Here is a 1,153,433-nt window from a genome sequence, read left to right as displayed (position 1 = left end):
TATATATATATATATATATATATATATATATATATACTGTTCCACAAGTGCCCAAGACTTCAGGACGCACTCGCCGTCAGTCAAACTCCGTTTATCAGGTAGCAGCGCAGTTTAGCCAACTCACAGTTCCATAATATCGTGCTTCACGCGTTTCAGATTCACATCCTTGATCACAGGCACGGGCGGCAGCACAATAATTAGTCTAATCTAATGTGCTCTAAGTATTCCAGAATACCTGCTTCATCAGTAGACGTTCTAGAGCGATACAGGTCTGAATAATACTGCCTAAATCTATCTGCTATAGCAGCTGGATCTCGCAGCATCTCCCCTGTTCCAGGTGAGCACCCCCCCTAGGGAGGGTGGAAAAGCCTGCTGCATGAAAGGGACCATGTAAACGCCTGCGCGTTAGCATCTTACTATCAGTGGGCACGTGGGTCTCCTGCAAGAGGGCGACATCTATACTGTGTCTAGTGAGATAAGCAACCACCTTTCATGTCTTCCTGAAGTCATTAAGGACCCTGATGTTCTATGTTAGGAACGGTACCCTATCGCCCTGGGCCTGTGTCGGAGCTCTTATTCTTAGCCATGCACTCACCATTTTTGACCATCTTGACACCTCAGTACTCGTTTCTATAAAGGAGCCTCACTAGTGAGATGTGTTAGCGTGCTGTATACACTGTGACCACAAAGAAAAAAAACATAAACACAACCCCATAATGAACCCCCCCCCACCCACGCCATGCAATCCCCAACTTGGCATAGTCAAACTCCCCCCCTCCAAAATAGAAGTTTTACGGTGAAACACCATTCTGTGGGTAACACACAGGGGTATATGTTGCCACAAGTTTGTAGAGTGCACCACTAAGCTAAAATCAGAATAATGTCATTGATACACATAATATACATCAGACTAATAATAATTGGTAAGTCCTCAATATTACAGGGGAAGTTAAGGCCACAACCACCTCCCCAGAGGCCTGACATCCAGAACCAAGTATAACAACCACTACTGTTAATGGATCTAATATCACACTGTCACAATATTAGGCAGTTGCGGTCTCTGATGTTCATGCGGCAGTGTCACCTGATCTGCCGGAGGTCGATGGACCCCCATGTCCTGCAGCACACAACAGGTCCCAACCTCAATGTCCACCTACCCTGATGAGAATATGTGAAAGTACCAGCAAAAAACCATACTAGTCCTGCTCCTTCAGGGCGCTGCCAGTTGCCTCAGCAAGCTTCTCCGACTCTGTTCCGCTCATCGGTTTTGGAGTATTCCTTGAGGGCTTTCTGCAAGGACATGGTATCCAAGAGGATCTTTGATTTGCCATTCATGATGACCCTCAGCCTAGCTAGTATAGCATTGCATAGTCCAGGTCATGCTCTCGCAATCAACTTTTCAGGGGAGCAAACTGACGCCTGGCCTCCTACACCTTCATAGTGAAATCCGCAACAATGAAATTGAGGATCCCTCAAATTGAAGGTCTCCTCTTTCCCTGGCCTGTCTCAGCGCAGCATCCCTGTCCCTGTAATTCAAAAGTTTGGTGATGACTGGGTGCGGTGGGGCGCCAGGGGGAGGCCTGGGTCCAAGAGATCGGTGAACACACTGAATTACAAACATTGATGAGAAAGAATCATGTCCCAGGAGTGTAATCAAGAGTTTATCTGCAAACACCTCCATGTTGCCCATTGCAGTAGATTCCGGAAGGCCTGTAATGCGTATATTACTTCTCCTTGATCTAGCCTCCAAGCCCTCCGCCTTGTCTTGCAACACATTGAGAGCTTTCGCCAGCTGCTTCTGGGTAGTGTCCGCCTCCGGCTGAGCTTCTATCACCTCCGATACTCACCGCTCAGCCATGTCCAGAAGTTTGGCGTGCTTGTCGAGCCTCTCTGACATTCGATCCATACGATAGGCCAAGGTATCAATTTTGCCGTCTATAGTAGACAGACTTTCTCCAAAACGGTCAGTATTTGTTGGATATCTCCAGAAGAATCATCAGTAGTGTCCATCTGCCTTTCGGGAGACTGGGTCTCTCCCACCTCCCTATACCTCCCTATGCCTCAACTTTCGCTGCTCAAACTTGGGCTGAAATGCGTCCACTTTGCCCATACCAATATGAGGGGAGGCCAAGTCACCACAGCACCCAGGCCAACAGCCACCTCATTCGCTGCCAGCAAAAGCAGGGGGCCGCGAGCAACACCCCCTGGAAAACAATGAAGGCTCCAAGTCAAAGCCAGCAGCAGCTAATGGGTCAAGCGCAGCAGCCCAAAAGGAAGAGGGTTGCAATGTGCAAGAGGGGGAGGATGGCCACCCCGAGCTGCAAATAGGATGCAGTAGTCGGAAGTTCCCAGTCACCAGCCAGCGGGCTTGTGTTCACAGCAGAGCGGCTCCCGGCCTCTGTAAGTAAGTTACGGGTGCGCCCAAAACTGCGGAGCCCCTCCTGCAATCTGGGCCTAAATTGAGGATTTCTTTCATTCTTCAGGGTGGCTAAATATTGCGCTTCACCACCAAAAATAAGTCCAGGGCCGCATGTGGAGATAACAATGATGAGCTAGAAGCGTTGCACTTAAAAAAGTAAGTGTTTATTCAATAGAAGCAGGTTCACAGAAATAAGCCCACAACTGACTCCTGCAGCGTCCCTGTTGTAACTGCCTTCAACAACTGTAAAGGCAGTTACATCGAAAACGCACCAGCGAGGAGATTTCTTTAAAGAATTACAAAGCACGAGGTATACAACATTTTAATAATTCATTGGCATATTTAAAAGATAACAGAGCGTGAAGGCACGCTCACGAAGCAGATGAAAATGGCGTGGGGATTGCGAGCCGCTCTTAAAGGAGAAAGAGCAACTCGCAACTCCAACACATCCCCTTTATTATCAAATAAACAAAAAGTAATAAATAACAAAATGGAAAGTCTATTACATAGATTGCAAGTTTACATCAAATAAAATTTCTGGGGAACAGAAACATTGCGATGTGACCTTTGTGGACCTAAAGATGGAGAAGAAATAACAGATGTTCGCACTGCTTGTGGAGAATCACAACTTGTGGAAGAAGTAGGTAAAAGCACAGGAGGAACAACATTAGTCATAGAATTAGTAGATGAAATAAAATCACCATCATCTTTAGTAGAAACATGATTTCTGTTAACATTAGATGAATATGACATATTAACACAGAAATCCATACCACAACTTGACTCATCTGAGTCATAATCATGAAGACCTTTTCTCTTGGTAGAGATGATCTTAGAAGCTTGATCATTAGTAATTTTGACCAAACATCTTCCATTCCACCATCCTTTTCCTTTTAACAAAACAGCATTTTTTGACACCTGTATAACTTTAACAGGCAAGGTAAATGTAGAGTCCCCTTTTCTAACTCTTACAGGTTTTTTAATTAAAACCCAATCCCCAACAGAAAACAAAATGTCCTTTGCATTTCTAGTATCATGATGATGTAAAGACACAGCATTGTTTTTAGACCTAACAAGCTCCTTAATTATTCGCAAATCATCTCCAACAGGAACACTGCTGTTAGTCAAGTCATTCACCCAATGAGGACAAAGGTTTGAAATAGCTAATCTGTTACGCAGCATTTTGAATGGGGAAACCCCTGTGGTACTGTGAGGAGTTTTATGATAAGCCCAAAGTTTTTTGCCTCAAGAAATCCTCCGCCTAAAAACCAGCAGACAAAGCAGTTTGAACTCCTTCCTTTAAAAATCTATTAATGTGTTCAACAAGACAATTTGACGAAGTAGAATACAGAGCAACAGTGGGATGGTTAATTTGTAAATTCCGAACAAAGCTCAACATCTGATGAGATTTAAACTGAGTGCCAATGTCTGTACCTATAAGTTTAGGTGGGCCCTCAACATCAAAAATGTGCCTTAAAAGTTTGATAATAGCGGTAGTATCTGGAACCGAAACAAAACGAAAATACACCCATTTTGAAAAGTAATCAATCAAAACTAAGAGAGGTCTCATATTAGAAGGAAGAAGCTCAAATGGCCCTGCAAAATCCAAAGCAACCTTTTCCCAAGGTGAATCAGGTAGTGGGACCATATGAATGTTAGGTTCAAAAGTTCTCCAATGTTTGTCTGAAATGAGACAAGTATTGCAATCAGAGATTCACATCTTCACCTGAGAATCAAGACCTGGCCACCAATAAAATTGTTTCAGATTCCTAATGGTAGCAGACACCCCAATATGTCCGTCATGACTCTTCTTGAATAACCAAAATCTCAGTTTTGAAGGAGGAACCAATGAATCATGGCGAAATAAAAACCCAGATACAATAGACAACTCATCAGAGACCTGCGCAAAGGGTTTAACATCTGACGAGATATTTCTTTCATGAGGCCAACCAGATCTGACATATGACATAACACTTTGTAGAAGGGCATCTTCAGCATGTTCAACAATCCATGAGTCTTTAGACAATGGGGAATCTTCATGCAACATATCATCAATAAGAGCTACCACGCACTCCACTTCATCTAGCACAGAAGAGGATCCATTCTCAATAGGCATCCTAGACAGGCAATCTGCACGAGCATTCTTTCCACCAGGTAAGTATTTAATATCAAAACTGTACTCATCTAACTTGTTGAGGATCCTGACGAGCCTAGAAGAAGACTTTCCAGTACCATTACCATTTAACAAAGAAATTAGGGGCTTATGATCAGTAAAAATCTGAAAATGAGTACCCCAAAGAAAAGTCTTACATTTCTCAACTGCTCAAGTGCAACCCAACGCCTCTTTCTCAATTGTACTATAATTCTTTTCTGAAGAGAGCAAAGAGTGTGAAGCATATGCGATGGTGTGTTCTCTGTTGTCAAAATGCTGAGATAAGACCGCACCTATGCCCAATTGGCTAGCATCAACAAACACACAACAGGGTTGCCCAGGAGTAAAAGGAGATAAAATAGGTGCAGAAGTAATTAATACTCTGATTTCAGAAAAGGCTTTTTGAACCTCATCAGACCAAAAGAAACTTTCCCTTTGCGTAACAATTCCCTCAAAGGCTGAACAATCACGAAATATCCTTGGATGAAACGAGAATAATACTCGCAGAGTCCAAGAAATGACCTAAGAGTGTCTTTATCTTTGGGAGGAGCAGTGTCTCTAATGGCAGAAATAAGAGACTCTTTGGGTTTGATACCATCTTTTGAGATACAGTGACCAAGATAGTCTAGTTGATTTACTTGGAACCTACACTTTTCCTTCCTGAGGGTAATTCCAACATCCTTAAAAGCCGACAAAACCCTTTCCAAGACAAGATTGTGTTCTCTTTCAGATTTAGCAAAGATAAGAACATCGTCCTGAAATGCCTGAACCCCAGAGATGCCTTTAAGGATGGTATCCATAAATTTTTGGAACACACTTGCCGCAGAGGCAAGACCAAATGGCATGCGTAGATACTTGAAAGCACCAAAAGGTGTGATAAAAGTGGTAAGGTCTTGACTCGCTGTGGCAAGCGGTATCTGATGATACGCTGATCTGAGATCCAATAAAGAAAACACTTTTGCTCCACCCAAGTTTGCTAACAAATCTTGTACCTTGGGTAAGGGGTGGCAGTCAATTATTGTGTTCTTATTAAGAGTGCGAAGGTCCACACAGAGACGAATCACATTATTCTTTTTTTTAACGATAACAATTGGACTTACCCATTCTGATGAGTCCGTAGGTATAATGACACCTTCCTTGCAAAGTTTGTCAAGCATGGCTTTGAGATCCTGCCTTACACTAAGAGGGATGGACCTCACTTTATGTACAACAGGTGAAGCATTCTTTTTAAGCTTAATTAAATGCTCAAACTTTTTTATGTTACCAATTTTATCACAGAAAATCTCACTGAACTTGTTAAGTACATTGGAAACATTTGTTTCTAAATCACTTCCAATAAAATTAATTGAGTGTTCTACAAGCCTAATAGTGCAACACCCAATCTGGCTAAATCTTTCCAACCAATTATGTTTTTTCCTTTGACAGCTACATAAATTTTAGTAGTCATTTCCCTACCTAGACATGAAAGAATATCAATGAAATAACCAGACATGTCAATGTCATGGTCCCCAAAAGCTTTTGGGTGAATATCAGGCTGGGATAGTTGTCTATCTTTCCAATTTTCCATAAACAATCAGTCGGGAATGATTGTAATAGGTGCCCCTGAGTCAGCCATAACATCAATAACAATATCAGAAATAGTAGCTTGGCAATAAGGTCCTTTGATTGAAACTTCCTCAACATTCTCATCGGATAAAGCTAAAAACATTTTCTCCAAATCTTGTGAACATGTGTGGGGTGTAGTTTCAATAGAACTGACTCTCATAGTATTCTTTTGAGATTTACAAACAGACATAAAATGGCCTAATTTACCACATTTTGAACATTTTTTTGAATGAAGCTGGGCAATTGGGATTGTTTCCCAAATGATTGCGAGATCCACACCTGAAACAAAAACTGTTAGGTTTCTTAAAAGGTACTCTATTAAATCTGCCTCTGGTATCAATGGCTGAAACTTGAAGATCTTCATTAGATACCACTGCTACTGAGGAGCTTGAGGAGGAAAAATCATTAGTAATAACCTTAGAAGAAACAATAGATCTTTCTATACCCTTAGCTATGTCAATAGTTTCATTCAAGGTAGGGTTCGCACAACCTAATAATCTCTCTTGAATTTTCTTTGAAGAACAATGGTAAACAAATTGATATTTGAGACAGGTATCTAAAACCGCCCCAAAATCACATGTAGAAGCCAAATGTCTTAAAATAGAAGTCTTCTATAGATTCATCTACGTTTTGCTTCCTCTTCATGAAATTAAAACGTTCCAAAAGTATACTGGGTACTTCTGTTAACTTTCTTGAGAGTCTAGCTAGACCCTCTGAATACACATTCCAACCTTCTTCAGCACCTGCAGGAGCTGGGATTTATGGTAAATTGTTGAAGACTTTTTGTCCTTCAAAACCCAAATGACCATATAATAAAGCAAATTTCCTCTTGGGATCATACTCAATAACATCATTGGCAACTAGATAGGTCTGGAATAAATTAAGCCAATGTTTCCAGGGAATTACAGGTTTACCCGGAGATGGTAGAAAGTCAACTAACTTAAGAAGTTGGTTATTAGATGCCATGAAAATGATTTAAAGTCTTGAGAAAAGTAAGAGTATGTAATTGTCATAAATTCTCCTTGTAAACTGCAGTTGAATAATATAATGAAATAAGAAGTTAAACTGTCAAATATAAAACTTGTTTCAAAGTAGTAGAAATGTACTTCTGTAAATTGTAATGACAGGTTGCTGAATAAATAATGTAGTCACTTTTTAAAAATAAAGAAGTTGTATTGCTGGTTTATTTTTATGATAAATGTGTAAAATAGAAAATGGTGTGCCTGTCACCGAAGGGCAGGCAGTTCTTACCCTTAAAAACTTCTTATCTTCGAAAATTGGGAAGGAAATCTTGTGTTTCCGAAGAGAAAAGACGATCGGTAGTTAAGTTGCTAAGCAACTGCTCTTTTTCATTTACCGAAGCTGTGTTTCCTTGACTGGAGCTGAATCGCGCCCAAAAACAAGAAATTAGCCAACCAGAGCCTCGTAGCGTGTGAAATGAAATTGTGACCGCGTGAGGGGGTTGAACTAAAGCTGTGATCCAATTGTGGAGCGTCTTGATGGGGTCGATCAGCCAATTGCAAAGAGTTGAGCGTCGTAAGCCGGCGAAGGGAAATCTCTGTGAAAATCCCAAAATCGGCTTTTCCTCTTCTTGTTGGTCGGTGGGTTGAAGTGACCCTCGTCGCCAAATGTGGAGATAACAATGATGAGTTAGAAGCGTTGCACTTGAAAAAGTAAGTGTTTATTCAATAGAAACAGGTTCATAGAAATAAGCCCACAACCGACTCCTGCAGCGTCCCTGTTGTAACTGCCTTCAACAACTGTAAAGGCAGTTACAACGAAAACGCACCAGCGAGGACTTTCTTTAAAGAATTACAAAGCACGAGGTATACAACATTCTAGTAATTCATTGGCATATTTAAAAGATAACAGAGCGTGAAGGCACGCTCACGAAGCAGATGAAAATGGCGTGGAGATTGCGAGCCGCTCTTAAAGGAGAAAGAGCAACTCGCAACTCCAACTACACCGCACTCGCCCGCTCATATCAGCCGAAGCAGGACTCTCCCTTTAATCCTCTCTGCCGCACAGGAGTCAGGGACAGCAAGAAGCAGATCTCCCTCTCCGCTGACGCGATGAGTGAAGTCCACTCATCCATGGCCACCAGCCAGGTGTCCCGGAAACAGCTCTCCACTTAGCAGCCTGCAGCGCACTCCGCTCGAGCCCAATCGCTCAGCGCTTCCATGATCGGGAATAGAGCCCTTGCCCAGCAGCAGTAGTCTGCTCCCGGCGCACTCGGTAACGCGTGACAATGCGACTGGCCCCCTCCGGGCCCGCACCTCCGGAATAGCACCCTTATGCTGCTACCCGGTGCAACACCTCACCCAGGCTCGGCACCACCGCTCACATGCAGCCTAGGAGAGGAAGGAGGCCGAAGACCCAGGGGCCCCGTCAGAGACTAAGCGCCGTCCTCTACGGCACTGTACACCAGGTCAGGCCATCCGCATTTAGGGCACAGGTATTTGGCAGTCTCGCCGTCACCAGCAATGGGTCTCGCTATCAGGCCTCACTTATCCCCACTTCTCCAATCTCTCCAGACGCTCTGCGTGGGTTGGCAGTGGCACTGGCCAAAAGAGCTTCAAGGGGTGAGAATCAGGCAGCACATTGGGAGTTCAGATGACGGGATATTTTACGGATATTCTCGCCCCCCACATCAGTTATCTTAAATATGATTAGACACTAGAGGCCAGATGTAGGTCGGTCGGTAACGGCCGAAAATCGGTATTTTCGGCCGTTACCGACCGGTATACATGAATTGGCATGTAGGGGCACAATTTTACATAATCTGTAACTTTACCGATTCGGTAAAGTTACCGATTCTGTAAAATACCGAATCGGTATTTTTACCGATTCGGTAAATCTCTGATGTAGGTGGGACTCTTCTGAGTCCCAAAGGCCCTACAAAATCGGTATTTTACCACACAATCCTATTGTGTGGTAAAATACTGATTTCAGGTGTGCATGCACATGTGTGCATGCACACCTAGGCAGGTGACATACAGACAGACATGCCCTTAGGGCATGTCTGTCTGCCACATGGCGCACATGCCTATTTGTAGGGTGCCAGAGGGTGTCAAAGTGACACCCCCTGCACCCTTGCAAAATTCGGTATTTACCGATTCTGTAAATACAGAATCAGTATTTCCCATTGATTCCTATGGGCTTTGAAGCCCATAGGAATCAATGGGAAATACCGATTCTGTATTTACAGAATCGGTAAATACCGAATGTTACAGATTCGGTATTTCCACATCTGGAAATAACTACATGTCCACCACATTGATTTACCGATTTTCAATTACCGAATCGGTAAAATTCGGTAATTAAAAATCGGTAAATCAATTTTACCTACATCGGGCCCTAGGTTTGTAAACTTAGTGAATTTCAACTTTGAAGGGAAAAACAACCAGACACCGAATCATATTTGTGTCTGGATTCGGACTATAAAGGTGGGAGTATTAATTTGGAGAAAAGGGAATCACCAAAACCTCGAGATGCTGCAACCAGGACTATGGACTAAGGTCTACCAGTCTCCCGGCTGGGTGAGGGGCCATGAACACTTGGCCTGTGCCTAGAGCAACAACCTTCTGCCTGCCAATACCAGTGTGACCTGAGAGGAGCAGGGGAGAGCCAGCAGGGAGTGAGGGTCAGCGGGGACCCTGGTGAGTGGATCCCTGGGATTGAGTGTGAGGAACCACGTCCAGTTAGGACCTGTGTTGCAAGAGACTTATCTACCCTCTACCCTCTTGCAGAAGTCTGTAACCACTGTTAAGGTTGCTGTGAACTTGCGGGCCATTGGCCGTAGCAATTGCCTTTGTTGGGGCCATCATCCGTAATCCCATTATGACCAGGAGGCAGCTACTGAGACTGTTGGGTCAAATTTTCTCTACAATCAACCTCGTTGGAGCCATCACCCGTGATCCCCGTATACCAGAAGGGAGTCACTCAGGCAGTTGGGGCCTTCTCACTTGTTGGAGGAGTCCATGGATCCACAGTAAGCATGGGCGGAAAATCCGTTACGCTCGCGGATTTTGCGGATTTTTGGGAAATTCGCAATCGGCGAGATTTGCGAATTTCCCGCAAAATCCGCAAATTCGCACGCAGCGGATTTTTTTTGCAGCTCGCGTCGTTGCTGATACAATTTTTGCGGCGCGCGGCGTTTATCATCGTTTGCCGAGTTGTTTTTCTCGATATTTTGCGAGTGTTGCGCCATTTTGGATCTTGCTGTGTGATCCCGCGGGAATTTGGCGAGCGCGATTACGTCATCGCAGCTTGCCAACTTGCACAGCGAGAGTTTGTCAACGCGAGTACGGCGAGATCACGTCTCGCGGTACTTCGCAATTGCGAGATTTGAGATGCGGCGAGCAGCAACAATCTCGCACAAGCGAAAATATAAAATTTGCAATTCTGCACAAGAAATCTACCAGCAAGCAGCATAAACCTTCTTTAAATGATGATTTTTATCTGAATAACTCCTTAGGTTGACATTTGCCTGCACTTTTTTAGCGAGGAGTCCATTTTGGGGAGGGGGGGAGGGGGGTGGGAGGAAGGAAGTGCCCCACAGTCTTCAACTTCCTGTTCCTGTCCAGCAGGCTCCTCCCAGTGCTTTGTCCATCTCCTGGTCACTTTTCATTTGGATCTGGAGCTGGAAGGATTACTTTTTGTGGATGCTGCTGGATATTTGGATTTGAGGCCTTTTTGACTTTCTTTGGATCACTGTTGGATTAGAAATTTTACAAGTAAGTTTGTTTGGGGCATTACAGTTGCTGCAACTAAAATTTTGGAATTTTCGATTTTTGGGCTGTTTTGGGGCCTTTTGCCCAGGGGTACTCAGTGGTGGGTGGACTGAGTCTTTCTGTGGGTTGTCTTGAACTTAAACGTCATGGAGGGCATGGATGGATTGGGATTGTGCTGATTTTTCTGTGATTTTCGTTTTTTGGGGCTGTACGTGTGGCCTTTTCACCAGGGGTATTTGAGTCTAGCATGGGCCTAGTCTTTCTGTGGGCTGTCTTGAACTTAAACATCATGGAGGCCATGGATGGAATGGGATTGTGCTGATTTTTCAGTGATTTTCGTTTTTTGGGGCTGTACTTGTGACCTTTTCACCAGGGGTATTTGAGTCTAGCATGGGCCTAGTCTTTCTGTGGGCTGTCTTGAACTTAAACATCATGGAGGGCATGGATGGAATGGGATTGTGCTGATTTTGCAGTGTTTTTCGATTTTTGGGGGTGTTCATGGGGAGGGACAGGCCATGTGGCTGGTGGCCATTTTGAGTGCTGCTACAGGCACTGGCCATGTGCTGGGAGAGGCAAGTGGCCATTTTGAATGCAGGCTTTGTTGTTAGGCCTGCAACCATTTTGCCTACTTTTCAACCTTTATGCCCAGGGGTAGTGAGTCTTGCATGGGCCTAGTCTTTCTGTGGGTTGTCTTGAATTTAAACATCATGGAGGGCATGGATGGATTGGGATTGTGCTGATTTTTCAGTGATTTTCGTTTTTTAGGGCTGTACTTGTGGCCTTTTCACCAGGGGTATTTGAGTCTAGCATGGGCCTAGTCTTTCTGTGGGCTGTCTTGAACTTAAACATCATGGAGGGCATGGATGGACTGGGATTGTGGTGATTTTGCAGTGTTTTTCGATTATTGGGGGTGTTCATGGGGAGGGACAGGCCATGTGGCTGGTGGCCATTTTGAGTGCTGCTACAGGCACTGGCCATGTGCTGGGAGGCAAGTGGCCATTTTGAATGCAGGCTTTGTTGTTAGGCCTGCAACCATTTTGCCTACTTTTCAACCTTTATGCCCAGGGGTAGCGAGTCTTGCATGGGCCTAGTCTTTCTGTGGGTTGTCTTGAATTTAAACATCATGGAGGGCATGGATGGATTGGGATTGTGCTGATTTTTCAGTGATTTTCGTTTTTTGGGGCTGTACTTGTGGCCTTTTCACCAGGGGTATTTGAGTCTAGCATGGGCCTAGTCTTTCTGTGGGCTGTCTTGAACTTAAACATCATGGAGGGCATGGATGGATTGGGATTGTGCTGATTTTTCAGTGATTTTCGTTTTTTGGGGCTGTACTTGTGGCCTTTTCACCAGGGGTATTTGAGTCTAGCATGGGCCTAGTCTTTCTGTGGGCTGTCTTGAACTTAAACATCATGGAGGCCATGGATGGAATGGGATTGTGCTGATTTTGCAGTGTTTTTCGATTTTTGGGGGTGTTCATGGGGAGGGACAGGCCATGTGGCTGGTGGCCATTTTGAGTGCTGCTACAGGCACTGGCCATGTGCTGGGAGGCAAGCGGCCATTTTGAATGCAGGCTTTGTTGTTAGGCCTGCAACCATTTTGCCTACTTTTCAACCTTTATGCCCAGGGGTAGTGAGTCTTGCATGGGCCTAGTCTTTCTGTGGGTTGTCTTGAATTTAAACATCATGGAGGGCATGGATGGATTGGGATTGTGCTGATTTTTCAGTGATTTTCGTTTTTTGGGGCTGTACTTGTGGCCTTTTCACCAGGGGTATTTGAGTCTAGCATGGGCCTAGTCTTTCTGTGGGCTGTCTTGAACTTAAACATCATGGAGGGCATGGATGGATTGGGATTGTGCTGATTTTTCAGTGATTTTCGTTTTTTGGGGCTGTACTTGTGGCCTTTTCACCAGGGGTATTTGAGCCTAGCATGGGCCTAGTCTTTCTGTGGGCTGTCTTGAACTTAAACATCATGGAGGGCATGGATGGACTGGGATTGTGGTGATTTTGCAGTGTTTTTCGATTTTTGGGGGTGTTCATGGGGAGGGACAGGCCATGTGGCTGGTGGCCATTTTGAGTGCTGCTACAGGCACTGGCCATGTGCTGGGAGGCAAGTGGCCATTTTGAATGCAGGCTTTGTTGTTAGGCCTGCAACCATTTTGCCTACTTTTCAACCTTTATGCCCAGGGGTAGTGAGTCTTGCATGGGCCTAGTCTTTCTGTGGGTTGTCTTGAATTTAAACATCATGGAGGGCATGGATGGATTGGAATTGTGCTGATTTTTCAGTGATTTTCGTTTTTTGGGGCTGTACTTGTGGCCTTTTCACCAGGGGTATTTGAGTCTAGCATGGGCCTAGTCTTTCTGTGGGCTGTCTTGAACTTAAACATCATGGAGGGCATGGATGGAATGGGATTGTGCTGATTTTTCTGTTTTTTTCCCGATTTTTTTTGTGGTGTATAACTGAACTGATGTTCCTCTGTCTTCCATTGTTTTTAGGTGCACAAGACTCAAGAGAACCACCAGTGCCAGGAAGAAGTCCTGCAGCGGTGTGTGTGTGCAGCATAACGTCACGCGACATCACGTCTGGCCTCAGACAACTCTACAATTCGTGCAACTGCGGCCTGCTGTCTGACCTGCTCTGAAGAAGATGGCCCCAAAAAAAGTTCTCCGTAGCTCCTCTAGCAAGAAAGTTGCTAGTAAGGAGCAGAAGAAGCAAGTTACCAAGGAGGCTGGTGTGCCAACCGCCACGTTTTTTGGGAGCAAAAAAAAAAGTACGCCTGCAGCAGCAGCAGGATCTGCTGGGGACCAAGCTGGGAGCAGCACCCCTGCTCCATTGGGTTCAGTGCCTCCACCACCACGCCAACTTAAGTCAAAGCCCTTGAGTGCTTCAGAGGCAGTCAGTGTACTTCTCCAATCACCATTGACCAGTGATGTTGGCTCATCGCAAGAAAGTAGCAGCAATGTCCCTGAATCAACACAGGTTGTTGTAACTCATCTGACAAGTGTTGAACAACCACAGCCGCAACAACAACACCATGTGCAAGTACACGCCCAAGTACATGTGGAAGGAGAGGCAGCAAAAGGAGATGCGCAAGCAGAGGTGCATGGAGGGTCACAAGTGCCCACAATAGTTGTTCCTCCCGAAGTAGGGGCACATCAGGAAATCGACAATCAAGTCGAGGTATCATTGGAAGCCACTCCTCCTGATGATCATTCATTGTCTTCCACATCCCTAGCAAGGAAAAGATCAAGGGGGGTGTCTACATCTTCTTCAAGCCCACCTCCTTCTGATGCAAGTGATCCGTCTTGGGAACCACCACTGCGGTCTGACAGTGAGGCACACCATGATCTGACAAAGGTACCTAAGCGTAAAAGGAAGGTCGTCGAAAAACTCATAGCTATGGATTGTGATGATGCTCAACAAGAAGTGACAGATTCTGCTGGTGATGAAGCCGCTCACGATGACGACGAGCCAGTCATCACAAAGGTCACTGCAGCCCCACCGGGCATGCAGCAAAGAGACATTTTGACCCTATCCCGAGAAGCTGCTGAGCGTGATGATGATGTCGACGAGGAGGCAATGGAAATGCAAACACAACAATCATTAGATTTGGAGTTAAGTAGTACACCAACACCTACCGCTTCCATATTTCTTCCTCGCAAGAAGGTACCCACCTCGACCTCAATTCGTGGTGGTGAAAGTGCAAAACGTACTGAAGTTCGGCAATCCACATCCTCCACTTCATCTGGCATTAGCAGCAGGACCACCACCACCAGTATCGCCGCCTCCTCTGGCCCCCAAAGACATTTCAAGTCTCCAGTTTGGGACTTCTTTAGTGTTTGCCCAAAAATGGAAAACGTAGCCATTTGTAGCATTTGTAAGCTTCGAGTTAGTCATGGTAAGCTTGGTTCTAACTATGGTACCGGAGGCCAGAGAGGTCATCTTAGGAGAGCGCACCCTGTCCAATGGTTTCCGCACCTAGAGGCGGTCAAGGAAGCCGGAATTGCACGTAATGAAAACGTTGATTTTTCATCTGATGATGACGAGGAGGAAGAAGACTATTCAAACACTTCACTTACACCCAGTACCCCTGTCAGCAGCACACCCCATGTGAGGCACACTAAGAGTGTGGGAGAGAGTGAGACATCAATGCGGAAAAGTTCATCAGCGAGCGTAACTGGGTCGAAGATATCATCATCATCCCGTAAATCCTTGGTCCAGGGCAACATTAAAAAGATGTTGTTTACAGAAGCGCAATATGAACGCAACCACCCACTGACGCGTCTGTATAACACTAAGCTGGCTAAAATGCTAACTCTGGACCTTCTCCCTTTTTCTTTTGTAGAAGGGGTTGGTTTTCTAGAATTAGTGGCAGCGCTCTGCCCTAAATGGAAGGTTCCTAGCCGGTTCTATTTTGCCCGAGTTGCAGTTCCAGCACTACATGAAGATGTTCTGAAGGTGATTGGGGCAGCTTTGCAGAAGAGTGCTGTTCACACTATACATATGACAACAGACATGTGGACCAGTGGCGCAGGCGCTGATTACATGTGCATCACTGCTCACTGGGTCTCTTTTTCAGGGGCTAAAGCAAAGCTAAACACAGGTGTTGACACGGACATTGTTTTTAAAGCTGCTCGGAAACATGCAACACTAGCCATGTTTGGTTTGGAGAAACGTCACACAGCAGAAAACATTTTGGATGTCTTTAACACAAAGGTCCTTAACTGGCTGTCCCCACTAAAACGCCAGGTTGGTTATGTTTCCACGGACAATGGCGCCAATATAGTTAAGGCCATGAGGGACGGTAACTATTTCAGAGTGCCGTGTTTGGCACACTGTATAAACCTGGTTGTCCAAAAATTCTTGGGTAATAAAGGCAGTGCAGCGCACAGCGTATTGGACACCTGCCGAAAAATGTGCAAGCATTTCAGCCATTCTTTTAAGGCCCGGAAGCAGCTGAGGAGCCTGCTATATCAACGTAAAATGCCAGTGAAAGCACTCATCCAGGAGGTGGTAACACGTTGGAACTCAACCTTCTACATGCTTGAGCGTCTGTATGAGCAGTATACGGAACTCGTTCAATATTTCCTTACAGAGGGTACAGAGGAGCTGAGGATGGGTGCGGAGCAATGGAACATAGTTCAAAGCCTGACACGCATGCTTCGTCCTTTTGAGTTCTTCACGCGTGCAGTCAGCAAGGAGGACTGTAATTTGGGAAAAGCCATCCCATTGTTGTACATGCTGGAGGACCAACTGAAGGAGGTGTGTTCTGTGTTTGAAAAAGATGTAAAAAACCAAGACTCTTTTCTTCTGGCTGAGAAATTATTAGAGCTCCTACAAGGTGATGAACGCCTTAAAAAGATCCACTCAGAAGAGCATTACATTTGTGCTACTATTCTGGATCCACGCTACAAAAAGGCGCTGGCAGGCCAAGCATTCTTTCCTTTTGATGATGAACATGTTCCAAAGTACAAACATTGGCTAGCCTTGTCAGCCAAGAGGTTTGAAAGAGAACGGCTGAAAATTGAAGGAAATGGCAGTACATCAGCAGGCCATCCCCAGTCAAAACAATCCACTTCTGCACCTGTGGCTGTGGCACAAGTGACCTCTCAGCCGTTAAAGACACCGGCAACCGGATCATCTGCACGAGACACAACAGAAACATTGGAGGCTGAAGAGGATTGGCTAGCTCTGCGTGGGTTTGGTTCTCAAAAGGTCAGAGGCACAGCAAGAGCTAAGCAAAGTGGAGGAACCTTGGATGAGGAGGACCTTGAGTCGATGGTGAAGGACTATCTGAATGACTCAACAGAGGTCTATGTTAATTCTGACCCATTGGCGTATTGGCATGGGAAAAAAGAATTGTGGCCACAGCTCACCAACCTGGCTTTAAACTACTTGTCTTGCCCACTCGCAAGCGTGTCTTCTGAACGGGTTTTCAGTGCTGCTGGTGGCATTGTAACTCCCAAACGGAGCCGCCTCTCGCCCAAAAATGTGGAGAGGTTAACAATGATCAAGATGAATCAGCACCTCATACCACCAGATTTCAGAGTACGAGAAAGCGTGCCGGATGAAGAGGAGGTGGCCAGCAACATAGATGAGGGAATTTCTACTCTGTCAGGTGACACTGAGCTCACCCTGCCTGAATTCGCAGAGTATGATGACGAAGCCTTATTCTCATTCCTGGACCGTGATACCGAGCCCTAAAAATGAGACAACGAATCAATAACTTTCTTTTTTGTCCTTATTCACTTTTATTCCTGTGTGTGTGTCTGTCTTTCTTTGTTGTGCACAGTTAATATATTTCAAACTTTAATCAGATAATCACAAAAACAAGCCCATCAGCAGAACTGTCTTCACTGGTTTGCTAATTGATTTGAAGTTGCCGCAGTCTGCATTCCTCAGGTTCACAAGTTCAGAAGAACATGCTCCTCTATCCTCCTCCTCCAGACTCCTATTTCCATCAAACCAGAGGGCTGGTTTACGCCCAATGAAGAAAGACTCAGCACTTGTAGGGGTGTTGTTGTACCTCTTTGCAGGTGAGTTGACGGCTCTGGGACCATTGTTGGGAAGCTCTAATACCGGATAAAAGTGGTTTGGACCAAATCCCAGGTGGAATTTTTTTTGTGTTTTTGATGACTTGCTTGCATTTGAGGTGCTCTTAGGGGGGGTTCCGTCTGTTTGTGGGTGAGTTTCGTAGTCTGGGAGCACTGCTGGGACACTCTAATCTTGATTGCATTTGCTTTTCAGGAAATCCGTGGTGGCAACCCCGACTTATGGCCAACTACGCAGCGCGTTTGGACCGAAGGCCGAGAAATATTGCAAGTATGAGATTTTGCTTTTGGCCTGTTTGGGGGTGTTATGCTTCTTGGCGGGTGGGTTGGCGGGTCTTGGGGCATTCCTGGGAAGGTCTAATACCGGGTAGAAGTGGTTGGGACAAAATCCAGGCCGATTTTTTTTTGGCTATTTCTGACATTTTGCTCAATGTAGCGTTTTCGGGGGCCTGTTTGGGGGGCTTCCTGGTGTTTGTGGGTGGGTTTCGGGGTCTGGGCGCACTGCTGGCTATATATACTTTACTTTGCAAGAGGTTTGAAGCAAATCCATGGTGGCAGAGGGGAGTTAGGGCCTAGCTGCAGAGCGCGCGCGGAGTGATTTGGGAAATTTGTGAAAAACTGACAAAGTCCCCATTTTTGTACTTTTGCTCTTTGGCTGTTTGGGGGTCTTCTACTCGTTTTCTCCTGGGTTGACGGCTCTGGGGCCATTTCTGGGAAGCTCTAATACCGGAAAAAAGTGGTTTGGACCAAATCCCAGGCAGAAATTTTTTTGTGTTTTTGATGACTTGCTTGCCTTTGAGGTGCTCTTAGAGGGGGTTCCGTCTGTTTGTGGCTGAGTTTCGTGGTCTGGGAGCACTGCTGGGACACTCTAATCTTGATTGCATTTGCTTTTCAGGAAATCCGTGGTGGCAACCCAGACTTATGGCCTAGCTACGCAGCGCGTTTGGACCGAAGGCCGAGAAATATTGCAAGTATGAGATTTTGCTTTTGGCCTGTTTGGGGGTGTTATGCTTCTTGGCGGGTGGGTTGACGGGTCTTGGGGCTTTCCTGGGAAGGTCTAATACCGGGTAGAAGTGGTTGGGACAAAATCCAGGCCGATTTATTTTTGGCTATTTCTGACATTTTGCTCAATGTAGCGTTTTCGGGGGCCTGTTTGGGGGGCTTCCTGGTGTTTATGGGTGGGTTTCGGGGTCTGGGCGCACTGCTGGCTATATATACTTTACTTTGCAAGAGGTTTGAAGCAAATCCATGGTGGCAGAGGGGAGTTAGGGCCTAGCTGCAGAGCGCGCGCGGAGTGATTTGGAAAATTTGTGAAAAAATGACAAAGTCCCCATTTTTGTACTTTTGCTCTTTGGCTGTTTGGGGGTCTTCTACTCGTTTTCTCCTGGGTTGACAGCTCTGGGGCCATTGCTGGGAAGCTCTAATACCGGATAAAAGTGGTTTAGACCAAATCCCAGGCGGAAATTTTTTTGTGTTTTTGATGACTTGCTTGCCTTTGAGGTGCTCTTAGGGGGGGTTCCGTCTGTTTGTGGCTGAGTTTCGTGGTCTGGGAGCACTGCTGGGACACTCTAATCTTGATTGCATTTGCTTTTCAGGAAATCCGTGGTGGCAACCCCGACTTATGGCCTAGCTACGCAGCGCGTGTGGACCGAAGGCCGAGAAATATTGCAAGTATGAGATTTTGCTTTTGGCCTGTTTGGGGGTGTTATGCTTCTTGGCGGGTGGGTTGGCGGGTCTTGGGGCATTTCTGGGAAGGTCTAATACCGGGTAGAAGTGGTTGGGACAAAATCCAGGCCGATTTTTTTTTGACTATTTCTGGCATTGTGCTCAATGTAGCGTTTTCGGGGGCCTGTTTGGGGGGCTTCCTGGTGTTTGTGGGTGGGTTTCGGGGTCTGGGCGCACTGCTGGCTATATATACTTTACTTTGCAAGAGGTTTGAAGCAAATCCATGGTGGCAGAGGGGAGTTAGGGCCTAGCTGCAGAGCGCGCGCGGAGTGATTTGGGAAATTTGTGAAAAACTGACCGAGTCCCCATTTTTGTACTTTTGCTCTTTGGCTGTTTGGGGGTCTTCTACTCGTTTTCTCCTGGGTTGACGGCTCTGGGGCCATTGCTGGGAAGCTCTAATACCGGATAAAAGTGGTTTGGACCAAATCCCAGGCGGAATTTTTTTTGTGTTTTTGATGACTTGCTTGCCTTTGAGGTGCTCTTGGGGGGGTTCCGTCTGTTTGTGGCTGAGTTTCGTGGTCTGGGAGCACTGCTGGGACACTCTAATCTTGATTGCATTTGCTTTTCAGGAAATCCGTGGTGGCAACCCCGACTTATGGCCTAGCTACGCAGCGCATTTGGACCGAAGGCCGAGAAATATTGCAAGTATGAGATTTTGCTTTTGGCCTGTTTGGGGGTGTTATGCTTCTTGGCGGCTGGGTTGGCGGGTCTTGGGGCATTCCTTGGAAGGTCTAATACCGGGTAGAAGTGGTTGGGACAAAATCCAGGCCGATTTGTTTTTGGCTATTTCTGACATTTTGCTCAATGTAGCGTTTTCGGGGGCCTGTTTGGGGGGCTTCCTGGTGTTTGTGGGTGGGTTTCGGGGTCTGGGCGCACTGCTGGCTATATATACTTTACTTTGCAAGAGGTTTGAAGCAAATCCATGGTGGCAGAGGGGAGTTAGGGCCTAGCTGCAGAGCGCGCGCGGAGTGATTTGGGAAATTTGTGAAAAACTGACAAAGTCCCCATTTTTGTACTTTTGCTCTTTGGCTGTTTGGGGGTCTTCTAATCGTTTTCTCCTGGGTTGACGGCTCTGGGACCATTGCTGGGAAGCTCTAATACCGGATAAAAGTGGTTTGGACCAAATCCCAGGCGGAATTTTTTGTGTGTTTTTGATGACTTGCTTGCCTTTGAGGTGCTCTTAGGGGGGGGTTCCGTCTGTTTGTGGCTGAGTTTCGTGGTCTGGGAGCACTGCTGTGACACTCTAATCTTGATTGCATTTGCTTTTCAGGAAATCCGTCGTGGCAACCCCGACTTATGGCCTAGCTACGCAGCGCGTTTGGACCGAAGGCCGAGAAATATTGCAAGTATGAGATTTTGCTTTTGGCCTGTTTGGGGGTGTTATGCTTCTTGGCGGTGGGTTGGCGGGTCTTGGGGCATTCCTGGGAAGGTCTAATACCGGGTAGAAGTGGTTGGGACAAAATCCTTGCGGAAAAGCCTTTTGGCACTTTTTGTAACTTAGGGTTCGTTAGGGTTAGCCCTAGCAGCAGGATTGCATGTGTTTCGGGGTGTTCTAGATTTTTGCAACTGAGTTCTGGGGTCTTAGAGCACTCGTGAGAATGTGTAATTTTGGTTGCAAGTCATTTGAAGAAAATCCATGGTGGGAAAGAGGGGATTTGGCATGGTTAAAGAAAGCCTTTGCCACTATTCTTAACTTAGGGTTCGTTAGGGTTAGCAGTATTTCTATTGCATGTGTTTGAGTGGGGGGGATTTCGAGTCTTGGAGCGATGCTGGCTATGGATACTTTTGCTTGGTTGCTTGCAAGTGGTTTGAATGCAATCCACGGTGGGTAAGGGGTAATTAGGAAGGGGGTACTTCGGCCTACTTTTACTTTCAAAGTAAGTTTTGTCACCAGTTTTCTGCTAGGCCTCGTTTTTTGAGATTTGATTGGGGGTCTTCTACATTTTTGCGACTGGCTTTAGTAAGGGTCTGGGTGGGAGCACTGCTAGGAAGATCTAATTTTGTTCTAAAACACAGTTTACAGTACACCTAGCTTGAGGGGAAAGATCCGCTACATTAATTTGCCCCTACTTATTTATCCTTCAAAAGGTGACTCAGACAGAGTACGCACTTTCAAAAATATTGTACTGTCTACTAGGAAAATCAAATTGTGACTTTTTGCACTCCACAGCCTACATACCTTATATTTATTCATCAGTGGTGTTGTAATATTATATCACTTCCTGTTTTTCGTTGAATAATTACAGGCCGGGTTTCAGTCTCTGCCATGGGGAAAAAAGGATGGAGTCAGGCTTCACATTAGCGAGCCACAATTCAGCATCAGGCAAGCAGTGGACAGGGTGTCTTCTGGTGACCAACATCGATGGACGAAGAGTGGGCTGCAATGGAGGAGTGCCGCTAATAAGAGGATTTTTTTTCTGCAGGCAACTTACTTACCACTTCCAACAGGACAACTACAACAACATAGATACAGTATCCCTTGCCTTTTTCTCTGACTGTGACAGCATTTCTTGGATCTCTCTCTGCTTCTAAATTGATCCCTTAACACATCACTTAGTCCACTCCACTATCACATCTGCACCACACATAGTCATTTGTAAGTGCTCCTACGTAATTCGCAAGTCGCAGCACGCCCCAGCCCGTAGAGGACTGGGATGGCCCCAATGATGAAGCATGTCACCAAGGGGCAACCCTGGTGAGTGAGGGGACACCTAGAAAAAAAACAATGTCTCCTTTTCTATCTACTATACCTTCCAGACCAACCCCATTGAGTGTTGTTGTGTATGGATTTATAGTGACCAGCAAGGCTCTCAGGTATCTGGCTACAGAGACCTTATGTTGAATATAGTTATCAATAATTCCACACACGCCCTGTACTGTCGCATTCTTTCTTCCACAGTTGTCGAAAGTACTACTTACTTTTCACTGACATGCATGCAGTAGTGCATGCACTTTCAAAGATTGATGGATAGGTTTGTACCCAAAGAATTGTTTATGTTCAATTGTTTGTCTATGCTGTGCTTTTTTTACAGGGTGTCTTCTGGTGACCAACATCGATGGACGAAGCGTCGGCTGCAATGGAGGAGTGCCGCTAATAAGAGGATTTTTTTTCTGCAGGCAACTTACTTCCAACTTCCAACAGGACAACTACAACAACATAGATACAGTATCCCTTGCCTTTTTCTCTGACTGTGACTGCATTTCTTGGATCTCTCTCTGCTTCTAAATTAATCCCTTAACACATCACTTAGTCCACTCCACTATCACATCTGCACCACACATAGTCATTTGTAAGTGCTCCTACGTAATTCGCAATTCGCAGCACGCCCCAGCCCGTAGAGGACTGGGATGGCCCCAATGATGAAGCATGTCACCAAGGGGCAACCCTGGTGAGTGAGGGGACACCTAGAAAAAAAGCAATTTCTCCTTTTCTATCTACTATACCTTCCAGACCAACCCCATTGAGTGTTGTTGTGAATGGATTTATAGTGACCAGCAAGGCTCTCAGGTATCTGGCTACAGAGACCTTATGTTGAATATAGTTATCAATATTTCCACCCACGCCCTGTAGTGTTGCATTCTTTCTTCCACAGTTGTCGAAAGTACTACTTACTTTTAACTGACATGCATGCAGTAGTGCATGCACTTTCAAAGATTGATGGATAGGTTTGTACCCAAAGATTTGTTTATGTTCACAATTGTTTGTCCATGCTGTGCTATTTTTTCTTGTCTCCCAAAACCTTTCCCAAAAACCCCCGTACCCATCCATTTTTCAAACCCTAACCCTCTTCCCCCGGGCTGTGTGGTTTTGATTGATGTGTGACTAAATTACAGCAATAAATCCACACACTTGCTGGGGAGGATAAGGTGATAGCAACAGGCTGGTGAAGAAATCCGAGGATATATTCTTACTCTGCTTGACAAAGACCCATGGCTAATGTCAAAGAACTTCAACCGAATTAGTTATACTTTAACATTTGTTAGGCTACAATGTGGCACTGTTCTAGTGTACTTCTGTCACCTGCTATATTCTGTATTGTACCGTTGTATTGCTCAGGAGGACAAACCAGATTTCATTTTCTTTTTTTTCATAGGCAAGCAACTGCCACTGTGTCACACCACTAGTACCACTGCTATGAGGAAATTTTATCCGCCCAGGATTGCCAACCTTATTTGCTGTTTCCCGTGGAGCCAGCCCTGGGCCTAGCCCTACTTGCAAACAGAAATTACAGGTAAGATAGGCGTTTGGTTGGAGGTAGTATAATGGAGTATTAGGAGAGACGAGAGATTTGATTGACGGTAGTACTACTAAAGTCCTAGGACTACTCAGGAAACCAAACTTACTGTTATGTTAAACCCCCACCCACCAGACTCAAAAGCAGTAAAAAACAGGTATGGTCAGATAAAGTTTCAAAAAGTATATTTTTATAGCCCTAACAAAAGAATCTCCCGCAAGACCCTCCCTAACCCCAATGATTGTCCTTCAAAAGTCCCCAAAATCCCAACTCCCAATTCCCACCCCCCAAAAGTCTCTAAAAAAGGGGCAAGGGACACTATGGCAGGGTGCTGTTGGAATTAGCAGCCAGGGCATCATGCTCCTTGCGGAGGGTGGCAAGTTCGAAGCGGAGGCCCTCCACCACGTTCTTATAGTTATGGACCTCCTGCTCCAGGTAGGACAGTCTGAGGGATAAGCGGCGCCGGTGTGCCTTGCAAATCCTGTGAGGGGCAGCTGCTTTCTTTGCTGCTGGGCGGTGGCGTTTGGCTTTGGTAGCCCGGCTCCGTACCGCTGGAGCACTGGGCTGGCTGGCAGCCCGCACGGAGGAGGATGCAGCTGTCCCAGTGGACGTTGTTGTTGTACCAGACTGCGTCTCCTCCTCCTCCAGGGCCACCAGCCGCCGATATTCATCAACAGTGGCATCCAGCCTCCGTTGCTGGGCCATTCGAGCCAGCTCCTTCCTCCTTGATGGTGTCTTGGATTTGGAAGGCAATGTTGGGGGGATGCAGGTGCACACCTGTGTGAACAGTTAGTTAATTTCTAAATTTTGGGTAGGGTTTTTTGTGGGTATGTAAGGAAGGTGCGTGCTATTCCCAGTGGGAAAATGACCCTAATTTCCCATGTTAGAACATCACAAGGACTGTGGGAGAACCCACAGTTAAGGGAATGCACAGCTCTAAGACAAAATGTCTAAATCAAAGTTTTCAATAACAGTGTGTTGTTCAAAAGAAATGCTCTAAGGCAATCACTTATTCATTTCATCTCCTGTTGTTTTACTGTTATAGCATTATGCAAATCACATTTCATGAAGCATTATTAACATGTACAGAAGCAATATAGACTGTCCTTGTCTATTTTCAAAATAATATTAAACAAACAATAGATTTTAGTCATTTCCATGCGACTAAGATAACATAACATCCTTTGATCATAGGTCCCAATGCATTTCGGGTTACGTGAAACCCTTCGTCAGGGGAGTAAGTTTGAAAAATGGAAATCTTCACGTTCAATGTCGCCACTGAAATTAAAACACAACAACATGCAGTAAGAATACTTCTCCGCTAATAGGATTTGCACCCCAGGTTGTGCACTGAAAGGAAAAGTGTAGGCTAAAGACTGAAGTAGATACATGCTATTTATAAAAGGGATGTGCTCTCAAATAGACAGGATGAGAAAGTGAAAGACCTTAGCCAGTAGAGTCAGACTGTAAAGCCTTGCCTGTACCTTCCAATGCGTGCTGGCCGGGACAGGCAGTCTGATAATGGGTATCGCTGTGGTCTGGGCAATATCTGTGGTAAAAACAAGGCAATGCTAAAGGAAAAACTCTAACCAATAAGCGTTTCCTAAGTGGAGGAAGTGTATATATACACATAAGGCTTACCGGAAAAAGAGCCTGGAGGAGTATAGTAAATCCAGTAATGGATCGTTCTGCAGTAACCCAGAGTGGGAAAATGTGAGACGTTCCTCTGTTATACACAAAATACGAGGCTCGTAGCTGTAGGGGTAAATAAGGGCGGACTCGGGGTTAGTGTCCTACGTATAGACAATAGTGGCTGTAGACCGAAGTCTAAATGGAAATGAAGTAAACGTACCCGAAACGCGCTGAGTCCTCGATGTGCCGGCTCCTTGGATCACGGTGAGGTTCCGTGACGATTTGAACCCGTGTTTTCAATATTGTCGGAAATACATAATATTGGTATCAGCGAACCGCAAATGATCCATTTAGTATATCCTGGTGTTTTCGCTACGCTACGAGCAAGAGCACTCCTTTTATAAACACATTTCTGATCTACCCACGGCATCCATCTTAGATCATGGCCGCCATTTTGTGTTTCTTGCCCTCACATACGCAATAACCTCTGATCACTTCATTTCGATTAAGGACACGTAGCCTTAGCCGGAGATTCACCTCTTTCATGACACGTGCACCTTAAACCAGATCACGCTGTAGCTGCATGACTCGACAAAGGCTGCCTCCTCTGCCCGAGGTTAGTCCTGCTAAACTGGTCTTCGTGTCCATTGTCCTGATCACGATTAGGCGGCCGAAGCCGGTAGCCTTGCCCATTTACAACCCACAAACATCCCTTATCCTGCTTTTCTATCTTCTGCACCTGGCTCTGCTCCTTTCCTTCTGGGCCTTTATTAGGGGGAGGTAACGAAATTTACGATGAGGCGGTCCGGGTCTTGAATGAAAAGTTGACATGAGATTATGATGGAAAAGTGGGAACCCCTCGTTCGTAATGTTTTGACATCAGATATTGTCGACGATTCCTGTGTACACCAAATATTTATTGTTTATGACACAAAGGTTTGGGAATGTACTAACATGTGAAGAATTCGCCTAAAGGCCAAAATTTAGTATATAAGGAGCAACCCTCTTTGTACAATTTGAACAGGCTCCTAGTTACTGCCCATGCGTAGTTTCTGTGACTTCTGTGTCCCTGCAGTAATAAACCTTTGGTCTTTGACGCCACCATCGAGAAGCCCGTGTTTCTGTTCATTTGTGCACCAAGACAGGTGGAACTCCGGGGTCTTTGGGTGTTGTTCCCTGACACCTCTGGACGGAACCAAAAAGTCCAGAACTCCAATGGTGATACTGAATGGTATCCAGAATGCTGTGCGTGGAAGGGGAAGGTACTATGAGAGCAATCTGAGGAGGTCTATGTATGGCGGAAAACGACCCAAATGTAAAAAACGATGATGAAAACGGAGGTGAAAACGGAAGTCTCAAGTGTAAGGAGAAATGGGATTCTAAGTGCTTTCTTAATTGGAATTGCCTAAAAGTAAAGCAGAAGCAACCACCAAAAAATTATGTTAAAAATGCAAAGATTAAAAAACAAAGATGAAATAAAAAATTATATTTAAAAAATAAATGAATAAACGAGTGTGGAGAAAATAAATTAAAACAATAAGTGCCCAAGCAGAAAGTCTAGGAATAGATGAAACAGCTGAAATGGGTGCAAATCCTGTACAATGTTGAACTATACAAAATACGTTATAGAAAACATAACATCTCGTAATGGTCATTGATCCCATTTGGGGCTAACGTTCTTAATGTTTTTATCCAATGTGTTTCCCTTCGGGCCAGTGTGGTGTTAATGTCTGTGCCTGACACCTTTTTGACTCTTTCTAAGATAGTGAACCGTATTTGCGGTATAGTGTGTCCCGCCTTGTCCCAGTGTGTTGCCAGTGGGGATGTGGTGTTTTTGTTCCGGATACGGCTCTTGTGCTCTATGATGCGTGTCTTAATCTTTCTGCTGGTTCTGCCTACGTACACAAGGCCACATGGGCATTTTATTGCGTATATCACTTCACATCTAATTGTAACACTGAAGAAGTGATATACGCAATCAAATGCCCATGTGGCCTTGTGTACGTGTAAGGCAGGACACACTATACCGCAAATACGGTTCACTATCTTAGAAAGAGTCAAAAAGGTGTCAGGCACAGACATTAACACCACACTGGCCCGAAGGGAAACACATTGGATAAAAACATTAAGAACGTTAGCCCCAAATGGGCTCAATGACCATTACGAGATGTTATGTTTTCTATAACGTATTTTGTATAGTTCAACATTGTACAGGATTTGCACCCATTTCAGCTGTTTCATCTATTCCTAGACTTTCTGCTTGGGCACTTATTGTTTTAATTTATTTTCTCCACACTCGTTTATTCATTTATTTTTTAAATATAATTTTTTATTTCATCTTTGTTTTTGAATCTTTGCATTTTTAACATTATTTTTTGGTGGTTGCTTCTGCTTTACTTTTAGGCAATTCCAATTAAGAAAGCACTTAGAATCCCATTTCTCCTTACACTTGAGACTTCCGTTTTCACCTCCGTTTTCATCATCGTTTTTTACATTTGGGTCGTTTTCCGCCATACATAGACCTCCTCAGATTGCTCTCATAGTACCTTCCCCTTCCGCGCACAGCATTCTGGATACCATTCAGTATCACCGTGATCCAAGGAGCCGGCACATCGAGGACTCAGCGCGTTTCGGGTACGTTTACTTCATTTCCATTTAGACTTCGGTCTACAGCCACTATTGTCTATACGTAGGACACTAACCCCGAGTCCGCCCTTATTTACCCCTACAGCTACGAGCCTCGTATTTTGTGTATAACAGAGGAACGTCTCACATTTTCCCACTCTGGGTTACTGCAGAACGATCCATTACTGGATTTACTATACTCCTCCAGGCTCTTTTTCCGGTAAGCCTTATGTGTATATATACACTTCCTCCACTTAGGAAACGCTTATTGGTTAGAGTTTTTCTTTTAGCATTGCCTTGTTTTTACCACAGATATTGCCCAGACCACAGCGATACCCATTATCAGACTGCCTGTCCCGGCCAGCACGCATTGGAAGGTACAGGCAAGGCTTTACAGTCTGACTCTACTGGCTAAGGTCTTTCACTTTCTCATCCTGTCTATTTGAGAGCACATCCCTTTTATAAATAGCATGTATCTACTTCAGTCTTTAGCCTACACTTTTCCTTTCAGTGCACAACCTGGGGTGCAAATCCTATTAGCGGAGCAGTATTCTTACTGCATGTTGTTGTGTTTTAATTTCAGTGGCGACATTGAACGTGAAGATTTCCATTTTTCAAACTTACTCCCCTGACGAAGGGTTTCACGTAACCCGAAATGCATTGGGACCTATGATCAAAGGATGTTATGTTATCTTAGTCGCATGGAAATGACTAAAATCTATTGTTTGTTTAATATTATTTTGAAAATAGACAAGGACAGTCTATATTGCTTCTGTACATGTTAATAATGCTTCATGAAATGTGATTTGCATAATGCTATAACAGTAAAACAACAGGAGATGAAATGAATAAGTGATTGCCTTCGAGCATTTCTTTTGAACAACACACTGTTATTGAAAACTTTGATTTAGACATTTTGTCTTAGAGCTGTGCATTCCCTTAACTGTGGGTTCTCCCACAGTCCTTGTGTTGGATTTGGAAGGAGCAACTACATGAAAAAAGAAAGACATAGTCTGTAACCAATTCTCCTTAAGATTAACACAAAATGATTGAGCAGAAAGTTGTCACAGTACAAGTAGCAAATTGAAAGCACAGTACATAACTATTGAGGACAGTATCTATGTAACCTCCGACTTCTTCATCCTTGCTCTAACATTAGTGGGAGTTTAAGGAACAAATTCTACGAGCACTATGGACTTCTATTACAGTCGACTATGACAGTACACCACTCTTATTCTTCTTCTTCTCTCTTGTTTAGGAAAATTGGTACGTTATCTTATGCAAGCCGGCATAATGCCAGCGCAGTGAACTTGCACCCGAGAAAAACAGACGCACACCATGGTGAGTGAGACAGACTTGCGTTACTGTACCGGTCCAGTACATGCAGGTGGTGAAGCTCTTACTTTTCTATTACGGGTGGCACTGAGAATACTCTGTTAAAAGGGCTACTGCTTAATTAATTTAGCTTTCACCCTACAGTGCAAATGAGTATTAGAAAAGGAAAATGAAGAAGCTAAATTATCTGATTATCTATCACTTCACATGGGATGTATTTGATGACATATGGGATGACTTTAGGTGCTTTGCTTATTATTGAGTGAACAGTGATACCCCCACACATGAATGACGTACTACTACTAAACTAAAGTTATTAAGGGAGGTAGGGAGTGTCCACCGTAATAACCGGATATATGCTGTGCTTGCAGTTGCAATACAAACTACTGCTACTATTCATGGTAGTCTTTGGACAACGTTACAACTTCTTTTCCTTGCCTTTCCTACACTGGAACGGACGTGCGGGTGCGGTGTTACATGCTCTTCAAAGTAACACTTAGTTCATCCAGTGACCGTCTACTCTCTCTAGATACACATATGCTATCTAAGAGTCAGATAGTACCATGAATGATCCAGGCATCCATCCATTCAAAGTATATTGCACACATACAGTTTCTGTCTCACCCACCCAGGCTGTTCTCTTTCCACCCATCCTTGCTTCATCATTCACCCAGCCATGCACCATACCATATTCTTACCTTCCCAGCCACCTCGGGGACCAAGCAAACACATATCATTCTTCTTTGCCAGTCATCATTACATTTCTCGTGCTTCCACACTTACTTACACCCTTCTTTCGCTTTTCGTTCATCCCATCCATCAAGTTCACCTCAGATCTGATTGGGATTCTTTTCGCCAAAAACTTCACAGCTAAGTCGAAGTACATTTAGAGGAGGCTACTACCTGCTTTTTTTTATAATACACCCGTGCAGAATGCACACTCTGCAGTCTTCAATCTCAATGACTAAGGAATGTATAGCTTACCTCTGCCCGCCACCACCATGTGAACCCTCACAGGCATGTCCTTGTCCGGCACTTGCACCGCCTCCTCCCCAGAGTTGTCCTCCTCGTCCAATGCCACCACCACCTCTGCGCTGGCCCCGTCTCCAGATGTTCCACCTACAAAGTACATTTAATAATGTTAGAATACACCACTCACTACTATATAATATTTGGTCTAGGAGGAAGAAAGAAATGTGAAAAAAGTGTACAATTTAATAATTTTTGACTGTGTACTCTAGAGTAAAAATGCCCCTTTTTCCAGGGAAGGCTGTTGTCTTGCTGCACTTTTTGGCACAACTGATGAATGTTTGCTTTTTACTTTTTAACACGCACCACTTTTTCTCCTAACAGACAGAACCTTGACTTCTAAGAACACGAGCAGGATCAAGTTCAAACCAGGTGAGAGCTCGGCTCGACCACAAGAAATGTGTCCAATTAATCGTCAGCACTAAGCACTTTTCCATTTTCAGTTACACGTTCACTTTTATGACAAACTTGAATTTAATAAATGTGTTTACTTTTAATAAAGCTTTTAAACTTAAATAGACTCTGTGGTTTTTGGTCCTCCAGACTAGAGTGGATGAGCTAAAGGTTTTCGAATTTTTGCAAGCATGAGTCCGTGCCTCTGCCATCGGTGACTTTGGGAGCTAAATGACTCTGCCACACTATCTAGTCAGTAAGGAGATTGGGGGTTCAACTACAAAGTCTGTTATCACTGAGGTATGTGGAAAGTCTAACAGTTACAGCACCTATTATAATTGATAAGCTAAGCGATGCATTATTTAGTGTCCATAGTTCTGTTTGTGCAGATTTGTCCCTGCAACAGTAGTAGAATGGATTGTCCTCCTATCCAAACCAAAAGTAAAGTAGTATCTTATTCTTTCTTGGTGGTGGTCATTCACCTTTTTATTGTTGGCAATGGTCAAAGCATAAACATTTAGAATACTTGAAAAGACATTATGGACAATCCCAGAGGACTGCACTCAGTGCATAGAGCTATTGCTGACTAGAATGGGAGTCCAATGGAAATGCCAAATGTGCAATCTTAGTTAGCTACACAGACAGACTAATAAGAATAATCTAGTAATACCACACAGAGTCATAGTCGAGGCAGGATAAGCATTTAGATCCTGTCTACAAGAAGATCAAAGACGATTTAGAAAAAATCGAATGAGGAACGCTAGGAAAAAATAAGTACTCTATATTAAAATTAAAACTTACTGGGGCCAGCAAAGGAGCCCTCGACTGCCCGGTCCTGGCCTGCATCGACAACAGCACCCTCCTCCTCCTCCTCCTGTGTCCTCCTCTTGCCCCTGGGAGAAGCTGATGTACAACATGAAAGAAAGAAAAACAGAAAACATGGATGATATTTCTCAACCAAATCAAACATTTCAAAAGAACTAACAAAGTAACAAAATATTTTTGCGAAATAGCAAATAGGGAACGACTCCACGGGATATATTATTGACCAATCTCATGTGGTCGACTACGTCATTACTTTAGTATTGCTTGATTTGCGGACCGTCGAATTGGAAACTACCCTATGTAACTCACTAAACAAAGTACTAAAAAGGTTTGCCTAGGATTGGCAGGCAGCAGTCCGCAGCATGCAAAGTGACAGCCAAAGTCCATCGTGATTGAAGATCAGCGACAACACTAAAGTTTCCTACTATATTCACCAGTCATTAAAATACTCAAACTATTAATCCACCACCACTATTTCTTCTTATGGCCATGTGTACAAAGGAAGGACTGGACTTGAGTCTGTGGGGGCTGATTTAGAAGGCCCTTGCGGCTCTTTTGCTCCATTGTTGCGTGACTTTTGTGACGCAGCGACAGCACAAAAGAGGCGCAATGGTGCGGCGTATATTAACAACGTGACGCATATGGGAGATGCATCACGTTGTAAAGCCCTGCGCCAATAGGGGGCGTTCCGGCGCAAGGGAGGGCGTTCCTGCGCAGGAACGCATCCTAAAAGTGGCTGAGGGAAATCTACAAGATTTCAATCAGTCACTTTGAGGACAATGATGCGTGACTCAAACCCTGCGCCTGCTTGAAGCAGACGTACGGCTTGACGCAGCATTGGGGAGATAGGGCACCCCAGAGCATTGATGGAGCTGCACCATCGTTGCGACGCAACTCCAACAATGCGTCGCCTTTACGGCACAGATGCGTAACGCTTTGGTGACGTTTTGGGCCCATGGCGCGCCGCATTGTAAATACGGCGCACCATGGGTGATGGTGGCGTGACGCACAATTACTGGCGCATCCCTGCAACTTTGCAGGGATGCGCCGGTAATTAAAAATCTGAACCTTAGTGTGTAGCATTACGCAGTTCTTTCAACTACACTCATACATAATTTCACAGGCCAATGAAATGAACACAAAATCTAAAACAAATAAGCATAGTAGCAACACTACTGAGAAGGAGAGCAGTGTACCTGAAATGCACAGAAGATTTTGAAATAAAATTTACCTACAATGTAATGAGCAGCATTATTGCTCTTGGTAAAAAACAAAAATTTGCAATATAATAACACAGCAGGAGAAAACATAGTAGTAAAGACATAGCTACTACTACTCACCAAGCCCGGGGATCTCAAGGCCAAGGAGGTCGAGCAGATCTCGCTCACGGGTCAGGACATCCGTCCAGCGGTGGGTGGCCTAGTTGTAGGTGCGCCAGACCCGAGAGTGGTGGTAAATGGCCTGGCACACCTTCTCCCACCGCTTCCGGCGCTCCCGGGCCCCGTACCCGGCACTGATCTTGCCGCCTCCCATGATGGTCCTGGGGAGGCGGCGCTGAACATAAAAAACGAGTTGGGCCACCTCCTCCGGGGTAAAGATCTCCCGTGGCATCACTAGCTCCCCCCTCAAACGCCCGCACGGGAGCCGGACACGGGGTGCGGGACCCTTCCCCTTCTCGGGATGCTTCCCGGCTCCCTTCACCATGGTCTGGGCGGAAAGGAATAAAGAAAATAGAATAGGGAAGAGAAGAAAAGAAAAGAAAAGAGTTTACAAAAGTAGTTTAAAATTAACCAAAAGTAGCAGTAAACACAAAAATATAGGGCTAGAAAAATAGAGGGATAGATAATAAGTAAAATAGATCAAAAAAAACTTCAAACAAGCAAAGGATGGCAGAGATTGACAGAGGATACAAAGACCATGCCCAGAACCATAGCAATGAATGAGAAACAAGATGGCCGCGCCCGTTCACGACCGCGCGGGTAAGTTCGCGCGAGATTTTCCTTGCGAACACGCGCGAGACTGTACTGGCAAGCCGCGGACTTTGCGAGATTACACTTTGCGCCCGGAAACGGAAATACGTCAGGCAAACAAGATGGCTCCGCCCTTGAACGACCGCGAGGGTAACTTCGCGCCTTGCGCTACGAGCGGCTCGCAAAAACGCACAAAACCTTGCCAACTAACACGCCGCAAAACAAACAAATTGCATATTCGCACGGATTTGCGGCTTCCGAATCCGATCTCGCGCGTGTTCGCGCCCCGCGAACCCCGCGAAATTGCAGAAAAACGAGTTTTTCAAAACTGAAAGCACTCGGCAGGGGCAAGAGTTCAAACTCATCATTAGTAACAATTCCCGGTAGTGCTTCCTGACTGGGGCCCCTCCAGAATTCAGTTGCTAGTTGCAACAATTGTATGACCCTGCTCTGACCCTCACAGCAGGCTCATACAATAGCTACAAGTAGGCCACAAAGAAGGTCCTGGGGAAAAAAAATGCACTGCAACAGAAAGCAAAATTACAGATAAGGAAGCAGGTGCCAGACTGGAATTTTAAAACAGTGACACATTAATAAACTAACCCCAAATTAATTCATCTCAGTTGAAGCAGGGCTGGTGTGCTTGCTTTTCCCCCCCATAATCTACAGTAATGATGAACCAGAGGGTGGCATTGATGTAACAGAGGGTTGCAGTGGTGAAACAGAGGGTGCTGGGAACCTGTGATGATGAACCAGACGTAGAAACAACATAATTCGCGACCGTTGCGCGCCAAAATGTAAGTTCGCAATTGCGAACTGGTACGAAACCCTCGCGAACTGGCAGAAATCCTTGCGAACACAAAAAAAAAATCCGCAAATTCGCAAGAATTCGCGGATTTTGCGGATTGCGAGTTCGCAAATCCGCAAAATTCGCGAACGCGAGATTCGCAAAATTCGCCCATACTTAATCCACAGGAGCAGTCAGAATCAAGGTCAGAAGCCACCATGCAGCTCGACCACCTTACCGGTAGGAATTGTAAGAATAACCTCTGCATCAGGAAGGCGTCGCCACCCCCGCAACTGACTCTGTGCGCAACTGCAAGAGGAGGACAGGGTGTAAACTGCATGTCTCCAGAACGCGCAAAGACAAGCTGTGGTCGGGAAGACAGCTACAGGGTTGCGGGCTCTGTAGAGACTTATTCGAGCTTGGTGTACTAGCACCAGAAAATCTAAACTTTCAAGGCCAAACCCAGACATGGATGCACATTGCTTGCTTAAGCAGCACCTACAGGGTCACCTCCATAGATCAGCCTGGAAGATATGTTTGTTAGCATGGACGAGGAAGGGCGGGAGTACTCACAGGGGGAGAGGCTGCCCACATCATTGATAGGATGATAGATTTGAGAGACTTGATAAGTGAATTATTTAATGTGCTGCGTTTTGAAAGTATACTAAATACTGCTTTTATTACAAACAAAGGCATCGGACTGGACAATAATATTATTGGGGTTACTTTTGAGTCTTGATCCTACACCTACCTTGCACATACCCCCCCCTGAAGTGCATTGGACTGCTCGATGTGAGCTACCACTGAGAGGCAAGTGTTGAAGGGGTAGTACTTGGCCCAGTTACTCGGGGCCCACAGTGAGTCAGGGCCTGGGACAGCAGGAGTAAAAGGCTACAACACCCACAGTTGGGCCCAATAATCCCTGCCTGCCCCATGCCCCTCTGAAAGGAGTTCTGACAGACACATTCTTAGCAGTCTTAAATGAGTAGCCTGTTACTGTCTGTCTTGTGTTTTTATAGTGGCAGCCTTATTGTATCATTGTATTGTATTTTATTTCACATTTGCATTGTGCTTCCCTCCTCTACTGTAGCCCAAAGTGCCTCCAGCAGATGTAGGACAGATTGAGAACTCCAATCTGACAACCTAACATCAAATGGCCGGTACCAGCTGCCGTGCATTAGAAGCCTGGTACTGCCAAAAGTATAGATGTTATATGACACCAGCAGTCCTCCATCATTTAAGTATGTTTCTAGAAGTCTTGAAAGGTTTATCTGAGAACAGCAGCTCAACACTGAGGACCTTGCACTGGCCACTGGCAGGCATGCATTGAATGTCTTGTATCAGCCTGCTTCCATTGGTAGTGTTGCAGCAATGACCCATTATGGCAGCCTCACATTCAGAACTTATTGCTGGAATTGACAAAAGTTGTATTACATTGGAAGCATAGTCCCTGGAGCAGATGCATAGCCCAGCCAGTCTTGTTTGGGTGCTTGGTAAAGGCCGATGATAACTGTAAACCTGGTTTTGGTAAGCTTGCATTTGAAGATAAGTACTATCCAATTTGTATTCACTGCTGAACTGGATTCAGGTGTGTCATGTCTAAACAGATTTGGAGATGCTTATCAAAGATGCAGTTAAAAAAGAAAACAAGGGTCCTCAGGGAATTCAATAAACAAACAAATAAACTTATAGACCACAATCAGTACTATAGTCCAGTTTCCAGGCCCAGCCGGGCGAGGAATATTTAATTTAGACTTAAAAGGAATTTGATTGACCTAAAGAGGGTCACATACAAACATTTAGAAAGGGCACAATCCTGTACCTATCCCAAGAATTAGAAAGACCATAGGATAAGGAAAGTAAGTGAATCAAGAGTAAAGTTTTTTACAGGCAAAAAGAGTTTTGGAGCCAACTGTCGCTTGCGAATTAATAATCAATTACAGCAAGTTTCGACATACAGTGTGTACAGAATGATATACAAATGGATTTCCTGCAACACTGTTTTAAGCGATCAAAGATGCAGTACATTCTTTTATTTTTGTATTTGGTATTTGGTAAAAAAAAAATTGGCAAGCATGGCCTCTACTTCTCTCTGGCATTTAGGAAAGTGTCTTTCATGAACGGTGTAGATAGGGAAGTGGAGTCATCACTTAAACTTGCATATGCTGCTTTGAAATTTAAACTGAGAACAAGAGAATACACAGAGTATGCATCTCAAACCCTCCTGAAGGAATTTCAGTCTCTTTATTATAGTAATTTCAGTCTCTTTATTACTATCCAAGTAAAAACCCTTCCTACATTGATCTTGTCAGACAAGGAGATACTGGCTTAATTCCTCTCAGACACCACCTTTGATTCCTGGTAATAATCGGCAACAGCAGTAGGGCAACGGCGGCTGGGAAAAGACTTTTTGACGAAAGCTATGGAAATTGAATTCTTCGCAAAGGACATTAGTCCATCGTCTGCCTTTTCTTGGCTGAAGGTATTTGGTCCTGAGCTTGGTTACAGGGGCCAAAAATCAGCAGAGAAGTGAAAGATGATATAACCATTCATTACTTCAGTGGGCAAGAATTTTTTTGTTGCAGAAAAAAGCAGTTCAACGTTCTCAGGGATGTTGTCGTCCCTTTTGTGGTTGGACCTGGGATTTGGGCACTGCACTGCTGAGAAATCCTGGCTCCATTCAAGCAGAGCCCAACACGCCCCAAAATTCTGATTATGGGTTTGGAGTGGTGATTGAAATGTATTTTTATTAGTGTAAGAAATTGATATGTAGGTTTGTCCATTATCCAGAATGTAGATGTCATTAAGTTTGCAGAACTCCTTACGGGTCCAACCTTCAAGAGTAACACTGCTGTCCAAGTCATACCTCAAAAGGCATTCAGTGTTGGAAGACGTGCAGTCCTTGATGCAGAATGGTGCAACTGAACGCTTTCATCAATCAAAGAGAGGATATAGGGTCTGTTGTTAGGATTGGGGGACTCTGGTTGGCACAGGTAGGTACTTGTGGCAAGCAGGGCCCCTCTCCTCCAATCAGGGCAAAGGAACTATCCCTTTAGAATAACCCCTGCTCACCCTTTAGGTTGCGTGGTGCAAGCAGTCAAGGCTACACTTCAGGGCGATGTGTCAGTTAAGCATTTGTAATCATACACAGCAAATATACTGATTCCCCCACAAATAGACACCAGGCGGTAATTCTATGAAAGTACGTACTCTTTTGTAAAAATATATGCAGGCAGGTAAAATTATCACAAGACCTTCTATAACGTTTTAAAATGGGGGTCACAAGATTTAAAAATGGCAAGTGTTTCTTTAGATTTCAGAAAAATGCTTAGGCTGCTTCCATCTGTTTCCAATCACCTTAAAAATAGTTCCACCACTCTCGGGGCACTATTTCCAGGCGCTGCTACAAGGTTCGTGAGGGTTGCGCGCTTCGTAGTGCCTCGGTACGTGTCATTTCTACTGAGGGGTACGAGTCGTACCAATCTCGTGCGACTCGTACTCCGGGACTAATTTGAAGGCTCCGGCCAGGGGACGCGCCTCACGCAGGCGGCGTACAGGACTGGCAGGCAGAAGCTTATCAAAACAAATACAGGCGCACAAGGTTCACGGGGAATCAGAAAGTTGCGGGCCCCGAGCCCGTTGCAGCAAGTTGGTAAAGTACGGTATCGGGAAGTGCGTGACGTACAGTCTTTAGTCATCCTTCTTGGCAGGGGACGAGTTGTACGCTGTCAGTGCGCTTCGTGGCACCAGCGTATCTCCCGGTCTCTCTGATCAGCGGGCGAGTTCCAACAAGCAGGCGCGGCCCACGACCTCCAGTACGGACTGTACTGGGGGTCACTTCAGAGGGGCGGCGCGGCCTGTATTACTACTTGGAGGCAAAGCGGGGCAGCCGGGTACGTCCAGGCATACGGGTGGCCGTCCAGGCGTAGATCGCGCTCACAAGAAGGATTCCGGCGGGAGGGGCGAGAGAGCTTTCCGGGGCGCTCCAATAGTGGGCGGGGTGGTAGAGGAGCAGGCGGCCTGACCCTAGGGGCAGAGAGCGGCTCTACACGAGAGGGGCTCTCAACGGGCAGAAAGGCAGGCCAGCTCCCAAGTGCCATGGCCCTAGGAGGGGGCGAGAGGGTTCAGTCCCAGCTCCGGCGGGAGGAACACGCGGCTCAATCCACAAGATGAGCGAAGACACAAGGAACCCACTGGTCCTGGGGATCCGTTCAGGGGGCAAGCTCATTCAAGCCCTTGGAGATGATTTTCAGCACAGTAAAACAAAGTCCTCTTTGGTCTTCTCCTCTCCTTCCTCAGCAAGGCACACTGCAGGCCAGTCCTTCAGCTTCTTCTTGGTCCTTCTAGTTGGGCTGAGGTTCATTGTGGGAAAACTGGATCTGATTTGTTAGGAGCTGGGCTCCTACATTTATAATCAGTTTATTTTGTTCTTTCAGGCCAGGGGCCTTTGCATAGTCCATTTCATTCTCTGAACACTTTGTTTTGCTGTTCCTGGCTTCTTCTTCCAGTGTGAGGAGCAGGGACAGCAGACGCTCCGCAGGAGGTGGAGCCAGCATTTAAATGACAAGTACAGTCAGGAGCACTCTGTTGACAGTCCTCCCTCTTCCTGGGCCAGGTGTCGGGCAGAGTCATCAGCAGGAGGTGGGGCCAGCATTGTGGTGGCAGAGCACAGCCCTATTCAGAGTCAAGGGGCACTCCCACCACCCACTCTGGTGTAATCCCTTTATTCAACACCTGTCATTCCCAGCCCTATCACTCACACAACCCAGACAGCAGATACACATCCTGGCAGAGGCGGGCTGAAATGGTTAGGGAAGCAAATGCTAACTTTCTAAAAGTAGCATTTGCAAACACAGGATATTAAAATAAACTTTACTAAAAGAAGTATTTTATTATTCTGAGTTCAGGCATAATAAACTTGACTTTCTACCATGCTCCCCGAGTCTGTTGAGATTATATAGTGTAATAATTCCAGCAGCCCATTCTGGCCTATGGAGAGTAGGTAGCCTTACAATAGTGAAAAACGAAAATGGCTGTAATTCACTATTAGGACATGCCACACACATCAGGGCTTGTCCTACCTTATGCTTACAATGCACCCTGCCATAGGGCCTTTACATGAAGTAAAGGAAAGGTTTAGAGGCTGGCAAGTGTGTGCACTTGCCCAGCCAGCATAACACTACCAGACTGCACGCAGGTTCTGCAATGGCAGACCTTAGACACATTTTAAAAGGCTGCTTCTGTGGGTGGCGCAACCAGCGCTGCAGGCCCACTAGCAGTGTTTGTATTTACAAGCCCTGGCACTCCTGATGCACTTTACTGGGGACTGACAGTAAATCAAATGAGCCAATCATGGAAATCAATCACAGGTACACTTTACATTGGGAGCACTTGCACTGCGGCACGGGTTGGCCGTGGCGCAGTGCCCTGAGCAGCTAACACCAGCAAAACATCTGAGGCACATCACCAAAAAGTGGAAGGGAGACTCACGCCAAAGTGCCAGGTCTAACATCTGTCCTATAATTTTTCTCATAGCACAGCAAGACGGAAAATTCAGACCGGTGTTGGATCTGTAAACGCTGAACAGATATCTCATGAACACATCATCAGCCAGCAGTATCTGAGTTTCGCAGTGGACAACCAACATTACCAATTCAAAGCATTACCGTTAAGTTGGGAACCCTCACCAAGGATAATCACAAGAATACGAGCACCTGTAGTGGCGTGGTTACAGTTACCAGAGATATAGGTTTTTCCATATCTCCACGGTTGGCTTACATCTTGTTCTTCTTTATAAGTCCAAAATCTTAGTGTGGTATGCACTTACATGGATTTGTTTGGTTTCATAATCAACCATCAGAAGTCCTATCTTAAGTGGAAAGCCAGAAAAAATTAATCGGAGTCCAGTTCAACATGTATATGGGGAAGGTTATTCTTCCCAAAGCAACAAAGGATTTCCAAAGTCTGCTAAGATACTTGTTGACTTTAGCCCAAGCATCATCCAGAATGTGACTACAGTGACAACACTTGATTGTTTTGACAACAGCAGTGGTTCTGTGCTGTTCGGTTTATGGTCACGAGTTTGCATGAATACGAATCCGATGACTAAAGAGGCGACACATAGGTTGCAGTGGTCACTGATTCAGAATAACTTGTAACAAGGGATCTTTTTTCAAAATACAGTGCTACCGATGCAAGCCATTGGGGGAGGGGGCAATGTTACAAGATGTGAAAGCAAAGAGCAGTTGCTCACAGTCCAAAGAAGTCCAATCCTCCAACTGGAAAGAGATGATGGCAGTTTGCTCTACTCTCCAATGGTTTGCCTAATATCTGCAAGGCACATTAGTCTTGAGCAGCACTGACAACCATGTTGCCAAAACGTTACATTAACAGGTGATAGGAATGAAGACCAAACCTCTAACAAAGAAAGTTTAACTAATATTCATTCAGTTGGGCAGAGGTGAACCTGTTGTCACTGCAAGGAAGTACATTCATGAGAGAGAGAAATCTCCAAGCAAAGCAAACAGTTTCAGTCACAACCTAACATCATTGATTAAGTTCCATTGGAGGAAGGCGTGTCAGGAAATAGCCTTGATATATAAGTTGCCATGTTTATATATTTTTGCATCCCTGACACATGCACTTCTTCCCACAATTTGCTCGGATATGAGTTTTCACCAGGCCTCGGTGGCAGATGCATTATTAATCAGTAGCCGCAAGGAAATTCTCAATGATTGCTCTTCAATTCTCCTCCTCCTGAAGGTGCTTCAAAAGATTCACAAGGAGAGGATGTGAGAAAGTGGATTATTAATTGGGGTGCGTGGTAGTCCAACACAAGCGGTAATGTCACTATCCTTGTTAGATTCAGCAAAGGTTTTCAATAATTTAAACCTGAAGTCAATCCCTAGTAACCATGGCAAAAAGCAGACAAGCTTAACTTAAGAAAATGTGTAAAGGATATCAAAGTACCAAAACTGTTAAAAAGTAAAAAACATAATACAATAAAAATTCCACTCAAATTTATAAAAAATTGAGAATATTTAAATTAGCAAAATGACTCCAAACCAATAAAAAGCAATAAAGGGGAACCAGAAACATGAACTTTTAAAGTTTTAGATGAAAATAGCGCAAAGCACAAGCCACTGGCGACTGGTTCCCCTCGACTGGGGGAAAATTCAAAAGTTAAGGCTGACTGCAGTTGATTGCCAGCCAGATACAGGGGTTGGGTTTGTCCCAGTGAAAGATTGACCTTCTTTACTTAGAAACAGTTTGACAGATTTTCAATAGGTTTGTCGAAGGCCACAGGCTGAAGTCGAAGCAGGGCTTGATGGTGATAGGTTGCACAGGGATGGGCTCTTGATGCAGTTGTTGATAAAGACCGGATGACTCAGTGCAGGAGAAGTTCATGATACATGCCAAAACTAGTCTCGCTGTCGGTTGGTTGTCGATCGGCATTTGTTCTGGTGAAGTCATTGGCGGTCTGTCTTCAACACCTCTCTGGAACTTGAGATTTCCTCAAAGTAGCAAGGTTGCTGGCTAGAGCCTATGAAGGGTTCGTAATCATCAAGTGTGGTTTTGAAGTCGGTCCTAGTTAAGAATGTAGCAGGAACTGCAGGAGGTCAAATCCTACCGACAATGCACCTTTGGCAGATTGGCTGGCAGGTAGGTTCCGGTCTGATGTTGGTTCTCCTAGTGAACAGTTGCCAAAAAGTCCCCACTTTCATGGTGAGGCAGAGGAGTACACTGTGACTCCGGCTAAGGGTTCCAGGACCTCAGGAACAGCAGTTGGGGTTCAGGTCTACTCCTCAGAAGCCCCCAGCAGGGTCCAGGGCAGGCCAGGTAGAAACTGGTCTGCTGGATCTTCCAGGAAGTTGGGCTTCTTCCAGCTTTTATGTCCCAGCGGGTTAACTGAAGGTCAGCTAACTGACCCTTGGAGTCCACTTCTTAGTCCTTTGTACAAATGGGAGCAGGTCTAGCCCTTAGGGTTCTTCCACAGGTCTCAACAGTATATGCATTCCTTCTTCCTTTGTCTTGCAGAGGTACAGTAGTATTCTGAAGAAGATACCCAGGGGTGCTTGTGTGTGAAAGTGACTCCTAGTCCTTCCCAAACCGATAGGGAAAAAGGTTCCCTGGGGTAACGTTACCCACTTTTGAAGCAGTTCCTGTACGCCCTGCTACAAACAATTCTACAGTGCCCTTCTCTCCCTAAATCCAACATGGCAGAACATTTTTTCCCCTGTTCAGAACACCTGTGCTCATCCTAGCGGTGGCCAGGTAAACTCAAAACCGGTTTTGAGGGCAGGTACTCTCCCACTGGGATTAAAGTCTGGCTGACTAGGAAAACAATACAGGCCAAGGTTTCTGCCACATCTGCCAGGGGCAGGGTAGGGATACTTTGAAGCTATGGAAAGGGCTGAGCATTGCTCCTAGACTATCCTGTCAAGGGATGGATAACCTCTCTCCACACCAAGGCCTCTCTCTCAGCTCTGGGAGCCAGTACATTCCTCATCAAGACGCTATTCACCTCTGGGTGACAGTTGGAGGCTCAGGCACATTGACTTTTAGATGCTTTAGGCAGATTAAAGGTTACTTTTTACTTGTACATTTTATGAAATATGTGTTACAAATCTGACTTTACCTTTTCCAAATTGTACTTTTGAATACCATGCACCTTGTGTTAGTGGGCATTATGGCCTATTAGGGGTGACTATTTACTACTTAAAAGAAGGGTTTACGCCTTTCAAAGGGGTTATTTTGATAGGTAAAATTTACAGTTTAAACCTAAACAGCCAGGTTACTGGTGGCAGGCCTGAAGTCATGTTTTGCATTGTCACTTTATTAGGGGCACGATATATGCTGCAGTCCACTGGTGGATTCTCCAGGCTATTTCACAGGCTTATATTTCAGCAGCGCATGAGCTAAAGAAAGTTCAAGGGCAGATCTGCTAGAGCGGTTTCACCCTCATGAAGAGAGGCAAGTGGACTGCCTTTACAAGACATCTGCTCGGCAGCCACACGGCCTACATTAAATACTTTTTATTTTGCATTTTACACAAGTGTCTGAGTTTTCCCCCATGTTTTCCTAAGTAACCTACCCAAAATATAGCAGGGAACAATTGTGAGTAGAGGGGCTCAGTAAGAACTGCTTGGCTCATAATTCTGAACCCTGCAAAAACTCCTGCTTGCATAAGGATCAAAGTTTAGTCCTTGACACAAAAGCCCTCATTATGAGGGGCCCAGTGGGGGATAAGTTATTTATTGACCACACTATACAGAATTATAGATGGGCAACAGTGAATTATGGGGATGTTTTTCACTGATGAGTTCTGAGTGTCATCAAATTATCAACAAGAGCAAAGATCAAGTTGTTCATGATGTCACTCAGAATCCCAAAATGAAAAACATCCTCATTTTTTTCTATGATTCTGTTTTATTGGTATTTATTTAACAAAAAACAATCAAAGCAGATTTCTGCAATAAAGACAACCTTTATGCAGATTCTGGCCATTACATTTATGTCACTTACATTTGTTATTGTCCCAATTTTAGTAAATGTCACTACATACATCAGTGTGTCTCCTATTTTGTGGCTCATACAAGTCTCTTTCATATTGCATGCTAGTGACTGCCGACTCATGATCTGCCAAATAAATAGTAGTGAATGTACTGTTGTTAGAGCTGCTAACTCGGGAGGCGGACATTAATGTTGGGGACAACTAAAACATAACTGGGATTGTACTACGTAACATGGCTCCACCCGCGAGTTGGGTCGACCCTCCCCCCCACACCCCACAATAATAGTCGAAGGTGTACTTCCACATCTCGGCATGCAAGTTTTATTGAATTTACGTTCGGTAAAACACAATCAGTTTTTGTATTTGTGGCGGATCACAGCAATGCACTCACTACTTTTTTTAATTTGTTTTTATTTAAGGAGTTTTATATAGCGCTGGCCACACCCGAGGGTATCGGAGCGCTTTACAACAGATTATAATGCAGGAGTCCAAAAATAAGTCATAGGTATACATATTGGTTCATAAAGTCCCGGCGTGTGGTGCGACAAATGAGGTAAGGTAGTCCTGGGAGCCTCGTACCCTGTCTTGAGCGGAACCAGTTACAGGGAGGGGGATCAGGGAGGGGCATGGGGGCACTTGGAGGAGGTATATGAAGGTGACAAAGTGGCATGGTGCTGCAGAAAGTTGGCAAGTGCCCTACGAGGGTTAACGGTTCATGAAGACACGGTTGAGGAAGAGGTCTTTTAGGAGTTTTTTAATCTTACAAAGGACGGGATAGTCCTAATGTGTGCTCGGATGGCATTCCAGATTTTAGGTGTGTTTCCAGCGATGGATCGTACGGCGGTTTTTTATTTGCGCGTTTTCTTAGGGATGAGGAGTAGGGAGTTGGAGCTCCTGAGGTTCCTTGTCTGGCTGGCCTTTTTGAGTTTGGAAGCCAGATATTCTGATTTCTCTGTGTGGAGGGCTTTGTGCGTGAGACAGGCAGATCTGAAGCTGGCACGCATCTCTACTGGTAGCCATTTTAGTTCTTTGAGTGCAGGTGCAGTGTGCTCAAATTTCCTGACTCCAGTGACCATTCTGGCTGCTGTGTTTAGAGTAGGTTTGAGGGGGGCTAGGTGGGATTTTGCTGTACCAGTGAGGATAGCATTTTCATAGTCGAGTCTGGATATCACCAGGGATTGGGTGACTTGTTTGAGGTCTTTGGGTGGGATGAAGGGTTTTATTTTGTTGAGAAGCTACAGATTGAGGAAGGTACTTTTTGCAGAGTTTTTGATGTGTCTGTCCATGTCCAGTTTAAGGTCTAGGGTGATTCCTAATGATTTTATGGAGTTGGCCGAGGTGAGATTACTGTTGAGAGCATCGATTGCTTTGAGCCATTCCATGGTTTCGGGATTTTCTTAGTTCCTATTCTAGATGTGTGTCTGTTGCAGCCCCAGGCCCAGTATCAGGGATCATGTCTATTTCCTGTAGCTCTTGCATTTTCGTGTCCCAGTGCATAGCAATTGATGTTTTACGTAGCGCATCCTTTCTACGCAGCGCAACACTTTCTGCTTTGGCCCATACCTGTAATGAGCGCCTCCAAGCAAGAATAACGGGGGTTCAGGGGATCGCCACCTTTGAGTAATCAATCGTTTGGCCACTATCAACCCCAAAGTAATGAGCGGGAAGTCACCTTTTGGCTTTTAGTTCTACTATAAATGTGCAGAATGCAGACTTCCCAGCATAGGGGTACAGTGCGGTCTGTGTTGCTATTTACAGAGGCTACCACTGATTCCCAATACTCCCTCAAATGTGGACAGCTCCATACTATGTGGAGTAAATGTGCGTCAGTTGCTTGGTAACGCGGGTAGCCAACATCTGTGCAACTGTAGTATTTATTGATCTTCGCTGAAGTGAGATATGCTCTCTGTGTTATTAAGTATTGTAATATGCGGAAACTCATATTATGTGGAACATTATTTGGTCCTTCCAGCACTTTGTTCCATTCAGAATCTGACGCTGAAGGTCCGTCTCCCAACTCCTACGTAAAGGAAGTAGTGCCATCGCCGTTTGATGCCTAAGGGAGGCGGTGAACCACCTAATTAGGTGCCCCATGATAAGTAAGTATTGAATAGTTAAATGTGTTGGGGGCTCTCTTGACATGTCACCCCAATGTTTGTTCAATGCTGCTATTATCGTGTGGTGTATGAGGAACTGTTCTGTCTGAAGCCGATAACTCTCCGCCAGGGAGACAAACGATAAAAGACTGCCCTTGTGGTATAGATCACAGGTGTCATGAATCCCGGCCTCCTGCAAGTCTTGCAGTTCGTGGGTCGTGATAGTTGTGGATCCACTGGATATACCCAGTAATGGTAGTGCAGGGGCATACAGTAATGTATCTCGTGTAAGGAACAAGCTTCTGCTGTAGCATCTGTATGCCACATTAAGCAGTAACTGTGCTGGGGTTCTCTGCCTGCCACATGGGTGGAATTATGTGAGAAGAGCTTGATGAGATGAGGGCAGTGAGTATATTGCTGTGTCCGATAGGTAGCGCTCGGAGAACCACCAAGCTGCCCACTGCAGTTGTGCTGCAAGATAGTATTGTTCTAAATTGGGTAGCACAAGCCCTCCCTGAATCGTTGCAGATAGAGTTTCCAGAGGGCAACTCTACTGCAGGATGTTCCCCAGATGAATCCCCTCATCCCCCAAATCTTTATAAGCCCGGGCGGGTAACTCCGATCCACCAGCGGAGTTTATGGAGTTTTGCCTACTCCGCGATTCTTTGAGAATGCAGAGTTCAGGCAAAACTCTGACTCTGTGGCGAAGCGGAGTTAGCCAGCCCCTCCACCCTCCCTAATTTAATTATAACATAAAAAAGGCACTTACCTATTGTGGCTGCCTCCTTCTCGCCATGGCCTCTCTGTCCTTCCTTGTCTGTGCCGTCCTAATCCATAGAAACCCCTACGTTGTACATCTTGCGTGTGCATTGATTTGCATAGGGTTGTGTCTTCTAAGGCAGCATTATAGAGGTCAAGTAGGCGCGTGCCAGGGTCGCAGCATATGCTTTATAGTACTCTGCCGGCAATCCGTCGAGGCTGGGGGGTTTTCCAGTGGCCATTGCTACTATGACCTCCCTGATCTCATCTTTCTTGATCGGGGCATGTAGTGCTGTGCTCTGATCTGGTGTTATCGCAGGGAAATTCAGAAAGCTATTTGTGCGTTCCCAATCCTATGGAATAGTATTTTCATACAGGGCCGTGTAGTCCTTGTCATCTTCACGTGTATCTTGTGTGTATACTGTGGGCCCTGCCACAGTGTGTATTGCATGTATAGGAAGCTGAGCTTGTTCCTGATGGAACAACCACACTAGCAATCGCCTGGGCCTGTCAGATGTTGTATGTGTTTGCGCTGAGTGTGCTGCATATTTGAGGCATCTTAATTGCTTTAGCAGTTCTATGTGCTCATTGCGCAGTTTGCTTAAGCGTTGCGAGTCTCCTGCGCCTGATGCCACCTGGTTCTCACATGGCAGCAACCCCTGCTCACTCTCCCTATTTCCAGACTCAGATGTTTGTGTTTATTCAATGTGAGACCCATACTATGCCCTCTGATGACCACTTTGAATGCCTCCCATTTGAGAGTTGTGCTTTGAGTGGTGTCCGCTTTAATGCCACCTAGTGAGGCCCAGAATGCTGGGTCTTCCAGCGCTGCCAGTTGAAGGCGCCAAGTAGGGACTGGAGGCAGGCCGACATACCAGCCAAGCTGCATCCGCTGAGGGTTATGATCTGAATGCGTGCGACCGAGGTAATCTATATGCCTAATGAGGGGTAGAAGTGAAGGGGAGCTTACTATTTGATCCAGCCTCACATGGAGGTCGTGTAAATGAGAATAGAAAGAGTATATGTGGACATCTGGATTACGATTGTGCCATACATCTGACAGTGACCATTCCAGGTGATTACGTTAGTTTGCGTCATTCTATATTATTGTGAGCTTGAGTGTTATTGATGAGATGTGGATAGCTCGATCGTGCTGCTTTACTACAATCGGTTGAGTGTGTGGGGTTTGGGTGGTGCTTGCGTCGTACGCGGGGGTGTAAACAAAAACAGGGGTAGCATTAGAACATATGCAACAATATTATAGCAGACCCGAAATGAGGGTCCTCCCAAACTATACCGTAGTAACATGCTGCTTCCAACAGTGGCAGCCCGTATCAGGGGTGGTTCATGCATTGGTGGTGTGCCCTGAGTGCCCTTACAGTGCGACATCAGAAGGGCCTAGTACTGGCAATAAGCGCAAGATAATCTCTCGGTTCTCGTGTGATGGAGCGACATACTGTCCCATATATATGATTTTTAGCCTGCTGGTCCGTCCCAGTGCCCGCTTATTTGAGCAGGAGAGTACAAACTCAACCGGGTTATTGCTTTGCACAGGGTCTTAGGCGTCTGTCGGGCTGATCTGTGATTCGGAGGAGGTTAAACAATGTCATCTGAGGTTTGTGGTGTCACCACTGGGAGGGACGGTGAGTCAAGCCCATAGGGCCAAAAGTGATGGGGATCCTCATCATTCATTGAGCTTGTTAACCCTGTTTCCTGGTCTGAGCTGCTCATCCAATCACTGATTGTTGCTGCCACTTGTAATGCCTCTCTCCGCTCCACAATTATTTGTTCCAGGTCTGGGACTGCCTTTAGTGAGGACAGGCTAGACGTCTCTCTGTGTTTGATGCATTTTTGCCTCCTTCCATTGCTGCACTGCCTCACCTGGCCATCGGATGTAGTTTGGCCAGCCGCCAGTCCCAAGCCCTCCAACCAGTCCCTGGGCTCCGCCGGAGAGTTAAAGAAATGGGTGGCACCCTTAGGCACCACTTGAAGTCGAGGGCATACACTTTATCTATTAAGCTGTGTAGCTCAGTTGTGTTTGAGCTAGCGGCTGGTCTACGTTCTGCGAGCACAGCCTCGTTGGCCTGTACCTTATCCACTAATTTGCAGTGATCCGCGTGCAGCAGTGTGAAGTCCGAGGCACCCTTATCTATTTTGGCCTCCAAAGATGTGTGAGTTTGATAAAGCGAGGCACCAAGCTTCTCGACACCGCTAAGCCCTGTTTCCATTTTTGTGGCCAGTATGTGATGAAGGAGTTCATCGCTCTGATCTGCATGCGTGTGGGCAGACCCATCCAATTTGGAGCGAGCCGTCCCCTATGGGGTGGTAGATCGCAGGTGCCCCATTGCCAATTGTTGAGCTGTGCGATACAAAAGGGGATGATGGACGGAGCGTTTGACCAAATCAAACACTCACCCCCAGTCAACTGATCTGGGTTTAATCCATCACCATTCGTTAGCTTACTCAGCCACCCCAGTTCAGACATGGCCATATGCAAATCAGTCTGACCCTGTGCCTCATGGGAACAGTCCAGCACGAACTGCCAAGCCATGTCTTCCCTGGACCGGAAACAAGCATCCTGGGACCGGTTTCGGATTTATAATCCTCATCAGCCAGGCTATCTTGAATCCAGTGGCCAAGTGAGCAAGGGACTCACGTCTGAGCATACCCTGCCAACTTAGGGCGAACAAAGCAATACAAAAGGGGATGATGGACAGAGCGTTTGAGCAAATCAAACACTCACCCCCAGTCAACTGATCTGGGTTTAATCCATCACCATTCTTTAGCTCACTCAGCCACCCCAGTTCAGACATGGCCATATGCAAATCAGGGCGAACAAAGCGATACAGGCACAGGGTCAGACTGATTTGCATATGGCCATGTCTGAACTGGGGTGATCAGTTTGATGACACCCTGTTCCCTACCTGCCTTCCTGCAACTGTAGCTAACAAACGTCTATCCTGAAACTTACACTACCTGCCTGCCTAGGAATCAATAGCAAATACCGATTCGGTAATTACCGAATCGGTAAAATTACCGAATTGACAGGGGGAACAGGGTGTCACTTTGACACCCTGTTGCACCCCTGTTTCAGGCTTGTGTGCCATGTGACACACATACATGCCCTTAGGGCATGTCTGTGTGCCACATGGCACAGGTGTACATGCACAGATGTGCATGTACACAGGGATTCATTATTTACCATATAATAGTATTACATGGTAAATACCGAATCCTGAAAGCCCTGTAGCACTGTTAACAGTGCTACCTACATTTGAAAATACATTTTCGGTAATTTTACCGATCTGTAAAATTACCGATTCGGTAAAATTACCGAATATGTGTGTTTTTAACACCCCTACATAACAATGCCCAAATACTGGTCGGAAACGGCCGAAAATCGGTATTTTCGGCCGTTTCCGACCGGTATTTGGGCACCTACATCTGGCCCCAAGATTCTGTCCGAAATAACTTCCCGGGCTGGTACGTGTGCCCACTTCACGAAGGAGTGTCCCACAACCCATATTGACATTTCCAATAAAAGGGGGCCGGCCACCGAACCTGAAAAGAGAAACATTGCGTGAACTTTTGTATTGTTAACAACCGCACTAAATTCCTTATCCCTGCTGCGCAAGTATCATTTATACCAATCTGAGGACCACCTCCTCAAGCGCATGATATCACCCTGTCCCCACCCTCTGTTGGTTGCCTCAGATGCTGCCCCAATACGGAAAGAGTGTGTCCCAAAACCTGCACTGTGAATGCCCGATCCTTCAGTGCCTTCCTCAGCACCACTAGCTGGTGGAAGGCTGTAACTCCTTTCCCATTCGCATAAACAAAAACTGACTCCCCGATATCCTTGGATGCTGCTCGCCAGTGAAGCCCCTATCTATAAGGGCAAGGAAGCTTAGGCAATGGAGCCTGCAACAACACCCATTTTCCCCTGCCCTTCTGATCCGTTTTGGACTTTTGTTTTTTTAACTTTATATGTAGACCCGCCGCACGCCAGGCCACATCTTCCCACCTGATCCCCCCCACTCCTTCTGTTCCCTAACAACTCAGACACTCCAGATGCACCAAGAAAAATCCACCATCAATGTGGAAAACAGGCATGACTCGAAGGCGTCCGTGCAAATCCTAGGCAAAATCTTTTTCCTTTGCCAGCATGGCGTTAAGCAATTGCAGCATTTCATCCCTTTCATCATCCGGCAACCGGGCTGGCATTTTTCATGAGTCAATCTCAATTCCAAGAAAAGACAGTGCCATGCTGAGTCCATCATCTTTTCGGGTGCCCCAAGGCACTCCCAACCCCTCCGCCAACTCTTTGAAGTTTTCCAGGGCCTCCTGGCACTCCGTGGAGCCGCAGGTTACAACAAAGAAAATTCATCCAAGTAATGGGTCACTAACATGTGCCCCGTCCTTTGCGTTAAGCAATTCCAACATATTATCCCTTCTATCATCCGGCAACTGGCCTTGCATTTTTCTGGATTTAATCTCAATTCCAAGAAAAGACAGTGCCATGCTGGGGCTCATCGTCTTTTCGGATGCCAATGCCACTTCCAAATCCTCTGTCAGCTCTTTGAAGTTTTCCAGGGCCTCCTGGCACTTCGTGGAGCCCGAGGTTCCAACAAAGAAAAATCATCCAAGTAATGGGTCACTAACATGTGTCCCATCCTTTTTTAAAACAACCACTGCAGAAAGTTGCTAAAACACTCAAACAATGCGCATGACATAGGACAGCCCATCGGTAATGCTTTGTCCACGTACCATTTACCATTGAAATGGATACACAGACGATCCCAATCATCTGGATGGACTGGAAGCAAACGGAAAGCCAATTTTATGTCGCATTGTGCCATTTCCGCTGTTGCGCCCGCCGTTACTACCAGTGACATGGCCATGTCAACTGACGAGTAAGAAACAGTAGCTTCCTTTTCATCGATAAAATCATTCACTGAGCACCCTTCTGTCCATGATAAATGCTGAATAAGCCTGAATTGTCCAGGTTCGATCTTTGGCACCACCCCAATTGGTGACACAATCAAGTTGTCCAGAGGCCAATCTGGGAAATGGCCTGCCATTCTCCCTTTCTTCACCTCTTTTTCTAATTTCTCTTGCACAACCTGTGAATGTTCTTTAGCTGACTTCAAATGTTCTGATCAACGCCTGTGTTTAGGCTCTGCATAACCCCAATGAAAACCCCACTTTGAACCCTTCCCTTAGTACTTCTGCAGCCTTTGGGTCATCGTAATTCTGTAAGGCTGCCTCCAATGTGCCTGTCTTAACTGGTGTATGAGCCTTTTGTCCCAGACCCCTGAACACCATTAGCTCTCTTTGACCCTGAAAAATGCTGCTGATGTCACCTCGTGTTGCCTCCCCACTGCGACTGCTGCCCCTATTGCTGAACCCCCCCCCACCCCAAAACAGTTGACCGAGGCATGGTTCCCCCGCATTTTTTTTTTTGAGCACTCATGGCCAAATCTACAAAATTTGCACGTGCACAGCCTTTTATCGAAATCCCTGCAGTAAACACTAGCATAAATCAAGAAAGCTGCTGTCCAGTTTTCTATAGTCAGAGGAACCCATGGCCGCTTAGCCAGCTCGCATTCCTCTTCTTAAGACCCTTCTTTTGCGCGCACTTCCCTGTGCAATAATTTCCGCATTTTAACTTATTCACCTTTCCATATGCGCTCTTTAGTCGCCAGCATCAAATTTGCCCCCAATGACTTAGTCACTCCCATAGAAGGGAGTCTCTTAATCTACAACTCCTTACTTTCAAGCTTATCATTATTATCTCCGCTGGTTTCTTCCCTTATCTCAGACTTCTTACTTTCCTCCTCGGTACCCACCCCTATGTCTAAAAACATACTTGCCTTTGCGCAACCTATCCTCTCCCCTCCCCCCGAAACCCCTTCTCCCTCCGTCCCCACAGAGACAATTCCTGGCCCTTTCCTCTTTCCGTGTTTTACTTGGCTCTAAGGAGGGTGCCCGTGTTGCTGCCGTCTGCCTTGCCAGTGGCCCCGTGGTCGATCCCGACTTGGTTGGCCTTACCGAAGGCTCTGACTCCCTTCTGGAAACCTGAAAAACACTCAGAGAGACATTACACTAAACCCTCCCATCCCATCTAAATCCTCTCTCAGCTCGCATTCGTCAAGGCTATCCTCATTGAAATCTAACTCCGCGCCTTCGCACGATCCCACATGGTGGCCCCTCATGGGACCATAACTCCGCGCCTCCGGGGGCACCTTCCGGTACACCGCTGAGTTCTTTGACTGCGTTCTCCTGCTGGTTTTCTGTTCTGCAGACCGCAGAGGTCCATCAGTTGTTGGGGCCAGCGAGACTGCTCGGGCCTACATGTGCTGACAGCGCCAGGATCCCCTGATGGTACTGGGTATCCCGCATGAGGCGCTACCCTCCCTTCTCCTTGGTGCAAGTAAGCCACACCCAGCTCTGCCAAGTCCGCACCCAGACGTTAGTCCTTGCCCTGTAATATAAATGATTGGTCTGGCGTGTCGGGCCTCTGATACTCATCCCCTGTCTCCCTTCTCCTTTCCTATTTAAGCCCAAAGTCTTCTCTGCCCACTGACGCACAACCTTAAACAAATTGCCTACCTCACTGTCACTCAACCCACCCCCTCCTCCCCTCACTCCATTCCAGCCCAGCCGTGTCTAACCCTGGCTGGTCCTGGTGAAGACCTGTCCCTTGACCCCCCCACCAAGCTTTCTGATACCTTTTCAAATTTAAACCTTTGCCCTCCAAACAAACTGACCCTCCCTGTGCAAGATAAGCATCCACTTGACCCACTCAAATAAGGCCCCTCATCTCCTCATTCCATGAGGTGAAAATATCTAGCCCTACCCAGGCATTGCTACCCCCAGCAGTCTCCCAATCCCCCGGGATCCCCTCCTTCTTCCCCCAAAAATCCATTTGAGCCCTGGCATTGCCCAAACTCCCTTTATCTTCCTCTCCGCTCCACTCCCTAAAACCAAGTTTCCCTCCTAAAACCCTCAGGCTCTCACCCTGCCTAACCCAACTCGGGTATGCCCCCTCCACCTCCCAAACACCAAAACTGCCCTGGCTTCCCACCTCCTCGCTTCCCAGAGAGTCTCTGGGTTCAAGTTCTTTGGGCAGCCCCCTCAGCCCGATCCCCCTGAAAGGCTTCTGTCCCTCCATATCCCACCCTTAACTCCTTCCCCCGCCTCCTGCCCTTCCTTTACTAACTCTGCTGTGGCCTCGGCCTCATTTGGCCCCAGGTCCCAAGCAGGAAGACCTCATTTGAGGCCCTAGCGGAGTGAGCGACAGACGCGCTCTTCAGCCCTCAGCTCTCGCCGGAGCTTCGGAAGGTGCATGAGGGTCCGGCGAATCTGGGGACCAAGGGTCTGCTCTTCGGGCATAAGAGCAGCCCCCAAGACTCACCGCTTTTCCTCTCGCCCACTTAGGGGACGTGCAGGCCGCAATGGCGGCCGCCACCCCCTTAGAAGAGCGTTGAGGAGGGCGCAAAAGCTCAGCAGCTTAAGAGATCATTAAATCAAGGCGACCTGCCTCGCTCAGCAGGCGCACTGCCTCAATGACCTTATAATCATGCATATCTATGTCTAACTCGCTAAACATAGCTAATTAAACAGACAAGAAAAAGCTAATTAAACATCCAAGAAAACTATTACCAGCTACCCTACTGCCACCCACCAGGTCACCAAAACCTAAAATGGTGGCTGGCAATCCTCTCATAGGATTATATAAACATTGGGCTAAATGGGCTACGATTGGGCTATAATTGGGCTACACCCTAAAAAAGCCCAAAACCACAAAATGCCAATACAGCCAGCCCAAACCCTTCCCAAACTTCCTCGGGGCAGACCTCAATACGTTTGGCTGCCCCCCAAACTCCCCTTGATGTGCTATCTGAGCACCATTCAGTAAAGCAGTGTATAGGGATCATTCTGTTTGTCAGTTGGGTATGAAAGGCTCCTTGTTTCAGTGCAATCTGCAGGATAACAAAGGCTTGCGGCAGAGTGCTTCTAGATTGCGTCTGCCATCTTTCATGAAAAACATCCTCGTAATTCTCTTTTTACCCATCGTGGAGAAGTGTGGCTCACTGGTTAGAGCAGGCAGACCCTGAAGCAGAGGTCAGACCCGGGACCAGGGTTCGATTCCCGACGCGGCAGGGTGTTGAGCTCAAATGTCCACGGACTCGATAATTCTTGCTTCGGTGCCTGACCTAATCATGGGTTCACACTCTGCAACTCTGGGCATTAAGCTTGCTTAATCTCCACAACGCCCCCCCCCCCGCGGCGGGATGCCTGGCTTTCACCTTGGGGATGCCCTGTAGGGGCTATCTCACAGGGAAAAACCAGGATGGGTTCCCAAGGCAAGGTTCCCAAGACCTTCGGGGGTCGATTCTGGCGCTATATAAGAAATGTAATAATAATATAATAATATACCTTTATGTTATGTATGTCCCCAAAATTATCTGCACCTTCTTTAAACATCTACACATGTGCAGATGAGTACGAGGGAGCCATACACAATATGGCATGATCCAAATGTGAAAAAGAGACCTTACCTGCCGTCTTTTGCCAACCTTTCCCTCCTTCCCTGCCTTCCTACCTCCTGCTTTCTGCTTTCAGTCAAAGGAGACAAGCAGCACTGCGCTGACGAGTTTTGTTATCAACTGTTACTACATCATAGCAGTGAGTTACCAGGTGTAGAATTTGGTGTAAACGTGTGAGGTTTATCCTTTTCCATGCGGCCAACACATCTGCACAAACTTGTATTTAGCAGCAAATTAGCTGAAAATTGTAGGTATGCAGTGATTTCTTCTAAACTCAATAAATCAAATTAAGTTCATAGAGTGCATGGCTACCCCACAGAGGTTTTGCAGCGCTAGCAGAGTAATGACCAAAAAACAAGCAGGAGCTCAGAATAACAAGTAGTTTCTGGAATGATGAATGAGTTGCATAAATGCAGTTCAGTTGGCAGATTGTTCTATAGCTTATCTCTTTTAAATCTGAGGATATGGGCATAGAGGCTAAGTTAAAATTCCCTGATCGAAGTGCTTGATTAGGGACATGCAAATGTAAAAGAGAGTGTATATATGAAGACCCACCTGGTGGAGTGCTTTGAAGCTGTAGCACAGTGCCTTGTACTTGATGTGCTACATAATAGGGAGCCAAAGTAGCTTGTGGAGATGTTGAGAAACTGGTTCTTTACAGTGCATATGACCTAGAAGTGGGGACACAGTCTTCTGCAATCTCTAGTCGTTTTCTCGGAGAGTGTGGAGCTCCCAAATCTAGCACTACTTTCTTGTGCATCAGGCAGTAAATGCCACAAGATTTTTCTCAAAAATCTCAATAATCCATCCAGCTACCTTTGTGATCTGTCGCTCTATGGTCAGTTTGCTATATAAACTTGTGATTCTAATCACTGTGCATGGGTCAGAAATACACAAAACACTCATAATTGTAATTGTATTTATACAGCGCTTACTACCCCTGACAAGGCTTCAAAGCACTTTTTGGCAAGTAGCTTGCTACTCTGGAACCCAACAAAGATTAGTGGTGGATTAGTATCGGGAAATATGGGTTAATTTGAGAGGTGGAAATGGAAAGGGATTAGGGAAATCACAGTAGTAAAATGAGATTTGGGATGAGTCAAAGGAGGGATACACGAGGCAAGAATTTAGAAAGGGTTGTTTGGGAGATCATAGTAGTAAAATGAGGTTCGGGGTAAGCCAAGGAGCGATAGAGGAGGGAAGAGTCTAGAATGGGTTCTTTGGGAGAGTATAGTAATAGAGTGAGGTTTGAGAAGAGTCAGAAAGTGGGGGTAGAGGATATATTGAGAGAGGTATAGGGTGAGACAGAGCAGTGCATTGGAGAGAGTAAAAGGTGTTTTTTTCTTTTTCTCCAGTTGTAGTAAAGTAATACATATATAGATACATAACTACGTAGAGTGTATATGTATACGGCAGATAATATATCAAGATTTAAAGTTGTGAGGAGGAGCCTAGCCTGCAGCCGAGATGGCCGCCTAGCTCTTCGGCTCCGCCGGCCCTGGCGCCCTTCGCCGATATCCTGGCAAAAATCCTGTGCCTCCGAGCTTCACGCTTACCTGCGCTACGCTCCTGACCACGATGCTGTGACTCCGGTCGAGAACGGAGCTGCCCCGGCGGAGTTGAGCCCCGGTATCCATTCCGGCCTTTCAAGCGGGAGCAGCCGGGCCATTGTTTGGTGGGGACGGCCGGCGGCGACGACGACAGCAGCGGCCGCTGCGGAGAGGGAGGAGCCGGTGCACCGGACCTGGAGCGCGGCGCTGGAGTTTTCACGGCAGCCCTTTCCCTGCTCGGCTGCCCAGCGAGACTCGCTCGCAACATTGTTTCAGGCTCCCGTTTAATGTATCCCGGCCCAGCTGGAGAGGGCCGGGATCGCTTCTTTGTTGCAGCCTTTAGCAGCGGTCGCCATCTTCTGCATCGGACGCCCTGATCCTGCCGGTGGGTTTCCCTGTGCTACAGTTACTCCTGTCCTTGGAGCCTCTCCACGACCGGCTGCCTCCACGTTTCCTGCACCATCAGGGCCCCGCAGAGAGTTCATTACTTCCCAGATACCGATGGCTGGTGACGGGGGCTTGCTTCCCGGGGCGCTCGATGGTTGTTTGCCTAAGATGGCGGACACAACAGCACCCTCCATCCTTGATCCACCGCTGGGGCTTTGCGACATCCTGGCTGCACTGAAGGACCTGCGGTCGGCCTTCCGCGACTTTGCCACCGATTTGAGGGACCGGCTTGATGGGGCCCTGTTAGCTGGCCATGATGATTCTCCAGTGCGGCGCGTTAAGCCATATCTTCGGCCGACTGTCGGTGGATCACCCGAATTGGGGTATGTGGCAGTGACGGGGGGACGTGTCCCAGAGCCCGCTGCGGTACTCCTCGGTTCTACCCTGGAGGAGTCTGACAATACTGCTCCCCTGGTATGGCCGGAGCTCGTGTCTCAGTCGCCGCTTCGCCCATCTCCTTTGTCCTTGGGTGCCACGTTTCTGAGCGTCCTCCTGGACTTGCTTCCTGTGCACCGGCCGACCGCTACTTTGGATCTTGTGCTTCGTCCTGCTCCCTGTTGCTCTAGCCGTGGCATGGCAATGGCGCGTTCTTTGGTCCTTTACTATCGAGCCTCACTCCAGTTTGCCTTGTCTCCTGCACCTCAACTTCTACAACGGACTCCATGGTGGTCCACTTCGTCCAAGCTGGCTGTACTGCAACTGGTTTCTGTTGGACCGCAGAAGGGGCCAAGGCTGAGGAAGGGAACTCTCTTGTTGCACATTGGAACGTATAAGGCTGGGACTGGGACTTGTGACTGTTGGAGGTACATGTGGCATGGGTGTTAGGTTGGGGCCTGGGGTTGGGTGACCGCGGGTAACGATTTTGCTTGCTTGAATAGATCCTTGGCCCTCCTCCGATCAACCGTGACATTCTATTTCTTTTTCTTCTCTTTTTCTTTTTCTACATTTCGGGTACTCTTCTGGGGCGACAGACACACTGCTAGGGGGGGGTAGGCCGTAGCCTCTGCATGCGTGTAGGGTGGGGGTATATTTCCTTGTCGGTTTTTTCTTTCTATGGGCCTCCTTTTTCTTTCTTTCTTCTTTCTTTCTCTCTTCTCCCTTTCTATTCTTTACCCTTCTAGCTGGTTCCTCCCTTTCTTCTTTCTTGGGTCTATGGGAGGAGTGGGTGCTTATGGGTAGTGTTTGGAGATCGCCATGTGATATGCTTCTTTACTATCCTGATTTCATTGAGTGCGATTGATTACCTTACGGATAATGCTTGCTGACCCTTCTTGTGATCGCTGCCCAATATAGTCCTAACCGCATTGCTCTGATTCGGATCCTTCCAGACCTGTTGCTACGGACTTATTTCAGAACTTTATATAAAATTAAACCTCATTATCCTGGCGCTTGGCGGCACAATTGTGTATAACGTAACCTGGTTTATTCGTTGATCTACTGTTTTGCCGCTGAGTTGTGTAATTGCTTGCTGATGTGCCCTTTATTGTCGAGGCCGGCCTGAGGGTTGTAGGCCCGTATTTGTCTGCACATACTGTTAAATAAAGGTTTTCCAAAAAAAAAAAAAAAAAAAAGATTTAAAGTTGTATTGTACAAACTCAGACTTTCAAGTGTTTCTGTACTTGAAGCTAATTTATTTGTATATTTCTATAAATATTATTATTTTATCTGTTCCTCAATATTTCAATAGTGAGGTGCTTATAGATAAAATAGTTATTATAATATTTCCATATTGTGATTGATGAATAAAACAGAGACCCATAGGCATCTAATCAAATAACTCATATGCAAACTATGCAGTGACCTATAAGTATGTTAAGCATAGAATTATATATATATATATATTCACTGAAAAAACCATAGGTTTCACACCAGTTATAGTTAGCTGAACATTTTACTCATACAAAACCATTGAAATTTCCACGTTATAGTTAGTTGGACTCACTATAACTCGCGCGGCCGCAATCCACTGCTGATGATGTCACATATTACATAATTCATGACATGGCCAGTGACATCACTGATGACATCTCAAATGACATCACTGAGAGCACTATTCTCGCGTGCGAAAAAATATATAATTATGTATTTAAAGTAAATAATAATGCAAGACATTCAGTAGCATACTAATAAAAGTAGTATTTTTTAAATTTAAAAAGCGTATTTCGACTCTAAACATATTTCCGAAAATCAAGTAAAACGTCATTGTGACGCGCCGCGTAAGCGCCCCCGGAAGCACCTTCATAAGCGCCTACGTACGTGCCGCGTAAGCAAACAAAATTTAAAAACTTTGGAAAAAGTAAAAAAAAAAAAAACTACAAAAGAAGAAAAAAAAAGTTCTTTTTGAACTACCTCCAATTCTCCAATAAGAGCTATATTCTTTATATATATATATATTTTTTTTTTAAACGAATGTATGTGAAGGGGAGAGACACTGAAGGAACAAATGACAAAAGGGGAGTGAGTGAGGGTGAATTGATGAAGGAGAATGAGGATGTGACAGGACAGAGGGAGTGAGAGAAGCAGTGAGTGAAGTGGAGTAAGATGAGTGAGGGAAGGGGAATGAGTGAGGGAGCGAAGGAAGAGAAGAGAGGGGAAGGGAAGTGAAGTAGGGTGACTGAAAGAAGGTGACTGTGGGAGGTGAGTGAGGGGAACGGGAGTGAAGATGGGAAATGAGGATAAGTGAGGAAAGCGGAGTAAAGGAACGGGGGTGAGGAAGGGTAAGAGAAGAGCAGTGTGGTTGAGGAAAGAAGGGGGATAGAGAGTGGATAAAGGCAAGTGAGCGTGAGACAAGTGGAGTGAGGGAGTGAGGAGACAGAGGGAGTGAAGGAAAGAGTGAGAGAAGGGGACTGAGTGAGGGAGCATAAAAAGGTAAGTGGGGTAGTGTAGGTGAGTTAAAGGGAGTGAGCATGAGGGAAGGGGACAGAGGGAGTGAGGCTAGGAGAGAGGGAGTGAGGGAAGGAAACTGAGGATGTGAGAGGACAGAGGGAGTGACAGAAGGAGTGAGTGAAGTAGAGTAAGATGAGTTAGGGAAGGGGAATGAGTGAGGGAGCGAAGGAAGGGAAGGAAGGGAAAAGAGGGGAAGAGGACTGAAGCAAAGGTACTGAGAGAAGGTGAGTGGGGGATGAAAGTAAAGGGAAGGGGAGTGAAGGATAGGGAATGAGGGATAGTGAGGGAATCGGAGTAAGGGAATGAGGGTGAGGGAGGGTGAGAGAAGGGCAGCGAGTGTGAGTAAGGAGGGGTAAAAGTGGGTGGATAAAAGTGAGTGAGGGTAAGACAAGGGGAGTGAGGGAGTGAGGGGACAGAGGGAGTGAAGGAAGTAGTGACAGAAAGGGACTGAGTGAGGGAGCAAAGAAAGGTAAGTGAGGGAGTGTGGGTGAGTTGTAGGGAGTGAGCGTGACAAAAGAGGAGTGAGAGAGTGAGGGGACGGAGAGAGTGAGGCTAAGAGAGAGGGAGTGAGAGAAGGGGAGTGAGGAAGTGAGAGGACAGAGGGAGTGAGAGAAGGAGTGAGTGAAGTGGAGTAAGGTGAGTAAGGGAAGGGAATAAGTGAGGGAGCGAAGGAAGGGAAGACAGGAGAAGGGAAGTAAAGCAGGGGGACAGAAAGAAGATGAGTGTGGGAGGGGAGTGAGGGAAAGGGGAGTAAACATGGGGATTGAGAATAAGTGAGGGAAGCGGAGTAAGGGAACTGGGGTGTGGGTGGGTGAGAGAAGAGTAGTGAGGTTAAGGAAAAGAGTGATGAGAAAGTAAATTTTGTTTGTCAAACTTACCTTATAAGTAATGTAGACTTAATTACATAATTTTCTAAATTTAATATCTGTGGAAGAGAAAAAAAAGTAAGTTATCATATTTATAATATATATTTCAAAATACAAGAGACAAGGCAGGAGATTAAAAGTCATAAAAGGGTAGTAAGAGTTAAAGTAGTAGTGAAGGACACAGAAAGGGAAACAAAGGAATGGGGAAGGACAGAGAGAGGGAAAAAGAAATAGAGGGAGAGCAAATTACTAAGAGGATAATGAAGCAGATAGATTCAGTGACAGAGAGGAAGAGAGGGCGAGAGAAACGAACTGAAGGTGAGTAAGATACTAAAGGAATGTGAGTTATCAAAACTAAAGGAAGAAAGAGGAGTAAGGAAAGGGGAGTAAGTGACAGGGAAGGGGGAGTGAGTGAGGGTGCATTCGCAACAATGAGAGATGGAAGGTGAGTAAGGGTGAGTAAAGGGGCGTGAGAGAGTGAGGGGACAAAGGGAGTGAGGGTAACAGAGAAGGAGTGAGGGAAGAGGAGTGAGGAAGTGAGAGGACAGAGGGAGTGAGAGAAGGAGTGAGTAAAGTGGAGTAAGTTGAGTAAGGGAAGGAGAATGACTAAGGGAGCAAAGGAAGGAAAGAAGGGAAGGGGAGTGAAGCAGAAGGACTGTGAAAAGGTGACTGCGGGAGCAGAGTGAGAGGAAGGGCAGTTAACAACCACATTTATCTTGAAGATGCCAAAAGTCTGGATTGTGGGTCATAGCTTTGTTCACTGGAGTGAAAACTATGCAGCTAACAGAGGTATTCACAACCTTAATTTACCAAATGTGGAAATTATGTGGATTGGACAGAGAGGATTGAGAAGTCACCAATTCATACCATTGGTAAAATCCTTTATGCATCTACCACACCCTGACCTCATAATTGTGCACTGTGGTGGCAATGACCTGGGCACTTTGACTGGGGTAGGTCTGGAAATGCGTTTAAAGGACACCTTTGGGCAATTAATGTCACTTTTTCCAAAAACTGCCGTGGTATTTTCTAATATATGCCACAGGCAAAAATGGAACTGGTCCAACCAATTTTGTCCACAGATTGAGAAAGCCAGGAAACATGTGAATAAATCTGTTTCTGCTTTCCTCAGAGACTATGGTATGGGTTTCATATACCACAACAACTTGCGGTACAACATGCAAGGCATCTGTAGGAGAGATGGTGTACATTTTACAGATGAGGGAAATAGAGTCTTCCTCTTAAATTTTAGACTCTGCATCGGTACCTACTTGTAGGTACTTAAATCACCCACGTAACACAACAGCTCATTTTAGAGCTACCCTATCTCTAAGCAATCCAAATTCTTATTTTACACTATTTTGTTTCACTGTTTTTCCCTGTGGTATGCTCTGGGCACGCGTACATGGGAATGCACCCAGCGCTTACCCCGCGAATATTTTAAAAAAAAAAAAGTTTGTTTGTCCTTCAGGGTCCTTCTAGGACCCCCTCAGAAAACCTAGGGGGTCAGGGGGAGTCTACCCTGCCCCCTTATAATCATTTCCCCCTTTTTTTTTCACCTCTTGTGTCTCGATTCTACCGAGACACAAGATGGCGGACTCTCCGGACTGTTTGGAAGTTGACAGACACCCGAGAGCCAATCAGCTTTCCGCTCGGGCACTTCTGTGTCGCGCCGGATGCGCTCCCCGGTACGCGTACCTGTAAGCGCTCGAAGCACGCATATAGATATATATGTGTTTTTGAAGTTATTTTTCATAAAAACCACTGGAGCAATTTTTTCCAAATATAGAAAAGGCACTTCTGCGTACCAGTCCGAACAATTCTGCCAAGTTTGGTGTAATTCCGTTCAGCCGTTCGGGCTGTAGCCGTGTCTAATCGTCCTATGGAAATTAACATGGGGAAAACACGTTTTGGGACCCCCTTTTTTCTCGGCCCCCGCATGATGAATCCCCCCAAAACTTCCAGGGAAGGAGCGGAGCAGAGCTGGCCTAAATTTTGGAAAATTACACGCAAATTCCTCAACCGGCGCCAAAGTTAATCCCAATAGAATGTTGTGGATTTCCAATGGTAACTAGGTCCTAACTATAACTACCTACTGGCGACCGCCAGTAGGTAATATATATATATATATATATTTCTCACACAGGTTGTCCACAAAGGAGAGCCCACAGCAGGAAGTTAAGTTCAGACCAGGTACATCTTGGAGATGGACAGTAAAAGTCCTAACGGTCTCAACTCTACGGAGGATTTTTACACATGTTTGTAGGGGCACCTAGACAGTAGGGACAAAATACACCGTCTCACCACCTGTGCTATCTCTGGTTGTTATATTAGATAAATTTGCTTACTGCCAACCAAGCATTGCTGTTGACTAAATATAACTATATATGAAGTAAGACACTATGTTATATAATTCAACTGTAATGTAATTATCTGCTATAGATCCTCAGTAGGTGCGTTAAACTGCATGTACATAACAATATCTGTAACAACTGTTTTTAATTGCACTGTTTTCAAACTGCATTTATAAACAACAGTACTAGTTAGTTAGTAGGAGCCATGGTAAGCAGGCAGAAGTGTTATCCCATTTTGTTCAAATATGGGAATTTTTCGTTACATATCTGTAAAAAGGTAATAGAACAAGAATCTGAGGAAAACATCAGACAAAGCCTATTCTATCCGATCAATTTGCTGCTATAGAAGTGCATTGTGTAAATATTGGTAGTAGCACATATGGTTTCACTTGTATATAGTTGTAGATATATGAAATGCTGTATATGTATTTTAGATTGCTTTAGGATTTCCTGGTTGGTAATTATGAATTATCGGATATAATTGTATTCATACAGTTATCAAAAATAAGCCCAGTCTATCCGATTATTTTGCGGTTACAGAATTGCACATGTAAATATTACTATTGGGCATATGGTTTCATCTGTTAATAGTTGTAAATATATGAAATTGTTGTAAAACATCCTAAGAAAATTCAGGATTTCCTTGGCAAAATATTTATGTATTATCGGATACAAATGTATTTAAACAGTTATTAAGACAATAGGCGCAATAATGGTACGTCCTGTCTTACCCATTGCAATTGCAATATGCTTCCTAACAACCACTTTGGACACTCCCACACTAATTTTCCAACCAATCAAATAGTACTGTTGTTAATGCACGAGCACTTAAAATTCACGCAACTCTCTCGGTGCGTCATGTGACCAAGGCCTCTGCGAAGGCCGAAACGTTATGCTGGCGTGGTGTACTGAGAAATAAAGAAACTCACCTGCACTCTGGGTCTTCCGTTCTCTTTTTGGTTGATGGCTCTGGATTGAGGGCGCGTCGCTGAGAGGGTACAAGCGCGATTATATATATATTCACTGAAAAAACCATAGGTTATAGACCATATATAGTTAGGAATTCGCATTTACAAAACCTTATTTTACTCACACAAAACCATTGAAATTCCATATATAGTTAGTTGCACTAACTATATATCGCGCACCCGCAATCCACTGCTGATGATGTCACATATTACATCATTCATGACATGGTCAGTGACATCACTGATGACATCACTGATGACATCTCAAATGATATCACTGATGACATCTCAAATGACATCACTGATGACATCACTGATGACATCTCATTTGACATTACTGATCACATAACTGATGATATCATTCATGTGATAATACAATGAACCTCTTCAGACTCTAATATAACCTTAGATACAATCAGTGTAAACAGACACTCACAGACTGTCACTCATCCATGGAGTTACTCACACACCTAGTCAGTCATGCAAAGAATCAATCACACCTCCATTTCCTCAACTATACAGTTATACAAACTTTACTTATTCAAACATATACTAACACATATTTACTCTCTTATACAATCCCTGATACAAGTTCACAATGATCCATACAGCCACTCACACATTCACTGGCTCTTATGCACAGTTATTTATATATGTCAACTCTCACATGTACTGTGTTTTACATATGTACTTACTTTGACATGTAGCACTGAGATATCCATTCACTCACCAATACACTCATGCACACAGTCAACCGCCCATACAGCTGTTTCCACATGCACTTTTGAAACCATACATCTAGTGAATCAACTGCTCACACATCTATGCACAGAGTCATACACCTCCCAGCCACCCACACACACACACACTCAGTCTCCCATACAAATACTTGGGCAACCAATCAATAACCCATATAGTTACTCATATAGCTACTTATCAACACATGCAACAGTTTACTAAACAACAGACATAATGATGCACAATTAAGACAGTTTAGTCACTAACCCATGCACTCAGTGAGACACATTTAATCACTCACTCATACAGTCAGTCATGCACCTACTAAATCCTTCATCCAGACACTTATACATCCACTCATTCTTCAATATGTAAGACATATTTTAACTTTACAGAAACATACAGTCACTGGATGTTGTCATCAGTGATGTCATCAGTGATGTCATTTGAGATGTCATCAGTGATGTCATCAGTGATGTCACTGACCATGTCATGAATGATGTAATATGTGACATCATCAGCAGTGGATTGCGGGTGCGCGATATATAGTTAGTGCAACTAACTATATATGGAATTTCAATGGTTTTGTGTGAGTAAAATAAGGTTTTGTAAATGCGAATTCCTAACTATATATGGTCTATAACCTATGGTTTTTTCAGTGAATTTTCAAGGTTTTGTAAATGCTAATTCCTAACTATATATGGTCTATAACCTATGGTTTTTTCAGTGAATATATATATATACATACATATATAAACATATATCATCTGTATATCTATATAAATACAAACATAAATGCATGCATACATATACTTATATGCATACAGATGCATGTTATTTACATGAAAGTTGAAAAAACACTAATAAAAGCAAAGCTAAAAAGCCACCTCATTATAAACAGAATGGCTTTAACTTAAACGAGGGCGAGATCTATTGCATTTTCAATGCTTGTTTACTTTGATTCCATCAAGAAGGCATTCAGATGTGTCACACATTTGCCATCAATTCTGAATGTTAGCACTCTAGTTGCACATTAGATCACTGTAGTAAAGCTACTGCTCACCAGGGACGTCTGCTGCTGGTATTCAAAGTGCATGTTTCAGTCTGCATGTCAGAATTTTTTTAATGAAATAGAAGAGGATTTGAGAAGTCACTCAAAATGATCCCTAATGTTTCTTTCTGAAGCACTAATCATACTTTCTATGGCAAAATTAACCCCCTCATGTTGTTCCTTTTTAAATTGAGTGTTTTCAAACTTACCACTTCATTCCAATCAAGATGGCTTCTGGTGTGCCATACTTTTGTCATAAGTAAGACTGTTAGCGCTCTAGTTGTTCTTTAGAACACTCTGGGACATTCTGTCATTGGGCTATACTTGGGGTACATCTGGGTGATATTTGGGCTACATTTAGGCTCTTTTGTCTCTGGTGGCCATCTTGGGAGACTGTATGTCAGAATTTTTTAATGAAATTGAAGAGGGTTTGAGAAGTCACTCAAAATGTGCCCTAATTTTTCTTTCTGCAGCACTAATCATAATTCATATGGCAAAATATACCCCCTCATTTTGTTCCTTTTTAAATTAAATGTTTTAAGAGTTACCACTTTATTCCAATCAAGATGGCTTCAGGTGTGCCATACCTTTGTAATAAGTAGGACTGTTAGCGCTCTAGTTGTTCTTTAGAACACTCTGGGACATTCTGTCATTGGGCTATACTTGGGCTACATCTGGGTGATATTTGGGCTACATTTGGGCTCTTTTGTCTCTGGTGGCCATTTTGGGAGACTGCATGTCAGAATTTTTTAATGAAATAGAAGAGGATTTGAAAAGTCACTCAAAATGTGCCCTAATTTTTCTTTCAACAAGGGGTGGTGAGGGACAGAGTCTCTGAATTAAACAGAATACTCTCACCCAGTCAAGAGATCAGGGCTAGATCCAACACCGTTTTTTAGCTCACTGCACCATCCCAGTTTCAGAACCTGGCTGTATGCAAATTAGTCTGTTCCTGTCCCAGTGCATGATGGGAACAGGGCAAACCAAACTACAAAAGCCAATTCTTACACTGGGAAGGAAACAAGCTACCGGGGACCGGTTTCTGGCATTTCAGCCTCTTCGGCCCGGCTTGCTTGAATCCTGATGGTGCAATGAGCAAGGGACTCACATCTGAGTATACCCTTCCACGCTTAGGGTGGACAAAAATATTTACAACAAGGGGTGGTGAGGGACAGAGTCTCTGAATTAAACAGAATACTCTCACCCAGTCAAGAGATCAGGGCTAGATCCAACACCGTTTTTTAGCTCACTGCACCATCCCAGTTTCAGAACCTGGCTGTATGCAAATTAGTCTGTTCCTGTCCCAGTGCATGATGGGAACAGGGCAAACCAAACTACAAAAGCCAATTCTTACACTGGGAAGGAAACAAGCTACCGGGGACCGGTTTCTGGCATTTCAGCCTCTTCGGCCCGGCTTGCTTGAATCCTGATGGTGCAATGAGCAAGGGACTCACATCTGAGTATACCCTTCCACGCTTAGGGTGGACAAAAATATTTACAACAAGGGGTGGTGAGGGACAGAGTCTCTGAATTAAACAGAATACTCTCACCCAGTCAAGAGATCAGGGCTAGATCCAACACCGTTTTTTAGCTCACTGCACCATCCCAGTTTCAGAACCTGGCTGTATGCAAATTAGTCTGTTCCTGTCCCAGTGCATGATGGGAACAGGGCAAACCAAACTACAAAAGCCAATTCTTACACTGGGAAGGAAACAAGCTACCGGGGACCGGTTTCTGGCATTTCAGCCTCTTCGGCCCGGCTTGCTTGAATCCTGATGGTGCAATGAGCAAGGGACTCACATCTGAGTATACCCTTCCACGCTTAGGGTGGACAAAAATATTTACAACAAGGGGTGGTGAGGGACAGAGTCTCTGAATTAAACAGAATACTCTCACCCAGTCAAGAGATCAGGGCTAGATCCAACACCGTTTTTTAGCTCACTGCACCATCCCAGTTTCAGAACCTGGCTGTATGCAAATTAGTCTGTTCCTGTCCCAGTGCATGATGGGAACAGGGCCAACCAAACTACAAAAGCCAATTCTTACACTGGGAAGGAAACAAGCTACCGGGGACCGGTTTCTGGCATTTCAGCCTCTTCGGCCCGGCTTGCTTGAATCCTGATGGTGCAATGAGCAAGGGACTCACATCTGAGTATACCCTTCCACGCTTAGGGTGGACAAAAATATTTACAACAAGGGGTGGTGAGGGACAGAGTCTCTGAATTAAACAGAATACTCTCACCCAGTCAAGAGATCAGGGCTAGATCCAACACCGTTTTTTAGCTCACTGCACCATCCCAGTTTCAGAACCTGGCTGTATGCAAATTAGTCTGTTCCTGTCCCAGTGCATGATGGGAACAGGGCAAACCAAACTACAAAAGCCAATTCTTACACTGGGAAGGAAACAAGCTACCGGGGACCGGTTTCTGGCATTTCAGCCTCTTCGGCCCGGCTTGCTTGAATCCTGATGGTGCAATGAGCAAGGGACTCACATCTGAGTATACCCTTCCACGCTTAGGGTGGACAAAAATATTTACAACAAGGGGTGGTGAGGGACAGAGTCTCTGAATTAAACAGAATACTCTCACCCAGTCAAGAGATCAGGGCTAGATCCAACACCGTTTTTTAGCTCACTGCACCATCCCAGTTTCAGAACCTGGCTGTATGCAAATTAGTCTGTTCCTGTCCCAGTGCATGATGGGAACAGGGCAAACCAAACCACAAAAGCAAGCCGGGCCGAAGAGGCTGAAATGCCAGAAACCGGTCCCCGGTAGCTTGTCTCCTTTCTGGTAAAGAATTGGCTTGGTAGTTTAGTCTGCCCTGTTCCCATGATGCACTGGGCCAGGGACAGACTGATTTGCATATAGCCAGGTTCTGAGCTGGGATGGGGCAGTGAGATAAATAACGGTGATGGATCAAGCCCTGATCTTTGGCCTGGGTAAGAGTGGTCTGCTCAATTCAGACACTCTGTTCATCACCACCCCCTTTTGTAAATCGATTTTGGCCACTATAGGTGTGGCAGGGTATACTCAGACATGAGTCCCTTTCTCACTGCTCCATCAGGATTCAAGCAAGCCGGGCCGAAGAGGCTGAAATGCCAGAAACCGGTCCCCGGTAGCTTGTCTCCTTTCTGGTAAAGAATTGGCTTGGTAGTTTAGTCTGCCCTGTTCCCATGATGCACTGGGCCAGGGACAGACTGATTTGCATATAGCCAGGTTCTGAGCTGGGATGGGGCAGTGAGATAAATAACGGTGATGGATCAAGCCCTGATCTTTGGACTGGGTAAGAGTGGTCTGCTCAATTCAGACACTCTGTTCATCACCACCCCCTTTTGTAAATCTAATTTTTCTTTCTGCAGCACTAATAATACCTTCTATTGCATAATATACCCCCTCATTTTGTTCCTTTTTAAATTAAATGTTTTAAGAGTTACCACTTTATTCCCATCATGATGGCTCCAGGTGTGCTATACCTTTGTAATAAGTAGGACTGTTAGCGCTCTAGTTGTTCTTTAGAACACTCTGGGACATTCTGTCATTGGGCTATACTTGGGCTACATCTGGGTGATATTTGGGCTACATTTGGGCTCTTTTGTCTCTGGTGGCCATTTTGGGAGACTGCATGTCAGAATGTTTTAATGAAATAGAAAAGGATTTGAGAAGTCACTCAAAATGTGCCCTCATTTTTCATTCTGCAGCACTAATCATACTTTCTATGGCAAAATATACCCCTTCATGTTGTTTCTTTTTAAATTAAATGTTTTAAGAGTTACCACTTTATTCCAATCAAGATGGCTTCAGGTGTGCCATACCTTTGTAATAAGTAGGACTGTTAGCGCTCTAGTTGTTCTTTAGAACACTCTGGGACATTCTGTCATTGGGCTATACTTGGGCTACATCTGGGTGATATTTGGGCTACATTTGGGCTCTTTTGTCTCTGGTGGCCATTTTGGGAGACTGCATGTCAGAATGTTTTAATGAAATAGAAAAGGATTTGAGAAGTCACTCAAAATGTGCCCTAATTTTTCATTCTGCAGCACTAATCATACTTTTGATGGCAAAATATACCCCCTCATGTTGTTTCTTTTTAAATTAAATGTTTTAAGAGTTACCACTTTATTCCAATCAAGATGGCTTCAGGTGTGCCATACCTTTGTAATAAGTAGGACTGTTAGCGCTCTAGTTGTTCTTTAGAACACTCTAGGAGGCTGCAGTAGAACACAAAGGAATGAACTGACAGTCTCTGTCCTTGTTGGATGTACATGTTTTACTGAGAATGTCAGGCTTCATTTTCACATGACTGAGAAAGATAATGTGAATTTACAGAAAATATGCTTTCAGTTTAGCTTATAGATCCCCTTCCAAACCACTGTGGGAAAATCATGAGATATTAGTTTTCTTTCAAACAATATTCATGATATCACAGCAGAAGGTTTTTTCACATGGTAAAATCACCTTAGAACCCACCGCAATTCCTAAAACGAGTATGGTACCATCAACAAATGATTTATAATGTAACTAAAGTCCTAAAACCCTCTATTAACTACAATGCTTTTTAATGAGGTGCTTTCATGTATATTGGTCCCAAGATGGCTGCCAACACTTCTTGGATGAAGTGCTGACAGCCAATCAGATCAGATGTGTGGTTAGGCTCCGCCCAGATATATATCTTTTTTTGAACCTAAATTACTCAAAATCCACTGGAGCACATATATTGAGACCTAGCAAAGGCACATCGGGCTAACAGTCCCTACAATTTTGCCAAGTTTCGTGCAAATCCATTCAGCCGTTCGAGCTAAAAGTGAGGCCAACCGCCCTATGGAAATTAACATGGGAAAAACGCGTTTTGGGACCCCCCTTTTTTCTCTGCCCCCCCTTGATGAAAACCCCCCAAATTGTCAGGGGCTGCTCAGAAACAAAATGTTCCATTTTCCGGGAAATTTCAGCTAATTCCGTCCACAAACGCCAAAGTTATTAGACATAGAATTTTCAAAAATCCCATAGAGAAAATATCCTAACTATATATACCTACTGGCGACCGCCAGTAGGTAATATATATATATATATATATATATATATATATATATATATATATATATATATATATATATATATATATATATATATATATATATATATATATATATATATATATATATATATATATATATATATATATATATATATATATATATATATTCTCACACAGGTTGTCCACAAAGGAGAGCCCACAGCAGGAAGTTAAGTTCATAGCGTTTAATGATGCGAGCTGCAACCTTGGTGCGACCAGGTTTGGCCGGCTGAATTGGGGCCACTTCCGGAACCAGCGCCAGCAGTTAAAAGTGTTGGCATCAAAATTGATGCCCGTCTTTCTATGACTCAGCAGGTATCATCTGTGGTGGGCATCTGTGTGAGTCTGATTCGCCAGCTGCGGAAACTCTCCTCGTTGCTGTCTTTCTCCACAATGAGGCTGGCGGTCTCCGCCTTAATTCTGGCACGGCTGGACTATGGTAATTCCCTATACTTTGGCCTCCCAAACAACCTTCTGACCCGACTACAGGTCGTAATGAACGATACGGCCAGGCTCATCTTTAATAAACCTAGGCACACTCGAGCTATGCCCCTACTCTGCAGTTTACACTGGCTGCCCATTGCCCAAAGAATTACATTTAAAAGCCTCTGCATTGCACACAAAGCTATCTATGGCTCAGCCCCTAAATACATCAAAGATCGGCTCTCTAGGTACCTACCCACCAGGTCCCTCCGGTCGGCTGAGGCATGTAACCTACTTTGTCCTCGGTATAACCTCACAACCAAAGGCGGCAGAGCCTTCTCTAGCACTGTCCCCCTGGCATGGAACCTCCTGCCTGCGGAACTCAGGAAGGAAACAAACCTACTGTTGTTTAGGAAAAGGCTGAAGACGGTGCTCTTTGAGGATGCGTGGGGACCTCTGTGATCTGGCATTTGTACCCACTGATGTTGTGTATCCGCTGACAGCGCTTAGATACCCCTGGGTGATATAGCACTCTACAAGCTTATAATAACATAGCATAACCTCTCATTTGAAACACATCACCTACATAATCGAGCCTTGGAAGCCAACGCGTTTCGTGCGTCTCACGCACTTCTTCAAAGGCAGACTCTAGAAAGGCGTCTCCATGCAAGCACCCGGTGCTAGAATCACTTAAAGTACTCGCCCCAGTGGGCAGGGCAAACCCGTTGCCTTCTGGTCTCAGTGGTTCTTGTAGCGCTGGGCAATCTTTATTCCAGTGAATTTACATGCGTGCAGCCTCATTTAAATGTTCCATTAAAACCCCAGTGGGCTGGTGAGATGTCCCAAAACGACGGATAGCACAGTGTACCTCGCATCACGCAGCTCCCTGCTCCTTGAATGCTGGCGTCGGTTGGCGCCGGCACAGACCGTGTCTCCACGGCGGGGCTTCATCCGCGGCCGGACTAGCCGCTAAAGATTCTCACACAGGTTGTCTGCAAAGGAGAGCCCACAGCAGGAATGTAAGTTCATAGCGTTTAATGATGCGAGCTGCAACCTCTCAGTTGAAACACATCACCTACATAATCGAGTCTTGGAAGCCAACGCGTTTCATGCGTCTCGCGCACTTCTTCAAAGGCAGACTCTAGAAAGGCATCTCCATGCAAGTACCCGGTGCTAGAATCACTTAAAGTACTCGCCCCAGTGGGCGGGGCAAACTTGTTGCCTTCTGGTCTCAGTGGTTCTAGTAGCGCTGGGCAATCTTTATTCCAGTGAATTTGCATGCGTGCAGCCTCATTTAAATGTTCCATTAAAACCCCAGTGGGCTGGTGAGATGTCCCAAATGAGGGATAGCACAGTGTACCTCGCATCACAAAGCTCCCTGTTCCTTGAATGCTGGCGTCAGTTGGCGCCGGCACAGACCGTGTCTCCACGGCGGGGCTTCATCAGCGGCCCTGACTAGCCGCTACAGATTCTCACACAGGTTGTCCACAAAGGAGAGCCCACAGGGAAAGCACAGAGATATGTGAGTTCAGAGAGGCCAAACACTGCTCTGATGTAATCCATCAGGGACTGACTTGTGAACAGTAAAAAGGATCTCGAGAGCGAGAGAGATAAATAGATAGATAGATAGATAGATAGATAGATAGATAGATAGATAGATAGATAGATAGATAGATAGATAGAGAGCTATTAGTGCCCTTTTTGTATGGCCACTCCCCCCATTGCTCACAATGCTAATGGTTATGACTCTAATACTGCACTGGAGTCTGCTGCCCAGATCCCTGTTTCTGTGCTCTCTCCTAAAACTGTTCTGTTCGACTTGGTAATCCCAAATACTCAAATGAGGGTCAGAATATTTTATACAAGTTCTTAGTCAGGGACCTGTTCTAACAGAATCTCAAAACATGAACAAATGTCAGGTACATGTCTAGGAGTTGGTCTCAGCCATAATTCAGTGGGCATTTTAATGTGAATGATGTTCCTTTCGTGGGTACAGAGTGTACCTGATGTAATTGTTAAAAAACAAGATTTTTAGATATGGCTTAAGATGCGTTTTGCCTGTTCTCAGATGTGGAAGTTAAAAGTACTTGAGGCCCAGAATAGCATATTTATGTCAACCGGGGAAGTTTTAATTAGAGCTTATCTTAGGTCCTCTCCTTCCATAGCCGACCATGTAAATAAACCTTTGGGCCTGTCGGATGGACAGGTGCGCCTCTACCGAGTCGAGGAGTGGAAAAGTCCTATTCGAATGGTAACACCGGCTCTGGACAAGAATGCCTGCTGAATCCTGGTGTTGTTGCTCAAGCTCTCAGCTAGTTTCCGCTATGAGAATCCCTAAGACAAGTAATTCCTTTAGGCCACAGCACAGTTCTGAGAAGCAAAGATTAATTGGGTTTACAAATAGAACATGCAAAGGGAAGGGAATGACGGACACCGGGGCCGGGACCTGCTCCCCACATGTGCGTGTGACACCTAAAGATGCCACAGAAGATGCAAAAGGTTGGTCTGCTGCAGGGTTTGTCAGATGGAAACCATGGGAAAAGCTGCCAGCTGGAGGCAGACCCTACTGGGGCATAAAGAAGTTTGCCGCCCTTGCTCCTGCAGGTGATGAAAATGAGGTAGCAGGGAGATCCTTTTTAGTGTTCACAAGTCAGTCCCTGATGGATTACATCAGAGCAGTGTTTGGCCTCTCTGAACTCACATATCTCTGTGCTTTCCCCAACACACTTGAGTCACCCGCAGCTTAGCTCCACCGTACTGGACTGGTTTTAAGTTGTTGATTGGTGAGGCGAGATGGTTGAGAGGAAAGGAGAAGGAAGGGGGATGATGGAGTGTTAAAAACTGCACTACAATGTGTAGAATGATTAAAAGCCGTTTAAAAATAATCTCTGAATCCAAATGGGAAGTGTAGCGTCTTCCCCAACCTGGTTACCCGCAAATGACTACGCCACATACAGAGCTTAGAATTACATGTCTTTATTCTTCTGCTTGTAATTGCAAACTCAACATTCAAAATAAGCCTTCATCGCATTCCGCTCTAACACCTAAGTCATAGCTCTATGGAGGCCATCAGGAACCAAAAGGATTCCGTCATTGCTAACTAGCAAGACACTGCATCTCCCCCTCTGTTAAATGAAAAATTGTAAAACAAATTGCAAACTATATTCATATACACAAATGAATCTCTTCAACCAATAATATTGACTCTTTAATTGTTTGACCCGATCCTGTAACTGGAAAAGTAGAACTGTCACCATCAATGTCCAGAATCTGTGTTGATAGTGGAAAGCAGTCACTGGTGTGTCAGACCCAGTCTCTCCTTCAGTATGTGGATCTGATGAACAACGAGTTAAACGCCGAAAGTTAGAAGAGTCTCTGGTAATAGACTTCTCAGGGTGCTGTGTAGTAACCATATGTCCCTTCGTAGACACCACTTGAAAAGGTTCTGCATCCAACGGAGCATCAGACTTTCTTCTCCCTATTTAGCATGAGAGCACTTGATCTCCTCTCCTAAAGACAATGTTCTTCACATCATATTTTGTCAGCATCTGCTTTCATCTTTTGTTTCTGGACCTAGTCTTCCTCACAAGTTGCATTCTCGTCTTTCTCCCTATGATTGGTCCGCTGAGGTAGCTTAGTTTTTATTCATCTCCCGAGCATCAATGTCCCTGGACTTTCACATGTGGTTAAGTGAGGTGTTAAACGATAAGCTCTCAAGGAGGATTTAAACACAGTCTTTAAATCAAGCTTTTCAAGAGTAGCAGGTTGCACTGCTTTCTCTAGCATATCCATAAAACACTCAATGAGTCAGTTGGCCCTTCAGCCACAAACGTATGCTTTTCTGATGCCTTATACTTAGATGCTCTAAAAAATCTTTAAACTCCTGATTGTTAAATGGCGGGCCATTGTCAGATTTCAGCATGGCTGGAACACCACATGTCGCAAAGATGCCATCTACTCTGTCAATTACTTAGTCTTGAGTGGTAGATGAAAGATACTCAATTAAGGGAAATCGTGAATATTCATCTACAGTCACTATCAGGTGATGTCAATTGGCAAGTGGACCAAAAAAAGTCAATGGCTACTCTCTCCCAGGCATGCTTCAGGAGTTCTGAAATGTTTAAGGTGTGCTGAGTAACTTTAGTAGAAAGGCAGGTGCAAAGATGACAGGCCTTTAGTTTTTTCTCAACCTGCTCATTCACATACATAAACCAGACTCGGTCGCAGAGAGCTCGTTTTGTGGCAATGATTCCATGATGTCCTTAGGGGGCCAATCCAAGCATCTTCTGCCTCAGTCTCTCCGGAATCAGGATTCTCGATCCTCCTAATATAACTCCTTACTGAGTTATGGACCGTTCACTTTTGACATTTTTTTATTTTTTTTATATTCACCATCACTGGTGAGAGGACTAGGGTGTCAATTCCATGACTGATGTGTGATTATATCTTTCAACTTTAGCATGTCGCTATCATGACTCATGGTAGTGATAATCTGGGCTAACAAAATGGCAACTGGTGTGATTTTACAATTAAATTGATATAGGCTTCAGCCATTTTGTATGGGGTACCATGACCTTGTATAGGCACTCTCGAAAAGTAATCAGCAGGGTTCTGGTCCTTCCCTGGACGATGCACAATGTTATAATTGTACTCTTGTAAATGTAGTTCCCATCTTTCAATGCGAGGAGGCATCTTGGCCATTGTATTGCCAAATATAGTTAGTAAAGCTTGGTGATCAGTTACCAGCGTAAAAAAAGGCTTCAATACAGGAATACATGGACATGTGCACAAGCCCATAGCACGGCTAAACCTTTTTTTTCAGGTTGCTATTCACATAGGCACATTCTGGTTGAGACAAGCTCCTATTAGCATATGCCACAATATGCCTTCGAGCATCTGGGGGTCCACTGTGCTGTGCAAGTATGGCGTCTAACGCAACCGGACTAGCATCAACAACAACCTCTCTATGGAGCTGCAGATTGACATATGTCATTTTAGTAGCATTCTCAATGGCTTGTTTGATTTTCTTAAACTTTTCTTACATTCATGTGACCAATGGAATGAAACATTATTCTTCGTCAGCTATCTCATTGGAGCACTTAGAGTGGCAAAGTCTTGTGTAAACCTGGAACAGTAGCTGGCCATGCCAGGAAATGAACGCATCATGGAAACATCTTGTGTGGGATCAGCATTTGACAACGCTTGTACTTTAGCAGGATTGGGTGTCATACCCCTATCTGAAAAGATATGCCCAAAGAATGTAACTTTGCCTTGCGGAGCTCACATTTATCTGCATTCAAAGTAAAGCCAGCATCCGCAAGTAAACAACATCATTGTATGAGAGCCTTATCATGTTCTTTTTCCATAGCTCCAAAAACTAATATGTCATCGCTATAATTGAACACATTCATGACAGGCTGTATATTTTGAATGATGTCTTGAAAAAGTTCTGCAGCCTATGACACACCAAAATGTAGTCTTTTGTATCGAAACAGACCAACATGTGTAGAAGAGGTTGTAATGACCCTGCAATTTTCTTCACTTTCCAACTGATGATAACCTTTATTTCAATAAAGGTGAGAGAAGACCTTCACACCATTCATTTGCAGTATCAGGTCAGAAATGTGTGGACCTGGATGTCTCTCTTGTTGAATTGCCTTGTTTGCCTGATGCATGGCAACGCATATGTGTACAGCTTCCTCACTGTTCCTTTTTAGATCGCTCAATGGTATCATGCTTCAGTAACAATTCAATTTCTGTTTCAACAACATCTTGTAAATGAAAAGTAATTTGTCAATGTCATTGAACAACAGGAAGGATATCCTCATTATTATGCAGCTTTACTTTCATAGTCATTCATTTCATTTCATAAATCTTTATTCGAATTCCAAGAATTCATAAAAGCACATACACAGATTTACAATGATGTTATAAAATCCTTATTAAAATGTGATAAATCAAAATAAACATCAAGCACATTTTACAAATTACTGAACAAAGGGAAGTCAGGGATGTCCATCATTTTACATGCTCGGGTAGCGGTTCTCAAGAAATTCTAGTGCGGAAAATTATTTCTTCATTGTCCAAGGAAAGCAGCAATTGATAAGATTCCCCCATAGTAATGGGTCTATGTTTTTTTAAAAAGTGAGTTAAAAACCATTTTGCATATTTTAAATAGTATTTACAAAAGAAGAGGAAGTGCAAATCAGTTTGTGCGCTCACCCCATCGCAGGGACATCTTATATTTTCAAGGGTTGGCCGGTAGCCTAGAGGAAAACTTAACAAGAATCTTACAGTTCCCGCTCTCATTCGAAATAAAAGGCTTCTTTCCCAATTTACCATTGGCAGGGTAAGATATAGTAATAGTGGATACCTAAACAGTTCCCTGCCCATGTAGCTAAGGACTGTAGTTTTCTTAGATTCTTCCCTGACCCTTTCTGTGTTATAAAGTGCGTAAAGTGCTTTCTTCGGGTCATTCTTGTGTACTGAATCAGCTCTATTAGGATCTAAAAAGAGGCTACCTTTATCAATACTACACAAGCTTTTATAGACCCCCGAGAGCCAAGGGATGTCCATTCCTCTCTCGCACTTAAGGCAGTCAGTTATAATTTCTTGAGTTAGAGTGGCAGATTTATTCCTCCATACTGAGTACCAGAATAACACGGGTCATGCACTAATAAAATCACATATAAAATGTAAGTTAAGTTCCTTGTGGCAAATATACTAGGAAGTAGAGATCGGTGCACCAAGCAGCTTTCTACAAAACCGATTTTCTTCCTGCTGGATGCACCGATTCTTCGCCAAACCCCATATCTCTGCCCCATACGTAGCTACTGGGACGCATTGCAATGTAAAAATCCTTAAAATTGCTTCAATAGCACCTGTTTTCTTCGGTCGGGGAGACTTAAAATAGAATTGATGGCCTCTGAGAATTTGCTCGTGGAGTGGGCCAAATGCCCAGTCCACGAGTCATTCGCAGCAAAGACCATCCCCAAATATGGGAAAGTATGGGTGGAAATTAATCTGTCGTTCCCTACCAGTATAGAATTGAGCTGACATTTCCTTGGTCCACATGACATAATAAATGACTTTTTGAAATTCACGCGTAAATCCAGCAGGTCCATGTACTCTACAAAGCTTTTAACAAGATTACGCAGAGAGTTCGGGGTGCGGCCCATTAGGACCGCATCATCTGCGTAAAGGAGTACAGGCAGTGGTTTACCGTTAATTATAGGGACGTCTGGGGTTGATTGTTTCAGCGAGTTACTCAGTCCATTTATATAAATAATAAAAAGCATGGGTGCTAAAATGCACCCCTGTCTAACTCCCCTTCCTACCTTAATTGGGCCTGACAACTCCCCTCCCATACCTATTCTTACTTGTGCCTTAAGATCAGTATGTAAAAATGCTAAAAAAAATGTACCAGGGATTGATCTAAACCATAATTCAACAAAATAGACCAGAGTTTGGACCTATTAACTAAATCAAAAGCAGATGATAGGTCCATAAACGGGGGAAGAATGGGCAGTGTTGTATTTGTTGATAACCAGGTTAAGGTTCAGACACTGTTCTATTGTGCCGACCCTGCTTCTAAAGCCCAGTTGGCAAGGGTCTGAATTGCCACTTTCCTCTGTCCAATCTAAAATCCTATTGTAGATAACACAACGCAAGATCTTTAAGGTGCTGTGAAGCAAGGAGATCGGCCTGTAGTTAATTGGCTCTGATCTATCCCCCTTTTTATAGATTAGAACAATAATACTCGCAGCCCATGTGTCAGGCATGGGTGCTTGGGGTAAACTGTTAAAAACATTCAAAAGGACCGGGGCCCAAAATTCTGGTTTCCACTTTATTATGTCTATGGGCAGCCGATCTGGACCAGGAGCCTTATTCTAACAACAAAAGAACCGGGGGTCTATAACGGAGCTTCAAGTACTCCGAGCTGCTGCAAAACTCCTACATAAGTGAGTTAGGCGCTAATAGAGCTATATAAGTCTCTATATCAGAATGTGTGCCAGGACAAACTTGTCGAAGGACCTACTGAGATTGTTGGTAAGACCCGTACAGAGATGTGTTGGATTCCCATCAAATAGGTATGTAGATCAAGTGTTCTCATTTGGTCATCCAAAAATGTGGTGGTATGTCTCTTGATCAATAAGACCCATCCATCGCCCTTACTCAATTGGGTTGTACCATCAATCGCTAAGGTACCCATGAACAAATGATAAAGATGGGATTGAGTGCAGTGCAAAAATCAAAAGATGTGTGAGTTAAAAACAAGGGGTAAAAGGATCAATAGGCGAAAAACTCTAATGTAATTTGTCCTTTCCCTCAAACAAACAAGAACAATGCAGAGGAAGCAGTCTAAACATATAACTGCTTTTACAAGGCCAACATGTTTCTGCCGGTAGGGACAAGATCCCATGGCTTTCTTCAGGGCCAGAGTTCTAAGCATTAGCTACTGCATACATAAAGTGAACGTAACGACAATCTGTAAAGGATATACATAAATAGTCCAAAATCGTGTTCCTCTGTACCAAACGGTGTCTCTTACATCTGTTAACAAGAAACAAGAAATAAATTGTAGTAAGTCCTATCAAAACAGGAAAGACCTGGCACTGGCTTCTACTAATTAAGCCAATTTATTTTACTAATGTTACTCACCTGAATAGTACAGGGAGTGTACCTCACCTCTCCTGGAACCCAGCTCAGGAAAAAGGAGGCCCCGCTCTGTGAAGGCAAGGAAGGGGTAATGAACGGACGGGTGGACAGTACTACTCTATCTCTCCCTCCAATACATAATATAGCCCCTATAACAGTCAAGCTTCACAGAGCCACAAAAAATCCTAAGGGTGGAATAAGTCACAGAGCCCATAAAAGTCCCAGGTTCCCAAGATCCATCACTTAATGTAAAAAGCTTTCCTCTAAATATGAGTGTCCTCAATAGGATGGAGCTAAACTATAGCAGGTTTAGATCTGGGCTAGCAAAAGTTTAACAGACCAAGCCTGGTCTCATATCCCAGAAACATAGGTGAATCAGTCTATGTCACCCCAAAAGAAAAAAGGCCAAAAATAGAACCTAATGAGCCACTAACCTGTCCGGCGTTGTCTCATTGCAGGACCCGAGCTTCGTGGGAGGCAAAAATGGCTCCATCCTATTGATCCTACTGTTACCCCTTCCTTGCCTTCACAGAGCGGGTCCTCCTTTTTCCTGAGCTGGGTTCCAGGAGAGGTGAGGTACACTCCCTGTACTATTCAGGTGAGTAACATTAGTAAAATAAATTGGCTTAATTAGTAGAAGCCAGTGCCAGGTCTTTCCTGTTTTGATAGGACTTACTACAATTTATTTCTTGTTTCTTGTTAACAGATGTAAGAGACACCGTTTGGTACAGAGGAACACGATTTTGGACTATTTATGTATATCCTTTACAGATTGTCGTTACGTTCACTTCATGTATGTAGTAGCTAATGCTTAGAACTCTGGCCCTGAAGAAAGCCATGGGATCTTGTCCCTACCGGCTGAAACATGTTGGCCTTGTAAAAGCAGTTATATCTTTAGACTGCTTCCTCTGCATTGTTCTTGTTTGTTTGAGGGAAAGGACAAATTACATTAGAGTTTTTCGCCTATTGATCCTTTTACCCCTTGTTTTTAACTCACACATCTTTTGATTTTTGCACTGCACTCAATCCCATCTTTATCATTTGTTCATGGGTACCTTAGCGATTGATGGTACGACCCAATTGAGTAAGGGCGATGGATGGGTCTCATTGATCAAGAGACATACCACCCCATTTTTGGATGACCAATTGAGAACACTTGATCTACATACCTATTTGATGGGAATCCAACACATCTCTGTACGGGTCTTACCAACAATCTCAGTAAGTCCTTCGACAAGTTTGTCCTGGCACACATTCTGATATAGAGACTTATATAGCTCTATTAGCGCCTAACTCACTTATGTAGGAGTTTTACAGCAGCTCGGAGTACTTGAAGCTCCGTTATAGACCCCCGGTTCTTTTGTTGTTAGGATTACAGTTAGGGGGATACGAACTGGGCAGGTCTTTAAATTTACCTCAGACCCTTCTTCAATTGTTTGTGTTTTACTGTTTAGAGCAGCTGCCAGCTGCGGGTCTTTCTCTTAGACTACACTATGGAGGTAGTTCTTTCGCTAGGGACACTGTGTGCTCTAGTCTGCACCACTGAATCTTCTGGGGAGGTATTAGGTTCAGTTTCCTTTGAGTCTAGGGTCACCCACCTTCACTTTGGTCCTTTAGGGCTCTCTACAGATGTACCCTTGGCACACTGTTTGCCTATATGTGAGTTTGAACTAACAAGCAACATCATTATTCTGATATGGCAGGCACAGCACAATACTGTACTGTTTTGACAGCCCTCTACCACTTCAGTTTTTGAAGTGAGGGGCGGATGATTCAGCCCCCCCTCCTCCTCCTCCCCCCTTCCCACCATTGGCTACCTTTCTTTGGGTTCATTTGGGGATCATTATCAGAGACCACTTTGATGGATCTTTATATATAGACATCAGCTCGGTCGACTATTTCGCGCATGCAAACACTTGTGCTTGGTTAAATAAAGCACCTTTATTTTTGAACTAGTTCAAACTACAAAGATGGCTGTAATGATGTCATCTTGTAGTTCTTGGGTGAACTACAACACAGTGGATTGTGACATCACTCTGTAGTTCAATCGAATCCCGCGAGAGTACGTGATACTCCGCCTCTATCTCCTTTATAGGCTTCCCGTGGGCAGCCATTTTTGCCTCCCACGAAGCTCGGGTCCTGCAATGAGACAACGCCGGACAGGTTAGTGGCTCATTAGGTTTTATTTTTGGCCTTTTTTCTTTTGGGGTGACATAGACTGATTCACCTATGTTTCTGGGATATGAGACCAGGCTTGGTCTGTCAAACTTTTGCTAGCCCAGATCTAAACCTGCTATAGTTTAGCTCCGTCCTATTGAGGACACTCATATTTAGAGGAAAGCTTTTTACATTAAGTGATGGATCTTGGGAACCTGGGACTTTTATGGGCTCTGTGACTTATTCCACCCTTAGGATTTTTTGTGGCTCTGTGAAGCTTGACTGTTATAGGGGCTATATAATGTATTGGAGGGAGATATAGAGTAGTACTGTCCACCCTTCCGTTCGTTACCCCTTCCTTGCCTTCACAGAGCGGGGCCTCCTTTTTCCTGAGCTGGGTTCCAGGAGAGGTGAGGTACACTCCCTGTACTATTCAGGTGAGTAACATTAGTAAAATAAATTGGCTTAATTAGTTGAAGCCAGTGCCAGGTCTTTCCTGTTTTGATAGGACTTACTACAATTTATTTCTTGTTTCTTGTTAACAGATGTAAGAGACACCGTTTGGTACAGAGGAACACGATTTTGGACTATTTATGTATATCCTTTACAGATTGTCGTTACGTTCACTTTATGTATGCAGTAGCTAATGCTTAGAACTCTGGCCCTGAAGAAAGCCATGGGATCTTGTCCCTACCGGCTGAAACATGTTGGCCTTGTAAAAGCAGTTATATGTTTAGACGGCTTCCTCTGCATTGCTCTTGTTTGTTTGAGGGAAAGGACAAATTACATTAGAGTTTTTCGCCTATTGATCCTTTTACCCCTTGTTTTTAACTCACACATCCTTTGATTTTTGCACTGCACTCGATCCCATCTTTATCATTTGTTCATGGGTACCTTAGCGATTGATGGTACGACCCAATTGAGTAAGGGCGATGGATGGGTCTCATTGATCAAGAGACATACCACCCCATTTTTGGATGACCAAATGAGAACACTTGATCTACATACCTATTTGATGGGAATCCAACACATCTCTGTACGGGTCTTACCAACAATCTCAGTAGGTCCTTCGACAGGTTTGTCCTGGCACACATTCTGATATAGAGACTTATATAGCTCTATTAGCGCCTAACTCACTTATGTAGGAGTTTTGCAGCAGCTCGGAGTACTTGAAGCTCCGTTATAGACCCCCGGTTCTTTTGTTGTTAGGATTACAGTTAGGGGGATACGAACTGGGCAGGTCTTTAAATTTCCCTCAGACCCTTCTTCAATTGTTTGTGTTTTACCAGGAGCCTTATTACCAAGGCTCTGTGCAATCGCATCTTCTACCTCCACCAGCGTTATTTGTAGGCAGCGTAAATGACCTTGCACACAGTGATCTGTGCCGTATAATGGTATGGCGTAGATTTTAGAGAAGTGATTCTCCCATGAGCTGCTGGAGATGGTACAGCTGACGGGTGTTAAATGTTGGCCCATGTTGCGCAAGTCTCTGACTGCGGAACAGAATAAATTGCCATTCTTCCCCCCAGCTGATTCCGATAAGGCTTCCCAGCTTTCAGTCAGGAGAGTACCCTTCCGCTCATTTATGGTAATTTTATACACTTTCTTAGCTACCCTTATGTCTGCCCTGCATCTAGGTTTCAACAAATAATAGTTACCTATGCCTCCAGACTATGAGTTAGACAACAATTTATTGTGGATAAACAATAGTTTATTAGTTTACCCTCGACATTGGTTTATGTCTTTGAGTTATATCATAGTTAGCGACAATTATTTTCATTGTTTTCAAACAACAGACATGAGATCACTATCAACCTCATATCCAGCCATATACAATTCAAACAGTGATTTGTGCATATATACAGTGCAGAGAGAATAAGGATGATCAAACACAATTAAGGAAAAACATTCAAACTCTTTACATGGACAAGGATTGTCATGAACAAAAATCAGAGAAAAAACAGTTCGCAGAAACAAATCACAATTGGGAGGCGAGCGAGAGTAAGCAGTTTTTTTGTGAAAATTCTACTCTCAACTCATCGAACACAATCAGTATGTACTATTAACAAGAGAAAGCCCAATTTATGCAACAGTCGTATTGACCCTTAGTGACAGGGAAAATGCCGACGCGTTTCGAATCCTGGAATTTGTTTGCAGGATTCTCATCAGGGCGCTGTGATTGTGGTCCATGGGAACTGTTTGTGGAAAGAGGAAAGGACGATTTTATTAAAGTTTTTGACCTCTAGCCATTTGTGACGGTAAAGGACACGCAAGGAATGGCGGGTTACCTTTTATTTTGGTGCCATGGGTCCTATTGGGATGAAGGATCGTCTATGCCACGTGAAGTTTGGGCTGCAACGGAGCACACCGTGTAAGGATTGTGGGGTAAAAAGGATTGTTGAATGACGGAGGGCTACAAAAATGTGAAAAGTTACCTTAGATTCAAGCCGTCCTTCGGCTGGTGTGCCGGTAACGGAGTATTTAATTCTCCATGCTAGCGTCGTTTATCTGAAATTGGAGAATTTGAAGGAGGGTTGGGATGAATCAATGTGGCAACAGCCGCATTTCAAAAAAACTTAGCATATCGTTGGGGGACTTACTTGTATGCGAAAACGCATTGGCAGGCTCGCCGGTAATGGAGACTGTTTGGTTGTGGATCTACGGAGCAAAGAAGGAACGGGTGTCAATTGTCTCATTAGTTTGAAAAGACATTGCGTCCCAGCGACGAGTTGCGGGGCTTAGATCTTACCGTCAAGTGACGTGGAGAGCTCTGCTATTCGAACTTGCTTGGAACCGGCACACACTGTTAGTGTTTGCGGCTGTCCTGTGCCAAGCCGAGTTCCTAAAGCAAAAACCATGTGGTGTGCGCTCGTCCAATCAGAGACAAGGCCGTTTGTGGTGCTTTGTGGGAGTTGGAGTACGGGATCGGATTTAGGCCCGATTGATTTCACTAAGGGAGTTGAGGCCCGTGTTGACGCTGTCAAATTTTAGAATTAGATATGCCTCTTTGCGAAGTAGCATAGTTTCCACATCTGGATAGCGCTTGGGGTCAATCCAGACCAATGCTGTCCATTTAAAATCGTTTTCAGTGTGATTGTTGTTCAGAAAGTGTTCCACCATTGGCGCAGATATGACTTTTTTCTTAATGCGAGAACGGTGTTGGGTAATTCTCGCATTGATGGGTTGATTTGTTTTCCCAATGTAAACTCTGTTGCATGGTCAAACCACTGCATAGACGATGTTTCGGGTTTTAGAGTTTGTGAAAACCTCGTGTTTCCACTTGGTGCCATGATTGATAAAAGTGTCACCCTCTAGTGTGGTGGAGCATGATACACAGTTTCCACATTTGTGGTGCCCACGAAGAGGTTTCAGGTTCCACTGAGCTATGAGGTCACTTCTAGGTGGAGGAATATAGCTGTCTGCTTTGATAAGATGTTGACCAATGCTCATATTTTTACGCATTGCAAAGATGGGTTTTGAAAGGGGGTACTCAAGGGATTCCAATAAGTGCCAATTATTACGGATGATATTTTTGAATTGGTTTGTGTGTTGACCAAACGTGGTAACACACACCAGTTTGTCCAATTCCTTCTTTTGTTTTGGCTGTAGTAGTGTATTTCTGGGGGTATACTTGGCCCTATTTTTGGAATGTTTTAGCAGTTTTTTGGGGTACCCTCTTTCAGCCATCTCGCTGCAAAATCTGGTTGCGTGTGAATCAAAGTCTTTGAGATAGCTACAATTGCGTCTGATCCGTAATAGTTGGCCGTAGGGCAAGTTGTCCGTAAGGCATTGCGGATGCGAGCTGGTGTAATGAAGGATCGTATTCCTGTCTGTTTTTTTCTTGTGCAAAGAGGTTGTCAACTTAGACTCACTGGTGCCTACTGTGACGTCAAGAAAAATCATTTCTTTGGGACTCGAGTTCAACGTGAATTGGATGTCAGGGTGCCTGGAGTTGAGCCATACGTGGAATTGATCAAGTTCCGTCTGACTCCCCTGCCACAGGAGCCAGACGTCATCAATGTATCTCAGCCATTGAGTTATATGGCCTGAGAAGGGATTATTGCTGTAGATGAATCGCTCCTCATATTGTGCCATATACAACACCGCCAGCTCCGGCGCATATGGACAGCCCATGGCCGTCCCTTTGATTTGTATGAAAAAATTGTTCTCGAACTTAAAGTAATTGCTCCGCAGAGTAATTTAAGCCAATGCAAGGATAAACGAAGAAGGCACTCGGTGGGGTCTTTCTCGTTGTTCGAGATACAGCTCAATTACCTCAAGTGCTTCGTCTTGCGGTATCTGGGTGTATAACGAAGCGACGTCCAATGTCACCATCAACTCAGAAGGTTCATTGAATGTACGCCCCTCAATTCGGGTGATAAAGTCTGTGGTGTCCCTGAGGTGCGATTTCACTTGTGTTATACATGGTTTCAAAAAGAAGTCAATATATTTTGAAATAGGTTCTAACACAGAGTCGCACCCGGACACTATGGGTCTTCCCGGTGGTGCCTTTTCGTTTTTGTGAATCTTAGGTAAGAAATAGAGTATTGGTGTCCTTGGTGACTTTTTGTTCAGATATTCAAACTCTTTAGGCCCTAGGAACCCTTCGTCCAAGCCTATCTGCGTGATTTTACTTATTTTGTCCTGAATGGCGAGGACGGGATCTTCTTTGGACAGTCTGTACCACTCCCGATTGCTAACATGTAGTTGCCCTTCAGTAAGGTACATGGGACGGGGCCAAAGGACCACCGCCCCACCTTTATCTGCTTGCTTTATGACAATTGACGTGTCAGATTTCAGATCACCAATTGCTTTTTGAATGCCTTTACTGATGTTATTTTTGACAAAGCTGTTTTTCTTCTCAAGTTTGGTGAGTGAAGACAACACCGCCTGTTCAAAAGCAATAATTTGTTTCAGAATATTTGTTGTCGGGGTGAATTTAGATTTAACTTTGAGTCCAGTGGTTTCTTGTGTTGACGTCATTTCGGCACCAGCGAAGTAAGTTTTCAGCCTGACTTTGTGACAGAAGTCAAGTGCCTCCAATTTCAATTTGGTAAAATCAGTTTCCTTGGTGGGGACAAATTTAAGGCCCAGGTTAAGAAGCATTTCCTCATCTCTCGATAATTCTTTGTCAGAGAGATTTACTATGGTGGACAGGTTCAATTGTTGTAATTCTTGTTGCGGGTACGCATTTGCCACGGTTGTTTGAAACGTGTCCGTGTTTGTCCGCCCCTGGATAAAAAAGGAGTCGATCCTCCTCTTGCTCCTCGTGTTTTAGGGTTGGACTGTCTAGAATCAGAGGAAGAATCGGAAGAAGTGGTGTCAGAGAATGTAATGAATCTGTTTCTGGATCTTCCTTGAAATGTATTCAGGGCCCCTCTCGACTCCCCCGAGGTGGAAAAGTCTTCCTTGAGAAAAGGATAGACCTGTTCAAGTCGGAATGTTTTGGAGTCTTTGTCAAATTGAGCTGATTTTATATTCAAAGTGTAATCTTTGAATGTAGCAATTTCCTTTTCTATTTTGTCAAGGAGGGCCTGCGCTTCACTAGTAGTCTGGCTATCATTGATGGTTTTGATTAAATCTTCAATTTCTTTTTCTTCCTGACTGCAAATGCGTTGAGCTGTCTCAATGGTGTGTACCATTAAATCTCTACTGCATTTAGTGTTAATTTGGCTGAAACCTTTCTTGTAATCAGCGTCCTCTGTAAAGATGACGGGAATGTTCTTAACCTGAAGGCCCCAGGGAATAGTCCCCGCTTTTAAATGTTTATGTAGGAAGTAACCATGAAGCTCAGTTCTAATATGCTTCTTCTGAAGCCTAATCAATTTGTCTGCCTCATTTTGTTGTTTAGCTGAGGCACTGAGGGTAATTGAAGAAAATGGCGAGGTCTCAATGAGGTTTTGGATATGGCTTTCCGTGAAGGACAGCGTATCTTTGTCTGCCATGTTACGCAAGAGTCGAAACCCTTGCAGACAACTGATGCTGACAAATCTGTAAGAGACGCTTGTTGCGTCACTCCCAAACCACTTGGGCAATGGCCCGCTCAGAAATATGGACGCAAAGAAGTGGTTGGGCCCAATGGGAGTGAGGGTAGGTAGGGCCACACTAAAATTCAACAAATAATAGTTACCTATGCCTCCAGACTATGAGTTAGACAACACTTTATTGTGGATAAACAATAGTTTATTAGTTTACCCTCGACATTGGTTTATGTCTTTGAGTTATATCTTAGTTAGCGACAATTATTTTCATTGTTTTCAAACAACAGACATGAGATCACCATCAACCTCATATCCAGCCATATACAATTCAAACAGTGATTTGTGCATATATACAGTGCAGAGAGAATAAGGATGATCAAACACAATTAAGGAAAAACATTCAAACTCTTTACATGGACAAGGATTGTCATGAACAAAAATCAGAGAAAAAACAGTTCGCAGAAACAAATCACAATTGGGAGGCGAGCGAGAGTAAGCAGTTTTTTTGTGAAAATTCTACTCTCAACTCATCGAACACAATCAGTATGTACTATTAACAAGAGAAAGCCCAATTTATGCAACAGTCGTATTGACCCTTAGTGACAGGGAAAATGCCGACGCGTTTCGAATCCTGGAATTTGTTTGCAGGATTCTCATCAGGGCGCTGTGATTGTGGTCCATGGGAACTGTTTGTGGAAAGAGGAAAGGACGATTTTATTAAAGTTTTTGACCTCTAGCCATTTGTGACGGTAAAGGACACGCAAGGAATGGCGGGTTACCTTTTATTTTGGTGCCATGGGTCCTATTGGGATGAAGGATCGTCTATGCCACGTGAAGTTTGGGCTGCAACGGAGCACACCGTGTAAGGATTGTGGGGTAAAAAGGATTGTTGAATGACGGAGGGCTACAAAAATGTGAAAAGTTACCTTAGATTCAAGCCGTCCTTCGGCTGGTGTGCCGGTAACGGAGTATTTAATTCTCCATGCTAGCGTCGTTTATCTGAAATTGGAGAATTTGAAGGAGGGTTGGGATGAATCAATGTGGCAACAGCCGCATTTCAAAAAAACTTAGCATATCGTTGGGGGACTTACTTGTATGCGAAAACGCATTGGCAGGCTCGCCGGTAATGGAGACTGTTTGGTTGTGGATCTACGGAGCAAAGAAGGAACGGGTGTCAATTGTCTCATTAGTTTGAAAAGACATTGCGTCCCAGCGACGAGTTGCGGGGCTTAGATCTTACCGTCAAGTGACGTGGAGAGCTCTGCTATTCGAACTTGCTTGGAACCGGCACACACTGTTAGTGTTTGCGGCTGTCCTGTGCCAAGCCGAGTTCCTAAAGCAAAAACCATGTGGTGTGCGCTCGTCCAATCAGAGACAAGGCCGTTTGTGGTGCTTTGTGGGAGTTGGAGTACGGGATCGGATTTAGGCCCGATTGATTTCACTAAGGGAGTTGAGGCCCGTGTTGACGCTGTCAAATTTTAGAATTAGATATGCCTCTTTGCGAAGTAGCATAGTTTCCACATCTGGATAGCGCTTGGGGTCAATCCAGACCAATGCTGTCCATTTAAAATCGTTTTCAGTGTGATTGTTGTTCAGAAAGTGTTCCACCATTGGCGCAGATATGACTTTTTTCTTAATGCGAGAACGGTGTTGGGTAATTCTCGCATTGATGGGTTGATTTGTTTTCCCAATGTAAACTCTGTTGCATGGTCAAACCACTGCATAGACGATGTTTCGGGTTTTAGAGTTTGTGAAAACCTCGTGTTTCCACTTGGTGCCATGATTGATAAAAGTGTCACCCTCTAGTGTGGTGGAGCATGATACACAGTTTCCACATTTGTGGTGCCCACGAAGAGGTTTCAGGTTCCACTGAGCTATGAGGTCACTTCTAGGTGGAGGAATATAGCTGTCTGCTTTGATAAGATGTTGACCAATGCTCATATTTTTACGCATTGCAAAGATGGGTTTTGAAAGGGGGTACTCAAGGGATTCCAATAAGTGCCAATTATTACGGATGATATTTTTGAATTGGTTTGTGTGTTGACCAAACGTGGTAACACACACCAGTTTGTCCAATTCCTTCTTTTGTTTTGGCTGTAGTAGTGTATTTCTGGGGGTATACTTGGCCCTATTTTTGGAATGTTTTAGCAGTTTTTTGGGGTACCCTCTTTCAGCCATCTCGCTGCAAAATCTGGTTGCGTGTGAATCAAAGTCTTTGAGATAGCTACAATTGCGTCTGATCCGTAATAGTTGGCCGTAGGGCAAGTTGTCCGTAAGGCATTGCGGATGCGAGCTGGTGTAATGAAGGATCGTATTCCTGTCTGTTTTTTTCTTGTGCAAAGAGGTTGTCAACTTAGACTCACTGGTGCCTACTGTGACGTCAAGAAAAATCATTTCTTTGGGACTCGAGTTCAACGTGAATTGGATGTCAGGGTGCCTGGAGTTGAGCCATACGTGGAATTGATCAAGTTCCGTCTGACTCCCCTGCCACAGGAGCCAGACGTCATCAATGTATCTCAGCCATTGAGTTATATGGCCTGAGAAGGGATTATTGCTGTAGATGAATCGCTCCTCATATTGTGCCATATACAACACCGCCAGCTCCGGCGCATATGGACAGCCCATGGCCGTCCCTTTGATTTGTATGAAAAAATTGTTCTCGAACTTAAAGTAATTGCTCCGCAGAGTAATTTAAGCCAATGCAAGGATAAACGAAGAAGGCACTCGGTGGGGTCTTTCTCGTTGTTCGAGATACAGCTCAATTACCTCAAGTGCTTCGTCTTGCGGTATCTGGGTGTATAACGAAGCGACGTCCAATGTCACCATCAACTCAGAAGGTTCATTGAATGTACGCCCCTCAATTCGGGTGATAAAGTCTGTGGTGTCCCTGAGGTGCGATTTCACTTGTGTTATACATGGTTTCAAAAAGAAGTCAATATATTTTGAAATAGGTTCTAACACAGAGTCGCACCCGGACACTATGGGTCTTCCCGGTGGTGCCTTTTCGTTTTTGTGAATCTTAGGTAAGAAATAGAGTATTGGTGTCCTTGGTGACTTTTTGTTCAGATATTCAAACTCTTTAGGCCCTAGGAACCCTTCGTCCAAGCCTATCTGCGTGATTTTACTTATTTTGTCCTGAATGGCGAGGACGGGATCTTCTTTGGACAGTCTGTACCACTCCCGATTGCTAACATGTAGTTGCCCTTCAGTAAGGTACATGGGACGGGGCCAAAGGACCACCGCCCCACCTTTATCTGCTTGCTTTATGACAATTGACGTGTCAGATTTCAGATCACCAATTGCTTTTTGAATGCCTTTACTGATGTTATTTTTGACAAAGCTGTTTTTCTTCTCAAGTTTGGTGAGTGAAGACAACACCGCCTGTTCAAAAGCAATAATTTGTTTCAGAATATTTGTTGTCGGGGTGAATTTAGATTTAACTTTGAGTCCAGTGGTTTCTTGTGTTGACGTCATTTCGGCACCAGCGAAGTAAGTTTTCAGCCTGACTTTGTGACAGAAGTCAAGTGCCTCCAATTTCAATTTGGTAAAATCAGTTTCCTTGGTGGGGACAAATTTAAGGCCCAGGTTAAGAAGCATTTCCTCATCTCTCGATAATTCTTTGTCAGAGAGATTTACTATGGTGGACAGGTTCAATTGTTGTAATTCTTGTTGCGGGTACGCATTTGCCACGGTTGTTTGAAACGTGTCCGTGTTTGTCCGCCCCTGGATAAAAAAGGAGTCGATCCTCCTCTTGCTCCTCGTGTTTTAGGGTTGGACTGTCTAGAATCAGAGGAAGAATCGGAAGAAGTGGTGTCAGAGAATGTAATGAATCTGTTTCTGGATCTTCCTTGAAATGTATTCAGGGCCCCTCTCGACTCCCCCGAGGTGGAAAAGTCTTCCTTGAGAAAAGGATAGACCTGTTCAAGTCGGAATGTTTTGGAGTCTTTGTCAAATTGAGCTGATTTTATATTCAAAGTGTAATCTTTGAATGTAGCAATTTCCTTTTCTATTTTGTCAAGGAGGGCCTGCGCTTCACTAGTAGTCTGGCTATCATTGATGGTTTTGATTAAATCTTCAATTTCTTTTTCTTCCTGACTGCAAATGCGTTGAGCTGTCTCAATGGTGTGTACCATTAAATCTCTACTGCATTTAGTGTTAATTTGGCTGAAACCTTTCTTGTAATCAGCGTCCTCTGTAAAGATGACGGGAATGTTCTTAACCTGAAGGCCCCAGGGAATAGTCCCCGCTTTTAAATGTTTATGTAGGAAGTAACCATGAAGCTCAGTTCTAATATGCTTCTTCTGAAGCCTAATCAATTTGTCTGCCTCATTTTGTTGTTTAGCTGAGGCACTGAGGGTAATTGAAGAAAATGGCGAGGTCTCAATGAGGTTTTGGATATGGCTTTCCGTGAAGGACAGCGTATCTTTGTCTGCCATGTTACGCAAGAGTCGAAACCCTTGCAGACAACTGATGCTGACAAATCTGTAAGAGACGCTTGTTGCGTCACTCCCAAACCACTTGGGCAATGGCCCGCTCAGAAATATGGACGCAAAGAAGTGGTTGGGCCCAATGGGAGTGAGGGTAGGTAGGGCCACACTAAAATTCAACAAATAATAGTTACCTATGCCTCCAGACTATGAGTTAGACAACACTTTATTGTGGATAAACAATAGTTTATTAGTTTACCCTCGACATTGGTTTATGTCTTTGAGTTATATCTTAGTTAGCGACAATTATTTTCATTGTTTTCAAACAACAGACATGAGATCACCATCAACCTCATATCCAGCCATATACAATTCAAACAGTGATTTGTGCATATATACAGTGCAGAGAGAATAAGGATGATCAAACACAATTAAGGAAAAACATTCAAACTCTTTACATGGACAAGGATTGTCATGAACAAAAATCAGAGAAAAAACAGTTCGCAGAAACAAATCACAATTGGGAGGCGAGCGAGAGTAAGCAGTTTTTTTGTGAAAATTCTACTCTCAACTCATCGAACACAATCAGTATGTACTATTAACAAGAGAAAGCCCAATTTATGCAACAGTCGTATTGACCCTTAGTGACAGGGAAAATGCCGACGCGTTTCGAATCCTGGAATTTGTTTGCAGGATTCTCATCAGGGCGCTGTGATTGTGGTCCATGGGAACTGTTTGTGGAAAGAGGAAAGGACGATATTATTAAAGTTTTTGACCTCTAGCCATTTGTGACGGTAAAGGACACGCAAGGAATGGCGGGTTACCTTTTATTTTGGTGCCATGGGTCCTATTGGGATGAAGGATCGTCTATGCCACGTGAAGTTTGGGCTGCAACGGAGCACACCGTGTAAGGATTGTGGGGTAAAAAGGATTGTTGAATGACGGAGGGCTACAAAAATGTGAAAAGTTACCTTAGATTCAAGCCGTCCTTCGGCGGGTGTGCCGGTAACGGAGTATTTAATTCTCCATGCTAGCGTCGTTTATCTGAAATTGGAGAATTTGAAGGAGGTTTGGGATGAATCAATGTGGCAACAGCCGCATGTCAAAAAGACTTAGCATATCGCCGGGGGACTTACTTGTATGCGAAAACGCATTGGCAGGCTCGCCGGTAATGGAGACTGTTTGGTTGTGGATCTACGGAGCAAAGAAGGAACGGGTGTCAATTGTCTCATTAGTTTGAAAAGACATTGCGTCCCAGCGACGAGTTGCGGGGCTTAGATCTTACCGTCAAGTAAGCATGGGCGGAAAATCCGTTTCGCTCGCGGATTTTGCGGATTTTCGGTAAATTCGCAATCCGCGAGATTCGCGAATCTCCCGCAAAATCCGCAAATCCGCGAGCAGCGGATTTTATGGCTTGCTCGCACTGTTCGCGTGAGTTCGCGGCTTCCCAGTACAACTTCGCGCCCCGCGAATAAGCGCAAAATTGCAGAAATAAGATCTTAGCAAAACTGAAACTACTTACTAGGTTCAAAAGTTCAGGCTCATCATTAGTAGCCATTTCCTGTAGTGCTTCCTGAGGGGCCCCTCCAGAGTTCAGTTGCCAGTTGCAACTATTATGTGACCCTGCTCTGAACCTCAGAATAGTTACACATATGCCACAAAGGTCCTGAATTACAGCTAAGGGAGACAAGCAGGAGCCAGGCTGGAAGTTCAAATCCATTAATCAGCCCCTAATTCATTATTGTCAGTTGGGGCAGGGCAGGTGTTGTAACTAATTTTGCAACAATGAAAGCACTTAGCAAGTGCAAAAGATCACTAATCAGGAAGCACTAAGGAAGCAGGTGCCAGCTAAAAAAATATTCTGTGACACATTAATCAGCCCCAAATTAATTCAGGTCACTTGAGGCAGGGAAGGTGTGCTTGCTTTGCCACAATAATGTACACTGACTGGACAACCAGAGGGTGCTGTGATCAAACAGAGGGTGGCATGGCTGGGCCAGAGGGTGGCATGAGTAGTCAGAGAGTGGCAGTGGTGACAGAGAGTGGCAGTGATGAAGAAGAGTGTCCCAAACAGGCTGGACACGTAGAAACAACAAGTTCGCGAAACTTGCGACCCGACAGGTAAGTTCGCGTTTTGCGAAATTGTACAAAACCCTCGCGAACTGGCAGAAACCCGCGCGAACACAAAAAAAAAATCCGCAAATTCGCAAGAATTCGCGGATTTTGCGGATTGCGAGTTCGCAAATCCGCAAAATTCGCGAAGGCGAGATTCGCAAAATTCGCCAATGCTTACCGTCAAGTGACGTGGAGAGCTCTGCTATTCGAACTTGCTGGGAACCGGCACACACTGTTAGTGTTTGCGGCTGTCCTGTGCCAAGCCGAGTTCCTAAAGCAAAAACCATGTGGTGTGCGCTCGTCCAATCAGAGACAAGGCCGTTTGTGGTGCTTTGTGGGAGTTGGAGTACGGGATCGGATTTAGGCCCGATTGATTTCACTAAGGGAGTTGAGGCCCGTGTTGACGCTGTCAAATTTTAGAATTAGATATGCCTCTTTGCGAAGTAGCATAGTTTCCACATCTGGATAGCGCTTGGGGTCAATCCAGACCAATGCTGTCCATTTAAAATCGTTTTCAGTGTGATTGTTGTTCAGAAAGTGTTCCACCATTGGCGCAGATATGACTTTTTTCTTAATGCGAGAACGGTGTTGGGTAATTCTCGCATTGATGGGTTGATTTGTTTTCCCAATGTAAACTCTGTTGCATGGACAAACCACTGCATAGACGATGTTTCGGGTTTTAGAGTTTGTGAAAACCTCGTGTTTCCACTTGGTGCCATGATTGATAAAAGTGTCACCCTCCAGTGTGGTGGAGCATGATACACAGTTTCCACATTTGTGTTGCCCACGAAGAGGTTTCAGGTTCCACTGAGCTATGAGGTCACTTCTAGGTGGAGGAATATAGCTGTCTGCTTTGATAAGATGTTGACCAATGCTCATATTTTTACGCATTGCAAAGATGGGTTTTGAAAGGGGGTACTCAAGGGATTCCAATAAGTGCCAATTATTACGGATGATATTTTTGAATTGGTTTGTGTGTTGACCAAACGTGGTAACACACACCAGTTTGTCCAATTCCTTCTTTTGTTTTGGCTGTAGTAGTGTATTTCTGGGGGTATACTTGGCCCTATTTTTGGAATGTTTTAGCAGTTTTTTGGGGTACCCTCTTTCAGCCATCTCGCTGCAAAATCTGGTTGCGTGTGAATCAAAGTCTTTGAGATCGCTACAATTGCGTCTGATCCGTAATAGTTGGCCGTAGGGCAAGTTGTCCCTAAGGCATTGCGGATGCGAGCTGGTGTAATGAAGGATCGTATTCCTGTCTGTTTTTTTCTTGTGCAAAGAGGTTGTCAACTTAGACTCACTGGTGCCTACTGTGACGTCAAGAAAAATCATTTCTTTGGGACTCGAGTTCAACGTGAATTGGATGTCAGGGTGCCTGGAGTTGAGCCATACGTGGAATTGATCAAGTTCCGTCTGACTCCCCTGCCACAGGAGCCGGACGTCATCAATGTATCTCAGCCATTGAGTGATATGGTCTGAGAAGGGATTATTGCTGTAGATGAATCTCTCCTCATATTGTGCCATATACAACACCGCCAGCTCCGGCGCATATGGACAGCCCATGGCCGTCCCTTTGATTTGTTTGAAAAAATTGTTCTCGAACTTAAAGTAATTGCTCCACAGAGTAATTTCAGCCAATGCAAGGATAAACGAAGAAGGCACTCGGTGGGGTCTTTCTCGTTGTTCGAGATACAGCTCAATTACCTCAAGTGCTTCGTCTTGCGGTATCTGGGTGTATAACGAAGCGACGTCCAATGTCACCATCAACTCAGAAGGTTCATTGAATGTACGCCCCTCAATTCGGGTGATAAAGTCTGTGGTGTCCCTGAGGTGCGATTTCACTTGTGTTATACATGGTTTCAAAAAGAAGTCAATATATTTTGAAATAGGTTCTAACACAGAGTCGCACCCGGACACTATGGGTCTTCCCGGTGGTGCCTTTTCGTTTTTGTGAATCTTGGGTAAGAAATAGAGTATTGGTGTCCTTGGTGACTTTTTGTTCAGATATTCAAACTCTTTAGGCCCTAAGAACCCTTCGTCCAAGCCTATCTGCGTGATTTTACTTATTTTGTCCTGAATGGCAAGGACGGGATCTTCTTTGGACGGTCTGTACCACTCCCGATTGCTACCATGTAGTTGCCCTTCAGTAAGGTACATGGGACGGGGCCAAAGGACCACCGCCCCACCTTTATCTGCTTGCTTTATGACAATTGACGTGTCAGATTTCAGATCACCAATTGCTTTTTGAATGCCTTTACTGATGTTATTTTTGACAAAGCTGTTGCGACCTCGCCATTTTCTTCAATTACCCTCAGTACCTCAGCTAAACAACAAAATGAGGCAGACAAATTGATTAGGCTTCAGAAGAAGCATATTAGAACTGAGCTTCATGGTTACTTCCTACTTAAACATTTAAAAGCGGGGAATATTCCCTGGGGCCTTCAGGTTAAGAACATTCCCGTCATCTTTACAGAGGACGCTGATTACAAGAAAGGTTTCAGCCAAATTAACACTAAATGCAGTAGAGATTTAATGGTACACACCATTGAGACAGCTCAACGCATTTGCAGTCAGGAAGAAAAAGAAATTGAAGATTTAATCAAAACCATCAATGATAGCCAGACTACTAGTGAAGCGCAGGCCCTCCTTGACAAAATAGAAAAGGAAATCGCTACATTCAAAGATTACACTTTGAATATTAAATCAGCCCAATTTGACAAAGACTTCAAAACATTCCGACTTGAACAGGTCTATCCTTTTCCCAAGGAAGACTTTTACACCTCGGGGGAGTCGAGAGGGGCCCTGAATACATTTCAAGGAAGATCCAGAAACAGATTCATTACATTCTCTGACACCACTTCTTCCGATTCTTCCTCTGATTCTAGACAGTCCAACCCTAAAACACGAGGAGCAAGAGGAGGATCGACTCCTTTTTTATCCAGGGGCGGACAAACACGGACACGTTTCAAACAACCGTGGCAAATGCGTACCCGCAACAAGAATTACAACAATTGAACCTGTCCACCATAGTAAATCTCTCTGACAAAGAATTATCGAGAGATGAGGAAATGCTTCTTAACCTGGGCCTTAAATTTGTCCCCACCAAGAAAACTGATTTTACCAAATTGAAATTGGAGGCACTTGACTTCTGTCGCAAAGTCAGGCTGAAAACTTACTTCGCTGGTGCCGAAATGACGTCAACACAAGAAACCACTGGACTCAGAGTTAAATCTAAATTCACCCCGACAACAAATATTCCGAAACAAATTATTGCTTTTGAACAGGCGGTGTTGTCTTCACTCACCAAACTTGAGAAGAAAAACAGCTTTGTCAAAAATAACATCAGTAAAGGCATTCAAAAAGCAATTGGTGATCTGAAATCTGACACGTCAATTGTCATAAAGCAAGCAGATAAAGGTGGGGCGGTGGTCCTTTGGCCCCGTCCCATGTACCTTACTGAAGGGCAACTACATGTTAGCAATCGGGAGTGGTACAGACCGTCCAAAGAAGATCCCGTCCTCGCCATTCAGGACAAAATAAGTAAAATCACGCAGATAGGCTTGGACGAAGGGTTCTTAGGGCCTAAAGAGTTTGAATATCTGAACAAAAAGTCACCAAGGACACCAATACTCTATTTCTTACCCAAGATTCACAAAAACGAAAAGGCACCACCGGGAAGACCCATAGTGTCCGGGTGCGACTCTGTGTTAGAACCTATTTCAAAATATATTGACTTCTTTTTGAAACCATGTATAACACAAGTGAAATCGCACCTCAGGGACACCACAGACTTTATCACCCGAATTGAGGGGCGTACATTCAATGAACCTTCTGAGTTGATGGTGACATTGGACGTCGCTTCGTTATACACCCAGATACCGCAAGACGAAGCACTTGAGGTAATTGAGCTGTATCTCGAACAACGAGAAAGACCCCACCGAGTGCCTTCTTCGTTTATCCTTGCATTGGCTGAAATTACTCTGCGGAGCAATTACTTTAAGTTCGAGAACAATTTTTTCATACAAATCAAAGGGACGGCCATGGGCTGTCCATATGCGCCGGAGCTGGCGGTGTTGTATATGGCACAATATGAGGAGAGATTCATCTACAGCAATAATCCCTTCTCAGACCATATCACTCAATGGCTGAGATACATTGATGACGTCTGGCTCCTGTAGCAGGGGAGTCAGACGGAACTTGATCAATTCCACGTATGGCTCAACTCCAGGCACCCTGACATCCAATTCACGTTGAACTCGAGTCCCAAAGAAATGATTTTTCTTGACGTCACAGTAGGCACCAGTGAGTCTAAGTTGGCAACCTCTTTGCACAAGAAAAAAACAGACAGGAATACGATCCTTCATTACACCAGCTCGCATCCGCAATGCCTTAAGGACAACTTGCCCTACGGCCAACTATTACGGATCAGACGCAATTGTAGCGATCTCAAAGACTTTGATTCACACGCAACCAGATTTTGCAGCGAGATGGCTGAAAGAGGGTACCCCAAAAAACTGCTAAAACATTCCAAAAATAGGGCCAAGTATACCCCCAGAAATACACTACTACAGCCAAAACAAAAGAAGGAATTGGACAAACTGGTGTGTGTTACCACGTTTGGTCAACACACAAACCAATTCAAAAATATCATCCGTAATAATTGGCACTTATTGGAATCCCTTGAGTACCCCCTTTCAAAACCCATCTTTGCAATGCATAAAAATATGAGCATTGGTCAACATCTTATCAAAGCAGACAGCTATATTCCTCCACCTAGAAGTGACCTCATAGCTCAGTGGAACCTGAAACCTCTTCGTGGGCACCACAAATGTGGAAACTGTGTATCATGCTCCACCACACTAGAGGGTGACACTTTTATCAATCATGGCACCAAGTGGAAACACGAGGTTTTCACAAACTGTAAAACCCGAAACATCGTCTATGCAGTGGTTTGTCCATGCAACAGAGTTTACATTGGGAAAACAAATCAACCCATCAATGCGAGAATTACCCAACACCGTTCTCGCATTAAGAAAAAAGTCATATCTGCGCCAATGGTGGAACACTTTCTGAACAACAATCACACTGAAAACGATTTTAAATGGACAGCATTGGTCTGGATTGACCCCAAGCGCTATCCAGATGTGGAAACTATGCTACTTCGCAAAGAGGCATATCTAATTCTAAAATTTGACAGCGTCAACACGGGCCTCAACTCCCTTAGTGAAATCAATCGGGCCTAAATCCGATCCCGTACTCCAACTCCCACAAAGCACCACAAACGGCCTTGTCTCTGATTGGACGAGCGCACACCACATGGTTTTTGCTTTAGGAACTCGGCTTGGCACAGGACAGCCGCAAACACTAACAGTGTGTGCCGGTTCCAAGCAAGTTCGAATAGCAAAGCTCTCCACGTCACTTGACGGTAAGATCTAAGCCCCACAACTCGTCGCTGGGACGCAATGTCTTTTCAAACTAATGAGACAATTGACACCCATTCCTTCTTTGTTCCGTAGATCCACAACCAAACAGTCTCCATTACCGGCGAGCCTGCCAATGCGTTTTCGCATACAAGTAAGTCCCCCGGCGATATGCTAAGTTTTTTTGACATGCGGCTGTTGCCACATTGATTCATCCCAACCCTCCTTCAAATTCTCCAATTTCAGATAAACGACGCTAGCATGGAGAATTAAATACTCCGTTACCGGCACACCCGCCGAAGGACGGCTTGAATCTAAGGTAACTTTTCACATTTTTGTAGCCCTCCGTCATTCAACAATCCTTTTTACCCCACAATCCTTACACGGTGTGCTCCGTTGCAGCCCAATATTCACGTGGCATAGACGATCCTTCATCCCAATAGGACCCATGGCACCAAAATAAAAGGTAACCCGCCATTCCTTGCGTGTCCTTTACCGTCACAAATGGCTAGAGGTCAAAAACTTTAATAAAATCGTCCTTTCCTCTTTCCACAAACAGTTCCCATGGACCACAATCACAGCGCCCTGATGAGAATCCTGCAAACAAATTCCAGGATTCGAAACGCGTCGGCATTTTCCCTGTCACTAAGGGTCAATACAACTGTTGCATAAATTGGGCTTTCTCTTGTTAATAGTACATACTGATTGTGTTCGATGAGTTGAGAGTAGAATTTTCACAAAAAAACTGCTTACTCTCGCTCGCCTCCCAATTGTGATTTGTTTCTGCAAACTGTTTTTTCTCTGATTTTTGTTCATGACAATCCTTGTCCATGTAAAGAGTTTGAATGTTTTTCCTTAATTGTGTTTGATCATCCTTATTCTCTCTGCACTGTATATATGCACAAATCACTGTTTGAATTGTATATGGCTGGATATGAGGTTGATGGTGATCTCATGTCTGTTGTTTGAAAACAATGAAAATAATTGTCGCTAACTAAGATATAACTCAAAGACATAAACCAATGTCGAGGGTAAACTAATAAACTATTGTTTATCCACAATAAAGTGTTGTCTAACTCATAGTCTGGAGGCATAGGTAACTATTATTTGTTGAATTTTAGTGTGGCCCTACCTACCCTCCCTCCCATTGGGCCCAACCACTTCTTTGCGTCCATCCTGCATCTAGGTTTGGCAGTTAAAGCCTTATGCAGACTCCTGTTGGCCTCCGAACAGTTATGGTCGAACCATCTTGGTTCTTTCCCATCCTGGTGAAGTGGCACCAATAGGAGGGATCTAATCACTGAACAAAGTTCGATGAAATCTTTAATTACACTTAAGTGAGAGACACTGGTTGATAGACATGCTGTAATTAAATTTGAATGCCCTTCTAACAGAATCTCTGTTTTTCCACTATCCACCCCCTCCACTTTAATCTAAGTTTGTCTGTCGATGGGGTTATATCCCTCGCCCCTTGAGAGACAGCATACACGGGGCGGGATACTAATCGTGGTACCGCTGTTAGGGGGTTGTGGTCCCCAAAATCTGTTAGGAAACCTCTGAGGCCAAAAGGCGATCTGCGAGGCTGGGGGAAACAAAAATTAAATCAATGGTTGAGGCGCTATCCCTTCCTCTGAACGTTGGTGCCCGCAGATTTTTATAGGGTGAACCTAAATCCATTACATTAGTAAGGATGTGTTCACTAAGGAAAGTGCATAATTCCAAACCCCTCCGCACAGCTGGGTCTGCATGCTGTGTACCCATCCCCCGGAAATCAGTTTGAGCTTTAGCATTAAAATCCCCCCCCCCCAAAGGAATCCCCATGCACTCGTCTGGACCTTCGACTTTCTCCAATTTTGAGATAATTTTAAAAAGCTCAATGAAATTCCTATTTGGGACAGAATAAAAATCATTGTTAAAAAATTGAATTAAGTAAAAAGGGACACGTCGTTTATATTCTAGTATTCGTATATTGGGACTGTTTGTGGGTATTACCTTAATGCTCCCTCCAGATGCAAAACAAATCCCATTAAATAAGCCCCCAACTGCGCGGCCAAAATCTACTTTCACAGTCTTAAACTTTCATAAACCATGAATTACTGAAGGGAATTGACTTACTATTTCATGGTGAGCATTTGTGTTGTAGTTTACGGAAATCAGTCCTGTATCAACAGCTGTGCTAAAACTGAGCAGACAGGCACTTGACTCTGTACCTTGAAGCAAATGGATGGGTGCTTGTACATTCGTTTTCTTGTGCTTCGTCGTCCCTACAAATTAACCTTGACATTTCAGGGCATCAATGCAGCCTATGTATACACTTTGGTTTTCAATGGCATCAGTCGCTGTAATGGAGATAATTCATTATATTTCTCATCAGGCATAATGTTTATCGAAGCCCCACTGCCGAAGATGAAAGGTATCGAACAACCATTTATTTCTAAGTGTAATCTTTAGACAATGTTTGAATGCCTTTGGCGCTTAAGCATGTTGATGTTTTCCAGGTTGACATTTTATTCATGTGTAGCCAGTCCAACATGCACATGCTTTTCTGAGGTAAACATCGACATGAAAGAGCCCTCTTCCTTACTTTCACTTGATACTGATCTAGCAGAACTGCTTTACGATGATTTGGATGAAAATCAACTTAGTTTATTGTCGATTTGTCTCAATTGTTGTAGCCACTTGGAATTGTGAGTGCACGTCGAATTTTGCTTCTGAAATGTTCCGGCTGTCATTTTGTCTTCGCGCTATGACGCATTTGCTTTTTCCTTAGCACTGCAAACCATCACAAAATGGTTCTCATTCCCATAGTCTTTACATATGTGTCCGATGGCGGGACATTTCCCTTTGTGTGGAAAGGAAAATCCACATGTAGACATCACCTTGTGTCCTTCAGTCTTTGTCTTTGGCTTACTTTTCACACTCATAACTGATTTATTCAGGGCACCTCCGACTTCCATGTTGGCAGCTTGTCTATCCGCGTACTCTCCAGCTCTGGCAGCCATTAACACTTGCTCCAGACTAAGGGGCTGATTACAATGTCGTTCGGAAAGGCGTCGAACAGGATTCTGATTTTCCAAATCCGATTCGGAACCTATATTTCCGAACGAATCGGATACAAGTCAAAATCAACACAAGCTTTATTCGGTATAAAAAATATCCATAAAAGCATTCTACATAATAAAACCTGATTCAAGGAAGTAATACAACAATAAAAAAACATTTCTTCATGTTACAATCCCCAACATTTGATCAACTAATCAGTCTCATAGACAAGTGATTCCAAATATGAGAGCATTTTCCTTCGCTTAATTGCTAATTGAGTGAAGGAAATTACCGCATTACAGATCGTAACATGATCTAATTTACTTATAAAATAAAAAACGGTTTTATGAGTACAACTTATTGGAAATAAAAAGTGGGCGCAGAATTGATTTCCTAAGATCCCTGTAGAAATTGCAAAACAGTATAAAATGCAATGTGCTTTGGGCAGATTTACCATCACAGGGGCACATTGGGAGGTTTGCACTCCAGTTGCCCATCTTAGCCAATGCTATCTGAAGATGCAATGTTCGTAGCCTTAGTTTGGTCAAATAAAATCTGTGTTGGGTATTCCTGATAAATATAAGATAAGGTTGGGTGCCTAATGAAAAGGGCCCTTCACAGTATGATCTGACATTAGATTTAGTACATAGCCCTGCCTCCCTTTTTAGGTCGAGACCTGCGTAGGCTGCACTTCCTAAACAGAGGCCGGCCATTGGAGGAGAGGGGCATCACTCCGTTCAAGCCGGTTTCGGGGGGGTGTTTTTTTGTTTCTTTCTCTTTTCCCTCTCTCCTCTTCCCATTGGCTGGAATTTTACCTTCCAGCCAATGGAAAGAGGAGAGAATGAAAAATACGCCCCCGAATCCCAAAATGACTGTGTATTTCTCCGAGGCATTTCTGCCTCGCCTCGGAGGAACGTGGTGGTGTCATGGCGGAGCTTGCTTGTTTGTTGTTTGACTCGCTGCAACCCGACCCCAGCGCCTCTCCCCGAGTGTCTAAAGTTAACACTTGAAGCGTCAATGGCACACCTAAGTCAAGCCTGTCTGTGCCCGTCCATCTCCTGGACTGTGCCCAGCACCTAAAACCCTGGTCTGGTTAATGTGAAGCAGGCATCAGTTACCAGATACACCAGAAAGACGTTATTGAACCTACGAGGTAGCTGAGAATCCTCCGATTTTACCGTGTTCCCTTTCCTGGATTTGTATGAACAACAGCAATGCTGCTGTTTATGTTGTGGGTTTAGGATAAACTATTCAAAGGGCACAGGTCTTAATAGGCTAGAGGGAAATCCTCTACCAGTCTCCACATCTGATATTGCTGAACAATGTATTAAATCCACATCAGAGGCTAAGATCGTATCAATTCACGCTCACTTATAAAGCATAAGCTGGAGTTTGCTGTTTTTCTTGCATCATGGGACCCTAATGGGGGTCTTTATAACTGAGACCTGGACCAATGTCACATCAGGTCCAGATCTAGTCGCTGCCATTCTGTCAAATTATACAATTCTAAGAGTGGACAGAGCTTTTAGGCCGGTAGGGGTTTGGCTATTGTGTTCAAAACTCAATACAACTATCTGGTGGAGTCTGGGTTTGATCTAAAGACTTGTGAAGCCCTGCACTTTAAGTTTAAACTATCAGCTCCTTTGGAGGTCTGTTAGTATATAGACTACCGTGACTGAAAGCCTCTTTTGTAATATACACTCAAATTTAGCATACAAAATATTTCCATTAATTTATTTTTTTAAATAAACTTTATTTCGTATTTTTCCTTAAAAATTACCACAGGGGGACTCCACAGTTGGAGTGAAGAGGTCTTTGTGGCAAGGTATAGGGACAGTTAAAAAAGTGTCTTAAACTTTATAATAAATTAGTAAAAATATATTTATGTTCAATTGAAATGTCAATTAGTTTTATATATTTATTTTAAAAGGAAAGCAAAATTACAAATTGCTGTAATGCTATCAACTTAATTTTGAATCAAATCCTTACATAATATAAACATAATATATAAAAAAAAATGGTGAGGTTATAATTAAAAAGTAAATTCCCACTTAAAGTAAGATATGTTCAAATGTTTATTATGCATTAATAATAATTCAGAGTGATGTCTGGAATTAATTACATGTAATGTAACTATATTTTAGTATAAAATAATGTTGTATTAATTTCTACACTAAAAAAAGTTATGAAATATTTCATAATTAAATACATGTTTTATTTTTAGATATGTGTTAACATTAACTTAAATGTTTTTATTTTTAATAACAGATTTTATTGAGTTTTGTGGTGCATTATGGCTGAAGCCTATTGACATACAAACAGTATGGAATACGTTGCAAAATAGTACAAGTATATATGAACAGCAGCAAAGGCCTGTAAATATTCAGGCCAACAAAACAAATTTGGCACAGACAAACATTGCTTCCCCATTGCGAAAAGTGTCCTTTCAATTTACATTTATATGCATGGCCGGGACTGTGCGTCGTGTGAATATACATCAGTCCATGAAAGTATGAAAAATACTGCCTTTTTATGGAGGATCTGGGGATGGTACGGGGGTAAGTCTATGCTCCTATACACTGCCCAACGAGACCGTATCTTGCTATGTTTTTGCAGACAACCCTGTGCCTGAAACACCGCAATCTCGACCCCCATACATCTGTCCATGACCTTTTTCCACCCACCCACAGACGGGGAGAGGTCCCCTTCCAGAATCGGGCGATGTCCCGCTTGGCAAGTGTGATGCCCAGGAACAATAAATGTTCTTATAGGGAATTTCCCCAATCCCCTCCGTGATGTGTAGTAAAAATAGTTTTGGATCCAATGTTAGGCGCCAGAACAAGACCCGCTCCAGACAGGAGGATACTTTACGCCAGAATGGCTAGAGAGCCCTTCAGCTCCAGACAGTGTGAGGAAGGTCCCTTCTGGTGCGTCAAAACTAAGACAAGTGGGGGAGGAAATAACACCCGTGCACCAGAGGCAGGAGCGGGTATAATACACCCTGTGCACATATTTGAATTGAATTAAACGGTATCTAGTGGCTATGGTGGCACCACAGGGGCTGGCTAGGGTTTCAGTCCAATTGTCATCTGTGAGGTCTGGGACGTCTGCCTCCCATGCTGCACGTGTTGTGTTTAGGGTACTTTGGTTATGGGTGACCAATGTTTGGTAGATTTGCCGAATTTTGTGAACACAGAGGTCGCCCATTAATAGGTGTCCCTCTTGAAGTTGGAATACCAGTAAGCTTTCTATAGAGAGGAGTAGTGGGGTCAGGGCGTGCCTGAGCTGAAGGTATCTATAGAATTGGGTACGGTGGAGGTGGTATTCTGTCTGTAGCTGTTGGAAGGACTTTAGTGTGGTCCCTTGCATTATGTCACCTAGTATTGAAATCCCAATCAGATCCCACGCTCTGAAGCCAGAGAGTGCAGCTACTGGTCGTAAGTAAGTCCCATGCCATAACGGGGTAGTCTGTGTCAGGCGCCCCCTCCAGCTCATTCTCCTAACTATATGGCGCCAAAGCTGTATAACCACTCTGCATGCTGAGGATACATGCTCACGGTTTGTTTGGCTGTATAGGAAATCGAGGAGAGGGGTATTGCCCATATCGAGTCTCTCTACCACGAACTCTGGGTCCGTCTGTTAGCCGCACTACCAGTCATTGATATTTAGTAAATGGGAGGCAGCATAAAAAGAATATATGTCAGCTGTAGCGATCTTACCACAGGATGTCAACTGGTTGCAAGTCTGCTGCATGACCCTAATAGCACAGTCCGCCACAGAAAATTATTGAGGAATGCGTTCACTTGTTGAAACCATGTTTGTGGAATAATTTATGGGAAATTTTTAAGCCAATATAGAATGCGAAGTAGAGAGACCATTTAAACAAATTGCAGACCGCCCGAACAGAGACCAGGGCAGGCGTGACCAGCCCCCTGTCACATCTCAGAGAAGGGATAGAAGCGGGCAGCGGTTATAAGCACAGGATACCTTTGGGCACAGCAACATGTATACGCCTAAGTATTGAAAGCCCCCTGTAGCATGGAACAGCTGAGACACCCATGCACCTTGCCCCTGCTCACCACAGACTGGGAACAGCACCGATTTTGCCTGGGTTAGTTCCGAGGCCTTAACTTTCCCTGAATACGTGAAGTATCTGCAATATTCGTGGGCTGGAGAACCCAAGGTCCGTTAGAAAGAACAGCACATCGTCCACGTATAATGCGATCCTGTCTGAGGCCTCAGCCGGCGATTTATATCCCCGTACCAAGGGGTCCCGCCTCTCCCATGTCGCCAGTGGTTCTATTGCTAATGCAAATATTAGCGGGGAAAGGAGGCAACCCTGTCTCATACCCCTGTGAATTAAAAATTGTGCGACTGCACACCTGCCACTCGCACGGAGGCCGAGAAATCTGTATATAATAACTAGATATAGGAAAGAAAATGCGGTCTGAAGTTGAGGGCTCGGAGGAGCTGCCATAGCTAAGTACAACTCAGGGAGTTAAACGCTTTGTCGATGTCGGGCAATATAAGGGCTGCGGGCGGCTAAGTTCTGGGTCCCTCACAATGGCATTGTGTACTCGTCTGACATTGTGTCGGGTGGAGCAATGTGGCATGAAGCCAGCCTGGTTGGGGTGGCAAGCTTGTGGATGTATGTCAGGAGGCAGTCAGCTAGGACCTTGTCAAAGAGTTTAGATTCAAAGTTCAAGTGGGAAATTGGACAATAGGATGAAGGTTCTTCAGGAGGACGTCCTGGTTTAAGGAACACCACGATTTGAGCGTTGCGCCAGTCAGGAGGAAGAATACGCTGCTCTAACGCATCATCGAGTGCATCCAGGAGGTGTGGACTTAGCTGAGACATATGCACGCGTAGGAAATCACTCAGGAATCCATTGAGCCCCGGCGCACGGACAGGGCACATGCCTGATAGGGCCACACCAAGTTCCTCCCCCGTGATAGCTATGTCTAGTTGATCACAAATGTGATCCCGCAGCCTCTTTGGTGATATGTCTTTTAGGAATTCTACTATTTGCTCATCCGATCGAATTTTTTTTGGGCATAAAGGAATACGTAATAGGATACGGACGCTTGGGCGGCTGTGTCTGGGGTGGCACATAGAGTCCCCGCCACATTTTGCAGCACCGGCACTGGGGAAGGGGACTGTGCAGCCTGGCAGAGATGATTACCTGACTTTTTGCCTCATTGACAGATTCTAGATTGGGTTGCTTGCCACATCTCTTGGGCTTCTTACCAGGAGGAGACAGCGCTGCGCCACTGCCTCTAGAGCTCGCTGGCGATTTTATAAGGCCACCACCTCCAGCAGGTAGCTGATAGCTGGTATCAACACCCCGGATCGTGGGCTTAAGGGCTGCCAATAATGTTATGCGTGAAGGGGCGGTATTTACATTGGATTCCAGATAGTACGTGATCGCCTGTCGGAGGGTGGTTTGATATGTTGGGTCACGTAGGTGCTAGGGTGACATTTGCCATTGGAAGAGTGGTTTGTGTGGTCCAATATGCAGTTTTAGGGTGACAGGGAACGATCAGAGAGACCCCTGGGAAGGATAAAGACAGAGGAGGCCCTGTGGATGTAGGCGAGGGGAAGAAATAGGTAGTCCAACCTGGATAAAGATCTGTGAACAACCGAAAGGAGGAGAAAAGTTTTACTAGGTGATAGTTTTTCTAAGGAATATGGAGGAGAAAAGAGCTATTGAAGGTAATGTCGAGGGCAGACTTCAAGAATGTGTTGATAAGGCAGTCTCTGTATTGGCTACCCAGTTAGTGAAAAAGCTGATTGACTGCATTGATTTTTTTGTTTGATCTGTTTAGTGAAGATTTTGTTGTTTTATACATAAATATAGAAACAATACACTGTCACAAGAAAATGCCAAACAGAGCCAGTAGGGAAACAGCAATTTCAGGTCATGAGTCAACAGCTCAATGGCAAGGCTACAGCAGCGAGAAGAAACAAAACTGTTAGAGGCAAATGGCATATCCCATCAACCATATCTGATTGACTGCATTGATAAGCTGGAAGGTAGTTTTTGGAAAAGGATGGATGAGGAACAATGTTGGTCAGTAGAGGAGGTGGCAGGTGATGAGTGCAAGTGGTAGAAAAGCTACTCAAAAGAGAAAACATCTGACTAAGCAGAAGGTCACTAAAGAAAAAGGAGCCTTTAATCAGAAGACAATGACAGGTCAACTCAAAAGGAGTTTGGTGGTAAAGCTATAAAGGCCGCTCAAGGGGATCACAGAACTATCGTCTGGGGTGAATCCTCCAGCAGTGGGGATATCATAATTTCGTATTCTTCCGATTTTAATACCCCAGAGGATCAGGAAATAGAGAAGAAGGTAAAAAAGGAAAGGAGATAGAAAGTTTGGAACAATTTCAAAACCCTTTGGGTGCTTTCATGTTTGACTCTAACACTATTCAGCACCCACTCTCTCCTCAATGGGTCCCAACAAAACATGTAGCTGAGTATGTAGAATTCTGTATAAGGACAGACATGCCAAAAGAAGTTCTGACTAGACTCCTTTCTGAGACCTTATCTAGCCAAAAAGGAGACTTACACACCTGAGTTAGATACAAAAATGCTTGCATTACTTAATAACTTGGGTAAGGACCTGATGAAGTCAGGTTCCACTACCAAAATGTAACTAGGAACCCTAGGTCAATGGATCTTATATTACCTGCTGAGAAGTGTAAAGGGGAGAAATAACTCATTTGAGACAATCCAACTTTCCCAAATATCATGACCCAAAGATTACAGACTCCAAATTCTAAGATTAGTGGATTTATTACAAAGCCAAAAACAACTGAATGTAAAAGTACCTCAAGACGAGGTTGTAAAAGTACATGAGAACTAATACAAAGCCATATCTGCAAGTGAGCTTAATCAGATGGATCATGAACAGAATGAAAAGTTCTAAAAACAGAACATAGACTAAGACTGCCCCCACGTCTATGTCAGACTTCATCTGTGGCTGAAAAGTGAAAAGCATTAAACTATCTCTACTCTATCTCTAAAGTGACATTCCTACTTAGTATTCCCCCAGGCAAGATAAATTAAAGGTGTCAGCTCATGATGACTTCCTAAGAAGTACACTTATGTTGTATGGGTCAGATAGCCAAAGCTACGAAGCTCATTCTAAGAGACTCCTTTGCTCCAGATTGATCTCCTCACCCCTTCTCCTAACTCCGACCCCAGGACACTGTCCCTAATGAGGAAATAGAAATTTTTAGGTAATCAATGTGTCCCCCACTCGCACCCTATCCATGCACCCATGTTCCATGTATGTCGTGTAATTCCTTTCCGTGCCTGCCATGAAGACGCATATGCATTTGCGTCCAACGTTAACATGTCAGTTATTCAGCCCCCCAAGAAAACCACGTTAATTTGGCTTTTAGGCCTATGGTGCCAACGTCTTTACATGGTGCACTTTTAAATAACGCGAAGCACACGTTTTCCACGTTTTTCTGGCTCAGTCGAGCCAGGCCCTTAATTGAGGCTCCGAGTCTTTTCTGTCTCTGAAGCTGCAGTTTAGGTATGCATCCCTGACCTCTGTCTTACTTCCTGCCCAGCAAAGCGGTGCCCGGCTCGGCCTGGCCTGCCTGCCAAGACAGTATTTTGCCTACAGTTATCTGCTCAGCCTCCTCGAAAACACATTCCAGTCTAGTGAAATAGGTAAACATATTCCTGGCTGCAGAGCAAAGGGCCCGGCCTTCCTGTCCTCCTTGCAAGTGATTTACAGAACCCGTTACCATGGTAGGCCCATGGCCCCCGCGCATTGCACCAAGACACGTATGCACGCACTAGCATTCAGTATTGAACGGGCTCTGCCCGAGAGACCTTTTACTTCAGACAACACATCCTCCAAACATGAGATACCAGATATGCTATAGGTGCAGGTTGTTCTGACATCCCAGACACCAAGACTCTTCTACTAGAGCTAAAGTCAAGCCCCCCAGTTCTCCCCAGTTACACGTCTATACCACGTCATGCTCAGTTGCGCACGCACTCAAGGTAAAAGTTTCTGCTGACCCTGCAGAATTTCTCTATGCATCCACCCACCTATGACACTTCTGTGACGTTTCCAGTACACACCTACGTGTACGCCCCTGTACACGCCTTCTTTTACGCCCATGTGTTCTTATCTCTCTCTTTTCACTTGTTACGCCTACTGTATTCATTTCAATTATACTGTTTTACTATATATAATGTGTGATGTTAATAAAATGTTGAATGTCCCTTCCTGAACCTTAGTGGTGATGGAACTCGATGTCCCGGTTCTCGGGAATCTTGATTAAAGCCCGTATGACTCAGATACCACGGACTCTGCCTCTCATTTATTGAGCTATCCTTTATTGTCATTTAATGTATAGAAAAATAGTCCCGGTAATTTTATTTACCACATAATCTGGCGCCCGAATAGGGACCCCTCCCCTTCATCACGCGCCGGCGATGTACGCAGGCCCCTGACCCCTTCTACAGCCGTGACGGATTCCTGTGCACACCTGCGGGTTTTCCTGCTATCTCCCTCAGGCCCACGGAGGAGACGGAGACTGCGGTCCGGCATCCAGACGAGGCGGTGAGGAATGCGGAGAGTCCCGACCAGAGCCCAAGCCGAGAGAGCAAGGTCCGAGGTATCCGGAGGCCCACCTGTTCCGAAGTGCATGCGTAGCAGCGTAGACGTCGTAGCAGTCCAGTCCAGTCCAGTCCAGTTTCCGAGGCCTTCAGTTTTGCTTCCCGGTGAGTACCGTTGTTGGGAACGCATCTAGACGGGTTCATTAATTTGTGCCCGGTCAAGACGGGTCTAGGTACACAGACCCGGTCCAGACGTGTTCACTTAGGTGAATACGGTATGACGTGTCTCTTTATGGGACCGGTATGTCTGTACTGTTTTAGCAGTGCATCTAGTGATCCAGTATTCTAGTATTGTTTATCGAGATTTTCAGAATTTATGTTTCCTATGTACCAGGTATCAGTCTGAAATGTTTTAATGTGTTTTATGTCGTGGTATGAATGATCGTTTGCTATTCATTACTGTGTTTATTGTGTTCACGTTCAAGTAAGTTAAAAAATGCCGCTGTTTTCGAAATTACGTCAGATAGGAACCAGGAAAGGGATACTCGAAGAAGCAGTTCCCGTCCCGCCTAGGGACACTCCAGGTCATTTTATGTACCAAAAACATGGCTTAGATGCCATACTGTACTTAGACTTGTGGGTGGATTATACTAAGGATCTGGATGAGAAGTATAGATGGCCTGTCTCAGGGACATGGGATGCTGAATGCATCATGAGAGTAGAGGAAGCACTATGGAAAAAGAAAGCCAGACAATCCCAGAAAGATGCTATAGAATTGTGGCGTAAAGAGGCGCATAGAAGAACAGAGAAAGAAATCAGGAAAGCAGAGAAAAGTAGAGAAGAATCTGAAAAAGCTAAAGAAAGAGAGCTACTAGAAGAAGGTGAACGAGTTAGAACACAACAATTAGACAGACAAAGAAATGCCCTTATTACAGGCATGAATCCTGTTCTCGCTGAGGGCCTACCCAAAGCGACCCCGGAAGTACCCCGTAACTTGCCGCCACCATTGGTCCCGACTAAATTACGTCATAAATAGACCGCAGCGGAAATTTTCCTTTCTTCGTACTTAGATGACACTGTCCCAGAATATGCAAACAGAACTCCTGCTCCAAATGTTCATCCTCCCAACCCTGTTCACATTCCTGTTGATGACACGATTTCTCCCACTGTCTCATCTGTCACTGCTCCGGCCACTGTTCCGGTCACTGGTCCTAGCAATCCTTTTAATCCGCCTGCAACTCAGGGCCCACCTGTATTACCTACACCTACTTTACCGCCTACACCGCCACCAGTAACAGCACAGCCAGTAATGGTTGACGATCCCGCTTCAGGGGGAGCAGTAGGAGGTCCCCCTATCACCCCGCCTCAAATAAAACGAACCACACTCAGAGAAGCAGCATTACAACGCACACCAAAAGTAACTACATACGCAGCCCTTAAACAGTACCTTACAGATTGTAGATATGATCCGGTACCAGGCGAAGACCAGATGATATTATATTCAATACGTATACGACGTGTTACAAACTATTTGACTATTTTACCCAACATGAATGAACATCTAGACAACATATATCACTTTATTAGAACAGGGGAGAGACCAGAAAGTATTCATGAGGCCATGGCCCACAGAAAGGTGGAGACTCAAGGTATGATCCTACAGTTTTTGATAAATTGTTTGATTAGGGAACAAGACCAGCCAGGTAAAGACAAAGAAGAGATGAAGGTCCTGATAAAATGGAGTGACAACATAGCTGATGGAAAACATAGTAAACAAGGTTGTATAGAATCCATGTATAGAAAGATTCGTAAAGAAATTCTAGACATACACGCAAGGGAGAAAGCCGCGAGAGAAGCCGAGAAAGCGGATGATGAAGTCTCAGAAGACGATGATATAGAAACTGCGAGTGCAGATAGAATAGCGTATGTAGGTAGGGCGAACCCCTTTGACAGACCCATACGCCCAGAATGCAAGAAACGTTTTCTTTCTCCCATACCAGAACAATGTTCTCTTGAACATTTATTCCAAGTCACCGATAAAGTATTGAAACAACGAATAGGTTACAGTGAACTTAGTACCATGCATGAACAAGAACTAGCCCGGTCGGCAGTCCAATGGGCTGGCAATATTAGTGTATATAAAGATGACTCAGTAGCGCAAACGTTTTTGAGTCTTTCCCCAGACGAACAGCGACTAGCTGGTATGTACATGATCCAACACCTCATTACACTGTATGAAAGTCAGCATTCTGATCCAGGTCCCCTATGTAATATTTTGGAAGAGTTACTCCTAAAGAGATGGAGAGGCCTAGGTACCGATTTAATTAATATCATTCTAGAACAACGGCACAAATACAGAATTTTCCTAACTCCACATTTCGTTCCTGTTCCACCTCCAGTAAGGAAACCATTTTACATAGACAGACAGAATCCCTTACGAGAAGTTCATCCTGTCCGGACGGAAGGGGGTGAGCTTCAACGAGTATTTGTATACACGCCCTTGACCAAAATGGAATTATTGGAAATGAAAAAATTCGTGCCCTGCCATGATAAAGATCCAGCAGGGTTCCACCGTGAATTAAAAGACATGCTCCTCATGGGGCAATATACGTATCCCGATATCCTTAAAATGTTAAAGGTACTGTTGCCAGCCGGCATTTACGAAAAACTTAAAGAAAAAGAATGGGAGGTGGGAGAGAAAAAGATTGATTGGACAGTATTAGAAAACGAAGAAAAAACACGAGTCCCTGGTACTGGTCTTGGGGAAAAAGCCAAAGCATTACCCGAGTTGTTAATACAAGTTTTACCAAGATTACTAACTACGAAAAAGGAAGACTGGGATGCAATCTCAGCCTGCAAACAGAAACAAGACGAAGACACTAGTGATTTTTATTCCAGATTCGAGAAATGTTTCATTATTATTAGCGGCCTGAAAACAAGTAGTGAATCGTATCCACATCTTTTTGTGACCAAATTAGTCGAGAATTCCTTACCACAGGTTAAAAACAGAGTACTGAAGGTTGAGAGTACATGGCAAGCTAATACCCCTTCCCAAATGTTACAAATGTTACAGTACCACCAGAATCGAATCAGAGAGGAACACGAACATGAACAGAGACGTATTAAAGACACGAAAATGAAAGTACTAGTTGCCCAGTCCGTCCCAGCTGATGGTCAGAAGAGGGGTACGACACAGACTAGTCATCCTGCAGCTCCTGTTAAAGGGAATTGCAACTACTGTAAACAGCCAGGTCACTTTATAAACGAATGTGCCGTTCTAAAATACAATATTGCTACAGGCAGGACGAAAGAAAGACCGCGTCCACCTAGACCAGAACATGTTCCACAGAATATTCCACAGAACACGCAACCTCCACAGAATGCACAACAGACAGTAGCAGTACCCCAGCCCCAACCCATCGCTGCCACACAACATGTTACACAACAAATGTACCAGTATGCACAGTCAGATTACCCCGATTATCAGCAGTACTCATGAAACAGACTAGAGAGGGAGGTTGGCTTGCCCCTTATCGAGGTTCCTGTAGATCAAGAGGGTCCCTATGTACATAGTCAGGTATTAGGGAAAGACAGAAATTTTTTGATTGACACAGGGGCGAGCAGAACTACCATCAGTCATGACGAGGTTCCAGGGGCACCCCTCTCAGGCTCACAGAATGTTTCCCTGGGATTTTCAGGAAAGCCTATTGTTAACGAAGTGTCAAAGCCAGTTTCCCTAGAAGTTGGTCCATTGTCTCGTACTACAGACTTGTTACTTACGAAATCATGTCCTGAAAACTTGCTTGGTATTAAAACATTGAAAGCACTAGGAGCAGTGATTTGTTGTTCTCCGGAAGGAGTGAGATTGTTTTTACGTGATTTTAAAGGCCATTATGTGTTAAGAGATTTTGATCCACGATTGCAGAATGTACCACAGCACTTATGGGCACAAGGTCCGACTGATGTAGGTTGCATGCATATTACACCTTATCGTGTTACTCTCAAACAAGGAGTTGTACTGCCACGAATCCGACAATACAAGTTACCACCCGAGGCGGTAGCAGCCTTATTGAAAATTATTGACGAGCTCATTGCTCAAGGAGTGGTTGTAGAAACTGACTCCAATGTATGTAATTCTCCAATTATCCTGATTCTTAAACGAACTGACCCGAATGCACCACCGGTCTACAGACTGGTAATCGACCTTCGAGAATTAAATAAATGCATAATACCCCAGTACCCAGTGGTCCCAGACATTTCTTCTCTATTGACTGCCATTGATTCCGAAGCAGCGTTCTTTACTGTTATCGATCTCAAGAACGCCTTCTTTAGTGTCCCCATTCATCCAGAAAGCCAGTATCTCTTCGGATTCTGTTTAAATGGCCGAAGTTTCAAATTTGCACTTGCACCTCAAGGGTTCACGGAAAGTCCTAGTATTTACAGCCAAGCACTGAAACGACAACTAGACTGTATTCACATGCCTACTGACACTGCCCTGCTCCAGTATGTTGATGATCTATTGATCACAGCCCGAACTGAACGAGATTGCGAACGCGCATCACTGACTGTCTTGTATTTTCTGGCCGAAAAGGGGCATAAAGTGTCCCCTTCGAAGCTACAATTCTGTGCCCAGCAAGTGGTATACCTTGGACACTTGCTGTCCAAGAGGGGTAGACAGTTGACACCTGACCGTATCCAGTTAATTGCACATCTGCCACAGCCCAAGACACAAAAGGAAGTACGGGCCGTCATTGGCCTCACTTCTTACTGCAGACAATGGATTCCCCAGTATGCATATCTAGCCAAGCCACTCATACAGTTGACAACACAGGAGGCAGCGACTTCGACTGTCCTCCCTTGGACTCAGGAACATACACATGCTTTTGATGAACTGAAGAAAGCCCTATGTCAAGCACCTGTTTTAGCAACACCATGTTACAGCAAACCTTTTACACTTTTTGTCACAGAACGCGATGGCACAGCATTATCTGTTCTCACACAAGATCAAGCAGGAAAACACAAGCCTTGTGCTTATTTTTCTAGTACATTGGATCCAGTAGCCCAGGCTCTGCTTGCGTGCCTAAAATCAGTTGCAGCAACAGCTCTAGCTATCAGACAAAGCGACTCAATAGTGTTAGGACATCCCTTGACAGTACAAGTTCCACACTCCGTGGAAGTTCTCCTAAACCGAACTCAGACTCAGCACTTGACCATAGCACGACTGACAGGATATGAACTGACACTTTTCCAACCACACATAGAGATCAGACGTTGCAACATACTGAACCCTGCTACACTGTTACCCTCTATCATAGCAGATCCTACGCCACATGACTGTGTGGACGTCATTAATACCGTGACCAAACCAAGACAAGACTTGACAGACATTGCATTACCCGATCCAGACCTGACACTTTACGTGGATGGTTCATGTATGAGAACAAACACAGGAGAGTTAGTGGCCGCATATGCAGTGACCACTGAAACTGAAGTCATAGAAACACATCGTATTGACACACTGTCTGCTCAAGCAGCAGAGCTCATCGCTCTGACTCAAGCCTGCATACGAGCCAAGAACCTGAAAGTAAACATATACACAGATTCACAGTACGCATTCGGAGTCGTTCACGACTTCGGCGTTCTCTGGCAAGAGAGAGGTTTTCTGACCTCCCACGGAGCCAAGATACAACATGGTCCCCTCATTCAGGCTCTGTTAGAAGCAATACATTTGCCTACAGCCATAGCCATCATGAAGTGCAAAGCACATACGAAAGTCACTGACACCATTTCCCAGGGTAACGACCTGGCAGATCGAACCGCCAAGCTTACAGCTCAGACTCAAACAGACATACCGACTGACACGACAAAGACTGAAGTAACTCCACTGACACATTGCATGACAGTCAGGGATCCCACACTAGATGTACTCGACATACAGACACATGCAACTCCAGATGAAATCAAGAAATGGACTGAACAAGGAGGGATCCAGACAGATCAGGGATGGATGACGAAGGGAAGAGCCACATGGTTTCTCCCCGACTCTATGGTTCAAGTCATCATTAATACAGCACATAGTCCAGCACACTTAGGAGAGAAAGCTATGTTAGACAGCATCCAGAATATCTGGTTCAACAAGTATTTACGTGCAGCAGCAAAACAGAAAGTACGTACCTGTATGATCTGTTGTCAGTTCAATCCGGCAAAGGCATTCCCGTGGAACAAGGTGGATTTCATCCTCCTGACCATCCTTTCGAAGTCCTCCAGATGGATTATATCCAGATGGACAGATGCCGAGGATTCAAGTATGTCCTCGTAGTTGTATGTGCCCTTTCCCGATGGACAGAAGCGTACCCAGTTCCAGATTATACTGCTGTAACCACTGCCAAACAGTTGGTCCGTGAATTTTTCCCGCGATACGGCTTGCCCCGTGTCGTATACTCAGATAATGGACAGCCATTCTCGTCCGAACTCATGAAACAGGTATCACTCCTGTTAGGATACCAGTGGAAATTCCACTGCGTATGACACCCCGAAGCAGCTGGTCTCGTTGAGAGACATAATCAAACTCTGAAAACACGGTTAGCGAAGGTCTGTGCAGAAAAAGGAGTAGATTGGATGGTAGCCCTGCCGGTTGCCCTCTTTTACATGCGTATGGTAGCCCATTCCAGAACCGTACTGTCCCCGTATGAAGTAGTCTTCGGCCGTCCCCCAAACATGTGGGGTACGCCTATGCCTCGTAAGATTACAGATGTTGATAGTAACATGCTGACAGATTACCTGGCTTCCTTGATGTCTGCACTACTCTCTTGTCGTTCACAGGTCGCGGCTGCCTTCCCGGACAACACCCAGGTGAAACCGCATGAAATTGTTCCCGGAGACCTGGTGTTGGTCCGCAACTTTGACCGCTCAAGCCCTCTGGAGCCCAGGTGGAAGGAACCGAAACTGGTGTTAATGACCACAAGGACCGCTGTGAAGATTGAAGGCAGAAAAGGGTGGCTCCACTCCAGCCACATCAAACGATTTCATGGACTGTGTCCAAAGACATTTCCCAAGGACTGCCCCGCTACAGACTCTAAACTCCCCCTGTTAGAGAAAACTCCACAACAGGAGTACAAAACTAAGTTGAGGTCTAGTAAGTCAGACAGTGTTTAATTGTTTAAGTCCCCCTCGGGTGAAGCGGTTAGACAGGTTTCTGACATGTATAAGATAGACCCAAATAGTCAGAGAGATAGGCGAATCGAAAAGAGAGAAAAATATTGCAAAAACCTGCACAGCAGATGCGTCATTACTTTAATTTTTATGTTTTTTCTGAGTCTTACGATTATATGCATAAGTTTAATGCTACATGTTTTCTTTCCTCCTCTTGGTTCCCATGTACATATTTCCTCTAATGACACTGTAGAGCACACTTTCAGTGACCTGCCCCCTCACGAGCTGTCCTATCGATTAGCAATGCGCAACAATACTTTTATTCGTATGTTACATCATACTCACCAGACCAGCAATGCCACAAATTGCTGGGTATGCGGCCGACTCCCACCCTATCAGAAATACAAGGGAGCTCTGCCCCTCTTTCCCTACCCGTTTACACATAATGGTTCGTGCGGAGCATGGTTTACTTTAATGTCCTCCCTAGACAGTAAGTCCACAGTTTCCCAAAGCAATTGGATATGGGGGAACCTGAATACAGTTATGAATAAAATATGTTTCCCAGACAAGGACGGTCTTCCCCAAAGGACAGGGACCGATCTAGAAAATGAAGTGTATGGATTAGGGAATTTTACACTTAACCTCATGATTCTGAACGTTCAATCCGAGACTAATTCAGACTTGCCGTTTATTACAGTTTTACCAGTGAAAGGCGAATTATGCGTCAGAAAGAATGGTTCAGTACACCTAGGACACAGTGATTGTAATACTGTGGTCGAATTCAGTGATAAAGGAAAGTCTACTTTCCAAGCTTCCCGCCATTCTTATTTTATATGTGGTCAGACAGCCTATGTACGTCTGCCCTTGGATTGGGATGGAACGTGTTATATCGCGTTCCTATTGCCACCTGTTTTCCTAGCCCCACCTGATTATCATCGAAATTCACATCTTGTGCATGTACGACATAAGAGAGACCTCCCTCCTGTTATCAATTATTCTGAATCAGCATGGGACCAGTATAAGGATTATATTAAAGGATACTTCTGGTTCATAGGTCCTGTCCAGAATAGTAAGATAATACGAAGATTGACCAGAACTCTTGAAGCAGTAGTGAATGAGACTACTTTTGCTTTAGGTAACCTGACCGAAGAACAGTCTGCTATGAGACTCGTTGTTCTTCAAAACCGCCTTGTCCTTGACGTCATCCTGGCTGATAGGGGCGGTGCTTGTAGAGTGATCGGATCCAGTTGTTGTATTTTCATTCCTAATAACGCACCGTCAGTATATAAGGCAATAACAAGGCTTCATAACATAGCTCACCAGATGCATCAGAATCCTGACTCTTGGACTTGGTCCGGTTGGCTCTGGAGTGTGATAGCCGCCTGGGGATGGAAAGTGTTGTCATTCCTAGGAATAATACTACTTATAGTATTCAGTTGTTGTCTCTGTCTGCAATGTGGGCCAGCGATTTCCGGCTTGTGCGCCACAGCTTGTATTCCCCGTCCAAGTTCACGTTCCCGTTCCCGAATGAAAAAAGATGAACAAATGATGCTATACGAACAGATAGATAGTCTCATGAAAATAGACATATCCTAAAGGGTGTAGTAGGGGCCAAGGAGGGAATGAGGAAATAGAAATTTTTAGGTAATCAATGTGTCCCCCACTCGCACCCTATCCATGCACCCATGTTCCATGTATGTCGTGTAATTCCTTTCCGTGCCTGCCATGAAGACGCATATGCATTTGCGTCCAACGTTAACATGTCAGTTATTCAGCCCCCCAAGAAAACCACGTTAATTTGGCTTTTAGGCCTATGGTGCCAACGTCTTTACATGGTGCACTTTTAAATAACGCGAAGCACACGTTTTCCACGTTTTCTGGCTCAGTCGAGCCAGGCCCTTAATTGAGGCTCCGAGTCTTTTCTGTCTCTGAAGCTGCAGTTTAGGTATGCATCCCTGACCTCTGTCTTACTTCCTGCCCAGCGAAGCGGTGCCCGGCTCGGCCTGGCCTGCCTGCCAAGACAGTATTTTGCCTACAGTTATCTGCTCAGCCTCCTCGAAAACACATTCCAGTCTAGTAAAATAGGTAAACATATTCCCGGCTGCAGAGCAAAGGGCCCGGCCTTCCTGTCCTCCTTGCAAGTGATTTACAGAACCCGTTACCATGGTAGGCCCATGGCCCCGCGCATTGCACCAAGACACGTATGCACGCACTAGCATTCAGTATTGAACGGCCTCTGCCCGAGAGACCTTTTACTTCAGACAACACATCCTCCAAACATGAGATACCAGATATGCTATAGGTGCAGGTCGTTCTGACATCCCAGACACCAAGACTCTTCTACTAGAGCTAAAGTCAAGCCCCCCAGTTCTCCCCAGTTACACGTCTATACCACGTCATGCTCAGTTGCGCACGCACTCAAGGTAAAGGTTTCTTCTGACCCTGCAGAATTTCTCTATGCATCCACCCACCTATGACACTTCTGTGACGTTTCGAGTACACACCTACGTGTACGCCCCTGTACACGCCTTCTTTTACGCCCATGTGTTCTTATCTCTCTCTTTTCACTTGTTACGCCTACTGTATTCATTTCAATTATACTGTTTTACTATATATAATGTGTGATGTTAATAAAATGTTGAATGTCCCTTCCTGAACCTTAGTGGTGATGGAACTCGATGTTCCGGTTCTCGAGAATCTTGATTAAAGCCCGTATGACTCAGATACCACGGACTCTGCCTCTCATTTATTGAGCTATCCTTTATTGTCATTTAATGTATAGAAAAATAGTCCCGGTAATTTTATTTACCACACTAATACAAAATGCACAGATGTAAAACACACCCACAGATCACCTAATTTCACTGGGCCCTTCTCATAGGTAAATTTCCACTGGCTTCCTTACTCCATCCAAGTTTGGCTTGATGACCTTGATACCCAGGCCTCCTCAGTGAGAAAGAACACCGGCTCCCAATTATTGACATTCCGTTTACAAAGTATCTCTTCTCCTCCATGCCTAACTCTTAAAACAAAAGGCGTAAGTGTTAACTAACAAAGGCAGCTACTTCCATCTGCAACTGAAACGTGAGAACAAAAAAACCTTACATGCACATGAAATTCGCTGACTACCTCCAAATACGAGAGCTTACCAGGGAAATTACATTTTAAGGCTTATAGAAATCGGCCAACATAAAAATACGAATAGGCCCTGCAATCACACAGAAGAGAACATTTCATTTAGGCCTTTAAACATCAAACTATGCACGCAAGTTAACGGTGCTTTCCCTTGCAAACATCTAAAATTGTTACACGTTAAACACAATTAGTCATCTCCACTTGCAGACTCCAATATAATGCATGTTTAAATCAAAATGCATTACATTACACATGAGCTTTTCGTTAGGTAATTGCCATATACTAAAAGTTGCTCTTTCCAACATAAATGTTGTTCCGTTTCTCCTACATGGCACGACACAATTTCTACCAATTCACTTGAAATTATTAATACAACATGTTTTCTAATGACCAAATGTTAATATAACACAAAAATATATGCGGGTGCGGACTATCCATGATTATGATGCACACCTACAATTTTAGAGCACCGTTGCGCTCCATCAGACCCAAGACGAGGGCTTGATAAAGGTTTTAAGGGCTGTCAGAACCACCTCCTAGATGTTTTTGGGCCCCAACTAAAATATTTGACCTTTGTGAGGAGGCTTATGTCCAGGAAAGTGCTGTAAATGTCATAGAACTGAGTGAATGGGAGTAGAGTGCAGTCTGTTTATTGGGGAATGCTAATGCATCCCTGTGTTCAGAACATAGGAAGAGCCTACCAATGAAAATTTGACCCAAAACTGGTGGAATTTGCAGGTGAAAGAATCGGGTTAGGATGCGAAGGGTCTCCTTTTTGGTGAGGAGTTTGTGAGAGTAATGGCTCAATATGCAGGAACCTTTAACTCTTTACAAAAAGATATTAGGAAGGTTTTTTGGAATGGCCGGGAGAATGTGGGATCGATTCCCTGGCCGAGGTTATGGAATTACACAGAGGTCATTTTCACGTGGATATAGACCCAGTGGCTACCAATCTTCTGGAAACTTTTCACCAAGTTTCTACCCGCAGAGGCAGAGAGTAGGGGACGTTTTAGAGGAGATAGAAGATCAAGACAGCAAGGTATGTTCGAGAAGCGACCATTTGTCTATGCAGGAAAAACTGGGTGGCAGACTCGCTCATTTTTTAGACAGATGGAAAAAGATGACTTTCGATCCTTGGATGTTACAAACTGTCAGTGGTTATCAGATAGATTTTGTGGAAAATCCGGTCCAGGTAAGAAGGCCGACACCTCTGAGGTTTGCAAAAAAGGAGGAAAAATTGGTAGAGCAAGAGTTTCAAGAATTGGTAAAGAAAGGACCCATAGAGAAAGCAGCCGATACCGCTGCAGGGTTTGTAAGCAATCTGTTCCTCGTCGAGGAATAGGACAAGGGCATGAGACCAGTGAGAAATATGAAGGAATTAAACAAGTGGGTGGAGTACAATAATTTCAAAATGGAAGGAATACATATGTTAAGGGACCTCTTGAGGAAAGGGGGCTGGTTGACCCGTTTAGATCTGAAAGATGCTTACCTGACGGTTCCTGTTTGCCTCAATCAGAGGGGTCTTTTGAAGTTTCAATGGAAAGGAACCATGTGGAGATTCAAAAGCCTACCCTTTGGTTTAACTTCGGCTCCTTGGTGCTTTACAAACGTGATAAGACCAATAGTGGGGTGGTTGTGCACAAGAGAGGTGAGACTGATAATATATTTAGACAATATCGTAATTATGTCTCAAAGCAGGAAATTGGCTCACGATCATATGACTATGGCAGTTCGGATGATAGAAGACTTAGGGTTTGTAGTGAACAGAAAGAAGTAATGTTTGGAACCAAGCCAGCAGACTATGTTTTAGGGTTTTCAGATTTGGATGTTGGATTGTGTATTGAGATTGCCCATGGAGAAAGTGAGGAAGATTTGCAGGGAAGCTCGGACAACGTTAAAAAGCGATTGGAAAACCCTGAGACAATTAGCGAGGGTTATAGGCCTCCTTTCAGCCTCCATCCAGGCAATATTCCCAGCTCCTCTGCATTATCGAGCATTACAGAGGTTAAAGAATATGTATTTAACCAGGGGGTGAGGTATTCACACAGAGTTCAGACATATTCAGAAACGAAAGACGAATTAAGGTGGTGGCTGGAATATTTGGAGGCATGGAATGGAAGGGCCATTTTCGGGCCGACCCCAGATTTAGTCAATGAATCGGATGTCAACCTTCAGGGCCGGAGCAAGGTGTGGCACATTGACAACAGGGGAAAATGGACGGCCAGGAAAGAGAGATGCATATCAACTACTGGAGTTCCTGGAAGGTTCCTTTGCAGTGAAGAGTTTTGTCAGGGACTGGGTGAGATGTTGTGTTCTTTTGAGGATGGACAACATTTTGTCTGTGAGATATGTGAACAAGCTGGGGAGGGCATCTTCAAATGCTTTATTGGATTTGGTAAAGGAGTTTTGGCATTTCTGCCTAAGTAGGAATATTATGATTCAAGCACAGTACTTACCAGGGCTAAGAAATACCATAGCAGATTGGAATTCAAGAAAGTTAAAGGATTTCAGCGACTGGAGATTTAACAGGGAAGTGGTCTTGTCAGTAAACATACATTGGGGTCCACTGGTGATAGACCTGTTTGCAAACAGAGTAAATGTTCAGCTTCCCAGATTTTACAGTTGGAGAACAGATCCAAGGGTGGAAGCAGTAGATGCCTTTTTGCAGGACTGGAGGATTCCCTCCTTTTGCATTGATTCTGAGAGTGTTATTGAAAGTGAAAAGGGAATTAGCAGAAATGTTGTTGGTTACCCCCTTTTGGTCAGCCCAAGTATGGTATCCAGATGTTATGGAGATTTTGATTGCCGATTCTCCAGAATACCCCGGATTTGTAAACAAGCACTTCAGGGGACAACCACGATTTGCTTCCACAGGGACATTTAAGGTTGATGGCTTGGCTGATTTCGGGAGAGTCTGGCAGGTGTCAGGGCTATTGGAGGCTTCAAAACTCATGATCTCCAGGAACATCAGAGGCGTACAGCGTGGCCTGGGGAACATGGGTTTGTTGGTGTACTTCAAGGAGTTTGTATCATGCATGAGCACCCCTGGTAGAAGTGGTGAATTATTTGACAGAAGTTCTCCTTGAAGGAAAATCCTATAGTACAGTTAATATTGCCAGGTCGGCGATTTCAGCAGGACTTGAATTGATAGATAGCTTGCCTGTCGGTCAACCTAATGTGGTGAAAAGGTTATTGAGAAGCGTAAGAATTAAGGCCTCTCTGGGACCAAAGTATTCGTCCGTGTGGGATGTGGACCTTGTACTTAGAGAGTTGCCTAGTTTGACTGAAAATTAATTCTTGGATCTAAGGAAACTTTCTTTGAAGTTGATTATGTTGCTGTGTCTAGTATCTTTTAGGAGGGTTTCAGACATCATAGCACTTGATATTTTGAGACTTAGGTTTGTACCGGAAGGGGTTTGCTTCTATATCATGAGGAGAACTAAAACTATGTTTAGAACAATATTTTATCCAAATCTAGACGAAGGTAGGAAACTGTGTGTAGTGAGATACTTGCATGAGTATGAAAGAAGAACTGAGAGTCTGAGATGCACTACAAATTCTCAATTAATAATTTCTTTCAGAAACCCACATGAGGCTGTGTCCACTCCTACTTTGACTCGTTGGGTCAAGGAAGTCATGGGAAGAACAGGATTAAATCTGTCTAAGTTTGGGGCTCATTCTACTAGAGGGGCTATAGCATCACAAGCGATTTTATTAGGAGGAGGGCTAACTGGGATTTTAGCTGCAGCTGATTGGTCATCGGATTCAGTATTTAAAAAATTATATTTTATGCCTGTGGACTGTCCATCGAAGAATATTATGGCAAGGCTTCAAACATGCATAATGTTGGCCTCTGTGCCTTGCCATAAAATTCAGTTTTTCCACAACTAGGATTGGTAGAAAATCATAGTTTTATTAAAGACACAAAGGCTGATATTATTTCTCCCTTTGGATTCCCACCCTATATTATATTTTTTATGGTTTTCTTTTCAGGAGGAGACTACAAGAAATTAAATGGAGTAATAGATGAAGAAATGAACTGTTGAGGATGTTTGCAGCAAAAGAAGGTAAACAGCTGCCACACAGAGGACTAAATAGACATTGGAATATTAATAGATTCCTCTTCTAAGCTCTTTGCATTGTTTTGTAGTTGCTGCTGTGAGTTGCAATTAAAGAGATATGCATAATATTAGCCTCTGTGTCTTTCATAAAATCATGATTTTCTACCCATCTTAGCTGTGGAAAATCTGCATTGTTATGGCTTATTCTGGAAGTAATACAAGGCAGATATACCAGAAGAGTGGCTACTTCCTGTGCAGAGTTTCAGGGAGTACCTTTGAAAGAAATATGCTGAGCTGCACCTTGGGCCTCTTCATGACCTTTGTTAAACATTATTGTATTCAGAATGTGAGACTGAAAGGTCATTCTTTTAATGAAGGGAGTTTAAAGTCTGTTTTTTCCTCATGAAGACAGTCTATTCCTTCTCACTTATTAAGAGTGAAGCATTATAAGTGTGTTGATTATTTAATAAATGTTGATTATTTAATAAATGTTATTAGATTGAAGGTCAGTGTGGCTTTGTAATTTTCAAAATTGTAATGACTGGGACGAGAACTCTCGAGACCAAGGATAATGAAGATTACCGGTAAGTAACCAGGCTCTCTTTTACAAGGATATCCCTTCCAGAAATCTTATGCTAAGGTAGTACATCTCTTGACAAGCAGAGTTAAATCAGTAGTTCCATAATAGCTTTAACGCCAATATTGTTTTATTATTGACAGCGGCATAGCCTCTATTAACAAAATTGGATATGGTAGTACTTATAACAGAATGTATGTGTTTGGGTGTGTTGTGTTCCTATACATCTGTGTGAGTACAAGGCATTATTGGGCTTGCAGACATACCTTAAGATGACAGCACCGGTCTTATAGTGGCATTGCTTTATCACATTTTCTATTAAAAGCGACATGGCTACACTCAAACAAACATCCTTGCAGATACTTTGCAAATAAGATCCTACCACTGTGGCAGAATGTAAGTAATCATTTGTCTTTTTTATGCAGTAAAGCAATCTGGTCCTTGAAGTATCTATGTATGTCATTCAAAAAATCCATATTATTAATTGAAAATGTGCTTGCCATTTAATGGCATTACTTCAAGTGGAGCACAGTACTGGACATATCCTAGCACAGTGGAACCCATGATATCATGACTCCTGGTCGGTGTCTCAGGTGAATAGTGGGCATTTCATAGTATTACCTGGTTTTTGATGCATTAAAAATGACAACACGGCTGGCAGGCGAGCATCAAATTGTTTTACTTGCCATATCATGGCATTTCATTGCTTAAGGGGTCATTGCTTGATATATGAAGGTCATCAATGGCATAAAATGTCAATTCGTAGCATATGGCATTACTGGGAATATGTATTAGAGTGTGGATAGCTGCATTGCTTTTGGATATCATGGCGCTAACTGATTGGCATATGGCCTTGTCCACATATGATGACGCACAATGCTTGACATTTAATGACCAAACTAGGAATATGGTGGCACTGCTTGTTATATGATGTCGCTTCTTAAACAACAGTGTAACTGCCTGAAATATTATGGTATCTTTGCATATAATGGCCATGCCTGGCCTAAGACAACCTTCCCTTGTAAGGTATGTCCACACATAGGTAGGTGGAACTAAACCTGTGAGGCTGAACCCACGCATGCAGCACTAATCCTGGCCACGTGAAGCTACTTGTTGTATATGATGGTGGTACACAGGCCTTTAATGCTGGAAATGGGAGCATTACACAGCATCTGCCAGCATGTGGCAGTCGTAAATGCAAGTATTTATTGAAAATTATGAAAATGACACATACATGGTGAGGACAAAATATGCGCATTTCCTAAAAACGAAAATCTAGTTTGAAGTGACAAAATTGATGTTTTTTCAGAAAATGCTAAACAGATTTTTAGGGATTATATAAATAGATTCATTAAGACATGGATTCGGCTCTCGTGCCAGCCAGAGTCGGTGGAAGAAGGTATCATCCACGTGGCAAGAGAAAAAGTCAATGCTTAATTCAACAATGAACCACTAGGTAAACCTCCCCACAGTACACAAAGGTTCACTCGTTTAGAGGAGTTTTTTGCCAACGATTCCCTTGACTATGGAGCAGAATGACTGTGGGCGGACAGAAGATAGTGACTCTGTTTCTACCGCCTTCATTTGGACTGACATGACCCAGTGGCATAGATTTTCTGCAGATGGGGATATTTCCTATGCCTCGGGCCCTACTTGGGAGAACTTGCCTTTTGCAACAGTTATTCAGAAAGCGCTGAAGGCCTTGGAAATGACTTTGGGCCGATGTAGGTCGGTCGGTAACGGCCGAAAATCGGTATTTTCGGCCGTTACCGATCGGTAAATAGGTGATTAGTATGTAGGGGGCTTGATTTTACCGAATCTGTAAAATTACCGAATCGGTAATTTTACTGATTCGGTAAAATAAAAATTCGGTAAATTTACCGAATCTGAGCCACCCATATGTAGGTGGGACTCTTCAGAGTCCCAGGAGCCTTACCGAATCGGTATTTTACCATCAAATCCAATTTGATGGTAAAATACCGATTCCGGTGTGCATGCACATGTGTGCATGCACACCTATGCCATGTGACAGGCAGGCCTGCCCTTAGGGCATGTATGCCTGCCACATGGCACCCGAGCCTCTTTTGGGGGTGCCAGAGGGTGTCAAAGTGACACCCCCTGCACCCTTGTGAAATTCGGTATTTACCGATTCGGTAAATACCGAATCGGTAATGCCCATTCATTCCTATGGGCTTCAAAGCCCATAGGAATGAATGGGCTTTACCGATTCGGTATTTACCGAAACGGTAAATACCGAAATCATCCGATTCGGTATTCCAGCACATCTGGAATACCTACATGTCGACCCCATAGATTTACCGATTTTTAATTACAGAATCAGTAAGTTCGGTAATTTTAAATGGGTAAATCTATTTTACCTACATCTAGCCCCCAGTCTTCTGCATTTGAACTTTTCACTGACATTTTTCAACCCTCTACAGTTTCTGTGGAACTATTACTTCCTCATGAGGCTTTCCTGTGCCTTATAATGGCTACATTGGAGAACTCCCCTTTTGGGCCCAGCAGTCCATTACCAAATCGCAAGGGGTTATAGGCCGGCTCCACTTGGTTCAGATGTCATTCTTCAAGCAGAACCGAAAAGCCTGTACTCTTCCCTCCCTGCACAGAGAATGCAAGAAACTTGACTCTTTGAGTCAGAAAGTTTTTACCTTTGACAGGTCGGCTTTACACACAGCTAAAGCCACTTGCGTTTTGGGTGACTACGTTCATGCATTATGGGAAGTAGCAAAACTCCTGGTCATCAACCTGTCGGAGCACAAGAAGAAGCCATTCACAGACCTGGTGAGTGGTGGACTAAATGTACATAAACAGATACCTAAATGTAGTGTTCACTCAATGGATGTCGCAACCTGGTCTTAAGGGTGTGAATGTCAAACTAGGGGAACACGCTTGAATGTGTTCCTCTGGATTTTAAAGGGTTACTAAGGTACCCTCATGGACATGACCTTTGATGAAAAATTACTATTTGGAGAGAAAGCAGATTCCTCCTTGAAACGTTTCAAGAACAACAGGGTGGTGACCCAAGCCTTGGACCTGGCTTCTCTGCATGGCAATTCCACCCACAATACCAAAAGTTCTGTAGTGACTCTAGGATTATGCAGTCCCAGTATTGTGTTTTTATCTAGGAACCTGAATCAATATTACCATTTTATGCCCTTACACGGCTATAAACAATAATATCCCTATAACGGCATAAGAATCAGATCCATATTTCAGTAAATCGCCCTTGCAGTCCAAGGCACGGCAAAAGCCACTTCCTTAGATTCCTAGAAAGCACAACGAGTTCTTTCAACACACCAAACCTCCAGCAACCTGGGAAATCCCTGCTTGCTTTGTTTTGATTTGTAATAGAACTCCTGCGAGCACTGTAAGAACGGCCAGTTCTTAGTGACATCTTTTTTGACGTCTTATGTCCAAACCTTACGTCAAACTCGGCACCTTTCAGGTATAAATATACCAACGTTGCCTTAAGCAAACACACGGTGGTGGTTTTGGAGCAGAGCAGCTAATCTACTTGCCGAGAGCCCAGCAGACGCGGAGAGCCCACGGTCGTGCCCCTCCTCTTTGACGCGCTGAGAAAGACGCTGTCTTTTCTCCTGCTGAGAAAATCCAGCACCAGCGTTTCCAGCCTACCCTTGCGGGTGACTGGGATATCGAGTCCTGAGAGAGAGATGCCGGACCTCCTACATTCTATTCCCAAGGTACAGTGCTGACTAAACCCTTAGAGAGAATTCTTGAGTCAGATTCTTGGCAAAACCAACTTAACTTAAACTGCTACTTACTTACTCCTTCCCACGTATTAGGCTTAGGTCAGGTACACCGGGGTAGGCGTATTTTAGAAGCACCAGTTGAGCACGTTAGCCAGTGTATATAAGTATGTATATATTTTATCCATTTTATCCATTTTAAAGTGTCTTATGGCTAAGAAACCATATCAATGCTTTTACAGTATTATTTCATAATACTCCTTTTACTGTATGTACTTTACTTTATATTATAAGTTTTGCAATTGTGGCAGTTCATTTCTCTTGCATGAGAAGGAAGACTGCTCAATAAATAATACCTTTTATTGAAAACGCCCGTCTCTCTATTCTCTGCACTCTGGCGAAACTAAGAATGCACATCTGACTAGGTGAAATAGCTGTCTATTGTTTTCACACGACTCTAGAGATTTACTCTTATTCTGAGGGAGCAAAGTTGTCATGTTTATGCGGTTGTCAAAAGCTGAATCCCTTCTTGTCTGAGCCAGGGAAGCTGATCCCTTCCTATTCATTCAAGAAAGTTTCCAGTGACCTCTGAGCTAGCTGGCGCAAACCTAAATTAAGTCTAACATAGTCAGTAGAGACCTAGAAGACCTCAGTCCTACGTCTACACTGCTGTTTATGTTATTCCAATGCGCAGAGCCTATTGGGAAAATAGGAACTACACTACATGGCGCCCAACGTTTGGTAAGGCGATAAAACTAACGCAAGACGTTAGAGTAACTCAGTCGTGCTTTTTCACGCAGACCCTTTTTCCCGTAAAAACTCCAATAGACGTCTGGAGTGGGTGAATGGTTAAAATCCGCCGGAACTTAGTAGGAAGAGATTCCTATGTAGAGTTTTTGGTTTAGTCAACGTTGAAGGATACAGTGTTCCAAAATATTGTGCACCTAATCTTTTGTCTCCTTGAAACTTGATCTGCAACAAAAAAAACTTTCTGCCAGTAAAAATGCCAGAGAGTGAAGACGAAAGGGAAGCAGCTAGATTAGCAGCCCAACTAATGGATGATGACACGAGTCTCCTACAGAATGACCGGAATGCTATCCTCATTCCGGTCAACATAAGAAAAACTATAACTTTAAAACTTATAGAAAACGGACTGACATCACAAGGTGGTACAGTCATTTTCGTGATAGAGGCACACGAATATCGGCAGACAGAGGTATTCTATTCATGGATAAACTTTCCAGCGGCAAACGCTACAACACACAAATTCCACTATTACAAAATAGAGGATTCTCCGGATGAATACACTCCTTTCGAGGATGTGGAAATTCCACTAAATTACCAAGAGCACCTGCTCTGGTTTAAAGGTGCCCTAAAACATAATGATCACATCACCAGGCTCGGTCCACTAGGTAGACCAGGAGCAACGTGGCTGGTTCTAGCCAGCTACATACCACATCCTGACATTGATAAAATGTCAAGAGAAGAACTCTTAGTTAAAATAAAAGAATTAACAAAGGCATATAGAGAGTTAGTTCAATTGGCAATGGAGGATATAACTTACCTCCAAAAATTGAAAGAAACAGATATAGCAGACCAACTAATTGAACTTGCCAGAATCATAGAAAAATCCTATGAAGAACTAGGTAGAGATAGTTTGAGTGGGAAACCGGTAAAACCCCACCTACTTGAAAATCCTGAAAAGATATTTATTACAAATAATCTAAACACTCCAAAAAAGAGCTGGGATGGAAATAAACAATCCACTCCCAAAGAAAAAAGATTCCAGTCCAGAGGAAGGTCTCCTCGGCGGAGAGAAAGAACTCCGAAACGAGAACACAAGTCTTCCCAAAGGGAGCCTTTTGAGAAAAGATACAACCTTAGAAATAGGGATAATTTGAAAAAACCTGATAGATCTCAAGATATTGATACACGTCCCTCTCGATCTTTTTCGCAGAAATCGAAAAGAAGAGGACGGTCAGAACACAGGGAAGAGCACGTCAAGTCCAAAGACAAGGAACCTGCTCAAAGTAAAAAATTACAATTTCCAAGAAAGAAGATAGCCAGTATTAAAATAATCAAACATGCCGAGGATACTGAGGACACAGCTGAAAAACGGAGAGAGGGCACAGACAATGCTAGACAGTGCAGCAGAAGTCACCATAGCTCGCAAGATCCTGATGAATCATCTGGAGACAGTGGACACGAATGAATACATTCAGGTGGAAACTGCAGATACCAGAGTTAGCGAACCTCATAAGATATACGGAATAACATTGTGTATAGAGGGAGATAAGACTAGGAAGGTAAGGGGTCTGTTTTGGGATAACCTCTCAAAAGGCTATGACATCCTATTAGCTGAAAAAGACTGGCCACCAGAGTTTGTTAGGGAGTGCCCTCATGGCGAAGAAATGATTATGCCTGCCTTCTCAAATCATATTCCAATACATAGAAAATACATATATGCCAGAAAATGGGCAGTAGCTCAAGCACCTGCATTATATAAGAATCATGTAGGATGGGATGAGGACTCTCCTCCTCACAAAATCCAGTTAAAAAGTCAACCAACTGCACAAAGACAGTACCCAATTAAGCAAGAAGTGAAAAAACAGGTCAGGGAGATCTTAGATCAACTTGAATACCAAGGGGTGATTGAAACATGCACCACTCAAATGAACAATCCTTTGTTTCCTGTCTCCAAACCAGACGATTCATATCGTCTAGTCTTGGACTACAGACACCTTAACTCATGTTGCAAAACATTTGCGGTACAAAATTCGCACAGTGCGGCACTAATGAGTAACATAGTTCACAAAAAATACAAAACAACATTAGACATTTCTAATGGATTCTTTTGTCAAAATATCGCACCGGAAAGTAGGTATTTAACCGCTTTCTCAATAATGGGGTTACAGAAATATATCTGTCGACTCCCACAGGGATTCAAGAATAGCCCAGGATTATTCTCAGCAAGAGTAACAGAGTTACTACAAATGTAAAATGATGAGGCATTATCTTATGTCGATGATATCTATCTCACAGATGACGACTTGGAACTCACTTGAAAAGAGTGAACCCCATAATACTTGGGTTTGCAGCAGAGGGTTACAAATTCAACTTTAAAAAGTCACAGATTGCCCATCTAACTGCCCTATTTTTAGGATATGAATTATCAAGTGAAGGCAAAAGCCTAGCAGACAACTTCTTAGAGAAGTGCGCTGTACTCCAAGCACCAAAAACGCTGAAGAACTTACAATCGATACTAGGCTTCCTGAATTTCAGAAGAACTTGCATTCTAAATTATGCAGAGAGGGTTAAACCTCTCTACGAATTAATAAAACCTGATTTCAAACTAATAAATTGTACTCAAAAACACACAGAAATTTTGAGATCAGTGCAAACAGACATGTTAGCTAAAACAAAATTAGAAACACGCGACAATACACGCAACCTTGTAATCCGAGTCATCCCAGGAAGATGCGGATTCACGTGCCTGACCTCTAATGAGGGAGAAACAGTACCAATAGCATACAAATCACATTTGTACACAAAAGCTGAAATAAAATTCAGTTCAACTGAAAAAATTCTAACTGCGGTTCAGACTGCTGTAGCAAAAGAAAGGGCCCTAGCACAAGGTAAACAAATAATAATCGTTACACCGATACCAGCCCTAGAAGCGGTAACAAAAGCGAGCATTCCAAATGCTAAAGCTCTGCATCCGAGATGGATCCAATGGGTTAATTCTCTTGCCGCAACAGACATAGTATATGAATTTGATCCTAATCTAAAAACACAAGAATTTTTACAATATGAATATCAATGTAGTCTGCCAACCGAAATCCTGCCTCTAGAACACTACGGATGTATAATATATACAGATGGATCAGCACAACCCGCAGTTGGGGGTAAACAAGCTTACAGTGCTGCGTGCGCGATTGTTAAAGGTCGTTGGCACAAAGGGAAATTTAGACCACTGGTCACTAAAACGCAATCTCTAGGAGATTGTACGGCTCAGCGAGCTGAACTACTAGCATTTAAGATGGCGCTTGAAAATACCGATCGCGAATTCCCCACACTTATAGTGTGCGATTCATATTACTGCGTTCAGTCTTATAATGAATACTTGCAGAATTGGGTTGAAAACGGGTTCAAAGATGCAAAAGGTGGCACAATCAAGCATAAAACGCTTTGGGAACAAGTAGTTCTTTTACAGAAAGAACTACAAAATACTCACGTGATACACACATTGAGTCATCAAAGTGATGGCGTTCACGTTGCGGGGAATTCATTGGCTGATGAAGCCTTGAAGGCAGCTGTGCAAACGGCTTCCGTAGCTGCTATCACCCGGTCAAAAACAAAAATAGACAGCGACATACTACAAGCTGTCAGTGCGTCAGTAAAAGATGACAGAAAAACACTCCCGAAAGGCTTTCCAGTAAAGTACTCATACATAACCAATGCGAATAATGTTCCATTTGCTCGAATCCCTGGAGTGGGGGATAGAGTAATTCCAAACATGGAACACAGGTTAGGACTAATTACAGCTGCACGCGAAGGGCTCGCTTCTGCAGATGCTGGTGTTTCCGCCACAATATCATTATTAAAACAGAGATATTGGTGGCCGCGCATGAGATACAAACTAAAGAAATATGTGCTAGAATGCGAAATATGCCAAAGAATGAAAGTATCAACAGTGAAACGACCGGCGCAGACAATCATTCTAATCTCAGATAAGCCATTAGCATGTGTTTACTTGGACCACTGTGGTCCCTTACAAAGGGATGGTAACTATAAATATATCATGGTCGCAGTGGATTCCTGTACGAGATTCATTTGGATGTGGCCCCAGCGCCACGCTGAAGCCAGAACTGTTATTAAAGATTTGCGAGTCTTTATCGGCACATACGCAATTGCCATGCTACATTCTGACCAGGGTCCTGCTTTTAGCTCTCGAGCTTATAAGGAGGCCATGACCAGCATGGGCATTGAGTTGCGGTACTCTTGTCCCTTCCATCCTGAGGGAAACGGGATGGTGGCAAGAAAAAACCGAGACATAAAGCAATCTATAACTGCAAAGGTACTAGGTTCGGGTGATGGGTGGGTCCAGCATTTGATAAGTGTCCAACGTAGTCTTAACAATCTGCCAAGAAATTCTCTAAAAGGTTTCAGCCCGTACGAACTATTGTTCGGAACTAGAATGTATATTCAGGATTTAGATAGTCAGACTTCAGTGGTAGAAGATAAGAAAAAATGCTTTGACATCAAAGATCGTTTGGCTGTTTTACAGGACTTCAATGAAACAAGAAAAGCCCTGAGCAACATAAAGTTAAAACAACAGCCACCAACCACTGAAGATACACCACCTGTCCCAGCAAGACCTGTCTGGATTCCAAAGATTGGGGATCTGGTCAGAGAGAAGATAGCGGTGAAGAAGGAATTTGGGCCTTCCTACAGAAAAGCAGTACCTGTCTTAGCTGTCAATGGAACGAGATCAGTTGTACTACCGCCCCTTGCTGGTAAAAAGGAGAACCGAGTTGTATCCATCGACCTGGTAAAACCACAATCATGTGGCCAATAATAAGTAGTAGGCCCAGTGGACTCCCAAGAAATAGCAGAATACCAACATTTTCTACAATCCAAGAGGTTAAAACTGAGAGACTAATCACATTTAATAAACCTGCAGTGAATACAAAAGGACTACGCAACAATGCCATGGAATTTGTGCCTCTTGAAACCCAAATTGAAGCAGTCCGTCAAGAAACACCAGTCTACAACGATGTAGCCTCAGACTGTGCTAATGAAAGACAAATTGAAAAAACAATCCCCACAATTGACAGAACTGCATCTGGCTACTTCATCAATTTCGATAACTTTTCTGAAGATCAAAGCGACCCTGAAGTAACGCCAGCAACAAAAAGTTTTAAAGACAAAGTAACAGAACTCTTTCATCAACTCAAAGAAACCTATCTGATTTCTCCATGGATAGAATTTTGGATTGTGTTAGGTGTACTTTTCCTCCTGCTTTGGCTCATCATGGTACTTTGTTTGGGAAAATTCATTGAGGGAAAATACAGTACAATGGACACAGCAAGTCAGAACATCAACTTGGTCCTAAAGCCACACAAGTCATCTCACATCGAGAAAAGAGAACTATCATCAGTGAATGTCACAGCCATTCCAATACCCAGCGGGGTAGTTTGGGACAAAACGGATTACGAAATCTATGGCCCGGTCGAACTCTTGAAATATCCTCATCAGTTTAAGGTTTCATTGAGTGACTTTGTAAAACCAAGTACTTTCTCTGATGATTGGGACTTTGAAAGCATAAATAATATGATGTCAGATCTAGTAATGTCGGCAAAATTTACAGAACATGATTATTTACAGGGTTCATCGAACTATGAACAGATGTATTGCTATAACCACTATGCACACCACTATTTGCACAAATCTGCTCAACCTAGAAATGTTTTTAAATATAATCAATGGGAACATTGTGCAACTCCACCTAAAAGCAGTTTGAAAACATTCTATGAGAAATTCCCATACTTCTCAGGGTTTAACACAAGTGATGCAGAAACATTTTATTGCAAACTGTTAGATAAAACAGGGACAAAAACCATGCTGACAAATACTAAATTGATTTATTCGGAAACATTTTATGAAAAAATTATTACATTTGGTTTTGATTTCCGGAAAATCAACATTGAAACAAAAACCATCTGGGGTACAAAAGAATGGCAGGTCCAAGGATTAGAAGCGTTATTTCGAGCCTGCATGAGCCCAGAACAAATAATGTTCTTGAATGACACCATTCAACAAACTACCTGTCTTGGCCTAGCCAAGATCAAAGACTTAAACAAACCGTCGATTCCAAAGCCAATACCTGATGATACAACCACAGATATTGAGATAGACGTATCCCAAATTTTACATCAAAACAGAACACATCCTGATTGGAAAAAGTGGTTAATCTGGCCAACAGACACAAATAAATGTCAAGATAGATTCCTGAACAAAATACAGGGGTTAAAATTGACCTGACCAGACCCTAGATACTCCCAGAAACAACATCCAGGGATAGTAACAACATACAGTGTAGGGAAACTATGCCTTGAATGGCTACAGACATCCACACTGGCAGAAATTAAGCAACACTTGACTTTACTTAAAGACGGTGCTGACCTGCGCGATTTCATAATGGGACCTCGCAAACAGCGTCAAAAACGTTTCATAGCAGCCAGTATATACGCTGCGTACAATGAAGCTTGGAAATCGACTCAAATTGAGACAGCAGAGAAAATACGAGAAATTGATTGTATTAATTTGGAAAAATCACTTTCTGTTGTGGACAATGGGTTAATGACTCTGTCCTCCAGAATATATTCACAGTATTGTATCATCTGCTATCGATATAATAGATCAGGACTTGCTAATGTTACAACATGGCCAGTCCCAATTACGTTCTATTGTACAGCTAGGCTGGACGTTGCAAAACCTGCGTTCGGGCTATGTGCCATGGCGTTTAATCAACACAACGTCATTGTTCTCTATCTTTAACCTTACTGATAAACAAATCAGTTTGGCACAGAAAGGAGCAGACTATACGATTCTGAGCATTGAAAAACTTGAGAGATTACCATTGACAATGTCAGAAAGACCTGTCAGTGAATGGATAATACACGGAATAATCACAATTCCGATAACAACTTTCCAATTAAAAAAATGCCAAGAGTATATACCAGCAGGCCAGTATGAAAGGTTGGGTAAAGGGTACATTAAGTCATCATGGAAATTACCTTATACACATACATGTTATAGTGACAAAAAACAGAATGTATTTCTTAGTGGTAATAATTGTAAAAGATCACTAAGCGGTATACTTCTGTGCCAAGGTATTAATTTACATGAGACCTGTGAAGGGACTTCAAATAACCTTTCATGCCACCAGCACGGCACACCTGCAGCACAAATAGAGCCATTCTTTAGACAACTTTCTAACGGGAGTTGTGTTCTAATAACGGATCACAGCTGTTGTGACATGGTGCCAGGGAAAGCATATCTCGTAAGCGTTAGTTCCATGGTCACTTGCTGTATGCAAGCATTGTATCCAAACGTCCCTACTGATACAGAGGCGACGATTTGGCCTCCCTTGAGTATCTCTTCTATACGAATTGATGCTTTAAGCAGAATGAAGTCTGTGCTTTTACAGACAACAGTGCCTATTACGTCATCAAAAGAAACGTATGATCTTCAAGTTGCAAGGACAACGGCAGAGATACATACACTTTTATCAACTAATTGCCCCGTGCATTTCGTAGAAATGCGAAGCCAAATCCTGAATATGTCAGATGCCAGTGGTATCGCACATGTATTTAAGACAATTTTTTCGGGACTGTTAACACCCTTCGAAGCAGTCCTGGGCATCTTTCCCAATTTTGTCCATTCGGTCTTTGGCCGCCTACCACTACTTTTGGGACTCGTAGCAGGAATTTTATTTTTGACCCTTCTGCTCCGATATGGCAAGCCAAAACGCAGACAAGACTCCAGCAACAATGGAAGAAATGATCCTAGCTATACGCTATCGGGACCGCATAACTAAAGTCCTTGGATTAGCCCGGCTAAAAGATGTGAATATGACCTGGTTTCTTTCATTCAGACCTATATGGCAGAACTGCATCTTACCTGTGCTTCGATGTATGCTAAGCGTAGAAGAATGCGTGTTGGACACCTGTCTTACACTACAATCAGCAGTACCAATGGATATCGATACTTTGCTAAGTCCTGTAACGGCTCATGCATCGTGTTGTCCCCAGCGGTTACCAATCCTGATGACGGCATTCGTTGAAACTTCACCACTATGATTAGGTGGGAGTGAAGCAAGAAATGAGAGCAACATCACCCAGGTACGACCGTCTGTGAGTATTGCTGATCCTGACACCGATGATAGCAATCATTCTCACGACTGCCCGGTTACAGCATTTTCAACCATGGTCGAACTTTCACCTGAAGCTGTAGACTGTATTTTTGCACATCTGTCTGAAGTAATGTTCTCCCCTGAACACAAAGAATAACTTTTAGGCAAACCGGCACACAGCGTTCCCCTGAAACCTGAATTCGGCCTTCAGCTTTGATAAACAAAAGCTACTGAAAACATTTGGAACTATTTTTTCCATGAAAACGAAATTATTTTTTCCAAAATTCCAAAATATTTACCTTTTTTTTCAGCACATGTACTCTGCTTACAGTAGAACTATTCATAAAGAACAGAGCTTCTAATTTTAGTAATTCTAGAGACAAAATATTACCTCAGCCTCTAGCAGACTTACAAGTAATTTCATTTATATGTGATGAAATAGTCTCGACCTTCTTTTCTGTATTAAGAGACATTTCATGTGTAATTTTCGCAAATCGTTCAGCTAAATATATATGCATCCTTTTTTTAGTGAATGATTACACTGCTTAAAAACGTACAGTACCTATAATCTTTCGTGTATTTCGCATACACCATTTCAAATGCAAAATGTATTTTGGGGTGGGTTGGAATACACATGCACCTTTACATGTTTAATATTGCTTAGTTTTAGTAATTTGAGGAAATAGAAATTTTTAGGTAATCAATGTGTCCCCCCACTCGCACCCTATCCATGTACCCATGTTCCATGTATGTTGTGTAATTCCTTTCCCGTGCATGCCACGAAGAAGCATATGCATTTGCGTCCAACGTTAACATGTCAGTTATTCAGTCCACCAAGAAAACCACGTTAATTTGGCTTTTAGGCCTATGGTGCCAACGTCTTTACATGGTGCACTTTCAAATAACACGAAGCACACGTTTTCCACGTTTTCTGGCTCAGTCGAGCCAGGCCCTTAATTGAGGCTCCGAGTCTCTTCTGTCTCTGAAAGCTGCAGTTTAGGTATGCATCCCTGACCTCTGTCTTACTTCCTGCCCAGCGAAGCGGTGCCCGGCTCGGCCTGGCCTGCCTGCCAAGACAGTATTTTGCCTACAGTTATCTGCTCAGCCTCCTCGAAAACACATTCCAGTCTAGTGAAATAGGTAAACATGTTTCCGGCTGCAGAGCAAAGGGCCCGGCCTTCCTGTCCTCCTTGCAAGTGATTTACCGAACCCGTTACCATGGTAGGCCCATGGCCCCGCGCATTGCACCAAGACACGTATGCACGCGCTAGCATTCAGTATTGAACGGCCTCTGCCCGAGAGACCTTTTACTTCAGACAATACATCCTCCAAACATAAGATACCAGATATGCTATAGGTACAGGTCGTTCTGACATCCCAGACACCAGACTCTTCTACTAGTGCTAAAGTCAAGCCCCCCAGTTCTCCCCAGTTACACGTCTATACCACGTCATGCTCAGTTGCGCACGCACCCATGCCAAAGGTCTCTGCTGACCCTGCAGAATTTCTCTATGCATCCACCCACCTATGAAACTTCTGTGACGTTTCCAATACACGCCTACGTGTACGCCCTCTTACACGCCTCCTGTTACGCACATGTGTTCTTATCTTTCTCTTTTCACTTGTTACGCCTACTGTATTCATTTCAATTATACTGTTTTACTATATATAATGTGTGATGTTAATAAAATGTTGAATGTCCCTTCCTGAACCTTAGTGGTGATGGAACTCGATGTCCCGGTTCTCGAATCTTAATTAAAGCCCGTATGACTCAGATACCACGGACTCTGCCTCTCATTTATTGAGCTATCCTTTATTGTCATTTAATGTATAGAAAAATAGTCCAGGTAATTTTATTTACCACAAATTGATGGACATTAGATCGTGGAGTGGGTATTGTGTTTTTATCTAGGAACCTGAATCAATATTACCATTTTATGCCCTTACACGGCTATAATCAATAATATCCCTATAATGGCATAAGAATCAGATCCATATTTCAGTAAATCGCCCTTGCAGTCCAAGGCACGGCAAAAGCCACTTCCTTAGATTCCTAGAAAGCACAACGAGCTCTTTCAACACACCAAATCTCCAGCAACCTGGGAAATCCCGCTTGCTTTGTTTTGATTTGAAATAGAACTCCTGCGAGCACTGTAAGAACGGCCAGTTCTTAGTGACATCTTTATTGACGTCTTATGTCCAAACCTTACGTCAAACTCAGCACCTTTCAGGTATAAATATACCAACGTTGCCTTAAGCAAACTCACGGTGGTGGTTTTGGAGCAGAGCAGCTAATCTACTTGCCGAGAGCCCAGCAGACGCGGAGAGCCCACGGACACTGCCCCTCCTCTTTGACGCGCTGAGAAAGACACTGTTTTTTCTCCTGCTGAGAAAATCCAGCTCCGGCGTTTACAGCCTACCCTCGCGGGTGACTGGGATATTGAGTCTTGAGAGAGAGATACCAGACCTCCTACATTCTTTTCCCAAGGTACAGTGCTGACTAAACCCTTAGAGAGAATTCTTGAGTCATATTCTTGGCAAAACCAACTTAACTTAAACTGCTACTTACTTACTCCTTCCCATGTATTAGGCTTAGGTCAGGTACACTGGGGTAGGCGTATTTTAGAAGCACCAGTTGAGCACCTTGCCTGCCAAGAGTTGCTCTCTAGCAACTCTCCATTGGTTGCCTATCAAGAAGAGGATCATTTTCAAAGCTCTGCTATGGTGTCACAAGATTCTCCATAACAAGGCACCTGCCTATATGTCCGATCTGGCTTTGCCATATGAACCCAACAGAACCCTCAGATCCAAAGGTACAGGTCTGCTCAGAACTGCCCGTCCTAAAAAGGCCAGAATGGGAGGCAGATCCTTCCGCACAATGGCAGCGAAGCACTGGAACCTCCTGCCCATGGACATCCGAGTAGAGGTGAATGAGACCTCCTTTAGGAAGAAATTGAAAACTTGCTTCTTTAATCAGTGATAGGTTCTCCTTCTCCTCAAAACTCACTCTCTCCACAGCGCGTATACACGCCGGGAGGCGTCACCAGGCGCTTTACAAGCTCCTTTAAACTTAAACTAAACTTAAACCTTAGCCAATGTATATATGTATGTATATATTTTATCCATTTTATCCATTTTAAAGTGTCATGGCTAAGAAACCATATCAATGCTTTTACAGTATTATTTCATAATACTCCTTTTACTGTACGTACTTTACTTTATATTAAGTATTGCAATTGTGGCAATTCATTTCTCTTGCATGAGAAGGAAGACTGCTCAATAAATAATACCTTTTATTGAAAACGCCCGTCTCTCTATTCTCTGCACTCTGGTGAAACTAAGAATGCACATCTGACTGAGTGAAATAGCTGTCTATTGTTTTCACATGACTCTAGAGATTTACTCTTATTCTGAGGGAGCAAAGTTGTCATGTTTATGCAGTTGTCGGAAGCTGAATCCCTTCTTGTCTGAGCCAGGGAAGCTGATCCCTTCCTATTCATTCAAGAATATCGAAGTCCTATCTACATTATGGTAAGTACAAAAATATTGAAAAAATATATTGCTGTAAAAAATATTGTTGTTAAAAATATCGTTTAAAAATTATGTAAAACAAAATTAAATAATACATATATTCAAAATAAACATAGTTAAAAATATGTTCAAAATTATACATAATACATATCATGTAAAACAAAATTAAACATATACATATAAAATATAATATGTTCCAAAAAAGCGCTCCTTCTAACTTCCTGCAGCCCCGAGGGAATTGGCGTACACAACCGGTAGAGCACGCCAATACTCAATCCTTGTATTAACAGCAATCCAGTATGCTCTCAGTAAACGTCGCCCAGCCAGATTAGATTCCAAGGGTGTTTATTTCATAAAACAACATGTTTCGGTTTTCCAAGAAGCCTTGTTCACGTTAAATGATATAGTGCTCACAAACATACTGATAAAGCATTCGGCCATTGACTCGTCATGGTGCAATGCATGAACATGGAAATGGGACTGTAAATGAGTCTTTCAACAGCCTAGGAGTAAAGCAGCCAACTTGGCATGGTGTGTATACACGATTTGTATCCTAAGATGTGGCAGTAAATAAAACCGCTATCTCCGCCAGTGGGTTAGTGGGTTACCTAGTTACATACCCAGTTACAGTTACAGTGAACAAGGCTTCTTGGAAAGCCGAAACATGTTTTTTTATGAAATAAACACCCTTGGAATCTAATCTGGCTGGGTGACGCTAACTGAGAGCGTACTGGATTGCTGTTAATACAAGGATAAAATATAATATATATACTTACCTAATAATATTTACAATTAATTATTATAATAACTTATAAATCGTTAAAAAACATTTTATAAATAATAAATACATACATACACATACAACAATAATATAAATTAAAATATCAAAACTATATATAACAAATAAAAAAATAAAAAATTGTACACTACAATAAATGAAACAATAAATATTGGATAGCGTAGGGGTTAAAATTACTGTTTCAACTCCATAGGGTGCAAAAGTAGCGAAAGTGTTGGATAGCATAGGGGTTAAAATTGCTATTCCAACTCCAGAGGGTGCAACATTAGGGAAAGTGCTGGATAGTGTAGGGGTTAAAATTACTATTCCAACTCCAGAGGGTGCAACAGTAGGGAAAATGTTGGATAGCGTAGGGGTAAAAATTACTATTCCAACTCTAGAAAGCGCAACAGTAAGGAAAGTATTGGATATCGTAGGGGTTAAAATAACTTAGTAATAATTAAAATATTTAAAATAATAATAATAATAATGTAATTATTAAATAACAATAAATTAATTAACAATGCCAATAAATAATTACTTAAAAATAATTAGCAATTAATAATTAATTAACAATTAAATTGATGATAAATACAGTCAAAATAATCATTATTAAAAATGAATTACCAAATAATAAGGAAATAAAAAGTAATTCATTTTCAATACCAAAAAACAATACTTATTAAAAAATATTTCGCGATTAATAATTATTTAACAATAAATTATTGATAAATAAATAATTTATAATGACTACAATTTAATTACCAATTATTAATTAATGAACAATAAATTAATTTCCCCCATAAAATATTACATTCTTAAAAAGGTATTACCAATTAATAATGAATTAACAATAAATTAATTATCAAAACTCAACAATACAATAAATAATTACTTAATTACAATTAAATTACTTCCCGCCCTATTGCCCTATAACCTCACAACACACTTCTATAATAAATTAATACACTTAATATAATTAGCAATTAAGCCATCAATAAAAATTAATTACCAATTAATAAAAATTAATTACCAATTAATACCTATTTAACATAAAATTATTTATCAATATCAATATATAAAAATAAATATTTACTTAATTACAATTAAATTACTTCCCACCCTATTCCCCTATAAACCCACAACACACTACAGAACTAAAACACACATTTTATTTAAAAATAATTACTAATTCCTAATTTTTTTAAATTAATTTACTATAATTTAATTACTTCCCACCCTATTCCCCTATTTACCCACAACCCGCTACGGTACTAAAACACATAATTTACTCAAGAACAATATTACTAACTTCTAAAATTTTAATACATATATTCTAAAACTAGTACAATAATATAAACACAATCATATAAAATACACAATAAGATACATAACACTAATATTAATATCGATATTAGTGACATCGATATTTTTGCTATCGATATTACTAACTTCGATATTTCTTACCTTCAGGTCGATATTCTGATAGTCGGTATTCTTGATATCGATATTGTGTCCCTACGATATTTCCAACTCGATATTCTTGTAGGTCGAAATAAAAAACTCGATATTTAGGCCCCCATTAGGATGGCGGGCGGACTTTGCCCGCCTGCCATCCCATCGTGGAAAGGGACCGTCAGCCATAAGGTCGGGGGTCCGGTGGAAGAAATTAGGATGCGACCGCCACAGTGGCGGGCGCATCCTGTATTTTTAACAGGTAAAAATACCTGTTGTGCATTTCAAAGTACAACGTGACAGGCACCCCCGCGGTGCCTGCCACGTTGATCTTTGAAATGCTGGGGGGTACCATAGGTACCCCCCATGTGCACCCCCACCTTCCCCCCGGAGTTCCTGGGGGCCCGCAACGGGCCCCCAAAGCTGACGCTGCATGCCTTTCTGTGGCGGCAATCCGCCACGGAATGGCATTGGAAAATGCCCATTGTAATATGGCTGGCGATCTCTGATAGACACCGCCACCATGGAGAACCCTTTTCCGCCCGGTCGCAAGGCGACCTGGGCGGAAAAGCAGCGGACGGTCTTTCCGTCTGCCACGGACCCCCCAGCCATACTAATATGGCAGGGGCCTTTCCGGCATGGATGGCGGGTGGATCGCCCCCACCAGGCCAGCGGTGGCTACCGCCGGCCTGGCGGGGGCAATCCGCCCGCCATCCTAATGGGGGCCATAGACTGTTTACCCCCACACACACCTTCAGAGCATGCTAGTCGACTCACACCTCGACCTGGGAAGCAAAGGTCCTTGCCTTACTGGGAAAAGGGTCTGTGGAAGTGCTGCCTCTGGAAAAGCACAAAAAATCTTCTCATCCAGAACACACAAGACAACGCTGCGCTGGAACAGTAAGGTACCCAGGTTGCCTTGAGGAAAAACCCGAACAATTGGACCGGGTTTGGAAACGCGTCGGCATTTCCATGTGATTCGTCTTTTTTCACCAATGGCATAAAATAAATGTCCTAGGTTGTTGGACAAAATTGATTAAAAAATAAGCCTATGGTGAAATTCAGTCCCAAAACGCTAAAGAAATAAGTAGGCAGGACTGAAATACAACTGTTTCTGGTGTACCTTCAAAAGAAAATGATTTGTTTATAAGCATGAAATCGCACTAAATTGATGTTTTTGTTTTGCACAAAATGTTTACAATGTTGCACAAAATGTTTATAATTTCTGTCAGGTTGTGTTAAAACCTCGCATTTTTGAAAATTAAAGAATGTTTAAAGGAATATTGAAAATAAGTGAAATTACACAGGAGCTCTCTTATTAATTTGAAGCTCTATGATTGCTGACAATTAACAACAGCATTTAACTCGAGACCAGGCACCTTTGTTTTATTTAAAGTTTACTGTGTCCTGCCTGGTCACGTAGGACAAAACCCCTGTATTTATATAACTCTGGAAAACAGAAGCACAGAATTCTATTCACTACATTGCCTACTTCAAAGGAAGAATGCATGCCGGAGGACTATTCTTGAATTCTGCCTTCTGAAAATGTTCAACCGGCAGGGCAAATTCAAAGTTCTGCCCCTGAGCGAGGTCCGATTGAGCTTCAACTCCCTAGTGTCCTCTTCCAACCCTCCCCACCCACAAGAATTAATTGAGGTTTACGGTGGAGTCCCAACATTTTCAGTTCACAGTCCTTTCATTTGGACTGGTGACAGCCTCACACACCTTTATAAAGGGGCTGGTGGTTACTGCAGCTTTGCTATGGAGGTCTGGAGTCTATGAAGTTCTGTATTTAGACAACTGGCTGCTGAATTAGTCCCCAACTTTGATCCAGGAACATCTCCAACATTGACTCTTCTCCTTGACCTCGGCTTTACCACCAATATTCAAAACTCCCACAGTATTCCTATATGGTACAGTCTATCACTCTTCCAAATTTCATCCCTACTCTCCATGCTACCAAGGAAGCTGCATAGACGGTATCCCAGGTAACCCTGTGGCCTACTCCACACTCAGCAGACAAAGTAGATAATTAGCTGTGTGTGTGCTTTGCTGGAGCCAAGGAGGGTAAGATTGATCAAACACTCCATTTTGCATTGGGTCATCCTCTATATCATAATTAGGGCCACCGGTTTTACGATATTTATTTTTCTGACATTATTGTCTGTATTTATCCATATTCATTTTTTGTCAACTTTATCTGTATTTATCCATATTTATTATGGGTTTTGTGAAACAAATAAGGCTGAAACTGGGATATCTTCACTTTTATTTAACCAAGAAATATGCAATCATACTTGAGTGCCTGCCAGTTTTCAGTGATATGAACACCTGCAAAAGATTAATCAATGTACTTATATAAAAATATGCACATATCAATATCAGCCTTGTGCATATCTACTGCTGTTTGTCTCTTTACTAAAATTCCTTTCTTTTTTACCCCCCTTACCTATCAATCCACACAGTTATTGGCCTGGCAGTCATGGCAAAGTTTATTTAGAAACATTCAAAAAGCACCACATTTCGATTTTTATACACATTTAAAAATAAATAGGGACAAGAAAATAAATGGTTTTCTGTCTGTATTTATCTGTAAAAATCAGTAAAAATGGAAAACACAGCGCCTTAATCATAATATTCTATGCCCTGGAAGGCGCTCATGCTCATTTTACCAGGGCCATGGCTGCTGCTAGTGCTCTTTCCAACGGCATTCTGGTTGCTCACTTCTGCCAGGCAGCCATGTGGTCATCATTGCAATACTTTTGGAAATCACTACTAGCTCATTTCTCAGGCACTCAGTGATGGATATTTTGCCTGTGCTGTGTTGCATTATTTCCAAGGTTAACTGGTGCTACTCTGTCCCACCACACAGGAAGGTACTGTTTTCTGACTCATTCATAAGGTGAGAAATCTATGGGAAGATGTATCCTTCAGAAGATAAAGTTACCTTCTGTAATAATATTTTTAATAGAAACATAATCTTCTCCCAAATTTTTCATTGCCAGTTATCCTCCCCAATGAGCTCATGCCATGATTTATAAGAATCCAAGGTATACAAACATGTTATTGTAATTATAATTGCATTTATATAGCACTTACTACCCCTGATGAGGCATTGAAGCGCCTTCTCAGTGAGTAGCATGCTACATCAGAACCCAAAAAGGATTAGTGGTGAGTTAGTCTAGGGAAATATGACAGTAATTTGAGCGGTGGACATGTTAATCTGTTATTTGGATTGAAAAGGATAGGGGAGGAAGGAAGAGAGAAAGGTTTGCATTTATATAGTGCTTGCTACCCCGATGAGGTGTTGAAGAGCTTTTTGGCGAGTAGCACTCTACTCTGGAACCCAAAACCCAAAATCCTAAATGGATTTGTGGTGAATTAGTATAGGGAAATATGAAGTTAATTTAATTTGAATGGTGGACCTGTAAGTCTGTTGTTTGCATTGAAAAAGGGTAGTGGAGGGATAGAAGAGTCAAGGGTTTGGTGTTGAATCACTTTTCAGCGGGTAGCATGCTAATCTGGAAACCAAACAGGATTAGTGGGGAATTAGTATAGGGAAATATGAAATTAACTTGAGTGGTTAGTCTGTTATTTGGATTGAAAATTAATAGTGGAAGGATAGAAGGGGGAAGGATCGAGAATTATTTTTTATGGAGTTCATAGCAGTAGGAGGGGGTTTGGGATGAGTTAAGGGGAGGTGGAGGGGAAAGAGTCAGAAGGAAGGGCTTAGAAAGTTTTGTTTGGGAAATCTGAATAGTAAAAGAGGTATGAGGTAAGGTAAGGAGGGGTGGAGGGGGGAAGAGTCTAGAAAGATTTAGTTTAGGGATCATAGTGGTGGTATGGGGTTTGGGATGAGAGAGTGGGTGTAGAGGATATATTGAGAGAGGTTTATGGTAAGAAATAGGATAGTGCATTGGAAAGAGTATTAGAATGAGGTTTGAGAAGAGTCAGAGTGGAGGTAGAGGATATATTGAGAGAGTTAGAGGATATATTGCGAGGAATAGTGAGATATAGGGTAGTGCATTTGATATGCTGAATTAGAAGCAAAGTAATAAAAACAAAGATACATGGAAAGGTATATATGTATAGGAAGGTAATGCATGTAGATTAAAGTTGTATTTAATAAACTTTCAAGTGTTGCTGTATTTTAAATTAATTTTGTTTGTAATTCAATAGTGAAGAGATTGTAGTTAAGTAGGTATGATTTAAGATGTACTTGTTTATGCAGTCTTTTTTATACATGTTAAACATAGAATAATGTAACTATAAGTAATCTTTGCATTTGTTAATCAGAACTAACTAATAGCTATAGCTTTAGAACATAATTATTCTACACATTTATACTAAGAAATACATATGTGTAGGTACACATCTATAGTCCAAATAAATTCTAATATGCAGAGGGTTATGCTGTATCTTTATGCTTGAATTTGGTGGTTATGTGGGGAAGAGCCAGCTCTTGAGTAGTCTTCTGAAGTTAAGGCGGTTATCCATTGATCTTATGTTTGAGGGTAAGGAGTTCCATAGTTTGGCTGCTTGAACAGAGAAGGATGTGCAAGCTATGGTTTTTTTCTTGTACGGTGTAGTTTTGAGGCGCAGTGCCAATCTAGAGCAGAGGTTCCTTTGTTGAATGTATTTGGTGAATATATTCCTGATGAAGAGAGGTCCTGTTCCATGTATCACTTTGTGGGTGATACAGAGCAGCTTGAATGTGGATCTTCTGGCAATCAGTAACAAATGTAGGGCTTTCAAGTCAGATGAGATGTGAACATGTGGCTTTATATGTAAAAGTAGTCTCATAGTTATTAAAGATGATCCGTGGTTGAGGCTTTTGGCATAATCGGGTTCAGACAGAACAAGAGAGATGATAGCCTGGACCTTGTGTGGAAATACCAGGTAGGTAAGATCTGTCACATAGTTTTTATAGTAACGAAGCTTGATCTTGCTAGTTTGCCCACTTGGGTATTCATTGGCAGCTTGGAGTATGTTATCGCTGCTGCTCAGCCAGTGTGAGTGTGGTGTGGAATGTTCGTGTGTGATGATGCTATGGAATGTTGGATGAGTGAGGTTGGCAGTTGGTGTAGAGGCTGAGCAGCAGGAAGGCTGCTCCTGGTGGGGCTCTCTGTACCTTTACTCCTAAACTTACTATCTTAATAAATACTATCTTAAGTTACCCTGGAGTTGGATCTCTTCTTTGATTACAACATTTTGCCGACGATTTTTAAAGAACCTGCATGTGAAAACTGATGGAAGCTAAGTCTAAGTGAAACTTAACCTATTTGAAGCCTGAAGAAAATTCTTAAAAAAGAACCTCCTTGTTAGATTTGGGAGTCTCTAGTTGGCAAAGGTAGGTACCTTTGAACCAATAGGGACCCTTGTGTCTAGTCAGGGTATAGGGATACACTCATAAAATAACCTCTGCTCACCCCCTTGGTAGCTTGGAACGGGCAGGCAAGCTTATCTCAGAGGTAGTGTTTAAAGCATTTGTGAACACATACAGTAACCCAGTGACAACACTACAGATGGACACCACACAAGTTGTAGTATAAAAATAAGTGTTTTTATTTAGACTTAACACAAGATCACAAACAACAAAAATCCACAATACTGTACTTCAAAAATGGTAGAAATAGCTTAGTTCTCTTTAGATGTAAAACACAACACTTTAAGTTCAATGTACCTTTGGATGCGTAATGTAAAACACAACACTTTAAGTTCAATGTACCTTTGGATGCGTAACGCTATACCATGAAAGTGTTGCAGAGAAGGTGATGCGTCGGTTTCTTACATGCAAGAACTGTGATGCGTTGAGTCCCTCCTGCTGCGTAGGGGATGCGTCAGTTCTTCTCCGCGTGGGGAGAAGATGCGTCGGTTTCTTACTGCTCTTCTGTGGCGATGCACCAGCAGCGCCGTGATGCGATGAAGTTCAGGTGCAATGAAACAAAATGGCATCTTCTTCTTGATGCAACAACGATGCGTGCACACCCGACGGCCATGTGGCGACTCAACTATTCTTCTGAGCCATGACAGGCCCTGCGACACGCTTCTCCGGTGATGCGACAGCATCTGCTGCGACGGCGATACTCCTCTCCGTTGATGCAAGGCGCTTCCGGTGATGCAATGGCGACAGCGGCAGTGGCAGCATGCTTCTCCGGTGTTGCGACGGCGTCTGCTGCGACAGCGACACTCTTCTCCTGTGATTCAATGACAACGGCTGCGGCGGCAACAAGCTTCTTTGCCTTGAGTCGCGCTTGCAGCTCCAAGCGACATGCAGCCTACCAAAAGGCTCAGCTCAACAGCACGCACTTCAATTCCCAGCAAGGGAAGGCAGGGGAGCTGGTTGGTGAAGTCTGTTGTCCCTGAGACTTCAGCAGGAGGCAAGCTCTATCTCAAGCCCTTGAAGATCCTTTACAAGTTAAAAAAAAAATTCTAAACCTTTATTGAGGAACTTCAGATCAGACACATTGCATTGTGCTACATATCAGCTCAATTAACGCAGTATATTCCAAGTCATGCATTAGAGATGTAAATCAACTTCACCCTGCCAAAAACAGGATCATTTTGAGACTGTAATCACAACACTATTGCACCGGGGGTCCCTCCCCCCAAGGGAGGTCACAAACTCAGCTGCAACGTCAGTTGTGGGTACCGTAGGATGGGGGGACAGTAAGGGAGGGGAAGGCAATCACTGACCAGCACCGGCGGCCTCCGCGGGTGGGGTGTAGGCGGGGAGCGCGGGAGAGGCAGAGCCACTGTAAGGGGCACAGGAGTGGAGGTAAGTCACCTAAGGACCCCAAATGTCAGCAGGACAGGACTTGGCAGGTAATAAATTCCAGAATTCCGATAGCAAAGTCTGACACCTAGAGGCGTCCTCCAGCCAGTTCTCAACCCTAGGCGCAGGTCTACAGCCCCAGCACATGACCAACCTATGCCTGGCCAGGACCAGCAAAATCCCAATCAGGCGGCGAGAAGCATCTGGACAGAATTTAACAAAACCAAGTAGACACAGGGGGGTCAGGTTGCACTGTAGTGCTAGTAATGTGAGAGATAGCGGAACATACCGCCTGCCAAAACTCAGAAACCTTAGGGCATACCCACGCTAAATGTGCAAAGTCTGCGGCGGGGGCAGCGCAGTGCATTCAAGTCTCACTAGGTATGAGAACGAGTTTGTGGAGCTGGGCTAGAGTACGGTACAGTCTGTGCAAATACTTAAAATGTATCAGTCGAAGCCGGTAAGTTGGTGACAGTATCTTCGTCTGGTTGCAACAGTATAGCAGGTCAGCCTGCGCAATGTCCATGCCAAGGTCCACCCCCACGCCCCACGTGCCCGAAATGTAGAGATGGAGGTGGACGTTAGAGTAAAGGCGTATAATTTGGTGACTAAATTGTGTGATGTATACATGTATACATGAAATCAAGAGCCGGCATTGTGGACGGGTGCTGAGGGAATGTAGACTGCAGCTTCCGACAGATAGCACGCAGCTGGTAAAATAAAAGCATATCCAGCGGGCCCGAGGGATCAGGAAGGGAGTAAAAAGTGTTCCCTGGATATAAGTCTGCCACCGTCCGCAAACCCAGGCACACCGCATGCGTAGACATGCCGGAAGGTTGGAGTGGGGGAAAATCAGGGTGTTGCACTATCGGCATAGCGTTAGCAGAGAGTAAGGGAAGATTGGAGAGCAGGCGCAGGCCGGACCAGGCCCAGCGCATTGTCTCGACTGTGTTCACCTCCGCCCGCGGGCGCACTGCCGGCGCAGACAATAATGCCATGTTCAGAGGTCAGGGGGATGCTATATCTGTCTCAACAGCTACGTGTAGCTGATAAGGGGTGGGATGGATCCAAAAATGCAGGAAACTGGCCTGGACGTATAAGGCATGAATCTTGAAATCAGGAGCGTCCATACCTCCGACAGACATGGGGAGAGTGAGAATGTCATATGCAACTCTGTTTACCCGCCCAGACGAGTGAAATGATTATGGAGCGCAGTTTGCGAAAAAAGTGAGCAGTGAGAGGGATAGGAGGAACGTTTAAAAACAGATAAAGGAATTTCGGCAAAACCACCATCTTGGCGATTGCGATCCGGCCGGCCAGGGATAGAGGAAGGCGACTCCAAGTCGGAATCCTGGACTCCAGCCAATCCACTGCACACCAGAAGTTGGATCTTCACAGTTCGTCCAAATCCCTATTCAGCCAGATGCCCAGATGGCTTGTGGGACCAGAGGCCCACACAAATGGACAGTCCGGTGTGAACGGCTTAGTGACATCAGTCAAGGGAAACAGCACAGACTTGCTCTAGTTTACCTGAATACTGGAAAGTCCGCCGAAGTGCATGATTTCCCGGACAAGGGGGCTGAGATTTTCCTGTGGATGACGGACATACAAGGTTACATCGTCCACGTACATGGAGACGAGAAGGGAGCGGGCTGAAAAACCAATTCCCCTTTGAGTGTGGTGCTGCCGGAGTCTGGCAGCTAGGGGCTCCATCGCAATAGCGAAAAGCATGGCGATAGAGGACACCCCTGCCGGGTGCCGCGTTCAATGCTAATTGGGTCGGAGATCTGTCCATTGATGCAGAGACATGCCGAAGTACTGGTGTAAAGGAGCATTATCTTGCATATTAATATTTCGCTGAAGCCCATGCGCAGTAGGAGATAGAACAAAAAGGGCCACTCAAGCGTGTCAAACGCCTTTGTAGCGTCCAGCAGGGCAGCCACCGCAGGGAGGTTGGGGTTGATTTTGTGTAGAACTGAAAAAATTGTGCAGATGTTGTGCGAGGTAGCTCAGCCTGGAATGAAACCAGATTGGTCCGGAGGGGCATGAATAGCAGAAGGCGGGATAAGATCAATTTGGCAAAAATATTATTGTCAATGTTAATTTGAAGAGAGGGGGCGGTAGGAATCGTGGCGATCGGCTGGCTTGTCGGCTTTGAGGAGCAGGATTATCATAGCCTCACAAAGAGACTGAGGGAAAAGGCCATTATTGAAGGACTCATTATAGGGATCATGTTAGACACTAACCTTTCTTTTGACGCTCAAGCAAGCAAACTAGCTTCATCACTATGGTACATCTTAAAAATGATTAAAAAGATTTTACCATACATACCATATGACTCACGAAAGACAGTGATGACAGCATTGGCCTTGTCCAGACTGGACTACGGAAATGGCCTATATGCCGGGGCAAGGAAGAAAATCCTTCTTAAGCTACAACGCCTGCAGAACGCAGCAGCTAGACTGATACTGGAAATACCAAAATATGAAAAAGTAAGCCATAAACTAAAAAGTTTGCATTGGCTCCCAATCGCAAGCAGGATACAATTTAAATCACTATGCTTGGCTTACAAAGCAATAAACGGAACTGGATCAAAATTTCTAAAAACACACCTGCAACTATACGAGCCAAACAGACTTCTTAGATCCAGTCAAATGAAACTCATAAAGGTACCCAGATTCAGAAGAACCAATTGGGGCGGTAGACGTTTTCTGGTACAGACGGCAAGAACATGGAATCAACTACCGCTAGACATAAAAACCAGTCCATCCCTGAAATCCTTCAGAAAGGAAGTTAAAACATGGCTTTTCGCTAAACATCTCTAACCATACACCTTTAATGAGTTATTGGGATTTCTCAGCGCCAAGACGCCCTCGGGCAATCGCGCGCTATACAAAAAGAAAAATCAAATCAAATCAAATACATAGCAGCCAAGTGTGGTTCTAAGAGATCCGCATATGTTTTGTAGAAGGAGTCCAGTAGACCATCAAGGCCAGGGGCCTTGCCCCCGGGTAAGCCACTGATGGCGGCGAGTATTTCCTCCCTAGTGAATGGCTAATCTAAAAATTCCCGATGGTAATCCTCAAGCCAGACCAACTAAACAGTCTCAAAATATTGGTCAAAGGTCACCTGTGACAGGGTGTTGTATGGCGTTTTAGGATCCGAGCGAAATTTCCCGATTCATGCCTTTATATAGGTACAATTCACATTGCCCTAATATAGGCACATAAATCATACCCATATTTAGACATAGCCCATGCAGTCCAAATACAGGCATGGCTACTTCCACCCGTACCAGAAAGCCACAACGATTTCTTGGAAAATCGGCTTAAGGAGTCAGGGACATCCCCTTGCTTGAACATTGATTTTTCCAAGAACTCATGGAGTTTTCAAAGAACTACCATTCCCTTGGTTCTTTAATGACGTTATAATGCCCGAATTTACGTCAAACTAGGCACCTTCAAGGTATAAATATGCCTTCACTTGCTCTAGCAAAGACAGGGTGGTTCGGAGCAGCTCAACTATCTACTTGCCCGACGCAGCTCGCTACAGCAAATGCCGAAGGAAGCCGACCCTCCAGCTGATGCACTGATCGAGAAGCTGTCCTTTCTCTCACTGAGAATCCAGCTCCAGTGTTTCCAAGCTCCCCTCGCAGGGTGTTGGGAAATCGAGTCCAGAGACAGAGATACCAGACCTCCTTCATTCTAAACTAAGGTAGGGAGCTGATTAGACCCGAAAAAGAAACATTGGATAGATTCTTGGCAAAGAAAACTAAACCTATGCTACACCACCCTTACTTCTTCCCTTAGGTTAGGTACATCGGGGTAGGCGGATTTTAGAAGCACCAGTTGAGTACTTTTAGCTTTTGTTATTTATATATGTATTTATCTATGGTTTAGAAACCATACAATGCTTTTATAGTATTATTTCGTAATACTCTTCATGCTGTACGCATTATGCTTTGCAGCCTGTATTACGATTGTAGCAGTTCACTTTACTTGCATGAGAAAGAAGACTGTTCAATAAATCCTTTTATTGAAAACGCCTGTCTCTCTATTTTCTCTGCACCTCTGATGAAACGAAGCATGCACGATTGACTGAGTAAAATAAAAATCCATTGTTTCCACGACTCTGATGATACGTTTATTCTTGGGGAAACAAAGTTGTCATGTGTATGCGGTTGTCAGAAACTAATCCCTTCTTGTGAATTCGAAAAGTTTCTAGTGACCTCTGAGCTAGCTGGAACTCACAATTAAGTTTAATATATTCAATAGAGACCTAGTAGACATAAGTCCTACGTCAAAACTATAGGATATATTATTCCAATGCGCAGAGCTTATTGGGAATATTGGAACTACACTACAGGGGGGCAACCAGCTGAGTATAGCTGTGAATAAAAGTCTAGAAAGCAGGACTTAATCCCCTCCGGGGAGGTAGTCCTAGCCCAACCCCCGTCGTTAAGAACCGCAATATAGGAAGCAGCATGTGGAGGGCGTAAGAGGTTTGCTAAAGTCCTTGTCCGATGGTCTGCTTCGCCGAAACGACGAGCCCGACCCTATCTGCCCAAAAAGGAGAGTTCTCGGTCAGCTTCTTCAGAGAACTCTGTGTGCTTTTGGCGAATAAGTGCTAGGGTCTCAGGCCTGAGGTGTGCAGCCTGGGCAGTATCCAGAGCTTTTATTTCAGCCTCCAGCTTTGCAAGAGTGGTGCGGATGGAACGAAGGACGCCGACCTGTTTGAAGATGCACTCACCCCGAATGACAGTCTTGAACCCTTCCCAGAGTCCCGAAGCCGAGTCAACGGACCCCGTGTTTAGGTCAAAATAATTGGTAATAGCAGTTTGAATGTCCGCACTATATACAGTATCTCGGAAGGCGTTTGGGGGGGAGTCACCAAGTATATGCACACATGGTGAGTGGGGGATGCGGAGGCGAATCTGGACCGGTGCATGATCAGAGAAAGTATGCGCCATGTGGGCCATGTCAGTGAGCCAGATTAGGAGATCTGGGGAGGTCAGCCAAAAATCTATGTGCGACCAGTAGCCCCGCACACCAGTAATGCAGGTGCCCTATCCGGTGTCCGTCCTCAAGTGGCGCCAAGCATCAAAAAGAGAGTTGTCAGTTAATATGGACGTACGGGCCGCAGTGGCGCGCGGGTGGGACATGTAGGGACCAGACCGATCGAGTGCCGGTGATAGAGTGACATTAAAGTGTCCTCCCCAGATGACAGCCGCAGGGCCGCCAGTGGAGATGAGGTGCCATATGTGATTGAAGAAGTCTGGGTCATCTGAGTTGGGACCATAGATCACGGCGATGGTCACGGGCTGGGCCAATAGGGAGCCATGCAGGATTACATACCTGCCCTCAGGATCCGTAAGTGCCTGAGCAGTGTGCAAGGGGAGACTCCTGCGTATCAGAATGGAAACCCCCCTGGCATAGGAAGAATAGGAAGAAGAGTATGATTCCCCACAGTAAAGCGCCTGGAGTCTGGAGAGGGATCCCGGCATCAAGTGCGGGGATCCTTTACAAGTTGATTTGAAAGTAGCACGAAGTCCTTTCTCTTTTCTTTTGCAGTCAGGAAACCACTGCAGGCCAATCCCCCAAAACAGCACTCGGCTTAGGGACAGTTTCCTCCTCAGTTTCTCTGGTTCCTCTCCTCAGCAAAGGTTCTTCTTGTTTCCTAAAAGTGATCTAAAGTTCTTAGGTTTGGGTCCCAATATTTATCCTTTGTCCTTTGAAGGCAGAGAGTGTCTGTGCCTAGTTCAAACCAGTTCTGTTCAGGCCTGGAGTACTTAGTTGACAAGACTCCTTCTTTCCTTTGACAGTGTGGTCCAGGGACACCAGACTCACCACAGGAGGTGGAACCAGCATTGTGGAAGGCAGGCACAACCATATTCAGGTCCCAGGCACACCTCCTCCCACCCATCTACATACAGATAGCTCTATTCAGCCCTGTGCTGACTCACCCTGTCTCCTGGAATCCCCCAGCCCCTATCACTCAAACTTCAGACAAGGAATGCACAACCTAGCAGAGGCAGGCTTGGATAATTAGGCAAGAAAATACCCACTTTCTAAAAGTGGTATTTTCAAAAGCAGAATGTTAAAACCAACGTCACTAAAAGATGTATTTTATCATTCTGAGTTCAGGCATACTAAACTCGACTTTCTACCTAGTTCCCTGAGTCAGTTAGGATAATAAAATGTTATAATTAAACTGCCCATTCTGGTCTATGGGGAACAGGTAGCCTTGCAATAGTGAAAAAAACAAAAAAGGCTGTAATTCGCTCTCAGGACATGCCACACACATCAGGGCATGTCATACCTTTTACCTACAATGCACCCTGCCCTTGGGCCTACCATAGGGGTGACTAATATAGAGAAAAGGGAAGGTTTAGGGACTGGCAAGTGGATACACTTGCCCAGTCAACATGGCAGTAACAGACTGCACACAGGCTCTGCAATGGCCGGCCTGAGACACACTGTACAGGCTGCTTCTGTGGATGGCACAACCTGTGCTGCAAGCCCGTCAGCAACATTTGATTTACAAGCCCTGGGCACACTCAGTGCACTGTACTAGGGTCTGACGAGTTAACCCCTTCCATGCGGCCGCGATTCCCCTGGTGTGCTGTAAACAACACGAACAGGGGCGGGCCGTGACGAACCCCAGCCGTCATCAGCACACGAGCACCGTAGTGCATGACGGCTGGGGTTCGTCATCAGCATGGAAGGGGTTAACTAAACCAGCTAATCATGGAGTCATTAATCCATACAGCCATTTACCATAGGGAGAGCATATGCACTTTAGCACTGATCAGCAGTGGTAAAGTGCCCAGAGTCATAAAACCAAGAAAAACAGGTCAGACAAAATACAGGAGGAAGGCAAAAAGTTCAGGGATGACCCTGCAAAAAGGGCCAAGTCCAACACTCCTCTTGGAACCAAGTGCCTTGAGTGCAACAGCAAGCTGGCAGCCCTGAGTCCCACCAGTGACCACAAGACCGGTCTGCCCCAACCTGGGCGTGCCAGATCTTTCTGTGTCTTCTTGGACTTTTTGGAGTAGTCCTGCAGTGATGTAAGCTGGTGTGGTGGTTTCCTGTCCCACATATGACCTCATGTTCGGTCACCCGCAACCGTAGTGTGGGAAGACCTGCTGTGACAATCTTGGCCAGATGTGTTTCACAGTTACGAGAGTGTAGTGTGGTTTATGGGCCTCTTTCTGCGTGCATGTTAAGTTAGCATGGCTTATTAGGTGTTTAAACGCCATTTTACCTTTTGCTGCTTTTTTGCACATGACACTGCTTAGCTGTTTTTGCAGAGTTTACTTTCACAAAGGTCTATACATGAGAAAAGGTTTGTTTTTCAACATCTCTAGACATACATCATGCTCCCAGTCTGTACAGTGAGTGCTGAGCCACCAAGGTTATCATAACGTGCAAGCCTGTTTATCGGCGTGTCCGTGTAACACATTCTAGACACAACAATTTGGCAGCTGCAAGCCGAGTAGGATTCTGGCGCCTTTATCATAGCACACTTGCCAGAATTGAACACACTAGGAAGATTCCAGGCATACAGAGAGACTAACCGATTCTGATGTAATTTACACTTACTGAGCGGACAGGTAAATGGGGTCCCCCTAAGAAAGCTCAAGAGGCCTTCTATAGTTTTATAATACATAGTTCCTAGCTAGGGAGGGTGCTTAAACTAGGCGCTCTTATCACCTGTTTGCACTATCATTGTAATATGATTCCTCCTTTTGTATTTTATGGAATTGTAACCATGCTGACCGTATTATTCTTCATCATATGTATGCTTACGTTGACTAAATTACTGCGCTTGAGATCACGTCGTTAAAATAAACATTTTTACTTTACTGTGTCTCTATTTTACTCCTGTTGTGGACTGGTATGAACGTATAACAAAAGAGTGTTCTCACTTCCCACCATTCCTGAGATGGTCCTAAGTTGCATGTTCTAGGTTGTCTAATCATTCGTTTCTTTGCTATAGGACGAAGAGCTCATGTGACACTGATTGCTAGTCTGGTAGGGGATTTTGGGTATTAAGGTGGGTTTTGGCACACCCTAATTCACTGATGTCCTAAGTCTCTGTGCACAGTTCTGTGTCTGGCAGAATCCCTGTAACAAGAGTTGCTGTGTTTCAAGCACTGTGTGAGTATTTTGACCACTGAGGTGAACTGAATATGAAGCTGTTTTAGTTGTTGGGTCTTCCACAGGGTCTGTGGTAGAAAGAGCAACAGTAAAAAGGAAGTTGCCACCTACCCATGTGTTTTCTTGGACCAGCGATGAGCCCATGTGTTTTGTTGCACCGTCTGTGTTACAATTACTGGTGATTATTTTATAGAACAATGGTCCTTAGAAAACAAGTACAGAAAACATAATTATGATATAGACCTCGATGGGTACTATACATTTTCGATGTCCAGCCGGACAAGGAATTTATTGTGCAATGAAAACAGAAATATTTTTAACAATAGAAGAGAAAATTATACAACGGACGCAATCCTGCACCCGATATGTAGGACAAAAAATGAGCAAACATTAAACATAAAACACAAAGAATAACAGGCAAGAACTAGAGCTTTGGAAGCTTGAGCTAATCATGCAGTAAAGCAAGCTAACCATCATAGAGACCACATGAAAAATACACAATGGAAAGCAGTGGCACTATTTAGCATGTCGACGACGTTTCGATCCCAAGCGCATTAATTATAGGGATCATCATCAGGACTACAAAAATTGAATTGCCTGGTAATACCCACAATGCCTGTTGGGACGAGAAACAGGGAGAAAAACACAGGGGAACCTGTCAGAAGTAGTTTGGAATCATAATTTCAACATTTGTCATCAAGAACATGCATTATTAAACTATGACTTCTGTGTGAACGCGTTATCTCAGTTTGAATTAACAATCGTTTCCTTCAGTGAACACAACGGATGCATTTCAATAAAGTGACAATTATTTGCATATGTGGCCCGGTTGACCGTGCTGTTGTGCGAGGCTAGAGTGCAAAAATGGGAGTGAGCACAGCTGCATCGTACATAGGATCAACGCAGATTCTCCTATTAGTGCTATGATGGAAGAGTGTGCTAATTTATAAGTGAGTGTGGAATACTTAAGGAAGGGGACCGTGGAGGCTGGCCAGGTGTTACTCAGGTAGGTGCCTACGTTTGATTCGCTCGATGCAGGTGGATTGTCCTGAAGCATCTAAAGATGTGGACCGAGCACGGTGAACTAGAACCGGTGCAAGATTTGTAAGCGGAAAATTATTTCTATTTACCCATGGAATTCTGGTGAGGTTTGTGTTTGTGTTTTTATATTATATGGCCTCATGTTCCTTTTGTGTGCTTATTGTTTCCATGCATCAATTTGTGATGGTGGTGTGTGGTCGGAGCAGCACCCTCACTTCTGGAGAAAGGTTGCTGCATGTTTGGGAGAGTGACTACTCTACTTCACTTCTGTGTCTTTGTCGCAGCACACCCCAAGAATCCTGGCACTCCTGACTTTGACTTTGCGAATCCATTTTTATTGCAACATCCATGCTTGTTAGTATTTGGGGTTTTGTTGTTGGATAAAAATATTAAAAATGTAAACTTCATAGATGGGGTGTTCATTTAAAAAAAAATGTAAATTTCGTGGTTGGGATGCTTTGCTCAAAATGTTTTAAACTTCAGGGAAGGGGTGGATATCTTGCTTAAACCACTGATGGTGCTGTGTTTTGGGATGTTTACAGCCATATTGTTTTTTGATTACTTGTGTGTGTGAGTTGACTTTGAGATGTTCCATCATTTTATATCTTAAGTTAACATTCAAGTCGACTGTTACATTCTTCTGTGCTTTCTTTGGATTTTGATATTAACGTGCTTTTCCATTGTACTATGTTTTCTTTTCTTCTGATCTTCATCTTGTATGCTCTTTTAGTCATCTTCAACTCTTTGCAATAGGTCCTCATGTTATTTCTTGGCATGTACATTTTCCATTGTGTATTTTCCTTTAACTATTGCATTGTGTTCTTTTTGACTGTTAGGAAGGGAGATGTGTTATACCTACTGCTCAGCCATTGTGAGTGTGGTGTGGAATGTTGGTTTGTGATGATGCTGTGGGGTGTTGGATGAGTGAGGTTGGCAGTTGGTTTATGGGCTAAGCAGCAGGTAGGCTGCTTATGGGTGGGGCTCTCTGTACCTTTACTCCTTAACTTACTATCTTAATAAATACTATCTTAAGTTACCCTGGAGTTGGATCCTTCTTTGATTACAACAATTAACCCTAGGTAACTCTGAGGTTTCTTACTTCCTTTGATACTTTAGGCCGTGTTCCCAGATCATCAGGCCATGCGGAGAGTGGGTCATAATTATGTGCTGTATCTGTCGCTGTCATGGCTTTCTCCGTTCCTCTCTCCACACCTCCATGAGAACCAGAATACATTTCAGGAACTAACGTCATTCTGCAAGCTGGTCCCTAATTAACCATGGTGGCATCACCTTTGGAAGTAGGGTCACAGCTTCAGCTGCTTGGTGCCACCTGACAGCACAGGATGGACATTGCTGTAAAAAGAATATTCCAGACTAATCTGATGCCTGCAAGTATTCATAAGGTGAGGAATCTGTGGGGAGATTATGTATTCTTGAAAAATATTTTTGCAGGAGGTAGTATATTTGTCTTCTGGGCTGTTTGCCACCAGACATTATTCTATTTAAAAGAGCTATCTGATGCCAAACAGCTCAGTGCCACTACCACACCTTCGCTTGACCCCCTCCAAGGCACTGTGAGCTTTGTGGAGTGGGACTATTTCAGAAAGAAAGTACAATAAAATAATCACTTCAAGATAAAGGTGGAAAATTTCTCCAAGGATGAAATGTCTGAATTCACCAGACAATTTTATAGTTCACATAGCCCTTATGCTAGACCATTAGTAAAATACTTCTGTTTATTACGTCAGAGGGGCTAGTAGTTGAATCTGATTTGATGCATAAAGATGTCTGTTTGTTTGTGCAAGGCCCAGTGGTGTGAGGGCTCACTGTACCCCAATTATGTGTGTTTTTTGCTATCCAGATGGGGGGTCCATTATCCTTACTCGCATTTGGGCTCATGTCATTTTTGCAGTTGGCAAAGGCAGTGAAGTTGAAAAATTTAATAATCAAAGCTGTCAGATCAGGACTTTGCAACTTCACACAGCGCAAGTGTTTACTTATTAGATTTTACCCTCTACTCCTTACTAGCACTAACATTGTAGATTGTCTATCTGCCTTTTTTAGCCTCAGTGGGTCATTGTAACTGTCAAGCTCTTTCAAATGTATGTACCACAAAAAGATACTGCTACAATGTTTATGGTTGTGTGACTGTCATAATAACTAAGTTTTTGAAAAAGCATACAAGGAGGAACTATGTAGGGCTTTTTTTTAGCACTCAAAGTTTATCAAAAAATGCAGTTAATTTGGGGTTGGGCATGATTGGATTGGTTTTGTGAGGCCATTCTCAGATCATTCTCGGTTTGGTACAGCCTTCCTGCAGCATCTACAGATACCAAAAAAGTTTAATTACAATCTGCGTTTCAATATGCATGACATCTATAGGAGAGACGGTGTACATTTTACAGATGAAGGGAACAGAGTCTTCCTCATAAACTTAAGACTCTGCATCGGTACTTACTTGTGTAGGTACTAAAATCTCCCAATAAACACAAGGGCTCTTTTTAGAGCCACCCAACATGTAAACGCATACACTTGATAAATCTCTAAAAAATATTTTTATTTTTCTAGTTTACGTACGCTTATGGGACGACTTACAGACTTCGCACCGTACGTCGTACGTATGTGCATAGTACGCGTACGCTAAATCGATCGTAAAAAAAAAGTATCCTTTATCACTAATTTACATGCTTCTCTCACCTATATAAAGATTATCCAGGTTCTCAACTTAAACACGCCACAAATCATCTCTCATCACTTTGTCTTCTTTTTTATTGTATTGTATGACGTAGAGTGTGTGACCCTATGCCCAGAGCCGTTGAAGGTTCTGGAGACTGCCGCGCCGCAGGATCAGCTCCTGCAGTGTCCCGGAGTAGTGCGGCCCCTCTCCCAACATTTGAAAACCCCGGGGGGAGATGGTAAATTAATCAAGACTGAATACGTTAGTACAGGCCACTTTTACGCTACCAGGAAAACACAACAACATTATAAGGCCCAGATTTCCATTGTACTAATTTCTCAGTTGCAGGTCTAGTTGTCGAATCAGCACACACAATCCCTCATTGCTGATACACGCCCACACCACACCCATCCAGCAAATTTGTCACTACACACGTGACCCTATGTATAAAAAAGACGGAGCGCACGTGTTGTATGCCATTTTAGAGTTGTTCCCAATGTATCGAACAAGGGGCCCACTACTACATGCGTGTCCTCTTTGGTCACTGAGTTAGTGGTGCCCGAAGCACTGAGCGGGTGAAGACCTGCGATGATGAAGATGGGAGCACGAGTATATTGTTAGCCATAGAGATATCAATTCTCTGCACCATATATGAGACTTCTTTATTGGAGATCGGGACTACATCATGCATAAGGTGTCTTTTCCACGAAAAGGTGAGCAATGAGTCTAGAGTACGCATCGGGGAGAGTCACGGTGGTAGCAGACTAGATACAAAAAAGCGACTTACCGTTTTAGACGAACGCACTCCTATATAGTGTATTAATTTACATGTATACATTTTTTTCCGAATAGCAGGAATGTTTTTATAATCGCTGAAATGTCCGGAATATTACCAATACAAACAGTTGGTAAAAATGTGAAAAGGAACGTGTATAAAAGCGCAATGTTATCTAACTCCAGATTAATATAGTAGCAATTACCAATCATAACATCTTTCTTTTAATATCTTTTAGATGTAGTGCTTCACGATGCATTATGTAACAAGGACGACGGCAATGGCACAAGGTGAGCAAACCAGCTTGTTTCCGAAAGAACGACAAGTTATCTTTGAAACGAGAGAATGTGTAGTATGTAGCAGGCGCGCAAAACACACATTGGGCTAGCGGGGCTTCAGCTAAGATCAGATACCTTCCTGTGCCTACACACAGTCACACCTGAGTACTTCACAGGTCTTTTAAAGACATTTTGCTTGTTAATAAGACTTTGACGTCCCCCCTCCCCCCGCTTACAGCCCCTGCAGCTCCACTCTTCTTTTTTCTAGAAGTTAAGCCCCCCCTAATTCTTTTTTTAGCCCCCCCCCCCCCCGATATTTTTGACTGTGGTTGCGCTTCTGGCTTCAAGTACCCCCCCCCCCGCCATATCGTGTTTGTCTCTCCCACGTTTTAATGTCCTTTTTTCTCTATTTCTCTTTCTTACTCTCTCACATCGTTTTTCTTTCTTTTTTAAAGTTTTGTACGCTGCTATCTCCAGTCTACTATATACAACCTTATCTGAGTTGCAGTGGTGAACTCTCTTGATTACTGTGAAGACTTCTTCAACACGTAGAGCACCCTCTTTCAATCACGCCAATGGCACTAGGTGAGCAAAGAATTTTGTTTCCGAAACAACAACAAATTATTTGTGAAAAGTGAGACTGAGTACTGTGCAGCAGCTTCACTATGTAGAAATATATAATTACCTCCGAGCAGTGACAACAGATAGGTTACAACAGTCTGCGAAACAGACCTACAAGCTTATTGCGCCACTTTTGTGCCACTTTTAACACGGGGAAAGTGGCGCAAAGAGCTTGTAAATCTGTGTCTGACTTTTCAAGAAAAAATCTCAACTCCAGACTCTGTGAGACAGTTTTAATGCTGTTTTCTCTCTCCTCTCTCTCACTCTCTGTGACATAATTTCTCTTTCTCTTTTAAAGTTATAGACACTGCTGTCTACTTTGACATGTAGAAGCAGAGGTGTATTGAAGTTGTGAACTCCGGTGGCCGCACTGTTTGGCCACAGTGAATATACAAGGTAAGCACAGCGGCCTAGATATACAATGCCTCCATTGCAATGCATTAGAAATAAGTTGCCGTATTTACAATCCCGTTGTACTAGTTTTGTGTCAGTAAGGCAGTAGGCACTTCCATACAGACACCACTTGAATGCGGGACTATAACAGAAGTGAAATGTACTAGACACACTGCACAAGTAAAATCGTAGTGTTACCTTCACTTGTAATGCTTCACCTTATTTAGTCACATCTACATAACTTTAAACTCTTTTTTTCTTTTTTGTTTTGCAGATTACCTACCCAACATCTTTTGGAGTCCACATCACAATTTGTTTATAATACTGTTTTATTAAAGTTATTTTTCTAGTTGTTTATTACATTATCTTTAAGTTATGTTTACAGTTATTGTTGTTTTAATAAAAGTTAATTAAAAAAACTATATACTTGTTTTTTTGTTTTTTATTTTTTGGGGGGGTTGGGGGGACGGTCCACAACAACATATTTATAATTTGAAATACTATAGTAAGATGTTTGACAGTAGGGTTGAAAAGTACTAGCTGAATGGACTACAACATACAATGGAAATCAAAGTAAAACAATGTGTACCACATTTACAAACCTCTTGCGACATTTTCGTGTGCAAACCTACCCCCCTACAAAATTAACTATGTGGGCCTCAATGACGCCCCTTAAAACAAGAAAACGGCCACCCCTCGGACATTTCTATATAGTGCGAGGGAGGCTGCGTGGCCCACCGCATTATGCCCTTGAATCCGCCACACCCAGATTCAAAGCTGTCAGATCAGGACTTTGCAACTTCACACAGCGCAAGTGTTTACTTATTAGATTTTACCTTCTACCCCTTACTAGACTAACATTGTAGATTGTCCATCGGCCTTTTTTTAGCCTCAATGGGTCATTGTAACTTTCAAGCTCTTTCAAATGTGTGTACCACAAAAATATAATGCTGCAATTTTTATGATTGTGTGACTGTCATAATAATTAAGTTTTTTTAAAAAGCATACAAGGAGGAACTATGTAGAGCTTTTTTTAGCACTCTAACGGCCATATTCATGAAAGACCCGTTTTGCGAGTCTGAAATAGAGATTCATAAGGAATCGCTATTACAGACTCGCAAAAAGGGATTCATGTAGGAATCGCAAAATTAAATGTGATTCCTACAGATTCCTTATTTGCGATTAGCAAATTGCTAATCGCAAATAAGGAATAACTCCCCATTCATTCCTATGAGCCAAAAGGCCCATAGGAATGAATGGGGAGTATTCCTTATTTGCGATTAGCAATTAGCTAATCGCAAATAAGATAGCGATTTTAAGGGTGCCAGGGGTGTCCAAAGGACACCCTGTAGTACCCCTTAAATGCAAATTGAAACAGGTGTTGCGCACACACATGTCCAAAGGACATGTGTGTGTGCAACATGCAACTTGGAAAAATGCTTTTGAAAGCATTTTTCTAAGTTTTCGCTATTTACCACGAGGTTTGACCTCGCGGTAAATAGCGGGCCGAAATTGCGAATTCGCAATTTTTAAATGGATGATGAATTGCATTTAAGGAATCTCAAATAGAGATTCCTTAAATGTAATTCCTCGCAAAATTGCGAAATCACTATTACCGATTTTTGCATTTGGGATGATGAATCCCAAATGCAAAAATAGCGCTCGCAAAGGGCCAGATTCTCAGAATCTGGCCCTTTGCGAGCCGAGTTCGGCTTGATGAATCAGGCTGTATGTTTATCAAAAAATGCAGTTAATTTGGTGTTGGGCATGATTGGATTGGTTTTGTGAGGCCATTCTCAGATCATTCTCGGTTTAGTACAGCCTTCATGCCGCATCTACAGATACCAAAAAAGTTTAATTACAATGGACTTTTATCTTACACAGGTGTTTTAAGACTGAGTTTTGACAGAGCATATGTCAACTGACCTATTGCAATCAATAAACATAGTGTGGGCTTTGGGTCCGACCCTTCCAACCATTGGCTTTCTTTTTTCAGCCTCTTTTAGCCATTGCCTTGAGACTTTGTCAATTACATCTTGGCTCACCCCACTGAAGTTTTCATCTTTAAACTAATGCTACTGGGAGTTTGGGTGTACCCGTCCATCTTCATTCTTGCATGGGACTGCATGAGGGGCCACTTCACAAATAGAGCCCTCTCTGTTCACTTCGGCTTGCTCTCTTCTGTCTCACTCAAATGTGCTAAGGATGTATGAGTTAGCAAATTAAACCCAGACCGGTTGACTTTGCATATGCTTGGTTATTCTCAAACCAAACTGGTGAAAAACGTCAAACTTGTTTACATTTAAAAATATGGCTAAGGAGTACTATTTGATCACATAGGTTTGAGTTTGCTTTTGAAGGATAGAGTGTGTGAACATATGAGAGTTGGAAAGGTAGGTGATGTTAGATATCCAGTGGTGGTTCATATGGATGAGTGTAAGCTACAAGGGCAAATAGGAACTTACATTTTTTGGGGATTTATCATGTGTCCAGGGACCCCAGAGGTGGTAATAGGGAATTGTCTCTGCGAAGACGTGAAGCCACGTGGATCATGAGGTTACGGGCTGTAGAATATGGATTAAATATGGATCAGGAACTACATTATTTCCTGGGAGCTTGAATTATTGTATATGTAACATCTATGTTTTGTAACTATCAAGAATGTAGAAGGGGTTGGATCCAACTCCCAAAGAAGGGGAGTTGCATAAATTTGGGCAGAACAGAATATGAATATATACAATACCTGCATAAACAATGGGATTTAAACTATGGTAAACTTGTATATGTACATATTTTGTTATGGGTATTTTATTTCTCTATATATACATTATGTGATTAATGCACACTCTCTCTCCCACCTATAATCATGAATCCCACCATATGGAGCAATATATCACATTTATTGAAAATTGTGGATGATATGTAGATTAAGAACTGTACTAAATATGGGCGGTCAGAACACAGTTGAATACAACGTATACCATGTGAACCATGTATAAACCGTGAAAAGCTAAATATTAATTCAGATGGATTGTTGTAGAGTGACCTATGCGCGCTTGTCTCTCCACCTAGACCTTGAGATAAACCTTTGGGATAGCACATAGAGTGATAGTTGTATATCATTAATACATGGGATAAGGCTGGTTTGGAATATTGGTTTTGAATATTGCATTACAGTCGAGTGACTCATTTGACTACTTTTGTTTTCATGAGCTTACGGGATAGACAATGGAATTCAATGACATAAATTGTATGCCCTCAGTTAAATTTTCTGTACACATGCTGATGATAGCTATATGAATATGTCTGTAGTTCATTGGTTAGTGTTCAGCGGGATGGGCAAATGACTGTACTTCATTAGTCAGCATTCGATGGAATGGGCAATTAAACTCTGTGACACAAATTGGTATCCCCGTTAAGCCTACCATTCATGTGCTGATGATATGGCTAGGAGTATCACTGTATTTAAATAATGGTATTACTTGGATTAGACATGAAGAGGTTTAATATTTGATTTATTGTGACAGTTACGAGGCAGGTGATTGAATTATGCTGCCATCGCTGAGAGTCCATCTTGAGGACGGTTCATTCAAAAGTTGCGAGGCAGGGAGTGACTTCTGATGCCATATCAAGAGTCTGTCCTGTGGAAATTACATAAAATAGGGAGCTCTCTCTTGTATCAGTTATTAAAGTAATTCATTAATGCACATGCTTTTGTGGCACCTGAAGAGGTGAAGACACTGGAGGTTCGCTTACTTCAACAAATGATTTGCAGGTATCCAAGTAACGTGACGATTAGTTTGCGTTAACTTTGGTCATTTATATGGTATATACTTGAAATTTATATTTGGTGGATTCCAGTGAGTCATTATTACTGATATGCAGGCAAGGAACAATATGAGTAAGATTGACTTAATTAAATATTTTCTTTAACGTAGTGAAAGATGGCGGGCCGTTAGCGAGTTGAAAATAGTCTGTCCTATATTAGGTCAAACATAAGCAAGTACAGAAAGAATTAAAAGTGTGATAAGATGGAGCAAGGGCAGAATGCTGACCCGAGTGCACTGGACCCGGCAGAAGTTTCACCCATACCGGCCATATTATGGGTATGGATAATGATGTGATACTTTGGGGAGTGTGCTGATGTTCCCCTCAATTCTGTTTGATTATAGCAGAAGGGTACTGAGGTATCAGCAGACACTATTAATTGTGCATGACCGTGGGCTTATTGTTTTGTGCTGCAGGCTACCACTTCTATATTCAAAGCGGACATGTTCGAACATTGTATATTTGGAACAGCATTGATTTGTGTAACATACCTTATCGTTATGATTGGGTTTAGCTGGGAGCATTTTATCCCGACTCTAGGTATGTGATAGAGATATTCAATGATAGAGCTTAAGTTGATGTACGGTGTTCGGACAAGCGCTGACTACTGACTTTGTCTTTCACAGATTTCATAGAATTAAAACAGGTGCCTTTTAAATTTAGTAGCAGGTGACCGATGGTTATGGATAGGGCATGATTGGTTGTAGCTTAGGGCTTCACTTGGATACTAAGACACTATCAGCTAGATTCATCATAGTCCCATTTTGCGAGTCCTTAATAGCGATTATTAAGGAATCGCTATTAAGGACTTGCAAAACGGTATTCATGTAGGAATCGCTAAATAAATTGCGATTCCTACACATTCCTTATTTGCGATTTGCAAATTGCTAATCGCAAATAAGGAATAACTCCCCATTCATTCCTATGGGCCTAAAGGCCCATAGGAATGAATGGGGAGTTATTCCTTATTTGCGATTAGCAATTTGCTAATCGCAAATAAGGATGCGATTTCAAGGGTGCCAGGGGTGTCCAAAGGACACCCTGTGGCACCCCTGAAATGTAATCTACATTGGTGTTGTGCACACATATGTCCAAAGGACATGTGTGTGTGTAACATGCAACTTAGAAAAATGCATTTAAATGCATTTTTCTAAGTTTTCGCTATTTACCACGAGGTTTGACCTCGCGGTAAATAGCGGCCCAAAATTGCGATTTCGCAATTTTTAAATGGTTCATGAATTGCATTTAAGGAATCTCAAATAGAGATTCCTTAAATGCAATTCCTCGCAAATATGCGATTTCGCAATTACCGATTTTTGCATTTGGGATGATGAATCCCAAATGCAAAAATTGCGCTTGCAAAGGGCCTGATTCTCAGAATCTGGCCCTTTGCGAGCGCCTTTTTTCTTTTATGAATCTATCTATATGTATGCCTGCAGAGACTCACGGCTTTGCATTTCTTCACAGGTGTACAACTTACACTTACTTGATTTTATTTAACTGTGTTTTTATTACTGGATTTAGTGGCAATCAACACAAGAAATGATTAAACAGTTCTGTGAAAATTAATGTGTCTTTAATGTGAAATGTTGATCATGCAATGTGAGGCTTTCTTGATAAATAGATACATTGGTTTGCACCGCTAACTGTGCTTTTTAATTCCAAACTAGGATCAGTTACTATCGGCACACTGTGAATGGGGATTTGGGGGGGTGGCCGACCAGCGGGAGGCTCGCCCCCCCGGGGAAGTTTGGGGCACCAGGGGAGGGGGGGGTAAGAAGCATGTCACCCGGGGCTCGCCGTAGCTGGCGTTTTTGGGCTGGTTGGGGTTTTTTGGGCTTTTTTTGGCTGGCCAGGTACTTAAACGGCCATTTTGTGTCACTGCACACTGTTTGTGGTGCAGTGACACAGCAGCCAGGGTTGCGGCAGTTTTTTGTGGTGGTTTTGGCGGTGGTAGGGGGATTACGAGGCGGTTTGCGGCCTTCGGTGATTTCCTGCCGAGTGCAGAGGCGGTTGCTGCAGTGCGGAGGGCAGTGCGGTGAGCGTGTCGTGCGCTTTGTGGCAGCGGTATATTGCGGGTGATGGCGGAGGGCGATGATCCGCGTGTGGCGGAGGCTCTGCGGCTGTTGCGTGAGGCGGGACGCATGGACATATTGCGGCCCGGCTTCAAGGTAAGGCCACAGCGGCGCGCTGCCGACGGCGCCGCTGCGGCTGTGGCGGCCTGTGATCCGCCGCGGCTGCGGCCGGCTCCGCGGGGAGGGAGGGGGGGCGGTGGCACGAAGGGCAGCAGGCAGCTCACCGAGGCTGCGCCTTGTGGCAGGAAGAAGAGTGGCACCAAGCGGGCAGGGCGGAAGGGGAGGAAACAGGCCTTGCAATTCGTGGAGGAGGTGGGGGGGGGAGGGACGGGGGAGGCCCGCGAGGCAGTGTCAGAGCAGGGGGGGCAGGGGAAGGGAAAGGGGGGGTTGGTGGAGAGGCCCATGCAGAGCTGTCGGGGGAGGGTGGGGGCAGTGGAGAGGGAGGGCGGGGGGCAGAGGGTGGAGAGGGGCCTGAGGTGGTGGGGGGAGGCGGGGCAGGGGGTGGAGGGGGACCGAGGCGTGTGGAGCTCGAGGGGCAGCCAGAAGGGGGGGACGGGGGCGGTTTCCCCTCTACTGATCGAAGAGACCGATGTGGAGGAGGAGATGGGTGGTGGAGGGGGGGCAGATACGGAGCTGGACTGGAGTTCGTCTTCGGCGGAGGAGGGGGGGGTGTGGGGGGCCGGGGCGGTTTGGAGTCACCGGGGCGGCAGGGGAGGGGTGGAAGGAGGGGCCAGGCAGAGGGGCGTGGCGGTCCAGAGGCGTTGGGGGAGGTGCGTGGAGGTGGCGGTGCAACGGGCGGGAGGGGTGCGTCGGGTTCCAAGGGGGGATTCGGTGGGGGTAGCGGAGACGTGGCGGGGGGCAGCGAAGGGGAGGAGGGAAGAGGCGGGCAGTGGGTAGGTTTCGGGGAGGGGGGAGCGGGGTGCGGCATGGGGGGGCATGGGGTTGTGGACGCGGGGGAGGGGGGGCCGAGTTGGGGTTACGGGGGATGGGGTGGGTCGGGGGGTTGGATCGGGGAGGGGGGTTGGGACCTGGGGGGCGGAGGGATCCCTTTGCGACACGGTGGTCATTCGGCTGGTTGGGGGAGGGGAGCGGCTATGGGGTGGGGGAGTGGGGGAGGGGGCGGCGCGTGGGGGGGAAGGGAGTGGTTTTTACCCTGGCATGCTGGACTCCACCTTTTTTCCTTGGCAGGAGCTGTTTGCGAGGCGCTCGGGGGAGCAGCATGCGGCTCCCACCCACCGAGTGGATGGGCCGGGTCTGTTTGGTGCGGGCAGCCGAGCTCCAGCGAAGGACCTACATCATGAACACGGCGAATGGAGGCGGGATGCGTCTCCGCCGGCCCATCCCCGAAGGGTCTTTACGGCCGCCGGGGGTAGGGGAGCGAGGATGGATGTGAATATTTCTGATCTGAATGCGAGTGTGGAGGATGGGAGGGCGAGTGTGGACTTGATGGATTTGATGCGGGTGTGTCGGGAAAGAGCGGGTTTGAGCCGGCTGGAACCCCAGGTGGGGGGCCGGGGTGGTGTGGAGGCGGCTATTGGAGAGTCGGAGGAGGAAGGAGAACTTCGGGAGGACGGGGAGGCTTGTAATGTTGTTGACAGTGTATTGCAGGTGCCAGCAAGGCAAGAAGCGCCCAGGGTGATGGCCCCCTCAGCTCCACTGGTTAGGCGGCGGGATCCAGCAAGGATGCCGACCTTGACGCCAGGTAAGACAGATGATGGCGCGGGTAGTGGCAAACGGCGTTGTGTGCAGGTTTCAGTGGGGACGGGGGGTGAAGGGGAGGATGGGTGGCGGCTGGTGCGGGGTCGGTACGTGCAGGACGCGGGCCTTGGCACGGACGGCACGGCGCAGGGCGGGGAGGGGTCGAGCGCGGGCGTCGGGGCAACGGCGGCGGGTGAGAAGGAGACGGCGGGGGGGAAGGAGAGTTGTGTGGTTCCAGTGCGGAAATTACCGTACATGGGGCTGACCAAGCCGCTCGGGGCCCACCTTTCGGCGGCGACGAAGGAAAAGATTTGAAAAGGGGAATACGTTGACATCCTGAAGCTTCTGCACCGGGAGTTGACGTCCAAGGAAGAGTCAAAGGAGGAGGAACAGGAGTTAGCTAGGCACCCAAAGGTTCCCTTGACGCTAGACAACTGGTCAGCGGCTTTCCTCATATATGCGAGCGTGTATTGCGAGAAGTTCCCGGACCGGTGCGTCGCGCTGTTCAAATACATGGATGTGGTAAGGAGGGCACAGGTGACCTACGGCGGGTACGCGTGGTCACACTACGACGAGGAATTCCGGGCGCGCATGGCGGCGGACCCGGAAGCGCAATGGGGGGAGCTGGATTCAGACCTGTACCAGCAAACGATGGGAGGGGCCAAGTTTGGCCGCACCATTTACACGGCGAGCGGTTTGCCACTGGTGTCCCCCCCTTTGCGGCCCGCCCCACCCATGGGGGGTGGGACAGGGAGACTCTGGTAGCCAGGCGGCAGTCGGGGCCTGCTGGGACTTCAATAGAGGAGCCTGCTGTAGGGCGGCATGCCGTTTCCGGCACGAGTGCTCGTCGTGCGGACGGAAGCATCCAGTGCTGCGTTGCTGGGGGCCCGGGGGCCGGCCGGGTCAGCAGTCCATGCAGGGAGGGGCCCCGGCCAGAGGGGGACCGGGCAGGGGAAGGGGAGGGGGCAGAGGGGGGGAGCCGGGGCCCTGGGAAAAGGCTCGTACGCCGGTTAGGATCGAGCGGATGGAGCCCTGGTTGGCGGCGTATCCTTGGGCGGAGGATGCTGCAGTGTTGCGTCGGGGTTTCCGGGAGGGATTCAGGCTGGGGTACAAGGGCCCTCGGATTGCTCGCTGGGCGGACAATCTGAAGTCGGTGAACGCGCACAAGGGCATTGTGCGCGAGAAGCTTTTCAAAGAGGTCAGAGAAGGTAGGATGGCGGGCCCTTTCTCTGCGCCGCCGTTGCCGGGCTTAATCATTTCCCCCATCAGGGTGGTGCCCAAAAAGGAGGAGGGGCAGTTCCGACTGATACAGCACTTGTCATGGCTGGAGGGGGAGTCGGTCAATGCCTACATTGCGGCGGATTTGGCGTCGGTCACCTACTCGTCGGTGGACGTGGCGCGGCGGCGCGGCGGCGGGTCGGGGCACGCTGATGGCGAAATGTGATATCAAGTCGGCTTTCCGACTCCTTCCGGTGCACCCGGCAGATCACCAGTTGCTGGGGATCCAGTTCCAAGGTCTCATTTTTGTGGATAAGGCGCTGCCGATGGGGTGCTCCATTTCATGCGCGCTGTTTGAGCGTTTCAGCTCATTCCTACAGTGGGTTTTTTCCAGGCGCACAGGCTCGGAGTCAGTGACGCACTATCTGGATGATTTTTTCCTGGTGGGGTGGCCCGGTGCGGAGGACTGTCAGCGGCAGCTGGATGGTTTGGCTGGGTTGATGGGGGAATTTGGGGTTCCCCTGGTGCCAGAGAAGACGTGCGGTCCCAGTACAGTGTTGTCCTTTCTCGGTATCGAGCTCGACTCGGTCGCCATGGAAGCACACCTGCCGGAAGACAAGAGGGCTGCAATGCTGGTTTTGGTGGATGGAATGTTGTCTAGGAAGAAAGTGACGGTCCGGGAGGTGCAGGTGTTGTTAGGGCATTTAAATTTTGCCTGCCGCGTGGTGCGGGCGGGCCGAACGTTTTGCCGGCGGCTGGGTTTGACGTTGTCCGGATTGCCTTTGCCTCATCACCATGTGCGCCTTTCCGCAGGAATGAAGGAGGATCTGCGCATGTGGTGGGCGTTCCTGGAACGGTTCAATGGTGTACCTATGGCGCCGGCGGAGGACTGGGATTGGGACGTCACCATGTACTCGGATGCGGCGGGCGTCGACGGATTCGGTCTGTATTGGGACGGAAAATGGTGTGCAGAGCAGTGGCCGGAGCATTGGCAGGTGAGAGGGAGGAGCATTGCGTTCTTGGAGTTGTTTCCGTTGGTGGTGGCAGCCACTGTGTGGGCAGGGGTGTTGGCGCACAAGCGCGTGCTGTTTCGAGTGGACAACATGGCTGTCGTGCAGGTGGTGAACAGGCAGTCGGCCTGGGACCCGCAGGTGCTGAAATTGATGAGGGTGTTTGTGTTGCGCTGCTTGGAGAATGACATACTGTTTCAGGCGCGCCACGTCCCGGGTATGGACAATGACATTGCCGATGCTTTGTCTCGTTCACAGTGGGAGAGGTTCCATGGGCTAGCCACGACAGCGGAGGAAGTCAGGACGCCGGTGCCGGAGGACCTGTGGTCGGTGGGCGAGGCCGGGTCTTTCAGTTGGTGAAGGCATCGGTAGCTGTGTCTACGTGGAAGGCTTACGAGCTAGCTTGGGAGGAATTCCTGCAGTCAGGTGCGGTGAGGCAAGGGGACCGGTGGCGGCGCGAGGATCAGGTGGTAAGGTTCATGCTGGCGCTCATGGATAGAGGTCTGTCGCGGGTGTCGATTGCAGGCAAGTTGTCAGTGGTGGCGTTCATAGGCAAGATGTGGTGGGGGTACCCCCCATCGGCGGGTGAACTGGGGACCCGGCTGCTGGAAGGGTGGGCGAGAGAAAAGGGTGCGAAGGTGCGGCTGCGCCGTCCAATCACAGTGGAATTGCTGGAAGGCGTAATTGGCGCGCTTCCGAGGGTGTGCAGGGATGAAGGTGAGATGGTGCGGTTTTCTACCTTGATGTCCTGGCTTTTCTTTGGGGCTTTTCGAGTGTCGGAATTGCTGGGCGCAAAGGGGAGGCAGGGGGTGTTGTGGGGGGACGTGGAGGTGCGAACTCGGGAGGTGGCGGTGCTTTTGCGACGCTCGAAGACGGACCAGTGAGGGGTCGGGACCTGGGTGGTACTGGGACCGGGCGGAAGGGAGGGGTGTGCCCGGCGGCGTGGGGCAGGAGGTTGATGGCAGGCGGTGGCGAGAAGGAGGGGGAGGTTTTTGGACGGGGCGGGGGTGACGGAGTGACGGCGTCTCAGGCTTTGTGGGTTCTGCGGCACGCCCTGCGGTATATGGGTGAGGACCCTATGGCTTTCGGGACGCATTCCTTTCTGATCGGGGCGGCGACGGAGGCAGCACGGAGGGGTTGGGGTAAGGAAGAGATACAGAGGCTGGGGCGGTGGAAGTCGGATTGTTACCGGACGTATGTGCGATTGAGGGAGGCGGAGGGGTTGTTGTGATAACTGTGTTGCCCGATTCTGATATGTGTGTCTTTACAGGTGCTGTGGCGGGGCCGGAAGTGGCTGTTCTGAATGTATATATTGTGGGACATTCATTCATCAAGAGGGCAGAACAGGCGGAGTGGGACAGGCATCGGACACTCAATTTGGGATTGGATGCGGGGTTGTACCGTTGTCATTGGAGGGGAAAAGGGGGTAGGCGTTGGCATGAGTTATTGCCCTTGTTGAATACGGTGGTGGGGGGGGAGTGTGCCCGGATGTGGTGGTGATTCATCTGGGTGAGAACGATTTGGTGCAGTGCAAGGGGTTGGCGCTGCTCAAGCAGATGAAGAGGGACCTGAGGGAAATTAAGAAGCAATGGGCAGGCTGCCATATTATCTGGTCTGAGTTTATTCCCAGGCGGGTGTGGAGGGGGGCGGAGCGCCCAGGAGCCATAGATAGGGCACGGAGGAAGATCAATCAGGAGATGCGGGAATTCTGTGCCAGGGAGGGGGGGGGACAGAATGGAGCACCCGGAGTTGCGCTATGGCGCAATTTATTTTTTCCGGGAGGATGGGGTTCACCCGTCCAGGTATGGCATGGAGCTGTACATAATTCAGCTGAAGGAGGCGTTGGATGGGGCTTTGGGGGTGCTCAGGTATCCCAGGAGGCAGGAGTCCTAAGGGGGGGGGTCGAAACTCGTAAGCGACTTTCGAGTGGTGCTTTCCTAAGGAGATAGGGTGGTTTTGCGGGAGGCCTGGGACTGTATGGTTGACGGGGGTGAGGTCATGGAGGTCACTGTGGCAGTCAGTAGAGGGGTAGGTTGCTAAGCGGACGTGTGGTATTACAGTGCAATGTTGGGGTTAAACTTTAGGGGTGGGGGTGCGGGGTTGGTCAGGCAGTTGTTATTTAGTGAGCAGTAGTTTTGTTCGGCACAGGCCTGGTGGGAAATGTTATAAGTGCACCTGATTCCAATAAAAGCGGCCTTTTTCACACAATTTGGTTGTCTGTGTCAGTGCTTCCCCCCCCTCACCTACTGGTGTGCCCCAATGGGGATTTGGGGGGTGGCCGACCAGCGGGAGGCTCGCCCCCCGGGGAAGTTTGGGGCACCAGGGGAGGGGGGGTAGGAAGCATGTCACCCGGGGCTTGCCGTAGCTGGCGTTTTTGGGCTGGTTGGGGTTTTTTGGGCTGCTTTTTGGCTGGCCAGGTACTTAAACGGCCATTTTGTGTCACTGCACACTATTTGTGGTGCAGTGACACAGCAGCCAGGGTTGCGACAGTTTTTTGTGGCCCTCCCTCCCCCCCTTTAAATTGTTGTCCCCCTTTGGTGTCGGGTGGTGGGGGGTCTGGTCCTGGTCATGAGGAGTTTTGTTGGTTGAGGGTGCACTGGTTAGGGTCTACAGTTGTGTTGTCGCTGGAACAGGTGCATTTACGGGGGCGCTTTCCTAAGGAGATAGGGTGGTTTTGCGGGAGGCCTGGGACTGTATGGTAGACGGGGTGAGGTCATGGAGGTCACTGTGGCAGTCAGTAGAGGGGTAGGTTGCTGAGCGGACGTGTGGTATTACAGTGCAATGTTGGGGTTAAACTTTAGGGGTGGGGGTGCGGGGTTGTCAGGCAGTTGTTATTTAGTGAGCAGTAGTTTTGTTCGGCACAGGCCAGGTGGGAAATGTTATAAGTGCACCTGATTCCAATAAAAGCGGCGTTTTTCACACAATTTGGTTGTCTGTGTCAGTGCTTCCCCCCCCCTCACCTACTGGTGTGCCCCAAATGATTTAATATCCACACAAGATGAATGTATAAGTTGCGCTATTCATTTTTCCAGCCCTGAGGAGGTTGAGGGGTGAATACCCACTGATGAAACACGTGTTGGCTGGCAGAGAATTCTGAACCAATAAAAGAAAGAACTGAAGAATATACGGATGTCTGGATGATTCATATTACTGTTTTTGTACATTATTGCGTGAGCGTATAGGCTTGTGTCAATTGTATAGCCTTTGGGTTTAAGGGATGCAGGGATGATATCCCTCCTCTTTTAAGCACCGCACAAATTTGCATTCACAATCAAATATTTGTGTATTGTGTTTTGAGAGCTGAATTCCTGTAAAGTCCCCCTAGCATGAAACTCTTGTACAGTGCTTAAACGAAATAGAAAAAATGAGTGCCTGAAAAGGCAGGATGAGGAAGGACACAGTAAATCGTTCATGCTCCAGGGAAGGGACAAACACATGAAGAGGAAGGAAACCCATGGAAGCCGATGAATAAGGATCAAGCAAATGAGAGTGACAATCAAGCCAATGGTAAGCAATGGGAAGCCTCTAAACCCTCTGTAACAAAAGGTCAAGCAAGTAACAGCACATGTGCCGTCTTAGGCACACCTAAAAAATATGTGTTGTCTAAATGCAGTGGTCGAGGTGGACAGGATCGGAGGGGTGCGGCGTGCTGATACTTTCTTAGTTTTAGAAAAACAGTTCCGCTACTTTTTGTGAGAAGACAACCTTACCAGGACAGTCAATTGCAACAATTGAAATGCTTCAGCTGAAGTGTAAGGCAAGGAGTCTCCTGTGCTGTGAAACTGAAGAAGGGGCAGACAGACAAACAAGCCTCTTTGTCAGGGTGCCTGTTTGCCTGAAAAAATGTAAATGTGTGCTACTGGTCAATCTGCAAATGTAAAGGGTGGCAGGAAGCCGGTCTTGGCTTTAATTTGTGGTAAATTTAAATTACCTATACTTAATTTATGCGGTAAAGTTCAATAAGAATACTCAGTCAAAAATAAGAGACAGAATCCGTGGCATTTGAGGTTTTAAAAAGGGTTCTATTCCTTAAAAAGGAATTGGTTCGAACCAGGTATCATGTTCCATCACCACAAGGGTTCAGGAAGGGAATGGGCATGGACATGTACAATGATTTATTAACAGTACATCATATATATAGTCAATGCATTACAGTAGAGATAGATGCAGGAGGCGTAACAGCTGAGAGAAACGAGATAAGGACATATGTACGTAACAGAAGGCGTGCATGAGGGCGTGCTCGAAGGTGTGTGCTAGACAACGTCATTTGAAACGTATCTCAGGTGGGTGGATCCATAGAAGAATCCTGCAGTGTCAGCAGAAATACATGGCAGAGATGCGCGCGCAGCAGCATGACGTGTGATTGACGTGGAACTGGAGGGTGAAGGGGACTTGACATTTAGCCCTACATGAGGAGACAGAAGTCTGGGGTGTCAGAACAACCTAATCCCAAATCATATCTAATATCTGGTGTTTGAGGAACTGTATTATCTAGAAGGAAAAGTCTCTCGGGCAGAGGCTATTCTATACTGACTGCTAGTGCGTGCATATGCGACTACGTGTCTACATGAGATGCGAGGGGGCCATGGGCCTACCATGGTAACGGGAGCTATGAATTACTTGCATGGAGACAGTGAGGCCGGGCCCTTTGCTCTGCAGCTGGGAAGGATGTTTTCCTAAACTACTAGACAGGAATGTATTTTCGAGGAGCGGAGCAGATAACTCGAAGGCTGAATACAGTCTTGGCAAGCAGGCAGGCCGAGCCAGGCACCGCTCGCCACACAGGGAGTAAGGCAGAGGTCAGGAAGTAGCAGGCTGTAGCTTTCAGAAACAGAAGGCAGAAAGGGTTCGATGGCAGGAATCAGGGCCTAACTCGCCAGAGCTAGTGAAACATGAAAAGTGCACCATGTAAAGACGTTGGCAAGGCACACTTAGGAATGGAATATCTGACCCATTCATGGTGGATCTGAAAGAGGACATGTTAACGTTGGACGCAAATGTATTTGCGTCTTCATAGCTGGAAGTGGAGGGAACATACATGTACTTGAAGCACGTACATGGAGCCGTTGGGGTCTACGATAGGGGACACAACTGACCATGAAAATTCATATTACCTCATTCCATCCTTGTCCCCTACGGACCCTTCATGATATATCAATCCTCATTAATCTATCAATCTGTTCATGTAACATCATTTGCTCTTCTTTCTTCTTACGGCGTTTTGAATGAGGACTTGAATGAGGAATACATGATGTGGCGCACAAGCCGCAAATCGCTGGCCCACATTGCAGACATAGGCAACAACTGAATACTATGAGAAGGGCAATACCTAGGAAGGATAGGACCTTCCATCCCCAGGCTGACAACACGCTCCAGAACCAACCGGACCAAGTCCAGGTGCTTGGATTCTGGTGTATCTGACTTGCAATCTTGTGAAGACGGGTTATGGCTCTGTATACTGATGGCGCGTTTTCTGGAATGAAAACACAGCAGCTCGATCCGATGACTCTACAAGCTCCGCCCCTATCGGCCAGGATGACGTCAAGGACGAGACGATTTTGAAGAACAACAATCCGCATAGCGGACTGCTCCTCTGTTAAGTTACCTAGGGCGGAAGTAGTTTCATTCACTACTGCTTCGAGGGTTCTGGTTAATTTTCGTATCAGTTTACTATTAAAGACAGCACCTAAGTAGGGAAAGAAACCTTTATTGAAATCTGTATATTGTTCCCATGCCGTTTCAGTGTAGTCGACAATCGGGAGATCTCTCTGTGGTCTATTGTGTACTAGATGGGTATCCCTATGGTAATCAGGAGGGGCTAGGAAAACAGGTGGCAGAAGGAATGCAATGTAATAGGTGCCATCCCAATCTAGAGGTAAGCGTATATATGCGGTATGACCACAAACGAAGTAAGAATGATGTGAAGCTTTAAATGTAGACTTGCCCTTATCACTGAATTCGATCACAGTAGTACATTTACTATGACCTAGGTGTACTGAACCATTCTTTCTGACACATAATTCACCTTTGACTGGTAGTACGGACATAGCGGGCAAGACGAGTTCGGTTTCGGATTCAACATTCAGAATCATGAGGTTAAGTGTAAAGTTACCTAATCCATATACTTCATTTTCTAGATCAGTCCCTGTCCTTTTTGGTAGACCCTCCTTGTCAGGGAAACATACTTTATGCAGAACTGTGTTCAGATTTCCCCATACCCAGTTGCCCTGATAAACTACGGAATCAGAATCTAAGGAATTAATTAAACTAAACCATGCACCACAGGAACCATTGTGTGTGAACGGGTACGGAAAGAGGGGCAGAACTCCCTTGTATTTCTGATAGGGAGGGAGTCGGCCACATATCCAACAATTGGTAGCATTGCTGGTCTGATGGGAGTGATGTAACATACTAATGAATGTGTTGTTGCGCAGCGCAAGTCGGTAAGATAATTCATGCGGGGGCAGTTCACTGAAAGAGTGCTCGGCAGTGACATTGAAGGAAGAATGTGCACGCTTGAAAATAGGGTAATATACATGCAACACTACACTTGCAGCAATAATCAAAAGACTTAGAAAAAACATAATCAATAGTGTCACAATGCAGTGGCTGCGAAGAGATTTACAATATTCATGTTTCTTGAGCTGTTTCTGTCTATCTCTCTCTCTGTTGGGGTCTAGGGGATACATGTCAGAAACTCGTCTAACCGATTCACCTAGGGGAGGACTTAAACAATTAAACTGTCTGACTTGCTAGACCTCAGTTTTAATTTATATTGCTGAGAAGAAGTTTTCTCGACCAAGGGGAGTTTTGAGTCAGTCTGTGAAAGAGGACCGGGCTGGGAGGCTAGATCTGGCGTTTGTCCATAACATTTTTTTATATGACTCGAATGAAGCCAACCCTTGCGGCCCTCGACTTTTATTGCTGTCCTTGTGGTCAAAAGTACTAGTCTTGGTGCTTGCCAGCGGGGCTCCAGCGGACTTCTCCTGTCGAAGTTCCTAATGTAGACGAGGTCTCCCGGAACCACTTCATGGGGCTTCACCTCGGTGTTGTCGGGAAAGGCTGCAGCAACCTGTGAACGACATGATTGTAGTGCAGACATCAAAGAAGCAAGGTAATCTGTTAGCATATTACAGTCAACTTTGGTAATTTTGCGAGGCAGAGGCGTCCCCCACATATTCGGTGGCCTACCAAAGACCACCTCGTACGGGGATAGCCCTGTTCTGGAGTGTGCGACCATTCTCATGTTAAAGAGTGCGACTGGCAAAGCTACTATCCAGTCGACTCCTTTCTCTCTACAAATCTTGGCAAGGCGAATTTTCAGAGTCTGATTATGGCGTTCCACGAGGCCTGCTGCCTCGGGATGTCGGACACAATGGAACTTCCACTGGTAGCCGAGCAGGAGAGATACCTGCTTCATCAGCTCGGACAAGAATGGCTGACCGTTATCGTAATATACGATGCGGGGCAAACCATATCTGGGGAAGAATTCACGAACCAGCTGCTTGGCAGTGGTCGGAGCAGTGTAATCTGGGACTGGATATGCTTCTGTCCAACGGGAGAGTGCACATACAACTACGAGGACATATTTGAATCCTCGACAACGTTCCATCTGGATATAATCCATCTGGAGGACTTCAAAAGGGTGATCGGGAGGATGAAATCCACCTTGTTCTACGGGAATGCTTTTACCTGGGTTGAACTGACAACAAATCATGCAAGTACGCACTTTCTGTTTGGCTGCTGCTCGTAAATGTTTGTTGAACCATAGGTTTTGAATACTGTCTAACATGGCTTTTTCTCCTAAATGTGCAGGACTGTGTACTGTGTTAATGATAACTTGGACCATAGAGTCAGGGAGAAACCATGTAGATTTTCCCTTCGTCATCCATCCTTGATCTGTCTGGACCCCTCCTAGTTCAATCCATTTCTTGATTTCGTCTGGTGTAGCATGTGTCTGTATATCAATTACATCTAGGGCGGGATCCTTAACTGTCATGCAATGTGTCGGTGTCTGGACTATTGTCTTTGTCAGATCAGTTGTGTGAGTCTGAGTCTGAGCTGTATGCTTAGCTGTGCGGTCTGCCAGGTCGTTACCCTGGGAAATTATATCTGTGACTTTCGTATGTGCCTTGCACTTCATGATGGATATTGCTGTAGGCAGATGTATTGCATCTAACAGAGTTTGAATGAGGGGACCGTGTTGAATTCTGGCACCGTGAGAGGTCAAGAAACCTCTCTCTCGCCACAAGACACCGAAGTCGTGTACGACTCCGAATGCATAGCGTGAATCTGTGTATATGTTCACTCTCTTGTTCTTTGCTTGAATACAGGCTTGAGTCAGAGCGATGAGCTCTGCTGCTTGAGCTGACAGGGTGTCTATACAATTTGTTTCTATGACTTCAGTTTCTGTCGTGACTGCGTAGGTGGCCACTAATTCTCCTGTACTTGTTCTCATACATGAACCATCCACATAAAGTGTCAGGTCTGGATCTGGTAATGCGGTGTCTGTCAAGTCTTGTCTGGGTTTCGTCGTAATGGTAATGACTTCGATACAATCATGTGCCAATGGGTCTGTCTCACTTAATGGCAAAAGTGTAGCAGGGTTTAATGTGTTGCAACGTCTGATTTCTATGTGTGGCTGAAACAATGTCAATTCATAACCTGTAGGTCTTGCTATAGTCAAGTGCTGGGTCTGTGTTCGGTTTAAAAGAACTTCCACAGAGTGTGGAACTTGTACTGTCAATTGATGTCCTAACACTATGGAATCACTTTGTCTGATCGCTAGAGCTGTTGCTGCTACTGATTTCAAGCACGCAGGCAGAGCCTGGGCTACTGGATCCAATGTACTAGAAAAATAAGCACACGGTTTGTGTGAACCTGCTTGATCCTGAGTGAGTACCGACAATGCGGTACCTTCACGTTCTGTGACAAAAAGTGTAAAAGGCTTGCTATAACATGGTGTCGCTAAAACTGGTGCTTGACATAAGGCTTTCTTTAAGTCGTCAAAAGCTTGTGTATGTTCCTGAGTCCAAGGGAGGGCAGTCGATGTCGCTGCCTCCTGTGTTGTCAACTGTATGAGTGGTTTGGCTAGAAATGCATACAGGGGGATCCATTGTCTACAGTAAGAAGTGAGGCCTATAAAGGCTCGTACCTCCTTTTGTGTCTTGGGTTGTGACATGTTTACAATTAACTGGATGCGGTCAGGTGTTAGCTGTCTCCCCCCTTTGGACAGCAAGTGCCCATGGTAAACAACTTGCTGAACACAGAATTGCAGCTTCGAAGGGGACACCTTGTGTCCCTTGTCAGCCAGGAAATGTAAAACCGTCAGTGATGCTTGCTCACATTCAGGTTCGCTTCGGGCGGTGATCAGCAGATCATCGACGTACTGTAAGAGGGCAGTGTTGTCAGGCATGTGTATACTGTCTAGTTGTCTTTTCAATGCTTGGCTATAGATGCTGGGGCTTTCTGTGAATCCTTGAGGTGCGCGTGCAAATTTGAAGCTTCGACCATTTAAACAGAATCCGAAAAGGTATTGGCTTTCCGAATCAATGGGGACACTAAAGAAGGCGTTCTTCAGATCAATTACAGTAAAGAACGTTGCTTCGGAATCAATGGCAGTCAACAGAGACGAGATATCTGGGACCACAGGATACTGCGGTACGATGCATTTATTCAATTCGCGTAAATCGATAACTAATCGATAAACTGGGGGTGCATTTGGATCAGTACGTTTAAGAATTGGAATGATGGGGGAGTTACATAGATTCGAGTCGGTTTCTACAACCACTCCTTGTGCAATGAGCTCGTCAATGATTTTCAGTAAAGCCGCTACAGCATCTGGAGGTAACTTGTATTGTCGGATTCGTGGTAAGACTACTCCTGGTCTGAGTGTGACTCGATATGGTGTAATGTGCATACAACCTACATCAGTGGGGCCTTGTGCCCATAAATGTGCAGGAACATTCTGTAGTCTGGGATCAATATCTCTCAACACATAGTGACCCTTAAAGTCACGTAAAAACAGTCTTACTCCTTCCGGAGAACAGCAAATAACAGCTCCTAGAGCTTTCAGTGTCTTGATACCTAACAAGTTTTCTGGACATGATTTCGTTAATAACAAATCTGTAGTGCGAGACAACGGACCAACTGAAAGAGGTACTGGTTTCGATACTTCATTTACAATAGGTTTGCCTGAAAATCCAAGGGAAACATTCTGGGAGCCTGAGAGGGGTGCCCCTGGAACCTCGTCATGACTTATCGTTGTTCTGCTTGCCCCTGTGTCAATCAAAAACTTTCCATCTTTTCCTAACACTTGGCTATGTACGTAAGGACCCTCTTGATCTACAGGAACCTCAATAAGGGGCAAGCCAACTTCCCTCTCTAGGCTGTTTCATGTGTATCGCTGATAATCAGGATAATCTGTTTGTGCATACTGGTACATCTGTTGCGTGGCATGTTGTGTTGCGGCAATGGGCTGTGGCTGTGGTACTGCTACGGTCTGTACTGTCTGTTGTGAAGCTTGCATAGGCTGGATATTCTGTGGTACTTGTTGTTGGACCTGGTCCTGTCTAGGAGGACGCGGTCTTTCTTTAGTTTTACCTGTAGCTATGTTATGTTTCAAAACTGCACAATCGTTTATATAGTGACCTGGCTGTTTACAATAGTTGCATATCCCTTTAACAGGAGCTGTCGAATTGTTGGACTGTGTCATGCCTTTTTTCTGACCGTCAGCCGGAACTGACTGAGCAACTAACATTTTCATTTTCGTGTCTTTCATACGTCTTTGTTCGTGATCATGTTCTTCTCTAATTCTGTTGTGGTGGTACTGTAACATTTGTAACATTTGTGAAGGCGTGTTAGCTTGCCATGTGCTCCCGACTTTCAGAACACGATTCTTAACCTGGGGCAAGGAATTCTCGACCAATTTAGATACAAAAAGGTGTGGGTATGACTCGCTACTTGGTTTCAGGCCACTATTAATAACAAAACATTTCTCAAATCGGGAATAAAAATCACTAGTGTCTTCATCGGGTTTCTGTTTGCAGGCTGAGATTGCATCCCAGTCCTCCTTTTTCGTTGCTAACAAACGTGGCAATACTTGTACTAACAATCCTGGTAATGCTTTAGTTTTGTCCCCAAGCCCTAGGCCTGGGGTTCTAGTATTTTCTTTGTTCTCTAATTCAGCCCAATCAATCTTTTGCTCTCCCACCTCCCATTCCTTTTCTTTGAGCTTCTCGTAAATACCGGCAGGCAGTAATACTTTCAATATTTTCATGATGTCGGGATAGGTGTAATCACCCATGAGTAACATGTCTTTTATTTCACGGTGGAAACCTGCTGGATCTTTGTCATGGCTGGGCACTAGTTTCTTCATTTCTAACAGTTCCATTTTAGTTATGGGTGTGTACACAAACACACGTCTAAAGGTATTATCATCATTCCTAACTGGATGTACTTCTCGCAAGGGATTCTGTCTGTCTATGTAATACATTTTTCTTTCTGGAGGTGGAGCTGGAACAAACTGTGTATTCAGAAAAACACTATACCTGTGTCGATGTTCTAGAATTACTTTAATTAAATCGGTACCTAGACCTCTCCATCTATTCGAGAGTAGCTCTATTAAAATATCAGGTAGGGGACCTGGATCAGAATGTTGGCCTTTAGACAACGTAATGAGATGCTGAATCATGTATATTCCAGCTAATTTCTGTTCATCAGGGGAAAGATTTAAAAAGGTCTGCGCTAAGCCGTCATCACTATATTTATCAGAACTGTCAGCCCATTGTACTGCTGACCTGGCTAATTCTTGTTCATCCATGGAATCAAGTACATGGTACCCCATTCGTTCTTGAAGTATTCTATCGGTAGCCTGAAATAGATGTTCCGGGGTCTTTGGATTTGACATGGCAGCTTGAAAAAGTCTCTTACTTTCTGGACGTACCGGACGTATTGAATTATTAAAGGGTCTTCCCTTACCTACGTATGCTATCGTTTCTCTAGTTGGTAATTGCAATGTTCCTGTTGTCGTTTCTGGTTGTTCCTCCTCCTCCGAGGATTCATTTTTGTCTGCATCTATTTCTCTTTCAGACTGTCTTCTTTCATGTATTTGTTCTACTGCTTTTCGGATCCTTCGGTACATATTTTCTATACTACTCTGTTTATCATGTTTTCCGTCTGCTATATTCTGACCCCATTTGTTAAGTGCTTTCATTTCTTCCTGGTCCACACCAGGCCTATCTTGGTCTCTTATCAAGCAGTTTATGAAGAAACGTAATATCATTTTTTGAGTTTCAACTTTCTGGTATGCCATGGCCTCGCCAATACTTTCAGGACCTTCCCCTGTTTGGACAAAATGATATATTCTGTCTAGATGATCAATCATTCCTGGTAGTAACATTAAATAGTTTGCAACTCGTCGCAGACGTACTGATGATAGCATCATTCTGTCGTCTTTACCGGGTACGGGATCATATCTACAATCTGTAAGAGGCTCTTTAAGTATGTCGTAACTCGCTGTTTGAGGTGTACGTTGTTGAGCTAAATCCCTATAAGTCAATCGATGTGTTTGAGGCGGTGTTTGAAAAACTCCTGCTGCACCTCCCGAGGTGCCAGGTCCAAAAGGATTTAGTGGGTTAATAGTAGGGAGAATAGGTGCCGGAAGGGCTGGGAGAATAGGCGCAGGATGTGGAGCGGGAGGAGGAGTTTGTTGTTGCAGAAGTGGGTGTAAATTATCTCGGGGTGGAGTGCCGTCAGCAGGTGGTGTGCGTGGCGGCGGAATATTAACATATTCGGGGGCTACATCGTCTAAATAGGAGGAAAGAAATATGTCTTTTGTGGTCTTGTGACGTACTTTAGTCGGGAGCAATGGAGGGGGCAGATTCTTCGGTATTTCCAGAGTGGCCTTAGGTAAACCCTCGGCCAGAAGAGGATACATACCATTCATAAGAGTGTTTCGTTGTCGGTCTACTTGTTCTGCTTTTACTCGTATCCCCTCCTCAACTAATACGTTTTCTCGGGCTTTGTCTGAATCCTCTCTACTTTTCTCTGCTTTTCTGAGTGCTTTCTCTGTCCGTCTGTGTGATTCGTTATGCCATAATTCAATGGCATCTTTCTGTGACTGTCTGGCTTTCTTTTTCCATAATGCTTCTTCTACTCTCATGATGCAATCGGCATCCCATGTCCCAGCAGCGGGCCATCTCTGATTCTCTGCTAAATCTTTGGTGTAATCCACCCATAAATCGAGATATAATACAGCATCCAGGCCATGTTTGTGGTACATAAAGTGCCCTGGAGTGTCCCTGGGTGGAATGGGAACAGCTTCCTCTAGTATCCCTTTTCTAGTTCCTATCTGTCTTAGTTTGGAGAACAGCGGCATGTTTCAGCCGTGCTACTTGATACTTGATACTTTCTTGGACTTGAACACAATTAATACAATATACACAATAATGTAGATCGAACAATCACTCATACCACGACATTAAAACACATTTAAACATTTTGAAAATGAACAACAATAACTAAAATGAAACTAGCTACCTGCATACTCGATATACTGCTAGACAGTACAGATACACCGCTAAACAGTGCAGACCGGGTCTGTGTACCCAAACCCGTCTTGACCGGGCACAAATTAATGCACTCGTCTAGATGCGTCCCCAGCAACGGTACTCACCGGGAAGCACGGAACGGAAGGCCTCGGAAACTTGACACTGGACTGGACCGGACTGGACTCGACTCGTGACGTAGGTACTTCGGAACTTCGGAACTGGTGGGCCTCTGAATACCTCGGACTTTGCTCTCTCAGCTAGGCTCTGGTCGGGATCCTCCGCACTCCTCACCGCCTCGTCTGGGTGTCGATCGCAGCCTCAGTCACCTCCGTTGGCCTGAGGGAGATACAGGAAATCCTGCGGGTACGCGTAGTTGTCCGTCCGGCTGTGGCAGGGGACCGGGCCTGCAACGCACCGCCGGCGCGTGGGGTGGGGGAGGGGTACCTGTTCGGGCGCCAATTATGTGGTAAATTTAAATTACCTATACTTAATTTATGCGGTAAAGTTCAATAAGAATACTCAGTCAAAAATAAGAGACAGAATCCGTGGCATTTGAGGTTTTAAAAAGGGTTTTATTCCTTAAAAAGGAATTGGTTCGAACCAGGTATCATGTTCCATCACCACAAGGGTTCAGGAAGGGAATGGGCATGGACATGTACAATGATTTATTAACAGTACATCATATATATAGTCAATGCATTACAGTAGAGATAGATGCAGGAGGCGTAACAGCTGAGAGAAACGAGATAAGGACATATGTACGTAACAGAAGGCGTGCATGAGGGCGTGCTCGAAGGTGTGTGCTAGACAACGTCATTTGAAACGTATCTCAGGTGGGTGGATCCATAGAAGAATCCTGCAGTGTCAGCAGAAATACATGGCAGAGATGCGCGCGCAGCAGCATGACGTGTGATTGACGTGGAATTGGAGGGTGAAGGGGACTTGACATTTAGCCCTACATGAGGAGACAGAAGTCTGGGGTGTCAGAACAACCTAATCCCAAATCATATCTAATATCTGGTGTTTGAGGAACTGTATTATCTAGAAGGAAAAGTCTCTCGGGCAGAGGCTATTCTATACTGACTGCTAGTGCGTGCATATGCGACTACGTGTCTACATGAGATGCGAGGGGGCCATGGGCCTACCATGGTAACGGGAGCTATGAATTACTTGCATGGAGACAGTGAGGCCGGGCCCTTTGCTCTGCAGCTAGGAAGGATGTTTTCCTAAACTACTAGACAGGAATGTATTTTCGAGGAGCGGAGCAGATAACTTGAAGGCTGAATACAGTCTTGGCAAGCAGGCAGGCCGAGCCAGGCACCGCTCGCCACACAGGGAGTAAGGCAGAGGTCAGGAAGTAGCAGGCTGTAGCTTTCAGAAACAGAAGGCAGAAAGGGTTCGATGGCAGGAATCAGGGCCTAACTCGCCAGAGCTAGTGAAACATGAAAAGTGCACCATGTAAAGACGTTGGCAAGGCACACTTAGGAATGGAATATCTGACCCATTCATGGTGGAGCTGAAAGAGGACATGTTAACGTTGGACTCAAATGTATTTGCGTCTTCATAGCTGGAAGTGGAGGGAACATACATGTACTTGAAGCACGTACATGGAGCCGTTGGGGTCTACGATAGGGGACACAACTGACCATGAAAATTCATATTACCTCACAGAATCACTTGAGGCTTCCTGATGACACAGATTTATTGTTTTTGAGTGGTATTGCAAGGGAGTTACCATCTTAGCTGAAAAGTGCTTTTAAAAGGCAGTTATTTAAAAAATTGCACTACATACAGTCTGGGTATTATTAAAATCTATATTTTGGAAGCACTTTTTATCTTAAACCTTTTTGTGCATTTTGTAGCAGGCTATCTTACAGTGGTGGCAGGCACAGATTGGAGGTGGTGGGGCAGGGAAGGGGTAAATAAAATATTTAATTAAACTACTTACCTCCTCACCTTGTCCTCCTCGTCGCGTCTCTCCACTCCTTCCTCCGGCCGAAACAGGAAGCAACCAGGAAGCTCCCAGGCTCCTCTGAGCTAATCATAACGCTGCAATGCAGCGCTGTGATTGGTCTGAGCACCTTGGTTCGGCGCTCAGAGGGGGACTGGTGGCCTGGGGGCCTGGGCATGTTCTCCACCCAGGCTGCAATGCAGCCTGGGTGGAGAACATGCTAAGTGCGCATGAATATTTGGTTGGCCTGAGATGGCCTGCCAAACATTCATGCGCACATAGGGAGTGAAAACCACTCCTCCCCTCCCCTGCTCTGTCAGCAGAGCAACCCCGCCCCACCCGCCTCGCAAAGATGCTGCGCCCGCAACAAGAAATAATAAAATGATAATAACATTGAGTTATAATCACTTTATTTTTCCTTACACTGCTGAAAAGCAGTGGGGCGACGCTCCTCTGCCTTAGCAGAAGAGCCACCACTGCTATCTTGCAATGTGTATAATGTAAGCTTAAAATAATGACTTAGATATTCACAGGGCTTTCTGTCCCATACTGACCTCATAGAAGTATATGTACACAAGTCACCGTTTGCTACTGTACTGCACCAACCAGGTTTCATTTCTCTCTGTTTACAGACACAGACCTCTGCAGTGCATTGCCCAGTATAGGTTTCATATTGTAGGATAGGGCATTTCCCACCGATTAACTTAACTTGCATTTATTTTTCATTTCAGCTGTGTGTTGTTTTATATGTAGTTACCTTCTGTTGAAAGACTGAAAAAGTTACAGAATATTTAGTTTTTTTTAGCCGCGCCTTTGACCCCATCCCCACGCTCACTCGCCCCACCCTCCCCCCGCCCCACACATTGCGCGCAACATCACAGTTCCCATTCTCTCCTTAATGCACTTCGACCGCTGTCCAAATACCCTGTGCAACAGCTTCTACATTTTCTGTTCATCTGTCCGGGTTTATATATACTTAGACAATATTATTGAATCTCCATGTTTGTCTACCAGAAAGTTTTTCTATTATCTGAAGTGCTATTTGTACACTAAATGGCAGTTAGTTACCAGTGATGCTTGTCAAGGGATTTTTAGTAATATGTAAATAATTTCTAGCTGAATTCGGTCGGTATTAAGTAAGGCTCTGTGGATTCTAAATTCAGAAATAGAAAGGTAGTTTTTAACGTAGCATCCAAAGGCCTAGTTCTCAAAAGTGCTGCAGCTGCAGTAGCACCTGGTGCCTGGGCTGTGAGGGGCCCCTGCAGCCTAATTATGGCTGTTTGTCACTACTCAGCTGGGAATACGACGACGCCCTGGCTACGCCACTGGTAAAACAGGGAAGTAGCGCGAGCTGGAATAATGACAGTTGCCACAGTTAGAAATGTTAACGTCCTTGCTCTGTGTATACAAGTAAGGCCGCGAGCCCTTTCACATCTGCTGCAATTAAAACATGTCAAGAAAATAATAAGGAAAAATCAAAGAAAGATAAGACAGGCCTTCTTCTCCCCGTTGCCTGCATTTCTGTAGTTTTCTGTTTTCCCTACCACTGCCAATTCAGCATTTTCATAGAAATGTACATCTGAACCTGGCATGCGATAAATTCTCGGAAGCAGATGCTCTCTCCCATAGGGTCTCAGAGGTTGGAGATGTGTCGCTATGGCAACGACATTCATATGCAGGAGACACTCGAGCAAGGTGGAGGAGCTCCAGGTATAAATAGAGCGTAGAGAGCGGACGTGAGCGGCGACGAAATCGATGAATGGAGCTGAGAACATGATGTCCACGCGCACCCGCCTTTGATCCCCATCGCCACAGACTGCAGATGTATCCCTCGGCATGACTCACTCAGAAAAAAACTCAAAGTGAGCGACGGAATGCTGGAATAATCTTAGTCACTGCTGAATACTCTAGGTAGCATTCCAGTGCATCGTTTTCTCTCACTTCGCCTCTATAGTGATGGACCAACATCCAACATATGGTGGGACACACTTCAGAACATAAGGGCAGCTCTTGAGGTGACTTTCTGGTGTGCTTTTGGTTGTGCCACGCCCATGATGTCACAGACGTGCTCAAGTGTGGGAAATGGAAACTAAAAATCTGTGCTTAGCATAGTGTGCCGCCCGACTTGTATTTTACTGTTTCTGTCATTGCATCCAGATATATGATACAACAAGTAACATCATACCTACAACAAGTCAGGGCTATTCGCTTTGTCAATGGTTGTTAGTTGCATAAGATAAACAAGCAACAAGTATGACTTGTATATTATTGAGAAAGCTTCCACTTAAAGCCCTAGTGACACCAGACAATGTTGCTGCTCCTGCGTTTCTAAAAGAGAAGGGAAATCCAGAGAGAAAATGACTCTCGTTAAAGGATCTCCCTTGCCCTACAACGCTCACCTGGCATGACATCATGCCGTAACTGCTCCACAAGCGATAAGTGAGCATTGTAAGCACACACACATCGATGTTCCTGCTGTCACTGCAGTCTGCAAAAAACGGACCACCAGGGCACAAAAGAGAACCCGTTTCGAGGCCCCCTTTAAAAAAACTGCCGGTGCTCAGACCCGGTGAGACCCGGCCCACCTAAAGCCCTGAATGTCGTCACAGTAATTGCCAGAGGTTCAGACTTTGATTCATTTTTGTGCCAAGTGAATTGTTCTGAGGGGCACAGGCATGCCACTTGCCCATCAGCCACAGGACAACGCCAGAAAAGGGCGCAGAACTCGATGTGTTATAGAGTTTACAATGCACCTCGAAAATAATGCCTTCAAAAGCCGAGGGCAAACACACCCATTCAGACGTAATGGGGCCTACTAGTTGGGCCGGTCTGTGCACCGGGACTGATTTGCATATGATTTGTCCCAGTCTGTATTTCTGCCTCAGTAATTACCAGTAGTTCAGACCGATTCATTAACAATCATAGACCACAATAATGCCACATGTTTGCCTTTGCCTTTTTAGGTCTCGCTGAGCCAGCGCATGTGGTGTTCTGCGAGACATTTAGTATTGGGGTTTTTAAAGTGCTGCCACAGGATTTTGGTGGCCTAGTGCTTGCATGCACGCGAGCATGCATGCGTGCAGCTGCCATCTGCCTCCCTTCCAGCGCAATCGCTTTCACTTTTTTGTGCTGCTGCGCGCGCATCACTAGCGTGGTTTTTTTTTACATTACTACAAGCTTCCTGCGTCGCGCAGCCAATGCTTGTTAATTACTTATATTGTACTACTGTACCATACGTTTATGTACATACCCCACATGCCTCGTATATTGGCAGTGCTCCTATCTACTAAAAAAAAAACGCTTATTTCTCGCTGTTTATCATGTGGTCTTGCAAATTGACTTCTCAAAAATACTAGAAATACTGATCTTCCTTTGCTTCTCATTATGCTTATCCTTCAGCAAAGCACGCCTCCATACAATAAGGATATTTATACCCTTCATTACACCGAAAATGCCATCTTTACTTCTCACCACAACAGTCTCTTTTCAATACTTGTGTCTGTAGAACGTTCTGCTCCCCTCAATAACATTGACCATCATCCTTTTACTTCTGGGGAAATAATCTCTTGGCATCGTGAGCGAACACACTACAATGAGCAGCTCCAAACGTCAAAGAGCGCCAGTAATTGAACACACCCCTATATTAAAATCGTCATCGCCCAGGAATACTGAAGCAAGATTTGTCTTATGCCGTGTCATATAATAGCATCATCTGTTATGTTTTTGTGGTACAGACATTTTACTGCACTAATCTATTGTGTTCGGGAATTTGCCTGCTGTGTATTCAGTTCCTGGTCTTATTAAACACCTGCACATATGGCACTGTTCAGATAGAGTGGGAAGTTTTGGAATATTTCTTTAGCTCACAATCAGATGTGCCTGTAAAACGCAAGACTTTTTAGCCAATATATTTATAATTTTGGTTGTAAACTGTATAGCGTGGTCGAAATTTCAATAAATTGCGGAGGTAAAAATATAGTCTTACATATTATACGCTTTTTCATTGCAGTGTGGTTCTGTATAAAGTACTGTCATATCAGCTTTCTGCATGTTTGTTATGCATATATAGTCCATAAACCATTCTTAGTGAATTCTGTTGCTGTGAAGATCGGGGACAGAAAAGAGGGAGACGCCAAGGACTGAGCAAGATTTATCATGGTGCTTCTTGCACAACCCCCCATGCTCTGGCAGGAAATTGCCCATTACCTGCCCGCTGGATGGGGGTGGGCACATGCCTCCACCTGCACTCCCCCACCCCTGCCTGATCAGCGCAGTCCAAACGCTGCTCATATCTTTCCTCTGTCTTTGTCATTTGTTCTCTGTTTGTCTTGTCTTCTCACCCCTCTACCTTTCACCCCTTCGGTACTCCGCCCTTTATGCTGGCTCCTCACTCTCTTTCTCCTGTGTTGTCCCTTTTTCTCCTCTTTCTTATTCCAAATGATCACTTTCCAGTCTCTCTGTCTCACTAACCCTGTATCTCAATCTTTCTATATTTCCTATTTTTCGTCCAAATTATTTGAATCTATCCTTCGCCCTCCCATCTTTTCTCTCTGTTTTCTATTACCTTGTAAACATTTTTCACCTGCCCTCTTTTTCTCTCACTCCCTTACTGGCTGCCTTTTGAATATTTTTTTCCTCTAAATTTCTTTCCTTCTTTTTTCCTGTTTTCTTCGCATGTTATCCTCTGCTCTGCCTTTTGACTTTTCTCTTCCCCTTTTCCATACCCTCATCTAGGATATATAATATGTCTTTCTCTTTCCTGTCTGAATTTGGGTTTGGCTTTCGCTTTCTCGCTCTTTCCTCATCCCTCAGTTTCTAACTCCTCTTTCAACATTTCCTACCTATTTCCTTCCATTTTGTTTGCTCTCATTCTTTCTCTCCCCATTTCCCCCTGACACATTCACTATTTCGGTTTCATTTTGTCTTTATTCCAAAATGTTTCCAAGTTTTGAACCACTAATTCCCTTCAGTCTTTCTTCCTCAATTTTGTTTCTCTCTTGTTGTTTTCGGTTTGGCTTCACAGCACAGCTGCCTGTGTACCTATTGTTACAAATTCGATATATTATACATAAACTGTGGTTTGTCTAAACGCAAAGTAGTTTAGCATCGCTCAACCCATGCAATTGGCTGTTTGCTACATAATTTAATGTATTACCTCCTCGTTAGTCTTCCTCGCCACATGACATACATAGTGAGCTTCAGCTCCACACCAGAACCCTCCAAAGCAAAAAGTTAGCCTCCCATGCCTCCCATCCCCTCCCAAGATGGCCGACCCATTACCACCTGACCTCTATAAGAGGCGGGCCGGCCCAACCCATCAGCCTGGTTGTTTTGTTCTGCGCGTCATTACTCTCCAGATGCGTCTTCAGGTAAGTGGTTCCTGCTGCTGCGGGAACGTGGGTCCTTGGTTGGTGGTCCTGCGCTAGCAGACTCTGGGACTTTTGGACCTCTCCCCTTCCTTTCCCCGGTCTCTTTGGGGCTGGTTAGGCTCTGCCTTAGCGGGCCAAGGGTCAATAGGGGGGCGGGGGGTTGGTCTGGGGCTCTGCTGTTTCTGAGCCCTTCTGGCCCCTCGCGCTGCCTGTAACTGTTTGTTGCTGCCGGCACCCGTATCTGCTGAGGACCCGTGTTTGTCCTCTCGGGGGCTCTGCTCCTGTGGGCCGTGGGTTTTCCATGGGGGGGTTGCCGGGGTACTGTTTGGGCGGGGGGCCAGCACGCTGCCGTGCCTCTGCTGTGCCCTTTTGTACTGTGCCTGGTTGTTGCCGCCAGCCTGCCTTTCATTGAGCTGCGGCGGTCCTCCCCCCTTCCTTCCCCCGGTCCTTTTTTATTGGAGCCCGGTTTGGCCCTGCTTTAGCGGGCCGTGGTTCATTGGGGGGGGGGGGGCGGGCTGGATCTTGGGCTCCTGTTTGTGTGCCCTTTTTCTGGCCTCGCCTCGCACTGTGTCGGACCTACTGTGTCCATACTGCCGGACTCCTGCTCTGTCTTTCGTCCCACGGGTTTGGGGCACGAGTACACCTGTGTTGTGTCCCATGGACTGGCACATTGGTTTTGCCTAGTGCGGTTTGTGTTTCGGTCTTCTCCCGCCATTTCTTTAGGTGTTTGGGGGGTCGACGGGCGCTTGTTGTACACGCCTTGATGGCGGGGTTTCTGTGCAAGTTGGGGGAGCATTAGTTTGATCGTCTCACGATCCTCCGTTCCCGGATTTCTGCTGGTGGTCTCCTTTTTTGGGCAGGAACAGCTGCACTCTTGGCAGGTTCTCCTTCGTGCAGGGGCCGTAGCTTCTCTTGGGGGGACTGGGTGAATTTGCACTATTTTCCGAACATGGAAATGTGTCTTTTTAAATATGCGAGTTCCCCTCTCCCCTGCGCTTCGGAGGCACGTATGCAATTGCTCTGACGGCGGCTCTGCTACCCTGTTGCGTTGGTGTTCCCGCTCTCACAGGCTTACCTTAGGCGGCCTGGGGTTTCCACACGGCGGGTGTTGGCTGCCCCTGGCTCCTTTTCCGGGGGGCGACTGGGCTCAGTTTTCTTGCCCCGATGTTTTTCAGGGGAGCGGCCGTTGCTGTGTGCCTCCATGTTTCCCTCGCCTCGGTCCGGGGGCGGGGCCGGGCTCCTCCGGCTTCCTTCGGGATTGGCGGAGTCGGCTGGGTTTCCTCCAATTGGATTCGGCCGTTGCCGAGGTCGGGTGTGTTGTCCTGTATGGAATTTTGCTCCTGTGGGCTCGCACGGCGTTTTGATGTTTCTTAACGGGGTGCTTATTACTTCTCGGCTTTTTTACGCCGGTCGTGTGTTGCCTCTGTTCCTTTCTGTTTATTCTCTGGCTCGTCCTCTGTCTGGGGCCCGTTTGTTGGATTTATTGTGCGGCGCTCTGATGCCCTGTTTGGGTGCCTTTTCCTCCATTTACGGGTTGTTGGGTCACCTGATGATTGCGGCCGTTGCCTGTGCGGGGATTCGGCGTCGGATGTGTTCGCTTGTGTGCTATTTGGGTGTTTTCTTTGGCATTTCTTGCACGCTGTATTATCATGTTGCATGTACCTGTCTTCCTTCTGAGGTCGATTCTTCGACTGCTTTGTCGTCTGATTTGCCGGATTGCCCTGCGGCGCTGCGTTGGGCTCGCTCTCTTGGAGTCTTGGGTTCTTGTCGCCCTTCCGTCTGGTGTTTCCATGTTTATCTTCCCTGGATGCCCCTTGTCAAGAGTCTGGCGGCTCAGTGGACTGATGCATCTGCCTCCGGTGCCTGCTTTCGGCCTCATGGTCATGGGTTCGATCCTGAGTGGAGAAATGTGGCTCGATGGTTTGAGCAGCAGACCCTGATGCAGTGGTCTAGCCCGGGTCCAGGGTTCAATTCCCCGCCTCGGCGGGTCTTGGGCTCATAATCCCAGGGTTCTGATGTTTTCAGCGGGTCCACTCAGCCTTTCTTCCGTTGATGTCAGTGCACTTTTGTTCCGTTGCATTGGTTTCCATTGTACGTCTGTTATTTCGGCGGCCATGTTGCCCCGTTGCTGGGGTGCTTGTGTGCTTTATGTGGTTGGGCCTGATTGGTGCCTGGTTGGTGCCTGCCTGGGTGTGCCTGGTGCTGTACGCTTCCATGGTGCTGTGACTCGGTGGGTTGCCTTGGGCCTCTGATGACATAGTCCTCCACGGGCCATGGTTTTTACTCCCGGCGTTTCCGCTCTGCCCTTCTTCTTCCGTCTTGGGTTGGTAGGATGAGTGCCTTTGTGTGGTGTCGCATCTTACGTCTGTTGTTCTGTGCCTGGATGCCCGTAGTGGTGCGCGTGCACTTTACGCTTACACGTCTGGCCATTTTTTTTTGGGTTTGTTTTTTTCTGGGGTTGTTTCTGCTCCGGTGTTTACGCTGTTTGCGTGTTGGCGCATGTGGCTATGGGTTTTTGGGCCTCCGGGTCTCCTGTTCCCGCCGTTGTGCTGTCCTGTTCGGTTCCCTGGTGGGGGGTTCCGGGGGCTGTGGGCTGGCTCGTGTCTGGTGCTGGCTGCGGTTGGCACCTGTCCGCCCGTCTCTGGGCTACTTCAGTGGTATTCCTGGTGTGTTATTTTTTTCTGGCTCTTCTGATCCTGGTCGAGCGGCTCCTACACCCATGTCCAGTTGGTTTTCTACTGTCCCATGCTTCTCGCCTCCGGGGGTCTGTGTCTGTTGTGGTCCTTCTGTCGCCTCCCCTCTCGTCCTGTGTGGCGCGGTTCCTTGGCTCCTGCCCTCTGCCTGCCTGCTCCGGTGGTCGGTTCTGGGGCTCCCCTGCTCCTGTCCTTGGGACTGTGGCTCTTTGGTTGCCCTGCTTGGTCGGGCCGGGGATTCGGTGTCCCCCTCTGGTGGGGTGTGCGTTATTCCCTTATTTTTTGCCGGGTGGCTTTTGGCAGTCGCGCTGGGCCTTCTGTGTCTTGCTGCCTTGGTGGGGCCTTCCCCGGGTCGTCTTTTGGTCTGGCCCTTCCTTGGTTCTTTTTGCCCCCGGCCCTTTCCACTCTGTTGCCTCATTCTCCCGGGTGTGTGCGGGGTTCACCCCTGTTGGCTTTTGGCGCATTGGTCCTGTCCTTGCCTGGGTCTTTTTTGGTTCCGGCCGTTTTGGCCCTGTTTGCTCATGTTCTCATCGGCTCTCCTTCGGTGTTTATGGGTCGGGTCTCTTTGGTGCCTGGTTCAGGGGTCTCCTAGGTCCGTCTGGTCCTGTCTGGTTCCTTTGAGTCACCTGTTTTGGCTTTTTGGCCTTCACGTCCGGGCTCCCGGCTTTCCTCTTCCTAGGGTCCTTTCCTCCTAGGTTTCTGGGCTTGCCATGGCCGGGATTTTTTGCCCTGTTTAGGGTGCCCCCTAGGTACGTCTCTGTCGGTTTCGGCGGTGGTTGCCTTGGACCCTGTTGCTTTTTAGTCCTTGTTTTGCCTCTTGGGGCACGGGTTTTGTGTCCTGCCCCTGCTTTCTCTACTGTGGGGTTTCCTGGCGGGGCCCTGCGCTTCCGGTGTGGATTGTGTCCTCGTTTTTTCTTTTTCCCCTGGTTTCGGGGTCCCGGGTCCTGTTGGCCCTGGTGGCTTCCATGGCTCGGACTCGTCTTCGCCCTGCCCTTCTGTTCTTCACGCCTTCGGTGTGTTGCTACCGCGCTCCTATGCCGGTCAGTTCTTCTTTGTCTCGCTGGGCTGGGCCTGGTTGTGGGCTGACTGTCTGTTTGGCAGCCTGGGTGCTCTCTTCGGCGGCTCGCTCCCTTCTTGTGTTTCTTCCTGGGCCGGTTTGCTTGGTCCCTGTGCGGGGTATTTCCGTACCGGGCCGGTTGGCTGTTTTCTGCCTCTTCTCCTCCCTTCTGGCCGTGGGCGGGCCTGTGGGTTTTCGGTTTTTCTCCTTTGCCCGGTTGGTTCTCCTCCGGGTCTCTTCGGTGTAGTTTCCGGCTCCTTCCTGGGTTCGTTTTCCCTGGTGCCTGCCTGGTTTCTCTCCTTGGAGTCGCGGTCCCTTCCGGGGGTCCTTTGTGTGACGGGGGTTTGTCCCCCTTCCTTTTCTTTTCAGCTCCCTTTTTCCATTTTTCCGGCTCTTGCCTGTCTGATGGATGGCTCTGGTGCCGCTTCCCAGTTTTTCTGGTTCGGCTCTCCCATGGGTTGTGGTCGCCCTTGCGGTGTTGCTATGTTGGACGGGTCGCTGTGGTGGGGTTGCCCTCTGTTCGTTCGGTTCCTCTCTTTGGACTTTTTGCTCCCCTCTCGCTTTGTGCTGCCTGTTGGGCTGCCCTGCTGTGTTGGTCGGGCCTGCACATTTGTGTTCTGGCCCTGGTTGCTGTTGCCCTTTTCTGGCTCCGTGCGGTCCGGTCCCGTGCCTTTCTCTGCCTTCCTTCGGTTGGGGCGGTTTCCCTGGCGGCACTTGGTGTCTCTGGGGTCTGGTTTGTTTTTTTCGGCCTTCCCGGTGTCTTCGGTCCCGGGTTGGTTCTCCTATTCGTGGTTACCTCCCTCCTGGGTGGTCCTTCCACTCGTACTGGTCTGTTGGGTTTGCCCTCTTTCATGGTCATCCCCTTCTGGTCAGTTGGTTGCTTGTGAGTTTTCCATGAAGCCGCTTGGCTTTGGTATGTGCTCACTATGTAAGTCATGTGGCGAGGAAGACTAACGAGGAGGTAATGCCCCGGTTACTTACCGGTAATCTTCATTACTCCGACTATAGTCTTCCTCGCCACATGAGTTCCCATCCCTCCCTCCCTGTCTGGCTATCGGCTTCATGTTTGTGCTTGGCTGTTTCAGGCTGATGGGTTGGGCCGGCCCGCCTCTTATAGAGGTCAGGTGGTAATGGGTCGGCCATCTTGGGAGGGGATGGGAGGCATGGGAGGCTAACTTTTTGCTTTGGAGGGTTCTGGTGTGGAGCTGAAGCTCACTATGTAAGTCATGTGGCGAGGAAGACTATACTCGGAGTAATGAAGATTACCGGTAAGTAACTGGGGCATTATTGTGTGCTTGCATTGCAGTGCATGAGTAGGTAGCATTTGCAATGCAATAGGTCTCACATTTGCAATAGTTTGCGCTATTTGCATTGTAAATGGCAATGCCTTTTATTTATGTTTTGGTTTTAAAAATAGATAAATAAAAGGCATTGTCATTTATAATACCAATAGCTTAAACTCTCCCAAATGCAAGACCTATTGCATTGCAAATGCTTGTTATGCTTTATTGTCGAGGTGCGTCGTAAAACAGATGGCACATCGAGCTGCGCAACCTCAAAGGCCATCCTCAGGGGCAGGGGGACCCCCAACACTCCGGAGGGCGCCATGCAGACAAAGGCCTATAAATATCTGCTAGATATGGGAAACCCAGAGGCCGCGCAAAACGTTCTGCGGGGATTCATCATTTTGCGTTACGCCACTGTGGCAACCGAGCTTCAGAACAAATTAATGAAATGTATATAGCGTGTCACCACACTCGGAAAAGGGTGAATTGGAGCTAATCTTCGTGGTTTTATGGAGGCAGCAGCTTCTTGAGACAGAGGCGGCACCGTTCGAAAAACATGCTGCATCTTGGAAGATGTATCACCAACCAAAGCATGCAGCTCACGATGACCAATCAGAATGCTTCCCGAGAGGGCTAAAATTGCTGATAAACATGTTTCAAATGTTGTGAACCTTGTGATGTAAAAATGCTTCAGTCACATTCTGAGTGCCTGTAACTTTGCCTTTTGCTTTGTGCGTTTCGTTGTCCTCATGTTGTCTGACCCCAGGGCTGTCAAACGACATAGCTTGGCAAGTACAGGAAGTACACAACAGTCACATTTATTGATAACACTTTTAGCTCAACACTTGGTAGTTTCCTAAATTCCAGCAGCTCCGGGTAAGCATGCTGCATACATGTATGGGATATTTATATAGAGCATAAGGATATGAATGCCAATATGCCATGGACTGTGGGCAAGGTCTTTTAGTTCAAATCTGACTTGGTCCGTTAGACAGAAATCCCTCAGATAAATTCAACATTTACGGTTTGTCTTTCGTCATTTTAAACTAGACATGTTTTGAGAGCGAGAAATTTCAAACTTGGCTAAAATTTTGAAATTCATAATTGTGTGTTTGTGGGGAGTGGGAGCCTGACTGTATGGGAGGACGTCTTCCTATATTCTTTAGTAGTTGTTTGTGTTGAAACACCGGGAACTGACAGGGCTAAGCTGGCCATTCTGCCACTCTGAGAGGCTGGCACTTTGCCAGCGGGCCATAGGTTACGGACTGCAGAGAAGGATGGGCTGCCATAATACCACTATGCTCCCTTGGTTTGAGGGTGGAAACCTTAACTGAGTATTGTGTGGGGGATGGGGGTTAGCAGCAGTGTCTGCTTGTCAATAAGGCAAGGCTCAAATGCAAGGCTGCTGACAACTCCCCCCTCCGGGAAGGGGAGGACAGCAGCGGCCCGTGCAGGTAAGAGTGGTAAGGCTGGGTGGGGGAGATTTCGACAGATGACGATGAGGAAAAAATCTATATATTTTTTTAATTTCCCTCAAGGTCATGTCTCGAATCCTCCTCACCCCCCCCCCCCCCCCCCCCCCCCTCCGTCAACCCGGCCCACCGCTCTTACCTGCACGGGCCGCACCTGGGGGATGGAAGGGGAGGGGGAGGGGGGGGAGGGGAAAAGAGGATGGGGGTAGGAGAAAGGAAAGGGGACCTACCTGCAAGCAGTGTCAGAACCTGGGCAAACCGAGCAGCACTCATAGAAGGTGCCAGAAAAGAGTACGGGAAGCCTATGCTGCCCATGGGCGGGCATATATCGTGTACAAGCCGGGTTATGTTAATATTCGTAATTTCCAATGGAAACTGCGCCAAGAAGTGGATTGGAGAAACACCCTCGTCGGACGAAATGTTCTACCTGTCCTGTCACAGTCTGTGTGCTGTCTCTAAGCACTGGCAGTATGACTGTTGTGTATATAAGCAGGCACAGGCTATACACTCTATTTATAAACAGGCAAAACGGTGCTGCTTGCAAGCACAGACAGTCTAGATGTGCTGCTTGTAGGGTTGAAACATTGACTTGACACATTTATCTATTTATAGTGTATTGTTTTTATTTGTATTCTATAGCATTTTAGTCTTTGTCAGAGTGTGTACCAACTATTTATACATCCTGGATCATTCACTACTTTTTGTACATAGATTGTATAGCACAAACGCATTCACTTATTTTCACTTGAACTGCCTTCGTCGCGCCGTTTGGGATCACCTCTTTACTTATGAATTGTTTGAAGTATAAAATGCAATGATATTTTCTATTTGTTAAAAAATTAAAAATAAAACTGTCCAAATTGAGAAATGAAACAAATCTCTTGATGGTCTAAATGACTCTCTCGAAGGAAGGTGAGGTTCACACTTCCCTCTTTGAGCACCACAGGTTGCCTTATTGCATTGTACTTGTCAGGCAGGGAACGAAGGGGGTCATGAACAGGAATCTAAAAGGTACAAGGCACACCTGTTATTGTGCCACCATTGCTAAGGGGATGGAGGGATGAATTGGGGAATAAGTTTGGGAAATGCAGGGTCAGTCGAGTTTTGTACAAAGGAGCTAAATAGCAGAAATGGCACCATGGGATCATTTATCTGAAAGTATAGGGGCAGTGGCGTAACAAGATCACGTGGTACCCGGTGCGGAAAATTTCTTGTCACCCCGGCTTGACAAAATGGCAAAAATATGTGTTTATATCTTGCCATTTTGTCACCCCCCTCAGTGATGACACACGGGGCGGCCTGCACCCACCGCACTCCCCTGCCTACGCCACAGTATAGGGGACAGTGTGCAAACAAGCAAATAGAGATGTGACCACCTAGAGCACCTGATTTTGTTTGCTGTGGTGATGTGGTTTTCATTGTTAAGGGCGGATGGCAGTGAAACAGGGCAGATATGTTCAAATAGACAGAAGATTAGATCACCTAAAAAGAGGTCACTGAGATATTTAAGGAGAAATTAACTCAAAGAAGTGGCGGCAGAAGGCATCTGTGCCTTCTGTTTCCACTTTTGCCAGAAGAGTGGTAACATAGACTGCTAGTGAATTACCCTTTATTACCAAAAATGCTCCATGAATTAAAGAAGGGCGTTATTCTCTGTTACCTGGGTACTGAACAGAAACGATGTGTGCGGGTTGACATCAAGAAAGGATGAAACTGTATCACGGTCCTAAGGGTTGGCTATGATATACACTTTGGGCCTCATTTATGAGGCCTTGCGTCAGTTTTGCACTTCTGATGCGTCACTTTTTGTGACGCATCGGCAGCGTAAAACATGCCTCCTGTTGTGCACTATTTACAAAGTGACGCATCTAAGCAGATGCTTCACATTGTAAACCCCTGCGCTACATTATGCCTGCGTCAGGTATAATGTATGCAGAGGGGGCGTTCCCCCGCAAAAAGCCTCGTAGAAGTGACGCAGTGAAATCTATGAGATTTCACTCCATCACTTTAGGACGCCGTTGCGTCAAAATCTTACTCCTGCCTCACAGCAGCCGTAAGACTGACGCAGGCTCGTTCACATGGGGCTTGCCCCATGTGAAAGGACACATTGCTGGAGTTGCGTCACTTTTGTGACACACTCCAGCAATGCGTCACTTTTCCGCTATACAGATACGTCAGAAATACTGACGTATCTATAACTCCTTGCGACATGATGCGTCATACAGTAAATATGACGCATTAGGTATGTCGCAAGGAGTGCGCACTGAGAAGTGACGCATCGCTGCTTTCACGCAGCGATGCGTCATTTCTCATAAATGAGGCCCTTTGTGTTAACCAGGAAAAACATTTTAGTAATTGGTTCTCAAGTTCTAGCTACATGTTTTCCAGACAGATTTATGGCAACTCAAAAACATATTTTCAAATACACAACAAGGAGAACATCTATGCAATCTTTTTCTATATTACACTTTTTTCGAACCCTGCATATTTTTTAATCGGGCAATGTGCTTGTAACACTCGCGAATTTCAGAACATTAGTAGTCATATGTGTAATATTTACTTAAACACTATAGTATGTGCCCTTTTTATTCTGACAAAGTCTCTGTAAAATATTTTTAGATGTCTGAATACAACTTATGATAATTACCTCATTACCATAATGTACAACAAAGCAAAAAACATGTATATTTCGGCACTAGTTAAGCTCACACCCATGCTGCTTACGGGGAAGTCTCCCTAGTGGCTAGTTTCTCCACATCAGGAGGAAATATTCCCCGAAATAAGTCTACTTACAGAACTCAGAGGACCTTTTCACAACAAAATACCCTCAAGACTGCAAGGAAACGTGAATGGTAACCCCCAGGTGAAAACCAGGTAAAGCCACAAGGAAAAACAGGAATAAGGCCCTTACTGAGTGTCAACACGATTTCCCCAGCCACAAAAAAATGGGGAAATCCATCAGAAACAACTTGGCAATGCTCACCACTGTAGACTGCTAAATGGAACAACCGCTTCGTGGTTTGCAAAACAATGAGAACCAGGATGAAGAATTGATGCATGATTGCATAAAGCATTCGTCCGTTTGCCTTTCGTCTACGCTAAAAGGAGTATTGCCGAGGGGAGGCACTATGGTGATTAGAGGTGAAAAGAAGAGTCCCGGCTTATGCAGTGGCATTGCCATACCCCACTGTAAAGAAATCCATCAGACACCGTGAATATAATTAATTGGTATCCTTTAATGGAGCTTGTAAATCAGCTTCCATATCCATCCTAGTACATCAATTGAATGCCCAATGTGCATTTCTTAAGTCTTAACATTCTTTTAGAACTAATGACACCATAATGTCATTTGCACATTACTACACCCACCACAAGGATGCAGGCGAGTGATCTGAGACGAGCATGGGGTACTTGCATGACTCCTTGTTGTAATTTTGTAACACCTACTCCCTCATTCCTGCAATGATTCTCTGGCACTTAATGCTGCAATTGTACTAAAAAAAATGCCAATGATGACGTTTTAAAGCTGTAAAAAAAAGTCTTACCAAGACATCAAACTGGACAGAAAGTAACTGGGTAGCCATACAGAGAACTGAGGGGCATATTATCAAGAACAGCTCTAACATTTTCGCCGCTTTAGCGGCAGGAAACTGCCTCTAACGCAACGATAATGGGCTTGACAAAATGCCCTTGTAAATTCCCATAGAAGCCCAGGTTCTGGTGTGAACCTGGGCTGCTATGCGACTTCACAAGGGCATATTATCAATCCCATTATCGCCGCTTTAGCTGTTGTTTCCTGCCACTAAAGCAGCGATAATGTTAGCGGTGTTCTTGATAATATGGCCCTAAGTTTGTTTGGTGTTAAAGAACAACATGTACTCTCCGACCATTGAGTTATCTATATATATATATACAAATGAATGTATGTCTGTCTGTTTGCCCTTTATGCATTACTACACCATTCGTCCGATCGCCATGAAACTTTGGGAAGTTGTTGAGTACACTCCCGCAAAGGTTACTGGCAAAAAAAAAAAATGTCAAAAGTTGTTGAGTACACTCACGCGAAGGTTTCTGGCAAAAAAATAAAAGAAAAATGTGTTAAATATCGGCCCCCCGGCCCCCCAGGGCCCTCATAATCATTCCAATACTGAACATTTACAGTTTACAGTGCGACTCGCTTTTGCAATGACCAATAACAAAGCACAAGGACAATCGCTGCAAGTGTGTGGACTACATTTGGAGAATCCGTGCTTCTCACATGGACAACTGTATTGGCCAGCTCACGCGTCGGAAAACCTTCTGATTTATTCGTGTACGCACCAGACGGAAAAACAAAAAATACAGTGTATCCACAAGTACTCGAATAAATAAACAGAATTAAAACAACACTTCAAAATGTTTTCCATATTAAAATGAATAAGTTTCAATAAAAATGACACAATGTAAATTGAATGTTATCATAACAAGTTTCCTTAAATTTCCTTTCTTCTGAGATCGCAGCAACGCGCGACGGGTAAGCTAGTTCAACATAAAATAAGTAAAAACAAAGTCCATGAGCTGCTTTCATAAGTCTCCATGAGGACAACATCCTGCTGGGGCAAGGGCTGCAGAAGGGGTCGCTGCAATCATGCAAACTACAAATTACAAACTGATCAAAATGCAGCGGTCCGATTGGTGCTTAAGTTACCCAAACGAACATCGATCTCTTTTCATTTAAAGAAATTGCACTGGCTCCCTGTCCAAAAGAGGATCCTGTTTAAGACTCTGGTCCTCATGCACAGAGCTCTTAAGCACTCTGGGCCTGAATATCTATCTTCCTGGAACCAATGTTACATTCCCATTAGAAGTCTACACTCTTCCCAAGGCCATCTGGCCAAAGTCCATAGGGTTAGGCGAGCTAAAACTGGAAGTAGATCCTTCTTCCCCCTGACCCCCCAAGCTGGAACATTTGTCTGCCTAACTATGCCAAATCGGAAGTGAGCAGCCTTTCAGAAAACAACTAAAGACATGGCTCTTTACTCTCTAATTCTGACTTTCTGTGCCTTACTTACTTTCCACTTAGCGCCGGGACACTAGTCAGAGTAGCCGTGCTCTTTAGAAATCTCTGCATTCATTCATTCATACAGTTTTCGAGGGTCAGGAATAAGGCACCTCCTCTCCTGTGTTGCGTTGGACAAGACACTGGCACTCAGGCACCAACAACAGTGTTTCCAGGTATTGTAGTGAAAATGGACTGGAAGCACCATCACACTGCTGCAGGCATTGGTGGTCTTCATGACCACGCAAAATCCAAGGAATAAACCAGGAACATTGATAAAAGTCTACCTCTAACTCCCCATACCCTTCAAAAGACAATTGAGAGCACCCGTGACCTTGGTCTTAAAGCATAAACTCCATCCTACTGTCCTGGGTTGTGCACGGGGGGGGGCACATCTTGGCTCTGAGAGGCTTTGGTGACTTATTCACAGTGTTAGGAAGGTCGAAGAGGACACATTCCGACTCTGAGTGACCGGCACCTCAGTGCCATGTGCTGTAGGAACCTTGGTTTCAGACTGCATGTTCCATTCGCTGGAAGTCTGATAAGAGCAGGCGACCCGAGCAGTGGATTGGCGGAACTGCCTATTTCTAGTGCTGCACAGGGGCATAACACAGACCCCTGAGGCCCCTGCAGCTCCTGGGCCCCCAATCCTTCAAGGTGCCCCCAACCATCCAGGGGGCCCCCATTCAGCTCAAGGTCAACGAATATCAGGGGTCCCTCATTACATTCTGCAGGGGGGGCATAATTGTGTGTTACACCACTGCGGTATCCAGCATCACAAAAGAATGCACTGTCTCTCATACAAGCTCTTCCAGCACACCAGAACAGTGCATTATGGGAGATGCAGCACTCCTTTCATGCGAATGTCGAATTAAACTGGAAAATGACAACACATTCCCAGCAATTCTTCCCTTTGATTTCCAACTTTGGACAGGCAAAACCTGGTGCCTTTTTGGGGTTTGTCAGGACACTGACAGCAAGTATAGCCAAAGTGGCAAGTTTAGTTCCCTGAGGTATCCTGATCACTGCAGTTTTATTTTGACCTGCAGTGACGCTATTCCTGCAGTACCTCTGTCAGTGCACCTTAATCGTGACTTGCCATCAATCATCACTTCAATAGGTTTTCGCCTAGAGCTCTGCTATTTAAATCTTGATTCCATGACACCCCACACTGCTCAACTATGTCTTCTGAAGCCTGACCTAAAGACATTCAGCACAAGCCCCTACCAAGTTGACCTGATAAACCAACAGCGTGACCTAATAGTGTGTGCAACAAACCTTAATCAGACCATACTATTTCAGTACCAGGACACCAGTCACACTTTTAAGGAAATCATGACTTCAAACACTCTCTGATATTCCAGATTAGAGGTCCAAGCACAGCTCTTCAGACTACATCTACTCTGAACTGTAACAACGTTTGTTATTTCAATACTACTTACACAGAACTTCCTGTGTAAACTGCTTTAACATTTGCAATCGACCCCAATAAAGATCTGCAGAAGTGGAAGGCATGTAAAGAGGTCAGTTTCTACTGATGAAGGATAATATCCAGAAACACATGTGTCTAGAGATTCACAGCACTAACCTGCGCCAACTTTGGTGAAACACTTTGGCAAAAACTCAAGTAAGCGTTTAAAGTGAACTGCATTTACCATAATGGTGAGGGGTGAACTGTGCTGGGAGGTGAAGCAGTGTGCCCCCATCCCCTTTCTGTTTGAAAAGGCTCCCCAGTCTATCTGCTTTCTCTATAAAATGGACCCCATGTACTTTAAGCACATACCAGATTGGTTACTGGGTCACCCTTGTGAGCCCCTGTACAGTGTACCATAGGTACCCAGGGCGTAGGTGCACCCTAGGCCTACGAGGGGCTGCAGCATGTATTGTGCCACCTCTGGTTTGCCTTCCAAACTGACAACACATGTCTGTTCACACAGGCTGGGTAAGGTGGTGTAATCACCCCTTACTAAGATATAGTATACCTATATCTATATCCTTATATAGACACATATACACCTATAAGCCACTCCTAAGGCAGACCTCGACAATCCTGGAGGTAGAGTGCTTGGTTTTATGTGAGACGGTGCCCTAGCATGAGCTGAGCCCCTCTGCAGCTTTCGGAACCGTCTCCTTTTAGCTGTTCTATGAAATAGCCATACCATGTACTCTTAAGTGCATTATAATCCTTGCGGTTAATGCTAACTTGGTTTGGCTTTATCAAAACATGTCGTGCAAGGTGTCAAACACTTTGGAGTACTACCCCCCGCCAGTCCTGGCGGCGGGGGTAGCATTCCCCCCTTCTAGAGGGAGAAGACATGTAGTTACTGGTTTTCCCGGTTAAAGTTAAACAGAGCCTCATCATCACAAAATGGATGCTGCTGGCACAGACACAAGTCTGCCCTCCGCTTCTGGACAAAACTCTGGCAGGGGAGGCCTGGACAATAGGTTTCTTGTCCAGCGAGGTGCTGGCACCTCCCCAGATAGGCTTTTAGTGTATTGGGGCAGGGAGGGCTGCATTCAGTGAATGCTTTCCAGACACTGCCTTGGGCACACAAGGTGCTCCATGCATTTCCCAGTTCAAAACGGTTGCTGGGGCACTTAGCCCCAGCTCTGGCGCAAAACTGGACAAGGGGAAAGGGGTGTAACCACCCCCACCCCAGGTCCAACCATAGGAGGGACCTTAGAGTTAGTCCAACCCCTAAACTTACTATTAGTATAGAACCCCAGTCCCTAGGACTTTAGATTACCCTGGATGAAACTCTGCAACATATATCTTGGACCTTCGACATTCCATTTCGACTGGAAGATGGAAGAAATATCCCTTGTGGTCAAGGAGTGACCCCCCTGTTCAAACAGGCACCAACAGCATCTTTGCCAGTCTGCATTTTCGAGGCTCCCGCCAGATCCCGAAGAATCTGCAACACAGGACATGAACTTCCAGACATCTCTGATACCAACCTTCACTCACAGCAAAGCTGAGACCCGTGGTGGACATGAGAGACGTGGGTCGTGAACTCCTGGACATCCTGCAGTTTGCAACCTGCACCAACTTCCCAAGGTATCCCGAAGTTGTGCATTGGGGTGCTTGAAGCCCCAGCCCTGAGCACCTTTTGCACTGAAGCTCAGAGGTCCACACTCCACGAGTGTCCCGGGGGCCCGCTTTGTGCATTTCAGCTCGACGCACCTTCGCGGTTCCTAGTCCGTTGGCTAGTGAGCCCCCAGGAAGACCAACCTTTGTTTCAACTTGCTTTCCTGGTTGCTCTAGGCTTGCTCGAACTTCCCTGCAAAGGAGAAGTTCCACAGACCTTGCTGGTCTGCACCGAAGCCAATCTTGACGTCCTGCGTGGGTTGCGTTTGCCAAGGCTTGTTGGGTCCAATCCGGATACCGACACTGCAGTCAACTAGATCCTTTGTGGGACAACTTGAATCCAGCTCCTGGTAATCGTCGACACCTCCTGGACCTCGTGGCTGAAGAGACAAACTTCACCTTTTTACCTGAAATCACCCGACATCTGGTGGAATCTTTCTATCACCACCCTGGTCACTGGCTAGTGGCCCGGACTCTGTCTCCTCTGCTTTCAGGTTCTTCACATCTCCGATCCACCCTTGGATCTACCCGGACACTTTTTCTCTGGTCGCCTGCAGCACTTCTTCGCAGCTCTCCATTGGAATCGACGACGAAACCCGACACGAAAAGACACCTATGCACCCGGCTTCCCTGGGTTTGGTAACACAAGTACTCCGGTGCTTCCATGGGTACTGACTTTTCAAGTGTCCTAGGGCCAGATGTAGGTGGCCAAATACCAGTCGGTAACGGCCGAAATTACCGATTCTCGGCCGTTACCGACCGGTATTGAGCCATCGGGATGTAGGAGTCCGAAATCCCTCCGATTCGGTAAATTTACCGAATCGGTAAAGTTACCGAATCGGTAAAATACCGAATCGGAAAAAATACAGAATCGGTAAATTTACCGAATCGGTAAAATACCGAATCGGTAAAATACCGACTCGGTAAATATACCGAATCGGTAAAATACCGACTCAGTAAATATACCGAATCGGTATATTTACCGAATCGGAAGAGTTACCGAATCGGAAAATAAGAAGTGGTAAAAATGATCATTGAGATGTAGGTAAGCACAGAAATGCCGAATTAGCCTCAAAATCTGTATTTAAGAGTCAGTATTTACCATGGATTGGAATCAGGTGGTAACCAACTGCAACCCATAAAAAAGGACCCAAAATGCAATTCTACTTGCACAATGGCGGCATTTTATGTCATTGCAAGACGGCTACGGCTACAGCAGGAAGGAGAGAGGGAATGGCAGAGAGAGGAGCATGTCTACAACGAGAGGATCACCCTGTTCATGCTCACAGAGGCAGAGATCCCCCAGAGGTACAGGTTGGACTCAGACACCATTTTGGACCTCATCAGGGACCTCCAACCACTGTTGGAGCACACCACCCCAAGGGCACACGCTATCCCACCGCACTTGCAGGTGCTATGCAGCCTACACCTGCTTGCGTTTGGCAGCTACCAGAGTGTGGTTGCTGCGGTAGGTGGGGTGACCCAGAGCAGCCTGTCAAGGCTTTTCCACAAATTCCTTGACGCCATGTTACAGAGGATGGACCAATACATTTCTTTTCCGGCAACCCATGCGGAACTGGTACAAACAAAAGCAGACTTCTACCAGATGGCACGATTCCCCCATATCATTGGCTGCATTGATGGCACGCACATTCCCATTTGTCCCCCTGCTGACACAGAGTACATATACCGGAATAGGAAGTCAACGGACACCATCAATGTGCAGGTGATTTGCAATGCAAAGTGCGCCATCACTGACCTTGTGGCAAATTTCCCTGGGAGTACCCACGACTCCTACATATTTCAAAACAGCGGCATCTATGCACGGCTGACTGCAGGGGAATTTGGTGAAGGATACCTCCTAGGTGAGACACAGTGTCAGACCCCCATAATACCAATTGCAGTATGAAGTACATGTATGCATGTGAGTAATGTCTTCCCTTTTCCTTCTAGGAGACAGTGCATATGCCCTCCGCTCATTCATACTGACCCCCTACCTCAACCCCTCAACACCCAGCCAGAGGAGGTATAACCGGGCCCACAAAAGCACAAGGAATATAGTTGAACGGACCTTTGGCATATGGAAAAGCAGATTCAGATGTTTGCACAAGAGTGGAGGTGCAAGGCAGTATACCCCCATCACCTGCTGTAAGATCATTGCTGCCTGTGCCATGTTGCACAACCTTGCGGTGAAGAAGGGCACTGAGGTGGAGTTGTCAGACTACGAGGATCATGAAGACGACATTGCTGTGCCAGAAACCCAACCTGCTGGAGTGTCAACACCAAGTGATGGCAGATACAGACGTGAGGAGATTACAGACAACTATTTCTGAGTGAGTAAAGAGACACAGACAGGTTGTGAATGAGAAAAACGAAATTTAATGTTGCCACAACGTTCATGCACTGATGTGCAACAAAAAATAATTATTTAAACGTGGGGACTGCTAATGTCCCGGGTTGCCTCACCCACACTGTCAATGTCATTTGCGGCCGCGCTTCCCAGAGCCACTGGGATGTTGCTCACTTCCTTCAGCATGGCCTGCAGGCTCAGCTGAGCGCCTGGTGCTCCTGCGTGGCTCGAAAACAGCGCTAGCCAGGCTGCTGCGGCTACTGCTGTTGTCTGCCTCAGCCATGTCCAGGGCAGGATTTACAGCAGTATGTGAGATGATCATGGCCTCCAGGGCACTGGTGATCCTGGCCATGCCCCTGGTTACCTCTGCGGTGTTCTGCGTGAGGCTCTCCTGCATGTTGACGCCTCTACGGAATAGCAGGGATGTTGCCGTGGCCAGCCGGTTCCTAGCTCTGTTGTGCACACGCGCATCCCTGCGCCTTGTGTGCTCCAGAGTATCCATTTTTGTGCACAGCTGGTTGATGGCGGTGGTCATTTGATGCATTCCTGATGCAATGTCACTGTTTGTCTTTGCAACCTCCCGATTGCTGTCTACTAAGTCACTGATGCCCTTGCCCATGTCTCCGATTTTCTGATTTAGGATTCGGAATTGGCGGTGGCAGGCCTGTATTGATTTCCCCTGCATGCGCTGGATGCACACCATGCTCCCCTCAAGGCTACGGAACACAGTGCCCTCTCCAGGTGGACCTGCACTGCTGGGAGTGCGTTGGCGTCTGCGAGTGCTGCTGGACTGATGGGTGGACTCCTGTGCAGCAGGAGTGACTTGTATGGTTGCTAGAGCCTCACCCTCACCTCCCGCCATGACTCTCAGTGGGGCCACGATTCTCCTCCTGGCTGGTGAGGTAGCAGTTGCTGACAGGGACCGTGATGGGGAGTTCTCAGGTGAGAACACCAATGGGGGGGATTGAGAAAGGTGTGGGGAGTGGGGAAACACGAGGGAATGAACAGTGTCATCCTCATGGAAGATGGCAGTGGTGTCTTCCTCCTCCTGCGAGGCTTGTACAGTGCTTGGCCCTGCCTCCACACTCTCCTCCCTACTGGTGCAGTCCCTTCTGATGCAGATGGTCCACTGCCTGATGTTGCCCCTAGGTATAAAGAACCGTATGTCAACTGAGTGCTAATGTGTCACAGTCACTACAATAAATGCTTTGCACATTTCACTTTCATTACTCTGATTTGCTTTCAGGGCCTTGCTGATTTCTGTGCACTTACATTTGCTGACTACATTTCCCATAATGCATTGCTCCTGTATAGTGCTAGCCGTACTGGACTGGGGTTGGCCTGTACACAAAGGCTAAAGGGAAGCTGTTTGCTATGGGGTGTCATGCTGCGCAAGCCTCTTACCTTTTCTTGTAGCTCTGGCTGAGCTGTCCACCTCTCCTACTCCCACAACACTGTCAGGATCGATGGTTGAGGCCACCAGTTCCTCCAGGTCATTCAGGGGGGGCGCTGGGTTCCTGACTCCACCGGTGACACCAGCCTGCTTATGGATCTCTGCCATCTTTTTTTAGGTCTCGCCTGTCGATGCGCATGCGCATCGAGCAAGGCGAGAGTATTGGGACTTATCCGCTCTTTATCCACACTGCAAGGAATTGTGGCGATTCCTTGCAGTGCCCGTGACTTTTAAGCTCAATGCGCATGCGCATTGAGCTTAAAAGCGCGTGCACGTCCGTCTTTGTTTACCCGCTCCGCCCCCTCCCCTTCCCGCCGTCTCGCATTTCCCCTGTCGCACTTCTCCTCCCCCCTCCCCTCTCTTCCCTCCGTCTTGTTTATTGTACCCGCTCCGCCCCCCCCCCTTCCCGCCGTGTCGCATTTCTCCTCCCCCCTCCCCTCTCTTCCCTCCGTCTTGTTTTCATCTTTGTTGTCTTCCTTTGTGACTGTTTTTCTATCTATATCTTCCTCGGTCTTTCTTCGTTTTCTGTCTTTCTCTGTTTAGCTCTGGGTCACCATCGAGTGTGCGGGCCCACCACCACAGGCACAATTTAAACACACCTTAGCTGTTAAGAAAATGTTACTTCCAATTCCGCTAAAAGGCAAATGTATCAGTGGAATAAAAAAAGATTCCCGATTTGTTGTACATTAAAGCACAGCTGCTGTGAACTGCCATGGTTTTCTGTATAATGGAAAATATTGCCGGTAACTTGAAGTTTGGATCAAATCTTTAACAAAATTATGTTACATGTCTGTATGCAGCGTGAAAAAAAATAAGTATTTTGAAATGGAAAAAAATGAAAATAAGTGGGCAATTTCCTCAGCTGCTGTATAAATCTAAAGATTTCCAGTTTATTTTTCATGGAATTTTGCACAAGCTCTATTTTTCAGTACTTAAAATTACAGCTCTTACCGTCAAACCATTAAGTCGAACCGTTTTTTAAAACATTTTTTATGCTGTTACGGTAGATAGAACACTGCCTAAAGTAGCTGACATCTTTCCGAATGTCCCTGCCTACCATATAGTTTCTAGTTTGCTACAGAGGCGTGGCAGGATCGGCATCTATAGCATGCCTACGAACCCTTAACCTCCCCCTTTTGTTTCAAGTTTGTCTTGCCACTTGCCCCATTCTGCGTGTATTTTGCTTCATTTCCCCATTCTTGGTTGTGTTAATCCTTATCGCTCGCGCATTTATATCTTAAATGACCTGACGATTTTCAAAATCTCCTTTAGCAACACTACCCCCCCTCCCCCCCACCACCACCATATCTCCTCCCTGACTCCCTAATATGCACCTCAAAATTTGACCTAGAGTGTTAGAGAGCTGTTATTATGTGAACCTGCGTGAGATCGAATGAGTGGGTGCCATCCCTTGCATACCACTGTGTATCACCTCGGGTGGTCTTCTAGGCGCCCTGGTCCTGCTTCAGACGTCTGTCGAGTTAGCTCGAGCGGTTTGCATTATAACAAACGCTCATGTGCCGTCCGCTTCGTAATCTTTACCTGCAGAAGAGACTTGAATCATCGAAGATAGATTGAGTTAGCCTGGCAGAATTTCCATGCCTGCTTTAAGTGCGTCACAGCATTCTGCTCTCGCCTGGTCATGCTGTTTTCCCTGGAATGACTGTTTTGCTAAGCAGATCCCTCTGTCATTGTTCCAGCATGCTGCTTCACGGGCTACATTACGGAATGCAGCACTGTCTTAATTATTTGCATTTGGCACGCGACCTTCTAAATCTGCATCCTGTCAGGCAGTTCCATTTTCGGTGCACCTTGCACCTTTTCCTGGAGTCTCCTGCGTGCATTGAAATGTACTTTATCCGTATTCTCTGAAGTTATCCAAGTTCTGGCAAGCACCATGCAGGAGTCCTGCAACACCGCCGCTGCTGCCGTGAGCAATTCACGTATTTCCGGCTATTTGCGCGTCCACAACACTGTACGCAGAACAAGAACATCTGGGGGCGCCGCCATGCTTTCAATAAGCTCCAAATTCTCCACGGACCACCCTCCGGCGTTTTTCACAAAGCTGCTCCTATTTCACACTCCCCAGTCTCACGTGGTACACCCCTCCTACCAGCCTTAGTGGTACTCAACCCATACCAACCCCAGAGATCTTCTTGCCATTCCAGCTTCGCGCGGGTTCTCTGTCCTGCCACTGTCCCAGTGCGTTTCTACCCTGGGAATGCCCCACCGTGCGCCGGTCACAATATCTCACACAGTTCGCACCTTGCTGTCTCGCTGTGGTGCTCTCTCTGCCCTGCAAATCTCTGGCCGTTTTCCCGCTCTATCAACTCCCAGTGGTATTTATGCTATAGCCCCCTCCTGTGGTATTTCTGCCCCCCATAGCTTTGCGGTCCCTCACTCACCCTCAACCCCTCACCCTCACTCACCCTCACCCTCACTCACCCTCAACCCCTCACTCACCCTCAACCCCTCACTCACCCTCAACCCCTCACTCACCCTCACCCTCACTCACCCTCACCCTCACTCACCCTCACCCTCACTCACCCTCACTCACCCTCACCCTCACTCACCCTCACTCACCCTCAACCCATCACCCTCACTCACCCTCACTCACCCTCACCCTCACTGACCCTCACCCTCACTCACCCTCAACCCCTCACCCTCACTCACCCTCAACCCCTCACCCTCACCCTCACTCACCCTCAACCCCTCACTCACCCTCACTCTCACTCACCCTCAACCCCTCACCCTCACTCACCCTCACCCTCACTCACCCTCAACCCCTCACTCACCCTCACTCACCCTCAACCCCTCACCCTCAACATCAACCCCTCACCCTCACTCACCCTCACCCTCACTCACCCTCACTCACCCTCACTCACACTCACCCTCACTCACCCTCACCCTCACTCACCCTCACCCTCACTCACCCTCACTCACCCTCACCCTCACTCACCCTCACCCTCACCCTCACTCACCCTCACCCTCACTCACCCTCACCCTCACTCACCCTCACCCTCACTCACCCTCACCCTCACTCACCCTCACCCTCACTCACCCTCACCCTTACTCACCCTCACCCTTACTCACCCTCACTCACCCTCACCCTCACTCTCACTCACCCTCAACCCCTCACCCTCACTCACCCTCACCCACCCTCACTCACCCTCACTCACCCTCAACCCCTCACCCTCACACAGTGGAATAGGTCTCGGAGCATTTGAGTTAGAGCTTTTAGAAATGTTTATGTTTTTTTTTTTAATTCTTTAGCATTGGCTACAGGAAACAAAAATGCTAAAGATTTACAAAAAAACCCATAAACAATTCTAAAAGCACTAACTCTAATGCTGCGAGACCTATTGCATTTCCAATGCTTGTTTGATGAGGCTCCTGATATCGTAAAATCTTTTCTTCAGGTCCTCAATGCTCCTGATGGTCACACCCACAGCATTTACCTTCTCTCCTATGGCAAGCCACAGTTTTCTTTTGGCTGACTCTGGTACAGTGATGGACTGCCTGCCAAATAGCTGTTTATGGACTCTCACCACTTCCTCCACCACTACCTGCAGCTCCATGCTGCTGAACTTTATTTTTCGTTTTCTCTCAGCCTTCTGGCTCTCTGTGCTGCTTGCCATTATTACTGTCTTTCACTACAAACAAAACTCTCCCTGCTGCTCTGTCTCTCTGCTCAGCTCTGACTGCCTCTCCAGAACCTTCTAATGAGTTGCAGCTGCCTGGGTAGCCACTCCCTGGTAGGGAGGGGGAGGGTGGTGCCACCTGATTGGCTGTTTTCATTACTTTCACTTTTACTTGCTTGCCAATTCGGAATATACCGATTCGGTATTTATCGATTCGGCATTTCCAATGCATTCCTATGGGCCTTTTGGCCCATAGGGTTGTATGGCCATTACCGATTAGGTAATTACCGATTCGGTAAATACCGATTCGGTAAATACCGAAAGTCCGATACCGATTTTTTCCGATTCAGTATTTGATACCGATTTTTTTCCTACATTTCATTTACCGATTCTTGAATAACGATTCGGCAAAATTCGGTATTTAAGGATCGATAAATGACTTTTACCTACATCTGGCCCCTAGTCTAAAAGGGTTCCATCACAGTTTGCCTCCTTGTACCCTTTTTCTTTAAAATGCTAACTTGTTCGTTCCCCATAGAAAGTCAATGGTAACCCGCAGCTGTGTTTAGACACTGCAGGCGTCTCCCGTGGGCCTCCTACATCCTAACCTTTGGTTGTCCTGAATAGCCCCAGTGATTCCACAGGCCCCAGGCCTGCTTTCTATTTGTCAAGTGGTTCTCATACCACTATTTTAGTATATGGTTTGTGAGGCCCCTAGGGCAAAACCTATACTGTGCAACTTATCGCATGCTAATTAAGTTCCTTGTATTGTACTTTTACATATGACCTCATAAAGAGTCCAGAGGGGTTGTGTTTAGAATAAATACATATATATTTGATATATATCTTGTGTGGTGTGCTTTCATTTGGTACTCAAGAGATTATAAATGGTAAAACAACTTGCTTAACTCGTCTCCAAGTCTTAGCCTGAAGGCTGCTGTCCACAGTTATCACTAAGGATAGCTTTCTATAAGGTTGACTTTATAACCTACCATCAATAAGGGTCGATCAGACTGGTGAAAGGTGCCCACTAAAACTAGTGGACATCATATACCAGGCTAACTTCTCACACAGATGAATTTCGTTTTTTATCTCTACTGATGAAGGATAATATCCAGAAACACATGAGTCTAGAGATTCACAGCACTAACCTGCGGCAACTTTGTTGAAACACTTCAGCAAAAACTCATGTAAGCGTTTAAAGTGAACTGCACTTACCATAATGTTAATGAGTGAACTGTGCTGGGAGGTGAAGCAGTGTGCTCCCATCTCCCTTCTGTTTGAAAAGGCTCCCTTGAGCCATTGAGCTGATGAGATTTTGGAGATGCACCTGTGCGCCAGAGGGAGGCCCTGAGAGGATTGTGGCAACTTTCTCAGCAACCCCAGATGAATTTAATTTTTTATCTCTACTGATGAAGGATAATATCCAGAAACACATGAGTCTAGAGATTCACAGCACTAACCTGCACCAACTTTTGTGAAACACATCGGCAAAAGCTCAAGTACGTGTTTAAAGTGAGCTGCATTTACCATAATGGTAAGGGGTGAGCTGTCCTGGGAGTTAAAACAGTGTGCTCTTATCCCCCTTCTGTTTGAAAAGGATCCCTTGAGTAATGGAGCTGGCGAGCTTTTGGGGATGCACCTGTGCTCCAGAGAGAGGTACAGAGACCTGAGAGGATTGTGGCAGCTTTCTCAGCAACCCCTGATGAATTTAGTTTTTTATCTCTACTGATGAAGGATAATATCCAGAAACACATGTCTAGAGATTCACAGCACTAACCTGCACCAACTTTGGTGAAACACTTCAGCAAAAACTCATGTAAGCGTTTAACACCTTCGATGCTCATGACGAGCTCAGCTCGTCATGAGGTACACCTCTCATACACTCATGACGAGCTGAGCTCGTCACGAACAATGGGAATAAATCAGGGTCAGCACAGGAGGGGAATACCATCAGCATTGATGGTGTTAAAGTGAACTACACTTACCATAATGTTAATGAGTGAACTGTGCTGGGAGGTGAAGCAGTGTGCTCTCATCCCCCTTCTGTTTGAAAAGGCTCCCTCAAGCCATGGAGCTGATGAGCTTTTAAAGATGCACTTGTGCGCCAGAGAGAGGTACCTAGACCTGAGAAGATTGTGGCAGCTTTCTCAGCAATCCCGGATGAATTTCATTTTTTCTCTCTACTGATGAAGGATAATATCCAGAAACACATGAGTCTAGAGATTCACAGCACTAACCTGCACCAAATTTGGTGAGATACTTCAGCAAAAGCGCAAGTAAGGATTTACTGCTAACTGCATTTACCATACTGCTAAGGGGTGAACTGTGCTGGGAGGGGAAACAGTGTGCTCCCATCCCCCTTCTGTTTGAAAAGGCTCCTGTGAGCCATTATGCTGATGAGCTTTTGGAGATGCACCAGTGCGCCAGAAAGAGGCACTGGGACCTGAGAGGATTGTGGCAGCTTTCTCAGCAACCCCAGATGAATTTCGTTTGTTATCTCTACTGATGAAGGATAATATCCGGAAACACATGTGTCTAGAGATTCACAGCACTAACCTGCACCAACTTTGGTGAAACCCTTCAGCAAAAACTCAAGTAAGGGTTTAAAAGTGGACTGCATTTACCATACTGCTAAGGGGTGAACTGTGCTGGGAGGGGAAACAGTGTGCTCCCATCCCCCTTCTGTTTGAAAAGGCTCCTGTGAGCCATTATGCTGATGAGCTTTTGGAGATGCACCAGTGCGCCAGAAAGAGGCACTGGGACCTGAGAGGATTGTGGCAGCTTTCTCAGCAACCCCAGATGAATTTCGTTTGTTATCTCTACTGATGAAGGATAATATCCGGAAACACATGTGTCTAGAGATTCACAGCACTAACCTGCACCAACTTTGGTGAAACCCTTCAGCAAAAACTCAAGTAAGGGTTTAAAAGTGGACTGCATTTACCATAATGCTAAGGGGTGAACTGTGCTGGGAGGTAAAGCAATGTGCTCCCATGCCCTTTCTGTTTGCAAAGGATCCCTTGAGCCATGGAGTTGACAAGCTTTTGGAGATGCACCTGTACGCCAGAGAGATGTAATGAGACCTGAGAAGATTGTGGGAGCTCAGCATCCCCAGATGAATTTCATTTTTTTTCTCTACTGATGAAGGATAATATCCATGAACACGTGTTTATAGATTCACCGCACTAATCTGCACCAACGTTGGTGAACCACTTTTGCGAGAAACTCAAGTAAGCGTTTAAAGTGAACTGCATTTACCATAATGGTAAGGGGTGAACTGTGCTGGGAGGTGAAGCAGTGTGCTCCCATCCCACTTCTGTCTGTCGTTGTACCTCAGTGTCAACTCTTGGCACCCCTCCTCTTCCAGTACTGATCTTCTATCTGACAACACACATTACTGGTGTGCTGCTGCATCCACCGCTTGTCCAATACTCAACATCACACATCTCAAGCAATACACACCGCACTTGACATTTAGCACCCTATACTCTTCCAGTGTGGGACACATCCACAGCCCTGCCAATCCGTCTCAGTCCTGACCTTCAGCTCTCCCTGTTATTCAGATAGTTGAATCTTGTGCACACTGTTACTCTAGTGCTAAACCCTCAACCCCTCTGAGTATAAACCTAACTCCTGGTTTGTGAAGAGTAGAAGAACTTGGTGCACCTTTTCATCTGTGCGTCAGCCTAGCACCTTCATAGCATCAAGTCACACACAATCATGCACAGCATCTGGGATCCTGCATCAGCAGGGACTTGAGCCAACATTAATGTGAAACTGGGCCATGCTGACAAAGGATTGCGTAGGGAGGCGGTCCAACCTGCCCAGAAGTGAGAATACAACCGCAAACGCTGACCCCATTTTCTGCAAGTGAAGAAGCATGCTCAGCAAAATCTTAAGTGGCATCTCAGAGGAGAAAGCCACAGAGTCCTTGCGTAGCATAAAGTGAAGAAAACATGACAGCTCATCTTCGAGACTAGCGCACAACGCATATCCCCTTGATATTCAATTCAGAAGGGCAGGGATGGACGGATGAAGCTTCACTTGTGTGTGGACAACATGCCGCTTTATGGGAAGCAGTGATGTCCACATCCAGATCCGTTCATTGAGCAAGGACTTGCCTAAGGTGACATGAAAGCACGTCAAAATAGTTATACAGCCAATAGTTACCTAGAACATTTGTCATGGATCTAGGTCTCCTGGACTCATTCTTTTGGAGTCATAGAACCCTTTTTTTAATACATCTGTAGTCAAAAAGGTTTCACAATGTAAGAGATCCTAAATATTTTATTATTGTAGTTGCTTTTCATAGCACCACACGTCGCCAAGGAATTGCTTTGCTAAATTGTTTATTTTATCGGTAATATGTATAGTTTGGACCAGACCCCAAGGAGCAGCGGAGCCCTGTCCACAGCAGCATGTGTCCTGCATGCTGATTTGAAAATGAATGCAGAGGTATGAAACCACATGTCCAGTTACAGATGCATGTGGAGCCTTTACATGCCAATCTTATAGGGACATATATATCGATGCATGGCAGGGAGATGGCACAAATGTCTATACTTTCGTGGTTGGGAAATGGTAAGTAGGAGACTCTCTAGATATTTCCTGAGGTTGATGTTGCAATGTCAGCGGGTTATCATTAGAATTTCCAGATTAAAGTCAAATGAAGTAGACAATATTTTGTAAATTGGATGAAGTCCTGTTCTTCAAACCAATGGACCAAGGACTCTCTAAAAGTGACCACCGTAGCTCCTGGCCTCTTACCCAGGTCCAGCGCTCTATTACGTCCCAGCTGTGTTTGCTCTATACAGGAACCAACACTTTTACTTCCCTATTTCAAGTTCCACGCCTTCAAATATGGAAAACGCAGTAATACGGTACCTACCTCCAGTGGTGGCTAGCAAGTATTTAGAGTGGTGTGGCATATGGTACTAAAATAAAAAAGAAATTTAAAAATGGCACTTACTCTCCAGGTTTGCCGCAAAACCTCCTCCTTGTCTCTCCTCGAAGCTCCGGGACCCAGGAAACTGCACTACTCAACCCTGGCACTGCTCCCAAGCATGAGAGAAGCGTCAGGATAGGAGGGAGCTGCTTCTCTCAGCACTCTTAAGAGCACTGGAGGCCGGTGCTTTCTCGGACCCAACTGTTTAAGATAGCTAAGTTAGAGAAGTTTGAAATGTGCATGTCTGGCTGGCCGTCGCAAGATGGCCACCCAAACGGACATGCGCGCTTTATACAGATATGCACAGCTCCCTGCTGCCACTCAGCAGCAATCGCACCACCCCGTTCTAACACTCGGTTCTGGACAGGTTACGGAACAATAAAATGGTAATAAATAAACTTTATTACCGTTTTTTTTGTTACCTTTTGGGCATATCTTTTTTAGCAGGGCAATGCTCCTTAACTCTCTTGGGGGAGCCGCTCCTGCCTACCTCTGTTTCGGGAACTGCCATTTTCTTTAAGCAGATCCTCGGTGGAAGACATCTGAACAGCCAAAAATGTCAGCTAGGGGCTTCAGCTGCTTCCCTGGCGTGTCCTCTGATTCTTCTGGTAATGCCCTACCCTCGTCTTAGGGCTCTAGATTACAGTAAGCGTAGCAGACAGTAAATGGACCTTTAAAGAGGCAGTTTCTGTTCTGTAGTTTATTGTCTTCCCCCTTATCCTTCAGGAGAAACTAGAGGCCTGATTCATGAAGGTGGACTTAGACATTTGGTCTAAACTTAGACCCAACGTCTGCGTTTACGACTTTGGGAATTCACAAAAGGCATTTAAGAGTACTATCTCTATGTCCGCACCCCGGGCGGAGATGCCAGATGATGACAGTGGGAGACATGGTCAACCTGCGATGACATTGTGTGATCACAGGATGTATTGTATTGTACTATTACATTTGTATACAGCTTCTAACCCTATGTGGAGCACTGAAGTGCTTTCTCAAATGGGTAGTAGTGTGGCTCACTGGTTAGAGGCGGCAGACCCGAGAGCAGAGGACGGCCCGGGACCAGGGTTCGATTCCCGGCGCGGCAGGTTTCTGGACCAGGGTCAGCGGACTCGATAATTCTCTCGCCTCGGTGCCCACTCTGATCAGCGATCACACTCGGCAACTCTGGGCATTAGCTTGCCTCATCTTCACTAACGGCCCCACCAGACCGCCGGGGATGCCTGGTCTCACCCTGGAGATACCCATTAGGGACCATCTCTCAGGGAAGCCAGGAAGGGTTTCGCAGCGGTCGAAGCGCCTTGGGACCCTCCGGGTAAGTAGTGCGCTATATAAATGCCTATACATACATACATACAGAATGCTACACCGTGTGGGGTGTGTAGCTGGATGTTGTCTTTGATTTTCTGATATGTGGTAAGTGTTTCCATGTTGTGCGTGATGATCACTGAGGTGCAGTTATTGTTTTATGGGGCACAGCACTTAGCAGGGTGATTGATGAAGATGTGTGAAAGATACATATTCAGTTTATTGTTTTCAGCTTGCCAGCAGCTCTGATTAGCTCTGAAGGTCCCTTTATGGTATGTCTTATGATCATATTCCACTTAGCTTGTTACTGCACAAGGTTGTCCAGTCCGAGATTTTTAGTCTAAAATGAATGGCCCCGGGCAGGCACATATTGGAAGGAGAGATGGTGGGAGATATGCTGGGGGTGGCATTTATTACTATGCTCCTGTACGTGACGGTCACATAGCTGACATGTTTTCAGTTTGCTTATGTGACACATTTCCATTGTTTGTGTGCATAGAAGTGACATTTCAATGCCAAATATGACACATTATGATTGACATTTAATTGCAAGTAAAAGCAAGTACTGAGGGCCATTTAAAAAGGGAGATACTTGAAATGATTCCCTTATGAGCAATATGAAGGTCTATGGCTGCTAAGGCAATTCCCCTCCTGTGCTGGAAATTGCCATTTTGCTGGTGTCATGACGAGCTCAGCTCGTCATGAGCACAGCTCCAGGCTACCTCATGACGAGCTGAGCTCGTCATGAGCATGGAAGGGTTAAACCTCCTACAACGCCCCTGCAATGGAAGGTCATTACCATACGCAACACAATATTAAAATACATAAGTCAGGAACCCTTGTGTGCCAAACAGGATTCCGGATTCAATTATTTTTCTGGTTACACACATAGACATCTGATTAGTGATTAGATTAGTAATTCGTGATTACATTAGTCATTGGGTTTCATAATACACAAGAGTAAGTTTCCTACCAGTTACTTTATCTTACTACCTTTTATTTGAAGGTTTGTGCACCGTTATTTTACAGAGCTACTTGAAGAAAAAGACCAACAAAAGTAGTGATATAATAAAACTATTTGTAGTCATTTTTAGAGACATTTTTGACTCCACCTCATTTCTAATACACCTAACACACTGCGCCTAATGCAACATTTATGAGTTTGCCAAATTTGCAGGACTCGCCTATGCTGACTAGAAGTATTTGGCACGATACGCCAGCAGAAAGCCTCTTTGAATTGGTGGATGTACTTGGGGCCACTGGGATGCTGTCTTTGCTTTGCTGAGTCAGGCAGGCAAGTATGTAGGCCTTGGAGGATGGTTAGGGCCACAGTGTCACTGTTGTGCTGCCTGCAATGAGAACAAAGCAAAACCAAAGGGAATGATGGAAAGAGTGTTAAATATTGCAAGCACTCACCCCCAGTCAACTGATTTGGGTTTAATCCATCATCATTCTTTAGCTCACTCCGCCACCCCAGTTCAGACATGGCCATATGCAAATCAGTCTGACCCTGTGCCTCATGGGAACAGTCCAGCACTGAGAGCAGCTGCTGTGCGGCTACTCTGTGGTTGCAGCTGCTCAGATGTCGTCGCTCAGCTGGCAGGCACATTCTCTGACACCACCAGGGGCAATCACTGAGGATGAAGTGCCAGAAAACAACAGCAGGCACCGGATCCACCTTAGTCTATGTTGGATCCCGGCTGTCTGTTTAAGTCGAAGCCTACCAGTGCAGTTGTCTGATTTTTTGGGGGACATTCAGAAAGCTGACCTAGGAATGCTTTCGGCTGTTGCTTCCCATTGGCTTTGTGGTTTATAACTCACATTTTACCCTTTCTATTTGCAGGCTTTATTTGCTTTAGGCTGTCCAGCTCGAGTTGGTCCCTCCAGTTGCCCAAACCTTGTTTTCTGTATTCTTCCACAAACTCGCTTTCGGTAAACAGCCACTTAATCTTGGTCTTATTTTGTCACATTTGCTGTGCATTCAAAGACAGTCCAATCTACGCCACCCCAATTTACCCACCCCACCCCAATCTACCCCTCACTACCCCAGTCTTCCTCGCTCTCACCCAATCTACCCAACTCCACTCCAATCTACCCCAAACCACTCCACTATGATCCAGTCTATCCCACTCAACTACAATCTACCCCACTCCCCTCTAACCCAACCTGCCCCACTCTAGTCTACTCCACTCCGCTCCAATCTACCCCACTCCATTCAATCTGACACTATCAACCCCACACCACTCTCGTCTACAGCACTCCACTCAAATCTACCCCACTGCACTCCAATCTACCCAGTCTACCCCACTCCAATGTACCCCAATCCACCACACTCCAATGTACCGCAATCCAACCCATTCCAGTCTACCTGACACCACTCCAATCTACCATACTTCACTCTACTCCACTTCACTCCAGTCCAATTTACCCCACTCCATTTCAGTTTAACCCACTCCACTCCCCCAATGCACTCAATCCAACTCCTTGTCACTCTATTCTACCCCACTTCACTCCAATATACCCGACTCTACCACAATCTACCCCACTCCAATCTACCACAAACGACCCTTCTCCACTCCAATCTGCCACACTCCAATCCATCAAATCTACCCCTCTCCGCTCTACCCAAATCTACCCCACTCCAATATACCCCATGCCAATCTACCAAACTCCACTCAAATCTACCCCACTCTACTCCAATCTAAACCACTCCACCTCATCCACCCCATTCCAGTCAAAGCACCCCAGTCAACCCTACTCTAATCTACTCCCCCAATCTACCCCATTGATTCTACCCCACTCCAACCTACCCCTACCTGCTCCACTCCAATCCACTCCAACCTACCCCACTTCACCCCACTCCACTGTACCCCACTCAAATCCACCCCACCACACTCCAACCTACCCCACTTGTCATCCCTCTTCAATCTACTCTGATCAATTCCAATATGCCCTACTTTAATACACCCAATGTAACCCACTCTACTCCACCCTAATCTACCCCACCACACTACAGTGTACCCCACTCCACTCTTCCTCAGTCTTCCTCACTCCACTCCAATCTCGACTCCTCTCCAATCTACCCAACTCCACTTCTCCCACTCCACTCCAATCTACCCCACTCCACTCTATTCCAAATCTAATCCACTCCAATCCACCCAATCTACTCCACTCTACCCAAACTACCACACTCCATTCCACTCTACCCAATCTACCCCACTTCCCTTCAATTCAATCTACTGCATGCCACTCAAATCTATCCCACTTCAGTCAAATCTAACCCACTCCATCTAACTCCACTAATCTACTCTACCCGACTCCACCCCAAACTATCCTACTCCAATCTACCCCATCCAATCCACCATACTCCAATGTACCCAAATCTACACCACTTCAATCTACTCCAATTCAATTTACTCCACTCCCCCCTCCAATCTACCCTACCCAATCTCAATCCACCCCACACCATTCCAATCTACCACACACTCCCAATGTACCCCATTCCACTCTACCACACTCCTTTCCACTCTAACCAAATCTACCTCACTCCACTTCAGTCCACCACACTTCAATCTACCACACTCCAATCTTACCCACTTCATCCAGTTCAATCTGTCCCACTCCCCTCCACTCCAATCTACCTTACTCCAATCTACCCCACCACAATCTACCCCACTCCAATCTACCCCTAGCTACTCCACTCCAATCTACTCTACTCCAAACTACCCTACTCTAACCCACCTAATCTACCCCACTCAACCCTAATCATCCCCACTACACTACACTCCATCCTACCCCACTCCACTCTTCCTCAATCTATCTCACTCCTCTCCAAACCAGACTCGACTCCAATCTATCCAACTCCAATCCACCCCACTCCCATCTATCCCAATCCACACAAACTCCCATTCTACCCAACTCTACCCCCACTCCACTCTACGCCAATCTTCTCTGCTCCAGTCTACCCCAATCTACCCCATTCCACTGTATCCCAATCTACCCCACTCCAATCTACCCACCTCACTCCAAACTACAAACTTTTGACCATGCTGAACAGTAGCCACACTGGTGTATAACATGGCTAAAGCACTTTGCCACAGTAAATAGCTCTCGCATAGGTGAGACTTAATGGCTCTGCCAATGCTTGTTATTATGTTGTTTTCTGGTGCATGTTGACCTTTTGGCTCACAAAGGCTGAGCCTGGTGTGAATTTGTTTATTGAGTGAATCACTGTAAATGCCACATTACTGGTGCAATGTTACAGTATTTTTATTGCTCTTTATAATTTCTCCTTCATTTTGACAATAATAATATTACAGTGTTAACAGACCTGAGACTTCTTTTAGCCCATAGTAAGACTCACCCTTCCCAACCCAATTGACACTGTGAGCTCATAATTGTGGTGCTGGGCATCCAGCAGTGCAGCGTGCTGGCAGTGGCTGCTTTTGTTTACTATAATATATATGGAGAGCTTCGTCAGTCCTCTGGGAGCTTTAATATGTGTGACCAATGCATTTCAGTGCGGTGATGCAGACACCATCTCTCAACAGTGTTAGTCTAATCCCTGATGCATGGTACTTGGCAGGGCTGCAGTCATTGTGAGATATCAATAAGTAGTCATAGTGTGGAGCTGGTTGGGAGCTGCAATGGTGGACTAAATTGGAGTCCTCCATTGGGGAGCAGTATTTGTCAGATCTTTTCAATTATTTCATGCCTGTTCAGCTGATGGGAGGTGTATTGCTGCGGAATGGATCAGTACTTGGTGATAGTTATGAGCCAGAGGGGTTCTGTCTTATGTGAGTGTAAGAGGGTCAAATGGTGTGAGGGAATTATTAAGCAGTCTGTTAGAACTACAATTGGCCGCACAGCCTCTGAGTGTTATAGTATTAGTATTAGTGCAGGCCAAGGCATTATATATTACTAAATAATATCCAGGCTAGGCATAGGCCATCCTTTCATAACTTTCCAATACATAGAAAGTTTTGTACCGGTTAGGCTATTTCTTATCTGTGGAGTGGATTGGAGACTGTAGATTTTACGTTGAAGGAACAATAGTTCTTTGAGGTTCCATCCCAAAGTTGTGGGATGATGTAGTTATCTTGGAAATATCTGCATTGTCCCCTCTCTTCTGAAGTATAAACGTTACTGAATGCTTCCAGTCTTGGCTGATAATGAGTTACAGAGCTTGGTGACTTGTACCTAGAAAATGGTGACCCCTATGGATTTCTAATGGTAAAGTGGTATGGTGATCTGTGGCACAGCCAGGACACCATCATACTGCACACTAAGAGGTATAAAAAAGAAAAATAATACAATAGGCATATTCCATCTACGCACCCACGATCTGGAACAACATCCCTGTATCCATCAGGATCTCCTCAACGCCAATGTAGAAAAGAGTTGAAGACTCAACAGAGCCCATGGAATCAACATAATTTCCTACGCTGGTGAAACGCCACTCATCCAATTCATGACAGATAACGCCAACACCACGAGAAACAACTTCACAAACTGCATGACCAGCATGGCTGACTGGATGAAAAAGAGCTACCAAAAGCTCAACATAGACAAGACAGAAGCTGTGATCACCAGAAACTAGAGTTCACAATGGGACTCCTCCTGGCGGCCAGTGGAATCAACCGCTCGAATCCTATCAGAACAAGCCAGAAACCTAGACATCATCCTAGTTAATAAATGCACAATGGCATCCCAAGTAAACGCCATCACCCCCTCTTGCTTCCTCATCCTTCGAATGCAACATAAGATCTTCAAGTGGCTACCCCAAAACACGAGACACACCATGGCTCAAGCTCTCATCACAAGCAGGCTCGATAATGGCAACTCACTCTACCCGGGAATCCCAAACCATCTCACACAGAGACTCCAGACCATTCAGAACACCGCCACAAGGCTCATCCTCTGTTTCGATCGTGGCACCCACATCTCGCCTCACCTCAGACAGCTCCACTGGCGCCTCATACACAAACTCTGCCTATTCAAACTTCTAAAAGTAAATAAACAATTAGAATCCACTCCTTGAGTTTTAGGTGTGTCCTCCACAGTGGGGAACACCTTTCTTGTTTTTAGGTCCCCTCACACACCAACAGGCCCCTTGGTGTCATGAAAGAGCAGAGCTGGGTTTTCAGACATGGGACCAGCACAGTAGGCCTGAATGATAATATCCCCTGGGGTCAGCTGACGTAGATGTTCCCTTAGTAGATCACCTACCTTCCCCACGAGGAGTACTTGTGGTTCTACAAATACAATCTGCATGTGCAAAATAACCCCTATCAGATATCTGCAAAACTTTCCTTTTCGCTCCCACGAGGAGTAACTGCCCAGATGTCTACCTTGCCACTCAACAATATGCCCTAAACTTTGGAAGATTTCCGTCCTATTATTTAAGAAGAGGGCCCATTGAATGTGCTTACAACCAGGAGTGTAGTATCAACATCTTAAAAGATGCGCACTTCTATAAATAAGGCCTCCTAAGCGCCTTTGCAAGGAAACGAAGCCAACAACATTGACAGGATAAACACTCGTCACACGGAATAGACGCGCAGGATAGCGCATGTGCGTAATGAAAACAAAAACGTTCACATAAGCGCATGCGCACAAAAAAGGAACAAACGCGCACATAGGCACATGCGAGATCTAAACACGCTTCCTCCGCCGATCGCGAGCAGAACCGACAAAGACCTTATATGAGCATAAGGAAACCTCAATCATTCAATTATACAATTAATTCTACCGCGAAAAGAGGTATAAAAACCCGACCTCGAGACTTCTGGCATTATCATCGGAGCCACGAAGGGATCGATCGGGAGTAATTTCCTTGCAGAAATCGTGAGTAAACAAGGTCTAAGGACCGCGACCAGTGTCACCACTACGTTAGTGTAAGTAAAGTAAGGTTTTGAATATTTCATTCTTTCCCAAACAGGTGCTAGTTAGCACACCAGATCCTGACGTTTGGCTCATGAGGCAATCTCGCCAACTCCAAAACAGTATGTTGTAAATATGTAAAAACATGAAACGTTTCCTCTTTTCTTTACTGGGGCATAAAACAATCTTGCTCTCATCTGTTCACTATCTATGGTGTTACGCTCAGAAAACAAGTTCAAACACCAGAACTAAGTTTTCTTTATAAAGTGTGTGTATTTATGTTTTATGTCAGTGAGTCTAGTGTGTTCTTTTATAAACTTTTTATCCCACTATAGGCACATTTTTGCAACTATAATCTGTCACCTGTAGCCACTGGTCATTTTATCCATGGATGTGGAGAAGTAGGCTACCAGAAAAAAAAATTGTCTTCTTCCCTTTATAGGTTGACCAACAGACAACGTTTTTGCTAGGTACATTGTTTCTACCTGCACTATTTTTTTCTCACTTTTATTAGAAATTCTGGTATGAGTTAGAGAAACGTGAGTAAGGTGGGGATTTGTGTACCCCGTCCTGAAGAAGGTGTTTTTTGCACTGAAACATGTCGACGCACACAGAGAGGAGGTAACCCACATTGCCAGCGTAGTAACCTCCCACCTTTTATTTTAACAGCACCAGCCCGGGGGCTTATTAAATATTCTTTAGTCACCCCACGAGCCAGGTTCTTTTTAACCTTCACTATTTTCTATACCCCACTATACACTCACACATAAAAACATCCTCATCCACACCACGCATAGTCTATCAAGTGCTCCAGCGTATCCGTAGGTCGCAGCACGCCGTGCCCCGTAGAGGGGTACGATGACCCCGATGATGAAGCATGACACCAAGGGGCCTGTTGGTGTGTGAGGGGACATAAAAACAAGAAAGGTGTTCCCCACTGTGGAGGACACACCTAAAACTCAAGGAGTGGATTCTAATTGTTTATTTACATATGCCTAGGGAGAACGAATCCATTCTGATTTCCTTTCTCTCTCTCCCCCCTCTGTTTGTTAATTATTCAAACTTCTCACCCATGCATTCAAGTCCCATAGCATATTGGATCTGTCTACCTCAATCACTGCCTATACTTCTAGCAACCCAACAGACAACTGTGATGAATGTCTCTTTCTCTCACACAGATCCCACAAATTCACAGAAGCAGAGCCGGAGGTCGCACCTTCTCCTGCATCGCTGCCAAGACCTTGAAATAACCCCCCAATACATCAGTAGCTCATTCTCACTACTCAACTTAAGCAAGAAGCTGTAGATCTGGCTCATCAACTAACCCAGCAGATCTCTTCTGGACGACTCACTACTACATGACCTATACACCTGCTCAAGCACCTGGATACCCTCACGGGTGGCAAGTGTGCTCAACAAATCAACATAGCATAACATAACATAAAATAACTCACCTCTTTAAAGAACACTACATCACAATGCATCAACCACCCACAACTCAACTTCCTCTCTGATTACTCACCAACTTTAAGCTCGCCTTTAATCAGGCACAGTGCTCCCCTGCCTTTTGGATAGATTCACTCCATAGAAATACCATATACCTACACACATACAAAAATACATACTTGGAGCGCAGCATTCTATTTTGTTTGTATTGCTTCAGTTTAACCTGTAGCTATTGTGGCTCTTTTTCTTAGGTGGACCTATGGATGATACAGTGTGCCTTGAACGTTGTTCTTCTAGTGCTGGGCAGCCAGTGGGATGATTGCAGGACTGGAGGCATGCATCCTTCTGGTGGAGGTTAAGAAGGAGTCTGACAGAAGATGGGAGTACCAATAAATATACTTTTAGCAAAGTCAAGCTTGGAGATTACGAGAGTGAGGATAGCTTGTAGGTTTGACTGGTATCCAAGACATAGGAAGATTAATCACAGTGTTTTTAGTGTATAGAAGGTGCTCGCTGTGACCTTGTTGACATATGTTATCAAGGATGGTTATGAATCCACAGTTAACCCAAGGAATCTGACTTCTATTGATGATGTTGGGGGAGGGGGGGCTTTGTGTTTATTGCGCTTATGGAGGTAGACAGTTTTTTTGCATTTAATGTGCATTGTATTTCCCATGATCTTTGCCTTTGCAGTGTTTGGCTTTAGGCGTTTACTACATACATTTATTGCACGAAGGCTTTTGTCAGGTGTCAAGTTTTGATTTGTAGAGATCTTCTGGGCCATACACATGATTTGTGTATCATCTGCATGGCTGTAATAGGAGAAGTTGAATGATCTAATCCGGTCCAGTAAGGGGGTTAGGGAGATATTGAATAACAGAGAGATGATGAACCCCTGAGGGACACCACAGTGTTGTTTGTGAGGTGCTGATGTGAACGGTGGTAGGTTTTGACTGTCTTTGAGGTACGAGGTAATCTTGAAATAACTTTATTCAGTTGGTTTATTTTAAACCATCAAAGTGTACACAGGTAAAAAATTCATCAATTTATAGTATAAGCCAAAAGAATAAGTCTCGGAGGCTACATTTAAAATGTGCAATAAAAGCGGCTGAAGTAAAAACATTATATTAAAAAACATAAGAAGGCGAGTTTCAGATTGACAACCTTCCAGTTGAAAAGCCACGCCACATGTAAAGGTATTAAAAAGAAGTTTGAATATAGTACACAATGCATTAGTTCCATTAGCCAACATATCACAGTCAAACAAAACATTTTTTTCTGGTACTAACAATCAATGCGAACTAGGATAAAAACTTCTGTCGAGCAATCCAAAAGGAGAATAAAAAGCGACTAACGGCAAAAACTATTGGCCCAGATGTGTCTGTTTTTAAGATTCTGTATGCAATCTGATATTGCCTGGCTCCAAGATTTAAGCAGAATGGTCTTATCCACCTCCTACATATCAGTTGGTATTTAACACAAAAGAAACGTACATGTTCTTCAGTATCTTTTGCTCTAACGCAGGCAGGGCATAGATCTGGTGATAACCTAGCAGCCTCATTGCTGGGAAACTCTAGGAGCAGGTTTCCATATCTGAATCTAACATATAAACTTTTAGCAAGTGGAGGTGTGATTTGATCCAGAAAAGGTTCAAATTGCAGGCATGGCTTAACATTTAAAAATTGTGTAGTTAGATGGCCATTTGCTGATCTAGTAGCATAGCTCTCCCCACAACCGCCCAATACCTGGCTTTCAATCTTGGTAGGTCACGTCTAGTTGCCTTCTCTGGGTGTTCCCATAGATCCAACATATTCATCGATTTGCACCAACCTGCAATGTGTTCGAAACACTGTAGCTTTTTGGCACCACTGGTCATTAGTACCTCCCTCATAGAATTATAGTAGTCAGAGAGCTGGGAAGTTGTGCACATGTGTAGCCAATACATTAGGGGTTTCAGTGAGGCCATGTCACCTATTCTCTTCATCCCTAGATCACAGAACAAAGGAATCAATGGGGTGGTGTTGGGTACCGAAATAAGTGATCTGACAAAAATATTTTCACAGATTGTTAGTTTGTTTACATTAATGTGGCCCCATATGTCTGCTCCATACAGAGCTCCACTTTGAGCTTTAGCACAGTAGACTTCCAGTGCTGGAGTTAAAGATTGAGTATATGACTGTTTGTGGAATCTCAATATTGATTTGGACCTGTGACATAGGATAAGATAACTCTTGTCTAATTGTTGTTGCCACCTAAGTGAGTCCCTTAATCTTATCCCAAGGTAATCAAAGTTTTTACCCGCTCAAGAGGTTCACGTGCAATCCTAACCTCACGTAATTCCCCCTCACTTTCCCAAACACCATATCTTTTATTTTGAGAACGTTAAGTTCCAAATTTCTGTCCCTGCAGGAAACCTAAAAATGTATCCCTCAAATTTGCAGGCACATGGGTATTGTGGATACAAGTAAAGAATCATCTGCAAAGAGCAGGATTGGAACTTTCGCGCCATTCATAGTGGGAGAATCATTCCAGCAATCCAGCAATCTACTCGCTACATAATTAATAGAGAAAACAGCGTGGGGCAAGCAAACACCCCTGGCGCACCCTGCGCTATATTGGTATCCTCTCTGTTAATTCACCGCTTTTCCCCCAACTCACCTGGGCATAGTTGTCCTCGTGTAATCTAGCTATCAAGGTTACCAGATCAACTGGAGCACCTAAATCAAGCATTTTTTTCGATAGCAATTCATGCGGTACTAAATCAAATGCGGCTCTCAGATCAACGAATGCTACATAGAGTTTCTGTTTTTTTAGTAGCACATATTTCCATATTAATAGGGTAAATCTGAAAGCCTGATCACGTGCTTATTTTAGATCGAAAACATGCTTGATATTGGGACAATATCACATTATCATCTATCCAGACTTGAAGTTTATCCAGAACTTGTTTGGCAAAGATCTTTTGTAAATTGTCGATTAGGCTGATGAGTCTATAATTGGAAGGGATGGAGACATCTCCCTTTTTGTGTATAGTGATCATCTCGGCTCCCCACTAGGTTACGGGGATATCCCCACCAGCTAATATACAATTTGACAAGAGATTTATATTCGGCGCCCATATCATTGGTTCTGATTTATGTAAATCGCCTGGTATCTGATCAGGGCCGGGGGCTTTACCTGTCTTTAATCTGTTGATTGCTGACAAGGTGTCATCTAAACTGAAAACCAGTGCAGTGCCAGTCGTATTTGTGGCAAAGAGAATGTTAACCTTTTCCGTGCTGATGACGGAACCGCTCCGTCATCAGCCGTGGTGGCGCTGTGCTGATAACAGAGAGGTTTCGTCATGGCCCGCCCGATGCGCCTGCGTGGCGCGGATTCCGCGCCTGCGCTGGGCGTTCTATTGAGCGGGCGGGGCCATGACGGAACTGCTCCGTCATCAGCACAGCTCAACCATGGCTGGTGACGGAGCGGTTCCGTCACCAGAATGGACCCACCGCGCGGCCTCCCCGCCACCTTAGCGCTGCGGCGGAATAGCCGCCGCAGCGAAGGGGTTAAAAGTGTTCTGATCAGCTCTAAGGCTGTCTACACAGCCAGAACCCCCAACCCTGGTATATAGTTTGGAACAATGCTCCACCCAAACCTCCGGCTGGATATGAGGCAAACCAATTCAAAAGTATTTTCACATATTGGGAGACTATAGTGTCCGTGTAGTAGCATGGAATGGTGGACAGAGTCGTATGCTACTGACAGGTCTAGAAGCAATAACATGATCACTCTGTTTTTGTCTACTGTGAGTTTTAAGTCCTCCCAAATGGAAATAATGGCTGACTCTGTGCCTCTGCCTGATCTGAATCCGAATCCGGTCTGATATCAAGTTATTTTTTTTGTAAATATGGAAAGTTAAACAAACTAATCTTTCACAAGTCTTTCCTAGAAACTGGCCATTAGATATTAATCTGCAGTTTGATGGATAGGATGAATCAAGGTTTTTCTTTGAGGAGTGATCTAATGTAGGGGGTTTTCAACTCGGTTGGGAAAGAACTAGGGTCTAAGGTGCACATGCATCAAAAATCACTAAAGCGACTCCTTATTAGAGAAAAATAAGGAATCACAATAAAACTCGCAAACTGGGATGCATGTACAGATTCTGTAAATGTTAGCAATACCTTAAAAATTGCTAAAAAAATATTGAATACATAATTGCTAGTCGCTAATCCACAAACTAGCAAATAGCGAGTCCGCTAATACCAAAATCGGTATTAGCGAATTCGGTATTTGCGAATTCGCAAAAAGCGGGTCGCATTAGAAGCAGGCTGATAACATTACAACCAGGAAGTCATCCAGTCCATGCTTCATTCAGTGCCCTGAGGAGCTCAGAGGAGGAGGCAGAGTACTGAAGCTGAGCAGAGACACATCAGATTCACAATCCAGCTACAGTTCACATAGCCAGGATGGACAAAAATGCTGCAGGGAAGAGTGCCACCCCCAGGAAGAGGAAGATGAAGTTCTCTGAGAGGGAACTCGAACACCTGATTGAGGGGGTGAGCAGCAGCCACGACAAACTGTTTGGCAAGTTGTCCCTGAAGGTGTCAGAGGCAGAAAGGTGCAAAATATGGCTGTTCATCAAGGAGAAAGTGAATGCTGTGGGAGCCACACACCACAGCATTGATGATCTGAAGAAAAGTTGGTAAGACCTCAGCAAACGTGCCAAGGAGCGCATAGCCGAAAAGGTGAAGGAAGCAGGTGGCACAGGAGGGGGACCATCGAAAGCACCCGCAAACACAGCCCTGGAGGACCTTGTTAAGGGGACGATCGAGCCCGAGGCAGTTGTGGGAGTCACCCAATTGGACACATCCGGCGCAGCAAGTACACAACAAGGTAAGATGCATGCAAGCGCTAATACTCTACGTACTGTACATCCATGCACATACCTCCAGGCAAATCACAGTGTGCGGGGAGAAGTCCATTCCACATTTTCCCTCATACACAAAAAGCATCATGGGAGTTGTAGTCATGTGAGCCAAGTGGCCATGGATAATCATCAATGCTTAATAAAACATACCAATACTTCATGTCAGACAGTGTGTTTAAATCAGTGATTTATTAAGTACAAAGTAGCCATGTGAGAAACAGATTTAGGACCAAACAAGACTAACACTGCACTGTTTCACACACAGATGCAGCTCAGGTAGACTCCAAGGACAGTGACCGGCTCATCATCTCTGAGACACCTGCAGAGACGGATGTAGAGACTCCTGTGGATCTGAATGTAGACCACCCCACCACCAAAACACAGGGTGCATGTATCCGCACTGCAAGAAATGGAATCAGAGCCGACTCCAGCACCCACAACAGTCCCCAGCCAGCCGCGTGTCCCTTCACCAGCTCCAACACCAGCACAAGCCTGACTAGGACACCAGCGCAGGTTCAGGACCCGTATTGCGGCCGACGTTGAACAGACCCCAAATGTATGAGGCGTTGAGTCACAGATGCTACGTGTGCAGCGCCTGCATGGGAGACACATGTGCGCAATCAACATGCAGATCTCCAAGCTGGCCAAAAACATAAGCACAATGTCAGACTGTGTGCGTGACCTAACAACAGTTGTTGCGGAGGGAAATCGACAGACAAACCAGAGCCTACAGAAGCTCACCCATGCTGTTCTTGCAGGACAACGCACTAAGCGTCGGAGGCATCGCCAGAGCTTGCTATGTAAGTCAGCTAATATAAGGGCCATCACCAAGCTCAGTAATACCACTGGAGTATTGGCAAGGCGCTCCGAGTCATTGCAGATTGATCTGGGCCATTTCTGTGGGGATGTTGTAGGGGCCTTAGACCAAGTGACCACTGCTGTGGAACACCTCCAGTCTGGGACTGTGATTGTCAGCAACTTGGAAGGGGCAGAGGGTAGTGAGGAGGCATCGAGCCTGAGTAGCGTGTATGTGCCAGTGACCACTAACAGGAGGCGCAGTTCGCGCAGCTCCACATCCACAGGCACACATCAGGCTGACGTTGCAGAGTCATGCGACAGGAGGCTGGGGGTACGTGGCAAGAGGTGCTAGTCATTACCCTTCAGTGCTGTTAACTAGTTTATTTTGACTTAATCAACCTATGCAATCACTGACATAATTTTCTAAACATAATTCTTTTGCTTGACATGTGCTCATGTTAATAAAACATTCATTCATTTGATAACTTTATTTCGGTCGAAGGACCATAAAAGTGCAATAAAATATATACAAGCACAATAATAAAACCACAAATACAGTTAGATTAAAAAGTTATTAAACAATGAGTTATCAAAGAACAAAGGTATGGGTAAGTATGGGACATTATTTCATACTAAAGAAAAGGGTTCTTCTCCGCCACATGCCATATAAAAAGCGGGAAACAGCAAAAACAATGGGAGGGGCAGTATCATAGGTTAAAACTCCTGAAGCTTGAACACATTGTCTGAAGCCCAGACAAAACATTCACATTCAACGATATCTTGTTATGGCTCATTCTTACCTACCTCAGAAATTATGTTGTGTGATGTGTGCACGTCTCCTCTGACCTTCGGCTGTGTTTGTCACATGTGCCTGTCAGTGTTGTGCGTGTGGTTGATCGTCACTATCATTGTCATTCTTGACCATCTAAATGGGTATGCCTCTTCTTGTGGCAATGTTGTGCAGCATGGCACATAAAGCCACAATCCTGTAGCAGGTCTCGGGTTGTACTGTAACGCTCCACCACTCTTATGAAGGATCCTGAAGCGACTTTTTAGTATCCTGAATGTCCTTTCAACCACATTCCTTGTGCTAATGTGTGCCGTGTTGTAGCGCTGTTCCTGTGGTGTTGCTGGGTTGAGGTACGGGGTCAGGATGTATTCTTGCAAGGCGTATGCGCCATCACCTACAGGGTGGGAAGCACAGGGTTAGCCGCAGTAATGCAATCACATTTGGTATAATGATGTAACAAATAGGTATATGTATGTACCAAGTAGGTGTCCCTCTCCAAATTCACCGCCGAGCAGACGCCTGTGAATGCCACTGTGGCGGAATATATACGAGTCATGTGGGCTTCTGAGAAATTGTGCTATAATGTCCGTTATTATATGCTTAGCATTGCACACTACTTGGACATTGATGGAGTGGTAAGACTTCCTGTTTCGGAAGATGTGCTCGTTGGCTGAGGGGGGACAGATTGGGACAAGCGTGCAGTCAATGCATCCAATGACATGTTGGAATTGAGCCTCCAGGTAGTACTCCAGTTTGGTCTGATTCAACTCTTGTGGGGTTGTAGGGAAGGTGATTTGGGTATGGCTCATTGTCATCATGGCATGGCGTCAAGGAATTTCTGGAAGAAGCGTGAGAGTGCTCTTTGGGATACACCTCCGGCTACCGCTACGACCCCCTGGAAACTGCCTGATGCCAGTAGGTGTAGGCTACATAGGACCTGGTCGTTTGCAGAAACGGCATTGGTCCTACGGGTCTGGTGCTGCAGTAGGGGTTCCAAATCTGCAATTAGGCGCATTATCATTGCACGATTCAGATGGTACTTATCGTATATTTCTTTATTGTTTTTGCCCCCCAGCAATGTTATGCGCACTCGGAATACCCTCTCCTGTATCCTCCTCCTGCGCTGGGCTGCTGCGTTTATCCTCATCCTCCTTGCATGCACGTAGAGGGCTGCCATTGTGAAAGGCTTACGGGGTCTCCTGATGCATTTTTAAAGGGTTTCAGATTGATTTAACCTTTCTTTTTTGTGTTTTCTCAACTTTAACTCCTGGTTGAGATTCCCCTCTTGCTAAATAGCGATTTTGAAGAAAATCGCTATTTGCGAGTTTTGATGCATTGGGTTACGATTCATTATTTGCAGGAGCAGTTTTAGTTTTCTCTATTATATAATAGCTAATTTGCTTATTGCTAAATTTGCAGGGGCATTTTTTTCGATTATCTTGAATTTTCGATATTGGGGTTGATGCATTGGAAAGTGTTGTTTTGCGGTCGCTTACGGGCTATTTTACCGATTCGCCATTTTTGCAAGGGGAATTTTGCTTGATGCATGTGCCAGTAAACATACTAAGCATGCTTACAGACACAAATGCTCCCATTTGGTGTTTGCAAAGGTTAAAATGCTTTCTCAGATGTACTAATCCCATTTTAGGAGTCAGAAAACGTTTTCCGTCTACTACATGTAATTCCAAATGGATATGCATTTGGTATCTGGAAGGGATGTGTTGTAGGCATCACTTCCAAATACCGAATTGGTATGTTATGTATCAACATTTTCTGAACAAAATCAAGTCGCTAAATATTAATATGTTACAGGCACCTTACAGGAGATTATAATGTTTTTGCAAAGGGAAAGGGTTACCTTTGAGACCCCTTCACCTTTGTGAGTGTAAAAGAATGTTTGCTGAGGAGTAGTCTGTGATCCAGGAGACCACTGTCAACTCTTGAACAAAGAAAAATGCAGCCCTTTTGCACTAAGGAAAACAGGCTTCATTAAAGAGTTTGCTTTTATTAGAAAGCAATCACAGACATGGTAGTCTGCTGACCTCGATAGGTCACCATCCCTGTGATGAACTTCAATTGTCGTGAGTCACAGTTATCGGCCTACGTTATTAATATTCATGGGGCGTGTCAGGTTATGACCCAATAGGGTTTGGCATTTTAAGAACAGACCTTGAAAGACTCAAGCTTCAAGCTTGGTCATGATAGCTGTTGTAGTTAGATTCTTCTGGTCAACCCATAGGTTAGGGTCTCTTAGAATGTATAAGTTGCCATGGTTCAAATGAGCCATATTTGTCATGGCATCTTGCAAGACATCTTTAAAGGTTGCATTGCTGGGTGATTTGTGTGAGAAGTTGGCCTGGTATATGATGCTCACTAGTTCTAGTGATCACCTTGTACCATGCCAAGCAACCCTTATGATGATTGGTTGTAAGTCAACCTTATAGATCAGCTATCCTAGTAGCGTGGACAAAGCAGTCTTAGGCTAAACTCTGTAAAGGCATGTGAAGCAAGCTGTTTTACCATACACAATCCCCTTGAATACCAAATGAAAGGACACCACACAGATATATATATAGAAAATATATATATATATTTATTTACTACAAATATCCCCTATACTCTTTATGAGCACAGAAGCAAATGCGTTAAAACAAAACACAGTTTAAATATACAAAAGCTGCACAATATGGATGAGCCCTAGGGGCCACCTAAACCATATACTAAAATAGTGGTATAAGAGTCACTAGTTGGAAAGGAAGTAGGCTTAGGGCCTGGGGAATCGCTGGAGCTGTTCGGGACTAACAGTGATGAAGTCGGGAAAGGCCCGCGGGACTCGGGTGCAGCGCTTAAGCACACGCATACACCAATGCAAAGTCAACGGTGCGTAAAAGTTACAAAGTTACTGCAAAGGAAACCTTCCGGATGACCTAGAACCTAGCAACTTGGAACCTAGACACTAGAGATGTATTACTACACAGGAGCACCGGAGTGCCAGGGTTACCTCACCCACAGGAAGCGGGTGCATATGTCTCAAAGTGTGTCGGGTTTCGTCGCGCTGGTCTATGGAGCCTGTAGATGAAGATGCTGCAGGCGGGTCGACGTGGATAGTTCCGGTGGATCCAAGGGTGGATCTGAAGAGGTGAAGACCTGAAAGCAGAGGGGACAATGTTCAAAGTCACTAGCCAGTGACTACCATGGAACCAGGAGGGAACCAGGCAATGTCGGGCGCAAACAGGTAAAGAGGTGAAGATTGTCTCTGCAGCCACGTGGACACGAAGAGGTCGAGGATATCCAGGCATTGGTCACGAGCTGTCCCACGAAGGCTCTAGCTGATGGCGGTGTCGGCTTCTTGATCGGAGCAAACAGGCCTTGGCTAATGCAAGCCATGCAGGAAACGATGCAAGCTTCTCACTCGGACCAGCAAGGTCAGAGCGGGTGCTCCTTTTCAGGGGAGCGAGGGCCAGTCTGGAGCAACCAGACCAGCAGTGTTGTTTGTAAGTTGCGTCACCAAGATGGCCGCTAGCCATGTGGCAAGTGGCCGGGAAGGCGCGTCGAGTGGCAAAATGCAAAATAGCCCCACGCAGATCGTGGAGATGCTGGGGGGCTGATCTTTGGTGCAAATGCTGCTCGGTGGTGGGGCTTCTCAAACCCCAAAGCACAGCATCAAGGGTGCCTCGGGTGCTGCACAGTCAGCTTCTCGGGGGTCTTTCAAGAGGTGCTCATGGTGAAGTTTTCAATGTGTGCTATTGTTAGAGATGTTCTGTGGATGACTGTGAGGACTCCTCAAATTTTGCCAATATGATTTTTGTTGATGATGCCAAATTCAGGTGGGATGTCTTTCTGCATATGAGTGCAGAGTCTTCACTTAGCCACGTTTCTGTAATGAAGGTGAGTGCTGGTGAGGTTTCTCAAAGTAGATCAAATATACTGAAGTCGTTTTTGTTCATCGGCCTTACTTTACAGAGCAAGCATTTTAGGGGTTGCAAATCTTTCTTCTTGATGTGACTGTGCTTTGAAGAGCTGTGGTATAGTGTAGAAAGGAGGAGCAAAGGCATAGGAAATGTGTGTGTGGGTGGATTGGGGGAGTTTCATAGGCGCTGGAAGAAGGGATGCTGCAACACCCTCTAAATCACCCATACTGAAGTTTGGAAGGCGAATGAACAGTAAAGATGCCTTTAAATTTGGGTTTTACCTTGTCACATTTGCTGTACCGCCATAGACAAAGGCCAAATGTCATTCTATTTCCAATTAGGGCAGAGGAGCGTTGCCCCCCAGTCTCCCAGACCATTTTATTTTTCACTGCTCCCAGCCCGATCTATGTTTGGGGCAGGCTGCTGTTGACTGGCAGCAGGGGAGTGGTGCTCACTCCACCAGTTTACACTGCGCATGTCTCTTTGGCCGGCTGTCTTGCAATGGCCTGCCTGACATGAATAGTGTAAACCTCTCCACCGAGCTGTCTTAGACAGCTGGGTTGGAGAGCAGGTGGAGCATTGAGGCAGCCCTCTCCAGCCAATCCTGGCACTACTCTCATGCTCCTAGCCTGCAGCATGAGACCAGCATTGCGATTTGAAGAGAGTTAACTGAGGCTCCAGGAGGATTCAAGATGGCAAGGAAGCAAGAAAGTGTAGGTAAGTACGTTTTTAGATTTTATTTTTTGGCGGACTGACAGGCACTGTGAGAAACCCGCTTTGCCTTCCGCCTTAATTCTAGAGCTCTGTCACGGCCCGTTATAAAATCTGTTAACGAGCCATGATTGAGAGCCTTGGAATGTGAGCCTAAAGGCTTTGTGATTAATCACAGTGCCTGCTACAGGGTGTGGCACTGGCTTGACGACCCTCCACGTTTGAGGGTCACCGACCGCTACTGTATCTTTTGACAGATTGCTGCCTATTCTTTTAACCTGAAGATTGATGTTTACTTCTCTTTCTCCGAATCCAAAGTTAGTTAACTTTGTAATGTGAACTATCTGAAAATGTTGTTCCGGTACTTGAGAGTGAAAAGAAAAGATGTGGTATGTCAGTTTTTTCTAAAACAAAACAAAATTTCAATACCTCGCAATGAACTGTACAAATGTTTCAAAATATATCAACAGTAAAGAAAGCACCAATGTAGCACATTTTTTGTATTTCTAAAGAGTGATGGAAACAAATATTTTAATACAATCAAAACAAATCAAGACATTTTACTTGGTGATGCGCAAATGATAAATATCTGTGAAACCCGATTTCCACGCATTATTGTTTGTGTATTATATAGTTTAATCAGTAAAACTGCATATCTGTTCTAATGTAATGGTCTTTTCCATTGAAATTGTACTGCCTGTAAATGATAGTGTCCTACCACACCAAGTTTTAGTAAAACATGTATGACAGTGTGCTCCAAAATGCACCACTGGCTAAATACCACACCTTTGACACTCTCCTACTGGATGGGCATTGCTGATTTGCTATACTTGGTCTTTGTGAAGTGCTTGGATTTTTTCGCACCCCCTATGACTTCACACCTCTGGGGAGTTTGTTTGTAGCTTGAGGTGGAAATGGAGGGTATGTGGTCTGGTGTGTAAGACACTTCTGAGGTTTGAGACGTGAGAGTGCGGGAATTTTGTGAGAGGTGGTGGTGTTGTAGCTGCTGCACTGTTTGGTAGTTTGAATGGGGTGTGGAGGTGTTTGGGTGGAAAGTGCAACCAGGAAACCTAGTGATCAACCATTTAGCAGCCTTCACTTCCATTTTAATTTCCTCCATTAAGTGGCACTGAATGTTTCAGGTTTTGTGTTGCGGTCTTTCAGTTAGCGTGTTGTTTTTGGGAAGTTGTAAGGCTACGGTGTGTGTGTTTGGATTTGTTGTGGGTGAGGCTATATGAGTACTGTGGGCATTGTGCGTTCTTTAAGTACTTGTGGGGTGTTTGTTACTAGGTATGGGCATGTGTAACTGTGTCTTGCGGTGCTGGCAGTGGGTTGGTATGGTTGCCACTCGTGGTAGAACAGCAAGATTGTGGTTTGGGGAAGATTTTCTGCCAGAGGAATTGGAGTGGTGTGTTGCTAGACTGCCTTTCTGATTAGTTGATGTATGTGTAATCTTAGCCCCACAATGTATATGAGGGTGGGTACTAGAGGGCAGATTTACAATTACCGGCGCATCCCTGCATATAAGCAGGGATGCGCCAGTAATTGTGCGCTGCAGCTCCGCCACCCTGGATGCGCCTCATTTACAATGCGGCGCACCATGGGGCAAAAACGGCACAGATGCGTCACGCATCTGTGCCGTAAAAGTGGCGCATTGCTGGAGTTGCGTCGCAAGCGCGACGCAGCTCCAGCAAGGCTTGGGGGGCTCTATCTCCACAATGCTGCGTCAATCCTTATGCCTGCTTCAAGAAGGCGCAGGGTTTTGACGCAGCATGGGCCCAAAAGTGACTGAGTGAAATCTTGTAGATTTCACGCAGCCATTTTTGGGAGGCATTCCGGCGCCGGAACGCCCCCCCCTGCGATGAAGCGCCTCCTTCTGGCGCAGGGCTTTACAACGTGACGCATCTGGGAGATGCGTCACGTTGTAAATACCCTGCACCATGGCGCATCTTTTGCGCCGCTGCAACGGCGGTGTAAAAGAGGCGCAAGGGGCTTGTAAATCTGCCCCTCAGTGTAGAACCATTTTTATGTCTTCCTACAATACTATGACAAAAAGCCTTTGGATTCTTGCACCTGAACACTCTGTAGCTTCAGTCTACCTGTGCAAGTAATCATAGCCTTGATTTGAAGTCAGCATATCCAAGGGAGAAACCTCCGATTTTGTGGTCGGCTTTCTACCATGCCCCACCCACGGTATCTCCGCTCATGGACATTTCACATTCTTCCTAGGAAAAGAGCGAGGCGCCTTCTTGTTAGCGACTCTCGAGTTTCAGTTTAATTGCGTGTTCTCTCCTCCATTCGCCGCATTAGGGAAATATATTAACGAAGATTAAAAATGAAATTAAATTAGCAATCAGACGGAGAAGCATTGGTATGTTGACACTATAAATGAACACTTAAAATATTTTTGCTACTTGCCCTTTTTTTCAATAAACATGTGGTAGATCTCTGTTCCCTGAATGTTTTTTTCCTTTCACATTTGGACTGATAGCTTTTAGGAACTGGTAGTAAATATTGCCTGTAATGACGAGCGGTAGTTTACCATAAAGTCACTTCCACCTCTGCTACTGGCATTGTGAGGAATTAGTGTTCATGCGCTCCGCATCCAAATCCTCTGGCCTACAGGAAAATAAAATAAGGACTCGGTTCCGAGTTAGAGGTCAACGTCGCAGACACTGCGCGGTGACCTCGGAGAGCTCCCGGATTGGTTTTAAGGATTAGTGTAATCCTTGTCTACTCCTGAGGTCACGCAATGCATCTAGTGTTGGCCTGACAGCGCCCGTGCTCAGGATCTGCATGCAAAGCAACAGTTGAACTGATCTTTTGGCTTTTGCTGCCACCCAGAGGTATCTTCAAGCAACTGCAAAATAATCACATTCAAGTAATGCAGTGAATGGAATGTGCAGTTTGTGTCTGCATTCATCCCTTGTAGTCGTACGTTTTGACCTTAGAAAATTGAACGCATCATTATCTACCAATGATTTTATTTAACTTTAGCTAATTTTATGGGTTAGAATGTGCAGGCCAAGCATGCAAGATCCTCGGCAGCAGCACCAAGCAGTATTTTATTCGAATGATGGAAGCCTTCCAAGTGAACCGAAAAGAACGAGGGATATATAGGGGCAGGGCACACCAAGAAGCAGAGGAAGCGCGACCTCTGGAGTGTCTTTGATATTATGCGCGCCAGGACTCTGCGGTTCTGGTGCGCATCATTTCTGAACAAGTATTACGTAGTCTGCTGGGAGGTATTCAAGGTGTAGATATGAAAGTTATGACGCAATGCGTACAGTTTGTGATCATGTGCTGAGGAATAAAGCCGTCTGTTACAGATCTCCATGTGTGACATGTTCATTTGCATGCTCCCAGGCTGGGGAAGACGCTACAACTGGCGACAAAGGTGGGATACGTGCCCCAAAGAATCAAGACTGCTCTTCGTGAGAGCTTTTGCTTGTGCGTGCCACGTGTGCTCCAAATCAATGCAAAGCAGCCTACGGTTAGCGTATGTGGAGTCAAAGCCCAGCTCCAGCCCATACACAGCCATCAAAGAAATTGAAGGCCCTGCAGAGGAGCATATTCGAAAAGCCCACCAGAACCCGCTAGTAAGGCTGAAAGAAGAGAGGCTGTGCCACGCCATTGAACAGAGACCTTTACGAATTGTAAATCAAAAAACGTGGTATATGCCATCATTTGCCCATGCCCTTCTGTTTACATTGGCAAAACAACACAGGAAATCAGGACTAGGATAACGCAACACAAATCACGCATCCGCAGGGGGGTTGAGAATGCCCCACTAGTTAACCATTGGACTAAGTGTAAACATGACATTACGGACTTGCGCTGGACAGTTTTGTCCAAAATTGAAAATGACCCTAGGGGAGGTGACGTTGATGATAAATTGTCACAACGTGAAGCAATGCTCATAATGAAGTTCAATACCGCCACGCGGGGACTGAATGAAATATCTGAAATTTATAAGCCTAATGCTTAAATCAGCCAACCCTTATGATTACAATCCGTCATTACACCGTCTCCAAACTACAAGTCCCAGAATTCCTGGGCTCTTTTTTCACTAACCAGGAAGTACTGAGGCAACACTTCCATTCGAGGACTCCAGCCGGATGAACTATGCACACCAGCTAAGGAGAAGGATTACCGCCTGCTCCCTCTTCGGTATGTGGTCCCGTTGTCACGTTCAACCAAGAATTGTCTCAAATACGGGGAACTTGCCACACAACTAACAAACGTTTTTCGCCCCGTTTTCTGAAAAGGAGCGGCCGCCAAAGAAAGTATTAGAGCAGCGAGTCTGAAGCTGCCCGCTTGCGGGTAAGTGCACATGTTCCCCCTTCCACACGGTATGAATGTTTTGTGAAGGCATTACACGACATTGAATGTTGTTGCGTGTATTGTGTTCCCTTGCACAGCTGCTGTGACTACACCTATTGGGAAATACGATTCTTTTTGAAACCCTCAAGCTGTCGGTTTAACCATTGGATTGAGGTAGGGAGCTTCAGTTGGACCCTGGTAGTCGATCCCTTGTTAGATTCACTTGTTTGTTGCTCTGAACAACTTTGCTCAAGCTAGTTATTTTTATTATTTCAGAACCAACACGGTCCTGAGGAGAACACCACCAATTTCTAGGGGTTTGAAACGCGTAGACCAGCTTTTCAGTCCCGCATCTGGTTACTATTATCACGTTGGAACAGTTATTGCATTTATTTGTGTCCACGAGGGATCTCGTGATAATTACAACGACATTGCAAAAATATGAAAAGAAATATTTTCCACTGATTTATTTTCCGATGCCTGGACACAGTGTTTCTTGTACTGTCATCTGCTTTGAATGGTTTGTGTATGAATGTATGGCCAAGTGTGTATGAAATGGTGCATTTACATGTTTGTATATATTGTATATAAAACTTATTTCATTGTATATTTTGTATTTTCCATGCACGACGAATAATGTGCTGAAAAAAGAAAAAAAGAACGCTTGCAAAAATCTAATAAATTTGCATGGTTTAATAAGACAAACGGTTGTTTTTTGCTTCAATCAAAGCAACCTTTATTGAAATCAGCTCGTTGATTTATTGAGACTCCAGTATTGGCTCTTCTGTTGGTTAATAGTATTAGTTGGACTCAGCCTTTCTGAGTAATGAGTCAAGGCCCTCTTTTGATTCTTTGACGCCATTGAACAGAGCCATCATCCACACAAAGCAAACACTAAAGGTTGTGACGACCAGGTACGAAAATAGAAACTTATTTACTGGCACAAGCAAGTAAAGTGCTATATGACCTCAAAATTGGACAAGATGACTAGGCCCAAGCCACAGGGGTGTGGCGAGGACAGATTGCCAGTCCCATTATGCGTGAAGAATGCTCCCTGAACAGCACGTGCTCTCTTTTTGGTGACAAACGAATGTACAACGCAGCGACATTCCTGAAGCTACAACCAGAGATTGACACAGCAAAGAAACAGAACATCGGTGCCATGTAGGACTGCATTGTTGGAAACGCTCGATGACTTAATGGGCTGTATTACATAAGTGCCCCAAGGGCACCCCATGAAGTCATCGAGCATTTCCAACAATGCAGTCCTACATGGCATCGATGTTCTGTTTCTTCGCTGTGTCAATCGCTGGTTGTGGCTTCAGGAATGTAGCTGCGTTGTCCATCGGTGCCATGTAGGACTGAATTGTTGGAAATGCTCGATGACTGCATGGGCTGTATTACATAAGTGCCCCAAGGGCACAATGGATGTTTGCACCCACTTTGCCCACCCCCAGGTTTCTTTGGAATTATAGAAGGGGCCACAGACGCTTGTGTGGCACCTTCTGTAATAGCGCTGGCGTACACTTATGTAGATTTGTTAATATTGTACCCAGTCCTCGTGGGATAATTGGGTGGCTCTGTGTTGTTTATAATATAATATAATAGTACATAAAGCGCCTGCGCTATCTTCAGGGGGTGTTCCCTCATTTGCATGGGGGCATGCCCCATGCAAATGAGGGAATCCCTTTTCCTCTGTGCCCATGCCTAAATACAGATAAGGGCAAAGAGGCAAAGAAACTCTCACGAGGTTCACTGACAGTGCTCCTTCTAAAAGGTGGTGCACTGTCAGTGTGCCCCCTGATGGCAGCCCTATTGAGGAGGGAAATGGGGGTCCCATGGACTCCCCATAATTCCCCATGCAGGCAGGTACATTTACTCACTTTAATCCCCATTAAAAATGTTTGCGGGTTGCCGTCTGCACTGTAAAATCATGGAGCGGCTTTAAAGCAGCTGCTCTGTTTTTCACAGGAATGTGCTGACCTCAGGGCAGCGCGAGTTTGCGGCTAGGGCGCAATTTCCCCGTTTGCGACTGGCGCACCTTTTTTACTGTGCTCTGGGCGCAAACAGGGAAAGTGCACCCTTTACATAATAGGGCCCCATAAATGCGCTAGAAGTTGATCATAAGAAAATCATTAATTATTTGAAAAACCTTGCCGGTGATGGAGTGAAAGAAGTGCTCAAGAAAGTTTCACAAACGGATGCACCTTTACTAAAAGATAAATGAAGCATTGGAAATCAAGTTCAATCCAATTCTGAATGTCGACTATGAAAGGTACATTTTCAACCACGCACAACAACAGGCTGGTGAAATGATGGACGAGTTTGTTTAGAGACTTGACACACTTATCAAACCCTGTAAGTTCTGTGACTTCAGTGATGAGGAAGCCATGCTCCTTAGAGTCATCAATGGTTGCCTTTCAGACAACGCGTGCTGAGAGAGACCGTCAGTTTAGCGAAATGCTAATGTCTGCAAGTGCAGAAGAATGAGCAGATTGAAAAGCTGCTGATATGGAAGCAGGAACCACGTGTTATGAAACAACGTTGATCATGAAAAGCAAGCATGAGCACAAAATAGATGCACACAAGTCAACGTCTCTGAAGAAGAAAAAGTTATGCTTGCGAAGTGGGTTTTCATTTTCCAATGAAAGTAACTGTCCAGCCATAGGGCAGTCATACAAAGGCTGCAGCAAAGAAACCCACTTAATAACAGTCTACAAAGTGAAAGAGAAACCAAATGCATCACAGAGAGAAGAGAAAATGGACGCAAGATGGTCCAGAAGCATTGTTGCCACGCCCACAACGCCCAAAGGCAACATCAGTTAAGACAAGTAGACACCAAACAAAGTCGTTCATCCTCAAGTTCATCATATAAAGGTTCTACAACGTCATTATCAAGCACTAGCAAAGAAGACAGATGTGCATTGATGATATCGACTAAGGAATGACATGCACGTGCAGGATTAGCTGCTTGCCAAGAAGATCAAAATTCAAAGAAGAATCACCAAATAAAGTGGCAAAATTAATTGGGGCACTGTTCTAAAATGACACTAAAGATGAACGGTGGCCCCATAACCTTCATCATAGACAGTGGTGCATTGATTAATATCATACCAGTAAAGCAGTTCAACAGCTTATCTCCTGTGACACTCCTTACTCTGTCAAACATGAAGGTATATGCGTGGGGTGCCTCTAAACCATTACAGAGTTAATGGTCATTTACAGAAACCATGCAACATAAAACAAAGTCAGTGCAAGTGCCAACTCATATCTTTCAGGGAACTTCATCTGTTGCATGCCCACTTAGCTTTGCCACTGCTGTTGATATGGAATTGATATCTTTCAACTACAACATCTATGCTCAGTTTGAAATTGAGTCAATTCCCACAGTTGTTTAATGGCCTAGAAAGACTCCAAAAAATGAAAGTGCAACTTCCCATCAATGAGGACATTCACCTGGTTGCTCAACAGCACCACAGAGTCACTTTTCACCAGCAAGAAGCCGTTGAGAAAGAACTAGAAACACTGTTGAAGCATGAAGACATTGAACGCTTCGCCGGTCTTACGCTGTGGGTTTCGCCTATAGTTGTGGTGCCAGAAAAGGACAGTGGAGGTGCAGTATGCACTTGTGTTGAGATTGCACCAGGCCAACAAAGCAATTGAGAGAGAAAGACAATCTGGTCCCCACATAACCAGAGCCAAAGTCAGCTGCTGAGATATTTCAGGATGTTATTCACCGATTAATTCAACCTATTACACATGCTTTCAATTACAGTGATGACATACTGCTATTTGGACAACACAAAAGAAGCACCATAAGGGTCCTACACAAGTGTGCTACTTACATTACTGATGCAGGTCCCACTCTGAATGCAGCAAACTGTGAGTTTCACAAAAAAACAAACTTAAATTCTTTGGGCACATATTCTCTTATGGGGGAATGACTCCTGGACAGTATAAGGTGCAAGCACTATCATCTACTCGCCCCCCAGAAGACGTAACCATGCTGCGATCCTTCTTTGAAATGGGCAGTTATTGCTCAAGATAGATTTGTGACTTTGGTACCGTGAGTGCCCCACTAAAAGACTTAACAAAGCAGAAAATCCCATTCCAGTGGTCTCCTAAATGCGACCAAAGTTTCAAAGAAATACAACATGCGATTGAGAATGCAACTAAAATGGCCTTTTTTACCTCAAGTTACATACTGTGATCACAGTAGATGTGAGCTTGGTGGGGCTGGGGGCAATCCTTACTCAGCACAATGACCATTTGAATGCCCAGAGACACACTGTGGCCTATGCAAGTAGAAGCCTGTCCGAAACAGAACATACCTACTCTCAGACAGAGGAGAGTATGGCTGTGGTGTGGGACTGTGAACATATTCATGTGTTTCAATATAGGAAATGTTTCACTATCATTACAGACCACCAAGCATTGCTCACCATCTTCAGAAACACAAAAGCTAAGATGCCCCCTTGCATCAAGAGGTGGGGGTTGAGACTGCAAGAGTATGACTATGCGATTGTAAACAAGCTGAAGAAAGACCTAAACCCCAGATTACTTTTCACCAGTGCCGCTACATCTTCACAGTTCAACATCCAAAGCGGCTGAAGAGTGTTTTAACTTCATCAAGAGACCCAGCACGCCAGAAGCTCTATCCATTGAACAGATTGTTGCTGCTTCCAATGCAGATAAACACATGCTCATTACATTGCAATCTTTGAAGAAAAGTATTCGAACCGTTGATGATGTTGAATTTCAAAAATCCAGGATTAGCAGCCAAGCTAAATTTAACGGAGTGGGTTGATCTAGTTCATAAATATGACATCTTAATGTTCCAAGAGACATGGTGCACTAAGGAACTATTCCTAGAAGGGTTTGTGTGTAACAATAGCATCGTAGCAAGCCCCAAAACAGGTCGACCGTGTGGTGGTCTTTCGACATGGATAAATATTTCAGTCGGGGGTAGCATAAAACCCCTCGTGACAATGAGAACTTTCAAGCCACGTTTTATACACGGGGGTATCGATTTGTTTTATAATAATCCTCAACTACAAAAAAGCCTTGAAAAATGCCCAAACAGCCTTTTTCCAAGAGAAAATTAACGCTGCATCTTGCTCGTCGAGGGAGACCTTCCGTATTGTAAAACTACTTTTGAAAACTCCAGAGCCCACATGCCCGACTGTCCTCGCAGACAACCACTGTGATAAGTTGGCCACGTATTTCGATCAAAAGATCCAAAATATCCTTCAGCAACTCCCGCCTATCACCCCTTTGGACTCACCACTTACTCCCCTAATACAGGCCCAGAACCTTAACACAAGACTTAAGACGTTCACTCCCATAAGTAAGGATACCTTGGCCCCCATTTTCCAATCTCTTAAAAGTGGCTCACCGTCTGGCCCTGCCCCAGTTAAAGTCTTAAAGCAGGTAGCACCCACCATCCTTGCACCCATGGTAAATTTGATCAATGCCTCCCTAACAGACGAGTGGTGCCCCCCAACTGGAAAAAGGCGAAGGTTAGAGCCTTACTAAAAAAACCTAATTTAGACCCCCTCAATCTAGCCAACTTCAGGCCTATATCGCTCCTTCCCTGCATCAGTAAAATGACAGAAAAATTTATAAATGCCCAGCTATCATACTATCTTGAATCGAATGAACTACTCAAACCATCACAGACAGGTTTTCGCCCTGGCCAGGGCACGGAAACAGCAATGCTGACGGTGGTCGAGGAGGCCAGGAAGATCATGGATGCAGGAGGATCAGTGGCAGTGATCCTCCTGGATCTGAGCACGGCCTTCGACACGGTCAACCACCAAATCCTGGTCCAGCAACTTAGAGATCTTGGGATTACAGATGTCGCCCTGTCCTGGCTGAAATCCTTTCTTCATGACCGTTCATTCCAGGTGATTGAGGGTAGTTACACATCCAAGGAGACCCCTATACGTTGCGGAGTGCCACAGGGCTCTTCTCTGAGCCCCACGCTCTTCAATGTATATATGTCACAGTTGGAAAAAATAGTCACCCCTCATGGGATCAAACTCCTAACGTATGCTGACGACACCCAGCTGGTTGTCTCTCTCTCTCAGCAGGAAAATCCTACCATCGATCTTTACTCCTGTCTGAGACACATAGTCAGCTGGATGGACAGTTCTCACTTGAAGCTCAATAGTGACAAGACGGAGATACTGATAATGGGGAATCAGTCCCATTTCCGTCCGGACTCTCTATGGCCCCCATGCATGGGTAAGCCCCCAACCCCCAAATCCGAGATCAAAAGCCTCGGATTATGGCTGGACCAAAATCTTACCATGCACACCCAAGCTAGGAAAACGGCCGGGGTCTGCTATGGGCTTTTGCGATCCGCCCGGAAAATTTTACCACTGCTCCCTTTCCCATCAAGGAAACTCCTCATCCAAGGCCTCATTTTGTCACGGCTGGATTATGGCAACGAACTGTTTCTGGGCGCCCCACGGAAAGTTACTACTAAACTTCAGGTAGTGCAGAACGTGGCCGCACGGATCCTTACCAACACCAAGAGTCGGTGCTCGGCCAAGCCAGCAATCAGAGCGCTCCACTGGCTGCCCGTGGTGGAAAGAGTGCAGTTTAAGGCGCTCTGTCTAACGCACAAAATCCTCAACGGGAAAGCCCCTCCCATCTTCAGAGACCTGGTGACTGCTTACACCACCTCCAGACCTCTTCGATCCTCTAACGCCCATCTAACTCTGCCACCTAAGATCAAGAGAGCGCGATCAGGAGGTCGGCGTTTCTCCTACAACGCAACCAAACTATGGAACTCCCTCCCTCCTGATATTCGTGCACAGCCTAATCTTCTGGCCTTCCGAAAATCTCTGAAAACCTGGTTGTTCCCGTGAGCCTCCCCTTCCGACTCCGCCTGTACTCATTCAGTGCGGGGACGCTTACGGGCAGCCATGCGCTCTAGAAATCTTGTAACATTTAACATTTAACTTTACATCACTACCAAACAGGAATTTTATTAATTTGTTTTAGTTTATCGATAATTTAGAACATCAATACGCACACAATAAACTGGATGGAATCTGCCTAGGCGGTGATTTTAATGAATGCTGCTAGATCTTGTATGCGGGTCCAACCCTTTTTTAATGCTATTTTTATCATTTTTACATGGAAATTTACTGTTGTAATATTGTATTTGTTTGGATTTTGATGTGGATCTATGCGCTTTTAAACTTGTACTTTATTTTTCCCGCTGGTGGTGATGAACTGTGCTTTTATGGATACTCGTATCCGAATAAAGATTATTTGAAATTGAAATTTGAAATTGAAATTTCAAAAATCCAAAAATGTACAGGAGGAGCTATCCATCACCTAAGAGGGTAGCATCTTGAGAGGCTTGAGAACACGCCCTAAACTCACCACCCCGCTCCGCAGTAATCCTGGCGTTGCAGCACACCAAAGAGACACTCGGTCTCTTTGGTGGGGCCCGATGATGAAGCATGTCATCACTAGGTGGTGAGTGAGGGCTTTCTTCAACATCCCAGTGTGGTTGTTATTGTGCTCCCTAGAACGGCTTAGCCTTTTTCATAGACACTCTTCTTTTGTTTATTGAGGCTTGAGAATTGTCATACCTGAGAGCCTGAAACAGCAAGTCATTGATCTAGCCCATAGTGACCACCAAAACAGCCCTAAGAGATGGAATGCGGTTCCCTCAACTAGATGAATGAGTTGGGAAAGAGCTGAAAGTGTGCCAGCTTTGTGCAGCATCCCCCCACAATGTCTGATGACCTTCCAGCACATGCCTGGGTGAGAGTGCCAGTTGATTTCTTTGGGCTGCTATGAAACGGACATCATTTCATGGAAGTCATTGAGGAATATTTGTGTTTTTGTTTGGTGGAAGATTTTTCATCGATAACCCATGACAAAGTTATGATTACATCTTTGTAGTGTGGTGCATCCCCACTATTCTCGAATCTGATAATGGTCCGCCTTTCAATAGCAAAGAATTCAAGGAGTTTCTTGTTCGACTCAATGTCAAGCATCAAAAGAGTACACCTCTCTAGCCCCAGGCCAATAGTGTTGTTGAATGATTTATGGGCACCCTCAAGAGGATAATTCAGGGAGCATCAATAGAGGGACTCGATCTAAACCAAGCCATATGTCAACCCCTTTGGGCATATCAATCAACTCCTCATTCCACAACTGGTGAGAGTCCTGTTACCTTGCTATTTGGGAGAGCGATTGGAACCAAACTACCACAATGGAAATCACACCAATCAATAAATGCCGATAAGGTCCATGCCGCAGATACTTCTCGAAAGTGCAAATTACAAACATATGCTGATCAGTGTTGAGGTACCATGGAAATAATCTTTGATAAAGGGGAATGGGTGCTGGTGAAACAGAAACAAAAACGTAAAACTGGCACTCTCTTTGATGTCAACGTGCAAAGGACACATGGTGGCAGCGCATGGTCCTGGAAAGTACATCACACGTGACTCGTCACACTTCAAACACCTATCTCAATGTTAGTCAGCTCCTGAGATCACGAGTGTTGCGACCCCGCCTGAAAGTTCAGCTCAAACTGCTGACCTTATGTCATCGGTGTCTGACCAAGGTGCATCTCATCTACCTCATACCACCCAAGCTGGCAGACCAGTGCCAGCTCCTCTGTGACTCATTGAGGAAATATGATGCTAATGTTGTCTGTACTTTTTATTTAACAAAGGGGGAGATGTAGTATCTCTGATAGTATGCGTGCATGCACCCTCTCGGTTCTGGGTAGACTCTAAACAGGAATTACATAGTCTGCTGATTGGTGTTAAGGTGTGGTTATGAAAGTTATGCCACAATGCTGACAGTGTGTGATCGTATACTGAGTAACAAAGACGTCATTTGTTACAGAGCTCTGTTTGTGACAGGCTGTTTGCATGCTCCTTGTAGGAAGGGGGAGGCTCTAGTTGGCGCAGTGCAACACTAGCGACAAGCAGGGCCTCTCTCTTCCTCGTCAGGGCTGAGGGTTACCTTCCAGACAACCTCTGCTTACCCTCTAGGTAGTGTGGCTTAAGCAGTCGTAGGCTAATCTTTGGGGCACATAGGGTTAAACACTTGCAATATTACACCGTCACAACCAACCCACCACACAATGAGACCAGACTGTATTCTGTAAAAATATATATCTTTATATAGAATTCAAGCAGGCTTATGAATACAGTTATCAGACTTTCAAGTAGCGGTTCCAAGTTACTTAGTTCAAGTTGCCACAGTTCTTTCGAGCAATAAGAGTTCTTTAGGGCCTTCTGCCCAGTTCAACAAAGTTCTTGTGGAGCAGGCGGCTCCCAGGGGATCTGTCCCACGTCGCGTTGCCTTCCCGGGGTCGCTGTTCGTTGCGGCTCTCAGCCGAGCAGTTCACGGGTCATCCGGGGCAGCGGTGTTCTGTGGCGGCAGGGTCCTTTCCTCGTCGTCCGCTCCGACCCTGGAGGCGGCGGTTGCGTGGTGGTGGCAAGTGGCAGTACGGTCCTCAAGTGCAGGACGTACCCAGCCAAGTGCCGGTGCAGCTGTGCGCTCACAGCTGAGCTGTCGGGCAAGGTACCGACCTAGGGGACTCTCACAGGACAACTGTCCGTCTTTGCAAGTGGATTGGCTGCTCGTTGCGCAGTCAACTCGAGAGCTCGGACCGGACGGGTCCTCCTTCGCTTTGCTCTCGGGCTCCCGGTGCAGTTGCGGTCACGGTGTTCGGGCCAGCGGCGGCTGGTCCTCACTTTGCTTTCGCGGTTGCTTTGGGCCCCGGTCACGGTGGTCAGGTGGATGTCGTTGCCTTGGAGGAGATTCCTCCGTCGGTACTGCAGCGAGACGCAGCCCACGCAGTTGCTTTCTTCAGGGTGTAGCGCCCACTGGTCCTGGGGCGCTGGTCAGGGGGCAAGTTCAGTTGCAAGCCCTTGGAGATCTTTTAGCAGAGTTTGGCACAAAGTCTTGTAAAGCAAAAGTCTTTTCGTAGTCTTTCCTTTTTCCTCTCCTTCGGCAGCAAGGCACCGGACACAGGCAAGAGACAGCACTCTTCCTTGTCCTTCCTGGTCCTTCTCGTCGGGCAGAGTTCCTTCTGTAGCCCAAACAGGATCTAACTTTCCAGGAGCAGGGCTCCTTCTTTTATATGGCATTTCTTTTGTTCTCGCAGGCCAGGGGGGCCTTTGCATAGCCACTCTCAGTCCTTGAGTACCCTGGCGGGTGTACTCCGGCTTCTGCTTTCAGTGTGAGGGGCCGGCGCATCAGACGCCCCACAGGAGGTGGAGCCAGCATTGTGCGGACAGGGGCAGCCAGAGTACCTTGTTGATGGGGCTTCGCCCTTCCTGGGCCAGGTGTCGGCGGAATCATCCGACGCTCCCCAGGAGGGTGGAGCCGGCATTGTGGTGGCAGAGCACAGCAAGATCCAGAGTCAAGAGCCACTCCTACCTCCCACTAAGGTGTAATCTGCGCATTCACCACCTGTCATCCTCCCAGCCCTGTCACTCACACGTCCCAGACAGTCAGATACACATACCAGCAGAGGCGGGCTGAAATGGTTAGGCAAGCAAATGCTAACTTTCTAAAAGTAGCATTTGCAAACCCAGGATACTAAAATAAACTTTACTAAAAGAAATATTTTATCATCCTGAGTTCAGGCATACTAAACACGACGCGCTACCACGCTCCTTGAGCCTGCTGGGATTATAGGGTGTAATAACTCCAGCAGCTCAGTCTGGCCTAATGGAGCAGGTAGCCTTCAATAGTGAAATACGGTTTGGGTTGTAAGTCACTACTAGGACCTGCCACACACATCCGGGCTGGTCCTACCTTACACCTACAACGCACCCTGCCCGCAGGCCTACCATAGGGGTGACTGATATGTGGTCAAGGGAAGGTTCGGGGGCTGGCAAGTGGGTGCACTTGCCCAGCTAGCGTGACAGTACGGGACCGCACGCGGGTTCTGCGGTCGCAGTTCCCAGATACATCTTTACGGCTGCTTCGGTGGGAGGCGCAACCAGCGCTGCAGGCCCACCAGCAGTATTGGCATCTACAAGCCCCGGCACTCCTAGTGCACTTTACTAGGGACTAACAGTAAATCCAATGAACCAATCATGGATACCAATCGCATGTACAATTTACAGTAGGGAGCACTTGCACTGCGGCACGGGTCAGCCGTGGCGCAGTGCCCTGAGTATCGGAAAACCAGCAAAACATCGGAGGCACATCAGCAAAAAGTGGAAGGGAGACTCACGCCAAGGTGCCAGGTCTAACATGTGTCCCCTCCAGCTGAGATGTGGGGGGAACTACCCTTCCCCAGGGAGTTCCACATCACTAAGGCGGAAAAATCTGGACAGACCGTCAGCGTTGGCGTGATCGGTGCCAGGGCGGTGTTCCACCGTAAAGTCCATACTCTGTAGAGAAATGGACCACCTCAACAGTTTCGGGTTCTCACCCCTCATTTGCATCAACCATCTGAGGGGCCTGTGGTCCGTCTGAACTCGGAAGTGAGACCCAAACAGGTAGGGTCTTAGCTTCTTCAGCGCCCAGACCACAGCAAATGCTTCACGCTCTATTGCACTCCACCTACTTTCCCGTGGCAGTAACCTCCTACTTATGAAGGCTACGGGTTGGTCAAAGCCCTCCTCAGTCATCTGTGAAAGAACGGCCCCTACACCATGCTCTGAAGCGTCTGTTTGCACTATGAATTCCTTGGAGAAATCAGGAGCCAGGAGCACGGGCGCCGTGCACATGGCAGTCTTCAGGGTGTCAAAAGCCTTCTGACAGGTGTCAGTCCAAATCACATTCCTGGGCTGCTTCTTCGAAGTCAGCTCTGTCAAGGGGGTCACGATTGTGCCATAGCCCTTGACAAACCTCCTGTAATACCCAGTGAGCCCCAGGAAGGCTCTCACTGCAGTCTGGGTCTTGGGGGGTTCCCAAGCCAGGATGGTCGCAATTTTGGGTTGCAAGGGTGCTACCTTGCCACTCCCAACTTGGTGTCCCAAGTACACCACTGAACCCTGCCCAATCTGGCACTTGCTTGCCTTGATTGTGAGGCCTGCTCTGCGCAGAGCCATCAACACTTCCCAGAGGTGTCGCAGGTGTTCTGGCCAGGTGCCACTGAACACCGCGATGTCATCCAGGTAGGCGGCACTGAACTCGTCCAGCCCAGCCAACACCTGGTTGACCAATCTCTGAAAGGTGGCAGGGGCATTCTTCATTCCAAATGGCATAACCCGGAACTGGAAATGCCCATCTGGTGTAGAGAATGCCGACCTCTCCTTTGCCCCATCGGTCAAGGCGATCTGCCAGTACCCAGACGTCAAATCAAACGTACTGAGGAACCGAGCAGCCCCTAGCCGATCAATGAGCTCATCAGCTCTGGGGATGGGGTGCGCGTCAGTCTTCGTGACTGAATTGAGTCCTCTGTAGTCCACACAGAACCGGAGTTCGGGTGTGGCTCCCGGCGCAGCAGCCTTCGGAACCAAGACCACGGGGCTGGACCAAGGACTGCTGGAAGACTCAACCACCCCCAGGGCAAGCATCTTGGAGACCTCCTCCTTGATGCAGGCCCGGACCCTGTCAGTCACTCTGTAAGCCTTATGCTTCACAGGTAAGCTGTCTCCAGTGTCCACATCATGGACGCACCAATCTGTGACACTCGGGACCAGGGAGAACAGATCTGGAAACTGCCCCAGCAACTGGCGGCAGTCTTCCTGTTGTTCGGGGGTCAGGGTGGGTGAGAGGTTAACTCCATCCACTGACCCGTCTTTCTCACAGGCCACTAAGAGGTCAGGAAGAGGCTCCGACTCCTCCTCCATTCCGTCATCAGTTGCCAACAACATGCCCACTTCGGACCTTCGTAAGTGGGGCTTGAGGCGGTTGACATGTAGGACCCGCAAAGGGTGCCTGGGCGTCTTCATGTCCACCAAGTATGTCACTGGGCTCTTGCGCTCCACAACCTCGAATGGGCCTGTCCACTTATCCTGAAGGGCACAGGGCTCCACTGGGGCCAGGACATACACCTCTTGTCCAGGCTGAAGCTCGACCAGAGTGGCATTCTGGTCGTACCACCGCTTCATCTCCTCCTGGCTCGCTTCCAGATTTGCCTCGGCAAGTTGTCTGAAGCGTCTGGTCTGGTTTCTGAAGGCCAGCATGTAGCTATATACATTCTGGGGCGGTTTCCTGGGAGATTGCTCCCAGCCTTCCTTTACCAAACTCAGTGGTCCTCTCACGGGGTGACCGTACAGTAGTTCAAAGGGGCTGAACCCTAGGGACTTCTGTGGTACCTCGCGATATGCAAAGAGTAGGCATGGTAAGAGGACGTCCCACTTACGCCTCATCGGACCTTCTAGGCCCATGATCATGCCCTTCAGGGTTCGGTTGAATCTTTCAACCAACCCGTTACCTTGGGGATGGTAAGGCGTGGTGAACTTATACGTTACGCCACACTCTTGCCAAAGGGACTTCATATACTTGGATATGAAGTTGGTCCCCCTGTCGCTCACCACCTCTAGAGGGAATCCTACTCGTGAGAAAATTCCCATCAGTGCACGTCCCACCACGGGGGCCGTCACTGTCCTCAGAGGGATGGCTTCAGGGTACCGGGTGGCATGATCCACCAAGACCAGGATGAACCTGTTGCCCATGGCTGTCTTGGGGTCCAGAGGCCCAACGATGTCAATACCCACTCGCTGGAATGGCGTACCGACCACAGGGAAGGGTTGGAGGGGAGCCTTTTTCTTCCCTCCGGTCTTCCCACTTGCCTGGCAAGTCGGACAGGTTCTGCAATGAGCGTCTGAACTCTTATGCATTTGGGGCCAGTAAAAGTGGGTGACAAGCCTGTCATAGGTCTTGTCCATCCCCAAATGTCCTGCTAAAGGCACATCATGAGCCAGACCCAGTAGGAAGGCTCTGAACTTCTGGGGTACCACCAGCACACGGGCTGACCCAGGTTCAGCAGCCTTAGGCTCTGAATACAGGAGGTCGTTCTCCCAGTACACGTAATGTGTTTTGGCCTGAACACCATTGGCCGGGTCTGCAGCCTGCTGCCGCATACCCACGAGAGAAGGGCATTCTTTCTGCTCCTTGCAGAATTCCTCCCTGGAGGGTCCTCCTTCTTGCTGCCAATGGGGCAGCTCAGACAGGTCCCCCAGTTCGGCGATCTGTTCCCCTGTAGGCTCCAGGGCATCCCCCTCAGGGTCTGCTTCCTCCTGGACCGTGGGAACCTCAGGGGCCGGTTTCCCGCGCCCCCTGCGCCTTCTCCCTAAGGCCGGTTCCTGGGCCTCTCCTTCAGGCCCCAGGACCTCTTGATCACCCCTACTGGCTGCCATTGACCGGGTGGTCACGCACGCCCAGTCAGGCAGACCCACCATCCGCAGGTGAGTCGTCTTCTCCACCTTTTCCCAAGGGGAGTGCTCCAAGTCATTCCCTAGCAAACAGTCAACAGGCATGGTTTTCCTTACACAGACCTGCAGAGTACCAGAGACCCCCCCCCACTCGAAGGGAACTTGAGCCATCGGACACTGATTCTCTGAAATATCAGCGTTGATAACCCTACAGTAGGCATGGGGTACAACCTGCTCTTGAGACACCAGGTGCTGCCTCACTGCAGTCACACTGGCTCCTGTGTCTCGAAGAGCCTCAGCTTCCTTGCCATTGATGACCACCACCTGCCCATATTTCTTAGTGTTAGAGGGCAGGTAGTTCGTAGGGATCATCTCACTGTCTCCTAGCGAGACTAGGGTCATGTGAACGGGATCTCCACCCCCCGGGACCATCACTTCTTCTCCTAAGTGAACACTAGTCACTTGACGGGGCGGAGCACCAGTGGGTGCGGGTTTTCCAAACAGGCGACACTTGGGGTCACTGGATATGTGCCCAGGCTCGCCACATTTGTAACAATTGAAGGGCCCCTTTGGAACAGGCTTACCTGTCGGGGCCCCATTCTGCTTTGGGGGTGGGGGAGGCTGAGAACCTTGCTGCTGGTTCCCCTGGGAACTACTTTGGGGGCCTTTTTGGAACCCTTTCTGTTTTCCCCCCTTGTCCCCCCCACTCTTCTGCTGGGGACCCTGCCCACTCTTGGCGGAGTCTCCCACGGGACCCTTGTGGACCCTGGTGCTGAGCCAGCGGTCCGCCTCCTCAGCAAGCTTCCTCGGGTTGGACAGCTTGCTATCGATCAGGTGTTGGCGTAACTCAGGAAAACAGTGATCAGACAAGTGCTCCCATGCAATTAAATCAAAGAGACCTTGAAAATCATTCACTTTGCTACCCTTCACCCAACCATCCAGTGCTCTGCAAAAATAAGTCACATACTCCACATACGTATTCCCAGGCCGCTTAGTACATCCCCTAAACTTCTGTCTATACATTTCAGGGGTAAGCCCGTACCTGTTCATTAAAGCTTCTTTCATGTGGGAATAGGATCTCTGATTTTCAACGGGCAAATCTAGCAAGGTATCTCGCCCTTCGCTAAGGAACCTTCCCCACAACCCCGCTCCCCAATCCTTGTCAGGGACCCGCTTGGAGGACATGGCTACCTCGTATGCCCTAAACCATTGTCCTATGTCATCCCCTTTAAAGAATTCTTTAACTACATCTTTTGGAATGTGCACTCTTGACTCTACCTGCACTGGCGATGTGCTGCCACCAGAGGGAGGATGATCCAAGTTTCTCTCCTTTAGACTCATCTCCCTCATTTTCAATTCGTAATCCATTTGGTGCTTTCGCTCTTCCAGCGCCATTCTTTTGGTTTCAAGCTCCAGTTGGATTTTTAATTCTGCCAGCTTTCTTTCGTGATTCCTTGTTTCTTTCCTGTCTGCCAGCTCCTCTGGCGACAGGCCTTTACCAAAGCTGTGCACGCTGTCTTGCCTTTCGAGATCCACCAGATCCATAGGTGCATTCTGCTCTTCAGTCGCATCTTGCTCCGCGAGGGCATCTTGATCCTCCGGGGCCTTTCTGGACTCTATCCAGGCTTTCAGGGCCTTGTAGAACTCTGGCTTGTTCTTGCAACCGGCGTGCGGAACCTTGAGTTTCTTACAGAAAAACTTCAGTTCAGTCTTTGAGTATTTGTCCAGCTTTGCGGCGTCCCACTCCACCTCCAACATCTCGGAGGTCGTGGACTCCGCTCCATCCAGGCTCTTCGTGCCCAGCATGGTTCTCACACTCGGAATCTTCTTTCGGCAAAAAGCAAAGTCTGTGGCTAAGTAACTGGACTGAAATCACTGTGCAATGGTCAGAAGTTAAGGTATAGATACCGCAAGTGTAAATTCGAAAATCCTCACCGCTGCGTCCAATGTAGGAAGGGGGAGGCTCTAGTTGGCGCAGTGCAACACTAGCGACAAGCAGGGCCTCTCTCTTCCTCGTCAGGGCTGAGGGTTACCTTCCAGACAACCTCTGCTTACCCTCTAGGTAGTGTGGCTTAAGCAGTCGTAGGCTAATCTTTGGGGCACATAGGGTTAAACACTTGCAATATTACACCGTCACAACCAACCCACCACACAATGAGACCAGACTGTATTCTGTAAAAATATATATCTTTATATAGAATTCAAGCAGGCTTATGAATACAGTTATCAGACTTTCAAGTAGCGGTTCCAAGTTACTTAGTTCAAGTTGCCACAGTTCTTTCGAGCAATAAGAGTTCTTTAGGGCCTTCTGCCCAGTTCAACAAAGTTCTTGTGGAGCAGGCGGCTCCCAGGGGATCTGTCCCACGTCGCGTTGCCTTCCCGGGGTCGCTGTTCGTTGCGGCTCTCAGCCGAGCAGTTCACGGGTCATCCGGGGCAGCGGTGTTCTGTGGCGGCAGGGTCCTTTCCTCGTTGTCCGCTCCGACCCTGGAGGCGGCGGTTGCGTGGTGGTGGCAAGTGGCAGTACGGTCCTCAAGTGCAGGACGTACCCAGCCAAGTGCCGGTGCAGCTGTGCGCTCACAGCTGAGCTGTCGGGCAAGGTACCGACCTAGGGGACTCTCACAGGACAACTGTCCGTCTTTGCAAGTGGATTGGCTGCTCGTTGCGCAGTCAACTCGAGAGCTCGGACCGGACGGGTCCTCCTTCGCTTTGCTCTCGGGCTCCCGGTGCAGTTGCGGTCACGGTGTTCGGGCCAGCGGCGGCTGGTCCTCACTTTGCTTTCGCGGTTGCTTTGGGCCCCGGTCACGGTGGTCAGGTGGATGTCGTTGCCTTGGAGGAGATTCCTCCGTCGGTACTGCAGCGAGACGCAGCCCACGCAGTTGCTTTCTTCAGGGTGTAGCGCCCACTGGTCCTGGGGCGCTGGTCAGGGGGCAAGTTCAGTTGCAAGCCCTTGGAGATCTTTTAGCAGAGTTTGGCACAAAGTCTTGTAAAGCAAAAGTCTTTTCGTAGTCTTTCCTTTTTCCTCTCCTTCGGCAGCAAGGCACCGGACACAGGCAAGAGACAGCACTCTTCCTTGTCCTTCCTGGTCCTTCTCGTCGGGCAGAGTTCCTTCTGTAGCCCAAACTGGATCTAACTTTCCAGGAGCAGGGCTCCTTCTTTTATATGGCATTTCTTTTGTTCTCGCAGGCCAGGGGGGCCTTTGCATAGCCACTCTCAGTCCTTGAGTACCCTGGCGGGTGTACTCCGGCTTCTGCTTTCAGTGTGAGGGGCCGGCGCATCAGACGCCCCACAGGAGGTGGAGCCAGCATTGTGCGGACAGGGGCAGCCAGAGTACCTTGTTGATGGGGCTTCGCCCTTCCTGGGCCAGGTGTCGGCGGAATCATCCGACGCTCCCCAGGAGGGTGGAGCCGGCATTGTGGTGGCAGAGCACAGCAAGATTTCGAGTCAAGAGCCACTCCTACCTCCCACTAAGGTGTAATCTGCGCATTCACCACCTGTCATCCTCCCAGCCCTGTCACTCACACGTCCCAGACAGTCAGATACACATACCAGCAGAGGCGGGCTGAAATGGTTAGGCAAGCAAATGCTAACTTTCTAAAAGCTCTTCCCCCACAGCCCCTCATCCCCTGTTACATGCTCCCCTGTTACCCTGCCCCCTCCCCCCGGACCTCCTCCCCCGCTCGCCAGCGTTGTCTGTCTTTTTACTCAACACCAGGTCAGCGGTCAAGCACCACCATGAGCCGAGAAACCTGACCTACTGCTCCTGACCGAAACTTGGTATTGTGACACTTCCCTCCCCGTTCTCCTGGCCACCCTACCCCCCTCCTATGTGGCCCTGCGAGCCGACCGGCCGGCAGGCAAGGCAGGCGGTGGGGTCGCCCTGATTGCTCGGTCCAAGCTGAATTTCCAATCACTTCCCTCCCCCCCCCATTCCCCCTGCTGACTTCCTGGTAGTCCGCTCTCTTTCATTTTCTCCCCCCATCACCTGCCTATTAATGTACCGGCCTCCCCAGCCCTCGCCCGCATTCTTGCCGGCCTTTCAAGACCTGTTGGCCAACTTGGTGGTCAACTACGCCTCGGTCTTGGTGCTAGGGGACTTTAATTACTGGCCCTCTGACCCACACGAGTGCTCAGCCTCAAAAGAGTTTACAGACTGCCTTTCATCCCTTAATTTCGTGTCGCACATATCCGTTCCCACCCACTCCCATGGGCACACACTGGACCAGGTCTGGTCCCTCAACCTCCCCGTGGCCTCGGCCACCGTCTCGCCGTGCCCATGGTCCGACCATGCCCTCATTTCCTTCTCTATTCCCCGTAACGCAACGCCTAAAACCCCGCATGCCAAAAACATCTGGGCACGGAACTGGAATAGACTGGATTACCCCTCCTTGACCTCCATGCTCCGCGACTCTACCCCTACTCTTGTTGGCTTACCATCTACCTCTCAAGCCAAGGCCATCAACACCTGGCTGGCTGAAGGCTGCGACTCTGTGGCGCCCCTACGCCGCATCTCCATCCGCCGACCAAAGGATGCTAATAGATGGTTCAATGACCACCTAAAAGATCTCAAACTGAGCGCCCGACGGGCAGAGAGGCAATGGAGGAAAAATTACAATCCCTTATCAAAAACCCACTTCATTTCAGCACTGGACAAATACAAAACAGCAATCCTGGCTGCTAAGACCGCCTACTTTTCGTCAAAAATTACTTCTGCCGAAAATAAACCCAGGGAAATCTTCGGGATAGTGAATGACCTGGCATTCTCAGACCGAACCTCGCCCAATATCCCTCCCTCCCAACCACTCTGCGACCAGCTTAATACTTATTTCTTAGATAAAATAGCAACCATCAAGCTCAATATCCCTCCACCTTCTTCTGCCTTCGTCGATCCCTCCCCCCCTCCCCTCCCCTACCTGCTTACCTCTATCCCCCCCCTCACTCTGGACTCTTTTATGGAGATACTCCCTAAAGTGAAGTCGGGGTCTCCCGCGGACGTCTGCCCAGCACGAGTCCTGCAGCAAATCTACTCCAGCTGCCCCGACCCCCCCATTGCCTTCCTCAACAGCTCCCTGGCACAGGGCGTAGTGCCCTCTGCGCTCAAGGCAGCTACCATAGTGCCCATCCTGAAAAAACCTGGCGCTGACTCTTCTATCTCGGCCAACTATCGCCCCATCTCCCTGCTACCCTTTCTGGGCAAGGTGATGGAACGCCATGTTACCGCGGTGCTCAGCGCCCATGTTGAGGCAAATGGGGGACTGGCATCCCGCCAAGCCGGGTTCCGTCCCAGGCATTCGACCGAGTCAGTCGTGGTCTCAGTCTTGGACAAACTCAGAAAGGGTATGGATGGAAACAAACACCAGGCACTGGTCCTCCTTGATCTATCCGCCGCCTTTGACACGGTGGACCACACCATCTTACTTACCCGTGTCAAGGCGGCTGGCATCGGGGGATCAGCTCTGATCTGGCTCTCCTCCTTTCTGAGGGAACGCACTCAGGCGGTCCGGCTAGGCGACTTCACGGCCACTCCCCTCCCTGTCACCTGTGGTGTCCCCCAGGGATCCTCTCTTTCCCCCTTACTTTTCAACCTTTATATCTTTCCTCTCATCTTTGCACTACAGCAGCTGGAGGTCACCGTCTATAATTACGCGGATGACCTCCAGCTCATCTTTGATCTGTCCCCTTCTCCTCTCTCGGTCTCTAATTTCCAGTCAACTATGACCTTCATCAGGGACTGGATGAACCACAACCACCTTAAGCTGAACCCGGATAAAACCGAGCTGGTTCTCACTGGTGGTTCGTCCAGTCCCTGGAACTCTCTCTTCTGGCCCCCCTCCCTTGGCACTGCACCGACCCCCTCCACCACGGTCAAAACACTTGGTGTCAAAATAAACAGCCAACTCACCCTCCATTCACAAATCAGCTCTGTGGTGTCCTCCTGCTTCCTTTCTCTCCGCACTATCCGCACTGTCTCCCGCTTCTTTTCCCCCCAGGCACTTAAGATCATTATGGCCGCACTTGTGATATCGAAACTGGACTACGCAAACGCTCTCTACCACGGTATCCCCGCATACAGTCTGCGTCGACTCCAGACCGTCCAGAACCAAGCAGCCCGGCTGGTGTACGGTCTTCCTCGGTATCACCACTCCACCCCTCTTCTCAGGGAGCTTCACTGGCTCCCTATAAAGGAACGGGCCCTATTTAAGATCGGCTGTATGGTCTTCCAGGCCCGCCAGGGCACTGCCCCCGCCTTCATCTCCTCACTAATCAAGTCTTATGTACCCGTAAGAGAACTTCGGTCTTCCTCCAAGTCTCTCCTCCAGATCCCTCGCTTCACTCGCAAAAAGTGGGGCGGGGCCAATTTCTCCACCCTGGCTCCAACCTTTTGGAACTCACTCCCTGACCACCTTCGCTCTGCCTCTCAGTATCTCCCCTTTCGCAGAGATCTGAAAACGTTCCTCTTTAGCCAGGCTTTCCTCACTTAATCTCCCTCAAAATTCCCTTCACCTCTCCCTGGTCTTTCCCCCTCAGTTGCCGATCCCCCCAGCGCCAAGAAACCGCAAGGTGTACGCTGCGCTCTAGAAGTATTTTAAATTAGAAATTAGAAATTTGCAAACCCAGGATACTAAAATAAACTTTACTAAAAGAAATATTTTATCATCCTGAGTTCAGGCATACTAAACACGACGCGCTACCACGCTCCTTGAGCCTGCTGGGATTATAGGGTGTAATAACTCCAGCAGCTCAGTCTGGCCTAATGGAGCAGGTAGCCTTCAATAGTGAAATACGGTTTGGGTTGTAAGTCACTACTAGGACCTGCCACACACATCCGGGCTGGTCCTACCTTACACCTACAACGCACCCTGCCCGCAGGCCTACCATAGGGGTGACTGATATGTGGTCAAGGGAAGGTTCGGGGGCTGGCAAGTGGGTGCACTTGCCCAGCTAGCGTGACAGTACGGGACCGCACGCGGGTTCTGCGGTCGCAGTTCCCAGATACATCTTTACGGCTGCTTCGGTGGGAGGCGCAACCAGCGCTGCAGGCCCACCAGCAGTATTGGCATCTACAAGCCCCGGCACTCCTAGTGCACTTTACTAGGGACTAACAGTAAATCCAATGAACCAATCATGGATACCAATCGCATGTACAATTTACAGTAGGGAGCACTTGCACTGCGGCACGGGTCAGCCGTGGCGCAGTGCCCTGAGTATCGGAAAACCAGCAAAACATCGGAGGCACATCAGCAAAAAGTGGAAGGGAGACTCACGCCAAGGTGCCAGGTCTAACACTCCTGGACTGGAGAAGACACTACAGCCTCTTCCCTTGTCTCCTGTAGGGAAGGGCTCCTTCATTGCATATCTGAGTACCCTTTAGGTTCCCAGGTAATCCCCATATGCCAGTCTCTTGTCTGCCTATTGTGTCTGCATATTGTGAATTCGAGCAACACAATCGAACACTGCTGCAGCTGGGGGCTAGCGGTGAACATTGTGGTATGGTTTTTGTTGAATTCACCTACTTTCTTACATTATAAATTAGTTTAGCAAGTACTGTGTCTGCGGATACTTTCATTAGTCTGTCTAGCGTAATGTCTGAACATTTTTCTGGCAGTGAGTTCCAAAACAAACTATGGCCTCCTGTTCTGCTTTTAGAGAACTTGGGCAGGACATCAAGTTTGCACAGGAGGAATGCAGAGCACTAGGCATCTACAGGATCAATAGTGCTTTCTACACAGTGCATACCACTTGAAACTGAACATGTCCTCTGACTAAGCCATTGAAGTGACTGAAATAGGGGATGCAGGAATGTTTGAATGTGGGGACTCCACAAACAAGGCGTGCTCCTGTATTCTGAATTACCTGCAATCAGTGCAGTAAATGTTCAGGTGTGGTACTGTATTCTGAATTACCTGCAATCATTGCAGTAAAGCTTCAGGTAATCCAGTTAAAGAGAGTTAGAGTAATCTAGCCTGGAGCCAGTGATTTCTGAGATGGCCCATCTCTTATTGTTCTATTTGAGGACAGGCATGCTTTTATTTAGGAACTTTACATGATGAGTACATGCACATATCAGTGAGGATACCTGCTTAAGCAGTAAGAGGTTGTTGTCAGACTTGGCACCTAATTTTTAATCTCCTCAACAGGAGGAATTGAGCGCTGAGGTTGGTTTTCCCACTAAAGATCAAAGAAGTTGCTGGGATGAAGTCTGAGACAGTTGCTCGCAATGCATTCCCGAACTGATCTCAAAACAAGATAGAAATGGTGGCTAGATAATACGTTGTCATGGAAACGGGCAAGTAGCTGGGCATCATCAGCATTTAAACATATCTTGGCATTTCTAGAAAGAAGCAGTTTGGCTAGTAGACACACATATAACATTGACAATTTGAGGGATAGCACTGAGCTCTGCAGTCCCCCATATTTCAGAGGGGCCTCTGAGGCTACATAGGTGAGAGCCCTAAGAAAAGGGCAGAGCCAGGCCAGGACAGTTACCATGATAATAGCTTCCTTTAGGCAGGTGACCTAGTAGAATATTATAATCCACAATTCCTAACGCAGCTGACCTGTCCAAAAATATCAGTACATTGCCTTCCAAGCCCCCACTCCGAGATTGTCAACTACAGCTTTGATCATTGACTCTGCACTGCGGGCTGGACAAAACCCTGTGTGAGCAGGGCCGATATGTTGTCCTATTTTAACACCTTGGCTGCTAATGGTTTTCCCCTCCTGTGCTGAGTGGCTTTGAAAGCCACTGTTCATGACGAGCTCAGCTCGTCATAAGCACAGCTCCACTGTGCCTCATGACGAGCTGAGCTCGTCATGAGCATGGAAGGGGTTAAGTAGTAATTTAGGGCCTGATTTATATCTTGGCGGTATGGATACTCCATTGCAACAGCAAATGAGTATCCCTAACTCCAAGACAGAGGCCTGCCCACTCGATTTAAATGTGGGCAGACCTTTGGTCTAATCACTGCAGATACTAGCCTGCCTCTGCCGTGATTAAATCACTACCACGGCCCAACAGAGAGTCAGAGGCAGACCTCTAATTCCTCCCAACTAATATAGATGGGTGGAATTAGAGCCCACTTTTCACTGCAGTCACCCCCAGGAACAACCTGGCAATGCAATCTACAAAATCCTCCCTTCACCATGGAAGAGGACTCCCATGGTGAGGGGAGTAATGTATGTTTTATTTTCAAAAAGAAAATCCAGTTTTGAGATTCTCATTTTAAAAATATGCACTTTACTACTTCTGCTCCCTACTGATAAAGGGCTAAACCCAGAAATACGTGTCTAGAGATAACAACTCTACATTCACCAACTTTGGTGAAAAACTACAGTAATTTTGAAGTAAGCATACTGCATTTACCAGAATTCAATGGGTGAACTGTGCTGGAACGAGAGGCAGTGTGATTTCACACCTTGTATCAATAGTGTTCAACAACATGTTTGGAACAGAATTATTTTAGGACTTAAGAGCATAGTATCTTGTCATTTCATCCTCATAGCGGTTTCTGTCAGTCATAAAATCTCATCTGCTTGTGGGTGCTGCACATTTTACAACAGCTGCTTCTCTAGGTAATTCCAGTGCATCAAGCAAATATATGACATATTTCCCATTTTTAATGGGGATCCAGACCAAGTCACGAATCACCTCTGGAACCAAAACTATCCAAAATCATGGATCACGCCAAACCGGTACTGGCTATCAGTGTAAATGGTGACACTCAGATTGTTGGAAACACAAGATGCTCTGATAAGAGCAAACAGTTCAGCTACCTGTGCTGTGATTACACTTCACAAATAGGAGGCTTCCATACACCTTCTAAGGTGCGCAAATGATAACCTGCTTTCAGAACTTCTTGTCCATCTCTTAGGCAAGAGGCATCTACAGACAAGGTAAAATCAGGATCTTGCAAGGGGACACATCAAATATCCAGTCTTGTCTTGGTATGCAGTTCACAGACATCTAAACAGTCCTGATCAACTTCATCATCTGCACCATTTTCTGGAAGTGGCAAAAGAGAAGCAGGGTTCAGTGCATTACAGAGTTTTAAAGATAAATTATTTGAGACTAAAATAACTTCTTCATCTGTGTATGTTAAAACAAACAACACACATGTCTTGCTCCTTACAGTATAACAAAAAAACCTTCTCATAATCAGCGGTTCCAAGGACTGATGTGCGACAGAGTTATAGGAAGGCATCCAAGCATTCGTTGTCCCAGGGTTGAGGGTCAGAAACATCATTTTGGGTAAGTCTCTGTAGAGGATTTGCCACTAGGGAAAATTTGGAAATCCACTGAAGACAGTAGCCCACCATTCCTAGAAACATCCTGACGTCTTTCTATGCAATGGTCATGGGTTAATTCTCAGGATTATAGAGATATTTTCTTGAGGTCCTTTTCTAGTTCCTTTTTCAATGTGATGTCCCAAATACTGAACCTTCGTCTGACAATACTATAATTTTGTAGGGGAAACAATGTTAAATTGTTCAGTAAAGAAATGGTGCTTTGTTTGCATACATTTTGCATTATCAATGCCACCAATAAGTTGTCAATGTACTGGGCCAGAATTGAGCTGCATGGCAACTGTAGGGTCTCCAAATTCGTCTTCCATACCTGAAGATTGAGGGACTTGCTGTATACCCCTGTGGAATTTTGTACCATGCTAGATTTTTCCCTAAAAATCATAACATGAAAAGGAACTGACTATCCTCATGTTGGAGAATGCAAAAGAACACTTGGTACAGGTCAGTGACAGAGAACTACTCAGCATCACATGGAATTTGGAAAAGTATTACAGAAGGATTCGGTACCATCGGACAACAATTTGATTCACTGTTCTCAGATGCTGAACTATCCTACACTTTTTGTTGAGTTTCTTCAAACCCATCACAGGCAATTTGCAAGGAATCCCTAACCCTTCTTTTAAGATACCCTGCTCTACCATGGATTCAATTACATGTAATTCCAGCCACCTCATCAAGTGTGAGGCTGTATTGGGGTGTTTGGGAATACTCTGCTTTAGGCTTCATTGTGATTTTCACTGGTTCAACATTCTTGATTAGAACAGTGTCCTTGTCTGTAAAATCCCAGACTTCCCTTTTCACCAAATCGCTCAAGTCCATAGGCAAGTCTTCTCTTGTTAGGACTGCATCCCCATCATGTGGATGAAGTAAAGCACCTTCCGTACAATAGATCACACAGTTTAACATGCAGAGTACATTTCTGCCCAATAGATTGACTGGGCTTGAGTCACATATTAGAAATGGTTGGTCTTCTTCATGAGGCCCTATTTTACAGGGGCTTTAACTGAAACTGAGCTCTTGCTCTGCTGGTTTGAAATGCCTACAACTTGGACTTGTTTTCCTGAGAGGGTTAGGTTCGGTACCTCTACCGTTCTAACAGTATAGCGGGTAGCTCCACTATCGAACTAGAATTATAAGGGTTGGCCATTCACCTCTTCATCTACATATGGCCCACTCTGGTCTACCTCTAGGACTGTGCCAAGCATGCAATCATCCTCCCCTCACAGGCATAGTTAGAATGAGTTTAGAATTGTACAGTACTTAATTTGAGTCAGTGGTTTCCGGTGCTCGGCACCAGTATTTAATTATCAGCACCAGTGCTTGTGACAGTCTGCCACAAGGTGACACTGACTGGCTATTTTAGATATGACCACAACAACAGTTAATTATTAAATCAATATACATTAAAAATTACTATTACCTGCTGCCCAAGCCATTCTAATACCTTTGGGGGCCTGGAATAGTCCAAACTGTCACACTTGTAGGAGTGTGATGGTTAGTATTGTGTTGTTACGATCATTGGCAGAATAGTAGAGGCAATGTGTGGTGCAAGCTGAAGTAGCCTCCAGAAGTGAGCCCTGGCACTTATTTCTTTTTTCAGTAAGCACTGGAATTGTACCTTCGGTTATCCATGTTTTTTGTATCATTGAGGCTTGGGGCATAATTGCATTATATGACCTTTGCATTTCAATATTCTGCATTGGCATTTCACTCATGTTTGGCATTTGAACATCATTTTTCATTAGATTTGGGTTCAAACTAGATTCTCTATTCAAGTGACCCACCTTATTGCAGTAGTCTTCTTCAACATGTTTTTGTCCATCCCTGCATTCTGATCAATCACCATTCCGTGACCTTTATCTTGTGGACCAAAACTCTCTGTCTGTGACACCTAACCACCAACTTGATAACCACCTATCTGACTTCTTGCTCCAACACCATTAACATAGTTATACCCTGAATTTGCCACCTACAGACTAATATGCCACCCTTTCTGCACTGTATTTGTCAGTGTCAACCTCAATCTTCTTTTACTTTGCCTCCAAATTATAGTGTAAAATTTTGCATAACTGAAATTTTTATCTAGGGACTATGATTACCAGCAGATCACATTCTGCTACATATTGGGACTAATTTCTGGACACAAAGCATGAACGAACTGTGACAAGAAACCATTAGGATTTTCCATTTGTGTATTTCCAGCACTACTGTGCTGTATGAAAACTTGCATCAACCTCTCATAATAAGCGTGCACAGACTCAATAGACTCTTGAGTAGTTTGGTTAGCCTCTTTCTGCAGAACCTTAGTTTTCAAATGAGCATTAACCTAGTTATACGTGTCCTTAACAGTAAGAGAAGTTGCGTTCATTCAGGCATCTCTCGGCGGTTCATCAGTTGGCCAATCTACGTCCACTTTGCATCCTGCCCACAAATCTTTACGTTTCCTTCTGGCGGATTATTTCATTCATCATAATCCGTCTGTTTCAAGCCTCAGCCTATCTCTTTTGAGCGCCCCACCTTTTTATCGTCCAGATGAGAACTTAGACGGACCGTTTCTAGCCCCAGTTTCTGTTCTACTGGATTGCATTATTGCATTTTTACGACCTAGGGCCATATGTATCAAGCCAATTTTAATTCGCAAACGCTGCAAATCGCAAAAAACAGGGTTTGCGAATGAAAATTCGCTATTCGGAATGTATGAAGCAAAAGTGCCTCACAAAACGAGAAATCGCAAAAAATGCGATTCCTTAACCCCTTCGCTGCTAGGCCTTTTCCCTCCTGTGTAAGCCTTTTTTTGGCGATTTGGGGTAGTGCGTGCTTAGGCCCCTGTAACTTTTTGAACACATAAGGTATCCACGCCAAATTTGCGTCCTTTTCTTCCAACATGATGTGGATTCTAAAGGTGCCCAGGGTTTGTGGATTCCCTTGGAGGGGTCCCAGAAATTAAGCAACATACAGTGAAATTTTAGTTTTTTTCAGAAAAATGGGAAAAATGGGCTGGAAATGAAAGCCTCTGGGTTTTTCCCTGCAAATGTTATCAAAAAAGGGTTTGCGGGGATGAAATCTCCATTTTCTCAGCTTTTAGGGAATGGCAGTCTTTTGTCAGAGAACCAATATTTTTCACACAGTTTTGGCATTTTTCTGGGACATAGCCTATTTTTGCTATTTTTAGAGTTTCAACCTCCTTCCATTTAATGGTAGAAATGAGTTTGAAAGCAATAATGGATCCTAGAAAGCTATACATTTTCGAAAAGTAGATAAAATGCTGAATTCAGAAAAGGGTCATTTGTCTAAATCCATGAAGGTTTCTTTATAGAAACTAACAGTGAAATATTGGAATAATTGAAAATTTGTTGAAAAAAACAGCCTTTTGTCCCAACGTTTTCACCTATAACTTCTTGTAATTTTGACAGCTCTTGCAAAGCAATATACCGTTACATCCATTTGACTTTCCTGGTTGTGGGGATATATAGGACTTGTAGTTTCACCAAGAACCCGACGAACTCAGAACCAAAAACTGAGCAGCAACTTGCAATGGTATTTTATTATTTACTGGGTATAGAGCACTTATTCTTGGAAAATGTATACATGGAAAAATCGGTATGAAAGACACCTATGTATTTCTGAATTGGGTACAAATTATAGAGTTTAGAAACAGTATATATTTGCACATTTTCAAAATTGGGAATACTCATACTAGCATGAGAATTATTGGTCATTTTTCAAAAATATTTTTTTTTACACAATGTCTTTCATTGGGAAGGGAGAAATGCATGAAAACTCAATAGGTAATAACAGTTGATTTACAAATCTGAATTACCCTAAGTCTCCTGATACAAACGGTACCTCATTTGTGTGGGTCGGCCTTGTGCCTGCGACAGGAAACGGCGCAAAATGCAACGTGGTCACACGTCAATTTTGCAGTTAAAAATTGACCCTTTTATGGCAAAGTGCCTAGCTGTAGTTTTTGCACCCTAGCTCAGCCGGCACATAGGGAAACCTAGCAAACTTATACATTTCTGAAAACTAAACACCCAGGGGAATTCAGGATGGGGTGACTCGACTGCCTCCCACCAGGTTCTGTGACCCAGAATCCCTTACAAAGCTAAACAATTGACAAACAAACGCATTTTCTTCACATTTCGGTGGTGGAAAGTTCTGCAATCTGCGTGGATCAACAAATTTCCACGCACCCAGCGTTCCCCCAGGTCTCCGGAAAAAATGGTACCTTACTTGCCTGGGTCTGCCTAGTGCCTGCAACAGGAAACAGCACAAAACGCAACGTGGTTGCACCTCAATTTCGCAGTGAAAACGTGCCCTTTTTTGGCAAAGAGCCTAACTTTAGTTTTTGAACTGTAGCTCTGCCGGCACCTAGGGAAACCTAGCAAACCTATACATTTTTGAAAACTAGACACCCAGGGAAATTTAGGATGGGGTGACTCGACTGCCTCCCACCAGGTTCTGTTACCCAGAATCCCTTGCAAAGCTAAACAATTGACAAAAAAACGCATTTTCCTCACATTTCTGTGGTGAAAAGTTCTGGAATCTGCGTGGATCAACAAATTTCCACCCACCCAGCGTTCCCCCAGGTCTCCCCAAAAAAATGGTTCCTCACTTGCCTGGGTCTGCCTAGTGCCTGCGACAGGAAACAGCGCAAAACGCAACGTCGTCGCACCTCAATTTCGCAGTGAAAACATGCCCTTTTTTGGCAAAGAGCCTACCTTTCGTTTTTGAACCCTAGCTCTGCCGGCACCTAGGGAAACCTAGCAAACCTGTACATTTTTGAAAACTACACACCCAGGGAAATTCAGGATGGGGTGATTCGACTGCCTCCCACCAGGTTCTGTTACCCAGAATCCCTTGCAAAGCTAAAAAATTGACAAAAAAACGCATTTTCCTCACATTTCTGTGGTGGAAAGTTCTGGAATCTGCGTGGATCAACAAATCTCTACCCACCCAGCGTTCCCCCAGGTCTCTTGAAAAAAATGGTACCTCGCTTGCCTGGGTCTGCCTAGTGCCTGCGACAGAAAACAGCGCAAAAATGCAACGTGGTCGCACCTCAATTTTGCAGTGAAAAAGTGCCCTTTTTTGACAAAGAGCCTACTTTTCATTTTTGAACCCTAGCTCTGCCGGCACCTAGGGAAACCTAGCAAACCTATACATTTGTTAAAACTAGACACCCAGGGGAATTTAGGATGGGGTGACTCGACTGCCTCCCACCAGGTTCTGTTACCCAGAATCCCTTGCAAAGCTAAACAATTGACAAAAAAAACGCATTTTCCTCACATTTCTGTGGTGAAAAGTTCTGGAATCTGCATGGATAAACAAATTTCCACCCACCCAGCGTTCCCCCAGGTCTCCCGAAAAAAATGGTACCTCACTTGCCTGGGTCTGCCCAGTGCCTGCGACAGGAAATAGCACAAAACGCAACGTGGTCGCACCTCAATTTTGCAGTGAAAAAGTGCCCTTTTTTGACAAAGAGCCTACTTTTCATTTTTGAACCCTAGCTCTGCCGGCACCAAGGGAAACCTAGCAAACCTATACATTTGTGAAAACTACACACCCAGGGGAATTCAGGATGGGGTGACTCGACTGCCTCCCACCAGGTTCTGTTACCCAGAATCCCTTGCAAAGCTCAAAAATTGACAAAAAGAACGCATTTTCCTCACATTTCTGTGGTGGAAAGTTCTGCAATCTGCGTGGATCAACAAATTTCCACCCACCCAGCGTTCCCCCAGGTCTCCCAAAAAAAATGGTACCTCACTTGCCTGGGTCTGCCCAGTGCCTGCGACAGGAAATAGCACAAAACGCAACGTGGTCGCACCTCAATTTTGCAGTAAAAATGTGCCCTTTTTTGGCAAAGAGCCTACCTTTCGTTTTTGAACCCTAGCTCTGCCGGCACCTAGGGGAACCTAGCAAACCTATACATTATTTAAAACTACACACCCAGGGGAATTCAGGATGGGGTGACTCAACTGCCTCCCACCAGGTTCTGCTACACGGAATCCCTTGCAAATCTAAACAATTGACAAAAAACCACATTTTCCTCACATTTCTGTGGAGGAAAGTTTTGGAATCTGCGTGGATCCACAAATTTCCACCCACCCAGCATTTCCCCAGGTCTCCCAAAAAAAATGGTACCTCACTTGCCTGGGTCTGCCTAGTGCCTGCGACAGGAAACAGCACAAAACGCAACGTGGTCGCACCTCAATTTTGCAGTGAAAAAGTGCCCTTTGTTGGCAAAGAGCCTACCTTTAGTTTTTGAACCCTAGCTCTGCCAGCACCTAGGGAAACCTAGCAAACCTATACATTTTTGAAAACTACACACCCAGGGGAATTCAGGATGGGGTGACTCGACTGCCTATCACCAGGTTCTGTTACCCAGAATCCTTTGCAAAGCTAAAGAAGTGACAAAAAAACGAATTTTCCTCACATTTCTGTGGAGGAAAGTTCTGGAATCTGCGTGGATCAACAAATTTCCAGCCCCCCAATGTTCCCCGAGGTCTCCCAAAAAAAATGGTACCTCACTTGCCTGGGTCTGCCTAGTGCCTGCAACAGGAAACAGCGCAAAACGCAACGTGGTCGCACCTCAATTTTGCAGTGAAAATTTGCCCTTTTTTTGGCAAAGAGCTTACCTTTCTTTTTTTAACCCTAGCTCTGCCAGCACCTAGGGAAACCTAGCAAACCTATACATTTTTGAAAACTACACATCCAGGGGAATTCAGAATGGGGTGACTCGACTGCCTACCACCAGGTTCTGTTACCCAGAATCCCTTGCAAAGCTAAAAAATTGACAAAAAAATGCATTTTCCTAACATTTCTGTGGTGGAAAGTTCTGGAACTTGCGTGCATCAACAAATTTCCACCCACCCAGCATTCCCATAGGTCTCCCGATAAAAATGGAACCTCACTTGCGTGGGTAGGCATAGTGGCTGCAAGAGGAAAAGGCCCAAATCGTATGGTAGAGACTTAAATATTACCTTTAGCAAAACTACCTTGTTTTTGGGGGGGAGGGAAACCTACCTAACCCACACATTTCTGGAAACTAGACACCCGGGGAAGTCCAGCGAGGTATGGCATGCGTGGGTCCCCCAAGGTTTACCTACCCAGAATTCCCTGCAAACCTTAAAATTAGATTAAAAAACACGTTTTCATACATTTTTGCGTGGGATCTCTGTGCCGGCACAAATGTCCTACAGCCCAGTGTTCCCCTTGTTCTCTCGAGTAAAATGATACCTCACTTGTGTGGGTCCCCCAAAGCAGAACAGGCTAAAAATGAATTTTAAAAAATTGTAGTGTTTGGGATTGACAAATTATGCACCTCACCTTAGTCACAGGCCTTTGGCCCACCCACACAAATGAGGTATAATTTTACTCGGGAGAACAAGGGGAACGCTGGGCGGTAGGACATTTGTGCTGGCACGGAGATCCCACGCAAAAAAGTTTGGAAAAGTGAGTTTTTTACCTAAATTTAAGGTTTGCAAGGAGTTCTGGGTAGTAAAACATTGGGGACCGACGCATGCCATACCTCCCTGGACTCCCCGGGGTGTCTAGTTTTCAGAACTGTTTGGGTTTGGTAGTTTCACAAGTTTTCTGCCGAGCCCCGGGCCAAAAACTCAGGTCCCCCCCCCCCCCCCAAAAAGAAGGTAGTTTTGCTATAGGTTATTTTAAATTCTCCACCATACGATTTGGGCCTTTTCCTGTTGCAGCCACTATGCCTACCCACGCAAGTGAGGTACCATTGTTTCCGGGAGACCTGGGGGAACGCGGGGTGGGGGGAAATTTGTTGACCCACGCAGATTCCAGAACTTTCCACCAAAGAAATGTGAGGAAAATGCATTTTTTTTGTCAATTTGTAAGGTTTGCAAGGGATTCTGGGTAATAGAACCTGGTGGGAAGCAGTCGTGTCACCTCATCCTGAATTCCCCTGGGTGTCTAGTTTTCAGAAATGTACAGGTTTGCTAGGTTTCCCTATGTGGCAGCTGCGCTAGGGCCCAAAATCCACAGGTAGGCATATTGCTAAAAACAAATCCGTGCCTAGTCGGCTTTCTGCTGCCCTGGGGGGAAGATTTCGGGGCTGGGGTTGCCCGGATATGCCCCCAAGGGGGGCAGAAACATTGTGGCTATATTTTTTGGGGAGTGGGGGCATTAGTATGCCCATTCTGGGCAGTCCCCACCCCCACACATAAAAAAGCCATCGTAATCGTTGGCGTCAAGTGGGCTTTTTGCCCCCCCGGGGGGGCAGATTTTGGGCTACTGCCCCCATCCTCCCTCCAGGGGGGGCATAAAGGCTGTCATTGTTGTGAGTGGGGGGTGGGGGCATTGGCATGCCCGTTTTGGGCAGCCCCCAACCTAAGAAAAATGTGCCCAAAAATCCAGTGTGTCTGGTGGGTTTTTTGCCCCCCCAGGGGGGGGCAGATTGGATGCCATCTGGCCCCGGGAGGGGCAGGAAGGCTGTAATTTTAGTGGGGGAGGGGGTGGGGCATGGGCATACCAGTTTTGGGAAGCCCCACCCTATTTCAAATTGCCCCCCCCAAAAAATCCCTGGCGTCTAGTGGGATTTTTGCCCCCCCGGCAGGGCAGATTGGGGGATAATGCCCCCATCTACCCCCAGGGGGTCAGAAAGTCCACTAGATGCCAGGGAGATTTTGGGGCAAATTTTGATTAGAGTGGGGTCTGCCCAAGACGGGCATGCCAATGCCCCCACCCTAATAAAAATTTGCCTAACAAAATCCCTGGTGTCTAGTGGGCTTTTTGTCCCCCCAGGGGGGCATATTGGAGGCTACTGCCCCATCAGCCCCCAGGGGGGGCAGGAAGGCTGTTATTTTTGTCGGGGAGGGGGTGGGGGCATAGGCATGCCCGTTTTGGGCAGCCTATCCAAATTCAAATTTGCCCGCAAAAAAATCCCTGTCATCTAGTGGGCTTTTTGCCCCCCCCGGCGGGGCAGATTGGGGGGTAATGCCCCTATATGCCCTTCAGGGGGGTCAGAAAGTCCACTAGACGCCAGGGAGTTTTTTGGGCAAATTTTAATTAGGGTGGAGTCTGCCCAAAACAGGCATGCCAATGCCCCCAACTTAATAAAAGTTTGCCCAAAAACATTCCTGGTGTCTTGTGGACTTTTTACCCCCCTGGGGGGCATATTGGGGGCTACTGCCCCATCTGCCCCCCAGGGGCCAGGAAGGCTGTAATTGTTGCGGGGAGGGGGGGGGGCATGGGCATGCCCGTTTTGGGCAGCCTCACACTATTTCATATTTGCCCCCCCTCAAAATCCCTGGCATCTAGTGGGCTTTTTGCCCCCCCTGGCGGGGCAGATTGGGGGCTAATGCCCCCAACTGCCCCCCAGGATGGGCAGAAAGTCCACTAGACACCAGGGATTTTTCTGGACAAATTTTGATTAGGGTGGGGTCTGCCCAAGACGGGCATGCCAATGCCTCCACCCTAATAAAAATTTGCCTAAAAAATTCCCTGGTGTCTAGTGGGCTTTTTACCCCCCCCCCAGGGGGGCAGATTGGAGGCTACTGCCCCATCAGCCCCCAGGGGGGGCAGGAAGGCTGTTATTTTTGTGGGGGAGGGGGTGGGGGCATAGGCATGCCCGTTTTGGGCAGCCCATCCAAATTTAAATTTGCCCGCAAAAAAATCTCTGGCGTCTAGTTGGCTTTTTGCCCCCCCGGCGGGGCAGATTGTAGGGTAATGCCTCCATATGCCCCCCAGGGGGGTCAGAAAGTCCACTAGATGCCAGGGAGTTTTTGGTCAAATTTTAATTAGGGTGGAGTCTGCCCAAAACGGGCATGCCAATGCCCCCAACTTAATAAAAATTTGCCCAAAAAAATCCCTGGTGTCTAGTGGGCTTTTTGCCCTTCTGGGGGGCAGATTGGGGGCTACTGCCCCATCTACCCCCCAGGGCAGCAGGAAGGCTGTAATTGTTGCGGGGAGGGGGCTGGGCCCGTTTTGGGCAGCCACACACTATTTCATATTTGCCCCCTCAAAAAATCCCTGGCGTCTAGTGGGCTTTTTGCCCCCCCTGGCGGGGCAGATTGCGGGCTAATGCCCCCAACTGCCCCCCAGGGCGGGCAGAAAATCCACTAGACGCCAGGGAGTTTTTTGGGCAAATTTTAATTAGGGTGGGGGCTGCCCAAAATGGGCATGATAATGCCCCCACCCTAATTAACATTTGCCCAAAAATTCCCTGACCTCTACTGGCCTTTTTGCTCCCCCCTGTGGGCAGATTGGGTGCTAATGCCCCCATCTGCCTCCTCGGGGGACAAAAAGGCTGTAATTTTTGTGGGGGAGGGGTAGGGGCATTGGCATGCCCATTTTGGGCAGCCCCCACCCTAATTCAGATTTGCCCCAAAATATCCCTGGCGTCTAGTGGGCTTTTTGCCCCTCCGAGGGTGCAGATTGGGGGCTACTGCCTCCATCTGCCCCCCGGGGGGGGGGGGGGGAGTCAATGGTGTTGGGGGGTGGGGGCATTTGCTTGCCCGTTTCGGGCAGGCCCCACCCTAAAACAAAGTGCACACAAAAAAAATCCCTGGTGCATAGTGGGCTTTCTGCCCCCCCGGGGGGGGGGGCAGATTGGGGGCTACTGGCCCCATCTGTCCCCCAGGGGGGGGGGGGGCAGAAAGTCTGTAATGGTGGTGGGGGGTGGGGGCATTGGCGTGCCAGTTTCGGACAGCCCCCACCCTAAAAAAAAGTGAACAAAACAAAATCCCTGGTGCATAGTGGGCTTTCTGCCCACCCGGGGGGGAGGGAATTGGGGGCTACTGCTTCCATTTGCCCCCCAGGGGGGGCAGAAAGGCTGTAATGGTGCCGGGGGGTGGGGGCACTGGCATGCCCATTTCTGGCAGCCCCACCCTAAAAAAAGTGCCCCCAAAAATATTCCCTGGTGTATAGTGGGCTTTCTGCCCCCCCCGGGTGGCAGATTGGGGGGCTATTGCCCCATCTGCCCCCCAGGGGGGCAGAAAGACTAAATACTATAAATCTATTTATGGGGGGAGTGAAGGCCCTTGCCCAAGGAGCCGCTCCCCCCTCCCTGGTGTCTAGTGGGTGGATCCCTGCTTGGGGATCGCCCTCCTGGGGCGATCCCCAATCAGGGATCCACTCGGGAGGGGGGAGCGGGAGGGAGATTCTCCCCTTTCCAATGATACCTCTCCCATCTTTCTGAGATAGCCCACTGAGCATGTAGAAAGTGCAACTGAAATGAGCATAAAGGCTCGTTTTAGTTTCGATTTGTGTTCAATAACGACAGAGCGACGTGCGCGCTGATCGTCATTGAACAGAAACCAGGGAGGGGGCCTCGGGAGCTGGGGAAGCTCTTCCCCAGCTCCCAAGGTCAGAGAGGTGAAAAGGAAATCCCTCTGCTGTCTGCAGCAGAGGGATTTCATGCCCCAGGCCTCATGACGGAATGGTTCCGTCATCAGCACAGGAGCACCGATGCTCATGACGGAACCATTCCGTCATGAGCATGGTAGGGGTTAATTTGCGAGCATGGAAAATCTGCGAATTATTTGCAATTACTTGTTTTGCGATTTCTCATGGTGCAACATTCACAAACGGGAAATCGCAAATCAAGAAATCGCAATGGAATATATGAAAAAATCGCGAATTGCGAATTTCGGAAATTGGCAATGTACAGAATCGCAATTACCACCAAGTAGGAGAAGGTGGTAACCAGGTGCAAACTATTTAAGGAGTACCAGAATGCAACAGACTTTTTTCCACAATGGCGGGCCTTTACGTGATAGCCAGGAGGATGCGACTCAGAGCTGCTGCACAGAGGAGGAGACGCCAGGAGAGGATATTCCGTGCGCGCATTACCATCTACCAGCGCACTGTGGAGGACATCTACACCCACTACAGACTGGATGAAGACAGTATCCATGATTTAATTGAGGAACTCAGACCCTTCCTTGAACACCCCCCACGCAGGACACATTCCATCCCCACTCACATCCAGGTCCTGTGCTCACTACACCTCTAGGCCTCAGGTAGTTTTCAAGGGGTGATAGCCACAGCAGGAGTGGTGTCATAAAGTGCACTTTCGCGCTTTTCCCATGCGTTCCTTGATGCCATGGTACAGAGGATGCAACACCACATTTACTTCCCAAGCAACCCACAGGCACTAGACCAGACCAAGCAGGACTTTTACCAAATCGCCCAATTCCCCACGTGATAGGATTCATAGATGGGACACATGTTGTAATATCCCCTCCCTCCCACAAGAGTACGTGTTCAGGAACCGCAAATGCTACAATTCACTGAACATACAGGTGGTGTGTGATGCCAAACACATTATCACAGACATAGTTGCAAAATATCCTGGCAGCACTCATGATGCTTTCATCTTCCGTCACAGTGGGATATACCGTAGACTCACAAGTGGGGAGTTTGGCGCGGGATATCTACTAGGTAAATGCATTGAAACATAGGCCACATTTGTTCTGACTACCATGTGCAGTACAGTGACTAACCATATCCATCCCACCCCACAGATAACAATGCATATGCTGTCGGGGATTTCATTCTGACGCCCTACCTGAATCCTGCCAACGCTGGAGAGTGGCGATACAACAGAGCACACATAGCAACCAGAGGCACCATTGAACGCACATTCGGGATACTGAAGAGCAGATTCCGATGCCTCCAGAAGAGTGTAGGTGCACTGCAATACAGCACCCAGACTTGTTGCGAGATAGTGGTAGCATGTGCCATGCTGCACAACATTGCCACCAGGAAAGGCACACCAGTGGAGGTCGGTGAATCGGAATCCTCAGAAGTGGAGGGGCCTGGCCAGGACGTATGGCAGCTGGTGTAGCTGGTGCAGCAGCTGGGCGCCAGAGACGAGATGAGATTACACGTAACTATTTCTAGGTAAGAAAAAATGACACAATGCCCTATCTCATGTGTGCAACTGTGTTTAATTCCTTAACTGCAGGAACAATTATGTCACACAGCCTGAATGCTAACTAGTCACACTCCATTTTTCCTGCACATGTTATTCTCACAGTGCAAGACTGTAAACAGGAGTTAGTGTAGAAGTGAAGTCTGTAGCTGCCCTCTTCCCGTGGTCACAAACTTTGCATCTCACATACGGCGCTGGCGAGCTGAAGTCCATGTTGGTGGTTGCACAGTGTTCTCCTCAGTAGGCATGGTAGGCCGACTGTTTCGGCCACTACGGCGCCTCTCCATGATGGGTGGGGGGGGGTGGTGCTGCTCCGGCCTGACAGTGCATCCTCTTCAGTGGGAGTTAGGACTCCTGGCCCAGTTGTACGAACTGCCCGCAGCTCGTCTACAGCAGATGTAACCTGCACCAGTGCCCTAGCTACATCCTGGCTACCGTGTACCATCTCGCGCTGCACGTGTATGCTGCGCTTGGAGAGGGTATTGGAGGCAGAGGCCAGGCAGTTCACAAACCCGTGTATAGAGGTCCAGGCGTTGTAGCTCTTGGCGCCTAGCAGCACAGTCTGCTCTTAGTTCTTCACAGAGTGCCTGCATTTCATCCTTCAGTTCAGCCCTCATGCCCCTGAAGACTGCCCTCACTTCTCTTTGTAAAGATTTTATGTTTTTTGCTTGCAGGCGCTGCACCTGCAACATATGCATTTCCAGGCCAGCAAAGACTGTTCCCTCACCCGGATCTGCAGAACTGCTGGTTGTGCGAGGTCTGCGCCTGGTTGTGACTTGTGTGAGTAGGATGCTTGCTTCCGGTCCAGGAAAGACACGGCTTGGCAGTTCGGGCTTGACTGTTCCCATGAGGCACAGGGTCAAGGCTGATTACATATGGCCATGTCTGAACTGGGGTGGTGTGGAGTGCAAACAAACAATGGATTTAGGCCCAGATCTCTGTACTGGGGTGAATGTGTGACATTGTTCTGCATTCTGTCCATCAACTGTTGTTTAAGCACTTGTCACCCCGAGTGGGATGGGTATGCTCAGAAGTGAGTCCCATGCTCTCCACACCACTGGAGTCAAGCTATCCTGGCTGAAGACGGCTGATAGCCAGGAACCGGTCCTAGGATGCTTGATTCCGGTCCAGGAAAGACATGGCTTGGGAGTTCGGGCTGGACTGTTCCCATGAGGCACAGGGTCAAGGCTGATTTGCATATGGCCATGTCTGAACTGGGGTGGTGTGGAGCGCAAAAAATCGATGGATTTAGGCCCAGATCTCTGTACTGGGGTGAATGTATGACATTGTTCTGCATTCTGTCCATCAACTGTTGTTTTAGCACTTGTCACCGCTAGTGGGATGGGTATGCTCAGACGTGAGTCCCATGCTCTCCACACCACTGGAGTCAAGCTATCCTGGCTGAAGACGGCTTATAGCCAGAAACCGGTCCTAGGATGCTTGATTCCGGTCCAGGAAAAACATGGCTTGGCAGTTCAGGCTGGACTGTTCCCATGAGGCACAGGGTCAAGGCTGATTTGCATATGGCCATGTCTGAACTGGGGTGGCGTGGAGTGCAAAAAAACTATGGATTTAGGCCCAGATCTCTGTACTGGGGTGAATGTATGACATTGTTCTGCATTCTGTCCATCAACTATTGTTTTAGCACTTGTCACCCCTAGTGGGATGGGTATGCTCAGACGTGAGTCCCATGCTCTCCACACCACTGGAGTCAAGCTATCCTGGCTGAAGACGGCTTATAGCCAGAAACCGGTCCTAGGATGCTTGATTCCGGTCCAGGAAAGACATGGCTTGGCAGTTCAGGCTGGACAGTTCCCATGAGGCACAGGGTCAAGGCTGATTTGCATATGGCCATGTCTGAACTGGGGTGGAGTGGAGTGCAAAAAAACAATGGATTTAGGCCCAGATCTCTGTACTGGGGTGAATGTATGACATTGTTCTGCATTCTGTCCATCAACTGTTGTTTTAGCACTTGTGTGAGTTGGTGAGCACGTGCACGGACTTCTTGCCGTGGTTGTGTGGGCTCGGAGTGCACATTGACATTGCAGTCATCTGCCTCGCCCTCCAATGGGGGTACTGGTCTGACTACATGTCTTCTGCGTTGCTTTGGAGAGATGACGGGGCTGTCCTCCCCATCTGTGTTCTCCTCATGCCCTGCGTGTCCTAAGTTTGGACTTTCTACCACTGCCTGTAGGCTGTGATGCAGATGGTGCTGTGGACGTAAATGCACACATTTATTAACTGTACTCACTTGCTCTTGGCAATTATTACATTTCACAGTTTGGGATTACATGTGTAATGTACTTTCCTTTCCTGACCTGCACATGCTATTGGGGACTGGCTGGCTAATAATGCACCACTTTACTGAACATGTGACTACATCTCCCATAATGCATTGCTGTGTGTTCCTGTGTACCTGCTCTGGACTACAAATCTTTTTTCCTGCCCCTAGGTCGCTGCTGGGGGGTGTTTGGGGGGTGTCGGGGTGTGAGAGCATGCTTCTTACCTGGTCCTGGTACTGGTTGCTCGGAGCTGTGGAGATCAGTCCCGCCCACAACACTTTCTGGTTGCAGGGTCCCCTCCACCAGTTCCTCCAGAGGTGTTGAGTCCGAAACTGTTGAGGTACCTCCACCGGTGGCCCTGGGCTGCTCCAGCCTGGCAGCCAACTTCTCCTTCGAGTGCTGGCACAGATCATACCATCGCTTTCTAAGTTCATCCACACTCCTGTGTGTCACCCCCACTGCATTTACTTTCTGCTGAATTTCAGCCCAAATGCGCCTTTTGCGGGTCTCAGGCACCCTCAAATATTTTTTACCAAACAGTAGCTCATGACTGAGCACCATTTCCTGGATTAATGCCTCCAATTCAGCCTGAGAATTTCTGTTTTCTCTTCCTTGAACCTTCACCCTGCTGCTGCTGCTGTGTTTCCTGGCTGGCCATGTCTCCAGTTTCAGCCATACTGTAGTAAACTGCAGAGTTCCCTCTCCACCACTCCTTCACCCTGACTGCGACTCAGCAACTCAGGTGCAGCATGGGTAGTCACACTTGCTGGTTGTGATGTCATCAAGCTGCATCTGAGTTTCCGATTAGCAGTTTTGCGAAATTTGCAAAATTGCGATTTTTTGTCTGTTAAGAAATCGCAAAATTGCGATTTCTTACGGTTAAGGAATCGCTTTTGGAAATCTCGCAATTAAATAGCGATTTTTACCGAATCGCTATTTAATTGCGATTTGTTACATACATACCAATTTGCTATTCTGATTCTGCGATTCGCTAAAAATAACTATTTCAGAATCGCAAATGGGTACCTTGATGCATATGGCCCCTAGACTATCCGGCCATTTATCTGTGAAATCCTTGATTTAGAAATCGCGTTAGAATTGATATCCCGTGATTTTTGCTATCGTGTTAGAACTAATATTCTGTGATTTAACCGGCCCGCCCCAACTCCATGGGATATATAAGGTTATTTAACTATCACCTCAGCACTATACATGATCATGTTTGGTATGTTTTCCTGTCTCCATTTTCAGGCCAACTGTTTCCCCTGGTGGGTGATTGCATTCACCTGAATCTGTCTGTTGCAAGCTTCAGCGCATTTCTATTGTACACCTCACCTATTTTAGTGTTTAGGTGAGAATTTAGACGAACCGTTCCTGTCCCCAGATTTTGCCCTAAAGGATTGTGTTATTCTGTTTGATTGATCGACATGGCTCTTGTTGTTTTGTATTTCACTGCAGACCCGTTTATCAGCAGAATCACCCTGGTTTTTCCCACACTTTCATATACGGTTTTATCCACGTATGTTCGGCAGGTAGGCACCTTGGCTATCCTTTTATGGCCTTCGTATTCCAAAGAGAAGACTTTATTTACAGTTCTAAAGACTCCTTTACTTTTATGAGTTACTTCTATTGAAACTGTTTTTCTTTAAACCAGGGACTATTGATTAAGGTATATTCTATTTTTCCCATTGTCTATTTCTCTATTATGCTTTTCTGATGTCTATTATTATTTGTTTGGATATGTGTGCAGCTGATATTTGTAGTCTTCAAATATTTATCTTGATCAAACCACTCTTTGCTTTAGACCATTACGCATTTAAACTATATGAAACTATGTGATTTTTTAATACAATCAATGTCGCCAAATAATCTAGATTGTCTCTTATTTCTCTACTGTACAACAGGTCCCATGGCCTTTGGATTTGAATCATCATATGCGCCCTGAAGAAGGTGATACACCTAGAGGGGGTATAACACCGAAACGCGCGTTGGCGCTGTGAATCTGTCCCCTATATATGTATATATATATACACACCTTACTGATTTATTCATGTGAAGACGAATAATTGCTTAATAAATTTAAAAAAAAAAAATCTTTGTGTTCTTGATTTATAATGTGAATATCCTACAGATATTTATTAGTATTGAACTGCATATTACAATAGATATCACCAATTTGATTTTCTTATGAGTGAAACATTTTGATGTTGTACATACATTGGGGATTTGAAACATACTGTATGATGAATGTTAGGTGTGTTTTTGTGGTTTGAATGAGTATATCTGAGTATGAGGATGTATGCATGTAATGAATGAAAGGTTGTCGATGGGAACCACTACAGTCTACGTTTGAGTATTTTCTGTATATATTTTATTGTACAAACACATGATTGATGCATGTATCTATCTGTTTTGAAAAGTAGGAAAAAGAAATTATGTTTCAATAATTCTAATTATGAAAGTTTTTGAGCGCATGGTCTAGCAAGAGTAGCATATTAATGAAACAATGTTTTTGTCTTCTTTAAACTATATAGGTAGAGCAAATTGTTCTGTTTGATATTCACAAATCTTTAAGGACCACAATGGACCAACAGTGGTTAACCTCGCTCTGAGGTACTCTGATCAACAGGCGGGCTCGCACCTACACCCAAGGTGATTTCTCCTCCCATAGCCCCAGTTAGGGCTGTTGATTTCCTCTAGGCTGATAAACAACATTGTTGTTTATCAGCCTAGAGGTTGCCGGGAATTTAACAAAGAATCCAAAAAGTCATCAGCTGTATCACTGTTGCTCTTATCTTCTCTCTTTTAATCCCCACCTCCCTCTCGCAATATCTTCCCTTCTGTTCCTTCCTTTGCTATCATTGGATACATCCCTATGCCTTCAACCACATTCTCCTTCCACTCCTGGTGCTCTACATTCCACCTTGCCTCCATCCATCTACGGGCCTTATTCTTCGTATGTTCGATCACGAGCCACTAGTAGCTCCTAGACACCTTCAACGTAGTTTGCAGCCTTCAGTTCATTTTTAAATAAGCACAGGGCTACATTTTTCTTTTGGGTTTAAGGGAAGGTTGTGTTTACTTACCATTATTATCATCAGGCTTGCAGATAGCAGGGCCTGATAATGAGTAGTGCTCAGTCAGATGTGTAGGCCAGGCTGGGTCACAGAGGTGAAGAACTGAAGCACTAAAGTATTTAACTCTTAAAGAAAAGTCCTTGTTGACTCAGTTTTGGAGTGTGAGAACAAAATTATGTTTCTGAATCCTTTTAAATGGGAGTAAATTAAAATGAAGAGTAATCTTAGTGATAAACTCTTCATTTTAATTTTATCTCATTTCAAAGTGTCACATTTACAAGCAGAAGGCCATTTGCTCCCAGTGGCCAGTAGACACTGTGCCATATTTATAACTGAAAAATAGTATGTTGTTCAAATGGAAGAAACTTTAAGTAAAGAAAACTTTTCAATGAAACATTAAGTATTAATGTCTTTCTCTACTTTCAATTAAGCCAAATACCTCTTAATGTTTTAAGAAGCATGTTTATTCACTTAAAATACCTCCCATTTAAACAAATTTATTTTTCTGTTAGAAATATAGCACCATGTCTGTAGGCCACTAGGGAGCAAGGTGTTTGTGAATGTGACACTTGGAAATGGGAGAAAATGTAAATGATGAGGTTTGTTGAATCCACATAAACAAAGTTGCTTCTTCAGTTTATTTTTCTCAGTACAGTGCCATATTTATAAGTGAAAAATACAGCCATTATTTTAAGTTGGAGAAGTTTAAAGTGCAGAAAAATGATCCATGCTCTGAACATTTTTGCAGAACATTTTTCTGCATTTTAAATTTCTTCCATTTATGTTATACATATAACCGTACTGTTGCGTGCTTATCTAGGTTCCTGATCGATACTGTGACCTTATGCCCCTATTCGGCTATAAATCCATTTATTCCCTATATTGGCATAACCGTTCAAGTGCGATTTTCTGAAAAGTCATCTCTGGCCTCACACGAACAGAGCCACATTCCAGCATGACTCTCTGCTACTTCCTTTGCGACCAATTAGTGCAATGACAGAGCAGCAGTCACTATCTGATATTCCTAGATAACACTCCGAGTTCTTCAACAAGATAAAAACTTAGCAAACCTGGAAATCCCCGCTTGCTATGTTTTGATTAGTAATGGAACTCTAATGAGCAACTGATAACTGTCACTTCCTAGTGACATCTTTAATTGACGTCTTATGTCCAGCAAACTTGCGTCAAACCCGGCACCTGTCAGGTATAAATATTACCAACGTTGCCTTAAGCAATGTGAGCTGCGAGCTACTGTTGCTGATGCCAGCTGCCTGCATGACCCTGTGTTGGTAAATCTAGCACTCTGTCGCTGCAGCCTGCTATCCTGTGGTGGTGAAGCTGCTGATTACCATTATCGCCGCTACAGCGCGAACTATGGTGCAGTACTCTTAAGGAGCTGAACAGCCGTCCTCTGCGAAGACATCCAGCAGATTCCAGCTGCCCGCGGACGCTGTCACCCCTCCTTCCTCGACGCGCTGAAGAGAAGCCGCTGCATTTCTCGTGCAGAGAAATCCAGTCCCGGCGCTTCCGGTTTACCCTCGCGGGTGACTGGGATATCGAGAGAGACCCCTGAAGGAGATACCAATCCTCCATCATTCTATTCAGAGGTATGGTGTTGACTAAACCCTTAGACGAGAATTCTTGAAACAAACCTTGGCAAAACCAACTTAACTTAAAGCTACTTACTTACTCCCCTTTCACGTGTTAGGCTTAGGTCAGGCACACTGGGGTAGGCTTAGTTAGAAGCACCAGTTGAGTATGTTAGCCTAATGTATATATGACTGTATATATGTTTTATTACTTTTAAACCATTGTATGGCTAAGAAACCATATCAATGCTTTTACAGTTCTATTTCGCAATACTTATCTTACTGTACGTACTTTTTATAATAACAGTTATTGCAATTGTGTCAATACATTTCTCTTGTACGAGAAGAAAGACTGTTCAATAAATGTTAACCCTTTATTGATACACGCCCGTCTCTCTATTCTCTACATCTCGTGAAAGTAAACTGCACTAGACTGACTGAGTGAAATCTATGTCTATTGTTTCACACGACCCTAGAGATCGACTCTTGATCTGAGGAGCAAAGTTGTCATGTTGCACGGTTGTTGGAAAACTGAATCCCTTCTTGTCTGTGCCAAGGAAGCTGATCACTTCCTATGCAGAGAAGAAAGTTTCCAGTGACCTCTGAGCTAGTTGGTAACACAACCCAATTAAGTTTAGCATAGTCAGTGGAGGCCTGGAATATAAGCAGTTCCACGTCGATACTACTGTTTATGTTATTCCAATGCGCAGGGCCTAGTGGGAAACTAGGAACTACACTACATGGCGCCCAAACGTTTGGTAAGGCGATAAACTAACGCAAGACTTTTAGAGTAACTCAGTCGTGCATATTTCACACCCCTTTCCCCCGTAAATACTCCAATAGACGTCTGGAGTGGGTGAAAGGTTAAAATCCGCCCGACCTTAGTAGGAAGAGATTCCTATGTAAAGCTCTGGTTTATTCAACGTTGAAGGATACAGTGTTCCAAAATATTGTGCTCCTAATCTTTGTCTCCTTGGAGACCTACTCTGCAAACCTCGCATTTTTACAATGCCAGAAAACGGAACGACTGGGGCCGCAGCAGATGCGACTCAGCAAGGTCCCGAATACACAGACCCGGATGCAATAATCATCCCGGCACATTGAAGAAAATCTATAACTTCAAAACTTATAGAGAACGGACTGACACCACAAGGTGGTACAGTAATTTTCGTGATAGAGGCTCACGAGTATCGGCAGACAGAGGTATTCTATTCATGGATAAACTTTCCAGCGGTAAACGCTATAACAAAAGAGTTTCACTATTACAAAATAGAGGAACCTCCGGGAGAGTATGCTCCTTTCGAGGAGATTGAAATCCTACTTAAATTTCAAGAGCACCTGCTCTGGTTTAATGGCGCCCTAAAACACAATGATCACATTACCAGGCTCGGTCCACTAGGTAGACCAGGAGCCACGTGGCCGGTTCTAGCCAGCTACACACCACATCCTGACATTGCAAAAATGTCTAAGGAAGAGCTGTTAGAACAGCTAAACACATTAATAAAAATACATAGGCAATTAGTCCAGTATGTAATGCGGACTGCAACAGTCCAGCCAGCTGTTAATACACCACAGCTGACCCCTCATCAGGGGAATACAAATAAAATTACACCACAGAACATACAGTCATGTCTTGGTAAAACACCCGTAAAACGGGAACAAATTCCTTTCTGGTTAGCACAGAAAATCACTCAAATAGAGGCAGTATTTCCTGATACTACCCCTATTGAGAAACACAGAATCTTGACCATCTGCCTTCCTATGGGAATCGCACCACACGTGGAGGACTGTGACACTTGGGGTACAGTCTTTGCTTCTATTTACACAAAAACACACGGTGTTCCGTCTATGGCGGTAATACCAGAAGTGCTAAAACAGATTCAAAATGAATTTGGTCCAGAGCCCGCTTTAAATCTAGGTATGAAATTACTGAAAGACTTCAAGCAGGTCACGGCTATATTATTAGCCAACATTAAAGGAGAAGCAGCATCTGTGGCGACTCGCCAGAAGTTGAGGGAAACAGATATAAAAGATCCTGTTGAGCTTGCAAAAATCATAGAAAAATGCTATGAAGAATTAGGTAGAGACAGCTTGGGTGGAAAACCAGTTAAGCCCCAACTGCTCGAAAATCCTGAAAAATTGTTTATTAAAAATAATTTAAACACTCCTAAAAAAAGCTGGGATGGAAATAAACAATCCACTCCCAAGGAAAAAGTTTTCCAGTCCAGAGGAAGGTCTCCTCGACGGAGGGAAAGAACTCCGACTCGAGAACGCCAGTCTCCCCAGAGGGAGCCCTCTGAGAAAAGATATAACCTTAGAAATAGGGATAATCTGAAAAAACCTGATAGATATCAAAGTATTGATACACGTCCCTCTCGATCTCTTCCACAGAATTCGGAAAGAAGAGGACGGTCAGACCCAGGAGAGCACACCAAGTCCAAAGACAAGGAACCTGCTCAGAGTAAAAAATCTCAATTTCAGACAAAGAAGGTAGCCAGTATTAGAGTAATCAACCATGCCGAGAATACTGAGGACACAGTTGAAAAACGGGGAGTGGGCATTGACAATGTTGGACAGTGCAGCAGAAATCAGTATAGCGCGCAAGATCTTGATGAGTCATCTGGAGACAGTGGACATGAATGAATACATTCAGGTTGAAACTGCCGACACCAGACTTAGCGAGCCCCATAACATATACGAAATAACATTACGTATAGAGGGTGATAAGACTAGGAAAATTAAGAGTCTATTTTGGGATAAGCTCTCAAAAGGCTATGATATTCTGTTAGCTGAAAAAGATTGGCCCCCGGAGTTTGTCAGGGAGTGCCCTCGTGGCGAAGAAGTGATTATGCCAGCCTTCTCGAATCACATACCGATTCACAAAAAATATACATATGCAAGGAAATGGGCAGTAGCCCAGGCACCTGCATTGTATAAAAATCATGTAGGATGGGATGAGGATTCACCGCCTCACAAAATCCAATTAAAAAGTGAACCAACTGCCCAACGGCAGTATCCCATAAAGCAAGAAGCTAAAAAACAAGTCAGGGAGATCTTAGATCAACTTGAGTACCAGGGGGTGATTGAAACATGCACCTCTCAAATGAACAATCCTTTGTTTCCTGTCTCCAAGCCAGACAATTCATATCGTCTAGTTTTGGACTACAGACATCTTAATACATGTTGCAAAACTTTTGCAGTACAAAACTCGCATAGTGCAGCCCTAATGAATAACATAGTTAGGAAAAAATATAAAACGACATTAGACATTTCTAATGGTTTCTTTTGTCAAAACATTGCACCAGAAAGCAGATATTTGACCGCTTTCTCCGCATTTGGGTCACAGAAAAAATTCTGTCGACTCCCACAGGGGTTCAAGAACAGCCCAGGACTATTCTCAGCTAGGGTAACAGAGTTACTACAAATCTATGATGATGAAGCATTTTCTTACGTAGATGATATTTATCTCACAGACGACGACTTGGATACTCACTTGAAAAGAGTGAACACCATCATACTTGGGTTCGCAGCAGAGGGTTACAAATTCAACTTTAAAAAATCCCGAATTGCCCATCTGACAGTACTATTCTTAGGGTACGAATTATCAAGTGAAGGGAAAAGCCTAGCGGACAACTTCTTAGAGAAGTGCGCTGTACTCCAAGCTCCAAAAACGCTGAAGAATTTACAATCAATACTAGGTTTTCTGAATTTCGGAAGAACTTACATCCTAAATTACGCAGAGAGGGTTAAACCTCTCTACGAACTAATAAAACCTGATTTAAAACAAATCAATTGGACTCAAAAACACACAGAAATTTTGAGATCACTGCAAACAGACATGTTAGCAAAAACAAAATTAGATACACGTGACAACACGATCGATCTTGTAATCCGAGTCATCCCAGGAAGATGCGGATTCGCGTACCTAACCTCTAATGAGGGAGAAAAGGTACCAATTTCAATTAAATCTCACTTGTACACACAAGCAGAAAAAGCATTCAGTCACACAGAAAAAACTGTGAAAGCAGTGCAAATCGCATTAGCAAATGAACGAGAACTAGCACACGGCAAACGGATTAATATCCTCACAGCGGAATCCGCCTTCGAGGCGCTATTCAGCCCAGTAAACCTGCCTACAGTGTCACTGGATCCGAAATGGATACAGTGTATAGATTCTCTAGGAGCGGAAGACGTGAAATACTATTTCGCCCCGCAATTTGAAGAACTGAATGATTTAGAATATGAAGAAGAATATCCTCTGCCAATCGAAATTCTACCTCTCCCACAATACGCCTGTATAATCTATACAGATAGCTTTGTACAGCATTTCAACGTAGAGAGCAAATCCTACAATGCAGCGTGTGCGATCATTAAAGGTCGTTGGCTGTGCGGTAAATTCAGACCGAAAGTAACAAAAACTGAATCTGTAAGAAAGTGTTCGGTTCAAAGAACTGAAATCAGATCTTTAAAGATGGCGCTCGAAAATGCAGAACGTGAATTCCCGACACTTATAGTGTGCGATTCTCATTTTTGCGTCAACTCTTACAACAATAAACTGCAGAGTTGGATCGAAAACGACTACAAAGATGACACAGGTGCCACAATTAAGCATAAATTGCTCTGGAACGAGGTAGCTCTTTTACACAAAGAACTACAAAAGACTCACGTGATTCACGCACAGAGTCTTCAATGTGATGGCGTTCACGTTGCAGGGAATTCATTGGCTAATACAGCCATAGCGGAAGCAACTAAACCGGCTTCCGTAGCCACAAAAAAGCGTACAGATAAATACATAGACGGGGAAACCATGCTGGCAGTAAGAACGACCGTAAAAGGCGACTGTGTAGCACTACCCGTAAACTATCCACTCAATTATGCATACATAATCGATGCAAACTCCGTTCCTTTTGCTCGAATCCCTGGAGTGGGGGACAGAGTAATTCCAAACATGAACAGGAGAATATTTTTAATAGCAGACGCACACATGGGTTTGGGTCTAAGGCACAGAGAGATCAAGGAATCACTGACTGAATTACAATCAGTATTCTGGTGGCCAGTGTAGAACACCAAATATATGCAAACAACTGTGAAAACTGTAATAGGGATCGCAGTAGCGAACCTTGCTACCGGCTACCAGTCAGAAAAAGCGTAACGCTGCCTACACCCCATCCTGCGTCCTATTAACAGTTAAGACGAAAAGCACTTAAAAACATGAGGCCCCCAGCGCTCGGCTGACGCTAGAACGGTTATAAAAGATTTGCGAGTCTTTATCGGCACATACGCAATTACCACGTTCCATTCTGACCAGGGTCCTGCTTTCAGCTCTCGAGCCTATAAGGAGGCCATGGCTAGCATGGGAATTGGGTTGCGGTATTCTTGTCCGTCGCACCCGGAAGGGAATAGTGTGGTAGAAAGAAAAAACCGTGACATAAAGCAATCTATAACAGCGAAGGTATTAGGTTCAGGCGCTGGGTGGGTCAAACATTTAATAAGTGTCCAGACTAGTCTTAACAACATGCCAAGAAATTCTCTAAAAGGTTTCAGCCCATACGAACTATTGTTCGGAATTAGAATGAGCGTTCAGGACCTCGATAGTCAGATGTCAGTGGTACAAGAAGAAACAACGCACTTTGATGTAAAAGACCGTTTGGCTGTTTTACAGGAACTGAATGAAACAAGAAAATCATTAAGCAACATAAAGTTAAAGCAACAGCCAAGTACCACTGACGAGGCACCACCCGCAACAGCCCCAGCAAGGCCTGTCTGGATTCCAAAGATTGGGGATCTAGTCAGAGAAAAGATCGCGGTGAAGAAGGAATTTGGGCCTTCTTACAGAAAAGCAGTACCTGTCTTGGCAGTCACCGGAACAAGATCAGTTGTGCTACCGCCCCTTGCTGGTAAAAAGGAGAACAGAATCGTGTCCATCGATCTGGTAAAACCACAAGCATGTGGCCTATAATCAACAGTAGGCCCAGTGGACTCCCAAGAAACAACAGAATACCCAAACTTGCAACAATCCAAGAGGTTCAAACTGAAAGACTCATCACATTCGATCAGCCTGCAGTGCACAATGAAGGACTATGCAATAATGCCATGGAACTCGTGCCTCTTCAAACACAGATTGAAACAGTTCGTCAAGAAACAACACCAGTCTACAATGATGTGGCATCAGAAAGTGCTACCGAGAGACAGATTGAAAGAACAATCCCATCAATTGACAGAACTGCCTCTGGTTATTTCATCAACTTCGACAACTTCTCTGAAGATTTAAACGAGCCCGAAGTGATACCAGAAACAAAAAAGTATTCTAAAGAAAATACAACAGGACTCCTTCAACAAATCAAAGAATTATATCTGGATTCACCGTTGATTGAGCATTGGATAATTTCAGGGGTATTCATACTCCTACTCTGCCTAATTTTAGTTTTAATTTTAGGAAAGTTCATTACAATTGAATGGACACAGCAAGTCAGAACATCAACCTAGTCCTGAAACCACACAGATCATCCCACGTGAAGAAAAGAGAACTGTCAACAGTAAATGTCACAGCAATTCCAATACCTGGTGGGGTAGTATGGGAGAAAACAGACTATGAGATCTATGGTCCGGTCGAAATCCTGAAGTATCCTCATCAACTAAAGGTTTCCTTAAGTGACTTTATGACACCAAGTACATTCTCTGATGATTGGGACTTTAACAGTATTAATGACATGATGTCTGATTTAGTAATGTCAGCTAGATTCACAGATCATGATTATTTACAAGGTTCATCTAGTTATGAGCAGTTATTCTGTTACACCCATTATGGGGATCATTGCTTGCATAAATCTGCACAGCCTAGAAATGTTTTTATGTATAATCAATGGGAACATTGTTCTACACCACCTAAAAGCAGTTCTAAAGCATTTTTTGAGAAATTCAAATACTACTCAGGGTTTAACACCAGTGATGCAGAAACGTTTTATTATAAACTGTTAGATAAAACAGGAATGAAAACAATGCTGACAAATTCTAAATTGATATATTCAGAAGCATTTTATGACAAAATGATGACATTTGGTTTTGATTATTGGAAAAATAATATTGAAACGAAAACAATTTGGGGTACAAAAGATTGGCAGGTGCAAGGCATTGAAGCACTGTTTAGAACCTGCATGATACCTGAACAAATGTTATTTTTAAATGACACAATACACCAAACATCTTGTCTTGGCCTAGCTAAGATCAAAGACCTTAAAACACCGTCTATACCGAAGCCAATACCTGAGAATACAACCACAGATATTGAGTTAGACGTGTCACAAATTTTACATTTCAACAGAACACATCCTGATTGGAAAAAGTGGTTAATCTGGCCTACAGACACAAATAGCTGTCAAGATAGATTCCTGAATAAAACACAGGGGTTAAAAATGACCAGATTAGACCCTAGATACTCCCAGAGACAACATCCAGGGATTATAACAACATACAGTGTAGGGAAACTCTGCCTAGAATGGCTAACCTCGTCCACACTGGCTGAAATTAAGCAACACTTGTCTTTATTAAAAGATGGTGCTGATTTGCGCGATTTCATTCTTGGACCACGCAAACAGCGTCAAAGCGTTTCATAGCGACCAGTATCTATGCTGCTTACAACGAGGCTTGGAAAGTAAAGCAAATTGAAACTGCTGAAAAAATACGAGAAATTGATCGTATTAATTTGGAGAAATCACTTTCTGTGGTAGACAATGGGTTAATGACTCTGTCTTCCAGAATATATTCTTTGGACAATATTGTATCCTCTGCCTTTGATGTGATAGACAGAGATTTGCTAATGTTACAACATGGCCAATCTCAATTACGCTCTATTATAGAATTAGGCTGGACGCTGCAAAATCTTCGTTCAGGCTATGTGCCTTGGCGTTTAATCAACACAACGTCATTATTTTCCAGTTTTAACCTTACTGATAAACAGATCAGTTTGGCACAGAAAGGAGCAGACTATACAATCCTGAGCATCGAAAAACTCGAGAGATTACCATTGACAATGTCAGAGAGTCCTGTCATTGAATGGATAATACACGGAATTATCACAATTCCGATAACAACTTTCCGATTTAAAAAGTGCCTTGAGTACATACCTGCTGGCCAATATGAACAATTGGGTAAAGGATATGTAAAATCCGAATGGAAATTACCATACACTCATTCTTGCTATAGTGACAGTGACAAAAATGTATTTCTTAGTGGTAACAACTGTAAACACTCACTAAGCGGTATACTTTTGTGTCAAGGTATTAATTTACACGGAGCATGTGATGGAAATTCAAACAACCTTTCATGCCACCAGCTAGTCACACCTGCAACTCAGATAGAGCCCTTCTTTATGCAACTCGCAAACGGGAGTTACATTCTTAGAACGGATCAAAGATGTTGTGGCCTGACGCCAGGGAAAAGTTATCTAGTACAAGTTACGTCCATGGTCAAATGTTGTATGCAAGCATTGTTCCCGAGCGGGCCTCCAGACATAGTGACTCCCCTCTGGCCTCGTCTGAATCTCTATTCTATACGAATTGATACATTAAGCAAAATGAAATCTGTACTTTTACAGACAACAGTGCCTATAACGTCATCTAAAGAGACGTATGATCTTCTAGTCGCAAGGACGGCTACTGAGGTTCATGACCTTTTATCAACAAATTGCCCCGTGCATTTCGTAGAAATGTTCAGCCAACTCCTTAACATGTCTAGTGCAACAAGCATCCCAGGCATATTTAAGACAGTCTTTACGGGACTGCTAACACCCTTCCAGGCAATTTTGGGAATCTTTCCTAATTTTGTGCACTCCATTTTTGGCGGCATACCACTATTTTTTGGACTCGTTGCAGGGATTCTATTTTTGACCCTCCTGCTACGTTATGGCAAGCCTCGGCTCAGACATAGCTCCCATGGGAATGGAAGAGACAATCCTAGCAATGCGCTACAGGGACAGGATAACTAACGTCCTAGGATTGGCCAGGCTGAGAAATCTAAACATGACCTGGTTCCTTTCATTCAGACCGATATGGCAAAATTGCATTTTACCTGTGCTACGGTGTATGCTTTGCGGCGATGAATGCGTGTTGGACATCTGTCTTTCACTTCCATCAGCAGTACCAATGGACGTCGATACTTTGCTCAGTCCAATAACGGCTCACGCATTGTGTTGTCCCCAGTGGCTACCAATCCTGATGACGGCATTCGTGGAGACTCCTGTACTACAGCCAAGTGGTAACAGTGGAGCGAGTGACAAAAGCAACATCATCCAGGTACAACGTTCTGTGAGCATTGCTGGTCCTGCCTTCGATGACAGCAATCATTCTCACACCTGCCAAGTTACAGCGCTATCTAATTTGGTTGAACTATCACCTGATTTTGTAGACCAATTCTTTGCGAGCCTGTCTGATACGATGTTCTCACCCACAGAGAAACAATAACTTTTGAAAAGTTTTCCGACACACAGCGTTCCCATGAACTCTGAATTCGGCCTTCAGTTTTGATCAACAAAGACTGCAATAAGCTTTGGAACTCTATGTTTCCCCGTTCAAGCATTAAACATTTTTTTTTTTTGAATTGGACATTTTTAATAATTCACCCTTTTTGGCACGAACAATTCTTTGCTTAACGTAAAAACTATTCTTAGAGAACAGAAGCTTCACACTTCTATTTCTAAGCACATCTAGAGACATAACAACATTACACCAGCCTCTAGCACACATGTTATTACAATGCATTTTTATGTGATGATTTATCGCGCCCTTCTTCTGTCAGAGATACTTCATGTGTAATTCCTTTTGCATAATCGTTCATTGATTTCATATGCAATAATTTTTTGAATGATTACTATGCTTTAAAAAACGTACAGTACCTAAATTCCATGTATTACAAGTACGCCTATTTCGAATGCATTTATGTATTTTGGGGTGGGCAATGTTACACATGCATCTTATTGCTTAGTTTTAGTAATTTTGATGGACATGAAAACGTGGAGTGGGTGTTGCGTGCTTATCTAGGTTCCTGATCGATACTGTGACCTTATGCCCCTATTCGGCTATAAATCCATTTATTCCCTATATTGGCATAACCGTTCAAGTGCGATTTTCTGAAAAGTCATCTCTGGCCTCACACGAACAGAGCCACATTCCAGCATGACTCTCTGCTACTTCCTTTGCGACCAATTAGTGCAATGACAGAGCAGCAGTCACTATCTGATATTCCTAGATAACACTCCGAGTTCTTCAACAAGATAAAAACTTAGCAAACCTGGAAATCCCCGCTTGCTATGTTTTGATTAGTAATGGAACTCTAATGAGCAACTGATAACTGTCACTTCCTAGTGACATCTTTAATTGACGTCTTATGTCCAGCAAACTTGCGTCAAACCCGGCACCTGTCAGGTATAAATATTACCAACGTTGCCTTAAGCAATGTGAGCTGCGAGCTACTGTTGCTGATGCCAGCTGCCTGCATGACCCTGTGTTGGTAAATCTAGCACTCTGTCGCTGCAGCCTGCTATCCTGTGGTGGTGAAGCTGCTGATTACCATTATCGCCGCTACAGCGCGAACTATGGTGCAGTACTCTTAAGGAGCTGAACAGCCGTCCTCTGCGAAGACATCCAGCAGATTCCAGCTGCCCGCGGACGCTGTCACCCCTCCTTCCTCGACGCGCTGAAGAGAAGCCGCTGCATTTCTCGTGCAGAGAAATCCAGTCCCGGCGCTTCCGGTTTACCCTCGCGGGTGACTGGGATATCGAGAGAGACCCCTGAAGGAGATACCAATCCTCCATCATTCTATTCAGAGGTATGGTGTTGACTAAACCCTTAGATGAGAATTCTTGAAACAAACCTTGGCAAAACCAACTTAACTTAAAGCTACTTACTTACTCCCCTTTCACGTGTTAGGCTTAGGTCAGGCACACTGGGGTAGGCTTAGTTAGAAGCACCAGTTGAGTATGTTAGCCTAATGTATATATGACTGTATATATGTTTTATTACTTTTAAACCATTGTATGGCTAAGAAACCATATCAATGCTTTTACAGTTCTATTTCGCAATACTTATCTTACTGTACGTACTTTTTATAATAACAGTTATTGCAATTGTGTCAATACATTTCTCTTGTACGAGAAGAAAGACTGTTCAATAAATGTTAACCCTTTATTGATACACGCCCGTCTCTCTATTCTCTACATCTCGTGAAAGTAAACTGCACTAGACTGACTGAGTGAAATCTATGTCTATTGTTTCACACGACCCTAGAGATCGACTCTTGATCTGAGGAGCAAAGTTGTCATGTTGCACGGTTGTTGGAAAACTGAATCCCTTCTTGTCTGTGCCAAGGAAGCTGATCACTTCCTATGCAGAGAAGAAAGTTTCCAGTGACCTCTGAGTTAGTTGGTAACACAACACAATTAAGTTTAGCATAGTCAGTGGAGGCCTGGAATATAAGCAGTTCCACGTCGATACTACTGTTTATGTTATTCCAATGCGCAGGGCCTAGTGGGAAACTAGGAACTACACTACAGTACCACATATCATTTTCAAAACATTTCTTAGTGCAGAGCATTATTAATTACTGCCTGATGTCGCCTCGTTATTACCTGCATATGTATTCCCCCTGTTACTTCAAACCTTCAACCCCTTTCGAATACTCTAAGGGGTCTCAATTTTCCTGTCTTCAATCCCACCATTCGGCCCATATTTTGTCAAACGTTCGTGGGCACCATCTCCATGTCTAAATTGTATTTTTGCCCGCATACACAAATACATGTTGTCTTTCCAATTTGCTACACTGGGTGGTGCAGTAGCTGCTCATGCCTCTTACTAATATCCCATCCAGCCACCATGATCTTTAAATTGCGTAGGAGCAACTCATATTTTGGTATTGTCACCTCCCCCAAATCCCCAGCATCAACAAGTGTGGCAAAAGAGTAATCTGTTCCCCCACTCTCACTGTGGTGCATTGCTTGAATTGGGTCAAGAGCATATACAATCTTGGGCAGCACCACAATGTATGGATCAATGAGCCTGACTCCTGACATCTCATCAAGCATCTGTTGTTCTCTATTTGTCCAATTATGTGCAAATTAGTTCTGGTAAAGTAGGCCCTGTGGAGAACTTTCAGCTGAGGTAACTGAAATCTCACCCAGATAGCCTCTTCTTTGGGGTAACTGTATGCCTCCGTCCACTCCTCATCTTCAAGTTCCCCCCAAATCTTGAGACCTCCTTGTATTAAGTTACTCTTCTGACAGTTTGTAACCAGTGTTTTATACATCAATAAAATAAGAATCTGCTTCTCCTCTCAAAGCATTTCATGTGCAGATACCTCAGGGATCGTCCACAAACCAAGGTATACATTTCTGCAATTCTGGAAAGGGAAGCAGTGCACCCACTTTTGCTACCCATCCCATATTCCCTGTTGCTTTCTTCCAGGTCTCCATCACCAACTCCATCTGCAAAGGTATAGCGGTCCTCCGCTCCTTTGAGTATAGACTATTACTTTATACATCATTGCTTATCTATCTGCCCAGATGGCAGGCTCTTGTGAGACAAAAGTACACTTGTTGATTATTAATAATTCGGCCTCTCGTTAGTGTCTGTAGTTTGATCCTAGTTGTCTCTCCATTTCAGAGCAGCAATCTTGTAGTGCGTTCGACCACCCTAAAAAAAAAATTAAATAGCCAGCACGCCATATGGAGTGTTCTGTAACATGAATAAAAACCCGGAGAGCGTGACCATCTTATAGAGCACTACACTTCCCATAACTGGCAAGGCGGCTTTCTATAGTGTAGTACATCTGTTTTGTATTTCTCTCAAATTCACCCTAGGTTGCACTTCTAAAATTCTTGAGGGTCTGTTGTGACTTATATTCCAAGTTATATAAAATCTTCTGCTGTCCACCTCAAAGGCAAATCCCATTGCTCGGGTCAAGTCCAGGGAGTTATTGGGAACAGCAATGAGTTGTGTCCGTTCATTTGTAACCAGTAAAACTGCTAAATATGTTCATTATAACAAAGTCAGCAATAACTGCTCAGGGTCTGCCTGATACAACAGGAAGACATCAGGGATATAACATCTTCCCACTTTGATTCCCATTTTATGCTGAACACTAATGCATCCCTTCTCACCAATGTTGCCAGCAGCTCCCATGCAAGCACAAACAGCAGTGAGGAGAGCAGACACACCTTTCTCGACCCTATGTCCATCCATTGTCCGAATCTCATGCAACCATCTCTGAATGTTTGCTTTCTTTGTTAACCATGTTTACAATGTCCCCGCTTTATCACCTATTTCATCAAGCCAATGTTGTTTACATCGGTTGTGGGACCCTGCCTCTTCTTCCACCATTAGCTTGTATTCCTCACGAGTCATTGATATTTAGTGGGCTAGTGTTGTATCAAGTATATATGTCTCCCAGTCTGTCTTCCAGTTCACATACCGCCATTTGTTGTTCTATTTTCATCCCTGTGCTATGGGCTATCTATAGGTTGCCCTTTTATCAAAGTTTTGAATTCTTCCCATAATGTGATTCCTGACTGCACTGATCCTGCATTCTCTTAAAAGTAATATTTGGTCGACTCAATCATATACCTTCTAGTCTTCCAACTTATTATGTGCCACGCATCAAGCTGGCACTCCTCTCTGCCCCTGTGCCTTAGTATCTCCAGTGTCATGATCAGTGGGGAGTGATCTGACATCCTGGGTACCAGAAAACATCTATGTAAGCACTCCTGTGTGGCCAGCACCAACATGTAATCAAGTCTCGACATAGCATTCGACAGGCATGAGTATTGTTTCCTAGTTGGAAGCTCATCCCTCCAAAAATCTAGTAGTCCCATCGCCTTTGCAAAACTTCCCAGACACCTGTCCTTCCTTCTCATCTGTGTGCTACCAGTAACTGTGGCATATCCAGCGTTCAAGGTTAGATTACTCCTCCAATGATCAATATTGTGACTAGAGTGTTTGCTATCCATTTTCCCCTCTCCTCAACTTTGGGTGTTGTGTCTGTTGTCCCAGTGGCGGATACCAATGGCCATGAAAACAACGAGTGTGCTTTTCCTGTGTGGGTATCTAAATCAGGAGAGAGGTCAATGGAGAGGAGTGCTCCTTTTAGGAGCAAGGGCGCTCACACACCCTGAAGGGTGTCATGCTTCATCATCAGGCAGCTCCTCGTTGGGCTGGCGCTGCAATGTCCAAGGGTCCCCTCGAGGGGGCTCTTTGCCTTTTATAGACCTGGAAAAGGCTTTCAACTGGCTACACTGGAACTACCTGTTCTGTGCCTTTAACCTCTTTGGTTTTGGTTCGCAACTGCTCAGTTGGATCTGCCTGGTCTATTGTAACCCCACATCCAAGATGCCCTTTATCTCCTTAATTATTTACCTTAGCCCTCCTACTGCTAGCAGCCAGGCTACAAGAGAGCGGTTGGAATTGGGGAATTCCACCAGGCAACCAGACCCATATAATTTCTCTCTATGCTGATGACATGTTTCATTATATATGAGATGTCCATGACACTCCAATGAACATCTATCCAGGAGGAATTCGGCAGTCTGTCTGGGCTCATGGGAAACTACTCTAGATTCCTTGCATTTTCCCTCTAGGAGGACCTTCGAGAGTGGGGTATAGTGATGGGTGATGGCTTCCTCCCTTGGGCACCCAATACGCTTAAATATTTAGGAATTAAAATTTCAAAGGAAGGACCTTCTCGGGGGTAACTCGGACCAGGCTATCAGATCACTACACTCTCAGATCTTCTTTTGGACTACTCTCTTCTTGTCTGAAGTGGGTTGAATTACCCTGTCAAAAATGGTGATGCGGTTATGCCTTCTTGATTTCTTTACTAACCTCCTGTGGTTGCCCCTATCCAAGGGTTCAGACAACTGGATTCTCTGCTACTTTAACTAATTTGAGGAAGGGCAGGAGAACAGTGGCGTTATCTAGATTGAGACTCCCAGCTGGGGATAGTGGACAGGTGCCCCAAACTTTTCTCAGTATTACTTGGCAGCACAACTGCAGTGGGTGGCCTTGTGGCTGGCTAACCAACACTGTTGGGGAATGGGGAGTTTGTGAGTGCGACTGAGAGAATATTATCTACATGGACTTTTATTTCCGGGCGTGGAATGCCTGAAGCAGGGATTGCCATGTCTTATAATACCACATCCTTACTCCCTGGCTTTGTAACTGATGGGATTCCCAACCGGGGGCGGTGTCATCATTAGACTGGCCTTCGCAGCTTGGAAGGAAGCAGGGATGACTACGATTGGTGACTTCTTTTCGGTGGTGCCCTTTATTAGCTTTCAGGAAGGAGCAATATGGCTTGCATGGAGGGGCCTTCTTGGGGGGGCGTGGCTTGGGCGCCGATGGCGATGGTCGCCTGAGAGCTCGGCTCTGGGACTGAGCCCGGGATTATCCTGTCAATCGGAGGCCGCGGGGCACCCTAGCCCCCGCAAACCGTGGTTCGGCCCGACTGGAACCTACTGAGTCACCTGGCGCAGCCTGGACGGGTGGGGATCCGCCCAAAAATCGAAGTTTGTGGTCCCGAGGAGAGCGATCCAACATGGCGCCCGGACCCCATTGTCCCCTCGGACGGGACCATTAGCCTGGAGGAACGTCGCTGGTTACAGCGTGCCCTCCGCTCTTTTGTCTTCCTGGAAAGTGAGGAAATGGACTTTGACTTGATGTGACTCTGGCATCGGTGATTGCACCTGGATGGTCGGATGCCCCCACCATAGTGAACCCCGGCACACGGACGTCTGGAGGCCCAGACGGCGGTGCCGACCCCCGACGCAGCACTTGGCTGCATCCCCCCGGCCGACTCGATCCCATGGGAAGCACAACCCCCTGGCGCCACAGAGTCTCTGGTGGTGTGGGTGGCCCTCGTTCCGGGTCCTCGTTAACCAGACGGGCCTGCCCGGCCTGGCGCCGAGTGTCTCCGCCTCCTCCTCAGTGCTCTCCGACAACGCGGTGGTGGCGCGAGCCGAAACTGTGGAGGTCCACCAGGCCCTGGAGAAGAGGACCGCCAGCCCCCAACCTGAGGGCCAGCAATCGGGAGAATTATAGCCGACGCCCGCACTCGGTGGCGCCGTTACCCGAGTTCACACTGTGCGCTTCCCGCGACATGGGGAAGCCGAGAGGAGCCAAGGGGACCACCCCAGCCGCCTCTGACTCGGAGACCCCGGACAAGGAGGACCATGGAGACCCGGGAGGTGCTGGTGGTGCGCCATTGCAGCAACAGTTTGACCGCGTCCTGGAGGCGACTGCGACCACACGATCGGCCCTTCAGCAGGACATTGCCCAGGTGGCGACGAGCCTGGGCCTCCTTAGGGCGGATCACGGCAAGCTTTCGGACAGGGTCAAAGACGTGGAAGGCTCGGTGAAAACCTTAGAGCCGGCGCAGCGATCCTTGGCCGCGACAATGAAAGATGCCCTATCCCGGATTTCTGCCCTGGAGCAGCGAGCGGAGGATGCGGAAGGCCGTAACAGGCGCAACAACATCCGAGTGGTACACGCCGAAATCGGTTGAGGACCTTCTGGATGGACAGGGTTGACGGGGTGAGATGCATCCTTTTGGGTGGGGGCCCGAAGCGGGGGTGGCGGGAGCCGATGGTTTAGCATGATCTCCGGAGAAACGGGGGGTGGGGTGCCTTGCTTTTGCCCCGAGGGTTTCCGATACTGATTTGGGCTTGCTTTAGTCCTGGTAGCCAGGGCATCGAGGGCCCACTGCCACCACCCAGCCCGCACCTGGCCCTTAAGGCCTTCCTACGGTGGCGACCGTAGGATTAGTTGGGGACGAAGGGTTTTCTGAGGGCATGGTTTGGATGGGAACTAGATGGAGCTATTTGGGTCCTGTTCTGGGGAGGGTGGGCGGGGGTTTGGTTAGAATAAGAGTTGTTGAGTTTTGGTTGAGGGAAATGACCGCCATCGGTGCTGGGTTGATTGTTGTTCGTTCTTTGTTGGGACCCGGATGGGGAGACTTTGCACAAACAGTATGGGACAATGGCTGACGTTGCTAATGTGAAATGTATAACTTGGAACGTGCGGGGGCTTCACACCATGTCTAGGCGGCACAAAGTCCATGCTTATCTAGTGCGTAGGGGAATACAAATGGCGCTGCTGCAGGAGACCCATCTGAACAAGGCGGAAGGGGCGGCGCTACAGCGTAGGTGGAGGGGGCAGGTCTTCTACACATCGTACTCCGCGTATGCCAGGGGGGTGCTAATTTGGATTAGAGCTGGGGTTCCCTTCCAGGTCACAAACTCAGTGGTAGATCCAGAGGGGCGCTACGTGGCCATCTCGGGCACTCTGGGGGGAGGGACCTGAACGTTTGCTGTGTGTACGCACCTAACATGGACCAGATTGCCTTCCTTTCCAGGTTATCGGGCTCCTTGGCCCACTTTTTCACGGGACCCCTCCTGCTCGGTGGGGATTTTAATTCGGTAGTGGATGTGGAGACCGATCGCTCGCATCCGCCCCTCCCTGACTCTCCGGTTCGCCGTGTGGCTAAAGGTCGTAGGGACTGGCAGATACGTTGGGGTCTGACGGATATTTGGAGAGCGCAACACCCCGACGCTAGAGACTACTCCTACTTCTCGGGCCTGCACGAGTTGCACGTTAGGTTGGACGGGTTTCTTGGCTCGACTGAACTGGTTTCAGCGGCGATCCGTTCCGAATACTTGACTAGGACCATCTCAGACCATAACCCCCTCCTGCTGGCCCTTCGCTGGTTTCCGGGGGCGCCGGCGGTGCCCACCTGGAAGTTACGTCCTGAGATCCTCGAGGACACTGTATTCAAAGCGGACTTAGGAGATAAGATCGAGGAGTATTTCGCGTCCAACAGGGGCACTGCGAGCTCGAGAGCGCTGGAATGGGACGCTTTTAAGGTGGTGGTGAGGGGCTATTGCATCACCAAGAAGGTAGGCATGAGGCGGGTTATCCTCGATGACTTAGACGTGGCCGATCGGAGGCTTCGTGAGTTGGAACTCCGCCGCCCCGGGCACCCTGAACTTCAGGGACGCACGGTAGAGGCAAAGGAGGCGGTGGCGGCAGAGGTCGAGCGGCTGCGCTGCTTCGATTACAAGGCCTATACGGTTCGGTCCCTCGCGGAAGGGGACAGATCGAGCGCATTGCTGGCATGGCTGGCTAACCCTACGCGCCAGACCTCACTGACGACGTCCATGCGCATGGCGGACGGGACCATGGTGCACACTCAGCCGGAGATTCTGAGCTGCTACCGGCACTACTACGATCAGCTGTATCGCAGTCGTGCTGCCAAAGACCCTTACCTTCTCGAGAACTATTTGCGGCCCCTGGAGCTCCCGACGGTGGAGCCTGACGTGGCGAAAGCCCTGGGGTCCGATATTGAACTGGGGGAGATCCGCAGCGCCATTAAAAAGATGGCGCGGAATAAGACCCCGGGTCTAGACGGTCTTCCTGTAGAATTTTACGCGGCCTATGCCGACCTCCTAGCTCCGAGACTGGTGATCGTATATAGAGAGGCGAAGAGGCTTGGCCGACTCCCAGGCTCGATGCGCGAGGCCCTGATGGTTCCCCTCCTCAAGCCGGGACGAGACTCGGCCGATCCAGCGTCCTACCGTCCCTTATCGATGCTGACGGTCGATTATAAGATTCTGAGCAGCATCTTGGCCTCGAGACTGCTGGGCCACATGAGCTCCCTGGTACATGAGGACCAGGCTGGGTTCATCCCCAAGCGCAACACGGCCATGAACATCCGTAGGTTGTTCCGCTTGCTGGGTGAACCGCTCGTGGACGCTCCGTGCCCGGTGGTCCTATCGGTAGATTTAGAGAAGGCATTTAATAGCCTGGAATGGGACTACCTGCACACTGTGTTGCGGCGGTTCGGCCTCGGCGAGGGCTTCATCAGATGGACCGCGGTCTTGTATACCTCCGTATCGGCCAGGGTTCGGGCGGGTCTGTTAATTTCCTCGCAGTACCCGGTGGAAAGAGGCACGAGACAGGGCTGCTCGTTATCCCCACTTCTCTTCGCGCTGGCGGTGGAGCCTCTCGCACTGCTACTCCGATCGGGGGCTCATTATAATGGCTTCTGGACACCTTCGGGCCCGCACTACATTTCGTTATATGCCGACGACCTGTTGCTCTTCCTTGAGGACCCAGTTGTGGCCCTACATGGAGCTGCGACGGCGCTCACGACGTTTGGGGAGGTCTCGGGCCTCCGGGTGAATTGGGCTAAGACATGCCTTTTCCCGGTTCGCAGGCACCCCTAGCCTAGTCCTCAATGGAGAAATTAGATGGGAACCTGACTGCTTTAAGTACCTGAGAGTGTATATCTATCATGAACCATCTGACCTCCTGGATGGAAACATTACCAGATGCAGTCGAGCGCTAAGGGGTAGTATGGACTTCTGGGCTACGCTACCGCTTTCGATGGCGGGGCGGGTCGCCCTGCTCAAAATGGTGGCTCTCCCCCGGTTGCTGTATTATTTCCGGGCGCTACCGATTTGGATCCCGCCGGCCACATTTAGGCTCCTGCGGTCAATGGTAGTTGGATTCCTCTGGGGCTCGGGCCGCCGAAGAGTGGCCCTTAAAACTCTGATGAGGCCGAAAGCCGAGGGTGGGCTCGCGGTGCCGGACTTTGAGAAATACTATCTGGCGGCGCAGCTCCAGGCCCTCACCCAGGAGATCGCCAGGGAATTCGGGGCCCGGAGGACAGGAGAGGTATGGGGATGGCCAGACATGTTCTCTCCTTCATAGCTCTACGCCAACGTTTGGCCTTGCAAGATCTGACGCTGGAGGAGAAGACCATTCGCCTGTGTTGGAACCGAGCCCACGCCCGGGGCCAATTGCGAATACCGTATGCGCCTGAAATACCTTTAGGGATGCTGACTGTTAGGATTCAGGCTAGTCCCCTCTTTGTGACCATGCTTTTACATCACAGGACGGGGGAGGGGTTATAAAAACTAGTCCTACCTCTGGCTCAGTGCTCGATATTGCCAGTGTTTAGATTCCCTTCCTGGTTGTTGGATGCAGAAACGTGCTGAGTAGAGTCTCCTCTCTGCTCCCCTAATCCTTTGAAGTTCACCCTTCCCCTCTCACGGGCTCGTGTAGAGGCTTCCCTTTGTTTCCAGTTCCTGCCTTGCTTTTGACCCGTTTTTTGCGTTGTGTGTTGTCTGTCTCTAGCGTGTTAGAGGTATCCAGGTATAATTCCCCTTGTTGTCTTCCCTTGTTTTGTCTTGTGTCAGCACCTTTTGTGTGCACTTGTTGAGGGTTCGGGGGCTCCCGTTCTCTACAGCGTGTCTATTACGCTGAAGCGCTGAGGGACGCTGCAAGCGCGAGCGCGTCTCTGTTTTGTAGGCGATTCGCCTCTTTGGGAGCGGTAGTGACGTTTCGGGTCACTCCGCTGCAGTTTGTTTGGGAAACGCGCTGAGATCGTAGCGCAACGGAAGGCTCCTTGTTTATAGCCTCCCCTGGTTCTGTTTAGTTTTCACTGGGTTTTTTCGGTAAAGGCTGCTTATTAAAGCCTACCTTTTTCCCCTTATTATTATTTATTTGGTACGAGGACCATCTGTTAAACGGTCCCTTCCCCTGCTGCCCAGTATCCCCGAGCAGCTACAGGAGTACATATTGGTTGCAGTTGTTGTACTCCATCTCTTTGCAAAGCAGAGCCTGCATATATCACAGGTGAGCAGGGTTGTGTGTTTGTGAAAGCGTGGTCACAGGGGGTTGGATATAGGGGTGTACAGTGTACATAAATGGGATTGTTCTGTCCTGCTTATACCTAGGTGCAGAAGTGCAAAGACCCAGGAGGCCGGGTCCCGGTACCAACAAGGGTGTAAGACTTGGTGTCTTTTCAACTAACCACCCTCTTTTCAGGTCTACTGGTGCACCCATAGAGTGTATCCTGTGGGTGTCCTGTGGGCCGGGGAAGGGGACTGGTGCATGCTACGTTCCTGCAGTGCTTGGGTCTCGTGGAGTCTAACAGAATATCGAGCCCACGTTAACATAGCACTGCCCGGGCGAGCATGGATGATGATGGTGGTAATACCAGGGGCCCCTTTACCATGCAGCAGGGTTTATGCTCTCTCTGAGCCTGAGGAGGTTCATCTGAAGACATATATAGACGAGATGTTGTCAATGGGTTACATACGTCCTTCTTCCTCGCCTGTGTCATCGGCAATCTTTTTCATACCTAAGAAGGAAGGGTCTTTGAGGGCGTGTGTGGATTATCGCACATTGAACTCCGCCACAGTAAAGAATCGATACCCTCTTCCGCTCATCTCCGTGTTACTGGACCAGCTCCGCAAGGCTACCATCTTTACGAAGCTGGACTTGCGGGGCGCATACCATCTTATAAGGGTTCGGCCAGGGGATGAGTGGAAGACGGCTTTTAAAACCAAGTATGGATTATTTGAATACACCGTAATGCCCTTCGGGTTGTGCAATGCGCCTGCGGCGTTTCAATTCTTCATAAATGAAGTTCTTGGTAGATATCTGGACCAAACCGTTATAGTGTATCTGGATGACATCCTCATTTATTCGGAGAAAGGGCTTGATCATACTGAGCATGTGTTGCAAGTGTTGCAGACGTTACAGGAACATAAGTTGTACGCAAAGTTGGAGAAGTGTCAGTTTGGAGCTTCTGAAGTGGAGTTTTTGGGGTTTGTCATCTCTGCTGCAGGCATTCGTATGGATCCCAAAAAGATTCAGGCTATTGAGACCTGGCCAGTGCCTACGAATGTGAAACAGATACAGGTGCTTCTTGGATTCGCTAACTTTTATAGGCGATTTATCCTGCATTTCTCTGATATAGTGGCCCCAATGACTCGCCTCCTGAGAAAGGGTGTCCCTTTTAGGTGGACCAGTGAGACTGAAGACGCCTTTCGTATGTTGCTTACACAATTTGTGTCTGCCCCGGTGTTGGTGCATCCAGATCCTGCCCTGCCGTATTACGTAGAAACAGATCCTTCCTTGTGTGCGGTAGGAGGTGTATTGTCACAAAGAGATGAGGCCACTGGTCATATGCATCCGATTGCGTTCTTTTCCAAAACATTACTGCCAGCCGAACGCAACTATACAGTGGCAGAGAGAGAACTTCTGGCGGTGAAACTGGCGTTCGAGGAATGGAGGCACTACTTGTGGGGTGCTCGTCACGTGATTACCATCTACACTGACCATAAGAATCTTGAATTCTTTCGTTCAGCCAGGGCATTAACACCACGTCAGATGAGATGGGTTCTATTCTTTAATGAATATGACTTCATTATAACATATAGGCCTGCAGCTCAACAGGTGAAATCTGATGCGCTTTCCCGAATACACGTGGAGGCAAAAGAAGAGGGTGCTTCATGTACGAGTAGGGCTATGATCGCCAGTGAGAGAATAATCGGGGCAGTGACAGGGGATGATTTTCCTGCTCTGGTTAAAGACCGATTAAGTCAATTGTTTCTGGCCCCTTGGTTAGTCCTACCCCAGGTGGTATTACGAGACGGACTATTGTATAAGGAGGACAGGTTGTTTATTCCCCCTGGGTTGAGGGAAGAGGTGTTGGAGTGGTGTCATTCCTCTGCTCTGGCAGCACATCCAGGAGTGAGAAAGACCAAGGATCTATGTATGAGGTGGTTTTGGTGGGAGTCCATGTTAAGGGATGTACAGGGGTATGTCGGTGCATGTCCGGTATGTGCGACTAGTAAACCTTCGCATTGTAAACCCTTAGGACTGTTACAGCCTTTGCCGGTTCCACCGGGTCCGTGGCATTCATTGAGCATGGATTTTGTGACCGATCTACCTACCGCCGCCGGCTTCACCGCCGTGTTGGTGGTGGTGGATTTGTTCACCAAGATGGCCCACTTCGTACCATTTCCCAAACTTCCTACCGCAAAAGAGATGGCGGTGGAGTTCATGTCATCAATTGTGCGTTTACACGGGTTGCCGGAGGTGATTATATCTGATAGAGGGGCACAGTTCGTTTCGCACTTTTGGACTGAGTTGTGTGGGGTATTGAAGACCAAGATCAGTCTGTCCTCGGCGTACCATCCTCAGTCGGATGGTCAGACTGAGCGCACTAATCAGACGATGGAGCAATACTTGCGGTGTCTGATTGCTTCCTTGTCTTGTGATTGGATAACGGCTCTGCCCATCGCGGAGTTCGCCTACAACAACAGTGTGCATTCCGCCTTGGGTATGATGCCTTTTTAATGTTCCTTGGGATACCATCCGAGGGCAATGGCTATACAGCCCACGGGACGCGTGCCAGCCATCGATGACGTATGTAGGCATCTGGTAGACATCTGGGTTTTGGCGAGAAAGAGCCTGTTAGACGCAAAGGAGGCCATGAAGAAGCAGGCAGACAAACATCGAATCCCTGCCCCAGCGTACAATGTAGGGGATCAGGTATGGCTGTCATCCCGTAACTTGAGGTTGTTGGGACCTCGTAAGTTGCAGCCTAGGTTCGTGGGCCCATATTCCATCGTTCAGGTGATCAATCCTGTAGCGATGAAACTCAAGTTACCACAGGAGTACAGTGTACACCCAGTTTTTCACACCTCTCTGCTCAAGCCCTACGTACCGACAGACCAGGTGTTGCCACCCCCTCCTTCGGTCCTGGTGGATGGCCAAGAGGAATTCGAGGTCCAGGCTATACTTGATTCCAAGCGGGTCCGGGGCCGTCTTTTCTACTTGGTAGATTGGAAGGGGTATTCGAAGGAAGATAGGACGTGGGAACCGGCAGGGGGGGTTCATGCTCCACGGTTGGTCCGGCAATTCCATAGATCACATCCCTACAAGCCTAGACCGGTGGGGAGGATTGTTGGGGGGGGGGGTACTGTTAGGATTCAGGCTAGTCCCCTCTTTGTGACCATGCTTTTACATCACAGGACGGGGGAGGGGTTATAAAAACTAGTCCTACCTCTGGCTCAGTGCTCGATATTGCCAGTGTTTAGATTCCCTTCCTGGTTGTTGGATGCAGAAACGTGCTGAGTAGAGTCTCCTCTCTGCTCCCCTAATCCTTTGAAGTTCACCCTTCCCCTCTCACGGGCTCGTGTAGAGGCTTCCCTTTGTTTCCAGTTCCTGCCTTGCTTTTGACCCGTTTTTTGCGTTGTGTGTTGTCTGTCTCTAGCGTGTTAGAGGTATCCAGGTATAATTCCCCTTGTTGTCTTCCCTTGTTTTGTCTTGTGTCAGCACCTTTTGTGTGCACTTGTTGAGGGTTCGGGGGCTCCCGTTCTCTACAGCGTGTCTATTACGCTGAAGCGCTGAGGGACGCTGCAAGCGCGAGCGCGTCTCTGTTTTGTAGGCGATTCGCCTCTTTGGGAGCGGTAGTGACGTTTCGGGTCACTCCGCTGCAGTTTGTATGGGAAACGCGCTGAGATCGTAGCGCAACGGAAGGCTCCTTGTTTATAGCCTCCCCTGGTTCTGTTTAGTTTTCACGGGGTTTTTTCGGTAAAGGCTGCTTATTAAAGCCTACCTTTTTCCCCTTATTATTATTTATTTGGTACGAGGACCATCTGTTAAACGGCCCCTTCCCCTGCTGCCCAGTATCCCCGAGCAGCTACAGGAGTACATATTGGTTGCAGTTGTTGTACTCCATCTCTTTGCAAAGCAGAGCCTGCATATATCACAGGTGAGCAGGGTTGTGTGTTTGTGAAAGCGTGGTCACAGGGGGTTGGATATAGGGGTGTACAGTGTACATAAATGGTATTGTTCTGTCCTGCTTATACCTAGGTGCAGAAGTGCAAAGACCCAGGAGGCCGGGTCCCGGTACCAACAAGGGTGTAAGACTTGGTGTCTTTTCAACTAACCACCCTCTTTTCAGGTCTACTGGTGCACCCATAGAGTGTATCCTGTGGGTGTCCTGTGGGCCGGGGAAGGGGACTGGTGCATGCTACGTTCCTGCAGTGCTTGGGTCTCGTGGAGTCTAACACTGACGGCCTTGCCCCATGGCGGTGATTGGTCACGGTTGGCGGCCTGGGAGGACGCGGGGCTGCAGCTGGTGGGGGATCTTTATGAGGCTGGGGTGCTTTTGCCCTTTCAGGAGCTCATTGACCGCTTCGAGATTCCCCGCGGAGACTTCCTATTGCACTCGGCCCTGGTCAGAGCGATCCAGGCGCACTGGAAAGGCGGGCAGGAGGAACCTCCTACGTCTCCGGTGTGTCAATACGTCATGATGTCTGCGGGCACGGTGAAGGCGGTCACTTGCCTCTACGGTAGATTGATCAATGAAGGACTGACCCCCCTTACGACCTTGAGAGTCCGTTGGGAGGCAGACATAGGCAGAGAGATCCCGGAGTCGACCTGGTCTCAACTCGTGCGGCGGGCTTGGAAGGGGACGCGCCACGCCCGCTTTCAGTTGGTCCACTATTATGTACTCCATCGGGCATACCTGACCCCGGCGAAAATCCAACAGTACTTCGCCACGGGCTCGGCGAACTGCCCCAGATGCCCGGCACCGGAGGCAGACCTCCTCCATATGTTGTGGGCCTGCCCGGGATTGTCCTCCTACTGGGTGGAAGTGGGGAAGACACTGGCAGAGGTGACGGGGAGACCCTTATCGGTCGATGCGGCGGTGGGACTCTTGCATTGGTTTCCACATACCCCCAAAAACAAAATTTCCAGTAAATTCATTGATTTGGGGCTTCTCCTGGCTAAACGGGAGGTGACCAGGAACTGGAAGGCACGAGCTGGTCCGACTGGGAGCAGATGGCACAGCGAACTCATGAAGTGGGCAGCGGGTGAAAGCACGCTGAGATACCAACTAGCTGGGAGACAACATAACGAAAAGGCACAGGAGGCAGCGCTAGAATGGGAGACACTAGTGCAGGCCCTCAGGGACTATTGCGCCCCCAGCGACTCTGATAGCGAGAGTGCAGCGCGCCCCGAGTCCCGATAGGCGATTGCAATTTCTGCTTCTGATACTCTCCTCATGGGTCCTCTCATGAATCCTACTGCGGCTGCTACCACACACTGATGGCGGGGTTGGGTTGGGGAGGGATTACTTTGGATTTTAGTGTTTTGTGGGAGGGATTTTCTTTTGGGTTTTATGGGCTTGTTTAGAAAAGCAGAAGACGGACAGTGGATTATCCGGACCAGCTTTGCTTTCCTGCTGAGCCCCCATTGGATTTTGCCACCTGACCTTTGGGCTGTGGGCTGAATGATTGTATATGAAGACATGCTGCGGGGGGAAGGTGGGATGCAGTTCATTGATTTTATTGGATTTATAATGCTGGTCGTATATGTAACATTTTGCTAATTCCTGCAATAAAAATATATTTCAAAAAACAAAAAAAAAACAAAAAAATGGAGGGGCCTTCTTGATCTATGGCACCATCATACAAACATTGATCACGAACTGGGCCACTAGAGGTTTAGAACCTGCCTCTAATCCACTCCTACACACACTACTCAATGTAGGTCACAGCAAATACATGATTATATGGCTACATACAGTGTTTACACAGAATCCCCTGGAGTCATTGGTGCACCTTAGAAATCAATGGGATGACACCCTGGAGCAGATATTCAAAGACAAGCTTAAAGCTCAATACCCCAGCAATGTTTCCAGAAATACAGGTTTTAAATGTATCCAATTTTACATCCTGCACTGAGCATATCTCACCCCTTGGCATCTCCATCTCATAAAGCCAACAGCCACAGATGCATGCCAGGCGGCATTTGCCGACATGCTGCAAATGTTTTTGGACATGTAGGGAACTACACTTCTTCTAGGAAACAGTGTTGTCTGACATTACAAACACCACAGAGCTCCCAGAGATCTCCACAGCACAACATTGCCTTCTGGGCATATACCCTTTCCGCTAAGAAGAAAAAAGTCAAAACACGATTTGTGGATCTAGCCCTATTTCTTGCTAAACAAGCAGTGGTGTTTAAATGGAGGCTGCGTACACATTCTTCGATCATACAGTGGAGGTCTGAGGCCCTAAAATGGGCACTGGCAGAGGACACCACAATCCGCAGGGTGGAGAAATGGGGTCCATGACAGTGCCCCCTAGTGGGTTGTTGGGACACAATCCTTTTATAGAATTTGCTTAGGAGAATCCCCGACCACCATGAAATCATAGAGTGGATTATCAATGTGTCTCACTGCTATACTCGGGGATCCTAGGGGTGTCCTCGCTTGCTCGCTTGGATACAACTTTTCCTGGCATACTATTATTATTTTGTATGATGTGACCCGCCCATGCCCTTAGCATTTTCCATGGACTAATGTACTTCTCTAAACAGTTGCCTGGTGATTCTTTGAAATAACAGTGATTTTCTCAGAGGGTGAGGGAGTGTTTTTAATTTTTCATAACATCAACTTTTCTTTTTACGCAGTTGGCAATTTATGAAACCCCAAGCTTCTGATCCTATAGTCTTGATGGTCCTTCATATTAGATATAATGTGCATGTTGTATTAGCCACTATCAGATGCAGTAGTAATCTGTTTGTGCTGCTGCTTTATACTGACTGCATCTACGTGTATGCAGTTGTTATAGCTTGCACGAAAAGGTGTACGATTGATATTTGAAAATGTTACTAAAAACCAATTAAAAAAGACTTTGTATTTCTCGTTACCCATGAAGCGACAATTATTCCATACCAAGTCCGTCTCTTGTAAAAGTATGGGATATGGATTGTGTTGTGCTAAATATTTTGCTAACACCCCCTTTTCAATCGGTTACCCACTCCATTTATATTCCATGATAGGAAGGAGAGACTGCATCCCTGTGTGCCCATTTTACTTATGTTTGTCGCCATTCAATGGTATTTGTTGTATCCGAGTATCTACTCTTGCTAACTATTCCCCCATCACCACACCAAGCCCCTCCTTTCCCCTCCCTACTGCCTCATGCTGCAGGCATAGAACTATTCTCCACACCAATGCTTGAGACTTCTGTTACCCCCTCTTTTGCGCATCAAACCTACATAACTAGTTCGACAATTTTGCACTCTCATGTGCTGTATAGAGTCTAGTTCTTGTGGTCTCATGTCTGTGCCACACACCAGCCATCTGGTTACCCCAAGATCCTCCTTCCCTACAGAAATAGGAAACACTCCATCACTGTTGCTCATGATCTTTATGGTGGCAGGCCATTTGTCCTGTCATTAGCGCCGACGTGCACGTCGTTTTTTCTCCCCATCACCTCTGTCTCCAATCTATCTGTGCTGTTAGGGTATATCCATATCTCTCAGTTTCTTCGGTTTTCAACTGGTCACCATCCCTCCAGCCACTCTACTGCTTCTGCTGGGGACAAAAAGAAACAGGTCCGCCCCTCTACAAGTACTCATAGTTTGGCTGGAAAAATCATTGCATATTGCAACTCACTTTCACTCTCTCAAAAGATCTCCTTTTTGACAGGGCTTTCTGGGTGTAATCAAGGAATTCCATTATAGTATGGTTCTCAAACATCATTGGGGCATGTAGGCAGCTGCCAGCAGAAAGGCTTTGCGGTCCCTGTAGTTAAGAATTTTGTCTGTTAGTGGTCTGGGCTAGCTCCTGGTTTTGGAGAAAAACCAGGCACACAGTGGACTCTCTCAACTACAAAATGGTTCAAGAGTTCGCCCAGTTTAAGAGCAGTAAGTATCACATTTTCTACAAAGTGTTCCGTGTTGTTGCCTCCTGCTTTTTCAGGGAAGCCCACAAATCGTACATTGTTACAGCTGAACCTGCTCTCCGCATCCTCCACCCATAGCTGTAGTCTCTGTGTGGCATCTTTAAGTATTTTGACCTCTCCTTCTAGCGTGCTAACTTCGTCATCATGTTCCTTCAATCTAGCCTCCATATTTGTAACTTTTGTTGCCATTTTCTGGTGCGGAGTAAGCTAATATCAATTGCCACTGTGTCAATTTTAAGTTTGAAGGCTGACCTTGTGTTTTTTGATTGCTAGAACCGGTTGTTTGAGTGACGGCTCCTGTTCCTCTGCAGACCATTGTCTGGTGTCCATGTCCTGTTCCCTTCTTTCTCTTGCTGCACTGAGCTGAAAGGCATATTTCTCAAGTCTGTTAGCTGGCTGTGGTTAGGTTCCTTTGTCTCGAACCTACGCTTCCATCCAGTGCGCACTTGTCCAACTTGCCTCGCTCAAATCCTCACTTGGTGTCTCACTTTCTCTTTATTTACACTGTGGTCTTGCTGCTCAGCCACACTGTTTCCCAGAGCTATGCCCAACTCTTTAATGCAGCGTGTTCCACTCTCCTACGTCCACACCACAGTTCCAGCCCCCTTCAGACCTCTCTTTGTTCGTCTATTTCTGGTCTCCATTTCAAATAGCCACTATGTGCCTTTGTGGTATCTTCAGAGAGGTGTGCTTAAACTAACATGCCCTGGTTATCTATCCCACCGCTTCGCAAGACTCAGCTCTATTGCTCAGTATTTATGCAGTTCTTTATGCCTCTGCTGTTCACCATTCATTCATGCTGCATTGCTGCCAGCACTGCCGCCTCACACCACATGGCTCCTCATATGGCGTCTTTTGATTTGTTTAACCACAGAGATTCTATCAAAAAAGTGAAAAAAGTGATGATTTTTTAAATTTTTACCGTTTTCTAAAGGGTGCTAGGCTCTCTCTTATGCATGGAAAGATGGGAGCACAATGTGCTTGTTAAAATACCCCTCACACACTAAAAAAACCGTTAGTGTCATGCTTCATCATAGGGGTCTTCCCGCCCCTATAACGGGACGGGGCGTGCTACGACCAGACGAAATACGCGGGAGCACTAAGATGTGACAGAGGCTATGTGTAGGTGCATGGGTATCAGTGAAAGTGTAGGGACCTGACACTAGTGAGTGTGCAAAAAGTGAAAAAAATGAAAAAAGTTAAAAATTCCCTGGCTTAGTAGAAAAAAACAAATTTATTAGCTTCTCTAGCTGGGAACATTAAGAAGGGGTTGTGTGGTAGAGCATTAGCTACTACCTGTCGACATGTTTCGTAAGCAGTCCCCTACTGCTTACTCATCAGGACCATATAGCGATCCCTACTGTTACTGCTCAGTTCTATCAAATAGTGCCTACTGTCCTACAAACAACCAACAAAAATAAGTTGGCTGTTTGGGCTTCGGGGCATGAGCTGGCCCAGGTGAAGCAGAAAAAATTGACCTGATTTGGTCTCTGAAAAAGAAAGGGGAGAGAAAAACCAACATGGATGCATAAATACGCATTGTTTCGAGTGATAAATACAAACAGACAATGTTTCTCTATTTCTGGGAACAGACCGCATTGTAAATTCTTAAAAGCGGTTCGATTTTCACATGTCAATTGACATGTAGTTGTCATATGTCTCTCGATATACATTTATTATCGCTAGAAACAATAGTGGTTTCAAATTGTAAGGCCCACTATTATCACATCACACACACACAACATTAATGACTCAATGCACGTACAACAGACAAACAAATGAGAGGGGAGGGGGACCTCTTTAGTAACATTTAGAGTAGTGGTCAGGGTATCAATAACATACTTATCTCAACAAATTTCAGCACCCCATGAGTTTGCAGGCGAGGGGTAATCTGCGCAGTTTACTGCAGAGGACAAAATCTCGTGTTAGAAGGTTGATGGAATCGCCGAGAAATTTGTTTGTACATTTCACCCCACATTCAACCCTGCGCAGTTGATGCAAAAGACTGTATCTCGTGTATGATGGTTTTGAAAACACTGAGAATTTCGTCGATACATTTCACCCCAGCGACCCGTTACATCGATACATTTCACCCAAGCGACCCGTTTTTAAAGACTCGGCGTCAAAGTCATGTACTCACATGTCTGCCGATACGTTTCACCCCAGCGACCCGTTTTTTATAGACTCGGCGTCAAAGTCATGTACTCACATTTCTGCCAGCAACGGAATTCGTTACTCCTACCCCCGTGCTCCTCCGAGGTTAACTGGACTCGTGCCTCCGTTTGTTTTTTAAGGAGCTCTTTGCTTCCGTGTTTGCTCCCGGCGCTAGTGCCGCCTCACTCGAAACGCTAGAGCGTTAACAATTGAAAATGGCCGCCTGTTCGTGGCACGGCGAGTGGTTAAATGCGGAAGTCTTTCCGCAGTCTCTATTGTGCTTGGGCATATCGAAGACTTACATTGGGAATTCTTGAAGGTTCGAACTCTCATTAGAAAAGAAATTAATTTAAACAATTCCACAATTAATGAAATTACAGTGCTAAGGGAAATTAGTATTCTTGAAGGTTCGAACACTCAGTAGAAAAGACATTGATTTAAACAATTCCACAATTGGAATAATGTGATTACAGTGCTAAACCCATGATTACCAGAGCTGTTGTAGTGGCAGCAAAGCAGTATATTGGGGCGGTGGGAGGACAAGGTGGGCACAGTACCTTACAATAAATAAATTCTTAAGAGGCCATTTTTTGGTTATTTCTCACTTATAGACATATATTCGGGGGTGAGTTTCTCAATATAGAGAACCCTCGTGTTGACAAATAGGAGTATAGGGGAGTGGTAAGGAAAGGTGGGCACCATGCCTTATAATAGGATCAATTCTTATAGGTCATTTATGGTTGCTTCCTTGTTATAAACATTTTATGGGGGTGAGTTTCTCAGTGTAGAGAACCCTCGTGATGGCAGTAAATGTACATAGGGGTGGAAAAAGTTGGGAAGGAGTTGAAGGACTTGGTACCTTACAGTTGGCTCCAGGGTATATTGTCATTTAGTCCGTGTTTGTGTGATTGAACACGGAACACCCATCTCTGTTCTTTTTCCAACAAAAATCTTTCGTTGCTTACCAGTTCTATTACTGTCCATGTAATATCTTCTGGTTTATGGTTCATTTCCAAGAAATGGTTGGTCAACTTGGTACTGGATTTCCTGCATTTAATCGTGCTCTTATGTTCACCTATCCTGACCTTGATCGCTCTGCTTGTCATGCCCACATATTCCAGTTGGCAAGGGCAGGTGATCAAGTATACAACATTTGCACTGTTGCAGTTGCTAAAAGCTCTCTGTTCCCAGACAGTGCCATTATTGAAGGTTATTTTTTTACTTTTTTTGGTTAGACCACAGACCTTGCATCCTCCACAGGGATAGTGACCCTGAACAAAGTTGGGGTCTCGTTGTGTGTTGTTATTGGGTTTTGGCCTTGTAACTCTTTGCTCTTTTATGCGCAAACATTTTCCAATTTTTGTTGATGATTTTGGTCACTAAGTTAGAGCTGGTGTTATATGTTGTTACGCAAATCGGTCGTTTCTCTTCCTCTTTGGCTGTTTTCTCTTCCAACAGGCTTTCACGGCAGTTGTTTCTTGCTCGTGTGTAGGCCTGGTTGATAACACGATCAGGGTACCTTCGTGCTTTCAATTTCTTTTTGAGATCATTTGATTGAATTCTGAAATTCTCAATCTCTGTGCAATTCCTGCGAAGGCGTAGGAACTGACCGTATGGAAGGTTGTCTCGCAAATGTTTGCGTAACAACATATAACACCAGCTCTAACTTAGTGACCAAAATCATCAACAAAAATTGGAAAATTTTGAACAGTGGTGGGTTGCAAATACCAAAACCAATGTTTGCGCATAAAAGAGCAAAGAGTTTGAGGGATGTTCTGGTCCATACAAGGCCAAAACCCAATAACAACACACAACGAGACCCCAACTTTGTTCAGGGTCACTATCCCTGTGGAGGATGCAAGGTCTGTGGTCTAACCAAAAAAAGTAAAAAAATAACCTTCAATAATGGCACTGTCTGGGAACAGAGAGCTTTTAGCAACTGCAACAGTGCAAATGTTGTATACTTGATCACCTGCCCTTGCCAACTGGAATATGTGGGCATGACAAGCAGAGCGATCAAGGTCAGGATAGGTGAACATAAGAGCACGATTAAATGCAGGAAATCCAGTACCAAGTTGACCAACCATTTCTTGGAAATGAACCATAAACCAGAAGATATTACATGGACAGTAATAGAACTGGTAAGCAACGAAAGATTTTTGTTGGAAAAAGAACAGAGATGGGTGTTCCGTGTTCAATCACACAAACACGGACTAAATGACAATATACCCTGGAGCCAACTGTAAGGTACCAAGTCCTTCAACTCCTTCCCAACTTTTTCCACCCCTATGTACATTTACTGCCATCACGAGGGTTCTCTACACTGAGAAACTCACCCCCATAAAATGTTTATAACAAGGAAGCAACCATAAATGACCTATAAGAATTGATCCTATTATAAGGCATGGTGCCCACCTTTCCTTACCACTCCCCTATACTCCTATTTGTCAACACGAGGGTTCTCTATATTGAGAAACTCACCCCCGAATATATGTCTATAAGTGAGAAATAACCAAAAAATGGCCTCTTAAGAATTTATTTATTGTAAGGTACTGTGCCCACCTTGTCCTCCCACCGCCCCAATATACTGCTTTGCTGCCACTACAACAGCTCTGGTAATCATGGGTTTAGCACTGTAATCACATTATTCCAATTGTGGAATTGTTTAAATCAATGTCTTTTCTACTGAGTGTTCGAACCTTCAAGAATACTAATTTCCCTTAGCACTGTAATTTCATTAATTGTGGAATTGTTTAAATTAATTTCTTTTCTAATGAGAGTTCGAACCTTCAAGAATTCCCAATGTAAGTCTTCGATATGCCCAAGCACAATAGAGACTGCGGAAAGACTTCCGCATTTAACCACTCGCCGTGCCACGAACAGGCGGCCATTTTCAATTGTTAACGCTCTAGCGTTTCGAGTGAGGCGGCACTAGCGCCGGGAGCAAACACGGAAGCAAAGAGCTCCTTAAAAAACAAACGGAGGCACGAGTCCAGTTAACCTCGGAGGAGCACGGGGGTAGGAGTAACGAATTCCGTTGCTGGCAGAAATGTGAGTACATGACTTTGACGCCGAGTCTATAAAAAACGGGTCGCTGGGGTGAAACGTATCGGCAGACATGTGAGTACATGACTTTGACGCCGAGTCTTTAAAAACGGGTCGCTTGGGTGAAATGTATCGATGTAACGGGTCGCTGGGGTGAAATGTATCGACGAAATTCTCAGTGTTTTCAAAACCATCATACACGAGATACAGTCTTTTGCATCAACTGCGCAGGGTTGAATGTGGGGTGAAATGTACAAACAAATTTCTCGGCGATTCCATCAACCTTCTAACACGAGATTTTGTCCTCTGCAGTAAACTGCGCAGATTACCCCTCGCCTGCAAACTCATGGGGTGCTGAAATTTGTTGAGATAAGTATGTTATTGATACCCTGACCACTACTCTAAATGTTACTAAAGAGGTCCCCCTCCCCTCTCATTTGTTTGTCTGTTGTACGTGCATTGAGTCATTAATGTTGTGTGTGTGTGATGTGATAATAGTGGGCCTTACAATTTGAAACCACTATTGTTTCTAGCGATAATAAATGTATATCGAGAGACATATGACAACTACATGTCAATTGACATGTGAAAATCGAACCGCTTTTAAGAATTTACAATGCGGTCTGTTCCCAGAAATAGAGAAACATTGTCTGTTTGTATTTATCACTCGAAACAATGCGTATTTATGCATCCATGTTGGTTTTTCTCTCCCCTTTCTTTTTCAGAGACCAAATCAGGTCAATTTTTTCTGCTTCACCTGGGCCAGCTCATGCCCCGAAGCCCAAACAGCCAACTTATTTTTGTTGGTTGTTTGTAGGACAGTAGGCACTATTTGATAGAACTGAGCAGTAACAGTAGGGATCGCTATATGGTCCTGATGAGTAAGCAGTAGGGGACTGCTTACGAAACATGTCGACAGGTAGTAGCTAATGCTCTACCACACAACCCCTTCTTAATGTTCCCAGCTAGAGAAGCTAATAAATTTGTTTTTTTCTACTAAGCCAGGGAATTTTTAACTTTTTTCATTTTTTTCACTTTTTGCACACTCACTAGTGTCAGGTCCCTACACTTTCACTGATACCCATGCACCTACACATAGCCTCTGTCACATCTTAGTGCTCCCGCGTATTTCGTCTGGTCGTAGCACGCCCCGTCCCGTTATAGGGGCGGGAAGACCCCTATGATGAAGCATGACACTAACGGTTTTTTTAGTGTGTGAGGGGTATTTTAACAAGCACATTGTGCTCCCATCTTTCCATGCATAAGAGAGAGCCTAGCACCCTTTAGAAAACGGTAAAAATTTAAAAAATCATCACTTTTTTCACTTTTTTGATAGAATCTCTGTGGTTAAAAAAGTCTTACTGTGGAGGGTGATTCTATCAGTACCTCTACGCTTCTCTTTCTTGGTTTGGTCTTTTGATTTGTTTCTGGTTATTACATGCAGGGGGAGTGCGGGCCGTGTTGGAGGGAGAAGTTTCTTTGAGGTCTGCAGCCATCGTGACATTCTCTTTCTGTTGTTACAAAAACAACACTCCGGTGTAGAATTACTACCACCTCTCTGGGCACCGTCACTGTGCTGGCATCTCCAGAATATTTATGCTGCCTCCCCCCAAACCACTGCATCACCATGGCTTAGTGCACTCAAATCTTTATTTCTTGTGCACTCTCAGGAGGGGAGGGGATGGATTGACGCCAGTGTCGTCTCTATCGGACCTCCTCACATGAGTTCCACTGTGAGTCTGCGCTTACACCTGCCCTAGCTCTTATTTACTTGAAGAACATAATTTTCGCTCTTTACACAAAGCAACACAGACATTGTAACCTTCAAATTTAAATAACTGGCAGTTCCACATGAATCTCAACAAAGACAAGTATTGATGAATTTTATATGTAAATCATGATGATGTATTTTGTACTTTTATGTCTGCTTTTATGATTTTAACATTTAAAATCGAATAAAGCTCGTTTTTGATTTGATTTGATTTGAATCACAACACAATATTCAACAATACAAACCCCCAGTACTAGAGCAACACCACTGAAATGGTGGCACCCAATGACATAACAACCAAACCCAGTATGGTGCACAAGCTGAACAAACAATTCCAGCGCAACACTTAATGACGTAACTAAGAGCACCACAGAGTGACTCTCACTTCATTCTATTCAGCTAGTTATAAACTAAAAAATAAAGAATAACTCTTTTCTCTTTACCTAAAGAAATGCACAACCCACAATCGCTCTAGGGCAGAGGTCCTCAAACTTTTGGATGCCGAGACCCCCCTGTCAACATTTTCAAGCGTAAGGACCCCCTCCTGACAAAAATGTCTAAACCTCTAGGTTATGAGGAAGGTGAGGACCAAATTATGCGACAGGCTTGACTAAATTGTGCGAGTAGAAAATGTAAATAATGTTCTGTGATGCTGCGTATTTTGGGGTAGCATTGCTTTATTATTTAGAATTTTTTTAAACACAGTAATACTGAGGAAAGATTTCACCCCATCAGTACCAGTTTATAACCAAAATACAGCAATTAACATCAGAAAGGTGTCTAGTCAACCTCTGTGAAGGGCCTCCCAATCCGCAGGAATACGCGCTGCCACATTAGAAGCTCACCTGGCCATGGCCGGGAGCAGCAAGGGTGCATTCAAACCGTGGCGGTCTTGTGCAGAGTTAAGCAGTTTACCCATGCCCCTTTCCTCTCACCCCCTTCCTTCCATCCCTCTCTTCTCTCCTCTCCCAACCACGGATCCCTCTCTCACATTGCAGGCAGATGGTTATTAGCCCCAGGACACCTTTTGGTAACAGTAGCGCACTACAAATGTAAATAATAGGCAGAAGCAGGGGATACACTAGACCAGAACTTCGGGGGGGGGGGGGTTAACACTCCCAGCCAGGGCTTGTCCAAGCACTGGTCGCACACGATGCAACAGTCTTTCCACCTTCTCCATGAATTCCCTCACTACCACTCACGAACAATACACCTCATCTCTCTATAGCACCTGTCTGACAAACATTTCATTTTTTTATAGCGCTACTCATAGTTTACTCACACTCAGTTCTGTGATGTGCATGGTACATCTTCTTTGTACCAGGCACTTTAACCTTCTGCACTGTGTGGGTGACAAGAGTGCCCATGTGACTGCACGGTGAGCAATGCAACAGTGTGAGAGTAGGGTAAAAGGAGTGACTGCAGGGTGAGTGAGGTGACCATATGAATTTGGGTTCGGCTGTAAGTGCAGAGTGGGACGAATTAGTGCATGGTTAGTGATGGCCTTGTTTGAGTGAGCTACAGATTGAGCAGTAAGGGGGGGCAGGTGAGTGAAGTGTCACATGAGTGCAGGGTGAGAAGTGTGCTTGTGTGACTGCAGGGTGGGGTACAGAGAGAACAATGCAAGTAAAGTTTTAGTGCAGAGTGATCACTGTGAGAGCAGGGTGAGCGGGTGAATGTGGTTAGTGCATGGTGATCAGTGCAAGTGCATTGTGATCACTGTGAGTACATTATGATCACTGTGAGTGCAGGGTGAGTGGGTGAATATTGTGAGTGCATAGTGATCAGTGTGAGTGCATTGTGATCAGTGCGAGTGCATTGTGATCAGTGCGAGTGCATTGTGATCAGTGCGAGTGCATTGTGATCAGTGTGAGTGCATTGTGATCAGTGTGAGTGCAGGGTGAGCGGGTAAATGTTGTGAGTGCATGGTGATTGGTGTGAGTGCAGGGTGAGCGGGTAAATGATGTGAGTGCATTGTGATCAGTGTGAGTGCATTGTGATCACTGTGAGTGCAGGGTGAGTGGGTGAATGTTGTGAGTGCACTGTGATCAGTGTGAGTGCATTGTGATCACTGAGTGCAGGGTGAGTGTGTGAATGGTGTGAGTGCATGGTGATTGGTGTGAGTGCATGGTGAATGGTGTGAGTGCATGGTGAATGGTGTGAGTGCATGGTGATTGGTGTGAGTGCATGGTGATTGGTGTGAGTGCATGGTGATTGGTGTGAGTGCATGGGGATTGGTGTGAGTGCATGGGGATTGGTGTGAGTGCATGGGGATTGGTGTGAGTGCATGGTGATTGGTGTGAGTGCATGGTGATTGGTGTGAGTGCATGGTGATTGGTGTGAGTGCATGGTGATCGGTGTGAGTGCATGGTGATCGGTGTGAGTGCATGGTGATCAGTGTGAGTGCATGGTGATCAATGTGAGTGCATGGTGAGCGGGTAAATAGTGTGAGTGCATGGTGATCAGTGTGAGTGCATGGTGATCAATGTGAGTGCATGGTGAGCGGGTAAATAGTGTGAGTGCATGGTGATCAGTGTGAGTGCATGGTGATCAGTGTGAGTGCATTGTGATTGCTGTGAGTGCATGGTGATCAGTGTGAGTGCATTGTGATCACTATGAGTGCATGGTGGACGCTATGAATACATGGTGATCAGTGTGAGTGCATTGCGATCGCTGGGAGTGCAGGGTGAACATGAAAGTGAAGGCGAGAATGAGAAGTGAGTAGTCTGAAAGCAGGGTGCATTCCCAGAAACTTGAAGCGTAAGGTTTCAGATAGAAGTTAAACTATTGCTATAATGGCATTAATCAGGGTTCGAGGGTGGAGGAAATAAATAATGTGCTGATCCTGCAACAAACTTCCTGTCTAATGATTAGGGTTACCAGCTCATTATTTTGATGGCCCAGAAATAAGCAGTCACCTACAGCTGTACTTTTTGCACTTATCTGTGAATATTTAGAAAAGCAAATAGAAATAGAAAGCACTTTTAATTGTGTTCTATGGATGCCTCAATGATCCATGACTAATAATTAAAGAGAATAAAAGACAGAAAAGTCACATAACTAATTAATACATACTTTTTTATTTATAACTCAATTTAGTGTCAAGAGCAGGTCTCTGCAGGATCTTTAAACAACACATGGCAGGCATGTTTCTTTTGGCAACCCAACTTTATATTTCTTTTCTTTAAATGCATTCTCACACTACAGCAGTAAGTGTAAAAATAGAAATGTAAGGAATAGGCCGAGTGGGGGCCCAGGGGGTACTGGAACCATAGAAAACTAAGCTTTGGTAATCAGTTAACAAAGGCATGTAAATATGCTAATGGTCTTTAAAGACCTGTGAAAAACTCGGGCGGAGATAAGATTCCAGACACTGCCCAAGCCGAGGCCCCAGGAGCGCGAGCTGCACTGCAGCAGCCCTGGCTGAGACACAGGATGGGGGAGGAGGGGGGCTGAATCCCTGGAGGCCAGGGCAGAAGTTACACTGTGAAGGCGCGACCCCCTTTGCATCGCTCCACGGCCCCCCTGGGGGTCGCGCCCCACAGTTTGAATACCCCTGCTCTAGGGTAATAGGAAATAGTACCCTCCTGGTCCAATCAAACACAAAAAGTATGTTCTCGACTAGGGGGACCTCATCTTGACTTGTGCATAAAGGATCATGTGACACCAATCTCTGTAAGTATAATCTCACTATAGCAATTTAATATGTCCCTATCTTGGTGTGGCTGATAGTGCCTGCCGGTCAAACACCTCCCTCTTAACAGACAAGTCAAATACCTATTAATATATCTCTATATCTATCCCGGGATCTTGGATTACGACTAATCTGATAACCAAAATTCAAGTCTTTGCAGCAAGCACATTTATCTTCATAAGCACAAGCAATATAAACCAAAAAAGACTACAATTCTAGATTTTGAAACAGAGCCCTCTCTGGTCGCAGAACACCTCAAAACATTGCAAATCATAAAACACATAAAACGCAACTCTTGACAACTCCAAATCAAAATTGCTTAACGCTACATACACTCACACTCCCAGGACACTGCAAACGCTTAACCCTGTAACAGTGGTTGTGATTGTATTCTTTATAAAATAAATAATAAACAAAAACAAAAATGAAAGGAACACTGGAATGCTGTCAATAATCAAAATGGGACCATGGAAAATTGGGACCGCAGATTGAGTCAGGCCAATTTTTAACTCTCAGTGGCAAAGTTTAAATCCTCCTAATCTCAGTGGAAACCATCTTCTGCTACCAACTTTGCTAGCACTTTTTTATTGCAGATTTGAGGCCATAAAGTGCTATCTGATGAATCGCAAACCACAATTGAGGCTAGTCATCAAATTAATAACTTTAATTTCTGTGAGGCACATTAGTCTCCGAAAGGAAAACAAAGAATGGTTACGATTCCTACCATAACGGTTTATTAAGTCAAAAGGTTCACAGATTAAAAATCATCAAATTAGTGTCAATCAATAATCAATACATGAATACAATAACCCCTTAACTGCTGGGCCTTCTTTCCCCCTTCCATTTCCCTCCACACACTCCAGTGCGGACCCTTTTTTGGCTATTTGGCGTATTTCGTGCTCAGGGCTCCATAACTTTTTCCACATAAGGTATCCATGCCAAAATGTCGTCCTTTTGTTCCAACCTCCTGGACATTCTAAAGGTACCCAGGGTTTGTGGATTCCCATGGAGGAGACTGAGAAAATAGGCAAAATATAGCTAAATTTGGGTTTTTGGGGAAAAATTGGAAAAAAGTGCTCAGGATAAAAGTGTCTGTTTTTTCCCTGTAAAAATGCCATCAACTAATGGTTGCTGTGCTAGAGTCACCATCTTCCCTGTTTTCAAAATCTTGCAGAGCTGAGTTTATAAAAATGATTTTTTTCACCACAGTTTTGCCATTTTTCAAAGAGGTAGCCCATCTATCCTATTTCTGTGCCCTCAACCTACTTCCAGTTTGTGGTGCAAAGCAGTGTGAAACCCATCCATGGGTAATTCAGGAAAGCTATAGATTTATGAAAAGTAGACAAAATTCTAAATTCAGCAAGGGATCATATTGGTTGATTCCTCAAGGTTTTCCCCCAAAAATTAAGGGCCATATGTACAAAACTTAGGATTTGCAATTTCCAAATAGTTAATCGATAGAAATCGCTATTAGGAAACCACAAAAAGACATATAAATAACCGAAGATTGCACTAATAGCAATTCCTACGGATTTGCAAACACAATTAGGAAATCGCATTTTAGGAAAAGTCGCATTCTGGATCAGGAAGTTTAGAAATACAGAGTGTGGCCACAACCCAGAAGCCTAGGAAGTTGCTAGAAGGGACAGTGCGCCTGTCCGTCTGCTGGCAAGGGAATACCTCTGACTGCACTGCACCATGTCCAAGGAAGATGGGGACAAGGAATCTGGGAGCAGGAAGTGGAAGGTAAAATTCCTGATAAAGGAGCTGGAGTTCCTAATAGAAGAATGTGTGGCCCATTTGGGCCAGCTATTCGGGAAGACCTCTTTCACTGTTCTTGAGAGCCAGAAGACCAAGATATGGAACAGCATTTTGGATAAGATGAATTCCCTTAGCGTAAAACAGAGGACTTTCCCAGTGGTGGTCTGACCCTATATACGGCACAAAGAAGAAGGTGGTCAGCAGGATTGCTGAGGGTCATGGCACTGGTGGCGGTCCCTCAAAACACCCCCTTCCCACTCCCATGGAGACACTCATCGAGGGGACATCTAACTGGTAACTGTGGGGGGAGTATCTGACACTGACACCTCTAATGCTGCAGGCACCAGCCAGAGTAAGTCATCTCCCCTTTACTTAATCTTTGTAATTCCTCAAATAAACCGTGAACAGCGAACCCGACTCAATTGAGATGCTTGCACTACCTTGACAATGCATCATGAGAATTTCAGTATACCATAGTTGCATGTTGTACTGTGGGCTGAAGACTACACAGACCTGTACATCACCAACATGTCACACACATGAAGCGCTGTTACAACAATATTGTGAACAGACATTAATCATTTATTTACACTAACTATATACATGCATTTTCACAGATCACAACCCTGATGTGTCAGAAATAACTGAGGCTGAAGAAGCTACTGACATGTAGAAGTGGAGGCCAGTACATTAGCAACCTCTGTGCCCATCAGTCCAACTCCAACTGCTAGGAGAGTAACCGTTCCACCACTACCAAACTGTGTGGACAGTGATAAGGGAAAAAACGAAATCCGGGACACCAGCACATCTGTGGACAGCACACACAGACACCATAAAGGCCAGCCTGCTACAGTCCACCTGAGCATGTGTCAGATGCCATGGCAGACAGTTCCCCTGTGTTTGGGAACCTGGGGAAGTCCACCATCTCTATACAGCACCTGCAAAACAAACAAATAAAGACTGTCATTAGGCATCTGCTACACATGTCAAGGTCAATGTGGCAATTCTAAAATGAGCAGGACCGTTGGATTGCTGCTATGAACAAGAAGCAATGTGTACAGATATACTGGCACAGGCAGCACCTGGCACTCTTTGATGCCTTCACACGTTCAATCAATCGATTGGCAGAAGCCACAAAAGCTTTTGGCAGGAGAACTGTCAACATACAGAATGGCATAGGGCACTGCCGTCAGGATGTTGCATGTGGGCTACTTCAAATTACCATATCCCTTGAGAACAGTGCAGGAGGTATGCTGTCCCAGGTGTACACACCAGAACACTTCTGGGTGGTCTGACATGTCCACACTCTCACAACCGTTGTTGCTGACAAGGCACCCAACCTCAGAGGCCGGAAAAAGTGACTACACTGAACACTCAGAGTCCTAAGTCCACTGTTTGTGTTTTTTGTAATGGCATACTTTGTTGCCTAGTTGACACAATGTTACACCCGCATTGGATACAGTTACTTTAGGAGAGATACATTACTGTAACAAAGTGAATAAAAGGTGAACTTTCAGTTATGCACCATGCAGTACTATCCTGTGTAATGTCAATTTCTTAGATGTTACAATCACTCCTACATCAAGAATAGTTGTTAGTGATCTCTGTACATTGTGCACAACCCTGCTGCACGTGTCCCATCCTGCTGCGCCTGCAGTGTTGATGTCATAATCAGAGTCTGATTCCTCCTCAATGGTGATGTTGTACAGACCCTTCCTCATGGCGTTGTGGTCTAATATGGCAAATGTGGGGCTGATCTTGTAGCACGTCTCAGGTCTGTACAGCAGTGCTCCACCAGTATTTTGGAAACCTGTACTTCAGTATCCCAATGGTCCTCTCAATGATAAAGCATGATGTCTTGTGTGCCCTGTTGTACTGCCTCTCACTTCTTGTTCTAGGAGTCATGTAAAGTGTGAGGAATGGATCTAGGGCCACAAGGCATATGCACTGTAAGTTTAAGGGCATGAGGAGGTATACCATTAGGCCACATTACACAAACAGGTTTGCCCACTGTATTCATTGAGTCATATGTTCTCTTACCAAGAAAGAAACCATCACCAAATTCACCCTGTGAGAGTCGGTCACGTTGGCGGAACATGAAGGAGTCATGGATGCTACCTGGGAATCTGGACATGAGGTCTGTTATGATACATGCGGCATCGCACACTACCTGCACATTGAGTGAGAGTCAGCTTCTCCTGTTCTTATACAGGAATTCATTTGCTTAAGTCTGAGACAAGATGCGTGCTTTGCCCCAGCTTTAATGTGCCCAAGAAAAAAATTCTTCCTATTTGCAGAAATGCAAACAGGCGACGCATCAGCAGGCACATTCCAAATCCACTTGCCAGGCAGCTGACTCTGCCGCTGTGGTCTTAAGGGGCACAAGACTGAAGTGTTACCTGGTGGCCTTAACAAGACGTGATCAGGTCATTAGATATTGCATAGAGTAAGCGGCTCCTGGAGAATAGAGCCTCGCATTTCCCAGCCTGAAGGAAATTAATTGTTTAAGCTGCACTCCACTCTTTCTCACCAACTTCACTTGCAGAGCGACTCTGGCTGCGCTGCAACTCCGGTCACTCCAGTCAGTCTCCCAGTGTCTCTCCCAGCAATTGAATTTGCCTCTGCGCGGCGGTGGGTCAAATTTACTGCAGCTGCTCCTCAGACTGAGACGATTCAGAAAAGGGGGTGGTGATGAACAGAGTGTCTGAATTAAGCAGACCACTCTTACCCAGTCCAAAGATCAGGGCTTGATCCATCACCGTTATTTATCTCACTGCACCATCCCAGCTCAGAACCTGGCTATATGCAAATCAGTCTGTCCCTGGCCCAGTGCATCATGGGAACAGGGCAGACTAAACTACCAAGCCAATTCTTCACCAGAAAGGAGACAAGCTACCGGGGACCGGTTTCTGGCATTTCAGCCGTCGTCGGCCCGGCTTGCTTGAATCCTGATGGTGCAGTGAGAAAGGGACTCATGTCTGAGTATACCCTGCCACACCTATAGTGGCCAAAAACGATTCAGAAAAGGGGCGGTGATGAACAGAGTGTCTGAATTAAGCAGACCACTTTTACCCAGTCCAAAGATCAGGGCTTGATCCATCACCGTTATTTATCTCACTGCACCATCCCAGCTCAGAACCTGGCTATATGCAAATCAGTCTGTCCCTGGCCCAGTGCATCATGGGAACAGGGCAGACTAAACTACCAAGCCAATTCTTCACCAGAAAGGAGACAAGCTACCGGGGACCGGTTTCTGGCATTTCAGCCGTCGTCGGGCCGGCTTGCTTGAATCCTGATGGTGCAGTGAGAAAGGGACTCATGTCTGAGTATACCCTGCCACACCTATAGTGGCCAAAAACGATTCAGAAAAGGGGGTGGTGATGAACAGAGTGTCTGAATTAAGCAGACCACTCTTACCCAGTCCAAAGATCAGGGCTTGATCCATCACCGTTATTTATCTCACTGCACCATCCCAGCTCAGAACCTGGCTATATGCAAATCAGTCTGTCCCTGGCCCATTGCATCATGGGAACAGGGCAGACTAAACTACCAAGCCAATTCTTCACCGGAAAGGAGACAAGCTACCGGGGACCGGTTTCTGGCATTTCAGCCGTCGTCGGCCCGGCTTGCTTGAATCCTGATGGTGCAGTGAGAAAGGGACTCATGAATGAGTATACCCTGCCACACCTATAGTGGCCAAAAACAATTCAGAAAAGGGGGTGGTGATGAACAGAGTGTCTGAATTAAGCAGACCACTCTTACCCAGTCCAAAGATCAGGGCTTGATCAATCACCGTTACTTATCTCACTGCACCATCCCAGCTCAGAACCTGGCTATATGCAAATCAGTCTGTCCCTGGCCCAGTGCATCATGGGAACAGGGCAGACTAAACTACCAAGCCAATTCTTCACCAGAAAGGAGACAAGCTACCGGGGACCGGTTTCTGGCATTTCAGCCGTCGTCGGCCCGGCTTGCTTGAATCCTGATGGTGCAGTGAGAAAGGGATTCATGTCTGAATATACCCTGCCACACCTATAGTGGCCAAAAACGATTCAGAAAAGGGGGTGGTGATGAACAGAGTGTCTGAATTAAGCAGACCACTCTTACCCAGACCAAAGATCAGGGCTTGATCCATCACCGTTATTTATCTCACTGCACCATCCCAACTCAGAACCTGGCTATATGCAAATCAGTCTGTCCCTGGCCCAGTGCATCATGGGAACAGGGCAGACTAAACTACCAAGCCAATTCTTCACCAGAAAGAAGACAAGCTACCGGGGACCGGTTTCTGGCATTTCAGCCGTCGTCGGCCCGGCTGCTTGAATCCTGATGGTGCAGTGAGAAAGGGACTCATGTCTGAGTATACCCTGCCACACCTATAGTGGCCAAAAACGATTCAGAAAAGGGGGTGGTGATGAACAGAGTGTCTGAATTAAGCAGACCACTCTTACCCAGTCCAAAGATCAGGGCTTGATCCATCACCGTTATTTATCTCACTGCACCATCCCAGCTCAGAACCTGGCTATATGCAAATCAGTCTGTCCCTGGCCCAGTGCATCATGGGAACAGGGCAGACTAAACTACCAAGCCAATTCTTCACCAGAAAGGAGACAAGCTACCGGGGACTGAGACAGCTGAGCCACACAGAAAAGGCGACAGCCAGTGGTGCGAGCAGGCAGCGCTGCCGGCACCCATCATGATGATTTGCAGGAACGGCTGTCTCCCACAAGTTAACTCCAGAAGCAGGACATGACATCCGGTCCGTCCCCGCAGCATCTCATGGTTCATTGTAGCATTAATCACTGCAGCCTGCCAGCAGAGTGAGCACCAAGCCTGAGGAGCAGTGCGCGCAGGCCACGGTGTGCGCTGCCAGCTGCCACTCCACAGTTTATAATGCGTGACAATGCATTTCTGTGCAGTGATGCGGAGCACCACACTGAAATGTGTTAGTCTAACGCCTGATGCCTGGTACTTGGCAGAACTACCTGTTTTGATCTTTTTCTGTTGCAGGCACTAGGCCAAACCACACAAGTGATACTGTGTTTTTATCGGCATAAGTGGAGCAACACTGGGTGGTAGCAATTTTGAGGATTCCTGCAGATTCCGGACATTTCCATCATAGAAATATGAAAAGGCATTATTTCTGGGGGGAAACTGGTTTGTCCCTTTTAGGGTGCGGGTGTGGCCAATCCGAGAGTGCGACAGCCGCAGCACTTTGTTTTGCCCCAAAGGCAGAATCCCTGGTGTTAGGTGATTTCCTCCCCCCCTCCCCCAAGGGCAAGTTTGGAGCAACCCTCACTCAACTGGGACAAGCCTCCTACCTACTCCCAGCAGGGCAGAAGAACACTATTGATCCTACTGGGACAGCGGTATGGCTTGATGCCAGGATAGGCTGCCACATCCTTTTGCTTGTTTTGGCACCATTTTGAAATCCATGGCGTCTAGCAGGCTTTCTGCCCTCCAGGGGTAACAGAGAAACTGATGCACCATTTAATTGGGATGAGGGCATATTCATTCCCATGCTGGAATTCCCCACCTCTTTGTTTTCCGAAAAATATTAATTTCCTGGCATCTGGTTGGCTTTCGGCTCCCCATAGGGGGTCTGATGGGAGTAACTGCCTCATATGCCCCAGGCGGGACAGAAAAACTGATACCCCATTTTTGTGGGATGGAGGTATAGCCATGCCCATATTTATCAGCCCCCAACCCTATATTTAAAAAACAAATCTTTGCCCGTTGTCTAGTGGGCTATCTGCCCCCCCATCCCGGGGAGCAGACTGGGGTTAATTAGTGAGTATGATGGCATGGTGAAGTGCGGGAAGTGACCAACAAGGAGTCTATACCAGGAATCAATTATTCATATTAAGAGAATGCATACTTAGGAAGTCTCATGCATTGAATGAACAAGCACACACAGATAGTTCTTGCTGGTCCACTACCCCTTTGCCATTACTAGATTGAAAGTCCTCCTCTGGTGGTTTATGTGCCTCTGGGATTAGAACTGGACATGATCCTATGGACATAAAAACAAATTTGATACTCCCTGAGGTCCGGTCTGAACCTTCTCCAAACTAGCAATCCTGGTTGTTTAAGGAATCTTCCAGCCGCTCAAGATTCCCCAACACTCACCTGTAAAAAGTCAAATATGAGTGGTCCTGATAAAGGTGGATACAAGTTGTGATGTCCACTGAAAGGTAGGTTGACCAGGCTGAGTGATATCCCAGTTGGCAACACAACCACGGGTGGATCCTACACAATTAAGCTTCTCTAAATGTCCTTCAAACATACCGATATCTGCACCAACAAGATACATTGGACCAGCCTTTAATCTGCATGTGTACTGTAGTGCCTAATGTATGCATTCTGCAAGTATCGCATAATGGGAAACATTTCACATGAGAAAGTAAGCAAAGACATATTGCGTTCATTTATTGTGAGTTTAGCTTCTCCTGGAAAATAAGATAACACATATGATATGAAACAAGATAGCTCCTAAATGTTAGTCATGTTAAACACAGGTCTACATTACCTAAGTTCAAACTAAATGGAAAAATCCACAGTTAATAGCATTTGTGTGATAAATGTTAATGTCAATATAATGCATAAATGCCAACATTATAGAAGAGGAAAGTGGGAAATTTGAGAAAAATAATCAGGAGAATGCATTTCTCCCATTGACTATATTGAGTCCTGATTTGGGTCCGTTGTCATGTATGGGCCTTGAAAGTGTGCTGCTGCAGAACAGGATTTCAGAAATGCAGATACATGTATTTTTCCCTTACCTGTCAGGAACATGGAGAAATCGCTATGGCAGACAGAGAGCACATGACAAAAACGCTGTGCACTGGCCTGCAGGTTACTGGCAGTGAATACTACGAGTCTCACTAGACCAGTCCCAGTCAGCAGAAGCCTGCTGAGGAATCGGGTTTTTGAATGCAGGAAATCAGTAGGCAGGAGACTAGCCTTGAAATTGGTAGTCTCCTGCCTGAATCAGGAAGGTTGGCATGTATTTATTTATTTATGCAATTTTACATAGCGCAGACTTTGCCCAGATGTGTCAGAGAACAACAGTAGAACCAAGTATGTTACATGAGGAGTTTTACAAATTCCATGTTACAGATACAAACTTGATAGTTGAAGAAGTGAAATAAAATAAGAGGTGGCACTCACAACAACAACAAATATTTAACCCCTTTGCTGCTAGGCCTTTCCCCCCCTGTGCTAAGCCTTTTTTTTGGCTATTTGGGGTAGTTCGCGCTTAGGCCCCTGTAACTTTTTGACCACATATGGTATCCACGCCAAATTTGTGTCCTTTTCTTCCAACATCATGGGGATTCTAAAGGTACCCAGGATTTGTGGATTCCCCTGGAGGGGACCAAGAAATTATCCAAAATACAGCTACATTTTGGGGTTTTTGGGGGGAAAAATGGGGAAAAAGTGTGCGAATGAAAGCATCTGTTTTTCCCCTGCAAATTGTATCAACAAAGGGTTTGTGGGGCTGAAATCACCATTTTCCCAGCTTTTAGGGACAAGCAGACTTTTGTCAGAAAACCAAAATTTTGTTATACATTGTTGGCATTTTACTGGGACATAGCCTATTTTTGAAATTTTTTGTGCTTTCAACCTTTTTCCAGTTAATGGTAGAAATGGGTATGAAAGCAATAATGGATCCTGCAAAGCTATACATTGTTCGAAAAGTAGACAAAATTCTGAGTTCATCAAGTGGTCATTTGTGTAGATCCTTCAAGGTTTCTTTATAGAAATAACAGTTGAATATAGGAAAAATTGAAAATTAGTTAAAAAAACTGCCATCTGTGCAAACGTTTTCACCTGTAATTTCTTCTAATTATGACAGCTGTTTGAAAACAATATATAGTTACATCCGCTGGAACTTTCTGGTTGTGTCGGTATATAGGACTTGTGGGTTCACCAAGAACCCGACGATCCCAGAGCCAATAACTGAGCAGCGTCTTGCAATAGCTCTTTATTATGTATCGGCTATATAGCAATTAATTTGGGAAAATATATGCATGGAAAAATCGGTATGTAAGACACCTATGTATTTCTAAAATTGGAACAAAATATAGAGTTTAGAAACAGTAGATATTTGCGCATTTCTGAAATTGTGAATACCCATACTAGCATGAGAATTATATAACATTTTTCAAAGTGACTTCTTTTTTACACATTGTCTTTCATTTGGAAGGCAGAAAATCATTGAAAGTCAATAGGTAATAACAGTTGCAATTCTGTGTTACCCTAAGTCTCCTGATAAAAATGGTACCTCACTTGTGTGGGTAGGGCTAGTGCCTGCAACAGGAAACAGCTCAAAATGCAACTTGGATACACTTTATGTTTACAGTGAAAAATGACCTTTTTTGCAGTGCCTAGCTGTAGATTTTGAACCCTAGCTCTGCCGGCACCTAGGAAAACCTAGCAAACCTATACATTTTTTTAAACTAGACACCCAGGGGAATCCAGGATGGGGTGATTTGTCTGGCTCTCACCAGGTTCTGTTACCCAGAATCCCTTGTAAACCTCATAAATTGTCCAAAAAAGCCACATTTTCCTCACATTTCTGTGGTGGAAAGTTCTGGAATCTGCGTGGATCTACAAAATTCCACCCACCCCGCATTCCCCAATGTCTTCTAAAAAAAATGGTACTTCACTTGTGTGGGTAGGCCTAGGGCCCGCAACAGGAAACGAACCAAAGCGCAATGTGGAGACATCACATTTTCACAGTGAAAACGGGCCCTTTTTATTGCAAAGTGCCTAGCTGTAGATTTTGAACCCTAGCTCTGCCGGAACCTAGGGGAATCTAGCAAACCTATACATTTATGAAAACTAGACACCCAGGGAAATTCAAGATTGGGTGACTTGACTGGCTCTCACCAGGTTCTGTTACCCAGAATCCCTTGCAAACCTCAAAAGTTGTTCAAAAAACACATTTTTCTCACATTTCTGTGGTGGAAAGATCTGGAATCTATGTCGATCCGCAAAATTCCACACACCCCGCGTTCCCCAAAGTCCTTTGAGAAAAATGGTACCTCACTTGTGTGGGTAGGTCTAGTGCCCTTGACAGGAAGGGACCAAAACACAACATCGAAACACCATATTATCACAGTGAAACTGACCCTTTTTTTGAAAAGTGCCTAGCCGTAGATTTTTAACCCTAGCTCTGCCAGCACCTAGGGAAACCTAGCAAAGCTATACATTTTTGAAAACTAGACACCCAGGGGAATCCAGGATGAGGTGACATGTCTGTCTCTCACCAGGTTCTGTTACCCAGAATCCATTGCAAATCTCATCATTTGTAAAAACAAAAAAAATATTTTCCTCACATTTCTGTGGTGGAAAGTTCTGGAACCTGTGTGGATCCACAAAATTACGGCCACCCTGCATTGCCCAAAGTCTTCTGAGAAAAATCATACCTCACTTGTGTGGGTGGATCAAGTACCCGCGACAGGCAAGGGCCCAAAACCTACTGAGGCGACATCAAAATTACCTATCACTAAACAACTTGGTTTTGCATGGGGATCCCATGAGTTTTTGGCCCCGGGCTTGGCGGCCATCAAGGGAAACCCACCAAACCCACACATTTCTGCAAACTAGACACCTGTGGGAGTCCATCAAGGTATGGCTTGTGTGGGTCCCCCAACATTTCCCTACTCAGAATCCCCTGCAAACCTCAAATTTAGTTGAAAGAAATCACTTTTTTCTCGAATTTCTGTGTGGGAAAGTTCTGGAATCTATGTGGATCCACAAATTTCCTCCCACCCAGCATTCCCCCAAGTCTCCTGATACAAATGATACCTCACTCGTGTGGGTGGGTCAAGTACCTGCGACAGGCAAGGGCCCAAAACATATTGAGGAGATATCAAAATAACCTATCGCACAACAACACTGTTTTGCAAGGGGGGTCACCTGGGTTTTTTACCTCGGGCTCGGAGGCCATGTTGGGAAACTACCAAACCAACACATTTTTTAAAACTAGACACCCGGGGGAGTCCAGCAAGGTATGACTTGTTTGGATCTCCCAAAGTTTTACTACCCAGAATGCCCTTCAAACCTCAAATTCAGCTGAAACAAAACACCTTTATCTCAAATTTCTGTTTGGGAATGTTCTGGAATACACGTGGATCCACAAATTTCCTACCACTCAGCGTTCCCCCAGGTCTCCCGATAAAAATGATACCTCACTCGTGTGGGTGGGTTAAGTACCCGCAACAGGCAAGGGCCCAAAACATAATGAGGAGACATCAAAATGACCTATCACAAAACAACTCTGTTTTGCAAGGGGGTCACCTGGGTTTTTACCTCGGACTCGGCAGCCATCTTGGGAAACTACCAAACCCATACATTTTTGAAAACTAGATACCCGGGGAAGTCCATAAAGGTATGGCTTGGTTGGGTCCCCTGACGTTTCCCTACCCGGAATGCCCTACAAACCTCAAATTTAGCTAAAAAAATCACTTTTTTCTCAAATTTCTGTGTGGGAAAGTTCTGTAATCTATGTGGATCCACAAATGTCCTACCACCCAGCGTTCCCCCAGATCTCCCAATACAAATGATACCTCACTCGCGTGGGTGAGTCAAGTACCCGCGACAGGCTAGGAACCAAAACATATTGAGGAGACATCAAAATTACCTATTACAAAACAACTCTGTTTTGCAAGGGGGGGTCACCTGGGTTTTTATCTCGGGCTCAGCAGCCATCTTGGAAAACTACCAAACCCATACATTGTTTTAAACTAGATAGCCAGGGGAGTCCAACAACGTATGACTTGCATGGATCTCCCAACGTTTTCCTACCCAGAATGCCATGCTAACCTCAAATTTAGCTGAACAAAATCACATTTTTCTAAAATTTCTGTGGGAAAGTTCTGGAATCCATGTGGATCCACAAATGTCCTCCCACCAAACGTTCCCCCAGGTCTCCCAATGCAAAAGATACCTCACTCGCATGGGTGGGTCAAGTACCCGCGACAGGCAAGGGCCCAAAACGTATTGAGGAGACATATAAATTACCTATCACAAAACAACCTGGTTTTGCAGGGGGGGTCACCTGGGTTTTTGGCCCAGGGCTCGGCAGCCATCTTGGGAAACTACCAAGCCCACATATTTCTGAAAACTAGACACTCGGGGGAGTCCAGCGAGGTATGGCTTGCGTGGATTCCCCAACATTTCCCTACTCGAAATGCCCTGCAAACCACAAATTTAGCCAAAAAAACATTTTCCACATATTCCCTAGGTAAAATTACAGAAAAAAATCCCTGCCATCTAGTGGGATTTCTTCTCCCGGGGGGTGCAAAAAGACTGTACTTTTTTGGGGGGACATTGGCATGCCCATTTTGAGTAGCCCCCACCCTAATTACAATTGCTGAAAATAAATCCCTGGCGTCTAGTGGGCTTTTTGCCCCCCCGGGGGGCATATTGGGGGCTACTGCCCCCATATGCCCCCAGGGGTAGCAGAAAGGCTGTACTGTTGGCAGGAGGTGGGGGCATTAGCATGCCTGTTTTGGGCAGCCCCCCACCCTAGGTAAAATTACATGGAAAAATCCTGGCGTCTAGTGGGCTTTCTACCCCCATTGGGGGGGGGGGGCAGAATGGGGAATACTGCCCCCATCTGCCCACAGGGGGGCAGAAAGACTGAACTTTGCCAATTATTATGGGGGGAGCAAAGGCCCTTGCCCAAGGGGCCGCGCCGCCCCTGTCTAGTGGGTGGATCCCTGCTTGCGGATCGCCCTTCTGGGGCAAACACCAAGCAGGGATCCACTGGGGAGGGGTACCATTGGAAAGGGAAGATTCTCCCCTTTCCAACGATACCTCTCCCGTCTTTCTACGTGCTTAGGGGGGGTGAGATAGCCCCCTGAGCACGTAGAAAGCAAAACTGAAATGAGCCTCGGTTCACTGAAATGATGTCAGCGTGACGTGAGCACTGATTGTCATTTCAGGGAAACCGGGGGTGGGGGTGCTCGGGAGCTGGGGAAGCTCTTCCCCAGCTCCCGAGGCTGTTGAGGGCTAAGGGATTTCCTGTGCCATGGTGTCGGACGCACGGGAGCCGTCCGACGCATATGAGTATTTAGGTGTTGGACGGCTCCCGCGCGTCCGACGCATCCAAGGCGTTAAAAAAACATTAGGATTAGGTTAATACAAGCATAGTATACATATTTACAACATTGCAAGAACTTGCAACATCAGGAGAATGCCAAGCAGCCTTGAGGGACATGAAAAGGTTTGTATTAATTATGGAAGTGTCTTTGGAAGAGAAGAGATTTGAGGTCTGATGCGTGAGTGATACAGGCAGTCTTGTAGACTGACCTTGCTTCGATGGGAAGCCATCGAAGAGAAAACAGTATGAGTGTGATTTCATAATTTCTTTTGGCCCCATAAACAAAATGAGCCGCTGAATGGAATACGGATTTAAGAGGTGAAGGGTGGGATTTAGGAAGACTAGCAAGGAGAGAATTGCAATAGTCAAATCTAGAGAGAACCAGAGATTGGACCAAGGTTTTTAGGTCTTGCTCCGGAAAGAAACGTAGAATCCCCTACAGAAGGCACAGTTGGTAACCTACATTCTTAGTAATGGAATTGATGTGGGAGTGTAGATTGAGCCTTTTGTAAAGTATGACACCAAGGGATTTAGCGCTGTCAAAAATGATAAGTTTGTTGTTAAGTAAATTCAGCTTATCCATCCAAGAGTGAAGAGAAGGGGGAGAAAGTGAGGTAGAGAGAAGGAGGAATTCAGTTTTGGAAGTTTTTCACATCCAATTTTGGATAGAGTTGAGAGTAGTGTTCTGGATAGAGATTTTGTGTGCGGAAGACACCTTAAGGTACATTTTGAGTGTCATCAGCATAGAGGTGGTAAAGGATCCCAGATCTCCCAAAGGTTACAAATAAAGATTGAACAAAGTGGGTGCGAGGATAGATCCTTGAGGAACGCCTTGACCTACCACCATTGAAGACGAAAGGCTGTTAGATATTTTAATCACTTGAGATCTATCCGAGAGGAATGAAGCAAACCATTTAAGCACTTGCCTTCCAAGCCCATTCTCTGTTTTAAAGTGTTCAGGAGAGTGTTGTGATTAACAGTGTCAAAGGCTGCAGAAAGGTCTAGAAGAATGAGAAGACAAGACCATGCATGGCATCATCGCTCACTTGCAGCAGGGCTGTTTCAGTGCTGCAGTCTTGCATGAAGACAGATTGGAATTCGTTGAAATTGTTATGTAGGGAAAGAAGTTTTGCTACACATCTTTCTGTGATTTACGCAAGAAAAGGGAGGTTGGTGATGGGACGGAAGTTGTTGAGGTCGGTCACATCAGCGGAGGACTTTTTAAGAAGTGGAGTAACCTGACCTGTTTTAAGGGCAACAGGAAGGGAGCCTTGGCTGAAGAAGAGGTTGATCAGACTGGTCTAATAGGAAAGAGTGTGGGTGTAGAAATCAATGGCGATGTCACTAGGGATAAGGTCGAAAGAATGTGTTGGACTTGGCCCTTTTTCCCCAACATTTTTTGCTTTTCGACCCCCCCCTATTTTTGGATGTCTCCCCCATGGTAGAGAAATGTATAGGCCATGTGTGGTGTGAGATGCCCTAGCAAATGTGATGCAATGGTGTGCACACTTGTTAACCCCCCATTATAAGAACCCTGGTGAAATGTCGATTTTAAAATGGATGCCATGGCTGTGTGTGGTGCCACCTGACTGTGGTGGGTTAGCAGTCTAGATGTTCGGTTCCCAGCCATCCCACCTTTTGGAGGTAAAGCCTGGCACTCAGGGTGCTCTACTCCTCTCCCTGAGCCAGTTAGAACCAGATCCCCAGATGCTTCTAGAAGCTTCTGGCACTGTCTGGTAGGTGGGGTGAGGGGCATATAAATAAGGGGGGCTGTGCCACCATGTACTCAGTCAGAGCATGGACATGAACGTGAGGGGACCTGTTGTCAGGAGGTACCGCCACTTGGGCCTGTGTGCTGGACCCTGCACCCAACTGAAACCCCTCTGCTGTCCACAGGGTTAGGGTCGCCCGAAGAAGAAGAAAGGAAATGGGTGCCCACCCCGCATATTGCCGCCCTTTTGGTGCCCGTTTGAAATTGACGGAATCCTACCCTGCGTGGTGTTTCCACATCGGAGGGATGACGGCCTGGGAGTCCCAGAACGCCGCACAAGCTTTCCCGCTATCGTCAGGGGAGCCGCTCTGGTATTGGCGCTGGCTGGAGCGCCCCCCTGGCTGCCGCGCGGCCATTGGCCTTCGCTGCCATGCCCCCTGCAAGCCGCACTGTGGAAGGCAGTTGCGGGCGCGCCTGTCAAGGGCCGAACCTGATTGGGGGCGGAAGCAGGAAGTGAGAGGAGTTTGGAGCCAGAGGGCTCCACACCTAAGTCCCGGGGCCCCAAGAGGGGGCCTAGGTGAAGCCAGAGGAAGCGCTGCATGGGTGGAGCGCCCATGAGAGAGGGGAGCCCCGCGTGCGGAGCCTGCCATCGGAGACGGCAGGGGACACCCGGAGAGAGGCCCTCGACGTGCTGGCAAGGCGGCCGGCTGCCGAGCCAGGGAAGAGCTGAATCAGCGAGAGGAGCCCGGTGAGTGGGGCTCTGCCGTCCTGTAGTTGGGGGGTGCGTCGGGGCACACTGCCGGTGCCCACCCCCAGGGACCATATTGATTCTTACAGCTGCGGCTGCCCTCCCTGTTTAGCAGGCCACCGAAGACTGTGACATTCCCTTGCACCGCGTGCCTGCCAGGGGCCATAACTTTACCGGTACTTTGTGTGGGGCTCCTCATTGCACAGCGGCGCCGCAGTTGGGGGGACCGCTGCAACATTATAACTTGGGGGCGCTCAGGAGGCAAGGGTATGGCCATGGCTGATTTGATGCCTGGTGTCTCGGTTGTGTTGTCAGGCCCCCTTTGAGTGGTGCAAATGTGATGCCTCCATGCTCATCTGATTTCTGCCTAGGATTAAGGCCCTTGAGGATGGTGTTACATTGAGACGCTAATGACACTGCACTTGTGTTAATGAGGCTTATTCCCATTTTTAGGCAGGGCGTGATTAAGGCCAACAAGGGATACGCTCATGTGAGTCTATACCTTCATGTCTGGGTGTTTATGCCAATGCTTCCTACGCTCATGTGGCTATACTTTCAAGTCTGAGTGTTTATGCCAAAGCTTCCTACGCTCATGTGAATGCCTCGTGTCAGGTTATGATGTTCTCGGTGCCCCAAGTTCGCCCTGCTTATTTTGTGGTTATGCCTAATGAGCCTTCTGCTAATGTCATGCCTCATGATCCATGCCTAGTACAGGATATGCTGTTTGCCCCTACTTCTTACGTTGCAGGCGAATGTGATTTATGAAACGGTTGGTATGCAATGGGCATGTGGTTCATAATGTGTTCCTTTCAGGCTTGTGTATATTGTGTTCATGGGCTGGCCTGACATCTTATGCGAGGCTCATGGTTAATGCCTTATACCCGAGAAGTTATATGCCTAGGAGAGGCCGAATACCATACAAGGATATCTGCATTCTACGCCTAACGTTCTTTTTGCAGGGGATGCTGATGAAATGCATAATGTGCTTTTGCGCCTAATGCTCCTACCCTGAGGATGATGTCCTCTGCTAGTGTATACCCCACCTGATCCTGGCTGATTCCATGCCTCAGATCCTGTTGTGCTTATTGCAGATGTTCCTGCCTAATTTGTTATGCCAACTGATAATGCTTTATGTCGTCATTGTAGGATTGAGACTGTTGAACTTACCTTCTTCTTCTTTTACCCTGCGTCCTGTCACAATGGTTTTGGCAGCGGCCCGATTGGTCCGGCCCTGTAAATAATCCCCCCCTTGTAAATAATGCCTTGGCGCCAATTGGCGCAGTGTAAAGTACTGTGATTATTATCCTGTGTTGACTCAATACAAAAATTATTCTTTTCACCTAATCTGGTGTGGTCTTTTTTTGTGGTGTGCCTTGTGTGTTGCCTGTGAGTACTGCGTGGATGCTTTGCACATGTCCTCTGGAGTTTGGCCCGCCCGCTCTGCACCATGCTACCCCATTTCTAACAGAATGGTTAGAGGGGTTTGTTTCAAGAATGCTTTTAAGGAGGGCATCTTCAGAGATGACGTCAAAGTTCTGCCAAATGACTTAGTATTTGCTCTCCTCTAGGGGGGTAGGGTGAATGACCGGTTCCACCAGTGATTTCACTTTTTTATCAAAGAATATAGCGAATTCTGATGCTTTCTTTGGAGGATCGTCAGGCTTGATGGTTGAGGGAGAGAAGTTTGTATTTTTAGTATTAAATCGATTTTTATTAGCAAAACACTCAATGCAAAAATACATTACAGTATCGCCTGCAACCCTGCTACCCAGGGAGGCAGGCAGGGAGATCAAAACTCACCCAATCAGTTAAATACACAGCAGAACCAGAACCAGCAACGGATGTGAAAAGCCTGGGTATCCACATAGATGGCAAATTGACAGCAAGTGTCTTCAGTCGTCGGAACGTGTGTAGGCCTTTTAAGACAACTCCGGAAAATCTCTCATCTTTTGTCTCCAAAAACATTGAGGCGCGCCGTATCAGCCATGATTCTGTCACGCCTAGACTATGTCATGAATGGCGCAGCTAGACTGGTATTTAAACAACCAAGGAGGACACATGCGACACCACTACTGCATAAATTACACTGGCTACCAATCAGACAAAGAGTAATGTTTAAAGGACTCTGTATCACGCACAAAGCCCTATAGGGTAACGCGCCAAGTTACATTAAAGCGCGCCTGGTTCCTTATATTCCCAGTAGGGCGCTCCGCTCAACTGATGCCACCCTTTTGGCACGCCCACGTTTTAGACTTGCTACCATGGGTGGGCGTGCATTCTCAAACGCGATTCCAGTGGCCTGGAACAACTTGCCAATACATTTGCGCAAAGAACCAAGCCTCCTGCCCTTCAGGAGGATGCTTAAAACGGTTCTCTTCCGGGAGGCATGGGGCTCGATTTAAGGTCGCTTTGCTGCAGGAACATTCTGTGTGTACGTTTGGACAAGCGCTTAGAGACCCCTGGGTGATAATGCGCTATGTAAATCTAAATAAATAAATAAAAAAATAAAAAATGTAGCCTACAACCCATACAGGGCTGGTCATGTAGGTAAAAGGGATAAGTGGTAGGTCTAGCGTCCACAAGGAGTGGTTAACAGTAAAGTCCAGTGAACTGCGGGAGTAGGAACCGCAGCATACCGAAGCCTGAACCAAACCATTAAGTGCTAGTGAGTCTGCTTGAAATGGGAAGAATAAAAGATCATCAGGGAAAAAAAACAACGCCCACCCTCCACCCCCACCCCATCCCTCTCCAGTGAGCAAAAATCAAAGAGAAAACACACTAGTCTGTAGCAAATGAGTCTGGTGCTAGAGTGCTAGAGAGGGTCATAGGGCCCTTCAAAGGTAGCTGGACTATACTTCCACACCATCCTCGGGAATCAATTTCAAAATCCGGAGATAGTTAGTACAGGACAGTTTGCAGAATTCAGTAGATAAAAAGGAAACAAGCATTTACAATGCAATGGTTTTGCCTTTTTTAAAGTTAGAGCTATTGGCATTGCTCTTGACATTATTTTTATTTATGTGTTTTTTTAAAACATAAATAAATGGCATTGTCATTTACAATGCAACTAGCTTTATCTCTCGCAAATGACACCCACAAACACCCACAGAGAGCCCCACACACACACACACACAGCCCCCCACACACACACACAGAGCCCCCCACACACACACCCACACAGAGCCCCCCACACACACAGCCACACAAAGCCCCCCAACACCCACACCCACACGGAGCCCTCCACACACACCCACACAGAGCCCCCCCACACACTGCGACCCCCCCCCACACACTGCAAGCCCTACACACTGCAACCCCCATTTCAATAGATGTGTGATGCTTACCTGGTACTAAATTGGTTCCTGCATGGCTGAAAGGTTGAAATGGTGTAGGAGGCAAGGGGACAAATGTGAGCATGGAGAGAAAGGAGTATAAGTTTGAGATTAGTGACTGGGTGAAAATAAAATCAGGAAGGACACAGGGTGGTCTTTCCAAATTAGATGGTCTATTTCAGGTAGAAAATGTCAGTAGGTTCTTTGTGTTCTTGAGGGGGGATAGGTCCAACCGGCACCATAATCGGACGTTTATTGTTTATACCCATTCACAACAGGCAACTAGGCAGGATGGTCGTCTCAGAGCCCAATCAGCAGTGAAGCAACAAGGTCCCTAAACCTCCGTAAAAGCATGTGAAAGACTGAGGGGCCCTCCTCACCACACACAGGGCTGAATCTGCACTCTGAATCTGCACTCTGAATCTGCACCCTGAATCTGCACTCTGAATCTGCACTCTGAATCTGCACTCTGCACTCTGAATCTGCACTCTGAATCTGCACTCTGCACTCTGAATCTGTACTCTGCAGTCTGAATCTGCACTCTGAATCTGCACTCTAAATCTGCACTCTGAATCTGCACTCTGAATCTGCCCTCTGAATCTGCACTCTGAATCTGCACTCTGAATCTGCACTCTGAATCTGCACTCTGAATCTGCACTCTGCACTCTGAATCTGCACTCTGAATCTGCACTCTGCACTCTGAATTTGCACTCTGAATCTGCACTCTGAATCTGCACTCTGAATCTGCACTCTGCACTCTGAATCTGCACTCTGCACTCTGGATCTGCACTCTGAATCTGCACTCTGCACTCTGAATCTGCACTCTGAATCTGCACTCTGAATCTGCACTCTGCACTCTGAATCTGCACTCTGCAGTCTGAATCTGCACTCTGAATCTGCACTCTAAATCTGCACTCTGAATCTGCACTCTGAATCTGCCCTCTGAATCTGCACTCTGAATCTGCACTCTGAATCTGCACTCTGAATCTGCACTCTGAATCTGCACTCTGAATCTGCACTCTGCACTCTGAATCTGCACTCTGAATCTGCACTCTGCACTCTGAATTTGCACTCTGAATCTGCACTCTGAATCTGCACTCTGAATCTGCACTCTGCACTCTGAATCTGCACTCTGCACTCTGGATCTGCACTCTGAATCTGCACTCTGAATCTGCACTCTGAATCTGCACTCTGAATCTGCACTCTGCACTCTGAATCTGCACTCTGAATCTGCAGTCTGAATCTGCACTCTGCACTCTGAATCTGCACTCTGCACTCTGAATCTGCACTCTGAATCTGCACTCTGAATCTGCACTCTGGACTCTGAATCTGCACTCTGAATCTGCACTCTGAATCTGCACTCTGAATCTGCACTCTGAATCTGCACTCTGCACTCTGAATCTGCACTCTGAATCTGCACTCTGAATCTGCACTCTGCACTCTGAATCTGCACTCTGAATCTGCACTCTGAATCTGCACTCTGAATCTGCACTCTGCACTCTGAATCCGCACTCTGAATCTGCACTCTGAATCTGCACTCTGAATCTGCATTCTGCACTCTGAATCTGCACTCAGAATCTACACTCTAAATCTGAACTCTGAATCTGCACTCTGCACTCTGAATCTGCACTCTGAATATGCACTCTGAATCTGCACTCTGCACTCTGAATCTTGAATCTGCACTCTGAATCTTGAACCTGCACTCTGAATCTGCATTCTGCACTCTGAATCTGCACTCTGAATCTGCACTCTGCACTCTGAATCTTGAATCTGCACTCTGAAACTTGAACCTGCACTCTGAATCTGCACTCTGCACTCTGAATCTGCACTCTGAATCTGCACTCTAAATCTGCACTCTGAATCTGCACTCTGAATCTGCCCTCTGAATCTGCACTCTGAATCTGCACTCTGAATCTGCACTCTGAATCTGCACTCTGAATCTGCACTCTGAATTTGCACTCTGAATCTGCACTCTGCACTCTGAATCTGCACTCTGAATCTGCACTCTGCACTCTGAATTTGCACTCTGAATCTGCACTCTGAATCTGCACTCTGAATCTGCACTCTGAATCTGCACTCTGAATCTGCACTCTGCACTCTGGATCTGCACTCTGAATCTGCACTCTGCACTCTGAATCTGCACTCTGAATCTGCACTCTGAATCTGCACTCTGAATCTGCACTCTGCACTCTGAATCTGCACTCTGCAGTCTGAATCTGCACTCTGAATCTGCACTCTAAATCTGCACTCTGAATCTGCACTCTGAATCTGCACTGTGCACTCTGAATCTTGAATCTGCACTCTGAAACTTGAACCTGCACTCTGAATCTGCACTCTGCACTCTGAATCTGCACTCTGAATCTGCACTCTGAATCTGCACTCTGAATCTGCACTCTGCACTCTGAATCTTGAATCTGCACTCTGAATCTTGAACCTGCACTCTGAATCTGCACTCTGCACTCTGAATCTGCACTCTGAATCTTGAACCTGCACTCTGAATCTTGAACCTGCACTCTGAATCTGCACTCTGCACTCTGAATCTGCACTCTGAACCTGCACTCTGCACTCTGAATCTGCACTCTGCACTCTGAATCTGCACTCTGAACCTCCACTCTGCACTCTGAATCTGCACTCTGCACTCTGAATCTGCACTCTGAACCTGCATTCTGCACTCTGAATCTGCACTCTGCACTCTGAACCTGCACTCTGCACTCTGAATCTGCACTCTGAATCTTGAATCTGCACTCTGAATCTTGAATCTGCACTCTGCACTCTGCACTCTGCACTCTGAATCTGCACTCTGAATCTGCACTCTGCACTCTGAATCTGCACTCTGCACTCTCAATCTGCACTCTCAATCTGCACTCTCAATCTGCACTCTGAATCTGCACTCTCAATCTGCACTCTCAATCTGCACTCTCAATCTGCACTCTGCACTCTGAATCTGCACTCTGAATCTGCACTCTGAATCTGCACTCTGCACTCTGAATCTTGAATCTGCACTCTGAATCTTGAACCTGCACTCTGAATCTGCACTCTGCACTCTGAATCTGCACTCTGAATCTTGAACCTGCACTCTGAATCTTGAACCTGCACTCTGAATCTGCACTCTGCACTCTGAATCTGCACTCTGAACCTGCACTCTGCACTCTGAATCTGCACTCTGAATCTGCACTCTGAATCTGCACTCTGCACTCTGAATCTTGAATCTGCACTCTGAATCTTGAACCTGCACTCTGAATCTGCACTCTGCACTCTGAATCTGCACTCTGAATCTTGAACCTGCACTCTGAATCTTGAACCTGCACTCTGAATCTGCACTCTGCACTCTGAATCTGCACTCTGAACCTGCACTCTGCACTCTGAATCTGCACTCTGCACTCTGAATCTGCACTCTGAACCTGCACTCTGCAATCTGAATCTTGAATCTGCACTCTGAATCTTGAACCTGCACTCTGAATCTGCACTCTGCACTCTCAATCTGCACTCTCAATCTGCACTCTTAATCTGCACTCTCAATCTGCACTCTCAATCTGCACTCTCAATCTGCACTCTCAGTCTGCACTCTCAATCTGCACTCTCAATCTGCACTCTGCCATCGCACTCTGCCATCGCACTCTGCACTCTCAATCTGCACTCTCAATCTGCACTCTGCACTCTCAATCTGCACTCTCAATCTGCACTCTCAATCTGCACTCTCAGTCTGCACTCTCAATCTGCACTCTCAATCTGCACTCTGCCATCGCACCCTGCACTCGCACTCTGCACTCTGAATCTGCACTCTCTGACTCTAAATCTGCACTCTGACTCTAAATCTGCACTCTGACTCTAAATCTGCACTCTGACTCTGAATCTGCACTCTGACTCTGAATCTGCACTCTGCACTCTGAATCTGCACGCCTTAAAATCCACTCTCGGTTCCTTTGTTTGCCTGATGTTCGTTACGAAATTTTATTAAAAGGTGAGCAGGAAGTTTCAAAGTGCGACAGCATAAACATTTTTTTTAACTATCAGCTTACGATTCCTACCTTATTTGGAAGTTTATCTACTTGAAATATTCCCTTTGTTCTGTAGTAAGCAGACCTTTTTATTCCTCATGTTAATACGCATGCAATGTTTGTCAATGCCCAGCGGGTCAGGCAGTGTTCAGTAGCACAATATTGCTGCCTCGTGGCCTTTCGCTGCCGCAGGAAGTGCACAATTAGGCGATGCTGTGATCCCGGGTGCACTTTTCTGGTCGGAAAGTGGAAAGTTAGTGGTTTCACAGTGGGGGTCGGTGCCCTATAATAGGTAACACATGGGAAGCTCTAAATAAATAACTTCATCTAATGAGGCTGTCATTAAATAAAAAAATAAGCATGCTCGCCGCTGGGACATTTATCACCGCACAAATTAGTCTGTTTTCGCCTCATAAAAATAAAGAGAAACCAGCGTGAATTCGGTATACTTTACTCCCATGAAATAAAACACATCCAGCAAAGGACCTAACTCTAAAACGGATATTCACATATATGTACATCATTTCAGTACTTTTTAATGTCCACAACGCTAAAACGTATAAAATAAACAAGCTTATAGTAACAATGAAAATGCTGCATCGGAAGGCGGGTGCCGGCAATGCCGGACCAGATTCGGGGGCGTTCCCGGCTTTTGGCTGACGTCGCGTGACGTAGCCAAAAGCCAAAAATTCTGCATTTATGGAGCTAGCCAATGAAAGACGGAGGCCGTTCCTGTCTCCCGTACACATCTCAATAGGTTTTTGCCTGCGTGAAAAAGATGCGCAGAGCGCATCTTTTCGCCAGTCAAAACCTAATAAAGGGGGCCCAGATCTTAGCATATTCCGATTTATGCCCAAGGTAGCCATTGACAGCCTCTCCATGCCTGAAAGGTACCATAATTGATGCAACCACTGCATATGGGGGGACTCGAACACTCGGGGGCAAAGAAGCAAGCTTTTCACCAGCTTCACAGCGCTGCCGCACATCACGCCCTCATTCTCCCGCTCTCCTCCGCCGCCGCACTTGCCACCACGGCCGCAGAGAGGGGGGAGCGGACACAGAGGACTACACTACCCAGCGTCCCCTGCTCGGACGCCGGGACGCCGCCTGCAGCATCAGTTTTCCGCGCCTGGAGGCGTAAAAATGCCCAGACACCCCTGCTGGGGAGCGGGGGACTCGAACACTTGGGGGCAAAGAATCAAGCTTTTTACCAGCTTCACAGCGCTGCCGCACATCACGCCCTCATTCTACCGCTCTCCTCCGCCGCCGCACTTGCCACCGCAGCCGCAGAGAGGGGGGAGCGGACACAGAGGACTGCACTACCCAGCGTCCCCTGCTCGGACGCCGGGACGCCGCCTGCAGCATCAATTTTCCGCGCCTGGAGGCGCATAAAGCCCAGACACCCCTGCTGGGGAGCGGGGGACTCAAACACTCGGGGGCAAAGAAGCAAGCTTTTCACCAGCTTCACAGCGCTGCCGCACATCACACCCTCATTGTCCCGCTCTCCTCCGCCGCCGCACTTGCCACCGCGGCCGCAGAGAGGGGGGAGCGGACACAGAGGACTACACTTCCCAGCGTCCCCTGCTCGGACGCCGGGACGCCGCCTGCAGCATCAGTTTTCCGCGCCTGGAGGCGCATAAAGCCCAGACACCCCTGCTGGGGAGCGGGGGACTCAAACACTTGGGGGCAAAGAAGCAAGCTTTTCACAGCGCTGCCGCACATCACGCCCTCATTCTCCCGCTCTCCTCCGCCGCCGCACTTGCCACCACGGCCGCAGAGAGGGGGGAGCGGACACAGAGGACTACACTACCCAGCGTCCCCTGCTCGGACGCCGGGACGCCGCCTGCAGCATCAGTTTTCCGCGCCTGCAGGCGTAAAAATGCCCAGACACCCCTCCTGGGGAGCGGGGGACTCGAACACTCGGGGGCAAAGAATCAAGCTTTTCACCAGCTTCACAGCGCTGCCGCACATCACGCCCTCATTCTCCCGCTCTCCTCCGCTGCCGCACTTGCCACCGCGGCCGCAGAGAGGGGGGAGCAGACACAGAGGACTACACTACCCAGCGTCCCCTGCTCGGACGCCGGGACGCCGCCTGCAGCATCAATTTTCCGCGCCTGGAGGCGCATAAAGCCCAGACGCTGGACGCGCGCGGGCATCGCCGGGCTGAGCCCGGGCAGAGGGCGGGCAATCTGGGGCCATCAGCGGCCAGAAGAGGCCGGGCTGGGCCATCCCCCGTGATCGGAAAAATGGGTAAGCGCAAGCATCTGGGACCTGAGGGACAGGGGGCTAAAGACGCTAAAGTTCCCCGCAAGGCAGATACTATTATCTCATATCTTACATCAGCGGTAGGCGCTATTAATCAGAAAATAGCCAACGCTGAAAAGGAACTGGAACTGGGTAAAGCGAATAATTCTTCTGTTATTGAACCCTCACAACCTACGGTAGCAATTCCTGATTGCCCTTTGGTTGAGGCATTACCTGTCAGTAACTCAGAGATTAATGATTCTCCAGAGCAGCACACAGAGAATCAGGGACTGGGTCAAATTATGTCTCCCAACAAAATCAAAAAGAAGTCTAAGAAAAATGGGGGGAAAGGTACTCCTACTTCCCCTCACCAGGACTTTGTTAAAGACATCTGTCTAGCCATGGGGAATAAATTGGAAGAATTGATTAATGCCCGTCTAGAACCAATATTGGAAGAAATTGGTAAAGACATTGTTGATTGTTTGAATACTTGTTTGGCCGGGTTGCTAAAGAGGTGCGAGAAAATTGACTCATTTATTAATGATTTTCGTGCCAAAGAACAAATGCCTATAAATGATAATAAGACTAATGAGACTCACAGTTTGGAGTTAATGGAATGCACAGCGATTAAAGCTAGCTCAGTGAATACGCACCTACTACAAACAGATGCCCCACCAACCCAACTACCAACCCTATCCCAAAATGTGTCTAGACTTGGTACTAGTAATCCAACGCCACAGCAACATATTTCCATTCCAGCCATACAAGAAAACATCATAGCATGCTCTAATATCTCCCACAACTCATCTAACCATAGTTCTGCTAGTACTGTCAGGCTGTATTTACCACCTCAGGCAGCACCCTTTGTGGCGGTAATAACTGGGGTCCCACTTTTGCTCCAAAATGAGAAAGAATCTACCAGGGACCTGCTAGATAAATCTAGAGAATGGTGTAAACAATACTCCAGTGGTGAACTTGATATAACCCGTTACATCATCATGGACAGAAGGGTAGGGTGGGTAGGTCATGGGGAGAAGAACATTGTGGGAGATTGTATAGTCATCAACTTCTCTGAGAAAGAAGTGGCAGAAAAATTATTTTGGGATGGGTCGCCGATTACAAACAACGCAATTAGACCACTCCCTCTGAGGTATTTTTACCCCCCGCGGGGGAGCATAAAGGTTCACTCACTCGTACAAAAGGTAGCTGGGAACAAAATTACACCTACTTTAGGGCCATGTCACTTTGCCATGCTACACAAGGATGGGGCTCCAGCTTTTGCCCCTCAGCGTTTACCACCAATCACGACACTGACATCGCATCTGAACAGTAAACAGACAGAGGGTGTCCCTTTATCTAATCGTTTTGCACCACTCTCACTCTCAGATAACTTGGATTGACTACAGAAGACAAAAGATACCAATCAGATCCCTCCACTGACACGTAGGAAGATCTGTAGGATTCTTAGTTGGAACATTGCAGGCATAAGATCTAAGGCCGAAGATGAGAATTGGTTGAGTTTTATCTCATCTTTTGATATCATAACCCTTCAGGAAACTTGGGATACAGCCACTATTTTTGAGTTAGATGGGTTTGCTCACTTTAGCATTTCTGCTATTCCAAGTGTGTCGGACAGAGCTAAGGGTGGCCTATCTATACTATTCTCACTTAACCTGAAAGGGAAAGCCAAACAGTTACAGACTTGTTCCTCCTATTTTTTAGTAGTAGAATTGTCAATGACAAATTCGATCACCATTTTATTGATTAATTTTTATAATTCCCCTGAATTTGTCAGCACTAATCAACTTTTAGTATCACTTGAGGAATTTCTGGAAAACTATACATTACTTAAAAGTAGCTTTGAGATTACCTAATGGGTGACTTCAATACTCATCCTTGTCGTATGAACTGCACTATAGAAGATAAGGGTGGCCCACCTCTCTCGCTCCTCACACATTTTGAGCATACAAAACATGGGGAGGCCTTGGAGAATTTTCTGGCCACTTTTAACCTTTACGAATCAAGTTGCTGCCCATTAGGCCCTAGACCAATAATGTTTAAAGGGAAAGATACAGGCTCAGTTATAGATTATATTTTCATCTCATCTTTTATTTTGACCTTTATTTTAAGCTATAGAGTAGTAGACTCTATTTTTAGTGACCATAATCCTGTGGTGCTAGAGGTCACACAGGATGGACTTCTAGATTTTAAAGATCCTAAAGAATCTGTCACGTGCTCTGTGACAGACCTGATAATTAAAGACCAGGGTAGAAGGTTAAAATGGTCCAATGTGACCCCGATTACCTTCCTAAAAGAGGTTCTAGCAAAGGTTGAAGAGGAGGTAGGCATTTGTTTAGACCCCCTTTCCCCTAATGATACTATTGTACAGGCCTTCAACCGAGTATGCCAGCAAGTAAATAATGACCTAACTTTGAAAACTAAAGCCGGGGACGGAGAGGCAAACGGTGGTTCGATACCAATTGCTCTAGGGCCCATTCTGCCCTTTTAAAGGGTCTAAAAGAGTCACCAAGAAACAAACCAAAAATAATACAACTCAGGAAGGCATACAAACAGGCTGTTTATACTAGGAAGAAGCACATTAAAGAACAGGTATGGAATGATCTCCAATCAGCAGAGGTCCTCTGGGATAGTTCTAAATTTTGGGAGGTGATTAATCACCCCTATTTTTTAGGGGCGGAGAATCACGCCGTGGAATGCGTTATACCTGACGATCAGTGGTTATCCCATTTTGACAACATTTATAGTCAGCCTATATTTGACCACACGCAGGATTGCCCTATTCAGTCTAATATAGAGTTAATTGAAGCGTTTGACCCTGAGGATGTAGAAAAAGCCATAAACGATACATCCAAGAACAAGGTTCCGGGCCCTGATGGGGTTCCTGCGGATTTATATAAGGCAGCACCCAAATTCTGGGCCAAGATTTTGACAAACGTGTTTAACTGTGCAAGGGAAGGCAAGCTCCCACTATCTTGGGCAAGATCAATTATTATACCGATCTTTAAAAAAGGCCTAAAGAGTGACCCTGCCTGCTATAGACCTATTTCCCTCATTGACTCTGCCGTTAAGATCTTGGGCAGATAACATCTTGGTTAGAAGGCAGGGGAATTTTATCAAATGCCCAATACGGATTTAGGCCCAAAAGAAGTACACTGGATCAGTGCCTTAATTTGCATCTGATTATCAGTAAATACACTACAGTGAAAGAAGGGGCCCTGTATATGGCATTTATGGATCTCTCCTCAGCCTTTGACCCGGTAAATAGGTCAAGGCTGTGGGGAGTCCTTCTGGAAATGGGCATGGAGAGATCACTGGTGGGTTTTTTAGCAGATCTCCACCAAGGATTAGAGGCCTCGGTTAGAGTAACTCAAGATGGTAGATGCACTGAACCCTTCAATTCACAGAGAGGGGTGAGGCAAGGTTGCATCCTTGCCCCTCTCCTCTTTACCCTGTATATAAACGCACTTGAGCCGGCGCTTTCCACCCTGGGGTCTGACGTTCCGCGTGCAGGAGAGATTAACATCCCGGTCCTCCTGTACGCGGACGATGCAGTCCTCTTGGCACAAACAGGTGTGGCCCTTAATAAGTTATTGGCTTTCTTTAGGGACTTTATGACCTCGTTAGATTTAAAAATAAATACACAAAAATCGCACATTATGATTATGGGACTCAAGGGCAGGAAAAAGAAACCCATAACTTTTATCTGCACAGGAAAGGAAGTACAAAGGGTTCCTTCCTTTACCTATCTGGGCGTGTTATTCGATGATAAAGGAAACTGGGGTGCCCAACATAAGTCCAAATCAAATGCAGTTACCAGATGTAATGTAATGTATGTAATGTATAGGCATTTATATAGCGCACTACTTACCCGGAGGGTCCCAAGGTGCTTCGACCGCTGCGAAACCCTTCCTGGCTTCCCTGAGAGATGGTCCCTTAATGGGTATCTCCAGGGTGAGACCAGGCATCCCCGGCGGTCTGGTGGGGCCGTTAGTGAAGATGAGGCAAGCTAATTCCCAGAGTTGCCGAGTGTGATCGCTGATCGGAGTGGGAACCGAGGCGAGAGAATTATCGAGTCCGCTGACCCTGGTCCAGAAACCTGCCACGCTGGGAATCGAACCCTGGCCCCGGGCAGTCCTCTGCTCTCGGGTCTGCCGCCTCTAACCAGTGAGCCACACTACTTCACTATCTGCTGGAGCCCTCTTGAATTTTGCAAAAAAAATGGGGTCACGTCCAATGAACGCTATTCTTAAGGTTTATAATGCCAAATGTCTAGCAATTGCCATCTATGGAGCCTCAATATGGGGATATACAAACCCAGTCTTCATCCAGAGGGCGGAAAATAGATTTTTTAGATCATTACTCTCCGTCCCCCAGTCTACTCCTACCTTTACCATCCATTCAGAGTTAGGCACTGGGTATGTTTCAGACACCATAAAATCTGCCCCTGTCATTTCCTGGCTAAAAAACTTGGCTAAATGAGGAAATTTCATTAAATCATAAAATCCTCAAAGACTGCTTGACTATGGATGGAGCCTTAAAGATCCCATGGTTGCTGTACGTAAAAACAATGTTAGCTCAGGTGGGGCGCATCGATCTCTTAAACTCCCCTGATGGCATTCAAAAGGTGGATGTCAAGATGATAAAGACATCATTGATAAACTTCTTTACAGCAGAGCCGGAGGAAATAGAGCTAAATAAAACCACGGATAAAAAAAATGTTGCCCTTAAGACTGTCCCAGGCCCAGAACCCTACCTGGTCTTTGTTAATAAACCATTTCATAGTTTTCTTTTAATTAGATTTTGTTTAAATCTGATACACTTTTTGTTGGGCACCTACTATAGATGGGATACACCTGACAATGCAAAGCCATGTGATTGTGATCAGTTTTCATCTCAGGACACTTTACATTTTATTATGTTCTGTGATCACTACGCTCAAATCAGGAGGAAATATCTTGTTTCAATCCTTCGAGAGGCTGGCTTTTTACAGGTCAGGCCAGCACTCTTATTTCTGCAACTTTTGCACAATGCACAAATCACTTTTCATGTTGCAAATTTTCTAGTAGCAGGAGTCCGTATTAACAAAAGGCGTAGCAAAGGAAACAAAGGACTAATCATAAACGAAACATCTTAATGTTTTCTTAAAAAATACATATTCTGAGGTTTTAAACTTCTTATATGAAATGTTCTCTTCAATGTACTGTGATATATAACCTGTATATATATATATTATTTTAAAAATCTATGTAATCTGATGATTTGATGTATGATATATTATGTAGATATATTATGTAGATATTTTTATCACAGTTTTTTTATTGTGTATTTCTTGATTTGTATTCTGTGTCTTTTTATTATTCTCAAAAATCGAATAAAAGTGATTGACTGACTGACTGACACTGCATATGCTCCAGGATCCTATCTGTTTTCCACCTGGCGAACAGTACCCGGTGTGTTGCATTCTGCTCTAGCACCATCTGCTTACCCTTTAGAGCAGAGGTCCTCAAACTTTTGTAGGTTGAGCCCCCCCCCCCCAGCTGAATCATTTTAGATTTCGGGCCCCCCCACCACCTGGCAGGAATTTCAGGAATCTGGGACACTACATAATCAACCATGTTAGACGGGGACCGGGAGGGTCGGCCGAGGACAAGGGGAGAGGCCTCCGGTGAGGGCCGTCTCCAGCGATCATACAGACAAGTAACTTCCCCCCCACAGATGGACACCACACAAGGATAAGGTTAACGTTCTTTATAGGTAATTCTTGAAGTACGGTAGTACGGTACAATGAGATCAGGACACGAGGATCCCCTCAATTCTAGTCTCTTGACAGGGAAAGGAGTAGCGGGACAGTCTTTATTACCAATCTGGTACTGCGATACGATGATGGTAGCTCACAATCCTCGAGCTCGGCGTTCGAGAAGGACGGGCCGCGGCAGCGCCAGCAGGTCCCGAGGTGGTCGTAGATAGGAACGGGCCGCGGCAGCGCCAGCAGGTCCCGACGAGGACGAAGGTTGCAAGAAGGCCGCGGCAGCGCCAGCAGGTCCAACGAGGATGAAAGTTGCAGAAGGCCGCGGCAGCGCCAGCAGGCAGGACGACAGTTCACAAGGCAGGGCTGCGGCAGCGCCAGCAGTCCGTCAAGGATGAATTCTTCACGGTGTCTCTCGACTCCAGGATACAACTGCCTTCCTGCTCAGGAGCTGCCCCAGTTATAGGTCTGGCGCCCTTTGATGTCCGGACCCTCGCACTTGGAGGTCGGGAGGTCCGGGATGAGGGAGTCCAGACACCCAGCAGGGGGGTGGAGCCAGCGCCCGGGGAGGCTGGGGGCGATCGGCACCTGGCGGGGGAGAGCCATCGACACTTCTTTCTCCCATTGACCTGCCAAGTGGTCCGCTCACCTCCTGGGTGGATGGTGGTGCCGGGATGTCGGGGCCTGGCCAGGCCCAGGGTTAGGGTCGAGCTGAGGCCACGCGGCCTCGTGGTGCAGTGTCCAAGATGGCGGCCGGGCCGGGCAATGGTGCTGACAGTGGCCCGGGCCAGTGATACAGTGATGTTCGGGAGCAGGAGTCCCGTAGGGGACGGGTTGCGGGTTGCTTCTGTGGGTAGCACCTGGAGGGCCGGTGTCCGGGCCCTGTCATGCGGGGAGGGAGCGAGCCCTTCATGTGGCCTGTCCAACATGCGTCCCCCCCGGCTGAAGGCGGGGAGAGTCACCCATCCTCTTGGGGACTTTCCTCGTCGAGGCGGAAAAAACGTGACAGGCCATCCGCGTTGGCGTGATCCTGGCCAGGTCGGTGCTCCACAGTGAAGTCCATCCCCTGCAGGGAGTTAGACCATCGCAATAGTTTGGGATTTTCCCCCCGCATCTGCATTAGCCATTGCAGGGGGCGATGATCTGTTTGCACCCAAAAGTGGGTACCGAAGAGGTAGGGCCGGAGCTTCTTGAGGGCCCACACTACTGCGAAGGCCTCCCTCTCGATGGTGCTCCAGCGCTGTTCTCGGGCCAGTAGGCGTCTGCTGATGAAGGCCACTGGTTGGTCAACTCCATCGGGGTTCAGCTGGGAGAGGACGGCCCCAATGCCATGGTCGGAGGCATCAGTCTGGACGATGAACTCCCGGCTGTAGTCGGGGGCCTGGAGCACAGGGGCGGTGCACATGGCGGCCTTCAGCTTCTCAAAGGCCGCTTGACAGTCTGGAGTCCAGTTGACCATTTTTGGGTGCTTCTTGGATGTGAGCTCTGTGAGGGGCCCCACAATGCTGCCATAGTCCTTCACAAACCGCCGGTAGTATCCGGTGAGCCCCAAGAAGGCTCGGACCTCAGTTTGCGTTACGGGGGGCTGCCAGGACTGGATGGCAGCGATCTTAAGCTGGAGGGGGGCCACCAGACCGCTTCCCACTTGGTGTCCGAGGTAGGTCACGGACCCCTGGCCAATCTGGCATTTGCTGGCCTTGATTGTGACGCCGGCCTGTTGGAGGGCCTGCAGGACCTCTCGGAGGTGGCGGAGGTGGTCTGACCAGTGGCGGCTGTATACCGCGATATCGTCCAGGTAGGCGGCGCTGAATTCTTCCAGGCCCGCCAGTACCTGGTTCACCAGTCGTTGAAAAGTGGCTGGAGCGTTTTTCATGCCGAATGGCATCACTTTGAAATGGTAGTGTCCATCCGGGGTGGAGAAAGCGGATCGTTCTTGGGCCCTGGGGGTGAGGCCGATCTGCCAGTAGCCCGCTGTCAGGTCGAAGATGCTGAGGTAGCGGGCAGCCCCCATGCGGTCGACCAGTTCATCTGCTCGGGGAATGGGGTGAGCGTCGGTTCGGGTGACAGCGTTCAGGCCCCGATAGTCGACGCAGAATCGGAGCTCAGGGGTGGTGCCTGGGGCAGCAGCTTTGGGGACCAGCACGACTGGGCTGGCCCAGGGGCTGTCCGAGGGCTCGATGACTCCGAGTGTGAGCATTTTTGATACTTCCTCCTGGATGCAGGCGCGTACCCGATCTGGTACGCGGTACGCCCGATGTCGGATAGGGGGACTGTCCCCAGTGTCCACGTCGTGCACGCACCAGGGGGTGACCCCGGGGGTGAGGGAAAATAGGGTCGCAAATTGCAGCAGGAGGGCCCGACAGTCTTGGCGTTGCTCCGGGGTCAGGGCATCGGAGAGTCGGACCCCGTCCACTGAACCATCTTTCTCACGGGTCCTCAGTAGGTCAGGGAGGGGCTCGGAGTCTTCTTCTGCTCCACTGTCTGTAGCCATCAGTAGGTTGAGCTCCGAGCGCACAAAGTGGGGTTTGAGTCTGTTGGCGTGGAGGACCCGGAGGGGGTTCCGGGGAGATTCCATGTCGATGAGATAGGTGACGGGGCTCTTGCGCTCGACCACCTTGAAGGGCCCCGTCCATTTGTCCTGCAAGGCATAAGGTTCGATGGGGGACATCACCCATACTTGCTGGCCAGGTTCGAACTCGATGGAGGAGGCATTTTGATCGTACCATTTCTTCATGTCCTCCTGACTGGCCTCAAGATTGGCTTTGGCGATCTCTCTGAATCGTCTGGTCTGATTGCGGAGGGTCAGGAGGTACTTGTAGACGTCTGGAGGGGTTTTCAGGGGGGCCATTTCCCAACCTTCTTTGACTAGGCTGAGGGGCCCTCAAACGGGGTGTCCGTACAGGAGTTCGAAGGGACTGAAGCCGAGGGACTTCTGGGGGACTTCTCGGTAGGCGAAGAGGAGGCACGGGAGTAGCACATCCCACTGGCGGCGTAGGGGCTCTTCCAACCCCATAATCATTCCCTTGAGTGTGCGGTTGAACCGCTCAACCAGTCCGTTTCCTTGCGGGTGATAGGGAGTCGTGAATCGGTAGGTGACCCCGCACTGCTGCCAGAGGGATTTCATATACTTTGAAATGAAGTTCGTGCCCCTGTCGCTGACGACTTCCCGGGGGAAGCCCACTCGGGAGAAGATCCCCATTAAGGCCCGGCCGATCACTGGTGCTGTTACAGTTCGAAGGGGAACGGCCTCGGGATAGCGGGTGGCGTGGTCCACCAGGACCAGGATGAATCGATGCCCTTGTGCTGTTCGGGTGTCCAGGGGCCCCACAATGTCTATTCCCACCTTTTCGAACGGGATGGTAACAACCGAGAATGGTTGCAGGGGTGCCTTGAGTTTGCGGCCGCTCTTCCCGCTGGCCTGGCAAGTGGGGCAGGACCGGCAGTGGTTGAGGACGTCATTTCTCATTTTTGGCCAGTAAAAGTGGGTCACCAGGCGGTTGTAAGTTTTGTCCTGTCCCAAGTGTCCAGCCAGGGGGACATCGTGTGCCAATTTCAACAGGAAGTCTCTAAAGCGGAGGGGCACCACCAACACTCGACCGGCTCCCAACTCCGCGATTCTTTGTTCGCTGTATAATAGGTCATTGTCCCAATAGATCCAGTGGGCCCCGGCGGTATCTCCCGCGCTCTGGGCGAGGGCTTGCTGTCGTAGTCCCTCGAGGGAGGGACAGGTCTTTTGCTCTTGACGGAATTGTTCTTGGGTGGGTCCCCCCTCTTGACGCCACTGAGCCAGATCTGGAAGGTCGTGGGGCTGAGCGAGCCCTTCTTGGGTTTGTTCCGCGGGGTCGGTATGGTCGGCGTCTTCCACTGGAGCGATCGGGGGAGGAGGTGCTGGCCATTCGGGTTCTTCAGGTCTGGGGATGGTGCGGGCGGCCATGGACCGGGTGGTTACGCATGCCCAGTCCGGGAGGCCCAACATCCCCAGGTGCTCTCTTCTTTCCACGGCGGCCCACGGGGAACTCTCGAGATCGTTCCCCAGGAGGCAGTCCACGGGGGCATCATCGCGGACAGTCACCTTCAACATGCCGGATACTCCTCCCCATTCGAAGGGGACGCAGGCCATCCGACACAGGCTCTCAGAATTGTCGGCTGAACGGACGGGGCAGAGGACGTTCGGCAGGATTTGTTCCGGGGTCACCAGGTGACAGCGGACGGCCGTCACACTGGCCCCAGTGTTACGCAGGGCTTCAGCCTTGCGCCCATTTATGTTCACCCACTGGCTGTATTTTCTGGTGTTGGCGGGTAGGGGAGCCCGCGGGATCATGTCTATTCCCCCTAGGCACGCCAGGACCAATGCGGCCGGTTCCCACTCTGGTTGCTCCTGTTCGTATTCCTCATGCTCTTCGGAGACTTGCTCTTCTCCTAGGGCGGCGGCAGCTACCTGGCGGGGCCCGGGAGTCTGGTTCTTTGGGCAGTTCGGGTCACTGGCGTAGTGGCCGACTCGCTGGCATCGGTGACAAGTGACATTGGCTCGGAACCCCGGGCGCATCGGGGGGTTACCCCGGCCGGCCGGGGGCGGGGTGCTGGTAGCGGGAGCGGCCGGGACGGCGTCTCTGCCCCGGCCCTGGCCTCCTCCTCCTCCTCGGGGACGGTGATGACCTTGGTTGTTTCTGTTCTGTTCGTTTGGCCCACTCCGGCCTACTCGGGTGCTCTCCCATCGGTCAGCCTCGGCGGCGAGCTGCCGTGGATCAGTCAATTTACTGTCGAGGAGGTGCTGCCTGAGCTCGACGAAGCAGTTGTTGGAGAGGTGCTCCCACACAATGAGGTTGAAGAGCTGCTCGTAGGTCGTTACGTTGCTTCCCTTGATCCATCCCTCGAAGGCTCGGCTGAAATAGTTCACATATTCCACCCAAGTTGTACCCGGGATTCGGGTGCAGTCGCGGAACCTCTGGCGGTACATTTCGGGTGTAAGTCCATATCGAGTGAGGAGGGCGGCCTTCCTGTGGTCATAGGACGTCATTTGATGGTCCGGGAGCTGTAGCAGGGCATCGCGGCCTTCATTGACGAACCTCCCCCATAGACCGGCTCCCCAGTCACTTCGATCGATCCGGTGGGAGGTCATGGCGATCTCATAGGCCTTGAACCACTGTTGTATGTCGTCGTTTCGGAAATATTCTCGGACGACATCTTTGGGGATGTGGACCTTTGGTTCTGTAGCTCCTGGGGTGCGCGGTTGCTCGGGCACCCCCAGGTCTTTGTTCTGCTTCCGTAGTTCTATCTCTGCTAGTTTGCGCTCGTGTTCGTATGCCAGTTTTTTTTCTTCGAGCTCTCTTTGTCTTTGCTTTTCTTCCCGCTCTTCTCGGAGACGTAAGTGTTCCAGGTTCATTTTTTGTTCCGCTAGTTTTAGTTCTCCGTCCAACTTGAGCCGTGCCAACTCTAATTCGTGCAGTCTGTTTTTTTCTCGTTCTTGGATCTCTTCCCGGGAGAGACCCGCTCTCCTTTCTTCGGACGGAGCGGTGCTCGTCTCCGGTGCTTCGATGTTTTGGTCCCGGGGTCTGGCGGCATTTGCTTCTGCCCACGATTCTAGGGCGTGTTTAAAGTCATCTTTTGTGCTCAGACCGGTGGTAGCAATGCCCAGTTCCATACAAAATTGTTTTAATTCTCGATGGCTGTACTCCTCCAGTTTTTCCATTTGGAATTTCTCTGTAGATCCGCTCTCTTTGGTCGACATTGTGGTTTAGTCGTGGGGTGAGTTACTTTCTGTACGATTACGCGTTGGTTCGGATCGCGCCGCTGGCCACCAATGTTAGACGGGGACCGGGAGGGTCGGCCGAGGACAAGGGGAGAGGCCTCCGGTGAGGGCCGTCTCCAGCGATCGTACAGACAAGTAACTTCCCCCCACAGATGGACACCACACAAGGATAAGGTTAACGTTCTTTATAGGTAATTCTTGAAGTACGGTAGTACGGTACAATGAGATCAGGACACGAGGATCCCCTCAATTCTAGTCTCTTGACAGGGAAAGGGGTAGCGGGACAGTCTTTGTTACCAATCTGGTACTGCGATGCGATGATGGTAGCTCACAATCCTCGAGCTCGGCGTTCGAGAAGGACGGGCCGCGGCAGCGCCAGCAGGTCCCGAGGTGGTCGTAGATAGGAACGGGCCGCGGCAGCGCCAGCAGGTCCCGACGAGGACGAAGGTTGCAAGAAGGCCGCGGCAGCGCCAGCAGGTCCAACGAGGATGAAAGTTGCAGAAGGCCGCAGCAGCGCCAGCAGGCAGGACGACAGTTCACAAGGCAGGGCTGCGGCAGCGCCAGCAGTCCGTCAAGGATGAGTTCTTCACGGTGTCTCTCGACTCCAGGATACAACTGCCTTCCTGCTCTGGAGCTGCCCCAGTTATAGGTCTGGCGCCCTTTGATGTCCGGACCCTCGCACTTGGAGGTTGGGAGGTCCGGGATGAGGGAGTCCAGACACCCAGCAGGGGGGTGGAGCCAGCGCCCGGGGAGGCTGGGGGCGATCGGCACCTGGCGGGGGAGAGCCATCGACACTTCTTTCTCCCATTGACCTGCCAAGTGGTCCGCTCACCTCCTGGGTGGATGGTGGTGCTGGGATGTCGGGGCCTGGCCAGGCCCAGGGTTAGGGTCGAGCTGAGGCCACGCGGCCTTGTGGTGCAGTGTCCAAGATGGCGGCCGGGCCGGGCAATGGTGCTGACAGTGGCCCGGGCCAGTGATACAGTGATGTTCGGGAGCAGGAGTCCCGTAGGGGACGGGTTGCGGGTTGCTTCTGTGGGTAGCACCTGGAGGGCCGGTGTCCGGGCCCTGTCATGCGGGGAGGGAGCAAACCCTTCATGTGGCCTGTCCAACAAACCACCACCCATATATCCCGGCCATATCTTGCAAATGATATTCCACACTGCTAAACTGCAGGTTTGTGAGTGGGTGTGGTTAAATGGCAGGCTTATTACACAGGTTTTTTATCTGCATGGTCCGCGTTCTTTGTAGCAGGTACATTAACCCTATGCGCTGTGTGGGTGGCAGAACCGCCCATCTGAGTGCACAGTGAATGATGCAACAGTGTGAGAGTAGGGCAAGAGGAGTGACTGCAGGGTGAGTGAGGTGACCATGTGAATTTGGGTGCAGATGTAAGTGCAGGGGGAAAATGAATGTATGGTTAGTATTCGGCATATTTGAGTGGGATTTCAGATTGAGCAGTGAAGGGGACAGGTGAGTGAAGTGTCACATGAGCGCAGGCTGAATAGTGTGCTCGTGATACTGCAGGGTGAACAGCACAAGTGCATTGTGAGTTCAGAGTGATCACTGTGAGTACAGAGTGAGCGGGTGACTGGTGTGAGTGCATGGGGATCCGTGTGAGGGCATTGTGATTGCTGTAAATGCAGGGTGAGCGTGAAAGTGAAGGGCGAGAATGAGGAGTGAGCTGTCTGAATGCAGGGTGCATTCCCAGGCACTTGAAGTAACTCAGCATGCTATTGACAGTGGCATAGAGTTTCAGATACACGTTAAACTATTGCTATTATAGCATTAACCAGGGATCAAGGGTGGAAGAAATAAATAATGTGCTGATCTTGCAACAAACTTCCAGTTTTATGATTAGGGTTGCCAGTTCATTATTTTGATGTCCCAGGTGGTACAAAAATAAGAAGTCACTAACGCTGTATTTTCAGCACTTATCTGTGCATACTTCGAACAGCAAAAATAAATAGAAAGCTCTTTAATTGTGTTCTAGGGATGCCTGAATGAACCATGGCTGATAATTAAAGGGAACAAAGACAGAAAAGCCACATTACAAATAAATACATACTTCTTTATTTATAACCGTCATTTAGTGTCAAGACCAGGTCTTTGCAGGCTATTTAAACAACAGATGGTGCTTTCAGTTTTAGCAGTTTGTCATTTTAGGAGTACCATAGTTACCAGCAAAGAAATCATAGATAAGGAATCATTAAATATAGCGCAGTCTGAGATAGCAATGATTCTACTACTTACACGCCACAAATAGAGCAAACTGATTTGCCTCAAAGAGTTCCCATCTCTATATTTCGAAAACTGGGAGACATTTAATTTATCAAATGGATATGTTAAAGCAGCAAAAATCAAGCAGAATCAGTCTGTGCCATGTCTGCCCTGGTGAAAATCTTATTTAACCTAGTCCACACAACACAACCTGTAAAACTGCAGCAGGTGTGTTTTCCCTGCTCTTTGAGCAGCGCCAGTACTGAAGATGTTGTTGGCCCCCTGGTGAGGTAATGCAGAGCTGCACACACCGCTCCCAGGCTGCATGACCTGTACAGGTGGGTACTGTCCGAAGCAGCGCTGATGAATAATTCATGCTCTCCGAGCACCTCTCATATCTCGCTGACTCGCTGTGTCAGGCAGCCTGATTCATCATTGGGAAGTTTTGCGAGTCTGAAATAGCGATTCATAAGGAATCGCTATTCCAGACTCGCAAAACGTGATTCAAGTAGGAATAGCAATATTTTTTGCGATTCCTACAGATTCCTTATTTGCGATTAGCTAATTGCTAATCGCAAATAAGGAATAACTCCCCATTCATTCCTATGGAAAGGCCCATAGGAATGCATGGGGAGTCATTCCTTATTTGTGATTAGCAATTAGCTAATCGCAAATGAGATTGCGATTTCAAGGGTGCAGGGGTGTCCAAAGGACACCCTGTAACACCCCTGAAATGCAAAATTACACAGATGTTATACACACACATGTCCAAAAGACATGTGTGTGTGTAACATGCAACTTAGAAAAATGCTTTTAAAAGCATTTTTCTAAGTTTTCGCTATTTACCACGAGGTTTGACCTCGCGGTAAATAGCGGCCCAAATTTGCAAAATCGCTATTTTGAAATGTTTCAAGAATAGCATTTAAGGAATCTCTAATAGAGATTCCTTAAATGCTATTCCTCGCAAATATGGGAGTTCTGAAAAAGCGAATTTTGCATTTGGGATGATGAATGCCAAATGCAAAAATTGCACTCGCAAAGGGCCAGATTCTCAGAATCTGGCCCTTTGCGAGCGCAATTACCTTTCATGAATCAGGCTGAGGGTGCGCATGCCTGCTCCTGTGAGCTGTTTCTTGTTTGCCTTTGCCATGGCGGCGGGGGGTGTGTGGCAAGCAGTAGCCCCGGTGTCAGAGGGGGTGAGGAGTGAAGTCCCACCTGTAACGTAAATCTGATTAATGTGGAAACTTCGAACGCCTCCGTAGCACTTTATCAGTCACCAGTTAGTGAGTTATGTGAAGCTGTGGGGCATATGTATCGGTATGCCTGTGCCATGCGAGGGAAAAGTAACAGCATTTCAGCTGTAGCAAATAACCAATTAACACCAGTTATTTATTTATTTATTTATTTAATTTCTTGTATAGCGCAAGAATCGACCCCAGTCGGGGTATCTCCGCGCTTTTACTCGCCAAGATGGTAAGGGAGGACTTTGCAGATGAGCAGGGGTTTTAGTGGTTGAGCTACGGCTAATTATTCCTCTAGAAACAGGTTGGTTTTAAGCATTTTTCTAAAGGATAGATGGTTGGAGATTTGCCTGAGGCTGAAGGGCAGGTTATTCCACAGGGTCGGCCCCACAAGAGAAAGGGCGCGGCCGCCTTGTCTGGACTTTTTGATAAGAGGGGGTTTTAATAGCAGTTGATTGCTTGAACGCAGAGAGCGGTCTGGTTTGTAAAGTTGTAGCTTTTGGGTCAAATAGTTGGGGCCATTTCCAAACAGACATTTGTGTACGGTACAGCAGATTTTAAATTTAACACGTTGCCGTATTGGGAGCCAATGAAGTTCTCTCAGCAGGGGTCTGGAAGGGGTTCTTGCAGGAGCGTTCAGAATCAGTCTTGCCGCTGTATTCTGAACCACCTGTAGTCGATTAATGGCATCCTCGTTAGCTAATGTCAGGAGCCCGTTACAATAGTCTAATCGACTTATCACCAGGGCCTGTACTAGGGTCTTTCTGTAGGTGTCAGGCAGGAGAGGGAAAACTCGTCTCAGCAGGCCAATGGTGCGGAAGCAGGCTCCTGCGATCACATTTGCGTGCTCCTTTAAGGTTAGGTTTTGGTCGAGTTTCACACCCAAATTTTTGACAGTCAGTTTTGGGGAGGGCACTGGTCCTAAGTCCAGAGGTCACCAGTCAGGGGACCAGAGTATAGTAGCTTTTCCAAAGAGCATTAACTCTGTCTTCCCGACATTACATTGGAGGCAGTTGGAGGCCATCCAATTAGAAACCGCCCTCATACCTTCAGCAAAGTTTTCTCTAACATTAGAGTTAAGGGAGTGGAAAGGGTAGAGAAGTTGGGTGTCATCGGCGTAGGACACCGGTGTGAATCCATACTTCCTCACAATATCAGCAAGGGGGGCCACATACACATTGAACAATGTGGGGCTTAGGCATGAGCCCTGTGGCACCCCCTTCGTGAGCGCCCTTGAGATGGAACGGTAGGGGCCCAGGCTGACAGATTGTGAGCGTCCGAAAAGGAAACTTTCCAACCATGAAAGGACCTGTCCTCCAATGCCCACTCCCTGCAACCGGCTCAGAAGGATTTTATGGGACACAGTATCAAAGGCGGCCGACAGGTCTAACAGCACCAGAATCATCGAGCCTCCTCTATCCTGTGACATCTTGATGTTGTCGGTCATGGAGAGGAGTGCTGATTCGGTGCTGTAGTTGGGCCTGAACCCAGATTGTGAGTGGTCCAGGCCCCCTGTCACCTCTATGAAACTGGAAATCTGGGTGTTAGCATGTTTCTCAGCCAGTTTGCTCAGGAGGGGCAGAAGAGAGATGGGGCGGAGGTTGGAGAGTTCCGTCCAAGGAGAGGTGGAGTTTTTACGTATAGGATTCACTACTGCCTCTTTCCATTGCTGAGGGAGTTTACCTTCTTTAAAGGAGAGGTTCAGAATTTTTCGAATGATTGGGCATAGTATCTTGCTCAGGTTGTTCGTCAATCTGGCGGGGAGAAGATCATGGGGAGAGCCGGATTTCATGTTGCTCAGTAATGATATTATGTCGCTCTCAGTGGCTTCCGGGATGTCAAGGAAGGTGTCTGTGTGGGTCTTTATGCATGGGGCACTAGGGTCCTCCAAATTATTGGGGTGTTTGGCCAAGATTTTATTGTAAATAGTGTCAATATTGTCCTCAAAGAATTGGGAAATATTGTTACACAGCTCTTGAGAGAATGTGTCGGGGCTTTCACATGCTGAGGGATTAGTAAAGGTTTGGAGGATTTTGTATAATTCTCTGGTTGAGTTGCCAGCTTCGTCAAGCTGAGATATTAGGCAGGCTTTTCTTGCCTTTTTTATGTTTTTATAATAGGTGGATATTGCCTGCAAGTAAAGCTCCTTACTAGCGCAGGAGGGATTCTTCCTCCATAGTTTTTCCAGCTTTCTGCATCTCTGTTTCTCTAGTTTTAATGTGTCAGTGTACCATGTCTCTTTTTTGGTGGTCGAGGATAGTTTGACTAGTTTTTGAGGGGCTAAAAGGTTTATGGCATCCAGAAGAGTATTATTGAGTTTGGCTAGAGCCGACTCAGTGTTGTCAGAGTCAGAGATAATTGGCTCTCTCCAGACTTGCTCAAAAGTGTCTGGGGTGATTTTATGCCATGATTTCCGTTTGATGCTCAGAGTAGTAGGGGGGTCGGAAGGTTTGGCTAATTGTAAAAAAAAAATTCTAGCATGCTATGGTCAGACCAGTTAATGGCTTTGGGGGGGTGGCAGTGTATTGAAGGGTGGTTAGTAAAAATTAAATCAAGAGTGTGGCCTCTCCTATGAGTAGGGCCGCAATTACGCAGATGGAGGCCTAGAAGGGCAAGGTCGGCTAGGAGGAGTTTTGTGTCGGAATCTTCTGATATATCAGCATGAAAATTAAAATCTCCCAGTAAGATAAAATTTTCTTTGGCCCTCATGTGTGGGGCTAGTATTTCGGTTAGGGCTAGTGAGAAGCCAGCGTTAGGGCCAGGGGGCCGGTATACTAGAGCACCTTTCCAGTGGTCCTTAGTTCCTGTGTTTATTTTAAAAATCATTATTTCCATAGAAGGTAAGATGGTTTGTTCTAACACTGTAATATGAAGCTTTTCTTTGTATATAATGGCGGTTCCGCCACCAGTTTTTACCGGGCCGTCCTGTCTCACTCAGAATTTTATAACCTTGGGGTATTCTCAGAGTTGGGACTGTATGGGGCTTCAGCCAGGTTTCCGTAAGGAAACATATTTCAAGTTTGAGGCTCTGAATAGATTCCCAAATCTCGGCGTGATGTCGAGGGAGTGATCGAACATTTAAAAGAAAGCTTTTCCAGCCTTTCGTTTCAGTTTTAGTAACCCTTGTGAACCCAGTAATGATAGTGTTGGAAGTGGCTTGAAATCTACATAGAAGACAGGAGAAAGGGCCTTCTGGGCATGGCCAATTGTCGCAGGCGCATCTTTGTTGTCCCTGAGGTCGAAGAGCTAATAGGGATTGGGGGGTGTACCTGAGACGTGTATCTTCTGATGAGGCCATGGTAGGTAAAAGAGATATGAGCAGAGTGAGTGGCCCCTGGCCCCGTCCTGTCGCGGACGGGCGCAGACGGGCTACTCTTTGGCTACTCTTCGGCGTAGCCTCGGCTCCACTGCGCGCGATCGCTGCGCGCTCATAAAGGGGCGAGGGCTAAATAGCCCCGAGAGACCCAGGTGTTAGAACGCTAACCGCCAAGCAAATACTAAACAGGAAGTGGTGTCCTCCCCCTTGCTAATCAGAGGGAAAACGAACAAGCAACCCGAAAAGCGGCTACTGTACACCAATTAGGCATGGGCGGAAAATCCGTTCCGCTCGCGGATTTTGCGGATTTTCGGGAAATCCGCAATCCGCGAGATTTGCGAATTTCCTGCAAAATCCGCAAATCCGCGAGCAGCGGATTTTGCTCGCACTGCTCGCACTGTTCGCGTGAGTTCGCGCCCCGCGAATAAGTGCGAAATTGCAGAAATACGTTCTAAGCAAAACTGAAAGTAACTACTTACCAGGTTCAAAAGTTCAGGCACATCATTAGTAGCCATTTCCTGTAGTGCTTCCTGAGGGGCCCCTCCAGAGTTCAGTTGCCAGTTGAAACTATTATGTGACCCTGCTCTGAACCTCAGAATAGTTACACATATGCCACAAAGGTCATGAATTACAGCTAAGGGAGACAAGCAGGAGCCAGGCTGGAAGTTAAAATCCATTAATCAGCCCCTAATTCATTATTGTCAGTTGGGGCAGGGCAGGTGTTGTAACTAATTTTGCAACAATGAAAGCACTTAGCAAGTGCAAAAGATCACTAATCAGGGCGCACTAAGGAAGCAGGTGCCAGCTAAAAAAATATTCTGTGACACATTAATCAGCCCCAAATTAATTCAGGTCACTTGAGGCAGGGAAGGTGTGCTTTGCTTTGCCGAAAATAATGTACACTGGACAACCAGAGGGTGTGGTGATGAAACAGAGGGTGGCATGGGTGGGCCAGAGGGTGGCATGAGTAGTCAGAGAGTGGCAGTGGTGACAGAGAGTGGCAGTGATGAAGAAGAGTGTCCCAAACAGGTTGGACACGTAGAAACAACGCGTTCGCAAAACTTGCGACCCGACAGGTAAGTTCGCAAATTGCGAAATTGTAAAAACCCTCGCGAACTGGCAGAAACACGGGCGAACACAAAAAAAAAAAAAATCCGCAAATTCGCGGGAATTCGCGGATTTTGCGGATTGCGAGTTCGCAAATCCGCAAATTCGCGGATTGCCAATCCGCAAAATCCGCTCATGCCTAACACCAATCAGCAGAGTGTGGCGATTTGATCAGTGAGTGCAAGAAATGCGAATTGCAAATTTTAAAAATACAAGTAATTCCGTTTTTAGTCACAGATTAAAAGATATGGCAAATCACAAAGCACATTTAGGTTAGAGCGCAGGCTCGATGGTGTAGCCTCTGGCGAGCTAGCGGGTTAGGAGGAACTGCCACTACCCCTTACCGCAAGTTAGCTCTTGCTATGACAAAACAAGCATTTACAATGCAATGGTTTCGCCTTTGGAAAAGTTAGAGCTATTGGCATTGCTCATGACATTTCTTTTTTTTTTTACTTATAAATAAATGGCATTGTTATTTACATTGCCAACCTCAATGAAGGTCGAAGTCTCACAATGCCTGTCTCACAAGGCACACAGATACACAGCAGTCACCCACTTCACAAGGCATAACATACACTCAACTTCCGGCATCACAAGATACAAAATGCACTGCAGTACCTTATGCAAAATGCACAAAGTGGGAGGGAGGGCGGGAAAGGCACGGACAGCGGGAGGGGGGCGGGCAGGCACAGGGACAGCTCTCGGGGGGTTGGGTTGGATTAGGAGTCGCCACTAAACCCTAAATGGTTTAGGTACTTGCTAAACACCTAAGTATACAAAATCTAAAAGAAGGAAGAAAAGGGAAACGTCATCCTGCTCATGTTTAGAGAGGGAGCGTGGAATATTTAAAAACAAAATAAAGAGAGAAAAGACATCACTCACAGATACATAAATCAGCATTGTGATTACCATTATTTGGCGCACAATGATTGCGGGCGCTGCAGCAAACCAGCACGAGCAGCACCATGCAATGCTCTGGCCGTTCAGTCGCACGCCAGCATCCAGTGCACCAGCATGGTCACCCAGATCTCAGTATGCTAAGGTATGTCTTGCTAAGATTGCAAAGAAACACTAAACGCTTCGTTCGCCCACATGGTATCAGCTCTGTCATCGTTGTGGCTGTATGCGGTCTAGTCTGAACCGATGACATAGCGACTGTGCCACGTAAAACGTCTGAACATGCTCGTGTATCGCAGATCGGTTACATAGTTCTCTGTAGAAGTCGTGTATAGATGGCTTACCTAAAAAGAGCCCTACTGGTGCTCCATGAGCTAAAGGCGCAGGGGCCCACATCTTAGTTGGGCTGCAGAAAAGGAGAAATGCAAAGGCTATTATACTACTTGCCCTCTAGCATCGGTGAGATACCTACATTGTCAACTTACTTGATGATTGAAGTCTCGCTGCGCTTCCTTGATGATTATACTCACATCCCAAATCGGGTGCCGGATCGCGATAACTGCCCCGTCCTGGTGCCTTCTCGAACGTATGAGTGATCGTTCCCAGGACCAGCTTAAATACCGGTCCATGTTGTAACTGGAAGGAGGTGCCGTCTTCCGGTAAGCTGACTCATGTGTTAGCTTGCTGCTGCTGCGCGAGTATGTTTTGCTGTCCTTCCTCATGCGCAGAGGGCTGTGAGGGGACTGCGTCTGTATAACTGCCTCACAGGTTCGGGACAGCCGGTGATAGTAATTGTAAAAAAGCGATGTATGTGCCAAAATGGAGTGTTAAACTCCGGATGTGATTAATAACATTATTTGAAAAAAAGGAGTCTAAATTAGGTCAAGTAAGTAATAATGTTAGATCGAGTGGACACACTCGGGAAAATGTAAGTTACGATCTGAGTACATTGAGCCTACGGGTGCGCGACAGCGGATGGCCATCATTAACAAGAGAAGTGCGTGTTAAACAAGCACTCACCTGGGGAACAAAGGAAGGCCCAGCACGGAGCGGAAGCACACGGACAGGGGGGGGGGCGGTAACGGACAGCGGGGGGGGGGCGGTAACGGACAGCGGGAGGGGGGTCGGGAAGGCCGCAGGAAAAACATGAAGCACGCGGACAGGGGGGGGCGGGAACGGACAGCGGGAGGGGGGGTCAGGAAGGCTTCCTCTGTTGGTTGTCGGCCGCGGAAAGGCCAAAACAAACCTGGACGCCAAAAAAAATAAACCCCGCCCACGGCCGCGATAACGATGCAGAGGGAAGAAATCGGGGGAACGCCCCCGAATCTGGTCCGGCCTTGGCGGACAGATCCGGCTTCCAATGGCTAGCCTCCATTTATGGAGCTAGCCAATGAGAGCCGGGGGACGTTCCTATATCCCATATTGTAATCATTAGATTTCGCCTGCGCGAACTGCTTGCGCAGTAACGCCAGGCGAAACCTAAAAAGCATGGGCATGTTGTGCCCTATCAATTCCTTTTCCTTCCCCCTCCAACCCTCTGTTATTGCTGAACCCGCCGCCCAATGCGGCCCTTCTCCCCCCCCAGCCGCCTTCACCCCCCCGCTCTCACCCCCCCACCTCGGACTTTGAAAACTGGGCAGCACTAAATGGCCCAGCAAAGCCCTCTTTCCTGTTGATGTAGATTTCTGCAAAGTCCTTCACAGCGAGGCGGCAGTAATTCTCAGGAAAGCGTCGGCAGGAAACAAAGAAATAAAGGCAGCACACACTAGACGACTGCAGCATCTGTATGCACGCAAATTTCGAGGCACTTCCTGACATCTCTGCTTCTGTCCCCCTCACTCATTGGTGACGTTCCTACGTGCCCCAGAGTTCTCCAATCATACTGGGTGAAGACTTGCTACGTGGGACAGTGAAAGACAAAGGAAGGTAAGATTTTAATGTGGAGTGCGCGCCCCCCCCTGAGATGGTGTCGCACCCCCCCAGGCGGGCGCGCACCACAGATTGAAGAACTCTGCTTTAGAGAGTGAAAGAGGAATGTCACGGCGTTGGGCAGTCCTAGGCGTGTATAAGCAGGAATGGTGGTCTTGAAGGCCCTATCTATGTCACCAAGTATACTCTCCCAGTATCTCGTGAGCTTCGGACAGTTCCACAACAGGTGAAGGAGGGTACCAGGGCTACCGCAGCCGTGCCAGCAAAGGCCATCACATTGAGGATTCCACCTGGCCGGGGTGAGATACCAGTAGGATACAATTTTAAATGATGTTTCAGCATGCCCCATGGAGTGTGTGGTGTGGTGGTCTCTATAGAAGACATTTTCCCACTCCTTGTCTGATAATGTGCGCCCCAACTCAGCCTCCCAGCACCTCTGACCTGCCGAGCGAGTCTTCTCAGCACTCTGGGAGAGGGACGCGTATATTTCGGAGAAAAGTTTGTGATCATCTTTTTTGTAAAGGAGCCACATCTCAACCGGTCACATCGGCCTAATGGCCAAGGGTCGCGTTGTGGTGCCAGATACCCAGTGCATCATTTGTGTATGTAAGAAAAGATCCGAGTCAGCAAGGCTATAGTCCACTTGGAGCTGTTTAAAAGAAATGATGCCCTGTATGTCAAACAGATGTCCCAGGCACTTACATCCACCCTCCAGCCAGTGTTGAACAACCCCCCCTATCCATCCCAGGCGGGAAATCAGGGTTTAAGATGATCCGGGTCATCGGAGAGGGAAGGTGGTAAGATTAGCCCTTGTGGAAACCCTGTCCCAAGCAAGCAAAGTAGGGCGGGTAACCAGTGAGGAGTATAGTCCCCAAGCACAGGCGGGCCACGACAGCCAAGCCTCCCTCCAGATATGGTGCCCGCTACCATCTGGTCCATGAAGACCCAATACTTCTCCGTCATGGGACGATTCCACTCTACAAGGTATTGCCACAATGATAGCCTGAAAATAGCAATGCGAGGCCGCCCTCCTTTTTAGGGTGCTGCAGCAGGGACTTCTGTAGGCAGGAAGAAATCGGGCCCCGGACAAAGCGTTCAATCTCGGCTTGTATGTGTTGAAGCGTGTGCTTCGGGCTGCAAAGGAAGAGTTTGAAAAAGATATAGAGCCTGAGAAAGTACGTTCATTTTAACGGCAGCCAGCCTCCCAAACCACGTCAAAGGTAAGCGCCACCAGCGGGTCAGGTCTTTGAGGATGCGTGAGAGGAGGGTCATGTAGTTCACCTCTGTAGTTTTAGCCAAGCTTTTGGAAAGAACCAGCCCGAGATACATGATACCCTCCGTTACCCAGTCAAACGCAAAGCGGGCCTGCAAGGTGTCAACTGTTGCCGGGACAGCGATAAGATTGAGCACCTGGGACTTCTGCATGTTTATTTTGAAGCCTGAGACCTAGCTAAAGGCCCGCAGATCATCCACTATTGCCAGTAGTAAAGCAAATGGGTGGGCTACAGAGAAAAAACCTGTATCGGCGTAAAGACTGATGAGATGCTGGTCTGACCCAAACGGGGCACTGAGTGCTAACGGGTTATCTCGGAGTCGTTGTGCAAAAGGCTCCATATATAAGGTGAAAAGTAAGGGGGAGAGAGGGCAGCCCTGCCTGGTCCCTCTCCCCACCGGAAAAGCGCTCGAAAGCAGGCCATTGGCCAGGACAGCTGCCGAAGGAGCGATATATATGCTTGCCACCCATCCATGGAACCGCACCCCCAGTCCAAAGCATTCAAGAGTGGCGAAGAGGAAAGGCCAGTGCCCAGGCTCGAAGGCCTTCTCTGCGTCGGCCGCCAGGAGTAGAGCCTCTTCCTTAGAGCTTTGCACCTTGTCAATCAAGTGACATATCTATTTAGTATTGTGCCTGCATTGCCGAACACACAAGGATGAACCCGGACTGGTCCAGGTCTATCAAACCGGGCATGAGAGGGTTCAGCTGATGGGCCAGGATGCTGGAGAATGACTTTGCATCAATATTAAACAGGGAAATCATGGGTAGAAGCTGCAAAAGTTCTGGGTCTTTCTCAGGTTTAGGGATGATCGATATAGACGCCTGCAGCATAGAGGCCGTAAGGGATCCCATCTCTGCGAAGGAGTTGAATAAGCGGGTGAGCAGCAGGGCCAGTTCGACACAGAAGGTCTTGTAAAAAAGGACACCAAAGTCATCGGGGCCTGGTGCCTTCAGAGGCTTCAGACGGGCGATAGCAGAGATCACCTCCTCAATACGTATGGGAACCTCCAGTCCCTCTGCCTCACTGGGCAGAAGATGGGTGATCGCTGCCTCCCGGAGGTACTCACCGGGGTCAGCCAAATTAGGGGAGGCGCGGAATATAGGGACTCATAGAACGATCAGAATGCCGCTAAGATTCCTGCGTCCTCTGTAACCGAGGACCCGTTGTCACCTCAGATCGCTTTGATAGCCTGCGCCAATTGACCTCAGAGACAGTGGGCCAACATACCTTTATTAGAGCCCACGTAATATTTGTGCTTCAGTCGGACCAAGGCATGTTCAGCTCTATCAATATCTAAATGCTTCAATTGGAGGCGCTCCTTCTCTAATTTGCGCCAAATTCTGGGGGCCCTGGTACGCTTATGAATGGTTTCCAGTTCCCATACTCTAGCCCCTATTTATGCACGCTTGGCCTGCCGAGTCTTGTTTTCGTACGCCGTTTTAGCAATGAAGGCCCCCCTCACGACCAGTTTAAATGCCTCCCAGACGGAGGACAGTGGTGTAGTGCCAACATCGTTAAGCCTCAGGTAGTCAGTCAGGCAACGACGGATCTCGTCCACCACCGCCTCTGACTGAAGTAGCGAGTCCCTCAATGCGAGGCGGGTGTCTGCATGAGTGGGAGGCGTAAAGTCAAGATAATGTGTGCATAGTCTGAGAGGGAGAGCGCCTCAATGGTAGTCTATAGTGCAGGCCCAGGCGGCTTGAGTGACGCGGAAATGATCTAGTCGGGCATAGATCTTGTGGGCCGCTGAATAGTAGGAGAAATCTTGTGTGTCTGGGTGTAAGCCCCGCCATACATCCGTGATTTCCCCCATCGCTCAGCCATTCGCCACCTTTTACTGACAAGGCTCCCGCATCTCCAGACCTCAAGCCAGAATGGTCCTGCCCAGCATCCATAACTATATTAAGATCACCGCCCACCACCACCATGGAGTCGGAAGTGTGAAGGACTTTGACCAGCGCTTCTAGCAGGAATTTCTCTTGGTGCTCCTTTGGGGAGAAGATGGAGGCAATAGTTATGTGAGTGGACCCAAAAAGGAACTACAGAGCGAGAAGGCGCCTCTTGATCTCTACAACAGGATCCACCACTGACCCTCTAAAGCGCTTAGAGAGTAGGATAGACACCCCACCACGCTTACTTCTCCCAGAGGACCAAAACTGCAGGGGGAACTCCCTATATTGCATACGGTGAGTGTCGCTATAGAGGGGGTGGGTTACCTGAAGAAGGCACACATCTCCCCCTGTTGGACTTGGCCCTCTTGGCAGGGACATCCCTGAACTTCTTGCGGGCCAGGTCCATGTTCTATCGCCCTAAGCAGGGAAGCCCATCACGGTAGTGATTGGTCTACCCTGCGTTTTGGCTGGAAGGGGGTTGTGTTGGGCTTGGCCCTCTTGGCAGGGTCATCCCTGAACTTTTTGCCTTCCTCCAATATTCTCTCTGACCTGTTTTTGTTGGTTTAATGAGTCTGGGCACTTTACCACTGCTGACCATTGCTAAAGTGCATATTCTCTCCCTACTGAAAAGTGTATATGTGATTGGATTCCATGATTGGTTTATTTGGTTTACTGTTGTCAGACCCCAGTAAAGTGCACCAGGAGTGCCAGGGCTTGTAAATACAAATGCTGCTGGTGGGCTTGCAACACTGGTTGTGCCACCCACAGAAGCGGCCTAGTAAAATGTGACTAAGGTCTGCCATTGCAAGACCTGCGTGCAGTCTGGTACTGTCATGCTAACTGCACAAGTACACCTACTTGCCAGTCCCTAAACCTTCCCTTAACTTCATATTAGTCACCCCTATGGTAGGCCCAAGGGCAAGGTGCATTGTAAGCATAAGGTAGGACAAGTCCTGATGTGTGTGGCATGTCCTAATAGTGAATTACAGCCAATTTCGTTTTTCACTATTGTAAGGCTACCTGTTCTCATAGGTCAGAATGGGCTGCTGGAATTATTACACTCTATAATCCCAGCAGGCTCACTGAACCTGGTAGAAAGTCAAGTTTAGTATGCCTGAACTCAGAATAATAAAATACTTCTTGTTAGACGGACCGGGAGGGTCGGCCGAGGTTACGGGGAGAGGTCTCCAGGGAGAGCCGTCTCCAACGACTGTACAGACAAGTAACTTCCCCCCCACAGACGGACACCACACAAGGTTGAAGGTTAACGAGACTTTATATGCAATTCTTAGGTTACGATTATGAATACAAGGAGGTCTGGACTCAGGGGTCCCCTCGGTTCTAGTCTCTGGCTTAGGAAAGGGGTAGCGGGACAGTCTTTGTTACCAATGAGTGGAAAATAGCTCTCAATCCTCGAGCTCGGCGTTCTAGATGATCGGGCCGCGGCGGAGCCAGGCAGGTCCCGAGATGGACGAAGGAAAACGACGGTCCGCGGCGGAGCCTGCAGGTCCCGGTGAAGATGGCGGTTACAACGGTCCGCGGCCACGCCAGCAGGTCCCGACGACGATGAAGGTGATGAAGATTACGACGGCTGTGGCAGCGCCAACAGGCAGGACGATGGTGCACAAGACAGAGCTACGGCAGCGCCAGTAGTCCGTCCAGGATGAGTTCCTCTTTACGTCTCTCGACTCCAAGATACAACTGCCTTCCTGCTCTGGAGCTGCCCCAGTTATAGGGCTGGTGTGCTTTGATGTCCGGACCCTCGCACTTGGAGGTCGGGAGGTCCGGGATGAGGGAGTCCAGACACCCAGCAGGGGGGTGGAGCCAGCGCTCGGGGAGGCGATGGGCGAGCGGCACTTGGTGGGGGAGAGCCATCGACACCTCCTTCTCCCATTGACTTGCCAAGTAGCCCGCTCACCTCCTGGGTGGATGGTGGTGCCGGGATGTCTGAGGCCTGGCCAGGCCCAGGGTTGAGGTCGGCCGGGGACCAGATGGTCACGTGGTGGAGTGTCCAAGATGGCGCCCCGGGATGGGCGCGTGGGCTGGCAGTGGATCGGACCCACGAGGTTGACATGCTCGAGGGCAGGGGTCCCTGAGGGGACGGAGGACGTGCAAGGGTGGTGTGTAGTACCTGCGTGACCGGCTCAGGCCTGGTCGGGCCGGGGGAGAGCGGCCTTTCATGTGGCCTGTCCAACATGCGTCCCCCCCAGCTGAAGGCGGGGAGAGTTACCCATCCTCTTGGGGACTCTCCTCGTCGAGGCGGAAGAATCGGGACAGGCCATCCGCGTTGGCGTGATCTGGCCCAGGCCGGTGTTCGACTGTGAAGTCCATACCTTGTAGGGAGACGGACCAGCGTAGTAACTTTGGGTTTTCCCCCCGCATCTGCATCAGCCACTGCAGGGGACGGTGGTCGGTCTGTACCCGAAAGTGTGTGCCAAAAAGGTAGGGCCGGAGCTTTTTGAGGGCCCATACCACAGCAAAGGCCTCCCGCTCTATGGTGCTCCAGCGCTGTTCTCGCGGTAGGAGTCGTCTGCTAATGAAGGCCACCGGTTGATCCAGGCCTTCGGTGTTTGCTTGGGACAGGACTGCCCCAATGCCATGGTCAGAGGCATCCGTCTGGACGATGAACTCCCGGCTGTAGTCGGGGGCCTGGAGCACCGGGGCGGAGCACATGGCGGCTTTCAATTGTTCAAAGGCAGCTTGACACTCTGGGGTCCAGTTGATTTTCTTGGGCTGGTTTTTCGACGTGAGTTCTGTGAGGGGTCCCACTATAGTACCATAGTCTTTCACGAACCTTCGGTAGTAGCCTGTGAGGCCCAGGAAGGCTCGTACCTCGGTCTGTGTGACGGGGGACTGCCATGACTGGATGGCGGCAATTTTTAGCTGCAGAGGGGCCACCAGCCCGCTTCCCACCTGGTGCCCGAGGTAGGTTACAGATCCTTGTCCAATTTGACATTTGCTGGCCTTGATCGTGAGGCCAGCCCGCTGTAAGGCTTGCAGCACTGCTCGGAGGTGGTGGAGGTGCTCGGACCAATGGTGGCTGTACACAGCGATGTCGTCTAGGTAGGCGGCGCTGAATCCTTCGAGCCCCGCCAGGACCTGATTGACGAGCCGTTGGAATGTCGCTGGGGCGTTCTTCATGCCGAAGGGCATGACGGTGAACTGGTAATGGCCATCGGGTGTGGAAAAGGCCGAACGTTCTTGTGCCCGGGGTGTGAGGCCGATCTGCCAGCAGCCCGCCGTCAGGTCGAAGATACTGAGGTAGCGGGCAGCTCCCATGCGGTCGATCAGTTCATCTGCCCGGGGGATGGGATGTGCGTCTGTTCGGGTGACCGCGTTCAAGCCCCGGTAGTCGACACAGAACCGAAGTTCCGGGGTGGTGCCGGGGGTGGCCGCTTTGGGGACCAGTACGACAGGGCTGGCCCAGGGGCTGTCTGAGGCTTCGATGACCCCGAGTGTGAGCATCTTGGCGACTTCCTCCTGGATGCAGGCCCGTACCCGATCTGGCACGCGGTAGGCCCGGTGGCGGATAGGGGGGCTGTCCCCCGTATCTACATCATGCACACACCAGGAAGTGACACTTGGGGTGAGGGAGAACAGGCCGGCGAACTGTGAGAGGAGAGCTTGACATTCCTGACGTTGCTCTCCGGTGAGGGTCTCCGAGAGTCGGACCCCATCCACGGAGCCGTCTTGTTCCCGAGTCCGTAGGAGGTCAGGGAGGGGCTCGGAGTCTTCTTCCACCCCAGTGTCTGTGGCCATCAGGAGGCTGAGTTCTGTACGCACAAAGTGGGGCTTCAGTCTGTTAGCGTGGAGGACCCGGAGTGGGTTCCGGGAGGATTCCATGTCGATAAGATAGGTGGCAGGGCCCTTGCGCTCGATTACCTTGAAGGGCCCCGTCCATTTGTCTTGTAGCGCACATGGCTCGGTGGGGGACATCACCCATACCTGTTGCCCAGGTTCAAATTCAATGGATGAGGCATTCCGGTCATACCACTTTTTCATGTCCTCTTGACTGGCCTCTAGGTTGGCTTTTGCTAGTTCCCGGAACCGCCGGGTCTGGTTGCGGAGGGTTAAGAGATACCGGAAGACATCTGGAGGGTTCTTTGATGGAGGCAGCTCCCAGCCTTCTTTGACGAGACTGAGCGGCCCTCGCACTGGGTGTCCATACAGCAGTTCAAAGGGGCTGAAGCCCAGGGATTTCTGGGGGACCTCTCGATACGCGAAGAGGAGGCACGGCAGCAGCACATCCCACTGGCGACGGAGGGGCTCTTCCAACCCCCCGATCATTCCCTTTAGCGTGCGGTTGAACCGCTCAACGAGTCCGTTCCCTTGAGGGTGATAGGGGGTTGTGAATCGGTAGGTGACCCCGCACTGTTGCCAGAGGGACTTCATGTATTTGGAAATAAAGTTCGTGCCTCTGTCGCTGACGACTTCTCGGGGGAAGCCCACACGGGAGAAGATCCCCATCAGGGCCCGGCCGACTACCGGGGCGGTCACAGTCCGCAGAGGGACAGCCTCAGGGTAGCGGGTGGCGTGGTCCACCAGCACCAAGATGAATCGATGGCCTTGTTTTGTGCGTGGGTCCAGGGGCCCCACAATGTCTATTCCGACTCTCTCAAACGGGGTAGTGACCACGGGAAAAGGTTGTAGGGGAGCTTTTAGCTTGCGGCCGCTCTTTCCACTGGCTTGGCACGTGGGGCAAGATCGGCAATGCTGGTGCACATCGTTCCTCATTTTGGGCCAGAAGAAGTGGGTCACTAGGCGACTGTAGGTTTTATCTTGTCCCAGGTGTCCTGCCAGGGGGACATCGTGGGCCAGGTTTAACAGGAAGTCTCTAAAACGGAGGGGTACCACTAGTACTCGGTTGCTCCCCAGCTCGGCGATTCTTTGCTCGCTGTACAGCAGATCATTGTCCCAGTAGACCCAATGAGTTCCGGAGGTATCCCCTTCGCTTTGGGCGAGCGCTTGCTGGCGGAGTCCCTCGAGGGAGGGACAGGTCTTCTGTTCTTGGCGAAATTGTTCTTGCGTGGGCCCCCCTTCTTGAGGCCACTGGTCGAGGTTAGCGAGGTCGGTAGGTTGAGCTGGTTCGGAGGGAATGTCACGGTCGGTGTTTTCGGCTGGGGCGACCGGAGGCGGTGGCGCCGGCCATTCGGGTTCTTCTGTGCGGTGGTTGGCACGGGCGGCCATGGAACGGGTGGTGACGCACGCCCAGTCCGGGACGCCCAACATCCCCAGGTGTTCTCTTCGCTCCACGGCGGCCCACGGAGAGCTTTCAAGGTCATTGCCCAGGAGGCAGTCTACGGGGGCATCGTCTCGGACCGTTACTTTCAACATGCCGGAGACCCCCCCCCACTCGAAGGGGACGCAGGCCATCCGGCACAGGCTTTCCGAGTTATCGGCTGATCGTACAGGGCAGAGAATGTTCGGTAGATACTGTTCTGGGGCCACCAGGTGACAGCGGACGGCTGTTACACTGGCCCCGGTGTCACGAAGGGCTTCGGCCTGGCGTCCATTGATGCTCACCCATTGGCTGTACTTCTGGGTGTTAGCGGGTAGGGGGACCCGCGGGACCATGTCTTTCCCCCCTAAGCAGGCTAGAGCCATGGCGGCTGGCTCCCACTCTTGATGCTCTTGTTCGTATTCTTCCTGCTCCTCGGAGATCTGTTCTTCCCCTAGGGCTGCAGCGGCCACTTGGCGGGGTCTTGGGCTCTGGTACTGCGGGCAGTTTGGGTCGTTCGCATAGTGGCCGACTCGTTGACATCGGTGACACGTGACATTGGCTCTGTACCCCGGTCGCGCTGGGGTGCTGCCCCGGTTGGCCGGGGGGGTGGTGTTGGTAGCGGGGGCGACCGGGGCGTTGTCTCTTCCTCGCCCTTGGCCCCCTCCTCCTCCTCTGGGTCGGTGCTGACCATTGTTGTTCCGGTTCTGTTCGTAGGACCCATTCCGGCCCACTCTGGTGATCTCCCACCGGTCAGCTTCGGCTGCGAGCTGCCGGGGATCCGTTAACTTGCTGTCGAGGAGGTGCTGGCGGAGTTCAATGAAGCAATTGTTCGACAGATGCTCCCATACCATCAGATTAAATAGTTGCTCGTAGGTCGTGACGTTGCTTCCTCTGATCCAGCCCTCGAAGGCTCGGCTAAAGTATGTTACATAGTCCACCCAAGTTGTACCCGGGATGCGGGTGCAGTCTCGGAACCTCTGACGGTACATCTCAGGTGTGAGGCCATAGCGGGTGAGGAGTGCCGCTTTCATATGGTCGTAGGAGGTCATCTGGTGGTCCGGGAGCTGTAGCAGGGTGTCGCGGCCCTCATTGAGGAATCTTCCCCAGAGACCGGCTCCCCAGTCGCTTCTATCGATCCGGTGTGCAGTCATAGCGATTTCATAGGCCTTAAACCATTGCTGGATGTCGTCCTCTCTGAAATATTCTCGGACAACATCCTTGGGGATGTGTACCTTTTTGTCTGTGGCCCCTGAGGTGGGGGGTCGCTCGGGCACCCCTGCTTCTTTATTCTGCTTGCGTAGGTTGATCTCGGCTAGGTTCCGTTCGTGTTCGTACGCTAGTTTCTTTTCCTCGAGCTCCCTTTGTCTCTGCTTCTCCTCTCTTTCTTCTCGGAGACGCAGGTGCTCTAAGTTGATTTTTTGTTCGGCCAACTTAAGTTCAACGTCCATTTTGAGTCGGGCCATTTCTAGTTCGTGTAGTCGGGTTCTTTCTCTTTCCTGGATCTCGTCTTGCGAGAGACCCGTTCTTTGTCCTTCAGGGGCCGTGGTCGTTTTTTCTGCGGTGCTTTGATCAGGGGTTCCGGCAGCCCCGGTCTCTGCCCAAGATTCTAGGGCATGCTTAAAATCGTCCTTGGTACTCAGTCCGGTGGTAGCGATACCCAGTTCGATGCAGAATTGTTTTAGTTCACGATGGTTGTACTCCTCCAATTTCTCCATTTGGAATTTCTCGGTTGATCCGCTCTCTTTCGTGGTCATTGTGACTTCGTCGTGGGGTGAGCTACTCTCTGTACGTTTATGCGGTGATTCGGATCGCGCCGCTGGCCACCAATGTTAGACGGACCGGGAGGGTCGGCCGAGGTTACGGGGAGAGGTCTCCAGGGAGAGCCGTCTCCAACGACTGTACAGACAAGTAACTTCCCCCCCACAGACGGACACCACACAAGGTTGAAGGTTAACGAGACTTTATATGCAATTCTTAGGTTACGATTATGAATACAAGGAGGTCTGGACTCAGGGGTCCCCTCGGTTCTAGTCTCTGGCTTAGGAAAGGGGTAGCGGGACAGTCTTTGTTACCAATGAGTGGAAAATAGCTCTCAATCCTCGAGCTCGGCGTTCTAGATGATCGGGCCGCGGCGGAGCCAGGCAGGTCCCGAGATGGACGAAGGAAAACGACGGTCCGCGGCGGAGCCTGCAGGTCCCGGTGAAGATGGCGGTTACAACGGTCCGCGGCCACGCCAGCAGGTCCCGACGACGATGAAGGTGATGAAGATTACGACGGCTGTGGCAGCGCCAACAGGCAGGACGATGGTGCACAAGACAGAGCTACGGCAGCGCCAGTAGTCCGTCCAGGATGAGTTCCTCTTTACGTCTCTCGACTCCAAGATACAACTGCCTTCCTGCTCTGGAGCTGCCCCAGTTATAGGGCTGGTGTGCTTTGATGTCCGGACCCTCGCACTTGGAGGTCGGGAGGTCCGGGATGAGGGAGTCCAGATACCCAGCAGGGGGGTGGAGCCAGCGCTCGGGGAGGCGATGGGCGAGCGGCACTTGGTGGGGGAGAGCCATCGACACCTCCTTCTCCCATTGACTTGCCAAGTAGCCCGCTCACCTCCTGGGTGGATGGTGGTGCCGGGATGTCTGAGGCCTGGCCAGGCCCAGGGTTGAGGTCGGCCGGGGACCAGGTGGTCACGTGGTGGAGTGTCCAAGATGGCGCCCCGGGATGGGCGCGTGGGCTGGCAGTGGATCGGACCCACGAGGTTGACATGCTCGAGGGCAGGGGTCCCTGAGGGGACGGAGGACGTGCAAGGGTGGTGTGTAGTACCTGCGTGACCGGCTCAGGCCTGGTCGGGCCGGGGGAGAGCGGCCTTTCATGTGGCCTGTCCAACACTTCTTTTAGTAAAGTTTATTTTAATATCCTGTGTTTGCAAATGCTACTTTTAGAAAGTTAGCATTTGCTTGCCTAACCATTTCAGCCCGCCTATGCTCTTATGTGTATCTGCTGTCTGGGTTCTGTGAGTGACAGGGCTGGGGATGACAGGTGGTGAATAGGGGGATTACACCAGGATGGGTGGAGGGAGTGCCACTTGACTCTGAATAGGGCTGTGCTCTGCCACCACTCCGCCCCCTGGGGAGCGACTGATGACTCTGCTCTGCAACTGGCCCAGGAAGAGGGAAGACTGTCAACAGAGTGCTCCTTTCTGTACTTGTCAACTCAATGCTGGCTCCACCTCCTGCGGAGCGTCTGATGTCCCTGCCCTGCACACTGAAAGGAGAAACCAGAGCCTGCAAAACAAAGTGCTCAGAGACTGATTGGATTAGGCAAAGGCCCCCCTGGCCTGCAAGAACAAAAGAAATGTCCTATAAAAGTAGGAGCCCTGCTCCTAGGAAATCAGATCCTGTTATTGCCAAGTAGAAACTCTGCCTGAAGAGAAGGACCTGAGAAAGCTGCATGGAGGACTACTGTCTCTAATCCTGAGAGACTGGCCTGTGGTGGGTGCCTTGCTGCAAGAAGGAGAGAGGAAGAAAAGACTAAAAGACTTTTGAAATTCAACTTGTGCATTTTGACAATCTCCAAGGTCTTGCTGGTGAACTTGCCCCCTGAACTGCGCCCCAGGAAGATTGGGCGCTACCCCCCTGAAGGAAGAGCTGGTGACCGTGCTGCCTGTCTTTGCAGCGCTGCCCGCGGAAGATGGAGTGTGCTGTGCGCCGCCATCGCGCACTCTGAAGAGTCTGGGTGAGGTGTTTGGCTCGGGGCAGGATGGAGGCCAAGTAGCCATGGCCGTTGGCAGCGGGTGGCGATGAGAATTCGGTCTAAGCCCTAGAATGGTGCAGAACAGGGACTACTGCAGCCTGCGACCAAGGTCTCGAGAAATGAAATACCGGTTATGAAAGTATGATTCTTCTACTTGCATGCCGTGGCTCTGGGAGTGTCAAGAAGTCCGAGGTCCACAGGAGTCGATGCTGGTCCCAACGCCCCTCCACCTCAGTTGTCGCTCAACATTAAAAATTGTAGCAACCCCTGACGTAGAAGGGAAAGGGGAAGTGGATAAAACAAAAAATTGAGAGAGAGAGAGACAATCTATGGCATTGGATATGACACCTCTTCTGGTTCGGTTTGGATCTCGAGTTGTGTCCTGCAGGGAAAGAAATATATGTACTACACTGTATACTGTATGTCAACTTATAATACTCTATTATCACTCGTGAACTAATCTTACCCCAGAACCATAGATTATTGCTGTTCTCTCTGAATGGGTTTGCCTCTCTGAATCTGTAGTACTGCAATTAAACAATATCATACATTAGAACCTTTTCATGCGTTTTATAATTAGGGTTTTATAACAAGAGTGTTGGCTTCCAATTACCTGTCACAGATTCAGACGCCTCTTATAATTATCTTCTACTGTTAGACTTCTATGGCCTCCCCTAGTTAAACTTCACTAAGGAGTATAAGAAGTTCCTTTTTTTAAGCAACTGGAAAAGTAGGGTTTATGAGTTCTGTTCACTCGAATAAATGGGAAGGTTAAAGAAGTCGTTCTTGAGGGGGAGCAAAAGAACCACTAATTGTTCAATAACTGTTTCTGAGTTTTCAATGGTATTGACAAAAAGCAGATGCTGCCTTAGGCTTTCCGTTCCGTGTGGAAATATTCCTGACTTAAAGTTCTCAGTCTTTAATTTACAAGCTGTTCTTACTTGAATCCCTCGTTGCGCATGCAATAGTTTTTCAATTACTTGACTTGCTGAAGAATTTCTATGAACGCTGAACTCTGGAAACGCTGATGAACGCCGAACTCTGGAAACGCTGATGCTCCGGTCAAGGTACAGTTGAAGTGCGCAGATTAAAATCTGAACGCGCGCTTCATGCAGCTGCGAGTCGCGTGACATCAAACGCTAGAGCGGCAACCCTAGTGTTTACCACGGCGCCACGCACTCGCCATTTCCAGACCCTGTGCTCTGATGCTGAGTAAACACCGCCGCAGGAAACAACCTGACACCACATGACGTTTCTTCCAATGTCTATGTTTTGAAGGGTTTTGTTTTAGAAGGCTTTTCTTCTTGAAATATCGGTCCATGTAAACTGCAGCCAGAGTGGTCTTGACAGTACCTCCCTCCAAAGTGGGTTCCCCCAATTTGGGTTTCTGTGGATATGCCCTGTGATAATTTTTTACCAGTCTTGGAGCATGTACATTAGTGGAGGGCTCCCAAGATCTTTCCTCTGGTCCGAAGCCCTTCCATTCCACCAAGTAATACAGTCTCTTTTTAACTATTTTAGAATCCAAAATCCTACTAACTTCAAATTCTTCACCTGACTCCAATCTTATGGGAGAAGGAGTTTCTTTGAGCCTAGCATTTTCTGGGTTCTTTTTCAAAAGGGACACATGAAAGGTTGAATGAACTCTTAAGGTTTTTGGAAGCATAAGTTTCACTACCACAGGATTTATGACTTTGGACACTTTAAAAGGACCTATAAACCTTGGCTGAAACTTTCTATTCCCTTTTAGCCTTAAATGCTTAGTGGATAACCACACCTGATCACCCACCTCAAAACTAGGCCCTACTCTCCTTTTCTTGTCAGCTTGCTTTTTATATGACGCCTTGGCCTTACTCAGATTCTTTTGAGCCCTAGCGTAAGATGTCTTTAAATCCGCCATAACTTTAGTGAGTTCGGGTACATCCTCTTCAGTTTTACCTACAATCAGATTAGGATGTCTGCCTGAGTTAAGGTAGAAGGGTGAATAACCAGTAGAATCATGAACCGCATTATTGTAAGCAAATTCTGCGGTCCACAGCAATTCTGACCAGTTGCCTTCCTGTTCCAACAGATAGAGTCTAAGATATTGTTCCAATTCCTGGTTTACTCTCTCTGTTTGGCCATCAGTTTCAGGATGGAAGCTGATGGAATATCGTGTGTCTACTCCCAGACTGTGCATGAATTTTTTCCAAAATTTTGATATAAACTGTGACCCTCTGTCAGAAATAATAATCTTTGGAATTCCATGCACTCTAACTATGTGTTGGTTAAAGATCTGCACTAACTGCGGGGCTGTGGGTACAGATTTTAAAGGAATGAAATGTCCCATTTTGGAAAATGAATCGACCAGCACTAAAATGACAGTGTAACCCTGGCTAGCTGGAAGGTCTACAATTAGGTCTAATGTCACTGTGTGCCAGGGATATGGTGCATTGGGCAAGGGCTGTAATAGACCCTGTGGGGCTCTTCTACTAGGTTTACCCTTAATGCATAGCTCACAAGTCGATACATACTGTCCTATCTGAGCCGCCATGCCTGGCCACCAAAAATGCCTCTTGACCAACTCCAACGTTTTCTTAACACCACGATGCCCTGCTAGACGATCATCATGACAGCTTTTCATGGCCTTTTCTTGCAGTTCCTCGGTAGGCAAGTACAACTTATTTTCATAAAATGGTAGACCACCATCCACCGATTTCTTGACATCTGAATCTGCCCAGTTTTTTAATTCATCAGAGTGATTTTTTAAGATATCCTCAGTGAATTCTTGCAAATGGATCGCTCCAATAATCTTGTTCATTGGACTGATGGGTTCTGGAAGTGAAGGTTTGGTTTCCGCCGCAACATTCATTCTAGATAGAGCATCGGCTTTACCATTTTGAGCTCCAGGCTTGTAAGTGATCACGAAATCAAACTCTGAAAAGTACAAGGACCACCTTAGTTGACGAGGGGTGAGAGTTTTTGCAGATTTGAGGAATTGTAAGTTTCTGTGGTCAGTGAACACTGTCACACGATGTTTGGCTCCTAGTAAATAGTGTCGCCAATCCTGAAACGCCTCCTTGACTGCCAACAACTCTTTGTCTGCAATAGAGTAATTGCTTTCTGGCTCTGATAACTTCCTGGAGCGATATGCCACTGGATGAAGTTGTCCGGTGCATTTATCCCTTTGTGACAAAATACCGCCTGTAGCGAAATCTGAAGCATCCGTTTCTACATAATACTCTTGATCAGGATCTGGGTGCATTAAGACCGGGGCGGTCACAAAAGCCTTTTTTAAAGTTTGAAAAGCCACTTCCGCTTCATCGGACCATTCAAATTTCTTCCCTTTTTTCAGCAATTGAGTTATTGGTGAAACCTTATCTGAGAAGTTGGGAATAAACCTTCGATAGAAATTAGCGAACCCAATGAAGCTTTGTATTTCTTTCACACTTTTTGGCGAAGCCCAATCTTGAATGGCTTGAACCTTGGAATCGTCCATCTCCACGCCATCTGCCGATAGGACAAATCCCCAAAATTCCACACGTTCTGCATGAAACAAGCACTTTTCCAGCTTCACGTATAATTGATTTTCCAACAACCTTTGCAGGACTGCTCGTACATGTATCACATGTTCCTCAATACAGTTGGAAAAAATCAAGATGTCATCAATGTATACAACTGCCACTCGATCCAAGAATTCTCGTAGGACATCGTTGACCAAGTGCTGAAAAGCTGCGGGAGCATTGCTCAAACCATAAGGCATCACCTGGTATTCGTATAATCCATACTTCGTCCTGAACGCAGTCTTCCATTCATCACCTTCAGCAACTCTTACCAGATGATAAGCTCCTCTCAGGTCTAACTTGGTATAGATCTTGGCTCCTTTCACTTGATCTAAAAGTTGAGAAATTAGAGGCAGGGGATATCTGTTCTTCACCGTGACTTGATTCAAGGCCCTATAATCGATACACATTCGAAGAGTCCCATCCTTTTTAGGCCAGAAAAACAAAGGCGAAGACACCGGTGACTGAGATGGTCTGATGAATCCTATTTTTAAATATTCATCCAAATATTCTTTGAGGTAGAGATTCTCATTTTCAGTTAACGCATAGATGCGACTGCAGGGTAAGATCGCCCCCGGCTCCAGTTCAATTTTGCAGTCGTACTCCCTATGAGGAGGTAACTTCTCGGCATTACTTTTGTCGAACACAGCAATTAAATCATGATATTCCTTAGGTATTGACTGGGTTCCTATGGTACATGCGCTGGCGCTGAGCACTGCCAGTGTGGAAGCTGGGGATTCCACTACTTTCGGTCTAACTCCAGAGGAACAGTTCAACCGACAATGTTCAGAATTCATTTTCACAGTGCGACGTTCCCAATCAATGGTGGGGTTGTGCTCAGACAACCATGGTAATCCCAAAATTAATTGAAATTGGGGAGCGTCAATAAGATTAAATCTTATAAATTCCCGATGGCCTTGCAAGCCCACCAACTCCAATGTCTCAGTTTCTTCCACAATAGGTCCTGAGGTGAGGTTGGTACCATCAACTGCTTTCACGACTTCAGGGTTTTTCTTCTTAATTGAGTTAATGCCCATTTCCTTGGCATAATTCAAATCACAAAAATTGCCCGTAGCTCCCGAATCTATCATCACAGATACTCCTCTAATCTCATGCACACCAAATTTCACTGTGAAAGAGACTGTAAGATGAGGGGCCGACGACTGCAAGGTGTTGATCAACTGTTGAGGTTCCTGAGTTGACTCACTGCTACATCCCACCAGGGCAACTCCCTCTACTGATGGGATCTGTCTTTTAACCCTTGGTTGAATTTTGGTTTTTTAGGACATTCCTTCACAAAATGCCCGGAAGCTCCACAATAAAGACATAATTGATTATTCCTCCGCTTTTCTTTCTCCTCTTTGGACAAGGGCCCCCTTATAGACCCAATTTGCATAGGTTCTTCACTAGAGTTTGCATCAGTTTTGTTACCTTCAGGTTTCATGCGATCTAATCGGGGTATGAATGGCTTGAAATCTTTTCTTTTCTCAGATCGTCTTTCATACAGCCGATGATCAATTTGGAGGACCAAGTCAATTAGCTCAGAAATCTCTTGTGGTCTTTTGGGAATTTGCGCGAGAGCGTCTTTTAAGTCATCCTTGAGGCCACGATAAAATATAGCGGAGCGCTTCTCATTAGGCCAGTCCGTTTCTACGATCAATCTGTTGAACTGGGCAATGTAAGCAATTAAATCACGATTCCCTTGCTTAATATCCAATAGTTCGTTATCAGTAGCTTGGTTAGCCGTTCTTCTGTCGAATATCCGCAAAAACTCCTTCTTAAATCGCTCAAAATCATACAAGGCAGGATCGTTGCGAGTGATCAAGGGCATGGACCAAGCTGCGGCATCACCACTCATATATGACAGCATGAAGGCTACCCTAACATGATCCTCCTTAAACACCACCGACCTGCACAAGAAATGCAGTGAGCACTGAGTAAGGAAGATTTGGGCCTTATTGGGATCCCCACTGAACCTTTCTGGATTGGCTAATGGAACTACCGGGGCCACTGAATGTATAACCTGTGTAGTAGCTTCTGCCGCAGAAGTGTTAGTAGAACTTAATCTAGGCAGAGGGGTAGCTTCCGCCATGAATCTTTCCATTTGTAGTTTTACCTGATGGGTTTCCTGTTGAGAACGTTTTATTTCATCTCTAAGGGCTCTATTCTCTTCAGCTGACTGGGATAATTGATTTTGCAACCCCTCTAATATTTCTGCTAAGGATTTTAAATCCAACCCCTCAGCCATATCGACCCAGGTGGACGTACTGGCACTTCAATCTGTCAAGAAGTCCGAGGTCCACAGGAGTCGATGCTGGTCCCAACGCCCCTCCACCTCAGTTGTCGCTCAACATTAAAAATTGTAGCAACCCCTGACGTAGAAGGGAAAGGGGAAGTAGATAAAACAAAAAATTGAGAGAGAGAGAGACAATCTATGGCATTGGATATGACACCTCTTCTGGTTCGGTTTGGATCTCGAGTTGTGTCCTGCGGGGAAAGAAATATATGTACTACACTGTATACTGTATGTCAACTTATAATACTCTATTATCACTCGTGAACTAATCTTACCCCAGAACCATAGATTATTGCTGTTCTCTCTGAATGGGTTTGCCTCTCTGAATCTGTAGTACTGCAATTAAACAATATCATACATTAGAACCTTTTCATGCGTTTTATAATTAGGGTTTTATAACAAGAGTGTTGGCTTCCAATTACCTGTCACAGATTCAGACGCCTCTTATAATTATCTTCTACTGTTAGACTTCTATGGCCTCCCCTAGTTAAACTTCACTAAGGAGTATAAGAAGTTCCTTTTTTTAAGCAACTGGAAAAGTAGGGTTTATGAGTTCTGTTCACTCGAATAAATGGGAAGGTTAAAGAAGTCGTTCTTGAGGGGGAGCAAAAGAACCACTAATTGTTCAATAACTGTTTCTGAGTTTTCAATGGTATTGACAAAAAGCAGATGCTGCCTTAGGCTTTCCGTTCCGTGTGGAAATATTCCTGACTAAAAGTTCTCAGTCTTTAATTTACAAGCTGTTCTTACTTGAATCCCTCGTTGCGCATGCGATAGTTTTTCAATTACTTGACTTGCTGAAGAATTTCTATGAACGCTGAACTCTGGAAACGCTGATGAACGCCGAACTCTGGAAACGCTGATGCTCCGGTCAAGGTACAGTTGAAGTGCGCAGATTAAAATCTGAACGCGCGCTTCATGCAGCTGCGAGTCGCGTGACATCAAACGCTAGAGCGGCAACCCTAGTGTTTACCACGGCGCCACGCACTCGCCATTTCCAGACCCTGTGCTCTGATGCTGAGTAAACACCGCCGCAGGAAACAACCTGACACCACATGACGTTTCTTCCAATGTCTATGTTTTGAAGGGTTTTGTTTTAGAAGGCTTTTCTTCTTGAAATATCGGTCCATGTAAACTGCAGCCAGAGTGGTCTTGACAGGGAGATCTTTGCTCCGGGCTCTTGGTCTGGCTGCTATGGCTCTCGCCCCCTGCCGCTGGCGTTCCACGAATATCGGTGGGCAGGGCGTGCGAGTGAGGCAGCGGAGCAGAGCGGAGATCCGTGCGGAGACGAAGCACAGGAGCGGAGCCAGGAGCCGCGGCCGGGATTTGGGTGCCGGCAATTTTTGGAGCCTGACAATGAGCCGGACTAAGAGAAGAGGCTGCCTGCTGTGCCCAGGAGTTATGGCCCCCAAATTGAATAATTCCAAAGCGGCAACATCCAAGAAGAAAGGAGGGGCTGAGGGGGGAATGGTGGCGTTGGAGGAAGGAGACCCCCGGCTGAAACAATAATCGCCCACTGCAAGGAAACATCAGCAGCTGACAGTCAAGACACGTCAGGCAACTGCTTCAATTGTGGACATGTTTTCAAAAAGCAGTAAGGAGAAAGGGGCAAAGGAGATCCCACTCCAGGCGGTGGATGGGGCAACACAGGATGCTGGGGGCCAAGGTGCAACGCCCACCAGTCTAGCTGGCATAGAAGAAAGCGCAGAAAGGGTAACCACCCAGCAAGTATCCGAAGGAGTTCCTCAGACCGCTAGCGTGCAAGTGATTATATCTACCCCGGCAACCGACATATGTGGGGACCCCTCAGCAGGAAGAACATCAAAGGGCCAAGAGACTCTGGACAACAAGGACAAAAAGGCAGGCACCTCTCCCAAGGTAGGCCAATATACCAGCAGTGGTCTTCCCCAGGGGGAGGTGGGTGAGCAGCCTGAGGTGGGTGGAGCCCCGGGCTCTTGCAATCTTGACCCAGCTTCTAGTGAAGCTATCCCAGGTGGAGCGTCGGGGGGTCCGGTGGAAAAGGTCCCAAGTGAATGTTTTTTCTCGGTGTCCGAAAATGCAGAGTGGTCAAACGAGGATGAACATAGCTCCTTCCTGGAAGGCAGTATACAGGACTCAGAAAGTGATCTGGAGCGAGAACCCCCTACTACAGCAGTCAGGCCTGGAGCTTTATCGAAGGGGCAAGAACACTATGAGCTAAGCTGGGATCACTCATCGGCCATGCCATTACAGGTGAGTCCAAACATGGAGGCATCTCAGATGTCGCTCCTGGAATTGATACACCAGGAAATTATTGCCCATCGAGAGGAGACTCGCCAAGACAGTAAGAAATCACAAGCTGCTATGAGGAAGATGCAGGGGGTGGTGAGGAAGTTGTCTAAGGCTTGCACGAATCTGGGGGACAGAGTTTCAAACCTGGAGTAGAGAGTTGTTTCAACTGAGGCCGAGGCAGCAGCTGCTATGCCCACTGTGCACAAGTGGTAGATATTCAATGGAAACTCGAAGACATGGAAAATAGACTGAGACGTAACAATCTTAGGGTCCTTGGGAGTCCAGAGAAGGTCGGAGGTTCAGACATTAGAGCGTATATCATCAAGTTATTCGACCAAGCATTCCCGGAGCTCTCCAGCTAGAACTGGCCCTGCGAAATTCAGAGGGTACATCGCACTCCTTTTAAAGTTCGGAAGAATGCAAGGGAATGAGACAAGCCAAGGGCCATTCTAATCTTTCTCGGCAATTTTGTCCTGAGGCAAATAATTGCAGAGAAGGCAAGACCGGATGCAAGGAGGACCAGTGATGGGATTTCATTCTTCGTTCGGCCGGATTTCTGCCATGTAACGGTAGAAAGGAGATGGGGGGCCCCTGTCTAAAGAGTTGCTCCAACTATAAACCCAAGTGTTGATAAACACTGCACCTGAGTTTATTTGTACACATTGTCATGAAATTTTTGTGTTAAAACAATTTGACTGGTATTTAACTAATTGTTTAAAGTGTACTGTTTATTTTAGTTGAAAAGTACCTATGTATAATACCCAGTTTTGATTCATTGAGCAACCCTTTTTTTGTTGTTTAATTTTTTTTTTTTGTTTCATTTTTTCACTTTTCCCTTACTGACACTTCCGCAATTTGAGGATTTGTCAGGCCTTGTATGAATATATGCATGTGTATTGAATGACTGTGATATGTCTGATTAGTATAAATGTGTATCTATATTTCTCTAAAAGTGTTGTGTTTAATGTTTTGGTGTCCTAATGTACATAATATGTCAAAAATTTTCGTAGTATATTTTTTCAAAAACTAATTGAATAAACAGCTATTAAATAGCAAAACCTCTGGTTGAAATGAGATTTCTTCCTTTTGAGTTAAATTAGTGTTTGACCAATTGCATCAGTTTAGGCACTTTCCCCTTGTTATATAGATATAAGTGCTCAGCCTAACTGATTAGAGCCAACTCTTTGTTGTTAATAAATAAATCGTATCAGACAGGACAGAACTAGGAACATCATATCGAGCATACAAGAGGATGGTAAGAACTACTCGAAGTCAAAGGAAATTTTAAAGGTCTTTAGAAATTTCTATCAAAAACTGTACGATGAAGAGAGCGTCAAGAACAACAAATGGCGGAGAGTGGGGACAGGGGCCCAATGCTGGATGAACCATCTAGAGAAGAGTTGGATAGGGACATGACTAAAAGCGAGATTCAGGCTGCCCTACTGGATCTTGCTGCCGGTAAGGCAGCAGGTCCGGACGGAATCCCCCTGGAAGTTTATAAAAGCATTGAATCTGAGATAGTCCCAATTTTGCTGGATCTCTTCAATGGTATACTGTGTACAGGGGATATCCCCAATTCTTGGAAAGAGACCAATATAATTATCTTTCACAAGAAGGGCAAAGCCAAGGAGAACCCGGGCTCTTACCGTCCTATTTCGCTCTTTAATGCGGATACTAAATTATACTCGAAATTCTGGGCCAAAAGGTTGGGGAGGATCATCGGCGGTCTTGTCTCTCCCTGGCAGCATGGGTTCATGCCTGGGCGATGCACGACAGACCACACCAGCCGAGCTATCACGCTTTTTGATGCCCATGCTGCCAGGGGGGAGAGATGGCCATGATCCTCCTTGACGCGGAGAAAGCATTCGACCCCGTGGTCTGGGAGTACTTGTGGGGAATCCTTGTAGGTAGGGGCTTTGGCCCCAAGGCCATCAGAGCTCTTAGAGCGATGTATAAAGATCCGGTGGCCCGGGTGTCAGTAATGGGAGAGAGTTCGGAGAAAATTGTGATCAAGAGAGGAACTCGCCAGGGTTGCCCCTGCTCTCCGATTCTCTTTTCATTATATATAGACATCTGACCAAAAAAATCTTGGGTTGCCCTCAGAGTAATCCAGTGACGCTGAACAGGTTTACAAATAAACTGCTAGCATATGCTGACGATCTGGCGGTTCTCACTACCGATCCGCAGCAGGCGATGCCTGTACTTGCTGAGCTGGCGAAGGATTTTGGAAGTAGGTCTGGGTATCTGCTAAATGAGGGGAAGACCCAGATTATTCTTACCAAGAACATTTTTAAGTCGGACATTAGATACATAGACTCAGCAGTTTATTTAGGGGTAAGAATTAACGCCTCAGTGGATAAGATCATCACAGAAAACTACTGCTCCCTTATGGGATCGATTGAAGCAGAATTAAAAAGGCTGGATGTATTACACCTCTCTCTGGTAGGGAGGGTTAACGTCTTTAAAATGTCAATATTCCCTAAGGTCCTATACCTGTTTCGTGCCATCCCATTATTACTGGAGGAAAAACTAATACAAAATCTGGAATCAATCTTTACCGAGTTTACCTGGCAATATGGGAAGACTAGGCGCTCCATGAAGCTTATGTCGCTCCCGTTAGAAAGTGGGGGCATGGCCTTACCAAACCTCCGTTTATATCACCTGTCTTGTCTTTTGGCTCAAATGTCTATACTGTTTCAATCGGTCCCTAGCCCACAAGCGGCCCGGGGAGATAGGCAGGATCCCCCATCCATCTTTGAGCTTTTACTGGGGAAGAAGGCTGTTGGGCTACTTTTGAGCGAGGTATATCGGAGGTATTATAAGAAGGCCCGGTATAAGATCCTGGATGGGGTTTGGGGGACATGGAAAGCCACCCAACAGATGCTGGAAATCCCTAAAATCAATGCACATCTCCTCCTCTGGAACTCTAACTTGTTCCCCTATTTGGGTATGACAGGAATTGCCTGTTTTGGAAACAACACGGAATAAGGACCATAGGGGACATTATGGAGGGGGGAGGTACTTAGGTTTAAAGTGATTCAGCACAAGTTTGGGATTCCATCTAACCACTGGTTTCTCTACAGACAACTAGTTCAAACAGTGATGGCATTTAGACCGAGGATTTCCGTAATGAGACGCTTCCCCCTAATTGATTATTTATGGAACGGGGCAATAAAATTAAATTAGTCTATAACCATCTAATGGTGGGCATCCAGGATGATTTGGAGAAAACAGAATCTGCAATTGCAGTGAAGTTAGGCGATCCTGATGTTGATTTAGATCTAGCACTTGTATTAAATAAGAGATTATTTTGATCCTCTAACTTACGGGCTCAGCACTACAAAACGCTGTTTAATTTGTATCATACTCCGGCGAAGCTGCATGCCTGGGGCCTGGTGGAGAACGATAAGTGCCCTAGATGTGATAAGGGTCCTGCTGATCTAATTCACATGTTCCACCAGTGTGATCATCTTTCTTTGATATTAAGGGAAATTTCAATGTTTTGGGAGGGGCTGCTAGAATGTAGGATTACTCTATCCCCTTCCCTGATGCTGCTAGGTGTAAATAGGAAATTGAACCTGGGAAGTGCTGCCGAAGCTTTGGTTTTTATATTTACTGCTGTGCTTCGTATTCTTATTTCAGCTGGCTGGAAAGATTCCTCCCCTCCCACCTTTCAAATGTGGATCGCAAGGATGCTCGGATTGCACAATATTGAGTCTTGCCTCTATGAGCTAAAAGGTAAAAAATCTAGGGAATTAGGAAGAAACATCTGGGCACCACTCACCATTTGGAGAAGCTTGAGTGGCTAAGTATGGTTTTATATGTATCCTGATCATGTATGGTTTATTGAACTACTGCCCTATTATTTTAATAACTTGGCTTTGGATTACATGTATTTATTATTGAACTGTTATTAACTTGTAACATGAGTTTCTTTTTTACGGTCTAAAAGGAATAATTATATAACGAATTTGTACACACCTTTTTGTATGACATCAGTAAATCTCAATAAAAAAAGAAAAATTCAAAAAAAAGAAGAGTCTGGGTGAACCCCCCTGTCCTGCCAACCGCACCGTGTCTGCTGCCGCCGAGCCGTAGCTCACCTTGCCAAGTAAAAGGACCCGTCCGTGCTGAGCATCGTGACTCTGTGGCCCCTGAGCCGTAGGGTACAAAGTAACGTCGGACTTCGCCTAAGATTTGCCCCCCGTGAAGCGCCCTGCTGAAAGCGCCTCGCGGCTGACATCGCATCAAGCCTCTGCAGCCCCCCCCTTCAGGACCGGAGCGTACACCGAGAGTGAGCGCCTGCCCCACAACGCATCGCTGTCCTCAACGACCAGAGCCAACGAGCCGAAGCTCACGTCAACAGAGGAAGGCACTGCGACATGGGACATCCCCTCTATGCCGGCTTTTGTCCGCCCGACCCCCGAGACCAAAGGTACTGTACATCGACTCGCAGTACGAGTTGCACTCTCCCACTACGACTCGCACCGCCGTGTGCATTGAGGCCCCTTGAGCGCCTCAAGTTGGGTGCTGTAACCCGCTTCGCACCATATCAATACTGAAGTTCGGGCCGCACAAGCTCCGTTTGACTCGTACTCTTCTCTCGCATCGTCAGCGTCGTACGCGTCTAACGCGAGACGCGTGAGCTTTTGTAGGGCGTTTCAATTGGTGATCGTACGAGGCGTACAAGAGCGCTACGAAGCGTTCAGGCATTCGCGAACCTCGCAACAACGCCTGAAACCTTTCATACAGTGCTGGGAAGCCATTGGTGAGAGTCCTGTACCCAATTTAAGCCCTGAATATTACATTTAAAGAACTGTGGCCTCTTTTAAAAGTAACTGGAACCATTGTTGACAACTTTGTACCCATTTTTAAGCCCTGAACAGTGCCTGAAGCACAGTGAAGTTGTGTTAAGAGGTACTTACCCTTTTTAAGACTGAACATTGAATATTAAGAACTGTGGCATCCTAGGAGTAACTGGAATCGTCCTGAAATCACTAAGACTGTATTTACAAGCCTGCTTAAGAGTATATATATAAAGAAGTATATTTTCACAGAACTACAGTCTTGTGTCCCTGTGTGGTGGGTTGATGATTTATTGTGTGTGTTACACTAAATGCTTAACCCTGTGTACTCTGTAGTTCAGCCTTGTCTGCTCGCGCCACACCGCCTAGAGGGTGAGCAGGGGTTATTTCTGGGAGTAGTCATTTGCCCTGACTTAGAGGAGAGGGTCCCTGCTTGTCACAACTGCATACCTGTGCCAACTAGAGACCCCCAATTCTAACACCACCGAAGTGTTCGAGCAGGGATAGAACTGCCCTCCGCTTAGTAGGGTTATTAAGGCTACGGGCATTGTGGCTACTTACCTTGACCTCCATCTGTGAAAGATGGTACAACTAAAGCGAAATCTAAGGGCTGCTGAGAACGTGCTGAGAAGCAAAGATTGTGGAAAGTCCCGGGGCTAGAGCACCAAAACATAGCTTAGCAAAAAAGTAGTAAAGAAAAAGCTCACCAGAGAGAGAACCCCTCCCAACCCAGAAAAGGAAGAGCAAACAATGAAATCACAAAACAATAACCGGAACAAGGTCGTGAAGTCCATCAGAAGATCGGTCAATAAGGCAGAGGAAGAGAAGAGAGGATTCCCCCGCTCCCAACCTACCAAAGGTGAGTAGCCATATCCCTCAAACTTTAACTATCAATCATTAGAGTCCAGGCTGTCCCCTGCTGTATCGGCCAGGGTCAGCAGAACGGCAGACCGCTCCTTGCTAATTGTGGCGGGGTCGGGCGAAAGCGGTTCACACCCCTGTCCCTCCGTGGCCCGTGCCACTGTGATCTCTGTGAGCCCGACTCGTATGGGCCTCCGGCTGGTAGGGTAGGTCATCGATGCTGAGGCTCAATATTTTGCAAGCGTCAGCCAGGAAGGAGACCTGCAGCAGGCTCCCGCCAGTGCGGAAAATGAGACGGAAAGGGTGGCCCCACGCATAAGAAATGTTCTGATAGCACAAATGGTTGTTGGTGGGGCGAAAGTCCCTTCTTTTTTGCAAGGTACTGGCGGACAAACCCTGGTGATAATTGAGGAGAGTGGTCTGGAAAGCTTAAAGGCTGGTTAGAACGGTAAACAGCCTTTACAACGCAGGCCTTACCCCGCGCTGCTATTACAACGCTGTTTTTACAACGCAAGTCATTACAACGACTTGCGCTGGAGGGCGCTGTTGGATAGGGAATAGTTAATTTTCTATTCCAACACCTTCTCTACTGTAACGTGGGCTGGAGTTGGAATAGAAAATTAAACTATTCCACTATCCAGCCCTTGCAGCGCAAGTCGTTGTAACGACTTGCATTGTAAAATCAGAGTTGTAATGGCACGCGGGGTAAAAGCCCGCTTTGTAATGCCATACAAACGTTAGAACGGACTGCTCTGAGGATCTCTTCCTTCACCGTGAAGTCACGTACACAGACTAAAATGTCTGCGGGAGGTCGGTTCGACCGCCGCAGCGGGCCCACACGGTGACATCGATCGATCTTGATGACGGAATCCATTGACGCGTTCTGGATTGTGCGGAAGAAGTTGTGGACGTATCCCACGAGGTTCTCCCCCTCCGCCCCAGTGGGGACCGCAGGGATGCGGACATCATTCCTTCTTGAACTGCTCTCTAGGTCTTCGGCATGCACCTGGAGGTCCAAATGTTGGTCGCGGAGCCATAGTACCTCTTGTTGGACTGCCTCCACCTCCTCGTCCCTGTCGGTTGCAGAATCTTCCAGGGAGGCCACCCGTTCACCCACGGCGTCAACATCATGTTGCACCTCTCGCAAGTCGGCCTGTAGATTTGTCTTGATGGCCAGGATATCCTCCCTCTGAGAGGCAAACAACACCTCCAGGAACTCCCTGGTGACCGCAGAGTCTGGGTCGTCGCCACCCGACATCGATGTAGATCCTGAGGCATCTCCAACTGATTTGAAGAGAAGGTCCCGGACGGACCTCTCCTTCCTGCCCTTGGTGGTGGCCATGTCGTAAGTCCAAGCTGGGAGCCAGCCAAAAGGGGGGGAGGCTGAACAAAGACGGAGGCCGCAGACTCCCGGTATATGCGTCGCCTAGCCCCAGAAGTTCCACCTGGAGCCACCAGACCCAGTAAAGGATTGAGGCAGGTGCAACTTCATAAACAGGCCTGGGTGCCGGCCATGCAGCGGGTTGCAGGGAACCAAAACCCCGCTGTGTTCAGTGTCAGGAAAGACCCGTAGCCAGGATCCGCTGGGTGTGCAGTATGGCTAATCCAGTGAGCAAGAGTCCCAGACGTACCCCGACTCCCCCCAAAGCCCCACAACACGACCCTAAGCAGAGGACAGGCAAGTCCCCCAGACTTTACGTGGAGACCACCGCAAGCAGGACCCCCCAGGGTGCGCCTCCATACCTGCATACTACGTATTCCAACCTCCGCGCACCATCAGGCAGGGAGGGGGGCCACACCAGGCCATGTTGGGTATCTTCTGTCGGATCCGGCCCTCAGGCAAATGGCAAAGGCAAAGCAAGGGGCGCTGCAGAGGGTGGGGGCCCAACAGAGTCTTCCGATCAAAGGAAGCTGAAAACACCTTCTTTTCCTCTGCCCGAGATCCACTGCCTCACAACTCAGCCGGTGGGAACGGATCACCAGTGGCTCTCTAGGCGCTACAGGCCTCAGGTAGGCCACATCCAGACAGCTGGCAATTCAGGGGCTTTGCTGGGCCACGGGCAGAGCTGGGGATGGTCGGCACACTGCAAGGCACTTGCCTTTCTGTGCAGTGGCCCAGACGGGCTCCCATCGTCGTTGCAGGCCACATCTCTCATGCCCGGGTGGCTTGCGTACTTTGCTGGCACTCGCGGACGCGCCTCTGATCTGGGGCTGGTTCCCAGCGCCTCCTCCCGAGTGGCGCCCGAGGCAGGATGCAATTGCGGGAGCTTCCCCAGGGCACTCTGGTGATGCCTGTGGCAAGATGTCCTCCGTGGGCCCGGTAGCCGGAGCGATGTAGCCGTGACGCAGCTCAGATGTGCTTCGATGGGCTGCGCAACAGGTCCTGCCTTTCTTCTCCCGACACCTGAGCTGTTAGCCGGCCGGGGGACATGCAGAAGGGCCGTCATGGGCGAGCAAGGTAGCCCATTGCTCTCCGGTTCGTGTAGCCCGCAGGAACATTGCCTCCATCTGGGGACCTGAGAGCTAGGTGTGCCGTTGTAGATGCTGTAGGTCCGGCGGGAGCGGAGCACAGGGAAAGCACGTCCCCTCACTCCGCCATCTTGCCACGACCCAGAAGTTTGTATTTTTTATGAGGTCAAATAGTCTTTTGGGTCTGTTTTTGGCTGAGTCAAGGAGGGTTCTGAAGTGTGATGCTTTTTCACAGAAGATGTGTTTGTGGTATTTTGATCTTGCTGAACGTAGATTAGAGAGATTAGTGTTGGATCGAGATTGTCTCCATTGTTTCTCCAGGCATCTTAAGTTCTTCCTTCCTTTATAAAGGGATTTATTGAATCATGGTGCAGAAGGAATAGGCCTTTTCTTTTTGCTTTGAAGAGGAGCAACATTATCAATTTCGACTACAAAATTTGAGAGGCATTGGGAGGTAAGAACGTTCACATCAGAATTAGGGTCTAACATTAGAAGATATAGCATAGCAGAATTGCAAAGAGAGTCACTTTCAATGTTTCTGGTGTTACGGATCCAGGTAGTAGTCCTTTTAGGTTGGCCAAGAGTTACAGAGTGATATAGGTGTAGAGAGAAGTGGATGAGGAAGTGGTCTGACCAGTCTACTTTAATAGGGTCAGCAGTAGTTAGCATATTTGATTTGGAAATAACAAGGTTAAGAATAGAGCCCTTAGAGTGTGTTGGTTCTGTGCAGTGTTGGATAAGATCATTAGCTGAGAGAAAGGTGGCAAGCCTATTGGCAGCTGAGTCTTCCAAAGAGCCAAAGTGAAGATTAAAGTCTACCAGAAAAATCTGTCTGTCATTTTGAGAGTATTGGTCGCTGGCGAAGTCTGTGAATTCCTCCAAGAAGGAGGAGCAGCCACCAGGCGGGTGATAAATGGCATGAAATATGAAAGGGGAGCAGCAGGGCACAATTCCTATAAAAAGAAGTGGGAGGACTAACCAAGTTAGGTAGTATGCAAGTGGCATCATGACGTTTGCCATCACAGCGCATGACGTCACGAAGCGTGACATTACATTTGGCTTTGCAGGAAGTAACCTCACTGGAAGTGATATCACAAGAAGTGACTTCAGATATTAATATCTCCCAAATGTTTATCAGGTATATCATGAGTTAGCACATTAGGAAATTTAACAAATGAGATTTTGCGTCGGGTTGTGCCAAAAAAGTGACGCCATCCTGACGCAAATTCTGAGCCTCAACTAATACATTATGGTTTTTTTAAACCTGCCACAAAGACATTGGCAGCAAGGAGAAGCATGGTAGTAGATCTGTTCTGCTTAATGGTTTGCAAAGTCTGGAATAAAAAAAATATTTTATGGGGTTAAGGCATCTGCTGCAGAGGTGCCCAGTATATCTCAGTGAATAATAATAATCATGATGAGATAACTCTGGAGGTTAATGCATTTGTTGGAGAAATCTGTGTTTTATGTAGACCCAGATTCAAATCAAAATAGTATAGGAGGTTAAGGTGTCTCCTGCGAAGCACATAATGTTACAAAAGAAATAAAATAGTGCTATTTAAATTATATGTGTAAATACTGGGACAGACCCCACACCTGACATTCTTACAGTGCATGCACCTCTTATATTCAAGGACTGAACAAATGCAAAAGTTGTCTCTCTTAGTACCTGTGAAGAGATAGCAAGCTGTGTGCCTTTTTTTCCCTTCCATGGCATTTACATTTAAGTGTGAGGTTCCAGGCCGCCTTCAGTCAGGAGTTTCAAACAAAAGGAGTCCTGATGGCCCCTTAAGTTTGGCCCAGGTGAGATGAAAATAAAGCTCTCTCGTTGCCTGTACGTTGCTGCTGGGAATCAAAAGCAGACAATGTGCAGTCGATGCTGAACGTGTCCCTGTGTCTGAATATTATATCGGGACACGTTCAGCATATTTCTGTGGGGCCCACCTTCTTGGCAGGGGGGACGGAGTCCACGCTGTGAAAAGAGTGGGTGGACGCTGTGAACCTCAGTGTACCCCCGTCTCGTACCCTGGGGAGCAGTGTTGAAACTTGAATCTCCAGAGAAAGGCATTTGAATGAACGTAAGGAGCTGTTTGGAAAAACCTTGAATAGTAGGGAGTTTCTGAATATGACTGATGTATGATAACGCAAAAATGTACTACCAAAAATAACCCCTTATAGGCATCATATTTTAAGAGTGCATGGTCAAGAGAAACACTAAGTCAAAAATTAAAATGGAACACAGTGGTTGGGGTTGTTTGTACTAAAAAAAAGGCTTTAATACTATCCAAAGGAAGGCTTTTGAGTAACCTTGGAATACCAAGAGTTTGAGAAAAAAGCAATATGGTTGTAAACCAACACCTTGCGGTTTACATACAGATACCTGATTCCGGTTCACAGCTCAGTATGTAATAATAAAAGTATTTCAACTTATGAACTGCAAGTAACAAAAAGATCTCTGTGTTAAAAGCAGTAGCCAGCTCACTTACCTGTCTACATAAAATAAAAATCTGTGATCTTCTTGTTACAGATGTACTTTGCAGCCGGCACATTATCCCTTCATGCTACTTTAAGAGTCAAAACAGTGGCTAGATAGCCCACAGAGCCTTCCAAGGAATGTATCAACCACCAGAATTATCTTAATATTATTATTATCCCCTCACAGCTGCTGGGCACACCAAGATTTCAGCAGCATATGCCTAAACCCCATAAAATACTTTAAAATTCAGCCTTTTTCTGCCTGACTTTCCTACTCACTCTGCTTTTGATGACTTCTCCCCTCGTAAACTCACCCCCTTTCCACTGGCTGCCACACCTTCACCCTGTAATGAATAAAAGATGGTCCAATCCATGTAGGGTCTTGTAAGTAGATTTATTCAGGATAAGTTGTTAAGCAGAGCCCCACCAGGAGCAGCCTTCCTGCTGCTCAGCCCATCCACCAACTGACTCACCCACTCACCAACGTTCTCTCACCACAGTCACACCGGCTGAGCAGCAGGTATAACACATCTCCTTTCTTTATATTAATTCCAGAAAGACTCTAAATGGAATAACAATGAAGTCTGGTGCATACAAAGAATGGCATTGGAACAATAACATGCAACAGAATGAATGACATCAGAACCATTGCTACACATAAGCAAAATAGCAACGATCTGAAACGTCAGCATGAAGATAATAGATGAAAAATATAATGCTTCAAGAAATAAACAGAAAGAGAAAAAGGAACACAAGTGCTATAATAAGAATACACTCATGCACCTTCTTCCTTTCTACCATAGCAAAATACAAGCACTACTACACAGCAAACCACAAACAAAATTATATACCTAAAACATGCTAGCTGGCCAGGCAAACATGAGAAAAGTAACTAAGGTGCCAACCACAAGGTGTAGAAGAAAACCAACCAACAACAGCAACAAAATATTCACCCAGGCCGCAGCACGGGTGGAAAGTGTGGAAAGACGATCCACACTGAGCCTATGGCATGACAGCTGCCCAAGCCCAAAGCATGGGTGGAAAGTGCGCTATAACAATCCACACAAACCAAGAAAGTAACAGCAAAGTTCCACATCCATTCTCTTAGTAAACATATGAACATCAATCACTAGTGATAAACAAACGACATCAAAGATGCTCTTCACCCAAGCCCAAAGCATAGGTGGAAAGTGTGGAAAACAAATCCACACGAACACAGAAAAGAACACCGATCACTAGCACAACGCTACATCCAAATAAGTAGTGAAAGTAAACAGCACACAAAAGCAAAAACGCACACTCTATGCAAGGGCGGTACCTGTGGAAAGGTGCTCCACACGGAACAAGTGAAACATGCACAACTCAACATCCAATCAAATAGTAAGGAAAAAACAATCACTAATACAAGCACTGCTCTAGAAAAAAATAGGCTTCACTCCAAGCGTAATAAAAAATGTAAAAATTATTGTAAGCCCTACACCCAAACCCAAAGTTAGGATGTATGTGTGAAAAGTCGCTCCACACCAAACATGTAATAGCGCACATTGCTACACCCAATAAAGTAATAAGGAAAAAAACATCAATATGAAAAAAAACACTCACTCTTCAACAATCAGCTCTACGATGGGTGGTATTCCAGCACCAACCCACAACCACAAAGAAAGTGGGAGACACCAACACAACACTGTAAAAGACTTCTCCCACACTACCAGACAGAGGTGGTAAAAACAACAAACCAGAAAGTTGAAGAAAACACAATGCATGACACTAAGCATAAGAACGTAATGTCACTTTAATTTTAACACCCGGGCTAAAGCGGTGTGTAGAGACCCCCCAGCGCTTAGCAGCGCCTTAGAATCATCTTTCACCCCCTCCCTGTAGCTCCGGTCCCGCCCTCGGCTGAGTGTTGACGCCGAGGGCTGGGCGCCGGTTTTTGGCGGCCATCTTGGGTCGGGCTGGGTTGGTGAGGCCATAGACAGCGCTATAAAAACAGGCAATAATCGCTCCGCGCAGCGGACGCGAACAGCGGACGCGCCGGACCTGCGCCGGAGTCGTGCCAGAGTCCTGCCCGTCCGCGCACGACCAGGCTTAGGGCTTAGGGACTCTGGCTCACGTACCAGCTATACATCTTCTGATCTACTAGCGCTGAAGTCCGACAGGTACTGTCTGTCTCCAACCACATGTGCTACTATCAAGAGAAATAATATTCTCCGTATCCCTAGCCCTGTGATTCCGAGGCAGTCAACCCCTCTGAAGTTGGCTACCCTCAACACCAGGTCCTTACAGAAACACCACTTAGAAATATTCACCCTCCTACAGGACGAGACCATTGATGTCCTGACACTCACCGAAACCTGGCTGAGTGACACCTCCTCCCCGGATATCATAGCCGCCCTTCCTAGCGGGTATGATATGGTCTGGCAAAACCGACCAGAGGGGACCCGAGGTGGTGTTGTAGCAACGATTTTTAAGAGCCAACTCATGGTAACAAAAATCTTAACTGAGACCATAAATGCTGCGGACCTACTAGGGATAAAAATCACTATGAATAACTCTTGTTTTATCATCCTAACAATCAATCAATCAATCAATCAGTGACACTTATATAGCGCGCTAACTACCCGTAGGGTCTCAAGGCGCTGGGGGGGGGGGGGGGGGCGCTACTGCTCGAACAGCCAGGTCTTCAGCTTCTTCCTGAAGGAGAGGTGGTCTTGGGTCAGGCGCAGGTCGGGAGGGAGGGAGTTCCAGGTCTTGGCGGCCAGGTAGGAGAAGGACCTTTGTTAGACGGACCGGGAGGGTCGGCCGAGACTACGGGGAGAGGTCTCCGGGGAGAGCCGTCTCCAACGACTGTACAGGTAAGTAACTTCCCCCCCCCACAGACGGACACCACACAAGGTTGAAGGTTAGCAAGACTTTATATGCGATTCTTAGGTTACAATGATGTGATACAAGGAGGTCTGGACTCAGGGGTCCCCTCGGTTCTAGTCTCTGGCTTAGGAAAGGGGTAACGGGACAGTCTTTGTTACCAATGAGTGGAAAATAGCTCTCAATCCTCGAGCTCGGTGTTCTAGATGATCGGGCCGCGGCGGAGCCAGCAGGTCCCGAGATGGACGAAGGAAAAACGACGGTCCGCGGCGGAGCCTGCAGGTCCCGGTGAAGATGACGGTTACAACGGTCCGTGGCCACGCCAGCAGGTCCCGACGACGATGAAGGATATGAAGGTTGCGAAGGCTGTGGCAGCGCCAACAGGCAGGACGATGGTGCACAAGGCAGAGCTACGGCAGCGCCAGTAGTCCGTCAAGGATGAGTTCCTCTTTACGTCTCTCGACTCCAAGATACAACTGCCTTCCTGCTCTGGAGCTGCCCCAGTTATAGGGCTGGCGTGCTTTGATGTCCGGACCCTCGCACTTGGAGGTCGGGAGGTCCGGGATGAGGGAGTCCAGACACCCAGCAGGGGGGTGGAGCCAGCGCCCGGGGAGGCGATGGGCGAGTGGCACTTGGCGGGGGAGAGCCATCGGCACCTCTTTCTCCCATTGACTTGCCAAGTAGCCCGCTCACCTCCTGGGTGGAGGGTGGTGCCGGAATGTCTGAGGCCGGGCCAGGCCCAGGGTCGAGGTCGATCGGGGGCCAGGCGGCCTCGTGGTGGAGTGTCCAAGATGGCGCCCTAGGCTGGGCGCGTGGGCCGGCAGTGGATCGGACCCACGAGGTCAACATGCTCGATGGCAGGGGTCCCTGAGGGGACGGAGGACGTGCAATGGTGGTGTGTGGTACTTGCGGGACTGGACTCAGGCCTGGTTGGGCCGGGGGAGAGCGGCCCTTCATGTGGCCTGTCCAACATGCGTCCCCCCCAGCTGAAGGCGGGGAGAGTTACCCATCCTCTTGGGGACTCTCCTCGTCGAGGCGGAAAAACCGGGACAGGCCATCCGCGTTGGCGTGATCTGGCCCAGGCCGGTGTTCGACTGTGAAGTCCATACCTTGCAAGGAGATGGACCAGCGTAGCAACTTTGGGTTTTCCCCCCGCATATGCATCAGCCACTGCAGGGGTCGGTGGTCGGTCTGCACCCGGAAGTGGGTGCCAAAAAGGTAGGGCCGGAGCTTCTTGAGGGCCCATACCACAGCGAAGGCTTCCCTCTCTATGGTGCTCCAGCGTTGCTCCCGTGGTAGGAGTCTCCGGCTGATGAAGGCCACTGGTTGATCAAGGCCTTCGGTGTTCACTTGAGACAGGACTGCCCCAATGCCCTGGTCGGAGGCGTCCGTCTGGACGACGAACTCCCGGCTGTAGTCTGGGGCCTGGAGCACAGGGGCGGAACACATGGCGGCCTTCAATTGTTCAAATGCAGTTTGACACTCTGGGGTCCAGTTGACTTCCTTGGGCTGATTCTTTGACGTGAGTTCTGTGAGGGGCCCCACTATGGTACCATAGTCTTTCACGAACCTTCGGTAATAGCCCGTGAGGCCCAGGAAGGCTCGTACCTCGGTTTGGGTGATGGGGGGCTGCCAGGCCTGGATGGCGGCAATTTTCAGCTGTAGAGGGGCCACTAGGCCGCTTCCCACCTGGTGTCCGAGGTAGGTTACAGACCCTTGCCCAATTTGACACTTGCTGGCCTTGATCGTGAGGCCAGCTCGCTGAAGGGCTTGCAGCACTGCTCGGAGGTGGTGGAGGTGCTCGGTCCAATGGTGGCTGTATACAGCGATGTCGTCTAGGTAGGCGGCGCTGAATCCTTCGAGCCCCGCCAGGACCTGATTGACGAGCCGTTGGAATGTTGCTGGGGCATTCTTCATGCCGAAGGGCATGACCGTGAAATGGTAATGGCCATCGGGGGTGGAGAAGGCAGAACGTTCTTGTGCCCGGGGTGTGAGGCCGATCTGCCAATAGCCTGCTGTCAGGTCGAAGATGCTGAGGTAGCGGGCAGCTCCCATTCGGTCGACTAGTTCATCTGCCCGGGGGATGGGATGTGCGTCTGTTCTGGTGACCGCATTCAAGCCCCGGTAGTCGACGCAGAACCGGAGTTCGGGTGTGGTGCCGGGGGCAGCTGCTTTGGGGACCAGTACGACAGGGCTGGCCCAGGGACTGTCTGAGGGCTCGATGACCCCGAGCGTGAGCATCTTGGCTACTTCTTCCTGGATGCAGGCCCGTACCCGATCTGGCACGCGGTAGGCCCGGTGGCGGATAGGGGGGCTGTCCCCGGTGTCCACATCGTGCACACACCAGGAAGTGACATCTGGGGTGAGGGAGAACAGGCTGGCGAACTGTGATAGGAGGGCTTGACACTCTTGGCGTTGTTCTCTGGTGAGGGCCTCCGAGAGCCGGACCCCATCCACGGAGCCGTCTTGCTCCTGAGTCCGTAGGAGGTCAGGGAGAGGCTCGGAGTCTTCTTCAACCCCATTGTCTGTGGCCATCAGGAGGCTGAGCTCTGTTCGCACAAAGTGGGGCTTTAGTCTGTTAGCGTGGAGGACCCGGAGAGGGTTCCGGGAGGATTCCATGTCGATGAGATAGGTGGCAGGACCCTTGCGCTCGATTACTTTGAAGGGCCCGTCCATTTGTCTTGTAGGGCGCATGGCTCAGTGGGGGACATCACCCATACCTGTTGGCCAGGTTCGAATTCAATGGATGAGGCATTCTGGTCATACCATTTTTTCATGTCCTCTTGACTGGCCTCTAGGTTGGCTTTCGCTAGTTCTCTGAACCGCCGGGTCTGGTTGCGGAGGGTGAGGAGGTACCGGAAGACATCTGGAGGGTTCTTTAATGGAGGCATCTCCCAGCCCTCTTTGACTAGGCTGAGCGGCCCCCGCACTGGGTGTCCATATAGCAGTTCAAATGGGCTGAAGCCTAGGGATTTCTGAGGGACCTCTCGGTAGGCGAAGAGGAGGCACGGCAGCAGCACATCCCACTGGCGACGGAGGGGCTCTTCCAACCCCCCGATCATTCCCTTTAGCGTGCGGTTGAACCGCTCAACAAGTCCGTTCCCTTGGGGGTGATAGGGGGTCGTGAATCGGTAGGTGACCCCGCACTGTTGCCAGAGGGATTTCATGTATTTAGAGATAAAGTTCGTGCCTCTGTCGCTGACGACTTCTTGGGGGAAGCCCACACGGGAGAAGATCCCCATCAGAGCCCGGCCGACTACCGGGGCTGTCACAGTTCGCAGAGGAACAGCCTCAGGGTAGCGGGTGGCGTGGTCCACTAGCACCAAGATGAATCGATGGCCTTGTTTTGTGCGCGGGTCCAGGGGCCCCACAATGTCTATTCCGACCCTCTCAAATGGGGTAGTGACCACAGGGAAAGGTTGCAGTGGGGCCTTTAGTTTGCGGCCGCTCTTTCCACTGGCCTGGCACGTGGGGCAAGATCGGCAATGCTGGTGCACATCGTTCCTCATTTTGGGCCAGAAGAAGTGGGTCACTAGGCGACTGTAGGTTTTATCTTGTCCCAGGTGCCCTGCCAGGGGGACATCGTGGGCCAGGTTTAGCAGAAAGTCTCTAAAACGGAGGGGCACCACTAATACTCTGTTGGCCCCCAGCTCGGCGATTCTTTGCTCGCTGTACAGCAGATCATTGTCCCAGTAGACCCAATGAGTTCCGGAGGTATCCCCTGCGCTCTGGGCGAGCGCTTGCTGGCGGAGTCCCTCGAGGGAGGGACAGGTCTTCTGTTCTCGGCGAAATTGTTCTTGCGTGGGCCCCCCCTCTTGAGGCCACTGGTCGAGGTTAGCGAGGTCGGAAGGTTGAGCTGGTTCGGGGGGGATGTCATGGTCGGTGGTTTCGGCGGGGGCGACCGGAGGCGGTGGCGCCGGCCATTCGGGTTCTTCTGGGCGGTGGTTGGCACGGGCGGCCATGGACCGGGTGGTGACGCACGCCCAGTCCGGGACGCCTAACATCCCCAGGTGTTCTCTTCGCTCCACGGCGGCCCACGGAGAGCTTTCGAGGTCATTTCCAAGGAGGCAGTCTACGGGGGCATCGTCTCGGACTGTTACTTTCAACATGCCGGAGACCCCTCCCCATTCGAAAGGGACGCAGGCCATCCGACACAGACTTTCCGAGTTATCGGCTGATCGTACAGGGCAGAGAATGTTCGGTAGATACTGTTCTGGGGTCACCAGGTGACAGCGGACGGCTGTGACACTGGCCCCGGTGTCACGAAGGGCTTCGGCCCGGCGTCCATTGATGCTCACCCATTGGCTGTACTTCTGGGTGTTAGCGGGTAGGGGGACCCGCGGGACCATGTCTTTCCCCCCTAAGCATGCTAGAGCCATGGCGGCTGGCTCCCACTCTTGATGCTCTTGTTCGTATTCTTCCTGTTCCTCGGAGATCTGTTCCTCCCCTAGGGCCGCAGCGGCCACTTGGCGGGGTCTTGGGCTCTGGTATTGCGGGCAGTTTGGGTCGTTTGCATAGTGGCCTACTCGTTGGCATCGGTGACACGTGACATTGGCTCTGTACCCCGGTCGCGCCGGGGTGCCGCCCCGGTTGGCCGGGGGGGTGGTGCTGGTAGTGGGGGCGACCGGAGCGTTGTCCCTTCCTCGTCCTTGGCCCCCTCCTCCTCCTCTTGGTCGGTGCTGACCATTGTTGTTCCGGTTCTGTTCGTAGGACCCATTCCGGCCCACTCTGGTGATCTCCCACCGGTCAGCTTCGGCCGCGAGCTGCCGGGGATCCGTTAACTTACTGTCGAGGAGGTGCTGGCGGAGCTCAATGAAGCAATTGTTCGACAGATGCTCCCATACCATCAGATTGAACAGTTGTTCGTAGGTCGTGACGTTGCTTCCTCTGATCCAGCCCTCGAAGGCTCGGCTAAAGTATGTTACATAGTCCACCCAAGTTGTACCCGGGATGCGGGTGCAATCTCGGAACCTCTGACGGTACATCTCGGGTGTGAGGCCATAGCGGGTGAGGAGTGCCGCTTTCATATGGTCATAGGAGGTCATCTGGTGGTCCGGGAGCTGTAGCAGGGTATCGCGGCCCTCATTGAGGAATCTCCCCCATAGACCGGCTCCCCAGTCGCTTCTATCGATCCGGTGTGCAGTCATAGCGATTTCATAGGCCTTAAACCATTGCTGGATGTCGTCCTCTCGGAAATATTCTCGGACAACATCCTTGGGGATGTGTACCTTTTTGTCTGTGGTCCCTGAGGTGTGGGGTCGCTCGGGCACCCCTACTTCTTTATTCTGTTTGCGCAGGTTGATCTCGGCTAGGTTCCGTTCGTGTTCGTACGCCAGTTTCTTTTCCTCGAGCTCCCTTTGTCTCTGTTTCTCCTCTCTTTCCTCTCGGAGACGCAGGTGCTCTAAGTTGATTTTTTGTTCGGCCAACTTGAGTTCAACGTCCATTTTGAGTCGGGCCATTTCTAGCTCGTGTAGTCGGGTTCTTTCTCTTTCCTGGATCTCGTCTTGCGAGAGACCCGTTCTTTGCCCTTCAGGGGCCGTGGTGGTTTTTTCTGCGGTGCTTTGATCGGGGGTTCCGGCAGCCCCGGTCTCTGCCCAAGATTCTAGGGCATGCTTAAAATCGTCTTTGGTGCTTAGTCCGGTGGTAGCGATACCCAGTTCGATGCAGAATTGTTTTAGTTCACGATGGCTGTACTCCTCCAGTTTCTCCATTTGGAACTTCTCGGTTGATCCGCTTTCTTTGGTTGTCATTGTGATTTCGTCGTGGGGTGAGCTACTTTCTGTACGTTTATGCGGTGATTCGGATCGCGCCGCTGGCCACCAATGTTAGACGGACCGGGAGGGTCGGCCGAGACTACGGGGAGAGGTCTCCGGGGAGAGCCGTCTCCAACGACTGTACAGGTAAGTAACTTCCCCCCCCCCACAGACGGACACCACACAAGGTTGAAGGTTAGCAAGACTTTATATGCGATTCTTAGGTTACAATGATGTGATACAAGGAGGTCTGGACTCAGGGGTCCCCTCGGTTCTAGTCTCTGGCTTAGGAAAGGGGTAGCGGGACAGTCTTTGTTACCAATGAGTGGAAAATAGCTCTCAATCCTCGAGCTCGGCGTTCTAGATGATCGGGCCGCGGCGGAGCCAGCAGGTCCCGAGATGGACGAAGGAAAAACGACGGTCCGCGGCGGAGCCTGCAGGTCCCGGTGAAGATGACGGTTACAACGGTCCGTGGCCACGCCAGCAGGTCCCGACGACGATGAAGGATATGAAGGTTGCGAAGGCTGTGGCAGCGCCAACAGGCAGGACGATGGTGCACAAGGCAGAGCTACGGCAGCGCCAGTAGTCCGTCAAGGATGAGTTCCTCTTTACGTCTCTCGACTCCAAGATACAACTGCCTTCCTGCTCTGGAGCTGCCCCAGTTATAGGGCTGGCGTGCTTTGATGTCCGGACCCTCGCACTTGGAGGTCGGGAGGTCCGGGATGAGGGAGTCCAGACACCCAGCAGGGGGGTGGAGCCAGCGCCCGGGGAGGCGATGGGCGAGCGGCACTTGGCGGGGGAGAGCCATCGGCACCTCTTTCTCCCATTGACTTGCCAAGTAGCCCGCTCACCTCCTGGGTGGAGGGTGGTGCCGGAATGTCTGAGGCCGGGCCAGGCCCAGGGTCGAGGTCGATCGGGGGCCAGGCGGCCTCGTGGTGGAGTGTCCAAGATGGCGCCCTAGGCTGGGCGCGTGGGCCGGCAGTGGATCGGACCCACGAGGTCAACATGCTCGATGGCAGGGGTCCCTGAGGGGACGGAGGACGTGCAATGGTGGTGTGTGGTACTTGCGGGACTGGACTCAGGCCTGGTTGGGCCGGGGGAGAGCGGCCCTTCATGTGGCCTGTCCAACAACCTTCCTCCCGTAGTCGCTCTTCGGATGCGGGGGACGGCGGCGAGGGCGTGGTTGGCTGATCGGAGGTGGCGATTGGGAGCGTAGAAGTTGATTCGGCTGTTGAGGTAGCTCGGGCCCTGGTCGTGTAGGGCTTTGTGTGCGTGGGTGAGGAGGCGGAAGGTGATTCTTTTGTTGACGGGGAGCCAGTGGAGGTCTCTCAGATGTCCGGTGATGTGGCTGGTTCGTGGGATGTCGAGGATGAGTCTGGCTGAGGCGTTCTGGATCCGCTGGAGTCTCTTCTGGAGCTTGGCGGTGGTACCGGCGTAGAGGGCGTTGCCGTAGTCCAGTCGGCTGGTGACGAGGGCCTGGGTGACGGTCTTCCTGGTCTCGGAGGGGATCCACCAGAAGATCTTTCGTAGCATGCGTAGGATGTTGAAGCACGCCGAGGAGACGTTGTTGACTTGCCTGGTCATGGAGAGGGAGGAGTCCAGGATGAAGCCCAGGTTGCGTGCATGGTCTGTCGGTTTGGGTGCGGTGCCCAGGGCGGGAGGCCACCAGGAGTCGTTCCAGGCGGAGGGTGAAGAGCCCAGGATGAGGACCTCCGTCTTGTCAGAGTTCAGTTTCAGGCGGCTGGTCGTCATCCACTCGGCTACCTCTTTCATCCCTTCGTGCAGGTTGGCTCTGGCGGAGGCGGGGTCGTTGGTCAGGGAGAGGATCAGCTGGGTGTCGTCGGCGTAGGAGATTATGCTGAGGTTGTGTTTGCGTACGATGGCCGCGAGGGGGCTCATGTAGACGTTGAAGAGGGTGGGGCTCAGAGATGACCCTTGAGGGACGCCACAGATGACTTCGGAGGCCTCTGACTTGTACGGTGGTAGGCGGACTCTCTGTGTTCTTCCGTCGAGGAAGGAGATGATCCATTCCAGCGCCTTGTCCTGGATTCCGACGTTGCTGAGGCGCTGTACTAGGGTGCGGTGGCAGACAGTGTCGAATGCCGCGGAGAGGTCTAGGAGGATGAGGGCCGCTGTTTCTCCATTGTCCATCAGGGCTCGGATGTCATCGGTGGCGGCGATGAGGGCGGTCTCGGTGCTGTGATTGGCTCGGAAGCCTGACTGTGAGGGGTTGAGGGATCCGTTCGTCTCGAGGAAGGCGGCCATCTGCTTGTTGACGGTCTTCTCTATGACTTTGGCTGGAAACGGGAGGAGCGAGATGGGGCGGTAGTTCTTGAGTTTGGTGGGGTCCGCTGTTGGTTTCTTGAGGAGAGCGCTGAGTTCGGCGTGTTTCCAGCTCTCAGGGAAGGTGGCGGTGTCGAAGGAGGTGTTGATGATGTCCCGCAGGTGGGGTGCGATGACAGCGTCGGCCTTGTTGAAGACGTGGTGAGGGCAGGGGTCGGTCGGTGATCCGGAGTGGATGGAGTTCATTGTGCGTATGGTGTCTTCGGTGCTGATCGGGGTCCAGGCGTGGAGGGTGGTGGTGGGGGGTGGTTGTTCGGTCATGGTGTGCGTTGGTTGGTTGTTGAAGCTGTTGTGTATGTCCGCGATCTTGTTGTGGAAGTATGAAGCGAGGGAGTTGCAGAGGTCTTGCGATGGGGTGATGTCGTTGTTTCCTGCGCTGGGGTTGGAGAGCTCTTTCACGATGTTGAAGAGCTCCTTGCAGTTGTGTGCGTTGTTGTCCAACCGGTCCTTGAATGCTGTTTTCTTGGCGGCGCGGATCAGCTGGTGGTGCTTCCGGGTGGCAAGCTTGAGGGAGGTCCTGTTGTCCGGTGTAGGTTCCCTTCTCCAGACTTTCTCGAGGGCTCGGCAGTTCTTCTTGGAGCTCTTGAGTTCGTCGGTGAACCACGAGGCTTTCTTGCTGCCGGGTCTGCTGGGCGGGGTCCTCAGCGGGGCGAGCTCGTCCGCGCAGTTGCTGATCCACTTCGTGAGGTTGTCGGCGGCCTGGCTGGGGTTCGCTGAGCTGGCAGGAGGGTGCTGGCTCAGGGAGGTGGCGAGCTGGTCTGCTGTGATCTTGTTCCAGCTTCTGCGGGCGGCCTGTTGCTGGTGGCGGTGGGTCGTCGTTCTTTTGAAGGTGAAGTGGACGCAGCTGTGGTCCGTCCATTGAAGCTCTGTGGCGTGGCTGAAGTCGATGTCTGGGCTGGAGGAGAAGACTGCGTCCAGTGTGTGTCCGGCGAGGTGGGTGGGGGTGGACACCAGTTGCTTGAGTCCAAGATTGGCGAGGTTGTCGAGCAGGGTGATGGTGTTGCGGTCGTTGTTGTTCTCCAGGTGGAAGTTGAGGTCCCCCAGGAGGATGTAGTCAGCGGAGGGGAGGGCATGCGGGCTGACGAAGTCGGCGATGTCCTCGCTGAATTGTGTGCGTGGTCCCGGGGGTCAGTAGATCAGGGTGCCTCTGGGGGTGGTGTTCGGGCTGGTGTGGATCTGGAAATGCAGGTGTTCGGCGGTGTTGAGGGTGTTGTCGGTGCTGGTCGTGAGACGGATGGTGTTCCTGTGGATGATGGCGATGCCTCCTCCCATCTGGTTGGCGTTGCGGTCCCTCCGGACGATCTTGTAGCCCTCTGGGATAGCGATGGCGATGTCGGGAGCTGAAGAGGCGTTCATCCAGGTCTCCGTGAGGAAGGCGACGTCAGGGACTGTGGCATCTAGAAGGTTCCAGAGTTCGATGGCGTGTCTGTGGACGGAGCGGGTGTTGAGCAGGATGCACTTGAGGTGGGTGCTGCTGGCGTTCGACTTGGCGGGTGATGGTGCGAGGCAGGTCCGGATGCAGGTGAACTTGCAGGCGTGGCAGCTGAAGGGTCCGTGGGTGCGCCGTGGAGTGGCTTGATGGCATTCTGGGAGTCGGCCGGTGTTGAGTGCGATGAGGGTGGCGGCGGAGTACGTCAGGCGGGTCGGCCGGGGTCTTCGGGGGCCAGGGGTCCTGGCGCTGGTCAGGGGGCCTTCGGCGCACAATCGGCACGCCCGCTGCGCATGACCGCTGCGCGTTCGCACGGTCGCCATTTAAGGCAAAGTGCGCGGGTGGGCGGAGCAGCTGGGAGGCGGGAGCGGGGAGGGAACAGAAGAGAAAAGGGGCGGGGCCAATGGCGGTGGCGGGAAACGAGAGCGGAGGGCGGCGAGGTAGGCGGGCAATCAGGAAGGAAACTGGACACGGCACAGGGGATACAATGAAATCTTGCCCACCTCAAAGCACCTCCTCAATCTTGCCCACCTCAAAGCACCTCAATGTTCAATGATTCTTTTTTTCCTATAATATCAGATCTATGCACACGCTATAAAAACATCTTGGTGACCGGTGACTTTAACATCCACTGGGATAAAAGGGACAAAGATCTATTAGCTCAGAAATTGCAGACCTCCATGACCGCTCTGGGATTGGTACAGCTTGTAGAATCTCCAACCCATATAAAGGGCCATATTCTCGACCTTGTCTGGTCCTCCACGCCAACGGCAGTCATTACAAATATTACCCCCTGCATCTGGTCAGACCACCATCTAATTTCATACAACATACCGTATCATAACCTCCAGACCAAACTTCCGCTAAAAACTAAAAAGGTGCGCCAGTGGAAAAAAGTCAACGCTGATACCCTAACCAAAGCTCTGTCCAAACACAAACAGATATCTATAACTCCATCAGATGCCATCGACTTAGATTCAAACTACGACAGGATAACAACTACCCTCAAGCAAGCCATTGAGGAGATAGCCCCTGAAAAAATACAAAAAATAAAGGGTGCAGAAAAAGGAGCCCCTTGGTTTACCCAGAGCCTACGAGACCAAAAAAGAAAGCTCCGCTATCTCGAAAGATGCTGGAGGAAATCTAAAAAGGACACCGATAGGGATCTATACAGAACATCGTTTAAATTGTATAAAAAACTCATTATCTCAGCCAAGAAAGACTACTTTGAAACACGCATGAACAACGCCACAAATATTCAGAAAGAGACCTTCCAAATTCTGAAGGAGCTAAGTAAGAAGGAGGAAAAGGTAGATATACTGATTAATTGCGACACCTTTCAGGGATTCTTTCTTGAAAAAGTAGCGTCCATATTGGCAGATATTAAGAAGGACAACCCGGTCATATACACCTTGCTACCGTCCCCTCCATATCTTTCAACCCCTATCGTCACTAGGTTTCCTGAAATCGATGCTACCTCCCTTAGACACCTAGTAGCATCCACCAAGTCAGGCTCCCCTGCTGATCCTTCTCCGCCCGATACTTTCCGATTAGCAATCCCGATCTTAGAAGACCAGATCTTAGACCTTTTGAACACCTCATTAGCCACTGGATCATTACCAACTGCCTTTAAAGAGGCACGCGTCAAACCATTGATAAAAAAACCTGGGGCAGATCCAACTAGCCTAAAGAACTACAGGCCAATCTCCCAGCTGCCATTTTTATCAAAAGTACTAGAACAACATGTACTAAAGTCCCTGTCACCCCTCCTGGAATCCCACCATCTCCTCCAGGAGCGGCAAGCTGGGTTTCGTGCCCACCATAGCACGGAACTGGTAATGCTGTCAGTATTGGATGAGCTCAGATGCATGGCCGACAGCAAAAAGCCAAGCGCCCTGATATTATTAGACCTATCAGCGGCGTTTGATACTGTCGACCATGCACTGCTCCTGGACAGACTAGCTAGGTCCGGGATAAGAGAACAAGCTCTCCAGTGGCTGACAGCCTTCCTTTCAGGGAGGACACAGAGGATCCAGTTAGCAGATCAGGTCTCTGAAGTAGGTACCTTAGTTTGTGGAGTCCCGCAAGGGTCCGCACTTTCTCCACTTCTATTCAACTTATACCTACAACCATTGATAGAATCCCTGGCAAACATGGGCTGTAAAGTTTTTAATTATGCCGATGATACTCAGCTATTGCTGAGTATCGACAATACCATATCGGCTCAGTCCTTAGCCCAAGACATATTACGGTTCACAGTGAACTGGATGTCGATCAACTTATTGAAAATAAATCCAGACAAAACGGAGGTTCTTGTAGTCTCTACCTCTACCTCCCCCTGGAATGACCTGTTTTGGCCACAAGAACTTGGACCTACCCCAAAACCATGCTCTAATGTAAAGAGCCTTGGGATGAAAATTGACCAGGAACTATCAATGACCAACCAAGTGTCCGCTGTGGTTGGTTCATGCACTAATCTGATCAGGCAGCTACGTAAGCTCGCCCCTTTACTCTCAAGAAGCATGCTCCAAACCATCGTCTCAGCCACGATTGTGTCGAGAATTGACTACGGCAACGCACTATACCTAGGCCTCCCTAAAAACTCCATCAATCGTCTACAAGTCATCTTGAATGACGCAGCCCGCCTGATATTTGGAGTACCTAGGCGGACTCATGCCTCTCCCTTACTTTATAGGTTGCACTGGCTCCCCTTGAAACAAAGAGTTGAATTCAAGAGCATGTGCATTTGCCATAAAGCAATCCATGGCCAGGCGCCAGCCTACATAAAAGATAGGCTCAGAATCTACGAACCTAAGCGCGCCCTCAGATCCTCCGATTCCCTCCTGCTATCCTGCCCACGTTTCAAACTGGCAACAAAAAGAGGCAGAGCTTTCTCAGTTCAAGCACCCACCATCTGGAACAAGCTACCGGAGGTGCTCCGTAGAGAGGCCAACCTTCTCCGGTTTAGGAAAACCCTGAAAACTTTACTTTTCAAGGACTCATTCACATCTCCGTAGTTAATTTAACATCTCTATCTTCACTTCGTCCTCTTGTCGCTGTACTTTGTCAGAAGCGCTTTGAGACCTGTCGGTGAGTTGGCGCGATACAAAACTCAGTTACAAATTACAAATTACAAATTACTAAGTAGAGCATGCAGTGAACAGTAAGCAGGTCAATTTGCACAAAAAAAAGACTAATAATATAAAGGCTAACTGAAATGACAGGACGCAGACTCACACCTCCAATGAAAGGGAGAAACTGCTGCACTAGAATGACATTTTCCATACACAAGTTAAATAATAAATGTCCTTATACAATAAAACCATGGTCACCAGAAGTCAAGTTCCTCCAAGCCACAACAAACAAAAGGTCAAAACAAACAAAGTGGTTACCATGGTCTGCACCGAAAGTAAGTTGACGAAATTGACGAAATTGACAAGATTTTCACTTGACCAAGATGGTGATGGTGATGAAGTCCGGAGACCTCACAATATGGTCTCCTAATTGGAGATTGTGTGTGTCAGCGTCAAGGCCACTCCTTAAGTTCCGGATGATGCACAATAGGGTCCACCTCCAGACTTCCCCAACTCTGGATAACACAACTCAGAGTAGTAAGGTAGTCAGGTGAGGGAAAAAAGGGATTAGGGAAGGAACAGCGGGGAGCGGGAGACCTGCAACAAAAGAATACAGGGTTAACACTGGTTCTGTAAAATGCTACTCTCATATGGTCTCGCTAGGACTGACTAATACCTTTTAGACTGACCGTGACTTCCGTACGAGCCGTACACCAAATACTCAGACACCTTTATCTTACTCTTGAGACACACCTACAACAAGAAATCATAACAGGTTAATATACCTTTCACACAGTATACCCATAGTAAATTCTGATGTTACTTCACCGAACATACCCGTGAATCATTCATCAGAACATGAACATATGATCAGCAAAGGAATAGGGTTTATTTCCCCAGAGAGAATCGGAGCCTGGACAACTCAAGGAGGCCTTAATGAGTACTTCTCTTGCTCCAGAAAATGCTAAGTGATACCAAGCCAAAAATAATAAACTCAAGGTCCGTTCCTATAACAAGTTCTCAGTGGAACCAATAGTAACAAGCATTTACAATGCAACGGTTTCGCCTTTGGAGAAGTTTACATTGCCAATAGTTTAACCTCTCGCAAAGGTGAGAACTATTGTACCCTACGGACGACCTCAGCAGACAGCAATTACTACCACACACACACACACAGACCCAGCCCCACACACCCAGAGCCAGCCACACCCAAAGCCCCCCCCCCCCCCACACACACACACACACTGGAGCAGTCACACAAACACACACACACTGGAGCAGTCACACACACTGGAACAGTCACACACACACACACACACTGGAGCAGTCACACACACTGGAGCAGTCACACACACACACACTGGAGCAGTCACACACACACACTGGAGCAGTCACATACACACGCACATACTCTGGAGCAGTCACATACACACACACCCAGGAGCAGTCACACACACACACACACCCAGGAGCAGTCACACACACACACACACACACACCCAGGAGCAGTCACACATACACACACACCCAGGAGCAGTCACACATGAATCTCGTGAACCTACCAGGCACTTTAAGAGAACGTCACGTATTGTAATTCAATGAATTATTTTGTATAATGTTATGCATATGTATGACGCTATCCTTATGCAGCTTCATACTGTACTAGGGAAATGTATATTGCAATAAACATTTTGAACATTAAAAAAAATCTGTGCCATCCTGCAGGAGGAGGTCATGGGGCCTTTCATGATTGGGCAATGGCCGCCCATCCAGCAGTGATAGTGGTCCCAGACCAGCAGCGCACCAAGGAAGGGACAGATTGGCGCGTCCGGCCCTGGTTGCTGCAATCAGAAAATCAACAAACTTTGAATATTGAAACACCACCTGCTCAAATATTAGCGCGCTCAAATACCGCTGCAGGCGCGAGCGGTGGGCGGGTCAGTAGTCTAGTCAGCTGCACCTGTGTGCAACCACACCCGTGGCAGCAGGTGTGCTTAATTGGGTCAGGCTGTGAGAACGGGCGCGTGCTGGGTGGCTCTGACTCAGAATTACCCAAGAAGCAATATATGATCTAATGTGGCCGGTGCACCAGACCTGAACAGCACAAACAGCCGTAGGGGTGTGCGGTGCGGGCCAGAGGAAATGTGCCATGGTGTGTTAGTAATGCAAACATTTACCCTTCCCTCTGGACCCATCCCTGTGTTACTCGCCTCTTGACGTGCAGACGCTGCAAAGTGCTTTAAACAAATTGGAGCAGCGATGGGGCAGTCACTCGGGGGAGCCTCTCCACTCACAAAACACCAGGCGGGTGACCCTCAACAACAAAAGGAGCACCCAGCTCAGACTCAGAGCTCTGATGCACCGGGACAAAGCAACCATGTCAGACAAATGTTACCTCTTGGAATGCGAAGTGCAGCTGCTGGGGCGTCCTGGGGGCGTTTAAGGATCAGGACAGTCAATTCATGCATTTGTGTTTTTTGTTAAAGCTCTTCCCAAATTGAACTGGCAGGAGATATGAAGGCAATCCGCTCTGGATTACAATATGGGTCACAAACATACTGCATGTTCAAAAATCTTATGGGTCAAGGCACCTGGGGCACATATCTTCGCGAGTCCAGCAATTCCCCGTGTATAATACCACGACTGGGGGTTAATTCACTTTCTGGATAAATCTGAGCAGCGTCGTCACAGGTTTAATTCATCATAATATGGTATAACTGGTTAACTGCACAGCACACCCTTTAACATTCAGGTCACGGGTGTGTATCTTATGTAAACCGCTGCGTCGGTTACTACTAATGCCGCAGATATTCTTGTGTTACTGCAGGTTAAAGGGTATTACTAGTGTAGAAGAAGATACGTGGCATTGTGACTGTTCTGCATCTCTCTCGAATACGGTGCTCGGAAAACTCAGGTCTCTGTTGCAGCATAGTTTAGCTGACATACTTGCGAAGTGACACGCTGAGTGCCTTTGTTTCCTGGATGCAATTGGCATGACGGTGTTGGTTCCAGCCTGCTCCCACCAGTGAGACTAGAACAAGAGGGGTGCTGATGGCTCTTTAAGTGAGGCATTTACGTTGGGCCCACCTGAAACTGAGAGTTGAGCGGCCCCTCTCGGTTGCTGCTCTGAACACGATGCAGCAAACGCTTGAGTTAAGGTGTCCGCGAATTCCACGGAACACACCGAGAACCTTTCAGCGAGACTCGGACTCCACAGACCCGCTTCCCAGATACAGCTCAGTAGCAACTACTGGATCCGGGACCCGGATGAACCTTTCTCGTTCGCAGGCAGCGCTGGCCTGGGTAGAACAGCAGTAGCGAGAAAGCACTGGGTCTGTGTATAACGAGCTGGTCGTGGATACCAACTAAGTGACGTGGCTAAAGCGACGGCTGCAGAGATCTGTGAGCAGCCTGCAGGTGGCAAGTTCGAGTCCCAGTGGACAGCGCAGTAGGTTAATACACCTGCTGCAGAGATTTGTGTTCAACCTCCTGGTCTCAGTGGTTGGTCTATTGGGAACCGGATAACTAAGTGGGATAAGGCAACTGCTGCTAAAATCTGCGTGCAGTAGAAAGGTTAACATTTCGGAGGCAGAAGACAGGGCGACAGTTTCAGTGGGTAATGGCGGCACTTGTGATTTATTATAGGTGTACAAAGCTGCAAGTGTGACTGAGACAGTAAGCGCCTCATGATAAAGCGCTTTGATATTCATTTGGCTGAGAGGTCGCCGTCCTCATGAACTTCAAGAGCACAGACACATGTAAGCGAAAGGCAGGATTACGAGGTTGGGGTCAAGTTGAGTGTACAGTGCAAGATTTGGAGGCAGAAGGAGCACTACTCTAGGCCGCAGGGGTCAGGGTGGTTGCTAGACAGCAGGAGTTAGATGGGCCCAGGGGCCCGGCTGCGGGCTCCTCGGTGCCCGGGCAGGGACCCGGCCGCGGGCCCCAGAGTGCAGGGGCCCAACTGGGCGTGCCGAGCTGCAGGAGTTAGAAGCCTGCAGGGGTCACGCTGAAGTGCCTCAGCCTGCAGGAATTTGATGGCACGGAATTTGATGGCCAGTTGATCCAAGCTCAGCTGCAGGAGTTAGATTGCATGGTCAGGCGGAAGTACCTCAGGAAGTTCGTGGTCTCAGGCTGGGTTCTTTGGACTGCAAGGCTGAGAGAGCTAGAGTCCAGGCAGGTGGGGGCACCAGGGGCAGGGCTGGGAGCGTGCAGTTTCCGATGGTTCGGGTGCCTCCCCGAGGTGCATCAGACATACGGCTTCGGTTCCAGGGGTCGAACCATTCGATTCTGACTGCTGGGCAGAGACTGGTGCAACTTCGTGACGGCAGAGGGCAGGGGATATGAGCCGGGCTTGGTGTACCAGCGATGCCGGCAAGCAGGGGGCAGCCCAACTACTCAGTGCTCCAGAAGGACAGACCGAAAAGGGATCAGAATGATGACAAATGGTCCAGGGGTCATGTGAGCTCTCCATAAGGCAGCAGGAGCCAATCTTGACTGATCCTGAAAGACACACATGGCCCAAGGGGCAGGCAGAGCGTTTCTGAGGTTCAGAGAGTGGGGAGGGGCGCAGGTCGGAAGCTCCCAACATGATGGTGGATGTAGGGGTCCTCGGAGAGCACCGGATTTGTCGAGAGGAAGCGGGTGCGGGTTGTAGAGGTCAGGCGTGTGCTCTGCACGTCCACGTGCAACAGCTGTGACTAAATATTAAGGAGGTACGCATTTTATTTGCATTTATAAGCAGCGCGGACCCACTGCATAAACTAAGGCTAGTCCCCTCTCCCTCCCACCCGCCCGAAAGTGCGTACCTCGGATGTAGGCGCACTTGCTCTCGTCCAGCTGGCTGGATGATGACGCCCCCATGCTGCCTCTTGGACAGGGAGCTCGCGGGTGCCCAGGGCAGAGCTGTCAGCGGCCGGCGTTGGCTGTTTAGGGAGGGGCTCCGGCGCGGGTGCTGCTCCCAGCTAATCTGTGCGAGCTCCTGTGCTCGTCTTCAGTAAAAAATGAAAACTTCCTGCCAGAGGCAAACAAGTCAGGTCCCGGGCCGCGCTGTGATTGGCTGACGTCACGGGGGTGTCCCGGGCCGGCAACCAATCACAGCGCGGCCCGGGAATGACGTCACGGGGGTGTCCCGGGCCGGCAGCCAATCGCAGCGCGGCCCGGGACAAAGGGGCGGGGCTTAAAAAAAGCACCAGAAACGCCCCCGAATCGCGTTTTCAAGAGAAAGCGCGATTGACAGCCTCTGTCTCCCAATGGCTAGCCTCCATTTATGGAGCTAGCCAATGAGAGACAGAGGCGGGTCATCAAGCCGATATTGAACTCAAGAGGTTTTTTAGCGCTTGCGCACTACGTGCGCAAACCGCAGGCAAAACCTAAAAACAGCAACTATGCACTTCCTGCTGTGCTGTTAGTCTTTCAGAGAGCATGAGTACAGGAATCCACGAGGTCGTTCGTCTCCCCAAACAATAAGAGAAAAAGGCAGCTTACCAGGAAGGGTCCGTGGACAGACTCAACCAAAATAAAAGGTTCCTTATAATCCAAACGCTTCCTTCAGCGCGAAAGCCTCTCCTTCAATTAGTTCAACCAAACGCTTAAATCAGCGCTTGAAGCACTTTTCCCTTTTTACAGTTCCAAAGCGCTTCCTTCAGCGCTATTAGTCTTTCACGCTTTTCCTTTCCGAAGGAAACAAAACAAACAAAGCCAAAAGAATCACGCTTCCTCCCGCGCGATCCAAACAGACGGCGCTTCCCACAGCGCCTGTGACGAATATTGATTTGTGCTTCCTTCAGCGCGTACTCCAGGATCATGCGCTTCCTCTCAGTGCGAAGTATTACCAGACAGAAAGTATCCACGCTTCCTTCAGAGTGATACTAGGAGACAGTGCAGAACACAGCGCCTGTAGCGGAAAAGGCGAATGAGTCTAGGCACAACAACACAACAGATTACGTGCACATCCTACATCCCGTAGCTGAGTAATATAGATGATGCTTCTCCCCCTGGGCTAGGCTTCCTGGGAGTTGTAGTCATTCATCTGTAAAGGCTTGTAGGCGCATGTGGAATCAGTGATGGGCACAACTCAGCACCTGACAGTATTCCCACCTCTCAAGCGCCTCCTAGACCCAGGCTTACCCGGACAGCGCAATTGAATGCCCTCACAGCCCTCGGAGCATGGACATTCGAAGAAGGCTCCCACGAATCATCCTCAGCATCGTACCCCTTCCACGAGATGAGATACCAAAGACGGCCTCTTCTGTACTTGGAATCCAGCACCTTCCGCACCTCGAACTCCAGCTGACCATCCCGAACCACAGGCGGCACCGCCCTTCTCGCCACCCCCATCGCGGGCTTCAACAAACTGCAGTGGAACACAGGGTGGATACGCAAGGAGGCAGGCAGCTTCAATCTGTATGCCACTGAGCCGACAGGACGCACTACCACATACGGACCGATAAACCTTGGATGGAAAATGCTGCGATACCAGAAGCGAATTTTCTTGGTGGACAACCACAGACGGTCACCAGCCTTATATGTAGGACCATCCTGACATCTACGATCCGCCCACGTCTTGTACAGGTGCTTTGCATGTTCCAAATTCAGACAAAGCTTCACATGCAAGGCTTGCAAATGTTCAACCTGAACTGCAACCGTAGGTTGATTCACGATGTCACAGGGGACTGTTAGCGGAAGAACTTTTGCATGGAATCCATGATTGGCTCTGAACGGAGACTCCTTGATAGAACTGTGCCATGAATTGTTGTAAGACATCTCTGCCAACCACAACATAGCGACCCATGAGTCTCCGGCTTCCTTTGCATAACATCTGAGATAGGACTTGAGAGTCTGATTCAGCCTCTCCGTTTGGCCATCCGTCTGAGGATGGAAACTCGTCGATGTGGCCGCCTCAATTCGGAGGGCCTTGCACCACATTTTCCAGAACCGTGCTATGAATTGCGGCCCTCGGTCCGACACAATCACTCTAGGAAGACCATGCAATTTCACCACATGAGACAGCAACAACTGAGCTGTCTGACCAGCTGTGGGCAGGTTTTTGCAAGGAACGAAGTGTCCCATTTTGGTAAGACTATCCACTACCACCATGATGGCGTCACAACCCTTGTCCAGCGGTAGACCTACAACAAAGTCCAGACTTATCGTGTGCCATGGTTGTGAGGGGGTAGGCATAGGAACCAGCTTGCCCTTGGCTTTGCAACTTTCTCCTTTGGCTCGAGCACAAACATCACACTGCTTTATCCAAAGACAGATATCGTCTTTCATGTGTTCCCACCAGAACTGTCTTTGCATAAGATGAAAGGTCTTGTTACTTCCAGAATGACCAGCCAACACTGAATCGTGACACCAATTTAATGCTTTTAGTCTAAGAGCCAAGAAGGGTAAATACAAACAGTTGTTATAAAAAGGCAATCCATGCTTGAGTGTTCTCTGTGGGTTGGAACTTGCCCATTTCTTCCACCAATCCGAATTTTTGTGTGTCTTCACCTCATCTAGAAAGTTTTCCAAAGTGAGAGAACACATCACCTTGTCTGGTGCAATGATGGCCTCCGGAACAGTGGTTCTTGTTTCATAAACATCCTCCCGTCTTGATAGGGAATCTGCTTTTCTGTTTTCCGACCCTGGTCTGAACGTGACCACAAAGTCGAACTCAGCGAAAAACAGCATCCACCGCATTTGACGTTGAGTGAGATGTCTATGTATTGCAAGTTTCTGTGGTCGGTATAAACGGTGACAGGGTGTTTTTCCCCCATAGGTAATGTCGCCACTCCTGGAAGGCCTTCTTGATGGCCAACAACTCCTTTTCTGCCACCGTGTAGTTAAGTTCGGCAGGACCCCGCTTTTTGGACAAAAAGGCTACAGGATGCAACTGTCCCGTATGACGTTCACATTGAGACAAAACAGCCCCAACTGCAATGTCGGAAGCATCAGCCTTCACCACAAAAGGTACTTCAATCTGGGGATGTTGCAAAATAGGAGCAGATGTAAACGCCCTCTTGAGGAAATCAAAGGCACTCATAGCTTCCCTGGTCCAGCAAAAGGGAATACCTTTTCTCAGCAGACGTGTCAAAGGGAAAACCAGTTGCGAGAAATGGGAAATGAACCTTCGATAGTCATTTGAGAAGCCCAGAAAACACTGCACATCTCTTACAGTTTTAGGGGTGGGCCATTCTTGCACTGCCAACACTTTCCGTTCAGCCATACATAATCCCGAGGGACTCAAGATCACACCTAGAAACTCAACCTGGTGTACATGGCATGGAACTCACATTTGCTCAACTTGCAAAATAATCCATTTTCCATCAATCTTTGTAGGACCTGTGTCACATGACTAACATGGATCTCTGGATTCTGTGAGTATATCAAAATGTCATCTATGTAGACAACCACAAAGTTGTCTACATAATCCTTTAAAACGTTGTTCAAGAAAAATTGAAATGCCGCAGGGGCATTACAAAGCCCAAACGGCATCACAAGATATTCAAACAGAGCGTATCGTGTTTTAAAATCTGTCTTCCACTCATCTCCCTCTCGTATCCAGACCAGGTGATAGGCCCCTCTCAGATCTAATCGGGTGTAAATGACGGCCTCTCTCACCTGATCCAACAAGACTGAGATGAGCGGAAGAGGGTATTGATTCCAGACAGTGTTTTTATTTAACACCCTGAAATCAATGCACGTCCTCAACTCGCCATTCGCTTTTTTTATGAAAAACAAAGGCGAGGCTGCAGGCGAGCGGGAAGGTCGAATAAACCCTATGTCAACATAATGATCTAAATACTCTTGTGAGTGTTGTGTCTCGGGTTCGGACAATGCATATACTTGGCATGTTGGCAAGATGGCACCTGGGATCAGATCTATTTGACAGTCGTATTCCCAGTGTGGGGGTAATACTTCAGCCTTGGTTTCACTAAACACATCTCAAAACTTCTCATATACTACGGGAAGTATTGTCTCTTTTTCTGCTGCGGTTGCTATTTGATAGAGTTGAGTCAAGGCGACTACATGAGTACTGAAAGGATGAATACAATTATTTTGGCATTGTTCTGAATCAAACGCTAAAGTCTTTTGAGTCCAATCAATCGTGGGGTTATGAGTACACAACCATGGCATACCCAAAATAACCTTGTATTGAGGTGCCTCAATAATGTTTAGAATGATTCTCTCAGTATGCATGGTTTCCTCCCCTCTACTGACCAACTCTAGTTCTTCTGTTACTTTAGCGATGAGACCCAATTTCAGAGGTTTCCCATCCACAGCCAACACTCTTTCAGGTATGTCTCTTGGCACTCGCTGCAACTCTAGGCGTTGTACTAACCCACTATCAATGAAGTTCCCTGTAGCCCCTGAATCCACCATAACTTCTATCTTGTGTGTTCTGCTACTATCTGTAAGAAACATGCACATAGTAATATGCAAAACAGAAGTAGTCACCTCGGTGCCGGCTAAAGAAGGTACTTGTAATACCTGGTTAGTTCAGATGTCTTTTCAGTAACTTATGCTAGATTAGCAGATATCGGAGGGGGCACGGTAGTAACCGCCACTTTCTTATTTCTAGAAAACATGCCAGGTTTCTTGGGTTTAGTGGGGCAGTCTCGAACGAAATGGCCTTTCTTGCCACAATGCATGCATAAGCCCAGCATTCTCCTATTTTCTCTTTCCGTTCTAGTCAAAGTGGCTCTGACAGCTCCAATTTCCATAGGTTCAGATTTTTGATCAGACAAAGACGTAGAAGGTTTGTTACCACTCTCTGTTTTCTCAAACTGCCCATATACTCTTTCTCCCCTCCTTTCTGCCAACCTGTGATCCAAACACAGCGTAAGGTTCATTAAGTCCGTACACGTTGTGGGTTGGGGATCTATTTGAGCGAGAACGTCTTTCATATCATATTAAGCCCTGATAATATAAAGACATGCGCCTTTCTTCCGGCCACGCTGTTTCTGCAATCAACCGATTAAATGTAGTCAGATAGGTCACCAATTCTTGCTTCCCTTGTCTTAATTCCAACAGTTCTCTATCAGCAGACATAGTAGTAGCACGTCTATCAAAAACCCTTTTCCAATTCCTTACGAAATGAGTCCCAATCAGACAGAAGAGAATCATCGTATTTGACCAGCGGTACCGCCCAATTAGCTGCATCACCAGTCATGTACGATATAGCGAACGCAACCCTAGAATGATTGGTGGGGAAGGAAGCAGGTTTACAGGAAAAGTGTAATGCTACCTGGGTTAAGAATGTTTGTATCTTCAATGGGTCGCCTGAGAATCTTTCCGGACTGGCCAAAGAGATAGGTGGGGGTACGTTAACCTGGATCTGAGAAGAGACCTGAGACGCATCAAAAGGATTTCTAGCCTGTCGATCTACTCTTTCTCTAAGAGCTGCGGTCTCCGCTTTAGAGGCAACCAGTTCTTGCTGCACTAACACCAGAGCTTGTAATACATCGTCTAAGGTAGCCATGTTCGGATCTCATTCGTAACTAAAGGAGTGGTAATTTTCTTGGGCGCGTAATTCTGTCAGCGTCAAGGCCACTCCTTAAGTTCCGGATGATGCACAATGGGGTCCACCTCCAGACTTCCCCAACCCTGGATAACACAACTCAGAGTAGTAAGGTAGTCAGGTGAGGGAAAAAAGGGATTAGGGAAGGAACAGCGGGGAGCGGGAGACCTGCAACAAAAGAATACAGCGTTAACACTGGTTCTGTAAAATGCTACTCTCATATGGTCTCGCTAGGACTGACTAATACCTTTTAGACTGTCCGTGACTTCCGTACGAGCCGTACACCAAATACTCAGACACCTTTATCTTACTCTTGAGACACACCTACAACAAGAAATCATAACAGGTTAATATACCTTTCACACAGTATACCCTTAGTAAATTCTGATGTTACTTCACTGTACATACCCGTGAATCATTCATCAGAACATGAACATATGATCAGCAAAGGAACAGGGCTTATTTCCCCAGAGAGAATCGGAGCCTGGACAACTCAAGGAGGCCTTAATGAGTACTTCTCTTGCTCCAGAGAAGCTAAGTGATACCAAGCCAAAAATAATAAACTCAAGGTCCTTTCCTATAACAAGTTCTCCGTGGAACCAATAGTAAAAACAGCAACTATGCACTTCCTTCTGTGCTGTTAGTCTTTCAGAGAGCATAAGTACAGGAATCCACAAGGTCGTTCGTCTCCCCAAACAATAAGAAAAAAGGCAGCTTACCAGGAAGGGTCCCTGGACACACTCAACCAAAATAAAAGGTTCCTTATAATCCAAACGTTCCTTCAGCGCGAAAGCTTCTCCTTCAATTAGTTCAACCAAACGCTTAAATCAGCGCTTGAAGCTTTATCGGCACTTTTCCCTTTTTACAGTTCCAAAGCGCTTCCTTCAGCACTATTAGTCTTTCACGCGTTTCCTTTCCGAAGGAAACAAAACAAACGAAGCCAAAACAATCACGCTTCCTCCAGCGCGATCCAAACAGACGGCGCTTCCCACAGCGCCTGTGACGAATATTGATTTGCGCTTCCTTCAGCGAGTACTCCGGGATCATGAACTTCCTCTCAGCGCGAAGTATTACCAGACAGAAAGTATCCACGCTTCCTTCAGCGTGATACTAGGAGACAGCGCAGAACACAGCGCCTGTAGCGGAAAAGGGAAACGAGTCTAGGCACAACAACACAACAGATTACGCGCACATCCTGCATCGCGTAGCTGGGTAATATAGATGATGCTCCTCCCCTTGGGCTAGGCTTTCTGGGAGTTGTAGTCATTCATCTGTAAAGGCTAGTAGGCACATGTGGAATCAGTGATGGGGGCGACTTAGCGCCTGACATTGTGGGCTGCACACTATCCATAGAAGATGTCCTCAGAATATTACATGTAGACGGCAACTCCCTGAAATTGATGGCCGCCGACGAGACGCTGGAGCGTATCATTCACAGTGGTGCACAAAGAAGAAAAAACTGCCAGGAGCCTCTGCAGTACCGGCCTTTCTAGCTTTCCAGGAAACACCATTGAGGCTCAGCAGTGCAGTCTAGATGCAGGCTGCAACACCAAGATGTCAGCACGAACTTGACGGTGAGCCGGATGGCTCACAGCGCGTTGCTGCATGCAGGTGTCACTCGGCAGCAAAGAGGAACGAAGAAGCAAGGACGTCATCAAGGATTCCTTGGCTCCTCCATGCGGCACTAACAAGACGGTAAGGTACGCAAGCAAATTTCAAAACAAAGAATAACAGTTTTACCTGCCTTTACACAGGCGAGACAACAGGGCAGGCGGCACTGTCAAATTAACTTTAAAACAAAATAAGTCCCAGTTTGTATCGATTTCCCCTCCAATGCAGCGAACCAGTCAGGTTGCAAACTTGAGTGTGAAAGCTTTTAGTCAATGTCGCACACACCACTCTGTACACTTGAAACGGAAACTGGGACACTCCCTAAAGCATGAACAAACAAGCTCCTCTTTCTAATCGCACCTCCAAACAAAAGCTCTGGGAAGTCCTCTCAGTAGTTGACACTCCCAGCACAGGTTGTGTGCAGGAAACACAGCAGACCCAGTTCCCTCACCCAAATCCATACATGGAAACCTGGTCTGAATTGAGATGGGGACATAGAAAGATGACCCAAATAGCGCCTGCTGCAAACAGGCAAAAGGTTAACATAGAGGCGGCAAGGAAAGACTGCAGCTCCAATCCATAGACACAGAAACAGCAAGAACTGGCACGCTAGGGTTGGGGGCCGACCGATCTTCAGGTCACTGATGAGGCTCAGGGGTGCCAGATGGCTGTTAAATACACTGCTTCAATAGAAGTTCCTTTACCTGGAAATTGCTCCAGGCTTCAAATTTCTGTAGAAAATGTTTCCCATTGTCTAGGCTTACACCATCCAGATATCATACGCAGGTTCTTTTTGAAATCGTCGCCAAAATATAATGATTAAAATATGGTCCAATCCATGAAGGTTCTTGTAAGTAGACTTATTCAGGAAAAGTTGTTAAGCAGAGGCCCACCAGGAGCGGCCTTCCTGCTGCTCAGCCCATCTACCAACTGACACACATTCACCACCATTCCACTCACTAACATTCTCTCACCGCAGTCACACTGGCTGAGCAGCAGGTATGACAGACCCCCAATGTATGGGTTGTTTCACCCCAATTTAAGGATCAATTGCTATATTTTTTCCATTTCCAGCAGAGGGTGAAATCAACCAGCAAAGTGGAATCTAGACGCGTTTGCAGATTGTCTGTACATTGTGAATGGAACTTGTAGTAATATGAACATTTATTAGGCGAGGTATGTTGAGCGTGAGGTGCGGTGTTTGGGTACAAAGAATCGCGTTGGAATGAGAGCACGGAGACTATTAAGGAAATATCGCGATTGAGGCCGTTTTTTATATAAACTTCAAGTAACACCACAACTATCACCATTCAAAGATGGCTGCGACGTTGTCTTTAGTTGGTAGGTTGGGTGCGGGGAGGGTTGTCTGTACATTGTGAATGGAACTTGTAGTAATATGAACATTTATTAGGCGAGGTATGTTGGGAGTGGGGTGCGGTGTTTGGGTACAAAGAATCACGTTGGAATGAGAGCACGGAGACTTTTAAGGAAATATCGCGATTGAGGCCGTTTTTTATATACCTTAAGTAACACCACAACTATTACCATTCAAAGATGGCTGCGATGTTGTCTTTAGTTGGTAGGTTGGGTGCGGGGAGGGGTAGAGCCGGATCCCGGAAGCGGAAGTTCTGACTTCCGGGTGTGGGGAGAACGAGAAAGCTAAGCTTACAAGAATCACTACCCCTGGGAAGGGGTGAGGTTGGTGAGTAATCGCTTGAGATGTGAAAGAGTTAAAGATCCATGACTTCTAGTTAACATGAGATTAGGACGAAAAATCGCTATGGTTGGATATCTTTGTAGGTGGCTGTGGTACGATGGGTCTGAGTTGTCAGTGAGTGGTTGGGACGTTCGTGAGTTGCAGATGGTGGGAGACTGGGGGCATGGGACACGGAGGCTTCGATTTAACTTATAAAAGTATGTAATCACTAGTCCAATATATGTGCTTCCTGTTCGTAATTTTGTGTTTTTACCACGCTCAAAGCAACATTTTAAACCAAGAAAGTGGGGGTTTTGGGGAAAAAAGGAAGAATAGATTTCGTGCGGGAGAGAGCTCAAATAAAACCGTTTTAGGTTCGAAAACCAGGTGTCTCCCTGCGGAATCGGGTCTATTGCCATATAGGTTACCTGTTACCAGCCAGTAGACACTTCATTCATATTTTGTGCATCATAGAGTGACCAGACGACTTTAAGTCACAAGGATAGCAGTTTTCCATCCCAAACTATCTTTATCACAATATGGGTCTTCGTACCTTTGCTTGAACTGAAACCATCAAAAAGCAGTGTTTAGTTAACTGACGTCCCAACAATGTTAACGTGATGTCCTTGTGGCATGTAGCTATCTGGTTATGGTATTCCATACTTCTGAGTAACCGTTTTGGGTTTTCGTTAAGATAGGAGAACTGAAGCATAGAGACACAAATTTATTTGCCTAGGTCCACAGCTTGAATTGTTGGAGAAGCAAGGATTTAAAGTAGGTCTCCTGAAGCGTAGTCTGCAACTTAGCTACAGAGGATGCATTAACTGTCTGATCGGTTTAGGGTTAACTAAAAATGGGCAAGTCTGAAGGCACTGTTGCTCTAGGCGTTGTCTCCCACAACAATGCTTATAATATTTATGTGGATTTTTATTTGATTTAGACTTTTTTGTAAGATAATATTGCAGACTTTGCAATCAAATCGATATCTTTCTGCATGCTGCTGTTCGTGCTGGCAAACTTAACGGTTCTGGCGTGGTATTAGTAATGTTTGCATTTTCCTACGCGTGTATCCATTTCTTAAAATATGATAGATACCGGAGTTGATTTAATTCTGTCCTCAAATTATTACACATGATAGATGTCTCAGGCCCAGCCTCACGTGACTGACAGGCTTTCTCCAAATCCCTCACACACCTCAGCATCTACTAAAATGATATCCTGCATCAACTATATATTTATGCCAGCCGTGGACGTCTCCGCCGCGGTGGGAGCCATTATGTTCCCCTGTGGCATTTCAAAACACTCTCCACCGCTCCTTTGGCTTGGGACCCCAAAGCGCCATAAGCAACCCATGTGGCATCTGAATACCGGGTTCCTTGTGGACCAATTGTTCAATGAGCTTTACTCATATTTTGAAACCAATGAAAGGCTGTTCAGAAATCTGGTGCGCTCTGGTCAACCAGTAATGCGACAACTGGAGGAAGAGCAAAGGCTTAACTCAAGCAAGCAGACAAAAAGATAAGCAACAAGGCATAGTAGAACTTGAAAACCGCATACTCAAGTGTGAGTCTTAGGCTGGCTTCAAACAACTGAAGCGTTGACCCGACAACTGGAATTAGATAGGGCAGCTTTACGTCAACTGATCTTCCAAAATGCCCTGCAATGCTGGCATGCCACTTCCCAACAAAGATATGAATACAGCGATAAAAGTAACATGCTTCTTTATCGCCTGGCAAATAAGAGCATTAGTTCTAGGCTTGAACTTGCCCTGGTGGACGCAACAGGATCCCTGGTCATGACTACCAAAAAAATTGCGACAATTTTCGTAGACTATTACAAACATTTATGTGCCCATCAGCCGTGGGCTTCTCCTGAACTTGCCCAAACACTGCTCTCTGACGTGCCCCTCCCCTGTCTGACTCGGGTCCAGCAAAAGGCCCTGGAGGATTCGATCACTGAAGGTGACATTCATACTGCCATTCAAGACTTGAAAACTGCAAGAAAATAAACGAGGCCTGGATGGCTTCCTTCTGGAGTACTATGCTAAACTGCGTGACATTGGGCATATACATTTCAACCCTGCCGGACCTCGCCCGCCCTCAACCATAACCCCTCTTAACAGGAACTAGAACCAGTCTGGCAGCATGTCAACATCTCCCCACTCAGCATCTTGGGTAGGGTTGATTAAGATGATGATATTGCCCCGTTTTCTTTATGTCCTGCATAACTGCCCGCTCCACATTCCCAATATGTAGTATAACAAGAAAGTGTTGTTGCTTAAGTCCTTTCAGTGGTGGGGCCGCCGCCCCCGCATCGCCCAGACTAAGTGTCGCTGGACTCTATAAGATTGGGGCGGTGGCCATCCATCTGTACTACTGGGCGTCCCACCTATTGATCATAAATGACATGTGGTTGGGATGATTCAGCGCGTCAACTAGAACTGTCCAGCCTCAATCTTGATGGGGTGATTCATCATTCATATGGTCGACCAGTCCATCTTACTCTCTCGGAGGTCACCTGAGTGATGCTCTTAGTGTGGAGAGGGGAACACGATTCACAGGCTGGGACAAGCTTCTTTCTCAGCAGACTCCCCTTTGGAGGGGGAGAAGGAGCAGGTGGCACGCTTGCAGGGATTTTGTTGCTGGGACTCAATAGGGATTATAGTGTTATGTAAATGTCATTGTACTTATAGAGCGCACTGTCACCAGACGGTCACCTTGCGGTGTCGCCTATTCGGCTTCCTGGCGATGATACTCATACCGCAGTGGAACCCCTCCTGGCTTTCCCTGTGAAGTGTCCACTCCTGGGCACCCCCAGGGTGAAGCCAGGCATCCTTAGCGCTGTTGGGGCCGGTGTGGAGGCTAAGCAAGCTATTGCCCAGAGTTGCAGCGTGGGGCCCGTGATTAGAATAGGCACCGAGGCGAGAATTAACAGGTCCAAGGAAATTGACTCCAGACCCCGCCGAGGCGGGAATCGAACCTTGGTCCTCGGCCAGAACTCTGCATTGCAGTGTTGGGGGACGTGGGGTAGGGATCTACCATATATTCCTTCACCAACCTCCAAGCTCATTTTACTATCTCCCAAACTCAGTTCCTCAAGTATCTATAATTGTGTTATGCTCTGGGTCACTGAAGCATTTTCTTAAATGAATTGCCAGACTTTAGCCCCTTATAGACGCAACTGTTAATGGGGGGGGATTGGGTCGAGGGCATGTCTCCCAGCTGTACACCGAACCCTTGTATGTCACCCACCATAGACGCTGGATCTGAAAATGGGAGAGAGGGGTCAGGGAGATGGAGGAGGCTGAATGGCAAGAGGCCTGCATGGCTCCTAGAGAATTAGTGACATCAGCATCCTCTCAAATCCCAGACGTGCCCACTGCCAGTCTCCAGCGGCAGACCTTTTTTTTACATGGTGTGGCTATGTCTTGAGATTTCCTAATACTGGACCCATATAAGTACCCCTCTCTTGTTGATTCTTGATAAACCAATCACACTGACTCCGAAAGTGGATCTGCTGGGGATAATGGATTATTTTTGGGGGATGCGGGAGACAGGGTGTTGGTGGGATTTGCCGCTCTAGTGGCCAAAAGAGAGACATCACAATCCTGGAAGCGGCCAGACCCACCGAGTTTAAAGTTTTGGTGAGCTGGTATGAACTTGTGTTTGGCACACCGCCAAACAGGTGGAAACGTATATATATTGCCCGGGGGGTTCCGCTGAAATTCTCTGTAATGTGGGGTAAATGGTGGGGCTATTAGGGATTGTCTGTCATATTGGGAACTATCAGCCAGATTTATCAACCAAATTTGCGATCGCAATAGCTGCTAATTAGCTATTGCGATCGCAATTAAAAGAAAACCAATTCATGATCAAAAAAAGTCCAAAATTGCGACATCGCAAAAAAATATTTTGCGAATTCGCAAAATAAATCGCAGAATCTAGGTGGAACCCCTTTAGCGATTCAGAAATAGCGAGAATCCAAGGATTCTGCGAAATATTTTGCGAACTCGCTAAATAATCGCAAACGCAATTCATGAAAACCCGCAAATAGTGAAAATCGCTATTTGTGACGCGCAATTTAAGGAGAACCCAAACCAGGTAGTAACCATGAAGTCCATACCAAAAAAAAAAACGAAACTAGCCCCAGGTGCTGGCCTGACCAAACACACTTAAGAAGACACAGTAGGATCATGTGGACCCACACAATGCCAGGACTCTACATGGTGGTCAGGCGGCGAAGGCTCCAGGCGGCGAAGGCTCCAGGCTGCAGCAAGGAACAGACGCAGGATCCATGAGCGAATATTCCACCAGCGGATCACCCTTCTGGTCCAAACTGAGGAGCAAATCTACTCCAAGTACCGCCTGAATGGGGCAATGATCACCAAGCTGATCCGGGACCTAGACCCCCTGATGCACCCAACAAGGAGGGGGACCAATGCCGTGCCCACCCATGTCCGTTCTTGTACAGCCTGCACCTCCTGGCCTCTGGAAGCTTCCAAGGGGTAGTTGCTGTTGCAAGGGGGATCTCCCAGAGCATCATGTCCCGCTGCCTAAGGAGTTTCCTGGAGGCAATGCTGACCCGACTACACCATCACATCACATTCCCGACCACCCAACAGGACTTGAATCAAACCAAGCTTGATTTCTACAACATTGCGCAATTCCCACATGTAATAGGATGCATTGACTGTACCCACATCTGCCCACCTGCAGAAACAGAATACATGTACCGGAACCGCAAGTCCTACCACTCCCTGAATATCCAGATGGTGTGCAACGCTAATACAATCATCACGGACATAGTGGCACAATACCCGGGGAGCACACATGACTCCTTCATATTCCGGCACAGCGGCATGCACACACGACTGGCCAGGGGAGACTTTGGCGAAGGACACATTCTAGGTAAGTTCACATGCCAACAAATAGTACATTGTGACCATGTAGCTGCGCATAACAGGCACTAACCCTCTGCTCCTATCATTCAGGTGACAGTGCCTACGGTCTCCGTGAGTACCGCCTCACCCCATACCTCAACCCTGCCATACCGCAGCAACGGCGTTACAATGATGCACACATCCGCACAAGAAATTGCATTGAGAGGACATTTGGGCTTTTGAAGAGCCGATTCCGCATACTTCACAAGACTGGTGGGGCCCTCAAATACCAGCCTGAGGTGTGCTGCCGCATCGTGGCCGTGTGTGCAATACTCCACAACATTGCTACCAAGCGCAGGATACCTGTAGAGATCTCTGGCAGTGAGTTGGAAGGGGACAACCGCCCACCTGCACATGTGCGTCATGCACGCGGGGAGAATCCTGCTGAAGGACATAGGCGCCGCAATCAAATCACAATTAACTGTTTCTAGTGCGCCCACTCCCCTCACCCAACACTTCACTCATGCATGACAATTGAAATAATGACATGAGTCAGATTAACTGGTACTGAATATATATTATTGTTAATTTCACAATAATGTGTCATTTTTTCTTACAGTTACATGAGATCTGTATTGAGTCATACATCCCCATGTATGTGAGGAGAGCATGCTTGTTTCATCAGCATGGCCCTGCATGGTACACAATAAATTGTCAGTGGAGCTTCCGGGCGGACGCTCCCAGTCGTCTTTCCACCTCTTCCTCAGCATTTGCCTGTGAGGCAGCAGTGGGCCTGGTGCTGCGGCGGGGTACTGTCACCAGTGGCAACGACAGGCTGCTGTGGCTGAAATTGTCCTCACTTGCGTCATCCCCCCCACCTGCCTGGCCACGGCCGGTCGACTGCAGACTCTGCACTGCAGTGGTGACTTGCTCCAGTGCCCTAGCGACATCCTGGCAGCATTGCACCATTTGTATTTGCATTGCCAACGAGCGACGTGAGAGTTGGGAGGTGGCATTCCAAATAATGTAGTTCGAGCGTGTGTACGCTGACAGGCGGGTCAGCAGCTGGCGGTGGCGGTTGACGTCCCGCTGGGTCAACATGATCTGGGTGTTTTCCTCCACAGCAGCGGTCATCCTCTCCATTCTGTTAGAGAGCTGTCCCACATTCCGTGCAGTCTTGTGCAGCTGCAAGTGGATGGCTGCAAGGTGACGGGCCTGCTTTTGGTATACGCGGAGCATACGATGCTCAATTGACAGGCCAGGTACCAGCATATTCACCCCCTGCCGGCGTGTGGTGTTGTCACGCGGCTCCCTCACCAGTCCGCTGGACTGTGATTTCACAGTGGCTGTGCGCCTTATTTGCTTCCGTGCAGCAGCTGTAGTTGTCAGTGCCACTGGCATGGGTGTCACACGGGGTGGTTGTGGCGTGCCTGTTGTTGCTGGGGTGGCCCTGTCCACAGGGGCAGGTGGTGGTACTACTGCTGGTGCTGGCCCTGATGGTCCTGGTTGAGGGGAAGGATGGGCGTCTCCCTCGGTGTCTTCGGGATTGTCGTCTATTTGCAGGGCCTCACTATCAGTGCTGGGTTCTTCAGCGCCACCTGAGATGTAAAGTGGACGGTGATTATTGACATGTATCTTGCACATGGAAGGTTGCTACAGGCATGCAGGCTAGAATTCCCTGACTGGCTGTAGAATTGACTCTCACTGGACAGGTCTGGCTGTATGGGGCTAAATGGAAATTGTGGTCAGACTACACGTCCCACAATGCAATAGGGCTTTTCTGGTGTGCATGGGATGGGCTGCATGACTCAGGTTTCTAATGGGTAGCTCTGGGGTCATGGCCATTGTTAGGGGGACAGGGTCGCAGTCGCATGGCACTTACCTTGGGATTCTTGGGTGGGTCGGGAGGAGTCCAGCCGGGTTACTCCCACGCATGCCTTGGGATTCAGGGTGTCCTCCACAAGGTCCTCCAGTGGGGTGTTGGGTGGTACGGTGGGCTCTCCTCCACCAGTTGCAACACGCTCCCCCAGCCTCTCTGCAATCCTTTCCTTGGTACGCCCTCTGAGGTCATACCACCTCTTCCTCAAGTCATCTATGGAGCTCTGGGTCACTCCAACTGCATTTACTTTGGCGCGGATGCGCATCCAAATGCGCCTTTTCTCCGCCTCAGGCACCCTCCTTGTGTCCTACCCAAAGAGCCGGTCATGGTCTTAGCTCACTCCCTCAATTAAGAATTCCAATTCTTGCTCAGAGAATTTGATTTTTACATTTCCTTCCTGTGGAACTGCTCCCTGCTGCTTCCTGGGACATTTTCTGCTGTGGGGTGTCTCCTGAATTTGAGCTGGAGGTGGCCTGGAGTAGAGCTCTGGCCAGTGCTGCTTCCACTTCAGGCTCAGTATGCAGAATGAGGGAGGGAACTGCCTGCTTCCTGGTTGTGATGTCATCACTGTGCTCGAAATGCGACATCCCGTTTTTGCGATCTCGCAATTAGCGAGATCGCAATTTGCGATTTCAGTAATTGGGAGATCGCAATTTATTCTCAGAAAAAGGCCGATTCTGCAAGTTATTTAGCGATTTGAGCAAAATCGCAAACGGCAATTGCGGCCGTTTGCATTCGCTTTTTTTGGTCGCATTTGTTAATGAATCCCATTCTGCGAATTCTAAATTGCGATTCGGTATTTCTCGCAATTTATAATTCGCAGAATTTGGGTTTCATGAATCTGGGGGTATGCCTTGAACTTTTGTCCTAAAAGTGTGATGGGTTGCTGGTGGGAGCGGGTGGGGAGGCAACTGGATTAAGGGGCAATGGTTATGTTTATGGTGTTTTTCTGATACATTGTCATTAATACCATAAAAACATTTTTTTACGTACATTTAAATAAAAAAGCCAAAGGACCATTACATTGAGCACAGATTGTTCAGTGTTCATGCGGAAAATAAGTAATTTAATTTCACCTCCACAGGGATGTAGAATTCCTTTACCCCATTGCCCAGGACATATTGTTTGTTGTCCATGACCACAAGTTTTGATGTTTTTTGTGGGCAGTGCATTGGTAGGCCTAATCCATGTTGCACAAAGACTTTGACTGTCAGATTACAGTACCACATTGATCTGTGAAAGAGGATGGTCTTCCACTAAGGCATGGTTTGTATCCATATAGTAAAGTTATTCAAATTTGCACATGAGTCTTTAAATGCAAATCCTTTAGCATTGTGATGAGCTTCCCAAGAAAATGTTGCAGCTCAGCTTGCATTACTGACAGTGGTTCCAGTAATAATGAGTTTACCCGTTTGCGTAAATTAAGAATTTGTGGCTGTTTATAATGTTCCAAAATGCTACATAGTTATATGCAAATTAATGCTTAGCATGATAACTAGATTCTTGGTTGTTTCAGTTTCAAGCTACAATGTACACCAAACAAATTTACAGCTCGAGAAAACATTTAAGAAAACTGCCGTTACAAATACCCATTTCTTTGAGGCATCATTTAGTACAACGTGTTTGATGCATGTCAGTATATGGAACTTCCAATCACTTCCCTCTCCCCCCATTCCCCCAGCTGACTTCCTGGTAGTCCGCTCTCTTTCATTTCCCCCCCCCCATCACTTGCCTGTTAATGTACCGCCCTCCTCAGCCCTCGCCCTCATTCCTGCCGGCATTCCAAGACCTGTTGGCCAACTTGGCGGTCAACTATGCCTCGGTCTTGGTGCTAGGGGACTTTAATTACTGGCCCTCAGACCCCCATGAGTGCTCAGCCTCAAAAGAATTCACAGATTGCCTTTCATCCTTCAATTTCGTGTCACACATATCCGTCCCCACTCATTCCCATGGACACACACTGGACCAGGTCTGGTCCCTCAACCTTCCTGTGGCCTCGGCTGTTGTCTCGCCGTGCCCATGGTCCGACCATGCCCTAATCTCCTTTTTCATTCTCCGCAACCTGATGCCTAAAACTCCGCACGCCAAAAACACCTGGGCACGGAACTGGAATAGACTGGATTATCCCTCCTTGACCTCCCTGCTCCGCAATTCTACCCCTACTCTTGCTGGCTTACCATCTGCCTCTCAAGCCAAGGCCATCAACACCTGGCTGGCTGAAGGCTGCGACTCAGTGGCGCCCCTACGCCGCATTTCCATCCGCCGACCTAAGGACTCCAATAGATGGTTCAATGACCACCTAAAAGATCTCAAACTGAGCGCCCGACGGGCGGAGAGGCAATGGAGGAAAAATTACAGTCCCCTATCAAAAACCCACTTTTTATCAGCACTGGCTGAATACAAAACAGCAATCCTGGCTGCAAAAACCACCTACTTTTCGTTAAAAATAACTTCTGCAGAAAACAAATCCAGGGAAATCTTCGGCATAGTGAATGACCTGGCATTCTCAGACCGAACTTCGCCCCATATCCCTCCCTCTCAGCCTCTCTGCGACCAGCTTAACACCTATTTTTTAGACAAAATAGCAACCATCAAGACCAACATCCCACCACCCTCGTCTGCCTTTGTCGATCCCTCCCCCCCTTCAGTTCTATACCCTCTTACCTCCATCCCCCCCTTCACTCAGGACTCTTTTCTGGAGATACTCCCCAAAGTGAAGTCGGGGTCTCCCGCGGACGTCTGCCCGGCACGAGTCCTGCAGCAAATTTACTCCAGCTGCCCTGACCCCCCCATTGCCTTCCTCAACAGCTCCCTGACACAGGGCGTAGTGCCCTCTGCGCTAAAGGCAGCTACCATAGTGCCCATCCTGAAAAAACCTGGCGCTGACCCTTCCATCTCGGCCAACTACCGCCCCATCTCCCTGCTACCCTTTCTGGGCAAGGTGATGGAACGCCACGTTACCGCGGCACTCAGCGCCCATGTTGAGGCAAATGGGGGACTGGCATCCCGCCAAGCCGGGTTCCGTCCCAGGCATTCGACCAAATCAGTCGTGGTCTCAGTCTTAGACAAACTCAGAAAGGGCATGGATGAGAACAAACACCAGGCACTGGTCCTCCTTGATCTCTCCGCCGCCTTTGACACGGTGGACCATACCATCTTACTTACCCGTGTCAAGGCAGCCGGCATCGGGGGATCAGCTTTGATCTGGCTCTCCTCCTTTCTGAGAGACCGCACTCAGGCGGTCCGGCTAGGCGACTTCACGGCCACTCCTCTCCCTGTCACCTGCGGTGTTCCCCAGGGATCCTCTCTCTCCCCCTTACTTTTCAATCTTTATATCTTTCCTCTCATCTTCGCACTCCAGCAGCTGGAGGTCACCGTCTATAATTACGCGGATGACCTCCAGCTCATCTTTGATCTGTCCCTTTCTCCTCTCTCTGTCTCTAACTTCCAGTCAACTATGACATTCATCAGGGACTGGATGAACCACAACCACCTCAAGCTGAACCCGGATAAAACCGAGCTGGTTCTCACTGGTGGTTCGTCCAGCCCCTGGAACTCTCTCTTCTGGCCCCCCTCTCTTGGTCCCGCACCGACCCCCTCCACCACGGTCAAAACACTCGGTGTCAAAATAAACAACCAGCTCACCCTCCATTCACAAATTAGTTCCGTGGTATCCTCCTGCTTCCTCACTCTCCGCACCATCCGCACTGTTTCCCGCTTCTTTTCCCCCCAGGCACTTAAGATCATCATGGCCGCACTAGTGATATCGCGACTGGACTACGCAAACGCTCTCTACCATGGCATCCCCGCGTACAGTTTGCGTAGACTCCAGACTATCCAGAACCAGGCAGCCCGGCTGGTGTACGGCCTCCCTCGTTATCACCATTCCACCCCTCTTCTCAGGGAGCTTCACTGGCTCCCTGTAAAAGAACGTTCCCTCTTTAAGATAGGCTGCATGGTCTTCCAGGCCCGCCAGGGCACTGCCCCCGCTTTCATCTCCTCATTAATCAATCCCTATGTACCTGCAAGAGAACTTCGGTCTTCCTCCAAGTACCTCCTTCAGATCCCTCGATTCACTCGTAAAAAGTGGGGCGGGGCCAATTTCTCCACCCTGGCTCCAACTTTCTGGAACTCACTCCCTGATCACCTCCGCTCTGCCACCCAGTATCTCCCCTTTCGTAGAGATCTGAAAACGTTCCTCTTCAGCCAGGCCTTCCCCACTTAAACTTTCTCAATACCCCCTTCATCTTCTCTTGGTCTTTTTTCCTCAGTTGCCGATCCCCTAGCGCCAAGAAACCGCAAGGTGTACGCTGCGCTCTAGAAATATTTTAAATTAGAAATTAGAAATTATGGAACAAGATAGCAGTTTGAGAAATAGCCTAAAACCTTTTTTAACGAACATGAACATAAATTAGGGGCCTGATTCTTGAAGAGAGTCACAAAAGGCCACATATTGGTATCTGTTCTTTCAGTGGCATAGACTTAGATTTTGAGGAATTCACAAGCGTTTGCAAGGGGAGAACTGGAATCTATACTCCTAGTAAACTGTTGTGAATTCCATTTTGCATGAGCAAATGTAAGCATGTGCTGTGTACTTTTATTTACTCAGTTTACACTAGGACTACGAGTAATATGTGTTAAGCATAAATAGTCCATTTGCAGTAAAATCTGTTGTTCGCAACATTTTAGGTTGCAAACTTTGCCAGACTATTTGCAACAAAAAAAGGATACAGTTGGCATCAAAATTCAAAACCTGGTGAAAAAATCTGTTGGACATGCGACAAACGTATTAACTCTGCAATAAATATATGCACCAGAATAGACCATTCAAAAAACTGTTAGAAAATATATTTGACTGTAATGGCATAAAGCCCTTCAAGGAGTTATATGCAAGATTACACTTGCTTAATAAAAACGTCACAGAGCCCTAATATACACCTATATATTTGCTGACATGAAGATTTTGCATGAGATTATAAAATTCACTTTCCCTACACTACGTTCTCGAGAAAATGTTAGTCCCCTTGTGTCAGGAATACATTTCCAACCTTCCTTAGTGTGGTAAAAGATTGGAAAGAACTTGAGGAATACCATTAAATATGTTAGTTTGTGAATCTGCAAAAACTTACAGGGATTTCCAAGCCTGCAACTATTGCGTCCTTCCTGTTTCTAGCCCTTGTTTGTAGATTGGTGGTTAAATAAGAGCCTTGCTAGAATTCAAACCCTGACATAAGTCTAACCTAATCCGATAGGCTATTATCAGAGCTCTGATACTATGAGAACTCTGCCATAATGTGTCACCTCACTGCATCATTCCAAAAGTGACAAGTGGATTTACTAAAGCACCCCATTCCTTTTACAAGTAGATTGTTTATTTAATACCACAACCCTACCTCCAACTGGTAAGACTACACCCTAATTTCCAAGCAGTGTTCTCAGGTTTACCTGTTATGTTACTCTCATGTATGTGGCATGCATTCTGCCTTGCAGCACTAATGGAGTGTGACACTTTCTAACATTGTTCTTGAGGATTCTATTGCATCCTAGAGTCTGCCTGGTTGCAGATTGGGATTATTCCAAACTTTACTCACATGAACTCACTAATGTGGTACCCGTTCCTATAAAATTTATGTTTTTGACCCCGAGCCTAATGCACAAAGAAATCTTGACATAGTTTGGTGGACCTACTTCTTGGGTTTGGACAGATTTACATCAATAAAACTACAATACTAGTCTTATTTATTGTCAGTTTTCATCACCATCAAGAATTAGATCACTTATTACCTAGATGCCGCTGGCTGCTGTCATATTTTCACATAACCATGAGCCTCCAGTTATAGTTCATACATTAACACACACACACACTGATCGCCAAAGTATATTTACATATGCTGGCAAAGGGATGTTAGGGCTTTAGATTGGTATAGAGTAGGGCATAGGTCTCTCAAATAGTAGAGGTTCAGGGCTCACGTGTGGCAAGGGAGGAGTAGTTTTAGTGGTAAGTGGTGGGACGTCTTGAGATGGCAATGAGTGAACTCTGAGGTGACAAGGGGTTGGGGACTCTGGAGTGACACATGGTGGAGGACTTACAAGTGGAAGATGGCAGGGAACTTCCTAGCAGCAAATGCAGTGGTTCCCCCTTGTGGCAAAGTGGTACAGAAGTCTGAGGTTGAATGGGTGTGAACTCCTTGGTGATACAGAATAGGTAAATCAGGGTGGGCACTCAGGAGAGTATTATACAGGGGTGGATCATTGAGAACTTGGGCATTCGGATTGCCGAGTGTGTTAGTTCTAAGATGGCGGGACTTTGTGTGTAATAGTCAGGCATCTCTTTGGTTGCAGACGAGTTGAACGTTGGTGATCGACTGTGTGGCTCAGGTAGCAACATGTGGGGGTTCTGAGGAGGCAAAGGACTTCAGGGTGACAGATGGTGGGATACTTTGGTAACATGGAGCTTGTGGATGGTAGAAGGCAAAGGACACAGTTTGGAACTACATTGACTGTCAGGAGACAGATGAGTGGGACTTAGCATGGAGTAGCACAGGATATTGTCTTTGGAGTGGCAGAGGATGTAAGTTAAATGGTTGAGGACTCTGGAACAGCAGTGAGACCAGGGCAGTTTGTGGTTCTAGGATGGATGGACTCAAGTGCAGATTTTGGGAGAGAGTGGTCTGTTCTGGGTTGGTAGAAGCTTGAGTGCTTTATGGTGTCAGAGGACCAAAGACCCCTGTGACAGGGATCCTGGGCTGATAGAGGATTCTGGTATCAGAGTTGAGATGTCTGAGTGACAGATAGTGAAAGTCTATGGGGTGGCATAGGGAGAGTTTTCCCTGGTGATAGATACTTGAGAGTATCTTGAGATCAGATGCTTTATTATTGGTTGGAGTGGCTACTGTTAAAGTGGGGAACTGTTGGTGGAAAAGGGACAAGTGCAAGAGAGTCTTATTTGGCAGTGGATGAAGATTCAGCAATATTGTGGGCTCAAACTGAAGAGGTAACACTTCAGTTATTGGTGTGGGGAGAACCTCAGAAAGAAGTCGTTGACATTCAGATAAGGTATGACTCTGGTATGTGAATGGTTGTCGGATTTTCAGATGGGACTGGATTTGGTATACAGGAATAGAAGCAGAGGAGAAATGGGAGGCAAGAACTAGAGTGAGGCTAAAGGATTAATGATTCAGTAGGCATTTTCATAATAACACCTGTACTTGTGTTTTTTGCCTCATAGTGACAAATACCTGCAGGACGTGCAGAATGTGGGAGTGACACAGGATGCTCATCACTGCTTACATCGCCTTTGTGGCCCTGCTTGCACTATGTGTGGGCCTGGAACTGTCTGCTTGCAGGTCCAAAGTGTCAAGCAAAACCTGCACCAACCCTGCATTCCTGAAATTCCAGGTGGACTACTATCAAGTGTACTTCTTAGCTCTTGCTGCAGACTGGCTGCAGGGTCCCTACCTCTACAAACTCTACCAGCACTACCACTTCTTAGAAGGTCAAATTGCCATCATCTACGTGTGTGGTTTTGCCTCCAGTGTGATCTTCGGTCTCTTTTCCACCTGCTTGGCCGACAGGCTAGGACGCAAGAAATCCTGCATTCTCTTTTCTCTGACTTATTCCATCTGCTGCATTACAAAACTCTCAACTGACTATTTTGTCCTCATAGTTGGGCGGATCCTTGGAGGCCTGTCCACCGCCCTTCTTTTTACTGCTTTTGAGGCTTGGTATGTGCATGAGCATGTGGAAAAGCATGATTTTCCACCAGAATGGGTCGCAGACACCTTCACTCGGGCCTCAGTTTGGAACAGCGTGATCGCCATTAGCGCTGGGGTGTTAGCAAATATCTGTGCAGAATGGCTCGGCTTTGGTCCGGTATCCCCCTTCATGGTCTCTATCCCTTTTCTTGCTCTGGTTGGTGTTTTTCTCATGAAGAACTGGGATGAGAATTATGGTAGGAAAAACTCATTTTCCCGATCCTGCATGGAAGGCCTCCGGTGCTTGTTGGCAGACAGACGAATACTTCTTTTGGGGACCATCCAGGCCTTGTTCGAGAGTGTCATTTATATATTTATTTTCCTCTGGACTCCTGTGCTCGACCCCTATGGTGCCCCTCTGGGAATTGTCTTCTCGAGTTTCATGGCAGCAAGTATGATTGGAGGCTCCCTATACCGAGTGGCGACTTCCAAGAAGTACCACTTGCAGCCAATACATATTTTATCTCTTTCAGTCCTTATGGTCTTCTTCTCTCTCTTCATGCTGACTTTCTCCACCTACCCGGGTCAGGAAAACCCATCCGAGTCTTTCTTGGCCTTCCTGCTCATTGAGCTAGCCTGTGGGCTCTATTTCCCCTCAATGGGCTTTCTCCGTCAGAAGGTCATCCCAGAAAAGGACCAGGTGGGTGTGTTGAATTGGTTCAGAGTGCCCCTGAACCTGCTAGCATGCCTGGGCATGCTCATCCTTTATGACAGCGACAACAAGACTGGCACCAGGAACATGTTCAGCATCTGTGCCATGCTGATGGTGATGGCCCTACTGGCTGTTGTTAGTTTTTTCACAGTGGTACGAAACGATGCTGAGCTGCGGGTAACACCTGCCTGCGGTGAGCTCCAGCCTGCATCAGAATCCCAAGTACCGGAGTTATAGGCCTCCTTCACAAATGCGACAAAGTACTTCTGGGACACTTAATAGGCCCAGTTAATGCTGGAGTCCTAGCGATTAAGGAGCCTTAGACTTTTCGTCCTGGGGTAGAAAAGACTTAAAGGTGTTTTTGTTATTGCATTCTGTGGTACCTTTAATGCATAATGCTTCTTGAGGAAGGCATACATCTCTGGCAGGATTTTCACTCCCATCTCCTGTTGCCATGCAGTGGTGCAATAAAGTGTATGATAGATGTAAGTGTGATTGCTTCTTTTCACAAAGCACTTAATACAGTTTCTATAATTACACATTGCTTTATTGTTTCTTTACCCCTTTGCAAACTTTACTTTCTGCTTGATCTCAAATTTTAAATATGGTATAAAAAAAGTGCGAAAAAGGTGAAGAACAAGGACCAATATGCTTTTTTAGTTTTCTTTTACTTGAGTCTTGCCTTTGCATCTTGACTTGGTGTGATCAACGTGTCATGCAACCTCGGGCGGTCCATTGGGGTTGAAGGCCCACGTCCCTCACAAACCGTGTCTGTCAGGCTGAACAAAGGCCAGCCTGACAAACACTGTTCATTTTCAGGTCAGGCAGCAAGGAGCCAGACATCTGCAGGCTCCTGGCTGCCTGAGCTGAACTTTGCTGGGATGAGGGAGGCACAGCTCCTGTGGGCGTGACCTCCTCAGCTCAGCAAAGGTCCCTGTGGCCCTCCACTCAATGACGATGGGTAGCGTCACTGATGGCCTCGCACCTTGGCGATTCATTTTTTAGCCCTGAAGCGCCCAGGGTCGAGTGTCAATCAGTGACACTTCATCACAGAATGGGGTGGGGTCAGCAGTCTCACTGACCCCATCCCACTCTGTGATGATGTTGGGACTGCTGCTTCCCTCATTGGCTGACCTTATGTCAAATAATGAGGGAAGGCAGCAGTCCCAAGCCTTCTGGAACCTCAGAGGCAGAGCTACAGGTAAGTGTGTTTTCTTGTAAATTAATGTTTGGTGTGTGCATGTAAGAATGTTTGGTAATGAGTGTTGTGAATGGATGTGTTTGTGTGTGTGTATGTGTGCGTGTGTGTTACCCGTCCGCTCACCCCCCTCCCTCCAAAACCTACTGGCCACTACTGGTGTCATGTTCTATTCTGATAACGGAAAACTTTTTGGTAGAAAGATGCCTGCTTCTAATAATGATAGCATTTGGCTTCGAAAGTAAACCAGGATACAATGCACAGAACCTTTACTTTGTACCTCTTTATCGTTTCCATTTTTCATGTTCTCTTCATCTCTCCAATTTGCCACTTTTTTGCTCTTGCTATTACCTGTGTTTATATAGGGAGTCAAGGTGAATCTGTGGGTGCGTTTATTGGTCATGAGGATACCTCTTCCTTACTGCTGTGCCACTTGTAGAGGTATTGAGGAACCAAAATCTACGGGTACCATTAAAACGATGAGTTGATGAACGTAGCTGCGTCTTGAGTCCAGCAGTAGATGAGGTTCTGAGCCCAGGGAGCCAGGCTGCCTGAGAGTGATATGCTACAAGCTGACAGCGGCATCTTAGAGCCTTACCAGGAGCTGGACCTTGCTGAGAACCAAACCTGCATGGCGCGAGAAGTATCCGCCGACCCTTGAGACAGCTGATCGGAGGTGTGTGTCCTGGTGCTGGACTGGTGGCAGGGAGCTGATGGAGGACTCATAAGTGTGTGCAAGAAGGTGAAGGTGGGCTCAATCTTTGCGCCTCGGGCCTGCTGGGAACAGAGGGCCATTGGAGCCACATTGAGGCATGGGCAGGCAGAGACATTATACATGACAAACTCAATCTTCAAGTCTTACTAGACTTCAGCATGGCTGTTCAGCCAGCATGGCGTGAGCATTTGCCTCTTCAAAGGAAACTCCAGGAAGCTGAAATTGTGCATGAAGTGCTGTAACCAGCACGCCAAAAAAACAATCTCTATACACGTAAACCAGCATATTTTTTTGAGCCTTTAGCAGGCACAGCTGTTCTATCAAAAGGAAAACTTGCTGAACCCATTCCAAAGAAAGACGTCCAGATGCATGCCTTCTATCAGTAACTAGAAGTGACATTGAGTGAGCTCATGTAATCATGCTGGGTTATATGGATGCACTAGAAACTTAAACATGGGGTTTTAGAGATAGGTCACACTGATGTAAAGTGTTTAAGGTCTAGCAATGCATTTGTAATATGCTGATGTAATTAAATTTCAGAAGTCTATGTATGGCAGTTGTCAGACATACTGAAATTCACATAGGGACTCCTTCACCTAGCAGTGAAGACAGCCCATCGGCACAGCTGCAGATGCTTCAGGGAAATACCCAGTGGAATCTTAAGATAAAGAAAAGGAGTGTTTTGCTAGGAAACATTTTAGAGCGTGGACTGGGAGGTTAAAACACCACTAGCGAAATTAGGAAGCTGGTTTGGGTGGGGGGAAGGTTGTTGGAGGTTGTTCTTGCATGACAATCACCGTCAGTTTACAGAGATTAGGAGAATTGACACACAGGCACGTAATTAATAAGATAAGACACATATGCATCCCAGTTAGTTTAGTCACAAGTATGTCTACATGACCACACTAGCTACAAGAGTCATGCAAATCATTACATGGAATATTAGGGGCCTGAATGACCCCCGGTATCAATATCCTGTATTAAAGTACCTGGATATACAATGTTTTTTTATAAAGTATTAAGTGATGTGCTCTTGAATTTCATCTCTTATCACAGCATAACTAAGCAAGATAGTTTAATCGCCATGGCAAGGGCAGATGGTGCCTTCTAGGGAGATCCAAATTCAGCAAAAGAGGTGAGTGATCAGAGAGTGTACAGAAGCCATAAATGTTCCCTCTCTTATTTCAGGTTTCCGGATTCTCTATATGTCTAGCATATCATGTTCTTTTAGTATATGATTCACAAGCGCTGTACTGGTACCTCTGTGTCTGTTGGTCACGTAGTATCTATCTAACCTTAGATTAAGTACCACATTGAAAAGTACCTGTCTAACCTTAGATTAAGTACCACATTTATTTATTTATTTATTTATTTATTTATTTATTTTAAAGGTTTATATAGCGCGAACAAGATCTTCGCAGATATCCGAGCGCTTTACATAGAATGGTACATGATGGAACATAGTCAAACAAGTAAATCAAGCTTTACCTAGAAGGGTACACGAGGGAACATAGTCAAACAAGTAAATCAAGCTTTACATAGAAGGGTACATGAGGGAACATAGTCAAACAAGTAAATCAAGCTTTACATAGAAGGGTACATGAGGGAACATAGTCAAACAAGTAAATCAAGCTTTACATAGAAGGGTACATGAGGGAACATAGTCAAACAAGTAAATCAAGCTTTACATAGAAGGGAACATAGTCAAACAAGTAAATCAAGCTTTACATAGAAGGGTACATGAGGGAACATAGTCAAACAAGTAAATCAATAGATCACACTGTACAAATAGTACAACTAAGTGACTGAAAGCCAATCATGTGAGTAATAAGACAACTCATACAAATAAGTAAAGGGGTCAAACATGTAGTACAGATCGGTGCAGGGTGTTAATAGGGTTCGAGACATATAAGTTGTTTGTGGTTGGAGGTCCTTCTAAAACTTGGGGTCCTCATATTTGGGCCATATATTGTTATTAAAGTTATATATGTCCTGCATAACATATAACATTCTTTGCACAATTGTATATCTCCCCATGTCATCGGAAATTGAGTTTATTTGTCTAAAAGGAGTAACTTTCTTCATGGCAACCCCGCAGGTTCCCCCGATAGGGTCTTTTAAAATTGAAAAAGGCAAACTACACCCCCATAGACTAAGCAAAGTGTGTTTATGAGACTACGGAGTCCGCTTTAGGGGTTTAAATTGTTTCTGGAAAGTGTATTTAACCCTCGTTTTTGGCTATAAAAAGGGATTTGTTGAATTGCGCGAAAAGCAGTATTTAAGTGGCTTAGATTTGGGCTTGACTGCAGGGTGAATCAGGACCAGCAAAATGTGAATTGAAACTGTGTGTAGCCAAGGAGATTCTGTCCTCCAGGAGCAACTCACCGCCACCTGGTGTTTAGGCTGGCCCTCCTGATTAGCCCTCTAGCTCCCAAACAACCCTGAGCCTCCACCTGCAGTATCCCTTAAGGCATGGGTACTCACAAACTTTCTCTCGGGGGCCAAATCTACAGTGTGGTTTGTGTCCGAGAGCCGCACCGGTGGGGGCGGGGTCAGTGGGGGAGGGGGTGGGGCTAGAGCAACAACAAAAAAACTGTGACCAGGAGGTTGAACACAGGTCCCCCGCAGCGGACGCCTTCGTCCACTGAGCCACCAGACCCGGCATACACATCTCTCTCTCTCTCTCTCTCTGTCTCTCTCTCTCTCTCTCTCTCTCTCTCTCTCTCCTTCCCTCTCTCTCTCCCCTTTCCTCTCCCTGTCTCCCTCACTCTGTCACCCTCCTCCCTCCCCCCCTCCCTTTGTTTTTCACCCTCCCTCCTCCCTCACTCTGTCACCCTTCTCCGTCACCCTCCCTCCTCTCTCCCACTGTCTGTCACCCTACTCCACCCCTCCCTCTGTCTGTCACCCTCCTCCACCCCTCCCTCTGTCACCCTCCTCCCTCTGTCTGTCTCCCTCCCTCTGTCTGTCTCCCTCCCTCTGTCTGTCTCCCTCCCTCTGTCTGTCTCCCTCCCTCCCTCGGTCTGTCACCCTCTGTCTCCCTCCCTCTCTCTTCCTCTGTCTCCCTCTCTCTCCCTTTCTCTGTCTCACTCTCTCTCCCTTTCTCTGTCTCACTCTCTCTCCCTTTCTCTGTCTCACTCTCTCTCCCTTTCTCTGTCTCACTCTCTCTCCCTTTCTCCGTCTCCCTCCCTCTCTTTGTCTCCCTTGCTCGCCCTTTCTCTGTTTCCCTCCCTCTCCCTGTCTTCATTCCTCTCCCTTTCTCTGTCTCCCTTCCTCTCCCTCTCGTTGTCTCCCTCTGTCTGTCTCCCTCTGTTTCCCTCCCTCTCCCTCTCTTTGTCTCCCTCTGTCTCCCTCCCCCTCTTTGTCTTCTTCTGTCTGTATCCCTCTCTTTGTCTCCCTCCTCCCACTGTCTCCCTCCTTCTCCATCTTTGTCTTCTGTCTGCCTCCCTCTCTTTGTCTCCCTCCTCTGTCTCCCATCTCCCTCTGTCTCCCTCCTCCCTCTGCCTACCTCCTTCCTCTGTCTGTCTGTCTCCCTCTCTCTGTCTCCATCTGTCTGTCTTCCTCCGTCACCCTCTCCCTCCCTCTATTTGTCTCCCTCTGTATGTCTCCCTCTGTCTGTCTCCCTCCCTCTCTCTGTCTGTCTCCCTCCCTCTGTCTGTCTCCCTCCCTCTGTCTGTCTCCCTCCCTCTGTCTGTCTACCTTCCTCTGTCTGTCTCCCTCCCTCTGTCTGTCTTCCTCCCTCTGTCTGTCTCCGTCTGTCTCCTTCCCTCTGTCTGTCTCCCTCCCTCGTGCTTTCTATTTATATTTGCTGTTCAGAGTATGCACAGATAAATGCTGAAAATAGAGCTTTAGGTGACTGCCTATTTTTGTACCACCTGGGACATCAAATAATGAGCTGGCAACCCTAATCATACAACTGGAAGTTTGTTGCAAGATCAGCCCAGTATTTCCTCCACCCTCGATCCCTGGTTAATGCCATAATAGCAATAGCAATAGTTTAACCTATCTGAAACGCTGCGCTGCCGTCAATAGCATGTTGAGTTACTGCAAGTGTCTGTGAATACACCCTGCATTCAGGCAACTTGCTCCTCATTCTCGCCCTTCACTTTCATGCTCACCCTGCACTCACAGCGGTCACAATACACTCACACTGACCCCCATGCACTCACATCATTCACCCTGCACTCAGTGATCACTCTGCTCTCACAATGCACTTTGCGCTGTTTTCCCTGTACCTTAACCTGCAGCCACACAAGCACACTACCCACCCTGCACTCAAGTGACACTTCACTCACCTGTCCCCCTCACTGCTCAATCTGACTTAAACAAGCCCATCACTAACCATGCATTCATTAGTCCCACTCTGCACTAACATGTACACCCGAATGGTCACCTCACTCACCCTGCAGTCACTCCACTTACCCTGCTCTCACACTGTTGCATACCTCACTGCACTCACATGAGCACTCCTGCCACCCTCACAGCACAGAGGGTTAATGTGCCTGCTACAAAGAAGGTGTACCATGCAGATCAAAGAACTGAGGGGCATATGTCAAGGAAGTTGCAGAGTGTGGCGTTAGCAGTCATGGGTTAAGGCCTCTCTCCGCCACTTCAGAAACGGAAGGCTGGCCCATATTTACAACAATATGGTGCAGCCTCGCGTTTCCCCTGAGCTGGCGCTACACTTAGTAAACATTTTTCCACTCCCTGTAGCTAAAATTCACCAACAGTTATGCTAAGAAATACCCTAGTTCATTAGGAGAGATACCAATCGACTGGTACCTAGGTTTCCCATTGGCGCTACACTTAGTGTAGCACCAATGCAGACACCATTGCACCATAGTGCAAGAGTGTCTGCGTGCAGGGGAAAGATTGTTTAAGTACAGGAGGGGGACCTTCCTGTACATAAACAATCTTTAAATGCCAAGTGTCCCACTTCCATGGGTGCTGCTTAATGCAGCACACACAGAAATCACAACATGGATTTTTTTTTAAAGATTACAAATACAAAGCATTTTGTTTTTTCCATGTGTGCTGCATAAGGCAGCACACATAAATGAAGCAAAAATGAGGAGAAATAATGCATTTCTCCTAGTTTCGCCAGCTTAAGACCAGGTTTTCCCTGTTCTTAACGCTGCCTCCCTTTTATGCTGCCCTTGTAAATAGGGCGCAACATCAAAATCAGTGCCTGTTGCAGTGAAACGCTCACCGCAACACCCGCTGCCCACCCTTTCACGCTAAGCATAGCATGAAAGGGGGCCTTATTTACAAGGCAGTGTTAAGCCAAGTTAAGTGGCTTAACTCTGCCTTGTAAATACGGCAATGCCCCTATCGCCACAACAACGTCATAAAAAGTGACGGTGTTGTTTACTATAGGGGCTTGTACATATACCCCTGAATATGATGAAACTTTGAGTAGCACTATAAAAAAATTATATGTTGACCAGAAAGGTGCTATAGAGAGATGAGGTGCATTGTTGGAGATTGTAGTGAGGGAATTCATGGAGAAGGAGGAAACACTCATTGTTTTTAACATTATTTGCCAGATATGGCCCGGGATATACGGGTGGAGGTAGATTATTTAGTGTACCAGATTCCAGAAATTTCTGTCGGGAGGGGGAGGGGGGGGCTCGACCTTCAAAAGTTTGAAGACCTCAGTTCTAGAGTTTGAGGGCAAACAGGATGGAACAGAACAAAACTGAGTAGATGTGTATTCCAGATCCATGAGAGGCACCCGGTAAACAATGGCAGGGTTTCCAAGAATGATACAAGGGAATGCTACCCAAAGAGAGTCCACAGAGACTGTGGGAACCCCTGCACACATGCTTAGTTTCCGAGCCTCACTCCTGCCCTTGGACCAGACTGCAGAATTGGCTTTCGAGCTATCTATAATACTCAGCTTGGTCTCCTTGGATGCTATGAAGCACAGAGCTGAAGCCTAGGAAGAATATCTCCTTCCTGTCCCCAAGCTGTAGCTTCACGTTGAGCACCTACTTGTGTCATTGCAGCTCTCAACATCCAGGGTGCAGTTCTTGAGACCAGAGAGTCTGGCAGAGGCAGCAGTCTGCCAAAGGCTTTGATGTTTCACCTGGGCCATCAGATGGACGATTCTCTTGTAGATCTTTTTTGCAGCCCATTTCATAGCAAGAGGCCTAATATTCAGTTTTCAGTTTCAGTTTTTTCAGTTTTTAACGTCTTTATTTCGATTATTCATCATAAAAGACACATATATACAAAACAAAACAAAAAAAAAAAAAAAAAAATACATTATCTACAATTAATACAACAAAGTCATATCAATAATAATAAAGATATTTAAATACATATAAGAACCAAAACAGAGAAAATGAAGAACAAGACAAAATCATTAAAAAAAGAACAAGTGAAGTTAAGATCTCAATTAAACATACGTATAAAGACGTCCAAAGAACTAGTAAAAATCATTTAGACATGTTTAAAATTAGCAGGTCATCAATACTATCAAATTCATGGACCATAAAACAATCAGAAAACGTGGAATACAGGTTGTTTAGATCTTGATTTATGAGCTAATTGACCTAGATCTTATCAGCCAAGCCCACCCGAGGAATTTCGCCAATCCTATGGTTAGCCATTCGGAAGTGTTCATTTTCAAGATGTGCAATGCTTCACTGCTCACTCGGGTATTTAGTCTAATACATACAGGTTTCAACCACTTATTACGAGGTTTACAATAGGCAGTACAGACAAATAAGAAATGGCCTACTGTTTCTTCGCAAACGGCACAACAAGGACAGAGGCTTGACTCAAGCCTCTGCCAGCCGCTGGTAAAGGCCCTCACTGGCAGCGTGCCCACACGGAACTGGTGATATAGTTTCCTATCTAATGTTTTAAGGATAACATCCCAGTATACTTCTTTATTAGGAATTACTTTGTGGAGCAGAAACTGGCCTGTCAGGTTCACTTTCTCAGAAAGTGCAACATGTTCCGTTTTTACCATGGACCAGAAAAGAGTTTTAAATTCATCCTTAGTAGGAAAGGTATGGGAACCCGGTTCTGACCATAGCAAAGGTAGGCCCATTTCAATGAGAGTGTTCTTAATTTGCTTTAGCCATGGTATACTGCCAGCCCCCTGTTGCAATCTCACATCTTGAAGTTCACGGGCAAACATGGCCAGTTCCGGGGTTGACCATATGCGTCTCCATAGAGCCACCATCCTGTACTGTGCCTGATGTTTAATGGTATGCATGCCCATGTCCATCAAAAGTGGAAGGACTGGTGTTGATGGGGGGAGACTAACTAGGTTGCGGAGAAATTTATTCTGTATCCTATCCAGGACAGCCAGGTCCACACAACCCCAAATATCTGCCCCATACAATATCGCTGAACTGATTTTAGCACTGTAGATTTTAAGCGCAGGCAGCACTCTTTTAGTCAGCGAGCGCCGTTGCTCTTTTACTAGGCAACCAGTCAAGCGGGCAAATTTCAAACAAAGTGCGTCTATTTGCTCTTTCCATTTTAACCTGAAATCCAAAGTAACACCGAGATAAGTCATTACATTGACCTGTTCCAGTCTGGAGCCATTCATTAAAATATTGCCCCTCAAAGGCTTTTTCTTGGTCAAGACCATAAATTTGGTTTTATTAATGTTAATCTCAAGATCATTCATGTTACAAAAATCCATAAATTTGTTTATTGCAGCCTGTAAACCCTTCTGTGTTTTGGCCAATATGAGAGTATCGTCTGCAAAGATTAAAAGAGGGAATTTTGACCCACCCAGTGAAGGAGCATCAGTGGGGGTATCTGAAAGGAACTTTACCACCTGATTAATAAAGAGCACAAATAGGGTGGGGGCCAGGACACAACCCTGCCTCACACCACGGGTCACGGGGAAGGATTCAGTAACCTGGCCCTGACAACCCCATCTGACTCTTGCAAAGTTACCCTCATGCATCTTAATGGTGAAATCTAAAAGTGCAGAAGGAACCCCCATCCTTTTCAATGCAGCCCACATCTTCCCTCTAGGGACCAGATCAAATGCTGATTTGAGATCCACAAATGCAGCGAAGATCTTCCCGTCTCTCAGTGACACAGTTTTCCATAGTGCAAGAGTGTCTGCGTGCAGGGGAAAGATTGTTTAAGTACAGGAGGGGGACCTTCCTGTACATAAACAATCTTTAAATGCCAAGTGTCCCACTTCCATGGGTGCTGCTTAATGCAGCACACACAGAAATCACAACATGGATTTTTTTTTAAAGATTACAAATACAAAGCATTTTGTTTTTTCCATGTGTGCTGCATAAGGCAGCACACATAAATGAAGCAAAAATGAGGAGAAATAATGCATTTCTCCTAGTTTCGCCAGCTTAAGACCAGGTTTTCCCTGTTCTTAACGCTGCCTCCCTTTTATGCTGCCCTTGTAAATAGGGCGCAACATCAAAATCAGTGCCTGTTGCAGTGAAACGCTCACCGCAACACCCGCTGCCCACCCTTTCACGCTAAGCATAGCATGAAAGGGGGCCTTATTTACAAGGCAGTGTTAAGCCAAGTTAAGTGGCTTAACTCTGCCTTGTAAATACGGCAATGCCCCTATCGCCACAACAACGTCATAAAAAGTGACGGTGTTGTTTACTATAGGGGCTTGTACATATACCCCTGAATATGATGAAACTTTGAGTAGCACTATAAAAAAATTATATGTTGACCAGAAAGGTGCTATAGAGAGATGAGGAGCATTGTTGGAGATTGTAGTGAGGGAATTCATGGAGAAGGAGGAAACACTCATTGTTTTTAACATTATTTGCCAGATATGGCCCGGGATATACGGGTGGAGGTAGATTATTTAGTGTACCAGATTCCAGAAATTTCTGTCGGGAGGGGGAGGGGGGGGCTCGACCTTCAAAAGTTTGAAGACCTCAGTTCTAGAGTTTGAGGGCAAACAGGATGGAACAGAACAAAACTGAGTAGATGTGTATTCCAGATCCATGAGAGGCACCCGGTAAACAATGGCAGGGTTTCCAAGAATGATACAAGGGAATGCTACCCAAAGAGAGTCCACAGAGACTGTGGGAACCCCTGCACACATGCTTAGTTTCCGAGCCTCACTCCTGCCCTTGGACCAGACTGCAGAATTGGCTTTCGAGCTATCTATAATACTCAGCTTGGTCTCCTTGGATGCTATGAAGCACAGAGCTGAAGCCTAGGAAGAATATCTCCTTCCTGTCCCCAAGCTGTAGCTTCACGTTGAGCACCTACTTGTGTCATTGCAGCTCTCAACATCCAGGGTGCAGTTCTTGAGACCAGAGAGTCTGGCAGAGGCAGCAGTCTGCCAAAGGCTTTGATGTTTCACCTGGGCCATCAGATGGACGATTCTCTTGTAGATCTTTTTTGCAGCCCATTTCATAGCAAGAGGCCTAATATTGGTAAATGCTGATTGGAATCCTTTGCAGGTGAACATGAGTTCCTGCAACCAAATAGGAACTACAACGCTATCATGGCTAAGGCCTTGGAAACAACTCTGTCTTGTTATGTTATGAGAAGTGCAGTTCATTGGCTCCTATTGGAAAATAAGAGAATTGATTAATTGCCATTGCAACTATCCCACAAAAGCTACCTGTGGGGAAAGCAGTTTATTATTTGGTGTGGTTGTGCAACCTCACTGTGTAACAAACTCACAAACCCGTCTTGAGTCCAGTCAGGCTCATTTACATAACTGTAGCTCAACCCTGGGTAGCTGTGGCTTCATGCTGTCAGGCTTTATCACAAGAATGAGCGGAAAGGATTTATAAGTACCAAGAGAGTTGAATAAGAAAGAAACGTGACACAAATAAAATCCAACACCAGTTTATAAAAATACCCCTTATTTTTATGAATATTTAGGCACCAAAATGAGCAAAATCCACCAGAAGTTTTCGGATAAATTGTTAAGCAAATAAGAGATCACAGCTTTTCATCCAAATCGCTAACAAGCATTGGCAACTACCTTGGATAGCGGTTACTTGGAAAATTTAGTAAAGTTATTTCAGACTACTTCGAACTACTGTGGGCGAGCAACTCTGCAGGGAGCGAGTCACATGGGCCAGTGAGTGTTAGGCGGGGACCTGGAGGGTCGGCCGAGGACACGGGGAGAGGCCTCCGGTGAGGGCCGTCTCCAGCGATCGTACAGACAAGTAACTTCCCCCCCACAGATGGACACCACACAGGGATAAGGTTAAGGCTTTTTATATGCCGTTCTCGAAGCAAAATATCACGGTACAGGGAGATCGGGACACGAGGGTCCTCTCAATTCTAGTCTCTGAAGGGAAAAGGGGTAGCGGGACAGTCTTGATACCTTTCTGGTATTTGAGGTGGTCTGCTGGATAGCTCACAATCCTCGAGCTCGGAGTTCTGGAAGGTCGGGCCGCGGCAGCGCCAGCAGGCTCGGATGGCAAGTCTTAGTTGAGGAGGGCCGCGGCAGCGCCAGCAGGTCCCGATGATGATGTAGGTTGCGAAGGGCCGCGGCAGCGCCAGCAGGTCCCGAGGATGATGTAGGTTGCAGAGGGCCGCGGCAGCGCCAGCAGGTCCCGAAGACGAGGAAGGTTGCAGAATGCCGCGGCAGCGCCAGCAGGCAGGACGATGGTTCACAAGGCAGGGCTGCGGCAGCAGTCCGTCAAGGATGAGTTCTTCTAGGTGTCTCTCGACTCCAGGATACAACTGCCTTCCTGCTCTGGAGCTGCCCCAGTTATAGGTCTGGCCTCCTTTGATGTCCGGACCCTCGCTCTTGGAGGTCGGGAGGTCCGGAGGTCCGGGATGAGGGAGTCCAGACACCCAGCAGGGGGGTGGAGCCAGCGCCCGGGGAGGCTGGGGGCGATCGGCACCTGGTGGGGGAGAACCATCGACACTCCTCTCTCCCATTGACCTGCCAAGTGGTCTGTTCACCTCCTGGGTGGATGGTGGTGCCGGGATGTCGGGGCCTGGCCAGGCCCAGGGTTAGGGTCGAGCTGAGGCCACGCGGCCTCGTGGTGCAGTGTCCAAGATGGCTGCTGGGCCGGGCAATGGTGATGGCGGTGGCCCGGGCCAGTGATACAGAGATGTCCGGGAGCAGGCGTCCCATAGGGTGCGGGTTGCTTCTGTGGGTCGTCGGGGTTGTTCTTCTGATGGCACCGGGAGAGCCGGTGTCCGGGCTCTGTCATGCGGGGAGGGAGCGAGCCCTTCATGAGGCCTGTCCAACATGCGTCCCCCCCCAGCTGAAGGCGGGGAGAGTCACCCATCCTCTTGGGGACTCTCCTCGTCGAGGCGGAAAAAGCGTGACAGGCCGTCCGCGTTGGCGTGGTCCTGGCCTGGACGATGCTCCACAGTGAAGTCCATCCCCTGCAGGGAGATGGACCATCGCAATAGTTTGGGATTCTCCCCCCGCATCTGCATCAACCATTGCAGGGGTCGATGATCTGTTTGCACCCGGAAGTGGGTACCGAAGAGGTAGGGCCGGAGCTTCTTGAGGGCCCACATCACTGCAAAGGCCTCCCGTTCGATGGTGCTCCAGCGCTGCTCTCGGGCCAGCAGGCGTCGGCTGATGAAGGCCACTGGCTGGTCGACTCCCTCGGTGTTTAGTTGGGAGAGGACTGCCCCAATGCCATGGTCTGAGGCATCCGTCTGGACGATGAACTTTCGGCTGTAGTCGGGGGCCTGGAGCACAGGGGCAGTGCACATGGCGGCCTTCAGTTTCTCGAAGGCCGCTTGACAGTCCGGGGTCCAGTTGATGGTTTTGGGGTGTTTCTTGGATGTGAGTTCCGTGAGGGGCCCCACAATGCTGCCATAGTCCTTCACAAACCGTCTGTAGTATCCGGTGAGCCTCAAGAAGGCTCGGACCTCGGTTTGGGTGACGGGTGGCTGCCAGGACTGGATGGCAGCGATCTTGAGCTGGAGAGGGGCCACCAGACCGCTCCCCACTTGGTGCCCGAGGTAGGTCACAGACCCCTGGCCAATTTGGCACTTGCTGGCCTTGATGGTGAGGCCGGCCTGTTGGAGGGCGTGCAGGACTTCTCGGAGGTGGTGGAGGTGGTCTGTCCAGTGGCGGCTGTACACAGCGATATCGTCCAGGTAGGCGGCACTGAATTCTTCGAGGCCCGCCAGTACCTGGTTCACAAGTCGTTGGAAAGTGGCGGGGGCGTTTTTCATGCCGAATGGCATCACTCTGAAATGGTAGTGACCATCCGGGGTAGAGAAGGCGGATCGTTCTTGGGCTCTGGGGGTGAGGCCGATCTGCCAGTAGCCCGCTGTCAGGTCGAAGATGCTCAGGTAGCGGGCAGCCCCCATGCGGTCAACCAGTTCATCTGCTCGGGGAATGGGGTGAGCGTCGGTTCGGGTGACAGCGTTCAGGCCCCGATAGTCGACGCAGAATCGGAGCTCGGAGGTGGTGCCCGGGGCAGCAGCTTTGGGGACCAGTACGACTGGGCTGGCCCAGGGGCTGTCGGATGGCTCGATGACTCCGAGTGTGAGCATTTTGGAGACTTCGTCTTGGATGCAGGTGCGCACCCGATCTGGTACTCGGTACGCCCGGTGCCGGATAGGGGGACTGTCCCCAGTGTCCACGTCGTGAAGGCACCAGGGGGTGACCCCGGGGGTGAGGGAGAACAGGTTTGCAAATTGCAGCAGAAGGGTCCGACAGTCTTGGCATTGCTCCGGGGTCAGGGCATCGGAGAGTCGGACCCCGTCCACCGAGCCATCTTTCTCACGGGTCCTCAGTAGGTCAGGGAGGGGCTCGGAGTCTTCCTCTGCCCCACTATCTGTGGCCATCAGTAGGCTGAGCTCCGAGCGTACGAAGTGTGGTTGAGTCTGTTGGCGTGAAGGACCCGGAGGGGGTTCCGGGGGGACTCCATGTCGATTAGATAGGTGACAGGGCCCTTGCGCTCGACCACCTTGAAGGGTCCTGTCCATTTGTCCTGCAAGGCACAAGGCTCGATGGGAGAAATTACCCATACTTGCTGACCAGGCTCGAACTCGATGGAGGAGGCATGTTGATCGTACCATTTCTTCATGTCCTCCTGACTGGCCTCGAGATTGGCTTTGGCGAGTTCCCTGAATCGCCGAGTCTGGTTGCGGAGGGTCAGGAGGTACTTATACACGTCCGGAGGGGTCTTCTGGGAGGCCATTTCCCATTCTTCTTTAACCAGGCTGAGAGGCCCCCGGACAGGGTGTCCGTACAGGAGCTCGAAGGGGCTGAAACCGAGGGATTTCTGGGGGACTTCTCGGTAGGCGAAGAGGAGGCACGGAAGCAGCACGTCCCACTGGCGACGTAGGGGTTCCTCCAGGCCCATGATCATCCCCTTGAGAGTGCGGTTAAACCGCTCGACCAGTCCGTTTCCTTGCGGGTGATAGGGGGTCGTGAACCGGTACGTAACCCCGCACTGCTGCCAGAGGGATTTCATATATTTGGAGATAAAGTTCGTGCCTCTGTCGCTGACGACTTCCCGGGGTAATCCTACTCGGGAGAAGATCCCCATTAGGGCTCGGCCTACCACTGGTGCTGTTACAGTCCGAAGAGGAATGGCCTCGGGATAGCGGGTGGCGTGGTCCACCAGGACCAGGATGAATCGATGCCCTTGTGCTGTTCGGGGGTCCAGGGGCCCCACAATGTCTATCCCCACCCGTTTGAACGGGGTGGTTACGACGGGGAATGGTTGCAAGGGTGCTTTGATTTTTCGGTCGCTCTTCCCGCTGGCCTGGCAGGTGGGGCAGGCCCGGCAGTGGTTGGAGATGTCATTTCGCATTTTGGGCCAGTAAAAGTGGGTTACCAGGCGGTTATACGTTTTGTCTTGCCCCAAGTGCCCAGCCAGGGGGACATCGTGTGCCAAGTTCAAAAGGAAGTCTCTGAAGCGGAGGGGCACCACTAGCACTCGACTGGCCCCCAATTCGGCAATTCTTTGCTCGCTGTATAGTAGGTCATTGTCCCAATAGATCCAGTGGGCCCCTGCGGTGTCTCCCGCACTCTGGGCGAGTGCTTGCTGTCGGAGTCCCTCGAGGGAGGGACAGGTCTTCTGCTCCTGCCGGAATTGTTCCTGGGTGGGTTCAACCTCTTGAGCACACTGAGCCAGTTCTGGAAGATCTTGGAGCGGAGTGGGCCCTTCTTGGGTTTGCTCTGGGGGATTAGTACTGAGGGCGTCTTCCTCTGGGGTGATCGGGGGAGGAGGTGCTGGCTATTCGGGTTCTTCGGGTCTGGGGATGGCACGGGCGGCCATGGACCGGGTTGTTACGCACGCCCAGTCCGGGAGGCCCAACAGCCCCAGGTGCTCTCTTCTCTCAACGGCTGCCCACGGGGAACTCTCGAGGTCGTTTCCCAGGAGGCAGTCCACGGGGGCATCATCGCGGACAGTCACTTTCAGCATACCGGACACTCCTCCCCATTCGAAGGGGACGCAGGCCATCCGACACAGGCTCTCTGAATTGTCGGCTGATCGGACGGGGCAAAGAACGTTTGGCAGGATTTGTTCCGGGATCACCAGGTGACAGCGGACCGCCGTCACACTGGCCCCGGTGTCGCGCAGGGCTTCGGCCTTGCGCCCATTTATGTTCACCCACTGGCTGTATTTTCTGGTGTTGGCGGGTAGGGGAGCCCGCAGGATCATGTCTCTTTCCCCCAGGCAGGCCAGGGTCATGGCGGCAGGTTTCCACTCGGGTTGCTCCTGCTCGTACTCTTCATACTCTTCGGAGTTTTGCTCTTCTCCTAACGCGGCGGCAGCGACCTGGCGGGGCACGGGAGTCTGGTTCTTCGGGCAGCTCGGGTCGCTGGCATAGTGTCCAATTCGCTGGCACCGGTGGCAAGTAATGTTGGCTCGGAACCCTGGGCGCATCGGGGGGTTTCCCCGACCGGCCGGGGGCGGGGTGTTGCTGGCGGGAGTTGCCGGGACGGCATCTCTGCCCCGGCCCTGGCCTCCTCCTCCTCCTCGGGGGCGATGGAGACCTTGGTTGTTTCTGTTTTGTTCACTCGGCCCACTCCGGGCCACTCGAGTGCTTTCCCATCGGTCAGCTTCAGCGGCGAGCTGCCGAGGTTCAGTCAATTTACTGTCGAGAAGGTGCTGCCTGAGCTCGACGAAGCAATTGTTGGAGAGGTGCTCCCACACCATGAGGTTAAAGAGTTGCTCGTAGGTGGTTACGTGGCTGCCCTTGATCCACCCCTCGAAGGCTCGGCTGAAATAGTTCACATACTCTACCCAAGTTGTACCCGGGATCCGTTTGCAGTCGCGGAACCTCTGGCGGTACATCTCGGGCGTGAGTCCGTATCGAGTGAGGAGGGCGGCCTTCATGCGGTTATAGGAGGTCATCTGATGGTCCGGGAGCTGTAGCAGGGCATCGCGGCCTTCATTGACGAACCTCCCCCATACCCCGGCTCCCCAGTCACTTCGATCAATCCGGTGGGAGGTCATAGCGATCTCGTAGGCCTTGAACCACTGCTGTATGTCGTCGTTCCGAAAATATTCTCTGACGACATCCTTGGGGATGTGGACCTTTGGTTCGGTAGTGCCCGGGGTGTGCGGGCGCTCGGGCACCCCTAGATCTTTATTCTGTTTCCGCATTTCTATTTCTGCTAGCTTGCGCTCGTGTTCGTATGCCAGTTTTTTCTCTTCGAGTTCTCTCTGCCTTTCTTTCTCTTCCCGCTCCTCTCGGAGCCGTAAGTGTTCTAAGTTTATCTTTTGTTCCGCCAGTTTCAGCTCTCCGTCCAACCGGAGCCGTGCCAACTCCAATTCATGGAGTCTGCTTTTCTCTCGTTCTTGGATCTCTTCCGGGGAGAGACCCACTCTCCTTTCTTCCGTCGGAGTGGTGTTTGTTTCTGGTGCCTCGCTGTTTTGGTTCCGGGGTACAGCCGTACCCGTTTCTGCCCAAGATTCTAGGGCGTGTTTGAAGTCCTCTTTCGTGCTCAGCCCGGTGGTAGCAATGCCTAGTTCCATGCAAAATTGCTTTAGCTCTCGATGGTTGTACTCTTCTAGTTTCTCCATCTGGAATTTCTCTGCGGATCCGCTCTCTTTTGTTGTCATTGTGGTTGAGTCGTGGGGTGAGTTACTCTCTGTACGATTACGCGTCGGTTCGGATCGCGCCACTGGCCACCAATGTTAGGCGGGGACCTGGAGGGTCGGCCGAGGACAAGGGGAGAGGCCTCCGGTGAGGGCCGTCTCCAGCGATCGTACAGACAAGTAACTTCCCCCCCACAGATGGACACCACACAGGGATAAGGTTAAGGCTTTTTATATGCAGTTCTCGAAGCAAAATATCACGGTACAGGGAGATCGGGACACGAGGGTCCTCTCAATTCTAGTCTCTGAAGGGAAATGGGGTAGCGGGACAGTCTTGATACCTTTCTGGTATTTGAGGTGGTCTGCTGGATAGCTCACAATCCTCGAGCTCGAAGTTCTGGAAGGTCGGGCCGCGGCAGCGCCAGCAGGCTCGGATGGCAAGTCTCACTTGAGGAGGGCCGCGGCAGCGCCAGCAGGTCCCGACGATGATGTAGGTTGCGAAGGGCCGCGGCAGCGCCAGCAGGTCCCGAGGATGATGTAGGTTGCAGAGGGCGCGGCAGCGCCAGCAGGTCCCGAAGACGAGGAAGGTTTCAGAATGCCGCGGCAGCGCCAGCAGGCAGGACGATGGTTCACAAGGCAGGGCTGCGGCAGCGCCAGCAGTCCGTCAAGGATGAGTTCTTCTAGGTGTCTCTCGACTCCAGGATACAACTGCCTTCCTGCTCTGGAGCTGCCCCAGTTATAGGTCTGGCCTCCTTTGATGTCCGGACCCTCGCTCTTGGAGGTCGGGAGGTCCGGGATGAGGGAGTCCAGACACCCAGCAGGGGGGTGGAGCCAGCGCCCGGGGAGGCTGGGGGCGATCGGCACCTGGCGGGGGAGAACCATCGACACTCCCCTCTCCCATTGACCTGCCAAGTGGTCCGTTCACCTCCTGGGTGGATGGTGGTGCCGGGATGTCGGGGCCTGGCCAGGCCCAGGGTTAGGGTCGAGCTGAGGCCACGCGGCCTCGTGGTGCAGTGTCCAAGATGGCTGCTGGGCCGGGCAATGGTGCTGGCGGTGGCCCGGGCCAGTGATACAGAGATGTCCGGGAGCAGGCGTCCCATAGGGGACGGGTTGCGGGTTGCTTCTGTGGGTCGTCGGGGTTGTTCTTCTGGTGGCACTGGGAGAGACGGTGTCCGGGCTCTGTCATGCGGGGAGGGAGGGAGCCCTTCATGAGGCCTGTCCAACAGTGAGGCTTTGCGGGACAGTTACCTTCAGTCAAAATGGTCTCCAACCTGCACTATGACAACTCTCCTGGGTCCAGCAGACTCAGTGCATATTTTTGTTCTCGAGTCTCGGTTTTCCCAACCGCATTTTGGTGGTCAGGCAATCACGGCTACCAACTCAGGCTTCTTCAGCTTTTGTGGCCCTGTATCTGTAACAGGAAGTCAGCCAGCTCTTGGAGTCAATTTCAACTCAAAAATCTTTATTCGGATTTCAAAAATCCATAAAAGCACAATTTAAAAACGGAGTCATTTCTGTCTGGGGCCCAGGGGCGACTCTTCCTCGAACAGGGCATCACATGCATAGTCCTTTCTTTGCTGGCCCAAGGTTCAGCAGGTGCAGTCCAGTGTTTGGTAAAGCATGTCTGCCGGGTCCAGGGACCAGCAGAGCAGGCCTTTGGTCCTCTTCATGCTCAGAACTTGCCTTCGGAGGATGCAGTGGCTACTAGCAAATGCTGTACCAGGTCCCCTCCTGCCTGATTAAACTTCATGTCAAGTGTGGCATCTAGATGTTCCAGTATGCAATTTTCTGCCTACTCCCAAGATGGCAGAATCCCTTTTTCAATGTGTGTAGCTCAGTAGACCACCCTAGAGATGTGGCCACCTAAGTGATACACACCCACAAGTTGGCAACTGTTTCCACTTGTCTGTCCTCAATGCCAACCTGTCTACCAGAACAAAAGAGCAGCCCTTTTCATGTGTGTCAACCATTTTCCATTCAAAGGTGACTTCCCCTTTTAAGCTTGCCTTTTGGGCTCACACCCCATTTGGCCTTCTTGCCAGGAAGAGAGAACACCTCTTCCAAATAGCAGGCTCTTCGTTTTCCTTCCTGAGAGTGCTTCACACCTCCCCCCAGGAGAGAAGGAAGCTGTCCCATGGCCAGTAACTGTAAACAGTCACTGGAAAACGAGGGCACCACAGAGGCAACTTTATAAAATGCCATTTACTTGAAAGTTACATTAAATTCTACTTGGGCTTGAAGTCGGTTTAATGTAAAGATTATTTTGTTACTGTAAAGTATCATACGTAGCAGTTCCATTCAGAATTAGTACAGCTGAGTTGTCATTGAAAACCCTGTGCTTGTCAATAGGGATACTAGCCATTCTACATCAAAAACAACAATTTGGGGGGTTAACTGCTGGGACGTATAAAACACATGTCCCACTTTTTAGTACATAGCACCCTGCCTTAGGGATAGAAAGACCTGCTTTAGGGGTTCAGTCTTTAGTGATGATGGTAGCTTCCCTGCAGGGTAAATCAAAGTACTCCCACGTGGATACTGAGGCCAAGTTTCTGGCGAAAGACACTTAAGAAGAGAATGTAACATCAGCTGTGGTCTCTATCTGATGGAACCCAATGCCATCATGGAAAGTTGCAGGCTCATTCACTGACAGAAGTTACAGTGGTGCACCTTGTCCTGTACGTAGCTGATGAGTAGATGTTATGTTATGTTATGTTATCAGGCATTTTTATAGCGCTCGGCTACTCTAAAAGAGTGTCCCGGCGCTTTTCACAGGCAACTTACAGTGTAAGATCAACATAACAGGTAAAAGCAGACCCCGAAAGAAAAGGAAAAAGAAAACCGTCTAAGCAGAGAGATTAAAAAGCCACGTCTTCAAATTCTTCCTAAATTGAAGCAGGTTGGGGGTGCTACGCAGTGCCAATGGAAGCGAATTCCACAACTGGGAGGCCTTGAGGCTGAAAGAGCGCCCCCCCGTGCGTGCCTTCCTCACGCGTGGAACCACGGCAGTAAAAAGGGATTCTGAACGCAGTGAGCGAGCCGGGCGATAGAAAACTAATCTTTTTTTCAGATATCCAGCACCTGAGCCAAAAAGAGCCTTGTGCATCAGGGTCATAGATTTGAAGACAATCCGCTTCCGAATTGGAAGCCAGTGGAGCGTCTGCAGCAACACAGAAGCCCGTGCTCGTCTGTGCAGACCGAAAATTGCCCGGGCTGCCGAGTTCTGTGCCACCTGCAGACGCTGGACTAAGTAATCCGGAAGGCCTAGAAAAAGGGCATTGGCGTAATCAAGCCTAGACCCGATAAGCGCCTGCACCGTAATCCGTCTGTGCTCCGCAGACAGTAGGGGAAGAAACTTGCGGAGCATTCTGAGGATACCGAAGCAGGTGCCGGACAAGGATGTGCGCTCTCAGAGAAAGTTTGTTGTCGAGCTTAACACCCAGGTTCTTGGCAACCGAGGATGATTGTGCCGGGGGACACATGGCGGCCGGCCACCACTGCCGCCACTCGGGATCGGAGGCACAGCCAAAGAATAGAACCTCCGACTTGCTGGAGTTGGCCTTCAGACAATTTAGCTGAAACCAGCTGAAAACCCTGTCCAGGCAGTCCCGGATTCTCTCCCCATCAAATGTCTGATCTTTTTCACAAGTGAAGAGGAGTTGTGTGTCATCAGCGTAGGACACGATCTGGGCTCCGTAAGCCTCAACCACAGCCGCCAGAGGGGACATAAAGATGTTAAATAATGTCGGGCTCAACACAGAGCCCTGTGGAACCCCAACACCCAATGGCGGCATCTCGGCTGAGCTCTGGGATACCCAGACCGTCTGGCGGCGGCCCTCCAGGAAAGATGTAAACCATCTGAGCACCGTCCCCCTTAGGCCGATGTCATAGAGCCTGGCGAGCAGCGCCTTATGGGGGACGGTGTCGAAAGCCGCCGACAGGTCCAACATGACTAACATGGCCTTGCCACCCCCATCCAAGGTCTCCCTGATGATTTCAGAGACCTCCACCAGCGCTGTTTCCGTACTGAAATTCGGACGGAAACCGGATTGGGATGGGTGGAGCAGATTGTTAGACTCCAAGAAGTTCGACAAGACGCCATGAACATGTTTCTCGGTGATCTTGGCCAAGGCCGGGAGAAGTGAAATTGGCCTGTAGTTGGCCAAGACCTCGGCATCAAGACCAGGCTTTTTCAGGAGGGGGATCACCATCGCCCTCTTCCAGGAGCGTGGGACAATCCCCTCGCTCAAGGAGGCATTGAGGATCGGGTTGACCAGGGGATTCACCACTGCCGCCATCCCAGCCAAAAATTTGGCGGGGCAGGGGTCAAGTGGGGATCCAGATTTAAGACTGGCTAGCAGAGTCCGGGACATGTCACTGGAGACAGATGGAAAGTCCTCCAGGATAGCCACAGGCGTGGCCGGTGTTCCAAGTCCTGCCCCGGGATCACAACAAGCCTCCACCGTGCTCTCCAAAAAGGAGGCCTGAATGGCCTTAATCTTGTCAGTGAAAAAGGTGGCAAGATCACGCGCCCACGCATCGGGTGACACAGGCGGGGGTAAATAAGAGGAGGGAGACGTGAACTCCTTCACAATCGTGAAGATCTCCTTGCAGGAGTTCGCTGATGCCTCAATCCTCCTGGCGAGGTATTCCCGCTTGGCAACAAGAATATCGCGATGATAGGCCTTCACCGCCGACCGGTAGGCAAGTTTGTGCTCAACCTCGGCAAAGAGGTTGGAGAACGAAAGCTGTGGCAGGTGCAAGGACCATGAATTCTGGTGTGGGAACTCAGGTCTTTGGACCCTAGGCCGGAGTTCCAGGAAGAGTAATTCATCTCATTAGAAGAAGCTTCTACAACTATCTACTCTTGGGGTATTCCAGCAGTCAAATGTGGGGATGCCCTGAGCCAGATAGCCAATTCCAATACCTCCCTTTTTCGTCCTGCTGGCAAGCCAAGCTCAATGCTTGGAAATCCTTTCACACCAACATCCTCGCTGGAGCCGTCTTTTCCTGAGTAAAGTGACATTTGAAGAGGCACTTTCCAGAGAACCCTCAACAGAGTCCCAGCGACTTCCTTGAGGACCATTTGCGTTCCAATACACCACCTCAGGAGGTCACTCCACTGAGAAGAAAGGGTTTCCTCCATTATCTACCACAGTGATGGAGATTGGCTGAGCTCTGGAGTCTTTGCAAACTGTCCCAAATATGTCACCTCTGCTTAAGTCGGGTCCCAAGAAATTCTGCAGGACATAGGAAGGCTCTTACTTTCAGAGGAAATCAAGAAAGGGCTATGTATATCAAATTCCAAATATTTTCTTGTAGGGAAAAAGGGAGGATGGCCATACCTAATCATATATTTCTACGTTGCTAACCAGTTCCTCCCTATGCAGGAGTTCAAGATGCTCACTTTGGCACACCTGCTGGCAGCTATCCAACACTACTGACTATGCTCAGCTGACTTTCAGTATACCCACTTCCATGTACCATCCGGAAGTGAAATAGGAAGTAGTCTGTTTTATGGATGGAAACCAGCAGTACCAGTACAGATATTGGCTTTCTGTCGTGGACATACTCCAGAAGAGCAAAGAAGGGTGACGGCACTATTTCTACCTCTACCATCCTAGATATCTCTTGGAAAATTGATTTCCAATAGTCCTCTATTTTAAGGCATCTCCACGTCATGTGTGCAAAGTCCGCATTCGGGGCTCTACATCTCGGGCAGGCCTCCGAACGCGCGGGTGTCAATGCGATGTAGCTTGCTAGGGGTGACATATACTCGCCGCAGGAACTTGAAATGCAATAGTTTATGGCGGTGGTTTGGTGACACTTTCCGCGTTTGTGCGCAGCAATTATACCATTGGAGGTCAGTTAAGGGGTGTCTAAGATCGCTCTCCCATGCAGCCTTCACAGCCGCATCTCTATTCGGGTGCAGCGCTATCGCCCCCTTGTACGGTTTGGCAACCAGGTGGTTCCCATCCCCGCCACTAATGACCCAAGTCAGGAGAGGAAATTCAGTGGGCGCCAAGGGATAGCTCTCCATGCATGTACGGAGCGCCTTTTCTACGCGCAGGAGCAAAAAATGGTCCAGAGTTGTGGCTTTCCCGGAGACGAGGATCTTCAGTGTGCGAAAACATGTGCCGCCCGGGTACAGGTCTCCACAGTAATCAGCTGAAATTTAGATAGCTTTTGTTTGACTAGCTTCTCCTTCAGGGTGGGTATCCAACTGTTACTGCCCAGGAGCAGTGCGTGGTAGTACAGTGCACTCAATACCAGTCACCCTCGCCAGCTTATGCCAGGCCCAGATCGTGGTGGCCAGTGTTTGGATGTCACACGGGTCTCTAGGGAAGCCGCGTGGCAGCAGTGTATGGATAGGGGCCAGAAGTCCCAGGTCCGCCTCAGGCCGATAGTACGGGATCCGAATATCTGTGTTATACCAGTGTCTAGCAAAACTCGCCAGGGCAACCAGGTAATAAATTTGTAGGTTTGGAACGCCAAACCCACTTCTCTCGTAAAGCAACACTAAAGTATCCCATCCAACCCAGGGCTTCCTACCACCCCACACTAGCTTCCCAAGCAAGGTGCGCAATTTGGAAAAAAAACTATTATAGAGAGGGATTGGAATGTCCGTGAAAAAATACAAAAATTGCAGCAACACCACCATTTTCATTATGGCTATTCGACCTGCCATTGACAAAGGGAGTCGCAGCCATGGTTCTACATTATTTTCATGTCATTAGAGGCATTTCTGAACTCGTACTATTGAGTTGCAAAGCGCAGGGTGTGACCGAGTAAGCAAGACTTTATTAATCACGCCGATAACAATTTCACCTTGGGCAATGTTGGAATAAGAGACTTTATGCTCAGCCCACATATCATCAGGGTTATTTTAGGTTGCATGAAAGTGAATTACATCGCGCAGAGTAACTTAACCTCTGATCTCACCGGTGACCTAGGCGTGGGCACTGCTGAAACATGAGAATTTATGCTCAGCGTGCACACCCTTAGGGTCATCTCTCTTTTGTAGTTAATAAACCGAGCTGCATCGCGCTGGGTGCAACCGAGTGAGTAGTTTCTTGATCTCACCATTGATTACTGAGTGGGCTATGTTGGAACAGGAATCCTAATGCCCACAACACCACTCCCAACGGCACTTAATACCAGGTTAATACGTGCACGAACATTCCCATGTACAACATTAAACAACAAGTTGTTTGTCCAGTACACGATTTTCATTGTTTGCATTCATCCCTCCGTATGTAACCCAACATACATGGGAGCATGAGCCTGAAGTGTTGACCACCGTGTACTGTTGATGCCTGGATACTTGATACAATTAGGTGAGTCCGGCATTCTTTTCTGCTGCTAATTTTGAAATTCCACAAGGGCATACAACCACCATAGCTCACTGTGGGAATTCACCACCTTGCTTTTATTGTCCTCAAGCGCAGTAGCGCTCACCACTGATCATTCTTTAACGAGTTTGAAGTCACCAAAAGGCATTGTCTTATATTGTTTATCCATGTATATACCTGAAATGATGCATCCTTGTCTCTCCAATACAGGTAAATCCAGATCATTGCAGGTATATTGACACATTAGACACTTTTCTACTGTGACTTTGATGAACCTCCAAAGTTTTTATAGTGTAGATAGTTTCCGTTTTCATGGTTCTGAAGAATCGCGAGTTAATTGACACAAACGCGAGAAACATGTTGTCTGTTATTTTTCACTAACTGACACACAAGTAGGAGACATTATACTCCAATGAGTGCCGGTTTCACTGCTTTTAACTAGGGCAGGAGACCCCCAGAATAAAAATAATCTATTTCAGTACTCCCAGCCCCATTTTAAACTCACTATCACGTCTACACCCTTCTGGCCCCACACCCGCACTTCACCATACGGCTGTTGGATAAAAGATCTCCGATAAAGTGCCCCTCTTTGAGGTGAGCCCGTTGGGTATTGCACCGCTGACCCAACGAGGAGCAGCCCATATGATGAAGCATGACACCTGAAAGGGTGTGTGAGGGCATTAAAATTCAATAAAGGGATGCCCAACTGTAGCTCTCTCTGAGACTGTTGTTTCCAGCCTTAGTTTGACTACTTGTACTCCTCCCACTTGAGGAACAGCACAAGATACCTTCCTTGACATGCTGACAGGGGCACCTGTTTGTGCTGGACCTCCCATTCCTTGAGAGTGGAAATAGCCTCTTCATCCCCTTATTTTGAGTACAATTGTCAAAGTTCAGCAATGACAAAGGTCTGTATAAGTTGCATTTTAAGTGGTCTTTACCAGGTTTAGATATTAGGATTTTAACTGCTTCTCTCAAAGTGGGCGGGAGTATCCCCTTATCGATTGCCTCCTGATATAAATCAATAAGATGTGGAACTAGGAGATTTTTTTTTACTTTTTATGGAAGCAGCCTGTAAAGCCGTCTAGGCCAGGCGCTTTAGAGCCATCAAGCGCGTTAATGGCGTCCGATATTTTCCCCTCAGTGAAGGGTTCGGCCAGGAACTCCTGATGGGACTTGTCCATCCAGGAGAGGAAAATCTCGTCAAGGTACTCCTGACAATCCTCCAGGGACGCATCAGTCTTAGAGGTGTATAGTTCTATATAGTATGCAAGTACCTTTCGTAGTATTCCTACATTTCCTGTTATCCAGTCCCCCGTATCCCCTGTAAGTTCAGCTATGTATGTTAGTTTGCGATTGTGTTGCATCAGTCTGAACAGCATCCTACCGGGTCTTTGTTCCTCCCCGTACCGTCGAGCTATGCATGAGCCGTTACAGGACCTAGCAGGGCGTCAACATCCAATGGCAGGACTGATGGAAGTGTAAGACAAATGTCTAACACGCATTCCTCTCGGCAAAGCAGGCATCGTAGAACAGGTAAGATGCAATCTTGCCGATAGGTCTGAACAACAGAAGCCATGTCGTATTCAGATCTCTTAAACGAGCCAAGTCGAGAATCTGTGTTATCCTCTCACGATACCTCTGGGCACGGACCGTCTCTTCCAAGAGGTTCTGGGTAAGGAGCAGAAGAAATAAAAATAGTATTCCTGCTACGAGTCCCAAGATGAGAGGCAGGCCGCCGAACACAGAGTGCACGAAATTTGGGAAAATGCCGAGGACTGCTTCAAATGGTGCTAACAGTCCCGAAAAAATCGTCTTAAATACATGTGCGATGCCATTGGTATCAGACATGTTTAAGATTTGACTTAACATTACTGAGTAATGTACAGGGCAGTTTGTTGATAATAATGCATGTATCTCTGCAGATGTCCTTGCAACTTGCAGATCATACGTTTCTTTTGATGATGTCAGTGGCACAGATTTTTGCAAAAGAATAGACTTTAGTCTGCTTAAAGTATCAATTCGTATAGAAGAGATATTCAATGAAGGCCATATTGCCGTCTGACTGTCTGACTTGCGAGTTGGATACAATACTTGCATACAACAAGTGACCATGGACGACACGCTAACCAGATAAACTTTTCCTGGCACCATTCCACAGCAGCTGTGATCATTTAACATAACCTAACTGCCATTGGATAGCTGCCTGAAAACGGGTTCTATCAGTGTGGAGGGAGTACCGTGCAGCTGGCTTGAAAGGTTATTCGCAGAGCCATCGCAGGATCCGTGTAAATTAATACCCTGGCACAGAAGTGTACCACTTAGTGAATTTTTACAATTTTTCCCACTAAGGAATACTTCTTTCCCCTTATTCCAACAACTGTGTGTATATGGTAAAGTCCATGTTGACTTAATGTATTCTTTACCCAACCTATCATACAGGCCTTCTTGTATATGCTGTAGACAATACTGAAACTGGAAAATTGTCACTGGAATCATGATGGTGCCATGAATTATCCATTCTATTACAGGTTTCTCAGAAACTGTCAATGGTAATCTTTCCAGTTTTTCAATGCTCAGCACCGTATAGTCTGCTCCTCTTTGCGCCAAAGAGATTTGTAAGGTTAAACCCAGTAAACAATGACGTTGTGTTGATAAGCCTCCGTGGCACGTAGCCTGAACGCAGATTTTGCAATGTCCAGCCTAGCTGCATTATAGAACGTAATTGAGACTGGCCATGTTGTAACATTAGCAAGTCTTGTTCCATTATGTCAATTGCAGAGGATACAATGCTGTCCAATAAATATATTCTGGAGGACAGAGTAGTTAACCGATTTTGTCCACTACAGAGAGAGTTTTCTTCATGTTAATACGATCAATTTCTCGTATTCTTTCTGCAGTTTTCAATTGTGTTATTTTCCAAGCCTCGTTGTACACAGCATATATACCGGTGTATGTGAAACGTTTTTGCCGTGGTTTGCGAGGTCCCAATAAGAAATCTCGCAAATCATTGCTTTCTTTAAGTAAAGTCAAGTGTTGTTTAATTTCTGGAAGTGTAGCCATTTTCTCAGCCTTAAGTAGTACTAAATTGAGAAAAATCGTAATTTTAGGACTTTTGGTATTCACAGAAGGCATTTAGGAGTCCTAAAGTTAGGAGTCTTAACTTTACTACTACTACTAACTTGAGAAAATCCTAATTTTAAGACTTTCGGTATTCACAGAAGGCATTTAGGAGTCCTAAAGTTAGGAGTCCTAACTTCTGTGAATACCGAAATGAGTAAGTTCATTCTGTGAATACCAAAAGTAGTAAGTGCATTCTGTGAATGCCAAAAGTAGTAAGTTCATTCTGTGAATACCAAAAGTAGTAAGTGCAATCTGTGAATACCAAAACAGTAGTGAGTTTAGGATGGAGTCTTAAGTTCATTCTGTGAATCGGGCCCAGTATTTTCTTCCCCTTGCTTGCAAGCCCATTTCGATATGTTTGAGTTTATTTGCAGAATTCCATATTGAAATTTCAGATATAATGACTTCGCTAGTTGGGGCTGCATCTCATCGAAGAAGGACTCCAAGCTCCAGCTTTGTTTCATTAGAAGGAACCGTGTTGTTAATGTACTCATGGTTGAACTTTGTAGCAAGCACAATATTTTGAATATAGGCCTAGAAGGTTGATTTTAGTATTTTCTTGGAACCCATAGACAATTGTGTAGGTTTATCCCAGAAATGCTTTAATCCTAGTTTAGTAAACCAGGAGCGGACAGACCTACTCCTTGGTTGAGCTTTAAAATTTCCTCCAGGCCTTCTTTATAGTGCGCTAGCTCCCCTGTGGACCACAATCGCACCCAGAACAGTAATAGTCTTAAAATTGCCTGATGATCCATACGGCGTACATTAAGATCCATTACAATGGGTATTAGTGGTGTTCGCATTGAAATGTGCAAAATATTCCTAAAAACTTATTTTCACCCACCATAAAAGTATTATTACTTCAGGGTCCCCATAACTCTGCCCCATAGAGCGAGGCCGACTGCGCCTTATACTTATATACTTCAAGGGCTGGGGAAACAGCTTTGGACATACTACTCCTATGTTCCTTTACTATGGGTAAAGAATTTTGGAGTAAGATGCTCTTGCTTTTCTCCAATTGCATTTTCCAGGACATTTTAGTGTACAACGTTATACCTAGGTAGTTAAAATTGTGCAAATATTCTATCTTCTGCCCCTTGCCAGTTAAGTTCTTTTTAAAAGACCTATGCGGATTAAGTGCCATGTATTTCGTTTTACTAGAATTTATTTCCAGGCCCTTAGTCTCACAATATGCATCAAAGGTATCTATTAAACACTGTAAACCTTTGGGAGTTTGGGAAATTAGAATGGTGTGGTCTGCAAATAGGAGGGGGGGCACTGGAGCCACACCTAACTTGGGAGAATCATGTTAGGAGCCCAATAGATGTTCCGGAATGTCGTTTACATACAAAGAGAATAAGGTGGGTGCAAGTACACATCCCTGCCTTACACCCCTGTTTACTTTGATTTGCTCGGTAAGCTCGCCATTCGGACCCCATCTGACCTTTGCAAAATTATCCTCATGTAGTCTTATGATTTGCACTAGTATTTCCCCCGGTACCCCTTGATTTTTTAGGGATTTCCAGAGGAGATTTCTAGGGATCAAATCGAAGGCAGCCTTCAGGTGAACAAAGGCAATGTACAGGTGACCCTTCGTTAGCACTGTATTGTTCCAACTTATGCAAAGAAATCTAAAAACCTGGTCAATTGTGCTTGTTTTACCTCTGAACCAGCTTGATAAATTGATAAAATACTATTCTCAATTCATCCATTTAATTTTGTGACCAGCACAATTCAAACACCTCATCCACACTTTTAAGACACTGCATAACACTGTCCCAGCATACCTCAACAATCGCATCTGCTTCCAATAACCTTCCAAACACCTCTGCTTGTCCGGCCTCAAACTTGCACAAATCCAGTGCACACGGAAAGGTTACGCCTGTTTCGACATTGCCCTTAAAACGTGAAACTACTGGCCGTTACACATAAGAGCCTTCTCCTCACTTGTTGAATTCCACAAGAAGCTGAAGACCTGACTTTTCAGGCAGTACCACTGGGCCCTGGGTGTACCTAGACTCGCACCTGCTCAGTGCCAAGATACCCTCCCAGGTGATAATGCGCAAATCTACATGACATAACATGGGAAAAGATGCAAATGCAGAAACAAAGAAGAAAATATATGAAAGTAAGGTAAAAGATCATTCTTAACCAAAGGAAAGGGAAAAATCGAGAGAAGTAAAAGGTAGCAAAGCAAATAGGCTATAACTTAATCAAGAAGAGAAGCAAAACAAAGGGAGCGTCAAAGATAAAGAAAAATAATCAAAGCTGAAGATGAAAAAAGATTTAGTGGGACAGGATCAAAGGAAGTAATTAAAAAAGGTTAGAAAGACACAAAGAAAAAGAAAGAAGTAGCAAGATGGTGAGAGGAAGGTGAAACAAATATTAAGGTGGAATGATGAGTGAAGCAGAAAAAAAAGGAAAATAAGGTTAGGGCAAATGCAGCAAAAAGAAAACAAGTGTTAGGAAAAGCAGAGAGAGGTTTAGGAAAAGTAAGAAACACAAAGATTGAAGGGTTGTAGGTTTGGTAAGAATTTTGGAAAAAGAACTAACCAACAAAATATCAAACGAAGAATGGAAAAGCAGAAAGAAAGAAGGAAGAACGAATGAAAGAAAGTAAAATATGAGTGAAAATAGAAAAAAAGATGGAAAGAACAAAAAGGGAAATCAAAAGAAAGTGGTGTGAACCAGGAAAACAAACCGAAGTAGAGTCAAGGGAGTGAACATGGAAGATCGAGGTAAGATATACAGAATGGAGAAATTTTCAGAATATATTGCAAAAAATCTACTTGGAAGGGCTAAGAAAAGAAGATGGTGAAAGAGATAGGAAACAGATGAGAATGAAAAGAAGAGAAGGAAAGAGAAAACAAAGTCAAAAACTGATATAGGAGGGCAGTAAGAAGCTTTAAAACGTATGAAAAGCGTGATAGAAACAGTAGTTTTGGGACAATGAAAGGGAAACAAAGCTAGCACTACAATAGATATATGTAGCAAATAAGATAACTATTCCTGGAATATGTTGGACTTTGTACTCATACGGTGGCTGTTATTCGAACATTGTGAGAATCTATAGCAGAAACATTGCCAGGGGCATCAGTATTTTGTATGTGTTCACCATCCTTACCATTGCTGTTGCGATCCCAGACATGGGGGTTGTCTTCACTGGCATATGGTGGTCTTCTATGATTTTGGTTGCGCATTGTGGCGTCCAGAGCACATCCCTAACTTTTGGGGTCTGTCACTGTGATCTTATAGGCACCCTTGACATGAGTGTGGTACATGAGCATGTGGGTCAGGTTATGTCCTTTCGCAATAGTACATGAGAGTACTAGATGAAAATGGGAAGTTGATATTTTTGGGATAATACTCATAGTTTTCCTAAAAATAAAACAAAATGCTGCGTTGGTGACAAAACTGTATATTAAAATGTTTCTTTGGGCAACTTGGCTTTATATACCCAAAATGGAAAGCTGTAATTTGGGGGGAAAAAAGTGTTGTTTTTTCTTTCAGAAAAAGTCAAATTGGTCTATGAAGACAAAATTATTCCATTTCCACCTCATGGGGCTTAATTACTAGCTCCTTGCGCCGCTGATGCAATTAACACACCAGCGGCGCAGTGTGCTGCCCCATATTTACAAGGCAACCCAAAGCCACCCTGCGTGACTTTTTCAAGGCCTTATAAATATTTCCCCTTTTCATGCATCACTTTGCGTGAATGGATCAAGCCATAGGTGTTCCTGAGTAACATCCTAGGATTCTGTCGCATTCCCAGATTTACAACATTTTGGAAGCCTGGGAATGCGTCAGGTTCCTACGCCTCCCCGGGAAGACGTAAGGAGGCACAACGAGGAGAAATACTGTAAGTTCTCCTTGTTTTTCCTCTTTCTATGCGAGCTGCATTCTGCGGCACGCAAAGAAAGAGGAATCTAGCGATTTCTTTAGTGCAGGAAGGTGTCCATGGCTGCAAAAAAACAATCATCTCCGCAGTGCACACTCTTGCACCATGGTGCAAGGGTGCCTGCGTTGGTGCCAGGAAGCCAATTGTGCTCCAGAAGCACAGGAATGCGTCCGATTGTTGTAAATATGACGCATCCCTGTGCTTTAACCCCTTGCATGCTCATGACGAGCTCAGCTCGTCATGAGCTACAGTGCTCCGGTGCTCATGACGAGCTGAGCTCGTCATGGCCTTTAGAATGCTCGCACGCTGGGCTAATTCCCCTGCTGTGCTGAGCGTTCTAAAGAAACATGTCAGCTCGTCATGAGCACAGGAGCACTGTAGCTCACGACGAGCTCAGCTCGTCATGAGCATGGGAGCGCTGCGCGCGCCCCCCTCCCCCCAGCACAGCAGAGGAATGTGCCGAGCAGGGAAGGGGTTAAAAATTACATAGCTCGGCACAGCAAAATGGCTTGCTATTGTAGATCTGGCTACTTAAGCATTACAGCAACAAAAAACAAACAAGCATTGGCATAGCCAATAGTTCTCGCTTTTTGGACCCTATAAGTACTTAGTTATGCAGCAGAATATCCCTGGTGCAACAACACCAACTGTTGCATGGCTAAACACTTATAAGGTCCCAAATGCGAGACCTATTGGCTATGCCAATGCTTGTATTTTTCTTGGGAGGATCACATACCAACACCCTTAGCAAGCTTAGTCTCAGCCGACAGTCATTGATTTTTTTTATTATTTCATGTGTGTTTTAAGAACTCCCTGGAAAAGTTGTAACTTTTTTAGCAGTCAGTCAGTCAGTCAAGTAATCTTTATTATGATGGTAGATCATAAAAGATACATAGTAACCATCCGAATCATTACTTAAAAACACTAGCCAATAACACTAATAAAAAAGACAAGTTTAAAAATGTAAAAAAACTGTAAAGCATTAAAAACACAAAGATATACTATTCATAGATCGTTTCAACGTAGTAATTTTTTTTCTACAAATAAGATCTTTTCCTTTGCCACATGGCGTCAATGAAGTGTGAGACTGAGAACACAACTGGGGCAGAAGTATTACTCTTAAGTATTCTGAGGGCCTCTTTGTGATGTCTAAATCCCAGGTTTTTGCAGACTTGGATAAGCCAACGTTGACGTATGGTTTTGTACATCGGACAAAAAAAGAAAACGTGGGACTCGTCTTTGGCCCCACACGCTGGGTATTCTACTGATTTGATAGGCGACCATTTATTGGAGAAGACCCTGAGCGGGAGTGTTCCATATCTGAATTGTAGATAGTATTTCCTCGCTGTGGAAGGTAACATTTCAACTAAGAGTGGTTCAACTATATAAGCATCTTTCAGATTAAAAAACTGAACAGCAAGTGGGCCCATATTTGTAAACTTCCATTTTATCCCACTTTTATTACATTCTCCACGAGGTTGGAGGGTGGGTTGGGAGAAACCCGCCTTAATTCTCTTAGGGTGAGTCGGGCTTGCTTGCTTCATTCGCTCACTTTATGTCAGTAAGAAGATTGTTTCAAGTCGAGAGTATTTTATATTTCTTACTATTTCTTTTTTCGACCCTTACTTGTAATCTTCACCTTCTCGCCCTATGTTTTTTGATTTATGTTGAGCTCCCCGTATTGCTGCATTCCCGATGCCTACAACTGTTATCATGAGAGTAAAACATCTGTAGTAAAACGGGAAAGAACTTTTACATCGTGGATTTTACAATGCGATGCAATCAAACTGCCCGCGTTGTTACCACGCAAGTGCCATTACAACACAAGTCATTACATCAACTTGCAGTAGATGGCGCTCTAACACAAGGAATAGTATAGTTTGCTATTCCATCACCTTCCCTATTGTTACGCAGGCTGGAGTTGGAATAGTAAATTATACTTTTCTAATGTTACGGCACCATCTACTGCAAGTTGATGTAATGACTTGCCTAGTAATGGCATTGGTTGGTAACAACGCGAAATACCGCATAGAAAAAGCAGGCGTTATAAAGTGCTATGTTCTAGTAAAACTCACTAGCCAATGTCTCTCACACCATTACCTTTTCTCTGAATTTGCTCATATCATACCAGGCACCTCACAGATTAGGACACAATCAGGTACAGGAGGGGCTTGGCCACTGAGTTCCAACGATGTGTCACTAGGTGGGTGGCAGCTTTGTGAGGGAGAAACTTAATAGGGCTTTAGACATATAAATGTATGTTTATTATGGAATGTGCTGTGCTTGAGTGACATATGTTTGATAAAGCTTGTCTCTCCTACACTGTCTGCTCCTGCCCCACCTACCTTCCATTTCACGTTGGGGCTGACAACTAGGGCTGGGCTTGCTGACTAACTGAATAGTAAAACCTAGCCAGAGTTACAGAATGACCAGCAAACATGCAAATATTCTCCACTGAAAATGAATTACAAGAACATTTCCTGCAGACTTTGGTATTGTGGATTTCTCGAAAACATGACTGCGTTTTGCTATTCTGTGAGTTGACAAGCCCAACCATAATGTTAAGGCCTAAATTCAATACTGTCTCTTTCCCTAGGTGCTCACATTTGGCAGCTTTTTGCTGCCACCTTTCGTCCCAGAAATCCTGTATTGTGTGGTCTGCACATAACTAATGCTTACAGATATTACCTCAGCTTTGGTGGTTGAAGATGAATGGGTCATTAGTCGAGCAAATCCCATCTGTAAAGGGTAGAGCCAATAACACCTCAAATCTAGGCCCAGCCACTCCATACTAAGGGTGCCTGTATCAACCCTTTAGCACTTTGGGGAGAGATTCTCCCTTCAGTACAGCCAAAAGTCATGAGCATCTAAAAAAATGAGGGTGTATGTAGCCTCCCTTCATCCCACACCTTTGGACTTCCCTTCAAACTCTCTCTTCACGTCTTGTCTTTGAGGGTAGCTCTAGTGATTGGGGAGGGAATGAGACAAGCAGCAGGCATTTAGTCCATGCCCCTGTGTAACAGCGTTAGAGCTTAGTCGCTCCAAGTATTGGAACACACTTGGCTGTATTGTTCCTTGTTCCCCTAAGGGGACTGGCTGCAAGGTTTCACCAGGAAGATCTGGTCATTCCACCGCAGTCATCCTTCGCGGGTAAACTCTAGATTCTCTGAGGTAAAGGGGTCTCTGAAAGGAGTGTGGGGTTTAGGACTACCTGAGCACACACAAGGAAATGGTCTTGGTCGGCGGATTGAAAACCTGGTGATCTCTCTCCAGCGCTATGTGCCTCTTTTTTGCCCATTGCCAAAGCAGATTTGCCATTTTCCACCCATGTGTCCCTTTAATGCAGTCATACTTGAAGTTTTTATTTCGGAAATGTGGTAAAAACAAAGGTGCTGGGCAAGCTTATGGCACCTGCTTTTGAGCTAAAATAGGTCTAAACTTACTTTGGTGTGCGTTTTGGGCCGGCTTGAGAAGGGTGGCCATTGCCTTCTAGCCCTCGCCTGGGTTTGCTCACAATGTGATCCTGTATTTTCTAGAATGACTGCATGACAACTAGCACTCCCTGGTTATTTGGCACCAGTCTTTTACATTCTCAATATTCCACAATGTAAAGAATGAACATTCTATTGTACATGATACTTACCATTTCACATTGGGGTAAGAAAAAAGAAGGCATGCCAAGCTCTTGAAGCCATGTAACAGTTGTCATTTTGTTTTGATGCCAAACTGCAAGATGTGTTATCATTTACATCTGATCTTATGACTGTCTTGTCTTATCTGTCCAGCATCATAGTGTATACACCCAAGTTACTGAGCATAACTTTAAGTTGCCAGTTGTTTCACCCAATACTTCTGAGGTTTCGGGATGATGTAATAAATGCTGTGCCAAGCGGTGTCGGTCTTAGTAGTGGTCATTGCAGTGTCTGAAAAAGAATAACGAGGATTCTATGCAAACTGTAATTCCACCACCAACTCCTGGCCTTTCCCATGACACGCTCAATGCACAAATGGATGCTATTTTTCTCTAAGAAAGGTGAAAAATCTACAGCCAATGAGCTGGCAGGAGGAGGAAGAACATAAGCTGGCAGACACATGGAGCATGAAGAGGGAGCCGTGCGTACAAATTACAACAGGAGAAGGCTAATCCCTGCGGATGGGTGTATTATTCAGGGGGAGCATTGACTTGCTGGTTAGCCAGCAGAGTAATTACCTTGCCCTACTTCAAAGTCTGAATTCCTTTAAGACTGGCTCAGGGAAATATGACCAATTTTAAAGTACAAACATGAAAAGATGGAAAAGATAATTTACCCGGGATATGCATTTGGGACCTACATTTAGGTAGGTAAAAACACGCCAATTGTCTTCCTACTGCATACTAATGAAAGGTTAGGAGTCAAGAATAAACTATCCAAAGCGTAAAAACAGTATAAACAGTGCAGGTGTGGAGCAGGAATCACGGGCTGTGGAGCAGAACAGCTTGGGCACAGTTTATTGAAACTGAACGCAGGCGGTAAGGCGGGCGCAGATCTGCGCAAGGACCACAGAAGAGAGCTGAAGTGTCCCTGAAGTGAGGCTTGAGGATCATCATTCCCCAAAGAGACTGTGTTGCGACAGTGCCTTCCCCAATCCGGCGCGACAGAACGGCGCTCATCTGGGATTGTTAGTTGACACTCGCGAATAGACTACGGGGAGCCTTTGTTTTTAGATACTTTGTTGCCTTGACTGGAGCCCTTGGTGCGGGAAGTTTGGAAGCTCAACTTCTCATCCCGCACCTAACGGTCTCGGCGAGGAGGAGCTACCGGCGCAGGAGCGTCATAAATCTCATGAAGTAATCCCGCTATGCGGGACGCGGGCGGAAATGCACACGGGCCCGTTTTAGCCCGTCATAGCCCGGAAGAGACTGGACTGGGCTACGGCTCTAACACGTGGTTTTAGAGGTACTGTGACTTTGGGTGCGGCTGTATTATTAAAATGAGGAGCGAGTATTGTTAACATCACGAGCCCAGCTCGTCATCAGCGTCGAAGGGGTTAAGCAGCGTGTTTAGTGCATCATATGGAGAGGTGTGGCTCAATGGTTAGAGCGGCAGACCCTGATGCAGAGGTCTGGCCCAGGACCAGGGTTCAATTCCTGCCTCAGCGGGTCTTGGGCTCAATTTCCTTGGACCTGATAATCCTCGCCTCGGTGCCTAATCTAATCATGGGTCCCACGCTGCAACTCTGGGCAATAGCTTGCTTAATCTCCACAACGGCCCTATTAGCGCTGGGATGCCTGACTTCACCTTGGGGGTGCCCAGGAGTGGACATCTCACAGGGAAAAGCCAGGAAGGGTTCCACAGCGGTATGAGTACAGCGCCAGGACACCACAGCTAGGGTAGCAGTGCGCTATACAAGTACGATATTTCATTTCATCATATATGTAAGCTGCCTCACAGAGAAACATAATTAAAATCAGAAAGGTGACCTCCCGAGAGTACATACTTAAAGTCACCTGCGTTAATATAATCATGGGAAAAAGAAAACCATTGAGTGAGTCAAATAAGAATCAGCCAGAAGCAGGGCCGCCACTCCAAACCCTGCTTAGATATGTAACAGGAGCTGTGGGGGCTATCGAGGCACAGATTACTACCGCAGAAGAGGCGTTGAAGCCAGGACACCTAGGTCCCAGAAGAGATATAGCTATAGCTACGGTAAATACATCAAGTGAGGGGGCAGGCCTATCCACCACTGTTCATAGGTTCACGGGGGCGGTAACGGTAGGTATGGCTGTATCATAAACACCTCGAATAACATATCAGGGAGTGACCTGGAGATTGATACACAACCGCCGACCAAGAGGGCCAGGAACCCAGACCTCTCTACACATATTTTAGGGGAAACGGGCTCAACGGACAGGGTGACACTCCCTCAAAGTAAAAAAAAGAGCATTAAGCAGAATAAACCAATACCAAAACAAAATTCAGTTAAAGGTGGACAATCGACAGACAGTGTTAACACACGTGCCCAGAATGAGGTGGTAAAACTTTAAGCATCCTGATAATTAGGGGGTCATTAGGATCTCGGGCAGATAGCCACCGCCCGCATGGCAGTGGCGATCCGCCCGAGATCCATCCCCGCCCGCCACCCATTTCCCCCCGCCATATTACTATGGCGGGGGGACCACGGCAGACGGAAAGACCGTCCGCCGCTTTTCCGCCCGGTTGACAAGTCGACCAGGCGGAAAAGAGTTTAATATTGTGGCGATGTCTGCTAGAGACCACCATCCATATTATAATGGGGCAGACACATGCCTTTCCGTGGTGGCGTTGCCGCCACGGAAAGGCATGCGGGAATCTCTTGCGAGGGCCAGTTGTGGGCCCCCAGGGACTCTGGGGGTGGCGGGTGCACATGGGGGTGTACCTATGGTACCCCCTGCATGTCAATGTACAACGTGGCAGGCACCGCGCGGTGCCTGTCACGTTGTGCACTGACATGCATGACGTGCATTTTAGCATTGTGGCGGGCGGTGCTTTCCGCACCACAGCCGCAATGTTAAATATGTGGGATGCGCCCGCCACTGTGGCGGGCGCATCCTAATGGCCCCCACGGGACCCCCACCCTTATGGCGGGCGGTCCCTTTTTACGTCGGGATGGCTGGTGGAATTTGTCCGCCCTCCATCCTAATGACCCCTTAAGAATTGATTCGATGGAGGAAACGTTGTCCAAGTGTTTAGATAGTATACAGCCTCCCAGACATCGGATAACTATAGCTCAAATGGGTATTCAGGACCATCATAATAACAATCAGATGTATCTAAACATCCAACCTGTCCCTGGCTATCGCGATCAAATATCGTTTGTATCGCGTAATCCCATTCAACCTATTACAATTGCTAACCCTAGGGTACTTTTACGCACTACTTCCATAGTCCCACCTAAAAATCCTCTAACTATTGGTGGCTCTAATGTCCCTGGCCAACAAAAGGTCAATACGACCGAGAGACACTTAACACGCTTTGATTTACCACCAGCGGCAACACCATACGTGGTGGTTCTAACCAACGTTCTCATCCTACAAGAAGGGGTAGACGAACCATGGGCGCCGATAAGAAACAAGTTGTTACATTGGCTTGGGGTCAGGACTGGCCTTACTGAGGGGATATTTGAGGAATTTAAGATGGCCAGGAGTGTGAGCTGGGTGGGCAGTAGATGGAGACTGTGTGGTGTTGACCTTTAAAACCCCCAACCTGGTGCAGCTACTACTGAGAAGAACGGGAAGTCAGCCCAACTTAGGGCATGGTGTTAACATAGTCCCACTAAGCTATTTTTATAAGCCCAAATTGTATACTGCCCCCATTAATAAGGAACCACAAATCCTGCATCACAGGCCCTGGTTTAATCTCCCGACATATAACCGTTTTGATGCACTAGTCAACCTGGATTCAGTGGATTGACAGAAAAGGGAGTCGACATACAGCGTGACTTCACAGGCACAGGCACAGAGAGGTTTCCCCCGAAAGTGGTACAGGCCCCCCTTGGCCAATAATGATAACACCCAGTCTTATCTATACTACTATAATAAAGGAAGAACTTTCAGCCTTTGAGGCGGGTAAACTCAGGAACCACAGCGCCAATCCACACACCCGATACACCGTTGGAATCGTCAGGGTGTGTAGATGGTTATAGGCTATATAAATTTTAAAAAAACGTTATTTAAAAAAAATTTACAGTAAAAAAAAAGTAGTCCCTCCGAAGTAGCGCCGGCAGCGGACAGGCCAGCGGCGGTGCGAGCAGCGGACAGGCGGGAGGAGCGGCGGCTGAGGTAAGGGGACCCATGTCGGGGCAGGCGGGGGTCGGGGCAGGCGGGTGTCGGGGCAGGCCAGGGACGGGCCAGGCGGGGGCCCGGGCTGCTGGACAATGTCGGGGGCGGGCGGGGGTCGGGGAAGCCGATTGCTCCCGAACAAGGTCGAGACGGGCTGCCAGTTACAAATATAGGACAACGAATGTAGAGGCTAATATAGACACAGTATTGACTGTCACGGCGCATCTGTTTTACCCTCTATCACACAAACTGATTAATACATTACTGGTTATAAAACCTTCCATTCCCCTGCAGTTTCATCCCCACACGGTAGAGCCAAAGTAGGTTTATGTACATATGTTTAAAATTTCCTGAACATAGGAAAGATTGTTTTAAACGTGTCTGATCAGTTCTACCAAATTATTAGAATGCATATTGATGAAGCATTTTGTATAGTGTTACTGAATTTTTATAATAATACTGCACCAGAAATGTTTGAGGGGATTTTGAGGCGCCTGAGTGGGGAATTGCATAATTTACAAGCATGCTTATCTAAAGAAACTTGAGTTATATGGGGAGGGGATTTTAATTCAATAAAGGAATCTGTGGCATAGCATATGACAAGGGCCGTAGCCTTTCTCATTTTCCCCAATAATTTGTGCTTCAAACGGTCCCCTTTAGACTGACTTTTAACGGCAGAGGAACTTTTTCAACTGTGAATTTTGTTTTAGTCTCATGCAGATATTCCACTCATATTGTGAATGTGAATGTGAATGGGTTCTTATATAGCGCGCTACCACTCCAAGGAGTATCTTGGCGCTTCGACTCCTAGTTGTCAAGTAATGCTGAAAGGTAATGATGGTGAGTAGTTGGACATAGAGAGGATCATAGCAGTGCTTTGTACCCTGATTCTGACAAATGGTAGATCCAGGTTTTTAGAGCTTTTCTAAAGCTGAGTTCCGTTGTACTTTGACGCAGAGACAAAGGGAGTTTTGTTCCAAGCCTTTGCTCCGATGACTGCAAGGGATTTCCCTCCCTTGGTCATTAGCCTAAATCTAGGGACGTGAAGTAGATTAGTGGTGGATGACCTAAGGGTTCGTTTCGGCTGGTAGGATTTAAAGTACTTCCTCAAGTACAGCGGGCCTAGTTGGTGGTAGGCTCTGTAGGTGATGGTAAGTACTTTAAAAAAGATGCGCTTATGCACCGAAAGCCAATGCAGTGTATTCAGTGCTGCCGATGCTGAGGACTTTCTGGGCAGTTTCAGGACAAGCCTGGCTGCTGCATGCTGGACCATTTGCAGTCTGTGCAGGGCCGATTTATTCAGCCCTGCATACAGGCTGTTACAATAGTCCAGTCTGGAAGTTATGAGCGCTACAGCCACTGTCCGCCTGGCACTCAGAGGGAGAAAATCAAAGAATTTCCTGAGGCTTTTAATGGTTCTAAAACAGGCCCCTACTGCTTCTTTGGCTTGTAGATTGAAAGACAAGGTGTTGTCGAACTTGATCCCCAAGTTACGAACAGCATTAGTTGTCTTGGGGGGGGCTTTCACCATTTCCGGCCACCAGCCCTTTGGTGAAAAACAGTTGTTAAGGCCAAAAGGGACGATCTCCGTTTTTGCTGAATTACATTTTAGATGATTTTGGGTCATCCACTCAAATGTTGCTGATAAACACTCTTTCAGAGTTTGTTCGGCATTAGTTTGGTTCTTGTCAAGGGTCAGCACAAGTTGGGTGTCATCGGCATAGGCAATTGTACTGATGTTAAAGGTGGAGATAAGTTCCAGCAGGGGTACCATATAAAGGTTGAAAAGGGTTGGGCTCAGGCTTGAGCCCTGTGGCACCCCAGATGTCAGGAACTTCTCCTCAGAGAGAAAATTGCGTAGCATGACAACCTGCCGCCTCTGATTTTAAGGACGAAATCACACTAAGCGATCATTTCCCTGATAGCATGGATATAAAGGTGCATAATAATTTTCTAAAGACCAGCGGTAATTCTACTCACCTGGTGGATAATATCACCCTGAACAAACAAAATGGTTATGCACTCAAATGGATACATGTGGATCCAGAGGTTTGTATGGGTAAAATTGTGACAAACTGTAATTAAATGCTTCTAACTTGCTTAAATGAGAAGTCAACACATCAGGAAATTGTTAAAAAATGTACGGGCATCTCTAATTTTGTAAAAGAAACGTTATATTTGGCACTAAGAAAGAATAGTAAACATAAACAGTTTATAACAACTGCACAAAGGCTTATTCCAATCTTAAAAACACACTCCATGCCATTGGGAAAGACCAGGAAAAAATGAGAAAGGCTAGAAACGATTATAAGAGAGCTATAAAAGCAAGAAAGGCCACCTTAAAGGAGGAAGCCTATGAAGCCTTACGTGAGGCATCAGTTAATCGCGATCCCTCCGCTTTTTGGAAGGCGGTTAACACCCCATTTCTGGCTGAGAGTGATAATGCAACCATAGAGATCGCAATAGCCGAACACGAATGGATTTCACATTACTCTGGGCTATATAAAAATCTGTTACAAGAAGAACTGGGAACTTTAGCATCTGAGGCAGAGATGGAGCACTTGTTAACATTTAAAGACATACCTTTACATTTTACTTTTAGGGAGGTCAATGCCGCTATTAACTTAAGTCAGGGGGGAAGGCGCCAGGACCCGATGGGATCCCAGTCGATCTTTTTAAAGCTAATGTGGAATTTTGGGGGCCACTCTTAACACATGTTTTTAATGCATGCTGCTCAAAATGTTTTTATCGACCTGGTATGACTCAATAATTGTGCCTATTTTCAAAAAAGGTGGCAGGGCAAATCCAGCCTGCTACCGTACAACTTCTTTGCTGGACTCCACAGTTAAGATCGTGGGACGAGTCCTTCTAGATAAGTTACAGTCATGGGCGGAAGAGGACACAATATTAAGTGACTTACAGTTTGGTTTCTGCAAGGGCCTGGGCACAATAGAACAGTGTCTAAACTTACACATTTTGTTAGATAAGTATACAAAGGCCAAAAGAGAAAGTTTATGCCTGATATTTGTCGACTTAACAGCGGCCTTCTATTGCGTCATCCACGACAAGCTTTGTTCTGTTTTAGAGGGCATGGGAGTAGATGTTATAATAGTCACATTTGTAAGGCAGCTCTATTCGGGGGCTAGGGCCAGGGTTCGGTATGGAAGGGGGGGCGAGTGCTCTAAACTCGTTAAAGTAATGAGGGGCGTTAGACAAGGGTGCATTTTAGCCCTGTTTCTCTTTTCATTATATATTAACAAGTTATAAACCATACTGATCCAAGAATGTAAGGATTTACCAGCTGCAGCGACTCGTCCCATACCAGTATGCTGATGCTGCGGTCCTCATGGCCTGCACACCGATCGACCTACAAAAGGTTGTTGAAATGTTTGCTCATTTTATGTCAAGTCTGGGTCTCACAGGTAATTGTTTCTTAAACCTTTGCAATGAACTGTGGGGGCTGGATAAAAAAAAGAAGATTAAAACCCTTTATATATATTCTAAGGAAATAGAAAGCACTAAAACCTTCTCCTATTTAGGGATTTTATTCAATCAATCAGGCTCCAGGTGTCAGGCAATTAAGGCAAGGTGACTGCTATTTATTAAATCATTGACGGCGTTGTTAACGTTCAGCAGAAAATTAGGAAGACGCTCCCCCATTGAATTGCTACAGATTTATAGAGCAAAAAGTGTGGCTATTGCCACTTATGGAGCAGGATTGTGGGGCTACGCGGAGGTAAATAAATCTGCTGAAAACAAGTTTCTTAGGTCTCTCTTGGCTGTTCCAGACAGTACCTCAACCTACATTTGCCACTAAGAACTGGGCATGCCATACTTATAATATAGATCCAGTCAATCCTCCTGTGGCATAGAGTCTGGACCTCAGAGGAGACAGATTTTAACCGCCACATCTTGAAAGATGTATTGGCGATCGATGGAGTAAATAAGATAAGATGGCTACAATATGTAAACATTTTCTTGTTTAATTTAGGCCACCACGAATATTATACAGACCCACAAACAATGAGTAATGTGTCTAGGAAAGATCTTAAAGCAAGTTGTATACTCCATCCGGGCAATATCAGAAACACATCAGAACTAAAGAAATCTACGGTTCAATCACATTATATGGCTCTGGCAACTACCTCTATTCAACCATTCATTGTTTTAATAACTAATGATTACAATAGGTTTCTGTTCACCTGCTTTAGATTGAATATTTTACATAGATTTTTGAGTTTCCCTGTACAGAATGATTGGTCGAGAGTTTTAAATAATTGTCCGTGTGTCGACGTCTCGACACAATCGACAATACACATATTGCTTTTCTGCAAATTTTATTCAACCCCGAGAAAAAAACGGATCATCCCTGTACTAAAAAGATCCAGTTTGTCATCCAGCATTTCTATTTTTGCAGTTGTTAGATAATGAATTTACTTTTGCCTCTGTTACTGCGTTTAAAAAAAATGTTTTTAAATATCGTAAATCAATTTTGATATGATCTTAACTATATTGTGCTGATATAGGATAATGCTATTTTTAAATTGTTTTGTCTTGTACATGAGAACTTTTATGGTTAACTTTTTCAGTTACCAAATAAAGTATTTTGAATTTGAAATTACAGGCTTTACCGATTTCATCTAAGTATTGGTTAGCGATAAATATCTTAACATGGACAAACAAATAAATATGGGCTCAGCTTCCTGCTTCCTTTACCTGAGGATGTTGCATAAAGTTTTCCCAATATTACTCAAACAAACACACAAAAATGTATCCCAGGCTATGACTTTATCTCGTTTGGATTACTGTAAAGTACCATAGTTAGGGCTACCAATAAAAACTGTCCCCAGGATGCAGAGTCCAAAATCTGACTGCAGGACTTTTGGCGTAAGCAAAAGGTGTTTACTCAGCCATGCCAATACTCAACACTTTGCACTGGCCACCTGTCACTAAGCATTTTATTAAAAGGGCCCTGAAATTCTATCAGAAAATGTTCAGAGTACCTCCCTCGCAGACCTTTCAGGTTGGCGAATGCTCTTCTCTTAACAGTCTCACACATTAATACTGCCTCGAAGGGTGGTAGATACTTTTCATTCCTAGTCTCCAAATTATGGAATGAGGGTTGAAGTTGATCACCTTAGGTTTCATTAATGTTTAATACCATAGCTGGTTCCATAATGCTCTGGCATTTTCAGCGCTAGGACACCCTTCTTAGGGTAAAAAGTTGCACTTTATAATACTATCTAATCATCGTCTGCCACAGTGCTTGCTATTTATGCACAGGTGTCAGCTTGAGTCAGAAAACTATGTTTCTTGCTTAGCACCCATGCATTTTCATGTGTAAGCTGTACATAGTCTGTATCCTATTTGCATAAGGTGGGTACTGGTGGAAATAGGAAAAACTGGGGATTTTCAAGGGGCAAAATCTGCTTCTCTGCTCTTGCCACTATCATTGCTAAATCTACGGATTTAGTCAGTCCTGAAGAAAACCTGCTGACCCTGAGTGGAACTTGTAACAGGCTGAAACATGTCGACCGTAATGAGCTATAGTCTTTAGGGGTCATGGCACTGATAAAACATCACTGTTGTAAATAGAAGATCCTTGAGCCAGATGTATAAAACAGGATAGGTTTATTTAGTTTAGTTCCAGGTTAAGTTCTTCAGGAAAGGTAGATAGATGGAAATGTAAACCCCACTAGGAGCGATCTCCCTGTCTATCAGCCTGCCTGCCATCAACTGCCATTCCACACACAGGCCAGACACCAAACATTCCACGGTTTCACTTTAAAATTTGGTAAACACCCAAAGATGGGGCACTCAGCTCCCACAACCTCCACGTAATAGGGAACACATCTCCCTATTATCCAGCACTGGGACACTTAGGTCCCAAAACGTCTTAAAAATTGGATTGGGGCATACAGCTCCTACAACCTCCATAAAATAGGGCAACATCACCCTATGATCCAGTACTGGGGCACTTAGCTCCCAAAAAGATCTAAAAAAAAACCTGAATTAGGGCACTTAGCTCCACGCATTTCCCAATGTTCCATAACTGGGGCACCTAGCTCCCAAAAGTCTAAAAATTGAACTGGGGCGTTTAGCTCCCCAAACCTCTTAAAAAAATATATATAACTGGAGTACATGAGCCATAACTAGGGCACTAAGCTCCCATAATATCCACTTAATAGGGAAACACACATCCCTATGATCCATGACTGGGGCCCCTAGCTCCCAAAACCACCCAAAAATGAATTGGGTACTTTGCTCCCAACACTTCTTAACCTTGAACTGTGGCCCTTAGCTCCCAAGGCCTCTCAAAATTGAAAATTGAATTTAGCTACACAACCCAACAACCTCCCCACAAGAAGGAACCTAGGGGGTCATTAGGATCTCAGGCGGATCGCCACCTCCCGCATGGCAGTGGCGATCCGCCTGAGATCTGTCCCCGCCCGCCACCCATTTCCCTCCTGCCATTTTACTATGGCGGGGGGGGTGGGTCCGTGGCGGACGGAAAGATTGTCTGTTGCTTTTCCGCCTGGTTAACAAGTCGACCGGGTAGAAAAGAGTTTAATATGGTGGTGGTGTCTGCAAAGAAGTCATTCAGAGTCTCCTAAAACATTTGTCTTGTCAATGGCACCTCTCAAAACACTTCCATGAACAAATCGAACCTCTTGCGCTCTAAGGGACACGTCACAGAAAAGTTGTATACTCTGCTCCACTCACCTGTCCAAGTGGGGTTACTACCTTTTTGCAGACAAGTTTAATGTAACTTGTACAGACATGCCAGGGAGAATGCTTATTGAAAGATCCCTCTGGCATACATAGTGGGAGAAAGTCTATCCAAAGTCACTCAAAACTTCAAGGAACACATCGGCCTTCAAACAGTCCTCAGGTTCAGAGGCATCACCAGTCTCTGCATCTTGAAATCAGCGTAAACACTCACCAGAAGTGTGGGTTTTTCTCAGCACACTTAAAACGGCTCACTGGGGCGTCTGTCCATTTTCCGCTAACCGTTAGCTGCTGCCAAGTTTCAAAAGCAACTTCTCAAAGGCAGTAGAATGGCAGCAATGAAGTAAAAAGCCAAACACCCCGGGATGCAGGCTGTCCTGTTGATGAGGGACACTGGTGGGGCTGACCAGAGCGTTTCCTTTATGTTTCCTTTTCCATTGAAGTTTCAATTTATGTGTTCCAATCTCTTTAGTAGTTTCAGTAGTTCCTTGGCTCCTTTAAGTACAGAGTCTTTCCTTTACGCTGTAGGTTCTTTAAATCGTCGCAAAAAATGTTGTCAATAGAAGATCCTTGAGCCAGATGTATAAAACAGGATAGGTTTATTTAGTTTAGTTCCAGGTGAAGTTCTTCGGGGAAGGTAGATAGATGGAAATGTAAACCCTACCAGGAGCGACCTCCCTGTCGCTCAGCCTGCCTGCCATCAACTGCCATTCCACACACAAGCCAGGCACCAAACATTCCATGATGTCACCAGGCATTCTACCACTCACACTATCTGAGCAACAGGGAAAAGAGAGACACAAGTCAATTATAACAATCACACTGTTTTTTCCCAGCTAAAGGACCTTATTAATAAACAAGAATTAAGAACCTGAAGGCTTTTTTAACTTGCACTTAGGTTTTAGTAAGAGCTCCGCTTACAAATCGCGTTGAGCCCACCCACTCACACTAGGTGTAGTAAGTGAGGATCCGATGGTGAAGCATGCCACTAGTGATACTAGTGGGTACAGTTCCTACTAATATATCCATGTGATGCAAGGGTCACACCTATTCACTTGGGTGCAGATCCCTTTTGACTTTGATATATATGGAGACCAGTTTATTTGACCTCTTAAAATGTAAGGAGTTCATCAGTCGTAAGACTTTCCCTCTTTTGTGTACAGATAGCAACATATAAGGGAAGCTGAGTGTTTCCCCAATTTAGCTCCTCACTCCTCCTTGTTTTTCCTACCAGTTGCCAAAATGAGGCCTATCCTTGGGCTGATGTCTTCACCTGCATTCCTGTGCTTGGGCTCAACTCTGCAGCTGTGCACTGACTCCAAAGTCAAGATTATCTTCAAACCAGACACAGAGGATATCTTTTCAGAAGTTTTATGTTTGTGGTGTTTTTTGAAATTCCTTCTGAAGCGTCCCCTCGAAGACTTTCCTTGCATCCTTGGAATTATTTGACCTCTCCCCCCATTGTCCGTAAAGGGCTCGGGGTAGTGATAGTAGGGATAGTTAGATATTACATATATGAATTGTGGGGCTTCCGTTGGGTCTCTAGATGAAGTTAAGTTCCACTTCTAAATGAATCTCTAGAGGATCTGAGGCGGTCTCGGGCAGGGCAAGAAAAACCGCCTCTATATGAAATTAAGCTGCAGCGACGTAGCTGGACCGAAAACGCTCGCTGAGAGGCGGAAGGGAACCCTTTGTGAATATAGACTGACTCACTGTAAATACTGCGGAATAAATGAAAATGGCAGGAGAGCGTCCTGGAGCATTTGGAAAGATTTTTAGAAGCTGAACTGAATCTTGGAGATATTTGGGGAGCTGTGACAGGCGAGGACAAGCGAGGAAAGTCAAACTGGGTACTTCAGGCAAGGAAATACATAGCTTAATTAACTGCACAGGAGCTAAGTAAAACCCGGACTGGACTTTTAAAACTTTGCTACGAAAGAGACTGTTGAGGAAGGCGGTAAATAAGAAGAGAGAGGTGCAGAGTGGAGACGGGGAGGTGAGGAGGCGTCTTGTTGATGCTGGGAAGCGCTGCTGTAAGCAAAGTATAAGGGGGGAGAGTTTACCTGCTTGGGGTCACCGCTTCAGCCCTCAAGAGGTCCACGACCAGCGCTGTTCGCCCCCGCCGCCGCAACACACCCGCAGCCGCTGAGAGGGGCGGACGGACTGCGAACTGTGGACTACATTTCCCAGCATCCCCTGTCTGACGGGGACGCCACCTGCCAGCCACCAGCCACCCTTCCGCCCGGAGGCACACAAAGCACAGCATTTCCTCCCGCGTCGCTGAGCCCGGGCAAAGGGCGGGCCATCTGTGGCCATCAGGCGCCAGAAGAGGCGGGGCGGGGCCACCCCCCTAAGGAAACGGGTAAGCGGAAACAAGTCTGTAATTAGGGGTCTGGGGGCCAGAAAGCCAAGGTGCCCAGAAAAGCAGAGACAATATTCTCCTACCTGACTTCAACTGTGGGAGTGATTAGTAAGGAAATCGCTAACGCTGAAAAAGAGCTAGGCATGCCACCTTCAGTGGGGGGCGTTATTGACCCTGGTGATGAGGGAGTAATACAAGACATTGTGCCCCCCACAGCCGGCCCCGCGCTTGACCCTGGTTCTTCGCTAATTTCAGTCCCTGAAACGAGTACAGGTATCTAGGCATCGTTGCCCCACAAGGAGGACACCCAGAGCATATCTGGGCAACAAGGAAAAGAGGGCGGGCCGTGAAGAAATGCCAAAGGAAGACTAAGCACTCTTATAACTGTCTCCCAGATATGGACGATGAGTTAACAAATAGAGTGAGTCTGAAAATTGAAGGTCTAATTGATTCACACCTGGAGCCTGTTTTGACAAGTATCGCGAAAGATATAGTGGACACGTTAAACACATGTGTAGCGGGACTATTGAAGAGATGCGAGGCAATCGATATGTTCATTCAAGAATTTCGCAGGTCCCATAGCCCAGCACCCACTATACAGAACCCCATCATTACCAATCCGAGTCCAACAAATATCGCTGCGACTTGTGTTCTGGGTAATCTGCCCTTAAATGTTAACACTCCGGTTGTAGATAAGGCAACCACTGTAAATGTTAAACACTCTCTCCTAGGGCAGTTATACCAGAAAAGGCCAACAGGCATAGCCCAGTAGTCTTGTATCAGCCTGCTAAAGAGTCATTCCTCATTCCCTGCCAATCTAAGTTGCATCTTCCACCTCAGGCCGCACCATTAGTGGCGGTCCTAACAGGGGTACCTCCTCTAAAATCGAATGCGGTAGAAAGTACCCAAGAACTAATGAGAATAACAAGGAATTGGTGTACTCAGTATTCTAGTGGGGAAGCTGACATAGCTGATTCTATAAGTATGGTTAGACGAGTGGGGTGGGTGGGTCCCAGAGAGAAAACGTTGAAAGGTGACTGTGTTGTCTTTAATTTTAAGACACAGGAAATGGCGAACCGACTCTTTTGGGATGGGTCAGAATTGACAATTTCAGGTATTAGGCCGCTACCCATGGGATTTTTCTATCCACCACTCACACGAAGGTGGCGGAATTTGGATGTTCAGTCAATTAGACCCCCTATACTCCCCCTAAACGCCCCATGATACCCACAGCATAACTTAGCAGGGAACTCACTGCGGGCTCTAGAGACCCCCAGTAATTTGGGTATGCCATTATCCAATCGTTTTTCTCCCTTACCAGGAATGGATGAAAACGACTGACTAAATGGTAACATAGATATTGCAACCCATACGATGAAACAAGTCCTGCCCTGCAGAATCGTAAGCTGGAACGTAGCAGGTGTAAGGGCAAAAATGGGGGATGAAAAATGGGTGGGGTTCCTAAAAACATTTGACATAATTTCACTTCAGGAGACCTGGGACCCAACGAACTGTTTCTCCTTAGATGGCTATCAACATTTTTCCATCCCAGCTCAACGTAGTAGGCTAAAGGGATTGTTTACCCAACTTGATATGGGTTCCGATAACAGTCTAATAGTGGAATTGTCAGTATCGGGGACATGTAAAATACTATTTATAAATTTTTATAATTCTATGGATAGCGAAGACAATAATTTAGTGCTATTAGAAAAGTTTCTTATATTGTATTCTTTAAAGTCAAATACATTCAAGATCATATTTATGGGAGACCGCAATACTCAGCCCTGTGATAAATTGTGTGGTTCTGAATGCTATGAGGGTCCCTCGCTTTCAGTCCTGTCTCATTTTGAACACTCAAAGCAGGGTGAGGACCTGGAGTTATTTCTAGCTAGCTGGAACCTTTATGAGTCCAGCTGTGTGAAGGCTAGTACTAGGATACCAACTTTTAAGGGGAGAGACATAGGGACAATCATAGACTATATTTTCCTAACATCTTTTATGCTGTGTAAAGTTTTAAGTTATTTTACGGAGGTCTCTGCCTATAGTGATCACAATCCTGTGATACTAGAGATGGAACCGGGAGACCTCCTTTGTTTTAAGGATGCGCTGCTAATGGGGGCGAAAGATGTGACCTTGAAACACCAAGGTAGAAGACTGAGATGGTCTAAATTGGTCCACGAAAGCTTTTTAGGTGAGGTTTTACCCAAGGTGGAAAGGGAGGTTAATATATGTCTGAATACTGAGTCACAGGGTGCACATACGATCGACGCCTTTGGTATCATCTGTCAACAAATTAATATGAGTTTACAGAGAGAGGGAAGGCAGACAAGTCATACTGGTAAGAGGTGGTTCCATAGCAGTTGCACCAGAGCCCATGCTGCCCTCCTTAAAGCACTAAAATCCTCTCCAAAGGACAGGGGGGTCATAGCTAGCCTTGGAGCAGCTTATAAACAGGCATTATTAACTAGAAAACGGGAACTGAAGGAGGAGGCCTGGACTAAACTTCTATCTCCCGAAGTGTTGTGAGACAGCGGGAAATTCTGGGCCACCATAAACCAACCTCTGTTCTCAAATGATGAAAATTCCCCCCTGAGTTGTAATATTCCCGATAGTGTCTGGATTACTCATTTTGAGAATATCTATAGGCTGCCAGGAGACGACTATAGGACAGACAATTGTCTCCCAGAGAATGTTACCCCTGCGGTGGTATTTGACGTCACCGAAGTGGAAAGGGCCATAAAAGAAATGTCACAGAATAAGGCCCCGGGCCCTGACGGGGTTCCTGCTGATTTATTTAAAGCTGCTCCACATTTTTGGTCCAAAATTTTGTTAAATGTGTTTAATTATCTGGGACCAAATAGCATGCCAGCTACCTGGGCCACCTCAATTATAATTCCAGTTTTTAAGAAGGGAAATAGACAGGACCCGTCCTGTTACAGGCTGATTTCCCTTATTGATTCGTCTGTAAAAATATTGGGCAGGGTGGTCCTACGTAAAATAACAGATTGGTTGTCTGAAAGAGGGGTCCTGCCCAATGCACAATACGGTTTTAGAGCCAAAAGGAGTACCCTTGACCAATGTCTTAACCATCAACTTTTAATTAGCAAGTACACTATAGCTAAGGAGGGGTCACTTTATATGGGGTTTATGGGCCTCTCCTCAGCATTTGACCTAGTTAATAGGTCAAAGCTGTGGCAAATATTATTAAACATTGGTATTGACCCACCATTAGTACACTTTCTGGCAGACTTTCATTCAGGTCTTTTAGCTGTAATTAGAGTAAATACTGAGGGGCGATGTACAAGTCATTTTAGGTCAGAGAGGGGGGTGAGACAGGGGTGTATTCTGGCCCCCCCCTGTTCACACTATACATTAATGCCCTGGAGCCCGCTTTGGAGGACGTGTCACACGATGTACCGCGTATTGGGGAACTGGTTATTCCAGTTCTCCTGTACGCGGATGACGCGGTCCTCCTGGCACGCACAGGGGTGGGTCTGCAAAAACTGTTAGATGCTTTTGGAAGCTTCATGGAGGAATTAGACTTGAAAATTAATACAAAAAAGTCTCAAGTCATGATTACAGGAAAGGCCCGTAGGGACTCAAAAGTCAAAACCTTCTACTGCTGTGGCGAGGTAGTTTGTAGGGTTCCCACATTCCCATACCTGAGGGTTCTTTTTGATGAAGGTGGTAACTGGGGCCCGGAAAAAAACAGCCGTAGTATGGCTTTCGCTAGAACCACATCTGCACTTATGGGCTTCTCAAAAAAGCTAGGGGCTAGGCCGATAGAAGCCATTATTAAGGTTTATAAAGCCAAATGCCTAGCGGTAGCGACATATGGCTGTCAGATATGGGGCTACTCGCCGCAAGTGAAAATCCAGACCATTGAGAATAAATTCCTCAGATCAGTTCTGACTGTCCCTCAGTCTTCTCCAACATTCTCTATCCATACTGAGCTGGGGCTTGGATATGTAACAGACCAAATTAAAATAGCCCCGCTAATATGTTGGTTGAAAACTTGGTTGAACCAAGAAATTACTTTGAACCACACTATACTGTTAGACTGTTTAAAGCTGCATAAGTCTAATAAAATTCCTTGGTTGACCTATATAAAATCGGGTTTTCACAAGTTGGGACGTCCTGAACTCTTTTCGTCTCCAGATTCTATAGTGAGGAAGGACATCGGATTGACCAAAAACACTATGATGGACTTACTCTCTCTAGAGCGGGAGGAGGCAGAGTTGATGAAACCAACCGTCAGAACTAATTATGCCCTAATTATTCCCCAGGCCCTGAACCTTACCTCACCATAGTTAATCACCCCTTTCATCGGCACCTTCTAACAAGATTTCGTTTTAATCTGATTCATTTTTTTCTTGGTTGTTTTAAAAATTGGTGTCCCCCAGAGCGGGCTGATCCTTGTCAATGTGATGATTTCTCGAAGCAGGACACCCTACATTTTATTATGTTTTGCGAACACTATCGCGAAATATGAAAGAAATTCTTGTTCTCAATTCTGAGGGAGGTGGGTTTTATACAGGTTAGGCCAGCCCTTCTATATTTACAACAATTAAACTCCCCACGAATAATATTTCATGTTGCTAGTTTTCTAGTTGCTGCTACTCGGATAAGGAATAAGATTGCCAAGGTCACACCTATCCCTGTCGATATCCTATGAATTAGATTGTCTGTTTTTTTATTCCATGATTTTATTATAGGACAAAAGCCCTTGTATCTTTTTATCATATTTTTAGACATATTTATATTGTATAATATTTACACTGACATAATCAATTTTTTGTCTATGTTGTTTTTTCTGTGTAATCATTTGTGGTATTGTACAATGTCTTTTTATGATATTTATTTATCGAATAAAGTATTTGACTGACTGAGACCATATGAAGTTTATCCAAAGCTGTATCATTGATCACTGGGAGGCTTTGGCGAAAAATATCCCAAAATCACATCCAAACAGTAAACAATACAGATGAGCAGCTGAACAAATCACCAATAGTGATAATTCCCACTAATACCACAAACACAGTCTCCAAGATGTACGTACCACAACAGACATTGTATACAACTTCTTAGTTTTCTCTCTAATGTTGCTCTCCATTTATAGATATTCCCAGTTATCAAGAATAAAGCATAAGACTCTGAACCGACTAATCCACAAACACCCACATTTATTGCCAGAATAAAATCCAGCACCATCCCAATCGATATGTTTCCCTAAGAGCAAAAGTATTTTGTTGTCCAGAGCAAGCAGAGTCAACATCATTTGTCAGTCGTTCATATAAGATAAAGTCTAAACAACAAAGCAGCACAGTTTCCTGACAATACTGCACACAGACGGATACACCGCTGGACGCCAAGAAAAGCAGCCAGCAATGCTCAACAATACAACTAATGCCATTCGGACATTTGATATGCTACCTGCACCGCCATTGGTTGTAACCCGGTGGAAAACATAGGTTGCGAATTGCAGCTGCTCAAGAGACAGACCCACCCACAAAGCCACCCTTCCTCTTTCCTATTGTCAGAGAGGAAGTACAAAACGTGTTCCTAACACTGCCAAAGACAGGCCAGACTGACGATTATAATGCTGCCCTCCCATATCTGGATAGGCAGTTCAGCAGCCAATCGAACCTGGACTACAAAACACTCATTCTCCATCAGACGAAGCAGGACCTGACCGAACATATAGACACGCTTGACGTCTGACTCGAAGGCCTGGCCACCACCTGGGAATTTGAAACCCAGGGTAGTAAATTTGAGCATAAAGAAATCAAGGGTGCGACTCATCACAACCAGGCAAAGAGATACAACGACAGCAGAAAATAAACTCCCATTGAGCCGGAGATAGTAGATGCCACAAGAAAGTGAGTGGAATGGTAAGGACGCCGTCATTAAGGAGGCCGAATAAAATGTGTTTCTAGGGAAAAGGAGTGGTCCACAGGAAATGCCAAGTCTATATCAGTTTTCACGTTTCATGTATTGAAGGAAACACCCTCAAAAAACTCTGGACCGCTTGAGTTTTGTAACAGAAAGTCTTTGAAGGGGGTGATGAGTGCGTTTGACCAAATTGTTAATATCCTTAGGCTGAATCCTTGCTCTTGTAATCAAAATCAGGAGTCCATATGATGTAGAAAAATTACTTTTATTAAATAAGGTTAAAACATGAACAGCCGACACGTGTTTCGCCCCCTGTGGCGATTTGCGCCGGGGCTTTTTCAAGGCTATTTACAATATCATATATTCATTTTGCAAGTCTTCATAATATTAACTTGTTTTCAAAATCTCCAATTATTTTTCAAGTTTCGATTTCTCAGGGTATAATCCTCGGGTCTCGTCTTATTCCTCCGCTCGGAATCGAAAGGACGTTGTTCTTGTTGAAGAAATGAACTAGAGGAATGAGAGATAATAAAAAAGGGTTGAGGGATCCACTCCATAGGTCTCACAAGTAGTAGTCACCTGAAAACCCTAACAGTCGGTAGAGGTCTGCAAATGTGTGCCGACATGAGGATGACAAACAAGGAGATCACACAAGAACATCATCTCACACCAACGGTGGACTACATAAACATTGAAGTGAACAGAGCCCAGTAGTTTCCCAAAAGCTATCTAAAGTCAGGTTAACACCAACTGTGGTTACACACTCAGGATACATAATGATTTTTTCAATGCATGTTAGCCTGAGATGGTACAGATGCCTTACGTTTGACATCTCTAGTGCTGCAGAGGTTCTAAAAAACATTATAGAAGTGTTTTTTTAAGGTCTGCAGTGGGTACTAAATGTGACAGCCGATACATGTTGTAGGATAGTGGGTTTCTGTTGTATCACCCTGTAGGAAACTGGGTTTCTGTTGCAGTAACCCCCCACTTTTTGCAACATTTCGGATGAACTTTGACTTGATGTTCGCCCTGGGTCCCTGCCAATTAGGTTCCCAGGGCCTGTGTTCTTTCCCAAAACTGTACCTTGTATCTCCAATTGGCACCTTTCTGGACACCTGTAGATACCTTGTACAAGGTACCCCAGGGTGCCAAGTGCACTTTGACCAGGGAAGGCCTCTAAGGGCTGCAGCACATATTGTGCCACCCTTAGAGGTCCTGTACCTTAACACACACACACTGCCATTGCAGGCTGCGTGTTTTGGTGCAGAGAGAAGTGAAGAGTCGACATGGAACACATTCCTGTGTGCCATGCCTGAATCCCACTGTCTATTGTATAGTAAGACACCCTCCAGCTGGGTGCACTATACCAGTGGTGAGGGTACAGTTGAAAGAATACTGTACCCCAACAGTGTCTAAGTTCATTCTTAAAAATTGTAAGTGTAGTAAAGCCATAAAGAGTATATGGTCTGGGAGATTGTCATTACAAACTCCACAGTACCATAATGGCTTTACTGAATTCTTGTATCAAACTTCTCAGCATAATAAACCCACACTGATGCCAGTGTGAGATTTATTATACCATGCACTCAGAGGGCACCTTAGAGATGCCCCCTGAAAAATGACCAGCCTCTGGTGGGTTCCCTGACTAGTATACACCAGCCTGCCATCACAAGACATGTTTCTGGACCCTTAGGGTGGGACCCTTCGCTCCCTGAGCCCCAAAACAAAGCCTTTTCTGGGCAGAGGTGGTCACACCTCACCCAGGTCAGGAAGAGCAACATGTGGCAGGGGAGCTTCAAAGGCCTTGTTGTCTTTGTAGCATGACCCCCAGCCTCTCCTGCTATCAGAAGTAGGCCCCCTTTCTCCCTTCCTGTCCCCCCTCCTTTTCGGTGGGAAGACAGGTGGGAAAAATAGCACAACCCAGAAGGTATGCCCACCTCTGCCAACCCCACCCCTCAGGTGGGGGAGGCGGGGTGATGCCTAGTCTTCAGTGCCCGCCATCTCGCAGATGACAGGCCCTCTCCAATCATGATTAGGAATTGTGCCCACTCCCCCACATGGGGTGAGCACACCAAGGATGTAGTCACCCTGAGGTCAGTAGCCGATTGGCTACTGACCTCAAGGCCCCTAAACTGCCCCCTAAACACAGTATTTAGGGGGCAGCCCTGAACCAAGAAGACAGATTCCTGCAACCTACGAAGAAGGACGAAAGATGACACCCAGCAGAGGAGACACAAGAAGAACTGACTTTGCCCCAGCCCTACGGGCCCGTCTGCAGTTTCCAGATATCCTGCGCCAAAGTCGACTTGTCCTGCAGCCAGCGACCTCCAGAACCCAGGGAGAACTGACCGCATTCAACAAAGACCGGATCTCCTGTGAACAGCAGCTCTGTTCAAAAGAAACTCCCAAGACAGACTCTGAACATTCTGAGGACAAGCAAACCCAATGCCTGGAACCACCACTGCATCTGACGCCTACGACCCAAATCTGAGTGGCTCCCTGGTCCCAGCAAGGTCCCCCAGAGTCCGAGTCCACAGTGGGTTGACCCCTCCAGGACTCCCCAATGTTGCCTGCAGCCTCCGCACAGAGACCCCCCCAACCGCAAGAGGAATGGGAATGTGAAATCCGATCTCAAAAGACACCCCTGCATCCAGTCGCCCCTCCAACTTACCTGCCCAGAAGTTCTACCGGACCGAGCCTGCATCCAAAATCCCAAACTGGCAACTCCCATTAAAAACAGGGCACCTGAGCCAAATCAGCGCTCTGCAACCGGCAACCCCTGTACCGCTGTGGATGCACCTTGTGTGCTAACACGGATCCCCCTTTGCCCTGAGCTAATCCCTAGGAGCTTTGCTCCTAAATCCTTGTGGCCTGCTCGGGGGCAGCCACCAACCGGAGGGCCCTATCCCCAATTGGATAACATTGGGCCTTGGCACTCTGCACCCGGCCACCATAGTGCTGCTGAGGGTGCATCCCTGATCCTGGGGGAACCTTGCTCTAACCCCAGAAACCCAACTACCAAAACCAGGTTCTTTCCTGCAATCCGATAACTTTGTTTCCTGCCATAGGATTGCATTGACTACTTTTCTGTGAAAAATCTTCTAAGGGTGGAGTTTGTTTGTATGAAACCCTAAGAAACTGCAAATGTACAAAAACTGAATTACTTACCTTTTCTCTACGAAATGTCCTGGTGTGATATCTAGTCTTATCACACTGAGTAGAAAAAATTACTTTAAAAGTATCTGCATTTCAATTGTATTTCACCTGCAATATACCTTCAAAGTATTATTTCACTTACCTACACCAGGCCTGGCTTGGTTCTAGGAATAAAATAACTAAATAATATTTTTATACAAACAAAATTGGTCTGAGTTCAGTCTTTGAGTGTGTTACATAATTTCTTGCCTGAGTGTGTACAATAAACGCTTAACACTACCCTCTGATTAAGCCTTACTGCACGCCCACACTACCACAAATAGAGAGTAAGGTGCTATTTACTTTTACCTCTGCCTACCTTTGGGGTTCCACTGGACTCTGTGCACACTATACCTCTCTTTGGTATAGTATATAAAGAGCCAGCTTCCTACATACCCCCTCCCACTTTTTGCCTGATGTGAGAAGCTGGCCTGGTATATGATGTCGACTAATGTAAGTGGGCACCTTGCATCAAGCCAGACATCCCTTAGGGTGATTTAAGAGGTCTAAGACAACCTTGGAAAGCTCTTGGAGTGGTAGCTGTGGAGAGCAGCCTTCAGGAATTAGCTCAGGAGTGTAAAGCAGCTTGTCTTACCAGAATGCAATATTATAGTATAGATTAAGTGAAAAAGAACCACACCAAGTGGACTCTCTTCCACCGGAAGTACGCAAAAGGTCTTCAACAACGGCATTCAAATTGGAAGCCAAAAAAATATTTATGAATAAATTCTTACCCTAATTGGGCTAGGCGCACCTGCTCGAAGAAATCGCTCTTACTTCCATTGGACTATCATTTGGTAAGGTTCTTGTTTGTGCAACTGTCCCTGAATAGTCGATCATTCCTGTTTTTTTTACTCCAACTTGATGTTGATTTTGCATCTATGTCCTATCTAAAACTTTATCAATAAATAAATAAATGTATTTATTATATAATACTCTCTAGTAAATTCCAATATCTCCAACAAGGAGATAAACACAATGCATGCAAAACATTAGCAAAGAAACAGCAAATAGCACAAAATACACAGTGGCCCCAAGGGGGGAACCAAACCATATACTGAGAAAGTGGTATGAAAACCATGCCTCTAGTCAAGACAGTGTCGAGAGGATGTAGAAGTGTTGGGACCCCAAGGAACCACCCAAGGTGAGTAGATAGGGACCCCATGGAGAGCGTGCTCAGTGTGTAAACACAACAGCGTGCTCCTTACAACTCTATGTGCAAGTCACGGTTGGATTTTGAAAAATTAAGGACCCTTCCCAGTGGACCCTGAAGAAACCCTGTGGAAGTCAGAAGGTTATAGAGTCACCCCACCCGTGGATACCCTAGTACCCACGTTACCTACACCAGGGAAGTCGGGTGCATACGTGTGAAGTGGTGTCGTAAACCGCCGTCGAACCCAATGGAGGACTTCAGGAAAGTGCTGCTGGCAACGAAGGAGAAAGTGTCCGCATGAACCCAAGGATAGATTCTTGATGAAAGGTACCTGCAAGCAGACGGACATAGTCTATGCCACTCAGGGGTAACCAGGATACTTGGAAAACGAATGCCCTCTGATGTCAGTTGTTGCAGGACGGATGACAATGAACTTGACTCTGCAGCCGTGAAGACCAGGCGACGCTGAGGAGGGTCAGGAGCCCTGCACGAGCTGTCCCACGAAGGATGTCGAGTGCTGAGGGGTCGGTGTCCAGCAGGAGCACCAACAAGCCTTGGCAAAGGCAAGCCACACAGGAATCAAAGACGGAGCAACATCAGGACCAGCAAGGTCCAGGGGACTCGCCAAAGACAGGGGAGTCAGGGCAGGCCCTGAGCTATCAGAGGAGCCCAAGAGCAGCAAAGGTAACCGTCAAATGGACCCACAGGCTGGAGGCACTGGCGTCGCGAGAGGACCTCGAGCAGCTCACCAAAAGATGCAGGCCACGATGCACACAATGTGATGTGGTTGAAGATTCTGGTCACTGGAGGTGCTCAAGGTTGGGGCTACTTGGAGCCCGAACATCTTCTTGCAAAGAAGCCAACAAGCCTTTGCAACTGCAAGTTGTACGCGGTACACAGGGGTTCGGTTATTGCAACCCCCACGAGGGATACTGGCCTCAAACTTGGTGAGAGAGCAGGGCAGGCCTCGAGAGCTGTAGAAGACTACCACCTGTATTGCAAAGCCCACGGAGTCCGGAGGAGCTCAGGATCGGCAGACCAGTCGACTTAGTTGCAGTGCCTGCGAATGCAGGGGAGTGACTCCTTCACTCCAATGGAGATTTCTTCAGGCGCCTTTGATACTTTGCAGGCCTTGGAAGTTCCCTGTGTGATGCACAGGCACAGACGATGCAGCAGACTGGAAGGGAGATGAAGTCAGGCTCAACCGAAATCCAGTGTAGTCCAGAGTGCCCAGACGGTAGATGTGCAGTGGTGTCTGATCTGAATCTTATCCCATGATGAATCTAGGGACCTACATCCAGGTAAGCCCTTAAGTACCATAGGGAAAGGGTTGGGAAGATTCAGGGGATCCTCCCAGGGGAGGGTCTGAACAGGGGGGAGGTTACTCTCATGTTTCGCACCAGAGTGGGAGCCAACGGCTCTCAGAACTAGTTTGAACTGGACAATGCACAGGGATTCCAAGTGTGCCCCTCATGTAGACTTTGTGGCGATGGTAAGCGCACCCACCTGGTCCCAATACACTAACTCCGGTTTGGGATGTGTTAACACCTCCCTGTGACAGAATGCCTATTGTTCCACCTTCCTCTGCTCGAGCTTGGGTCTGCAGCAGGAGGGCAGAAATGTGTCTCAAGTCGGCAGCAACCAATTTGTGCTGTCCAGGTCTAGAAGGCTGAAACCTGGAACACTGAGCGCATAACCGAGGGCTCTTCCAGTGCTTGGAATCATACCTCCCATACCGTTTATGGTGTGGGAGGTATGATTCCAACATGTTTGATACCAAACATGATGGGATTTGTTGCAGCCATTTTCAAGGTGTTCATTGCGTAATTACACAGTGCCCCTCTATATAGTATATGACTGCTTCAATGGCAATCCCGGAAGAATGGACTCCATAGGCTGCAGGGGTGTCCTACTCATGCAGGGGCACCCTCTCACTTAGAACCAAGCACCCTGTCTTCAGGATTGCAAAGGCCTGCTATAGGGGTGACCTATAGGTTTTAAGTGCAGTGACCCTAGATATAGGAAACCTATATCTTAAGTAAGTGGTGCAAGCACCAACTTACACAGGCAGCAATGGCAGGCCTGTAGACCCATTTTGCTTAGTCTCCTTTGGAAGGCAGAATGCTTGCTTAAGCCCATGGGAGACCTGATATGCCCTGGGTACCTTAGTACCATATACTAGGGACTGATAAGGGTACCCCAGTATCCAATCTGGAGTGTACCTAAGTGCTCAACACAACAATCAATCAATCACTCAGGCGTTTGTAAGCTCACTACTCACCCGTGAGGGTCTCAAGGTGCTGGACGTGCGGGTCAGCAGTGCTGTTCAGTCTTGAGGGTCTTCCTGAAGGTGTTCAGGGAGGGGGCACATCTGATGTCTGTCAGGAGCTCATTCCAGGTATTGGCCGCGATGTAAGAGAAAGATCTTCCACCTGCTTTAGCTCTGTGGATGTGCAGGGTTTTGGCGAGGACGAGGTTGGCAGTTCGGAGGTTTCTTTGGGGTACATGGAGGGTGACTCTGTCATTGAGGTATTTGGGTCCGTTGTTGTGTAGGCATTTGTAGGCGTGGGTGAGGATCTTGAAAGGGACTCTTTTCTCCACGCAGAGCCAGTGGAGCTTCCGTAGGTGTTGGCTGATGTGCTCGTGTCGAGGGATGCTGAGAACGAGTCTGGCGGCGGTGTTCTATATCGTCTGGAGTTTCCGGAGTAGTGACTTGTTTATGCCGGCGTAGAGTGCATTTCCATAGTCCAGCCTGCTGGTGATGAGTGCGTGGGTGACTGTCTTCCTTGCCTTTGGGGGGATCCATTTGAATATCTTATGGAGAATGCAATTTAGGGAGAAAGTAGATAGACTGGGGTCCTGTTTACCAGGATCCCAGTCAGACTAGTCAAAATGAAGGCTCCCTGGTTTCCGTTTTTACGGATTTTCACAGATAAATACAGACAGAAAACAATTCTGTCTGCATTTATTTTTAAAAGTGGATAAAACCAGAAAATTGTTCCTCTAATAAGTGACTTTTCGTGCTGTCTTTCAATAAATTATAGCCCAACAGCTGAGCAGATGGACACCATGGGAAATTAAAAACAGGATGACATTTCTATAAATAACTGCATGTGTCAGCATACATTTGTGTTATAAAACTAATATTTACCAATGTACTGTTATGTAATATTTGGCAGCTTAAATAGCTAAAACAGGACAGACCTTAAAGTATGAGTGCATGTCTATCGGGTAAATAAATATGGAAATGTACAGTTTTACAACTTCATTTATATGCAAAACACAACATAAATCTGGATAAATACAGATACAATGGCCCAATAATAAATATGGATAAATACAGGCGGAAATGTAAAAAAAAAAGTATGGGTAACCATAGAAGAAGATCCTACACCTGGCTTTTGATGCAACCTTGACTGCAGAGTACAGGGTCCCTGCTAACCAGGCACCCAGAACCAGTGTGTTTCCCTAAAACTATAACACAATTGTCACCCCTTTAGTTCACATATAAGTCCCCAGTAAAAGGTACCTCTGATACCAAGAGCCTTGTGGTTAAAGAGGGTACCTTAGGGCTGCAGCACAAATTGTGCCCCCATAAGAGACCCCTCACCAAGCACATGCACACTGCCACTGCAGCCTGCATGTCTTGGTGCAGACAAAACTGAAGAGTTAACATGGCACACATCTGTGCCATGCTGATAAACACTGCATTGGATATAGGGACCCGTAATTGCAGACACCCGAGCCGAGGCAGGAGACCACAACCCCCAGGCTCCAGCTCCACCGCTTTCCCGCCCCAGGAGGTGCATTTAAGGCATCGCAAGGCCCCGCTTTGCCGGACCCGTAATTGCAGACACCCGAGCCTGGGCAGGAGACCACAGCCCCCAGGCTCCACCACTTTCCTGAACCAAGAGGAGCATTTAAGGCATTGCGACGTCCTGCTCTGCGGGACCAGTCACTGCAGACACCAGAGCCGGGGCAGGAATCTATAGCACCCAGGCTCCATTGTTTTCCTGTGCCAGGGGGCGCATTCAAGGCACCGCGAGGTCCCACTCCGCGAAACTCATAATTGCAGACACCTGAGCTGGGCAGGAGACCACAGCCCCCAGGCTCCACCACTTTTCTGCGCCAGGAGTCGATCTAAGGCGTCCTGATATTCATGAAGCGCTCGGGCCGCGCCTGGGCGAAGCCCGGGCCAAGGGCAGGCGCGTCCTTGCCCGCCATTGCCAGGAAGAGGCAGGGCTGAGCTACCCCCTTGCGCCTTGCTTTCGGGAGATCACGGATCACAGAATGCGCTACAAGAGGTACTGTAATTTTTCCTTTTTTGCTTAGCTTTGGGCTTGGGCTGCTACTCTTTGTAGACTTTTAAAATACTGAAGAAGCATCTAAGTAGCCACGCAACCTGGTAGCCTACACGGCGCAAGGACAGTTGGACATTCTCTGCCGGATGTTGTGGTTTAATGCTCCTGATCATTAGTCTCTTTTTTTCACCCTATGTAGCGAAAGTTACACAGCCCAGGAGGTCTAAGTGGACTGCTTCTTTGACCTATTACATAAGATCTTAGGAGGACGCATACATGCTCCATTGTCGAGGTTGAACAGATCCTCAATAGGTCAAGACCCCCTGGGCTGTCCTGCGCATTGCGACGCATACACACAGACTAATATATACCTTATAATTTATTTTCGAACTGGTTAAAAAAGTGATGGAAAAAAGGAAAGCAGTGGAGGGCGGAGTGGTGGGCAAGGGAAAAAAAGTTAAGAAATATGTGAAATATGCAGTTGATAACTGTGTTATAGCCCACATTGATTCCCTGCTAGAGGAATGCGTGGGCATTCTAAACAACGAACCAGCAATTTCCCCATGTATTGTGGTTAATCAGACTTCTATCAGTAACACTTGCTCAAGCCCTCTATGTTTGCCAGTCGTTCTGGACATGTTCAAAAGATGTATTAATGAGATTAAGAGCGTTCCCCCCAAGGTGAACAGGACGATGTAACACTGCAAGGGTCCAACTGCCCCCATCCAAACCCTATTCTGCGAGCCAGCCTGTCCAAGTACTTTTATGTAGCAATAGATTCACCCCCCTTTTAGATATAACAGATGACCCGGAGATTGACAACATTAACCAGCCATTAGTGACAGTGAATAAACCTGCACCAAACTCTCACCGCTGGCACAAGAGCTTATTAAAGAGTTAAGGGCAGAAGTGGTGGCAATGAGATCTATGATTGAAGGCCTAACAGGGCTATTGGAGCAATTCATGGACAGCAACCAGCCACCATCTCCCTCTATCGAGTACGCCTGAGAGTAGATAATCAATTGTACCATACCCCCTCAAATTCACATCCGGTCACCATGCCTATAAGGGCTCCCCTTCACAAAGGCAGAGCCCAAGCGCTACTAGAAAACAACATCCCTAAAACTAACCCCCACCCCAATAGTATTTTTTTATTTTTTTAAAGTTTTATATAGCGCGAACAAGATCTTTGCAGATATCAGAGCGCTTTCCAGAAACAGTAGGTAGGATAAACAAGACTCTTAAATCAATATGAGATTCCGTAGACAGTGAGTTGCAAAAATAGGGTATCAATCATACAAGAGTATACAGAGTAATAACAATCAAGAAACAATAATATGGAAGCAGTACAATGTCTAAACGGATAAGATTATAGCACCCCAGAGGGTGAGTAAACACAATATTGAAAGCAAAGCATTAGTCAGTAGTGGGTGCGTTGCAGGTTAATGAGGCCGATAATGTGGGAGCCAAATACTGTATGGTAGGGAGGGGTTGACACAACCACTTTGGGGTTTCAAGTAACAACACGCACCGGATGATAATCCCCCCCCACGACCAGGCCGGCTGCAGACATCATAATTAGCCCCCCCATTTCATGTGGCCTGGCCAGAAAATCAACATGATAAACGTCCCCAAACGTCATGGGAGTAAGGGGTTTGAGGAAGAAGATTCACTAACCAACAAAGCAATCCGCTGGATTCGCCATGTTAGGGGATGTCGCTCTGTGATATGTGATGACATTGTAAGGGCAAGAAGATGGAAAGCTTATGACCAGCCTACCGATTGCATTGAATTAACCCTTAAAAGGAGACAAGCTAGCTGAAAATCTACTTGCCCTAGAATTTTGAAGTTGCCCTCAAGACCCCTCCCTTATCCAATTCAAACGTGACATCCTACTGGCTTAGTCAAATACTAATTTCCCCCTTACCATCTATGGGACAACTTGTAGCTCACATTTGGGGGCCGTTGATTGATTGACTTTTGGGGAAGTATCACCAGCAGGAGGGGTACTCTTCCATTTATCTTCCAAATGTCATCGCTAATCCCAGACAAGAGGGCACTCAGCCACAAAACCATAAGGGGAAGCCAGGCATGGTACATGAAATAGAAGGGCATGGTGTAGCAAACACCCACGGGGGCAGATTCTGGTACAAACATAACAGCTATAGGACTGTAGAATTTAACGTCAAAACCTAGCCCTGCCATTAAATCCAAAGACATGGACAAAATTAGAGTCGCTAGAAGGCAGTATAAGGCAACTTTACATTAAGGGAAAAGGGCATGGGATGAGTCCCACTGGCAACACCTTAAGGAAGCTTGTGCTGATAAAGATTTAAGATCATTCTGGACCCTATTTACTTGGGGCCAAAAATTTGGGGCTCAACCTCCACCCAGTTATATCACAGTCCAAGCCTGGTACGACCACTTCAAAAAGCTCTACTCTGAAACTCAATCCACTCTCGCTGGAGAAAGCTGTCTGCCCCACTCAGCTTTCTGGAGGCAACTTCTTCACCTTTAGCAAGATTGAGGGCTCTATCGGCTGAACAGTCCAAACCCCAGGGCCTGATTGTATACCTGGGGATCTCTTCCTTTCCGATATTGGAAACTGGGCCCGCTATATTCTTCTCCTTTCTAATGCTATAGTGAGGGTCTTGGAAGGGGGCAGAGGTGGTCCCCATTTTCAAAAAAGGGGACAGAGGTGAGCCCTGCAATTACAGGCCAATTAGCCTGATAGATTCACTTCAAAAGGTTTTTGCAGAGTCCTGCTTTTTAAGATTCAAGCCTGGGTGGAAGATAATGCAATTCTAACGCAATACCGAGCTGGGTTCAGTGAAAAGACAGGGACGATCAACCAGGTATTCCGTCTTCTGCTCCTCTACTGGAAAGTTGTAGTGATTGGTCAGGGCTGCCTATATCTAGCCTTTATCGATCTAAAGACCGCCTTTGACTTAGTTCCCAGACAGAGGTTGTGGCACGTTTTAAAATAAATGAGAATTCTGATATCCATCCTTAATCTGGTCGTCAGTCTGTATGAAGACAACTTTGCCCAGATAAGATGGGGCTCACAGGGCCAGCTCATGGACCATATCCCAGTCAATAGGCGAGTCCGGCAAAGCTGTGTCCTGGCCCCTATGCTCTTTTCCCTGTACATGAATGGAGTGGTAGCTTTTCTATCACAGGAACCTGCCAATGCTCCATTCCTGTGCAGGGAAAAGGTAGTAACCCTTTTATTTTCAGATGACACCTTGTTGGCTTCTAAAACCCAGATGGGGCTCCAGATACTACTAAACAGATTCCAAATATTTTGAGGCCTGGTAATAAATACCTCAAAAACAAAAAACATGGCCTTTAATTCACATAAGTCATATAAAGGCAGACCAACGTTGGGAGGGGCTTCCCTGGAAAGAGTCAATACTTTTGACTACCTGGGAGTTAGACTCTCCGAGAGAATGTCCTGGAAGCCCCATCTCACAAAGATGATTTTGAGCCAAAAATGCATTACTGGAGTTTTAGCGAAAGAACATCGCTTCTCTCACAGTAGACCTGTTGCTGCTGCTGTACAGGTCTATGACCTTAAAGCTGTTAGCTCTGCCCTGTATGGTGCGACCTATAGGGGTTTTGACAACACCTCCAAGCTGAGTTGAGCAGAGTTCAAATTTCTGAGGAGCTTAATGCTATTGCCCCAAAGTACCCCATTAGTCCCTTTTTTTTTAGACATGAGACATCGTCCCATAAATTAAATTGCCAAACTCTGCCCATAATTGTTTTGGGCAAGAATCTGGAGGACCCCTGAGCTACCATCTTATGCTAAAGCCTTGTCCGAGGTTATTCGTTTGGACATCTGCAATAAGGTGGGATGGATAAGAAACATGAAAAAGCTTATGTCCGAAGTAGGGCTATGTGAAGCGTGGGAAAAGCAGACTCACCCCTACTTCAAAAAGATATAGTAAAGCGCCACTACTGGGAGTGGGCTGCACAACATGATTTTATTAGATCTGATCAGGGGAATCTCACTGTGGAATTCTCAATGCATAAGCAAAGCAGACTCCTGGAACCCTATCTCGACCTAATCCAGGTTACGAAACTTTATATACAATTCTGGTTCAGCACTTTGCCTGTTAACAAGATAACTAGTGAACCGAGCCTTAGCCACTGCCCGGGATGCAAGGCACCCGTAGGGTTACCCTGGGCGGTGAACTTCGCTAGCGGAGTGTGCAGAGTTTCTCACACTCCGCTTTACGCGGAGCTCGCAGAGTACCGAAAAACTCTGCTTCGATCAGCGGAGCGGAGTTTTTTATCTCGCTCGTGTTCACCAACGCCAAGTTGGCGAGCGAGGAAAATCCACCTCCCGGCGAGATTTTTCCTCGTTCGCGATCCCCAACACCAAGTGGGCGAGCTCGAGCATGGAAAATAAACCTCCTGGCGAGATTTCTCAAAGTGGGGGGTCAGATTTCTCATTGCGAGTGGTCGCCTATGCTTGCCATGATAAAGCTGCAGCTCTAGTAAAAATCTACTCGACAGAAAAGGTAAGCTTGCGCCGTGCATGGTGCCGTTCACAATGATTGCACAGTGAGGACAAGCACTGTGCAATTACCGCAAACTGCATTTTTCTACCATACTCCGCAGCTCCACGTAGTGCGGCGGAGGTTTTTTTGCACTTTGCATAGCCCACATGCTGTTCGCATGCCCAGGATATGCGTGGCTAAGATCTAAATGGATATTATTATTATTATTATTATTATTGCATTAATTGAGCGCACAGCTACCCGGAGGTTTCCCGGCGCTTGCCTTGGGAACCCGTCCTGGCTTTTCCCTGTGAGATAGCCCCTACAGGGCATCCCCAAGGTGAAAGCCAGGCATCCCGCCGCAGGGGGCCGTTGTGGAGATTAAGCAAGCTTAATGCCCAGAGTTGCAGAGTGAGAACCCATGATTAGAGCAGGCACCGAAGCGAGAATTATCGAGTCCGTGGACATTTGAGCTCAAGACCCTGCCGCGTCGGGAATTGAACCCTGGTCCCGGATCTGACCTCAGCTTCCGGGTCTGCCTGCTCTACACCGTGAGCCACACTTCTCCACCAAAACCCATCTGTCAGCAAGTGGGCTCCCGGAACTACCGGGACGTCTTTCGCATCGTTAGGACAGACACTAGACCCCTGTTCGTTGTTGCAGTAGCTAAGTTCCTGGATCATATGTGGGCAACCAGGAGAAAGGCACATATGAGAAGTACTGCACAACGCAGGGTTGGATCCCAGCATTTAATTGGCCACGGGCACCAGGTACCATTCCTCTCTGACCTAACATCATTTGTTGAGACGATGCATGAGCACTTTCCCGCTCACTGTAGCTAGATGTACCTATTATACAATTTTAATCTATAACGGTTATATAGGGTGAAATATACCTGTGAGAAGTTGTCCTGGTATATGCTGTTCACTAATTAAAGTGGGCCTCTTGCACCAGTCCAAAAGATTCTTATGATGTTTGAGGCCAAAGAAGCAGCTTGTTTTATCAGAATATCACCTCTTGCATTAATTAAATGAAAGGAGAACCACACAGTAGTTGTATAAAAATATTTAATTATTAATATAACACTCAATAGTATCGTCTACCCGAAGATAGAACACAAAGCACAAAATACGAAGTCAATAGAACAGTTGTAAGTAGCACAATACACAGTGGGCTCCAGGTGGAAACAAAACCATATACTAAAATAGTGGTATAACAACCACGACTTGGGTCAAGACAAGGTCTGGAGCACATAGAACCATTGGGACCACAAGGAACTACCCAAGGTGAGTAGATAGGGACCCCATGGAGGACGGGTGCAGTGTGTGAACACTACCCCGGGCTTCTTATTATTCTATGGGGAAGTCTTGGTTGCAATTTTACAGTTTAAGGACCCTTCTCTGTGGACTTCGAGGAAATCCTTCAGAACTTAAAAGGTTGGAGAGCCACCCCACACGAGGATACCGAAGTACCAGAGTTACCTATCCCAGAGGAGCCGGGTGCAAAGGGTTGAAGTGGCGTCGGAAACTGCTGTCGCTCTCTATGGAAGGCTTCAAAGAAGTGCCGCTGTTGTGAAGGTGAAAAGGATCCGGTGGAATCCAAGGTTAGATTCTTGAAGAAAGAAACCTCAAAGCAGAGGAACAGAGTCTGGGTCACTTCAGAGTGACCAGGGGCTCGGGAGACGAATGCCCACCAATGTCAGGTGCTTCAGGTGCGATGAGGGGGTGCTTGACTCTGCAGCCACGAGGACCAGGAGACATCGATGATGACTAGGAGCCAGATGCTAGGTGTCCCACAAAGGATGTCGAGTGCTGAGGGGTCGATGTCCAGCTGGAGCACCAACAAGCCTTGGCAACAGCAACCCACGCAGGAAGGTCAAGCAGGTTACGGTGAGGACCAGCAAGGTCCTGGGGACTCTCCAAGCAATGGAGAGTCAGGGCACGACTAGAGCAACCAGGACAGCCCTAGAGAAATTAGGATGACCCTCAAGAGGACCCGTAGGCCGAATGACCAGGAGTCGTGAAGGGACCTTGAGCAAGACCACGAAGTACCAGCCCACGGTGCGCTCGGTGCAAGGAGGCCGGAGTTCTTCAGTGGAAATACTGATCGGGATCAGGACTACACGGAGTCCAATGCATAAGCTTGGGAATCACCAACAAGCATAGGCACTTGCAAATAGACGCAGTGCACAGGAGTTCGGGTTATGCAGTCTCCACGAGGGATACTGGCCTCAAACTTGCTGAGAGGACAGATCAACCTCAAAGAGCTTCGAAACCCACCTCCTGTATTGCAGCAGTCTTCAGAGTCCGGAGGAGCTTGGGAGAAGCAGACCGGTCAGTTGTGTTGTGGTGCCGGCAAATGCACTGGAGTGACTCCTTCACTCCAAGGGAGATTCGTCAGTTTACCTTAATACTCTACAGGTCCCGCACGCAGTCTGAAATGTGTCTCTGGTCTGCAGCATCCATTTGGTGCTGACTGGGTAGAGAAGGCTGGCGCCGGATAGACCAGTGACCCCACGAAGCTCGTTTTAGAAGGGTGGAATCATAACTCTCACACCGGGTACTGATGTGGAGGTATGATTCCAAGGTGGTTGATACAAAACACAACATGTTTCTATGCAGTCGTTTTCGAGATGGCATTTACCACGAGGTTATAATGCACCTCTACATATATGTCTGGCTGCATCACAGACAACCCCGGAGAATGGACTCTGAAAGCTGCAGAGGGGCTCTGCTCGTGCAGGGGCACTCTCTCACGTAAAACCCAGCACCCTGCCTTCAGGATTGCTAAAGCCTGCAATAGAGGTGGTTTATAAGTTTTAAGTGTAGTAACCTATAGATATAGTGAACCTATATCTAAAGTAAGTGGTGCAAGCACCAGCTTACACAGGCAGTAGTAGCAGACCCGTAGTTCCATTTTGCATGGCCTCTCATTGGTGGCATATTACCTGCTTCAGCCTATGGGAGGCCTCAGGGGTACCTATGCCCTGGGTACATATAGTAGGGATTTAAAAGGGTACCCCAGTATCCAATCTGGAGTATACCAAAAGACATGCATAACAATTTTAAAGGAGAAAGCAGATAGACTGGGGTCCAGATTAGCAGGATCCCAGTCAGACTAGACAAAATAGTGTCACATCAAGCAAAAAGTGGGGGTAACCATAAGAAGCAGAGTTTATAAGGTGAATATTTTTACAAAATATTGTTAGGTATTTTATCTTTGTAACATTTTAACAACTGTAATATCTTGATTGCTGTTTTTATGATTCCAATTCTTTTAATCAATTAATGTTCCTATAAGGAAATTTGGTCTTAACTTAATCATGATAAGTAGGTTCTCTTAAAATGTAAACGCCGGACTAATTCTTATCTCTCGCCAGCTTTGGCGCTGGTTGCGGATAACTCGAGTGACTACTGTACGAGGGATCGTATCTAGAATAACATCTAAACAGTCTGTATGATGTAAAGAGTTAGCTTCTGCATCAGGAAAAATATATATGGATCCTGAGATATGTATCCCAAGAACTCTATATTTCTTATGTTTTTATTCCCTCAATAATATTGTATATTTATTTGTATGTCTGCTTTTATGATACATTTGGTTGAAATAAAGCATCTTATTGATATTGATATAGGTAGGACACCCCTCTAGCAGGCCTTAGCCCTAGGTCAGGGTGCACTATATGTCTCATGTGAGGGCATATCTGCATGAGCAAATATGCCCCTGCAATATCCTTGTTGATTCCTGGATATTTTAAGTGACCAGGGAAGCCATACTAAGTATAGAGGCTGGACACTTGTCATTACGAGTTACACAGCTCCATGATGGCTTCACTGAAATATGGGATGTTTGGTACCAAACATCTCAGCATATGAAACCTGCACTGAATCCTGTGTCAGATTTATTGAAAAGTGCACACAGAATACCCCTTAGAGGGGTCCCCTGAGACCTACCACTCCTTAGTGTGCTCACTGACTAGCCTGAGCCAGCCTATTACACCAGACAGTGTTGTGACGTAATATGGAGAGAGCTTGCACACTCTGAGGCCGAGAACAATGCATTCCTGGGTGGAGGTGTTCACCCCTCGCCCGGGCCAGGAAGAGCCATCTGTGGCGGGGTGCTTCAAAGGCCTTGCCGCCTTTGTAATGAGAACCCAGCCTCTCCTATTAGAGGGAGCTGGCCCCCTTCCTGTCTTCACATGTCTTTTTGGCAGGAGGACAGGCGGGAAAATGTTGAAATAACAGGAGATTTGACCACCCTTCAGATGCTGGGGGTGAGTTGAAGTATACTTTTTAATGCTCACCGTCTTGAAGATGGTGGGACTCCTCCAATCAGGATCATGGATTTCCCACCCACCATGTGGGTTGAGCATTTATAGGGTTTAGTCACCCTTAAGGTAAGTAGCCCATTGGCTACTACCTGGCCCTCCCTTTAAACACTCCTAAATGTAGTATTTAGATGGCCCCCCTGAACTTTGGTTCATGATGACCTAAGGAGAGCTGGACACTACAGAGTCACACCAGCAGAGAAGACTGCAGAGACCAACTGATTTGGCCCAAGCCCTACTGGCCTGTATTCAGCCCTTGATGCTCCTGCACCAAAAGACAACTCGTCCTGCAACCTAGCGACCTCTAAACCCCTGGGTGGACTGACTGCCTACAACAAAGATCAAGGCTCTTGGGAACCGCAGACCTGTTCACAAGCAACAATCTTCAAATAAAGACTTTGTGACCTGAAGAACCGCAAAGCCTGCCCCCGGTTCCACCTCTGAACCCAACACCTCTGGCCCGAGTTCAAGTGGCCCACTGGTTTCAGCAAGGCTCCCCAGTGCCACAAAGCCAGAGTCCACAGTAAGCTGACCTCTCCTGGACTCCTTGATGCCGCCTGCAGCATCTGCACAGAGACCTTCCCATACTGCGACCTGCTCCAGTAAGCTGTTTCCAACACCAAAAGGCACCCCTGCACCTGTCTACCATCGGCCTTGGTGGAATAAATGTGTCCCTACCTTCGAGAACATCGCAACTTACATGCCTAGCTAATTCCTTCGGCCAGCATGCTGGCCTGAGCCTGCAGCCCTTGTTTGATTTGGCCATTCTCTATTGCCCTGCATTGGGCACCTGATGCTGTGTTGGCACCCTGCATCCAGCCGCCCCTGTGCGGTTGGTGGTGAAGTGTTGGTGCTTTGGGCCCTGTCCAGTGTTTGCTTCAACCCCTGGAGACTGGCCCCCCAAGCTGCTGCTACTTACCTGTAAGCAGCCTCTATCCTATTGCCCCCAATCTCCATTGATTAGAATTGGGCGCCTGACCTTGAATTTGCACCTCGCAGGTGATGCACTGTTGTTGCTGAACTGAACCTTGCCCAATACTGATCTTAAATTCCAAAGACTGGTATTGTAAGTTGATGTTATCCTTATGTATGCTGAATATGTTCTTCCTTCCATAGGTTAACATTGCAAAGTCTGAAAATTACACTGTGTCCATTTTTTTACTGAAAAATATTTTTATTGAAAAACTTATTTACCTATGACAAAGTTTTGTGGTTCTGAAAAATACATATAACCAAGTATTATTTTTATAAATTTGTCTTGGATTAATTCATTGAGCATATGTCTTATTTATTGCCACTGTGTGTACAACAAATGCTTAGCACTGCCCTCTGATAAGCCAAACTGCTGACCCATACTACCACAAAGGAGAGCATTAATATTATATACTTTAGCATCTGTAAATCCTCTCGGGATCCACTGCACACTATACCTAATTTTGGTATAGTATATAGAGAGACAACTTTCTAGGCACTTATATATCACTTAACCCGGTAACTCACCATGTCCTTCTAAAAGCACTGCTGACTGCATATGAGAGAGCGGCCTGCCCCTCCACAAGGACAAATATGAATTACTACAAACTGAGACTGAATTTTTCAGCACCCAACCGGAAAAGGGAAATAACATTAAAGTGCTGCTCCTCCGACAAATGTATCTGAGGTCCGAAGTGTTTTTTTAGGAATGGTCACATATTATGTATGGCCTCTTCAAAAAGAACCTAAAATCATTGGACCCTCAGGCTTGTCAAACAACAATTGTATCCAAACAGAATGACCCCACTTTGTGGGACTGACTGAGTGTTTGGCCATGCAAATATACCAAAGGGATGACACCCACTTAGAGTGATCTGTGACTACAGCAAATATCCAGAAGTTGAAGTTGAGAAATCCACTGCTGTGAAAAACGTTATGCCAAAACTAGAAATAACTGTCCCAGCCCATGGACTCTCAAAGGAGATCTGCACAGACAATGGCTTTCCATTTCAAGGACAAGAGAAAATCAAAGGTGCATCTCCTGATTAGGGGAGGTCCCCCAGTGCACAGTGATATGCCCCACTAGGGGTGTATTTTAGAAATAAGAATGCATTTTGATTCAGTTTCACTGCACATTTGGCTGTTGAATCTCACTTTCGAGACATCAGTTACACGTGCATCCTTTAAAGATATGCACCAAGTTCACCTGGCACAAAATGTTCCACATGGTGTAGTGTTTCCCGCTACGCTTGTAAAACCGGACAATGTTTCAGAGTCAACCCGGCTCATGTACATTAGGTTCACGGCTTCACTGTCTATCTTGGAATGCCTCAGTGTTTCTCTTCACAAATGGTGTAGCGTTTCCTGCTATGCTGTTACACACTGCAACATTTCGAATCCACTCGGTTCTTGCACATTAAGTTCACAGCTTCACCTTTCTTCATGAAATGCCGTGTTTTTTCCACTCTTTGCTTTACATGGTGATATCGTATACGCCATCTATATTTACATCATGGTTGTGATAGACATTTTTGACCCATGGGGATCATGTACATGTGGACAGGATGTCTGTCCAAATCACTAACTCTTTTACTCTTATGTGGGGAGTGTTTAATTTACAAGCCATATATATATTGGTTTAAATTACAGATGGGTTCCCTGACGAAGGGCACTTCGTTGCCCACAATGCATTGGGGATGATATACATTGAAGTTGAAATGTAAATGGATTTTCTGAATACAAGACATTTTGAAGAAGTTTAAAATGGTTGGATTGTTGTAAATAAAACAGCATTATACGACCAATAACACCTGCAAGATTACTCTTATATCTCAAATACACCTCTAGAGGGGCATATTGCTGTGCACTGGGGGACATCCCATAATCAGGAGATACACCTTTGAGTTTTGATTCACCAGACACTTTGAGGCTTGGAAAATGAATACCCAGCAGCACGCTAAATTGATATTAACTCTGGAACACTCGAGCAGTGCGTGTCTTCACTTACATTGTCGTTTCAAGTTTCCGTCCCCAGACACGGCACACCACATTGCATAACTTCATAAGAAACCATGGCACATGAAGACATCTCTGATTTGACAGAACTTAGAGCAGACACATTTGCATTTACTGATATGGATGCAACCAGAATATATGCGCTCAGTCAGGAAGACATCACCCCACTGACCAGTACAAAAAACAAGGAGAGCAACATAAAACGACGACTCTACCTGATGAATAAAGAATCTAACCAAAGGTTACATGCCAGTACGCTTATTAGGCACCATCGAGTTCAACGGATCCCCAGAGGTTTAAGGATACCACTCAAACCATTGTTATGAAAAAACAACCCGCGCTTTGTTGAGAAATGGTACGCCATTCTTAATAAATGTTCCCTCAACCTGATCTTGTTAATTATTGAAGGACTCTCTAGAGTCTTAGAAGAACTGACCATCGAAATTGCGCAGATTAAAACTGAATTGACCAACATGATGGAAACTGAGGACCTCAAACCAACACTAGATGATATCAATGTGCAACTTAGAAAATACACCCAAGAAATACAGGAGCGAAAAATTTGCAAATACAAACGCAACACCATTGATTATTAACTGGGAGAGGTGTATTCCTGGGCAGAGGTTTATGCCCGTAGGAGACAGAATAGACCCTGTAACCCCAATACAGAAACGGAGGCATCATCATCTGACAGTGACTCACGCTCCCGCACACCACGTACCACTGGAACAATCACCACCTCAATGGAAAACATTGAAACTGCTTCTACATCTGCGGTGCATTTTTTGGACGAAGGCACAGGAGATCGGGACGACCCAGGAGGAGTCAAAGAAAAAGACAAAGAGGCATCCAGTGTGAAAAATCCACCGATTACCAGCAGGAAGGGCAGGGGCAAGAAGTAGGAGATTTTAACAACTTGGTAATTAACATCTCTTCCTATCAATTATCTAAGAGTGAAAGCCGCACTCTGCATAAAGGCCAATCCTTCGTCACAACCACATTCAGCAACACTCTCGAATTAGAAATCAGTTTTTTTTAATTCCTGAGAAATTTTTGACTCAGGAATTATTTTGAAAACATGGTACAATCCACGTAAATCAAGGATCACAATTTATTGAAATGATTGAGACCTCGGAGCACCTTTCTAGCACCAGTAAGTCACAAATGTTTGGACACATTTGAGAATTTGGTCAAGCATGATGTACTTACTCCGAAATTCCAACACAAATCCAAGCACTCAAAGCTGACAGTTAAAGATGGGAATATCCTCAAAAACTTAGCCTGCAATCAATCCATTGTGTACCAAAATGCTGACAAGGGCGGCGCCTTGGTAGTCATGGATAGCAATTTTTACAGAGAACAGGTCAACTTACATGTACTGGACTCCAACACGTATGTGGTATTAGATCCGAATCCCACCAATCAGTTCGCCACCATCTTGCAAAACATTCTTCAGAATGCAGTTGACAACGGCGTGATCACAGATAAAGTGAAAAGATACTTGATACAAACTAATCCAAGGTCACTGTTGTTATACATGTTACCTAAGGTGCATAAAGATCTCCATCGACCACCTTTAAGGCCCATTGTTTTCACTAAGCGCAGCATTCATGAGCCGGTAGGCAAATTTTTTGACAAACACCTTCAACCATATGTCACCAATATCAACATTTACATCCAGGATACTACAGACTTCATCATCAAAATCAACCGAATAACCATCTCCCCAGATGAAGAGATTTGGATGTGTACAGCAGATGTGAAATCTCTCTTTACCTCGATTCCTCATGATTTGGGCAAAGAAGCCATTGAACATACGATAACTTACTACACTCAACATTGGACACAGACTTGCAAGTATTCATCATGGACCTTTTGCAGTTTGCTCTCTATCAGAGTTATTTCAAATGAGAGGACAAATGGTATTTACAACTGTCCGGCACTTCAATGGGCAACTGTGCAGCTCCGACATACGCCAACATCTTCATGCACCGTTTCGAGGAACAACATATCCTGAACACTGAACTTTGGCAAGCACACAAAATATCTTTTTGCGCTACATAGAGGATATTTTTATTATATGGTCTGGTCCACATAACAAATTATTGCAAGCTCTCGAACAACTGAATAATGTAGACTACCGCATCCAGTTCACCTTTGAAGTACAACATGATAGCATACATTTTTGGATTGTCCAGACTCAGAGGGAACATAACAAATTTAAGACCAACATTTTTCGCAAACCCACGGACAGGAACAGTATTTTGCACTTCAACAGCTTTCACAGAACCAGCTTGAAACACAACTTACCCTATTCCCAACTACTACGATTTAAACGCATTGTATCTGATTCTACTCAATGCGCCACACAAACTGAAGCTATGCTCACTAGATTTAAAACACTCAGATATCCAGCTGGAATCCTTCTTTTTTTTTTTTTTACTTTTTTTTTCAGTTTTGTAGTGTAACAGTTACAAAATAAAATCCCCCTCAATTGGCAGCATCCCAACACATGTATACAAATCGACAGTCTCATTCTGGCACTTTTTGGACACAGACTTGCCCTGGATACACTTAGGTCCATGAGGAATAGTGAAATGACAAAACAAATGAATAGGCATCTTCGTGAGGAAATAACCAGACCTCGCTCAAGCTGGAATCCTCGAACAAGCCAGACCGAGATGCGGGAGCAGAGACAGAATTGATCTTTTAAAAACCAAACTTAAAAAAGATCAAAATCGCATGGTGGTAGTATCAAAATATTCGACCATAAGTCAACGTTATGGAAACACCATCATGAAGCATTGGCCATTGCTAACGTTGGAACCTGATTTCAATGGAATATTCACTAATCAACCTATCTTCGCTTACACAAGAGGTTGCAACTTGAAGGAACTTCTGACTAAAAAAACAGATGACAACATGTTCACTACATTCAAAGGCTTACAACCTTGTCATAATTGCAGTAACTGTCATAACACTATACCAGGTTCTACTATGTCTCATCCGATGAAAGGCACGAATATCAAACTAAAAGTAAACGCAACATGCAACACATCTAATGTTATTTATTTGATCAAATGCCCCTGAGGCTTGGGTTATGTTGGAAAACCACCAGAAAAATCAGAACACGCATCTTAGAACGCAAAAGCAGTATCTGGACAAAAAACTTGAATCAACAGTGGCAGCACACTTTTTGGATAAAAAACACAACATCTCACAACTCAAATTTTTGATATTAGAAGTAGTGTTAATAATCGAAGGCATTGATAATAACAACAGACTGTTGCAAAGAGAGAACCATTGGATCCGTTTTTTGAACACAATGCAACCGAAAGGACTGAATGACAGAATGGAATTTTTGTGTTATTTATGAACTATTCTTTTTTCATGTCTTTTATACACAGTGATTATTGACATTTGATTGAACACTTTGTTCTGAACTATCTTGATGTTATTTTTACATGCTTGGTACACAGTCATTGCCTTCACACCCTTTGTATAATGTTATTGTTGACATCAGATTGTACACTTTGTCTTTCACCATCAGGATCACCCATCTATCACATTATTTGTATGTGTTCCACAAATGGTGATCATCAATTACATATTGAGCACTGTGTTTAGAACCATGATGATGATTCTTTGCATTATACTCAGGTGTTTGTACATTATTGTTGTTGTGGATAGCCGATTGAACATTTCGTTATTCACCCATCACCATTAGCCATCTACATATGTCTCCATCAGTGCTTTGCTTATTTGCACTTTCTGTTTCATCGCAACAATATTGAGTATTCTTCTCAGTTTCACAATTATTTTGTGAGGGAATCGTTTCTTTTCACATTTTAAACCTTACGGCACCTTCCATTCTACGATGGCACCTGGTTTAGCAGGTTGGCTCCCTTGCATGTCTCGTGACTGTTTCACGTATACCACGCCAGTGCTTTTTCTGACAGATAAAGTTTTCAGTCTCTGACACGATATCGTTCACATCCGAACATTGTTTTACTCGTGAAACCAATTGACCATCGCTGCAAGCCATCATTGTTCGTGATATAGTAAGTCCTGCCTAGTGAAGGCTTTTTGTGTTCATTAGGTCTTTTTTTTGTATATATTTTTTATTAGAATTAAAGCACAGATACAACAGTTTAATAGCATAATCAAGTACAATTAACAGTACATTATAGCGCCACCCTATACATTTACTCATAGTTATTCTAAAAGTTGGAGGCTTCACTGCCACAATGTCCTCGAATTGCCCTATCTTTTGCGAGAAAGGGTTAGAACTCCCCACAGGTGCTAGTCAGTACTTAAGAAATGACAGACAGTTAAAAATTTGGCAAATCTCCCTGTGTGTTCATTAGGTCTTAAGCGTTTCACTCGAGACCGATTATTGACTTTGGTTGTTACGTTTCCAAGGTTTTACATTTCCACACGGACATCAAGATTTCGTAACACACCGGTTTTCTTGCATTTTGATTCAGTTTCACTGCACATTTAGCTATAGAATCTCACTTTCGAGACATCAGTTACATGTGCATGTTTACATGATATTCCACAGTTCACTCGGCACAAAATGTTCTACATGGTGTAGCGTTTCCCACTATGCTTGTAACACCGGCCGATGTTTCAGAGTCAATCCGGCTTGTGCACATTAGGTTCACGGCTTCACTGTCTTTCTTGGATGCCACAGTGTTTCTCTTCACAAATGGTGGAGCGTTTCTCGATATGCTGTTACACATGGCGACATTTCGAATCCACTCGGTTCTTGCACATGAAGTTCACAGCTTCGCCATTCTTCCTGAAATGCAACAGTTTTTTTCTCCACTCTTTGCTTTACATGGTGATATTGTATACGCCGTCTATATTTACAGCATGATTGTGATAGACATTTTTCACCCATTGGGATCATGTACATGTGGACAGGATGTCTGTTCAAATCAAAACTTTTACTCTTATGTGGGGAGTGTTTAATTTACAAGCCATATATATTTTGGGTTCAATTACAGATTTGTTCCCTGACGAAGGGTACTTCGTTGCCCGAAATGCATTGGGAATGATATACATTGAAGTTGAAATGAAAATGGATTTTCTGAATACTAGACATTTTGAAGAAGTTTAAAATGGTTGGATTGTTGTGAATAAAACATCATTATATATCATCGGCAAGATTACTCTTATTTCTAAAATGCACCCCTAGTGGGGCATGTCGTTGTGCCCTGGGGGACATCCCCTAATCAGGAGATGCACCTTTGATTTTTGATTCACCAGACACTTTAGGATTGGAAAGTGAATCCCCAGCAGCACGCTACATTGATATTAACTCTGGAACACTCGGGCAGTGTGTGTCTTCACTTACATTGTCGTTTCAAGGACAAGAGAAAGTCATGCACGTGTCATGGCTGAACATAAATCATCGGAAAATAATGTAGAGATGGATACAAGCAGAACATTTCATTGGAACGATGAACAAAGACCTCTGCATGGCAGAACTGGAAAAAGACAACCCAGAGTAGGCCATATACAAGTTATTATGTAATGATTGTAGGAGAAGGGTCTGCTTCCTATGGTCACCCCCACTTTTTGCTGTGATTTTATGGTTTTTCGACTTTAGTGTGGCTGTGGGCCTGCTAATCAGACCCACAGCCCAGCTGTTCTCTCTCTAAATTGATACCATGTACTTTAGGTACATACCTGATTTGGTATTGGGTCACCTCTGTGAGCCCCTGTATAGTGTACCATAGGTACCCAGGGCATAGGTGCATCCAAGGCCTACCAGGGGCTGCAGCATGTATTATGCCACCCCTGGCTGGCCATCCAAACTGACACCACAGTCTGATCACTCAACCTGGGCATGGTGGTGTAATCACCCCTTGCTTAGATATAGTATACCTATATCTACCCTTATATATAGACACATATGTACCTATAAGTCACTCCTATGGCAGCCTTAACAATCCTGGAGGCAGAGTGCTTGGTTTTATGTGAGAGGGTGCCCTAGCATGAGCTGAGCCCCTCTGCAGCTTTCGTAACCATGTCCTTATAGCTGTTCTATGATATAGCCGTACCATATACTCTGATGTGCATTATAATCCTCGCGGTTAAATGCGAACTCTGGTTTGGCTTTATCAAAATATGTTGTGTAAGGTGTCAAACGCTTTAGAATACTACCCCCCCCCGCCACTTCTGACGGCGGGGGTAGCATTCCGCCATTCTAGAGGGAGAAGACATGTTGGTTACTTCTTTACCCGGTTTAAGTTAGACAGAGCCTCAGCATCACAAAATGGATGCTGCTGCCACAGACACGAGTCTGACCTCCTGTTGCTGGACGAAACTCCTGCAGGGGAGGCATGGACAATAGGTTGTTAGCACCTCACCAGACAGGCTTTTAGTGTATTGGGGCAGGGAGGGCTGCAAAATGAGACACTGCCTGGGGCACACAAGGTGCTCCATGCATAGCCCGGTTCAAACCAGTTGCTGGGGCACTCCAGCCCCAGCTCTGGCGTGAAACTGGACAAAGAGAAAGGGGTGTAACCACCCCCTTCTCAGGGTCCACCCATAGGAGGGACCTAGCAGGTAATCCAGCCTCTTAGTTTGGTATAAAGTTAGGAGCTGTGTCTAGAGACATCAGATTACCCTGGAAAGAAACTATGAAACAGAACTCTTGGACTTCGACATTCTATGCTGACTAGAAGACTGAAGAAGATCTCCCTTGTGGTCAAGGGGTGACCACCCTGTCCAAACAGGCACCACCAGTAACTTTCCGGTTTGCTTTGTTGACGCTCCCGACGGAACCCGACGACTCAGCTACTCAGGAGTGGACTTCCAAACTTCTTGGACTCCCACCCACATCCACAGCAAAGCTGAGATCAGTGGAGGACACGAGAGACGTGGGACCAGACTCGCTGAACATCCTGCGAATTGCTAACTGCATCAACTCCTTAGGTAACTCGCAGTTGTGCATTGGGGCACAAGAAGCCCCAGACCGAGCAACATCTGCACCAGAGCTCAGCCCTCCACACTCCACGAGTGCTTCTTGGAGCCCGCTCCTGCATTTCAGCTCGACGCGTCTTCCCAGTTGCTACCCCGTTGGCTAGTGAGCCCCCTGAAGACGATCCTTTTAATTTTCAACGCTTGCCTGGTTGCTCTGGGCTTGCTCCAGCTTCCGTCCAAAAGAGAAGCTCCTCAGACCTTGCTGGTCTGAACTGAAGCGAATCTCCACTTCCTGCGTGGGTTGCGGTTACCAAGGCTTGTTGGGACCAATCCGGATACCGACACCGCAGTCAACTAGAGCCTTCGTGGTACAGCTCGACTCCAGCTCTTGGTCGTCGTCGACGCCTCCTGGTTCTGGTGGCTGCAGAGACAAGCTTCACCTCTTCACCTGTTTGCATCGCAACATCACCTGGTTCCATCCTGGTCACTGGGTAGTGACCCAGACTCTATCCCCTCTGCTTTCAGGTTCTTCAGCTCCTTGATCCACCCTTGGATCCACCTGGACACTCTTCCTTCGGCCGCCTGCAGCACTTCTTTTGCAGGTCTCCATTGAAAGCGTCGACGAAACCCGACATGAAAAGGCACCTATGCACCCGGCTTCCCTGGGTGAGGTAACTCGAGTACTCCGGTGCTCCCGTGATTATTGACTATCCAAGTGTCCTAGTTTAAAGGGGTTTCACCGTAGTCCACCCGGAAGTGTCCTTAATCAACTACTTAGTAAATTTTAGGTTCCCATTATAATTCTATGGTAACTCGCAACTGTGTTCCCACACTGCACGCGTCTCCTGTGGGTCTCCTACTTCCTAACCTTTGGTCCTGTAGTTTAGCCCCAGCAATTCCCTAGGCCCTAGTCCTATTCACTATTCCTGAAGTGACTCTTATACCACTTACTTAGTATATGGTTCGTGAGGCCCCTAGGGCAGAATTGTATTTGTGCAACTTATAGTTTGCTTAATGAGTAACTTGTAACGTATCTCGAACTCTGACCTCATAAAGAGTGCAGAGGGGTTGTGTTAGTAATAAATACATATATATTTGATATATACCTTGTGTGGTGTCCTTTTATTTGGTATTCAAGGGATTATATATGGTAAAACAGCTGGCTTCAAATGCTCTCTGAAGTTTTAGCCTAAGACTGCTTGTCCATGCTACCACTAGGATAGCTGGTCTATAAGGTTGACTTTACAACCATCACCTTGAGGGTCGTTTAGACTGGTGCAAGGTGCCCACTAGCATAGTAGACAACATATGCCAGGCTAACTTCTCACAATGATGAAAACACCCCATGTGCTAGCACCCAAAACAGTCCTGCAGCCTTGCTGTCAGATCAACTACTCAGGGAAGTACTCCCATGCTACTCTTCATGAAGTCCCATCCTGGACACCCACAAAGCTGTTAAATAGCAATGATAAAGGAACAAGGAGAAGAGCAAATTAGAGGAATCTGACTCTGGGGATGCTGCTCTGCTCTCTAGCTGACAATAAGTTCAGAGCCCCTTTTGAACTAACACCGTGGACAGTAATAAGGATGAAAGGAACAACGGTGATGGTGCATCAGGAGACTACCACCATGACCAGCAGTGTGTCCTATTTCAAGAAACTGAACACCCCTTGTAATAGGGCCATACACCCCCACCATTGCAGACACGATTGTTTACAAATGAGATGGCCACCTGCAGTGACTAGTAGGTCACTGAGGGTGGTGCACCTGCCAGGGAGTGTCAAAAGTACCTTCTGAAAGCTCTGCTCAACCCCTCACTCAGATGCTGTCCTATTCTTACACTCTGAGACAACATTTCAACCATCTCAGAGGTACAAGGCCTATGAAGTCTAGGCTGATTGAAAGTTTGCCTCAGTGTGACCAGTCTTTTGTCTGTGTTTTGGTAGGAATGTTATGTCCCTATTATGCTGGGAGGAGTTTCAACCTGACACACATCCTACCGACCCGTTTCCATTTCCACTTTTGGTTTGATCTTAGTAATGTCATGGTTGTGACAGAAATAAATGGGCCATGGCAGTCAATGGGAAAATGTCACATGATTCCTTGGTATTGGGCAGTTTGTTGTAAGGAACACTGAATCACAGTAAAAAAGTAAATCCTTTATTTAAGTTGAAGAGCAAGAAAGAGCATGACCCATAGCTCCAGTAAAGTACTAGTAACTGCTGAAACACTTGAATAGAAACATTCCATATGACATACAATACATTCTAGTACAATAGGTTCTAATACATTGAAATACATTACATCATAGCGTGTTCGCTATCTAGAAAGAAGGACATTACACATTCCCCTTTCTTCTGAAGGAAGAAAAATGACTAAGGAATAATGACAAAACTAAACTTTAAAAAAAATTATAATAAAAAAAAACAAGAGAACAATAAAACAATATTACTTATTACTAAAAATATAATCTTCCAACCACAACGGAGCCATTCTTTTCCTTACAGAATGATGAGAATTCAATTCATCATCAAAACCAGAATTAGAACTGGAAGGCTCTTGAGGCTCAACAACATTTTTATTAGTAGAAGGAGTAATAAGATCTGACTCCACAGTACACCCATGTGAATTGGATGGAGCACAAGAGTTGTTCACGCCATCTGTAATACCATTACTAAGGTCATTTAACATCCAATCATAACCAATAAATTGATCAGTAACTGGAGCTTTGCTTTTAGCAACTCTATTTAAATTCCATACTTTACCACTCTTCACCCTCACAGCATTGAGTAGAATCTTAACCACTTCTTCAGGGACAAAGTACTGGCTTCCCCCCCCTAGGAACCCAACCAGGTTTCTTGATTTGCACCCAGTCACCGATGCTAATTTCTGGAATTTTAACACCATGTTTAGCATAATAGTACTCCTTGCTCTTATTGTGCATTAATTCCATGCAATCTCGTACTTCCCTAGTGGACCAAAACTCAGTACAAGAAGGAAACAGCAACCAACTTGGGGTAAACTTGGATCAAGGTTTCCTACCTCTCATTAAAACAAAAAGAGGAAAACCAGTGGCATTGTTACACATGACTAGATAAGCCCAAATCATTTTGCCAACCTGTGTGTAACCATTACCTCTGAGGCGGTAGCCGGAGGAATTACTCGCTGTATTTTAAAATTGTTTATTTTGTGTTGAGACATATTTTAAAACTTTGATTCCTTGCCCTGAGCTCTCTGCTGGGCTGTTTGCCAAACAGGCATCCCACATTCAGCGGACTTAGCGCTGCTTCGTGGAGTTGTTGTTGACGGCCGCCATTGCCAGTCGCGAGGCCACGCCCACCTGACAGGCCACGCCCACCCCTCCCGCCTATAAGAAAGCGCTGACTACGAGTGCGCCCACTGTAACCATTACCTCTGAGGCGGAAGCCGGAGGAATTACTCGCTGTATTTTAAAATTGTTTATTTTGTGTTGAGACATATTTTAAAACTTTGATTCCTTGCCCTGAGCTCTCTGCTGGGCTGTTTGCCAAACAGGCATCCCACATTCAGCGGACTTAGCGCTGCTTCGTGGAGTTGTTGTTGACGGCCGCCATCGCCAGTCGTGAGGCCACGCCCACCTGACAGGCCACGCCCACCCCTCCTCTCCCTAAATGTGCTTCCCACGCGAGCGCAGCGGGAGCGCCTAAGGCAAGCCCGCCATCGCCAGACCATCGCCTCTCACCAGTCCCCCTGCTCAACTTGTACCACACAAACTACAGTACGATAGAAAGTCCCTCCTCGCACTCAAACCAGACTCAAGATGCGATAAACTTGAAGGCTGCCTTGGACAAACAGGTCTGTATTGCAAGCCCTGCAGTTTTCTGACACCTTCACCCGGGCTAGCCAGCCACAATACTACTGCTTATAAGCTATACACCCTTACCATCCTCCAACTTAATGTCAGATCCCTTGTGAAACACCACGCCGATGTGTTCACCCTTATAACAGAAGAACGTCCAGACATTATGTTTATATGCGAAACCTGGCTCCACGACGACCAAAACAGCATCCTAAATCTCTCGCTGCCCGAGGGCTTCTCTATAAAAACCATCAATAGAGATTCCAGGGGTGGGGTGGATAGCTGTTATCTACAGATCGTCATACAACTGCACTTTTAAAAAGGAAGCCATCTGGGGTTGTGAAAGCGCACGATTCAAAATCTCCACTAGTCCCCAGTTCACCCTATCCGGACTTTAAATCTACCGGCCCCCCGGCCCCACTGCCAGGTTCATTGAGGAACTCCTAGATGTCGCTCACACTCTAGTGATATCCTCTCCCAATTTTACCATCCTGGGAGACCTTAACTTACATTTCGACTCCCTGACCGATCCTACCATTAAGAACCTTCAGGCAGATCTCACAGCCCTTCAGCTAAACCCACTCATCCAAACCCCCACTCATTCTGCCGGGCATTTATTGGACCCTGTTTTCTCCAACCTCTCAGATGCCTCGGCTGACCCCCCTAAACCCATGGGGTGGACTGACCACTCTCTTATCAAATTCTCCCTGAAGATCAGAGACTCGATCGTGAAAAACACCACCAGTTCCCGATACAAGAGGCCTTGGCATAAACTGACACCTAGCGATCTTACTAGTAAACTAGGCTACTTCCACCTCAACCCCACAGACGGAGACATTAATTCAGCCTACGCGGCCTTTCAAAAATGGATCAACTTAGGACTTGATTCCTTAATTCCAGCAAAGTGGACCAAAACCCGTAACACTCCATCTAACCCATGGTACAATGAGAATCTTCTAACCATGCGGAAAGACTGCAAAAGAGCTGAACGCCAGTGGAGGAAAGAATATAAGGACACCAACAAAGCTGCTTACCTGCTAAAATTGAGGTCGTACCACAAGGCGGTTCGCACCACCCGTGCTTCCTTTTATGCGGAAGCAATCAGCTCCAGTACGAACCCCTCAAAAACTATTTTTAAACTCGTTCAAAAACTTAAAGATAGTTCTAATCTTGCCCCTGGTATTACCTCTGCACAACAATGCGATGAACTTGCCACCTTCTTTACGGAAAAAGTAAAGAAAATCTATACCTCCTTTCCTCAGAACCTCCCGGATACCTCCAAACCACGTGAGCCTTTGCCAGACAGTCCCAGTCTGTCCCTCATCCCCAGCATAACACATGACGAACTTGCCAAACTGTGCACTAAAGTTAAATCTGGCTCTCCCACAGATGCCATGAGACCCGCCAAATTCCTAGAATCTCTTGAGTTCTTCCTTCCTCCTCTGACTAACCTACTTAACCTATCATTCTCCTCAGCGGTGGTTCCCACATGTTGGAAGCAGGCTTGGGTCTCTCCAATCATAAAAAAACCCACCCTAGACCCATCAAAACCAGAAAATTTTAGACCAATTTCACTGCTTCCATGGGCCTCAAAATTGGCAGAAGCCCATGTGAACAAGGTTCTAGCCAACTACATGACGCAACATCAAATCCTAGACCCATCACAGAATGGCTTCGGGCCAGGATTCAGCACCGAATCCGCCCTGCTGACCACCATTGAACACCTATGGAACATCCTGGACGCCGGTCAAAGTGCTGCGCTGATTTTACTCGACCTTAGCGCAGCCTTTGATACGGTCTCCCACTCTATCCTGCTAAAACGCCTCGAAGCCATAGGTATCAAAGACCTTGCCCTAGAGTGGTTCCGATCGTTCCTGACAGACAGATCTTTCCGGGTCTCTGCCCCCCATTTATCTCCCAGCCTCACCCCATAGAGCAAGGCGTCCCCCAGGGATCGGCGCTCAGCCCGTCCCTATTCAATCTTTATGTCTAGCCTCTCGCTGAAATAGCAAAAGAGTGGGACCTGACGCTGGTGTCGTACGCCGACGACACCCAGCTGGTCATCTCCCTGACTGAAGGCCCCTCGATCTCAGCGGCGAGATTCAAGAACGGATTAGAGGCAGTCGCACGCTGGATGTCACACAACTGCCTCCAGTTGAATGCTGGCAAAACAGAGGTGTTGCTCCTAGGTAAAAATCCCGACTACTGGACTGAACACTGGTGGCCGTCCGCACTGGGCCCCATCCCCCCCCCCCCAAAACCGTGGTAAAAAACCTTGGTGTCTGGGTTGACGCATCTCTTAACTTCCAGACCCACACTAAGAAACTGGCTGCCACCTGTGTGGGCCTGTTGAGGAGCCTTCATCCGATTCTTGGCTTTTTTGACCACCATACGCGCCAACTGATAGTCCAATCTACCATCTTGGCTCGACTGGACTACGCCAATGTCCTTTTTCTTGGCCTTAACAAAGCGGAGATGGCGCGGCTACAACGCATACAAAACTCTGCTGCCAGGGCAGTTGTAGGCCTCCCTCGTAGGTGCTCTGCAAGAAACACCATCCAGAAACTACACTGGCTGCGTATGGAAGCCCGAGTTCAGTTTAAAGCCCTTACTACTGTTTTTAAAATTCTCAAGACTGACTGTCCTGGTCTCTTGCGTCCACTCCTAGAGCCTTACATCCCTCAGCGGGCCCTACGCTCCTCGGGTCAAAACTTGGTTGTTACCCCACGTATAAGGCTAAGCAGAATAGGCGGCCGCTCTTTCAGAGTCTTGGGGGCATGGCTCTGGAACTCCCTGCCACCCCACATTCGCTCCATGACCAACCTGCTGGCCTTTCGCAAAGCGATCAAAACCCTTTTATTCTCCCCATCATAATCTCCTCCAGTCCTTCCTTTTCCTTCCCCTCCCTCAGGTTATTGTTATGGTTCAGCGCCGGGACGCCTCGTTGCTGGGGCAGCTGTTCGCGCTCAATAAAACTTTATAACATAACATAACATAACATCTTGGTTGCTCTTAATAGCCAATTGAATGGTTGCCTTAGGGGCTCTTTTAAATCCCTCCAGCATTCCGTTGCCGCTAGGATTATTGAGAGAAGTAGTTTTATGGATAATGCCTAGATTTTTAAAATAAGCTTTGGCCTTAAGAGACACAAATTGTACGCCATTGTCACTTAAAATTGTTGATGGAATACCTTCAGAGACAAAAACCTCATGTAAAAATTCCAAGACAGAATCAGTATCAGCATTATTAACAACTTTGACCACAGGCCATCTAGAGAATAAATAAATAAGCACTAAAATATAATCATGAGACTCACCAATAGGACCCATAATTTCCACTGCAATAGTCTCACATGGGTTCTTAGGTAACAACCCGTCACTCATAGGTTAAATGTGCATATTTGCACAAAGGTTATGATATTATTTTAGAGGGAGTTTTAACACCAAAATGTAATGACACATAGGGAGCCAGGGCACCCTCCGAGTGTCATCAATAAGCCAGGGCAGGGATTTTCCCTTAGGCATCATTGGGCGGAAGCTCTATCGCAGTTGACTAAATCTTTTGACATGGTCAATGCAAACAAAGTTTGTGACCCCAATTATGGAGGCAACCCTACATTCGAGAGAGGAGAGTATTCCTCTGTCAATGATTACATTTGCCAACGAATTGCTGGATAGGGTAGCTTAGTGTCAATTGTCCTCAGTGCTCATAGCGATCATAATCCCCTTGGTATAGATCTCCGTCAACCTAGCAAGGTGGGGGGGGGGGGGGGCAGGGGCAAAGAGCGTAGCGTTGGAGTCTCTTAAAGTTAAGATCCACAAGCTGTGTTTGGCTTGGAAAAACGTAGACTTGTACACTGGTTAGGGTGTGTTCGTATCATCTGCCCTTGGTGTCTCAATGCCTTGCCACATTGACTGAATATAGGGTGAGACCTAGCTCATTTATCCAGCTGAATCAGGAGATTAACAGAATATTTTTGAAACTCTGCAGACCCAGACGCCTAGGGGCCAAGTGGTTTGACCAGCCTTGTAGGAAAGCTTCTTTACTTCATGATGCCTTAAAGGAGATCTCCAGATCCATACAAAATACTTAGATGCAAGACAGAGTATAAGAAAGCTTTGCAGAAAAGAAACAAGGAGCTGCAAAATGAAGCTAGGGGCAACTTGGTTAGGGCTTGTAGGCTGAAGTATATTAGGGCTTTTTAGGCGGATGCTAACAAGATTAGATCTGTGTGTCCGAAGTCCAATTCTGTTGTTTCCACCATAAGCACAGAAGCCTGGGTAGTTCATTTTACGGAGGTGTATAGTTTGAGTGCTAACCACCAATATGAAGAGAAGGAGATGGAATTTTCCACTAGCCTTGGAATTCGCATGCAGTGAAATGCTGTAGGCAATTAATAAAAGTCCACCTAGTGAAACCGTGGGCTTGGGTGGAGTTCCCATGGATCTTTATAAATCAGCCCCAGATATATAGGCCCAATCTGCAGTCCCTGGGATGCAATTGACCAATTTCCTCCTGGACTCAGCCGTTAAGCTGGAGTGGTGAGCTGTACTTGAGCGCCTACTCACCTGAACTAAGGAATGGGACATGCTGTCAGAGGTGCAGTATGGATTCCATGAACATCTTGGCACGATGGAGCAATGCCTGAATCTCCATCTGCTAGTCAGTAAATATACTGTCGCTAAGCAGGACACCATCTGCCTGGGCTTCATGGACCTCTCTTGCGCCATTGACAGCGAGATCAGGTCGAACTTATGGGAGATCCTGACTGGCCTTGAGGTTGAGGGCGACCTGGTGCAGTTCTTGAGAGCCCTGCCTTAAGATTTGTCAACCTCTCTGAGGTTTGGTACGTCTGGAGACTGGATGGGCAGCTTTAGGCTTGGAAGGGGGGTGCGTAGGGCTGCATTCTGGCCCCTATTTTGTTTGCTTTGTTGTTTAATGACCTTGGTACAGCCCTTTTAGAAACAGCTTTGGATGCCCTGTTTATTGGCTGGGAAAAGGTCCCTATCTTGCTATACGCAGATGAGGTGGTTCTATCATATAGAACACCAAACAGTCTTAATGTGTTATCCCAAGAATTTTTTATCTTTTATGGGGACTCTGGGGCTTGCCACAAATCAATCGAAGACCTTAATTATGGCATGTAAGCCCAGAAACTATAGGATGTGTAGAAATAGCCTGCATGGTCAGTCGGTTGCTCATACTTAGGCGTAGTCATGGACGCCAGAGGTAATTGGTGCCCCTGCTTAGCCAAACTTAGCCAGAAATGTTTACATTTAGTGGGCTTCATTTTTAGGTCTCGCCTGTCGATGCGCATGCGCATCGAGCTTGCGAGACTATGGGGGTTTAACCACTCTTTAACTAACTTGCAAGGAATCGTGGCGATTCCTTGCAGTGCCCGTGACTTTTAAGCTCAATGCGCATGCGCATTGAGCTTAAAAGCGCGTGCACATCAGTTCCCTCATCCGCACGTCGCATTTCTCCTCCCCCCTCGCCCCCTCCCCTGCCCGCCGTGTCGCATTTCTCCTCCCCCTCCCCTTATCTGCCTTCCCTCCGTCTTGTTTGTGTCGCATTTCTCCTCCCCCCTCGCCCCCTCCCCTGCCCGCCGTGTCGCATTTCTCCTCCCCCCTCCCCTTATCTTCCTTCCCTCCGTCTTGTTTGGTCCCATTTCTCCTCCCCCCTCCCCTTCTCTGCCTTCCCTACTTGTTAAATACTTATTCTTGCACTGAAATACATTGAAGCCTTCTTGTGCTTATTTACATCCATTCTACTTTGCTCTCAACTTTTCTTTGCTTATCGGTTCACTATTTTGCTAGTAGAGAGAAGAAAACCAAGACTGTTTTCCTGACATGGGTTTAGACTGCGCAAAAAATACACAATGATGTCATTTCCGGTGCTTTTCTTGTTCCTTCCTTTTAGGAGATTTGTACTTTGCCCAGTGTTAGTCGGCCGTTAAATAACCATCTTCGGTTACACATAACTCTGGATTCCCTGCTGACTTTGGCGCCAATGATCAGGTTTCTGTATGGGCTAGTTGTACAGGCTAACACAGTATCATGATACAGCATAAACAAATATACTAGCCAAATGCAGATTTTATTCTAATGCGCCTGGCTATTCGTGAGGCCAGCGCTTCACACACCATCTTTTACAAATCGGTTCTATAAATAAAAGCTGCACTTGGATTTCACTCGGGCACATCACATTTAGCTAAAAGAAAGCAAATAAATGAATACTCCTTTCTATGTATGCTCAGCAAGGTTTCTGTTCATCCCCTAATGTGCGGAGGCTACGCCCAATCATGCAGACTTGTTTGTCCTGTGGTTTGCAATTGGAAGGTCCAGTGCTCAGAATTTTTCTACAAACGCAGTTTCTGGGAAAGTGTAGTTAAAGGTTAGCCTCCATGTGGTTGCGTCATCGAGCTGTTTCAGCTCGAGGCATGTTTGTTCTTCATCCCGTCATCATCAGGTGATTGTTCTGCCTCAGTGTGTTAACTTCACCAGTTAACTTTACCAGAGGATTCGAAATAATATGTTGTGCCATCGTATCCATGTCTGTTTTTATAAATATATAAAAGTTGCAGTTCACTTGATGCTGCCACTGCACCGTCATCCTGTGCATGAGTACAGACATCTGTTAGAAACTGTGCTGAGGAACACCAACATATTGATGCACAGATAAGTTGACTTTAACCATTAAAACTTTTCAGGATGCTGGTTGGTGAATATGTGGCATGTGCCCCGTGATACCTAAAGGTTTCAAGCTGAAATGAGAGAGATGTAAAATATTAGACCCGTAGAGCACCTGTCAGTTTCACAGTATTTCAGGAAAGTTGCAATATAATCTATTGGACGCTCTGGCATTTTCTTCCTAGGTTCTACGTTATGGGTAGATTTCAGGTTAGGAGGGCTTGCCATGATCAACCATGCCCCCGGACCCACATGCTAGCCTCTTACAGTGTGGCACTGGAATTATTTTTTTGCCTTGGACTATTTTGGTGTCCAGCCGTGCACTGAGTGTAACAAACCTTGCTTGTGGGCATTCATTAAAACTTTGTCTGGTTGGAAAGGTCTGGGTCTAGATAAAATTAGGGTGGGGGAACCGATTGAGCTAAACTTGTTATGTACATGTATTTGTGTCTGTAAATGTACAGGTATTTGACAGCAGGACCCTAGCTAAAGAGTAGAGGAGCTTTGAACATGGGCAGGTTTCATAAGATAAGATTCAGACATTTTTTACAGTAAGGTAAAATATTCAAAGATTGTTAAGTAGAGTTTCAGGGTAGACTCAGCTGCAAAAATGGTTGAATTTCCCAACATCTGCACATTAGTGGCTATTTACAACCATTTGCAGGTAGTATCCCACATCACATTGATATATATATATATATATACATATATATACCTTACAATGGCTGAAGAGTTGCTTCCAATGCATGTTTTGTAGCGGATCAAGAGCTTCTGCATGTGGCTGTTCACACATTTATATAAAGGGGGTCCCTGGAGCTCATCCTTGTGAGCAAGTGCTTGCCCCTCACAACAGTTCACTAGTAGATCAAGTCCAAATTTGCATTCAGTTTGATGAAGGGGCTTGCAGATCATCATATGAAAGCAATGTGTGCACAGTGCATGATGGTGCTCAGCGTTATCTGGGCAATCATTATTTTTGCTCTTTAGTTTGCTTAATAAAGGTAATTCTGATCTTGCATCACACTTTTGCCAGAATAAACGTTTCTCTAAGGGGACAGAGGCTCATTGCTCTTCCATAAGGCACAAGCCTTCTTGGTGGTTTTGATTGCTGTTACCCTCAGTTAGTTTTGGCTCCTTTTTATAACTTTTGCTTGTCACCTATTCTTGAGGTAGCCTATGATATGCTTAGTAAACATACCTGTCTTTTTCATCAATCATCTTTACTGTCCACTATGGTTTGAGGGAGGTTGGGTATCTCTCATACCTGAGAAGCATGGTAATACGGGCGATCAATACCGATCAATACGTACAACCATTTAGTCATATGTAAAATTGACATGCTTGGCATGACACTAAAAGTTGTTGCCCTTTCGGCTGCTGCATTTTATTGCCGCGGTAGCTACGAGCTGGCTCGATGCTTCCCCAAACTCCCATAGTGTTTACTATTGCACACAGTTCTCTGCTGCAGACACTCAACCCTCTGAGTTAACTCATCATTTAATAAACATTTTCCAGCTGGAGCCCTCTTTGGTTTCTTCCCTGGTGGGAACCACTGCGTATTTGATTCAGGTCGCCGTGTGGCCTGTTTCAGATCACGTTTATATGCGAAATAATAGCTTTCTGCGCCGCTGCAGGGGATTCTTACCTCCACTCTAAATATGCAAGGATGCGATAAATGATGTCAAAGTACAGGAGCCGAGAGGCCTCCTATTTCTCTGAGGCGCGTTCATGCGCACGTCACCTCCGTGCACACAGAGGTGGCTCGCGCGAGTGGACCTTGCACGCATGTGCATACTGATGTTTCTTTCATCCCTGCCCTATCCCTGGGTTTCACCTCACCCCCTATGTCCAACGCATCCACCACCACATCCACCACCACATCCCCCACCACACCATCCACCACCACACCATCCACCACCACATCCACCACACCCACATCCACCACACCCACCACATGCACCACCACCGCATCCACCACCACATCCACCACACCCACCACCACCACATCCACCACCAGGTGCAAATGCAATGTTCTTGGATTTTCGTCACAATAAAATACACTGAACATAATCTTCACAAAATTAATTTACAAACGTTTAAGCTATTGCCATTATAAATTACAATAAATTTTATTTAAGTATTAATTATTTACAAAATTAAAAGCCATTGTTATTTGCAATATCAATACATCTAAGTCACGTAAAGACAACACACATTGCATTACAAATGCTATAGGTGTCACATTTGCGAAAGTTAAAACTATTGACATTGTAACTGACAAAGCTATTACTTTTGCTATTTTCAAAACCAACACATAAATAAAAAAAGTGTCCTTTACAATACCAATTGCTCAAACTTTCCTAATGCGAGACCTATTGCATTTCCAATGCTTGTTAATCTGGCTAAGAGCATTGAGAAGAAACCAGTTGCGCCTCTCTTGGAAGTCTATAGGAGGAAGAACCTTCTGGCTCTTCCTTATGGCACTGGGATTTGGGATTATTCCAATACAAGTACACTCTATGTCGAACATGCAATTCCTGGGCTTCCCACCATCATGCTCCGCTTATATTATTTTACACCAGGAGCTTGGGATGGAGCTCGTCAAGCTTACTCTCAAACTGGCCCCCTTGATTTTGTGGTGCTCCATCTGGGCAAACCCACATGCCTCGCTACATACAGAGATTATTAAGGACTGTTTCATGTGTGAGAAAGGCATGAAAATGCCTTGGTTTGACTAAATTAACAAGACAAAATTAGGCAGGCTGTCCCTTTTTACTAACCCTTCGTCAATGCGTAAACGGATATATGCTGGGTTCAATCTGCATTTAAGGAAAGGATAAAGGCCCTCAGGGAGGACATTGAATTAAAAAAAAAAAGGTCCAACAATGAGTATTTTGAGATTCAAACTTCTCCCCTCCTGGAGCCATACTTAGAGTGGGTTAATGGCTTCTGGGACAGGCTACTACTCACCAGGTTTAGGATAGGTTTTGTGAGGTGGCACCTTGGTTTCCCCCTTGGTCAGTTCGAGCCCGCTGAAGTCCTGATACGCCCATGTGATGAGTACTTTCCGCAAAATTTGCTGCATTTTAACAATTTTTGTAAATTTTATAACGATCTACTAAAAGGTTTTTAATGATGGTTTTACATAAGCATGGGTACGTAGCCTCAAGATCAGCCCCTGTGTACATGCAACAACTTGATTCCACATCCACTTGTCTATGCATCTGCTCTTTCCTTAAATGTGCACTAGCAGAAAAACACAGATGTTTTAATAAATTGACCAAATTCGACATATTTACTCTTTATTAATGTTTTAATAAATTGACCAAATTCGACATATTTACTCTTTATTAAACTCAAACGGCACTGTTGTTAAATTGTTTTGCACTTCGTATGTTTTATGTCATGTAATGTATTAGTGTGTGCGATATTCATTGAGGTTGTCTTTCAATCTTATGCATGTTATTGTAATTATGGAAACCTGCCTGTTGTTTTATTCCAGCTATTTTAAATGTGTGCTTTTATGGTCACATGTGTGTCCGAAATAAAACTTTTTGACTGACTGGCAGCTATGTGTCAAAGATCTTCAAGAAAACAACACTAGGACTAAATAATTCAATCTCAAAACTAGGACTAAATAATTCAATTTCAATGGCGTCAGAATCAAGCTCACTATCCACAGCCAACATTGTCAGGTCGACTCTTGACAGCCAGTGAACAGATAAAAGGAGATCGCACGTATACCAGAGTAAAAGTTCTGTTTTATTTGGGCGCCCTCGTCCTAACAGCCCACCATGTACACGTCACTGTTTTCAGTTTAGTTATTTTCCCATCCTCAATTTGGAAAAGTTTCAAAGAGGAAAGACAAATGTTTCCTTGATAAGAGCAGAAAATAATCATACCTTCTTTGTTGTGATAAATCCAAGGCAGGGTAGAAAACGATTCCTCAATTACATAGAATGATTAAACAGGTTCCAATTATACAAATGTTATAATCTAAAACAAACGCTTTAAATATGTATAAATGTATGAAGCGTGTGAGCTTCTCCTACACTATTATAGTTGGAAGATGCACGCAGCAGACGCATTGTCACCCCTCGGAGCCAGACTTAAAACAACCATGCTGCATCCACTGCCCGCACTAAAGTTACCGAAGAGGAACTAAAAGCACTATACAAAAAAAGAACAATAATAAATAAATGATAACGTTGTCTTGTTCAAGATACGGACACTCTACGATTAATCCAAGCAAATCGGAGTTTTGCTTCCTCTTTCCGGCGACGTAGAATGAGAAGCGTAGATCGATGACGTCAGTGCGAGCGCCGCGCGCCGCTGATTGGCTGCGGTGTTGATTTGAACGGGGAACAAGCGGGCTGGGAGCCGTATGTACTTCGGGGACGTTGTGGCCAGTCCGAAGCGAAGCAGGTGAGCAGGCACAAGGGGCGAAGGTCAACAATAGGACATTATTAGGGCAGGGTCATATCTGCAGCAGTGGGCAATAATCTATAACAATAACCAGTGGTCAGCAAAGAACGAGCGCAAGAAGAACGAGTAAATATTGGACTGTGATGGAAGATTACAAAGAGGCACTGGTGATAAAAGTACAGGGCAGAGGAGTGGCTGGAAATAGGTTATCCGGCATTCAATAAAACCGTTTTGAAAAAAGGTCCAAATGGAAAGAAGGCAACAAAGGGTAACAAGATGACTTGGAAATGGCATTGAAATGAGGGGGAGGTGGCATGGAAAAGAGAAGCTAGACCATTCAGCAGGGGGAAATGGAATAAGCGAAATGCCGTTGTTGTGGGGGGAGTTAGACACAGTAACACCATTTAAGTATAAAAGTTACTATTTATTAACTGAGTGAAAGGGCCCACAGGGAGCCAGCAGAAGGGACGCAGCCACTGGCAGTGCGGAAACAGCAACTGACAGATGACAGCGGTGACGTCACTTATGTAGTCCCTGCACATTCGGGAATGACAGAGTGACGTACAACCATAGAAATAAAGAACATATTCGTAACATATAAGATTGAATTACATATTCAACAGCCAATGAGCGTCAAATGACTGATTGCTGTGTGGGATTGAATTGAAGAAGTAATGGGATTAACAGCTAGGGCAAAGCTGTTACGTGGGCAGCTGGTGGAAATTGTGTTGTCACTTGCCTTTGCTCTGTTATTTATACAGTACTTGTATCTAAACTAATTTGGTGGGGAGGGGGAAGTTTGTTGGGCAGCTCACTATTTATTTCTTTAATTTAGTTGTTTTTGTAAATTACATCAATCAGCCTCTAGAGCAGGGCTTTAAGTGGGACGGGTCTGAGCACCGGCATTTTTTTTTTAAAAGAGGGGCTTGAAACGGTCTCTTTCGGGCTCTGTTTGTGCCCTGGCGGTCCGATTTTTCCGGACTGCAGTGACAGCAGGCACATGAATAAATAAATTATTTTTTATTTATATTGCACAGTTACGTAAAACCATTTGCAATACATCTTACATACAGTTTAAAAGAAAAATGAAGCAACAATTATAAAAGAAAGAGATTTACATGTAGCACTATCAAAGCATTATAAACAAAGTAAGTATGCACATTGGTAAGATGGCAAGAAACTGCCAGTTCAGCATTTTTGCAAAGTTTCATGTAAGTTCTAAAATGTAATAGCTAAAATAACATCTTCACCGACTGGCTGGTGGAGGCATATTACTTATTAAGCCAAATTGTCTTTCATCTTGCCTGGCCCCTCTTCTTCCATAAGCCTAATTCGAAGCTCGGCCATATATTTCCCAAACCTGGCCAAGTCCGACGGTAGAGTACAGGACAAAAGTACCGAAACGGCTTCTTTTACTGTTCGAACCCCTTACCCAGCCAAATTTGTATGATGTGCGCTACTCACACTGCTCCTCTCACTAGTGGAGAAGTGACGTCCTGTGTGGTGATCGTTGTAGGGGAAGGGAAATCCTTGAAAGAGTCCCTTTCTCTCTGGATTTCCCATTTCTTTTTAAAACTCTGGAGCAGCAACATTGTCGTGGTGTCACCTGGGCTCTAAGTGGAAGCTTTTTCATTATTATATACAAGCCATAGTTTATGCTTATTTATCTAACTCAACTAAAAACTGCTGACAAAGCGAATAGTGCTGACTTGTTGTAGGTATGATGTAACTTGTATCCTACATCTGGATGCAATGACAAAAACAGCATAATACAAGTCTGGCGGCACATTATCTAAGCACAGATTTTTAGCTTAAGTGCTTTTAAGCTACACCCTTAATTACATTGGCCATTTTTCATCCCACTTAAGGCCCTGCTCTAGAGCATATAATGGGTTGATACGGCAAACTGTCATTTGTAGAGGTGATAGGTAGCACATAAAGCTCATCACTATGTTCTAAACAACCAAGGGGCATATGTACAAGGACTTAACGTTGCCGTGCTGTACATTTTTTGACATTGCAGCAGCTATTTATCACCTTATTTACAAGTTGCTGCTATGCTGCTAACTGGAGTTAGCTGCACTTTTCCAGAAAAAAGGTGAATTTTAAAGATAGCCACTTCTGTTAGAGTTAACAAAAATGAGATGCGAGGTGGGCGTTCCTGTGCAAAAACTGCAGCTAACCCCACTTCGCAATATTTGCAAAGAATTCCTTGTATGGTGAAAAAACCCCAAAACTTCCTCAAAGTTCAGTCGGAGGCATTTTTTTAAGACCAGAAATTAGCAAGTTGTAAAATTGGTGCAAACACCAGGGGCCTCATTTCAGAGGTTTTGGTGCTGGACAGCTCAGCTAAAAATATTGCTGTACTGCAACGACTACAACGAATCCAGAACGCCTCGGCATGATTGATCCTCAACATCCCCCGACGCAGCCACATCACCCACCGCCTGAGAGGCCTGCACTGGCTCCCCATCAACAAGAGGATCACCTTCAAACTCCTCATCCACGCACACAAAGACCTACACAACACCGGACCTACATACCTCAACAACCGACTCAGCTTCCACAACCCCACCCGAAGCCTCCACTCAGCCAACCTCGCCCCCGCCCTCGCCACAGTCCCTCGTATCTTGAAAACCACCGCCGGCGGCAGATCCTTCTCCTACCCCGCCACCAAGACCTGGAACGCTCTCCCCACCAGCCTACGACAGGCTCAGGACCTGCTGGCCTTCAGGGGACTCCTCAAGACCTGGCTCTTCGATCAGTAGCGGCCCCCCTCCCCCCCCCCCCCAGCTCCTTGAGACCCTCCCAGGTATGTAGTGCGCTTTATAAATGCAGTGATTGATTGATTGCTGCCCTGTGCCAAAACAAAAGCTCAGGAATACGCCCCACAATAAGATAGGGCGCAGTCCTGGGTCTCATTCATGAAGTGTTGCATCGCTGCGACATGAATGCGCCGTATTTACTGTACGGCCATCCATTTTGCATGGATTTACAAATGTCCGTATTCCTGACGTATGTCGGGGCTAAAGACACGCAATGCTGCAATTTTGTGACTAGCATGATGCAACTCCAGCAATGCATAGGGCAGGCCTGTCTGTGGCACTGAGTCACTCTTATGCCCGCCATGAGGCAGGCGTAAGGTTTTGACTGGTGTCCTGGAATTGTTGCAGTGAAATCTCCTAGATTTCACTGCACCACTCCTACGAGACCTTGTTGCATGGGAACGCCCACCCTGCATACATCCTTCCTGACGCAGGTATACTGTGGCATAGGCCTTCACAAGTTCACGCATATTGCTAGATGCGACCCTTTGTACAGATTCTAGTTTGCCATCCAGGGTGTCTTATCACCTTCCCTGGCGGCTAGCGCCCCACCCCCAAATGCTCTGTCCACTGACACAGAGGAGCTGCCAGGGTGTTGGCGAAGTTGGAGCTCCATCAGTAGAGTTTGTGCGGTGCGGTGTTGGCATCTGTAAGCGTTGGTGGAGGGGTGGTGCTGTGGGAGTTGCCAAATTTCTTTGATAGCCTTGATCCAATTGCAGCTGGGGGGACGATGATGGCTGTGATGTACGGTGGGCTGGGTGAAGGTGTGATGTATATTATGATGGTTGGTCCAGGTGAGTTCGGGGTGTGGCTGTAGTTGAAGTTCCTGCTGGCAGAGAAGACTGGGTCGAGCGTGTCTGGCTACGTGGGTTGGTGCGGTGAATAGCTGTTCGAGTTTAATGTTGGCGAGGTTCGCCAGGAGGGTGGTGGTGTTCTGGTCACTGGGATTGTCCAGGTGGAAGTTGAGGTGTCAGAGTAGGATATAGTCGGTGTATGGCAGAGCCTAGGGTGCGATGAGGTCTACAATGGCATCAGTGACTGGGCGTTCATGGTCCGGGCGGCCTGTAGACAAGGGTGCTGCTGAGGGTGGGATTGGGATTGTTTCGCATCTGGAAGTGAAGATGTTCCATGGTAGCCGTTGGGTCATTAGAGTGCGTGGTCTGTTGGAGTGTGCTTTTTTAGACAACGGCAGTGCCTCCTCCTGGGTACTCGGGGAGGTCTGTGCAGGTGAATTTGTAGCCGTTGTGGATGGTGATGTCCAGAGCAGAGGTTGGTCCAGGTTTCTGTGAACTAGGCGAGGTCTGAAGAGGTGGCGTTGAGGAGGTCCCAGATTTCTGTTGCGTGTTTGTGAAGAGACCACACGTTGAGGAGGATGCAGTTGAGCCGGTCTGCTGCACTGTTGGTGGGCTGGGCGAACGGAGACGCTGGTGTGCTGATGTGGCAGAAGGTGCCTTTGCAATTTCGGCAGGCGAAGGGTGCAAGGATATTTCAGTGATGCTAGATGCAGGCGATGTGGCGTCCAGGGCTGGTGGTGAGGAGGGTGCTGGCGTTTTAGCAGTGGAGTGTCCGAGAGGAAGGGTCTTTGGTGCTGGGTGGGGTCCAGGGGCACACAGACAGGCTTGCCTTTGGTGCACCAGTGGTATGCCTGCAGCACATGACCGCACAGCGGCCACCATTAAGTAGTGTTGTGGGGGGAGGGGGGGGACTGGACAGCTGGGAGGTGGGAGACCTGGGATAGGACACTGGAGGGGGGGTTGTAAATATATTTATTAAAACATCTTACCTCGAGGCCGGGTTCTGCATCTTCTGTTCTCCTACTTTCCGGAGTCTGCTTCCAGAAACAGGAAGCAGGCAGCCAGGCTACCTCCCCATAGCCAATCACAACGGTGCAATGTGGCATTGTGATTGTTCTTGATCCCCGTGACAAGGCGTTCAGCCAGGAGCTAGAGGGGTGGGCATGTTATCTATGCAGGCTGTAATGCAGCCTGCATTGTGAACACGGAAGTGTGCATGACTGCTTTGGGCAACCTGAGAGGGCCGTCCAAACAGTTATTGCACACTTGAGTGGACGTACCACTCTGCCCCAACCCTGCTCTGAGAGTAAAGCAGCCCACCCACCCGCCTGCCTTCAAAGGAAACATAACATGAGAATATCAGAAAGTTATCATGTTATGTTTCCTCTTCTTGCACTGCTTGAAAGCAGGTGAGCAACGCTCTTCCGCCACAGTGGAGGAGACGCCATTGGGGGATGCATCACCCACTGGCACTAGGCCTTGGCCCGACTCGACACCCGGGCCTCCTCCGCTACGCGTCCCACCTTCTCCTCTACTGGACATTGACACCGTGGTGCAATCCACTGCACTCTTTCCAAATCTGTGACTCAGCCAGCAGGAGCCTCAGCCAAGTGGGATTTCACAAGCCTGGGTGCAGCAATCGCCACCAATTCCACTGGGGAACCTCCCGAAGCAGGTGATGCAACAGGGCCCACTTATGTGTGAAGTTTCAGCACTCCGCACAGCTCAGGCTCCTCACCCTCCACGGCTTCCGGCCAACGCAACATCCTCTGGCCTGTGATGCAGATATGAGAGTCCCACCATTGGTAAATTCCCTCCGTGCACCCCGGTGTAGTGGTGGTGCGTGGTATGCAATGCAGACACTCCCTGCGTTGGTGCGCAATAGCGCATCTACTGTTCACAGCTCCAAGGGGCACCAGGCTGTCTTCTCGCACGGGTCAGCAACGTGTCTCCATGTGACCTGGCAGACTTCACCCCCAGGTAAGGGCGAGCGCTGACGCCTCAATGTCTACCGCCATGGCCCAGCAACTCCACAGCACCTCCGCATCCCACTCTGGGTCCCAGACACAGCGAGGCCTCTAGGCCCCAGGGTCTGTCCTTTCTTTCAAGGTTTTGGCTGCCATGGAGTTGCAAGGGGAGCACTATGAAAAGTGATGCGTCACAGGTTTTCACCAGCGATGCAGCTCTTTTCCTATATGTAGCCCTGATTCTACATTTCCTCTTCCCCATGGACTCTGGCTGGTCATCCTGGCTTTTGGGGGAGGTTGTTGATCTGTGCTGCACTTGTCCCTGACTGGTCTATTCTGCATCCAATTGTTTTTCCTTTTCTTTTTTTTAATTTGAGGTGTACCTATTAGCTATTTTTGCATCTAGAGGCAAAAAAGGCTAAGTTCTGCTCACGAACGTGAGTTTTTGTCCGCAAATTGGCCGTGCCTTCAGTTTTTGCCTGCTAACATCATAATTTTTATCTCCTTCACGCTCGTTAGCGGCAGTTTTCACCGCAGCTACCTGAAACTATCACCATGTAGCAACGTATTGCAAAAACATCGTTAACAGGGCGATCGTTTTTGGTGATATGCCGCATTAAGAAAAGTGGCTCTAAGTAACACTAGTTAGTGGCAGTTCTTGTACATATACCCCCAAGTTCTTCATTTCTCCCTGAATCCCATATGTTCTTCCAGAAGATGCAGATCCAAAGGTAGCTTATTCCACTGAACAGCTGCTAGATGAGAAACAAAGCGGCCTCCAGCTCGAACTCTTTTTATCTGCATTGATTTGGCTAGTGAACGATCTCTGATCATGAGTAGGAATGTAGACTCCCAAACTGATTTGTAGGGTTACTGAGCCTGTCTTTTAAGCGCTTTGAGCGCTTGACTAAGTAATTTGAAATTCGCTTTTTTTGGCGCATGGGCAACCAATGTAGCCTCACTAGACAAGCTGATGCAGAAATATATTAATCTGTGAGTTTGACTGCTGCATTTTGCGTAACTTTTTAGTTGGGGAAACAGATAATCTGCTATTCCCAAACACCCACAGCATTCGCATAAATCCAGCCTACTAATTATGAGGGCCTGGAATATTGTTTTCCTGCAATTGACTGTGGTCTATTTAAAAAGTCTCCTTAGTCATTTTAAAGTGGCAAAACACTCGCCACAGGTAGAGAACTTGATTTTACATAGAGAAGGAGTTATCAATGAGGTCTCTCAGATTTTTCACTACCTTCTTGGGCTCTGGTGTGGCTCTCAGTGGACTTGGCCACCATGAGGTATCCCAAGTCAGGTTTGCACCTCTGAAAAGTAGAATTTCAGATTTTCTGCATTCAATTTGAAGCAGTGATCTGACATCCAAATTGCAGTCTCTGATAAGCATTTTACCTGCTTGTTTCTGGTATCTTCATGTCCTCCTCCTATTGAAGTCACCAGCTGTGTCATCCGCAAAGGAATATCAAAACCCCATTTATTATCTTTCTTTGCCAGGGAAGATACACAAGTATCATGTGTCAGACTTAAAGAGGACCCTGTGGGACTCCACACTTAACTGTTTTAGGATGTGACTTAAAAGGGCCATGCTGTACTGTTTGAGTTCTATTTCCGACAAAAAGAACTAAACCATTGCTACGTTTTGGAATGGATCTAATTTCATGCCATTTTTTTCATTGGTAAACTGTGTGACACAGTATTGAAAGCCGCAAAAGATCTAATCGTATCATGGCAGCTGCTGTGCCCTGGTCTACTAGCAATCTGATGTTATCAAGCACGGCTAACACAATAGCCTCTATACTGTTCTTGGCCCTTAAGCCTGTATGAGAAGGATCCAATAGCCCTTTGATCTTCAGGTAAGTAGTCAGCTGACCATTGACCAATTTCTCAAAATTTCTGGACAAAGTAGGGACGTTGAAAGATTGGCTGGTAGTTTGAAAGAATGGAGACATCCATGCCAGATTCTTTGGCCAGGGGCGTAACCATTGCTTGTTTCCAAGAATCTGGATGCATTGCCTCAGGCGATAAACCTTTAAATAACTGTGTCCGATATGGGATCAATGTTGATGCTAGACATGAGTAGATAAAATGTGGGCATGGGTCCAACTGAGTTCAGGATTTTACTTCTTTCATCAATTTCTCCACTTGCTCTTCCGAAATCAGCTTAAATGAATGAGATATGGTTTCAGGGTTGACCTCTAAAAGTTTCCTATTAGTCTTCTCTAATGCTGGTTGCGTTTTTAATGTGGAGTACATTTTAGAAATGTGGAGTTACTCACTTCTTCACAATGAGTTAGAGAGGGGGTAGAGACTGAGAAAGACCACTGGGATTTGCGAGCTCCTTCACTATTTCAAAAGGGTCCTTCGAAGACCTATTTTCCAAAATCAACCCACATGTTAAACAAAACAAGCATTGGAAATGCAATAGGTCTTGCATTAGAAAAGTTGGAGCTATTGGTTTTGTAAATGACAATTTTTTTTTAATGTGTTGGTCTTGAAAATATCAAAATTAATAGCTTTGTCATTTACAATGCCAATAGTTTTAACTTTTTGCAAATGTGACACCTATAGCATTTGTAATGTGTTGTATTTACACGACTATAAAAAGAAACAGGCTTGTAAATACAAACGTCTGGTTTTGTGAAAATGCACTGCCATGCGACATGTGAACACATTGCATGCTGGCTAATTATTCGAATTTGTTTTAACATTTACACCACTTAATTCACCCTAGTAGCCTAACAAAGTCAGTACATGACGTGCCATTTTAGAGGATTTCATAGGAGGACAGGGAAGAACTGCAAGACTGCATGTGTGCTGCTCTTCACAAGAGACACCCAGCCCGGTCACAAGGCCAAAGGAACTGCTGCAGAAAGAAGCGCCGCCCTGGCAGAAAACTTACCCGCACTCTGCAGTCACAAACACACAGAAGTGACAGGAAAGTCATGAGTCTGTGACTGCAGACCAGGGAGGGTGGCAGGCAGTGGCGTAGCCCGTGGGTCACGGGCCCTATTGCAAGAAAAGAAAAGACTCCGTTGCTTTTGTTTGAACTTTGAAATACAGCAATCACATGAGTGCAGTGTGCCCCGGTACCACTGCACCTGCCGCACAAATGGAAGCTACGCGACTGGTTGCACGGGCAAATCAGGAAACAGAACTGCATCAAATCTGTCAGTAACGTGACCTTGGTATTAATAAAAACTAAATTACTTCCTCGTATGCTGCCCCAGATCAGAGGAAAGACGGGAACGCTACTCTGAAGATTTCACGTGCACAATGGCTGACGTCGGAAATATTAACAAATGACCGCGCGGCTTAAGGCTTCTTCACAGCAAGGAATCGCCACATTCATCCTTATTAGCATCGCTAAAGATAAACAGGTTTCTTAAGCTGCGGAGTGCATGACACCTTCTGCGCTACAGCCTCGCCCTCTTAAACACACAGCACAGCACGTGATAGAGGTCCAATATATTTAACAGCGAAAGTTGTTTTCATTACCCAAAGAAAGCAATGATGAGTGCCGAATTACGGAATTATTTGAAGGGAAGGCCGTTTGTGTTTAATGTACAATTTATATACAACAAGAAAAGTAAAATAAAGGGAGACCCGGCCTGGCGGCTGTGAAACTGCAGGGAGAGAGAGGGGAGGTGCTGGCGGCTGGGGAGGGGAAGGAGAAAGCGAGCCTGGCGGCCGTGAAACTGCAGGGACAGAGAGGGAGGTGCTGGCGGCTGGGGAGAGGGAGGAGAAATGCAAGCCTGGCTGTGTGCGGGGAGAGAGAGGGGAGGTGCTGGCGGCACCAAGCTGGGGAACAGATGGCGAAGACTGGCGATCTGATGCTGTGCACGTGCATTTTAACTCATTGCGCTTGCGCATTGAGCTAAAAGCGCACATGCACTGCATCAAATCGCCAGCTAGTTAAACCTTGTTTAAGCCCCTATAGTCTCGCTCCGCTCAATGCGCATTGACAGGCGAGACCTAAAAAGCAGTTTGTCAGAAGATATAACCTGACATGTGACCTCAGTCTTTGAAGCACAGCAAATTTGGCAAGATAAATGCAGAAGTTAAAGGCTTGTTTATTTTTTGCTTGGACTTTGGCAGGCCACCAAAAATCGGCAATCACATACTTTGTTAAAGTAAACATGATCAGTAATTAAATACTGGAAAAATATACTATTGAGTTAGAATATTAAAGACATTTTGATATGTACAAAATGCGCAATTCATTGACGGGTGAATAAAAAAACCAAGCTCTGTGCGAAAAACGTGTTTCATACGAAGCATTTAAAAGGATCAAAGCGTGAAACTAGACAATCCTAACAGACTAAAATAAAAATGCATGTTTTGCATTGAATGTTTACAGATTATGAAACTACTTGAGCATATGAAACTTGCTTCAAAACGTAGAGGTCAATGGTGTATTCACCAAAAGAATGCCCAGGTCATCATAAGGACTGATGCTCTAAAAAGCCTGAGGGAAGGATAGGGGATGACCAGATGTCTCAATGCAGTGCAAGGTACTTCCAGGTAGGAAGTGGTCTCCAAGAACTAGGTCAGTGTTCAACAGCCATATTAGAGGGAAATGTCAGGCGGATAACCAGTAAGTTAACTCAGTGACTCTCGCACAAATTTCAATTTTTCATTGTATATGATACACAATACAGCCGCCGTCGTCCAGTACCCTTGTGTGGCAATGTGCTTCCTTTATTGTTCCTGGCTCATTTAAAAAAGGTAACTTAATCAGGTGCTGCCAAACAAGTGCACATAGTTACTTGATCATCAGGAAGTGCTGCATCTCATACATAAAATCAGACATTTTAACTGTTTGCTGCAGAGCATTCCAACTTGTAGTAACACATCCTGCTTGGTTGAAAAGATATTTGCGAAGGTCTTGGGGATTAAAAAAATCTTTTCAACAATCCCAAAGATAAGTAGCACTATTGAAAGTAAAGGCACCCAAAAATGCAAGACCTATATTAACCATTACGGTACTTCGTTTTGATTCAGAACTACAGCTTTTGTACCACAAAATAACGTTTGGCAAGATTAAACTACAATGCAACTAAACCATGGATAATAATGATTTGTGAACCACTAGCCACCTCTAAATTAGTTTCGGAGTTTGATAGACCTGGTTGTAGCGGCCTGTGTGAACTTTGCATCTTTTAATGCCTCTCAATGCTTGCAGTGTAACCTGCTGTTTCTATTGCTTTTTAGATCATTGAGAATGAAAACACTGAAAGGAGCGGACTTTGAGAAGCGATTAAGTTCTCAGGAAGAGGTTGAGAAACTGTTGTCAGAGATAAAGGTGAGATTTGGTTGAGCCACATTTGTTTTCGTAAAATCCAACTTACGAGTTGGCTCCTCCAATAATGTACGTAAATCTGCTTAATGAAAGCCTGCCTATTCAGTGAAGATGTGTATTTGACATTGAGGCATGACTTTCCATCGATTCTCCGTCATCCCTCTTTCACTTCAGCATCACAATGTCTGATAATGTTTAACATAAAGTTAGACAGACTACCTTTCTAGTGCCACTTGCTTTTACTTATTCTCGGTTTTAACTTTCAGGCTTGCCAGGTCAGTGAAGGGTTGACTGCAGACCAGATACTGGATTACAGAACTGTGTGTGATCGAATCCTCCGTGCCTGTAACCAGCGGGTAGCAGAATGCAAATCATGTAATGGGCATTTCCAGAGCCTCCTAGTCCTGGCAGAGCAGGCATGCCGGGGGTACACTGCAGCAGTAGCGCAACGCACACCACTTTACCTGGAAAAGATTCTATTCCATTTCCTAAAAAATGTTGCTGCTCAGGGTGCCTATGATGGATGTGCCAAGTTTGGTGATCTCTTGTACAACTTGCTTGCCGGCAGCAGCAGCCTGTCTGAGGAGCTGGAGAAGGATTACCTAGCCATCGCCAAGAGCTGCTTTAATGTTCTTTGGAAGGCAGCTGAAGGGGTCACTAAGTCTCCTCAATGGACTCTGTTGGAAAGCAGGTCAGCCTTTTGTTGTAAACTGCATGCTGTACGCTATTTGGTGCTTTTGGAGGCGAAGAGCCTTGCTCTCTCACCTAGCGAGCTTTCCTCCACTATTTCACTGGTTGGCCGTCACGTTGCTGCAGCTGCAAATATGTTTGAAGCTCAGAGAAGTCCTATTGCAAAAGACGATGTGCTTTTTCTCAGTGACCAAATCTTCAGCTTGCTTATCAAATCCTTACTGGAGTGTAGTGGCACACCAGGTCCCTTGAACTTGCAGCAGGCCTATTGTTTGCTTGAGCTCACTCTCGAGCAGTGCCGCAGGCTTTGCAAGAATGGCTGCTTTTCGGAAGCAACAGAATCTATCCGGAAAATACAAGAGTACCTTGTTCTAGTTGGTCCAGAGGCTGGTCTAGATCTGTGTAGGTTGGGTGTTGAGCTGCATAAATCAGCCACTGTTAGTGGTGTCCTTTTGCAAGCCATTGGACCAGTCAGACGTTTTATTGAAGTGGTGGAGGAGCCTTCCCAGGTTCTAACAGACTGCTGCCAGTTTGTTGTCTCTGCAGTTGACAAGCATATTAAGAAAACTGAAGGTTCTGGGTTTGTTCAGCAAGATGTTCTATCCTTGTCCTCCTTTCTGGAACTGCACTGTCAGCTTCTCGACAAACAGATGACACGTGTGAGTATGTCTATTTACTTGTCATGTTTTTGGACTCTTTTTACAATGAGCTGTCTTCCTGTCATGCTTTTGCTTTACTTTTTTGAAATCTTGTAGGTCTGGAGATAACTTCTAGCTTTTAAGCATTTACCCTGCTTCCACTTAATCAGATGTATGCTCGGCCTCTTCACAGATTTCGAGTGTACTTTGGTCAGAGGTTGATGAATGAAATCTGCCTTTTGTGACTGGGTTGCTTATTTAGATAACAGTGATCTCTAATACTTTGTCAAACTTTATGTAACTTTCAATGTGATCTTCCATGAAATACTAATTAGCATTCTGTATTTTCTTTTTTGGTGGGAGAGAAATACTAGAAACACACTTGTCGGTACTGCAGAAAACTATTAAATACACCCCTTTTTCATACTATTCCAAGTTCTTGCATGTCTGATTGGTCACCTGTGCGGACTCCTACATTAAAGTATATAAAACAAGCATTTGCAATGCAATAGGTCTCGCATTTGTGAGAGGTAGCGCTATTGGCGTGGTTAATGACAATGCTTTTTACCCATGTGTTTTGGTTTAGTGTTTGCTTGAACCGACACAGAGGGGAGTTGACAAAGGAGATATGAAAGGAAGAAGGAAAACAGACAAGGAGTGGGAATGGAAGAGGCCACAGGGACCTCATGCAGTTAAAAGTCAAAATGTGTACATATCAAATTAACATTAGCCACAAGAGCCACAAAGAACATTAAATACTATCCCCACTCCTGTTTTCCATTGCCCAAGAGAATGAGAGGCACCAAAACAGTAACAAGAGTAATATGCTGCCTTACAAAAAAATGAGCACACATTGTATGCTTTACAAATAAACACTCCTGCAGGGGAACTGTTTTATACCGTGCATACAGAGACCTTTCAGGGGTACGCAAAAATAATTAATGCACTTCCCTAAAACACTCCCACTGGAGGAGCCTGAAAGGTACATTAATACTTAACACTTGGTAGACACACAACTTGAATTACTTTTGCTGTGAAATACACAAACTTAGCTGCAAGCACACCAGCTACATTTCCTGAAAACACACACATAATAGCACATCAATCAACATGTGTTGTCAATGAAGCGTTTACACTGTGTGAACGTCCTTTGTATCAGGAACACAGACAATGGATATTGTTGCTCTGAAACTTAAGCCAACTGTGTTAAAAGAGAATGCATCCCTGGTCCACCATGTGATACAAACAGAAGAGCATTTGTTTTGAAATGCAAGTCCTACTTTTGTTCTCTAGTAGTGACAAGAAACACCTTGATGCGCTCAGGCAAGAAATAATAGCACTATCTGCTTAAAAAGTGATGTAAAAAAGTCCACACAAATTTCCAGAACTGTAAAGGAGGCACCATGGGAAAGCACTGAAGTAGCGCACTATGTATTATGGCAAAGCAATGATATGTGAGGTATTCAGCTAAGTTCAGGCGGCCCTCTTCTGGAAATACTACTTTTAAACGTTTCTCCCAAGGAGTTGAAAAAGCACACCATGAAAAAATTAAAAAGGTATTTATTACACACTCAATCACAAAAGGAAAACCGAGCTAAAGCATGTTTCCAGACAGTCATATTCTGTGGTTAAAAAAATGACACTCACAAAAATCAGTTGAAAATAATGTAACAGAGAGAGAATACACACATGTCTTCAGTCTTACCTGCACACTCTAGTTCCATGTACTAAATGGCTGTGCTAACAAAGGCTGGGTAAGAACATACAACAATCAGAGCATGAAATCTAAATCCCTAGGCTTAAAGTTTCTGAACATGTCCCATCCACAGAGAAGACATGGCTCTTGTTACCTCAAAAACATCAGTGCTAAAATGAGTAATTATAACCTACTGGAATCCAGTTTAAAGTAAACAAATACAATAATAAATGCCTATAGAGCGAATGGTTCCCTGGCACTGTGAACTTACTGATAAGCAGGAGAAATATTGAAAAAAAGAATTGGCATAGCCAATAGGTTTCGTCTTTGGGAACCTTATAAGTGTTTAGCCACGCAACAGTTCATGTTGGTGCACCAAGGATATTGTGCTGCATATCTAAATACTTAAAGTGCCCAAAAGCGAGACCTTTTGGCTATGCCAATGCCAATGCTTGTTTGGATAGGTGCCAGCACATTACTCAGGCTAGTGGAGGGTTTTACTTTTTAGGCATCACCATTTTGGTTTGTGCTTAAGGTTAATTAAAGGCTTCGTTGGTTTGTTTGTAGGTCGGGCATAGTGGTAGGGTAGTCACGGTAGGTGCAAAGTGAAATGCTGTTGTTTAGGCCCTGATGGCAGTGAGAAGGGCAGGAAGGAAACGTTGATAAGTCCGGGTTCTTGGACCAGGTGTGTGTTCCACAAAGGTATTTGCCCCTTGGGAGGTCTGCGAGTGCGCTCAGTACGGTAGGCCCGTTTGCCACTGCAATGTAAGGGTATTTATTAGATGTAAAAGTGGTAATTTGAGGACTAATACAAAAGGAGAGGGAACGGCGGTGAGTGACAGTTTGTTAAATAGGGGCTGGCAGGCACTGCCGGTGGAGATGTCAATGACAAAGAAAGGGCAAGCTAACAGGCACAGGGCAGAAAGAGTGGCAATGGGTTAGAAAAAAACAGTGAAGCGTTGGCAGCGGGGTAGGGGGGGAGCAGTGGGAACACAAGCACGGAAACAGGAGTATAGATCAGGACAAGGGGGGGAAGGAGAGAACAGGATAAAAATTTTGCAGCATGTCACAGTTGGTGTCACAGGCTATGGCGACAAATGTTCCTCTAATGAGACAGGTTCCGGGGGTACACAAATGTCTCCCCTATAGGTATTCCAGCTTCAACCATTTTTTGGGCTTACCCCTGGATGGACTTATTATTTTGACTGTGTTCCTGTTCACTCAGCTAGGCAGCTAGGTTGTTTCCAGGCTGACCTTCCTCATCCTATGCCCACACTACATGTCGTTTTGAGAGAAACTGCGATTCCTGCTCAGGTAAGTCATGGAACTCTGTGAGGTGCTCCCAGATATTCGCCAGGGTTGCCTGGTTTGACCGGTGCCAATTATTTCAGACGGCACTCCCCTCCCAGAAAACCGCTTTGAGGGGCGCCATTGCACGGAATCTCCATGTGAAAGGGGCAGGAGTGACATTGGCAACATTAAGCACAGCAGCACAGGGGAGTGATCCAATAGTTTTAAGCATGTTATTTAATTCTGCTACTCACGGGCAAGTCTCCCTTGATATCAGCAAGTAGTCCAATCTGGACCACGCCCTGTCACAGAAGATACAAAAGTGCCATCTTTTAGTAGCGGATGTAGCAGACGGCAGGCATCCACCAACCCATATTCCTCCAGGCGCTTTCGGATGACAATGGCTGATTGTTTGCTGGGCCAATCAGTGAGAGCTGACATATCCAACATGGTATCCAAATAGGTATTCATATCCCCTTCTTACAATATATTGGCTGCTGACAGTGTGTGCAGGTGTCTCCATACTGATGTGAAAAAATCAGGATCGTCGACATTGAAAATATAGGTGTTCAACAGAGTTAAGGGCATGCCGAACAAGCAGCCTTGCACGATTGCCAAATGGACATGGTCTACCAATGAGTGTGTAACCGTAAAGGGGACCCCAAGCTCAATTACTGTTAAAACACTGCAACCTTATGAGGAATAACACTATGCTAGTCTATACACAGCCCGCTTGTGCCCAATGTTTTGTCCATTATGGGTGTCCAGTGTGACTTCTGGAGGAGTGCGATGTGTATGTCATGCCTATCTAAATAATTAAAAATCAACCTGGTTTTAAGGTGTTATGAAGCCCAAGTATGTTCCAAGATGTAAGGTTTACCAGATACCCAACATACTGAATTGTGTTCATGGTTAACTGTGTGGGTGACAATAAGGCATTGCATTAACAAACCAATCATTGGACTCTCTGCCCCTCACTGCAGCAATACAACATTGCTAAATACATTCCCCCTCTCGACAGAAAACAATTGTCATAACATTGCATAGCTGACGGTCTGAACAAAAAGAGTTCTACTTAACAGAACTGAATGGGATGCTCCCGATTGAGGGGGGTAGCCAGGCTCCAGTGCCTCCAAATAACCAGAGGTGGCTGACTTGAGTAGCATGTCACCATCATGGCCCTCTAGTTGCATGATGTAGGAGGACCGCCAGCATCTCACAAGTGTATACCTCCACTCTCTTCTTGTGTAAAGCCACACTGCCTCTACCAGTTCATCAAGGGAGCCGCACTCCCTTGTCTTAATTTAGAGTATCGTAGTGAGATGGTAACATAAGTAGGTCAGGAGTCTTCTGGAGAGAATCACAGGCTTACACGGGGGTTCTATTCATCCACATTTGTCGCCGTTCGAATGAAAAAGATATTGACTTCCTGGAAGTCAATATCTTTTTCATTCGAACGGCGAACGCCGACAAATTAAGACCCTTGTGACAGCCCGAGAACCTTTACAGAAGCTGGACCCCTCTTGACGGTTATCTTTACCATCGATCCCAATCAACCTGCATTATAGAATCCAGACCCCCTCATTAGAGTCCAGCGATTTTAATGTGTCAGAACACGATCGATTGCATTATTGGAGAGATTAACCACATAGGAACCCCTCGGGTCCTACAGCTTTATTAAGAATTTCAGGATCCTGATTCACGTGACGGATTCTCCTTCCATCTCTGATTACGTTCCTTTGACCAGATTCATTGCCCCCTTTCGCGCCCTTGTCATGATGAAGACCCTCTAGCAAGGTTCCACTCCATGCCTGCATCAGTTTGGGTCGAAACGTCGACACTCCTTCCTATCTTCAGCCTCTTTCCTGATTTATCATTTGTGATTTTTTTTTTTTTGAGGCATGAGTTTGTTTAATCAATTTATGAATTGTGATTTTCAGTTTGTCAATTAACTAATAGTTCTGGTTTATTGAGGTCATAGTGACCATTGTCCTATTACTCATTCAGTCCCTTCACTATCCAACCACTACCCTTCCCTTTCCATCTCATTAGGGGCATCAAATGTGATCAATTACTGATGTATTTTATGAATAATTTTTTAAGGTACACATTGTGAATAAAAACAATGTTATATTCTCTTTGAATTCATTCAAGTTGTTCATTTATGGTTTATTCGTTTTAGTATCTGGGACCACCTTGTTTGTATGGGTCTAGAAGAGTGGCACAGAGGGCACTGAGACCCCAACGGAGGCCCGTTCCAGTACGTGGAATCATACTTCCCACGCTGTTTACAGTGTGGGGGTATGATTCTAACATATTTGATATCAAACATGATAGGATTTGTTGCAGCCAGTTTCGAGATGGTCATCTCATATTTACGCGGTGCCCCTCTATATGGTATATGGCTGCTTCACTTACAACCCGGGAGAATGGACTCTGTAGGCTGTAGGGGTGTCCTTCTCATGCAGGGGCAACCTCACACTTCTAACCAAGAACCCTGCCTTCAGGATTGCAAAAGATCTGCTATAGGGGTGACTTATAGGTTTTAAGTTCTGTGACCCTAGATATAGGAAACCTATATATTTTTTAAGTGATGCTAGCACCAGTTTGCACAGGCTGCACTGGGAGGTCTGTAGTTACAAATTGAGTGGTCTCCCATGGGTGGCATAATGCATGCTTCAGCCCATGAGGAAGTCCCGGTGCACCTTTACACTGGATACCTCAATACCATATACTAGGGACTGATCAGGTTGCACCAGTGTCCAATCTGGAATGTACCCAAGTACTTAAACCAATTAGGGGGAGAAAGTACAGAGACTGAGGGTCCTGATTAGCAGGAACCCAGTCAGGCTAGTCAGAAACCATAACACCAGGCAAAAAGTGGGGCAACCATGCAGAACGATCCTGCCTTCCTACACAATGTTAAGGATTAGATGCAATGGAACAGATCCTCAGCTGGGGTTCGGAGTCCAGAACAGTATCTGGTTGTATCACTGCCCTGAACCGGATTATAGGGAAGTACTTTTAAACAAATGTGCTGTTTAGAGTGTTCTTGGAAAGAATATGGTCTAAATTGTGTGCCCTGAACATTGACTCTTTACTACTGTATTGTATAGAAGAGTAGCACAAATCTACCTGGGTATAAATTAAAACTGACATTTCTGAGCTCATTAAGTGACCTACCAGTTCCGGAGTTAAGCAGGGCTTTATCCTAGCCCATACTCCTTTTTAAATGTTTATTTGGTGGACTTATTCTCTTTATCGACTGGGTTAATTGCCCCCCCCCCCCCCCCCCCCCCCCCCCGATTGTCTAAAACTGGCTAGCAAGAGGATTCCAATTATAGTTTAGGCCAAAATGTAATATCAATGAATAGAACCATAGGTCTTCAACACACTAGAGATCGTATTTCTCAGGAGTGTAAAATAAATTGCCTTATGATGAATTTATGTAAAACTAAAGTCATGATATTTGGCTAGTTTGCCCATATGCCCATATGCACAGGTGGACTTTTTGAGGCAGACACTTGCAAAAGATTCAAACCTATGACTATGCTGGTGTCATGGTCATCCAATCTGTTCTGGTCACCATAAATGGTCTCTTCAAAAAACAGAACTTACAAGGCCAACATTAGCTTTCTTTTTAAAATAGAATTTTTGCTTTCTCTATAACTATAAAAATCTAATGTGCCAACCTCACCCCAGTGTTCTGTTTCTCATAAGAGGTGAATCAATGTAGACATGGAACTTGGAGGCTCTTATTTTTTAGTTGCCTCCTTTGACTTTATCTGATAACATCTTGGGCGATTATACACTTTGAATTTAGTTCAACTGTGGAATGAATCCGCCCTCTATTTCTTTAATCTATGTAGAGCCAGATGAAAGGGATCACTGTATCTGATAGTAATAGGTTAAAATTTAGACTTAGTAAAGGATGGCCTCAAAGACTGTTCACAACAAAACTTTGAACACAGTAAAGCTATATCTCACTTTTTTAGGAAGTTGGCGGTCTAACAAGCGAAAATGTATCTACACATTTCACTCCACTCTCCATGAGGAACACTCGCTTCAATCATTTCTTGATTGGGAGTAGTTTAGTACCATGTTGAAAGAATCAAACATTGGCCAAATTGCCCTTTCAGGCCATGCACCAATATCCACAGAGTTCTCAGGGCATCTAGAAGCATAGGGTGGGTTAATAGCAATGTACTATTTGACATCCTCCCAGAAGGTGACTGAAAGGAGGATTGCCATGTTTGAAATATGTGTGTCAAAGGGCTACAATACATTTATTCTTGTACATTCGAAAATCGGTACTCTGGCTTTTATGTCTGCAGCATCTTGTTAAAATTAGAGAAAATGGATTGCGGATTAACTTGAGCAAGAACTCTCATTCGAGGTGAAACACAAACGCACACTATCTATATCAAACAAATATGAGACAGGATGATAGGACTTCAGTCCCATGTAAAAGCCTAGACTATGGATAAGGCAGAAGATGCCCTGATCCAACTTAAGCAAGAGAAATACATGCTGGAAAACAAGGAAGACACTTTTAGTTATCCAGCTTAGAGCCAAGGGTGTGAAGGAAAGAGCGTACATTTTTGTTTTATCCAGGAAATCCAAAATAACAGTAGAAAAGTACGGCTAAGATGACCAATAAATATAAATCCAGAGGAAATGTTTCCAAAAATGTAACAACCTAGTTTGAGAGCTCTATTAAACCACATCTTGGACAGACTTAATAAAATTCAGATTAATTCAGATTCTCCAGATAGCTGAATTAACTCGGATGAGAAGTTAGCTGCACTTAAGTATTCTACAGAGCATTTTGCAGAACCCTAGTCTCCCATTTCATTAAACAAAGGGTACTTGTACTGAATGAGTGCTAGATATGGCATTAAATGTTAAGCCAATGGAAATTCAGTAGACAGTGCTGTTCCTTTTGACCTATTTTTCTGCAGTATCTGGTGGCTAAACTACTCGCATGCAATCTAGCTGCAGATGTGACGGCTGATGCCTGACTTGGTGGAATCATTACATTCTGGATTTGTCATGTTAATGCCAGAGTAGATCAATAGCAACAGAATTCTACATATACCGTATTTTCCGGCGTATAAGACGACTTTTTAACCCCTTAAAATGTTCTGGAAAGTCGGGGGTCGTCTTATACGCCGGATGCTAAATTTGAAGGAATGTTTTCATGCATTTTTACATAGCGCAGACTACAACCGAAGGTGTCAGACTGCTTCTGCATTTAAAAAAAAAGGGGCTGATGTGAGCAACAATAACAATGGACAAATTACAAAAGCAAACATTAAGTTACATGGATCAAAAGTGACAATAGCGAGCAACCAAAATACATGAGGTAGCAATCGGTACATTCCTGGAGAAAAAGTGATAAGTGTGCAGGTTACAAAAGCATACAAAGCATAAAAAGTACGAGCCAAAATAAAATATATTCTCAAAATGTCTATGCAGGACTGCGTTGGACTGCACTGGAAGTGGGGGTAGTCTTATACGGCGAGTATAGCACGAAACCTACATTTTATTAAGCAAAGTAGGGGGTCGTCTTATACGCCGGGTCGTCTTATACGCCGGAAAATACGGTAGTATATGCACAAAGTGTGAAACTACCGCTCATTTGGGTGGATGTGTAGAAGGCATTCAACAGAATAGGTTGGACATACAGGTTTAAACAAATCCAGTCTTAGGAGTTTGGCTTGGTCCTAAGAAGAACTTGCCAGTGAGGCAATTTGCCACCTCACCTCTTAGCATTAACATTGTAATTTCTCGCCAACCGTATCTGGCTGAGAAGATATTAGGGTGCACAGATAGGAGAAGACTAATTCAAGTTATCTGCAGACAGCATCATGTCTGTAGCTAGCGCAGTAGGCTCCCTACCTGGGACCCTTAAAAAGCTTGCGCTCTTAAACCAGATTAGGCTTCAAAATCAATATTTCCAAGACTGAGCCTCTGGTTCTTTACATCTGACCAGAATGCATAGCAGAGCAGAATCTAAGCAGTTGTTTTACCTTGCTATCCAAATTTCAACCTTTAATAAGGAAGTGATAGTTCAGAGTTTCTGCTTCTGTGAGAACTGAAGACAAAATTCCATAAGGGGCATGTGGAATCTTTTTTCTGGTTGAGGGATTCTAGGTAGCATTGTTATCTTTACTTTAGCTGTCATCCCTATCTGTGTGAAACAAACCTACTGCCAGTGTCAATAGCCCCTTTGAAATACATCTCAGATCAACAGTTTCTTGTGGGATGGAAGAAAACAGTGACTGACAAATGTCTTTAACTCCCAAGTCCTCAGGGTGGACCTAACTTACCATAGTAGGCCTCCTACTTTTAAGGTATCCAGTTATATTTGGAATGGACCAAGATTACCACAGACATTGTTGTGTTGACGACATACTTATCTTTATTTATTTGAAGCGCTGGCTAGACCCAAGGGTATCGGAGTGCTTTACATGTTTTGAGAATACATGTACAAGAAGTACTGTTGCAGGGATTCTGCAGAGTCTCAGAACTATGCTTGGCATTATGGGGCCTTACTAGGCAGGGACTGAGTCATCCTACCATCCGAGTGCCCATGAGCCCAGAACAGACTAGTTATAGTTTCTCACTTACCCTCCTACTCACTCAGAGGAACAAGTGATTAGACACCCAGAACACAACACTCCCACTCACTCAGGAATTGCGGTTGCAGGACACTCCTTTTCGCTCACACACTCGTACTAGTTCACAATAAGTTCTGACCGACATGAACGTTTAAAATCTTTATTTTACTTATCGTGCTCTAGTTTGCAGTATAAAGGCCACAAGTAGGAAAATGCCAAACACAAATATGGTTAACATAGCTAGTAGCACGTAAATCCAAAATGGAGCTTTCATTATACATGACCGTGTAGCCTAACCCTTCTCTCCTACAGAAGCAAAAAAAAAGTCAGATCTCTAGGTGTTAGCAGCAGACCCCGTACCTCCGTATACAAGATGAAGACTCTACATTGTTGTCATGATCTTTTCCCTGGAAAGTTCCCTCTCCAAGTGTGTTATCCATTTCTGTATACCTACCTTTCATAAAGGCAGGGTACATGATTGCAAACAGCTGCGTTTGCATGTTTTGTCTAGGTGCTAGGGCCTGACCAGAATAGAATAACAAAGAGCATTGTTGTTCGACCTTGTCTACTTAAGACTAAATCCTGGAAAAAGATGGAGGAATCTTCCTTCTTGGTACAGGGCTGCCTCCTAAATACTGTATTTAGGGGGCGTTTTAGTGGTCTCTGGGTCAGTAGCCAATGGGCTACTGACCTTAGGGTGACTACACCCTTGGTGTGCTCACCCCACATGGGGGAGTGAGCACACTCCCTAATCCTGATTGGTGAGTGCCTGCCATCTGTAGGATGGCAGGCACCAGAGTGAGCTTCACATCGCCTCCCCCACCCGAGGGGTGTGGTTGGCAGAGGTGGGCACACCTTCTGGGCTAGCTAATTTTTACCACCTGCCTTCCAGCCGAAACGGAGGGGAGACAGGAAGGGGGCCTGCTCCTGATTGCAGGAAAGGCTGGGGGTCGCATTACAAAGTCTGCAAGGCCTTTGAAGCTCCCCTGCAACAGATGGCTCTTCCTGGCTTGGGGAGGTGTTAACACCTCCACCCAAGAAAGGCTTTGGTTATGGGCTCCGGGAGCGAAGGCTCCCACCCCAGGGGTCCAGAAACGTGTCTTGTGGTGGCAGGCTGGTGTGTACCAGTCAGGGAACCGACCAGAGGCTGGTCGTTTTTTCAGGGGGCATCTCTAAGATGCCCTCTGAGTGCATTTTTCATTAAATCCCACACTGGCATCAGTGTGGTTTTAATGTGCTAAGAAGTTTGATACCAAAGTTCTCCGTTTTCAGTGTAGCCATTATGGTGCTGTGGAGGTCGTAATCACAACCTCCCAGCACCATATACTCCTAATGGCAGCACTGCACTTACAATGACTTGGACACTGTAGGGGTACAGTGCTCATGCACCTGTACCCTCACTACTGGTATAGTGCACCCAACTAGAGGGGTGACTGATCTATGCCTGGGTATTGGGTTGTTGGCTTGGCACACAGATGTGCCATGTCGACTACTCACTTTGTTCTGCACCAAGACAGTGTTGAAACTAGACACACATGCTCTGTAGTGGGAGGCCATTTTCAGCCATTTTCAGTTCCATGTTTTCATGCTGATCGTGAGAGTGTGAGGAAGGCGCGAGGAAACGCGGGCTGCTCCCAGTCCCCCGTAATTAATACACAATGGGCGCTTTATCAACCTACCGATTCACGGAAGGCAGGCATGAGTGGGGTTTGAGGCCAGGGCCGAGTGAGCCAGGCCCCTAAGCAAAAACCTCTCACAGTGCACTGTGCACGTATTAGACTTCATTATACGGAGGACGCCGCAACGCGCCCAAACTGCAGCAGTAGCTACAGTGGGCTCAATATCGCTCCAGGGCCATTTGGGAGACCACCGACAGGAGCGAGTCCTTGCAACAGGCAGGCACCACTGGGGCAGCAATCCTGTGGCAAGCGGTAAGTGGCAAACCGCAGTGAATGTGAATGGCCTGATTCAGACCAGGTGACCGCTGTGTGTCCCGCTTTCCCTGCCTGCCCCCCATACCTGCTCTTCAGCTGCTCTCGAACTACGCTGCTGAAGAGAAAAAACGAACTCCGTGCTTTTGGGAGAAATTATAGAAATTATACAACTGTGCCTTTCCCCCAGACTTCACTCTAGTAAACATAACCATGTAACGATCATATATATATATATATATATATATATATATATATATATATATATATATATATATATATATATATATATATATATATATTATGATCAGTGAGCAAGGACGGAAGTCCGAAACGCGTCTGATGACTGGCGCCACCTTCACCATTTGAACAGCAATAAATATCTCTACAAAGAAGCCTGGTTTGCGGTTATCATTGAAGGAGTCTGTGTGCGTGTGTGCTGGCTGACGGCTGCCGCCGGCAACAGGTTGGATTATATATATATATATATATATATATATCGGAGCCTCCAACCATTCAGGGTGGCCTCTAGACTGGCACGGGGAACCCTGTTAAATCCGAACCTCGAAGACAACACGTAAGAGGCCCATTTGAAGAGGAAATCTTTATTCCAAGGCAATGCTGCATACTTGCTTCCAATGTCCTACATGTTTCGGCGTCCCATCAGCCTTGATCACGGACAGGAAGCGATGGCAAAGTGCTTCTGTGCTGGCATTTAAATATTTTTAGACACATGGCTGTTAGGTGCCTCCAATTCCCACAATGCACCACAAAGTATGGGTAAGTCCGTTTTGTTTAAAAGACAGTGCTTTATGTTGTATAGTTCTTTCATTCACTCGGAAATGCGGTGCATAGCAATATTCCAGTATCCAGAAGATAAGTCGCGGATACATTATTTCAAACATGGTATTAATTTTCTACCTTGGATAATCGGCTTCCCTCAGGAACGATTGTTAGGGCTGTAAAAACCCCAACAAATCCTTTCCAGCGCTGCCAGTGATTTTGCTCAGTAGCATCTCCTCGTTTAGGTTTCGCTGCAGCGAGTGGGTCATGCTCCCTTATTCAATCTAGGGCAAACAGTCCCCGTACAGGAAACCTCCAACCCTTCAGGGTAGCCTCTAGACGGGCACGGGGAAGCCCATTAAATCCGAACGTTGAAGAAAGAAAGGAATGGAGTGGAGTGGTGTGGCTCACTGGTTAGAGGTGGCAGACCCGTAAGCAGAGAACTGCCCGGGACCAGGTTTCAATTCCCGACGCGGCAGGGTCGTGGACCAGGGTAAAAACGGACTCGATAATTCTCGACTCGATGCCTACTCTAACCAGGGAACACACTCTGCCTCTGGGCATTGAGTTTGCCTCATCTCTTCAACGGCCCCCCACAGACGCCGGGGATGCCTGGTTTCACCTTGGAGATACCCAGAAAGGGACCATCTCACAGGGAAAACCAGGACGGGTTCCCCAGCGGTCTTCAGCGCCAGGATACACCATGGAGTCGCAGTGCGCTTTACAAGTACACCCACATTTACATTTACAACACGATATATATTATATATTCACTGAAAAAACCATAGGTTTCACACCAGTTATAGTTACCTGGAAATTTTACTGACATAAAACCATTGAAATTCCCACGTTCTAGTTAGTTGGACTCACTATAACCTGCGCGTGTAATGCACTGCTGATGACATCACATATTACATCACTCATGACCTGGTCAGTGACATCACTCATGACATCACTGATGACACCATCCTTGTGACAGTGACTGACCTCCTTTCACTGTAGAGTAACCCTTGAAACACATATTCAAAAATAGAAACTAACATTTTCAAAAAAGTGGAGATACCTATACCAGTTACAACAACCAATTCAGTAATTCCACCATTTATATACACATCCACTCATTCACATGCAGTTCTATATAGTCAGTGATACATATACTCACTCATCATATGTAGTGAGACACCTATACATCCGTTAACACACCGACAGTCTTCCAAAAGTTGCTCACACACATACTCACACGTGCAAATAAACTATTGAACATCAATTTTTTTGCATATACAGCTATACACACACTACCACCTTACTTCTAAGGAAACTTACACATACTTACTCTCTTAAACAATCCCTTATAGAAACACATACTTATTAAAACAAGAACTCTTTCAATCTCTCACTCTCACATATACTCGCTTATATCCATCAATACTCACATATACTAGATTAAAACATATTCAGTTACTGATAAAGACACTAGTAAGACAGTCATTCACTTACTAACACATACATATACACACACATTCACCCATACAGTCCGGCACATATGCTGTCTTCAAAACACATACAGTGAGTCAGTCATTGATGCATCTATGTGCTAAGTAACACCCCCACCAAATCACACAGACACTTATACTGATACTAAAAAAAAATCTAATAACCCATAAACACACACGTAGCTACTCACCAACCCATGCAGCCACTTATACACAAAGTGACACTGATACAAACATTTAAATATTTACACAATACTCGCTAATCTATGTATTCACTACGATACACTTAATAAGCCAGTTAACCAATCAATTTTTTTTTTTTTAAAAACATCCATTAAGACACTCATTGAAACATTTATTCTTCCATCGACCTTTACATATACATATATAAAACATGTTTATTTTTCAGAAAGACAGTCACTGGATGGTGTCATCAGTGATGTCATGAGTGATGTCACTGACCATGTCATGAGTGATGTAATATGTGATGTCCTCAGCAGTGCATTACACGCGCAAGTTATAGTGAGTCCAACTAACTATAACGTGGGAATTTCAATGGTTTTATGTCAGTAAAATTTCCAGGTAACTATTACTGGTGTGAAACCTATGGTTTTTTCAGTGAATATATATAATATAAAATTTCTATGGCAAAATGAAACCCCTCATTTTGTTCCTTTTCAAATTAAATGTATTAAGTGTTACCACTTTATTCCAATCAAGATGACTTCAGGTGAGCCATACTTTTGTCATAAGTAAGACTGTTAGCGTTCTAGTTGTTCTTTAGAACACTCTGGGACATTCTGTCATTGGGCTATAGTTGGGCTACATCTGGCTGATATTTGGGCTACATTTGGGCTCTTTTGTCTCTGGTGGCCATCTTGGGAGACTGCATATCAGAATTTTTTGAATGAAATATAAGAGGATTTGAGAAGTCACTCAAAATGTGCCCTAATTTTTCTTTCTTCAGCACTAATCATAATTTCTATGGCAAAATGAACCCCCTCATTTTGTTCCTTTGCAAATTAAATATTTTAAGTGTTAACACTTTATTCCAATCAAGATGACTTCAGGTGTGACCGTATGTTTCTGTGAAGTTTAAATATGTTTTACATATTGAAGAATGAGTGGATGTACAAGTGTCTGGATGAAAGATTAAAGGTGCGTGACTGACTGTAGGAGTGAGTGATTAAATGTGTCTTTCTGAATGCATGGGTTAGTGACTAAACTGTCTGAATGTGTGTATCCTTGTTTGTTGTTGTATAACCTGTTGCATTTGTTGATCAGTAGCTATATGAGTGGCTATATGTGTTATTGATTGGTTGCTCAAGTATTTGTATGAGAGAGTGTGTGTGTGTGTGTGTGGGGGGGGGGGCTGGGAGGTGTGTGATTCTGTGCATAGATGTGTGAGCAGATGATCCACAAGATGTATGGGTTCAAGAGTGCATGTGGAAACACCTGTATGGGCGGTTGACTGTCTGCATGGGTGTATTGGTGAGTGAATTGATATCTCAGTGCTACATGTCCAAGTAAGTACATATGTAAAACACAATGCATATGACAGTTGACATATATAAATGACTATACGTGAGAGCCGGTGATTGTGCCAGTTCCTGTATGGATTATTGTGTACTTGTATCAGTGATTGTATTAGAGAGTAAGTATGTGTTAGTATATGTTTGAATAGGTAAGGTGTTGTATGTATAACTGTATAGTTGAGAAAATGGAAGTGTGATTGATTCTTTGCATAACTGACTAGGTGTGTAAGTAACTCCATGGATGAGTGAAAGTGTGTGAGTGTCTGTATACACTTTGTGTATCCAAGTTTATATTGGAGTGTGAAGAGGTTCATCATATTATCAAATTAATGATGTCATCAGTGATGTCATCAGTGATGCCACTGACCATGTCATGAATGATGTAATATGTGACATCATCAGCAGTGGATTGCGGGTGAGCGAAATATAGTTAGTCCAACTAACTATATATGCGAATTTCAATGGTTTTGCATGAGTAAAATAAGGTTTTGTAAATGCTAATTCTTAACTATATATGGTCTCAAACCTAGGGGTTTTTTCAGTGAATTTCAATGTTTTTTTAATAGCCAATATCTATAGCTGTAATATAGATTCTTCTTTATAATGTATACTATATTTTCTATGTATGTAATACATTTTTTTATGTTTAATATTATTATTTTTTTTGCCCCAGTGCGCTCCCGGTGCGCGCACTGGGGAGTGCACCGGTAAGCGCAATTTCGTGGAGCGTCCCGGTGCGCGCTCCGGTGAGTGCCCCGTTAGCGCTATTGCCGCGATCGAAAACATTGTGACTCGTCGCGTAAGCGTGACTTATCGCGTAGCCGCGTGATGCGTCTTACGACGCGCTGTGTAAACGCACCCTGAAGCGCTGCGCGTAACTTAAGCGCGCCGGAGTGCGTAACGTAAGCGCATCGGGTCATGTGATTCGAAAATAACACTTCATTGGTTCTCATCATTTTTTTTCTCCAAATGATGAAAGCCCCCTCCTTTTTTCCTCATTCTAACTTTCTTCGTTGAGAGAGCAAGAGCTATTTTTGATCAGTGCAATGGCATCACTTGTAGCTGCAGCTGGTGCACCAACACCACCACCACCAAGAAAAGAAGGTCCACCACCACAGTTCCTTGGAGGAGGAGAAGAGGAGGAGGAGGAGGAACAGCCAAAGCGCTTCTTGCCTGAAGAACCACAGCAAAGGCACGTTAAAGTGCACTTTATTTGGCAATTCTTTTCATTCCCTGAAGACCAGAAAAAGGTGAACGCCCCCAAAGTAACCTGTCTAATTTGTGGTCCTCTCCAGGGGCAATCCAAAAATAAAATATTAATTTGGTAATTTTACCATGATCCGCCGCATGGAGAGGTGGCATCTCAATAACTTGGCCCAGGCTGAAGTACAGGAACTTCAGAACAACCCACCCCCTGTGGCCAGCACCTCCTCTACTGAAGCATCACTTTCTGGTCCTGAAGGACGCCAAATGGTGCCAAATATCCCTCAAAAATTTGGCACCATAAAAATAGTTTGCATTTTCTGTGGCAAAACGTTATGTTATGGTGAACTTAGTGTCAACTTAATAAATAATGCTGTGGACAACCACCACCAATGCAGCAAGAAAAGGAAGCAGTAATTCTTCTTTTTTTTTTTTTTTTGCTCCTGTTGAGCCATTTCCAATTCCCTGTTTTTTCTTTGTTCCCTTAAACACAAAAAAATATAAAATTGTTCAAAAATACAAAAAAAATGTTCAAAATAATAAAAAAATATAAAAGAACAAAGAATAAAAAAAGTTCTTTTCAGAACTACCTCCCATTTATAAAATATTGCTAAAAATGTTAAACTCTAGCATTCTTTTTTTCTCTTTTGTGCGCTCCCCGGTGCGCGTACCGGGCGCTCCCTCCGCGAAAATCGAAAAAAATAAAGAATTTTTTTTGTTTGCCCCGCCGGCCATTTTATAGCGCCCACATCAAACCTAGGGGGTCAGGGGGGGTCTACCCTGCCCCCTTATGGTCATTTCCCCCATTGTTTTGGCCACCTTGTGTCTCGATCCTACCGACACAAGATGGCGGCCGCTCCGGACTGTTTTGAATGTTTACAGACACCCGAGAGCCAATCAGCTTTCCGTGCGCAAGTCGTGTGGTGCGCTGGTTAGCGCCCCGGTGCGCGTACCGGGGCGCGCTTATAGATATATATATTTTTCTGAACCTAAATTACTCAAAATCCACTGGAGCACATATCTTGAGACATAGCAAAGGCACATCGGGCTACCAGTCCCTACAATTTTGCCAAGTTTGGTGGAAATCCATTCAGCCGTTCGGGTTAAAAGTGAGTTCGACCGCCCTATGGAAATTAACATGGGGAAAACACGTTTTGGGACCCCCTTTTATCTCGGACCCCGCTTGACTAATCCCCCCCAAACTTTCAGGGAAGGACCGGAGCTTGACTAGGCAAATTTGAGGAAATTTTCAGGCAGATTAGTCAACCGGCGCCAAAGTTATTCCAAATAGAATTTTGAGATTTTGCATTGAAAAAAATCCTAACTATAACTACCTACTGGCGACTGCCAGTAGGATATATATGTGCATGTGTGTATATGTATATGTGTATATATATATATATATATATATATATATATATATATATATATATATATATATGTGTATGTATATATATATGTGTATGTATGTGTATCCACAATCCTGCAGCACGGGAACTCGAACAGACACCAGCACAAAAGCAGGTACAGACCACAGCGAAGAGTGAAAAGATTAGTGCTTTATTCCAAAAACGGGCAGCAGCATGACTCGTTTCGTCCGGTAAAACCGGACTTGATCACATAATCTACCCAGAGACACAGGTGGTTTAAATACTCTATGCATTACGAATAGCTCCACCCGTTAACAGTCATAGACATTGAAAACCTACTTCATTCAATATTCGACCTAGTCTGCTTTCACTGAGTGCTGTCAAAAGATATATATTTTTTTTTAATTCTGACAACATAATTTCAGTAGAAAGAAAAAGTGAAATGTGCATTATAACAACATTTAACTTCAAAACAGTTATAGAGGGCAAGTGCCTTAAATCGGCAGAATGACAGTATGTTTAAGGTAATAAAATTCTACGGTGGTGGACACTTATTCTATGCCGTATTTAAAAAGACCACCCACAAAAAGTGAGTATGTTCTAGTAAATAAAACTAAATGTACCAATGCCCCCTCAGCAAAGCTGTAATCAGGTTCTTGCAGCCTAATAAGGCGTAGGAGCCAAAACAAAACTGTACTTGAAGCGTGTGCTCACTCCTTCAGGGCACTGTTATTGCAGGCAGTTAGGCGTCCAACTGAAAACAAGCCCAATTGGCTCGCGTAGGCTGCGATGTCGGATGAATGCCACCCGGCTCCTGCGTACGGGCGATGAGTGAAGCCCCAGCACCTGCGCTAGAAGCGCGCGGCTTAAACCGGCCGTTAACACACCACTAAGCGGCTCAGTAACTTCGCGCTACGAAGCGCGTTGCAACAGACTAGTTCCCGCAGTGCAGGTAATCGGAGCAGAGCTCCCGCAGGCGGCGCGGAGCGCGCTCCCTGAAAACCGCTGAAGAGCAGTCCAAACGAGGAAAAAAAACCTTTAAAATAGACACAAAAAAAACCCTCTAGTAATACACTGCATATACAATGCCATCAACACATTTTTTATGCGCAGCGCGCTCCATAATTTCTGGCCTAGAACCAAATAGAAGCGATGAGCAATATCTCAGAGGGTACTGATCTGGTGCTGTGAGCAGCAAAGAAAGAGGAGGAACGGACTATGCTCAGGACTATTATGGAGAGCATGGCATGGCAGATGCTAAGCATCATGGACAATGTAGTTTGTATCCATTTATATTCACTAAGTGTGTGTTTTCAATGGCTGCTGTGTTTTACAGTAAAGGAAGAGATAGCATAATCCGAAGCCTCCGGTCCTGTAATAGAATCCCAGGTATATGTGCTGTGATGCAAGCCTTCGTGGTTGATGAATCAAAGGTAATGTTATAATTAGAAGAATTGACAAGCTTTCACCAGGTGGGAAGATAGAGGGGCGAATAAATAATTAGAAAACTTAATCGGGGGAAGAGACAATAGCTGCTTGCCAACACTTTAGCTCAATATTACGAAAGTTGGCACATTCCCAGGATATTGTGAATGGGTTCAAAACTTACACCATCTTCTCAAAAGAAGATATGCGTCTAGTATTTAGAAGATGCATATTTTCCCCCAGTAAAAGTCTGGTTAATGACATCACGTATTTGAGCGGATAAAAAGACTATATTTGTAAAAAGTTAAGCAAAGATTAAATGGACTAAAATAACAAAGGAAATTGTCATTAAAAAAGCCACAAAAATGAGCATTTAAAAAAAATCTGTTATATAGAATGGCGAGATTAGTTCCAGCATTTTACACAAGTAATTAAGAATACTCTCAAAGCAGTTGCCATGAGCAGAGCCCACACAATTATTGGACAGAGGAGTAGTGCTCCGCAAGAATCCGAGACATTTTTGGAGGAAAGGCCCATGAATAAGATGAAAAAAAACCATTGTTGGACTTGGCCCTTTTCCATGGAAATATTTTGCTTTTCGCTCCCCTAAATTCTGGAAGTCCCCCCTTGTAATAAAATTGTATGGGCCCTGTGAGGTTAAAATGCCCTGGGTAATGTTGAAATCAATTCTAGGTGCAGGTGCCCTCTACCCTCCACATTGCTGCCACTGACCCCTGTTACTGCAGCGTGGTCTTGTTAAGGCGCATTCTAGTTGCCAGGAGCTGGCAGGGACCCCAAACATTGCCATTCCAGCCTGCCTTGCCTGCCTACAGTTAGAGTAGGGAAGCTCCTGGCACCTTCTAGAATAGGGGCGGAGCTTAGTTTTGCCTTAGAGGGTGGTCCCCTGACCTGGGCCTATATAAGGAAAGGGAGGGAAACTTTCCAGTCAGTTGGGGCATCACTTACCTGGGGAACCCACGCAGGAGATTTAGGCGGTAGGGCCTAGTCAGGGACTTATGCCACTGAGAGTGACAGGGCTTAGGTGCTGCCTCTTAAGTTGAGTGAGGTACCCTGAGCTAGCCCACTGATCTGGCCCGGCCTGAGGGGAACCCAGGGACCATCTACAATGACCTGCAGAGGAGCCCTGCCTGTAGCCCTCAACTCAACCCCACCTTCAAGAACTAAGAAACCAAGAAACTGCTATTTAAAAGGGCGCCAAAACCATCAAGCGCCAAAAAGACCTGCTAATTACCACAGGACTGCTGGGGAATCAACCAGGTACTGGACTGTGCTGCACCTGCGCCCCCTTTGTCCTGACCTGGGTCCCTGCGCTAACCTGCCACTGTTGTGTGGCCTGTCCTGCATCATCTGAACTGCCTAATTTACCTCAGCTGACAGAACTTTGTCTGTAAAGTGTTCCCCTGCTGGGCCGCGCTGGGCCCCCCTTAAAGCGCGATCTTTGCCCTAGCACTAGCCCTCTGAACTGTCTGCTGAGCGCTCTCCTTTACTAGCGCTATCACCGGAAGTGCCCTCCTGCCTGAAGCGCTACATCTGCCGAGCGCTATTCTCCCAAAGCGCCGCCCGACCTACCGCATGAGTGCGGGAGTCCTCTGAGCCGGCTTGCCCCCGCTGTGCCGCTGGTGTCACCATTGTCAGTCTCGGCAGCCCCCGGTACCACGCCGCCGCATCGCTGAGGGCTGACATCACCGCCGCAGCCCGTGGGCTCTCTGGGCCTTGTGCTTGATGTTGCGGCCCGGCGCTCTTTCTCGGTGGCGCCGGTGCCGTTTTCATTGCCCCCTCGGCGGCCCTCAGTGCCCAGAGAGGGCCGCCGTGACATCACCTCAGGCCGTGGTAGGCCCCGAAGCCTCAAACCAGCGTCACGTGACGGGGGCGTCAACGGAGACTCCGCCCCCGCTGTGCGCTCATTGGTCCTAGGCTGTGCCCCGCCTCTAGCTTTCCCGCGATTGGAGGGGAGGCAGTCACACCCCCGCGGGCCGCGCTGCTATTGGCGGCCGCAGGCGCGCATCCCCTCCGCCTCCAGTGATTGGATCTGAGGCCCGAGTAAGGCCGAGAGGGAGGCTGGGCCTGTTCTGCCTTCGCTGCTGCCCCGCTGTGTCCCCGTCCGGTCCCTAGGCCGGAAGAGCCGGGCCCAGAACCACTGCAGCACGGGGCATGTCGGAGGGGCTCACGGAGGAGGGAGAGCCCCCTCCTTCCCGGACAGCGCCGCCAGGGCTCCAAGAGGAGCCAGAGCCCTCCACCCCACCAGAAGCCTACGCAAGGGCCTGGGAGGGCTGAAGAAAGAGGTAATACCCCGGGTGGGCGGGCGGAAGGCCCAAGACAGCCCTCACCCTGGGGAGACTGTTGCTAGGGTCCCGTTGGCCCTAATTACCCACAGAAGGCCCCTGAGCTGGACATGGACTAAGCCCCTCAGGGACAGTTGGGCTTGAGTGAATTAGGTCCTTAGGCCCAAAGCTTATATAGATTTAAGGGAAGGTATCCCTGCTTGAGGAGAGCATTGAAATATTCCTATCTGTGCCAAGAGCTGATTATTCCCCTTGAAGGTAATGTTTCTCCCTGGTCATTAAACTGCTACTCCTACTGGGAGTGATTCGGGCAGTGTTTATTCCTGGGAAAGGGACCTGCTTTCTCCTGTTTATTAAGCCTACATAAACGGATGGTTAGCCCGGTTCGAGGAGAATGTTTATTTTGGGCTAAAGGAATGTTGCTTTACCTGATACCAAGGGTTATTACTGGGGAAGTGGTTACCCCTGCGCAAGGTGATTACTGAAGGGTTTACCTCAGATACTGAGCTGTTCACTCCAGCCTCAGGAAATGTTTATGCTCCCTTGATGAAATGTTTAATGGGTCATTACTATTAAATGAAATGTTTATTTCTGCCTTGAGGGAATGGTTTTGAAGTCCTGTTAAAATAGTGGCCTGATGCCCTGTCTATTTCAGCCCTATGGAAACGAGCGTTTACAGGTTATAGACCTCAAATTATAAAAGGTTCACTGCGGTGCTGCAGTGATGATGGAATGCTCCATGTGCTCTCCTAATTAAATGTATATGAGGAAATGTTGAATCCCTCTTCATGAGAGTAATGCCTGCTCATTCTGGTTAAAGGAAAGGTTTATTCTAGCATAATGAAATGTGGCCTGATCTCTAAAGAGTTTTACTCGCCTAATGTTATGCTCACCCTTGCTGGGTGCCTGGTCATTTAATGCCTAAGAAAACGTTGCACCTTTGCCCAGGAGGTGGTTCTTCCTAACTGTTAAATGTTTACTCCTGATACAGGGAAATAGTTATTCTAGCCTAAGGCAGCGGCTAAGGAAATGTTCTACATATAATGCAATGTTTTATCCTCATTTAATACCCTGCTTCTTCCTGCTAAAGAGTTATATGTAATGTTCACCCTTGCTTGGTGAGACGTTAATTGTGTTACCTACTGAACAGGTTACTTACCTGAAGACCTGTGGACACTTGATACAGGATTTGCTCATCCTTGCCTGATGAGCTGGTTGTCCATGCTAATCCTTTCATGAAATGTTCATTGTTAACTAATGAAATGCTAATTCTCTAATGGAATGTTATTGCAACATGTTAAATTGGATATTGAACTGCCCCCTTTTCTCCCCTCCTATGAAATGCTTTGAGTAATTGATACTGCGATTTTCCACTCCTGAACCGTAAACTTATATAAAAGTTATTTGATTTTTAATCAAACACACTGGAGTGGCGTCAGTCATTGCGTGCCTTTTATTGTCTCGGGTGTGTGCTGTGTAGTCATCTAACACCTAAGCTTTCGGGTGCCTACCTGCTCGTGCCAGGCTACCCCCTGGGAACTGGCGACCCCAGTTCCTACACCCATTAATTTACATATTGCAAAACGTGGGCATAAACATTTCAAGTAGCGTTCACTCTCATAGCAATCCTGACATTGTATAGGTACTACTTTAATCAACATTTACAATTAATGCATTGGAAAGCAGGTCGTCTGGAATGTTTCACAAGATGGTTATAACTTAACACATTTATGAAACCAAGAGCAGCTGAATTACTTGCAAAAGTAATGGGAAAACAAAAGAAAGTAACAAAGTGAAGAAACCAAACTCATCAGTCCGAGAACCACACCAAATCTTAAATAGCACGTACACACATTAAAGAGGGAGCTCTTGTAGTTAATTGGAAGGTCGAATTTTAGAAAATACCTTATCCAAGGGACATGTATGCTTCAGAAATCTACTTGCCCTGTAAAACAAATTGTCCCTTATGTTACCAGTCAGTAAGAAGTATAATAAGTGCACTCATTATTTCAGACCTCTGATTCCTCTCTGCGATTTCTGCCTGGTATCCTGTTTTATCAGGGTTTGAATTGTAGCAAGGCTCAGATTTTCACAGTTGATCGATAAATACCTGCTAGTTACATTTGTTACATTTAGTTGGTGATGTTTAATGATATTTGCCAACTCCTTTCCGCACTCCTAGGCTGTAAATGTCCTGACAACGAGGGCAGCAGAAAAAGATTTTCCGGAGTGGGGAAATGGGTTAAATGGAAAGTGAATTTGCAATCGCTTCGTAGCTATTTAAATGAGCAAATATACATTTATTGTCGCGTGAAAATGGATTTCACAAAACATTGCTGGGACTACAATTTCTTTAGACATGTGAAATGCCGAAAGTTGTAAATCTGAACTAGTGTCCGGATGTGTACTGCCAGGTGCAGTTTGGTCACGGTAGCATACCACAATATTTTTCCCAAGTCGTAACTTTTTTGGGGTTACATTTTATTTTGAAAGCTGTCTCCAATATTGGTTTCAGTCTTTTGTATGCGTTTGCATATTATAATGAAGTGTTCTAGGTCTAGGAGCATTAAAAGTAGCCTCAAAGTGTACATTTTGCAAACGCTTACATGTTTTTATACTGGAAGCAGTGTTAGTGATGCGGAGTTCCTTGTTCACCCTATTAAAGGCTTTGCATATATCAATAATATATATACAAGTTTAAACAATCTATACTTATGGATACTAATACAGCAGTAGTGGCAGATCATCAGATCAGTGCTACAAACCGGCAACCAAATGTTTGTGCAGCACTGGGTTTAGGCATACTTCTCCAGCGGGCAACAGGAATCTTGTCTTGATCCCAAAAAATAGGTATTGATCAGACAATGGCATCCCACTCTACTGCAACATGGATAAAAGTTTTACATAGATGCTGCAAGTTTGTCTCAAATGTTCTATGCCTTTGAGCTATATTAAAACAATAGATGAATACCGGAATAATGCTAACAATTGAGGATGACATGCAGCACTTGCTTAAAGTTAAACCACTAGTCTCATTGGTAAAGGTCAACCAATCTGAAACATGTAATGACTTCTCCAGGCCATAAAACAACCACCGGAAGACAGACTTTTCAAGTGGATAGTGCCTAGGATGTGAATATGCAAACAGGCTTAATCCTTGTAAAATTTACAAAGTAGCCACGCAGATTGTATATGAAATTGCGTAGCGAGAAGGTCAATTTAGTATTTGGCTGCCTAGTTTAGCCCCCTTGGCTATCCTGTATGCTTTCATATCTATATTTTTCTTTCAGGTTCCACCAGACGGCCAGAAACAACTGAGGAGCCTGAAGATGCAGGTCTACTCCTGCTGCCAGCTTTATACCACAGTTGTGTGTAACTACTTCCAGGATTTTCAGGTAGTAAATAAATTAACATCAGTTAAAGAACCATGTGAGTTCTATAGACCTCTCCCAGTGCTTCTTATTCTGAAAGCGGTTGCTCTTTCATTGGAGGCCACTTTTTCAATGATTTGTACCGCAATGGAATTGCTTTGCAGTCTAAAAACAATCTAACTTGTTTTGGGCTACTATACATAGTAATTAGTTGCATATATACTTGCCTCGATTACTGTAGCAAAACCTATACTCATGCTATAGCCTTCAGACAAATTCAGTTTCGAGCAGTCCTGTCAAAATATGATTTTTTGGAACCTCTTGGGTAAAAGAATAGTAAAACTGTTGTAGCTAGAGAGACCTGTGGTGACCTCAAAATTGTGTTTGATCAGTTATCTTTTTTTCCATTTTAAAATTCATAACTGTTACGGTCTATATAGTGAAATAGTTATTAATGCACACAGTGGAAATTAAAATAATGTGAACACCAGCTTCAGTGCTTTATTTCTCCCTCCCCCCACGTTGTTCTAAGTTTACGCAGCGTTTCTCTGCTAGTCGACCATGCTGCCACCCAGTCAGATCCTTAGATGGTCTAGGTCTTATAGGAAAGCCAAGTAGCGAAGTGGAGTACCTTTTCTGTATTTCAATGGACCGAATGTCTGTCTGGGACGTGTACAATGTAGTAGGCACAATTAGTGCGCCTCCCCCCCCCCCCCCCCCAACCCCCAGTTGCTCTCCATCGCTCAATCACTCCTATTATCTGGCTTACTTGTTAGCATCAGTGAACTTACATAAAATTTACTCCTGAGCGAGAGAACTGACCTGCTGGAGTTGCAAAGTTCCACAGTCTGCAGTTGAAATATCTGCAGCTGCCCCGCATTAATGACCATTTTCTGTGTAACTGGTGCTTAATCGGTGCTAAATATATTGTAGTAGAAGCTAATCTTTATCTGAGATCATATATTTTCAAGTATTTGACTCTGGGACAATGTTTTATGGTTGTAGGATGGAAAGCAAGCTACTCTGGGTGATCTTCTCAAGACTTGCGTGAATGTGGTCACCAGGATGCTGCAACAGATTGATGGCCTTTCTGAGCAAGATCAAGTGGAATATCTCAGTTACACCGGTCAGGACTTGAACACCTTTAACACTTTATCCCTGCGCCCTTTTCTTTACACAGCGAAGACCATGAGTTTTTTTTTTAACCATGCACTTGCCTGTTGTAAATATTTCTCATTGTTATATTTCCAGTGGAGCGAATTTGATTTCAAGCAGGGTTCCCGATTTAAAAAAAATATATATATATTGTAGTTTATTTCAATGTTTGGGAGTGACAAAGTTGTTGTGTGCAGGTTGATGTTCGGCCGTAAGTTAACATAAGAGATTGAGAGTTCTGGTTCTGATTATAGTTGGCTCATTTTTTTATTAGCTCTATTCCCTTCCTGCGGTTTCATCTCAGTCAGTCTATGAACTGCTTGGACTGTTTGTCTCTATTTCTACTGAAGATCTGGGCTTGATGATTGAAACCTGAACATCTAGGAAGAAAACCATTAGTAGGCGTTTCCTTTCCTTTGCAGGATCATGTGCTTTCAATCTGGCTTACCGTTTCTACAACCTGAAGATGTACAGAGAGTCCAGTGAAGTCATGGCTGCTCTCTGTGAGAAGTTGGGAAAAGGAGCGCCCTCTGGCAAGTCCGATCTGCCTGCTGAAAAGGTGATTGGCACAAGTCTGCCATCTTAAATAGTTTTTTTTTTCTTTTAAACTTTCTTTGAAAAGTGCTTAACATTAATTTGACATGTTGATTAGGTCTTCAGTTTGGCAGTCCATATTTGCAATACCGAAAGTTTTACATAGACTTTGAATACGTCTTTGTAGTTTTGACTGACACTAGGCATGGTTCATTTTCCGTAATTTAATTTTGCCATTGAAGTTAGTAGTCCTCAGTACTTTAAATTTAAAGAGGCATGGTATAAAGTGTTGCTTCTTTTTAGACCATTATAAATACTGCAAGTTAACCATCTGCCTTTTGGCTGCACAAATGACAACTGTAATCCATTCATGTCAAGGATTTGATGTATAAAGTGTTTTTAACCTTTGTACTTGAAAGGCTGTTTTTTCTTTTTTCCCCATCGGATGTGTACTGAGCCAAAGTGGAAAATAATGAGGTTTATATTGTCTTTACCTGTTTCTGCAGTTGCACAAGTTCTTCCGTCTGCAGGTGGAAAGCTGTAGGAAAGCGGCTGTTTTCAAACCAGCATTCCGCTCTGTAGCCCTCTGGCTGGTTGCTCTGAAAGGTGAAATTGTGGAGCAGATGGATGACCCCATCTCCCTTTGGGTCAGAGTGAAAATGGACGCAGTTAAAAGTGGCGATGAGGATATGCGACTCAAGTAAGGCTGAAGTGCATTTAAATGGTAGTAAATTTATATGAAGAGTACCTTGTTAGTCAGTGGATTGCAATGTCATCCTGGCACAATCCTAGAGCTTATTTATCCCTTTGGCAATTTAGAGCTGCTGATCTTCATACAAATCAAACTTCAACAAACTTTATTGTTTAGTTCTAGGTCTACAGATAAATCCTTTTTCGCAATGATATAGGTGTATTGTTGATTGTTGATCGTCAATTCACTTTGGTAGACTCTAGAATGCTCTCAGGAATAGGGTCATATTGATGGGGAGGTTCTAATACTCTACTAGAACCAAATGTTCTGATGGATACTTCTACCTGCAGATTTCTGACCTCTTGTATACATATCCAGGTGCTTGACTGATCTGGGAAACTTTCTCCATAGCTCTACATCAACAGTAGGGGGCTCTGCCTCAGTTCAACGCTTGAAGTGACGCCCCTTTGATATTATGACCTCATAATTCGCCCCAATGCTGTACGAGCGTCCATTCCCTTTTTTTCATTTGTCTAAAACACTGTTCAGGAGCCGATTTCTCCACAGAAAAATCTCTACCAGGTACCACAACCATGTCCCCTCCCAAGAGGTCAGGGTTTAAACTTTGTGCTGATGTATTTTACCTACTGCCACAATATCTGTGTGATGCCTGGGCTCTGACCACGACTACAAATCTTGGCATGACAGAGCATGCAACCAAAGGCCATTACAGAATAAAAAGCGGAGCTATGTATCTCCAGGGCGATACAGAGTATAGGCAGGCCTCCGACAGATGTGGCAGTTGGTAAATGACGACAGCTCAAAGTTTAAACCCTGACCTCTTGTGAGGGGACATGGTTTTGGTACCTGGTAGAGATTTTTCTGTGGAGGAGGTATGTTTGCAGTCGCCATCACTGTCTGAGTCAATATCCTCCTGCCAAACATATAAGCGGAGGAGGAGAAAGAGACATAGATGCACACATAATTAATGGATGTTCCACCACTTTGAAAGCGGAATTAGTGGAGGCGTCCCTGATCCAGGAACTGGTGCTAATGAAGGTCCCATGCTGCTGCTGCTTCCTTCGGGCCCTGTTCCACCCCAGCTGTATCTGAAATTTACAGTGCCTAAAGTTGATGTGGCACCTTATCTCATAGCCATGTTTGCAGTTTTCAGGTGTGCCATGCCCCCTCTGTAGTGCTTTCAGGTCACATGGGACATGTAGGGGTGCTAAATGGCCAGCAGTCCTCCTCTTCACACCATTCACTCCCTTTTTGCCGGAACAGACAGTGCTGTTGGCTCAGTCTACGGTACCCTAGGCCATGGCCATTACCCCTGTTCAGCTGAGGCATTTACTGCCTGTAGTGCTGCCATCGCAGGTTCCTGTCACACCCATTGTGCTGTTTGCACCGGTGCAGACTTCTGAGCCAGTTGCTTCAGTGACCCAGCCTCTGGCACTGACTCAGAAGTCCAGAAGTGAGGCACACCGTCAGCTAGAAGGGACTGTTCCATGTACGCCATATTCTTTGAGCTGTTTGACACCGATTCTGGTGAACAGGACCTTCAGGAACCTGTACTGGAATTTCAGGGACTTTTAGAGGCTAATGATATTGATACTTCCCCCTGAGTTGCAGTTTTTAGACACATCATAGTCCTTTCTCCCTGGAGTCACATAATAACACCATCATTCGAAATGAGTCTGACGTTCTTGAGTTGCCTTTGCCAACTGTCAAAACCAAGGCCAACTTCAGACAATGCTGCTATTCATGAGGCTTTCCTGACCCCATCCTGGCAATGTGGACTAAACCATCCTAGACCTGCCCCCGGTGATCCGATAAGAATGATGAGCATCCTTCACCAGACAGCCTAATGATTCAGGCTTCTTTTTCATCCTAGCTCACGCCTGAATAATTTTCCTTCTGCATTGGCTTGATAGGGAAGCTACAAATATTGAGGCTTGGGCTCAATTTTTTTTGCAGCTGGAGTCTGGACATGAAATGTCTGCTAGGAAACTATGTGCATGCCCTTTTGGACATGGCAGTTATGCTGGACCCTAATCTTCACCAGGAACTTGAATCCCATTTGCAAGACCTGATCAGTGATCAAGCAGCATCAGGCAGGTGATTCAGTCTGATCTACATATAGCAGATTTATTTACCCGGGAAGTAGAGACCACAGTCACTCTCAGGAGACATGCCTTGTCGCAAACCTCTTGTTTTCCTCTGGTTATGTAGTCCTCCTTGATCGACCTTACCTTTGAAGGTACCAAACTGTCCCGAAACGTTTTACTCCGCTTTGGAATACTTCAAAGTGAGTTCCCCCACAGCCGGCTCTCTTGGGGCCACATGTACATCGTTTTTTTTGTCGCCATTTGTGGCCGGAATTTTTTTTTTTTCTATGTAACAAACACATTTTGCGATTCGGTAACCTATTATCTGATAGTAAAATGGGTTTGTGATTCGTTATTAGGAAGGGGCATGTTAAGGGCATCCCTTCTTAATATCGACGCGCAGTGCTACGTACCAATGCTTTGCAACAGAAATGTTGTCTCAAAACTTCGCATTTTACCCCCTGCTTCAATTCAAGTAGCTGCTTACCCATTTGCAAACTGGAAGTGGTCCCCTGGGGACCCCTTCTTTAAGGGATACATGCAAAAACGTTTTTTAGGAGCGGACGTTATCCCATGGACTACTGCCTACTCTTCGAAACTGAAGCGTTTCAATTTTCTTTTTGATACACATTCAGTTTTCCTTTAAGGAAAATTGGCTGCATTAAAAACAAAAAGCAAAGTTGCTTTATTTAAAAGCAAACCCAGCAGGCCACCATCCCTGTTTTCAGTGATTCCCAATGGGTCGCAAATTGCGACCTACCTCATGAATATTAAGGTATTAAGGAATCGCTAAATGTGTCAAGAACACAGTACATAGTTGTTTGCGATTTCCTAATAGCGATTTGCAAAAATGCACTATTAGGAAATCATAAAATGAAACCTACGCACATGTGGCCATAGGTCTATATCCTCAAAGGAAGGAGTTTCAGGAGTTTTGTGTCTTTAGTAGAGGCCTCAATTTCTGCCAAGGACAGGCAGCCCTTGATCAGGGGCAATCTCAAAACCCCATTCTGCTGCAATACAATGCCCATGGAAAGAATGGAGGCAGTACGATGCCTCTGGCAGTCACTGCTTCCTCTTACTTACCAACCACCACAGGGAAGCCATTCTAGTTCTCCCTTATCAGGCAATTTGAGGCAGATGGGAGGCCTGGTGTCTGTTTTCCAGAGGCCTGGAAGGCCATAAATTCAGTTCAGGGGGGGGTCATGCAGATTGTGGAAATGGGGGTGTCATGCAGATTGTGGAAATGCCCTGCCCTAACAGCAGTCTCCTCAATGGATTTCCACTCCCCTTTCAGACCTTTTGCAGTAACGCCTACTACTGCAGCGAGAGGTAGCAGCCTTACTTTAGAAGGAAGCTCATAAGTTGGTGCTCGAGCAGGAGATTAGACAAGGATTCTACTCAATGTACTTCTTCTAAAGGAGGATGGTAGTGTTCTATAAAGCCTTGGACCTCAGGGTCTTGAAATTCTAATAAGTTCAGGATGCTGTCCCTTGCTCATGTTCCTTTGCGCTTGAGGCTGGATTGTCTCAATGGACTTACAGAATGCTTATTGCCATATACTCATCCTGAAGGTCCACAGTAAGTATCTGCGGAGTGTTCTCCGTGCTGATGGTAGTGGTGGGAGCCTGCCTTAGTAGGTCAGAGATTCCTGCTTTTCCTATCTAGACCACTGGCTTCTCAAGGAGAGAACTCTGGAGATGACACCTACAGCCAACTGCATCCTTGCTGCACGACCTGGGCTTTTAGATCAATATGCCCAAATCTCACCTAGAGCCTAATCACTTCTGTATATTGGGTCAGTACTGGATACCAATTTGGACTGAGCATTTCCTCGTGCGCTCAGGATACAGTACATTGGTGTGTTGCTCCAGCGCTTCTAGGAAGGTACACTATCAGTCCTGTGTGTCCTTAGCCTACTTGGTCTGCTAGCTTCATGCATAGTCTGGTCGCAAATTCCCCTTGGAATATTAGGGCTCTCCAGTATGCCTCCAAAGGCAGTGGTTCCAGCACAAGATCAACCTTGTAGACATTGTGGTCTTTAGGGACACTTTTTCAAGAGCACTGTTCTTAAAATCCCCTCTAGCTATGGTGATCAATTCATCCATTCTAGGTGGGGGCTTTGCTAGGGGGAGCTGCAGATCAGAGTGCTCTGGTCCCAAGAACAGCAGACTGCATTTTTCCTGCATCAGTCTGCTCGAACTGAGTGCAATTCACCTAGCGCATCAGTCATCCTTCCCTTTGCGGCCAGCCGGTACATATCTTGGCAGGCAGAAGGACCACAATGTTGTATGCCAAGAAGCAGGGGGCTGCAGGATCCCAGTCTGTGAGAAGCTTGAGGCTCTGGTCCTGTGTGTACAAGTACTAAATGCGGTTGGTGATTAATCATTTGGCTGGCTCGCTGGACACCAGAGTCGATGACCTGAGTCAGCATCTTTTTGCTAACCAAGAGTGGGATCTCCACCTGCAAGCGGTGAAGATCTTCTTCGATCAATGGGCTGTGTGCTACGTGGATCTTTGTCACTCATTCCAATTCAGATTGCTCAAGATTCTGTGCCTTCAAGCAGCCAATGCAAGGAGCTTTGGGTAGTTTAATTCGAAGCGGAAAAAGCAGTTCAGTAAAACCCATTAGCTAAGCGGATTATTTTAGGTATTAAAATCTGCTATGTCATGGCCCAAAAAGAACCACTGGAGGGCATTACAGCACCATCTACGACGGCCAAGCCTTAAACATCTGCTGAGGCTATGTGAGTCCCTGTAAATTACCTTTGCTGAGTGGCCTTTTGGTTATCCCTAAACACCCTTACCAAGCATCACAGGCTGTATTTAGAAATTAGGAAGCATGGGTATTTCAGCAGATCTGTGCTATCTGACTTTCTGGTATAACCATCCATCAAAACTCTCTATTCTCTATTGCTTGGCAACCTATTCAATTTGTGAGGAGTCTGCAGGTGGGTGTACCCATCCCTAAAATGTTGCTTACCTTCAGTAACTATGTTCCTCAAGGATACTCATCTACTTGCAGGAATCTCACATCTCTCTCCCACCTCCCCATTTGTTAGATGGTTATATGCCATCATAATATGGTTTCAAGTTTGTTCTTGAGCTACATATCTTACCAGATGTCCTTCTCATCTTACTGCTTTGGCGGTGTGGGAACAAATGGATCAGAAACTGATGTCACTCCGACAACAGGGGCGCTTAATGGTTTCAGCGATATCACAGGGATGCCGCTAGTGTCAAGGTAGAGCTATGGAGAAAAGTTGTCTGACGCCTAGAGGAGTGTTCAAGAGTTGAGGAATCTGGAATGTCTGGTGGATGCTCTCTACCTGCAAAGGTAAATAGTATTTTATTTTTTTAATATCTTTAAACAAGGCCTCGTGTCTAGATCATCCTTGGGCAGAACATTAAAGTCTTGGGTTTGCTTTCTTGCATCCAATTATTATGTAGCCTTGCATAGTTAACTTTCTGAACTAGTTCCATCAGTACATTAGAGGAGTGGGAGCTCTATTAAGTCAGAGGATGCATATAAGACTAATCCATAGCCTTCTAGTATTAAGGGATCGCTGACACATCTTGGAACTGAACTGCACTTTGTACCTCATGCTCTGTATGTAGGTCCTAGATATTAATGAATTTGGAGTCGTTTTTTAGAAATTGACTGTTCTCTTAACAGCCTTTTATATTCACTGTGCATCTGTCAGCCTTTAGCAGTTAACCAAATTAATCCCCTGGTTGAAGCATGTGTTAGAGAAGGTTAGTTGATATAAGTACTTCTGAGCCATTGAGAGGTCTGCCCATGTAGACCCAACCAAGGAGCAGGTTAGTCATTCCTAAGGGAGCTTATTCAGAGACATTGGTTTGCACTTTACTGTTGAAAGGAGTTGTATGGGCGCACAAGAGCCATGACTGTAATTGTCGTGCCATTGGCTGGTGAATGAGCGTTATTTAGTTTCCTAAATTATGGATGTTTAAATAATAGAGTAAAATTGAATTAAGTCACCAGTCCAGGATCTTGTTTGTGTTTTTAATCTGAACAATAATTGGCATCTCGATTAATGGGAGGATAGTTACTCAAAAAATGTACTTTTCATGTAGGACCATAAAGGACTGTGTAGCTGATTCGGGAGTGGAGCAATTCGGGCCCAGAATGCTGTTCCTGCTGCTTTCTCAGGAGCTGAGAGCATACAAGGCGGTGCATGCAGACACTGGACAGGAGCGCTACAATGTGATCTGTGATTTACTGGAGATTTGCTCAGAGGAGAGCACGTTTGTTCATGAGCGGGCAGTCAACCTGGTGGAACTGGCACAGGTCCTTTGCTATCATGATTACACAGGACAGACAGACTGGTAAGTGACTTGGTTCACAGAACTGAGCTTGGAGAGACAGTGGTGGGAAGGAGTAGTTTCTTACTTGTAACTCCAGTTCTGTAGTAGGGTTATCTCTGTTATAGTCATAATCTAGTGAATAGTCCCGCCCATGTGCTTGGACCCCGGAGCAATCAAAAATAATCTCTTAAGCTGTCTTCTTTGCAGTCCTTCATAGACACTTAAGAGAAAATCAAGACAAATAATACAGCCTAACACTTCCAAGGCTACAAAGGCCACCACTTCATCTAAACTGTGAAAAGGATAGCCAACAATGTCAGATTTTACAAATTTTTACCAAGTTTCCCTCCTAGCGAACTCCCCTTCACCAAAATTCTTGAAATGATGGAGAGGAAGGGTTGGACAGACAAGCCCCCATAGGCTGCCATTATGTGTTTGGAAAAGGGATACCGTGCCTTTAAGGAACTCTCCAGAGACCCTCGGTATCCCAGGATGCACGGCCAAAATCCTTTTACTTTCAGTTCTTTTTGAAGGCCTGTAGCATACATTACAGTACCATTTTCTCGACCGGGGAGGAGGGCGGGCGCTTATGACTATAACAGATACCCCTACTACAGAACTGGAGTTACAGGTTAGAAACTACTCCTTCTGTAGTAGGGGATCTCTGTGTATAGTCATAATCTAGTGAATAGAATGGCAAGCCCAGCCCAAAAACCAACCCGGCGATGGAGAAAGAACAGATAACACCTCTATTGTGCAAACAGATTTCTCAATGAAGCCTGCCCAACCTGAGCATCTGCTCTAGCATCCGAGTCCAGGCAGTAATGCTTAGCAAAGGTATGGACCGACTTCCAAGTGGCAGCCCTGCAGATCTCTGCAATGGGAACATTACGAAGCAAAGCTGTTGTAGCTGCTTTGCCTCTGGTAGAATGAGCCTTAGGCTTACCCCCTAAGGTGTTATTAGCCTTCTGATAACATAACTGGATACAAGACACAATCCATCTAGAAATGGACTGTTTCAAGGTGGCAAGATCAGTCCTGACCGACCCATAATTGACAAACAATTGGTCTGACCTACGAATGTCCTTGGTCTTATCCAAGTAGAATTTCAACACCCTTTTGACATCCAGGGAATGAAGAGACCTTTCTGCTGGAGTGGAAGGATTTTGGAAAAACGTAGGTAAAGTTATAGTCTGACATGGAAATCAGAAATCACCTTTGGAAGGAACTTGGGGTGAGTACGCATCACAACCTTAGCAGCATGAAATACAGTAGAAGGTTCTTGGCAACACAATGCCTGAATTTCACTCACCCTGCGGGCCGATGTAATGGCCACAAGGAAGGTCGCCTTCCATGACAAGTGCTGCCGAGAAGCCTTATGGATAGGTTGAAAGGGCTCCTTCATCAACCTGGACAGCACCACATTCAGCTCCCATGATGGCGAAGGACGTCGAACAGGAGGAAACACTTTCTTCAATCCTTCCCAAAAATCTTTAATCACAGGGATCTGGAAGAAGGATGTCTGAAGGTCATTTCCTATACGCAGTCAATGCTGCGAGGTGAAATTTAATAGAATGAAAATTAAGGCCAGACTGAGCCAAATGCAAAAGGTGTGGAAGAATGACATCTTCCTTGCAGGTTGTCTGATCAATAGTTCTTGGAAGTGCACCAGATGCAGAACTATTTCCACTTGTAGGCATAGGAAGTCCTAGTGGAAGGTCTCTTTGCCTCCTTAAGTATAGTCCTGCAATAGTCAGGAAGATTCAGGTGTCCATATTGCACTATCTCAGGAGCCATGCCGCCAAACTCAACGATAAGAGGTTGGGGTGCACCATCTGCCCCCGAACTTCGTGAGAAGGTCCGGCCGACACGGCAGCCGCATGTGGGGTAGGAGAGACTGGTGAAGCAGGTCCGTGAACCACCACTGTCGGGGCCACTCCGGAACAATGAGGATCATCCATGCTCTGGACTGAGACCGCTTGAACACTGCCGGAATCAGGGGAATGGGTGGAAAAGCGTACAGAAAGCTGTTCGACTAGCTGATCCATCGTGCGTTCCCCAGAGTCCCTGGTTGGTAATACCTGGAGGCGAAGTCTCGGCATTTTCTGTGTTCGGCGGTGGCGAACAGATCTATGTCCAGAGTGCCCCATCTGTCGAAGATGTCTCCTAGCACTTCGTCATTTAGAACCCACTCGTGGTTTTCTTGCACCAGCCTGCTGAGTGCGTCCACCTGAGCATTCTGCACACCTGGCAGATGCGTAGCCATTATAGTCAGTCCTCTGGCTAGCAGCCAGTGCCAGATCGCCTGCGCTTCTTGCGACAGTGTGCGCGATCTCGAGCCCCCCTGCTTGTTGAGGTAAATCATTGTGGTCGTATTGTCTGTCTGTACAAGCAAGGAGTTGGTCTGGAAGGACGGATGAAAGGCCTTCAGTGCCAAGTGAACAGCTGAGTTGCACGAAATTGATGTGATACGTGGATTCCGCCAGGGACCACGTTCCCTGGATCTGTAGATGGCCTGAATGCGCTCCCCAGCCGTGGAGAGAAGTATCTGTGACAATAGTCTGAATGGGAATGTCCTTGTGGAATGGAACCCCTTTGAGGAGGTTCCCTGCTGAGCACCACCATCTCGGGGACTGTTGAGCGTGAAGGGACAGCTAGATCCTGTCGTCCCAGCTCCCCCGCTTCTGGTCCCACTGATCCTCCAGATATTTCCTGCAGCTTCCTCATATGGAGGCGTGCGTGTGGCGTGAGGAAGATGCAAGTGGCCATCGACCCCAGTAGAGAAGACACAGTCCTCATTGTCGTAGATGGAACAGCTATGAGAGCCTGAGCCTACCGAAGGATCGATAAGCGTCGCTCCTCCAAAGGAGATACGCTTGCTGAAAGAGTATCGATGGAGGCTCCCAAGTACTGTAGGCACTGGACAGGAGTCGGAACAGACTTGGACATGTTTATGTGCAACCCCAGCTGGTTCAACAGAACGGCCGTCCTGTTGAAGTGCAATTGCGCTTCCTGGAGGCTTTGATCAACCAGTCGTCCAGTTACGGGTAGACAAACACCTGGTTCTTTCTCAGGTGAGCCGCCACCACTGCCATGTACTTTGAAAAGGTCCTGGGCGCAGACTTCAGTCCGAACGGTAGTACGGTGTACTGATAGTGATTGGTGACGACCTGAAATCGCAGGAACCTCCAATGTTACCTTGCAATGGGCACATGGAAGTAGGCATCTTGCAGTACTATTGCGCAAAGCCAGTCTCCTCTTTGCAGCTGAGGATAAATCTGGTGTAGAGACAGCATGCAAAACTTCTCCCTGCGAATCAATTCGTTTCCTTGTCGCAAATCCAGAATGGGCGTGAACTCGTTCTTGTCCTTCTTGCGCACCAGGAAGAACCGAGAGTACAGACAATTTCCCCTTCAGACAAAGGCACGCCTTCTATCGCCCTTTTTCTTAACAGGGTATCTGCCTCCGCTTGGATCTCGCGCAGCTGGAACTGTGAGCAAACCGGTGGAATCGCTGGAGGAGTGCTGACGAAACGAAGACTGTATACATTGCAAACAATATTCAGCACCCACTTGTCCGGAGAAATTTTTCTCCACTCTGCCAAGTAATTCTGTATGCTTCCCCCTACCGGAGTGGGTAACGTAAGAGGGGAAAGTAACACCTCAGGGCTTAGACCCTGACGGGCCCTTGTTCGCAGAGGAGGACTGCTGTCTGCCTCTGCCCCTCTGGCGCTTCTGGAATGGCTGCCGCTGGTACTGCTGCTGTAGTTGCTGTTGACCAGTTTGACGACCCTGCCCTCGTCTTTGAGAACCATACCGCCTCTGGAACGGACGGAAGGACTTCTTCTGCTCTTTTGGTTTCTCCAAACCAACGGCTTTAAGTGTCTCTACCTCTGCCTTCATGCGGGCCATCTCCTCGTCCTCATGTGACCCAACGAGAGTTGAGCCAGAGAATGGTAAATTAGCAACTCTGTTGCGCCTCCGGTTTGAGAGATGTAAGGCGCAAGCAGGAATGTAGTCCTAAATTGATGCCATGGCAGTAACCATGAGCCGCAGAATCGATTACCTGATTGGAGACCATCATACCCTCATTCAAAATGTCCTGGAAGTCTTCTCTCCTATCCCTCGGGAGAAGCTCCAGGAATTGCTGCAGGGACTCCCACAAGGAGCGGTAGTAGCGACCCAAGAGCACAGAGGCTTTCATGGAGGTGGCCGCCGTCCCGCAGACTTTCGGTCCAGCTGAGTCCATCTGACGGCTTTCCTTATCCGGAGGCATTGTAGAAGACTGGGCAGTAGTATGCTGCTTCTTGGCCGCAGTTACGATAACAGAATCCGGTACCGGATCCAATCTCAGGAACGCCGGATCGGAATCTGGTGGCCGGTACTTTTTCTGCAGCCGGGACGGAGCTGATTTCAGAGGCCGGAGTCAGAAAAAGCTCCATAGCCGGTTCCTCCAGTCCTGGCACCAAGGGCAACAAGGGGCGAGACAAATGCTGCTTGTGTAAGGTTTCAAATTTCACCGCTGTAGAAGGTGTGGGTATTGTCAAAGTGATCCCCAACTTCGCTTCCCCTCTCCATAGCACCTCCTGAAATGTTACAATGTCATCCACCGGTGACACCCTCGTATGGGGGGAATCTGACAAGGTGGGAGAATATCTCTGGCCACAGTCCGTATGACGGGACCGTGACCTGTCCCTCCGGTGACGATGACAGGACTGCGTCGAAGACCAATGGTCACTCCGTGAACTAGGTCTCCCTCTGGACCGTGATCTAGACCTCCTAGGCCTCAGGGCGATCCACTGGCCTTACAGGAGGCGGGAACTGCGGAGGCAGAACCGGAGTCCCAGTCTGTGGAGGCCTCGTAGGCGGTGAGGGAAGGTGCGGCAGAGATGGAGGAGACCACTGTGGAGGCAGAGGAGGAGGATGCAAGGGAGGCAATGGTGGAGGCATAGGCGTCCTGGGCCTAGAAGGTGAATAGGTATTAGAATATTCGGATTCCGAAAGACCTCACCACTCTCCTCTTCTTCTGCGTAGGTCTTGACGAGGATGCTCTCGGGGCAGGCCTCTTTTCAGCCGAGCGCCGGCGCCGCTGCTACCGGGGACTCATAGATGCAGAAGATAGGCTGACTACTGAGACAGAGGACACCGTCCTGGCCCTTGAACGCTTCCTCAACGTCGACTTTTCCTTCCTCGAAGTGGACCTTTTCGCCTTTCTGCTTCTCGACGTCGATCGTCTAGACGACGATTAACTCCTCTACGTCGCCTCTCCTCGAAGTCTACTTGTCTTTCCTTGACGTCGAGTCGATCTCGACGGCGGTGTCGTCTTGACGGCGAGTGCCAGTGCCTTCTGGACTCACCTAAACGTCGATGTGTCGACGCCGGTGAAGTCTTTGACGTCTACCTCGTCCGAGGTCTCTACGTCCTTCCCCTCGTCATCGAACCTATACGAGGCTTCAACCCAGAGGCCTGGGTCGACTGGGAGCAGATAGTGGTCATGCCTCTCGACGTCGAAGCCATAGACGTCGACCAGGACCGGTGCCTTTTCTTGACTGGGGAGCCGCCCAGAGGCCGAAGCACGGGCAGAGGACTTAGATTGAGTCACTCCATGCACAGACCCACCTGGTTCCTGATGTCTCCTCTGCTCTAGGTCTTGGAGACAAATCTTCTCCCTGTCACGCAGGGTCCTCCTGGAGAAAGATTAACAAATCTCACAGGCTTCGGGGACATGGGAGGAAGGGAGACCGAGTATACATACTCTGTGGGGGTCAGATTTAGCCTTCTTCCTGGCACACTCAGGACACCTGTAGAATAAAGCTGGCATATACGACCGAAAGAGTGGGCAAAACTGGCTAACAAACACAGCAAGAGGAAGACCCCAGACGTCGAGTGAAACACTCAAACACTTGAAGTGTCAAAAATTGAAGAAAAACCTAAAAAGGGAGAGCTCAATGCTCCCGCGTCCTGCTAGCAGGAGCCGGAAAAAAGAACTGAAAGAACAAGCATTGGAAATGCAATAGGTCTCGCACCATTAGAGTTAGTGCTTTTAGAATTGTTTATGGTTTTTTTTTGTAAATGTTTAGCATTTTTGTTTCCTGTAGCCAATGCTAAAGAATTACAAAAAAAAAGCCATAAACATTTCTTAAAGCTCTAACTGAAATGGTCTGAGACCTATTGCACTGTTTAAGGGTGAGTGAGGGTGAGGGTGAGGGGTTGAGGGTGAGTGAGGGGTTGAGGGTGAGGGTGAGTGAGGGTGAGGGGTTGAGGGTGAGGGGTTGAGGGTGAGTGAGGGTGAGGGTGAGGGTGAGTGAGGGTGAGGGGTTGAGGGTGAGGGGTTGAGGGTGAGGTGTTGAGGGTGAGTGAGGGTGAGTGAGGTGGTGAGGGTGAGTTAGGGTGAGTGAGGTGGTGAGGGTGAGGGTGAGTTAGGGTGAGGGGTTGAGGGTGAGTGAGTAGTTGAGGCTGAGTGAGGGTGAGTGAGAGTGAGGGTGAGTGTGAGGGGTTGAGGGTGAGTGAGGTTGAGGGCGAAGGGTTGAGGGTGTGAGGGTGAGGGTGAGGGGGTGAGGGTGAGGGGGTGAGGGGGTGAGGGGGTGGGGGTGAGGGTGAGGGGGTGAGGGTTAGGGGGTGATTGTTAGGGGGTGTGAGCGTTAGGGGGTGTGCGGGTTAGGGGGTGTGCGGGTTAGGGGGTGTGAGGGTGAGTGAGTGAGGGGGTGTGAGGCTTCGGGTGTGTGACGTTGCGTGAGTGTGTGTGTGTGAGGGTGAGTGAGGGTGTGAGAGGTGTTGTTATGCAGAGGGTGTGTGACGGTGTGTGAGGGTGAGGGTGTGTGAGGGTGAGTGTGAGTGTGAGTCATTGTGAAGTGTTGAGGGTGAGTGAGGGGTTGAGGGTGAGGGTGGGTGAGTTTTATAGCAGAGTAGCTCCTTTGTGACTCCTTGTCACCCGAACACTTTTTCCACTCCTGGGATTTGATACTAGTAAGCCGGTTGCACTAATACATCTGAACGTTAGTACTGGTAAAAAAAAGCCCATAACTGGGAAAACAGAGTCTTGATGACCTGTTCAGCCTAAGATTTAAGTATGTGACCTAAGTCCTGCCAACACTGATTTTTGGCTGCACACAGCTAATGTTTTTCCTAATTGGAACGTGTTTTTATTTTACCTTTCTGTCACATTTGTTTACAGGTAGTGGTGTATAATGTAAAATATCCTACCTATTGAGAGTAAAATGCCCGCCAGTATTAGGTCAATCATGCATTTTTTTTTACCATTCACTCACTATAACTAGAGTTTCTACCCCCATTAGGCAATAAATATGCAAATAGTGCGATTTGGGCAGGATTTGGAGTAGATTTTATATAATTTACAACTGAGTTGGATTAATTAAAGGCGCATTAGTGTTGCAAACGTTTTAGATCCTAAAAAGGTGAAAGAACATGAGACTGCCCTCTTTGTGGCAATATAAAAAGTACACTTGCAATTAAATACAAGGCAGCCGTCAGTGGACAAAGTCCGTGAAACACTGGGGGAACAAAACCTGTTTATCTTCGGTGGAAAAAATGTTCCTGTATTCTTCGGAATGGAAGGGTGGTGGAATGGGGCAGTGAGATTATTCCTTCATTTTACACTTTTATTACCAAACAACATTATCAAAGGTGTCATAAGAGCATTTCTCTCAACAAGAAACAACAACAAATGTGTAGATCTTACACCAAGGTTTATTTAGCGACGGGAGAAGTTTAGTGACTTTGTCAACGCAAACTTCCACATTTTTTAAAAACTATCTGCTTCTTTCTTGTAGATTACAAACTTAGAAATGTTTAAGAAAAAAGCAAGATGAAAACATTGCCAACATGTGTTTCAGCATGCCAATTCTCTTAGAACAATATTTTAGCAAGAAATCTGGGCCTAGGCAAAATTAGGTTTAAGGACACAACTTTGTTAATGTTTTGATTGGCAACAGCTGTGCACTTAGCTAATTTCCACCAACTGAAGAACAACATCCCCCACTACTACGTTTGTTCCCAATATACAAAAATTGCAAATCAAAGGAACCTCTTTGATGACATGCATATTAACTAGAGCAGGTTAGACGTACCACACACAAGATGCACAGAGCCCTGTTTATTATCATTTGCACACTTTATGTCACAGACACTAAGCATGACATTTCACATGGCCTGGACACTACTTCAGATCTAGCCCCTAATTGTGTGATTCAGCAGAAATCTATCCAGAGTAAATACCTCTTCAGCAGAGCTCCAAGGAAGTTATTCCATAAAAAGAGGGTAAATGTATTTCCACACAAACTCGAGGACTTGTGTTTGTAGAAGAAAGCACTGCCTGCACTTCAATAGAACATAATTCCAGTTAACCTGACACTACAGATCACACAATCACCCTGAGAGGTCAACCTAATCCTTCTTCAACTTATCGTGAAAGTGTATTCTGTAACCTTGGTTGCGTACACCAAGGAAGATATTCTATTCGGCAACAGAGTAAAGTTTCTTCAGAGTCTGGTCAAATCCAAGCACTTAACTTAAAGTGTAAAGCGCACGTTCATGCAGGCGTGTATTCTGGCACTGAATAACATATGTTTATTGATACCCAGTCCAATGGTACTCACTTTATTGACATCAGAAGGATGAAAGGCTGAGTGGCCCTGCTGGGATTTGAACCTGTGACCCAGAGGTCGAACCCAGGCCCCGGCTTACCCAAAAGGGAATACTGGGCACAGTGAATGTGCTGTGTATCCAAGTTCAGATCTTCAGTCCATTTAGTTAAAAGATCCTGTTAAAGGGGCAGCCCTGAAAGGGGATCACACAACTGATGGGCGCTGCCATTGCCGTGCTAAATACAAACCCCCAACACCAGCTGGATACTGGTCAATGCAAACTGAACCAAGGATATGCTCCGAAACCCCAAACCAGCCCATGTAAAAACAGACTGAGGTGGCATTGCCTCATTGACCCACATATTCAATCTGTGGGTACCGACCTGTATTTAGGGGAGTGTGTGTGGCTGAAAAGTTAAGTATAACTCTTGAAGCACGTCGGAGGAGGTGTAATCCACGAGTGCCTTGTGGAAAGAACGGGGCTTGGTCTGGGTGAATCCCTGATTCATGAGTCTGGAGGTAAAGAAGGCAAGTCCAAGCACAGCCTTGGCCTTGAAGCGAGAGACAACCAAACACAGGTCTGCGACAGACGGTGATGTCACAGCACATTCCACGACTTCAAAGAAATAATGGTCTGTTCCTTGATCCACAGCGCCAGGAAGCTGCTGTCCGTACGGATAAACACTGGTGTGAGCCGCAGGGAACTCCTTCTCTGTGCAGAAGGAGCGGCTCAGCACATCCACTCAGGTCTTGGCCTTGTGCTTCTAGGCACTACAATTCCGCACACTAAGTAAACAAGCAGCTTTTCATGCACAATTGCATAAGTTGCAATAACTGTTGAGTGACAGTGCGCCCTGAAGCCGTTTATCCGTCAGTAGCTCCACTAAAAGCAGTGAAGTCTGCATCAAAGCATCTGGTTTCATGATTGTCTCGAACAGATGGCGGGCAGGGGAGGGGGCGGAGCGGGGAGAGGGAACAGACGGAGGGAAGGCCAGATAAGGGGTGGGGGGAGGAGAGTAGGAGGAGGAGAGTAGGGGAGGCACGGCCTAGCGGCCGTGCAATCAAGAAGTGAGGGGGCGGGAGAGTAGGCAAGGCAGGCGGCTGGGGGGAGGGGGGAGGAGAAATGCGACGCGACATGGCAGGCAGGGGAGGGGGCGGAGCGGGGGTGTGGGAGGAGTGCGGGAACAGACGGCGAGGGGAGGAGAGTAGGAGGAGGAGAGTAGGGGAGGCACGGCCTAGCGGCCGTGCAATCAAGAAGTGAGGGGGCGGGAGAGTAGACAAGGCAGGCAGCTGGGGGCATGTGCACGCGCTTTTAAGCTCAATGCGCATGCGCATTGAGCTTAAAAGTCACGGGCACTGCAAGGAATCGCCACGATTCCTTGCAAGTTGGACAAAGAGTGGATAAGCCACCATAGTCTCGCTTGCTCGATGCGCATGCGCATCGACAGGCGAGACCTAAAAAGGACTTTGGCTGTGCATCCTGGGATACCGAGGGTCTCTGGAGAGTTCCCTAAAGGCACGGTATCCCTTTTCCAGACACATAATGGCAGCCTATGAGGGCTTGTCTGTCCAACCCTTCCTCTCTATCATTTCAAGGATTTTGGTGAAGGGGAGTTTTCTCTATGAGGGAAACTTGGTAAAAATGTGTAAAATCTGACATAGTTGGCTATCCTTTTAACTGTTTAGATGAAGTGGTGGCCTTTGTATCCTTGGAATTGTTAGGCTGCATTATTTGTCTTGATTTTCTCTTAAGTGTCTATGCAGGACTGCAAAGAAGACCGCTTAAGAGATTATTTTTGATTGCTCCGGGGCCCACGCACATGGGCGGGACTATTCACTAGATTATGACTATACACTGAGATACCCTACTACAGAATTAATGTTGTGCAAGACATTTCTTTGAAGAAAGTTGTTACCTTTTACGGAATGACGTGTGAAATGAAACATTGGACTAAGATTAATAGAATGATGGCTCTAACACTAGTAAAACCTTATTAAAGGACATTGGTTGTGAGGGAGGTAAATGTGGAATGTTTCTTCCACCACACCCATTGAACCGTGAATGGCTCTAAAATTGTGATCATTTTTATAAACATGGTCATACTTTAATCCACATGGAATCACTGGCTTGCACGTGTCTCCTTGGCTCAAGCAGCAAGGTCCTTTTCATAGAAAATGCATATACTATGTGGACAACAATTAGCCAAATACACTAGGGAAATACTGAATGTAAAACACTCAGTTAAATAAATCCTTTGCCAAATGGAAAAATGTTTCCTTCATGCAGTTGCCTACGGTTTGGCAAGCTCTGTTTCCCACAAGCAAGTGAATACAGATGCTTTTAAATGGGTAATTTGTTATACTTTCTATTGGAATTTTTATGGAGCAGTATTATCTAAAATATGTTGCTAGCATATGTAGAACAGGTCTATCCTTCACTCCAGCTTTCCATATCTGTTTGTGGATCTTTGCAAGCAACCTACACAGACGACGTACACAGTGATGGTTACATCAGAGCACATGTAGGGGCTGGGTAAAAGCTTATTGCCATAGTAAGGGTGAATATTTTAGACTTAAGGAGCAAAAAGATTGGCTTTTCTAATACTTGTTTAATCCAATTGTATTTAATAAAGTCTACTTTTGTCTAATACAACTACTATAGTGTAGGAGCCCTTTCTGCAGGGTCACCCTGATTTTGTTTTTTTTGTGCGGAGCCCTATTTTTGCTGGCTATGGAACTTGCTGCACTGTTTCCCAGCTAACCAGTGGTAGAGTGCCTGTGTGCCTGCTTTTAACATGGTAAAATAGGTATACTCCGGATTGCCATATTTAACTTACTTCTAAAATGGTAGACTATGGTACCAATGCATACCCAGAGTCAGTAAGTGAAAAGTCACAAGTGGACTGCAGCACCTATTATATCATGCACTTCAGTGACAATAGAACATGACTGCAGGCTTCTACCAGTATCCTAGCTGTGCGGGATTTAACCGCTGATTCGACCGGTCCAAATAACCTCCTTTGACAGGCCTAAGTCTTTCTTTTAAATATTTATAAGTCACCATAATTAGACAACATATTGCATAAAGGAGTTTCAAGTTTAGCATTTGTATAGCGCACTACTCACCCAGAGGGTCTCAAGGTGCTTGAGGGAGGGGGGTACTTGGGAGGGAGTGATGCCGTTGGTGCCGCCGGCGGTGGGGTGGGTAAATTCTTTGACGATGTTGAATAGTTCCTTGCTGTTGTGGGTGTTGTTGTCCAGTCGATCCTCGAATGCTGATTTCTTGGTGGATCGGATCAGTTGGTGGTGTTTGAGGGTGGCGTTCTTGAAGGTGGTCAGGTTGTCAGTGGTTGGGTTTTTTCTCCAGGCTTTCTCGAGGGTGCGACATAACTTCTTGGATTTCTTAAGGTCATCGTTGAACCAGGGGGCTTTTTTGATACCTTGCTTGATTTGATGTTTTTTCAAGGGTGTTAAATCGTCAGCGCTGTGGGTGATCCATTGTGTGAAGTTGGTGGCTGCAAGGTTTGGGCCCGAAGATTTTGCAGGATGGTTTTGGAGAAGCGATGTGAAGAGTTGGTCGGTGGTAGTTTTGTTCCAGTTTCTGCGGGGAATTGGTTGAGGGGGGGTTGTGGGACGTAGTCTTTTTGTAGTTGAAGTGGACACAGCTGTGGTCTGTCCAATGGAGAGCTGTGGTGTGATTGAAGGAGATGTGCTTGCTGGAGGTGAAGATTGGGTCGAGCGTGTGCCTGGCAAAATGGGTGGGGGTGTTAACAAGTTGTTTGAGTCCGAGATTGGCTAGGTTGTCCAGAAGGGTGGTGGTGTTGCTGTCGTTCTTTTCCAGGTGGAAGTTGAGGTCTCCCAGTAGAATATAGTCCTCGGAGGGGAGGGCGTGTGGGCTGATGAAGTCAGTGATGTCTTCGCTGAATTGTGTGCGGGGTCCTGGTGGCCTGTAGATGAGGGTGCCTCTGAGTGTGGTCTTGGGGTCGGTGTGGATCTGGAAGTGAAGGTGTTCGGCGGCAGTGAGGTTATCGTCGGAACTGGTCGTGATGCGGATGGTGTTCTTGTGGACGATGGCGATGCCTCCTCCAGTCTGGTTGATGCGGTCCTTTCGGATGATCTTGTAGCCGTCCGGGATGGCTATGGCGATGTCCGGTGCTGATGAGGCGTTCATCCAGGTTTCTGTTAGAAAGGCGACCTCCGGCGATGTGGTGTCGAGTAGGTTCCAAAGGTCAATGGCGTGTCTGTGGACCGAGCGGGTGTTGAGCAGGATGCACTTCAGGTGGTTGTCGGAGCTCTGTTTGGATTTTGTGGATTTGGTGTGGGTCTTGATGCAGGTGAACTTGCAAGAATGGCAGGTGAAGGGTCCATGGGTGTGTCCTGGGGCGGCTTGGTAGCAGTTTGGGAGTCGGCCGGAGTTAAGTGCTGAGAGGGTTGCTGCGTCGTACGTTATGCGGGTGGAGTGGGTTTTGTGAGGACCAGGGGTTCTGGCGCTGGGCGCGGTCCAGGCGCGGACGGGCGTAGACTGGCTTACCTTTGGCGCACCTTCGGCACGCGTCCGCAGCGCGTGAATGCTGCGCGTGTGTTGCTCTGTCATATGTAGATAGTGGAGAGGGGGCGGAGCGAGGGAGGAGCAGCTGGGAGGCGGGAGCGGGGTGGAGAGACGGGCTGGGACGGCACAACAACAAAATGGCGGCAACAAAGCCAAACAGGGTGAGATTGGGGCACAATGTGTAACGTTGCAATGGGCAGTGGCACCGACACAATCAGGCACTGATTCCGTTGCGAGCCATAGTGCGCTATGAATTTTTAAAGCGCAAACAATTTGTGAAGTTGAGCAACGCAATGCGAGTGATTAGAGCGCTATGAGTAATTTAGAGCACAAACAATTTGTAAGTTGAGCAATGCAAAGCGAGTGATAGATCGCTATGAATACTTTTAAAAGCACAAACAGCAGTCAGTGATGTAGCGCTACGATACCCAGGAGATCAGGGGGTGAGAGGAGCGACCGCTTCTGCACGGGACAGGACGGTCTCAGCGCTGCACAAGAACGGGATTCAACTATACTATCAGTGGGAGGGAGGAGCAGCTGGGAGGCGGGAGCGGGGTGGAGAGACTGGCTGGGACGGCACAACAACAAAATGGTACAACAACAACAAAGCCAAACAGGGTGAGATTGGGCCACAATGTTACGTCGCAATGGGCAGTGGCATCGACACAATCAGGCACTGATTCCAATGCGAGCAATAGAGCGCTATGAAACATTTTAAAGCACAAACCATTTGTAAAGTCTAGCAATGCAAAGCGAGTGGTAGATCGCTATGAATACTTTTAAAAGCACAAACAGCAGTCAGCGATGTAGTGCTACGATACCCAGGAGATCAGGCAGTAAAAATGCCCTCAAAGCTATATTCACTGTAGCAAATTTGACTGTTCTATAGGAAAACACTGGGATGAAATATTACATACTAATCCTGTGTATCAGGAATAAGACTAGCTAGAAAAATAATATATATATTTTTTTAATAGTGTTAAAAATCAAATTCACTGATGAAGTCTGATTTGTTCTAAATATTACGGAAAGTTGACATAAACTTTGCCCTGGCAGCCATGGAAGTTAAATCTGCGTTTTCTTCTCCCACTTCAGCCAGCCATAATTCGCTTTTAAATATTCGTGAGTGAGTGTGAACATGCTCCCAGAAGCACAACAATAGGCTGACCCTCACTGAATCTGACTAGAATGTGCACGGCGGACTGGAAGGATCCTAGTGTCAAGTCATGCTTGAATGTCACTTCCTACTTAACGGGTGGGCTGGGGCTTCTCATGACATTTGGAGCACGCTTCCAAGGAGGGGAACAGAGCACTTTGTGTGTATCCACTGCCTGGTTCCTGAAAGCTCAGCTTTGATTTTACCAGATTTCTGCCTCGGATTTTGGTGGAGGGGGTGGGGGTGAGACAGGGACTGCCTAAAACTGGATTTTAGTGTGTGATGTGCTAGGACACGAGAAGTACCATAGTACCCTCCCCACACATACTACTAGCCTGCAGAACCCAGGTTTAGTGTGGCCGAAAACTTTGTCCACCTTGAAAATTCCCAAAGTGTGTGAGGTTAGCTTTGGGAACCTTCACCCCATGTTAGGGCATCCCAGGGGTCATTCCTACTCACTGGTTTGTGCTGGAACGAATGTGGCACCTCCTGGCACACGCTTCAGAACACTCTTGGACCAGCAGGAAAAAAGCAGGGAACTGAACGTGCTGTTTGAGTCCAGCGAAGGGTCTTGAAGACTAAACCTGCTCTCCCTCTTGTACTCATGACAAATTGGACTCCATGGGGCATAAGGCAGACCTTCTGTTAAATCTACAGGGACACAATAAGCAAGTGTCCATCTAACCAGTGACAACGGGGCCTGGACTCAACCCTGCTGTGGCTTTGGTCACTATGAGTATGTAAATGCCTCCCCTGAGATGTTCTATTTGCATGCCCAAATGAGATCGTGGTAGCAGCCAGAAACAGATATAACATTCCGATCAAAACAAAATGTAATATAAATTCGGTCTAAATGTTGATTTCTCTTCAAAACTCCACCCAATGAATTCGTCTGCATTAACATATGTAACTTTTTTAAGTCTTTTTTTTTAAATTATATTAACGTGATAATTTTATTAGCAAAAATTGTAAATTTTATTGTTTATACACTTGTTGTTCTCGCAAGAGAACTGAATCAAATAAAACTATCCTATAAGCCTCCCCTGAGATGCTTTAGAATTGTAGTCCGATGGTGGATTGGGACTTAAAAGGACTGAAGTCAAAAGGTAAAATCTCTGATCTGGACAATCCTGGTTAGTGTATCTGACCCCTGCGCCATCATGGTGAACATCAAATTATACCTAAGTTTTGTTCTACTTTGACCTTTGGCTATTATTTGCACTTTGTTCTTGGCTGTATCTTTACTTAACACTTAAAAAATGTATCTACTCTTCACTTTATTGGTTTTTTGTCATTGTTGTGGTTTTGTTTATTACATTTTACTCTATTTATTTAGTTTTGAGATATACTTTACACATTGCCTCCATGTCTCTGCGCCATAGCTACTGGGGGATGAGCCCAGGTAAATTAAGTGACTTTAAGGGTTCAACCCACAAGGATTGTGGTTAATACCAGAGGTGTGTACTTAACCCCCTCAAATGAAACTCCAGTTTTCCGCATATAGGAATTGTTAAAATGCATGTTCAAGGACCTCTTGTTGGAACTCTCTATTCTCCCTGGAATATGTTTTCCCATTTTAAACGATACAATGACCATTGATTTGGTCTAAGCCCTGTACTTTAGGAGAATCTTTTCCATAATGCAGTATTTTTTCAGCAGACCCTCACAATTGTGTGCTATGCAAAGTCTAGCCTCCTCCTCTGACAAACAGTGCTTCTAATCTGGTATGCTGTTCCTAATGTGTATCCTGTTTGCTTTTGTTGGATAGCACAGCTCTGGATTCTGTGCAAGAGGCTCTGCGCCTCTTGGAAACTGTGCATGCAATTCCTGAAAACGCAGACCAGCTGATGGACGACAAGGCACAAGCACTCCTCTGGTTTTATATTTGCACCATTGAAGCCAAGATGAAAGAGGTAAGTTTGATGCCTTGGAATGTTGTTCTACGACACCTTTATTGCAGAAAGTGGTATAATCCTGCATGTGCAGCTGTGGTGGAAGTTCTAGAAACCCAAACTGCCATTCACTGGCTAACTTTGTTTATGCTATTTTCTCTATGGGAGTTCATTTTCCAGCAAATGTAATGAATGAGGCCCATAAATGTGAAATGACTAATCTGGTACTCCTTCATGAAATCTATCAAAACTGTTATCCGTGATTTCCTGTAAACCTGTAATACATTTTTTTTGTTAAACACTACAAATTTAAAGAATTTCTTTAGGTTTTCAAACTCCACACTTGGGAACTTTTCACAGAAAAATAGTCAATGTTATCCTATAGAGGAAAATAGTGTTATCGGTTTTGAGGTAATTATTTGGCAGTGGGAGTTGAGTTTCTGGGGGTAGACTCAGGGGTCCCCCAGGGTCAAGGATGCACTCTAGTTACACCCTCTGCAGCACTAGAGAGGCAGAGTGCTGGGGCCTGGGGTTATCCAAAGGGGAATAGGTGGCCATATTTTGGTGGATCCTGACAAGCAGGCCACTAGATTGTGGGAGCTAAGCTCCTGGATGTAAGTTCTGGGCAAATAGGGGTTCAGGCCAGCACAAAAGTTGCACCCTCAGTGGCACTGGGGCGGCTGGGTGCAGAGTGCTGTTTTGGCATCAGAAGCTCTGTAGTTTCCATGGGGAGTCTCCGGTTTGCAAAAGCACTGCAGGCTCTGGGACTAAGGTCTTCTGGGTGCGACCACCACTTGAAGAAATAAGTTGGGAGTTGGTTAGGCACTGTCAGTTTGGCCACCCAAGCCCGTGGGGTCGGATCTTCTTACCAGCTCCTGGTCGCCGTTCGGGGGACCTTCTGGATTTAAACTGCAGGTGTCGGCTGGAGGCTTGAGGCATGTCAGGAGTCACCGGATCTCGGTCCAAGATCGCCGGGGGGACCTTCTGTTGGTGTTTGGCCACTCGAGCTCAAGCTGTGGACTGCGGGTGCAGAGTGGTGCGGTTTTACGGCCTGGGCCAGAGGTTGCAGTTGAGCAAATCTGGTGTTCACCGGAGACAAAGTCTTTGAGGTTGAAGGTAGGCAGGTCCTCCGGGGTTTTTGAGGTGTCTGGCTGCAGGACACACCAGGATTTCGCTGGCGCAGGTTCAAGGTGGAGACAGGCCGGTAGGACTGCGGCCTAGTCAGAGGGCGTCTTCCTCTTGTTAGCTTCTGCACGGCTGTTCGGTCCTTCTTCATGTCTAAGGAAGCAAGGTTCAGTGGTGCCCCGAAATACTATATTTAGTGATGTTAACAAGTAGGTAAAAGGTAGGGACCAATGGGTCCCATCCCTGGGGTGGGTACACCCCCTAATGTGCCACCCTTCAGTGGGAGGGGGCATGAGCCTATCCCTGGCTGGCTGAGTCCCGTCCGTTCCGTTCTGGAAGATGGACTAAGTTGTGCTTCAACTCTCCTCCCCCATCTGAGGGATGGAGTTAGCAGAGGTGGGCACACCTCTCGTCACTTGTTTTTCCCGCCAGTTCTCCCGCCCAAAGTGGGGGTCAGAACCAGTGGGGACCAGTTGCTGAGAGCAGCAATTGGCCTGGGGAAGCTCAGAGGCGGCAAGCCTTTGAAGCTTCCCCTTTGTGAACCCTGACCATCCTGGGGGAGGAGTCTTGGCGCCTCATCCGAGAATGTGCATTGTTTTAGGCCCCAGAAAGCAGCAGGCTCTCGACACAGGGGTCCAGAAACATGTCTGGTGGTAGCAGCTTAAAGCAGACAGTCTGGACACTAGTGGTAGGTTGGTTTTCAGGGGGCACCTGTAAGATGCCCTCTGTGTGTTTTTTTAATTAAATCCCACACTGGCATTTTTGGAGAAATACATTCATTTTCAGCTTCATTACAGTATATTTGCAACATCTGTTCTATTACAATTGATGTTTAATAACCGTATCATATGTCCCCACTCTACTGTACATGCTCCGTATAACAAAATATTCAGCTTACATTTCGACAGTCCAATGTAATGTCCACTGATTGTCACACCACCAGTCCTTTCCCCTCTTCAGAGGTGTAATATGGAAAGCATTAAAAAGAACATGCAGGAATAAATAACATTGACATTACTGATCGGCCAGCATTAACCAATACCAGCAGGCTCTAGGCCAGAGGTAGCTTGTGGAGAAGATTGTGGCTGTGAAGTAGTCGTGTAACTTTTAAAAGGGCCCCAAATGTCACGCGGCCGAGAAGTACTGGGCAGCGTCATAGCATACAAATAGTAGTTGATGTTGCAAAAAGCCAAGCTATGCATCCAGTATTTACACTGCGGTGCCACCCTCCTCCATTAAGAGCAATCTCTCGCTTCTCCAGCAATAACCCCAAGGCTGTGAACTTCCTGACCTTCTTGGGGATATTAGTCGCATATCCCAGCAGGGCCATGGCTGGGTCTATATCGAATCCAAGCATATCCCCCAGTGTATGAAAGAAGTCCATCCAGATTTTGCAAACCTGGGGGCAAGTCCAGGATAGATGTGCAAAGTCCACATGTGGGGCCTTGCATTTAAGGCAACGTGAGGTCTATCTTGATCTATTTTATGTGGCTTCTTTGGTGTAATGTAAATTCTATGTAGGAATTTAAAATGTATGATCTTGTGGCGGCTATTTAATGACCCCTCTTTCGTCTGCAGACAGCATGCTGCCCACTGCTCATCAGATATGGGGTGCCCCAAATCTGCCTCCCAGGCAGTCAGTATTTTGGCATCGTGGACTGGGATTATTTCCGAACATGCCCTATATAACTTCGAAACCAGGTGGTCCCCTTTAGTGCTATCGATAACCGTGGATAATGGGATGAAAGGGTCTGGTTCAATATGGAAGCCTGAAACTTTGGCCCGTAAGGCTGCTCGCAGTGTGGTGATAACACATTTATCCATAAAGGAGGCTTCTGGGAATTTGTTCTCATCCAAGGTTGAGAAAGCCTTCCCCTCAGTGTATAGGTCCCCAATTTTTTTCACATCAAACCCCGGAAAGAGTGAGCCGCACCACTCCCTCACCAATGATTGGGATTCATTGCGGGTTTGGAAGCGCCAAAGTAGGAGAATATATAATTGACTAACCCAGCACTCTGGCCTGTTTTTGCCAGGCCCAGCTGGTGGTAGAGACTGTCTGGATGTCAAGTGGGTCACGGGGGAATAAAGATGGCAACACAGTGTTCAATGTATCCGGCAGAATCAGATCAATACCACTTGACCCACTGTTGAGTGGGAGCCTCAGCCACCTGTCTACTTGGAGTTCCAAGTTGTCTACTGCTGTTCCATAGTTTCGCAACAATCTCAGAGGAGTTTAGGTGTATGTGTATCCCCAAATATTTGATGGAATCGGTACACCAGATAAGCAGGAATTCAGTCCCATCGGACGGTGCCGGCAGTAAGGGGAAATATCACTGATTTTTGCCAATTTATACCCAGACCCGAGAAGCAGCCAAACATGTGATTTCTCTTATTAGGGGGTCTAAATTATCACGAGACTCCCTGACATACAAAAAGAGAAGATCTGCATACAGGGACACCAAAAGTGGACCAGTATTAAATTGGATCCCTCTGTGCAGACGGCGGTCCTAAAGTGTCTAATATGCAGGCCCATTGCTAAAATAAATAGTAATGTAGACAAGGGGCAGCCCTGCCTCGTGCCTCGGGATAGTGTAAAGGAGCAGGAAAGTGTGCTTTTTAGCCACAGTCTGGCAGTGGGCACAGAGTACAGCAACCCCGTGAGATTAACAAATCCAAAGGGCATTCCCAACCTATGCATAACCGTCCAGATAAATGGCCACTCCAGAGTCTAATGCCTTTTCTGCATCAGGCAGCACTCCTGCTGCTGGAGTAGTCAGATTTATGCGGTGTAAGACTGCGAAGAGAGTGCGCAGATTTAATGAGGTAGATCTGTGAGGGACAAACCCAGAGTGAACCAGGGATATTATTTTGTCCAATAATAAAGCCAGACGAGTTGAAATTGTTTTCGCAAAAATTTTATTAACAAAATTGAACGACGACAGAAGTGAGTACGACCCACATTGCTGGGGATCTTTAACGGGTTTTGGCAATAAAATGATCACCGCTTCCCTCAAGGTGGGAGGTAGCTGATTCCGCTAAAGTGATTCATGATACACCTATAGGAATTTGGGAGCCAAGATATCCTTATATTGTTTATAAAAATTCCCGGTGAAAGTGTCAAGGCTCAGAGCAGAATAGCCCCTCAGAGCACTGATTGCGTCAATTGTTTCATCCTTCGAGAAGGGTTCCGCTAGGAAATCTTGCATATATTTATCCACGTAGACCATCCTAATTTCAGCAAATTAAGCGTCACATGCTGCGGCGGTGTGTTTTAGCCTGGAGGTATACAGCCGTTCAAAATATGCTAGGAACGCATCTCTGATTTCTGATGTTTCCGTCAAGTTATCCCCTTCATCAGAGCAAATGGATGTGATATAGGCCTTGGAATAAGGGGGTCTCAGCAAACGCGCTAGATTGCGTCCCGTACTTTCCCCTTCACCGTATTTACGGGCTTCCCCGTATTTGCTAAGAAAGTGAGTCTCTTTCTGCGGCCTGACGAAATTCTTATAGCTCCTGCTGGCGTGTCTCTTCCTCAGCCGCATCTGAGTAATGGATCATTGCTGCTTCCAGTGCAATTGCTGCTCTATATTGGCAAGTGTGGTTCTCAAATCTTTCAGGACACCTGCATGCTTCGAGATAATGATGCCCCTCATATAGGCCTTGAAAGCCTCCCATAGTGAGGCCCATGTGTCCACCGATCCCATATTTAATTCAAAATAATCCTCGATGGCTTCCCTCAATTCTGCATCAAATACATCAATAAGCACCCTACCCGGGAATCACCATTGACGTTCGTGTCCCTCCGGTCTGGGTACACGTAGTTGTAACAAGACAGGTGCATGGTCAGAGTATGTGCTGGTAAGTACTGTCATTTCAATACACCATGTGTGAATTCAGGGTGAGCAACCAAAAATCTATACTGGTCCAGGTATCGTGTTGTGCTGAATAGTGCGTGCACCCAGGGTCTGTTGGGTTCCGGACCCTCCAGATATCAGCAAGGAAAAAGGTTTTACATATGTCCAGCAATTCCCGACGCGATCTGGGTTCAGAGTCAGCCGCAGCAGAGTCTATTGCGTGGTCCAACAATAAATTTAAATCCCCACCCAGTATCATATTGCCTGTGCCTGTGTGTAAAAGCGAAGCATCGAGGTCTGGAAAGAAGTCAGGGCTGTTTACATTTGGTGTGTATACACAAACAAGTGTGACAGTTTGCCCCATCAGCCTCCCCACTACTATTGTGTATCTGCCTTCTCGGACCAAATGACATGAGGTCAGAGAGAACGGCAGCCTCTTGTGTACCAAAATCGCTGTGCCCGAGCATATGTGCTGTAGTTTGAAAAAAATCTGTGCACCCCAGCCAGACACAAAGTGTGTAGTCAGGTTGGGGGAGATGTGTTTTTTGCAAAAACGCTATGTCCACTTTATACCTCTGTAGATAATGGAGCACCTTTTTAAGTTTTCTAAGTTATGAAGTCCCTTGACATTCCAAGTTAAGAGAGACCGCTTCGAGTAGGCAGCTAAATCAGGGAGGTCCGTCATATCCGCAGTGTGGCATATCAGTGAAGTGTGGAGCGAGATGTGCGTCAGCTGAAATGTCATTGTGGAAGCTAGTAATGAAATAACAGATCGTGAACAAACCCAGGCCCCCTCCCAACCTCACGTCCATGTACGTAAGGCGATTCCCAATTAACCAATTTCACAGTGCATCCCAATAACATCCCAATTCAGAAAGAAAGTAGAGGACTGATGCATTATAATCAGAAAATGCAACATAGTGCCACGCACCTAGGGGGGTGGCAATGTTCCAATGGACCCCCAGCATCATATCAATATAAAAAAGTATACCACAAGTCATGTTATCGCCATTTTCCTATCCATACAAAACAGAACATGGCATCGTAATTAGTGTAAGGCAGAGGCAGGAAGAATACAAAATGATAGTGTTGAACTTTTTCTCTAGGGAGTAAACCTAACTGCAGAGCCACTGTGGTGAGGGGATGCGTCACTGCCAGCATCAGCCTCTGAATTTCAGAGTTTTTGTAGGTTTTTCAAAACGCTTGTGCTTCTGCGGGACTATCAAAGAATCGGGGACGCCCATTCACATCTACCCGCAGTTGCGCTGGGTACAGCATTTCATACCTGAGGCCTAAGTTTCTCAATGCTGCTTTGACTCCAGTGATCTTGGGCGGGCCTCCTGAACCATAAGGGTGAAGTCCGGGGGAAAAAAAGACAGTGGAGCCCTGCCAAGAAATGTTCCCTCGCTCTCTGGCCAAGCGTAGTCACGTTCCGATCCTGAAAGTTCATTATTAGTGCAATAATTGGAAGGGGCGGGCATCCAGGATTAGGACCCGGGCCCAGTGCTCAATGTGCTTGTTCCACCACGAAGCCAGGGGTGAACGCATCCTTGCCGAATAAGTCAATCAACAGTGATTCCACAAAAGTGTCCATTTGCCAGTGTTTGTTGACCCTTAAACCCCAATAATATGGATGTTATTGCGGCAACTGCGCGCTTTCAAATCCTCATTCTTAATAGCGATATCCTTCAATATCTTTTCCATGGGGTCCAAGCTCTTCGTGGATTGAGTGGCTCTGCCTTCACGGTCCGAGATACGCCCCTCTGCCGTGCCCAGCCTGTTTTCATGAATGTCCAATTCTGATAGATACATCTGCTGTGTGGATTCCTCACCTTGTGAATATCCCCCTTGCGTCAGCAACATTCGGAAATTCTTTTGTAGCCTCGCGCCGACGTGGACTCGGACGTCATAGAGACACGATATCGCTCGCGACTCCGCTGACGTCACCGACGCCTACAATAGGCCCACGCCGGCGTGATGACATCAGTTCCCTTTTTTCCGTGTCGTCGACGCTAACGGTTTAACGGGTTACTCTGTAGCTTCTAGTATCCTATTACTTTGTTTCCTCGATTCTCCTTTCTCTGACCTTTTTGCTCGTTTGTCATGTCGACAAAGAAGACAGGGTTTAAGCCTTGTGGAGAATGTGGGAAGATGATGTCCGTTACGGACCCTCACCAAGACTGCATATGGTGTTTGAGCTCGGATCACGACGTTGAAGGTTGTTCATCGTGCCAGAAGATGAATCCGAAGGCTCTTCGAGAGCGGGAATCAAAACTCCTGGTGGCCAAGCTTAAAGCAAGTAAGGTTAGAAAGTCTTCGAAGCGCTCGAAGAGATCGAAGTAGAGATCCAGGTCGAGGTCTCGTGAGGCGTCGGCCTTGAAGTCCTCGTCTGACCATGCTTCCGGTTCTCGGAAAAAACATAAGAGGAGGCATGAGTCCCGTCATCATTCAGGGGATAAGTCTGGTTCAAGATCAAGGTCTCCCAGGAGGGTGAAGTCGAAGGTGATTCCTCCACATGTGTCGGATCATGAAGGTGAGGCTTCGCCTTCGGAGTCGGTGGCCCGTTCTCCGACTCCGGTTCCGGATCCGACTCCGGCTCAGTCTCCGGCTCATTCTCCGACTCCGGATGACGCCGATGGAGTTCCTGTTGAGGGGGGAGTCTTCGAATCCTGTTGAAGAGACAGATTCAAACCTTCCTCGAAGTCAACCTGAGCATCCACCATTCCCGACACCAGGTCAGGACCCTTCCGCGTTTTTAAACGCGATGTATGGTGTTTTCTCAAGATCATGGTTCCCATCTGGTGCGCCTTCGGGTCCCATGGGTCCTATGTCCTTTAATTTGGGTGTTCCTCACTCATATGCTCCGGCACCATTCATGCCGTTCATGCCAACCCCGACTCCGCTGTGGCAGTACCAAGCTCCACCAGGGTCGACGCCGGTATCGACGCCGGCCCGCCCGAAGTCGACGACTCCGGCTCCGACGTCACCGGCTCCAAGCAAGTCTATGGATCCTCCTTCCAAGCCCTCGGATTCGGTTCCGAAGTCGGCTCCGGCGCCGTCTGATTCGGCTTTGGATTCGGCTGCACTTCGAGTCAAATTCAGGTCTCGAAGAGAAGCTCAACGTCTGCTTGAACAACAGAGGGTTGATGAGTCTTCTTCTGACATGGAGGAAGGCGAGTTGGATGGTGGCAGTTTCGACGACCTGGCAGAGGCAAGTGGTCTCGAGTTTTCCCTGGAGTGGTCTTTGCCTTCGGGATCTGATACTCCCTCCAGGGATGTTCAACCGTATCATGTTATGAAGAAGGCAGCTGGACTTTTGGGTTTGTCTTTGCCTACTGTCGAATTTACTGACTGAGGTTCTTCATTCTCCTAGTCAGGCAGTGGAGCCTTTGCTTCCATTTAATGAAGCCTTAAAGGAACCCATTATGGAGGTGTGGAAAAAGCCTTTCTCTGCTCCTGCAGTTTTCAAGAACGTGGCTAGGAGATATAGGGTGGCTCCTGAGGACCCTGCATTCTTGTCATCACACCCTTCTCCTGAGAGCTTGGTGATTCAGGCTGCATGTTCTAAAAAATCGATTGGGGCTTTTCTGCAGGTGCCTGGCGACAAAGAGGCCAAGAAACAGGACCAAACAGCTAAAAAGACTTTCTTCGGCTAATATGGCACTGAAATCTACTAATGCCACTTGCCTTATGGGTAGATACATTCATGCTCTAATGGACTCTATGCGCTCATTGATCCCTAAGGTTCCAGAGGATAGCAGAAAAGACTTTGAGGAAGCCTTGTCTGATTCTCAAGCTGCTGCCCGTCAAGTCATCCAAAGCGGGCTTGATACTGCGGATTCTGTGGCGAGGATCATGGGCACAACGGTTGCCACTAGGCGTTCAGCCTGGTTGAAGTCATCCGATTTTTCAACTGATGTGCAGTCTGCTTTATTGGATTTGCCTTTCGATGGTGAGGGGCTCTTTGGGAGAAAAGCAGATGCGGCCTTGGAAAGATTCAAGGACAGCAGGGCGACGGCTAGATCTCTTCCTCTTCAGGTCAGAGGCTCTGCGACAAGGAAATTTAGAGGTTTTGGCTGCTCCTTTCGTACATATAGACAAGGGCAGCAGCAGAATACCCTGTATAGATCATACAGGGGGAAGCAGAGAGCACGTCCTCGGGCGTCAGCCCAATTCCTCCTCTACCTCCACCAACTCCCCAGCCACAGAAAAGCAGCCCTAGATCCGCCATTCAGGATCATGTAGGCCCAGTGGGGGGCCGGCTTACCCACTTTCTACGAGATTGGGAATCGGTTACATCAGATCTTTGGGTTCTCAGTCTCGTAGAAAATGGGTATGCCCTTCCCTTTCGGGAATTCCCTCCCAATTACCCTCCTTGCCAAGGGTATTGCTCAGAGGAACATCTGTTTCTCCTTCAGGAGGAAGTCCAAACTCTATTGAGGAAAGGTGCGATAGAGGTGGTCCCAGAGCGGGAAAGGTGACAGGGATGCTACTCCCGGTATTTCCTGATTCCCAAGAAGGATGGCAGGCTTCGTCCTATCCTGGATCTCAGGATCTTGAATTTTTACCTGAAGCAGGAGAAATTCAAGATGCTCACCCTTGCACAGGTTCTTCAGGCTCTGCTGGAAGAAGACTGGATGGTGTCGCTAGACTTGCAGGATGCGTATTTCCACATCCCCATCCTGAAGTCTCACAGGAAGTATCTCCGTTTTACGGTGGGATCGCAGCACTATCAGTTTGCGGTCCTTCCGTTTGGACTTACTACTGCGCCTCGAGTCTTCACCAAGGTGATGGCAGTGGTGGCGGCGCGTCTCAGAAGATCGGGGATTCCTGTATTCCCCTATCTGGACGACTGGCTGATCAAAGCGGAGTCGTCGGAGATTGTGCTTCATCATCTGCAGGGGACAACCCAGTTGTTGTACAGGTTGGGTTTTTCGATAAATGTACCCAAATCTCACCTGGTGCCCTCCCAGCGCAACCTGTTCATAGGTGCGGTACTGGACACAACTGTATGTCGTGCATTCCCTCCACCTCAAAGCATTCGCGACATACAGGAAATGATTCCTTTATTCTACAATGGAGCGGTTGTTCCGGTCCTGAAGATCCTTCGCCTGCTCGGTCTGATGGCTTCTTGCATTCTCCTGGTCAACCATGCACGCTGGCACATGAGGGCACTCCAGTGGTGCCTCCGCAGGCAGTGGTATCAGCACTACGGAGATCTCAGGGAGTCGGTGAAGATCTCCAGAGAAACTGCAGCGGATTGGTCTTGGTGGGGCGTGGAAGGCAACCTGTCTCAGGGGAAGCCTTTTCATCTGCCTCCTCCGGTGGCCACGGTGATTTCGGATGCATCCACTCTAGGGTGGGGTGCTCATCTGGGGGATCTGGAGGTCAAGGGTCTTTGGTCTCCAGAGGAAAGGTTGCTTCACTTCAACCTTCTAGAATTGCGGGCGATTCGTTTAGCGCTCAAGGCCTTCCTCCCTTCCCTTCGCGGTCAGTCAGTTCAAGTCCTGACGGACAACACGACCGCGATGTGGTACATCAACAAACAGGGAGGAGTGGGATCGCGTCTCTGGTCCTGGGTTCGGGACCATCAGATTTGTCTGATGGCAAATCATCTGGCCGGGGTTCTGAACGTTCGGGCAGACAGTCTGTCGGCAGTTCTCTGCCGACCACGAGTGGAGGCTTCATCCGGAGGTGGTTCACAGCATCTTTGAAATGTGGGGGACTCCTCGGTGGACCTGTTTGCCACTCGCGAGAATGCTCACTGCCCGTCATTCTGCAGTCTCCAGTATCCGATGCAAGGAGCCTTGGGGGACGCATTTCAGTTGAGCTGGGGCGGTCAGCTCCTTTACGCGTTTCCTCCCATACCCTTGATTCCTCGGGTTCTGAGGAAGATTCGCCAAGACCGGGCCCAAGTTATATTGGTCGCCCCGGATTGGCCAAGAAGGGTGTGGTATTCAGATCTTCTCCCTCTCCTCTCACCGGCCGCTCCGTCTCCCTCTCAGGGCAGACCTCTCTCAGATGGAGGGGCAGGTTCTACACCCCCACCTCCAGACATTACACCTTCATGCCTGGAGATTGAGCGGGGCAACCTGAATTCCTTTTCCCACCCGCCTGACGTTGTGGATGTCATCTTATCCGCCAGGCGTGACTCCACTAAGTCCATCTATTCTTATAGATGGTCGAAATTTGTTGAGTGGTGTAGGGAGAAGTCCATTGACCCTGTGAGAGCCCATTTATCTGATATACTACTGTTTCCTCTTTCTCTGGCGCAGCAGGGGCTTGCTGTTGCAACTGTGAAGGGCTACCTTTCAGCGCTGTCAGCTTTTCTCGGCTTGCCTGACCAGCCGTCTCTTTTTAAGACTCCCTTGGTCTTGAGATTTTTGAAGGCCTCACAATTAAGTTCCCTCCTTCACCTTTTATTGTGCCTCAGTGGGATTTAAATCTTGTTTTAACCTTTCTGATGGGTGCTCAGTTTGAGCCTCTTCACAAATGTCCCATGAGGCTTCTTACTTTTAAAACAGTCTTCCTCGTTGCAATAACCTCGGCAAGGAGGGTAAGTGAGCTTCAAGCTCTGAGCTTTAAGCCCCCTTTCCTGTCCATTCATGCTGATAGAATGGTTCTCAGGACCAGGGCTGCTTTTCTGCCTAAGGTGGTGACTCCCTTTCATTTGAGTCAGTCCATTACCCTACCTTCCTTTTATCCTCCCCCCTTCACCCTTCTAAGGAGGAAGAGAGACTGCACCGCCTGGACCATAAGAGGGCAGTTTCCTTTTACTTGGACAGATCCAAGGATTTTCGTTTGGAGGACCAGCTTTTCGTTGGGTTTGCTGGTTGCAAGAAGGGAAGAGCGGTCCATAAAAGAACCCTATCAAGATGGATCGTTCTCTGCATTAAGATCTGCTACTCTTTGGCCGGTAAGGAACCTCCAGAGGGTATAAGGGCTCATTCTACAAGAGCTAAGTCTTCGACCTCTGCGTTGGCTAGAGGTGTGCCTGTTGAAGATATTTGTAGAGTGGCAACTTGGTCTTCCCTCCACACTTTCGCGAAGCATTACTGCTTGGATACCGAAGTCAGGAGGGACGGCCACTTTGCGCGCTCTGTCCTTCAGGATTTCCTGGTTTAGAAGAGTGGACACCCTCCTCCGGGAGTGGGGACTGCTGTGGGACTCTATTCACAAGGTGAGGAATCCACACGGCAGATGTATCTATCAGAAGAACAAGTTACTTACCTTCGGTAACGCTTTTTCTGGTAGATACAATATCTGCCTGTGGATTCCTCACTGACCCACCCGCCTCCCCGTTGTCCACTCTTCTATGCCAGAGTTATTGTACTGTAATGTAGATTTATTTTGTTGTCAAGGAAATGTATTGCTTTCCTGCATTTGCTTTACACTGTGTGTTTTGCCTTGACTATTGTATACTGTGTATACTTTGTATATATCTACTGTCATTGGTCCGTCCGTGTGCCTCGATGGCACGGAAAAAAGGGCGGAACTGATGTCATCACGCCGGCGTGGGCCTATTGTAGGCGTCGGTGACGTCAGCGGAGTCGCGAGCGATGTCGTGTCTCTATGACGTCCGAGTCCATGTCGGCGCGAGGCTAAAAAAGAATTTCCGAATGTTGCTGACGCAAGGGGGATATTCACAAGGTGAGGAATCCACAGGCCGATATTGTATCTACCAGAAAAAGCGTTACCGAAGGTAAGTAACTTGTTCTTTAGCCCCAAGGGAGTCTAGACACTTGTCTAGCGTATCAAATCTGTTGTCGATAGATTTGAGCCCAGCTCTGAGTTCTGTCAGCAGATCTGTGTAGGATGAGTCCGCCCCTGGCCCCATTGCCGGGCCCTGGGCCCCTTCAGCCATTGTGAAGGAGTAATCTTGCACTTTCTCACCAGTGGGGGGGAAACGCTAGTACTCTTTGTTTAGGGTCCTTTTTGCCTATGCCAGAGCTCCCCAGAGCCAAAGGAATCTGGCACCGAGTTCCCCTGCAGTTGTGGTAGGAAGGCGAAGGGGGGACATGGGCAGGGCAACAACAGTGAACTTGTGACTGGATCTCAGTCCACTATGTCGTGGGGACTGGGCAGAGGTGAACCGACCGTGGGTCTCTTCCCCTGGAGCTTGGTAGTCGCTGAGGGCTCTGGCCACAAATGAAAGGAAATGGACCTGGGCCTTACTTGATGCCGCAAGTTCAGGCCAGTAGTCTGGGATAGAGAGGCGCCTTCGTGCAGCAGTGGACAGCAACACAATGTTCCGCTAGGCTCTGTGCAATTATCTCATAAGGAGGACGAAGTGGTTCACCAGTGCTCCATTTGGTGTAATGTGAGGTTGGTATTGTTTCCCCTCTCTGAAGTGCTGCCTGTTCGTGGGCGGTATGTGGTGCCGAACTGCAACTTTTGGGCTCACGATTGAGGTGGTGTCAGCAGTTTTGGCACCCCCTCCACAGAGCACTAGCGCACAGTTGGGCAGCTGCCTTGGGGACCCTGTCTCCCCGAGTGCCTTCGGGAGCGCCGGAGGAGCCCAGGCGGCCCCCGCATCAGCTGGAAAAGCAGGAGTAGGGACTCCCCGGCGGCAGATCAGAGTGTTACCGAGGGGGGTAATAAAAGATGTACCACTCTCACCGCTGCATCCGCCTCATCGCGGGGTTCAGTGGCTCCGTCAGCATTCACTCTCCGTCCGCAGGTCGAACGCTGCAAGCAGGCTGCCTCGGAGGTTTCACAGGCCACCCCCATATTCCCCCCCCCCCCCGTCCCCACTAGAGGTGGATTTAGGTTAATTGCATGCAGTTTTCGTCACCGCAACGATCTCCTCTGACGCTCCCTCCAATGTTAAATTGATGGCATGCCTCCTGGGGACAATTATTGCCGTTTCATGCGAGATAGCCGGGTCGCCATTCGGAGCTTTAACTCCGCGCGGCCATCTTGGTCCGCGACTCTGCCCCGCTCACTGTGCGGAGAAGTTTGATACCAAATTTCTCAGTTTTCAGTGTAGCCATTATGGTGCTGTGGAGTTTGACAAACTCCCAGCACCATATACTCTTAATGGCAGCTCTGCACTTACAATGTCTAAGAATGGACTTAGACACTGTAGGGGTAGAGGGCTTCTGCACCTGTACCCTCACCACTGGTATAATGCACCCAGCTAGAGGGGTGACTGATCTATATCAGGGCAGTGGTTTGTAGGGATGGCACACAGGGATGTGTGCCATGTCGGCTCTTCACTTTGTTCTGCACCAAAATACACATCCTGCAAAGGCAGTATGTGTGATGGGATAGGACCTCTAAGGGTGGCCCAATAGATGCTGCAGCCCTTAGTGGCCTTCTCTGGTCACAGTGCCCTGGGTACCTGTGGTACCATTTACCAGGGGCTGAACTGTGGCCCGAGATGCCAATTGGGTTTAGGCTTCAATGCAGTTTTAGGAAAAGAACATGGGCCCTGGGTTCCTGATTAGCAGGAGCCTAGGGCACTCAGTCAAAGCACATCCACAATTCAGCACAAAGTGGGGGCAACCATGCATAAAGAGGGCATTTTCTCACAGTCTGTACCCGGTCTGGGGTGCTCGGTGCAGAGTGGAAAGGTTGGCTGGATTCTGTGCATCCTAGGGCCTTGAGGTAGTCTGTCTTGCAGGTTGAGGATGCAAAATCAAGACAACTGGGCCACTCTGGAAGTGGGACTCTGTAGGTCTTATGTCTCTCAACGGCTGCTCTGTCTCGGTGCAGTGGGATTTCAGACTGGAGTCTCACTGGCTCTGCTAGCTTCAAAAGTGTCCGGTATCCCAGGTATTGGGCATGTGCAACTCTGGTTGGTCCTGGTGTCCTATCACTTGGCGGTAGACAGATCTGACCTTCATGAGCACATTGTCCTCTTCCTGGGAGGCTTCTGCATTAGGCTGGCCGGGTAGTGCAACTCTAAGTCTGACTTTGTTTTCGGTGCCTGCAGGGGAGTAGCTCCTCCACTCAAATGGAGATTGCCAACAGTTTTCGAAGGGCTGGCAGTCTCCCGGGGCTCTTGAAAATGTTTCGGTTGTGGGACGAGTCACTAGTCACGATTGTTGAGAATGGTGCAGGCAGGCTTTGTTGCCAAATGCTCATAGCAGTCTAAAGTTATTGCTGCTCTGTCATCTTCTGGATCTGTGAAATCGAAGTTCCTGGTGTCAGGGGTGCCACCTAAATACTCAATTTAGGGGTGTTATGGGGCGTGACTGGTAGTAGCAATGGACTACTTACCTTTTAGGATGTCTACAACCTCTGTGACCACTTCTGTGAACAGTGGATATAATTCCAACCCAGAGAGCCTAATTCTGCCGAAACTAGGAGGGGATGTAATTATCATGATGGGGGACGCACCTCCTGACTAGTTAAATTTCCCACCTGTTCTGGTGCCAAATGGGCGCGGTGGTGGGGTGGCATTTACCCTGTCTGGGGGAAGCCTTGGGTCACATATCAAAGGTGGCAGATGCCTTTGAAGCCTCCTGCCTTGATATGCTGATCAGTTAGCCATCCTGCTTGGAGGAGGTGACGACACCTCTGGGCAGATCAGGCATTGTTTCTGCCCCCAGAGCACAGGCTCTCACCTACAGGGTGTTAAAACCTGTCTGACAGGAAGGCATACATCCAACATACTAGTAGTCTGTAGGTTTTCAGGGGGCACCTCTAAGGTGCCCTATGGATGTATGTATCAATAAATCCATTGCTGGAATCAGTGTGGGTTTATTAATACGAGATGTGTGATACCAAATATCTCTACTTTCATTGAAGCCATCATGTTGCTTGTGAACTTTGAAATACAAGTGTCCAGAACATGTACTCAAAATGGCTTTCCTAATCACTTGTAATATCTAAGAATAAACTTAGACATCAAAGGAAATGTCTGCTCATGCAGATATGTCCACACACGTAGTATAGTGCACCCTGACTTAAGGCTGTAGGGGTGGCTTACATATGCTGCATGCAGTGTCTATAGAATTGGCACACAGGAGGTGTGCCATCTAGTGTCTTCACTTCTCTCTGCACCATGACACGCAGTATGCAATGGCAGTTTGTATGTTGGTGTTGAGAGGTCCCTTAAGGGTGGCACAATACAATACAGCTTCCTTGCACTAGGTACCTGGTATACCATTAACTTGGGGGCTAACAGGGGTTGCTAAAGGTATTGCCTATTGGGGGAACAATTGTGCAATTTAGGGAATGCGATCTGGCACTGGGTAACTAGATAGTAGGAACCCAGTGCACTTCTGGATACCAGGAAAAAGTGCGGGTGACCGTGTCAAAAAGGGTTTCTTTACTACATCCCTGAACTCCCGCCTCCACCCGCCAAACAAATGAGTTTGAGGCTAACTTTTCCCAATAGTCTTCAATATCTCAGTGGCATAACCTGGAAAGGCCATTTTCACTGGGATTTTCAGTCACAGGTCTGTGCTCTATTGTAAAGGCCATTTCCTGTAGGGAGATTGACTACCTGAACAGTTGGAGTTTTCACCTTTTATTTGAATCAGCCATTTAAGAGGCCTATGGTTGGTTTGGACAAGGAAGGGAGTACCAAACAGGTAGAGTCTCAGCTTCTTCAGGGACCAAACCACAGCACAGGCTTCTCTCTCAATGGCACCCTAAAACTGCTCTCTTGGGAATAACTTTCTTCTAATTAAATCAACATGTTGGTCATGGCAATCATCATCATTGTTCTGGGAAAGGACTGCTCCAATCCCATGTGAAGAGGCATCTGTCTGCACTGTGAGCCTCTTTGTATAATCTGGAGTCTTAAAAATAGGTGCTGAGCACATTGCTTTTTTTAGGGTGTCGAAAGCCTTTTGACAGCTCACGGTTCAGTTTATCTTCATTGGCATCTTCTAGGAGGTACATTCTGTGAGGGGTACCACAATGATACCATACCCCTTCACAAACCTCCTGTAGTACCCAGTCAAGCCAATGAATGCCCTGACTTGGGTCTGGGTTGTTGGAGCTTCCCAGTTCAGTCTGATGCTCCCCTTAGCTTGATCAAACAGTCCTTTCTTTTCTTCTTTTGAGACTTGTCTCCAGTGTCCGCATTATGGGTACACCAAGTAGTCTGACCAGGGGTTAGGGAGAAGAGCTTCAGAAAGAGCTTCAGAAAGGCATTCAAGACCCACCTTTTCACAAAAGCATACTTAAAATAACGCTCTCGGCAGATTCACCCCTTGTTATGTTTTTTATCTTCCAGCGCCAAGAAGCCCTCGGGCGTACGTGCGCTTTATAAATTTTTAATATATATATATATATATATAAGAGCTCAGCATACTGCTTCAGAACTTGCCTGCAGGCAGCCTGCTGTTTGGCAGAAAGCGTGTCTGAGAAGACCACTCCATTTACTGACCCATCTTTTGGGCTGTAGAAGAGGTCCAGGAGAGGTTAGCTCTCTGCTTCCTGATCCTTATCAGTGACCATGAGCATAGTCACATCAGCCCTGTCATAGAAAGGCTGTAGGCGGTTAACACCAGATAGGTGACCTCACCTTTCCTTTTAAGGATAGTCTGGACCACTCTACATGGCCTAAGACTCCAAATCCCATACCCTCTGCCCTAGTTGGAACTCCACCAGTGTAGCCTTTCTGTCATACCCATGCTTCTGGAGCTCTTGACTGGGTTCAAGGTTTTTGGATGCTTTACAGACGTACTCTGCCATCCTTGAATGTAGACAGAGTACATAGACAACTATGTTTTGTTTAATCTCTTTGAGAGGTCTCTACTAGCCTTCCTTAACTAGACAGTGGTCCCCTTACAAGATGGCCAAACTGAAGTTCAAAGGGACTGAACCCTACTCCTTTCTTAGGTACTTCTCTAAGTGAAAAAGCACACATGGCAAAAGGACATCTCATCTCCCGAGTTTTGCTGGGAGTCCCATGTTCGTCACTTTCATGGTTTTGTTGACCATCTCAACTAAACCATTGGTTTGTAGGTGATATGGGGTAGTGGATTTGTAAGTCACACCACATTCATTCCACATTGCCTTCAGGTAGCCAGACATTAAGTTACTACCTCTGCCTGACAGCTTGTTAAGGAAAGTCACTCTTGTAAAAATACTTGGGCTCTGGCTACTTCAGGGGCCTTGACAGTCCTGAGGGGGTGTACCTTCAGGGTACCTGGTAGCATGATCCACTACCACCAGTATGAATCTGTTCCTGATCCTGTTGGAGGGCCCAGGGTGGCTAACAGAGTCAACCCCCACCCTTTCAAAGGGAACCCTAACCAGTGAAAGTGGAATTAAGGGTGCATGACTTGGGCAGGTGTCAAAGGAGTTACACAAATCCTTCACCTTTTGGAACATGTATGGCGTGTAGCAGTGGCTGACTAGCCTACTCAGTCTTGCTCTGGCCAATATGCCCAGCTAGAGGGATGTTATGGGCCAATAAGAGTAAACACTCTGTACTGCTGAGGCACTACCACTCTCCTAGTAGCCCCAGGTTTTGGTTCTCTGACCTCTGTGCAGGAGTCCCTCCTCCTAATGGGTCATGTGGGAGCCACATACGTCCCCTTTTCCTGGTCAGCAGCTTGCTGTCTGTTTTTCAATAGTAGGACAGGACCTCTGTCCTTGGCACTGCTTTTCCCTTGAGGGTCCCCCTATTCATAGGAGCTATACTGTTTAAGGCTCAAGTTCCTGGGGCTCAGTTTCCTCTGGGACGGAGAGGTCTTCCCCAGAGGAGAGGGGACCTGAGCTTCTGGCTGTTCAGAAGCTGGCTTCTCAGACTTCTTACCTTTTCTTTTAGATGGTTGGGCCATTATCCCAGACTCCAACTCCTCTTTTTCACCCCGTGCTTTGCTTGGGTTTTTACGCACACCCATTCAGGGATTCTCAGCATGACTGCATGGGATCTTAGATGTACCTCAGCCCATACTGAGGTCTCCAGATCATTCCCTTGCAGACATTCCACAGGAATTGCAGAGGACACTACTACCTTCATTTGGCCAGTAACGCCTCCCATGACACCATATCCCTGGAATGAACATTGGTCCCGTTATCCGCATTGGTGACTGGATACATTTGTCCAGTTAGGGACTTTTCTGAAGATACCAGCTTTTTAGTCATCATGGTGACACTTGCAGCTGTATCTCTCATTGCTTCCGTTCTAAACATTAAAATGAGGTTGATTGTACTTCTCCAGATTACTGGGCCAAACAGCCAGGAAAGCTACATCCACCCCACCATCTGGTCTGGTCAGGATAAATAAGGATCCCATCGGAAGACTCCCCACCACCGTGTTAACTGGCAGAATCACTTGAGGAAGCCTTTTTGGGACAGATGAGGTCTTCAGTTTGGTGCCCATTGACTTTGAAATTAAAACACCAAGCCATCTTGGTATCCCAGTTCTTAGCCTGGTACCCTCCCTGGATCTGTGTATTGTCTCTGGACCCACTCTCCTGTACAGGTTTTTTGAGGGTCTTTACAAGACTGTTTTTATTCTTAGTTAGCCCACTCTTTCATCTGGGGGGTTTGGGGGGGGGGGCATGGGGGATGGTATTGGGGGGATGGGTGGCATTGAGGGTGGTGGGAAAGGAAGGGGATTAGCAATCTTCTTCTTTTGGGCACCCCCCTTCCTTGAGACTTCAAGACAACCCTAGTCCTGACCCAATGGTCAGGGGATGGGAGGGGGGATGAGGGGGGCAATTGGGGGGGGTTGGGGGAAAGGGGACTAGCAATCACCTTTTTGGCCCCCCCCTTCCTTGAGACTTCAAACCGCCCTAGTCCTGACCCAATGGTCAGCCTTGCTGCCCAATTCTTGAGGGGAGACTTGACCTAGGTCCACAAAGTAATGATGCAAGTTTCGGAACCAGTTAACAGATGCTCTTTCATAATAAGATTAGAACGTCTATCATAGTCTAGCACCTTGTTACCTTTTAACCAGCCACCTAGTGTTTTGACTGAGAAGTCAACAAAATCTACTGAGGTCTGACTTGTGGTTTTGTTAGTCTTCCTGAACCTAATCCTGTGCTCTTCAGTGGTGAGTTCAAAGCCCTCAACCAAGGTGTCTTTCATGAGGTCCTAGATCTCAGCAGCTGCCTCTTTCAGTGCCTGGAGTTTATCTCTGCACTTTCCTGAAACCAGCTCCTAGAGTAGTGAACCCCAATACTTCTGGCTGAGTTTCCTCTCCTTACAAGCCCTCTTAAAGGCTGTAAACCACTTGGTGATCTCATCACCCTCAACATATTTGGGGGGACAACCCTTTTGAGCTTTTAGGGTCAAAAGCTTCATCTCTCTCCGTATTTAAAACTTTGCTGCCACCAGATAATGGTGCTAGGCCAATCTTGGCTCTTTTTCCATTGCTAAGACTTTAGCTTCCTGAGCTATTCTCCTAGCTAGTTTCTGAAGTTCAGGATCCCCCTCAACTTCATGTGGGATACTACCAGAAGTACTCAGTGGATGTGCTGCCAGTAGGGAAATTCGAGAACTCCTCATTCTCACCATCTCCCTCCTCTATCATTAAGGCTTTCTTCCATTGCCATGGATCTATCATGCTCAGGAAGCAGGGTCTGTAAATGCTTTGCAGAGGTCCTTAACTTGGGCCTACTCAAGTTTCCTGTAGGGGCACAGAATGTGCGCCTGGCTAGTACACTTTGTCTCGGACATTGTATTAGATTATTTGGGCCATTTTTAAAATTCAAGAAAAAGGTTTCAAAGTGGTATTCTCGAAGGCCTAACTGTCTAGGATACTTTAACATGTTTAATACAAATATACTGGGGTACTTAACCAAGACCCTAAAAGTTCCATTCTAGAAATTTGGAAAAATGAACAAAAATTCTTAGTTTGCCAATTGCCTGTTAGAAGTATTAAAATAGTACTCAATGTTCGTATCTTTCCAAAAAGGTTCCAAACAGCTGCATATTATTTAGATTGAAAACACTCTTGTTCTTACACAACTATAATTTCCCAGCTAGATTAATGATGCAGTTATTTTCCGGCACTCCTGCTTGTGGAATAAGCAGTACCGTCCGTATCTCACAGCACACCAGTTCTACCTCATAGGTTCCCTGTTCCTTTGTACACTATTAAATGAGTGATATCCATGTTAGTTTGGCACCCGTTTTGAATGTTCATAATCAAATGCTCACTTCCAGCTGAACACCTGGTCTTAATACGGTATTCTCCCATCATGGCCCTATCTAAGACACGTAATGGAACCTGTCACCTTGTAGTGTGCTATACTGCCATTATGATTCACTATTGCCACTGTATTTCGGTCACAAGACCCCCCAGGAAATTAATATACACTATGCTTTTAATATTTCCCAATTCTAAGTTACTTGATTACTAGATCTAACATTCGTGTAGGGCAATTAATTGGCACTCTTTCAGGGAACTTAAGGTAATTGATCTTAATCCTACAGGTAGAAACTAGTCCTGCGTTATGTCATAATTAATGTTCTTATCCTACAGTAGGTTACTTGTTTGCTTGGAGTAACTTTCATGTGTGGTAATTCATGTTCACTACCTGGGGGAGGGGGTAGGGCATAATGTTAATATTCTCAGTCTTATTTGGACGACTAGACGAGGTAAAACATACTAACATTTTAATTCCTGGGGGCTAGTCAGTTAAAATAAAAAAAATATTCAGTCCAATCTCTGGCGTAGTCTCTACAGCTTCAGTAGATTCCAGGGATAGGGGCTTTTGTGTTTCCATATATCAGGCCTTTACCTCTAACTTCCTGGATTGTAGGGGGTCCTAATTTCTTTTTCACCTGCTAGAGATTGCTAGTCTTTGGTCTATGCTCCACTATGGTTTTCTGGTGTAATGGTAAAGCTTCTGCCTGCACTTCTATCCTCTGCTTCAGCCTGTGCTCGTCAGTGCATTTGGTGAGATGTGCATTGGGAGACATGGACAGAGTAAGAGATTAAAGAAGGCCATAACATGTTTTCCCTAAATCCAAACCACACACCGGGCACTGCAAGCCACCCAGAGTTGTAGTTTGTCAATTGTCAACCAGTTTATTGATAAAGACGGGCACATGAAATAGAGTGGCACCCCACAATCATGATGATACCACCAGACATTTTGATACAATTGCAACATAGGACCGTGTGTCCAATCGAGGAACCAATGCAAATCGAGGATACAAGGAAGCATTTACCCCATCTTTATCCCTTTAGTTTTCACCCACCCAACTCCCAAAACCCTCCCTGGAACCCGCCCTAACCCCATGCATGTGTGTACGAACTGTGTTGCTGTAAGTTCCTGATGTGGCAATTTTAGGCGCAAGATACGGGCCACCTGACATTATGGGACTATAAGTCCTCCTCTTGTTCCGCCGGGGTCCAGCGTCAATCCCCTGTAGTCCGCCCACCTCTTCCATACCTTAAAGTGCTTGCGGGGGCATCCCCGTGCTTCAAAGATTGGTCGCTCCAGACCCATACAGAAGTCTATGCCAGCCTTCCATGCACTGGGGGGGGGGGGGGGGGGGGGGCTCACATCTTTCCATGCTCGGGCCCTCACATCTTTCCATGCTCGGGCCAGGTCTCTTTTGGCTACCACTAGCCCCAGGAGTAGTAAGTGTCGCTTGTAGATGTTGCCGCCTACCCCCTCCAGAATGTGCAGCAGACCCAGGCGATGCGTGCGGGGGAGGGTCCATCCCAGCACCTCCGACAGGCAGCTCCATACACCTCTCCAGAAGCCAACCAGTCTGGGGCACGACCATACCGTGTGAAGTAACGTGCCCACCTCCACCCCACATCGCAGACACTCCGGGGACTCGATCAGGCCCGCTTTCCACAGACGCTCACGGGTGTAGTAGGCCTTATGGAGAATCTTGAATTGTATGAGTCGAAACCGTATTGCAATAGCCGCACCCCTCGGGGACTCTAGAGCCTCCCGCCAATCATCTTCATCTAACGGACCGATATCCGCCTCCCAGGTTGTCTTTAGCGGAAGAAGAGTGGACGAGCAGTGGGTGACCATTGTCTGGTAGATGCGCGACACTTTTTTATCCCCAAGGTCGCCCATGAAAACCTTCGCCTCAATCGGGCTGAATTCAGGGAGTGAGTCAAGGTTGGTAATACTGAGCGTCAGCGCGTGCCGGAATTGTAGGTATCCAAAAAATTGAGATTGGGGCATATCAAATTCGGTGCTAAGCGCTTGGAAGGACTTGAGCGTCGTCATGGACATCACCTGACCTAGCTGCGAGATACCTATTGCGTCCCAGCCATCGAAACCTGATAGCTTAGACAGTTCTGGTAGTATGCCGTTACGCCACAGTGGCGTTTCTGCGGTCAGCCTGCCCCACCAGCCCATGCGGCGCAAGGCCTGCCGCCAGACAGCAAAGACGAGTCTAGTGACCCTCGGCGTAGTTTGTCAATTCAGCCTGCCTCCATCTTCCTGCTTACACACCAGTGTGGTTTCTGAAGCTGCCAGCTGCATACGAGAAATGCAATAATAAAAACACATTGCGTGTTTGTACAGGAGTTCTTCAACACTCATCTCCTGCTCTAGTCACTTAGGCTATGCTGTATTAATTTGTGTGACTAGGGCCACAGCAAGCATTATTGGTATGTCAGGCGATTTACATTTTGAAATTAACCACAATGTGAAATCACATGAGCAAAAGTTTGTAGTTTTGTTCTCAGCATTCAGACAAGGGGGTTCAACTGTCCTTTTATAATTTCCTTTTTCAGAATATTTTTATTTATTTGAGCAATGTTTCCTTTGGCCACTTGCTTTAAAATAACTTAAGCCTTTTTGCCAGTTTTGTAAGCCAAAGAGCCTTTAGTGCTACGTGTCTCATTAAAGGAGTATTACATTATGGGGCCAGATGTACAAAGGCCTTTTGCATTTCTTAACTTGCTGAACCGCACTTTCGGCCCGTTAAGAAATGCAAAGCCGCCTTTTTGCTACGTACAAAAGGCTTTAGGGAATCCAAAATGCCATTTCTACCCAGTTGAAACCTCATTTTGTGATTCCCTAAATAGGAAATCTCATATAGGGATTTCCTGTTTGCGATTTATTTATTTAAGCACATGTACAAAGCCTTTCCTAAATATAAAATGAGCATTTAGGAAATGCGATAACCATCGACTCAGTCGATGGTAACCAGGTGCAATTTATAAAAGCACACCAAGATGCTTTTTTCAAAGGATAATAAAGCGCACACATGCCCCTAATGCATATGTCTGCTCAACATGTGCATGCACCACTATTTTTGGGGTGCATTACAGGGGGCCTTATGCTCATAGTCCTCTTTGGTTTAGCCTTTCTAAAATAGCGATTTCCTAATAGGCAACAGTTATATTGGAAAGGCAAAAGCGGCAAATTGGAAGAAATGGCATGGGATTTCTTAAATTGCTGTTTCCAAATAGCAAGTTAAAGGCATGTGGGCTGCTGAATTCATATCTGTGCATAGATCGCCGCCTAGTGTTGGGTCCGGATAGTTGCACATTGTTGTCCTGGAAGAGTCTTCAAAGCATCACGAGATAGTTGGCTCCTCCCGTGGACTACAGTGCGCATGGGCATAGACTCCATCCTTAGATTGTTTTTTCCGCCATTGGTTTTGGATGTCTATTTGTTAACTCAAGTTCGGAATCGATAATAAACTTTCTCTTTGGCCAAAAGGCCTTTAGTTATCGTCGGTATTGTCTTGCGATCGGTACCAGTACTTGTTCCTGCTCTGTTCCGAGCCGGACATCAAGAGGAGCCGCGTGGCTTTTCGACACTGAAGGCCCAGTCGACGCCAGAGGCCTTATCGACGATCCATCCTGGAACGGAGCCCGTTCAAGAGATGCCCCGTTTGCAACTCCAAGTATCTTCACATCGACGTCCACCCGGTGTGCAACAACTGCCTGTCTCCGGATCATGATAAAGCCAGCTGTATGGCTTGTTCTCGGTTCTGCTCCAGGAAGGCGATTTGCCTTCGACGCACTGCGCAGAAGGAGGCCCAGCAGACGGCACCTGTCCCGGTGAACATCTTCGATGCCGAGGAAGATGAGGAAGTCTAGCAGGAAGATCAGGAGAACCTGTCTGATCCAGTTTCGGAGATCGACTCCAGCTATGACGCTGATGTAGAGATGGTCGATACTGAAGACGTCATCGACTAGGTAGGAGACGACGATGAGGCCTTCGCGGCCCAACCGTTGGTACGGGGGCTGTGACTAAAACACTCAATAAGGCTCCGGTCAAGGGATCGCCACATGGCCTTACCCAAGATCGTACACTGTTCTACAGCCCCGCCTCAAAGCCCGGTTACAGACATTTCTAACGAGCCATCGGTTGACCGATCCAAATCTAAACCGAAAGCATTGGTGTCTACACAACTGAAAGCGCAGGACGCTAAATCGAAAGCAAAAGTGCGTATCGCTTTGGTCGGTTCGAAGAACTCTGAACCATCGGCACCGACAAAGCAGAAGAGTGTTATCGACCCGGCGAGGTTGCTCAAGGGTGTCGAGCCGAAGATCGGGGCACCGAAAAAACTGGTCAAGGACGTCGACCCGAAGATGTAGGCGCCGAAGGCCATCGACACAGACAAGGGACTCAGAACGCAGAAGGTTCTCGATCCTAAGCGTCGACCCGACAAACCTCGGAGCAGTACCCGCCTCGAGTCCACACCCGGTGGTGGCTCGAAGGACCCCGTCGAGTCAACCCAGCCGCCCGCCTCCTTTTCGAAGCAGGCGTCTGACTCGCTCAAACGTATTAAAGAGAAGGCTACTACTGTCGGACCAAAGGCTACTCCGCCCACGAAGTCGGTTAGTAAACCACCGAAACCGTCGGCACCCATCCAGTTCACGCTGCCGCCGAAAGTGGTGCCTAAGGCCTTCGCCCCGAGGACGGCAGTCTAAGCCACCAAGAAGGTGTCCGTGGGGCCGAAACCTACAACTGAGGAGGTGGCCACCAAGCATCGACAGCCTCCACCTGAAGATCAGTCGTAGCAATTCATTGACGCCGAGATGAGTAGACTTTCTATTTTCAAACGGAAGATCACCCCTGAACAGCCTATGGAATCATATGGAATTCAACTGAAGAAGAGGGATTCTACTACGTCACCTCTTCTCTATGAACCTACAACACCACATGGACAAGACACTTCCCCTATCTTGCCCACATACTCAGATGTGGAGGCAGGGGAAGGAGTACAACTATCCTGCTGACACTTATCCTGAAGATCACGCTGAACCCTGGACAGACGCTGCTGACCCAGGGGATCAACAAACTGCCCCAGACAGTCATGTTTATGCAATTAAAACCTTGCCTACTGAAAACACGGCTGCGTTTAATGCACTATTTGAAAGGGCAGCAAAAAAATCACGATGTCCAGCTCCATGCTGACCCTGTGGAGGAGGATTTTTTGTTTGACACCTTCTTAACCTCCGAGAGAACTGTCAAGACTCTGCCAATGCTAAAAGGTGTCCTAAAACATGCTGGGGACATTTTTAAGGAGACCACAAGGGTAAGGGTGATAAACCCCAGAATTGAGAAGAAATACAAACCGGCACCTGGAGACCCTACGTATATCAAGGGACAGTTGCCGTTGGTCTCTCTGGTTGTTTCCAATGCCCGGAAGAGGGCGAACTCTCAAACGGGTGATGCTCCTCCCCATGACAAAGAATCTAAAGTGCTAGAAGCATCAGGGAAAAGGGTGGCAGCTCAAGCAGCCAATATCTGGCGCATCTCCAACACGCAGGCGCTCTTAGCCAGATAGGACAGGGCTCATTACGATACACTTGAAACCCTGTTACAACATTTGCCAGATGAATATAAAGAGGCAGCAGAGATGCTTATTCAGGAAGGGTGCGCTGGATGCAGCAGACACCGCGGCCAGGGCAATTAATACAAGTGTGATGTTACGGCGACATGCCTGGCTGAGAATCTCCGGATTCAAGCCAGAGGTACAAACCACCATACTAAATCAGCCTGTTAACCCAGATTTATTTGGCCCGGAGGTGGACACCACCTTAGAAAAAATAAAAAAGGACACAGACTGCAAAGTCTATGGGGGCTCTACAGTCGCAGCAGTTATGGGGTGGTTCCTTTCATCGCTCCAACAATAGAGGAACTTTCAGAGGTGAGCTGTCCCAGCAGACAACATACAGCAAAGGAGGCACGCAGACCACCTACACCAAACAAAGTAGGGGTGGCTATCGTGGAAACAGCACCAAGGGCAGCGGTCGTGGTAACCGCTCCCGATCCTCTGCCACTAACAAACAGTGACGTCTTGTCACTGCCCCCCCCGACCATTCCACACCGGTCGGGAGGAGACTGCAACAGTTCATGCCGGTCTGGAAATCCATCACCACAGACAGGTGGGTGAGGCAACTTATCCAGTACGGTTATTGTCTGGAGTTAAAATCCACTCCACCCAACATACCCTCAAGACACCGTCCTATGTCCACAGAGCATTTGCAATTATTGCAGCAGGAGGTACTAGTCATGCTGCAAAAAGGGGCCATATAACTTGTGACTGTGGAAGAAAAAGGTACAGGGGTGTACTCACTGTACTTCTTGATCCCAAAAAAGGACGGGTCCCTCAGACCCATACTGGACCTCAGGCCCATAAACCAGAACACTTTCACATGCTCACATTACAGCAAGTTCTACCGTTAATCAGTCAGGGAGATTTCCTCGCAACATTAGATCTGAAGGATGCATATTTCCATATTCCACTACACCCGTCACACAGAAAATACCTCGGGTTCACCATTCAGGATCAGCATTATCAGTTCAGGGTCCACCCTTTCGGAGTGACAACAGCACCCAGGGTGTTTACTAAGTGCCTGGCAACAGTGGCTGCACACCTACGGAGGCAAAACGTTCACGTCTACCCTTATCTGGACTAGCTTATCCAGGCAAAGTCGGCCCAGCAGTGTGCCGCCCACATATCCCACACCATTCACCTTCTTCACGATCTGGGGTTTTCACAGAATTATCCAAAGTCCCACCTTCAGCCCGCCCACATACGGCAGTATCTGGGCGCAACAATAGATACTCTGGCAGCCAAAGCACAGCCAAATTCAATGAGAATCAACAGCATGCAATTGCTGATACAACAATTCAAACCACAACGCTCGCTTCCAGCACAAGTGTTCATGCAGTTTATTTTATTTATTTTATTTTGCGTGTTTGTAGAGCGCTAGAATAGACTCCCAGGGGAGTATCTCCGCGCTTTATGACTGCCGAACCTACAGGAGAACAAGTTACATAACTGCAATCCAATTCTGAGACTGTAAAGTTAGACCTGGAACAGAAACTTCTTCAGCTTTTTCCTGAAGGCCAGATGATTTTCAAGCTGCCTAAGCTGGAGGGGGAGGCCATTCCAAATCTTCGGTCCCCTTACCGACAGAGCCTTACCCCCTTGCCTTGCCCGCTTGATCCTAGGAATCATAAGAAGCAATTGATCACGGGACCGTAGAGCACGGGAAGGGACATACGGCACAAACTTGTCTGCGAGATAAGAGGGACCCAAACCATGAAGACCTTTATGTACCGTACAACAGATCTTAAAGGTGACTCTCTGACGGATGGAGAGCCAATGAAGCCTGGCAAGAAGTGGTTTTGATGGTGTTCTGGGAGGAGCATTTACCACCAGCCTAGCTGCAGTGTTCTGCACAACCTGCAACCTGTCCAGATCCTCCTCATTAGCTGACAACAAGAGGCCATTACAATAGTCGAGACGACTGATAACCAGCGCCTGGACCAGGGTCTTTCTAATAGTGTCTGGAAGCAGTGGAAAAACTCTGCGCAGTAGTCCTATAGTTCGAAAACAGGACCCCACAATGTTGGTAACATGCTGCTTCAGGCTGAGTTCTTGTTCCAGACGGACCCCTAGGTTCTTGACTATCTGCTTAGGCTCAGGGACTGGGCCTAGGTCTAGAGGCCACCAGTCAGGAGCCCAGCAGATTTTAGCCTCACCAAAGAGCATAACCTCTGTCTTTGAAACGTTGCACTGCAACTTGTTCAAAGACCTCCATTGGGAAACTGCTCTCATCCCCTCAGAGAAAGAATGTAATACCTCTGGAGTTAGATGGTGAAAGGGAAAGAGCAGCTGAGTATCGTCAGCATATGACACTGGGCAAAAACCAAGGGCTCTCAGGATATTCGCCAGGGGGGCCACATAGATGTTGAATAATGTAGGGCTCAAACAAGAGCCCTGTGGCACCCCCTTAGTAATCCTGGTCTCCTTGGATCGAAAATCTCCCATGGTGACACATTGGGTTCGATCCAGAAGAAAGCTCTTTAGCCAAGCCAGTGCCATGCCCCCTAGTCCAGTCTCAGTCAGGCGCTCGACCAAAATTTCATGTGAGATGGTATCAAAAGCTGCCGATAGATCCAGCAGCACCAGGACAGCTGATGTTCCTTTGTCCTGGAGCATGCGTAGATCATCGGTAATTGACAGCAATGCTGTTTCCGTGCTGTATTTTGGTCTAAAGCCCGACTGAGATGGGTCTAGTGCACCAGTGTGTTCCAGGTGATTAGACAAGTGCTTGTTGACATGCTTTTCTATGAGCTTTCCCAAGAATGGTAAGAGGGAAATGGGTCTCAAATTGGTCATGTCAGCCCACGCAGTGGTGGTATTCTTGCGGATGGGTCGCACTTGGGCTCTCTTCCACTCTAAAGGGACACAGCCTGTATCCAAAGAGAGGTTGACCAAACTTTGGATTTCTGGTGCCAATATGCTCCTCACTGAGATCATCACTCTCGGTGGAAGCTGATCCATGGGACTCCCACTTTTTATAGTTGTAATGAGTCCCTCCACTTCAGCCACAGTGATGTTAGGAAAATTAGTGAAGGTGGGGGCGAGGACCTTTTTACTCGCTGGGACCACAGTGGGAAAGATAACATGTCCAATGGATGCTATGGAGACATGAATCTTTTCATAGATGGTTTCAATCTTGTTTGTGAGGAAGCAGGCAGTATCGTCACAAAGTTGTTGAGATGAAGTGTCAACACTCTCACATGCTGCCGGCTTCAGGAAGGAGTTCAGTATCTGGTAGAGTGTCCTCGGCGCATTTCCTACCGCCTCTAATTGTGAGGTGATATGTTGTTTACGGGCTGTTCGAATAGCTTTATGATATGATTTTAGCGCCATCTGATACTCCCCTTTATCTGACTCCAAATGGGATGTACGCCAGATTTTCTCTAGTTTCCTAGTCCTCCGTTTCATGGACCTTAAGTCCTCTGAGAACCACACCTCCTGATTTTTCGTCGGGCGGGTCTTAAAGGTTTTCATTGGAGCTATATGCTCAATGGCATAGGCATGATGGCCTCCTGCATCTTCATAGTCCCGCACGCGAGACTACACATGCGTCCGCTTCAGGAGTGCTTGGCACGTCAGTGGAATCAGGCTCACGGACAGTTGAAAGACCTAGTGTTGGTGGCCGGTCGTGCATACAACTCTCTGCATTGGTGGAATCCACAAAACCTTTGCAGGGGCCGACCGTTCCAGGAGCCTGTGCCACAGATTCTCACAACGGATGCATCTCTCCAGGGATGGGGAGCTCATGTTCTCCACTACATAGTGCAGGGACTATGGACAGCGCATCAAAGGAAGATGCACATCAACCTTCTGGAACTGATGGCTATCTTTATGGCGATGAAAGCATTCAAAGTACATCTGTGCAACAAGGTTGTGGTGTTCCGGACGGACACCATGACGGCCATGTACTACATACAGAAGCAGGGAGGTACACACTCTCCACAGTTGTCTCATCTGGCTCAGAGCATGTGGAAGTGGGCCATTCAGAGGAACATCTTCCTCATGGCGGAACACCTCCCAGGCAAGGACAATCAGATGGCGGACCTGCTCAGCAGGTACAGCCACCAAATGCACGAGTGGGAGATACATCCATCAGTACTCCAGCCGTACTTCCAGCAGTGGGGTCATCCACAGATAGACCTGTTCCCCACAAAGGAAAATGCCAAAGCTTTGCCGCCAGGTTCCCACACCCACAGTCGCATGGTAATGCGATATGGATGAACTGGTCAGGCATAGTTGCTTACGCTTTTCCCCCAGCACCTCTAATACCGCTGGTGGCACGCAAGCTGAAGCAACACTCGATGACTCATCCTGGTCCGACGTGGGCACGCCAACCATGGTACACCACGTTTCTAGAACTATCCGTGGTACCGCATTAAAGGCTGCACCTCACACCCAGGCTTTTGATGCAGAGCCATGGCAACATTCAGCATCCAGATCCGCAACAGCGCAACAGCTCAACCTGGCGATCTGGCTCCTGAGGTCTTAGAATTTGGCTACCTCAACTTGCCTCAACTTGCCTCCAGACTGTATGGATATCATAAGGGAGGCAAGAAAGCCCACCACCAGAGCATGTTATGTGGTAAAATGGAAGCGGTTCGTCATTTATTGTGCCGGCCACAACATCAACCCGCTAGATGCATCTACTCACAACATAATTTATCTGTTACATCTATACAAATGCAATCTGGCCTATGCTTCCATTCGTATACATTTGTCCGCAATAGCAGCTTATCTCCGACATGCAGCATCTCTCACTTTTCCTAGTGCCTGCCATAATAGCCTTTCTGGAGGGACTCAAACGAGTTATTCCTCACCTGAATGTGGTCCTCATTCAATTCTTGACGTGGAAAGTGGCTTTCCTAATAGCAATCACATCGCTACGACGAGTTAGTGAACTTCAGGCACTAACTATCCAAGAGCCATTCATACAGATTCACTCCAACAGGGTGGTACTCCGCACTAACCCTAAGTTTCTGCCTAAGGTGATTTCACAGTTCCATATCAATCAGACTATAGAACTGCCAGTGTTCTTCCAAAATCCTGAGGCAGTGGCGGAGAGAATGCTCCACACACTAGACTTCAAAAGAGCTCTAATGTACTACATTGATAGTACCAAAGATTTTCGGAAAACAAAACCACTATTTGTTGCATTTTTGCCACAACAGAAAGGCAACCCCATTTCCAAGGCAGGTATAGCCAGGTGGATCAAAAAGCCAAGCGCACATTAACGGTTCCCCCAAGGGCCCACTCCACACGAAAGTTGGGGGCCTCCATGGCTTTCCTTGGAAATATTCCCTTAGAAGACCTATGTAGAGCAGCCACATGGTCTACCACACATACATTTACAAAACACTACTGCGTAGACTTGCACTCCAAACAGCAGGCAGCTGTAGGGCAGGCTGTTCTTAGGACACTTTTTCAAACTGCTGCAGCTGGCACAGGCGGCCGCCGGTAATGGAGGGACTGCTATGTATTCTATGCACAGATATGAATTCAGCAGCCCACATGCCTCGAACCGAATATGCTACTTACCAGTATGCATCTGTTCTTGGCATGTAGGGCTGCTGACCTTTATATCCCCCGCCCTCCCCGGCGCCTGTAGCGGCTGCAGCACTCAGAATTACTCTTAGCATGGTCATCACTTAGTTTTACACTCCATCTTTGCCACAATGGCAAAAAACAATCTGAGGATGGAGTCGATGCCCATACGCACTGTAGTCCAGGGGAGGAGCCTCCTATCTTGTGATACTTCGAAGACTCTTCCAGGACAACAATGTGTAATCATCCGGACCCAACACTAGGCGGCGATCTATGCACAGATATGAATGTCAGCAGCCCTACATGCCAAGAACAGATGCATACTGGTAAGTATCATATTCGTTCCTACTTTGTAGTAATCACTATCAGGAAATCGGTAATTTCATACATAACATTTTGTATTTCCTAAATAGAGATTCCTATGAAGTGGCTATTTAGGAAATGCGAAATTCAATTTTTATACATCTGGCCCTTTGTCCCTACAAGTTTCCAATCTGCCTAATGAAACTTTACTGTACCTTTTATTGAATCTGCTCCTAGTGGGGAGTCCAACCTTTTCCTTAGTTAGAATATTTCTTATTTGTTTAATCCAACAGAGCATGGAGATAGAGAGACGTGTAGGAACCACCAATGCACAGATTCAAAGAAACCTACAAAAGTTTGAACCCAATGACCTTAACTATGAGGACAGACTCCAGGAGGAGAAGTTTGCATATGATGGAATCAACTTTAACCTTGTGGCAGATTCTGGTGAGGGTGTCCTTTTAATCTATGTGTCTAGTTGACAAAAGTAGGGATTCTTTGTTTGCTATTTCAACATTTGATATTCTGGAAGGGGTGGGGGGACATACTTATGTGTTTATATTTCTAGTGAGAATATGTGGGCAGAATAGTTCCAGACAGTAATAGCACAACTAGATCATCACTACTGCACCTAGAAGTAATTATTTTGAATGTTCTATCTGCTTAATTTGCCTTGTATGGAGTGTATCCAACTTGTAATAAATGGAATCCAGCAAACCCAATGTGTAATTCCCGCCCCTTCCCTTTAGTAAAGAATGCAATTTCTCAAAGACCTACTTGGTGACTGCATGCTTAAGTTTGCTGATCCAGGAAGAGTGCCAAAAAACACCCACAGCAACATCCTCTCTACTACAAATTCCTTGCACAGTAGCTTAATGCCCTGTCCAAAAGACAAGCGCTCTGATCCAGAAACCATGTACCCCTACTGTTTGGTAATGTTGTCATCTGAAGTGATTTGTTTCTTACGAGAGATGTTAAAAGGGCCCCTTACTCTGAGGAACTTTGGTCATGGCAAGATCACTAGCTATATCCTCTTATAACTCCTGTATTGGCTTCCTGGTTTTTATCAACTGTTTGACACCATAGCATGTGTTTTGAGTTTCTTAGCATGCCAATTTTTTTCACTATTTTTATGGACACAACATATTGGTCCACTGTATTTATTGCCTGTGGACTGAAAATAAGAAACCTTTTTGCAGTGGCACATTGGTCGATGTTTTTCAGTTAATTGAATAGGGAAGTACTACAGTTTGTGAATAGCATGTTGAAATGTGAGTTCAGTTGGAAAAAAGGCACAATTGGGGAATGCTATGTACCCTTACTACCACCAATGGTATGTTGCAACTGTGCATGCTGCAAAAATTGGTTCTGACCTTTTTTCTGTATCTAGAGATTGTAGGTTCAACTTTTCATGACCAAAGACAATACTCCACATGTTTTTGACTTTCCCAAATAACAGGTACTCGGAGACCAGACTTTTTAGGCTTCTGAACCTCCTTGATGGTCAATGGTAACTTCAGGAGTCTGCCCTGAGGACATAAGATGTCCACATGGTATAGAGCAGGGGTCTCCAAACCGGTCCTGGAGGGCCGGATCCATGCCAGATTTTTAAAATGACTACATGTATCTCAATGGTGATATCTATAAAATGTGGCATGGATCCGGCCCTCCAGGACCGGTTTGGAGACCCCTGGTATAGAGGAAGACACAAAGGTGAACCCACCCCTGGGTCAATCAAAATACCACACCGTTTACTCAGTGTGGTCGCCGTGAAGGGTGTACAGAATAAGCATACAAGCATACGTTTTTTTTGTACCCTTTTGCATTCTGTGCCACTCATTTTTCCCTCGATTTTGTGCCCCTTTTTCCGTCTGTTACCTTAGTTGTCCCTCACCGCCATCGCAGCTGGCTCCCCTGTGGCCCGCGCCCCCCGACTGCCCATTTGCTGCCCTGCCTCCTGCCTCCCAGCTGCTCCTCTCTCCCAACTCCCCATGTAGGCTGCGTGGTGAGGAGAGCGGCCCTTGACCCCACCAGGTAGGTCGCTCCCCCTCCGCACAGCACCACCTGTGTCTCCCTGCCCCAGCTGCCGCTACTGAGGAAGTTTGAGGCCCTCCACCACCCGCAGGCTACCACCTGCGCCTCATCCCTGGTGGCCAGTGGTAGGTCATAGGTAGGTTTGTTCATCCTCGGCTTTTTTGCTTTTATTGTATTGCCTGTATTTTCATTGTTGTCTGTGACTGCTGTTATCTGTCTTACGCCGCTGCTGTACGTGGTCCGTGCTTTTTTCTTCTCTGTGCCCCTCGCTGTCCCCGTGCTGTTTCTGCCCGGTCTTTCCTTCTGTACACCTCGCTGCCCCTGTCTCTGCCTGTTTTTCCTTTCTGTTCACCTTGCTGCCCCTGTGTCTCTGCCCTGTTTTCCCTTCTGTTCCCCTCGCTGCGCGTGCCTCTCTGCCCGTTCTGCCTTCTGTTCTTAGCTGCCTCTGTATTTCTGTGCTCTGCATGTTGCCTCTGTGCCACTCGTTTATCCGGTATTTCTGTGCCCTTTTGCCTTCTGTGCCACTCGTTGTTCCACTCGTTTTATGTGCCTGTCTGCCTTCTGTGCCTCTCGTTTTTCCCGCCGTTTTTGTGCCCCTGCCCCTTCTGTTCCACTCGTTTTTTGTGCCCTTCTGCCCTCTGTTCCACTCGTTTTTTGTGCCCTTCTGCCCTCTGTTCCACTCGTTTTTTGTGCCCTTCTGCCCTCTGTTCCACTCGTTTTTTGTGCCCTTCTGCCCTCTGTGCCACTCGTTTTTTTGTGCCCTTTTTGCCTTTTGTTTCCTTCGTTGTCCCTCACCGCCCTCGCCGGTGCGTCCCCGCCCCCCTGACACCCCACTGCCCATTCGCTGCCCCCACCTCCTAGCTGCTCCTCCCTCCCAACTGCCCATATATGCCGGCCGCTGTGCTGCTGCGCAGCTGGGGTACGTCCGTCTGCACCTGAGCCGTGCCCAGCGCCAGAACCCCGGCCCACGCACCCGCCACGACGACCGCCGCCCCTACGACGCCAGCACTCTGCACGCTCTCAACTCAGGACGGAGCCACACCAGCTTCAAGGCCGCCCCGAAAACATACACACGGCCCCTTCACCTGCCGGAACTGCAGCTACACCAGCCTCCGAGCAGACAAACCACCCGCCAAGAAAGACCCCAACCACCTCCGATGCATACTACTGAACATCAGCTCCACACGCAAGCATGCCGTCTACCTCTGGGACCTGCTCGACGCAATATCCCCGGACGTCGCCTTCCTGACGGAGACATGGTTTAACGACTCCTCCGCACCCGATATCGACATAGCCATCCGAGACAGCTACAAGATCACCCGCAAAGACCGAATCAATGGAGTCCGAGGAGGAATCTGTTTCGTCCACAAGAACCGCATCAGGGTCGCGACTAGCACCGCAGATGCACTCAGCACCGCCGATGCGCTCAGCTCTGCCGAACACATGCATTTCCACAGCCACACAGACCCTAACTCCACCCTTGGAGGCACCCTAGTCTACCGACCCTCCCCCCCCCCCCCCCCCCCCCCCCCCCGCCCCCTGGCCCACGCCACAAGTTCAGTGACTCACTTGCCAACTTGATCAGCACGTACGATCTGACCTCCACCGACTAAATCCTCCTCGTAGACCTGACAATTCCACAAACCTGATCCATAACCTTGCCAGCCTCGGACTGAAGCAACTCGTCACATTGCCCACCCACTCCGCCAGCCACACACTCGACCTAGTCTTCTCCTCAAGCCCGCACGTCTTCCTCAGCCACACCACCGACCTTCTCTCGACCGACCACCGCTGCATCCACTTCGCCTTCCAGAAGCCCACCGCACCCAACAGATCCGCCGCCGCTGCTGGAGAAAAAACAACGAAGACCAACTACACGCAAACCTCGCTCTCAGCCCACCCACGGAACCCTCCAACACAGACGCTGCCCACAGCCTCAGACCCTGGATCGAGGACTGTGCCAACACCCTCTCCCCACTGAAGAAACACCAGCAAGAGGGCCAGCTAGTTCACCCCAAAACTCCTAGCCTTCAAGCAAGCCTGCCGGAAAGTAGAGAAGAAATGGCATTCTGAACAAAAAGCCGTACCACCTCATTCCTCTCTGGTAGATCCCAGAGCGTCCCCCCGCTCCTCAAACGGCAATAACTCATCCAAAACGCCTCGGCACGACTGATCCTCTACTTACCATGCCACAAACACATCACCCCCCACCTGGGCAACCTGCACTGGCTCCCAGTCAACAAGAGGATATCCTTCAAGCTCCTCACCCCCGCACACAAGGCACTCCACAAGACCAGCCCACCTCAACAGATGGCTCTCCTTCTACATCCCCAACGTCAGCTACGCTTCGCCGACCTCACTCGCCACCGTCCCGTGCCTCCGAAGAACAACCATCGGTGGGAGATCCTTCTCTCACCTCGCCACCAAGACATGGAACACCCTCCCACTGAGCCTACGACAGACCCAATACCGGCTGACCTTCAGGAGGATACTAGAGACCTGGCTGTTGGATCAGTAGTGCCCCCAGCCCGCAAGCTCCTTGAGACCCTCGCGGGTATGTAGTGCGCTTTACAAATGATTGATTGAAGCAGGCGGCATGGCTTGATGGAAGTGTGACTAGAGCCAGCGCCATACCCTGGCAACCATGAGGCACATCTTAATCCAGTCTCTAATTATTCCCTTTCAGCAACTAATGAGGTCCCCATACTGGGAGTAAAAGGTGTGATATTTTGATTGACACAGGGTTGGGTACACCTTAGCGCGTGTATACCACTCTGGTCACATAGCTAGGTCGTGAAGAAAACCGGAAAAGATCGCCTATATGTTCAACCGTGTAGGCCACGATCACCTTTTATTACCACAAAGATACCAGATGTCAATCTAGCAGAGTTCGGTATCTCACACTGCTTTTGATATTTTGTCTTGTAGCTCCATATTAAAGTATTTTAGGGAGGTAAATTAAGGCAATTTTTAATTCACTCTCTCACTCACTTGCACCACTGTTGCGACGAAAGCCTGCTCCACTGTAATCAGGTGTTGAAGCACACCCTGATAGCATTCGGCTATTCAGGTGGGACCCCATTGATGAAGCATGTCACCAACTAGGTTGGTGAGTGAGGGGTCTTCTTAAAAAAGGAACATTTCTCATTTTTAGGTAGACCTCTGCCAATGCGCTTGCGCATTGCAGATGGTTGATCTATAGTGGCCAAAACCGGAGCTGAACCAGGCGGCCGGATTTCGGCAAGTGCACATGCTCATGCACAAGCTTGCCATTTGCTCCCCAGCTGCATTTCAAAGGAGCTCCCCCCTGCCTCCTCTCTCCCGCCCCCTCTGCGCAATGCCTTCAAAGGGATCACCTCCCCAGACCCTGTCGCCAGGCTTCCCTCCCACTCGCTCACTCCCCTGCTCCTTTTGGCTCAGTCAGCATTTGTGTATGAACACGCATTTAAGATAATGTTACACTAAGACAGTTTTCAGGAAATAAGTTTAGTCTTTGAATTGCAATATCATTTCTTTCGTAGGACGTCTCCTTAACAGTCCTTCCAACGCAAGTTGCGCCTTTTTACATGAGTGAAAAGATGGTGAAGGGATACAGCTCTGATAACCTTTATCGTTCAATGCACGGCATTCCCTGTATGCTATGCTTTTTTCGGGGTGAGTGGGTTTATTGAAACTGCAGACTTCAGTTCACTTGGAGACACCTAGGCGATGGGCTGGAAGTGACTCGGCTGGAGCTGGGAGTGTCAAGGTCTAGGCCAGTTTTCATGCGGAATTGCCTGGGCAATCGCCAATTCACACCTGTTCCTCGTACGCCTGCAAGACAAAAGAAGCCCTGCCTTGCATATCTGCAGGAGGGGGGACGGGCGCCATGGAGGATGGGGCACCTTCTTAAAAGTACTCAGGTTTGCAGCCATGGGGAAAGGGGGCTTAGACTCAGACGGAATAAGAGCATTTCATCACACTACATGCTCATTCTAAAAATAGACACTATCATTTTGTGGGAAATAATACCGAGCCCATCCATAGAAAAAATGCAAAATGTCACATTTGAAATCTGTGAAAGGTAAATACCATCTCTGCACCTGCATTAGCCACTGGGTATTTATGAAAAAGTTGATATTTAAGCTTTTAGCATGTGCTTTACATTTATTTACTTAAACTTTTTTTTTAAATTTGAAATTTACGCGCCTAAACTAGTTTCTACTTTTTTTATGTAAACATGCTCACATTCTCATTCACATTTTACAAATCACTTTATAGACAAACATCACTCTGGGGCAACACTCATGGCCAGCACCGCATTACTTAGGGACACCCTAACCTCACTCATGGACACCAGCACACTAGTTACGGACACCCTCACGCATCAATAAGGGACACCCCCACGCAGCAATAAGGGACACCCCCACGCAGCAATAAGGGACGCCCCCACGCAGCAATAAGGGACGCCCCCACGCAGCAATAAGGGACGCCCCCACGCATCAATAAGGGACGCCCCCACGCATCAATAAGGGACGCCCCCACGCATCAATAAGGGACGCCCCCACGCATCAATAAGGGACGCCCCCGCGCATCAATAAGGGACGCCCCCGCGCATCAATAAGGGACGCCCCCACGCATCACTAAGGGACGCCCCCACGCATCACTCGGGGACGCCCCCACGCATCACTCGGGGACGCCCCCACGCATCACTCGGGGACGCCCCCACGCATCACTCGGGGACGCCCCCACGCATCACTCGGGGACGCCCCCACTCATCACGCCCCCACTCATCACGCCCCCACTCATCACGCCACCACTCATCACGCCACCACTCATCACGCCACCACTCATCACGCCACCACTCGTTTTTTAGTAAAGTTTAAGATATTGCCATTATAAATTAAAATTACTTTTATTCAAGTATTAAATATTATTTTAGAAAAAACAATTGTTATTTGTTATATGAATACATCTGTCACGTAAATACTAAACATGTCTCATTACAAATGCGATAACACTCTACCCTCTCAACACTCTTTCCCCTCTACACTATCACTACTCTCCCCTCTCGCCCCCCTCCCCTCTCGCCCCCCTCCCCTCTCGCCCCCCTCCCCTCTCGCCACACTCCCCTCGCCCCTCTCACCCCTCGCAATGCCTATTAATATTATAAAAGGAATTGCCATTAACAATGCCAATAGCTCAAAATCTCGCTATTGGGAGACCTATTGCATTGTAAATGCTGGTTTCCTTTTGTGTGTCTTCCCCTATACCACGTCGACATCTAATGTCCTCAGGGTAGACTCCTTTTGTTTGATACGAATACCTAAGAAGACTAGTAGTATCCCCTTTGCCATACATAAAACCCTTTCTCTCGTTTTACTTCACCCAGAATCTAACTTTAGCCCAAGACTATTAGTAAGAAGTATGTCGTCTAGATCACAATTGGGACCACTCATCTGCATTAATGTCCAGTCAATTCTATTTGTTAAAACTGTATAAAGTATTCGAATAGAGAGCAAGCTTACATGTAAATTCTCTACCTGTAACCGCTCCAAAACTTTAGGTTTAAGGCCTCTTTTGTATTTTTGTTCTGCTGATCCTGCAACAGGTTGAGTTCTGAGATATAATGGGCCAGTGCATTATTGTTACTGAAAACCTGTAACCTGTAGAGCATATTAAGTAGCATTGTGAGGGAGCAAGGACCTTAGACGTGCATCCGGAAGCCATATTACGAAGGTGCCCTGGGGGCACAACGGGCATTTGCACCCCCTTTGCGCGCCCCCAGGGCACTTTGGTATTACAGAAGGGTCTGCAGACACTTGTCCGTCCCCTTCTGTAATACCTATAGCCCAGGTGCTCTTAAATGCGCAAATGATGAAAATGTGTCTTTAATGTAAAACAGCCCCAGAATAGCTAAGACCTTGAACAGATTGCCTGTACCCATCCATGTGGGAAAGTGCCCCTTCCTGACATGGCCATACCCCACTTTTTGCCTGGTATTTTATGCTATTTCGACTGAAGTGCACTGCGTTCCTGCTAACCAGGTACCCCGTGCCCTTTCCCTAAAGCAAGTAATCTGTTCAGTTTTGCCCCAATTGGTAAGACCTTTAGCACTTTTAAGTTCCTAGTAAATGGTACTCCTGGTACCTAGGGCATGGGTACAAAAGAGGGTCCTTAAGGGACCTACCACCTAACTCATGCAGAGTGCTGTTGCAGGGAGCTTGAATTGGGTAAAACAAATGTAAAAAGCACGACCTGACACACATCTGGTGTGCCATGCCCACAGACACTGCATACAATATTTGTAAGTTCGTCCTACAGCAGGCCTTATAGCCCAGAGACAGGGTGCATTATATTACATATGAGGACATCTCTGCATGAGCAGATATGCCCCTGTGTTGTCTAGTTCAATTACTATATAGAGTAAGTGAACAGGGAAGCCATCTTAAGTATATGTATTGAGCACTGGTTATTAAGAGTTCCCCAGATACATGATGGCTTTACTGAAACCTATGGTATTTGGTATCCAACACTTTCTATTGATAAATCCACACTGATGCTATAGTGGATTTTTTTAAACTTGCACCCAGAGGGCACCTCAAGGGTGCCCCTTGAAAATCTAGCAGCTTCTTAGCGTGCTGGCTGACTGGTATGGTGCATTCTGCCACCCCAGACCTGTTTCTGACCTGTGGGTCAGAGCCTATGTTCTGAGGCCAGAAGCAATGCCTGCTCTGGAGGAAGTGTTCAAATCTCCTCCAGCAGGATTGCTAGTGATTTAGTGCATCAAGGCCACAGGCTTAAAGCCCTTGCCACCTTTGATATGCGACCTGGCTTCCCCCACACCTGGGAAATTACCACCCCCTGCCCTGAGGCCCATTTGGCACCAGAACAGGCTGGAATTTAGTTATGCAAGTAGGCGTGTTGCCCTACCAGGTCATTTACACCCCTATGGTGGGATGCCTAATGTTTTCCACACAAAGATTCCACAGTCCTGTTTTGGTGGAAGAAGGAATTCTGGGACAGGGTTATACCCACTCCCCACAGGAAGTGATCATAGAGGGGATTTAGTGACCCATGGGTAAGCAGCCTATTAGCTACTACCCTTCGTCCCCTTAACACCCCTAAATTCAGTATTTAGGTGGCTCCCTGACACCAGGAGCTCAGATTCACTTGACTCGAAGCACAAAGGAGCCGAAGAACACAAGAACTGTGGACTAGCTGTGGCATTTGCGCCAAACCCTGCCTGCTCGTGTCTCGAATTGCAAAGTCCTGACTTGTCCTGCAGCTACGCATGCTCCAAAAGCCCCTGCAGGCCGTCGGCATCTCCCTCGAAGTGGAGGAGTCAGGGTATTTATGTACTTGGTCGCATTAGTCTCTCCATACACCAGAAGTGCGAGTAGTGCCTGTCTCCCTCTTGGTGTGCCCACTGCGGCCTCTAATTTACTCGGTACCCCCACCCAGAAGCACCCATCCAGAAGCCATCTAGGTTCCTTATATCAGTTTCATGCCCTAAATTTGTTCAGGTCCCACAGTGTTGATCAAAAGTATGCAGTGTGTGAAGATGACTTGGTGGTCATTCGTCCATTGAACAACCGTCTCTCCATGGGAATTCTTCCGTGGTCTCCTCCTTCGGGGTACTTGGGCCTTCAGTATGTCGTAGCTGCAGGTAGCTAAACTGTCGTGTGCGCACCACGTCTTTTTTTGTGTTTTTTTTCTCAGATTTTCAACAGGCACAATGCGGTTTGCGTCCCAAACATCCTCCAGGACCTAGAAATTCCAATTCTTAAACCCCAGAAGGGAGTTGGCTGGTCCTATTTTATAAACAAACCGAGGGTGTAATAATAACTATCTGAAAGAAACAGGTTAGTATTAGATTCCTTACCTTAGAATATCCCCAGGCGTCAGTCTGGATCCGGAAACTTTTCCGTAGCCGTACCCCTGCGCGTCGGTAGGCGTCCCCTGCGGCTCCGCGTCCGGCGTCGTGCGCCGTGATGACATCGCTGGAGTATATAGACGCCGCCTCCGCGCGCTGACGTCAGTTCTTCTTTTTTCCGCGCCAGTTAGCGCAGATCCGAAGAGCAGTACTCCGGTCTTTGACCAAAGTTTTTGAATCTTTTGATATCTTCTTACGGTGCCGGTAGGATGCCCGGTTTTAAGAACTGTGACCGCACGATGTCGGTCACGGACCATCACACACTTTGCCTCCGGTGCCTGGGCCCCGACCACGACGTGGACGCCTGCGTCGATTGCCGGGCCTTGACGAATAAAGCTAGACGGGAGCGATCTCGCAAGCTGCTCGAGCTCCGGGTGTCGGCCCTGCGTCAAGAGCGGTCCCGGTCCGGCCGGAGGTCAAGGGAGCGATCGCGGAGCCGTCACGAGCGCTCTGGGAGTCGTCACCATTCCTCTGGTTCCTCAGGTAGGAATCACAAGAAGTCGGGGTGTCGTCATCGTACCCCCGACTCCCCCAACACTCGCGCGATGCGGCCGGGGGTTCGGGTGGCCCCACCCCCACGGCTCCGCGTGAGTCGCCGACACGGCCTGCTCCATACCGTGCTGTCCCTGGGCAAGGCGCGTCGCCTGAGGTGATAGAGGCGTTCCTCATGGCCATGAGGGCACTGTCTCCTCTGACGGGGCCTCCGGCGCCTGCGGGCCCGGTGGTCCCGTCCGAGGGCCCTAGCGGTTCGGGTGCTCCTGCCTCGATGCCGTCGGGTGCGCCGCCGACTGCTCCGACCCCGGCGCCGCAGGGGCCTTCAGGGTCGACGCCGGCTGGTCAACCGGCCTCTCCGACTCCGAACGCCGAGTCGAACCGGCGTCGCCAGACGGCGAGTCCGACGCCGATGGGGCCTGTGGACCCCGGGGAGCCGGTCTACATTGTTGATTCCGAATATGGTGAAGATGTAGAATACGGAGAGGAGTGGGAGGGGTCTGAGGACCCTCTGACCCGCGAGTGTCAGTACAATGTGGACTGGACGGGTGACTTGGGTGACGCCAGTGGTCTGGATGACCCCCCCCCCCCCTCCCCACCCTGGCTTTGTCTCGCCTCCTACCGTGGCTTTGGAGGAGGAGGCAGCTTATTCAGTGGTGTTGATGAGGGCTGCCAAGGCCTTAAGCCTTGAGCTCCCCGTCGCGGCCATGAGGACTAACATCCTCACTGAGGTCCTCAAACCGCAGTCATGCCCACAGGAGCCACTGCTGCCGTTCAACGAGGCCTTAACTGACGTTCTTTTGGGCATGTGGTCCAGGCCCGCTTCAGGTTCGCCTGTTGATAGGAACGTGGCCAGACGCCACGGTCCGTGTACGGATGACCCCAAGTTCCTGTCCACCCATCCCACCCCTGAGAGCCTGGTGATCCAGGCCTCAACTTCCCAGACCGCATTCCCGTCGGCCCCGCCCGACAGGGAATCTAAGAGGTACGACCAGTTTGGTAAGAAGGTCTTCTCGTCCCTGAGTCTGGGACTGCGGTCTTGCAACACCGCATGCCTCTTAGGCCGCTACACCCACTCTCTGTGGGATACGGTCGCGGACCTGCTGCCTGAATGCCCGCCGGAGGTACGGGCTAAGCTCGGCAAGGCTATGATTGAAGGCCAGGACGCAGCAAGATACTCCATCAGGTGTGGTCTTGATACGACCGACTCTCTGGGCAGAGCGATGTCCACGACGGTGGCGATTCGTTGCCACGCCTGGCTGAGATCCGCCAACTTCTCGGCAGATGTCCAGAATGCATTGATGGACATGCCGTTTGATGGCAGTCGCCTTTTTGACGACAAAGCGGACCACGCACTGGAGCGCTTCAAGGACTCCAGGGTCACGGCCAAGTCCTTGGGTCTCTCGACCCAGCACCAGCAAACGCGTTCGTTTCGCTCCTTTCGTGGCCAAGGAAGGGGCGGTCCCGCACGTGCTGCCAGCCACGCGCCTCAACAGACTTATCAACGCGGTGGCGGCCATGGAAACCGCTGTGGTGGCAGTCAGGGACAGCGGCGGGGTCAGACCACACCTCCCCCCGCAGCATCTGCCTCTAAATCCTCCTAGTCCGTGCTTTCAGGCCCATGTGACGCCAGTGGGTGGCAGGGTTCGCCATCACCTCTCCCACTGGCGCACAATAACATCGGACAGGTGGGTGCTGCAGCTTGTCCAAAGGGGCTACTCCCTCCCCTTCGAGACCACTCCTCCAGCCATGCCACCGCAGAATCACCGTGTGTCGGGGGACCACTTGGCACTTCTGAGGGAGGAAGTTACGGCCCTTTTGGCCAAGGGGGCCATCGAGCGCGTTCCTGGGCCAGAAGTAGGACGTGGTTGCTATTCCCACTACTTTCTGGTACCCAAGAAACACAAAGGGGGCCTACGTCCTATCTTGGACCTAAGGAACGTCAACGGCTTCCTCCGGAAGGAGAAGTTCAAGATGTTGACTTTAGCTCAGGTCTTGGCTGCTCTAGACCCGCAAGACTGGATGGTAGTGTTGGACTTGCAGGATGCGTATTTTCACATCCCCGTCCTGCTGGCCCACCGGCGTTACCTGCGGTTCACGGTAGGCCACAAGCACTTTCAGTTTATCGTGCTCCCCTTCGGCCTTACCAGCGCCCCACGGGTGTTCACCAAGGTGATGGCGGTGGTCGCAGCCCATCTGCGCAGATTGGGGGTTTCAGTCTTCCCCTATCTAGACGACTGGTTGTTGAAGGCGGGCTCGCCCCAGACAGTTGTCCACCACCTTCAGATGACGGCAGACCTCCTGCGCGATCTGGGGTTCTCCATCAATGTACCGAAATCACACCTGTGTCCCTCTCAAAAGCTCCTTTTCATCGGAGCGGTTCTCGACTCGGCGCAGTTTCGGGTCTATTCTCCGGAACGGCGAGTCCAGGATATACAGGCTTTGATTCCCATCTTTCAGCCGTTATCCCGGGTTTCGGTCAGGTTGACGCTGCGGCTGCTGGGGCTGATGCTTCCTGCATCCTTCTGGTGCATCACGCCCGGTGGCGGATGCGGGCTCTGCAGTGGGACCTGAAGTTTCAGTGGGCCCAGCATCAGGGCAGCTTGTCCGACCATGTCTTGATCTTGGAGGGCACTGCGAGACAACTGCAGTGGTGGCTCATGGACCGCGATTGGGTCAGAGGCAGATCCCTCTCCCTTCCCCAACTGGAGCACGTTGTTGTGACGGACGCGTCCCTCCAGGGCTGGGGAGGCCACTTGGGAGAGGCAGAGATCAGAGGCATCTGGTCTCCGGCCGAGTCCCGGCTCCATATCAACCTGTTAGAGCTCCGGGCGATTCGTTTGGCACTGAAAGCATTCCTCCCCTTTGTCAACGGGAGTGTAGTGCAGGTGTTCACGGACAACACCACCGCCATGTGGTACTGCAACAAGCAGGGCGGGGTGGGGTCGTGGACCCTTTGCCAGGAGGCTCTGCGCCTCTGGCAATGGCTGGAACGTCAGGGCGTGACTCTGACGGTTCAACACGTGGCAGGTTCTCTGAACGCCAGGGCGGACGAACTCGGCCGTCGGTGCTCGATGGATCACGAATGGCGTCTGAACTCGGACGTGGCGCAAGGCCTCTTTCTGCAATGGGGAGAGCCTTGGTTAGATCTATTCGCCACAGAAGAGAACGCTCAATGTCATCAGTTCTGCGCGTTGGAGTTTCCAAGACGGCACTCTCACGGCGACTCCTTTCGGCGCGAGTGGAGTTGCGGTCTGTTGTACGCCTTTCCGCCTATACCACCTCTGCCCAGAGTGCTGAAGATCAGGCGCGACCGGGCCCAAGTCATCCTTGTGGCTCAGGACTGGGCTCGAAGGTACTGGTATCCCGAGCTACTCAGCATGTCAGTCGGTCCCCCGATCCGCCTGCCCCTTCAGGAGGACATTCTGTCTCAGCAGCAGGGGACGGTCTTCCACCAGAACCTGTCCAGCCTCCACCTCCATGCGTGGAGATTGAGCGGCGGCAGTACAGGCCATTTGACTTGCCTCCTGAAGTCTGTGATGTGATTCTGGCAGCCAGGCGTTCCTCCACGAAATCGGTATACGCCTGTTGGTGGAACAAGTTTGTGGCATGGTGCACAGCAAAGGCTGTGGATCCTCTCTATGCCCCTCTTTCTGAGGTTCTTCTCTTCCTTCTTTCTCTTGCCCAGCAGGGCTCTGCTCTGGGCACTATCAAGGGCTAACTTTCTGCCCTTTCGGCCTTTCTGAGGCTGCCTGATCAACCTTCTTTGTTCAAGTCCCCCATTGTAACAAGATTCTTGAAGGGCATCACACACATGTATCCACCTGTTCAGTTTGTGATGCCTCAGTGGGACTTGAACCTGGTTCTAACATTCTTGATGTGTGCTCCCTTTGAGCCCCTTCATTCCTGTCCTCTACGTCTTCTGACTTTAAAGACAGCTTTCCTGGTTTCCATCACCTCTGCCAGGAGAGTGAGTGAGCTCCAGGCTCTTTCTGTCAAACCTCCTTTCATGTCTATTCATCCAGACGCCGGCACGTCTGGAAGGCACACCAGCAGACCCCCCTGACTACGGAGAAACGCGCTCAGCTACGAAATATTAAAATCTGGAAGAGGCCACCTAGTGAAAGCAATCCTCTCTACAAATCACAATAAGGAATGGTGTGTGTGTGAAAATATAAATAACGATGGCATAACCATTAGAAGAATATCCTTCCTTCTACACAAGTATTGTTTAGATCATAACTGTGGAACCAATTTGGAGTGAAATAAGTTGTGCCTGCGAATCTCTACTCAACCAAAATAATATATCCTATGAGCAACCCTGATTAAAAATAAGAAGTGGAATCAACAAATATCAGTGCTATATATTTCCTGCTGAAACCTCTTCATTATTAAAAACATCAGGATAACTAAGTAAAGAACTTGTTTTACACCTGTCTGTGTGTAAAAAACGAAATGACGGTCACCTGATGAAGGCCTCAGGCCGAAACGCGTTGTGTTCTATTCTACCGCATTTGCCTTCATATAATTTTCCACCGACCGAACATATCGTACAGCACCTTTTTTGTATTTAACTGTATATTGTTGTAGGTTTTTGTTTACAATAGGTATTATATGTTATTTATTGTCGCTGGTATGAACTATAATGGTTACTCTATGAATTAAGTGAATTTACATTTTAAAAAAGAAACACTAAACTTTGTTGTCCAAAATGGAAAAAAAGATATAAAAATGAAACAAATAATAAGAAAAATAAAATAACCATATATTTTCCATACGTTGCTGTCTAAGCGAATTATTAATGTCAATGTAATGAGTATGTAAAATGAGGTTGTAACAAGGGCACTAATATCAATTGGTTTGCTATTTTTTCTTCTCAACTCAAACCTCCTTTCCTGTCCATTCATCCTGACAAGGTGGTTTTGAGAACTAGACCTTCTTTCCTGCCCAAAGTTGTCTCTGCTTTTCACATCGGGCAGTCCATCACCCTCCCCTCCCTTCCTTCTTCCCGCCTCCGCATCCTTCAAAGGATGAAGAGCGGCTCCATCGTCTGGACCCAAAACGTGCGCTTTCATTTTATATGGATCGCACACGTCAGTTCCGGGTGGATGACCAACTGTTTGTTGGCTACGTGGGTGCGAAGAAGGGACGGGCGGTACATAAACGGACCATCTCTCGGTGGGTCGTTCTGTGCATCAAAGCGTGCTACTCTTTGGCTCGAAAGGAGCCTCCTGTTGGGCTGAGGGCCCATTCCACTCGGGCCACGGCGGCTACTACTGCCCTGGGCCGGGGAGTCCCCTTGCAGGACATTTGCCAGGCGGCTACGTGGGCCTCGCTGCACACGTTTGCGAGGCACTACTGCCTGGACAGTCCAGTCCGGAGGGATGGCTTCTTTGGCCGTTCTGTCCTTCAGGACTTTCTGGTGTAGGTTTGTATTGGTTCGCAGTCCCACCACCGGGGTTGGTATTGCTGGGGTATCTATTCTAAGGTAAGGAATCTAATACTAACCTGTTTCTTTCAGATGAACAAGTTACTTACCTTCGGTAACGATATATCTGTAAGAAACAGTAGTTAGTATTGGATTCCTTACCGCCCCACCCATCCTCCCCGTTCTGCGAACTGATACCTAGGGTCAAGGACATCCCTTTCAGGGCCCTAGTTTCAAATGCCACCAGTGTTGGTTCTTACATGGCTCTGCGTGTTCTGGCACGGAAAAGCTGTGTACAAAGAACTGACGTCAGCGCGCGGAGGCGGCGTCTATATACTCCAGCGACGTCATCACGGCGCACGACGGCGACGACTGACGCGGAGCCGCAGGGGACGCCTGCAGACGACGCCTACCGACGCGCAGGGGTACTGCTACGCAAAAGTTTCCGGATCCAGACTGACGCCTGGGGATATTCTAAGGTAAGGAATCTAATACGAACTACTGTTTCTTACAGATATATCGTTACCGAAGGTAAGTAACGTGTTCATCAATTTGTAATAATTGCTCATACAATGATCAACTAATTACTACCCCAGCTTGACTCTAGGATAGAAACACAACCCTTATGAGTAGTTGGATTCCCATCAATCGCAAACTTGATCAATCTTATCATCTGGGTATCCAACCTTCCATCCACTTCTCCTCTTGATCAATGAGGATTCAACTGTGGGTTATATCATAAAGTAGGTCATCAAGAGAATCCACAAAAGAAGAAATAAGGGTTCATGTATGAAAAAGACCATATAAAATAGTCCTGCGAACAGGATGTTATGACTGGAATAATTGTATGCAGTGCAAAAGTGTAAGTGCAGTTTAAAACAGGATTTATAACATAAAATCCTCATTAAAAACAGTGCAACCAGGCAGTTTCATACATCACCGCCTGTATTATCCGGTCCACATGTTTCAGCCTACAGGATTGTTTGACCCTTCCTTCCGTCAGGACCTTCTTGTTGTTTTGCTACTGCACTGATGTTTACTGTGAACTACGTGCAAACAAAAAATTATTTCCAATTTCTTTTTTTCAAAAGGAAAGTTTCTTCAACGTGTGGATTGGAATTAATACAATCTCACCTATCAAGTATGTCTCCTCAGTACCCAGGAGGTTTAAATAAACCAGTGAAGTACGAGGAATGAGCCTCACCTCGTCTGGAACACAGCTCGGGTATAGGAGGCCACACTTTCCATCGTTACCCCAAGCCTTTCCCAAGAATACAGCCAATCGATGACTTTGCTGTCCCTGGCCACTTTGTAGTATTTCTAGACTTTGCGTTGTGCTGTGCCTCCCTTGGAAGTTTAGCTTTGTAACAAAGTTTTATTCGCATTGGTCCAATCTGCCATATTAGGGATCACTCTGTATTGAAAGTCTTGAAGTTTGCTAGGCCTTTAGCGAGAAGTTTAGTGTCTGCACTGAGGAGCGAAATGGGCCTTTACGAGTCCTGGAGCTCTCTGGATTTCCCTGCCTTGAGTATGGACACTATCTTTGCCATGCCTAATCCACAGAGAGTACTACTATCCTATGAGCCTCAATAAACCTATTGTTTAGTGGAGGTACTATCTCCATAGCCATTTGTTTGAAGGTCCCCTTGATGCCTGTAGTTTTCCCAGATTGCAATTGTGTGAGTGCCAGCTGTCACCTTCAATCTTCTCAACCATGCCCTCCAAGCACTCCAACACCTGTCCCGCCTACATGACGCTCCTCCTTCCTTGCAGCCAAGGCATGGAACACCCTCCCTCTGCACCTTCGCCAGACACCAACTCTCCAAATTCCTGAAGGAGCTCAATACCTGGCTCTTTGACTCACCGTAAGCATCCAGGAGCTGCAAGGACCTTAGAGGGTCTTGAAGGACCACAGGACCTGGCCTTTTCGATGAATCTCCACGCATCCACGAGCTGTACCCCCCCTCCATGCGCCTTGAGACTTTCGGGTGAGTAGCTGCGCTTAATTGAGTTGATGCCTGGGGGGTATTCTAAGGTGAGGAATCTGTGGTTGATTGCCCTTGATTGAGTTTGTTCTGTTAGGTCGCTCTCGACTTCCTCAACCCTAAACCTCACCCCACTTTTTCAGTTATTCCTTGCAACTCGCCCAGTGCCATGATGCTCCCCTGGGAGCGAACGCCTGCGCTTTACAAATGCCCATAAATATCAAATATCAAACCCAATCAGTTGTTTTCCAGGGCAGTCAGTGACCAACATTCTCACAGCTTTGAGTTTACAGTGTAGAAATGCTGGAAGTAGATTGCCAAAACATCGATTATGGCCTCACTGCAAATTGCATTCTTGCCATCTGATGGCATTATCATGGGTATGTAGATCCATTATCGTTCCCTGGCTCTGAACCATGCTAAGATCTTGCCTGTCTGGTCACATACTTCATACATTTGTTCCTGCCTTGTGATGTAGGACCTCTTAACTGACCTAGTGAGCCGTAGTTCAATAAATCTTCAGTCTCTGGGGGACTGCTCTAGTGGATTCCTTTTCTACTTGCAAGAATGCTTACTGCCTGAAATTCTTTACCCTCCAGTATGTGTTGCAGGTAGCATTGGGAGACTTATTTCGCTTACAGTGGAACTTTGTTTCAATAACAGATTCTTCTCATACTCTTGATGTATTGGGTTTGTGAAAGCTCCACTTTGATCGGACTCAAGTCATTCTGATAGCCCTGGACTAACCAAGAAGCATGTGGTCGGGGGACCTGTTGCCTCTTTGCTTGTGCCACCTGCTCCATCCCCTCCCAGGGTAGACCTACTCAGTCCCAGTGGCAAGTTTCTCGCCCTAAACCCTTATCCCTGGAGATTGAGCGGGGCGACTTTAATGCTTTTTCTTTACCTCCTGAAGTAGTGCGTGATTGTGTGTGCATGCAGCCATTCTACCAAATCGTTTTTCTGCAAGATAGACTAGGTTTGTGATGTGGTATAAGGACAATTGGGTAGATACGCTTCTGATAGACTTCTAACCACAGATTCCTCACCTTCGAATACCCCCTAGGCATCAGACTGCACCCCATAAATTTTGCGTCCCAAGAGTCTGTGTTGGAAGTTACGTTGATGTGCCGATATAGGTATCACCCAAGCGTGCGGACATCCCTTCTGTTCTTTCTGTGCCAATAGAGCAGATCCAGAGAGCTTGCTTTGTCACTTTTGACTTCATTTTTGCAATTTGATTCTTTTTAAATGACTGCTCCCAGTCTGCTGCGGACACCATATTGGATCCTATTTGAAACCTAATCCAAGATGACGCTAGTACCCTTGTCAGGATACTGACACCACATGTCCTAAACTCTTTCCTCCTGTCGAGGAGAAGCTGCCAGCACCCAACTCCTACCCTCCAGAGTCAACCAAAATAAGTGGTGACTCCACCCGAGGCACAGCGCAATGTGATGCGTGCCGGAGCCAGGTAGGTGGAGTGCCAAAGCCAAATTTAGCCTAGGGGGAGTGAGGGGGAAGGAGGGGGTGGTGGGGCTTGAACCCCCAGGCTGTCATGAGGAGTGCTGGGAAAGAAGGCTAGGTCTCCTGGGGCGGCACAGTGACCATGTGCAATCATGTAGTGCAAAGGAGCCCTTTTGCAAGCTTTGCCCAGGACCCAGTGAGTGAGGGGTCATCTTTGGGGGCAGAGGAATCCTTGCAGGAAGACCCCAGTCCACTGTGTTGCATCCACAGCATCCTTGGAGCACCTTCACCATTCTTCATCCCTTGTTTCAGGACGACTCTATAGGAATCCATTGCAATACAGTTAAAGTGCCTGGAACTGCTGAAGGACTACTTCTCCTGAGAAGGTAACTGTTCTGAAGGACCTTGTTGGTCCCCCTGACTGGCTTCCTCCCGGAATTAGTCATCCCAAGTACTTCTAACTGACCAGATGACACTTCTAAGTTTTCCTTGAAAAAGCTTGCAAGTGTCCAATTTGTTGACTTTGCCAAGGCTTGTTAGTTTATTGGCATTACCTTGATTTATTAGTGCTTGTAAAATGCACATCTCTGGAACCCGCTGATTCATCGTTTTAATTCTAGTGTCTAAATTCTTATAGTAAATCATCTTTTTTACAAATAGGTTTCGGATTTCTTGAGTGTCTTGTTCATTTCTTCTCAAATGTTTTGGTGCTGTCTAAATGTATTACACTAGCTCCTCTGGGTTTGCCTTGCTACTCAGTACCACAGCTACCCACAGATGAGCTGAGGGTTTTACGGATGAAACCTACTGGATATAAAGTGGTTGGTAAGTTTATTACACAAAGGTTGCACAACTACACCATATAGTACACCACATTTCTTCACATGGGCAATAAAACCCGACCAAGTGGGTGATTCGGCTCATCCATAAGGGGTACAACCTATATTTTTCAAACTCTTCCACACCATTCCAAGAACTGACTGAGGACCATCTCTGAATGCTTCGTCAGGAAGAGCAGACTCTTTTGGCCAATAACTATAGAGTACCAGCACCAGAAGTAGGGTCTGTTAATTTTTCCCATTGCTTCCTGGTGCTGAAGGCAGCACCCTTTGCGCTATACAAGGCTTGCGCACTCATAACTACTTTATAAAAAAAAGAGAAATGTATTAATGCCACATAGGCTTAGGACCTGCCTGCCCTGTATCCTGGAGACTGGATTGTGGTGCTTGATCTGCGGAGCATGTTTCTACACATCCCCGTCCTGCCGGGCCACAGGCCCTACTTGCGGTACGAGGTGGCCCACAAGCATTTTTAGCTTGCTGTCCTCCCTTTTGTCCTCACCAGTGCCCATCTGATCAGAAGTGATAGCAGTGGTTGCAGCCCTACTACAGAGATTATGGGTTCCAGTTTTCCCCTACCTCGATGACTGGCTGAAGTCCCAGTGGGTGTAGCATCAGGGGAATCTCTCAGACCTGATCCAGATACCAGAGGGAACTGCAATGCTTTCTCACAGACCTGATTTGGGTCAGCAGAATACTCCTGCCCCTTCCTCATGCAGAGTTCATTTTGATGATAGATGCATTACTCCTGCACTGGGGCGGCATCTTGGAGAGTTGGAGACCAGAGTAGTCTGGTCTCTGTCTGGAACCTCAGCTCCACATTAATATGGTGGAGTTGAGTGTGATCAATGGAAGGCTGGTTCAGGTGTTCATGGACAGAACCTCCACCATGTTGTACTGCAACAAACTGGGTGAATTTGTGGGCCTTGTGCCAGGAGGTTCTGCACCTCTGGACATGGCTGGATCGTCTATCATTTCCTAGTCCTAGAGCATATGGTGGGATCTCTGAAGCCAGGGCAGACTAACTCAGCCGTTGATGCTTTGATATTCATGAATGGCATCTCTCCTTAGGGGTGGTGCAAGTTCTTTCGACAATGGTTCGATCTACCCGACACTGCAGAGCGCATTGTCTGTCAGCACTTCTGCGTTATATAGTTTCCAACGCCGCTCTTGTTCAGACTCTGCAGTTTCGAGTGGGGTCGTGCTTACTTTTCGCCGTTAATCCATTACCACTCCTGCAGGAGTTCTCAAGAAGATCATGAATGAGAGAGGCACAAGTCATCCTATTGATTCCGGTTTGGGCACATAAGGTCCAGAAATCCTGAGCATGAGCATCTATCCTCTGGTCAGGCTGCTTCTTCAGGAGGGTCTTCTGTCACAATAGGGCAGGGTCCTGCAACGGAACCTGCACATGCTCCACCTTCATGCATGGAGATTTAGTGCTGACAGTTAAGGGTTTTTGATCTCCCTCTCGAAGTTTGTGATATCTTGGCAGCCAGGCGTCTCTCTATTAAAACGGTCTATGCCTGCTGTTAGGATAACTTAGGGGTTTGGTGTTCCTCATGCCATGTGGACCACATTTCTGCACCTCTTGCTGACGTCTGTTTTTGTGCTTTAGCTCGGCAAGGCTTTGCACTGGGCACAGTTAAAGTCTGTCAGCCGGCTTGACTTTCTTGTGGCTCCTGGATCAGCTGTCCCTGACCAGCTGGTTCTATGGGCACGTGCCCTTTTTTTCCAAAAGTGGTAACACCGTTTCACATTGGCCCGTGTACTACTTTTCCTGCTATGCCTCATCCAGGAAAGGAGGAGGAGAGGCTCCTTTTTTTTGGATGCTAAAAAGGCTCTTTGTTGTGTTCACATGAGCAAAGATGGGCAAGGCTGTGCAGAAACACATCCTCTTTAGCTCTATAGTAATCTGTATGAAAAGTAGGGTAGGGTGGAATTTGTGGATTTTGATGTCATGGAATTACATTAACATTCTGTGGAATTCTGGGACTGAGTGGGCATTTGCCACCGTTTTCGAAGCCCAAAATGCACCCAGTAGTCCAAAAGTGGATGCAAGAATGCATTTTGCCTATGAAAATGGAGCAGCCTCTCTGTGCCCTTGCATGCTTTGCTGCGATTAAGGTTTTAATCACTACAGAGTATGTAAGGGCGCAGAGAGGTATACAGTTTCAAAAAATGACGACCAGAGGGAGCAGACCAACTATGTTTAGAATCTGGATGTCCTTGCGTACTCTGCAGGGATCAAAAGTTAAACACTGCAGAGTATGTAAGAGTGCAGAGGGGAATACAGTGCTTTGTAAATACTGTGGGAAGAAGTAGCAGTCCCTCGATGTTTAAAAACCAGTGCACATGGCTGAGCAAGAGATTTTATGTAATTCTGTTAAATTGTCCAGATTCCTCTGATTCCGCCAGTGGAACTTAATATTTCTGCCCATCAATCCACTGAGTGCCTCTAGGCTCACTCCACCCTGGCTGATGCTGTAACTACTGTATTAGAGCACGCTGGGTGGAGGGGGTGACAACTGTCCCTGATATTTGTTAAGCTGCCTTGTGGATGTCCCTCCATACGTTCACGAAGCACTGGACAGTCTGGTCCATTGAAAACTATGTTTCGCCCATTCGATTCTTCAGGACTTTTTTGTACGAAGTCAGTTCGCAGACCCTATTCTAGGAAGGTTTTGCTTTGGTATCTATTCTAAGGTGTATCTGCCGTTAAAAGGGTGAATCAGAAGAACAAGTTGCTTACATTCAAAAAAGATTTTCCTGGTCTGGACTCCATTTAATTCCAGATTCCTCAACTACCCTCCCACGGTCCTCGCTCTGTAAATTGAGCTGTTTCTCAAAAAGGTCCCATTAGACGATGCACACTGGCCAACCCCATTTTTTTAGGGGGCCTCTGCATTTTTTTGCACAGATCTAGTCACGAAAGAAACTAATGTCAAAACTCCGGGTGATGCCTATTGTCACTTCTGATGAAGACTGTGGAGCCAAAAACGCCACCTACTGGTGTGCAGTGGTACTGCTAAAGATGTTCCAAATCCAGTCAAACACCTGGGTCATATTCGAAGGTGAAATATCTGTGGTTAGACAGTCTTTACGAGATAAAGCATTAGCGACTGAAGGTTAGTTGTTCTTCAGGCCCGGATAACAGACAAATTGTACAATTTACCCCTTTCGCTGGTGCAACAAAAGTGTGCAGTAGGCAGTCCAGGGACATTCAGCAGCCTGATCGGACTGTCTCACAGGCCAAAAGTCCCCTTTCAAGTCCCATGTAGACATGAGGTGTTGCAAGGTCTCACAAACATGTTTCCCAATTCCCCATTCACATTGCCGCCACGGGGCCTTAATCTTGTTCTGACTTTTTAAATGTGTTCCTGGTTTGAGCCATTGCACAGTTGCCCATTGCGAGTGCTTCCTTTCAAAACCGGTTTTCCAATTGCCATTAAGGTCAGCAAGACTTGTGATTTGCAGGTATCAAGTGTAAAGCCTCCCTTCACCACTTTCTTACTAGACAGGTATGGGATTCATATGATGTGCTTCTTACACAGGTAGTATTTTTCATCTACTACCTGTGGTTTCTGGAATCCAAGCGCCAAGATACTCCTTGGAATGGTAGCGCGCTATATAAGTCCCTCTTCACTTCACTTCTCAGAACCAGGGCTGTTTTCCTGCTTAAGTTGGTCATGTCTTTCATTTAAACCAATCCATCCCAATTCCTACATTCATTCCTCCCCTATATCCTACGAAAGTGGAGAGGCAACATAGACTAGACTATACTAGGCCTGGGCGTCTATACAAAAGGCAAGGAATCTGGAGGTAGAAGTATAATTCAAAAGAAAGTAATTTACCTTCAATAACTGAAGAGTCCTCTGCAATCCACCCTCTTCCCTGTTCATTGCAGGTTATTTCGTAAACCTTTTATTAATGTCCTGATTCTGTAAATTGTACTGCACCTGATTCACACTACACCATTCTCATCCATTTGCCTTGACACATGTTAAAAAAAAATGGAAGGGAAACTGACATCATTGTGCTGACCGGGACGCTTTATCGTTCCAGTGATGTCATGAAGATGCTGCTTTTGGCACCGAAGTGGAGCCTATGACCTCTACTAGTGTAGAGAGCGGTTAACATTTTTTGATTCTCTCTGAAGCCTGGGGTATTCAAAAGGTGGGGAATCTGTAGATGTTTTCCACCAGAAAGATAGTTACCGAAGGTAAGTAATCTTTTCATTGTGTACATTTCTAAATGTGCTCTTTAAACTTCATTTTTGAGAGTGACCCTGTGGCTGTTAGGTAGACGCCTCTGCAATGCTGTAGAAATAATCAAACCTTGCTTGTCATGCACCTGATTCTAAAATGCTGTTTAGTTAAATATCTACCTTTTTGTTTTTAGAGTTCTATAGATACATATTACAGCGTGGTCCCCTGTGTAGCCTCTTCAGCTGTGCCCTTTTTCACATGTCATATTGCATATTCTAGGCCAGTCGAAGTGCCTGGATGAAGCCCTCGCTCTGTGGAAGAAAGTCCTCTCTTCAACACATGTTCCAAAAGTGCGCTGCACTGAGCAAACCGTAGCATCACTACATATTCTAGGAGCTCTATACAAGCTCATTGATAAGGTACAGTATAGCTCTTGTGGTGAAGACTGATACAGCTGTTTAGCACCTGTTTATCTGTTCTGTGCAGGTTTTTCTGATCCATGTCGCGCATATCCTGCTTAATGTCACAATTAGGTTGCTCTATCCTGGATTATGCCTACTGATTTGATTGCACTCAAAGGTGTTTTTGGAATGTAACTTTGTCTACTAAGGTGTGTTCAAAAGTGCAGTCAGTCTGTTATGGTGCACATTCACATCTACTGGATAGAGGGGTAAGCTGAGGCTGCCGTTGGAAGGCAACATGGGGGTGGGAAGAAGACTTCTGACAAGTGCTGCATATGACTGCATCATTTGCCTCCAACAAGTCTGTTAGCCTGGCTAGAGGAGCAAGAGTGAAGCTGTAAACCTGGTCAAAGGTGGTGTATTTCCATTCTATTTTACTGGTTGAATATCCTCAGCTGAAATTAATGTCATGGTTGTTTTGGAGGACTTTGGAGTTTTTATGTTTCTCATGTAAATATCTCTGGAGTCTTTTAAAAAGGTGGTGGGGTTATCTATGTGGCTTCAGTGAATACATTGCTAGTAAATCTGTGCAGAATATAGTTTTGCATGTTTTCATTTGAAGTTTTCTCTGATTTGCCTTACCTCTTTGCAGCCACTTGAATCAATTGAGTGCTATCTCCTGCTTCGAAGACTCTCCAATGCGCTTGAGGACTCCTTAGCTACTGCAAATATCTTGTGTCATCTTAGCAAGATATTGTTCTTACTGGAATGCCCCAGCTATGCTAAGGTATGTGCCAAATTATAGAATTGGTTCCAATTTTATGATTTTATGTCTAACCTGTCACTCGATGCAGGCAGTATTTAGAGATAAATCAGTTGAATTTAGAATTGTTGGAAACCTTGTTATTTGTTTTGTGTGACAAGCTACATTGCTTTTGCGGAGTGAGGGGCCTTATTTGCAGTCCAAGATCAGTCATGGTTACTGGGCATTCATACAAAGAATGGCTTTACCAGGGATGTTCTGGGGCCATAATACCATTCCGCACAGTTTTTAATGATAGAAAAATGGAATTTGATTACCTTTTGGTAACTTATTCAATTCTAGAAGCTGATAATTAGTATTGAGAACCAGACTGCCCCATAGTTGAGGCCCCAAAAGCTTTTATCATTCTTATGCCCTTTGTACTTTAGCTTATCAGACTCTGACCCATACTATCCAGTGGACATACTGTTCATGTGTCCCTAAAACCTGATGGCAAGTTCTATGCCTAAATTGAAGTGAGGTTTTAAAAGGTTTTCACAAAGCTGCTTTAGAGTATCTTCAAAGGCCAAAACTAACGCTGGTCTAGTTTTAGTTTGCAAATATTTTGGTGCATGTGCCCACAATTGCACATCTATTTGCATAATCCAAACCACAAACTTGTGTAAAAAAACAGTGCATACATGAATTCATGATAATGAAGGCAAGTGAATACTTGTAGATTCCTGCTCATGCAAAGTGCTGGGTCTGGATGGAGTACACAACTATTTCTATTGCTAAATGTTGTGAAGCCTTGTTTTGAATTAGATATCCTCCTGCTGAGTAGCGGCTTTGCTGTATAGTTGGCTGGGGGACCTCTCCAAGGCTGCCACGCACAGGTGTTTCGCAGCAGCTAGCCTTTGTTAAATGCTGAAGCACATTTCCAAGTGCTAATCAAGTTGTACACATTCCAGGGTCTCTGCGCCTGAAAGGTGATTACCCCATGTGATTACAATGTTCAAGTCACGCAGCTCTGTTTCCTCTCCTAACATTTATTTGGGCTTGCTTGGGTGGGATGTGGATGCTAAATGTTTCATACTGGGAGCCATGGTGAAGACATCCAGATTTCAAGTATGAGGAAGGGCATTCATTGGATTTTGCTCTGGCATAGGAAATTGTGGCTACATGAGTGGGCTAGCTGGCTATATCCCCTGCCCATCAACACTGATAACTGGTTTCATGGAGAGGGCCATTATAAGTCCTTTGTGCTGCAAAAGACTAAGGCAACGACTCGTTCCAAAGCCAGTCTTTGAGCTGGCATAAAAAAATATACATTGACTCTGCAGAAGCCTTCAGAGTCCAACACCGGGTCAGACACACCCAGAGCATCTTCTGACTCAAGGATGCTGGTGGTGCTGAAAATTCCCTCTGCTTTAAATACCCCATCGGACACCAGGTCACCAATAGTGCCGAACCCCCCCGAAGACCGTCGTTGCCCCTAAAATCAAAGCCCATATAAATCCCAAAGAACTGCCTGTTCAGCCTATTTTGTCCAAGCTTCCAGAAGACCTTTATGCCAAGTAAAGGTTTCTGGCTATAACCCCAGATACAGGCAAGGTGGTAACAAAATATCCTACATGCAATTAAGGGGGAGAAGATTATGGGACCTCAAACTGAAGCCTCAATGTAAAAAACATAAGGATAAGGGCACCAGTCCCGTTCATTTCCTACTGGATTTCTACCCCCCCTACCACATATCACTCCAGTTCTACTTGCACCTTTTCCTCTTTCCTGTTTTGCCGGTGCCATCCACACCTCCACCTTTACCAACCTCACTACCATGCTCCACTCATATCCACCCACTCCCTCTTAGTTAAGGGAAAGCAGCAATCAGTAAAACGTAGACCCTGTACTACAATTCATGCTACCCAGATCCACACGGTGATCCTCATACACTTGAATACTGGAATGACTATGTCGACCCCCAAGGTGATGGAGGTCTCGATCTATACCCCTCAAAGTCTGACAAAACCACCACATATGAGTAAGGCTCCCTGTTTACCGTTTGTACTGATATTTACAGATAAATAGACCGAAACCCATTTATTTTCATGTCTGTATTTTTAAATGTGGATAAGAACGGAAATTGGGTGATTTTTGCGTGATTCTAAATACACTTTACCATGACTGCCAGACCAATAACTGTGGATTGAGAGGATTGCTTACCCGTCTCCCGCTTCCCCCTGTTGGCCACCTTAATCCGTAGCCCAAGTGAATCTCCCACTGCTCATACGATGCGCGCATCTCAACCAACATCTTGTGATCGGTTATATCCCGTGGCCGCTCTCTCTCTCCTTTGCCCCATGCAGCCTCGACTCGTGACAGTCACTTCGCTCAACTTAATCGACCCCCTCCTGGTGCGGCCCGCAACAAGAGCGTAGTCACTGATACACCAGGGGTGCCTGCTGCAATTTGATTCCCTTTGCAGCCCTGCAAGTTTGCTTCAAAGTTTGACACTTTTTGCTACTTTATTTCACTTTAATTTACTAGTATCACGGCCGTCTGCTTGGGCTGTTTGCTACCTGTCTCCCGCCGCGCCCTACTGGCCCCCTTAATCCTTTGCCCGAGTTAATCTCCCACGGCTCCTATGGTGCGCCACATCTTTAACTGACATGTGATCTAGCTTTTTACCTGAACCTTTGTCGACTACTATATTATGGGGAACTAATTTGCCTCGCACCAGCTGACCTCTAGAGTGCCTGATCTACCTCCCCCGCTCCTGAGCATGATCAGTCCCCTCCAGTACACAAGATTTGGCTTCACCTCAGTGGAAGCTCTGGGTCTTGCCGGCTACACCTATTCTTTTCTAGCTGCAGCCCTCCTTCAGCCCCATACGGGGCCTATTCTCTACCTCCTACAAACCAGGACAGCACCTGAGGGATGTTGCTCTATCCGCCACCTGAGGTAGCTTGGTTTGGGTTCCCTACATCCTCCTGATGCCCCTACCTGCATTGTGACCTGCTCCCTACTGCCTTCAACCGCGCAGCCTCTGGGTTGCAGCCTCTTGGCATTACTGGGCTCGGATCCTCTCCCTGTACTGCCCTCTCCCCGATTAGATATTACCCATTGCATTGGCATCGCTGGGCCCGCCCTGGCAACCTACCAGCCTATTCTCCCTTGATAGCTGGATCTGACCTGATCACAACAGGATGCAACTCCTTAACCGTCGCTTAACCTCCCAACCTTTCCAAGTCTGCTGCTAAATCCTTTAAGCATTCCCTCCTGAGAAGACACTCTGAGACTCGTATCTCTCACCTGTACTTAAACGCCGACAGGGGCATCATCCCTAATGATCTATTCATTACTAGGAAATCAGCACTATGGCACACTACCAAATATAACCTACTTAGCTTACACAATGTCAGGAACATTCCTTATGGTGCCAAACTCACGATTGTGCCTTCCCAAAACCCTAAAGCTGAACTTCCCATTACCTTTTACAAAAACGGCATTGTCCTGATCCAAGCACCAGACCTAGAATTCAATAAATTCGCTGACTTCTTCTGCATCCTTAAGAAACAAGTACTACTTTCCTCCACACACACCCTGGGCCTGCCGTCGTCCCCAACTCCTGTTGCAGCTCCGGTCCACTCAACTCTAAACCCAAGGGTAACAGCCTCCCATCTAGACCTACTAATGATGCTGCCACTCCCCCCTCTCTCCCTCAAGTTGGATTGGTGCAAATCCTCCCAATGTGTACTCCAATCAGTTCAAATCCAGAGATAGTATCTCCCCTAGAGCTGTCAGAACTTCCCTCCGACCTCTAGTATTTACCAATAAGCCACCCGCTTCCTATCCCCACTCCTCGCCCTCTCGCAGGCCACTTTGTTATGCGAGCAAAGCTCCTGGACTTCAGCTGAGGGCAAATGGGGAAACAAAGTAGCACCAAAGGTGCATTCTCAGCGGCACTAGGACGGCTGGGTGCAGGGTGCTGTTTCGACGTCAGGTGCCCTGTTTTCACTAGGGAACCTCCGGTTTGCAAAGGCACTGCAGGCTTGGGGATAAAGGTCTTCTGGGTGCGGCCACCACTTTGAGAGGTAAGTTGGGAAGTTAGGGGTTGGTTAGGCACCGTTGGTTTGCGCACACAAGGCCTTGGGACGTCTGGTGCAGGGGTGCCTATTGGTGTTGGATATTACGAGCTCCTGGTCGTGGTTGGGGAGACCTTCTGCATTTAAGCTGCAGGCGTCAGATGAGGGCTTGAGGCAGGTCAGGGGTTGCCAGATCTTGTATCTGGATCGCTGGGGTGACCTCTTCATGGTGTTTGACTACTCGTGCCGTGGACGAGGGTGGTACAGATTCAAGGTTTCCGGCCAAGGCCAGAGGTTGCAGATTAACAAATCCGGTGTTCACTGGAGACGGTCTTTGTAGTTGAAGGCAGGCAGGTCCTCCGAGTTTTACAAGGTTGCTGGCTGCAGGACACACCGGGATTTCACAGGAGCAGGTTCGAGGGGGAGACAGGCCTGTAGGGATGGGTCTGAGTCAGTGGACATCTTCCTCTTGTTAGCTGCTGCACGGCTTTCTGATAGATACATCTGCCAGTGGATTCCTCACCTTGCGTCTGTTTTCTTCTTCTTATACTTCTTGTCTGAGGAAGCAAGGTTCAGGGGTGCCCCTAAATACTAAATTTAGGGTAGTTACAGGTAGGTAAAAGGCAGGAACCAATGGGTCCCTTCCCTGGGGTGGGTACACCCCCGATTATGCCTCCCTCCAGTGGGAGGGGTGCATGAGCCAATCCCTGGTTGGCTGAGTCTCTCCATCTTCCTGATGGGGTGGACCGAGTTGTGCTTCACCTCGCCTCCCCCACCTGAGGGGTGGAGTTGGCAGAGGTAGGCACACCTCTCTACCTCACTTGTTTTTCCTGCCGGTTCTCCCACCCAAAGTGAGTGTCAGAACCAGTGGGGACCAGTTGCTCAGAGCAGCATATGGCCTGGGGAAGCTTACAAAGGTGGCAAGCCTTTGAATCTTCCCCTTTGTGAACCCTGCCCATCCTGTGGGAGGAGGCTTGGCACCTCGTCCCAGGATGTGCATTGTTTCAGGCCCCAGAGAGCAGCAGGCTCTCGACCCAGGGGTCCAGAAACCTGTCTTGTGGTGGCAGCTGAAAGCAGTCACTCAACCTGGGCACTAGTGGTAGGTTTGTTTTCAGGGGGGATCTTGAAGATGCCTTCTGTGTGCATTTTTCATTAAGTCCCACACTGGCATCAGGGTGGGTAATTTGCTGAGATACCAAACTTCTCAGTTTTCAGTGTAGCCATTATGGTGCTGTGGAGTCCAAGGACAAACTCCCAGCACCAAATACTTTCAATGGCAGCATTGAACTTACGATGTCTAAGAATGGGCTTAGACACTGTAGGGGTACAGGGCTCATGCACCTGTACCCTCACCACTGGTATAGTGCACCCAGCTAGAGCGGTGACTGACCTATGCCAGGGAAGTGGGTTGTAGGCATGGCACACAGATGTGTGCCATGTCGACATTTTGTTCTGCACCAAGACACGCAGCCTGCTAGGCAGTGTGTGAGTAGTGGGACAGGACTTCGAAGGGTGGCACAATAAGTACTGCAGCCCTTAGAGGCCTTCTCTGGTCACAGTGCCCTGGGTATCTGTGGTACCATTTACCAGGGTCTGCCTGTTGTCCGAGATGCCAATTGGGTTTAGGCTTCAATGCAGTTTAAGGGAAAGAACATAGGCCCTGGGTACCTGTTTAACAGGAGCCCAGGGCACACACAGTCAAAGCAAAATCAGCAATTCTGCAAAAAGTGGTGGCAACCATCCAGAAAGAGGGCACTTTCTCACAATTCACGTGTACACAATGCATAATATTTCGCAAAGGATTTATTTCACTTAACCGTGCCAGGCCTAGCTTGGTTCTAGAAATGAAGTAACTTAGACCAATTTTGTTATAATAAAAAATTTGAGTTCAGTCTGAGCATGACTCATCATTTTGCTGATTGAGTGTGTAGAACAAATGCTTAACACTACCCTCTGATAAAGCCTTACTGCTCGCCCACATTACCACAAATAACCCAAATAGAGAGTAAGGTGCTATCTACTTTTACCTCTGCCTACCTTTTGGGTTTCACTGGACTCTCTGCACACTATACCTCATTTTGGTATTTTATATACAGAGCCAGCTTCCTACAGAGACTCGCACCAAATTTAGAAAAAATCAACTTTGAACTTTTATTTTAAGACCTAGTTCTTCGCAATCGGGTAAGTACATTTTTAAATACAAATACTTTTCACTTTCAGAAATTGATACACGAATTTCAGAGTTTTACTATGTTATCCTATGGAAGAAAACAATGTGGTTATACGGGTAAGTGTCTGACTTACAGGTCTAGTCTTCAGCACCAAAGGTTAGCAAGGGACAATGATCAGGTAAGAACCGAAACTGCACCACCAGTGGCACAGGGTCAGCCGGGTGCAGAGGTCAAAATCTGAATTTAATCCAATGGAGGAGTTCCCTCATCTTCAAGATGGAGGGGACTGAAAAGAGTGCTTAACTACACCTCCTCCACTGAGGGGTGGAGTTGGCAAATGTGAGCACACCTAGTCTTTCTGAGATTTCCCGCCCAAACTGAGGGTGTAAGCTGGGGGCTGCGATCTGCTCCTAGCAGCAGAGGTTGGGGGTCGCATTACAAAGGCGGCAGGCTTTTGAAGCTTCGCCTTGGAGCACTGGCCCATCCTGGGGGAGGAGGTGCGACACCTCTGCCCAGGATGTGTATTGATTCTGGTCCCAGAGAGCAGAGGCTCTCCGTCAAAGGGTCCAGAAACATGTCTGTGTGTGGCAGGCTCCCAAAAGTCGGTCAGTGCCCACACCAGGGTAGGTAGGTTTTCAGGGGACACCGCTGAGGTGCCGTCTGAGTACATGTTTTAATAAATCTCACACTGGCATCAGTGTGCATTTTTCTGATGGATACATCTGCCAGTGGATTCCTCACCTTGTGAATATCCCCCTGCGTCGGCAACGTTCGGAAAATTCTTTTGTAGCACGCCGGCGTAAATAAAGTCATAGGAGCACGGCACCGCGCGCGACTCCGACTGCCGTCACTGATTCCTTTATTAGGCCTAAGTCGGCGTGATGACATCAGTTCCCTTTTTTCCGCGTCGTCGACGCTAACGGTTTTGCAGGATCTTCTGTTGAGTTGATAGTAACTTTGTTACTATTGTGAGTTTTTTTGTATCTCTTCGATGTTGCTGTCTTCTGTCGTGATGTCGTCGAAGACTGGGTTTAAGCCGTATGATTCCTGCGGAAAGATGTCCATTACAGATCCGCATGGTGACTGTCTATGGTGTCTGGGTTCAGATCACGACGTTCAGGGTTGTCGATACTGTTTAAGGATGAACCCAAAGGCTCTTCAAGAACGTGAGGCAAAACTTCTTGTTGCCAAATTGAAGGGTAAGGATGCCAGGAAGAGTTCGAGATCGAGACGCCCGAAGTCGAGGTTGAGGTCCCGGTCGAGGTCGGCATCCAGGTCGACATGCTTACAGATCTAAGAAGCATAAAAGAAGGAAGCTTGGTTCAAGGCACCATTCCGGTAAGGAGTCGGAATCGAAAACGAGGTAGTCTTCTAAAAGGCATCGTAAGGACATGGTATCACCCTCTCCAGTTCAGAGTCCTGGAGGTGAGGCCTCGCCTTTGGAGTCACAGGAACATTCTCTGGCTCCGGTGTTGAATCAGTCTCCGGATCCGTCTCAGACTTCGGGACATGAGGGAGAAGATGAAGTTCCTGTTGCTCAGGGTTCAACGACTCCGGTAAACCAACCCGAGGAACAAGAGGAGTCTGCAACGTACCAAGATAAGCTTCATGGCCTAAAACATCTACAAATGCAATTACCGTGCCAGAGATCGTACAGGTGGCATAAGTCAGGCAAGGCATAAGTTACGGTGGTCCCAATCCATCCAGTCTTAACCTTCAGTCCCTACATGATTACAGCATTGCCCAAGCCCAGCGTCCACAATCATAAATGAATTCTCAGAGGCAACTGCCCAATCAGGCAATTCGCAGCTAACTGTAGCGTCATTGTCCATTCAAGAAGCGGCACTAGGTTGCGGTTCAGGAGGTCCCAAGTCCACGGCCAACGCCTCCCCAGGTCCGTCCTCCTCATCAGCACTCCGCCAAAGAAGGTAGGAAGTCAGGGGTCCCCAGATGTCCCTTGGCTGTGACCAAAGGGGTAGCAGTTCCGAATATGTGTAAGTGCTCTTGCCACGTGGTCAATGTCAATAACCAACATTTAAATTTGGGGGCCCGCCCCCTTCCCCATCTGCAAGCAACTAATCGTTTGGCCAATAGTAAACAGAGCGCCAAGAACTTCTTGGCACCGTTTTTATGGTTTGTGTCCAGCCTAGCAACGCCGTCAACGGGCATGGGGCAACAGCCACCCCCAACATTTCGGAAAGCCCCTCAAATACCAACGTCCAATATTCTGCAACCCTGGAGCAAGTCAAAGTAAGGTGTAGGAAATAGTCCCCCTCCTCCGCGCAGCGCTGGCAGCGGTCTGTGTCGCGTAATTGAAATATTTGTAGTTTGGTGGGTGTGTGGTATAGCCGGTGCAAGAATTTGTAGTGTATGAGGCGCAGCCTGTTCCCAGTGATCGCGTTGGTTTGTGTGCAGCTGGTCTCCCCTGTTCGTCCGTCAGCGGTGTGCCTAGATCATTGTCCCATTCCAACCTAGCCCGTATGAGGGTCGTCGTTGGCGCATTCTGCACGTGTTTGTAAAGTAGTGATATGACATGCCGCGGTGGGTCTGTTTAGAGCATGGCATGCAGGGGTCCGAAGGTCTCCGGTTCCTCCGGGAAAGAGGGGGAAATGGCGTGGATACTCTGTCGAAGGCGGGTATACAAGAAGGTATCCATTATCGAGGGAGGCCGGTCTCCAAAAAATTGCTCTGAAGTGCGAAATCGGCCTTGCGTATATAGATCCCCCCCATAGGTGATATTTGAGCTCAGTAAGTAATTTACGACATATCGCTTCGCAAGTAACCTGTAATTGGGGATCGTTCTTTTGTGGCATTCGGGGAGAGTATAAGAGTGGGCAGTCTAGCGTCCGAGCAATGCAGTGCCCATCTGCAACAGTGCAGTCCACTGTTGATGGGTCTCGTTCCCTAGCACTTATCTGCGTGTGTATATAGCCGGTCTTCACCCCAAGGGACATGTGGCCATCCTCCTCCGCCAAGTGAGCCATGTATGGCGCAGGGTGGAACCAATTTGTGGCGAAGTGGGCCTGGGCACAATCATAGTATCTTTCAGAATTGGGAACCTCAAATCCTCCCTGATGGTAGGGTAACATTAGCGTGGCTAGATTAATACACGCCTGTTTCCCTCCCCAGATCAGTCTAGTTCGTTGGGTCCGTAGCGTGCAAAAGAAAAAACTACCTGGGTTGTACATGATATTTACAAAAAGGTACAGTAGTTTCAGCAGTATCACCATTTTGAGAAGGGCGATGCGGCTGGCCATTGAAAGTGGGAGGCGTATCCATTTGGTGACGCTGTCTGTGATTTTATCTATGGCTGTCCTATAGTTAGCTCGCATCATAGTATCCTTCTGTCTAGTAATATGTATGCCTAAGTACTTTAGTTCTTCAAGTTCCCAAATCTGAGGATAATCAAGCTGATGTGGAGGTGTTATCTGTCAACGGGAATATCGCAGATTTGGCCCAATTAATTTGTATTCCAGCGATGCCTCCAAATTTCGTGAGCTCTCTCAGCACCGGATTTAGGTTGTCCTGGGGCTTGTGTATGTAAAGCGTCAGATCATCTGCGTATAGCGAGATGAGGAGCTGGCGAGCTGGATATGAGGGCACGGTGATTGTGATGTTGTTGGAGTTTCGCAGCTAGAGGTTCGATAGCTAGCGCCAAGAGAATTGGGGGATAGAGGGCAGCCCTGTCGTGTGCCCCTATGGATGTTAAACGGGGTGGACCTGGCTCCATTGAGCAGCACCGTGGCTGTGGGCTGGTGATATAGGAGTCACACCCAATCAATAAAGCTGAAGGGCATCCCCATGTATTCCAAAGTGCCCAGCAAGTAGTCCTATTCCAGCGAATCGAAGGCCTTGGTGGCATCAAGAAATACCACCACTGCCTCGCTCTTCGGATAGATAACTTGCAAGACAGCCTGTAGGGTGCACAAGTTATGTGAGGTTGCCCTATTCGGGACAAAGGCACCCTGGTCCGGCAGGACCAAGCGCTCCATAAATAGATTAAGGCGCGTGGCTAGGACCTTGGCCAAAATCTTGGTGTCACAATTTAGGAGCGACAAGGGCCGATAGGAGTCGCAGTGCATGGGGGGTTTGTCGGGTTTGAGCAGGGAAGTGATGAGGGCTTCCCGCATAGTGCTAGGGAAGCGACCCTCCTCGAGCGCTGCACAAAACACTGGTTTCAAAATAGCGGCCAAAAGGGGAGCAAAGGTTTTATAGAAGTCAATCGGAAGGCCGTCAAACCCAGGGGCCTTGCCAGAGCGCATCGACATGATAGCCTCCGTGATCTTGTCTATTTCAAGGTCTGCATGGAGGACGTTTTGCTGGGCATCTCCCAACCAAGCAAGCGTCACATCCTCAAAATAGGTGGGTAGATCAAGGGGTTCCCCTCTGTACGAGGAATACAGTGTGCTGTAGTGTTCCTGGAATATGCGGAGCTGATCAGGGAGGTTCCTAAATGTGTTACCCTCAGTATCCTGAATTTCCAGTATCCTGGATTTCTGTGACATAATTGGCAAATCTGAAAGGGTTTGACTGAATTTGCCAGTGCCCTTCCCGGCCTGTCCCCCTCTCCATAAATTTGTGCTGTGTGTTTTCCTCTGGAATATGCATTCCCTATCCGCTGCAGTTTCGTATTTGATCAGCTTGTCCCGCAGTTGGGCCTGAAGTGTCCCATCATCCGGGCTCTGAGTGATGGTGTCCTCCAGTAGGCGCAATTCATTTTCTAATGTGCGAAGTTCAGTATGCAGGGACTTGAGAATTCCACCTCCCTTTGCAATGCACCAGCCCCTCAACGTAACTTTGAATGCCTCCCATACAGTCGTGATGCTGGAGACAGACAACAGGTTACAGTCAAAGTCTGGGATGTTCTGTTCCAGTTCTGCCTTGAATACTGCATCCTGCAGGTGAGCGGGGTTAAGCTGCCAACTCAAAAACGGTGAGCAATCTAATGGGATGCGGAGCTCTACAGTGACTGGGGAGTGGTCGGAGAACGTTCAGGCCAAATGTGTTGCATGAGTGAGCCAATTGGCTATCCCCACCGAGACAAAAATGTAATCAATGCGTGCCCAGGTGGAGTGTACAGTCGAGTAGTGTGTGCCTTCCCCCAAGAATGGGGTGGATGTCTCCAGGCGTCTATCCAACCACTATTGTCCACTATATCACACAGTGCCTTCTGCGTGGCTGAGTAGTGTGCAGGAAGAGGTCGGGACCGGTCCAGTTGGGGCCGTAAAGCAGTGTTATAGTACGGGTAATACCAATCGTTTGGATTTTCCCCCACAGCAGGAGCAAAGCATTTGGATTATCCACATTAGGCCCATAGTAATTAGCAAACAATATTTTGTGAGAACAAGTCGCCCCATAGCAAACAAAATCTGCCCTCAGAATCTGAGTCCATTCCTGTGGGTGTGAAGGCTACGCCACGTTTAACCAAGGTGGGGACTCCCCTGGAGTAATTAGAGTAGGAAGAGAAGTTTCGGCACGTAGCCCATCTTGCTGCAAAGCAGGTAGAGGTACTACGGGCTAGATGAGTCTCCTGTAGGAGAGCAATAGCTATCCCATGCCCGTTGAGGTATCCCAGTGTCTGCCTGCGTTTCCTGGTGTCATTGAGGCCTCTAACGTTCCATGTGGCCAATGTAAGGGTGCGCAGGGGTTGTGTCTCACCTGTGGTCTCCATGACCATAATGTACAGAAGGTATTAGATGGGTATTTGGTGGATCTCTGTCCGCATAGGACAAACAGTAAAAATGCTAGATTTTGTGTGTAGTGTGAATGCCGCCCTGTCCACCAAACTAATGCAAGTCAAACCATTTTCCCTCCCCCACCGGCATCCTCAACTTGACGGCTATTAGGCACCCACCCTCTAAAAACATACACATCTTAAAGCACCTCCAAAAGGTAGTGAAGGTAGGGGGTTCGCCCATTAGGGTGAGGAACCGCTAGGGGCATTCGACCCGCACAATCACCTCCCTACTTGCACCCACAAGGGCCTCTGCTGCGAAGCAGAGCAGACATACGTGGGATGGAGGTGGGTAGCCGAGCAGGGTGTGATTACATATCTAATCGTGTCCAAACAATTGTATACATCACCACTTGAAGTCAGTTCGATAGTCCATGAACGAAGTGTAGGGTGTCTCGCTGCCGTCTATCCCTCATCATGTGTCAGTCCGGAGAGCGTCAAGTCAAGTCAGAAATTTGTATAGCGCGCTACATACCCAGAGGGTCTCAAGTGGCTTGAAGAAGGGTGGGGAGTTATTTGTCGAAAATCCATGTTTTGAGTTGCTTTCTGAATGCTAGGTGGTTCTGAGTGAGACGAAGGTGAGGGGGAAGTGAGTTCCAAGTATTAGCTGCTAGGTAGGAAAAGGATCTACCTCCCATGGTGGTTTTGTTGATGCGAGGTACAGTGGCAAGGGCTTGGTTGGAGGATCTAAGTTGGCGTGAAGGGGTGTAGAAGGATAGTCGTGAGTTGAGGCATTCGGGTCCGATTTCGTAGAGTGCTTTGTGTGCGTGGGTTAGGAGTCGGAAAGTGATCCTCTTATTGACGGGGGGCCAGTGGAGGTTTTTCAGGTGATCAGAGATGTGCTCTTGACGCGGGATGTCTAATATGAGCCTGTCTGAGGCGTTCTGGATACGTTGTAGTTTCTTCTGGAGTTTTGCGGTGGTTCCGGCGTATAAGGTGTTTCCGTAGTCCAGTCGGCTCGTGACCAGAGCGTGGGTGACTGTTTTTCTGGTTTCGGTGGGGATCCAGCGGAAAGTTTTTTTGAGCATGCGAAGAATGTTGAAGCAAGATGAAGAAACGGCGTTGACTTGTCTGTTCATCGAGAGTGAGGAATCCAGGATGACGCCCAGGTTCCGTGCGTGGTCCGTCGTGGTGGGTGCTTTTCCAAGGGCCTCTGGCCACCAAGAGTCGTCCCAGGCGGAGGGGGAGGTACCTAGGATGAGGACTTCTGTTTTGTCGTGATATTGAACGCTCCTGGGCCGCCCCCTCTCTGGAGGCTGCTCTTTCAGGTCGCTTGATGTAGTCTTCCACCGGCTGCGGGGTGACAAAGGTGCTGCTTTCCGCGGTGCGTGATCTTGAGTTTGGCAGGATAGAGCATAGTGTAGGGGATTTCCTACGTCTGAAGCTTTTTCTTCACTGCGGTGAAATTGCATCTCGCCTCCTGCACTGCCAGTGTGAAATCAGGAAAGAACACTAGCAACGTGTTTTCGTAAGGTATTTGTCCCTTTTTGTGAGCTCGCTGTAGCACCGCCCGCCTTTTGGGCTGTTACACCCACTCTTTGTGGGATACGGTTACGGAGGTGCTGCCTCAGTGCCCGGAGGAGGCCCGGGCAAAGCTCATCCAAGCCCTGGCGGAAGGGCGGGATGCAGCACGCTACTCAATACGGTGTGGAGTCGACACCACGGACTCGCTAGGTAGGACGATTGCAACAGTGACGGTTCGCGTGAAGGACTGGGTTTTTCTAAGACCCAGCGGTGCCAGGGATAACACCTAAAACCTTCGTGGGTAACCTGTTCCGGCGTACAAATGACAGAGACACGGGACACTTCCTTCGGCGTCAAAGATTCGAGGTTTATTACTGCAGGGAAACACAGAAGTCACAGGAAGTACAACACGTGTAGGTTCGAGGAGTCTGCTTCAACTTGTATCTGTGGATCGCTCCTTTTATACAGTTTTCGTGCATAGGATAACATGGTACACAAAGGTTTACAACTTGGTTCCCATCGTAAAGACCATAAGGGGTCGCTTTCATGTATTCAGGGCCCGGAACATAAGTACAGTAACGTTTGGTAGTTCCCAACTGTAAAAGCACATCTTCCCACCATTAGTACATTCCAATCAGCAGTAAACGAATCAAGGAAGAGACAAAAACAGGTGCAGAGGAAGACAGGAACAGTGAGCAGATCGAAAAGGGTGTAAAAAGGAAGGTATCGGGAAACACGAGCTGCAGGCATCAAAGGGGACGTGCCTAATGAATACACAACTAAGACAATAGACCGGCACGGCAAGATGAGCCTCGAGCGGGGCCATCTGCCCTACAGTGCCATCCCCCTCATCATAAAGACACCTTCAAAGGAAACGTGTCTTCCGCAAGAGTTTGGGAATCCCAGGGTCGCGAAGCGGACAGCGTCCGTTCGCTGGCTACTTGAGGGCAAGAGACAAAATGGATGCCGTATCTAAGATGGAACCTGTGGGTTCAGATGAAGAAACCCACGAAACAAACGAACGGTTTAGGCTAGCACAGGGAAAACGCGTACACCCACTAAACTCGTCATTTGCGGTTCATAGATACAAGACTCGACCATATTCGTACGAGTCGAAAACACCACTTACGATCGTCACGGAACCTCACGCGGCAGCGCCTGGCTGAGGTCCGCCAACTTTTCAGGGGATGTCTAGGGCTCGCTCATGGACATGCCCTTCAATGGCCATTGCCTTTTTGGCGACAAAGTGTGAACGTTTCAAGGGCTACGGCCAAGTCCTTGGGCCTAGGCCAGCGACACCAAACTTCCGCTTTTCACCCCTTTCGTGGCAAAGGAAGGGGCGCCCCCACACGTCCAGCCAGCCCTAGGCCGCAGAACCAGTCAACGCAGTCAACGCGGTGCCGGGGGACAACGGCAGTGTCCGTCTGTAGGAAGGTGGATACCTGACTATGGTTACCCCAGATTTTTTGCCTAGTGTTTAGCTGGTTTTCGACTTAGTCTGGGGCCCTGATTAGCAGGATCCCAGGCCAACTATCTGCTCTCTGTAAAATGGACTCCATGTACTTTAGGTACATCTCCAATTGGACATTGGGTCACCTTATGATCCTCTGTACAGTGTACTATAGGTACCCAGGGCATAGGTGCATCCAAGGCCTACCAGGGGCTGCAGCATATGTTTTGCCACCCCTAGCTGGCCATCCAAACTGACACAACTGGCTGATCACTCAGCTGGGGCAAGGTTGTGTAATCACCCCTTGCTTAGATATAGTATTCCTATATCTAACCTTAGATCTAGACACATATACAACTATAAGTCACTTATATGGCAGGCCTGAACAATCCTGGGGGCAGAGTGCTTGGTTGTATGTGAGATGGTGCTCTAGCATGAGCTGAGTCTGTCTGCAGCTTTCAGAACCATGTCCTTATAGCTGTTCTATGATCTAGCCATACCATATACTCTTAAGTGCATTATGAACCTCGCTGTTAAATGCTAACTCAGGTTTGCCTTTATCAAAAAATGTCGAGTAAGGTGTCATACGCTTTGGAATACTACCCCCTCGCCAGTTATGGCGACGGGGGTAGCATTCCACCCTTATAGAGGGAGAAGACCTTTCCTACGAATCCCGGTTAAAGTTAACCAGAGCCTTAGCATCACAAAATGGATGCTGCTGCCACAGACACAAGTCTGACCTCCTGCTGCTGGGAGTCCTTCCAGCGAGGGAAGCTTGGACAATAGGTTTCCTGTCTTGGGAGGTGCTAGCACCACCCCAGACAGGCTCTTGTGTATTGGGGCAGGGAGGGCTGAAAGAAATGACACTGCCTGGGGCACACAAGGTGTACCATGCATAGTCCAGTTCAAACCGTTGTAACCACCCCTTTCCCTGGTCCCACCCATAGGAGGGACCTAGCAGGTAATCCAGCCCCTAGATTTGGTATATAGGTAGGTGCTGAGTCCCAAGACTTTAGATTTATCCTGACAAACTTGAAACGAAACTCTGGACCTTCGACATTCTACCTGCAGATAGAAGACTGAAGAATCTCCCTTGTGGTCAAGGAGTGACCACCCTGCACAAGCAGGCACCATCGAGCGATCCACGCCTTGCTTTGTCGACGCTCCCGCCTGAGCACAGAGCCTGACCAGAACCGGACTTCCAGACTTCCTTCACTCCGATCCACAGTCCCAGCAAAGCTGAGACCCGTGGAGGCGACGCAAGACGTGGGACCGGCCATCTTGAAAAGTCAGCGACTTGTTTTCTGTGCAGCTTCTGAGGCATCCTCGAAGCTGTGCATTGGGGATTGAGAAGCTCAGCCCCGAGCATCATCTGCACCGAAGATAAGCCCTGCACACTCCACGAGTTCTGCATGGGGCCCTTCTGCATTTTCCTGCTTGACGCGTCTGTCCGGTCACTTGCCCTTTGGCTAGTGGCCATCTTGACGACGAAACCTTGAATTTACACCGCTGGTCTGGTTGCTCCAGACTGGCCCCTGCTTGCCTGAAAAGAAGCAGCCCATCAGACCTGCTGGTCTGATTAAGAAGCCAACTTCGAATCCTGCGTGGGTTGCCTTTGCCAAGGCTTGTTGACTCAAATCCGGAAACCGACACCGCCGATAGCGAGAGCCTTCGTGAGACAGTCTGTGCCAGACTCCTGGTCGTCGTCGCCTCCTGGTCCACGTGGCTGTAGAGACCAGCTTCACAACATCACCTGATTGCTTCGTGACATCGCCTGGTTCCTTCCTGGTTCCTTCCTTGTCACTGGCTAGTGACCCAGACTCTGTCCCCTCTGCTTTCAGGTACTCTTCATCCTCGATCCGCCCTTGGATCCAACCGGATACTTCTCTCCTTGTCGCCTGCAGCATCTTTCTTCACGGCTCCATAGGATTCAGTGACGAAACCCAACACACTTTGACACCTATGCACCCGTTTCCTGTGGGTGAGGAAACGCGAGTACTCCGGTGCTCCAGTGGGTATTGACTATCCTAGTGTCTAGGTTTCAAGTAACACTTCGAGTCCAGTTAGAAGTGCCCTAAAAGAACTAGTTTTTAACTTTCATTCTCATTCAAACTCTATGGTAACTTGCGTGTGAGTAAAGACTCTGCACACGCCTCCCGTGGGCCTCCTGCCTCCTGCTTCCTATCCCTTGGTAGTACAGCGTAGCCCCAGCAATGCCCTAGGCCTATTCATTTTCCGAGCAGTGGTACTTTATACTACTATTTTAGTATATGGTTTAGCCTGCCCCTAGGGCCCTACTGTATTTTGTGCAACGTATTGTATTTTAATTAAGTATTTTGTTATGTGCTTGTGTCTCTGACTTCATAAAGAGTTCAGAGGGATTGTTTAGAAATAAATGCATATATATTTTATATTTATCCGGTGTGGTGTCCTTTCATTTGGTATTAAAGGGGTTACATATGGTAAAACAGCTAGCTTCACATGCCCTCCTGAGTTTAGCCTAAGACTGCTTTGTCCATGCTACCACTAGGATAGCTGGTCTATAAGGTTGACTTTACAACCATCACCATAAGGGTTGTTTGGACTGGTGCAAGGTGCTCACTAGAATAGTGAACATCCTATACCAGGCCAATTTCTCACACAGTTCACATCCGCTCCCGCATCATCTTCCTCTAAGCCTTCCTAATCCGGCATTTCAGGCCCATTCGACGCCAGTGGGGGTCAGGATTCGCCATCACCTCCTCTACTGGTGCACCATCACGTCTGACAGGTGGGTGCTGCAAATCGTCCGAAGGGGCTACTCCCTCCCCTTTGAAGCAACCCCTCCAGCCATGCCACTGCAGTACCACTGCATGTCGGGGATCACTTGAAACTTCTGCAGGAGGATGTTATGGCCCTCTTGGCCAAGGGGGCCATCGAGCGCGTTCCTGGGCCAGAAGTAGGACGTGGTTGCTATTCCCACTACTTTCTGGTACCCAAAAAGGGCTAAGGAGGCCTACGCCCTATCTTGGACCTACTGAGCGTCGACCGCTTCCTCCGGAAGGAGAAGTTCAAGATGCTGACTTTGGCTCAGGTCCTGGCTGCCCTGGACCCAGGAGACTGGATGGTAGCGTTGGACTTGCAGAACACGTATTTCCACACCCCTGTCCTACCGGCCCACCGGCGCTACCTGCGGTTCACGGTAGGCCACGAGCAATTTCAGTTTACCGTAAACCCCCTTCGGCCTTACCAGCGACCCTTGGGTGTTAACAAAAGTGATGGCAGTGGTCGCAGCTCATCTGCGCAGATCAGGGGTTTCAGTCTTCCCCTATCTCGACGACTGGTTGTTGAAGGTGGGCTCGCCCCAGACAGTCGTCTCCCACCTCCAGACTCCGGCCGACCTCCTGCACTTTCTGGGGTTCTCCATCAACGTGCCGAAGCCCAACCTGTGCCCCTCTCAGAAGCTCCTTTTCACCGGAGCGGTTCTGGACTTGGCGCAGTTTTGGGTTTTTTTTTCCCCCGGACAGCTGGTTTGGTATATTCAGGCTATGATTCCGATCTTTCAGCCTTTATCCCGAGTTTCGGTCAGGTTGATGCTGCGGCTTCTGGGGCTGATGGCCTGCATCCTTCTGGTGCATTACGCCAGGTGGCGGATGCGGGCTCTGCAGTGGGACCTAAAGTTTTAGTGGGCACAGCATCAGGGCAACCTGTCCGACCATGTCCTGATCTCAGAGGGCACTAAGAGTCAGTTGCAGTGGTGGCTCACGAACCGCGATTGGGTCAGCGGCAGAACTGTCTCCCTATCCCAACCAGAGCATGTAGTGGTGACGGTTGCGTCCCTCCTGGGATGGTGCGCCACATGGGAGAGAGGGAGATCAGAGGCCTCTGGTCTCCAGCGAAGTCCCGGCTCCATATCAACCTTCTGGAGCTGCGGGCGATCCGACTTTCACTGAAGGCATCCCTCCCTTCTTTCCGGGGAAGTGTAGTGCAGGTTTTCACGGACAACACCACTGCCATGTGGTACTGCAACAAACAGGGTGGGGTGGGATCGTGGACCTTTTGCCAGGAGGCTCTGCGCCTCTGGCAATGGCTGGTGGTTCAATGCCTGGCAGGTTTCCTGAACGCCAGGGCGGACTAACTCGGCCTCCGGTGCATGATGGATCACAAATGGCGTCTCAACTCGGACGTGGCGCAAGGTCTCTTTCAGCAGTGGAGAGAGCCTTGGTTAGATCCTTTCGCGTTCTCTTCGGTGGCGAAATGTCATCAGATCTGCGGGTTGGAATTTCCAAGGCGGCACTCGCTCGGTGACACTTTTCGTCTCGAGTGGAGCTGCCGTCATTTGTACGCCTTTCCACCTATACCACTTCTGCCCAGAGTGCTGAAGATCATGCGAGACCGGGCCCAAGTCATTCTTGTGTCTCCGGACTGGACACCAAGAAACTAGTATCCCCTGCTAATCAGCATGTCAGTCGATCCTCCGACTCATCTGCCTCTTCAGGAGGACCTTCTGTCGCAGCAGCAGGGGACGGTCCTCCACCCGAACCTGTCCAATCTCCACCTACATGCGTGGAGATTGAGCGGCTGCAGATGAGGCCATTTGACATGACTTGCCTTCTGAAGTTTGCGATGTGATTCTGGCAGCCAGGCGTCCCTCCACAAAAACGGTATACGCCTGCAGGCGGAACAAATTTGAGCATGGTGCACAGCAAAGGCTGTGGATCCACTCTCTGCCCCCCTTTCAGACTTTCTCCTCTATCTTCTTTCTCTTGCCCAGCAGGGCTCTGCACTGGGCACTATCAATGGTTAACTCGCGGCCATTTCAGCCTTCTTGAGGCTTCCTGATCAGCCTTCTCTTTTCAAGTCTCCTGTTGTAAATAGATTCTTGAAAGGCATCACACACGTTTCCTCCTGTTCCCTTCGTGATGCCTTAATGGGACTTGAATCTTGTTCTAACATATCTGATGTGCGCTCCCTTTGAGCCACTTAATAACTGTCTTCTTCGTCTTCTGACTCTTAAAACTGCATTCCTGGTTGGCATCACCTCTGCCGGGAGAGTGAGTGAGCTCCAGGCTCTGTCTTCAAAACCTCCTTTCCTCTCTGTCCATCCGGACAAAGTTGTTCTGAGGACTCGTCCTTCTTTCCGGTCCAAGGTAGTCACAGACTTTCACATTGGGCAGACCATGCCCACCTTTTTTCCGCATCCCTCGAAAGAGGAAGATAGGCTCCACCGCCTGGACCCAAAACGTGCACTCTCCTTCTATCTAGATTGCATACGCCAGTTCCGGGTGGACGACCAGCTCTTTGTTGGTTACGTGGGCGCTAAGAAGGGACAGGTGGTGCACAAACGGACCATCTCTCTGTGGGTCGTCTTGTGCATCAAGGTTTGGTACTCCTTGGTGAAAAAGGATCCTCCTGTTGGCCTGCGCGCCCATTCCACTCTGGCCACGGAAGGTACTACTACCCTGGGTCGGGGAGTCCCCTTGCAGGACATCTGTCAGGCAGCTACGTAGGCCTCGCTGCAACCGTTTGCTAGACACTACTGCCTGGACAGCCAAGTCCATAGAGAAGGCTTTTTCGGCCGTTCTGTTATCCAGGACTTTCTGGTGTGATCTTGGTTCGCAGACCCACCACTGATGTTGGTATTGCTCAAGTGTCTATTCTAAGGTAAGGAATCTAACACTAACCTGTTTCTTTCATATGCACAAGCTACTTACCTTCGGTAACGATATATCTGTAAGATACAGTAGTTGGTGATAGATTCCTTACCGCCCACCTATCCTCGTTCTCCGAACGCTAACTAGGGTTAAGGACATCCCTTTCAGGGCACCAGTCTTGGTTTCTATCATGGCTCTGCGTTCCTGGCGCGGAAAGCTATGTACAGAACTGACGTCCGCGCGCGAGGGCTGCGTCTAAGTACTCAGACATCATCCCGGCGATTACGTCGACGACCGACGCTGAGCCGCAGACGACGCCTAGCGAAGCGCAGGGGCACTGCTGACAAACTTTCCGGATCCAGTCTGACGCCTGGGGATATTCTAAGGTAAGTAATCTAACACTTGTTCACTCCTTCCTCTCCCTCCTAGAAGAAAAACCTACATTTTGAAGGGTGGTGGGATACTTGTAAATTTATTTTAAAGTCTAACTCCTGAACCTATCTCACCTGCACCAATCTGTGGAAACAATACTGGCACCGTATTCGTTGTTGTGGGTTGAAAAATGTATCATATTTGGGGGTAAAGATTTTCCCCTTCAGGAAAGACACAGCCCGTACAAACGAACTAGACTTGTGCTATCTGTGAGGTGGCCTGTACAAATGGCACAACAGGGGTTTTTCTTGGCTCGACTATATAGTTGCTGTCAAGATGACTGCTCTCCCAAGACTTCTATTACTGGCCCAATCCCTCCTGCTGCGCTCGCCACAACGAGGCCTGAGGTACAGTCTAAGCTTGATTAATGTAGGAAAGTACCCCGTTTTGTCATGGTCACCACCACTTTTTGTCACTGGTACTGATGTTTTTTGACTGATGTGAAGTGGGTCCCTGCTAACCAGGTCTTAGTACTAGTGCTCTTTCCCTCGAAGGTAACATTCGAACACTACTGGCCCACACTCTGGCATCCCTGTAAGTCTGAAGTAAATGGTACCTCTGGTACCTAATGCCTGGGTACCGAACGGCTACCGCGTGTATTATGCCACCCTAAGGGACCCCCATACAAATTTCAGGCAGCCTGCCATTGCAGACTGCGTGTCATGATGCAAACCATAGGTATAAACACAACCGTGAGTGTGCCATGCCAAAGTCACTGCAAGTTATATACCCGTACAGCAGGCCTTGTAGCCCTAAGGCAGGGTACATTATGTTACTAGATGGTGTAAGTATATATACTGGGCACTGGTCATTCGGAGGTTTTTTAAAATTTATTTTTTAAAGGTTTTATTAGATGTTAAACAGTATTACAGTTGCAGTTAAAGGCATTGCGAGGCGTAGCGAAATAGCCACATATCAAAAATGACACAATCACAATTGCATCGTCACTAACACAGCCATTTAGCCAACATCCCGAAACGGGCAGGCGGCGTGAACCTACATACCTCCCAGTATTATGCAGCAGTCTCGGCCTGTATAGCTCAGGTTCCAATTCTAATGTGCATACGCCCCCCGTTAGCACTTCCCTCACCACAGCAACTCATGCTCACAACGGCCACTCCAATCTTTTCGATTATTCCACTCACAAACGCTGTCCTACCCACCTCTCCTCCAGCCCCCCAGCCTCCCCGCATCCCCTCATCCAGAAATGATATTCCTTCACACGACTTCTCAGCCTATCCCCTCCGGGTCAGCGCCATTAATTTCAGGAGGAAGCAGTTCACTATAAAGTTCCGACTGCGTAGAGCAGTATAGCATATCTCTTGACCACTGACTCAGCGTCGGGACCTGCCCCCTCAGCCAGCACATGGCGATTCTCCTCTTGGCCATAAGGAGCCCCATGTCCACTAATCTACGGATCACCTTTGGTAGCTTTTTGGTATATCCCAAAAGGGCCATGAGTGGGTCCAGATCCAATGTAACCTCAACTATTCTGCCAAGCTCTTCAAATACTGTTTCCCAAAATGCAAGCACCCCCAGGTACATCCATGCCAAATGCATGAAGTCCGCCACCTCCACCCTGCATCTCTCACACTCTGCGCTCTTGCAAACTATATCTACATAGCCTTTCCGGAGTATAGTAGATCCTGTTGAGATACTTAAAATGCACCAGCCTGTGCCTACCATACAGGGATATTTTTCTGGTATTGAGACAACAATAAGACCACACAGTGTCATCCAACTGGACATCTAAGTCGCGCTGCCATGCCAGCCTGGCCGCCGTGTATTTGTGTGCTCTGTTTACCTGCCCAGGCTAACTTGAGCATCAATTGTCTCAATCTACGGAAGGTGCACGGCAAAACCAGTGGAATATTAGTGAAGAGAAAAAGGAGTCTGGGCAAGACAACCATCTTCATAAGCGATATACGTCCCATCAGCGACAGCGGGAGCCGGATCATAGGTCCACATCATCCTCTAGCTTAGAGATGGCTGTGCCGTAATTTTCCCGAAATACGATATCAGTCTCCGTATGCAGACGAATGCCCAGATACCTCACCGAGTCTACCGTCCAACGGAGGGGGTAGTCCATCGCAAATTTTACTGTAGCAGGTGTGAGCGGAAAGACCAAAGACTTCTCCAAATTAACTTAAAGACCAGACAAAGCACCAAATCTAACAACTTCCCTAATAACAGCCGTCCAGTTCTCTTCAGGTTCCCTAACATAAAGAAGTGGGTCATCCGCATATGTAGATACTACAATTCTATAAGTGGGGAACCCGATACCTTCATTCCCATGATATTCCCGTAAAGCACAGGCTAGTGGTTCTGCCACTAGGGCGTTTAATAGCTGGGAGAGGGGACAGCCCTGTCTAGTGCCCCTAGTGATATTAAACTGGGCAGTGACCAAATCGCCAATACGCACTCGAGCGGTTGGTTTGTGATACCCAGCATGTGCAGGAATGCCCACCCCACCCCCTCTAAGTCCCATTCTCGTCAACACTTGGCTGAAGAACCCCTTTCCACCGAATCAAAGGCCTTTTCCATGTCTAGGCATACAGCTACCGCTTTATTTTTCTGGCGGACATGTTGCATTGTTCCAAACAGTCCTTATATTATACGTTACGTTTCTAGATGGCACGAAGCCAGCCTGCTCAGGCGCCACCAGGATATGGGACATCAATGCCAGTTTAGTGGCCAGGATTTTCGCAAAAAATTTTGCGTCAACATTAAGTAGGGACAACGGACGATACGAACTGCAGTCATTCGGCGTCTTGCCTGGCTTCGGAATAGCGACTAGAATTGCTTCCCTCCTCGACAGGGGCATTGTGCCTATTTCTAACATGTCTTCAAACAGAGCCGCAAGGTGCGGAAGCAACTGTTACGCGAATGCCTTCTAAAAGGCGACCGTCAGGCCGTCCGACCCCGGGGCACTCCCCGCTCTCATAGTGCTCAGTGCCTCTATCATTTCCTTCTTCTCTATCGGGTGCCTCAGGAACTCCCTATGGGCATCCGGAAGAAATGGCAGTTGTATATACTCAAAGTACTCCCTAATTTTGTCATCCATCCCCACTGATCTGGTTTTATAGAGATCTGCATAGTACTGCCTAAAGCGCTCCGCTACATCTCCCTCCTCTATCAGGAGATCGCCACTGTCCACCTTAATCTGTCACTTGTGTCTTACCATGCCTAGCCTTCATCAGCCGAGCAAGGGCTGATCCTGGCATCTCACCCTCCCCGTACACGTGCCGTGGCATACTTGCCTAGGTGTTTTACTTCACGGACTGCAGTTTCCTGGTACTCCATCAGAAGCGCCTTTATTTAGTCTTCTACTCTCATCTCCCCCATCTACCCTGTCCTTTTCCAGGTTCTGCAGTTTCCTCTCAATCTCCGCCAGGCTCCACCTAATCACCCATAGTACCCCTAAGTGTTTGGACATAGCTATGCCCCTGATGTAAACTTTAAAAGTTTCTCAAATCGTCAGGAAACTGTCCACTGAGCCGACATTGGTGTTGAAGAAGGTGTTGATGGCCTCAGCTATCTCCTCTCGGAATAGTGAGTCTAAGGGGAATATGGGGGGAATCTCCACGTGAACGGCGGAATGCTCCTCTTGGGTGGTTTCAGAACGAACAGTAAAGGTGAGTGGTCTGAGAGAGTACGCGGCAACACTATACATTGCCTCACCTGGCTAAACAGTGAGGTAGATGCAAACCAATAGTCAATTTGCGTGTTTTATATCATGGAACGCTGAGTAGTGCGTGTAGCCCCATCTGAAAGAGATACGTTAGTGATAGATTCCTTACCTTCGAATATCCCCAGGCGTCAGACTGGATCCGGAAATTTTTGCATAGCAGTACCCTTGCGCGTCGGTAGGCGTCGTCTGCGGCTCCGCGTCAGTCGTGGGTCGACGTCGTCGGAGTACTTAGACGCCGCCTCCGCGTGCTGACGTCAGTTCTTCTTCTTTTTTCCGCGCCAGCAGCGCAGATCCGGAAAAAGTGGTACCTTAGTCACTTTTTGACTAACACTTTTTTGATCTTTTGATCATTCCTTTTTGAGTCTTCGACTCTGATCGGTGCCGATAGGGATGCCTGGTTTCAAGCCCTGTGAAGATTGCGACCGACTGATGTTGGTCACGAATCTTCACCGTCGGTGTCTCCACTATCTCGGCGTCTACCACGACGACAAGACCTGCCTCGACTGCCGGGCCCTTACTTCGAAAGCTAGACGGGAGCGGTCCCGTAAGCGACTCTAACTCCGGCAGTCGGCCCTGTGCCAAGAGGTCCCGGTCCGGACGGAGGTCAAGGGACCGGTCACGGGAGCGGAGCAGTCATAGCTCCGGGAGTCGACATCACTCCTCTGGGTCGAAGTCGTCAGGTAAGCACAAGAAGTCGAAGAGACGTCATCGCTCTTCCGACTAAACCCCCCCCCCCCCCCCACTCCCCCCTCACCCCGACGCTCGCGTGACCCGGCCGGGGGTTCAGGTGGCACAGCCCATGCGGCTCTGTCGGAGTCGCAGGCGTCTCGTCCAGCTTCATACCCTCCGGTCCCTGGGCCTAACGCGACGCCCGGAGAGATAGAGCGGTTCCTCGTGGGCATGAGGTCCCTCTCTCCCCCGACGGGTTCCGCGGCGCCTTCGGGCCCAGCAGCCCCGTCTGGGGGTCCTAGCGGGTCGGGGGTTTCGGCCCCAACGCCGTCGGGTGCTTCGGCCCGCCGGCGCCGCAGGGCCCCGCTGGATCCGGTTCCGGATCCGGTTCCGGATCCGGGTCGTCGCCAGTGGGCTTAACGACCTCCCCGGCGCAGACCCCACAGGTGTCACCCCCTGCGCCATCCTCGGGCGGCCCCGTCCCTGACGCCTCCCTCAACACGGTTCCGGCGCCGCTCGGCGCTGATTCAGACGCCGTTTGGTGAGTTCACTTTCCATGAACCGGCCTCATACTTTACTGACCCCGAGTACCAGGTGATGGGTGATGAGGAGGATTGGGAGGGGTCTGAGGACCCCCTGGCACGTGAGTGCCAGTCTTATGAGGACTGGACAGGTGACCTTGGGGAAGCCAGTGGTTTAGACACCTCGCCTGACACTGGCTTTGTCTCCCCTCCTAGCGTGGCTACGGAGGAGGGGGCAACCTATAGTGTGGTGTTGATGAGAGCAGCCAAGGCCTTGGGCCTTGAGCTCCCTGTCGCGGCCGTGAGGACCAACCTTCTCACCGAGGCCCTTAAGCCGCAGTCATGCTCAGCTGAGCCTCTGCTGCCGTTTAACGAGGCCTTAACTGACGTTCTATTGGGCACTTGGTCCAAGCCCGCTACGGGTTCGCCCGTAGATAGGAATGTGGCCAGACGCCACCGCCCGGCCCCGGGTGACCCGTTTCCTGTCCACCCACCCCACCCCTGAGAGCCTGGTCATCCAGGCCTCCAATTCCCAGACCGCATTCCCGTCGGCTGCGCCGGACAGGGATTCCAAGAGGTACGAGCAGTATGGCAAAAAGATCTTCTCCTGCCTTAGTCTGGGACTGCGGTCTACCAACACCGCATGCCTCTTGGGCCGCTACACCCACTCTCTGTGGGATACGGTCGCGGAATTGCTGCCATAGTGTCCGTTGGAGGTACGGGCCAAACTCGGCCAAGCCCTTGTGAAAGGTCGGGATGCAGCCAGATATTCGATCCGGTGTGGACTGGATACCACCGACTCACTGGGCAGAGCAATGGCAACGACGGTGGCTGTCAGACGCCACGCCTGGTTGAGGTCAGCCAATTTCTCGGCTGATGTCCAGAACACACTGATGGAAATGCCTTTCGATGGCAGTCGCCTTTTTGGCGACAAGGCAGACCATGCGCTTCAGCGTTTTAACGACTCCAGGGCCACGGCCAAGGCCTTAGGCCTATCGGCCCCACGCCAGCTATCGGATGCCTTTCACTCCTTTCGTGGCCACGGAAGGGGTGTACCCACACGTGCTGCCAGCCTCGCTCCACAGGGTAATACCCAACGCAGTGGCGGCCGTGGAAACCGCCGTGGAGGCGGTAGGGGACAACGGCGAGGTCAGTCCACACCTTCCCCGGCAGCATCCGCCTCAAAACCCTCCTAGTCCATGCTTTCAGGCCCATGTGACGCCAGTGGGTGGCAGGGTTCGCCATCACCTCCTCCACAGGCGCCCTGTCACGTCGGATCAGGTAGGTGATGCAGATCGTCCGAAGGGGCTACTCCCTCCCCTTCGAGGCGACTCATCCAGCCATGCCACCGCAGAACCACCGTGTATCGGGGGATCATTTGGGACTTCTGCAGGAGGAAGTTACGGCCCTCTTGGCCAAGGGGGCCATCGACTGCGTTCCTGGGCCAGAAGTAGGGTGTGTTTGCTACTCCCACTACTTTCTGGTACCCAAGAAGGGCAAAGGGGGCCTACGCCCTATCTTGGACCTACGGAACGTCAACGGCTTCCTCCGGAAGGAGACGTTCAAGATGCTGACACTGGCTCAGGTTTTAGCTGCCCTGGACCCAGGAGACTGGATGGTAGCGTTGGACTTTCAGGACGCTTACTTTCACATTCCCGTCCTGCCGGCCCACCGGCGCTACCTGCGGTTCACGATTGGCCACGAGCACTTTCAGTATACCGTGCTCTCCTTCGTCCTTACCAGCGCCCCATGGGTGTTCACAAAGGTGATGGCGGTGGTCGCAGCTCATCTGCGCAGGCTAGGGGTTTCAGTCTTCCCCCTACCTCGACGACTGGTTGTTGAAGGCGGGCTCGCCTCAGACAGTCGTCGGCCACCTCCAGACTACGGCGGATCTCCTGCACCAGCTGGGGTTCTCCATCAATGTGCCGAAGTCACACCTGTGCCCCTCTCAGAAGCTCCTGTTCATCGGAGCGGTTCTAGACTCTGCGCAGTTTCGGGTTTATCCGCCCGAACAGTGGGTCCGGGATATTCAGGCTCTCATCCCACTCTTTCAGCCTTTATCCCGGATCTCGGTCAGGTTGACGCTACGGCTTCTGGGGCTGATGGCCTCCTGCATCCTACTGGTGCATCACGCCAGGTGGCGGATGCGGGCTCTGCAGTGGGACCTGAAGTTTCAGTGGGCCCAGCATCAGGGCAACCTGTCCGACCACGTCCTGATCTCGGAGGGCACTGCGAGACCGCTGCAGTGGTGGCTCACGGACCGCGATTGGGTCAGCGGCAGATCCCTCTCCCTTCCCCACCCGGAGCACGTAGTTGTGACGGACACGTCCCTCCAGGGCTGGGGAGGCCACATGGGAGAGGCGGAGATCAGAGGCCTCTGGTCTCCGGCGGAGTCCCGGCTCCATATCGACCTTTTGGAGCTGCGGGCGATTCGTCTAGCACTGAAGGCATTCCTCTCCTCTGTCGGAGGGAGTGTAGTGCAGGTATTAACGGACCACACCACCGCCATGTGGTACTGCAACAAACAGGGCGGGGTGGGGTCGTGGACCCTCTGCCAGGAGGCGCTGCGCCTCTGGCAATGGCTGGAACATCAGGGCGTGACCCTGGTGGTTCAACACCTGGCAGGTTCTCTGAACGCCAGGGCGGACTAACTCAGCCGCCGGTGCATGATGGATCACGAATGGCGTCTGAACTCTGACGTGGCGCAAGGTCTCTTTCTGCAGTGGGGAGAGCCTTGGTTAGATCTATTCTCCACCGAAGAGAACGCGCAATGTCAGTTCTGCACGTTGGAATTTCCAAGGCGGCACTCGCTCTGAGACGCTTTTCGTCGCTAGTGGAGTTGTGGTCTGTTGTACGCCTTTCCGCCTATACCACTTCTGCCCAGAGTGCTGAAGATCAAGCGCGACCGGGCCCAAGTCATCCTTGTGTCTCCGGACTGGGCATGAAGGTACTGGTATCCAGAGCTACTCAGCATGTCAGTCGATCCCCCGGTTCGTCTGCCTCTTCAGGAGGACCTTCTGTCGCAGCAACAGGGGACGGTCCTCCACCCGAACCTGTCCAATCTCCACCTCCATGCTTGGAGATTGAGCGGCGACAGTTGAGGCCATTTGACTTGCCTCCTGAAGTCTGTAACATCATTCTGGCAGCCAGGCGTCCCTCCACAAAGTCGGTATACGCCTGCAGGTGGAACAGATTTGTGGCATGGTGCACAGCAAAGGCTGTGGATCCTCTCTGCCCCTCTTTCTGAGGTTCTTCTCTTCCTTCTTTCTCTTGCCCAGCAGGGCTCTGCTCTGGGCACTATCAAGGGCTATCTTTCTGCCCTTTCAGCCTTCTTGAGGCTGCCTGATCAACCATCTTTGTTCAAGTCCCCTATTGTAAATCGATTCGTAAAAGGCATCACTCACACATTTCCACCTGTTCCGTTTGTGATGCCTCAGTGGGACTTGAACCTTGTACTTACATTTCTGATGTGCGCTCCCTTTGAGCCACTCCACAACTGTCCTCGCCACCTTCTTACACTGAAGACTGCTTTCCTGGTTGCCATCACCTCTGCCAGTAGAGTGTGAGCTCCAGGTCTCTTGTACTCCTCCTTTCTGTCCATCCGGACAAGGTTGTGTTGCGTACTAAGCCATCTTTCCTGCCCAAGGTTGTCACAGCCTTCCACATCGGGCAGTCCATCACTTTGCCAACTTTCTTTCCGCCACCGCACCCCTCTAAAGAGGAAGAGCGGCACCACCGTCTGGACCCAAAACGTGCGCTCTCATTCTACTTGGATCGCACACGCCAGTTCTGGGTGTATGACCAACTCTTTGTGTTTTTTTTTTTTTTTTGAAAACCTTTATTGAGCCTTCACAGTGTTACACAGCTTGTCGCCTACAACCCAATTGGGCCGGCCGCCAAGTAAGGTGTCAAGGAAAAAAAAAAAAAAGATCATTACAATACAGTTGTGCCCGTATCCTTTGAAGACATGAAGGTAATGATCTAGAAACAAGTGGTGAAGGAGAAGTGCAAATGGTCCATGCTGGGTGTATGAGGTTTTCATTTTCTATTTTATACCTAAGGAAAGAACATTCAAAACTTCGGGAAGTCACAGTACGATCAATGCAATAAGCTTAATGCCAGTTAGACGTCAGTGTAATCTTGAGTTAGGGCCAGCCTCACGCCGCCCTTCACGCTAGGTAGAGTTTGAGCCGAACCTCTTCATCCCTCCATCCCCTCCCGGTGCACCCCCCCGCACTACTCAGCCCCCCTCAGCCCACCCCGTCTTCTTCGTCTGAGTCCATTGGGTCATCTTCAGGTAGTGGATCACAAATGTCGCCCCGGTACGTGTTCCATGGAGACCACACCTTGTTCCACTTGGCCGGGCACGCCCTGTTAAAATAAACTGCCCGTTCTGTGACCATGGCCCTGTCCATATTTACGCACCACAGTGAGGCCGTCGGTGGGTCTGCCACCCCCCAGCGCTGCGCGATATCTCTCTTGGCCATCATCATCCCTAGCGTTACCCAGAGGCGGCCATGCCGGGACAGGTCAGTTGGTTCCCACACATTGAGGAGGCAGCGCCGCGGTTCCGGGAGTACCGAAACCCCCAACACCTGTGACACAGTGCGCATGACTTGACGCCAATAGGAGTGTATAACTGAGCAGTCCCAGAATGTGTGGAAGAGTGTGCCCTCCTCCCCGCAGCCTCGCAAGCAGAAAGGGTCAGGGGCTCGCTGTATGCGGTGAAGCAATGTCCTGGTGTAATATGTTCTGTGTAGAACTTTGAGTTGGATGAGTCTCATTCTAGACGATATGCCCGCTTCCTTAGGGGATGCCAGTGCCTCGTTCCATTCATGTTCATCCAACTCGCCCACTTCCTGCTCCCATTTCTCTTTAAGAGGCACTAGCGGGTCTGGGGAATTGTTAAGGAGTTTTCGGTAAGTGAGGGAGGTGGCCTTTTCTATCATGTAATCTGTCAAGAGGCGATCCTCTAGCGGGGAAGACTCGGGGAGAGATGATCCCGCCGGAATAGCCGCCAGTAATGCATGACGGATTTGGATATATCGGTAGGTTTCATGCGGCCCTAGGTCATAAAGTTCTTTCAGGCGGGCAAAAGTGATGATTCCCCCATGTTCCCACATGTCCCCCACTGTTGAAATGCCGATGTCGTCCCAGCGGGAGAACCCCTTACTGGTCCGAAGATTGCCTAGGGCTCGTGAGTCCCAGAGTGGAGTGAGTTTGGTGAGTGTGTCCTTCCACCCTAGCGCAGCGGTGGCTGCGTGCCAGGTGGCCACTGTGAGCCTAGTGGGGCCCTTCAGCGGTCTGAGTTTCCGTCTATCGTAAAGTGGGGCCAACAGGGTACTGGCGCCCAGTTGGGCCCTGTCCGCCTGGAATGCTGGGTCTGATTGCGATGCGTGCAACCACTGGTTGATCGGTCTGAGCTGTGCCGCCCAGTAGTAGAGGTGGAGGTTGAGAAGTGCGATGCCGCCCTCGTACCAGCTCCTGCAGAGCTTGGCGTGTGCTATTCGTGCCGGGCGGTTGCCCCACAGCAGACCAGAGACCACTGCCGCCACCCTCTTGAAGTACCTTGGGGGCACAGCGAAGGGGGTATTGTCTAGGATGTATAGGAAGCGGGGCAGGGATTTCATCTTAAACAGGGCTGCTTTCCCAAGCATCGTCAACGGTAATCCTGCCCAGAAGCTTGCATCTTGCTTGAGGCGGTCCAGCGGTGGCGCTAGGTTCAGTTTTTCGTATTCCGCCGGGTCACCCGTAACGCGAATACCGAGATATTTAAATGAGGAACCGGCCAGTCGTAGAGGGCAGTCTGGACCAAGCGTTGGGTGGCTACCCGTCAGGGCGTACAATTCAGATTTACTCCAATTGATAGTGTAGCCTGACATCTCTCCGTGGTCGTTGCAGATGCGCAAGAGTGCCGGTATGTCGTGATCGGGATCTGTCAGATACACCAGCATATCATCCGCATAAAGCGATATGCGGTCCTCCCAGCCCTCCCTCCATTTAATCCCTTTAAGCAAAGGGGTAGTCCTGATGCGGATCGCCAAGGGCTCCAGTGAGAGCGCAAATAGCAGGGGGGAGAGAGGGCATCCTTGTCGGGTGCCGCGTCTGAGTGGGAAGGAGTGTGAAATGTGGCCATTCGCTACCACATGCGCTACCGGTGCGGTGTATAGCAGTTTGATCCAGGAGATGAAGACGGGTCCGAATCCCATGTATCGGAGCACCTCAAAGAGATAGGCCCACTCCACCATGTCGAAGGCCATCTTTGCATCAAGTGCCAAAATGACCGCGGACTCGCCTATGTCATCCGCTTTAGCTATCACCCCATGCACCCGTCTGAGATTGAGCGAGGTGTTCCTGTTGGGCATGAACCCTGACTGGTCCGGGTGAATAAGATCGGACAGATGAGGCAGGAGACGATTTGCCAGAAGCTTAGCAAGAATTTTGCTTTCTGCGTTTAGCAAAGATATGGGGCGGTATGAGGAGCATTCCCCAGGGGGCTTACCGGGCTTAGGAATAGCCACGATCGTGGCCGTTCGTTGGTCCAATGGGAGCACCCCCTTAGCACGGCACTCTTCGTACATTCGGAGCAGGTATGGGCTAAGAACATCAGTGCGGGCTTGGAACCATTCGATTGGAATGCCGTTTGGCCCAAGCGCTTTGCCCGTATGGAGGGCCCCGATGGCGATCCGCAGTTCGTCAGCGGTGAATGGTGCCTCAAGCTCAGTTGCAGCCTCCGGTAACAGTGCTGGGATGTCTGTCATATAGTGCGCTCTGGGCTGCAATCGTAGAGACCTCCCGTTCCGGAGTGTAGACTTTCTCAAAGTGGGCAGCCAGTGCCTCCACTATGCGATCTGGGTCAGTCTGAGTATTGCCCTCTTCGTCTTTCCCCTGTTGGATTCCCCTCGAGCTACCCCCTCTTTTGTCGAGCCAGGCCAACATCTTCCCCGCCTTGTCCCCAACATCATATACTCGATTTTGTGTGTCTGTGATGTGGCCTTGTGTGACAAGCCGAGCGTGGTCTGTATATAGGCGCTGGGCCAGTGCGAGTGCATGCGTTGTGTCATCTGTGGGGTCTGCTTCATGGGCAGTGGTGGCTTCGCGCAGTCGGAGCTCAAGCGCCGCGTGGTCAGCTGCCTGTTCCCTTCTATGTGATGTTATAGAGCTGATTGCTTGCCCCCTCAGGACTGTCTTATAAGCCTCCCATAGGACCTCAGCCGAGGCTGCGGTAGGTTCGTTTTCCGTGAAATAATGTGTCGTGGCGGTCTGCAGGGCCTTTCTGACCTTAGGAACCTTAAGATAAGAGGCGTGCATAGGGAAGACGCGGTGGCGTGTTCGTGTTCGTGAGGTAATGGTGAGAGTCAGTGGTGAGTGATCTGAGATGCCCCTAGGGTGTATGAGCACCTCCTCTACGCGCTGTAACCCATCCCCTAACGCCAAGAAGTGATCAATGCGGGACAGACTATTGTGGACGGTGGAGTGGAACGTGTATTGTCGCAGTGTAGGGTGAACATGGCGCCATACGTCTACCAGCCCTAGTGCCTCAGTGAAGCGCTGAACCAACTCTTTATTGGCTACGTGGGCGCTATGAAGGGGAAGGCGGTACATAAGAGGACCATCTCCCGGTGGATCATCTTGTGTATCCAGGCATGCTACTTCTTGGCTAGAAAGGAGCCCCCTGTTGGGTTGCGGGCTCACTCCACCCGAGCCATGACGACAACTACTGCCCTGGGCCGGGGAGTGCCCTTGCAGGACGTTTGCCAGGCAGCTACGTGGGCCTTGCTGCACAGGTTTGCAAGACACTATTGCCTGGACAGTCAAGTCCGGAGGGATGGCTTCTTTGGCCGTTCCGTCCTCCAAGACTTTCTGGTGTGATTATTGGTTCGCAGACCCACCACCGGGGTTGGTATTGCTGGGGTATCTGTTCTAAGGTAAGGAATCTATCACGAACGTGTCTTTCAGATGCACAAGTTACTACTTGTGTAACGATTTATCTGTAAGAGACATTAGTTAGTGATAGATTCCTTACTGACCCACCCATCCTCCCCGTTCTGTGAACCGATATTTCGGGTTACGGTCATCCCCTTTCAGGGCCCTAGTTTCAATGGCACCAGTGTTGGTTTTTAACACAGCTCAGCACTTCTGGCTTGGAAAAGCTGTGGCTAAGAACTGACGTCAGCACGCGGAGGCGGCGTCTAAGTACTCCGACATCATCACGGCGCCGACGACTGACGCGGAGCCGCAGACGACGCCTACCGACGCCCAAGGGTACTGCTACGCAAAAATTTCCGGATCCAGTCTGAAGCCTGGGGATATTCTACGGTAAGGAATCTATCACTAACTAATGTCTCTTACAGATATATCGTTACACAAGTAACTTGTGCCTCTCCCCACATTGGGCGCTCGCCACACATCGCACATATTCAGACTCTCCAGCATTTCCTCAATTTTCTTTTCAGCTGCAACAGGTTGTCTGGGAGGACCGGCTGAGCGGTCGAGCTCTGGGTCTCTGATCACAGTAAGTCCCCTCCCCACAATATTCGAGTATCACCTCACTGAGATATAATTCTGGCCAGGTCAGCAAAAAACTCAGAACAATCATAATTAGGCCCATAGACATTTACTAGCAAAAAATCCACACTCCGCCCACTACATTTAGATACAACCTATCTTCCATCCTGGTCCTCTCGGAGCGAAGTCAGGGTAATCGACGACATGGGGTTAGCCCAGCTTAACACCCCCTTGCATGTGTGGTAAACCCCGCCGAATTTATGTTGCCCTCGAACGCCCTCAACTTAAGCATTGTACTGGTGTTGGGGAGGTGAGTCTCCCATAGAATAGTCAGGTCCACCTTATGTCTGTATAGATAATTCAGGACCTTATGCATTTTACGATCATTCAACCCCCTGACATTCCAGGAAATTACCCGCAACCCGCCCTCTCAATCAAAAGAATCAGACTATTCACGTGACATCAGCTATTCCATGCAACCCACCGTGTAGCCACAATATGAAAGTGCCAGCCAAGCTTGCAAAAACTGCATACCAAACCTGCTTCAAACCATTCCCCCCTTGCATTACTTCCCCTGCAACACCCCCCCCTCACCAGACCTCCCCCAACATGGCCGCATGTGTCCCCAATCCAAACCCCCACCCCAAACCCCCACCCCACATAACCTCATACCCTCAGCCAACATGTAGAAGGTAAATAAATCTGTGCCAGGCACACGTGAGCGGAGGTGGCTCTTCAAGTGGTAACATTATCAAACTGAAAGTGACTGAGTTACCCTGCGCCAGCCCCCCCCCCCCCACCCCCCCCCCCCGACATCGTGACCAGATATGCAGCCTAGCGCTCTGCAAATGTCATTCCCAACCCAAAACATAACTGTTCCCCACTCACTATGCAACGGAGCGTTGAATAATATTGCGGTTATGCAAACATTGTACCCGTGACTAAATCAAACAGGACTCCTATAATATCATGCCCATGCAGCCTCAACGTTGCCAAAATTCCGATCTTCCTTGCACACAAGATCAATAGTGGTAAGTCCAATCCCTGATGTCCCCCTGGGTCCCAACTGCACCTGTCGAGAATCAACTTATCCGCAACAGTGTCCAAGGTAGTAGCGCAATTGTACATATGAACATACCTCCCGCAGAAACTAGCACTCCGCCCTACCACCCCCCATAATAAACAACACTCTCATAGCTACCAGCCATTGTTGTTCAGTCCTGTTTATCCAGCGTCGACCCCTCTGGGTCCTCCAAACTGGTCTGCTCCGGGTGGGGCCCTCGCTCTTTCGCCCAGGTCTTTATGGCTATTTGCAAAGCTGAAGGGTCCGTTAAAATGTGTGATCTGCCCTGTCGATGAACTCTGAGTTTCGCCGGGTACAGCATCGCATAATCCACTCCCATGTCTCGTAACTGTTGCTTGAGGGTTACAAAGTGTCTGTTCTTGATCTCTGTCAGTAAAGTCTGGATACAGGGCCAACTCCAAGCCCTTGTAGTGTAGCACCTTCTCCCGGGCGACCCTCAAGGCGGCGTCCTGGTCCCGATAGTTGAGTAATTTTGCGATCGGGTGACGGCCTAGGACCCACAGCCCTGTGTGCTCTCTCCACCACGAACATAGCCATGAAGACGTGATCGCCCAGCAATGTCACAAGTAACTTTTCCATGAACTGTTCCATATTTCCCGTAGCTGTCGTCTCCAGCAGGCCTACCAGACACAGATTACAGCGCAGAGAACGCGCTTTAGGGTCTTCAGTCTTATCCTGTAAAACTCTCAGGACCTTCCCCAGTTGCTTGTTATCGGCATCCAAAGTAGTGTGCGCCTCTTCCACCTCCGTTAGGCGCCTCTCCGACATGTCCAGCCGTTAGCGTGTATGTCCAGGCGCTCCCCCATCCTGTCCGTACAATAGGTCAAGGCATCCATTTTCGCGCCTAGAGACGTGATTTGGCCCTGCAAGGACTTCTCCATGGCTCTCAGCATGCTGCGGATATCAGGCTCCTCATCATGGGAATGCGATGCCCCTCTAGAGCCCCTGTCCGATGCGTGGTTATGCGATTTTGCCCGCTTTTGTTCAAATGTCAATTTCGTCTGGGTCTTGTCTCCCTTTCCCATACTGTCCGGCCGGACACGCTGCGGGACAGCACCCACCACACAGATGCGTCCCCTTCACGTACTCCGAGATGGCTCCTGTCCCAAGGCTCCAGGCACAGACCACCGGAAGCGCAGCACCTCCGTTCCCACCAGGCAATCTGGGTGTAAGCAGCCAAACCGATAGCCTGCGCGTCCTATACGTGCCAACGAGAGCCCAGCACCACCGCTGCGTGTTCCGTCTCCCAGGGAGGGCCGTCGCGACTGCCCTGTTAACTCGGGCCGCCAACCTCTCACACCTCCATGCCTCCCATATATCTCCCTTCACCACGCCGGGCAATGTCCATCTCTGCCCCTCTGTTCTGCAAGGGGTAGTCAGTTCTCTGCCAGCAGCCAGACAACCAATCCACAGTGGGCGCCCCAGGGTCAGGTCGGGGTGTCTGTATGGGCTTCTGTGGCAACTAGGCACGCATAGCAGCACCTCACTAACTGCCTTTCAGCAAACTGCCTCCATGTCTGCCATGTTCTCTCCTCTTGCGCGTACTCAGGCTCCCCGCAGTGCTCCGCATGCCAGCTCTCCAGCCGCGACCTTCACCACCTCACAGGACGGGGCAGCGCACTCCCGCAGCAGTCACACGCTTAGCACTGCCACTCCTCTGGGCTCACAATATCGGTGCTACGTCGTTCTCGGTCTGCCACTTCCGACTGCCGCCTCCTTTGGTTCCCAGACCGCACGGCTGCTCCCGCTACTCTAGGCCGGGGATCCGCGGCCCAGTCGTCGCGATTCAGGTCGAAGTCCGATCGGTGCTCCCTGTGTCCCCGATCCGCCGCCAGGTCCCGTCAGTCCTCGCCGCTCACTAATTCGCCGCTCCGGCGCTGCATTAAGGGGAACAGCAGCCGCGTTAGCTGCAGGATAATTGGTGTATTGTGCGATGTCCCGGAAAAGCTCGGCGCTCAGGCGGCCATTTCGTCTCCGAGCAAGCTCCGCCCCCTCCATTAGGAGTTTTCCAGCTACATGATGGCTTTACTGAAACTTATGGTTTTTGGTATCAAACTGTAGGAAACTGGCTCTCTTTATAAGGCACTAAAATGAAGTACACTGTGTAGAGTCAATGCAACCCATTCTGGTTAACATGGGCTTGCTGTAACAATCCCAAAGAGCTTTATTAGTGGTAGTGTGGGCGAGCAGCTTTAGACATATCAGAGGGGAGTGTTAAGCAATTGTTGTACACAATGTCAATAAATGGGCCACACACTCAAAGAAATCCTACACCAAATTATAAAAATAAAAGCATTTTATATCATTTTAGGCACCAAAATCTTTGTGTTCAGATAAGTACTTTTTAAGAACGCTTTTTAGCATTTAAATAGACAATACTATATTTGTGGCAGTGTCAACCTACGGGAGAAATCATATATTTCATATGGCCACTTGTCAACAAATTACAGGATATTCTTCTCGACTTAAGTTGGGGCCAAGGACCAAGGCAACACCAAGCGTTCACCTCGGTCGGCTCTGGGGCGTCCGGGTGCAGAGGTGCTTTTCAGTGTCGGGTGCCCTGTTTAAGTCAAGGGTACCTGTGAGAAAGATGCTGCGAGTGGGGAACGGGGGACCAGTCCGGTTGAACCCAAAGGAGGGCCCAGGTTTATAGAGTTTCTCAGGGACACCGTCAGTTCACCCGTACACTGGCTGGGGTGTTGGTGTACAGTGTTGCATAATTCAGAACAGAAGTTCTTCCGAAATTCAGGAAACCTAGAATTGACTAAGTTCTTTGGAGATTGGAGCAGAGCACATTTCTTTAGGAAGTTGGCTGCCTGGCTTTTGCCTTCACTTGATAACTCGTATCCTAAGAATAGGACGTTGAGGTGGGCAATTCGTGATTTCTTAAAATTGAATTTGTACCCTTCAGAAGCAAACCCAAGTATTATGGTGTTCACTTTTTTCGAGTGCACGTCCAAATCGTTGTGTCTAAGGTAGATGTCATCGACATAAGATAATGCCTCATCATCATACATTTGTAGTAACTCTGTTACTCTGGCTGAAAATAAACCTGGACTATTCTTGAATGCCTGGGGGAGAAGGCAAAAATTTTGCTGTGTCCCCATAATTGAGAAAGCGGTCAAATGCCTGCTTTCAGGTGTAATGTTTTGACAGAAAAACCCATTTGAAATGTCTAATGTGGTTTTATATTTTTTACGCACGATGTTATTCATCAGTGCTGCACTGTGTGTGTTTTGTACTGCAAAAGTTTTGCAACAAGAGTTTAAGTGTCTGTAGCCCTAAACTAGACGATATGAATTGTCTGGTTTGGAGACAGGAAACCAAGGATTGTTCATTGATGAGGTGCATGTTTCAATCACCCCTTGATATTCAAGTTGATTTAAAATCTCCCTGACCTGTATTTAGCTTCTTGCTTAACTGGATACTTCCCCTGAGCAGTAGGTTGAGTTTTTAACTGGATTTTATGGTGAGGAGAGTCCTCATCCCATCCTGCGTGATTTTTGTATAATGCTGGCGCCTGGGCTACTGCCCATTTTCCAGCATATGTGTATTTTTTTATGAATTGGAATGTGATTTGAGAAGGCTGTCATAATTATCTCTTCACCATGTGGGCAATCCCTGACACATTCAGGTGGCCAGTCTTGTTCAGCTAGAAGAATGTCATAACCCTTGGAAAGCTTATCCCAAAAGAGCTTTTATTTTCCTAGAGTGTTACTTCATATAACTTGTGGGGTACACTAACCCTGGTGTCGGCAGTTTCAATTTGAATGCATTCATTCAAGTCCACTGTCTCCGGATGATCCTTCAGGATTTTGTGAACTATGGTTACTTCTGCTGCGCTGTCTAGCATTGTCTGGGCACACTCCCCGTTCTTGAGTTGTGTCCTCAAGCTCCTCGGCATGTCTTATCTTTACGCTTGCTACCTTCTTCTTGGTGAATTGAGTTTTCTTATTTTTAGGAACGTGCTGTTCGTCTTTGGACTTCACGCGTTCTTCTTTTTGTTCTGATCGTCCTCTCCTCTCTGATTTCTGCGAGGAAGTCTGAAAGGTACAAGAGGAACGTGTATCAGAATATTGATATCTATCAGGTTTTCTTAAGTTATCCCTATTTCTGAGGTTGTATCTCTTTTCTGAGGGCTCCCGATGGGGAGACCTACCTTCCCGTTGGGGAGATCTTCCTCTGGACTGGGAATGCTTCTCTTTAGGAAGTGTTTGTTTAGGGTTTTCCCACTACTTTTTAGGAGTAGTGAGATTATCTTTAATAAAACCTTTTTCAGGATTTTCTGTTAGTTGTGGTTTCAATGGTTTCCCACCCAAACTATCTCTACCTAGGTCTTCATAGGATTTTTCAATAATTCTGGCAAGCTCATATGGTTGCTCAGTAATATCTGTTTATTTTAGTTTCTGTCGGATTGCCACTGATGCTGCTTCACCTTTAATGTTCGCTAATAATATAGCCGAGACTTGTTTGAAATCTTTTAGTAATTTCATACCAAGATTTAAGGCTGGTTCTGGTCCGTATTCATTTTGATTGTCTCAGAACGCCTGGTATTACCGCCATGGACGGAATACCATGTGTTTTTGTGTAGATTGAAGCAAAGACTGTGCCCCAAGTGTCACAGTCCTCCACATGTGGTGCTATCCCCATTGGTAAACAGATTGTCTGAATTCTGTGTTTCGCATGAGGTGTGCTATCGGGGAATAATGCCTCAATTGGAGTATTTTTTTGAGCTAACCAGAACAGAATTTGTTACCTTTTTGCTGGTAATTTACCAATGACTGACTGTATAGTCTGTGGTGTGATTTTGTTTGTGTTCCCCTGGTGAGGGGTGTGCTGTGGAATCCTCGCAGTAAGTTGGACTGTTAAGGTCCGCAAGACCTATTGAACCAATTGTCTATGTATTTTAATTGTTTTAGCTATACTAACAGTTCTGGACCTGCCATATTTTCAATGTCAGGATGTGGTGTATAGCTGGCTAGTACCGGCCATGTTGCTCCTGGTCTACTTAGTGGACCGAGCCTGGTTATGTGATCTTCATGTTGTAGGGCGCCTTTCAACCAGAGCTGATGCTCTTGGTAAGTTAATGGAATTTCAACGTCCTCGTAAGGAACGTATTTCGTTGGAGGTTCCTCTACTTTGTAGTAGTGAAACTCGTGTGTTCCTGCATCTGCTGGAGGAACCTGAATCCTTGAATAGAATACTTCTGTCTGCGGACATTCATGTGCCTCTATAACAAAAATACTTTACCACCTCTTGATAATGCTCCATTGATTGAGTTTGTAAGTTATAGTTTTTCTTACATTTACCGGGATGATTATAACATCCGGGTCATTATGCATGAGATTTGTCATCTAAAACTGCTTGAGCTGCAGCGAATTCTTCGTCACTATTCATTATTTTGTTGACTGAAGAGTTTGCAGAACAAGTTTCAAGGAAACAAAGATTAGGTGCACAATATTTTGGAACACTGTATCCTTCAACGTTGAACAAACCAAAAACTAATACATAGGATTTTTCGTCCTACTCCATTTTGGCGGATATCATACTTTAGCCCACTCCAGACGTCTTATGGAGTTTTTACGGGAGAAAGGGGTCTGTGTGAAAAGTACGACTGAGTTACTCTAGTATCTAGCGTTAAATTATCGCCTTACCAAACGTCGGGCGCCATGTAGTGTAGTTCCTATATTCCCACTAGGCTCTGCGCATTGGAATAATATATCCTGTAGTTTAGACGTAGGACTGAGGTAGACTAGGTCTCTACCGAATATATTAAACTTAATTGTGAGTGCCAGCTAGCTCAGAGGTCACTAGAAACTTTCTCGAATTCATAAGAAGGGATTAGTTTCTGACAACCGCATAAACATGACCAGTTTGTTTCCCCAGGATAAGAAACGCATCTCTAGAGTCGCGGAAACAATAGATAACTATTTTACTCAATCCTGCATTCTTCGTTTCACCAGAGGTGCTGAGAAGAGACTGGCGTTTTCAATAAAAGTATTTATTGAACAGTCTTCTTTCTCAAGCATAAAAAATGTACTGCTACAATCTTAATACTGGTTATAAAGTACAAGGCATATAATACAAAAAGTATTATAAAGTAGTACTGTAAAAGCATGGTATGGTTTTTAAGCCATATAAAATAACATATAATACATACAGTGATGAATAATGACAAGGTACTCAACTGGTGTTTCTTTAAAATACGCCTATCCCTCTGTACCTAACCCAAGTCTAGTACAAGGGAAGGAGTAAGTGAGGTGTAGTTTTATGTTTTAGTATTCTTTGTCAAGAATCTATTCCAAGAATTCTCGAAGGGTCTAATCCGCTCCATACCTTGGTTTTAGAATGAAGGAGGTCTTGGATCTCTCTCTCAGGACTCAATTTCCCAGCAACCCGCAAGGGTAGCCTGGAAACACTGGAGCTGGATTTCTTGGCAGAAGAAAAGACAGCGTCTCTCAGTGCGCTTCGGCACTTGCTGCTTCAGGGTGCGTCTTGCAAGTAGATAATCGAACGGCTCCATACCACTGTGTCTTTGTCTGGGCAAATGTAGGCATATTTATACCTTGAAGGTGCAGAGTTTGATGTATGATTGGACATAATAACGTCACTCAAAGACTCAGTTCTTTGAAAACTCCATGATTTCCTTGATAAATTAGTATTCAGGCAAGGGGAAGTCCCTAGCAGCTGAAGGCAGGTTTTTCTAAGAAATCTTTGTTGATTCTCGGAACTTAGTGGAAGTAGCCATGCCGTATTTCCCTGCATAGGCTCAGTCTAAATATGGTAATGATTTCTATGTCTATATAAGGATCGGGTAATTAATACCTATATATGGGCATGAATTGGGAAAATTACACTAGGGTCCTAGATTCCTACACAACACCTTCAGGAGGACCTTCTGTCGCAGCAGCAGGGGACGTTTCTCCACCCGAACCTGTCCAGCCTCCACCTCCATGCGTGGAGATTGAGCGGCGACAGTTGGGGCCATTTGACTTGCCTCCTGAAGTCTGTGATGTTGTTCTGGCAGCCAGGCGTCCCTCCACAAAATCGGTATACGCCTGCAGGTGGAACAAATTTGTGGCATGGTGCACAGCAAAGGCTGTGGATCCACTCTCTGCCCCTCTTTCTGAGGTTCTCCTCTTTCTTCTCTCTTGCCCAGCAGGGCTCTGCTCTGGGCACTATACAGGGCTACCTCTCTGCCATTTCCGCCTTCTTAAGGCTACCTGATCAGCCCTCTTTGTTCAAGTCCCCAGTTGTAAATAGGTCCTTGAAGGGCATCACTGATATGTTCCCTCCTGTTCCTTTTGTGATGCCTCAGTGGGCCTTGAACCTTGTTCTGACTTATCTGATGTGCGCTCCCTTCGAGCCACTACATAACTGTCCTTGGTCTTCTTACCCTTAAGACTGCATTCCTGGTTGGCATCACCTCTGCCAGGAGAGTGAGTGAGTGAGCTCCAGGTCCTTTCTTCTAAACCTCCTTTCCTTTCTGTCCATCCGGACAAAGTTGTGTTGCGGAAGCAACCCTCTTTCCTGCCCAAGGTAGTCACGGCCTTCCACATCGGACAGTCCATCACCTTGCCCACCATCTTTCGGCCTCCGCATCCCTCAAAAGAGGATGAGAGGCTCCACCGTCTGGACCCAAAACGTACGCTCTCATTCTATCTGGATCGCACACTCCAGTTCCGGGTGGATGACCAACTTGTTAGTTACGTGGGCGCTAAGAAGGGCTGGGCGGTGCACAAACTAACCATCCTACTCTTTGGGTAGGAAGGAGCCCCCTGTTGGGCTGAAGGCCCATCATCGCAGGTCACACTCTCGACCCTATCTTCTCCTCCAGCAATCATGTCTCCTTCAGCCACACTACGGCTCTCCTCTGGACTGGCCACAGCTGCGTTCACTTTACCTACAACAAGCCCAAACCCAACAACCACCCCCAACCAACTCTGCAAAGAAACTGGAACAAAATCACCATCGACCAGATCTCCTCATCGCTTCTTCTTAACCCCCCAGCCCACTCCTCAAACCCCGACCAAGCCGCCACCAACCTCTCCCTATGGCTATCCAACAGCGCCGACATCCTAGCACCACTGAAAAAGCGACAAAGCAAACTTGGCAGCAAGAAGGCCTCATGGTTCAACGATGATCTTAAGAAATCCAAGAAACTCTGCCGCTACCTTGAGAAGGCCTGGAAAAAAGACCCAACCACCAGCACCAAGGACGCCTTCAAAAACGCCACCCGCATACACCACCAACTGATCCGTAAGGCCAAGAAAACCGCCTTCAAGGAACGACTAGATAACAACGCCCACAACAGCAAGGAACTTTTCAACAGTCAAGGAATTCACCAACCCCTCAGCCAACTCCAACGACATCACCCCCTCTCAAGCACTCTGCGACTCCCTAGCCTCATTCTTCCACAACAAATTGCAGACATCCACAACAGCTTCGACAACCAACCCGGAGTCCAACCCTCCCAACCATCTACTGGACCTTCACACCCTTAATGACTGGAACCCTATCTCCACTGAGGACACCATCCGCCTGATGAATTCCATCCACTCAGGATCCCCCACAGACCCTTGCCCTCACCACATCTTCAACAAAGCAGACTCCATCATAGCACCGCACCTCCGAGACGTCATCAACTGCTCCTTCAAATCCGCCACCTTCCCAGAAAGCTGGAAACACGCTGAACTCAGCGCCCTTCTGAAAAAACCCACAGCGGACCCCACCGAACTCAAAATTTACCGCCCCATCTCGCTCCTTCCATTCCCGGTCAAAGTCATTGAGAAAGCAGTCAACAACCAGCTCGCCGCCTTCCTCGAAGCCAACAAATCCCTCGACCCCTCACAGTCCGGCTTCCGAGCAAAACACAGCACTGAGACCGCCCTCATCGCAGCAACAGACGACATTCGAACTCTACTGGACAATGGAGACACAGTTGCCCTCATCCTCCTCGACCTCTCCGCAGCCTTCGACACAGTCTGCCATAGCACCCTTCTACAGTGCCTCAGAAACATCGGAATCCAAGGAAAAGCACTGGAATGGATCACCTCGTTCCTCACCGGAAGAACCCAGAGAGTCCGCCTTCCACCATTCAAGTAAGAGGCTACTGAAGTCATCTGCGGCGTACCTCAAGGGTCCTCACTCAGTCCCACCCTCTTCAACGTATACATGAGCCCCCTCGCGGCCATCGCACGCCAACACAACCTCAACATCATCTCCTACGCGGATGACACTCAACTGATCCTATCACTCACCAATGACCCCAGCACCGCCAAAACTAACCTACACAAAGGAATGAAAGAAGTTGCCGAATGGATGAAACACAGCCGTCTGAAACTGAACTCTGATAAAACGGAAGTCCTTATCTTAGGTACCTCCCCCTCTGCATGGGACGACTCTTGGTGGCCAGAAGCCCTTGGAAAAGCACCCATCCCGACAGACCACGCACGGAACCTGGGCGTCATCCTGGATTCCTCACTTTCGATGAACAGACAAGTCAACGCCGTCTCTTCATCTTGCTTCAACATTCTTCGCATGCTCAAAAAAACCTTTTGTTGGATCCCCACCGAAACTAGGAAAACGGTCACCCACGCTCTGGTCACGAGCCGACTGGACTATAGAAACACCCTCTACGCCGGCACTACAGCTAAACTCCAGAAAAAACTCGAACGAATCCAAAACGCCTCAGCCAGACTCATATTAGACATCCCGCGTAAAGAACATATCTCTGGTCACCTGAAAAACCTCCACTGGCTTCCTGTCAATAAGAGGATCACTTTCCGGCTCCTAACCCACGCACACAAAGCACTCTACGAAATCGGACCAGAATGCCTCAACACACGACTGTCCTTCTACACCCCCTCCCGCCAACTACGATCATCCAACCAAGCCCTTGCCACTGTACCCCGCATCAACAAAACCACCATGGGTGGTAGATCCTTCTCCTACCTGGCAGCTAAAACCCGGAACTCACTTCCCACTTACCTTCGCCTTACCCAGAACCACCTATCATTCAGAAAGTAACTTAAATCGTGGATATTTGACAAGTAATTCCCCACCCCTCCTCAAGCGCCTTGAGACCCTCTGGGTATGTAGCGCGCTATATAAATTACTTGACTTGACTTCTACTCGGGCCACGGCGGCTACCACTGCCTTGGGTCGTGGTGTCCCCTTGCAGGACATCTGTCAGGCAGCTACGTGGGCCTCGCTGCACACGTTTGCAAGGCACTACTGCCTGGACAGCCAAGTCCGGATAGATGCCTTTTTTGGCCGTTCCGTTCTCCAGGACTTTCTGGTGTGATCATTGGTTCGCAGACCCACCACCGGGGTTGGTATTGCTGGGGTATCTATTCTAAGGTAAGGAATCTAATACTAACCGGTTTCTATCAGATGCACAAGTTACTTACCTTCGGTAACGATATATCTGTAAGAAACCGTAGTTAGTATTAGATTCCTTACCGCCCCACCCATCCTCCCTGTTGCTAGGGTTAAGGTCATCCCCTTTCAGGGCCCTAGTTTTATGGCACCAGTGCTAGTTTTTATCATGGCTCTGCTTTTTCTGGCGCGGAAAAGCTGCGTATAAGAACTGACGTCAGCCCGCGAGGGTGGCCTCTAAGTACTCCGACGTCATCCCGGCGGCGACGACTGACCTGGGCCGCAGACGACGCCTACCGACTCGCAGGGGTACTGCTACGCAAAATTTTACGGATCCAGTCTGACTATATTCTAAGGTAAGGAATCTAATACGAACTACTGTTTCTTACAGATGTATTGTTACCAAAGGTAAGTAACTTGTGCAACGGGCATAGTAGACGACAACATCGTCAATGGATAGTGTACCTTTACCGTCGACTAAGCAAATCATGACGTCGAAATCTTCATTGACTGATCAACTTCCGTTGACGATCCATCCATTGACCTCACTCCCTTCGACGGTCCCGCCGACGGAGGCCTCGGCGTCGAGAGAAGCAGTGTCGTTGATGGAAGTGTCATCGTTACGTAAAAATAGTTTGTGTTGACTGGCTCGTCTACGAAGAAGTAAAAGCAAAAAAGTTTCACAAATTCTGTTAACACCCGCTGTAACTTCTCCTAGTCAATCAATCAAGCAGATTGTATAGCGCGCTACTCACCCGTTGGGGTCTCAAGGCGCTGAGGGGAGGGGGTGAGTCGCTACTGCTCGAACAGCAAGGTCTTCAATTGTTTCCTGAAGGAGAGATGGTCCTGGGTCAGCCGTAGGTGGGTGGGTGGGGAGGGATCCCTTTTTCCATCAGATTTTGACGGAAGAGGATGAGGGTAGCCTTTTTGGGGCAGCCATGAACCCATCTGGTCTTCATGTTAAATATCAAGAGGAGTCTGATGAGGATTGTGGTTATGGACGTCAATATTACCATCCACAACAGCAATATCGCCAACCGAAATATGTGCCTCCCTTCAAATCTGATGACAGACCTGCAATTTATGCTGGCGGACTACAAATGAGATCTGCTAGAGCAGAATATCCAACCGTCTCTGCCTCCTCCGCCATCACCGCCTGTTATTCCACAGATAAAGGTTTGTTCTCCTGTTTTTCCTGTGTGCATAATAGAAAAAACAGCGATAAGTAGTGAGCCTTCTCCAGGGGAGGCGGGCGGGTCGCACGTGAATCTATGAAAGATCCCAATACTGGAGAACTATAGTTACAGGTAAGTAACTTATTTTTTACCTCCATAGAATTACATGGTGGGTTTGTCCTCAGAAAAATGTTAGTGTTGACCCTGTATTGTACTGCAACAAAGAAGCTTAATGTCTTCAAATTAGCTAACCTGCTTACTGATGTACTGCAGTGCCTAAACTGTTATTAGTTTGTTTTTCCTTAAGCTAGAAAAGTAACTTAAGGAATCTGAAGTAATAACAAATATTCTAAAGAGTTTACAAAAATCATACATTACTGGCATTGTACTCTCATTAGTGTACATAGCAAGGCTCCCCTTAAAAAAGTGATCTTTGCTGGAGGAATTATAGCAATACTTGGACCTTGTTGCTCCTGCTCTGATACTGCCTCTAACTTCAGAGATATTTGGAGGGTTTTTTAATGAGATGAATCAGATGTATGGGATTCAACTGCTGCGATTTCCGGCATGTGTCTTCTTCGGAGCAACTCTTGAACCCATTGAAGTCACACAACAACAGTCGCCAAATCTCATTGTAGATCTTTTGGACAACGAGGATATAACCATGTATAGATCCAGATTGTACCAGTGAGGTAAATGCTGGGAAAGGGAAAGACCACTCTAAATTTAGCAGGGAGAAGATAAAGCTTGATCCCATTTGGAAGGCATGACTCTCTACGCTCGCAACTTGCCTTAGATGCTTGTGAGCTCTGAATATTGTTTTTGCATTGCACAAAAGCCTAAACAGAAGTGAGTCTGTCTAGCTTATTCCATAGATAAATGAATGGCTATGCAATGATTGGGGGAGTGGGGGGGTTTTGCAGAGGTTGTCCTCCGGGCAGTAGGGAAGGACACTTCCTTTCTTTAACATTGCTAGGTAGATTGTATTGTGCCTATCATTTTTCTATAATGCATGTCAAGTGAAAACTATACGATAAGCTTGTAATGCTTTCTATGACCCTTGTATCTATCCCTTTCGGCTTTGGGAGTAGGCAGGTAGCTATGTATTAAAATAAAGTTATTCCTAAATCAAACCTTTGTTAAACTGGCCAAAATGTGAGACTTTACGCTAATTAATCTAGTGTTAGTATTGTGTAGTCTTTAAATGTGTAATAATTATATTTTTTGATAGTTTAGTACTTTGGTAGCTGTATCATTTTCATGATTGGACATTGCTATGTTGCTTACCAGTTAGTTTCACACTTCAATACTGCAAGATGCATACTGAAAGTTCAGAAAGTGCTTCTATAGTGTGATAAGACAGCACAGTATTTACAAGTTTTTGAATTACTTTTATTGGCAGATCAATCTTGCTTTCAGGTTTTCCTTGCCCAGGATGCTATTGGTCCTGTTTTTAAGCCTTTCTATTTCGCTTCCTTGATGCTAGATTTCAACCTTATTTCCTAGCAGCAACAAGCTTCTTGATGGATACGGATGAGTACTTCAAGTTGAGTTAACAGTTTTTGTAATATCCGTCATGTCATGTGCCCATTGCCTTCAACAGCCAGTGTCAGCTCTTTGCTATACTTGATGTTGCTTTCCAAATCTTAAGTTTCTGTTTCTCTGTAGATCTACATAGAGGAAGCAGAGGCCTGCTTATCACGCTCAGATTGCTCCAGTGATATTTATCTACTGATGAAGTTAACATGTGAGGTTCTCCGAAGCCAGCTATGCTGTGCGTTGGGCAAGGTAATTTTATTTTCCTTTTGAGGGAAAGCCGTTATTGTCAACATATGCTGGGGCAAGGTAATTTTTTAAGCACGTAGGGTGGCTGACCTTTTGTGAGTTAACTATCTGTGCTGTAATTCTCAAAATTGTTTTCTTTCTCCTAGTTAAGTTTGGTCTTCTACAGGCAAGTACTGTGGTGTGCCATTGACTGCAGTGAAGATGTTAGGCAAAGTAATGTTTATGGGTAGGGTCTGGAGAGGTAGGGGCTTAAAACAGATGCTGGAATAACATAAATGCCAGGTACCTGCCTAGACATTTGACCAAAAAGCTGGAATGGGGCACTCAAACATTTTCCTATCAACTCATTGGTATGTTGTGGAGCTGCTAAATAGTAATACTCATGTAGTAGATATTGTAAGCAAGAGAATAAGGGACCAATCCATTGAACTGACATTCCTCTGAGAAGCCATTTCTATACATGGCTACACAAGAGAATTCTGCTGTTTGCCTGGTTAAAAGCTACCTCTAGTTTGGTTTCATTTGTGTGCATCAGTGGCTTTACTGTGTTCTTTTCCTTTTTAGTTTTGTACCAAAGTGACGTTTGTTCTTTAATTTGCATGTTTATTTTTCCCAAAGACAGAAGTTTATAAGCTCTCTACAATACAAATCAAGTCTTGAAAGAGTACTTGGAATGTTCCTTTTGTAGATGGGAAAGGTATTATGAAAGTGTGACTGTTTGCACAAAAGTCTTTAAATGTGTATCTACCATGGCTGTGTCTATAACTACACCTTTATCCATCAAAGGATTTCAGAAAATGAAGATTTTAGAGATTGTATCCCAAAATGGGATCTTTCTTCCTAAAACAATATTAAAAGGGTTAACTTGTGACTTAACATAATACTAGGATACCAGTATACCTTTCTTCCTAAAACAATATTAAAAGGGTTACCTTGTGACTTTACATAATACTTGGATACCAGTATACCATGGACTATTTGATTGTTCATATTTGGTATTGAAATGTAGTTTTATTTTGTAATTTCTTACAAGTGGATACCTCTTTGACAGCTAGTATGGGGCCCAAAAATTTCAAAAGGTTTCTGAAGAACAGTCTTGTTATAATCCATATAGGTACCCCAATATAGGCTCAGGTAAAATTGTAACCTTTCACCTATACTCTCCACTACATTATACACATAACTGCTCTTGGAGACTGGCCTCTTACCTAGATGACAATGCACACTTAGCAGGATTTTCCCTGGTAAGCCACATACATATGCATGAGGAAACTCAGCAGGAGTACCATCTCCTGTAGAATATCTATGTATAAACTCCAGATACTCCAACTCGCAGTGGTCTAACATCCCTTGTGGGGTGTCCAACTCGAGACCAAGATGGGGTCCGACGGTCTCTCACTCCAGATAATGGGGTTGACTTTATCCTAGAGGGATTCTTGTCTTCAGAACTACATACATGCTAGGTACCCTTAGGTACATCTAATTAGGGTAGCATCGTAGGAGTCTGCAATTTATTGTCAGGTATTTTATAAGCTTGCCTGTATTCATGGTTATAGCAAAATGGTAGAAATCTACCATCCTTTTACTTTCCTTGTGCTTCTAATTTTTTATATATGTTACTGTCTAATGGTTGTTCCAGCACACCTATTTTACACTAGAATAACGACTGTTCAATGAATGCTTATTGAAAACCGTTCATTCACTTTATTCTGTGTATCTCTTTGAGACTAAGTGAGCACGAGTGACTGAACAAAAAATGGTACACTGTTTCCACGGTTCTGAGGGATCAGGGTTGTCTTGTTTGATAGTTGCCTAGAACTGTTCTCTCCTTGGTAAGAGGAGTTTCTAGTGGCAGTATGAGCTAACTGGTAGACAGGCCAACATACCCAGTGGGTTGTCTAGAATCAGTCTGACACCCATCCTACATATATATACGTGCAGATCCTATATAGGTTTTATAGGAACTACACAACTGTCTTTGATGTAACAAGATTCTGACTGAAATGTAGATAATGGTCTTTTGCATAATGGGAATTGCTGTGATCTAAAAACAAACGCAATTTGTGAGCCCTCCACTATTGAGAATCTTCAATATCCGCTTTTGAACTGAGATTGTTCAACAGGTTTTTGAGGGAGCTTCATCTGTGTGTTGGGTAGAGATGTAGCTCGAAAGTAGACTCTAACTCACAATGCCCCACCCCAAAAAAAATCCTAACCTTTCAAATCTTATAAGAGCAGTAGAGACAAGTTAGGATAGTGTTACTAGTGTGCTACAGTGCTCACTTAATACCACTCTTGTGAGGTTAATGTTGCTCTTGGTGGACTGTTTGTGCACTCTTTGCTTATATGATCTAATGTATGACACAGGTAAAAGAAGGGGTCGCTTTGCTCTTGGGAATTCTCAAGCACCCAGCGCTGCACAAATCCTCCAAGGCCTGGTACCTTCTTCGAGCTCACATCCTTCAGTTGCTAGCTTCCTATCTCCAGCTTCCCTCATCCAGCCTTTCATCAGATCTTCGGCAGCAACTCTGGGAACAAGGTATGTCAAATTCTGTCCAACCTTCTAGATCATACACCACACTAATTGGAATGTGCAGACCTAGAAATTTGTAACATTGCGACGGTGAGTGTTGTGAAGACTTATGTCTACGAACTGGTAACAATCAGGTGGTGCAGGAAGTCATTCCTACACAGACTCTAGAATAATATGCCCTTAAAGCAAAGTACTTTTCAGCTGTATGTTAGATTTGAGAGAAACTGTCCCAATGGAATATCTCAATAAGTAGACTCTCTGAATGATATGTGGCAGAAAGTGATTACTTGTGGTTAGAAAGTGACCCTATTTTGAGCACACACCCAGTTATTCTTTTTCCTGCTGGCTATCTTAACTGTAACACTTTTACACTGCTGTCCAGTGCCCAGTGTTTTTTTTCTGACCCCAGATTGACACATTTTAACTGTACCCTGCCGTACATCTGTTTCCGGTAGAAACCAATTGTATAAATGTGCAACCTGGTCCTGGAGATGACCTGAAGTCTGCACAGGTCCAAAATGCCATTGACCCCTCAGCACAACTCTTGCGCTACTTTCGTGGTTCAACAAAATTACCTTAATTTTTAACTATGTTCTAATGTTTTGGAACCACCAAAAGTCCCTTGTATTTATTGACAATCATGTTTGTGTCTTTTCCTTTCTCACTGTATATTTCTCACTTGTGCCGTTCATTTTGTTTTTCATGAGCACAAATATGCAAGTCTGTACAGCTTACATGTGCATTCAATGTAACTTAGTGCTGTCGTTATTTTCCTCCTCTTTTGTCTTTTTATTTCTGTTTAAATACAGACCATTTCTTGCATTTATTTGCCATACCCATTGTCTCCCCATCTCTTCGTTTTTCAACTTTTTTGTGCATGGTTTATTTAAAGAAAAGTGTCCTTTAGTAATACCTGTTGAGACATTGTTGCTTGATAAATTGTTTTATCTTAATCCGCATTGCAACAGTCCAGTCAAGTGAAGTTTATTTTTATTTATTTGATTTGGTACTTGACTGAGAACCACACATATTAAATGCATCATATTCGTACACCATTTTGTTATAAAAACCTCTTTCTTGTGGAGAAGTGTGGCTCACTGGTTAGAGGAGGCAGACCTGGAAGCAGTGGTCAGCCTGGGACCAGGGTTCAATTCCCGGCTCGGCAGGGTCTTGAGTCCTAAAATGTCCATGGACTCGACAATTCTCGCTCCGGTGCCTACTCGATTCACGGGTTCACACTCTGCAACTCTAGGCAATAGCTTGCTTAATCTCCACAACGGCACATCGCGGCGGGATGCCTGGCTTTCGCCTTGCAGATACCCTGCCGGGGTTATCTCACAGGGGAATACCAGGACGGGGTCCCTAAGCAAGCGCTTAGAAACCGCTCGGTGATTTGCGCTATATAAATTCCTTTACATTTACATTTCTTGCCATTACCACTTTAGCATTTGGGCAAGTAAACAACAAATGCTCCAAATCCTGCTCCCCGCCGTTACACAAATTACACATAGACGTTTCTTTTGAGTGCCATTTGGATGTTACGTTTTTTACAGGTAGTATTCCGAATCGGAGCAGAACAATCGATCTCCTAACCCCATGCTTTAGATTAAAAGTGATATATTGCTGAGGTTTCTTAAATGCTATCGTTTCAGTAACATTCTTATATAAAGACAGTTAAGAGCAATACAGGGAGTGAAGGTCGTAACTGAGTCTTAGGGTGAAATGCTTTAAAGAGAGTTTCAACTGGGCTGGTGTCCAAGCTAGTAACAGATAGATGTTAGTCTCTGATGACTTAAAAGCTGCTAACACGTTTTTTGAAAATACAAATTTGGAAGAATCACAGTCAAATGTTTCTATTTTGAGCAGAGAGTGAAGTGTTCCTTCCGCATGAAGGAGATTATACGCCCACCTGATATTAGCGATTCCTCGGGAATAGGAACTGGTTAGTGAATGCTCAAGGCGAAGAGCTTGTACTTGTACAGCCGGAGACACTTTTGTTAACTTCCGTAGAATTTTTCCTTCTTTCAAATCAAAAACTCAATTGGCTTACTGGAATATATTCCAGGGCATATGACAATACTGGCGGAACCTTGACGCTGTAGACCCTAAGCAGGGAAGAAAATGCCTTTGTCCTGATGCTGCATATAACCTTAATAAAGCTCCCACATGTACATCAGATTTTTGGGTCAGATTCAAAATGTGTGGCCGATTTTGCTGAGACTTGGTGAAAATTCTGCCTAAACAGGTATATTCATTTACCTCTTCCACCATTTTCCCCCCCAAAGTCCAGGTACATTTTGTGCTCTTTTCCTTCCTGAAAAAAACTATTTTAGCTTTTGTAATATTGGGTATTAGATAATTTTCCTCCGTGTAATTATGCAGTGCAGGAAGGCTTCTTTGTAGACCAAATGGGGTTAGATCTAATATAATTGTCTGCATATGACATAGTATGTATATTGTGGAGGGCTAATTTTGGTGGGAAATTGCATACTTGCTGAAGACATTGAGGCATATCGCTGAGGTAAAGGGAAAACAATAGGGGAGTGTGAAGACATCCTTGTCTAAGGCCATTTGGGGTCTGTATAGGGCTAGTTAAGCCCTTTTCCCTTCCCATTTGAACCTGGCACCAGGTGTCTGTATGCAGTGAAATTAATATACGTAATAGTTGGTCCGGGATGCCCATATTGTGAAGTTTTTTCCAGAGTGTTCCTCTATCCACTCTATCGAACGCGGGGGTAAAATCGATGAAAGCTGCATACACAGCCTGGGATCTGATCGTCAAGTATTTATCTAGGATGGTTTGTAACACCGCAATATTGTCAGTGACCGAATGCTTTGGTCTGAATCCAGCCTGGTATATTGGAATTAATCCAGATGAGAAATCCCAGTTTTTAAGATCTAATACTGCTGCCGTAAAGATCTTTCCTGTAGCGTCCAAGAGGGCGATCTGTCTATAATTACAGGGTTGCAGCCTTGATCCCTTCTTGTGTATAGGTATAATGATGCTCCCCTTCCAAGATTTGGGGATTTCCCCAGTACTAAAAATGTAGTTGAAGAGGGGGGCTAACATCTTGCTCCATTCTTTAGGATTAGACTGGAGGACCTTGATTGGAATTTGGTCGGGACCAGTTGCTCCTGTTCTCGCCTTTTTTATATGTATCTCGATAGAAAAAGGGCTAGATATTCCGCTGTTTAAGGGTTTTCATTCTGAGATCCTTGCAAAATTATGGAGCATTTCAGAGTTAGTATTTAATTTATATAAATTAGCAAGATAAAGTTCCCATTCTTTTGGGAGTAGCTTGTAGTGCTTTTTTCGTACCGGATTCTTTGGCTATTATAGTCCAATAGGCACGTTGATTGTTTTGTTTTGCTGCTATTTGCAGATCCACCCAGTTTTTGTCTTGGGTTGTTCTCTTAAGTTTTTCTTTTTCTCTCCTGCTTTGGTTCTTCAATTTGTTAATTTGTACCTTTTTGGATGGTGAATTTTCTAGGAACTGTGCTCTTATCAATTTATTTAAAAGTTTTGTGTCAGTTGCTAACTTTGGTTTTTTTGTTTAGTTTGTTTTGAGTCTTTGTTGGTCTCTGTTGCATCACCTTTTCCTGCAGTTTTTGTGTTAATTTTTTAATAACCATCTCAGAATTTGTTATTGGGTTTGTAGAGTGCCTTACTTGAAGTTGCGTTGAATCAATTATGGCAGTTATCTTATTAAGCGTAGCTGAATTCCAGTGAATCCGCCTTTGCTTTGGATTTACCGTAACTATGCTATACCTGTACATAATTTGACTAGAGGAGCATAGATGTGTTTTCCATTCTGTATGTAATTGTAAAATAGCATGATCGCTACCATGGACAAAATTAATTTTCAGTTTTAAGACGGACCCGAACAAATCAAAGCTACAGATCATATAGTCCAGCAGTGAGGAGCTACCATTTACCTGTCTCGTGTTTGAGGCAGGAATGTCTCCTTCCACATTGCCATTTAATATAATTCCGTTTAACATTGGGAGCGAAGCTATTAGGATTTTTCCTCTTTTATCCACCTTACTTCCTTTAGGAAATAGTGGTACGGAGATTCCCAGCGCTTCTTCTCTGTATCAATTTGCCCATTTTAGTAGTTCCTCGTTGGATAATTTCCCATTAAAGTCACCCATTATGAGAAACAATGGGTATCCTTGTCTTTCAATTATTTGTTTGATGTCGTCTAGAATTTCTAATGCAAGTGCATCCATTTTTACTCCATGGGGGGATATAAGCATTAAAAATTAATAGGTTTTTTAAAGATTCTGAAAATGTGTCCAACACTTGATTTTAATACATTAATAATTATTTGATTTAGTTGGGATTAATTCTTGGGCCCAGTTAGTCTTCGTGTAATAAAATAGCTATCACACCTTTTGCATGACCCCGGTCATCATGCACTGCAGAGATATCATATACAAAATATTTCTCTTGATTAAAATTTAGTGTAGACCATGTTTCTTGTAGAGCCACTATAGCTGGAGAATTTTTTACTAGTTCCACCATTTTTTTCTTTGGTCTTTCCAGCTATGATCCAGGAGGAGATCATTAAGCCTGTGCTAAACAGGAAATTTGGAATCCTTAATTTGTTTATTGCTATTCAAGGTCTCAGAGATCCAATCCCATGACTGCTCCTTCTTTGCTGTTTCCTTGCTGAGGGTGTTTTTGCTCCAGATTTCTCTTTCACCATTCTTTATGGAAATAAATATCTTTTCTGCAGCACGGTCTAAGGAATCGATCTTTGTATTTGTCAGTTGGTGCATTTTTTGAGATCCTTCTGATGTATACTTCACCTTTTGGGCTTCGTGCTTTAATACTGGGTTCAAATCATACCCGTATCTGTGGACAGTCTCACTCTCCGTTAATATAATTCCTGGTAAGACGGGAGACAAGAATTCTACGATCGCATTCATTGTTTTTGCTTTATCAGGGAACATAACTAATTTGATTTCATTTCACTCTAGAGATTGTAACGGCTGAATGTTTTGAAGTAGATTAATGATTTGATCACGGTTGAGTGGAGCTTCATCAGTAGGGAATAATTCTGTGATTTGTAGAAAATTAGATCTAATCTCCTCCGTTTGTAGTTCTTTTTTCTGTATATATGATAATCTTTTAGGGGTCTTTCTTGGTGCCGGACTTGCAGGGCCGTGTATAAAATTTGTTGCCATTTGATTAAATGTACTCTGTTGGTTAAGATTTTTTCTTTGGGTTTCCGCCGGCAGCTTCTGGTCCTTTATCTTCGGGGTCTGAAGCAATTCAGCTCTTCCTTCATTGCCTAGTAAACCATTTGGTAGAGGAGTATTAATCGGAAATATAATTTTGTTAGCCTTCTTCTTAAATCTTCTTATCGCCTTTCTCTTTTTCAGTTTGATCTTCCTTTGGTTTTGATTCTTATTTATACTTTCTGGGTCCTGCGCATCATCATTAGTTAGACCGATATTGGCGGTTACTAGAGTGAGATGTTACGGGGCTATTCGGATTAGATTTGATTTTACTTTTTGTGACCCGGACCCCCATTGCAACAGTCAATTTGAACTAGAGCTGGAAAATTAATCAAAGATTTGGAATTTGGAAAATGACTTGTTTTCAGGCAGAAACTGAAGTCTGCTATAAATGGCAAAGTGAGAACCCAGAGATAGCTCAGGAAGAGGAAACAAATTAGCAGATTGAAGCCCTTATTTTAGTAACTAAGCTCCAAGATACTTTCAAGGAGCTGCTTAAAGATTGACTCCGTGCAACATACTAGTCCAGTATTTCCCAAAAGTCCAAGCAATAAAAAGCTATGCCTTTAAAGTTTGGAAATTTGCTGCGCTTCAAAGAAGGATCAGATATTAGGCTATATCTTCTGACAAACTGCTGCTTGTTTTTAACATGTGCATTGGCGTTTACAAACTCCACTCGCTTTGCAGTCAACGAGAAAAACATAATTGTGACAATCTTGCCGGGGTACTGGGGTACTAGGATCAAGACACTTTACTTGGTGATGCACAATTGATGCATATTCACTGAAACACGATTTTCACACAATTATTTGTGTGTTAACTAGTTGTATTATAAAATTGTCAGTTCAAGCAAGATGTCGACTGAGTGAGACCTCTGGTAACTCACCACCTCCTCTCAATCGCTGTTTTAACCGTGTAATGCATCCTGGCCCTAGGATTCTGATGCTGGAAGGGCACCGATGTATCTGGCACGATCGAATTCCCCTGATTGGTAACACGGGGACGTTGAGAAATAAGCGGTTTCATTCGGCAGGCTGTAATGGGCAATGGGAGGCGTTAGCCCGGCTTCTCCTGACTTCTCACCCCGGCTGGAGGAAAACTGATGTGGAGATTTACCGGTCGCATAGCAACCAAAGCCTGCTGGAGACCAAGCACGCCAGAAACTCGGAAATGTGCTCAAGTATGGAGATGGCAGCCCGAGGTGGAGCGCGGAGCAGGACGCGCTCTGCTGTACCTGCTCCGCAAACTTCACCGAGACTGGTGACTAAAGGGAGCAAGGACTTTCGAGAACCCGCAGGGAATACGGGTAAGAAGAAGAGCTGGAATCTGAGTGGCAAAATCACTGCAGAAAAGCAATGTAGTGCCCCCGCCTCTTAAAAAGATAAAAAGCAGTCAGTGATTACAAATCTGCTCTCCGGTAAACTGAACAAGGGGATAAATAAAGATTCTGTAGGCACGGGGGCCCCCGCATCAGACCGTAGTATGGCATTGGAGACTGAGGGTATGGCTGATCATAAAGAGTCACGCACCACAGTAAAGAAGTACACAGCTAATGATATACTCGGTAATGGAAGCGATGATGGCATTGATACCATTGGGACAGGTGGAGTGCATAAGTCATGGCGGTCAAGTACGAAAATTGTGGGCCTAAGTATAGATACTAAGGCAGATGACACCATGTGTGAAGCTGCGAATGAGGCGAACAATCCGCTAGCAATTGGGGCCCCTGAAGGGAATCTAGATATGAGACAATGCAGACATTACAGATCCCGCTGGGAATTTTTTTCTCTAAATGAATAATCACCGGATTCAGAAGGCACAAGTGGGAGCAGCGCTGATGGCAGTGAGGAATCCTCAACAAGTTATGGAAGCAAACAAGGCAGTCAAAAGCAACCAAGGAGAACCAAAAGGGCGCCTGGGGGACGAAGATTAAAACAGGAGGATATGGAAGACGCAGAAGAACTTGGATGGGACTACTCGGATACATCGCTACTTGCCGTGATGGGGGAGCATGATAGGAGTACCGAGAGAAAAAGAGCCCAGAGCACCCAGAATACAAGTAGAAGTCATAATGATTCATCAGAACCAACACTGGCAATGATCCTGCAATCCTTGAACTAGTTTCAAAAGGATGTCAAGGCGGAGAGCAGGATAGCCCGTGCAGCAGGAAAGAAACTCGAGGCGCAGTACGAAAAGTTGGGAACACTTGCACAGACATTGCGGAGTGACTGAGTATGGTAGAAACTAGAACTGAGATATTGGAGGAGACTGTGGAAGGTTTAAAAACTCGGTTGGTGTCACAGGGTATCACGGTTAAGGATATTCTGTGGAAGCTAGAAGAGGCAGAAAATTGCCAATGGCGGAATAATTTAAGGATTTTAGCCATTCCAGAAAATAGCGAGGGGACGGATATTAGAGCTTTTACTATCAATTTGCTCAAAAACGCACTTCCTGAATTGGCACACTGGGAGTGGAACAAAAATACAGCGAGTGCATAGATTTCCTTTTTCACTCCCAAAGCATCCTAGAGGAAATCAGAATTTTCCCCGAGCCATTCTGGTCTTTTTTGAAAATTTCTTAAGACAGGCGGTGTATGACTTGGCAAGACCAACTAAGCAGAGGAACTGGGGGGTCTTTTCCTTTTTCTCCAAGCCTGACTTTGCACATGCGACAGTAGAGAGGCGTTGGCGACTGCGGCAACGGATTACGCCATTTCAAAAAGCTGGGGCTACCGCCTTTCTAAAAAATCCGGCTAAATTAAGTTATCTCACGGGGTAAGGCAATGTTTTTTACATCTGAAATACAAGCAGAGCAGGCTTTAAAAGATATTACTTCTGAAAAGAAAAGTGGGGTGGCAGGGGAAAGCTCGCAATAGAGAACATAAAAGTTTCACCTCATACCATGGGTCGGATATCAGCATATCCGCATAATACCGTGTAAAATAAATATGGATTAGTGATGGAGAAGTGTGGCTCACTGGTTAGAGCGGCAGACTCTGAAGCCGAGATCAGACCCGGGACCAGGGTTCAACTCCTGACGCGGCAGGGTCTTGGGCTCAATGTCCGTGGACTCGATAATTCTTGCATCAGCGCCTACTCTAATCATGGGTCCCACGCTGCAACTCTGGGCAATAGCTTGCTTAATCTCCACAACGGCCCCTACAACACTGGGATGCCTGGCTTCACCTTGGGGGTGCCCAGGAGAGGCATCCCACAGGGAGAGTCAGGAAGGGTTACCACCGTTGGGGCAGCTGTGTGCTTTACAAAATACACTACATTTACATTTACATTAGTGATGAGAAATTCAGAATCGAATTTGTACTATATTGTTTTTTTTTTTTTCGGGGGGGGGGGCAGATAACAGGATTGCGGCAATGTATAATGTATTAGGTGGGATGATCAATGTGTGATAATACAGGAACGGGTTTTTTTATGGGGCAGGCAGGGAGCACATGGGAAGAGAGGGGGGGGATAGGTGATGTGGGGTGTGGGTGAGGTTGGACAGACGCCATCACACAGGCTCAGGATGAGCCTGGCTGCTTCAAGAAAGGTGGGGGGTGGGAGGGAGGGTTGCGGGGTCGGGGGGGGAACAGGGACCAGGATTGCTTCTGAAGACCTAGGGGATACATAGTGAAAGGCAAACAATTAAGAAGACACCGGGTAGTTTGTTGGTTTTGGGGATGGCACATAAATCAGCCGGGGTTTGCCAGGGACCACGATGGCTAGATTAAATATACTCTCACTGAATATATGTGGTCTGAATGGCTTACAGAAACGACAGAAAGTAGCAGAAGGATTTAAATTGTCAGGAGCAAATGTCTGTCTTCAGGAGACACAAATTGATGGGTCACAACAGTACTTACTTAGAACACTTGGATACAGACTTGTTTCGGCCACTGCACAAGGGACACGTACTAGGGGAGTGGCCATATTCGCTAAAGGAGGGGGGGTGCAGTTCTCACAATCAATAGCGGATACATTTAGACGATTTGGGATAGCAGAATGCTGCTATAATAATGGGAAAAATAAGCTGACTGTATGCACAATATATGGTGATGTCAGTGATGACCCAGAGGTACTGAATAACGTCTCCAATGAGCTGGCACACTGGCCTCTTCCTTTGATAGCATGTGGAGACCTAAATATTCACTTACCCGGGGGTTGGTCCTCTAGCCCAGAGTTTAAATTCCTGGGTAGAAAACGGAAAGTTTCCAAGCCTTAAAAGAGCTGTGTGATCTGCATGGCCTAATAGACGGGTGGGCGGAGAAACATCCAGGAGACCCCGGCTATACTTATTATTCGTAGCCACACTCTAAGCATGTAAGACTAGATTATATGTTTATGTCCAACTCTTTCAAGTCAGCCTGTCAAATTGATTGGCTACTGAGTATTTTTTCGGATCATAATCCACTCGAACTTCGCCTTATATGCTGCCCTGATAGACCTATAGCTAGTACGTGGACTTTCGAAAGGGCGCTATTAAAGAATGAAGCATTCTGCCAGCATATGAGATCATGGATTCTGGCTTTTTATGGAGGACAACATAGGGTCTACGTCAATAGACATGGTGTGGGATACCTTGAAGGCCTGTGTCAGGGGGGAAACTATGAGATTTTCTTTCGACATCCTAAAGCAGAAAGACAGAAAATGACAGCACTAGAACAAAATTTGTGTAGGGCAGAGGAGGATTTGATCAAAGCGGTACAGGAGGAAAGGGCTACAGATAGCTAAGTTAGCAAGGTAGCAATCGCAAAAAACTATTTCGGAAATACTAATTGAAAAAGCAATTGTTAGAGCCAGTATTCCTAGAGAAAAAACTTACGAGTTGAGTGAAAAGGTGGGGCATCAATTAGCTGTTAGAACCCGGGAAGAGACTTCAATTACTCTAATAAAAGAAATTAACGACCCAGAGCATGGTCTAAAAGCAGACCCCGCAGAAATTAGAAAGGCTTTTCAAGGGTTCTATCAAGAACTGTACCACGAGGACGATAAAGAATGTGGGGATCCCGCAACGTATCTGGATTCACTTAGAGCAGTTGGGAGTAGAAGACCAGGAACTATTAGACAGCACACTGTTGGGAGGAAGTTCTACTCTCTATGAATTCTCTGACTAATGGAAAGGCTGCAGGTATGGATGGGATTCCCACCGATTTCTACGTCCAGTTTGCACCCCAGCTGAAGACTATAATGACAGAACTTTTTCAACATATCTTTCAGGGAGGAAATCCCCCTAGGTCCTGGTCGCTAGCTAAATTAATTATTTTGCCTAAGAGAAATAACGACCCCCAGGAAATAGGATCTTACCGACCTATCCCCTTGATTAATGGGGACTCAAAAATATACTCTAAATTATTAGCAGCACGACTTGCCTCCTTGATTTATAAAATAGTCTCAGCAAGACAGCATGGGTTTGTACCAGGAAGATCCACTGTTGATCATGTCCAAAGAGTTATTTCTCTCCGATTAAACAGGAACAGGAGAGTTTTTGATAGGGTCTCCTGGAAATTCCTGTGGGCCGCTGTCTAACTGTGGTATTGGATGGAGATTCATAAAAGCAATCCAGCGGCTCTATGTAAATCCTAGCGCAAGCGTACTGGTCAATGGGGAGCTGTCCGACAATTTTCATATTACTAGAGGGACGAGACAGGGGTGTCCTTGCTCGCCCCTCTTGTTCGCAATTTACATCGATGCATTCTTATATAAGCTCGAAAATAATGCGCAAATTACTCCCATACGTGTGCATGATCAAGACTCCAAATGCCTTGCTTATGCTGACGATATTGCAGTGGTAACAGGGGACCCAATAAATGCAAGAAATTTGATTGAAAGAGAAGCGCAAGTCTTTGAGAGTCTCAGGATATACATTAAACTCTAGCAAAACTCAGATAGTACTTAACAGTAGAATTCCGATGGGGGACCCAAGAATAATTGAGCAGGCGACATATCTGGGGTTTAGTATGTAAATTGATACTTGTATAGCGCACTACTCACATGCAAGGGTCTCAAGGCACTTGTACGAATACCGCTGTGGAACCCGTCCTGGCTTTCCCTGTGAGGCGTCCACTCCTGGGCACCCCCAGGGTGAAGGCCAGGCATCCTTAGCGTTGTGGAGATTAAGCAAGCTATTGCCCAGAGTTGCAGACTGGGACTCTATGATTAGAATAGGCACTGAGGCGAATTATCAGGTCTGTGGAATTTTGAGCCCAAGACCCGCCAAGGCGGGGAATTGAACCCTGGTCCCGTCTAGACTTCTGCATCAGGGTCTGCCGCTCTAACCATTGAGCCACACTTCTCCACAGTATCAGTGCGAAAGTGGAGAATATAGTTAATAATAATATGGAGCCACTCATACAGTGTACTAAAAGAACTGAACCGACTAAACAATTTGCATCCAACTATTGGCGGTAGAACCAACGTGGTAAAGATGCTTTTTTCCCCCAAGTTTTTATATTGATTCCGGGCAATTTGTTTAGAGTTTTCCCCGCAAGTACTTAAAAATATATACACTCTGTTTTTACGATTCATCTGGGGATATAATAGACCACGCAGGGCCCTCAGGTGGATCACTTTACCATGAGAACGGGGAGGATGGGCCCTACCTAACTTTAAACTCTATTATTGGGCAACAGTGTTGAGGCATAGTGTGAGGTTTCTAACCACCAATCGTGGTGGGATGAATATACCTACTCCGCAAGAACTTATTCTGGGGGATGGGAGTGAGGGGTGTCTTTGGGGACATATTAACGATTATTTAAAAAAAAGTGAAGTTCAAGACTATTTCAAGTGTCGTCAAGGTATGGGGGAAGGTGAAAAGCTGCTAGGTTTAGGTAGATATTCCTGCTATACCCCGGTGTTACAGAATTCGGATCTCCCTGAGATATTTCATGACAGCTGTATGCGCAGATGGAATGAGTTAGGGGTCAGGCAGCTCTGTTGCTTTTTTACGGTTAATGGGATCAAATCATTTGGCGAGCTGAAAGTAGATCTCAATATTGCTTATAAGGATTTTTTTAAATATCTTCAGGTGAGAGATTTTTTGTTAAAAAGGGGGGGGGGGGGCGGTCGTATTAAATTCCAAGCATGCCAAACTATAGATAATCTGAGAAGAGGAACGCCTCCTAGAATTGGAGAGATCTATGAACTGCTGAATATACTAATGCCAGTTGATATGGATAAACATGTGCTGGCATGGCTGATCAAACTAGGAATTTCTTCCCGAACTCCTTTAAATGCATACGAAATGTCACTCACAAGTTTAATGTCTATAAAACTTCAAACACAAGTCTATAAAACTTTTTTTCATTATATTATACCCCATATAAAATAGCAAAATGGGGGACGAGGAAAGGCACAACCTGTCCACGCTGTGCACTTACCGCAGCAGACATTATCCATATGTTTGCTTCATGTAGTATGTTAATAAAATTATGAGAGGAAATATCCGGCTTTTTGACGGACATAGCCCATGATAGAGTAAACATAACAGTGGAGGAGGTTATGTTGGGTACATCTGGTACTGAACGCCCTCAATCGATTCAAGGATTAATGTTTGTCGCTATGGCCGTCTTACGGCTGTGTGTCGCATCAGCATGGCTAGATCAGATACCACCATCCTTTCTGCAATGGAGGGCTAGGCTGCTTGCGACCTGCAGCCTTGAGGTGGCCATATACTGGAATAAAGGGCGGGACAAGCTAAGGAGGGGTATGAAAATCTGGGCGCCCTTGCTCGGTTGGATCGAAGCGAAATAATGGATGTAGTTTGAAGAATTGTTGTTTATTACTGTGGGATTAAATTACCTCTGTACCGTATATATAACTATTTTTTTCTCTTTTTAGGGTAAAACGGTGTGTGGTTAGTCTGTTTGTCTGTATCCATTTATATATATGTAACAATAAGGGGTACCTGTTCTCTAGGGGGAGGGGGGGGCTCTGGGGGGTGTGTATTTAAAAAAGAAATGCAAATAAAAACTGTCTAAAAAAAAAAAAATTGTCCGTTCAATTTTTGGCCCATTTCAATGGAAAATATGCTGGCTGTAAATTACTGTGCGCTACTACACAATGCTTAAATTACATTTAAAAAAATCACCCACCACCTGTCCATTAAATCTAGGTGGGTTTCTGAAGTTTGTCGTTCTAAAAATTGGACCGGGGTTCTAAAAGGTTTGGGAATCGCTGTTCTAGACTTGTAGAGGTTTTGTAATAAAATGATAGGTGCTGCAATCTTATTTGCAACTCATATCCGTTAATTCATTAATTTATCGTCCACTAGTAAATAATAGACTTTCTGGAAAAATGTGCAGGCGGGTTTGAGCGGTCATCTGGACCATCTATACTGGTGTTTTGTGGGTGTAAAATGTCAGGCAGCAACACTCTATAATGAGTCTAGAAATGTATGATCATTGCACTGTAAGGCAAACTGAAGAATGCTGGCACTGGTTTTGTAATGAGATTGGATGCCTTATTTTCTTTTTTCCTACAGGATGGCGAACTCCAGAAACTGCTTTGACTGATGCACATAAGCTGTTGAGGAGTATCATCCTTCTCCTCCTGGGAAATGTGGTTTTCACTCCTAAAGTTAATGCAGACAATCAGTTTGTAGACCACGGTAATAGCCCAACATTGGTAACCTGTTTCCTCTGCCTTTCTCTAAATTTACCAGTCAAATTCACACTCTTTATGCTCATTTGCAGGTGATAATCTGCTGCAGAAGTGGCAGGTGTTGGGAGACTTGCTGAGCTGCTCGCACACACTTGTGGCACTTCTGAGCTCTGTTGGTAGTGTGTCTGAAGCAAAGGCATTTTGTCTGGAAGCCTTGAAGGTGTCTGTGAAGCTACAAGCTGTGCGCCAGTGAGTATACTTGGGTAGTACTGCTGTTGAGCCATAGGAGAGGACTATGCCTAATAAAAGGGGGGTGGAGTTTAGGCAAACACTAGGTGGCTAGTCAAGTAGGTACTTTGGGGGTAGCTGTTCATAGTACTTGGTGGGACTATTTGTGCAGCATGTAAGTGAAAGGATGCATTGCCAGCTTACATGCATAGATGCTGGTGGACAATAACACCTGAATTGAGTAAACCTCTTCACTGTAACACCTGATCAAACACATGCACAAAAGCAGCTTATTCTGCAGTCTTACATTTCTCATAAATGTACATGCTTGAATAATCTATTGTCTATCTCAGGTTACCATGGTGGTAAATGCAGTGTTTTGTTACACCTAGCCTGCAGGGCTTTAAACATTCAGTTTAGTAATTCGCCCACCTCAAAGGAAAAGATGAAACTTGAACAATCCGGTGAGAGCAGGGTGAATCCCTCTCCCACAAGCACATCTTAACTCTGAATTCTAATGCATGTCATGTGTGGCGGCAGTACCCTTAAGTGCTGCTAAATCAACTTCAGATGAGTCCATCTTCTAAGAATATTTTTCTTAAAATCTTCAACCAACTGCCTCCACTCCCTTCACCTCCACCCACCTGACAGAATGTGCAAATTTCCAAACAAACCCTTCAAAGTCAGGCCGGGTAATCAACTTCTGAAGATAGAGTTCAAAGCTCATCCGAGGTGGGATGTGCTACTAAAAGCGTCTATTGAAGTGTACCTCAGAGTTGGCCATGTCTGTCTCTTCCACAACTGAAGAAAAACATCTTCAGAACTACCATCTAAAGAGACTGATTGTCTGAGGCACCATTGACAAAGTAATGGGCTAGTCCTCTGTGAAAGACGACTGTCTGACTGGGGTGACCTCATTGTCGACAATGAGCCAGTAGAGGTCAACTTCACTTCTGTAGTAGGGGATCTCTGTGTATAGTCATAATCTAGTGAATAGTCCCGCCCATGTGCGTGGACCCCGGAGCAATCAAAAATAATCTCTAAAGTGTCGAAAAAATGCAGAACTGCACAGACACTTAAGAGAGAATTTAAAGACATATAATGCAGCCTATAAAAGGCTACACTGTCCAGTACTTCAGCTAGAAATTCCACCAAAAATCCACAACAGCAAAGCCTGTCCAGATTTCCTTTGTCTTCAGTACAAACCCCTCTGGAAGATAGAGAGGAAGACATGGACAGACAAGTCCCATAGGCTGCCATTATGTGGCTCAGAATAGGATACTGTGCCTTTAAGAGAACTTTCCAGAACTTCACAGTATCCCAGAATGCCTTGCAGGTCTCCCTTACTTTCAGTACTTTTTTCCGGCTCCTGCAAGCAGGACCCTGGAGCATTGAGCTCTCCCTTTTCAAGGTTTTTGTTGGTGTTTTTTCACTAAATTCGATTTTGTGTACTTTTAAAGTACTTTGGTGACTTTCTTCTTGGTTTTTTGCACCCTTTTGTTGTCCATAATGCCTGCATTATTTGACAAATGCCCGGAGTGATCCAGGAAGAAGGCCAAGACAGACCCCCATGAGGTCTGTATCCTCTGCCTTCCCTCTTCCCACATCCCTGAGGAGTGTGAGATCTGCCAAGGTTTCTCTGGCAGGACCCTGAAGGACAGACTGAAGATCAGGCTTCAGGGACTAGAAGAAAGAAGACAGAAGACGCAAGGTGGGTCTGGAGGGGCTTCATCTGCCCATGCTGAGGCCCCTGGGAGGCTCCCCGGGGGCAGGAAGCCCAGCACACGTCCCCATTCTCCGTCTGGGTCGGTGGCACCCACCAAGACGTCGAGGGGGAAGTCCAAGGCCGGCTCCCCATCTCCCCAGGGCTCTGGGTCGAGATAACGTCGCCCGTCGACGTCGAGGGACCTGCATAGGCCGCTGTCGAACACAGAGACTTTGTCATCGTCGCTGTCTTCGGCGTCGACGTCGAGCTCTCTGCGTCGACAGGATCGGCGTCGGCGCTCGCCGCCGAGGCGATGCCGTCGATCGCCGTCAAGACACAAGGCTTCATCGTCGTCGAGGGGATCCTAGTCGTCGAGCCCGCCGTCGACGCAGAAGCACTCGCCGGCGAGACGGAGGCGTTCGCCGTCGAGGCGTAGGAGGTAGAGGTCGACGTCGAGACGATCCAAGGCCACGTCGAGGCAGTCGCCGTCGAGGCGCAAGAGGTCGCCGTCAAGACGCAGAGGGTCGTCGTCAAGGTGGTCCGGGTCGACGTCGAGACACGGCAGCCGTTCGACGCCGAAGAGAAGGAGAAGGTCGACGCCGAGGGGTCGCTCGACGTCGAGGGGCCGACGGTCGACGCCTGAACACCGGTCAACGGTGTCGAAGGATCGTACTACGCGGCCTAGGGCTGTGGGGGCTCCCCTCAGCCCGGGAAGGATGGTGGGTCACCGGGATCGGTGTACTCGGAGGTGTATACTCCAAAGAAGTCTGTTCCGCCTCCTCCTCCGCTACCTAGAGGCCCGCGTCCGAGGACTCCTAGCCCTCCTCCTTTGCCTCCTCTGCCTGAAAAACCTCCACCGGTTCCGCCGAGGTCGGTCTCGTTGCCAGATCTCCCGACCCCTCCTAAGAAGACTCCTAAGTCTAAGAAACCACGTAAGCCCAAGTCGGCCACCCCGGAGAAGCCGGTGGACCGGCCGAGGCCCAGGAGATCGAAATCTCGCTCCAGACGGAGGGACCGATCGAGGAGTAGGCACAGGTCCTCCACCCGTTCCAGACGGCACCGTAGGAGACATAGATCCAGGACCGATACGTCTTCTGGGACCCGCTCCTATTCCCCTACTTTGTCCGATTCCCCGGAGACTAGGGTGTCTCCTATCGATGACATAGGTACATTCCAGGAGGTTCTCCTGAGGGGGGCCGCAAAGTTGGGTATCACGGTGACGGCTCCTACACCTACGACGTCCGTGATATTCGAGACTTTGCACAAGAAGCACCTGTCTCGCCCTCTGTTGCCCTTGGTTCCAGGACTGGTTGAACCGGCACAAGAACTTTTTCTTACACCTGCGGTGGTGAAGGCCGCCCCGTCTAGACTTTTGAAAAAGTACAGGGCGCTGGACTCGGACCCTGCCTTCCTGAGGATGGACCCAGTCCCCGACTCAGTGATAGTTACGTCGGCCAGAAAACAGCCTTCTACCTCCCTGTCCTCCACCGTGCCTCCAGACAAGGAGAGCCGCTGGATTGATTAGGCGGGAAGGAAGGCGAGCGGGACTTCTTCCACCACGATGAAGGCCTCCAGCGACTCGGCATTGCTGGGACGATATGACCGTGCGCTTTGGGATTCCATGGAGCAGTTCGCGGACCTCGTGCCGCGTGACAGGAGGGAGGACTTCATGGAAATTGTCAAGGAGGGGATGCTGGTCTCGAACCAGGCCATCAGTGCCGCGGCGGATATCTCCTTGTTAGCTGCACATGGCTACTGCCACGGTATCAACCAGCGCCGCCATGCATGGCTCAGGCTTGCGTCCCTTAAGCCTGAGGCTCAACAGCGAGTGGCCAACCTGCCGTTTTCCGGGGACACGCTCTTCGGTAAACACGCAGATGACGAGATGGCCTGGATGAAGGCCGAGGCAGAAACCCTGACGGCGGTGGGCTTGGAGAAGCCCAAGGACAAGAAACCCTACCGCCAGTTCCAACGGCGGTTCGGCTCGCAAGGGAAAGGAAGAGGACAGTCTTCGGGACAACAGCAGCAGAAACAACAGCAGCAGTTCCGAAGGCCTTTCCAAAAACGTCAGAGGGGTAGAGGTGGGCAGCAGCCCTCTACCGCGAACAAGGGCCCGGCCGGGTATCAACCCTGAGCGGTTACTTCCCCGTCATCCGTTACCCACTCCGGTGGGGGGGGAAGCGTTCAATTTTTTCTTGCAGAGTGGAGAAAAATTACTCAGGACAAGTGGGTGCTGAATATTGTTTGCAATGGATACAGTCTTCGGTTCATCAGCCCTCCTCCGGCGATGCCTCCGGTCAGCTCGCAGTATCAACTACGCGAGCTCCAGGCGGAGGCCGATATTCTGTTAAGGAAAAGGGCGATAGAAGACGTACCTCTGTCTCAAAGAGGAAGAGGTCTGTACTCCCGGTTCTTTCTGGTTCGCAAGAAGGACAAGAACGAGTTCAGGCCCATTCTGGACTTGCGGCAGGCAAACAAGTGGATTCGCAGAGAAAAGTTTCGCATGCTGTCGTTGCATCAGATTTATCCTCAGCTGCAACAGGGGGACTGGCTTTGTGCCATAGACCTACAAGATGCGTACTACCACGTGCCCATAGCGCACAACCACAGGAAGTTTCTGCGATTTCAAGTCGGCACCAATCATTACCAATACACGGTGCTGCCTTTCGGACTGAAATCTGCACCCAGGACATTCTCGAAGTGCATGGCAGTGGTAGCGGCACACCTGAGGAAAGGCAAGGTGTTTGTCTACCCGTACCTGGACGATTGGTTGATCAAGGCCTCCTCCTTCTCAGAAGCTCAAGCAGACTTCCGGAAGACGTGCGTTCTCTTGAACAAGCTGGGGTTGCACATCAACATGTCCAAGTCTGTCCCGATCCCGGTCCAATGTATTCAATACTTGGGAGCCACCATCAATACGCTGTCTGCAAGCGTGTCTCCTTCGGAGGAGCGACTGAGATCGATCCTTCGGAAGGCTCAGGCTCTTATGACCGCTCCATCTACAACAGTGAGGACGGTGTCTTCTCTACTGGGGTCGATGGCCTCTTGTATCTTCCTCACTCCTCATGCACGACTACACATGAGACCTCTGCAGGAGGGCCTGGAGGATCAATGGGACCAGAGGAAAGGATCTTGGGACGACAAGATACGACTGTCTCTGCATGCTCTTCAGTCTCTGAAGTGGTGGTGTTCAGCGGAAAATCTCCTCAGAGGGGTTCCCTTCCACAAGGACATTCCTACTCAGACGATCTTGACGGATGCTTCACTCCAGGGCTGGGGAGCGCATTCGGGAGACTTACAGATCCAAGGCACGTGGTCTCAGACGGAGTCCACGTATCACATCAATTTCCTGGAACTCAGAGCTGTTCACTTGGCGCTGAAGGCCTTTCATCCGTCCTTCCGGACCAACTCTCTGCTTGTACAGATGGACAATACGACCACAATGTATTACCTCAACAAGCAGGGGGGGTCGAGATCGCGCACCCTGTCTCGGGAGGCGCAGGCGATCTGGCACTGGCTTCTGGCAAGAGGATTGACGATAACGGCTACCCACCTGCCAGGTGTGTAGAATGTTCAGGCGGACGCACTGAGCAGACTGATTCAGGAAAATCACGAGTGGGTCATAAACGACGACGTACTAGGAGAAGTCTTCGCAAGGTGGGGGACTCCAGGCGTAGATCTGTTCGCCACCGCCGAAAACAGCAAATGCCGAGACTTCGCCTCCAGGTACTACCAGCAAGGGACGCTGGGGAATGCACTCAGGATCAACTGGTCGAACAGCTTTGTTTATGCTTTTCCGCCCATCCCTCTGATTCCGGCGGTGCTCACCAGGCTGGCCAGGTCCAGGGCACGAATGATCCTGATTGCCCCGGAATGGCCCAGACAGTGGTGGTTCACGGATCTCCTACACCGGTCCCTCCTTCCACACATACGGTTGCCGTGCAGGCCGGACCTTCTCACAAAGTTCGTGGGGGCAGATGGTGCACCCCAACCTCTCGTCCTTGAGTTTGGCGGCATGGCTCCTGAGGTAGTACAATATGGCCATTTGAATCTACCAGATGATTGCATGGACATACTGAAGGAGTCTAAGAGACCTTCCACTCGGACATACTACGCTTACAAGTGGAAGAGGTTTTGTATCTGGTGTGTGTCCAGGAACTGTGATCCTACGACGTGCAAGGAAGAGGTCATCCTTCCCTACCTTCTACATTTGGCGCGATCTGGCCTTAATGTTCACTCTATTAGGGTTCATCTCGCTGCATTGACTGCCTACAGGAAAAGACCTTCACAGACTTCCTTCTTTCAGATCCCTGTGATCAAAGACTTTTTGGAAGGCTTGAAGAAAGTGTTCCCTCCTGTCAGGCTTCCTTCGCCTTCATGGGAATTGAATGTGGTGCTGTCCAGTTTGATGAAGGAGCCTTTTGAACCCATTCATAAGGCTTCGTTGCAGCACCTGTCCTGGAAGGCGGCGTTCCTCGTGGCCATTACATCGGCCCGCTGGGTGAGTGAAATTCAGGCGTTGTGTTGTAATGAACCTTATACTGTATTTCATGCTGCTAAGGTTGTTATGCGTACTCACCCTAAATTTCTTCCCAAGGTTATTTCTGACTTTCATGTCAACCAAACTATAACTTAGCCTACGTTTTTTCAGAATCCTTCGTCTCCAGCGGAAAGGTCCTTACATTCCCTGGACGTTCGGAGGGTGTTGAAATTTTATCTGGATAAGACTAAAGATATTCGTAGGTCAGACCAATTGTTTATCAATTACGGATCAGTTAGGACGGGTCTTGCGACCTCTAAGCAGTCCATTTCTAGGTGGATTGTGTCCTGCATACAACTGTTACCAGAAAGCTAATAAGACCTTAGGAGGTAAGCCTAAGGTTCATTCCACCAGGGGCAAAGCTGCCACGACAGCCTTGCTCCGTAATGTGCCGATTGCAGAAATTTGCAAGGCCGCCACTTGGAAGTCAGTTCATACCTTTGCTAAGCATTACTGTCTGGACACTGATGCCAGAGCAGATGCTCAGGTTGGACAGGCTTCGCTGCGGAATTTGTTCGCACAATAGTGGTGTTGGTTTCTTTTCTCCACCGCCGCTTTGGTGTGGGGATGGGCTTGCCATTCTATTCACTAGATTATGACTATACACAGAGATGCCCTACTACAGAAGGAGTAGTTTCTTTTCTGTAACTCCAGTTCTGTAGTAGGGGTATCTCTGTTATAGTTATAAGCGCCCGCCCTCCTCCCCGGTGGAGAGATGTTCATGTAAAGAATGCTACAGGTCGGGCGTGTTCCGCCTTCATAAAGAACTGAAAGTAAGGGAGACCGGCAAGGCATTCTGGGATACTGTGAAGTTCTGGAAAGTTCTCTTAAAGGCACAGTATCCTATTCTGAGCCACATAATGGCAGCCTATGGGGCTTGTCTGTCCATGTCTTCCTCTCTATCTTCCAGAGGGGTTTGTACTGAAGACAAAGGAAATCTGGACAGGCTTTGCTGTTGTGGATTTTTGGTGGAATTTCTAGCTGAAGTACTGGACAGTGTAGCCTTTTATAGGCTGCATTATATGTCTTTAAATTCTCTCTTAAGTGTCTGTGCAGTTCTGCATTTTTTCGACACCTTAGAGATTATTTTTGATTGCTCCGGGGTCCACGCACATGGGTGGGACTATTCACTAGATTATGACTATAACAGCGATACCCCTACTACAGAACTGGAGTTACAGAAAAGAAACTACTCCTTCTTCCACCCATGTCAAAGATACCAGTGTCTCAACAGTAAACGGTCCGACTGACTAAACCTCTAAATGCTGCCAGGACTATTTTAATTTCAGGAAAGTACATCTCCTTGCTTTTATTACTGGAGCACAACTTTCCGAGTAAAATTCTATGTGAACAGGTTGTAGATAAGTTGAAAATGATAGCCCTAGATCAGTACCCATTATTGACCATTTCTTGAGTGAAGGCCACAGGGTAATACAAATACTTGCTACAGTAGGAGCAGTCCTTTCATGTCTGAACAAAGTAGAAGACTCTCAATGTAATGCCTGAAAGCTTAGTTGGCCTCTCTTCAGAGTAGACTATCGTAATGCAGGCTGCACAGAGAAGATAGAGTAACCATAATTTACCCTATACTTTCCCATTAGAAAAGGCATGAACAAATCTCAAACTTTTGAAAAGACATGTCTGCCATTGCGGCGTTCTCCATCAGAGCAGCAATTCACTGGCAATATTAGGCAGATAAGGCAGGCAAATTTGGTCGGGCATTGCATTTTGTGCTGCATCTGTTTCCTGAGGACAAGTGTGCAGAAGCAACATACCTACATGTGGGTGAATAAGCCTCGTAGGTTTTTGTAGGTTGTGATGTTTCAACAACTGTTTGTTAGCAACTAACTGGTGACTCAGTTCTACATCATTCAGGCTAGAGGTTCAGAGTAGAATTCTGGATATGCTCTTTGGTAGGAAATCATTTTGGACGGTATCTGAACGAAGCCCTCAACAAATCTGATAAACACTACAAGGTGGCTGGGAGCACCACGTGTAGGAAAGTAGATTTTGTGGTGTGGTTGTTTGACCTCCCTTTGTAATATCACAATCTTTCTCTGAAAAAGCTTAGCTCAATCCTAGGTATTTGTGTCACTTGGCAGCTAGGCTTAGATAAAGGAACTTGTGTAAATCATTTAGCAGTAGAAACCAATAAGTGAAACACAAGACCATCAAAATCTAACACCAATTTTAGAAAAAGGGTATTTTTGGCTTCAAGTAGACCACCAAGATGACAAAAATCTGCTCCGGGGTACCAGAGATGATTTTTCAAGGTAAGTTAAATTCTTTTAACTTGCCTCTTGAATGCAATAAATTGCTTTGATCTACTGAGATCAGGGCTTACAGATTGTCACAACTAGAAGGGCTAGCAATGCCCTTAGCAGGTACAATGACTGCCCAACTGTCCGTAACCTGTTACCTTATATCTTCCTCGGACTGCTGCAGAAGTCAATGTAAGTGGTCCTGATGCAAAGGATACAAGATACAGTTGCTGTGAAGGATGCTGTTAGGTGCAGAGAGTCATTTCTGGGCAAATCCTTAGTCCACGGATATCAGTGGTCACCTCCTGCCTTAGAACTTGGTTTCCAAAGTTGTTCTTTCGGTATCCAGTGTAGGACTAGTTGGCACGGGTCAACTGGCTTTACAGCAACAGTGGTTTCCTTGGAAATTCTTCTGCTCCCTTTAGTGATGCAAAGAGGGAAGAGTCTACTCGGACTACTAGCCACGGATCAGGACTTAGTCTCCCAGCATGCACCTGTGTTAACCGGGGATTCTTAGCAGCAGAACAGCTGGACACTGGCAGGGGACTGCCCAAACTAGTCCTTTGAGACACTGTGGATCTGTGCCAAATGCGAGTTGGTTCAACCTTTGAGGAGACTCCACGACAGCGGGCCCAGTCGTCTTTGCAAGTGCTAGGGCGCAGCAGATGCGGTTGACTTGGTGCAGCCACCCTTTGTTTAGTCTAACAATTCTGGAGGTGCAGTCCCAACTTTTTTGGTTCTAGCTGAAGTCTGAGTTCTGGGTGCCACTTTTATGCCAGTAACACAATTGTGTGAGGTGGGGTCTAACTAGCCAGTAGCCTACCAGTTCTCGCATACTGTCCCACCCACTTGGTGACTACTTTCTGTGGAGTGTGTGAACTAGCTATGACAGAGTGCACTATTCTGCCAACAGGGGCAGACCCTTTTGGTGTGTGGGAACGCCCTATCCCATCCCATAGGTGTGGCTTCCTGGGGGCTAGATTCCCTTTGGAAATCCAGTTTGACAACAGGGTTGTTCCTCCCTCGTGGAATGGCAGCCTGCCTGAATAAAGGGTAGGACCTTAACTTGTGTGACTCACATTTGTCCTTCAAAGGTGGCCTCCCCTATGGAGCTTGCCATCTTGGCTCACGCCTTCTCTGGTCTTACTGCCAGGAGGAGGTCTCGCCTCCTTTCTCTGCAAATCTTTTGTGTCCCTTCCTAAAAGTCATTTGCACGTCTCCCAAGAGGACAGCATTCTGTCTGTGGGACAACAGCTGTTCAAGCAGAAAACTGCTACTGAAAAACTTGAACAAAGAGGTGACAACTTTCTAAAGTTCCCTTTTCCAAAATAGCTATATTAATTCCTACGTGGTCAAGTCTGATTTAATGCGACTATTCTTCTGATAATCAAAGAATCTGTTTGGTAGTTTAATTCAGAAGTTAACACTGCTATGTCATAGTAGCCAGTGGGGTTACTAGCCTTTCCACAGTAAAAATGAGTGTGAGGTATTTTACTGTCCATCATATTGGGGCACCGTCTGCCCCAAACCAGTGGCGACAGCTTCTCTGCGAGTTGCATCGCTTATAAGAAAACAAAAGGATAAAACAGTGCAAAATGGATTAGAAAAAGAATAAATTAAATTTAAGTTTCAAATAAACGATGCAACTCGCAGAGAAGCTGTCGCCACTGGTTTGGGGCAGACGGTGCCCCAATATGATAGTGTTTGGTTTTAAACGTGCTGTTTGGGCTTGACACATCGCTGGTGAGCACGCTACACATTAAAGACACTGGTTTAAAATGAGCCTAACATGTGGAATAAACGGAATAAAAAGGTGTGCAACCCGTTCCGATATGATGACCGTATTTTACTTTCAGGACATGTAAAACATGAAACCGAATGTCCTTTTTAATATGATACACCATGCTTTCAGTCCTCTTTAGGCCTACCTCATGATCGACTTGTAAATGTTCAAGGAAGTTTTAAACTTTGCCACGGGTTGAGATTGCAACGTCGAGGTAGCAGTTTAAAAATGGCTCTGCCAGTCTTCAGTGACAGTCAGGGATGCTTTACTCAGTCACACTTGTGGTGGTACAACAAGTTCTTCAGTCAACGAGTGAAGTTTAGCTTACAGGCTCTAGGTACAAGTAGTACCAAAACCAGAGATTTAGATGTAAGTTAACTTGTGCCAATTGGGTGTCACTCAATTGCACATACACTTTTTAGCATTAGAGCACTGGCTCTTGGGAGTCTAAAACCAGCAACATCAGTCCACAAGTTTGAAGGTGTTAATACAAAAAGAGGCATTTCACACCACACGAGGCTTCAACACCAATTTCATAGCGGAGGTCAGTCCACTTATGAAGGATTCCAATCTTACAGGTACCTCACTTTCAAGACACCTCAACAGCTGTACCACTCATCATGCACCCCAAGAGACAGGGCGGAACCACACCACAAGCACCTTAACTAAAGCCAATGCTACATTAGAAGGGTGTAATCAAGATCCCCGGAGAAGACCCGGATTACCTTCAGGCAATTGCAAACAGAAGACCCAGTTAGATGTGATAACTTTACCTTCTACAGTAAATGGAGTTGCATCAAAATGGACCAGGGAGTGCTCAAACTGGTGAAGAATGGTCATACTCAGCGGTTCATCCAGAAAACTCCTCACCCAAGATGTTGCACCGACATCTGCCTGCTGCAGACAGAAAGCCTCTCATTGATGCTTTAAAGAGCTTATTTCCAAGATGCATTCAATGCAGCTGAAAAGAGCTCTGGACGTTTTAAGATTCTATATTGATGGAATCAAAGATTAAGTTAATCATTTCAGTCTGGTGGTTTACATGCCGTCTGAAAAAATATAGCCCTTTGTTAAACCGGATAGCATATTTGCTGGTAGCAGCCATCATTCTTTTGTTCTAAGACAGGGCATCCTCTCCAAAATCCTGTGATGGCACCGGAACAAAGTGTTTCAAAGTCAACAGCCCTTTTGATTAGAGTGCCCAAAATGGATATATTCTGAGAAGCAGGAGTAGAGTATTCCAGTAGTCGGACAGGCACTTCTTAGGCATCTTTTACTGATAAGAGAAGCCTGTCTTTATTTACCCTCCATCAACTGCTGATTGTATTTGAAACAGTTTGCTTGTAGAAAGCTGGCTCTTTATATAGTGGTTTAGAAAAAGAAGGGAGCGACCCCACTGTCCAAGAGAAGGGGTACCACAGGTAAGGAAAAAGCGAAATTCTCTTGGAGAGGAAATAAGAAAATATTCACATCCACATATTATTCACTACTCATCTCACCCACAGATTACAGACCTCAGTCATACGCAGTCAATCAAAGCGGAAAAAGCGTCAGATATATGCCGGTGGGTCACACCATCCCTTCCAAAGTAACATGCCTGTCACTGGTTTCCTAAAATCGGAAATAAATCCTCGAATGGCGATGTAGTATAATTAGTCTTATACAGGTCATTGTATATTTGAACTATATATCAAAAGGTGCATAAAGAGAAGGATCTATATAAAAAAATCCTTCTGTATATCATCCCTTGTGTGGATGTAATAGAAAGGGTACGGGTCAACTCTTCTAAAGTCCACACCTGGAACTGCACATAGGTGTTTCATGAATAGGCATCTGGAAAATGTCTTATAGACAACTGATTGGTAGGCTCAATCGAAGGGTTGCCACCCCCCCCCAGGATCCACACCAAGCCACGCGTAAACGGCCAGTTCGTTCACTGGCACGACTAGTTATGGATCCTAGGGGACCCCCCACCTGTTGCCATGGCTCCTCTACTGCACAGCACCATTGAAACACGTTGACGCTTGTTTGTATTTGGTTGCATCCCAGGAACATACTAATGTCCAATAGAATATGAAAGGCTATGGACATTGAAATCTATAAGATTTGGAATTCCATAGGGAGCAACCCATAATAGATGCTACTACTTACTTGCACTTAGCCTTTCAGTCTCTTATTTTATGTATATTTTTGTGTAATAATGTGTTTTTTTTAATGAATTTAATCTTTTGATGTATTGTGTTTTTACGAACATTTATTCTTTGTAATATGTTTGATTATATAATTAAAGAAAACGTTTTTTATGTACTAAATTTGTGATTTTGCATGTATTATAATTGACTAGTAGGTTCTGGGGCCGCTTTGATGACTGCGTATGACTGAGGTCTGTAATCTGTGGGTGAGATGAGTAGTGAATAATATGTGGATGTGAATATTTTCTTTATATAGTGGACCAAAAAGAGGCACACTGTGTAGAGTTAAGACAGACCCCTAAGGAATTAAAGAGGCATAAATGACACCCCAAATGCTCTTTTGTGATATTGTGTGTGAGCAGTTGGGCATCTCAGAGGGTAGTGCTAAGCATGTATTGTACAATCAAAGGCAATAAGTGAGACCACACTTGAGAGAGAAATCTAAACCAATCTATAAAAATAACACATACTTTTACATGAATTTAGATATCAAGATCATCTGAATCAGGCAAGTACTTTTCCAGTTGTATATTTTTACTGTTTTTAAAAATGGACATTAGAGCAATTTCTGAAGTGGAAATGTTATCCTATGAAGGTAAAACATATACTCGGTTCGGGCACTTTACAGCGACTTACCGGACCAATCTCCTGGACTTACGGTTCGTATGGGGCAAGGTCCAAAGCAGCACCAACAGGTCACCCCGGGTGGCACTGGGGCAGGTGCTTTTCAGTGTTGGGTTTCTGTAACTGAAGACACTCTTGTTAGAGGGGGCCTGCAAAAAGAGGCGGCAAGCAGTGTCTGAGTCCACTGTGGCAAACCCAAGGAGGGCTTTGTCTCTGGAGGAGCAGGGGACCACGCTGGCACTGTTGGCCCTTCAGCTCTGGCTAGGGGGCATGGGTGCAGTGGTGCCTGCCAGTGTTGGGTTTATGGTGGTCCGGAGTCCTCAGTTCTTTCAAAGTGTCTGCAGGTTGCAGGAAAGCAGCTCTGCCACTCCACAGGCGTTCTTGGGTCTTAGCTGAAGCAGGCAGTCTTCCCAGGCTTTTGGAGGCACAGCAACTGTAGGACAGGAGAACTTTAGAGTAATCTGGCAGGATCAAAGCTAGGCCGGCTGGGTTGGTGCCAAGTCAGTTCCTTCTCCACAGTCCATGCTTCTTGCAGCTCTTCAGTGTCCTTCTGCTTAAGTTGGCAGGAATCTGATTTCCTGGTGTCAGATACTAGATTTAGGGGTGTTCGGGGAGTGTAGGGTAGTAGCTAATGGTCTACTTAACCCTGGGGTCACTATGCCACCTATATCACTACGTCCTGTGGAAAATGGGCATAACCCTGACCCAGAGTTCCTAATTCTACAATCACCAAGATGGGAGACTTTTACATTTCGTATCCACATCAGGTATCTCACCTTAGGGGTGGAACTAGCTTGAGGTTGGACAGGACTCGCTGCCTAATAATTTTCTTGCCTGTCCTGGCACCAAATGGGCCCTGGTTGGGGGATGGGGCACAGATTTGCATACTAAAGGCAGTAGGCTTTTTGAAGCTACCTGCCTTGAAATTCGAATTTACCAGCCTTCCCAGAGGTAGAATTGCTCCTGTCCTCCTGAGAGCGTGGGCTCTCATCCCTAGGGGTAAGAAACTAGTCTGTGGTGGCAGACTGGACTGGACCAGTTAGCCAAGCGCACTAAAGGGCTAATACGTTTTAGGGGGTACATCTAAGGTACCATCTGGATGCATGTATTAATGAATCCATCACTGGAATCAGTGTGGGTTTTTTAATAAGAGGTGTTTCATACCAAACATAGGTTTTAGTGAAGCCACTATGTAGCGGGGGAACATGTTTTGACCGGTTCCAAGTATATAATCTTAAGAATGCTTCCCTGCTCACTTCTAATGTCTAGTAATAGAACTAGTCCTCATGGGCAGATTTGCTCATGCAGATATGTGCTCACATAAAACACAATGCACCCTGCCTTATGACTCAAACACCTGCTGAGGGATGACTTACATATACATGCAGGGACTTTGGCATGTTATATCATACAGGTGCTTGTTATGTGCCAACAGTGGCAGTCTGTGTGGAATTTGTATTTGGGTCCCTTAGGGTGGCATAAGATTAGCTGCAGCCCTTTGGTTCCCTCTTTAGCACTCATTCCCTAGGTAGCTGGGGTACCGTTTACTAGGGACTTACAGGGGTTCTAAAGTCCTTTGCCAATTTGAGCACAATGAGACATGTTTGTTTGGAGCACTTGCACTGCAGTCTGATTAACTGTGCACTGAGGTCTGCTAGAATCTAAAATAAGCGTATAGTAGCTAAAAAGGGGGCAGAAAGTGGCGGATAACTGCAACAAAATCAGTTTCCTACATTGCTATTCTGATTTATGAATGGGAGTTTAAAGATACAGTGCTGGAGAAGAAAAGTTACTTATGACTACAGTTCTCCAGTGTGGATTTTTTTAAATATATGCACATACATCCAATCAATTTCTTCACAAGTCTCACCTGCCAGTCCATCCTTTCATACACTAGTTACTCAAGTCAGTCAGTCAATCTTTATTCGGGTACCACAGTACCCATAAAAGCACAATATAAAATGCATTACATACATATTAAAATTTTAACTTGTCAAATAGTCTAAATACATTCATTATACTGAACATAAGTGATTGAGGGCAAATTTAGGATCATCACAGAACAAAACTATTTACATTACTCTGCCCTTACTGCCGTTTTGCGAAAAATAAGGTCCTCTTCATCTAAAGTTAACATGGAATCAAATGCTGCCTCTAAACTAATTGGTCTTCTCTTATTAAAATACGAGCTTAAAAACTGTTTAAAATATTTGATATAAAATTTGCAGGAGAATATAAAATGCTTTACAGATTGCTCACTCCTCCCACCTCAGGGACACAGGATTGAGTTTAAATTAGAACAATAACCAAGTTGGAAGGAGAATACAAAACGAATTGTGCCAGCCCTTAAACGGAACAATAAACTTGTCTCCCATCGAGTCATCTGTAGAAACAAATAGATGTGGAGTGGGTGCCTATAATGTTCAATGGCCATATAGTTACGCACAGTAGTTTTACTGCCTCACGATCGGTTTTATATAATGAGTACAGAGCGTTCTGCATATCCTTTTTTGCAACTAAAGCAGCAAGTGAAGGGTCCCAAAAGATGCTTTCCATATTTATACTGCGCAAACTGCTCAACACTCCACCCAACCATGTGATATCTAGGCCCCTAGCACAACCTAAGCAGTCCTTAATGATTGACTGGGTCAAGGTGGCTGCTTCGTTCTTCCATACAGCAATCCACATAAGTGCTGGGCGAGCCCTGATAAAATCAGAAATAAAATGAATATTGAGCTCTTTATGAGATATGTAATGGGAGGTTGAAATAGGGACATTCAGTATTTTTCTGCAGAATCTATTCTCCTCCTGCTGTATACCAGAGCAGCTGGCCGTCCCCCATATCTCAGCGCCATAGGTCGCTACCGGGGTACACTGATGTTTATAAATCCTTTGGACAGCTAATTCTGCACCCGTCGTCTTAGGGCGAGGGATGCTTAAAAACGAGTTATTGGCCTTTGAGAACTTGTTCCTGGCTTGAGCTAAGTGCTCACTCCAGGAGCTGTTCACAGCAAAGGTCAAACCAAATATACATAGGATTTTACCGCCGTCATCTTATGGCAATCTATTGCACAATATTTTGTAGGGTGGCCACTTGACAGAGTGGCGTTCACTTGGCTCTCATCGGACTCGTATTTTTGTAGCTTTTTCCAGGAGATAAGTGGGTTATTAAACTGACAATGTTTAAAGCCTTCCAAGCTATGTTTAACTTAGCATCGCAAATTGTAGTGCTAAAACATGGCTTTCATTTCACACGCATTTGCCTTCAATAAGGCTACCGTAAAAAAAGGTCCTTTTACATGATCTTAGTATTTTTAAGTTGTCTTTTAAGTTACATACATGAACCAATTTTAAATGAGTTAATCTGCTTGCATTTAAACAGTTCAGTTTTCAGGGAGTTACTTTCCACACAGCATTTTGCTTCCAATTAAGCTATTCAGAGGAACACTATCTGGTTTGAGTGGTTCCGATTTTGTATTTTGCAGGACAATTTATATGGTTAAATACCTCTTCCAGTGAAAGAGCAACCCTTTTATGGCACTGATAGTATGCTACTATTCTGTTACTACAGTTAGAATCATCTTGACTATGGGTATGAATCATACATGAGAATCTTTCAAAGAAACCAAACCTGGAGAATCGGAGTTTGGAGGGAAGTAACATTTTTATATCCACCCCAACACTACATATTTGTCAAGTTATAATGCCATGTGCATTGTCTACTTTCATTACTGTCAAACCATAAAGAACTCCCCCACCCCCCATATGCCCGGTGATAAGTTATTGTAAAACTACTTGACCAGTCTTCCTCTCCCTTAAATGTTACAACTTAGAGGTAAGTTTTTTGCTAAGAACTTAGAAAGTACCCATTTTAAGTAAAAAGGCATATGCACTTCTGTAAATGCCAGATGTTCGGGGTGCTCCTCATCGGAATCCAGCGCCCCCTATAAATCTTGCATATATTAAACAATCCGTTCGGAGCCTATAGACCATATACTAGTGCCTAAGTCATGGAATATGGCATGCTGCGGAAAGAAAGACACTACTGAAAAACAGGGCGCCACAATTCAGGGACTAATGTTTCTAATGAATATTAAGTCAGAGGAGGTTCTGTAGTAGTGCCTTTGTCACCTTTCCTAAAATAAATGTTTTTTGTGGTTGGGCATTACATAGTAATTTTGTTGGATATTTTTTCTTCAGACTGATCACCTCTTGATTCTCTTCAGCACCAGACTTTTTTTTATATATATTTTTATTTTGCATCAGTTGTAAACATTGACATAACTGCAACATCAACATTGCACTTAGACCACAATCAGTCACCTGGTAATTCCCACTTCCGGTGAGTGTCGGAGGGACACAAATTAAGGAGCAAAGAAAATTACATACAAGACCCTGGTACACATCAGGGCATGGCCGCCTCCCACAACACCCCTGCTCCCCCCTCCCCGATCCAGCAAGGTATTACTGGGCCAATAACTCAGTTGCAGTATATTGGGTCTTCCAGTCGTTCAGACTCCGGCCATAGTGTCTCATCCAACAACCCCATATTTTTTTGACCTTTTTGGGGCAACCTCTACTTTTGTAGATCACCCTCTCTGCTTCCATGTATAAATCCATACCCCCTTTCCATTCTTTTAGTGTAGGGGTTTCTTGTGCGCCCCAGCGACGAGCAAGCTCTTGCTTGGCCACCACGAAGCCCAGTGTGCTGAAGAGAAGTTGGGGTCGGTGAACATCTGTCACCTGGGATCCCTAACTGGATAAATCTAGGGTCCAATGGGAGGGAGATTCCCTGTATTATGATTATCATCTGCCAATAGATCCCTATTGGTGGACTCTCCCACAGCGTATTGAGAAAATTGGCACTGACAGTCCGACAACGCAGGCACTGAGATGACTCTGTGCTTCCCTTTTTGTGTAGTTGGTCTCTGTCGTAATAGGCCCGGTGTAGAATTTCAAATTGAAAGTTTCAGTCCGGATAATCTAAAGTCCTAGTGACTCAGCTCCTACCTATATACAGATCTTAGGGGCTGGATTACCTGCTAGGTCCCTCCTATGGGTGGGACCAGGGAAGGGGGTGGTTACACCCCTTTCCCTTTGTCCAGTTTCACGCCAGAGCTGGGGTAGGGAAGCCCCAGCACCGGTTTGAACTGGACTATGCATGGGACACCTTGTGTGCCCCAGGCATGTCTCAATCCTTTGAGCCCTCCCTGTCCCAATACACAAAATCCTGTCTGGGGTAGTGCTAGCACCTCCCAAGGCAGGAAACTTATTGTCCAAGCCTCCCTCGCTGGAAGGACTCCCAGCAGAAGGAGGTCAGACTTGTCTGTGGCAGCAGCATCCATTTTGTGATGCTGAGGCTCTGGTTCACTTTAACCGGGAATAGTTAGAACATGTCTTCTCCTTCTAGAAGGGTGGAATGCTACCCCTGTCGCCAGGACTGGCGAGGGGATAGTATTCCAAATCGTATGACACCTTACTCGACATGTTTCGATAAAGCCAAACCATAGTTGGCATCTAACCGCAAGGATTATAATGCACTTAAGAGTATATGGCTTGGCAATATCCCAGAACAGCTAAAGGACATGGTTCCGAAAGCTGCAGACAGGCTCAGCTCATGCTAGAGCACCATCTCACATGAAATTAAGCACTCTGCCTCCAGGATTGTTAAGGCCTGCCATAGGAGTGACTTATAGGTGTATATGTGTCCAGACATAAGGTTAGATATAGGGATACTATATCTAAGCAAGGGGTGATTACAACACCTTGCCCCAGCTGAGTGTTGAGCCAGTTGTGTCGATTTGAATGGCCAGCCAGGGGTGGCAAAAGATATGCTGCAGCCCCTGGTAGGCCATGGATGCACCTATGCCCTGGGTACCTATGGTACACTGTACAGGGGCTCACAGGATGATCCAGTATCTAATTAGTAATGCACCTAAATTGCATTGTAGTGAATTTAGAGAGAGAACAGCTGGGCTGTGGGTCTGATTAGCAGGCCCACCGCCACATTAAGTCGAAAACCAGTGAAGCAAAAAGTGGTGGACCATAGGAAAGCAGACTCTACTCTCCTACACAGATGTTAAGCTGGCGTGTGCCAAAACCGTGTATTGTGCCCTCCCAAGGAACTTGCATTGTGTACCCAGTAGATGTTTCTTGTAATAAGACTACGTCTGGGCATAGGCACTTTATATATTGTGTGGCTAGCCTGCGTTTTATCCTGTCTCAGGCCATTAACAGACAGTTTGGTTTTCCATGTGTGGGAACATGGGTGTCGCGGTGGCAGAGGAGTGGCCATATCCGCCTGCCCCCTACTCCAAATGTGGATCTCCTAGGGTAGATCAGTGTCAGTACTAAGTCCAGTGCAAACAACATAAACAAATAGATGAAAAAACCTTTTCAACCCCCCCACCCCCTTCCCCTTTCAACTACACCCAAACCCATAATATAACAGCAACCTCATGTAGGAAAAACTGAGCGCTCTCGCCCACCCCCCTGAACAATTAAAGGAACCAATACCGTACACTCTCCGCTATGCAAGCCCTTCATGGAAGAAAGAAGGGTCTTTGGCAGGCCCTGCTTAAACATCGTTCTCAGTAGTACAGGCAGGGTGGGCAACAGGGTCACAAAACTGAACTGTAGGCTTGTTGGCCCCTGACCGGGAAACAATGCCAGATTTGCACATCAACGCTAAACTGGATGGGATGTGTGAGATGCAAAGTGCTCCCCTAGAAGCGCCCCCCTTATATTGAGGACCCGAGATCAATAGCAGTCTTCCTTGTACACTGTTTGCAGTTTCACCTCTCCCCTCCTCTTGCCTGAGTGTATGGTCTGAGGCACCGGAATGGAGTGAACTTGAGGTTCCGATGAGATATACATATATCATGGGACTGGGGTGGTGAGTGGTGCTGGGGTGCCCTCCCTCACCTGCGATGGCCAAATACCCGAAGCACCCTAGACGGGGGAAAATGGACAAATATACTAAGGTTGTCACTCCACACAACAGATTAGGCTGCAACTCAGGGAGTTTCTGGTCCATGGTTTTGACCACATGCAGAAAATGCTGTCACTTGGGGGATATGGGCTAGTTTCCGCTCCACTCTGACTCCCTCTGTTGCAAATGCTGGCCCCTCTGCCCACCCAGGCATAGTTCTGCCAACCCAACTTTCCCTCGCAATAGTTTACCCTGCTCTGGTATCACCCAGTATTGGGTAGAGTAAGAGGGTCAGCCAGTGCCAAAGTCCTTCCCTATTACGCTTCCACTGGCAGAGGTTTTGGAGCTGCTGAAAGATTATCCAAACTTTCGGAAATCCAAGGCTATCCGATTCGGGTCTAGGTGCAGTTGAAGTAAATACTTTGGCTGACTTTGGCTGACTTTGGCTAACTTTGGGTAACTCTTTGAATCAGATTAGGATGCCCAGTATAGTTTACCTCGTCTACTATTGCTGTGAGACGGTACATCTTTCACCCACCGGGATGGACCTCGACTGTCTACTTAGTCAGACTTTTGAGCAGGCGCATAGTGACTCAGGCTGCCTGAAAGAACCTTTTTGGTTAATGGTCTTCGGACTGGATATTTACACTTGATTGTCTTCCTGTTTAAATTTAGATGCTGCTGACATGAGCTTGCTATTCTACTTTGTTTAGGACTATCAATGAAGATACTACGAAGTGCAAGGAAATGTTACTTGTAAATGTAGTTTTCTTTGTAGGAATTTTAATGGAACTCTTAAATGGGCTACCTGCTTTGTTTTATTTTTTATTTTATTTTACTACGAGAACATTTTTAGTGCACACTAAATTTATATGAGCTCCTCAAAAAGAACTGAGCATGTGATGCAACTGCCATGACAAAGCATGCTGAGATATGTAAGCTGTTGGTTGCTTAAATGAGCAATGCATGTTTTCTTCATTCAATAGATATAGCCTCAGGCTAATTTTTCCCCATCATCTTGTTAATACTTCCTCTGGCGTTTGGGTCTCCCTTTGCTGGAGGTCTTTGGATTGGTGCTGCAATGTTCCTTATGCGTTAAGTTATATTTTGAGGACAAAATTGTCTCCAGATTACTTTTGAGAAGTTACCGATTTTAACTCCAAGAAGTGTGCTTTCGGTTTTTTGTAAATTCAGTGTTTACAAATTTCCCATACGAGCAAAGGAATATTCTACATTTATGAATTAAAGGAAGATTCCTACTCTGCAGGACAAGGAACACAAGGAATAATTCCTTCTGGCAAAAAAGGTACAATAGGCTGCTCCTCCGCAGCCAGATGTTGCTGCAGTGTACCACCTGCAGAACAGGCGTACTATAGAGGTTGCTTGACATACCCTTCAAGGACAAAGCTGGTCAAAAAGAAGTCTCCCCCTATTTCACTTAGTTGAGTCAAGAGGTACATTTACATTTCATCAGACTTTCACAGGTACAGTTCCAGCAATAGTCCTTCTCTACTCGGCCGCACGGATACCTCTATCCATAATCATCAGACATTTGCTGCAAATAATAGCGGGAAAAACTGAGCTAAAAGATGGAGGAAAAGGAGTCCTAAATAGAGAAAGCAATAACCTTCAAGAGTGATGAAAAAGGGCAGGGAGGGTCTTATGGTGGACTAGCAGCATAAGATGGACTGCTATCCAATCAGCCTTGAGATTAGGCATCTTGCCACTTAACTGCAATGGCTGCAGGCTTCTGAGTAGAGCTTTGTCCACCTGCACTCATTCGTTAGAAATTAAGTACTGATTACAACTGAAACGTGCTGAAGAAACCAGGGGTCTGGTCCATGACCACCTTGATGCGTAAAAAGCACAAGGGTCTACTCTGCCTCACAGTACACTAGTGCTTTGACAACAATCTGAAAGCCTATGATAAACATGGTAAAATCTGCTGGGGTGATGGCCCTATCGGCAACAGGGTGATTCATTGTCATCGAAGGATCTTAAGTTTGATAGTTTTTCCTGTTAACACTTGAAGCATCTGACGTGTCTTCGGTTCAGAGTGGGCTGAAGTCGCTGCCTTTCAAATCTCGCTGTTACGGTGCCAGTTGGCATGCTGGGTTTTGCTGATAGGTCAGGCCATTGTAACTGCTCATCTTCTTGAACATTTCCCCTACCTGAATGACTTGCTGAAGAAAGCCTGATTGAAAGTGTAAGATCTGTGCTGTCCACTTCAATAATCCATATTGGAACCATCTCCAGGAAACATCTTTGACATGTACCTTTAAAACTAGGTGCTGGATAGGAACATGCAGAACACAGGGTGCTGCCACTGCTGGAAAGGGCTGAGGATGGGTCACGCTAGAGTGCAGACAGTTCATGGTCCTGATGTACAGAATTTTGTCCTGTATCATATACATTTTCTTTCCTTTCTTTTCACGTTTTAATAACTGTAGGTATACTTTTGCTTATTTTTTGGAACTAAGTTTCTTGATTTTTGGAGCACTCCTTTCTTGTTCTTGACTCACTTAGCACTTATGTAAGACTCTGCGCAAGATCTATGTTGGAAGTTATCCTTTAAAAATTGGGTTCATCCAAATACAAAGATCGATAGTATCTATGAAATTTTCATTGTTTTCACAGCCTTGAGGAAGTCACTGGATGTGACGAAACACGTGTTGGCTGTTATAGCGTGTCTTGATCAAGACTGTGTAGCTTCGAATCTTCCTTAGTTTCCTCATCTACATGTTCTTTTTAATAGGGGTCTTCATTCTTGACTGAAAGTGTGATGTTTTCAGAATATTCAAATGAAAAGGAGCGTCTTTTGCATAAATCTGTTTTTTGCCTGTGATGTATTGGTGATACAGTCTGGTGAAGTCAACTTATAAAGGTTATACATGAGAAGGGATATTACTTTTATCCAGTATTAGGGTAATTTTCATAGCGGCGCAGCAGGAGCGGGCACGAGAGGTGCTGGAGACTCAATCAGAACAGTTGTGTTCTCTGGAGCTCCTCCCGCCTGGCGCCATTTCGAGTTTAACCTATCAAACTCGTATTTGTTCTCCGTGATGGCGGAATTGACCTCCACATGGCTTTGATCTACTTGATCGTTCTTACCTCTATATTGCCAGACTAAGGTAAGGGGAGATAAGACTGGGACGGATAGAAGTCCTGAAGACCGACATGACCTGTTGAATGTAGGCACTATAATACGGTCGAAACATGTTGGCTATCGCAGTTAAAGGAGGCGTATTTTAGGAACTTGATTTCCTTCATAAACACTTGTAATCCTTCATTCACATTTAATCCTGAGCTTAGAACCTATGAATAAAGGTCTGACAGGTATCCATGAGCCAGTTTTAATAGCACTATCTACTTACTGCACCATTGTCTATCACTATACCCAGTCTTGGGGTAACACTTTATTTGTTATCACTGTTTGTCACATTTGTGTTTGTCTCAGTTATTGTGTTTTGTGTTTTCCCCCACCCTATGCTCCGCCCTGTGCGTGGCTACGCCAGGGGGTTTTGTAAGCAGACCCAATGATGAAGCATGTCGCACACATTTGTGTGAGTGAGGGCAGTTTTTCAAACACACAATTGTGCCACTGATTGCATTCTTATTCACTCTGGGTCTTGTCCTCTCCACCCCTTTGTGTTTATATCTTTCATAGATTCACATGCCTGAATCATTCCCCGGTAGAATCATTCCCCGTCTCGGGATGGGAGTCCCCGGTTCATAAATAAAGGTATGTCCCTTTAGACTTATAGAGTAATCGGACAAAGGCCTTACATTAGTAACATATACAAGTCCTTTTGTAAAATGGACCAAATTCTAGAGAAGAGCCAATCTGCTATCACCACCCTCTGGAACCTTCCTTGTAGGAGCTCTAGTCCCTCAGATTTTCTACTGCACGTTGTGCTAAGGGAGTCTCCTCTGAGCTCTGCTCATTTTTCCTTATTTCTGGATTTCCAGTGTTTCTGTAGTTGGGGATCTGTGTTTAGTCATATTCTAGCGAATAGTCCCGCCCATGTGCGTGGACCCTGGAGCAATCAAAAATCTCTTAAGCTGTCTTCTTTGCAGTCCCGCATAGACACTTGAGATAAAATCAAGACAAATAATGCAGCCTAACACTTCCCAGGCTACAAAGACCACCCCTTCATCTAAACAGTGAAAAGGATAGCCAACAATGTCAGATTTTACACATTTTTACCAAGTTTCCCTCATAGAGAACTCCCCTTCACCAACATCCTTGAAATGATAGAGAGGAAGGGCTGGACAGACAAGGAGTCATAGGCTGCCATTATGTGTCTGGAAAAGAGATACCGTGCCTTTAAAGAACTCTCCAGAGACCCTCGGTATCCCAGGATGCACAGCCAAAGTCCTTTTACTTTCATTTCTTTTTTCCGGCTCCTGCTAGCAGGACCCTGGAGCATTGAGCTCTCCCTTTTTGAGTGTTTATTAAATTTTTGACACAAGTGTTTTGAGTGTTTCACTCGACGTCTGGGGTCTTCCTCTTCCTTTTGCTGTGTTTTTTAGCAAGTTTTGCCCACTCTTTCTGTGGCATATGCCAGCTTTATTCGACAAGTGCCCTGAGTGTGCCAGGAAGAAGGATAAATCTGACCCCCACAGAGTATGTATACTCTGTCTTCCTTCCTCCCATGTCCCTGAAACCTGTGAGATTTGTCAATCTTTCTCCAGGAGGACCCTGCGTGACGGGGAGAAGATTCGTCTGCAAGGCCTGGAGCAGAGGAGACATCAGGAACCAGGTGGGTCCAGGCATGGAGGGACTCTGTCATCGGCCTCTGCCTGTGCTTGGGCCTCTGGGGGGCTCCCCAGTCAAGAAAAGGCCCAGAAAAGGCACCGGTCCCGGTCAACGTCGATGGCTTCGACATCAGCGTCGAAGGGCATGACCACTATCTGCTCCCAGTCGACTCGGGGCTCTGGGTCGAAGCGTCTTCTACGTTCGACGTCTAGGGGAAGGACGTTGAGACCTCGGACTAAGTAGACGTTGATGAGTCCAGGAGACACCGGCGCTCGCCGTCGAGGCGACCCCACGTTCGCGGTCTAGGACGATTCGACGTCCAGGAGAAGAGTCGACGTCGAGGAGTTCATCGACGTCTAGACTATTGACGTTGAGAAACAAAGGCGGAGGTCGACATCGATAAAGGAAAAGTCGACCTCGAGGTGTTCAAGGGCCAGGACGGTGTCCTCTGCCTCCGTAGTCAGCCTATCTTCTGCATCTACGAGCACCCGGTCTCGGCGGCACCGGCGCTCGGCTGAGAAGAGGTGTGCCTCCAGAGCATCCTCAAGACCTGTGCAGAAAAGGAGAGTGCTTAGGTCTTCGGAATCCAAATATTCTAGGACCTATTCTCCTTCTAGGCCCAGGACGCCTATGCATCCACCATTGCCTCCGAGGAAGCCTCCTCCGCTACCTCCCTTGCCTCCTCCTCCAACTTTTCCACCTCCTCCTCCGCCTCCATAGCTCCCTCCTCCATCTCTGCCGCACCTTCTGTCACCGCCTACAAGGCCTCTACAGCCTAGGACTCCAGTTCTGCCTCCGCAGCTCCCGCCTCCTGTGAGGCCAGTGGATCGCCCGAGGCCTAGGAGGTCTAGATCATGGTCCAGAGGGAGACCTAGATCACGGAGTGACCGTCGGTCATCGGCACGGTCCAGCCATCGTCGCCGGAGGGATAGGCCATGGTCCCGTCTTCGAGTGGTCAGATATTCTCCCACCTTCTCGGACTCTCCCCATACGAGGGTGTCACCAGTGGATGACACCGTAACAATTCAAGAGGTGCTATTGAGAGGGGCAGCAAAGTTGGGAATCACTTTGACGGTACCCACACCTTCTAAATCGGTGATATTTGAAACCTTGCACAAGCGGCATTTGTCTCGCCCCTTGGTGCCAGGACTGGAGGAACCGGCTATGGAGCTTTTTCTGACTCCGGCCTCGGTGAAATGAGCTCCGCCTCGGCTTCAGAAAAAGTACCGGCCCTGGATTCCGATCAGGCGTTCCTGAGATCCGATCCGGTACCGGATTCTGTTATAGTAACTGTGGCCAAGAAGCAGCATGCTACTGCCCCCTCTTCTACGGTGCCTCCAGATAAGGAAAGCCATCAGATGGACTCAGCTGGACGGAAAGTCTGCTGGACGGCGAGTGCCTCGGCGCTCTTGGGTCGCTACTACTGCTCTTTGTGGAAGTACCTGCAACAATTCCTGGAACTACTCCCGAGAGATAGGAGAGAAGACTTCCAGGAGATTTCGAATGAGGGTATGATGGTCTCCAATCAGGTCATCAGCTCTGCGGTGGACGCCTCTCTCCTGGTGGCTCATGGTTACTGCCTTGGCATCAATTTATGACGACATTCCTGGTTGCGCCTTACATCTCTCAAACCAGAGGCGCAACAGAGTTGCTAATTTACCATTCTCTGGCTCGACTCTTTGGGTCACATGCGGATGAGGAGATGACCCGCATGAAGGCAGAGGTAGACGCACTTAAAGCAGTTGGTATGGAGAAACCAAAAGAGCAGAAGTCCGTCCGTTCCAGAGGCGGTATGGTTCTCAAAGACTAGGGCAGGGTCGTTAAGCTGGTCAACAGCAGCAGTTCCAGCGGCAGCCATTCCAGAAGCTCCAGAGGGGCAGAGGTGGGCAGCAGTCCTCGGCGAACAAGGGCCCGGTCTGGTCTAAGCCCTGAGGTGTTACTTCCCCCTCTTCTGTTACCCACGCCGGTAGGGGGAAGCATACAGAATTACTTGGCAGTGTGGAGAAAAATTACTCAGGACAAGTGGGTGCTGAACATTGTTTGCAATGGATACAGTCTTTGTTTCGTCAGCCCTCCTCCAGCGATTCCACCGGTTTGCTCGCAGTTCCAGCTGCGCGAGCTCCAAGCGGAGGCCGATACCCTGTTAATAAAAATGGCGATAGAAGACGCCCCTTTGTCTCAAAGGGGAAAGGGTCTTTACTCTCGTTTCTTCCTGGTGCGCAAGAACGAGTTCAGGCCCATTCTGGATTTGCGACAAGCAAACAAGTGGATTCGCAGGGAGAAGTTTTGCATGCTGTCTCTGCACCAGATGTATCCTCAGCTGCAAAGAGGAGACTGGCTTTGCGCAATAGATCTGCAAGATGCGTACTTCCATGTGCCCATTGCACGGAAACATCGGAAGTTCCTGCGATTTCTGATCGGCACCAATCACTATCAGTACACCGTACTACCGTTTGGACTGAGGTCTGCTCCCAGGACTTTTTCAAAATGCATGGCAGTGGTGGCGGCTCACCTGAGAAAGAACCAGGTGTTTGTCTACCCGTACCTGGAGGACTGGTTGATAAAAGCCTCCACCTTCCAGGAAGCCCAACTGCACTTCAACAGGACAGCCGTTCTGTTGAACCAGCTGGGGTTGCACATAAACATGTCTGTTAGACGGACTGGGAGGGTCGGCCGAGGACGAGGGGAGAGGTCTCCGGGGAGAGCCGTCTCCAGCGATCGTACAGACAAGTAAATTCCCCCCCCACAGATGTACGCCACACAAGGATAAGGTTCAACGTTACTTTATAAGCAATTCTTCAAGTACGGTGAAATGGTACAAGGAGGTCTGGACTCAGGGGTCCCCTCTATGCTAGTCTCTTGGTTGGGAAAAGGGTAGCGGGACAGTCTTGTTACCAATCTGGTAGATGAAATAGCTCACAATCCTCGAGCTCGGCGTTCTAGATGATCGGGCCGCGGCGGAGCCAGCAGGTCCCGGGATGGTTGAAGGTAGCGACGGTCCGCGGCGGAGCCAGCAGGTCCCGATGAAGGTGGTGGTTACAAACGGTCCGCGGCCACGCCAGCAGGTCCCGACGACGATGGTTTCAGAAGGTTGCGGCAGCGCCAGCAGGCAGGTCGATAGTTCGCAAGGCAGGGCTACGGCAGCGCCAGTAGTCCGTCAAGGATGAGTTCTTCACTGCGTCTCTCGACTCCAGGATACAACTGCCTTCCTGCTCTGGAGCTGCCCCAGTTATAGGTCTGGCGCCCTTTGATGTCCGGACCCTCGCACTTGGAGGTCGGGAGGTCCAGGATGAGGGAGTCCAGACACTCAGCAGGGGGGTGGAGCCAGCGCCTCGGGAAGCTGGGGTGATCGGCACCTGGCGGGGGAGAGCCATCGACACCTCTTTCTCCCATTGACCTGCCAAGTAGTCCGCTCATCTCCTGGGTGGTTGGTGGTGCCGGGATGTCGGGGCCTGGCCAGGCCCAGGGTTAGGGTCGATCGGAGGCCACGCGGCCTCGTGGTGCTGTGTCCAAGATGGCGCCCAGGCCGGGCGAGAGAGGGCCGGTAGGGAATCGGGCCCATGATGGGGAGATGTCCAGGGGCAGGGGTCCCATATGAGACGGGAAACGGGTGGTTGTTGCGTGTAACACCTGAAGAGCCAGGTTCGGGCCTGGTCGTGCGGGGAGGGAGCAAGCCTTTCATGTGGCCTGTCCAACATGCGTCCCCCCCAGCTGAAGGCGGGGAGAGTCACCCATCCTCCTGGGGACTCTCTTCGTCGAGGCGGAAAAAGCGGGACAGGCCATCTGCGTTGGCGTGGTCTTGCCCGGGTCGATGTTCCACAGTGAAGTCCATCCCCTGCAGGGAGATGGACCAACGCAAGAGTTTCGGGTTTTCCCCCCCGCATCTGCATTAGCCACTGCAGGGGCCGATGATCGGTCTGTACCCGGAAGTGGGTGCCGAAGAGATAAGGCCGGAGCTTTTTGAGGGCCCACACCACGGCGAAGGCCTCCCTTTCGATGGTGCTCCAGCGTTGTTCTCGGGCCAGGAGCCGTCTGCTGATGAAAGCCACCGGCTGGTCAAGTCCCTCGGGTTCAGCTGGGAAAGGACTGCCCCAATGCCATGGTCGGAGGCGTCCGTTTGGACGATAAATTCTTGACTGTAGTCGGGGGCCTGGAGCACAGGGGCGGAGCACATGGCGGCCTTCAGCTTCTCGAAGGCCGCTTGACAGTCGGGGGTCCAGTTGACCTCCTTTGGTTGGTTTTTGGATGTGAGTTCCGTGAGGGGCCCCACAATGCTGCCATAGTCCCTCACGAACCGCCGGTAGTAGCCTGTGAGTCCCAAGAAGGCGCGGACCTCGGTCTGGGTGATGGGAGGCTGCCAAGCCTGGATGGCAGCGATCTTGAGTTGCAGAGGGGCCACCAGACCGCTTCCCACCTGGTGCCCGAGATAGGTCACGGACCCCTGGCCAATTTGGCATTTGCTGGCCTTGATCGTGAGGCCAGCTCGTTGGAGGGCCTGTAGCACCTCTCGGAGGTGGTGGAGGTGGTCGGACCAGTGGCGGCTGTACACAGCGATATCGTCCAGGTAGGCGGCGCTGAATTCTTCGAGTCCCGCCAGGACCTGGTTTACTAGCCGCTGAAATGTTGCTGGGGCATTCTTCATGCCGAATGGCATGACCTTGAAGTGGTAGTGGCCATCAGGGGTGGAGAAGGCAGATCGTTCTTGGGCCCGGGGTGTGAGACCGATCTGCCAGTAGCCCGCTGTCAGGTCGAAGATGCTGAGGTAGCGGGCAGCTCCCAGGCGGTCGATTTGTTCATCTGCTCGGGGAATGGGGTGTGCGTCTGTTCTGGTGACCGCATTCAAGCCCCGGTAGTCGACGCAGAACCGGAGCTCAGGCGTGGTGCCGGGGGCGGCTGCTTTGGGGACCAGTACCACTGGGCTGGCCCAGGGGCTGTCTGATGGCTCGATGACCCCGAGCGTGAGCATCTTGGCCACCTCTTCTTGGATGCAGGCCCGTACCCGATCTGGTACGCGGTAGGCCCGATGGCGGACAGGGGGACTCTCTCCAGTGTCCACGTCGTGTAAGCACCAGGGGGTGACCCCTGGGGTGAGGGAGAACAGGGTGGCGAACTGCAGCATTTGGTCTCGGCAGCCTTGGCACTGTTCCGGGGTGAGGGCCTCCGAGAGTCGGACCCCGTCCACGGAGCCGTCCTTCTCCCGAGTCCGTAGGAGGTCAGGAAGTGGTTCGGAGTCCTCCTCGGCTCCGCTGTCTGTTGCCATCAGGAGGCTGAGCTCTGAGCGCACAAAGTGGGGTTTCAGTCTATTGGCGTGGAGGACCCGGAGAGGGTTCCGTGAAGATTCCATATAGATGAGATAGGTGACAGGGCTCTTGCGCTCGACCACTTTGAAGGGCCCCGTCCATTTGTCTTGCAGGGCGCATGGTTCGGTGGGAGACATTACTCACACTTGTTGGCCGGGTTCAAATTCGATGGAGGAGGTATTTTGATCGTACCACCGTTTCATGTCTTCCTGACTGGCCTCCGAGTTTGCTTTTGCCATCTCTCGGAACCGTCTGGTCTGGTTGCGGAGGGTTAGGAGGTACTTGAAAACATCTGGAGGGTTCTTTAGAGGGGGCATTTCCCAGCCTTCTTTGACTAGGCTGAGCGGCCCGCGCACAGGGTGTCCATACAAGAGTTCGAACGGGCTGAAGCCGAGGGACTTCTGGGGGACTTCTCGGTAGGCAAAGAGGAGGCACGGCAGTAGCACATCCCACTGGCGACGGAGGGGCTCTTCCAACCCCCCAATCATCCCTTTGAGCGTGCGGTTGAACCGCTCAACCAGTCCGTTCCCTTGAGGGTGATAGGGGGTCGTGAATCTGTAGGTGACCCCACACTGTTGCCAGAGGGACTTCATGTATTTTGAAATAAAGTTTGTGCCCCGGTCGCTGACGACTTCTCGGGGGAAGCCCACCCGGGAGAAGATCCCCATCAAGGCCCGGCCGACTACCGGGGCTGTCACAGTTCGTAGGGGAACAGCCTCGGGGTAGTGAGTGGCGTGGTCCACCAGTACCAAGATGAACCGATGCCCTTGTGCTGTACGGGGGTCCAGGGGCCCCACAATGTCTATCCCCACCCTCTCGAACGGGGTGGTGACCACCGGGAAAGGTTGCAGAGGTGCTTTAAGCTTGCGGCCCCTCTTCCCGCTGGCCTGGCACGTGGGGCAGGACCGGCAGTGCTGGAGTACGTCGTTCCTCATCTTGGGCCAGAAAAAGTGGGTCACTAGGCGACTGTAGGTTTTGTCCTGACCCAGGTGGCCAGCCAGGGGGACATCGTGGGCCAGGTTTAGCAAGAAGTCTCTAAAGCGTAGGGGCACCACTAGCACTCGACTGGCCCCTAACTCTGCGATTCTCTGTTCGCTGTACAACAGGTCATTGTCCCAATAGACCCAATGGGTTCCGGAGGTATCCCCTGCACTCTGGGCGAGGGCTTGTTGGCGGAGTCCCTCGAGGGAGGGACAGGTCTTCTGCTCGTGGCGAAACTGTTCCTGGGTGGGCCCCCCCTCCTGACGCCACTGAGCCAGGCCGGGAAGGTCCTGAGGCTGAACGAGCCCCTCGGGAGTTTGCTCTGGGGGGACGGCACGGTCGGTGTCTTCTACTGGCGCGACCGGGGGAGGAGGTGCCGGCCATTCATGTTCTTCGGGTCGGGGGGTGGCACGGGCAGCCATGGACCGGGTGGTTACGCACGCCCAGTCCGGGATGCCCAACATCCCCAGGTGCTCTCTCCTCTCTACGGCGGCCCACGGGGAACTCTCCAGATCATTTCCCAGGAGACAGTCTACGGGGGCATCATCTCGGACCGTCACTTTCAACATGCCGGAGACTCCTCCCCACTCGAAGGGGACGCAGGCCATCCGACATACTCTCCGAATTGTCGGCTGAACAGACAGGGCAGAGAACGTTCGGCAGGATCTGTTCTGGGGTCACCAGATGACAGCGGACGGCCGTTACACTGGCCCCGGTGTCACGTAGGGCTTCGGCCCGGCGTCCGTTAATGTTCACCCACTGACTGTACTTCCGGGTGTTGGCGGGTAGGGGGACCCGCGGGACCATGTCTTTTCCCCCTAGGCACGCTAGAACCATGGCGGCGGGTTCCCATTCTTGGTGTTTTTGCTCACATTCCTCGTGTTCCTCGGAGATTTGTTCTTCCCCCCAGGGCGGCGGCAGCCATCTGGCGGGGTCTCGGAGTCTGGCTCTGTGGACAATTCGGGTCGTTTGCGTAGTGGCCGACTCGCTGGCATCGGTGACATGTGACATTGGCTCTGTATCCCGGCCGCGCCGGGGTGTTGCCCCGGTTGGCCGGGGGTGGGGTGCTGGTAGCGGGAGCGGCCAGGGCGTTGTCTCTTCCTCGTCCCTGGCCCCCTGCTCCTCGGGGACGGTGCTGACCGTGGTTGTTCCGGATCTGTTCATGTGACCCATTTCGGCCCTCTCGGGTAATTTCCCACCGGTCAGCCTCGGCGGCGAGCTGCCGCGGATCAGTCAATTTACTGTCGAGGAGGTGCTGCCTGAGCTCGACGAAGCAGTTGTTTGATAGATGCTCCCATACCATGAGATTGAATAGTTGCTCGTAGGTCGTTACTTTGCTTCCCTTGATCCAACCCTCGAAGGCTCGGCTGAAATAGTTCACATATTCCACCCAAGTTGTACCCGGGATCCGGGTGCAGTCTCGGAACCTCTGGCGGTACATTTCGGGTGTGAGCCCATAGCGGGTGAGGAGGGTAGCTTTCATGTGGTCATAGGAGGTCATCAGATGGTCGGGAAGCTGCAGCAGGGCATCGCGGCCCTCATTGAGGAACCTCCCCCATAGTCCGGCTCCCCAGTCGCTTCGATCGATCCGGTGGGAGGTCATAGCGATCTCGTAGGCCTTGAACCACTGCTGTATGTCGTCATCTCGGAAATATTCTCGAACGACATCCTTGGGGATGTGTACCTTCTTTTGTTGCCCCCGGGGTGCGCGGTTGCTCGGGCACCCCTAATTCTTTGTTCTGCTTGCGTAAGTCTATCTCAGCTAGTTTGCGCTCGTGCTCATACGCCAGTCTCTTCTCTTCGAGCTCTCTTTGTCTCTGTTTCTCTTCCCGTTCTTCTCGGAGCCGCAGGTGTTCCAGGTTCAGTTTTTGTTCGGCTAATTTGAGTTCGCCATCCATTTTGAGCCGGGCCATTTCTAGCTCGTGTAGTCTGTTTCTTTCTCGTTCTTGGATCTCATCTTGCGAGAGACCCGTTCTTTGCTCCTCGGGAGCCGTGGTGTTTTTCTCTGCTGCTGCGACATTTTGGTCCGGGGGTCTGACGGCCCCGGTTTCTGCCCATGACTCAATGGCGTGCTTGAAATCGTCTTTAGTACTCAGACCGGTGGTAGCGATACCTAGTTCAATGCAGAATTGTTTCAACTCACGATGGCTGTATTCTTCCAATTTCTCCATCTGGAATTTCTCGGTGGATCCGCTTTCTTTGGTTGGCATTGTGGTTTTGTCGTGGGGTGAGCTACTCTCTGTACGATTACGCGTCGATTCGGATCGCGCCGCTGGCCACCAATGTTAGACGGACCGGGAGGGTCGGCCGAGGACGAGGGGAGAGGTCTCCGGGGAGAGCCGTCTCCAGCGATCGTACATACAAGTAACTTCCCCCCCCCCCCACAGATGTACGCCACACAAGGATAAGGTTCAACGTTACTTTATAAGCAATTCTTCAAGTACGGTGAAATGGTACAAGGAGGTCTGGACTCAGGGGTCCCCCCTATGCTAGTCTCTTGGTTGGGAAAAGGGTAGCGGGACAGTCTTGTTACCAATCTGGTAGATATAATAGCTCACAATCCTCGAGCTCGGCGTTCTAGATGATCGGGCCGCGGCGGAGCCAGCAGGTCCCGGGATGGTTGAAGGTAGCGACGGTCCGCGGCGGAGCCAGCAGGTCCCGATGAAGGTGGTGGTTACAAACGGTCCGCGGCCACGCCAGCAGGTCCCGACGACGATGAAGGTTTCAGAAGGTTGCGGCAGCGCCAGCAGGCAGGTCGATAGTTCGCAAGGCAGGGCTACGGCAGCGCCAGTAGTCCGTCAAGGATGAGTTCTTCACTGCGTCTCTCGACTCCAGGATACAACTGCCTTCCTGCTCTGGAGCTGCCCCAGTTATAGGTCTGGCGCCCTTTGATGTCCGGACCCTCGCACTTGGAGGTCGGAAGGTCCAGGATGAGGGAGTCCAGACACCCAGCAGGGGGGTGGAGCCAGCGCCTCGGGAAGCTGGGGTGATCGGCACCTGGCGGGGGAGAGCCATCGACACCTTTCTCCCATTGACCTGCCAAGTAGTCCGCTCATCTCCTGGGTGGATGGTGGTGCTGGGATGTCGGGGCCTGGCAAGGCCCAGGGTTAGGGTCGATCGGAGGCCACGCGGCCTCGTGGTGCTGTGTCCAAGATGGCGCCCAGGCCGGGCGAGAGAGGGCCGGTAGGGAATCAGGCCCATGATGGGGAGATGTCCAGGGGCAGGGGTCCCATATGAGACTGGAAACGGGTGGTTGTTGCGTGTAACACCTGAAGAGCCAGGTTCGGGCCTGGCCGTGCGGGGAGGGAGCAAGCCTTTCATGTGGCCTGTCCAACAATGTCCAAGTCTGTTCCGACTCCTTTCCAGTGCCTACAGTACTTGGGAGCCTCCGTTGATACTCTTTCAGCAAGCGTGTCTCCTTCGGAGGAGTGATGCTGATCGATCCTTCGGAAGGCTCAGGCTCTCCTATCTGTTCCATCTATGACAGTGAGGACGGTGTCTTCTCTACTGGGGTCGATGGCCTCTTGCATCTTCTTCACGCCACACGCACGCCTCCACATGGGGCCACTGCAGGAATGTCTGGAGGATCAGTGGGACCAGAAGCGTGGGAGCTGGGACAACCGAATCCGGCTGTCCCTTCACGCTTGACAGTCCCTGAGATGGTGGTGCTCAGCAGAGAACCTCCTCAAAGGGGTTCCATTTCACAAGGACATTCCCATTCAGACTATCGTCACGGATGCTTCTCTCCACGGCTGGGGAGCGCATTCAGGCCATCTACAGATCCAGGGAACGTGGTCTCCGGCGGAATCCACGTATCACATTAATTTCCTGGAACTCAGAGCTGTTCACTTGGCACTGAAGGCCTTTCATCCGTCCTTACAGACCAACTCCTTGCTTGTACAGACGGACAATACGACCACAATGTATTACCTCAACAAGCAAGGGGGCTCGAGATTGCGCACACTGTCACAAAAAGCGCAGGCGATCTGGCACTGGCTGCTAGCCAGAGGACTGATGAACTGGGTACCCATCTGCCAGGTGTGCAGAATGCTCAGGCGGACGCCCTCAGCAGGTTACTGCAAGAAAACCACGAGTGGGTTCTAAACGACTAAGTGCTAGGAGACCTCTTCGACAGATGGGGCACTGCGGACGTAGATCTGTTCGCCACCGCCGAAAACAGAAAATGCTGAGACTTCGCCTCCAGGTATTACCAACCGGGGACTCTGGGGAACGCGCTATGGATCAGCTAGTCGAACAGCTTTCTGTACGCTTTTCCACCCATTCCCCTGATTCTGGCGGTACTCATCAAGCGGTCTCAGTCCAGAGCACGGATGATCTTCATTGCTCCGGAGTGGCCCTGACAGTGGTGGTTCACGGACCAGCTTCATCGGTCTTTCCTACCCTACATACGGCTGCCATGTCGGCCGGACCTTCTCACGAAGTTCGGGGGGCAGATGGTGCACCCCAACCTCTCATCGTTGAGTTTGGCGGCATGGCTCCTGAGAGTGCAATATGGACACCTGAATCTTCCTGACGATTGCATGACTATACTTAAGGAGGCTAAGAGACCTTCCACTAGGACTTCTATGCCTACAAGTGGAAGAGGTTCTGCATCTGGTGCACTTCTAAGAACTATGATCCTACAACCTGCAAGGAAGATGTCATTCTTCCATACCTTTTGCATTTGGCTCAGTCTGGCCCTAATTTTCATTTTATTAAGGTTCACCTCGCAGCATTGACTGTGTATAGGAAATGCCCTTCACAGACCTCCTTCTTCTAGACCCCTGTGATTAAAGATTTTTTTGAAGGATTGAAGAAAGTGTTTCCTCCTGTTTGGCGTCCTTCGCCATCATGGGAGCTGAATGTGGTGCTGTCCAGGTTGATGAAGGAGCCTTTTGAACCTATCCATAAGGCTTCTCTGCAGCACTTGTCATGGAAGGCGGCATTCCTTGTGGCCATTGCATCGGCCCGCAGGGTGAGTGAAATTCAGGCATTGTGTTGCCAAGAACCTTATACTGGATTTCATGCTGCTAAGGTTGTGATGTGTACTCACCCTAAGTTCCTTCCAAAGGTGATTTCTGAATTCCATGTCAATCGGACTATAACTTTAGCTACGTTTTTCCAAAATCCTTCCTCTCCAGCGGAAAGGTCTCTTCATTCCCTGGATGTCAAAAGGGTGTTGAAATTCTCCTTGGATAAGACCAAGGACATTTGTAGGTCAGACCAATTGTTTGTCAAATATGGGTCGGTCAGGACTGGTCTTGCCACCTCGAAACAGTCCATTTCTAGATGGATTGTGTCTTGTATCCAGTTATGTTATCAGAAGGCTAATAAGACCTTAGGGGATAAGCCTAAGGCTCATTCTACCAGAGGCAAAGCAGCTACAACAGCTTTGCTTCGTAATGTTCCCATTGCAGAGATCTGCAGGGCTGCCACTTGGAAGTCGTCCATACCTTTGCTAAGCATTACTGCATGGACTCTGGTGCCAGAGCAGATGCTCAGGTTGGGCAGGCTTCATTGAGAAATCTGTTTGCACAATAGAGGTGTTGTCTGTTCTTTCTCCGTCGCCGGTTTGGTTTTTGTGATGGGCTTGCCATTCTATTCACTAGATTATGACTATACACAGAGATCCCTACTACAGAAGGAGTAGTTTCTTACCTGTAACTCCAGTTCTTTAGTAGAGGTATCTCAGTTATAGTCTTAAGCGCCCACCCTCCTCCCCGGTGGAGAAAATGGTACTGTAATGTATGCTACAGGCCTTGCTTTTATACACCTTCAAAAATAACAAAGTAAAAGGACTTTGGCTGTGCATCCTGGGATACCGAGGGTCTCTGGAGAGTTCCTTAAAGGCACGGTATCCCTTTTCCAGACACATAATGGCAGCCTATGGGGGCTTGTCTGTCCAACCCTTCCTCTCTATCATTTCAAGGATTTTGGTGAAGGAGTTTTGTTAGACTTGGCTGTCTCTAGTTGGCAGAGGTATACACGGCAAGGGGATCACACACTTAGATAACCCCTGCTCACCCCCTCAGTAGCTTGGCAAAGCAGACCGGCTTAACTCCGAGGCAGTGCGTTAAGCATTTGACCACATACAGTAATAAAGTGAATACACTACAAATGGACACGACACAGTAGTATTATAAAAATACAAATGTTTATATAAGGCTTAGCACAAGACCCAAATAACGACAAAAATATACCACAATCTTAATAAATACTCTTGGAAGGAAAAATAATAGTTCAAGCGTAGTTTCATCTTTGCACAAAAAGTCTTTAGTAACAAAGGCAAGTCTTCTTCTTTAGATCAGTTCTTGGCAACAATGTAACCCACTCGGGAGTCACACGCCGTCGAGGCAAAGTTAATCCAAAGGTTCAGCGTCGACCGCGAGGAGCGCTACGTCGAGCCCGGAGTCAAACGGACCCCTACAACACAGTACCTTTGAAAAGCGAAGCACCCGATGATCAGCGGCGTCGAGATGTCCGGCGTCTTCGGCGTCGATCAGGCCCCGAAGTCTGGGCGATCTGCAGCGGCGTCGACAGATGTCAGGCAGGAGCAGCGCTCACGAGGTGAAGCAGGATACGGCGTCGATGATGATGCAAGAGTGAGCAGCGCTCACGGCGTCGAGAGGGCTTGGGGTCGAGGCGTCGGCAGCGGCTTCGCTACTAGCGTCGATCGGGCCCAGCGGCCGGTCGTCAAATGCGGGACACGGGAGCTGCGCTCACGATGTCGAGCTGGATTCGGCGGCGTCCGTCGGCGTCTGGATTGCTGGATTTCTTCAGAGTTGCTGGACTTTCAGGTTCCAGCAACAAGCACTTTCAGCAAATGGTTAAGTCCTTTAGCCCTGTGCCTTCAACAGGAGGCTGGCACTCTTCAAGCCTGTGGCGATTTCCTTGGCAAAGTTTTGAGAGTACACACTCAGTTCCTCTCTCCTGGTTCCTTGGCAAAAATAAAGAAGCAACTGCAGGATTCCCCCCAGCAAACAGCACTCTGGCAGAAGGGGTAGACAAGTCCTTCGATAAGCAGGCTTCTTGTCCTTGGTTCAGGGTTCCTTGTCAGAATTTATCTAAAGTCTTGTTTTAGGGGTCCTTCTCGTATACCCTTTTTTGGCTTTGATCCCTTTGTCCATGCAGGGGAACTCCCCCCTCATCCCGGGTCTGTTGTGGGTGTAGCCAGGCAGAGGCACCTGGCCTATTCACGGTGCAGGGCTGGGTCCTCAGACGCCCAGCAGGAGCTCGAGCCAGTATTGTATCTGGCAGGGCCGGCTATCAGGAGCTACTCTTCCCCTACTCCTAATGCAAATGTGCCACTCACCCCACACTGACTCATTCAGAACTCTGGAGCCACCCAGCCCCTGTCACACACACACACCAAACCAGCAGAAACCAGAAATAGTTAGACAAGAAAATAGCCACTTTCTAAAAGTGCTATTTTCAAACCCAGAGTCCAAAAACCATCCACCCAAACGGATGCATTATTAAACCCTGAGTTCAGGGATACCAAACTCGACATTGTGCCATGCTCCCCGAGCCCGCTAGGATTATACCATTAATAATCCCGGCAGCCCATTCTATCAGTTGTAAAAGTATGCGTTGTAATAGTATCTGCGTAGTTAAAGATGCGTTGTAACAGTATTGCGTTGTAAAAAATGCGTTGTAACAGGTGTATACCCATTCTAACTTATGGAGAGCAGGCAACCTTACAATATTGAAGAACGACTATGGCTGTAATTCACTATTAGGACTTGCCAACTTCGTCAGGCTTGTCCTACCTTACGCTTACAATGCACCCTGCCCTCGGGCCTACCATAGGGGTGACTAACATGAAGTTAAGGGAAGGTTTGGGGACTGGCAAGTAGGTGTACTCGCTCAGTCCGTGTGACAGTACCAGACTGCACGTAGGTCTAGCAATGACAGACCTTTAGACATACTTTTACTAGCCGCTCGTGTGGGTGGCACAACACGTGCTGCAAGCCCACTAGCAGCATATGTATTTACAAACCCTGGCACTCCTCGTGTACTACACTAGGGACTGACAGTAAACCAAATAAACCAAACATGGAATTCAATCAATACAGTAATTTAACATAGGGAGCACTTGCACTGATCAGCAGTGGCACAGTGCACAAAGCGATATACCAGCAAAAACATCGTAAACAGAGGAGGCAACCAGAAAAAATGGAGGAGAGATTTAGGCCAATGATGTCAGGTCTAACAAGTTTTATCTATGAGGGAAACTTGGTAAAAATGTGTAAAATCTGACATTGATGACTATCCTTTTCACGGTTTAGATGAAGGGGTGGCCTTTGTAGCCTGGGAAGTGTTAGGCACATTATTGGTCTTGATTTTCTCTTAAGTGTCTATGCAGGACTGCAAAGAAGACAGCTTAAGAGATTATTTTCGATTGCTCCGTGGTCCGCGCCCATGAGCGGGACTATTCACTAGATTATGACTATAACCGAGATAACCCTACTACAGAACTGGAGTTACAAGTAAGAAACTACTCCTTCCTTCATAATTCCAGCTTCTGGGTGAAGTTCTTAAGTTCTTCATGGTGGATACACCTAAGCAAGGCCTTTTTAGGCCCTGTGCTTCCTGTGGTAAAGAGGTTTTATGTGCATGACCAACACAAGGATTGTCTCTACTGCCTTTAACCGGATCATTCTTCAAAGGACTGCAAGGTATGTCATACATTTTCTTCAAAGACCCTCCAAGATCGGGAGGGGCACCTTTTAATTTGGCTGCAGAGGCTTAAAGACAACGACCAACCAGAGTCTTCTGAGTAGTGAGGGCTCTTCCATATCTTCCAAGTCCTCTCAAAGAAGACCAAGGGTGGCTTCTCCAGGCACTTTGTCGCCGCCACTTCAAAAGACACACAGTATTGAGGTAAATCCCAAGGCTCTACTAGCAAAGGTTTCTCCTCAGGAGATTCTTCACCTTTAAAAAGCCTTTTTTCACTCAGTTGACGATTGCCTCGTTGACGGTGGCTTCAACGACTAGGAAATCTACGTCTACAGCCTTGTGTGCAACCTCGTCAACGACTGTTTCCACTTCTGTCGCTGCTTCTTCACTATCTACGTCAACGACGACTCCATCGTCGATGGCCGGTAGGTCTGTTTCGTCGACGATAAAGTTGTCGACGTCCAAACAACCCTCGACGCTACGATCGCCGACTACCTTGTCGAAGACTACGTCGACGAAGACTGTCCCGTCGACATCCACTCCATCGTCGACGAAAGCTCTCCATCGACGACAACATAGTCTACGATGGCTCCGTCGACTGGAACTTCATCGACCATGGTGCCAGTCAGCGCTTCACAGTCGACTATACCGTCAACAGGCTTGACAACAGATTCAGATCTGAAAAGTACGTACGTCCATCTCAAAATCACGAAATGTACATTGACTCCGCCCCTAACTTCCCCAAGTAGGTCCAGCCATTTCCTCCAGCTCACCTCTTAGAGGAAGAGGATTCTGACGAGGGCAGTATGTTTAGGACAGCGACAAGCCCATCTGAACTTAACGTGAAGCATCAAGACAGTTCGGACTATGAGGACCAAGAACAGGAGGATCAGACAGTTTATCCTCAAGAATACTATATCCGTCTCCACCTCCCATGGTTTGTCTGCCAGCATCTTTTGGTTTCCGACCTGCAATTTCTCATTACGGACAATAAGCAGAGATTCCCTACCTCTGCAAAGTCTCCACCTCCAGCTGGATCTCCACTGCCAAGACCGCAGCTTCCACCTTAAGTCTACAACCGGGACCTGTCATTTCACCACCTCCCCCTTCCACAGATGAGGAGGAGGATCCACATGAGGAAGGGGAAGATCATGATTCCCAGTCTATTCATGATGAGTGGGACGACTGTCATGCCTTGTCCTGCTTCTCCCGTGCCTACTCTGGCTGGCTTGCCTCCTGAAGACATTGGGGGATTTCAAAACATAGTGGAAAGAGCGGCGCAACGTTTCCAAATACCTATGCATCAAACCAGCAAGATTGCTTCCTATACGATTTTAAAGAACCTTTTAAGAAATCGGTCAGATCTATACCCATTATAGAATACATATGGGATCAGGGTGTGAAAATAATGCATAACCCTTTCTCTGTGCCCCCAGTATTACCTCGTCGGGATAAGAAATACAGAGCTCCAGATACTGCTCCTAACAGGACATCCCAAACCAGACTGTCATCACGCAGGCTGCTCAACGAAAATTAAAAAATCCTTCTGCTCCACTAGCCACTCCTCCGGACAAGGAAGGTCGACGGCATGATAATATTGGGAAACGTTTCTCATCAATGTCTGCATTTACAGTGCGTGCATCCAATGCACTGTTAGGACGTGATAACAGGCTGAGGTGGGCCGACATCGCTCCATATCTTGCAGCCTTGCTAGATTATTCCAAAGAGGAAGCAAAAAAGATCTTGCTTGAGGGCGAACGTTCTGCATCCGAGAAAATTGATTGCACGATGGATATTGCCTCTACTGGATTTCGCCAACAAGCTGGCGCAGCTGTACTAAGACACCAGAGTTTGGTTGAAGGCAACTTCATTCCGACCGGAAGTGCAAACAAAAGTTTTGGACATGTCCTACGATAGCCGGCTTCTTTTCGGAACGCACATTGACAAAGCTGTTCAAGGTATAAAAAAGGATACCAACACAGCCAGAGCTTTGGGTACCCTACAATTCAAGAATCCGCCTTTTCGTGGCTCAAGAGGAAGAGGACAATCCTCTACAAGGGGTGATTAACAAAACCGATCTTTCTACTCCGTATCGGCCACAATACCAGCAGTGTCCGTAGCAACAGTCATCCTATACTAAATCCTCATTTCGTGGCAAAGGTGGTCAACAGAAAGGCGCTGTTCGGCGACTATGACCTTTCACTACCGCCAGTCTCTATTTCAGCTCCGCATTAACAGCTGGAGGAAGAATTTCCCTTTGCCTACAAAATTTGAAACCAATCACAACGGATCGTTGGGTTCTGCAATTAGTTCAATTCGGTCATTCACTGGAGTTCACTCAAATTCCTCCCCAAACCCCTCCCCGACATATGCTTCACAAAAATCTGCGTATTCTATTCCGGGAGATTTCACTTATGCTCCAGAAGGGAGCTATAGAAAGGATTCTTCTTTGTCAACGGGGGAAAAGATTTGAATCCTGTTTTTTCCTGGTACGCAAAAAGAATAAGAAATGGGGACCGATTCTAGATCTGAAAAGCCTAAACAAATTCTTTAAAAAGCAGTAGTTTCGTATGGTTACCTTCTAGGAAGTATTACAACTTCTCAATGTGGATGACTACATGGTGTCTCTGGATCTTCAGGATGGCGATTTTTCACATCCCTATCCACCGGAAGCACAAGAATTTTTTGAGATTTGCAGTAGCGGGCAGACACTTCCAATTCAGTGTCCTACCATACAGACTCAAATCGGCGCCACACATTTTTACAAAATGCCTCTCGCCAGTAGCCGCATATCTCAGGCAACAACACCATCAGGTCTTTCCATATCTGGACGACTGGCTGGTCAAAGCACCATCTCTAGAAGGTGCGTCCAAGTCTTCCGACGCCTGTCTACAGCTTTTCGATCGCTTGTGGCTCACTCTCAATCGGTACAAGTCTGTCCTCCAGCGTATAACTTTCATGAGTGCTACTCTCGACACGACCCAGAAGAAAGCGTTTCCATCACAGAAGCGAAAAGACAAGCTTCTTTCCTTGGCAATTCACATACGTTCCAAGAAGTCTTTAACAGTGCGCCTTTTCAAATCCCTGCTCGGGATGATGTCTTCCTGCATTCTACTAGTTGCACACGGTCGTCTTCACATGCGCCCTCTTCAAGAGGCGCTATCTGCTCAATGGGTCCAATGTACAGGTTCATTTGATGTCATCCGAGTGACCTCTCACATGGTCGGTGCTCTGAAGTGGTGGATTTGCTGTCAGAACCTTTCTCAAGGCTTGCCTTTCTTGCTTCCAGCTTTGCCTACCATCACAACAGATGCGTCTCTGGGAGGCTGGGAAGCTTTCCTCAAAGAACTACAGATCAGCTGAAAGTGGTCCCCTTCCGAAAACTCCACATAAATCTCCTCGAAATGCGAGCTGTCTATCCCGCTCTTTGGCATTCCTGCCAAGGATGAGAAATTCTCTCGTGCGGACGGACAATACCACGACAATGCACTTTCTAAACAAGCAAGGGGGAACTCGCTCTCTAACACTCTCACGAGTCTCAAAAAATCTGGGACTGGTTGCTCCTTCACAACATTTCTCTTCGGGCAGAGTACGTCCCAGGAACGTACAATGTTCTGACCTTTGCAAGACAACAGGCGGCGTGTCACGAATGGGAATTGAATCAGCGGACTCTCAACCGCATATTCTCCTGGACCTGTTCGCTACAAAGCAGAACGCCAAATGCTAGCACTTCGCAAGCTGGCGTCCCCAGAAGGGAACTCTAGGGAATGCATTTTCGATCGCATGGTGCAATGTCTTTGCTTTCGCTTTTCCACAGTTTCCCCGGATTCCCAGGGTTCTCAGAAAATTGAAAGCGGAGCCTTGCACGCTCATTCTGATAGCCCCAGCATGGCCACGCCAACATTGTTTCACAAAGCTTCACCTTCTCTCCCTGGAACCGCCGATCCAGTTGAAACAGTTTCCCTCTCTTCTCACAATGAACCAAAAACAAGTCCAGCATCCAGATTCTGCATCTCACAGATTATCTGCTTTGCTCCTGAGTTCAGGAAATTCCAGGGCCTAGACATACCTCCCGACTGTAGAGCAGTTCTGGCTCGGGCTCGCAGTACTAACAAAATATAATCCTTAAAATGGAAGAGGTTCTGCATCTGGTGCAAATCAAAGAAGATACACCCTCTTTCATCTTCTCCAGAACAAATATTGCCTTACCTTCTCCATCTGGCGAATTCAGGTCTTGCTTATGCTTCCATTAAAGTTCACTTGGCAGCAATATCCCGTTTCAGAAGATCTTCTGCTGGCCCTTCTCTTTGGTCTAACAGGTTGATCAAGCAGTTTCCTAAAGGCCTGTTAAGGACATTTCCTCCTGTAAAACCTTTACCTCCCACTTGGCAACTCAACACAGTTCTTGCTCAGCTCATGGGACATCCTTTTTGAGCCGATACACAGAACTGATCTTAAGTATCTTTCCTTGAAAACGGCACTCCTTCTGGCCCTTACCTCAGTGAGGCGAGTAAGTGAGCTTCAGGCATTTTCAATTCAAGACCCTTTCCTTCAGTTCAAACAAGACCGGGTTATACTACGAACAAATCCCAAGTTTGTGCCTAAGGGCCCGTCAGACTTCCATCTCAATGTACCTATAGTCTTACGTTCCTTTTTTCCAAATCCTCACACAATAGCAGAAAGAACTCTGCATTCTCTGGATATTAAATGCTGCCTAAAGTTTTACATTGACAAGACAAAGACCTTCCGCAAGTCCAACCAACTCTTTGTGGCTTACAGTCAACCTAGAAAAGGTCTTACACTCACTAAACGAAGTATCTCTTGCTGGTTCGCTGCAGCTATTACTTTGTCACCAGCAAGCGGGGCAACCCCTACATTCCAAGGTCTGAGCCCACTCCACTATGGCGATGTCTACCTCTATGGCACTCTTTGCAGGTGTGCCTATTTCAGACATTTGCAGAGCGGCAGCTTGGAAGGCTCTGCATACATTCACAAAGCATTACTGCTTGGATACGGAACTCATGAAGGATGCTGCAGTGGGACAGGCAGTACTACGTCATCTATTTCGATAGAGGTGAGCCTTCCTTTTCATCCCGCCATCCTTTCTTTTATACGCACATTTCTCTATTGTGTTCCTTAATGGTTTCTTTGATTGCAATTTGGTACTTTCTATGTTTCACATTGATATGTTATCTGGTGAATTTGTATATGCTGTACCATCCGAAATGTGTTTATCATGGCTTTCAACTCAGATTCAGGTATGTAAATCTATGAAAGATACCCTAATACTGGATAAGAAATGTGTTACTTACCTGTAACTGCAGTTATCCAGTATTGGTATCTTTCATAGATTCACATGCAACCCACCCACCTCCCCTGGAAGGGCTCATCTAGTTCTCTCATTGATACACCTACTTAGCACTGTGCTTACGAAAATCTGAGGGACTAGAGCTCCTTCCAGGAAGGTTCCAGAGGGTGGTGATAGCGGATTGGCTCCTCTCTAGGTTTTGGTCCTTTTTACAAAAGGAAATGGATATGTTACTAATTTAAGGCCTTTGGCCTATTAATCTAAATGTCTAATGGGACATTACTTTATTTATGTACCTGGGACTCCCATCCAGACGACTGGGAATGATTCTACCGGGGAATGATTCAGGCATGTGAATCTATGAAAGATAGCAATACTGGATAACTGCAGTTAAAGGTAAGTAACACATTTCTTAGAGTGCAGGGGTATTTTCATGCTATGCAGATTGGGAACTGACTGACAATGTTAGGTCACCAACATGGTGTCCTGAGGAAAGGTGTTACAGGAAGAAACAGCAAATGCTCTTTTTACTTTCAAGTGTCGCAATTCAGAAGTATTTGAAGAATAGGAAGTGATTACTTTAAGTGCTCCTCTTCTAACTGCTTTTGCATTGTCTGGTGCAGATATTGCTAGAGGAGTTTTTGAATATGATCCCATTGGCTTTAATTGGGTTGAGACCAAGATGGCTGTTTTTGCATCACATGCTGATGCAACCTCACTTTGTTTTCAGTAACTAGCTTGGCAGAGACATTGTTTGGATCTGATATTTCCTCAGGTTGGTCATTACCAGGAATACATAGACTGAAATTTGACTCCAGGACTGGATCTTCCAACACTAATGAACAGTAGAAGAGGTTCTGTAACTAGTACTCTTGAGAGAGCAGTCTATCTTGTGCTGAGATGGGAAAATATCAATAAATGACATTTGCAGAGATGTCACCTGAATGGCAGCCAACTTTTAGTATGCACTACTCTTTTTACTCCAGGAAAAGAATACATATTTTGGGAGTGTATGCACAACTTAAAATTTAACTACCTTTTAATAGTATTCTCCTATAATCCCCGATGCCCTGTATGGGTAGATTAACTTGCTATTATAGTTCTGATGGTTAAAGAAAAATGAGTTACTGGTGATTCTAGTTCTCTATTCTAGATATCTTCATTGATTTTATAGATCTCGCATCATCCCAAGGCCAGGAGAATTAACATAATCCTGATTTAAGGTTAGGTTTTAAGCAGTTTTTGTACACAGTCAATAAATGAGACGCATGCTCAAGAAGAAACCCTAGAACACTTAAGAAAAATAATTCTTTTGATAGAATTTGTCCCCAAGAATTTCTTAATTGGTTAAGTTCTTTAGATGTGATCACATTTTACAGTAAAACCAGAAAAGGACAGCTGTCTGATTTGAGGCAAGAGCCTCGAACGCAGTAATGTTATCCTATGGTAGAAACATTCTCTGCATAGTCGCTTCCAAACGACTTGCAGGACTGTTCTTAGAGTTAGCGAGTAGGGCCCAAGGACCTAAAAAGTACCAAGAGTTCAGTTTTACCTGACCTGCGGTGTCTGGGTGCAGAGGTGCTTTCAGCTGTGGTAGCCTCAGATGCTACACTCTGTAGTCAATAGGAAAAGTACCTGTAGAAAAGAGGCTGCAAGGGGGACCTGGTGGACCAGTCCAGCAGAACTCAAAGGGAGGTGACCCACTCTTGGGGGTCGCAGGACCACAGAGACCCCATCTTTTTCAATGGACTTGGGCTGGTGGACTCTGGGGCATGGGTTTTTGTCTGGCGGGCCATCTAGTTTGAGGCTCCCATGGTTCACGGTGTACCTTCAAAAGAGGAAGAAGAAATACCACAAGACCACTTCTAGCGTGGAGCTGGGCTCTGGTGAAGTCCCTCAACGTGCAGGTTGGTTTTGGCAACAGTGGTGTTTTGGCTGAAGACAAACAAGCCTTTGTGCTTGCAACAGGCTCTGATACCTCCGATATTTGTGAAGGGCAGCTCCTGCCATCTCCAAACTTGATGGGGTTGGGGGGGGGGGGTGGATCTGACCTGCTGAAGTATGGTAACCTCTTCGTAGGTGGCTGCTGCATCAGTTAACCGAGTGGTCAACATATCAGTGGACCGACCTTTGTGTTTGGTGGCTGTAGGGAAGTGGCTTCTCCACTTCAAGGGAGATGTTGGCTAGTTGAATAGTGCTTTCAGCCTTCTGAGGTTTTTGGAAGATTCACATCTGCAGGTTAAGTAGAGTCTGGGTGATTATCAGGACAGGAGCAGGCAGCGTTTGGTGCCAAAGTCATCAGCTAATCGGCTGTTCTTGCGTTCTTAGGCTCTTCTTTGTCCTTCTTTTAGAGTTAGTTGATTCGGAGTTCCAGAGTGCAAAGTATAGTGCACTCTGCCTTAGGGCTGTAAGGGTGACTTACCTATACTTCATGCAGTGTCTCTGGGCATGACACACAGGGTGGTGTGTGCCATTTGTTTTCACATTTGTTTGCACCATTTCCTGCAGCCTGCAATGGCGGTCTACATTAGTTTGGTGCTTGGTGCCTTAGGTTGTTTCAATACATGCTGCAGCCCTTAGGCACCCATTTTGTACCCATGCCCTGGGTATCGGGGTACCATTTGTTAGGAGCTTACATAGGTGCAAATGGTCTTGCCAATTCGGGATCATTTGAAAAGTTACCTTGTTTTAGAGAGAGCACTGGCTTTGGGGACTTTGTTTAGAAGGTACTCAGTGCGCTTCAGTCAAATTTGCATCCAATACCAGGCAAAAAAGTGGGGTTGAAATGTCAAAAGGGGGTACTTTCCCATAACTACATATTAAACACTGTTCGAGGGGAGTGTGGCATGGGAGCGCATGGAGTAGGACGTGTCTTGTCGTAGCTCCGGACTCCCGGGCTTTTCAATAACTACTATAAAAAAACACCGGACGCTGACAGCTGTAATGTGGCTATCCTGGGGTCACTGGAAGGATGAGTGACCTGCTTCGACAAGCTGAGGCCTAAGTGTCAGCTAGGCCTTAAGAGCTGCGACCCACCTGGGCCCCTGCCAGTGAGTGATATGCTGCCTGGGGCAGGTTGCCCAGGGGGCACCTGCCCCAAGGCAACCTGCTAGGCAACTTGCTATGCCCAGGGGGACTGACCCAGATCTGCCTCTGCGATTGCCTGGGGCATGCTGCACTCTGGCTGCTCATCGGCAATCTTTCAGCCCTTCGTCCATAGCTTGATGCATGGTAGCAGCTCGTCGCTGGGACTGTTTACTTGTGGCCTGTCCCTGGGGGTGAAATGTGTGCATCACTAGGAGGTCTCCCCCTCGCATCTGCTGACCATAGCAGCTGCCTCTTGCCAACTCTGGGTCCCCGCCATTAACTTTCATGTCTGCCTTGCGGTAGACCATCCCTTTCATGTGTGGAGTGGCGGAGTGCCCCATCTGTTATTGCTTTATTTGCAAAAGCCATCATACTGGGTGAACGCAGCAGCGGAGGGGTGATCTGCCTATTTTTCTGCCATTCAATTGGCTTGCTCACCTTCCCACATTCTGCCACGTCTGGAGAGGTACTGGAGGGTCGACTTCCCTGAGAGTGGAAAGAGGGGACTGCAACCTCTTGGACTGCCGTTGAGCACTGGACCTTCCTCCCTGTGGCTCCTGGCTAAGGTGCCTCGTCTCAAGTACCTTCCTTATAGCCCTTACAACGAAACCTGCACTGTAACTACTTTGGCTGGCCAATTCAACTGCTGCCTCTGCAACACTCCTCCCTGGCTGTGCTGCTGTGTGGCCTGTGAGCCATTGGGCAGCTGGACCCCTCCTGGTCTCCCTCTGATATGACCTTGGTGTGGGCCCCCTTGATTCTTTCCATCTCTGCTCTAACAGCGGACAGTTGTTATGCCACATGGCATGGTGAGGGACACCGGAGTGGACCTGCAAGAGACCACCCAGTTACCGCACTCTGAAGTAAGGCCCCATCGTAGGACGCAGCTGCTGCCGCCTTGCCTCCTCGTCGTATGGACGGGGCCATATCATTGGTGCCAATCTCAAGACTATATGGACCGCTTTCTACAAGAAATTCGTGACTAGATTGGGTCTCTGAAAATTGATTTTAAGTCCTTCCTTAGAGAGATCTGTTAGGTCACTGATTTGGGATGACGAATGGAAGACCTAGATCGTACTGCCGATGCTCGATTAGAAGACCAAGAAACGCTTTTGCAGAGGGTGGCAACGTTTGGAAAGACAAACCTTTAGGAACATAGATTTCAACTGGACACACTGACAAAGGAAGAGAAAAGTTTATCTACCTATGGATAGACAGTACACTGGGGAATGTAGTAAAAAAGGGTACTTTATTAGTTAATATACTTATTTAGGATTTAACTTTTTAATATTCATTGCTGATCCAAAATTCATTCAATTATTTTGCAATTTTTTCGTTTATACATCACAATACATTAAGATTTCAATTTGCATATCATACACAAATACAGAAAGTGCATAAATTGTACATCAACTGTAATCTATATACAAGGATAATTAATATTAATCATAAACACATAGCTAAAGGTAATATAATATTGCTACGCGCATTTCGGCTGTGAGCCTTCATCAGGAAGCCATGGTGTATGTTCCAAGTGTACCAGTGTGATATTGCAGCCACAATATGGTATGGGCGCAAACTGTGGGCGCACGTACGAAGTTACACTGATTTCAGAGTATAGCACAGATTGGAGTGCAGAGGTGAACTATTAACTGCTGGGTTGGTCTGGAAGTGTGTCTCTGCAGCAAAGGTCCTGTGGTGGAGTCAGGATGCTTATAAAAGTGACAGCCTGGAATCCGAAACGTAATGCCGAGGACATGAAGATTATGTTAGTTTTTTGTTTTTGAAACGGCATTATTCTGGTCTCTGGCTCTGGGTCAAAAAATTATTGGGACAGCGGTTCTTAAATACGTGTGAAGGGCGTCCTCCAATGGTGGGGTCTGGCTTTCTGGCGTCTCGATCGCAATCGGAGGGTGGCGACGTTGGAAGAACACATCGCGCTCCAGCTGAAACGGGAGGACCATGAAAATCGGAGTAGGCGGAACATCCGGATCAGGGGGTGCCGAAGGGAGCAGAATGACAATATCATTGCGTCCACTGCTGAGCTTCTCCATGCGATTCGACAGGTCACATCGTGTCACGTCTCTTCGGGAGGAATTGAGTCCGTCCCAGGCATTCTGATACATGTCCATTTCTTTGTTAAAATGGAGTGTAATGAGAGGGTTCACAGTTAAGTTACCGTGGGTATTCTGTTTAACTGTTTCAGGACCTCTCCCCTGTTACGCTCTGCCGTCGCAGGTACTTCCAACCAATCACTGACAAGCTCAACATGCGTTACCAATAGGGCCATCCTTTTGTTCTCATGTTTACATGGGAGGGCAGGAGATGAGCCAAGCAACTGCACAGGACCCCCAGTTCTTTCGCCTGGGACCTTGCCTGGTGGCCTGATGCCGGTGCAGCGATCTGCACCGGCCTGTTCTGATCTTTACGACTGTGTTGGACCAGAGGTGTAGGGCTCTTATTAGCTTGAGCTGCCCTAGCTGTTGGCTTAGATCCCGGCTGGTTGCGTGGGTCCATGATGGTGGACTACAGCTTGGATCTTCTGTCTACCTTGTCCTATGATGGAATTATTTCCCTGCGGCCTGAAAGTTTCCTCCTCCTGCTACTGCCCCCCCTTCCCATTCACAACTCTGGAGACTGACTTCTCTGTTGTGTTGCCGTACTTGTGCGCTGGTCGCAGCAATCCTTGAATGGAGTTATCTGAAAGAGGCACTTTAGTGATAGAATACTTACCTCAGAATATCCCCAGTCTTGTGGGGCCTGTCGCCGTAATATGTCGGTGGCGGACCCACATGGAGTGGTGTGGCTCACTGGTTACCATCATGCACTGGGACAGGAACAGACTAATTTGCATATAGCCAGGTTCTGAGCTGGGATGGTGCAGTGAGCTAAAAAACGGTGTTGGGTCTAGCCCTGATTTCTTGACTGGGTGAGAGTATTCTGCTTAATTCAGAAACTCTGTCCATCACCACCCCTTGTTGTTAAATATTTTGTCCACCTTAAGCGTGGAAGGGTATACTCAGATGTGAGTCCCTTGCTCATTGCACCATCAGGATTCAAGCAAGCCGGGCCGACGACGGCTGAAATGCCAGAAACCGGTCCCCGGTAGCTTGTCTCCTTCCCAGTATAAGAATTGGCTTGGTAGTTTGGTTTGCCCTGTTCCCATCATGCACTGGGACAGGAACAGACTAATTTGCATATAGCCAGGTTCTGAGCTGGGATGGTGCAGTGAGCTAAAAAACGGTGTTGGATCTAGCCCTGATCTCTTGACTGGGTGAGAGTATTCTGCTTAATTCAGAAACTCTGGCCATCACCACCCCTTGTTGTTAAACACTGGTTAGAGGCGGAAGACCCTTAAGCAGAGAACGACCCGGGACCAGGGTTCAATTCCCGATGCGGCAGGGTCGTGGACCAAGGTCAAAAACGGACTCGATAATTCTCGCCTCGGTGCCTACTCTAACCAGGGAACACACTCGGCAACTCTGGACATTAAGCTTGCCTCATCTCTACAACGGCCCCCCACAGACGCCGGGGATGCCTGGTTTCTTGGAGATACCCAGAAAGGGACCATCTCACAGGGAAAACCAGGACTTGTTCCCCAGCGGTCTTCAGCGCCAGGATACTCCATGGAGTCGCAGTGCGCTTTACAAGTACACCCACATTTACATTTACATGATGTTTGCCTCTACTGCCTGGAGACCGACCACGTCTCCTGGAACTTTCGAGCCATGACGCTCAAGGACTTGTGAGAGCGGTGGATGAAATTGCTGGAGGTCCAGCATTCATCACGGTCCTCTCCGGATCTTGAGACCGTTCCCAGGACCTCTCACTGGACCGGAGCAGTCGCTCCTCTGTCTCCAAGTCTTCGCCTTCCGATTCTGGTATGCGACACCATAAAAAGAAGTCGAAGAAGCAAGTTCGCTCTCAGGCGTGCCCCCGTCGCTTCCCGGAGGCGGACGAGTGGGACAGGGGCTTTGCCCCTGTGGCTCCTCTGGAGCCTGGGAGTTCCGCGGCCTACCTGCCGTACCCGGGTCTGGCTGTGACTCCCGAACAGGTGCAAGAGTCTCTTGCTGCCATGGACTGCCTTTTTGGGCCTCGGGATCCCGCCGGCGAGCCTCCGGCCCGTGGTCCTGTGTCCCCATCCTGTTGGCCTGGCGGCTCGGCCACCGGCTCCAGCCCTGGTGCCGCCCTGAACTCCACCCTTGGCGCTGCTCTGGGTGCCGTTTATCCCTCCCTTGCCCCGGTTCCAGGACCATTTTGTTCCGACCAGGGATCCGCATTGGGAGGCAGTGCCGATCCGGCCCCGTTGGTGCCGTTCGTCCCTTCTCCGACGCTGCCGCTGCAACCATCTCCCTCTTCACCAGAGGTGGACGAAGACTGGGAAGAGTCCAACCCTCTTTCCCGATAATGTGACTCAGAGCAAGATTGGGTGGACGACTTGGAGGATGCAGGTGACCTCTGTCTCCTCTGATCCGGGGTTCGCCTCTCCCCTGCCTTCGATGGAGGAGGGTGCCTCCTACACGATGGTACTCGGTTGGGCTACTAAGGCCCTCAACCTTGACCTCCCCACAGTGGCCCTCAAGACCAACCTCCTCACTGAGGTGCTCCAGACAGCGTCTACTTTATCGGAGCCTTTGCTTCCCTTCAATGACGCTCTTACAGAGGTCCTCTTGGGCACTTGGTCGCGGCCAGTCACGGGGGCCCCGGTGGATAAAAACGTCGGCAAACTCCACCGGCTGGCGCCCGGTGACCCCCGCCGTCATGACCACTCACCCTACGCCTGAGAGCCTGGTCATTCAGGCCTCGACGTTGCAGAGTGCCTTCCCCACGGCCCCGCCGGATAAGGACTCTAAAAGACTGGACCAGTTTAGGAAGCAGTTCTTCTCTTCGGCCAGCTTGGGGCTGCGGTCGGTAAACACCGCCTGCTTGTTGGGCCGCTACTTCCACGCAGTGTGGAATGCCGTTGCTCGGGTGTTGCCTCTGTGTCTTGAGGAGGTGCAGGCTATCCTTTCTCAGGCGATTGCTGAGGGTAAGGATGTGGCTAAGTTCGCCATTCGGTGTGGGTTGGACACCGCTGACTTGTTGGGCAGGGCGATTTCTACGACTGGGGCGTTGCGGTGCCACGCCTGGTTGCGTTCTCGCCAGATGTCCAGAGCTCGCTCATGGTCATGCCTTTTGATGGCACCCGCCTGTTTGGCGACAAAGCTGACAGTATCCTGGAGCGCTTTAAGGAATAGCGGGCTACAGCCAAGTCCTTAGGTCTTTCTTCTAAAAGCTCGGCCACTCCTGCTTTTTGATACTTTCGTGGCCAGCGTAAAGGCACGCTGGCACGCCCATCCACCAAGCCTGTGCAGAACCAGCTTCAGCGCGGCCGTGGTCTGTTTCCACAGGGGTGTGCCAGGGAACCAGCTTGTGGGTCCGTCAACCTCCAACCCCGCTGATTCCTCCTCCAAACCTTACTAATCTGAGCTTCAGGGAGCACCCCACGCCAGTGGGTGGCAGGATTTGCCACCACCTCCCCCACTGGCGCGAAATTACATCGGACAAGTGGGTGCTGCAGATAATCTGCCAAGGTTACTCCCTTCCATTTTAGTCCTCCCCTACAGCCATGCCACCTGGGTGCCACTGCATGTCAGGGATCATTTGGTTCTTCGACAGGAAGTCATGGCCCTCCTGGCCAAGGGGGTCATCGAGCGCGTTCCAGGGGAGTAAGTAGAGCGTGGTTGTTGTTCCCTCTACTTTCTGGTCCCCAAGAAGGACAAGGGGGTCTACGCCCGATCTTGGATCTACGGGACGTCAATCGCTTCCTCCAGAAGGAGGAATTCAAAATGCGACCTCTGGCTCAGGTCCTGACTATCAATCCTGGAGAATGGATGGTGGTGTTGGACTTGCAGGACGCTTAATTTCACCTGCCGGCCCACCGGCGCTACCTGCGGTTCATGGTAGGCCAGGAGCATTTTCAGTTTGCTGTGCTCCCCTTCGGGCTTACCAGTGCCCCTCGGTGTTCACGAAGGTGATGGTGGTGGTCACGGCTCAACTGCGCAGGTCAGTGGGTGTCAGTCTTCCTCTACCTCGACGACTGGTTGTTGAAGGGTGGCTCACCCCAGGCAGTCGTCAACCACCTCCGGACTACGGCTGACCTCCTGCACTTGCTGGGGTTCTCCATCAACATGCCGAAGTCGCACCAGAGTCCCTCTCAGAAGCTCCCCTTCATCGGAGCGGTGCTGGATTCGACTTTGTTTCAGGTTTATCCTCCCGAGCAACGATCCCGGTATATTTAGGCTATGATTCCGATCTTTCAGCCTCTCTCCTAGGTTTTGGTCAGGATGACCCTCTGGCTCCTGGGCCTGATGGCCTTCTGCTGGTGACACATGCGAGGGGGAATATTCGGGCTCTGCAGTGGGACGTTAAGTTCCAGTGGATGCAACATCAGGGCAACCTGTCCGATCAGGTTCAGATGTCGGAGGGCACTGCACGACCATTTCAGTGGTGGCTCACGAATCGCGATTGGGGCAATGGCAGACCACTCTCCCTTTCCCAACCAGAGCACACAGTGGTGACGGATGCGACCCTCCTGGGATAGGGAGGCCACTTGGGAAAGGCGGAGATCAGAGGCCTCTGGTCTCCAGCGGAGACCCAGCTCCATATCAACCTTTTGGAGCTTCAAGCGATCCGGCTTGCACTGAAAGCATTCCTCCCTTCTGTTCGGGGGAGTGTAGTGCAGGTGTTCACGGACAACACCACCGCCATGTGGTACTGCAACAAACAGGGCGGGGTGGGATTGTGGACCCTATGTCAGGAGGCGCTGCGCCTCTGGACATGGCTGGGACATCAAAGCATTATCTTGGTGGTTCAACATCTGGCAGGTTCTCTGAGCGCCAGGGCGGACTAACTCAGCCGCCGGTGCTTGATGGATCACGAATGGCGTATGAATTCGGACATGGCACACGGTCATTTTCAGCGGTGGGTAGAGCATTGATTATATCTATTCGCCACCGAAGAGAACCCGCAATGCCATCAGTTCTGCGCGTTGGAATTTCCAAGGCGGCACTCGCTCGGAGAGGGTTTTTATCGCGAGTGGTGCTGCAGTCTGTTGTACGCCTTTCCGCCTATACACAAAGGATCAAGGCAATTCCGGGATCCAGTAGACATGCAGAAATTTGAAAGAGGATAACTCACGCTGTTTAGTGTAAAAGGGGCATGCAGGTGGTTTGGTGGGCGTTCTACTGCAACACCCATTGATATTTGCTCTGTGCCCTATTCACAAGGGCAGCGTAAATAGGAGCGAACGCCAAACTTAAGACCAGGAAAACCCTGGTCTTAAGTTGCCGATATGAGGCTAAATGCTTAATTTCTCCTCTATTTTGCATTTGCCATGTGTGCTGCTTTGTGCAGCACACATGGAAAATGCAAAATGCCATGGTCTGTTCATGTACAAGAAGGTGTCCCTTCCTGTACATAAACAAACCATATTTTGAGAATGCAGGGGTATATTCACAAGGAGCCATCGCGGCATTAACGACACATTATTGCAGCCAAAGTTGTGACAAATGTACCCCACCATTCACAAGTCTGTGCTAACAGCCCACAGCACCAGTTTACCCACGATAGTAGCCGTAAAAAACATCGCCACAGAGGACCCCTACAACTATCACTAATGAGATGCAGAGTAGGCGTTCCTGTGACAAAACCCGCTACAACACCACACCTCAACATTCACAACGACCAGCCAGATCGGCGATAAGAACACAAAACACACGATAAGGATCGTTCGCAGCAGGAATTTTACACCTGCCTTGACCTGGTGTTAAGTCGGACCACAGCCTACACCACAAAAGGCAAAAGGGAGCACACCCCACAGCCACAAATGAATCAAGCTATTCTGGCTGAAGAGGGGTGAAATCCTGAAACTGGTCCTAGGATGCTTGTTTCCGTTCCAGGGAGGACCTGGCTTGGCAGTTCGGGCTGGACTGTTCCCATGAGGCACAGGGTCAAGACTGATTTGCATATGGCCAGGTCTAAACTGGAGTGGCATGGTGAGGAAAAGAATGATGGATATAACCCAGATCTCTTGACTGGGGGTGAATGTTTTGATTTGTTCTGCATTCTGTCCATCAATTGTGTCTTTTGCTTTCTCGCCCCACATGTGAAGTAGGGCACCACTCCTTGCCTGCTACCGATATGGTCACTTCTACACATAGCCCTATTCAACACATGGAGTGCTGGGGTGTCATCGCCTCCATTGCTATTGCCTGCACACTGGAATCCGATCTGGCTGAGGCGGGTTTAACCTCCAGAATCAAATCTCTTGAGCAGCTTTACCAGACTGACCCCTCCTGTCGAAACAAGAGACAGCTGGCCCTGCTGCATGGCCAACTGCTGGCCCTCCGAACGAATAAAGCATTGAGGGCTTGCTTGCTTTGAAACCGTGATACGCCGAGGGGGTAGATAAAGTGGGAGTAATCTTAGCACGCAAAATACGAAAGTAAAATGCTTGTGCACATATATCCAATATCAAGACCAATACCGGTGACTGGGTTACCGCTGAACAGGCAAAGCAACAGGCCTTCTATGAATTTTATCCGGCTCTTTACTCTGAGGACAGGTTCTCTTGCACTCTCATAGATTCCTACCTTGGATTTTGGACTTGGGATCCTACCCACACGTAACTTTTGGAGTCCACTATTACCCTGGCTGAACTACAGCAGGCCCTAAAGGATCTGCAGATTCGGTTGAACTCCTGGGCCTGATGATCTCCTGGTAGCCTTCTGAGCATTTAGTCCCTCTCCTCCAGGACCGCCTCCTGTAGCTTTTTGATACGTTCTCTTCAGAAACCAGCGTCATCCTCACTATGGTGGTGGCGGAAATTGTTATAATCCTTAAGCACTTCTTACTGTCCTATTGCACTCTTAAATATTGATGCTAAACTCTATGCCAAGATCTTGGCGAATGGCCAGGAGCCATATCTTCCTGGCTTGATTTACCCTGACCAGCTGACTTTATCCATAACTGGCAAGGGGTGAATAATATCTGCTTGATCACCCATTTAGTGGAAGAATCTCATCATGCTTTATCCTGATGCCTTCTCTCCCTCTAAGCGGAGAAGGCCTTTGACCGAGTCGGCTGGGCATTACTTGAAGCGATACTAAAGATAATTTGTCTGGGTCCAAGCTTGATCTCTTGTATTATGACGTCCTACCACCCCCCTTCATTGCTGCTATTCAAGTGAATGTCTTTCACACAAAGCAAATATGCCTTAGGGGCACCCAGCAGGGATGCCCGCTTTTGCTTTTATTCTCCCTAGTGGTGGAACCCCTGGCCACAACCTTTTGGCAGACTCCATTGGAGGTCGAGGAATAAATTGAGCATGTTTGCGAACTATCTTCTGCTTACGCTCACTCAGCCCATGTTTTCTTTTCTGGTGGTGGTCCTCGCTTTGACTGCTTTTGATCAGGTCTCCGGCTTCCGGGTCAATATGTTTAAATACCAAGCATTTAATCTCACAATGCTCTTGCTCCCTTTCAGTGGGCCCCACATGACATATGCTACTTATGCCTCAAGCTGACCCATATCCTATCAAACTTGGCGATAGCTAACTGGGGCCCATATCAAAATCTGTCCTAGACAACCTTCAATGTTGGTGGCCCCTACACATGTCCTGGCTAGGGCGTCTCAATGGTGTCAAGATGTCCAACCTTCTCAGGGTCCTATACTTGTTCCAGATGCTCCCCACACACCATCGTCACAAGGATATCTTTTTTTAAAAACTTTTTTTAATGAAAAACATGCATTTATTTTCAATTGGAACCTCCAATTTTTATACTCCTGATAACAGTGCACACAATAATTCTTGTATCTTGTTGTGGTTCAGATTTTTTTTTTTCCCCAGTGCTTCTCATAACTTGTCTGGGCACGACCACTTTCATGCAACAGAATTATAGCAGATCACATACGTTAAAATAGCTTTTTGCTTCTGCAGCTCTAATAAAGCTGTAATCATCAATGTAGCACAATCTGTGCCATAAAGTTATGTATTTCCGGTCTAAGATAACAAAGGAGATCTCTGGTGAAATACAGAGGAACAATAAAGAATTACAAGGGAAATCGATACCGTAGTTACCAATCCTCACTAGCAATACCTCATTTATAATCCCCATAGCTTTGCCCATGGAGTTAATAATGCCCCTGGTATTGGTAACCCTGTGGGGGCAGAGTTATCAGAGGAGACCTCAGGGATCTGGTTATGTGGTATACCGCAAAGTTAGCTTGTTCTTGGTTTAAATAACCTACAAGTGCATGCCAGGAGAAGATTTTTTTTTGTTTGTTTTATTTGAAGAGGATTTGCAAAATCAAATTTCATAAATATATCATACGTATATGGCCTTTAACGTCCGATTGTACAGGAGCTTATAGTTCAATATTTCACATACATATACATTAAATCAAACTAAAAGAAAAAATACATAAACTATATGCAGTCGAGTGGCATCTAAGAAAGAATAGTCCCTAACATTACATTCATAAAAACAAACCATTATTGCAAGTCTAACCTTCCAGTAGTCCTGTTATAACTGGTTTCCTTTACATACCAGCTTGTCTAATCAATTTTTCCAGAGGTGCCCAGATTTCTCTGCCTCACTTACGAGCACCCCGATTTTTGCATTTATATATTGATTTCTCGAGGCGATATGTAGCCAATAAGCGACCTATCCAGGCTTGAAACCGAGGAGGGTCTGAGTCTTTCCAGTGAGTAGAAATAAGGAGTCTTATTACAGCAATCACAATAAAAACAAATTTGCTCCTACGATGAGTGCAATGTATATTCTCATCACATCCTAATAACATTAAAGTTTCGGATATTTTAATAGGATACTCTACAGCTGCTGTCAAGAAAGTTTCTATTTGTTTAATTAGTGGATTTAATTGCTCACAGCTATAGAACAAATGAATTGTGTCTGCTGGTCCTTGTTCGCATCTAGGACCTCTGTTTTCCCCCACCGATACAGTTTTTCAGGGGTGTAATAAAGTTCATATACTGTGTACTAATGCTGAGCTTTCAAGTTTGCTGCAAGAAATATCTCCCTACATAGATTCAGAGAGGCACATAGATAAGTATCGCGATCTCCAGTTTTCATAGCCCATTTAGCTTCTACAGCATCCAGGTCATTTGAGAGTGTGCCCATTAATATTTTATATATATTCTTAATTCTGGTCTAGGGCTGAGAAATAGTTTCAATTAAGGAGATCCTATGCAGAGAAAATCCCTTCTCCTTTATTTTGTTCAGATAGCTCGTAATCGGTCTATATTTAAACAATGAACCATTAGATATGCCATATTTATGCTGGAGCTCCGAAAATAGTAATCTTTGTTCAGCCAAATATAAATCCCCCACCGTCAGAATTCCCTTTTCCTCCCACTGCCTAGCCAATTTATCATACATTGATAAAGGAAAAAGAGAAGATCGCCACAGTGGAGTATATCTTTTATATACAGGTATATTTACTAGGGCCTTTATCCTTTTCCAAATTGCTAGCCTTATCTTAAATTTGTTTTTTTATAATCGCTTGGCTCAATTTGCAGAAGTGCCCCCTGAGCATTAATTTCTACGGCTAACCTGTATATTGAAGGTAGATCACCAACTACATTGTACTGTCTGCCTCCTGTGCCTGGCAAGATTACAAAAGCCATTTGCTGTAAAAAGCAAGCGTAGTAATAGTATCTGGTATTCGGAGCTGAACATCCTCCTTGCTCCTGTGGCAATGTTAAGAACTTAAAAGATCGCTGAATTTTAGAGTATTTCCAAGCAAAACTGCTAAAGATACTGTCTATTTTCTTTAAAAACCATTCTTCAATTTCTACTGGTACAGATCTGAACAGATATAAGATTTTCGGAAACATAACCATTTAAAAAATATTACACCGCCCTATAAGTGACAAATGAAGTCTATTTAACCGACAAAGATCTGTGCTAATCTTATTAAGTACTGGTGTCATGTTTATTTTCCAGATGGCATCTATGTCCCTGGTGATCTTGATACCTAAGTAAGTTACTTCGGCTAATCTTCGAGAATCACTGCACCCAGTGTTAATGTTACATAAAATCTGAGTTTTTCCTGTATTTAACAGGTACCCTGATTTTCGGCCGTATTCCTCGGCTAATTTCTGAATTTGCACAATTGCTTTTTCTGGGTCTCCTGTTACTACAGCCAAGTCATCAGCGTAAGCCAATATTTTTGTCTCGTGGCCATTACATTGTACTGGAATAACAATCTGATCTTGGAGAATTTGTTATATAAAGATGCAATATACAGAGCAAATAATATTGGGGAGCAGGGGCACCCCGTCTCGTCCCCCTTGTGATCACTATAGAGGCTGATTCCTCCCCCATAATGTTCAATTTGGCATATGGCCGATGGTACATTGCTTGTGTAGCTGTTAAAATACCAAGCCCAAAGCCCCTTTGTTGTCCATAGATACTGCCACGCCACGCGATCAAACTCTTTCTCCGCGTCCAAGAGGATCATAGCCATCCTCTCACCGGTTGCCTCAGTAGTATCTAATAGAGCTATCGCACGTCTAATATGATCGGTTGTACCTCTCGTTGGTATAAAACCGTGCTGCCATGGGGAGACAAGATGAGCTATGATCCTCCCTAAGCGGGTGGCTAAAATTTTTGAATATAATTTTGTGTCAGCGTTCATAAGTCATAAAGGTCTGTATGAAGCGGGGTTGTCGGCGGGCTTCCCTTTTTTTTGGGAAAACCACTATATCTGCCATTTGCCAGGACTCTGGTGGGGTCCCATTATATTGCTCCAACAAAAACAGATCTAATAGTTAAGGGATTATTTCTTTTTGAATTGCCTTATATAGCTCCAGGGGGATCCTATCTGGACCTGCTGCTTTCCCTATAGCCATGGCTTGAAAGGCGGAGAGTACCTCGGTTTCATTTATTTCTTTATCCCACTCTTGCCGCATTTCTTCGCTAAGCCTGCGCTGGTACCAAAAATATGCTCAGTATCGTTGGCCGGCATAGGATCAGTGTTACCTTGCTCATATAAATCTGGATAACATTTCTTGAAAGTTTTTTTATGTTCAAATCATTTTTATTAAGCAATAACAAAATGATAACGGCAAGAAGGCATCAGTAGAATTACAATCGTATTACAAAGGTGCCGCAGTCAAACATGGATTGTTACAAATAAAACAATACATACATATAGTAAAGAAAATAAAGTATATTGAAGACAAAAAAAAAAAAAAAAAAAAATTAAACATCCGTCCGGATCTATAAGTGATCCGGAAGAGAGATTAGATGAATGGATGAGCGAATAAACATTATAAAATACCAACATTGCATTCCCACAGTTGTATATAGTTCCGTAGAGCCCTCCGTCCAAAGCTAGCCATATAATACCATTTTTACTTTGTCGCCCCTGCATTGTGCGTCTAAGGTTGTCAAGGCCAGTGAGCACAGGGTATAACCAGTACAATTCATGCAGCGTGTGCCCCACAGTTCACTAAGTTGAGACCTCATCAGTTAGTATTTCAAGGTGGGTCGAAAGTGAAGGAGGTCTGATCTAAGGAAGACCATAATTTTTTGTTGGTAACCTGCCATGGTGATGAGTGTAGAGCGGGATTGTCAGTGCCCCTAATGCAGGACAGCCATTCCCTCCAGGCATTGAAGGAGACCTCCCCCGTTGATTTCCAATTGCAAAGGATCACCTTGCATGCTAATGTTAGCAAAAGATCCAGGAGCTGGCGGTCATGGTCCCCTTTTAATAATGGGTCTAGGGCTCCTAGGAGAATGTAGATGAATTCCCTTGTAGGGTGTATGTCAAACGTGTGCTCAATGTAGTCAAAGATTTTTGCCCAAAAGGTGTGGAGCGTGGGGCAATCAAACAACATGTGTGAAAGGCCACCAATGCCGGAGGAGCAGTTCCAGCAATTCGGTGTATCCCGCAGGCCAACCTTAAATAGACGCTGTGGGGTCCAGTATGTCCTGTTAATAATCATATACTTAGTCTGTGATAATATCGGCGATACCTTGTGTGTGAGTGCTGATGCATGTATCCTGACCCAGTCTATACTTATGCCAGTGTTGTTTGGTTCTGATTCCCATTTGATCTCATTGCGTCTCATCGATTTGTTGGCCGTTGGCGCAAGCAGTTTATATATTTTTGAGACAAAATGTCCAGAGGAGTGAAAGTGGGGGAGCATAGACTTTAGCCAAGGCGTCACTAGCTTGAATGTTCTAGTGGATAGGGCTGACTTTAGCTTCAGGAAAGCGTAGAAGTCAATCGGTAACAGGGAGTGTCTAGCCTGCAGAGTCGAGAATGGCAGTGGCATATTATTTTCGTGGAGATCAGCAACCACATTAATACCTTTATCAGACCAGTGGTCCCATACGATGGGCGATCCGCCGATTTTAACAGACGGGTTACGCCATAAAGATGCAGAAGATGAATTGTGGATTTGTTGACCAGTGTTGTGGACGCGATCTATCCGCAAAAGCGCTCTCTTGGTGTTGAGCATTATGTATTTAGAGTTCGTAAGGTGTGAGAGGTCCATTGTTAGGACAGCCGAGAGCGGGGCCTTGCCTATAATGGATTTCTCAATGTCAACCCATAAGGGCGTATAAATAGGGTTTTCGATAAACCAGGAGGTTCCCTGTTTACAGAGAAAGGCAGTCTGGTAATTTCTGAAATTCGGTAAGCCTAAACCCCCTTTAAACTTCGGGAGTTGCAGTTTCTTCATGGCAATCCTCGGTTTCTTCCCTTTCCACAAGAAATCCGTGAGCGATTTCTCAACTTTATGTAGAAAGTCCTCCGTGAAGGTCATGGGGAGCATACATGCCATGTAGTTTACCAAGGGACTGATCATCATTTTTAGTGTTTCCGCCCTACCCCACCACGAGAGGAATTTTGGAGACCAGCCGTCCAATAGTTTTTGTATCTTTTTATAGAGCAGCTCTTCATTAATTTTTAAGGTGGATATCAAATCCTTTTCAAATTCCAGTCCCAAATATTTAAAACTCTTCGGCTGCCAGGTAAGCCCGGAGTTGCCCAGGATGTTTTTATCACATAGGTTATTTAATGACTTCACCTCCGTTTTATCCTTGTTCAAGGAGTATCCAGATACACTTGAGAAGTCATCTATTGTGGACAGTAACGCCGGGATAGCCTTATCGGCTTGTTCACTCATGACCAACACGTCATCTGCATAGGCCGTGAGTTTAATTGTACAGTCGGCGAACCGAATTCCAGCAATGTCAGGATTTTCCCTTATATAGTATAGAAAGGGCTCAATTGCCAGGAGGAATAAGGACGGGGACAGTGGACAGCCCTGCCTAGTGCCCTGCTCTAGCCCAAAGGGGGAGGAAAAAGCGCCACCAGCTCGTACTCTAGCAGAGGGACAGGCATAGAGGGACATGACTAGTTTAGTGAATAGGGGACCCAGGTCGAACTTCTGTAGTACAGCATTTAAGTAATTCCAGTCTACTTTGTCGAACGCTTTCTCAGCATCCAGTGTAATTGCAATGGTGGGTGTGGATAAGAATTTCGCTTTTTCAATAACATGAGCTAGGATTCTCGTGTTATCGCTCGAGAACCTGTTCTTCAGGAAACCCGCTTGTGAGGGATGTATTAGGGACGGCAGGACCTTCTGAATACGTCTCGCTAGAATCGATGCCAGGAGCTTACAATCTAAATTTATCAGTGAAATAGGCCTGTAGTTTTTGGGGAGTTTGTGGTCTTTGCCTTCCTTGGGTATTACCGCAATTACAGCCTCAGCCATAGTTCCCTTAACTTCTCCTGTGCTGCTAATTTCATCAAAAACCTCTAAAAGAGGAGTTGTGAGACTATGGGCGAAGGTCTTATAAAATTGTGCTGTATAGCCGTCAGGGCCAGGGGCTTTCCCCTTTTTGAGAGATTTGATCGCACTAATAACTTCCAATTCAGAGATTGGTTCATTCAAGGAGTCCCTTTCTGTGGACGTAGGCGTTGGGAGTGTGCAATTGGAGAGGTATTTATTTATTTTTTCACTGTCTATGTTCGTGTTCCTAGCATAGAGTTTCTCATAAAAGTCCTTGAAGATATTCGCAATCTTAGTGGGATCGGAGTTAGGAGTACCATTTTCATCGAGTAAGGAGGCAATGGTATTCTTCTGAATTTTAAATTTAAGATAAGCCGCTAGCCCCTTTCCCGCTTTGTTCGAGTCACAGATTTTGAAACGCTTCCTCCTATCTAGCCAAATACCTGCCTTTTCACTGATAAGTTTGTTGTAGGTGTATTTCTGATTGGATAGTTTAGTTAGGACTTCAGGGTTTCTACTCCCCAAGTATGTGCGCTGGAGATTTGAAATGTCCTCCTCTAATTTCAACAAGGCTGCAGTGCGGTTCTTATTAACTGCAGAGGATATTTTTATAATAAGTCCCCTTATAGTGGATTTCAGTGCCTCCCATCGGATGGTGTCTGAGGTCTCCCCCTTCTTGTTTAACAGTAAGAAATCTTTAATGGCAGTGTCAATGGTTTCTCTGTGTTTCGGTTCATCAATAATCGTGTCATTGAGTCGCCACATAGATTGACGGGTAGTTGGTGTAATATTAGATAGTGTGAGGGAGACGCAGGAATGATCAGAGACTAATCTGGGAGCAATGTCCGCGTCCTCAACTCTTGCCACAGCGTTTTTAGATATGAGTATGTAGTCGATTCTTGAAAACGAATCATGTGGAGGGGAGTAGAAGGAGTAGTCTCTATCATCAGGATGCAGCAAGCGCCACGTGTCCACCATATGAAATCTATTGCATAGTTTCATGAACGCCTTATGGGCTTTGCCCGGACGGAAGACGCATTTAGAGTCTCTATCTAGTATAGGGTCGTATGGGAGATTGAAGTCGCCCGCCAGAATATGGACTGCTGTGTCGGGGATGGAATTGATCTGCTTCGTTAGGCTTACCCAGAAGGACGGATCGTGTGTATTTGGGGCATAGATAGTCGTGATAAAGAATTCAGTATCATCTTTGAGCAGTTTCGCCGAAACCCATCTACCTTTTGTATCTGTTGCACTAGAGACTATTTCCACATTTGCATTCTTGGCCACTAACATCACCACCCCATTCTTTTTTGAGATTGCCTCAGAGCCTATCACTTCGGTATAATATTTATTGCGCAGTGTGTGAAAATGCTTCGCTTCTAGTTTTGTTTCCTGCAGTAAGGCTATACCTCCACGCTGTCTTCGTATATAGTCAAGTATCTTTTGGCGTTTAACCGGCTGGTTAAGTCCTTTCACATTCAGCGATAGTATTCTAAGGTTAGCTATAGTTGTCGTCCCTATTGGAGTATCTATAACAGGAGTCATCAGTTATACAACCAGTGATATCGTCTCATAACACATGTGTGTGCATAAGGATTGGGTCGTGAGAGCAGTGTCATACCTCTGAAAAAACCAGCAGTGCCATTTCTCATGAAAAATGCAGGGCTAGCACAATATGCAGGAAATAGAAGGACAGAGTATAAGCTTCGGAACGTAATGTGGTACAATGGATGTAAGCTAGGATGCAAGATGGACAAAACTAAACAAAACAATATGCAAAATGCAAAAACAATCCCCCCCATCCTCCCTACCAGCCTCCCTCCACCCTCCTCCCTCAACCCCAGCCCACCCCTCCCTCCCCAATAGTAGAAACAACAGAACATGGCGACTCGGGAAGGACGACCACGAGGCCGCCTCCAAGCAGCTTAATCATAACTATTGATCTTTGGGGCTGCAACCCCTGTCCAGAGAAGAAAATAAACCAAGTATGTAGGCAACAGTAAACAACAATGATGCCATAACAGTGAACTCAGGAAAATCGCTGGATTAACTTCAGTGTCATGAACCAAGCACAACAGTAGTTATCGAGGAATAATCGTGGTTGCAATTAACAGCAAGGAGAGTGCTACAAAACAACACCAGAACATAGTACCAAGGTGAACATAGTACCAAGGTGAGGCCCAAGTGGGGTACGAGCAATATCATGGCAGCATAGACAGAACTTTTATGATACAGCTTTTGCCAGAGGATCTCTGGCATAGAGTCCAAAGGTACACAGAAGAGCACATTTCAATCAGAAGAACAGGCCAAAATCGACCAAAATCAGACCCAGTTGAGTGGGCCTTACAAGGATTCAGGAACATTAGAGTGGTAGGAACACGAGATTAATAGAACCAAAGCTCCAGACCAAAGCTTATCCTAGGCCAGATGGAGAGGCTCCTTGCTGAGCTGAAGGGGAGACTTCCATTGAGCCATCTCCGTGGTCGAACAGGAGTTGTCTCAATTTCCGAGGATCCGAGAACACATGAGTCACACCTTTTATAGTCACTCTAAACTTTGTCGGACCAATAAAGCCATACATGTGGCCAAGTGATTTCAGTTGGGGTCTCAATGCAAGGAAGGCTTTCCTAATTTCCATAGTTTCCTTACTAAAGTCCTGTGAGATGAAGATTTTGTGGCCTTTCCATAGCACATGGTTATGTTTGCGAGCGAAAGTAAGCATCTGCTCTGCGTGCTGGTATCTAAGTGGTTTGCACACAATCGCTCTTGGGCCTTTCTGATCCTTAGAAATTCGTCCCGGTACTCTATGTGCTCTATCGAACTCCAGTGGCTGAGTGAAGGTTAGATTTGTGGCCTGCGTGAACCACTCCTCGAGGAAGGGTATGCATGAGCCATGGGATTCCTCAGATTTTTCCGGCATACCAAAAATTCTTAGGTTCCCTCTTCTATTTCTGTCTTCTAATTCCGCAACTTTCCTCACGAGATGGTCGGAACATAAGGAGAGGTTTTTGATAGCTCCACATGTTTTATTTTCAAAGTCTTCCAATTTGCTTATCCTGCTCTCGGACTCCGTTAGTCTTGAAGTTATGTCTTTGATATCCTGGCGGACAGCAACAACCTCATCTTTGGTGGATTTGGCCAAGTCTCTAACTTCTTCTAGCCTACTCAAAATTGTATCCATGGCTTCCGCCATTAGTTTGTTTCCTTTGACAGGTGTCGGTGGGTTAGATTTCAGACGTTTAGAGGCTGCACCATTATCCTTGTCCCCCATTTTAGTCGTCTGCAGCGATGGGTTGTGTGAATTCCTTGGCGCCTTGGCGCCCCCAGGCGTACAACGCTGAGACCAATCTATGTTGTGACAGTGCAGATCAATTGATTAGATACTTCCCCCTTAGCGAAAGCGCTTTACTCAATTGGAAGCAGTGTATTCAGTAACAACCTGTAAGCTGCCTTCCCTTCCAGAAGCACACATCGGTAGGCGCCACTACCTATACAATGACAGTATCACTCCTTGTAACTACTAGTTACATTAAGTTGTTATAAGGGATCAGTCAATATAGCGCACCATGCTGTAGGTTTGTTCACATGCAAATGCTCCCAATACACCTGATGGTTAATTACTTTAGATCTGCTCCGACCTCAAACACAGCAAACACAGCAAACATAGGGCAGGCACTGAGGGTGATCACAGTAGTTGACAAGCACCTAGGACGTTTTATTTTTTTGCAGTGACAAATCCCAGGGTGATGCAGGCGTCCTTTAATGCATGTTATTTGCAGATTTACAGTACAGATGCGCCTGTATAGGACATATTAGGCGCTTTGCGCCACTCCTCACAGCCAGACACATAGGCACCGACCCAGGCACTGAGCGGAGCGGCAGGGTGATCTAGCAGCAGGATGACCCAGTTATGATGTCTGCGCAACGTCAGGCGCGCTGGGGAGCCGCCATTACAAGCTGTCACAACACAGAATTTAATCTGAATCTGGTGAGTCTGGTTGCATTCGGCGCATCAGTGTGTGTGAGGGAGAGACCATACCAAGATCGACAGTGTGCACATGGCCCTCGTTATATCAGTATTTGTTAACATCTGTTGCGAGGATGTAGAGCACCGATTGTGACCAGAAGCAGATAAATACAGATGGTCCCAGCAGTCTTATTTATTTTACATACACTGCATAGATTGTGGCGCAATGTTCAAAAACGGGAGCCTGATCATGCCGCCATTGAAGTTGCCGATTTTCGCGCCGTTTTTCACTGTCCGTTAACTAGCCAGCAGAAGCATACTCACGGTTCCGACCTGAATCATGCCACCGGTCTTGGGGGGGATTTCAGGGATCGTAGTGGCTCCGTCACTGCCTGCGGTGGAGCAGACCAGACGCCCGGGGCAACCGCGTTGCTGTATCCGGCCTCAGTCTCCGTCCCGTCCTGCAGTCACCATCGGTCGGGACAGAGAGACCTCTTTTACCAGGATTCCGAGCTCGGAATAAGCCCAGATTGTCAGGTCATGCCGGTTTAGGGTTCCGATGAGCGAATTCTCCGTAATTGGAGGAACTGGATCCAGGTAGCAGCCCTCTGTGGACGGCAAGGGTGTAGCTGCCTGGAGGAGGACTGAATCACGCCGCCATTCTTCCCGGCGTCCAAGCCACGCCCCCCATTTCTTGAAAGTTTTAATATCCTTTTTTGCTGTATATAATACTCCATCACTGCCCTTAATTTTTGTTATGATGTTTCTAGCTATTTTCTGTTTAGTCCGTAGAGCGAGAACCTTACCAGTGGCTTCACCATATTCATATCCTTCAGACTTAAATACTTGGTAAATAGCGGCCCCCTTCATAGTATAATAGTTGTTTATTTCAGTTTTAATGATTGCTGTTTTGGCGTACTATGGTTTCTTCACTCTCTTGATTTCGTCTAACTGCCTCTGTATATTCTTTTTCCAGCTCTCCCAATTTGATTATCAACGTATTAGTTTCGCTCTTTTCTTGTTTTCTAGCTTTTCCTATGAAGCTAATTGTCTCCCTCCCGAAGTCCAGCTTTAAAACTATCCCAAACTACATTACTTGAGGAACTGTATTGATTAACCTCATAGTATTAAATAGCCCATTTTTTAATGTGCATTAAATAGCTTTCATTATCTAGCAGTGATCTATCAAACGTCCATTTTGTATGTGGATGATCTAGATTTCAAAAAGTATCAAACCCATGATTAAGGGATTGTGGTCTGAGAACAATTTGGGCAATTTTTTTGTTAACGGTTAGAGCTAGACAAGATGACACCAGAAAATAATCGAGCCTATAAAAGTTCTTATGGGGATTTGAGTAATATGTATAGCCAGGATCTGATGGATGCTTCATCCCCCAGACATCACGCAGATTATAACTACTTTGTAAAGCAGAAAGTGCGCGATGAACTCGGGGTTTTCTCCCTTGGTATCTGAGAACTGCCACACCCCCTTTCATAATGAATGTTAAAATCTCCACAGAATATGAACGGGCCGGGCCATGATGCTGCCTCAATTTCTAAGTTATTAAAGGTCTGTGGATCATCCTCATTTGACCCATATACTGTACATATACTCAATCCCATAGGGAGTTGTGCAATAGCCCATCTACCCGATTTATCACCCAATGTCCGTATGGCTGCTCCAAACAGTTTTCATATGGATCGTAGCCCCTCTAATAGTTGAGGTCTGGGTAGAGCATGCCAAAAGATTATAATCTCTAATAGAGAGCATGTCCCAGCTCCCTTAAGGGATATACGTTTTTTGCTGGCATATTATATCAGCATTAAAACTTCTTAACATTTCTACAACTCTATTGCGTTCTTATCTATCATTAAGGCCGCCTACATTCTCCGAACAGATAGCAATTTTAGCCATTTGACCTAATCAATTTCATCTGCCTTAATCGCCTATGCCTCCTGATAAATCTTATTTTAAGCTCCTCTTTGCTTACATCCTCCATTTTCCCCCTTTTTTCCTTGACCCTTTCCCTGTCACCCCTTCCACCCATTCCACCACCCTCTTTCCTCTCCACCCTACAACCGTGCCCACTACCATGCCTATACTTCCCCCTTGATTCCCTCCCCCACCCTTCCCTTACAAAAAGGCATTCAGACTACTAGTAGTCTGCTGTGATGGTTACTCCCCTCTGACCCAAAAAAAATAAAAAGCCACAGACCGTAAAAGCTAATAAAGATTCAGAAACATATACTATAGAAACCTAAGCCTTATAGCACTATATTCAGTGTTTTTTTCCCTTTTTCTTTCCTTTTCTTCTTTCTTCCTTCCTTTCCTTTTCTCTTTTCCTTTATTAAAAAGAAGAAAAGAGAAGAGAAACAGATAGGAAAATGTAACCATGCAACCTAGAATAATCTTGAGCTTAATCCTGACATTACTCAGTCGGAGTTAAGGTCCCATTTCTCTAAATATTCTTGCACTTTGATTTCTGAGGTGAAGAAGCGAACATGTTCTCCTTTGATTATTTTCATCCTGGCAGGATGCAGCAGATATGCCTGCCCCCCTCGATCTTGCACTGGTTTAAGCATTTGTCGAAGGCGCCATTATCTTTCTACAGTAAAATGACAATAGTCCGGTTGAACAAAGAAAGTGTATTCCCCGCCACTGCGTTTTGTTGTAGGTTTTGCTTTATCGTAAACAGCCTGGCAAAGCAAAAGGTTACCAAAATAGATAAGTATTGCACAGGGTTTAGTATCGGGCTTTGGAGATAGTTTAAGATTGAAAGGAACACGGTGCGCTCTTTGAATTTCCAATTCCACCCCAAAGCTCTGGGAATGCCTTAGACAAAATATCAACCATTTATCTTCAAGCATCTGCTCCTTCTCTTCCCTCGGGCACACCTAAAACTAGTAGATTATTTCGGCGCTGCCTGTTTTCATAATCCTCGAGCTTCCATTGTATGTCAATCAGCTGCACATCATGTGCCATAGTGGTCGTGCGTGCAGCTGCTACGTCACTTTCCAACTCTTCAGTCCGGGTTTCAAGAGCTGTGAGTCGTTCATTGATAACACATGATTTTACAACTTTTCTGACTGCCCCTTAGATTTTACGCATTGTCTGCACACGTTTACTATCTTGGCGTATCTCTTCACGATGAGAAAGTATGCATTGAATAACTGTATCCAGAGTTGGAGCTGCGGTAGGGAGTGTACTCTCCGCTGACGTTACGTTTGTGTTAAGTAACTCTGCTCCCAGATAGTCCCATCTCAAGCTTTTCTTTTGTGGGCTGGGGTGATGTGAGAAGGTGGCTCTATATATACTGGACAATCAGGCAGTACAGTGTGTATAGAGTCCACAAACCCCAAAGGTTTAACAGAGGTTAAAGTCAGAACTGACCTTACTCTCCAAAGTGGTAGCTTGGTCGAGCAGTAAGGCAGTACCAGAGGACAGTGTAAAGCATTTGTTGTACACTCAGTCAGCAAAAGGTTTCACACACTCAAGAACTGAACTCCAGGCCAATTATTGTTATATCCTTAGATATAGGTGTTTTATTTTTAGAACCGACAGTTATAAAAATATACTTTTCACATTACGAGTACTCTCAGGTAATTACTTTGCAGAGGAGCAGCAATTTTGTACACACAATAATCACAGGTTATCTAATAGCAATACAGTTCTGAAACACACTCTAGCATTGAGCTCAATGGATTTTCATAGGAAAGTACAGTTCATTACTTTATGGATTACTTTGGTAGTTCCAGGACTAGATCTTGGATTCAGTCCTAGGGTCTAAGCTGAAACCAGATTAGCAAAAACGTTTTAGTTACAGTGATTTTTCCTGAATATAAAGCTGTTTTTAAAGTTCACACTTTTCGAGGTGATTCTCACAATGTTATTCAATGGTAGGAAATTCAGGTTACAGGTAAAGTACGATCGCGTTACTTTTGTAACCCAGCACTAGTCTCCTAGGGCCAGCACTGGGGGCTTAACCCTAAACAGGTAGGTAATTGCGTTTCAGTATGTCGTAAGATTATTAAAGCATATTTGCAGTTTTCAAAAGTAAACACTTAGAAGAAATTTCATAGAAAAGCAGACAATGGGTTCCTATGGAGAAAATACAGGTTACTAGTAAACCCGCTAGGGATTACCTTTGTATTTCAGTACTGGGCTGAAAGGTACAGTACTGGCTTCTCTCCTGATCACAGGTGAGTATTTTCGAATTCGGACTTAGGCTGATTTTATAGGAATATTTTCAGTTTTCAAAACTTCACACTTGGAAAATTTTCGAGTAAAAAATGGGCCAATGTTATCCAATGGCAAGTAAGTGAATTACGGGTTTCCAGGTGAGTACTTGGTTGGTGAAGTTAGGGTTCTAGGCATAGACTCAGGGGTCCCCCAGGGTCAGTTGAGTACAGTTAGTTGAGTCCCAGCGGCGCAGGGACGGCCAGGTGCAGAGGTAGGTAGGCCCAATGTTATCCAATGAGGGAAAGGGGGCCTTCGGTTGGTGACTGCTGGCTAGCAGACCACTCGGCTCTGGGAGCTGGGCTCCTAGTCACTTGCTCTGGGCAAGGGGGGGGGGGGTAGGATAGGGCAAAGAAGTCACAGCCAGCGGCACTCGGGCAGCTGGGTGCAGGGTGCTTTTGAGCCGTTGGTCGCTCAATGTTATCCAATGAGGATCATGAAAAAGGAACAAAGGCTGCAGGCTCGGGGACGGTGACTCTCCAGGGGCGACCAGCACTTCGAGAGGTAAGTTGGGATGTTGGAGCACAGGTAAGTACCCCAAAGGGAGGCACAGGGGGCTGTAGGTCGCGGTTGGGTGGCCCCTGGTTCTGAGTCTGTAGGCGTCAGCTGGTTCGTCAAGGAGGGTCTTTGGGCACTGTACTAAGGGTCCCAGTCGCCGGGGGAACGTCCTCGTGGTCTTGGTTCGGGTTGGCCCGGCCTCTGCTGGTGCAGAGTGGGCTTGTCCGGAGCTTCCTGGCAGGCACCAGGTGGGTTGTTGCAGCAGAGTCTCTGCTGATGGGAGTCCCAATCGTTGAGAGGGTCAAGGCAGGCAGGTCCTCTGGGTGTCCCAAGGTTGCTTTCCGCGGAGGTCGCCGGGTTTAGGCAGGAGCAGGTTCCAGTATCAACAGGCCAGTAGGGCTGGGGCTAAGTCTGTTATTGTCCTGTTAGCAGCTGCACGGCAGGTCTTCTTGATCTTCTTTCTTCTTTTTTGATATCGGGATCTGAGTAAGGAAGGTTCAGGGAGCCCATAAAAACTCAATTTAGGGGTGTTACAGGTAGGGCAAGGGCAGGGGGCAATGAGTCCCTGTCCTGGGGTGAGTACACCCCCTAGCCTGCTCATCTCCTCTGGGAGGGGGGCAGGAGCCTAGCTGGGATTGGGCAGGACTCCCCATCTACAAGATGGCCGGAGCCCGGGGTCGTGCTTCACCTCGCCTCCTCCACCTGAGGAGTGGAGTTGGCACAGGTTGGCCCACCCCCCTTCCTGATGTTGTTTTTCCCGCCAGTGTTCCCGACAGATTGGGGGTAGGACTGGTGGGGAACTGGTTGCTGGGTACAGCAAATGGTCTGGAGAAGCTCTCGGAGGCGGTATGCCTTTGAAGCTTCCCCCTGTCCATTTTGGGGGAGGAGACATAGCACCTCGCCCAGGATGTGCTTTGTTGCAGACCTAGGGGAGCAGGGGCTCTCCACCCAGGGGTCCAGCAACATGTCTGCTGTGTGGCAGCCTCTGCAGCCACTCAGCCCAGACGTGGATTGTAGGTTCGGGTTTTGGAGGGAATCTCTAAGATGCCCTCTCGTGCAGGTTACATTAAATCCCATACTGGCATCAGTGTGGGTTTAATGTGCTGAGAAGTTTGATGCCAAACTTGTCAGTCTTCAGTGTAGCCATTATGGTGCTGTGGAGTTCGTAATGACAACCTCCCTGCACCATATACTCTTAAATGGCATTTCTGCACTTAGTGCCCAGGAGTGGTCCTGGGTACTGTAGGGGCACAGGGCTCATGCACCTGTGCCCTCACCTCTGGCATAGGGCACCCAGCTAGAGGGGTGACTGAGGCGTGCCAGGGCAGTGAGTTCTGTGGGCATGGCACACAGGCATGTGTGCCATGTCGACTCTTGTTTTAATTCTGTACTTAGGCACTCAGCCTGCAAAGGCAGGGTGTGGGTAATAGGGTACAGGGCCCCTGAGGGTGGCACAATCAGTGCTGCAGCCCTCAGGGGTCTTCTCTGGCCACCAGAGATGCCAATTGGCTATTTTGTTTCAGCATAGTTTTTAGGGAAGGAACACAGGCCCTGGGTACCTGATTGGCAGGGACCCAGGGTACACTCAGTCTAAGCACATCAGCAGTTCAGATAAAAGTGGGGGCATACCAAGGCAAGAAAGATGGCACTTTTCTCACAGATGGGTTGCCCTTCTCATCGTTTTGCGCATTGTGGCAGTCATATCTTTTTTCCCCCTATATCAGAGTTCTCCTCACTAGAGTCCTCCTGTGACTCAGAGGGCGAGCCGGATACCGACCAGATACCATCAGAAATATAAAAATCTTGCTCACTATGGTTAGAAGATGCAGCATAGTTATTGGTCATTGCCATAGTGCCTCCTAGGATGTTAGTGGGAGTAATAGGACTTTGTTTAGCATGATTTTCTGAGTCCTGAGGCTGCTATTGCATCCCCCATTGCTGAGAATTTGTATCTCCGACTGCAGGCAGGAGTATTTTTTTTTACAGGGGTGTGGAGCTGAGTATGTTGAGTTGATTGGCACTGTTAACTTATTGCGCTGTCATATTCTATTCTCACGCTCGAGCTTTCATCTGTAGCTGGCGGATTTAACCCATCCACTCCCCTGGATTGGTCTCATTTATCCATACTCCCAGTCCCCCCCCCCCCCCCCCCCCCCCCCCCCCCCCGGTGCTGCTCACCCGGTACATCTTTTTGTTGATGTTTGGACACAGGAGTCGCACGCAGCATTTCCAGCACCGTGGGTTTTGGCTGTCGGCAGTATTCCATTCCGGTTTTTCTTTTCATTTGGCTTAGGTTGTAGTCACGAGGATATCATACGTATCCATCAAGATATTAGTGCTTCATATTGGGAGGGAGACGACCCAGATTCTCCAATTCTGTTCTAATGCTCCTTAGAGACCAGGGGGTATTTTCAGGCTGGTGTGGCCCATTTTCTTGGAGTACTACTAGGTGGAGCACCTTCGCTTTAGATCTGAGTGGGTAGTGAGGGAGAGCGAGAAATATTGGTTCCACATGGACCGGGCACTTGCTTGCAGACCTCTCTGGGATCTTGCCTGGCTCCCTAAACATGCACAGCCAAAGGGTTCTCATCTTGTCACCTCCTACCAGGACCAGTCTCGAAATTTGGGACAACATTGCGCTCAAGCGTGTACTTACCACGTTTTCTTTCCCCCAACACTCTGCACGCAATCCAAACTTTACTACGGCCCTAGAATCCCGGTCATTCGTACTTGAGAAGCGGGCAAACCTCTATCAAATCGTTAGATTACTGTAAACCGGAATTTCACATATCCGAAATGGCCCACCTGCAATACTGTCAACTGTCACTTGGCACTCCACCCTCTGAACATGAAGGGTGCGACCAGACACCTTACCCCTTTTGAGGCTTTAGGGCCTATGACTGCACACAGTCTGATCTCCCGCACCTACCAAGTTCACTAACATGCCGCTATGATACGCTCTCATGCATATCAAACCCCATGGCACTCCGATACCACTGAAAACCTCTCGCAGAATCAATAGGACACGCTCTGGGGAGATCTCCCCAGAATACACCGCAGTATACCACATGAGACGGCCTACAAGCTGACGAGATGGTGGTACTTTACACCGACCTGCCTTCTGACTATTTATTGCACTACATCGATCTTTGCTGGCGCTGTAAGGCATCCCCAGGAGATTTTCAACACATTTGGTGGTAGTGTTTGGTCATAACCACCTATTGGAAAGAAATTCTAAGCTTCCCCCCTACTAAACTCCTGTATAACTGTTATCTTAGGTGTACGGCCTATGGAACTTGAGGCTATGAGACACACGGATTGGCCCCTGGTGGGCCACATTTTTTGGGGGAGTTCTAAACAACTTATTTGTCTTCACTGGAAGCAGTCATTCGCCCCTCCTGTGGCCTCCTGGTTCGCACAATTGTCACGTTATGGCCATGAACATCTTAACCCATAGGATTGCGTACACTGAAACCAAGTTTACTCATACCTGCCGGCCTTTGATTATTTTATGTTCCTGGAGAACACTTGCTTGAACAGGATTGGCGGAATTGTGACACTGAACTATGTCTCTAGCACTTTCCTTCCCGCCAACCTTCCTTCCTGGTTTATCAGGTGACAACAGGGTCTCCCTGTCTTTGGACTCTTGTGCACTCAGCTACTTCGACCTTTTACACTGCGTTATTTGTATTTGGCTGCTTTGCTTTAATTGAAAAGTCTATGCCAGATTCTCAGAGCTACTATGTTTAACTGATATTCCTTCTTGTCACACTTGTAGGATACATTTTTGTGCTATTGTCTGATGGCAACAGTGACTTCAGACACTGTCTGAACACATTACATGTAATGGTTTCTCTGAATACTATTAGTAATAAAAAATAGTTTGAGGCCTGTGTCTTGTGATAAAGCTATACGCAGCCCAGTGTCCCTCAATGACCAGAGACTTGAGTAATGTGAACTGGTGCTTAGCAGCAGGGTAAGTGATGTACACAGTGAGACTTAAGTTCACATCTGCACTTGAGCACGCTGTGTTTATGCTTGAATGTCCAAACACAGAAATAATGAAATGTGGTCTAAAAATAGATATGCATTGTTAATAATGTGGAATAAATAGTTTTCAAAGTATTCTGGGATACAGTGCAAAGGCTGAAGTTTATTAATGTATGTGAATTTAAAAGAATGAAAATGGTGAACCGAGGTAAGTGTTTTTTATTTTTTATGGCAGCATACAAGTGCACAACAGTCATGGTTACTTTGTTTTTTTATGTATTGTCTAGGTGTGCAAAGTTTCTAGTCACAAAGGCAGAGTTGGAGCTTCAGCGCACTGAATTAGAGCTGTGCCAGTTGGATCTGCAACAGGTGCTCTTTCTGCTGGAATCTGGCACAGGTGAGTGCAAAATTACTGTTTGCAATATCTTAATCTCTAGCCCATTAACCTGCAGATCATTAAAGATAAAAAAGCTATTCCGACAATTAAGTGTTTTTAACCCCTTCCATGCTGGTGACGAACCCCAGCCGTCATGCACTACGGTGCTCGTGTGCTGATGACGGCTGGGGTTCGTCACGGCCCGCCCGTGTTCGTCCGGCGGCCGCACACGGGGAAAATCGCGGCCGCACGGAAGGGGTTAATTTAAAATTAAATTGTTTACATTACCTTTGGAAAATACCGCCCATGCTTCATGGACGTTTGCTATTGTCTACTGTGTTATATAATATTCTAACCAATGAAATGGACGGGAGAATTATGTGAAGTGATACTTTCCTCTGCAAGCCATGTTTGGTCATAGCCTTCAGCCATGTGGAGATCTTAGTTGCTCTAGAAGATCCAATGTATTGCTTTACCCCTTTTGCCAAGCACCAATGCCAACATAGCAAATGTATATGAAATATTGTGTTTCTTAGGTTTGGGAATAACACACAATGCTTTTACGTAGTGGCTATGTTAACCAATGTAACTCTTCAGGATTGTAGTTACTCATCCCAGTAATTCTGGAGAGGCCTGCATTCCTAGAGCATTTGGAGGAATGTTGCAGCCTTATCTTCACTTCTAGGACAAGCAGGGATCGGTCTGTAAATACTCAATGGAGTTTTACTGGTGTAAAGTAGCTATAATGTAAGATCTAAAAAGTGATGTAAGAAGCTGGCTCTTTATGATGTACCAAAAAGAGGCATATCATGCAACAAGTCCAGGTATTCCCTTAGTGTACATGGATAGCGTGGTCGAGCAGCCTTTTGGCTTATCAGAGAGGAGTGTTGGAAATCTGCGAAACTACACAGTCAGTAAATATTGCACTTGACTCAATAAGGCGCTCCACACCAATTTATCAAAACAACCTGTATCTTTAGATATATATTTGGGTGCCAGAACCAATAAAATTAAGTTGTGCAAGAGAAATACTAAACATTTTAATAAGTGAGGCTGTAATGTGATCCTCTGCGAGGAAAAACCATTACGGCTTACAGGTATAGTACAGTGACTTATAACACCAATCTTCTGGACTTGAGGTGAGTATGTGGCAAGGTCCAAGGCAGCACCAGCAGGTCCCCTCCAGCGGTACTAGAACAGCCTGGTGCCGCACAGCGTTTGTTGTCCAATGTTAGTCTGCAGGGATCGGTTTAGGTGAAAAGAGGCTGCAGGTTTTGACTGGTAGGCCAGTCGGGCTGAGTCTACCACCTAGTGACAATAATATATACAGAGTCCAGGGATTCCTCAAAAGTGTTCAGGCCTCAATGTAAAACCCAAAGTGCTCTATTGGTGGTAGTGTGGGTGAGCAGCCTGAGGCCGAACAGTTGAGTGTACAACATTTATTACACATCCGTGATCAATAATGGACACACTACTCAAGGAGATTAGGCCAATTTTAGAAAAGTATTCTTGGTGTCTACATTATTTCAAGACCAAGATCTTTGTGATAAGGTAAGTATGTTTTTAATTAAAAATACTTTGCACTTTAAAAAATAGACTCTGAATATTTTCAGAACAGTTCAATGTTATCCTGTGGGGGAAATTATTTTGCGGTTAATCAGGTAAGTATGCACCTTTCAGTACCTGTCTTCGGGACCAAGGGTCAGCAGTGGGCAAGGAGTAGGTGAGTGCTAACCCTGCACCACCAGCGGCACCGGGGCGGCTGGGTGAGAGTTTGAACCCTGATTTCGGCCCAATGCGTTTCAATGGACACTGGGAGTCTGTGGATACACGCTGCTTGCAGGTAAGTGGAATGTTGCAGGGGCTAAGCTTTGGATGTTAGGACCTGCACAAGGTGGCACACCGAACATACACCACTAGTGGCACAGGGTCTGCCGGGTGCAAACACAGCATTGGGTGCCCAATGCAATCCTATGGAGTTTTGGGAAACAGGCTGTAGGTGTCGAATTGGAAGGACCAGACCGAACACCAGCAACAGCACCACTAAGTTGAGGTGTTGGGGGTCCCAGGGCCACCACTGACTGAGCTCACCAAAGCCGGGGGCTGCAGGTGCAGGGTGCATCCAGTCCTCAAATCTTACTGCGCTGTTCGCGAAGTGGTGGGGGTGGAGGGGGCCTACAGATTCACTCTGCAGGTGCCGTCTTGGAGTGGGGGGGGGGGGTCAGGAGAGGTCGGCCAACGCTGGATTTAGAGTCATGGATGATGGGGAGACTTCACTGGGCTGGTGGGCCACTCCGACTTGGGCTGTTTCTGTCTGGTGCAGAATGGGCACGAGTCAGGGATCCTCCTGGGGCCGAAGTCTTTGTTGTTTTTCTTCTGAACAGGTCAGCTGTCCACGGGAGATTGGAGTCTTTGTTGAAGGTAGAAGTCCTCCCATGGGTTTCAGAGGTCGCTGGCTGAAAGACAGGTCGCAAGGTTGTTGAGCTGGAGACAGGCTGGGAGGGCTGGGGCCAAGGCAGTTGTCGTCTTCAGTCTTCTCTGCTCTGTCATCGTCTTTCTTCGTAGGTCATCGCAGATTTTGTTTCCAGGTCTGGGGTAGCCCCCTAAATACTAGATTATTGGGGCTTTTTAGGGGAGTAGCAGGTAGCGCCAATGGGCACCTTACTTGGGGTGACTAGTGACTACATTCTCTATTTACCACGCTCCTGTGGGAGGGGGGCATAGACCTAGCCCTGATTGTAGGGGTCTCCCCATCTTCAAGATGGCAGGAACTGAAAGATGTGCTTCACCTTGCCTTATCCTTCTTAGAGGTGGAGTTAGCAGAGGTGGGCACACCTTCTATTAAATTTTCCTTCCCAAAGGGGAGGTGTAAACAGAGGGCTGCCACCTGCTGATAGCAGCAGAAACTAGGGGTTGCATTACAAAGGCGGCAAGCCTTTGAAGCTCCCCTCTGTGAGCACTGGCCCATCTTGGGGGAGGAGGTGTGACTTTCCTGCCCAGGATGTGCATTGGTTCTGGTCCCAGAGCAAGGGCTCTCTACCCAGTGGTCCAGAAACATGGCTGGTGGTGTCTGACTGCCTATAGCCAGTCAGAGACCACACCAGGGTTGGCAGGCTTTCAGTGAGCAACTCTGGGGTGCCCTCTGGCTACATGGTACAATAAATCTCACACTGGCATCAGTGCGGATTTCTTGAAAGGGGTAGTTTGGAACCAAACACTCCTTTGTTCAGTGAAGCCATCTTGCTGCTGTGGAACTCGAGATGTTATGTTTCGGAGTTTCCAGCCCATGTACTCTATGGCTTCACTGGCACTTACAATATGAGGTAATGTATAACCATATTGTAGGGGCATATCTACTCATGTAGATTTGCTCTCACCTGTGGTATAGTATACCCTGCCTTAGGGCTGTGAAGTCTGCTAGAAGGGTGACTTACCTATGCCGTCAGGTAGTGTTGGCTGGCATGGTACCCAGGCAGGGTGTCATGTCGACTGTCGTTTCCTCCCTCTCAGGGGAATGCAAGCTGCAAAGGGCAGTGGCAGGGTCCTAGTGAGGGGGGGCCCCAAGGAGCCCTTTTCATCTTCCAGGCCCTAGGTACCAAGAGTATAATTTACTTGGGACTTACGGGGGTAGAAATACCATTCGGGGATTTTTTTTTAAGGGAAGAAGCACTGGCACAGGAGACCTTGTTGGCAGGGACCCTGTGCACTACAATTGAAACCACATCAAACCCAGGGAAAAAGTAGGGGGCTAACTAGCCAAAAGAGGCGCTTTATCACATTTGCCACCACAAAGATGGTAGATTCTGAAGTCATATCCATGTCAGGTTAGTCCAACTGATCGGTGGACCGTAATTTTTCATGCTTATGACACTTCCGCAATCATGGTGCAGTCTTATCAGCTGGTTCTCTCTCATTAAGCGTTAGCATTTATACTTCTATGGTGCCTCTTGGGAGAATTTTCTCTCAATTTCCATCTTCTCTACACCAATGAAGGGCATGTTGGAGTTGCGTTGCTATGTATTATAACTGTATATTGGGAAGACTCAACCCAGTTTCAGTCTGCACTCTTACCCCCACCACCAAACTCCCCCACCCCCTCAAACCATAAAGTCAGTTTAATGAAATGAATAGGTTTTGATTTCTTTGAATGTTGATCTGTGGCTAGAACACCGACTTTTATATAGTGTTTAGAAGTATCACATGATGTTGGCTAGTGCTGCCCTGCCCATCCCCGACCGTGATCGCGAATTGCCAAAGCGTAGAAGCTCTTAGCCGTTGGACAACTTTTTCCATATTGTAGGAGTATTGTTCTCCCAAGGTGTGCAATCTGCATATCTATGTATGTGAATTTTCTTGTTTCCCATGTCATCCTGACGTTTGGCAGATTTTAGGGGGACAATCTGATATGTGGCTCTAGGGAATAGGACTGTTAATGTTAATGTTATAGAGATTTGTATAGCGCGCGGCTGCCCCAGCAAAGGGGCGTCCCGGCGCTGCAAGCAGACAGATTGCAGAGGGATGGAGGCACAGAAAGATGAAAGAATTATTGGAAGAGATGAGTTTTGACGGCCTTTCTGAAGGCTAAAAGGTCCTGTATACCACGGATCGCTTCGGGAAGGCTATTCCATAAGTCTTACATCTGATAAATCACCAAATGGGTGCAGCTCCTGTAATAATCGCGGGAACGCCTCAGTTTGGTGCATCGGGCATATGATAGTGTTCTCAGCAAACAACACATGGGTCGTACCTCTGATTTCCCAGCCCCCCCCCCGTCTTTCACATGTTCACAGAGGCTCTACCACAAATGTTGTTGTAAGCACCCCTGCCTTGTGCTCCTGTCTGGTACAGCTATCGGATACGAAGCCTCATAACTTCACTTTGGGTACAGGTTCTGTATCGATCAATTTAATCCAGCACCTGATCTGTGGACCAGAGCCAATTTTCTTCTAAAACTGCAGGCATGTAATCCCATCCTGTTTTAAAAGCTTTATCTGTATCTAAGGCAGGGCTCCTGTAGTTAAGATTCAATCGTCTTATCTATACGATATGGGCTTCGCAGATTCGTGTGTATTATGGCTGGATATGAAACTGCATTGATCCATGTGGACCAAGTCCGCAACCATCGGGATGAGTCTGTTTGCTAAGGCCTTATATAACATCATTATTAATGCATATGATCCCAGGACCTGTGTTTCCTTGTCTTTCGTTAATATCATAAGGACTGTAGCTTCTATCAATGAGTCCGCCGAACTTCTCTCTGCATCCTCAAAATCCGCTGGAAGCCTCTGCACCAACTCGGCCTGAAACTGACAGTAAAATGTCAGAGCAAACACATCTGAACCTAGTCTTCCCAGCAGGCAAATGATTAAGGGTGATAGGAGTTCTTTCTTGCTGATGATGTGGTCTAATACAACAATGTGCTCTGCAGTGAGTGAGCGACTCGATCTCAAGGTTGCCCAAGAACCTTCCTTATGAAGGTTTCAAAAATGGATATTTAAAAAAAAAAATCACAAACTTATAAACTGTTGCCAAATAATCAACAAGCATTTGCAACGCAATAGGTCTCGCATTTGCGAGAGTTTAAGGTATTGGCAATGTAATTGACAATGCATTTTATTTGTGTTTGCTTTTTAAAACAAATAAAAAGCATTGTCATTTACAATGTCAATAGGCTAAACTCTCGCAAATGCAAGACCTATTGAATTGCTTCCTGTTAAAGTGGGAGAGGGCGCAAACTGGGAGGAGGAGTCTGCTGTAATGAGCAGCAAGGAAGAAAATGAAGGCGTGGCTCTCGTGTTTTTTTTTTTCTCTTAACTTTATTGTAAGATTCTAGTTTGCATCACCTGTGTTGCACTGTAGGAGAAAATCATTAAAGAAAATAGTGCTTACAGACTGTAAAGAAAACATACGTGTAATTACACAAGTGAAAGGGCCAGTCCTTGTGGGAGGTTACAAATGTAGGCAAGGCCGGTCTTAAGGAAGGACTAGCAAGCCTACGAACTAATCAGAAGCTAACACATTCTAAGGACAGTGACACAAGCCAATGAAAAACATGGCAGTAGAGTGGCGGAACTTCAAGTCCATACCTGAATACAGCATGGCTCCCAGAGCCGCGCACGCACTGCCCAGGCCTGACCTAAAAATTGAGTTGTGGCAGTCTGACATGCACATTGTACAATTTACATTATATATATATATATATATATATATATATATATATAATAATCCTACATCTTCCATAGATCCATTTTTATATAGAAAAACACATTCTTTAATCATTATCCTTCATCTTCCATTAATCAATTCACAAAATCCTGGTTCGATCAAGAATAAAGTTATACATTTAAATCTTATTTCAAGAATAAATTCATAGTTTTTTTTTAAACCTTATTTATAACTTTTTGAGATATAGACAATCAGTTATTTTCACAGAGCATCATGTGCAACATAGATAACATTAGGCCATACTATCATATCCATTTTGATTTCTTACATCAGTTGTAGGCGTTGTCTCTTATCTGTCTCGGTCATATATGCCATCAGCAGCTCGCACTATACAAGACAGTAATACTGTACGCGGTGACAGGAATAAGCAGGCAGATACAACGCATGACATTCCATATCATAAGATGTCCATCTTGACAGTCCATTATGCATCAAAAACAGTACAATTGGGTATGCAACCCAGCCATGGGCCCGTCCGGCAGTAGCAATGTCCATTCCAGTGATCCCATAGCAAGAAGGTTACTCCGAATACTCCCCAGCATCCAACACATGAACAACCCCCTGTGATGTCTCTGATCCCCTATCTGCACTTCATAAAAGATAAGCTTGCAGTGGCCTCCATTTATCTCGGAGTCTAGAGGCCAGTGGTTGTGCCGGCTTCAACAGCATTCTGCTCTTGACAATATAGAACATCTCTTAGCCATGCCTTAAACTTTGGAGCCCTCCCCCTGCCCCAGTGACAGGTCAGTCTTCGTTTAGCTAGTAGCAATGTAGTATCTAAAAACTTCCTACAGTGTTTAGATACCTGCGCAGTGTATCCCAGCAGCATAGTCATTGGGTCTCTCTTCAGTGTGGTTTCCAGCATGTTCTCGAGGGCCACGTGTACCTGCGACCAATACTCCCATATCCCCGGGCACTCCCACGCTAAGTGTAAGAATCCCGCTCCAGCGCTTCTACAACTGTCGCAGCGATCATTGTCTGATAACTGAAATCTATATTTTTTGGTGGGGGTGTAATATAGTAGTTGTAAAAACTTGTAGTGGATAACTTTGAATCTACAGCTAGCTGAGATATGCTCTGTGACCCTGAAACAATATATCTATTGGTTGTCTGATATTTCTCTTCCCAGGTCCTCGCTCCAGTGTATACGGGCCGAACTGTCAATCCCCGATCGATGTGCCCTGATACTGCTGTATATACCAGACTTCAGATGCTTCCCTTCTGTGGAGTTTAGCATGAGATGTAGTGGAGCCAGTGTATCCGGTTCCCGAGGGAAGTCAGGCAGGACTCTCCTCAAACCCTGCCTCAGCCGCACATATCAAAAAACCTCCAGTGGCGTGGGACACGCGTCCCTGAAAAATAGGTCCATGGACCGAAACATTCCCCTCAAGAACAGATCACACCATGTGGTAACATTAAGTCTCCTGCACTGCTCCTGAAACCCCTTTTCCTGCAATAATACCAATTTCGGGTGAGAGGGAGCTGCAGAGAATATAAAAGTGTAGCCTGCAGGACGTTCGCCAGGCACCGCCAAGCATCCACCGCACACGTTACTGTTGTGGGCGGTGTCCTTAACTCCAGCAGGTCCATGTATAGGACCAGTTAGAGGAAGGGGATGTGCCAGCCAGTCATTAGTTGCTGTCTGGGGCAAAAACGGCACAGGCAGCATCCAATGATATGCAAAGTTAGCTTGTGCGCTAATATAATAAATATTAATATCAGGAACATCAAACTCACTCTTATCATAGGGTTGTGTAATGACCGACCATTTCAGTGGTGGTTGCTTACCACCCCACAGTAGTCAAATAAGTTCCGTCCGCAGGGTTTTGAAAAAAAAGGTACCGGGGTAATGGAGAATATTGAGAAATAGATATATAAATTGGGGAAGAATTACCATTTTGAGGAGCGAGGCTCTACCTGCCATCGACCGTGACAATGAGATCCATCGCTTGGCGTTGGTTGTCAATCTCATGATCACTGTGCCCTAATTTAATTTAAGCGTTTCCTCCCTGTCCCTAGAGTCCTAAATCCCCAGGTACCGAAGGTCAGAATGACACCATTCGAGAGGGAAATCCAGTAGGAAGTTCAGGACTGCGGGCGTGAGCGGGAAGAATTGAGATTTGCCCCAATTTATGTGGACACCCGAAAGCCTACCAAACACCGGGAATTCTCGCAGCTGGGAGTTTATGTTCTGCTGTGGATCTCTAATATAAAGCGTGACGTCGTCAGCATATAACAATATAAGAATTTGACGCTGAAAACATTGAAACGCTCTCTCCTGATGAAGTTGACGTAATCTACACGCCAATGGCTCAATCGCTATATCGAAAAGTATCTGAAAGAAACAGGTTAGTATTAGATTCCTTACCTTAGAATATCCCCAGGTGTCAGACTGGATCCGGAAAATTTTGAGTAGCTGTACCCCCTGCACGTTGTTAGGCGTAGTCTGCGGCTCTGTCGTTGGCGTCATTGGCGCCGGGATGACATCGCCGTAGTAATTAGACGCCGCCCTTGCGCGCAGACGTCAGTTCTTCTTTTTTCCGCACCAGCAAGCACAGGTCCGGAGAAAGTGGTACCCTTTAGTCCCTTTTTGACTAAGCTTTTTTGATCCTTTTTGGATCCGTATTGAGTCTACGACTCAATCGGTGCCGGTAGGGATGCCCAAGTTCAAGCCCTGTGCCGGCTGCAACCGACTGCTGTCGGTTACCGACCCCCACCGCCGGTGCCTACATTGCCTGGGGCCCGACCATGATGACAAGTCGTGCCCAGACTGCCGGGCCTTGACGTCGATGGGTAGGCGGGAGCAGTCCCGCAAGCGCCTCGAGCTCCGGCAGTCGGCCCCATGCCGCTCGAAGGCCCGGTCTGGAAAGAGGTCGAGGGACCGGTCTTGGGGCCGAAGTCAACACAGCTAGGCAAGTCGACACCACTCGTCGGGCTCCAAGTCCTCAGGTGAGAGGCACAAGAAGTCAGAGGCGACATCGCTCTGCTGACTCCGCCCGACGCGGCCGGGGGTTCGGGTGACACCGCTCACGGGGCTCTGCCGGAGCCGCAAACGTCGTGGCCTGCTCCATACCCGCCGGTCCTTGGGCACAACGCGACGCCGGAGGAGTTCGATGCCTTACTCATGGCCATGAGGACGCTCTCTCCTCAGTCGGGTTCCGCAGCGCCTTCGGGCCCAGCGGACCCGACTGGGAGCCCGAGCTTGCCGGGTGCTTCGGCCCCGGCGCCGTCGGGTGCTTCGGCCCACCCGCAGCATCTGCCTCAAAGCCTTCCTAGTCCGAGCTTTCAGGCCCATTTGACGCCAGTGGGGGGGCAGGGTTCGCCATCACCGCCTCCACTGGTGCTCCATCACATCGGACAGGTGGGTGCTGTAAATCGTCCAAAGGGGCTACTCCCTCCCCTTCGAGGAGACCCCTCAAGCCATGCCACCGCAGAACCAGTGTGTCGGGGGATCACTTACAACTTCTGCAAGAGGAAGTTATGGCCCTCTTGGCCAAGGGGGCTATCGAGCGCGTTCCTGGGCCAGAAGTAGGGTGTGGTTGTTACTCCCACTACTTTCTGGTTCCCAAGAATGGCAAAGGGGGCCTACGCTCTATCTTGGACCTCCGGAACGTCAATGGCTTCCTCCGGAAGGAGAAGTTCAAGATGCTGACTTTGGCTCAGGTCTTAGCTGCCCTGGACCCAGGAGACTAAATGGTAGCATTGGACTTGCAGGACGCCTATTTCCACATTCCCGTCCTGCCGGCCCATCGGCGCTACCTGCGGTTCACGATAGGCCACGAGCAATTTCAGTTTACCGTGCTCCCCTTCGGCCTTACGAGCGCCCCACGGGTGTTCACGAAAGTGATGGCGGTGGTTGCAGCTCATCTGCGCAGGTTAGGGGTTTCAGTCTTCCCCCTACCTCGATGACTGGTTGTTGAAGGTGGACTCGCCCCAGACAGTCGTCGGCCACCTCCAGACAGCAGCCGACCTCCTGCACCTGCTGGGGTTCTCCATCAATGTGCCGAAGTCGCACCTGTGTCCCTCTCAAAAACTCCTCTTCATCGGAGAGGTTCTAGACTTTACGCAGTTTCGGGTTTATCCTCCCGAACAGCGGGTTCGGGATATTCAGGCTCTGATTCCGATCTTTCAGCCTTTATCCCGAGTCTCGGTCAGGTTGACGCTGCGGCTTCTGGGGCTGATGGCCTCCTGCATCCTTCTGGTGCATCACGCCAGGTGGCGGATGCGGGCTCTGCAGTGGGACCTAAAGTTACAGTGGGCCCAGCATCAGGGCAACTTGTCCGACCATGTCTTGATCTCAGAGGGCACTGTCTTGCAGTGGTGGCTCACGGAGCGCGATTGGGTCAGCAGCGGATCCCTCTCCCTACCCCAACCGGAGCATGTGGTTGTGATGGACGCTTCCCTCCAGGGCTGGGGGGGCCACATGGGCGAGGTGGAGATCAGAGGCATCTGGTCTCTGGCGGAGTCCCGGCTCCACATCAACCTTCTGGAGCTGCGGGCGATTCGGCTTGCACTGAAGGCATTCCTCCCCTCTGTCCGGGGGGAGTGTAGTGCAGGTGTTCACGGACAACACCACCGCCATGTGGTAGTGCAACAAACAGGGCGGGGTTGGGTCGTGGACCCTTTGCCAGGAGGCTCTGCGCCTCTGGCAGTGGCTGGAACATCAGGGCGTGACCCTGGTGGTTCAACACCTGGCAGGTTCCCTGAACGCCAGGGCGGACGAACTCGGCTGTCTGTGCATGATGGATCACGAATGGCGTCTGAACTCTAACGTGGCACAAGGCTTCTTTCAGTAGTGGGGAGAGCCTTGGTTAGATCTATTCCCCACAGAAGAGAACGCGCAATGTCATCAGTTCTGCGCGTTGGAATTTCCAAGGTGGCACTCGCTCGGAGACGCTTTTCGTCACGAGTAGAGTTGCGGTCTGTTGTACGCCTTTCTGCCTATACCACTTCTGCCCAGAGTGCCGAAGAAGATCAGGCATTACCAAGCCCAAGTCATCCTTGTGGCTCCGGACTGGGCACGAAGATACTGGTATCCCGAGCTACTCAGCATGTCAGTCGATCCCCCGATTCGTCTGCCTCTTCAGGAGGACCTTCTGTCGCAGCAGCAGGGGACGGTCCTCCACCCGAACCTGTCCAGTCTTCACTTACATGCGTTGAGATTGAGCGGTGGCAGTTGAGGCCATTTGACTTGCCTCCTGAAGTCTGTAATGTGATTCTGGCAGCCAGGCGTCCCTCCACAAAATCGGAATATGCCTGCAGGTGGAAAAAATGTGTTGCATGGTGCACAGCAAAGGCTGTGGATCCCCTTTCTGCCCCCTTTTCAGACGTTCTCCTCTTTCTCTTGCCCAGCAGGGCTCTGCTCTGGGCACTCTAAAGGGCTATCTCTCTGCCATTTCCGCCTTCTTAAGGCTCCCTGATCAGCCCTTTGTTCAAGTCCCCGGTTGTAAATAGGTTTTTGAAGGGCATCACTCACATGTTTCCTCCTGTTCCTTTCGTGATGCCTCAGTGGAACTTGAACCTTGTTCTGACTTATCTGATGTGCGCTCCCTTCGAGCCACTTTATACCTGTTCTCTTCGTCTCCTTACTCTTAAGACTGCATTCCTGGTTGCCATCACCTCTGCCAGGAGAGTGAGTGAGCTCCAGGCTCTTTATTCTCAACCGCCCTTCCTTTCTGTCCATCCGGACAGAGTTGTGTTGCGGACGCGACCCTCTTTCCTGCCCAAGGTAGTCACAGCCTTCCACATCCGGCAGTCCATCACCTTGGCCACCTTCTTTCCGGCTCTGCATCCCTCGAAAGAGGAAGAGCGGCTCCACCGTCTGGACCCAAAACGTACGCTCTCATTCTATGTGGATCGCACACTCCAGTTCCGGGTGGATGATCAACTCTTTGTTGGTTACGTGGGCGCTTAGAAGAGACGGGCGGTGCACAAGCGGACCATCTCTCGGTGTCGTCTTGTGCATCAAGGCATGCTACTCCTTGGCTAAAAAGGAGCCTCCTGTGGATCTACGTTCCCATTCCACTCTGGCCACGGCGGCTACTACTGCCCTGGGTCGGGGAGTCCCCTTGCAGGACATCTGTCAGGAAGCTACGTGGGCCTTGCTGCCAACGTTCGCAAGACACTACTGCCTGGACAGCCAAGTCCGGTGAGATGGCTTTTTCGGCCGTTCCGTTCTTAAGGACTTTCTGGTGTGATCATTGGTTTGCAGACCCACCACTGGTGTTGGTATTGCTGGGGTAGCTATTCTAAGGTAAGTAATCTAATACTAACCGGTTTCTTTCGGATGCATAAGTTACTATTAGATACCTTACCGCCCCACCCATCCTCCCCGTTCTGCAAACCGATATCTAGGGCTAAGGTCATCCCCTTTCAGGGCCCTAGTTTTTATGGCACCAGTGTTGGTTTTTATCATGGCACTGCGTTTCTGGCGCGGAAAAGCTGTGTATAAGAACTGACGTCCGCGCGTGACTCCGGCGACGTCATCCCGGCGCCGACGACACGGAGCCGCAGACTACACCTACCGACGCGCAGGGGTACTGCTGCGCAAAATTTTCCAGATCCAGTCTGATGCCTGGGGATATTCTAAGGTAAGGAATCGAATACTAACTACTGTTTCTTACAGATATATCGTTACCGAAGGTAAGTAACTTGTGCAGCGGGGAGAGTAGGCATCCCTGCCGAGTACCCCGCGATATGGAAAGCGATGAGGACAGATGACAATTGAATAGCACCCTGGCAGTGGGTTGGTGGTACGACAACTGCACCCATGATATAAACATCTTAGGGAACCCCATTCTCTGCAGGACTGCAAACAAGTATCTCAATTAAACAGTCAAATGCCTTAGAGGCATCAAGAAACACCGCAGCTACTGGGAATTCTGGCGCCACGGTCTGTATCAAAGAAAACAACGTGCACGAATTATGATTAGTGGCCCTACCCGGGACAAATGCAGACTGATCCGGGAGAATGATCTTGGTCATTAGGAGAGACAGCCGAGTTGCCAACACATTGGGTAATATTTTTGTGTCACAGTTGATAAGGGACAACGGGCAGAAGGAGTCGCAGGCCGCGGGGGACTTACCAGGTTTCAATAGAGACGTAATGACCACCTCACGCATCGATGTAGGGAGTACCCCCACCTCAAGGGACTCCTCGAATACCTCCCGCAGCACAGGCGCCATAACATCAATATAGCATTTGTAGAACTCAGCAGGTAAGCCATCAAGGCCTGGTGCCTTTCCACTCTTCAGTGACATAATAGCCTTCCTAATCTCATCTATCTCTATTGGGGCGCTGAGGAACTCCCTGTGTGCATCACTAAGCCAGCAAAGTGCAATATCCCCCATAAAATCGAGATCTATCTCACCAGTATTCTGTGTGGTGTACACAACAGTTAGCATAATGTGATGTATAAATGTCCAATATACCTGTGGTGTCCCGACACTTCCCTCCATCCGGTCTGTCAATCTCCAATACACTGTTATTAAACAGTGGACATCGTGTAATCTCAGATAAAGCCTTCCCCGGCCGCTCCCCCTCCCCGTATCTTCGCGCCACCTAGTACCGCCCCCGAAATGTAGCTTCCCTGGCAGCTTCCTCTTCATAAAGTTTGGCCCTGAAGTCTCTTTTTGCTTGTCCTGAGTCCCCTCGCACCATTAATTCCTCTAACCTCCCCATGTCTCGCTCTAAGGTCCTAAGCGTACGCTGTATGTCTCTTAATACTCCGAAGCTTTTAGACAGCCAGTATCCTCGTATCGTAACTTTAAAAGTCTCCCATATTACCTCAACACTTTCCACTGCACCCTTGTTGCGCTAGAAAAAATCTGTAATCTCCTCCCCAAGCCTTGACGCATTTCCGTGAGTATTGTGTGCATATCACTGCTAGACCCAGCACTTTGTTCAGCAGGCGCCTCCTTCTCGCCATTCCCCTCCTCCGAGGCCTGCTGTCTCGCGTTTCTCTTGGTCTCAAAAGTGAGACGCGGTTGTCTGGAGTCCATCCTCCCCATGATGCAGCTTCTGAACCAAGGTGGGCGCCACCCAATCGCGCTTTAATGACCACACGTCAAGGCACAGCACAAGTACTATTTTGTAGCTCCAGCTGCAGCGGCACATCCACTGTGTTTATGAAAGTCCAAGCAAGTTTCAGATGACAGTCCGGTATCATATTAGACTATCGGAACCACCAGCGCCCATAGCTTCCAGAGCAATCCTGATGCCACAATGCGTAACAGCAGCACACTTTATAATAGGATACCGGGATCAATTCCCTGCATGCAGTCTTAATGAGCAGCAATGCCCTAAACAGCTCGCTCCTGAAGCCTGCAATTCCGCGTGCCTGTGAGACCCAGTTGCTTTTTTCCCACATGTGCCGAGGAGCACTATATGTCCCACATCTCCTGGCAATACAGCTGCATATGCAGGTGCTGTTGTCCGAAATGTGTTAGGGTCCCTGGTGACCTATAATACAGTTCCACACTTCAACCGGTGGCTGCAGATCCAGTCTGCTCACACCTGTACCCAGTGCAGTGGCAGCGCACACCTCAGAGTTCAGGTCAAAAATCTTCCCTGCTGTAGCTCAGTCAACACCATACACAGGGTCTGGGCTTACTGGCAATAAGGACAAGCCTCACCAGAACAATAATAAACCAAAAGCGGTACCAATATTGCCACGTTACTTATGAGCTGGATCCCGGGTGATCGCTCGAATCACTGAATAAAGCAGTAATTCTCAAAGAAACATATTTCAGAATGAATCAATTTTGTTTTATTTTTAACTTAAATGCATGTATCAAATCAATGTGCATCTTTTTTGTTCTTTTTCAATTAGAAAACATTTCTTTAGTTCCACAGAATAAATCACAATGAGCACAACTTAAACAACAGACAATACGAAAAAATGTTTTAACAAAAAATCACGACTTACATTCACCATTCATACCACACGACATATCATAACTAGATATATTACAGTTATTTACAAATCTATACAATGTCACTATTTGAAAACAAACAAAGCATTGGAAATAAACAAGTAAACAATGTTGGTATTTTTCCGAAATAATCAAGGGTTCCTTTTAGGAACCCTTGATTACCAACATTGTTTACTTGTTTATTTCCAATGCTTTGTTTGTTTTCAAATTGTGACATTGTATAGATTTGTAAATAACTGTAATATATCTAGTTATGATATGTCGTGTGGTATGAATGGTGAATGTAAGTCGTGATTTTTTGTTAAAACATTTTTTCGTATTGTCTGTTTAAGTTGTGCTCATTGTGATTTATTATGTGGAACTAAAGAAATGTTTTCTAATTGAAAAAGAACAAAAAAGATGCACATTGATTTGATACATGCATTTAAGTTAAAAATAAAACAAAATTGATTCATTCTGAAATATGTTTCTTTGAGAATTACTGCTTTATTCAGTGATTCGAGCGATCACCCGGGATCCAGCTCATAAGTAACGTGGCAATATTGGTACCGCTCTTGGTTTATTATTGTAGCTCAGTCAACAGCACGCCGCTACTGTCTCGACTCCCTAGTGGTGGCTAATGCTCGTAAGAGAGCGAACTCTCAAACTAGTGGTGATGTCCCTCCTCTGGATAAAGAATCCAAAATCTTGGAAGCTTCTGGCAAACGAGTAGCGGCTCAAGCGGCAAATATTTGGAGGATCTCCAATACACAGGCCCTATTAGCTAATATGATAGGGCTCATTACGACATGTTAGAGCACCTACTACAACACCTGCCTGATGTTTATAAGGAGGGAGCAGACATGCTGATACAGGAGGGAAAGCTGATTTCAAATGCATCCATTAAATGTGCGCTAGATGCAGCAGACACAGCAGCTAGGGCCATCAACTCCAGTGTGATGCTTAGAAGGCATTCCTGGCTACGCATCTCTGGTTTTAAGCCACAGATCCAAACAACTTTACTCAATCAGCCAGTTAACCCTGACCTTCTATTTGATCCTGATGTAGACACGACCCTAGAAAAAATTAAGAGACACTGACAGCAAAATCCATGGGAGCTCTGCAGTCACAACAGTTCAGGGGCGGTTCCTTTCGTCGCTCCGGTAACAGGGGAGCCTCTAGAGGTCCAGCATCACAGCAAGCCCAATACAAGAAAGGGGGCACACAGACCACCTATAACAAAAACAATAGGGGTGGATATCGTGGGAACGGCATCAAAGGCAGAGGACGAGGAAATAATAATGCCAGATCCTCCGCCACCAATAAACAGTGATGTCTTGTCACTGCCCCCAGACCATGTAACACCGGTCGGGTGAAGACTTCAGCAGTTCCTGCCAGTCTGGGAAGGCATCACCACAAACAGGGGGGTGAGACAGATTATCCAATACGGCTATTGTCTGGAACTAACCTCCACTCCACCCATCATATCCCCAAGGCACCGTCCTATGTCCACAGAGCACATGCACTTATTGCAGCAAAAAGTCATCTGCATGCTGCAAAAAGGGGCCATAAAACTCGTGCCTTTAGAACAGGGTACAGGGGTGTACTCACTACTTCTTAATCCCAAAGAAGGACGGGTCTCTCAGGCCCATTCTAGACCTCAGACCCCTGAAGCAGTACATCTTGTCAGAACATTTCCACATGCTGACTTTGCAGCAAGTTCTACCATTGCTCAGTCAGGGGGATTTCCTAGCAAACCTAGACCTAAAGGACGCATATTTCCACATTCCAATTCACCCAGGACACAGGAAATATCTCAGGTTCACCATAAACAACCAGCAATTACCAGTTCTAGGTCCTGCCTTTCGGGGTCACTACAGCCACCATGTGCTTGGCGACAGTGGCTGTGCACCTTCGGAGACAACACATCCATGTCTATCGATATCTGGACGACTGGCTTGTCCAAGCAAAGTCAGCCCAGCAATGTGCCAGCCACATGTCCCGCACGATTCACCTCCTACACAGTCTAGGATTTTCACTAAATTACCCAAAATTTCTTCAGCCCGCACATGTACAACAGTACCTAGGAGCGACAATAATCACTCTGACAGCAACAGCGCAGCGAAACTCAGCCAGAGTCAACGGCATGCAATTGCTGATTCAGAAATGCAGGCCCCAGCACTCACTCCCAGCGCAAGTATTTATGCAGCTGATAGATATGATGGCCTCCTGCATCTTCATAGTCCCTCACGCGAGGCTACACATGCGTCCGCTTCAGGAGTGCTTGGCACGTCAGTGGAACCAGGCTCAGGGACATCTCAAAGACCTAGTGTTGGTGACCGGTCGTGCATACAACTCTCTGCATTGGTGGAACACACAAAACCTTTGCAGGGGACGACCGTTCCAAGAGCCTGTACCACAGATAGTGCTGACGACGGACGCATCTCTCCAGGGCTGGGTAGCGCATGTCCTCCATTATACAGTGCAGGGTCTATGGACGACGCAGCAGCAGAAGATGCACATCAACCTGCTGGAGCTGATGGCAATCTTCATGGCGATGAAGGCATTCAAATTGCATTTGTGCAACAACGTCGTGCTGATCCGGACGGACAACATGACTGCCATGTATAATATCCAGAAGCAGGGAGGCACACTCTCCACAATTGTCACATCTAGCCCAGAGCATGTGGAAGTGGGCCATTCAAAGAAACATGTTCCTCATGGCGGAACATCTCCCAGGCAAGGACAACCGGATGGACCTTCTCAGGAGGCACAGCCATCAGGTGCACGAGTGGGAGATACATCCCTCTGTGCTCCAACTGTATTTCCAGCAGTGGGGTCATCCAGAGATAGACCTACTCGCCACAAAGGAAAACGCAAAATGTCAAACCTTCGCCGCCAGGTTCCCACACCCGCAGTCTCAGGGCAATGCGGTATGGCTGAACTGGTCAGGCAGATTTGTGTACGCTTTTCCTCCAGCACCGCTCATACCGCTAGTTGCACGCAAACTGTGGCACCACTCAATGACACTCATCCTAGTTGCTCCAACATGGGCAAGGCAGGCGTGGTACACCACGTTCCTAGAACTTTAAGTGGTGCCTCACCAACGACTGCGACTCACGCCCAGTCTCCTCACTCAGAGCCGTGGAGACATTCAGCACCCAGATCCGCAACAGTTGAGCCTTGCAATATGGCTCCTGAGGTCATAGTTTGGCTACCTGAACCTGCCCCCTTACTGTAAGAACATCATCAAGGAGGCAAGAAGACCTACAACCAGGGCATGCTATGCGGCAAAATGGAAGCGATTTGTCATTTATTGTTCCAATAATGACATAAATCCGCTAGATGCATTAACGCAAAACATTGTTGTTTGTTGCATCTACACAGATGCAATCTGGCATATAGTTCCATCAGGATACATTTAGCTGCAATGGCAGCTTATCTTCAAAACAGACAGCATATTTCCCTTTTCAGATTGCCTGCCATTAAAGCTTTTATGGAGGGACTCAATAGTGATTCCTCCCAGACACCCACCTTCACCTGTCTGGAATCTGAACATAGTTCTCACCAGACTAATGGGACCACCTTTTGAACCTCTTCACTCTTGTGAGATAAAGTTTCTGACATGGAAAGTGGCCTTTCTAGTAGCAATCACATCGCTAAGAAGAGTTAGTGAGCTTCAAGCCCTAACTATTCAAGAGCCTTTCATACAGATTCATGCTAATAGGGTAGTGCTGCGTACCAACCCTAAATTTATGCCGAAGGTGGTGTCGCAGTTCCACATTAATCAAACCATGGAACTGCCCGTATTCTTCCCAAATCCAGATTCAGTGGCAGACCCAGCACTGCACACACTGGATGTTAAGAGCTCTCCTGTATTACATAGACAGGACAAAAGATTTCAGGAAAACTAAGCAACTGGTTGTTGCCTTCTCTCCACAGCACAAAGGCAACCCCATTTCCAAATCAGGTATAGCCAGATGGATTGTTAAGTGCATACAGATCTGTTATCAAAAGGCTAAACACACATTAACAGTTCCCCCAAGAGCGCATTCCACACGCAAGTTAGGGGCATCCATGGCTTTCCTAGGTAACATTCCTCTAGAGGATATATGTAGAGCAGCCACATGGACCACCATACATACATTTACCAAACACTACTGCGTAGATGTACACTCCAAACAGCAAGCTGCTGTAGGACAGGTTGTTCTCAGAACTCTTTTTTTCAGACTGCTGCAGCTGGCACGGGCAACCACCGCTAAGGAGGAAACTGCTATTTATTCTATGCACAGATATGAATTCAGCAGCCCACATGCCTCAAACGGAATATGCTACTTACCAGTATGCATCTGTTCTTGGCATGTAGGGCTGCTGACATTCATATTGCCCGCCCTCCTCCCCGGTGCCTGTCGCAGCTGTAGCACTCAATCATTCTCAGGCATGGTCATCACTTACTGTATTATACTCCATCTCTGCCACAATGGAGAAAAACAATCTGAGGATGGAGAGGATGCCCATGCGCACTGTAGTCCAGGGGAGGAGCCACTTATCTCGTGATACTTCGAAGACTCTTCCAGGACAACAATGTGCAATCATCCGGACCCAACACTAGGCGGCGATCTATGCACAGATATGAATGTCAGCAGCCCTACATGCCAAGAACAGATGCATACTGGTAAGTAGCATATTCCTTACAGTGGAAATTGTTGCTTAATGATGTGCAACGTTTCAATTTATAGCAGCTTGAGTTGCTGCTTTAGGAACCATACGGTCAGTTAGACGATCTAGTTGAGAAGGTGCGTTCCTTTCTAATCTACCACGCTAACATTTTAGCAGGTCTAGTGCCGTCTTTATTTAGCATTTAATGTAGTCTCTGTCAGTAAGTTTTTCTAGCGTCTCCCAGTTGTCGTCCTCTTAACAGTTCATCATACGTGGGTATTTGGAGTAGTAGTCTGTTCCTTCTCCTTTCATTTTGTCGCAATCTATGGTACTTTAAACTTTAGTACTCCTACATACATTCCCCTCACAATGGAACTTTCAATGTCCCCCACTCGTTAGCCTTGGTAGCAGTTGACCCCCAGTTGTCCTCAAAATATGAACTAGTTTAAACCCAGTGTCCTGTAAAGCCTCTGGCAACAAACACTATGTAGGGATACTAGTGTATGGAATTGTCATCTCCTATTTGATTTGGAGCAGAGAGTGATTCAAGTGACAAAGTTGGGTGCAAAGGTGTGTGCGACTAAGATACGGTCTAACCTACTGTAGGTGTCTTGTACTGGTTAATGATATAAACTTGCCTTATCTTTAGTATGCAACAGTCACCATATAGCAATGCATTCTAGATTATTTCTTGGCATCTGCTAATTCCTTAGTCAATTCAGGTTTTTTTGTGGGGCCTTAGCAGGTGCCTATCCAGACTGCAATCCAGAGTGCAATTGAACCACCCCCACCTCCAAAAATCACAAATAAAAAGTGTAGGAAAGTAGGATCTACTTTTATGGTTACCCCCACTTTTTGCCTGGTGCTAAGCTGTTACTGACTAGTCTTACTGGGATCCTGCTAATCAAGACCCCAGTCTATCTGCTTTCTCCCTTAAATTGGTTTGTCCAGCACTTTGGTACATCCCAGATTGGATACTGGGGGGTACCCTTATCAGTCCCTAGTATATGGTACTAAGGTACCCAGGGTATAGGTACCCCAGAGCATGCATTATGCCACCCATGGTAGACTATTCAAAATGGAACCACAGGCCTGCCATTGCAGCCAGTTTAAATTGGTGCTAGAACCACTTACTAAAGATATAGGTTTCCTATATCTAGGGTCACTGCACTTAAAACCTATATCACCCCTATAGCAAGCCTTTGCAATCCTGAAGGCAGGTACTTGGTTCTACGTGAGAGGGTGCCCCTGTATGAGCACGACTCCCCTACAGCCTACAAAGTCCATTCTCCCGGGCTGTCATTCAAGCAGCCATATACTATATCGAGGGGAACCACGTAATTACGCGATGACCATCTCGAAAATGGCTGCAATGAATCCGATCAGGTTTGGTGCCAAACATATTGAAATCATGGAGGTATGATTCCAAGCACTGGAAGAGCCTTCCGTTAGGCTCTGTGCTCCCGGTGCCAACCTTTTAGACATGTACAGCACAAAATGGTTGTTGCTGACCAGACACACCTTTCTGCCCTCCTGCTGCTGAGCCAAGCTCATGCAGGGGAAGGCAGCACAATAGGAATCCTGTCATAGGGAGGTGTGACCACCTCCCAGACAGGATTTAGTGTATTGGGATCCGGTGGGTGTGCTTGCCAGCGCCACTGTCTGCATGAGAGGCCCATTTGGTTTCCTGGTGCATAGTCCAGTTTAAACCAGTCCTAAGAGCTGTTTGCTCCCGCTCTGGTGCAAAACTGGACAAAGGACATGGGAGTAACCTCCCTCTCCAGACTCCCCAGGGAGGGTACCCTGAATCCTGCCAGCCCTTTCCTAAGGGTACTTAAGGGCTTACCTGAGGGTGGGTCTCTAGATTAGTCGTGGGATAAGATTCAGATCAGACACCACTTCTACCTTCTGGGCACGCTGGACTGCGCTGGACTTAGTTTGGGCTCGACTTTGTCTCCCTTCCAGTCTGCTGCATAGTTTGTGCCCCATACAGGAACCTTCCAAGGCACGTGGGCAACAAAGAGACCTGAAGGAATCTCCCTTTGAGTGAAGGAGTCACTCCCCTGCATTCGCAGGCACTGCAGCAAACTCTACCAGTCTGCTAATCCCGAGCTCCTCCGGACCCTGTAAGGTTCTGCAACACAAGTGGTGGTTTTCCCCAGCTCCCGAGGCGTACCCTGTCCTGCCCCCTCACCAAGTTTGAGGCCAGTATCTCTTGTGGGGGTTGCAATAACCGAACCCCTGTGCGCTGTGTTAACTTGCAGTTGCCAAGGCGTGTTGTCTTCCTTCCAAGAAGATCTTCAGGCTCCAAGTAGCCCCAACCTCTAGCACCTCCAGTGACCAGTATCTTCAGCCACACTGTATCGTGTGCATTGTGGCCTACAGCTTTTGGTGAGCTACTTGAGGTCCTCTTGAGACTCCAGTACCTCCAGCCTGTGGGTCCATTTGAGGGTCACCTTTGTTTCTGGTGAGCTTCCTTGACTCCACTGCTTGTGGTGAGACTCCTGGACCTTGCTAGTACCGATGTTGTGCCTCCAATTTTTGCGTTGGTTGCATTTGCCAAGGCTTGTTGTTGCTCCTGCTGGACTCCGACCCCTCTACATCATGCACGCCTCCAGGGCTGCTACAGCGTCGCCTAGTCCTCACAGCTGCAGAGCCAAGATAATCGTCATCCTTACTGCAACACCAGACATCGGAGGGCATTCATCTTCTAAGTCTCCTGGTCACTCCTGAGTGAAATAGACTCCGTCCCCTCTGCTTGCAGGTACCGCTCAACTAGAATCTGTCCTTGGATTCTACCAACACTTTCTCCTTCTGCAGCAGCACTTTGCTGAAGTCCTCCATTGGGTTCGACTGTGGTTTCTGACACCACTTCACACCTATGCACCCGGCTTTCCTGGTGTAGGTAACATGTATACTAGGAAATCCACGGGTGGGTGGGTCTCCAACCTCCTGTCTTTCACAGGGTTTCTTCAGGGTTCACTCGGAAGGGTCCTTAATCTTTAAAAATCCAACCGTGACTTACCCGTAGAGTTGTACGGAGCACGTGATTGTGTTCACACTCTCCGTGGGGTCCCGATCTACTCACCTTAGTGGTTCCTTGGGTCCCCAGCACTCCTACGTCCTCTCGACACTGTCTTGACCCGAGTCGTGGTTCTTATTCCACTTTCTCAGTATGTTCTGCCCCCCTTCCCCGGTCCACTGTGTATTTTGTGCTAGTTACTGTTTCTTTCAAGTATTGCGTGGAAATTGTTATCTCCGTGTAGGAGATATCTAAACGTGTTAGAGAGTATTATATCATGAATTCATGTTTTTATAAATACATTGTGTGGTTCTTTTTCACTTAATCTATACTGTAAGATTGCTTTCTGGCAAAACAAGCTGCTTTACACGCCTTCTGGACTAAGCATGATCGCTGCTCTCCTCAGCTACCACTTAGAGAGCCTTCTAAGGTTTCTAAGACCTCTTAAATCACCATAAGGGTTGTCTGGACTGGTGCAAGGTGCCCACTACATTAGTGGACTTCATATGCCAGGCCAGCTTCTCACAAGGGGGACATCCACATAAGGAAAAACTAAAGCACACAGGGTTCGAAAATAAAATGTATCTAGATTAGGAGCATAGTTCTAAAGGCCGATTTCAACCCTGTGCAGTAGCCCATGTACAAGGATATATCTCCCTTCTACATTGGCCCCAGGATAGCAGTGTTAAAAAGTTACACATGGAGCAGCATAAATTATGTAGCCGACAAAATATGTTCCTTCCTCTTTCCCAGAGTTTAGTTACTTCCTCATCCATAGGTGTGTTTAATGAAACTCCATTTTAGCAGTAGATTGTTTTAGGAATGTGTGCACTTTATAACTCAATATAGTTGTTGAGACCACGGACTTTCCAGGTATTCATTTTCAAGTTTTAACTCGTTCTAGTTTTTCTGGGTTTATGTTTTCTCTATCTAAAGCACTGCAACCGTATCAATGGGGATATTTATGTGTATCCCAGGTGGACATAGCACGATTTTAATATCGGCTCGCTTATTTTTGCCACACTCTGGTGTTTGACTTGGGAACGTAACAAACTGTATGATAACTAACACCAAAAGACTTAACGACGAGACCAGTCCAAGTTGAAAGTTAAGTCCCTGTAGAAATCTAGAAGTTGCCAGCGTCGTTCCAGAGGTCGATCTTCCTCTTGATTGAATCTTTGGATAAGTTGAAGTCCATTTGCCCCACGGAACAGGTTCTCTACATGTTCCATGTAGCTGGTTCACTGTCCGCACTAGTTTGAACATTCATGTCTACAAAGAGGAGTCTCTGGATTTTGACTCCACGGTCCCAGGCACTTTCTGACCGCTCCTAGCAAATCAATGCTGACTCTGTCCCTCTGGGTGGCGATGCCGCATTTGTACTTTCTGATATTGAATCTATGCTGGTTTGACCTCTATCGAAGTGATACCTGGCAGTCATTGAGGCTTTGCTTCCTGACTTGATCTATCTCTACACCAACAAAAGCACTCCCCACAGTCCCTCGGCACAGATTTCATTAACGATTGCTATGCAGGTGATGAGATTTGCCTTCCTCCTCAACTTCTGACCTGCCGGAGGATAGTTGCTTTGATACTACCCCTTGAGTACAGACTGCTTTCACCCCCCTGGACCAGTCACTGTTGAGTGCTTCATACGCCACAGGTATGCATAGGACAGCTAAAGTCCTTGCCCTACAGGGCCACACCTTGGAGGGCAAGACCGTTGTACTTTCAGAGGTTCTCCTGTTGGGATAGAAATCTTCTAAGCCCCTCTTACCATTTAACAAGGAACTTGGACACCTTGTTGGGGGCATGGGCCAAACCTTGGGCCTGGCCCTCGGTCAATTGCCAAACTGCACAATGCCATCGCCCTGTCTCGTGTTAATCTGCATTTTTATCTCTGCACCCTTCACCTCAAAGCTTGGTGGTGCAGACTTTCAAAGGGAAAACTTATCCCAACCTTTTTGACTACTTCACACTGATGGAGACGTTTGGGGAAACCAGTTTTTTCATACGCCAGCTTGACACTCAGGTGGGTGAATGCATGCTGGGGTACAGTTCTCACACCACTGTATTCAGTGGCTCAAGTCCTCCCAGTTCTCCCTGATTATCTCCAACCAGTCCTTGCCCAGGCCATTCAGGACTTTCGTGACAATTAGTTCTGCCTTGGACACCACTGATTCCATTGGGAGGGCAATCAGCACTAGTGTCCCCATTCGCCCCTGTGCTTAGCTGTGGTCCATTCCTTTTTCAGGTGATGCCCACTTCTCACGGACATGCAATACAATAGGACTCTCCTGTTTGGCAGCAAGGCAGACTCCACTCAAGCTGTTTTATGACAGAGCCACTGCTTGGTTCTTGTCATCTGCCCCTCCTTGCCACTCGCATTAACGCCTATTTTCGTGGTTTTGTCAGAGGTACCCCATATTGCCTGCCTGTCCAACCCCAGCCTGCTTCCCAGCAGTTTCATGATTGTGACTGTGGTGCCCCTGCAGTCTAGGTCAGGGGCCGCTGGAGCCATTCCTCCCAATCCTGACCCGCACAACACCATGCAGCCCCACCTGCTAAACCCCTTTAGCGTGATCTTTGTGGAGCGCAGCCACTCTGTAGGAGACAGAGATCCAACGATTCTTCGCAGGCTGGCAAGCTTTAACTTGATACAGCTTTACTCCCCAGATTGATCCCCTCCAGGCCAAGTTATGCGCATTTCTTTAGTCTCTTGCCCAACAAACATTTGCTCTGGGCACAATTACAGGGTATCTTGCAGCTCTCTTGACTTTTTTTGTGATGGCCAGATTAGCCTTCATTGTTTAAGTCTCTAGTTGTCATGTGTTTCTGAAAGGGGTTACAACATTTGTTTCCTCCATCTCTTGTTTTCAAGCCAGCATTGCTCACATGGGCATCTTGCTTCCCTAAAATTGTGATAAGTTCTACTTTGACCCGAGTAATACCTTGCTGGTGTTCTATGCTTGGCCTCACTCCTCCAAGGAGGAGAGAGTCAATTGCTAGAAGCCCAAAGAGATTGCTGAGATTTTACATTGATCGTACTAAACACCACCCGGTGGACAATCAGCTTTGTGGGGTTCTCTGGAGCAACGCAAGGAAAGCCTGTGAAGAAAAGAACAATCTGCTGGATCATGCTCTGCATTAAGGCCTGCTACGCACTGTCTAAAACACAGCCTCTATAAGGCCTGCATGCTCATTCTACTAGAGCCAAAGCTGTTACCACTGCGCTGGCACACTGAATCCCTGTCCTAAACATTCGCCAGGCGGCTACATAAGTGTCCCTCCATGCGTTCACAAAACACAATTGTTTGAATACTGGTTCACCTAGAGGGTCATTTTGAGTCTTTTTACAGTCCCTCGTCCAATAGGTACTACTTTTGGTGTCTATTCAAAAGGTGAGAAATGTGTCTAGAAGTCTCAGAAGCCAAGTTACTTACCTTCGGAAAGTCTATTGCTGGTACAGATTCTATCCAAGCGCAGATTTGTCCCCAACCCTCCAATCAATGGCTAAAGACCAAAATCTAGAAATCTGCATACTGGTCACATCTGTTTGCTTTTGGGGCTCTACGTCTGGTGGCACAGACTCTCTCGTAATTGATTGACCTTGATGGAATAGTGCCTATGTAGGCCCCGTATGTCATTTCTAGAGTTTAACTGTATGGCTTTGGAGCCACACCTCCCCACCTGCACACAGGTGTACTACTGGAAAGTTTCAGGATCCAGTCTGAAGCCTGGGGAATATTCAAAAGGTAACTAATCTAGATGTTTTCTAGCAGAAAGAGTTATCCAAGAAGAGTATATTGTTCTTCAGAACCTTAACCAGGGAAGCACATAATTACCGGTGCTCCTTGTAAAGCTCCATAAAGACTTCATCAGAAACAGGTCTCTAATTTCTTGGGCTAGCTTTGATGGCCAATTTGACCTAATTGAAGGTGAGATTAAAAGTATAATACGCCCATAAATCATTAAGTGTGTTAAACAACTTCAACCTCCCCCTCCCAACATTTCAAAAGTGTTCTTTCCATTGGGGCGCATAGATACCCTTCTCCAATGGCAGTTGCCAATTGGATGGCCTGAGAATAATCACCAAAATAACCTTCGGTCTCCATTATTGCATGGCTCCTTAAGTTCATGCCACATGACCGAAGCAGAAGTATCCTCTTACCATTAAGAAGACAGGCCACTATACAAAAAATTGATACATTATGCAGCAGCTGTTATCCAATATTGGGGTGTCTTTCACCAATCCACATGCCTGACTCATTCCCAGTCGAGATGGGAGTCCCCCAGTGACTTAATCAAGCAGCATTTAAATAATGCCATAGGCTATAATCGCCCTGAGACATGTCATATATCCCATCTATGTCCTTTTTTTTAAAAAGGACTCCATGTTAAATGCAGCCAATCAGCTGCAGGCACCCTCTAGAACTCTCCTTAGCAGTTTCCCTCAGATTTTCACTGCATGTAGTGTGTGAAGGGAGTCTCCCGAACTTCTACTCCGGTTTCTTCGTCTAACTTCTGAATTTATTTTCCCACATTTTTTTCATTGTCTGACCAGAAAGGACTCTTCCGTGCCTCCAAGGCCTGTGGCAAGAAGATTCTTGTTGATCCTCCCAAGGACTTAATTTATCACCTCCATTCAACCCATGAAGTAAAGCAGTGGAAAATGTTGCACTGTCTCTTCAAAAACACTTGGAGAAGGAAGGCTGCTTTAATTACTGCAGTCCACTAAGCACTGGTAATCGTCTGAAAAGGACAGTGATGGTTCATCCAGGCCTCACGCGAGAGCAAGATCTCAGGAGAAAGACTTTAGAGAGGGCAGGAAACACCTCAAACCCTCCCCAGAGAGCAAGAGTTCAAAACTGGAGAAATATTCTAAAGTCTCCTTTGAGCCTCATCTTCAGCCTCCTCTACTCCGGTGAGGAAAGAAAAGAAGCTCAATAAAGCCTCATCAGATCCTGGGAAATTCAGAACCGAAAAATCGCCATAGACTCCACCATCGACGACTATCACTAGATCTACAAGTTACAGTTATGTCCTCGTTACATCATCTGCCCTGTCGACAGCAGGGCCGATGTCGGACAGCAGCCGCATCTGGGTCCATACTGTTGACGAGAGCATCGTTGACTCCATAGACGCAGTGGTCGAAGTGGGGGGGGGGGGGATCTGAGGGGCACGGCGTGCCCGTACATTTTAAATTTTAATACAGTTCCCCCATTTCTTGCTGAACGTCAGCTGTTCACGGACGGTTAATTTAAGAAGCTGAAAAGCTTCAGCTAAAGTGTCATTCAGGTAGCCTCCTGAGCTGTGAAATTGCGGGACGGGAAGACAGAAAAACAAGCCTTGAAACTTCCTGGTGATACACATTTATTCATTTTGAGAGGTACTGTAAGGGAGCAACCTGCTAAGATGTGAAGTGTGTTTTCTTAATAGACAAGTTACCATAAAAAATTGCTCCCTGATGTCACACATTTTTTCTTTTTGATGAGTATAGTAAGGGAGTTGCATTCTAATGTGTGAATTGTGTGCTTTTAACAGAGTTATAATAAATAACCAAAATGTATGATGTACACCCTGCTAAAATGTATATTTTGGAAACACTTTATCTTAAACCTTTTTGCGCAGTCTGTGGCAGCCTATCTTGTACTGTGTGTAAAGCAAGTTTGAAATGTCTTGCATGTTCGCAGTGCTTTCTGTCAGACTGGGTACCTGTAGCACTAAACATACACAAGTCACTATTGTCCATTGCATCAACCAGGATTTGGTGCAGTACATCAACTAATAGAGGTTTCATATTGTAAGATAGTGTATTTCCCACTGATTAACAAATTATTTTTCATGTAAGCCGTTTTATTTTATATGTAGTTACCCAAAGGTGAAAGACTGAAAAAAACGTAGAGAATAATTTAGAATTTAGCCACACCCACTCGCCCCACCCCTTGACCCGCCCCTTGCATGCAGCATTACAGTTCGCATTCTTTTTTTTTCTGCACTGCGACCACTGCATAGATGTCCCCCCATCTGTGCTGTCAACGAAGGCTCCTTTGTCTAAGTCGACAAAGATACCGTTGACTACCATACATTCGACATCCTTACTGTCGTCAACGCAGACACTGTCTATGACAACTCTGCTGACGACACTGTAGATGGCTACATCGCAGACTTCGATAACGTCGACTGCAACTCCGACCGCGACATGGACTGCAACAGTCTATGACCGGCATTCCATCGTCAGTGGTCCACGATTAAGGTGATGAAAATAAAATTCATCCACAAATGTCTGCATACTATGGGATCTCACATTTGCCTCCTTTGCACCTTTTGGACCTACAGAACTCTGGTGAAGATGAGGGAGTATATGGAGTGGTGCATAGTTCATCAGTTACATGTAAAGTGCCAGGAAGAGGACTATCAACAACAATGCGATCAACCATATCTGGCACCACCATGTCATTTTCATCATTATGGCTAGCTTCACAAATCTTGCCCTGGAGAGATGGCACATCTTCTGCCATCCTTGATTCAAGACCTTCAGGCTATGCTGGCAGACTGCAAACAAAGATTTCCATCTCGAAATGTTCAAAAAGAGCCATCGCAGGTTCAACCGCAGTCACTTGAAAAAACGGTTTCGCCAGTGCCACCTAAAGTACTGCACCCTCCTGTACAGGAGCCTGATCTGGACGACCCTTCATCCTTGAAAGGAGAAAAAGGGTGACATTTCAGAGCCTACGCCTGCAGATCCTTGGGAAGATTACATAATTCCCAATCCCTCTCCTCCATCACACCATTCAGCCGATTCCCTTCCAGAAGACATAGGGGGTTTCCACAACTTAATGGATTCTAATAGGTCCCATCTCCCCATGGCTGTTAAACATACAGACTGTTTCCTGTATGATTTTAAAGAGGAAGCTAGGAAATCTATTCGAACAATCCCAATCATACACCACATCTGGAAAGAGAGTGAAGATAACGAAGACCCGGCCACGATACCGCCAGTGCTCTCTCGCATAGAGAAGCAGTTCGGTGCCCCAGAAGATTCACCTTCCTGCTTGACTTGCCACCCTATGCCAGATTATTTCTCAGGCGACACAAAGGAGATCGAAGAACCCAGCCACCCAAATCTCAACCCCTCTGGACAAAGAAGGGCATAAGCTAGATCTCATGGGGAAGCGTTTCTCCACCATGGCTGCAACTACATCAAGGTGGCCAATGCTTTGGCTATCATCGGCTGTTATGATAGACAGATGTGGTCAGACATGGCCTCCTTACTAGACTTCATCCCTGAGGACAGGAGGCAGGAAGCCAGAAAAATCCTCTTGGAGGCAGAGCGTCAGCCTCCGAGAGACTGCACTGTGGACATAGCCAATATGGGGTTTTGCCAATTGGCAAGTGCAGCAGTCTTGAGGCACCAAGTGTGGTTGAGAGCCACCACTTTTAGACCGTAGGTCCAGGCAAAGGTCCTGGTTATGGCGATTGATGGGGATGTTTTGTTTGTAAAATATATAGATGGGTCTTTTCTATCCATCAAAACTAATACGGATACAGCAAAATCCTTAAGCTACCTCCAGTACAAGAAGACACCGTTCAGGGGAGCAAAAGGACGAGGTTTCGCCACTTACAGAGGAAACTACCAGAGGGCACAACCATATCGGCCACAATGCAGCCAAGCCTATCAACCTGCTTCCTACAGTCAGTCTTCCACAGATGGTTTCTCTCGTCAAGAGGGGCGAAATAGAGCATCGACCCAAGGCAGAGATAGAGGGAGAAAGCAATGATCTGAGCAGGGTACCAGCTCTCGCCTCCCTTTTCTCTCTTGTGGGTGCACAGCTCCCCAGTTTCTTCCATCAATGGCAGAGTATAACAGACCAATGGGTGCTGGATCTGATTGCCTTTGCTCATACTCTGGAGTTCGTCGGGAGACCTCCAACTACTCCACCCAGGAGAGCCCCTCCCCCTCGTCTTCACTTATTGCACACAAAGGCAAAAATCATGCTCTCAAAAGGAGCTATTGAGGAAGTTCCAACTTTACAAAGGGGTCAGGGTTTCTATTCCAGTTTTTTCTTGATTATGAAGAAGTGTGAGGAATGGATTCCGATTTTGGATCTCCAAAAGCTAAACAATTTCCTGAGATAGCAAATCTTTCAGGATGGTAACTCTGGCCGAGAACTTATGCCATCCCAGTAACAGAGACTTCATACCCTCCCTTGATTTGGAAGACTCGTACTTCCACATCACCGTTCGACAGAAGCATCAAATTGCTCAGGTTCACGGTAGCTGGTACCCACTACCAATTCAAGGTTCTCCCTTTCGGCCTCAAATCGGCACCCAGGATATTTACAAAGTGCCTTGCTCCGTTGCCGCAGTCCTACGTTCTCAAGGTCACCAAGTATTCCCCTGCTTGGACGACTGGCCGCTTAAGGCATCAACAGCAAAGCAAGCAGCCAGAACCACGAACGCTCGTCTTTGACTGTTCAGCAAGCCAGGGCTGACAGTGAACAGCACAAAGTCTTAATTTATTCCCAATCAAATGGTACCATTTCTGGGAGCCAGATAGGACACGATCCAATGCAATGCAGTCTGTCGGAAGAATGTCAAATCAGTCTACGACAATTGGCTATGACCATCTCAAAAATGAAAGTCTTTCAGTAAAAGAATACAAACTGCTCCTAGGAATGTGCTCATCAGCGATGGACCTGGTTCCCTTAGCCAGATTCAGAATGAGACCTCACAAAGAGGAACTGAAATAGCAATGGCTTTAAACGTCTGGATCTTTCCAAAACATAATTTGTGTTATCCCAGTCATGAAGACGGCAATGCAATGATGGTACCACAACCCATACCTTTCAAAAGTACTCCCTTTCTGGCAAAACATACCAGAGCAAAGGGTCAAACTGGGTGACTTCCTTTCCAATGCCATGCCTTTGCAATGTGGGGTACCACAGGGCTCTGCTTTGAGCCCCACATTGTTCAACATCTACGTGGCCCCACTTGCTAGACTTGTAAGAACTTTTGGACTGGAAGTGCTCTCATACGCCGACGACACCCAGATTATGGTCTCCCTGTCCCACTCTGTCGATACCACGGCCCTAAATTTCCGAAACTGTATGGAAGCTGTGGCAGGCTGGATGGCCTCGAATTTTCTTAAATTGAATGGGGAGAAAACGGAGATCTTGATCTTCCGGGGAAATAAGGGGATCTGGTCAGATGATTGGTGGCCCCAGACACTTGGATCCTGTCCCCAGCCTTCCTTATCTGCCCGTAACCTTGGAGTCATTTTTGACACCTCACTTGCTTTTGATAAGCAAGTAAGTAGAACTGTTGCAACCTGCTGTGGGGTCTTAAGGATCCCAAGAAAACTTACTCTTTACCTTTCTCCTGATGCCCGGAAACAGGTGGCAGTTGCCCTTCTATCCTCGCGACTGGATTACTGCAATGCTCTTTACCTTGGCATGAGCACTAAACTACTCCATCGCATGCAGGTCATCCAGAACGCGGTAGCAAGATTCGTTGTCAATGCCCCCAGACGCTCCTCCGGGACCAGGATCAGGAGAAACCTTCACTGGCTCCCGGTGTATGCCAGAATAAAATTTAAAATTCTGACCATCACCCACAAGGCTCTTCACGGTGCTGGCGCTGAGGGCATCAGGACCTTAGTGTCGACCTATATCCCAGGCAGGACACTACGCTCCTCCGGTCAGCATCTGTTGTCTATTCCCCGAGTTGCCAAGGCGAGATGGGGTGGTAAGGCATTCTCCTCACTAGCCCCCAGACTTTGGAACGAGCTCCCTCTGGAACTCAGGGGCCAGGATTCCCTGTTGCTCTTCAGAAAGGGCCTCAAAACCCTGCTCTTTACTGAAGCCTACTCTTAGGTTTCCTCTTTCCTCCTTTTTCATTTCAGTACCTGGCTTTTTTATTCCATCTTTTGCGCCTTGACGCCTTTGGGCAAGGTAGCGCTTGTATGAATCGCCTTTCAATCAATCAATCAATCAATCAGACTACATCCAGAAAACGAATGCCTCTATGGAAGGTTGGGGAGCTCATTTTCAGGACCTTTAAATTCAAGGCAAATGATACAGTTCTCAAACAGTCACATCACCAGCCTGGAGTTGAAGGCTATATTCCTCTTTACAGGCCTTCCTACTGAGAATTGCAGGAACTTGTGTACTGGTCCGTACGGACAACAAGACCAGTATGTTCTACATAAACTAACAAGGGGGGACCAAATCTTTCACACATTCTCTGGAAGCGCAAGAACTGTGAAGCTGGGCAACTGAGAACAGGATCTCTCTCTGGCCGAGCATGTTCCAGGTTTACACAACATGCTAGCAGATGCAATCAGCAGAGCTACTGACAGTTGCCACGTATGGGAACTCAATCAATTCCAGCTCATCAGAGTATTTGCTCTGTGGGGAAAACCAGCTGTGGACCGGTTTGCCACAGACCTAAACGTCAAAGGTCTGTCCTATTCCAGCAGGTTCCCCCTCTCAGGCTCTCATGGCAATGCTCTTTTGATGCGTTTCAGGGATATATGCCTACGCCTTTCCTTCATCCCATTGATTCCCAGAGCACTGATCAAAATGAAGCTGAAGAAATGTCGCCTAATTCTCGTTACGCCCAGGTGGCCCAGACAACACTGGTTCCCGGAACTTCATCTTTAAGAGGCTAGATCCATACGTCTGCAGCTACTTCCTCCTTTCCTTACCCAGGACAATGGTAAAGTGTGCCATCCAAATCCGGAGTCTCTGCACTTGCATGCTTGGCACCTGAATTCCTGGAACTTAGAGACATGAGCATTTCGCAGCCAACCGTGCCAACAAGACGTGCAAACTGAAATGGAAAACGTTCTGTGTTTGGTGCCAAAGAAATTACGTACATCCATTTCAAGTATCCCCGCAACAGCTTTTTACCATATCTCCTCTCTGGCTAAAACTGGTTTGGCTTTGCCTCAGTTAGGGTGCATCTGCTATAGCAGAGCTTCAAGCACCACTTCTCTTCATGCCTCAAGCCTGATCAAACAATTTATGAAGGGGCTGTTCCGTACCTTTCCTCCAGGGCGAGCACCTCAGCCGGAAGGAACCTCAACGTGGTCCTTGCGCAACTCATGAAAAGACCATTCAAACACATTCATAAAGCTGAATTGAAATTCGGAACATTGAAAGTCGATCTTCTACTGGCTCTCATCTCAGCCAGAAGGGTAAGGGATCCAAGCGTTCAACATTAAAAACCTATTTTAATAGTTAAAGAAGACGCTGTGATTCGAAGGACTAAACCTACATTAATTCCTAAGGTTCCGTCGCAATTCCACCTCAATGAGCCAGTGATACTCTGGTCCTTGTTCCCGCACCATCCACGCCTGCAGAGCATACACTATGCATACGCTAGATGTCAAGCGTTGCTTTAAGTTTTACCTTCAGAGAACGAAGGGCATTCAAAAAACTGATCAGTTATTAGTGGCCAATGGCCAAGGCAGAGAAGGGACTGTAGTAACAAAAGCCACTATCGCAAGATGGATATCGGCTGCAATACAATTCTGCCATTTCAAAGTTAACAAACCTTTGGAAAGGACAGCGAAAGCTCACTCCACCAGAGCTGTTGCTAAGTCATCGACACTCTTTGCGGGAGTGACTCTGGAAAAGGTCTGTCATACTGCAACCTGGAGGACCACTCCGACTTTCACGCAGCACTACTACCTGGAATCCGCACAGGATGCATATGCAGCAGTATTGGTATCTTTCATAGAACCACATGCACCCACCCTCTTCCCCGTAGAGGCTGTTACCTTGGTATTCAATAAGATACTCCCTACTTACTTGTGCTGGGAAAAGCCAAGGGAAATTGCCTCTAAGAGTTTTAGAGGGTGCTGGCAGCTGATTAGCTGCATTTAACATTTGGTGCTGGCAGCTGATTGGCTGCATTAAACATTTGGTGCTGGCAGCCGATTGGATGCATTTAACATTTGGTCCTTTTTTTAAAAGGACATAGATAGGCTATAAAGGCCCTAAACCATGTCATACATAGCCTATGTCATTATTTAAATACTGTTTGTTACCGTTGGACTCCCCTCTTAATGACTGAGAACTGATTCAGGCATGTGAATCTATGAAAGGTACCAATACTGGATAACCATAGTTAGAGGTAAGTAACTTATATTCTTACAAACCTACAAAGGGCTACAGAGTGCCAGGTAAGCAGACCTGACTTAACCCCTTCGACGCTCATGACGAGCTGGGCTCGTCCTGGCGTAGCCCGCTCGCACGCTGATGACGAGCCCAGCGCGTCACGCAAAGTGCGATTTTGAAAAACCCAGCGCGCTAGCGGAATTCCGCTAGCGCGCATGCGGTTAAGACCCCATAGGTGAGAACTGTTATTACAGGCACAGCAGAAACTGACCACCATCCGGTTGACGTGGCTCTTTGCACAGGTTTCTTGTAACAAAATGATGCATATGGTAATTGTGTATAAATGATACTCTGGGTCATTAAATCGACATTATTCCAAGAAAGTTTAGTTAATCTTAAATGTGCATGTCAATGTTACAGCTCAGATTTGACTCCCACACCTATTGTTGGATAAATCAGGTGCATCCAGAGTTTCTCCTGTAACAAATGTTCCATGTTTTAATTTTCTTCGTTACGGGCATAGTCTGTCAGGATGTGTACAATTCAAGTTTTTGTCCAGGAGTGGCCTTCATGCTGCTTCTTAGTCTGTCTTTTAGAATTGTCGACTGCGAGCCTCAAAAGAAGGAAACCAAGAGTGGTGGTCTAACGTCCTTTGGCCTCTGACTGTGAACAGACTCAGGAGCTTGCTGCATTGTGGGCGTTTTGTGCTACCTTTTACCCTGCTGTGATGTAGGTGGGCAGGCCTTGTGAAGGCTTGGAAATCTGGTGCTGGAGTCCCAGGCACATTCTTAGTCTTTCCTGCTGTCTCCAGCACTGATCTGAGATGCATGCATAAATTTGACTATTCAGAGCTTATAACTTTAATAAAGGTTTCCTTGATCGAGAACTATTACAGGTAATTAACATTTCATTCAGTAGACTTATTTGGAAGAAATGGTAAACGAGTGCTCATGAAAAAAGCTGGGGGCAAATTCTGAATAGCTGTTTAACAAAGTATATCATACTGTCTAATCTATTTTTGTGTGGTTTGTTTACTTTTTCTCTCTGCAGTTTTTAAATCTAATGAACGGCAGGATAAAATAAAGATTAAGTTGAAGAAGGGGAAAGCAACAAGTAAAGAATTTACTGCAGGGCATGTTGGCTCCTCTGAGGAAGAAGGATTCTTAAAGTACTGTGCTCTGGAATTTGTGGATGTAGCAACAGTTGACAAGGAGGGCGCACTCTCTTCTTCGCCAGTATTAAAATCAAAGCAAAAGAAGCACCCAGGATTTCTATATCATACCAACAATTGCACTTGTTCTTTATGTTCTGACTTATCCCTATCTGTGTTATGTACTCGTTGGGCAATGACGTTTGCTGAGATGCAGGTGTCCTTTGGAAATCACTCTGACGGCTCTAGTCTCTTGAGGGCTGCACTACAACGCTGTATTGGTTTCTCCTCCCGCTTCTCCAATGTTCTGTGCAACTTCCTTTCTCAGGACTCCAGAAACTCCAGTCAGCAAAGTAATGAGGGGCTGTCAACGGTGAGATTGGCAGACAGACTCTTAGCACAGCTTTATACCAATCTAGCCTCTTTGAACTCTAGTCCAAAACACCACAAAATGATAAGCATGTACATTCAAGCTGGCCTGAACTTTATTTCCTCTAGTGGTGTTTATGGCCTTGAACATTGCAAGGCTAACCTTCTGCTTGCAAACGCTGTCACTTCACTTTATAACTTGGCTTCTAGGAATGGTGGTCCAGTGGCAGACATTTTCTCTACACTGTGGGTTTGGAATCCACCCACAATATGCACCTCTGCCACAGAAAAGAGAAACAAAAAACCCCCAGAGATTAAAATTAGTCTGACTGAGGCTGTGCCAGTTGTAAAGGGTGAAAACGTAGTGCTTTTCACCAGCCAGAATAGGAAAGGCTCAACAGCAAAAGAGCGTGTTGTACCTCGCCCATTAAATTTCAAGGATGCATTTTCATTGGATGACTCCAATACAGAGATTCCAACCATTGCCATCAGGTCAATGTCTGATGTGAACACCCCTGTGCAGAAATGTTTTCCTGCTGCTCTGCAACCCAAAACACAGTTTACTGTCTTCAATGAAGAATCTTTTCCAGCAGACAAACATCTTGCTAGGGCACCAAAGGCTTCTCGGAAAATGAAGTCCCGACTCAAGGTAAGAAATGAGAAGATTTTGCTAATCTGAAAGTTTTGGTGTATGCTGTAGGATACTAGATGGTTTTTACTGTCCTGGTTGGATCTACATAAAAAAAATCCAATCTTCCTCTTGTGGAGGAGCGATGTCACCCCACACCAGCGTTGTATGCACCATATGTTTTTGTTTGAAATGTATTTACAGAGTGTGAATGAATGATGTAGTGATAAATTGTAGTATATTTTGTGATGTTGTGTTGGCGCCTCTGGACTTCTGGCCATTTGTGTGGAACTGTAATATGATTTTGAGAAACCTGTGCTGCCATTTGCAAGTGGGTAGTTGGATCCAACAACATCTGCTGTTTGTTTTGTCTTTGATGCTAAGTACATTGCTGACATTTATAATCACTTAAAGCTCTATTTACAGCTATTTGGGTTTTCCTCTTTGATCATTTTTGTATTTAACACCACCTTTTGGACTATTTTCTCAGGTGGTATTTAGTGATGAAAGTGATTCAGAAGGCTTGGATAAAGAAGAAAAGGAGCAAACTTTGAAGACCAACCCTCCTTTTCCTGTTGATAAAAAGGAAGGCAAGCTGACCAATAGCAGGGCAAGGACCACAAAGAAATCTGCAGAGAGAAGTAGAGTTGATGAGCATTCCCAAAGCAATCCTGAACGATGTCCCAGGAAAGGAAGGTCAGCTAGCAAGGAGACCGACACAATTACAGAAGAAAAGAAGACTCTGACTGCTATCAAAAGGGTGACTCGGGGGCAGGCCCACCTTCATCAAGATGAAGTTGAGGTGTTGAGAGTTATACAAGAAGAAGAGAAAGAGGATGTGTTTGACATCAGCTTTGAGGTTCTTAGAGGATCTGATGGAGAGGACAAGCCTGCCACAGGTAAGAAACAGCAATTGTAAGAAATGTGGCTGGGTCCGTGGTAGGGCTTTGTCTGTTTTGGCGCTCACTGGTGTGCCCAAGATAATGAAATTGCTTTGTGTGAAAAGAGCATCATGGGAAGCCCAACCCTCAATGTCTGGCTAAAATCCTAACAAACTTAATTTTACATTCCAGTCCTGTTAATCCTACACATGAGCATCCCATTGCACAGAGCATCTTTCGATGAAGTCTTCCTGCAGATTCCTTGCTTTATAAATATCCTCCAGGCTCCGTACTGGACCTAGAGACATTTCACCAGTAAAGGATTTACAGTTTGTGTGTTTTGCATCAATCATGACTCAGTGTGAGCCATATGTGATGTAATTGGGATTACAAATGGTCCCAAATTGTCAGTTTCTTTTTTACTGTACCTCCTATGTTATTTTTGAACTGCTTTTAGTATTTCATGGCCAAAGTGAATTTGATTTTCTACAGCAGCTAGGTCAAATGCCCATAGATTTCATAGTATAAATCCTGAAACAAATGCTGTAAAATATTTTTGTTGAACTGACATGACATCTGCATGGGCAGTTTTGGATCCAGATATGACCTCTGTCTTTGATTCCTATTCCTTAATGCACCCAAAAGCTACCAGAGAGCAGAAGGCAATACTGTTTTTGCGAACTGTCTTGGGGATTGCTGAACAATTCCCCTTCCTCAGGCATGTCCCCTGACAGGGAAAGATCCCCCAAAAGATGTTCTAACCAAAAGTGCCATAGAAAGAAGAACTCCTTTCTTGAGGAAACTGTCCTGCTCCTGGCACTGTTGGGCATCTTGCGGTCTTTCCCGGATGCCATCTTGGCCATGGAGAGTGTGGTATCCAGAACTCCAGGGCTTGAGCATATGTCGTCCAATCAGGCAGCCCTTCCGAAAGGACTTGGTGTCACAGCAACAGGTTCTTCACACTTGCTCTCACAATGTCCCCCTTCATGAGCGGCGACAACTGAACACCTTCGACCTTCCTCAAGAGATGGTTAATGTCCTCTTGGCATCCTCCTAAAGGACTTAGTGCTAATTCTGCCAGGGACAAAGCTGCCACCACTTCATTAGCGCATACGATCCCTGCCCTAGACAAATGCCAGGCAGCTACATGGGTGTTCCTCCATACATTCACGAAGCACTGTTGCCTGGATAGTCCGATTTGCTGAGAGGGGCGTTTTGCCCACTTAGTCCTACAGGGCTTTCTGATTTGAACCCATTCACAGACTTGCCTCTAAATAGGTACTGCTTTGGTATCTATTCAAATAGTGAGGAATCTGTGGCTAGAAGCCTCTATTAGAAAAACAAATTACTTACTATCGTTAACACTCTTTTGGGTAGAGACTGGAGTTCCCTCTAATGTGCGTGCTTGGATGTCAGTGCAGCCTCCGCTTTTGTGCAGTGCACAGAAAGATTGAAGCCCCCACACAGCAATTATCATTTACCTGTGCCATTACCATTATCTTTCTAAAGGAAATTTCATTGCCCTCGGGGCAGCAGCAATGTTTTTCTGCAGGGCTATGGATTCCTTGCTGCATTTTGATCAAATTAGCTTCACAAAAACCACAAAGTACTTGTAGGAAGCTTGCTCCTTATATGGTATATCGAAATTAGATATAGCGTGTAAAGAGTCCAGGGGCTCTCTTATGAGTGGATAGGGGCTTGCTATGGCAATCCCAAAGTGCTCTGCTAAGGGGGGTAGTGTGGTTGAGCAGTCTTAAGCTTATCATTTCATTTCATTTTCAAAAATCTTTATTTCGATCACAGATCATAAAAGATGCATAGTATTTGTACACAATAAAAAGTGATTAAACATGGTGTGATCCAATGATTAAGAAAATTTTAAAAAGGGAACATAGGGTGCAATAAAAGCAATAAAATTTCAGGGGTACTGTTATACAAGTCTTTTCAGCGCTCGACTCTGAGTGAACCACATGGAAGTTAAAAATTTTGAAAGGGCAAAAACCACAATGGGAGAGAGGTCTGTCTTTAGAATTCTGTAGGCAGGTTGAAAAGATCTGAAGCCCAAGTTTTTAAGTAGCGGGACTAGCCAGTATTTCCTGCTCCTCTCGTAGCCCTTGCAGAAGAAGACGGCATGAACATAATCTTCTTTTGGGTGAGCACACACTGGACAGAGTTCTGCGGTAGAGCGTGATTGCCATGACGCTGTGAATGATGCTAGAGGGAGGCATCCATACCTCCACTGTAAAAATAATTTTCTCGTTAGTGTGGGGGAGATTGAGTCTAAAGCACTTTCAAGATAAGTTTTTCGCTTTGAGGAACAGATGTGTCAGGGATCCTTCTCTCGTGGCATCAATAGCTTTTGTCAGCATCAGTTCATAGTATGCTCTCACGAGAACCTTCTTTGGAGTCGTTACACAAAAGTTTAAGGGATCCCTCCATAGTTCCGAGAAACCCATCTCCTCTAGCATTGCCTTGACATAAATCATCCATGGAATTCTTTTGGCGTTCCTTAGCTCTAGAAATTCCTGTAATTCCTCTCTGTAGCTTATGAGGTCAGGGCTACACCACAGACGCCTCCAGAAAGTTAGCGGTTTAAGTCCCAGCTCCTCTGTTATAGATCGAATTCCCAGGTCTAGTCTGAGCGGAAGTAGGGGGGTGCTCTGAGGTAGAGCGACAACCTGTCTCAAGAATTTGTTTTCAATTAACTGTAATTTTGGGAGTTTGGAATGCCCCCACAATTCACCTCCATATGTGACACCCGCCCGGGCTTGGGTTTTGTAAATATGAATAATTGGGGTTAGTGGGCGATAAGAAGATATGTTTGCCAGACGCATCGTGCCACCCGCCAACTGAGCCAGTTTGATGGTCACTTTGGTCTGGTGGGTCGTCCAAGTTAGGTATTCATTTAGAGTGATCCCCAAGTATTCAATATTATGCACACGTTCTAATTGGACAGTGCCTAGCCTGGGTGGGGCTCGATTATGGGGGTTAGGATTCAAGATCATAAATTTAGTTTTTTGTGGGTTAATCTCCAATCCACGTTTGGAGCAAAACTCTAGAAAACCATCTAAAATGCGTTGGATTCCCATGGGGGATTTAGACAGCAGCAGGCTGTCATCTGCAAACATAATTGCAGGCACCCTGCTGCCTGTCAACTTTGGGGCATCGGTATTGGCAATCCTGTTTAGGTGGGCAACAACCCTGTTCACCAAGAGGCAAAACAGGGTCGGTGCAAGCACACAGCCCTGTCTCACCCCTCTGCGAACGGGGAACCTTTCGGTTAGCTTACCACCTTTGCCACACCTTACGCGGGCGTAGTTGTTGCAGTGAAGTCTCATCAGGATTGCCAAAATATCCCCGGGGACGTTTAACTCTTCCATGACCCTCCACAGCCTCGCTCTGGGTACCAGATCGAAGGCGGCACGTAGGTCTACAAAGATGGTATATAGAGTGCCGCCCTCGATTACAGCTGTTCTCCAGTAGAGGAGGTTTAACCTGAAGATTTGATCTATGGTCGAGACACCCTGCCTAAATCCTGCCTGGTAGGGGGACAAGATGTCCATCTCTTCTATCCAGGCTTGTAATCGATTCAAGATCAATCTACCGAAGAGTTTCTGGGATATGTCGATAAGACTAATAGGTCGATAGTTCGAGGGAAGCAGAGGGGATCCCTTTTTGTAGATTGGAACCACCTCAGCTCCCCTCCAAGTATCGGGCACCTCCATTCCCCGCAAGATGGCATTGAATATTAATGTGAGGTAAGGTGCCCATATCCCAGGTTCCTGTTTAAACAGGTCCCCTGGCACCCCGTCTAGTCCCGGGGCTTTCCCTGCGGCTAAACCTTTTATGGCATCCCTCACTTCTTTTTCGTTAAAAGGAGCTCCAGTGGTGCTGAATGTACATGTAATTCCATCAGTATTTTGATCCCCCCCTCCCTCCGCATACAAGGCCTCAAAATGACTGTGCCATACCAAAGGGGATATATTGGGCTCTAATGCGGAGGATAGGTCCTCCGTGCCATTCGCGACTATGCGCCAACATTTGCGGGAATCTCTTGTTGATAGTGCTTTGGTGAGATTTTCCCAATAGTCATGGTCCCATTCAGCCCGGGCGTTCTCCAGGAGAGTTTTGTACGCTTTTCTCCTGGCACGGATTTCTTCTCTGTTAAGGCGTTCTTTTATGGCATGTAACAGGTGGGTTTTTGCTTCCCTGCAAGTAGCGTTGTACCAGGACGTCTTGGGCTTTGGGCCTATCCTTTTCCCTGAGGATGAAATTAAGTCCTCTTCTAAGGTGTTAATCATATTGGCATGTATTTGTGCAAGCTTATCTCTGCTAGCATTGTCTTGGACCTCATTCCCTACCTGAAAGGCATTCTCCAGGAATGGGATGATCCTTTCATATAGCCGGGGTATCCTGTCTATACTGTTGGCCAATTTCTCCCACTTGACTTTCCTCCGATTATTTTCAAGTAGGAGGCCCTCCTTGTCTTTGCCTGATCCGTGGGGTCTAACCTCACCACCGGGCAGGGAAAGAGTCAATTCCAGGGCGTTATGGTCACTGTCCATTCTTTCAGTGACTTGGAAGTCGACTATTGCTGGCCACATAAATAGTTTGATCATTATGTAGTAAAGTCTAGATTCACTGCCAGTTTTGTTATAGGTATGAAGGCTGGGTATATCTGATTTGCAACAGCCATTGCAGGCCCTTAGACCTAGATTGAGGGTAAGGGCAGTTATCTGCAGGGCCAGGGGGGTCCAAGCCCTTGGAGGTGGTGCCGCCGTCTCTGGGATGAGCCAGCATGAGTCTTCCTCGTGGGAGGGACCATCACGCAGTCCAGGCAGGGGTTCGTAGTGAGAGTTAAAATCCCCTCCTACCAGGCAGGCGAGTTCACATGGGATGTCTTCTAAAAGCCCTGCTAACTCATCTATAGTACCAGATTCTTTATGCATTGGTACCGGCCTTGAATAAATATTGATAACTAGCAGCTTCGTGGAGTCAGGCCACTCAAGTCGAACAGCCAATAGGTCGTCCGAGGCGGTTTCTAGATAAGAGGCCTGACATCCTAGGTCCGTAGCTACCCATGTCGTGAGTCCCCCTGACGGCCTGCCCCTTCCCCCCCATTTGGCAGCTTTGAAGAAGGAGGCAAAGCCCGGGAAGGATATTTCCTCCCGCGCCCAAGTCTCTTGAAAGAGAAGTATGTTTTTGGAGCTAATATAAGAGCCCCACTCTATACAGTCAATTTTACTAGCGAGGCCTGCCACATTCCAAGAGGTCACTATTATTTGTGATAAAACAGTAGTGGCTTGACCAGGAATGGCGGAGTTATTGGGGGTAAGCTCAATGGGCGCCTGTTGGATTGTAGGGGAATGATTCATGCCTGTAGGCTTGTTGACAGGGGGTGTAATTAGATTCGTCGTACCACGAACTTGACTGAGTTCAACTATGCTGGGTGAATCGGGAAATGCTCTACTCCCATTCATGGGAACTGCCCGTAAAGCATTCCGCTCCTCAACCTCCTGTCAGTCTACTGTTTCTAGGCTACTGTATCTGTTGTGCGTGGAGAGATAGGCAGGGTAGTGTATTCTGTATGGCCCAGGAATTCCTCTCATCTGGCCGCCACCCCCCTCCCCCCCCCCCCCCCCTCCTTCTCGGGACGGTTTCCCAACCGGCCTCGTTACCGTATGAAGAAAACTGTTCTAGTGGTCTTCCCCTGTGTTGCTGATGGTCTAATCTCTCCCTATAACAATTTTCCCTACCCTCCAACAGCTCTTGGTGGTGCCCCCATCTATAGTCCTCTGTGTTGTAGAGATTGGAAGGATAGAAGAATGAGAGAGGGAGTGGTTGAACGACAGTACCAGAATCCTCCTCGGGAGCCCAAGTACAAATGTACGCGGCAGTGTTCGGGTCTCTAAAAGTGACCAGAATACAGTCTCCCCCGATGGATTTCTCAGTATACCCCACCCATGATACCCTCCTAGCCATAGAAATATCACTAGTTGTTCCTCTCGGAAGTGGTCTGTTTTCCGAGAGCCAATTTATGACTTTGTTCTTCAGTGAAGTCATAGATTCAAATGTGGAGTGGTTTAATTCCGGTACCCCCGCCAGAACTAGAGTGTAAGGTGCTACCTCAGGAGGGAGATTTATAGGCTTTGATCTACGTTTGGGATTTGATTTCTCTCTAGTCGGTGGTGGATTACCTTTGATGTTAGTCGGTGGCAAGGCCTTATCTTTTGCTGCCGAATTTATTTTTGGAGTGGCAGTCGCTGTTTGTGGTGTTGAGATAAAGGCCTTGTTGGCCTCTGGTGGTTGCAAAGTATTGTTAGATATAGATTGTGTGGGTTTGGGGTTTGTGGGGGGGAGCTTATTGTTTGTTACTGTGGGGGGTCCATTGCCCTTAGTGGGTTTAGGACCCAAACCTTCTTTCGCTATTTTTGACCCGTTGCTATCGCTTTTCCTAGAGTCGGCCAATTGCACAGTTGCCTTTTCGATGGTGACTAATCTCGCTTCGATTTTCATCAGTCTAGCCTCAAGGGGACTTAACAAGGACCTAAGGAGAGTGCCTATATCCTCCAGTGTAATGTCATCAGAGGTAGTATCTAGTTGCACATTGTTAATGGACTGTGGTAGTGTAGTTTGGTTGACAGTGCTAGGAGAGATTGGCAATGCTGATCTTTCTAGCATAGGCACAGAGGTGGCCCCCTTCCCCCCTTTACCTCTGGATTTTTTCGGTATGGGTGATTTGATCTTATCATCATCTGTTTGGTGTACCCTGCTTCCTTTTTTTTTTTTTGGTATGGCCCCTTCTCTAGTCCCCTTATTGCTTTCTTTATTGGGTTCTGTGACTTTAGCTGCGTCTGTATTCTCTATTGGGAGCGGTTGAATGGTTTGGGTGTTGGGTAGAGCCATAAGGCTCATATCCTCGAGATCGCTCGGAACCTCAATGGTAAACTCTGGGTTGTTGGTTGTGGAATTTGATGGTGGGCAGGTTACCTGGTCAATGCTGTTACTGGTAGGTAAACCAGATCTATCTTCGGGTGTTCTAGCTTGAGCCATCGGGCCCATAGAAGATCTCCTTACCCAGTCTATTTCTTGGGAAATTCTTCGCTTGAGGACCTCAATTTCTTCAATCAGGAGAGAACCCGCTTTGGCAAAGTAGGTGTCGATAGGGCCTTTGACAGCTCCGGCCGCAGCTAGGGAAGATGCTTTGCTCCTGGTTTCCCTTGTAGTCATGCTGGTAATGTTTCAATGACCTCGGTGTGGCAGGCAGAGACAGGGCCCGGACCGGACTCTACGTACTCGAACGGCCTCAAACGGCCCGCTCTTTGCCCGGTCTTCGCCCCGGCCTGCGTCCCGCGTGCGTCCCGCGATGCGGGAGTGCCCGAGACAGGATATACGAGGAGGCTGGGGGCGTGGCCGCCGGGGGAAGAGGCACCAGCTGTGGAGAGCAGAGGCTGCTGGACCTCGCAGTCCCCCGGTAGGCTCAAAGCGTTGCTGGCAATTGTAGTCACTCACCCGGCCTGTCCTCTACTGGGAGCGCGTGTGCTCTCTGCCGACCGCAGAGCCGCTCACACCAGCGGGAGACCGGCCCGGGGGAACAGCTGAGCGGCACCCGCGCAGCGGGTGTCGCGAAAGGTGAAGGGCGAGGAAGAGAGGCAGTCAGGCAGGAACAGTCTCTGACAATCCTTGGCGCAATGAGAATCCGCTTGGAAGCTTATCACAGACGAGTGCAAGACATCGGAAAACACACAATAGTCAATAAGATACACAACTCGAGAAGGAGATCCACACCAATTTATATAAGTAGCGAGTATCTTTATATATGTTTAGGCATCAGAATAAAATCTTTCAGGTAAGTGTGTTTTTAAATCTAAATTCTTTTTAGTTCAAAAAGCCGAGACTGCAAGTTCTAGGAGGCTTCAGTGTTGAAAAAGTCAATGCGGCATTCAGGTATAATACAGCAAACTTGACCCGTCTCCAGAAGTTAAGGTGAGTGGTGAGCAAGGTCCAAGGCAGCACCAGCAGAACACCACCAGTGATACTAAGGCCACCGATTGCAGAGGTGCAAAACTACTATGGGTGGCCAATGTTAATCTATGGAGAATGGTCACTGTAAAAAGGCTACAAGCTTTAACTAGGGGACCAGTCGGGCTGAACCAACAAGGGGGTCAGGGACGTAGACACCTTTGTCCTCTTCTCCACGGCCTGGGGACGACAAGTGCAGTAGTGTCTTTTAGGAATCCGTTTTTTTTACCGGGCGCAGTCTCAGTAGAGGGGCCCTGCATGCAGAGGCTGCAGGCGACGTCTGAGTCCACTAGAGGTGTCACTGCACTGGACTCTGTCTCTGGAGGGCTGGGGCACCACACTGACACCATTGGCTCACTTCAACTCTGGCTTGGAGCGACTGGTGCACTGGTGTCTTAGCGTTTAGTTTCTGCTGTCAGAGTCCTTCCAGGGATCTTTGGATGCCTGCAGGATGCAGGGAAGCAGGTCCGCTGCTTCTCAAGAGGTCTTGGTTCCAAGGTGAAGTACTGGCAGGTCTTCCAGGATTTGGGAACTCCGCAGCTGCAGTTGACTTTTGGTGTAATAAGCGAAGGCAGCAGGCAGGCTGTCAGGGTTGGCGCAGTCATATTTGCTGGATCTTCTGTTTTTGAGTATAATACTCTTCTCGTCCTTAATCTTTCAGGTTTGCATGATCTGTTCTTCTGGTGCCAAAGGCTCTCCTAAATACTGAATTTAGGGGCATTGGGGGGGTGTGTAGGTTAGTAGCCAATGGGCTACTGACCCGTGGGTCCCTATGCCCCCTATATGACCACTTCATGTGAGAAGAGGGCATAACCCTGTCCAAGAAATCCTAAGTATGCCATCACAAAGATGGATACTTCTGAAAAGTCGTGTCGTCCTCAGTTTAGCCCACCTTAGAGGTTGTACTAACCTGGGGTTGCATGACTAGCTAAATTTCCCACCTGTCCAGGTGCCAAAGTGGCTCTGGACAAAATGGGGGGGGGTCTGTTTCCTCTCCTGTGAGGGGAGACAGATTTGCATTTCAAAGACTTCAGCTCTTTGAAGCTTGCCGGCCTAGGAAGGCTGATCAGCAGGTCATCCTGTGGGAGGGGGTGACACACCCTTCTCCCGGGCAGGCTGTTGTTCTTGGTCTCCTGAGAGCAGAGGCTCTCGCCCTAGGAGGCCAGCACAGTGTTTCTGTAGTAGGGGATCTGTGTATAGTCATAATCTAGTGAATAGTCCCGCTCATGTGCGGGGACCCTGGAGCACTCAAAAATAATCTAAGCTGTCTTCTTTGCAGTATTGCATAGACACGTAAGAGAGAATTAAAGACAAATAATGCAGCCTATACATGCAAGGGAACACTGTCCAGTACTTCAACTAGAAATGCAAGGATATTCCAAAAATATCCCACTTTAGACCTGTCTGCCAGGTTTAACCATGGAAAACACTTCTCTCCCCCACCACCACCACCACCAAATCCTTGGAATGATAGAGAGGAAGGACAGGACAGACAAGCCCCCATAGGCTGCTATTATGTGGCTTGAAAAGGGATACTGTGCCTTTAAGGAAACTTTCCAGAACTCTCCTGGTATCCCAGAATGCACAGCAACTCCCTCCACTTTCAGTTCTTAGCGCTTAGTGCTAGCAGGACCCTGGAGCATTGAACTCTTCCTTTTTTGGGTTTATTTCAAAATTGGGCACTTTTAAAGTGTTAGTGTTCACTCTGTGTTTTTTGCCTTGTCTACATCTGACTGGAGTTTTTCTGCTGTTTTGGCTGTTCCTTTTATCAAATATGCCTGCTTTATTTGATAAGTGTCCTGGGTGCTCCAGGAAAAAGGCAAAATCGGATCCTCACAGGGTTTGTATCCTCTGCCTACCTTATGTTCCTGAGGAGTGTGATATCTGTCTGCAGTTTCCTAAAAGAACCCTCAAGGACAGGGAGAAGAACAGGCTCCAAGGCTTGGAGCTGAGAAGGCAGCAAGGACAAGGTGGGTCTGGGCATGAAGGGGCTCCTTCCTCTCCCCATGCGTCGGCCTCTGGGGGGCTCCCCAATAAAAAAAAGGCCAGAAAACGCCGCCGGTCTTCGTCGACTTCGATAGCCTATGCGTTGCAGGGAATGACCACAGTCTGTTATCCGTCTCTCCGGGTCGAAGCGACGTTGACTCTCGACGTCGAGGGGACTGACATAGAGATCTCCGTCTAGGTAGACGTCTAGGACTGGTTCATCGTCGAGCTATCCTCGACGTCGAGAGGGGTCAAGACGCCGGCGCTCGCCGTAGAGGAGACACTGCCGGTCACAGTAGACGTTGACACGTAAGTCTACGACGTCGAAACAAAGATCAGCGTCGAGACTGAGGTCTTCGACGCCGAGGAGACGATCAACGTCGACACACCGCTCGTCGTCGAGGAGACTGCCACAGACGTCGAGACGACGTTCATCGGCATCAAGGAGACGTTCGTCGAAGGGACGCTCAGCGTCGGAGGAAGACTAGACATTCTAGGACTAGGACGGAGTCCCCAGCTTCGGCGAGCACGCGGTCGCGGCGGCGCCGTCGCTCACCCACGAGGGAGAGGGCCTCTAGATCGCCCCCCTCTGGTCAGAAGAAGAAGAAAAGAGTGGGACGGTCTCCGGACTCTGCGTACTCTCAAGTCTACTCGCCCACTAAACCGAGGTCGCCTACGCCGCCTCCTTTACCCATGGGCCCTCTTCCACGGACCCAGACTCCTCCCCCACAACCTCCTACGCCTCCACTACCTCAGGTTCCTCCTCATCGTCCTCCACCGGCTCCGCCGAGGTCTACCTCGCTGCCTCATTTGCTGACGCTTCCTACGGGGCTTCCACAGCCTAGGCTCCCGGCTCTGCCTCCACAGCGCCCTCCTTTCCGGCCTGCAGCCCGCCCAAAACCGCCGAGATCGAGGTCTCGCTCATGGCGGAGAGATAGGTCCAGGAGTCGCCATCGCTCTTCTACAAGGTCCAGACGACACCATAGGAGGGACAGATCTTGATCCCATCACACGGACTCGTCCAGTGCCAGGGATTACTCGCCAACCCTGTCGGACGAGGGTGTCCCCGATAGACTATATTGTCTCCTTCCAGGAGGTGGTGCTGCGAGGAGCGGCTAAGTTGGGCATCACGCTCACTACGCCCCACACCCTTGACTTCCGTCATTTTCTAGACCCTTCACATGAAACAATTGTCTCGACCGTTGTTACCGCTGGTACCAGGGCTAGTGGAACCCGCAATCGAGCTTTTCCTCACCCCTGCGGTTACTAAAGCAGGGCCTTCCAGACTGCAATAGAAGTATCGGGCCCCTGACACGGATCCTGCGTTCGGATTCGGTGATTGTGATGGCGGCGGAGAAGCAGCACGCAACCACCCCATCATTGACAGTGCCTCCTGCTGGACGGATTCGGCAGGCAGGAAAGTTTGCGGGACGGCAGCCACGTCTATGAAGGCCGCGAGTGCCACGGCCTTGTTGGAGCGTTATGATCGGTCCCTCTGGGAGTCCCTAACACGGTTTGTGGAACGTCTTCCAAGGGAGGATAGGGAAGATTTCCAAGAAATCCTTAATGAAGGACTGATGGTCTTCAACCAGGTGATCAGTTCAGCTGCGGATTCCTCCCTCCTGGCAGCACACGGATACTGCCATGGGATCAACCTGAGGCGCCATGCCTGGCTGCATCTGACTTCCTTGAAGCCCGAGCCGCAGCAGAGGGTAGCCAATCTACCCTTCTCTGGTGAGACCCTGTTTGGTAAACACGCAGACGAGGAGATGGCCCGTATGAAGGCGTAGACCTTGACGGCTGTCGGACTGGAGAAGCCGAAGGAACAGAAGGCTTCCGCTCGTTCCAGAGACGGTACGGGGCACAAGGTAGAAAGCAGGGTCACCAGGCTGGAAGACAGCAACAGCAGCAATTCCAGCGGCGCCATTACAAAAGCGCCAGAGGGGCCGTGGTGGTCAGCAGGCTTCATCCGCAACCAAAGGCCCGGCCGGGTCTAGGCCCAGAGCTGTTACTTCCCCTTCATCTGATACCCGCTCCGGTGGGGGGGGGGGGGGGGGGGGGGGGGGGGGGGGGGGGGGGAAAGCGTTCAACATTACCTGGCATAGTGGAGAAACATTACTCCGGACAAGTGGGTGCTGAATATTGTTTGCAATGGATACAGTCTTCGTTTCACCAGCCCGCCTCCAGCGATTCCACTGGTCGGCTCACAGTTCCGACAGCTGGAGCTCCTGGCGGAGGCCTATACCCTGTTAAGAAAAAGGGCGATAGAAGTCGTTCCTTTGTCTCAAAGGGGAAAGGGTCTTTACTCACGCTTCTTCCTAGTACAGAAGAAGGACAAGAACGAGTTCAGGCCCATTCTGGATTTGCGTCAAACAAACAAGTGGATTCGCAGGGAGAAGTTTTGCATGCTGTCCTTTCACCAGATCTATCCTCAGCTGCAGAGGGGAGACTAGCTGTGCACGATAGATCTGCGAGATGCGTACTTCCATGTGCCCATTGCACGGAAACATCAGTGGTTCCTGCGCTTCCTAGTCGGCGCCAATCAGTACACCGTACTACCGTTTGGACTGAAGCCTGCACCCAGGACTTTTTCAAAATGCATGGCTGTGGTAGCAGCGCCCCTGAGAAAGAAAAAGGTGTTTGTCTACCCGTACGTGGACGATTGGTTGATCAAAGCCTCCACCTTCCAGGAAGCACAGTTGCACTTCAACAGGACGGCCGTCCTGCTGAACAGTCTGGGGTTGCACATAAATCTGTCCCCAGTCTGTCCCGATTCCTGTGCAGTGCCAACAGTACTTGGGGGCCTCCATCAATACGTTGTCGGCAAGCGTGTCTCCTTCGGAGGAGAGACGTTTATCCATCCTTCGGAAGGCTCAGGCTCTCATAGCTGCTCAATCTACAACAGTGAGGACGGTGTCTTCTCTACTGGGATCGATGGCCTCTTGTATCTTCCTCACACCACACGCGCACCCACACATGAGGCCGCTACAGGAATGCTTGCAGGATCAGTGGGACCAGAGGAAAGGGTGTTAGGACGACCGGATTCAGCTGTCTCTTCACGCCCAAGAGTCCCTGAGATGGTGATGCTCGGCAGAGAATCTACTCAGAGAGGTTCCTTTCCACAAGGATATCCCGACTCGGACTATCGTGACAAATGCGTCTCTCCTGGGCTGGGGAGCGCATTCAGACCATCTACAGATCCAACGACAGTGGTATCCGGCGGATTCCACGTATCACATCAATTTCTTGGAACTCCGAGCTGTTCACTTGGCACTGAAGGCCTTTCTTCCGTCCTTCCAGACCAGCTCCTTGCTTATACAGACGGACAATACGACCACGATGTATTACCTCAACAAGCAGGGGGGCCCGAGATCGCGCACACTGTCGCAGGAGGCGCAGGCGATCGGGCACTGGCTGCTGGCCAGAGGATTGACGATAACGGCGACTCAGCTGCCCGGTGTACAGAATGTTCAGGCGGACGCCCTCAGCAGGCTGCTGCTAGAAAACCACGAGTGGGTCATAAACGACAAAGTGCCCGAAGACATCTTCGCCGTGTGGGGCACTCCAGACGTGGATCTGTTCGCCACCGTCAAACAGCAAATGCCGCGACTTCGCCTCGAGGTATTACCAACCGGGGACGCTGGGGAACGCGTTATGGATCAACTGGTGGAACAGCTTTCTGTACGCTTTTCCACCCATTCCCCTGATTCCGGCGGGGCTCATCAAGCTGGCCCAGTCTCGGGCGCGGATGATCCTCATTGCTCCGGAATGGCCCAGACAGTGACGGTCACGGACCTGCTTCACTGGTCGATCCTACCTCATCGGCGGCTGCCATGTCGGCTGTACCTTCTCACGAAGTTCGGGGGCAGATGGTGCACCCCAACCTCTCGTCGTTGAGTTTGGCTGCATGGCTCCTGAGATAGGGCAATATGACCACTTAAATCTTCCTGAGGATTGCATGGACATATTGAAGGAGGCTAAGAGGCAGTCTACTAATGTTAATGTTAATGTTATATGAGCTTGTATAGCGCGCAGCTGCCCCAGCCAAGGGGCGTTCCGGCGCTTTCTGTATGAGGAGTGGACAGATGGTGGGATCGTGGAGGTAGGAAGGGAGTAAGAAAATTTAGCAGAAGAGGTGAGTTTTTATAGCTTTCCTGAAGGTCTGCAGATCCTGTAACCCTCTGATCGAATCAGGGAGGTCATTCCAGAGCTTGGCGGCCAAGTATTTGAAGGAGCGGCCGCCCATCCTGGATAGTTTAATACGGGGTACTGTTGCGAGATTTTGTCCTTCTGAGCGTAGGGTACGTCGAGGGACGTATGTTGACAGAAGTGGGCAGAGCATGGGTGGGGAAGCCATCTTTAGGATTTTAAATGCTAAGCACAGCGTTTTGAAATAAATTTGTTTCTCCATTGGGAGCCAGAGGAGTTTGGTGAGAACATTGGCTACAGATGCATGGCGGGGGATTCCTACCAGCGCCCTAGCGGCGGCGTTCTGTACTCGCTGGAGTCTAGCTTTTTCAGCTACGTTCGTTCCTAGCAAAAGGGAGCTGGCGTAATCCAGCCTGGAGAGGATGGCTGCCTGTACTATCGCCTGACTGGTTTGGTTGTCGAATCCTAGGATGGGTCTGAGATTCCTTAGAATGCCGAAGCAGGTTGCTGCCACTTTTTTAGTGTGCTGAGTGAATTTAAGGACAGAGTCTACCCAGACTCCCAGGTTTTTGACACAGTCCTTGGGTTCCGGTGGTTGTCCTTGGTCTGCTGGCCACCAGTTGTCCCCCCAAGTGTTAGTCTTTTTTCCTACCACCAACACCTCGGTTTTGCCGGCGTTTAGCTGTAGGTAGTTCGCTGTCATCCACTCTGTGATGTCAACGAGAGTACGTTGGAATTTTTGGGTGCTAAGCCCACTTTCATCGTTTAGTGCCACCACCAGCTGAGTCGTCAGCGTAGGATACGAGGGACAATCCGTGTCTCCTGGCTGCCTCTGCCAGGGGCTGGACATACACATTGAACAGGGTGGGGCTAAGAGCTGAGCCCTGGGGTACGCCCTGTTCAATGGGAGATTCCCGGGAGAGGTGGGGTGGGGTAGAAACTCGGAAGGACCGGCCAGATAGAAAGTCTCTGAACCAATCAAGGGCTAGTCCTGATACCCCGACCTCTTTTAGCCTAAACAGCAGAACCTCGTGTGACACCGTGTGGAAGGCAGCACTGAGATAAAGTAGAATCAGTGCTGCCGTTCCCCCAGAGTCTAAAATGGTGCGGAGGTGTTCAGTCACACTTAGTAGGGCTGTCTCAGTGCTATGACCAGCCCGGAAGCCATGTTGTGACCAGTCTAAGATGTTATTAGATGCCAAGTGTTTGGTCAGGATGGTGTTTACATGGGCTTCTGCTACCTTGGCTGGCCATGGGAGGAGGTATATTGGTCTAAAATTTTCGGGTTTGTTAGGGTCCAGTGTAGGTTTCTTAATGATTGGTGATATCCAGGCTTGTTTCCATTTGGAGGGGATTATAGCAGTAGAGAAGGATTTGTTAATGATCCCTCGCAGAGGGCCCAGAACAATTTTGTCAGCTTCTCTGAAGGTTTCTGGTTTGAGAGGGTCTGCCGGTGAGCCGGACTTGATTTTATTGCAGATTTTAGTAAAGTCTTCTTGGCTAAGGGCCGGAATGTTGGCGAGGTTAGATTTGTTAGGGTCATTAGAAGGGGTAAGTTCTGAGGTGGGGGGGGAAAGTGCTGTAGATTTTTCGAATTTTTTCTAAGAAGAATGAGGCCAAATTGTCACATAGTGCAGGTGAGGAGTTTGGGTTAGTAATTGTTTTTTTGGCACTGAGTTCTTTAAGAATTTTAAAGATGGTTTTTGATGCGTTATGGCTATTCTTGATCTCCGTGGCGTAGTAGGCTGCCCTAGTCCTGCATATGCTACGATGGTAGGTTTTTTGAGATTTTGTGTATAGAATCTTGAGGGCGGGGTCGTAGTTTTTTCTCCAGCATCTTTCAGCTTTTTTGCACTCTTTTTTTAATGCGGAAAGTTCTTTGTTATACCAGGGACTGGATTCATGGGTATGTGCTTTGATCCATTTGGTTGGGATCAAAGTGTCTAGGGCTTGGCTGATCCAATTGCAAAATTGGTGGTATCCATGATTAGGGTTTTCACTAGGTTGGGGGGGGGGGAGACACGTAGTGAGGAGGGCGTGAAAGTCCTCAATACGGAGCTTCCTCCAGGGTCTTTTCCGGACCTGCTGGGTGGGTACATTGAGCAGAATGTTCTTACAGGGAATTGACATGGTTACTAGATAGTGATCAGTCCAGGTCATGGGGATGGGCATTTCGACCTGTGCATTAGTGATATTCGAAAAAATGGGGTCCAGGAGATGGCCGCCAATGTGGGTGGGGCCCTTTATAAGTTGGTCTAATTGTAACGCCGCCAGATCAGCTAGTAGAGTATTAATCTTAGAATCTTCCGTCCGATCAAAGTGGATGTTCAAATCACCAATAATAGTAAAGTTGGCGGTATCAGTGATCTGAGAGCATAGGTTCTCAAGGAGTGAGTCAGTGAATTTACCGTCTTTTCCTGGGGGCCTATAAATCAAGAGTCCTACCAAGCTAAGCTGGGGATTGATTTTAATGTTGTAGCGTGCACATTCGCTATCTTTGATGTCAGCTTTAGTTAGCTGGCATGTGATATGAGTTTTGGTCATTACGGCAATACCACCGCCTCTGGAGTTTCTGTTGAGCGTGTAAGTAGTATAACCTGTTGGAGTGGCCAGGTTTAGGACGGTGTCCATGTCCTCTTGGAGCCACGTCTCAGTTAGAAATAGCATGTCCAGGGCATGGTTAGTGACCAGATCGGAGATTTCAGCGTGATGTTTAGGCATAGATCGAACGTTCAAATGGCCGATTTTGATTGTTGAGCACTCGGCTCTGACGTGGGAGGTATGCCGGTGAAGATTCGGAAGGGAGAACCCACATGAGCCTGCTTGTGGCGTGTTTATATGGGCAGGGTTGAGGGCAGCGCATCCTTGCCTGGGGTGTCGTAAATTAAGTATCTAAGCTTTAGAGTATGTTGCCTTACCACTTTGGCGTGAGTCATGGTGTCTGGCGCGGTCTCGGCGCTGACGAGCGCAGACGGGCAGGACTCTGGCTTGACTCTGGCGCGGCACCGGCGCGCCCGCTGTACGCGTCCGCTGCACGGAGTCATGCCTTTCCCTTTTATAGTGTCCACTGGGGTGCCCTGAGGCTATTCCCAAGCTAAGATGGCCGCCGCGTTTTTGAGTGACGAGGTGCCTTCAGCTCTTAGACAGCTGGGACAGTATAGGTGAGTGCGGGGTGCGAGGGGCTTATTGTATTAAGCCGATCGTACTTAGCGCTGGGGGAAGCTGATAGGTAGCGGAGTTTCATTTTCAAACCTGCGTGCCACAGAGTTCAGCTAAGTTAATTTTAGCAGTGCATAGGGAGGCAGGGAAACAGTGCGCGTGCAGTAGCGCTGAGGGGATTCCTTAGGGAGAGGTGAATAGAATTCAATCACGCTTTCCACAGGTTAAAACAGAAATAATGAGCAAAGTAACACACAACAAGATAACAATTTTAAAAATCGCTACTACCTCCCGGCTATCCGCCTCAGGAGGGGTCCAACATACAAACTAGGACCTCTTATGCATATAAATGGAAGAGATTCTGCATCTGGTGCATGTCTAAGAACTATGATCCTACGACCTGCAAGGAGAATGTCATCCTTCCATACCTTCTGCATCTGGCTCAGTCTGGCCTTAATTTCCATTCCATTAAGGTTCATCTGGCTGCATTGACTGCTTACAGAAAATGTCCTTCACAGACGTCCTTCTTCCAGATCCCTGTGATTAAGGATTTTTTGGAAGGATTGAAGAAAGTGTTTACTCCTGTTCGGCGTCCTTCACCGGCATGGGAGCTGAATGTGGTGCTGTCCAGGTTGATGAAGGAGCCTTTTAAACCTATTCATAAGGCTTCGCTGCAGCACCTGTCTTGGAAGGCGGCGTTCCTCGTGGCCATTACATTGGCCCGCAGGCTGAGTGAGATTCAAGCATTGTGTTGCCAAGAACCTTATACTGTGTTTCATGCTGCTAAGGTTGTTATGCGTACTCACCCTAAGTTCCTTCCCAAGGTGATTTCTGATTTTCATGTTAATCAGACTATAACTTTACCAACTTTTTTCCAGAAACCTTCTACTCCAGTGGAAAGGTCTCTTCATTCCCTGGATGTTAGAAAGGTGTTGAAATTCTATCTGGATAAGACTAAAGACATTCGCAGGTCCGACCAATTGTTTGTCTACTATGGGTCGGTTAGGACTGGTCTGGCTACTTCCAAGCAATCGATCTCTAGGTGGATTGTGTCGTGTATGCAGCTTTATCAGAAAGCGAATAAGACCTTAGGGAGTAAGCCTAAGGCTCATTCCACCAGGGGCAAAGCTGCCACAACTGCTTTGCTTCGTAATGTTCCAATTGCAGAAATCTGCAAGGCTGCCACTTGGAAGTCGGTCCATACCTTTGCTAAACATTACTCTCTGGACTCTGATGCCAGGGCAGATGCTCAGGTCGGACAGGCTTTGCTGCGAAATCTGTTCGCATAATAGTTGTGTGGTCTTTTTCCCCACCGCCGGGTTGTTTTTGGATGGGCTTGCCATTCTAGTCACTAGATTGACTATACACAGCGATCCCCTACTACAGAAGGAGTAGTTTACCTGTGACTCCAGTTCTATAGTAGGGGTATCTGTTATAGTCATAAGCGCCAGCCCTCCTCCCCGGTGGAGAAAGTGATGAAATGAATGCTACAGGTCTAGCTGATACACCTCCAAAAAGAACTGAAAGTGGAGGGAGTTGCTGTGCATTCTGGGATACCAGGAGAGTTCTGGAACGTTTCCTTAAAGGCACTGTATCCCTTTTTAAGCCACATGGGGGCTTGTCTGTCCTGTCCTTCCTCTATCATTCCAAGGATTTGGTGAAGGGGGGGGTGGGTGTTTTCCATGGTTAAACCTGGCAGACAGGTCTAAAGTAGGATAGTGTAGCCTTGCATGTATAGGCTGCATTATTTGTCTTTAATTCTCTCTTAAGTGTCTGTGCAATACTGCAAAGAAGACAGCTTAAGAGATTATTTTTGATTGATCCGAAGTCCCCGCACATGAGCGGGACTATTCACTAGATTATGACTATAACAGAGATACCCCTACTACAGAACTGGAGTTACAGGTAAGAAACTACTCCATCTGGTGAAGGCTGGCAGAAACCGGTCAGGGAGCACACCATAGTCTGGTAGGTTTTCAGTGGGCAACTCGAAGGTGCTCTCTGTGCATGTACTGGTAAATACAACACTGGAATCAGTGTGGGTTTATCGATACGAGATGTTTGATACCAAACATCCCTGTTTTCAGCAAAGCCATCATGTAACTGGGTGGGGGGGGGGGGAGAGACTCCTTTTCACCAGTGTCAGACAGATGTTCTAAAATGGCTACCCTGTCCACTTGCACTGGCAGTAATGGAACTGACCAGCACAGGGGCATACCTGCGCAGGCAAGTAGGCCCTCATGTAAAACCAAGCACCCTGCCTTGGGGGTGTAGGGCCTGCTGTAGGGGTAACTTACAAGTACTACATGCAGTGTTAGGGGGCCTGGCACACAGGGATGTGTCGGGTCGTGTTTTCAGTTTGGTTTGCACAAAAACATGCAGCCTGCGATAGCAGCCCTGTATGAGTCTGGTGAGAGGTCCCTTAGGGTGGCACAGGTGTTGCTGCAACCATAGGGTGGACTCTCAGGCCCTAGATACCAGGGTTACCATTTAATAGGGACTTTTAGAGGGTACTAAAGGCATTGCCAATTGCGGGGGACCATTTTACAGTTTTTGGAAAGTGATCTGGCACTGGGGACCTAGTTAGCAGGTACCCAGTGCACTTCCAGTAGAAATCACATTCTGTACCAGGCAAAACGTGGTGCATGACCATGTCAAAAGGAGTACTTCCCTACAGTATTTCCAATGTGCTGCCTTTTGTATGGCGCTTGTCTGCTGCAGTTCCAACATTACAGGTAAACAAACACCAATAGCTAAAACAACTTCCATGCCCAGGGACATCTTAAGGATTTCGGGGGCCCTGGCACAAATGTATTTTGGGGACCCCTTTTAACCGCTTTGAATTTGACTCCATTTCAGCTCTTTCATGCCCTGTTTGGCAATGTCACTGATAAGGCATAGGCACAGTGGTCCAATGTACATCTAATATTCAGCGATAGTGATGTGCGTTTTAAATATTATAGTTCAGGAGCAGCTCACTAATATTCTCGCTAATAATCTTTGTGACCCCTGCCATTTCTAATATGAGTTTCTAGTTGATCTAAAAAACTGTTTTTCATCAACAATATCCATAAGAACAAACCTTTGTTAAATGTCCGTTATAGACTCCAGTACATCACCAACGTTAAAAATACATTAACGGAAAACGGTATTTAAAATAATTTGTTAAGAATTATTCAGTCATCAGAGCAAGGAAAGAGTTGGCTCTATAAAGGGGCTCTTCGGCCCTGGCCCACTTTGGCCTTGCCTTAAAATGTCTGTCTATGCCCTATTTTCATAGCTGCCGTAGAGTATTCTGCTAAGGCGCCTCTTACTGAATATTAACACAAGGCTTCTTTTTCTTGTTCAAAGGGTAAGTTGAGACTTTGTCTTCACAACCCCTGTGATTCAAATGATAAAATGTTGCCTGCTACACTTGTTAAATAGCTGAATGCTTTTTGGACTGTGCAAAAAAAAGTACGTGTTTAGCTATACATTCAAAGTGTGTTGATTACTACGCAATGGATATCTTTTCAAGTGGTGCTTCATTCTTACTTGTACTCCTTATAGGAGGATGTGAGAATGAAGTTTGTGTATGGATACTGAATGATTAAATAAGCTTTTTAAAGTGTTCCTTAAAAACAATTGTCAGGTTCCTACAGTTTAGATTTGGGGATTGCACACATGTAGTATAACCCTAAAGATAAGCAAAAGGTAATCTATTGCTATGTCCTAATCATTTTGTTTCTGTAATGATTAGTGGTATCTATCACGTTAAGCTGACATTTTGCACTTTACGATTTCCAATGAGTTCATAGACTGTACTTTAGCGGTTATAAAGAAACAGATAAACTACACCTGTTGATCCCTATTGAAAATGTTCCTAATTGCTCTATATAATTTACAGATTTGAGTGCATCGACAAGAAGCAAAGTTGCTACGTTAGATGTCCGAAGGATACAACAATGGCAAGGACAGTTTTGGCTCGTGTTGATGTTTACTTTCATTTGCCACAAGCCCCACGTTTGAGGATAGTAGCACCATGTGGCTCAAATGGAAAATGTGCTGGTGTTTAGCAACGATCCTCTCCCACTCACCCAACCAGACACCTGATTGTGCTCAGAAATGTACGACTGTTTAGAGTACAATAGGGAGAATGACTTTCGGGTCTGGCACAAGGCAAGACGTTTTGATTTCATTTAAATATATGCATACTTATAGGAATCTTCCAGCAACCCTCTTCATCTGTTGTCATTCACACGTTTTTTTTCTTCTCCCTACTAGACTGAGAGCATAAGCACTGGTCAGCCTAGTTCAGCCTTTCTGCTTTTTACAAGGAGCACACCCACATAAAGTATAGTTCCCTTTTTGTGGTCAGGGCTTCTAAGGCAATGTGTGCTTTTTGAGCCCCAAAAATAGTTTTGCTTTTGGGCAATTCCTTTATATTGGCAAGGTCCCTGCAAAACCCCAACAAAGCAGTGACAAAATAAATATTTAAAAAAAAACAAAAAGACCAGCAGCCAATTCCAGACCTATTGGCTTTGCAAATGCTTGTTTACTGTTTGGTCAAGCACGTCTTGCCCCGACGTTGTTACCCAGTAATGCTTGTAAAGAGCAAGGGCTTCAGTAATGAAAAGGCTGAAGCACTTGTGTGACCCCACATTTATCTGGGCACACTTCTTCAAACTGTGTGCTCTACTTCAAAGGAGGGATGTCAGACAACCTGACTTTATATATGTGAAGTACATATGTACATAGCAGATACGCAGAGCATAATATACTGTTTATTCCCATAGCAGAATGAGTGGAGAGGCTATAGCTCATGAGCAGTAAAGCATCGAAAGGCTGATAATTCCTCTTGCTTCCTCAATAACTGTATTAAATTGAATAGTGCCACACATACTCCTGCATATAAGATTCGTGTCATTGTGTTCTATCGCATGTATTGGTTTAAGAAAATATATATAATTAAAACCAGGATGAAAGTTTACAAGTGTGCAGTGAGGGAAAGACACATTGTAGTGGTCTTGTGACCATTAGTAGAGTTCTTAAACGGTGCAGTCTCATTGTATCACATCTGTGAATCAGTAGACTGTTAATAATATGGAATTGGACTGAGTAAACTTGCTCAACTCCGATGCAGAGACCAAAAGATAACCTTTACTCTGCTGTTCTCAACTTTCTCCCTAATTGTATGGGGATTGCCTGGGCTGCAGCCAAGACTAGAGAGTATCGTTAAATTTTGAGAAGAGAACCACCTCCATGTTGTCACTAGTCGCCACTCGCGCCTGTTTGGTTGGTTTTTTTTGCACCAACCTGGCAGGACTCTGGATATCTTTTTTGGTGGTTGACCCTTTTTGGGAGGTTTAGCAGGCAGATGCTATTTTGCAATTAGCAAAAAATAAACATTTTGCCACCTTCTGGCAAGCAATTTGGTCTTTCAGGGGAGCAAATTAAGAGTCTTAATTTTAGAACAGAATTATTAGAAGCAAGCCTGGACATCCTTGCTTCTCATTCGCCAACTGATTTTTAATAATTCTTATTGATGGGCCTCTTCAGCCTCATACCTAATAGTAGGCTCTCCCACCACCCCACAGATGTAGTGGCTCACGCACCTGAGTAATTCACTTAGTGGATCCTTACTGCACACACAAAATTGCGCCCACAAACACATTGTCGGCGCTCACAGAGGAAAATAATTAGAGGGAACATTGGTAGAGACTCTACTAACTGCAGATTTCTCACCGAACCTCCCACTTCTGTGCTTTGCCTCTATCCATTAATAAGATCCCAAGTAAAGGTATCTGCACACTGGTCAAAACTAATTTGCTCTGCTGGTGTTTTACTTCTGGGGGCCTAGACTGCCCTGAAAGCAACTGACGTCTGTGCGCGGGATTTGCACCTATACAGGTTCCGCATGTCATTTCCAGATCAGAATGGCACCCATACAGTGCCGCACGCCGTCGCCTGATGGCGCGCCAAGGTACTTCTGAGGAGTTTCCGTATCCAGTCCGGTGCTAGGGGAAATTTTTCAAATGTCAGAAATCTGCAGCTATATAGTCTCTACCAGAAAGTGAATTACCGAAATAACCAACTTGTTCGATTAGTTTAAATAAGTTGTTAATCTTTCAAAATTCATATTGTTGGGTATGATTTTTTGTTTTGATAATCATTAAGCACTTGTGCTGCTCAGTTTAAGGAACCAGTCATTTCTGTATTATGTAATTGGGTGTATTCATAAGTCTCAAAATGTGTTACACTGCAACTTAATACGGTTTTCTATTTTAACTTAATACTTCACGATCATGGGGCGTTTTTTTTCTTTTCAACATTAACCATCCATGCTACTAAGTTTAAGGACAGAAGGTGTTCATTAAAGTGGAAGACAGAAAACATTTTACCTTTTCGCTTACTGGAAACAAGTCTTCCCATTTCTTTTTCACCTGGCTAAATCAGGCCGGTTCTCCACAGGGGTATAATCTGGAAATCATCAGGGCATGTAAGGTCACATTTTTTGATTTTTGTTTAGTAACTGTCGCTTTAAAACGGATTCATTGAATGGAATGAATGTTTCAACCCCTTCCTAATTAACTGTCCCATTCCTTGTGAGATTAATGTGGCCCTGTCTAAACGAATCGCTTATTCATAAAGCCAGCTTGCAGCTTTTATCCTTTAAAGCTCCTTTTTGAATAGCTGCATCATCGGCTCCCAGCGTTGATGAGAATCCCACTCTATCAACTGGGGACATGTACAAGGTTTCTTTCAAATAGGATAGTAGTGAGAAATTCTGAAGCTATTTCACAGATTTCCATGTGACCCGAGCAGTTTCTTTGTTGGTTTTTAAGAACCTTTTCTTTGTGGCGGGAAGATCTGTTCCTACATCAGGGGCGGCCCCTCCGCTATGGCGGAGGAGCGTAACCCTACTGCTTTTAAGCAGTGAGAAGCCTAAAATGACATTAACTTCGTTATCGTCATTTTATGTTTTGTGTCCTGCTGCTTTGCCACGTGTGGGTGGGCGGGGCTGCTCTGCTCTCCGGACAGGGGAGGAGTGGTTTGCCCACTCCTAAAGTGCGCAATTACTGTTGGGTCGACCCTCTCGGGCCTCCCAAACTAGTCATGTGCCCTTCCTTGTTCTCCATGCAGGCTGCATTACAGCCTGCATGGAGAACATGCTCACCCCTCCTACCCGTGGCTGAGTGCCGTGTGACGGCGCTCAGACCAATTACAACACCCAACCCGCCATCCGTGACCCGTGCCAGCAGCAACTGTTATACATGTTACACTTCAGGGTAGTCATTGTTAGACGGACCGGGAGGGTCGGCCGAGGTTACGGGGAGAGGTCTCCAGGGAGAGCCGTCTCCAACGACTGTACAGATAAGTAACTTCCCCCCCCACAGACGGACACCACACAAGGTTGAAGGTTAACGAGACTTTATATGCAATTCTTAGGTTACGATGATGGATTACAAGGAGGTCTGGACTCAGGGGTCCCCTCGGTTCTAGTCTCTGGTTTAGGAAAGGGGTAGCGGGACAGTCTTAGTTACCAATGAGTACAAAATAGCTCTCAATCCTCGAGCTCGGCGTTCTAGATGATCGGGCCGTGGAGGAGCCAAGCAGGTCCCGAGATGGATGAAGGAAGGACGACGGTCCGCGGCGGAGCCTGCAGGTCCCGGTAGAAGATGACGGTTACAACGGTCCGCGGCCACGCCAGCAGGTCCCGACGACGATGAAGGATGAAGGTTACGATGGCTGTGGCAGCGCCAACAGCAGGACGATGGTGCACAGGACAGAGCTATGGCAGCGCCAGTAGTCCGTCCAGGATGAGTTCCTCTTTACGTCTCTCGACTCCAAGATACAACTGCCTTCCTGCTCTGGAGCTGCCCCAGTTATAGGGCTGGTGTTCTTTGATGTCCGGACCCTCGCACTTGGAGGTCGGGAGGTCCGGGATGGGGGAGTCCAGACACCCAGCAGGGGGGTGGAGCCAGCGCCCGGGGAGGCGATGGGCGAGCGGCACTTGGCGGGGAGAGCCATCGACACCTCTTTCTCTCATTGACTTGCCAAGTAGCCCGCTCACCTCCTGGGTGGATGGTGGTGCCGGGATGTCTGAGGCCTGGCCAGGCCCAGGGTTGAGGTCGATCGGGGGCCAGGCGGCCTCGTGGTGGAGTGTCCAAGATGGCGCCCAGGATGGGCGCGCGGGCCAGCAGTGGATCGGGTCCACGAGGTCGATATGTTCGAAGGCAGGGGTCCCTGAGGGGACGGAGGATGTGCAATGGTGGTGTGTGGTACCTGTGTGACCAGGCTCGGACCGGGTTGGGCCGGGGGAGAGCGGCCCTTCATGTGGCCTGTCCAACATGCGTCCCCCCCAGCTGAAGGCGGGGAGAGTTACCCATCCTCTTGGGGACTCTCCTCGTCGAGGCGGAAAAACCGGGACAGGCCATCCGCGTTGGCGTGATCTGGCCCAGGCCGGTGTTCGACTGTGAAGTCCATACCTTGCAAGGAGATGGACCAGCGTAGCAACTTTGGGTTCTCCCCCCGCATGTGCATCAGCCATTGCAGGGGTCGGTGGTCGGTCTGCACCCGAAAGTGGGTGCCGAAAAGGTAGGGCCGGAGCTTCTTGAGGGCCCATACCACAGCGAAGGCTTCCCTCTCTATGGTGCTCCAGCGTTGCTCCCGTGGTAGGAGTCTCCGGCTGATGAAGGCCACCGGTTGGTCAAGGCCTTCGGTGTTCACTTGAGACAGGACTGCCCCAATGCCCTGGTCGGAGGCGTCCGTCTGGACGACGAACTCCCGGCTGTAGTCTGGGGCCTGGAGCACAGGGGCGGAACACATGGCGGCCTTTAATTGTTCGAATGCAGTTTGACACTCTGGGGTCCAGGTGACCTTCTTGGGCTGGTTCTTTGACGTGAGTTCTGTGAGGGGCCCTACTATGGTACCATAGTCTTTTACGAACCTTCGGTAGTAGCCCGTGAGGCCCAGGAAGGCTCGTACCTCGGTTTGGGTGATGGGGGGCTGCCAGGCCTGGATGGCGGCAATTTTCAGCTGTAGCGGGGCCACTAGGCCGCTTCCCACCTGGTGTCCGAGGTAGGTTACAGACCCTTGCCCAATTTGACACTTGCTGGCCTTGATCGTGAGGCCAGCTCGCTGAAGGGCTTGCAGCACTGCTCGGAGGTGGTGGAGGTGTTCGGTCCAATGGTGGCTGTATACAGCGATGTCGTCTAGGTAGGCGGCGCTGAATCCTTCGAGCCCCGCCAGGACCTGATTGACGAGCCGTTGGAATGTTGCTGGGGCATTCTTCATGCCGAAGGGCATGACCGTGAAATGGTAATGGCCATCGGGGGTGGAGAAGGCAGAACGTTCTTGCGCCCGGGGTGTGAGGCCGATCTGCCAATAGCCTGCTGTCAGGTCGAAGATGCTGAGGTAGCGGGCAGCTCCCATTCGGTCGGCTAGTTCATCTGCCCGGGGGATGGGATGCGCGTCTGTCCTGGTGACCGCATTCAAGCCCCGGTAGTCGACGCAGAACCGGAGTTCTGGGGTGGTGCCGGGGGCCGCTGCCTTGGGGACCAGTACGACAGGGCTGGCCCAGGGACTGTCTGAGGGCTCGATGACCCCGATCGTGAGCATCTTGGCTATTTCTTCCTGGATGCAGGCCCGTACCCGGTCTGGCACGCGGTAGGCCCGGTGGCGGATAGGGGGGCTGTCCCCGGTATCCACATCGTGCACACACCAGGAAGTGACACCCGGGGTGAGGGAGAACAGGCTGGCGAACTGTGATAGGAGGGCTTGACACTCCTGGCGTTGTTCTCTGTTGAGGGCCTCTGAGAGTCGGACCCCATCCACGGAGCCGTCTTGCTCTTGAGTCCGTAGGAGGTCAGGGAGAGGCTCGGAGTCTTCTTCAACCCCAGTGTCTGTGGCCATCAGGAGGCTGAGCTCTGTTCGCACAAAGTGGGGCTTTAGTCTGTTAGCGTGGAGGACCCGGAGAGGGTTCCGGGAGGACTCCATGTCAATGAGATAAGTGGCAGGACCCTTGCGCTCTATTACTTTGAAGGGCCCCGTCCATTTGTCTTGCAGGGCGCATGGCTCAGTGGGGGACATCACCCATACCTGTTGGCCAGGTTCGAATTCAATGGATGAGGCATTCTGGTCATACCATTTTTTCATGTCCTCTTGACTGGCCTCTAGGTTGGCCTTCGCTAGTTCTCTGAACCGCCGGGTCTGGTTGCGGAGGGTGAGGAGGTACCGGAAGACATCTGGAGGGTTCTTTAGCGGAGGCATCTCCCAGCCTTCTTTGACGAAACTGAGCGGCCCTCGTACGGGGTGTCCATATAGCAGTTCAAATGGGCTGAAGCCCAGGGATTTCTGGGGGACTTCTCGATACACGAAGAGGAGGCACGGCAGCAGCACATCCCACTGGCGACGGAGGGGCTCTTCCAACCCTCCGATCATTCCCTTTAGCGTGCGGTTGAACCGCTCAACGAGTCCGTTCCCTTGAGGGTGATAGGGGGTTGTGAATCTGTAGGTGACCCCGCACTGTTGCCAGAGGGACTTCATATATTTGGAAATAAAGTTCGTGCCTCTGTCGCTGACGACTTCTCGGGGGAAGCCCACACGGGAGAAGATCCCCATCAGGGCCCGGCCGACCACCGGGGCTGTCACCGTTCGCAGGGGAACAGCCTCAGGGTAGCGGGTGGCGTGGTCCACTAGCACCAGGATGAATCGATGGCCTTGTTTTGTGCGTGGGTCCAGGGGCCCCACAATGTCTATTCCGACTCTCTCAAACGGGGTAGTGACCACGGGAAAAGGTTGCAGGGGAGCCTTTAGTTTGCGGCCGCTCTTCCCACTGGCTTGGCACGTGGGGCAAGATCGGCAATGCTGGTGCACATCGTTTCTCATTTTGGGCCAGAAGAAGTGGGTCACTAGGCGACTGTAGGTTTTATCTTGTCCCAGATGTCCTGCCAGGGGGACATCGTGGGCCAGGTTTAACAGGAAGTCTCTGAAACGGAGGGGTACCACTAGTACTCGGTTGCTCCCCAGCTCGGCGATTCTTTGCTCGCTGTACAGCAGATCATTGTCCCAGTAGACCCAATGAGTTCCGGGGGTATCCCCTGCGCTTTGGGCGAGCGCTTGCTGGCGGAGTCCCTCGAGGGAGGGACAGGTCTTTTGTTCTTTGCGAAATTGTTCTTGCGTGGGCCCCCCTTCTTGAGGCCACTGGTCGAGGTTAGCGAGGTCGGTAGGTTGAGCTGGTTCGGCGGGAATGTTACGGTCGGTGTTTTCGGCCGGGGCGACCGGAGGCGGGGGCGCCGGCCATTCGGGTTCTTCTGGCTGGTGGTTGGCACGGGCGGCCATGGAACGGGTGGTGACGCATGCCCAGTCTGGGACGCCCAACATCCCCAGGTGTTCCTTTCGCTCCACGGCGGCCCACGGAGAGCTTTCCAGGTCATTGCCCAGGAGGCAGTCTACGGGGGCATCGTCTCGGACCGTCACTTTCAACATGCCGGAGACCCCCCCCCATTCGAAGGGGACGCAGGCCATCCGACACAGGCTCTCCGAGTTATCGGCTGATCGTACAGGGCAGAGAATGTTCGGTAGATACTGTTCTGGGGCCACCAGGTGACAGCGGACGGCTGTTACACTGGCCCCGGTGTCACGAAGGGCTTCGGCCTGGCGTCCATTGATGCTCACCCATTGGCTGTACTTCTGGGTGTTAGCGGGTAGGGGGACCCGCGGGACCATGTCTTTCCCCCCTAAGCAGGCTAGAATCATGGCGGTTGGCTCCCACTCTTGATGCTCTTGTTCGTACTCTTCCTGTTCCTCGGAGATCTGTTCTTCCCCTAGGGCTGCTGCGGCCACTTGGCGGGGTCTTGGGCTCTGGTACTGCGGGCAGTTTGGGTCGTTCGCATAGTGGCCGACTCGTTGACATCGGTGACACGTGACATTGGCTCTGTACCCTGGTCGCGCTAGGGTGCTGCCCCGGTTGGCCGGGGGGGTGGTGTTGGTAGCGGGGGCGACCGGGGCGTTGTCTCTTCCTCGCCCTTGGCCCCCTCCTCCTCCTCTGGGTCGGTGCTGACCATTGTTGCTCCGGTTCTGTTCGTAGGACCCATTCCGGCCCACTCTGGTGATCTCCCACCGGTCAGCTTCGGCTGCGAGCTGCCGGGGATCCGTTAACTTGCTGTCGAGGAGGTGTTGGCGGAGTTCAATGAAGCAATTGTTCGACAGATGCTCCCATACCATCAGGTTAAATAGTTGCTCGTAGGTCGTGACGTTGCTTCCTCGGATCCAGCCCTCGAAGGCTCGGCTAAAGTATGTGACATAGTCCACCCAAGTTGTACCCGGGATGCGGGTGCAGTCTCGGAACCTCTGACGGTACATCTCGGGTGTGAGACCATAGCGGGTGAGGAGGGCCGCTTTCATATGGTCGTAGGAGGTCATCTGGTGGTCCGGGAGCTGTAGTAGGGTGTCGCGGCCCTCATTGAGGAATCTTCCCCAGAGACCGGCTCCCCAGTCGCTTCTATCGATCCGGTGTGCAGTCATAGCGATTTCATAGGCTTTAAACCATTGCTGGATGTCGTCTTCTCTGAAGTATTCTCGGACAACATCCTTGGGGATGTGTACCTTTTTGTCTGTGGCCCCTGAGGTGGGGGGTCGCCCGGGCACCCCTGCTTCTTTATCCTGCTTGCGTAGGTTGATCTCGGCTAGGTTTCGTTCGTGTTCGTACTCTAGTTTCTTTTCCTCGAGCTCCCTTTGTCTCTGTTTCTCCTCTCTTTCTTCTCGGAGACGCAGGTGCTCTAAGTTGATTTTTTGTTCGGCCAACTTAAGTTCAATGTCCATTTTAAGTCGGGCCATTTCTAGTTCGTGTAGTCGGGTCTTTTCTCTTTCCTGGATCTCGTCTTGCGAGAGACCCGTTCTTCGCCCTTCCGGGGCCGTGGTCGTTTTTTCTACGGTGCTTTGATCAGGGGTTCCGGCCGCCCCGGTTTCTGCCCAAGATTCTAGGGCATGCTTAAAATCGTCCTTGGTACTCAGTCCGGTGGTAGCGATACCCAGTTCGATGCAGAATTGTTTAAGTTCACGATGGTTATACTCCTCCAATTTCTCCATTTGGAATTTCTCGGTTGATCCGCTTTCTTTCGTGGTCATTGTGACTTCGTCGTGGGGTGAGTTACTCTCTGTACGTTTATGCGGTGATTCGGATCGCGCCGCTGGCCACCAATGTTAGACGGACCGGGAGGGTCGGCCGAGGTTACGGGGAGAGGTCTCCAGGGAGAGCCGTCTCCAACGACTGTACAGATAAGTAACTTCCCCCCCCACAGACGGACACCACACAAGGTTGAAGGTTAACGAGACTTTATATGCAATTCTTAGGTTACGATGATGGATTACAAGGAGGTCTGGACTCAGGGGTCCCCTCGGTTCTAGTCTCTGGTTTAGGAAAGGGGTAGCGGGACAGTCTTAGTTACCAATGAGTACAAAATAGCTCTCAATCCTCGAGCTCGGCGTTCTAGATGATCGGGCCGTGGAGGAGCCAAGCAGGTCCCGAGATGGATGAAGGAAGGACGACGGTCCGCGGCGGAGCCTGCAGGTCCCGGTAGAAGATGACGGTTACAACGGTCCGCGGCCACGCCAGCAGGTCCCGACGACGATGAAGGATGAAGGTTACGATGGCTGTGGCAGCGCCAACAGCAGGACGATGGTGCACAGGACAGAGCTATGGCAGCGCCAGTAGTCCGTCCAGGATGAGTTCCTCTTTACGTCTCTCGACTCCAAGATACAACTGCCTTCCTGCTCTGGAGCTCCCCCAGTTATAGGGCTGGTGCCCTTTGATGTCCGGACCCTCGCACTTGGAGGTCGGGAGGTCCGGGATGGGGGAGTCCAGACACCCAGCAGGGGGGTGGAGCCAGCGCCCGGGGAGGCGATGGGCGAGCGGCACTTGGCGGGGAGAGCCATCGACACCTCTTTCTCTCATTGACTTGCCAAGTAGCCCGCTCACCTCCTGGGCGAATGGTGGTGCCGGGATGTCTGAGGCCTGGCCAGGCCCAGGGTTGAGGTCGATCGGGGGCCAGGCGGCCTCGTGGTGGAGTGTCCAAGATGGCGCCCAGGATGGGCGCGCGGGCCAGCAGTGGATCGGGTCCACGAGGTCGATATGTTCGAAGGCAGGGGTCCCTGAGGGGACGGAGGATGTGCAATGGTGGTGTGTGGTACCTGTGTGACCAGGCTCGGACCGGGTTGGGCCGGGGGAGAGCGGCCCTTCATGTGGCCTGTCCAACAGTCATTTGATTTGAAATTCTCATATCTTTTGTCTTATTCAATTACAATCTATTTTTCATACGTTATGCCCTTTTTGGAGCAGGGAAACCTACTTCTAGACAGCCCAATTCAGGGCACCATTTTTTTTTTTACCCCAAAGCTGGAAATGCGGAATATCTGATCGACTTATCTAGCTGCAGATTCCTTACCTTTGAATTTACCAGGCATCTGACTGGATCTGGAAGATTTATTTTTGGGCAATACCCCTGCGCACCGGTCACCTCCATGTGGCGTCTGCCCCGAAAGTGTCGTTCACGGAACCTATATAGGCGCTTTGACGTCGGTTCTTTCCTTTCTGCGCCAGTCAATCGCTGATTAGTGAAGAGCTAGCCTCCGTCACTTTGACAGGATTTTGTTACTTTTTGTCGTCTTCCTTTTTGGTATGTAGAGAAGTCATGTCCTCTAGGAAGACTTCAGGGTTCAACCTATGCAGCGCCTGTCACCGCGCCATGTCGGTGATTGACCTGCATTTGATGTCTGTGGTGTCTGTAGCGTGCCTTCAAGTTGTGCTCAGACTGCCGAACCATGGCTCTAAAGTCCTAAACCTGAATGCGACCAGGTAGGCCACGCCCTGCCTGACTTCCCATAGAACTCTGTCCTAGTAGAGAGAAAGGTCCTGGGTCTGCTCCAGAAGTCCTAAGTCTTCGTCCCTCTCCTGATCCTCTGAATAATCAGGTAAGAGGCATAAGAAGCACAAGAAGTCAGTGTCCTTCGACTTCTCCCTATCCGTTGCTGACGTGATGGAGAAACATCGGCGTTCAAGGCCTCTTTCTCCAGAAACTGCACCTGGGTCGACTCTGGGCCTCTGATTTTCTAGGAGTGACTTTTGCTCAACTTGGAGAATTTTATGAGGCCATGGGGTCTCATTGCCTTACCCTTTCAGTGCGCATTCTGGCCCTATTGGGTCAGTGTGGTCTCCCTCTGGTTCAACCCTTGCAACTTCAGCCCCAGCACCAATGTCCCTCCTCCAAATCCCCCCGGTGCCAGTTGTGCCACTGCGCCCTTAGCCGATGTGTCCATCGACGAAGCCAGACATAATCTATTGCCTGATGATATTTAGCTGACTCTGTGTCGACCAATGCCGATTTCGCCTCACAGTGCCCATTAGTCCTATGTAGTTCCTTCAGACTTATTCGAACAGGCCAGGCTTGTGTGAAGAATGAGTGGTTCACTGGACCTTTTAGAATGCCAGCAGTACGACCAAGACATGGACTGGTATGAGGAATTGTGTGAGGCCAGTGGTCTGGATAACTTCCCAGACACTGGCATGCTTTCTCCTCCTACTGTGTCTACGGAGAAGGGTGCATCTTATGCTGTGGTGGTGCGCATGGCATCTGAGTTCCTCCACCTTCAGCTAGCCACGATGGCAGTCAAGACTAACATCTTTGATAGTTGCTACAGCCAGGCACTTCCTCTTTGGAACCTTTGCTCCCATTAAACAAAACCCTCATGGACATCCTTCTGGAACCTTGTCCAAGCCCAGCAAGGGGCTCTTGTGAACAGGACCATTGCCTGCCACCACCGCTCTGCCTTGAGCAACCCAAACTTCCTCACTACCCACCACAACACAGAGCTTTGTGGGCCAAACCTCCACTTTCCGTGGTGTGTTCCCTGCTGCTACCCCGGACAGGGAATACTAGTGGCTGGATAGTTGGGGCAAGAAAATATTTTCGGCCGCCAGCCTTGCATTGTGGTTGGTGAACACTGCATGCTTATTGGGCAGTTATTCCCACTCTGTGAGAAATTGCTGCACAAGTGCTACCACAGGTCCTGAGGGTGACCCGGCCCATCCTCTCTTAAGCATTTATCAGACAGGAGAGATGCAGCAAAGTTCTCTATTCAATGTGGTTTAGACACAACCGACTCGCTGAGCAGAGTGATTTCCATGAACGCCACACCTAGTTGAGAACATCTGGCTTTTCAGAGGATGTCCACGCCTCGCTCATGGACATGCCCTATGATGGCACTGTTCTGTTGTGTCGGCGCAGACATGGCTCTGGAGCGCTTTAAGAAACCCTGGTGTCTCTTCTGCCCTCTGTCTCCAGTCTGCCTTATGCTCAATTTGTGGTGCTTTCAACCATGACAACCCTATCCCAGCCATCGAGCTGCACTTGTTTGCACAACCCTTGCATGGATGAGAGCGCAGTTCGTTCTGACCATCAGAGTCTTGTGTGGAGATTGAGCTGCGACAGTTGACAGCTATTGACCTTCCTCCTGAAGTCTGCAGTGTTATCTTGGCACCCCTCCACCAAGACTGTATACTTCTGCCGGTGGAACAAATTTGTTTGATGTACAGCAAAGTCTATTGACCCTGTCTGCTTCCCTTTCTAATGTGTTGCTTTTTTTATTCCTTGCCCAGCAGGGCTGTGCTCAGGGCACCCTGAAAGGATATCTTTAAGCTTTTTCTGCCTTTCTGAGACAGCCAAACAAACCCTCCTTATTTAAATCACCCATTGTAGATAGATTCTTGAAAGCCTTTGTACATATGTTTCCATTGGCCCCTTTCATAATGCCTTAGTGGGGCCTTAATTTGGTTATCCCCTTCCTCATGTGTGCTCCTTGTGAGAAGTTGGCCTGATATATAATGTTCACTATTCTAGTGAGCACTTTGTATCAGTCCAAACAACCCTTATGGTGATTGGTTGTAAGTCAACTTTATAGACCAGCTATCCTAGTAGCATGGATACGAGCAGTCTTCGGGCTAAACGCTAGAGGGCGTGTTAAGCCAGCTGTTATACCATCACATATACCCCTTGAACACCAAGTGAAAGGACACCACACAAGTGTTATGAAAATAAACAGTGTATTTATTTAGATCACAACAGCCCTGTACTCTTTATGAGGACAGGGTACTAAGCACACAACAAAACTCTTACGAAAATACTTTAAGTTGCACAATTTACACAAATGCCCGAGGGGCACGAAAAACCATATATACTATGAAAGTGGAATGCGAAATTACTAGCAGGTAAGTACTGGACTAATAGGCTTTGGAATCGCTAGGACTACGTTACTGAACCTTCAGATTACTAGTAGGAGGCCTAGAGGACTCGGGTGCAGAGTGTGCACTCTCACGCGGGATGCGGGACAAAGTCTATGGAGGCTAGTAAAAGCAAAGTTAGTGTTCTCGGGCGAACCCGATAAGGTAGGTTGAAAACGAAAGTGGATCTGGACCCTTGGATAGTGAGGCTATGCTGGGGCACCGAAATGCCGAAGTTACCTAGCCCAGGGGCTGCGGCTGCATAGGTCTGAAAAGACTTCGGGAATCCTCGTTGACGAACCAGGAGCGTGAAAGGAGTTGCTGGCAGGCGACCAGTGAAGATTGTTCAGTGGATCCAAGCCTGGATCGAAGATGGAAGACACCTGAAAGCAGAGGGGACCAAGTTCTTAATCACTAGCCAGTAATTGTGTGGGCACCAGGATGGCACCGGGCTAAGTCACCTCGACCAGGTGAGTGGGCGACGCTGGGCTCTGCAGTCTCACGGACCAGGAGGCGTTGTCGGCGACCAGGATGGAGGTGCGAGCTGTCCCACGATGGTTGATGCTGTCGACGTTGCTGGACCCAGGATTGGGGCAACAAGTCTTGGCAAATTCAAGCCCACGCGGTGGACCTAAAATGGCGTCTGGAGTGGACCAGGAGGGTCCGGGGTGCTCCTCTTTTGGAAGGAAGCAAGGGCCAGTCTGGAGCAACCAGACTAGCAGTGGTGATGTCGTCGGTCGTCGTCGGGAAGGCCACAAGCCAGCGGGCTAGTAGCCAGACAACGCGGTGAGCAGCCAAAAAGCAGAAGGGCCCCACGCAGATCTCATGGATGCTGGGGGGCTGGTCTTCGGTGCTGGAGCTGCACGGTTCTCAGCTTAGCTGTAGAGGTAGGTAGAGGTCAGAGGTGCCAGGGAAGCCGGGTCTCGTCGTGCTGGTCGGTCGGATTCCGGAGGAAGGATGTGCAGCAAACCGCAGAGTTCTTAGATGGTGCCTGCGGATGCAGGGTGAATACTCCTTAGCCACAAGGGAGAAATCTTGAGAAGAGTCGAGTTCCTTTCGTAGAAAGTAGTTTCTTGATTCAAAGATGATCTAATTTGGAAGGTTCCCCGCTCCTGCCTTTATCCTAAAGAAAGGGGTGGGTACGCGACTAGGTCCTGCCCTAGGGGTGGGACCAGGAAGGGGGGTGGTTACACCCCTCTCCCATGCCGGACTTTCCCCAGGCCAGGGGCTGGTGTGCCCCTGGAACTGGTTCTAGCCGGCAGATGCGCAGTGAGCACCGGGGTGCCACTTGCAGTCACCTTCCTGTAAAGCCCTGCCTACCCAGGATACACAAAACCCTGTCTGGGATGGTGCTAGCACCGCCCCTGACAGGAAACCCTTTGTCCAAGCTCCCCTCGCTGGAAGGACTCCCACTTCTAGCATCGGAGTTGCTTTCTTCCTGCAGCATGACCGGGGGGAATCAACTGGAAAACGCCAACCCGCTCATCTACCAGCGCCAGGGCGATAGGCCGCTCACTGCCCGCGAACAGGACGAGGACCTGCCGGACCAGATAGACGAGCGAGAGATATTCGAATATCTAATTTTTATCAGACTTTGAACATTCGCTTAAAGATGGCCGCCTGGTAGGAGCTCCTGTGAAGAGCTCCCAGTGCTTGGGATCCCGTTGCACCCACCAGAAGCAGAAAAAGTAACTGGAATAGTCAACAAGTAACTGGATCACTACAAGTAACTGGATTGCTGGCCTGATCGACGGATTGACGGAGGTTGGAGCCTGGGGAGCCACACGACCTGAAAATGGACACTCGCCTCGGACACCTACATCGCGTCGCCAGGACTGGGCGGCTGGGGCGCCGGGAGACTGCAGAGCCAGAGCGGGTTGACGAATCAGGCTGGTTGGCGAAGGTGGGTGCCTGCAAAACCCCTCGACCTGGCTCTGGACATTCCCCCGTCGCGTCGCCGGGACTGGGTGGCTGGGGCTCCACCGGAGGATCCGGGAACCGGCTGAGTGCAACGTGCAACCTGCACCGGGGATTGCTGATCGGACAGCACTGCAGCAGAAGAATTAGCAGCGGCACTGGGGAGCTGTGGGTGGCCCCCCTTCCCCCGACCGCTCCAAGGCAGAGGCGTGGGTTGCTGCGCCGGTTGCTGCGATCGGCGGGGAGTGGCAGGGAGGAGCCGCCTGCACCACAGCATTGAAATCGCGGCGCCTTCGGAGGACCGGGAGCCCCCGCTCCGCGGCGGAGGCGTGGGCTGTTGCGCTGGTTGAGCAGGAATCTCGAGTGAAACAGTACCGTCGGCCCAACAGCGGTGGAAGCGAGGTGGCATTAGAGGGCTGGGTGAGGCAGAGGGCTGGGTGAGCCCCCCCCCCCCTCGCTCCTCGGCAGAAGGGGGCTGGTGTGCCGGTGATGAGATCAGCCCACACCTGACATCAGACGCGGCGCACTAACGGGACCAGGAGGGATCAGGAGGGAAGTTTGTTGAGTGGAGCCTGCTATCGGAGGCTGGAGAGACAGTGTCATCGGAGGGCTGTGAGAGACCCCCCTCCAGCCCTATATACAACTCGATTAAAGATGGCAACAGCAACCTGACAATCTCTGCTGGCTGGTATATAAGGTATTTATTTCACCCCAACCGCCTGCTCACATCCTAAACTATCTCCTTTGTTCAGAATGGCTGGGGCCATAAAACTGTAGTAATAAATCCCATCGAGGCCCCTGATGTCCACGAGGCTCTTCAGCTCAACTCCTCCACACATGTCCACCAGAAGTAGAGATAAGCCTCCCTCCCAGCATGCTACGAGCAGTGCTTGCTCCAACGGAATGTGAAACTGCCCTTCCCTGTGCTCAAAGTAATAGCAGCAGACAGAGGACTAATTTCTCTATCTCCCCTAGCGGATCGGCCATCTTGGTCTGTCTATCCCTGGCGACCTTCATGGACTAGTCATTCCTCACGATCAAATGTCTGCCTTACTACAGTGGTACTTTATGTATATGCCTATTTGTATCTTGCACACTTAAGTTTTTAGTCAACTGTAATGCACCGAAGCTACCTCATATATTTGCATCATATGTTTACACGCAAGATTATGATAGTGTGTCCGCCTTTTACGGTGTTACTATATGTCTATATTCCTAATGGTATACTTCACATCCCACTTTCTCTGCACCTTTATACACCAATTGCTACCTCATATATTTTGGTTGCTCACTAGTGTCACTATAGGTCACATATAATTTTTTGGTTGCAAACGTATGTCACTACTGATTCATATACCTCATTTATTTTTTGGTTGCAATTGTATGTTACTACTGATTCATATACCTCATTTATTTTTGACTACGCACTATTGTTATATAGCATATAACTTTGTTGCAACTCTATCTTGCTACTGTTTCATGCACCTCATTTATTCTGAAACACCCATTTTTGACTTTTCACTTTTGTCACTTTTGATTCAGGCGTTTTACTATCTGCATCAGTATTTCAGTCCAGCACATCATCAGTATTATACCTATATTTTATGCTGTACATGTTTGTTACCCACTACGACTTCACTGTAATGCACTGAATAATTGCTTTTATTGACCTGCTACAGTTATATAACCTGCTCCCATTTCAAGTGTTCATACCTTTTTGCACCAACTACTACCTCATACACTCTGGCTGCACATTAATGCCACTGTTATAGGCAATTGGTTATTAGTGCATGTGTTTGTACTCTGCTCCCGTATATCATTATTGTACACCCTACATCTGTGCAACCCGCACCCACTACAGATCTTACCCCTGTTTGCATTGACTACTACAGCATACACTTTGGCTGCCCACTAGTGGCACTTTCAGTCCATGCAACCGGCGATTACTGGGCACCCTCCCACACCTACCGACTCCATCACCCCAACATGGAGCTCATCGGCAAGCACACATACAGAATCAACTACCCACCTGCACTCGCCAAAAAAGCAGCTAAACGTTTTAAACACAACTTACTGAGGTCCCACCCTGAAGTACCCTTTGCAGACACCTACCACTCACCGGTCAATGGTGCAGTAAAAATTGATATCATCTTCCACACCGCACGCAGAGCTCTATGGAGAAAAACGTTCCTCTCTTTACTCACCGTATCCATTACCAGGAAATCCGCTCATGGCCAAACACTCTCCATCACACCATCCCAACTCTTCCCAGGCAGAACCTCCATCACTATCTATAACAACGGGATTGTCCTAATCCAATCCACAGACAGGAACCTGGAACTACTAGACAACCTGTTCCCAACTTTCGTACAGCACCTCTCCAATCCACGGACCCCACTTAGTCCGATCACCCTTGACCTCACAGCCCCCAACCATAACGATGCTAACCCAACTCCGTCCCTAAACGACACACACCTCTCCTCCACCACCGGCACCGCCGTCTACCACCCACCTATTGCATCCACTTCACACATCGATCACAGACTTAGATCTCTCCCCGACATACACCAGCCGTACCCCCTCCCGTCCCAATACCGGGACTTCCTTTCATACCACTCCCATTCCTCTATCCCCTGACAACACAGCCCCTAACAACAACGCCTCTAACCTACCTCAGCCCCAAAAGAACGCATGCCTCTCCTCTACCACCGGCACCTTAGTCATACACCCACCTACGGTTATTACCCCACACCCCTCAATCACAGACACAGTTATGTCACCCACACACACCAAACGTACCTCCTCCCCCTTTCACCAGCCCACATTCCCATTCTTCTCACCCATGACATCACAGCTCCCAACCACGTTCAGCACCAGACCGACACGCACACAGACAAACCCTACCCCTTATTCCCCCCCACTCTCAGCCCCCACTTCCAACCATTAACCAACCACACCGAGCACGCCTCTATCATTTCAACTCAGACTTCACAAAAAAGAACATACAATCACACTTCCCCTCCCTTTCTCACCCCCCAATACCCTACATGCGCCCCCATCACCACTTATTCACGCCCATCCTCCACCATGCACTCTCCAACTACCACCAATACCCTCCCCCATACTATGTCATCCTACCACGACCTTCCAATACCCACTACCAACACTAATCCCACACTAGACTACGTTATGGCCTCCCTCCTCCAGCTCAAAGAGGACATTCACATCATCAAACAACTACTCCGCACGCATTCCAGACACTTCTCACCCACCACCCTCCTCAAGCTCAAACAAGACATGCACATCATCAAACAACTACTCTGCACACATCCCAGACACCCCGCACCCGCCTACACCAGCACCACCCTTCCCAACAGGACCCCCACCTGGTCGGCTGACTCGTGCACTCAACGCCCCCCGCACTGGACCTCAATCCCTGTTCGCAATCGGGAAAACCGTCCCCATCGCTCCTGCAACACACTATCGGACCTCGACACAGTTACCCTCCTCCGCTCCTACGACCCAGCTCCCCTTAACACACCCTCCACACTCCACGCCATTCCAACGATTCTTCCAAATCCCCTTAGACCCCCCCACGCAAAACAACAGAATGTCTATCCTTAATAACCTGAGAAAAGTCCCCCTTTCTCTAGAACCCCCTTCCACCCTCGACACACCCCGTCTCAAATGCACCCTCCTCAACTGCAGGTCGGCCTCTAGGCACTCCTCTGCAATCGCTGATCTCATCTCATCACTGGACCTTGACCTAATCATCATGACTGAAACCTGGCTAACTGAATCCTCTACACCCATATTGGACATACTGGTTCCCCCCAACTACCACATCACCAGACTAGACAGGGTTGGTCAAAAAGGTGGGGGAATCGCATGTATACACAGGAGTAACCTCTCTGTCTTGAAAGTAACCTCTCCCTCCCTACCCTCCCCAACCTCCTGTGAATACATTTGCCTAGATATTATCAGTGAGGGCAAACCGATATGCTCTCTTCACGGCATCTACCACCCACCTGGAGACAACTTTGCCTTCTCGCAACAAATCATGGATTTGATCACAACCCATTCAGGGCGACAACTCACACAAATATACCTTGGTGACTTCAACCTTCACTGGAACGATCAGAATGACGCAGTGGTAAATAGCCTTAAAAACTTCCTCGACGCCCTTGACCTCACCCAAATATGCAACAGTCCGACTCACGAGAAAGGCTCTATCATCGACCTTATCTCCAAAGAGGACTCTATCCAACTCGAATCTATCCAACCCTGTGACTGGTCAGATCATCACATTGTCACGTTCTTCATCAACGAAAAAGTTAAATTTAACCCGGCTCAATCCATCAAGCCTAAAGTCTGGAAAAGGGACCTGAAAAAACTCAACCCAAACTCTCTACCCCCCAACAGCTGCAATATATTACTTCCTCCCACTGGCGTTACGGATGTCCAATCCTTGACTGATCACTACCTCAACGCGATGACCTCCATAGTTAACGAGGCTGCACCTATGCAGCTAAAAAGAGCATCCACAAAAATGTCCAATCAGAGCGCACTTGGAGATCAGCCCCCTCCGCACTGCACTTAAAAATGCTGAAGAAAAAGAGAAATGCCTACTTCAGGAAAATAAAACGCTCAAAATCGGATTTCTTCAGCCGCCAGCTCGATCAAGCCAAAAATCGTCCGAGAAAGCTGTTTGAGCTAATCAGAACACAATCCAAGGAACAACCCCAACCACTCAGCACTCTTGGCGAAGCACCCTCCTGTGAAGACTTCGCTTCTTTCTTTATCCAAAAAACAGACAACATAAAGAACGATCTCCTCATTGACGTAAGTCTCTACCCCAAACCCCTCTGCACAGCACCCACTGAACCTAAAAACAATGCTACATGGTCATCCTTTGCCACCTACTCGGAAGAAGAAATTGGTAGACTACTCAGCACTGTGAAACCAGCCAACCACCTCTCGGACCCCCTTCCTGCCAACGCTGTCAAAGACCTTACCCCGTCGCTCCTCCCACTCTGGACTAAAATTATCAACCGCTCACTTCAACAAGGGACCATCCCCGACTCCCTCAAAGTTGGACAAGTCACACCGCTACTAAAGAAACCTACAGCCGACCCCTCTGATCTAAATAATTACCGTCCCATTACCAATATTCCGACTCTTGCCAAATTGCTGGAAAAATGCGCACAAACTCAATTGACTAGACACATTAATCAGTTTGATCTACTCAACCCCCATCAATCAGGCTTCAGAGCGGACCACAGTACAGAAACTGCTATGATTCACATAATTGACGACGCCCTCCAAATCTTGGATCAAAACGATACCTGCCTCCTTATCCTTCTGGATCGCTCTTCTGCATTCGACACCGTCAAACATGAGAACTTACTCGAGCTCTTAAACACAAGAATGGGTATATCTGGAACTGTGCTCAAGTGGTTTACGTCCTTTTTACACAACAGAACGCAGAAATTCAAGAGTAACAACTTGATGTCTTCTCCAATACCGGTATCGCTAGGCGTCCCACAAGGATCCTCCCTATCCCCAACTTTGTTTAACCTAGTTATGGAACCTCTCACCACCTTGCTGCAGGCATCCAATATTCAATTCCACATGTACGCCGATGACACCCAACTTTATCTCAAAGTACAATCACCCAAAGACATTATGCTCTTGAACTCAACGATCAGAAGCACCCAATCATGGTTGGCCGCTAATCATCTCAAACTCAATGCTCTTAAAACAGAGTTCCTCTTGATCTCACCCCCCTGCGAAGATCACTACCACTCAAATCTGGCTTAAACACCTAACCGCACTCAATGTTCACCCCACTATCGTAGACTCAGCAAAATCTCTAGGCATAACACTTGACACCAACCTCAACATGCAGGAACACATCAACAAAGCAACTAAGAGGGCGAACTACCAGATCAATACCCTAAGGAAACTCAAACCCTTCCTTCCAGCCAAAGATTTCCAAACTGCGGTACAAGCTCTAGTCATCCCCCGAATAGATTACGGCAGCATCGCCCTCTGCGGTCCCCCCCTAACTACCACGGCACCCATAAGAGCTTCTCTAAACGCCGCAGCGAGACTCCTCACCGGATCAAAAAAGCACTCGCACATTTCCCCTGACCTGAGAGCCCTGAACTGGCTGCCTTTTGAAGCCAGAATACATCTGAAAATCGCCTGCATCACGCACAAGGCTGTCCACCTGAGATCACCCGGATATCTCGCCCAGAAGCTGACGATTTCCGGAGGCTCTAGAAACACCAGAGGTACAAACAATCTCCTGCTAATGCCCCAAAGATTCCGCAAGGAAAAAACGTATAAACGCTCCTTCTCAGGAATGGCACCCAGGATCTGGAACTCACTCCCCCCTGAAATCAGGCTCATCGCCTCTACCATAATTTTTTAAGAAAGAAGTAAAAGCTATCCTCATGGCTAAATACACTTGAATTATTACTGGGGATAATATTACAGACGTTGTACCATTCAGTTCTACTGATCTTTTCTGCATTTTTGTATGACTCGTGTTACTGACCTGTCTGAGTGTTTACGCTATCAATTATTTGTATTTGTTTCATTATTGATGTATTTGGTTGACTATGTTCCCACATGTACCTTCCCCACCCCATTTGTTATTTACTCACACGCTCTTCCTTTGGCTGTAAAGCGCTCTGATATCTGCAAAGATCTTGTTCGCGCTATATAAAACTTTCAAAATAAATAAATAAAGCTGCAGGGGGTCACTCGTGTCTGTGGTGGCAGCATCCATTTTGTGATGCTGAGGCTTGAGTTAACTTTAACCGGGGTTCACAGTTACATACATGTCGTGTCCCTCTAGAAGGGTGGAATGCTAACCCCGTCGCCAGAATTGGCGAGGGGTTAGTATTCCAATTCGTATGACACCTTACTCGACATGTTTTGATAAAGCGATACCAGAGATCGCATTTAACCGCGAGGATTATAATGCACTTATGAGTATATGGTATGCGTTATCATGGAACAGCTATTAGGACTTGGTTCCGCAAGCTGCAAACGGGCTCAGCTCATGCCAGAGCACCATTTCACACGATTCCAAGCACTCTGCCTTCAGGATTGTCAAGGCCTGCCATAGGAGTGACTGATAGGAATCTGTGTGTCCATTTTAGGGTTAGATATAGGTATACTATATCTACAGCAACGGGTGATTACACCACCTTGCCCCAGCTGTCGTGCAGCCAGTTGTGTCAGATTTAGATGGCCAGCCAGGGGTGGCATAATACATGCTTCAGCCCCTGGTAGGCCCTGGGTACACTTATGCCCTGAGTTACAGGGTCTGATAGGTGGCCCAGTGCCAATTGGAAATGTATCTAAGGTACATGGAATCCATTTTAGAGAGAGAGCAGTAGGCCTGGGGTCCTGATTGGCAGGGTCCCAGGCCAACTAAGTCGGAAAACCAGCAAAACACCAGGCAAAAAAGTTGGGGGCAACCATAGTCGGGTATCCACCTTCCTACACTTCTTTCGAGCCCTTGCATAATTGTCCCCTCTGGCTGCTCATGATCAAAACAGCCTTCTTAGTGGCAATTTCCTCTGCCAGAAGGGAGAGTGAGCTTCAGGCTTTATCATCCAAGCCTCCCTTCTGGTTTTTTTATAAACAAATTTTATTGTCAATAGTCACATACTGTTCGGAGCTCCCCAACACAGGAAGCGATCGCCATGTTACACCACATAATAATGTTGACACCTCGTTTGTTCTGTAGTAGGGGATCTCTGTGTATAGTCTTAATCTAGTAAATAGTCCCGCCCATGTGCGTGGACCCCGGAGCAATCAAAAATAATCTCTTAAGCTGTCTTCATTGCAGTCCTGCATAGACACTTAAGAGAAAATGAAAGACGATAATGCAGCCTTTACCTACAAGGCTACATTCTCCAGTACTTCAACTAGAAATGCCAAGGATATAACGCCAGTAAGACATTCAGCACAATCTGTCAAGTTTCATCCACAGAGAAACTTTCCTCCCCTCACCAAATCCTTGGAATGATAGAGAGGAAGGCAAGAACAGATAAGCCTCCATAGGCTGCCATTATGTGTCCGTAAAAGGGATGCCGTGCCTTTAAGGAACTCTCTGGAGACCCTCAGTATCCCAGCATGCTCAGCCCCTTCCTTTTACTTTCAGTTCTTTTTTCCGGCTCCTGCTAGCAGGACCCTGGAGCATTGAGCTCTCCCTTTTTGGGTAATTAATTGAATGTGTTCACTCGACGTGTTTTGCCTCTTCACTTTTTTGCTTATTTGGCCACTCTTTATTTCAAATATGCCTGCCTTATTTGAGAAATGTCCAGAGTGTGCCAGGAAAAAGGCAAGATCTGATCCACACAGGGTCTGTATCCTGTGTCTGCCTACTTCTCATGTTCCTGGGACCTGTGAGCTGCCTGCAGTTTTCAAGTAGGACCCTGAAGGACAGAGAGAAGATCAGGCTCCAAGGACTGGAGCAAAGAAGACAGCAAGGTCAAGGTGGGTCTGGACAGGAAGGGGCTTCTTCCTCTGCCCGTGCTGAGGCCTCTGGGGGGCTCCCCAGTAAGAAGGCGGCCAGAAAACACCACCGGTCTCCGTCTGCGTCAAGAGGAATGACCACGGTCTGCTCCCCGTCTCCCCAGGGCTCAGGGTCGAAGTGACGACTGTAGATGTCGAGGGGATTGACGTCGAGACCTCCGAGGTCGACCGGATTCGTCGAGTCCTCATCGATGTCGAGATGGTTCGAGACGCAGGCGGTCGACGTCGACTCTATGTTCGACGTCGAAGATCATTGGCGTCGAGAAGGAGATCATCGTCGACGTGGAGGAGGCGTTCATCGACGTCGAGACGGCGTTCATCGACGTCGAGACGGCGTTCATCGACGGCGTTCATCGGCGTCGAGACGGCGTTCATCGGCGTCGAGACGGCGTTCCAAGACCAGGACTGTCTCTTCGGTCACCACAAGTCCACGGTCGTGACAGCGCACGGCCTCTAGGGCCCCCCCCCCCCCCCCCCCCCCCCCCCCCTTCAGGTCAGGCGAAGAGAAGGAAGAGAGGGGAAGAGGTTCCGGGCTCGGGGCATTCACAAGTTTATTCCCCGCTAAGCGGAGGTCGTCTACACCGCCTCCGTTACCTAAGGACCCTCCTCCACGTAATCAGACGCCGCCTTCGCCGCCGGTTCCTTATCATCATCCTACACCGCCGCCGAGGTCTGTCTCGTTTCCAAATCTTCCGACACCACCTACGGGGCCACCGCAACCTAGGCTCCCGTTTAGGCCTCCACAGCGCCCTCAGCTGCGGCCCATGGAACGTCCGAGGCCGCGGAGGTAGAGATCTTGCTCCAGACGGAGGGATAGATCCAGGAGTCGCTGTCGCTCTTCTACAAGATCCAGACTGCGCCACAGGAGGGACAGGTCGAGGTCCCGCTACACAGATAGCTCTAGTGCCAGGGACTATTCTCCTACCCTGACTGATTCCCCTCGGACGAGGGTGTCTCCAGTAGACGACAGTGTCCTTCCAGGATGTGTTGCTACGAGGGGCGGCTAAACTGGGCATCAGTCTCACTGTGCCCGCGCCACTGACATCAGTCATCTTCGAAACACTGCACAAGAAGCAGTTGTCTCTTCCTTTGCTGCCCCTGGTGCCTGGGCTGGTAGAAACGGTCATGGAGCTGTTCCTCACGACTGCGTCTACAAGATCGGCACCTTCAACGCTGCAGAAGAAATATAAGGCTCCTGACTCGAACCCAGCATTTCTTCGGGTGGATCTCACGCTTGACTCGGTGATCGTGACGGCAAGAAAACATGCCACCCCCCCATTAACAGTGCCTCCTGACAAAGAGCAGCTGGATGGATTCGCCAGGCAGGAAGGTTTGCGGGACGGCCTCCACATCGATTAGGGCCGCGAGTGCCTCAGCCCTGTTGGGACGTTACGATCGAGCTCTGGGGGAGTCCCTCCAGCAGTTTGCGGAACACCTTCCCCGGGAGTAGAGGGAAGATTTCCAAGAGATCCTCGCTAAAGGGCTGCTGGTTTTCAACCAGGTAATAAGTTCGGCTGCAAATTCTTCCCTCTTGGCAGCCCACGGGTATTGCCATGGGGTCAACCTGAGGCGCCACGATTGGCTGCGTCTTACATCCTTGAAGCCCGAGGCACAGCAGAGGGTTGCTAACCTACCCTTCGGGCGAGACCCTCTTTGGGAAACATGTGGACGATGAAATGGCCCGCATGAAGGCGGAGGCGGAAACCCGGACGGCTGTCGGGTTGGAAAAGCCTAAGGAACAGAAAAAGACCTTCCGCCCGTTCCAGAGGCGGTACGGGGCGCAAGGCGGAGGGCAAGTTTGACAGGCTGGACAGCAACATCAGCAGCAACAGTTCCAGCGGAAACCGTTCCAAAAGCGCCAGAGGGGCCGAGGTGGTCAACAGTCTTCCGCCGCGACCAAAGGCCCGGCTGGGTCTAGGCCCTGAGCTGTTACTTCTCCTTCATCCATTACCCGCTCCGGTGAGGGAAAGCTTTCAACATTACCTGGCAGAGTGGAGAAACATTACTCAGGACAAGTGGGTGCTGAATGTTTCACCAGCCCGCCTCCAGCGATTCCACCGGTCGGGTCGCAGTTCCAACTGCGCGAGCTCCAGGCGGAAGCTGGATACCCTGTTAAGAAAAAGGGCGATAGAAGACGTCCCTCTGTCTCATAGGGGAAAGGGTCTTTACTCACGCTTCTTCCTAGTACAGAAGGACAAGAACGAGTTCAGACCCATTCTGGATTTGCGAAGAGCAAACAAGTGGATTCGCAGGGAAAAGTTTTGCATTCTGTCTTTGCACCAGATTTATTCTCAGCTGCAGAGGGGAGACTGGCTGTGTAGGATAGATCTGCAAGATGCGTACTTCCATGTGCCCATTGCACCGAAACATCGGAAGTTCCTGCCCTTCCTTGTCGGCGCCAATCGCGATCAGTACACTGTACTACCGTTTGGACTGAAGTCTGCACCCAGGACTTTTTCGAAATGCATGGTTGTGGTAGCAGCACACCTGAGAAAGAACAAGGTGTTTGTCTACCCGTACCTGGACGATTGGTTGATCAAGGCCTCCACCTTCCAGGAAGCACAATTGCACTTCAACAAGACGGCCGTCCTGTTGAACCGTCTGGGGTTGCACATAAATCTGTACAAGTCTGTCCCGATTCCTGTACAGTGCCTTCAGTACTTGGGAGCCTCCATCAATATGCTGTCGGCAAGCGTGTCTCCTTCGGAGGAGAGATGCTTATCCATCCTTCGGAAGGCTCAGGCTCTCATAGCTTCTCCATCTACAACAGTGAGGACGGTGTCTTCTCTACTGGGATCGATGGCCTCTTGTATCTTCCTCATTCCGCTCGCCTGCACATGAGGCCGCTACAGGAATGTTTGGAGGACCAGTGGGACCAGAGGAAAGGGTGTTGGGAAGACCGGATTCAGTTGTCTCTTCACGCCCAACAGTCCCTGAGATGGTGGTGCTCTGCAGCGAATCTCCTCAGAGGGGTTCCTTTCCACAAGGACATCTCGACTCAGACTATCGTTACTGATATGGCTCTCCTGGGATGGGTGGCGCATTCAGACCATCTACAGATCCAGGGAACGTGGTCTCCGACAGAGTCCACGTATCACATCAATTTCTTGGAACTCAGAGCTGTTCAGTTGGCACTGAAGGCCTTTCATCTGTCCTTCCAGACCAATTCCTTGCTTGTGCAGACGGACAATACGACCACGATGTATTACCTCAACAAGCAGGGGGGCTCGAGATCGTGCACACTGTCACCAGAAGCTCAGGCGATCTGGCACTGGCTGCTAGCTAGAGGATTGACTATAACGGCAACTCATCTGCCAGGTGTGCAGAATGTTGTGGCGGACGCCCTCAGCAGGTTGCTTCACGAAAACCACGAATGGGTCATAAACGACGAAGTGCTCGACGACCTCTTCGCCATGTGGGGCACTCCAGATGTGGATCTATTTGCAACTGCAGAAAACAGCAAATAACGCGGCTTCGCCTCGAGGTATTACCAGCCGGGGACGCTGGGGAACGCGTTATGGATCATTTGGTCGAACAGCTTTCTGTACGCTTTTCCACCCATTCCCCTTATTCCAGCGGTGCTCATCAAGCTGGCCCGATCTCGGGCGCGGAAGATCCTCATTGCGCCGGAATGGCCCAGACAGTGGTGGTTCACGGACCTGCTTCACCGGTCAATCCTACCTCATCGGCGGCTGCCGTGTCGACCGGACCTTCTCACAAAGTTCGGGGGGCAGATGTTGCACCCCAACCTCTCATCGTTGAGTTTGGGGGCATGGCTCCTGAGAGAGTGCAGTATGGCCACTTGAATCTTCCTGAGGATTGCATGGACATATTAAAGGAGGCTAAGAGGCCGTCTACTAGTGTAGGAAGGTACCTCCTGACTATGGTTGCCCCCAACTTTTTGCCCTGTGTTTTAGCTGGTTTTGGACATAGTCGACCTGGGATCCTGCCAATCAGGACCCCAGGCCTACTGCTCTCTCTGTAAAATGGATTCCATGTACCTTAGGTACATTTCCAATTGGTACTGGGCCACCCTATCAGACCCTGTAACTCAGGGCATGGGTGTACCCAGGGCTGCCAGGGGATGCAGCATGTATTATGCCACCCCTGGCTGGCCTCCTAAATTTGACACAACTGGCTGCATGACAGCTGGGGCAAAGTCGTGTAATCACCCTTTGCTGTAGATATAGTATACCTATATCTAACCCTAAAATGGACACACAGATTCCTATCAGTCACTCCTATGGCAGGCCTTGACAATCCTGAAGGCAGAGTGCTTGGAATCGTGTGAGATGGTGCTCTGGCATGAGCTGAGCCTGTCTGCAGCTTGCGGAACCAAGTCCTAATAGCTGTTCCATGATATCGCATACCATATACTCTTAAGTGCATTATAATCCTCGCGGTTAAATGCTAACTTTGGTATTGCTTTATCAAAACATGTCGAGTAAGGTGTTATACGAATTGGAATACTAACCCCTCGCCAATTCTGGCGACGGGGTTAGCATTCCACCCTTCTCAGGGGTGTGGAATTTATTAAAATATCTACTTGTCCATGGGGCAGGTTGCTTCATAAATCTACTTGTCCTGTAACAAAATCCACTAGTCCCTTTGGTGCCATGTAGTTCGGTGACAAATTATGGCAGGAATCTCATTATATATGAGCTCTTATATAGCCTTTTGGATTATGCCAGGGCTCATACCATAGTAGTGTTTGAATACTAGCAATCCCTTTATGTTGCTATGTTTCGGCAGATCTACATACTGGGACTGACGGTGGTGGTAAGCAATCGTTCCAGGGTTGGAATGCCCTTTTGAGTCTGCCTCATTAACCGACCTGCCACCAGCGGACGAAGGATTGTTGTTTGTTCATCAGCGGGAGCCCTCAGAGCCAGCTGCTGCCGCCACGCCTCGCCGGACCCGCTTCGCGGGTCCCGCTTCGCGGTCAGCAGCGGCCAAACCAGTTCTGCAAGGGGTGTTCCTGTTCCTGGTCTTGACCGGCAGGGCTGCGAGCTAGTAGCGTGGGGACTCCAACGTCCAGGAGCCCACGCGCGCCCGTCTCCATCTGGGCTGCTCTCCCTGCTGGCCCCACCCCCACCTGAACATTTTAAAGTACCACCGCGCTCCTAACTCACCGGATTGCCTCATTAACCGACCTGCCACCAGCGGACGAAGGATTGTGGTTTGTTCATCAGCGGGAGCCCTCAGAGCCAGCTGCTGCCGCCACGCCTCGCCAGACCCGCTTCGCGGGTCCCGCTTCACGGTCAGCAGCGGCCAAACCAGTTCTGCAAGGGGTGTTCCTGTTCCTGGTCTTGACCGGCAGGGCTGCGAGCTAGTAGCGTGGGGACTCCAACGTCCAGGAGCCCACGCGCGCCCGTCTCCATCTGGGCTGCTCTCCCTGCCGGCCCCACCCCCACCTGAACATTTTAAAGTACCACCGCGCTCCTAACTCACCGGATTGCCTCATTAACCGACCTGCCACCAGCGGACGAAGGATTGTTGTTTGTTCATCAGCGGGAGCCCTCAGAGCCAGCTGCTGCCGCCACGCCTCGCCGGACCCGCTTCGCGGGTCCCGCTTCGCGGTCAGCAGCGGCCAAACCAGTTCTGCAAGGGGTGTTCCTGTTCCTGGTCTTGACCGGCAGGGCTGCGAGCTAGTAGCGTGGGGACTCCAACGTCCAGGAGCCCACGCGCGCCCGTCTCCATCTGGGCTGCTCTCCCTGCCGGCCCCACCCCCACCTGAACATTTTAAAGTACCACCGCGCTCCTAACTCACCGGATTGCCTCATTAACCGACCTGCCACCAGCGGACGAAGGATTGTTGTTTGTTCATCAGCGGGAGCCCTCAGAGCCAGCTGCTGCCGCCACGCCTCGCCGGACCCGCTTCGCGGGTCCCGCTTCGCGGTCAGCAGCGGCCAAACCAGTTCTGCAAGGGGTGTTCCTGTTCCTGGTCTTGACCGGCAGGGCTGCGAGCTAGTAGCGTGGGGACTCCAACGTCCAGGAGCCCACGCGCGCCCGTCTCCATCTGGGCTGCTCTCCCTGCCGGCCCCACCCCCACCTGAACATTTTAAAGTACCACTGTGCTCCTAACTCACCGGATTGCCTCATTAACCGACCTGCCACCAGCGGACGAAGGATTGTTGTTTGTTCATCAGCGGGAGCCCTCAGAGCCAGCTGCTGCCGCCACGCCTCGCCGGACCCGCTTCGCGGGTCCCGCTTCGCGGTCAGCAGCGGCCAAACCAGTTCTGCAAGGGGTGTTCCTGTTCCTGGTCTTGACCGGCAGGGCTGCGAGCTAGTAGTGTGGGGACTCCAACGTCCAGGAGCCCACGCGCGCCCGTCTCCATCTGGGCTGCTCTCCCTGCCGGCCCCACCCCCTCGGCCTCCAATCCAATAAATATAAAAGTCGGACATCCTCCCCGCTGCGCGGGAGGGCGCCGGGAGAAGCCCGGGACAAGGGCGGGACCGTTTGAGGCCGTTCGAGGCCTAAGAGGACTGGCCTGGCCCACCCCCCTTGGTTCGTGCCTCTTTCATCGTGCCTGGACTTTGAGATTAGTGAGTACGCTACAGGAACTATAACTGTCACACATCATGTGTACTCGGGGTAGTCGTAGTAAGACTGCACTGGGCCTGACCAAGCCAAATGGTACCTTGGATGATTTTCTTGTAAAAACAAACTTGGCAATAGACGCCGAAATCACTAAAATGCAGAAGAGGGTCTCTATCGAGCTAGATGCTGCGCGCAGGCTCTCCCAAACATTTGCTAACTCCAAAAAATCTTCCCTGGGAAATATTGCGTCCGCTGCATCCCCCCAACAGGCTTCACGCCCCCTCCCTCTGTTAATTCCAGCCGACATTCATCATTCTCCCCCTTCTTCCTCTTCACTCCCATTAGACTCCTCCTTTATTTTCACACCCATGACCTCCAAACCTACTGAGGGTCATGTGCCTACTGAACAGGAAAACTCTACCACTTTGCCGGACATCCCTGCCCCTTCCTTTTCTGTAGCAAAAAGTAAAAACCTAGATCGCCAAGCCCTGAAAAAGAAGAATAATGCAAAATCTGCCTACGCTCGCAAGAAAGCAAAAATTGCAAGGCAGCAGTTTTTCAATCATAGAAGAACTCTGCCCAACACAGGGGAGCTCAAACAAACATCACATTCAGCCACCCAGCCAACAGGGGGTGATAGCGATCTTATCCATTCTAACATCACTACTGCCCCTGTTCCAGAGAACCTTGCTGTCCCTGGCGACAACTTAACAGGGGGAGGGCAAAATGACCTAGGGAGGGACATGGACAAGGCGGGTGATGATGAAGACTTTCTCAAAACAGTCTGGGTCACTTTAAAACAACTATTGTCACCTTTTGAACTCAGACTGTCACGTATTGAGAATCACCTGCTTGAAATTGATAAAACCTTAGTATCCCTGGCCACGCTTAGCCTAAAACAGCTGGAAGCAACATATCCCCATATTACTGAGGGTGCCCCACAGGTTAGTAATGATGGCACCCAACCTGTACCAGCCCCTAATGCGGGCATCCAACCGGCTCTAGCCCCTAACGAGGCCTCCCTTGCTCCTTTAATTCTGCCCTCACCTTTGCCCCCCCCCCATTACCCAAACCTACTCCGATTCCCAAACCCCGGACAATTGCAAATGTCCCTGCCCCCCCCCCATCTAATTCATCAAAACCAGAGATGAAAACCCCCCAAAAAACAGGTGCAGTCCAAAAATTTTCCTAGAACTGACCAGAAGGCGACCAAGCCCATCACCCCTCTTCTACAGCGCACATTTAACCAACACCAAAATCAACAGAACTTTCGCGGGGGCTATATTGACCTCCCTCCTGATGCCGGGCCCTATGTTGCCATCTTGGCTGGGGTACCTCCGCTTGACCCTGACACTGTGGAAACCCAGTGGTCCTTAAAGAACAAAGTGATCTACTGGTTAAATGTCAACAGGCAGCTCCCTCATACCATCAGGAGCAGGGTCTTAATGGTCAGGCGAGTCCCATGGGTGGGTCGCACTTATAAATCCATACCGGGAGACTGTATTGTGGTGTCATTTGCAGACCCTCACACAGCCCAACTCATCACCACGTGGGATCCATATGCGACTGACCAATCCATCGTCACTAAACCCCTTACCTTTTTTTACCCTCCTAAACAGATAGTAGAGCCTCCTGGGGTCTGGTCTATAGCCCACAATCACAGATGGAAGGGGCACGGGCAGGGATGGCAATCCGCTAATAACTGGTGGGAAGGAGCACCCACTATGAACAGGTTTGAATGCCTAGATAAGGTGGATTGACTGGGAACTGTCGATCTCTCACCCCGGTCGAGTGCCCAAAATCATTCAACCAATGCCAGTAACAGTGACAAATCACCACCCATTAACAAAAATCCAACCCTTCCGGGGGCAGAACAATCCTGCCCTGCCCAGCGTCCCCTTGCTGTGCGGGCCACACAAGAACTAGAGATGGTACATTCCCTAGTTCCGTTAGACGTAACGGGGAACGTGGGCCAACCAGACCAGAAAAATAGCGACTCTAAGCATTCACTTCTATCCTGGAATGTAGCAGACCTGGGTAATAAGATCACCCACAAACCTTGGTTGGAGATTGTACAGAAGCATGGCATTCTTTGCCTGCAAGAAACTTGGCTTGTAGAGGAAAGTCACATTATGGGGTATCGAACATTCCATTCACCCGCTGTTCCCTCTCCCCAGGGTCGAAATAAAGGGGGCCTGTGCATATATACATCGAATGTAGGGGATATAAAGGTATATAATTTCCATTCTGATCAATACTTCCAAATCCTTTCATTCAAATGGGGCACCACACAAAAGGTGATACTGGTGAATTTTTATAATAACATGCCAGCTAATGAAATGGAATTGATTTTGAACAAAATGTCACACCATATTCATAAAGTGAGATATCAAAACACGGGGGACCGCACAGTTCTATGGGTGGGAGATTTTAATTGTGCCATCTGTCCATCTTCTGAGTTAGGTTTGTGCGGCCTTGCAGATCACGAGGAGGATGGCCCTTTTCACTTCTCACACACCAATCTGGGGTCTCTCCTCAACAGTATTATATTCTCTTTTGATCTTACTTTCATTAATCAGGCATGCTCCCCCCCAGTTCCCTTTGCCCCAACATACAATGGTAGAGGCTGTGAAACTACAATCGACTTTGCACTAATATCACCCACTAAACCCAACTTTATAACTTTCTGGGAGATTGGGGACGACCCAATGAGCGATCATTATCCTATTATCTTTGGGGTAAGGATCGCAGAGGGGAAAGCAAAGGAATCTAGCGGGCCTCTATATCCACTTGAGGTCACTTTAACAAAGATAAACGGCTATGTGTTAAAGTGGGAGAAATTGAATCCCTCAATCTTCTTTCACAACCTCATATCATCTTGCTTTACAGACATATTTGTCTGTTTAGAAGAAGATATTGATCCAAAGGCGATTATGGCAGCCTTCGCTAATATCCAGCTTTACATTAAAGATATGCTAACTAGGAGCCACAAAAAGAACGGGAAACACACACGTGGGTGGTTTGACTCCAGGTGTACAGCTGCCCTAAAGAATTTGAAGAAAGTTTTAAACGCCATTCCCAAAGACAGGGTTCAAATTTCCCAGGCCAGACGAGAGTACAAGAGGGAAATTAACCATCGGAAGGCAACAATGAAAAGGGAGGCCTGGGAAGCTTTGGGGGAAGCTGCCAGGAATAAGGACACTAACCTCTTTTGGAAAGTTATAAGATCAGTATACAACACAAAAGATAGTGACAATTGCATAGACGTAGCAATCACGGCAGAGCTCTGGGTAGAACACTACGGCAAACTTTACGCCAATAGCCAGGGGGACACCCAGAACCAACAAAAGGCAACCTCATCCTTGAATAAATCAATTCATGATTACCAGTTAAGTGACCCCCCAGTATCCCCCTATCCAATTGATCTGGTTTTTACCTCCCTAGAAGTGGAAAATGCCATCAGGGAAAGCCCGTCAGGGAAAGCTCCTGGCCCCGACCACACCCCAGTGGACGTCTATAAAACAAATCTGGAATTCTGGGCTCCCCTCTTAACTAACGTTTTAAATATGGGAAACAAATGTGGCTTAATTAACACCTGGTCAGATGCAATTGTAGTGCCCATCTTTAAAAAGGGGAATAGGGACGATCCTGCTTGCTACCGTCCTATATCGCTATTGGACGGCCTCATGAAAATCGCAGGAAGGATCGTCCTTAACAGAATCCAGCACTGGGAGACAGAGAAAAAGGTCATCTCGGAACTCCAATACGGGTTCCGAAAGTGATTGGGTACCCAGGAACAATGTTTAAACCTGTCCTTATTGATCTCCAAATACACCGAGGCCAAAAAAGGGGACCTGTTTGTTACCTTTGTTGACCTTAGCTCAGCATTTGATTGTGTGGACCATCTGCAGCTCTGGTCAACATTGGAACATATTGGGGTGGATCCTACCATCATCATATTCATAAAAGAACTATACAGAGATGCCGGCGCTAGAGTGAGGTTCGGGACCCAGGGTCAATGCACACAGAAATTTGCCATAAATAGAGGGGTTAGGCAAGGCTGCATACTTGCGCCCCTCCTATTTAGTTTTTATATAAACTCCATCGTAGAGCACTTAATAAATCTGCCAAGTGACTACCCAGCTGTCAATGGTAGGCCTGTACCCATTCTTTTATATGCCGATGACGCGGCAATCATGTCTAGGACTAAGGTAGGGCTGCAGAGAGCAGTAACTGAATTCTCATCCTACATGGGGAAAAGAAACCTGAAAGTGAACACCTCTAAAACTTTCTCCATGTCCTGCACCCAAAAAAACAAAAGGCCACAATGTTCGATATATCTTGACGAGCAAAGAATTGAGTGCCCGGACACCTTTTGCTACCTGGGTGTTGTCTTTGAGAGGAAAGGAGGTTGGAAACATGCAGTATCTGAAAGAAACACGTTAGTGTTAGATTCCTTACCTTAGAATATCCCCAGGCGTCAGTCTGGATCCGGAAACTTTTGCGTAGCAGTACCCCTGCGCGTCGGTAGGCGTCGTCTGCAGGCGTCCCCTGCGGCTCCGCGTCCGTCGTCGGCGTCGTGCGCCGTGATGACGTCGCTGGAGTACATAGACGCCGCCTCCGCGCGCTGACGTCAGTTCTTCTTTTTTCCGCGCCAGTGGACGCAGATCTGGAAGAGCAGTACTCCGGTCTTTGACCAAGTTTTTCGACTTTTTTCTCTATTGTGCCTGATAGGATGCCTGGATTTAAGAATTGCGATGACTGTGAGCGCACGATGTCGGTCACAGACCATCACCGCCTCTGCCTCCGGTGTCTGGGCCCCGACCACGACGTGGAATCGTGCCTCGACTGCCGGGCCCTTACCAACAAGGCTAGGCGGGAGCGGTCCCGCAAGCTGCTGGAGCTCCGGGTGTCGGCCCCACGTCGGGACCGGGAGCGGTCCCGGTCCGGCCGGAGGTCGGGGGGGCGTTCGAGGGAGCGGTCGCGGAGCCGCGCTGGGCGCTCCGGAAGTCGACACCACTCGTCAGGCTCGTCAGGTAGGAAGCACAAGAAGTCGGGGCGTCGTCATCGTACCCCCGACTCCCCCCGACGCTCGCGCGATGCGGCCGGGGGCTCGGGTGACCCCAACCCCGCGGCTCCGCGAGAGTCGCCGGCGCGGCCTGCCTCATACCCTCCGGTCCCTGGGCATGGCGCGACGCCTGAGGAGATCGAGGCGTTCCTCATGGCCATGAGGGCGCTCGCTTCTCCGACGGGGCCTACGGCGCCTTCGGGCCCAGTGCTACCGTCTGGGGGCCCTGGCGGTTCGGGTGTCCCTGCCTCGGCGCCGTCGGGTGCTCCGGGCCCGGCGTCGCCGACGGCTCCGACCCCGGCGCCGCAGGGGCCTTCGGGATCGGCGCCGGCTGGTCTTCCGGCCTCCCCGGCGCCGTTGCCATCGGGGTTACCCCCGGCGCCGTCCCCGCGCGGCGCCGGTTCTCCACTGCCGGTTCCGGCCGGCGGTGGGGTTCCGGCGCCGGCTCCGGGCGGCGCCGTCCCCTTACCTTCTCCGACGCCGGACGCGGCGCCGGATGGGCGTCGCACGACGCCGGTCCCGGCGCCGATGGGGCCCATGAACCCCGAGGAGCCGGTCTTCATCATTGACTCCGAATACGGAGAGGATGAGGAGTACGGTGAAGGTTGGGAGGGGTCCGAGGACCCTCTGGCTCGCGAGTGCCAGTATGACCCGGACTGGACGGGTGACTTGGGGGATGCCAGTGGTTTGGACGACTCCCCTAACCCTGGTTTGATCTCTCCTCCAACCGTGGCATCGGTGGAGGGAGCTGCCTATTCTGTGGTGCTGATGAGGGCTGCCAAGGCCTTAAACCTTGAGCTCCCCGTCGCGGCCGTGAGGCCTAACATCCTCACCGAGGTCTTCAAGCCGCAGTCATGCCCTTTGGAGCCTCTGCTGCCGTTTAATGAAGCCTTGTCTGACGTTCTGTTGGGCACGTGGTCCAGGCCCGCTTCAGGTGCGCCTGTTGATCGGAACGTGGCCAGGCGCCACCGTCCTTGTCCGGACGACCCCAAGTACCTGTCTACCCACCCCACTCCTGAGAGTCTGGTGATCCAGGCCTCGACCTCCCAGTCCGCATTCCCGTCGGCCCCGCCCGACCGGGAATCCAAGAGGTATGACCAGTTTGGAAAGAAGGTCTTCTCGTCCATTAGTTTGGGCCTGCGGTCTTGCAACACCGCCTGCCTCTTGGGCCGCTACACCCACTCTGTGTGGGATACGGTCGCGGAGCTGCTGCCAGAATGCCCCATGGAGGTGCGGGCAAAGCTCGGTCAAGCTGTAGCTGAGGGCCGGGATGCAGCGAAATATTCCATTCGGTGTGGTCTTGATACGACCGACTCGCTGGGCAGGGCTATGTCTACGACGGTGGCGATTCGCCGTCACGCCTGGCTGAGATCCGCCAATTTTTCGGCTGATGTCCAAAATACCCTGATGGACATGCCGTTTGATGGCTGTCACCTGTTCGGTGACAAAGCGGACCACGCGCTGGAACGCTTCAAGGACTCCAGGGTCACGGCCAAGTCCTTGGGTCTCTCGACCCAGCGTCAGCAACCGGGTTCGTTTCGTCCCTTTCGTGGCCAAGGAAGGGGCGCCCCCACACGTGCTGCCAGCCACGCGCCGCAACAATCCTTCCAACGCGGTGGCGGCCGTGGAAACCGCCGTGGTGGCGGTCGGGGACAACGGCGGGGTCAGACCACACCTTCCCCCGCAGCATCTACCCCAAAATCCTCCTAGTCCGTGCTTTCGGCCCCATGTGACGCCAGTGGGTGGCAGGGTTCGCCATCACCACGCTCACTGGCGCACGATCACTTCGGACAGGTGGGTGCTGCAAATTGTCCGAAGGGGCTACTCCCTCCCCTTCGAGACCTCTCCTCCAGCCATGCCACCGCAGAACCACCGTGTGTCGGGGGACCACTTGACACTTCTGCAGGAGGAAGTTACGGCCCTCTTGGCCGAGGGGGCCATCGAGCGCGTTCCTGGGCCAGAAGTAGGGCGTGGTTGTTATTCCCACTACTTTCTGGTGCCCAAGAAGGACAAGGGGGGCCTACGTCCTATCTTGGATCTAAGGAACGTCAACGGCTTCCTCCGGAAGGAGAAGTTCAAGATGTTGACGTTAGCTCAGGTCTTGGCTGCTCTAGACCCGCAAGACTGGATGGTAGCGTTGGACTTGCAGGACGCCTATTTTCACATCCCCGTCCTGCCGGCCCACCGGCGTTACCTGCGGTTCACGGTAGGCCAGGAGCACTTTCAGTTTATCGTGCTCCCCTTCGGCCTTACCAGCGCCCCACGGGTGTTCACAAAGGTGATGGCGGTGGTCGCAGCCCATCTGCGCAGGTTAGGGGTTTCAGTCTTCCCCTACCTAGACGACTGGTTGTTGAAGGCGGGCTCGCCCCAGACAGTCGTCCACCACCTTCAGATGACGGCAGACCTCTTGCACGGCCTGGGGTTCTCCATCAACGTGCCGAAATCACACCTGTGTCCCTCTCAAAAGCTCCTTTTCATCGGAGCGGTTCTGGACTCGGCGCAGTTTCGGGTTTATCCTCCGGAACGGCGGGTTCGGGATATTCAGGCTTTGATTCCCATCTTTCAGCCGCTATCCCGAGTCTCGGTCAGGTTGACGCTGCGGCTGCTGGGACTGATGGCTTCCTGCATCCTTCTGGTGCATCACGCCAGGTGGCGGATGCGGGCTCTGCAGTGGGACCTGAAGTTTCAGTGGGCCCAGCATCAGGGCAACTTGTCCGACCACGTCTTGATCTCGGAGGGCACTGCGAGACAACTGCAGTGGTGGCTTACGGACCGCGATTGGGTCAGGGGCAAGTCCCTCTCCCTTCCCCAACCGGAGCACGTTGTCGTGACGGACGCGTCCCTCCAGGGCTGGGGTGGCCACTTGGGAGAGGCAGAGTTCAGAGGCATCTGGTCTCCGGCGGAGTCCCGGCTCCATATCAATCTGTTGGAGCTACGGGCGATTCGTCTGGCACTGAAGGCATTCCTCCCCTTTGTCAACGGGAGTGTAGTGCAGGTGTTCACCGACAACACCACCGCCATGTGGTACTGCAACAAACAGGGCGGTGTGGGGTCGTGGACCCTTTGCCAGGAGGCTCTGCGCCTCTGGCGATGGCTGGAACGTCAGGGCGTGACTCTGACGGTTCAACACCTGGCAGGTTCTCTGAACGCCAGGGCGGACGAACTCAGCCGTCGGTGCTCGATGGATCACGAATGGCGTCTGAACTCGGACGTGGCGCAAGGCATCTTTCTGCAGTGGGGAGAGCCTTGGTTAGATCTATTCGCCACAGAAGAGAACGCGCAATGTCATCAGTTCTGCGCGTTGGAGTTTCCAAGACGGCACTCGCACGGCGACGCCTTTCGGCGCGAGTGGAGTTGCGGTCTGTTATACGCCTTTCCGCCTATACCACTTCTGCCCAGAGTGCTGAAGAAGATCAGGCGCGACCGGGCCCAAGTTATCCTTGTGGCTCCGGACTGGGCTCGAAGGTACTGGTATCCCGAGCTACTCAGCATGTCAGTCGGTCCCCCGATCCGCCTGCCCCTTCAGGAGGACCTTCTGTCGCAGCAGCAGGGGACGGTCCTCCACCCGAACCTGTCCAGTCTCCACCTCCATGCTTGGAGATTGAGCGGCGGCAGTTGAGGCCATTTGACTTGCCTCCTGAAGTCTGTGATGTTATTCTGGCAGCCAGGCGTCCCTCCACTAAGTCGGTATACGCCTGTCGGTGGAACAGATTTGTGGCATGGTGCACAGCAAAGGCTGTGGATCCTCTTTCTGCCCCTCTTTCGGAGGTTCTTCTGTTTCTTCTTTCTCTTGCCCAGCAGGGCTCTGCTCTGGGCACTATCAAGGGCTACCTTTCTGCCCTTTCAGCCTTTTTGAGGCTTCCTGATCAGCCTTCTTTGTTCAAATCCCCGATTGTAACTCGATTCTTGAAAGGCATCACTCACATGTTTCCACCTGTTCCGTTTGTGATGCCTCAGTGGGATTTGAACCTGGTTCTAACTTTCCTGATGTGCGCTCCCTTTGAGCCCCTTCATTCTTGCCCTCTCCGTCTCCTGACTTTAAAGACGGCTTTCCTGGTTGCCATCACCTCTGCCAGGAGGGTGAGTGAGCTCCAGGCTCTTTCTGTCCAACCTCCTTTCCTGTCCATTCATCCTGACAAGGTGGTTCTGAGGACTAGACCTTCTTTCCTGCCCAAGGTTGTTTCGGCCTTTCACATCGGGCAGTCCATCACCCTCCCTTCCTTCTTCCCGCCTCCGCATCCTTCAAAGGATGAAGAGCGGCTCCATCGTCTGGACCCAAAACGTGCGCTTTCATTTTACATGGATCGCACACGCCAGTTCCGGGTGGGTGACCAACTGTTTGTTGGCTACGTGGGTGCGAAGAAGGGACGGGCGGTTTGTAAACGAACCATCTCTCGATGGGTCGTCCTCTGCATCAAAGCGTGCTACTCTTTGGCTCGGAAGGAGCCTCCTGTTGGGCTGAGGGCCCATTCCACTCGGGCCACGGCGGCTACTACTGCCCTGGGCCGGGGAGTCCCCTTGCAGGACATTTGCCAGGCGGCTACGTGGGCCTCGCTGCACACCTTTGCGAGGCACTACTGCCTGGACAGTCAAGTCCGGAGGGATGGCTTCTTTGGCCGTTCTGTCCTCCAGGACTTTCTGGTGTAGTTTTGTATTGGTTCGCAGACCCACCGCCGGGGTTGGTATTGCTGGGGTATGTATTCTAAGGTAAGGAATCTAACACTAACGTGTTTCTTTCAGATGAACAAGTTACTTACCTTCGGTAACGATATATCTGTAAGAAACATTAGTTAGTGTTAGATTCCTTACCGAACCCACCCATCCTCCCCGTTCTGCGAACTGATACCTAGGGTTAAGGTCATCCCTTTCAGGGCCCTAGTTTGTACATGGCACCAGTGTTGGTTCTCTCATGGCTCTGCGTCTCCTGGCGCGGAAAAGCTGTGTGCAAAGAACTGACGTCAGCGCGCGGAGGCGGCGTCTATGTACTCCAGCGACGTCATCACGGCGCACGACGCCGACGACGGACGCGGAGCCGCAGGGGACGCCTGCAGACGACGCCTACCGACGCGCAGGGGTACTGCTACGCAAAAGTTTCCGGATCCAGACTGACGCCTGGGGATATTCTAAGGTAAGGAATCTAACACTAACTAATGTTTCTTACAGATATATCGTTACCGAAGGTAAGTAACTTGTTCATCTGCTAGGAAACTTGCCTTCAGCCGTGCCATTGGGGCCCTGCGAACTTTTGCAGCTAAAATCGGGGGCAACCCGATTGCTGAGATGTTACAGATCTATCAAGCCAAGTGTATAGCGACAGTCACTTATGGAGCAGGCCTATGGGGCTTCGAAAATGTGTCCTCGCTACAAACCTGTGAGAACCTTTTTATCCGCTATCTACTAGGTGTGAGCAAATCTACTTCGACTTTTATTACCCATATCGAGACTGGCCTCAAATACCTTAGCGACACTATTAAGATATCACCGTGTTTGCTGTGGCACAAAATCTGGACCACTATGGAATGCCAATTTAACAGAGAACTCATTACGGACTGTATGAACTTGGATGGTGCATCCAAAATCAAATGGTTACGATACGTCCAGCTGATGTTCTCTAAAATTGGACATCCCGAATTTTATGATGCCCCAGAGTCTCTAGAAAACTTGTCTAGGCCAGCCCTCAAAAAACTTTTAATCACACACCTGGAAAGCGCTAGATGGAACACTGAGAAACTCAAGAGCACTACCCTGAGTTACCAAAAAATTACCCCTATTGAAGGTTTACAAACGTATCTCAGGATCGAAACTGCACCTTACCCTCGTATGCTTCTTACTAGGCTGCGTTTAGGCACCTTCTTCCGTATGGTCACCTTCCCAAAACAGAATGATTGGACTTCGTCGAATCTAATTTGCCCATGCGATGATCATTCTTCGCAAAGTAACATTCATATTATGTTCTTCTGTAATCTGTACTCTGCCCCGAGGAAATTATTCCTCTTACCTCTCCTTAAACGCTGGGGCATAAGAACATGTAAAACTGCTTATCTGAAGTTACTCTTGTTAGATGAGGTGTATGTTATCTTTGTTGTTTCTCGCTTTTTAATGTCAGTGATGAAATACAGAAACTCTATGATGTAAGCCTTACATGTTTAAATTTTCTAGAAGCTCCAACATGAGACCTTTCGGTTATATGTTTATCTCTGACTTTTTATATATGGAAAAATGTTTTACAGATTCCTTACAAATTTTCTCGATGTGGAAATCTTTTTTAAATTTATGGTATAAACTGTACTGTATGCTTTTATGATTTTTTTTCAGATAAATCGAATAAAGCTAAATTTGAATTTGAATTTGAGTCTGTGCAAACCTACTAACTTGCATGTTTTAAGGGTGTTCAGCAACTCTTCTCTAATATTTCCCCATACTGAGAAATGTTGGAAATTTACTCCTGATAATGGCGAGCGTAAACCTTCTTCCAGAGTTGGTGAAACAGTGGTTGGAGGGAAAATGAACTTGCAAACAATCAGGTTTTCGCATGAGCAAATCTACACATGCAGATTTGCTCATGTCAAGTCAAGTTAAAATTTGTATAGCGCACTACTAACCCAGAGGGTCTCAAGGCGCTTGAGGGAGGGGGGGTACGTTATTTGTCAAATATCCAAGTTTTGAGTTGTTTTCTGAAGGAGAGGTGGTTATGTGTAAGGTGGAGGTGGGTGGGGAGAGAATTCCAGGTTTTGGCCGCTAAGTAGGAGAAAGATATTCCACCCATGGTGGATCTTTGGATGCGTGGAATCGCGGCGAGGGCTTGATTGGACGATCGTAGTTGGCGGGGGGGGGGGTGTAGAAGGTCAGGGGCGTGTTGAGGTATTTGGGTCCTAGGTCGTAGAGGGCTTTGTGTGCGTGGGTGAGGAGACGGAACGATATTCTCTTGTTGACGGAGAGCCAGTAGAGGTCTCTTAGGTGACCGGATATGTGATTGTGGCGGGGGATGTCAAGGATGAGTCTGGCGGAGGCGTTCTGAATGCATTGGAGTTTTTTCTGTAATTTGGCTGTGGTTCCGGCGTAGAGGGAGTTTCCGTAGTCCAGTCGACTTGTGACAAGTGCATGGGTGACCGTCTTTCTTGTTTCCGTGGGAATCCAACGGAAGATCTTTTTGAGCATACGTAGGATGTTAAAGCCTGATGATGAGACGGCGTTGACTTGTCTGGTCATCGAGAGGGAAGAGTCCAGGATGAAGCCCAGGTTGTGTGCGTGGTCCGTTGGTTTGGGTGCGCTGCCCAGGGCCGGTGGCCACCATGAGTCGTCCCAGGAAGAGGGGGATGATCCTAGGATGAGGACTTCCGTCTTGTCTGAATTTAGTTTTAAATGGCTGTTCTTCATCCATTCGGCTACGTCTTTCATCCCTTCGTGTAGGTTGGTTTCTGCGGTGTTTGGGTCTTTGGTGAGGGAGAGGATCAGCTGTGTGTCGTCAGCGTAGGAGATGATGTTGAGGTTGTGTTGGCACGCGATGGATGCGAGGGGGCTCATGTAGACGTTGAAGAGGGTGGGGCTGAGCGATGATCCGTGTGGTACGCCGCAGATGACTTCAGTGGCCTCTGATCTGAAAGGGGGAGGCAGACTCTCTGGGTTCTTCCGGTGAGGAACGAGATGATCCAGTCCAATGATTTTCCTTGTATCCCGACGTTGCTGAGGCGTTTTATGAGGGTGCTATGACAGACCGTGTCGAACGCTGTGGAGAGGTCCAGTAGGATGAGGGCAGCTGTTTCTCCGTTGACAAGTAGTGTTCGAATGTCGTCTGTGGCTGCGATGAGGGCGGCCTCGGTGCTGTGTTTGGCTCGGAAGCCGGACTGTGATGGGTCGAGGGAGCCGTTAGACTCGAGGAAGGCGGCGAGCTTACTGTTGACGGTTTTCTCAATGACTTTGTCAGGGAATGGGAGGAGAGAAATGGGGCGGTAGTTCTTAAGTTCGGTGGGGTCTGCTGTGGGTTTTTTCAGGAGGGCGCTGAGTTTGGCATGTTTCCAGCTTTCCGGGAAGGTGGCGGTGTTGAGGGAGCAGTTGATGATATCTCGGAGATGGGGTGCGATGATGGAGTCGGCTTTGTTGAAGATGTGGTGGGGACATGGGTCGGTTGGCGATCCGGAGTGGATGGAGTTCATCAAGCGGATGGTGTCCTCAGTGCTGATTGGGTTCCAGGTGCAAAGGTTGGTGGTGGGGGCTTCGGTTCGGAGGTAGGGGGGGTGGACTGGTCGCCGAAGCTGTTATGTATGTCAGTGATTTTACTGTGGAAGAACGAGGCTAGAGAGTCGCAGAGGTCTTGAGAGGGAATGATGTCGTTGGTGCCAGCGCTGGGATTGGTAAACTCTTTGACGATGTTGAAGAGTTCCTTGCTGTTGTGGGCGTTGTTGTCAAGTCGATCCTTGAATGCTGATTTCTTGGTGGATCGGATAAGCTGATGGTGTTTGCGGGTGGCGTTCTTGAGGGCGGTTATGTTGTCTGTGGTTGGGTTTTTTCGCCAGGCTTTCTCGAGGGTGCGGCAGATCTTTTTGGATTTCTTAAGTTCGTCATTGAACCAGGGGGCTTTTTTGATACCTGGCTTGTTTTGATTGTTTTTCAAGGGTGCTAATTCGTCAGCGCTGTGGGTGATCCATTGTGTGAGGTTGATGGCTGCTTGATTTGGGTCCAATGATTTGGCGGGAGGGTTTTGGTAAAGCGATGTGGTGAGCTGGTCTGTGGTAATTTTGTTCCAGTTTCTACGGGGGATTTGTTGTGGGTGGTGGTGGGTCGTGGTCTTTCTGTAATTGAAGTGGACGCAGCAGTAGTCCGTCCAATGGAGTCCTGTGGCGTGATTGAAGGAGATGTGCTTGCTGGAGGAGAAGATTGGGTCAAGCGTGTGACCGGCGTAGTGGGTGAGGGTGTTTACCAGTTGTTTGAGTCCGAGATTGGCGAGGTTGTCCAGAAGGGTGGTGGTGTTGCAGTCGTTGTTCTTTTCCAGGTGGAAGTTGAGGTCCCCTAGTAGAATGTAGTCCTCGGAGGGGAGGGCGTGTGGGCTGATGAAGTCGGTGATGTCTTCGCTGAATTGTGTGCGGGGTCCTGGTGGTCTGTAGATGAGGGTGCATCTGAGTGTGGTCTTAGGGTCGGTGTGAATCTGGAAGTGAAGGTGTTCGGCGGCTACGAGGTTGTCGTCGGAACTGGTTGTGATGCGGATGATGTTCTTATGGACGATGGCTATGCCTCCTCCTGTTTGGTTGATGCGGTCCTTTCGAATGATCTTGTAACCGTCCGGGATGGCTATGGCGATGTCGGGCGCTGATGAGGCGTTCATCCAGGTTTCTGTAAGAAAGGCGACGTCCGGCGTAGTAGTGTCTAGTAGGTTCCATAGTTCAGTGGCGTGCTTGTGGACAGAGCGGGTGTTGAGCAGGATGCACTTCAGGTGGTTAGTGTCGGAGCTCTGTTTGGCGTTTGTGGATTTAGTGTGGGTCCTAATGCAGTCGAACTTGCAGGAGTGGCAGGTAAAGGGTCCATGGGTGTGTCCAGGGGCGGCTTGGTGGCAGTCTGGGAGACGGCCGGAGTTGAGTGCGGAGAGGGTTGCGGCGTCGTACGTTATGCGGGTGGAGTGGACTTTGCGGGGACCAGGGGGCCTGGCGTTGGGCGCGGACGGGCGTAGACTGGCTTACCTTTGGCGCGCCTCTGGCGCGCATAGTGCGCGCGCGCTGCGCGTATGTTGCTCTGACATAAGTGGATAGTGGAGGGGGACGGAGCGAGGGAGGAGCAGCTGGGAGGCGGGAGCGGGGTGGAGAGATGGGCTAGGAGGCACAACAACAAGATGGCAGCAAAAACAAAAGCGAAACAGGACGAGATTGGGGCATAATCTAATATCGCTATGATATGGGCAGTGGCACCGGCACAGATAATTTATATAAGCAATGCGAGCAATGCAATTAATTAATAGCAGCAGTGAACAGTATAGCGCTACGATACAGTCAATGCGAGCAGTGCACAATTAATTATAAGCGGCAGTGAGCAGTATAGCGCTACGATACAGTCAATGCGAGCAGTGCACAATTAATTATAAGCGGCAGTGAGCAGTATAGCGCTACGATACCCAGTTGACCAGGGAGCGTGAGGAGCGACCGCTTCTGAACAAGGCAGGACGGTCACAGCGCTTAACCGCACGGGTTGATCCTTAACTTTCAGTGGGAGGGAGGAGCAGCTGGGAGGCGGGAGCGGGGTGGAGGGATGGGCTAGGAGGCAGAACAACAAGATGGCAGCAAAAACAAAAGCGAAACAGGACGAGATTGGGGCACAATCTGTAATATCGCTATGATATGGGCAGTGGCACCGGCACAATCAGGCACAGATAATTTATATAAGCAATGCGAGCAATGCAATTAAATAATAGCAGCAGTGAACAGTATAGCGCTACGATACAGTCAATGCGAGCAATGCAAAATTAATTATAAGCGGCAGTGAGCAATATTTTCTCGGAGTACAATTTCTTGCCCTACTACTGTAAATTCTTGTGAATTTACGAAAGCCATTTAGCTGCACTTATTTCAAGGACATATAACAAGGGTGCACTTTTGAGACTCTTTAATAATTGGGCCACTAATTTAGTCTGGCGTTGACCATGACCTTTTGTGTTTATTAAAATTGTCTCTCTCTCTCTCTGTATCGGGTGGCTTCACTGTGAGTGACCGCATTCTGCACCTTTCCCAAGGAGCATATCGGCACACAAAGTAGTTTTGTTCAGCGCCAATAACTAATGTGGCAGTGCGTGCTTTTTTTCGACCAAAAACAATTTTTGCTTTTGACAATGTTTGTTATATTGGTGAGGCCCCGGCAGATCTCACATCAATAAGGTTTTACAAAAACCATGCCAAAACAAGTCACGCATTGCCAAAACTAAAAACCTGACCACCAATTTCAGACCTACTGGCTTTGGCAATGCTTGTTTATTTTTATGTTTCCCATAATCTTATTGAAACTGGTTACACTGATTTTCCCAAATGAATATTTTTGGTAAATACTAGCATGCATCAACACATTTTACTAAATGATGCTGCAAAGAAATGGTACCTTAAAATGTACAGTAGTTTAGAAAAATGTTTTTTTCCCCTACTTTCATTTTTTTAGAAACATTTTATATTGAAAGCAAAGGATCATTAATCTTGCTTCCAAGCTTCTGCAAATATTTGCATTTAATCAGAGAGCATTCTGCCAGCATTATGCATAGCCTCAAATTGCTAAACTTTAAAACCATCTGTGCACACTTCTATACTGGAACCACTGTCAGTATTGCAGTCAGAATTTACATTTACTTACAGTGCTCACCCTAATAATAAAGGGTTTAAATTAATGAACCATAAATACAAGTTTGAACAGCATTAAAAAATACACACACAAATTAACTTGACTGCAGGCATTGCCTTTCCCTGACCCTTAATGTGGCACTGCAAACTGGCAGCCAAAGGGTTTGTGCTGCAGGGGTTGGGCCTACTTGTCCCAAGGACAAAATACACATTAAAGCTTGTTGCCCTTGACCCCAAACAATATGTCCTGGGCGTCGGGCTATAGGAATTCCACATCCCTGCTTCTAGAGGGACACGACATGTATGTAACTGTGAACCCCGGTTAAAGTTAAACGAAGCCTCAGCTCCACAAAATGGATGCTGCCACCACAGACACGAGTCTGACCCCCTGCAGCTGGGAGTCCTCCCAGCGAGGGGAGCCTGGACAAAGGGTTTCCTGTCAGGGGCGGTGCTAGCACCGTCCCAGACATGGTTTTGTGTATCCTGGGTAGGCAGGGCTTTACAGGAAGGTGACTGTTGAGTGGCACCCCGGTGCTCACTACGCATAGGCCAGTCAGAACCAGTTCCAGGGGCACACCAGCCCCTGGCCTGGGGAAGTCCGGCATGGGAGAGGGGTGTAACCACCCCCCTCCTAGTCCCACCCATGGGCAGGACCTAGTCACCGGGTCAGCCCCCTTTTTTAGTATAAAGATAGGAGCGGGCCCCCTGTTCAGATTAGATCATCTTTGGAATCAAGACACGACTTTCTACGAAGGACATCAAGATTTCTTCTTCAAGATTCTCCCTTGTGGCTAAGGAGTAGTCACCCTGCATCCGCAGGCACCATCCTAAGAACACTGCGGTCTGCTGCAAGTCCTTCTTCACGAATCCGACGACCCAGCTCGACGAGACCCGGCTTCCCTGGCACCTCTGACCTCTACTCACCTCTACAGCAAAGCTGAGAACCGTGAGTGCGACGAGACCTCGCGGGACCGACGATCGCCAAGACTGCACGACTTCTTTGCAACAAGCCCACCGTGTGCTCCACTGGTGAGTGCTTTGGGGTCCGAGAAGCCCCAACCCTGAGCAGCTCCAGCACCGAAGATCAGCCCTCCAGCATCTCCACGATCTGCGTGGGGCCCTTCTGCTTTTGCGTGCTCACCGCGCTGTGTGGCTACTAGCCGGCTGGCTTGTGGCCTTCTTCACGACGCCCGACGACATCACTGCTGCTGGTCTGGTTGCTCCAGACTGGCCCTTGCTTCCTCCTTCAAGAGAGGCACCCCGGACCCTCCTGGTCCACTCCAGACGCCATTTTGAGTCCACCGCGTGGGCTTGAATTTGCCAAGGCTTTGTTGCCCAATCCTGGGTCCAGCGACGCCGACAGCTTCATCCATCGTGGGACAGCTCGCTCCTCCATCCTGGTCGCCGACAACGCCTCCTGGTCCGTGAGATCTGCGAACACAGCGTCACCCACTCACCTAGTCGAGGTGGCCACCATCCGGTGCCCTCCTGGTGCCCACTGACTACTGGCTAGTAGTCTCGAACTTGGTCCCCTCTGCTTTCAGGTGTCATCTTCCTTCGATCCAGGCTTGGATCCATCGAACTTTCTTCACTGGTCGCCTGCCAGCAACTTCTTTCTTCCAGGCTCCTGGTCCGTCAACGAGGATTCCCGACGTCTTTTGAGACATATGCAGCTGCAGCCCCTGGGCTAGGTAACTTCGGCATTTCGGTGCCCCAGCATAGCCTCACTATCCAAGGGTCCGGATCCACTTTCGTTTTCCTCCTACCAGGTCGGGTTCGCCCGAGAACACTAACTTTGTCATTACTAGCTACCATAGACTTTGTCCCGCATCACGCGTGAGAGTGCACACTCTGCACCCGAGTCCCCTAGGCCTCCTAGAAGTAATCTGAAGATTCTATAGTCAAGTCCTAGCGATTCCTAAGCCTATTAGTACTGTACTTACCTGCTAGTAATTTCGCATTCCACTTTCAGAGTATATGGTTTTCCGTGCCCCTCGGGCATTTGTATATACTGTGCTAACTTAAGTATTTTCGTAAGAGTTTTGTTTTGTGCTTAGTACCCTGTCCTCATAAAGAGTACAGGGCTGTTGTGATTCTTAATAAATATCTTGTTTATTTTCATAACACTTGTGTGGTGTCCTTTCACTTGGTATTCAAGGGGTATATGTGTGGTATAACAGCTGGCTTAACACGCCCTCTCGAGTCTTTAGCCTTAGACTGCTCGTATCCACGCTACTAGGATAGCTGGTCTATAAGGTTGACTTACAACCAATCATCAATAAGGGTTGCTGGACTGATACATAGTGTTCACTAGAATAGTGAGCACTGCATATCAGGCCACCTTCTCACAACTAGGACCTCTTATGCTTACAAATGGAAGAGGTTCTGCATCTGGTGCATGTCTCTGAACTATGTTCCGACGACCTGCAAGGAGGATGTTATCCTTCCATACCTTCTGCATCTAGCTCAGTCTGGCCTTAATTTCCATTCCATTAAGGTTCATCTAGCTGCATTGATGTCTTACAGAAAAGTCCTTTCAGACATCCTTCTTCCAGATTCCTGTGATTAAGGATATTTTGGAAGGGTTGAAGGTGTTCCCTCCGGTTCGGCTTCCTTCGCCTTCATGGGAACTGAATGTTGTGCTGTCCAGGCTGATGAAGGAACCCTTCGATCCTATTCCTAAGGCTTTGTTGCAGCACCCGTCTTGGAAGGCGGCGTTCCTGGTGGCCATTACATCGGCCCGCAGGGTGAGTGAAAATCAGACATTGTGTTGCCAGGAACCTTATACTGTAGAGTGCTTGGTTTTGTGTGAGATGGTGCCTAGCATGAGCTGAGCCTGTCTGCAGCTTTCGGAACCATGTCCTTATAGCTGTTCTATGATATCGCCATACCATATACTTTTAAGTGCATTATAATCCTCGAGGTTAATGCTAACTTTGGTTTGACTTTATCCAAACATGTTGTTTAAGGTATCATACGCTTTGGAATACTACCCCCTCACCAATTCTGGCGACGGGGGTAGCATTCCACCCTTCTAGAGGGAGAAGACATGTTGTTGCGGACTATCCCGGTTAAAGTTAACCAGAGCCCCAGCGTCACCAAATGGATGCTGCCACCACCGACACAAGTCTGACCTCCTGCTGCTGGTAGTCCTTCCAGTCACGGAGGTTTGGACAATAGGTTTCCTGCCTGGGTAGGTGCGAGCACCACCCCAGACAGGACTTTGTGTATTGGGACAGGGAGGGCTGAATAGAATGAGACACTGCCTGGAGCACACTAGATGCTCCATGCATACCCCAGTTCAAACCGGTTGCTGGGGCACTCCAGCCCCAGCTCTGGCGCGAAACTGGACAAAGGAGAGGGGGTGTAACCACCCCCCTTCCTGGTCCCACCCACAGGAGGAATCTAGTCGGTAATCTACCCCCTCTTAGTTGTATAAAGGTAGGAGCTGAGCCCTGAGACTTTAGATTTGATCCTGACTGAAACCCGAAACTAAACTCTGGACCTTTGACATTCTGCTGAAGACTGAAGAATCTCCCTTGTGGCCAAGGAGTGACCACCCTGGGCAACCAGGCACCATCCAGCAAATCAACGGCTTACTTTGTCGACGTTCCCGCCGGAACCCGAGCACAGAGCCTGACAAGACCCAGACTTCTAGACCTCTCTGACACTCTCTTCACGACTACAGCACAGCTGAGATCCATGGAGGCGACGAGACACGTGGGACCGGACATCTTGAAAATCCTGCAACTTGCTACCTGTGCAGCTCCTGAGGCACCCTCGAAGCTGTGCACTGGGGATTGAGAAGCCCCGATCCCGAGCTCCTTCTGCGCCGATCAGCCCCCCACACTCCACGAGTCCTGCGTGGGGCCCTTCTGCTCGACGCGTTGTCCGGTTGCTGGCTCGTTGGCTAGTAGCCTCTGTGACGACAATCCTTTTGAACCACATCGCTGGTTTGGTTGCTCCAGGCTGGCCCTTGCTTCCCTGCAAAGGTGAAGCACCCCAGACCTTGCTGGTCTGCACCATAAGCCTTTGTTGTATCCTGCATGGGTTGCCTTTGCCAAGGCTTGTCGACTCCAATCCGGAAGTCGACCCCTCCATCTACGAGATACTTTGTGGGACTGCCCGTCTCCAGCACTTGGTCGTCGTCGACGCCTCCTGGTCCACGTGGCTGCCAAAGACCAGCTTCAAGATAGCACCTGATTGCTCCTAGACGTCGTCTGGTTCCTTCCTGGTTCCACCCCGGTCACTAGCTAGAGACCCAGACTCTGTCCCCTCTGCTTTCAGGTCCTCTTCATCCTTGATCCACCCTTGGATCCACCCGGACATCTTCCTCCTGGTCGCCTGCAGCATCTTTCCTCAGGTCTCCATAGGCTTCAACGACTAAACCAGATAGCTTCACACCTATGCACCCGCCGTCCGGGGGTGATGTAACGCGAGTACTTCGGTGCTCCCAAGGGTATTGACTATCCAAGTGTCTAAGTCTCTAGTTGTTTCCTCCTAGCCAAACCGGAAGTGTCCTAAATCCTTCTAAATATAACTTCTAAGTTCCCATTGACTTTGCATTGAATCCCGCATGTGTGTAAAGACACTGCAAGCGCCGCCTGTGGGCCTCCTACATCTAAACTATTGTTAAGACAGTGTAGCCCCAGCGATTCTCCAGGCCCTAGGCCTTTCCTTTTCTCATGAAATGGTACTTCTACCACTTTCTTAGTATATGGTTTGTTTCGCCCCTAGGGCCTAACCGTAAATTGTGCAACTTAACGTATAATAACTGAGTGTCTTGTTATGTGCTTTGGCCTCCGACCTCATAAAGAGTTCAGACTAGTGTGTTAGAAATAAATACATATATCTTTTATATATATCCTGTGTGGTGTCCTTTCATTTTGATATTCAAGGGGTTACATATGGTAAAACAGCTGGCTTTACACGCCCTCTAGAGTCTTTTAGCCTTTTAGTCTTTTAGCCTAAGACTGTTCTGTCCACGCTACCACTAGGATAGCTGATCTATAAGGTTGACTTACAACCATCACCATAAGGGTTGTTTGGACTGGTGCAAGGTGATCACTAGAATAGTGAACACCATATACCAGGCCAACTTCTCACATCATGTATCCAGCTCTGTTATCAGAAAGCAAATAAGACCTTAGTGGGTAAGCCTAAGGCTCATTCTACCAGGGGCAAAGCAGCTACAACAGCTTTGCTTCGAAATGTTCCCATTGCAGAGATCTGCAGGGCGGCCACTTGGAAGTCGGTCCACACCTTTGCTAAGCACTACTGTCTGGACTCTGATGCCAGAGCAGATGCTCAGGTTGGGCAGGCTTGGCTGCGGAATTTGTTCGCACAATAGTGGTGTTGTAAATATTTCTCCACCGCCGGGGTTTTTTTGGATCGGCTTGCCATTCTATTCACTAGATTATGACTATACACAGAGATCCCCTACTACAGAAGGTGTCGTTTCTTACCTGTAACTCCAGTTCTGTAGTAGGGGTATCTCTGTAGTCATAAGCGCCCGCCCTCCTCCCCGGTGCAGATAATGGTATTGTAGTGTATGCTACAGGCCTTGCTTTATGCACCTTCACAAAGAACTGAAAGTAAAAGGAAGGGGCTGAGCATGCTGGGATACCGAGGGTCTCCAGAGTTCCTTAAAGGCACCGTATCCCTTTTCCAGACATATAATGGCAACCTATGGAGGCTTGTCTATCCTTGCCTTCCTCTCTATCATTCCAAGGATTTAGTGAGGGGAGGAAAGTTTCTCTGTGGGTGAAACTTGACAGATTGTGCTGAATGTCTCATTGGTGTTATATCCTTGGCATTTCTAGTTGAAGTACTGGACAGTGTAGCCTTGTAGGTATAGGCTGCATTATTGTCTTTAATTTTCTCTTAAGTGTCTATGCAGGTCTGCAATGAAGACAGCTTAAGAGATTATTTTTGATTGCTCCGGGGTCCACGCACATGGGCGGGACTATTCACTAGATTATGACTATAACAGAGATACCCCTACTACAGAACTGGAGTTACAGGTACGAAACTACTCCTTAATACATGAAAGTTATATAATTCAATACAATGTGAACATTTTTAACCCAAACCCTATATGCTGCACCAAAACTGCATTTCTTCTCGCCCATATTACCATGCCGCCCTAATTGACACACATGTAGTCCCCTCACACCCACCACTATCTAGCATCGTCCGGTGTCGATGTTGCTGTATGTATTCCTGTCTGGGTTATAGGCTCCGGGGATAGGCCCCAGTATTTGGCCCATCTCGTCCAGATTTTGGGATGCTTCTGCAACCTCTAGCCTTAAACACTGGTATCTTGATGCCCATGCAAATGTCTAGCCCCTTTTTCCAGAGTGTCAACGATTATGGAACAGTTCCCTTCCATAACCTCGCAATATCCCTTTTAGCCAGGGTAAGCCCCAGCATCAGTAGGTAGTGTTTATAGAGGTTGCTCCGATAGCCTCCATGATATGCAAGATTCCTAATCTTGGTCAAACGGGGGCATACCACCCCAGGACCTCCCAGAGCACGCCATGACTCCTGCCAAAACTTTGAGCACTGTACAGTGCCATATCATATGAATAAGAGCCTTCTGCGTCCCCTCATCGCAGGCATTCAAGAGATGACACTGAACCTGCCATCCATTGTCTCTCAAGCTTCCCTTCTTGACTATTTCTTGACAAGTCCTAACAATCGGTCACCTTGCCCACTTTCTAAGCTCTTCTGCATCCCTTTAAAGAAGATGTATGACTCCACCGCCTGGAACCAAAAAGATTGTGGCTGTTGCACCTTGACCGCACAAAAGAATTCCATGTGGACGACCAACCCTTTGAGGGGTACGTTAGTGTAAAGGAGGGTTGGGCAGTGCAGAAGAGTACCATCTCTCAATGGGTTGTCCTCTGCATCAAGATTTTGTACGCTCTGGTAAAGAAGCAGCCTCCTGAAGGCTTAGGGGCTTATTTCAGCAAAGCTAATGCTGCTACCACATGGATGTCCCAGTCATGGACATTTGTCTGGCAGCAGTGTGTGCATACTTGCACACATTTACCAAACATTACTGCCACGTCTGCAGGGATGACCATTTCTGCCGTTCAGTAGTGCAGGATTTCCTAGTCTGAACTTGCTCGTAGTCCCTCCTCTGTGCAAGGTTTTGCTTGGGTATCTATTCAAAGGTAAGGCATATCTGGCTAGCTGGCTCTATCAGATGAACACATTACTTACCTTCGGAACGCTTTATCTGGTAGTCATATTCTAGCCACAGATTCCTTACTGATCCACCCATCATCCTAGCACAGCAAATTGGATTCTAGTGGCAGGGCCCCAGTTTTCAAACACACTAATGTCTGTTAACTCATGGCTCTGCGCTTCTGGCGGGGAAAGTCGTGAAAAAGTAACTGCAGTCAGCACGATAAGGTAGCTCATATATAGGTGACACGTACAACGCTATGTGGAGCTGACCGATGCCACCTACTGTCGCACATGGGTATTGCTTTTAGACAAAACGTCCTACTCCAGTCTGATGCGTGGGAAATTAAATGGCAAGGAATCTGCGGTTTGATAATGTCTCTCCCAGATAAGGTGTTACCGAAGGTAAATAACTTGATCATCAAGCCCACTTTCAAACCTGAGACCTAGAAGTTGATCTGAATCCCTTCCATATACAGGGCTTATCCCCCTTGTATTCTGCAACCCAATAGTAGTCATGGGGAACTTCCAATGCTGACCTTCATGAATAAATGCAATGTGAAACCGAATGAGCATTTATTGCAATTGATGCTTTTACACTGTTTACCTTTTCAGTTGGTGTAGGTAGCTGGCTCTGTATATGCTATACCAAAGTAAGGTATAGTGTGCACAGACTCCAGTGGAACCCCAACGGTAGGCAGAGGTGAAAGTAGATAATACTGGCCACTCTATTTGTGGTAGTGGTGATGAGCAGTAAGGCTTTATCAGAGGGTAGCTGATAGCCTCTAGGGCTTCTAATTGATCTGGGGGTGCTGCCATGTTCTGCACAGCTTTAAACCCATCAGCCACTTTATTGTAACCCTCCCTAAGTACCATTGGAGTTTCTTCTACCAGGCTCCATTTTAACCTATGCCAATTATTGGAGGGTCTAAGCCTTCTATCGAAGGATTAATCAGGGGTACCAGTCAAGGTGATTTCCTAGTGAAGTCAACGTAAGATCTAAAGTGTTGTGCTCACTATCGCTCCGAGGTATAGCACTCCTATCCACCAGCTAAGGCCAAAGTCTAATATTTAACAGGATGCACTCAGACTAGTGTTTTGTAGATGATTGGACGCATTTCTCCCCTCTTTGTCAGAAATCGTTCACCCATTGCCAGTTCTAAGGTCTTGGTTCATTGTAAAAGCATTTAATTGGACTATAGTGGCTGTCCATTTCTTTATAGATGAAAGTATAAGCCCTGGGACTGACCAAGCCTGATCTTCATCACCAATTTGGTCCTCAGAGTTGATACTCAGTGGCTCAAATTTACAATTAAAATCGCCAGCTACGTTTTTATAGGAGTCAACAGGTAGGCCTGCTATGTGGGAATCTGAAAGTCAGTCAAAGGAACTTAAGCGCACAAGTCACCCCAAAAGGTCTCCTGAATCTACAGTATCTATAGAGATTAATTCAGAACTACTGCCGCCAGGCCTGAAATACACATTAGAAATATAGTATGTGGCTTTGTCAGGGACACCTAGGACATCGGGTGAACCCATAGGAATATCCTTTGCCAAACAAGGCAGAGTAGTTTTTAACCCATATGATCAGTCCGCCTGATCGACCCTTGAGGAGTTTGCAGCCTGAGTAAAATTAACATAACCAAGGCATAACAAAGGGGACAAAGCCCAGGTTTCCTGAAAGAGGCACATGTCAAACTTATCAATATATTTGCATCAATCTACACAGGAAGTTTTGAAGCTAACCCTGCAAGATAGATTGCAGGAAACCAGGTTAGTGAATAACACAGGGGAGTTGTCATTAGAGGCAAAACAGGAGCTTGTGATGAATTCTAATGTCGGACTGCTAGAAATGGAGGGTGGAGAGTCCGTAGAATCCACTGATCCTCCAGCCCTTGTGTACCATTCTCCGTAAGGGCACCAGTGGTTACTAAGCTTCAGTCAATGTTAGCTAAGTCTGATAGTGGGAGAAATCTGTTTGTTATAGTAACTGTAGGACTAAGTATCTCATCTTTACTTACTGGCTGAGGCCCACGCCATATCTCGCTCCTAGGCTGTAATTATTTATAAAAGTAGCCCATGGGGCTATGTTAATGTTGCCTCCCTGCAGGTACAGCTTGGCACCAGACTGAATTGGATGTCGAGTGAGGCCTGTATTAAAACTTAATGCAACTCAGTACCCACCCAAATGTTTTGCCATAGGACCAACCCTCCTCACAAACAAAATATCATTGTATTCATTCACATTAAAATAGATGTTTCGAATCCACCAACAACTAACTTTGTTTTTGTGGTGGGATATTTGTTCCTCCCTCAGGGAGTTTAAGGAACACCATTCAAAACCGCATAAGGGGAACATGCGGGTGGAAGATTTAAACATGTCTGATTGGGAAAAGACTGAGCGTGAGGATCACATTCTCCAACAGTCTTTCCATTCTGGGTATCAAACAGACTTTGAGCACCTCCACCACCCTCCAGTGTTGGGACTCTCCCAGCTATCGAAGAGCGAGACTGGGTTCCAGTGGCAATCATAGCCCCTTGCAAAGGAATGAGGGCCAGTTATGTGATTGGGGTTCAGAACCAGGGGCCTAGCTGGACCAGTCAGACAGCTGTATAGAGGCCAGCTGGATCAACAACTTGGTCTGGGTCAGGGTTAGCTGGGTACCAGCATCTTCCAGTTTGTGTATCCTGTCCAACAGAGGGATAACTCACTCTGCCATCAATGATTTAAAATGATCTAAAATCCAGTTCCAGTCTGTCTGTGACTACCCTGGCAACTCCCATGGTATTTGTAGTGGACATTGAAGCTGGATTGAACGCTAGCAGTGTGCGCTCAATTAGCCTGGTATTCCCCTATTTGGCTCTACTTAATCTATGTAGGCCTCCTTGTTTGGTGTTGCATTTCCTTTTTGGCTGAGGGGCCAGTGACACTGGTATTCATAAAGCCCTTATTGTTGTGCGTACCGGTTGGTTGGGTGTGACTGACTGATAGGTTAGACAGTTGGCCACTGATCGTTGCGGTTTAGTTCTCACTATCCGCAGTCAATTGGTGTTCCACCTGGGCCGGCTGAGTCCAAGGGAAACCACTGGAACCCTGGCCCACAGTGAGCAATAGACCTCTCTGCACTAAGTATTTTTTTGGCACCAGCTGCTCTAGCCAAAAAGAGTCTAGCATAGTAGTACCTCCAGCTAATTTAGTAGAAGCATTATCCCTTTTTCTGTCCCCAGGATGCTTTTGTTTGTCCGTTGCTCCTCTGTTTGCCCAATTGCGAACATTTAGAATGACTCCCCATGCGTGAAATTGGAGTCAAGAAAACTGGTGGAGGATGATATGGGACCTGTAGTCCCCTGCAGTCAATGGCAATGTCTAACCAGCAGCATACACAGTACTGCTCTGGTACAGTCCAAGACAAAAACCAAGGGGAGGGAGGTGGGGGGGGCTGTCCACTGTTGGTCTGTGATGGTCCTGGGTGTGTCCCGTGTGCGCTGGAGCACGTCGTGTTGAAAAGTACTCTCTGCATCCCGCCTCTTCAGGAGTTCCAGGTGGCTCCTGGGTGTTGTTGTCCCCCAGTAACCGATGCTGGCAATAGGACCGCAACAGGACTTCCAAGCTCTTTCTCTTGTTAGGTTTTGGCTCAATGTCACTGTAAATAAGCAAATTGTCAAGCATTATCCTGTTTAAATAGCAATGGGGAACAGCATGTCCCCAATGCCTCTCCCTGCTTTTATGGTTCAAATGTATTTGTGTTTTACCAAAATAATACGTACTTAATCGGCCTGCGAGTCAAAATCAAGGGCAAAGATGGGTGTGTGTGGAAATACTGTTTAAGCATAAGGGGAATTGGAGAGAGAAAGGGGTGATATAGGTATGGAAGTGGGTAGTAAGGATGAATAACAGCCCTCACCACAGGGCTTAGTCCACCCTCTTAAAGTAGTCTAGAAGATTGTGGTCAGTCTGGTAGATCTTGTGTGGTCAGTCTGGTAGATCTTGTTGTCCAACATTAGAGTTTAGGAAGTTGTGACCGTATCGCATAGTGACTCTCAGAACTCGAAGATAATTAGGACATTGGAGTGGACTTCCATTTTTCATAGATTATAGCCTGTTTGGAACAGGGAGACCTACTTTTATGCAGTCTAATTTAAGGTGCATTTTCTCTTTAATAAATCTGTTCTGTTAGCCTACAAATCATTGCCACTCTACGATAAGCTTATTTCTGTATGATAAGCTGCAATTGAAGTTTTCTTAAGGAGCACTCAGATTGTATTTGCAAAGCATCTGCATATTGATCAGTTTACCTTTACAGCAGGCACATTATCCTTGAGTATTCTTGCCGTAATTGGAGGGCGGCACTTTCTTGCTTTTGTAATGTAGTTTTTGATTATTAGTAAAGAACATACAATGCAGAAGTCACCTAGTTACAGTGGTCAAACATTGTGGGCACTTAGCAAATATACATATACATTGGCTGCACGTTCAAGGAGTGCCATTGTCTGTACTTAGAAGCACCTTTTTTTATTTGACCCTAAGCAGGAAATGTGGTCTCTAAAGCCCACTTTCAAACCTGTGACCATGGGGGGGTTAGTTTTTTTCTTTCTTTTCAGCTGCTGAATCTACCCATTGTGATTAGCGTGTTTTGCCTAGCACGTTCACAGGAAATGCACCAAATATTTTTTTTTCTTTCATACATTTCCTATTGATCGCAGTCAGTTGATATTTTTTTGTTCAATCAGATGCCTCTTCTTGGTGCAGCTTATTGGGTACTCTTGTCACCAGCAATGCAATGTTCATATCCTGGAAATTCATTTAATTTGCTGCATTTTGAGAGTTGGAGTGCTCTAGATTTCTCATTTAGACTAAAGAGAAACTAAACTAGAAAATAGTGGCCATAATATGGCTTTATCTGGTGAACGTATGTTCTTGATGCTACGCGTCAGTCCTAAGATGTTTTCCTTTGTTCCTTTATTGGGTAGGAATGTGTTCTTCCCTCAACCTCAGTCTTTGAGCCTTTGCTAAAACAATTTGATTTCTTCCTTAATGCATGCCTCTCACTAATGCTTCTTGTCACGAGGCGCTGATGGAACCTGTGACAAAGAGAATCTTGTGCATATTTCTGTGGTCGGGGAGGCATTAACAGTTTATTTCAAAGTTGTCAATGTGACAAAGGCTTGGGCTTCCTTTTCTGTTTGTGTAGGGCTTTGAAGAAAATGATGTTGCTTTGACACTCAATTTGAAATACTAGTGCTGCAGAAACGGGTTGGAGGACTCTTGCTGTGCTTTCTTTTGTGGGCACTACTTAGGTAGCCAATTTGGTCTGTAGTACAGTGGCTGTTCACTGAAAGAGAAACATTTGCTTGTAGCAGAGCTGTAATTACGAACCTTCAAATATTTGCCCCAACTTTTTGTTGAGATAGTCTGCTTACTTCTAAAAGAAGTTATTTCACTGCAATATGTGTATAGTGGAAGCTTTAGGTTTTTATTGGAGCAATGTCTTGCACTTCCAAACAGGAAAAAAAAGAAAATCCTATGTCGAACCTGTTTTTCTTGGCATCTGTGTGGCATTTGTCTGAATCTGACTGTTGAAGAATTGTTCATGCTTCTGTAAAAGCAGTTTTCTCTCTAAATCGGTAACGTTGATGGGTTAGGTACCTAGTTGGGTTGGCAAGACATCTGTTTAACTGTCTCTTTCTACACAGGTAGACGGAAGAAGCCTATCCCCATGCAGGATGCTGCTGACGGGGAGTGTGAAGTGTTGAGACGTGATGCCAGCTTGGACTTACAGAACTGGCTTCCAGGTGAAGATGAAAAAAGGGTTGACCTGAATCCCTACAGTATGCAGGACCCCTCCTCCTTGTATTCTGTAATCAGTAAGTAGTCCTTTAGAGCTTTCAATGCCTACCTTCATGAATAAATGCAATGTGAACCTGAATGAGCATTCATTGGAATTTATGCTTTTAGCATGTTGTGCAACTTTTCCGGGTGGTATCTGTTGGCATTTGTAATAAGGGTTTTGTCGTTTTGGTGCATAATTTGTTAAATAGTAAAGGGCCCGTATGACCTTAATTTTGAGGCTCTCTCGTTTTGCTTCCATGTCATTATGAATCTGCTGATTGTGAAGCATTATCCTGCTTATATAGCAGAGGGGAAGAGTGTCCCAAATGTCTCACCCTGCTTTATAGTTCAACTCTATTTGTTTGACCAAAATCCATACTTCCCTACAACCATCGGCAAGTGAGTAAGAGTAGGAAGGGTACTGGTGGACAGGGGTGGCAGATATGTAGGGATAACTGGAGCTAGTGAGGAGAAATAAGAGACCCCCCCCCCCCCCCCCAATAGGGCTTAGTCCATCATATCAAACCAGTTTATATGATTTGGATCAGTCCAGTAAATCTCCTTGTCCAACATGACTTAGAGTTCGGTCAAACACCTTTAATTAATGATAATTATAATAATTTACTCTATACCTATGAGGTCCCTAGGTTTTTGCAGCCACTCTGCATGTTTTGGCAAAAAAATTAATATATGTTGGAAAGCATTCGTTTGTCATACGCCCTGGTAATTAACAATTTCTCCAAAGGGGGCATGAGACCTACTGGCATTTGGTTGGATTGTGGGGTGTTGCCCAATATTTAATATGAATTTACCTCCCATCTATCCCTATCAAATGCCATAGTTTGGTTTAATTTGTTGAGTCCGTCAGACCGCTGAGGTCATATGTTGCCTATTCTTTTGCCGTCGCATCTTACCAGGTGCAGTACTCCTTGCCCATCATCGCCAAAGCAAAAGTAGGGTTGCCGACAATGGGCATGAGTCAGGAGGGGTGCGTGGATAAACTTCTAACAATGGCAGTGCTATTACAGGCCTCTACAGTAGCTTGCACTACTGGCGAGATATGTACACTTTGAAGTCTAATTTCTTTAGAAAGCCATGGTAACTTTCAAATCTGTATCCCTGTATGGTTTGGTCAATAAAGCTCCAGTGCTTCTATGTGAGGGGCCTATTCCATTTAACCTGGTATCTCAGATGGCTAGATAACTGAAGAGATGAGTTGTGGCTAGGTCACCCGCTGCCACAGACAATTATGCCCTCTCTCTTGCTCTGCAAGTTTTATTGCTAACCGAGGTAAATGCTTCAATAATCTGTTGCCATTTATGTAAAATAAGGATCCACAAATTGAAGGTGATAAGTAGAGATTTATTGGAAGAAAGATCCCATCCACAGGTGAGCATCCAGCCAGCATTAAAGTAGGATAGCAACTGCTTGGTGATCAAAGGATAACATTCCATAAGAGAATCCAGTGCCTCATGACATCAGCGCAGCTATGTCATGAGGCACAGACACACAGAACCACGATGCCACAATTTACACAAAAGATGTGATGGTGGTTGTAGTGGAGGTGTCTTGCATAACGTAAACGTTTTGCTTAAAATGGCCATTTTGACAGCTTCTGTACTCCCCACCTGGCATAGTCCCCCAGAGTGCCAAGACCACAAACTCGGGAGTACCTGTGTACTCCTGTTGTAAGTGCCACTTGAATGCTAGGGACCGGGAAAGGTTGGATATTTTTGCTGCGGAGTCGCCGGGAGGGACGAGGGGGGGGGGGGGGGGTGAGAGAAATTACTTGGGTGTTTAATGCAATGTGCCAATGTACCTTTTTACCATCGTGCTTGTAACAAATGTCACCTGTTTTCTTTTTGGTTCACATACATATGAAAACCTTTGAAAAAAGACTGCAAGCCTGTGTGGGTGGTGGAGACGAGCTCTCTATAGTTAAACTCAACTGTTTTCTCCGATGAGGGGCATATTTTGAGTCCCAGGTATTGCACCCTTTTTCGTGCCCACGGAAGAGGAAATGGGCGTTTCAATATGGACTTATCCCACTGCGGGTTAAGGTTAAGAATATACGTTTTTTAGCTATTCACCTTAAAACTAGAGACTCTGCTGAATGCTTTGAATCTTTTCAGGTAGGCTGGGATTGAATTGTTTGGGAGTGAGAAGGCAACCAATTACATCATCTGCGTGGAGAGCCAGCTTATGTTTCTGCTGTCCTATAGGGAACCCAGAAATCTGATCGTCTCTGCCAGGGGTTCCATATAAAAAATAAAAAAGAAGCGGCAACAAAGGGCTTCTCTTCAAAGACCTGTAACATGATGCTGTTGACCCTCCCCTCAGCTAATGGGCCATACCCATTTCTTAAACCAGGGTCTTACACGCACCCTATCATGGCTGCTCTGTAGCAAGGGCCAGTTGACACTATCAAACGTAGGAGTACTGGAATTCGGGCAAGGGATGCCTTATCTGTTATGTGCAGTAACTTTTTATACAATCTCCATGAGCACTTGGGTACCATATGGACAGTCAGGGGAAGTCTCTGATACCTTTCCACTAGTAAGTGGGGTACGCATTGGTGCATGTTGGCACCCCTGTGTTTTATTTTGCATATCAATGATTTGAACATTCATCTATTAAGTTCTACTGGGGAGGTGTCAAAAATTGCCAACTCTGCTGTCCTGTCATTATTACATGCCGATGAGTTTTGTTGGCTAGAACACCCTGTGTATTCAGCATCTTAGTAGAACTTTTGTCATTCATGAATACCCTTGACATGAAAACTAATTTTGGGAAATCTCACATAATGGCCTGTGGACCCGGTAGAAAAACCCTGACCGCCTTAAATCCGAATGAGCAAGAACTCAGTGCAATATGGGACTTTTGTTATTTGGTCTTGGTGTTTGACGCAGGCAATTCCTGACCGCCACAAGTAAACACAGCTCGTCTGAGACATGGAACAGCGGCAGGCTCCCTTTTTAATTTTGCCAAGAAAGAAGGTAGGTCCACCATTTTCCCCCTTCCTTAAAGTTTCTAAAATGCAGTGTATCCCTACATCATCGTACGGAGCAGGGTTGTAGGGACTCCATAATGTTGCTCCCATACAGACAGAAGAAAACAGAATCTGTAGGCGGTTAATGAATCTCCCGCCTTCTAGTACTAATTTTATCTTCCACTCTGAATTGAATTTAGCATACATTTTAGACATCATGAAATTGGCACCTCTCCTGCTTTGGGTCTGTGTGTGGAGTAACACAGGCAAGTTTTGACAGATCAGTAATGGTGGACTGCCTTAGGCTAAGCAAGGCATTCCATCCCTTGGCTGACAATTGTCAGCAAATCTTTTGCAGACATTGGTGTACCTGAATTGATTAGTACCCCTGGTTCAATTATCTCCAATAGGAGGGTCGTTCAGTCTAGGTATCCTATATGTGCCTCCTCGCAGAGAATTCAAGAAGCTACAACAACAAAAAGTTTGTAATTACTATTTTACTCTTACGACAAGCCACTTCCCTGTATTTTACTCTGGAGTTTACACATTGGAAAAGGCCCCTTCTTATTAGATTTAGATCTGGAACGGTAAGGCGCTTAACATGCTTTTCAGACGAGGCAAAAGTGTGGGACACCTTATTGTTTCCTTGCCCTTGTAATGGTATTGCAGAACAGGCTCTGCTGCATTTGACTTTTTTTGCAGCTCATATCGTAAACATTTAGCTCTGCCTTAAACCACACTGAAAAAGTTAGCCTTTCAGAAATGCAGAGGTATTAATCTTTCTTCAAACTTTAAACAGCCCAGATAATTTTTAGAAGGTGTGCTGTTTTTTTTTCTTTAATGGCCATTTACTGCAGAAAGTCTATGGAGGGGAATTAGGAGGGCAGGTCGGATATTTATTGGGTTAATGTATTGTATCTGTGGCCTGTTTGTATGAACAGTAGGACTTTGTAACAATGTTTATTGGTTATGTGTATGAGAATGTTATTTGATAGACTATCTATAATTCATGATAATTGTTTTTAAAGCTGTTTATGCTTTTATGATCGTTCTAAAGATCGAGTGAAGATTTTGAATGGACTATAATTCTGTGCAGTATTCGGTATTATTGCTCCGGGTCCTCCCAGCATGAACGCTGCTTGATCTTGGTCGATAATGCCTTGCATGTATTAGCTAATGCCTTTAGCTAGTATGCCCATAAAGAGTTTGGCGTCTGAAAGGGAACTGGGTCTATATGAGGAGCAAAGAGTAGGGTCCTTCTCCTGTTAGGGAAGCACTGTTAACAGTCTCACACACTCCTTCTTTAAAATGGCATGTTCTCATTGCCTCCCTTTCATGCTCACTACTATAGCTAGGTGAAACTGCATTACAAACCTTTGTGCTGTAGGGATTAGAGGGACAACCTCAAAACGCAGGCATGCGGCTGGCAAACACAGATCAGGAGGTAATGCGAGTCATTCGATAGAGGGTTGTGTTCAGTTGCCTTTTCACCTCCATTAGAGGCAGCACCTAATCTAGGCCAGTCTGCAACAGTACATAAGAGGGAAGGGGCAGACAAGCAGGGTAGAGATAAGTGAGGTTTGAGTGGATGATGTCTTTGGGATTTTTAGGAAGTGATGAGGACACTAAAACAGAGCTCTTTTGGGCCTTTTTTCTCATGTACACTGTCGAAAACTGGGCTTTTGTTGCATTTGGCCGTTCGGGACATGACACAATCCTGTATGTCATGCCATAGTCACTGCATCTAATGTATGCAAGTCACCCCTACAGCAGACCATTGAGGCCTAAGGCAGGGTGCATTATATTTTACGGGAGGACATATCTGCATGAGCAGATAGGCCCCTATGATGTCTACTTCCATTAATAGATATTGCAAGTGAGTAGGAAAGCCATCTTTTTTTGGATAATCACGTTTATTACATTTTCCAAGAACAAAAAATACATTGGTAGCAAATCAGACACATTATTCAGATACATGACATTTAAGACTACGACGTCGACTCACAAGGCACTTTTGGACGGAGCACTGCCCCAGCCTGTAACTCCCCATATACATAACCCGCTCGAACCCTTTAAACGGGCAGTAAATTAAACCATTTGCCCCATATTTTGCCGGAGCTCTGGGCAACCCCGGGCCTCAAAGAGGGGTTCTTCTTGGGTACCACACCAATCCACACCCAGCCTCCATTTCCGCATGGTGGGTGGCTTGTCCTGGGACTAGCGTGCCGCAATATCACGCTTCGCCACTGCCGTTTCTAGGAGCGCTTGGCGCCGGTTTCCATCGAGACCATCGGACACCCCCAGGATCAGGCGTAGCGGGTCGTGGGGCACCTCCCACCCTAGGGTCTGTGTGAGCTCAAGTTACACCCCTGCCCAGAACGGCGCCACGGTGGGACATTGCCACACCATGTGGTAAAAATCAGCTGGGGAGTGGTTGCAGCGCGGGCAGGATTAGGAGGGCCGCAGTTGGGCACTGTACAGACGTGTAGGGGTGAGGTATGCCATGTGTAGATAATAGTTGGACTAGACGCAACTTGGAGGAGGTCGTCAAGGGCTTGGGTGCCATAAGGGCGTCCCTCCAATCCGTGTCCTCTAGGAGACCCAGCCACCCCACCCAGCGGTCGCGAAGCAGGTCTAGGGATGCTGGCCGTTGTTCACGAAGGAGCGATAAATACCCAACACCCCCCTCTGCCCAGGTTCCCCATCATCACTTGGGCCTCCAGGGGGCTAAATTCCGGAAAAGAGGTGGGGGACAGAATGTGGGCCTGGAGGGCGTGCCTCAGCTGTAAATACTTGTAAATTTTGGGAGGAGTGGAGGGAATGGCGGTGTTGTAGGTCTGCAAAAGATCTGACCTGGTCCCCCACCCAGATGTCTCCCAGTAGCGAAATCCAAACGTGGTCCCATTTACAGAAGTTCGGGAGGGACGAGACCTCGCCTAGCCAGGCCCCACTCCACAGAGGCGTCTGCCTGGTGAGTTTCCGGTCCCACTAACGTAGGGTGGTTCGCCAGGCCATGAGCTCCGTTCTGGTTGACCTTAGAGGTACCCCCTGATACCTACCAGCCCTCTAGTGTTCTTGCTGACTTGGACTGTCCAGCCTGCCATCAGACCAGTTTCTGACCCATTGGAGGTGAGCGCTCTGCTCGGAGGACTGAAACAAAGCCTGCTCTAGGGAGGTGTTTTATACCTCTTCCAGGAAGGCAGGTAAATCGGCATCTCAAGGCAGAAGTCTTCAAAGGCCTCTGCCACCTTTGATATGCAAACCAACCAAGAGCTTACTCAAACGGGGAATTTCAACCCCCTGCCCCTTTCTGGGGAAGGATCCAGTATGTAGGCCTTGCAGTCTCAGAGACCTCTCTGAAAGAGTCCACTGCGCAAAGGGAGCCTCTCACAATAAAGATAGGAAAGGGATACCACTTCCCCAGGATCACAGCTTACTGAACTTTGGACGTTGCCTTGACTTGTCTACCGGTTTGTCTCACCGTCACCCTTCCCCTCTTCTCCCCATGCTGTGACTCTCACCCTCCCCTTTCCCACCTTAATTATCTGTCTATTTCCCCTACTCCAACCCCCCCTGAATCTCTCACCTTGCCTTCTTTTCCCCTAACACATTTGTGCTTATTGTTTATCTCTACCTTACAAGTAACTATGTTGCCATGCTATAAGAACTGTGTAACCTTTGTAACGATGTAACCTGTAACTATGATCTGATGCTCATGTAAAGCGCTCTGATACCTCCGGGTCTAGCCAGCGCTATATAAAACTTTTAAAATAAAATAAAAAATAAAATAAAGTACATGCTACCCCTTGGGTAACCCTCTTTAGTACCCATGCACTAAGTACCAGGGGTACTGTTTACTGGGAATTACAGGAGTGCTAAAGGTCTTGCCAATAGGGGAACAATATTCAGTTTTAGGGAAAGATCTGGCACTGGGGACCTGGATAGCAGTAACCCAGTGTACTTTTTTAAAAATTGCATCAGATACCAGGACACAAGTGGGGAGGACCATGTCAAAAAGGGCACTTTCCTACAACACCTAAAAGCATATCTTTACAAGATCAAAATTGCCTGGCTAACAATTGTGGCCACTAATGGGGGGACTTAAGGTTAAATTAATGTTATTGGTATCCCACCCCACTTGGTTGTTTGTTAGTTTAATCCATGATGATTCTCTACCAGGACATTCACTGTATTCTCTCTTCCTGTGTTGCCCCCTCAGGTCCAGGCCCAGTCACGTTTGAGTTGGCTGGGTTATAGTAGTCATCAAGTTGGGAGTTTTCCATCATAGTTAATACTGTGTCTTCTGGCAGTAGAGCTCCTTAAAGTCTGTTAGAAAATCACAGTAGGGGACCATCTAATTTGGTGAAGTTTGTAGTTTCTCCCGAGGCACTTTTAGAGAGCTTTTCTATGCTCAGAATCCACCACAGCCTCCGTGGGTGCCACCCTTTGCCCCCATTGAGCCAAAATGAACTGTCTGCCGCCTGGAGAAAGGCGATTTGACGTCCTTTCCTGCCCCTCCGAGGGTAACTATCCTCAACTGGATGGCCCACTATTATGAGCTCTGAGCATCAGTTCCAAGTCCCCCTTCCCCATGATCAGACCTGTTCATGTCAATAAACCAGTTCAAAATGGCTGCGTTTTCAGGTAGGACTAGAGAAAGTGTTAATGAGCCCACCACCCGCATCCTCTTGTGCTGTTTAGGGGCCTATCCCTGTTCATATGGGCAAGCTGCACTTTAGTGTAACATTGCCCATATAGGATTTTAAGTGTTATCTCCCTTCTGGCTGATCCACTTTCTTCTTTGTACCTGGACCCGTTTTGTGTCCCAGTCCATCCCAGTTTCTTGTGTTGTACAAAGCCATACTGCGCCACCAATCACGAGCCTAAACTTTGAGTCTGGAGAGTTCTTCAGCAATTTGGCAGCTGGGAATTTTCTACAGGTTAGAGTACTCACCAGAAAGAGGGTTACTAAATGTAACCCACTTGTTCAACACAATATAAGATTTCCTGTGCATTGTAAGTTTCTCGGAGCGATCCCAAATCTCCACAAAACAAAAATCTCTACTTGCAAGGAAAAAGAATAGCAACATTTCTGCCTAGCACTAGATTGCAGATATATGCAAAGCATATGATTTATAGCACTCAAAGTAACAAAACTGATTGTTTGGGAAGTAACTTTATCCGTTTTTGTGTGATTTTGCCAAACCAATAAAACCAGTTGTGTTTATAGCTTGTATAAATAGTACTCAACACTGCAACAAGCGGAAAAAAATGTGTGACCTGCCAAAGCCATCACTTAATAAAAGAGGTATTACACCTATGACATGCTTAAGGTAATGCTCACCCACTGTGCCACTAGAGATCTTATTCTATCAGTATTACTGACTGCAAAAATCAGATCATTCCTATCTCATATCTTGTTACATTTCCGTTGGTACTGCCTGCCTTACAATTTGTTCCACTAAATTCCTTTTGTATGCCTATTGCGATTTAATAATATCCTATTGATTGCTGTAATTCTATTTTCATCCAGTGCCTATAAAAAAGGCCAGAAAAGGTGAATTCTGATGTGTTGTAAATGCTTGTTTATATTTAAAGATTTTACTGCATAACATTTTGTAAAACTAACTTCTAGTTTCTCTGATCAGTAACTGAGTGAAGACTACGTGAGAAGATGCCATTGCTATCATACTAGAATCTTGCATCTGATAGAGACTACTAGCCGCAGATTCCTTAACGTAGAATGATCCCCTGGCGTGAGACTGGATCCGGAAAACTTTTTGCCACAGCATCCCTGCGTGCCGGGGGGACAGCACCATGTGACTCCGCCCTGACAACGTCTGCATCCATGACGTCAGCAAGGATACGCGAATCCCACCCCAGCGCACCTACGTCAGTTTTTTTCTCTTTTCCGCATGCAATGTGGATCCGGATAGTGTCCTGGCCTATTTTTGGGCCTTCTATTCTTTTACACGTTTTGGGCGTTAAGTGGAACAGTGTGCGAATGCCTTTGGACTTTAATACGTGTACCTCCTGTGCGTGTCCCTTTGTTGGCTACGGATTCTCACCCAATTTGCATGTGGTGTCTGGGTGAACACCACGACTCTGAGAGCTGCAACGCCTGCCAGCACCTTAAGCCTATGTCAAGGCGGAAGGGCCGGATGAAGTTGCTGTCTGGTGTCATCCCAGTGTCTGTCCCCTACCTTGGAAGTAAGGGACTGCCGGTTTCGTCTGCGACATAGTCTTTTGCCGCGGCCCCAAGGGCGTGGCTCACCGGCTGGTAGGTCCTTTAGTTTGTCTCCGAGGCCTTGTCCCCTTTTCGCGGTGGGCGCCTGCTCCCCCGGGACATGCGCCCCCACCGGTCGCCTTCCTACCCGCCGTTTCCCGGCTCAGAGGCGACTAGGACCCAAATGACAACCTACGCAGTGGCACTGCAGGCTTCTTTGGCCCTTCCTCCACCTCCCTATACGTCCGTGAAACCCTTGCCTCGCGCAATGCCTTCCGCAGAGTCACCGACCGCTCCAGCCCTGGAATTTCCGGCTCCAGGTAGGAGGGTGGAGCTGTCTAGGTGCAGTCCTTTTGGGCTCCCGTCTTTGGCGTCTAGCATCCCTGCCTCCCCGCAAATCCCTACGGGGCTCCCTGTGGTGTCGCAGGAGACTGCTGTGACTCCGGGCTTGCCCCTGGGTCCTGCTCGGTCTTCTAACCAGGCAGCTGCCTAGCCAGATGCAGAGCCGGCGTGTTTCGGCGCCAGGAGCCTTCCTCCCCCGCTCCGGTGGAGTCTTGGGTGGAGGCAGGGACCTGGGGTGCTTTCCCGGGTCCTTGGCGCAGGCGGCTGCCCCGTCTGAGGCCGAGCCGGCGCCTTTTCGTCGCAGACCTTGCACTAACGTTGTGGTGGCATGAGTCGACGCGGTGCCGCAAGTGTCCCCTCAAGCGCCGGGTGACGTCGATCTGGCACCGGTGGCAGACTCCATGGTGCCGCATCGGGTTCTGGAGTCATCCCCTGAGGGCCCTTCTCCAGAGGTTGGCCATTTGTTGGTGTGTTCCTCCCCGGAGACAGGGAGCCGTACTGTTGCCTTTTAACAGGCATCTTCCAGGGAGGGCTCCTCGCTGCCCCATGGCCTAAATCCTTAAACCCTTCTTTCCGTGTCTCGTGGATGGTTTTCTCCCCGGCCCTTCTGCCTCCTCAGGTTCCCCATTCATCTGTGGACCCCCACTATTCCGGGGATGGCCGCTTCCCCCTAGACATGGGGATGGACGGCTCAGTCTGCAGCCGTTGCCCACGGAGAAACTACTTTCTCTTCCGCTGCACCCTACGAAGGCTAGTGTTGCTTTTGTTTGTGCCATTTCCACGGCCGCTGGTATTCTGTGGATGGGTGAACCTGTCGCACTGTTTCCTGTGGACAACCTTTTGGAAGTTCTCCACCTGGGCTCTGGAGGACGGGAGTTGTTCCTTCTCTTTGAAGCGCCACTCTACAATTCTCTTATGGGGGCGCCCTGCCACGGGTGATCTGGTGCCTCTGGCGCTGCGGCATCGCCACCACCCTGCTCCGCATGACCCTGTCTGTCACTCTGTCAGAGAAAAATAACAATGTGCTCGTGGCACGTCCATGGTTTCAAAGAAATGGAACAAGACCAAGAGACTATTTCCTTCCTGAGTTAATTCGACATAATTCTCTTGCAGAAAACATGGAATATCACCCCCAGACAAATTGCGGGATACGAAGAACACCACGTAATGGCGGAAAAAATCGCAAAGTATGGACACCCAAGGGGGGGGGTTATCTAAATACATAACAAATGAACTCCATTGTACGATTGAGATAATGGAGTCAGGGGTAAATTGGATACAAGTCACAAAACTAGAAAATAAATAACCTCTAAATGGAGTAGGGTTGAAGCTACTGGTTTTAAACGTATACATCCACCCTGAGAAGTCTACAAAAATCAAAAAACTGTTGGAGCTAACAAACCTAATAAAAACATTACAAACACACCAATTTCACGGGATTCTAATCACAGGTGATTTCAATAGTACCCTGACAAGAGTCAAAGGTAATAAAAGCAAAATCCAAATAATATGGAACAATCTGGAATCTTAGGGACTAGTGACTCTAAATGCAAACACGAAGGGCGATCAACCTGCAAGAATCACCTTTTCGTGTGGAAACAAAAACTCCATAATAGATTTCACATTAATTAGCTAAGACCTCATACAGCTGGTCAATCTCTTCGGCATTGTAACACGACCGGAAAGCGACCATTTCCCGCAAGAAACTATACTAAGCTTAAACATCCAACAAAAATAGAGTACCGCGTCACTAGCTATAATCCCGGAAATATATAATCTAAGGAAACTCAAATGGAGAGGCCCCATAATTATTGAGATAATGGAAACCGTGTATATGCATGCATACAAGACGGCGGCCCTGGAATCCCGTTCATTTGCAAAAAACTGGGAATACTTACACACCCTTGTGCTAGAAAAATTTGCGGCAAAGCCAGTAGTGAAACTTGCATATGATTCCAACAAAGAGCCATGGTATACCACAAAGCTAAGAGATAATAAAAAAAAAGGGAAATTGCTAAAAAATTAAGATTAAAGGCTGAAACAAACAGACTGGGAAAAGATATAGAAAATAGTGAGATCAAGAAAATGAGAAAAGAATACAAAGAAGAATGTAGAAAGGCAAAAAGGCTCCATACTGGGAAAATATGGGAAGATCTGCTATGGACAAGTAAACTACCAAACAGCAGGCAATTTTGGGGCATAATCAATAAATTATCTAAAGGAACAAGAGTGCAGCAAAATATGGGAATAAGTGAAACAACATGGCTACAATATATCGACAGCCTGTACAATACCCACACGTACCAATTCCCGTGCAAAGAATTAAGCAAAGATACAGCAAAAGGAACAGTATTGGGAAGTGTAGTAATCACACATGAAAAAGAACGGGAAGAAGATACAACTAGTGGGGAACCTGAAGACCTATTCCCATTAACAGTGAAACAAACAACCTTTCTGATAGAAAAAATTTAAAGCCAAAGGCGCCGCAGGTCCAAACGGGCTACCAAACGCCCTATTTAAACAAGATCCTGACTTCTGGACAAACTATCTCACTCCATTTTTTAACCAACTGTTTATTGACAATAAGATCCCACGGTCCTGATATGGCAACATCTTCAACCCTATTTATAATAATGGGAGCAGAATGGAACCCGGGAACTACAGGCTAATAGCCCTCATCGATGTAGAGGCAAAGCTTTTCGCATCTCGCATATTAAGTCATCTACAGGAATGGATAAACAAAAACAAAATAGTTCTGAAGTTCCAAACATGTTTTAGGGAAGGCATGGGTTTCACCACAAATCTTTCAGTACTGTCGCTATTAATAGAAAGAGCAGAAAAAAAGAAGGCAGGATTACTGGCATGCTATATTGATTTAAAATCCGCCTTCGATAGTTTCAAGAGACAGTCTGTGGAAAAAAACTAGAATCATGGGGCCTCCCGCAGAAACTAATAGACATTATAATAGCTTTATATAGTGAAACATGGGCCAAAGTAAAGCTTGGAGATGGGAGAAGGATATCATCACAAATAAACATATGAAATGGCCTAAAACAGGGCTGCGTGCTCTCTCCAAGCCTATTTACCGTATTCCTAGCAGATTTAAATAGTCACCTGCAACATGTAAACTGACATCCACCAAAACTGGCAAACTAATCAATTCAGTTTCTACAATATGCCGATGACATCGTGGTATTAAGTCAAACCCCGATAGGCCTACAAAGGGTCATAAACAAATTAACCGATTATTTCGACCTAGTAGGCCTGGAACTGAATAATAAAAAAACAAAGGTAGTGAGACTGGCGGGCCCAAGCAGAGGAACATTCAAATGGTATGCAAAAAATACACAAATTGAGGAGATAACGACATACAAATATTTGGGTATTAAACTGAGCAGAAACATGTCCCTGGTGGATCAAAAATGGGAAATCGCAGCTAAAGACCAATCGCTCACCTTCAAACTGCTTCAAAAGAAACTACAATGCCCCTCATATGGTCACCTTTTAAAAGTGATGGCAGCCCAACTGCTACCAACCTTGTCTTCCGGGTTGGAAATATGGCACGGGAAAGAAATTGACATCCTAAATAAACTACAGACAAAAGTATATAAATCTGTGTTCAATCTTTTTAAAGGATTATCCCCAGCGCAAATACACCTGGTATTTGGTCTACAAAACCAAGTCTACCAAAGGAAAGCTGTCTTCGCAAAATGGTGCTGGAAACTTAGAGCATCAGAAACAGGATCATTGAATAATCTATGTTGGCTGGAAATTAAGAAACAATATGACCAAAAAGAACCAAACACTTGGGGCGATTACTTGCAAACTGCATTGGAAATACTAAACTTCGAGGAAATTTGGAACAGCCATTTGGAACAAACCGCATTTAACAAAATGTATAAACTAAATGCAAAGTTACTATCCTTGGTAGAAGACAAAAGGATTTTGGCCTAACGCCGTCATGCATGGACTGTAATCAATTCATTTAAAAGATTAAAACCTCAATTTTATCTTGAAGCTCACTTCCAGCTATCGCTAAAAATGAAATTTATGGCATACAGACTGGGTAATCATTGCTCAAAAGACCTGATTCCGACGTGGAAAAGTAAACCGCAAGAAATGACATGCCGCCTATGTAGGTACCACACAAAAGTTGCACCATCTAATGTGCACGTGTGAGACAGTAAAAGAGGAAAGAAGAACATTGTTGAAATCAGTGCTAAACTCTTTAAAAATTCGAACCTGCAGGCAGGCGGTCACCAGTTGGATGGGTGCTATATCGAACATTCTTATATGCCGTGGAGTAAAATTCATGACTATAGTAGAGACTTTACTCTCGAAAGTTGAATAGATTAAGACTTGGGTCTGGAAAGCGAACTTCTTTTAGAAATTATGATTTTAAGAACATTAATTTTTATTTATTCTTTTACATTTGATTGTTATTTTATATGTATACTTTAGGGTTGTGATAAACCAAATAAAGTTAACTTTGACTGTCTGTCTTTCCTTCCACCCTTCTACTCAAGGCTTTCTTCTGCGGAATGCCTTTCCATGTTTGCCTGTAGTGTTTCCTCCGTCTCGGGAAGACCGGTGGTTGGATTTATGGGGGTGTAATGTCTTTGCTTCTTCCAGCGCTGCCTTGTGGGCACTTAACACTTTGTGTGTTGACCAGGGCTACTTCCAGTCTGTGGGACTCTGAGTTGTCTTTCGCATTTCTCCCATGAGGGTACTCGTGCTGATCTGAGGGGCCATGTGTTGGATGATAGTGAGTGGGCTGCGTTTATTCTTCGTGCCGGTTTGGATGTTGCCGATTCTCTTGGACGTGTTATGGCCACTTCTGTGGCTCTCCGTCGCCATGCCTGGCTACGTGATGCTGTTTTTCCTGAAAATGTCAGGGAACGCTTGGTTGATTTACCCTTTGACGGGGTCTTCTATTTAACACAGACTCCGCCATTCAGCGTCTTCTTGCGGGGCTCTGTTCTTCTCCTCCTCCTCAGTAGGTGGTTTTGTTGTTCATCCGGTTCTTAGTGGGAGGTGTTCTCACTGTTCCTGGAATCTGGTGTTGAGGTGCCTGTTACACTTTCTGTGAGGGATACTGTGCCCTCGGGGTCCTAAGTTGGTCTACCTCTTCAGTTTGTTCAGCCCCCTCTTTGCAAAGTGTGTTCTTTTTGACTGCTTGCCGTGTCCTACCCTACGTGGGGTATTTATAGCTTTTGGATAGCCCGTTCTTACACTGGGGAGGTGTGGACTCCCCTTTGCGGGTTCCTTGCCTTTCCTGGTGTTGCCGTTTGCCGTGGGTTCGTTTTCTTAGGCAGCTGCGATGTTGTGCTGCAGAGTTTTTGCAGTTTGTCAGACGTTTGGCCTGGTTCTTTGTCTGGTTCCAGAAGGAGTATTTTCCTGTGTTGACAACTTGTTTTCGCCCTACTTGTTTCTCCTCTTGTTTTCCGGCTGGTTGCTTGTTGGTACTCAGCTGTGCCCGCCTGGATGTTGTGGGCTGGCGTTTCGTTTTTGGCTGTCTGCTTCCAGCTGCGCCTGCCGGTTCTTCTGGTCCACAGCCAGGGGCCTTGGAGTGAGGCCTGGCGCCCCTGCTTCTGGTTTTTCAGGTGCCTTATGGGACTGTTTATTTTCCATGTGCCCTATTCCCGAGGTGCTGTTCTATCTGTCCTGTTGACGTCCAGCTATGTTGAGTTCGGCCGCCCAATACACTGGGTGTGTTCCCGGTGGAGGGCTCTTGCCCTAGTTTCTGCTCTTCTCCTTGGAGTCTCTGGGTTACTCTTCTTCCTCGGTGTTACCCTGTTTGCCTGTATCAGGAACTTTCGGTGGAGGTCCCTGGTACATTGGCTGCTGGCCTCCCTTTTTCATTTCCTGTACCTGGGGCTTCCGGTGGAGGTCCCTGGTTCATTGACTGCTGGTCTCCTTTCGTATTGCCTGTACCTGGGCCTTCCGTTGGAGGTCCCTCATACATTGGATAATGGCCTCCTTTCGCTTTGCCCTGCCTTCTCCTGTTTGATGAGGGCGTGGGGAGCTGCCGCTTGTCACTGTGACACATCCCCTGGGGGGGTGGTGTTCTCCGCCACACCGAGGTTCTTGTCTGCTGGACAGGGCTCTTTTCCCAGTCCCTGTGGCTCACCGCCTGTTGGAGAGGACTGGGTTATATCCCTATCCCAGCGAATGGTCCCCTGTCGTAGCATTGGGTTCGCCTGAGCGGGGGAGGTCACCTCGCAGACCCTCCTACCCCTTGGGTATGGCTAGTGTATCTATTCTATGTTAAGGAATCCGCGGCTAGTAGTCTCTATCAGATGTAAGAGTTATTTACCTCCGGTAACGATGTATCTGATAGACGATTCTAGCCGCAGATTCCTTCACGACCCCCCCTCCCCGTTCTGCAAGGGCCATCTTGGTTTTCTGCACTAGTCTGCTTCCGAGAGGTTGTCTTTTGAGAGTACTTTCTCTTCCTCTCCCTCCTTCTGGGGATGCTCCATTCTTGACTTTGATAGGCACTTCTGTGCCCCTGCAACCTGGTCTCCAGCGTGGGGTTTGCTTGTGGTTCTTCTTCCCTTTATTACTTGCACTTCTCTCTTTGGCAGTCCTTGGAGTTGAAGTGACTTGGCTGGTCTCAACCTTCGCTTTCGGGAGATTTTCTCCCTTCTGGTATTGCCTGAAGCTGAATGGTCATTGCTCTCGGTTCTGACCTCTGTGTCCCTTTCTGTTTTAGAGGGTGGCTGCAGACTTCTTGGTCTGCTGTGTATTTTTCACATGCTTCTGTCCTGGGGAGGCTGTTGTATTTGTTTGCCGGGTTGCTTTCCAGTAGCTGGCCCTGTTCTTTCATTCCAGATCTTGGTGCCCCAGTACCTGGCTCTATTCTGGATGGTGCTGTTCCTCACCATTGTTTCTTCCCTTCTGTTTAGCAGGGTTTTTTCGCACACTGTTCCAGTATTCTCAGTTTTGTTAGTGATGGCTCCGCGTTGTGGCGCGGAAAAGCTCTCAGAAGAAAACTGACGTAGGCTAGCTGGGGTGGGACTTAATGATGTTTCTCCAGTATTAGGGTGTCTTTCATAGATTCACATGCTTGAATATTCCCCGTCGTCAGAGTCCTATGGTAAATAAAATAGCAATAACATACTCATAATATGTATATGTAAAAACCTAACACATGAAATACACATTAGAAAAAGGTAGTAAATGCCTGGACATAATTCCACATAGGAATACATGAAGAGAGAAAAGACACTTGTAGTCTATTCCTGTCATTATCTTGGTCCAAACTGTAGCCAATCGGGCACCAGCAGCCCTCCAGAACCTTCTCCTCAGTACCTCAGATTTTCTACCGCACGTCGTGTGAAAGGGAGTCTCCCTGAGCTCTGCTAAGTTTTCTCTACTTCAGGTTTTTCCTGTGTTTTCAGCATGTCTACAAGTAAGAAGTCTCTTTTTTGACCTTGCTCTTGTGGAAAGCTACGCCTTTATTCAGAAGATCCACACAGTAAGTGTATTTACTGTCTTTACCCCGACCATGATGTGAGTAAATGTAAGTTCTGTAGAACTTTTTCTACAAAAACTCTAAAGAACAGGGAAGGCCGTCTCCTGCTGTGGCTTCAGAGACTTAAGGATAATGTACTTTCTGATGCTGATAGTCTCATGTCTGGTCGTTCCCAAGCAGCTTCAAAACGTAGTAGTGTGCAGGAGTCGCCTTCTCCATTCATTAAGAAGAAGAAATTGTCTTTCTTTGGCCCCTGCGGTGTCTTCACCTCTTCCTACTACTTCCACTCCCACGAGACCTAGCTCTCCGGCGTCTGCTGCATCTTCCTCATGTTTCTGTGAGAAAACATGTTTCTTCGTCGATGGGATCTGCCATCTCCGGCACGTCGACGATGACAGTGACTATGTCGTCGGCTTCAGGATCGTCGACAGGCTGCTTCGTCGACAAAGGTAACCCTTAGCTTCAAGACTGTGCCATCTATCATTCCGATTGCTTCGTTCTTGACAAAGTAAACCCCACCGTCGACGACCAAATCTTCGATGAAGAGTGTTAAGAAACCAGCTCCGTCGACGTCCGCCCTGTCGACGACAACTTCGTCGACGACAGCCCCGTCGACGACGACTCCGTCGAAGAAAAAGAAGTCCTCTTCGTCGTCGACGAAAGCTCAGTCGACGGTGCCTTTACCGTCGACGACGAGACCATAGACTATGGATTCTTCGTGTGGTTCCAGCAACTCCGTCGTCGTCCGCTCCACAGACGACTACTTCCGCGTTTGCCTCTCTGCCTTTGCTGCCACGGTCGTCCACTGGGTCTGCCACCGTCTACCCGCTTCACCAACGCCGCAAGGTGCCTATTGACCAGATTTCCATCACCAGTGATCCGCAACCTCCCTCGCCCTTGTTTGCCATGGACTCTGATCAGGACTCTAAGGATGATGTGCATGAGTCTTTTAGGGTGGCACATAGTCCATCTGATTTGATCATCAAGTGCCAGGATTATAGCAATGATGATGAGGACCAATATTTCCAGCAGGAGGAAACGCCTGTTCAAGTTCTTACTGCGGTGCCTTTGCCGCTCATCTCTAATCTCTAGCATATGTTGGACGACTATAATAGGCGTTTCCCACCTTCTCCGCAGGTACCTGCGGTTCCTTCTGTTTTGACGCCTGTTGCAGTGCCTGCTGTGGCTCCTCTGTTGCCTCTGCCAACTTCTGCTCCTCAAATACAAACGTCAGTTCGGATACACACGACTGTGTATGACGATGACGACGACGACGAAGATGACATTACTCCTGCCCGCGAAGATGGTGAGGTTCGCGATGATGATGATGAGGATATGGCGGAGTGGGATAATTATCAAGTTCAGACACCATCTCCCTCTCCGGTAACACCAGGAGATTCTCCTCCTGTGGACATTGCGAGTTTCCATCAGCTGATGGATAGGGCATGTTAGAAATGGGATTCCTGGTTGGCCAAGGCTTGCGCCAAGGCCAGGCAGAAATCACCATTCCTAGTTAGGGTAGGAAAGTCACCCGCCAAGACAACCCCTGCTCACCCCCTTGGTAGCTTGGCACGAGCAGTCAGGCCTATCTCGGAGGCGATGTGTAAAGCATTTGCGCATGCACCCCCAGCAACAACCTCCCGGGCCCCCCACAAAAGGAACTCCACACAAGATATATATGAAAATAGCCTTTGTATTGAAAAACACACTTAGATATAAATACGCAATTTACAAGGTGCCAGGGGCAAGGGCAGAGTTTACAAGGGACTATATACAGGACAGGGCCATGGGACCACTGCCAGGAATATGCACATGATGGAACTGGCATTTAGAACACATAACTGGGAGCTTCATGGAACTAGCAGTAGAACTCACTCTAACCAGTAACAACATACATGGGACATCGGATATTCAGGAGGGAAGGAATGACAAGGCACATAACGTAACAGGAGCACTTTTAGAGGTGCAACACAGAATACTCTCAGGGATCACATAAACATTAGCCAATAACTTTCCACAGGCCAGCTGGCCTTTCTGGGGCTAGGACCCCCCAATGTCTCAATGTCTGGACAGGCTAGCACGTAGACAGGAACGAACCTACACGTGTCAGCTGCCCACGAAGTGCTGGGCAGCTGAGGGGCATCGTGGGAGCCTCGCAGGCTCTGAGGAATAAATATGCACAGGGAGAGCCTCTCTGGACTCTTAAAACAAAGAACAGGCACTCGAGCCTCTCTGGGCTCGTAAAACTACAGTGGGCGTGGAGCCTCGGGGGCTCAAACAGGAATGCCCCCTGATCCTCTCGGGCTCTCCAGGCCTGTCCCAACGTTGGAGCCTCTCAGGGCTCGTGAATCATGTGGGGGCCTTCGCTGGAGTCCCCCCTCTGGGGACTCGATGTGGCCAGAAATGGGTAAAGAGCCTCTCAGGGCTCGGAAGCAATTTGGGGCCCAGGGGAGCCTCTCGGGCTCGGAACAGGCGGATTCCCTCTCGGGGGACTCTGCATTAGGTGAGGTTCCACGGGCCTCTGAGCGCCCCAGTGCTCGCAATGGAGGGGAGGGGCGGGCACCGGCAATGTGCCCCGACGCCCCTCCTCTCCCTCTCGTCACTCACCGGTCGGACGCGCTGGTCTCTCTCGCTCTCCGGGGCTCCCCCTTGCTCCTGGGGGCCCCAGGGGGGGACAGCGGCAGTTCTCCTGGGGGGACGCAGGGGCGCGGAGTAGACTCCCGCCGCCCCCATGCCGCCTTGTGCTCTCGCCAGCCGTCTCACCAGCTCCTCGGGCCGCCGGCCAATCCCAGCGCGGCCCGGGGGAGGGCATCACGAATGGTCCCGGGCCAGCGGTGGTGAACTCGGGGGGGGGGGGGGGGAGGGGGGAGAATGACGAGGGGTAGGCTCCCTCGAGAATTAAATAACAGGAAGCTAAGTAGGTACTCGCTGATGGCCCCGGGCCCTTCACATGAACTGGGCAAATGCCGGGTGGCACCGGCTTGGGAAACACAGCGCTCCCAGGCGCTAGGACAGAAATGAAGCACTCCCAGCGCTAGTAGCAGGAATACAGCTCTTCCAGCACTATAAGCAGGATGAAGCGCTCCCAAGCGCTACAGGTCAAAGAAAACAGCAAAGTCCAGAAAGAGTGTAGGAACTCAGGTGGAGCACAGCAGCACCTAGAAGGGAAAGGCCATCAGAAGTCCAGGAGCTGGTCAGGGCCCAGGGAGGCAAGCCAACCCTGAGCCAAGCAGCAGCACGCCCCTAGTAGATTCAAGTTGGGAACAAGAACATTTTCAGAGTGTCACAGCACCCTTTTTATACACAACATCCTTTGTCTAAAGGGGCAGGCAGGGGGAGAACCAGCTAGGACTGGTTATGGGGGATTCTTTTCACTGGCCAGGCTAGGGCCATCAGACGCACCCCAGGGGGTGGAGCCAGCATTGTGTGGGGAAAACCCAGCCTCATTCAGGATCCTCAACCCAGACTGTCAATCCACAAGCAGGCCCAGGCTCACTCCTCCCCTCACATCAGCATGCTAAACACTCCATTCACCACCGGGGCAGACCCTCCCAGACTCTTGGAGCCAGGCTCACCAGCCTGCCTCAGCCAATCACACGCCGGACACACATTACACAAATATGCCAACTTCTAAAAGTGGTGCTTCTGCACTAGACCCAATCATACCGCATATACCGTTGCGCAGCATTCAATCTCACGAGTTCACCCATACCAGACTCGACCCTGCACACCCTACGCATCGGGAACTACCAGGGACACATACATTCCCCATGCATTCCTATGGAAGGGCAGGTCTCTCTCTTCACATGCACTCAGAGTGGGAATCACCATCCCCAGGTTACATATAACAACAAAAACTTCAGGGGTGAACCTGCCAGAAGGGCCAAGTCCAACAGGGCGGCTCAACGTTTTAAGTTGCCAAGAGTCATAAGGGACGAGGATTGCTTCCTCTAAGATTTTAAAAACCAGCCATTTAAACCAGTTCATACTGTTCCTTTTATTGCCTTTATCTGGGCTGAAGGGATGAAGTTGATGCAGACCGCAAATTCACTACCGGCACAGATGCCCAGATTGAAAAAGAAATAGAAGGTGCCTGTTGGCTCTCCAGCGTGCATTATTGGACAGCCGAAACCGGATTCAGTGGTTACGCAGGCAGCTCAGCGCCGTTCTCTGAATCCTGCGTCTACTGTTACTGCCTCACCAGATCGCGACGATCGTCTAGATGCTATAGGCCTCAAATTTTCAACGATGGACTCCACCACAGTGAGAGCGGCCAATTCTTTGGCTATTTTGGGGCGTTACGACCGCTAGATGTGGGCAGACATGACAGCGTTTGTGGCTCTAGTTCAGGACGCTTGAAAGGCGGAAGCCTTGCAACTTCTCCAAGAAGGAGAGAGAACATCGGAGGAGATTGACTGTGCCGTCGATATTGCCTGTACTGGTTTCCGGAAGCTCGCTGGAGTGGCTGTTCTTCGCAGGCAAGGTTGGTTACGCTCTACATCCTTTCGCCAAGAAGTGCAGGCGAAGATACTGGATATGTAACAAAATAGGTGGAGGAGGGTCTAAGGTGAGTCAATATTTACAGACCTGACGGACAGTCTACACCCCCAAATACCATGTAGAAACAAACATGACTGTCAGCGGTCTAGATTATAAACAAAGGTAGAATAAAGAAACTGTCTGAAATAACGTCTGTGTCACTATGTACAGGAAATGAATCCCATCAGCCCACCCATATGGCGGAGCAGCATCATCATCATCTGGGACTTTTATGGATACTCGTATAGATAGGGAGACACACCTATTGAAATAGTGCGTTATTCTCCACTTCTCCGAGACCACCAGCGATGGATCCAACCATAAAAAGACAAAAGAGGGATGAAATGGTGTGAGATATTAATTGCAGTGAGAGAATGTGTAAACAAGTGCATAATTTAAAATTGGCTACCATGAAAACAACGAATAACTTTAATAGGGAACATTCATGGTATCAATGTTAAAACGAAAGTGTATGACAGTTTGACATAACTGCCAGGAAAAGATGGTATAGTGGTCAACATGTTTCTGCCATTTTACAGGGACATTCCCTTTTGGCTTTCATCAGGACCCAATAATAACTACGGCAAAAAGAAACTGTGCAGTGCAAAACAAAGTATTTACACCAAAACAAATGATACCGGGTATGATGTTGAACATGGAATATCTCATGCGTCTCTTTATCCGGTTCAAAATTCTACTGGATTCTTTCCCAATGATTCTTGGGAGTAAACCTCACCTCTCCTGGCCACTGCTCAGGAAATGGAGGCCCGCTCTCTGTACCTCTGGCCTCGTCCTGAGCCAAGGGGGGAGGTGGCTATACTGGATATGCCGTATGATTGCGAGTCATTTTTTGGAGCACATGTTAATGAGGCATTACAATCTATCAAAAAAGATACGGACACTGCTCGCTCTTTAGGAAATTTACAATTTCGGAAACAGCCCTTTCGAGGTGCACGTGGACGCGGCCCCGCTTCAGCCTTTCGAGGAGGAAGCAACCAATATCGCTCTTACAATCAAGGCAACCAACGCTACTCCAATAACCAGCAACAGTCTCCCCGTCAGCAGTCTTCTAAGACCTATAGGGGGAAATCTTCCTACAGAGGATCTGCTCCCAAGAGACAATGACTTGCCTTTGCCCCAAAAAGTTGGAGGTCGAATCTCCCTGTTTTGTTCTCAATGGTCCTCCATCACTTCGGACCGTTGGGCTCTGGACATTGTAGAGAAGGGCCATGCTTTAGAGTTCACTAAACTTCCTCCTCCCACTCCACCTTCCAGCCCACACCAAGGAACTTTCATCAAGTTCGCCTTATGATACAGAAGGGTGCCGTCTAAGTGGTGCCCAAGTCTCAAATGGGTAAGGGATTTTATTCCTGTTTTTTCCTAACCATCAAGAAGAACGGGGATTGGCGGCCGATATTGGATTTGCGAGCACTCAACAAATATCTCAAGTGCCAATCCTTCCGCATGCTAACGCTGTTGATCTTACACTTACTCTTAATGGGAGATTTCATGGCAACTATCGGTCTCCAAGACGCCTACTTCCATGTCCTTATTCTTCCGCTACATCGGAAGTATTTGTGATTTCCACGTGGGAAGGAGGGACTTCCAGTTCAAAGTACTGCCTTTCGGCCTACGCTCTGCCCCTCAAGTCTTAACAAAGGTGTTAGCTCCTTTGGTAGCTTATCTGCGTCTCCAGGGTGTCCAAATCTTTCCATACCTGGACGACTGTCTCCTAAAATCAGTCTCGCATGCAGTTGCTTCAAGACCCACGCCTTTTTTAGGAGGTATTTCGCTCCCTCAGACTTTCCATCAACACCGAAAAGTCCCAATTGCATCCAGCTCTCTGCAAGAATTTTTTAGGGGCCACGTTGGATACAACTCTTGCAAAAGCTTTTGTGTCTCAGGACCGTCAACAAAAGATACTTCAATTGGTGTCTCTTCTACGGACAAAACAGTCCATTTCAGTCCAACTATTAGTCATTTCTAGGGATGGCATCATCGTGCATTGCACTGATCCCAAATTGCAGACTACGGACACACCCCATTCAAGAACTGGATGGACAGTGGCGTCAGGTCACTGGTTCCTTCAACAACATAGTCTGTGTCACCGTTCGTATGAGGGCGGCTCTCAAATGGTGGGCGCAGCCATCCAATCTTTCGGCAGGGACTTCGTTCCTTTCCATCACTCCGGAACTTACTCTGACGGACGCCTCGTTGGAAGGATGGGGTGCACATCTTCAAGGCCTGTCCATAAAGGGCAAGTTGACTCTGCCTCAGAGAGCTCGGCACATCAACATGCTGGAGTTGATGGCCATTTTTCTAGCGCTCAAGTCATTCCATCCATTGATTCAAGGAGAGTTAGTCCTTATTCAAACGGACAACACAACCAGCATGCATTATATAAACAAGCAGGGCGGAACAAAATCTCCAATCTCGTCTCAACTGGCGCAGTCGATCTGGGACTGGGCTCTAAGTCACCACATCACTCTCACTGCAGTTCATCTTCCAGGTGTCTCCAACATCCTAGCGGATTCCCTCAGCAGGTCCACGTCATCGACCCACGAGTGGGAGTTACATCAACCAACACTCAAGTTGATTTTTCAGCGATGGGGTCGTCCGTCGCTGGATCTCTTTGCCACACCAGAGAACCGGAAATGCCCATCTTACGAAAGCTGGCATCCCCACCGAGGGTCACAGGGCAATGCCCTTTTGATGAATTGGTGCAATCTGTTTGCTTATGCTTTTCCTCCAATCCCTCTGGTGCCTCGAGTATTGTGGAAGATGCAGAGACAACCTTGCCACATTCTTATGATCACTCCAAGATGGCCTCGACAGGCATCGTTCTCGGAGCTGCTTCTTCTATCCCAGTGCGAGCCCATCCTTCATCCTCGGATGGACCTCCTCACGATGGACATGGGTCCGGTTTGCCATCCGGACCCCTCCTCTCTGAATTTATCAGCCTGGAACCTGAGCACCTTGAATTTGCCCATCTAACCATCCTGCCAGACTGTAGGGACATACTCGCTCAGGCCAGAGCTCCGTCAACTGTTAAAACCTACAAGCTTAAATGGAAAAGGTTCTGCCATTGCTGCGCAGCTGCGGGTGTCCATCCCATTCGTTCCACGCCTGCGCAGCTCCTCCCGTTCTTTTTGCAACTGGCTTAGTCCGGGCTTTCTCATTCAACTTTGAAAGTTTATCTGGCGGCAATTTCCCGCTTCCGCCAGGATGGCTCCACCTCACTCTGTTCTTCCAGGATAATACGTAAATTTTTTCAAAGGATTGTTTCGCAAATTCATACCAATTCGGCGCCCTCCTCCTACTTGGCACCTTAACATAGTCTTAGCACAACTAATGAAGGCACCATTCGAACCTATACACAAGGCAGACCTGAAGTTTCTCACTTGGAAGGTTCCTCTTCTCCTTGCGCTGACATCATCACGTCGCATAAGTGATCTTCATGCCTTCACTATAAATCCTCCTTTCCTTCAATTTCAGCCAGACTGTGTAGTGCTTCGCACTAATCCCACCTTCCTGCCTAAGGTGCCTTCGGATTTCCACATCAACGAACCGGTTTTCTTAAAGACTTTCTTTGCTAACCCACAGTCTCCAGCAGAGCAGCGCTTGCACCCCTTGGACATTAAAAGGTGCTTAAAGTTTTACATCAGCAGAACGGCCCCTTTTCGCAAAGCGGATTAACTGTTCATAGCTTATGGACGCTTCCACAAGGGGCGTCCAGTTACCAAACCTACTATTGCTCGTTGGGTTTCCCCTACAGTCTTCAGTGAGGGCCCATTCCACCAGGTCGATGTAGTCTTCAACTGCCCTGTTCGCCGGTGTGCCGCTGCATCAGATCTGCAGAGCAGCCACGTGGTCCATCAGGCACACGTTTACGAAACACTACTGCCTGGGTGCCATCAACGAAGCAGATACTGCAGTGGGACAGGCTGTGCTTTGCAATCTTTTTCAATAAGGTGAGCCTCTGTCTTCCCTCCTCCATTATGGTTTACCATTTTACTGTATGGCTTGCATGACTTTATATATATTTTGGTCTTATAAGTCTGTTCATGTGTATCATGACAATGGAAGCCTTTTCGGCTATTACTGCTTTCTATCCTATATTCAAGCATGTGAATCTATGAAAGACACCCTAATACTGGAGAAGAACAATCGTTACTTACCTGTAAACAGGTGGTTCTCCAGTATTGGTATCTTTCATAGATTCACATGCGACCCGCACACCTCCCCTCAGAGGCTCACTTCTCCTCATAGACTCTGGTCATTCTTGTGCTACGAAAATCCGAGTTACTGAGCTCTGAGGAGAAGGTTCTGGAGGGCTGCTGGCGCCTGATTGGCTACAGTTTGGACCAACATAATGACAGGAATAAACTAAGTGTCTTTTCTCTCCAAGAATTCCTATGTGGAATTATGTCTAGGCGTTTACTACTTTTTTTCTAATGTGTATTTCATGTGTTATGTTTTTACATATACATATTATGAGTATGTTATTGCTATTTTATTAACTGTGGGACTCCCACTCCGACAACGGGGAATATTCAAGCAAGTGAATCTATGAAAGACACCAATAATGGAGAACCACCTGTTTACAGGTAAGTAACAATTGTTCATCCTCGCGGATGACGTCAGGGTGGAGTCACGTGGTGCCGTCCAGGGATGCTGTGGCAAAGTTTTCCGGATCCAGTCTCACGCCTGGGGATAATTCTACGTTAAGGAATCTGAGGCTGGAATCGTCTCTACCAGATACATCGTGACCGGAGGTATGTAACTCATACCTCTTTCTGTCCCTCATAGAAATTGTTGTGCTCATTTCATGCCCAGAGGCACATAATGCAGTACATATATAACAATATAATTATTATATGGAAAGCATATATTCAGAATTAGATGGTGCAGTAACTAGCTCAAATTTGGTGGCTCTGCACATCAACATTTGTATTTAATTACTCCTTCATGTGCAGTTTTTTGTTGCAAAATGTGTTTACTTTTAGTTCAGTTTCCAAAATGGTGTAAAACATTGTAGTCACGTTTGTGTGGAGGTACTGTGGGTGTTGTCTTGAAGGATCTTTCTCCTTTGCTTTTGCTTCAGTGCAGTCATTCAAGTGTTTAGATGCAATGTTGTTCCATTTCTTCTGCAGGTGCTTCTGATGTTGACGAAGTTTACAGCACTATGAAGGATGCCTTCCACTGTGTTGACCACTATCCACCGAGTATACTCTACGCCCAACTGTGCCAGCTCATGGCACTCTGTTCGGGGAGCCATGATCCATACACTACAGCTTATCTAGTATCAGAGTCTGTGGCAGTCACCACCCGGCATCAGCTGATTAGCAATATCCACAGGAAGCTGCGGTGAGCTGGTCCTTATGAAACATGGGCATTATGTTGGCTGTATGAAAGTAGGAGTGGGTCAAAAGATGAATGGAGGATGCATGAAACTATGAACAGATGAATGCAATGCTATTTAGACTTTGAGTAGTGAGACCGTTGCATGCCATTAGGCTAGGGGATCAGAAGCTAGGGTTCATGGCACCAGGTGAAGCAAGGTGCAAAACCAAACTGGGGTTCAGAATTTGAGGGAATCACTAAAACTGTTAAGTGCATGGAATTGGCCATTGTGTGTGGTGGGTGTCGGACACTGTTTAAATGTGGTTCGAATACTCTGGAGGACTTGTGCCAAATATGGCTGTGTGAATTAGATTTCCTGATTGATACTTCCAACCACAGATCATTCACCTTTAGAAGATATCCAGGCACCAGACTGGTTTTGGAAGATTTAAACCGCATTGCTCCCAGGTGCTGGTTGGTGGCACTGTGCGACTCCACATGTACTTAGTTCTACCCCAGAAGTTTCAATGGTACCACATCATGTTTGCAACAGTTAATTTCTTTTGGTACCTGGATACCCTGAATTTCTCAATTGACTATTTTTTTCTGAAACTTAATCTGTTCATTGTTCAAGGTAACTGTATCCTCTTAAGACTTCAGGGTTTAAGACTTGTAGGAACTTTGGCAAATAAATATCTGACCGATTTCACCACCCCACCCGAGATATTGCTGTGTTTAGGTTCGGGCATGACTCCAAGTCCTGTGAGGAGTAGCGCCTTACGAGTCCAAAGGTGTTTCAGCACACAAAGCTATACGTCGCCGAACACTGAAAGAAGTGACAAAAAGCTTAAAGTAGAATGTGCAGACCCCTCCTGTTCTCAGGGGTGTTCAGAAATTAAGTCCTTGTCTCAGTCCAGGTCTTCTGGTAAGTCAGAGTGCTAGCATGAAAACAAGCGGGATGTGTCAGTCCTGCGACTCAGCCCCAGGAGTCACAAGGATATAAGGTCTAGCTCCTGGTCCACAACCGTTGAGCCAATTCCAATGCTGATCTTGATAAACCCTGAGTTTCTGGAGACCGCGCAGCAGATTGATGCTTTCAAAGAGGCCATGTTGCACATCTTTTGAACTAGTCGGGAACCCTATGCAGCCTCTTTAGGCCCCAAGGATCCGTCGAGACCTCCAGTCTGCTTACTGTTAGGGGGTTTGCTGTTGGTGCCACCTGTGTCTCCTGTTCTGCCTTGGGTTCCTCACGGATGCTGGAGCCAACTTTCAGTCTTGTTCTGAAATTCAGACTGGTCCCTTCGAAAGAGACCGTGCCAGAGGAAAACTGTTTCTATAGTAGTTTAGGTCTTACTCCAAATTGAATTTGTCCCGGCCCTAGCAGAGTTCACATCCCAAAACCGAACCGACACACCTGATCCTCATCCCAGTCTGACTGACAAAATCTTCCATCTGCCTCAGTCACATACTAGCGCTCCACAACTCTGTCTGATTCTGGTCAGTCAATCGGTATTTCGTGATGACAATGGAGATGGGGACTGTTTCCCCCCCCACACTAGGTCAATGACGACCTATATGTCGACTTACAGAAGGCCCGTGACTTGGACACTTCCCTGGACACTGAGATTTGTTTTCTCCACTTGCTCCTTCAACAGAAGTGTACTTTGCTGTGGTGATCAAATGGCTAGCGGGGGTTTCTTGACTTACGGTTGCCAACTTTGGATGTCAAAACTAATGTCTTAACTAAAGTTTTACAAACTGCTCAAGCGCCCTTTAGCCCTCACTTCAATTAACGAAGTCCTGAGTTGTGCCCTCTTATAGGCACTTAGTATAAGCCATGTTCTGTCCTCCAGTGAACAGGAGGATGCTGGGTGTCTCTTCAGTCTAGAAAGATCGGTGGTTCAGGCTTACCCCAGTCGGGTGAACCCCCAACTCATTCCGTAAAACTCACCCAGAAACCCAAAATAAAACCAGGAATTTAGGAAGAAAATGTTCCCTTTGGCCAACCTAGCCCAGCTGATCACGGTTTGCTGGAGAGATTTCCAAGCTCTATCGGACATGATTGTTTAGATCTGGTTAGTAGTTTGCAAGGAATTCCAGGCCAACCGGCTATAATCATCCAGGATAGTCTAGATACTGCAGAATACATAGTCTGAGCTGGACACTGCAGACTACTTGTGCGGAGCAAGTGGCACTAGTGTGGTGCTTGGACGGCTACTTGTGGGAAGCAGACTCTCTATATACTATACCAAAATTAGCTATAGCTATAGTGTGCAATGTCCAGTGGTTCCCAGGAGGCTTTACAGAGACTAAAGTAGATAATATTAATGCTCTCTATTGTAGTAGTGCGGGCTCGCAGTTAGGCGTATCAAAGGGTAGTGTTAAGCATTTGTTGTACACACAGTGGCAATAAATAACACACTCAATGAATAAATCAAAGACCATTTTATAAAAATAGTACTTGGTTATATTTATTTTGCAGAACCACAGAACGTTGTCTTGGGTAATTACGTTTTGCAATAGAAATACATTTCAATGTAAAAAGGGCAATTTTCAGACTTTGCAATGTTAACCTATGCGAGGAAGAAAACATTCAGCATACATATAGGTAACATCGACTTACAAGACCAGTCTTTGATAGCTAAGATCAGTATTGGGTAAAGTTCATTTTGGCACCAACAGTGCACCACCAGCAGCACAGGAGGCGGCTGGGTGCAGGGTGCAAGTATGAGGCCATGCAGAGACTGCAGGCAATGTCTGAGACCAGGAGAGTTTGTCTCATGGTGGATTTGGGCTCTGGAGTGCTGGGGAACCTTGCTGGGACCAGTGGGCCACTTTGACTTGTGCCTGAGGTATCCGGTGCAGTGGTGGAACTGGGGTAGGCTTTGCTGTTCTTCAGGCCAGATTTATTTCTTTGGAGATGGTTGCTTGGTGAACAGTTTGCTGTTCTCAGGAGTTCTTAGTCTTGGTCTTTATTGGAGGCAGGCAGTCCTCCCAATGTTCTAGAGGTTGCTGGGCAGCAGGACGACCTTTGGCTCAGAATTGTCGAGGGTTGCAGACAAGCCGGTAGGGCTGGGGCCAAGTCAGTAGTTCTCTGCAGTATACTCTGCTGGTGCGGCTCTGTGGGTATTCGGATCTTGGGTAGTCAGGAACTGAAGTTCCGGGTCTGGGGATAACACGAAAATACTAGATTTAGGGGCGTTACAAGGGAGTGACAGGTAGTGGACAATGAACCCCCTACTTGGTGTGTCTACATGCTCAATTATACCCACCTCCTGTGAGAGGGGGACATAGACCTAACCCTGATTGGGTAAGTGCCACCATCTTCAAGATGGTGGCCACAGAAAAGTGTACTTCCTCACCTCCAGCACCTGAGGGGTGGACTTGGCAGAGAGGGGCACACTAAATCTTTCCATGTTTTCTCGCCTATCCGCTTTCCAAAAAGGGGGTAAGGACAGGAAGGGGGCCTGCTCCCTCTAACAGGAGAGGCTGGGGTCGCATTACAAAGGAGGCAAGGCCTCTGAAGCTTCCCGCCACGAATGGCTCTTCCTGACCAGGGATAGGTGTGAACATCTCCATCCAGGAAAGGCATAGTTCTCGAACTTGAGTGCGCAGGCCCTCTCCCCATGAGGTCAACACTTTCTGGTTCTAGCAGGCTGGCTCAGGTCAGTCTGTGATCACACTTAGGATTGATAGGTTTCCGGGGACGCCGCTAAGGGGTCCTCTTTGTTCAACTTTTAATAAGTGTCACAAATCAGTGCAGGTTTATTATGCTGAGAAGTTTGGTACTAAATATCCCATACTTCAATGAGGTCATCATGGAGCTGGGGAACTTGTAATGACAAGTGCCCAGCCCATGTACTTATTATGACTTCCCTGGTCACATGCAGTATCCAGGAATTGACAAGGATATATCTGAAGGAGACTAATATAGATTCCTTACCTTGGAATTACCCCCAGGCATCAGACTGGATCTGGAGAATTCTTCTTAAGCAGTACCCCTAAGCATCGGTAGGGGGCAACGGTAGACTCCGCGTTCGTCGTTAGCGTCGTGATAGCCGGAATGATGTAGCGGTATCTAATTAGATGCCGTCTCTGCGCACGAACGTCCGTTCTTTATTTTTCTCCTTAGTAATTTTTTACTATTTTTTTTGTCTTTTGTCGACTTTTTCAGAGTTGTTTCACTCGTGGTGCACAGAGGGATGTCCCATCGACGGACCAGCTTCAAACCTTGTGACTCCTGTTGTAAGTTGATGTCGGTTATGGACCCACATCTAGTGTGCCTCTGGTTTCTGGAGCGCCACTACGACCCAAAGTTGTGCTCAGGCTGTAGCGCCATGAATCTGAAGACTTGGCGGGAGCGGTCCCGAAAGCATCTGTAGGCTCGACAGTCAGCTTTGCGTCGCTTGAGGACCTGGTCAAGATGGAGGTTGCGGGACCGGTCTCAGTCACCACCATCACACCTCAGCAAAGTCTTCGGGTAAGTCGAAGCACAAGAACAAGGCAAAGAAGCACCGTCGCTCTCTGCCTTCTCCCCGTCCGTCGGCCGACTCTGGATGCGGAAGGCGTCCTTCGGCAGTCGCCGCGGAGCCTCATGGGTCAGCTCTGAGCTTCCCTCCCTTCCCAGGAACGGAGAGACCCCAGCTCAACTTCGTACCTTTTTCAAAGCCCTCCACTTCATATTTGGGCAGCAGACTACGCCAGCTTGCCTTCGGCCCACGCAAACTTGGCTGGGGGTTCTAAGCCTTCGATGCTGGAGGCTCCAGCCCCGGTGCAGCAGGGCCCCCAGGGATCCAGGCCTGATCCGGGTTGGTGCCGGTCAACCTTACAACACCTCCTCTGACACAGATTCCATTGACCCCTGCCCCCTCAGTCGTCGGATGTGTCCCCGGCTGGTGTTGACCCTGGCATGCCCCACGACTTGGACACGGAGCCGGACCTGCGGCGACCGGTACTTTTGCACTACTGTTCAATCCTGATGTTCCTTTTCGCCCTGAGTGGCTGCCAGATGAGGGTGAGGAGGGCTGGAGGGGTCTATTGACCCTCTGGCAGACCAGCCTGAAGAGCCAGACTGGATAGAGGAACTGGATGAGGCCAGTGGCTTGGATACATCCCCAGACCTTGTATGCTTTCTCCCCCTACCGTGGCTACGGAGGATTGAGCCTCCTACGCAGTGGTGTTGCGTAGAGCAGCTGAGGCTTTGGGCCTTGGGCTACCTATGGTGGCAGTCTGGATCAACCTCCTGACTGGGGTGCTTTAACCAGCAGCTGCCTCTTCGGGCCCCTGCTGCCATTCAATGAGGCCCTCACGGACATCCTCCTGGGCACTTCGTCCAAGCTCAGCACAGGGGTTCCTGTGGATAGGATGATTGCCCAACGCCACCGGCTGGCCCCATGTGACCCTATTTTCCTCTCCCAACACCCTAACCCTGAGAGCTTGGTGGTCCAAGCCTCAACGTCCAAAGGTGCATTCCCTACTTCTCCCCCAGATAGGGAATCCAAGAGGCTGGATCATCTTGGGAAGATATTTTTTTCTGCCAGCTTATGACTACGGTCGGTGAACACTGCATGTATCTTGGACCGTTACACCCACTCTGTGTGGGACACGGTTGCACAGGTGCTGCCACAGGACCCGGAGGAGGCCTGGACCATACTCTCCTGTGCGGACGCTGAAGGGAGAGATGCAGTAAAGTTTGCCATTCGCTGTGGGCTGGACAGCGCCAATTCCCTAGGCAGGACGATTTCAGCGTCTGTAGCCCTGAGACGCTATGCCTGGCTGAGGTTCACTGGCTTCTTGGGCGATGTCCAATCAACCGTTTTGGACATGCCTTTTGATGGCCATCGCTTGTTTGGCAAAAAGGCGGACAGCGCCCTAGATTGCTTCAAGGATTCTAGTGCTACGGCCAGATCCTTGGGCCTCGCTACTACCTCTCGCCCTACGTAGTCTGCTTTTCACCCCTTTCGTGGCTACGGAAGGGGTGCCCCAGCACTTTCAGCCCAGAGCAACAGGCCTGCGCAAACTGCCCATCCTCTGCTCAGCCGGGGACGTGGGACCCAGAGCCGTGGGTCTGGGGGCCAGCGCTTTGGCCAGTCCACTAGTGCCACCTCTACAGCAGCCACTAAAGTTTCCTAGTCTGACCTTTCAGGGAACCTGTTGCCAGTGGGCGGCAGGATCCGCCATCACCTCCCCCACTGGCACCACATAACGTCGGACAAGTGGGTTTTGAAGATAGTCTAAAGGGGCTACTCCCTCCCTTTAGAGACTACCCCTCCCTCCATGCCACCACCACTCCACTCCGTGTCAGAGGACCACTTGGCCCTTCTCCGCCAGGAAGTTACGGCTCTCTGGGCCAAGGGAACTATTGAGCAAGCCTGTCCCAGAAGTTGGTCGTTGTTACTCCCACTACTTCCTGGACAAAGGCCTGCGTCCTATCTTGGATCTCAGTAATGTCAACCGCTTCCTCCGGATGGAGAAGTTAAAAATGTTAACATTAGCTCAGGTCCTTTCTACCCTCAACCCTGGAGACTGGATGGTAGCGTTGGACTTACAGGATGCTTATTTCCACATCCCCGTCTTGCCGGCCCACAGGCATTACCTACGGTTCACGGTAGACCACAAGCATTTTCAGTTTACCATGCTCCCCTTTGGCCTTACCTGCGCCCCTCGGGTGTTCACGATAGTGATGGCTGTGGTCGCGGCTCATATATGTACAGATCAGGGGTTCCAGTCTTCCCCCATCTCGACGACTGGCTGTTGAAGGCAGGCTCACCCCAGGCTGTCTTCTCCCACCTTCAGACCACGGCCGACCTCCTGCATTCGCTGGGGTTCACGATCAACGTGACGAAGTCACACCAGACTCCCTCTCAGAAGCTCCTTTTCATCAGAGCAGTTATGGATACAGCGCAGTTTATGGCTTATCCTCCCGAGCAGCGAGTCTGGGATATTCGGGCTATGAAACCGATGTTTCAGCCTGTATCACGGATTCCAGTGAGTGACTCGGAGACTGCTGGGCCTCATGGCCTCCTGCATCCTTCTGGTGGATCATGCCAGGTGGCATATGGGGGCTCTGCAGTGGGACCATAAGTTCCAGTGGGCACAGCATCACGGGAATCTTTCTGATGTCTTACAGATCTCAGAGGGCACTGCACACCAATTGCAGTGGGGGCTAACGAACCAGGATTGGGTCAACAGCAGGTCCCTCTCCCTTCCCCAACCCTACTTTATAGTGGTGACGGATGCGTGGCCACTTGGGGGAGGCGGAGATCAGAGGCTTCTGGTCTCCAGCGGAGTCCAGGCTCCACATAACCTGCTTGAGCTCCGGGTAATTATTCTTGCACTGAAAGCATTCCTTCTGTCAAGGGAAGAGTAGTGCAGGTGTTCATGGACAAAACCACTGCCATGTGGTACTGCAAGAAACAGGGTGGGGTGGGGTTTGTGGACCCTATGTCAAGAGGCTCTTCGCCTTTGGTCATGGCTGGAACATCAGGGCATGTCCCTGGTGGTTCAACTTCTGGCAGGTTCCCTGAACGCCAGGGCGGACGAACTCAGCTGCCGGTGCATGAAGGATCACAAATGGAGTTTTCACTCTGAGGTGGTGCAAGGACTTTTTCAGCAGTGGGGAGAGTCTTGGTTAGATATTTTTGCCACCGAAGAAAATGCGTAATGTCTGCAGTTCTGCCCGTTGGCATTTCTAAGGCGGCACTACATTGGTGGCGCTTTTCGTTGCGAGGCGAATTGCAGTCTTGTATACACTTTTCCGCCTAAACCACTTCTGCCTAGAGTGCTGAAGATCAAGCGTGACTGGGCCCAAGCCATTTTCGTGGCTCCAGATTGTATACGTAGAGAAAGGTGCCCCTTTGCTTTTAAGTCCAAGAGGAGGGGGAAAATAACAAATGTGAGATAAAAACCTCTGATCTGACCTATTTCATTTCAACATTGGCAGATGCTCAAATTACGACATTTCCCCCTAGACGGAGTTTTATCGTATATCATTTTTGGTGTGATTTTATTATTCATCAAACACTTGTGTTTTTTCTTTTTTTTTGTATATAAATCTTTTTTTATGCTCGGTCATAAAAACATATACAAATATTCACAAATTCATGATTTTTGTGCTATTACACTTTAAAGGATCAAATCTCCAAATTGTGGTAACCCCCACACAAAGCCATCATACCTCCATTCTCACCTTTCATCCTCAACACAAGAAGTGACAATAAAATAGCACAAAAAAGAAATTTATGTCCAAAAAAGAAAAAATACAAGTGTTTGATAAAAAATAGAATCATAACGTGATAAGACTCAGTCTATGGGGAAATGTCGTAATTTGAGCATCTGCCTATGCTGAAATTAAATTGGTCAGATCAGAGGTTTTTCTCTGTCGTGGCTCCAGATTAGGCACGGAGAATCTGGTATCCCGAGCTCTTAAACATGGCCATTGATCCTCCGATCCGAATGCCTCTTCGGGAGGATCTTCTGTCGCAGCAACAGGGGACGGTCTTCCACCCAAACCTCTCCAGCCTCCACCTCCTTGCGTGGGGATTGAGCGGGGACAGTTGACAGCTTTTGACCTTCCTCCTGAAGTCGGTAATGTCATCTTGGCAGCCAGGCGTCCCTCCGCTAAAACGGTATACTCCTGTAGATGGAACAAATTTGTGGTAGGTGCGCCGCAAAGGCTGTGGATCCCCTTTCTACTCATCTTTTTCCAAGGTACTCCTCTTAATTCTTTATTTGACCCAGCAGGGCTCTGCTTTGGGTGCCCTTAAATGCTATCTTTCGGCCATTTCTACCTTTCTTCTCCTTTCTGGTCAGCCTTCTCTTTTCAAGCCCCCTATTGTAAATAGATTTCTTAAGGGCATTACTAATCTCTTTCCTCCTATTCCTTTCGTAATGCCACAGTGGGACTTGAATCTGGTCTTAACTTACCTTGTGTGCTCCTTTCGAACCACTACATAATTGTTCTCTCAGACTCTTGACCTTGAAGACTGCTTTTCTGGTTGCCATCACCTCTGCTCGCAGGGTGAGTGAGCTTTCAGGTTCTTTCTTCTAAACAACCTTTCCTTGCTTTCTTCCCAAAGTGGTTACCTCTTTCCACATAGTACAGACCATCACTTTGCCCACCTTCTTCCCGCCTGCATCCTTCTAAAGAGTAGAGACTCCACCGCCTGGATCCAAAACGTGCGCTATCATTTTATCTGGATCGCACAAAACAATTCCAGGTGGATGATCAGCTCTTTGTTGGTTTTTTAGGCGCTAAGAAAGGTCGGGCTGTGCAGAAACAAACCATTTCACGGTGAATCGTTCTTTGCATTAAAAATCTGTTATTTCTCGGCGAAAAGGGAGCCTCCAATAGGGTAGCGCGCCCTTTCCACCAGAGCGACAGCAGCCGCTACTGCTTTGGGACGTGGAGTCCCTCTCGGTGACATCTGCTAGGCAGCCACGCGGGCATCCTTGCACTAAACATTACTGCGCTGGATAGCGAAGTCTGGAGAGACAGCTTCTTTGATTGTTCAGTTCTCCAAAATATCTAGTGAAAAATGGGTATCAAGGAAACGTATGTATTTATGAAAAAGATCAGATATGGAGTTTAGGAGCGGTGGTTATTTGTACAGCTCTGATTTTGTAGGTCCCCATATTAGCATATGATTCAGAGGGCATTTTTCAAAATGTCTTTCTTACACACTGACTTACATTTTGAAGGTGCAAATCCAATTGGTAATAAAATGTTCTACTATGCTATTTTCCCAGATTTCTCCCTATAAAAGTGGTACCTCAATTGTGCGGGTAGGCCTAGTGCCCATGAGAGGAAAAATGGAGCATGGGCGCATCACATTTTTCCACACGAAACTGACTCCTTTTTAGGTCTTGCCTACGCTGTGCGCATGTGCCGCATAGGAAAGAGACCTGTAGCCATCGATTGCATTTTTCAGGTTAAAAAGTGCACGCGTTCCATTGCCTTCAATGGCAACGTGTTCTCGTATGGCAATTCCCTTGCGGGAGGGAGCTTTGGCAACATATGTTTGTAATTAACTTAAAAACACATGCCCCTGGCTCGCTCCCGCAAGGGAATCTCGCAGGCCTCCTCCTCTCTCCCTCCCCCCTACTGCCAATGGGAGGCGCACGCTTGTTTTCTGTAGCCAGCAGATGGTAGCGTTTGCAGCACCAAGCACTGTGTTCCTTTATTCGTAAAGCACTCACAGCCAACTAAATTATCAATTTGCAACATAGTAGTGTGAATTATCATGTATAATGTTATCTGGGTATTCTCATGTGTAATGTTATCTGGGTATGTGTGCCGATCTGCATAAATCACTTTGTGCTCTTGCATCTGTGTAAGATCAGTGCAACTGTGTTTGTCCTTCCCTTTAACCCCATACCTACTCGCTTTGTCAATTCTTGTTTAACACGGCGATCTAGAGGTTAAGTTGTGTTGCTATTTAAAGGTGATTATGCAGAGTGTCTTTTCCTCACAAAAGCGTGGTAAGCTCCAGGCAGTCTTTCTAGTTTTCAGAAGTGAAAAAAAACGGTTTACATTTGTTCCTTGCCCTACTTTAACTGGGGACGGGTGAACGAGTGGCAATGCATTACAACCACCATCCCTTTCAGTGCTTAATCACAGCTTTGGAAGGAAGTGACATGTAGTGGTGGGGAGACGCTGCGCGAGAACCACTTTTTTTTCTGAGCCCACCCCATAGGGTGGAGTCAGGATTTTGTTTCAGTGCTGGCTGATTTACAGCTCACACAAAGTAGTTGCATTTTCAGTGGCTGAGCTGCCTTTTCTCCCATTCAGTCTTAAGTACACATGTCAAGGTCTGAGACTGGCAGACACAAGGTACGTAGCATCCTTCAAACAGAAGTTTCCGTCTTGTTAACATGATCGATTCAACAGATCTTTACTTGTAGGTACGTTGGGTCATTGATAGCCGTTAGCCCGTGCAGGCATTTACTGACAAACTTACCCCCGTTTGTGCATAATCCCAGACCAGGGGGGGACCTTGTTTCACATTTAAAGCGTGTGTATTGTAAAGGGGGAGCGGAGGCAAGTTAATGCAGGAAATTGTACCTTTATCACTTTGCTTATTACTTTCATGTATTATTGCTTTACGTCGGGTGCCTGAAAGACTAGAATGTTCTCATTACAGGTTTCACCCGTGTGTCTCGTGCAGCTTGGGCTCCCATGGTGCTTCCATGGTTACCACAAAAATACTGTGAACACCGCCCTAAAACAACAAGGAAACGACCCATGCCACATTTTCTATGTGAAACCTATTTTACTCAGATGGGGTGTGGTGTTGAATGTTTATAAGCCAGCATGGCTTGCTTTTGCAGTTCACTGTCCTGTCCCCACCCATACCCCCTCTTAGCTTCTGAATGAGACAGGGTGGCAGGAGAGGATTGGTGGTAATGATAGATGCAGGGGCTGCCAAGGAAACCAAGCATTGGCATAGCCAATAGGTCTCGCCTTTGGAACCTTATAAGTGTTTAGCCATGCAACAGTAAATGTTGTTGCACCGAGGATGAGATACTTGAGGTCCCATAGGTGAGACCTATTAGCTATGCCAATGCTTGTTTGCAATGTGGCCAGCTTTGATTTTGGCCTTAGCTCACCTGGCACCCAGAGAGCCTAGCAAACCTGTACATGTTTGTAAACAAGACACCTATTCGATTCTAGAGTGGGGTGTCTTGTGTGGCTTCACCCCGCCCGTTTCCTTACGCAGAAGCCTTTCCAAACATGAAATGTAGACTAAAGAGATATTTTTCTCACATTTCAGTGCAGGAAGGTTCAGGAATCTGGGGAGATTCACAAATTTCATACCACCCAGATTTACTAAATGTCTCCCAATAACAGTACCCCACTTAATTATTATGTATTTTAATTAAAGGTTTTATATAGCGTTGGCTAGACCCAGGGGTTTCACAGCACTTTACAGAATCAAGAGCAAGGCCATAATCAATGGAACAATGGTTACATACAAAATGACAATAAGCAAAGTGAAAATCTACACAGAAACCGCAGCAAGGCAATAATCTTAGGCTCAAGGGTTACATACGGTTAAAAATAAGGGAAGTGTAACAGGAACACACATTAATATATATACAATTAAACATTTGTAGGGACATGATGGATGTAGTTACTGAAATGGGATCCTAACAATTAACAATTAACAATTATGGGGACATAGTGCTGGCTAGGCTAGAGCCGGCGATAACAGAGCCATGTACATAAAACTACAGAAATAAGGTTAGATTAAAAATAAATGAGGGACCATGGAGAGCAAGGGAAGCAGAGCAATAAGGTGAATACTAAGAAACGAAAGACCAGCAGATGAATGACCTGATCACATGAGCCTAATATAAATCAGGTTTGGTTTGATTCATGGGCTCCAGTATTTATTGAGGAGATGGTGTTTCAGGTCCATGTGAGTGGGCCAAGAGACCTCCACACAAAAGGCCCTAAAGCTCTACGTAGAGATCAGCGATCGGGTTAGCTGCTGTGTTCCGCTGCCCACCATGAAACCTAAGATTCACAGATGTGTTTGAAAACTAGGCAACCAGGGAATTCCATGTTGGTGGTCCTTTCGTGAATCCCACAAGGTTTTTTTACCGACAATGCCATGCACACCCCGAACTTTGGCTGAAATCTCATTTTCCTTACATTTTTTATGGAAACCTCCAGAATTGGGAGGAATCCAAAAAGTTACTAGCACTCCGCTTTCCCCCACTTGTCCTTATTAACACTGCAGTCCAACTTGTGTGGCTGGGCCTAGTGCCTGCGACCTGAAATGATCCAGACAAGGTGAATGGGAGTTCCACTGTGGGATTTCCAGTAACCCTGGTTTGAGCCATTACTGTCCCGATTCTTGGAGAGCATGCCAAGAAGGAATTGTATTGCCTCCTCTTTTTTACTTTGATAAATCTCATTTTCCCACAAAAGTGCATTTAGGTCCCATCACTGGCCACTTGGGTAATCTTTTTTGCTATTTCTGTAATTATTTCATTGAAATGTTTTTTCCATCAGCTAAGACTCCCTTGTCCTCATTGGAAGCTGAACATTAGTCTTTCAAAACTAATTGCACCCTTGTTGGTCCCACCCACAATTTTGATTTTAAGTGTTTGTGTAAAGTTGTTTTCATTGTAGGCAGACCTTTGTCTTCAAGAGTGAGTGAACTACAGACTCACTGTATCTAAGAGCCTCAGATGATGGTTGATTGAGAAAACAATAGCTAAGAAATTATCCTCCTAAAATGTCAGATTTTGATATCTTATTCCTTTGTAACCTCTTTTCTACACCTTTCCCCTCTGCGAAATGCTTTGTCAGTACATTTAATGTAAACCTGTAAGATGCTGCCCAGCAACACCCACAGTGTGGCAAAGGTTTAAGTTAATAATATGAAATCCATCATGAGATTTGTGGCTCTATTTACGAACAGGCCTGCCTCACCAGAAAATCACAAAAGTACTCCAGTGCATAACCAGAGTTTAAAGCTTAGTTCTGTAGTGAGCCTACAAAATAGACTAATTACCAGAGCTGTCTGCCTCCTAATAGTTACGAGTCCTGGAGCTTAAATACACAGTGGTTTCTCTAGTGCTTCTGGAACGTTTTGAGACCGCACCTTCTACTTTGCTAGCTTATTGGTTAATTGGCCCTCGATAGTCCTATGTTTTAAAAAAAAAACTGTTTTATACATGCAGTACATAGGCAAAGCTATTCGGCGAGTAAGTTCTGTGATGCATAAGATTCAATGAGACATGAACTGGGGCGTCATTTACGCCCCTACCAATTGCACAGCTAAGGTGCCTTTTTGGCTATATTTTATTCCAACTCTGCGTGTGGATAATTGAAAACAAGAGTTGAATTAAGAGACGGTTAAAAAACTGGATTACTTGGAGCACTGGGACTAATTTGGAATAAAATATAGCCAAAAAGGCACCTTAGCTGTGCAATTGGTAGGGGCGTAAATGACGCCCCAGTTCATGTCTTATTATTTACCCTGGTGCCAATTGGGCATAGCACACAACCAATTTGAATGCACTCTGATAAGAAAATGGACAAATTTGGATAGATTTTAAAGATGGTGTGCATCCTACCCTCACTAAGATTCAATGAGAGCAGCTCTTCATTCTTCGCCTTCGGATCTTTACCATATTCATTTGCTTTGGATATAGCTGTTTGGCAGGGCATCTTCTCCAGCATTCCCAGTCTGAATGGGAAGTTTTAAAGTGTTTGTGTAGAATACAGATGCAGCCTAATTAGATAGATCTTAACTAGATGTCTCCTTTCAGGGCATTGGAGAATCTTTGAAATGGCGTGTTTATTGTAAAACCATAAGTGCAGGATCCAGGATAGATTTTCAGGATATCCACCCAAAACAAACTGGCTCCACATTAAAACAGTCTTAAACAATATCTACTCGGAAATTCACTGCTAAAATCTGACCCTACGGCGGGTGACTTGTAATGCAGAGATTAAAGCTCATTTTGCAATCCAGTTTAGCTGGGTTATTTGGCAATATGCATTCTTTGTAGTTCCTTGTTTTACCTAACGATTAATGTTTGTTTAGACACAGAATGTGAAATAACCACTCTTGCACTTGTTACATTCAAATGTCTGAAGGCCTCTTAATGATTGCGCACCTCTCCCGTGCCATACTTTTACAGGAAGAAGAAGAAAGATCTGACACTGGATGTGTCAGACCAGCTACAGGACCTCACGTTGCAAGATGGAAGCACTGGCGACCTGCTGAGCCAACATCTGACACAGTTAGAAAACCTCTTCCAGTTTAGCTGTTCCGGACTTGAGAAAAATACATTTCATGAGCAGGTTCAGCAGATCCCCAATGGTATGATTTTTCTTGGAATAGTAACCCTTCAAACCGGTTTGGAAAAAAACAAAACCAGGAACATAATGGTATGACATTTTGGGTGTAAATGTTACTACAGTCTTTTTTTTTTTTTTTTTTTTTTTTGACGTTCGAAATAGTTGTCAGACTGCTATTTGTTTTGTACCCTTGTAATTTCACACATTCCCTTTGGTCGCTGCAGTCCTTCTATGGCCATGCGTTTCTGATAGATACATCTGCCAGTGGATTCCTCACCTTGTGAATATCCCCTTGCGTCAGCAACATTCGGAAGTTCTTTTTTGTAGCTTCACGTGGGCGACGTCATAGAGGCACGGCATCGCACGCGACTCCCCTTTTTTCAGCGTCGTCGACGCTAACGGTTTCGGGGAATCTCTGAAGCCTCTTAGTAACTTTGTTGCTATTTTCTTCGCTTTTCTGCTTCTTTGTTTACTTCACGATGTCGACAAAGAAGACCGGCTTTAAGCCTTGCAGAGTGTGGGAAAATGTCAATCACAGACCCACACGAAGATTGCATCTGGTGTTTAAGTTCAGATCATGATGTTGAGGAATGTTCTTCATGTCGGAAGATGAACCCAAAGGCTCTGCGAGAGAGAGAGAGACCAAACTTCTGGTGGTGAAGCTGAGAGGTGACGAAGGAAAAAAGTCATCTAGGTCGAAATCGGCGTCGAGATCAAAGCCTCGAGAAGAGTCGTCTTCGAAGTCACCATCAGACCATGCTTCAAAGACAAGGAAGAAGCATAAGAAAAGAAGACACGAGTTCCAACATCACTCCGGTAGGGATTCGGACTCTAGGTTGCAGTCACCTAAGAAGGTACGTTCGAAGGTGGTTCCTCCGGAGGAGGACTTGGGTCCGGAAGGTGAGGCTTCGCCTTCGGAGTCGCAGGTTCCGGCTCCATCTCCGGCACATTCTCTGGCGTTGTCCCCGGTCCGTGAGGATGAGGAGGAAGTTCTGGTTGTTGAGAATTCTGCGCCTGTGGAAGAGCCGAATTTGGAACCACCTCGAGGCCAGCCAGAAGGTCTTCAGCCACTATTTCCGGCCCCGGGCCAAAATCCATCAGCGTTTTTGAACGCTATGTATGGAGTATTTTCAAGGGCATGGTACCCCTCTGGTGCGCCTTCGGGTCCCATGGGTCCACTGGCTTTCAATTTAGGAGTTCCACACTCCTATGCTCCATTTTTGCCATTCATGCCGGCTCAGACGCCGCCGTGGCAATACCCGGCTCCGCCTAGGTAGTCTATACCGATACCGACGTCGACCTCGAGGCCAAGCTACTTTGCCATCGGATTCGATACAGACGTTGGTTCTGGCTCTGTCTGGGTCGTTGGTGGATCCGACGGCGTGGCGTGTGAAGGAAAGGTCCAGGAGGGAGGCTCAGCGCCTCATAGAAGAGCAGCGATATACAGAAGCTCAAGCTGAAATGGAAGATGAGCTTGAGGAAGACTGTTTAGATAAACTAGCGGATGCTAGTGGCCTAGAGTTTTCTCCCGAGTGGGAGCTTCCTTCTGTATCTGATGGCCCTTCAAAAGACGTTCAGCCTTATCACATGGTTATGAGGAAGGCAGCGTAGCTTTTGAATTTGACTCTACCTACAGTAGAATTTAAGTCTAATCTACTAACTGAGGTTCTGCATTCACCCAGTTCTGTGGTGGAACCGTTACTCTTCTTTAATGAGGCTTTAACGGAGCCTATTATAGAAGTTTGGAAAGCCACTTACAGCACCAGCAGTTTCCAGGAGTGTGGCAAGAAGGTACAGGGTCGCACCAGAAGACCCTGCTTTTCTGACTTCTCATCCTTCACCTGAAAGTTTAGTAATCCAGGCAGCCTGTTCCAAAAAGACTGTGTGCATTTCCTCAAGTGCCTGGGGATAGGAATGCAAAGAAACAGGATCAGGTTGCTAAAAAGACCTTTTCTTCTGCGAGTATGGCATTAAAGTCAACCAATGCCACTTGCCTTATGGGGAGATATGTACATGCTCTCATGGATACACTGCGTCTTCTGGCACCTAAGATCCCTGATGACAGCGGGAAAGATTTTGAAGAAGTGCTAAGGGATGCGCAGGCAGCTGCTCGTCAGGTGATACAAAGGGGACTGGACACTGCGGATTCTGTGGCACGCATCATGGGTACTGCGGTTGCCACAAGAAGATCAGCTTGGCTGAAATCTTCGGATTTTTCAGCGGATGTTCAGGCTGCTTTGTTAGATCTGCCGTTTGATGGTGCTGGGCTCTGGTAAAAAATAAACTGATACGGCCATAGAAAGATTTAAGGACAGTAGGGCTACTGCCAAATCTTTAGGGCTTCAGACCAGGGGTTCTTCTACTAGAAGGTTCAGAGGATTTGGTCGCTCTTCCTTTCGCACCTATCGGCAAGGGCAGCAGCAGCAGAATCCCTTGTACAAGTCGTACAGGGGAAAACAAAGAGCTCGTCCTAGAGGTCGCCAGGCCTCCTCCTCCTCCACTTCTTCCAACCCCCCAGCCTCAGAAAAGCAGCCCTAGATCCGCCATTCAGGATCATGCAGGTCCGGTGGGGGGTCGGCTTACCCACTTTCTACGGGATTGGTAATCTGTTGCATCAGATCTTTGGGTTCTCAATCTCGTAGAAAATGGGTATGCTCTTCCCTTTCGGGAATTTCCTCCCAATTACTCTCCTTGCCAAGGTTTTTGCACTGAGGAACACCTCTTACTTCTGCAGGAGGAAGTGCACAGGCTATTAAGAAAGGGTGCGATAGAGGTGGTGCCAGAGCAGGAAAGGGGTCAGCGATGCTACTCCCTGTATTTCCTGATTCCCAAGAAGGATGGCAGACTTCGTCCAATCCTGGATCTCAGGATCTTGAATCTTTATCTGAAGCAAGAGAAGTTCAAGATGCTCACCCTTGCGCAGGTTCTTCAGGCGCTGCTGGAAGAAGACTGGATGGTGTCGCTAGACTTGCAGAATGCGTATTTTCACATCCCAATCCTGGAGTCGCACAGGAAGTATCTCCGTTTTACGGTGGGATCGCAACATTCTCAGTTTGCGGTCCTTCCTTTTGGAATTACTACTGCTCCTCGAGTCTTCACCAAGGTGATGGCGGTGGTGGCTGCACATCTCAGAAGGTAGGGGATTCCAGTATTCCCCTATTTGGACGACTGGCTGATCAAAGCAGAGTCGTCAGAGAAAGTGCTCCAGCATCTGCAGGAAACAACTCAGTTGTTTTACCAGTTGGGTTTTTCAATAAATGTACCCAGGTCTCACCTGGTGCCCTCCCAGCGCAACCTGTTCATAGGTGCTGTACTGGACACAACTGTATGTTGTGCATTCCCCCCTCCTCAAAGGATTTGCGACATACAGGAAATTATTCCTTTATTTTACAATGGAGCGGTTGTTCCAGTCCTGAAGGTCCTTCGCCTGCTCGGTCTGATGGCTTCTTGCATTCTGTTGGTCAACCATGCACGCTGGCACATGAGGGCGCTCCAGTGGTATCAACATAATGGAGATCTCAGGGAGTCTGTGAGGATCTCCAGAGAAACTGCGGCGGATCTGTCTTGCTGGAGCGTGGAAGGCAATCTGTCTCAGGGAAAGTCTTCATCTGCCTCCCCCGGTGGCCACAGTGATTACGGATGCATCCACACTAGGGTGGGGTGCTCATCTGGGGGATCTGGAGGTCAAAGGTCTTTGGTCTCCAGAGGAAAGCTTGCTTCACATCAACCTTCTAGAGTTATGGGCGATTCGTTTGGCACTCAAGGCCTTCATCCCTTCCCTTCGCGGTCGGTCAATTCAAGTCCTGACGGACAATACGACCGCGATGTGGTATGTCAACAAGCAGGGAGAAGTGGGTTCACAGTGTCTCTGCAGAGAGGCTCTGCACCTCTGGTCCTGGGTTCAGGACCATCAGATTTGTCTGTTGGCAAATCATCTGGCCGGAGTTCTGAACGTACGTGCAGACAGTCTGTCTGCAGTTCTCGGCCGACCACGAGTGGAGACTTCACCCGGAGGTGGTTCGTCACGTCTTTCGGACGTGGGGAACTCCTCAGGTGGACCTATTTACCACTCTTGAATGCTCACTGCCCGTCATTCTGCAGTCTCCAGTATCCGATGCAAGGAGCCTTGGGGCACGCGTTTCAGTTGAGTTGAGAAAGTTGACTCCTTTACGCGTTTCCTCCCATACCTTTGATTCCTCTGGTTCTGAGGAAGATTTGCCAAGACCAGGCCCAAGTTATTCTGGTCGCCCCGGATTGGCCAAGAAGGGTGTGGTACACGGATCTTCTCCACCTCTCCTCTCGCCCGCCGCTCCGTCTCCCGTTCAGGGCAGATCTCCTCTCCCAGATGGAGGGGCAGGTTCTACACCCCCACCTCCAGACATTACACCTTCATGCCTGGAGATTGAACGGGGCAATCTGAATTCCTTTTCTCTCCTACACGATGTGGTGGATGTCATTCTTTTGGCTAGGCGTGACTCCACTAAATCCATTTATTCATACAGATGGTCTAAATTTGTCTCTTGGTGTGGGGAGAAGTCTGTTGACCCTTTGAAGGCTCGTTTGTCTGATATTTTACAGTTTGCTCTTTCTTTAGCACAGCAGGGATTTGCTGTTGCCACAGTCAAGGGTTATCTTTCGGCATTATCTGCATTTCTCTGTTTGCTGGATCAGCCGTCTCTTTTTAAGTCTCCTGTGGTTTTAAGGTTTTTGAAGGGCCTCGCAAATAAGTTCCCTCCTACTCCCTTTATTATGCCTCAATGGGATTTAAATCTCGTCTTAACCTACTTGATGAGTTCTCCCTTCGAACCCTTACACAAGTGTCCCATGAGGCTTTTGTCTTTTAAGATGGTCTTCCTGGTTGCGATCACCTCGGCAAGGAGGGTAAGTGAGCTTCAAGCTCTTAGTTCCAAGCCCCCATTCTTGACCATTCATGCTGAACGAATGGTTCTTAGGACCAGGGCTGCTTTTCTCCCTAAGGTGGTAACTCCCTTCCATCTAGGACAATCTATTACCCTTCCTACCTTTTTATCCTCCCCCTCACCCTTCCAAGGAGGAGGAGAGACTACACCATCTGGACCCTAAGAGGGCGGTGATCTTTTATCTTGATAGGACTAGAGACTATCGAGTGGATGACCAGCTCTTCTTTGGTTTTGCTGGCTGCAAGAAAGGAAGAGCGGTGCACAAGCGCACTCTTTCAAGATGGATCATCCTCTGTATAAAGATCTGCTACTCTTTGGCCGGTAAGGAACCTCCAGAGGGTATAAGAGCTCACTCTACTAGAGCAAAGTCGTCAACTTCTGCTTTGTCTAGGGGTGTACCTGTAGAGGATATTTGTAGGGCCGCGACTTGGACCTCCCTCCACACTTTCACGAAGCATTACTGCTTAGATGCTGAGGTGAGGAGGGAAGGTCTGTTTGCGCGCTCTGTCCTCCAGGATTTTCTGGTATAGGAGAGTGGACTCCCTCCTCCGGGAGTGGGGACTGCTGTGGGACTCTATTCACAAGGTGAGGAATCCACTGGCAGATGTATCTATCAGAAGAACGAGTTACTTACCTTCGGTAACGCTTTTTCTGGTAGATACTATATCTGCCTGTGGATTCCTCACTGACCCACCTGCCTCGCCGTTGTCCACTCTTCTATACCAGAGTTACTGTAATGTATTTACTTTGTCAAGGAGTTGTTGATTTTAAATGTTTTATTGCATTTGTTTCACACTGTGTGTCGCTTTGACATTTGTGTACTGTGTATACTGTGTATATTTCTACTGTCGTTGGTCCATCCGTGTGCCTCGAAGGCACGGAAAAAAGGGCGGAACTGACGTCATCACGCCGGCGTGGGCCTATTGTAGTGTCGGTGACGTCAGCGGAGTCGCGTGCAATGCCGTGCCTCTGACGTCGCCCAAGTCGGCGCGAAGCTACAAAAAGAATTTCCGAATGTTGCTGACGCAAGGGGATATTCACACGGTGAGGAATCCACAGGCAGATACTGTATCTACCAGAAAAAGCGTTACCGAAGGTAAGTCACTTATTCATTAAGTTCATTAGGAGCAGTAGCCCTCTTTGGAATAGGAAGCAGTTTACAGGCACTAGTTTTTATGTTTGACATCTTTTTAAAATGATTTTCATATAATGAATTCAGTTTCAGATTCATAAGGTGGAAGGGTGGATGTAATGAGGAGGAGTTTAGTTTGGTTCCTTTCCTTATTCTCTGTGGAAGATGTAAAATGGCAGTGGAGTTGGGGAGATGCTGGTGCGTTTTGAGTGTCTCCTGGTACTGTAGCAGATCTGGGATGAAGAGGGCCAGAGTGCCTTTCCTGATGCATTTTAGTCACATCACACTTAAGTTTGCATGCTGGTGGGAAAACGTTTACATTTACTTTCAGAAATGCTTTGCACAAGCATTCTATCACTGCTAATAATTATTAATAGAACTATTTTTAAATAGAATTTGCTATAGATTTACAAAAACCAAATTACCACAATGCTCGGTAAGACTTTGACTTTCATCGTAGTAAACTGTTTTTAATGGGCAAAAAAATGTGCTATAATGTAGTTTACCACCTTATTTACATAATATTTATTGCCGTTTTATTTAATAAAATGTTAAGAAAAGGAGCTCTTGGAAGTTGTTGGACCCCCCAGGGGGTTGGAACGTTTACTCTGGTGTACCGTTTGCATGGTCAAGTGGAGTATTTTGATGCAGTCTTGTGTGTGTGCGGTTCGTGGCTTGAGAAAAGAACTCTGGAGGATCCATGCACTATATAGTGAGATGTTAGAAAATGGTGACCTTGTGCAAATCTGAACAACACAGGGTGTAGTTTTTCCTGTATTTCCTCTCCTGTGTCGTTTGCAATTTGTCTTGCTTTAACATTGGTAGCAGTCTTAAAATATTTGTTGTGATGGTGCCATAAAATAATTGGTATCCAATGGAAGTAGTTTGCGAAAATGACAATTTCTGGCAAAGAAGTAATTGGATGCTTACTGTTACCGCTGACCTATTTTTGTACTCGCACTGATTTGTGTGTGACGAGTTCTTCAAAGGTCTTGAACCGGATGCAATCTGAAAAGGGGTGGGGTGATTTAAACAATTCAGTACAAATATCTGTTGGCTGATCTATTAAATGATCAGCCCAATTATATACTGTATGTAATTTACTCTTTTTTTACATTTAATTATAGGTGTGGTGGTATGTGTTTTGACAATGCTAGACCCTCACCTGGGAGTCACTGGAGATACCTTGCTGCTCACCAGGTTGGAAGGAGGTCATACACCTATCACAGTGCGCATACCCACAGCCCGAGGAAAGGTAGGTGGTTGAGAAAGGGAGACTGGCTGAGATGCAATGGGAATGACTGGTATGCAGTTATTTGATTTATGTTGTATTCCATCTTTACCAGGTTTCGGTGAGCTCTGCCCTTAGAGAATTTGATGCCATCCAGAAAGAGCAGAAAGAAATCAGTAACCTGACAGATAAGGTGGAGTGGTGGGAAGGTCGATCCGCCTTGGATAGAAGGATGAAGGCAAGTCTTTTGTCAATGTTCATATTAACCTATTAACTTTTTTTTTAATGTTCCATAATTAATTTCACTACTTCTAAAAGAAAAGGTTACTACTTAGTTTTAGTGTACATTCCCAAAGGGGAGAATGTCGCTGCTCACAGGAGGGCAGAAGGGGAAGCTTTTATCCGCTTCCTCCCGAATGCTATTACATAATGTGAGGCCGAGCTCTGCATGACTCAGGCCAGGGATGACAGACTACTTCGTCAACACTCCAGGACACATTCTTAGTCTACTTCCCCTCATCAGGGTATAAACTTGAAAAGTACAAGAAGCATGGGAAGGGTAAATTGCCCATATGCGCTGTTTCTCCTACAGGATCTTCTCACTGAGCCTTGGTCGTTGTGGAGCCAGTTAATCCTTCTCTAAATGGACTGTACCAGTAACTTCACTGAATCCACCCCGAAGCCATCTGTCTCCATCAGCTCCACCACCATTTTTCCCTGACCCTTTGATGCAAAGGCTGGATAATATGCGCTTACTCCCACATTCCCAGAATTCTAGGCTCTGGACTCTGACCCGGCAACCTTCCTCAATGCCATGTACTCCATTTTCACGGATGTCTGCGCCATCCAGCCCAGTTTCACCGTACGGCTTCCCAATGTTCATGCTTAAGGCGGTACTTTAGGGGCAAGCGCAGGAGGAGGCAGTGGAGGAGGTACTGACCATGGTACAATTAGTTGCGGTATGGTGTATAATAAAGCCGGGTGAAGGTGGAATGGAGCTAAATGGCATCGGAGCCATTTGGTTCCATTCCACCTTTATCTGGCTTTAAGATGCACCAGACTGCAACTAATTGTACCATGGTCAGTACCTCCTCCACTGCCTCCTCCTGCGCTTGCCCCTAAAGTACCGCCTTAAGCTGGTCAAAAAAAGAGGAAGGGGAGTACAGGAACAGAATACATGACTGTAAGGAAATGCCTCATTTTGTATGGTCACCCCCAAGTATTTGGACTGATGCTGCTGGTTGTCAACTTTGAGTGTACTGAGGCCTGCTTACAAGGCCTGTAACCTTAGTCTTAAAACAGGTATGTGGAATTGGCTCATACCCAATTGGCTACGCAGACTTACCTGTAAGTCCCTAGTAAAGGGTAGCCAGGGCATGTAAATTAAAGGGTCACCCCAGGGACTGCAGCACTGGTTGTGCCACCCTCTGTGTGACCTGATTAAAATGAGACTCCAAGCCCATCGTCTGTAGGCTGGAAGAACAGCTTAAACTGCAATGTATATGTGTAAGTTACCCCATGGCAGGCCTGTTGAATACTAAGGCAGAGTTCAATATATATCTATATATATGTATATGTATTATATAATATATATGTATGTAATATATGTGTATTTTACATGTTATGACAAAAAATGTGAAATTGGCATGTATACTGTGGGAGGGTTTGATTGCCCGATGGGCGAGTGCAGAGTTGCATGCTGACCTCTCAGCTGTGGAATGGTGTAACCAAGGTGGGTCATCCAAGATATTAAGCACATTTTTACATTAAGCCCAACTTGATTCTCAAGTCCAAATTAATGGGACACGTTGCAGTGTGCAACTTTGCCAAAGTTGCTATTTTGTTGCCTTTAGTCCCCTGTGCCTATACTAGTTGCACACGAGGTCCTGACGCTGGGACAGCTTTCTGCCTTACTGGGTTGAATTGCTTTGACTCCAGGAAAGAATACAATAGGGGCCTGCTCTGGAAGGAGGTGTTTCCTTCCTCCTACAAGAAGCAGCACAGATGTTGAATCAAAAGTAAAGTTTCAGAGGAGAAGCTGCCTTTGAAGGGCAACGTTTAACACTTGGGAGAGGATCTGCTTCATTGTTCAGGCAGACAGGCTATAACTAGGGACTGGATAGCGGAAAACAGTTGATATGCCCTCGAGTAGCAACACCTCTAGATTGGGCTAGGGAGCTCCACACGCCAAGATGGGTCATGCCGTCTTGGGAGTGGGCAGAATGGTCCATCCTGGATTACCCAGATGCCACACTTTGCAGGATAGGGTCACCAGGTGGGAGGGAGCCTGGTAGCCTGCTTATTGGCTACCCACCATATCCTGCCCTGAGGGCATTTACTGAGCATAAGTAGGGCACCCTTGGCACCCCAACCTCCGATCTCAACTTGACTGGAAGAACAGAGGAAAGACAGCCCTCCTGCACCATGGAACCGTCAAAGAGGCTGCACCGTTGTGGGCAGCGCCTGTTGCACCTGGTGGTTGGCAAAGGAGAGCAAATGTGCCTACTGTGTCTTGCTCAGAAAAGTAGTGTCCAGAGCTCAGCCAAAGCCAAGAGACTCAAAGGGCCAACTGACTGACTGTTTGCTGCACAAGTACACAACTGCTGAAGAAGCCTGCTGGGGCAGTTTGGTATCCCAACGTCTTCAACTTGCTGCTGTGCAGCACCAAGGAACAAACCTGATGCACAACATTGCACTGGATTGACTGTCATGAGTACTGTTTGAGTGCAGCTGGGACCCCCAAAGGACGAGTTATTGACCGGTGACCAATACTGGGCGTCTGGTAGTCCAAGCACCGAGAGGACTTCGTCAACCCTGTGACCAAGATCACCTTCACCCTTTGTGGACTAAGGAGTAGTCGCAGCAAGACCCTAGTCACCTGTATATCATGCATAGCATCCTTGTGTATCTTCATCCCTTGTATCAGAGCCACTTCTATACGAAAGCGGTGCAAAGTATAAAAGTGCCTGGAACTGACAGAATGCTTTACCTGCTGAGGTAATTGTTTCTTGAGGACCTTGCTGCTCTCCCGGATTAGCTCCTTACTGGAGTTAGTCGCCTTATGTGACTCCAATCGACCACATTACAACTAGTACAAACTTTTCTGTGAGAACGTTTCGAAGTATAACATTTGTTGAATTTGCCAATGTTTGTTCACTTTGAGTGAAACGCTTTGATTTACTATACGGTGTAAATCCTATATCACTCTAACCCCTTGGTAAATCTTTTTAATTTTGGCTAAAAATGCATAGAAATACAATCTTTTTTTAATGAATTGGTGATTGATTTCTTGGGTGTTTTGCCGATTGTTCTGGTGCTGTTTAAATGCTTTACACTTGTTTGTTTGACTAAGCCTTGCTGTTCAGAGCCACAGCTATCCAGGGTTGACCTGAAGGTTTGACAAATGAAGTCTAAGGGTCCTAAAAGGATCCGTAAAAATATTACGCAGTGAGTTTAGACAACCACACCATATTATAATACACCCTATTTCGTCACAATGACACGTTTGGATCAGATTTGGACCCCCTAAATCTATATCCCTTTGGAGATGATGATTCCAATGGTTAGAGTCGTAGGCTAGCATGCCTTTCATTAGCCAGTGGGCTTGACACCTTGCCTGTGAGGGTAACTGAATTTCTGACAGGGCCCCATACTCCTGAGGTGAACTCCTTTTGTGCAGTCGTAATGAAGGCAGCTGAAGTGCTGGATCGTCAATTCATCACAGGAGAGGTTCAGGCCAACATCCTAACTAAGGTCCTTTTGCAGCCGTTCCTATGGTGGGACCTTTACAGCCCTTAATGAGGCCCTCTTGGACCATTTCCTGGCAGCGCAGGATAAACCCACTTATGCTCCTGCAGTTAACAGACTGGTGTCAACGCTTCCTCCCTGCTCTGGGAGATCCACCGGTTCACTCCCCCAACCCTTTGCTGGAAAGCCTCAGCCTCGTCATACAGGCATAATTTTCTTCAGTACAGTTGGTCAGCACATTTCTGACAGTTCCCTTGGATAGAATGGAAGTGACGAGAGGCCTGATGGGAAAAAGGCCTCATCAGGGTATGTGGTGTTTAAGTCCTTGAATACCATTTGTCTCCTAGCAAGCTACAACCACGCCCTGTGGGACATGGCTTAGATGATGTACCTCGGATGCCCAAAGACATGAGGTCCCACATCCATGAAGTGATGCAGGATGGTCAGAATGCCTCACGCATATAATTAAGTCTGGGCTTGACACTGCGGACTCTGGCAGCTCTGTTTCCATTTGATGTCATGCCTGGCTCTCCACGTCCAACTTCTCATCAGATGTTCAGGCTAACCTCCTGGATAATTCACCTGATGGTTTGAGCCTGTTTGGGTGTGTAGAAAACTGGTAACTTTCTGGAGTAACCCTCCCCCTCCAAACAAACACACCCACTTTTTGCCTGGTATTTGAGACACCACTGAAGGAAAAGTACTTGGTTTCTGCTAACCAGGTCCCCAATACCAGTGTTCTTTCCGCAAAAATGTATAATTGTTTACCCAATTGACAAAACCTTTCGCACCCGCTAGAAGTCCTTAGTAAATGGTACCCCTAGTACCTAGGGCCTGAGGTGCTAAATAGGGTCCCCAAGGACAGCAGCATGAATTGTGCCAGCTTAAGGAACCACTCGCCAAGTACATGCAAGACTTCTCCAATACCGAAGTTACAGTGCTTCTGGGATTGGGATGCAGTCAGGATCACAACACTTGGTAACATAATCAAAGGAGGGGACTTAATTACCGTTGCGTATCTCCAACCTGAATATCCACTGTTACACACACAGCAATACAAATATTTACAACAACAACATATTTGGAGGATACAAAAACCTGACATCACAGATATCCCCGAATTTGCACCACTGGAAGGAAAACTACTACAGGAGGAGATACCCTCGAAGGCAGTTTCCTGGACATATAAAACCCTAATGAATAACATCCCAGACAGACTGTTATCCCTCGGGGATAAATGGGAGGAAACCACGGGCCTGTTAGAGGACATTGATTGTGAGGGAGCATTGATGCACCCAAGGGAGGTTGCGATTGAACTATGTTTAAGATTGATACAATTCAAAGTCCTACATAGGGTGTTTCATGACAGGACGTGGCTCCACGTAATGAGCAGGGCAGAAACGCCCAACTGTCTGCATTGTAAGAACGACCTAGGCACCTACATACACACCCTGTGGGAATGACCGCAACTACAAAAATACTGATCACAAATAGTGAAGGACTTGACTGACCTATTAGAAACGCAGATTCCTATGGACCCCAAATATATCATCCTGGGCATCCTGGCAGAGGTTGACATTCCCAGGCGTGGACTCCTATTGTGCAACCTGCGACTCATAGTTGCAAAAAGAGGCATCGCCAGACATGGGGAAGGGAAGACCTGCCTACTGTGGCAGAATGGCGTGCCAGTATGTACTTGTATAAGGGAGCTGGATAAACATACACGGCCGAGTGTGTCCCAAAGAGTTCAGGAAAATCTGGCAGCCAAGGCTAAGGTATTATAATCTAGAGATGGAAGGGGTTGAGCTTGATAATGTACACCCCAACACGCAAGATTCTTAAGTTGTTGGTGGACTACCTCATTATTTAAGACTGTACAACTATGGTGGGCCCCACCTAACCTAGAGAGAGGGAGGGGGGAGGAGTATTGGAGGTGGAAACTCCATTATGTAATCTCTGTATCCTTGAAAGTAACAATTATTTGCAATAATAAATCTGATATGTATAAGACTCAACCGCTGATTTGGTTGATGTTTAAAAAAAAAAACGCTCCAAGATTCGCAGCCTGCAATGGCAGACCAAAGTGAAAACACTGCATGTCACACACCCCTGTGTGCCATGTCCCCTATTGCTGCATGTAATATAAGTCACCCCTACAGCAGGTCTAACAGCCCTACGGCAGGGTGCTAAATATTAGATGTGTGGGCATACATGCATGAGCAGATATGCCCATGTGCTGGTCAGTCCTATTACTTCCAGGGCAAGTGACCAGGGAAGTCGTTTTAAAACTTGTGCTGGACACTGGTGAAAACAAGTTCCCCAGCTACATGATGACTTAAGTCAAAATAGGGATGTTTGATATCAAAAATCTTATTAGTAAACCCACACTGATTCCACTGTTGGATTTATCAATACATACACCCAGAGGGTACCTTAGAGGTGCCCCTTGAAAACCTACCAGCCTCTTGTGTGCTTACTGACTGGTTTCTGCCATCCTGCCACCCAAAACACTGTTCCGACCTAGGGTGAGAGTGTCTGCTCTCAGGAAATCCAGAACAAAAGCCTGTCCGGTAAGAGGGTGTAATACCCTCTTCCACAGGATGACCTACTGATTAGCCTTCCTTTGGTGGAAGCGGAGCCCTTTGTCCTGTGCCCCCTTTGCACCTGGATAGGCGGTTAATTAGCTAGTCAGGTAGGTGTGCCACATCCATGCTAGAACCACCCCTAAGGTGGGCTACTGTGAAGTGGACACTATATTTCAGAAGTAGCCATCTTTGTGAATGCATGCGCAGGAATTCTGGCACAGGGTTATGCCCACTTTCCACAAGAAATGGTCTCATATGGTAAATTTAGGAGAGTCCCTGGCACTAGAGAGAGAAGCAGATCCTGACTACCTACGAAGGACATGAAGAGCTGCAGAAGACTGAAGAGAGCACCTGACTTGGCCGAAGCCCTGCTGTCCTGTCCCCAGCTCTGCTGTCCTGTCTGCCGTTCTGTCAAACCTGCACCAAAAACGACTTGTCCTGCAGCTGTGTGCCTCCGAAACCTGGGGGGACTGCCTGCCTTCAATAAAGACCAAGGCCTCCCAAAGAACAGCGGAACTGTTCCCTGCAACCTGCAGAAACTCTAAAAGAGAAGACTGAGGCCTCTGGAACTGCTAATACCAGACACCTGTAGTCCCCAATGCCAGCAAGGTTCCCCTGCCCTACAGGGCACGAGCCCATAGTGGTTTCCCCTCCTTGTGGACTCCCTGACGTCACCTACAGCCTCTGCATGTAGGCCCCTTCGACCGCGGCTGCTGGTGGTAAGAAACGCCTGACCCCTAAAGACACCTCGCATCCGTCGCCCTCGGGCTGTGGAGGAGAGGCCCCCAGGTGTCCCTATGTCCCAGAGCATGGCAAGCCTTGAACCCACCTGTTCACCCCGACTGGCTTCCTGGCCAGAGCCTGCAGCCTCTTTTTACTGTGACCGATCCCCATTGAAACACATTGGGCTCCCAACTATGATTTGCACCCTGTACCCAGCTGAACTCATGCTGCTGTTAGTCCTGCTGTGGACCTTGCCCCCCACTCACCTTAACTCCCGAAGAACTTGTTTATCGTTTCATAGGATAACATTGCAGAACTCAGAACATGCTTCAAGTGGCCACTTTTAAGTGAAAAGAATTTATATTAAAAAATTGACTTGAACGATTTTTTTCTGAAGCTAAAATATATATATAACAATACTTGCTATTTTTAGAAAATGTGGATCTCCTGCTTGGTATTTATTAATTGTGTATTTGCAAATGTCTTGCATTCCTCTGTTAAGTCTAAGGTTGCTCGACCACACTACCCTCTAATAGAGCACTTTTGGATTGCATAGCAAGCCCCTCCACTCATAAGGGACCCCCTGGACTCTTTACACGGTATATTAGATTCTTGATATAGCACATAGGCAGCTATCTTCTTGGGCATATGACTCCCATCTCCTACAAGGGATTACTGCAAGTTTAAGTGTTTACATGGCTTCTCAATAGGCGTTTCTTTTTTTAAATGTCAGGCATACAAACCTCAGACCCAACAACAGCAACAAAAAAATCTGTTGGTCAGACAATACAGGGGCAGAGCCAGGGATAAAGGTGGCAGATCCACCCAGCAATCCTGCTTCCTCGTCCCCTCCCCACCAGGCCTAGTCACATCTTTTTGTCAAAACGCATGAGCTCCAGTCCTGAATGTCCGCCAGCGCCTTCCACTCCACATGTCACGCACGTATGTACGTTAACATATGAGGGCCTTGCAAATGGTCCCTCTCCAGGCAGGCAGCTATAGTATGGGAAAGCCTATCAGACTCTTTTGTGGTCTTCCTCCAGTGGGAATGGCTTGGTAAGGGAGTGAGGCAATCCTCAACTGCTGGATGACCTTCACTCCCCTGCAACTGTGGCTATGGTAGTGACGGATGCTTTAACCTTCAGTGGGAAGTTCACCTAATTGATCTGCAGATCAAAGGAGACTAGTCTTATGCGGAACAGTTTCTTCACATCAATCTGTTGGAACTGCTGTAAATTCGACTGGCACACAAGGCCTTTCCTCCTTCCAGCCAAGGTCTCTCCGTCTAGATCTTGACTGACAACATGACTGGGATGTATGTCCTCAAGCAAGTGGGAGTTCTATCTCACCTCCTTTGTCTGGAGACTTTGAAACTGTGGTCTTGAGTACATCGCCAAGATACCGGATTATCTGCCAATCAACTAGCGGTGTCTTTGAATATCAGAGTGGACAGCCTGAACCAATGTGATCTTGCAGATCATAAGTGACTGCTTCTGCCAAAGAAGTCCAGGACATCTTCGCCCAGTAGGTCAATCCTCAGTGGGACTTGTTTGTGTCATCTGATAATGCTCAATGTCAGCACTTCTGTGCCCCTCTATCTGTTGAGGGGAGTACTTTGGGAACAGTTTCAGTTGAAATTGAGCTTTCATCTGCAGTTTCCCCCGCATACCCTTGAGTCTTTGAGTTCTGAGATAATCCGCCAAGACTCCACATCCCGGTTTGGTAAAGGAGGGTGTGATATGCAGAGCTTCTGATAGATTTGCCACAGCAAACCCCACATTTTGAATATTCCCCTTGCGCCGGACATGTTCTGGAAGTTTTTCAGGCAGTATCTGTGCCAATAGGTGGTGCAGAGTGGCTCTTCATTTACTGCAATCCGGCCTGAATAGTACGGGCGTAGCATATATGGGTTCCACTCCCACATGCTGATGTCATTTCTTTTCTTTCCATGGCCCCATGTGTGGATCTAAAGCTACCGCTTGTGTCATTCAGACCTCTTCCTCAAAAAGTTTAGTGTGCAAGGGAAATGTCACCTCCAAAAACTACAGGTTTTAAACCCTAGAAGGATGGGAGCCCACTGCATTGCATCCTAGCACAGTTGCCCCAGTGCATTATGTTAAATGCAGTACAAGGTTAGAGCCAACTTCAAAAGTCACTAGTTTTTCATTTTCACCAGTGTTTGTGGAGAAAGTGCTGTGTATCTCTATAAACGTGTTTCTGGAGTTCGTCCTTCATCAGTAAAGTGCAGCAAACTTTCACCCGGGGTTGCTGGAAATGCTGCCAAAGTATTCACAGGTCACAGTACCACTCACTGGCACACGTACTAGTCAACAAATTAGCTCAAAGGAGTCTTTTAAACTGAAGCGGGGTGGAAGCACACTGCCTCACATCCCAGCACTGTTCGCCCCAATGCATTAAAATAAATGCAGGTCAAGATTAATCCCTTAAAACCCTGTAAGGACTGTCCCATGCAGATATCTGTGACCGATCCTGATCAGGTTTGCCTGTAGGGCCTGGGGTACATTCAGAACAGCAGTGACGGCATGGTCATGAACGGAAGGGCCGTTTGGGGCAGCAATGCACCATTCTACTTCACCAAGCAGCGGAAGACTCCTCAACAAGATTGATCTTAGTCCAATGGTCAGTCCTGTACCAGAAGTTGCACGAGTCGATCCTGAGCTCATTCATTGTCATGCTCTATATCTTCGTGTAAGTCAGAGAAAAAAACATTTAAAACATCCTAGCTGAACTCTGCCCCATTCCACCTCTCTTGTACTCCTGTCATGCATAAATAATCACAATAACTGGTAAGACAATCTTCAAAATATTTTTATGATCAATCTGGAATCCTTATTAGTGAATTGGTAGGACTTATTGGAAAAGGATGAATGGTAAAATGGGATGTACAATGTTGTGAATACTTATGAATTTTGAATAATATTGGTTTTAGCAATATCAATGTTAGACCAAATTTCTTTCTATACAATGGATGTTGAAATGAGAATATTACTGTATTCCTTGGTGACAGACTGTTGAGGTATTTGCCGGTGAGCCATCCATATGCTGGGGTCAGGCACTAGGATTGTTGACCATAGCCAGGTGTGTATCGGACCTTGTTGGGTCTGTTGCCTAGGACACTTGAATGCCAGGAGCGGGCCATAAGGACTGTTGGAGCAGTCAACCATGTTGGAGGAGTCCATGTTACTATGGGAGGGAATTCGAAGATCACAAACAGTCCTGCAACATTGCCATTGCTCCACCAACACACTGGTGGCGTGTGCTGATGACGAGCTGAGCTCGTCATGTAACGCAGCTTTTAAAAAAAAAAGCCGCACAGCGCGAAAATCGCCGCAGCATCGATGCGGTTAAACATGAAGAAGCTGCTGCGTCTAGAAGCCATTGCCACCTACGATCGCCTCCATGCGCTGCCTGTGGTCCAAGCTGCTTTTTGCTGAAGACGGTTTGGTGAGATTGGGGAGACTTGCATGATCTCGTCAATTAGCGTCCAGAGGGCTTGAAACTTTCAAGGCCAAAGCCAGACTTTGATGCTTATCTCTAGTGCATGGAGCTCTTTTTGGGGTCACCTCCAAAGATCTGCCCGAGAGATTCATTAATGTGAGGGACGAAACGAACCTCATGGGGAAATGACTGAGATTAATCCTAGGGTGCAAGCCTTGAAGCATTCTGTGTGATTTTTTTAATGAATTAATATTGCTTTTCTTACTAAAAGAGGTAGTGGACTGGACAATGGTATGTTCGGGTCACTGGGTATTTTGAATTATGAGACTTTGCAGACCTTGTGTCCAGCTCCCTCTGAAGAGCATTGGACTTCTCTACCCTTGCTACCACTGAGAGTCAAGTGCCTAAATGGTAGTAATAGGCCACTTACTCAGGGCCCATTATAAGTTGGGCCATTAGGAGTAAAAAAGGGCACAACCCCAATGATTTGGCCCAATAACCTCTGTCCTCTCTGAAAGGGGTTTTGAAACAGTGCACCTGCCTGGTTCATCTGCCTTTCTACACCCAAAAGGCACCATTCACAACAATTCTTTACTGCTTTCAAACTATTTATGGCATGTCTCCTACAGTTAGTGCCAAGGCTCACCATCGCAATGGCAGGTACTCCGGTCCTTTCAATGTTATGCAAGCAGCTCTGGCTGGCAATACCAGGAACAACAAACTAGTCCAACCAATGGGTTCTGCAGATAGTCCAAAGGGGCTGCTCCCTTTTATTCTTTCTCTCCCGCTACCTATTCAACCTGCACAGGAGCAGGGTTCGGAGGATCATTTGTCCATTTTGCTGCAGGACTGCCAGGCTGTTTTGGCGAAAGGAGTCTGAGACGGTCACACCCCCTGAAGTCCGAAATAGGTGTTCCACTCACTATTTCTTAGTGCTGGAAACTGGTGGATGCCTGTGCCCTTGACTGCTAATTTTCTTCATGAGGTTTGATGAATTTAAGATGCTCACGAAGTCCCAGGTTCTCTCTGCCCTGGATCCAGGAGACTGGATGGTAACATTGGAACTGTAGGACACCTATTTCCATGTTCCTGTCCGGCAGGCACACAGTAGCCTGCAGTACAAAGTGGGCCGTGGGCATTTTCAGTTCGCTGTGCTCCCTTTTAGCCTTACCAGTGGCATTGGGTGTTCACAAAGGTGATGGCGGTAATCGCAGGTTATCTGTGGAGGTCAGGAGTGCCTGCTTTCGCATACCTCTGACGGGTTGTTGAATGCAGGCTCGCCACACTCCAGATGACATTTTAATACACAAGGGAACCCAAGGAAGCGATAGGCTAGGGACCTTAGGTAGTTACGTTCTTTTCAAAGGACAGTGGTCCCTAGACAAATGAATTATTCACAAAGAATAAATATAGACTAAATAGAAACTATATTCATTGTCCAGCTGGACAGTATTTAATTTTCGATAAAAGGAATTTACAGGTAATTATGGGTGATACAAGCAGGACACCAGCCGATGCCCAACTAACAAACTCAGAGGAAAGACAAACCAGGAAATACAGGCAATTAAGATAGTTTGTGTATCATAATTCACAATCAGACAGTAGAAACAACACACTATTGCTTGCGAACATTTGAATGATAAATATGCATATAGTGTGAATAGGTCGACATTTCGAACCCTAATATGAATTCAGAGTTCATCTTCAGGACAAACAATGCATGCCTTTTTTAAATAACTGTTTAGTACAGCCCACACTGTAGGTACCATTTGACAAAAAATATAATAGTACAGAGGCAAGGAGAGGAACAGGAGAGAAAGAATACAAAACAAAATTAGGGCATTTTTTAAAAAACGAACACATTTTGAACTCTTATTATACATTTTAATTAACCCCATAGGTGTTTAGTACACGACTTCAAGGAACGCAAGAACGAATATATACAGGGGCCAAGGTCTAGTTGCAGTGCCATGTCAAGCCATTTCCATGGTGTAAACCAAGATAGAGTTGCGAGTGAGTCATAGTGTCAACGAAGGAAATATTAAATTTAAAAACATAACTATAAACCAGAGTGCAAAATTTAAAGTGGCGAATACCACAAAAGCCAGCGGTTAAAGATTGTAGTGCAGTTCAGCAGATGAGTGATCCTTAGTAACGTTCCTACGGGACTAGTGTAGAGTCCCAGGCGGGAGTGGTCGATAGCGTGGCAGTCAACCTTGAATCTGGCGAGATATAGGGAAGTATAAATACCCAACCTCAGAGTACAGAGGAATTGATACAAAGGGAACAAGCGCTTACCGGTTGAGTAGCTTGGGCAGCACTGCACGTAATAAGTGTGGTTCTGTAATAAAGGAAGGGGGCAGCTTCGTCTGCCTGACTGTACATTACTTGATGTCTTTAAGTGCCAGGGCAGATGAACTATGCTAGTGGTGCATAGTTGATCATGAATGGCAACTACATCTGGAGGTGGAGCAAGATGTCTTCCACCAATTGGGAGAGCCATGGCTAGATCTCTTCACCATTGCTGAGCACGCACAGCGTAAACACTTCTGTGCATTGGAGATCACAAGAAGGATCTCTCTGAGACTTATTCCACTTAGATTTGAGCTCTGCACTCGCGTATGCCTTCCAGCTACTACCTCTCCTGTGTTATGAAGATGAATAATGACTGGGCCAAAGTCATCCTAGTGACTGGATTGGGCCAGAAGAGTCTTGTATCTGGAACCTCTAAGTTTGAGCATCTGTCCTCTGATCAGACTGTTGGATCATCAGTTGAAGCAACAAATCTGGATCTGTGCAATTTACATCTCCATGCATGGAGGTTGAGAGATCAAATGGTGTCAATCTATCTACCTCTCAAAGTAGTATGTTCTCCTGATGGCCAGGCATCCTTCTATGAAATCCATTAATTCAGGACTAAGAATCCGTAAAGCATTCAAGCACCAAATCTCCCTTCTCTCCTTAGAGACGGGTGCCATTGAAGAGACTGTCCACAAGCGAAGCTTGGACATCTGCCGAAAAGCCCGTCGTCCTCAGCCAGGCGTGGCACCTATGGCCCACTGTTGTGGAAACCACTCTGTCCAGCAACTCAGTTGTGTCGAGTCCGCACTGAATACTGAACTTTGGCGCATCTCTTCTCTCTAGCTTGGGAGAGTACAACCCAGGCCTCCTCCGGGACATGTAGCAGCAATTGCACAACCGTATTCCACAAACTGTGGCAATAACAGCTCTAAAGGTATGTGGTTTTCATGGATCGCAATGCCAGGCTGGCGGAAGAAAAAGTCTTCTCAAATGAGTCCAGCCTCTTGGATTCCGCATCCAGGGAGCAGTTGGGAAAGCGCCTTGGGAGTTGGAAGCTTGGACCACTAAGCTCTCAGAGGTAAGGTGTTGCATGAGGAAGTTCTCCTTTCACCATTGCCCGCTCCTGGTGACTCAATCGTTCAATTCATTAGGAGCTCCTGTGCTGGTTTTGGACCAGGTACCTAATACAGCAACACTGAATGGGAGTAGAGTTCTGATGTAGAAACTCAGTTCCCTCTGTCAAGAGATTATTCTTACTAGCACCGTGGGTAGCTGAAGGTCGAGGACCTCAGCCACCCTTCACCCAGCCATTGTAAAAGAAGCTTCCTCCTCCGTAGCCAAGGCGTGGTAAGAAAGCAGACCAGTATCTGGAATTGTGGTATTCTAAAGCGTCCAGTGACTCCACCCAGCCTCCCAAAGGCCTGGCTGATATAAAATCTACACAAGGCACCGTGTCGGACTCATGGATGATGGTGTTGGGAGCACAGACCTTGAGACCGGCATCGGGGAAGATAGATGGCATCAGTCTGGATCCCAGAATGGATCCCTGGAGCCCCAACAGAGGTGCGAGCGTGACTGCTGGTGCGAACCAGATGGTGCCCCTTTAGACCCACGAGGGGCCCAAAGGCATTTTGACTAGGCCTGTCTGCCCAAATATGAGGTGCATGGCGTCCTAGAGCTCATGCAATTGGGCAGTGGTCGCTACCGCCTTCGTAAACTCTGGGAGGTGCTGAGTCGGCATGCAGGTTCAAAGGAACGAGGCCCAGAAAGCCAAGGCTCCTTTTTTCATTGGCTAACGGACATGGGGAAGTAAAAGACCCTTAGACTTCTTTCTCTTCTTTTTGTGCCTTTAACCAGAGCGTCCAGAGCACCTCGTTCGTGGAGCCCGAAGTAATCCTTACCTCATTCGATCTTGGGACCTTACCCTCGACCAAGATCGTGACTTCTGCGGAGTCGCATGCTTAAGGGACCGTTCCCTTAAAGCCTTTGGAGCCATGGCCCAGCAAGTGGAACATGCCTTGGTGGCGTGGGCACTCTCCAGACACCACAGACAAACAAGGTGTGGGTCCATCACTGAGACTGCTAGGCGACAGGTGCTGCAGCGCTTAAAACCTGACTTTCACAAAGTTATTCCGCAACACACCAGGAGGTAAACCTTAAAAAAAAAAAAGTCAAAAAATGCCTGCCAAAAACAGAGTAGTAGTTCTTCTCCAGATCAGCGCTGACTGGTGTGGAAAGAACTGATGTCAGCTGCCTGGGTGGCACCTATATAGGTCCTGTGACGTCATTTTCTGTCTAAACGCGGAGTCAATCGACACCACCTGATGGCCTACAGGGCTACTGCTCATGAAAAGTCTTCCGGATCTAATCTGATGCCTGGGAAGATTCTAAGGTAAGGCATCTATGACTAGAAGTCTATCAGATGCCTTTCCCGGTGGACCTTGCTATCAAAGCATTAGTCCTTTCTGAACATGTGCACTGATGCCTACAATGCAGCCTGACCGAAATCCAGGATAGGCACTCTGTATACCACAGAGGTGGACGCAGCATTTGGCCTGGCCGAATGGTCCTTCAGCCCTTCAGAGGTTGCTTCTTTGCCACCACATTTACACTGCATTGCCTTTCTACTCCCAAGAGCCCCAAAAAAGAGCTGAATGCCCACCCAGTGGTCTTCAGTATGATGGATATAAAAATTGAACACACTTTTGAGTCTAAAAGATGGAGTTGCTTCTCCTCTTTTGAAGGTTGATGGGAGGCAAAGAATGTTCGAAGTGTGATGCATTGGCAAGTATGAAAGAAGTTAAAACAATTGACCCGTTTAACACTTCTAGAGAAAAACTTTCCTATAATTCTGAGGTATGCTGCATGCCTTAATCATTAACCTTTTATTGAATATTCATTGAAAACAAATACATTTATTGTTTATATGTTTGTCGTGGGGAGCATGGTGTCGTCTGCAGAGCACGCTGTCGTCTGCACTATCGTTTTGTACATACTGCACAGGAATCCTTGAAAAAAATACATTAGGATCTACCGAGATAAATGTGTCTTGTACTTTTTCAATGAATATTCAATGAGATATAAATGACTGACTCATGCAGCATACCTCAGAATTGTTTTTGAATGTTCGCCCTGGTACCTGAGCGCGACTAGGATTAGTCATGTAACTTTTACTCAATATGAAAAGAGGTCACAACTCTTAGGTAAAAAGCCTCTCTGGCCCTCTGCACCGGCTTGTCCTGAAAGGTGGTGGTGTAAGGTGGCTGAAAGGACAGGGCTTGGAATTCGTGCACGAGGAAGCTGATGTCATTGCTGTGAGGAAAATAGTCTTCAAAGTGGCATGGTCCTTAGGCCTCCCTGCTGCCTCATGTCCACCTTAATCTGCCTTCTTTCGCGCCACGTTCGGAACTTCTAGGAATGCCAATTCCTACCCAGCCACTGTGCTGGCTCCCCAGCATATGTGTGACTGAGAGCACAGTACCCACAGACCTTGAGGTTCAGGTGGCCAGCAGTCTGGTTAGTACACTCCCTACTGCAGCAGCCTCCAATCCCTCCTAGTTTGCCCTGTTTCCACCATTGGCATTCAGTTGGCTGCAGGATTCGCTTTCACCTGCCCCACTTGCAGTTCATAACATGGGACAGGTGGGTTTCTCAGATTGTCCGAAGGGTCCACTCCCTACCGTTTGAAACTAACCATCTACTCTTCCAGCCCGGCCCCCCCCCCCCCCCCCCCCCCCCCCCCCCCCACATGTGCACCTATCTCGTGACCGGCTGATGAAGGATCACCTGTCCCTACTAGGCATATAGGTCTGCTCCCTTGGACAAGGGAGCCATGGAGAGGGTTCTGGTGCCAGAAGGAGGCAGTTATTCAAGCTAATTTCTGGTTCCCAAAAAGGACAAGGGCCTAAGTCCTATCCTCTATCTCCGCATTCTCAACCTCTTCCTCAAAACGGAGAAATGTAAAATGTTCACGTTAGCTTAGGTCTTATCTGTCCTGGACAAAGGAAACTCGATGGTAGCATTGGAATTGAAGGACACTTCTGTAAATATTCCCTTCTTGCCTGCACACCAACACTCTCTACGGTTTACAGCAGGCCACAAGCACTTTCAGTTCATCGTGCTTCCTTTTGGCCTTACCAGCTCCCCTCTGGTGTTCAGCATGGTGAGGGAGGTAGTCAGGGGAGCCAGTCTTCCCCTCCCTCAAAAACTAGTTGAAAAAGGCGGGCTCTTTGGGGGCTGTAGTCTCCCACCTCCAGTCTATGGCAAACCTCCTGCACGTGCTGGAGTTCACTACCAACATGCTGAAGTCACTCTTGACTACCTCTCAGACGCTCCCTTTCATCAGAGCTGTTCTAGACACAGTGCAGCTTTGGGCTTATCCTCTTGAACTGTGAGTACAGGATATTCATGCTATGATTCAGATATTTCAGCCTCTGTCCTAGGTTTCGGGGAGACTGACTCTGAGGTTGCTGGACCTCTTGGTCTTCTGCATCAACGTGAGGGTATCAGGCGGAATCCGGACTCCCCATCAGTCTGTTGGAGCTTTGGGCAATCCATCTGGCACTAATAGCTAGTGGAGTGACAACCCTTTGTGAAGTGGCCCGCCACCTCTGGATGTGGCTGGAACAGCAGGGCATAACCCTGGTTGTTCAACATCTAGTGAGCTCTCTGAGCGCAGGGTGTACAAACTCAGACTATGCCCAGCAGATCACGAATGGCATCCACCCGGAGGTGGTGTAAGGTATCTTTCAGCTGTGGGAAAAGCCTGAATGTATGTCAGAATGTCGCTTAATCACCTAAAGAGGGTTGTAACCCATCCCCTTCTGATTTAGAGATTTAAAATAGCTGAAAAATAGGGCTCATTTAAAGGAGGAACAAGAAAAGTCATCTTTTGTATCGGAAGCCTCACCTATATATAGGTCATTTTTTCCAACCCTACAGAAAGTGTATGGCAAGGAGAGTTTAAGTAGCCAGCTGCGACAAAGTTAGTGGCACAATGAGTGGCGAAGTACAAGACTTTACTTACAAGAGGTATAGCATAGAATCACTTGATAGTTATGGGAGCAACAGTATACAAAAAATAGTTTTAGTTCTACATGAAATTTTGAGGACTTTTTAACAACCTACTTTTGTCGGTCATTAGTGTGCCTCACCATTATAGAGGTGTTTACTGCATTTGCACTAAGAGAGATATAATTATTGTTGTCCTGAAGGTGGTCCTACATTATTCATACCACCAAAGTGCGTTGACCCCCCCCCTCTTTTTTGTCTTGCCAAATTTGAGGAGCAATGAAGTGTAAGTGAATTAATGTCTAATGCTCGTGTTATTTAGTCCTTCAAATTAACATATATGTTACGACAAATATGTTTCTGTAGTAGGGGATCTCTGTGTATAGTCATAATCTAGTGAATAGTCCTGCCCATGTGCGTGGACCCCGGCAATCAAAAATAATCTCTTAAGTTGTCAAAATAATGCAGAAACTGCAAAGACACTTAAGAGAGAATTTAAAGACAAATAATGCAGCCTATATCCACAGGCTACACTGTCCAGTACTTCAACTAGAAATTCCACCAAAAAACACCACACACAGCACAGCCTGCCAGTTTCAACCATAGAGAAACTTGCCTCCCCCAGTCAAAGACTCTGGAATGATAGAGAGGAAGGTAGGGACAGACAAGCCCCATAGGCTGCCATTATGTGGCTCAAATAGGATACTGTGCCTTTAAGAGAACTTTCCAGAACTTCTCCCAGTATCCCAGAATGCATAGCAGGTCCCTCTACTTTCAGTTCTTTTTTCCGGCTCCTGCTTACAGGACCCTGGCATTGAGCTCTCCCTTTTTCAAGGGTTTATTGGAATTTTTTGACACTTGATTTCTAAAAGGGTTGCAGTTTACTTCTTGGTGTTCTCTTCTCCTGTTTTGTGCTGTTTTAGGCATTTTAGGGCTCTAAAATGCCTGGCCTTTTTGTTAAGTGCCCAGCATGTGGGAGGAAGAAGGCCAAGGGTGATCCCCATGATGTCTGCTTCGTGTGCCTCCCTGAAGATCATGTCCCTGAGGATTGTGCCATCTGCCAGCAGTTTACTGCTCGGACTCTGAGGGACAGGATGAAGATCAGGCTTTCTGGCCTTGAGGAGAGGCGTCTGCAGGCTGCAGGTGGGTCTGGGCAGGTTGGGAAGGCTCCCTCTGCCTCTGCTGAGGCCTCTGGGGGGCTCCCCGGAGGCAGGAAGTCCAGCAAACGGTCCCGGTCTCCGTCCCAGAATGCATAGCAGGTCCCTCTACTTTCAGTTCTTTTTTCCGGCTCCTGCTTACAGGACCCTGGCATTGAGCTCTCCCTTTTTCAAGGGTTTATTGGAATTTTTTGACACTTGATTTCTAAAAGGGTTGCAGTTTACTTCTTGGTGTTCTCTTCTCCTGTTTTGTGCTGTTTTAGGCATTTTAGGGCTCTAAAATGCCTGGCCTTTTTGTTAAGTGCCCAGCATGTGGGAGGAAGAAGGCCAAGGGTGATCCCCATGATGTCTGCTTCGTGTGCCTCCCTGAAGATCATGTCCCTGAGGATTGTGCCATCTGCCAGCAGTTTACTGCTCGGACTCTGAGGGACAGGATGAAGATCAGGCTTTCTGGCCTTGAGGAGAGGCGTCTGCAGGCTGCAGGTGGGTCTGGGCAGGTTGGGAAGGCTCCCTCTGCCTCTGCTGAGGCCTCTGGGGGGCTCCCCGGAGGCAGGAAGTCCAGCAAACGGTCCCGGTCTCCGTCGACGTCGATGGTATCGACGACGACGTCGAGAGGGATGACGGCGGTGTGCTCCCCTTCTACCCGGGGCTCCGGGTCGAGACGGCGTGACGGCTCGACGTCTAAGATCATGGAGAAGTCGCTGTCGAAGCCACCGTCGACGTCATAGTCTTTGTCGAGGTCTTCCTACCGACGCCGGAGGCGCAGTGACAAGCATCGACGCTCGCCGTCGAAGCGGCATCGACGCTCGCCGTCGAGGCGACACCGTCGATCGGCGCCGAGGCACCGGTCGACGTAGAGGGGCTCCTCGACGTCGCGGGCATCAAGAAGGCGACGTTCGTCGTCTAAGACGGAACGCTCGACGTCGAGAAGGCGGCGTACGACGTCGCGGAAGAAGAGGTCGACGTCGAGGAGTCGACGGTCGACGCCGAGGAAAAGAGGGTCGACGCCGAGGGGACGGCGGTCGACGCCGGAGTCGAGGAAACGTCGTTCGACGCCCGAGAAGCGTCGCTCTGCGTCCAGCAGACAACGGTCAGCGTCTAGGAGTCGGTCAGCCTCTCCAAAACGGCGCAAGAGGGATTCTAGTCCCAGGAGTCACGCTGCTTCAAGTGGAGGACGCAAGAGGAAGCGGTCACCTGCTGATGGGACTGGCTCTCCGCAACCTTCGCCTAAAGGGTCACCGGGCTCGGTGTACTCAGAGGTGTACACTGCGTCTCGGCCCAGGACTCCGACTCCTCCCCCTGTGCCTAAGGAGGATCCTCCACCCAAGCCGCCGCTGCCTGCAGGAGACCCTCCTCCACCTCCGGTCCCTCCGCATGGGCCCACCCCGCAGCCGAAGGTCCCTCCTCCGAGGTCCACTTCCCTGCCGTCCCTACCTGTTCCTCCTAAGGGGACCCCAAAACCGAAACCCCGTGAGGAACCGACGAAACCCCGTGGGGAACCGAGGAAGACCCCTCCACGAAAACCGAAGGAGCGGCCACGAGCGGGCAGGTCTCGCTCTCGTTCTGAGAGGAGGGAGAGATCGCGACACAGATCATCCACGAGGTCAAGACACCGCCGTAGGAGGCGCGAATCTCGCTCGCAAACGAGGTCCTCTGGGACCAGGGACTATTCGCCTACCCTATCTGGGTCACCGGACACGAGAGTGTCCCCGATAGATGACCTGGTGGCGTTCCATGACGTCCTTTTACGGGGAGCTGCGAAGTTGGGCATCTCCCTGACGGTGCCTACCCCGAAAACGTCGGTCATTTTTGAGACTTTACATCAAAAACACCTATCTCGCCCTCTCCTTCCTCTGGTGCCGTGCCTGGAAGAACCGGCTATGGCCCTGTTTCTCACCCCTGCGGTGACGAGGGCGGCGCCATCAAGATTACTGAAGAAGTACCGGGCTCCAGATTCGGATCCGGCCTTTTTGAGAACAGAACCTCCTCCTGACTGTCATTGTGACGGCGGCCCGCAAGCAGCATGCCACCACTCCGTCCTCTACGGTTCCCCCGGATAAGGAGTCAAGGTGGATTGATTCGGCGGGGAGGAAAGTCTGTGGCACTTCCGCTACCTCCATGAAAGCTGCGAGTGCCACGGCGCTGTTGGGCCGGTACGACCGCGCCCTCTGGGACTCCCTCGAGCGCTTTGCGGAGCATTTGCCGCGGGAGAAGCGTGAAGACTTCATGGAAGTGCTGAGTGAGGGGATGCTGGTGGCCAACCAGATTATCAGCGCGGCAGCGGACTCTTCCCTGTTGGCTGCTCACGGATTTTGCCACGGTATCAACCAACGGCGCCACGCATGGCTCAGGCTTACGTCCCTGAAACCGGACGCACAGCAGAGGGTGGCCAACCTGCCGTTCTCCGGTGAGACCCTCTTCGGGAAGCATGCGGACGATGAGATGGCCCGCATGAAGGCGGAGGCCGAGACGCTAACAGCTGTGGGCCTGGAGAAGCCTAAAGAGACCAAGAAGCAGTACCGCCCTTTCCACCGGCGGTTCGGCGGGCAAGGCAGAGGACGGGGACAGGCTTCGGGGCAATCGCAACAGCAACACCAGTTCCGTAAGCCGTTCCAGAAGCGCCAAAAGGGCAGAGGTGGCCAGCAGTCGGCCCCGGCGCCCAAGGGCCAGGCTGGGTCTAGGCCCTAGGAACTTACTTCCCCCGGATCTGTTACCCGCTCCGGTAGGGGGAAGCATTCAATTTTTTCTGGCAGAGTGGAGAAAAATTTCTCAGGACAAGTGGGTGCTGAATATTGTTTGCAATGGATACAGTCTTCGGTTCACCAGCCCTCCTCCAGCAATTCCCCCGGTCAGCTCGCAGTTTCAGCTGCGCGAGCTTCAGGCCGAAGCGGATGTCCTGTTGAGGAAAAGGGCGATCGAAGACGTACCTCTGTCTCAGAGAGGAAGAGGTCTGTACTCCCGGTTCTTTCTGGTTCGCAAGAAGGACCAGAACGAGTTCAGGCCCATTCTGGACTTGCGGCAGGCAAACAGATGGATTCGCAGAGAAAAGTTTCGCATGCTGTCGTTGCATCAGATTTACCCTCAGTTGCAACAGGGAGACTGGCTATGCGCTATAGACCTACAGGATGCTTACTTCCATGTGCCCATTGCACACAAACACAGGAAGTTCCTGCGGTTCCAAGTTGGCACCAATCACTATCAATACACAGTACTCCCATTCGGACTGAAGTCTGCGCCAAGAACGTTCTCGAAGTGCATGGCGGTGGTAGCAGCACACCTGAGGAAGAACAAGGTGTTCGTCTACCCGTACTTGGACGATTGGTTGATCAAGGCATCCTCTTTCTCGGAAGCGCGAGCACACTTCCAGAAGACGTGCGTTCTCTTGAACAAGCTGGGGCTGCACATCAACATGGCCAAGTCTGTCCCGACTCCGGTCCAATGCATACAATACTTGGGAGCCTCCATCAATACGCTGTCAGCAAGCGTGTCTCCTTCGGAAGAGCGACGATTATCACTCCTTCGGAAGGCTCAGGCTCTTATGACTCCATCTACAACAGTGAGGACGGTGTCTTCTCTACTGGGATCGATGGCCTCTTGTATCTTCCTGACGCCACACGCACGGCTGCACATGAGACCGCTGCAGGAGTGCTTGGAAGACCAGTGGGATCAGAGGAAAGGATCTTGGGACGACAAGATTCGACTGTCGCTGCATGCTCTTCAGTCTCTGAAGTGGTGATGTTCGGCGGAGAATCTCCTCCGGTGGGTTCCCTTTCACAAGGACATTCCCACGCAGACTGTCGTGACGGATGCGTCTCTTCTGGGATGGGGAGTGCACTCCGGGACTCTACAGATTCAAGGCACGTGGTCTCCGATGGAGGCCACGTATCACATCAATTTCCTGGAACTCAGGGCTGTCCACTTGGCGCTGAAGGCCTTTCTTCCGTCCTTCCAGACCAACTCTCTGCTTGTACAGACGGACAATACCACCACGATGTATTACCTCAACAAGCAGGGGGGCTCGATCGCGCACTCTGTCACAGGAGGCGCAGACGATCTGGCACTGGCTCCTAGCCAGAAGATTGACGATAACGGCCACCCATCTACCAGGTGTGCAGAATGTTCAGGCAGACGCACTGAGCAGACTGGTTCAGGAAAACCACGAATGGGTCATAAACGACGAAGTACTAGGAGAAGTCTTCGCACGGTGGGGAACTTCAGACGTAGATTTGTTCGCCACCGCCGAAAACAGCAAGTGCAGAAACTTCGCCTCCAGGTACTTCCAGCAAGGGACGCTGGGGAATGCGTTATGGATCAACTGGACGGACAGTTTTCTGTACGCCTTTCCTCCCATTCCCCTGATTCCGGCGGTGCTCATCAAGCTGGCCCGGTCCAGGGCTCGGATGATACTCATCGCCCCGGAGTGGCCAAGGCAGTGGTGGTTCACGGACCTACTTCACCGGTCTCTCCTTCCTCACATTCGGTTGCCGTGCAGGCCGGACCTTCTCACGAAGTTCGGGGGACGGATGTTACACCCCAACCTCTCGTCTTTGAGTTTGGCGGCATGGCTCCTGAGATAGTGCAATATGGCCATCTGAATCTGCCCGATGATTGCATGGGCATACTGAAGGAGTCTAAGAGACCTTCCACTCGGACTTCATATGCTTACAAGTGGAAGAGGTTTTGTATCTGGTGCCAGTCTAAGAACCATGATCCTACGACCTGCAAGGAAGATGTCATCCTTCCTTACCTTTTACATTTGGCGCAGTCTGGCCTTAATGTTCATTCCATTAAGGTACATCTTGCTACATTGACTGCCTACAGGAAATGCCCTTCACAGACTTCCTTTTTCCAGATCCCTGTGATCAAAGATTTTCTGGAAGGTTTGAAGAAAGTATTCCCTCCTGTCAGGCTTGCCTCGCCTTCATGGGAATTGAATGTGGTGCTGTCCAGATTGATGAAGGAGCCTTTTGAACCCATTCATAAGGCTTCGTTGCAGCACCTGTCCTGGAAGGCGGCGTTCCTCGTGGCCATTACATCGGCCCGCAGGGTGAGTGAAATTCAGGCGTTGTGTTGTAATGAACCTTATACTGTATTTCATGCTGCTAAGGTTGTTATGCGTACTCACCCTAAATTTCTTCCCAAGGTTATTTCTGATTTTCATGTCAACCAGACTATAACTTTGCCTACGTTTTTTCAGAACCCTTCATCTCCAGCGGAGAGGTCTCTCCATTCCCTGGATGTTAGGAGGGTGTTGAAATTTTATCTGGATAAAACCAAGGATATTCGTAGGTCTGACCAGTTGTTCATCAATTATTGATCGGTGGATTGTGTCCTGCATACAATTGAGTTACCAGAAGGCTAATAAGACCTTAGGAGGTAAGCCTAAGGCTCATTCCACCAGGGGCAAAGCTGCCACGACGGCTCTGCTCCGTAACGTGCCGATTGCTGAAATCTGCAAGGCAGCCACTTGGAAGTCGGTTCATACCTTTGCTAAGCATTACTGCCTGGACACTGACGCCAGGGCAGACGCTCAGGTTGGGCAGGCTTCGCTGCGGAATTTGTTCGCACAGTAGTGGCGTTATGTTCTCCACCGCCGCTTTGGTGTGGGGATGGGCTTGCCATTCTATTCACTAGATTATGACTATACACAGAGATCCCCTACTACAGAAGGAGTAGTTTCTGTCCTGTAACTCCAGTTCTGTAGTAGGGGTATCTCTGTTATAGTCATAAGCGCCCGCCCTCCTCCCCGGTGGAGATTTTTCATCATGTAAAGAATGCGACAGGTCTGGCGTGCTTCGCCTTCAAAAAGAACTGAAAGTAGAGGGACCTGCTATGCATTCTGGGATACTGGGAGAAGTTCTGGAAAGTTCTCTTAAAGGCACAGTATCCTATTTGAGCCACATAATGGCAGCCTATGGGGCTTGTCTGTCCCTACCTTCCTCTCTATCATTCCAGAGTCTTTGACTGGGGGAGGCAAGTTTCTCTATGGTTGAAACTGGCAGGCTGTGCTGTGTGTGGTGTTTTTTGGTGGAATTTCTAGTTGAAGTACTGGACAGTGTAGCCTGTGGATATAGGCTGCATTATTTGTCTTTAAATTCTCTCTTAAGTGTCTTTGCAGTTTCTGCATTATTTTGACAACTTAGATTATTTTTGATTGCCGGGGTCCACGCACATGGGTGGGACTATTCACTAGATTATGACTATAACAGAGATACCCCTACTACAGAACTGGAGTTACAGGACAGAAACTACTCCATGTCTTGGTTGCGGTCTCCCTTGACATGTTTTAGTAAAATTATGTGCAATATTTCATTCAAAATTTAGATTGTTTCTAGATTATTTAAATATATGAATTTTTTATATATAATTGTACAAATGTTTTTTTATTGATGGTTTCATTAAATCAATCTTTATAATTGCCTTTCGGGTCCCCTTTCAGATTCATATTAAGAAGTGTGTGATTATGAAAGAAGTGGAGTGTGAGATATCGGGACCTCCAGCACTCACTGGGGTTCAATGTGTTTAAGTCACACCTGGCTCTGTCTCGAATGCTCCTTTTCATCGGAGCTGTTCTGAATACAATGCAGTTTCTGGCTTATCCACTAGAACAGCAAGTCCAGGATATTCAGTGTATGATTCCAATGTTTCAGTCTATAGCCTTGATTTCATTGAGACTGTCTGAGGCTGTTGCGTTTCATTGCCTTTTACATACTCTTGGTAAAGCATGCCAATTGGCATATGCTTGCTCTGCAGTGGGGCTTGACGACCAAGTGGGCACATCATCAGTGGAAGCTCTCCAACCTGGTCCATCTATTGGAGGGAATTGCGAAAGATATGCAGTGGAGGCTCACGAAATGGGATTGAGTCAATGGCAGAATTTCTTCCCCACCCAGAGCTAAAAATGGTGCCATATGTCACGTCTTGGTTGGGATGCACACCGGGGAGACATGGAAATCAAAGGACTCTGGTCTACGGAGTCTCTGCTCCACATTCATCTATTGGAAGTGAGCGATCGGACTGGCATTGAAAGCATTTTGTTCCTTCCATCAATGGAAGGTTATAATAATAATAATCTTTATTTGATAGACTACTTGCCCCAGATTCCTTAACGTAGAATTATCCCCAGGCGTGAGACTGAATCCGGAAAACTTTTCTGCCACAGCATCCCTGCGTGCCGGTGGAACGGCACCACGTGACTCCGCCCTGACGTAGTCCACGCTGGTAACGTCAGCGAGGATACACAAGTCCCACCCCGGTGCTCCTAAGTCAGTTTTTTCTCTTTCCGCGTGCAACGCAGATCCGGATTACTGAACTGGCCTGTTTTTATTTTTTCGGTCCCTCTCAGTATTGCAAGTCCTCTCTCTGTTGTGAGATCCCATGATGTAATTTCAGAACAAGCCCATTAGCTATATTCCCTTCTTTGCCTACACGTTTATACTTTGTAGAAAAGTGCCCGTGTCCAGCAGAGCACAATGTTTTTCAACCACCCGGTCTAGTCGTAGGATTGAGACGCGTTCATCCTCACCCAAGCGTACCTAGGGATTGGCTAACACAGCGCCTCCTGACGCTAGCCACGCCCACCCCGGAACTGAACGCCTTTGCATCATCGGCTTACTTATACCGGTGCACAACCTCCGGGCCCCATCTCCGGGACCCGGTTACTGAGGGTATATGCAGGTTTCCAGTGGGTGCCTGGCGTTGAGGGCGTAAGTCCTCCGCTCATATCGACGCAAAGTTGAGCTAAGTACCGACTGTTTGTTACCTTGCCTGATTATATTTCCTTTCTCTACCTTTCAAGGGTGTGCCGATTTCGCCTCCACCCCCCTCCCGAGGTCCATGACGTGAGATTATCTCACTATAACAGTGAGAATATTTTAAATGTTAATTTTGTTTGGGTTTGTAATCATTGACACGGAGTGCTGGGGTCCACTGGCCCTAGGCCCATTGATCCCGTGATGCACATGCGCCTTGCTGGGTTATTGAGTTAAGTGTTTATCGCCATTGGCATCATCCATTAATCGCTTAAGCACTTAGTTACCCGCTCAGCGCAGAGCGATACCCACCCACTGTTTGGATGCATAATATACCGTTATTCATTTAGGGGAGTGGTACTTACGACCAGAACACTAAGTCACTCTCTTATCTGACTTACCAGACATACCTCTGAATAGAGAAACCTAATTGTGTGTTTGTCTCTCCATGGGTCTTTGTTATCTTTCCACAGGTGCATTTTAATTTTTGAGCTCCATAACTGCGAGCATCCCGAAGGGACTAAAACTTTTTTCCCTTTGCATGCACTTTTTACAACTTTTTCACTTTCACGTCCCCAGGTTAGGGTGGGCCTTAGCGTGCCCATACCGCCGGGGTTTAGTCCTCCATAGGTCCTGACGAATGCCAGGTAAATTAACACCTACATTGCCATAAACATGTTGACCACCTCTTTAGTATATGGGAAACAACCAAACAATTTATTTGGCTCAGTTTCCAACACATTGCTTTTAAACATCCAATTGATAAACCTTTTTTTTATACTTTTAGACCTTTTTATCTCACCATCAACACTATCACTTAGCACTCACAATTTCACTTTACCCGCTCCGCAGTAAACCTGGTGTTGAAGCACACTGGGGAGGCATTCGGCCTCTCCCACTGGGACCCGAAGATGAAGCATGTCACCAACCAGGTTGGTGAGTGAGGGCCTTCTATACAAACCCAACTGGTTTTGTATACTTTCTTTGTTGTGGTTGTTTTATTCAGTCTCTTTACACCCTTTCCATGTTTTGAATGCTATATTTTGGGGATTAAGAGTGTACTACTGCGTTTTCCCTACCTCTTTTTGTTGAACTGTTTTCAGGCCTTCCATTCTTTTTACGCTTGGCGTTTGTTGGAACAGTGTCCGAATGCCTTCGAGCTTCAAGACCTGTACCTCCTGTGCACGTCCCATGTCGGCGACTGACACTCATCAGATTGCATGTGGTACCTGGGTGAGCACCACGACTCAGTTGCGACTCCTGCCAACACCTTAAGCCTAAATCCCGGCGGGAGCGCCGGATGAGGTTGCTCTCGGCATGCTTATCCAGGTCGGTGTCGTCCCAGCGTCCGTCCCCTACCTCTGAGGCGAGGAGTCACCGGTTTCGTCTGCGGAAGCCCCCGCTCGTTGCCTCCCTACCCGCCGTTTCCTGGCGCGGAGTAGACTAGGGCTCAAATGACAGCCTACGCTGCAGGCTTCTTTGGCCCTCCACCTCCTGTGACGCCTGCGGATCCCTTGCCTTGCCCGGGGGCATCCACGGCAGCTCGGGCGCAGAAGGTTTCGGCTTCAAGTCGTAGGAGGGTAGCGTCGCTGAGGTGTGGTGCTTCGGGGGTTCCCTGGTCGGCACCTAGCATCCTTGCCTCACTGCAAATCCCTATGGGGCTCCCTGTGGTGTCACAGGCGATAGCCGGGACTCTGGGCTTGTCCCCGAATACCCCTCGATCCTCTGAGCAGGCAGTTGCCTCCCCGGTGGAGTCGCAGGTGGAGGCAGGGCCTGGGACGCCTTCCTGAGTACCTCTTGGTCCTCGGTGCAGGCGGCCGGCCCGCCTCTGATCTAGCCGGCACTCTTTCGGCACCGCGCCTTCTCCGATTCAGTTTCTGCCTCGCCTCATTCCCCTGGAGAGCACGTGGTGACGGGAGTCGGCCTGGCACCATGTGGGCCCATTCCGGCGCCGGTCGACGCTGATCAGGCGCCGATGGCGGACTCCACAGAACCGTGCCAGGTTCTGGATTAGTCTCCGGAGGTCCATTCTTCTGAGGTCGGTCACCTGCTGGTGTGTTCCTCTCCAGAGACAGGGCTCAGTGTAGTTGCCTTTTCACCGGCATCTTCCAGGGAAGGCTCTTTGCCATCCCAATGGCCTAAATCCTCGTACCCTTCTTTCCGTGGCTTGCAGCTGGCTTCTCCACTGGCATCTCCGCCTTCCCCTGGGGCCCCTCAGGTTCCCCATTCCTCTGTGGATCTGTTGGACCTAGATTCCCCAAGCCTACATATGGTAGCTTGGCACAGTAGTGGTCTACAGCTAACTCCAGGCGTTGGCTAAGTACTTACACAGCTTACCCACAGTAACACAGTGATGAACCACTAAAATAAAGACACAACACCTCTGTTTGCAAAAATACCGTTACCCTTTATAAAAATAATATGGCTCTTTGGATTTAAAATCATACAGGTTATAACATCAACTGCTTGTAGGAATGAATATACACTTTTACCATGGAAGTTAATTCTCACTCTTCCAGCTGTGGAAAAAGACAGTAAATCATATACTTTTGTCAAGATTCAGCAGTACATTCAGAGAACTTCTTTGGATAATTAATTGAAGCTCCTAAACTTCACACTCTACAGGGGTACTTTGCATTAATGCACAATGACATCAATAATTCATTAATACAGCCTGCTAATTCATTGGTTATGTTAACACATCTAGGGTTACGCTTCCTAACCCCTTCTCTCCTATGGCACAGAATGAATCTCAAGGGAAGTAGAAAGGTCAAGGCCCTTTTCTCTGCTTATAGACCTGTTTAAGGTATCTGTCAACCTTTTATCCCTTTTTACCCAGCACTTCCCTTTTCACACTCCCTCTCTCCTTACTGTCTGGGTGGCAGATATGCCACAGTCCACAGGCCTTCAGCTGGCACCTGCCTCTCGAGCTCCCCCGACCAGCTGCTTCCCTGTGCTGGCGTGGGGAGAGCCTTGCCGGCCTCCTCAGCCCAAGCGCGCTTTCGCCTGTCAGCGCTGGCTAGGGGGCCTCGATTCAGGCTTAGCGCGGTGATTTCCTGCTTCTGTGGACCGCCAGGGGTTGGATGGGCGGTCGGTTGCTCAAGCGCTAGTTCCTCCAGTAAGCGCTCACAAGTAGGGGATTTCCGCTGACAACGCGGCGCTCAGGAAAGACGTCTGGCGCCACCTCAGGCAACCCGATGGACGCGCTGATCTCTGGGGCATGCGCGTTCCTCGCAATGGCTCCGCCTCTCAGGACGCGCTGCTCGTCGGCGCCTGCGTGTTCCTCACCGGATCTCGTCACGCAGGGAACACTGCACCCCTGGGCCTGCTCGACCCTAGGCCCCTCCTGCTGTAAGAAGCGGTCGCGCTACTGGCTTGCGCGGAAGCGTTTCCTCGCTTCTCCTGACGCGCCTGGTGCCCCCGGGGTCCCGCAGACGGACCACACAGCGCCGCTCCTCACACGCTGTCGCTTTCCTCACCCGGCTCCAGAGGAAGTACCTCCCTGATCGGGCACTCGCTCCTCCAGGTGTTTCAGGCTCCGCAGTTCCCCAACCACCTCAAGGCGCTTCAAGGGGTCCACAAATGACTCGACACCCTGGTAGGTGCAGCGCTGGGCAGGGGATATGGGACTGAGTTTCAGGAAGCAGGTCCTGTCAGTTTTACAGGAATGTTGATCCAGAAGGGTCTTTCTTCTCACGTAGCTCGATTCATTGGTCAATAATTGATGTCTTGATAGAGGGATCGGTCAAAGGCTGAAGGGGGAACAATCTTCTGAAGTAACTGTCAGCCTCAGTGACAAACTAGCTGCTCTCAGTGTGTCCACCTCCTCTCACCACTGCCTCACTCCTCTACTCTGGGGTCAGCACAAAATGGCTGCTGGTCACTGGCCTTATATAGGTTGGCCTCAGACCTGCAGAAGTCTCTAGTAGATTCTAGAAAGTTCCTTAATGCTATCCTATGGACCTATCCTCCAGTAGTGTCCGTTATGACAGTTGGTGGACACCATTTTAGGTCCCTGGAGATCCCTAAGGTTTCAAGGGGGTGACTAGGCCTCACAAGTGATGAGGGAAAAATGGCGTCATCGCCAAGGAACACCTAGCCCCCTGACAGCATAAAAAAACCTCCTGATGGACACATGTAAAATAAAAATAGAAAGTCTGGGAGGCTAAGGGGGACAAAAATAAATCATGGTGGTTAGTCTTCCCAGAAGCAGACAGGTCTAACACGCGTCCCCCCCAGCTGAAAGTGGGGAGAACTACCCAACCCCTTGGGAGTCCTCATCACTAAGGCGGAAATACCTGGATAGACCGTCTGCATTGGCATGGTCTGCCCCAGGTCTGTGTTCCACCCTAAAGTCCATTCCCTGTAGGGAGATGGACCACCTTAGCAACTTGGGATTCTCCCCCTTCATTTGCATCAGCCAACGAAGGGGGCGATGGTCAGTCTGAACTAGGAAGTGCGATCCAAACAGGTATGGACGTAGCTTCTTCAGAGCCCAAACCACCGCAAAGGCTTCTCTCTCAATTGTACTCCACCTCCTTTCCCGGGGGAGTAGTCTCCTGGACAGGAAGACCACGGGTTGATCCAAGCCCTCATCATTTAGCTGCGATAACACTGCCCCAATGCCATGTTCTGACGCATCTGTTTGGACAATGAATTCTCTAGCAAAATCAGGGGCCTTGAGAATGGGAGCGGAACACAATGCTTGTTTCAAGGTCAGGAAGGCTCGCTGGCAAGCCTCCGTCCAGACTACCCGTCGGGGTTGCTTCTTGGAAGTAAGCTCAGTGAGAGGGGCCACGATAGTGCCATACCCCTTCACGAAGCGACGGTAATATCCAGTGAGGCCCAGGAAGGCTCGGACCTCTGTCTGAGTCTTGGGGGGCTCCCAGGCGATGATAGCCTCAATCTTTGCCTGGAGGGGCTGCACTGTCCCTCTGCCCACCAAGTGACCTAGGTACACCACCGACCCCTGTCCGATCTGACACTTGCTGGCCTTGATTGTCAATCCAGCCTGTTGCAGGGCATGTAGAACAGCTTGCAGATGCTGCAAATGGTCCTCCCAGCTGCTACTGAAGACAGCAATGTCGTCCAGGTATGCAGCAGAAAAAGCTTCCATTCCAGAAAGGACCCTGTTCACCAGCCGCTGAAAAGTGGCAGGGGCATTCTTGAGCCCAAAGGGCATCACGCGAAATTGGTAGTGTCCCTCAGGTGTAGAGAAGGCTGACCTTTCCTTCGCCTCCTCTGTAAGGGAAATCTGCCAGTACCCTGAAGTTAGGTCAAAGGTACTTAAGTATTGAGCAGCTCCCAGCCGGTCAATCAGCTCATCCGCCCGGGGGATAGGATGGGCATCAGTTTTGGTCACTGAGTTCAAGCCTCGGTAGTCCACACAGAATCTCAATTCAGGTGTGGTGCCTGGTGGGGCAGCCTTTGGTACCAAAACCACCGGGCTAGACCAAGGGCTTCCAGAAGGTTCAATCACTCCCAGTTCCAGCATCTTGGCGACTTCACCCTTGATGCTGGCCTTCACCTTGTCCGACAGCCGGTAGATTTTAGACTTCACAGGTGGGCTGTCTCCTGTGTCCACGTCATGGGTACACAGGTGGGTCCTACCTGGGACAAGGGAGAACAGAGAAGAAAATTGCCCCAGGATCTGGCGGCAATCACCCTGCTGTTCAGGAGTTAGGGATGGCGAGAGAATAACTCCCTCCACCGACCCATCCTTTTCTTGGGACGAGAGAAGATCAGGGAGAGGTTCGCTTTCTTCTTCCTCTGCTCCATCGGTTACCATCATCAAGACAACCGCGGGCCTCTCATGATGTGGCTTGAGGCGATTGGCATGCAGCACCCTGTGGGGCTGCCTTGGGGCTTTAAGATCCACCAAGTAGGTGGACTTCCCCTTCTTCTCCAACACCTCAAAGGGGCCTGTCCAACGGTCCTGGAGGGCATTTAGCTCTCCAGGTTCCATCACCCACACCTTCTGTCCAGGCTCCAGTTCCACTGGGTGAGCGTTGTGGTCATACCACTCTTTCATCACCGCTTGGCTGGCCTCCAAGTTGTCTGAAGCTTGCTTCCACAACTTAGCCATTTGGCTCCGGAAGGCCAGCATGTAGCTCACCACGTCCTGGGGAAGTTTTCTGGGAGTCCGTTCCCATCCATCCTTCACCAGGCTGAGAGGTCCCCGTACAGGGTGCCCGTACAAAAGTTCGAAGGGGCTGAAGCCCACTCCCTTTTGTGGCACTTCCCTGTAAGAAAACAAGAGACTGGGTAGGAGGATGTCCCATTTCCTCCGCAGGCTCTCAGGTAGACTCCTGATCATACCTTTCAAGGTTTTGTTAAACCTTTCCACAAGACCATTGGTTTGTGGGTGATAAGGAGTGGTAAACCGATAGGTAACTCCACACTCCTTCCACATAGCCCGCATGTACGCTGAAAGGAAGTTAGTCCCCCTGTCGGACACAACCTCCTTGGGGAAACCCACTCGGGTAAAGATCCCCATCAGGGCCCTTGCCACCACAGGTGCAGTGATGGTCCTCAGAGGTATGGCCTCTGGGTACCGTGTGGCATGATCCACCAAAACCAGTATGAACCGGTGGCCAGCTGAAGTCGGTGGATCCAATGGCCCAACAATGTCGATGCCCACCCTCTCAAAGGGGGTGCTAACGACAGGTAGTGGTTCCAGGGGAGCTTTAAGCTTCACTCCTGTTTTCCCACTAGCTTGGCAGGACACACACGTCCGACAGTATGTGTCAGACGCCACTTTCATTCGAGGCCAATAGAAGTGGGGGACAAGCCGGGCAAAGGTCTTGTCCTGTCCTAGATGTCCTGCCAATGGTATCTCATGAGCCAATTCCAGTAGAAAGGCTCTAAAGCATTGAGGGACCACCAAGGCTCTGGCTGAACCGTGGCCAGGTGCCTTGGGCTCACTGTAGAGGAGTCCATCCTCCCAGTAAATCCGGTAGCTCCCTTCAATGTTTCCTGCTGCCTGGGCGTTGGCCTGTTGCCGCAGCCCCTCGAGAGTAGGACACTCTTTCTGAGCTGCACAGAATTCTTCCCTGGAAGGACCTCCCTCCACATGCCACTCTGTAGGGATGGGTAGGTTCTCCAAGGAAGCAACATTCTCCCCTGTGGACTCCAGATCCACCTCCGCAGGTGGTCCAGCTGTCTCACGAGGCGGAGATGTCGAGGCAGGGTCCTCCGGCCTCTGGTCCTTCTCCTCTCTGGCAGCCGGCTGGGCCATTGTTCCAGGCTCCAGCGTAAGCAACTTTTCCCTTCGGGCAGTTGCTGACCTTGTGCTGACACAAGTCCAGTCAGGGGGTCCCAGCATCTCAGAGTGAGTCTGGTACTCCACCCTCCTCCAAGCATTGTGCTCCATATCATTCCCTAACAGGCAGTCAACAGGCACGGCAGGGCTTACGGCAACTCGAAGTGGACCTGCAACCCCTCCCCACTCAAAGGGAACCTCAGCCACAGGGTAGTGGCCCAATCTGCCGTCAGCCATTACGGCGGGATGGAGTACATCTGGGATGACCTGCTCTGGAGACACCAGCTGACTCCTTACCATAGTCATGCTGGCTCCTGTGCCTCTCAGAGCCTCCCCTCTACGGCCATTGATGGTGACCCACTGCTCATACTTAATAGTATTGGAGGGCAGCTGGGTCTTGGGAACCATCTCCTTATCTCCCAGGGACACTAAAGTGACACCCGCCCGCTCCCCTCCATTAACCAAAGGCATCTCCTCCCCGAGCACTACACTAGTGATACCCGGGGCTTTTCCTCCAGTGGGAGGGGGTGGTCTTTTTGGGCATCTCACATCTCCTTTATAGTGTCCCACACCACCACACTCAAAGCAATGAACAACCCTTGGCTGCTGGCTTTGGCCAGGGGTAGGGTTGCGAGGGGGGTTACTCTTGGGGATGAATCCTCTGCCCCTTCCTTGCGAAGTATTTTGTGGCCCTTTAGAGAACTCCCTCTTAGTTTCCCCTCCCTCTTTCTTCTGGGGGGCGCCCTGTCCTTGCTTCTGGGAATTCCCTCCAGTCCCCTTAGTCGACACCCGGGTACTAACCCAGATGTCCGCCTCCTCAGCAAGCTTCCTGGGGCTGGTCAGCTTGCTGTCCACCAGATGCTGTCTTAGCTCAGGAAGACACTTCTCGAGTAGGTGTTCCTTGAGTATGAGGTCATATAGTCCCTCATAGTCCCCTACATCGCTGCCTCTTACCCAACCCTCCAGGGCCTTCCTGGAGTAGTCCAAGAAATCTACCCAGTTTTGTGTGCCCAGCTTGTAGCTGCCCCGGAACTTTTGTCTATATTTCTCAGGGGTCAACCCAAACTTCTTAAGCAGTGCTAGTTTCATAGCCGGATAGTAGGTCTGTTCACTCTGGTCAAGGGCCAACAAAGTATCCCTGCCAGTGGGGGGCATGTATTTGTATAACCCACCTCCCCAGTGGACTTCCAGAATCCCATGGGCCCTCAGCGAGACCTCGTAGGCGGCTAGCCATTTAGCAATGTCGTCGCTGGGTACATAACAAGCCATAATGTCTTTTGGTAGGTACGGTCTAGGTTCTCGGGTGTTGGTTTGGTTATCGCTGCCACCATTCTCTGATTTGGGGGTACGTAAGTTTAGGGCTTGCAAATCCATCTCCTTGATGGTCCGCTCATGCTCCAACCTCTTTTCCTCCCTCACCATGTCCATCCTGGCTAGTTCTATTCTCATCCTCCTCTCCTCCCTCCTGTCTTCTAACTCGGCGTCGGTCAGGCCCCTCTCTGACACACTACTGCCCACTCTAGAAGGTGTTATAGGACCTGTTACAAGGTTCTCCCCTCCCGCCTGGTACAGTGTTGTGGTCTCCAGGACAGTGTCCTTGTCACTCTCTTCAGGGTCTACCTCCTCCCCGGAATGAGCCTCTACCCATGCCCGAATACTGGTCAGCAGCTCAACTTTCCTGGCGCCTTTCTTGAAAAACACCCCCTGCTGCTGACACCATTCTTTCAATTGAGGCACAGTATAATTGTCTAGCTCTTCCACATTTATCTCCATTCTTGTTTGAAGTATAAAATGCTATACAGGAGAAATCCACAGAGTGACCTGAGGTCAACCTCCACCCACCGCCAGAAGTCAATTTAGAAAAACCAAAAATGTAAATTAGGAAGGCCGCAGGGAGAAAACTCCAGGTGGGGTCTCGTGGTTGTCACTGCGTTACTAATAAGTAAGTGTAAGTACAGATCCGCTATCCCACCGCTGAAACACCAATTATGTTGGACCTAGATTCCCCAAGCCTACATATGGTAGCTTGGCACAGTAGTGGTCTACAGCTAACTCCAGGCGTTGGCTAAGTACTTACACAGCTTACCCACAGTAACACAGTGATGAACCACTAAAATAAAGACACAACACCTCTGTTTGCAAAAATACCGTTACCCTTTATAAAAATAATATGGCTCTTTGGATTTAAAATCATACAGGTTATAACATCAACTGCTTGTAGGAATGAATATACACTTTTACCATGGAAGTTAATTCTCACTCTTCCAGCTGTGGAAAAAGACAGTAAATCATATACTTTTGTCAAGATTCAGCAGTACATTCAGAGAACTTCTTTGGATAATTAATTGAAGCTCCTAAACTTCACACTCTACAGGGGTACTTTGCATTAATGCACAATGACATCAATAATTCATTAATACAGCCTGCTAATTCATTGGTTATGTTAACACATCTAGGGTTACGCTTCCTAACCCCTTCTCTCCTATGGCACAGAATGAATCTCAAGGGAAGTAGAAAGGTCAAGGCCCTTTTCTCTGCTTATAGACCTGTTTAAGGTATCTGTCAACCTTTTATCCCTTTTTACCCAGCACTTCCCTTTTCACACTCCCTCTCTCCTTACTGTCTGGGTGGCAGATATGCCACAGTCCACAGGCCTTCAGCTGGCACCTGCCTCTCGAGCTCCCCCGACCAGCTGCTTCCCTGTGCTGGCGTGGGGAGAGCCTTGCCGGCCTCCTCAGCCCAAGCGCGCTTTCGCCTGTCAGCGCTGGCTAGGGGGCCTCGATTCAGGCTTAGCGCGGTGATTTCCTGCTTCTGTGGACCGCCAGGGGTTGGATGGGCGGTCGGTTGCTCAAGCGCTAGTTCCTCCAGTAAGCGCTCACAAGTAGGGGATTTCCGCTGACAACGCGGCGCTCAGGAAAGACGTCTGGCGCCACCTCAGGCAACCCGATGGACGCGCTGATCTCTGGGGCATGCGCGTTCCTCGCAATGGCTCCGCCTCTCAGGACGCGCTGCTCGTCGGCGCCTGCGTGTTCCTCACCGGATCTCGTCACGCAGGGAACACTGCACCCCTGGGCCTGCTCGACCCTAGGCCCCTCCTGCTGTAAGAAGCGGTCGCGCTACTGGCTTGCGCGGAAGCGTTTCCTCGCTTCTCCTGACGCGCCTGGTGCCCCCGGGGTCCCGCAGACGGACCACACAGCGCCGCTCCTCACACGCTGTCGCTTTCCTCACCCGGCTCCAGAGGAAGTACCTCCCTGATCGGGCACTCGCTCCTCCAGGTGTTTCAGGCTCCGCAGTTCCCCAACCACCTCAAGGCGCTTCAAGGGGTCCACAAATGACTCGACACCCTGGTAGGTGCAGCGCTGGGCAGGGGATATGGGACTGAGTTTCAGGGAGCAGGTCCTGTCAGTTTTACAGGAATGTTGATCCAGAAGGGTCTTTCTTCTCACGTAGCTCGATTCATTGGTCAATAATTGATGTCTTGATAGAGGGATCGGTCAAAGGCTGAAGGGGGAACAATCTTCTGAAGTAACTGTCAGCCTCAGTGACAAACTAGCTGCTCTCAGTGTGTCCACCTCCTCTCACCACTGCCTCACTCCTCTACTCTGGGGTCAGCACAAAATGGCTGCTGGTCACTGGCCTTATATAGGTTGGCCTCAGACCTGCAGAAGTCTCTAGTAGATTCTAGAAAGTTCCTTAATGCTATCCTATGGACCTATCCTCCAGTAGTGTCCGTTATGACAGTTGGTGGACACCATTTTAGGTCCCTGGAGATCCCTAAGGTTTCAAGGGGGTGACTAGGCCTCACAAGTGATGAGGGAAAAATGGCGTCATCGCCAAGGAACACCTAGCCCCCTGACAGCATAAAAAAACCTCCTGATGGACACATGTAAAATAAAAATAGAAAGTCTGGGAGGCTAAGGGGGACAAAAATAAATCATGGTGGTTAGAGTCTTCCCAGAAGCAGACAGGTCTAACAGGATCCTCCTATATGTTGGAGCTGGCCGCTTCCCCCTAGACTTGGGGAATGGGCGGCTCAGTCTGCAACAGTCACCCACGTAGGAATTACTTTCACCTCCATGGCGCCCTACTGAGGCCAGTGTGGCCTTTGTTAGGGCTATTTCCACGGCTGCTGGTATTCTGAGGATGGATGAACCTGTCACTCTTTTTCCTACAGACAACCTCTAGGAGATTCTCCACCAGGGTTCTGGTTGACAGGAGTTGTTCCTTCCTTTTGAGGCGTCACTCCATAACTTTCATATGGGGGCGCCCTGCCACAAGCCATCCGGTGCCTCCGGCGCTACTGCACCGTCATCGTTCTGCTCCGCACGACCCAGTGTCTTTCTTTCCACCCTTCTACTCAAGGTGCTCTACTGCGCAATGCATTTCCGTGTTTGCCTGTGGTGGTGTTCCCTCCGTCTCGGGAGGCCTGGTGGTTAGATTCATGGGGGCGTACTGTCTTCACCTCTTCCAGTGCTGCCTTGAGGGCGCTTAACACTGTGTGTGCTGACCAGGGGTACTTCTGGCCTGTGGGATTCTGTTGAGTCCCTTCTTTCTCATGTCTCTCATGAGGGGACCTGTGCTGATCTGCGGGCCCATGTGTTAGATGGGAGAGAGTTAGCCGTGTTTATTCTTCGCGCGGCTTTGGATGTTGCTGATGCTGTTGGCCGTGCTATGACCACTTCTGTGGTTCTCCGTCGCCATGCTTGGCTAAGCGATGCTGTCTAACCTGAAAATATTAGAGAGTGTCGGGTCGACCTCCCTTTTGACGAGGTTCTCATGCAGACTCTGCTGTTCAGCGTCTTCTTGTGGGGCTCCGTCGTCCTCCTCCTCAGTAGGTAGGTTTTCTGATCCTCTGGGCTTGGTGGGAGAAGTTCTCCCACTTGCTCCTGATATTTGTTTTTTGAATGGCCGTTACACTTTCTGTGAGGGTTACTGTGTCCTCGGGGTCCTTGGTTGGCCCCGTTCTTCATTTGGCTGCTGGTTCAGTCCTCTTTTTTTGGTACGAATGTGTTTTCTGGCTGAATTCTAAGCCTTCTGTGGTTTCTGCCGCAGGTCTAGGATTTTGTCCTCTGATGCGGAATTGTTTTTTCCCTAAGAGTGGTTCCCATGCTTTCTTGGGACGTGTCCTACCCTATGTGAGGTATCGGTTGCTATTGTAAAGCTCTGTCTTATGCAGGGAGGCTGTGGACTCCCCCTGGCGGGTTCATCGCCCTTCCTGGTGTGGCTGTATTACGATGGTGCGGTCCTTGGTGCTTACTGGGGCGTGGCTTGGTCATCTACGGTGTTGTGCCTCGATAGTTTGCCCTTGCCGGCAGTTTGGTCTGGGCCTCTGTCTGGTGTTTCAAAGAGCCTTGTTTACTGTGTTGACGGCCTGGTCCGTTCTACTTGTTACTCTTCTAGCTGCTCTCACTACTTAGTGGATCGGCTCTGACTGGTGTGGTCCCCTTTTAGGGGTCGTTTGGGACGGGTTACTAGCCTTGCTCTGAGCCCGATGTGGTCTGGGCGTTTAGTTTTGTGGCGTTGTCAGCAGCTGGCTGCCCCCGCCTGCTCTTCTGTGACCGACCTTGGCTTGGGCCCTGGAGCTCCTGCTTTTTGTCCTGCGGGGCTATTGTGAGGTTCTTCTGCCTGATTTACTGCTGAGGTGTCGTTTAGGCTTGTCTTTTGGCTTCAAGCTGTGATGGGTTCGGCGGCCCTCTTCACTGGGTACGTTTCCCAGTGGAGGGCTTGCCGTATTTCGGCCTCTTCTCCTTTGATTCTGTAGTTTTCTTTTCTTCCCCTGCGCTCCTTGTACCTTGAGTCTTCCGGTGGAGGTCCCTGGTACGTTGACTGGGCTGGGGTGTTCTGCCCTCCCCCCCTTCGTATTGCCTTTGCTTTCTCCTGTTGCTAAAGGCTGGGTTGCCTTTTTGTCGTTCTAGCACTTCCCCTGTGAGGGAGGTGTTCCTCCACGATGTTGAGGTTCTCTTTAGCTTAGGGCCTGTGACTCATCCCTGTTGCGGTGAGACGGGCCTGTTTTTCTCTGTCCCTGCAGCAGGTCCCCTGTTGGGGGGTCTTGGGCTCGTCTGAGCCGGAGAGGTCTTCTCGCAGAACCTCCTCTCCCTTTGGGATTTGGCTAGGGTATCTATTCTACGTTAAGGAATCTGCGGCTAGTAGTCTCTATCAGATGCACGAGTTACTTACCTTCGGTGACGATGTATCTGATAGACGATTCTAGCCGCAGATTCCTTCACGACCTGCCCTTCCCAGTTTCTGCGAGGACCCTTCTCCGTCTTCTGCACTCGCCTGTTCCTGGGTGGTGTTCCTCTGCAAGTGCCTCCTTTTCTTACTTCCTCCCTAGGGGGATGCTTGCCTGGTTGTTGTTGTTGCTCTATTCCTTCCTTCAGGTAATTGGTTGGCGAATGCCTGGGTGCTTCGGTGCCCATGCATTTGATCTCAAATGTGGGGTTGATGGTGCCCTGCTTCCTTGTGTGGCTTATACTCCTGACACTTACCCTTGGAGTTGAGGTCCCCTGGTTGGGCCTCGACCTTGGTTCTTTTTAGGAGCACCCCCCTGCTGGTGTGTTGGGGGATGAATTGTACTTCCATTCTGGCCTTGGACCCTTTCTTGGCTCCGGGCGGTGGGTGCAGACTTAATCTGCTGTGCCCTTTTTCACATGCTTTCTGTTTCCAGGGAGACTGTCCTGTTGGTTGCAAGCTTGCTTACAGTAGCTGCGCTCTATTCTTTCATTCCATGACTTGGTGCCTGGCACTATTCTGGATATGCTGTTCCTCACCTTTCGTTTATTTCCCGTTCTGTATAGCTGGGTTTTTCGCACCCTGTTCCAGTGTTTTCACAGTTTTGGTTGTGATGGCTCCGCATTGTGGCGCAGAAAGTTCTCAGAAGAAAACTGACGTAGGCGCTCCAGGGTGGGACTTACTTATCCTCGCTGACGTCACCAGCGCAGACAACGTCAGGGCGGAGTCACATGGTGCCGTTCCCCCAGCACGGAGTCACGTGGTTCTGTTCCCCCAGCACGCAGGGATGCTGTTGCAGAAAAGGTTTCTGAATCCAGTCTCACGCCTGGGGATCATTCTACGTTAAGGAATCTGCAGCTAGAATCGTCTCTACCAGATACGTTAATGGAGGGAAGTAACTCGTACATTCGGCATATAAAAAATATGACCATGAAAGATGCACGTTCATCAGCACAACAATACAGTACATTAATCATCATATAATAAGAAGAGAAGACCGGTCAGCCAGGGCACCGCTTGAACATAAAGAGCAATGTTCAAAAACTTCTTAAAACATAAAAAACAATAAAGTGCACCCCACTGTCCTAACTAATGCGACAAGTACTTAAAGGTCTTCCACTTTTATGTTCCCCTAGTATTTCTTAGCTTTAGAGCGGATCTTAAAACGTTCGAGACACATGATTATGTAAGCGCTTTGGGGGACAATAAAAAAAAAAGTGAAGCCACCATGGCCTGCTTAAAATTATGTTTCCTTAAAGCCCCTTAAGAAACACTCTTCTCGGGAATGAGTAATACGAACACAAAAGAACAAAATGAAGGGTATCCTGTGGAGACCTATTGTCACAGCCACAGGACCCTTTTTGTTCTGAGGGTGCTGTATACCCCGCCGGTACAGCCAGTAAGTGGTGCAACAAGTTCAATCTAAACCTTATGATCAAAAATCTGTCATGAGCACTGGCTAGAATAGTTAAGTCCGGCTCTATACTTTGTGTCGACATGACTTAAAGATCACTTCTAACTGAGGACTTTTTCAATTCATTTTTCTCCCTTTGGGCCCCAAGTAATTCAAATAACTGATCTTTAATAAGCACTTTATCCCATGGGCTCACCTTATACAGGTGGGAGAACAGCTCTGCCCTGTCCAACAAAGTAAAGGAATCCTTTACATATTTCAACCATGGGATTTTGAACGCATAATCCAAGGCGAGACTGTCTTGAATTACTTTCCTGTTAAACCTGTCTCCTCATTGGACCACATGTTCACCCAACACAGGAGGAGTTTCACAGCCACCAGGTCAGAAATATACTTAGACCCCAGCTCCTCATGAACAATGAACGAGGAGGTGCTATGGGGGTCCTGTTTTCTTCACTTTATATTTCAATTGTCCTAATAAAACCCCACACTTTACCTCCATATAAAACTTTTGATTTACAAAATGAGTTATACAATTTTAGGATTGTACCAGGTGACCACTTGCTTATCCTGTGAGCAAAGGATGTATTGCTCCAGTAGACTTTATCAAACCTAGACACCTGCTCTCCACTAGCTGTTTAAAACTCAATTTTTCCTCGAACAATGAGAAGGCCGGCACTGTCCCCAGAGTATGTGTGCTGACTACGTAGGAATTCGCCTTCATGGTCCTTTTCCCTAGTTCCATTTTGTAGGATTTAGTTAAATTCGTTGTCAAATCCAAATCCTTCATGAACCCCACAAACTCATCTAATAGGATCTGCAAGGCCTTGTGTGCAAGCAAGTAGAACCGCATCCTCCACGTAAAGAAGAACGAGGACTGGTCTTGAGCCTACTTTAGGGCAGTCTACTTGTAATGCGGTTAATGCCAGGTCGAGACCATTAATATATAATGTGAATAAAAAAGGAGCTCAAATACATCCCTATCTAACCCTGCTTAAACACTTAAAATAATCTGTGGTCTTCCCTTCTTGTGTATATCTGACTGCGAAAGTGGCGTTGGAGTATAGAGCTATTAGTACATTAATTAGTCCAGTCCACCCCAATGATCCCATGAGCTTCCACAGTTTAGTTCGATTTACACAGTCAAAAGCTGCGGTAAGATCCATGAAGGTGAGATAAAGCCCCCTCCTTTGACTATTGTGCACTTCGCATTAATCAAATAAAGACTTAGACATTGCATGACCGTGGATTTGCCCGTACGGAACCCATATTGGACATCGGTTATTATTCCATGGGTCTCTGCCCACTCAGGCAACCTATTCAATACCACTCTCCCCAAAACCTTCACTGTCACGTCAATAAGGGCTATTGGGCGATAACAGTGTGGGCTATTCCTATTCCCTTTCTTGAATATCAGGACAATGTTTGCCGTGGACCATGAGGGAGGCATTTCTTTTGCAACTGATGCGTTATTTGCCCTCCCCAGGATCGGCGCCCAAACCTCTGGATTACTAGGGAAATCAGGTGGAATCCGGTCTGGTCCCTGGGCTTTATTCCACGCAAGACCATCTATTCCTAGTCTCACCTCATCCAGGGTGAAAAAAATAACGTCCGTTCTCTGAGCATCAATCTGTAACTGTTTCTCCTCTCCTCTCAGGGGCTGATTATACAGTCCCTCATAATGAGCAAACCATTGCTCAGGTAAGATATTTATGAGACAGACTTGGATTTGAGTCTTTAAAACAGGGGCTGTTTATAAGTCCTTAAGCTCAGCTGCCTCTTATAGATCTTCCTAAGCTTCAATTGGCGATTGCGCTTCCGAGTCCTGACAGCCTGTTTATACACTGTACGGCAGGTCATGATCCAACCCCTACTTCTGGGTGATTGTTAAAGGGCCTTCGAGCATTGCCCATCAAACCATCTTGGCACGTCCCTGAGGTTTGTGGGTACAGGTGCTTTTAAAAGGCTATCCACTATTTGCGAAATAGCTGTAAATTTCTGATATATGGTCACTGAATATACTATGCCAAATGTTAAAACTGGTGATAAATCTCTTCACTATATGTGAAAAAATACAAAATCAATAAATGACGCACATCCTCTACCCTTCTACGTGGGGGGCACAGGTGTATATAGGTGGCCGACAATCAAATCCGTTGTGTGGGTCAGCCCAAAGGTATTTAAAAGCACACTCAACTCCCTTCCTGACTTGGTGTGCTCCATGTGTGGCCCTTTATTTAGTGTATCTGCCTGCCAATCACACTCGGTCATCCTCAAATTAGGACACAAGTGGCTATTAAAATCTACCACTACTATTAAATGTGCCTGGGCTCATCCTGCGACTTGTAATATCCCTAAGCGAGTGCTTAATTCATCAAAGGGTTTTAATCCCTGCAAGTTTGGCTGAGCGTTATAAAAATTGATAAGACCCTGTACTACATCCAACTCCCATGGGATTAACTTCCACCTCCCCTGTATCCTTAAATCTACATACATAATTTGGCCCCCTCTGGCTCTCCCTACACTAAACCTTAGTGCTGGACAAAAAAAAGTTTTGTACCCTTCTAAGAAGGTATTTATTAGCTCCCATGTTTCCTGGATGGCGATTATATCAAACTTTCTAAAATAACAAAGCCACTGTCCTGAAACTTGCTCGCCAAGCCTGACCCGTTCCACGAGAAGTTTTAATTCATCCAGATTTTGCCTCGTCTGGGGTATCACTTTTATCCCCATCTGCACTGGGAAACCTGCTTTCCCTTAGGTCTCTATATTCTTTGTGGGTTTCACGGATTCCCCCATCAGCCACTTCCCTCCCCTTTGCTCCTTCGTTTTTGTCTGATTGCCCTCTATTCTTATCAAACTCGCTCCCTCTGCAAGTCAATCAGCCATTCAAGTCCCTCATTGGAGCGAAAGCATTTCTTAACTGCAAGGAGCCTCCATTCCAACTCTGGCCCGCTTCCTGTGTAACCACACAATGGGGGATACAAATTTGGACGGGGTCTGTAAAAGAAACCCAATGGTGCTGTTTTGAGTCTACCATACATGATTGCGAGAATGAAAACAAAATCTTCTGGGCATTGACGGGTACCTCAGCATGACAATCACGCTATCCCCATCAAATATCTTCTTAGACCTGCCAATCCACGCCACCCTTCTTGCCTTCAAGACATGTCTTTGGTCCGAGCTAGTAAACCCAACGTGTTTTCCTAACCAGTGGGTTACCTTGTTTATCAACTGGAGACTAGACTCGTCCTGTGAGTTATCTCGCCCTGGTACCCCCACTAGAATCACCGTGTAGGGACAACATGCTATTGGGAGGTCTGACTGGCAAATTCTGTGTGTTATGAACTAGTTGAGCGGCGCCACTGGCTCTCCGACCCTGATGCTGAGATGCGCTCTTGTTACCTCTTTCATTCAGATCCCTGCTATGTTGGGTCAGCTGGCCAGACCTCAAGATCCCCACCACCTGTCTTCCTCCCCCTGCCCTGTTTTGTCCATATTGTATATCCAGAAACAGTGGTTCTTATGGAAACATTGGTTGGTTACATGGATGATTAAAAAAATGTAATATGGCAATGTTTCTGATAGATACATCTGCCGTGTGGATTCCTCACCTTGTGAATATCCCCTTGCGTCAGCAACATTCGGAAATTCTTTTTGTAGCTTCGCACCGACGTGGATCCGGACGTCAGAGGCACGGCACCGCTCGCGACTCCGCTGACGTCACTGACGCCTATAACAGGCCCACGCCGGCGTGATGACATCAGTTCCCTTTTTTCCGCGTCGTCGACGCTAACGGTTTTCAGGGATCGTACTGTAGCTTTACTGTAACTTTGTTACTATTATCCTATTATTGGGTTTTTCTTTATATTCTTCGAAATGCCGTCGAAGAAAACTGGATTTAAGGCTTGCGGCGAATGTGGCAAGACTGTCCATCACCGATCCTCATGAATGCTGTGTTTGGTGTTTAAGTTCCGACCATGACGTCGAGGACTGTCCTTGCTGCAAGAAGATAACTCCGAAGGCGCTAAGAGAAAGAGAGACGAAACTCCTTGTGGCAAAACTTAAAAATAAGAAAGTTAAAAAGTCTTTGAAGTCTCGAACTCGTCGGTAGAGATCGAGGTCGAGGTCTCGTTCGAGGTCACGCACGGAATCGTCTTTGGCTCACGCTTCGAAGTCTTCGAGGAAGAAACATAAGAAGAGGAGCCATGAGTCACGTCATCACTCCGGAAAGGACTCTGGTTCAAGACCGAAGTCCCAGGTCAAACTTCTGAGTAAGGAAGTGGAGGTTTCGGAGTCGGAACATAACTCTGTTGGTGAGGCTTCACATCCGGATTAACCCGAATCTCAGAAGCAGGTCCATTCTCCGGTTCCATCCAATCCTTCTGGTCAGGAGGATGAAGGTGAGGAGCAGGGGGCTGGTGAAGTCGAGGTTCCGATGCCTGCGGGTTCGTCGACCCAGGTTCCTGGACTCGGTGAAGAGGTCGACGTCGTTTCGACTCCACCTCCTCAGGAACGACCCAGAGATCCATATCCTGAATTTCCAGCTCCAGGTCAGGATCCTTCTCAGTTCCTGAACGCCATGTTTGGTGTCTATTCCAGGGCAATGTTCCCATCTGGTGCACCTGTTGGTCCCACGGGTCCTATGGCCTTTAACTTGGGTATTCCCCAGGCTTACGCCCCTGCGCCCTTCATGCCTTTTATACCGGCTATACCACCGCATTGGCATTTTCCGACACCACCGGTGTCGTCGACGCCGGAGCGCACGACGCCGACTCCGTTGACGCCAGTCTCATCGACGCCGATGCCTACGACTCCGAGGCAGGATTCTGCCCGACCTCGTATTGAAAAACCTCATCCGACTTCGGGTTCGACGCCGGCACCGACCCCGTCGGAGTCGATTCCGAATCCGTTGACTTCTGCTGTGAAGGAAAGATCTCGGAGAAAGACCCAGAGACTTCTGGAAGAGGAAAGATGTCAATATTCAGATACTGAAGGGGAGTTACAGGATTCTGAGGATCCTTTTGAGGACTTGTGTGAGGCCAGTGGGCTTGAACTGTCGCCTGAGTGGGAATTAGCTTCAGTGTCAAATGTACCATCGAAGGATGTGGTGCCTTATCACACCTTTATGAAAAAAAGCAGCGAGTTTATTGAATATTACTCTGCCCACTGCTGATTATAAACCTAATATTTTAACTGAGGTTCTTCATTCACCCTCGTCAGTTATTGAACCTATGTTACGCTTCAACGAGGCCATATCTGAGCCCATCTATGAGGTTTGGAAGAAACCTTTATCTGCTCCTGCAGTTTCAAGAACAGTGGCGAGGAGATACAGAGTTGCACCTGAGGACCCTGCGTTTTTATCAACTCATCCCTTGCCTGAGAGTTTGGTGGTGCAAGCTGCCTGCTCAAAGAAATCTGCTGGGGCTTTTCCACAGGTTCCTGGGGATAAAGAATCCAGAAAGCAAGATCAGAGTGCCAAGAAGGTTTTCTCATCAGCCAGTATGGCGTTAAAGTCAACCAACGCAACGTGTCTGATGGGAAGGTATATCCATGCCTTGATGGATTCTGTCAAGCAGCTGATTCCGAAAATTCCTGAGGATGACAGGAAGGATTTTCAGGAAGTGATATCAGATACTCAAGCAGCTGCGAGACATGTGATTCAGAGGGGACTGGACACTGCTGATTCGGTGGCAAGGGTCATGGGCTCCTCCGTGGCCACTAGGAGGGCTGCCTGGCTTAAATCATCGGAGTTCTCTGCAGACGTCCAGTCTGTTTTGATGGACTTGCCTTTTGATGGCTCAGGATTGTTTGGCAAGAAGGCTGATGCTGCCTTGGAACGTTTTAAGGACAGTAGGGCCACTGCAAAATCTTTGTCTTCAGTCCAGAGGTACTACTGGTAGACGCTTCAGGGGGTTTGGAAGATCTTCCTTTCGTTCTTACAGACCATCCCAGCAGCAGCCTCAACAGCAGCAGAATACGCTGTACAAGTCATACAGGGGCAGGCAAAGATCCCGCCCTAGAGGTTGTCAAACTGCCTCCTCCTCCTCTCCTTCCCAACCCCCGGCCAACGCAGCAAAGCAGCCCTAGATCCGCCATTCCGGATCATGTGGGCCCAGTGGGGGGGTCGGCTTACTCATTTTCTACAAGATTGGGAATTAATAACATTGGATCTTTGGGTTCTCAATCTTGTAGAGAATGGGTATGCACTTCCTTTCCAGGAATTCCCTCCCAATTACCCTCCTTGCCAGGGTTATTGTTCGGAGGACCACCTGCTTCTCCTGCAGGAAGAAGTCCTGGCTCTGTTCAGAAAAGGTGCGATAGAGGTGGTTCCAGAGCAGGAAAGGGGTCAGGGGTGTTACTCCCGGTATTTCCTGATCCCCAAGAAAGATGGCAGGCTTCGGCCAATCCTGGATCTCAGGATCTTGAACCTTTACCTGAAACAGGAAAAGTTCAAGATGCTCACTCTTGCACAGGTTCTTCAAGCGCTGCTGGAAGAAGACTGGATGGTGTCGATCGACTTGCAGGATGCGTATTTTCATATTCCCATCTTGAAGTCGCACAGACAGTATCTCCGTTTTACGGTTGGGTCACAACACTACCAGTTTGTGGTCCTTCCGTTTGGTCTTACTACTGCGCCTCGAGTCTTCACCAAGGTGATGGCAGTGGTGGCAGCTCATCTCAGGAGAACGGGGATACATGTGTTTCCGTATCTAGACGACTGGCTGATCAAAGCGGAGTCGCCGGAGAAGGTGCTCCATCATCTGCAAGAGACAACTCAGTTGTTGCACAGGTTGGGTTTTTCGATAAATGTACCCAAGTCTCACCTGGTGCCCTCACAGCGCAACCTGTTCATAGGTGCGGTACTGGACACTACTGTGTGTCGTGCATTCCCTCCCCCTCAAAGGATTCGCGACATACAGGAGATGATTCCTTTGTTTTACAATGGAGCGGTAGTTCCAGTCCTGAAGGTCCTTCGCCTGCTCGGTTTGATGGCTTCATGCATTCTGTTGGTCAACCATGCACGCTGGCATATGAGGGCGCTCCAGTGGTGCCTCCGCAGGCAGTGGTACCAGCACAATGGGGATCTCAGGGAGTCGGTGAAGATCTCCGGAGAAACTGCAGCGGATCTGTCTTGGTGGAGTGTGGAAGGCAATCTGTCTCAAGGGAAGCCTTTTCAGATTCCTCCATCGGTTGCCACAGTAATATCGGATGCGTCCACTCTCGGGTGGGGTGCTCATCTGGGGGACCTGGAGGTCAAAGTTCTTTGGTCTCCAGAGGAAAGGTTGCTTCATATCAACCTTCTAGAGTTGCGGGCGATACGTCTGGCGCTCAAGGCCTTCCTCCCTTCCCTTCGCGGTCAGTCTGTTCAGGTCCTGATGGACAACACGACCGCGATGTAGTATGTCAACAAGCAGGGAGGAGTAGGGTCGCAGTGTCTCTGCAGAGAGGCTCTGCGTCTCTGGTCCTGGGTTCAGGACCATCAGATTTGTCTGATGGCAAATCATCTGGCCGGGGTTCAGAACATTCGTGCAGACAGTCTCAGTCGTCAGTTCTCTGCCGATCACGAGTGGAGGCTCCATCCAGAGGTAGTTCACGACATCTTTCGGATGTGGGGGACTCCTCGGGTGGACCTGTTCGCCACTCACGAGAATGCTCACTGCCTGTCATTCTGCAGTCTCCAGTATCCGATGCAAGGAGCCTTGGGGGACGCGTTTCAGTTGAGTTGGAGCTCGCAACTCCTTTACGCGTTTCCTCCCATACCTTTGATTCCTCGGGTTCTGAGGAAAATTCGCCAAGACCGGGCCCGAGTCATATTGATTGCCCTGGATTGGCCAAGAAGGGTGTGGTACTCAGACCTTCTCCACCTCTCCTCTCACCCGCCGCTCCGCCTCCCTCACAGGGCAGATCTCCTCTCTCAGATGGAGAGGGGCAGGTTCTACACCCCCACCTCCAGACATTACACCTTCATGCCTGGAGATTGAACGGGGCAACCTGATTTCTTTTTCTCTCCCTCACGATGTGGTGGATGTCATTTTGTCAGCCAGGCGTGACTCCACTAAGTCCATCTATTCTTATAGGTGGTCTGTTTGTTGTTTGGTGCAGGGAGAAGTCCGTAGACCCTTTGAGGGCCCATTTATCTGATGTTCTCCAGTTTGCCCTTTCTCTGGCACAGCAGGGGCTTGCTGTTGCCACGGTGAAGGGTTATCTGTCAGCGCTGTCGGCGTTTATCTGTTTGCCTGACCAGCCTTCTTTGTTTAAATCTCCTATAGTTTTGAGGTTTTTGAAGGGCCTCACTAATAAGTTCCCTCCTATCCCTTTCATTGTGCCTCAGTGGGACTTAAATCTAGTTTTGACATTTTTAATGGGTGCTCCTTTTGAGCCTCTTCACAAATGTCCTATGAGGCTCCTGACTTTCAAAACAGTTTTCCTCGTTGCAATAACCTCGGCAAGGAGGGTAAGTGAGCTTCAAGCTCTTAGTTCCAAGCCCACATTCCTGTCCATTCATGCTGATCGAATGGTTCTTAGGACCAGGGCTGCTTTTCTGCCAAAGGTGGTGACTCCTTTCCACCTTGGTCAATCCATTACCCTTACTACTTTTTATCCTCCCCCACACCCTTCCAAGGAGGAGGAGAGATTACACCGTCTTGACCCCAAGAGGGCGGTGTCTTTTTACTTGGACAGGACTAAAGACTGTCGCTTGGATGACCAGCTCTTTATTGGCTTTGCTGGCTGCAAGAAAGGAAGAGCGGTCCATAAGAGGACTTTGTCGAGATGGATCGTCCTCTGCATTAAGATCTGCTACTCTTTGGCCGGTAAGGAACCACCAGAGGGTATAAGGGCTCATTCTACTAGAGCTAAGTCTTCGACCTCTGCATTGGCTAGAGGTGTGCCTGTAGAGGATATTTGTAGAGCGGCAACTTGGTCTTCCCTCCACACTTTCGCGAAGCATTACTGCTTGGTTTCCGAAGTGAGGAGGGACGGTCATTTTGCGCGCTCTGTCCTTCAGGATTTCTTGGTCTAGAAGAGTGGACACTGCTGTGGGACTCTATTCACAAGGTGAGGAATCCACACGGCAGATGTATCTATCAGAAGAACAAGTTACTTACCTTCGGTAACGCTTTTTCTGGTAGATACAATATCTGCCTGTGGATTCCTCACTGACCCACCCGCCTCCCCGTTGTCCACTCTTCTATGCCAGAGTTTCTTTAATGTATTATTTTATTGTCAAGGAGTTGTTTAGGAGTTGTTTATTTCAAATGTTTTATTGCATTTGCTTCACACTGTGTGTTACCTTGATTTCTATACTGCGTATACTGTGTATACTGTGTTTATGTCTACTGTCATCGGTCCGTCCGTGTGCCTCGAAGGCACGGAAAAAAGGGCGGAACTGATGTCATCACGCCGGCGTGGGCCTGTTATAGGCGTCGGTGACGTCAGCGGAGTCGCGAGCGGTGCCGTGCCTCTGTGACGTCCGGATCCACGTCGGCGCGAAGCTACAAAAAGAATTTCCAAATGTTGCTGACGCAAGGGGATATTCACAAGGTGAGGAATCCACAGGCAGATATTGTATCTACCAGAAAAAGCGTTACCGAAGGTAAGTAACTTGTTCATTTGGGTCAAGTGGATTTCAGACAAAGGTAGCAGAGTACACTGTCCTTACTCTCTTTAAAAGTTTATAGCAATTATTTGAGAAAAACAATTTAAGTACAAAAAGATTGGTGCTTAGTGTCCCCAGTGCAAAATTGGAACCGAGAAAATTAAAAGTAGTGACATTTGTGACAGTTACAGCGTGGTTTCCATTGTTCTTAACAAACGATCATTAATATTTTCAACAGTCTCTTCCAGCACTGTAAACAATAATTAGTGCTGGTATAATGATTCGTTCTCTTTAATGTCGACGTTTCGACCCTTTAAAACAATATAGCGTCTCTTCAGGACCTAATGATATAGGGACATTGCGAAATCAAAGGGAGAGTGGCATAAGCTCTTAGTCTAGTGGGTTCTGAGATAAATAAAAGGAAAGGCCAACGATGGAACAATACCCGTAGTAAAAACAATATACGCGCACAGCCATGTGGATAGATGAGAACCCCGGGCAAGTGAGAGGAAGGAAATAAGTACTCACACTGGACCAAGCCGGGTACTATAGAGGTGAGAGGAATAAGGAAATAGTGAGATACAGATACTTCTCATAATTACTGATGACGTATTCATTGAGCAATACATGTGCTTACCTCAGTGTGAGGAAAGCAGGAAGGCGGGGTGGGGGCTGGCGCTAAGGGATGAAGCAGAACAGGGATGATAGGCGATGGTGCTACAGGAAGTAGTTTGCTGTAGAAAACAGATATCCGTCAATATCGGCTATGATGAAGAAAGTGTGTTGTTGAATGATGGAAGTGTAGAGGGCCTTACCTGAAGAAAGTCTTCACAGTATAGGCGAAGGAGCAGAGACGTTGGTCATTTGGGCAGGAATTGGATGTGTCCTGACCGAGATTGTCCTAAAAAAAATGCGTGAATTGTATTTAATATGAGGCATGTTATGATAGAACGCTAAATGTAATCTCTCCATCGCATTCGGCATTAATAAAGCGCGGTGGCCCCCTACTTCCTAACTCTGTGCATATAGCCACTGGTGGGATATGAAACACCAAGCATATCTCTGTACGTGGAGTGGCATTCAAGTCTATTTGTTGTTGGGTGGTGTGGTTAGGTACAACATCCTGCCTGGACTGAACATCCGGAGTAAACACTTTCTCAATGTACGACAAAGATGCAGGTTTTGGTATTAGGATGTTTAATAGAGGGGGTGGCATTGCAGTTATTTTTAAATCCTCATGTGCATCTTTGTGAGGGAGCCTCTTGCTGGCTGCAAAGCGGTCTTTAGGATTTCCTTTAATGCTAATTATACTAGTCGGGCTTACTGATCTATCATCCACCTGGTCCCTCCAAAGAGTTTAGAACAGCCTGGATTTACGCTGTAGGGCCTCTTTCAATGAGAGCAGCTAATTTCAGTATCCTTGGGGATCTGAATTTACATTTGGATAATCCTCATGATGCCGACTTGGGTAATTTTCTGGCCGATCTTGCGGCGTGCCAACTTCTCCAGCTGGTGCAAGGGCCCGCGCACTCTGCTGGTCATTTGTTGGACCCTGTTTTTACCAATCTTGCTCTTCTGTTCATTCTCCCTCTCGGATGTGTTGGTCGGATCATCCCCTCCTAACAATGACACTCCCTGGGATTACACCTATGAGCAGAGAGCTTCAGAAGCGCACACCTAGGCACCCTTGGCATAAACTTAATATTATGCAACTCTATGATCTTCTTTCTTCATCCCCGCCCACTCTTTCAGCAGACCCAGACTATGCCGACAAATCACTGTCCGACTGGGTTTGCGGTGCTCTCGACTCTCCTTCCAGTAAAATGGTCTAAAGGCTGCTGCACCAAATCCAGTCCTTGGTACAATACTGAGCTTACTTGCTTGCCTAGAGAGTGTAAGTGGTCAGAGCATGGAGAAGGAGCTATGACCCTAATCTAAAGAAGCTCTATAGTACAGCTATTAAGCAATACCATCGGTCCATCCAGTCTGTATGGGCCACTTAATATGCGGAAGAGATCAAGAGCAGTGCTAATCCATCTAAAAGTATATTTTCGATACTGAAGGAGCTGAAATCATCTACTGCCCTAACTGCCACTCCAATTAATCTGTTGAGCAAAGTGACGCTCTGGCCTCCTTCTTTTGTGGAGAAGATCTAAAATTCCTTCCCTCAGAGCACGCCTATTCCAGGTCTTGTGCCTCGTTCCCTCACTCCTTATACTCTGACAATGGTAGCGTTGGACTTGCAGGATGCATATTTCCACATCCCCGTCCTGCCGGCCCACCGGCATTACCTGTGGTTCACGGTAGGCAACGAGCACTTTCAGCTTACCGTGCTCACCTTTGGTGTTACTAGCGCCCCTTGGGTGTTCACGAAGTGATGGTGGTGGTCGCAGCTCATCTGCCCAGATCAAGGGTTCCAGGCTTCCCCTATATCGACAACTGGTGGTTGAAGGCGGGCTGGCCCCAGGCAGTCGTCTCCCACCTCCAGACTACGGCCGACCTCCTGCATTTGCTGGGTTCTTCATCAATGTGCCGAAGTCGCTCCTGACACCCTCTCAGAAGCTCCTCTTCATCGGAGTGGTTCTGGACTTGGCGCAGTTTTGGGTTTATCCTCCTGAGAAGAGAGTCCTGGATATTCAGGCTATGATTCTGTTCTTTCAGCGTCAATGCAGGATGACCCTCCGGCTTCTGGGCCTGATGGACTCCTGCATCCTGCTGATGACGCATGCCAGATGGCATATGCGGGCTCTGCAGTGGGACCTGAAGTTCTATTGGGCACAGCATCCGGGCAACCTGTCCAAACACGACCAGATCGCGGACGGCACTGCACGACAATTGCAGTGGTGGTTCACGAATCTTGATTTGTTCAATGGCCGATCCCTCTCCCTTCCCCATCCAGAGCACACAGTTGTGTAACAGTGCGCGTTACAAAATAATTTATACATACATACACACATACATACATACATACATACATACATACATACATACATACAGTTGTGACGGACGCGTCTGTTCTGGAATAGGGTGGCCACATGGGAGAGGAGATCAGAGGCCTCTGGTCTCAAGCGGAGTCCGGGCTCCACATCATTCCCTCTGAAACTTCAGGTGATCCGACTTGCACAACACCACTGCCATGTGGTAATACAACAAACAAGGCGGGGTGGGGTCGTGGGCCATATGTCAGGAGGCTCTGGGCCTCTGTACATGGCTGGAACACCAGGGCATTTCCCTGGTGGTTCAGCACCTGGAAGGTTCGTAAAGCGCCAGGCCGGATGAACTCTGCCTCCGGTGCATGATGGATCACAAATGGCGTCTGAACTCTGACGTGGCGCAGGGTCTCTTTCAGCAGTGGGGAGAGCCTTGGTTAGATTAGTTCTGCGTGTTAGATTTCCAAGGTGGCACTCGCTAGGCGACGCTTTTAGTCACAAGTGGAGTTGCGGTCTACTATAAGCCTTTCCACCTTTACCACTTCTACCCAGAGTGCTGAAGAAGATGATCAAGCACAACCGGGCCCTTCTACCCAGAGTGCTGAAGAAGATGATCAAGCACAACCGGGCCCAAGTTATTCTCGTGGCTCCAGACTGGGCTCGAAGAGTATGGTATCCCATGATACTCAGCACGGCCATCAATCCCCCAATCAGACTGCCTCTTTTGGAGGATCTTCCTTCACAGCACCAGGGTTCGGTCCTCCACCCGAACCTGTCCAGCCTCCACCTCCTTGCGTGGAGATTGTGTGGCGGCAGTTGACGTCCTTTGACCTGCCTCCCGAAGTTTGTGATGTAATCTTGGCGGCCAGGCGGCCGTCCACTATGATAGTATTATTTATTTGAAAGTTTTATATAGCGCGGACAAGATCCTTGCGGATATCAGAGCGCTTTACACAGAAGGGGAACATGAGGGAGCATAGTCAGATAGGTAATCAGAGGAGCAAACAGTACATAGTCAAACAGGTAAATCAGAGGAAGCAAACAGTATAATCAAGTAACCCATGCATAGGGTGCAATATGAGCTAACGATCGGTGCATTAGAAACAAGTAGAGGTATAATACTGCAATAAAAGGCATACATTCGCTAGTTGATAATAGTCTAAAGAGGTCATTTCTTAGGGTGCTATATGAGCTAACGATCAGTGCATTATAGACAAGTAGAAGTATAATACTGCAATAAAAGGCAGATACTCGATAATTAATAATAGTCTAAAAAGGCCATTTCTTAGGGTGCTATATGAGCTAACAAGTAGAAGTATAATACTGCAATAAAAGGCATACATTCGCTAGTTGATAATAGTCTAAAGAGGCCATGTCTTAGGGTGCTATATGAGCTAACGATCAGTGCATTATAAACAAGTAGAAGTATGATACTGCAATAAAAGGCAGACACTCGTTAATTGATAGTCTAACAAGGCCATTTCTTAGGGTGCTATATGAGCTAACGATCGGTGCATAAAAAGCAAGTGGAAGTATGATACTGCAATAAAGGCAGACATTCGCTAAGTAAAATTAGCCTAAAGAGGCCATTTCTTAGGGTGTACAATCAAGTAAACCATGCATAGGGTGGAATATGAGCTAACGATCGGTGCATTAAAAACAAGTAGAAGTATAATACTGCAATAAAAGGCATACATTCGCTAGTTGATAATAGTCTAAAAAGGCCATTTCTTAGGGTGCTATATGAGCTAACGATCGGTGCATTAAAAGCAAGTGGAGGTATGATACTGCAATAAAGGCAAACATTCGCTAATTAATTTTAGCCTAAAGAGGCCATTTCTTAGGGTGTTTGCAAGTAGTGAGAGAGACTAGTCCAAGATGGCCGACAAAAAGAGGAGAGAGACCAGTCTAAGATGGCAGCCAAATTGTAGGGATTACAGAGTTTGGTTTCCCTTTCTACTCTGGGAATGTCGAGTTAGTCCATCTTCCATGTTGATTGAGGGGGAGAGCAGAGTTCAGCTTCTATGCTGCTGAATGATGGCTTATCTCTGTTTTGCTGCTCCCTGACCGCGTTGGTATGTAGCTTCATGTTCATCTGGTGGGCAGGGGGGCGATTTATGGTTCCAGCTTTATGGCCCCAGCCAGATTAGCAAATGGAGAGTGAAAAGCCCGCGAAAAATACCAGTCACATAAAGATATCAGTTTAAAATTCCGGTCAAAGCGTAAAAAACAGAGTTAAAAAACCTGCATGAGTATTTAAGATGATGGGATTGCGAATAGTAGCCCTTAGAGTAGCCCCTGAAGCTGTTCAAGTAGTTTTGTGTGCAGTATTCCAGGCAGGGAATGAAACGACTTGCATGGGTGATAGGGTAAATAGCTCTGCGAGCAGTTACCTTACAAGTCACCACTGACGCTGCTGCTCACATCAGGTTTATCCCTAGTTGCGCAGTGGTTACCCCCAACACACCGGCAAACAGTGAGGGGGGAGAGGGGAAGCCTCCCGCCACAACGCCGCCCCAAACATCCAGACGTTCCAGATGCCCCCCGTTCCGTACTCACCGCACCGCTGGAAGGGGGGGGAGGCCTCCCGTCGAAGCACCACTTAAGACACACCACAGGGCACACCGGAGCCGCTCCAGACGCCGACCGCTCCCCTCTGAAAGAATCCTTGGGAGGGGGCAGGGGGAGCGCTCGTTCACCCGCGCCGGCTCAGCCAGCGCCAGCCCCCGTTCACCCGTCCCTCGCGACACCGCTCGGTTGGGCACACCGGAGCCGCTCCAGTATATGCCTGGAGGTGTAATACGTTTGTGGCATGGTGCACAGCAAAGGCTGTGGATCCCCTTTTTGCCCCTCCTTCAGAGGTCCTTCTATTCCTACTTTCTTTGGCACAGCAGGGCACTATCAAGGGCTATATCTCTGCCATTTCAGCCTTTTTACGGCTTCCAGATCACCCTTCCCTTTTAAAGTCCCCTTTTGTGAGTAGATTCTTAAAAGGCATTACTCATCTTTTCCCTCCTGTTCCGGTCATAATGCCTCAGTGGGACTTGAACCTGGCTCTGACATATCTGATGTGTGCTCCCTTTGAGCCACTTAACTGTCCTCTTCGTCTTCTCACTTTAAAGACTGCTTTCCTGGTTGCCATCACCTCTGCCAGAAGAGTGAGTGAACTCCAGGCTCTTTCTTCTAAACCTCCTTTTCTCTGTCCATTCGGACAGTTGTTCTAAGGACTTGTCCATCTTTTCTGCCAAAGGTTGTCACTGCCTTTCACATTGGGCAGACCGTGAGTTTGCCCACTTCTGCCTCCGCACCTCTCAAAAGAGGAAGAGAGGCTCCACTGTCTGAAATTAAAACGTGTGCTCTCATTCTATCTGAAGGGCACTCAACAATTCCGGGTGGATGGCCAGCTCTTTGTTGGCTACGTGGACGCCAATACAGGTCGGGCTGTGCACAGGCGGTGCATCTCTCGGTGGGTCGTTCTGTGCATAAAGGCTTGTTATTCTTTGGCTGAAAAGGAGCCTCCGGTGGGGCACGCGCCCATTCTACCAGGGCGACGGCAGCCACTACTGCTTTGGTACGGGGAGTTACCTTGCATGACATCTCAGGCAGCTACGTGGGCCTTGCTGCACAAGTTTACCAAGCATTACTGCCAGGACAGCCAAGTCTGGAGAGACAGCTTATTTGACCTTTCTGTTCTCCAGGACTTTCTGGTGTGATCTTGGTTCGCAGACCCACCATCTGGGTTGGTATTGCTGGGCTATCTATTCTAAGGTAAGGAATCCATCACTACATGTTTCTTTCAGATGCACAAGTTACTTGCCTTCGATAACTATATATCTGTAAGAAACATTAGTAGTGATAGATTCCTTACCTCCCTACCCACCCTCCCTCTTCTGCGAACTGATTTCTAGGGTTAAGGTCATCCCTTTCAGGACCCTAGTTTCAAGGCACCAGTGGTCAGTATCTTACATGTCTCTGCATTCCTGGCATGGAATGTAGTGTACAGAAATGATGTCCCCGTGCTAAGCCGGCGTCTAAGTAGCCGCTGCGACATCACCTCGGCGACCCCGACGCCAACGACTGACGCAGATCTGCATGACGCCACCTTCTGACACGCAGGCGTACTGCTGACAAACATTTTGGATCCAGTCAGATTCCTGGGATACAGATATATTATTACCAAAGGTAAGTAACTTGTGCATCAGGGACAGTGTTTGATAGCTCACTTAGGAAATCCTTTAGGAGGCTAGCCACCAATGTCAAATTTTTTCCCCTGCAAGACCCCCAGAGTGCTTATGCATCCTTGCCCTATTCCATGGCGCCCCTAAAGTCTGCGTCTTTGGAGTTTTCCCTCTGCTGCTTTGACGCGATTTTCCTCTGCACCTCGCGCTGTCTCTTTGGGGCTGGTTGACCACTCAGATCCGTACATAGACTAGTAGACAACGTGGTCCTGCTCCGTGTAATCTGCCCAGGTGCATGGTTGATTGAACTAGTGCTGGGACTCTGATTTAGGTCGCAGATCTCTTCTCCTACCTCCCCCTGGCTCAGAGTAGTTCCTGCTCCATGTTCAGCCACATTTCCAGCTACCAGTGCCGGGTCTCCTTCCGTTGTTGGCGCTGCTAATCCAGTCCTGCCCTGAGAGAGCCGCTTCTCTGCTTTATCAGTTTCTTTAGTAATTGCTCCAACTGACTTTATTAGGAAAGAATCCTTGGATGTGTCCAGGGATAAACATGTGGGGGGCCCTTCCTTTTTCCCATGAACTGCTCGAAGAATGGGCTTAGCTGACAGAACATTACCCAACCACTGCTGACACAGGGCGAGAAGCAGTTGCAGAGCCTTGTTGGCGCTACACAACACTCTTGGCACTCCTGTGCGCAAACTCAGTCTCAGTCTGCCACTGGCTATAAGTGAATTGTCACTTACTTTGCAGAGTTATGTGGGTCTGCTGATAGATGCGTAAATAACAGTTGGCAGATTAAAGGGGTATGGCCCAGCCCGGCCCCCTCCAGTCAGTGACCAGCAAGGACGGGCCCGCCCTTGGCCCGAGCGCCGCCTGCATGCGTCCTGCGCTGTGGGAGCCCGCTTCCAATTTTGTATTCGCGCCTCCTGGCGCAGCCGGTGACGTGCGCTCACGTAATGCGCTGGTATCTGGGGCTGAGAGTCCTTGTCCCCAGGATGCCTCCTATGCTGTCCGCTTGCTTACGGGCAATGGAAGGTTAGTTCAGGTGTTCACGGATGTAGGAAAGTGCCCCTTTTTGCATGGTTACCCCTCACTTTTTGGATGATGTGAGACTGTGCCATCTTTCTTGCATTGGTATGCCCCCACTTTTTGCTGAATTGCTGATGTGCTTTGACTGAGTGTGCCCTGGGCTCCTGTGTTCCTTCTCTAAAACTGTGTTGAAACTAAAACCCAATTGGCATCTCTGGCCACCTGTCAGCCCCTAGTAAATGGTACCCAGGGCATGGTGATCAGAGAAGACCCCTAGGGGCATGCAGCACTTATTGTGCCACCCTTAGGGGCCCTGTACCCTGACACCCACTCACTGCCTTTGCAGTGTCTAAGTACAGAACTAAACAGAGATTCGACATTGGCACACATCCCTGTGTGCCATGCCCACAAGCTCACTGCCCTGGCATCCATCAGTCACCCCTCTAGCTGGTTGCCCTATGCCAGTGGTGTGGGCACAGGTGCATGAGCCTTGTGCCCCCACTGTACCCAGGGCCATTCCTGGGTACTGTAAGTGTAGTGCTGCCATTAAGAGTATATGGTGCTGGGAGGATGTCATTAAGAACTCCTCAGCACCATGATGGCTTCACTGAAGACTGAGAAGTTTGATATCAAACTTCTCAGCACATTAAACCCGCACTGATGCCAGTGTGGGATTTAATGTAAAATGCACGACAGAGGGCATCTTAGAGATGCCCCCTGAAACGTAACCAACTTCCAGTGCCCTGACTTTGTGGCTACCGAGGCTGTCACCACCAGACATGTTTCTGGACCCCTGGGTCGAGAGCCTGCCGCTCTCGGGGGCCTGAAACAATGCACATCCTGGGACGAGGTGCCAAGCATCCTCCCCCAGGATGGGCAGGGGAAGCTTCAAAGCCTTTGTGAGCTTCTCCAGGTCCCTTGCTGTACTCAGTAACTGGCCCCCAGCAGTTCTGACCCCCACTCTGGCGGGAAACCCTACATCAGGAAAGGGGGTGTGCCAGCCTGTGCCAACTCGACCCCTCAGGTGGAAGAAGTGAGGTGAAGCACGACCCTGGGCTCCGGCCATCTTGAAGATGGGGAGCCCTGCCCAATCACAGCTAGGCTCCTGCCCCTCTCCCATAGGAGAGGAGCAGGCTAGGGGGTGTACCCACCCAGGACAGGGACCCATTAGTCCCTGCCCTTGCCCTACCTGTAACGCCCCTAAATTTAGTATTTAGGGGCACCCTGAACCTTCCTTCCTCAGATCCTGATTGCAACAAGAAGACCAAGAAACAAGACCTGCCGCGCAGCTGCTAACAAAAGGACAACGCCCACTGACTTGGCCCCAGGACCCCACAGGCCTGTTGTGGCTTGAACCTGCTCCTGTGAAACTCCGGCGTCTCCTGCGGACAGCAACCTTGACAACCCCGGAGGACCTGCCTGCCTTGAACCTTCCTGAAGACTTGGACTCCCACGAGCAGTGGTTCTGTTCCAACAGCAATACCCCTGGTGCCAGCCAGGAACCGGGAATCCAGCCCACTCTGCACCCGCCAAGCTCGGCCTGTGCCTGATTGACCTAAGACCACAAGGATGTCCCCCCGGCGACTGGGACCCGAAGTCCAGTGCCCAAAGACCCTCCTCGACGACCCAGACAACGCCTGCAGCCTCAGAACCAGGGACCCCTCCAACCGCGACCAGCTGAGGGTAAGATTTCCCGACGCCAAAAGACACCCCTGCACCCAGTGCCCCACGGCCCCATGTGCCCTCCTTTATGGTACCTACCTCTTCTCAGAGATCCCAACTTACCTCTCGAAGTGGGGGCTGCACTTGAAGAATCTGTCCCCTAGCCTGCAGCCTTTGTTCACTTTTTAACTTTCCCATTGGATAACATTGAGCGCCCAACGGCTCAAAAGCACCCTGCACCCAGCTGCCCGAGTGCCGCTGGAAGTGCAACTACTACTTTACTGCCCCACTTCCCCTGAGTAAGTGACCAGGAGCTCAGCTCCCACAGCCGCGTGGCCTGCTTGCTTGCAGCCACCAACTAAAGGCCCCCTACCCTTCATTGGATTGCATTAGGCCTACACTCTCTGCACCCGGCTGCCCCTGTACCACTACGGGTGTAACAGCTGTACCTTTCTGACCCTGTGAGACCCCAGAGTCTATGCCCAGAACCTTAACTCTGCCAGCTGAGTACTTACCTAAAAGCTGATAACTCACTTTCCTTCCATAGGTTAACATTGACTGGTTTTAATTGAAATTTCTTCTAAGTGTGGAGTTTTGAAACTTTAAAATATTCACCTAAAATCAGCCGAATAACGAATTCCGAAATACTCACCTGTTATCAGGAGAGAAGCCAGTACTGTACCTTTAAGCCCAGTACTGAACCGCAAAAGTAATCCTAACTGTACTTACCAGTAACTTGAATTTTCTTCCCTAGGAATTCATTGACTGCTTTTCTCTGAAATTTCTTTAGTGTCGATTTTTGCAAACTAGAAATATTTCTTAAAAATCGTAACAACTACGAAAACTTAATTACTTACCTGTTTTAGGTAGAGATCCCAGTGCTGAACCTAGGAGTCCAGTACTGGGTTACAAAAGTAACGAGAACTTACTTTACCTGTGACGTGAATTTCCTCCCATAGGATAACATTGGTGGGTTTTCACTGAAAAGTTTCTAAGTGTCAACCATGAAAATACATTTATATTCTTTAAAAATCACCACTGTAACCAAAACGCTTTTACTTAACTGTTTACAGCTTATGTCCCAGGGCTGAATCCAGGATCCAGTTCTGTGGTTGGAAAAGTAATCCTTAATCAACTGCATTTATGTAGAAACAAATATTGAACTCCAAGCTCATATGAAAGGGAAGGCAAACAACCAGTGCAGAAATAATATCAACAAGCTCATACAGACACTAGGGTTCTACATCCATTACGGAAAGCCATCACAGAACCCTGACATGAAGGTGTTCCTAGGGGGCGATCTTGAACTTGGACCACGAAGGCGAGACCAGTGGACAAGAGTAAAAGCAATCAGAGTATTCTTGCCTCTACCACAGGGGTCAACATTGGGCAATAGGGATAGTGGGAAAAGTTATGGGCATCTCTGCATTTTCTTAGTGACACATGAAAGACTACATACGAGACCAATCAATTGATGAGCCCAACAATAACTGTCCCAGTCAGCCGAGAGTTGGAGCGAACCTTGTTACAAATAAGGTTCAGAGAGAAATGCAATAGTGGAACCTTTAAACTCGGACAGTGGGGTAACCATTCAAACCACCAGCTCTGTCAGTAACCAACGCAACAAATGCATCCCATATAAGATGGCGAGATCACATGCTAAACATCAGAGGCCTCTGCAACTCCGAGGAAGCAGTACAGCACAAATTTGCTCGAACTGAAGACCATATTCTTATCCCTGAAGGCCTTCAAGAAACATCTGAAAGGAAATACAGTTCTAATTCAAACCGATAACACAACCTCATCGCACTACCTGAACAAACCGGGGAGAACAAAGTCTCGCCCACTATCCACTATGGCCAAGAGATTTGGAGAGGACTGATAAACAGAACTTTGTTAGTAGCAATATACCTACCGCGAAATTAAAATACAGAAGCGGACCGGCTAAGCAGGAAAAGAAGCTCCACACACAAATGGGAGCTAAAACAAGAAGTGCTAATGGAGATCTTCCAAATATGGGTAACACCACAAACTAACCTGTTTGTAATGCACAAAAACGCAAAATGCCAACGCTTCATATCCAGGTCAGATTTGCATAGGCCTTTCCACCAATTCCAATGATAATCAAATAGGGGATCCAGAAATGCAAGCAGAAGAAAATCAACCTAATCCTGGTAGCCCCTCATTGGGCTGGACAGCCATGGTTCTCAGACCTCACGGAGATATTCAAAGAACACTTCCTCTCGCTCCCAGCACACAGAGACCTGTTAACGATAGTTGGGTCTGGTATGGGACCCAGACCCAAACACTCAGTCTAGCAGCATGATTCGGAGGACATAGTCTGGCCACCTCACTTTACCAAGGAGAGCAATGGGGATTCTGCAGGGGGCAAGGCAACCAACAAGGAAATGCTACAGCAACAAGTGGAAGATTTTAACAATGGTGCGACATGCCAGGGAACCACAAAAACAGTACACAGGATGCCAGTCATTAGGTATGACACACCTACTGGGCAAGAATCTCTCCCATGCCTCTATCCAGATTCACCTAGCAGCCCTTATAGCATACCGAAGAGGCATACTTGGGATAATTTTCTCCACCACACTAGTGCTTAAACGTTTCCTGGAAGGAGCAAAGAAGGTGGCACCTCCAAGGAGGCGCACATGCCTACATGGAACCTGAATGTAGTACAGGTGCAACTAATCACATCACCCTGCAAGCCAATGTAGAATTTACAACTCAAATTCCCAACTTTCAGGACTTCATCCTTATTGCTATCACCTAACTAAGGTAAGGGTCAGTGAAATATAAGCGCTCACCAATCGGGAACTGTATCTGTTGATAACGTAGTATTTTTCTGTAATCTTTAGTTTCGATTTTCAACAAGTATACAGCAAGTAACATTCTACATTGGAGTGGGTTTTGTTGCACAAATAGTCTTCATGTGCATAACGTCAGTGAAAAATGAATAAAGCATTGACGATGTACAGGTTATTGATAATTTTTGCGGTCTACCACTGCAGAACACTTGTTCAATACTATGACCTTGGCCCTTCAGAGCCTACAGTGTGTATTACTATACGGTATAATTTCCCAGTGAACAGAGGCATTCCATGTAGCAATCTATTAACATGTGAGGGGCGAATGCGTATTGTATGTTAGATTCTTTAGCCCAAAACAAAACCACATTCTGAAAGATCCATGAGGCTTGTGCTATCCCCTGTCCCACCTCCTGACGCACACTCTGCTTGTTAGTCTGTGATATGCCTGGATAAGTAGGGTTGGTAAGGATCCCCATATGTCTCTGTGGAGGCTGTACATAGGGAGGCGTTCTCTTTAGCTTTCCGATCATGTGTTGCCAAATGCCATCACTATGCCATTTCCTGATCGTGGGCAGTGGGCCAGGTGCCCATCTCATCGGCACTCTACGCTTTGCAAGCAACAAGCCGATCGCCACTAGTCGACTAACCTCTCAACCCATTTCTTTATCATAACCTAACAGTGCCAGTAAGGGCTCACTCTTCAGTTTTTCTGATGTAATGGCCTTCAGTTCTTAAAATACTGCCCGCCAGAAATTCTGAATCCCAGGGCACTGAACCAATCTTTATTATTAAGTAGCAGTATTGCCCTTGTTTGTCTGTGATATTGATCCCTAGATCCCTTTGCCATTCCAGTCTCCCCTTCGTAAGTATGGGCCTATGCGCTACTTGAGTGTATGTCTAGAGTCTTGCAACTATATGAAGGGGGTGGCTGTTTGCATTACATAAGACAGCACCAACAACTCTGGGAGCTCTAAGATGTCATCACCCAGCCGCGCCCTCAGTGCGTGCCAGGACAGACCGGAGGTTCATGCCAAAGGTGGTATCAAAGTTCTAATTTTACCAAACAGTCGACTTAACGGCCTTTTTTTCAACTGCGTAAAGCACAGGCAGAGAGTGTTGCACACACTAGACGTCCGAAGAGCAATTATGTACTAGTTGGAAAGAACAAAACTCATCAGGAAGGACAACACTTTTTTGTTCTGTGCATATGCAAGGAAGTGATCCATGGTCACCAAAGGAACTATCAGAATATGGATAGCACAAGCAATACAATATAATCACAAGAGGGGAAGCAATGCTTGCAGAAAAACGCAGGCACACTCCACACGAAAGAACAGACCAACTCTTGCCTGTTAGGCAGAATAGCACTAGAAGACATTTGCGCTGCTGCCACACGATCATCGGTACATACCTTCACAAAACATACGTGGACAGCCATATCAGCAAGGGGGCAGAAGTGGGGCCAAGTGATTAAACATTTGTTTGTAAGCACTCACTCTAAAGGACCCAGCCTACCCACATGAAGGAATACCGCTTTATAAACCATCAATATCAATATAACAGGGGGAACCCAATTAACCAAGACACAGCATGTGAATCCAGATAAGCTTCCTGCTGAAAAACGAAACGGTTACTTGCCCCAGTAGGAGTAGTTGTGCAGCTTGAAGAATTTTCTAGTCTCACATGCGACCTGCCTACCTCCACCAGTAGAGGTGTATTTACAAGCGCAACTCGAGAGCTGAATAGCATAACTGAGACCAACACGTCCTGTTGCAATAATAAAATCTGAAGATTGCAACTTCGTCTAAAGATTTACTGGGCATACATGTGACATCAATCAGAGGGGTTTAAAGACAAATGCTCAACGCCCATGGAAAAAAAAACTGCAAGGAGAATATTCTGGATACATCCATTAGATGGTGGAATAATGCCCAGCATGTGAATCCAGAAAATTCTTCATGCTGCAAAACTACTACTGCTGGTAAATAACCATTTTGTAAGGAACTAGTTTTTTAAGTGGAATGCTGCTACTCGTCTTACCTCAGAATTCATACACGTCCTTGCTCTGTGGGGGATAATTGAAGAGAATATTTTATAGTTTCGTTTATATTTGTACTTTCCACATTGGGGAAAACCTATGTTTTTGTTTCAGCTGACATTAGCAATTCCTTTGGAACTTAAGGTTTGAAATGCTGTTTAAATTGTGCTAAATAACTCCACTTTACTGATGTGCACGAAACTTGAACTGAAGACCCTGAGCTGGAACTGCCAAGCGTTTACCAAATATCATGCCTATTTGTCAGACCGTGCAATAAATCTATTTTCTATTGAACTTTCACCTTCACCATAAATGAAGTTCTGCTTTTGATAAAAACTCCTAGCAAAAGATGCCAATGTCTCTGTAAGACACTTTAAATGTGTGATCAGAAGCACAAGTGGATCCTCTTATAAAATGAACTAACTTTTTTTTCCCACTGGAAAAGTCCTGACCTTGACCTGAAAAGCAAACCCTTGAATTCAGTATAGCAAAGATGTATAGATATGTAAGTTTGGCTCATGGGGGGCATAGTGACATTCCAGCTTTTATAAAAGATCTAAGTTCTAATTTGTTTCTGGACACTACACAACCACTTTTCTCATCTTTCCTTTTACTGGTTTTAGCTTGCTATCTAAATCGCCGTCTAATATCCTCTTGATGTTGCCCTTTTTCAATATTCTTAGTTGAGGCAGCAATTTATGAGCATTTGTTTTTTCTTGTTCCAAATAGCTCCTGATAGAGTCCTTGGAGCACCATGTTCTTGGATGTTGGAAGGGACTCCTGTTGCCCTCTTGTTCAGAGTCCATTGTCGCTGAGGAAGCCTGCTGTTTGTCTAAGACACTTGAAGCATGTGGCCTGGTGAATAATGATGCAGTAGGACTGCTGAAGGCAAGTTTTAGAGCCCAATTTACTGAACAAACTGAATATAACACTAGGCGGCCATTGTCCAAGCTTAAAACACAAGGCTAACTCCTGATGTTTTGACATCTCAACGTTTTTGTTTTACAAGGTTCTAGAAGTGTGTAAATGTCGGGCATGCCTCCATGTTTTTGTTCTGAAGACTCTAACTGCGGTTCTGACACTTCTGCTGAGCTCCATGTTAGTGCTGTGGATGCTGTTCCATTCAGAAGCACCCTCTTCTGTGGACTTTCATTCAGAAGCACTCTTTTGGAACCATCTACTATTAAAATATGTCTCCACTACACATTGGCGCCTACTCTTGTAATGTGCAAGAGTCTTTCTTCCAAGAAGTTATGCACATAGTCATTGATTTTTAGGCAAAAAGGCATCCTGAAGATGACAATGACTTGACATTAAGAGAGAACATGTTTTTTTTACTGTGGACTTCAACTAGGTGAACAATTGTAACTTGGTTGCTTTTATCTTTGTTTCCTTAATGCTATTTTGTGCAAGCAGCTACTTAAAATTTTACCTGAACTGCAACTAAATGTTCATGTTTGAAAACTAACTGTTCTTCTGTAAAGCATTTGTCTGAAAAATGTTATGCCTGTCATTTATCAAAAATAACACTTATTTTCAGAGAATTGTTTTGCAAAGATGAAGTTGACTGGGACTTTGTAATGGAAAAGAGTGACTCGGACATGGAAAATATGGATATGAAGTTTGAGGATACGCCATCAGAATTTAAAGTTGAAGAGAGATGTTCATGCTCTATTGCATGGGCTCTCGCAAACATTTGCATAGGGGCCAAAAAGTATGGTTTGTGGTTTGTGGTGTGACCGAGGGCCGCACTGATGCCTGCAGGGTGGCGGCTGGGGTTCTGGGTAGATCAGGGTTTGTGTAAGGAGGTCTAAAAAATGTTAAATGGACAAGCATTTATTTGCAGGTTAACTAGTGTTGTGGTTCAGGACACCACTGTAGTTACTTAATAACCTCATTTAACCTGCAAATAAAGGCTTGCCTGTTTGTTACAAAAAGTCTGAGTATTAGTGTTCACCACTGTTAGAACTGGGGATCTCTAGTTGGCAGGGGTAGGTATCACTGTCCAAATAGGGACCCTTGTTTCTAGTCAGGGTAAGGAAGAAACCCTCTGAGATAACCCCTGCTCACCCTCTAGGTAGCTTGGCACGAGCAGTCCAGGCTAATCAGAAGGCAATGTGTAAAGTATTTGTACCAACACTCACAGTAACACAGTGAAAACACCACAAACTGACTCCACAACAGTTTAGAAAAATAAAGGTATTTAATCTACACAAGACCAAAACGACAAAAATCCAACATACACAGTTCAAGAATATGGTTGAGATAAAGTTCTTTAGGTTGCGATTAAAATAATCCACAGATGCGTGAAAAGTTCACAGTTGCGTCACGTTTAGCTCAAGGTGACTTTAGTTGCGACAAAGTTCCAAAAGCAGAAGCTGGTGCGGTGGAAAACAAGCGATGCATTGCTCCTGAGACCTTGGGGAGGCGATGCGACAACCCCGCTGCGGCGGTGGGCGTGTTGCGACGAATCCGATCTGTATGGGGAGGAAGGCCACTTGTATGGATTCCGGTGCGTAGGTTCCGTAGGAAGTTTGTTCTCGCAAAGGCACGATGCGACGATCTCGTGGGGGCTGCGACGACCTTCAAGGTGACTATGCGCGATCCAGCGGCGATATCTGTCTCTCGCAGCTCCGCGATGCGATGGCTCTGCAACGATGTTCGCAGTGACGTGATGCGGTCCGCAAGCGGTGTGGCAGTGGCAGGCCTGAGCCACCATTTTGGGGCTACTCATGTGGGTGGCACAATCAGTGCTGCAGGTCCACTAGCAGCATTTGTCATCACCAGCCCTGGCACACCCAGTGCACTTTACTAGGGACTTTTTGGTGATACAAATATGCCAATCATGTATATCCAATTATCATAACAATTTAAACAGGGAGCACTTACACTCTGGCACTGACCAGCAGTGGAAGAGTGTCCTAAGCATCTAAACCAGCAAAAACGAAATCCAGTACAGCATCAAAAAATAGAGGAGGTAGAGGCCAAAAAGACAGGGGAAACCACGCCAAAGATGCCAGGTATAACAACCACGTAAACAGCAGCTTGTACTGCTGTTCACCGGGGGGGTGGGGGGGGGCATATATAGGTCAAGAGGGCCGCAGGCATCCCCCAGGCCGTACTTGGAGTATCACTTCTCTACTGGGACACAGGAGTTAATACCCCTCCCACCACTTCTCCTTGAAGCTGAAGGAACGTAGATCCAAGCCTGTTCAGGACACATCTTGATTAGGAGGAAAGGCACATGAAAAATCCCTACATGTCCTGCATCCCCAATCAAGAGCAATGAGGTAAAATCCCATCTGCCGCATTCAAATATAGTCATTAGTATGGAACAGCCACTAGGCATCAATTTGCCTTCTGAGAAGAATAGTCACAATGGTTAATGGGAGGCCTGTGACTCATCTAAACAGGAAAACTCAAAGATATTGTGTTTGAAAACATTGTCCACAAAGATGATTGAGACCCCAAGGCTGGTGAACTCAAAAGATTTTTTTTTTTTTTTTTTTTAGTAATTGAGGGTATTTTGACAGCACCTGCTTTGATAGTTACCCAAGATAAGCTCTCAAGAGTGTCTTGGACTTGCGTCTGATGGAAGAAAGTTTGTGACATTGAAATTAAACTTAAAAGTATAATCTTTCGAGGAGCATTGACAAATGATACAATCACTAAGACCTTTGAGGATTAAGAGACGAAGAGAGAATGGTGAAAAAATAAAACATTGAGGAAATTTTCACTTCATGCAGAGTAACAGCAGGGTGATATAGACAGTAAGAATTTAGAGTATCAATGTTTGCTAGCTCCAGGGGAGAGGAAGAAAATATTCTTAACATCTAAGAGCATAAGGATTTGTAAAAGGATTTTGAGGTACACGCCTAAAAAGGAGGTAAAATCCTACGTATGCACAATGTATAATGTAGTGTAGAGACAAGAAAACTTATTTTGTGTACAAATGGAAGTTCAAGAGGGGGAATCATGATACCTTAGATCTCTATGTTCTCTGTCTAGGACAAATAAGAACTTACTCCAGTATTTGGAACTTTGATAGATTGAAATTCTTGAATCATTCCCGGTCGTCCTGATGGGAGTCGCCGGTACTTAAAATAGTAGTAATAGACTTAGTAGAAGTAGTAGTTCAATTTTGCCGACGATTCCTCTAACAAGTAAGGAGAAGGGCCCATCGTCAACTAAGCACTAGTCATCGGTGACAAAGTCAATGTGTTGTCATAGAGTAAAGAACCCTCGACTAAGTCTTTGTCGCCAACGAGGCAGTCCTAGTCGTCTAGCATACCACCATCGATGATATTGTTGAAGAAGCAGTTGACGAAGGAGCCTTCACCAGTTTCTGAGATCTACTATAGACGAAACCACAACTGTCAACGAAGTCACAACCATCGACCATAACCTTAGACGACAGACGAAAACGTTGGAAGTAAAGACCTAGTCAACGACAATTGTCTATGAAGAATATTTCACTGAAAAAAGAGGAAGTGGAAATTACAATGGAGCACACCTCGCCCAGTAGAATTACACCTCTATTACCACTCATCTACTGGAAGGAGAAGATGGAGATTCTGAAGAAGATAGGGGCCCTTTTTGGGATGCTTGTAACCCATCGGAATTCCATGTTAAGTGTCAGCCATATGAGGTGGATGCTCAGCAGTACTATGATCAACCCTATATCATGCAGCCTGCACAATGACATCAACAGTCATGAGGAAATGGTTACGATGCCCTCTGCATTGTTATCATATTTGCAGTTCATACTACAAGATTACTGGCAATGCTTTCCACTGTCATCGCTAGCTAATGGAGCTCCTCCATCTCCGGTGACCTCACCTGTAGGACTAAGTACTCCTGCCGTTTTATCAGTCCTGTGGACTCCACAAGCTGTTCCTCTCCAGGAACCGGCTTCTTTAGATGAGATGGGGGAATTGCATGATACGTCCTCGGAATGGGACGATTACAGAATGTCATCACCTGCCTTACCAACACCCCCTCCGTTGGATTCTCCACCAGAGGATAATGGGGGATTTCACAACTTGTTGGCGCGTGCAGCGAAAAGATTTGCTATACCTATGCAGTCCAAACTAGCGGACTGCGTTTTTATACGATTTTAAAGAGCCTTTTTGTAAGCCAGTCAGCTATTCCCATTATAGATTACATCTGGAATGAAGGTATTGGAATAATGAAAACCCCAGCCTATGTGCTAGCGGTACTGCCACGTCTTGATAAAAAGTATAAAACCACAGATGACGCCCCAGCGTGCCTCACAGGTCACCCAAAACCAGACTCTGTGGTAATGCAGGCCGCCCAACGGCGCTCAACTCCTGCAGCACCTTTATCTGCACTCACGGACGGAGAAGGCAGGAGTCTGGGTTCCATTGGCAAAAGGTTCTCCGTGATGTCTGCAATAAGTTAAATTATTGACTAACTGCCGGAAGATGTGAAGGAAGAAGCAAAAAAGATTCTGCATGAAAGAGAGGGCATCCAAAGAGATGAAAGATACAGCTATAGATATCAATGTGTCAGGATTTAGGCAACTGACTGGAGCCGCAGTTTTGCGCAGACTGGGATGGCTCCAAGCCACCTCTTTCCATACAGAAGTTCAACCTAAGATACTGGACCTTTCATATGATGAGGGAGCTCTTTTCGGCAGTCATGTAGAGGAGGACTCTAGGACATGCTTTGGAAATTGAGAGACGGACGAAACAATCATTTAGCGGGACTGAAGATTTCTAATTGCTAAAGGACACCTACGGGGACCTTTGTCTGTCCGTCAACATACATGGTGATAATAGACCTAGAGGATCTGATTAGGATAGTCATCAAACTTGGATTTGGGATATCAAACTTTACAAAGTGAATATCTTCCTATACAGTATTGTGGGATGGAATTATCACCACAATAGAAATCTGGACAAGTGATATTTGAGCCTTGAAAAAGTCGCGGTACTATTTTCCCTGTGTGGCGCCGAAACAAGTGTTGGCTGGCTAAGAACATTTTGAATAAAAGAAAAAGAGGAAAAGAATAAAGAAAGGAAGGATTAGACTACTGTTTTTGAATTGCATGCACTATTACATATTACTTTGTATTTTGTTAACTTGAAGACTTGTGCTGAGGATTGTATTTACATGTAGAGGAGGCCCTCAAAGCCCTCAAGGTACACACAGATACTGCCAAGTCATTGGGGACTCTGAAATTCAGGAAGGTTCTTTTTCTACGATCTAGGGTAAGGACAGATATCCCACAGAGAGGGGGGGGGGGTGGTTATCGGCAATACCGCTAACCAGCATATTCTTCGACATCTCAATCATACCGACCTCAATACCAACAGAGGAAGCCACCTCAGTCTTCCTACATCAGAACACGTAGGGGTAAACTCCACGAGCTGGCAAGGATACTAGCCGTCGACAATGATCTACCACAGGCTCCGGCTCCATCCCTTCCTTCCTCATCCTCCTTTACCGAAAAACCACCTACAACCCCTCCTCAAGCCTGCGCCCAAAGGCATCTCAAAGCACTTCAGAAGGAGGTCCGAAACCTGCTTCAAAAAGGAGCAGTAGAAAAGGTCCCATTGTTCAGCAGGAGCCCAGGTTTCTAGTCAATCGTTTCGAATTATAACATTGCAGCAGGATGTGAGTAGCACAATATCTTCTATACTTGTAGATCCACTCCAGGTAAGCAAAATTTGTGTCTTTTTTTTTTTGGGATGAAGGAGCACGGCGAAGCTATGACAAATAACATTAAAAAATCAATATTTTATTTGATACTTTTGGCCCGCAGAAAAATTTGTGAAAATTGGGTTAAATCTATTCCCACAACAAAAATAGAATGGTTAAGGGCTATAAGGTACACCAATCAGTTAGACCGATCTAAAAGAAATCTAAATGACTTCTGGCTTCCTTATGAGAATTGGGTGACACATTGCAGTTTAAACATAGTCCAATGACTAGGCCTCTATACTATACATCTGAAAGAGACAAGTTAGGGATAGATTCCTTACCTTAGAATATCCCCAGGCGTCAGACTGGATCCAGAAATGTTTGCGTAGCGGTACCCTTGTGTGTCGGTAGTCGTCTGCGGCTCCGCGTCCGTCGTGGGCGCCGTGAAGACGTCGTCAGAGTACTTAGACGCCGCCTCCGCGTGCTGACGTCAGTTCTTCTTTTTTCCGCGCCAGCAAGCGCAGATCTGGAAAAAGCGGTACTTCTAGTCACTTTTGACTAACCTTTTGGATCACTTTGATCATCTTTTCGAAGTCGTACGACTCCGATCGGTGCTATAGGGATGCCTGGATTCAAGCACTGCGAGGATTGTGACCGCACGATGTCAGTCACGGTTTCTCACCACCTGTGTCTAACTTGTCTAGGCATCAACCACTACGACAAGGCCTGCTCCGACTGCCAGGCCCTCTCTTCGAAAGCCAGGCGGGAGCGGTCCCGCAGGCGACTCTAACTCCGGCAGTCTGCCCCGCGCTGTGAAAGGTCCCGGTTCAACAGGAGGTCGAGGGACAGGTCGCATGGTCCGAGCCACCACAGCTCCGAGAGTCGGCACCACTCCTCCGGGTCGAAGTCGTCGTCAAGTAAGAAGCACAAGAAGTTGAAGAGGTGTAATCGCTCTTCTGGCTCCCCCCCCACCCCCCCCCCCCCCCCCCCGACGCTCGCGTAACGCGTCCGGGGGTTCGGGTGACACCGCCCGCGAGACGCGAGGAGATAGAGCGCTTCCTCATGGCCATGAGGTCCCTCTCTCCTCAGACGGGCTCCGCTGGGCCTTCGGGCCTGGCGGACCCGTCTGGGGCCCCTAGTGGGTCGGGGGCTTCGGCCCCGATGCTGTAGAGTGCTTCGGCCCCGCCGGCGTCTTCAGGCCCGGCTCCGCAGGGCCACGCGGTCCCGCCGCCGCAGGGCGCAACGGTCCCGACGCTGCCGGCGCCTTAGGTCCCGGCGCCGCAAGACCCCACTGGACCCGCTTCGGGATCTGGGTCGTCGCCGGTGGACCTTATGACCCCCCCCCCCTGCATTCGTCCGTCAGGTGTCACCTCCGGCGCTGTCCTCGGTGGCGCCGTCCCGGATGTCTCCTTCACTCCGGTTCCGACGTCGGAACGGCGCCACAGGGCGCCGCTCTCAACGGCGCTTGGGGAGTTTTACTTCAATGAACCGCCCCCATTGGTTGACATCCCTGAATTTCAGGAGATGGGTGATGAGGAGTATTGCGAGGGGTCTGAGGACCCTCTGACCCAAGAGTGTGAGCCTCTAGAGGACTGGACAGGTGACCTTGGGGATGCCAGTGGTCTGGACACCTCTCCAGACACTGGTTTTGTCCCTCCTCATAACGTGGCTTCGGAGGAGGGGGCAACATACGGTGTTGATGAGGGCTGCCAAGGCCTCGAGCTCCCAGTCGCGTCCGTGAGGACTAACCTCCTCACTGAGGTCCTTAAACCGTTTAAAACTGTTTAATGAGGCCTTGACCAACCTTCTTTTGGGCACTTGGTCCAGGCCCGCTACGGGATCGCCCGTAGATAGGAACGTGGCCACCGCCCGGCCCTGGGCGACCATGTTTTCCTGTCCACCCACCCCACCATCGAGAGCCTGGTCATCCAGGCGTCCACTTCCCAGACCGCATTCCCGTCGGCTCCGCCGGACAGGGAATCCAAGAGGTACGAGATTTACGGAAAAAAGGTCTTCTCCTCCCTTAGTCTGGGACTGCGGTCTTCCAACACCGCTGGCCTCTTGGGCTGCTACACCCACTCTCTGTGGGATACGGTCGCGGAATTGCTGCCAGAGTGTCCGTTGGAGGTACGGGCCAAACTCGGCCAAGCCCTTGTGGAGGGCCGGGATGCAGCCAGATATTCTATCTGGTGTGGGCTGGATACCACCGACTCACTAGGTAGAGCGATGGCAACGACGGTGGCGGTTAGACGCCACGCCTGGTTGAGGTCCGCCAACTTTTTGGCTGATGTCCAAAACACATTGATGGACATGCCGTTTGATGGCCGTCGCCTTTTTGGCGACAAGGCAGACAAATGTGCTTGAGCGCTTTAATGACTCCAGGGCTTCAGCCAAATCCTTGGGCCTCTCGGCCCGCGCCAGCAAACGGGTGCCTTTTGTGGCCAAGGAAGGGGCGCCCCCACACGTGCTGCCAGCCACACGCGGCAGGCTAACATCCAGCGCGGTGGCGGCCGTGGAGGCGATCGGGGACAACGGCGAGGCCAGTCCACACCCTCCCCCGCAGCATCCGCCTCTAAACCCTCCTAGTCCGTGCTTCTTGGCCCATGTGACGCCAGTGGGGGGCAGGGTTCGCCATCACCACTCTCACTGGTGCACTGTCACTTCGGACAGGTGGGTGCTGCAGATCGTCCGGAGGGGCTACTCCCTCCCCTTCGAGACGACCCCTCAAGCCATGCCACTGCAACACCACCGCGTATCGGGGGATTGTTTGCGGCTTCTGCAGGAGGAAGTTTCGGCCCTCTTGGCCAAGAGAGCCATCCAGCGCGTTCCTGGGCCAGAAGTAGGACGTGGTTGCTACTCCCACTACTTTCTGGTACCCAAGAAGGGCAAAGGGTGCCTACGCCCTATCTTGGACCTACGGAACGTCAACTGCTTCCTCTGGATGGAGGAGTTCAAGATTCTGGCTCAGGTCTTAGCTGCCCTGGACCCAGGAGACTGGATGGTAGCGTTGGACTTGCAGGACGCTTATTTGCACATCCCCGTCCTGCCGGCCCACCGGCGTTCCCTACGGTTCACGGTAGGCCACGCGCACTTTCAGTTTACCGTGCTCCCCTTTGGCCTTACCAACGCCCCACGGCTGTTCACGAAGGTGATGGCGGTGGTCGCTGCCCATCTGCGCAGGATAGGGGTTTCAGTCTTCCCCTACCTCGACGACTGGTTGTTGAAGGCGGTCTCTTTCTGCAGTGGGGAGAGCCTTGGTTGGATCTATTCGCCACCAAAGAAAACGCGCAATGTCATCAGTTCTGCGTGTTGGAATTCCCAAGGCGGCACTCGCTCGGAGACGCTTTTCGTCGCGAGTGGAGTTGAGGTCTGTTGTACACCTTTCCGCCTATACCACTTCTGCCCAGAGTGCTGAAGATCAGGCGCGACCGGGCACAAGTCATCCTTGTGGCTCCGGACTGGGCACGAAGGTACTGGTATCCGAGCTACTCAGTATGTCAGTCGATCCCCCGGTTCGTCTGCCTCTTCAGGAGGACCTTCTGTCGCAGCAGCAGGGGACGGTCCTCCACCCGAACCGGTCCAGTCTCCACCTCCATGCTTGGAGATTGAGCGGCGACAGTTGAGGCCATTTGACTTGCCTCCTGAAGTCTGTACCATCATTCTGGCAGCCAGGCGTCCCTCCACAAAGTCGGTATACGCCTGCAGGTGGAACAGATTTGTGGCACGGTGCACATCAAAGGCTGTGGATCCTCTTTGCCCCTCATTCTGAGGTTCTTCTCTTTCTTCTTTCTCTTGCCCAGCAGGGCTCTGCTCTGGGCACTCTAAAACTGGTGGTTTCCAGTCTTTGATTTAAATCACAATTCATTCGCATGCTTCTAGTATTTAAATCCATATCTATGTTCCTTAGTCATGAATTCAATTCTAAACCATCAAACTCTCACTCTTTGTGATGTTTTTCAGCATTTAGTAAATCAGATACCACATTCTAATAAATATTTAAAATTATGCAAAATTATGCCCATGCGCAACATTGTTTGTTCGTAACCAAAGGGCATATTCTCATGTTGCGAATGAATTGTGATTTAAATCAAAGACTGGAAACCACCAGTTTTAGAATTGGTAGGGCTTGGGTACGTGGTTACTTGAGGCAGGACAAGGGCTAAGCGATGTATGGCTATGTTGATAACTCACAGCCAGCAAAACTACAAAGCTGGATGTTCATTTTAATATGTAAAATAAATCCCTTCACCCTCCCCCAAGGTGACATATCTTTATTTTATAGGCACAAAGATTGACTCTAAGAAGAAGGGATTAATACGTCGCCTTCTCACTTTCACACCCCGGTCCTGAAGAAAGCCCACTGATCATTTTGACGATAAGCGCTGAAACATGTCGACCTTTTTACTGCACATAACCTTGGATGACTACCTCCTGGTGAAGGCTGCATACAAATTAACCCTGTGATTATGCAGACACCCGAGTGCCATAGCGGAGAATCAAGATATACCGCTATTTACGACAACTCGAGTGCATGAGGGCTTTTTACTGAGGGACGTACCAAATACCTGAGGAATCCAGGTTGGCAGGACAAGTGATCCAACCCCCAATTGATTGAAAGATTTGAACCAAAGGAAACTGGATGGATCAGGAATTTCCTTCTCCCCACCCCCATTGATTGAAGGACATCAAGGTAACTCCACGACTGGTGAAATCCCGAGGGTGGTGGACAGATAAGAGCCATCTGTCAGTGGGACTATTCTTGCAGCAAGTGGCTGCACCACCAGTGGTTACAACGGATGCGTCCTTAGAGAGATGAGGAGATTACCTCCAATAGCTCCAAGTAAGTGGCAAGTGAAATCAGACTCAAACTCATTCCCACATAAACGTGTTGGAACTGAAAGCGGTGCATCTAGCCTTACAGGCATTTCTTCCCAGAATACAAAACTCAATTGTGCTAGTCCGGATGGACAATACCACTACGATGCACTATATAAACAAGCAAGGCGGCAGGAAATCTCGCCTTCTCTTCAGAGAGGCTTCGGTCTTATGGGAGGTGGCCATAGGTCACAGAATCTGCTTACGAGCAGAGCATGTCCTGGGACGTCAGAACACGATTGCGGACACTCTAAGGAGATTGACATTGTGTCATGAATGGGAGATTCACTACCAAACGCTGCAAGACATATTTCTGATCTGGGGCATGATGGACTCGGACTTGTTCGTAACTCACCAGAACTGCAAATGCTGGTACTATGCAAATTGGCATCCCCAACGGGTCCTGGGGGAATGCCTTTTCGATTGCATGGCCTGGCATCTTCTCCCAAGAGTTCTGAGGAAGATAAAGACCAAACCATGCTGTTTCCTCCTGTAAGGCCTCCACCTCTGCAGTTGAAAACTGTCCTCCTGCAATTAATGAAAGCCCCTTTCACACCAATTCACACAGCAGATATAAAGTTCCTGTCTTGGAAGTTGGATTTGCTCCTTGCCTTGACATGTGCCAAAAGGGTCAGTGAGATTCAGGCCTTTGTAATAGAGGAACCTTTTTTGCAATTCAAAATGATCTGAGTTCTGCTTCGCACAAATCCGAAGTTCATTCCCAAGGTTCCCTCTGATTTCCACCTAAACTAACTGGTGGCACTAAAAACTTCTTCCTCAATCCAATACCATCAGCAGAGAGGGCTCTGCATTCATTTGATGTCAGGCTTTGCTTAAAGTTTTATCTACATAGCACACAACCTTTCCACAAGACATCTCCGTTATTTGTTGCATACAATGGGCCACGAAAAGGTTTCCTACTCTCCAAACGGAATATATTTAGATGGATTGCAAGTGCCATAAAATTGTCATCACAAATCAGGAAGACCTCTATCTGCAAGAGTCCGAGCCCATTCCACGAGGGCGGTGTTGACGCCTGCAGCTTTATTTGCAGGAGTTTGCCTTCCGAGATTTGCCGGACTGCAACGTGGAAGAGTAGACCCCTATTTACCCGGCACTACTGCCAGGATTCAGCAGTACTAAATGGCACAGCAGTGGGTCAAGCAGTACTTCGTCATATGTTTTACTATGTTGCAGTTTACAGGATTTTGTATTAATGGTTTCTGTTATTGTTATCTCATATTATTTGAGGACTGTTTGCAGGTCTTACTAATGCATATTCTGGTTTAGCTTTAAAGGCTATGGTAAATGTGCAACCAACTGCTTGCTATTCTGATTCAAGCATGTTAATCTATGAAAGTTCCAATACTGGTGTAAGAAAATAGTTATTTTCCTGTAACTATAGTTCTCCAGTATTGGAAGCTTTCATAGATCCACGTGCGACCCATACTCCTCCCCGGGGGAATCTCACCTTGTTTCTATGAGCATAATTGTGTTAGCACTTGTGCTCGAAAATCTGAGGTGCTGACCTCTGGAGGGTTCTAGAGGGTGACTGATGCTGATTTGTTGAGGCAAAACTTTGTTTCGTTTAATAATGACCGTGATAGGTTAATAGACTAAGAGGCCTTTCTAGTTTATACCTATCAGTACGCTATTACTTCTACGAAGTCTTTTACTACTATTTTAAGTACTGGAGACTCCCATCATGACGACGGGGAATGATTCAAGCATGTGAATCTATGAAAGCTTCCAATACAGGAGAACTATAGTTACTGGTAAGTAACTTGTTTCTTATTTTTGATTTAAGTAGCCTTTCATGTTAGACGCATTCTTATGCCTAGAAAGAATCTGTAGTTAACGGTTTCTAGTGGTCCTACAGCAAGGGAGGGATGTTAGACTTACCTACGACACCTGTAGCTCCCAGAATCAAAGTGCCACCCATCACCACAAGATCCGCAGTACATTAAGGCTCATGTGGATAGAGATTCCCCAGCTGTCACCACACCTAGGTGAAGAATAATGCAATCCAATTACTCATGGTTGTCATCCAGATAAAGATCGTGTTTGCAGGTAATAGGCCGCTTAAAATGCTTTGCTTAACAGATATGCCTACCAACATGGGGAGGTAATTGATGACACATGACTTCAGCTATAACAGTACCAAAAGAAAATCGAGCCTCCAATAGAGGAACGAACGATAATAGTGAATAACTGTTTAAAGTCTTCTATTACAAAGGAAACAAAACACTTAAGACAGAGTAAAAACCAGAGCCGCTCTAACGGAAGATCTGCCTCTTCCACTAAATGCTGCTTGTGCACATCATGTGATCTATAGTTGCATGTACTGAAGTCTTGGCTTCTAGTGTATGAATTGAAACATAAGTTTTCCTTTGAAAGTTTTGAGATGTCTTGTGGTACCTCCCCTAAAACCCCCAATGCACCAGGGCACAGACCACACCTCAGATACATTTCTGTGTTTTATTCCCCCCAGCTATGATTAGTACTGTTGCAACAAAGATTTTAATGCCTGACAACTGAAAAAATGCTGACTGACCGCAACAGAGTATAAAGAACATGCAGACATCAGTCAAATTATTTGCCCAGGCTTAGGCTGTATGAGAATACTTTTATTGGGGGGGTGCGTATAGAGAACCATGTACAGAATGCCAAGGATAGGAAGCACGTCTACCTTTTGATCTCTTGCCAATTAATGTACAAGATATCTTCAGGATAATGCCAAGATAAAACAAACTTCACGTTTGTAGTGCAGGTTGTTTAATCACATTCCAAACTGTACTTTGTGGCATAAATCGTTAATACTTTCATATATTAAGCATTCCTGGCTCAGTAGTGAATAATTTGTGTCAATTTCATTTGCTGAATGATCCCCTTGTTTGCAGTCTTGGTTATTTACCCATATCAAAGCTCACTTATGGGTATTGGGATGCCCTTAAGTTCATGTTGGTCTCAAGAACCAGCTGAAAAACTGGCTCTGCAGTATATTCTGCCCACTGTTTGAGACCACTCAAGCCGAAAAGTATCCTTGACATCAGAAGAAGCCTAACATTCAGGAAAGGAATCTTCAAACTGAGAAGATCTGTGCTGGTGGTTCAAAAATGTGCTTTGAGGCTCAGTAAGACTTTGGCTCCTAGCTCACACACTACAGAGAACGGGGTTGGAATGCCGAATGTAAGAATAAGAACCACATACAGTCATTCAGATGAGAGACAATCCAGTTCACGAAAAGATACTGCATCCTCCATACCACCATGTCACTGTTGTCCATACACTGATTCTGATGAGGCTTTCTATCATCAATCATCTAAATACCATCTTTTAGAGGAAACTGCAACTGGGAGGATGCAAGGAAAGGCTCCAGGATAGATCATTTATAGGCGGCAACCTTGGAGAGCTGTCTAGGCATCCCCACCTGATAAAACCTCTGCTGATCATATTGTTATCCCAGGGGCAGCAGCACCCCACAAGGTTAACTTCCACAAAGAGAATGGAGAGGGTGACTTGCTTATCGAGACATTGTCAACAACTAAAAAGACCACCCAGGTTTTATCTATATAAAAGACTGTTTAAGTTCTCCACATATAACTTTAAATAAAACCTGAGCGAGGCTGGAGAAGTAACTTCTCTGGAGTAGAAGTTTCAACCTGCGGCACAAGAACTAAACTAGATTGTGAGGCATGTGCTGCCTGAATGGCTGGTGGAACACATTGTTAGAAACCTGCAAATATGCAGGGAACAGGCTATAATTTGCTTCTGACAAAGAAAGCAAAAAAGATTCTGCAGGAAAACAAGTTGCAGTTGAAACTGCTGTGCAATGGAGTTTTGGTAGTTCCAAGGGCTTGCTTGAAAGGCATGACTGGAATCAATGGTAAGAAATAATCCAGATAATCCCAAAGTTTAAATGAAACCTTATATTTGTGAGTATTATCCACCATCACAAAGTTTGTACTTTCATCCATCCTTCCAAATTGCCCACCATAGCCCCTCAAAATCAACAAGGATCATCTCCGATTAAAAGAAGAGCAAGTACAACTACAGAGGTGCTATTGATGCCATCTCATCAACTGGAACGAAGAGGGTACTCTCTGTACTTAAGTCCCCAAAAGGGCAAGACATTGTTAGTAGAGTCCAGTATTCCACACATGCTGCAGATATAACACTAGAAAATATACAACTAGGCTGAAGTCTTTGACCCACTCCTCCAGCTGCAAGTGACCAACATACACTTTTCTCACTTGTTGAGGAGCTCACATGAACAATCTGGAAGTTTCTGGAACTAGTCCTCTCAGGAGTAAACTCTACACATTGACTTGTTTTAAGTGACAGCCCTCCAAAAAATAATGCTACAGATGGAGGAAAACATTTAAATAAAAGCCATAGGCTTAAAAGCTGCATATATTATATACTACTGCATCCGACAATTAGTTATAGATTCCTTACCTGAGACTTACCCCCAGGCATCAGACTGGATCCAGAAATGTTTTCGTCAGCAGTACCCCTGCGCGTCGAAATGTGGCGTCGGTCGACTCCGCGTTTGTGGTTGGCATCGTGATCGCCGGAATGATGTCGCGTTAGCTACTTAGACGCTGCCCTTGCACGCGGACTTCAGTTCTTTCTTTTTCCGCGCCAGCCAGCGCAGATCCGATGAGAGCAGTACCTCCGGTCACTTTTTGACTGACTTTAGTGACTATTGTCAACAGTTTTTGAGTCTATTGACTCCTGGTGCACGCAGGGATGTCCAGTCGTCCTTGGTCCAGCTTCAAGGCTTGCGACACCTGTCGCAAGCTGATGTCGGTTATGGACCTGCACTGCGTGTGCTTGTGGTGCCTGGAGTGCGACCATGATCCCAAGTCGTGGTTTGACTGCCGGACTATGAATCTGAAGTCTTTGCGGGAGCGGTCCCAAAAAGTACTCTAAGCCCGGCAGTCCGCTCTGCACCGTTCGAGGTGGAGGCACTACTCGGGTAAGTCGAAGCACAAGAGGTCGAAGAAGCATCGTCGCTCTTTGACTTCTCCCCATCTGTCGGCCGATGCGGACGGTGCCTGTCCTGCGGCTCCACGTGCGGAACCTGAAGGGCCGACTCAGTTTCCCTCCTTTTCCGGGAGCGACCCCTGCCTAGCTTCGTAGTTTCTATGAAGCGATGCATGCGATCTATGAGCAGCCTGACTCTGCTGGCGTGCCTTCGGGCCCTGCGGACTCGGCGGGGGTCCTAGGCCTTCGATGCTGGCAGCTTCGGCCCCAGCACCGCGGGGTCCCCTTGGATCTAGGCCTGGATCTGGAACGCTCTCGGTCGACCTTGTTACACCTCCCTCCAGCGCCGAATCCACCGGCTCCACGTCCGTAACTGACGCTGGTTGTGTCCCCAGCTGGCGATGACCCCGGTCTCCACCCTGACATGGGGACGGAGCTGGACCAACCTCGACCGATGCCGGTGTAGAGTTGTGCTTTTGTACCTCTGTTCTCACCTGGCTTTCCCTATAGGCCAGATTGGCAGCCAGAAGCGGTGAGGACTGGTAGGGGTGTGTGGACCCTTTAACTGAGAATTGGATGAACCGGACTGGAGAGGAGTTGGGGGAAGCCAGTGGTCTGGATACCTCCCCAGAATTGACATGCTGTCTCCTCCTGCTGTGGCTACGGAGGAGGGTGCTTCGTACGCAGTGGTGCTGCTTAGGCTACCTATGGTGGCAGCCTGTCAAAGCTCCTGACGGAGGTGCTTCAATCGGCCGTGGCCTCTTCAGAGCCTGTGGTGTCTTTCAATGAAGCCCTTACTGTCCTTTTGGGCACCTGGTCCAGGCCCAACACAGGGGCTCCTTTTGATAGGATGATTGCCCGATGCCACCGCCCGGCTTTGGGCAACCCCTCTTTACTTTCCCAACACCCCACCCCTGAGAGCTTGGTGGTCCAAGCCTCTACATCCAAAGGCGCATTCCCTAACGCACCACCTGATAAGGAATCCAAAAAGCTGGACCACCTTGAGAAGATGTTTTCTTCCTCCAGCTTGGGACTGTGGTCGGTAAACACCATGTCTGTTGGGCCGTTACACCCACTCTGTGTGGGATATAGTAATGCAGTTGCTGCCACAGTGCCCGGAGGAGGCATGTGCAGTTGCAGAGGGGAGAGATGCAGCCAAGTTTGCCATTCGATGTGGGTTGGACACCGCCGACTCACTAGGCAGATTGATTTCCACATCAGTAGCCCTTCGATGCTCCGCCTGGCTGAGGGCCACTGGTTTTTCTAGGGATGTCCAAGCTACCTTGCGGGACATGCCCTCTGTTGACATTTGCGTGTTCTGCGATAAAGCAGACAATGCACTAGAGCCCTTCAAGGACTACTGCCAAGTCCTTGGGCCTCCCCACCACCCGTCCTGCGCAGTCTGCTTTTCACCCCTTTTGTGGCTATGGAAGGGGTGACCTGCCACGGTTCACCCAGAGCCACAGGCTAGCGCAAGCTATCCAGTCCCTGCGAGGCTGGTGACGTGTGACCCACCATCGTGGGTCTGGGAGCCAGCGAGTGGGACAGTCCACCGGATTCCTCTCTGCAGCAGCCTCCAAATCTTCCTGTTCCGACCTTTCAGGGCCACCAATCGCCAGTGGACACAAGGATTCGCCATCACCTCCCCCACTGGTGCACCCTCACGTCGGACAGGTGGGTTTTGCCGATAGTCCGAAGGGCCTCCCCTTAGAGTATCCTTCCATTCATGCCACCTCAGTATCCTCACATGTCGGAGGATCATTTGGCCCTTCTCCAACAGGACGTTATGGCTCTCTTGGCCAAGGAAGCCATCGAGCGAGTTCCTGCCCCAGAAGTAGGTCTTGGTTGCTACTCCCACTACTTTCTGGTGCCCAAGAAGGATAAAGACCTGCTTCCTATTTTGGATCTCCAGAACGTCAGCCGCTTCCTCCGGAAGGAGAAGTTCAAAATGTTGACACTAGCTCTGGTCCTGTCTGCCCTCGACCCTGGAGACTAGATGGTAGCGTTGGACTTGCAGGATGCTTACTTTCACATCAGCGTCCTGCTGGCCCACCGGCATTACCTGCGGTTCACAGTAGGCCACGAGCGCTTTCAGTTTACGGTGCTTCCCTTTGGCCTTACCAGCGCCCCTCGGGTGTTGACGAAAGTGATGGCGGTGGTTGCAGCTCGCATGCACAGATCAGGGGTTCCAGGCTTCCCCTCTCGACGACTTTCTGTTGAAGGCAGGCTCGCCCCAGGCTGTCACCCACTTCCAGACTAAGGCGGACCTCCTGCACTATTTGGGGTTCAATATAAACGTTCCGAGTCACGCCTGATTCAATCTCAGAAGCTCATTTTCATCGGATTGGTTCTGGACATGACACAGTTTCAAGCTCATCTTCCAGAGCAGCGAGCTATGATTCTGATCTTTCAGCCTCTATCCCGGGTTTGTCAGAATGACCCTGAAGCTGCTGGGCCTCATGGCCTCCTGCATCCTGCTAGTAGAGCATGCCATGTGGAATATGCGGGCTCTGCAGTGGGACCTGAAGTTCTAGTGAGCACAGCATCTGGGGAATCTGTAAGATTGTGTTCAGATCTTAGAGGGCACTGCACTTCAATTGCATTGGTGGCTAATAAACTAGAATTTGGTCAACAGCAGATCCCTCTCCCTTCCCAAACCAGAGTTGACTGATGCATCACTTCTTGGGCCACATGGGAAAGGCGGAGATCAGAGGACCCTGGTCTCCAGCGGAGTCAGAGCTCCACATCAACATTCTGGAGCTCCGGGTGATTTGTCTTGAACTAAAATCATTCCTTCCCTCTATCCTTGCGTGGAGATTGAGCGGGGACAGTTGCCTGCCTTTGACTTTCCTCCTGAAGTCTGTTATCTTAGCAGCCAGGTGTCCCTCTACTAAAACAGTATACGCCTGTAGTTGGAACAAGTTTGTGACATGGTGTGCAGCAAAGGCTGTTGATCCCCTTTCTGCCCCCCTTTCTGAGGTTCTACTCTCCCTGCTTTCTTTGGACCAGCAGGGCTCTGCTCTAAGCACCCTCTATGGCTATCCTTCAGCCATTTCGGCCTATCTTCGCCTCCCTGATCAGCCATCTCTTGTCAAGTCCCCTATTGTAAATCGTTTCTATAAGGGCATTACTCACCTGCTTCCTCCTATTCCTTTCGTAATGCCCCAGTGTGACTTTATCCTTGTTCTGACTTAATTTATGTGCGCTCCCTTCGAGCAGCTACATAATTGTCCTCTCAGACACTTGACCTTGAAGACTGCTTTTCTGGTTACCTTCACCGCAGGATGTGAGCTTCAGGCTCTTTCTTCTAAGCCTCCATTCCTTGCTGTTCATCCGGGCAAGGTTGTCCTTCGAACTCGACCATCTTTTATTCCCAAAGTGGTTACCTCTTTCCACATGGCACAGACCATCACTTTGCCCACCTTCTACCCGCCCCACATCCTTCTAAAGAGGAGAGGCTCCACCATCTGAATCCAAAACATGCGCTTTAATTTAATCTGAATCGCACAAAAAATTCTGGGTATATGATCAGCTCTTTGTTGGCTATGTGGGCGCCAAGAATGGTCCGGCCATGCAAAAATTGCATTAAAATGTGTTCTTCCTTGGTGAAAAAGCAACCTCCATTAGTGTTGCGTACCCATTCCACCAGGCGATGGCAGCCACTACTGCTTGGGGACATGGTGCCCCCCTTCATGACATCTGCCAGGCAGCCACGTGGGCTTCATTGCACACGTTCACTAAACATTACTGCCTGGACCTACTAGTCATGGGAGATGGCTTCTTTGGCCTCTCCGTTCTTCAGGACTTCCTGGCCTGAACTTGGTTCGCAGGCCCGCCTCCGAGGCTGGTATTGCTACGGTATCTATTCTAAGATAAGGAATCCATAACGAATAGTCTCTTTCAGATGAACAAGTTACTTACCTTCTGTAACAATATATCTGTAAGACCTATATTAGTTATGGATTCCTTACCGCGACACCCATCCTCCCCGTTCTGCGTATTGACTTCTAGAGTAAGGGACTCCCTTTCAGAGCCCTAGTTTTATGCACCAGTGGACCGTGTCTTACATTGCTCTGGACTTCTGGCGTGGAATGTCGTGTAAAGAACTGACGTACGCTCACACTGCCGGCGTCTTAAGTAGATACCCCAACGTCATTCCGGCGATCACTACGAACGCGGAGTTGACTTATGTCACCTACTGAGGCGCAGGGGAACTGCTGAAGAAAAATTCTCCGGATCCAGTCTGACGCCTGGAGGTAATTCTATGGTAAGGAATCCGTAACTAATATGTCTCTTACAGATATATTGTTACCGAAGGTAAGTAACTTTTTCTTCTTGCCAAATTAGAAAAGTTATGTAAAGTAATTCCAAGTGTTTTTGAACAGTTTACCAATCATTTTCTTGACTACAAAAGTAATCTACGTTCCTACCAAACCAATTTTCATTGTCTTTTGAAAAGTAACATTGTATGAAGAGTTTAACTCCCCTGCTACTAAGTAAAACTTGTTCTAGAAATAAAACAACCAATTACCTTTCTATGCAAACAATTGGTCTGGATTCAGTCTTTGAATGTGTGACATAATTTTTTGCCTGCGTGTGTACAACAAATGAGTAACACCACCCGCTGAAAAGCCGGACTGCTCAACCACACTACCCCAAAAGATTAGGATACTATCTACATTAGCCTCTGCTATACCTTTGGGGATCCACTGGACTCTGTGACATTATACCTTACTTTGGTATAGTATATGCAGAGCCAGCTTCCTACACCCCCTCAGCTTTGAGCATACCACCGTCCAAAGCCCTGTTATTTGTTGGGTCTGAAGAGCTGGAGTAGACCATCTTTCAGTGGTCTACTGGAAGAGATCCATGCCAAGAGGATGCAGACTTTTGTGGATCAACTTGCACTGTAGCCTTTACAACTACATGGGCACCAGTCCTCTCCACAGCATCCCCTTGTTCCTCCTCCTCCCACTCCATTACATGGAGTGGGTGGGTACACATTCTTCTCCTAGGAAGGGAGGCTCTCCCGCCCTATAGACATGTATGAGACATCCTACATTCCCGACCTTGGAGATGACTACAGCGTAGATCACCCTTGGGGACACAGTCCAGATCTCTACCCTGCCAAACCATGCCCTCCTGATCATGCCACTCTTACAATGAGGTCATTCTTAGGGCACCTTCCATAAGGTTGAACTACATATTGTCCTGGAAAATGAGTACTTCCTCATTGACTCTATCTCCCTCTCCGCATACCATTCAGTTCCTGCCCATAGAGCATGTTGAAGACTGCACCTTACCTCTTTAAAGAGCCCCTTGAAATTAGTGGTGACAACCTGGTTGAATAAAAAATATCTTCACACTCCTACCCACCCTATTTCTAGGCCTAAGTTCCACCAGACTCTTTAGTAGTCCATAATGCAGGTGAGAGCGCCAATGCCCTGGTGCTAGTTATGCCCCTCATCCAAATAAAGACAACAGGAAAATTGATGCTGCAGGTAAGAGTCGCTGCGCGTCACCAAATCACTGAAGTATCGCTAACCCAATCTACTAATTCTCCCATTCTGATTGGGCCAGCAAGGATGGAGGAACTATACCGACATCTGCCAGAGCCACATATACAGCGTAGCCACGAGCTGGTGTCAGAGGGCAAGATCATATCTAACACCATCAGGTGTGCCCTCTGACACTCCTGATACTGCAGCCAGGCACATTAATTTGTGTGTCCTTAAACGACACCATTCTTGGCTGTGCGTCTCTGGCATATGATTGACATACCCTTCGATGACGAGCATCTCTTTGGCCCTCAGTTTGGTCAGATGCTTGAAAAGATCAAAATGGATATGAATACGGCATTGGGGCTCTCCAGACTCCTTCCCCCCAGTAGTTCCTTTCAATGGTCCCAAATCTGAGGGGGTACCAGGGTTATCTGGAAGAAACAGGTTAGTATTAGATTCCTTACCTTAGAATATCCCCAGGCGTCAGTCCGGGTCCGGAAACTTTTGCGTAGCAGTACCCCTGCGCGTCGGTAGGCGTCGTCTGCAGGCGTCCCCTGCGGCTCCGCGTCAGTCGTCGGCGGCGTGCACCGTGATGACGTCGCTGGAGTATATAGACGCCGCCTCCGCGCGCTGACGTCAGTTCTTCTTTTTTCCGCGCCAGTTAGCGCAGATCCGAGAAGTGCAGTACTCCGGTCTTTTGACCAAGTTTTTTCTTGAATCCTTGATTCTTCTACGGTGCCGGTAGGATGCCTGGTTTTAAGAACTGTGATGACTGTGACCGCACGATGTCGGTCACTGACCATCACCGACTCTGCCTCCGGTGCCTGGGCCCCGACCACGACGTGGACGCCTGCGTCGATTGCCGGGCCTTGACGAATAAAGCTAGGCGGGAGCGGTCCCGCAAGCTGCTCGAGCTCCGGGTGTCGGCCCCGCGTCGGGAGCGGTCCTGTCCGGCCGGAGTTCGAGGGAGCGGTCGCGGAGCAGTCACGAGTGCTCCGGGAGTCGTCACCATTCCTCTGGTTCCTCAGGTAGGAAACACAAGAAGTCGGGGCGTCGTCATCGTACCCCCGACTCTCCCGCGATGCGGCCTGGGGTTCGGGTGGTCCCACCCCTGCGGCTCCGCGTGAGCCACCGGCGCGGCCTCTCCATACCCTACGGTCCCTGGGCAAGGCGCGACGCCTGAGGAGATAGAGGAGTTCCTCATGGCCATGAGGAATCTGTCTTCTCCGACAGGGCCTACGGCGCCTTCAGGCCCTGTGGTCCCGTCCGAGGGCCCTAGCGGGTCGGGTGCTCCTGCCTCGACGCCGCCGGGTGCTGCGGCGCCGACGGCCCCGGCACCGCAGGGGCCTTCTGGATCGACGCCGGCTGGTCAACCGGCCTCTCCGGCGCCGATTCCATCGGGGCTGCCCCTGGCGCCGCTTCAAACCGGCGCCGGCTCCGGGCTGCGCCGCCCCCATTCCCTCTCCGACTCCGGACGCGGAGTCGAACCGGCGTCGCCCGACGCCGAGTCCGACGCCGATGGGGCCTGTGGACCCCGGGGAGCCGGTCTACATTGTTGATTCCGAATATGGTGAGGATGTAGAATACGGAGAGGATTGGGAGGGGTCTGAGGACCCTCTGACCCGCGAGTGTCAGTACAATGTGGACTGGACGGGTGACTTGGGTGACGCCAGTGGTCTGGATGACTCTCCCAACCCTGGCTTTGTCTCGCCTCCTACCGTGGCTTCGGAGGAGGGGGCAGCTTATTCAGTGGTGTTGATGGCTGCCAAGTCCTTACACCTTGAGCTCCCCATCGCGGCCGTGAGGACTAACATCCTCACTGAGGTCCTGAAACCGCAGTCATGCCCACAGGAGCCACTGCTGCCGTTCAACGAAGCCTTGACTGACGTTCTTTTGGGTACGTGGTCCAGGCCCGCTTCAGGTTCGCCTGTTGATAGGAACGTGGCCAGACGCCACCATCCGTGTACGGATCACCCCAAGTTCTTGTCCACCCATCCCACCCCTGAGAGTCTGGTGATCCAGGCCTCGACTTCCCAGACCACATTCCCGTCGGCCCCGCCCGACCGGGAATCTAAGAGGTACGACCAGTATGGTAAGCAGGTCTTCTCGTCCCTTTGTCTGGTACTGCGGTCTTACAACACCGCATGCCTCTTGGGCCGCTACACCCACTCTCTGTGGGATACGGTCGCGGACCTGCTGCCTGAATGCCCGCCGGAGGTTCGGGCTAAGCTCGGCAAGGCTATGAATGAAGGCCGAGACGCAGCAAGATACTCCATCAGGTGTGGTCTTGATACGACCGACTCACTGGGCAGAGCGATGTCCACGATTGTGGCGATTCGTCGCCACGCCTGGCTGAGATCCACCAACTTCTCGGCAGATGTCCAGAATGCATTGATGGGCATGCCGTTTGATGGCAGTCGCCTGTTTGGCGACAAAGCGGACCACGCGCTGGAGCGCTTCAAGGACTCCAGGGTCACGGCCAAGTCCTTGGGTTTCTCGACCCAGCGCCAGCAAACTGGTTCGTTTCGCTCCTTTCGTGGCCAAGGAAGGGGCGGTCCCACACGTGCTGCCAGCCACGCGCCGCAACAGACTTATCAACGCGGTGGCGGCCGTGGAAACCGCCGTGGTGGCGGTCGGGGACAGCGGCGAGGTCAGACCACACCTCCCCCCGCAGCATCCGCCACTAAATCCTCCTAGGCCGTGCTTTCAGGCCCATGTGACGCCGGTGGGTGGCAGGGTTCGCCATCACCTCTCCCACTGGCGCACAATAACATCGGACAGGTGGGTGCTTCAGCTCGTCCGAAGGGGCTACTCCCTCCCCTTCGAGACCACTCCTCCAGCCATGCCACCGCAGAACCACCGTGTGTCGGGGGACCACTTGACACTTCTGCAGGAGGAAGTTACGGGCCTCTTGGCCAAGGGGAACATTGAGCGCGTTCCTGGGCCAGAAGTAGGACGTGGTTGCTATTCCCACTACTTTCTGGTGCCCAAGAAGGACAAAGGGGGCCTACGTCCTATCTTGGATCTAAGGAACGTCAACGGCTTCCTCCGGAAGGAGAAGTTCAAGATGTTGACTTTGGCTCAGGTCTTGGCTGCTCTACACCCGCAAGACTGGATGGTAGCGTTGGACTTGCAGGATGCGTATTTTCACATCCCCGTCCTGCCGGCCCACCGGCGTTACCTGCGGTTCACGGTAGGCCATGAGCACTTTCAGTTTATCGTGCTCCCCTTCGGCCTTACCAGCGCCCCACGGGTGTTCACAAAGGTGATGGCGGTGGTCGCAGCCCATCTGCGCAGGTTAGGGGTTTCAGTCTTCCCCTACCTAGACGACTGGTTGTTGAAGGCGGGCTCGCCCCAGACAGTCGTCCACCACCTTCAGATGACGGCAGACCTCCTGCACGAGCTGGGGTTTTCCATCAATGTGCCGAAATCACACCTGTGTCCCTCTCAAAAGCTCCTTTTCATCGGAGCGGTTCTCGACTCGGCGCAGTTTCGGGTTTATCCTCCGGAACGGCGGGTCCAGGATATACAGGCTTTGATTCCCATCTTTCAGCCGTTATCCCGGGTTTCGGTCAGGTTGACGCTGCGGCTGCTGGGACTGATGGCTTCCTGCATCCTTCTGGTGCATCACGCCCGGTGGCGGATGCGGGCTCTGCAGTGGGACCTGAAGTTTCAGTGGGCCCAGCATCAGGGCAACTTGTCCGAACATGTCTTGATCTCGGAGGGACTGCGAGACAACTGCAGTGGTGGCTCACGGGGGAAACATCCTCAACCACGAAGTTTTTATAACTACCTACCAGAACAACAAATCCTGAACCACGACCAATCCTTAACAACGACTATTCTAAACCACGACTTTCCTTAACCACGAGTCTCTCCCCTCCTCGAAGGTCAGGGCGTTGGAAGTAGAGAAATTGTGCGTGATATGTGTTTTGAACTGGCACCGGAGTGCTTGTCACTGGAGCATAACTAATAATTAGCCTCTGAAGTTTACTGAGATAAAGGGCAGGAGGGCAGAGGCCGCGGTTGTCTTTCCTGGTATTACAGAATACAGGGCCCCGACCAATCAATCACTTTACCCTTTAACTGCATAACATTAAGCATTATTAAAAAAAATGTTGATTCATACGAGTTTGAACTAAATGTAGATCTGTGCAGAAGCAAAATGTTTGCAGAGATAAAGTTTCCAACTGTACAGCGTGTCGAGGACGTTGGCTACACAAACTTTCCTCCCTGCAAACAGAGCCACCCATAATAACACTCTGCATGGCTGTTTGTTCCAACCAGTCAATCTCTCATCTGGTGAGGTTTGAACATTTTGATTGTGTATTATTCAAAGTTGAAGCCTCCTACCTTCGTACTTTTCCCGTATATATATCACATAGGATGGGCTTTCAGCCTGCACAACTGTTGAAAAATTAAACTGCAGCGACTTTGCTCTTTATTTCATTTAGAGGAGGGCCGCAATAAAGCATTTGCCAAAAAATTAGCAGATTTCTTGTGCTGCGTTCCTAATGGTGCAACAGGTACAGGTTCCAATAGTGATATAACAGTTGCATCACACCTGCTGACACCGTAAGTAATGGCGAAGGAGTGGCCTCTTTTTTGATACTTTAACTGCTGCCATCCCTTCAGTTTGGGGCCAGGGTCAGACAGGCATATTGGGCAATCTGGCACTGTCAGATGGGTCAGTCTGACAAGTCAGTTTGTGTGTCGGATTTATGGTAGTGTGTGGGCTGTTTTCTTCACATTATTTCTTCTCAGTAGGAAAATTTGCTTCACAAACAGAAGTATTGTAATAGTGCCATCTATTGGCCAGTTACAAGGTATTTTTTATTTCGTGGTTTAGGAACTCGTTGAAAAAAATGTAGTGCTTTGGCATTACTCATCGTTTAGCCTTTGTGGTTAAGGAATTCGTGGTTCAGGCAGTAGTTTAATCATATAACTGGCTCACGGACTATGAGTGAGTCAGTGGCAGATCCCTCTCCCTACCCCACCCGGAGCACGTGGTTGTGACGGACGCGTCCCTCCAGGGCTGGGGAGGCCACATGGGAGAGGCGGATATCAGAGGCCTCTGGTCTCCGGCAGAGTCCCGGCTCCATATCAACCTTTTGGAGCTGCGGGCGATTCGTCGAGCACTGAAGGTATTCCTCCCCTCTGTCCGGGGGAGTGTAGTGCAGGTGTTCACGTACAACACCACCGCCATGTGGTACTGCAACAAACAGGGCGGGGTGGGGTCGTGGACCCTATGCCAGGAGGCTCTGCGCCTCTGGCAGTGGCTGGAACATCAGGGCGTGACCCTGGTGGTTCAACACCTGGCAGGCTCTCTGAATGCCAGGGCGGACGAACTCAGCCGTCGGTGCATGATGGATCACGAATGGCGTCTGAACTCTGACGTGGCGCAAGGCCTCTTTCAGTGATGGGGAGAGCCTTGGTTAGATCTATTTGCCACCGAAGAGAACGCGCAATGTCATCAGTTCTGCGCGTTGGAATTTCCAAGGCGGCACTCGCTCAGACGCTTTTCGTCGCAAGTGGACTTGCAGTCTATTGTACGCCTTTCCGCCTATACCACTTCTGCCCAGAGTGCTGAAGATCAGGCGCGACTGGGCCCAGGTTATCCTTATGGCTCCGGACTGGGCACGAAGATACTGGAATCCCGAGCTACTCAGCATGTCAGTCGATTTTCTCCTCCCCCCCCCCCCGATTCGTCTGCTTCTTCGGGAGGACCTTCTGTCGCAGCAGCAGGGGACGGTTCTGCACCCGAACCTGTCCAGTCTCCACCTACAAGCTTGGCGATTGAGCGGCAGCAGTTGAGGCCATTTGACTTGCCTCCCGAAGTCTGTGATATCATTCTGGCAGCCAGGCGTCCCTCCACAAAGTCTGTATACGCCTGCAGGTTGAACAGATTTGTGACCTGGTGCACAGCAAAGGCTGTGGACGCACTCTCTGCACCCCTTTCTGAGGTTCTCCTCTTTCTTCTTTCTCTTGCCCAGCAGGGCTCTGCTCTGGGCACTCTCAAGGGGTACCTTTCTGCCCTTTCCGCCTTCTTACGGCTACCTGATCAGCCTTCCTTATTCAAGTCCCCCATTGTAAATAGGTTTTTGAAGGGCATCACACATGTTCCCTCCTGTTCCCTTCGTGATGCCCCAGTGGGACTTGAATCTTGTACTTACTTACCTCATGTGTGCTCCCTTTGAGCCGCTCCATAACTGTCCTCTCAGTCTTCTTACTCTGAAGACTGCCTTCCTGGTTGCCATCACCTCTGCCAGGAGAGTGAGTGAGCTCCAGGCTCTTTCTTCTACACCTCCTTTCCTCTGTTCATTCGGACAAGGTTGTGTTGCGAACAAGACCTTCCTTCTTGCCCAAGGTTGTCACGGCCTTCCACATCGGGCAGTCCATTACTTTGCCCACCTTCTTTCCGCCTCTGCATCCCTCGAAAGAGGGAGAGGCTCCACCGTCTGGACCCAAAACGTGCGCTCTTATTATCTAGATCGCACACGCCAGTTCCGGGTGGATGACCAACTCTTCGTTTGGTTACGTGGGCGCTAAGAAGGGAAAGGCGGTGCACAAGAGGACCATCTCACGGTGGATCATCTTGTGTATCCAGGCATGTTACTCTATGGCCAAAATGGAGCCCCCTGCTGGATTGCGGGCTCATTCTACTCTGGCCACAGCGACTACAACTGCTCTGGGCGGAGGAGTGCCCTTGCAGGACATTTGCCAGGCAGCTACGTGGGCCTCGCTGCACACGTTTGCATGACACTACTGCCTGGACAGCCAAGTCCGGAGGGATGGCTTCTTTGGCCGTTCCGTCCTCCAGGACTTTCTGGTGTGATTATTGGTTCGCAGTCCCACCACCGGGGTTGGTATTGCTGGGGTATCTATTCTAAGGTAAGGAATCGATCACTAACGTGTCTCTTTCAGATGCACAAGTTACTACTTGTGTAACAATATATCTGTAAGAGACATTAGTTAGTGATAGATTCCTTACCGACCCACCCATCCTCCCCGTTCTGCGAACCGATATCTAGGGTTAAGGTCATCCCCTTTCAGGGCCCTAGTTTCATGGCACCAGTGTTGGTTCTATCATGGCTCTGCGTATCTGGCGCGGAAAAGCTGTGTATCAGAACTGACTTCCGCGCGCATGGGCGGTGTCTAAGTACTCCAACGTCATTCCGGCGCTAACGACGCCTACCGACGGGCAAGGGTATTGCTAAGCAAAAATTTCCGGATCCAGTCTGACGCCTGGGGATATTCTAAGGTAAGGAATCTATCACTAACTAATGTCTCTTACAGATATATCGTTACATAAGTAGTAACTTGTGAATCCTGCACATGGATATTCCAGGGGAAGTTGAGGCAAGAATGCCAAGGGCAGAAGTAAAGGAGATGCAGACAAGGTATCTGCCCCAGCCAAACAGTGATTCTCTCCCTGTCCCGTCACACTACACCAGTCAGGGCAAGACTGAAGGGTGTTCTCACTCATTGGGAAAAAATTACCTCCGGGCATGGTTACTGCTTAGTCCTCTATTTTCTCCCCCAGAACACCAGCGGCTCTTTCAGGAGTAAGTACAGGCACGCCTCAGCAAAGGTGCAATAAAACCTGTGCCACCACCTCAATGCAGCAAAGGGGTTTACACCCTTTACTTTTTTATTCCCGAGAAGGATGACAGTCAGGACAATACTCTACCTCGGGGCTCTTAAAAAGTATGTCTGATCAGAGTACTTCCTTATGATCATACTACAAGATGTCATGCCCATTCCCCCCCTGCCCCCCTCCCCCGGTACAGCCGGACGTCTTCATGACCGCTCTCCACCTGAAAGACGACTATTTCCACATCTCAATCCACCCTGCTCACTGCAGCTACCTACGGTTCATGATTAAGTGGTCAGCTATTTCAGTTCAACGTGCTTCTCTTGGAGGTCACTGCAGCCTCCACTGAGTTCACAAAAGGTATTGCCTGCTGTTCATATCAGGAGGGGAGGCATCCAGGTGTTCTCTTACGTGGATGACTGGCTGATCAAGAGTCGACAAGTGCCTCACACACAGTCAGATCACCTACTTAATGTACGTTCACCATCAATAAATCCAAGTCCCGCCTGCAGCTCCTCCAGGTTCAACCATTCTTGAGTGCAGTTGTCAACACTGTCACCAGGAAAGGCTACCCCAATCAACCATGGGGTTCAAGCTTTCTAGCTCTTAGTGCCTCTTTTTCAGCCAGATCATCAGTTAACGGTCCGAACCCTGAAGCGCCTCTTCCGCATGATTGCCTCTTTGCTGCTATAGTTTCCATGCCAGATTGCACACGTGTCCTTTGCAAGAGTGCCTATCAACACAGTGGTCTCAATTGGAGGGTCACTGGCAAGATCTAGTGTTGATTTGGGCCAGCACCTACTTCTTTCTGCAGTGGTGGAACATCAACTATCTGTTACAAAGCTGGCCTTTTCTCGACTCAGCCTTTCCAGTGACCATCACAACTGTCTTCTCCCTCACTGGATGGGGGGTGCATCAGCATGATGGCCATCCAAAGCATTTGGGGACACCACCAACTGCGTTTCCACATCAGTTACTGGCCATAAACTAGTTCTCAAAGCTTTGTTCTGCCAGGTGCAACACAAGATATGACCGTCATATACTACCTCTAGAAACAAGAAGGCACCCACTCTTGAAAACTCAGTGCTAGCACAGGGCATTTGGTGTTATCCACTTCACCAAAGATCTATTTAGTAGTGGAGTACCTCCACAGAGTGGACAATGACTTTGCAGACCTGTTCAGCCTGCAGCAACAAGTCGACGAGTTGGAGCTCAACCAGCAAGTACTCCTCCCATACTTTCATAGCAGGGGCTTCCCCTACATAGACGTCTTTACAACGGCCGAAAACACAAAATCCAGCTTCCCGCAGTCCATGGGCAATGCACTATGAATTAACCTGTCAGACATTTGCCTATGGCTTTTTTTCTTTTTTCACGCCTTCCATGCATGGTTCGGAAGCTTCAGCAAATGTCCCTCACCCCATCCTGGTGGCTCCGAGTGGGCCAAACAGTTCTGGTTCACCGCCCTCCTCGACTTGTTTAGTAGTCCCCCACAAGAAACTGCCCTTCTAACACAGAAGCAGGGCACTGTCAGACACTTCAACTACAGGCATCTCAATCTTGCGATTTGGCTCCCATGGTTTTAATTTGCTACCTAAATCTACCTCCAGAATGGTTGTTCATCCTCAAAGGGGACTGCAGACCCATTAACCAGGCCTGCGATATAGATAGAAAAATTCAACATTGCCACACCAAGGCTAAAACACAGCTACTTTTGTAACATTCCTATAGCTGGTAATGTTTGTAGAGTGGACCACTTAGCTGCTTATTGTGTGGATGTTCTCGCATGCCAGCAAGCAAATGTTGGCCAAGCTATACTACGTTCCCAGTCCTCTACAACATCCTCCGGCTACCCACCACTTATGGGAGAACTGTTTAACAGTATGTAAAGCATGTGTATTTACAGCTACATATGCCACACACTGAATGTGACCTACCCTGAAGGCATCTTTTCGTCTTTGTTCCATATAGTGCTATAGATTCACATCCAATGCTCAAGAAGGTTAATCCAGGTCCAGATTTACTCAAGTGCAGTGAATACGTTTTTGAGGGAGCAAAAAGATTATATCCTCTACGTACAATCCCGGATTTAAAATGGAATTTCAATATAATTCTAACAGCACTAAGGAAGACTTCTTTATAAACTGTGTACATTAAATAGAACTAAAATTCCAATCTCTGAAAACAGCATTTTTAATCACAATAGCATCTCTAAGAAGATTTAGAAATTTGTACGCCTTATCAGTATATGCTAATTATCTGAACTTTTATATATATAAAATAGCCATGCAAACAAATCCAAAATTCACCTGTAGGCCTTCACACTATCACATGACTGAATCAGTTTAGCTTCCTGCTTTCTTCCATAAATAAAAAATACAGCTTAAAGAGCATTTAGTTCTTAGGTTGATGTGATCAGGCATGTACTACAGCAAAAAAGTATTAGAGAGGCAAACACGTTTTTCTTGTCTTTGCTTCACAGGCTATCGAAGTCCAACTTAAAAAAGAACAGTTGCTAGATGGATTGTTCCAACTATACAAATGGTCTGGAGGTAGCAAAGAATAATTTGTTTAGGGAGCCTGATTGAGTTATTGTTCTGACTTGTAGTGCCTGTTCTGATTAGTTACAAGATTGCCTGGTGTTTGTATTACATCTGACAAGGTTTACTTCTGCTTTTTTTTATTGGTTTTATTGTAGCACACGACTAGTAACTGTCACTGCTTTCTCCATAGGCCATTCTTAATGGATCTCACATCCTCTCCTGTCAAAATGTTAAGAACCTGGCACTGGGCCTTTGCCACGTGCAGCCTGATCATGCTGTCACCCTCTTGCAAACTGCAGTGGACAAGCTGAAAACAATCACAGGAAAATCATCTGGTCACCTTGTGCTGGTGTTGGATAAGGTGAGAAGCTGCATCTGCTCAGAGCATATTGCATGTATTAAGGAGCTGATTTTTCCTTGGTTGATGCCACATTCCATACCTGTGGTTAGCCATTGTATTACAAACAAGTGAAATGTAATGGTGGCAGACTTTTTCCAAAAACTCCTGTTAGACTAACTGCTCCTGAAAATAGCTGTTGTTGATAGATGCTTCTGCTCACACTTGAGACATTTGTCTGATCTAGCGTCTGTGGTATCAGAATAGTCCAATAAGGCTGATCACGTTTCTCCTGACTGAGCTGCAGTGCCTGGAAGTTTACTACTAGGAAAGTCTTCTGAGTTGGTTTTCTGTGCCGGTTCATATGCTTGAGGTTGAGGAACGTGGAACAAATATCTGGCATTTGTTTGATTTGTAGCCACACTTATTTAAGATCACCTTTGTAGCATGTTCATAAATCTGTCAACTACGTTGTCCATGTGTAACAATCTATGTTGTGGCAGATTGTGTACTCTTGGGTTGAAAATTGTAAACCTGTTGCATTTTAAAATACAGCATGAAACACAATTGTGTTCCCCAATTATTTAAATATTTTGCTTCATCAATTTTCCTCTTGTGATGGACTGCGTAAACTTGAATGCGCTGACTTTCATAAATGTTGACAAATGTGGTAAACGCCCTATATTTAACAAATATGCATTGAAGACCAGAAACATTAAACATCAATTAAGTTCTATGTTGGTTTTTAAAAGGCATATTAAAATTATACATATAAAAACCATTGCGTATTCATTCCGTAGGTCAAATTACCCTGGCCACATTTACTAGTAGAAATCTGAGACGCAGCCACTTGACGATAACTGTAGTCACCATTCCTGCCTTGTAATAAATACAAAAGCAGGTATACAGGTTTGACTGAGAATGTCTGATATGGCAACATATTTCTCTGCCTACTTCTTGATAGTACTTGGTGTTAAATGTATTATGGCAATTTCCTGGTTTGTTCAAGCTAAAAATATTGGTGCTATTTCTCATCATCTACTAGTATAATCAAGTTGATTTCTTAGCTTACATTGTTGAAGATCCTTCTGTGTCTAGCATCTAGTAGGACTTCCTTACTAACATTTATAGGATATAAATTAAACTTAATCTTTTGCTTCTGAAAGGCTTGTGGTCTCAACTGACTGCGGTTATTACAAGTAAGGGCTGCTTGGTTACTGGCAGAGGCTACAAAGTTTGTCCTGCTTCTCTTCATCCTCCTGATATCTCTATGCAGTTTACGGTGTCTCCTATGGAGTCCAGTCCAAACTGCTCGACATCGTAGATTTAATCCGGTTAATGCTCCCCCATGTATCAATGATAATCTTGTTCCTTATGCTCTCAAATAAGCCTTGCCTTATCTTCTGCTAGTCCTTTTTTTTTTTTTGTTAGTGCAGCAGATGTTTTGTGTTTTACATTTTTGTTTTCTTTAGTCCTCATATAACATCAAAAGGCATATAAAGACTTGGTTAGGCAGATCAAGTAGGCAACTCCGATAACTTCTCCCCTGAAGATCAGGGACAAGAGTATTGTCCATGTTGGGGCGTGGATAGGTTGTGCCTCTGCGGAGCTCCGCCGATCCCGTTTGAATCCGACAATACTGACCATCCACAGCCCTGGATTTGGACGTTCAGGACATGTCTAGAGTTCCGTGCACCTCGGAGCACCAGTTGAGGCCCGATTAAAGCGGGAGGAGGGAGAGGATCGCGGCGATCCGGAGCGGAGCCTCAGACGGTGGTGACTACGTCCAGCACCACAAGATGGCGGCACCCAGAGACGTGGCACGGAGGAAAGACTCCTGAGGGTTCGGGACACCGGGGGACCTGCCTGGAGGAGCGCCGGAGCGTATAGAGGCGCCCAGACCAGCTTCCCCCCCCCTAATTGCACCCCGTGTTCCCCCGGGAGGGGCTGCTGAGGCCGGCACGGCGACGGGAGGAGCCCGCCTGCGTGAGGCAGGGAGGCGGACCGACGAGCAGCATAGAGAGGGCCCCGGCCTGCGGTGGTGTCCAAGCAGGGGGGCCCGGCCTCTCAGACTTACCCCAATGGCGCCGGGCGCCTGACAGTACCGGGGCAGCAGGAGCACGCTGCTGAAGGTAGGACCCGGCAGAAAGATCCGCAGGATCCCGCCCCTGCTGTGCCGCATACCCCAGTGGCGCGAGGCGAGCCACCAACCCGGCAGACCCTGGGGTGCACGACTGGAGGTCCAGTGGGCCGTGGGACTCTATGAGCCTGAGCCAACGCGGGTTGGGGGCTGCAATCACACCTTCGAACCTGCGGGGCATCATTTGACCTCCCCTCCCCACTGAACACTGGCCTGTGGACTGCCCGTGAGAGGCCGTAATGAACAAAAGGGCCGCATAGGGACGCCTGCGGTTCCCAACCCCCCCCCCGTCCCCGTCTCTGCCGTCTAGCATTGGTCAACACTGGGGGCCTACTGAACCATCATTGAGGACCCACCACGACGCTCAGGCACAGGGCCACCCACGTAGGAAGCGGCTGACTGGGGTGGTGCGCACTGCCAGCAGCGGCGGCCCACACCACTAGGGGCGGGGGTCTAGAGGTGAGACCACCCCGCTGCGACCCAAGACGCACCAGGCCCTAGCGGCGGACAAGTGGGCACACCATGGGGAAGAAGGAGGCGGCCGCTCGGACCCAAAGGCAAGGTACTTTGGATCGTTATGCTACGGCCCCTCCTGCCACAGAGTCGGAGGTCCAGGCAACACTGCTCGGATACGACGCTCCTGATGAGTGCCATCCAGGCATCACGAGACGACATACAGGCGTCCAGGGCTGCCCTAGAAGTAAAGATTAAGGATAAGAAGGACCTGGTCACTGTTTTTTTCTGCCTGTATTTTATTTTGCGCAGAATCACACCCCAAGGTAATTAATCCTTGGATGTTTTAACTTTCAAGTAGTTACAAATTTCAGCACATTTTTTCAGAAAATTTGAAACAGTCTGAGGTTACATTGTCGTGCACAGAACATAAATTTACATATACTGCAAGCTTATTCACAATGAACATAATAGAAAATTATAAATAAGTGCTTTTTTCACAATACAAAACATTTATCACAAACAATTATTTCTAACTTCAAGGTTGTACCCTACTCAATGGTTCCACCAGGTTTTGAAAAGGAGAACTTTTTGAATTTAGTATAAACCTGGTAACACAAAGGATTTAAGCTAAATGTACGTTTTTTGTGCCATTGAACTCATGGAAGTGTTTAACAAAGCCTTTTGTGAAAAACGCATTCGTTTTTTTGCGAATGTCTCAAAGCCGACGCGTTTCCAAGTCCGTCATTCATTTGTCGGACTTTTCTTCAGGGCTTAATAGCTGGGTACCTGTATTGAGGTAAGGGGAGGACATGCTTTAATGTCGGACCTTCACATGTATTGTCACCTACAAGATAGTTGTTTAGCGTGTGCTTATTACCGTCTTGTACTGTATGGTCGAGTCTGTTGTTTTTGTCTGAGACTCTTGACTGGCGTTTAAATTTTATTCTGCAAAATGAAAGACAAGGGATGTATCTCTTTAGTGTCGGGGACACTATGCTACTGCTTCTGTTTGATTGCCCGAAGTGATCAGGATAACTTACATTTTTCAACGACTCTTGTTTTTGCCACCGCATGTCCTTTAAGTTGATCCGGTGCAGGTTTAAAATGTTGAGAAGCTCATCGAGTGCTGTAATGTTACAACAGCGCGGTTTTAGTTAGAGGGCTAGCTATGTTTAGCGTCTAAAGCATTTTAAGGATTCAACAGCTTTACTTACTGCTGGCTTTGCTTTACTTAACGGGACGCCATCATTTCTATAGGGGCGCTGCCTCTATAGTTTGTTTCTTGTTTTCCCACGGCCGCCGGTTACTGCAACATTTAAACAGGGCGGTTTCAGACAAGTGCTCTACAAGTTTTCACCTAAACATTATGCGAGGTTTGTTATTACTTACTTCGCGCTATTATGGGTTATCAGGACTTCATCCTATTATCGAGGGGGTCGCTGCCTCCTTCGTTTTTTCGAGTGTTGCTTCCTGCGGGCGCTGCGGAATGTAAGGGATGGTGCAAATATTTAGACCAGTTGTTTATCTCGCGCTGCTCTTGTTATTTTCTAATCGATGACTGGTTTACCTGCAATGTTTTTGTGTCGCTCTTAACGTCTAGTCGGGTATCCATCCACCGGAGTGTTTGTTGGTGGTCACATGACCTGGTATATATTGGGACACGTGTGCTGGTGCTTGTGGGACTTGTAGTCCAACAATTTATTCCAAAAGCGCAAGGTGCTTGCGATTCGCGTTATCAATCATTAGGGGCATTTTTTTCACAGTGGTCATATTACAAAGGACCCTTTTAACCAGTTCTAGCATTCTCCATATTCGTTCAAACCTACACTCACGCAGTCCTACTTTGCGATCAGATATGCTTCTCTTTTTAACAGTAATGTCTCCACATTACCTCCACGTGGAGGTGCCTTTATCCCTGACAGAACGGACCATTTTAGGTCTTTTTCAGTATGCTCAAGATCAATAAAATGCTGGACCATGGGTGCGGTCAGCACTTTTTGCTTGATTCGTGAACGGTGTTGGGCCAGTCTTTGACTAACTTGCTGGTTAGTTTTTCCAATGTAAAGTTTGTCACAGGGACAAACTATTACATAAACGACGTTCTTGCTTTTACAATTTGTGAACTCATTATGGGTCCACTTGATGGTATTATGTTCGAAAGTAGTGCCTTCAATGGTGCTGGCGCACGATATGCAGGTACCACATTTGCGGTGGCCTTTCACCGGATCTAAATTCCATAAGGTGCGTAAGTCACTTTTGGCTTTTGAGGTACCCAAGTCTGCTCGGATTATTTGTTGACCTATGTTCTTGTTCTTTTTCAAGGCGAACATAGGTTTAACAAACGGAATTTCGAGGTTAGATAACAGATGCCAGTTTTTTAACACCACTGATTCAAACTTATTTGTGAGTGGTCCATAAGTCGAAACGCACACCAGTTGTTCCAGTGGTTTCTTGTCTTTCTTAATTAGTAGTTCTTCTCTGGGTGTAAACCACGCACGCTTGGTGGCGTGTTTTAACATTTTCTTGGGGAACCCTCTTTCTTTCAGTTGTTCGCACAACGTTTCAGCATGTATCAAATAGTCCTTTTCTCGAGCAGTTGAGTCTGATCCGCAACAGCTGACTGTAGGGCAACATTTTTTTGAGGCTTTGTGGGTAAAAACTCCGGTAGGGGAGAATGGTATTTTTGTCTGTTTGTTTTCAGTGTAAGGTGGTTATCAGTTCATTATTCCGATGGAAGACCTCAACATCAAGGAATGTTAGTTGTGAATCACTACACGTCATACTGAACTTTATGTCCGGATGCCTGTTTAACCATTGGTGGAATTCAGTCAGTTGTAGCTTTGTGCCTTTCCACTGACACCAGACTTCAATATAGCGATACCATCTTACGATGTGTTCGCTATATGGGTTGTTTTGATAGATAAATCGTTCCTCATACAGGGCCATGTAGAGGACCGCCATCTCTGGAGCATAAGGACACCCCATGGCGGTCCCCTTCACCTGCATGTAAAAGGTATCCATGAATCTGAAAAAGTTCCGTTTGAGTGCTAGGCTGGCCAACTCGATTATAAAATTAGTTGGAACTCTTTAGGGTTTAGGCCTTGTGTCTAGGAAAAACTCAATGGCTTCCAGTCCCTCATCTTGGGGGATTTGGGTGTATAACGAATTAACGTCAAATGCCACCATCAGCTCATTGTTGTCATTGAATGGTAGGTTTTCAATTTTGTTGATGAAGTCAGCCGTATCCTTTATATACGACTTGACTTCACTCATGAAGGGTTTTAGGAATATATCCACGTATTTAGCAAGTGGCTCTAGGATGGACTCTCACCCAGAGACTATGGGTCTTCTGGGTGGGTTCTGTAGGTCTTTGTGCACCTTTGGTAGGAAATAGATTACTGGAACTCTTGCGTTCTTTTTATTCAAGTAATCGAATTCCTTAGGGCCTAGTATGCCTTCATCCAATCCTTCCTTTAATTTGATCTGTGTCTCATTTTGTATCTTGCTGGTGGGATCTTCTGTTAATTTCCTATGCCATTCAGTATTGCCAATTTGACTATTGGCTTCCTCTACATATTTCTCTTTCTGCCACACCACCAGGGCACCCCCTTTGTCGGCCGGCTTCACCACTATTGAAGTGTCCTTACCTGGTTGTTGAAGTGCGGTCTGTGATCTTTAGTGATATTCCTTTTGGAGAAGTTTTTCTGTCTACCTAACTGCGTGAGTGAAGAAAGAACGGCTTGTTCAAATGCCAAAATCTGTTTGGGCACCATTTGTGTTGTTGGAGTAAAAGTTGATTCATTTGATAGGTTAGACGGCTCAGGTATCTTATTATTTTCCTTATTATGGAAAAATGCTTTTAATCTGATTTTTCTGAACAGAACTTGGGCCTCTATTTTTAAGTTGACTATGTCAGTTTTGGTGCTGGGGACAAATTTGATCCCAAGTTCAAGGACCGATTGTTCATGAATAGTGAGTTTTTTTGTGGAAAGATTGATGATGGAAGAGTCTTTTACGATTTGTAATAGTTCTTGTTGCGGGTTCTCATATCCCATGCTTGTGGTTGTGGTTTGAACCTTACGCGGCACCTGCCTTCGCCTTTCTCTAAAAAAGAATTTGGATGTTTAGAGGTACCTTCTCTGGGGTCTGAATCTCCAGATGTATCAGAGGATGAACTCTCTGAGAAGGTAAGAAAACGATTTTTGGATCTACCTTGATATTGGGAGAAAGCGCGGCGGGATTCCTGCTGGGTGTAGTAATCTTCCCTCAAATATGGATATACAGTCTCAATGTTAAATGCTTTGATGTCTTTTTCAAATTTATTTATTCTGTAGTTTATTGTATTGTCTTTAAACGTTTGGAGGTCTTTCTCAATTTTCTCCAATAAATCTTTGGCCTCAAGTGTACTGTGGTTGTCATTAATGGCCTTTGTTAAAGCATCTATTTCCTCTTGTTCTTTCGCGCAAATTCTTAGCGCTGTTTCTACTGTATGGACCATTAGGTCCCGGCTACATTTGGTGGCTATGTAACTGAACCCTTTCTTATAAGCTGGGTCCTCAGTAAAGACCACTGGAACGTTTTTAACTTGTAGTCCCCACGGTATGGTTCCTGATTTTAAATGCTGGAACAAAGTGACCGTGTAGTTCTGTTCGAACATGTTTTTTACTTAAACGCATCAATTTATCACTTTCATTCTGTTGTTGGGCATTTGTGCTTAGTTTGAGTGACGCAAAAGGTGAAGGTCCTGCAATTAAATTTTTTGTGCATGCTTCTGTGAAAGACAACGTTTCTTCCTCAGACATATTCTGATAGGCTATAGAAAATGCTTTGTTAAACACTTCCATGAGTTCAATGGCACAAAAAACGTACATTACATTTAGCTTAAAGCCTTTGTGTTACCAGGTTTATACTAAATTCAAAAAGTTCTCCTTTTCAAAACCTGGTGGAACCATTGAGTAGGGTACAACCTTGAAGTTAGAAATAATTGTTTGTGATACATGTTTTGTATTGTGAAAAAAGCACTTATTTATAATTTTCTATTATGTTCATTGTGAATAAGCTTGCAGTATATGTAAATATATGTTCTGTGCACGACAACGTAACCTCAGACTTTGTTTCGAATTTTCTGAAAAAATGTGCTGAAATTTGTAACTACTTGAAATTTAAAACATCCAAGGATTAATTACCTTACGGTGTGATTCTGCGCAAAATAAAATACAGGCAGAAAAAAACAGTGACCGGGTCCTTCTTATCCTTAAGCATTTCGTTGTCCTACCCGGACACATTACAGGACACAACCCCTATCTTTCTTACTAGAAGTAAAGATTGGCAAAGTGGGATCGGAAATTACCCTACTACGGCAGGATTTTCGTAACTTAACGGAGAGGGTGACCACCGCAGAGACGCGGCTGGGAGAAGCAGATAATACGCTCACCACACTTAAAAGAGACATGGCGGATCTTCAGGCGTCCCACAAGCACCTCCAGTGGAAGGTGGATGAGGTGGAAAATAGGGCACGCCGCATCAACCTGCGCTTTGTGGGATTTAGGGAAGGAATCGAAGGGAACATGGCGGCCTTCCTCCACACATGGCTACAGAGGACTCTCCCGACGGCACGCTTCTCCAACTGCTTTATCATAGGGCGCACAGGGCCCTGCTGGCAAAACCCCCGGAAGGGGCGAGACCTCGACCTATTATTGCTAGATTCCTGAACTTTGCAGATCGAGATCTCATTTTGAGAGAAGCCCGGAAGATGGGTGAAATAAGTTTTGAAAACGCGACGATTATGATCTTCTCGGACTACAGTCAAGACGTCCAGAAACAGAGGCACTCTTTTGACGCGGTGAAGGCAAAACTGAGGGACTTGAAACTTCAATATATGCTGTTCTTCCCTGCAAAGTTGAAAGTCATTTATAAGGAAAAGTAGTTCTTTTTTACACACCCAGACGATGCGTGGCAGTGGCTAGAGGAGCGACCTCCGCGGCGAGGACCGATGAAAGAAAGATGGAAAGCACCGGATAGGCCATGGCCCACGGAGGCCTCATGGGGACTACCAAAGCCACGGAGGTCGAGGGGGGTCGCGGGAGGCTGACAGCAACCCCGTATCCAAAGCTGACTCAGACCAGCCGCTCGCGGAGACACTCTGGTTCTCCGGAGGCCAGAGGGAATTCAGGCTCAAGATTTTGTTGCCTGGAAATGCCCACCCGCTCCTACTGAGGAGGGTGCAGTCGGACGCACTTCTGGTGAAGAGGACAATGAGACGCAGTCTATGCATCCGCGGGTGGCAGTGATCCATGAGCGGGAACATAATACGGCCAAAGGGGACGGGCCCTCTCTGGACGCTACCCTGGACTCTCATTCGTGATGATGGGGCAATATGGACATGCAGTTTCTGGCTCGGCTGAGATGCACGCAAGTTAATACACCCCTTACGAACTTTCTTGATTCCCGTTGTTTGATGTACTTTGTCTTTCTGCACTTCATTCAGGTGGAAGGGAGTTTCGTTTGCTTTCGGACTTCTGTCCGGGGAATGGGGTGCTAGGGGATCTTCTGGGGTGGGCGATAGACCTTCTCTACCTGAAAGTCCCTGACGATGCTGGTAGCAGACAAGGGGCTGGCGGGAGGGGGAGGTGGGGTGGGGGGTGGCGAGAGGGCTTTGTATAGTTTTATGGTTGTGGGTTTCTGTGGCGTTTTGGTGGGTGGGACGAGGAGGGGGGATGTTTGGGGGAAGGGGATTGGTTAAGTTTGCCATGTTGAGCATATGCACACAAGACCCGGCGACCCTATGTACAGGACAATGGCCTCAATTGACCAATAATGCACAACATAAGGGATAGCCTGGAAGAGGGGAGCAGGGTGCCAGGCGAGCTTCGGATACTCATGTTTTGGAAAAAGGCCTGGATAGGCATATCCGATTCAGAAGAAGCTTAAGTGTACAGACACTGCCTCACATGTAGCAGGAGGAATAAGTGTAATAATTGGATACAAATGTTGAAGCTAAGGGAATAAAGAGAACGGATTATGGACAAACTATGGACTACATTGTGAAAATGATTCACGGAGTATGCTGTGTGTCTGGATGAAGTGGAATGCTTCTTTTGTTGTTGTTGTAAATGTATTTACACAAAGCACCTAGGCAGGCCACGTGACCAAGGCTGCACGGTTAATGGAGATAGAAGGACATAAAAAGCAAAAATGAAAGCGGTATAATGTATAAGAAAGGTGTGCACATGGCAAACCCCTTGTTGTGTGCTTCGGATGCTCACCTGGAATGTTAATGGCCTGGGTTGTAGGGTCAAGCGAGGGTTAGTAAACACTTATGTGAAGAGATCTGGGGCTGAAGTTATACTACTGCAGGAGACACATCTGCGGGGCACGAACTGCGCCTTCTTGGCAAGAGGGCAGTATAGAGTGTTGGCGCATGCCGGCTTTACGTCCGGCTCGAGAGGTGTTGCGATCTTACTAAAAAAGTACCCACCCATGCATATAGCGCAGACCTGGGTAGACCCACTAGGGACATACGTGGGGGTGCGGGCCGCTAGAATAGGAGGGAATACACGTTCATATCAGCTTATGCCCCTCCCATATTCCAGGATGCTACACTTCGGGGAGTTGTTGACCTAAGTCTCAACACGTCTGACACGATTCAAGTACTGGGAGGGGACTTCAATGACGTGATGGATCTAGGGGCGGACAGGACAGGAGTTAATGACGGAACCGCTAGACCGACGCTGTTGGCTGCCACGATGGAAATGGTAGGCATGGTGGACACATGGCGTTTGCTGCATCCAGACAGTAGGGAATATTCCTTCTTCTCAGGGGCACATAAAGTATACTCCCGCCTTGACTATATATTCATGGCCAGACAGGCGCTGTGTAGCACTGATGAGGCAGAATACCGGGCGCGAGGCATCTCGGACCACTCTCCTTTGCTACTCAAGGTGGGAGTACGGAGAACAGAACGACACATGGTTCTGCGACTGAAGGCATATGACCTCCAAAATGCAGACATCCTGAGGGTTCTACGTCCTGATCTGAAGGTCTATGTCTCTGAAAATGAGGGGATGGTGGCATCCAGAGTGCCGCTGTGGGAGGCGCTCCAAGTCGTAAATCGAGACAGGGCGGGCACAGGCTCGGTTTGCGGAAGATAGGAGAAAAGTGCAGGCTGAGTTACTGGCCTTGGAAGCCCAGATCCTGGCTTTAGAGCAGGAGCACCTTACTACTAAAGATCTGGGAACGCTCAGACAATTGTTGGACGTACAGGTCCAATACAAACATCTGGTAACGGGTGAGGCGAAAGCTCAGGCTCTGGCGACCCTGCACTGCCTCTACGATGTGGGTGACAAGTCCGGGCGGCTCTTGGCGTGGCTGAGCAAGAAAGAGAGGGGTGTGCGATGGGTTGAGACAGTGAGAGACGGCCAGGGAGGTTGGGCCAGAACGAATGACCAAATAGCCAACGCGTTTGCAGACTGTTATGAGGTCTTTTTTCTGATGCCATGGCACTGGGATCAAGGGAAGCCGCCATGCAATATATGGCACATATTGACTTTCCGGTCCTGGAGGACACCGATCAACGGGACCTTGAGGCGGACATAACATTGGAGGAGGTTAAAGGCTATTACTAAACTTCGGGCAGGGAAGGCCTCTGGTCCTAATGGCTTCCCAGCGGAATTCTTCAAAAAAATTGCAGATCTTCTGACTCGTCATTTATTAGGCCTGTTCGAAGACACTGAAGCGGAAGGGACTTTCCCGCTGGACCTTCGCCAAGCTACGATTATCCCGATCTTTAAAGAAGGGAAGCCGCCCGATGAGTGCTCCTACTACTGCCCCATTTCCCTCCTCAATGTGGAGGTTAAGCTCTTTGCAACGATATTGGCCCTCCGCCTTCGGTGGGTGATTTTAGGGCTGGTCCATCTAGACCAAACGGGGTTCCTCCCTGAAAGGGCGACTCAATACAACCTGAGGGGAAGGCATAACTAGCTCATGGAAGTGAACAGAGAGAGCCCACATTGGTTCCTCTCCCTCGACACCGAGAAGGCATTTGACGCGGTCCACTGGCCCTTCCTAGAGGGGGTGCTAGAACGTTTCGGTTTTGGTCCCAAGTTCAGGAAGGAGATTGGCCTGCTATACACTGACCCCAGGGCGAGAGTCCGGGTTAATGGTACGTTGTCCGGAGACTTCCCTATACGAAGGGGTACCAGGCAGGGAAGTCCCCTGTCCCCACTGCTGTTCTCCCTCTCTATAGAAATAATGGCGTGCGCAATCCGGCAATATGAGAGCCTTAGGGGGTTCGGCATAGGAGAGACTGACACATCTATGGAAAAACGTTCCCTCTATGCGGATGACGTCCTGCTCTATATCACTGCACTGGAGACTACTGTACCGTCTCCTGTGCAGGGAAGCAAGGGCCAGTCTGGAGCAACCAGACCAGCGGTGTGGATTTCAAGGATCGTCTAGGAGGCCACTAGCCAGCCTGCAAGTGACAAGACACGCATCGAGCAGCAATCAAGCAAAAGGGCCCCACGCAGATCTCGTGTATGCTGGAGGACTTATCTTCTGTGCAGGAGCTGCTCGGGGCTGGGGCTTCTCAATCCCCAAAGCACTTTGTCGAGGATACCTCAGAAGTCGTGCTGGATGCGAAGTGCAGTTTCTTCAAGATGGCCGGTCCCACGTGTCTCGTCGCACCCACGGATCTCAGCTGTGCTGCTGATGTAGGTAGAGGTCGGAGGGGTCTGGGAATCCGGGTCTCGTCGGGCTCTGAAGTCTGGATCCTCGAGGGAAGACTACAAAGTGAAGCCGCTGGACGCTTGATGGTGCCTGCTTGTGCAGGGTGGACACTCCTTGCCCACAAGGGAGATTTCTTCAGTCTTCTGTGGAGCAGAACGTCGAAGTCCAGAGTTTCTTCTTGTAAAATTAATTCAGGATAATCTAGTTTGGAATGGGACCAGCTCCTACCTTTATTCTCCTAAAGGGGGCTGTACTATCACTAGGTTCCTCCTATGGGTGGGACAAGGAAGGGGGGTGGTTGTACCCCATATCCTTTGTCCGGTTTCGCGCCAGGGCTGGGGTGCCCCAGCAACTGTTTTGAGCCGGTGTATGCACTTATGCCCTGGGTACCTATGGTACACTGTACAAGGACTTACAAGAGTGACCCAATACCAATTAGATATGTACCTAAGGTACATGGAGTCCATTTTAACAGAGGGAGCAGGAAACCTGGGGTCCTGGATAGCAGGATGCCAGGCCAACTGTCGAAAACCAGCAAAACACTAGGCAAAAAGTTGGGGGCAACCATAGTCAGATATCCACCTTCCTACAATGTTGCACCCTAAACCAGCTCCAAGACCACGTTATTTATCCAGGGTGGATTTCTCCTCCCAGAAATTTAGCTATTGTTATCTAAATAATAGCATTGGTTTCTAATTTGTCCCTCTATCTACACCCTCCATACTCTTTAGTTTCCATTTCCTACTTCTCCCATATCGCCCAAAACCTTTCTCTTTCCTCCGAAGAACTCTTACGATCTAGGGATTTTATCCTCCGAATTAATAGTACCTACTCAGTTTTTGTTGGAGGAAAAGACAATACCCATTTTATGCATATCTCCCTTCTTGTCAGCAACATTAACACAAATAATAAAGATTTTTGTTTCTTAAGTAACTTAACTCTTCCCTCTTCCACCCCAAATATAACCACAGCTAGGCTTACCTTGATGTCTTCATAATCTCGTTAAGTCTTACCCACATCCTGCCATGAGGTCACTATCGGAGGGCCCCGCCAAAACGTGAACAAAGTTGGCCTTTTCTTCTCCACATTTGGGGCATTTTCTCACATCCTGTCTCCCCAACTTGGACAGCTTCTTTGGTGTCCAGTATACTCTGTGCACTGTAATGAGATTATTTTTTCTGACGGGTGCAGACTTTATGGTTGACCAAAAGGTAGTCATCAATACTTGCCATAAATCTTCTGCCTGTCGACTTGGCAAGTCCCTCTTCCAGATCTCTCCCAGCATAGAATATGGTTCTTACCCCGCCTCTATCAGCATCCAGTACCATTTTGCAACCTCTTTCTTTTGAGGGGATCTTCTTTGATGCTCCATCTCAAAGTCCTTCATTCCCCTAATTTCCTCAAATTACTTGCCCAACTTGACAATTGATAGTACTTAAACTTGGAAAGGCATCCTTTCGTTGATCTTTCTAAAGTTTCCCAAGCAACTAACCTTTTGTCCTGCAAAAATTGACCCCATTTATTTATTCCCTCTTGAACCAACGAACTGACAGTTTATCTAAAAGACATGTGGAAGTGCCTGGGGAATTCCATATTGGGGCTGAGGAGCAGTAATAGGTATTGCCAGGGACAATCTTATCTAGTACCATATTTTACATCCGGTCTTCAGGGTCTTTAGCCTCACCCTTTTAAAATATTTAGGATAGCCGAATTTATGTAGAAGAAATACCCACCTTCTCGGTCTCATCCCTTGTTAGGGCCTTAAATTGGAGTATAGAACTCATTGTCCAAAAGGAGAGATCTAAAAGACTTAAACTGAAAGGCCCAACAATAAATTAGCAGGTCGGGACCAGCAATTTCCCCCATATATCTTTCTCCGACGTAACTTCTTCCAGGCAATCCATACTCCTTTGGCTGAACAGATAAGGCTGCTTAATACCCCTTGTAGTTTAAAAGAGTCCAAATTGAAATCTAGGGGAATTACATCAATAATAAAGGTAAACTTTGGTAATATGGACTTTTGTAGTGGATTTGAGCTTTCTAGAAAAGATAGACCGAGACTACTCCAAGTCTTCAATAGACTTGGTTTTGTTTTTTACCTTTGTAAATTTTCTCTGGGCCAGATTATTAAGATCCTGTAGCACCTGAATCCCTAGATATCTGATCTAGTGTTTTACCAAAGGGCTAAAGCAGTGCGTGTTCCACTCCATAATTTAAGTCTTTTGTTGGTTAACTAAATACCTTGATACTTTCCCAGATTCCGCTAAGGTTTTAAAGTTCACTGGGAGAGATTTCTCCATTTCACTAGTATAGATAATTGTTATCCGCATAGAGGCCCACATTAGACCTTTTAAGAGTAGAGGAAGGGAAACTAGTTAGAATTTGCCCTCTTCTTATTTGCCAGAGCTCAATGTATATATTAAAGAGTAAGGGGGACAAAGGGCACCCCTGGTGAGTCCCTCTTTTGATTATCATTTGATATGTAAGATTCCCATTTACCATGATCCTAGTAGTAGGATTACTATAAATGACTGGCACTGCTCTAGAGAATTCCTCCACCAGATCGTGTTGCCTAATTGTCCACTGTAAGAAGGGCCAACTGACCCTGTCAAATGCTTTTGCTGCACTAAAGGTAAGGACCGTCAGGGAGATTTACTTGCTATAGCTAAATCTATTGTTCCAATCAACTCTTGTTAAATCATGTAGTTGTCTCCCTTTAATGAAACCCTTTTGATCGGGGTCAATCAACTGGCCAGTAACACTCCAATCAGTTTACCACGGTCTGTGTATATATCTTATAATCGCAATTTAAGAGACATCTGTCTGTATGATTCGCAGAGCTTTGCGTTCTTATTTGGTTTTAGAATAATGCTAATCATTGCTTCCTCCAAGGGGTGTGAAAGTTCTTTTCCTTCTAGAAAGGCAGCATTTATAATTTCCCTATACGATGGAGCCAATTCTTCTTTCAGGGCTCTATATAATTCATTGGTGAGGCTGTCTGGACCTGCTGCTTTCCCTTTTTAGGTCCCGCCTGCGTAGGCTGCGCATGCGCAATCTCGCTGGCGAGATTTTATGTTTTAAGGGTAGCTTCAGTATCTGCCTTTAAGCTACGCCCCTCTTTCCCATTGGCCGGCGTCACCGTTTATGCTAAACAGTGGCCAGCAATTGGGAAAGAGCACTTTGTGACATAGACTTTTCTCTTCTTCTGTCGTCCCACTTTGACGGCCTGGCCTGCCTTCCTTCTGGCGTAAAAGGTTTCTTATCTTTATGGGGCCAAACACATGGCCCCATAAAGATAATAAACCTTTTACTTCAAAGGGAAAGAAGGCAGAGGCCGTCCAAGTGAGACGGCAGAAAGAGAGAAAATGACTACATGACTACATCACCAAAGCGAGCGCTTGCCTGCCAACCTAATTAGTTTCGACTTGGTAGATCTATATTGCAATGAATTTTTATCTATACCCAGTTGATTTTACTTATTTATAGATACATGTAAACGTTTTTAAAATAAATCGACCCGTAGCAGAGGCAGAATCTGCTAGTTGTACGTGTCGCCATCGGGTACTTCTAATTAATAACTTATGTGCTGTTCGCGTCCCTCAAGGGCTTTAAATGGAGGCCACTGTAGAAAGGCCAGTTCATTGGTGAAGGTGGGTTCTACGGCTGCAGGCCTCTGAATCCACATGTGCATATATTTATCTACAACACACCTAATTGTTACCCGTTTAGTGAGTATTCACGCTCATGGCGCAGCGCCTTTTCCTTTCCCACTGCTGCTTGCTACGAATGTCATTAATTTCCCACAGTGCCGCGCATTGCTGGAAATATTTTGAGGAGTGCTTTGTTTTCTTAGAAACCGTTTCTATTTTTGTTTTTAAGCAGATGTTATCACGCACATGCTGCATTCCATCCCAAGTCGACCGGATCAGGCGTATATACTGGAATGTAGCTTTCTTTCTTTTTTTTTTTTCCTCAGTGCTTTCATTGGTGTATTTCACTGGCTCTGAATTGGGTGTTGGACTGAACGATGATCAGCAGAACACGATAGCTTGTTGTTTTGTTATTCACCCGTGCCCCCAAGCTAGTTACGTTTTTTTCCCTTTTTTAAAAAGCATACATTGTGATTTTGCAAAGATGCTATATCATTTTTGGTTGCTGGCTTTTAGTAGTGGCGTGGTGCATAAATTGGGCAGGAAGAAAAGGGAGTTATTGGGTCTTGACTGTCCGTACACTAAAGCAGGAGTTACCTATGAAAATTCTGTTCCACCTTGGTCTCGGACCCGTTAGTAATAAAAAACAAAAATGCAGATTAGCACTGACATCTATTGGGCCCTATATTCACTCTCTACTACTCACTCTCTACTACTCACTCTCTACTACTCACTCTCTACTACTCTCTACTACACACTTTCTACTACTCACTCTATATTACACTCTCTACTACACACTCTGTACTACACACTTACTACTGTCTACTACACACTACTCTACTATTCTCTACTACTACACTCTACTACACACTCACTACTCTATACTACACACTCTCTCCTACACTCTCTACTACGCACTCTACTACTCACTACTACTCTACTACAAACTCTCTACTATACTATTCTCTACTACTCACTCTATTACACACTCTACTACACTCTCTCTACCACTCTACTACTATACTACTCACTCTACTACACACACTACCAGACACTCACTACTCTCTACTACACACTCTACTATTCTCTACTACACACTCTACTACTCATTACTATTCTCTACTACACACTCTACTACTCATTACTACACACTCTCTACTACACACTCTACTAGTCTCTACTACACACTCTCTACTAGTCTCTACTACATACTCTCTACTACTCTCCAATACACACTCCACTACACTCCTCCACACACACTCCACTACACACACTCTGTACTACACACTCTACTACTCACACTCTACCTCTCTACTACTCTCTACCTCACTCTACGCGCACACGTAACGTGCACATATATATGTATATATGCATATGCATTGATGTATGTGTATATATATACATCTGCATATCTATATAAGTACATGCATACATATACATATACAGATGCATGTTATGTACATGAAAGTTTGGAAAACACTAATAAAAGCAAAGCTAAAAAACCACCTAATTACAAACAAAACTGCTTTAACTTAAACGAGGGCGAGACCTATTGCATTTTCAATACTTGTTTAATTTTTCCCATTACTGATCTTACTACTTTTAAGCTAATCTCCAAACTGAGGAATTCCTTTGAAATTTCGGACAGCCTACGGGTATTTATTGCCTCAAAGTAGTTTTATAACTGTTCCCTAGTTGCTGCTGTATCTTCATTACACATTTTTAAACAATAGTATAAAAACCTCCTCCGATTCTTTCTTTACACGATTTTCCCAGTTTGGATCTAAAATTTCTACAATATTAAGTTCTGATTTAGCTTTCCATGGCAGCAGATTTCCGCAGCCCTCCCTACTCTGGCCAATGGAGAGGTTAATTAGCTGTGCCCTTTTTAAAGCTTTGTAAATGTCAGAAAATATGTCCAGCGGGGCTGATAGCTTATTAAACTGGAAGAATTCATTTGTTTCTTTCTTGAAAATCTCAATTAATTTACCCTTCATTAATAGGACCCATTTGAAATCCATCTCTTTTTTTTTATCAAGGATTGAGTTAAGATGTTCTACTAGATGCTCTACTTTGTAGACTTTATTGCTAAGCTTACTGTTTACTAGAAAATAGTCTGTTCTTGAAGAGTGCCCATATTTTTTATTTTTAAACGTAAATCTTATCTTTACTGCCTTTTCCCCTCAAAAAAATCCATCAATCCGAGATCTTCCATCCTAAGTTTCATGTGAGCTCTCATATTTGGGGTATTGACTGTATTTCTGGTGGAAGGTTTTTCTAGGATTGGATCAATCAAGACATTAAAATCACACCCCAAAATAATGGAAACATTTATATGCAGGAGAAGGTTCTATAACTCATGAAGCGGCACTGGGTCATCAATATTGGGGCCAAAATATCCTGACATTACAAACCAATTGCCATACCACTTAACTTTAGTTATAGCTCATCTCCCCCATTTATCTATCATACATTCCCCCAAGCATGCACTAATGTATTTTTTTAAAGGCTACCCACCCCTTTTGTATAACGTTCTTGATCTGTACACACAATGTTCAACGCATTTTTTTTTGAGTATCTTAATCCATTCTTCTTTAAACAGATGGGTTTCTTATATTATCTCACTGCTTGATAATCCATAACACTCCAAAATTTTCCTTCACCTGCTAACCACCCTAAGGCCATTGACATTCCAAGTTAAAATCCCTATTGTCCTATCTTTAGGTGTATCTGTAATTTTCCAATCTTGGTGTGCATAGGGAAGGAGAAAAAACCAAATTCCCTGTAGGGTCTGCTGTTTTCTTTGTCAATGAGGACCCTTTGTTTTATCCACACATGCTCCCCCACCCTGTGCTAAAATATAACATATGTGTACACGTGCCCCCTTCACATCCTGGGGAACCCTCCCATTTTCCATCAGATATCCTTCGAGGTCACCCTTTAAAGTTCTCCAAACCTTCCAGTATTTATTAAACTGAATTATTTTGGGTATGCTTTTATTTGATCTATTGTAGTTTACACCTCTTTTGGGTCCCTTATATTATGCATTTTATTATTCCACATTATCCTCAATGTGACAGGAAAACACATCTGGTTGTGGCTCCCAATGATCTTAACTCCTGCATGAATTTACCCAACTCTCATTGCCTATCCTAGGTAGATCTAGATATATCTGATCTGATTTTCAAAGACCATCCTCCCTTCATAGAAGTGCCCGCTTTGATGGCTTCTATTAATATTCCTTCTTTAAGAGTGTATGTTTTCAAATTTATTAGAATCTTCCTCTGCACTTTCCTAGCAGTAGATTTGTGAAAGGGATCTCCAGGGGTGGGGAATTTAATACAATATCTACTTGTCCATGGGGCAGGTTGCTTCGTAAATCTACTTGTCCTGTAACAAAATCCTCTTGCCCCTTTGGTGCCATGTAGTGCAGCGACAAATGATAGCAGCAATCTCATTATATAAGAGCTCTAATAAAACCTCTATGATTATGCCAGGGCTCGTACCATATCAGTGTTTGAATACTTGCAATCTCCTTATGTTGGCACGTTTCTGCACATCTACATACTGGGGCTGAAGGCATTGGTAAGCAATAGTTCCAGGGTTAGAATGTCCGTTTGAGTATGTGCAAAACCTACTAACTTGCATGTTTTAAGGGTTTTCAACAACTCTTCTCTAATCTTTTCCCATACTGAGAAGTGTTGGAAATGTATTCCTGACAATGGCAGACGTAAACCTTCTTCAAAAGTTGGGGTAAAAAGTGGTTAGAGAGAAAGTGAACTAACATTCAGATTTTGCATGAGCAAATCTACACATGCACATTTGCTCATGCTAAAATGCAGTTCACAAATATTTTTTAAGAGTACTGTTTCTTGTCCTACTAAATTTTTGGGAATTCACGAAAGCTGCATAGGTGCACTTGATGCAAGGACATATACCATGGGTGCACTTTTGAGACTTTCTTTAATAATTGAGAAACTAATTTGGTCTGGCGGTGACCGTGACCTTTTGCGTATATTAAATTCTGTCTCTCTGTATTGACTGGCTTCACTGTGAGTGACCGCATTCCGCTCTTTCATAAGGAGCATGTCAGCACACAAAATAGTTGTGTTCAGTGCCAGTAAATAATGTGGTAGTGTGTGCTTTTTCAGACTAAAAAAAATATTTTTGCGTTTGTCAATGTTTGTTATAATGGTGAGGGCCCGGTAGCTCCCACACCAATAAGGCTTTACAAAACCCATGCCAATACAAGTCACACTTTGACAAAACTAAAGCGGACCACCAATTTCAGACCTTTGCCAATGCTGGTTTATTTTTGTTTCCCATAATCTTATTGAAACTGGTCACACTGATTTTGCATTATGAATGTTTTTGGGAAATAGCATGCATCAACAAATGTTACTAAATGATGCTGCAAAGAAATAGTACCTGAAATGTAGCAATAGTTTAGCTAAAAAAAAAAATCCTTTCATTTTTTTAATGAACATTTTATTTTGAAAACCAAGAATAATCAATCTTGCTTTGAAGTGACTGCAAATATTTTCATCCAATCAGAGCTTTCTGGGAGCATTATACAAAGACTCACATTGCTAAACTTTTAAAACGTGTGTACACATTTTTATGATGGCACGACTGTCCGTAGTGCAGTCAGAGCTTACGATATTTGCTTATAGTACTCACCCTAATAAAGACTTTCAATTAATACACAATAAATACAAGTTTGAAAAGCATAAACACATGAACAAAAATGTTACCTTAACTGCAGATTGTGCCCTTCCCTGATCCATAATGTGGTACTGCAAACTGGCAGCCAAAGGGTTTGTGCTGCAGAGTAGGCCTACTTGTCCCAAGGACAAAATGCACATGAAAAACTGTTGCCCTTAACCCCAAACATGTCCTGGGCATCGGTCTATAGGAATTCCACATCCCTGGATCTCGGTGTATGTCTGCCACAAGCATGCTGGTCTCAAGAATTGGGATGAACTCTTTTAGTAAATCTATCATAAATCTTTTTTTTATCCCCTTCAAAGCCTTCTGGGACATTTAAATTCCTTACGTTATTTCTTCATGCATTATTCTCAAGAGTCTCAATCTTTTCTCTTACGTTCTTTTCCCCTGCTTTAAGGGAAGAGATTTCTCCTTGATTTGTTTCAACCTCCCTATTCAGCTTCTCTACAGAGACTTCAGTAGTTTCCAATATTTCCACTAAAGATTTTACCTGGCTCTCCAAACTCTCACACCTCATGTATCTTCTCCTATGTCTTCAATTGCTCTTTTATTTCACTAAGTAGAGAGGTTATCATTTATTCCACCTTGATATGCATGCCCTTTTCTGCTTGCGAAGGAGGTTCGGGGTGCAATGTTTGACCCTTCTCCTGCGATAGCTCCTCTAACACTGTCTACCAACACCTGAAATCTATTTGAGGTCTCTAGGTTTCCCTGGTTTACCGTTACATATAGGGCAGACTTACTTCCCACTGCCTCTGCCATGTCTACTCGGTGTTGGTCTTTCCGTTTGTAAACCTGTTTGCCTGTAGCAGTGATAAATTAAGATGACCCCTCCCCTGAGATTGCACTTCAAAATAAGACTGCAGGGAAGGAGTGATTTTAACTTAAACTTTTTTGTCCTTTTCGCCCTCCTCCTTTCACTATTCTCCAGTCCGCTGGTAGATTATCCAGTCTGTCTGTTGAAGGGAGTAAAACAGTGGTGTCCTGTTGTGACTGTATTTTTAGGATTTGGTTTGATGCAACAGGAGTTTATAGCTCCCTCCAACCTCCTTACCTCTTTGTTAGGTTTTATTGCTTCTGGATTGCCTGTTCTTTTCCCTGATACTAAGGACCTAGTAGCAACTCCTGTAGGTTTCCTACCACTTTTTTCTTTGTAGGAGTCATATATACGTCTTCATCCTTTGTGTTTGCAGTGTAGTTTTAATAAATGTTGTCTCGGTCACCGCTCAAATTGCTCCCTAATTGAATGGCACTGCCTAGACCCCCCTGGAAGCAAATCTGGTGTGCAGCTGCCTCCGCCCACACTCTGACTCAGCATCAGAGGAGAATGCCCTCGGCCACCCAGACTTTCTCTTGCAGTGCTGTTTCCGAGTGATCCTTCATAGCACTTTCTTCTCCCCAATGCACCTTCCACCCAAAAGGGCCCCCACGTTACTCCGTACACCACTGCACACCAACACTTCACTCACAGAAGGTAGCAGAGCTCCTGCCCCTCTCAGCTCCCGGCCACCATGTTCCCAGTTTACGACAACATAGTGGAAGATTTATTAGGTTTATGCTCCCCCCCCCCCCTTTAAGATAAGCTTGTTCCTTACACTATGAAATAAGCCTTGCCTTATTTTCTGCGGTTCCCTTCTGTATTGTACACTTTCCAGAGGCTTTCTCTTCTGAGCCAGCCGAAGGGGACCATGCGAGTGCTCTTAAGAAACTATTTGTCAGTTATCAGGAAAAAGTGTGCCGGGAGATGTATGTGTGTGTGTATATATATATGTGTGTGTGTGTATGTATGTGTATATATATATATATATATATATATATATATATGTATGTGTGTATGTATATATGGGGGTGTGTGTTCGAAGGCATCATAATTCATGAATAGCAATGGGGTGTGTACTTAATAATTGGCACATTAAATATAGGCTCAAGTTCAAGTTTGGGCATTTATATAGCGCACTACTCACCCAGAGGGTCTCAAGGCGCTTGGGAAGGGGTTCATTATTTGTCGAATAGCCAGGTTTTAAGTTCTTTTCTTGAGTAAGGCGGAGGAAAGTGGGGAGTGAGTTCCAGGTCTTGGCCGCCAAGAAGAAGGATCTTCCTCCCATGGTGGATTTTCGGATGCACGGGACTGCGGCGAGGGCTTGATTGGAAGATCTTAGTTGGCGGGTGGGTTTGTAGAAGGACAATCTAGTGTTGAGGCATTCGGGACCTAGATTGTAGAGGGCCTTGTGTGCGTGGGTGAGAAGACTAAATGTAGTTCTTTTGTTGACTGGGAGCCAGTGGAGGTCTTTTAGGTGTCCGGTGATGTGATCTTGGCGAGGGATGTCCAATATGAGTCTCGCTGATGCGTTCTGGATGCGTTGGAGTTTTTTCTGTAATTTTGCTGTGATTCCGGTGTATAGTGTGTTACCATAATCCAGTCGACTCGTGACCAGTGCGTGGGTGACAGTCTTTCTTGTATCGAGGGGGATCCAGCGGAAGATCTTTTTGTGAATGCGAAGTACATTGAAGCAGGAGGATGAGACTGCGTTGATTTGTCTGGACATCGAGAGAGAGGAGTCTAGGATGAAGCCAAGGTTACGTGCATGGTCAGTGGGTGTGGGTGTGGGTGCTGTGCCCAGAGCGGAAGGCCACCAAGAGTCGTCCCAGGCAGAGGGGGAATATCCTAGGATGAGCACCTCCGTTTTGTCTGAGTTGAGTTTTAGGCGGCTATGTCTCATCCATTCGGCTACTTCTTTCATGCCTTCGTGAAGATTGGTTTTGGCGGTGTTGGGGTCTTTGGTGAGGGAAAGGATTAATTGGGTATCGGCGTAAGAGATGATGTTGAGGTCGTGTTGGCGCGCGATTGATGCGAGTGATCTCATATAAACTTTGAAGAGGGTTGGACTGAGTGAGGATCCTTGTGGTACTCCACAGATGACTTCAGTGGCCTCTGAGATGAATGGGGGAAGTCGGACTCTGAGTTCTCCCAGCTAGGAACGAGGTGATCCAGTCCAAGGCCTTTTCTTGTATGCCGATGTTGCTGAGGCGTTGTATGAGGGTGCTGTGGCAGACTGTCGAAAGCGGCGGAGAGGTCGAGTAGAATGAGGGCCGCTGTTTCTCCGTTATCCAGTAGTGTTCGGATGTCGTCTGTTGCTGCAATGAGGGAGGATTCGGTGCTATGTTTGGCTCGAAATCCGGACTGAGAGGGATCGAGGGAGTTGTTGGATTCAAGGAAGGCGGCGAGCTGGCTGTTGACGGCTTTCTCAATGACTTTGGCCGGGAATGGTAGGAGGAATATGGGTCGGTAGTTTTTAAGTTCAGAGGGGTCTGCTGTGGGTTTCTTCAAAAGGGCGCTGAGTTTGGCGTGTTTCCAGATATCTGAGAAGGTGGCAGAGTTGAACGAGCAGTTGATGACATCACGGAGATGGGGTGTGATGATGGAGTCCGCTTTGTTGAAGATGTGGTGGGGGCAGGGGTTGGTTGGCGAGCCAGAGTGGATGGAGTTCATTAGGCGGATGGTGTCTTCCGTGGTGATTGGGTTCCAGGCGCTAAGGTTGTTAGTTGGCGGAGTAGGATCTGAGGGGGGTGGGGAGGGTTGATCGCTGGGAGTGTTCTCGAAGCTGTTGTGGATGTCGGCAATTTTGTTGTAGAAGAAGGAGGATAACGCATCGCAGAGGTCTTGGGAGGGAGTACTGTCGTTAGATGCTGCGGTGGGGTTGGTGAATTCTTTGACGATGTTGAAAAGTTACTTGCTGTTGTGAGTGTTGTTGTCGAGACGATCCTTGAATGCTGATTTCTTGGCGGATCGAATCAGTTGGTGGTGTTTGCGGGTGGCTGCCTTAAGGGTGGCCATGTTGTCGGTGGTTGGGTTTTTTCTCCATGTTTTCTCCAGGGTGCGGCATAGCTTCGTGGATCTTTTAAGGTCATCATTGAACCAGGGAGCCTTTTTGCTGGCTGATTTGATCTGGTGCTTTTTCAGGGGTGCTAATTCGTCAGCACAGTGGGTGATCCATTGCTTGAGATTGGTGGCAGCTTGGTTTGGGTCCAGTGAGAGGGTGGGAGGGTTTTGGTTGAGTGATGTGAGGAGTTGGTCGGAGGTGATTTTGTTCCAGTTTCTCCGAGGAATAGGATGTGGGTGGTTGTGGGTCAGGGTGGTTTTGTAGCTGAAGTGAACACAGCTGTGGTCCGTCCAGTGGAGAGCTGTGGTGCGGTCGAAGGAGATGTGCTTGCTGGAGGTGAAGATAGGGTCGAGCGTGTGTCCGGCTATATGGGTGGGGGTGTCAACAAGTTGTTTGAGTCCGAGATTGGTGGAGGTGTTGCTGTCGTGTTTGTTTTCAAGGTGGTAGTTGAGGTCTCCTAATAGAATGTAGTTCTCTGAGGCGAGGGCATGTGGGCTGACGAAGTCCGTGATGTCATCGTTGAATTGAGTGCGGATACCTGGAGGCCTGTAAATGAGGGTGCCTCTGAGTGTGGTCCTAGGGTCGGTGTGGATCTGAAAATGGAGATGTTCAGCGGTTGCAAAAAGGTCGAAAGAGCCAAGCATTTTTGCGAAAAGTAGAATGGTACCGGTCATCCGTAGAACATTGGCATTTCAATGGGGTCTTGTGCAAATGCGACTCCCAGCCCAGAATGAGGTCTAGGGAGCAAAGACTGAACTTTACGCAGTGATGGCTGATGTTGCTGTAATGCACTTACATTAATAAAATCAATAAAAGCACTTATCACTTTAAAAAAGTTAGCAGTTCAAAGGGCCTTTTTGTGCAAGAATATATCCCTGGCTTAGATCTACGTAATAAGATGATGAGACTGTACTTCACTGAAAGGATAAGCACTTTAAATTTGTGATAGAAGTGGATTATATTGTACTTTACAAAAAGGGTCCGTATTAGTCTCTTCAAATTCATCATTGAATTGAAATGTGACAGATGTATAGGACATAGATGCATTGGGTTTTATGCATACCATGAATGTGGAAGTGTAATTCATCTAATTTTACTAAGATCAGTGAAAGGTGCTCGTCACTTTAAAAAGCATTGTCACTTGAAAAGCATTGTCCTATAAAAAGCATTGTTACATTCAAAGGCCTCTCTTGTGCAATAATACATCTTTGGTTCAGAATGATGCATATATGATCATGAGGTTATACTTTACAGAAGTTCAGAGTGCTGAAGAGCAGGCGCGACCAGGCCCTAGTCCTTCTTGTGGTTTTGGATTGGGCTCAAAGAGTCTGGTATCCCGAGCTGCTCAACATGGCCATCGATCCTCCGATCTGACTGCCTCTTCGGGAAGATCTTCTGTCGCAGCAGCAGAGGACAGTCCTCCACCCGAACCTGTCCAGCCTCCACCTCCTGATGTGAAGCTTGAGCGGCGGCAGTTGATGTCTTTTGACTTGCCTCCTGAAGTTTGTGATGTAATCTTGGCAGCCATGCGTCCCTCCACTAAGACTGTATACGCCTGCTGGTGGAACAAATTTGTGGCATGGTGCACAGCAAAGGCTGTGGATCCCCTCTCTGCCCCTCTTTCTGAGGTTCTCTTGTTCCTCCTTTCTTTGGCCCAACAGGGCTCTGCTCTGGGCACTATCAAGGGCTATCTCATCTCTGCCTTCCTTCGGCTTCCAGATGAACCTTCTCTTTTCAAGTCCCCAGTTGTAAATCGTTTTCTAAACCTCATAACTCACCTCTTTCCTCCTGTTCCTTTTGTTATGCCTCAGTGGGACTTGAATCCAGTATTGACCTATTTAATGTGCGGTCCCTTTGAGCCTCTTCACAACTGTCCTTTAAGGCTTCTCACGCTTGACTGCTTTCCTGGTTGCCATCACCTTTGCCAGAAGAGTAAGTGAGCTCCAGGCTCTTTCATCTAATCCACCTTATCTGTCCATCCCGACAAAGCGGTCCTCGGGACTCGTCCATCCTTCTTGCCCTATATATATGTGTATACACGTGTGTGTGGGTGGGTGTATTTGTGTGTGTGTGTGTGTGAAAATGTATGTATGCGTGTGGGTGGGTGTATATATATATATATGTGTGTGTGTGTGTGTATATATATATATATATATATATATATATATCTGAAAGAAACACGTTAGTGTTAGATTCCTTACCTTAGAATATCCCCAGGCGTCAGTCTGGATCCGGAAACTTTTGCGTAGCAGTACCCCTGCGCGTCGGTAGGCGTCGTCTGCAGGCGTCCCCTGCGGCTCCGCGTCCGTCGTCGGCGTCGTGCGCCGTGATGACGTCGCTGGAGTACATAGACGCCGCCTCCGCGCGCTGACGTCAGTTCTTCTTTTTTCCGCGCCAGTGGACGCAGATCTGAAGAGCAGTACTCCGGTCTTTGACCAAGTTTTTCGATTGTCTTTTTTCTCTATTGTGCCTGATAGGATGCCAGGATTTAAGAATTGCGATGGCTGTGAGCGCACGATGTCGGTCACAGACCATCACCGCCTCTGCCTCCGGTGTCTGGGCCCCGACCACGACGTGGACTCCTGCGTCGACTGCCGGGCCCTTACCAACAAGGCTAGACGGGAGCGGTCCCGCAAGCTACTGGAGCTCCGGGTGTCGGCCCCACGTCGGGACCGGGAGCGGTCCCGGTCCGGCCGGAGGTCGAGAGAGCGTTCGAGGGAGCGGTCGCGGAGCCGCGCCGGGCGCTCCGGAAGTCGACACCACTCGTCATCCTCGTCAGGTAAGAAGCACAAGAAGTCGGGGCGTCGTCATCGTACCCCCGACTCCCCCCGACGCTCGCGCGATGCGGCCGGGGGCTCGGGTGACCCCATCCCCGCGGCTCCGCGAGAGTCGCCGGCGCGGCCTGCCTCATACCCTCCGGTCCCTGGGCATGGTGCGACGCCTGAGGAGATCGAGGCGTTCCTCATGGCCATGAGGGCGCTCGCTTCTCCGACGGGGCCTACGGTGCCTGCGGGCCCAGTGCTACCGTCTGGGGGCCCTGGCGGTTCGGGTGTCCCTGCCTCGGCGCCGTCGGGTGCTTCGACCCCGGCGGCGCCGCAGGGGCCTTCGGGATCGGCGCCGGCTGGTCTTCCGGCCTCCCCGGCGCCGTTGCCATCGGGGTTGCCCCCGACGCCGCCCCCGCGCGGCGCCGGTTCTCCGCTGCCGGTTCCGGCCGGCGGTGGGGTTCCGACGCCGGCTCCGGGCGGCGCCGTCCCCTTACCTTCTCCGACGCCGGACGCGGCGCCGGACGGGCGTCGATCGACGCCGGTCCCGGCGCCGATGGGGCCCATGATCCCCGAGGAGCCGGTCTTCATCATTGACTCAGAGTACGGAGAGGATGAGGAGTACGGTGAAGGTTGGGAGGGGTCCGAGGACCCTCTGGCTCGCGAGTGCCAGTATGACCCGGACTGGACAGGTGACTTGGGGGATGCCAGTGGTTTGGACGACTCCCCTAACCCTGGTTTGATCTCTCCCCCAACCGTGGCATCGGTGGAGGGAGCTGCCTATTCTGTGGTGCTGATGAGGGCTGCCAAGGCCTTAAACCTTGAGCTCCCCGTCGCGGCCGTGAGGCCTAACATCCTCACCGAGGTCTTCAAACCGCAGTCATGCCCATTGGAGCCTCTGCTGCCGTTTAATGAAGCCTTGTCTGACGTTCTGTTGGGCACGTGGTCCAGGCCCGCTTCAGGTGCGCCTGTTGATCGGAACGTGGCCAGGCGCCACCGTCCTTGTCCGGACGACCCCAAGTACCTGTCTACCCACCCCACTCCTGAGAGTCTGGTGATCCAGGCCTCGACCTCCCAGTCCGCATTCCCGTCGGCCCCGCCCGACCGGGAATCCAAGAGGTATGACCAGTTTGGCAAAAAGGTCTTCTCGTCCATTAGTTTGGGCCTGCGGTCTTGCAACACCGCCTGCCTCTTGGGCCGCTACACCCACTCTGTGTGGGATACGGTCGCGGAGCTGCTGCCAGAATGCCCCATGGAGGTGCGGGCAAAGCTCGGTCAGGCTGTGGCTGAGGGCCGAGATGCAGCGAAATATTCAATTCGGTGTGGTCTTGATACGACCGACTCGCTGGGCAGAGCTATGTCTACGACGGTGGCGATTCGTCGTCACGCCTGGCTGAGATCCGCCAATTTTTCGGCTGATGTCCAAAATACCCTGATGGACATGCCGTTTGATGGCTGTCACCTGTTCGGTGACAAAGCGGACCACGCGCTGGAACGCTTCAAGGACTCCAGGGTCACGGCCAAGTCCTTGGGTCTCTCGACCCAGCGTCAGCAACCGGGTTCGTTTCGTCCCTTTCGTGGCCAAGGAAGGGGCGCCCCCACACGTGCTGCCAGCCACGCGCCGCAACAATCCTTCCAACGCGGTGGCGGCCGTGGAAACCGCCGTGGTGGCGGTCGGGGACAACGGCGGGGTCAGACCACACCTTCCCCCGCAGCATCTACCCCAAAATCCTCCTAGTCCGTGCTTTCGGCCCCATGTGACGCCAGTGGGTGGCAGGGTTCGCCATCACCACGCTCACTGGCGCACGATCACTTCGGACAGGTGGGTGCTGCAAATTGTCCGAAGGGGCTACTCCCTCCCCTTCGAGACCTCTCCTCCAGCCATGCCACCGCAGAACCACCGTGTGTCGGGGGACCACTTGACACTTCTGCAGGAGGAAGTTATGGCCCTCTTGGCCAAGGGGGCCATCGAGCGCGTTCCTGGGCCAGAAGTAGGGCGTGGTTGTTATTCCCACTACTTTCTGGTGCCCAAGAAGGACAAGGGGGGCCTACGTCCTATCTTGGATCTAAGGAACGTCAACGGCTTCCTCCGGAAGGAGAAGTTCAAGATGTTGACGTTAGCTCAGGTCTTGGCTGCTCTAGACCCGCAAGACTGGATGGTAGCGTTGGACTTGCAGGACGCCTATTTTCACATCCCCGTCCTGCCGGCCCACCGGCGTTACCTGCGGTTCACGGTAGGCCAGGAGCACTTTCAGTTTATCGTGCTTCCCTTCGGCCTTACCAGCGCCCCACGGGTGTTCACAAAGGTGATGGCGGTGGTCGCAGCCCATCTGCGCAGGTTAGGGGTTTCAGTCTTCCCCTACCTAGACGACTGGTTGTTGAAGGCGGGCTCGCCCCAGACAGTCGTCCACCACCTTCAGATGACGGCAGACCTCTTGCACGACCTGGGGTTCTCCATCAACGTGCCGAAATCACACCTGTGTCCCTCTCAAAAGCTCCTTTTCATCGGAGCGGTTCTGGACTCGGCGCAGTTTCGGGTTTATCCTCCGGAACGGCGGGTTCGGGATATTCAGGCTTTGATTCCCATCTTTCAGCCGCTATCCCGAGTCTCGGTCAGGTTGACGCTGCGGCTGCTGGGACTGATGGCTTCCTGCATCCTTCTGGTGCATCACGCCAGGTGGCGGATGCGGGCTCTGCAGTGGGACCTGAAGTTTCAGTGGGCCCAGCATCAGGGCAACTTGTCCGACCACGTCTTGATCTCGGAGGGCACTGCGAGACAACTGCAGTGGTGGCTTACGGACCGCGATTGGGTCAGGGGCAAGTCTCTCTCCCTTCCCCAACCGGAGCACGTTGTCGTGACGGACGCGTCCCTCCAGGGCTGGGGTGGCCACTTGGGAGAGGCAGAGATCAGAGGCATCTGGTCTCCGGCGGAGTCCCGGCTCCATATCAATCTGTTGGAGCTGCGGGCGATTCGTCTGGCACTGAAGGCATTCCTCCCCTTTGTCAACGGGAGTGTAGTGCAGGTGTTCACCGACAACACCACCGCCATGTGGTACTGCAACAAACAGGGCGGAGTGGGGTCGTGGACCCTTTGCCAGGAGGCTCTGCGCCTCTGGCAATGGCTGGAACGTCAGGGCGTGACTCTGACGGTTCAACACCTGGCAGGTTCTCTGAACGCCAGGGCGGACGAACTCAGCCGTCGGTGCTCGATGGATCACGAATGGCGTCTGAACTCGGACGTGGCGCAAGGCATCTTTCTGCAATGGGGAGAGCCTTGGTTAGATCTATTCGCCACAGAAGAGAACGCGCAATGTCATCAGTTCTGCGCGTTGGAGTTTCCAAGACGGCACTCGCACGGCGACGCCTTTCGGCGCGAGTGGAGTTGCGGTCTGTTATACGCCTTTCCGCCTATACCACTTCTGCCCAGAGTGCTGAAGAAGATCAGGCGCGACCGGGCCCAAGTTATCCTTGTGGCTCCGGACTGGGCTCGAAGGTACTGGTATCCCGAGCTACTCAGCATGTCAGTCGGTCCCCCGATCCGCCTGCCCCTTCAGGAGGACCTTCTGTCGCAGCAGCAGGGGACGGTCCTCCACCCGAACCTGTCCAGTCTCCACCTCCATGCTTGGAGATTGAGCGGCGGCAGTTGAGGCCATTTGACTTGCCTCCTGAAGTCTGTGATGTTATTCTGGCAGCCAGGCGTCCCTTCACTAAGTCGGTATACGCCTGTCGGTGGAACAGATTTGTGGCATGGTGCACAGCAAAGGCTGTGGATCCTCTTTCTGCCCCTCTTTCGGAGGTTCTTCTGTTTCTTCTTTCTCTTGCCCAGCAGGGCTCTGCTCTGGGCACTATCAAGGGCTACCTTTCTGCCCTTTCAGCCTTTTTAAGGCTTCCTGATCAGCCTTCTTTGTTCAAATCCCCGATTGTAACTCGATTCTTGAAAGGCATCACTCACATGTTTCCACCTGTTCCGTTTGTGATGCCTCAGTGGGATTTGAACCTGGTTCTAACTTTCCTGATGTGTGCTCCCTTTGAGCCCCTTCATTCTTGCCCTCTCCGTCTCCTGACTTTAAAGACGGCTTTCCTGGTTGCCATCACCTCTGCCAGGAGGGTGAGTGAGCTCCAGGCTCTTTCTGTCCAACCTCCTTTCCTGTCCATTCATCCTGACAAGGTGGTTCTGAGGACTAGACCTTCTTTCCTGCCCAAGGTTGTTTCGGCCTTTCACATCGGGCAGTCCATCACCCTCCCTTCCTTCTTCCCGCCTCCGCATCCTTCAAAGGATGAAGAGCGGCTCCATCGTCTGGATCCAAAACGTGCGCTTTCATTTTACATGGATCGCACACGCCAGTTCCGGGTGGATGACCAACTGTTTGTTGGCTACGTGGGTGCGAAGAAGGGACGGGCGGTTTGTAAACGAACCATCTCTCGATGGGTCGTCCTCTGCATCAAAGCGTGCTACTCTTTGGCTCGGAAGGAGCCTCCTGTTGGGCTGAGGGCCCATTCCACTCGGGCCACGGCGGCTACTACTGCCCTGGGCCGGGGAGTCCCCTTGCAGGACATTTGCCAGGCGGCTACGTGGGCCTCGCTGCACACCTTTGCGAGGCACTACTGCCTGGACAGTCAAGTCCGGAGGGATGGCTTCTTTGGCCGTTCTGTCCTCCAGGACTTTCTGGTGTAGTTTTGTATTGGTTCGCAGACCCACCACCGGGGTTGGTATTGCTGGGGTATGTATTCTAAGGTAAGGAATCTAACACTAACGTGTTTCTTTCAGATGAACAAGTTACTTACCTTCGGTAACGATATATCTGTAAGAAACATTAGTTAGTGTTAGATTCCTTACCGAACCCACCCATCCTCCCCGTTCTGCGAACTGATACCTAGGGTTAAGGTCATCCCTTTCAGGGCCCTAGTTTGTACATGGCACCAGTGTTGGTTCTCTCATGGCTCTGCGTCTCCTGGCGCGGAACAGCTGTGTGCAAAGAACTGACGTCAGCGCGCGGAGGCGGCGTCTATGTACTCCAGCGACGTCATCACGGCGCACGACGCCGACGACGGACGCGGAGCCGCAGGGGACGCCTGCAGACGACGCCTACCGACGCGCAGGGGTACTGCTACGCAAAAGTTTCCGGATCCAGACTGACGCCTGGGGATATTCTAAGGTAAGGAATCTAACACTAACTAATGTTTCTTACAGATATATCGTTACCGAAGGTAAGTAACTTGTTCATTATGCAGAATTCATACGAGCCTGTAGTTCATCCAAAAGGTCTTTATTCCGCAATCAAGGAGTCGAGGGATAACTAGTTTCGAACAACAAGTTGTTCTTGGTCACATGACCCGCGTTCACCACATATCGTTTTTTAAAGGTGTAGTCACACAAACAAAATAGAAACAGAAAACATCCTTCCCTACATGTTCAATAATGCTTGATACATATGGATTTCAGTATCAGTTACTGTCACTGACATTCAATAATATAAATAATACTTATAATAGTGATTTAGTGTGAGAATACATTGTTCCTTAGGTGCAAAGTGAATGAACCAGCTCATTTTTGTGATGCAAATCAAGTGTAACAAAATTAGTTCGGTGGTCCAAGATTCAGGTTTAGTACCAATGCGATATATTTGAATAAACTGTCAAAGCCAAAAAGCAAATTATGGTATAGTACCATATGTCCAATCTGACCAACCCAATTTGTATACATGTATATCTTTAAAAATAAGCAAATATTGATTTCATAGAGAAAGAAAATGCATAATTAAGAAGTACAAACGAGGGTTGATTTGGTTGTCTCCTATTTCGAACTCAAGAGAAAAAAAGAAAAGGAAAAAATATATATTGGTTTGCTATTGGCAATAGATTATTCTAAAAAAAAATCCATATTAACACTTCAAGGACCAACAGAGTGTAGTAACATCTTTACATAGTAGTATCTATTATTTGATCAATCTGGTAGAGAAGTTCAGGTGTGCGGGTGGGAAAGTTTAAAAGTTATATTTATATGATGAGAATACAGCTCTTCTACTATCAAAACCACTGTCCCCTTCAATTATACATTTTTAGAGATGGGAATGTAACTCCTCATCCATATTCAAACTGTCGGAAGCGGATACCTGCCCGTAGAATCAACCTTGACTCTAGTTTGCGTAACGCCCCCAGTCTATCTCCACCTCTGATACTGTTTTTAATCGTTGCAATCCCTATATAGCTTGCGTTTGATGCATCATTTTGGTGGAATCAACTAAAATGCCTGCCAGTGCTGTATGAAAAGTCTTGATTAGTTATTGCGCACCAATGCTCTAGAATTAGTTTTTTTCCAGATGCTGTGGTTGATCCAATGTACCATAAGTTGCGGGGGCAATGAATTAGGTACACCACATACTCCGTAGTACATGTGATACGTGTAATCTTCAATTTCATTTTAGTTTTTGGTAGGAGGATTTCATTACAATTCTGACTGTACTTGCACGCCTTGCAGTTTCCACATTTCCTGAACCCTTTCGTAGTTTTTAACCAGTCAGTTTCTGTCGGGGATAAATGGCTTTGTACTAGACAATCTTTTAGAGATTGGCCTCGTTGATATGAAATGCCCGGAGTGGTACCAACGACATTTCTCAAGATGGGATCTTGCCTCAGTATATCCCACCTGTTTTTTAATATTTGTCGTATTTGGTTCGACTGGCTGCAATATTTCGTTATAAACCTTACTTTAGGGGTTTCAGGACTGGTTGTCAGAGTGTTAGTTTTAGGGGTTAGGGCCTCCTTTCTTGATATCTTATCAACTCTGGATTCTGCCTCCCTGAGTGATTTAGTGGAGTATCCCCTAACTTTAAATCTTTCATCTCCTCCTTAGTTCCTTGAAAATGAGATTCCGTAGAGCAATTGCGTTTAGCTCTTAGGAACTCACTGAAAGGGATTCCCCATCGAAAACTTGGAGGGTGAGCACTGGAGGAATGGAGCAACGAGTTCTCAGCTGTCTCTTTGCGAAAAAGAGAGGTGGTCAGTTGGTTGTTCACTTTGGTAAACCTGACGTCTAACAAATCTACAGAGTGTCTGCTGTAGTGTCTTGTAAATTTCAGATTTACATTGTTGATATTCAAACAATCAATAAAACAATTCAAATTGTTCAGACCCTCGCCAGATAAAAAAGACGTTGTCTATGTATCTGATCCATTTTACTACATTCAATGCCCATTTCTCTGTGAGGTCGTTCCAGAGCACCTGCTTCTCCCACCAGCCAACCCATAGGTTGGCATAGCTTGGGGCGAAGCATATGCCCATGGAAGTCCCCTGTTGTCTGTAATGCGCCTTGTCAAATAGAAAAACATTTTCGTTTAAACACAGCGGGATCATTTCTAATAACATACAGGTATGTTCCAATTTCCGTTGCTTCAATAAAAATTGGCATGCCTTGATGCCATCCTTGTGCCTAATGCTTGTATAAAGCGACTCGACGTCCAGGCATACCAGCCAACAATGCTCATCCAGTTCGATTTCAGAGATTTTGTGAATTAAATCAGTTGTGTCTCTTACATAAGAAGATAATTCCTTTACATAAGGAAAGAGAAAATGGTCTATGTAAATGCTTGTATGTTCGAAGAGGCTATCTGTGGATGAAACTATTGGCCTCCCTGGTGGTTTGGATATGTTCTTGTGTACTTTCGGCAACAAGTAAAAAGTTGGTGTTTTGGGATTTTCTTTGTGGAGATATCGCTCTTCATCCCATGTTAGTAACCCTTTATCTCGCCAGTGTTCCAATTGTTACTAATATGTCTCCTGTAAGTTGACTAGATACCGTTTGTCTACTCTGCAATAACATGCCTCATCCAACAATTGTCTTTTTGCCTCTTCTATATACAAGTCTCTGGGCATTAGAACAATATTTCCACCCTTATCAGAGGGTTTAATTATGATATCCGTGTTCTGCTGAAGGTTCCTAATAGCATTCCCTTGGTCTTTACTGATATTTTTACAAACTGTTCGACTTCCTAGTAGTTTGTCCAAGTCCCCTTTGACTAGATCACGGAAAACATCTATGTTGTCTCTCGGTGTAATTGGCACAAATTTAGATTTTCGTCTAAAGGTAGTCCCAGCCGGGGCCCCTGTATCCCTATCTGTGAGGTGTGCTGTCGTATCCCATGTGTGGTATCAAAGGGGTCAGGTGTATTAAGACAATCCTCCCTGGGTTTGTTCAGTTCCTAATGATGATAGGGTTATAAGAGTGGAAATGTCTCCTATTGATCCCCCCCCCCCCCACATTTGGTTCCATTTCCTCTCTGGTATTTCTCATTGTGTCCTTGCCCGCATGAATTTTGCATAGTTTCAATTTACTTTCAAATTTATATAAGTCTGCTCTTAAATCAGCATAATCAAAGTTTGATTCTGTGCAGAATGACAATCCCAGTTGTAATACATTAGTCTCAGTATCAGACAGTACTTTATTAGTAAGATTGATTACCGTGAGTTTCATGGCTTTGCCCATCATTGTTGCCTCTTGTTCGATTGGCCCCTTGTTCCCATGCCGGCCTTTTCTGCTGGTTTTTCTCCTGCTGTTCCTTTTCTGGTTGAGTCTTAGTTTCCTTGGGTTTTTGTTTTCGGACGTCCCCGTTTGGATGTTCTCTCGTTTTTTGGAGAATCAGCAGTTCCTTTGAAAAAACCTGTTGGGAATTTGGCATTGATGAACCACTGGCGATGGAATCCGTATCTGAGCTCAAATCCGTGAGTTCCGTTTGTGAACCGCTCTTTTGTTTTTCAAAGGTGGTCAGTGCTTGTTCCTTTAGCATGTCTTTTCGTGGTTTATCGTATTTTCTGGCGAATGTTAGGATACGCCCTGCAGCATAATCCCGCTCATCACGTGTGAATTTCCGTTGTTTCCTTTGTATGATCTCCTTCTCATATTTTTTGAGTCTTTCATCCATACTCTTCAGTATTGGTTCAATCTCCTTACGCTCTGGTTCTTTGTCAAGGTCTGCCATAATGTCATCGATTTGTTGGTTTATTTCGCAGTGTTCTTCCCACGCATTTTCAATCAGTATCTCCATCATACCTCTGGTGCAAATGTTAGTATTATCTGTCCATTTTTGTAGTACATGGGGTTTGGGCACCGCTAGTGTCGGAATAATAAAGATGCGTAAGCCTCGTGGGATACGATTCACTTCCAGATAGTTTATCAGCGAAGTTGCCTCCCACCACCGACTGATCTCTTTTCTTTTGAGTCTCTCCAGTGAATTCATTTTGCTTCTCCATCTCTGGGACACGTCAGGTTGGGTTGTGACAGTTGCTCCCGGTGGCGTGATAGTTTTAGTGGGTTGAAAGATAGTTTGGGCTGATTTCTCTCGTTCCTTTATCAATTCACTCGTCATCTTGATTCAGCCTTTAATCTAACAGGCAGGAGAATCTCCGGTGCCGTATTTTGGTTGAACTCGCTTTATTCGGCTGTTTTACCTAGCCAGCGCGCACTCTGTTCAGGAAAGGACTCAATTGCCCAGTTTCACTTTGTTGACCCGGAAGTCCAGTAGTCTGACTCTTTCGGACCCGCTGTTGCCGGTCCGTCGACTTCCTGGAGAAAGTTGCCGTGAACGGGCTCCCCTCCCAGTGTCTGCCGACGGTTAACCGGATTACAGATCCTCAGGTCTCACGTCTCTCCCACTCGTTCATAGCACTATCAAGGGCTATCTCTCGACCATCTCTGCCTTCCTTCGGCTTCCAGATGAACCTTCTCTTTTCAAGTCCCCAGTTGTAAATCGTTTTCTAAACGTCATAACTCACCTCTTTCCTCCTGTTCCTTTTGTTATGCCTCAGTGGGACTTGAATCTAATATTGACCTATTTAATGTGCGTTCCCTTTGAGCCTCTTCACAACTGTCATTTAAGGCTTCTCACGCTTAAGACTGCTTTCCTGGTTGCCATCACCTCTGCCAGAAGAGTGAGCTCCAGGCTCTTTCATCTAAGCCTCCTTATCTGTCCATCTCGACAAAGCGGTCCTCTGGACTCGTCCACCCTTCTTGCCCTATATACACATACATATATATATATATATATATATATATATATACGTGTGTGGGTGGGTGTATTTGTGTGTGTGAATGTGTGTGTGTAAATATATATATATATATATATATATATATATATATATATATATATATTACCTACTGGCGGTCGCCAGTAGGTAGTTATAGTTAGGATTTTTTTCAATGTTAAATCTCAAAATTCTATTTGGAATAACTTTGGCACCGGTTGACGAATCTGCCTGAAAATTTCCTGTAAATGGCCTCGTCGAGCTCCGGTCCTTCCTTGAAAGTTTGGGGGGGGATACGTCAAGCGGGGGCCGAGATAAAAGGGGGGTCCCAAAACGCGTTTTCCCCATGTTAATTTCCATAGGGCGGTCGATTTCACTTTTAGCCCGAACTGCTGAATGGATTTCCACCAAACTTGGCAAAATTGTAGGGACTGGTAGCCCGATGTGCCTTTGCTATGTCTCAAGATATGTGCTGCAGTGGATTTTGAGTAATTTAGGTTCCAAAAAATATATATATCTATCGGCGCTCTCCGGTGCGCGCACTGGAGTGCGCTCCCGGCGCGACACGCGACTTGCGCGCAGAAAGCTGATTGGCTTTCGGGTGTCTGTAAACATTCGAAACAGTCTGGAGCGGCCGCCATCTTGTGTCTCGGTAGGATCGAGACACGAGAGGTGGCCAAAACAAAGAGGGAAATGACCATAAGGGGGCAGAGTAGACCCCCCCTTGACCCCCTAGGTTTGATGTGGGGGCTATAAAAGGGCCCCGCGGGGCATTTAAAATATTTTTTTTTCGTTTTGCTCGGGGGAAGCGCCCGGTACGCGCACCAGGTAGCGCACCGGGGAGCGTAAAATGAGGGAAAAAGATGACAGTTTATAAAAAAAAGAAGCCTTTATTTAGAAATTGGAGGTAGTTCTAAAAAGAACTTTTTTTTTTCTTCTTTTTGTTGTTTTATATTTTTTTTGTATTTTTTTAGGGGGAGAAACAAAAAAAGGGAATTGAAACTGGCTCAACTGGAGCAAAAAAACAAAAAACCCCAAAAATTACTTCTTTTTGGGGCACTTGTGATTATCACCTGCAGGCGATAAGCTTGCCACATGCAGAACAAGTGATTTTAAAATCAGCAAATCTTGGCTGAATGCAAGGCATCATCTCGGATGTTTCTGGTGCCGATGAAGTGGGTTGGGTTCTTTGGGAGGTGGTCCTTGACGACTGGGGGAGGTTACTGGCCAGTTCCCTGAACTCTGCACGAGAGTAGTTGTTTGGGTGCTTTCGGGTCATATGACGAATCATGGTATGGTTACCAAATGAATATTTTTTGTTTGGGTTGCCCCGTGAAAGTTCTTCATTGCAGATTAGGCAAGTTACCTTGGCCGCATTCACTTTTTTTTTGCCCTCTGGGATTGAAAAAAACTCCCATACAATGTGTGGCTTGGGTTTGTATGGGGTATATTCTTCAGGCAGCCATCTTCTCCTCCCCTCCTCCTCTTCCTCTTCCTCCTCCTCCTGTTCTTGACCACCAATATAATTTGGAGCTAGTCCTCTTGGTGGTTGTGGTGGTGGTGGTGGGGCAGATGCACCAGCTGCTGCTGCTACTGAAGCCATTATTAAGATCAAAAAGGTACAGAGATGTACAAACAGGTCTTCCTCAGTCAAAGGACAAAGTCAGAATAAGGAAAAAAGGTGGGGTCTTTCATCATTTTGAAAAAAAACTGTCCTGAACCAATGAGAAGTGTTATTTTCAGGTCACAAGACCAGGGGCTTCATCATTATGAAACTAAAACTGTTATGAACCAATAAAGTGTTATTTTCAGGTCACATGACCCGACGCGCTTACGCTACGCGCCCCCGGGCGCGCCCGGGGGCACTTCGGGTTGCGTAGCGTAAGCGCGTCGGATGTTTACGTTGCGCGATCGTATTCGCTCGAGTACTTCCGGGTGCGCTTACGCCGTGTGTATCACGCGGACGCGGCTACGCGATACGTCATGATCATGTTTTCGTTCGCGATATTGGCGCTTACGAGACGCTCCCCGGAGCGCGCCCGGGGGCGCTTTATAAAAGTACGCTTTTCGGGGCGCTCCCCGGGAAGCGCACCGGAAGCGCTCCAAAGTAAAAAAAAAAAAAAAAAATTGGGAAAAATTGTAGGGAGTGGTAGCCCTATTCTAAAGTGGTTTTTACGAAAATTAACTTTGATAAAATATATATTGTGCTACATTGGGCTATATATATGCCAAAATGTAGCCCAATGTAGCCCAAAGATGGCCACCAGAGACCAAAAAATCCAAATGTAGCCCAAATATCAGCTAGATGTAGCCCAACTGTAGCCCAATGACAGAATGTACCAGAGTGTTCTAAAGAACAACTAGAGTGCTAACAGTCTTACATATAAACTGAGACTTATAGTTAGGAATTAGCATTTAAAAAACGTTTGAAATTCACTGAAAAAACCAGAGGTTTCACACCAGTTATAGTTCGGAATTAGCATTTAAAAAACCTATGAAATTCACTGAAAAAACCATAGGTTTCACACCAGTTATAGTTAGGAATTAGCATTTAAAAAACCTATTAAATTCACTGTAAAAAAAATAGGTTTCACACCAGTTATAGTTAGCTGTATATTTTACTGATATAAAACCATTGAAATTCCCACGTTATAGTTAGTCGGACTCACTATAACTTGCGCGTGCAATGCACTGCTGATGACATACCATATTACATCACTCATGACATGGTCAGTGACATCACTCATGACATCACTGATGACACCATCCAATGAATATGTGCGTTTCTGAAAAATAAATATGTTTTATATATGTATATGTTAAGGTCGATGGAAGAATAAATGTTTAAATAAGTGTCTAATTGTTTGTTTTTTAAAAAAAATTGATTGGTTAACTGGCTTATTAAGTGTATCTTAGTGAATACATATATTAGCGAGTAATGTTTAAATATTTAAATATATGTATCAGTGTTTTACTTTATGTATAAGTGGCTGCATGGGTTGGTGAGTAGCTACATGTGTGTGTATATGGGTTATTAGATGTTTTTTTAGTATCAGTATGAGTGTCTGTATGGTTTGGTGGGGCTGTTACTTAGCACATAGATGCATCAATGACTGACTCACTGTTTGTATGTGTTTTGAAGACAGCATTTATGTAGGATTGTATGGGTGGATGAGTGTGTATATGTGTGTGTTAGAGAGTGAATGCCTCTCTCACTAGTGTCTTTATGAGTAACTACATATGTTTTAATCTTGTATATATGAGCATTGATGTATATAAGTAAGTATATGTGAGAGTGAGAGATTGAAAGAGTTCCTGTTTAAATAAGTATGTGTTTCTATAAGTGATTGTTTAAGAGAGTAAGTATGTGTAAGTTTCCTTAGAAGTAATGTGCTAATGTGTGTATAGTTGTATATGCAAATAAATGGATGTTTATTAGTTTATTTGCATGTGTGAGTATATGTATGAGTAAGTTTTTGATGACTGTCGGTGTGTAACAGAATGAATAGGGGTATCACTACATATGATGAGTGAGTATATGTATGAGTGAATACATGAAACTGTTGGTGAATGTGTGAATTTGTATATAGATGGTGAAATTACTGAATTGGTTGTTGTAACTGGTATGGGTATTTCCACTTTTTTGTTAATGTTAGTTTCCATTTTTGAATGTGTTTCAAAGGTTACTTTACAGTGAAAGGAGGTCTGTCACTGTGTGACAAGGATGGTGTCATCAGTGATGTCATGAGTGATGTCACTGACCATGTCATGAGTGATGTAATATGTGATGTCATCAGCAGTGCATTGCACGCGCAAGTTATAGTGAGTCCGACTAACTATAACGTGGGAATTTCAATGGTTTTATATCAGTAAAATTTCCAGCTAACTAGAACTGGTGTGAAACCTATTTTTTTTACAGTGAATTTAATAGGGTTTTTAAATGCTAATTCCTAACTATAACTGGTGTGAAACCTATGGTTTTTTCAGTGAATATATATATATATATACTCCTACTGGCAGTTGCCAATAGGTATATAATAGTTAGGACCCAGTTACCATAGGAAATTCCGAACATTCTATTGGGAATAACTTTGGCGTCGATTGAGGGATCTGCCTGTAATTTTCCTTAAATTTGCCTCACTGCGCTCCGCTCCTTCCCTGAAAGTTTCGGGGGGATTAGTCATGCAGGGGCCGAGAAATAAGGGGGGTCCCAAAACGTGTGTTCCCCATGTTAATTTCCATAGGGACATTCTGACACGGCTACAGCTCGAACAAATTACACCAGATTTGGCAAAATGGTAGGGACTGGTATGCAGCAGTGCCTTTTGTATGTTTGGTGTAAATCCCTCCAGTAGTTTTTGAGGAAATTGAATTTGAAATTTTTCAAATGGCATTTTCTATGGGACCTTTAGACACGGCTACAGCCCGAACGGCTGAACGGAATTACACCAAACTTGGCAAAATGGTAGGGACAGGTATGCAGTAGTGCCTTTTCTTTATTTGGTGACAATCCCTCCAGTAGTTGTTGAGAAAATTGAATTTGAGCAAATTATATATCTATATGCGCTCACCGAAAGCATACGGTACGCGTACCTGCGTGTACCCTATACGTGCGCAAGCTTGCTTCTGATTGGCTGGCAGTCGACTGTCAACATTCCAAACTGTCCAAACAAGGAAGTGTTGGCCACCATCTTGTTTTTCAGGAGAACGGAGGCACAAAAGAGCCCAAAACAAGAGTGGAAAACACGAAAAGGGAGCAGGGTAGAGACCCCCCAACGCTCTAGCCCTTCTCAGGGGGTCCCAGAAGGACCCCCAAGGGCAAAAAAAAATTGAAAAAATCGAGGGTTACGCACACCGTACAGTGCGCGTACCCCGCAATGTAAAATAAAAAAAAACACTTGGTGGTCCTTCTGGGACCCCCTGAGAAGGGCTAGGGCTTCAGGGGATCTCTACCCTGCCCCCTTTTCGCGTTTTCCACTCTTGTTTTGTGCTCTCTTGTGCCTCACGTTTTCTGAGAAACAAGATGGCTGCTCAGGTGGTCCCAGAAGGATAATAACATATATAAACGTTATCCGCTAATAGAATTAGCATTTACAAAACCTTTGAAATTTATTGAAAAATAATATAGGTTTCACGCCTGATATAGTTAGGAATTAGCATTTAAAAAACCTTGCAAATTCACTTAAAAAACCATAGGTTTCAGGCCTTATATAGTTAGGAATTAGCATTTAAAAAACCATTGAAATTGCTCCTATATAGTTAGTTGTACTAACTATATTTCGCGCACCCGCAATCCACTGCTGATGATGTCGCATATTACATCATTCATGACATGGTCAGTGACATCACTGATATCATTCATGTGATAATACGATGCGCCTCCTCACATTCTAATATAACCTTTGATACACCCAGTGTTAATACAAACTACCATTCTTGAAACCATTGACACACCAATACCAGTTACTACATACGCACTCCCTGATTCCTAGGTCTACACACACATTCACTCATTCACCCATAGAATCACTCATACATACAGTCACTCATCAATACAACACTATCATATGCACTCATACACCTGTGCAGACACTCACACACTGCCACTCATCCATGGAGTTACTCACACACCTAGTCAGTCATGCAAAGAATCAATCACACTTCAATTTCCTCAACTATACAGTTCTACACACAACACCTTACTCATTCAAACATATACTAACACAAACTTACTCTCTTATACAATCACTGATACAAGTACACAATGATCCATACAGCCACTCGCACATTCACTGGCTCTCATGTATAGTCATTTGTATATGCTAACTCACATGCACTGTGTTTTACATATGTACTTACTTCGACATGTAGCACTGAGATATCCATTCACTCACCAACACACCCATGCACAGTCAACCGCCCATATAGCTGTTTCCACATGCACTCTTGAACTCATACACCTAGTGAATCAACTGCTCACACATCTATGCACAGTCGCACACCTCCCAGCCACCCACACGGTCTCCCATTCAAATACTTGGGCAAACAATCAAAACCCATATAGCCACTCATATAGCTACTGATCAACACATGCAGCAGCTTACACAGCAGACATACTGATGCACACATTCAGACAGTTTAGTCACTAACCCATGCATTTAGTAAGACCCATTTAATCACTCACACAGTCAGTCACACACCTACTAAATCCTTCATCCAGACACTTACACATCCACTCATTCTTCAATATGTAAAACATATTTAAGCTATACAGAAACAGTCACTGAATGATGTCATCAGTGATGTCAAATGAGATGTCATCAGTAATGTCACTGACCATGTCATGAATGATGTAATATGTGACATCAGCAGTGGATTGCGAGTGCGCGAAATATAGTTAGTACAACTAACTATATAGGAGCAATTTCAATGGTTTTTTAAATGCTAATTCCTAACTATATAAGGCCTGAAACCTATGGTTTTTTAAGTGAATGAATATATATATATATATATATATATATATATATATATATATATATATATATATATATTACCTACTGGCGGTCGCCAGTAGGCATATATAGTTAGGATTTTTTCTCTATGGGATTTTTGAAAATTCTATGTCTAATAACTTTGGCGTTTGTGGACGGAATTGGCTGAAATTTTCAGGAAAATGGAACATTTTGTTTCTGAGCAGCCCCTGACAATTTGGGGGGGTTTCATCAAGGGGGGGCCGAGAAAAAAGGGGGGTCCCAAAACGCGCTTTTCCCATGTTAATTTCCATAGGGCGGTTGGCCTCACTTTTAGCTCGAACGGCTGAATGGATTTGCACGAAACTTGGCAAAATTGTAGGGACTGTTAGCCCGATGTGCCTTTGCTAGGTCTCAATATATGTGCTCCAGTGGATTTTGAGTAATTTAGGTTCAAAAAAAGATATATATCTGGGCGGAGCCTAACCACACATCTGATCTGATTGGCTGTCAGCACTTCATCCAAGAAGTGTTGGCAGCCATCTTGGGACCAATATACATGATAGCACCTCATTAAAAAGCATTGTAGTTAATAGAGGGTTTTAGGACTTTAGTTACATTATAAATCATTTGTTGATGGTACCATACTCGTTTTAGGAATTGTGGTGGTTTCTAAGGTGATTTTACCATGTGAAAAAACCTTCTGCTGTGATATCATGAATATTGTTTGAAAGAAAACTAATATCTCATGATTTTCCCTCAGTGGTTTGGAAGGGGATCTATAAGCTAAACTGAAAGCATATTTTCTGTAAATTCACATTATCTTTCTCAGTCATGTGAAAATGAAGTCTGACATTCTCAGTAAAACATGTACATCCAACAAGGACAGAGACTGTCAGTTGATTCCTTTGTGTTCTACTGCAGCCTCCTAGAGTGTTCTAAAGAACAACTAGAGCGCTAACAGTCCTACTTATTACAAAGGTATGGCACACCTGAAGCCATCTTGATTGGAATAAAGTGGTAACTCTTAAAACATTTAATTTAAAAAGAAACAACATGAGGGGGTATATTTTGCCATAGAAAGTATGATTAGTGCTGCAGAATGAAGAATTAGGGCACATTTTGAGTGACTTCTCAAATCCTTTTCTATTTCATTAAAACATTCTGACATGCAGTCTCCCAAAAGGGCCACCAGAGACAAAAGAGCCCAAATGTAGCCCAAATATCACCCAGATGTAGCCCAAGTATAGCCCAATGACAGAATGTCCCAGAGTGTTCTAAAGAACAACTAGAGCGCTAACAGTCCTACTTATTACAAAGGTATAGCACACCTGGAGCCATCGTGATGGGAATAAAGTGGTAACTCTTAAAACATTTAATTTAAAAAGGAACAAAATGAGGGGGTATATTATGCAATAGAAGGTATTATTAGTGCTGCAGAAAAGAAAATTAGGGCACATTTTGAGTGACTTTTCAAATCCTCTTCTATTTCATTAAAAAATTGACATGCAGTCTCCCAAAATGGCCACCAGAGACAAAAGAGCCCAAATGTAGCCCAAATATCACCCAGATGTAGCCCAAGTATAGCCCAATGACAGAATGTCCCAGAGTGTTCTAAAGAACAACTAGAGCGCTAACAGTCCTACTTATTACAAAGGTATGGCACACCTGAAGCCATCTTGATTGGAATAAAGTGGTAACTCTTAAAACATTTAATTTAAAAAGGAACAAAATGAAGGGGTATATTTTGCCATATGAATTATGATTAGTGCTGCAGAAAGAAAAATTAGGGCACATTTTGAGTGACTTCTCAAACCCTCTTCAATTTCATTAAAAAATTCTGACATACAGTCTTCCAAGATGGCCACCAGAGACAAAAGAGCCTAAATGTAGCCCAAATATCACCCAGATGTACCCCAAGTATAGCCCAAAGACAGAATGTCCCAGAGTGTTCTAAAGAACAACTAGAGCGCTAACAGTCTTACTTATGACAAAAGTATGGCACACCAGAAGCCATCTTGATTGGAATGAAGTGGTAAGTCTGAAAACACTCAATTTAAAAAGGAACAACATGAGGGGGTTAATTTTGCCATAGAAAGTATGATTAGTGCTTCAGAAAGAAAAATTAGGGATCATTTTGAGTGACTTCTCAAATCCTCTTCTATTTCATTAAAAAAATTCTGACATGCAGACTGAAACATGCACTTTGAATACCAGCAGCAGACGTCCCTGGTGAGCAGTAGCTTTACAACAGTGATCTAATGTGCAACTAGAGTGCTAACATTCAGAATTTATGGCAAATGTGTGACACATCTGAATGCCTTCTTGATGGAACCAAAGTAAACAAGCATTGAAAATGCAATAGATCTCGCCCTCGTTTAAGTTAAAGCTATTCTGTTTGTAATGAGGTGGCTTTTTAGCTTTGCTTTTATTAGTGTTTTTTCAACTTTCATGTAAATAACATGCATCTGTATGCATATAAGTATATGTATGCATGCATTTATGTTTGTATTTATATAGATATACAGATGATATATGTTTATATATGTATGTATATATATATATTCACTGAAAAAACCATAGGTTATAGACCATATATAGTTAGGAATTAGCATTTACAAAACCTTGAAAATTCACTGAAAAAACCATAGGTTATAGGCCATATATAGTTAGGAATTAGCATTTACAAAACCTTGAAAATTCACTGAAAAAACCATAGGTTATAGACCATATATAGTTAGGAATTCGCATTTACAAAACCTTATTTTACTCACACAAAACCATTGAAATTCCATATATAGTTAGTTGCACTAACTATATATCGCGCACCCGCAATCCACTGCTGATGATGTCACATATTACATCATTCATGACATGGTCAGTGACATCACTGATGACATCACTGATGACATCTCAAATGACATCACTGATGACATCACTGATGACAACATCCAGTGACTGTATGTTTCTGTAAAGTTAAAATATGTCTTACATACTGTATAGTTGAGGAAATGGAGGTGTGATTGATTCTTTGCATGACTGACTAGGTGTGTGAGTAACTCCATGGATGAGTGACAGTCTGTGAGTGTCTGTTTATACTGATTGTATCTAAGGTTATATTAGAGTCTGAAGAGGTTCATCGTATTATCACATGAATGATATCATCAGTGATGTGATCAGTAATGTCAAATGAGATGTCATCAGTGATGTCGTGATGTCATTTGAGATGTCATCAGCGATGTCTTTTGAGATGTCATCAGTGATGTCATCAGTGATGTCACTGACCATGTCATGAATGATGTAATATGTGACATCATCAGCAGTGGATTGCGGGTGCGCGATATATAGTTAGTGCAACTAACTATATATGGAATTTCAATGGTTTTGTGTGAGTAAAATAAGGTTTTGTAAATGCGAATTCCTAACTATATATGGTCTATAACCTATGGTTTTTTCAGTGAATATATATATATATATATATATATATATATATATATATTCCAACAGAAAAGTTTGCACCAAAGTAGAAACGCCACAAACTTCAGCAAAAGTTGGGGGTATTGGCAGCATCCACTGGGTGTAAAAACGAGAGAACAACGAGTACCAGAATGCTAAGTGGCATACACGCCCACTGGTGCGGTACTTGGATCATTATCAGGTGCTCTCTACGAACTGCTGGCAGATTCCCCTGCATGTTCTCCGCCCGTGAGCAAGGACACTTGGATGTTTGAAACGCGTAGGGCTGTGGAGATCGTATTTCAGATGCCGTTAAGGATTTTGCAGCATTGAAGTCTGGAATTAAAGATGAAAATACTCACTGTATGTGGCGTTTCTACTTTGGTGCAAACTTTTTCGTTGGAATATATATGTATATGTATATGTATATATGTGTGTGTATATATATATTATATATATATATATATATATATATATATATATATATTCACTGAAAAAACCATAGGTTTGACACCAGTTATAGTTAGCTGGAAATTTTACTGACATAAAACCAATGAAATTCCACGTTATAGTTAGTTGGACTCACTATAACTTGCGCGTGTAATGCACTGCTGATGACATTACATATTACATCACTCATGACATGGTCAGTGACATCACTCATGACACCATCCAGTGAATGTGTATCTTACTGAAAAATAAATATTTTTTATATATGTATATGTAAAGGTCGATGGAAGAATAAATGTTTAAATAAATGTTTTAATGAATGTTTTTAAAAAAAAAAAAAAGATTGGTTAACTGGCTTATTAAGTGTATCTTAGTGAATACATATATTAGCGAGTAATGTTAAAATATTTAAATATATGTATCAGTGTTTCACTTTTTGAATAAGTGGCTGCATGGGTTGATGAGTACCTACATGTGTGTGTATATGGGTTATTAGATGTTTTTTAGTATCAGTATGATTGTCTCTATGGTTTGGTGGGGGTGTTACTTATCATATAGATCCATCAATGACTGACTCACTGTTTCTATATTTTTTGAAGACAGCATATGTGCAGGACTGTATGGGTGGATGAGTGTGTATATGTGTGTGTTAGTGAGTGAATGCCTGCCTCACTAGTGTCTTTATCAGTAACGAGATATGTTTTAATTTAGTATATGTGAGTATTGATATATATAAGTCAGTATATGTGAGACTAAGAGATAGAAAGAGTTCATGTTTAAATAAGTATGTGTTTCTATAAGTGATTGTTTAAGAGAGTAAGTATGTATAAGTTTCCTTAGAAGTAACGTGGTAGTGTGTGTATAGTTGTATATGCAAATAAATGGATGTTCAATAGTTTATTTGCATGTGTGAGTATGTGTGTGAGTAACTTTTGGATGATTGTCGGTGTGTAACAGGATGTATAGGTGTATCACTACATATGATGAGTGAGTATATGTATGAGTGACTATATAGAACTGTTGGTGAATGAGAGAATGTGTATATAGATGGTGGAATTACTGAATTGGTTGTTGTAACTGGTATGGGTATCTCCATTTTTTTGAAAATGTTAATTTCTATTTTCCAATATGTGTTTTAAGGGTTACATTACACTTAAAGGAGGTCTGTCATCAGTGATGTCATGAGTGATGTCACTGACCATGTCATGAGTGATGTAATATGTAATGTCATCAGCAGTGCATTACACACGCAAGTTATAGTGAGTCCAACTAACTATAACGTGGAATTTCATTGGTTTTATGTCAGTAAAATTTCCAGCTAACTATAACTGGTGTAAAACCTATGGTTTTTTCAGTGAATTTCATAGTTTTTTTTAATGCTAGTTCCTAAGTATGAAATCACGTTCGTAACTAGATAGTGTCACCGCCTACACGTCCTGAGAAGCGCATGTAAAGTCATGTGACTTGAAAACAAGACTTCCAATTGGTTCTTAGTAGTTTCTGTTCTGGAATTTACACGAAGCACTCCACCCACTTTCCTCACAATCTTTTCTACTCTCAAGAGACAACAACGTCGAGCATCTTCCGGAAAACTTTGCTGAAATGGCTGCCCTTTCGCATTCATCTTCCGAATCTGAAGGAAATGAGCGACCACCGTTAAGAAGAAAAAAGGAATCTTTCATTTGGCAATTTTTTACTTATCCTGAAGATCAACAGAAAGTGAATGCGCCAAAAGTAACCTGCACGATATGCAATTCGGAGCTCTCAAGGGGAAATCCAAATAAAAAATATTCCTTTTCTATACACACCATGCTGCGGCATGTTAAACAAAGGCACCCTGAGCATTATGCAAAAGCATCGACAAGAGCCCTGGCTACGCTATTACCATCAGAGGTGGCCAGCACATCTTCTGGTGGACGACCTGTATCTCCATCGAGTGCTGAGATGGACTTGAGACCGCATCTTGCGAAGGTGCACATGAAATGCAACGAGTGTGGAGAAATTCTTTTGTACGGAGAGCAGAGCCTCGTTCTTATTCAACTCAAAATTGAAAGTCCTAAATGCCCCAAGAAAAGATAAATTTCTTTACTTCATTTTCATAGTATTACATACTGAAAAATGTAGTAGCAACTTTAAAAAATCGAAAGCATCATAACACTTGTTTCCAAAAAAAAAAAAGTTCTTTTCAGAACTACCTCTTTCTACCAAAACGTGCTCCAAGAGCATATTATGAGATGTTTTTTTGCCGCTTTATTTTAGTGCGAGACCGGGTGCGCGCACCCTCCTATCGCGTACAGGACCTGAGACTTGCATGTGAAGTCATGTGACTTCAAAACAACACTTCTAATTGGTTCTTGGTAGTTTCTATTCTGGAATTTACACGCAGCACTCCACCCACTTCCATCACTTTCTTTTCTACTCTCAAGAGAGAACAACGTCGAACATCTTCCCGAAGACTTCGCTGCAATGGCTACCGTTCCGCATTCATCTTCCGAATCTGAAGGAAATGAGCGACCACCTTTGACAAGAAAAACGGAGGCCACGCTATTACCATCAGAAGTAATCAGCACATCTTCCGGTGGACGACCTGTATCTCCATCGAGTGCTGAAATGGACTTGAAACCATATCTGGCGAACGTGCACATGGAATGCACGAACTGTGGAAAACTTCTTGTATACGGAGAGCAAAGCTTTACTCTAATTAAACACAAAATTGAGAGTCATAAATGCTCCAAGAAAAGTTAAATTTCTTCACTTTATTTGGATAGTATAACATACTGAAAAATGTCGTAGCAACTTTAAGAAATCAAAAGCATCATAACACTTGTTTCCAAAAAAAAAAAAAGTTCTTTTCAGAACTAACTCTTTCTACCAAAACGTGCTCCAAGAGCATATTATAAGATGTTTTTTCACCGCTTACATTTAGTGCGCGACCGGGTGCGCGCACCCACCTATCTCGTACAGGCGTCGAGACACGCATGTGCAGTCATGTGACTTTAAAACAACACTTCCAATTGGTTCTTACTAGTTTCTATTCTGCAATTTACACGGAACACTCCACCCACTTCCCTGGAAAACCAGTTTATCGAAAAACTTTTAAAGCCTCCTCTTATGAAATATTCGACATCGTTCACATAGCAGAGTAGTAAATAGCACTATATACACTCCGTCCCTTAATTATAAGAGACTTATTGCTATGTGAGAACAACTTTTGTTTTCACGCAATAATGTGAAATGCTGAGCCTGTTACATAATTTTATTTCACATATATGTTACTATTCTCCTTCGAGCACTAACACCGTAGAAAATACCACCAATAGCGGTGATATTTTTTACATGGAGAACGGGCGATTTGTATCGCTTAGAGCCCTTACAATTATAAAGTTTTATTTCCTAAGTCTCTGATCTCACACTGTGCAACGTGGCTCCCCTGTGTGTCGTAATAAGGTCCATAAACAAAAACTACAGGGCCAGCATTATACACATGCACAGAACCACAAAACGACAAGAGCCACCATGTTAATATATATCCTTAATATAATAAACCTCTGAGAATAAATACATATTTCCGTGGCACCCCATAAAAGAAATTTGGCGTCCTCTGACTCTGCTTCATTACCAAACACCCTAACCCCCCGCCCCCCTCACTCTTCACTAAACTCCACACTCCACCCCACCCGGACCCCCTATTACAAACCCCCAACCTACCCTCCCTGCCCAAGCCCACCATGAACCTCAAACCGCCCCTGGAAAACTTATAAGACACAGGATTACTAAAACTCAAAGAATAGGCAACAGGCAGATAATCTAAATAGTACATAAAGGCACATATTTTTTCCATAATACTATTGAAAAACATGTTCTATTTTTAATAAATCTATCATGCATCTGACCCTCTAGAACCGCTTTCAAAACGTGAACTATAAACCTCTACTTTTCATTTTCAAACCATACACTTTCAATTACATTATTTATTTTTTTACAATTCATGTAATGTTACACACCTTTTCTAAAATACACCAGTCCCTGTTATTTATAAGGATTTATTTTCAGTCTTCATCAGTGACACTTTCTTAACATATAATGAAAATCACTGTAACTTTTTAAACGACAATGCTAACGCGGTAAAAATAACCCTTCATTTCCTTTCCTTTAAGAATGCAGACTATCTACCCCACGCATGCGTTTCTTGATCTTTGTATTTGGCAGCGAATACCGACCTTGAATCGGAAGACATGAACAAGAGCTCCATTGTCACATTTAAAACTGAACGTTGCATCTGCTCACACACATATCTTTCACTTAGCTAACATTCACAGAAAACAGCATTGATGTAAAAAGAAATTGACCTTGCTTTACAACTTGGTCAAATGACTCCCTTATTTTTTAACGCATCCTCCACTTCAAGAAAAGCTACTTTTTTGATAACTACTAAGCAATATAGAAGTGATTAGACTCCTAGAAAATTTATCAAGTCATTCTGCTCCTCTCCACTGCATAGCCGGCGACCTAATTCTGTGGAGTTGCTATACAACCGGCAGTGCTGCGCCGTTTCCTTTACCATCTTGGGAAATTCAAAATGGATGTCCCTCCTGCCTTCGCAAACGAGCCGGACTACTTAGAACTATTTCGACAGAGAATGCTTCTGTACTACGGCACCTTACCACTCTCAACTTTGAAAACTTCATATCGATTAACATTTCGATATTCGTATTTCACCTGTGGCAAGCCTGTATTTCATTGCCTGAGCTGTGATTTCACGTGGGCCCTGGATTTATGTCTCTGCAATTTGGTACCTCCTGAACCGAATTACAATCACCTCATGAATCCGTTACTTGATCATGAACAGCTTTGTTACAACGGAGGGTTTATGGCCTTTGCAGCGATACAAGGAGTTCTGGGTCATTGGAATATATTCGCAGCGGCTCAAGATTTCCTAACAGAGCTACATCGAAAACCCACCGAGCTGCCCTATGATGGTAAAAGACGCTCCAATAATGACAGATCATGAATGCTCCTTTCATCTTCTCAATTGGATGGCTGACATGTTTTCAGATGATAACAGTGATTTCCTGTTAGAAGCACTTGCTGCATACTTTGCCTACACAATGGACGGTTAACTCTTTCCTAACAGAGAGCTACATCGAAAACCCACCGAGCTGCCCTCTGATAATAAAAGAGGCTCCGATTTTAACAGATCATGAGTACTGCTTTACTCTTTTCCATTGGATAGCTGACATACTTTCAAATCATAAGTGATTTCCTGTTACAAGCAGAAGTTACCTAGTTTGCCTAAACAATGCTTCAATAACTCTTATACAAGCCATTGACGTCCTCATTTCCTTTTGCTTCCCTATATTCTTCACGTTCTTTTCCATATTTTCTTTTGAAGAACAGACCTATTGGCTTTACTAACAGTGGACATTATGATTTCGTGTTGTTTAAATTTTGGTCTTTTATGTGGACTACATTTGTTTCTTCAGCTACTCGATTTTCAACTTTATTTTTTTACAGTCTAATCTCAACAATTCTATTGCATATCTTATCTAAGGTTATTTCAAACGTACTCAATGCAAAACTCGCTAATATATGCTACATGTACCCTAATTAATGTGTAAATTTTAAACAAGTTTTTTATAACTGTAAACGCCATTTCGCATCTCAACTGCTTATTTCCGCCTCACACGCCTCTGCTCCTTTAATTTTCTATAAAATTATTAATTTAAAATACTTTACAGAAAAATATGTTCTTTCAACAATATTTCCATTGTTACTTGTGCTGTATTTCAAATGCAATACTGCAACCTTCAAAAGATATCTCAATACAGTAGTTCTCCTCAATAGTGATTTGCGCAGCATCCAACGGATTACATACATGCACCTCTCGCCATTTTGTCGCTTTTGGCGCCTTTTTTTCCCCGTACACAGTAACATAACACAAACTTGATAGTGCTTCGCATGTAGACAGCTGATTGATAAAGTAATGATGTATAACCACTTGCATTTTCATATATCGTTCCTAAACTGAAAGGCCAGAGACCTTCTTCCATTTATTGAAATATAATATCCTTCCTTATAAATTACCTACTTGCCGCCGCTGTTGGCATTGAACTCTTCTGAGTCGTTGGAGCCCCTTCGAGCATTGCGGGGTATTGCAGCCCTTTTCAATTGCAGCTGAACTGCCCCTGAACTGCCCCTGCATCCCCCAGCCCCGCTCCCACTGCCATCTGGGGAGCCGGCTGCCGAGCGGAGTGCAGGAGGACTACACCTCCCAGCAGACCACGCAACCCGCGTGGTCACTCGTCAGCGCCAGGAGGCGTACTGAAACAGAGGCTCACCTGCAGAGCGGGCGGAACGCTTTCTAAATTACCTACTTGCCGCCGCTGTTGGCATTGAACTCTTCTGAGTCGCTGGAGCCCCTTCGAGCATTGCGGGGTATTGCAGCCCTTTTCAATTGCAGCTGAACTGCCCCTGCATCCCCCAGCCCCGCTCCCCCTGCCATCTTGGGAGCCGGCTGCCGAGCGGAGTGCAGGAGGACTACACCTCCCAGCAGACCACGCAACCCGCGTGGTCACTCGTCAGCGCCAGGAGGCGTACTAAAACAGAGGCACACCTCCCTCGCGGGACGCCGGGCAAAGGGCGGGCCCTCTGTGGCCCTCAGTGGCTGAGGTAGGCTGGGCTGGGCCCTGTTATTTTCATTGACTTTTTATCATTGACTTTGTCGCTTTTCATATCATACACGTTTGGCAGCTGGATGAAGGATCATTTATTGAAATTACTTCGTCGCTCCTTTGCATTCTACTGCTGGTCAGTTACTGCTGCATCTCCAGAACTATATTTATTCTTTTATGAATATTGTATTATCTCGTGTCTATTCTTCTGGAGGTAAACTACTTGTAAAACATTGACTTGTGGGACAAGTCTGCAGAAGATGTCTAAAAAGTTACGTTCAGGAAGGTTAGTGGGAGGAAAACCTGGTGCAAAAATAGATAACATCCGCACAAGAAATAAATCTGTGAATAATCCCCCGTTGAAGGGTCAATGCCAACTCTTTGAGCTATGGGACATTCCTACGGCTAAGAAGTCTAACTGTGCCACAAAGGAAGCTCTCCGCGCCGTAGTCCAGGAGGATTATACTCAAGGTGTCACAGACTCTTTGCCTCCTCCTTTGCTGACCACGCCACCGCAAACAGTAGCAGCGGTGTATCCCTCCCCTGTACACTCTGAAGGGAAGGGGGAGAGTAATCTTGGAGCTCTCGTATCTGAAGGAGAACCTGCGAATCAATCACCTATGCCTCAAGCTCTTCTGAATGACAAGTTGGGTGGGGATTCGTCATCATTATCCATTGATCTTGAACTTTGTGGACGCTATGTAAATACAGCTAATTTGGAGATTCAGGACCCTATTAAGCCCTCGGGGGGTGCTACCCCATCTGGGTTAATGTTGTATAGTAGTACCCCTTCGTTAAACGGACAGGATATGTCCGATCTGTTAAATGTTTCCAGGAGCTCGGGTCTCAATCTATCTGGTATCTGTCGCCCAGCGGAAGCTAGTGAGAAACCGATCTCAGAATCCATGATTGCCCTGGAACAATTACTAGCCTCCATTCTATTTCTCCTGGGGAAATTTGTAGGCAGCTCGGATTGTATCCTGGATTCAGTCACCCAAATACTGAAGACATTGTTACAAAAATCCCCAGATACGAGGAGTGTCCCCCCCCCTCCAAAGTTGAGCCCAGCTCTCCAAATGGGAAAATAAATGGGCCCATAGTGGATTCTGACATAAAGGCTGCAGCAGTAGTTCATGGAATGCATACTGCAGTGCGGCCCTTAACCGCAGTGCCTAATTGCGTTAAGAACTCGGTTCTAGAGATTGAGGAAGAAAATAAATCTACTCCCGGCCCTAAAGTGGTTCAAGATTTATTCCCTATCTTCATGTCTGAAAATAAAAAAGATCTTACCGAAGATAAACAAGAGGTAAAGGTAAAAAATGGTAAACATAGAAATAACAAAGGGAATAAAAGGAAACCAATCCGAAAATACAGGAAGAAAAGGCAACGACGGATAATCTTCCAAAACTCTCAAGTTGCACTGGAGAACGAAGAAATAGATTTAGATCCCACCTCTACATCTCTAAAGGTGGAAAGTGAATTGTGGCCACCCTCTTCTACATCTCTAAAGGTGGAAAGTGAATTGTGTCCACCAACGTCTTTGGAAGTTATGCCGCAATTGGAAGGCCCTCTTCCAAGTTCTTCTCCATTGACTGCGACAAGAGCCCCAATTCTATATCCACTTGGGCCCCTTAACCCTTTGGCCCCTCCTTTCTCTTCCGCCCTAGAGATTGGAGACCGCACTCTTCCTGCGCGCCATTCAAAAAACTCAAAGGCGCATGTGGATACTCTTGTGTTAGACTTTTTACCTTTATTTGATGCTGACTTACCCCTAAACAGAGCATGGCTTCTTAAGCGTTTTAGCGAGATTGAAAGTCTTCACCACATTCAATCTAGGGACATTGAGTTAGTCTCTTTGTATGGTGGAGATAGGGTGCTGAGTATAAGGGTTAAATTCTATTCTCCTATCATTGTAAATTTGATATTACAGCAAGCCGAGAATTTTCAACGCACAGGTATTGATGTTCTCCCTATTCTTAACCTTGGTAATACAAATCCTTCCTCTGGGATGGTACGAAGGGGTGATAAACAAAATGGGGTAGCCTCCCCTCTTAGAGACCTGAAGATTTGGGTCTCTAAGGGAAAACGTTTGGTCTCTCAGGTAAAGCCACTCCTGCTGCCTCAGAACTCCTCCCTTATAGAGGATAATAATCGGTGGAATTGGCTGCACAGTGCTTTATCTACAAAAACCACAGATAACCCCAAATTGTTTCATCATCTTTAACATCCCATTGAAAATCATTTCTTGGAATGCGGCAGGGATTCACAGTAGCCCAGAGAAATTTGATTTTTTATTCTCTCTAGGAGCAAATGTGATTTGTATACAGGAAACCTGGTGCATTAACAAGCTGGATGTTTCGAAGGATTTCTATGCCTTGGAAGTGCCAGCTGCCCCTTCCAAGAAAGGTCACGCTAGGGGGGGAATCGCTTGTCTATTATCAAATAAATGGCAGTGGAGATTTTCCCATTATATCGACCCATGTAAATTTTTTCACGCTATAACCATTGAAAATCTGTTTAGTAACTGTATAAAGTCTCCTATTGTTATCCTCAATGTGTATATTCCCCCAGAAGAGCGTTTTAATTTCATATTGAAGCAGGTATTTCGTTTTATTGAGCAAATTAAAAATGTTGCATCCCCTCCGGAAATTATCCTTGTAGGAGATCTGAACTGCAAAATCTCCAATGCTAGTCTGAAACTTTTTAGAAATAAATCTAAAGAAGAGGCGCACTTTGTTCCCCAACCTCTCTTCCCTGATAAGTTAGTGACTAATAAAAGAGGGAAGATTCTGCTAAAAGAACTAGCGGCTGTTGAGGGACTTATACTAAACGGGAGATTCCCGTCCGATGTGCCTGCCAAATTTACACAAGTCTCCTTTTGGGTCTTCTATCTTGGATTATGCAATCTCGGACTATGGCTTGTTTCCTTATATCCAGGATTTTATGATTATGCCTACATCTTTGAGCGACCACAGTATACTGTTTATAACTATTTCTTTAAATCCTATGCCCACTGCGCCTTGGTCTCTTGAGGGCAGTGACGCTGCCTTCCACGCTTCCTCGGGAAGGTGTTTCTGGAATCCCGCCGCCATTAATGGGGTACAGGATTTATTATCTGAAACTCTAATAGAATTAAATGAGTGGCGTGGGCATGAAATAGTTTATTTTGAAAAATTCATGCGAAACATTATTTTACATGTAAAAAAAACTTCTCGCCCTAGAAAAGGGGTAGTGGCGCCTAGCATACTGCGCAGCCTGAATAAGGAAATACATAAACTTGTCCGTGAGCAATATCTAGATAGTTATGGAACGAGAAAAAGAAATTTCTAGGCTAAAAAGAAAGATGCAGACTAAAGGTGAAAATAAAAAAGGAAAAGGAGGATATTGTTTGGATCAATTTGAGGGAATCAGTTGCTCATGGTAGGAGCAGAGAATTCTGGGCAATAATCTGGAAGGGATGTGGTACCAGAATAAGCCCTTCTCCCATCTCTATAGCTGAAGAGGTATGGATTACTTATATTCGGGACCTTTATGCAGGCAATGGTATTACAGGTGAAGATATCACCCTAGATGTAACACCCGAAGGACTCATCAACTATCCCTCAGAGGAAGAAATTGAGATAGCTATAAAAAATATGCGTGCCTCTGGGGCAATGGGTCCTGACGAACTCCCCATGACGGTCCTGAAACAGGATCCTTTAAGGTGGAGTAAAATCCTGTATCCACTGTTTAAAGCCTGTTTTTTGTCTAAAACGGTACCTGCTTCCTGGAGGGGAAGTATCTTGGTCCCTATTTTTAAGAAGGGAACTAGGGATAGCCCCAGCAATTATCGTCTGATAGCCCTCCTCGACTGTATCGGAAAGGTCTTTGCGAAATGTCTATTAAACTCTCTCTCCGATTGGGTCGAGGAGAACAATATCTTGCCTTTTGAACAGACTGGCTTCCGGAGGGGCCACGGTACGTTAGACAACCTCACCGCTCTACATGTGGTTACTGATAAATACGTGCAGGTGAGAGGGGGGGGGTTGTGTATGCCGCTTTTATTGATTTCTCCACAGCGTTCGACAAAGTAGATCGCAGAACGCTGTGGAGAAAATTGGCAGCTCTTGGCGTTCCAGCCTATCTATTGGAGCTGGTTCGGTCTCTTCATACAGAGACCTGGTGTAGGGTCTTGCTAGGGGGCGAAAGGGGGCTATCCCATCAAATTCCATCTCTGAATGGCCTTAAACAAGGCTGTTTATTGGCTCCCCTTTTGTTCTCCTTATATACGGTAGACCTACCAGCCGCCTTGTCTGTCCGAGAGGGTATTGCCCCGGTGGTGGGGGGGACTTCTATATCCTGCTTGATGTATGCCGATGACGTCCTTATTTTAGACTTGACCCCTAAAGGACTTACAAATCGGCTACATGCTCTTCATGTCTTTGCTGCCGCCCATGGCATGAAGATTAATATATCCAAAAGTAAAGTCATGTGCATAGCCGGTAAGAAGAAGTGCCGATCTGTAAACTTTGGTTGGTATATCGGCAGCCAAAAACTGGAGGTTGTTAATTCCTATACCTTCCTGGGGAAAATCATCACGGCTAACTTGAGTGAGAGGCTCCATATTGAGCATAGTTCACGCAAAGCCCTCGCCCATGGCAAAGGTTTAAATTCCCTCTATCAGGCTACGGGGAAAAGGCACTTTTCGTGCTTATTGGAGGTGTATAGGTCTAAAATCCCCACAACGATATTGTATGGTATAGAACTTATAGAGGTGAAATATTGGGATTTTTGCCATAAGATTGAGGGGAGACTACTAAGATCCCTATCCTCCCTAAATACTGCGTGCTCTTTGGCTGCCTGCAGGCTCGACTTCGGTCTCAGGAGCAGCTGGGTACAGGGATTATGTGCCCTAGTAAGATGGGTGGCCTGCCTGGCTAGAGCTGAATTAGGGACGATGAGAGCTCTCCTCAGAAGCGAATTATTGGGTAATTTTAAAGAGTTTTCTCAACTTGTAAGGAATTTTAGAAAAGCCGTAACCCTTCTAAAATTAGATGAAAACACTTTGTTTTTGTATTCTCCCTTACAGTTGAAACTCGTTTTAAAAGAGGCCTCGTGGGATCTGTTTTCAGTCTGATAAAAAGTTAATCTGTGAAAAAAGGAATGTAGACCTTCTCCTTAATTCCTATGTGATGAAGTTGGCCCAACCTTATGTTACATGGAACCTGCCGCATGGTATTCGTAGATTTTGGTTTCTTTTACGTTACGACCTAGTTCCTTTAAATCTACTCTTATCTAAATGGTATGGTTCCTCTTCTATGTGCAATTTATGTAAATTGAGTACCCAGGATTGTATGCATGTTTTACTGATCTGCCCTGCGCTCCGTAAATTGCGTCTTAGATGGTTAAAATGTATTTGTATCCGTCTGGGCATTTCCACGTTGAATGGCTTTCTCCATGCACTTTATTGGCCTCCTAATGAAATGTTCTGTTTCCATATTTTTAACTTTTTTAAAGGTTTTTTAGCTATTTATTAATATGCCTCTGGAGATGTTTGACATTGCGACCCGCTGTAGATTTGTTATTGTATGCTAGTTTTGTACTTAAATATGTGTTTCCAAACGTTATAATTGTGATATGTATTTGTCTCTTGCTTTTATTGTGTAAATTTTATGTGGCCCTCTTTTGAGAGCCAAAACATAATAAATAAAAATTGAATTGAATTATAAGAGTGTACAATGTTTTTTCCAACTATATTCATTTTTCTTCAACTATAGCGTTTGTATTCCATGTACTACTGACAATACCAATTACTGTGTTTTTTGCAATTTCTGTACTCATATTACATAATGATTTGCCTTTAAAACAGTACATTTCTAAATAAACATTTCAAATATTCACGGTTTCTCTTTTAATCCATAATCTCAACTGAAATGATTTCATATTGAAAAACTATTCATGGGTTCCACATAACCTTAACTGTAGTCACTGAGGACCTTATTTATGAAGACCTTCCGCCGCCGGTGCCTCATTTTTTAAAATGGGAAACAGTGACGCACCGGTGGCGCAAGGCCTTCATAAATAAAGTCCTGAATGTTTTCTTTTCTCGACCTCACTTACTGATACTAGAACCTGCAAGCCAATTACGGCCCGTGAACTCTTTCTTAGTAGGTCGCGCACCGTACAGACAGTTATACCACTGTTAAAAAAAAAATTTTTTACTGTTACCAAGCACCGCCACAGTTCCGCTTCACTCAGACTTAATCACTGCTCCCACGCTTCTACAGGCCAAACGCTATGTCGTATTTCTCTCCTTATCACCCTTTCATCTCTACAATAACAAACAGTTGTCCGCCTGCCACCACAGAACAGAGTCAGACACAGAGGCACCAAAGAGTGAACCCATCACCAACTGCCATCTCCGGCTGTTTCCATGGTTACACCTCATTCTGCACCTTGCTGAAGGCACAGGTCAAAAGTTCATGTCTCAACGTTCTACAACAAATTAAGAAGACTATTTTCCCTCCAGAAATACCTGCCAATCCACAGCTCTGTTACATGTCTTGTTTTTTCACACCCAATAGTACTTCTCGTTTAACATAAACATTAACATGCAACGTACTGTTCAATCTCCACTTATTACAATCAACCAATCATTTTTATTTTTTTAACCACACCCAGCCTCTTCCTTTTTCTTTATTTAGAATTTCAACTTCTAACTACCATTCCACTTCCAGAACCGATCGGAGGACGACTACAAATCCCTTGAAAATGAAGGTCTGGCTTATAGGACACAGTTATATTCACTGGAGTGAAAAATATGCAGTAAGCAGACGGATTTGCAACCTCGGCTTACCAAATGTACACATAACATGGATTGGCAAAAGAGGATTGAAATGTCACCAATTGATTCCATTGGTGAAAACTTTTATGCATCTCCCAGAACCAGACCTTATAATTGTGCACTGTGGTGGGAACGATCTAGGCACAATCCCTGGGGTAGGTCTGGAAATGCTTCTAAAAGACACCTTTCGACAATTGATGACACTTTTTCCTCGATCTGCCTTGGTATATTCCAATATATGCCAAAGACAGAAATGGAATTGGTCCAATCAACATTGTGCACAATTTGAGAAAGCAAGGAGACATGTAAATAAATCTGTTTCTGCGTTCCTCAGAGATTATAGCATGGGTTCTATTTACCACAACAACTTGCGATACCACATGCAAGACGTCTATAGGAGAGACTGTGTTCATTTCACGAATGAGGGGAACAGAATCTTCCTCTGCAACATCAGGCTCTGCATCGGTACTTACTTATAAATGCAGAAAACTCTCAATTAACACAATGGCTCTTTTCAGAGCCACCTTATATCTAAGCACTCAAACTTCTGATTTATCTCCATTTTCACACTCTTGTAAATAGGTGTGCGCGACCGGGTGCGCGCACCCCGTATTTTTTTTCGGGAAAAAATTATATCTTTTTGCGTTTAAAGGCCTTACTGCACACCCCGAGAAAAGCTACGCAGCAAAACAATCTCTTCCTTCTCCCCTTTCCATGTTTCAACGCTTTGAAATGAACAATATATTTACTCGCAGTGACAAAATGGCGAACAAAACTTCCTGATTTCCTTCAAATCGAACGTTCACAGACGTCACGCAGCAAAAAAAAATTCCGCTCACGCGCAGCCGCTTGAGTGCGCGCACGCGTGCGCGCCTATAGATATATAATTGACTTTAACTTTAATTTTCTCAACAACTACTGAACGGATTTACACCATTCCAAAAAAAGCGTAATCTGCGAACCGGACTCTACAGTTTTGCCAAATTTCTTATAAATCCATTCAGCCGTTCGACCTGTAGCCGAGTCTAAAGGTCCTATGGAAAATAACATGCAGAAAACACGTTTTGGGACCCCCCTTATATCTCAGCCCCCACTTGACCAATCCCCCCAAACTTTCAGGGAAGGAGCGCAGCGGACCGAGCCATCTTCTTTGAGAAATTCGCTAAGATTCTTCAACCAGGGCCAAAGTTATTCCAAATAGAATGTTGAGGATTTCCTATGGAAAACAATCCTAACTATAACTACCTACTGGCGACCGCCAGTAGGTAATATATATATATATATATATATATATATATATATATATATATATATATATATATATATATATATATATAAATAAATTAGTCTTGGGAGAGACTGTTAGGACGATATAGAGCATTTGAGGGGAGGAATGTGTGCAAGAGGGGAGGGTACAGCAGTGGGAACAATGTTTATATATAATTTAGCAGCATTAAAGTCTATTCGAGAACTGATCATTGCAAACTTACACTATTGTACTCCATAGTTATTTTTATGAAGGGAAATGTTACTTCCCATCCCCAAACATACTTGTCCACCTTCACCCATGACCTCTTGATCTAAGTAGGCACCGTAAATGACTTGAGTTATGCGATCAGTGGGTTCGAGGAGAGTGCTAGCTGGACCACTAAAAATGTACTTGGATCTTAGCTGATATGAGGTTTAAAGGATGTTGGGCACCCTGCCTACTGCTATGTTTTTGAAGAAAGTTGTTATAGGAGACAACCAGTACAAGTTGCTATGGAGGATAACTTTTCTGTTATGGTATGTCGAGTAGATTTATGGAGACCTGCTAATGTAAGTAATATGAAAGAGTAGACTTTGTTTAACACAAGCAAACTTCTGTGCTTATTTGTCCCATGAACTTTCTTATCCCACTGACTCCTTACTGGGAGCATTTTCCTTCCCCCACCCATGACATCACGGATTGTTTGGATGCTACTCAATATAAATGCAATAAAGTTTTATATTTGAAAAGTGATATGAATGGGCTTGAACTACTGAGTTAGTATGCGAATCTGATAAGAATGCATGAATAAAATTACCACATTTGACAAAACTTAAACTTCTATTTCTACAGAACTTGCAAAAACTCCCCTGGGAAAGCGTACCAACATTGATATCCAGGCCGGTAACTAGGTTACCCTCACTGCGTTTTCTGCTCAGCTACGACCTTGTAAAGAAGGTGAGTTGCCTGATAAGAATGAGCTCCTTTTACAGTAAACTCAACACGTCATAAGCATTCGAGTTAACTTATTAATGAAGTGCAGAGAAAAATCAACCATTTTTGCTGATTAAACCGACTAACATTGGATACAGTAACAAACAGGCAGCAGCTAGGCAGGTTTTAAAGACCGTTTTTTGCATACTGCATCTTGCTTTAAAGATGTACCGTAAAAAAAAAAAATTGCATATACAGTATATCTCCAGAAATGCCATTTGGTACCCTACTCCCCTTTCCTACTTTGCTCATTTCTTTCTGATATATTTTGCAGAGAATGATACTAAGTTGAATTGCCAAAGAAGTGTAATCTTATACAAGTAATGGTGTGTGAAGGACATCTTGCCCTACTTCCCTAGCTTAGGGCACCAGCATCGTATGAAGTTGTCCGCAGCATTAAGCTGGGTATGACTACAGCAAGACTCATGGACTAAACTGTCCACTAAGTTCTCTTGAGGGTCATGCTGTGCCAAACCTCTCATACAACTGTCTTGATCTGAAAACATTCTGGACAATCTTATCCTAATGTGATGTTGGGGCTTGGAGCCGAAACCTTGCAACAGGCTGAGTAACAGTTCCTTTGTCCTCTGGAGTTTACTGATGCTTGCTGTCAACAATGATTAAACAACAGGGGGTGGTGATGGTCAGATTTTCTGAATTAAGCAGAATACTCTCACCCAGTCAAGAGATCAGGGCTTAATCCAACACCGTTTTTTAGCTCACTGCACCATCCCAGCTCAGAACCTGGCTATATGCAAATTAGTCTGTCCCTGGCCCAGTGTATCATGGGAACAGGGCAAACCAAACTACCAAGCCAATTCTTTCACTGGGAAGGAAACAAGCTACCGGGGACCGGTTTCTGGCATTTCAGTCGTCTTCGGCCCGGCTTGCTTGAATCCTGATGGTGCAATGAGCTAGGGACTCACGTCTGAGTATACCCTTCCACGCTTATGGTGGACAAAATAATTAAACAGGGGGTGGTGATGGACAGAGTTTCTGAATTAAGCAGAATACTCTCACCCAGTCAAGAGATCAGGGCTTAATCCAACACCGTCAACAATGGCCATGCGGGACAGAAGTTGAAATAAGTAACAGAAAAATGTGCGCTTTTGGAAAGCAAAGGCCAGCAAAGAAGTTAATGAGGAAAGGGTCAATTTACTTAGACTGCTCTAATCTGGTGCTACAATAGAGGGTTGTAGGAAAGTGTCCCTTTTTGACATGGTCACCCCCACTTTTTGCCTGTTTGATGCAATTTTGACTGAAGTGCACTAGGTTCCTGCTAACCATGTCGCCAGTGCGCTTTCCCTAAAAAAAGTGAACTGTGCAATTGTACCTTAATTGGGAAGACCTTAAGCACCGCTAAGTCCTAGTAAATGGTACCTCTGGCACCTAGGGCATGGGTACTAAAGAGGATCCTTAAGGGCTGCAGCATGTATTGTGCCACCCTAAGGGACCCATCACCAAACACCTGCAGACTGGCATAGCAGGCTGTGTGAAATTGTGCAAATAAGGGTGAAAACACGACATGGCACACACCGTGTGTGCCATGCTCAGACACTACATGCAGTATATGTCACTACTACAAGCAGGCCTTAAAGACCGACGACAGGAGGCATTCTTACATGTGAGGACATATCTGCAGGAGCTGATATGCCCCTGTGCTGTCAAGTACAATTTCTAGATACTACAAGTGAATAGGGATGCTATATTAAGTATATGTACTGGGCACTGGTCATTAAGGGCTCCCCAGCTACGTGATGGGTTCACTGAAACCTATGGCGTTTAGTATCGAACGCCTTATCTTAACTTTACGCCTCTTTGCAGCCACCAACGTCCAGACCAAAAAATGTGGCAGCCTCTCCAAGCCGATCTGTTCTTTAGAAATGATGCCTCTGATGTTGCAGCAGACTGAACTTGATGATCCGAGCTTCCTACAATCCCTGTAGCACCATGCCCTGTAATTATGCATGTACAAGATGCCTGCCACTCCCCCCCCCCCCCCCCCCCCCCCCCCCCCCCACTACATTTGTCAAGTTACACGTCTATTTCTATACTGTATGGCTGCAGGTGAACACTATACAACCTGTGCAGCATATTTGTTTCTCTATGCTAAACTGAAAGTAAAGTTAAAATAAAACACTTTGTCTTAAATCAACTACTAGCATCAGTATGAATTAATTAAGACATGCACCCAGAGGAAACTGCTACAGTGCCCCCTGAAACTCCCCCCATTATCTAGTGTGCTAACTGACTGCTATTGTCCAGCCTGCCTTCAGATGTTTTTGACCCCCCTGCTTGTGAGAGCCCACACTCTTGTGGAGAATGCACCTCCATGCTCTGGAAAATTCCACTTGAAATTTCCTTCCAGTTATACATACAAAGAAAATAGCTAACCACAATACATTTTCAAGATAAGTAATCGCAAAACTATTGCTAATTGCAAATTGAATGGAAAAAAAGAGTGGTTTTCTATCTCCGAGAAGCACAAATGATTAACAGAGTGTAATTATTCTAACAACCCCTCTGTACTTTTCTAAGGGCATGGAGAAAAAAATAAAAGAATTCACAATGTCAGAACGTACATGGAAAATTCCTCAGACAACGTTGTACAAAGTCTGGTGGATTGCACTTGTGTTCATATTATATACCCTTTTCCTCAAATGGTCCTAGAACATGAGTTTAACATTTACCAATTGCCTGCTATCACTCACGTATAGATTCAGTACTAGATAATTTGATGTGGCCCCTTATAATATGACAGTACTTAATTTGCAGATATTCTCAATTATAGGATTGTTAACAGAAAATAAGAAACAAATTGGCTTTTGTGAGAAGGTTAATCTGTGAGAGCACTAACGCTAATGTTCTTTAAATCCCATATTTCTTCTTACATAAGCATATTCTGTTTTGGAACAGAAACTGGAGGGGGCTTGCAGGCTGATAGGAGCATACTGCAACACATGGGTAGACAACTGACACATAGACAGCACCCTAAAATAATCACTCCTGTAGCCAAGGCTATCACTAATAGTTTCCAACCCTATGTGAGCAGAACTTCTCTAAACCAACCTGACCAAGTCCAGTTTCCAGTATCCAGATGTTTCAGCAGCAATTTTGTGAAGTTTTTGAATGGCCAACTTCACATTAGGAGCATTATCTGGGATATATATTTCTTTTTGCTGGCAGTAAGGAGAAGTTGAAAATATATATATATATATATATATATATATATATATATATATATATATATATATATATATATATATATATATATTACCTACTGGCGGTCGCCAGTAGGTAGTTATAGTTAGGATAATTTTCAATGTTAAATCTCAACATTCTATTTTGAATAACTTTGGCGCCGGTTGACGAATCTGCCTGAAATTTTCAGGAAAATGGTCTCATGGCGGTCCGGTCCTTCCCTGAAAGTTTGGGGGGGATTCGTCAAGCGGGGGCCGAGATAAAAGGGGGGGTCCCAAAACGCGTTTTCCCCATGTTAATTTCCATAGGGCGGTCGATTTCACTTTTAGCCCGAACGGCTGAATGGATTTCCACCAAACTTGGCAAAATTGTAGGGACTGGTAGCCCGATGTGCCTTTGCTATGTCTCAAGATATGTGCTCCAGTGGATTTTGAGTAATTTAGGTTCAAAAAAATATATATATCTATAGCAGCGCACCGGTGCGCGCACCGGGGAGCGCTCCAGGCGCGCCACGCGAGGTGCGCATGGAAAGCTGATTGGCTCTCGGGTGTCTGTAAACATTCGAAACAGTCCAGAGCGGTCGCCATCTTGTGTCTCGGTAAAATCGAGACATAAGAGGTGGCTAAAAGAAAGTGGGAACTGGCCATAAGGCGTCAGGGATAGACCCCTTTGACCCCCTAGGTTTGATGTGGGGGCTATAAAAGGGCCCCGCGGGGCATTTAAAATATTTTTTTTTTTTCGTTTTGCGCGGGGGAAGCGCACGGTGCGCGCACCGGGGAGCGGCCCTGGGAGCGCACTATGATGAAAAAAGGTGACAGAGTGTTTAAAAAATGAAGTTTTGATTTAGAAATTGGAGGTAGTTCTAAAAAGAACTTTTTTTTTTCTTCTTTTTGTTGTTTTATATTTTTTTTGTGTTTTTTGAACTTTTTGTACTTTTTTTGGCTTTTCAAAACAGTTTTATATATTTTTTTGTATTTTTTTGGGGGAGAAACAAAAAAAGGGAATTGAAACTGGCTCAACTGGAGCAAAAAAACAAAAAACCCAAAAAATTACTTCTTTTTGGGGCACTTGTGATTATCACCTGCAAGGACGATGAGTTTCACACTTTGTTCCCCATAGGAGATAAGTTTGCCACAAGCTTTGCAAGTAATTTTAAAATCAGCAAACCTCGGCTGAATGCAAGGCATCACTTCAGATGTTTCTGGTTGCGAGGAAGTGGGTTGGTTTCTTTGGGAGGGGGTCCTTGATGAATGGGGGAGGTTACTGGCCAGTTCCCGGAACTCTGCACGAGAGTAGTTGTTTGGATGCTTTCTTGTCATGTGCCGAATCATGGTATAGTTACCAAAAGAATATTTCTTATTTGGGTTGCCCCGTGAAAGTTCATCATTGCAGATGAGGCAAGTGACTTTTGGCGCATTCACCTTTTTTTTCCCCTCTGGAATTGAAAAAAACTCCCAAATGAAGTGTGGTTTGGGTTTATAAGGTGTGTTTTCTTCAGGCAGCCATCTTCTTCTCCCCTCCTCCTGTTCCTCTTCCTCTTCCTCCTCCTGTTCTTGACCACCAACATAATTTGGAGCTGGTCCTCTTGGTGGTTGTGGTGGTGGTGGTGGGGCAGATGCACCAGCTGATGCTACTAATGAAGCCATTTTATAGTACAAAATATTACTCAAAGAGCAAAAAAGTAGACAGAGCAACAAACAGGTCTTCCTCAGTCAAAGGACAAAGTCAGAATAAGGAAAAAAGGTGGGGTCTTTCATCATTTAGAAAAAAAAACTGTCCTGAACCAATGAGAAGTGTTATTTTCAGGTCACAAGACCAGGGGCTTCATCATTATGAAACCAAAACTGTTATGAACCAATGAAAAGTGTTATTTTCTGCTCACATGACCCGACGCGCTTACGCTACGCGCCCGGGGCGCGCCCGGGGGCGCGCCCCGGGTCGCGCAGCGTAAGCGCGTCGGAAGTTTACGTTGTGCGATCGTATTCGCTCGAGTACTTCCGGGTGCGCTTACGCCGTGCGTATCACGCGGTCGCGGCTACGCGATACATCACGATTATGTTTTCGTTTGCGATATTGGCGCTTACGGGACGCTCCCCGGAGCGCGCCCCGGGGCGCTTTGTAAAAATACGCTTTTCGGGGCGCTCCCCGGGGCGCGCTCCGGGAGCGCTCCCCAAAATAATTTTTTAAAAAAAAATTGGGAAAATTGTAGGGACAGGTAGCTCTATTCTGAAGTGGTTTGTAAAAAACATTAACTTTAGAAAAATATGTATTGTGCTACATTGGGCTTAATATATGTTAGAGCCAAAATGTAGCCCAAATGTAGCCCAAAGTAGCCCAATGTAGCCCAAAGATGGCCACCAGAGATCAAAAATTGAAAATGTAGCCCAAAATTCAACTAGATGTAGCCCAACTGTAGCCCAATGAGAAAATGTACCAGATTGTTAAAAAGAACAACTAGAGTGCTAACAGTCTTATTTATAAAGTGAAACTTATAGTTAGGAATTAGCATTAAAAAAACCTTTGAAATTCACTGAAAAAACCATAGGTTTCACACCAGTTATAGTTAGGAATTAGCATTTAAAAAACCTATTAAATTCACTGAAAAAACCATAGGTTTCACACCAGTTATAGTTAGCTGGAAATTTTACTGATATAAAACCATTGAAATTCCCACGTTATAGTTAGTCGGACTCACTATAACTTGCGCGTGCAATGCACTGCTGATGACATCACATATTACATCACTCATGACATGGTCAGTGACATCACTCATGACATCACTGATGACACCATCCTTGTGACACAGTCACAGACCTCCTCTCAGTGTAAAGTAACCCTTGAGACACATATTCAAAAATAGAAACTGAAATTTTTTAAAAATGGACATACCTATATCAGTTACAACAAGCAATTCTGTACTTCCACTATCTATATACACATCCACTCATTCACCAACAGTTCTATATAGTCACTCATACATATACTCACTCATCATATGAAGAGATACACCTATACATCCTGTTACACACCGACATTCATCCAAAAGTTACTCACACACATATTCACACGTGCAAATAAACTATTGAACAACCATTTATTTGAATATAGAGTTATACACACACTTCCACCTTACTTTTATTGAAAATTACACATATTTATTCTCTTAAACAATCACTTATAGAAACACATACTTATTTAAACAGGAAATCTTACAATCTCTTACTCTCACATATACTCACTTATATAAATCAATATTCATATATACTAGATTAAAACATATGTAGTTACTGATAAAGACACTAGTGAGACAGTCATTCACTCACTAACAAACACATATAGACACTCATCCACCCATACAGTCCTGTACATATGCTGTCTTCAAAACACATACAAACAAAGAGTCAGTCACTCATGCATCTATGTGCTAAGTAATACCCCCACCAAACCATATAGACACTCATAGTGATACTAATAAAAATATCAAATAACCCATATACATACGCATGTAGCTACTTATCAACACATGTAGTCACTTATACACAAAGTGAAACACTAATATATGTATTTAAATATTTAAACATAACTCACTAATATTTATTTTTCAGAAAGACACATATTCACTGGATGGTGTCATCAGTGATGTCATGAGTGATGTCACTGACCATGTCATGAGTGATGTAATATGTGATGTCATCAGCAGTGCATTGCACGCGCAAGTTATAGTGAGTCCGACTAACTATAACGTGGGAATTTCAATGGTTTTATATCAGTAAAATTTCCAGCTAACTATAACTGGTGTGAAACCTATGGTTTTTTCAGTGAATTTAATAGGTTTTTTAAATGCTAATTCCTAACTATAACTGGTGTGAAACCTATGGTTTTTTCAGTGAATATATATATATATATATATCCAACACACTCGTTTTAGCGTTTGACTCCCGCCTCTCTCCACAGCAGGCTCCCGGCGGGATCGCCACTTCCCGAAATAGTTCAAACAAACTCCTGGTGGTTACAGAGCTAATAAATCAGCATGACACCAGAGCCGGGGCCCAAATGTTCGTTCTAAGTGCAAATATTTATTGGCACACGGAAAACCCAGATGGGCTGCTTCATTAAGCATCGTGGCCTTATGGGTCATGTAGTCCAAATTCAACTCCCGAATGATACGGAGCCGCCAGGTGGGACATCGGGTATGGAATTATGGACAGAACAGCATGCTGAGGCTCATCTGAGGGTTTTTTATATTTTTTCTCGCCAGCAAGTAAACAAGGCGCCCATTCGGGAGTTGAATTTGGACTACATGACCCATAAGGCCACGATGCTTAATGAAGCAGCCCATCTGAGGGCGTGAACTGTGTACTTTAGGGCGGTGGTTCAGCTGTGCCTGCAAAGACTGTCGAGCCTCTGAGGAAAGTGCTAAAGGCACTGAAACGCGTCAGGCTATTCGACGACAAGAAGCTGGAATTACGCATTGGTGTGCTGTTGCTGTTCTCTACCAATAAATGGCTCACTGTTACCTGGTGTGGAGTGCTTCTATGCCTTGGGGGCAAACTTGGAGCTTTAATATTAACGCGGCAGCCCAGCCGCGATAGAGGCACCACCCCGCCAC

General features: G+C 47.2%; 2 protein-coding genes across 2 annotated transcripts; both read left to right on the top strand.

Annotated features, from left to right (window-relative positions):
- The first annotated feature begins 440,440 nt into the window (after positions 1-440,440).
- Positions 440,441-456,174, top strand: SLC61A1 (solute carrier family 61 member 1). The gene is made up of 2 exons (XM_086965448.1): positions 440,441-440,527; positions 454,508-456,174. Exon 2 carries the CDS (start codon positions 454,552-454,554, stop codon positions 455,920-455,922), a length of 1,371 nt encoding a protein of 456 aa, XP_086821574.1. The 5' UTR covers positions 440,441-440,527; positions 454,508-454,551; the 3' UTR covers positions 455,923-456,174.
- Positions 456,175-552,996: 96,822 nt separating this feature from the next.
- On the top strand, positions 552,997-1,153,175 carry ESPL1 (extra spindle pole bodies like 1, separase). Its single transcript, XM_086929411.1, has 28 exons — positions 552,997-553,071; positions 563,884-563,974; positions 564,238-565,320; positions 590,242-590,346; positions 591,328-591,448; positions 591,900-592,036; positions 592,518-592,711; positions 598,909-599,160; positions 615,215-615,359; positions 648,151-648,304; positions 672,502-672,641; positions 673,276-673,410; positions 722,031-722,150; positions 724,515-724,686; positions 738,403-738,528; positions 738,614-738,770; positions 815,690-815,799; positions 851,773-852,890; positions 853,360-853,768; positions 934,597-934,767; positions 961,459-961,672; positions 976,307-976,488; positions 983,645-983,772; positions 983,864-983,986; positions 1,050,376-1,050,534; positions 1,082,005-1,082,175; positions 1,145,483-1,145,587; positions 1,153,083-1,153,175. Exons 1-28 carry the CDS (start codon positions 553,031-553,033, stop codon positions 1,153,173-1,153,175), a joined length of 6,156 nt encoding a protein of 2,051 aa, XP_086785537.1. The 5' UTR covers positions 552,997-553,030.
- Positions 1,153,176-1,153,433: the final 258 nt, after the last annotated feature.

This window comes from Lissotriton vulgaris, chromosome 1_1 (genome assembly GCF_964263255.1).
Source record: "Lissotriton vulgaris chromosome 1_1, aLisVul1.2, whole genome shotgun sequence".
NCBI classification, from domain to species: Eukaryota; Metazoa; Chordata; class Amphibia; order Caudata; family Salamandridae; genus Lissotriton; species Lissotriton vulgaris.
The sequence above is the reverse complement of the archived record's forward strand: the minus strand, read 5'-3'. Positions and strand labels throughout refer to the sequence as shown.

Excerpts from the sequence above, each read along its gene's own strand:
- SLC61A1 (XM_086965448.1), top strand. The coding sequence starts at position 454,552 with ATGCTCATCACTGCTTACATCGCCTTTGTGGCCCTGCTTGCACTATGT.
- ESPL1 (XM_086929411.1), top strand. The coding sequence starts at position 553,031 with ATGTACTTCGGGGACGTTGTGGCCAGTCCGAAGCGAAGCAG. Across the intron at positions 565,321-590,241 it reads TCGACAAACAGATGACACGT|GTTCCACCAGACGGCCAGAA; the intron begins GTGAGTATGTCT and ends TTTTTCTTTCAG. Across the intron at positions 724,687-738,402 it reads GCAGCAACTCTGGGAACAAG|GATGGCGAACTCCAGAAACT; the intron begins GTATGTCAAATT and ends TTTTTCCTACAG.